The 1070402-nt window shown below is 42.8% G+C and overlaps 2 protein-coding genes, 4 long non-coding RNA genes and 1 other non-coding gene across 10 annotated transcripts; 5 read left to right on the plus strand and 2 right to left on the minus strand.

Moving 5' to 3' along the window:
* Positions 1 to 45514: 45514 nt before the first annotated feature.
* Positions 45515 to 946076, minus strand: GABBR2 (gamma-aminobutyric acid type B receptor subunit 2). Of its 2 annotated transcripts, none has more exons than XM_039527208.1 (19): positions 945838 to 946076; positions 760052 to 760189; positions 636731 to 636901; positions 562232 to 562333; positions 529546 to 529611; positions 518033 to 518224; positions 515190 to 515426; positions 429094 to 429154; positions 349495 to 349575; positions 346060 to 346210; positions 345424 to 345556; positions 327533 to 327640; positions 290637 to 290759; positions 141938 to 142048; positions 103748 to 103972; positions 97887 to 98069; positions 89684 to 89813; positions 60919 to 61036; positions 45515 to 46577 (listed from the first exon to the last, which is right to left on the minus strand). In XM_039527208.1, exons 1-19 carry the CDS (start codon positions 945988 to 945990, stop codon positions 46412 to 46414), a joined length of 2649 nt encoding a protein of 882 aa, XP_039383142.1. In that variant the 5' UTR covers positions 945991 to 946076; the 3' UTR covers positions 45515 to 46411. The 2 variants fall into 2 exon arrangements, with proteins under 2 accessions (XP_039383142.1, XP_039383141.1); XM_039527207.1 differs by lacking the exon at positions 945838 to 946076 and adding an exon at positions 820617 to 820697.
* Positions 330004 to 344165, plus strand: LOC120399195. Its single transcript, XR_005595023.1, has 3 exons — positions 330004 to 330565; positions 337572 to 337678; positions 343993 to 344165. It is a non-coding gene; the product is annotated as an uncharacterized LOC120399195 (long non-coding RNA).
* Positions 655093 to 658516, plus strand: LOC120399196. Its single transcript, XR_005595024.1, has 3 exons — positions 655093 to 655404; positions 655540 to 655705; positions 658402 to 658516. It is a non-coding gene; the product is annotated as an uncharacterized LOC120399196 (long non-coding RNA).
* On the plus strand, positions 663441 to 674686 carry LOC120399197. The gene is made up of 2 exons (XR_005595025.1): positions 663441 to 663607; positions 674479 to 674686. It is a non-coding gene; the product is annotated as an uncharacterized LOC120399197 (long non-coding RNA).
* On the plus strand, positions 727354 to 734811 carry LOC120399194. 3 transcript variants are annotated; one of them, XR_005595020.1, is made up of 4 exons: positions 727354 to 727449; positions 731357 to 731439; positions 733162 to 733351; positions 734481 to 734811. It is a non-coding gene; the product is annotated as an uncharacterized LOC120399194 (long non-coding RNA). The 3 variants fall into 3 exon arrangements; XR_005595022.1 differs by lacking the exon at positions 731357 to 731439; XR_005595021.1 differs by lacking the exon at positions 731357 to 731439 and having other exon boundaries at positions 727386 to 727449; positions 733144 to 733351.
* On the plus strand, positions 930500 to 930608 carry LOC120399709. Its single transcript, XR_005595312.1, has one exon. It is a non-coding gene; the product is annotated as a U6 spliceosomal RNA (small nuclear RNA).
* A 19604-nt stretch (positions 946077 to 965680) lies between the features above and the next one.
* Positions 965681 to 1059718, minus strand: GALNT12 (polypeptide N-acetylgalactosaminyltransferase 12). The gene is made up of 10 exons (XM_039526911.1): positions 1059166 to 1059718; positions 1032644 to 1032813; positions 1023925 to 1024114; positions 1019548 to 1019733; positions 1018777 to 1018894; positions 1000753 to 1000929; positions 991159 to 991290; positions 980812 to 980925; positions 972523 to 972678; positions 965681 to 967407 (listed from the first exon to the last, which is right to left on the minus strand). Exons 1-10 carry the CDS (start codon positions 1059552 to 1059554, stop codon positions 967270 to 967272), a joined length of 1770 nt encoding a protein of 589 aa, XP_039382845.1. The 5' UTR covers positions 1059555 to 1059718; the 3' UTR covers positions 965681 to 967269.
* Positions 1059719 to 1070402: the final 10684 nt, after the last annotated feature.

Here is a 1070402-nt window from a genome sequence, read left to right on the forward strand (position 1 = left end):
ACCGGTACAGTTGTGCCGCTGTAGCGCGTCTGGTGAAGGTGCTCTGAGCCGATGGGCGAGCGCTCTCCCCTCGGCTCAATAACTTGACCTCTGTGAGCGGCAGTAGCTATGTTGACGGGAGAAGCTCTCCTGCTGACACAGCGCTGTCTACACCCACACTTAGGTCGATGTAACTGCGTCTCTCAGGGATGTGGATTATTCACATGCTGAACGATGTAGTTACACCGAAGTAAATCTGTTGTGTAGACCTGAGCTAACTCAGTGTCACAGCTAAATACAAAGTTTGAACAGATTGTTTAGCATAAGTAGTCAACATATATTTCAAGAGACCATTCAGGTGAAGTGATCTGTTAACACCCAAAAATCATGCATTGAATAGACACTGGATTTATGGCTTATTACAACAATCTGTAACCCACTAACAACCCCCTCCACCCCCACAGCTAATTTCCCCCTCCTTCCCTCCCTATGACTGGAGGGGTGTTAACAGGCTACTTCACCTTGAATGGTCCCTGAAATATATGTTTGTTTAGCATTAGTAGTTATTTCTTCAAACCTTCAAGTGTATTTACCAGTGACACTTTGAAAAATCCACTCCCCTGAGTGATGTTGTTACTACTCTCCAGGGTAGACAGCACTATGTTGGCAGGAGAACTTCTCCCATTGACACAGAGACAACCTCTCGAGGAGGTGGATTCACTCTACCAATTGGAAATCTCTCTCCCTTGGACATAGAGCATCTTCCTTAAAGCGCTACAGCGGCACAGCTGCGCTGATGCAGCGTTTTAAGTGTAGACCCACCCTTTGTCTCCCAAACCGGAGGAAGAGCTCTGTGTGAGCTCAAAAGCTCATCTCTCTCACCACCAGAAGTTGGTCCAATAAAAGATATTCGCTCACTCACTTTGTGTCTCTAGCTTTACCTGGAGCAGTCACACTGAAGTCATGGGACTGTGCATGGTGGTAGAGTTAAACACATGCACAAGTGTGTGCAAGATTGGGGCCTAAAACAGGTTTCTCTGGATTATAGACAAGAAACTGTGCAATGGTAAAAGGTCAGTCTTGCACATGAGTTAATATGTTAAAAGAAGAATAATTCCATGTATTTTTATTTCACAGGGATGAAATTCTAAATGCATAATATTTCAGTGATCATTGAACTGAAAAACTGCTCATTTTATTTCTTTCTGTGTGGACCACCAGATGTCAGTGTAAGAAAAAGGATAAGCAAAGGACCACAGAATCTGTGATCTATAAATGAAAAAACAAAATAAAATTATCATGTCATTCAAAGGAAAATATTTGTTCTAGACTGAGGTTGCTTAAAAAAATGCTTCTGATTAGCACCTGCCAGGAATAAAATGTTCACTCTCCATTTGTTGGGGTGGGTTGAATCTGACTTTAGAAAATGAAGAACAGTCTTCAAATCAGACTGCATCATGTTCTGCATTCCATCACCCTCACCCCAAAACTACAAGTTGAAGATCACAGTATAATTTTTACATTTCATCTAAAGCAAGAAAAATTAAGAGTAAAATCCAAATTATTTTACCAAAAAGCTTTTAAAGAGTGGGGGTTTTCTGCATTTTATGAAATCCTGTTAGAGTTTGTGTTTTACCTTGTGGAGTCTGGTATAACCATGCAGGTGTTGTAAGAAGGGTTTACAACTGTGAGGTACTGTGCACTCTGGAAGCCTGTGGGATTTGCAGTTCCTCCGCACCACAGTATGCCTATGAAAAGATCAACAGTATTTATTACAATAGGTGATTCGTTTCATTTGTTTAAATTGGGATTTGGATTGCATAGTAAATAGAACTGCTTATTTAAGACATTTACAAATCACTCTTCCATTTGAAAGAAGTTAAATCTTCCTTTTTTGAAGCAGTGACACCACCTGAACTGAATGTAAAATAACCTTCCAGGACTATATGTGATGAGATAGAGCAGTTTCCCATTGCCCCTGGACTACTGCAGTCTATTGTAATTTAAGACACAACTAAAATGATTTTGCTTCTTATTGGTCTAGGCTGTAATGGATACTTGTCAGCATCTCAAAATCACCACACAGTTTGGGATGATCAGCATTTTCTGCTAGTGAGGTTAATAGTGTAATAGTAGGCTGAGGTGATGGCAGTGTGCTTGCTTAGTACTGATAACATTATGCCTTATTCTAGCCTGTGCTAGCAATCTTCTTGTAAATTCAGGGATCAATCAAAGAACAGTAGTGAAAAGTACGTTTATTGCCTCAGTGGAGGAAAGGGAGGCCAGAGGCCTTGGTCCACAAAGGGACTTAGGCACTGCAATGCTCAGCATTGTGGTGCCTAGAAAAAAACAGGATTCCTGTGATCCACAAAGCCAAGTTAGGCACCTAGGCTCACTATGCAGTGGATGGGGTGAGGCAGGAGAGGCGCCATAGAACACAATCCACAAAAGCCAGTCTGCTAGGTGGGGAGCTGCCTAAAATAGTCAATGGGAGATTCTGACAAATGGGGTGTATCCCAAGCCCTGTCCCTCTCCCAAAGATCTAGGGACATCTAAGTCCAGGCTGTAGAGAGAAGCCTGTGTCTGTTCACAGTCCACGAATGCGAACCCACCACCTGGAATCAGGTGGCTCAATCAGGTGCTGAAGTCATTTCCTGCAGGAATGAGTGAGGCGCGTTTCTCACTCCACACACAACAGCAGGAGGAGATAGTAGTGGTGCCCCAATCCAGGGGGTAGAATACTTGTCTGAGATGTGGGAGACCCATATTCAACTCCCCTTTCTGCTAGAGGGTGAGAGAGGATTTGCAAAGGGGTCTCCCACCTCTTCAGAGAGGGCTGTAACCCCGGGGCTATGGGACAGTCTGATGTGGGGCTCCCTCTCTCTCTCTCCTGGTGAAGCTATTCCACTGTGGATAAATAGCAATGGGGGGAGCGATAACTCAGTGGTTTGCACATTGGCCTGCTTAAACCCAGGATTATGAGTTCAATCCTTGAGGGGGCCATTTAAGGATCTGGGGCAAAAATTTGTCTGGGGATTGGTCCTGCTTTGAGCAGGGGGTTGGACTAGATGACCTTCTGAGGTCCCTTCCAACCCTGATATTCTATGATTAAGCCACAGCAGCCTCAGGGTCAGGGGAGCCACCCTCACCAGGAGCCTCCCCATAAGAAATCCAGAGGCTACAAGATGTGTCCTAGCCAGCAGGCCTCTCAGTCAAGCTCAAACCACAGTAGGCAGGCACGCAAGCTCTCATTTTGAGGGTATGCCCAAGAGCAACCTACTGGACTGTTCCCAGGATCCTCCCTCCCCTATTCTTGCCAACCGCCTTTCTCCTTTCCTCCCTGCATGGGCATCTATAACATTGGACCGATGGGGCCTCAGTACAGTGGTGCAGGGCTACACCCTTCAGTTACTTTCTACTCCTTCCCACCTTCCTCCCCATCCCTCTTCAGAGACCCTTCTCATGAGAGTCTGCTCACGCAGGAGATAGAAGGGTTACTGCAGCTAGGTGCGGTGGCGGTCGTTCCTCCAGAGTACAGGAACAAGGAGTTCTATTCACGCTACTCTTTAATCCCAAAGGCCAAGGGCAGTCTGCGACCTATCTTGGACCTACAGACCCGAACCGCTTCTTAGCGAAGCTGAAGTTCCACATGGTCACCTTGGTCTCCATCATCCCCTTCCTGGATTCGGGAGACTGGTATGCTGCCCTCGATCTGAAAGGTACATACTTTCACATCGCCATCTTCAAGGGACACAGACGCTCTCCACCCACTGCCAGGCTTCAACCAACAACTGGTGCCGTGGGGTGAGGGAAGGGCTTTCTTGGTCAAGCTCCTGTCTCCCGTGACCTGTGTAGAGGTGCCACTAGCCTGCCCTGATAGCTTTGCTCATGGAGTAGGAGAACTGATATTTTGGTTGCTCCTGATGTATGTGCACAAGGAGCAGAGAAGTGCTTCAGATGGCCTCTTCTCACCCCAGCCCTATCTGCCCCTGCCTTCTGCTGGGGCAGCTAGAATCTATCACACTGTTTTAGTCATACAGTCAAGGTCTTCACAACGTTCTCCTTGTTGTGGCTTATTTTATGCATTCAAGACTTTCAGTGCTGCTTTTCACAGCAAAACATTTGCCTGAGTTATATTTATTCCAAAGATATTAATTTTACATGAGCAAGAGTTAGATTTAAAGTGTATAAAACATTGGAAGTGCTCTTAATCCAATTTCTAACAATGCATGCAACTATTCCAACACCATCACTACTGTTTTCATAGATATAATGCCAAAGTCTGCCTTCATTTACACTTGCCCAACCCTCAGTGCTTCAATGGGGTTGAATGAGTTTAACTGATTACAGATTTAGGCACAACGCCTTCTGAGGCTGAGCTGTTTTGATTGTTATAAAATAAATCTGACCCAAAACATTGTTAAAAAGCAAATTTTATTTAAAAAAAAAGTGGCAGTAATATTAGTGACCAGCAGTGCACTAGCCAGACTATTCAGCACTTCGTCTCCCATTGGAAAGACAGAAGTGCAGTTTTTCTTCATGGTAGTGACTCCAGTACATAAATTAACCAAGATCCTCCAAGGCTTATACTTTTCATGCACTCTGCATCAGGTTAGGAACATTAAAATATTAACCAACTTTGATCCCAGAGCAATTTAAATGCTCATTCAGTCCTCTTTTCTGGCTAGAATACACTCAGTCTTTTGAATCAGTGGTCATGTTTAGAAACAGTCTTGATATTCTGGCTTTCAGTGTAACTTCCAGCATCTAAACGCCCTGATAATTTCTTTTAAAACCATTCTTAGCCCTTCTTTGGGGTTGTATTTTATAGATGTTCTGGGATATAAAATTATTCTAAAGAAAGACATATCGTATGCTCTCTAATCAGTCTTTTCCTTTATAATTTGGGGTGCTACAATCCCTATGCAACAAACCCAATATCTTGTGCTTCTTTATTATCTTGAATCTATCAATCTTCCCATGCTCACGTGGGCTCACAGTGTGGCCCGTGGAGGGTGAGTAGGCAAGTGGTGGGTGAGGGAGGGGGGCTGAACAGGCGGGTGGGCAGTGGCGGGGGGTGAGAAGGCGAGCCAGGGGAGTGGGGGGCTGAGGAGGCGAGCAAGGAGTCAGTGGCTGACCTATTCTACTGATCTGGTCTGGCTCCCATCCCCTTTCCAAGGGTTGCAGCTGTCTGGAGGTGATTGCCTTCCATGCCTTCCTCAGTCACACCTCATTCATTCAACAGGGCAATTGATTACAAAGTGGGGGGAAGATCTTATTCTACTTCTAGCAAAAAGACATTTTTCTTTTACCTTAATTATACTACCTTAGGGGCTCGCTATAACATATTACCAAGGTTCAATACCACTGTTTCGGTGGGGCAGCGCTGGGGAAGGAGGGTTTGTTTCCGCGGAGCAGGCGTTGCTGGGGGGGATGGCATTGTGTTTTTGGGGAGGGGGGCTTGGTGGCGCTGGGGGGGGGGTCTGTGGGGCCGAAGTGGGGGGTTAGCCTTCAGCTGTTTTCTTTGGAGTAATATGGCCCTTGCCACTTTACGAGTTGTGCAGGCCTGCTTTATATGGATGTGACCTGAATTGTTTAGATGCATTATTGTGTAGACACTGGTACAAAGAAATTGGAAATATTAAGATTGAGGTTTGGGGGGAAAAGGGAGAAAAGAGGTGACAAGGAAGCATTTCTTCTTCCTTCCCTGTGTATTTCAGCAGCAACACAGGGGTATTATGAAGGTCAGCCAGCAGAGATTCTCCCTCTTTTCCTTCCCTCCCCTTCCCCCCAGCTGTGACCTTCGCCTCAGGGGCCTGAGAGTCTTGATGGTGGCAACAGCAGACAGCCTGTGGGAGAAAGGCAAGTGACATTAAATCACCGTCATCTCTACCTACTGTGCTAAGCTGCCAGTTCAGCACTCATTCGCTTCCCTTCACAGGCTCTGTGCTGCTCTCCCCTGCAGCTGAGGTTCTGTGCAAGCCAGGTGATAAGGAGTCAGCTGTGCTAGCCAGCCCAGTGCAGGAGCAGGAGTTAGCCAACTGTTAGTAATAGCATAGCACTGACTGGGGCCTGGGCGAGGAAGTGTAGGACTGGAAGGCACAAAGTGGGGACAGTGCCCAGCATGCCCTCCTCTTTGCTTCAAGCTCTCAGTCTGAGTTAGTGATTTAGCTGTATCTGCTCAAATTTGGTGTATTTCTCTCATGCCCTTCATTTAGGGTAGATCTTTTGAAAATATCCCTCTGGTTTGGGTCACATGAAGCCGCACGTCAGAAACACATTCCAGTCTGGCAAAATGACTTGCCTGTGCATTTCTAGCCCTAAGTCTCCTGTACTGTTTCCCCTCCTTCTTTACTGTGTCCCTGTCATCCAGTTCTAATTGGTACAGCTCTGTGATCTTTACACAGCAAATATTTTTCAGATGGGTCTGCCAGAGAAATCTGAAATATTTGTGATGTGAGAGACATAAAAGGCGGAGGGTGTGTGTGTGTGTGCGTATCCGTGGAAATTGAGGTACGATGAAATAGCTACTCGTCGCATCTACCCACAGCTATACCTGCAATGTTTGGTGACCTGCCACCATTTGGCATCATAGTTGGCGTTTTACTTTTACTGACTGTCAGGTATTTTAATACTTGCAGATCATTAAAGGATATTTCTTTTGTTCTGCTCCTCAATCTGAAAGTTCAGTTGGTAAGAAGCAGTTTTCACCATTAATTAGCTGTGAATGGAATGTAAAATGAAAGCTTAATTAAAATTGGCATTTCTGAGCCTTTTGTGGGTGGGAATCAAGTTGGTGACAGGTGACATTAGTGGTGACACTGAGTGTGGAAACTCAGTGTGAAATGTGTATGATAATTAATAGGAAGCTAGTTGATAACATGCATGACTGCAAGTCTGTATAGCAGAGGTCCCCAAACTATGGGGCTTGCCCAATTCGGGGGGAGCAGGGGCACTACTCAGCCCCCACCCCACCTCCAGCTCTGCTCTGGCCCTGCCACCAGCCACAGGCCTGATCCCCAGCCTTGGTGTGGCTCCGCATCCGGCCAGGAGCCTGACTGCTGGCCCTCACACCATGTCCCAGCTGCGGCCCCGCCCCCAGCCTTGGCCCAGCTCACGGCCCCCTTACCTTTAACTACTCCCCTAGCTGTGGCCCCAGCCTTGGTCCCCTTATCCCTGTCTGCGGCTCCCTTCCTCCCCCTGAGACGCAGCCCCGTTCCTGGCCCCGGCTTGTGGGGGGAGGGGGCATGGACAGGGATGGGGTGGCACAACCCTCCAAAGTTTGTGGAGCACTGCTGTATAGGCTGAGATCTAATTCTAGCTCTGCTACAGCCTCCGCTCTGATTTTAGGCATGTCATTTCACCTCTGTGCCTCATTTTCCATGACCTTATACCCAGTAAACTGGCATAAAACCTACCTCACAGGGTCATTGTGAAGACTGGACTGGGTTACAATTTTCAAAGTGCTTTCTGCACTGATTTACTAAGTTCACACAAAAGTTTTAATTGATGGGTCTTCCTCAATATTAGTTTGGCAATCAGACTCATCTTTATTTACAAAGTGCACCCCTGCCCCACTGTAAACATTCATTAAAAGATCAAAGAGATTGCAGTGATTAGCCTAAAAAAATACTTTTGAAAAAGAAAAGTTTGTATACAAGTTAAGCAAATACCTTCCAAGCACAAATGTTAACAGAGTAAGCAGATGTGGCTTGCACCCTGCTCTGACCCACACAGCATGTGTCCAATTTACACCCTTTCTCAGGTTTGGTTTTGCTGGTAACGCTAGTAACAGCAACAAAACATAGACTTTGGCCTAAGCGTCCTCCCCCTGCCTGGCTGTTCATAGTGGTTTCCCCACAGGCCTTCTGTTTCCCAGTCCCATTTCCCTCTACTTCCCTGAGAGACTCCAATCCCTCTGTGTTTTGGTTAGAGTTAATGAGCTGCATCTACTACTCCAGCTCTGCTGTAAATATCCTGCAGTTTCTTGCAGGGTTCTAGTACCTGAAGTCAAAGTGGCTCAGTGGAGCACTGCATTTATAGGAGGAATCTAGAAACTGTCATCACTAGATAACATAGGACATCTAGGTAATGCTGTCAGAAGGCAGCAAAAAGCCCTCTCTCTCTCTCTGTATGTATATACATTATATTAGGACTGTTAGGACTACGCAACAAGCACAGAATGAAATGCTGCTAGAATTTCTACGAGGTTTATGGAAGATTTAGAATATTTTAAGCACTAAATGAAGTCATGCATGATGTCTGAAAACTGTCATTCAAGCAATACTTATACAGCTCAGAAATTCACTGGAAACTTCAAAACAGGATTTTGAACAGGAGTCTGGGCTCTGAATTCAGACAAATTTCTGCAGCAAATTTTAAAATGGCACATGAATTTTCAAAATGAATGCGTGTTTACATTAAAGAAACAAGATGGATTGGACCAACTGCTGCTGGTGAGAGAGACAAGCTTTTGAGCCATACAGAGCTGAGCACTGACATAGCTATGATTACACTGCATATTACAATTTAGTTTCTTTACTTGAGTTGGGATTAAGATTAATTTTTCAGATTCCTTCTTGATTTAGAAGAATATACACTATGAAGATAGAGGTAGCTATTGTGATGCTCAGGAAACAGTTTGTAAAACAACACACTGAATCTTTTATTTTCTAAAGCATCTTTCATACAAAATGTTTGACAGAATTAAATAATACAGCTCCAAAGTTAAATAAGAAACAGGCATGAGTGTATGTATAAGATATTGGTGAGGGAGGGAAAAATAGGGTTTCAGATGAGATTTGAAAAGAGATGGAGTCATGAAACAGAAAGGAAGGTTACTGTAGATGGTAGGAGCTGGAAATGAGAAGGCTATTACATCAAGAGGGGCCAGATACTGGGAAAGACTAAAGCGAGCAAGTGAAAAGGGAAAGCAACCAGAACCCAGTCACTTTGTTTCTACCAGCTCCTTTAAAACAATTGTATTTTGGAGTCGAGCGGTACAGGCTGTTCCCTTCTTCACTTTGATGCAACCAAATGCCTTTCCCTTGGCACTTCTAGTTTTTGTATGGAAGAGTCTTGCTTATATAACAGGGAAAGTTTAGTAGTATGGGAGGATCCACTTTCATACTGGTCTTTCCATTAAAATTATGGTGTGCCTTGATTATGTAACCCTTCTGCCAGGCCGAATTGATAGCAGCAAGGGCCTGGTTCAATACATAGAGGTCCCTTCCCTACCACGTAATGCAAAACCAGCTCGAGCTCCCACCCAGTGACCTGGAAAAATCTTACACACACCCCTGGGCACCTCGAAGAGGCAATACTTCCCCTCTCGCAAGCACAGAGTCTCAGTGAGGCAGAAAATGTTTAATAATATGAGATAAACAACATAGCATTAAATTGGGAAAACACCTCAACTAGAGTTCATAGACCAAACCATGAGCAAAGACTCACCCCAGGAAATTGGGCCATGTCCTTTTCCCTGGGCTCTTGAGTCCAGCAACCCCCAAATCACCCCAAGACTCCAAAGTCCAATACCCCAAATGTCCCTAGAGTCCAGCAACCCCAAAATCACCCACAGTCCCAAAAGTCCCATAACCCAAAAGTCTCTGTCCCGGTCTGTGCAGCCCCAGAGTTCAAGAGTCTATCTGCAGGGTTTTTTCCCATCCCCAGCCTGGGTAGAAAGGGGCATCTTACGTAGTCCGGGGCCGACTGCCCTGCCTCTCCGTGGGGTTCTGCTTCCGCCTTCACCACAAACTGCTCCACTCTACCAGCCACTCCACTCTGCTCCTCCAGCCATCCCCATAAACTGCTCCACTCCACTCCGCCAGCTGCTCTGCTCCATCAACCGTCCCGTGATCCGGTCCAACCGTCCCCGCAAACTGCTCGGCTCCGCTCGCTCCGTGGGCCGCTCCAACCATCCCACAAGCTCTGCCAGCTGCTCTGCTCCACCAGGCATCCTGTGATCCGCTCCAGCCATCCCCGCAGACTGCTCGGCTCCACTCGCTCTGTGGGCACTCCAACTGTCCCACAAACTGCTCTGCTCCGCCAGCTGCTCTGCTCCACAATATAGCATCAGGCTCCCTCACTAGTTAACACAGCACTCAGCTCGGTAATTTTAGCTCTTTAGTGATTTCAGCTCATAGTAGGGGAGCCCCAGTGCTGGTGCACCATTAGCCCAAAGTAAGTTCAGTTCAGTAACCTGTAACTAGATTCTTAAGGAAATCAAAAATCAGCTCTGATATTCAAGAGAGGAGAGGGAGGTACAATTAGTGTTTCTGGCTCACACAAGGCACCCACACTACCAGATACCTATTCCTCCTTCCCCCCCTTTCTCAATTCACTGGCTTTTGGCACCCATGTCCCTTGTCTAGCGAGTGCTACTTCATTGATGGTGAGATCCTCTGTCATAAAGCAGTTTCATAGTTCCTCATTCACATAATCAGGGTGACAACACTTTATTCCTCCTGCCCCAATAACAAAGAAATTGGGGATCCCACAGCTGTCAAAGTAACCATTTTAGGCTGCCAGGGGCTGCGGGGTGGGTGTGCCTATGCAAACACGATCAGCCTCTGAAATTCTTTTCCACACTCGCCATAATTCACCACCAGATGTCAGGGTAGAGCTCATCCTGACTCTGCTTACAATTATAACTACTGTGAAGTGTCTACATTGTTCTCCTTTAAACACTTAGTCAGCAGGCCTTTCAGAGCAGCTGGAAATGTTACTAACTGATGAGCAAGTCTAAATACTGAGAGTGTGAAATAAGTAACATTCTTAAAGGTAAACATAGAAACTTTTAATCTGGAGGATGCTGTTGGTAGGTGCAGATCCAGTAGCTTTTGTCTGACGACACTATCTACACTATTGGATCTGATATAAAACACTTCAAGTCAAGTCTAAAATAGTGGCAGTAAAACCTCTGAACATGAAGCCTGTAGCACCACTTCAGCACTAAACAAAACATTTTGCTTTTAGTCTCTGCCCTAGTGGTCTCAACTAGACTATGACAAGCTTATGTCCAAGTGTAGTAATTGTTTCCGAAATAAAAGCGTTGTTGAACACGGTTTTGCTCTGTGTGAATATAAATAATTTCCCATGGAGTAGATGACGATGATTGCTGGATGACAGATTGATTTCCGCTCTCTGCTTAACCATAAATAAACCTTGGGGCACAAGGATATTACTGTTGTGCATTCCTACCTATAATATTCAGCAGCAAGTGATCAATCACAAACATACACTCTGCATCTATTTGCTTTGCTTCTAGAGGCTGGATGTCTGGAACACCATGCTTTTTCAGGGCATAAAATTGCTTGTGCCATTACACATGACAGTTGCTAGTTTCCTCTGGGTTCTCCTGAACTGCTTTCGATTTACTAGATGCTATTTAACATTTTTAAAATCTTGCTGCTCTGTTCTTTTCTCTGAAGCGCTTAAATTCTTTAATAACATTAAAAGAGGAAAAGGAAATAAATAACTCCTTTTGTATGGATCAGCAGTCTAGAATACTGGATGATGATCTCAGACCCCCCACGGCCATGCTCCATTAGAAGGGTTGTATAAGCAATGTAAAATTGCACCAAGTTCTTATCTAACCAGTGGTTTTACAGCCACCTAGGATAAAGCACACATTTTTTCTAAATGATTTTAGAAATGTGTATTATAAGCTTTCGTAGACAAGCTCACACAAATAGCTAAGCCCCTGTACACCATACAAGCTGTGGTTGCGGTTAACAAAAATAGCTGAAGTACCCCAGTAAGCTAGCCCCCATAATTCATTGGCAGGGATCAGTGCTGGTGGCAGTTGTTATTTAGCAATGAAGGAATGGGGTCTCCAGTGAGATTTCATTTTCACAGCTAGTTTGGTTGACAGAAAATGTGATTCTTCAACTAGATCTAGACACATATTCCACATAGGTGTGTGCTTATCCAGTGCACCGCTGCTGGAGATATTTGCCTATCAGTACCCGTAGAGGTGTGGCCCCTCCCCTGGCTGTATGCGGTGATGCTGCCTTCCCTGCCCCCAGTTCCTTCTGACTGCCCATGGCTGGAGTCAGAATTCTGTGTGGTTGTAACCTCACAAACTCACAATCAGTCTTAGCGTAGTTTTTACTGTATGCAGTTAGTATTTAGTGTTAGGTTAGCTCTAGTAGTTTTGTCCCCTGGTTCTGCCCTCATCTGGGGGAGCGATCCCTAATAGTGATCCCCACATGCGGTGCCTGCTATGTCTTGGCAAGATCAAAGAGTGTTCGGTCGGCAGATTGTTCAAGAAAAGGACTAAGGTAGCCCAAGACCTTTGCCTCACCAGCACCTGCTCGAACAAGCCATGTGGTCTGATCTGGTACCAAGGCCTTCATCAGGCCGACGATCATCCTTGGGCTCTGAGAGTGTGGCTGCCTCACGCTCAGGAGCAGGTGCTTCTCCGAAGAGGCAGAGGAGCCTTTCCGCATTGACTGTGCCAAGAAAAGATCACATAAGACCAATTGACATCACTCCAGGTCTCGGGGTGACTCTCCAAGAAGAGCATGGACAGGCACAAAGTTAGTGCTGGCAGGCAGGACAATGTGGGTATTGCTGATCCATCCCTGGTAACACGTGGGAAGGTCAGAAACCCTGCATCATTGACTATGGTTCCAGCCTCTGGGCATCTGTGAAGTCCAGTGCCACTGAGAGAGCTGCTGGTATTGACTATCCACGGCATTGGCATACCAGGCAGCTACAGACCTCCTCTGCCTTTCGGTCCCAACCTCATTGTTGGTTCAGGACTTTTCCAGGCCACTCTGATGGAGTAAGATGCTGAACCCTCATGTCTGTCCACACCGTGTCCCAGTGCTCCCCTTCCAGTAATTGGGGTGGGGCTGGTATCAGAATCAGTACGCATGCTTCCCTGGCAGCTCTCACCCCCCCACGGCACCAATACAATCGGGCATGCCAGTGCCACTATTCATGTCAGGATGACACCGCCTTTGCACTAGTATTTTCGGTACCAATGGTACTGCCTCCATCTGAGGCACTGTTTTCTGCCTTATTCTGGGTGACGGACAAATTGGATCATCTATTTGCTCCCTCTGGTCTCAGTTCATCCTTGTCAGCAGAGACCCAAGACTCCTCTGCATCTGAATCAAGGTCATCGTCCTCCCACTTTGCATCACCCAAGAAACACCGAGGACCACTAAGGTCCCCAAGACTAGTATAAGCCCTGTGGTAAGAACAGAGGTCCCTGGCCCAGCCACCAGGCCCTATCTATATCTATATACTGGCCACCAACTCCCTATCTATATCAGTGACCCCCTTGGAATTAGTGGGACGCCCCTTGTTCATAGAGGTCCTGCTCTTCATCTCGTTCAAAGGTGAAATCACCTGCCAGATCTGTAATAGTGGCCACAAATCAGCCATGGGCTCAGACATCAGCTGTCTTCCTCCCTGCAGAGCCCGCTTGTCCAGGTGCCTCATCCTTGGAACACTGTTCACAGGACCGGCTCTATAGTTTTCGCCGCCCCAAGCAGCGCACCGAATTGCCGCAGCAGGGGCAGTCCATGCGCCCTTAGGGTGGCAGGTGCGTTTCCGCGACGGCAGCAATTCGGCGGCAGCTTCTATGTTTAGCTGAAGCCGCCGTAGACAGCTAAATATAGAAGCTGCTGCCGAACTGCCGCCACTGCGGAAACTCACGTGCCGCCCTAAGGGCACACGGCCTGCCCCCGCCATCCGCGGTGGCAATTCGGCGTGCTGCTGGGGGCAAAACAACAGGGACTGCCGCCCCTTGAAGATTGCCGCCCCAAGCACCAGCTTGGAATGCTGGTGCCTGGAGCCAGCCCTGACTGTTCAGCTTTGGCTCAAACAAAGGCCTTTACTTTGTCTGCAGACAAGGCTGTACTACCGGGTTCATCCTCCTCTTCAATACCGGAGGAGTTTAAGGCATATCAATACCTTTTGTGCCATGTGGCTGCATCCTTCGGCATCCAGTCAGAATTCCTGAATGAGAACATCCACAAATTGGTGGACATTTTACAGCCATCTGCCCCTGAGAGAGTTGCCCTTCTGATCAGTGACACACTCCTCAAACTGGCCAAAGTCCTTTGGAGTACACCAGCCTCAGCACCACCAGCGCCAGCCTCAGCACCACCAGTGGCTAAGCACAAGGAACTTTGTTCCAGTTCAGGGATTTAAGGGCTTTTATTCACACCTGTCCTCAAATTCTCTAGTAGTGATGGCAGTGAATGACAGGACCTGGCAGAGCAGATTCAAATCCACCCCCCAGGACAGAGACTCTAAGCAATTGGACCTTATGGGCAGGAAAATCTACACATCCTCAGTCCTACTGATGCAAATTGCTAATTAATATGCCTTGCTGTCCAAATATGACTTCCTTAATTAGACATCTATGTCCAAATTTGCTGACCAACTGCCCAAGGCCTCACAGGATGACATTAAGGCTTTTGTCAAGGAAGGTTACTTGGTGGCCAAGATGTCCCTGCAGTCTGCCCTTGTCATTGCTGACACTTAGGCCAAGGTGATGCTTCTGCAGTCACCATACGGAGGTGCTGCTAAACTCCGGCATTGTGCCTGATGTCCAGCAAGCCTTTGGAGACTTGCCTTTTGATGGCTGAACCCTGTTCTTGGTCAAGACTGGTGATGTGCTTCACTCCTTCAAGGACTCCAGGACTACCCTGAGGTCCTTGGGGGTGTACACCCTGCCAGCAGAGGCACCACTATGTTGCTCAGTACCTTTGCACAGCCCTTTCCCCTGAGACAACAGGGATACCCTAGGAAGAGGGATAGGTCCCACAAGAGAAAGCACTCAGGGTTCAATCAGCCTACACACCATTACCCAGTGTCATGTAAGTGCCCATTTTGACTCCCTGGTCCAGTGCACTTTTCCAGTTGTTGCTCCTCCCTCCTTCTCCCCTTGCCCATTTAGGGACAGACTGGCTCACTTTTACAGCAGTTGGGGCTTGATTATTTCCAACAATTGGGTGTTAGACACTGTCAGATTGGATTATGCCACCCAGTTCATCTCCCCACCTTCCCTCCCTGTCCCTTTTCAGGGACCCCTCTCATACGAGTCTGCTCACTGAGCAGCTTAGTTCCTTGCTGGCCCTGGGAGGAGTAAAGGAAGTTCCATTGGAACTCCATTGGGTCATAGCTTCTACTCCAGGCATTTCCTGATCTCCAAATCCAAGGGTGGGGTGAGGCCCATCCTCGACCTTCACAGCCTCAGATATATGAGGTTCTCTTCGACTATCCTCCCTGTGTTATTTCAGAACGACTGGTGCGCTGCTCTGGACCTCCAGGATACCTTCTTTGATGTAGCGATTCTGCTGAACCCCAGGACGTTCCTTTGCTTCGTTGTAAGAGAACAAACCATTTTCTATGTTCTGAGGTCCTGCCATTTGGCCTCTCTTTCTCTCCCCAAGTCTTCACCCAGTGCATGGTTCGTGTTACTGCATATGTCAGGAGACAGGGACGCCACATCTTCCTGTACCTCGACGACTGGTTACTGAGGGGCAGATCCAGAGAGGAAGTTCTCATCCCATCAGCACCACATTGCACTTGCTTGGGCCTCATTTTGAACACTGGAAAGTCAACATTGGCTCACACTCAAAATATCAAGTTCATTGAGGCCCTGTTAGATTGCATGAGGTCAAAAACATTCCTACTGAACAGCCACTTTCAGGCAATTCAACATCTCTGTTCCAGTCTGCAATCCCAGTCCTCCACGACAGACCAGGTGTGTCCGAGCCTCTTGGGCCACATGTCTGCTTGCACGCAGGTGGTCAAGTTTGTGAGGCTACACCTCTGCTCCCTTCAAATGTGTCTCAAGATGGTCTATCACCCCACCCTTCATTTGGGGGTTGTGCTTGGTCATCTTCCTCACTAGCCCTAGACTCCTTGCAGTGGTGAATTTACCCACAGATTGTTTGTCTGGGAGTTCCCTTCACCAACCAAGTCAGTTGTTACCAACACTTCCATGCTGGGGGGGCGGGATGCACCTGGGCTCGCTGAAGGTGCAAGGACTCTGGTCAGAGCCAAAGACCTTGCTATATATCAATATGCTGGAGCTTTGGGACATCCACAATACATGCCATACGGTCCCAGAAGGTATCAGACACTCAGTGGTTCACATACTCACTGACAATACCACCGTGATGTTCTGTGTGAACAAACAAAAGGGAGCACACTCTAGGTTGCTCTGCCTAGAGGTGATCAATCTGTGGCAATTTTGCACTGACGAGGCAATTTTGCACTCTGGCCTGGGCGCTTGGTCGGGTTCACACCACGCGGCTCAGCCCCGCTCTGGATGGAGCGCTGGGTCGGGGCCACCTCCAAAGGGAGAGGGCAAACCTCAGCCTGTTAGGTAGGCTGGAGAGACAGACTTCACTTGAACACACAGCACTGAGATGCTTTGGGAAGCGTAGTAACAAAGAACAGAGATTTAAGTGATACTAAGCAAGAGGAAGAGACAAGTTTTGTTACAAACAAAACACGCTTTGTAGTGACTAAAACTGATAACAAGTCACAATCTTTGCCTCAGGAGTTTCCAGACTAACATCAAGTTACCAGCATCTCCAGCCATCCGGGCCAGGGGACCCAATGTTCCCACAATCAAAGGGTGTTGTTCCCTATGTGATGGAGAACACAAATGTCTTTTGCTCCCCTTCTGTTACCCAAAGTCGATTGTCTGTGCTTGCAGAGCCAGGAAATCTTCCTGGGGTGCAGACTCTGTCCCACAGCATGCTCCCCAAGCGGTCACTTCCTAGCTTGGTTGCTTTGTTTACCTTCAATATCAATATACTTTCATTGCCCATGACTTATAAAGCTTGACCCAGATAGATGTATCCACGTTCCTGTATCTAAGCCAAACTTGTTTATCAATTCTGACCCCAAAACACAGTTTAAGAACCTATTTCCAGCACACATACACAACTCATTATACCTCACCTGGACCTGGTTTCAGACCCTCTGTTCTCCCCCTGGGGTGCCTAGACCCTGATCTTCCAGGCTCTGTCCCAGTCTCTCATAGAATATCAGGGTTGGAAGGGACCTCAGAAGGTCATCTAGTCCAACCCCCTGCTCAAGGCAGGACCAATCCCCAAACAGATTTTTGTCCCAGGTCCCTAAATGGCCCCCTCAAGGAGTGAACTCACAACCCTGGGTTTAGTAGACCAATGCTCAAACCACTGAGCTATCCCTCCTCCCTTTCACACACATGTATCCTGCAGCCAGCCCAGCTCAGGGAGCAGTGGGGATGGATGATCTCATTTTATCAAAACAAGCAACATGGGTCTCACTGAGGCTCAGATGGAAGGTCCCATGCATCTCCTGGAGGTAAGAACTGTTCACTCTTCTGGGCATTTGGGGATTTTGCAACAAAGAGGGTGTGCCTGCTACATAGCCTGGCTGGGAGCTTTCCTGCTCCCTGGATTCCAGCACTGGTACAGAGACCTATTTGTCATCATGACACCCTTATTTTATTCTCAGAAGATGTGTCAAGGATCCTGGTGACTGTTTCCGGCAGGCGGTTTGAGCAGGGAGAGATCACTCACTGTCATGACCCAGGGGTCTTCAACCTGGGTCTGCAGGGTTCACAGGAGCAACCACACTCCAGCCCGCCACCTGGAAGCCTGCTGACAAGTGCTTACCTAGGACCCATGAAGTCTAGCCCTAGTTTGAGGCTCCACTCCTGAGGCCTATTGGCGGAGTCCCAACGCAGCTAATTGACCCCCCAGGCCCTCCTTAAGCCAGCAGCAGGAACACAAAGCTGTCTGAGCACCTGATGGGAGCTGATAGATTGTCTGTGGTTGGCCATGACCTTGTGTGTGATGGAGCTGTGTGCCAGAGAGGGCCAGGAGCAGATGCACCACGCATGGCCAGGACCGGGCTAAACAGCCTGTAATGCCAGGTGAGTACAACCAATGCCACATACAGACACCATGGGCATCTATGGGGACTGAATCTGGCCCTTTGCTACCAAGAGCACAACTCACTCCAACTTAAGCCATGACAGTGGTGACCCCTGCCAGCAGGCCCGGCTTTAGGCCTATTCAACCAATTCCCCCGAATTGGGAACCGCGCCTAAGAGGGCCCCGGGCCCAGTGAAAATCCCTTCCCTGGCTAGAGGCACCTTTTTAATTTTTAACTCACCTGGCGGCACTCTGGGTCTTTGGTGGCAATTTGGAGGCCGGTTCTTCGCTCGCTCTGGGTCTTCGGCTGTGGGTCCTTCACTTGCTCTGGGTCTTTGGCGGCGGGTCCTTCAGTGCCGCCGAGGACCTGGAGGGAGTGAAGGACCCGTCGCTGAAGTGCCGCCGAAGACTCGGAGCACTGTCCAGTGAGTACAAGCCCCACATGTTTTTTTATCTGTGTTTTTTTAGGGTTTTTTTTTGTAGTCATCCCTGCCGGGGGCCCATCAAAACTGTTCGAATTGGGCCCCGCACTGCCTAAAGCCGGCCCTGGCTGCAGGGAATATGTCACATCTCTCTAAGTGAGACAGATGCATGTATAGCTATCATTCTCTATAGAGATAGGAAGATAGTCATGTACCTTTATTTGCTACTTTTCTCCCTGTCTCTGATACTATGGGATAGTATTAACATGGAAAAAAGTCAATGATGGTTATGAAGGAGATTAGAGAGATACAATCTCAGACAGTAAACAGTCAGTATGAAAGTTTTAGAGTTCACTTAAATAGCTGAAAGCTAAGAAATAAAAATGATGACACAAGATGACAAAGCGCCAGGTTTAATTTTTAAAGCAAATTTTACTTAACATTTTCTACTGATGCCCAGGCAAATGTCCGTCTATGCAGAGCCCTTCCCTTCTATGGTGACAATGAATACACGATGTCAAGTAACACACAGACTGAAACAATGTTAATGTCAGCGTTTGCCCTTTGGCCCCGCTGCCCCAGCCGGCGCCCCGTAACCCCGCGGCCCAGCAACCCCGCGGTCCCGCTACTCCAGTCGCAGAGCGGCAGGTCCTGCGGCCTGCTACCCCGGCCAGAGCCCCACAACCCCCCGGTCCTGCTCCCCCGGCCGAGCGCGGCAAGTCCCATGGCCCCGCTACCGCTGACGGAGCCCCGCAACCCCGATACCCCGGCCGGAGCCCCGCAACCCCGCTAACCCTGCCAGAGCCCTGCAACCCCGCGGTCCTGCTACGCCGGCGGGAGCCCCGCAACCCCGGAGCCCTGTAGCCCCACTACCCTGGCCGGAGCCCCGCAACCCCGCAGCCCTTCTACCCCAGCCAGAGCCCCCCAACTCCGCTACGCTGGCCGGAGCCCCGCAACCCCATGGTCCTGCTACCCCGGCTTGAGCCCCACAATCCCGCCGGAGCGCGGAAATCCAAAGTGCCCCCCGGAGAGTACATGCCCCATGAATCGGCCCCTGCACTGGCTAATGCTGGCCCTGTGTGACCCTCTGGGAGCCATGCAAAGAGTGCAGCATTGAAGAGCCTCTCCTGCTCTAACAAAGGGTTTCTGTTCGCCTAGAGAGTCAGCCAGTGAGGCCAGTTTGCAGAATGTGGAAGAGCTGTTTGGCGATGGGTTGGAGGATTCACCATGTAGGTGGCAGCAGCTGCAGTGCCTGGGGTCCCCATAGGCCAAGCCTCCACTCCTGACATCCAGGCTAATCTCCCACTGCTCTCAGAGGACTTTGGCTTTAGCTGCTGGGCCTGGGTGCCTAGAGAGAGGACTCCGGTATTTCCATCAGGCTGTTCAATGGCAAATGCAGCCATCCACCGAAGTGAAGAAGAATGGAAGCGAAAGAGCAAAGCTGGACCATCCGCTGAGCCTGCTGCAATCAAGTGAGCAGAGCTGGGGAGAGAAATGGGAGAACGTGAAGGTGGCTGGTGGCAGTAAGGAGGAAAAGCAGTTTGGGAGCCAGGAGCATAGAAATAAATAGTTAATGATGAATACTGCGGGCTTTGTCTTGTGTGGTGAAGGGTTGAAAATGGGTCTCTTTACTATCACACTCAACTTTAAAATAGCCTGGTACGATGACAGGGCAGGTCTATAAAGGTAAGAGTTCACTTTAGGGGCTTGACGTCCCAGATTCTGTCGCTGTTGCATGCGTCTATCAACATGATCTCAACCCAACAAATCCCTGAGGTGGTAGCAGTAGTGAGCTCTTGTCCTCTATTTCTGGACTAGCCACCAGAAAAAGTACACAATACATGTGGCCAAGGAAATAGAGAGGTCACTTGCAGAGTTTCCTGTGAATGCGGCTCGTGTGGAGGAGCACAGCAGGGTACTGTGGACTTAGAGGTGCCATTTCAGATTTTGGTGGGAGGTGATGGAAATTTATTCATGATTCCAGGGGCTACTTAGTCACCCGAAAACTCACATAACTTAGCAATTAGCTGACAAGAGCACTGTATCTAATTCCTATATAAAGGAAAGAAAATTAACTATTAGATCCATTGAGCTCTAATACTAACATGTTCTGACATCTTGTGACAAGTCACTTAAGGGACACTGGTTAAAATTTTAATATATATTCTTACTCTGTTACTAACTCTGTGGAGAGAGAGAGAGAGAGAGAGACTCCATCAGGACTCCTGGGTTCTATCCCAGCTCTGGGAGGGGAGTGGGGTCTAGTGGGTTATAGTGGGGGACAGATACATCTGGATTCTATATAAGAACATCAGAAGGGCCATACTGGGTCAGACCAATGGTCCATCTAGCTCAGTATCCTTTCTTCTGACAGTGGCAGGGGACTGGACATGAGGACCTGGTTGTAATTTCAGCAGTGGTTAGTGAAGGGGCCTGGAAATGAGGATTGCTGGGTCCCATCCATGGCTCTCACAGCTGGTGTGACCCTAAGCCTGTAGATTCCCCTCCCCAGGTCCATTTCCCATCAGTAGGGTTGAAGTCCCAGTCCCTACAGCCCAGGGGGTTGGGAGGCTCCAGGAAGGTGAGTTAAGTGCTGGGATGTCAGGAGCTGGGAGGCGCTGTCACCCCCGCACTAGAGCAGTGTTCTGCACCCCCTGCTGCTGGCTGAGTTTCTCCATCCCTTGGCAATAAGACAAACCTCTTATTTTCACAGTCAGTCGATCGCCCAGTGTCATCACCCTCCTTGCTGGCTGGGCAGGGTAACTCCTCAGGTCACCACCCTCTCCAGCCTGCCTTGGGCTTGGGGAGTGAGGTGACACTGCTCTGTATATACTGATAGCTCATTCTCCAAAGAAGAAAACTATCTAGATAAATGCACTTTCTACATATACTACTTCTTTCTTGTTAGTCAGACTCTTTGACCTATTCCCCCATCAGATATCTCACCTTTTGTCTTCCACTAATTAGATCACTTTTTCTAGCTAGCTTAATACCCTCCCCCCTCTTATATTAGCATGGTAGGTATCAGTCTCTTCTGCTAGGTGAAACTCTTGATTGAGTGAGAACTAGATTATTGGGAAATGCTTTGAAAATGAAGAGTGCTTTGTCAATGCTAGGTTTCATCAATACCTGGTTCTGTCTTTCATTATGTGTCTCTTTCTCATTAGTTTTATCAGTGTGTCCCATTACTAACAAACTAGCTAGTTAATTTTGTGTTCTTCACTGACTAGGTGGCTTTAGAATATATAAATTGTTGTATACACAGTCATACAAGTCATTATTAAGTGAGACCAGGGCTTTGAAATATGTTGGGGGAAAGCATCTGGACTCAGACATGCCTCAATTAACATGATTGAAAGTTTGGGAAGAACTATTTAAACAATCTATTCAGCTTCCATTACCCAGTCAGCCTGTTTTTGTACAATCCAGAATAGCATAAAGGCCACCGCATCTAATTCAATCTGGCATTCAGCCCAGAATATAGACCTCTCGTGTACTTCCGTTTTTGTCACCTCCAAGTATATGTGGAAACTGCAGCTGAAACAAGCTCAGTCCCTGGAAAAATCATGGAGCAGGTCCTCAAGGAATCAATTCTGAAGCACTTAGAGGAGAGGAAAGTGATCAGGAACAGTCAGCATGGATTCACCAAGGGCAAGTCATGCCTGACTAACCTAATTGCCTTCTATGATGAGATAAATGGCTCTGTGGATGAGGGGAAAGCAGTGGACGTGTTATTCCTTGACTTTAGCAAAGCTTTTGATACGGTCTCCCACAGTATTCTTGCCGGCAAGTTAAAGAAGTATGGCCTGGATGAATGGACTATAAGGTGGAAGGAAAGCTGGCTAGATCATTGGGCTCAACGGGTGGTGATCAATGGCTCCATGTCTAGTTGGCAGCCGGTATCAAGCGGAGTGCCCCAAGGGTCAGTCCTGGGGAGGGTTTTGTTCAATATCTTCATTAATTATCTGGGGGATGGCGTGGACTGCACCCTCAGCAAGTTTGCAGATGACACTAAACTGGGAAGAGAGGTGGATATGCTGGAGGGTAGGGATAGGATACAGAGGGACCTAGCCAAATTAGAGGATTGGGCCAAAAGAAATATGATGAGGTTCAACAAGGACAAGTGCAGAGTCCTGCACTTAGGACGGAAGAATCCCATTCACTGTTACAGACTAGAGACTGAATGGCTGGGCAGCAGTTCTGCAGAAAAGGACCTAGGGGTTACATGGACGAGAAGCTGGATATGAGTCAACAGTGTGCCCTTGTTGCCAAGAAGGCTAATGGCATTTTGGGCAGTATAAGTAGGGGCATTGCCAGCCCCATTCCACCCTCCCAAACCCAGAGTCATTCCTCTCTATTTAGCACTGGTGAGGCCTCATCTGGAGGACTGTGTCCAGTTTTGGGCCCCACACTATGAGAAGGATGTGGAAAAATCCAGCAGAGGGCAACAAAAATGATTTACTTACAGCAGGTAACCAAGCTGGGCAGAGGCTAAGCCCAGAGTCCTGCTTCCCTCACGCAGACTGTCTAGTGAGTAACCCACAGCCACACACATTGCAACAGTCCCTGAGTTGGCAAGGATTAGGGTTGCATCTGAGGCAAGGTAAACAGCACAGATCTGCCCTTGGGGGAAGTTTCTCCAACAGCCACAAAGCGCCTGTGTTTAACCAACTCTGCCGGTGATCAGGCTCCCATAGAGCAGGGCTCCTTTCAGATCCCCCCCATTCAGCAAGGGAAAGCAGTCCAGGGCAGCGCATGAAAGCTGAAGAACCAGGCTGGAGTACATGGGCTCCCCTTCTTGCTGGGGTCTTCTCCTCTGCTTGGCGCTCACTGGGCAGGGCTGCCTGGGCAGCAGCCCCATTCCACCCTCCCAAACCCAGAGTGTAGCGCCAGGGGAGCCAATGGGCTATAAAAAGAATCCATATGTGTGCAAGCATCTCCCCCTGCAGGCCAGATCTGGCACATGACTTATGAGGAGAGGCTGAGGGAACTGGGATTGTTTAGTCTGCAGAAGAGAAGAATGAGGGGGGATTTGATAGCTGCTTTCAACTACCTGAAAGGGGGTTCCAAAGAGGATGGATCTAGACTGTTCTCAGTGGTACCTGATGACAGAACAAGGAGTAATGGTCTCAAGGTGCAGTGGGGGAGGTCTAGGTTGGCTATTAGGAAACACAATTTAACTTGGAGGGTGGTGAAGCACTGGAATGGGTTACCTAGGGAGGTGGTGGAATCTCCTTCCTTAGAGGTTTTTAACGTCAGGCTTGACAAAGCCCTGGCTGGGATGATTTAGTTGGTGATTGGTCCTGCTTTGAGCAGGGGGTTGGACTAGATGACCTCCTGAGGTCCCTCCCAACCCTGAGATTCTATGATTCTATGATAAGTAGTTTCATCTGGCTCAGAAACACCCATATATATATTTATGTCTCAGACATTCATTTTCTATCAAAGCCAAAATTTTTAACAGCATATTCTTATATGGTCATCAAATAAAAGAAGAAAACACATGATGGATTCTGTGTATATACAGCCCACTGGCACTGGAGACATTCTGTGTATATACATATATATATTCACAGAATCCAACATCTGTTTTCTTCTTTTATTTGATGACCATGTAAGAATGTGCTGTTAAAAATGTTGGCTTTTGTAGAAAATGAATGTTTGAGACAGAAAGGCAGGTAAGACATTCTCACCCTGTATTTGCTGGACTCAAAAGATTTACTGCTGGGAACAGTAAAGTTAGTGACAACTACAGGAGACATCTGGATGTTTATTCCACAATAAATTGTTTTTCTAACATGCCTTTAATAAGAACACAGGCGGGGCGGCTCTAGCTTTTTTGCCGCCCCAAGCACGGCAGTCAGGCTGCTTTCGGCGGCATGCCTGTGGGAGGTCTGCCGGTCCTGTGGCTTCGGCGTACCTGCTGCCGACTCCGCAGGACTGGGGACCTCCCACAGGCGAGCTGCTGAAGGCTGCCTGACTGCCACCCTTGCAGGGACCGGCAGGGTGCCTCCCGCAGCTTGCCGCCCCAGGCACCTGCTTGGAGCGCTGGTGCCTGGAGCCACTGCTGAAAACAGGCACCAAGTGAGATCCAAACCAGCACAAGTCTTTCTTCTTTTAAAACCCATTGATGTTTATTGCAGTATTAGGAAGTGAGCTGATGCTCTGGAGATTGGTCAAGTTGCAGAGGGTTTGGTGTTCATTAGGGGGAAGCATCTTGTACCCTGGAGGAGGAAGGGTTTCTGGTGGGACAAGTCGGGATTCTTTGGAAGAGCTCAACATGTCTTACATTGCTGCCCTCTTTTGGGAGTTATAATTGGAGATATACCAATCTCCTAGAACTGGAAGGGACCTTGAAAGGTCATCAAGTCCAGCCCCCGCCTTCACTAGCAGGACCAATTTTTGCCCCAGATTCTTAAGTGGCCCCATCAAGGATTGAACTCACAACCCTAGTTTAGCAGGCCAATGCTCAAACCACTGAGCTATCCCTCCCCTCCTTTGGCCTGTGCTCCTGATGTGCATCATCCTACTTGCTGCTGTTATCTGACCCCTTTCTGAGGCTGGAAACCAGTGTGTGCGTGTGGGGTGTGTGTGCGCGCGCGTCACAATGGAAATGGCAGGGGAAGGAAGAACCCAAGTACAGGTGGCAGCAGAGAATAGGTAGGTGCAGAGCATGTGATGCTTTTCTCATTCAGGTGGTGTGATATCTCTTTGATCTGTGTGTGTTGTGGGGAAGGAGGCTAGAGGAGGGCAGTGCAGTTGGTAGGGGGCTCATTTGGCTGAGGTGACTGAAGGAACAGGACTAGTTAGGGAAGCTGGGATCCTGTTGAGGTAGAAAAGGAGGAATGAAATTAAAGTTGAGATTATTTGGATCCCATCCCTCAGGAAATTGCCTGGGGACAAGTATTCACATCCTTAGACTCTAAAGTTTAAGAGGGAAATTGCTTAGGCCCAGATCTTGTTCCTGACAAATCAATAACAAAACACCACTTGCCTTCAATGGTATAGGATTGACAGGATAAAACAATTTGCAAAAGGTCTGTTCCTTAGAGAGGCTGCACCCCCACAGTTCCTTCTGAAGTTAACAAGAGTTGGGGCTAATCAAAACTTCTCAGGATCATAGCTAGCAAAATTACATTGCAGTATCATATTTATAGAACTCAGGAATCTATGCACTATAAAGTGGACTGCACAGTTACACTACTATAACTCATAATGCAAAAAGATAATATTAAGAAATGACCTAATTCTTCTCTCACCCTGACTTTAAAGTGGTGTAATCCTCTTGACTTCAGTGGCACTATTTCTGATTTGTCTGGTTTGAAGTCAGATGAGAATCAGGCCCATAAACCTCAAATGGAATTTAACCATTAAAAATAATTAAAAATAGAAGGAGAATACACAAAGCAAAGTATAAAGACAAGACAATGAAAACTCTTGATGACGTTAACCACAGCTTTCAGCATGCTGCACAGCAACAACACAGCAGTGAATAAAAGCTGACATTAATCACCCTACATCTATGCTTCACTAAAATAGCAAGAGTTTATAAAAAATGTATGAGCCCCAGAACAGCCTGTCAAAAATTCCTTACATGATCAATCAGTATAATCTTTATGTAATGTTTCTTATATTGGCTCATGAATATGGGCTTTATTTAACTGCAGATATAGGACTTTTTCCTCTTTTAGAGTCGCTAATACTGCATTACTCCTTTGTTCAGTATTTGGAAGGGATAGGTTTTTCCACAGTGTGAAAACCAACCTATGGACTTATGCTAAAATTAATTTAACATAATATCAGTAGAGCTGGTTGACAATTTTCTGACAAAAAGCTTTTATTGGAAAACAGGATTTGATTGAAAGCATTTGCATGTGAAAATGTCATTGTTTGATATTTTTCAAAAAGAAAAAATATGGAAAAAACTGAAATTTAAAAATTGTTTTTTTTCTTTCAGAAATGTTTCATTTTGAAATTGTGAGTTTTTGCCAAAAATCTCATTGTTTGCTAAATGGAGTCGGGAAAGAATAAGAAAGTATGATATGAGAAATCCTGTTAAGTGTTGTTACTTACATTCAGATTAGATCAAAAAATAAACTCACTGGGAATAACTGACGGGTTGTTTGCAAATGGTTTTTAACCCCAGTAACACATTTTCCTACAATATAAAAGCCAGCTGAATGTGGCCAAAGGCTTCCTGGGCACTGGCAAATGCCTGTTACATGGCTTCATTACCACTTTAATGGCTCTTTAACAGTTTCAGTGATCTGCTACTAGGTCTCTGGAAGGCTTTTTCACTTGTGTAAAGTTACTCAGGGATCCCCTCCCCTCGCCTCCTCACTCCCCCGACTGCCACTGACTCCCCGCTCGCATTCTCACACACACACACACACACACACCATGCCCCGCAAGGGGTGGGGGGTGAGGAGGAGGGATGCGCTGGGTGGTGGTGGTGAGGAGGAGGGATGTGGCTGGCAGCTGCAGGGACCTCCAAAGGCGGAGGGGGGTGGAGTGGAGTGGAGGAAGACTCACCAGGCAGCATGCAGCAGCAAGCCGTGGGAGCCCCAGGGAAGGTCAGAGCAGGGAGCGGAAGAGGCGCGGGGGGAGGGGGAACCACGGCCCAGGTGTCGGGCTGCATGGATGGCTGCACTAGGGGATGCACAGCCTCTCCTTGCCTATTATACCCGCCGCCTATGGCCTCGGATCATTTTCAGGGCTGTCTTGCCCTGTTTACCCACAATAGGGGCAAGATCGCCATCAGCTGCTGGGTGCTGGATGTTGCTCACCAGGAGTACCTGATAGGGTTCCTCTCATTCCCTCCATGTCGCCCGCCCCATGGTGGCTCTGGAGATCCTTCCCAACGCAATCTCCTCTGAGCGGAAGCGGACACCTTCCTCCAGAAGGATGCCATAGAATGTGTCTCACGCTGCTACCAGGGCCGTGGTCCTTGTGCTGAAAAAGTGGGGTGGCTGCCGCCCCATTCTGGATCTCTGGTTGCTGAGCAAATTCATACACAAGTTCTGCTTCTGGATGGTCACACTCCCCCTCATCATCCCGTCTCTCCCCTCAAGGAGCCTGGTTCGCGGCTCTCTAGGTGAAGGATGCATTTTTTAATATAGACGTCCACCCTGCTCAGCGCAAGTTCCTCCACTTCACGGTGGGACACTCCCATTACCAGTTCCGGGTGCTCCCCTTTGGGATTGCCACCACTCCCCATGTCTTCACAACAGTCTTTGCGGTTGTTACAGCCTACATGTGTAGTCTAGGCCACTCCCTATTCCCCCACTTAGACAAATGGCTCCTTGTTGCACCATCTTGTGACTGTCTCCTCGCCACTATCCAGATCTCCCCCCACCAGCCTGGGAATCTGCATCAATGACAACAAGTTGGTTCTCATCCCTACCTGCATGCTCACCTTCATAGGGGCATGCAGGACTATCATGATCCAAGTGCATAGCAATTTGCCACCCTTACCTTGCTCATCGCGCAACTACATTGCCATCTGCGTATGCATATTCGGCAGTGCCTCTCCCGCCTTGACCACATGGCAGCCTGCATCTCGGTCACATAGCATGCCCAACTGCATATGCGCTGCATCCAACTGCGGTTCCGGTCAGTCTACAATGCGCAGCTGGCCCACCCGGGCAAGCTCTCCACCTCTGTCCTGACTTCCTCACATGGTGGTGCATCCCATCCAAGCTCCTGGCTGGCACCCCATTCACTCCCGCCGCTTTGACCACAGACACCTTGCTTGTGGTGGGGCCACACTGCTCCGAGCCTCCGGTCTTCCAGGAAAGCACAGACGCATATCGACATCCTGGAACTGCAGCATGCCCACCTTGCTTGCTGGGCGTTCCTGCCCCTTGTCAGATTCCAATACATTCAGCTGCTCTCTGACAATATGATGGCAGTTTGTGTATATATAAACAAACAAGGCGGCACCAGGTCCCCTCCCTCTGCAAGGAGGCCATACACCTCTGGAACTGGTGCCTCAGGCACAGAGTCACCCTCCATGCTGTGCACCTCCTGGGCACCAGCAACTCCCTAGTGAACACGTTCAGCCACTCCTTCTATGCCAATCACAAATGGGATTTGCAGAACCCCTGCACAGCTTGGTCTTTCACCAGTGGGGCACGCCACATTGGGACCTTTTCACAACTGCTGCAAACCACAAACTCCCCCTCTTCTGCTCCAGAGGAGCCCTTGGGCAAGGCTCTCAAAGTGAAGCACTTCTACCCTGGACCAGCAAACTCCGCTACACTTTCCCATGCATCCTACTACTCCCACAAGTCATCCACAAGGTGCAATGGGACTGAGTGACTATTAGCCTCCTAGCCCCTTTTTTGGCCCCCACCAATACTGGTTCACTGACTTCCTTCACTTTTCCGCCTGCCCCACCAATCTGCCTCCCCGACTCCTGGATCTCTTCACACAAGTGCATGGCCATCTCCAGCACACAAATCTGAGTCCGTTTCACCACATGGCCTGGTATCTGGATGGGACTTGCGTGTAGACAGGGCATGCTCCACACCAGGGCATGACATCCTTAGAAACAACAGGCAACTGTCTACCAGGGCCTGCTATCAGGCAAAATGGTGATGCTTCACCACTTGGGAAAATCACTATCACTACCTCTTATCTCCATTCCTGCCCTGCTCGACTCCTTTCTCCACCGTAGGCTCTCGAGCCTTGCCCATTCCTCCATCTGCATCCATCTGGTGGCCCTTAGTGCCTTCCTCTCCCCTGTAGACATTTTCTCTGCCTTTAATCACCCAACCATCATCCACTTCCTTCACAGCCTCCTCAAAGCCTTCCCATCAGTACTGAAGCCTACCCCGCCTTGGGACCTGAACCTCATCCTCTCTGCCCTCACTAAGCAGCCCTTCAAGCCCCTTGTGACCTGCTCTCTTGCCCACCTCTCTGTAAAGGTGTTCTTCTTAGTGGCCATCACCTCGGTGAGGTGGGTTGGCGAGCTGGCGGCTATGATAGCTGACCTACCCTTTACTGTCTTCCACAATGACAAAGTCTCCCTGGGACTCCAACCTAAATTTCTCGCCAAGGTGGCCTCTCCATTTCACCTCAACCAATCTATCCACCTTCCAATTTTCTACCCCAAACTGCACACCTCTCTCAGGGTACGCTGTTGTGTTGTCTGTAAAGACTGACACTCACTTGCCCACCACATGGGGTTGGAATACCTGGCAAGCCAGGCGAACTGCCCTGAGCTCTCTGACATCGATGTGTAGCTAGAGCTCTTCTGGCGACCAGAGGGCTTGAGTTCTGAGGCATTCTTGGCTTTGGGGGGTTGGACCTTGCTGACCCTGTCACTCCTGCTTGTTGGCTTCTGACACTACCAACAAACTTGGCGGTGGATGGGTATACAGGAATTAGAACCCTTAAGCCAGAACAAAGTACTTTTTCTTCATCTTTTTTGCTATTGGTTGAATGGACACTGGGGTCTGCCACAAGGCCTTGATGGGGTCCATTATAGCCTGATTTAAGGGCAGAGCCACTCTTGAGAGGCCAAATGCAGCTAAAATGTCCACCGGGGCTTGGAAGGACTCCCTTATCTCCTCTACCTGGATCCCCACGTTTTGGGCCATTCTTTTGAGGAGCTCCTGATGTGCCCTGTAATCATCCTGGAAGGGCGCTATGTCGTCTCCTGGGAAGTCGTCTGTTAGTAAAGCCTACAAACACAGGCAAAATGACTGTGGGACTTTGGGATTATTTCACCATTTAATCTGCAACACCAAATTTGAGAACAATACTGTGAAATGTTTTCTAATTTTTTTCACTGATAATGATAGTACAGAAAAAGATAAGAAGAAACATATCATACTCAGTAGTGTACTTACAGTTTAATGAGCCACCTGTTAACCCTTGAATAGCCTGGTGATAAAACTTTTGATGAGCTCGTAAATCTGTTTTTAAAAAACCATTTCAACCCAACAGCCAGGGAAATAGTAGAATTATTTAGATGTATCTCTTGGTCAAGGAAAGCAGGGGAAACAAGGAGAATTTGTGGCAGAACTGAAGAAGCTCTCTCATGATTGTGATTGTTGTGTGACCCTGACACAAGTGCTAAGAGACAGATTAGTTGTGGCATTAATGATGACAAAATGCAAGGAGATTACTGTCCGAACCACAGTTAGCATTTGAAACAGCTCTGAAATTGGCTCAGGCATGGAATCTGCAAATAAAAATATACAGGATTTACGAATGCAAGATACAGGACCTGGGAAACACAAGGTGTACAGTGCACAAAATTGCAAGGCAGCTTGGGAAACACATCCAATCAGCTAGCAGAGATTCTTATCGTTGTGGTGGCAAACACAACTCAATGGACTTTGGATTGAAAAAATGAGATACGTCATATTTGTGTGTTGACAGGGCACAAAACAAAACCAGGAAAACTGACACACAAAGCCATGATAAAAAGGAGCCTCTTATCTATGTTACTTTTCATGTATTTTAGGAGGAAAGTAGTGAAAAAGAAGATGAGGTGGTAGATATTATCTATAGTATAACTGAAACAAATATTCCTAAAGTAGGTTCCATTATATTGGGCTCCCTGTAAATAAAAAAAATATACAATTTGAGCACAACATGGAATGTAGAATTACTATTATGAGCCAAGAAGTGTATGAGACCTTGTGGAAAGACAGCGAACCACCTCCATTGCTGTTACCAGATCTGCCTGTTACTTTGGGGTATGCTCATTTATTCAGGTTACTCTTCTGCAGGGGGGCTGTTCTGTAAATCTATCAATGTACTGCTTGTGTCATGTGTGTTTTCATATGGAGCTCTACTTCTCCCTTCTGCAAGTCCCCTCCCAATGGAGCTATCCTGCAGGACCTAGGTTCCCTAGGGCTGGGTTCCTCCAGCCCCAGAACCGGATGAACACACACACACACACACACACACATACATTAACAGAGCAAGTCTGAGCGGACTGGGTCAATCAGCACTTTCAAGCTGACCCCTTATATGTCCCTGGACAAAATGGGCTGGATCAAGCAGCACTTTCAAGCTGTCCCCCGCTTATGTGTCCCAGATTCAGCACATCCCTATCCCCACTCTCACATCACAATTGTACTGGCAGTAACCTACTTGATGAGTATTTTGAGCGCTGCAGGGATCTTTAGCTTAGGTAAAAGAAATGTTGCAGCAGAGTAAATGGGGGAAGCTAAAAACACAAAAGAGTAAAGTTCAGCAAGAGAGAGAGAAGCAACCAGCGTAATCATAAAAGTTATTTATTGACTAATAGTGATAACTACACAAGGAGGCTAAACCACCATAACATACATTATTAAAGGTTAATACCTAAGGTAGAAAGGAAAACAGAGAGAGAGAAAGAGAAGGGGATCTCACCGCTCCATGAGGCTTGAACTGATCGGGGTTCCCAGGTGATGGTGGTAGCTCAGGGTCCTGAGTGCTGGAGACAGGCAGAGACCCCAGCACGATCAGTCAGGAGAAGATGGAGTCCCAGTGGAGCTGATGCATAGTTTTTGTAGAGAAATAACAATGGTTCAAGGGAGAACACTAGATTTGTTTATGGATAAACTGATGACTCAAGGGCTTTCTTTAGGCTAGACAATAGGAGCTGATCACTCTTGGCCATGGGGTGGTGTTTTCTTCCAGGGAGTTCACAATGCAACTAGACTGCTTCAGTATTTTGGCTATCAGTCAAGGATTCATAACTAGAATTGGTCTGAAAACTGTTGAGCTAGGTGTGGGCAGGCATAGGTTCATTAATGTCTGGAGCAGAGATTCCCATGATGCAGTGCTTCCCTGCTTTTCTGGTCCCAGAATTCAGTGCAGTTCTCTGTTCTCCATTCTGTATGCTAATCCCTGTCCCATCTTTCATGCAGATGAGACTAGGGGAATTGTCTTTGCTCTCCATTCTGTTTACAAATAGAGAGGCCTTAAGCAGGGGAGGGATAGTTCAATGGTTTGAGCATTGGTCTGCTAAACCCAGGGTTGTGAGTTCAATACTTAGAGGAGCCACTTAGGGATCTAGGGCAAAGATCAGTACTTGAACCTGCTAGTGAAGGCAGGGGGATGGACTCCATGACCTTTTGAGGTCCCTTCCAGTTCTAGGAGATTGGTATATCTCCAATTATTATTATTATTATTATTAATCTTGTCACCCTTGTCAGGAGGGGTCTAGGTTTGTCTCCCAATACCCTTCACTGCTGTCTGCAAGCCTTTTCTCTGATCGGTTTTGGTTCAAGCAGAATCTGGTGCGGGGGGTGGGGTGGGAGTGTCTTTTATGAGTCAGACAGGCTAGATACTGCGCCCTGGTTCCCCAAGTGCTGACTGGTGTCATTGCACAAATGTAGGATAAAATTTAAAACATACACTGAAGAATCAGTAAAGACTGCTTAATTTGTAATGAAAGAGGTGCCAAGGCTTGGCCCCAGCAAGGCCTGGCACAAATTAAGCATTCGTTGGGTGGCTGACTAGACACCCAGCTCTGAAGGCAGCGCAGCCACCAACAGCAGCGCAGAAGTAAGGGTGGAATGGTACGGTATTACCACCCTTACTTCTGTGCTGCTGCTGGTGACAGCGCTGCCTTCAGAGCTGGGTGGCTGGAGAGTGGCAGCTATTGACTGGGAACCCACAGGTACCCGGGCTATGAATTGCCAAGGCTAGAGTTGCTGGGGCTGATCCCTGGCAAGCCCCATCACTAATTAAGCACTGAGTAAAGATGCCGGGAGTCACCGCTGTGAAGGCTTGCCACCAGAGCCAAGTAAGACATCTACTGTTGTTAGGGTTTGTAGGCACTGGTCCTAACTTGCTTGGTAGATGGTGATCAGTTGACCTGCCACTGGACTGTATAGGACAAGGACATAAATTGAAATCGGAAGATAATCTAGTTCTGGAAACTGTTTTAAATACACATAAGAGAGTATTTAAAGATGGGCACTTTAAAAGGTACTACTGCTAAACTCTATGTAAATCCAAATGCCATGTCTTGTTATTTCAAACCCAGATCTGTACTCTTTGCCATGAAACAAATTTGAAATTGAGTTAAAAAGGCTACAGGCAACTGGTGTTATTGAACCTGTGAAGTTTCTGAATGGGCTGCACCAACAGTTCCAGTGTTGAAGCTGGATGGCTTTGTATGCGTATGTGGTGACTATAAGTTGACTGTAAATAGGATCACAATTAGAATAATATTAAGTTCCAAAAACTGAGGATCAATTTGCAGTTTTAGCAGCAGGGGAATTGTTTACAAATTTAGACATGAGCCATGCCTACCAACAGCTCATTCTGGAAGATGATTCTAAGCAATATTTCACTATAAATACTCACAAAAGACTGTTTAAATACAATCAGTTACCTCTCAGTGTGTCCTCAGCTCCTGTTACTCTCCAAAGTACCACAGAAAAATTAATTCAAAGAATTGCACATCTGGCAGTACAGTAGAACCTCAGAGTTACAAACACCTCAGGAATGGAGGTTGTTTGCAACTCTGAAATGTTCACAACTCTAAACAAAACATTATGGTTGTTCTTCCAAAAGTTTACAACTGAACATTGACTTAATTCAGCTTTGAAACTTTACTATGCAGAAGAAAAATGCAGCTTTCCCTTTATTTTTTTTAGTAGTTTACATTTAACACACTACTGTACTGTATTTCCTTTTTCGGGAGGGTGAGGGTGTCTCTGCTGCTGCCTGATGGCATACTTCCGGTTCCAAATGAGGCGTGTTGTTAACTGGTCAGTTCATAACGCTGGTGCTCGTAACTCTGAGATTCTACTGTATATCTGGATGATGTACTAATCACAGGTACCACCAACACAGAACATTTACAAAATTTAGCAGATGTGTTAAATAGGCTAAAGGAAGCAGGTCTGCTCCTAAAAAGGAATGTGTTCCTTCCTGGAGCATTAAGTGATATACTTGAGATAAAAAGTGGATACTCAGTGAGGACGTGAGTGAGAGATAGAGTAAAAGCAATTGAGGATGTCCCAGCACTTGGGAATATTTCAGAGCTGAAGACTTACTTAGGCTTGCTTAATTACTACTGTAAAAGTTTTTGCCAAACTTATCAGTGTTTCTAATGACTGTATATATTACTTTTAAAGGGGGTTAAATAGTACTGGAAATCAGATCAGGAACAAACGCTGCAGGATTCTAAACTATTGCTACAATTGCTGACAAAGAACTAATATTGACTTGTGATGGATCACCTTATGCAATTGGAGCCGTTTTAGCTCACCAAATGGAAGATGGGTCAGAGAAACCAATTGGATTTGTATCGAAGACTCTGTCTTGTGCTGAACATTATTCACAGCTAGATTGCGAAGGCTTAGCTGTTATCTTTGGGGTTCAGAAGTTTACAAATATATATATATATGGGTATACGTTTACAATCTATACTCATCATAAACCCTATATCTCATTGTTTAATGAGATGAAAGCCATGCCTCAGATAACATCACCCAGGACCAGAGATGGGCCGTATGAGCCTATGACTATTCCATTGTATAAAAGGCTGGTAAGAAGTTGAGAAATGCAGATGCTGTAAGAGGGCTGCCTTTACTGGAGACCCATGAAAAAGACAAAAGTGAACAGAGAGTATGACTAATGGACTATCTCAATACACCTCTAGTGACAGAGTTCCAGGTAAAATCATGGACTGTAAAGATTTAGTACTCACAAAAGTTAGAGAACTTGTGCTAAGGGCATGACCCCAGACCAAAGCTGATCAGGAGCTCAGACGATGCAGTGAATTTAGTAAAAGCAGCAAAGAGTCCGGTGGCACCTTATGTGAATTTAGTGTGCAAGATTCTATAGTGTACTACAGGAGCCTGACTCATCACTCTAAAGCAAGGATGTGAAGTAATAATGGATGAACTCGATAAGACACACCCAGGTAACACTAAAATGAAAGAGTTAGCCTGGAGTTGCATGTGGTGGCCAAAGATGGATACTGATAATGCGAACAATCCTATTCTACTTAGCAAGAGAGTCAAAAAGCTCCTACTGTGGCACCACTCCATCCTTGGTAGTGGCCAGATAAGCCTGGGAGGAGAGTACATATTGATTATGCTGGACTATTTCTGGGAAAAATGTTTTTTAATACTAGCGGATGCACATTCCAAATGGGTAGACATCTATCCTATGAATACATCCATTAGAGAAACCACCATAGAAAAACTAAGGGCCAATTTTAGACTCTGTGTTTTACCTGAAATGCTTGTATTGGATATTGGAAGTTTTTTTACTAGCATTGAGTTCCAAAGATTTATGACTCAAAACACCATTTAACATGTTACATCAGTATCTTACCAGCCATCATCAAATGGGTTATATTTACTTCCTGCTTAATATAATGACTGTGTTGGATATATTTTATGTTTTTGTTATTTGTTGGGCGTCTCCAACTATCTCCCAAGTAAGTGGGGGTTCCCTTGTGCTTAGAATGTTTCTTCCACACTGGCCTGGCAACCCTGCCAAGAAGGAGGAAGGTGTGTGTGGAAGCACTCGTTTAAAGAGGGTATTAAAAGAAAACATGGAGTTACTATAGAAATAAAAAGAACAGCAGTACTTGTGGCACCTTAGAGACTAACTAATTTATTTGAGCATAAGCTTTCGTGGGCTACAGCCCACTTTTTCAGATGCATAGAATGGAACACAAAGAAAGAAGATATTTATACATACATAGAACATGAAAAGGTGGAAGTAGCCATACCAACTGTAAAAGGCCAATCAATTGAGATGAGCTATCATCAGCAGGAGAAAATTTTTTTTGAAGTGATAAGTGAGATGTCTCATAGAAGGTGTGAGGAGAACTTAACATGGAAAAATAGATTCAATTAGTGTAATGACGCAACCATTCCCAGTCTCTGTTTAAACCTAAGTTAATTGTATCTAATTTGCATATTAATTCAAGTTCAGCAGTCTCTCTTTGGAGTCTGTTTTTGAAGTTTTTTTGTTGCAAAATTGCCACCTTCAAGTCTGTCACTGAGTGGTTAGAGAGGTTGAAGTGTTCTCCCACTAGTTTTTGAATGTTATGATTCCTGATGTCAGATTTGTGTCCATTTATTCTTTTGCGTAGAGATTGTCCAGTTTGGCCAATGTATATGGCAGAGGGGCATTGCTGGCACATGATGGCATATATCACATTGGTAGATGTGCAGGTGAATGAGCCCCTGATGGCGTGGCTGATGTGATTAGGTCCTATGATGGTGTCACTTGAATAGATATGTGGACAGAGTTGGCATCGGGCTTTGTTGCAAGGATAGGTTCCTGGGTTAGTGTTTATGTTGTATGGTGTGTGATTGCTGGTGAGTATTTGCTTCAGGTTACCTATTTAATTGTCGGATAACACTGCAGTCAATCAGAGGCCTGTCCCCAGCAGCGATGTTAATGGGAAGGAAATGAAGGTGAAGGTTAGACCTTATGCATATATACTTAATGGGAAAAATACATCAGAAACAATGGAAGCAAAAGCAACAACATGACAAACATGCTAACGAATGTAGTTTTACTGTTGGCAAAGCTCTATACTCAAAACTCTGGTTCTGGTCTCAGTTGGATGCCAGCTATCATCCAATGTATTACAGGACCAATCTCCTACATGGTAATTCTAGGGATAGCAAAGTCGTGCACCAACATATGGATCAGCTGAGAAAACGGATTGTGGTAAACTCTGGAAAGCAAGAATGGAATTGCCTCTGGAAAATGCCCAGTTAGGGTCTGTACTAGTTTCTGGAAGTTTGAAGGGGCATCAGCCTGCAACAAGATCGACTACTACAGACAGCCCTCATGGACAGACTGTGCAAGTTCCCATCACAGAATGGCAGGTTTGAATCAAAAGCTGTTCCTGAAAATGCAGCAATGATGGTGGAATTACCTTTTTCATTGCTTGAATTGAGGCATTCTGTACATGAAAAATGTTCATCTACATACTGCAAATATTATACAGTGTAATAGTGATTGAGTGCCTATTTCTTTATTATTATTTGCCATTTGAAATGCATTACTAATTATTATTATTCATGTTGTAATTAGTATAGTACATACTTTAAAGTGTGTATGTGGGGGACACAATGTTATGAGTCTTCTGAACCAGCCCCTGGGGAGGGCAGATAGTTGAACAAGGAAATGTGTGCCTGTCTAATGTTCGTTGGTTTGTTGTTGTCGGCAATTGCTGGAAGTGGAGGCCTGGAGAACCACTCCAGACATATATGTGTGTTTTACCTGAATAAACACTGTAAATAAATAAAGAAGCTACCACACTTGATTTTATGATACAACAGCTAGATTTCTTTCTTTTTGAACTTGATGGTTTTCCTAATATCCCAGTAAATTCCTAGTGGTTGATCTGAGAATGCCATGAATTTAAGTGTTAGAAAATACTGATTTTGTTTGTGTAACTGGATGATGCTGGGAACAATGAACAAAATTCCCACTGTGCTGCATTTCAGTCAGATCAAAAAGTGCCTGTCTCTCCAGTTCAATTGTATGTTTTGATTCTCAGATAAACAGCTTGTTGGATTTTACACCCAAACAGAATAATAAATCAGAAACATCAGCTTCTGAAAAATTATTCCTAAAGCTAAGACTCTAGGGCATTGTTTATTACAACAATATTCTGCATACCTAGTTTAGAGTGTCAGCCTTGCCATTATAAACCACAAGTTATAAGGGTTTGTAGCTGAACTGCAAAATTCCTCCAAACTAAAATTCTAAAACTAAAAGGTGTCTGATGAGAGGAAATGGTCTATATGATTTGCTATCTTGGAAAAACAAAACAAAAAGGCCTTCCAGGATATTTCAGTTTAAAAAAAATATTTCTGTGCATGTGTAGAAACTGTTTCAATAAACCTTTTCACAAAGAGTTGTGACTTACTGCACATGGATTTAGACCCCCCATTGGGAGTTGGGCGTCTGAGTGTTAAAGACAAGCACACTTCTGTGAGCTGTTTTCAGGTAAACCTGCAGCTTTGGGGCAAGTAATTCAGACCCTGTTTTTTTGTTGGAGCAGACGGGAATGTCTGGCTCAGTAAGACAGGGTGCTGGAGTCCTGAGCTGGCAGGGAAAACAGGAGCAGGGGTAGTCTTTGCCCATCGGGTGGCAGCTCCCAGGGGGGTTTCTGTGATCCAACCCATCACATACGCATGCTGAGGCTTTTAATGAAATGATCAGATTCAAATTTTAACATTGTGAAATTGGCTTTTGGGGTTGTCCAAGTACTCCAGTTTCAGTGGATGCTCCATGTTAGGTGTGCTTCCACCTGATGCTGACAATGGAACTGAAATGAATGCTGTCTGATTTCATGTGCATTGGGTTTCCAGCCAGCCATGTTGCTATAGTTCATTTTCCATTGGAGTCTTTTTCTTTGGTGGAATAGTAATTCGCAGTCTTATCACTATGGGTATAGCCAACCATAAATTAAGGATATTATATCTGTAGCCAGAAAGTCTTGGAGGGCAGGGGGTACTTAACTTGATCCCTTTCACCACACTCTTTTCTGTGTCCATATTAGGACTAAGTGTCTTCTGAGAGCTTTTGAACTAAAAGTTGTAATCATGAGCCATAGACATTCTCTGACCATAGTGAAATATCTGGCTTTTTGTCCGTGCTATCTGGAGGGTTTCTTTTCTTTTCCTTCAAAGTCTAACTATTTTTAATACAGTGGATCGCTGGATCGTGTTTGTTATCAAGTTTCTGGGTGAGTGCTTGTGAATTCTTTCTATGTGCAGAAATGTGTAAGTACAGTTTGTTTGTTCTTAAGCATAGTGTTTTTAAAACCCAGTGTGTGATTTTGCTCTTTTTCAGAGAGGCCATCTGGATCATCTGGATCATCTCAGTTTTTTATCGCTCTTTTTCTCTACAGAGCAGGAATGTGATGACTTTGACCTGAACTATACACTTGTCATCCTCCCCTGCATATTGGTCTACCCTCTCCTATTCAGGGTTTAAATGACATGACCAACTCTTTAAGACAAGAGATGATGTTTTTAGGAGCTGTGACTGTATCTTTAAGATAAAAATGCTGGCCTTGTCTACACTGCCACTTTACAGCGATGAAATTTTCTTGCTCAGGGGTGTGAAAAAACACCCCCTGCGCGATGCAAGTTTCAGCTCTGTAAAGAGGCAGTGTAGATAGTGCTACAGTGCTAGGAGCCATGCTCCCAGTGCTGGTAGCTACTCCCCTCGTGGGGATGGTTTTTTTTTTTACAGTGCTTTAAGGTTGGGAGTGAAGACAGACCCACTGTGGTTTTTGATCACTTTCCGCTCTTTTGTTGTTTTTTGCTTGAAGAAAAGCATTGTCTAATGCAGGAGCTTTTTCATTTGAAGCAGTGCTGCTTGCTCAGCCAGAGACACTACGTGCATTTTTGCAAAGTGAAGAGGCAGTTGCCAAGTTGTTCTTGTTGTCATCCATTTTCAGAGCTGCTGGAGAGACTGCTGTCAGCTCTGCCTGGCTGCTGCTCCTGCTGGATGACATATTATTTGATGAGCTGCAGAATCTGTTTTGGGGGCAAACAAAAGGATTTCTCAGGCTGAAGGAGCAGTTTTCACCTCTGTGGCAGGAAGAGCTTTTCTCCTGTACAGTCATGTTATAAGTAACAGGAACAGCAGGTCTCACAAGACAGGTAATAGATTGGAGAGGGCTCCTTTCCTTTTACAGAAGCTGTGCTGGGGCCTCCTAGCATTCGTGTTCATTTAACCATCTTAAACTAAGCCATGTCTGTGCTAGCAAGTGGACAGTGGCACAGCTGTACCGATGCAGCTGTGCTGCTGTATGATAGCTCATGTAGTCATTCTGTGCCGATGGGCGAGACCTTTCCCGGTGACATAGTAAAATCACCGCAATGAGTGGAAGTAGCTATGTTGGCAGGAGAGACTCTCACACCAACATAACGCTGTGCACACTACCACCCCTGAGTGACATACATTTTGCTGGCATACGTGGTAGTGTAAACATGGCCTAAATAGTATGTCAACTAATTTACCTGGCAAGGAGGAAAGACTCACGCTCCTTCTTAGAACAGAGGTTCCTGTCTCCAGTGTGTACTGTGATGCCTTTGCTACAATTTAAGTAACTGAAGGTCAAATACCAGAGGCCACTTATTATAAGGGACTAACGGGTCTAGCTCCCACCAGTAATGTCAGAAGGCCCTTGCCCACTGTAAATACTGTGGAGTGTGGCTAAATGTGCTGCAGGGTGCGGTACCAACTGCTGTCACTGGGGGTTTCCTAGCCCTCCAGCACATACACTGAGGGTCTTCTGAGGGAGGAGGCGCTGCTTGGGACATACCTGCTTCTGCAGGATTAATTCAGCTCAGCAGCCATCACACATGCACATTTCCTGCTTGTTGCACCCACAGACTTTCCTTTCTGTTTCTCTAGCTCCAACAGCAGTTAGTAGAGATTTCTGGCCTGAGGGTTCAGGGAGGCTGCTGAGCTTGGTGGGGGTGGGGTGAGGAAGGAGGAGGACGTTTTCTGAGCCCGGGGATGGGCTTTCTGAGCACTCTTGTTCGCTCTGTGGGGAGGGGAGGCTGATATTGGCTTTGTATGGGAAAGGGTCTTGAGCTCCAGGGTGGCTCTGAGCTGTGGGCACAGGGTAAGTAAGAAGAGGCAGGGCTCTCAGCCTGGGGCTCAGGGCTTGTGTGTGTGTGTGTGTGTGCGCGTGTGTGCGTGCGCATGCAGGGGGGGGGTCGAGATGTCAGTTTCTGAGCAAGTTAGATTGATGGGTGCTCAGAGGCCTTGGGGAGGTTGAGGGAGAGGGGTTGGATTTTGTACAGGAGAGAATGGGGTCAAATGGTGAATGAGGCTATAGGTGAACTGGCGATGAGTATGTTGGGTGGTGGGAAGGTTGGGCCTGGGGGGGTGAACAGTGAAGGCCTAACAGGGATAATCAGTTTGCTCCTGGCCTGGCCTTCACTATATAGTGTCCCTGTCTTTCAGTCAGAAAAGGGGTGGGAGAAGGCAGCTCTTGTTCCTCCTGCTTCCTCACCAACCCGCCTTATTCCCACCAATACGGTTCCAAGCAGCACCTTGCCTAGCTTCCCAGTTTGAAAACATAATTTGCCAAGGTGCCGGGGTGCAGCAGTGTGCTACCTGCAGCCCCACTGCAGGGCATATTTTGGGCACCAGACACCGCTAGACACAAGGAAGCAGTGTCACATTCTGGCAGCCACGCCATGTGAGCCCTGGGCCTGGAAGCTCATTGGGTGTGCTGAATCATTGCATGCCTAGCTCCCTTTTGCATCTCACACCCCAGCCAGTGGTGCTACCTTTGGTGACTCTGTTGGCGGACTGTGGGGTTCCTAGGAGAGGGGAGGCAGCTGCCACCTTGCTGAATGGACTCAGCTGTGCCCTTTGACAAGAACTGCCTTTGAGTAAATTTGACTCAGTATTAGTTTCCTTACAGAATTACAAATAAGGAGCTGGTGCTGGTGCAACACACTGGAATTGCTCCTTCATCCCTGTAGTGTCTTCCAGGTCACTATCCTGGGTCGCTTGTCCTGCTCGTGCCCGTCTGCTGCTTCCTATCCCTGCCATTATCACTCCTGGGCTCTGCAGCACCATGCCCATCCAGTTCAAGTTGAACTGATGCTGCCGAATGACATACCCCTCTACCCCAATATAACGCAGTCCTCGGGAGCCAAAAAGTCTTACCGCGTTATAGGTGAAACTGCGTTATATCGGGGTAGTGGTGGGGTAGCAGCGGCAGGGCTCTGATGATGATCTAAAGGGCCCAGGGCTCCCTGCAGCGGCCAGAGCTCTGAGCCCTTTAAAGCGCTGCCCGAGCCCCGCTGCTGGAGCCCTGCAGTATTATCTGCCTGAGTTTCTCGTACCAGCGGTTCTTTGGCTGTATTCTACACTGCGTTCCCATTTAACCAGAATGCTTTACCCCTTTCTGTGCGCATTCTTTTTTTACCATTTGGTCTATATGACCCAAGTTCAATCAGAATGGTATTTGCCAGGAAACCTATTTTTTGCTGATATCAGTCTCCTATCATCTTGGTTTATAAATCACTCAGTACACTGGCTTGAAGATTCTCCCCATTGCCACATAAACATGCTCTCTTGGTTACTCCCCTCCCCCTGCCTTGGCTTACTATGCGCCCTGAAAACACATGGGGTAGCCCAGCCAACAGAAGAACCCAATTTAGAACATGAACTCTATTGCCTGTGCACGAAGGGGCAGAGAGGTTTAGCACATGCTTTCATGAAACAATTATAGATTCCGCTTAAAACCAGCTTGTTCACTGAAGCAGAAATTGCCACAGTTTTATTACCTAGGTAGGTTTGCTTGCCTTCTAGTCTGTATAAATCTAGCTGTAGGAAAAGGTGAAGCTGAGGTGGAGCCTTGGGGGGAAGAGGTGAAGCCAAGGTGTGGGGAGGTTCCAGCGCTTCCGCTGTAGTGTCTGTTTTTCAGAAATTAGAAAGTTGGCAACTCTAGTCACTTTGGAGCGGGAAAGGGCCAAGCTGAGGGATCCTGCTTCCAGGTTCCCAGAGGCCAGTTCTCAGGGGAACCCTGCATGCCGGCCTGGGCCTCACCAGCTCCCGACACAGTCAGTCCTGCCCTTTCTGTGGCTGGTTCCAGACTGCTCCAAAATGGCTTCTCCCCCCTCCAGGGCTCCCAGGGGATGGCATCTCACTTAGTGTTAGGTTAGCTCTTGTTTCTGGGCTTTCCCTTGTCAGTCATTTGACTCTGCCCCCTTCTTTCTGTCAGACATGGCCCCTCTTCTGAGCAGGTGCCCTGCCAGCCTCCTTGGCTCCCTTGGGGGAGGGATAGCTCAGTGGTTTGAGCATTGGCCTGTTAAACCGAGGGTTGTGAGCTCAATCCTTGAGGGGGACCACTTAGGGATCTGGGGCAAAAATTGGTCCTGCTAGTGAAGGCAGGGGGCTGGACTCAACAACCTTTCAAGGTCCCTTCCAGTTCTAGGAGATTGGTATATCTCCAATTATTATTACAGTGACTCTCCTCTCCCCTTCTTGGTTGCCTAGCAGACTCTGAGTCTGCCCTTGGCCCCCCTTCCTCCCAGGGACAGTGCTTCCCCCTGAGTTTCATGCACACCAAGCCCAAGGAACCCAGATAAGCTCCTAGGGGGGTACAGATGTAAATGCTTAGCATGTCTAAATTGGTCCCTCACAGTTTCTAGTCTCATTCCAAAGAAAGGTTTGTGAGAGGGATATAGACAAGGTTCTAAACTTCAGGCATAGTCACAACCAGGGCTGAAGCAAGCAGGTCTATTGTATCTTGGTGCATGCGCACTCAGTTAGACTATTAGTGTGCATTTTTACTCTTCTGGATTATTACAAAGGTGTATTGTGTTGTGATTCCCTCCTTCTCCAGAGTTTGGTTTGCTGCTCCTTTAGGGATGGGAGGCGATGGACTCATCAAGCTATAACAAAGTTAGATTTTCTAAATTTTATTCATAAAAACAGATTTGCAACAATTTTTTAAAAATTGATCTCATGCAGTATAAGGGTATACAAGAAATTTTTCATTTACATTTTCTTCTGGCAGTTCCAGTCTAAAGCATTTGTGCACTAACATCATTGGAAAATGCCATTGGGGCACAGCCTCTTCATAAATTTACAGTACTGTTTTGCTGCAGTATAAAAGAACAGAAACATTAAATAGCTATATTCACTTGGTGGGTCTTGTTATGCTGCAGGAAATTAAAAAAAATGTCATGGGAGAAACTACAGTATCATTGAGACAAAGAATGTACTGCATGGTTTAAACCTAATAAACAGCACACAGTCAGTATTCACAAAGTTACAGACACACACACACTCACCTCCATCAGGCCAATACTTTTGAGTTTTTCCTGCTATGTTGGATTAATATTTCTACAGCGATGTTTGTGTATACATTATATACAATATTGTCCTTTTCTCTTTTACAAATTAACAGATTCCTTTAAAAATAAACCAGGCTCTGATTAAATTAATAAAGCAAGAGAATACTGTCAACACACATTGAGTGACAACATCAATGCTTAAACAGAGTCATGAATTCTATTTTACCTGTGTTATACTTACATGTTTTTGTTCTAAAAGCTACAGGTACCTCCATAATCTCTCTTACTGTATGTGCCAAGTGAAATATTTTGTGATGCTCTCATTGGAAGATTTATATTTATGGTTATTTTTGGCTACGTGGTGAAGATTTTTGCTTGTTTGTCAAAGCTGCAATTAAGTCCCTCTGTTAATGAGCCTCCTCCACTGTGCAGATACTGAAAGCTGCTCTTTAGTCATCGCTGGTCTGGGAGTGTTTGTGGAATATTCACTTCAGAATGTGTGAGGTGGGCAGGCATTGGTTAAAGACACCTAGGGTGACCAGATGTCCCGATTTTATAGGGACAGCCCCGATATTTAGGGCTTTGTCTTATATAGGCTCCTATTACCCCCCACCCTCTGTCCCGATTTTTCACACTTGCTGTCTGGTCACCCTAAAGACACTGAGTGCATCCTGAGGCACCACTGCTATTTTTAGCTAGACAATATTTTTATTTGGTTTAAGAAAATCACTGGTCTTAACAACTGACGAGGCTGTGATACATCACACTGCCAATATACTGGGGAATAGGCTGGGATTAGGCCTCACTTATAGTCCATGAGAATGTCTCTAAGATTGGTTCAGCTAGACCAGGGGTTCTCAAACTCGGGGTTGGCACCCCTCAGGGGGTTGCAAGGCTATTACATGGGGTGTCGTGAGCTGTCAACCTCCACCCCAAACCCCGTTTACCTCCAGCATTTATAATGGTGTTAAATATATAAAAAAGTGTGTTTAATTTATTACGGGGGTCGCACTCAGAGACGTGCTGTGTGAAAGGGGTTGCCAGTAAAAAAGTTTGAGACCCACTGAGCTAGAACATCTTGCAACTATAATACTTTGCTTAGGGGAGTGGAGCTAAGGTATGTGCTCAAATATGAAAAACGATCAGCCTCTATCAACAGAGAGATTAAAATTCATGCTTTTCCCACGTCTTTATTTTTCATATTCAAACAAAATATTCTATGGGCAAACTTGGTTTATACCACCTATTACCAGTTGCAACTGTCACACACGCAGGTACCAAGCAAAGATAGTGTATATTATTGTCTATGCACTCTGCAGAATTTGCCTGCAGCCGCAAGGTGCTGTGCCCTGTTCCCCCACCCACCCCCTGTGTACTAAATTAATATGATTGTAATTATGTGTGGCATAATTCAAACAAACTGTGAAAATCAATCCATCCTGTGACATTAAGACTTTACTACCCATCCATCCTCAGCTTCTTGAGTTAGCAGCCCTAGGACTTTTTCTGCCAGCTTTGTACATTACGGTTGGTTGTGTTTATTTTGAAAGAGAGGCAGAAACTCTGTCAAAATGAAGTCCCTGATGGTCAGCATGGGAACCTGGCAATCACCACAGCTAATTCCTGGAGAACTGTAAAGAGCTCTGACTCAGAACAGCAACTCTGTAGCTGGTAACGCCTCAGGGCTGTTGCTACAACCTCTGCTTCTGCCCTATGTATAGTTTTTAGTTACAAGGGGACCCTGCTATTAGCAACACAGAGTCTAAATCACACTTCAGGAATCATTTCTCAAAATCCCCCGTTCCCACTGAAAATCCTCTCTGAAATGAAAACAAGCAAGACTAACCAGTGCAGAATGCTTCCAACAATTTAACACAACTTTTGTAAAATGAAGTGTATCTATTTCAATAAATGTTATAGCTCTACCATTTTATTTTTCTTACACGGACAGCATATAGTTCCATGTTTTCAGCAGCCATGTAACAGTGACAGTTGAGTGGTTGTTTTTTTTTAATTGTCTCATTTTTTGCAAGATTCGTATTTCCCAGCCTCCTTGTTGCTAGTAGAAATTTGGGAAGAAATATTTTCAATTACTTCTTTGTGAAGAAATAAAACTCCATGAATAAGGCTACAGATCAAACTCCAGGTATCTCTTGCTCTCGCCTTTCCACATGAGTTACACTGGTACTCCCATGATGATGGCCTTAGCACTAGTTCCTCCATGTGGTAAGAGCAAATAGTGTGTTTATAGCAAAGTTCTACGTCTGATGTTCAGTCCAGTCACTGAGTACTTAAAAGCAGTTCAGGAAGCTCTGATCTCCCATTTCTACAGGCCCGAAACCATCACTCGAAAAGATGGTGGCACGTGTCTGTGCCGAGGACTGGCACTGGGGCTTACACATGGACTGGCACAGCTAGCGTCAACTCCTCCTATGGATGGCAAATAGGCATGGTGAAGAATGGGCAGTTGTAAAGACAATCGGCGTTGTATACTGTAGAGAAAGGGAAAAAAGAGATGTTAGCAGAAGAGGAAAATTGAATATATCAAATGCTTGATGTCTCTGCAGGTTTCTGTAAGAATGTTTTCTCTGACTTCTGCTATTACAGAGAGGGTTAATGCCAAGAACATTACATTTGCTGCTGTTGAGATATACCACTGCTGTTACCAACTTCCCTTTTGGGCGTTTTTTTTTTTGACAGACTAGACAAGACAGGAGAATCTAATGGCTTGTTTCAAGTATCCCACAACTGTCTAAAATTCCCAGCTATTTTGAGATTAAATGTTAGACTGCTGATGTTTGGAAAAAACCTTTAACTTGCAATGAGGATGAACTAGCTAACAGAGCACACTCACAGGCTGATTTACCACCATTCTGAAGGCTGGATAACTAGACAGAACAGAAACTGAATGAATGAGTTCCAATCTATGTGTATTTTTAGTTCAAAAAGATTAGAATTAAAGAAGTCAGTTTTTCAAATCCATCTAAAGCAAATAAGTGCATACGGAAGTGTGGAAGGAACCTCTGGGTCACTCTGCATCTTTCTGTAGAGTTTGTCTGCTTTTGCAGTTTGGGTTCAATCCAGGGACATGCTGAGCACCCCTCAAAGCCCAGTGAAGTCAATGGAAGCTGTGGTGGCTCAGCCCTCATGAAAAAAATCAAGCCTAACTGTCTATTTGGAGCTTAACTTTAGGCACTCAATTTTCCTAGTGGGCTGGTTTTCACATCACAAGATCCCACCATCATAAATGCTAGTCTTAAGAGAGATGCTGAAGAGTGAGGACATGGAGTCTGAACTAATCTCTCCTCCCTGAAGGAGGAGGTCCTTCCAGAACAGAGTCGAGCCATACTAGCAGACTGCTTTGTGGAAACCTCTATAATCTCTATGCATGGGCGGCAGATATAATAGGCAAGGGGAGGTGTTGCCTCCCCAGCACAGCCGTCCCTGATGCCCGACACATGGGCTGTGGTGCCCCCCTCCCACCTCTTCCCCTCCCTGCTCTGACCCTTCCCCAAGGCTCCCATGGCTTGCTGCTGCTGCCTGGGGTGAATCTTCCTCCTCTCCTCCATTCCATCTCCTTCCGCCCTCGGAAGTCCCCGCAGTTGCCAGCTGCATCTCTCCTCACCCCCTGCTGTCACGGGGCGCGGGGTGTGTGTATGTGTGTGTGTAAGAATGCAAGTGGGGAATCAGTGGCAGTTGGGGGAGTGAGGAGGCGAGGGGAGGGGATCCCTGAGTAACTTTACACAAGTGAAAAAGCCTTCCAGAGACCTAGTAGCAGATCACTGAAAACTGTTAAAGAGCCATTAAAGTGGTAATGAAGCCATGTAACAGGCATTTGCCAGTGCCCAGAAAGCCTTTCGCCACATTCAACTGGCTTTTATAGTGTAGGAAAATGTGTTATTGGGGTTAAAAACAGTTTCCAGTTGAGGACCCTTCAGTTATTCTCTGTACCCAGAAGCAGTAACTGCTAACCTGGCTCAAGGAGGAGCTGGCATAGCCAGTGAGTTTATTTCTTGATCTAGTCATTTTATTCAAACCCAATTTAAGTAAACAAGTCCAGCAGGGAACTCTGTGTAAGGAAGGTGATTAAACTACTGCCTTAATCAGGGCCGGCTCCAGGCACCAGCACAGCAAGCAGGTGCTTGGGGCAGCCAACAGAGAAGGGCGGCACGTCTGTGTCTTCCGCGGCAATTTGGTAGCGGGTCCCTCACTCCCTCTCGGAGTGAAGGACCTGCCACCGAATTGCCACTGAAGAATGAAGCCTTTTTTTTTTTTTGCTGCTTGGGGCGGCAAAAATGCTGGAGCCGGCCCTGGCCTTAATGCAGGCTGTCAATGACAAACACTTTTTCAAAAGGAGAGATTAGGCTTCAGTTTGGCACAGGTAGCCTGGCTTTTCATCTCTCTCTATATAGCATACACTGAACTCCCTGCCGTGCAGCGGAGACTCTATCTGATAACTGAGCTATACCTGTTGCCTGTTCAGTTCCCTTGGGGAATGTTATTAGTGCCCTAAGGTGAAATGGAGAGAGGGTGTCACGGGGGCAGCAGCAGGGTGAGGAGTCAAGCGGTGAGCCAGCTGCACAGGGAGGTCTCATGGTGGGTGGGGAAAGGGTCTGCAGGGGGAGGTGAGGAGGTGAGCGGAGAGGGAGGTCTCAGGGGGGTGAAGAGGTGAGTGGCGAGTCAGCGGGGGGGGGGGAGGGGCAGGGCTGTGGACAGAAGAGACAGGACAAAGAACTCGTTTCTCCCAGGGGAAGTTTCAGCCACCGCCGATGTCTCTGCCTGTGCTTTTTCTGCACTGTGGATAAACTGAGGTCTTCAGTTTCCAGGGCTGTCAATTTAGCACCTTTCACAAGAACCAGAATTTACTTAGCGCTTGTCTACATGGGAGATTTTCCCACTTATACTAGTATAATTATTCTGGTATTGCTAAACTGCTATAGTTATACTGGTATAAGTCCCATGTGGACATTCTTGGTCCAGACTAAGAGTGCTTTTTTTTGTTTTAGCTTAAACTGATTGCAAAGCAACATAAACTAAACTGGAAAAAAGCACAGTTATACCAGAATATGAGTGTCTACATGGGAGATTATACCAGTACAACTATAGCACTTCTCACTCACACCCTATAGCCTTCCCAAATGGACAAGTCGTTTGAAAAAAAATATAAGCTTGAATGCTTGCTTGGTGATGATCTTTCTTATTCTAATAGAGCTGCATTTGTTGTTTGTACATTATGCTGTCAAATGGAGATAGAATACTAGTCACCCATTGCTCTGCTCATGAAACAAAAATTAGTTACTATGGAGAACTTAAAATTGTTGGCTTTGTTCAGATTCTGCATCACTGTGCTGCAGTATATCAGACAAACATAGGGGGTGTAAGTGATTGCAAACTGCAACACCCTGGACAGATAGACTCAACTTTACATTTCAGGGCTCTGCAGATTTCCTTTCAATGTTTTAAATGTTTGGTGAAATACAAATGTACACTGTTTATCATGCTACTGACGGCATTACATCTAGTGGATTAAATCAAATCCACTTATTGTTACTCTGCTACTCCATCACACTATTTTGGTGGTATCAATTGAATCATGCCCGTTCCCAAGGAGTGCAAAGGTAGCATGTTTGCTGATTCCACTTGCTGAATCCTTATTAGTTTGATGTTGCACTTTTTAATTGTGTTTATGGTACAGGGTCAAACAGAGAATTGCCAAAGCTTATTTTCCCACCAGTGAAACTGCTTACTTTGACTATTACAAACTCTTCTTTAAAGAGCTATTTGAAGCTATTCCAAGAGAATTCAGTTGCATAATAGACTGAATGGGATTTTTCACCCATTTAAATGTCAGCCATGCCACAGACAAAGCATGTTTGACTACATCAATGCTGGCTGCAGTGGGTGGCAATTTTGCTTTAACTGTACTTAAAATTTACTTTAACTTGAAAACTTTGTTTCCAGCGGGGTAGCCTCTGGTAAAAGGATTGGATTAAACATAACAGTTTATACAAAAACTCTGTCTTAAAAAAAATATCTAGCTCATAGTTTGCGAGGGCAAAATGTCTAAAGAGAAGGTGAAAGTTCAACTTCTAGAGTTAGTTACTCTGTATGGAATTGTATTCAATCTGCATTGCTTTTCTCTACCTACATCTTGTGGCCATAGCCTTCCATGATGACTGCTCATGAGGTGTCTCAAGATGGCTACATAAAAATTGAGATTCCAAAATTAGTGGACATTTTGAAAATGTAGGGCTAACCAGGTATTGGTGTAGGAGAGTTTAGTATTTTATTATCTACAGATTATATTGCAAGTCCCTGTCATTGCTAAAGCTAGCCAAGATGGATGATAATGTAAGCTGCTTCAGGAGTACAATTCAAACTGAAGTCAATTGGAGTTTGGCAAACAGAGCAGCTAAAAGTCAGGGCATTGGATGGGGCAGGAGCGGTGGAAGCGCCCTAAAAGTGTGTGTGTGGGGGGGGGGGCGGCCACAGGTGCCTGAACCGTGGCCCTGCCCCCTGTGCCACGCCATCCCCTAAGGCCCTCCCCCGCACTGCCCTTTCCCCTCCGAACTCCTGCTCCCACACCGCCTCTTGCCCCCAAGACCCCCTCCCCAATCGCTCCTCTCTGCCCCCACCCCCTGATGTTTGACATAGCTCTGGTCCCCCCAGCCTCCCTGTTCTGGCGCCCCTGGTATGGGGAATAGAACATAGATGGTTTTTCACTTCTGTATGGAAATATATTCTTTAAATTTGTTGGGACCAAGTGAAATCCTAGCAATAGTGTAGGTCCAACACTAGATAAGGATGGTAAAACTGTCAATCATGATGTGGGGAAGGAAGAAGCATCTATATAAAAATATTCCAGGATTGTCATTCTGTGTGTCATGCAGAAGCCTAGAATGTCTGAGTCAGTGTGAGGCAATGGAAACAGCTACAAGCATGGCTGAGAACTCTGTGCTCATACTATCACCAGGTTGAATCATCACTGGGTTTCACAGTCTGTTCCCATCCAATGTTTAAGTTCTCAGCTTGTCATAAACAGTTAGTTAAGGGTTAAGGTTTGTTTTTTACCTGTAAAGGGTTAACAAGCAGTACCTGTGAACACCTGACCAGAGGACCAATCAGGGACAAGATAATTTAAAATCCCTGTGGAGGGAAGTTTTTTTTAGCTGTATCCTTTGTGTTAGAGAGTCACCAGGAAGGCTGGCATCATCAAAACCGGTTGGTGGTTCCAACTAAGTACCGGGAAAAGCTCTTAAGCTTAGCCCATGATCATCCCAGTGGCCATTCTGGGGTAAACAGAAGCAAGAACAGGTTGGGAAGGTCCTTCGACTGGGAGGGAATGGGCAAGGTGGTTGCCAATTATGTCCGGTCTTGTGAGGTATGCCAAAAGGTAGGAAAACCCCAAGACCAGGTCAAGGCCCCTCTCCAACCACTTCCCATAATTGAGGTCCCATTTCAGCGAGTAGCTGTGGATATTATGGGTCCCTTCCCAAAGACAACCCCCAGAGGAAGGCAGTACATACTGACAGGGGCGGCTCTAGAAATCACGCTGCCCCAAGCAGCGCGGTGCGCTGCGCCGCCCTTCCCCGGTCCTGCAGCGGGTCCCTTCTTCCCGCGGCTCCGGTTGAGCTCCCGCTGCGGCAGGTCGACTGGAGCCCAGGACGAGTGGACCTGCCGCAGGCATGACTGCGGCGGGTGCCGGGGTCCCGCGGCTCCGGTTGATCTGCCGCAGTCATGCCTGCGGGAGGTCCAGCCGAGCCGCGGGACGAGCGCCCCCTCCGCAGTCATGCCTGCGGCAGGTCCACTCATCCCGGGCTCCGGTCGACCTGCTGCAGCCATGACGGCGGCAGGTCCGCCGGCCCAGACACCCGCCCTCCCCGGCGGCAGGGGACGCCCCCTACATTTTGCCACCCTAGGCACCAGCTTGTTTTGCTGGTGCCTAGAGCCGCCCCTGCATACTGACTTTTGTGGACTTTGCTACCAGATGGCCGGAAGCAGTAGCTCTAGGCAACACCAGGGCTAAAACTGTGTGCCAGGCCTTAACTGACATTTTTACCAGGGTAGGTTGGCCCTCCGACATTCTTACTGATTCGGGAACAAATTTCCTGTCAGGGACCATGAAAGACCTGTGGGAAACACATGGGGTGAATCACTTGGTTGCCACCCCGTACCACCATCAAACCAATGGCCTAGTGGAATGGTTTAATGGAACTTTGGGGACCATAATCCATAAATTCGTAAATAAACACTCCAATCATTGGGATCTAGTGTTGCAGCAGTTGCTGTTTGCCTACAGGGCTGTACCACATCCCAGTTTAGGATTCTCACCATTCGAGCTTGTGTATGGTCATGAAGTTAAGGGGCCATTACAGCTGGTGAAGCAGCAATGGGAGGGGTTTAACGCCTTCTCCAGGAACTAACATTCTGGACTTTGTAAGCAACCTACAAAGCATCCTCCGACACTCTTTGGCCCTTGCTAAAGAGAACCTAAAGGATGCTCAAGCAGAGCAAAAGGTCTGGTATGATAGACATACCAGAGAGCGTTCCTTCAAGGTAGGAGACCAGGTCATGGTCTTGAAGGCGCAACAGGCCCATAAGATGGAAGTGTCCTGGAAAGGACCATGCACGGTCCAGGAGCGCCTGGGAGCTGTTAACGACCTCATAGCATTTCCTAATTCCTCTCTAAAGCCTAAAGTGTACCATGTTAACTCTCTAAAGCCCTTTTACCCCAGAAAATTACAGGTCTGTCAGTTTACAGCCCAGGGAGGAGATGACGCTGAGTGGCCTGAAGGTGTCTACTACGAAGGAAAAAGAAATGGTGGTGTGGAAGAGGTGACCCTCTCCACAACCCTGAAACGTCTACAGTGGCAACAGATCAAGGAGCTGTGCACTCACTTCGGCCCTTTGTTCTCAGCCAACCCAGGAGGGACTCAGCAAACGTACCACACCATTGACACAGGTAATGCTCACCCGATTAGAACCCCACCCTACCGGGTGTCACCTCATGCCCAAGTTGCTATTAAACGGAAGATTGAAAACATGCTGGAGATGGGTATCATCCGCCCCTCTACCAGTGCATGGGCATCTCCAGTGGTTCTAGTTCCCAAACCAGATGGGGAAATACGCTTTTGCGTGGACTACCGAAAGCTTAATGCTGTTACTCGCCCTGACAACTACCCAATGCCACGCACCGATGAGCTATTGGAGAAACTGGGACGTGCCCAGTACATCTCTACATTAGATTTAACCAAGGGGTACTGGCAAGTACCACTCGATGAACCCGCCAAAGAAAAATCTGCCTTCATCACCCATGCAGGGGTGTATGAATTTAATGTGCTTCCGTTCGAACTGCAAAATGCACCTGCCACCTTCCAAAGGCTGGTAGATGGTCTACTAGCAGGATTGGGAGAATGTGCAGTTGCATACCTCGATGATGTGGCCATTTTTTCTGATTCATGGCCCGAACACCTAGAACATCTGGAAACGGTCTTTGAGCGCATCAGGCGGGCAGGACTAACTGTTAAGGCCAAAAAGTGTCAAATAGGCCAAAACAGAGTGACTTACCTAGGGCACCAGGTGGGTCGAGGAACCATAAACCCCCTACAGGCCAAGGTGGAGGCTATCCAAAAGTGGCCTGTCCCACGGTCAAAGAAACAGGTCCAATCCTTCTTAGGCTTGGCCGGATATTACAGGCGATTTGTACCACACTACAGCCAAATCGCTGCCCCACTAACTGATCTGACCAGAAAAACACAGCCAAATGCAGTTAAGTGGACTGATGAGTGTCAGAAAGCCTTTACCCAGCTTAAGGCGATGCTCATGTCTGACCCTGTGTTAAGGGCCCCGGACTTTGACAAACCCTTCCTAGTAACCACCGATGCATCTGAACGTGGGGTAGGAGCAGTTCTAATGCAGGAAGGACCGGATCAAAACTTCCATCCTGTCGTGTTTCTCAGCAAGAAACTGTCTGAGAGGGAAAGCCACTGGTCCATCAGTTAGAAAGAATGTTACGCCATTGTGTATGCCCTGCAAAAGCTACACCCATACGTTTGGGGACGGCAGTTCCAGCTACAAACTGACCATGCTGCGCTAAAGTGGCTTCATACTAACAAGGGAAACAACAAAAAACTTCTCCGCTGGAGCTTAGCTCTCCAAGACTTTGATTTTGAAATTCAACACATTTCAGGAGCTTCCAACAAAGTTGCTGATGCACTCTCTCGTGAAAGTTTCCCAGAATCAAGTGGTTAAAAAGTGTTCTTCACATGTTTACATGCTTAGTAGTATATGTAATACTGCATGTGTTTTAGTAATCTGTTTATTTTTCAGTTCTAGGAGGAAATCACCGCCAGTGGTTCCCACTGTTGGCGATTTGGGGTGTGTGTCATAAACAGTTAGTTAAGGGTTAAGGTTTGTTTTTTACCTGTAAAGGGTTAACAAGCAGTACCTGTGAACACCTGACCAGAGGACCAATCAGGGACAAGATAATTTAAAATCCCTGTGGAGGGAAGTTTTTTTTCCTGTATCCTTTGTGTTAGAGAGTCTCTCTTGGGAGTTAAGGGAGTCCAGACATCTTAATCAAGTCCTCCCAGGTTTCTGCAATAAATTCTTCTATTCAAGCTAGTAAGTATTAGCAAGGAACTAGTATTCTTATACTTTTATTTCTGTATTTGCAATTCTGTGTTTTGCTATAGAATTTCTTTAATTCTGTACTGTTATTGCTTTTACTAAAAAAAAAAGGAGGGGGGATTCTCTCCAGAGATTGATAAGTTTAGACCCTGTGTATTGTTCCATCTTGGTATTACAGAGACAGTTACTTTCTTTTTATTCTTTAATAAATCTTTTCTGTTAAGGACTTGGTTGATCTTTCCTTGGGTGAATTCTCAGGGAAAGGGGAGGAGGGAGGAGGAAGGCATTCCTCTGTAGTTGGATCCCGGTATCTCTCCTAGGAAAAGGGAAGGGGGGAGGAAGCAGGGAGGAATGGTTTATTTCTCCTAGGTGTAAGAACTCCATGGATTTGGGGCTCTTGGGATCCCCAAGGATTTGGGGGAAGGACTGTGTCCCAATACACGTACATTATTGGGTGGTGGCAGCTTTTACCAGATCTAAACTAGGATTTTAGTTTAGAGGAGTCCATGCAGGTCCCCATATTGGAACCCAACAGCTCTAAGTGGGGGTGAGACCTATGACACAGCTATTTTGACTTTAAGAATCATAATACAGAGTAGATTTCAGTAACACATGCAACTGTGACATGCCAAGAGTCCACCAAAACCATTGTGATATCGGAGGACACTCAGCCAATCATCTCCCTTACTCTACGGCTAATTTGCATGCAACAGTCTCATGAGTTGTGTAAAGGAGACTGCACAGATGGGGGATTAGTTGGCCCAACTGCCCCACCTGTGTGCCCAGTTGCCACAGTTCTTCAAAGCCATGCACAAAACAACACAACCCCCATACACAATAATCCCAAACACACACAACCCTTTATGGCATTTGCCATCATTTGCCATCACAACACACAACCCCCCACACAATAACCCCAAATGCACATAGCATCTCACGGCATCACACAACCTTCATCCTCAACTGCACAAATCAACACAAATCTCCCAGCACAAACCTTCCCTCACTTCAACACAAATCAACACAACCAGCGCACACACTAATAACTCCAAACATCACGCTGAAGACTAGAATATTTAAGTCAATGTGAAGTGGTGGAGAGAGCTACAAGCATGGTTTGGAGCTCTTTTTGTTTGGAATATCACCAGGCTCAAACATCACTAAGACTCACAGTTTGTTAGCAACAAATTATTAAGTTCTAAGTCATTTGTGGCGTCTCCCATCCCCCATGACTTTATGAATTAAATTGGTGTGACAGCACTGCTTTCAGCTACTACTTCAATAAATATTTCTGTTCTATATTAGAAAGGATGAGGTATTCACATCTTACAATGACGATGAAATACTTTTCCATCAGTAACTAGAGTGAGTGGGTGTTAACTGTTATCCAGCAGATTTTAAAATGTTTAACTTGCACCCAAGATTATTAAAAGAACTGGCTGAGGCACTCTCTGAACCATTAATGTTGGTTCTTGGGACACTGGGGAAGTTCCAGAAGACTGGGGAAAAAAAGCAAATGCTGTGCCAATATTTAAAAGGGGAATTAAAATGGGATGGACCCAGGTAACTATAGGCTGGTTAGCCTGATATCTCCTTCAGTGGGACTTGTGGGGACAAACAACCTAAGTAGCTTTAAGATGGAACTTGATACATTTATGAATAGATTTATATGACATGGTTGCCTGTGACTGCAGGGGACTGGAGTCTGACCTATGCCCTTCCAGTCCTATGTAAATGAACAACTAGTTAGAATGATAAATGATCTAAAGCTGTGTTTATAGAGATCAGCTTCCCTCTAGAAATACTGACGTAACTCCTAGTAACTCAAGAAAAACACAATTTTAATATTCTGATTGAAAGTGACCTAATCTAAACAGCACTCATGAGTTTTAAGCAGAAGAACTTTCTGTGGTGATCAGTTTCATACATGCCTACAACTTGTATTCGATTCATGCCTTCAGTTAGTATTCAGCTTTATGAAGAAGGGTCAGATTTTTAATTATTCAAATATATTGGGAACACTGAGAGGTAATTTAAACGAAAACTCCTCTTTTTACATTGCAAAGCTTGAGAACTTGAAGAGCTGTAAGTGTTGTATGCTAACAATAAAAGGAAGTGAATTGATTTTTGGTTATTACAGAAAGAATGAGTTGACATTTTCCAAAGTAAATGGTCACACTGTCTCCTAGGTTTGCATGAAGAGGAAATATTTAACGACTTTAATTCTAGCTCTCTGGAGTTAATTATTTTAGATACACATTCCTGAGGTCTATTTGCTGAACTTTACTGAGTGCTGCTAAAGCTGTGAATTGTTAAACTGCTTCACCAACAAGTGGTTCAGATCAACCCTAACTACTTCAACCCTGAATTCACTTTTTACCAAATTATTGAGTGTTAGTAACCTTAAAGACACATACTCCACAACTCAAGCTGGAAAAGTGAGCATGGACACATTCAAAGTGCAATTCTACTTATGGAGAGCACAAAGGTAAGGTAAGAAATAGTCTCTTCTTAAAAGGTAAATAAAAAATTGTAGATCCCTAATCCCAGAGTCTAAAAAGTGTACTGGTTCTCCTATAGGTACACATTCAGTGGTATGAAACCTAAATAGCAAAACCTGCTTTACAAGTACAAAAAATAATAGCATCTCCCTAAAATAGGTGCAATATAGTGATACAGAATCACTAACACAAACATTTATTTTAAAATGAAAAGAAAAGACTCTTCAGACAGCACAGTGCGTGAGTTTGGAAAAGGAAAACAGAGAAATTTTAGACCAGTTCCTTGCCTCCATTTTAGCAGCTGTAGTGCCCCAAAGCTTCTGGAAACCAGTGAATTTGTACAGGGGAATTCCCATGTGGCAAAGAGCTGAAGGCTCTGTGCCACCCCATCTGTGCATTCCCCAGCATGTGGAAAAGGGATGTGGCTGCTCAGTGTGCGTTACACATAGTCCTCTGTGTCTGATCTGCAGAGGATGTGTGTCTGCTACAGCTCATCTTCAGAGCCTGCTCTGTAACTTAAGCTAGAGAGACTCCTTTTCACCTCTGGAGGTCTGTAGTATCAGCCATGATGTTGGCTAACACACAAGTGTAGCATGTGCCTTCACCACTTGACATGAATGATTTGTTGGGTGACAGCAGCTGCAAGCAAAGGGTGGAGCTTGTTATATCTGTGCAAAGCATGTGTAGAATGCTACCATTTCGATTTAGGAGCACTTTATTAAGTGCTTTGCATAGGTATAAATGACTGTATAAAATGCAAGGCAATGAAGATTCAAGACCATTACCTTTGTGGAACCTCATTTTCCCCTCACCTATCAGCCTGAAGGAAGGATGCTGTAACCAACAAAATAGTGATTTCTTTTGTGCTTAATATGCATTAGGAGTTCTAGAGTATTTGTGTTTGGATATCTTTTCATGATATAACTCTATCTTTAATATAATAGTACTACGTTAATCGGCTGTGTATTAATCTATGCACACTACAGCATGTCTTGTAAATGGGGTTGAAATGGAAAAGGCACCTAATACCCATACATTAAGGGAGACTGCTCAATCTCACCAAACTGCATGCATCCTCTTTTAATGTGGGCCTTCCTTTTGTGAATTGACCAAATATTTTCTTGGTATATTTTTCCAATAACAAAATGCACTGGTAATTCAGGTCCCTGTGGATTTTCCTGCATCAGGGCACTACAGGTACCGTATTTTCCGGCGTATAAGACGACTTTCTATACTAAAAAACAACCCCCAAAAATCAGGGGGCGTCTTAAATGCCGGGTATAAACAGCGGGCAGCCCAGAGCCCTCTGACTCCCCGCCGCGGCTGGGATTTAAAAGGCTCTGGGCTCCCCGCCGCAGTGGGCAGCCCAGAGCCCTCTGACTCCCGGCCGCGGCTGGGATTTAAAAGGCTCTGGGCTCCCTGCCGCAGCGGGCAGCCCAGAGCCCTCTGACTCCCCGCCGCGGCTGGGATTTAAAAGGCTCTGGGCTCCCCGCCGCAGTGGGCAGCCCAGAGCCCTCTGATTCCCAGCCGCGTCTGGGATTTAAAAGGCTCTGGGCTCCCCCCCTCGGAAGGGGGGGGTCGTCTTATACGGTGAGTATAGGCCAAAACCTATGTTTTAACTGTAAAATTAGGGGGTCGTCTTATACGCCCAGTCACCTTATACTCCGGAAAATACGGTATAGTAAAATCCACATTTCTGTGGATTCGGTCATGGCTGGCACCATATAGCGTAAGTTACATAAAGTATGGCTAGATCCACAAATCTCTCTAATAGCTTTATACACCAATGCACGTGCACTGTTGACAACAGAAACTAGATATGCTGTGTCAAATCCTGTAGTGAGCCAGACAAATGCTGGGCATAACTGTGGGGCACAATGGTGTCTTGCTGCTACCTTTCTGTCCCCCTTAGCTCCCAATCTTGGGGGCTACTGGAGGCTGAACCGGGCTGCTCTAACTTGTGCTGTGGATAGAGGCTCCCAAGGAACCATTCTGCTGGCCAGGACCACTCCCTATCACATGGAAATCCTCATTTGCTGCCTTAAGGAAATTTTGCATCTCCATTGCAGCCCTGCAAAAGGGATTTACAAAAGGGCGAGGATCTGCCCACCTGTCAAAGACCTGTGATCTCCGTAGAAATCTAGACCTAAATTCTACGGCAGAGTCCCCTGGTTTCTGAATGACTCCAGCAAGACAGATTGGAAACTCTGCAGCAGCTTCAGGTAAACATTTTTTTTTAAAAAAGGAGGCTGTTTAATTGCATGTTAAAACAAATATTATGATCAGATCAAAATCTGTTGTTTTATGTTGATACTAGATTCAATTTATTTTATATTAAACATATTTTACTCTGCCCTTACAATTTTCAATATGATCCAGTTTTCTGTATAAGGAACATGCAGCCTTAAGGGAGCCAGTGTGGTCCAGTGTGCAGGGTACAGCAATGAGACCTGGGTTCTATCCCTGACTGTGCCATAAGGCTGCTGGGTGACCTTGGGCAAGTCACTTAACCTCTCTCTGCCTCTACCAGGCAGGTGGAGCTTGTCAGCTGTAGTAGGCAGTGCACCTAGGAGAAGGAAAACTCTGATTCCAAACCAAGAACATCAGGCCTGACAAGCCAGTTTGTAAAATGTGTGCCAATGCTCTATGGGTCTGCACTGCCAACCCTGGCTACTGGGCCAAGGCAAAGAACCATGCAACCTTAGGGCTTGTCTACATTACCTGCTGGATTGACGGGCAGTGATTGTGTTAGCGGGGGTTGATTTATCACATCTATTCTAGACGTGATAAATCGACCAACGAGCGCTCTCCCGTCAACTCCAGTACTCCACTGGAGTGTGAAGTGGAAGCAGAGTCAATGGGGGAGCATCAGCCATTGACTTACCACAGTGAAGACACCGCGGTAAGTAGATCTAAGTATGTCGACTTCAGCTATGTTATTCAGTTGAAACCTGGAGATTTGGGCAGCTAGGCAGAAGATTTGGGGGAATTCTGGCATGACATGAGGCATGGGCAATGGTTGAGGAATGTAGGATAGCCACATTAGGTGGATATTTCTGCTTAAATGATCAGCAATGAAATAGCTACCAATACTGAAATTTAAGCAGTTATTATTAGGATTCAGTGTTAACAGCCGTTTGGGATGGATGCAGTAGTTCACATCTTTTATAACTACTAGTTCGCTGACTGCATAATTGATAATAAAGCTGGTAAAAATATTTTCTACAAAATGTTTTTCCATTGAAAAATGCCATTTCATCGAAACTGAAATGTTTAGTGGAAAGGTAGTATTTGAGAAAAAATTTGTTGGGGGGAAAGAGGGGGTAGTGAGGGTTAGTTAGTGCTTATAAAGTGCTTTGAACATATGGAGTGTTCTGAAAAATCAGGCCCTAGGTGTCCCAAGTTGGGCACAATCACTGAGGCACCCCAAGTTAGTGGAAAGTTCTTCAAATATTGACATCAAATGTGTAAGTGATCAAATAATTAAAGAATATCAAAATCCGTATGCACAATTGGCCTAAATTAAGGTTGCACAGGTAAACTCAAAAACTGTCATTTCCTCATTTTTGTGTGCTCTAAATAATGTTTAACAATAAGTGGCCCATGGTAAAACATGACCAAAACTTAACTCTCCAGTTAAAAAAACATTCTCAGTTCCTCTCTGCATTTACCACTAATCTGTTTTCACCAATATGCTACTTACTGTTCTGGAGAGTTGATGTCTTCTATAGGATCTTTGCTTGTTCTGGATGGCTCTGTTGTGCTCCACTGTGCTTGTGGATTTTGATCAAGGTGATTTTTCAAAACCGCTTTCTCACCATCTGGACGGGGGGGAAAATGTTTAAATTGTATTTACTATGATGCAATGAAAATGTATTTTTGAAATGATTTCCTTTTAAAACATTTGCTATATGCTTAGATGCATGACGTGACCCTTCCGTGCACTCCAGTCCAACAACAGCTCTAATTTCACTGCAACTCTCAGCCTTTTTCTTCTTTCCCTCACCACAATTGGTTGGTGCCCACCTCAACTTCACTCTCTCTTCTACACTTGATTCCTTCTGTCCTTTCTCCCTTCATTAGGTCTGACTCACTAATTCCAACACTGGCTTAATCCTCACATCTTCCTCTTTCATCCTCTGCTTTCAATTACTCTGAGCACCTTTGGAGAAAATTAAGGAGTATACTGACTTCCCTCATTCTCTCGTCTTTCAGATCTGCCTCAGTCCTTGACAAATACCATGCTTACTTACTAATGTGCCAGTAACCCATAGAAACTCCATCTCCATTTTCCATGCCCCTCCTTCAGCACTTGCTAGTCTGCAAAAAAATGTTGACCCAATCTGGCAATACCTTTCATTCAATCTTTTTCCTCCTTTCTATGCTTTTCCCAAACCACCCAATTAATCACGTTTTTTTATTTCCCCCCTTCTATTGTTTTTGTGCATCTTCCCATATAGCCCTTGATCGATGACACCTGGAAGAGGGAACATGTTCCTCTCAGTTTTGTTTACTGTCTTGTTGTCCATCTACATGCAATTGCAGGATGAATGTATTCTCACTCCTGGGTCCAGACTTTATTTCTTTCAATGTGGTTTCACTACTGTATTGTCCTACACTGAGAGCTCCCTAGCTTTCCATGCAAAAAGCTGCCCTCGCCTCAGTTAAATCTGTCCTTAAAATATTCTGTGAAGCCTATCAGTGGTAATTCTCCAGTGGAATAAGTATGCAGCATTTCCAGGACTGGATTAGGGCAACCTGGGGCAGTAGTCATATCCTAATAAGTGGAACCCCAGTAGTCCTACTTACCCTGACCCCCTGAGGTCACTTACATAAGAAATTTAAAAATGCATAGCAGACTTATCTGTTTGGTATAATTTGGTATTAAGGGGCCTTCTAAAATATTAATGTGTAGCTGTTATCACATAACACTTAGACCGCATACTGCCCTTAGCAAAGATGGCCACTGACTCTTCACTTGCTTCTTGTAGCATGCATCTTTCCATCTGATGGCAGTATAACAGGCTGGCATCTTTGAGGGCAGACTGGCTTCACTCCTTTTCGACTCTTTGTGAGACAGCGGCCATCTTTGCTAAGGGCAGTATACAGGCTAAGTCCCATGGAGAATAAGGGGAGATGACAGTCATTTTGAGACAGTTTTCTTAACTGTGGGTTGTTTGTGACTTCAGTCCCACTGAGAACAACGTCATTTTGAAAAAGGACAGTTCTTAATGAATTTCTTTGAAGGAGAAGATTTTATGTGCCAGCCACTGTTGAGGAGGAAATTTGGAGTCATGAGGAACAATGGCAAAAAACTACCCTCAATCCTAAAAAATTCTTTAAAAAAAACCCAAACAACAAACTACTGCCAGATCTAGTCAACAAAAAGGAGAAACTGGGGAGTGATAACTCAGTGGTTTGAGTATTGGCCTGCTAAACCCAGGGTTGTGAGTTCAAACCTTGAGGGGGCCACTTAGGGATCTGGGGCAAAAATCTGTCTGGGGATTGGTCCTGCTTTGAGTAGGGGGTTGGACTAGATGACATCCTGAGGTCCTTTCCAGCCCTGATATTCTATGATCAAAAACTGGGACTGAAAGGTTGTAATAGAATATGTATAAATCTATTAAAATTATTTGTTTCTAATACACTGGAAGCACAATCAGTGTTCTCTACAGCAGAATAGTAGATGCACTTTGCAACGGTGCTAGTTAAGGCAAAATGGCTGTATGCTGAATACCACAATGTCACACAGACAGATTATAATGACATGTGATGGACTATGATGATGAGTCTAAAAATGTTATGTCTCTTCCTGAGAAATGAGGGGAGGTTGGATTAGACTTCATGTATAGTGTGATATTTTAAAATGTACGTGACAGAATGTCAGTCTGTTTCTCAATAGAGCTCTTAAAGTTAACAGACAATGCCCATTCTCACATTTTAGCTAACTGGCATGCTCATGAAGAGAGACCTATGTGGCTAGATAGTCAAATGGGTCAAATTCTGCTTAGTTATACCAATGTAAATCCAGTGTAATCTCAGAGTCAATGAAGACACTCTTGGGATTAGACTGGTGTAATGGAGCAGAATATGGCCCAGTGTATCTGTTCTCTCTACATTTATAGAGCGTCTGCATTACTAATGTGTTCCAAATCCTTTGTGACCATTCCCTCTTGGAAAGGGATATTTTAGTAGAATTGTATTTTGATGAGGGAACTGAACAAGAAGAGGGTCAATGTTACAGTTACATGTTTAGCTGCTTCTGTCCCCTTTCTGGTCTCTGAGTCACCCCTTCAGGTGCCAGGCCACAAGCTTTTACCGCTTCTGGGGAGGAATTCCAAAATTCTCCCACTATCAGATGGGATAGTACCCTGTAGTTCTTCCCTTTGGGAGTCTGTGATCAATGGTGTATACATTGTTCAGACAGTCTTCTTAAAAACAAAGTATTCTTTATTTTAAACAATAGAAACAAAGAATTTTAGAGAAAAAGCATTAAAAACAAACAGTCTACCTGCATGTCTGTCTTAGCACCCCCTGAGGGTAGCTAGGGCAGGCCCAGCTCCTTCAGATGCCCCCAGTATGGTGTGTCTTAGTCTGGTTTCCCTGAACAGCTGAATAGCAATCTTCAAGATAATAGTCCTGACATTGTCCCTTTTTACAATCCTCAAGTGTTTGCAAGGAGGTGGTTTATCCTGAACCATTCTTTTCCTTCCTGCCTGTTTTTTCAGACACACAATCTCCTCTTGTGTTAAGCCAATACAGTCACACAGAGAACATCTCAACCAAGTCAACAGACAGTATTCATAAATCATTACAGAGCAGCTCCAAATACATCAAGGTAGTTGTTTGCTACATATGAAAAGTGTGACTGTTGCACGCATACAGGTAACATGGAAAAAGGGATGAAGGTGAAAATGGGAGAAGAACACAAAGGGTGCAGTTAGGGAGGAGGCTAGGACAGTGTGAAGGGAATGAGATGATGAGTAGCAATACACTAGAGAAAAGACAACACAAGAGAAAAACAGCAACAGAGCTGCAGAAAGCTTTCCATGGGTTTTATGTATTGTTTCTTATTGCAGTAGCACCTAGCATATGGAAACCTCAATCAGAGGCTGTTTTGTGTTAGGTTCTGTAATACCTGTAAAAATATCCCCAAAGAGCTTACAATCAAGATTAATAATGAGACAAAACAGATGGTGAAACAAGGCAGTGGGTTGGGTGTCAGGGAAGGAAGATGGGGTAACAGTATTATGTGTGTTTTTGTTCAAACTAGCTATTCTCCACATGTGTTATTCTGTAGTCATCACAGAACAAGTGAGTCTTAAGGAGTGATTTGAAGGGAAAAAAGGATTCACATAGGAGAGGATGCCAAAGTGAGTAGTGTATGGGAGTGCTATGGTCCAAAGGGGTAGGAGCAAAGATTTTCAGTATATTGGATGGACTAGTAATGAACTTGGTGAGAAGGAAGGAGGAGGCTAGTGTAGAAGAGTTACTTTAGCTGAGGCAAGGAATGACCATACAACAGGGACAAGGATTTTAGTTGTAGGAATGGAGAGGGAAGGACGAAATTTAGAGATGTTATAAAGAACGAAATGATGGGATTTGATTGCCTGGATGTGAGGGGAGAAGAACAGAAAGGAGTCGAATCTGACACCAGTTAATGTAAGAAGTTTAACATTTTGGACAGTGGTGAGGGTGGGGTGGGGGGTGAAGAGAGCTGAAGTGTGCTGTGTTTGCTGCGGCAGCTACTGTCATGTAGGTTCAGATTTTATTTTCTATACATCACATTTTTATGTGTATTGTTCTTGGCATTTGCGTAAAAGCCTTGTGGTGTCTATAAGCAGAGGCATTAGACAGGAATGCTTTTTTCTTTCAGAGATTAAAACAATGTTTTATGTAGAGCTGATTAAGGTGTGTGGCAAAGTACCTTCTCAGTCTCCCCAGCCTCTGCTGTTTTTAGCCCTAGGGAGACAGGCTTGGGTAATTGCAGTCCACCTTAGGACTCAGGGGAAGTCTGTTCCCTGTCTTCCCACCAGCCTTATTTAAAGTAAATTTTTTCCTGCCTTGTGGGAGAGCGTACTGCCGCTCCTCCTGGGGAGGCTTGCTGCTCCAACACTCCTGGCAGCCAGGCTCCTTCTCTCTCTTTGCTTCCCCCCCCCTTCCTTCCAGGAAGGGGTTTAAAAAGGTCTCAGGCAGCCACAAGTTGGAATCACCTGGTCCTAATTACCTTCAGGCAGCTCCCCCTCAGCAGATTCTAATTTGCTACCTTGGTAACCCTTTCTCAGCTGAACCTGATTGACCTGTAGTTGTCTCTCAGTTGATAAGGGGGAGGGCCTTTTAACCCTCTGGGACTGACTCCTACCCCCCCCCTTGCAACTGTCTGTCCTGAGTTTATCACACATCCCCCCCCCGCACAACACTACAGGGTTGGGCTACTTGGGTCGGCAAACAGTGTACCCTTGAAAGGCCATCCGCGTTGCCATGCTTGCTTCCGGACCTATGTTGAACTCTGAAGTGGAAGGGTTGTAGTGACAGGAACCACCTTGTCACTCTCGCATTTCTCTCTTTGTTTTGGTGCATCCACTTCAGAGAGGCATGGTCCGTGACGAGGGTAAACCGCCGTCCGTGTAGGTAATAGCGAAGACTTTCTATGGCCCACTTTACGGCCAGGCATTCCTTTTCTACTATGGCATATTTACGTTCCCTGGGCAGGAGTTTCCTACTGTGGAACAGGATTGGGTGTTCCTCTGCTCCAACCAGTTGTGAAAGCACCGCTCCCAACCCAACCTCAGAGGCATCCGTCTGCAAGATAAACTCCTTCTCCCAGTCTGGAGCTACCAGCACTGGGTCGGTGCAGAGCGCGGTCCGCAGATCTGCAAAAGCCTCCTCAGCCACGCTAGACCATCTCACTATGTCCGGGCCACGGGCTTTCGTTAGGTCCGTTAGCGGGCATGCCCTGGTGGCGAAGTGGGGGATGAACCGCCTGTAGTACCCCACCAGCCCCAGGAATGCTCTGACCTGTTTCTTCCGGACAAGTCGGGGCCAATTCTGTATTGCCTCTAACTTGTTGAGTTGGGGCTTCACCACACCTCTCCCCACTATATACCCAAGGTATTTGGCTTCTGCTAGCCCAATTGCGCATTTCGAGGGATTTGCAGTCAGCCCCGCCTTCCTCAAGGTGTCCAGGACTGCTTCCACCTTCCCCAAGTGCGTCTCCCAATCCGGACTATGTATAATGACGTCATCGAGATAGGTGGCCGCATACCTGCCATGTGGGCACAACAGTTTGTCCATGAGCCATTGGAAGGTCGCGGGAGCCCCATGTAAGCCAAAAGGGAGGACAGTGTATTGATACAGTCCCTCTGGTGTTGAAAAGGCCGTCTTCTCTTTGTCGGCCTTGGCCAAGGGAAATTGCCAATAACCCTTAGTCAGGTCAAGGGTGGACAAAAATCGTGCCTTCCCCAGTCGATCAATTAGCTCATCTATCCGGGGTATAGGATACGCATCAAATTGGGACACCTCATTCAGTTTCCGGAAGTCATTGCAAAACCTCATACTGCCATCCGGTTTAGGTACTAGGACCATGGGGCTTGACCATTGGCTATGAGACTCTTCAACATTTTCCTGACCTCTGTCTTGATCTCTTCTCTTTTCGCCTCCGGGATCCGGTAAGGCTTGACATTCACCTTCACTCCAGGCTCTGTGTGGATGTGATGGTGAACCTCAGTAGTCCTGCCTGGCTTTTCTGAGAACACGTCCTGGTTGCGTTCGATCATGTTGATCACCTCCGCTCGTTGGCCAGGGGTCAATTCTGGGGATATTCCCACCTGGCCAGGCAGGTTGCTCTCGGGAGGAGGTGACCCTATAGTGACCACATGAGCTCCTCTGTCTTGCCAAGGTTTCAGCAGGTTTACATGATAGATTTGTTCCAGCTTTCGGCATCCGGGCTGTCGGACTTTGTAATCAAGCTCTCCAATGGCTTCTATTATCTCGTATGGCCCCTGCCATCTGGCCAGGAGCTTGCTTTCCGCTGTGGGTAAGAGTACCATCACCTGATCTCCCACCTGGAATTTTTGGATCGTCGCTTGGCGATTATAGTATGTTTGTTGGGCCCCTTGTGCCCTCTCCATGTGTTCCCGCACTATGGGAGTGACTTGGGCTATCCTGTCTTTCATCTGCAACACATGCTCGATGAGGTTTCTCCCTGGGTTCGGCTGTTCTTCCCAACTTTCTTTGGCAATGTCCAGTATGCCGCGGGGGTGGCGACCATATAACAGTTTGAACGGGGAAAACCCAGTTGAAGTCTGAGGCACCTCCCTGATCGCAAACATTAGGTACGGTAGCAGGGTGTCCCAGTCCCTCCCATCCCGGCTCACCACCTTTCGTATCATATTCTTCAATGTCCTATTAAAACGCTCAACGAGGCCATCGGTCTGCGGATGATAGACTGATGTCCTTAGGGTCCGTATGTGGAGCATTGCACATAGATCCTTCATTAATTTAGACATAAAGGGAGTTCCTTGATCCGTCAGGATCTCTTTGGGTATTCCCACTCTAGCAAAAATTTGGATTAATTCTTTAGCTATGGTCTTGGACGTAGTGTTCCGTAGGGGAATGGCCTCGGGGTATCGGGTGGCATAATCTAGCACCACCAATATGTGCTGATGGCCTCGGGCTGATTTTTCTAACGGCCCTACTAGGTCCATAGCTATTCGCTCAAAGGGGACTTCAATAATCGGGAGAGGTACCAACGGTGCCCTTAAGCGTGGTCAGGGCCCATGTAACTGGCATTCCGGACAGGAGGAACAATGTCGTCGGACCGCCGCATATATTCCAGGCCAAAAAAACCTCTGAAGAATCCGATCTAGGGTTTTATCTACCCCTAGATGTCCCCCAAACAGATGGCTGTGGGCTAGCTCCATCACGCCCCTCTGATGTTTGTGGTACTAGGAGCTGTTCCACGACTTCCTCTTGGATACGGACTACTCTGTACAGCAGATCCTTCTTGATCATATAATACGGCCCTGGGCCCTTGGCTCTCCCTTCCACAGGGACCCCATTCACCTCAACTACTTCCTTGCGAATGTTCTGGTATACTGGATCATTGGTGTGATCCTGTCCAAAATTCTCTAATGAAGGTCCAATTTGCCCAAACTCAGGGGGTTCTATTTCCCCCTCCCCCTCACAGGAGGTCAAGATTCTCGTTCCCCTCCTCTTATCTGCCCTCCTTTCTCACCGAGTCTTCCTGGTCTTCCCAGGAGGCGAGAATAAATCCTGGGCAAATTCTTGGAAGGCTCGGGGGTTGCTAACTATTGAGTCCACCCCATTGCTCTCTGGGGTGTTATCTTCTTCTGACTCCTCTCCAGGAAGTAGACCGCCAAACCCTGGGAAGTCTCGTCCTATGAGGACTGGGTAGGGGAGTTTTGGGACCACCCCCACCCTCACCTTCGTGGGGTTTCCTCGGACCTCTATTTTCACCGGGATGGTTGGGTAGTAATTGACATCCCCATGGACACAGGATATTCCTGTGCGCTTGGCCCGGGATAGTTGATCATACCCGACCAGCTTTCCCGAGACCAGTGTGACTGCACTTCCGGAGTCTACTAATGCGGTGGTCTTTATACCATTCATTTTAATTTGCCTAGTATATCTATGAGGGACCATCGCTACCCCTACTAGACTTATCAGGTCACATGGCTCTTCTAGATTTCCCAGGTCGCATTGCATGGGCTCCTCTAGGTTTGGGCATTGGGCAGCTATATGCCCTATCTCTCCACATGCATAGCATCGGTACCCTCCTCGGGGCAACCCCTTATTTTTTGGGCTGTGAGGCCTTACCCCCCGAGCCTTTCTCTCCCAGTCCCCAAGTCCCTCCGAGTACTCTGGCCGCTCTTCGTCCTCCTTCTTCCCTGCCATAGTTCGGCCTGGAGCTACAGCAACTCGGGCCCTTGGTACATAGACTTGTCTCCTATCCTGGCGCCTCCCTTCCCCAGTGGTCCGAGAGAGTTCCTGTGCTGCTAGATGTCTCTCTATGAGGACAACTAGCTCATCATAGGAGGAGGGATCGTTCTGACTGACCCATCCTTGTATGTCGGGCGGTAGCGCTCTCATGTACCTGTTCACAACTATGGTTTCCATGACTTCCTCTGGCCGGCGGGTCTCAGGGCATAGCCACTTCCGGGCCAGATGGATCAGGTCGAACAGCTGGGACCTCGGGGCTTTGTTGGCTCGGTATTTCCACTCATGGAACCTCTGCGCCCTTATAGCTGTTGTCACACCAGACCTCGCCAGGATCTCCGCCTTTAGCTGGGAGTAATCTGAAGCTGCTTCTGTTGTCATATCAAAATATGCTTTCTGTGCCTCCCCACAGAAAGGTGCCAGGATACTGGCCCACTGGTCTTGGGGCCAGGCCTACCACCGGGCCGTCCTCTCAAACGCAAGGAGATATGCCTCCACGTCATCATCCATCGTCACCTTCTGTAAGTAGCGGCTTGCATGCAGGGGCTGAGTCCCATGGGGGCTGTGCGTTAGGGTGGTCAGGGCCTTTAGCTGGTTCACAACCTCATGCAAGGTGGCTCGATCCTGAGCTGCCTGGCTCATCAGGAGTTGATTTGTCTCCTGCTGCATTCGCACCGCCTCCTGCTGGGCAGCCATCTGCACCCTAGTAGCTTCTTGTTGGGCCGCAGTGGCCTGCACCAATGCCTTCACTACATCTTCCATTTTTTTTGGGGGGGGGGTGCTTTACCCGGCCCCGAGACGGTTTGCCACGAAGTCTTGCTCAAATCCCACCCTGTGACGTTATGACTGTGAGTCAATGAGATATTGTAAGATGACAGGGCCAGAAAGAGTTAATTAACTCACAGACTGACCTGACCCATGGGTGAACCTTGAGGACGGGTTAAGAAGATATGTAAATGAATAGAGCTTTGAAATGCAAGTCTGCATTGTTAGAGGTAGAAGGGTAGATGTTTGCAGGTCTCTTGGGATGCAACAAAACAAGTCTCTATCTATTGCTATAGTTTTAAAAAAAAAAAAAAAAAGGAATATTAACATTTATAATGATACTTGAGTAAAATAGTATTATTGTCTATGTCTCTTTGAAGGTTGTTGTGCTAACCTGTATCTGAACTGTTTAATGGTAAAATTTATGCTAATTTGGTGGATGATTGGGAGGAGAAGGAGTTTCCTATCTCAGGCAGGCCAAAAGGCTGAAAAAAAAAAAAAGCCTGGGACCTGGATCCTTCTTCATCTCTCTCTCAGATTTGCTTTTTCAAGAGAGGAGGAGACTATGAGATGAGATCCCCCATCCCCACCCCAGCCATTGACTGAGGAAACTGAACATGGAACTACCTACTTGGACTATATAATTATTTCTTTTTTACTTAGCAACTCTCTCTCTATCTATCTCTCTCTCCTGAAGAATTCTGAAATGTTCTGTTTCTGTCTTAACCTTAACCTTTTACTTTTTTTTTCTTTTTTTTTTTTTTTTTTTTTTAATATAGTTAATAAGAATTGGCTATAGTGGGTATTTTTGGGTAAGTAAGTTATAATTAAGGGATGTCCTTGGGGATGGATTTTGGCTTTTCCTTTTGTTTTTTTTAGATGATTTTATATTATCATCATAAGATCATCATATCATCATCATGGTGTGTGGAGAGGAGGCTGTGGGGCGGAGGCTTGAGGCTGGGTGTGAGGTGCTGAACTGGTTTGGTTGAGGTGCTGCTGCTGTGTGTGTGTTGGTGTGTAAGCTATTTTGTTGCTTTAACCTGAATCTGGGTATTGGCAGCTTTCTGCCCGTTTGGTTTGGTTGTTTGCACCCCTAACACCACGTGTGGCAAAGTACCTTCTCAGTCTCCCCAGCCTCTGCTGTTTTTAGCCCTGGGGAGACAGGCTTGGTGTGACGGAGCGATTCTGGCGGGACCCAACTGAGAGTGCCAAATCAGGACCAATTGCTCAAACAGAGCAGTTACAGACCTAGGCTGGGGTTTTTCCACCTCTAAGGCAAACCAAACCAGCCAGACAAAAAGGACTTTGGTCTCACCCCACTGGCTAACCACAAGTCACACAAGCAATTTCCTTAGACACTCCAGTCTCCCAGTATCACCACCAGTGCACTCGTCCTGGGGATGAATGGTTATGAAAACCAACACCCCAATAAAAGAAACAGGTTCTCTCAATCCCAAAGGACCAAGCCCCAGACCCAGGTCAATATACACATCAGATCTTACCCACAAATCACGCTGTTGCCAATCCTTTAGAATCTAAAATCTAAAGGTTTATTTACAAAGGGAAAAAGGTAGAGATGAGAGGTAGAATTGGTTAAATGGAATCAATTACATACAGTAATGGCAAAGTTCTTAGTTCAGGCTTGCAGCAGTGCTGGAGTAAACTGCAGGTTCAGATTAAGTCTCTGGAACATCCCCCGCTGGGATGGGTCAACAGTCCTTCATGCAGAGCTTCAGTTTGTAGCAAAGTCCTTCCAGAGGTCAGAAGCAGGATTGAAGACAAGATGGAGATGATGCATCAGCCTTATATAGACTTTTCCAGGTGTAAGAATCTCTTTGTCTTCACTGTGGAAAATTACAGCGAAATGGAGTCTGGAGTCACATGGGCCAGTCCCTGCACTTTGCTGAGTCACAAGGCGTGTCTGCCTTCTCTCCATGGGTCAATTGTGTAGCTGATGGCCCTTAATGGGCCATCAAGCCAGCTAGGCTGGGCTAACATCCGCTTGTCTGGGACACTTCCCAGAGGCAGAGCATAATACAAAATACAGACAGTACAGAGCCAATACTTATAACTTCAACTACTAAATGATACACAGACATACAGACAGCATAATCATAACCAGCAACCCAGAACCTGGTCTTAGACACCTTATATGACCCCCTTTACTTAAGATTTGGTGCCACTACAGGACCTTGGTTGCAACCCATGTTCTATATGGTCCCAATTTATATCAATAACGTCACACCTGGGTAATTGCAGTCCCCCTTAGGACTCAGGGGAAGTCTGTTCCCTGTCTTCCCACCAGCCTTATTTAAAGTAAATTTTTCCTGCCTTGTGGGAGAGCGTACTACTGCTCCTCCTGGGGAGGCTTGCTGCTCTAACACTCCTGGCAGCCAGGCTCCTTCTCTCTCTCTGCTTCCCCCCCTCCTTCCTCTGAGGAAGGGGTTTAAAAAGGTCTCAGGCAGCCCCAAGTTGGAATCACCTGGTCCTAATTACCTTCAGGTAGCTCCCCCTCAGCTGATTCTAATTTGCTACCTTGGTAACCCTTTCTCAGCTGAACCTGATTGACCTGTAGTTGTCTCTCAGTTGATAAGGGGGAGGGCCTTTTAACCCTCTGGGACTGACTCCTACCTCCCCCCCCTTGCAACTGTCTGTCCTGAGTTTATCACAGGTGACAGTGTAACACACTGACTTTATGATACAGACCAATTAAATTAACAAACAAAGTTACATTTGTCAAATCTTAGAAATTAGAGACTGAACAGACTTGTGGTTTATCTAGTCCACTCCTTTTTTAGAGCATCATTGTTACCCAAGCTACATTTTCTAGCCAATTGTCCAGTCCGGTTTTAAATGTCTCAGCTGAGGTCCCACCATTTCTTGTGGGAAACTCTTCCACAATTGAACAGAGCTCAGTGCCAAGAAAATTTTTACTAGTGCACATGGCTGGATGGTGCTCAAAATAAGTGTTGGAGCTGGGGAGAGCAATTACATACCCACTCTCCTTACCCTCAACCTGCCCCCCCGACAATTTTTTTTATCTCCCAAATTAGAAAAAAGAACAACTGAAATATTTGGGGGCTCTTCCCCTTCCACCAATACATAAATCCTGTCCCCTCCCTCAATAGCTCCTCTGCTGTAACGCCCGCTGCCATTTCCCTACTCCTCCTGAATATGAGCAAGCACCTGCTCCACTCACCAGGTTATAGGCTCCCCCTTTCACCCTTTTAACTGATTTACAGGCCCCCATGCTTCCTCTTTCCTCCTCAGTTGCAGGCTGCCCCTAGAAGCCATTGATTTGCCAAGCTCCTCTCTCCTTCTGCCCCAGTTTTCCCCACTAGGTCCCTGGGGCTGCTCCTGATGTGAGGTGGAGCGCTACACTCTGACTCTGGGACTACCTTGATTCTGCCTCAAAAACCAGCCTATGAACTTATGGAGCGCTCAGGAGGAGCACTCTTAGGAGTTGGAGACTCACCAGCTCCTTCTTTCCTGGATTGCCCTCGCTGGTACTGCACTGAAGATGCTACAATCTGCCAGCCCCTACTCCCAGCCCACCTGCCCCTTGCTCTTTCCAGGGTGCTTTAGGAGAGAAGGGAGAAAAAGTCATCAGCCTAAAAGGGGGTTAGTTTGTTTAAAAGGAGAGGAGATTTCATAGGTAGGGTTTAGCCCCATTAGTCCTTCAATACCTGAGTTACCCTCAAATGTACACATCCTTCTTGCGTCTCATTATTTGATACTCTCTCCTATCATTCTAGTCAATTCCTTTCCCTTCTTGACAGTACATGTAAGCGTACTCATAGAGTATTGCCATGCCAAAGTGTTCATGAATCAGGCCCCCCAAACTCATAACTGGCTTAAAATGACCTTTAAAATAATAAACATGGGGTTATTTTTATTTGACGTCTCATGTTTTCAAGCTTTACTCCACAGCCAGGAGGGCTAGGAACTTTCATTTTTTTAAAATGAAAACTACAATTCTCCCAGCTCACATGCCTCCGGAAGCTGAGACTTGAAGAAAAACATCAAATGTCCCAAGGCTCACAATAAAATTATGAGAACTGGCAACACTGTATATAGACAAAGCAATGGCAGAAACTTAAAACATACAACATTTTGAGAGCAAAGGGAAAGGACTTGGTTCAGATAACAAGGCTGCAATTTAAATTTCTTGCGCACATAGACACGGCACAAACAATAATATCGACAGTATTAACCAATGGGTTTATTATATATATATAAAATAAACCCATGTACTTGTATCAAGATGTAAAGTACTTGATATCTGCCTGGTTCTCTTGCCACTGCTCTGTGAATAGAAAATGCCGAGGCATTATTTATTCAAGATTCTAAGTACCTGCATGAGATGCGAATGTGGAGTGCTTTAGAAACTGCCTTCAAATAATGGAAATGCAGTTTTAAAGTGAGTTAGAACATTTCAGTGCAACCCATTCAGTTTGAGGTTTCACATCCTGTAGTAACAAACAGCACCTTGAAGAGGGAAGAAGGCAATTTTAAGTAGTGTACTTAATGAACAAAGAAAGAGAAGACAATAAGAACGAGATGTTCAAGCCAATATTGAGCTTCAGAGATAACTGGAAGCTTGAAAGTTTGCCAGTGCAATTACTTTATTCCTTTTCACCTATTTTTGCACATAAATCATGATTATGATGTGAACCATATGATGAAATTATATATATATATATATATAATATATGCAGGTACTTAGAATCTTGAATAAATAATGCCTCGGCATTTTCTATTCACAGAGCAGTGGCAAGAGAGCCAGGCAGATATCAAGTACTTTACATGGAACAGAACTGATTGGAAATGCAAAAGCCAGTGCCCAATTGTCATTGAATGCCAGAAAGCTTTAGCAAAGGACTTTTATTCATCTATGGTAGAGAAGTGAATTCCAGTTACAAAACTCAGAAGTGTATAGATCCTCTCACTTGTTATAGTTTCTTAAAGAAACATGAAATATTTCTATAGTGTCATATACGTTTCTGTAAGTTTAAATTTCAATGTCATTTGTACTGTTGTAGTTTTATTAAGGCTCTTTGTTACTCTGCTTAAGTTGCAGCAGCATTTTAATGGTTTGCTACTTGATGAAAATACTTCTGTTTACCCTATTTCTCCCGGTTTGATCATTACTTTCAATTCTACTGGAAAACATATTTTACACTCCACTCATTAATAAATACAAGTCTAATACTGACTTGAGGAAAACTGGCAGGTTTAAAATTCATACAGTTTTAAAGCCAGATAATCTATCTGTATTGTTAAAGGAATCAGAAATTTTTGAAGCAGATTTTTTTTTTAAAATCTACTTTAATTTTCCCAATGTATGTTGTTTGTATCCTTTGGACAGTGAAAACAGACCAATCAATTTCTGTTTTGTCAGCAATTTCTAATGAATTTCATATTTTGGGATCATAAGTCGGAGATGACAATCTGCAGATTAGAAACACTACACCTATTAAAAATAAATCATCTCTTTTGAAAAGAATAAGATAAGATGCCTGTATTCTCAGTTGGTATAAATCACATAGCTCCACGGAAGCCACTTCCCAGCAGGTGACAGTCTGGCCCAATCCTTCTAATGAGGTTAGGCTTTGAAAAAATATTTTTTTAAACAAAGCCTGGGCAAAATTCTACTCTCATTCCACTGTAAATGTGACAAAACTCCATTTATTTTAGATTTACACCGGTGTAAATGAGAACAGATATTGAACCACCTACATTTTGGCCCTAAATGGACCTCACAGCTATTGTTACTACTGTTGTGGTATTGGAGTCACAGTATTAGGGTGGCACCCAAAGGCCCCAATCAGGATTGGAATCCATTTGCTTGGCTCTGTACAAACAAATAGGAAGTCCCTATTTTGAAGCAGTGTCCCTTTAAAGTCATATAGATCTCATTTTTGAAAGCCTTTGAATCTATCTGTGGTTCAGTCTCATGCTTAATGACTTCATCAAAGCAACTTCACTGAGGTATCATTTCTCTCTTCTGTTGCAGATGAACTTCTCTTTTCCCTGCGGTTACTAGCACCCTGCCTTTGAAGTTTGTTTTTCTTTGAAATATTTCTACAAGAGGAAAAATTGTAACTCTAAAAAAACATTGGAGGCTGGTGAAAACTGACAGTAGATAGGCAAATCTGACCCACCAAGATGTATTCTGAGTCAATTTACAGCAGCGAGTAAAGATTATACTGTGTCTGACATGATGGGTAATACCTTCCCTGAGCAAACTATAGTGCTAAAGAGAGAAAATTTGCTAACGTGACAAGCAAAAAGTCAGAGTTCTATCAAGTAGGGGGAAAAAAGAGTTGCAAATCACTGCCTTTAACTTCTTACTATGCTTCCTACAGTGCAGATGTCATTCATTGATTCTCCCCATGAACTGCTCCACAACTTACCATATAGATGTAGAAATAAATCAAGGGATTCTACTGAAGAATATAGAGTTTGGTTTTATATCAAAAGTCCTGTCATCCACGAATCATTTCTTTATCTAATTAAATGCCAAACACAATGTTAATGCATAACTGACTGCATATTTTAAATGATAAAATGTCAGTAGCCACATTACAAGTATATATTTTTTTCTGTTTTTCTTGGAGGGCCAAATTCAACCCTCATATACACATATTCAATTCCCATTGACTCCTGTGGGATTTATGCACAAGTATTTGAGAACCGAATTTGCCCTTAAACAGAAAAAGGGAAGAAAAACTCAGGAATCAGAAGGCACCCATTTCCAGCTGTGAAAAGGATTAACAAAAGATCAAGGGGAACCTTCCTTTAGCAGATATAATCAATAGCTCTTTAGAGGACAACTGATTACTAATGAATTAATGAAAGAAATAAACTAACAGCTACGGTAAGTGCAGGTCTACTCTGAAAAGCAACGTTTAAAATGGCATAATAAAGTACGTCATTTATTAGGTGAGCATATTTGCTCATTTGCAAGTAAAAAGAGGTTGAGATCCCATGCTGCATTTCTTGGAGGCATAGCACAGAAGGCACAGCCCAAGGGGACAGGAGTTTGGCTTGCTCCAGAGGACTACATGGCTTCTGGCAGACATCTGAGAAGCCCCAGGATTGCTCCAATGTATGGCAACATCCTGAGGGCTACTTCACAGTCTGAAGCAACCCAGAATCTCTGTAGCAGTATGCACTAAAGAGACGCCCTGTCCTTTCTTGACAGGACCTTTCCTGTCTCTGATACACCCTCTACACTGGGACAGCATGGGGCAGCATGGGGCCACTTATGGCAGCCCTATGCTGTGCAAGTGCCATGGTAATTCTCCTGTGGGCCCTTGAGCACATTTCTGGCTCCAATACACTGTCCAAGTGGCTAGGATGGGGGATAAAATCTATCCTTTTTTTTATAAATGCCAACCTGGGAAACTCAATCTAACAGGATGGAATGTAGTGTTACAACTGGAACAAAACTAGCAAGTCTGTTAGTAGGCAAGCCAGAACAAAATCTATCTCTGCACTCATAACTCTACAATGCTAGCAGAAGCAATGCGTTCAAAGAAAATAAACTATTTGAAGAAAATAACAAATAGAGTTGATGGGATGCTACAGTTGAAAACATTTCTATTTGGTTTGGGAAGCCATTTGATTCTGTATCTCAGAGGTTCCTAACTTGGCCCCAAATAAACTAAATGCTTTCCTAATATTACTTTTCCATGTAAGCAATTGCTGTAGATGCCACAGGAGTGTTATGGGATTATGGATGGGAGGCGAGTGTCTTGGACAATCTCTGTCTATAGGTAGGGTCTATCCAATGAAAATGTTTGTGCTGCACAAATACGGCACAGCACTCCTGATATAAAGAGTCAAACTGGGAGTTGCAGGTGCTCAGCACCTCTTGGGATTTGGCTTTCTATTCACCTCGCTAGAGAGCGTGAATATAGGTTGCTGTGGTGTGACAGAGGTTTTTTAATGGCACAAGTTTGGAATGGTCACATTTCTCACACGTGGTGATGTGGATCTTGGAGCTTATCCCAAAAGAGTGTTCCTAACACCTTCATATTCCGCTACACCACTGTGTGTGTTCTGGCCAAGATTTTCTACAGTTAAACTCATAATTCCATATTTGAGATGAATGGGAAAATCAAGCAGCCTATTTAGGTGTTTAACTACAGATTTAGGAGCCTAACTTTTGCTCCTATTTTAAGAAATGTCTCCATAATACACAAGTGTGTGCTGTGGTATAAAGATTTTTATTAGAGATGAGCTGTACGGCTTACTTGTGGTGTCATCCAACCTCTGAAATGTGGTCATTCCAAACTCATGCCAGTGATAGACAATTGGAACCTACTGCAAATATATTCTTTTAGAACAGAGGAACACTGTAGCCTGGAGATTGGCTTAGGAATTAAACCTGCCCATAAGAGCAGAGGCAAATGATTTTGCAGTGTCCAATCTGCTCCCCATATCTAAGCCCTGGAATTACATCACAGCTCCAGTCTGCTGTTACTTCGCTTCTTTATTGTCCTGCTAACTCTCTCTCTCTCTCCACTCACCAGCAGGCCAGACGTGAACTATGGAGTTAGTGCATATAGCCCATCCCCTGTGCCCAGACATAGGCTATCCCTCTGCCCCCAGATGAGACATGTGGCCACTCCGAACTCATGCCAATACCATCTTTCTATCAAGCCACAACATTAAGTATTCCCTCTCCCCGTCCAAGAAGGACAATTTCACAAATATGCTTCTCTTGTCTATTCTAAAAAGCTGCAGGGTCCAGGCACAGTGACCACCTTTCTTCTGGGCACTGGCATCTCTAAATGTAGAGTTCACCTGCTCTAAACCTTCCTCTGTCAAAAGTATGTTATGGTATACTGTAAACCAGCATGCACAATATTTCCAGTTAGACACACCTGAAACTCATCTAAGAGACTGTCATTGCTACTGGGCCCCGCAACTTAAATAATAAAGGGATTTTGAAGGTTCATTATCTAAACTTTTAAAAGGCTTTGGTTTGGCTAGAGCAAACAATGGGGTTTTATTTGTCTGAGGTTTTTACTCTGGCTAAACCAATTAGTTAGTTCACAACAAAGAACTATCTGGATACAAGAAGATTCTTGTGAGTGGAAGCAGTTTAATACAAAACAAACAAACACGGAACCAGTGGCATTAAACAAAGTTCACTCTTAGGAGAGATTTTATATGCCAATGATCTGGAAGAAAGAATTTGAAAAAAATCATTAATAATAATATACTGCTAGGAGACAGTACAATTCTGATTAAGCTGAATAGATTTTGAAATCTGTAATTCAGTGCAGAAAAAGGTAAAATGATTTAGCCTAGGGACAAAGACATGAAAATGGAACATGCCCTTGGCATTTGCATGGTGCAAAACAATGAAAAGTCTGGGACACCGATGTTTAAAATTTGAATACCTTCAGCATGCTGTGGAAAAGTTAATTTAGCACAAACAGAATATGAGCTACATAGAAAATTATTCTAATAAACTATTAGAAATAAGAGCAAGGTCACATTTAGAATACTCTTTACCAAGGGAATCATTTTTATTCAAACCACATATTCAAGAATCCATTTGGCACAATTTAATGGCTCTTTTTTGCATGAACTATTGTTTGTGTTTTGTTATTTTTTTCTGGCGTGTCTGTCACTGGTGAAATAGTCCACGTTCCTTTCAAACACATTATAAAAGTGCTTAATTCCACTCCCCGGGGTTAGTTCTTGTTGCTGATCTCAGCTCAGTAATTGCATGACTCCAGCAGCTATATATGCTTTTTTAGGACATTGGGAACTTTCTGGAGCCATATTTAGTGTAACTATAAGTACAGCCACAGTTGAAAATATGGATATTCTCTGACATGAAGGAAAAAAAGCTGCTCTGATACAAGTCAAATTATTTTGACCTATTGCAACAATAGTACATTTTAATGATTGAAAGACTGTAACAAATATTTTCATTGAAGTAGCTTCTGACTAGCTTAAAAGGAGTTTGTGCTGCTGCAGAAATATGGTACCTGTGCCCATCTGTTTGTTAATGTTTAAGCAATACACAATGTCTTATAGTGATAGACTCAAGGAACTCAGCTTAACAAAGAGAAGCTTAGGGGGTAACTTGAATACAGTCCATAGTACCTGCATGGGGAAGAAACGGTTACTCACTGCCATAGGCGCTGACTTCCCCTCTTTCCCCTTGGTGCTCAATCCCTGCTCTGCCCCTGGCCCCACCCCCACTCCACCCCTTCCATGAGGCCCCGCCCCCATTCCAATCCCTTCCCCAAAGTCCCCGCCCCAACTCCACCCCCTCCCTGTCCCTATTCCAACTCTTTCTCCAAATCCCCACCCCGGCCCCGCCTCTTCCCTGCCTCCTCCCCTGAGTGTGCCATGTTCCCGCTCCTCCTCCTCCCTCCCGGAGCGTGCTAATGCTGTCAAACAGCTGTTTGGTGGCAGGCAGGCGGGAAGCACTGGGAAGTAGGTGGAGGAGCGGGGACGCAGCACGCTTAGGAGAGGAGGAGGAGGTGGGGCGGGGGATGAGGGGAGTTTGGCTGCCAGTGGGTGCATAGCACCCACTAATTTTTCCCCGTGGGTGCCTATGCTCACTGCAGTTCCTCAAGATGTGTCTCCCTATGGGTGCTCCATTCTAGGTGCACTTGCACCCCCTGTGCCTTCGATTGGAGATTTTTCATAGCAGTGTCTGTTTGGCCCATGCATATGTGTTACTCCGCCTTGTGCTGCATGCTGTTGTTATATAGCATTGTGTGAGCTAACTGTCCTCAGTTCCTTCTTACCACGGCACCCCATAACAGGGAACTCTGAAGCAGCAGGGAAGGAGGGCGGGTAGTGGAGCACCCATAGGGACATACATCTCGATCTGCAGTTACTGCACAGGATAAGGAACTATTTCCTCTTCTTTGAGCAGTTACTCTCCCTATGTTCCACTGTAGGTGACTCCCGAGCAGTTCCCCTTTAAGGAGGAGGGGGCTTTGGAGTCTGGCTCTGCTGTACTTTCTTCCATACTGGACTAAACACAGGGTTGGAAGCAGAGTTGTGAATTGTTGCAGTGTTCAGCAAATGTATGCAGAGAATCCCAAGTTGCGGCTTTACATATTTCAGTGATAGGAACATTCTAAAGAAAGGCTGTGGAGGTGGAAACAGACCTTGTTGAGTGAGCTCAGATGTCAGTGGGTGCTTTGAGATTATGAGATTGGTAGCAGTTGCTAATACAATCCTCTTGGCCCAGTGATGGGATTATCACAGCAAATGTCACCATTCTGAATTTTTGTGCCTTCACAAAGATGTTGAGTTGTCTTAAATCTAGAATGTGTCTCCAACCGCTGCTTTTTTGGGGGGACCAGGAAATACCTGGAGTAAAACCTCTTCCCTCTGTGCTGTGTGGGGACTGGTACAATTATGCCCAGCTGTAGAAGGGAATGAGTTTCCTGCCATAGCAGGGTCTTGTGAGAAGGGTCCCTGAAGAGGGATGGGGACGGGGGGTTGGTGAGTGGAAGAGAATTGAAGTGGATGCAGTACTCTGTGGAAATGTTCTCCAAAACCCACTTGGCTGTAGTCACGGACTTCCATGATGGCCGGAAGTGGTAAAGGGAGGAAGGTAGGTGAAACATTGCAGCTGGTATGAAAGGGGGTGGGAACTCAGGACCTTGACCATCCTATCTAAATTGATGCTTTGAGGTGGAAGGTTGTGAAGTTGAGGGCTGGGAGGTGGGTTGTTTCCTCCTCTGAAACCTCTGTCTCGTGCGGTGAGTTGAATCTGGCATCTGCAAGCCTGGGAACTGAGTGGGATGGGATCTCTCTGCTGTCTGGGACCTTGTCACTGAGTCCTGGTGTGGTTTTTTGAGGGGTCTGAGCTGCTCCTGACTGGCCTTCCATAGCTTGCACATGGATAGGGCAATTCTTTGACTCTCACCTCTAAAAAAATCGAGTAGTCTGCTTCAGTCTCTGTTCATGGAGGTAGCCTGGTGCAGCCTGGGTGTCATAGAATCATAGAATCTCAGGGTTGGGAGTGACCTCATGAGGTCATCTAGTCCAACCCCCTGCTCAAAGCAGGACCAACACCAACTGTTGCCCCTTTGCTGTCGCAGGCCTTTCTATCCCCCTTTGCTTCTCTGAACTCTCCCCTTTATAGCAGACCTTGTTTCCCCTACTGGCTGCTGCAGCTGTGGGTACCTGCCTCCAGGACTGGCAGCTCTAGCAGCTCTGTGGGGGTGTGGTCAAGCTGCTTGCGGTAAACAGGAGCGGCTCTCCTCACTTTTCTGTCTATGGTCAGTTTAGGGTTTGTAGACCCCATTATAGACCTACTAAGTTTTCTCTTATGGGCAGGCGTGTAGCTCCACAGAGATCATAAAGTGGCCCTGGGCTCATTTAATATATGCAGAGATTCATCCATGTTGCCAGTGAACACCTTAGAGCTGTCAAAAGGGTGGTCTTTATCATATTACGGACCTAATTTGGGAATTCAGAGAGATGAAGCCAGGAGGCTCTCCTCATAACTATTGTTGTGGACTGGGGCGGCTCCAGGCTCCAGCACGCCAAGCGCATGCTTGGGGCAACAAGCCACGGGGGGCGCTCTGCCAGTGCCGCGAGGGGGCAGGCAGGCTGCCTCAGGTGGCTTGCCTGTGGAGGGTTCGCTGGTCCCGCGGCTTCGGAGGACCTCCCACAGGCACGCCAAAGCCGCGGGACCAGCGGACCCTGCGCAGGCAAACCTCCGGAGGCAGCCTGCCTGCTGTGCTTGGGGTGGCAAAATCCCTAGAGCCGACCCTGGTTGTGGAAATCGAATGAGCAGCAGTATCGGCAAAGTTGAGAGAAGCCTGTAAAGTAGCTGAAGAATAAGATTTTTCTACCAAGGCAGTTGAGACATTTAAGATTTTTATCATAGGGCATAGATTTAACGTGGCACTGCCTTCCACATTCGTTAACCGCCTTGACCACCAAGGAGTTAGGAGATGGGTGAGAAAATAAAAATTCTAACTCCTTAGAAGCAATGCAATATTTTTTGTTTGCCCTCTTGTACCTGGGAGGAATTGAAGCTGACATATGACAGATGACATTTGCAGGATCCAGGAGTGTCTTATTGACTGGCAAGGCAGTGGGGGCAAAGGAAGCAGTAGGGAGGCTGTCAAACAGCTTATGATTCAGTTCTTCAATCTCCTTGATGGGGATCTGTAAAGAATCCACAACACTCCTGATGAGATCCTGAAACTGCTTAAAATTGTCAGCCAGGGATGGTGAGGTGGCATTGACAGCTTCATCTAGGGATAAAGAAGAGATGTTCGCAGTTGGAAAGATCTACTTGTCAACCCTGGCCTCCTGTTCCTCAAAAATCTCTTCCTGAGGCTCTAGTCTCCTGGAAAGGGAGGATGAGGAGGGTTATCTGTCTCTACGAAGGGTAGAGCTTGAGGCCCTAGAGAACTCATGGCAATAAGCCACCCAGGGGTTCCAGTATGGCCAATGGGGTGGTGCATATGGCACAGGAGGCAGATTCCATAGGTGCTCACCCCAGCGGGATGGTAGCTGTGGACGTCTGTCATGAGTGATCTCAGGCTTCTCAGGGATCTCAGGAAAACAGCCTTCCTGGGGGAAGAGTGAAGAGCCTTGCACAGATATTTGGGAGGTGAGGAAGAGTGTTCATTGGAATCCCCTTTCTCTGAGTCACTTGGTAATGGTGGGGCAGCAAAAGGAACTTGAGGTAAAACCATTAATATCAGATGGGTGTATGGAGATCTGGAGGCTCTCGTTAATGAGGAAGTGTGAGATACCACCATTGGTACTTGGTAGGCATTTGGAGAGCTGGAAGTTCTCGGTATCAGGAAAGATCAGAGCCGAGAAATGGTGAATCAGGGGTCTTTGACACTCTTGAGGTCTCGGGGAAACAGGAATTCTTGCAATACCAAGATTGTTGTTGGTACTGTGTCCATGGCTTAAGCTGGAGTAATGGTAGCTGAAGGAGTGGATGGTAGCATGAGTTTTGAAAGCTCCCAGGGGAATCCAGATGGAGCCCAAGCACTCTTTTTCTGTACCATGGTAGAGCTCTTCTTGCCACTGTAGTCTTCTGTCACTACCAATGACCTTTCAGAGCCTGATACATTAGAGTCTCTAGGCTTGGTGGAGCTCTCAGTACCTGAGGAACCATCAGCCTCGTGGGTACCATGCTGGAGACCAATGGGATCTGGGGGAGCTAATGACTTTGACTTCTTTGAGGTAGATTATCTGGAGAACTTGGGGCATGATCTTTGGAAGATTTACGAGAGGAATCTAGGGTCTTCCTCTCAGATGTCCTTATGGACTCCAGCTCAGAGATAGAAGAGGCAGCCGACTTACTCAGAAACCATCATATGAGGGGGCTCCTGGCCGGGGTCAGAGGCTGGATGCAGCAAGATCTCCATTATATGGAGTTGAAGTTTTATCTCCTGGTTGTTCTGGCTCTACATTTTAACACCAGACAGAAGTTGCACTTTTGGGAAATATGAGAGAGTCCCCAAAACAATGGATGCAGCGGGAGTGTCCGTCACTCCCTGGGATTGACTCTTGACATGACAAGCAACACTTGAAGCCAGGAGAACACACCCTTGGAAAGAGTGAAAGACTCCCCAGGGGGTGGAATGGGGGAACTATCTAAAAGCTATATATATATATTTTATATATATTTTTGTAAAAAATCTGACTATAACTAAACTATTACTCAGTACTAACTACTGTAATACACTAAGTACAAAAGCTAAGAGAAACAGTTGAGGCAAAAAACTCAACTCGGACAACTAGCTGAGGCTCCATCTGAAGCTGGGGCAGTTAAGAAGGAATTGAGGATGGCTAGCTCATGCAGTGCTATACAGCAACGGCATGGAGCATGAGGTGGAATAACACATATGCACAGGCCGAATGGACGTTGCTATGAAAAATCTCCGATCAAAGGCGCGGGGGTGCCAGAGCACCTAGAGTGGAGTACCCAGTGGGACACTACTCAAAGAAGAACAAATATTTAATAATGGTCTCTTCAATCTAGCAGAGAAAGGTATAACATGATCCAGTGGCTGGAAATTGAAGCTAGACAAATTCATACTGGAAATAAGGCATACATTTTCAATGGTGAGAGTAGGGCTGTCAAGCATTTTAAAAAATTTGCGATTAATCATGAGATTAAAAAAATTAATCGCGATTAATCACAGTTTTAATCACACTGTTAATAGTAGAATATCATTTATTTAAATTTTTGGATGTTTTCTACATTTTCAAATATATTGATTACAATTACAAGACAGAATACTAAATCTACAGTGCTCACTTTATATTATTTTTTATTGCAAATAGTTGCAATGGAAAAAAAGATTTAAAAAAATAAAGTATTTCAATTCACCTCATACAAATACTATGGTGTAATCTCTTTATCATGAAAGTGCAATTTACAAATGTAGGTTTTTTTACATAACTGCACTCAAAAATAAAATAATGTAAAACTTTAGAGCAGTGTGTCTCAAACTTTTTGTGCTGACGACCCCATTTAGACTTAAAATAAATTGTGACCCCCCCCCACTAGAAAAAATTGTGATCCCCTACCATTAGCCCCCCCTTGAGGCATGGGGTTCTGGCCTTCAGCCCCCGCAAATTAACACATTACTTGTGCTGTGAATTAATCCTTAATTGACAGCCCTAGTGCAAAGTGAAAGGCCCTGGGGATTTATCAGTTGTAAGTGACAGAGAAGGAATAAGACCTGGGTGCATTGATTGATGACTATGAGCTGCCAATGTGATGCAGCTGTGAAAAAGGTTAATTAACTCCTAGGATGCATCAGGCAAGGTATTTCCTGCAGAGATAGGGAAGTGTTATTACCACTTGAAAGACCTCATCTGGAATACTGGATGCAGTTCTGAGCTCTCATGTTTAACAAAGGTGATTTCAAACTGGAACACGTTCAGAGAAGGGCTGCTAGGAGGATCAGAGGAATGGAGAAACTACCTTACAAGAGGAGACTTAAGGATCTTGGCTTGTTTAGCCTAACAAAACAAAGGATGAGGAGAGGTATGATCGCTCTCTATAAATACGGCAGAGGGATAAACATCAGGGAGAGAGAGGTGCTATTTAAGTTCAGGGCCGGAGTAGTACAAGAACAAATGGATATAAACTGGCCATCAACAAATTTAGGCTTGAAGTTAGATGGAAGTTTAAGGCCCAGAACAGCCTTCCTAGGGGAGCAGTGGGAGAAAATAAACTAACTTGTTTCAAGACTGAGCTTCATAAGTAGGACTATTAAGAGATTAAAAAAATTAGTTGTGATTAATCATAGTTTTGATTGCACTGGATAAAAAAATGGTTTTATTTAGCTATTGCAAGGCTAAGTTCTAATACCATTGAAATACTTCAAGTCTGCAGTACCACCTACACACTAAACATGCTTTCGCCTCCAGATCTTGTGCTACAGATAACCCACCAACAGCAAATGAATCCCTCCAGCCGTGACAGAGTAACCTTACAGAGTTTCAGGATCACTGCAAGCCCATGTATCAAAGAAAATACAACAGTTTAACCAATGCTATTGCAAAGCGAATAGCTATGGTCTGCAGACCATTCAACATTGTAAACGACAGAGAACCAAGAGATGTTATTCAAATTGCATTTTCCAATCAGTCACACCTCCCGAGGAAAACATGACCTATATCACAACGAGAAGACTACAAAGTTGGAGCTTCTGAAAAATGCACTGCTTGCTGTGACTGGTGATCCTTGGACATCCTTGAGCAATCACTGCTCTCTTGGGAGTCACAGCACATCTGATTGATGCTGCATGGACACTGCAGTCATTTGCTTTAGCAGTAACACCTACTGAAGAGAGACATTATGCTGAAATGTGTAGAGCATTTCTTAGATGTTGCGAAAGAATGGAATATTCAAGAAAAGGTAACAACAATTAGTACTAACTGTGCCATCAAAACTGTGATTAATCACAATTAATTTTTTTAAATCACAATTAATTTGTTATGAGTTAATCGCTGAGTTAACTGCGATTAATTGACAGCTGTAGGTGAGAGTAATTAACCACTGGAACAACTGAGGGCTTGGCTACACTGAAGAGTTACAGCGCTGGTGGTGGCTTTACAGCGCTGCAACTCACTCACCATCCACACTTGCAAGGCACATACAGCGCTGTATCTCCCTGGCTACAGCGCTGGCTGTACTCCACTTCTGCCTGGGGAATAACGACTGCAGCGCTGGTGCTGCAGGGCTGGAGTGCCAGTGTAAACAGTGATTAATCGTACTACGCTGTAACTGACCTCCGGAATTTTCCCATAATGCTTTTAACTAAAGAACTCTCTTTGTTTTGTTATGATGCCTCTCTTTGTTTTGTTGTGAACTCGGGCTCCCGGAGCTGCTTATCTAAAAAACAAACACAGCTCCTGTTTGCTGTGAATGAGGCAGGCAGGGGGATTAATGTCCACAGCTAGTAGTGTTTGCTTGAGGAGAGAAACAGCACAGCAGGGGGAGGAGGGGAAGGGAGTCCGTCGGAGCAGCTGCTTATCTGGTCTGAAGGCTATTTGCATTTAAGAGTGAATGAGGGGTCGGGGAAGTGGTCGGAATTTGCAAGGCAGGGAGCTGACAGTGTCGGCTCCAAAAATCCACTCACTCTCTCTCCCCCACGCTCCCTGTCACACTCCACCCCACCCCCCTCTTTTGAAAAGCATGTTGCAGCCACTTGAACGCTGGGATAGCTGCCCATAATGCGCCACTCCCAACACCGCTGCAAATGCTGCAAATGTGGCCACACTGCAGCACTGGTAGCTCTCAGTGTGGCCACACTCCAGCGCTTTCCCTACACAGCTGTACGAAGATAGCTTTAACTCCCAGCGCTGCACAGCTGCAAGTGTAGCCAAGCCCTTAAATTGTGGTAGATTCTCCATCACTGACAATTTATATATCAAGATTGGCTGTTTTTTGAAAAGATATTCTCTAGGAATTATTTTGGGGAAGTTCTTTAGTATGTGTTATGCACAATATTAGACTAGATGATCATCCTGGTCCCTTCTGACCTGGGAATCTATTAATCAATTCTGAGATGTCTCACTGTGACATCCCAATGAATAGCAATTAGTTTTTCCAATAATATATATTGTGACTTTGGCAGACCAGGTGCCAGCTCATGCCAAGGCATGTAGGCCTCAACTGAACACTAACAAATAAATAGCTGAAACCAGCTGAAATCCTCCTCTTGTGATCAGTAATAACGTGTAATGACACAGAAGCAGATTCTCCAAAAGAAAGTATGATTTATTTTGCCCAGTTGGTACATAGGAGTATGAAGAGACCTACATTATCTTACTTATGCCTGGCATTCTCCTCACCCCGCTCTGTGGACTTGACTTGGTGTCCCTGTTCTCTCTGGGCACCAAGTTACAGCTCACTTGCTGCAGACTGTGACTCCCAAGTCACTCTGTGTGTCAGCTTCACTACATGCTGACTCTGTGTTCTGTCAGTTTCCAGCTGAGCAGACCATCCCCACTCATACCCTCATTTTCTGCCAGGGGCATCTTTTTAACTCCTCAGGATATTTTGATCTCAGCCCTTGCCTTGGGAAGAGATAAATGCCTTAGTCTGGGTGGTTCTAGCAAATTAATTTCTTCCCCCAGCTGATGGCCCAGCTCTTGTTCTTAACTTCTTTGAAGCGGGTACCTTAGAGGTTGTCTAGTATGTGTTATTGTTAACTGTTCCTAGATTTTACTTTTACAGCCCCCTTTGATTTTATTATGCATTCAGGCAGGTAACAATACCAAACCAAATGGGGAAACAGGGTCAGACATAAGATTAACGAGAATAATGAGCCATTTTCCTGATTTGTCACATCATTATCCCCATTTTAGTCACAAAGCAGATCAATGTCAGAGCCAGAAATAGAACCAAGGTGTCCTGACTATGACTCAAGTGGAGCATGCTGCTTCTCAATAGCAAAACATCTTTAATGGAAGTAATTGTTTTTCCTGTATTTCTTTGGGGGGTGATGCAAAATACATGGTGAAAGCAGCTGTGGGGTAGCTATAGTAGTAATGAAAATTCCTTTTTAGCACAGCCTATTTCTAGTTTTCAGACACAAATGTCTCCAATCTGACGTTTGGAAGCTCAAATCAGCACTTAGTATATAAGCACATAAATATTTATTTTTTGCGGCTTTTTGCCAAAAGCAAAATGTGGACACCCTAATAAGACCATCACGTTTGAAAACTTGGTTTCCCATATTTAATACTGACAATATGGGTGAGGTAATATCTTTTATTGGACCAGCTTCTGTTGGTGAGAGAGACAAGCTTTTGACCTTACATGGAACTCTTCTTCAGGTCAGGTCAGGTCAGGTCGGGTCATGTTTAATACTGACTCAGTTAATTGTCACAACATCCAAAATAAAACAAGAAAGTCTTTTTAATCATCCCACTATGACTTTCTATTCCTGCTTGCAACACAGAAAATCCTTGATTCTGAATATCTTTTAAAACGTCTTTCTCTATGATATTTTACCATATATGATATGCTCTTAGAGCGCACAACAGGATAAGGCCATTTCATATAGTGCGGTAACTAAGCAGTGAACATAGTATAGTTTAGTATTAGATTCTGCATATTTGCAAAATGAAACTTTATAATTTAACACTCAATCCAGTAAAATGAAGAGCCCTCTGGAGCCAGTCCACTGGGGCCAGACTGCTTAACACCTTGCAGGACCAAGCCCTTAGCAGGCATCAGTGATTCTTACCTTTGCTGTCTGTAAAGTTCCGTATACTGAGGATGTCATTAAGATCCTGATAATGGTTCTGCTTAATGTATGTTGTCTTCTCAGGTGTGTCCTGGAGCTGCATAGTAACCTCTTCTAAATCCTTGTCCAGCTGTAAAACAAAAACACAGTATAAGAAATCTAATGAGTGGGAACTAGGGCTGTCAAGTGATTAAACAAAAAATTAATCACGATTGATCGCACAATTAAAAAAATAATCATGATTAATTGAGTGATTAATTGCAGTGTTAAACAATAATATAATACCATTTATTTAAATGTTTTTGAAGTTTTCTACGTTTTCAAATATACTGATGTCAATTACAACACAGAATACAAAATGTACAGTGCTCACTTTATTTTTTATTACAAATATTTGCACTGTAAAAAACAAAAGAAATAGTATTTTTCAATTCACCTAATACAAGTACTGTAGTGCAATCTCTTTATCATGAAAGCTGAACTTACAAATGAAGAATGTACAAAAACACCTGCATTCAAAAATAAAATAATGTAAAACTAGAGCTTACAATTCCACTCAGTCCTACTTCTTGTTCAGTCAATCACTCAGATAAACAAGCTTGTCTACATTTGCTGGAGATAATGCTGCCCGCTTCTTGTTCACAATGTCACCTGAAAGTGAGAACAGGTGTTCGCATGGCACTATTGTAGGCAGTTGTCGCAGATGCGCTAAAGATTCATATGTCCCGTCATGCTTCAACCACCTTTCCAGGGGACATGCGTCCATGCTGATGACAGATTCTGCTCGATAACAATCCAAAGCAGTGCGGACCGACACATGTTCATCTGAGTCAGATGCCAACAGCAGAAGGTTGATTTTCTTTTTTGGTGATGTGCGTTCTGTAGTTTCTGCGTCGGAGTGTTGCTCTTTAAAGACTTCTGAAAGCATTCTCCACACCTCATCCCTCTCAGATTTTGGAAGGCACTTCAGATTCTTAAACCTTGGGTCGACTGCTGTAGCTAGCTTTGGAAATCTCACATTGCTACCTTCTTTGTGTTTTGTCAAATCTGCAGCAAAAGTGCTCTTAAAATGAACATGTGCTGAGTCATTATCCGAGATTATTATAACATGAAATATATGTCAGAATGCGGGTAAAATAGAGCTGGAGACATACAATTCTCCCCCAAGGAGTTCAGTCACAAATTTAATTAACACATTATTTTTTCAATTAGCATCATCAGCATGGAAGCACATCCTCTGGAATGGTGGCCGAAGCATGAAGGAGCATACAAATGTTTAGCATATCTGGCACATAAATACCTTGTAATGCCGGCTACAAAAGTCCCATGTGAATGCCTGTTCTCACTTTGTTATGATGTTTTAAATAAGAAGTGGGCAGCATTATCTCCCGTAAATGTAAACAAACTTGTTTGTCTTAGCGATTGGCTGAATGAGAAGTAGGACTTAGTGGACTTGTAGGCGCTAAAGTTTAGCATTGTTTTGTTTTTAAGTGCAGTTATGTAACAAAAAATCTACATTTGTAAATTGCACTTTCACGATAAAGAGATTGCATTACAGTACTTGTATGAGGTGAATTGAAAAATAATGTTTCTTTTGTTGATCATTTTTACAATACAAATATTTGTAATAAAAAATAATAATGTAAAGTGAGCAGTGTACACTTTGTATTCTGTGTTGTAATTGAAATCAATATATTTGAAAATGTAAAAAAAATATTGAATAAATTTCAATTGGTATTCTATTGTTTAACTGCATGATTAAAAATGCAATTAATCGCAATTCATTTTTAAATTTTGATTTTTTTTTTAGTTAATTGCGTGAGTTAACTGTGATTAATTGACAGTCCTAGTGGGAACCATTAAAAACTCAAGTCGCTGCTTCCAGTATGTGCACTAAATGCATAGCTTTCTATCATTAGAATAGTAGACAGCTTGACATTGCAATTACTACAGTGTGTCAAATACTGATTTTTAATAGCACCCGTATAGTACCTCCAAAAGTCATGCTAAAGGTGAGTTAAAGTGGAAAGCTGTGCACATAGGACTCTAAATAGCCAATAAATACTGTTATTTGCTAGAGATAATGTACAAATGAAAAAAAAAACCAACAAGCTGCTGTGTTGTTTAGTACTTTTCATTTTAGTTAAGCAAATTTTACTTCACATGACGTTGTAGTCTTGCTGAATAAGAGAGCGAGTCCCTTGGACACTGGCATGCCTTGCATGGAAACCTCTTAATTTCATTCAATGCACACACATTACAGATGTACTATAGGTGGCTACTATACTGATTTCCACAGCAAGCTGCACGTAGCCCTTTGTAGGAATTCTCCGTTATTTTTAAATTTGACCTTGTCTGAGTCAGTGGCACATCAGTAGTGCACAGAAAGCTTCAGTCATTTAGCAGATTCAGTAATCAAACAATATATGAAATGTCAAAATATTTGATAACATGATGTAAATAGAAAGCATTTAAACAAGAGATTGATATAATCAAGTGTATGTTGTGCAGGAGTTAAGACTAGGTGATCATAATGGTGCCTCTGGCTTTCATAGTTATGGGAGGGATTCTCTGTGCTGCTCCTGACCCTGTATGCCATTGAGCCAGCATATGAGACCTAAAGACACCACAAGGAGCTCAGAGAGAATTCCCCAGTGTAGGTCCTACGCACAAGATGTGTGTTGGGGTGGAATGAGGCATGTTAGAAGAAGCTGAGTGATCTCTATAGTGTACATTGCTATACCGATTAGGACACTGCAGGGTGCACAGCCACTCAGGCCTGGTCTACACTACGCGTTTATACCGAATTTAGCAGCGTTAAACCGAATTAACCCTGCACCCATCCACACAATGAAGCCCTTTTTTTTGATATAAAGGGCTCTTAATATCGATATCTGTACTCCTCCCCGACGAGGGGAGTAGCGCTCAAATCGGTATTGCCATTTCAGATTAGGCTTAGTGTGGCCGCAATTCGATGGTATTGGCCTCCGGGAGCTATCCCACAGTGCACCATTGTGACCACTCTGGACAGCAATCTGGAGTCGGATGTACTGGCCAGGTAGACAGGAAAAGCCCCACAAACTTTTGAATTTCATTTCCTGTTTGCCCAGCGTGGAGCGCTGGTCAGCATGGACTGTACGGGAGATACTGGATCTGATCACTTTATGGGGAGACAAATCTGTTCTATCAGAGCTCCGTTCAAGAAGTTGAAATGCCAAAGCATTTGAAAAAATCTCCAGACAGAGGCCACAGCAGGGACTCAACACAGTGCTGCGTGACAAGCGTAACGGAAAGCCAAAGAATCAAATGGACGCTCATGGAGGGAGGGAGGGGGGACTGAGAATTCCAGCTATCCCACAGTCCCCGCAGTCTCCAAAAAGCATTTGCATTCTTGGCTGAGATCCCAATGCCTGAAGGGTCAAAAGCATTGTCCCGGGTGGTTCAGGGTATATGTCGTCAATTTACCCCTCCCCCCCCGTGAAAAAAAAGGGAAACAAATCGTTTCTCGCCTTTTTTCAATGTCACCGTATATCTACTGCATGCTGCTGTGGTGCTGCGGCGCTGAACAGCAGCATCGCCTCCCCTTCCTTTCCTGATGGTAGACGGTACAAAAGGCTTGGAAACCGTCCTCATCATCCCGTGAGTGCTCCTGGCTGGCCTTGGTGAGGTCGGCTGGGGGTGCCTGGGCAAAAACGGGAATGACTCCCGGTGCAAAAGGATTGAAAACCGTCTTCATCATAGCAACTGGGGGTTGAGCTCCTCCCCCTCCCCCTTTCATATCTAATGAAGATTCTGTAGTGCCTGGACTATAATAGCAGTGGGAGGCTGCCTCCCCCTCATTTTATCTCACTAAAAAGTCAGTGTTTCTTATTCCTGCATTCTTTATTACTTCATCACACAAATGGGGGGACACTGCCACGGTAGCCCCGGAGGGGTGTGGGAGGAGGGAAGCAACGGGTGGTGGTGTTGCAGGGGCACCCCCTAGAATGGCATGCAGCTCATCATTTCTGTGGGATATCTGGGGCTCTGACCCGGAGTGGTTGTGCTCTCTGGTTCTCTAGTAGACTTGCCCCATATTCTAGGCAGGACTGACTCTATTTTTAGACAAAACATAAAGAAGGGAATGACCTGGGGAGTCATTCCCATTTTTGTCCATGCGCCCCCGGCCGACCTCAGCGAGGCCAGCCAGGAGCACCCATGACAGCAGCAGACGGTACAAAAGGATTGATAACCGTCATTGCCAATTTCCAATTGCAGATGGTGATATAGGGCTGGTAACCGTCTCTGCTACCTTGCAAAGGCAAATTAATGCTGCTGTATAGCACTGCAGTACTGCGTCTGTCAGCAGCATCCAGTACACATACAGTGACAGTGACAAAAGGCTAAACAGGCTCCATGGCTGCCATGCTATGGTGTCTGCCAGGACAATCCAGGGAAAAAGGGCATGAAATGATTGTCTGCCATTGCTTTCACGGAGGAAGGATTGAGTGACGACATTTACTCAGAATCACCCGCGACACTGTTTTGGCCCCATCAGGCACTGGGATCTCAACCCAGCATTCCAATGGGCGGGGGAGACTGCGGGAACTATGGGATAGCTATGGGATAGCTACTCACAGTGCAGCGCTCCGGAAATCGATGCTAGCCTTGGTACATGGACGCACACTGCCGAATTAATGTGCTTAGTGTGGCCGCGCGCACTCGACTTTATACAATCTGTTTTAAAAAAACGGTTTCTGTAAAATCAGAATAATCCCGTAGTGTAGACATACCCTCAGACAGCCTAGGCAGGAAATGCCAGAGCTTAGGTCAGCCATGGCCTATTTTAAGTTGTGCTGGAAGCAACACTGGCCCATAACTAGCCAGAATCCTGAGAGTGCTTTTGTGTCCTGCGCCTCCTGGAGTCACGTCACACACACTCACCCTATGAATAACATTTTCTTATAACAATAACAAAGTAGCACTGACATAAGTAACTCATTTGTTTAGTTTTGGCAATTAAAAAGGAAACTTACCCAAATTGTGACATCATGGATGTGACTATGAAGTCAAGACTGCAGGAAGCATTTCATTCCTTTAAACAAGACAAGCTGGGTGAGATAATATCTCTTATTGGACCAACTTCTGTTGGTGAAAGAGAGAAACTTTTGAGCTTACACAGGATTTGAAGAAGAGCTCTGTGTATGCTGAAATGCTTGTCTCTTTCATGAAGAGAAGTTGGTCCAATAAAATATATTAGCTCACTCACCTTGCTTCTCTAATAACCTGGGACAAACAACATCCTTTTAAATGGTATCTTCACTCCCTTATAACCTTCCCAGAGAAACTCCTTTTATGAGGATGTTTTTCTGTAATTCAGCTCAGAGGTGGCATTTTTGTAAGGTTTGAAGACGATCAAGCTCATGACAGAGTTGAGAAAGTTCCATGCAGGGTCTGGATTTTAATTACTCCTGGTACTTACAAGGGGCTCCTTGTACCACTCTCTTTATACAATTCTAGGGACACTCTATCCTCAGAATTTGATCTGGTTCTAGAACTGAGACCATAATAATGAATTAAGGTGTTCATTTAACTTTACATTGCTTCTTCATAAATCTCAGATCTGGAAACATGATGAAGGTAAGCTGTAGAGGTAGTCACAAGCTTTAATAGAATGAGCCCCGAGTTCTTCTGACAGTGGAACTCTTGATTGCTCTTAGTAGATTTTGGTATCTAGTTTAATCCATTTAGAAAAAGTCTGAACAGAAAGAACTTCTACTCTTGGACTGCTCTGCAAATGCTATGACGAACCAGTATGATTTCCAACATAGTTTGTTTCTATTCTGGTAATAGCTAACAGTTCTTTTTACATCCAATTTACATAGTCTGGCCTCACTAGATATACTCTAAGGCTCTGATTGGCAGACCAGGAGCTTGATGCTATAATTCAGATGGAATTCTGAGATCAACTTGGGCAACAATTTGGGATGAAGATTTGTCTTTGTGAAAAAATGTAACAGGAGAATTTCTCTCACCTCTCTCATTGACCTAACTGCTACCATCAAGGCAACTTTTGGAGAGCTGGTGAAAAGAACCATAGTTTGCAACTGTATTAAACTTTAGGCTATGCTCATCACAGTGTTATCTTAGCACCTCTGCGATTCTGGTGAGTACTATGTTCAAGTCTCATGCATTAGGAGGATTATGAATTGGTGGATACAAATGCAATAACACTTTTAAGAAAATGTTTCACAGGAGGGTGAGTAAAACAGATGCCAATGTCACATTAGAGTAGCAAGCAGAAACCACCACCAGGTGTAATTTAATCATGCAGTAGACAAGCCAGGCTTCATTAAAAATGGCAAGGATTCTAAGATGAAAGAGACGGGGCAGGAGAGTGATGGGAGAAGCAGAGTTGGGTGGCCAGGATAGGAACTTCCCTAGCCTGGGCAGGGAGTGGAGCATTGAGCTGGGAAGGTGTCAGTGAGTGACCAGGATGGACCTGGGGGTGAGGGGCTGGGGGAGAGTTTTGGGCTATGAGGTGAGTGGGAGGTGTTGGGAGGGGGCTGCAGGGTGAGATATTGGGGGCAAGTGGGGGGAGCTGGGGGAGATGGGGTGAGTTGTGAGGGCTGTGGGGGGATGGGGGATATTGGGAGCTGTGATCAGTGAGGCTGAGGGGTTGGAGTTGTGGTGAGTGTGGTATATGTCAGGGCTGCTGGGATGTGTGATGGGCCTGTCACAGCAAGCGAGGACTGGTGGAGGATTGTTGGGGCATATATGGGGTGAAGGAGAATTCTGGTGTCTGTGTGTGGGGCGGGACACTTTAGGAAAGAGGGGGCCCACCAATTACCATAGTGCACAGAGTCCCAAAATTCTTTAATCTGATCCTGATCCTGGTCTTAAAAATCTGTGAATAATTTGTAGCGCTAGCTGTGGAATTAGCTTAGCTAACAAATGTAAAAGCCATTTATTCTTCTAAATAAATATTGACAGAGGGTTGTGAGATGGTGGTGAAAATGGTTCTGTAGGAAGGTGGGAAGAGAAGATGTGAGGGCAGTTGAGGCTGCACGCCTTTTATAACAGGGAGCAGAATGCCTGGAACTATCACCACGAATGGCGTCACTGACTAATTGCTTTAAAGTGGGTCAGGGACTCAGGAGGCTCAGCAGTTAATTCCTACAATGTGGATTTGTGAAGACAGCCATATAGAGGAGAACCTTGGCTTTCCCTAGTGAGAGCACACTGTGAATCAGGCTGCAGGATCAGCTGCAGAAAGGTAACAATGAGAGCAAGGACTTTTATACCCTCTTGCTGAATGGGGAGGTGGGGCAGGCAACCCATTGCCCAAAAAACCTTACCATGGACCTTATGGGGCAGCAGCTCCCCTTACCAGCTCTCTGAAGACAAAGCTGCTGTGTTTCCCTTAACACATCTCCAAGTCCGAAGGGAGACCCACATCTGTTGGATTTTGATATTTGTATTCAGAGACTAGAACGCCACACATAGTATTAGGCCATGCTAATAGGAATTTTATACTATGATAGTGCCCTGAAGTGCCAGCCAAGATCAGAGTCCCATTTTGCTAGGCACTGTACAGATACAGAGACACAGAGAGATGAAGTGACATGCTCAAGGTCATACAGCAATTAAGTAGCAGAAATGGGAACAGAATCCAGATCTCCTGATCCACAACATACTACCATATCCACTAGAACACTCTGCCTCAGCTACCTCAAAATTGGGGTATTGGACCGACTCAGTAAAAGTGGAACTATTATTGGGATGCTGCAAGATACAATAAAAAATTTCAATATACCATACCTACTCTTTAAGTCCCATGGTGGTCATGATATAAGATTTGCACTTTTACAACTACACCTGTACAACTAGAGGTGTTCAGTCTGTCTACAGGTAGCATAGGAGTTAATGTACCTGTTGGGAATTCTCAGAAGCGAGGGAAGTTTCACGTAAAGCTGATACAGGTATCATCTGTGATGAGATGAAGTGTCTCATCTCTATTAGTTTATAAGTATGCCAATACTTATGATTTTATTTTTTTCCCACTTGCTAACCAACTTTCTTTCTTTAGAAACACAGGCTAAGATTATGAGGTTTTAGTTGAAAAACATGAGTGTAAAGTTTTGTATGGCTTTACAGCTATGCAAATAAAGTATTTCGTCCACAGGACAGATTTATCTGGTTTAGTGTATACAATAAATGATACCTCTGTGATTTTCATTCTCAAGCGGTGGTTTTCTGACTGTAGTCCTTCTAGCCGAGATGTACTGGCTTGATTGACACTGGTGACTGATGTTGATGTTTTTGAGTCTTCTTTCTTTTGATTTTGAGTGAATTGGAAACGTCTGTTCTGAGTGGCTGCATCAGGATTTGTCCTCAGTGTGATTAACTGAAAGGTTTAAAAGCTGTGAGAAATTCTGCAGAGGATTTTATTTTTATATCAGTTTCTCCCACCCCCCCAAATAATAGAAGGTACACTTTACTTTCCACATGGAGTACAATTTCTCTGTGACCATACAGACTCTTGAGCTATAATAACCTCGGAAGATGAACTGTTCTATTTTTTCCAATTATTGGGAAATGTTTCTTAAAGTTCCAGTTAAATATATTATTTTTTAAATTTACTGCATCATCCCTTATTAGTTCTTTCCTTTCATTGATATTTTCATCCTTCAAAGGGAAACATTCAACTTAAAAATCACACTTCTGTCTGAAAATTTCTTACACTCTATAGTTACAAGGAATGCGGTGAGCAGAGAGAAACCCTAGACAGAATGCGAAAGAGAGGTATCAACAAAGGGATCACAGGGAATTTAGACTGGGTGGGAGTTCAACAGCAGGGGAGGAGGAGTAGGCAGCCATTAGTAGACTAAAATAAAGAATAGCCATTCAAATAAATGAAATACACCACGTTTTTAAAAAAAGGTTAAGCTCAAACTTAAAGATAAAGATAAACCCCAGCACAACCTAGTAGACAGTGACAGAGAAAAAAACCCCACTTTAAATATGAAGGTGGAAGGCCAGCAGCAGTTTAACAAAGGTGGGGGCTATCCAGTTTACTTCAGAGAGTGCAAACTGTATGACCATTTGCCAAGTGACATATGTATAAACCCACTTCGAGCCTCTCATGGCCCTCAAGCACAGTGCAGCCTCTTAAGACCAAAGCTGATGAACCAGTAAGGCCTACAGAGATAGCAAATTATTTGAAGAGACAGCATATAAGTACATGGTAATACTGTTCCACCTCAGAGCTGGCTCCCCACATCCTCCAGTTAGGGAAGTTCTTTCTTAGTTCATGAGCTGAAGGAATGAAGGGAAAAACGCCTCTCTTTGGAACTCCACTTCCGATAGAGGTGGGAAGAGGCTGATCAGGCACTGAAGTGATCATTCCAGAAGATGGGGTTATAAATGAGAGATGCAGACAGGCTATGGTAATAGGCTACATTTGAAGACATCAGGTTGTAATTAAGTTAAGGTATTAATGACTATTGTATCCAGTTTTTATAGTTAATATTTCCAGACAAAAAACTGCATTAAGATGGAGTTAAGGTAGAGTCTGAGTAAATTTTTCATTGAGCAGAAAAAAATATCACAAAGTTTGGAAGTTTGAAGTGAACTAAATTCAAATTGGAAATAATACAGAAAGAGTAATTAATTATCAGATCAGCTGACCAAGGAATGTGGTGAATTCTGCATCACTTGCGAGCCTTTAAATTAAGATTTGGATGTCTTGCTAGATAGATGTGTTCCACTTCATCCATATGTTGTTAGATTAGATGCAAAAATCAGTAGGTGAAATCTATGGCCAATGTTATACAAGATGCCAGACTAAAGTATCACAATGGTCCCTTCCAGCCATAAAATTTAATCAATCCTCTGTTGCTCTGCACTTGTACAGTCATTTTCAACCGTCCAAAGTGGGTGTCAAATGCTACCAAATTAGAAAGATAGAGTTTTACATCAACTTTGTACTCACTTTGCAGTGGTGTAAAATATTAGGATGCATAAGAAATTGGATTAAAAATGTTTTAATACCATTATACCAATCAATGCTATGCTCTCATATGGAATGCTATGCTCATTTCTGATCACCCTATCTCAGAAAGGATATAGTAGAAGAAGACGGCTTCAGAAATGGGTGATAAAAATAAACAGGCATGGGAAGATTTCTATATGAAGAGAGACTAAAACTATTAGGACTGTTTACTTTAGAAAAGAGATGAATAAGTGGGGACATGTTAAAGGTATACATTGCAAGAAAAAAGGGACTTTAAAGGCAGCAGATTTAAAACTTCTAATAGGAACAATTTTTGAACCAATGCATATTTAACCTATGGAGCTCATTTCCATGAGATATTAATGGGGCTAACAATGTAATACCGGTACTATTAAGAATGAGTGGACTTTTATATGGATAAAAAGATCTTCCAAAGTTAGGTAGGCAACAATATATTGGATATGAATCTGCATACTTGGGGTATAAGGCAACCTCTAGGTGAAGAAATGTTAGGACTAAACTTTTCTCTGACCTAGTTATTCCATTATGAGCTTTCTTGAACTTTCTTCTGAAGCATCTAGTGCTGGCAACAGGTTACTCGACTAGATGGACCACTGGGCTGAGCTAGTATGGCAATTGCTATGTCCTATATCCTGAGCTAAGAAGAGAAAATGGTTTTTCTCTTTGTTCATTTGTTTACTTTGTGTATTTGACAGTCATTTGTGTAGAATCACTGTTTCTCCTGGGCAGTCAGTTACTCCCTTCCAGAAATCACTCTTACAGATATCAACATAATGACTTTTTAAAATAAGAATTTTTCACAAATAAATAAATAAATTAAAAAGCCACTTTCAGAGAGACCATCTTTACCTGGTATGCCATAAAGCTGGAATTTAAAAAAGTCATTAAAAAAAAGTTAAGTGGTTGATGTGCCTTTAATTAATGCTCAGTTAAGAAAGGTTGTGGTACCCCCATCTACAGGTGCCACAACTTGCCAAAGCAACATGCAGTATCAATAAAGCCTCTCTAGTCATACAAGTAACTATCCTGTAATTATATTCTAGAACTGATTTGACATATCTATTATTTATTTATTTATTTATTTATTTATTATTATTTTATTTTATTATTTAATTTCATATTTATATTCAGGGTAGCACAAAAAGGCCACAACCAGGTTGGGCCCCATTTTACTAGGCACAGTGCAAACACTGTAAACAATAGTCCTTGCCCCCAAAGAGCTTAGAGTCTAAACGACAAGACATAACAGGGGGCGGAGACAAACAAGTGGGCTAGGATGGAGGGCAGGGGAAGCAGGACAACAAACCTAAGATGGTATGCACAGTTTTTAGCCCTTCAGGAGGAGTGATCACAGCACTCCCCATGACTAGCCATGAGTGGGCTTCAGTATTCTATATGCATTATAGCAGAGAGTTCTGAAGAGGGATGTGAAAAAGGACAATTTGGTGGCTTTATGGATTTTCCCTGGAAGCTTGGCAATAAGATAATAGATTGATGGAGTGGAGTTGAGATTTTTTCTATGCTCGGAGATATCAGTGCATGTTTGCATTGTGAGTGGAAGGAACCTGATGAGAGTGAGAAGCTGAGGAGAAGAAGAAGAGCAGGGGTGAGTCAGCCTAAGGGATGGGAGGGCAGGGGCAGGGGCAGGTGGAGGGGTTAGAAGAAAGCTGGGAAGCAGTCTCAGTGTCTGTAACAGGGAAGAGGGAGGCAAGTATGATGGAGAGGTGTGATAGAGATGGTCTTGTCAGATTTTGTCAAGTTGTTTTCCTTTGAAGAAATCAAGAAGATCCTATGGGGAGATATGCATTCATATTCAATTTGTCATTCACTAGTACTCCTAAATCTCTTGCTTCATGACTGTGTTTATGAATAGGCTCTCTTAACTTATGGCTATGTTGTAAGTAATTCTTCTGTAGGATCCAGTATAAAAAAGTTGGACTATAAAGCCCTGGAGACTGAATTACTCTAACCACAGAACGCATAAAGCACTATTGGTAAGCTAACGTGACATTCCACCCACATGTCTCAACCCTCACCTACAGGGACCACATTTAGAGGAGATTTAGTAGTTCAGTTCCTGCTCCCATTTGTAGTTGGTCTATCTGCTGAAAACGCCAATCAGTGTCAGATGTGTTGGTGGTTTTGTGGCGTGGACACCTGTTCACTAAGAACTGTTTTTTCTTCTGGCTAGGAACAGATGCCACAACTAAACCCCAGGTTGTGAGTTCAATCCTTGAGGGGAGCCATTTAGGGAGATGGGGCAAAAATCTGTTGGATGACTTAATTGGGGATTGGTCTTGCTTTGAGCAGGGGGTTGGACTAGATGACCTGAGGTCCCTTCCAACTCTAATATTTTATGATATACTTTACAGAAGCCACTAAAGAATTGTTGACATTTGGTCATTATTAACCTTAGTTGGATTGGACCTGGTGACCTAGAGGTGAAAGGCTCCCAGTCTCTGAGGCATCCAGTCTCCAACTAACTATATGAAAGTCATCCAGGATACACATTTCATTTATGTTTATGTTACTTCAAAATATCAAGTAGATTTCCAAAAAATGAGGTCTTTACAAAGTCAAACTCCCATAGGAATCAATTTCCCTTTGTCTCAGATTCTGTTGGACTCACCTTGACTAGCACCTCACTTCACAAGTAGCCCACAAGTGAATGGGACCATTTGTGGAGTGACATCAGATTCTGGCTCTTTGTGAATACATTCTGATTCATTCCACCAGTGCATAATATAAATATACACCTCTACCCCAATATAACGCGACACGATATAACATTAATTCGGATATAACGCAGTAAAGCAGCACTCCGGGGGTGGAGGTGGGGGAGGCTCTGGCGGATCAAAGCAAGTTTGATATAACGCGGTTCCACCTATAACACAGTAAGAGTTTTTGGCTCCCGAGGACAGTGTTATATCGGGATAGAGGTGTACAAGAGGAGCTCAAAGATAATAAAAGGCAATTAAATCGTGTGTTTCAGGGCACATCTACATGGGTCAGGAAAGAATTCCTCTCTCCTTCCATCATTGAATTGCACAGTCGGTGAGATGAATTAGGCTTTTTTGAGAGGGCCCCCCTTGGAAGCATCAGATATTGGCCACTAATGTAGGCAGCATCCCAGACTTGATGGACCAATAGTCTGCTTTTATATGACAAATCCTGTGTTCCTAGGAGATTCTATTATGTGGCAACCATTCCTGCTGTGTCTGAGTGCTTCACAGTCCTTAACATATTTATCCTCACAATACCCCTCTAATGTAGACGAACACTCTTACGGCTGTTTTGCAGATAAGGAACCAAGGCATAGAGGATATGTCTACACAGCCCGTGGCAGTGAGCCTCCCAGGCTGGGTCGACAGATTTGGGCTTGCAGGGCTCATGCTACTGCACTAAAAATAGCTGTGTAGGTGTTGTGGCTCAGGCTGGAGCTCAGGCTCTGGAAGCCTAAGGAGAGCAGTGGACTCCACAGCCCAAGCTCCATCCAGCCTGAGCCAGAACTTCAAAGCACTGTCTACACATCTATGTTTAGCATGGCAGCACAAACCCTGGGAGGCTGAGTCTGTTGACCCGAGCTTCTGTGGGCTGTGTAGACATACCTCGAGAGATGGAATAACTTGCCTTAGGTCACATAGCATGTCTGAGGCACAGCAGAAAATTGAACTCAGGTCTTCTAAGCCTATGAATAGCACCCTTCCTCTCTTGCATTCCTTAAAAGAAGGAACCAGAGACCTATTCAAATTACAGATGCAAATCATTGTTTCCCGCAGACTTAGTGAGAGAGTGAGAGTGTATGGATTAGAAATGTATGTATTCAAGTTCTTGCACATTTTCCTTTATGTATTCATCTTTCTCCAAAATCTCATGGAAGTTCACCCCCTCTCCCACTAGGGCTCAGAGATAATTTAATGCATAACAAATTGGCTTAATTTAGAAATCTCAGATATTCCTCTTGCTTGTAGGAGTAATGAAATTAATATAGAATTACCATACAAAAATCAAGCAACAATGTAAGTACTAGCATCAATGAATTCACCTACCTTAGGTACAAAAACAAGGCAGAGTGTAATGGTACTGCAGAATATAATGACTAAAGCAACAATGCAGAACTGAACATTGGGTTGATCCCGAGTGAGGAATGAAACTGCAGCTCCAATAATACACATGATCCCCACGTTGTATACACTCATCCCGATGTATTTGCTGTCATTCAAAGCAGGAATGCTGACATTTCGAGTCTCCCATGCTAAGAAACAACCAAATAACTGAAATAGGAAAAAAAAAAAGAAAGAAAGAAAAGAAAAAAGCTCACTGTTATAACACAATACCACTAGTTTACATGACTCAAAAGAGTAGTTTTTATTACAAGCTGTTATATATTTGGTATGGTATTTCTCTATGAGCAATTTATGGATTGTTGACAGATCGATACAGCATTAAGAACCAGAGATATGAATGTGCACAGCACACAATATCTAATTCAAAATACACTAACTTCTATCAGTAACTACAAAAATTAGATTTATATTGCTAATCCTACTCTCAAGAGATAAATGTGAAAACTATATTAGCAATCAGAAGAGATGGGACTGAATTTCCCCAAAGTTCAGGGTTGTTTGAATCTAGGCCCATCTTTAGCCATCAGTAAAGAAATATCATTACTGCTTTCATTCAAGGATTTCATTAAAACCCAAATATGGGAGGCCCAATTCATTTAGGCTTTGTTTCAGCGATGACTGAGAGTCCTAGTCAATCCTAGTCAATCATTCACTGATTATCACCTCCATTAATAAACGGGCAGTGCTGAGAAACATCCTGTGACATCATTCAGACTTGTCCAGATAGAAACACCCACAGAAAAAAGCAGCACACCAGCTGCTAGGACAACAAATGTGATTTATTTTATCGCAGGAGGCGTTGATAGTAACCATTATATTTAGGTGGCCTAACACCTAGTATAAACGATTCTTGAGACCTTTTTTGACAAGCTCTAACACCTCCACTGTTTACAACAGGCCTTTGAAATTCAGTAGAGGGAATGTCTTTAGGCTTCAGCAGTGGTTCTCAACCTTTCCTGACTACTGTACCCCTTTCAGGAGTCTGATTTGTCCTGTGTACCCCAAGTTTCACCTCGCTTAAAAACTACTTGTGTACAAAATCAGACACAAAAATACAAAAGTGTCACGGCACCCTACTACTGAAAAATTGCTTACTTTTCTCATTTTGTCCATGTGAAATTTTAGTCTGTACTGACTTTGCTAGTGCTTTTTATGTAGCCTGTTGTAAAACTAGGCAAATATTTAGATGAGTTGATATACCCCCGAAAGACCTCTGCGTACCTCAGTGTACCCCTGGTTGAGAACCACTTGGTTAGAGAAGCACCTTTTCTTTGAAATTCCATTAAGGTTTGGCTGAGATATAAACTGCTGAAAATCACTTCTCTCCTCTCAGTCGCATTCCTCAAGAAAATTTTGGCAACTTGCCAGAACAATAACTGAACATGAACATTCCAAATGGCTGGGCTCAGGCGACTGCCTAAGCAGCAGCAGCTGGAGGAGGACACGTTGCCCTCTGAGGAACCCTGGGGACCAGACAGCTTTTCTGGGACTGGGGAAACTGGGTCAGACTCCCCATGGCACATGTCCCAGCCCACCCCAGTCAAACCAAGCCTCCCAGTATGCCAGGGAGACTCCCGTTTGCAACCAAAAACTCCCCATTCGCAATTTAATGTCATTTCCTGCATAAAAACGTTACTCAGAATACGTGTCAGCCACACATGCACATCAGCCTTTGTTTGGAGAAACTCTGGCCAAAGCCATCCCTTGGGTAGGCCGAATCAGGGCAACCGCTCCAGGCCCCACACTTTGGGAGGCCTGGCAGGCTGGTATGATTAGCTGGTGCGGTCGGTCCTAGAAGCGATGAATCCATCACTTCTGCACCGGGCCCCCCCATTCTGGGCCCCACGCTTTGGGGGTCCCCCCGGGCTGGTGCAATTAGTCAGTGTGGTCAGTCCCAGAAGAAATGAATCCGTCACTTCCGCCCCAGGCCCTGCACCCCACTAAGGACGGCCCTGAAATATGATAGATGCACAACATGCTGGGTAATGTAGCTGACCTTTGCTTTCCTTTTGGTTTCAACCAATGGGAGTTCAGAAGGGGCAGAGTTGGATGGGCTTGGTGACCAATGGCACAGGGGGGTGGAAGCTTTGAAGAACAGGGTTGCAGTGGTGGTGTGGAGCCCTGGCAGTGTGAAGTGGAGTCAGGTAAGCGGGTGGTGGCAGTATGTCAGGGAGAGGGCGGTCATGCCCCGCTCTCCCCCAGGCCCTGACCACTGCAGGGAGTAGATAGATGGGGAGTTCAGGGAGGGGGACACAGCCCCACTCACTCTGGGACTCAACACAGCAGGGGATGAGTGGGGTGGGTGGGTTCATGCCCCTTTCTCCCCAGGCCTTTGAGTGCAACAAGAGGGGTATCAGGAAGGGAGTAATATCCCCTCCTCTTTTGGGACTTGGTGCAGTCAGGAAGGGGTAGATCTGGGTAGTTCTATTCTGCTGAAAGCACCAGGCCAAAAGTGAATGTCTTGTCTTCACTTCCCTGGGTGTAAATGCAGCCCTGCCTCCCAGAACATAGCCTGCAGCCAGGGGCAGCTCTATGTTTTTTGCTACCCCGAGCACTGCAGTCAGCTGTTCACGCAGATTCGGCGGTGTTTCTGCGGGTGATCTGCCACGTACCCACCGCCGAATTGCTGCCGAAGCCGCGGGAACGGCGGACCTCCTGAAGGCTGCCTGACTGCCTCCCTCACAGCGACCAGCAGGCTGCCCCCCATGGCTTGCTGCCCCAGGCACGCACTTCCTGCGCTGGTGCCTGGAGCTGCCCCTGCCTGCAGCTGAGCTTGGGATAGCCCTCCTGGGGCAGGGCCCACACTGGGGGTGGGGCTGCCAGTCTGCTTGCTTTGGTGTGTGTCCTACAGGGTGCAGGCATTGGATGGGCTGGAAAAGGCTAAGGAGACTGGATGGGAGTATTAGTGAGTTGGCAAGGGGATGGCAGTGATGGTGTGTTAGTAGGGCTAGCAGCGGCAGTGTTGTGGGGCAGGAGGCAGGGCAGTGAGGTTAGCAGTGGGGGTGTTTGGAGGGCATCACGGGTGTTGGAGGCTGGGGTGGGATGTTTCCTGAAATGAATTTGAAAGTGTTGATCAGTATGCCTCATTCCCTTTGGGGGCACCACAGGGGGAAAGGGGGAGAGGGAAAAGAGAGAGAGGGGTTGCTTTCCCCTCAGCCAAATGCACAGTACCAGTCGATCATTCCCCCCCAGGGCTGCAGCCTTCTCCTGTTGCTACCTAACGTAGCTAGTCTGGTAGCTCAAGTAGTAGTAGTCTGTGCTGCAATGTCTCTGATGATGATGATGATGGTGATGATAGGACATGGAGGGTGGAGGCTTACAGTTACAGTTCTGACCATGTAATTAAAAAGTGTCTCATAATGCATATGCATAAAGGGGCTGAATGAAGGTTGCAGAGACAACCTTAATACGAAGGTTGCTTACCTGTATCCAGTTCTTCAAAATGGACTCTGCATATTCATACTGTTGGATATGTGCTGACTGATGTCACTGAATGGTGCAATCTTCCACTAGCAGTGCCTAGTCAAACACTCACATGCCCCTTTCTGCCCCTACCCTCAGCCTCCGAGCATTATTCTGAGGACGAGGCTATAAAAGGGAGGGAGGCAGCAGTTACCACCTCAGTTCCTTCCACTGCTAATGCTGAGCCAGTAGAAAACAGGATCCCGCAAAACAGAGGAAGGAGAGCAGGGCATGTGAATATGCAGAATCCATCTCAAAGAATCTCAGTTACAGGTTAGTAACATTAATTTCTTCTTTGACTTTTCTCTGCATAGTCCCACTCCTGGTATAGTTTAGTCCGTAGAACACATTTTAAACAGGATGGTGGGTATGGAGTCCTAACTAAATAAGGACTGAAGCACAGAACTACCAACTGTGCATCTGACCATATATAACAGATAATGTTTAATGAATATGTGTTTTGACTCCACATGGCTGCTGTACAAATTTATAGTAGTGGAACATGTCTCATACATGCCACCATTGCTACCATCACCCTAGTAGAGTGTGCTTACAGCTGAAGAGTGGGAGATCATGCTGCACTCTTATATCTTTCTATTATACACTGTCTGACTCATCTTGATAATGTTTGTGCTGACGCAAGATTTCCTTTATCGTTACCAGCATACGAAACAAGCAATTTATGCAAAAATCTAAAGTCCTTGCTCCTATTGAAATAGAATCATAAAACTCTTTTTGCATCCAAACAATGCAGCTTTGATTTGCCCTTACTCAAATGAGGTCTGGGAAAAAACACTGGTAGACTAATGGACCAACTGATATGGAACTCAAGTGATATTTTGGTATGAATCTAGGATGTGGATGAAGAAATACACTGTATTTATAAAAGGTCATAAATAGCGTGTCAGCCATTAAGGCATGAAGTTTACTAATCTTCCAAGCTAATGTTATGGCTATAATAAAAGCAGCCTTAATTGATAGATGAAATAAGGAACATGAAAATAAGGGCTTGAAGGGTGGAGACATAAGCTGTGATTGCATTAAGTCCAATGGTGCAATAGAATCTCTTACTGGGGGTACAAATTTAGTAGTCCTTTAAAAAACTGTTAACAACATTATGTGAAAATACTGATTTGAATATAAGAAGCTGCTGTTGCAGCTAAATATACCTTTAAATGCTTTAAATATGCTTTAAATATAACAATTACTCTAATATAGTTTGAATAGGGGATGACACAGGATTTATATCCTTATCAGATAGCCATGGCAAAAATCTTTTCCATTTTAACTTATAATATTTTCTAGTTGATTTCCTTATAGCATTAAGTAGAACATGTAGAAAAAATTATCTAAGGTATATCTGTAGACAAAGACTTCTTCAGCTCTGCTAAAAGCGTATTGCCCATGCTGTCAGATGCAGTGATGACAGGGTGTCGATGGTACACTTTTCCTTGTTGTGTCAGAGGCCTGGTCTACACTATGAGTTCATGTTGAATTTAGCAGCGTTAAATCAAATTAACCCTGCACCTGTCCACACAACGAAACCCTTTACTTCAATATAAAGGGCGCTTAAAATCGATTTTTGCTCCTCCCTGACGAGGCGAGTAGCGCCAAAATCGACATTGCCATTTTGAATTAGGGTTTGTGTGGCCGCAATTCGACGGTATTGGCCTCCGGGAGCTATCCCACAGTGCACCATTGTGACCACTCTAGACAGCAATCTGAACTCGGATGCACTGGTCAGGTAGACAGTAAAAGCCCCGCGAACTTTTGAATTTCATTTCCTGTTTGCTCAGCGTAGAGAGCTGATCAGCACAGGTTACCATGCAGAGCTCATCAGCACAGACGAAATGCCAAAACATTTGAAAAAATCTTAAAGGGCATGATGGAGAGAGGCCACAATAGGGACTCACTACAGTGCCGCGTGAAAGTTAAGGAGCTCAGACAAGCCTACCAGAAAACCAAAGAAGCAAACGGAAGATCTGGTTCAGAGCCGCAGACGTGCTGCTTCTACACTGAGCTGTAGGCAATTTTAGGGGGGGCTGCCACCACTACCCCACCTCTGACCGTGGATTCTGAGGAGGGGGTAATCTCAGCCATGGCTGAGGATTCTGTGGACGGGGAAAATGATGATGAGGAGGACGAGCTTGCGGAGAGCACACAGCACTCCATTCTCCCCAACAGCCAGGATCTTTTTCTCAGCCTGAATGAAGAACCCTCCCAAGGCAGTATCCCAGACCATGAAGCCATGGAAGGGACATCTGGTGAGTGTACCTTTGTAAATATAAAACATGGTTTAAAAGTGTTTTTTAATGATTAATTTGCCCTGAAGACTTGGGATGCATTTGCAGCCAGTACAGCTACTGGAAAAGTCTGTTAACGTGTCTGGGGATGGAGTGGAAATCCTCCAGGGACATCTCCATGAAGCTCTCCTGGAAGTACTCCAAAAGCCTTTGCAGAAGGTTTCTGGGCAGCTCAGCCTTATTCCGTCCTCCATAGTAGGACACTTGACCACGCCACGCTAGTAGCAAGTAATCTGGTATCATTGCATGACAAAGCCTGGCAGTGTATGGTCCCGGTGTTTGCTGGCATTCAAGCAACATCCATTCTTTATCTCGCTGTGTTATCCTCAGGAGAGTGATATCGTTCATGGTAACCTGGTTGAAATATGGGAATTTAATTAAGGGGACAGAGGTGGCTATTCCTACTGGGCTGTTTGCCTGTGGCTGAAAAGAAATCCTTCCCTGCAGTTAGCCAAGTGGGGGGAGGGGGGCATTGGTGCTGAGCTTTTCACGTTTGGCTAGCAGGGATCTTCCCTAATACCAGCCACACAGTGGGGGGAGGGGTAAAGCGATCATCCCAGAGAATTGGATGCAGGGAGGGGTTAGTTTGGTTTCTGCAGGGATCTTCCCTGATACCAGCCACGTGGTAGGGGGAGGGATAAAGCGATCATCCCAGAGAATTGGATGGGGCGGGGAGTTTAGTTTGGTTTCTGCTGCTGCACGTTAACAGGAAAACCGCAGCACTCAACGGGCTTTGCTTGGTATGTGGGAAAGGAGGGCGCTGCTTTTATGAAGGCTGCAGAAGCCAAAAGACAATGGCTTATCATGGCCACATGCAAGCCGAATTCTGTTGCCCAGACCTGCATCTGTGATCTCCAACACCAAAGGCACTCAATATTAAGATGCAAAATGCGACCTTGTACTGAAATCACATGTGCTATGTAATGTGAATAGTGTTGTTCACCGTGAAAGAGTATAAGCATTGTTCTGTAAAATGTATCTTTTTAAATACTTATCTCTCTTTTTTCCCTCCCTCCCACAGCTGCAAGTTTTTCAAGCCTCCCTCCTCCGTCCCGAAAGCTATCTCATAAGGCGGTGAAAAAAACTGACGCGAGACTAAATGTTCTCAGAAATCATGGAATCGATCCGCAATGAAAGAGCTCATCTGAATGAGTGGAAGGTCACCCTATCCCAGTACAGGAAAAATGCCAGTGAATGTGAGGCCATGAGGGATGAATGTGAGGAGAGGAGAGACACTCTAGATGAGAGGTGGCAGGATGCAATGCTGGGGCTGCTGTGTGATCAAACTGACATGCTCCGGCGTTTAGTGGAGCTTCAGGAATGGCAGCAGGATCACAGAGTGCCACTGCAGCCCCTGTATAACCACCCTACCCCCTCACCATGTTCCATAGCCTCCTCACCCAGACGTGTAAGAACACAGGGGGGAAGCTCTGTGCACCCGCCCACTCCACCCCAGTGGACAGCCCAACCAAAAGGCTGTCATTATTTTGAACTTTTGAAGTGGCCTTTTCCTTCCCTCCTATCCTCCTCCCAAACCCCACCCAGGCTACCTTGTCAGTTCTCTCCCTCTTTTTATAATCAATTAATAAAGAATACATGATTTTTAAATGACAGTGACTTTATTTCCTTAGAAAGCAAGCTGTGATCGAAGGGGGAGGGTGGGTTGCTTACAGGGAATGAGTCAATAAAGGGGGCGGTTTTTCATCAAGGAGAAACAAACAGAACTGTCACACCTTAGCCTGGCCAGTCTTGAAACTGGTTTTCAAAGCTTCTTTGGTCAGCAGCGCTTCCTGGTGTGCTCTTCTAATCACCCTGGTGTCTGGCTGCACGTAATCAACGGCAAGGCGATTTGCCTCAGCCTCCCATCCCGCCATAAACATCTCCCCCTTACTCTCACAGTGATTGTGGAGCACACAGTAAGCAGCAATAACAATGGGTATATTGGTTTGGCTGAGGTCTGAGCGAGTCAGTAACGTGCGCCAGCGACCCTTTAAACGTCCAAATGCACATTCTATCACCATTCTACACTTGCTCAGCCTGTAGTTGAACAGCTCCTGACTACTGTCCAGGCTGCCTGTGTATGGCTTCATGAGCCATGGCATTAAGGGGTAGGCTGGGTCCCGAAGGATAACTATAGGCATTTCAACATCCCCAACTGTTATTTTTTGGTCTGGGAAGTAAATCCCTTGCTGCAGCCATTTAAACAGATTAGTGTTCCTGAAGACGTGAGCGTCATGAACCCTTCCTGGCCATCCCACGTTGATGTTGGTGAAACGTCCCTTGTGATCCACCAGTGCTTGCAGCACCATTGAAAAGTACCCCTTGCAGTTTATGTACCGGCTGCCCTGGTGCTCCGGTGCCAAGAAAGGAATATGGGTTCCATCTATTGCCCCACCACAGTTAGGGAACCCCATTGCAGCAAAGCCATCCACTATGACCTGCACATTTCCCGGAGTCACAACCTTTGGTAGCAGCAGCTCAGTGATTGCTTTGGCTACTTGCATCACAGCAGCCCCCACAGTAGATTTGCCCACTCCAAATTGATTCCCGACTGACCGGTAGCTGTCTGGCATCGCCACTTGCTTCTCAACTGTGAGGGCTGCTCTCATGTTTGTATTCTGGCACTTCAGGGCAGGGGAAAGCAAGTCACAAAGTTCCATGAAAGTGCCCTTACTCATGTGAAAGTTTCACAGCCACTGGGAATTGTCCAACACCTGCAACACTATGCGGTCCCACCAGTTAGTGCTTGTTTCCCAGGCCCAAAATCAGTGTTCCACGGCTAGAACCTGCCCCATTAACAGCATGATCTCCAAAGGGCCCGCGGTTTGAGAGAATTCTGTGTCCATGTCCTCATCAGTCTTGTCGCCGCGCTGCCGTAGCCACCTCCTCCTCGCCTGGTTTTGCAGGTCCTGGTTCAGCATAAACTGCACGATAATGCGCGAGGTGTTTACAATGTTCATGACTGCTGTCTTGAGCTGAGCGGGCTCCATGATTGCCATGGTATGGCATCTGCACAGTTCACCCAGGAAAAAAGGCACAAAAAGGTTGTCTGCCGTTGCGTTCATGGAGGGAGGGGCGAGGCTGTAGCCAGAACCACCAGCGACAATGTTTTTTGCCCCATCAGGCATTGGGAATCTCAACCTAGAATTCCAATGGGTGGGGGAGACTGCAGGAACTATGGGATAGCTACCCACAGTGCAACGCTCCGGAAGTCAACGCTAGCCTCGGTACATGGATGCACACCGCCGAATTAATGTACTTAGTGTGGCCGCATGCACTCGACTTTATACAATCGGTTGCCCAAAATCAAATTCTGTAAATTCGGAGTAATCCTGTAGTGTAGACATACCCAGAGGGTCTGTCAATGCTAGTAAGCATCTATCTTCCCTTGGAATGAAGAGCAAGTGTGTGTACCACTGTTGTCTTGGCCATGCTAGTATGATCAGTATCAACTGTGATTAATCCTGTCTGATTTTTTTCAACCACTTTCAACATTAGAAAAAAAGACAGGCAAGCATACACTAGCTCTGTCTCCCAACTGAAGAGGAAACACACCTGCTGTTAGACACTGAGTATCTATTCCTGTCCTCTAACAAAACTATTGGCATGTCATGTTGAACTTTGTAGCACAGAAATCTATCTTTGGAGTACCCCAAAGAGCAAAGATGTCTCAGATCACTGAGTCTTTCAAGGACCATTAATGAATCTGGGTAGATTCCCTGCTCAGTTGGTCTGCTAACTGGTGGATCCCTTATTATGACCCTGTGTCCCCCTGCCTGTCCTTGTTTATTCATTTGTTGTCCCTTGAATTTAGTTGAACCCATAGGCTGAGGAAGGGGCCTTCCTGTGTTATGGCTTTCCCAGTATTCAATTGGTGGTCTGCTTACTGGGTAGGGGATCTTGCAAGATGCAGAGCTACTGGGTACACCTCGTGGAGTATACACCCATCACAAAGTTGTATTGCCTCCTTGCAAAGATATGATGGTCAGGCTCCTCTCTGTTTGTTTACATAGTTCATTGTGGTCATATTGTCTGTGGCCAGTTGAACCATTGACCCTTGTATCTGGGGAAGAAACTATACGAATGCCAACCAAATTATCCTTAACTTGAGTATGTTGATATGAAGCTGACTGTCCTGTTGACAACAGAACCCCTTGTTACAAACTTGATGAGCTGTGCCCTGCAGCGTATTTTTGAGGCATCTGTAGATGGAGCAGGAGGGATGAACAACACCCCTCTCAGAACATTTCCTTGATCCATCAACCATCAGAGGGATCTTTGGATTTCTGCTAGGATGGTAAGTATCAGATCCATACTGTCTACTATGGATCTGAAGTTTTTTAACAACGAACATTGCAGTGGTATCATACTTCGTCTTGAATAAGGTGTGACATATGTAGTTGACATCAGCAGACACATTAATGATAGAAAGAACTTCACTTTCTGAGACGGACTCTGCAGTAGAGATTTAGAAAAGAGTGCCTATGAATAGGATTTTCTATGATGGAATCAGTAAGGATTTCTTTTAATTTATTAAGAAACTCAAACTTTGGAATACAGAGCATGTGAAATTTGTGATTTCTTCTAGCTCACCCTCTGAGGCTGCTTTTAGGAGTCAGTGGTCTAAATATGGAAAGACAAAATCCCTTGTCTCCAGAAATGCTGCTACTATGGACAGACATTTGGTAAAGAGATGGGATCCTGAGGAAAGGCCAAAGGGGAGGACCCTGAATTGAAAACGGTCCTACCCTATGGCGAAATGAAGGTACTTCCTGTGTGATGGTCTTATTGAAATATGAAAAGAAGCTTCTTTGAGATGGATCACAGTAAACCAATCTAGGTAAGACAGGGAAGGAATAATGGAAATTAGAGTCAACATTCTGAAATGCAGCCATCAAAAATACTTTTTAGTTTCCTTAGATCCAAGATGGGATGAAGTCCTCCATTTTTCTTTGGAAATGGGAAATAGAACCTTTGATTCCTGAAATGTATTGGAACCTCCTCTATTGCTTCCTTTGTTTACAGATAATTGATTTCCTTTCTTAACACTGAGTCATGAGAAGGGTACCCAAAAGAGGCAGATGTGGGAAGTTGGTTTGGGGTGAGAGTGTTGCACTGGATGGAGAAACTGTTCTTTATAATGCCCAGAACCCATCTCTCTGTGACGATATTTAGGTAATTGCTTTAACATTGGCTTAAACTGTCTCCAGTTGTAAGGGAAATAGAAGCCAAGATTGGTTTGCTGCCCTGAATACCACCCCAAATCTGCATCTAACAGCAGGCAAAGAAATGGTGGCAGACAAATTCTTCTGCTTCATTCTGGCTTTAAATGGTCATCTCTTATATGACTGAGAAGTAGCAAATTGTTATTGCTGTTGCTGTTGGTAGTGATGTCTATCTTTGTTGAAATAAGAAGGTAGGTATTTAGCTATTCACATGTTTAGAGAGGAAGAAGAGATTAGTTTCCTTCCTAGGGAATCTAATCTTTTCCCTTCTCTATTGCTAGGAGTAGAATGTACCTCCTGATCTTGATCTTTGCACTGTTGCCACCACTACTAGAGAATTTGGCGAAGGATTGATACCAGTCAGCTCTGTGTTCTTGGGGAACCAGGGCACAGTATCCAGCCTGTCTGACTCATGAAAGATACTCCCCCACCAACCTCTGCTTAAACCAAAATCCACCAGAGAAAAGACTTGCAGAGAGCAATGAAGGGTGGATGGGAGACACACCTAAACCCCTCCTGACAAGGGTGACAAGATTAAGACATCTCCATTAGCATACAGAATGAAGAACAGAGACAACTCCCCTAGCCTCATCTGCACGAAAGATAGGACAGGGAGACATCTCAATTTGCATACAGAATGGAAAACAGAGAACCGCACTGAACTCTGGGACAAGAAAAAAGCAGGGAAGCACTGCATCATGGGAATCTCTGTTCCAGATGTTAATGAACCTACACCTGCCCACACCCAGCTCAGCAATTATCAGACCAATTCTAGTTATGAATCCTTGATTGATATCCAAAATACTGAAGCAGCCTAGTTGCATTGTGAGCTCCCTGGAAGAAAATACCACCCATAGCCAAGAGTGATCAGCTCCTATTGTCTAGCCTAAAGAAAACCCTTGAGTCATCAGCTTACCTATAAACAAATCTAGTGTTCTCCCTTGAACCATTGTATTTTCTCTACAAAAATCCCTACTCACCCTCCAGTCAGTGTTCTGATGCTTAGATCCAAACTGTGCATCAGTTCCACTGGGACTCCATATTCTCCTGTCTGATCGTGCTGGGGTCTCTGCCTGTCTCCTGCCCGCAGGACCCTGAGCTACCACCATCACCTGGGAACTCCGACCAGTTCAAGCTTCAGGGAGCGGTGAGATTCCCTTCTCTTTCTCTCTCTCTGTTTTCCTTTCTACTTTAGGTATTAACCTTTAATAATGTATGTTATGTTGGTTTAGCCCTCCTTGTGTAGTTATCACTGTTATTCAATAAATAACTTTTATGGTTAAGTTGGTTGCTTCTCTCTCTCTTGCTGAACTTCACTCTTTTGTATTGTTAGCTTCCCCCATTTACTCTGCAGCAACACTTCTTTTACCTAAGCTAAAGATCCCTGCAGCGCCCAAAATACTGTGGGGTTTGCTCATCAAGTAGGTTACTGCCAGTACAATTGTGATGTGAGAGTGGGGATAGGGACGTGCTGAATCTGGGACGCATAAGGGTAACAGCTTAAAAAGTGCTGCTTGACCCAGTCCATGAAGCCCAGGGGCATATAAGAAGAGTCAGCTTGAAAGTGCTGCTTCCTCCAGCCCAGTGAGTCCAAAGACATATAAGGGGTCAGCTTGAAAGTGCTGATTGACCCAGTCTACTCAGACTTGCTCTGTTAATGTACGTGTGGGTGTGGGTGTGTTCATCTGGTTCTGGAGTTGGAGAAACCCAGCCCTAAGGAACCTAGGTCCTGCAGGATAGCTCCATTGGGAGGGGACTTGCAGAAGGGAGAAGTAGAGCTCCATATGAAAACACAAGTGACAGAAGCAGTACATTGACAAAATTACAACCCCGCCCTCAGAAGAGTAACCCGAAAAAATGAGCATACCCCAAAGTAATGGGCAAATCTGATAACAGGATGTACATGAAAAAAAGAAAATCCTTCATATGGAATCTGGTAAAGCTTATCTATCTTGTTTGCAATTAGCTGCCACGACGATGGGGTATTCCACATTAATTTTGCTGGTTGCCATACTCTCTCCAAAAGTGGCAGAGAAACTTTATTTGTAGAAGTGCTTCCAAATATATAAAAAATGGGATGCACAGTTTCTTTTAATGAAAAGGAAGGTTATTTCAATGTAGAAACCATTCTGCTGATTAATTCCTGGGAATGAATAGCATCCTCTGAAGTTGAAGGTGTTGAGGCTATTCCCACATTTTTGTCTGAAGAGGATTCACCCATAGGTTCCTGGTCATGGGAAAGATCTGCCTGTAGAGAAACGTCTACCTTCTCCTCTTCATCATATAATTCATCATTAATTAGAGTAGGGGACTTGTATCCCATTACTGGGTTCATTAGTGTAGGATCCAAATGTCTTGGATCTGAATGTGCTCGAGAGTGGATGTGTCCAATCCATATAATTTGGATCTGGATGTCACAGATCCAGAAAGATCTCACCAGACTGATGGTGAACAGAAGGCTTGACCCTGGACGGAAGTTGATATGGAAGGTCTGGAGCTAACCAATAAGGTCAAAGAATTCATGGAGGCACTTGCCAATCCTGTCAATTTCGACAGTTTGGTATCATGGCAGAACCAGGGGGATACCTGGGTTTGTAGTAGTCCGTGTCCAATGGAGGTCTCTGAGATTGTGGTTCCGGACTATCCATTGGATCCAGTTGTTCATTTGAACGTGGAGTTGAGTCCAGATCTGACAACAAAATGATTGGGGTGGGGGGACTATTGAGATTGGTATTCTTAACATGGACATTGGAGAAATCATCGTCTGAGGAGAGTCCGAAGGTGTCTTGGGTGGTGGAGGTAACATCATCAATGGGACATCTGATTTCCTTTTCTTGTGAGAGTGTGGGGATGGATTCCCATCCAATCTTCTTTTCACTGTTGTTATTGCAGAATCCACTGGAACTGAGGAGGGTGGTTCTGCAGACACTTGTATGTTTGCTGCATTGGATCTGATGAGTCTCCAGACAGGTGTTTAGTCTTCACTTTTTTCTTCCTTGGAACCAATGGCCTTGGTTCCATGGAAGTTCTTGGCATCTATTGTTTACCTTCCATGTCTGATTTCTTTGATACTGGTACCTTCTTTGGTATGGGGATCAGAGGCCTTGTTACCAAGTGCTCAATTTCTTTAGAACTGGAGTTTGTTGCTGAGATAGATGGCTTATGTTCAAAAGTCTTCCTGGAAACAGAAGGGCTCAGAGCTCACTCAGAGCCTTATCTTCCAGAGCCTTAAGAGCTAAGGATCTGGAGGTTCTTGCTGATAAGGCTTCTTGTAGAAGGAAGGCTTGGAGTCTCTTCTGCTTCTCCTTTCTGGCTTGCAGTGTGAAAGTGCTGCAGGTTGAACAATAGGAAGGAGAATGCCCTTCTGCTAAGCACTCCAGGGAGCAAGCATGGGAGTCCAGATCTAGGTAAATTGCCAGACATGACACACATCTCTTAAATCCATGCTTCCTGCTCTTTGGGTCCACCACAAGAACAACAAAAACTAATACAAAAAATCAACATATATTATCTATAAAACAACAACCAAGGCACTGTAACTAACTGTCTAAAGAATCTTGATTTGTAGAAGGCTCATGACTGTGTCAGCCAGGGGCGGCTCTAGACATTTCGCCGCCCTAAGCAGGGCGGCATGCCGTGGGGGGCGCTCTGGTGGACCTCCCGCAGGCATGCCTGCGGAGGGTCTGCTGGTCCCGCGGCTTTGGTGGACCACTGGAGCTGCGGGACCAGCGGACCTGCCGCAAGCGTGCCTGCAGGAGGTCCACCGGAGCCGCCTGCCGCCCTCCCAGCGACAAGCAGAGCGTCCCCCACAGCATGCCGCCCCAAGCACACGCTTGGCGTGCTGGGGCCTGGAGCCGCCCCTGGTGTCAGCATTGTGCAGGAGGTCAGACTAGATGATCATAATGGTCCCTTCTGACCTTAAAGTCTATGAGGTGGAAGGAACTGAGGTGGCAACCACTGCTGTGCCCACTTTTATAGCCATGGCCTCAGAATGTGCTCAGAGGCTGAGGGTGGGGGCAAAGAGGAGCATACAAGCGATTGACTAAGCACTGCTAGTAGAAGGCTGCAACGTTCAATGGCACTGGTTGGTGCATATCCAAGAATGGGAATATTCAGAGGACGTGCAAAGAAGAATCTGGCATTTCCTAACTTTTGAGTGCTTAACTTTGAATCCCTAATTATGTCCTTTTAACATTGTTTTTGGGTGTTCAGTATCACTATTACTGTTATTACAATAATAAAATTACAATACTGATTTACCATATTAGTTTCAAACCATAATCCTGTAACTTTAATGAACAGAGTTAGTGGACAGTACATGCTTTGCAACCTGTGACATGTCAGGATTTCTGGCATCTCCTACTACAATCATTACTAATTAGATATTTAGAATTTTTATTGAAATATGAAAAGATTCCTTTTAAAAAATCATTAGTCTGGGAATACAGCCAACAAATGATGCCAGCATTTACTACAAAGGCAGTTATAAAGAGATCAGAAACATCAATTATAACTGAAAAACTGATTTGAATAGGGTTGTGGGAGTTGTGGTTTGACCCATCCTCATTTACAACCCGAGCACAGCATGTAAAGTAGTTAAATATTCTCTAGCTCAATAGGAAAATACTTCATTTTTATGATAACTGAAGAAAGGGAGAAGGTTTGGGTGCAAATGTGTTTCTTTCTCAACTGTATGTTATAATTTGGGGAGTTTATTCCTACTTCTCATTGGCATTTATGACAAAATACTTACTTCTGGGAGAAATCCTTGTTTTTAAAAGAACCGCAACTAATTATGGCCACGGTGGTGTAAAAACAGGGGCAAACGCAAAGAGAGTTGCCCTTGGCCTGCTAAGAGGACAGTAATGGTTGTTGCAACGCTTCTTGGTTGCCAATATGAGTGACTGTACTGAGCCCAGCTAAGAATCTAAAGGGTTCTACAAACAGGCAACCGAACTGCTGATATGGTGAGAACATGTTGCTCTTCTCTTTTCCCCTTTGCCCTCACCATGCTGACTCCTTTCTTCCCAAGTGAAGAAGCTAAATTGGAGAAGGGTAGTTAAGATTGTGGGAAGCTTGCCACACTCAAAAATGCAATTTTTGAAGTTAAGATTGGGAGCATGAGCTGTTAGTAAAAGATTCTAAAGTCTGCAATTCACTGACAATTCCCATGGAAATTATGTGCCTGGCCACTTTTGAAAACCCCACTTAATGCTTATCTGCATAGTTAGGCACCTAAATACCTTTAAAAATCTGCCCCTTCCCTCTTTGGTTCAATAGGTCCAGAGCTTGTTGATCTTCAGAACATGTTGCAAGGCCTGTTTTTAATTTTCTCTGATGGTGTGGGTGGGGTGTGAAAGGCTGGTTTTCCCTTCTTGGTTTGTGGGTTGGAAAGTTCTATAATCCCTCTTTTTGACATTATATTGATTTGGGCTATTATCTTTATCTGTGTTTTTAAATCGTAGTGCCAGTGCACTTAGAGAAACTGTGACTGTACAAATTGGAAAATAAAATTAAAAAACCTCCTCTGAAGTCAATGGGGTTACAACGCTATACTTGAAAGGAGAATTTGGGCCATTAACAGAAATTCATTGTAAACTGCTGGAGGAAAACAGGACTGTGAGCAATAAACAGCATGGATTTATAAGTTTTAACTGACAAACTTGATTTTTTTTATAGAATTACAAAATTTGTGGATGACAGGGATGCAGTAGAGGCACTATAGCTTGAGTGTAGCAAAGCATTTAATGCTGCCTCTCAAAACTACACTTGCAAAATCATTTCCAATTACCTTATTACGAGTACTGTCACACAGAGTCCATAGTGTGTTGTGATAAATGTCAATGTACTGAGTTGTAAAGGGCTTCTGCTGGGGTACTGCAAGAACTAGTGTTAGGTACAGACTTATTTAACATCTTATTATTTTTAACTTATTTAACAACAGTGATCTTGAAGAGAAAGTAGAGAACTTCTGTCTTATCTGTCAGTTTCTTTTCCTGAAAAACCGAATGCCTGCAAACCTATTATAGAGCCATGTTGGTCCCAGGATATAAGAGAGACAAGGAGATGAGATAACATATTTTAGTGGACCAACTTGTGGTTGGTGGAAGGGACAAGCTTTCCAGCTTTGCAGAACTCTTCTTCAGGTCTGGAGAAGGTAACCAGAGTGTCTGAGCTAAACATGAAGTGGGACAGATTGTTAAGCATAAGGAGTTCATATATGCTGTAAGAGACCACTTAAACTGAAGTGGGCAATTAAAGGTTGGCAGACAGGGGTGTTATTAACTGTTGTAATGAGCCATAAAATCAGTATCGCTAATAAGTCCATGCAGATCTATTACCCTCTCACTGATTTGCTGGAGGGAGCTGAAACTTAATCACAGTGAGCCCTGGTCTATGGGGCCTGCTGACCTACTTCCAGCAGCAAGAATTCTTCCATAGCAATTATATTTAATAATGTAACACTTATAATGAACATAAGTACTGTGTGCACATAGGATTTTTTTTTTCCTGAATGGATCCCTGAGTATGATCTGAACAACTCTTTGCTTATATACCAGTTTGATTGTCCCACATGTTTCCTTTGAGAGGCATGTCCGCTTATCCTCTGCACAAGAGATATGAGTAGGAGTGAGGAAAAAATATAACAAAGGAAGGTCACAGTGAGGATATCAGATAGAAGCATAGAAAAATAACAGAAAAGCTGGCTACTATCCTGCCAAAAGTCAGGACTGTCAATAATTGGAGGTCTGTTTTGTCACAGCTTTGGAAACTCTGCATATTAGACCAGGCTGCTGCTTTTCAGATTTCACTGGCTGTTTACAATTTGTATTGTAATAAACCCTGGGGGCCACTCTCATGGATCAGCAAAACGTTGTTCTCTACCTCAAAGACCCTATGGCTCTTTTCCTTTGGCTGTGATGCTTGGTTAGTTTTTTCTTTCCTAAAATCAAGACACTGGCAGTTTTAGACCTGCAGACATTTCAGAGTCTTAAGTCACTGTGAAAATGGAACTGTGGTATTCCACATTTATTATCTCTTGGTGACTCAAAATTAAAAAAATACTTTACAAATAATGCCAAAGAACTGGTTGAATTTTTTTCACTGATTATTTTTTCAACAAAAATAGTGTTTTGAGCAAAAAAAAAAAAAAACCCTGACATTTTTAATTTTGTTTCCAATTTTCATGATTTGAAATAAAATATTTTTGGGGAAATCAAAAGGGTTTGTTTTCAGTTTTTCACTGAAAAAGCAAAACATTATCCTAGGAGAATTAGGAAAATACAAATAAAAAATTTCCTGTGAAAAATAATTGGCAGTTTTCAACCAGGTCTATAAAAGATGATTTTTCTAAATACCAGCACTTCAAACTCAGTCATGAAATTGAAAGATAAGCTGTGTTCCTTCAGGCTTCACATCATCACCAATAATAGATTCAGCAGTTAACTCTTCTGTTGCTGATCTGTAAGCCAATAATGTATCCAGCTCTCTCTCCCAGATTTGTGTTTATGTACAGTGCTAAATCAAAGTATTAATAGTGCTTAGTTTTTGCAGGAAGGTAGCCAAATGTGAGTTGGAATACACAATGGAGGTGAAATTCACCCGTTGGTGGAGGCCCGCACATAAAGCCCAAAATTCCCACTACTGTCCTGCATAGGGGGTGCTGGTTAACCTTTCTTAATACCTGCATAGGCCTGTGGACAGGAGGCTACATTAACACTGAAAGTTATTTAAATAAAACTCACTTCATACCCTAGACCAGGAGTCTCAGACTCAACTGACCACAAGGGCCACATGAGGACTAGTACATTGGCCTGAGGGCTGTATTACTGACACCTCCCCCGCACTGCCCTTGGCCCCGCCCCTACTCCACCCCTTCCATAAAGCCCCTCCCCTGACCCGCCTCTTCACACCCCTTCCCTGCCCCCATTCCAACCCCTTCCCCGAAATCTCCACTCCAACTCCATCCCCTCCCTGCCCCCAGGGGGTGCAAGAGGGGTTTGGGATGTGGTAGGGGCTCAGGGCAGGAAGTTGGGGTGTGGGGTGCAGGAGGGATGAGGAGTGCGGCAGGGGATCAGGGTGCAGGAGGGGTGCAGGAGGGGTGCGGCAGGTGGCTCAGGGAAGGGGGTTGGGGTGCAGGAGGAGTGCGGGGTGCCCCGGGGGCTCAGGGCAGGGGCTCAGGGTGCAGGGTACGGCAGGGGCTCAGGGTGCGGCAGGGGGCTCAGGGCAGTGGGTTGAGGTGCAGGAGGGGTGTGACAGGGGGTCAGGGCAGGGGGTTCGACTGCAGGAAGAGTTTGAGGGGCGGGCTCTGGCTCAGTGCGCACTGGGGGCAGGGCAGGCTCCCTGCCCTGCCCCCACGCTGCTCCAGGAAGTGGCTGGAACGTGGGGGAGCAGGGGCCCAGGGGTGTGTGTGTTGCTGTTGCTTCAGGCACCACCCCCAGCGTCTCCCATTGGCTGGGAACGGGGAACCGCGGCCAATGGGAGCTGCTGGAGGCGCTGCCTGAAGCAACATCAACACACACCCCTGCGCCCCTCCTCCCACAGATTCCGTCCACTTCCCGTAGTGGAGCGAGGGCAGGGCAGGCAGGCAGGGAGGGAGCCTGCCCTGTCCCCAGTGTGCGTCGGGCCGGAGCCACTCTAGGTAAACGCTGGAGGAGGGCGGGGGGGGGGGGGGGGCTTCGAGGACCTTGCAGGCCGCAGAAAATAACCGCATGTTTGAGACCCCTGCCCTAGCCTTCCAGCCCACATGGATTGTAACAGCTTTTCCTTCCTAGTTTCTAGGCAGCCTGTGTCTTTCATCCCTAGATCCTAGCTGCTCTTCCCTAACAGCTTTATAACAACTGAACTAAACCTGTGGTTAGCAAACACCCTTTAGAAAACAGCCTATAACTTCACATTATTTCTACTATGGTTTCCAAAGATTATATTGCAAGATTTTTAAAGTAATCAAGCACTTCTGCCACAAACATACTATCAATTTAAAATGTTAACAACATATGTACAGTTTATTTTATTGTAATATATTATATACTTTTGCTAAATAAAATAAATGCTACAATGAAGAACAAATATGTGAGACCCCATTACAACCTTGTGCAACTTCCCAAATTTGTTTTGGCAGTTCTCCCCCTGGTTCAGGTTGTAGGGATTTATCCTACAGATCCATATACCCTAATGTATTTTTCCACATCCTAAAATACCACCATTATTTTATACTATTGAAGAAATATGTAGATCTGGTACCAGTCGATGTAAAAATCCCACAATCCATAAAAAACAAAATAATAATTAAAAAAAAACAGTTGTAAGGTGGAATATCCAGGATGGTGCTGTATTCACTACATGCACAAGTTTAAATAGTGTAAAGGATAAATAAGCCACTTTCCTCTTATGGGTATTTTCTTTGGCTACCAAAGCATTGGGGAAAGAAGGAAAGCAAATCCATTCAAAATCACAGGTATTAAGAAAGGTTAACTAGGACTCAGGTTGTTTACCTTATTCTTTTACAGTACAAATTTGGATTCCTCAATGTACAGGTTAATCAAAAGTATCCAGATTACTCATTTATGAATTAAGTATTAAGAGTATAAGTGAATGGTCCAGATTCTGAACAGTACTGCAGGGGTAGGAAAGCAGACCACCTGTGCAAAAGCAGTGGTAAAGAGCTATGCAGTGGGCATGTACACCAGACACAATCTCAGCCAGTGCAGTCTGCATAAGGAAATTGATGTGGCTATGACAGGGAGGACTGCCGACTGTGAGACAAATAGCGTGTATGAGGATACAGATCTTATATAAACTTTAAACATTTTATTTCTCAAATGGGTTTCATCTTGATAGGTTTTAAAGTACGGTAACTTTTTTTCTATCAAGATTCCAGAAGACAAGCTGTTGATTTATAGCCTAATTCCAAAATAGACAGGTTACTGTAATCTCCAAGAATAAGCAGCAGAGGTGATGAATTTATTGTTAATGTTGTTGATGAATGAATGTTGAGTGACAACTTTTGTTGCTAGTGTTTTTCCAATCAGCTATTTTTAGAGGATTTTTGTGGCAAACGTTGTGACACAATGTCCTCTCAAGACCTTTTCATCCAGATAATAAATACCATGGCAACTTCTTCAAAAGTGGTATCATGCTTTGGATTTTTGATACTTTGGGAGTCACAGGTCACAGACCATTATGGTATTCAAAAATCTGAATATTTCTAAATTTGCTGATTTAAATGCACTCCTCCAAACAGGGGCGTCCTTAGGATTTATGGGCCCCAACGCAGTATTATGAAACTGGTGCCCCGATGCCCGACGGCAGCCTGGGCTTGCAGCCTCGGGGGGTGGGAAGGGATGAGACAGCAAAGGATACTGAGCCACCCGGCCCACCTCATGGCGGCGGAAAGTCACAGTTCCCCGCAGAGAGCCCCGAACCCTCTCCCTCATGCAGAATGCGCGGCGCCAACACATTTGTCTCTGTGAATACGGCCCCTGCTGAAGGAGACTGCAGTGTGCACTGGGTGTGCGGGAGCCGACCCGCTCTTACCTGCTGTCATGGGCGGTGGGTGAGGCTGCCACTTGGGGAGGCTAGTTCCCCAGCCCACCTGAGGCCCCGCCCATACTCCACCCCTGCTCTGCCCCGGGCCCCACCCCTCTCTGCCCAGGCCCCGCCCTCTCCCTCCTCTCTTCCCTCCTCTCTTCCCTCCCCCTCCCTGATCACCCCCTTCCAGCCAAATCCCTGAATCCAAATGAAGCAAATGACATTTGAAAAAAACAATCTTCTGCAATTTCTTTCTAAAAAAATGGAGCATGTTTTCCACTGCATTCCAGAAGGTGAAGACTGGACATGCAGAAGGTACCTAATTAAAAGCATTAAATTTGGGAATAAAAAATATCAGTCACGGGTTTTTTGATATACCCTGAAGTTTGTCAGAGATCTATTTGCAAAAACTTTGTAGTAAGGGCAAGTCAGCTGTCTGGCTGAATAAAACATTACATATTATGGAATACATGATGCAGCTCTTATCTGTTTTACATTTTCTTAATCAGTATTTCTAAGCTGATTTTATATTTTAAATGTTCTCTTAAGCCTTCATAAAGTAATCATTCCAGATTACTACATATTTAACTCACTGAAACAAAGACATTATTTTAAATTAATCAGTCACAGAAGTTTAGTGTGTTCATAACAATGTTCATTGCTTTTAGAAAAAGGGAACACTAATTTACTTTGTGTGATCTCCATAACAATAGACACGTGTATGAAATTTCACCAATTTTAAAAAATATGTTTCCAAAGATTTTAGGCATAACAAAGGATTTTATATCTTACTAAGGTACTGATTTTGCTAGAGGGTTTTCTTAAAAGTAGTTAATCAAATAGTCAGAAGTGAAGAAAGGGAAACTCATTTGTCCAGCTATCTTTGTCCCTTTAAGGGCTCTCTTCAAGGATTTTTTAGAGATGTGGTTTTATCATCTTCAGCAACACACTAATGAAATATTTTTAAAGCAAATTTTAAACTAAGGTCCTGTAGACAAACATGTTCTGAGTAAACATTACATTAATGCACAAATGTTTTTGTCAGTAAATTCAGAAACTGACAATATATACCTGGGGATTGGCAAATGCCTGTTAAATGGCTTCAGCACTACTTGAATGGCTCTTTAACAGTTTCAATGTTGTGCTAATAGGGCTGGCAGGCTGGAAGGCTTTTCTACTTTTAAATACTAGATCCCCTCCAGAGTAAGAGTCACCAGGCTGCAGCAGTTAGTTGTGGGAGCCTGCAGGAAGGGTCAGAACTGGAATAGGAAGAGGTGGAAGGGTGGACACTAAGACCCAGGGGTGCCCCAAATTTTTGGGTGTCCTACACAGCCTTGTATGCTGCATATGCCTAAGGACCGCCCTGCTTCCAAACTGATGCTAGATAAGCATGACCTAATCTGAACATGAGTGGATTAAGTTGCATGGCTCCAAAGTAGCCCTCACACTTGATTTGTCCAAAGGCCCCTGGTGAAAGGTCCTGCAAGACAGTGTAAGCAATGTTTTGCAGCCATACAAATCAAGGCCAAGAAGCCTCACCTTTTGGGTCAACAGGCCAACTGAGAGCAGACTAACATTCCCAAATTCCAAAGACTAATCACCTTGGGGCAAGGCAGTCATGACAACCACAACCAGACCATTCCAGCCTCTGAGCAATTTTTCCATCCACCCAAAGGAGGCCTGCTAGTGAGAAGAGCTGTGCCAGCAGAACATTGCCATCTGGCTCCTTGACTGCAGTTCCTGCTCCTACCCTATGACAGTCCAGACGACTGTAAGAACTGGAGTTTGCATCCCCCTGCCACCATTATCTTAAGGATCTTATTTTTTTTTCTATTTTGTTTTTATTTGGTCAGAGGCATCCCAGCCCCTTTATTATCAGAGTGTGGAAGTGAAAGTGTGGCTGTGTGCACACATTTGTGTGTGAGCATCCATAAAGTACAGGTAGGAAAGGTGCAGGAAGGAAAAGTTTCTCCAGGTTGTCTCATGAAATTATTCATAAGAGCGTGTTCTGTGTTCTACATCTAAAATTCCACTGAGTCTTGAATCAGAGGGGTAGCCGTGTTAGTCTGGATCTGTAAAAGCAACAAAGAATCCTGTGGCACCTTATAGACTAACAGACGTTTTGCAGCATGAGCTTTCGTGGGTGAATACCCACTTCTTCGGATGCAAGACTGAGTCTTGAGTTATCTTGCGTAAATTTTTATTAGGTATTAAAAGGTATTATAATATCTATTGGGGAGGAGGAAAAGGTTAGATATCAAACAGCAATTGAATTCAAAGAAGGAAGCTTTATTATTTACTCTGAGGTTGTGGTTCAAATATTAGATAATAATTTGGTTTCAGTATTAAGATATTTAATAGGACTGTCGATTAATCACAGTTAACTCACACGATTAACTCAAAAAAATCAATCACGATTAATCACAGTTTTAATTGCACTGTTAAAAATAGAATACCAATTGAAATGTATTAAATATTTTGAATATTTTTCTACATTTTCATATATATTGTATTCTGTGTTCTACTTGAAATCAAAATGTATATTATTTTTGATTGCATATATTTGCACTGTAAAAATGACAAACAAAAGAAATAATATTTTTCAATTCACCTCATACAAGTACTGTAGTGTAATATTTTTGTCGTGAAAGTGCAATTTATAAATGTAGATTTTTTTTTGTTACATAGGTTCCTTCTCCACTCTGAACTTTAAGGTACAGATGTGGGGACTTGCATGAACACCTCTAAGCTTAACTACCAGCTTAGATCTGGTCTTGCTGCCACCACTCTCAAATACTAGCTCCCTTTTCTGGATAGTCTTGAGAGACTTCTTCACCAAGTCCCTGGTGAACACCGATCCAACCCCTTGGATCTTAATACAAGGAGAATTTAACCATTCCCCCTCCTTTCCCCCACCAATTCCTGGTGAGTCCAGATCCAATCCCCTTGGATCTTAAAACAAGGGAAAATCAATCAGGTTCTTAAAAAGAAAGCTTTTAATTAAAGAATGAAAGGTAAAAATTATCTCTGTAAAATTAGGATGGAAAATAACTTCATAGGGTAATCAGATTCATAGAACCCAGAGGAACCCCCTCTAGCCTTAGGTTCAAAGTTACAGCAAACAGAGGTAAAATCCTCTCAGCAAAAAGGAACATTTACAAGTTGAGAAAACAAAGATAAAACTCACACGCCTTGCCTGACTGTTACTTACAAGTTTGAAATATGAGAGACTGGTTCAGAAAGATTTGGAGAGCCTGGATTGACGTCTGGTCCCTCTTAGTCCCAAGAGCGAACAACCCCCAAAACAAAAAGCACAAAAAAAAGCCTTCCTCCCACCAAGATTTGAAAGTATCTTGTCCCCTTATTAGTCCTTTGGGTCAGGTGTCAGCCAGGTTTCCTGAGCTTCTTAACCCTTTACAGGTAAAAGGATTTTGGTGTCTCTGGCCGTGGGGGATTTTATAGTATTGTACACAGGAGGGCTGTTCCCTTCCCTTTATAGTTATGACAACATAACTGCACTCAAAAACAAAACAATGTAAAACTTCAGAGCCTACAAGTCCACTCAGTTGTACTTCTTGTTCAGCCAATTGTTAAGACAAACAAGGTTGTTTACAATTACAGGAGATAATCTGCCCTCCTCTTATTTACAATGTCACCAGAATGTGAGAACAGGCATTCACATGGCACTTTTATAGCCAGCATTGCAAGGTATTTACATGTCAGATATGCTAAACATTCGTATGCCCCTTCATGCTTTGGCCATCATTCCAGAGGACATGCTTCCATGCTGATGACGCTTGTTAAAAAAATAATGCGTTAATTAAATTTGTGACTGAACTTCTTGGGGGAGAAATGTATGTGCCCTGCTCTGTTTTACCCTATATTTCATGTTTTACATTTCATGTTTTACCCTATATTTCATGTTATAGCAGTCTTGGATGATATCCTAGCACATGTTGTTCATTTTAAGAACACTTTCACTGCAGATTTGACAAAACACAAAGAAGGTACCAATGTGAGATTTCTAAAGATAGCTACCACACTCGACCCAAGTTTTAAGAATCTGAAGTGCCTTCCAAAATCTGAGAGGGACAAGGTGTGGACCATGCTTTCAGAAGACTTAAACGAGCAACACTCCAATATGGTAACTACAGAACCTGAACCACCAAAAGAGGAAATGAACCTTGTGGCATCTGACTCAGATAGTGAAAATAAACATGTGTCAGTCCACATGGCTTTGGATTCTTATCGAGCAGAACCCGTCATCAGCATGGATGCATGTCCCCTGGAATGGTGGTTGAAGCATGAAGGGACATATGAATCTTTAGTGCATCTGGCATGTAAATATCTTGTGATTCCGGCTACAACATTGCCATGAGAATGCCTGTTCTCACTGTCAAGTGACATTGTAAACAAGAAGTAGGCAGTATTATCTACTGCAAATGTAAACAAACTTGTTTGAGCGATTGGCTTAACCAGAAGTAGGACTGAGTGGGCTTGCAGGCTCAATATTTTACATTGTTTTATTTTTGAATGCAGTTTTTTGTACATAATTCTACATTTGTAAGTTTAACTTTCATAATAAAGAGATTGCACTATAGTACTTGTATTAGGTGAATTGAAAAATTCTGGTTCTGTTTTTTTACAGTGCAAATACTTGTAATCAAAAATTAATATAAAGTGAGCACTGTACACTTTGTATTCTGTGTTGTAATTGAAATAAATATATTTGAACATGTAGAAAACATCCAGAAATATTTAAATAAATGGTATTCTATTGTTGTTTAACAGTGTGATTGATCAAGCAATTAATCACAATTAATTTTGTTAATCACGTGATTAATCGTGATTTAATTTTTTTAATCGCTCTAATATTTAACCAACTCTAAATTATAATTTTGATTGACTTCAATAAAATTCTTTAGGTGGGAATTATAACCAACAGACAGGCAGCTTCTATGAATCTTTTCTTTGAATTTTTGAGGACTATTTTTTGTATTAATTTAATGATTTAATAAATTTGATTTAATTCCAGTCCAATATTGAGACTAACCTGTTGATTTTGCTTTGATTTTATACAGTTGATAGCTGTATTGCTTTATTCTTACTCTAGTTTAATTTTATCAGTAGTAGCTTAACTTTGGCGATACATTTTATTGATTTTTATGTTTAGTGTTTTAAGTAAATGCTTAAAACTGATACTGAGTCACCTTTTAGTAAACAACATGGGTGTAGAACCTTTGAGAACTGGGATAGATATCAGCCGGGCAACCTTGAAGCCTGAATCTTAATTAGTGTTTGATTCTCACAACACATCCCCAAAATGAGATGTGATTTTCACATACTGGAAGAAAAGATTTGTGGACCTGAAGAAAGAGCTATCAAGCCTGCATAGCACCAGAGATACTGAAAAGTACTTGACCAAATGGACTTGGGCAGCATCATTGCAGAGTCCACAAAGAAAGAACCTGTCAATAAAGGAACTAGAAAGCACAGAAATTAAAGAAAAGATTGGCAGCTTGTGTGACTAAAGGAAAAAAGGAGGAATTTTACATGGCTTGAAGCAGAAGAATATGGACAATCTATGAGCCCCTAGAGGGAAGATACCCAGCAGGACTGCTACCTAGTCGATGTTGGTATCGAGCATGGCAGCTGAAGAGAATGCTTCTGAAGATTTTACAGGGGGAATGGTATAGAGAACTTCGGGGTGGGTGGGCACACCTGAAGATGGTTCCTCAGCCCAACTCACAAGGATGTAAGGTATGCTCAAGAGGTCTCCAACTGTCCAAAGATAGCAAACCATTTTCACTAAGACTCCATGTTGAGAACATTCTGCAAGGGAAATAAGGACAGCAGGATGCTGTGCTGTCTTCCTGGAGCTAAGACAAGATGTGACTGCAAAACTGCAAGGGATTCTGATGGCATCAGGCAAAACAGTCCAATTGGTCTTTTCAGAGATTTTCCGGTCCCAGAACACAATATTCTGGAAGCAAGCGAAATGAATAGAGTGATTGGCTTTGTGGAACATTAGGCCATCTTCTATGGTGAGAGGAAGCTGTGTGGTCTGGCTGGCCTCTATCTCAGTCTCTCTCTTCCGGGTGGCAGGCTATCTAGACTAATCACATGAGTGTTAACCTAGAAACAAAAAACGAAGTTGCTAAGGGGGTAAACACACTGCATAAATGCTAAGGCGTTTAACTCACACTCAAGTGTTCATGAATGTAATAAATCAAGGTGTCAAGGGATGTAAAGAAATGAATTTTTGTAGTTGCCTGTACATCGAGTAATAAACACAAGAAACTGGAAATGATCATTCATGAGAAGAAGTTTGACCTAGTTGGTATTCTTCTTGGAGCAGTGCAGAACCCTAGCAGGCAGGGAGCCTGCCTTAGCCCCGCTGTGCCACCAACCGGGAGCCACCTGGGGTAAGTGCTGCCTAGCAGGATCCCACACTCCAACCCCCCTGCCCCAGGTCGGAATGCCCTCCTGCACCCTAAATCCCTCCCAGATCCTGCACTCCACCCCAAATCCCTGTCCCAGCCTGCATCCTGAAGCCTCGTTTCTGGCCCCACTCCAGAGCCTAGGGGAAGCCCTGCTGCAGGGGGAAGCCCTGAGCCTCTGCGCCCCCACCTCCCCCGGAGCTATGTGGGGCCCATGACTGATTTTTATTTTGGGTCAGTAGCCCCTGATAGTAAAAAGGTTCCCCACCCCAATGTAACAGGTCAAAACATTCAATAAATATTTCTTTGGAAAGAAGCTGGGTGAAATATTAACATTTTACAGTAAAAAATTAAATATTTTCTATTCCAACAGTGATTAGGGAGGATGTTAAAAATATCTACTAAAATTAACAAGACCAGATAACTTGTGCCTCATGAGTTCTCTGGACTGCTGACATCAGCTGTTAATACATATTGAAATAGTGGGGAAAATCCAAAGAACTAGAAAAATGCTTATGTAGTTCTATTGTTTAAAAAAAGTTAAGTGGCATGTTCTGAGTAATTATAGCTCTGTTAGCCTGCTATTTTTCATGGGCAAAAGAATGGAATGAGTGATATGGGAATCAGTCAATAAAAAAACAAAAGGTGGGAATATAATTAATGCCAATCAGCATGGTCTTATGGGAAATAGCTTTTGTCATCCAAACAACATGTTGCAAGTTTGATCAATAAAATGCAATTGCGTTTATATAATACTTGGATTTCTGTAAGGTATTTAACTTAGTACTGCATGATGCTGAGATAAAAAAATCAGTATAGCACATTGTGATGGGACAGACAAACCCCATACTAGGCCTGAAGGGTTTAAAGGGCCCCTCTGGGCCTGCCAAGTATGTTCTGGCTGGAGGAGCAGGTTAAAAAGGAGCTCAGAAACGCAGGCAAAATGTGGTGGACAAGCTGCAGGAGAGACAATTCTTCTCTGGGAATCCAGGCAGAAGGCTGAGCCTGAGATGGACCACAGGCAGTGCCTTCTCCAACCACCACCCCCTATAGGTCTGGCAGGACTCCACTCATTTGGACTTTTTAAAATTAGGCTATTGACTGTTTGGACTATAGTAGCCACTTCCCAGACTGAAGAAGCACATAGATAGGAAGTAGCGCAGTGTGGCAGATTTAGACTCTCTGCAAGAAGGAACCTGTTGTTGTTACTTCTCACAGGGCCCTGTGGGCTGGGACCTGGTGAAGAGGGAGGGCCCAGCTCCCCCTCCCAAGCCCCATTTAAGGGTAAAGGCCCAAGACACTTTCAGCCTAGGGGGAGGAACCACACCCACCCAACATAGAGATAAATGGCTGGAGGACAGGTGTGCTAACCACTTGGACACCTGGCCCACCATACCCCTTATCACACACATAAAATAGATTAATATCTAGTTGATAGAGCTCAAAAAATGTAATTTCTAATGGAGAACAATCAGCAAAAGTGTGTGTTTCTGTGGGGGGAGCCACAAAGGGATCAGTTCTTGACCCAATGCTATTTAATATTTGTATCAATGATCTGAAAGAAAGAACAACATTATTGCTTGTAAAGTTAGCAGATGACACAAAGATTGATGGAGTTGTAATGAAGAGGACAGGTAACTATTACAAAGTGATCTGGATCATATAAGAATGTGGTATGATTAAAAAACAGTGCTTTAATATGGCCAAATCAAAATGATACATCTAGGAGAGAAGACAGTGTGCTGTACATATATATATATGTGTGTGTGTGTATATATATATACTGTGATAGACCCAGGCCAGTTGGGTACAGCAGAATAGCTGAAGGCAGATATACTGGCCACTGGATTAACAGTTTTCTGTTCCCTGACTGACCAGAGCAGGGGCTGCTCCAGGCTAATGAGAACACCTGACTCTAATTAACCTGTAAAGAGTCAGGTGAGGCCATTCAGTTAATGTGACCACCTGACTCTAATTAAGGCCCTGCTGATACTATAAAAAGGGCTCACTCCAGTCAGGCAGAGGAGCCAGGGAGCTAGAGGAGAGGAAGTGCGGCTGAAGGGCTGGTTACTGAAGACACCCTAAAACCATCGTTAAAGGAGCCCTAAGGTAAGGGTGAAGAAGGGAGAAGCAGGAGAGCTGTGGGGAAGTGGCCCAGGGAAATGTAGCAACTCTGGCAGTGAAAGGTTGGCTGCCAACAACTGTTACCATTAGGGTCCCTGGGCTGGATCCCAGAGTAGAGGGCAGGCCCAGGTTCCCCCCAACCCACCACTACAGGAACATCTCCTGGGAGGGGAAGTCAGGTCCCTGTCAGGAGAGGAGGCTGAACAGAGACTGTGGGAGTTCTCTCACCAACCTCCTTGCTGGTCTATGATGAAAAGGGCTCAGTAGACTGTAACCCTGGCCCTAGAGAGAGAAGGGCTACATGGAGGGTCACAGTGAGCCACTGAGGCTAGCATAAACTGCCTAGAAGCGAAGGACCCATAGGAGCAAGGTCAGAGCTCTGCCACAACATATATATGAGACAAGATCCTATGGGTGGCAAAGAAAGACACATTCAAACTGGAAAAAAGGGGCAAATTTTTAACAGTGAGGGTAATTAATCACTGGGACTTTAAGGGATGTGGTATATTCTCTATTACTTGAAAGCTTTAAATCAAGCTTAGATGTCTTCCTATACAGGGGTGGCTCTAGGTTTTTTGCCTCCCCAAGCATGGCAGGCAGGCAGCCTTTGGCAGCTTGCCTGCGAGAGGTCCCCGGTCACACGGATTTGGTGGCTTGCCTGTGGGAGGTCCACCAGTCCCGCGGCTTTGGCGTACCCACTGCCGAATTGCTGCCAAATCTGCGGGACCGGGGACCTCCCCCACGCAACCCGCCGAAGGCTGCCTGACTGCTGCCCTTGCAGGGACCGGCAGGGCGCCCCCCACGCTTGCTGCCCCAGGCACGCGCTTGGAGCGCTGGTGCCTGGAGCTGCCACTGTTCCTATAACCACAAGTTATTGGAATTCATGCAGGAATTACAGGGTCAAATTCTGTGGCAAGTTATGCAATGGGTCAGACTAGATGACCAAAGTAGAACACCAGACTGGGACTTACAAAACCTGAGATCTATTCCTGGCTCTGACATTGTCCTTCTGGATGACTGTGGCCAAGTAATTTCACCAATGTTTTTCAGTTTCCCCATGTGTAAAATGGGGATAATGATACTTACCTCCTTTGTAAAGCATGTTCAGATCCATTCATGAAAAACTCTGTATAAGACGTGAGTATTATCATTACTTCTGGCATGAAAAGTTATGGTTCTGCATTCACATGATAAAAGTAGGATGTGACAAACAGTGCACCAGCCAAAGAGAAAACACACAAGGGACTTCAAGGGACTGCTCTCAGTGGACAGGGAGTGTATATTTATGGTACACATCAGTGGCAGTAAGAAAATAATTTATAAGAAGTGTACTCCTTAGTTTGGCTCTTCACATGAAATACGCTGACAGGAATTATCGAAAAAACAATGATTAGGCAGAAAGGAGTCAAACCTTAGGCAACACAGGTGTAGATGGTGAATAGACAGGTGCCTTGTCGTGGCACCAATTGTCCTCAGCCTGATAATGTTAGAGCTGAAATCAGGTTATGGAAGGAAAACCAGAAAAAGAAAGGCTTATGCCAATCACAGCACTTATAAACATATCAGTGAGCTAACTGTAATGGACACACATCTATCAGCATCTACCATCCCTTGCTATATGTAAAGTGAACCATATCAATATCACCAGGAATCCAAGGCTAGACATGGAAGTGAAGATCACCTGGCTGGCACACACAGAAAAGCACAACATCAGGAATTAGTCTACTCAACTTCTGTGGTTGAGACACTTGCTAAGGAATGCCAGAACACCAGACTCAAGAGCAGGCTTAGAGAGCAGTGATGTAAATATGCAGCATGGCAAACAAATGTGGTCACATAGAAAATTAATCTGGGGCAGTGGCCATTTAACAAATACAAAATCCATGTTAGCAATACAGATACAGTGTAGTGAATAATGAGAGTGGGCACAAAGCAGCCATAAATCTATGTAGAGCCATGCTTCAAAAACTGTGATATATTATATGCACAATATATTATATGCACAACCATCTCTGAAAAATCATACCAGTGCAGGCTTAAAGAATTAGGCCCATGAGAGTTAGACGTCTAAATACTAGTGAGGATCTGTATCTTGGTACCTAGAATTAAGGCAAAGCTGTCCCACACAGTGTGCTATCTTACTTATGTTTCAAGAAACATGTGTGGAACTGGTGTTAGATTATCTCCAGCAAATCTTTCTACATCATCATAGATGTGTAGATAGGTAGTCACGGCAACTTATGAACATCAGCATATTTGTGATGTCAGATTACAAGAAACTGTTTAAAGACAGGATATGTGGTCCACCTTTCTGTTATTCTTTGAACACAAATCAGGAAGAAACTGAAGTCAATACAGGAGAAACCTCCATGCTGTCAGCAAGAGTTTCTTCAGCAGTTGCTACTATTAATGCTCTCTTAAAGTACCCACAAGTACGCAAATGTAAGTCTTTTGTGTTTGCTTACTTCTGTATACAGTATGTGGAAAATGTGTAAGTACAGTTTTGGGGAATCGCTGTACAATTTATTAATTGTTTGAGATTCTGAACTATCTGCATACATCTTTATCAAGCTGCAAACTCCATTTTTATTATAAGGCTGTTTTTTGCCTCTCTGCGTCTTTTTACTTCCATTGTGAAATTCCAAGTGGTGATGGCACAGGTCTAACATCAGAGAGTCACTAAACTTTGACAGTCATCCATTTGAATGGAGCATCCTTGGACAAAGATGGCTATGACCCAGGACAAAAGTCTGAACTGGTGTGTGTGTGTGTGTGTGTGTGTGTGTGTGTGTGTGTGTGTGTGTGTGTGTGTGTGTGTGTGTGTGTGTTCTAGCTAAGTAATGGATCAGCAAACGGGGGACCTCAAAAGGCTGATCCAAAGGTCACCTGGCAAAAAGGATAAAAGAAAGGATCTGTCGTTTTGTGAGAGAGGCAGAAGAGATCAGAAAGACTCTATGATTTGGGGAAGCCATGTTCAGGAGGGTGGGGGAGAGGAAGTGTACTGGACTCCACAGAAGACTCTGACCTCAGCCTAAAGAATGCTCCAGAGTGGTAAGGAAACTGTGAAAGGGAAAAGTGTATAGGTGTGCTTATTATTTTGTCTAGATCTGTGTATTCCTTGTGCTAGCTAAAGTAAAAGTAAAGAATGGTTTCCAAAGCCAATCTCTGGATCTACTTTTCACTATCATGTGTCCCTGAAGAGTGAACTGTAAACTCAGAGCACCCAGGAGGTTAGTCTTCTGGGAAAGGGTGTGCTTAAGCTACTGGGGAGGCTGGGGAGGTCAGCACTGGCCCTGGAGCCTAGGATAGCTGGGCCTCCTGGTCCCATTTCTGTGAAGGAATAACAGACAGAGAGCCTGTGCCCAGGAAATGTGCCAGAGAGGCCAAGAAAAGAGAGAATGCTACAGCCTGCTCAGTCCAAGAGAGGTTTTAGGGCTTTAGAAGCCTTGTGAGTATCCAACAGAGGGAGCTTTGCCAGAGCTGTGTGCTATTTGTCTCTCTTATGGAACTCTTTGCTGCTCTGTGAAAACATACATATTGTTGTTGTGTATATTTATCAATACATTCATGCCAACAATTTCAGGTGTGACTTCTGATTTTGGGAACCTCAATTTTTGTATTCTCAACTTGAGACACCAGAGACACTTTAAATAATTTTTGCCCAAGTAAATGAATAAGTCAGCTGCTTAAAGCTAGATCCACAATGGGGACTCAGTGTTGCAATATCTAATGTTTAGGTGCCCTTTTGCCCAGCGGAATACACAGCCCAGGCTCCATCTACAATGCATGGGCTGAGTTGGTGCCTAAGAATGGGATTTGCAAAAGCCATCAAGATGAGTGGGGAGCCACCTAAGCTAGCCAGTAGGAAATGCTGAGGAGAAAGGAGGGGCTAAGGCACTACCTCCTCCTCATGCTGTATTTTATAGAGGGCCTGATCAGGTAGGTGAGATAGGTGGGAGAACACCTAGCTTGTGAAACCAACTGGGGCTTAGATGTGAGTTAGGAGCAAGGCGTTAGGTCTTTTGTGACTCTGTGCATGTCCACTACAGAAATGAAACCACCTAAGGGACTCTGAGAGCAGAAATGTAGGCAGGACGGACGTTAGACTCCAGAGTTAGATGGCAGCTGAGTAGAATTTTGTGAATCTAAATTTTGGACTTGTGCACCTAAAGTGGCAGTTAGGTCCCTAAATTCCTTTTGTGTATCTATCCTTTAGTGAATTATGTGAAATAACTGAAATGAATGTTTGTCTTGTTATAGATTGTTGAGTTTTGTATCTCAAACCCTTCCAATATTTTTCACAATGATATAATTGGCTTCTATTTTCTGTAACTACTGGCAAAGTATCTGTCTTGAATACAGAAATATTAAACTTCTGTGATAATGAGATGAAAAATGTTCCTAAGGTCCTCAGACATCTGGCTATGCAAAAAAACAAAACAAAACAAAAACAAAAACAAAAAAAAATACCTACAATAGGACAAAGGTGCAATGATGACAAAAGTAGCCTAATTAGTAAGAGAGCATCTTTCTTTTTCAATAGCAGAGATTTGTGTTATGGTAAGGCACCAAAATAATAAAAGGTATGTATTTGGCTAATGGCTATGGAACACAGTACACCTCAAGTAACTGTAATTAGTAAAGCAGAACAGCCTTTGCAAACTTCAAAAAAGTAGTAAATTAGTCAGTGCAATATGGCTGCCAGTAAATGAGGGACAACATGCACATGACCCAGAATGTCTAATTGACCATAATAATGAGTAGCTAATGATACATATGCTCTAGTTTACTTTTACTACTATAAATTATGACAGTAAGCACAGAAGTTACACAACATTCATTAGGCTTGATACTATCCTAGGGCTTGTCTACATTGGCAATTTACAGCGCTGCAACTTTCTGGCTCAGGGGTGTGAAAAAACACCCTCCTGAGCGCAGCAAGTTTCAGCGCTGTAAAGCGCCAGTGTAGACAGTTCACCAGTGCTGGGAGCCATGCCCCTCATGGAGGTGGTTTTTTTTTTAGAGTGTCGCATTTGCCAGTGTACACTAGCCCTTAGGCTAGCCCTTAGAGCAGGGGTTGCAACCTTTCAGAAGTGGTGTGCTGAGTCTTTATTTATTCACTCTAATTTAAGGTTTCGCATGCCAGTCATACATTTTAATGTTTTTAGAAAGTCTCTTTCTATAAGTCTATAATATATAACTAAACTACTGTTGTATGTAAAGTAAATAAGGTTTTTAAAATGTTTAAGAAGCTTCATTTAAAATTAAATTAAAATGCAGAGCTCCCCGGACCAGTGGCCAGGACCTGGGCAGAGTGAGTGCCACTGAAAATTAGCTTGTGTGCTACCTTTGGCACACGTGCCATAGGTTACCTACTCCTGCCTTAGAGTATGTTTGTACTGTAAGTGGAGATGCAATTTCCAGGTTGGGTAGGTATATGTGTGTTATCTCTGTTCAAGCTAGTGGGCTACAAATAGCAGTGTAGCCATAGCGGCACAGGCGGTGGCTTCAGCTAGCCACTCGAGTACTTAGCTGGGCCTCAGATTAGGTTATACGTGGGTGGATTGCCTGTGCTGCCACCCACATTGTCACAGCTACACTGGTATTGTTAGCGCGCTAGCTCGATCAAAGCTAGCATGTGTACATCTATCCAAGAGGAAAATTACACCTCCAGTTGCAGCTTAGACATACCTTAAGGTCTTGCTCCTGGAACAATTAACACACATACCTCTCTTTACACACAGTGAGTAGTCCCTTTGAAGTGCATGGCACTATTCATATCGTGTCAAGCTAATTGTCTGTGTAAATCTTTGCTGGATTGGGGCCTAAATGTGTGGAGTCCTAAATGGTATTTGCATAACAATTTATCTGCAACAACCCAGAACATATATTTAAACCATATGCTACTGTTGAAGTTGTATGTGTTTGTAATTAAATACAAAAGCAGATTTGCAATTTAGTGTTAGTTGCTTTAATTGTCTCTATCCCACAAGTTACCTATGGACGAATGTATTAGTGGTGTTCAGTTGTCCACATGTAACATGTATGGAATTTTGCTCAGCATCCAAAGTAGTGTTTGTGATAGGCAACAAAAGATTAAGCAACATTCTCAGTAGCCAAATTATCAAATTCATACTAATCTGTAATTCTTAGTTGACACTTACATTATTTTTATTTAAATAGTAATGAATTTCTCATCAGGCTATTCAAAAAACTATATTAGGACAAAGGAGCAATGATCATCAAATCAGCACCTACTATTTAGCTGAACTCAAATATGTAAGAGAGTATCTTCCTTACAGAGATATCATCTGAATCTAGAGCACAAAAATAAATACTTTCATGTTATCATAAATGTTACACTGATGGCCAAAATGTTTCAAAGAAAATGTTTAGTCAAAAATGGTCATTTTATCCAAAATGAAGTTTAACAAACAACTTGTTGACTTTTTAAAAAAATGTACCATGTGAAAATTTTCTTGGAATTTTTTTATAAAAATGATCATAGAAAATTGTATTGGAAATATTCTTTAATAATTATTTCTGCAATTTTTTAAAAAAAAGAAAAAATCAGTTCACTTTGAACCCTTCAACATTTTTCAGAATTTTAATTTAATTTTTGACCAGCTCTATTACACCATTATAGATGAACCAGACAAAACTTTTGACATATTAACTCTTATGAACAAAATTACAGAGAAAAATGTAGCAAACACCAATGCCTACTTTTTACCTATGAAAATGCAGAGTGAACATTTTATAATTTTGTAAGTTGATGTTGGCACTTAAGAGGTTTGGCCAATGATGTCCTTGCATACCAGTTATGGTCCTTTTGATCTAATACACTATGAAACTGTATTACAAAACTAAACATGCAAAATGTGTAAAATCTGGTTACAGTTCAAGAATGAGAGTTTCCTGCTAGCAGTGACAAATTGGGAAGACACAGTAGATATAACTGAAAATGATTACAAAATCAAAGAAACCCATTATTCATTAAGACAAATGGCATACCAACTATTACGGTGGGTGAGGTAATATCTTTTACTGGGCCAAGTTCTGATGGTGAGAGAGACAAGCTTTTCAAGCTTACACTTGTCTCTCTCACCAACAGATGTTGATCCAATAAAAGATGTTACCTCACTCATTTGGTCTCAAATATCCTGGGACCAACCCAGCTACAATAACACTGTATATATCAATCATCATGCAGCCTTTACATTGCAAAGAACATATATATTATGAAAAAGTTTAATGACTTGTCAGCAATTGGGTACTAACGACATGAACTCAGTGCTCTTTCCAGTTATAGGGGTCTGCACGGATCTGAGGGCAGAATGTGTCCTATATTTATTGACTGAAAAATACAGTGTGTCTCCTAAAATACTTCCTAATTTTCAGAAGTAATCTTACATAGGTTTGGTTTAACAGAAAGTTTACTAGTCACATAGAATTAGTCATTAGCATTATGAAATTCAGAAAGAACCAAAACAGTATTGGTAGAATTTTCAAGAAGAGCCTAAGTAATTTGGAGTGACTTTCAATTGGATTGAGGCCCCTAAGGGTATGTCTACACTGCAATTAGACACCTGTGGCCGGCCCAGGGCTCAGGCTGTGGGACTGTTTAATTGTGATGTTGAAGTTCTGGTTCTGGTTGCAGCTGAGTTCTGGAACCCTCCCACCTGACAGGGTACTACAGCCCAAGCTCTGCCCTGAGCCTGAATGTCTTCACTGAAATTAAACAGCCCCTTAGCCTGAGTTCCACAAGAGATTTAAACACAATTCATATCTTCTCACTCGTATTCCCATTCTTTGATTGCCAAATTCTTTAGTTTGCATTATATCTATTAGGTTAAGCTTTAGTGTTGTATTTAATAATGCCCTTGTTACTTAATATAATATCACATCTGCTTTAAAAAGATTTATTCAAGGATTTTTAAACTTACGTCTATCCATTAGGAAAGCTGTTTATTTTTACCAAAGAGTAGCAACTAGACAGCACTGCTGTGTAAAGCAAGCAATACTTACCATGAGCAGCCCTTTGTAGGCATAGACAATGCCAAGCCAAATGGTCATGTGAGTGTTTTCACAGTGCTCTAAAATTGGACGAATGGAAATATCTCTGCCAGCAGGGTCCGGCTACAAAGGGAAGAAAAAGTAAAGAGTAAAATATTTGAATTAATATTTGACATGTACTTATGCCTCAGAAGCCATTTCATTCTGTTCCCAGTAAGTTGGGAACACATGTATTTGTGTGTAAAAGAAAAGCCAACTTTAGTAAGACTTTTGATGGTGTGGTTCCATAAGGCTGCAAAGGAGCTTAGTAAAGATTAGTAATTAGGGAATGGAACGTGATAGGTGGATTCATGCTTACCCTGCTACAGCAAAATAGAAAGCAGAAGGAATGTTCATCATATGTTCAATGACTCTTTCTTTAATACTGCCAATCGCATCAATCTGTTATAGTTTAAACAAATACATAACTACCATGAAAAAAATATCCAGGAAGGCATTCTGTGTAACTGAAGGGAAAGAAAACAACTTGGTCTTTTTGATTTGGACAGCTAATTTGGTAAAAATAGTAAAAAAAGCTAATGGGTATAGCTCAAACATGCAGCCATGAAAATAAATATATATAGTTAAAATCACTCTTCACTTCACCCTACGTTTTGTGTCATTGATCAATGGCTGAGTATGCAATAAGACACACTGCGGTATGTTCCAGACTATTTTTTGTTTTGTTTTATTGCCCTGAGACAAACCAAGTGCTTGGATTATACTATTGCCATTGCACTATAGAAACTGCAGCAAAAGATAAGTTTAGAATATAACTCATCCCCAAATCCCCTTGAGACCAAGTGAAACTCTCCGTACAAATTAATGCTACTAGAAACCCTCATAGCTTCCACTCACCCTCAGAAAAGAGGATAGTGCAGCAATGCACGCCCTTTGTACCTGGACATAATACTTGTTCTTTACAAATTAGACTAGTGATTCTAACTGACTTGCTATGTTACTTTGACAGGAATATTCTGTTGTACCAATCTATCCAAAGTGGTTGTGAACTCTTATCTTGTTTTCCTTTTGAGAAGAACCTGAAATATGGGCACAAATGTTCAAAACAACTCACTATTTCCAATTTAAAATGATGGTCCAGATCTTCAGCTTCACTTTATGTACATGTGCAGTACCAGTGGAAGTCACTACAGCCAGTTTTTCTTTCAGCTGGCTACATGTATAAAATCTTTGAGGCAGAAGAATATTGATTTATCCGAGCTACGAAAAAATCAGTTTTTCTTTGACTCAAATATAGAAGTGAGTTTTTCATAGAAGGATTTCAGAGAAAAACTGACCATTATTCTAGAGTTCAGTCTTGCTCCCATTAGCATCAGTAGGAATTTTTCCATAGATTTCAATGGGTGCAGAATCAAGCACTTCCCTCCTCAGCCCTTCCATATGTAAAGCATGATTGCCTGACTATGACCTCAGATAGCAACAAAGAATAAAAAAAGACAAAAAAAAGAAAAGAAAAAGAAAAAAGACAAGACAGAAAAGGAAAGAGGATTGTGGGGCATGTTTCTCATAATCCATAGTTATTTCCTTGCACCCTTGGCAACAGAATGACAGTTATGTCCACCTCTCCCCAGTAGTAACCCTGAATAGGATAATCTAAATCCTAAAAATCTCTCAAATAAGAGGTCCCAGAGGAGGATTCTACCTTTTCATAAGTAGTGTATGGCCCCACTCTGACAGCCTCTGATCACCTGCAACTCCCATTACCATCAACATGAGCTACAGGTGCTCATCACCTCTCAGGGTAAGGCTGCCAGGTAGCAGAAAAATATATTACAATGCTACTAATGTGTGTTTGGGATCATTAAAAATGTCTCCTTCTCCCTGATCTGGGACAAGATGCTTCATAATGCCAAAGTCTTTATGTACTGAATGTAATTTGACATTCCAAACTGAGGATAAAGCTTTCTGGATTTTCCCTCATTTATGACTGAAATGGAGAAAAGTTCAGGTGAGAGTTGCTATCTTAAAAATTCAGTAGCGTCAACATTTTCATATGAACAAGACTGTCCTGAAGATACATTTTCTCTAAGTTTCTAAACCTTGTCTTAGCTCATTACAAAGCCAAAGAGGTTTTTTTTTAAATACAGGACTGATCTCCCATACATCTTTGAGTTTTGGCGTGCCATTAATTGCATCCTTTTCTGAGTTGTGAGATAATTATTTCAGTTCCATTCTTTTCAGATCTACAGTATTCCCCAAAATGTTCAATTTTTAGCAGTGGGGAGCTACACCAGTTTACACCCACTCAGGATCTGGGCTCATGTCTTTTCAGCTACGTTCATCCTCTGCCCAAACCCCTTCTCCTTTTTACCTCACATTAGTGGATTGGGGTTTGAGATCTGCACTCAATGAACACCTGATGCATCACCATACTTATGCCTGCATGGAAGACTGGACTCATGCTTGCACTGAAACTCAACAGGGTCAAGGTGCTGTCCAATATTTTGATGTGTATGCACAAAGGGTCACTGAAGGGCTGCCGTACTACTCAGCCATAGGCAGTGAAATGCTCACTCTTCTGTTTTTCACTAAGGTATTTCTCTCCTAAAATAATGTAGTTATGTTCAAATTAGGGCTGTCGATTAATTGCAGTTAACACACGTGATTAACTAAAGAAAATTAATCATGATTAAAAAAATTATCACGATTAATCAGTTTTAATTACAATTTAATTTTAATCTTATATGTATATGAATTTGTATATAATTTAATTATAATTTTGCATTGAATTAATCACACAGTTAAACAATAGAATACCAATTGAAATTTATTAAATATTTTGGACTTTTTTTCTAAATTTTCATATATATAGTATTCTGTGTTGTAATTTAAATCAGTGTATATTATTTTTATTACAAATATTTGCACTGTAAAAATGATGAACAAAAGAAACAGTATTGTTCAATTAACCTCATACAAGTACTGTAGTGCAATCTCTTTGTCATGAAAGTACAAATTACAAATGTAGATTTTTTTTGTTGCATAACTGCACTCAAAAACAAAACTTCAGCGCCTACAAGTCCACTCAGTCCTACTTCTTGTTCAGCCAATCGCTAAGACAAACAAGTTTGTTTACATACACAGGAGATAATGCTGCCCTCTTCTTTTTTACAAAGTCACCAGAAGGTGAGAATAGGCATTTACATGGCACTTTTATAGTTGGCATTGCAAGGTATTTATATGCCAGATATGCAAAACAATCATATGGCCCTTCATGCTTTGGCCATCATTTCAGAGGACATGCTTCCATGCTCATGATGCTTGTTAAAAAAATAATGTGTTAATTAAATTTGTGACTGAACTCCTTGGGGGAGAATTATATATCCCCTGCTCTGTTTTACCCATATTATGCCATATGTTTCATGTTATAGCAGTCTTGGATGATGACCCAGCACATGTTGTTCATTTTAAGAACACTTTCGCTGTAGATTTGACAAAATGCAAAGAAGGAATCAATGTGAGATTTCTAACCAACCCAAGGTTTAAGCCTCTGAAGTGCCTTCCAAAATCTGAGAGCGACGAGGTGTGGAGCATGCTTTCAGAAGTCTTAAAAGAGCAACACTCTGATTCAGAAACTACAGAACCCGAACCACCAAAAGAGAAAATCAACCTTCGGCTGGTGGCATCTGATTCAGATGATGAAAATGAACATGTGTCAGTCTGCACTGCTTTAGATTGTTATTGAGCAGAACCCTTTCATCAGCATGGACGCATGTCCCATGGAATAGTGGTTGAAGCATGAAGGGACATATGAATCTTTGGTGCATCTGTCACGTAAATATCTTGCGATGCCGGCTACAACCGTGCCATGAGAATGCCTGTTCTCACTTTCAGGTGACATTGTAAACAAGAAGCGGGCAGCATTATCTCCTGAAAATGTAAACAAACTTGTTCGTCTCAGCAATTGGCTGAATAAGAAGTAGGATTGAGTGGACTTGCAAAATTTTACATTGTTTTATTTTTGAATGCAGTTTTTTGTACATAATTCTACATTTGTAAGTTCAACTTTCATGATAAAAAGATTGCTCTACAGTACTTGTATGAGGTGAATTGAAAAATACTATTTCTTTTGTTTTTTTCCAGTGCAAATACTTGTAATAAAAAATAAAGTGAGCACTGTACACTTTTTATTGTGTTGTAATTGAAATCAATATATTTGAAAATGTAGAAAACATCCAAAATATTTAAATAAATGGTATTCTATTATTGTTTAATAGTATGATTAATCGAGTGATTAATCACGATTAATTTTTTTAATCATACAATTAATTGCAATTAATTTTTTTAATCGCTTGATAGCCCTAGTTCAAATGTATTTCAAATGCAAGTTCTGTTCTGTTATTAGGGCTGGAGAGAATGCATGAGTTCATTACTCAAAACAGAAAAGTAGGCAAAAAATGTTGGTATATAAAAAGTGTTAAAATATTTTAAAATTCTACCAGAGTAGTAGATACATCATTTCTTTAATGGGAACAGTGCAAGAATTACACTAGAATGAGTCTGTAATGGACATTATATGCTGAGAAATATATATGGGCTTTTCTGGGATTCTGAGCTTGATCCTACAAGAACAGGCAAAGCTCCCACTGAAGACAAGAAGGGCCCAATCCTGTGAGGTGTTTGGGAGCAGAAGGTACTCAGCACCTTGTGTGATCAGTCCCCATATCAGTATCAAAATTAGTAAAGCTTCTGTATTTGACAACACTCTTTTAAACCAGGCTTCAGATCCATAAAGTCTTAATATTTTTAATGACATTTTGTTGAATTCTCATAAATTATGAGTTGTGTGTGTTCCTAAACAGGTAGGAATTATTTTGCTGTATGTGGATTTTTGTGTTTTATTCCTGCGTTTCTATTTGCCTTTTGGTTGATGTATTGATTGTGCATGAATTTACTGATCCTGGCTAAACGCTAGATAAATAAAAATAAAATAAGGTCTTTTCTGATGTCCAAAGAATGTTTTAAAAATCCATAATTATAACTGAATGCAGCACTTCACTGACCTCACTAATCAAACACCATTTGTGCACTTTGCTATTTGCCGGAGAGCTTGGCTGTAGAGAAGATGACAGCTTAAAACCTACCAAGGATTGTATATGTACTGGAATCCTGCCCTTTCCTTTTATAGAAAGCAATTGAAATGGCCTTCAGATGTCATCAGCAAAAGCCTGAAGACCTCCTGTCTGTGATTAGGCTGAAGCTTTCCTACTTTCTTTGAAACCTAATAAGGTTTCTTATACTGGCATCAGTTTTGCAATGCTTTCAGCAGCTCAACATAAACAGTTTATTCTGTTAACTTCACATTAGAGTTGCACACCATCCACAATAAAATGCTTACTCTACTCTATGCCGAAACTGCTGAGTCTAGAGAAAGGCTTTCGGACACCAATAAGCAGTTTACTTGTGAAATTATCATAACCCTCTTGGATGGATGCATTATTATTAATAGGGGAGCAGCACCAACCCCTATTTTTAGGATGCTTAACATTGCTCATTATAAACATCCTCCAGACTGTTTTAGACCTCTATTGCCTTCAGTGTTTGCAGCAGGGCTTTGAAATTTGGCGGGGCCCCTCCCTGAGGCAGAACAGGCACCAAATATGAGCGTCTGTAATGGACACGATGCCAACCCAGGAGAGGCATATTGTGAACACCGTGGATTTTTCTTAGCCATGGCTAGACAGGTTCACAACACTCAGAGCCCAAAGTACATCCAGAATGACCGATGGGCAAAAAATTGGCAAAAGAGCTTAAGACTAACTTTGCTACTTCTAACTACAGCAATAATAACTCCACGTGGAAAGTTATGAACATTTCTCAAAAGGATCTGATGGACAGCAGTGTTGGACACTGCTGAATAGCTGGTCAAAGCCTACAACTGTCAGAAACAATTGAGTCATGGATGGGATTGTATTTCTTCATGCATGGCTAGGGGAGTATAAGGATATAGTCCCAATTTACAGTGTTCTCTAGAAAGGTCAGGGCTCACCCACTAGTGCCCCAGGCAGGCAGTGCTTGAAGAGGTACACAAACTTAACCCAACAACTCTCTACACCTTTTCTGTAGTAATCTGCTTTATATGAGTGAACTGCAGGGTGGGATGTCGGGGTGGTGAAAATTATGGCCCTCCTTCCCTGGGGTCAGGGTGAGGAGATGCAGTACAGCCACTTCAAAGTCTTTTGTGACACTTGCACTCTGTAGTATGGCCACTGGGTCCACACACAGCGATTCTATGAACCCTCCTTTGGCCTGCACCTGGCCTTCCCTCTCACTGTTATCCCTGTCTTACTAGACAAGGACTGCTCAGAGCCCAACTTCACAGTGTGAAGGGTATGTGTATTATATGTGGATGTCCCCTTTCATGGCTGCCTTTTGGCAGTCCCGCGGCATTGGCCCACATGGGTCTTAAGGAGGGAGAAGGTACTGAATTGGCCCTCTGCACAAGTGTGAATTTCATCCATAGAAAATAGTATTCCCTTCCCCGTGGAACCACTGTCACACACTACCCCCGATACCTTCCCAACAGATTCCTTCGTCACAAAATTGTCTTCAGTGTCTAGTCTGTGAGTACTGTAAAATGTTAAAAGTTTAAATATAGAGAGAATGGATGATATTGTAGGTAGGGCACTGGAGTGGGACTCAGGAGATCTGGGTGCAGTTCTGGGTCAGCCACAGACTTCCTGTGTGACTTTGGACAAGTCATCAAGAGTAAAACTTTCCAAAGTGCCTAAGTGTCTTAGTAGCCTAGGTTCCATTTTCATAAGTGACATAGACATTTTGGAACCTAAGTCTTATTGGAAGTCAAATCAATGGGACAATACTGAGTCATTTAGGCACTTTAGAAAATTTTATCCTTGATCTCTCTGTGTCTCAGTTGCCCATCTTTAAAATGGCAGTAATAATCTCCATTTCTCCCATCCTTCACCAGCCTTGTCTATTAAGTCTTCCTGATACATGTCTTGTTGATGTTGATAGTTAAGCAGAAGACGAGCTCTGTGTAAGCTCGAAAACTTCTCTCTCTCACCAACAGAAGTTAGTCCAATAAAATATATTACCTCACCTACCTTGTATAATTCTAGTCATTTTGGAAAATAGCATTCAGGGAAAACACACAGGGTTGCACTCTTCTCTCTTTTGTTATACTGTTAATTGGTCTTCATATTCTCATTCCACTGTGTATTTTATTTCTCTCGTCCCTAGATTCATATAGTTGCACTACAAGTGTAGAACACCACAGTCAATGCTGCTGCATAAACTATGCAGCTTTAACATTTAAAATTTGGCACATTTAGGAGTCATATGGAACCCAAATGTGTTTCTTCATTAGAAAATCCTCATTTTACTAAATCAGAACACCCTTAGTTCTTTCTGAATCCATGTCTTCTGCAAGGCTAATTAGATTTAATATTTCACTGCGCATTTTATGAAACTGAAAATGTTTTCTACATAAAAACATAAAATGCTTTTAATATGCAATGTATTGTGGTCGTGTTTGCAATTATACAAAGAAGACAGGAATATAAATAACAAATGCTTGTATATTTTTCAATTATTAGAACATTTAAGGACATTTTAAGCTTAAACAACTCCGATATGAAAAGAGAGTGATTTTCTGTGAAATTGGTCCTCTCTCTTTAGCTAGGTATTTATTTTGTAAAATTCTTATGTTCACTAATGCAAAATAACTGACACATTACTAAACTGGGGTGACACATCCAGAATATTTTCCAAATTTTGAGGTCTGTTCATGGGGAAAAAGACAGAATGTGATCTTTGTTTAATTTCTGAGTCTATGGTCAAATGTGTTACAAGACATCTATGATACACAGTAGCTCAAATGGGTGCAAAAGAGTTACTGTGCTTTGATATATGTGTGACAGACTGACCATATTCTGAAATATCCTGAACAAACCTTAAGAAATTAAGATAAATCTTTCTGAATTAGAGTTCATACCTTTGGGGCCCATTGAATTAAAAATACAGTGGTGTATGTGTTAATGTGGCATTGTATATAGCTTCTCTAGTAGCGACGGCGATGCTAATATACTTCCTTCATTATCACCCTTTGAAGCTACCCCCCCCGCCACCTCCAGAAAGGTTTGCATATGCTAGTTCAAACTGGATTGTATAGGGGCCCCAGACAAAGAAAGGGGTTTTGGATAAAAAACCTGGTTTTAAACTGGCTCAGGGACTTTTCTTTCTGACCCAGCAAATGGACAGAACCCTGGTCCACAGAGGGCCCCAATCCTTAGGGAAGTGTTGGAAGGACTGGGCCTACTGAGGCCCCATAAGACTGGGTTCTTGTTTTGAGCTGAAGTTGTTATGAACTTGTAACCACAAGGAATCCCTGGGGGCCTGGAGTGGGCCCATGTCAGAATCCATGTTAGGGCTGGGGTGATCTCTGGTAATCTTAATAGCATGTGTGCAGGTTCTTTTATTGTTTTTAATATGTTTTCTCTGTTGTGCTTTTACCTTAAGAATAAAATAGGTTTGCATAGGAAGAGCAGTGTGGTAATTTGTAACTGTTGACAATCACTCTGTTATCAGCGGCAAAGAGTTCTGTGGCACCTTATAGACTAACAAAGGTATTGGAGCATGAGCTTTTGTGGGTGAATACCCACTTCGTCGGATACAGATCCAGACTAACATGGCTACCCCTCTGATATTTGACACACTGTTGTCAGTTTCTGCAGAGAAAGCAAGCAGTGTGCTTGGGCAGCTAGTCTCTGCTAGGAATAACACAGTGGAGGCAGGCAACTGTGCAGCCAGGAAATACCCTGCTCAGAAGGGAGAGAGATGTGGGTCTCCACCCACAAAAGGCAACAGCTGGGGAGCTGGAAGCCTGAGAATGGGTGGCCTTGCTGGAGCATTAAAGGAAATTCAGGTGCACTTGCCCTGAACTGTGACAATAACATGACATACATCTTGTTGGTGTTGATAGTTAAACAGTGAAATGCATGAGGCTTTGACATAGCATCCTAATGAAAGTACTGGAAGCTCCAGCCATTGGGGTTTTAAATAGGGCTGTCGATGAATCACAGTTAACTCATGCAATTAACTCAAAAAAATTAATTATGATTAAAAAATTAATTGTGATTAATCACAGTTTTAATTGCATTGTTAAACAATAGAATACCAATTGAAATGTATTAAATATTTTAGACTTTTTTCTAAATGTTCATATATATTGTATTCTGTGTTGTAATTGAAATCAAAGTGTATATTATTTTTTATTACTAATATTTGCACTGTAAAAATGATAAACAAAATAAATAGTATTTTTAATTCACCTCATACAAGTACTATAGTGCAATCTCTTTGTCATGAAAGTGCAACTTACAAATGTAGATTTTTTTGTTACATAACTGCACTCAAAAACAAAACAATGTAAAACTTCAGAGCCTACAACTCCACTCAGTTATACTTCTTGTTCACATTTACAGGAGATAATGCTGCCCTCTTCTTATTTACAGTATCAACAGGAAGTGAGAACAGGCATTTGCATGGCACTTTTGTAGCTGACATTGCAAGGTATTTACATGCCAGATATGCTAAACATTCGTATGCCCCTTCATGCTTCAGCCACCATTCCAAAGGACATACTTCCATGCTGATGACGCTCATTAAAAAAATAATGCGTTAATTAAATTTGTGACTGAACTCCTTGGGGGAGAATTGTATGTGCCCTGCTCTGTTTTATTTGCATTCTGCCATATATTTCATGTTATAGCAGTCACGGATGATGACCCAGCACATGTTGTTAATTTTAAGAACACTTTCACTGCAGATTTCACAAAAGCAAAGAAGGTACCAATGTGAGATTTCTTAAGATAGCTACATTATTCGACCCAAGGTTTAAGTATCTGAAATGTCTTCCAAAATTGAAAGGGATGAGGTGTGAAGCCTCCTTTCAAAAGTCTTAAAAGGGCAACACTCCAATGCAGAAACTACAGAACCCAAACCACCAAAAAAGAAAATCAACCTTCTGCTGGTGGCATCTGACTCAGATAATGAAAATGAACATGCGTCAGTCCTCACTGCTTTGGATTGTTATCGAAGAGAACCCGTCATCAGCATGGATGCATGTCCCATGGAATTGTGGTTGAAGCATGAAGGGATATGTAAATCTTTAGTGCATCTGGCACGTAAATACCTTGCAACGCCGGCTAAAACAGTGCCAATGCTCACTCCTTACAGCCTCCACCTTATCCAGTAGTTCATTTTCCAGGGTGACTTTGTTTTTTTCCTTCCATTATACTGAAATTCAGCTTGCCAAGACATGAACTTTTGGCTTTCAAGTTATCTTGTTTCAATAGAACCTTAAAAAATTAAACTCTTTGAGAAACTGACAATACAATGGAAATCTCATTCACTTCACAATTTCCAAAACCTCATTGCTAGGAGTATCTTTAGATCCTGGCACACATGTATGACAGTAATTCTGTAATGCTCAGCTAGCTGAGATCACCATGCAATGATGTCCGATAGAATGCCAGTATATATAGCTATATTGATATTAATGCCACATGTTATATATTGTAAACATATAATTTTATTTTGATGTGAGTTCTTGGAAGATGTAGAAAAATGTACTGTTTCATCACAACAACATTACCAAAGTAATAAGGCACCTACATCTTTCATGGGTTTCAGGTAACCTAATGTAGCTATTTAATATAATAGAACTTGCTACAAAGACAGATGGGATAAAACAAACGGGGGTTATGATTAAAGGGGAAAAAATGAAAGAAAAAAATGCCATGTCATAGATAACCACTGAAATTTCTTCTACTACAATAAAAAGAGCACTGGTGATTCAGCCTCAGCAATGCTCACACATTATTATCTTTGAAATAAATCTGCTTTCTTGCCCTCCATCTGTCTCTATACAAATAATTCCATAAAATAGTAATCATACATACTGTAGTTTACTGGGATTTAGAGATGAGAAAATACTCTTAGAGCTATTCATAGGCTCGTCCATTGTGAATGCTCTCATATTTTTACTTGCAAATGGCATGAATTCATAATTTATCATTTTATCCAGTGGGGGTTGATTTTTGTGTGTTTTAAATAAACTGATTTTTGAGAGCCACATGCTTCCCGGAGAGGAGAGACTTGTTAATTCCACAGCCTAACCCAGATAGCTCCATTTAAATTTTAATCTATTGATCTAATTGTTTTTAAATAGATGGCATTAACTAAACAACAACAACAACAAAAAACAAAAAAAACAACCAACCAAACACACAAACAAAACAAAGAATATAAGCAATAAGAGAAAGGAATATTCTGGTATATTAATGTCAAGAGTTCTCTGAAACACTATTAATTTCCTTAATATATAAATGCACTTAAAGGTCCAATCCTGATCCCAATGCAGTCAGTGGGAGTTTTGGTTTATATTATTTCCTTTAAGAAATCTAATCCAGATAGGATTATTGTCCAAGTATATGGTTTCAGACTTCGCTTCTTGTCTTCCTTTGATCACAGAATCATAAAAGTGTAGGGCTGGAAGGGACATTGAGAGATCATCAAATCCAGCCCCCTGTGCTGTGGCAGGGCCAAGTATTCCTATATGTCTGAGGAATAGAGACTGAAATCTGCCTAAATATGTGCTTGCAGCCACTTGGACAAATACTATAAGGTATAGTAGAGTGTCCTCAGCACTGGGACAGGAGTGGTTACTTTGTGACATGAGGCAAGAGGCCAGGATTTAAGGGCTATGGCTGTGCCATGGATGAGACACAGGAATGTCAGGAGAGGATGGGGCCAGAAGCTTTGTTACTATGCAGCTCCTCTAGAACTCCATAAACTACTCATTTGGCTTCAGTAGCTGCTGTGGTGTTCTCCACAGACCTTCTATAGACCGGGTGAAGGATTCTTCCTCTCTCCCTATGAACCTGTCCAGAACCCAGCCTAGCTACTCAATCTGGGGGCAAGGATTAGGATTTTCCCCTTACTGCTTAGCAGGGGTTCAGGGACAATTTTTATAGTGGGGCTGCTGAGAGCCAGTGCACCAAACTGTAACCCCTGTATATAATGGAAACCACTTCAAGCCAGGGGGTGCAGCAGCAGCCCAAGTTCCAGCACCTATGTACCTTGGTAAAATGGTACAAGTGATCAAATTCTCCTAGAATCGAGGGAGGCTCAGCATTGCTGCTAGCTGGGAGACTCCATTTTGAGTCAGGCAGAGAGGTCTGATGGCTAGAGTGTACTAGGTGCTATGAAGCCTGCCCCAGGCTTGCAAGAGTCAGTCTAGCTTGGGATTTCAGGTTAGGCAGAGACCTGATTCATCTTTGGAAGACTTAGTTATCCTGGGATTAACATTATGTTTGGAGTTTGGTTTAGATAGAGGCCTGTTCCAACCTTGAAAGTTTGAGTTTAGCTTGGCAAAGCCTAGAACCAGCCTGGAAAGATTTTGGTTCAACCTAGGAAAAAGCTAACTCTGTTTTTTGTTTGTTTGTTACTTTAGTTGGGAGATATAGTGTTATGAAGTTGCTAGGAGAATGCTTTTGTAATTTATTTCAGTTCACTTCTCATTATGTTGAGAAGACAAATAACCAGGGCTGCAAGCTCAAGAAGAAAATATATAGAGACATTTTATTGTGTGTGTACATATACTCAAATATCAACGTTATTTTAGATTTTACAGAATAGAAAGTTATTGAAAGAACAAGGGAAGGTTCATTTAATATAAAAACCTACAGAGTATAGAAGAAAGGACTCAATCCTTACATGGGTAGTCTCATTGATTTCACTGGGATTGTTGATATGAGTAAGGACTGATGTTTTTTATGCTTATATAGTAAATTATATGCCTCCCCAGGAGATAAAAGTATGAAAGTTATGGGGATTTTTAGAGTCACTGAGTTTAAGGCCAGAAGGGACCACCAGGGCATCTAGTGTGACCTCCTGTATATCATAGGATCTCCACACTACCCAGTACTCACACTCTAAACCCAACAGCTGAAACTAGACCACAGTTTTACAGCCCACAGGAGACTAGACTGTTATAGGAGGGACCAAGGTGCACCAGTGCCCAAAATCCCTACAGTGGCAGGGAGATGATTTCCTATTTAGCTTTCTTCAATAAATACTCAAGCAGTGTTGCCACTTTTGTGATGTTATTGAGAGCAAACCAGGTAGCCATGAGAAAGTGTTCTTGTCTGCATTCAGTAAAACTTTTATGCAACATTTTCCTTAAATAATTTATCTTCTTTCAGCAGCTGTCAAACCAGATTCCATTTAACACAATTCTACCAAATACTTTTTCATGTTGCCGGCATAGAACAGAAAAGTTGTTAATTTGGTAACAGTTCAAAACAATAATCAGGCGCCCTTTTATATATTCCTTGGAACTGTTCTTTGTTATGTTACCATGCACCATATGACTGAAATCCACATTTGCCTATGCAACAGTGTGTGTTTAATGCATGTCTGGTACAACTGGGCAATTCTGAACCTACTGTTACCTCTACTGTGTTAGGTAACATAGTTCCTATATTCTTAACAAAAATAGCTCTCTGTTCAAAATCTATTTATTTATACAATCATGCCTCAGTGACTTATAATAGTGAATGACTTAGGCAAGGCTATATGGCTTATTTTCAAAAAAGAATTCATTTTGGAAACTAACATATCATACAGGAGATGATCCATATACCATTTTCTGTCACATTTTCATATATTTTAGTTGGTGGTTGAGTGTAGGTCCGTACCTATACCTGTAAGCTTTTCCTCTGCATTTTAGGCCCATCTGGACTTTCAATGATTTAGCTAGTCATAGGCGTTTCTTGCCCACAGAAACCTCTGTGTGGTGTAAGTATGCTGGGAGCCCATTTGCAGCAATGTAGTCTGCCTGGGTCCAGCTCTGGCAGTGGTGCTATGGGTTAACCTTGGCTGACCTTGGACACTTCAGAAAGGTGTGTGTTTGATGTGTGGTGCCACTACCCTCGGACCTGTTTATTCTTTCTATTCTTTTGGACAGTTCTACATATTAGTGAGCTGAATTCTAGTTCCAGCTCTCCTTGAAGTGACCTTGTGAAACCTCTGTTAGTTTATTTATAAAACTGCAGGAGTAGCAGGCCCTGGCTGCAGCAGAGACGAATATTTGACTTCTTCTAGAGTTGGGGTATGAGGCCTTGCTTAATAATGACGGCAGTGAAGTATATAGCAGTCAGAAAAGACAAGAGTTTAACTCCTATTCACGGGCTCTTTCTGCTGTGCATGTTCCCCTAGGCTACAGGGTATTTGGAAGGGCTTGCCCACTGTTGCATGTCTGTGGATCTTTGCCTGAACTACAGTATGGTGGGACAGGCAGCCTGATTCAGGCAAAATGTGGAACATACTACTACACTTGAGAGGTCTGGTTTTAACAGTGCTTTCCAGGGATCTCACTTCAGAAAAATTCAGTTGGAAGGGAACAATATTGAATAACATTACTTCAGCCTGTGGCTTTTCACATACAATTTAGAATATTCACTATCCCACCTTCAGAGTAAAAAGTTTAAAAGTTTAAAAGGAACTCGGGGCAGAGGAGTTTCCACTGAAAAACAATGAAGAAAAAGGAGCAACAAAATATAGACGCTAGAAGTAAATTACAGAGGTGGAGCCAACAGTAAGAGGATGTCAGCCAGCCTGAGGCAAACATATGGGTGCGGTAGCAGCTGTATTTCATGCATCAAAAAAGATACATTTAGTGCTTTCCAAAATAATTAAATAAAACCTGGAGTAGAGAGTACAGCACCTGATTTATCACAGAGTACTTATACAATATTTCTCCTTGAATCACAGATAGTATAATAAGCAACAATATTCCTCACTGAATTTTTTAATATTTGTTTTATCCATGTCAAAAATTAACATTTTGTGACAAGAAAAAGTTTAAGACTTGCATTTAATGGATGAAAGGTGGATTCAGATAACATATAGTTGGATATTAGACTCAATACATGTATCACTCATTCTTTTCTTATGCACTGAAGGATGTGTCCTCTCATATGCCTGCCACATTACAGAAGATCTAATTTATGTAGATATACTGTAGGTATAAAAGAATAAGACTCTGTTGTAAGCCTGGTTTGTGACATGTTTATTTTTACAATACATACCAGTCATCTAAGAAAGGTCAGGGAACATGATGCTTCTGAGGAAAAGTTTTTAAAATATATGCAATACCTTTTTAAGGGGACAGTGTCAACTTGAACATCACATTTCCATGGGGAAATTTTCTGAAGGATACCTATTTATAATTGTCTAAAAATAATAATATATTTTGCTCAAAAACTTCATGAGCTGTTCCATATAATCAAATGATTCCCCTCCACCCAGTTTTCCCATTTCATTTTTTTGTAGGGGGTAGGCATTCCTTCTCTGATACTGTTATGACATGCTTAAGTAACTTCCAAATGGGTAGGTGTGGGTGAGAGCAACGGCTGTGTGCACAGTGGAACTCACCTACGTTTTAGGGGTTAATAACTGGCAGTGTTCTGTAGGCATCAATTAGTTTTAAAGAGGGAATTGAAAAAGGATAAGATAGTGGATTAATGGAGTATTTTAGCAGTTTGTGTTGGCATAGGTTACAGCAATCAAGACTTAAGGAAGAAGTGGATTAACAAGGGACAAAAGATGGGACTGTTGGCTGAGTAAAAATGGAGGTCATTGGTGCAATAAGCCAATAGATAATAGATAAGGCAGGGGTGAGTCTATCTATGCATTTTTGATGTGGTGGTGAAAAGGGATCCATCTGCAGGGCTTAAAAAGTGAGAAGACATGATTGAAGTAACAAGCAAGGAAGATGATTTTGGTAGAGAGTATTGAATGAAGTTGAGGGGGGCAAGGTTGGAGTTGCCAAGTCCAGAGGAGAAGACATTACAGTAGCTGAGACACAAGATAAAAGTCTGAATGAAAGATATGGCTCTGGTACAGGGAGGACACTGGATGCTGGTTACTTCTGGCAGCAGGCAGTGCTCTACTCCTACTCCGAACCCACCCACCATGGTGATGGAGAACCGTTATGTTGCCCTGTCAATGAGTGATGAGGAATCACCCCCAAAGTTTGAAGAGGAGAAGCTCTGTACCCCCTAAGGCTGGGAGGATCACAGCCACAACTCCCAGGAGGAAATGTAGGATAATAGTGGTTGGAGACTCTCTTCTGAGGGGGACAGAGGGACTCATCTGTCACCCTGACGTGGCATCCCGGAAGGTATGCTGCCTGCCAGGGGCCCATATCTGAGGTGTTACGGAGGGATTGTCGAGGATCATCCAGCCCTCTGACTACTACCCCATGCTACTCATCCATGCGGGCACTAATGATACTGCGAGGTATGACCCTCAGCAGATTAGAAGTGACTACAGGGCTCTGGGAGTAAGGATGAGGGAGTTGGGAGCGCAGGTGGTGTTCTCTTTAGTCCTTCCAGTCAAGGGTAGGGGCCTCGGCAGAGATAGATGCATCTTGGAGGTGAATGCCTGGCTGCGAGGATGGTGTCTTGAAGGAGGACTTCGGCTTCCTTCACCAGGGGATGCTGTTCCAGGAAGAAAGACTGCTAAACAGAGATGGGGTCCACCTATTGAGGAAGGGGAAGAGCATATTTGGCTACAGACTGGCTAACCTAGTGAGGAGAGTTTTAAACTAGGTTCGATAGGGGCAGGGGACCAAAGCCCACAGGTAAGTCAAAAACATGGAGACCTGGGAGAAGGGTCAGAATCAGGGGGAAGCATGGGCTGTTATAGCAGAAATAAGGGAGAGACAAGACAGAACTGGGGGAGGCGGTAATTCAAATCAGGCCTGGGTTCCATCTAAGATAAGAGAATAGCGTAGCTGAAGTCGACATATCTTAGATTGACTTACTTCACATCCCTGGGGCACGGGATCGATGGCTGCTGCTCCCCCATCAACTCCGCTTCCGCCTCTTGCCCTGGTAGAGTTCCGGAGTCAACGGGGAGCGCGTTCGGGGATCGATGTATCGCATCTAGACGAGACGCGATACATCGATCCCCGATAGATCGATCACTACTCACTGATCTGGCGGGTAGTGTAGACATACCCTCAGTATCTTAGATGTCTGTATACTAATGCGAGAAGTATGGGGAATAAGCAGGAAGAACTGAAATGCTAGTAAATAAACACAGCTATGACATAGTTGGCATCACGGAGACTTGGTGGGATAATATGCATAACTAGAATATTGGTATAGAAGGGTACAGCTTGCACGGGAAGGACAGGGAGGGAAAAAAGGGAGGAGATGTTGCCTTATATATTAAAATGTATACACTTGGACTGAGGTGAAATAGGAATAAGAGACAGACTTGTTGAAAGTCTCTGGATAAGGATAAAATGTGTAAAAACCAAGGGACATGTCATGGTAGGGATCTACTACAGACCACCAAACCAGGAAGAAGAGGTGGATGAGGCTTTTTTTAAACAACTAACAAAATCATCCAAAGCACAGGACTTGGTGGTGATGGGTGACTTCAACTACCTACACATCTGTTGGGAAAAAAACATAGCAGGGCACAAATTATCCAACAAGTTCTTGGAATGTATTGGAGGCAATTTTTTATTTCAGAAGGTGGAGAAAGCTACTGGGGGGAGGCTGTTTTAGATTTGATTTTGACAAATAGGGAGGAACTGGTTGAGAATTTGAAAGTGGAAGGCAACTTGGGTGAAAGTGATCATGAAATGGCAGAGTTCATTATTCTAAGGAATGGTAGGAGGGAGAACAGCACAATAAAGACAATGGATTTCAAGAAGGCAGAGTTTAGCAAACTCAGGGAGTTGGTAGGTAAAATCCCATGGGAAGCAAGTCTAAGGGGAAAAACAATTGAAGACAGTTGGCAGTTTTTCAAAGAGACATTATTAAAGGCACAAGAGCAAACTATTTGACTACATAGGAAAGATAGGAAATATGGCAAGAAACCACCCTGGCTTAACCAGGAGATCTTCAATGATCTAAAACTCAAAAAAGAGTCCTACAAAAAGTGGAAACTTGGTCAAATTACAAAGGATGAATATAAACAAATAACATAAGTATGTAGGGACAAAATTAGAAAGGCCAAGGCACAAAATGAGATCAAACTAGCTAGGGACATAAAGGGTAAGAAAAAAACATTCTACAAATACATTAGAAGCAAGAGGAAGACCAAGGACAGCATAGGCCCGTTACTAAATGAAGAGGGAAAGACAATAACAGAAAATGTGGAAATGGCAGAGGTGCTTAATTACTTCTTTGTTTCAATTTTCACCAAGAAGGTTGGCGGCGATTGGATGTCTAACATAGTGAATGCCAGTGAAAATGAGGTAGGCTTAGGGAAAGAACAAGTCAAAAATTACTTAGACAAGTTAAAAGCAACGAAGAGTCTTTGTTGCTTTTTACAGATCCAGACTAACAAGGCTACCCCTCTGATACTTAGACAAGTTAGATGTCTTCAAAAAAAGGGCCTGATGAAATGCATCCTAGAATACTCAAGGAGCTGACTGAGGAGATATCTGAGCCATTAGCAATTGTCTTTGAAAAATCATGGAAGACGGGAGACATTCCAGAAGACTGGAAAAGGGCAAATATAGTGCCCATCTATAAAAAGGGAAATAAGGACAACCTGGGGAATTACAGACCAGTCAGCTTAACTTCTGTACCCAGAAAGATAATGCAGCAAATAATTAAGAAATCAATTTGCAAACACCTAGAGGATAATAAGGTGATAAGTTACAGTCAGCATGGATCTGTCAAGAACAAATTGTGTCAAACCAACCTGATAGCTTTCTTTGACAGGGTAACAAGCCTTGTGGATAGGCGGGAAGCGGTAGATGTGGTATATCTTGATTTTAGTAAGTCTTTTGATACTGTCTCACATGATCTTCTCATCAACAAACTAGGGAAATACAACCTAGATGGAGCTACTATAGGATGGGTGCATAACTGGTTGGAAAATCATTCCCAGTGGTTCACAGTTATGCTGGAAGGGCATAACGAGTGGGGTCCCTCAGGGATAGGTTCTGGGTCCGGTTCTGTTCAATATCTTCATCAATGATTTAGATAATGGCATAGAGAGTACACTTATAAAGTTTGTGGATGATACCAAGCTGGGAGGGGTTGCAAGTACTTTGGAGGATAGGATTAAAATTCAAAATGATCTGGACAAACTGGAGAAATGTTCTGAAGTAAATAGGATGAAATTAAATAAGGACAAATGCAAAGTACTCCACTTAAGAAGGAACAATCAATTGCACACATACAAAATGGGAAATGACTGCCTAGGAAGGAGTACTGCAGAAAGGGATCTGGCGGTCATGGTGGATCACAAGCTAAATATGAGTCAACAGTGTAATGCTGTTCCAAAAAAAGCAAACCTCATTCTGGGATATAGTAGCAGGAGCATTGTAAGCAAGACACAAGAAGTAATTATTCAGCTCTACTCCACGCTGATGCGGCCTCAAGAGTATTGTGTACAGTTCTGGGTGCCACATTTCAGGAAAGATGTGGACAAATTGGAGAAAGTCCAGAGAAGAGCAACAAAAATGATTAAAGATCTAGAAAACACGGCCTATGAGGGAAGATTGAAAAAATGGGTTTTTTATTCTGGAGAAGAGAAGACTGAGAGGGGACATGTTAACAGTTTTCAAGTACATAAAAGGTTGTTACAAGGAGGAGGGAGAAAAATTGTTCTTATTAACCTCTGATAGAACAAGAAGCAATGGGCTTATTCTGGGCTGGTGGGTGGAGCTGAGAGGTTTGGAATATGGGAGGGAGCTCTGGGATGAGGCAGGGGATTGGGGTGTGGGAGGAGGTATGGGCTCTGGTCTGGGGGTGCAGGTTTGGGGTGGGGCCAGAAATGAGGGGTTCAGGTTGTGGGACGGGGTTGGGGTGCAGAGGTGTATGAGGACTCTGGCTGGGGGTGCAGACTCTGGGGTGGGGCTGGGGATCAGGAGCAGGAGATTGGGGCCCAGGAGGGGGTTAGGGGTGCAGGGTCTGGGCGGCACTTACCTTAAGCAGCTCCCGGAAACAGCAGCATGTCCCCCATCTAGCTCCTATGCCGAGGTGCGGCCAGGTGGCTCTGCATGCTGCCGCTGCCCCGCCTGCAGGCGCCGCCCCTGCAGCTCTCATTGGCCATGGTTCCTGGCCAATCAGAACTCCAGGGGCGGTGCTTGGTGTGTGGGCAGTGTGGGGAGCCCCCTGGCTGCCCCTACGTGTAGGAGCCAGAGAGGGGACATGCCACTGCTTCCTGGGAGCTGCACGGAGCAGAGGCTACAGGGAGCCTGCCACCCCTGTTGCACGGCACCGCCAACCGCACAGTTAATGGCCTGGTCAGTGGTGCTGACCAGAGCTGCCAGGATCCCTTTTTGACCATGTGTACCAGTCGAAAACTGGACACCTGATCACCCTATTCAAACCTCACTTCTATGTGGTCCAAATGCAAAGTGCACTTCCTTTGACCTGGCCTTCACAAATAGTAGTACATCAGGTATTTTTTGTCTTTTTAAAAATTATAAACCACACACAAAGTTCCTCACAGGGAGAAGAAACATGTGTGACAGTTAGTCACTTATTTATTTCTCACTGAACAGCGCTCAGATACCACAGTGATGAAAAGATGGAAGAACCTGAATAGACTATGAATTACATAACCTATTACTCTCCAACAGGGCCGACTCTAGGGTTTTTGCCACTCCAAGCGGTGGGAAAAAAAAAAAAAGCTGCAATCTCGATCGGCAGCAGCTCCACCGCACCACTTTCTTCTTCGGCGGCAATTTGGTGGCAGGTCCTTTGCTCCGAGAGGGACCGGGGGACCTGCCGCCAAATTGCCGCTGAAGAGCCCGACGTGCCGCCCCTTCCCCTTGGCCGCCCCAAGCACCTGCTTGCTGAGCTGGTGCCTGGAGCCAGCCCTGCTCTCCAAGAATAATGTATTACAAATAGTGAATAACTCAAGTCATTAGTTTGTCTACAATCCAGAGACTAGAATTTGTTCACATCAAATGTTCTTCTAACAATTTTGAACACACACACACACACAAAAGAATCAATGCATGTTTATGCATAATTTGTGAACAGAAGAGAGGGTTAAAATCACTCTTATTACTGTTCTCCAAATAAGTAAGTTACTAGCTTTTCTCCAGACTTCTGGTACTCTATAATTTTCAAACATTGCTCAAATGATTGTCAGTGGAAAAGCAGGTTCATGGTGCTATTACGAATACCTTAAAGCTGACTGTGATACCCTTACGCATGCTGAGTAGCACGTTACTCCACAAAGAGTCCCACTGAAGTCAGTGGAGCTATCTGTGGAATAACAATAAAGGGTTACCTGACATGAATAAAGATATTAGAATCTGGCCCTTAGAAAGCATATAGTCCCTTATTCACGTGTAATAGTACCTTACCCTTGCCATGTGAGTAAAGATATCAATAACACTTGGTCTTACATGCTTATCTACACATACAGCGCTGCAATGGCTCAGCTGTGCCACTTCAGCGCATTGGGTGAAGACACTCTATACCAACAGGAGAGAGCTCTCCTGTCAGCATAATAAAACCACCTCTGCAAGAGAAGCTCTCCCACTGACATAGGGCTGTCCACACTGGTGATTATGTTGGTGTAATTTATATCACTCAGGGGAGTGCTTTATTCAGACATAGACAGCTTTTGGCAACAAAACAGTGGAGGTGTACACACTGCAATGCCACTTTTGGCAACAAAACTTGTCAGTTTCAACTACAAAATAAAACCACATCAACAAGAGGCATAGAGCTTTTTGCGGCAAAGTTAAAGAGACAAAGTGTCAGTATAGACACTGTCGTTCATTACATGACCAGAACTGGCCTCCCCCAGTATCCCACAATGCCTGCCGTGACCATTATGCTCACTCTTTTGAACTCAGCAGCCCTGCTCCCCTTTCAAAGCTCACAGAAGTTCTGACAGCTGGGTGTGCTGCTCTGCTCTGGACAACAAAGAGCAAATCATTGGTGTGGAACGCTCCTGCTCTCTCCCACACTAGGAACACAGAAGCAGACAGGCAGGGTGCATATGTGTGTGTGTGAGAGAGAGACTGCTGTGCTGTGCTGTGCAGAGCCAGGAAGGGAGGCAGGGTCTGATGTTGGGGTTTCCCCCCTCCCCCTGTCTCAGCACTGGTTGCTTCTGGTGGCTGTCTGAATTTATGAGACAGCATGTGGACACACTCACTCCCCTCCCCGCCACACACACTCCCCATCACACTTTCTCCCAGCTCCAGACATGCCAAACCCATGAAAAAAACACAGAAATTGGGCTTGTTTTTGGCTTAATAGGCTTGTGAGTTGCTTGTTGGCTAGTTTTTGGCTTGTAGCTTGTTGCTTATTTGGTTTGTACCTTGTTGCTTGTTGTAGCTTGTTGCTTCTTTTTTTTATCGGCTCCCGGCAAGGGGCAAGCAGGGTCAATGGGGGGAGAGAGTCAGGGGTGCACAGCGGGGGCACCACAGTCCCAGACTGCATGCTGGGGGAATCTAGTCACATAGAGTGTTGGGGTTCTTAGGGATTGTCTTGTTTTGGCCTTGTTTTGAAATGGGATTAGTTTGATTTTTGATTTATTGTGAAAGCTGGGATGCTAATTTACCACATGAAAGTTGGCGGCTGTGCCCACCTCCCTCCCCACACACTTCAGTTGAAAAGCAGCTGACTATCTACTAGGATGCCCCTGGAACAATGGGATTGAGAAACCTGCATCATGTGATGCTGTACCTGCCCCATGACGCATTGCACACCCTTCCCAAAGCACCTTGCGGACACTTGCACAGTGGGATAGCTACTCCATCAACACAAGGAGCATAGTGTGGATATGCAACAGTGGTTTAATTAAAGTGGCATAAATTTTGGTGACTAAACTCTGCAGTGTAGATACACCCATAGCCTAAATTTCCTATGAAGCATTTTGGCTTCTTATGGTTCTTTAGATTCGTTGTTTTCAGAAGAATTATAGCCATTTGTGCCTTAATTAAGGTTTGCCTTAATTATATTTAATTAAAGGGATTTAATTTATAATTTGATGTACATAAATAGACTGCTTTTAATGACTGTACCAAGTACAGTATTCATTATTCAGTTTTGATTGAATTAAGTCAGTGAAGCTAAACACTTTCTGTATAAATGGATTTATGTACAAATCAAATCAAATTTGGGAATCAGCATCTCTTGTCACCAGCAAAAGTAGATTTCTCCAATATGATCATATCCCTGCTGACTATGCAAAATGCATCTGATTTTTTTTTAAATTGGAAAATGTATTCCCCTAATACATATGATATAGTTTAATTCCTATCCACAATATATTCTCATGCACCACGCTGTGATTTCTGCTTCTGTATGTGTCAAGCTCTGTGCCCTTCCTGTTTATCAAAATAGTTTCAAAAGGATTCAGTCATATTTCAACTTTCCTGCTAAATGCATTTGATCATGCCACTAGATAGAGAGACCTAACAATGTAGCTTAAATATTACAGACTGAAATCAAATCCACCAGATGCTGCTTGCCGCTTCTGGTTTGCTTACTGTGCACCTTACTTGGTGGAGGGGTAAAATGGACACAGACATCATGATACTGTCACTCTTTTATTTATAGACATTGTCATACCTATATGGCAATGTTTACCATAGTATCCTAGCATCTGCATGATTCTATGGTGATTTCGACTTTTATTATTGTGATATCATTTAAACTAAAAATAAGAAAAGATAGCGATGATAAATATCTTGACTGGGGACATGCCTGAGTGCTTCCCCATCAGCATACCATCTTCCAGCTGAAAAGGTCCCATCTAAAATAAAAAACCACATTTAAACATGGTTGTGAAACATAACTGTGGTCAAACCCATGTTGTTATATGAATTACTCTTGCCCACGTAGACAGAAAAACATATTAAAACCATGTTAAAAAGTGTTTTAATGTAGGTATCGACTTGGGTTAGCCAGGCTTCTGTAACATGGCTGTACATTTTTTTTTTCTGTACATACAGGCAAGAATAATTCATAGTACAACATGCTTTGGCCACAGAGGTCTTGTCTACACTATGAAAAGTGTTACCCATTTTTCAGCACTGTCACAGTTGTTCATTGTGTCATCCAACCTTGAGGATAAGAAAACTGCCTGCACCTGAAGTGAAATCCTGGCCCCATTGATGTCAATGAGATTTGCCATTTACCGGAAATGAGGAGTGAGCGGATTCAGTAAATCAAAACCTAGGTTCATCAGATACTTTGCATTACCAGCACTGTATCGGTATGTAATTTTTGAGTTGGCATTTCTTCTTTATGGCTGTTCTTTAAAAGATAAAATTTAAAATCTACAAATTGTGTATAGAAGAATCACAATGTGCCCCTTTCTATTTACTTCATAAAATGCTGAACTGTCATTGAACAACACAATTCCAAAACAGAAGAGTAAGTCTGTGTCTACACTACAGAGACTATACTGACATAGTTGTGTTGGCGTAGCTAGGCTGGCATAGTCCAGGTTTTTCCATCAGTGTAGGAATGCTATCTCCCCAAACGAAGTTGGCTCTGCTGATGGAAGCATTCTTCCATTGATAGAGCTGCATATACACTGGGGATTAGGTTGACATAGCCACATCAGTCAGGGGTGTGGTTTTTTCACACCCATGACGGATGTAGCTATGCTGACCTAACTTTTAAGTGGTGTAGAGCGAGCCCTAGTCTCACCAGCTTCCTAAAGCTGTCCTTTACATGTGCAAACATTCACAGGGCTTCTGTACAGTTCGGTCTCCAGACTAATTAAGTGCTCACTGTGGACACCTGTCACTCAGGCCAGCCATCTGCGTTTTCTCTGACTTAGCCCCCTCTCTAAATCCAGGTCAAGTCTAAACCTTGCAGATGCTTCCAGCATAACACCTCTAAGATAACTCTTATCAGATCTTCATTATCCTGCATTTCAATGATCAAAAATTGGCTCGCGTGCCACCTTTGGCATGCATGCCATAGGTTGCCGAACCCTGCACTAGTGAGAGATCAAATCCTGCATCCACTCTACCAGCCTTTTTCATCCATTTGTACCATTTTCAAATGAGCGTCTTTGCACTCTCTCCCTTATGTATGGGAAAAGCTCCCTGTAAACATCTGTAGAACCACCTCATTGTCCTCCTTCAAAGGCCATCTTAAAACTCTCCCTGCCATGATGCCTATAAAATCTCGACACTACTTTGGCAGCTGGTGGGCTGTGTCTGCTGCTTATCACCATAACCAGTATTATGTCATTGTTTTCCTATGTTTGCCCCATTGGTGATGTATTCACCTGTTGTTCTATGTCTTGGATTGCCACTTACATATCCTTTGGTTAGGGACCATCTTTAGTATGTCTGTATTGTATATAGCAAAATGGAGCCCTGATTCATGAGTAGAGACTCCACGTGCTACCATAATACAGATAGCTAATAAATAATGATGATAAAAATCTTAATGGCACTACAGACTAGAATATCGGAGGCAACAATGTATCACTTTTTATTGTTCCTAGGCTGCTCTATCCAATAAAAACATTGCAATTAAAAGACTCCATTTTAGCCCATGTGAATATTATCCTTTTACTTTTGGAGTAATGCATGTGCAAAGCACATATCTAACAAACCCTGATTCACAAAAAATTCTCTATAAATGGATTTATAAACAAAATACCAATTCTTAAATACAGATATAACTAAAAACAGTCCACGTGGATGAGGTAATATCTTTTACTGGACCAACGTCTCTTGGTGAAAGTGACAACCAATCGAGGTCCACAGACCTTTTTTTTTTTTTTCAGGTCTGGGAAAGTCAAAAGCGCAAAAAAATAAAAATAAAAAAAAATCCCAGTGTATTAATTACATGCAATGCCAAGCCTGACTGAATGACTTTTGTTCTAATGGCATAAAATGATACTGTCTGGTCTGGTAAAGAATTCTGTATAATTTCTAGACAAAAAGGAAACTTATTAAGAGTATTTAGAATAATTGTTTTAAGTATTTGTTAAAAGTGGAAAAAGAAAAAGTTTTAAATCCATTTTACAGTATCTTCTGTTTAGTCCTCAGGTATATTTCACAGCTTTTCACTCACGCTATGTCCCTAGTGCTGGTATTAGTGGGTATGTTGAAAATTTATGCAATGCTTTACATGGCTACCTAATTTGCCATTCAGTAGAGATGTTGTCATAGCAACTGTTAGATCTCATGATGCTTAACACTGTCTCCAGGATACCAAACACATTCTCAAAGCAATATACCAGACTGTGTTTAGCCACATTCATCCAACTTTCTACAATTCAGCATTTTCCATTAAAATTAATACATTATCCCCCTGAAGGACAATTTTTAACAAATTGACTGATTCCATTGAAACCCTTTTCCCTATAACTTCTCCTTCCACCCTAAACTGTGCTAAAATAATGTTTGTATAAGGACGAAATTTGAGGAAGGAATTAAAATGCAATTCCAGGGAAAGCTGTGGAATTAGTGAGATCATACGATGTATATGGCATCTGTTGGTGACAATATTTGGGATCACTATTACCTGTAAATATTTGTGGCCTAGCCTCTGTGATCACTGCAGCACAGAAAGGTCCTGTATAGTGAACAAGTAAATACTTCCTTCCCCTCCACCAAATCATTGCTATTTTATTTAACATTAGGTGGCTCTTGGTATGCAGAATTAATCTGATATCTGCTGCAATAGATCTACAGACCGTGCAGGGGACCTACTGAGACACATGTATCATGCACATCAGGAGCGATCTTCTAAAAGTAAAATGTACATGAAAGCAGAGTCTAAGTGGAATACAAGACTGTGAGAAGCCCTGTATGCAACCCAGTCTTGAAAAATATCATCAAGCTTGATAAAAGAGAGACCGAGATAGACTACATGATCGTGTCTTAAAAAAAAAAAAACTTTGAAAAAGAGACTTCAGAGTCTGAATATGAGGATACAGGGCACCAAGCAGTTGCAAGTCAATATTCTTAAAATACTTGTTACTGTAGAGGCATTGGCAGTGTTGTGTTGCTTAAGAAAGAAAGAAAGAAAGAAAGCCAACTAGGGTTAAAAACTGAAGGCAAGAGTGAAAAACACACACAGACAAAAGGAAAACAGGAACGGATTATGAAAGAAAGAGCTCTCTGTTGCACCCTTCCCCTCCTCTCTTGTCTGTATATTGTCTATTTAGGCTCCAGTGCTGCTAATCCTTTTACAGGATCAAGACCTCAGACTGTATGGGTCTAATTCTCCACTCCCTGGCATCTGGTATTGCAATTTCCAGTTGTGCAATGTAAGTGCAAAACACTAATCTTGGTGTAAGGGATGGAAAATTCAGTTTTGATGGCATTTTACACCCAATTTACCCTGACTTTGCACAGGTGTATGCCACTACACAAGTTTCAAGCCAGTGAAGAATCAGGCTTGAAATGATTTTGTTAGTCAAGGATCTGTCTTCTTACCTGTCTGATTTATCATGCAAACTTAATTGCACTCTATAAATAACAATAAATAATAATAGCTGGCTCTTCTGTTTTTGCTACTTATACATCCCTTTCAGTCACATCAATTTCACTCTGGGAAGCATTATGGGCAGCAGCATCAGAGGTGCTGTCATGATCCTAACAGCCTCCATTGTAATCATCCAAAAAATCAGTTCATTTATCTCTAATGCAATTATCTTCTTTAAATGAAGAGTGATGTTAACTTGCTGCATTAAGTTATGAGATCAACCAGTTCTCCTAATATGTTTACACTGCTCTAAAGAAGACAGGCCAGGTTCTGTTATCAGTTACTCTGATTTTCACTGGTATAACTTCAGTAATTACAACACTTTTACACAAGTGTGACTGAGAATAGCATTTGGCCTGACAGCGCAGCAGCCAACTGTGTACTCACTTCATTTACTGACATAAAAGCATGTTTCTAAGGCTAGCATTTGATGTCCAGTAAAAAAAATAAAACTTCAAAAAATAACGTCCACCCTCATGATTAATCAGTAGTGGAATCTGTGATGAGTATTTGTCAGTGGCACTCGACGTATGTTTAGTCGATGGATAGACAGACTTCTATAATAAACAAAACAAAACAAAATTTGAAGCCATTCCATCTCATTTTCCTGTGCATTTCTCTGAATTGTGCCTGTACATTAGACTGCAAAGCCCTTGTAGTAGGGACTATTTTTCTTTGTACCTTGTGCAGCACCACACTCTTTGCTGGCACTAACCAAATAAGAAATAAATAAAAATCTATTCGTACAAGGTTGTGCACCCACCTAGAGGTCCAACTTAGTGAATATATGGGCAGCCCCTAAACAACCCAGCAACTCAGGAAACAGGGGTAGTAGGTAACAATTCCTGAAAGTTATCTGACTCAATGCATAGTAGTCGACACAGAGACTGCCATCTTTCTTCTTGATGAAAAGAAGTAGTGCACCAGCCAGAATGGTCAACTTGCGGATATACTCTTGGGCAGGTTTTACAGGGTTATGCTTGGAGTGCTGTCAGATCGGGTTCTGACATGGCATAAATTCATCCTAATGGAATTTTTATTCCTGGCTGCAGCTCTATTGGGTAGTCATAGTCCCAGTGCAAAAGCAGGGTTTCCGCATTCCTCTTTTCAAAAGCATTGGTGTAGTCTTGGTATTGTAAGAGGAGTTCCAATGTAGCTTCAACAGAAGGTTCTGCCTGGATAGCCACCCCAACCTGAGCCTTTAGACATTGGGACAGGATCCACCGGTCCCAAACAGTACTGCCAACAAAACTGCAATGGAAAACAGACTTCCTATAATTGCCACCAAACAAGTGGATTGTTTAGGCTCAGTAAGGAGATCCTGAGGATCAGGAGAAAGTGTGGAGAATGGATCACACCAATCTGTAACATTTCTCGATTACCCTGAATCACAGCCTCCAAGGGAGTTGTTTCCTGTGTTAATGGACCAGAAGCAAAGAGGAACCATCTACGAGGTTGAGAGTGGCTTTGCATTGCCGGGGAGTCTGCAGAATCTGGGCTGCCACTGCCTTTATGAAGTAGTCAGCTGCACTGAGTCAATGAGAGCCAGTAGGATGGGAGTTCACAGGAGCTCCCCAGGTATGTGCAACTGGACCAGCACCTGCACATGGGGAGCCCTTGGGCAGAGTCCAGAATGTTTCAGTTAAGACCAGATGTAAGGGATCTCTTTTCCCTGATTTTTTGAGTTCATACAGGACAGACAGAAATCATGGAATGACCTGATATACCGCAGTAGAAGCAGAGATGGTGCTGGTAGCAGCATTCCTTTTCTACAGTGGCAAGCCATCGATAGCCCCCATCCACCTGCATCAGCTCGGGGGGAGGCAGTAATGAAGAGTTATGTACATGGATAGGAGAGATGAAAGACCCTCCTTTTTTCCTCCCTTCGTTCCCATAACCAATTATCCATGAGGGCATCCAGACTCATGGGTGTCTCCACCCAGGTTAACTCATCTTTAATTTCTTCTCTCAGGCCCCACCGGAACTAATACAGTTCACACCTTGTTCCAATCTGTATTGGCTGTGAGAGGGTGGAATTGCATGGTATAGGAGGCTACAGTGTCCTGCACCTCTCAGAGCTTTCTTAGGGCAACCTCCACTGTTCAAGCATGAAATGGCACTGACCCACTTTGGAGAAAGACCGCCCAGTGTGTCAGTATCAGGCTGTCACATTCCAAGAAGGGGGAGCCCCAGTCTAATGCTTCTCCTGACAGCAAGTTGATAACCAGGCTCACCTTTGCACCATCAGTAGTGTAGGACTGTGGATGGATTGTGAAAAGCAGGTGGCACTGGTTTATGAAACCCTGGAATCATTAGTGACTAATATTAAACCATTCTGGCAGATGTGTTGGGGAACATGGTTCTGTGAGCCCTACCTGGAGAGTGGTGTTTTCTACATGCAATTGCCTGACTTGGTTCTGCAATAGCTGGTTCTCCAAGGTTAACTGAATGACTTGGGCCTGCAGGGCTTGGTAGCCCATGCAAACTGTTATGACTGGGACATGACATGGGCTGTCTGATCTAGTCACCAGAGCAGGAGTCAAGAACCCGGCTGGGTCAATTACCAAGAAATCAGAGTCTGAGGTATGCCAGAGGGCAAAATTAGAGTCAAGTGTCAGGCAGGCCCATCAGGTTGCCAGGAGATCAGGCAGTAGGAGCAGGTAGCACCAGAGAAGCAGTCTTAGGCAAGAGAAACACACTTGCATGGACAACTTCCTCTGCTTGGTTTAAATAGAAGCAGGGAACCAATCAGGACCCCCAGAGTTCTGCCAAATAGAACCCAGGACTGGAGCCCTCTGTCAAAGTTGAGCTTTTAGTTCTGGCAACTGTTAGTAAGTCACTGGTTGACTAGTCAGAACTTACTGGCTCCTTGGAGACAGGAGTTTGAGACCTGCGAACTATGACACTAACTGTTAGAAAACAATGATGAATGTAGTTATTTACTTTGAACGCACTTTCTATCACTATCTCATATCTCCCTTTCTTTCTAAATGAACACTCCTATCTCGTTAACACTATTCACACCTCTTTCTTCCCGACATGAGTTCCCAGCCCTTTTTAGATAATAAGACAAGTCTCTTTCTCCAGAACTGTCTCCTTCCCTGTCATTCCCTCCCTGGTACCTGCCCTGCCAGTTGTCATCCTGACACTTGTAGACACAGAGGGCTGGATCCAAAAAAGGATTTAGGTATTGTGACACTGAGCACTACAAGCCTAACTTTTAGGTGCTTAGAAAATCACAGGAACAACACTGAGATCCACAAAGCCTGAGTTAAAGTGCATAGGTTCCCTATACATGGGAGGAGATAGGCATCTTAGAATACAATCCACAAAAGACAACACCTACACTGGCCAATGGCAGATGCTGACCAGAGGGCTGTGTGCTAAACCCTTCCCCTCTCATGGAGATAGGTGCCTAAATCTGCTTGTGACCCTCAGTTGGGAAGCCCTCTCCTCACGTCAGGTGGCCAAGGAACCTAAATTGTTTCTTGTGAGAATATATTAGGCACTTGCCTTACTCTACACAAAATAGCCCAGTGATTAAAGCACTCACCTGGGATATAGGAGACCCAGTTTAATTCCTTCATCTGCTTGGGGAGGGAAGAATTTGAAAAGGCATCTCCCCACCTCTTCTGAGAGTACTGTAACCCCTGAGCTATGGGACAGGCTGATGCAGAGCTTCTTCAGTCTCCCCTGTTAAATCTGTTCCACTATGGATAATAATGAAAGAGTGATGGGAGCAGAGGACTGGACCCTGGGTCACCCACTCTGAGGTTAGTGCCCTAGCCACCAGGCTTCAGAATCATTCTCTCTCTCTCTCTCTCTCTCTCTTTTTGGCCAATGACTCTTTGGATTAAATAATTAAAGTGGAACAGCTTCAACAAGAGAGATGGAGGGAGCCCCACAACAGAATAACCCAGTGGTTAGATCACTCTCCTGAGAGGTGGGAGACTTATCTTCAAATCCTTTCTGCCCTTCAGGTGGAATGTGGGGAAACTGAACTGAGATCTACCACAGTGCAGGTGAGTGCTCTCACCACTGGGCTAAAAGTTATAAGGTGGGCTGCAGCTCCACCATCACTCCTCCTCTGGTCAGATTTTGAATGGGACCTGTCCAATAGGCAGCCCGTCCTTTGAGCACACCTACTGGATTGGGCACTGCAGGCAAGATAAGCAAAGGAAGACCTCTCTTTCCTGGTTTGTAGCTCACTCTGGGGCTTAGATGTTCAGGTGCCTAGAGTAAGGCAGGCACAGGCATGCCTAGAGGCAGAACTTTAGGCATCTGGGAAACTTTTACTTCAAAAATTTAGGAGCTGAGTGAGTTTAGGCGCCTATAGAATTAGATGGTAGCCAAACAGGAGTTTTGTGCATTGCAGTAGAATCTAAAATTGGGATTTAGGCACCTAAATCTGGAGTTAGTTATCTAAGCACTTTTGTGGATCTGAACGATAGTGCTGCCCATCCCAGTCCTTCTATATCACCACTCTGCACAGTGGTTCTGCTGAGAAGAGAATTGCTGGGTTGCTCAGAACACACAACAAGAATGGGACATGCTGAGAACCAGCAATGATGACCTGGACATGTTGAGATTTGCTCTAGACAAGGTAACATTTCAGTACTATATGGGACTAGTTAAATCAGTATTCTTTAAGCATGAAAAGTTGAAAAATCAAAATAGTTGAAAAATCTGTAGATGTAGATCAGCACATAGACCAGACCTTTGTCCTAAAGTAACACACAGGAGTTGGTTCAAGAAGTAACTATAGTTGATCCATAAAGCAATAGAGACTGAAAAATAATTAAGAATGATATCAAGAAAGGAGGGATTGTGGCAGAACCATGAAATGTGATACAAAACATTAGCAATTAATTATATTTAAAATACAATAAATGAAAAAGCTAGTCAAAATGACCAAAATCAAAATGGAAGAAATTAAAATTCTTACCCATGTCACTGAGAGTATTTAAACAGCTACAACAGAGTCAAAGACGGCATGCTTGTCCCTACACAATACAGGAAGCAAAAAGGCAAGAAAAAAACCAGTATGGCTGGAAGGCAAGACTCAAGGGGTCATTCAAACCCACCAGAGATCCTTCAGAAAAATAGAAATCCACCCCAAGTAAAGCCAAGAGAAAGGGAGCACAAACTATAACAGATAAAATATAAAATCATCTGCTAGTTATAAAAAAAGCAAACAATTCTTTAAATATATCAGATATAGGCAGCTTATGAGAGAACCAGTGTGTTCCCAGGACATAAAAGAGTAAAGAAAATAATTACATTGTATACTCATTGGGCAAGGAGCATCTTTTTTGTTCTGTGTTTGTACTGAGCCAAGCACAATGGGGTCCTAGTCCATGAGACTGGGGCTTCTAGGTGCTACAGTAATACAAAAAATAAATAATAATAACAATTAAGGAAGATAAGGGCATTACAGATATACTAAGACACTAATTCTTTGCTATGTTATTCCAGTTTTATACTACACAGGTGTAAACTAGTTTAATGGACTGGAAAATCAGTGGGATGCTGGAAATGACTCCTCTGAGTCCTTAGCACTATTTTGATATAAAAATAGTCAGTTAACTTGGGATTGCTTCAAATAATTATCTCATTGACCATCTACAAAACCCTAAGGCCTATCCCTGTATAATGGAGGATAGGTGTCAATTATGTTTTGAGATGGGGTGTTTGCTGGACAACCCAAAAATGCTAAGGTGAGCTCCTTGCTCTCATGAATAACAGAGAAGATTTGGCCCTTAGTATTCTGGAATAGTTATAGGGAAAGGAGAAAGGAAGTAGGTTGATTGGCTGGGGTGGAGAAATGGGCATCAGGAAGGAAGGAGGGACATTTTGATTTAGTGTTTTGTAATACCAATAATCACTGGCTAGTAAGTGTCTCTAATCCTCTTCTAACTTTGTTCTGGCATTTTATTATGTGTGTGGCACATCTATCCTGCCAGCTGTTTTGCTTGCTTTAGGGAACTAAAACTAGCTCACAGCACAGCAAAACTAGCTCAAAGTGTGTAAGAGAGAAAGGGGACATAAAATTAAATCTCTCTCATGTGCCACAGTTTGTCTCCAATGACCAACAAAATTATAAAAATGCACTATGGTCATCATCCATTTGAAATACAATCAAAGGGTGCATCTTCAAATATTTTAATAAAATGGTCTCCAGGACTTGTTTTTGTCTAGTGAACAAATCACTCTTCCTAAACAGAGATGATGTTAGTATGGCTCCAATGCACCTGAAATGCTATATTCATACAAAAGCCACTTGTTTGAATGATGTGACAATTTAAGAAAAAGAATATACCTATACAAATGTACTCTATATTGTAGCTTTTGAAGCCTTTTGTTCAGTCAACACCCAGTGCCTTTAATGTGTTCCCACAGGATGAAGAAAGCTTCTACAGCTAATCCTGACTTTAAATACTTAATATTCTAATCTGCCTCATCCACGGGCAACACTGTTGATTAGAAGTAGGCTACATATGGTAGACTATGAAACTACTCAATTATCTGTGTCATTGCTTCATTCCCAATCTGCGGGAGGGGTAGGAAGGGAAGCCCCGTCCTAAATGTTTTTTAAATAAGAATTTTATAAGGATGCCAAAAATTAACATGAAGACATTTTGTTGTTAATCTTCCTTGGTACAATATAAGGGAAACAATTTTACAGTATTTCTTCTTTAATCCTCTTGGTAAATAAATAAATGACATTTTAAAAAATGTTTCTTTATAAAAATGAATATCTTTATATAGTTACTGAAATATCCTCTCCGCCCAGTCATAGTATCTGATCACATCCAAATGCATCTGTGATGCAGGGAATTATCATCCCCACTTTGAAACAAGGGAATTTAGAAACAGAGAGATTAAGTGATTTTCCAAGGTCCAAGGAAGTCTATGGCAGTGTGTGGAATTAAACACACGTTTCTTGAGTCTTTTTCCAGTGTCTTAACTACAAGACCATCCTTCCTCTTCACTACCCCAATGAACAATACCTATGATTATGTTTTATAATAATGAACTCAAGGCTCCATCTGAATCTTGAGCACGTATACTGGAGCCACAAACCTCTTATTCACAGAACAATTGGCAACTGTTTACCCAATATGTCCTGAGACCACAGCAGTGGGAATTGAGCTTGGCACTTCTCTTCTTAATTTATAAAGTATTTCTTTAAAGAGAGAACAAGAATTGCATAGTAGAGGTGCAGCAACAATATGCAAGCTGTCTTGACTTCTGCTTTGGAAGCAGCAGTTGCTCATTTACATGTAGAGCCATTTGTATGACTGCCAGCGAAATGTATCTCCTTTGATTTAAGTGGACTTTAAATAGGACATTACAGAAATAATCTAGCCTTTTTTAATGTTGCTGCAGTTTTGAAATAGTGCTCAGCTTGCAGAAACAGGAAGGTGGAAATCTGTGTGAAGTCACCTCTTTGTTTTGTGTACTTGAAGTGTCTGCATTGCATCATAGCTATGAAAGAATTGTCATCCTGGATCAGCCCAGCAGTCCTTCTAGTCCAGCATCCCGTTTCCAAAAGTGACTAATATAAGATGTTTCACATTCACAGGAATGTCTAAAATCCCTTTAACTAATTATAACATGCGAACGAAGGAAATTTCTTCCTACCCCAAGCAGTTAGTAGCTGGGTTGTTCCTTGAAGCATGATGGTTAATTCCTATTATTTGTATACACTGTTATTTTTTGTATTATTTCTATATCACTGTTATTTTTACTGTGCCTTGTATGAGAAAGGGTAAATACACACGTCACTCACCTTTACTGTGCCATTAATTGTTTTATATGCCTCTTCCATGTCTACTATTGTCTTTTCTCTAAACTAAATTGAAGACTTTCTATGTCTCTTATCATTTTTGTTGTCCTTGGGACCTTTTTGATCTTTTTCATTTCTTGCCTATGCTTGCTGAAACAGGGTTTCCAAAACTGTACATAGTATTCAGGTGGGGACATAAAACTGATGTTTATAACAGCATTGTAAAATTGCCAGGATTATTTTCTGTTCCTTTCTCAATAGAGTCTAACACATTTTTGACAGCTGATGCAAATTGAGCAGATATTTTGACTGAACTGTCCAAAATAACACCAAGGCTTTTTCCTGAGTGGTTACAGTAAATTCAGAAGCTGTATACGAGTATTTAAAATTACTGTTTCAAAGTCAGACTGTTACATTGTGTTTTCTAATGCTTATCTTTGTTAGGTCCCTTCGAAGTTCCTCACAACCACCTTTAGCCTTAAGTAACCTAAGTAAGTTTTTGTCAGCTGCAAATTTTGCTACCTGATTAGCTGAAAGGAGATATGAACAATTAATAAATATATTAAACAACACTGGTCCTCATACAGAACTTTGGGGCACTTCACTGACACACTCATTTCATGCAGGCATGTGGAACTAGGAGTGCTGGGGATACGGCAGCACCCCCTGGCTCGAAGTGGTTTCCATCATATACAGGGTTTACAGTTTTGTTTTACAGCGTTCAGCACCCCCACTCTAAAATTTGTTCCAATGCCACTGATTCCATATTGCAAATTTACAATTTATTTCAAATTCACAGCAGTATGACGTTATCATTTTCTGATCTGCAAGCTACAGTTAAACCATACTATCACAATAGAAACATAAATCTTCACAGGATCATTTGACCAGTATTCTTATTTACTTGCAATTTATTGTGATCTGTTTCATGTGATGCTATCAGAAAAAAATTGTATCTCAGAAAGATGTGATCTTTATTCATGTTTTAAACTTCACCAACATAATCAATTATTCAAAATGGGTATAAGTTCATACTTTGCTGTGATCTGCTTTTCTCCTTCTTGGGAAAGAAATATTTTGCCAGTTTAAAAAAGCTATGTCAGGAAAAGATGAAATACAGGCTTATTTTGTAATGCTTCTGGGATATCCTGAAAGGAAAGGAGTTTGTGTGACAAATTTGATTGGTCCATGCTGTCATTTTTGTGTTTATCTGGTGCAATTTATTTTCCCTGTTCCTTAAAATGCCTAGAAGAAAGCAAGCACTTACAGTATCCAAGATATTTTTTATTCCTTTTTGACCACTAGATGTCATGACTCACATTTTTGTGAATATCCCCCATATTTTTGAAAGAATTAAAGAAATAATTAAAAGGTTCATGTACTTTTAGACTGCACTCCTTAACAAAATGATGCCTGAAGACGACATAAATCTTGGCAAAAACAGTGCACACCAGTGTTATATTTCAGTTTGATTGTACTCTTTGGTTGGACCATAGCTAGGGTGACCAGATAGCAACTGTGAAAAAACGGAACAGGGGGTGAGGGGTAATGGGCACCTGTATAAGAAAAAGTCCCAAAAAACAGGACTGTCCCTATAAAAATGGGACATCTGGTCACCCTAACCATAGCTGTTAAATTAATGAAATAGAAAACAAAAGACCAAATTCAACCTTGGTGTAAGCAGAGATTAGACTTGCAGTACTGAATTTGGCTACAAAAATAGAAAAATAAAAAAGACTTTATCAAGTAATTTGTTGAAATTAGTGTAACCAGGAAGCATGAACGAATAAAAGAATACAGGAGAAATATACGTTCAGATTTTGTCTTCTCATTTGGAGGTACATTACAGATGAGCTGTACTTTAAATATAATGATTAGAACTAGAGGAATAATTGATTTTTTTTATTTTTTGGTTCAGCCAGCAATCCAAAAAAAATAAAATAAAATCAGTGAAAATATTTGGTTTGGATTTAAAAATGTTTGGAATTTGTCAGCAAATCAGAAAAGGTTGCTTCCAAAAGGAAAGAGTGGGCCCCTCTTGTAGCATTTAGCCCAGTGATTAGGGCATGTAAGTGGTGGCCACAGCAAATCTCTATTTCAACCTTCTGTTTTAAAAAGAGCCCAGGATGACAGCTGTAGATAGAATTTAAGGGAATAAAAAGGGGATACCAAAAGGAAGAAGAAGAAGAAAAAGAAACAGTTGCAATTTTAACTGCCAGTCTTTCCTTGTCATTACTACTGTGTAAATTACTTGAGAAACAGTCCCCTCCCAACTTCCTATAAGTAAAGAAAGCAAAATAAATAAACATCAATTTGAAACAAATCCCATTAGGGCTGCATGGGGGTAGGAGAGAGCAGTGGAGTGGCTCTGCAGTGGAGCATTTGCATAGGTCTTTGTAGAAGGCAGTGACATAGACGGGGCCCAGAAGTGGTTGGATGCAAGGGGTCCAGCACCCCAGACAACTGAGGCGCTCTCATTGCTACTCCAGCCTTTTGTAAGATTCACTGCATTTCTGGGTGGCTGGATTTCACCTTTCCAGGCTACATCCTGTACTTCTGTGCAGCTGGGGAATGATCAGACTGTTTTTTTTTTTCCCTGAAGATTTTCATTCTGAGCTCCTCTAATAACTTTTGCTCAACTTGGAGCTTAAAACATGAATAAAATTTTAATATCCAAACAAGGAATAAGAGAATCTTCCAGAAACATGATATGAACCTTAAACAGGCTTAGTAAGAGTATAAACAGGGATTTTAAAGAAAATGGTACAAGCAGAGATAATTTATTCCAGTATATATACTTGATATAATGTTGAGAGTCCTCACAGCTTTTCAGCCCAGAACTTCTCTGCTAATACTCAGAGCTTTCCAGGGCTGGCTTTCAATGCTTCCCAGGGCAAAAATCCATGACTCATTTGTATAGTCCCTCCCATGTGCATCCCATAGAAAGGAAACAAATATCCTCCTTGAGTGTTAGCCTGTACAGCTGGGATCGATTGCCTAACTTCTCCAATACAGCAAACCTCTCCTAGGGTAAGATTCTTGGAGAACTCCCAAATCTCATTTTAGAGTATTAAAGCTAATCCTCACTGTTCCAATACCATTTCTAATCTCTAGGTCCTCCTCAGACCAATGCTGAATGTTTCAGTGCGAAATTGTAATTTTCAGAATATTTTTCTGTGATAATACATGCAGTACATATTGGACTGGACTGTAATATCCCTTTAGTCTCTAGTACACATATACCTCACTACAAGACCATGAAACATTACTACAAACAAAACTGACTTTTGTTGAATCATCTATGACTCCTGTGTATTGAAATGCGGGTCGATCAATTGAAATGGGAATCACAGACCTTCAGACATATGAATTAACAGAAGGAACATTAGGGCTAGATTAAAAGTGGGTTCTTCCCTAGCTTTTCCTTTCAGGAGACTTCAGATCAAATCTGGCCTAGCTCACACATGAATATTAATTTTATCATCTCAGTTTAGTGTGAATCCTGCTCTTGACAGATGGATCTGTGTTGCTGCATAGCTTGTAAAATCAACTAATATATTTGCACATTCATGGCCAGTAGCTGATTTTAGAAAATACTCAATGAAGCCCTGCCATGTACAACTAAGTCAGCTGAAAAGTACAAAGCACTCCTGCAGAAGACAACAATTTGCAATGAAGGTTTACTTCAAATAAATTAGTACCATGTTTGCATTCCCGCTGAAGGAAAATTTCACTTTTCCGCAGTCCCCACTTCATCTGAGGACAGGATTGAAATAAAATGTGTGTCCAACATGCAGACTGAGCTACTTTAACCTAGCAATTGTAAGTGTCATCATTTTTTGATGTGTTGAAAATATTAAAATGGTTCAGAAAGGGACCATAAGAATGATTTGAGGTTTATTTAGCTAATCAAAGAGAAGGTTAAGCGATTACTAGATCATAGATTATAAATATCTATGTTGCGATAAGATTTCTGATAACAAAGGTCTCTTCACTCCAGAAGACAAAAGCATAATGAGATCCAACAGCTGGAAGGTGAAACTAGGAGAAGTCAGATTGGATGTAAATTGCAAATTTTTAACAGTAAGAGTAATTAATTATTGGGAAAAATGACCAAGAGATGTGGTGGATTTTACATCAGTTGAAGGTTTAAAATCAAGATTGGATATCTTTCTAAAAGATACATTATAGCCCAACCAGTAGTTATTGGGCCAGGAATTACTAGGTGAAATTCTATGGCATTGTGTGATGCAGGAGATCAGACCAGATGCTCATAAGTGTTCTTTCTGGCTACACACACACACACAAAATAGACAACTACCTTGCAGTATAAGACAGGGAGGGGGGAAGATTAAACTGTGGAATGATTATTATCCTAAATGGCTGAGCTATGGAACAGTTTAAAAAAAATACCCCCCCCCCCAACTCACCTCTGTCATATACAATTCATTTATTTCATAAGTTGGAAAGCTTTAAAAAATTGTAAAAAAACCCTGAGAATAATAAGCATGGAAAGAGAGAATGTTTCCTATATATTTCCACACATTGCAGGAAAGTAGAAATTGTGAGAGAAGCCTAAGTTTGTCTGCAAGACTCGTTATCTGCTTAGATTTGCAGGACCTCTTCTTTGAAATTGCACACACAGTATCACTGGAGCAACTGATTAACTCTCTTGTTTTATATGTCAGTGGGATTAGTAATACTTAATATAATATCTATTGTTGTAATAATAGGCCTCTTTTCCTTCCTGGTTGTTATTGTGTGTGCAAAAATTAAATAAATAAAACCACATGCTCTGAAAAAAATCTCTGTAAACCACAAAAATAATTAAAAGCCTGAGAAATGTGAACGTAATGAAGACTTTGCAAATAGAGATCTCGAGAAAAATACAACATAAAATAACTGCAACAGCAGCCTTTTGAGCCTTGTGTGCGAACATAAGCAAGCACTGCCCATAATGACCACCAGATGGCTCCCTACACTGGAATGTTATAAACTTGTAAAATTCCTTTTTTTATAAGAACAAATGGCTTGTGCATAAGCAGAGCTACTCGGATTTTCTCTGGATCTAAACACGCCCCCCCCCTCTGGATCTGGCGTGTTTAGATCCAGAGAAAATCCGAGTAGCTCTGCTTATGCACAAGCCATTTGTTCTTATAAAAAAAGGAATTTTACAAGTTTATAACATTCCAGTTATAGTAGTATATTAAGTAGTATATTAAGTATTACTGAGTAGTATATTAAGTACTACTGAGCAGACATGTAGCCTAGAAACCAGTTTGAAAGCCTCATGCATATATCTTTTCCTGTTCAGTTTGAGGTGGTTCTTTACAAAAGGCTCTATGACAGCTTCCCAGTCTGAAGAGGAGTGCCCTGATGTTTATTTAGAATTCTGTTCCTCACTGAAATGAAACATGCATGGGCAATGGATATAATAGGTCAGGGAAGGCCCTGTCTTCCCTGGCTGCAGCTGGGTTGGGGCTACTCCAGCTGCGGGAAGGGGGAGTTGGGGTGCGGTGGGGGTCAGGGCTCTGGCTGTGGGGGGTGGGGCCTCATGCAGAAGGGGCGGGACCACCAGGCTAGCCTCCCCAAAGGGGAGGTCAACCTGATGCCAATGGAAACATATATCAGAGACGGCTGGACAGTTCTCTATAATAAAAGGGTTATGGAAAGCAGGGGTGCTGGGACTAGGGCAGCACCCCCTGGCTTGAAGTGGTTTCCATCATGTATAGGGTTTACAGTTTTGTTCAATGGCTTTCAGCACCCCGACTATAAAACCTGTTCCAACACCACTGCTTGGACGGATTCTTGGTTTCTGATTAGTTTGGTCTTTTTCTAATTGCTACACCCAGCTGCATTTCTACCTGATGTGTGTCCTCATTAAAGGTGATGGCTGTTAAAGCTGTACCAGATTCCTCAAAACCTGCGCAGAAGGCTGTAGACAGCTCCTTGTCAGTAAGCTCTGTGTTTGTGCTTTCCTGTTTTCTCTAAAATTCCCCACCACTGCTACTTCTTGTACGATTGCACTGGTGGGAGAAGTGAGGGAAACGTGTGTAAAGATAGCTCTGGGCAGCCCCTAGTGTTTTGAGCATGGTGTCATCTAACACAACTCAGAACTACGTAACACAGTGTTTCAGATGTGGGTTCATCCATCTACACTAGCACAAACACAAAGTTTACTGACAAAGAGCTGTGATAAGACATTTTAGGGGGGAAATCCAAGTACACACAAAGTCTGAAGCTCTCTGTGCTGACAAATGGAAAAAGAGTTTTGTTGCTTATTTAGGGAATAGGAGCAATCCCTTTCGGAGCAATTGCCCATCCTCTTTCAGAATGCAAAAGACTATAGCTATGACTTCAGGTCCAGATTACTTTTCCCTGGAAATGTCCACTTTTGCTATACAATATCATTTGGAGCAGTGTGTACTAGAAAAAAAGGCACAGAGACTTTTGTAGACCGCACAAATGATATCCTACTGAAGTAGGATCTGCTGTCATTTGCCCCTCATCCAAACGTTGAGCCAGATCCTCAGCTAAATGTCATTGTAAATGTTAAATGTAGCATAAATTGGCACAGCTCCACTGACTTCAGTGGTGCTAAGTCGATTTACACCTGCTGAGCTGAGGACCAACCATTAGAAGCCTGGATGTCTGTTGAATTAATGAAGATAAATGTTCATGTTTCAGCAACTTTGATTATCTTGATCTTCTCCTTCCTCCATGCTCATCTTACAAGAACAAACTCTTACTTGAATCCCTATTACTTCATTTTTGCATACTTCTGAGTGCTACGTCATTTTTGTTTCTTCCACCTGTTTCAAAATAAATTAACTAGTGAATTTCTGTTTTATTTTGATTGAATAGTTTATTAACAGAATCTGAATCCATCAGCTTTCTTCTTTTATCCTTAAGGGAAGACAAATGCCACAAATGCTGTGTTTTAAAGTAATCAGCACTGACTTTAATTATTGTGCACTTGGCCGAGGGGAAGGTGAGCCTGCCTTTGAGGAGGCTGACCTACGTGGGTTCAGCTATGAGTGTGTGTTGCTTTGTAATGTAGTCTCTGTGTGTGGCTGTGCTCATGTGTTTTAGCAAGGGTTCCTTCTAAGAGCTGGTTGCTGAGAAGCCCAAGCCTTGTTTGAGAATAAAAGCAATAGAAATACATTTTTGTTGGTTTTCGTCTTAATCTTACTTTGTCCTTTGTATTGATTCTTCATAATGCTGGCATTCTGACAATGAAAGAGCACTTCACAGTGTGGCATAGTTTCTTTGTTAGGTTATCACTTTCTCCTCTTATATCTATCTTTTCAGACCAGCTGCTTGCAACATGAAATGTTATCGCCAAAGAGAGTGAAGAAGAAGAAGAGCTTTAATTTACTGAGAAACTAAAGTTATTTTTATGGAAGAAGAGATATTTACTGATATCACAGGATCATTGTAAAATAAATGGAAGTGCTTGAGAGCCTCAAATGAAGAGAAGGTTCTTTAACTAAATCCCCACCTTCTCTTACTTCAAACCCGAACTTTACTTCTTAGTAGAGATGGTCCTCAGCTATAAACTATCCTCTAAGTGCAAACTGTTATAAATTATAATTTAATTAATAATAACCCCCTATATTCAAGTGTTTGAATAGGGAGTGTAACCTAGTTGTTAATTGAAGGAGACCAGGAGTAGGTTCTTCTAGGTTCTACCCCTAGATCTCCCACCATGCTTGCTATGTTTTAGTGGGCAAGTGATTGAAATTAGAATACCAGCCTTAGCTATGTTGCACAAGATGAACAGAAAGAAGACACAGAAAGCCTCCTAAATAAGCAACATGACAGAGTTTTTCTTTACTACTTAAGGAAGTTAGACGGGAGAACCTTGCTATGGCAACCACAAAGGGGTGTGGCCTGCTACCTAGGAGACATAGGCAAATATTTTGCCAGGGTATAAGTACCTTCATAGGGAAAAAAATACTGGGTACTGAGAGGCTCTTTAATCTAGTGGTAAAAGGCATAACAAGAATCAATGGCTGGAACCCAAAGCTGGACAAATTCACACTGGAAACAAGGCACACATTTTTAACAGCGAGGGTGACTAACGATTGGAACAAACTACCAAGGGAAATGGTGGATTCTCCATTTCTTGACGTCTTCAGATCAAGACTAAATACTTTTCTGGAAGATACACTTTCATAGAATCACAGAATGGTAGGACTGGAAGGAATCTTGAGAGGTCTTCTAGTCCAGTCCTCTGCACTCAAGAAAGGACTAAGTATTATCTAGACCTGCCCTGACAAGTGTTGGTCTAACCTGCTCTTAAAAATCTCTAAAGGATGGAGATTCCACAAACTCCATAGGCAATTTATTCCAGTGCTGACAGGAAGTTTTTCCTAATGTCCAACCTAAACTGCCCTTGCTATAATTTAAGCCTGTTGCTTCTTGTTCTATCCTCAGAGGTTAACGAGAACAATTTTTCTCCCTCTTCCTTGTAACATCCTTTTATGTACTTGAAAACTGTTATCTTGTCCCCTCTTAGTCTTCTCTTTTACAGACTAAACAAACCCATTTTTTATAATCTTCCCTCATGGGTCATGTTTTCTAGGCCTTTAATCATTTTTGTTGCTCTTCTCTGGATTTTCTCCAATTTACCCACATCTTTCCTGAAATATAGAGCCCAGAACTGTACACAATTCTCCAGTTGAGGCCTAATCAGCATAGAGTAGAGTGGAAGAATTGCTTCTTGTGTCTTGCTTACAACACTACTGTGAATACATTCCAGAATGGTGTTTTCTTTTTTTCCAACAGTGTTACACTATTGATTCATATTTAGCTTGTGATCCACTATGACCCCCCAGATCCATTTCCGCAGCACTCCTTCCTAGGCAGTCATTTCCCATTTTGTATGTGTGCAACTGATTGTTCCTTCCTTTGTCCTTATTGAATTTCATCCTATATACTTCAGACCATTCCTCCAGTTTGTCCAGATTATTTTGAATTTTAATCCTATCTTCCAAAGTACTTGCAACCCCTCCCAGCTTGGTGTCATCCACAAACTTTATAAATGTACTCATTATGCCATTATCTAAATCACTGAAGATATTGAACAGAACTGAATCCAATCCCTGCGGGACCCCACTTATTATGCCCTTCCACCTTGACTGTGAACCATTGATAACTACTCTCTGGGAAGGTTTTTCCAACCAGCTATGCACCCACCTTATAGTAGCTCCATCTAGGTTGTATTTCCCTAGTTTGTTTATGAGACGGTCATACGAGACAGTATCAAAAGCCTTACTAAAGTCAAGCTTTACCATGTCTACTGCTTCCCCCCCCATCCGCGAGCCTTGTCACCCTGTCAAAGAAAGCTATCAGGTTGGTTTGACGTGACAGTCAAACAAAAGTTACTGGGCTCAATGAAGGGGTAAGTGAGCGGTATTTAAGGGCCGGTGATAAACAGGATGTCAGACTAGATGAGCTAATTGTCCCTTCTGACCTTCCAGTCTACGAATCTATGCAGCGCATAAGTTCCAGATGGCAGTACACCCTAACTGGCCACACACTTTGTCAGCAGCAAGAGTGCTCCACCACACATACCCCAGCCCACACCATGAAATCCTGGCTGGTAGGATTCATGGAACACAGAATTATCTCCCAGTGTTTTTATTCCACCTTGCAGCACTGGCCAAGGCAAAATGTGGACTTTAACCTCTTTGTTCCTCAGATTACACAACTGTAAAATGGCTATAATACATACCTGACAGGTATTGAAGTTTAATGAATTAATGTTTTAAAACACTTTTAAATCTTCAGATGAGAGGTGGTGTATAAGTCCCACGTACTATTATTGTTATGATTAACAACACAGTCTCCCCACTCTTTGTAAAATATGTAATGGGGGGTTACTGTGTGATCAACTGGTTAGGGCAGGAAGTTGAAGGAGGCAGGGAAACAGCAGACACCTTAACTGAGTGCTGCTGGACAACAAAAAATCACGAGAAACTCTTTAAAAAGATCTGAAGTTGTGAAATTCATGATCCTATTGTGAGAGCTGTAAGGTACCTTCTCTTAGTTTCTGTGACTAAAATCCACAAACTCAAAATGATAAATCTTCCTATGTGAGATTTTTAATAGAGGCAGAGCTGGTTAGCCAGTGATGACAAGTTCTACATACTTTAAAAGAGAGACTTTGAAGAGTAAGTCCCACATTTCCTTACTCCATGGAAAGAAAAAGGGACATGGAGTATGGAGGGAAGGAAGTGAAGTGAGGGATCAGGATGTGCCTTGATAGATTTGAAACACACACACAGAGAGAAAAAATATTTATATTTACACACATTACCAAAATAAAATATCATTGTAAAGTAAGCTTAAAAATTTAAATGCAAAAAGGTTAGGAAATGATGAAATGAGAGCATTAAAGTTCTCCTAGTAGTAACATTAACTCTGCCACTTAGCACATATTTCAGATTGTAGACTGATAGATACCTACCTCAATATATACAATGCGATGTGCAGTTAATTTTGATATAATACTTTTTTCCATTTTCTGGCTTTAGTGCATTTAAAATTGTGACCTTAATGTATTAATAGTCACTTTTCTTGTTTGTTTGCTTTTTAAAGAAAAACAAAACAAAAACCTAACCAACAAAATTACTGCTTGAGAAATAAATATAAGCAATTAAACAGTCCATGATGGCTAAGAGGTTTGAAGTTCACAGATAACTTTGGATAAGGGTCATGTTCAGACCTTTGCTGTGGTTTTTATTTTATTTATTTATTTATTTGCAAGGAGACCATTTTCTTCAGGGCTAGGTTAACAGGGCAGCAGCACACAGGTTCATACTGTGACAGTCAAATCATTCCAACAGAAAAGGACAGATTTTTTTTAAATAAAAGCTTACAGTTTGCAGAAAATTGTGCAGTGCAGCAAAGATCACTTAGAAACCCTAGAACAGCAGGAACGGCAGCTCTTTCATGCCTATGATTTTCTTTTGTCCTTGAGGATGACAGGAATGTGGGGATTTTTATTTTTGGATTCTGTGTGTGTTGCAGCGAGATATTTGCAACATCCTTAATGCAAATTGTCCCAGCAGCAGCCTAACAGTAAGTAGATGTTGTCAGGTCAAGCACAAAGTATACGATGTCATGTAAGGGTCAGGACTTCGTTAGGAAACTAAATTCTTAGCAAATAACTACGTAGCAAAATTATAGGAAAAACTGAGTTACAGATGTGTATAAATTACTTTTTAAATCCCAAACAAGATATATGTTATGGAGCTTTACTAGTAGACAAGCTGAGCCAGGAAGTCAAGCATTTGAAAGGAAGCTATTTAACATCACTAATGGACCACTTTCCCCTCCCAAAACAATTTTCTTCAGGATGTGAGAATGCAAATATTTACCCACAGCATTTACTTTGTAAAAGAGGCATATGGGCCAAAGTATCTGGCCCACTCATTGCGTTGCTCAGGAAGCAGAAAAGGAGTGGAAACTGGCTGCATCTCACCAGCTATGGCTTCTCTTGGCTCAAGGGAGTCCCCTACAGTTATAGCGATGATGGCATCCCCTAGCCACAGCAAAGGGAGTGTCGTGGGGAGGGAGTGCGGCTAAAGTGTGCTATGCTCAGGCTATCCCTAGCTTGCAAACTGTTTCCTTGGCACAGTCACTTGCTGCCCCAAACTGTTAAAGTTATGGCCAATGCAGAACCAGAAAGAGAATCAGGGAATTGAGCAGATCTCAGTCATGGCAGAGCATCTGGATTTATGTATTTTTCCACTTAGTAACAGGTGGAAAGATTTCCTCAAGCTTTCAAAAAGTAAAAATCCCTCTTCTGTAACTTTTGTGGTGAGAGCAAAAATGGAAATTGTTAGCTTGAATGGACACATTTTCAGATAATTATGAGCAAGGGAAAATAGTTTTAAAATGGAAATTTTTATTTAATTTCATGTATAGACATAATACTGTACAATTTAACTACAAACATTGTATAATTTAAGTTTTACTATAGAGTAGACCTTGTTGGGAATTTTTTCATATCAATGATTTTTTAACAGGAAAGCAGTTGTAACCCACACACCTCCTGTGTGTGATGCTCTGTCCCCTCTAGTGGCACCAAGACCACTCAGTGATTAATGAGTCTGCTACAGCTTTAGCTTATGCAGTAGAGGCTCATGTACTTAGTTCCAGAGGTTCCCAGGTTCAGTTCTGCCCGCTGACAACCAGCCTGTGTCAGTGTTACATGGTGTCTTCAAAATTATATGTTCCATGCGAAAATTTAGATTTTCCCCAGATACTTCCATTTTGGGGGGAAAAATTGAAATTAAATATTTTGCTTCAAGTCTATTCAATCCAAACAGAAACATTTCAGTTTGTGAAACTGAACCCACAAATTTAGTTTTGAGACAGTTCAACATTAAACCTCATCAGACTGCTGTAGTGCCTCATGGAAGTTGTAGTTCAGGCATCTTCAGCCCATATTCGCCTCTGTAAATCAGGGCCAGACTACATCTCCCACAATACACCACCCCCTCAATTCTGACGTACTGAGCAGTGAATCATAGGGAGTCACATGGCTCTGGGTGCATCATGGGAGATGTAGTCTGGTCAGGGAACCTAATGCATTGGGGAAAATGAGGTCAATCAGCATGTCCAATGAGGTATTGTGGCACCATAGGCAGATGCAGTTTAATATCAAACTGACTCAAAAGTAGACATTTTGATTCAGTTCAACACACTGAAAAAAATGTTTCAATTCAGGGATGTCAAAATGTTTAATTTTGATTGCAAGTGTGGAAACAAAACATTTCTGATATTGCCAAACTGAAAATTTTCAGAACCTTTCATAATGGGAAAAATTTAGATTTTTAACATTTTTATTCTGATTTGAGATAAAAACAAACATTGAAGTATCTGAATTTCCTGCATGATGGAAATTCCATTTTTTGCTCATCCCTAACACAGGGGCATGATAGTATATCTGATAATAAGATTGGGTTTTGTTTGTCCACTTAAATGAAGGATTCAGCTTCTTGTTTTACATGAAAAATACACTACACCGCTACCTCGATATAACGCCACCCGATATAACACGAATTTGGATATAACGCGGTAAAGCAGTGCTCGTGGGGGGGGAGGAGGCGGGGCTGCACACTCCAGTGGATCAAAGCAAGTTCAATATAACACGGTTTCACCTATAACATGGTAAAAAAATTTGGCTCCCAAGGACAGCGTTATATCGAGGTAGAGGTGTATATCTTCTCCTAAGACACAACACATAACCTGTGGGTAAAAAATGAATTTTTGGGTGATTTTCAACTAATTCTTACATAATTTATAAGTTAAAAATAATTTAAATATAGAAACTTTAAGAAAATGTTCTCCAGTGTGACTCTTTTCTGTAATCTTTTTGCTAATAATAAATAGCTGATCTATTGTTATTAATATTTTCAATATTCTGAAAACTCACTGTCAGCTACCTTTGAACGTACATTTGAAAAAATTAGGTTGTAATTAAGCACAATTATTAGCAACCTTTTTTTTGGTTTGTTTTTCCATTATATTCACAATTTTCACTTACTCAAAATGGCAGCTATTTCCCTTAATTTACAGTGGGACTGAAGCTGACCAGTGGAGTTGAAGCTGTTCATGCCCGCTGTAAATTTTCTCACTGTGTAAATTAAACAAACTATTGATTTATTTTTTAAAGATGACACACAAAACAGGAATTCCATCATGTGCAATCATAAGAACCTCCTACAAGGATCTTCAGCAGGATTTGAACTCTGGACTTTAGGGGGTTGATCATGACAACATAACACATTTCCTCTGTCTATGAAAGTGGTGCTTAAACAGTGTTAATTTAAATGTTTTTAAATGTGTTTACAAACTCACCACCTATTTTTCTAGTTTAGAATAGGCCTCTGTGGAAGAGCCATTAGAGCAGGAAGTAAAACACACACATTCCCAGGGAGTTACACAACTATTTGCTAAACAGCAGTAGAATATTGGAAATCAGGACTTCTGCATTCTACCACTAGCTCTGGGAGGGGAGTGGCATCTGCCCTGTAAGGCTATTGCTACACTACCGCCGCCCGCGTGGCGGCGCGATCAGGATTTTCAGGATATATCATCTCTCTCATCGCGATGATATATCGATCCCCGAACGCCTTTCTTATCGATTCCGAACCCTCCACCCCGAACGGCGCGGCGCGCGCCGAGAGAGAGAGCCGACATCGATCCCCGCCCCGTGAGGGGCGGATCGTTATCGATATAAGATATAGACTTCAGCTACGTTATTCGTGAGCTGATATCGAGATCTTATATCGATTTTTCCCAGAGTAGAGTCCTGGGTTGCTGCTCTACTAGAAATGACCTAGTATTACCTGTTGTTGTTTTTGGTGTTCTTGTAGTCATATTGGTCCAAGGATATGAGGGAAACAGGGTAGATAACAATTTTAAAAAAATCAGATTAAAAAAAATTAATACGATTTGTTATTGTTTTTGTTATTTAAATTACAATACCTTTTTCTTTTTAAAAATAAAATTTAATCTAAATTTAATACAAAATATGTTAAGGCCTAAACTTATTATAATCTCTGAAAATGTTTAAATAAAAAAGAAATATGCTGAATCCATGAGCCTCCATCAAAAACTTTGCATCAAGGGCTGCTTTGCTATATAAAGAAAGAACAAGGGGAAAATCATCTAACTTTTCAGGTCATGCTTTTTAAAAATGGCACAATAGGTCATATACTATATTAAGGTCTTGTTGTGGAGAGGGACTCAAAGGCTGTACTACTAGGTGCAAGAAAGTGGCAAAGTCATTACAGGCATTGGGACCCAGCTTCTGACTCCAGGATATGCCATCTAAATGATCTCATCAGGATCATCCCCTATTTTATAGCTTCTCCCTGCTTGAGCTCTGATTGGCTCAGTTGTCAAATTATACATATTTATGACTATGGAATTTACTCTCCAGATCATGAAAAAACATTGACCTGCACAGTAACTACCAGCCCTTGATTTTGGATCATTCTGGGCACTTCCAGTAAATGGCTTTGCCATGTCTCCTTGTGTGTGTACACAGAGATACAAACAAACAAAAATTCCTTCATTTCTCAGTTGCCTCCTTTTATCGCTAAACAAACAAATGCTGCTGTGCAAAGGAATGTGGGTTACAGGAGCAGAAGTCTTGGATGATTGTGAGTTCTTTTGTTTTTCTGGGGGTGGATGCGGAGGGTAGGGGAGTTCTGTAACAAGGGAGAAGGAGCAGACTGTGCAACAAGAAAAGAGCAACACTGGTATTAAAGCAGGATATTGTGGAAAAAGGGACAACATTTTTCAGGGCACAGTGTTGATTTCAATACCTGGGAACTGCTGGAAAAAAACCTGCCATGGCTGCAGATTGTAAAAAAAGATCCTATTTGGGAATATTTTCAAGAAATTCTTATACCTGTGGGTAAAAAAGGAACATGTGCCAAATGTAAACAGTGCAACAAAAAGATGCAAGGCCTGTTTATCAGAATGAAATAACATTTTGAAAAATGCCTCTCAGAAGGCAATGACTTCGAAGATGATGATGTGGACATGTCTGAACAATCAGGAGCAACTGGTTAGTAAACTTACTTTTGCACCATTCTTAAGGATTGCCTACCATATTTTACTATGCTGGTAAAGGATAAATTAGATTATTGTCATAAATTTGTGTTTTGGGTGGATTACTTGCCAGGGCCACCCAGAGGATTCGGGGGGGCTGGGGCAAAGCAATTTTGGGGGCCCCTTCCATAAAAAAAATGTTCCAATGCTATAGAATACTATATTCTCGTGGGGGGCCCTGTGGGGCCTGGGGCCTGGGGCAAATTGCCCCACACTTGCCCCCCCCCCCGGGCAGCCCTGTTACTTATTATGAATTTCAAAATGTTTGTGCTTGAAATACAACTGGTATATTAATTTGTCATGGGGAGTACTTATCAACTACATTGTTACTGTTACAATTGCGTTTCTGAAATGATTTTTTTTATTGCTCAATATAATCAAACATCCTAGGTAAAGATTTCTCGTTTAAAAGTAAAGTTTTAATAGGCATTTATGAATTTTAACGTTTAAAAACATTTTTAATCAAGTTGTTTGGCATATTATTACTGATAAGGGTTTGAGGTTTAAGGGCTTAAGGATATATTTAGATCATCTTTGTGATTTATTAATTAGTTTTCTGATAAAACTGGGTTTACAATAAATTATCTCACATAACCAGTGCTACAAACAGCTGTAGCAGGAGGACTCTTTCCTTTTCAATCTTATTTTTTTAAAGCTGAATAAAACTCAGTGAGTGAGAGTGACCTTTTTTTTTTTTTTTTTTTTTACCAATTTGTTTCAGGGTCCAGCTTAGACATAAGGGAGGTTATGAACGTCCGTCTTCTGCAATGTCTACAATTTCAGAGTCATCTGCTGGTACCAGCACCTGTGTTGCAACTAAACATACATCAGATGGTAAATTAGCTGTATGATGACTTTTTTCATCACCCAGTAAATACGTGAATGAGTTCGTAACCAGAACCAGCGAATTCCAGCAAGACTCCATAGATGAAAAGATTGCTAAATTCATTTATGCAACAAATTCTCCCTTTTGTCTTGTTCAGAACAAACATTTACTTGATATAGTTCAATCCTTACAACTAGGCTACTCTCCACCCGACAGAGCAGACAGTGCTGGGAGGTTGCTGGATACAGTATACAAGAAGGAAATCGAACAGTGTGCAAAAACCATTGATGGGAAATTCATTAATCCGAGTCTTAATGGCTGGAGCAATGTACACAGTGTACACAATGATCCAGCAATGTATGCTTGTGTGACAACAGAAGATGGGGTTGTCTATTTTACAGAAACAATTGTTACATCAGGAAATGCCCATACAGCAGAATACTTAAAAGATGTGGCAGTACCATTACAAACTGTGAACAAAAATTCAAATGTTAAGTAGCTTTGTCACAGACAATGCTGCAAATATCGCAAAGATGAGAAGAAATCTAGAAGAAGATAATGAAGGGAACCTAAAACTTATATGGGTGCAGTACTCATGAGATGCATCCAGTGATGAGCTGCCAAAAAATTAACAACCAGTTCCCTCCTCCTCACCCCACGAGGGGGTTGTGGCTCCCCCACACCCTCCAGGACTCCTGCCCCATCCAACCCCCACGTTCCTTGATGCCACCCCCCCCAGGACCCCTGCCCCATCCACTCCCTTCCCTGTCCCCTGACTGCCCCCTGCCGCCCCATCCAATCCCTCCTCTCATTCCTGATGGCACCCCGGGACTCCTGCCCCCATTCAATCCCCCTGTTCCCTGCCCTCTGACCGCCCCGACCCTTATCTGCCCCGACCCCTATCCACCCACCCCTGAACTTCCAAACACACCCTCCCTGCTCTCTGCCCCCTTACCGTGCTGGAGGCCGGGCCAGGGGTGCTGGGCCAGGCTGGAGCCGCTCAGCCGGGGCTGCTCGGCTGGGGGTGCCTGGCTGGAGTCGGGGCCGGGCCGGAGCCATGCTGCCCGGCCAGCCGGAGTCAGGGCCAGGACTGGGGCACGCTGCCCAGTTGGGACCGAAGCTGGGGCTGGGGCGCACCGCCCAGCTGGGGCACCTGGCTGGGGCCAGGGCCAGAGGTGGACCAAGCCGCCGGAGCCGCACCGAACCACTGGAGCTGGGCCGGGACTGAGCCATGCTGCCCGGCGGGAGCTGGGGCGGCCAGCCGGAGCTGGGCCACACCACCCGGCCGGGACCGAAGCCAGAGCCGGGGCCAGGGCGCACTGCCGGAGCCAGGCTGGGACTGAGCTGCGCTGCCCAGCAGGAGCTGGGGCTGGGGCACCCGGCTGGGGCCAGGCTGTGTCACGCTGCCGGGGCCGGAGCCAGGCCACACCACCCGGCCAGGACCGAAGCCAGAGCCAGGACCGGGGTGCGCCGCCCGTCCGAGGCCAGGGAGCTGGACTGTGCCATCCCTCCCTGGAGCCCTCCTCGCTCCCACCCCCACTCACCTGCGCAAAACTGCCCTTCTCAGCCCTCCCAGGCTTCCCGTGTACAGGGGAGGAGGCAGAGGTGAGCTAGGGGTGGGGGTGGGGTGGGGAGCTGCTGGAGCTTTACGGGTTGTTAAATATAAAAGCCCTTTTAGAACCGGTTGTCCCGCGTGGGACAACCGGTTCTGAAAGGGCTTCTAAATTTAACAACTGGTTCCCGCGAACTGGTGGGAACAGGCTCCAGCTCACCACTGGATGCATCTGTTAGTCAAAGACTTAATAAGTACAACTTCAGGAATAAAGGGAAATGTTGTTGAAATCGCAAAATAATTTCATAACAACAATTTTGCTAAAGCTTCACTGACGAGAGCAGGAGAATGCCAACTAATTCTCCCCCAAGATGTGCAGTGGGATTCTGTGTTTGACTGTTTTGAACTGTTTATTAAAAACTGGCCTATTCTGATGAAAATTTGTGAAGAAAATTGTGACAAAATAGATGAAACTATCATAGCCAAAGTAGTCAACATCAGACTAAAGAGAAATGGAGAAGATCTTCTGAATATACTGAAATCTATTTCCATAGCACTGTACAAACTGCAGAAAGTTTGCTACTATATTTCTGATGCAGCTGAAATTGCAAAGAACTCAATAGATATTGAAGAAAGTAATACTCAACAATAAAGAAAAATTGCAGGCAGTAAAGAAGCAGATGGAGAAAGCACTTACTCCACCTCACTTTCTTGCCAAATATTCTCAACCCAAAGTATGAGGGTAGATGCCTAATTGCCAAGGAAGATACTGCTATGGTATAGGCATCTAATAACCACCCATCAATCATGCCAACCACAATAAATTTCAGGGCTGGAAGTGACCCATTCAAGCAGTACATGTTTGCTGATGATGTTTAAAGTCATACCACGGAACTGGTGAAAGTCACGAGCTAAGCACCTGGGACCAGAGTTTGTTGATGTGCTAAACCAGCTTTTGACAGCAATAGCCTCTGTTGCAGGCATAGACAGAATATTTTCTTCATTTGCACTAATTCATTCAAAATTGAGAAAATGATCGGGAGTTGAAAAGCAGGAAAACTTGTTTTTCTCTTCCAGTCTATGAATAAAAATGAGATCAGGGATGAGATCTACTAGTTTTAAAACTCTGAAGGACTGCCTAAGTGACTTAGGAGACTGTCGTCTCATTTTCAAGGGACTTAGGTGAGTAGGAATTTAGGCTCCAGTTACTATCATTTAGGAATATTTGAAAATATTCCCAGGTTGACACGAAATAATCAGTTGATTAAAGTTGATCCCTCCATACCTTTACAAAATTATATAGTTGTGAATATGAAACATGTTTTGATAAGAGAAGTTTATGTATCCAAAACATTTAAGGATGTTTTGTTTGATAAAAATACTTTTATATGCTGCTGTGTGTTTAATTAAATTCCGGTTACCATCCTAATGGAGCTTGAAAAAAATCAGAAGCAAAAAGATAATTATCTAGTAAATAAGAAATTTATCTCTCCTCATTTTCTAACACATTAAAATTATACAATTAATAAGACTCAGAAAATATTCAGCTATATAATTGCTTAAATAAATGTATATAGTTATAGTGTACCCTCCCAGGTAGCAAAAAGATGTACTAAATCTAGTGTAAAGTGTCTATTTAGTTGTACATCAACATGTTTTAATTAGGGCTGTCAAGCGATTAAAAATATTAATCTTGATTAATTGCGTGATTTAAAAAATTAATCGCGATTAATCACACTGTTAAACAATAATAGAATACCATTTATTTAAATATTCTTTAATGTTTTCTACATTTTCAAACATATTGATTTCAATTACAATGCAGTGCTCACTTTATATTTATTTTTGATTACAAGTATTTGCACTGGAAAAAAACAAAAGAAATAATATTTTTCAATTCACCTAATAGAAGTACTGTAGTGCAATCTCTTTTTCATGAAAGTTGAACTTACAAATGTAGAATTATGTACAAAAAAATTGCATTAAAATTTTTTTAGCGTCTGCATGTCCACTCAGTCCTACTTCTTGTTCAGCCAATCGGTAAGACAAACAAGTTTGTTTACATTTGCAGGAGATAATGCTGCCCGCTTCTTGCTTACAATGTCACCTGAAAACAAGAACAGCATTTGCATGGCACTATTGTGGATGGCGTCGCAAGATAGTTACGTGCCAGATGCGTTAAAGATTCATATGTCCCTTCATGCTTCAACCACCATTCCAGGGGACATGCATCCATGCTGATGATGAGTTGTTTTTTATAACAATCCAAAGCAACGCGGACCAACGAATATTCATTTTTGTTTTCTGAGTTAGATGTCACCAGCAGAAGGTTGATTTTCTTTTTTGGTGGTTCGGGTTCTGTAGTTTCTGCATCGGAGTGTTGCTCTTTTAAGACTTCTGAAAGCATGCTCCACACCTCGTCCCTCTCAGACTTTGGAAGGCATTTCAAATTCTTAAAACTTGGGTCAAGGGCGGTAGCTATCTTTAGAAATCTCACATTGGTACCTTTTTTGCGTTTTGTGAAATCTGCAGTGAAAGTGTTCTTAAAATGAACAACGTGCTGGGTCATGATCTGATACTGCTATAATGTGAAATATATGGCAGACTGTGGGTAAAACAGAGCAGGGACATACAATTCTCCCCCAAGGAGTTCAGTCATAAATTTAATTAATGCATTATATTTTAATGAACGTCTTCAGCATGGAAACATGTCCTCTGGAATGGTGGCCAAAGCATGAAGGGGCATATGAATGCATATCTGACACATAAATACCTTGCAATGCCAGCTACAAAAATACCATGCAAATACCTGTTCTTACTTTCTGGTGACCTTGTAAATAAGAAGAGGGCAGCATTATCTCCTGTAAATGTAAACAAACTTGTTTGTCTTAGCGATTGGTAGGACTGAGTAGACTTGTAGGCTCTGAAGTTTTACATTGTTTTGTTTTTGAGTGCAGTTATGTAACAAAAATAATCTACATTTGTAAGTTGCACTTTCATGGCAAAGAGATTGCACTACAGTACTTGTATGAGGTGAACTGAAAAATATTATTTCTTTTGTTTATCATTTTTACACTGCAAATATTTATAATAAAAATAATATACACTTTGATTTCAATTAGAACACAGAATACAATATATATGAAAATGTAGAAAAACATCCAAAATATTTAATAAATTTGAATTGGTATTCGACAGTTTAACAGTGCGATTAAAACTATGATTAATTGTGATTATTTTTTTAATTGCAATTAATTTTTTTCAGTTAATCACGTAAGTTAACTGCAATTAATCGATGCCCTAATGTTAATGATTATATCAGCCAATAAGACTGCACCTTTCTTTAGAAAATAACTGAAGTACAAATGAAAAAGTTGATTAAAATCAATTATTTAAATCAAGGCTTTCCATTTGGTGATATAAATCATGATTTAAGTAGCTGATTTAAATTATATTGATTTAAATCTATCCATCCTGGAGAGAGAGAAGGTATGTGAGGGTAATATCTTTTCTTGAACCAATTTCCTATTATGGAAGGGACAAGCTTTTGATCTTCCTGAGGAAGAGATTTCTGAAGATCAAAAGCTTGTCCCTTCCACCAGCAGAAGTTGGTCCAATAAAAGATATTACCTCACCTATCTTGTCTCTTTTGTACTCATAGACTCATAGACTTTCAGGGCAGAAGGGACCATCATGAACATCTAGTCTGACCTCCTGCACATGGTAGTCCACAGAACCTCACCCACTCCCTCCTCTAATAGACCCTTAGCCTTTGTCTGAGTTACTGAATTCCTCAAATCATGATTTAAAGACTTCAAGTCACAGAGAATCCACCATTTCCACTAGTTTAAACCTGCATGTGACCTGTGCCCCATGCTGCAGAGGAAGGCAAAACCCCTGCACCGTCTCTGCCAATCTGACCTGAGGGGAAATTCCTTCCTGATCCCAAATATGGTGATCAGTTGGACACTGAGCATTTCAGCCATAGCTAACAACAAGATGCCAGGAAACAATTCTTTATAACTCAGAGCCCTCTCCATCTGGTTCTCATAACTGGCTACTGGGGATATTTGCTACTAGTGGTCCCAGACTGGTTATATGCCATTGTAGGCAGTCTCATCATCCCATCCCATCCATTAACTTATCAAGCTCAGTCTTGAAGCAAGTTAGATTTTTTGGCCTCACTCCTCCCCTTGGAAGGCTGTTCCAGAACTTCACTCCTCTGATGGTTAGAAACCTTTGTCTAATTTCAAGCCTAAACTTGTTTGTGTCCAGTTCATATCCATTTCTTGTGTCAGCATTGGGGCTTAGCTTACATAACTCCTCTCCCTCCCTGGTATTTATCCCTCTGATGTATTTATAGAGAGCAATCATATCTCCCCTCAGTCTTCATTTGGTTAGGCTAAACAAACCAAGCTCTTTGAGGCTACTCTCATAAATTAGGTTTTCCATTTCTTGGATCATCCTAGTATCTCTTCTTTGCACCTGTTCCAATTTGAATTCATCTTTCTTAAACATGGGAGACCAGACCTGCTCCAACTATTCCAGATGAGGTCTCACCAGTGCCTTGTATAACGGTACTAACACTTCCCTATTTCTATTGGAAATACCTTGCCTGATGCATACTCGAATCGCATTAGCCTTTTTCACAGGCGCATTACATTGGTGTCTCATAGTCATCCTGTGATTGACCAGTACATGCAGAACTTTCTCCTTTTCTGTTGCTTCCAACTGATACATCCCCAGTTTATGGCAAAAAATCTTGTTGTTAGTCCCTAAGTGCATGACCTTGCACTCTGCGCAATTAAATTTCATCCCTTTTTTGTTACTCCAGTTTTCAAGGTCATCCAGATCTTCTTGTATGATATTCCAGTTGTCCTTCATATTGGCAATACCTCCCAACTTTGTGTCATCTGTACACTCCCGCTTTTTTTGTGCCTAGATCATTAAGAAAAATGTTAAAAAAGATGGTCCTAAGACTGATCCCTGAAGGACTCCACTAGTAACTTCTTTCCAGCCTGACAGTTCACCTTTTCAATATGACTCATTGTAGTCTCCACTTCAACCACTGTTCAATTCTCATATAAATCCCCATCTTCTCCAATTTAATAATTTCCCATTTGGAATTGTATCAAATGCCTTACTGAAATCTGGGTAGATTAAATCTACCACGTTTCCTTTGTCTAAAAAAACCCATCTATCTTCTACAGAAATAGATCAGGTTGGTCTGTCAGGATCTACCTTTTGTAAAACCATGTTGTATTTTATCCCAATTACTGTTTACTTCTATGCCCTTAGCTACTTTCTCTTTTAAAATTTGTTCTGAGACCTTGCGTACAATTGAGGTTAAACTAACAGTTAAACTAAAAGTTATCTGGATCACTTTTTCTCCCTTTCTAAAATTAGGTACTATATTAGCAATCCTCCAGTCACAGGGCTTGCAATTTCATGTGCCAATTATTTTAATATTCTTGGATGGAGATTATCAGGCCCCCCGATTTACTCCCATTAGGTGTTTGAGTTGGACTTTCACTTCAGATGTGGTAATTTTTATGTTCTGATCCTCATTTCCATTAGCCACCCTGCCACTACCCCTAAGCTCCTCATTGCTCTTATTAAAAATGGAAGCAAAGTATTTGTTTAGGTGTGGGGCCATGCCTTGATTATCTTTAATCTCCACCTCATCCTCAGTGCTTAGCGGTCCCACTACTTCTTTCCTCGTTTTCTTTTAATGTATATGGTTATAGAACCTTTTACTATTAGTTTTAATTTCCCTTGTGAGGTTCAACTCCGCTTAGAGTGACCAGACATCCTGATAAAATCAGGACTGTCCTGATATTTAGGCATTTGTCCCATGTCCCGACCGATGTTTGGTTGGGATGCAATTTGTCCCGATATTTCGCACTCCTGTTTTTTTTGCTCCGCCGGCGGGACTCCCCCCCCACATGTGTCCTGATATTTTCTTCATCCCATCTGGTCATTCTAACTCCGCTTGGCTTTTGACAGTTCTCACTTTTCCCCTCCACTTTCTGACCTCCAAGATGTAGCTTTCCATGCTAATCCATTCCATCCTCCATTCCTTGTAGACTCTCTGCTTTCTCTTAATAATCTGACTGAGATATTTGCTCATGCAGCTTGGTCTGCAACCCTTATCTATGAATTTTCCCCCCTTGTTTGAGATGCAGGCTTCAGATAGCTTGTGCCACTTTGACTCAAAGTAATTCCAAGCATTATCCACAGTCAGATCGTTGAGTTCTTCAGTCCAGTCCACTTCCCTAACCAATTCCCTTAATTTTTTTAAGTTTTTCCTTTTGAAATCAAGGAGCCTAGTTGCAGATCTATTTTTGTTTATTCTTCCATTTAGTTTTAAATGAATTAGCTCATGATCACTTAAACCAAGGTTGTCTCCTGCAACCCATTCTTCTATGGGGTCCTCACTACTCACAATATTAAATCTAAAATGGCATCACCTCTTGTAGGTTCAGCAACTATTTGGTGAAGAAATCTGTCAGCTATCACACAACGAAAAATCTGAGCACTACTGCTAGTAGTAGAATTTGTCCTCCAATCTATATCTGGGAAGTTAAATCTCCCATAATCACACAATTCCCAGTAGTTTTCATTTCATTAAAACAGTCAATAGGTCTCTATCCATACCCAAAACCGATTCTGGAGTATGTAGCATACCCCAAGCACTATCCCCAGGGAGCCTCTGCTAACTTTCTTCCCCAAAGTGAATTTGACCCAAATAGACTCTGTTTTATCCATTCCATCACTTCTAATTTCTTTACAGTCTACCTCATCATTAACCTACAATGCTCCTCCACCACCTTTACCTTTATTTCTGTCTTTCCTGAACAGTGCATACCCTTTAGTACTTGTACTCCAGTCATGACTACCATTCTACCATGTTTCTGTTATCCCTATAGTATCCAGTCTCACTTCCTGCACCAGTAACTCTAGTTCCTCCATTTTGTTACCTAGGCTCCTTGCATTGGTGTACAAACATCTTAGTTGTTTTTGCTTGGCTTTTCCCAGATTCCTAACCAGATTAGTTAGTCATTCTACTGCCAGTATTGCCTGACTATTAGCTTAATTGATTTTGGCACTATCTTTCCTCTTAATGTCCATTCTCCTACCCACTGCTGTTCCTTTCTTCATTGCGGAATCCTCTTTGATTTTCCTCCCTCTCAATCTTAGAATCAGGTGTGGAGATTACATGAGCATCTCCCAACCATCTCCTCTGAGTTCCTAGTTTAATGCCTCTTAATCAGTTGTGCAACGTCCATCCCAGAAGTCTATTTCCCTCCCTACTCAGGTGGAGTCAATCCATGAGAACAGTCCTCTGTCCATTAATGTCTCCCAGTGGTCGAATATCCTTAAGCCCTCCTTATAGTGCCACTGCCTGAGCCATCTGTTGATCACTATAATCTTGTCTCACCTTTGCCCCCCTACTCTAAGGACAGGTGGAATCCCACTGAAGATCACCTGAGACTCCATTTCTTTAAGTGTCTTTCCCAGCCTGGAATAGTCTCCCTTGATGCATTCCAGCAAGAATCTAGCTGTGTCATTTATTCCCACATGAAGGACAATTAGTGGATTCTTTCCTGCCTCTGTTTCCTTAAAATAGAATGGCTGATACCTGACTGCCTGCTATGGTAGTGGTGTGAGGCACTGTTCAGTTATAAGTATACACAAGTTTAAACAGCAGTGTGTGGAGATGATGAGATTTGATTTCCATGATAGTCCAGCTTCCTTCCAGCTCAGTACACCTTCAAGCTAAAAGGCATTTGGATAGGGATCTCTTCTTCTCCTGCTACATGCAACAGGAAAGTTGAGTCAGCTGAAATGAATATACTTAAGAGTTCTATTTATCATGCGAAAGTGAAGGTGTCCAAAGTCAAGATGGTTATCTCTGGACACTTATTTCCATTGGGACTGAAGCTACAGGCTACTCCCAGGGATGAGGACTATCTGCTATACTTTATGGTTAGGAAGCTGTGAGTAGATAATTTATGCCACAAACTTCAGCTCAGTCAGGGATCAGCATCTGGGGTTCCCCAGGAGAAAAGTTATGCATTCCAATGCTGCGGTGCAGCTCTTCCTCTCTGAATAGCTATGGCCAGCCAGGTGGAGAAGATGTGGCATTTGAAAGGCTCCATGATTCTAAGAATTCAGGCACTAGTGTGCTGGAGTTAGGGAGGGTACAGATGGAACGGCTGGGCATTCTCCTAAACACAAATTATCCCCTTTCGCTGCTTCCATCCAGAATCTGCCCTTCCTCAAACATTCCCACACCTTTTATATCTTCACATTTATTCCCAGAAGGGAAGTTGAGTGGGCATCCCTGGCCTGTTCCCCTTTTCATGCCCCTACAAAACCCTCCTACACATTCTCTATTAAAAGCCCTAGAAACTCCATAAACAAAAACATAATTGAAAAGGGATTAAGTTTGGTTAAGTGTGACATCTCATCCACAATGTGAACCCTAAAAAGCAAATAAATGCCCAAGTTATAGGACACCCATTAACCACCCCCTACAGCAAATTTCCACTGACATATTCCATACCATCTCAAGGAACTTTATCACTTAGAGGCAAAAGAAAGAAACACACTAAACATACACACAAAACATTAATCTTCCTCACAGTATAACACAACACCTGAACTGTGACCTTCTGCTTCCCCAACAAACACACAACATATCACACACTAAACTTATGCATGTCAACCCTGAATATTTGTTAACGTTGATAAGATTATCAATGAAAACTGTGCTATGTGAGCATTAGGCTACAGTTAAGATAAGTTGGCATAAGTTGGTATTTCTATTTTCCTTTCTTTTTAGGGTTTATATGGGTGGGAGGATGCCATACTTAACTAATATTATATTCTTTTAAATTAAGTTGTTTGTGGGATTATATTAAAAGTTGCACATATATAGGCACAAATTTTCGAAAGTGTGAACTACTTCTGGATGTCTCCATTTTTGTATGCCCAGTTTAAGAAACCTAGGTATTAAGATGTGCACCATAAAGGAGGTGCTCAAAATAAATGGACACCTTTGAAATCTTGAGCCATAGTACTTTAATCTGAGGATTTAAAATGGTGTAATAATGAAAATGATTAATTATGATAAACCTCACAATGCCCTTGAGAAGTAGGATTTATAGTCAGGTTACCGAGGTACATCAAGGTTAAGTGACTTGCACTATTATCAAGGTCTCTGAATTAAATGAACCTTAAGCGTCAGAGGAAATAGAATCGCTTTCGATTTGTGCAGTGCCATAATACAAACAACACATAATATTTAGTATCTGTATTTAGGTGGCTAGCTAATTCACAGAAAGTGCCCTGAACACAATATAACCAAAAGTTAATCTCCTTCAAGAAATCCTGAATTCTGCTTCGTGATTGTATTCTGAGACAAATACTTTTTATCAGGAGCCAAATACTTCTGTGAGCACTGTGCAGAACAGCAGCTGCTAGTATTTTGATATATAAATGCAAAATGGCTCTAGTCCAACATTATGTTAAAATATCAGCCAAAACGGCTATACTTTGTATGATGATGACCCTGTAGACTGTGACAGAGAGTAAATGTCATTATTCTGCCTGTCTTAAGCAAAGTACTCTCAATAACCAAGCTGAGAAGATGAACAGACATAGGTTTCCTAAAAGATCTGATCCTTTTTCATCGCCCTGATACTACTGGCTAATTAAGTGGAGGTTCCATCACCCAATCAGCTATATTAATTGAAAGAAGGCAAACAATGAAATCCTGTCCTATCTGACTTGTTTTAGAACCTTATAGGAGAGAACTGAAGTAAAAAAGATAGATCTAAACCTGTATTTCTTAACCTTTTTGATACCAAGGCCCGGCTTGCTGCCTTCCTAAACTGTCAGGGAGATCTCAGGGTCCGGTGCCAGTCTGCAGACTGGTCATTGAGAAACACTGGTCTAAAAGATAAAGCTCCTTTGCAGAATTTTTCCTTTTAAAAGAAAGCAGAATAACTCAGACAGTGGAAACAACTGTAGATAAAATGCAATTACCCAATCTGTTGACTATGACTTTGGAGTCAACATTCATCCTATTGCAAATGGCAATAGCTTCATTTGACTAGGATCCAGATTTTACATTTCTTCTGAAAGTTGGCACCTCCAATAACACAGTTCTTTTAGCAACTTGCTAATGCATTGGTTCAATACCAACACACATTAAAGAGTGCCTCTTACAAACTATCAGCACCTTATCAGCTCCTTATCTGCAGCACCCCATGCTGGCAGCTTCTCCGTGTGGCTGTACTGCCCTCAGCCCCACCCACTGGGCCAGACACAAGGCTCAACAGCAGCTGTCCCATGTCACACTCTTGTGTTCAAGTGGCACGCATGCCCCTAGACAGGAGATGCAGACAGCTACGTGGAAGGGATGGGGGTAGGGCTGGGGGCGGGTCTGCTGGAAGAGCTGCCGGCATGGGGCACTGGCTCCTGGGAGTAGTGGCTCCATGTTCTGCTCCTTTCGCCGCTGTGGTTCCCAGGAGAACCCTGCGGTTCTGCAGCTACCGATTTATATCCACGGATATCCACACCCGCAGATATAAATTTGTATCCACGCAGGGCTCTACTTATCTTACAGCACTTGGATTTTCCTTGAGAGATCTGTTAGATGAGTACTGACCAGGCCCACCTTCTTTAGATTGTGGGATCTCACTGCTTCAAGTAGCACATTAAGATGGGCTATTTTTAACTTGATTTCTGCAGAAAGTACACTAAATTCTTAATTCAGATATTAAATGGAAAATGAAAACTAAATCTGTTCCAGCCAGCAGAGAAGCACTGCTAGAGCATGGCAGCCAGGAATGGATTTCAAAGGTAAAACTGCTGCCTGCTGCCAGCCTCCAGGCTCCTGCTGATACTGCTTCCAAATGATTAGCTTAAAATGTTGAATCCGGAAGTTAAAGGTGCCTGGCAGTCAGGGACACCACTTGGAAGCAATAAAAGGGATGGGAGAAAATCTAGGGGCTGGGAAAAATCTACAGACTAACTGACAGGTACGCCTATATTATGCTGTTTAAAGTATAATTCAAAATAGAGGAATTAGTCTTCACATGTAGAAATAGTCTGAATTGAAAGAAAGTACAGTGGGTAAATAAAAGTTGCGTAAAGATCTGTTTTTGGTTTAAAGCAATGAAATTCATATAACTATTAATTTCAAATACTTATTGTAGTAAGCAATTTGTATTTTGTGATTTGTCAATATTTTTTAAAATAACCCAGAAGATTCCAACTGCAGTCAATGAGATTTTTCTATGAAAAAGTCTCAATGACAACAATTTACAATGCAACGGAGGTTTTAAAGAACAAACTGGATTATAAATCTTCTGCTCACCCTCTCATTTGCTCATGTCACCCTCCCCACATCCCTTCCACTATGACAATGATCTGATCCTCAAACCCATCTGTCTGCTTCTGCTATGTGTAAGGAACAGCACTGAAGAATGTACAAAGGCAGTTTGAATCCCCTTCTGAACTAGTCCACAAGCGCTCTACTCTCGCCTCCTTGGAAATCCGCCTCAAGACCATCTTCTCCTGTGATGCCTACACAGAATTAGCTAAACAATGACTTAGTAGAGGGCCTGCTGGAGATAGTTGATTATTAGAATTATTATTACTATTACATTTGCCACTTGTCATCTCAGACTGAAAGTTCTCTGGGAAGGGAGTACTTTACATAAAAGAACATAAATCCAATTTCTATTTGAAATGTACTCAATGTTTGACACAGCTAAGGAAAAGTATGTAAGAAATATAGGATTTCCGAAAGACAAATACTTATATTTAACTTACAGCACAGTACTTGCCAGTACTCAGATGTTGTTTCCAATGGGCTTTTCAAAAACTTTTGAGAAAAGATATACTAGACAATCAGTGCTTTAACCTTGAGATGATATTCTTTGTAACTGAATTATCCTTGGAATAATCTTTTCATTTTCATCTTTGATTGTAAGAACTGCCTACAGATATGACACAATGGTAAATTGTTGTTTTCAAGCTTGTTTTATTGCAAATTTTTAGATCGTTAAACACAAAATGAAATTGTGTAAAATGCCCTGGTCTGCTTTGAAGATGTTCTTCATACTGTGAACCAGAACAGCAACAAATAATAAAAAAACCCAATCAAATAAAGAATGCTTATAACTGAAGTGATACGTTAACTAATGGACACAATAAAAATGCTTTTTCTAGAGGTGTGGGAAAGGCAAGATAAATACTATAAATGAATCTTGTTTGTAGGTTCCCTATATGTCTGCCCATAAAATGCATTCCTTGAACATACAAATATTTTACTGACCTTCAGGAGTTTTGCATATGCATGCTTTGAAATGTAGAGCTTCATCCTAACTAGATGCTTATAACTCCCAGCTCACATTCATGCCAATGGGAGGTGGCAGAGAGTGACCAACTCTTTGCAACTCAGCATCTTCCAAAATCAAACTCAATTGGAAAAATCTGCTAATGTTACTTCTGATTCAATAATTCATCATACTGGGTAAAGATGGAAAAGTTTATATCCTTTCCAATTCAAGACTATTCCCTACTGTATCCTTAGTATGCTAATTACTCTTTAGTACAGTTGAGTTTTATTTCAATCCAGTCACAAAATGTCAGTATAAGAGAGTGAAGGGTGTTGTGTACTTCAATGGAGTCCAGTTAACACATAAAAACATGGTATGTTTTCTTTACAAAAATTCTACAGCTTAACAAAACAAAATTAAACATTTCAAAATTAAGAAAGTTAACAGTTAAGTTATGCAGCCAGTTCCTTATTGCCATATACAAAGAAGAGAAATAAAACCTGGGTTATTGGGCTTCCCCTAGCTGCGCTCTAGTGCACAGGACCAAAATTTAACTGATTAAAATCTAATTTCAAAGTTATTATATCATATTTGGAATTTAGCTCATCAAAGTCCTGAATTCTGCTTCAGGATTCTGTTCTGAGCCAAATACTTTTTATCAGGAGCCAAATACTTCTGTAAGCACTGTGCAGAACAGCAGCTGCCAAAGGGTAGTTGTGGGCAATTTCTCCTCTCTCCTTTGAGATAGCACAGGGGGCTACACGGTCATTTCTCCTGTTGTACATGTATGTGAGGGTTATGGGCAGAAGAATGAGGAGACACAGGTAAGATGCTTTCAGTTTGCTGATGATACCCACCTCTACAACTTCATCATGTTTGACTGAGTGGAAAAATGGAATGAACTATCCAAAGTCTAGATGAGCTTGGTGCTTGGATGACAGGTAGCTGGCAAAGGCAGAGAAAGTTCTGGTGGAATTTATATTAGCACATGATTGAAGTAGCATGACTGCCTTTTGTAATACATGTGCATAACCTGTGAGTGTTATTAGATCCAGGGCTACTTCTGGTTGCCTGGGTCACTTCTACACTCTATTGCTAAGAGCATTTTTTCCCATCTGAGTTCAGTGAGAAGACTGTGATGTTTTCTCTCCAGTGCAGGTCATGCCACATTTAGACTGCTATAATGCACTTTCCAGGGAGTATATCTTGGGATCACGTGGAGACTGAGTTGGTGCAAATGCCATGTTCTACTGAGATCTGCACTGGCTTCCAATAAGCTTCTGGGTGGAACACAAGGTGTTAGTTTTAAACTTATAAAAACCTAAATGGTTTGGAGTCTTATTACCAGAAGGACTGCCTTTCTCGCTATGCCATACTGCCACACAACTGAGATCACTGAGAAGGCTCCAGCCTAAGTGCTTCCAAATTGAATGACAGGGAGATGGTATTTGCCATGAAGGGTCCTCAGCTTTAGAACTAATTTTTCTCCTTTGACCACCCAGCTGGCATTTGTTAACCTTCTGGGTATGCTGCAAAAAACAGTATTTTTCTCAGGTTTGTGGGGAGGAAGCAAGCTGAAAGCCAGAAGGGCTGGGGAATATTTATTTTTATATTGGCCACCTTGTATATCGTATTATAATTTATAATTTATATGATAGGTGCCCAGAGCATAGGATGGGCACCTATAAATATTTTTACAAATCTAATTAAATACATAAAGACAATGGGCCAAATCCATCTAGTCTATGGCATCCCATCTCGCCAGAGATTAAATTGATATCGGTATCCTGAAATCCAAAATCCAAAACCCACAGGTAGCTACTGAGACCACACAAATATGAAAATGGATTTCTCATTTAAAATATCTATCACATATCAATAACAGCAACATTTCCCCTGGCTTGTTTCAGTGGCTTTAGCTCACAGACTAGTGATAGCACAACAGATTAGCTGTCATAAGATGGCTGAAGTCAGTTCATTTTGAACCTCAGTAGCTGAGACTAGAAGCAAACAGTAATTACAAAATGATAGAAGGCCCTCTTAGCACACATGCACACAAACTTGTCTGTAATTGAAACCCTACAGCCCTGGCAAGTTGGGAAAGCTCACATTAAATTCATTGTTCATTGCTCAACACTCAGGGGGACAGAAATGCCTGGAGCTACAACAATTAAGTGTTCAAAAGGCTTTTTTGTAACTGGAATGTAATGATTCAATTGCTGTTGTAATCATTATTGTTAGTAGATGGGAATCCCTACAAAGCGGACTGTCATGCAAGTGGATCATTTTCAATACTCTGCATTCCTGTCAGAATGAGAGTGGGCTAATTCTCTTTGTCAATCTTCTGCTTTTGCCTTCTTCAGTCAGATGCTTTCCCCCTCTACATCTATTATGTTCAGAACCAGAAAAGGGACTATGCTGATCATATGTTACTGCTCATCATTTTTCACAGACAACACAATCAGTGTGATTATGAAAAATATGCTATTCCCATGGAGGACAATATCGTCTAGTAATGTCTCTAATGCACTTGAAAATGTGTTTACCATGTGCTAATGATATCATTGAACAGATGCACTGCTTGTCATTCCAAAGGGAGCAGTAGACTTTCTAAAATAGAGCATCAGTGAAGTTGTTTCTGCGTAGAAAAGGGGTGTCATCTGATTCTGGTTTGTCACCTCTATCATATATTGGGCCACTCGCTCTCTCAAAAAAAAAAGAATAATTCTCATTCCTTCTGGGGCTTCCTAAAGAAGTTATTATTAACTTACATATAGTGTTCATTGTTAGCATAAGGCAAAAATTTGTCAGGATCATTTGAGTCACTATGTTTAATTTTACCATTGTAAGGGTAACACTTCTGTAGTGTTTTTCATCTGTAGGTCTCAAGCCAATTTAAAAAGGTGAGTGAACATTATTAACCCCATTTTAGAGACTGGAAAATTGGGTCACAGGAACATGTAGGCCAGGAGCAAGGAAGGAGGCTGCTGGCATAGGGAGGCTGCAGCCTCTTTCAAGAGATGACGCATATGATAGGATTACATTGGAGAGGGGAAATTTTGAAAATAAGTTATACAGGTGACCCAGATCCATTTTATTAGCAGGTGAAAATCACTCATTAGCATCTGAGGGCAGGAAGAGCAAAGTGTATCTTCTGTGATGCATATCCAACAACAATTTGGAGCAGTACAGACACAGCCATTGCTAGAGGGGATGTCAGATGGGCGTTGGGTTTGCTCCTGAATAGCATTGCCTCTTGCTGAGGTGTATCCTCCTGCACTCCTTTTTCCACATTATACCACCCCCTCTACTGCCTCTTTACACACCTAGCATCCCAATCTTGGGTACTGGGGCACTGTCTGTGGCTTAGTGCCCCTTCCCATCACTACCCTGCTCTGCTCCTGCTCTAATTGCCTATCACCAAGGGTCTGTATGATACATATATTTGTGGTTTTGGTTTCTCCCACCATTTGCCATGAATGGCCCACTCCTGCAAGAGGAATCGTACCTAAGCCGTGAGGGACCGTGTCTCTCCTCTGCCCTTCCCTGCTACACCCTCAGAGAACAGGACATGCCAAAGGGAAACGAGTATTTTCCCCATCGACCCTTTTTACCTCTAGCTATGGTGCCCGGGAGTGACAAGCACTTTTCATTGGTGGTGCTCAAGCAGGTTAGACCCAAAACATTGTCATTAAAAAAAAAAGAAAAAAAGGAAAAATAGCACTATCTCTTTGTTACACTGGTTACTATGTTACCTATCAATGTTGTGTATTGTTACTAATCTAATGATTCTCTCCCTTTGTGTATCCCTCTCAGTGCCACTCTGGGCCATGACAAGAGTCCTGTTTCATTGGCAGGACAGGCCACTGAGCCCTAAATAGAGCCTCAAGCCTTAGCCTTGTCTCCCTTTGCTTTAAATAGAGCCCCAGGGGCTGTATAATTTCTCGGAAGGAGGGCCCGGTGATGGAGGTTGGGGGCATCGAGGCCAGTGGCTGTTGATAGAAGAAGGGGATGTAAAGTTACTTTGGGTAAGTTTCTGAAGGGGCATGTTGTGTGTGTCCTCACTGATGTACCTGTTCCATGTTCCCTACTCCAGTGCTGTGAATGAATGGATCTGCTCTTCTGGCTGAGGCAGGACTATGTAGACAGACACAGTAATGAAAGGGTTTTCTGCGGTGGTCAGTGTGGCCTGTGTGTGGGTGTATTTTTTAAGTTCGTATAGGCAGTAATGGGTTTTGGTTGTTTTTTTTTAAATATTATTTTCCATATTGAACCCTGTGAGACCATTCTCTTCCTTTTCCTTTCTTTATAAAGAGAATTAAAGTTATGGTTAGTATTCTCCCTGCATAGCTGCTTGGGGGAGTGGGGTTCACAGTGAGGCAATGGCAGATTCAGAATATAACTCAAGTCTTCTGACTCCCCCTTAGATGTACTACCACTAGAACATGTCACCTTCAACGTTGATAGTAAATCTTCAGTGACTTTTTGAAGGGACTTGTCACTGCTCTTGAGTTGTATTGTGTTGTAATAGTCATTACATTCATTTAGGTGATCCAGCAAAACTGCTAGCCTGGGATTGCATATTTCTAATTGTCCACAGTGACTAATATTTTTGAAGGGTGAATAAGATGTGACTTTTTATCATCATCATACATAGTAAAACTTGGGCAAGTAGATTTTCTGCCTGGACTAGTAATTTTGTTATAATTTTTCAGAGCTGTGCTGGAATTTTAAACTGTCATCTTTAGGACACTGTAAACTCAATGTCCTCAGGCAGTCTTCATGCAGCTGGTTGGTGCAATCTGTTTGCATCTGTTTGCAATATCACAGGAATTCTTAAATCTTAGGTATGTCCAGATTTTGTAAGATAACACTCTGACTACTAAGTTGACCCACTGCTATAATACAGATGGGTCTTTGTATGCACCATTTAAAATGAGTTTACAACTTTTCAATGAATTTCTAAAGGTGTAAAACACTTAATTGTGGCTTTCTATCTCTGAACTCCAGAAAAATCTACTCATATGCAATCCTGGGCAGCCAAATATTTTACAGGTGTCTAGCACAGTGTTGAAAGACATTAAATCCAGAATTATTATGCAGTAGATGGGCAATTTAGAACTGCATGCATCTGGGTTGGAGCATGCTTATTTTTTATTTCATTCTCTTAAAAGTCACCTGATAAGAAACCAAGATTGTTATTTTAATAAGTTCTTAAATATAAAATCAATCCACCTCTGTGAAATAATGCATACTTTCAACCTGGTTTACCATAAAGAAACCCGGGATCCTAGTTTAGTAGTGTGGTGCTCCAACATGTCCCTATATAAGCAGACTTAACTACTTAGCAAGTTATAATGTGATATGTAGGAATATGAATAAACAAATCACCAACTGGACTTGTACAATTAAATAGTAATGTTAATCTCAAAGGAAAGCAGCTATATACCCTAATCTGACCCTGTAAATATTAGACAGTTCTAAACTGCATACAATACATGATTTACAATGTTCTATTGAACCACTAGATGGCATCAACCTATAATGTAACCAGTCGCTGCTGCTTTTACTGTTTTAAAATCCTACTGTCAATGCTATTGCTTGCAAAAAACTTTATGCATATTACCAGATTTTTGGTTCATTGTCTAAACTAAAATCTAGAAGGACATTGGCCACACAGTTGGAAAGCATTAGCTCTGCTACACAACAATTTATAATATTTAGTACATTTTACAATTGCCTAATATAGTCAATGGATTTTTTAAATAAAAGGATATGTGTGTTTCAACGGTTAAAGTATGCATTTATTTTTTAAAAAAACATATCTCATTTATGTCAATAAATATCTACTGGCATATTTAAATTAAAATGTAGTCAACCATCTTCTAAGTTTGCACTGAACAGACCATTTTCTTCTGAATTTAGGGTATTGTAGAATAGTACTGGATAGTCATCATGGCTAGTTTGTGAAAGGACTTTCCTCTTATCACACATCCTAATCCTGCACAGGGTTACAGCTGGTCATGATGTTAATCTGTCAATGAGAATCAGTGTTGGAGAAATTATTCATAAGAGTATGACACTCTGCTGGAATACGGTCTTCATGTGCTCAGTTCTGCCTTCAAGTATAACTGTACAAATCTCATTCAAGCAAACTGTGAATGCAAACCTGAAAGCAGAATTGAGTGCTAGTTATGCAGTTTGGTGTAACTAGTAGTCTTCTGGTCAGGAGAGAAAAGGTACATGACTGGAGTAGCAGGACTGTTGTAAGTAAATACTGAAAGGCATTGGCAGTGTGGTGAGGAAATACTGCCAAATTTGCACGGTGGATCTGTGAAAATTAGTACTCTTTTTGCTTTTTTCCAAACAATCTCAGAAGAGATTAGATACTACAATGATAGGCTTTGTAGAAAATACTAAATTGACTGACGATATAACTGCACCTAGCAGGAGCAGATCCTTCAGTTCTTTACGCTTTTTCTCCCATCTGCACTGTTCTATGCCAGCTTCCTTGCAATACCCTTTGAGGATGAACTCTGTAGTCCTGGTGCCTGTCAATGCTTAGTCCCTTGTGCTGTTTCTGCCTCCCTTGAGGGCACAAATCAGCTTCTTTTATCTCTGGAGAATCCAGCAAAGAGCATCCACTAACAGTCACCATAATCCATTTTCAGTTGTCTTAATTAAAATGAGATTTATTAGAGAGACAGAGAATCAAATTAAAACTTAAGCATACTACAAACATAGCTAGACTAATACCACAATAAATTTAAATCTCTAGGCTAGACTCGTTATTTAAGTCACCACCTATTAGATAAGAAAGAATTTAAAAGTATATATTTTAGGAAGTTAATATGCTTCTGTCCTGACAGCAATAAGCTCAGTCTTTTAACCTCCATTTCCTATATTGTATCTCAGATCTGCAATTTCAGGGCAAAACGTAGCACTCAGTAACATTGTGTTATGGGCCCAAACTTCTTTCCGGAGTGTCACAGATCCTCAAATATGGCCAAACCATTCCTAGTATAGTTCCATTCAGGTCAATGAAGTAAGTCAAGGATGAATTTGGACCTTTACAAGGCTCTGTGAGATTCTGGAGAAAAGTTTGGGCTTATAAAGCAATGAACAGGCAGAATATGAGGTGTCTAGAGACCCTAATCTGCATGTTAGCAGCAGTGCTGTGAAGGCTGATAAGGGGATTGGCAGAAGGAACTGGCCTTTCTGCCCCCTGAGAGCTCTGATCATTAGGGAGCTGGGAGGAAATGTGAGCATGGGTCATGGGTAAACCCCCTGTTAGGGGAGATTAGCCCCTGCCTGAGACCCTGTTCCAATCCCACCTCCAGCCCCACCCCTGCCCCATCCCCCCTCACCCACTGGATCCAGAGTAGCCCTGAGATGCCACTGGGGCCCAGAGCTGCCAGCTGGCCTGAGCCACCCCTGGCTGCCAGCTGGCCTGAGCTGAGCCCCTACTGTCGTCAGGGGAGAGGCTGAGCGAGGACAGGGCCAACCCCTGGGTTTGTGGAGGCTTAGACTCTCCTAGCCTATTATACCCACCGCCCATGCCTGCCAGGCTGTGTTACACTCCCAGATGGTTTTCACACTGGGGTTTTATTAAAGTTAATATCCAAAAAACCAAAACTCAGGCAGCTTGCACAAGCCCCACACTAGCTCATTCTCACCACAGCCACCACCCTCCTGGGACCACTTCATCCTTCCCCACTGTGTTCCCTTGGACCTCTTCAGCACAGCTCCAAACCCTTAAAAGGACAGAGCACAACCTTAAAGAGACAAGGTGCAGATAAATCTAACCATGCCATTCCCTTATCAGTGCTATATCTACTTCCCCTTGGAGGATGGAACTGCCACTGCAAAGGAAGAGCTCAGCCCTGCCCAAGTGGGGATAGGTAACTGGTAGGTAATGAGTAATCAATTAGCTGGCCCAGGTACCATTGAAAAGAAACAGCTGGAGCTGGAAGAAGATTGCACAAGATGGACTGCAGATAGGAGCATGTGTTCTGATTGCATGAACACAGCCAGGGTTCATGATTGAATAAAGGTTCATGGAGCAGGTTCAGTCCATGTTCACACGGAGGCCCAGAGTGGGCTAAGGGACAGAGGCCAAAAGAGCAGTCTGAACTAGACCCAACTGACAGCTGGTATATAGCAGGTCTAGCTGTCTAGGATTTAGCTCTCCTTGTCCTCCTTTCAGGTCAGCTCCTGAAATTTCAAAAGAACCTCTAAAAAAGAACGATTGAAGTATTTTATACAACTGACAGAATTTTGACCACATCATACTTCATGGACAACCATAACGGTGCACTTTTCCGTTAGATTTTTACAATAGTAGGACAACCTTTGTTTTTCATGCAGTAGCTGTTGTCTCTCATTTCTGCTAATGTTGCCATCTAGCTCTGGAAATATTTCCTAATTTCCTAAAAATTTAGTATTTCAAATACACCTCTCATCCTGCCTACATCTTAGTCAGCATGAAGAAGTCAAGGAGCATGGATTCTGGATGACACCTCAATTATCCCTGGTTGAAGACAGATCATTCTCCAGTTTGCCTCTGTGCCTTCAGAGAAGGGGATCATAATTCTTAGATTTATCCTAACATTAATTCTACTCTCTATTAAATATGAATTATTTATAGATTTTATAGGTTTCAATCTGTCACATTGCCCAGCACTTTAATGTAAAATATTCCACTCTAATGCTTGCTGAACAAATCCAGCTAAATGCTAATACCATTCATTCATACCAACAAAAACGGAAAACAAATAAATAGCAACCCTTTCACCAAGAAATACCATTTAATGTTGTGTGGTTTGTCATTTGTTATATGGTATTGTTTGTGCCCCCTGATTGGATGATTAAAACATTTTTAACAGGAGAACCAATGGAGAACAACAAATAACAGTTCCAAAAGAAATTTGCAGACAAATAACATGAACTAACCCTCACAAGGCTTTTAGATTTGTGAACATGTCTGCTGGGTGTTACTAATGAACAAAAAATGATGCCACAAATTAAAGAAAAATGAACCTGTGCTTCTATTCAAAAAAATATTTGTGAAACAGTTCACTAGCCAATCAATTCTGCCACTAACTACTACATTGTTAAGAGTATAACTGTTTTTAGAGCAGGGGTTCTCAAACATCATTGTACTGTGACCCCTCTTCTGACAACAAAAATTACTACATGATCCCAGAAGGGGGGAGCAAAGTCTGACCCCGCCCCACGACCCACCTCCATGGGTGGTGGTGGTGGGGGACCTGAGGACCTGAAATTTATTAGAATAACTTCTGATAACTATGCCTGAGATCCAGCAGTCCAAGGTGATTCCAGTCCAGACCTGAGAGAAGAGGGAATGGCATTGAAAAATGGTGGGAACAAGGGGTGGAGCGCTCTCACCAGGAACAGTCCAGAGCTCTTCCCAGTTCTGTAAACTTGCTGCTTTTTCTCAGGTGCAGATTGGTGAGCCTTTTTTGTGAGATAATCTTGTCTTTTTATTAGATGGCAGGCTGTTGGAAAGACCTGAGCTGCTGTATCTGATAAGACTCTAGGGTAGGAAGAGCTTCCTTTTAGCAGATAGTCTGTATAGCCCCCATGACTGGAGTGTGGTGTTGGAGTCTTTCAGTGAATAAAAGGCTTCATTGGTTTTCACTTTGAAAAGGTCTGGCCCTTCAAATGGTAGTCCTCAATCACTGACTGGCACTCTTTAGGGATGCCTGAAGATTGTAGCCATGAGACATGCTGCATTGTCACTGCTCTGGATGTTCATCTAGTGGTTTGCCATGAGATGCCCCTCTGTTCTGATTTCCTTTAGCTCTGCTCTGGAGCCTGGAGGAAGCATGTCAAGGAAACTTGACATTTTGTCCCAAGTGAGGAAGGGGGGAGGGATAGCTCAGTGGTTTGAGCATTGGCCTACTAAACCCATGGTTGTGAGTTCAGTCCTTGAGGGGGCCATTTACAGAAGTGAGGATTGGTCCTGCTTTGAGCAGGGGGTTGGACTAGATGATCTCTTGAGGTCCCTTCCAATCCTAATAATCTGTGATTCTTTGAAATCATACTTGAAGAGTAGGGCCTGATAGTTAGCAATAAGCATCTGTAGAGGAACAAGTTTTTCTTCCCTGTAGTCCTAATGCAGATACTGAATTAGGAATAACAGCCTCATTGGCTGACAAAGAGAATAAATAGTGAGGGGCAGAAGAAGGTTTCTGGTGAGGAGAATCTTCATAGTTTCTTCAACCTCAGTTGTCTGGTTGTCTTCTTGTCTCACAGAAGCACCCAGAGGAAATGAAGATCTTGTCCTTGTCTTTGGGAATCAGGTTCTTGATTTTCCTCTGTCAAGGTAGACATGTCCCAGTAGGGTCAGGGTGCCATCCCATAGAGGTATGGGTGAGAAGGACATGCCCAACTGGAAAGATTCCAGGGGCCACAGGCATGTTTGAGGGGACAGGTTGGGGATTAGTTATGGGTACACTGGGTTGGTCTCTGGTTCCCACTCCAGATAAAGGACATGAAGGTATTTGTCCAGACACTTTGAAGGGGGTATAAGTAGGAAGGGGCTATAGGCAGTTCTTGTGGCTCTGAAAACACTGATGAATGAGAACAGAAATGAATTGGGAAAGTCCCAAATGTGGGGCAAAATGTTTGTCCAGCATCCAGGAGATATCATCCAGCACTGAACCCTGATCAAGGAATTTGAAATGTGACACTAGAACTTGCAGCACAGAGGTAATCTAGGTTGAGATCTCGGTACTTCAGGGATGTGGTTAGTATGTGTATCGCTAAGGGTGGAATCAATGCTGAAGACCCTGGCCTCAGGGCAGGTGGTGCAGATACCAAGGTTGCTGGATTCTCTGTAGGGCACTACTTTACTTTTCTGGTTCCCGAGTTTTGGTGCTGAGGGGAAGCACAGGATTTGACTCTTTTTTTTCCTCCCTGGCTCAGAGAGGGAAGATCAGTGCCAGTCATGCCTGAAGGAGCAGAGCTCCTTGCTGCTCCTGGGATCTGAGGTGATGCCAGATGGGGAAGCAGTGCTTAGTTGTAGCCACAGTGCTTGGTCCTGAAGACATGGAGCTGACTCCATCCCTGTACTGTGGATTTGGAATCAAGGCTTCTAATCTGTATTTGTCATTGCATCTAAGAATTTAGGTGCTCTGGTGCCAGTCTGGATGTGCTTTGAGGAACTCTGAGTTAGAAACTACTTTCAAGGACTGTTCCAACCAGTGAAGCATGAGCTGGCTGTCCCCTTTGCATCAAGTCCTGTATGGAAAGTTTTGACAGACTCAACATTTACTGGAGAAATGCACCTCTAAAACAGAATAGACAAGGAGTGTGACAATCTGGAAAACATGAGGCAATTGGAGATTTTGTTTGGCCATGAGGTGGGAGAAAGAGTCTCAGTGCTGAGCCAGTCAGCTGACAAACCAAAGTTAGTTATAACCACCAACTGGGCAGAACCACTTTTAAAACTCTAAAATCTAATCTGACACTATTTAGGGAACAGAAATTGAAAAAAGAGAGGTAGAATTGTTTAAACTAAATCCACTATGGGGTGGACAGCACTGAGTTCAAACTCTCTGCCCTGGGAACTGAGTGGCAGTTGGGGATCTCACATCTTTACGGGCCCTAGAGTAGGGGACACAAGGGCTTGTAGGGCACATGCGGAGAACCAACAGACACTGATGGCCAAAAGGTTATGAGCTTGTGCACTCAAGGACAAGATGTGGGACCCAAGTAGACAATACTTAAAGAGGAACTGGTATTTCAGAGATGTAGTGGGAAATCAAATCAACTGGATACAGTGGTTTGTGGACACAAACTGCAGATATGATAGCCTGAGACACAAGTAGAGACCTGATACATAAGAAAGCATTGCATGGTAGATATGACTGTGAGGTGGAATCTTGCTGTGGCAAAAAAAGCCAAGGGGAACAGAGCCTTTACTGTCAGAACTTTCTGTGGGCTGGGGTTTTGCCACTCCATGTCCTTAGTCTATCTATTTGATTTGGACACCAACTAATGCAGGGAGTTATTCAATGAGGAAAGCTCTACTTAACCATAGCAGAACTTCGGACAGGCCTGAAAACCACTACTTTATTGCAGCAACTATACTTGCACCCAATCTGGACACAACCATACTGAGAAGGGGGCGAGCCTGTATGTGACAATTGAATTGCTATTCCAAAGGCACTGTTAATGATAAATCAGAGTGTGGCTTGCACAGAAATTGAAGTCTAAGGAGGAAGTTGTAGAGCAATTAGAAACTCAATTACAGTAAGTCATCAGGACCAGATGCTACTTCATTCAAGGATTGAAAAGGAATAAACTGTTACAGAGTGTAGAAACTGATGAGGACATTTTATTTATTCTGAAATTCATAAAAAAATAGATTCCCCACACATTCCCTCAGTAAAATTTACAGTACACTATTCATTGACAGTTGTCCACTCCGTGACCCCTGACCCATACTACAGCTCAATCTATTCCCCAAAAATCATCCTCTTCAAACAAAAGGCTGAGAAAAGGGATGACCTTGAAGGTCAGACTTAGGGGCTGACAGGCAAAGTGAATTTCAGAACCACAGCTCTCCACTGAGAATGCTGTGCCCAAGAGATCAAATTCATTGACTGTTAGCAAAATTTCTCCAGCCCCACCACAATCTCAGGAAGCAAAATGGTTTGAAATTCAACAAGAAATAATATTGCATTTGTACTGTCCTAAAATGGATATGCTAGAATGGCAGTGGTCCGTCTGGTCCAAACTGGATCAATCGTATCAGTGAAATAGATATAGAACTCCTGCTAGGAAGAAATATTTTATTCTCTTTCCAAGAAAAGGCAGCACAGGTTCACCTGGCTGTCCAGCACTTCGTACAGACCTGCTGGTAGGGACTTCATGAATGCTGCTATTAGAGTAATGCCTACTATCCCCCTCCAAACGTCTTCCCATATATTTCATGTGTCACAGCTCATCTGTATATCTGGGTGATCTGTGAGGATGAAGTTTAGGAAGAGGACATTTTAGCAGACACTCTAGTGATGGTTGAGGTCAAAAGAATCGATGTCCTACTGGGCCAGTAACAGAATGGGTCACTGACTGCACAGAATTATCTCTTAGGACAATCTGCAACACTGACAGTTCATTAACCTCTGTGGGGTAGGGTAGGGAGAGGGACCCCAGTGTTTCCACCCCATTACAGCACCTTGGAGAAAATAATGGTTTGACTGAATGAGGCGTGATCCTCACAGTCCAATACAGAGTTCAAATTTAAAAACATCTAAACTATGCCTCCCCCACATATGTGACTGAATAGTATTTACTGAATACAAAATTCAGTGAATTTTGATTAGAAACTATTCAAAGAATACCACTGGCTAAAAACGGTAGTCTATAGAGTACATGAAATATTGATGTTGGTATTCAAGCTTCAAAACTGGCCACCCAACTATTCTAGTGGGTAGAATTCATAGAATTTTTACTTTGAAGGCATATATATTTTCAGCCAGAATATGCTGACAGTGTTGAAGCTTCATGAATTCACAAATACTGAAGGTTAAATCAAACCCAAAGCCTAGTGTTTAGAAAATACTTACAATCCTTCCCCCTCCCCCACTTTTCAACTACTCTATTGTAGCACGAGAAACTACTTTGCCTAATCTAATGCAATATATATTCAACATACTGTTCATGAAGATATCCTTAAAAACTGCAAGTGTTCCTAAACATAGTAAAGCTGCTTATGTAGGGCCTATTTAAGAAGATATTATTGGGAATTGCAGATGAGTGAACCTCATTTCAGAACCAGAAAAACTCACTGAGAATCTAGTGAAGGGTAGGGTAGTAAATACTGATAAATATAATCTGAAAGGGTAAAATCAACATGAATTTGGTCTATTAAATAATATCAGCAAAAACACAAATCTCAGTCTAAGTTTTCTTCTCAGCAATTCCTATGGCTTTCCTGCAGAGACCTCTGTCTTAATCCCAGTTCCTTCCATTCAAAGAACCAGCCCCATCTCTTGTATATCTATGGTGGTGTTAATAAGCCACTGCTGCTACAAAGAGTTTAGCTTTAGGCGACATTCTAACTCCTGATAGCAGGGTTGGTCAGCAAAAGAACTCCGCCACCTTGTTGCTGTTCCTCAGCATGCTAGAGAGATGAATCACTGCGTACCCCATGTGTTCGTACTGGCTATTATTTTATATATTAATTATTTAGAGGAAGAAATGGATAGTGAGTTGGCAAAGTTTGCTGACCATGCTAAATGGTTTCAGTTATTAAAAAGAACAGAGGAGTAAAACCACAGATGGATTTAAACACATTGGGGCTTGGCCACCTATGACACCAGATGGTACAGATAATCCACACTTACATTTTAAAAGCACTGTGCTAACATTAACTGAAACCACAGAACACCAGGGGGATAAGGAAGGAGAGGCATGTAAGTAATTATTCCCAACATACAGATGGGAAAATCAAGACAGACAAGTGATGAGGCTTGCCAAGGGCCACACAGTGAATAAGAGAGAGAAATGGGATTTGGCCAGAGGAATCAGGGAGTTGATCTGCTTACACCAGTGCTGAATTTCATCCTGGCAGTCAGCCCTATGCTTAATCTACAAAAACATAAAACTCTAGCTAGTGTACAGGTGTAAGGTTAAGCACACTGGCAAAAACAGTCTACTTTTCTCATATGCTAATGGGGTCTGAAATTGTGGCATCCTGTGAGGAGGAAATTTAGGAATATTTTTGGTTGTGCAACTGATTCCAAATACGTGACATACCACAAGTCATACCTGTGTAACTAGTTTAAAAATGGCAACCCTTAACTGTAGAATAGGTTGCCAAAAATAATAATATAGTATATGCCTGATGTAGGCAGATTTCAGAGGCATCTGGGATGGAAGATCAGTTAGACAGAAAATGAATATTTAAAAATGGAAGACAGATTGTCTGTTGATGGAGAAAACACTTAAAGTGGGGTTGATCCAAAGCCCATTGAAGTCAATGACAGTCTTTCCACTGACTTCAGTCAACTTTGAATCAGGCCCATTATGTGCTCTACTCCATTTAACATCAGCATCCTTGTTGCCCTTCAGACAGTTTTGTCACTGGGTGTGCAAATCGTCTCCTCTGCAGCTCATGTGTTCTGAAAAATTCCTCTTGTGTTTTTCTCCTTCACTAATAATTTTACCTCAAGTCTACTCTTTTGCTTCTGTTTATGAGCTTTTCTGTTAAAAAGGATGACCTGATATTTTGCTAGAAAATAAGGAGGGAGAACCTTTTCTTACACCAGAATACCCAAACTACAAATAACAGACTAGCAACAGTAACAAACTCTGATTCTAATCTGATTTTTCAGATCTGGATCCAGGATTAAGCAGACATTCAAAATATACCTGTGCATTTGAGGACTGGAAAATCATAGACCTTAACTGCAGAAAAGGTGGCTCAGATTTAAAGGTAGAACATCCCGAATATGGATGGTGCATTTTTGAAAGGCAGGATTAATATTTAATAATATTTGGATGGTGAAAATGCTGGAAGAATGTCTATGTACTTAAGGTAGAGGAGGGCAGTGTTACTGACTGACCAAATTTATACAATAGCAAGTTCTGGAACATCTTGCTGTCAGTTGACTGAATATTATAAATGAATCCGTAATAGAGTAATTGCAGTACCACAGCTGTTGTCTTGGAGGTGCTGCCATTGGATGATTTCTGGGACCTTACAGAATGCTATGTTACTCTGTCTGCTAGTACTGAAAAATGAGGCCCATCTCTGGATGTGGCAACTACTAGAAACGTCACCATTTTTAAAAACAGACCTTGAATCTGTCCCTATTTTCATTCTCCTCCCTCTGGGTTTTTTTGTACTAGCTGCAAGTTCGGATCCTTTGTGCATGATCATACAGGAGAGCAGGATATTTCCATCTCTGCATCCACACACTGTGCTTCAGTCATGGGAGGCACTTGGATGTTTTGCTCTGTTCAGACTGAGAAGAACCACTTGAAAAATCTGGCACTGGCACCATTTTAGAATGTCAGGCTTCAGACTGTGGGGGTGCTCTGGATTCTGGTGATGGTTTGATAGGAGTCATATGTTCACACATATCTCCTTGACTAGCTATTGTGATTAGCTTTTCTATTTTTTGGCTTTCCTAATATTAATATTAGCTTTGAACATAAATAAAGTAAAGGCCAGGGTAGGTTTGTTTATTAAATCTTTACAAGGTTTAACCTGAACTATTGTCATGTCAGCTCACATCTGAGAGAGAGAGAGATTTTCTTTTGTGGTGTTGCTAGGATGGGCTAGATTCAATCTTATGGGTGCAGAGCAGTTCAGTTTGCATACTTTTGTGTCAGTAGTGGCAATTATACTGCAAAAAAGAGGAGACGAATCCTAAAGGAGGGCAGGCAGTAGTACTGCTGCTGCCTCTCCCCAGGTTTCTGATAGCTAGTGTAGATTGGCACTGAATTAGCACATCTCTTCACTGGCCTACCCCTGCCCCCTCCCGGCCCAGCCTGGCCCTATCAACTTTTTTACTTGGCCAAACTGTTCTTAGAGGTGGTCAGTAGTGTTTTGTTTTACCACTCACATTGACATAGAAATTAAAATCTTCCATAAATATGTATTACAGACAAGAAGTGTTTAAACCCATTAAAGTTGTCTTTTAACCCATTAAAGTTAAACGGAACATTCAGCAACTCAAATACTCTTTGGTTCTAGAAGTGTGCCGGTTTGGCAGAGGAGGATGTTACTTTTCCTAAACCATTTCACCCATGCCATGAGCTATAATATCTACAAACACCACATTAAACAGCAGGGCACCTTCTGCACTCATTTACGTGGGTGCAGACACATTGTGCTCGGTGGGGCTGCAATAGTGCAAATGAGAGTAGAATTTGAGCTACTGATGACATCAAAATGTCTGCTATAAAATAGGCTGTAAGTAAGTCTCTCCCTGATTTTGACTGTTCATATATGCCACTGGCTTGAAAAGTGCCAATATTTAACTTCTTTTCTTTCGGGGCACTGGGAAACAAACATAGCAATTATAATTATTCCTGATTTTTTCCATAAGTTAAAAGAGTTAATTAGTTCACAGATGGTAGAATGGTGAAAGGGATGGATGTAGTCAGCTTGCCTAGAAAGCTGGATTTCAGAACATATGCAGTGAAATGAGACAGAAAACAGGCTGGCAAAAATAAATCCTAGTTTCCTCATAGACTTAAATAGACAAAAAGGTCAGAATAAAACTGTGGCCTGCATATATCCAGATGTATACCGATTGCATCATTGGGAATAGTTGTCATAATGGCCAACAACCAATTTCAGACAGAGGATGAGAGTAAATCTTCTGGTGAGAAAAACAGCCCTACATGATTTGTCTCTTTCTCTCATCCTCTCTAATCAGAATAGATCAGTCTAAACATGCTCTAGGGCTTGCTGATATCATTCTGCTCTATTGCTGATAATGAAGCTGGACACCATTTTTATATTGCACATTTAAATGATTTAAATCAAAATATTTTCATGGGTTCTCGATTTACTGTATATATGAATAAGTTATAAAATTATTAACTTGCAGCATATTCAGTATGTGTTTTATTTGTACACATATCCTCATGATTTGACTCTATCTATTTTACACTTCTATAGTTCAGAAATCCATCTACAACAATACACATGATTTACAATTGGCATCACATTAATAGTCCTTATAATAAGAGCAGCTGTGACCATGGCTTACACTGTGTTGGCTGAATTCTGGATTTCTTATTCATTTTTTATAGTTGGGCAAACTCCTATTGAAATCAAATGAGTAAACACCTCAGAATTTGCTGAATTAAATGATCATAAAGCAGTTAAAACATTAAGGTGCTTGCCTCGTGCAAAGGTTGTAAAGCCACAGAAGCAGGATGTCACATAGGCAAACTCGGCAGTTGCATGCATGAAACCTCATTCAAACCAATAAGACTTTACATGTTTCAATGACAGCACAATTTGCCTTAGTCCTTAACCTAGTCTGTTACACTTAGTTATTGTAAGAATATCATAACAAATGCATAATTTTATATTTCATGGCCATCTTTCTGGTTTCAGATACACCCATGCAGCTCCATGAAGTCAGTGGGCCTGACACTCTTTTCATACTAGTAGTCTAAGGGAGGGATACTTTCTGTAACACCAGTTGCATCACACTAGCTAGTACAATACTTAACATTGATGTGAAAGGAGAATCAGGTCCCATGTATTCTGTAATACCTCCTAACAGCAACTTAAATTCTATCTAGGTTTTTTACTGTGTTCTTTGCCATATTATACGAGTACCTTAGCTAAATGCAAACTGCTGGCCTAAGTTCTGAATTCACTTTATTTAAATTAGGTTCTTAGGGTATATGTATAAAGGAATTTAGGCATTTAATTGCTGCTTAACTCACCTTAATCCAAAATTTAGATTCTCAAAACCCCTGCTCAACTGCTACCTGTAAATGGCAAAATTACCTATGCACCTAGGGGTATGTTTACATAGCACAAAAGCAAACAAGCAAACAAAACCCATGGCAGCAAATCTCAGACTTGGGCTTACAGAGCTCATGCTATGGCACTAAAAATAGCCGTAGAGACATTCCCGCTTGAGCTCTGAAAGCCGGAGAGAGGGGTGGGTTTCAGAGCCTACGCTCCAGATGAAGCCAGAATGTCTACACAGCTATTTTTAGCACTGTAGCAGAAACCTGAGTATGTTGACCCACAGTCTGAGACGCTCTGTAGCAGGTTGTTTTTGCCATGTAGATATAACCTAAGTTTCCACTGCTGGGTATGCACAAAGCTGCTCTGGTCCTGATGCCCACCACCTAGCTCATGCCTAAGCCTGTTGGGATCCTCAAACTAGGTGTTCACCTGCTTATCTGTTCTGTGGGTCCTAACCTGGTAGGTATGTGCTGAGCCTGCCTATTGGATTGGGCTCATACAAGATGATGATGAGTTGGTGATGGTCCATTCATGCTATAGCCCAGTGATTAAAGCAGTCACTCAGGATATGGGAGACCTAGTTTCAAATCCCTTCTCTGCCTGATTTGAACCCAGGTTTCCGACTTTTCAGGTAAGTGCCTTAACCACTGGGGAATCATGTATTTTGGGGTAGGTCTCTTTCAGTCTCTCCTGATGAAGCTATTCCACACTGTATAAATTACTTAAATATCAATTGTAGCAAGGACTGGAACCTGGGTCTCCCAAGTGAGTGCCCTAACCGCTGGGCTACAGAGTCATTGCTAGCCCTATGTCATTAAAATAGTGGATAAAGGAGAACAGGTGGACATAATACATTTAAACTTCCAAAAGGCCTTTCACAAGGTCCCATACAAAAGACTACTATAAAAGCTATGTAGTCATGGGGTGAGAGACAAAGTATTGCCATAGATCAAAAGCTGGCCAGGAGATAGAAAGCAAAGAATAGGATTAAATAGTCAGTTTTCATCATGGTTAATAACAGGGTGCCTCAAGATTCCATAGTAGATCCCGTGTTGTTTAATATATTCATTCATGATCTGGAAAGGGAGGGGAACAGTGAGGCATCAAAATTTGCAGATGACACAGAGTAATTTAGGTTAGTCAGGACCGGAGAAGACTGTGAGAAAGTTCCAAGAGACCTAAAGAAGCTAGAGCAATAGGCAACATAATGGCAAATGAAATTCATTGTGCAAGCAAAGTAATGTACATTTGAGGGAAAATTTAAACTATTCATGCACCAAATTGGGTTCTAAATTAACAGTATCAACTGAGGAAAGGGATCTAGGCACCACTGTAGACAGCTGGAGAAGACTTCTGCTCAATGAACAGCTGTGGTCAAAGAAGGTAACACAAGATTTGGATGCATATGGAATGGGATGGAGAATATTATAATGCCTTTATATAACTCAACGGTGTGGCCTCAACTGGAATACTGTGTGCAGTATTGGTCACCCTATCTCAAAATGTATATTGTAGAATTAGAGGAAGTTCAGAGAGGGTAATGAGAATGATTCAGGACCTGGAAAAACTCTCATAAAACTCTGAAAAGAGTGTAATTGATTATTTTAGAAATAGGAGGCATGATAAAAGTATATAAAATACTGAACTGTATAAATAAGGTAGATAGAGAGAACAGAAGTTCCCAGTTTTATATCACAAGAACAAGAGAACATTCAATGAAATGAAAATGTCACAAATTCACAAGCATTAAAAGGAAATGTTTTTCCAGGCGTGATTAAACTTTAGAATTGATGGCATAGGAAGTTGTTGAGGCCAAGAACTTAACAAGATTTAAAAAAGGGAGTGGACATTTATATGGGTATCAAGAGTATCTAGAGCTATCATAACTAATGACAACAAAAATGTTGAAAAGGATACTAAACCTCATGCTTTAGCATTTACAACATTCTATTAGAGATCATGATGAGACCCCACATTGGGGGCAGATTATCCCACGTCTACCTAATGTGGGGTTCTTACAGCTTCCTCTGAAGCACCTACTAATGCCACTGTCAGACACAAGATAGTGGACTAGATGGACGTGGGGTCTATGCAGTATCACAATTCCTATGCGCCTACAATTAAAAAGAATCTCAATCTAATTTTGTTTTTTGAGAGATTTAGAATTAAAAATTGTTTAAAATGCAATAGGGCTAATAATTAACGTTGGACTAGCTTGTGGCAGTTAGCCATATCCCTGCACTGAGGGCAGTGAAGAGCTGTACAACCTTAGAGGGAGCATCAGGTGGCCTTCTGCTTCAGAGAGACACACAATGCCTCTTGGCAGGCCATAGCTACACTGAGGAGAGAGCAATCTGACACCCCTTTGAGGAGTGCAGCATAACCTCTCTCCAGTCACTCCTCCCCTCCACACCCAGGGAGCAACTGGGTAGCAGTCCATGTGCTTCCACAAGCACAGGGACTACCATTCTGGCCATCCTTGAGGACTATGAAAGGTGGGGTCAAAAGAAGGAAAGGGAAGGTTTTTACACCCTACTCACTGAAGCTGGGTAAGAGCTAACCATAATCTTTCCCACAGAGGTTATGGACTAAATTCACCACATGCATATGGAGGCATAATGCCTGTGATGACAATGCAGTTGTGCCTACTTTTACCAGCAATAAATGTGGCCAATTGCATTAGCTGTTCAGTAAAACCCTGGAAATGCAGGGTTTCACTGGCAAACAGTATAAAGAATAAAACTGTCTTAGGTAAACATTGTTTTCATGCTGTCACTCACATTCTGGTTTTCACCTGTACCATGTTATGCTTTAATCAGGCCTGTTGGCAAAGAGAACTTGATTCTCAGGTAACACTGCAGTTCTCAAATGCATAATTTTCTAATTGCAGTATGAAGAACAGATGGTGTAACAAAAAATTAGGACTAATAAAATATTAAACAAAATATCTGTTTATGTGGCAATGAAAGAATTACAGAAAGCATAAACAAATGCTTAGGGCTGAATCCTGCTCATCTTTCCCATACAAGTAATCCCACTGATTTACAAGGGAAAATTATGTACCTGGTAATTCTGTTTCTCATAGTTTCCTCTTCTCCCATCCTACCATATGGAAATCAGGGACAGATAGTATTATGATGCCATCAACTGGAAGCAGGGAGGTAAAGAACTGTGAGACCTTGCCCATAGACATATAATCCTCCCCCATCCTGAATCCCTTCAGAGATACTTCCAGTACAACTATGAAAGGCAAAAGCTGAATAAAAGATTGTGTCAAACTGAGGAGAGGACAATCTATAGATATCAGTAGCAAAGCACCATGAGGAGAGAAAGGTGATATATAGGATGGAAGAAGAGGAGGTTATGATAAAAAGAATTACCAGGTATCTAATGTTCCTTTGTCATATGTCTTCCTGCCTCTCCCATATAACTAGGATCCTACCAAATTCATAGTCCATTTTGGTAAATTGCATGATCAATAGAATTTTAAAAATCTTAATTTTCATGGTTTCAGATGATTGAAATCTGAAATTTCATGGTGTTGTAATCCTGGGGGTCCTGACTCAAAAGGTGATTGTGGGCGGGAGGGGGGGGCAGTCACAAGGCTAGTGTAGGGGCGAAAGTGGTATTGCCACTACTACTTCTGTGCTGCTGCTGCTGCTGCTGCTGGTGGTGCTGCCTTCAGAGCTGGGTGGCCAGAGAATGGCAGCTGCTGGTTGGGCACCCAGCTCTGAAGGCAGAGCCGCCAACAGCAGCAGCACAGAAGTAAGGGTGGCAATACAATACCATGCCACCCTCTCTTCTGTGCTGCTGCTGGTGGTGACACTTCCTTTAGAGCTGGGCTCCCAGCCAGCAGCTGCGGAGCTTCCTGCAGCCAGGGGTGTAGGAGCAGGATTTTATAATGTCCCATAAGAATTAATGTATGATTTGAATCCTGTGGCACCTTATAGACTAACAGACGTTCTGCAGCATGAGCTTTAGTGGGTGAATACCCACTTCTTCAGATGCAAGTGAAGAAGTGGCCATTCACCCACGAAAGCTCATGCTGCAGAACGTCTGTTAGTCTATAAGGTGCCACAGGATTCTTTGTTGCTTTTACAGATCCAGACTAACACGGCTACCCCTCTGATACTTGATGTATGATTTGATTTCATCCTGTTAGCCACCCTTTTTGAATAGCAGAAAGAAATGACCCTCTGAGACTATGAGATTCTGTTTTCCCATATGCATTACAAATTGGGCCCTCTTTAACTCTTTGTTTTAAAATTTAGATACTAAGAGACAGGATTCTCTATTGTGTCTATGATAAGTAGATTAGAGGAACATTGAAGGCCTGGGTCTCAATGTAAATTGTCTTGGTTATTGATTGTAAAACTTAGCAAGGTTTAATTTGCAATGCCTTTTTGCTCAATATAAAATACTACAGTTTGTATTATCAATCTGTATGTGTGAATGAGGAATGTATGCATCAGGAAAAGATAAGGTGTGAAGGCCATTGTTATAGCCAGATGGTCAAGAAAGAAGGAGTGAAGAGACTTAAAGGCATCAAAGAATCATCAACGCGCATCCACAATGAAGGGCAGATTGACGACCCTGAGGTGAAGGCTGGGACCCCTAAGGACAATTGATTAAATCGGAACAAAGGACAGGATGACCCTCTTGGAGGTGTATTGGAATGTTTACACCAATTAAGAAGTAACAGGTCACAAACTGACACAGCAAAATCCATAGACTTCAACAGAGAAAAAAACCCTATAAGAACAGGGTGCGTGGCCATGGGACTTTGGGTTCATCTTGCCACACTCCAGGAGCATCGGATTGCGGCTGGCAAGAGCCCAGCTCCACACTCATGCTCAATCTAACTGGCCATTAGATTGACTAGCGCTACAACAGTCTGGTAACTATGAACATCACTGGCAGGACTCTGTGTGTGTGTGTGTGTGTGTGTGTAAAAATCATATGCTAACTGTTGTATTTTCAATAAATGCTGCGTATTTATCTTCCTCTATAAAGATCCTGTGAGTTTTGTATGTGCATAACAGGGGAGGTCCTGGAGGTGGGTCTGATCCGGCCCCAAGAATGGCTTGTGCAGGGGAAGAGGAAGGCCCATCCCTCCCCAACCCAGCCAGGACTAGCAGCTGGAGCCTGATGCTAGGTAGGAGCCCCCAGCCCTGCCCCTCCCTGGCTCTAGGCCCAGCACTTGGGGGCTAACGGGGCCTTGGGCTGGCTCTGGGTGTGTGGTGAGGGTGATCATGGTATTCCCCTGACCACAGCACCCTGGACAGTCGCTCACATCATCCATCTATAAGGCTGCCCCTGCCCCACAAAAAAGCGATAACCCCCCCCCGCACCATGCCACCCTCACTTTTGTTCTGCTTCTGGCGGTGGCGCTGCCTTCAGAGCTGGGCCCCTGGCTAGTAGCCGCCACTCTCCAGCTGCCCAACTCTGAAGCCAGTGCAGAAGTAAGGGTGGCAAAATCCCCACCATAGCCATATTTCACTGGGGAGACCAGATTTCACAGTCTGTGACACATTCGTCATGGCCATGAATTTGGTAGAGCCCCATGTATAAGGTAAGAGATATCTTTGTTGCAAGACTCCTTGACATCAGAGGCTAAAAAGGCTTGAATGAAGATAAGGGATCATTAAGGTAAGGGTCTTGGTAAAGATGCTGGGAGGCAAAAGACAGACCAAAGTGTGGGGTAATAAGCTGATAACAGTTGTTGCCAAGGTTGAAATAGAAAGCTCCAGTGCACTGGTAGAACTGGGATACATAAACAGACATCTTTCAGGTCTGTACCAGAGAGAGAGAGAAGCCCTAGAGCAGGAAAAAAAGGACAGACCTGGTGGTTTTGCTCCTGCACCTTCTCTTGTGCAGACACCTGTTCAATGCATGCAGCTTGAGAATGGGCGTGAAGCCTTCAATCTTTTTGTGCATAAGACAGTACTGGAAAGAGAAACCCTGTCTGGGTTCTTCAGGAGGAACACAAAGAATTGCTCTGTTGCAGAGCAGATTCTGGATCTCTGAGAGAAGAGCCAGGGACCTATTCTTTTCCAAAGGCCAGGGAGTTAAACTGAACCAGGAGAGTCAGGGTCCTGAGCTGCACTCCATTGAGTACCCCTGATAAATCACCTCCTTCACCCAGGCATCTGAGGAGGTGGTAGCCCACACTCTTGCAAACATCAGCGAGCCGCATCCCCCCGTGGTGGGGACAATGTTCCTGGGTGGTAGCTTAACTTCAGTAGGGCTGCTTTGGGAAAAGAGGGAAAGGGCAGGAAGAATCTAGTCCCATAGTGCATTCCACCCCTCAAGCCAAATATATCTATACCACTATGCCCATCCCTCATAATACAAACAATAGAAACCTCATAAGCCCTATGCAGGGCGAAGCCCACCTGCTTATCTGTGGGAGAAGTCTTAGTCTTGTGTGAAAGGTTGATTTAGAAGGTAGGACCTGAGCATCCATCCTAGGGAAAACAAAACTTGTCTAGTCCCTCATGGGAAACAGGATGGTGTAAGAGTCCAGGGAGTGTCAGTTCATGTGGCTCTATTCCTCAGACATAACACATAGAATTATTATTAGCAAATGCACAAGTGGGACAATAAAGATGGAAAAAAGTTCAAAACACAATAAAATAGGGAGATAAACCAGAGATGTAGAAATAAATAAAAGAAAAATGTCAAATATGTCAGAAGGGCTTAGGCCGGCATCATTCATTTTAGCCATTCAATAAATAGCCTGAGAGTCAGCAGTGTGAAGTCTGGAAAATTCTTCTGATAGACCAGCACCATAGGAGCAGCCATTTAACAGATGTGCAGCATCCTCAACTGTACAGCAGCTACACACAGAGGGCTGATCCTGAGTTCCCAGGTGTGGTCCTTTGCCACACACCCGTGCATATGAAATGGTGAGCTTGCACCAGAGATAGTGTGGCAGCTTGAAACCAGGCAGGCTCTCATCAGGCTGAGTGATGAGGAAGGAGCTTCGTACAGAGGGAATGTCTAGAATGGTTGAGTGGAAGGGAAAAGCCACCTGGCCCCGCTCAGGACTCTTACTCAGGCAAGACAAACTGCAACTTACTACTGCAAGACAAACAGGACTCCACTGGCCATCACATACAGTCCCCAGCTAAAGCCCCTCCAATGCATCATCAGGGATCTACAACCCATCCTGGACAATGATCCCACACTTTCACAGGCCTTGGGTGGCAGGCCAGTCCTCGCCCACAGACAACCTGCCAACCTGAAGCATATTCTCACCAGTAACTGCACACCGCACCATAGTAACTCTAGCTCAGGAACCAATCCATGCAACAAACCTCGATGCCAACTCTGCCCACATGTCTACACCAGCAACACCATCACAGGACCTAACCAGATCAGCCACACCATCACCGGTTCATTCACCTGCACATCCACCAATGTAATATATGCCATCATATGCCAGCAATGCCCTTCTGCTATGTACATCGGCCAAACTGGACAGTCTCTAAGGAAAAGGATAAATGGACACAAATCAGATATTAGGAAAACCAATATACAAAAACCTGTAGGAGAACACTTCAACCTCCCTGGCCACACAATAGCAGATCTTAAGGTGGCCATCCTGCAGCAAAAAAACTTTAGGACCAGACTTCTAAGAGAAACTGCTGAGCTTCAGTTCATTTGCAAATTTGACACCATCAGTTTAGGATTAAACAAAGACTGTGAATGGCTTGCCAACTACAGAACCAGTTTCTCCTCCCTTGGTTTTCACACCTCAACTGCTAGAACAGGGCCTCATCCTCCCTGATTGATCCAACCTCGTTATCTCTAGCTTGCTTCTTGCTTGCTTATATTTACCTGCCCCTGGAAATTTCCACTCTTGCATCCGACGAAGTGGCCATTCACCCACGAAAGCTCATGCTGCAAAATGTCTGTTCGTCTATAAGGTGCCACAAGATTCTTTGCTGCTTTTACTCAGGCAGGTAGCCTGTCCTGCCATCCATACCACTATGGTTATTTTTAGTTCCATCGGTTGATCAAATCTAGCACCCATACATAGACCTGAACTGGAAATTACATCTCCGCTTGAAGTGTAGATGTAACCACAGAAACAGCTCCCATAAGTTGTGCTCTGGCACCCAGGGAATGTGGAGTCACACTGTGTGGCCTGCTCTCCTAGGCAGTGGAATAACAGTAGTTCTGTCATGTTTAAGGCCTTCCAGGGTGCTCCTAGACACAGTCCAGCAAAACACTTAAACACATGCTTAATTTTAAGCATAAAGTAATCCTACTGAGTTAAACATGACTAGTCATGTGCTGTAGATTAAGTATGTATTTAAGTGCTTTCCTGGATTCTGCTCATAGTGGAAAACAGGATTTGCCCTTCCTTTAGTGACTTGAAAGAGGGTAAGCTTTGTGGTGTGAAAATTTTTAGATGATATCAAGATAGTGGAGGACAGCAAATAATACCAAGACAGTAGAATAGATGATAGAGGGGGAAGATTACAAAATATTAAGAAGATTTAGATGTTTAGGAATGTTAGGGGGCTATTCAATGCTAGATAATGCAAAGTGATGACTGAACCTAACTACAGCACCTTCTGTGGTTTGAATACCTCAGAGCTATTTATAATTTCATGCTTATCACTTTTTGCCTTTAGCCAATAAATAATTCTCTCTGAATTAAAGACTCATTATAGGACTATTTTTTGCTGACAAAAAGAGGCGCGGTAGTGGTGCAGGGAGGTTACACATTTAACAGTTAATTGCATACAAAACCCCCTACACTAAAAGAATGTTATTTAGGTTGCAAAGTCAAGCGCTTAAAACTTAGGAAATGCCAGATTTACAGTTGCCAGTGCAACATTAATTCTTATGCCTTGTATGTTCACCTTGAATGAGGCAGGTGTCCTGCAGAAAAATAGTATGAGATCATGTAAATAAAGACTGTATCATAATGAACATGAGGAAAGGGATTGAATTAAAATTGTGCAAGCAACCGTAAATTTGGCATTTCCTAACTTTTGCATGCTTGACTTTGTGACCTAAATAATGTTCTTTTAACATATTTTTTTAAATGTAATTTCCTAGGTTTTTTTAAAGAATAAAGCTATAATAATATAATTTGTTTTTATTACGAGAATTTAGGTTGTTCTGAAGCAGTCAAGCAACACGAAGGTGTGGTGTAAGCAAGTTTCCTTCCCCACCTTCTGAGAAACAGAATCCACCCACCGCATAGTGGAGAGTACCCCTCTACCATGGGTTTGACTTTATTAATGTGATGAACATTTAACAATAATAAATTAATTAATATCTGTAAAGGCTTGAGCATGGAAAACACTTATAAAATACTAAGTATTATTAATAATTAAGAATAAGGTGATGACACAGTTCTGTGTTGATTACCAAAACCTCAGTGCTGTTATGCTAAATGTGGAAAACCTGGTCTAGAAAACTTATACCAACTTGAATGAGTCAAATATCTGACAGTATTTGATCTCTTTAAGTATACTTACAGATTCCTCTCTCTATAAATCAGGTCAAGGTAGGCATCCATCTTCCAATTTGGTTTATACAAGTTCCTGGTCATGCCACAAAGAATAATGACTGTGCTAGATACCTTGTGTAGACTTATAAAGTATCAGACTTGGGAAGGCCTCTCACATAGGTGAGGTTCTATTATTGGATTGACAGATGCAAGGCCAATGATAAAAGCAGAGAACTCACTGATTCATAGATTTTTAAAGCCAGAAGGGACCATTGGCCTCCAGCATAACTCAGGCCACAGAATTTTGCCAAGTAATTCCTGCATTGGAGGGGACTAATCTTCCTACTAGGTAAGTGAGCTAGAGCATATTTTGTAGAAAGACATTCAATCTTGGTTTAAAGAGCCCAAATGCTGATGTATTTATCACATGGTAAGATGGTCTAATAATTTATTGCCATCATGGCTAAAAAGTTCTATCTTGTTCTCAATGTGAGTTTTTTTAACTTTGACTTTCAGTCACTGGACGATGTTATGCATTTGTCTGCTGGATTAAAGGGTTCCCTAGTGTAGATCTTTTCTCCTTTATGTAGGTGCGTCTCGACCATGATAAATTTGATTCATATCCTTTTATTTGATAAGCGAAATAATTAAGTCAGAAGGCCCTAAGTGGTATAATCAAAACACAGGATAGGTCAGATCCTGCAAAGCTCAATTATACTTACTAATATATGGGATCTGTGAGATGAATAGCTAATATTTGGATATGTTGCAGTTTTGCCTGACATCTTCTCTACGAGATATTTTGTAGCTCAGGTGAATGTGCACTGAGCTACTGTCTAGGAACCCATGACTTCTAATCCCAGGTCTTTCACCAAAAATGGGGGGTAGCAGTGAGCAGGAAGATTTTAGATTCCTGGTAGCTCTGGAATGCAATACAGCTCCACACTGCCCCTTATTGTGGGCAATGCCCAAATAACACAATCTAGGCTTAGTTAGTTTTATGATCTAATGTTTGTGTTTTTAGTATATGATTTATTTAAATTAACCATGAAATGGGATATTAATTACTGTTGTCATTTCATTTTAGACAGCCAAATCAATTTCAAAATGATCAATGAATGTTACTTAAAATGCATTTCAAAATCAAACACGTGACATAAGCAAAAGCCTTTCAAAATAATCAACATTCAAAATCTGCCTTTGAAGAAGGTAGAAGAATAACTTTGGTTTGCAGCTTGTATCCTGTATGTCATGTCAGTATAAGGAAAAGCCTTGTGGCAGGGAGATTAACATGCATACAGTTCTTTATTTTTCCACTTAACTAGCGTTCTTGCAGTAGATATAGGCTACATGGAGAGAGATGGCAAGAAAAAGAGGGGCAATTCTAGGCAGGAATAGATTCCCTCAAGAATTTTTGAATATTTTCTTGTACCAGCACATGCACTTTCTTATCTGCATTTTGCAGCAGGCTAGCAGACACTAATGAGAGATTTCATGTTCATACCAATTACTTGAAATATTTAACATCCCTCTTAAGGTGCATTTACACTTCAAAGAAATGACTCACTGCATGCATTCCGCTATATTGCAAAGGAAAAAAAATGTGTCCCCACTTGGTATTATTATAGAAATGTCTTTGAGTTCTACTATGGTTAAGGTCCTATTATGAATTGTATTTTAAATCCTTTCTTCAGAGGTTTATATTTTGGTGTAAAACATTGTTTCCAGATTTTAACTTGATATATAAGCAGGGCCCGGCACACCCTGCAGTGCTCCTTTCCACTGTAGCCAGCTTTGATCTCTATTGGGGGCCAAGGCATTTCTCATCCACACCCATAAATCTGACAGGTGCCTCTGAGGGGCAGACACTCCCAGCAGCAGCACACAGAACTTTGGAAACTGCTACTACTGAAATAAGCAGCCTCTTTTCCCAGCAGCCAGTGCCTCCCTCACTGGTTACTGCTGTTCCTTACCATTAGAGCTAGTAGGAATTTTTCCACTGACAAAATTTCCCACCAGAAATGGGGTTTCACAGAAAATGATTTTTTTTTGTTGGAAAGTGTGATCTTTGTTTACACTTTTTTTGTATTTTTGACAAGTAATTTCCAAGTGAAAAAAAAAAGGCTGTTTCTTTTCATTTCAAATTTATTTTTTTTCCCAACACAATACAGGAAAAGAAAGATGAAAGGGTTGGAGGCATTTCTATCCAATTCACAAATCCATCAATGACTAATAGACACCCAGATACTACAGTGATGAAGGCCTCATCAGAACCTTGATAGATGTCCTTCATTTCAACTGTCAATGTTCATCTCATTTTAATCCCCGAATTATTTACATTCCACACAAATTTTGTATCCCTTCACTATTATTATTAAAAATATACACATCAGAAATAAAGAATTGTGAAACTGAAGTAACAAAATGTGGACAAAAACGTTTCCTGCATGAATAATATTTCCCCCCCATGGTGCACTGCCATTCTGTATTTGGAAGAAGTAGAACCACTGGAAGGTGCAGGAATACTTGCCACCCAGCTTCAGTGTAATTGGGCAGGACACTATGACTACCATGCTAACACCAGCCAGTCTCAACACGAGCCAGAGATATCTATCAGGTTAGTAGCTAGGGGGAAGGAGGTATAATCTAGTGGTAGAGTGCCAGGAGCTCTTGAGTTCTAATTTTGGCTCTCATACTAATCTTTTGACATAGGACCAGGGGCGGCTCTAGGTATTTTGCCGCCCCAAGCACGGCAGGCAGGCTGCCTTTGGCAGCTTGCCTGTGGGAGGTCCCCAGTCCCACATATTCTGCGGCACACCTGCGGGAGGTCCGCCGAAGCCGAGGGACCAGCGGAGCCTCCGCAGGCAAGCCGCTGAAGGCAACCTGCCTGCCGCCCTCGCGGCGACCGGCAGAGCGCCCCCTGCAGCTTGCCGCCCCAGGCCCGCGCTTGGTGTGCTGGTGCCTGGAGCCGCCCCTGCATAGAACAAATCACTTCATATCTCCGCCTATATTTCTGCATATGTAAAATGATGATTTTACCTACCACCAAGGGCTTTGTGAGAATTTATTAGATGTTTGTAAAGAACTTCAATGAACAGCATTGTTAACTAATATTTTATTATTTACAGAGACAGTTTCTAGAACATCTTCAGAAAGTGGTTTTCTATTCGTAAGGAAATCATGACAGTGGACAGTACAAGCTGTAGTAAGATTAGTTTCTTGGTTCATTTGCTATGGGCTCTCAAAAGTGGGGGAACTATTGCCGATTTTTGTGAAGTGCTGATAGGTATTACCTTCAACTGCTTTACCACTAGTCAAGCCAAAGGAGATATACTTCTGTTAGACTAATGGTCTAACTAATTCTAAAACCACTTTATCCTATCTGTATACTTACTGTTATTTCTTTCTGAAAATCTGAACCTGGAGCTCAAGCTTACTTATTAGAATAGCCACTATTGGTTGTATGTGCATAATTCCTATTAAACCTGCCTAAGGCTAGCAGCTACTATAGTATTTGTAGCCAGCAAAAGGTGATCTGATCCATATAGAAGGCAACATATTAGTCAGACATTAAATGAACTCAGCATTGAAACACCATGCAGAGCAGCACTCTCTCTCCATTGCACCAGTTGGCCACCTCCATCCTGCCGTTCTTAATCTATATAAATTGTTGTTATTGTCATGTATTGTTTCTCCCAAAGACATCTTACCCTCAGTACATAAGCATTATACAAATTTAGTTTCATGTCCTTTAAAGTCCTATTAGATCTATTTCTTGTAAGGAAGCTTCTTTATCTGTTAACCCAGATAGCATCTTGTTAGTAAATACATTTCAATGATCAAGTTCATTTGAGAGTCTGTTTCTTAGGCTTTTCTCATAAGTATGAAGTCAGGAATAGCTTGTCAGTGTTAAAATATTTGGAATTTTGTTTTTTCATTCCAATTCTCAAAATTTTAATGTAACTAACCAACACAATCACACATATGAAGTATACCTGTGTATGGTAGTTTCAGAAATGGTATCAGCTTTTAAGAACCAATGGCTATTGTTCCATGTTGTTAATGAGAATATTAAATTTTCATCTACAAAAATTAAAAATAGAATGGATACTCTTTGGAGAATTATACAATGCCTGACTCCTAAGGACATTTCCAGACTGATTAATATGATTATTTCTCTTTATGATGAGAAAGATTTAATATTCAAAATAACCCAAGCGTATGTTCTTTATACTAAAGCAGCCTATTTCATTTTTAGTGAAACATATAATAGCAAATCAGAAGAGAATAGCATCTGTTATAATTGCCTTCATGGGATTTGTAGATCATATCTGGAAAACTGTCCCTTAAGGACACCTTCTAGTTGTTTGTGCAAATCAAGGTAATGATTAAACTAATTCTTCCATCAGGTAATGCTGCTTTAGGTCAAAAAAACACTTGAGCTTTTTGGCTAGTCATTTCTGGATTAAACTAGCCATTAGTTGATATTTCTGCCTTTAAAAAAAAAGAGTTATTTTTAAATAATGAAATACAGCTTAGAGGATGTATGGGGTAATGTTTTAATTTTTATAAATTCTGTGTGCTACCACTACTGTATTGTGAATATGTCCCTGGCATTTTTCCCCAGGGGAGTAATGTAAACAAGTTTTGAAGAACACATGCTAGTATCCTGGTTCAAAACCCAAGAACAACATTTTCAAAATATTGTTGAAACCTATGCATGAATGTGCATAGGCAAAAGGGGTCATCATGCACACATTTTAAATGAATGACACTAGCATGGCAAAATCTGTTGAATAAATAAATGGGAAGATAAAGATAACTGGGCAGTCCAGAGCCATGACCATGTATTTAAATTCATACATTAATTTCCATGCTTAAAATGACAAAGCGATGTGGATGAATTAAGGATAGCACCTTACAAAATATTCAGAAAGAAAGGCTAGGTTCATGGACTAAAAACTGGCCAAACAACAATAGCAGATGGCGATGATAAAGTGTGATATATCAAATTAGGGAGAGGTATCTACTTGGATACAGGAGGGATCAATGTTAGGATCAGTTTTATTTAAGAGGATTAAGGGTGAAATTCACCCTTTTGCACAGGGCCAGCACAAAGCTTCTGCACAATATAAATCCCATTTCAATCCTCAAAACAGTGCCTAAAATGGACTGTGTGTGATGCACAGGCCTTGGGCTGGCCCTGCTCATAAAGGGTGAGTTTCATGCTCTATAAATACTAAAACTACCAGTTCCATAAAATAAACACTTGTAGACTAAGGAAGTTAGGCATCTAACTACCACTGATACCTTCAATGGGATCTGGGTAATTACTTCCCTTAGGACCTTTTTAAAATTCCAGCCATAAGGAATATAGGCCATTCTTCAGGCCATGAACCAACCATAAACTGTTCTGTGTTGAGAAGAAACTTCCCTTATAGGCATGTAACTTCCTAATTTTTTTAATTGGGTTTTACACCTTCCTCTGAACCATCTGGTACTGTCTGAGACAGGAAACTGGAATGGATTAAATACTCCTATGATCCTAATATCTTTATTATTTATCTGGAAGAAGAATTAAACTACACATTAATTAAATATGCAGATGACACATTATGAGGTGTTTCTAATCTCAGAGAAGACAGAAATAATTCAAAGAAATTTAGGATAGAAATATGGGAAGGAAATGTGAGCTGACATCAATGTGACACAGGCAGATCAGGTGCCGACTCATGCCAAAGCCCTAGGCCAATTCACTTGTGTATTAGTAAAGATGAAAGTAATTGTTAAATGTATGAGAATGTATTTGGTGTTTAAACTTCATTGAAAACTAATGGGATGTTACATGCATTGTTTTCACTTATCCTGTTGTAATGTAATGGCAAATATTTATTCTCTTAGAAGTCTGGTCCTAAAGTATCTCCGTATCTGAGGTACAACCGTATCTGCTCTAACCCCGCAGACAGAGACCAACACCTAGAAAATCTCCACCAAGCATTCTCAAAACTACAGTACCCGCACAAGGAAATAAGGAAACAGATCAACAGAGCCAGACGTGTACCCAGAAGCCTCCTACTGCAAGACAAACCCAAGAAAGAAACCAACAGGACTCCACTGGCCATCACATACAGTCCCCAGCTAAAGCCCCTCCAACGCATCATCAGGGATCTACAACCCATTCTGGACAATGATCCCACACTTTCACAGGCCTTGGGTGGCAGGCCAGTCCTCGCCCACAGACAACCTGCCAACCTGAAGCATATTCTCACCAGTAACTGCACACCGCACCATGGTAACTCTACCTCAGGAACCAATCCATGGAACAAACCTCGATGCCAACTCTGCCCACATATCTACACCAGCAACACCATCATAGGACCTAACCAGATCAGCCACACCATCACCGGTTCATTCACCTGCACATCCACCAATGTAATATATGCCATCATATGCCAGCAATGCCCTTCTGCTATGTACATCGGCCAACCTGGACAGTCTCTAAGGAAAAGGATAAATGGACACAAATCAGATATTAGGAATGACAATATACAAAAACCTGTAGGAGAACACTTCAACCTCCCTGGCCACACAATAGCAGATCTTAAGGTGGCCATCCTGCAGCAAAAAAACTTTAGGACCAGACTTCTAAGAGAAACTGCTGAGCTTCAGTTCATTTGCAAATTTGACACCATCAGTTTAGGATTAAACAAAGACTGTGAATGGCTTGCCAACTACAGAACCAGTTTCTTCTCCCTTGGTTTTCACACCTCAACTGCTAGAACAGGGCCTCATCCTCCCTGATTGATCTAACCTCGTTATCTCTAGCTTGCTTCTTGCTTGCTTTTATTTACCTGCCCCTGGAAATTTCAACTCTTGCATCCGACGAAGTGGCCATTCACCCACGAAAGCTCATGCTGCAAAACGTCTGTTAGTCTATAAGGTGCCACAGGATTCTTTGCTGCTTCAAGAGGTTGAAATGGCTTATATATTTAAATTAGAAGGAAATAATAATAGCATCGTTACATGATGAATACGTGTGGCTATGATACACACCTACTAATATTTGAAAGGAATAAAACCCAAGAAAGGAAATGAGTTGCTTAGATGAATATAAGCAGTGTAACTATAAAAATTATGCAATGAATGTAAGTGAAGAAAAATTTAGGCAAACAACAAGAAAAGTTTCCTGAGAAGTGAGATCTGTTAGTCTCTGGAACAGTCTCGTAAGAGAATTGATTACTTGGGGCATTTTAAATGAGATTGGACAGAGAATTTAAAAAAAAAATGTGTAAGAGACAATCTTGCCTTGCAAAGAGATTAAAATTGAAAACAAGCAAACAAATAAGCCATAAACCAAAAGTACCTGAACTTGCAAGTTACAATCCCCCATCCCACCACCTGTCCACCTGTCAATCTGGATTGTTATTATTCACCCAAAGTACCCTCCCTGAATGTATTCCCTCAGCCTCAGTCTGGGTGGAGAAAAATAAAACCAAAGTGCCTAAAGGCCTGCTCCGGGCTGCTTCTCTCCCTGCTGGGGTTGGGGGAAGGATTTATGATCATCCCTAATGGAAGGAGGAAAGGTAGCCCCTACATTAGGTTACTTGTTGGTGGCAGGCTTCAGAGTGCTGTTTTCCCTCACAGCAGAAGCAGTCTTTGTAAGGGGATTAGGGTTCTTTGTGTCAAGCTCTGCTCCAGGCGCTGGGGAGAGTGAAGATATTGGGAACGAGCAGATTTAGGTCATGGGAGCAAGCTTTGGGGCCTCTGTGGCACTCTTGAAGTAACAGCAGAATTTAAGAATGCTAAAGTAGGAAGAAGAAACATTTGCTAGTGAGAGAATGCTGGGTTCTTTGACTGATCTGCCATACATTGTCTCATTCCCTCCTATGGCAGAAGAAACTGAGGCCAAATGGTTCATCTATACTAGTAACAGATTCCCTTGAATTGTAGACATTATTATTAATTTATAATATAGTAGCATCTAATGTGCACTAGGTGTTGTACAAATAAATGGGAAGACACAATTCATGTCTCAAACAGCCCAACACACACAGAGGAAAAGGATTCAATATACAAGTAAAGTGATGAGAGTGGTGTTTGATATACATCCTGTTTTAGAATGTATACACACTACACTATGCATACATTACACACAAAAAAGCTATGTTAAAAGAACATTAAGGTTGAGAAGTCAAGCACTCAAAAGTTAGGAAATGCCAGTATTAAGGTTGCATGAGTAACTTGAATACAGCCCCCTTGTGCATATGCATGATACAGGCTTTAATTACATGATCACATACCATTTTTTTACAGAGCCCCTTCCTCATCAGTGCACTAGATGGGCAATGTTCATTTAATGAACAGCTATTCAATATTTTGTTATATCCTCATTGTTCAATGTGTGACCATAGGACTTATTTCTTGAACAATATTCAAACTCTGCTATGAAGTCAGAAAAGTCTCTGAGGATATTAATAATTCTATGAGACTTATTATTATGGTATCCAAGTGTTTCACAGAAATTAATTTATCATCACAAAACCCCTGTGCAGTGAGGGTGGCATTATCCCCATTTTACAGATGGAGAGCTGAAAGATTAAGGTCAAAAGTATCCACTCATTGTGGATGCCCAACTGAGACACTGAGGACCAGATTTTTCAAAGTCTTTAGCATTATATTGCACTTCATGTAGTCAAGCACAGCTTCCATTGACTTCAGTAGCAGCTGTGTGCACTCAGCACTTCTGAGGGTCTCAAGTCAGGCACTCAGAAAATGAGGAACACACAATTAGTGAATGGATCTGAAAATGCTTGGTTTAAAGGATTTGACAAGTATCACATAGGACTTCTGTGGCAGGCGCAGGAATATTATACAGTTCTCCAGGGCAGCAGTTAATAGTTTTAACCATAAGACCCCCTTTCTCTTCCTGCAATCCCCTGCCTCATTCATTATATGTTTTCCAGCTCCTGCAAGGAACCTGGGAGGGATCCTACAGACAATAACCTCCTTTACTGCAAAACCCTAGAGCAGGTCTCCATCCTGTGCAATAAATGAGGGAGGCATCTAGTAGAAAAAGTAGCATGTGATTATGTAATTAAAGACTTTGGTAGCTGCTGTTTAACATCCTCCTGAAATACTAGTGGAATGGAAAGTGTGTTATCATCAAAATATAATATATCAACATATGATATGACTAAATCATCATTTTTTTTGCCAAAGAACAGAAATATTTATTGAAAACTTAAGCCTTTTCTGCATTCTTATTGATAATTCTGTTATTTCAATCTAGAAATGGACCAATACCATTCTCAGGGTTCTTTTTGTCCCTAATATACTTAAACTCCTTATTATACTTAGCTCCGCTGGCAATAGATTTCTTGCATCCCTTTAGTTCCCTTATCAATTTTCTACAATTCCTAGTTTCTGATTTATATTCATAACTATCATCTTCCCCTTTCTTCCATTTGGTTTTTATTATTTTTCATAACTAGCTTCAATTTCACTCTAAACCAGGCACTTTTTAAACCATTATGACCTTCTTCCTCAGTTGTGGGATTGATATTCTGATGTGCTAGTGTGGACAATCTCACCTTGATTATTTCTATTTTGTGATATCAGACCTGATTCTGAGCTGCACCTTTGAGATTCTCAGATTCTCAGGACAGCCAGGAAACAGTTAAGTCTACAATGTAATCCAGAGCAGTGATTCCAGCCAAGGAGCCATTGCATCAGCTGAGACTAGTCAGAGAACAGTGGCACTCTGGGTCATTCCCCTAAGATGCGCCCTACACTGACAGCGGTGAGATGGGATAGCATAAAGCCATCCCACCAGTTCTGTGTCATCTGGGTATTTCCCAGTGGTCAGTTCAGTCAGCTTTACACTTCCACCTCAGAGCCAGTGTAAAGGGGCCAGAGCAGAACACAAAATTGGTTCCACTGGCTGCATTATACAGATTACATGCAAGAGACTTTGTGATACAGAGATGAGAATATGTCAAAAGTAGGTAATCCGGCATTTGCTAGAGTAGATGGTTTAAAATAAAGATATTTACTGTTTTTTGTTGCAGTGACAAGAATGAATGATTTAATAATACTTAACATATGTTGAAGTCTAAAATATTCTGGCAGCACAAAGGGACTGGACAACTGCCCTAAAGAAGTAACCAAGGATTCCTCTAGTTTAGGGGAATCCAAATGTGGTGCATAGCTGGCTCTATGCTTCTTTCCCCCTCACCTGCCTCGCCTAATCACTCAATAGCACCCCAAAAGGGCTTCTTCCCAACAACTGACCAAGAAGGAAGTAGCTTGGAAAGGGGGGCTGGAAATCCCCAGCTGTGAGTATTGCCTTCAGGAAAGATGCTCCCTCACTTTCACATCTCCAAAGATGGTTCCTGTCTCCAGTTCTACCACCAATGGGATCTGACTGGCTGAAGGGATGGGACTTAGCAGTCCATCAGAACATCCATCTCTGACAAGTCCACAAAGCTATAGCAACTGGCCACCATCTGAACTGAGAGTTGTGTCTCTTTCAAGGTCAATTACAATTATAGGAGGGTGAAATTTTTCAGATAAATAATTTATTCAACAGAAAATATTTTGGTTGACCCAAAATGATTTGAGAACTTGACATGAATAGTTCTGGCCATTTACAAACCAGATTGAAAAAGAAGAGGAGGAAAAAGGTGGTGATGGTGGTGTGCTACTGTTATCCCTTCTCCTTGCCTCCACACTATCCCCTTCATAACCTTTGGCCCAGGAGCCAGGGAGCTCACTTAGGATGTGGGGGACCCAGGCTCAAATCTCTGCTCCAGAGCAGATCCAATCCAGATTTTTTTGAATTCCAAAAAAATTCAGATCAGTTTGACCCAAACAAAATTTTGTTTTCGAGTTTTCAGAACTGGTACCACACACAAAAAATAATTATGTACCCTGTTCTAATTACAGTGTGAAAGGAGTTATAAATAATCTGACCAGAGGGAATGAGACAGAGTTCACCAGGTCCTGGGATATAGATCCTAGAGGGTGGGGTTAGGAAATGCTGCTTGGCAAATGACTGGGAGACAGAATGGAAGAGAAAAGAAAGTTCCCTCCAGGAAAATATAAGGTCTCTTGTATTGATGGTTACAGAGCCTAGTATATGTAGCTACCTCAACTTTTCAGAATATAAGATGTTATGCAAAACCAACTTTTGTTTTAACATTTTCTCTATTTTTAGGGATTTTTTAATTAGACCATTTGCGCCTTAGACTGTAGTTTTGCAAAATTTCACATAGACCATCCCAAAGAGAGGAAACACACCTCAGAGGGGCACAGACTATGGGATTTTCTCCCATAAAGTGTGGTGCAGTCAAGGCTGGGGGCAGGCATATTCATGGGAAATGCCAAAGAGCCATGGAGAAAAACTGAATTAAGGGGAGAAGGTAACAGTGTCACAATCTATCATGTCTTAAATATGTCACTAGTCGGGGGCGGCTCTAGCCATTTCGCCACCCCAAGCACAGCGGCATGCCGCGGGGGGGGGCTCTGCTGGTCGCCGATCCCGTGGCTCCGGTGGACCTCCCACAGGCATGCTTGCGGATGCTCCACCGAAGCCGCGGGAGCAGCGGACTCCCCGCAGGCACGCCTGCGGGAGGTCCGCCGGAGCCGCCTGCCGCCCTCCTGGCGACCGGCAGAGCGCCCCCCGCGGCATGCTGCCCCAAGCACGCGCTTGGCGTGCTGGGGCCTGGAGCCGCCCCTGTCACTAGTGCAGAACTGGCACTAGTTCCACTATGGGTGGGAAGGAATGACAGCATATGGCAAAAATTCCATATTTGTGGGACTTAGGATGACAAGACAGCAAGTGTGAAAAATCGGGACAGGAGGTGGGGGTAATAGGAGCATATGTAAGAAAAAAGACCCCAAAATCGGGACTGTCCCTATAAAATTGGGAACTCTGGTCACCCTAGAGGGACAGCAAATTTTAAATGATCGTCTGTGTGAAGCTGCTCAGGGAGGTTGGAATGTTAGGTAGGACAGATTAATGGGCAGAGTGCAGGTGAATGGTCAAAGGTGGGTTAATCTGCACTTGACCACCTGGATATCACCTCCAGAAATGTGACATATTGTTGAGCACTGGAGGAACAGTCTTATCCTCATTGCTGAGGAAAGGGCTCGAACGAGAGGCAGAGCCTCAGGTGAATCATGATGTCCTCCAAGTCAGCAATGAGGGTGAAATCACTATTCCATTGCTCAGTGTCAATAACAATCTTTAAAACAGTGATTCTGAAAAAAACCTGACAAGAATATTTGTTAAAAAAATCTGATTTACAGCACATTGGGAGTAGGCTCCGTCTGCAGAAGCCATCTGTCTGTGAACTTCATTGCTGTTTTCTATAGGAGACAGGCTGTCATCTGAAGGGTTTATTTCTGCTGTTTATTCTGTTCCTTCATTTATTTTGGGGTTCTCATTTGAAAATAAATGAAGTAGTTTGTATATTTCTTCATCACAAGAAGTCATTTTTGAAGGCTAAAGCATGAATAAAAATGTAGGAAAGGGATTAAGTTTTGGTGAAAGTGTAAATATAGGCACAGATGGAGTCAGATGACTGTGAATGGTATCAACAGGCTTTACGCAAAACGCTTTAGGGACACCAACAGGCAAGTTTGAATGCACTAACATAACGAGTACATGTATCTGAGAAAGCAAGCGTTTGCTGTATTGTCAATATGTCTAACTGACCTTTGTATATGGCTCTTTTTACATTTATGTCAGCGGTGTATTGTTATGATCACATTCATAGAAACACATTTATATACTCTGGGATGTCTAAGTATGTGCATGGGCGGCGAGTTCTATGGGCCCCAGGAATATTCCTAGCCTGAGCCTAAGCTCCAGCACTGTCTGAGGCAGAGCCGAGGGAGAGACCCGGCCTTCCGCCCCCGGGCGCTCCCCCCATGCAATTTAAGACAACCCGGGGCCCCCCATCCACCACCAGCAGCGCAGTGGAGCTGAGCAGCTTCCTGCCTGCTCGCTCCACATAGCTGCCAGCCCCTCCCTACAGCCCCTGGGTGGGGTGAGTCGGGTCTGTGTCCACACATGCTGCTCCCACCCCAAGTGCCCCTGCAGCCAATACCTCCTACCCTGCCCTGCCTAGGAGCCCCAGGGAAGCGCTGCACCCCCCTCACCCCTTCCCAGAGCCTGCACCCCCACCCCTTTTCCATACCCCCTCTCCTGCCCCCAAACTCCCTCCCAGAGTCTACACCCCCCACTCGCAGCCCAGAACCTGCACCCAAAGTCTGTCCCAGAGCCTGTACCCCTCACTCCCTCCTGCACCTCCAGCACCTGCCCCAGCCTGGAGCCTGCACCCAAACTCCATCCCAGAGCTTGCACCCCTCACCCCCTCCTAAACCCCTACCCCTTGCCCCAGCCCAGAGCCTACACCCAAACTCTGTTCCAGAGCCTGCACCACCTCCTGTCTCCAAACTCTCTCCCAGAGCCTGCATCCCCACCCCAGCCCAGAGCCTGCACCCAAACTCTGTCCCAGAGCTGGCACCCCTCACCCCCTTCTGCCTCCCCACACCCTGCTGCAGCCCAGAGCCTGCACCCCCACCCCCTTCCCACGCACCCTCTCCTGCCCCCAAACTCCATCGCAGAGCCTGCACCCCTCACCCCCTTCTGCGCCCCCTTCCCCAGCCCAGAGCCTGCACCCAGCACCCAAACTCCATCTCAGAGCCCAACCTCTCACCCCTTCTGCACCCAAACTCCCTCCTAGAGCTTGCATCCCAATTCCCTGCCCCAGCCCAGGGCCTGCACCCCAGACCTCCTCCCCCCACCCAAATTTCCTCCCAGAGCCTTAGGCAAATGGGGGACGGAGTTTGGGAGGGTGGGCTCTGGGCATTCTGGGCACCTACAAAATTTCTGCAAACCTGCCACCCTTGAGTTTGTGTATATATAAAATGGAGTTCTACCAACAACAAATATAAACCATTATATTAAGACAAAGATGGATTAAAGGCAGATCCTTGGAAAAACAGATTTGGACCCTGTGCTAGGAGGGGATCCAGAGTCACTTAAAAATGAAACCTGCAGCGTCCAGCATGACCCACTTCCAACATATTCTGCAGCTGCTCAGCACCCTACAAACTGCAGCAATAAGTGAGCAGTAGCAAGGCTGGCTGCTGACATAGAGCTGATTGCAGCAGTGGCATTGATGTTTCTTCCAGGGGAGAGTAGCATACTGCACTTCACTGCTGCAGATTCAGCAGGGATATCTCCATGCATATGCCCTTCCTAAAATTGTGGAGTATGGTGCTTTCTGCCTTGCCAGCTTCCTCAGTGTGGGCATAAGAGAGAGAACCCTAATGGCCCAAACACAGGTTTCCCTTCTGGAAGCCCCCACCCTGCAGGGTTCCTACCCCCTCTACAGAGGGGAGAAAGACAGGAGTCCCATCCAAAAGAAGAAGAAAATGGAAGCTTCCTCCCCCTTATCTCTTTGCTATAAGGGACAAAAGTGTGAGTGTGAATGAGGAAGTAGGGAGAGAAAGATCAGAAAGGAGGAAAGAGCAATCTGTGAAGAGGGAGACTAGAAGAGTGAAGTAGAGGAAACAGGCCACAGAAACTGTGGGAATGTGGAGGGGAACTAGAGAGAATACGGTGAGTGAAAGAGAAAATGGGGAGGAAGAAAGGAAGGTGAAAGAGGAGACTGGAAGGAGAGTCTACAAAGGAGGGAGAATTTTGACATAGGTATAAGATGTGGTGTGATTAATGAATTGGGGGGGTAGCTCCCTTTTATGGACACCCAGCCAGCCAGTTAGCTATAAAATTCCTCTTAGTACCTGTTCTCTACTTGCTTTATCTGTAAAGGTTTAGCAAGCCCACAGGTAAAAGGAAAGGAGTGGGCATCTGACTAAAAGAGCCAATGGGAGGGCTAGAACTTTTTTAAATGGGGGAAAAAATTCCCTTTGTCTGTATGTTGTGGTTCTCTGGGAAAGAAGGGAGCAGTTATGCTGTGAGAAACTTTAAGCCAGGTATGAAAAAACATCAGATCATACCTAAAGATTGCTTATCTGAAACCCCAGAAATGTAAGTAAATTAGGGAATGTATAGGAAGATGCGATTAGGGTTATTTCTTTTATTTTTTACTGGATTGTGGACTCCTCTGTGCTAACCCCAGATGCTTTTGTTTTACTCGTACCCTTTAAGCTGAAACTCAAGAGAGCTATCTTGATGCTTAATTTTTGTAATTGTTTCTTTTAAGATCTAACAAAAAGCCTAAGTTCTAAATGTATTTCCTTTCTTTTTGGGTTTAATAAAATTTACCTTTTTTAACAACAGGATTGGATTTTTATGTTCTAAGAGGTTTGTGCACATGTTGTTTAATTGGCTGGTGGCAACAGCTGATTTCCTTGTGGTACCCCACAGAAAGGAATTCTCAAGTGAGCCTTCCTGAGTCCCAAAGGGTTTTTTTGCACTTGGGTGGTGGCAGCATCTACCCATCCAAGGTCAGAGAGAAACTGTAACCTTGGGAGTTTAATACAAGCCTGGAATGGCCAGTATTAATTTTTAGAATCTTTGCGGGCCCCCACCTTCTGGACTCAAAGCGTCAGAGTGGGGAGTCAGCCTTGACAGAAGGAAATCAGAATAGCAAACAGGAAAGAAAAATGTTTTGAAGAGGAAGGAGAAATGAAGAATATTCTTAAAATATTAAATACATTAAACAGAGGAAAATGGTGCCGAAAATTTTGATATAAAGATACAACATGTACAGGAAAATGAAGAAACAGAGAAAAGGGGAAGAAGAAATACATTGAATACATAGGGTCTGACTTGACTTGAATGGGAATTCAAGTGATTTGAATGGGAATTGTCTCAGGACAATTGTATTTCCCTTTAAAAAACTGGCTGCTAAAATATTATACAAAGTTCTCCTAGTTGTTTAATTTTATAAATCAGGAAACACCAGAGGATGTGGCTGTGCAGGAGGAATGGAGTTTGCAGGAGCTGTTTGTGGCTGCAAAATGTGCAGGGACAGTGGGGTCCTGTGCCCCATAGGAAAAGACAGTGTTGGCAATTCATAATATTATTATTTGTTTTGCTTTGCCAATGACATGATTGTGGTTGGGACTACAGCTCATCTGGGAATGGCTTGAAACGCTCCAGCCCTCTAGAAAATTTGACTAATACAGTGACTAAAGTGAAATACCTGCAAGCTGCATGGGTGCTTTTTAAAGACACCATAATAGAGGCCCAACTTAAATGTATACCGCAAATTAAGAAACACAGTAAAAGAACTAAAAAAGAGCCACCATGGCTTAACAACCATGTAAAAGAAGCAGTGAGAGATAGAAAGACTTCCTTCAAAAAGTGGAAGTCAGATCCTAGTGAGGTAAATGGAAAGGAGCATAAACTCTGCCAAATTAAGTGTAAAAATGTAATAAGAAAAGCCAAAGAGGAGTTTGAAGAATGGCTAGCCAAAAACTCAAAAGGTAATAACAAAAATGTTTAAGTACATCAGAAGCAGGAAGCCTGCTAAACAACCAGTGGGGCCCCTCGATGATCGAGATACAAAAGGAGCGCTTAAAGATGATAAAGTCATTGCGGAGAAACTAAATGGATTCTTTGCTTCAGTCTTCATGGCTGAGGATGTTAGGGAGATTCTGAAACCTGAGCCGTCCATTGTAGGTGACAAATCTGAGGAACTGTCACAGATTGAAGTGTCACTAGGGGAGGTTTTTGAATTAATTGATAAACTTAACATTAACAAGTCACCGGGATCAGATGGCATTCACCCAAGAGTTCTGAAAGAACTCAAATGTGAAGTTGCAGAACTATTAACTAGAGTTTGTAACCTGTCCTTTAAATCGGCCTCTGTACCCAGTGACTGGAAGATAGCTAATGTAACGCCAATATTTAAAAAGGGCTCTAGAGGTGATCCCGGCAATTACAGACCAGTAAGTCTAATGTTGGTACCAGGCAAATTAGTTGAAACAATAGTAAAGAATAAAATTGTCAGACATCTAGAAGAACATAAATTGTTGGGCAAAAGTCAACATGGTTTCTGTAAAGGGAAATTGTGTCTTACTAATCTATTAGAGTTATTTGAAGGGGTCAACAAACATGTGGACAAGGGGGATCCGGTGGTCATAGTGTACTCAGATTTCCAGAAAGCCTTTGACAAGGCCCTCACCAAAGGCTCTTACATTAATTAAGTTGTCATGGGATAAGAGGGAAGGTCCTTTCATGGATTGAGAACTGGTTAAAAGACAGGGAAAAGAGGGTAGGAATTAATGGTAAATTGTCAGAATGGAGAGGGGTAACTAGTGGTGTTTCCCAAGGGTCAGTCCTCGGACCAATCCTATTCAACTTATTCATAAATGATCTGGAGAAAGGGGTAAACAGTGAGGTGGCAAAGTTTGCAGATGATATTAAACTGCTCACAATAGTTAAGACCAAAACAGACTGTGAAGAACTTCAAAAAGATCTCACAAAACTAAGTGATTGGGCAACAAAATGGCAAATGAAATGTAATGGGGATAAATGTAAAGTAATGCACATTGGAAACAATAACCCTAACTATACATACAATATGATGGGGGCTAATTTAGCTACAACAAGTCAGGAAAAAGATCTTGGCGTCATCATGGATAGTTCTCTGAAGATGTCCACACAGCGTGCAGAGGCGGTCAAAAAAGCAAATAGGATGTTAGGAATCATAAAAAAGGGGATAGAGAATAAGAAGGAGAATATATTATTGCCAGATTATAAAACAGATTATATTGTGGTTTTGCAGTCTGTCACTGATTTTTTAATTCTACCTGCCCAACCCTAGTCTGTGTATGTGGCAATTAATGTTGCCCACTCTCCCAAATGTACTGGGTAATGTGATTTCCACCCCTGCTGCAGGAGCTCTCAGCTCCACATCTGCCTGTCCCCTGCCCAGCAATTAATCCTTCCCCCCTTCCCGTCATCAGTTCTGTCATCACCCAGCCCTCCCATTGTTCCCCACCAGCTGTCTCAGTCCCATTAGCCCCTTCCCAATAAGTTCAATCCCCCCAACCCATTTGCCCCCATCCCCTTCAATTCAGGCCCCCACAGCTTCCCTCATTACAGCCTCCTCATTACAGCCTCCAGCCCCATCAGCTGCCACTTCACTAAGTTCAGCCCCACACTTCCTTCAGTTCAGCCACCCATTAACCCCAACTCCCTATCAGGTATCATCAGAAACAAAGCTCCTCATAGATCAGGACACACCAACTAAAAGCAGTACCAGACTCTTCCACAACAATAGATGCAAAACCCTCAGTCATATCACCACTACTATGATGATCAATACCTCCCACAACCTTTTAAGAGCCATTGGTCCTACACATGTCTATCACGACAGGTGTACCTCATCCAGTGCATCAAGCGCTCCAACCATAACTGTGTGGGTGAAACTAGACAATGACTACTCTCTTGCATGAACCCACACAGAAAAGTGATAACAGATAAAACCACCATATCACTCATGGGCTAACACTTTTGACAAAACAGTCACTCCATGCAGGGCCGGCTTTAGGAAATGCGGGGCCCAATTCGAACAGTTTTGACGGGGCCCCGGCAGGGATGACTTTAAAAAAAAACAAAACACACATGTAAAAAAACATGTGGGGCTTGTACTCACCGGGTGGTGGTCCGAGTCTTCGGCAGCACTTTGGTGGCGGGTCCTTCACTTGCTCCAGGTCTTCGGTGGCACTGAAGGACCCGCTGCTGAAGTGCTGCTGAAAACCCGGAGCGCCGCCAGGTGAGTAAAAATTAAAAAGGCACCTCTAGCCAGGGAAGGGATTCTCCCTGGGCACGAGGCCCTCTTAGGCGCGGGGCCCGATTCGGGGAAATTGGTGGAATAGGCCTAAAGCTGGCCCTGACTCCATATATGACCTCTCAGGCCTCGTCCTCAAAGGAAACCTGCACAACACCTTCAAAAGCAGAGCCTGGAGCTTAAATTCATAACTCTGCTAGAAAACCACAGTTTTAATAAAGACATTGGATTCACAGCTAATTACAACAATCTGTAACCCACTAACCCCCCTTTTTATCCTCTGACTACAGCAGTGTTAATAGGCCACTTCACCTTGAATGATCCCATAGAATATGTACTAATTACTTAGGAGAACAGGCACCGACTTTTCCGGGGAATGCTCCATCCCCGCCTCTTCCCATCCCCGCTTCACTCCAGGCCCACCTCTTCCCACCCCCACTCAACCTCTCTCCGGAGCATGCTGCATCCCTGCTCCTCCCCCCCTCCCCCAAAGTTCTAAGCACCACCAAACAGCTGTTTCGTGGTGGGGGAAGTTCTGGGATGGGCGGGGGGAGGAGGTGGAGAAGAACTTGTGCAATGCTGCCTTGTAAAGTCGCTGCTCTTCCACAGAATCTTACAAGCAGTGGACAGAGCAGGCAGCCAAACGACATTATAAGGGAGCATTGCACAACTTTAAACGAGCATGTTCCCTAATGAGCAGTGACGTAACTTTGAAACATTAAGCGGGAGGATGTTAAGTGAGGAGTTACTGTATGTTACTTTGGGTGATGCCCCCTGCTAACACTTCAGGTATAACAATGAAAAAGCCCAAGAGTGCTGATGGCCCATCAACAAGAGACAACGGATTGTAAAAGAGCTGAGTCTTCCTGTGAACATGTGGGTCAGCCTGTGAAGAATGGCTACAGGGGCCCTACAAAGGCCCATGTCACCTGATACTGGAACCCATCTTGAATTCTTTACTTTTCCATGAGAAGCTGAAAGGGCAGGGTGGTCAAACTAGGAAACAAAGGACTCCCGCCTTATGCAAATCCTATTTAAGGGTGGGGAGTGAGGTATGACAGGTTGTCAGTTGTCCCCTGCTGCCCCACCCAAGGGGGCTGCTGGAAACAATTAAGACTGAACTGGGGGAAAGAACTGGACCCAGGCTGGAAGGGCATCTGGCCTGTGAAGATTATTAGAACCACATTTAGGGTGAGAAATTACATGTAACCAGTTTCTTTAGTATATTAAGCTTAGTATGCATGCTCTGTTTTATTTTCTTAGTAATCTGCCTTGTTCTCTATGCTACATCCTTAACTACTTACAATACAGTTATTATAGCTAATAAATGTATTTCTGATTTATAATAGAACCCAGTTTATGTGATTTCTAATGGGCGGTGGGGGGAGTGGAGTGAGGAGTTGTGCACACCCTCCTCCACATTGAGGGAAGAGGCAAATTTCATATAATTTTGGGTTTGTACTCAACCAGCATCTTCCTCCTTCTATATGCTCCAGGATAATTTCCTGGAAGGCTAATGGACTCCAGCTACTTCTGGTCCCTGTTTATTAACTTCTGTCTTCCAACACAGCATCCTAGCCCAGACTATGGGGCTTCCTGACTTGGCCTGCTTGCTGTTAACTCCAAACCCCAGATGAGTAATACCCAGTTATAGGCTAAGTTCCCTCTAAACTGTGTGGCCATGTGGCCGTGCAGCAACCTATTAAGTGCTGTGCAGGTGGCCACAGCTGTGGTGGAGAGAGATGCCCCTCCCCCAGCCCCTGACCCAACCCAGTCTGGCCCAGACGTGCCATAGCCTGGGGAGATGCACCCCTTCCCCACCCCACCCCAGCCTGGCCTGGACCTGCCGTGGCTGGGGGAGATGCGCCCCTTCCCCACCCCACCCCAGCCTGGCCTGGACCTGCCGTGGCTGGGGGAGAGGCAGGTGCCCCTCCCCTGGCCCTATCCCAGCCCCGGCCTGGACCTGCTGCAGCTGTGGGAGAGGTGCCTCTTGCCATGGCCCCAATCCCGGAGCAGCCGCAGTGGGGAGAGGCACCCCTCCCCCTCCAGTCCAGGTGCTGCTGCAGGGAGAGAGAGCTGGGGGAGTCAGATTTACCCGTTGCAGCCCCGGGGCAGCCCGGACCCCAAACTCCTCATGCCCGGCCCCACACCAGAGCCTGAACCCCCAGCTGGAGCCCTCACTCTCCATACCTCAACCCTCTGCCCCAATCCTGAGCCCCTCATCCCCAGCCCACCTCCAGAGCCCACAACCCCCACCACAGTTCTCACCCCCCCACCCTATCCCTCTGTCCCAGCCCTGAGCCCCCTCCCACAGTCCAAACCCCTCACCCCGCCAAGCAGAATGAAAAACAGGCAAGTGAAAAACAGTAGAAAGAAACCTTTCTGTATGATAGCAGATCACCTGCATGAAATCAAACCCATAAGATGTGGCAGGGAAATATTTTTCCTACACAGTGAAGTGAGGGGGGAATCTGTAAATTAAGTGGCCTAGACATGGGTGTTGTTATAGTAATAGAAGAAAAGCAAAATCGCATAATTCTTACAGCCAAAAACATAAAGATGCTTTAAATATTTTTAGTTTTACAATGTCTTAATTATTTTAAATGGCTTTGATTGTTTTCTCTAGTGTCAGATGTGGGGAGCAAGTCCTGATAACAGTCATCTGTTATGTTACAGTGACAAGCAGGAAGAACAAAAGATGGGTTTGCCGACTGTTTAAACACTGCTTGTCTCGTCCTAGTTCTGTATTTGCAGCTTGCTCTTTAAGCACATTATTGGGCATCTTCCTGTGGGCTTTAGTCAGTCAAAATCCTTTGGCCTGTGACTGCCTAAAAACAGTGACCCCCCTGCAAATTCTGGCTATGTATTCTGCAGTACCAATGGGGAAGGAGAACAGTTAATGGGTATGCAGTTATTCAATTCCTTTGGCCAAAATCCATGAATCAGTCATGTAGCGGGCAACAGCTTGTGTGCTGGAAGAATCATTTGTATTTCCCATTCACTTCATTTTGCTTACTTGGGTCTTTCATATAGTACCAGGATCAGGCCCATTTGAGGTCTATAATTTGTATTTTGATCATTCATATAAAAGGACATTTAGCAGTATGTTTTGAGATTGTGTGCTCAGGAATGGCTTCTGCTCAATAGAAGTTTATTTAAGGAAAAAGGAATACCAAACTAAAAAGATTTCAGAGTATCTGACAATTTCCTGGTATTTCTCTCTGTAATGTTAGAATTCCTAGTAAACAACCTCTCATTAAAGTTTTGCCCAATAGGTATTGATTTGCAACTTATCACCTTAGAGTTTCTATCCTGTGGGAGTATTTCTGCTTCCTTAGTGCCCCACTGTCTCACATGCATTGTCTCAAATAAATCCAGGGTGCAAATATCTATTCCTTTTGCTGGACAAGGGTCAACAAGAATGACAAAAACATAGGAAGCATCCTTTGGGCATGTAGAAATTTTTTTAACATAGCCTGTTGCCAAAGAGGTTATTGCAAGAACTGATGTGTCCGGGAAAACAGAAATTTAGCCATTGGGAACGTATTATTAAGGCCAATTCTGAGAGTTACTCCACATGAACAGACCCCTGTGTTTGTGCAGTATGGCTTGCTGCATCAAGGGCGAAACTAGCAATTTAAAAAAATCCTATAAAGAATGCTCTAGGAATTATTTATTTTGTTTTATTAAATGTAGTCTGTAGAATGTATATAACCAGTATGTATAACCAGTGAATAGCATTCAGAATGCCAAAAAAGTCTTGCCAGTACTGATTTTTCCCCACTTTCACCTCCAAACACAAACCAATATATGCAGTACATTTCACAATCACTTTCTGATCCTGCTGAAAATATATTTAGTTTTAATATTATTTTTCTTCCTGGTCTCCAGTAAGATTGTTTGTAAACTTTGGATTTTTTTTTTAATCTAAGTAAAAATTGAATGTGAAATTTACCTCTGTGCGGAGGGCCACCACAAAAACAGGACTTAAGTAATGGATAGGCCTTGTATTGACTCTATGCACAGATGTGAATTTCACTTTGAAATCATTAGATATGATGTTATATAAAGATTCTTTGGAGAAAGACTTCAAAATATTAAAAAAGACATTGCTATGAAATACCAACCCAGGTACAATTATGTGTTCTCTCTCTCTCTATTCCATGCCTGTCATTCTTTCTCTCCCCTCAGTGAAGTCAGCAAAAATCCATGCTTGATTTATTATCTATTTACCTTATTCAGCTCATCACTCCCTCAAGGAAGTACTTGTAGGCTTCATTACTTGAATTTTTTCCCCTGCTTCTCGGCCAATTGTGCCATAGCAACGAAAGTAAAATTAGCATCAGAGAGGAAATTCTGAGCAGCACAATTCTAGAATCTTGGGAAATTCACCTTTTTATTTACAGGAGAGGATGTTAAACTGAATGTGTGGCTTGATGAAATAATCACTTATGCATTATGGTTTGTTATTTGGAGCTAAACTTTCTGACATGCTGGTAAGTAACAGTCCAATCATTCTCTAACTCTACAGTGCTTGGACAGCAATCAAAGCTCTCATAGTATCAGAAGCAACAGCTTTCAGCTAGTACTTGTTGAAAGCATTTTGATATAATCGGGCAGGGCCGCCCAGAGGGGGGGGCAAAGGAGGCAATTTGCCCCGGGCCCCGGGCTCCGCAGGGGCCCCCAAGAGAAGAGCGGAAGCTCCCGCCTCCGCCCCTCTCCTAGAGCCTCAGCGCACCAAGCGCCGAGTCTCCGGCCGAGCCCCTGAGCCCCGCCCTGCTCAGAGCCGCGTGGTGAGGGGGCGGGGCTGGGAGCTCCAACGGGGCCGGGGCCTGAGCCCCGCCCCGCTCAGAGCGGCGTAGGGAGGGGGCGGGGCTGCGAGCTCCGGGCTGAGTTCCCAGCCCCGCCTCACCATGCGGCTCTGAGCGGACGGAGCTCAGGCCCCGCCGAGACGCGCTGGTAAGGGGCGGGCGGGGCGGGAAGCGGGACCCGCCGCCGGCGCAGCCCGGTCTTCGCGGCGGGGGCCTTCTGTTCGGGACCCGCCGCCGAAGTGCCCCGAAGGCCCGTGGCGGGGACCCCCCCCGCCACCGAATTATCACCGAAGACCGGGCTGCGCTTCGGCGACGGGTCCCGCTTCGGCGGTAATTCGGTGGCGGGGGGCTCCCGCCGCGGGTCTTCGGGCCACTTCGGCGGCGGGTCCCGGAACGGAAGGGCCCCCCGCCGCCGAAGACCCCGGGCCCCCGGAATCCTCTGGGTGGCCCTGTAATCGGGTACCCTACTATACTGGAAAAACAATGTAATCATTTAAGAAAATCTGGGTAAGCAACATTAGAACAGCAAACACATAAAACAGAGACCAGCATATTCAAAGGCTGATTTCACTAGTGAAAAAGGTTATTGTGGAAAATATACCTTAACTAGAAAGACTCTAATGACCATCAGATGACCATAATGATCTGTAACAAGAAAGATTATGAAACAAAACCAAAAACATTTAAACACAGAGAGAGAAGTCCGAGAAAGAGGTAAAAGGAAAAACAAAACAACACCCCCCCCCAAAATAATAATACTAAAAACCTTCCCACCAAACTCTCAGATTTAATTGGGCAGAAAGCTAGCAACAATAGAGCTCCATCCCCTCTTTCCCATTATTTAAATTATTTTTTATAAAAATAAATACAAGCATTATTACTAGTGTTAAACTACTAGTTTTAAATTAAATTACCCATTTAGGAAACTGAATACTATACAGTGTTTTAGATTGTTACATGTTTCTGGTTTACCAACAAGGCAAATGGTCCTAGAGTTCTGCACAGAGGAGATTGCGCTCTGATTTTTGCATATTTCTTTGATAATTTAGGCTTTATGAAGAACAAAACAGACAAATAGGCTATCTAGTTCAGTTTACTGCCTCTTTCAGTGGGAAGTCCTAAATGCTGTATAGGATGAATAAGAACCCCCATAAAGCACATGGCCATTCTGCACTAGGGGAAATTTCTTTCCCTACTCCAGCTAATTAGTTTATGGCCAGGTGAATGAAGAGTTGGAATTGTTTTTCCTGTAACTATACACAACTATAAACTTTTTAATCTGAGTTGCCTGCTAGTGAGTTCCACAGTGGAATTATATACAGAGCTCACTTTTAAACATCTGTCCGTAAGTGTTGCAATGGGAGCGAGTGGGTACAGAAATTCCAGCTCAGAGTGTGTGTGTTGAACATTTGAAAATCTAGCCACTCATCATACATTTACTATGGCATATTATTCTCTCCTTAAAAACTATATAGTTTCAGGGCCAGATTTTGATCTCAGCTACAATGGTATAAATCAGGAGCATCTCTTTGAAGTCAGTTGAGTTGTTGAGCATTTCCACTGGTGTAACTGAAATCAAGGGGCTAGATTCTCCACTTTTACACCTGTGTTAGGCAATGTGTGTGATGCAATTGAACTTTTTGGAGTTATTCCAGATTGACACTCACATGAGACAGTCATAACTAGAATCGGCACCTAGTCCTTAATTTCAGCTTTTATGAAATTCCTTCTGTCTTTCCCTCTCTTTCCACACATCATGCCTAAAATATTGCTTATTGCTCTTCTCTGGAGTTTACCTATTTCTGTTTTGTTCTTTTCAGATGAGATGACAAAGGCCACAATATTCAAGGTGAGGCTGTACCATAAATTTCTATAATAGCAATAATCTTTTCTGTATTAATATATCTTTTTCTTAATGCAACTCACACATTTTTCACTTGTCACTTTTTTAACCTCCACTGCACATGATACCTAGGTCTTTCCCCTGGGAGGTTAAAACTAATTCAGAATTCAGCACATATGAATAGTTTGGATTGTACCTTTCAATATGGATTATCTTGTATTTATGAATCACTAAAGCAAATCTGCCCTAGGGGTCTGTCCTAACATTACTAGTGGGTAAAGGAAGGTTCTTGTGCACACATACAGCTAGCTCATAGCTCTTATAGTTATGTCCAATCATTTCAGGTGAAATTCAGTCCACCCACACAGGCTCCATACAGGTGGAGTGCAGGAAGGTGAAATACACTCGCCCATTTCAGGGCCAGGGTGTTGGGCTGCTGCAAAGCCACCCTGTGGCTTCCCATGGCCTGGAATCGCAGCGGCAGCCTCTCCATGTCAGTTGTACAGGGCACTAGATGCTTATGTATGCATCACTGGACCACCCCACTCCTACCCCAAAAAAGACCTTTCACATCAGCCCTGCATAAAGTGGTGTAGAAATCATTTCCACAGCACAGAGAATGCACAAATGCTCAACCCCTGGACAAGGGTTAATTGGTGTAGAGGGTCTTGAGTCAGTCCTGTGCACTAGAGGGGCACTTAACTCTCGCAACAGAAACAACGAGGAGTCCTTGTGTGACCTTAGAGACTAACAAATTTATTTGGGCATAAGCTTTCGTGGGCTAGAACCCACTTCATCAGATGCATTGAGTAAGCAGTATATATATTACAGTAGCGCAGCCCTGCCCCAGTTGCGGAGCGCAGGGGGTGGCGGTCGAACATGGCAGCCGGGCAGGCCGCTCCTTCAGCGCTGGCTGCGGGCGCCTCTTCGGCTTGTCCCCGCCTCTGCCGCCTCCTTTCCCCTGTGATGCCTCCTGCCAGGGGAGGGGAGCAGCAGCCCGGACTGAGCCGAACTCATGCCGCTGCCTGGCTGGCTCTGTCCCGGGCCAACCCGTGGGGTGACCGCCTGGGATGCTGGGGTGTTGCTGAGGCTGCCCCAAGCCAGGCTCCCCGGGGTCTGCTGCCCCTCCAGCCATGGGGGCCCTAGGCCAGTGTGGGAGCCGGGCCGCAGCCCTGCTCTCAGAGCCTCCTCCCCTCTCTGCACTGCATAGCAAGATGTGGGACCGTGGACGGGGCAGCTACAGCCATTTCAGACTGGGATTGGCGCTGGGGGAGCAGAGGTGATTGTGCCCTGGCTGGAGGGACTGGGCAGCCCCCTTCAACACCCGCTGCTTGCTCCAGCCAGCACAGGGCTGCGACGCCCAGCTCCAGAGGGCAGCGCCAAGCCCCCGGGCATGGTCGCAGGGAAGGAGAGACAGGAGGCAGAGCTGCTGGGTGTCTCCCACGCAGCTCCAGGCCTCTCTGCCTACTTGGCAGCGACAGCCAGGCTGGGTAGCCAGCCAGCAGTGTGACTTGGTCCGACCCACATGGACCACATGAGCTCCGGGGTTGGCACTGATGTCCTGCCTATGCCAAGGCCTCCAGTTCAGAGGCAGCCCTAGCTCTGCCCAGGCAGACACAGCCCAGCTCACTCCTTGGCCGGCCCAGTGAGTAAACGAGCACACTAGTAGGAAATTGTTTTATTTCACTAACTACAAATTCTCTGTTTTCATTTTTAAATTTTTTAAAAACAAAAACAAAACAAAACATTGCAAAGTGCAAACCTGTAAAAGCCAAAAAAAAAGGGAAGGAGGATTTTTTTTTTGCTTGGGGTGGCAAAAAACCTAGAGCCAGCCCTGAATGACTGAGACACTGCAGTCTGCCCCAGTGAGCGGGGGCTAGATGGTGACTGGCAGTAGCCAAATACTGAGGTGAGGTGGGGCTAGTTAGTGGGTGGGGGTTCCCCTGAGTGGGGAGATCCACAAAAACTGTGGGGGAACTGCCTGGGGGGGGCAGCACCCAGAGAAAGGGTCATCTGGGGTCCGTGAAGGATGCAGGGGCCAGCGGCAAAGTGATACACTGGCTGACAGAGAGCGCTCCGGAGGCTGGAGAGCTCATTCCCGAGACGACCAGCCGGAGGCGCCGCAGCGGTGAGTCTGCACACGCTTACAATCTGCCATAAAAATATCCTAGAACATGAATGGTACAATTGAAGGCAAATAAATTATCAGTTTTTTGGAATAGTTAAAAACTACACTATACACCGGTTGCTTCAGCCTTGCCTTAAATATTGAGACCGATGGAAGATCACAGTTGTTGAATAAATATAGCTACAAAATATACTAGCTCCCATGGACACTAACTGGGACAAACCAAAATGATCTGCCAATTCAGATAATAATAAACAAACAAACATAGAAGGAGAGAGTGAGAAAAGATGGACCAAACCCATTTGGAAGCTTAAATGCACAGAGAAAATCTGAAATTTGTGTGAAACTTTACAGGAAGCCAGTACAAATATTTTAAAACAGAAGGAGTATGCTCATGATTGCAAGTGTGTGCACTGATGAATTTTGAATGAGCTGCATGTTGTATTTGATATGAAAAGGAGCTTAATGAAAATAAATAATTACAGTAATCCAATTTTTAGAAAAAAGCTTTCGCCAGTAATCCCAAATCCTATTGCTGAACAATGGAGCTTGGTGATACATTGTAGAAGTAAAATAAATTTTAATAAAATGATACATATATATTGATAAACCAAAGATAGTATAATATCCAGCCTTTTTACATATGAGGCTGAGGCTGAAGTTAGTAAGTTATTACCAAATGGGCTGTCAGGGTAGAAGTATCACTCATATACTTAGAATGAATAATAATTTCCTTTTGTGTTGAGATTCAATTCAATAAAGCTGTAGAATTTCTATTGCTGAGTTATTGTTATTGGATGGTCTAGGACACAGGTGAAGTATAAGATTTTGAGTCAAAAAATAATCCAATAGGAATGGAAAAAGCTAGCTGAGGGCACAGTAATGAAGGAAAGTGAAACCTGCATAAAAAGCCATTTAATTAGGAACCTGTCTGAAGAGATAGCCCAGATGTAACCGAATTGTACTGAGTACAATTTTGCTCCATTAGAAAACTAACTCTGTTAAACACTGAATAATTACTTAGAACAGGTTTCACTGTAGTTGCAATCTTGCTTAGGGTAACTCAGTACAAGCACAGCAGCCAGTGTGACAAAAGCACAATGAAGTCAAGTGACTTGGCAGAAGTGCTACATGGGTAGAGGACTCAGCTGAGATTTGCAGCTAGGATGCTGGGTGCTGAAATGTCTCTGTATCCATAAGGCAACATGACTTGCTTAAAAGGAAAGTGTGGTTTTAGTGGTAAAGAGGACTATGAGTCTGAACTCTTGGGTGATATGCTCAGCTCTGGCACTAACTAAGTGGGACCTTAAGCATGTCATTTAACTTTTGCCTCAGTTTGCCTTCCTGTAGACGCTCTAGTAAAATGGGTATAAAACCACTTATGTTTTGAAGTCTTATTAGCTGTTTGTAAAAAGAACTGAGATTGTCAAATGAAAGGTGCTTTAGAAGTGCAAAATATTTATTATGATTGAATTTTCAGAATGTATATAAAAAGGGGGTTAAAGAAAATGTAGGCAAATACTTATTTGTCTTAGGTAAAATCATCTAACAATCATTAGTCTTGGGTTATAGCAGATACGGTTACTAATTCAGCAGGATCAAAATGTACAAAATAGGTAACTTGTATAAATGAAGAAAAATAATATGGCTACTATTATCAAAACAAGTCCCTGTTTTTATGTTAACAAATACTGATTGCTAGTTGTTGAGATTTCCCAGATTTCAACCATTTGACAATACTGGCTTTTTGAAAACCATGAACTATTTTAAACAGTGATCATCAAACTGCTTTATTTATGCTGCTATGCTCAAAGTATTGGGTTGTGAGGTTTGGAACAATCTAAATAATTGATGATATCCTAATCAAAAAGAGATTCACATCAAAGAGAGACGCTACAGTTTCTGTTCATTGAAAGAGTTAGTCAAACAAGCAAAACATAAGACATTGCTGGTATAAACAGAATTTAACAGCTCCAGTATATCTTTAATGGACTCTCACTCATAAATCCCGCAGATTGTCTATTGGGCATAATTCAGCTGAGCATATGTAAAAGAAGTGAAACTCAATCAAAATAAAATTATTTCCCCAAACTCCTCCTCACCCTCCAATTTGCCCCCGCCCCCCCACACACTAGTACATAATCCAACTGTTCAAATGTCTAATTTCTCTAGACTTAAGGCTGGGTAATACTTACAGTATTAGGCCCCAATGCTGCAAATTGTTCCACATGGAACAGGTGACCCACTGGTGCCGAACAACTTGCAAGGTTGGTGCTTCTAAGCTTGTCTTAAAAAGAAGCTCTATTGGTTTAATTTAAATAAATTAAAAAACCTGTTCAGTTAAACTGGTGTGATCCCATGTAGACACACTTATATAAATTTAAAACTAGTTATATCAGTTTAGTTTTCACCTGTAAGATTACCCAGGCAAGCTAAATTGCTGTAAGACAAGTTAAAATTAATCTAAGAGTGCCAGCAAACAAAGTTGCACAGGTTTGAGCAACTCATTTTAAAAACACATATTTAGTTAAATTCATGCAGCTTTCTGGGTAGATCAGGTTTGTCTCTCACCAACAGAAATTGGTCCAATAAAAGATATTACCTCATCCACTTTGTCTCTCTAATATCCTGGGACCAACATGGCTACAATAACACTGCAAAAAGTACTTCAGGACATTTATACTAGATAGAATAAAACTTAATTCAATAATAACAATGTTTCACCGGATAAGATTGTCATAAGCTACTTGATTTCCAATGGGAGTTAGGTGCCTAGATACCTGGGCCTGTGCCCTAGTCCAGACATTGCAAAGCACGATGGTGAGCCTGTGGCATCGAACTGCAATCCACCAAATTCATCTCATGTAGAGGCTAGCAAAATGCCAAGAAGGCTAATGGCATTCTCGGCTGTATAAGTAGGATCATTGCCAGCAGATTGAGGAATGTGATCATTCCCCTCTATTCGGAATTGGTGGTCCAGTTTTGGGCTCCACACTACAGGAAGGATGTGGAAAAATTGGAAGGAGTCCAGCACAGGGCAACAAAAATGATTAGGGGGCTGGAGCATATGACTTATGAGGAGAGGCTGAGGGAACTGGGATTGTTTAGTCTGCAGAAGAGAAGAATGAGGGAGGATTTGATAGCTGCTTTCAACTACCTGAAAGGGGGTTCCAAAGAAGATGGATCTAGACTGTTCTCAGTGGTACCGGATGACAGAAAAAGGAGTAATGGTCTCCAGTTACAGTGTGGGAGGTTTAGGTTGGATATTAGGAAAAAAGTTTTCACTAGGAGGGGGTGAAGTAGTGGAATGGGTTACCTAGGAAGGTGTTAGAATCTCCTTCTTGTGGAAGCCAGTAAATAATTAGCAAGGTTTGAAGAGATCTTAATGAATGTTAGTTAAGAAGTCAGCAGGCCTGTAACTAAAATGATGACGTGAGACTTGTAGGAGAAGATAGTGCGAGACGACACAGACAAGAACTGTGTACAAAGTTATTCTAACCTTTGCAATCACTAAAAAAAATGCAGGCTTTTTTTTTGTTATATCTTATTGTCTCACTCCTTTTATGCTATAAATAAAAAAATGTTTTTTTTTTTGTTTTCTGTATTGTATATAGAAATTGTTGAACAAAAAAAAAGGTATAAGGCTGTATGTGTTTTGTACCAGAGTTGAGAGACCTGTCCAGGACCCTGTGTCCCTCTCTCCTCTCTCCTCATTTTAATTAGAGAATAATAAAATAATTTAATTTTGCTGCACCCAAACAAAAAGCGAGAACTAAGGTTTTCTTCGACATTCTTTAGAGGTTTTTATGGTCAGGCTTGATAAAGCCCTGGCTGGGATGATTTAGATGGGGATTAGGTCCTGCTTTGAGCAGGGGGTTGGACTAAATGACCTCCTGAGGTCCCTTCCAACCCTGATATTCTATGAAACATCCATTAAATGGGAATTACTTTTTACCTTTACTGAGCTGGGCTGGTTTCAAACTGGTGGCCTATAAATGAAAGCTTGGTAGTGCATTAGTAACACTCTGAAGCATCCACTCCCCTAAAATACCTTAAAGAACAGGCTTGTTTACTAGAAAGATAAGTTTATTTAGTCAAATTTTAACCATTTTGGAGCTTCCATGGAGAGGATTTTTCCACCTTCTTGATGCAAAGACAAAATCTCTTACACACTGGTCTGAAATCAAACACACTTAAAAAAAGTGCTCTGTACTATTTTTAAAGGGTCAGCTCCTATTAACAAAAATATGAACACTAAAGTATAACAGTAATACAAATACTAAAATAAATCCAAATGTGCTTCTAAATGCAATGTTTTATAAACATTCCAACAATTACTCTAAGGTCCTCAAACTCACATATGTCTCATTTCCCCACCCATGGATCATTAACAAGGCTTGAACGTGCAACCTTCAGAGTCACAGCATAGATTTCATTATTTCACCTATATGTTACTCTCTATGGACCAGCCAATAAAGGAAGACACAACAGACACTTCACTAGAGGGTCACTCAGTTCTTTCTGAGACAGCAACTGAAAATTGGACATCAAGATTATTGGTTTCCATTACTGGGCCAGGAAACAGAGTGTTGTTAAGTGGCTACTGACAGCATAGCCAAATGTTATATCACCCATTTGAATCACTGGCAGGTCTGAATCCAGAAGTTCTCGATGTAAAAGCATGAGTCACTACCATTTGTGCTAAAACAGCTAGCCAGTAACAGACTTATAAATCCACATATGTAGTCTAGCCACTGTGGAGAGACAAAGAGCCAAATTGTGTTAGTGTGGGATACACAAGCAACATTTGGCTTTTTTTTTGTTCCAAAAGGTGATATAGCAAAGTGCATGAGAATTGGAGCTATTATGAGTTATCAGAGTTCTGTACCAGCTTTGCTTGAAATGACCTTGGGCAATTTCTCGGTTATTTTATCTGTCAAATGGGTGAATGACCAATACTTCTTCTAAGGTAGCAGTCCGAGGGCTTGGTTAATTATAATAAAGGTTGTGAAAGACACAGAAATATAAACAGTTATGGGAGGAGGGGGGATTAGAACTCAGTCTTCTGTCCTGTAATTTCCCTTTAAATTACAGGGCAATGCATGTAGGTGACTCTTTTTTCTCCCTCTATTGCCTCCAAAATTGGGTGAAAGCAGGAGCTAATTGTGTTTTAATGAGAGCTCCTGAAGCAGGTTCAAGATCATGTTACTTGCTATACATTCAAGAGAGTTGGAACTGCTGCCTATGACAATCTGCAGCAATATAATCTATGGAATTCTCTGAATTTATAAATAATTATAATGTACTGGTTGGGTCTCAGACACAAGAATGCTAGCAAGAAGCTGGAATTGATTTCCTGGCCCCAATCATATAATCCATATCTGGGTGACACGACCCTTGGCAAATGGCAGGAGTTAGTTTCCATTGATTCTGCTGGGTATCATTAAACTGAAGACAGAACACTTTGGAGAAACATCATTTGTTACTAGCAACTAAGCACTGTTATTTAAGATGTATGCATTTTCTGAAGCAGCCAGCATTGGCTGGAGTCAGAGATAGTATACTGTATTAGATGGAATGTGGGTCTATTCCAGCACGTCAGTTATGATCTTAAATTAAATCTTTATGAAATTACTTAAATCCTCAATAAGAAATCCTCATGTCCTTAATTATCTATACTGTGTGTCTGTATAAAACCAATGTAAAACATCCAGGAAGCTAAAATTTTCTAATTGTGTCTTGATTACTTCATAATTAAACAGTAAAAATAAATCAGCTACTTCTTGACAAAATTCTTCCAAAAAGTGGTGAATATGGAATATTTTGGTTCCCCAGGAAGAAAGATAGGGAGGCAGAGCTAGAATGACTTTAATATTGACTTTGGATGATCACAGATCTCTTGTATCAAAAATTAAAACAAATCTCAGCCAAATGTATTTTTGAAAGTATTTACACAACACTTTCATAATTTAAATAATCTACTTCTGCAATTCAGTATTTCTGGTTTCTCCTACTACCTCTACAGTGAGGTCTGATGGGTTGGCATATTATTAGGGTAAAAACCTTTATGACAACATGAACTTTCCTACATTAAATAAGGCTAACTATTTTAAGCAGACAAAAATGAAAGATTTTTGAGGTTCCCACGTGAATTATTCTGTGCTGATATATGGAAAACTGACTAAGCAACAAAGAGTCCTGTGGCACCTTATAGACTAACAGATGTATTGGAGCATAAGCTTTCGTGGGTGAACACCCATTTCGTCAGACGCATGCGTATTCACCCACAAAAGCTTCTGCTCCCATACATCTGTTAGTCTATAAGGTGCCACAGGACTCTTTGTTGCTTTTTACAGATCCAGACTAACATGGCTACCCCTCTGATACCGGAAAACTGACTTATCTAAGAGAGGCTTTACTTAACCATGCGTTTATTTCTCTGTATTTAGTATAGTCCTTTACTTGAATAGTCAGCAGCAAGCCACCTGCTCTTTCATTTCTTCAAAGTAGGTCAGCAGTCAGTCATCAATCTTTCATCTTCATTACTGCTAAATCCTAAAGCTTGAGGCAAACAAACAGTTTTTAAAAAGATGCAGTGATAGCGGTGGCACTCTCTTTTCTGTGTTAGCCATTTGTGGCTGAAAAACTCCACAATCCAGATAATGCTAGCCAGGCCTTTAAGTGGGAAACAACAGGCATTCTATCACTTTGCATGGGCTGCTGAAAAGAACTTAGGGCACAGTCCATAAAGCATCATTTATTCAAGGTTTCTAAACAAAAATACTTTTTATTTTTTAATCTAGATTTTTAAAATATAAATGTTTATTTGCCTCTCCTTAAAACACTTTTGTCAGTGCACAGTGGGTCAGCCCCCCATTGTATAATGAAGCTATGATGCCCACTGTATACACTGAATATTTTTGACTTTGAGCATCTGGTACTGTTTCAAATATCTGTAGGAATCAGGAGCACATGCTATGGCTCACTTATTTATTTTTAAATAGATATATTTTACGTTTGAAAGAGATGTATTTCAAATCCTGCCCTTTAGTGAGTTTTCTTTTCCCAGAAGTCACTATAGTGCTAAATAAACATGAGCTAACACTGGTCCCATCTGCCTACTACTAGAGGAATTTAAATGAACTTGCCTTATCACAGTATCCACAAGAAAACCACTCTTTGAAACAGGCTTGGTGGTGCCTACAGAAAATCAAGTAACACAAAGTACTTGGGAAAAAATTGCAGGCCAAGTGGTGCCAAAAGTGACTACTGAAAAATGTCTTAGTTACTTGCTCTGAAACATTCAGACTTGCCATCATAGTATGAAAAAGCACCCCCTCGATCCTACAGGAACATGAGAATGAGAAGAAATAGAAAGGAATGAAGTCAGTCTAAAAATGCATTGAATATCCCCTTCTGTGTAGGTGAAGAAGAAGAAAAGTAGGTAGAACTGATGCAGTATGCCAGGAAATGGAGAGAGCAGTGGATTTGCAGCATGGTCTCTACAAGGCTATGGAAGGCCTTCTGTAGGACAGCATGCTGGAGCAAGGAGAAGGAAGAACCAGATCTTCACTAGCATAGGTAGTATACTGCTCATACATTAGGAGTAAAACTCTGGCAAATAGCACTACACTTAATGCCAGTACATGCAGCTTTAACTTACCTGCTGCAGTACTGACTTCCATAGAAGAGGGTCATTATTTGCAGCTGTGGTGGTGAAGCTAAAGATAGCATGGCTCAAGGGTCAGTAAAATGTTGGGGAAAAGGGTGCAAATTCGTTGCAAAGAGGAATCCACTGAGTTTGAAGACCTATTGAGAGGGTGATGAGACAAGGTAACAATGAAAACTTATTTGTATTTTTGGAATAAGTCATCCCTTTACTCAGAAATAATCGGAAGGACCAATGACATAAGGACTTAACACTTTCTCTCAACATATCCTAAAGGACAAATTCTGCTACCTTTGCACAGGTATTCAAGTCCTAACAAGAGGCAGAACTTGTCTGGTTTCATTGTAGGATGAAAAGAACCACTCTCTGTTCTTTGCATATTGTGGAACCATGGTCCGCGGCTGCTGCTGCCAAAGAAACACAGGGATGTGCGTTTCTGCTGACTCTAGGTGATCCTGCTGAGAAAATATATCTCTACACCACTCCTAGTTCAGCTACGTAGCAAAAAGCTGCTAGACTAGATGATCCATATGTAGCACGGACCCATAGGATTTTGAGGCATCATAAGGCCTATTTCTGTGCAAGTGCCATTAGATTCTGTGATAGGAAATTCCATTCTGCAACTTATTTGATATTTTATTATATCACACTAATATCTACGGTATCTATCTTAGGGCTTTCTATAGCACCCATCATGGTGGCATCTAAGCATTTCCTAGGAAATCTGTATAGTAAGTTTTTTGCAGTAATGAACCACTGCTTGGAGAATTATGCATATTAAACGATCCTCAGCTACTGGTTATGGTAGAAATTAATTAAAACTTTACTGAAAAAAAATAAAAATTAGCAAAACAGAAAGATCAAAATGATCACTCTTTCTCCCTCCCTGTTGTCACTCTTTTCCACCTCACTCCATGCCCACCCCATTGTAACAGTCCTTCTGCAAGGAAGGAATCTTCCTGTGGGATTGTTCATTCTGCTGTCCTTTGTTGCTACTCATCCTGAAGGTGTCTCTGCAGTGCTCTTAATAGGCTCTCTGTTTTTCCATACTTGTACACGTGACAGGAATAACACTTTGCACTCCGAAAGGACTTTACAAATTTTAATGAATTGAGTTTTGACACACTTCAGAGATAAATAAGGGTCTGAAGGCAATGAAGACACATACCTAGAGCCAAGGGGAGGGATAGCTCAGTGGTTTGAGCATTAGCCTGCTAAACCCAGGGTTGTGAGTTTAATCCTTAAGGGGGACATTCAGGGATCTGGGGCAAAAATCTGTCTGGGGATTGGTCCTGCTTTGAGCAGGGGTTAGACTAGATGACCTCCTGAAGTACCTTCTAAACCTGATATTCTATGAACAGAGCAAGATCTGAAGAGAAGGCACCTCCAGGTAGGCTAAACATGTGAGATCACCAGTGCTTAATTTGTAATGAAAGAGGTACTGGGGCTCAGTCAATTAGGGTACGTCTTCACTACCCGCCGTATCGGCGGGTAGCAATCGATTTCTCGGGGATCGATATATCGCGTCTCATCTCATGTCGACTCTAACTCCACCAACACGAACGGCGGTAGCGGAGTTGACATGGGGAGCCGCGGATGTCGATCCCGCGCCGTGAGGACAGTAAGTAATTCGATATCAGATACTTCGATTTCAGCTACGTTATTCACGTAGCTGAAGTTGCGTATCTTATATCGATTTTCCCCCATAGTGTAGACCAGCCCTTAGGTGCCAGTTCTCAAGCAAATTTTTTTTTACTTTCATAACTGATGTGGCAAGTCCAGCGGTTCCAGGGCTCAGCTCTGGCAAGCATGGTAGCTAGAATTTCTTCTCTCTTCCATCTACCTCATGAAGTTAGGTGATAATGCACTGGTCTTAGAGGATAGAAAATTCAGCTAGTAAACCATTTCCTAGTCATACACTAAGACTCTATGGGACAGGATCTCTGCTCTACTTTTATTTGTACCACTCAGAGGGCACAAAGGGGGCAAGGTCCTACCACATCCCCTTAGCTCAAGATTCTCCTGCCATGGGAGTGTTCAGCGGGTAGACAGCATATATAGTCAGCTCTTAGGCCACTTACTTCACACCCCCAGGCATACTCCGACTATACTCATCCGGTAGACAATCCCTGCTGTAACCTACGCTGTAGCGAGTCAGAAAATCAGAGAACCATTTTCAGTGCATTTTCTCTATTTCCTCTTGGAGAAGTGTACATAAAATAAAATTCAGAAAAAGTTCAATGAAAGGAAATAAAAGGACTCCCTTAATTGTAGTTACAGTTACTGAGCCCAGCAGCAAAGCATCAGAATTCTTTGGTATCAGAGACCAAAGGAACAGAAGTGTCTAACAAAATGTTAATAATGTGGGACTTCAGCTATATAAACTCTGTATATAAATTGGTCATAGAGAAGCAATGAAAGTTTGGAGAAACAATAGAAAAGCTAGTTCTAGCATACAAGAGAAGAGGCTGTTCTCAATTTAGCCTTAAGTAATATGCATGAGTTAAGAAGCAGGGATGATAGCAAAAACTGACAATTCACACTAAAATGTAAAAAAGAAGGTTTTAATGAAATGAGGATGCTAGTCAAATAGGCCTCAAAGTCAAAAGTAAAGGAAGTAAAATCTATAGATGTGTCATGAATGCTACTTAAAGAAGCAATAGTATTGTCTCAGAAGCCTGAATACTGCTGAACAAAAAAGGAACTAGGAAAGAAAGAAGTAAACACATAAGGCTAAATGGCAAAGTTCAAGAGGTTATTTGAGCCAAACTGAAATCCCATAACCCTAACCATGGCAAAACTAATAAAAAAGGTTATTAAAATTACAGCAGGCAATGTATAGAGGGAAACTGAGAGGACTAAAAGAGCAAATAGCTGAAGATATGAAACACAACAATAAATTCTTTAAGTATATCATAAAATAATCAGTGGATCACCTAGACTAAAAGGAGACATTACTGAGAAACCAAATGACCACTTTGAAATCATTACCACAGAGGATGTTGGGGAGATACCTACCCCAAATCTGCTCTTTTCTGGTAACAAATATGAGGTACTATACAGAGATTAAGGTGTGAATAAAAAGTCCTGGAATAAACTGCCAAATTAAAAAGCAATAAATCACCAGGGCCACATGTATCATCCAGGAGTTCTGAATAAGCTAAAGAAAGAAGTGGCTGAGCTTCTTGCAAAAATGTACTTTCTCATATGAAAAACAGCTACTAAGCAGAGAATTGAAGGGTTGGAAATGTTATAAAGGTTATAAGGGTGATCCAGGACTTACAGTTGTCTGACTTCTATTTTGGATTTCTGTCCTATATAGATTCTTATGCTGCATTCATCACCATAGTATCTGAGTATCTTCCAGAAGTGCATTAAGCAATGGGACTAACATCTGTCATGTCTTTATTCTCTCATCCTCTCCCTAGGGAAGGAAGTGTGTCCAATGGAGTGTTTTAGTTTTTTTAGTTTTATATAATAAATACACACACACACAAAGCTATCAGAGAAGATAAGGTCAAAGAAATAAGCCTTGCAGTTGCAATATGTGGAAGGTGGCAAGGTTTATGATGGTCTTCAGTTCCTGAGGGAGCTCATTCTGATCTCGGACCAGCCTTGAGAAACTTCTGTCTCCTGCACAGATGAGCTTTACCATTATTATAGAGAATTCCATCATGAGTAAGAGTAAAGTTGTCAACTAGGGTCGTCATCCAACACCTTTAGGTGATCTTCCAGATACCATGAACCCAGGTCATTGAGCACCTTGAAGAGAAGGACCAAACCTTGAACATGATTCAGTAGTCTATGGAAAGCCAGAGTGTGAAGGACAAGTATATGTTGCTGAGGAGATCAGCTACTGCAGAATGCTGCAGAACAGTGAGTTTCCTAAGTGCTGAAGTCTTCATGCCCAGGTATATTGCATTGCTATAGTCCAGCTGAAAGGTTACTGATGCCAGGAAGGGACTGAGTCTTCTAGCCTACCAGAGATGTTCAGAAATATTACTTGCAGAGGCTGCTATGTGAGAGCTCAGCCTCAGCGAGGAATTAAAGAGAACTCCTAAACTAAGGACTGACTTGACCACAGACAACACGTAACTGTTAATAGTGTGTGTGTGTGTGGGGGGGGGGGAATACAATTTAAAGGTTCTGGTGGTATGCATCAGGGTTCAGGGAAGGTCATAAGCCCTGGCAGAAATCGGGGAGAGGAGGCTTGTGACCCTATGTGCCCGCCCCCACGTGTTGCCTCTCAAACTGATGGAATGTGGATGTGCACCTTCAACCAAAGAGATGGCACCATGGCTGCAAAGTCTTCAGAATGGTTTCCTCTGACCACCAGCATAACCTGTCTTGCTTGGGTTCAACTTCAACCAGCTACTGTTCATCAAAGAGCTGATTTCATCTAAGCACAGGCTACCTTGGTGGTAGTGTTGTGGTCATATGAAGGGCTGACGGTTAGGTAGATCTGTGTGTTATCTGCATATTGCTTGAGTCTGAGTCCATTTCATCTGACCATTCACCTAGTGGCTGCCTGTATATGTTGAATAGGACCAGAGAGAATTGTGGGACTTGACAAATGAGAGGTCTGGTAGAGGAGGTGCAGTTTTCCCATTACTACTCCTTGGGTGTGTCCCTCCAGGAAGGACTCTAACTATTTAGTGTATTACTATGGACCCATGCTACCTCTCTCTGGTGGGACTAGCAGTATCTTACGGTTAATGTGTTGAATGCTGCAGAAAGGACAGGGAGGATGACAATGATGTCTGTCCTCTATCCATCGACAGCAGGAGATGATCCGCCAGTTCTGCTAAAGCAGTTTCAGTTCCATGTCTTGGTTTGAATCCAGATTGTGCTGGGCCTCAGACGTTAGCTTCAATTAGATAAGCTTGATATTGGCCCTTGGTTAGCTTCTTTATGAGCTTGCTCAGGAATGGAAAGTTTCCCAGACTTGAAGAAGAGCTCCGTGGAGCTTGAAAGCTTGTCTCTTTCACAAACAGAAGTTGGTCTAATAAAAGATATCACCTCACCCATCTTGTGTCTTTAAGTTTAATACTAGGCAGTAGTTGGCTAAAAGCATGTATTTAGGGTGGGCTTATTCAGTGTTGGTTAAACTATTGGGTGTTTGATAGGGGGAAGGGATGATTCCTTCCCAGAAAGAGAAATTGGATACTTTGGTCATCAGTGGCAGCAGTTGCTCATGGCTTTCTTTCACCAGCCAGGAAGGATTCACAAGCCTTAGGATGAGACTCCAGAACCTTTTAGTGAATGAATGCACTGAACTCTGGGAATTCAGGGAAGTATTGGTTGGTAGGTATAGGTACAGTTGATCCAGGCTGTTTGGAGCCTTCTTGAATATTCACGATCATGTTGGAGAAGCAGGAGGTTCTTCACAGTGCTTATGTAAGATGCAAGATGCTGACACTCAGGATTGATTAAGTGGTTTATCACCGTGGATAGCTTCTTGGGGCAGAATTTGGAAGCTTCAAAAGAGGCTGATAGGAAGGTTCTCTTACCCTGCAATATAGCCTGCCAATACAGAATGCCATTATGCAGATCAATGGTTTGCCCTCATCTAGGATACTGTGTCACCTCATCTCAAAAAGGATATTGCAAAATTTGAGAAGGTTCAGATAAAGGCAACAAGAATGATTAGAAGCATGGGGAAAATATCATGTGAAGAGATATTTAAAAGTGGGGGATTGTTTACCTTAGAAAGGAGACAAAAAAAGAGGAAGCCACGGTAAAAGTGTGCTAAATAATGAATGGTACAGAGACGGTTTGCTTGGGAGTGTCTGGTTTTTTTGTGTTATGACACAAGAACAAGGGGACACTCAAAGAAACTAAAACGCAGCAAATTCAAAACTGATGAAAAGAAATACCTTTCACATAATGCCTTATTTACCTGTAGAATTAATTGCCACAGAATATCAGGGAAGCCAAACAGACAGCAAGATTCAAAGATGCATTGGATATGTACAAGGATAATAAGAATATTCAGAGTTATAAGAGTTAATGCATTTTAAAAACAAAAACAAAAACAGTTTTTAAGGGATATAAAACCTCATGTTTCAGGATTTAAACCAATCTCCAATTATTAGAGATGGAATTTTTCACAGTGGGCAGATTATCTCATAGCTATGCATGGCAGGGTAACTTATAACTTCCTTGGAAGACATCTTGTCCTGGCCACTATTGGAGACTATGGGTCTGATCAAGTCTGGCAGTCCCTATGATTTAGAAAGTAGAGTCAAGCAGCTGAAGTGAACAATGGAGCTAGAACCAAAAAAGGAATGCTCAAAGCACTGAACATCAGCAAAACCCTCATTTCAACTGAGTAGCTGAGAAAGGAGCTGTTCATCCTGCCATCTTGGAACCGACCCTGCCCTGTTTTTATTTTTGCCAATTTCATATCGGTTCCCATGGAAACAGAAACAGAACTAGCCACCAGCTGAGTCAATTTCAGCTGCTGGCTTCCAGTTCTCATGTCTTCTGTTTCCCTGGAAACTGATGTGAAATCAGCAAAAATAAGGTAAAGGTTTCTTTTTAAAATATATTCTCTTATTTAATATTTACTTTTACTTTGGATCTGGTCCAGCTTCCACTGAAACTAATGAGAGGTTTGCAACTGACTTTAATGGAAGAAGGCTTGGGCCCTTTATTTTCACCCTCGTTGGAAAGGCTGCCAGTAGCCAGCAGGCAGTAGCAGCTGAGAGTGAGAGTTCTCAATTTCACCTGCTGGCTGGCTGACTGCCTGCTGAGATCTACAATGGCTGGTTTTGAAAGCAAACTACAGATTTTAGGAGACATTTGGCTCCCACAGTCTGTAATATTTCAAATTGGAAGGAAAGAAATTAAATTTATTTAAAAAATAGTAGGGGAAACAGATGGGTGTCATGATATTTAGAGAACAAATTGACTAACAAGCCCTGACCCGTGTTAGGCTGAACACCCCCAGAATCTACTTCAGCCAATTGCACGCTTCATTTCATAATGTACATTTGAAATAGTTCTCTCTAATCCAGCTGTTAGCTGATTGAATAGCCCAACAAGCATAATTTAAAGAGTATATATTATATATACACACACACACACACAGGAGAGAGAGATGAATGTGATTTGATTGAAGAAAGTTTTGAATCTGCATAATCATTTCCACCTGAAAACACATATCAGAATTATAAAACTGCTTCACCAATTATTACCTTAAACTATTCCCATATTCTTTAATTTATTTTTTTCTTCTGCATTAATTTGTATCAGATTATTTACTATTTCTTATGGCAGTGTGTGGTGGTGAAGCCCAGGTAGAAGGAAGGTTTTTAATGAAGTCAGACTAGATTATCATAATGGTCCCCCTTTAACTTTCCTCTGCTGCTCCCCAGAGCTTTCAGGGCTCTCCAAAACTTGACCCATGCAAGTTGTGAAAAGCTCCAACTACTGCCACGTCAAAGATGGTGCTGTAAATGTACCTCCACACATAGGAAATAGTCATTGAAGTACAAGGTCTAATTTTCTGCTGAAACATATCCCTATGCAAGCCAAATGCCATCAGTGAAACAGCAGGTAAACCCTGTGTATAATTTGATCCAAGATTTCTGACTCTCAACAAAATCTTGCTTTTTTGATCCAGCATGTGTTGCTACTTGCACACACTTAGGGCCAAATTCTGACCTCAAATACTGACCAATATGATTTCAGTGGCACTGCAAACATTGGAAATCACTGCAAAATTTGGCTCAAAGAGATTGCACAGATGTAACTAAAAGTTAGTCCTAAGACTACAGCAATTATCATTAAAAAGTCAGTTTATTCACAGGTACTATACAATAGTTTCTGAGATATACATTATTATTCCAAGCAGAGAAAAGCATCTGTTGTATTTTAGCTACCACAGTATGATAACACCAGATAATAATAATACCTAGCAATAAATATTTAATAGCAGCCATCCTATATATAGCAGAGTAGACATGCAGGGTGAGGTGGAAGTGAGCTAGAAGAGGGATTTAATAGAACTACCTTTTTTGTTACAGTGAACACTTGGGGAAAAAAAGATTAGGCATAAATAGAGTTGTTTCCAAAAGTTTACCGACAATGAATTAAAGGTGAGGAACTCCTAATGTACCTTACTGAAGTTGTACCTTTATTGATCTGTAGTACAAGAAATTGTTCCTTTATTTACTTGCATTGTGTCAATTGTTAATGGATACCAAAATCAAATAATAATTCTCTTGGAATAAACCATTTTCTAAGGAAGGAATTAGAACATAAGAATGTCCTTACTGCGTCAGACCAAAAGTCCATCCAGCCCAGTATCCTGTCTGCCGACAGTGGCCAATGCTAGGTGCCCCAGAGGGAGTGAACCTAACAGGTAATGAATTCTGTAATTGGGCATGTGAGATTAGGTATCATCCACAAAAAGTTTATAGATACTGAAAAGTGTGAACAGGAAAGAAAGGAGAGAAATGAAAAATGAACCATAGTTTAAAGTGACTGGTTTTATGTGTTTTTCAGTCATCCAGATTTATTACTTAGCACTTTTGATCCATGAAAATCATGTCTTTCTCAATTTAAAGTGAGCGGTGAGCTCAATCATAATATCACCTACTTTTCAAAAATAAACCAATAATTTCTGGTGTCTAAACAGATCCTGGAAACTACAATAAACCAAACAGGTACACTGGCCAAGCAGAGGTAGAAGAGCTACCTGCTAATTAGAAGTAGGATGAAAAGAGAAACACTAGAAACAGGTAAAGAAAAACTGTAGATGTGGAGATTGGGACGGTGCAAAAGTATTTAAGGAATATAATAGTGAAAGTGGCATTTTTCTCATGAATTAAAATGTCCAATTTAATGATAAAATATGTGTTTAGGACACAATGTTGCAATGCCCAGACTCAACGACAAACTCTTCTATGAGGTGCATAGATGTTTCCACAAAATGGTGAAGAAACAAAGAATTTTCACTGGAGATGAAAATGGTCACATATGGAATGAATCCAGACTAAGTCATTGTTGAATCTGTGTTGAAAATAAAGGAAGGCAAATGACCACCCTCATTTCAGGTCCACTAATAGACCTTTATCTGTGTGTCATTAATAACCCTGTACTACTGTCTTGACCCATTGCCTTCCAGAATTGCATTCTTAGTGAAGTTCATCCACTGTGGAGGAGAGAGGTCTAGAGGGTCTCTCTTGGTGGCTCATAAAATGAATACTAGACTCAGAGAGAGCCAAGGACAGGAACTGTGAGTGGGGTGCAGAGAAGGGACGGGCATGTTAAAGGGACTTTTGGGTTGCTGGACTTAAGAACCTGGGGGGGGAAAGGACACTGCCCAACTTACTTGGGGATGGCTCCTTTGCTCATGGTTTATGTTTATGAACCCTAGTTGCGGTGTTTTCTCAAATTAATGCTGAGTTACGTCCCTCCTTTTATTAAAAGGTTTTGCTGCACTCAGAGTCTGTGCTTGCAAGAGGGGAAGTATTGCCTTTTAGAGGCACCCGCGGGGTGGTGTGTAATTGTCCCAGGTCACTGGGTGAGGGCTCAACCTGGTTTTGTGTTGTATTGTTGAAAAGGAACCCCTAGATAAATCAACCTGGCCCTTGTTGATGCTGGCTCCACCTGGCAGAAGGGTTACAAACATATGCTGTGGAAGTGAGCCACATTAACACATGGCTTACTACCAGTGAACCTACTGAGGGCAAATACTGTAAGGGATTTTCTATGCACAGAATTGCACCACTTTACCTAAGGGTACTGTTTTTAGCAGATTTAGTTAGTCAGGTGCAAAACCCAAGATACTTTCAGTTTAAACCAGGCTTATTTTGGTTTAGTGTAAGTCAATTATGAACAGGTTTAAACTAACATGAAATTAGTCACTGTCAAACCAAAATAAGGCTATAGATACACTGCACACCTCTTGTGGCAGAGTGTAGCCTACACGTAGCTACATGCAGCAGTAAAAACAGGCTGCATCCACCTTGTGGTGTGTAGCTACATGTGTTAGTGAAAGGATTTGGCAGTATGGTGGCAACAAGGAAAGGTTCAGCAACTGGGAACTGATGGAGACTCTGTTACCAGTGCTTCTGGAGACTTTCCCTGGCCCAGTGATAGAGTGCCACTCCCCTGCCCCTTTTGCCAGGTTATATACATTGATTTTAACATTCCCGTAGTGCAAAACATCTCCCCAGGCTTCAGTAATACTAACTAGGTCAAAAATTCCAGTTCTTCTTGTTTGTTACCCAGGCTCCTAGCACTGACATGTATGGAACTGAAGAATTTCTTCTCTTTATGTCCTTTGGCTACTTGATTAATTTTGTTCTCAATATCTCAATTTTGTGCTGAGTGGCAATATCTTCCCTCTTTTTATCCTGCCCTTTTGCTAGTAGTTCAATGCCAGAATACTCTAGCCAACCTGTCCCCGAGGAAATTGATTCCTTTTCTCCTAAGGTGTGAGCCATCCAAATGATACAGTCCTATATCACCATAAAAGATGGATTAGTGTTTCACAAAACCAAAACTCTACACCCTATGTCGTTTACCTAGCCAGCACAGTGCCACAAGAAATGGTAGAAATCAAGGCACTGATTCAAATCAAAGTTTTGCATAAGACAAGAGGGCATGGAATCACCATTGCCTTTCATCATGTTCTTAATTTGGACATTAAGAATGGTAGATGAGTTGGAGGACATGATATTGGGTGATTTAGAGTTAAGCTCTTTAGTTTATGCAGATGACATAGTACAACTGGGAGACACATTCGAATGAATGATGATACTCCTTGCTACCCTGAAAAATTGGGGCAGTCAACATGGACTTACAGCAAATGCCCTGAAGACAAAGTAGTTGCATCTTGGAAAAGGGACAATAGATAAAGTGTTGAAAACAGCAGCAGTGAAGTCACAGAACAAGTAATATCTTACGTGTACCTAGGAAGCTTGATCTGTGCGTGTGGTTCCATCAAGGATGAGGTTGAAAGAACCATGATTTAGCTACAAAGCTGCACAGAAATTGATGAAATTATGGACTGATAAAAATGTTTCACTTGGTAACAAAGTGAAAATGTATCAAACCAGTGGACTAATGGCGTTACTCTATGGTCTGGAAGAAGCTGCATTCAATTAAACAAACATTAGATGTCTGGAGGAAGTAGATATGACAGTTCTTTGGAAGGCAGCAGATGTAAAGTAGGCTTTTAAGAGAAAGGAAGAAGTTAGAAGGAGAGTCGGATGTGAAATCAGGGTATGGGATTGGCTGCAATCAAAAAGATTACAATAATGGGGACACTGTAGCAAACATACAGATGACAGCATGGCAAAGAAAATAATGCAAAGGCAACCAAGGCCTGTCAGACCTAGAGACCGACCACTGATCAGATGGCATGACATTATACACAAGCACATGACTAGGCTGGGCTTAATAGAGGAACAAACCATGGACAGGAATGAATGGTGATGCTCTAATGCTCCTCCTGTCTGTAAAGATGCTTTGAAATGAGAAAAGAAAGAAGTTTGAAGATGAAAGAATAGGTGTTGTGGGTTCTTTCCAAGACTGACCTCAGTTCTAATTGGAACTACTTAGACTGCCATTCTCAGCCTGCCAATTCTGAAGTCTGCTCAGACATTATCCATAAGACTCCAGGGCTTGGTCCTCTTACTCTAAATTGTCGTTCTAAAGCTGTCTTGAAACCCTAAATTATTTTAAATATATATTACACATGAGGGTGTGTGTGTGTGTATAAATATATAATGTGTGTGTGTAATAACTTATTGAACTATATACTTGAATTCTGAAGAACCTGTTCTATAAGGACTAGAGTTGGCTGGAGAAAGGTCATTTGGTTTTGCAGAGGATATAGTTATTTCAAATTTGGTTTAGTTCTGATTTGGAATGAAAAAAAAAAGATTCTCTGTGAAAGGGAATGGAGCCCTGGCTTCATGGCACTCTGTCCACTGGGCTGCCCCAGAATTGTGGTTCCTGGAAGCCCTGGTGCCCCTGATTTTGAAGTAATCTACCTGGAAAGCTATGAAACCAGGGCTTTCCTGTAGCTCACAATGTGGGTTGCTGAGGAGCTGGGAGAGTGAGCTGGCAGGAAATTGTCTCCATGAAACATCTTGATTTTGACAACTTGGCAAATGCTGATGAAAAACTATTGTGTCAGAATTTTTATGACCTGCTCTAATAAGGACCCAAAAGACTTATGAAGTGGATAGACTCAGGAAGAAGTCAGCCCTAGAGAGGAAATAATCAAGTTTTTCATTCTGGATCATTACCTCTCCAACAGTCCAAGTCTTTGAGGATGTAAAGACAGTTAGTAGGGATGGAGAAAAATATTTGTGTTTATTTAAAATTAGTAACATTAACTAACATTTTCAGACAACTGCTTGGTGCACCTTCATGCTAAAAAGATACCCCTGCATTTGAATGAAGATAAAGCCTTTTTGTGACACTGTTTTACAAAGAAAAAATTAGATGCAATGGTAGAAAAACTTAGGCCTACGTCTAGGCGATCCCATTAAAAAAAAAAAAACACAAGAGCTGAAAACCTAGATTTTTAGACAAAATATTTTGTCTTTGTTCATACTTGTGTATATGGCCTTCTTGACGAGTTTGGGGTAATGATAAGGATCATTGTTTCCTCCTTTTTTATCTTCTGCATCACACTTTCTAAGAGTGAAACTGGGGCATAAAGCATCCTTTTAGCCAAATAGTGAGCTAGTGTCAGTTTGCAATAGCCCTTGGCCTGCTTCTCTGGTGAAGCACTTTTCCTTTGCTTTTAGATTGGATAAAAACAGCTTCATTTGGGGGTGGGTTAACCACCTGATATCATCAGGAAAACATTGATTGAATTGTCTATCTGCTGATGGCTTAGTCAGTCTGCCTTTGTGTTCACTGTAAATTACATTGATGGAGATTAGGTGAACTCCTCCCCCTTCCCCCATGATCATTTTTGCATAATTTTAACACTGAGACTTGTATTTCTTGAGCCCCCTTGTCCATTTATGTATGCCACAATCATTGTGTTACATAACTTGAAAAAGGACATTCAGTTATCCTAGAAATCAAGAATAACCAACATGACACCTCTTACCTCTAGGAGAGACTAATGTTCAGGATTCTGTCTCTGAACCACAACATGTTGCATGTTTCAGAGTGGTAGCCGTTTTAGTTTGTATCAGCAAAAACAACTATGAGTACTTGTGGCACCTTAGAGACTAACAAATCTATTTGGGCATAAGCTTTTGTGGGCTAAAACCCACTTCATCAGATGCATGTTTCATGAGCACTGTAGGCCCTGTGTGTGTTACCCATACAGAAAGGCTAGCATCTGTGGTCAAGATTTTAGGGTACAGACTGTAAAGGGATGCACATAGAATGAGATGGACTTCTTGTTTCCACCAACAGAGGGTCTCAGTAACTCCTGATGACATCCTCACTCTCCTTTGCCTCTGCAGGGATGGTTTACTTGTTCTAGGCCAGAAGGAGGTATCCCTCAGTCATTCTTATATGCTGCCTTGCTCATGAAACCTGAAGGCTCAGAAGCCATAGGCAAAGGTGGATCAAAAACACTTGGTTTTGATACTTCAGGTATCAGAGCCTGCACCTTGTCAAACTTCTCTTGCATAGTGAAAATTCTGGCCCTCTGTGTGTCTCTCTTGACTCCTTGGTGAATGGTCATTTGGGAGAGGATCAAGGAACATTTCTTTAAGTTTTCTATGAACCCATGTATCTGAAGCAAGGAGAGGCTCCTTTGAGTTGCCTCCTGCAAGCTTCCCTGGGATGGTGCTCTGATATGACTGTTACCCAGATGAGTTCCTAGACTCCTCAGCCTGGACTTTATCATTATCAGCACCTTTGTGAAGATGCTGCTGATGGAGAATCATATGAGAAGGTAACATGTTATACAGAGAGTTGTTGTTATTTTCCACAAGTGAGCCAGAGAAATTGTCAATGACAGAGTCTGATGGCTATGTGCATATAATATGTTGCCAGGCCTACAGAAGGTCTGGAGATATTGTAATGACAGCAGAACCTAAAATCTCCCTGACCAGTTTATCTTCTTCATTAAACTGCTCAGACTTTTGAGGTAAAGGAGAACTTGACTCCTGAGATTTTTCTTACTGTGGAGAAGCAGTAGAGCACTGAGCACCTTTCTTCTGGGGAAAAAAGTTCTATTATCCCTAGTTCTAGTAGTTACAAGATCTCCTTCAGGCTAATTTGAGATTTCTCATCATCCATCAAGGCCAGAGAGAGAATAAAGAAAGCATGTGGTGGTGCCTGAAGTTCTAAAAAGTAGCATGTCACACAATCTCTGTTACCTACTTGTCCGAGGCCAACTGGAACCATGTATCTGAGAACTGGGATATTTTGCCCCCAGGCCTGTTTCTGGGTGGAGTCAGGCATGATTGCTGTCAAGCCAGTGGCTTGGACTAGAAAAGAGTAATCTGAATTGTCAGCCACTGCTATCAAGCTTTTTCCCAAACAGGCTTTCACATGAGAATTTTGAGGCAAGACGATTTGTTTGGAGTAACTATCCATAGTCCAGAGTTTAAGCCACACAGCTTGCTGTCATGAGCCTCCTGGCCAGTCTCATGAAATCCATGTATCTCTCTACCATGAGCACAGTAGACAGATATTTTCTTTAGCATCAGCTTAAATTTATTATGATTCCGAGGATCTAGTATAAATCATTGCATCTGGATATTGTGTCCCTGGTGAAAACTGTTACTGCCAGAAAAGCTGTGAGCTCTGCTGACAAACTTTCAGTCCCCTTCTAAGAGTGACCTCTGTTCTACTTTCTGCTAGGTCTCTGGGAAAATAGTCACTTTGTGCAGGGAAAGTTGGCAAGGGAATGGTAAATTCTCACAGCCTTGAAAATAAGATATTTGCCCTTGAAATTCACTCACTCATCCTCTCTTTTCTGCACGATCTCAAAGGTGACCACCACCTTCCTGCTAATGGTGTCTCACATCTGAGGGAAAGCATCTCTCTTGCTTTTCTGGCTTGAGGTTACCATGGTTCAAACCTAAGAGTTCCCCTTCCTCACAGGAGGAGCTAGAGCTAGTGGAAGAGGATGAGCCTCTGGGGTGTTTCCTGGCTTTTTTGTTACATTATCTGCCCTTTGAGGATTTTTTGGTTTCTTTTGTCTCTTGGAGGGAACATTTTTGTCCTGATCTGGAAATTGATCCGTCTTTCTGGATGGTGCTCCTCTGTGGGACTCAGCTCACAAAGGAAGGCTTTGACCCCTTCGGACCACCAATTGTCATCCAATATGTAACTGGAGGGCAAATGCAGGGAGACATTCCTGAGGGAGCCCAAATTATTCTTACTCTGTTTGCCTAACCACTGACTCTAAATGAATGTGGAAGGCCATGGAGTCTCATGGACAAGACTGAGCTGTCTCTGGCATTTGCAAGAAGCGAGGTGCAACCCACATGTCTCAGACTTGGAGAGGCCAGTGCTCACTTTTCCATGAAAGCTGGCTAGCTCTTCTGTGGTTACCAGCTGAAGAAGAAAATCCCATTCACTGGAAAAGTCCAGAGGCTTGCCCTGGGTGTTTGGTCAGCTAACTATTATTTAAGCCACAACAATCTTTTAGCTATAGTTAATTCAACCATCGCCTGATCTGAGGTCCTGATAACATCAGACATGCAATTGGCCATGAAAGACCCTACATAACCTAGGGAAAGTAATATAAAGGCCAGTTCCAAATGCTCATCTTTGTCTCTTTCAATAGCAGAAGAGCATGCTGCATACAAGGCTATTTATACGGCTGTTCTGATGATTCCAAGGCAGATTAAATGCACAATGGAGATCTTGGTACTCTATGCTGCTCTGGATACACTACATCTATCCAGGAATTTCTTTTAAAAAATGTTGTCTTTCCCAGAGAAAGGGTAAAAGATTCTCATCAGTGTGGTAGAAATGGGATTACTATTAGGAAAATTCCAGTCATGATCTTGCAAGTTTCTTTGATGACAGTGCACTGACAACCCCTGAGAGGCTTCATTTGAGCTACACAATATGAGGTCACCTTGAAGTGGGTTTGCTAGTTTTTCCTCCAAAAGGGCAGACATTCTTTTTTTAGTTTTGTTTAGAAGAGCCTCAATTTCCCATAGGAGCTTGCACCACCTTTGTTCATCCACAAGCCCTTTAGCTCTAGAATAAGGAACCTAAAAACAGTTTACAGTATTATTTCTTATATTATTAATGCATATCATGAAATTTATAGGATATGCAATGTGTCTGAGTTAATGTGGAAAAGAATGTTTAGACTTCCTGATCTGAGTGATTGATTTCACAGCCTTAAAATTACATGAACTCTAGCTGCTTCTATTTAATATTAAAGCTCCATGGGGCACTAAAAATACTGAGCAGAATGACTGATAACAGATGCACTGAAAAAATGAATTTCTGTATGCCCACCCAGAAGTCAGGTTTTCATGCATTATTTTCTATATAATCCACTTAAGTTATCAATTACATTTTAGTATCTTGAAATATAGAAAAAATAAACAACATTGAGAGAAAATACTAGAGAGCAACAATAAGGTACCACAACAATTAATCAATTTCAACGTCTGCCTGTACACAATTAGGGATATGCATCTGTGTGTGATTACACATCCGTGACCCTAACACACACACCTCCCTATTTTTATATGTATTTTTCAAAAGTCTGGCCCACGAATGCTTTATGAAGTAGGAACAAATCAGGGAAACAATAAGTGATCAAACAGAGAGAGTTTGATTAACTGAAGGTGATACAACAGAAGAACAGGATTCCGGGGCTGACCAATGGTCCATCTAGTCCAGTATCCTGTCTTCCGACAATGGCCAATGACAGGTGCCCCAGAGGGAATGAACAGAACAGGTAACCATCCAGTGATCCATCTCCTGTTGCCCATCCCCAGATTTATACTTGACCCGTAATTACCTTTTTCAAAGTCACTTTTCTGATCTTTTCCTGTACTCTGCTTCTTTAAGGCAAGAGAAACAGAGTGAGAGAGGCTGCAGCTGTTGGTGCCCAAGAGCCACCACCTGCTTATGTTAACTAGGACTGAATTACACAGACTGGGTTGTAGATGATTTACTAATCTTTTCCCTAGAGGGAGGAAAACTCTATCTCTAACATCACTAATAGCTGTGAGTTATTAGTCTGTACATCTAATCTCTGTTATTACCTGCTGTGCTAGGACATGAACTCACGGCAGAGGTCAAAAGGATCAAAGGCACAAATACCCACTGAAATGAATGACATCAGTTATCGTTTTCAGTTCATAATAAAGTATGTATTTATGTGATACAAAGCCTTTGTACGCCTGGAACTGAACAATGCCTGAAATCTTGGTAGTTATACCAGCACTTACAGGCAAACTCACAACAATACCCTTTTCCTTGGCTAAAGTGACATTTACTTATTCTGAGCCTACTTTCTGGGGGAGAAAATCCTACTAAAACTATATTTTGTGAAATAAGCAAGACAGTGAAAAGCTTTAGAGTACATGTTAATTGTTTGTGACCACTTTTCATAAAGTTATGCTACACCACAAGGTGACATATCTCAATTCAGCAATAGGTACTTCTGGAAATAAACTACTACACCATCGGCACTTTCCAAACAAACAGTTAAAAAGGGTGATGTCTATCCCCAAAAGCTCACAATCTAAGGAAGACTCCATGGCAGAAAGCAATAAGAAGTGTTATTTATATTTCCTTTAGCACAGCATTTTCCAAACATTGAAAGCTGAGACCTCCCTCAGAAAATATTAAGCCAGTTATGTCCCGTTTCAGTTCCAGCTTGTATTGTTAAAGGCCTACTCATGTTAGGATTTTAATGAAATTAAATTATATTTTAAAAACACATCCTTAAATTTGTACTTTATGAACTGATAATATATACATTTATATAGGATGCTAAGTATTGCTCAAATACAAGTTATTATTTAAAACTGACATAAACATGACTTTTCATGTTTACAATATTATTACTCAACAGTGACACAGACCTATTGTTTCAGGCTCTCTGCAAATTCAGGAAGATATCTCCACATCACTTAATTTCAATCACACTTTCAAGTTCTTCTCCACAACCATAACAGCTAGAGACTAACTTTGAAAACAACAAACCTCAAACACTGGTGAACAATTTTGCACCCTTTGGAGTGTCCCTTGGAAGGCACATCTCACTGTTTAGGAGACACTGCTATGACATATTTGTAGCGAGGTCGAAGACTCACCTGTGTGGCACCTCCTGCTGGTCATCTGGGAATTAGCTCTTTTCCAGCATAAGGAGCACCCTCTGCAGGTCGGTGTCTCACCTGTCGCTGGATCCCGGTGCCCTTTACCTCAGGGTTCTGCCCCAGCAGTACCCCCACACTCTGGGTCTCCCCACCCAGGGGAACCCCCAACCCTCTAAACCCACCTTGCCTCAGTGGCTGCTGCCAGTCATCATCTAGCCCTCACCCACTGGCGCAGACTGCAGTCTGTAATGACCACTCATCATTGGCAAAGGGTTAGGACCAGCTGCCTCTGCCTATTCCCAAGCTGTATCTCTGCAGCCCCAGTACCTCTTCATACTGGGGCTGCAGAGATACAGCTTCATAGGCCTTCATCAAGGCCTGCAGCCTGGGGGTTTACCAGGCTGGCGCTCCCTAGCTCCCTTGCCTTATTCCCCAGCACTGCTCTGGTTCAGGTACCTTCCTCTCAGACAGCTAGTCCTTCTCCCTCTAGGGCTGGAGAGAGACTCCTCCAGCTTTTGGCCCAGAGCCTTCTTATCAGGGCCAGCGGGGCCCTGAGTTGGCCACAGCTGTGGCTGCTTCCCCTCCCAGCCTTTCCCAGCTGTTCTCACTCCTCTTATTTCAGGAGCGGGGTAACCACGCCACTACACATATGTTTTAAAAATGTATTTGCCTAAGAAAACCCAATGCAAATAAGTCATCCCCAAAATAAACCCAAACCCCTTTTCAAAAATGCTGGTGAAATATAGAAATAATGGAATAAAATGTTATAGTATAGAATAGAATGACAAACTTATTTTTGCAGATAGTAAGCAGCACTGGTGATAAAAATATTGTTTTTCTCACTGATAACCAAATATTGATGACCACAAAATCAATTGTGGATTAATTGGCATCAGTCTCCATGTTGGAAGGTACAGGGCTGATGTGCATATAGATAGGGTATTTCATTAATTTTATGTGATTTCTCGTGGTCATTCCTTTTACTTTCAAAATGTTCTAATTCTAGGAACAATATCACAAAGTGGTATTATGCTGTTGTCGCCAGACAATTGCAATCTTCAACATGACCTTTCCAGGAATTACATCAAAATAGGAGCAATTAGTGTGTGTGCGGTGGGGGAGTAGGGTGGGATGGGGTGTGGTGGGGTGGTCTTACAAGTGAGAAAAATATACAGATATAGGAAATATAATTCCTGAACATCTGCAATAATAGTGCAATCTAAGCAATGACCTCTCCGCAGATGTCTTGAATGTGTTCTTACTGAAACTGCCTAATGGATTCTGTAATCTATTATTTATTGCAAGAGTATCTGTTATAGATTCTTATTACAGAAATCTCCTGTGTTTACAGCATTATTGCATCTAAAATCTCTCAAAGTGGCAGAGATGCATCACCTTATTTAGAACGCAGCTAGGATTTCCTCTGTAGTTTCATTTTTACTTTATTAAAAACAAAACAACAACAAACCTCTACTTGGCCTGTTTTAATATATTAACATGTATCCTTACCTAGGCCCAATGAAAGCTACAGAAGCAGACATGGGACGATAGATATTGATACTTAGTCTTAGTGGCATACCTCCATGTTGTACTTTTCCACTGTCCTTCTCAAGGGGTCCACAACCTGCCAGCAAATCAAGATGCAAAGATCAATCAGCAGCATCCCTCCAACAATCACCATCAGCTTCTGGTCCTTAATGATCTGGAAGGACAAACAGAGCAGAGGAGGGCAGTCCCATGAGTCTGAGATTCCTCTGGAGCCTTCCTCACATGCAGTGAATAAACATGCACTCTTGCTAAATAGGCTTTTTAATAATATATAGAGAATTATTTCAGAAATAGCAGGTGAAAGAAAGATACTGTAGTTTTGTCTCCTGTTTAATGTGAGTGTCTAACAATTATATAAACAACTCAAAAGGAGATAGTGAGGACTGGTAAATACTTATTAATAAAAAATTCAGAATTCTGGAAAATATAGACGATTCATTCCCAAAGATCAATTACTATGTGTATGTGTGTGCATATAGAAGTCCATTAATTATTACAGCTCTCACCATAGCAAAAGCTATAGTTACATTTTCAATTCAGTTTGAAATCCTGTTTTCTAGTAAGGGGAATATATGTTTCCTTCGCAACCAAATGAAGAGGTTTTTTGCACATGCAGCTCAGAACAGTTAACTTTAATATTTTAAAGTTTGCATATGCCCAGATTTCAATAGAGAATAGTTGCTTTACTAGTTAAAATAAATAAATAAAACATACACTTACAGCCTTACAGGGGTATAGCAGCATCTATATATAATTTCTATTGCATACAAAAAAGTCACCTTTAATTGTCTTTTAATGTAAAGTCAAACACTTCAAAGTTAGGAAATGCCACAATTAAGATTGACTCTTAATTCAGCCCCCTTGTGCATATGCATTCTGATACAGTCTTTAATTACACAGTCACAGAGCATTTTTTCTACAGGGCCCCCATTTCAGTGTTCAATGAAAAGGCCATCAGAATGGGCAAAACAATGCATTTCCCCCTAGTCTCATTCACGGAAATGGGTAAACTGTTTTAGTGAAAATTTTTTAAACAACTTCAACCCAAGAGGGACGCCTGACATGGAAAATTTCAGCCCAAATGATTACATTTTGTCAAAGTTATAAGCATTTGAAACCAGGGTCTCATAATGGGAAGAGTTAGGCAACCTACCAGCCCTACCTATAAGAAATTGTATTTTCTATTGAGTTTCTATAAAGTTGCAGGAAGGGGTGCATATTATATCACTTCATTTTTTTTCTTCCATTTGGAAATTAAAAGCTTTCCCCTACTTGTCCTTATAGCATATACTTTCAATTTTATTTAAACTATGTAAACTTTCACATATTGTGTCTGTAATCCCTTTCCACTGAAATTTCAGGAATAAAATTATCTCTAAATCAGCTACTCCACAAGCTACTAATTAAAAAATGTGACAAAAATTATAACTAGAAACATAAGAATGAAGGAAACATATGAAAGCTCTACCTGTTTATTTAGTGGAATACATTCTCCATTCTCAGAGAAGCTACTGCAGTATTGTATGCCACTTTCTACTAGCTGCTTCCCCAATTATTTAAATTATTTGGAGTAAAAATACTAAGTTCAGCAACCAGAGTAACTGAAGTTACCTTAGGTGTTATTTCCATTTTCTTCCTTACTAAAGGCCATATACACCGCTACCTCGATATAATGCCACCCGATATAACACGAATTTGGATATAACGCGGTAAAGCAGTACTCCAGGGGGGTGGGGCTGCGCACTCCGCTGGATCAAAGCAAGTTCAATATAATATGGTTTCACCTATAACGCAGTAAGATTATTTGGCTCCCAAGGACAGCATTATATCGGGGCAGAGGTGTATCTAATATTGTTATAATTAAGGGCTAGAGCATGACCCTTACTATGTGCTCAACCATTTAATGGCTGGCACTGCAGGATGGAAGTGGGGCTGAGAGCAGCTGCTGTCACCATGTTGCTACTCCCCCTTCTGCACAGCTGGGCAAGGAGTGGGTGGAAGGGAAGGGAAGTTGCATCGGGAAAAGAGCTAGCACTGTGTACTTCCCCTGCAGACTAAATTGGAAACAGGCACTGAACTGTGACTCTCAGTCCCAGTCTGCTCTTGGCATAGCTCAATTACACCCTGCCCTTTACTCATGACCAGTTGTAAGATTACACTCTAACCCTAAGGGATGTTGTGTAAGGGGGACATTTACCCTGTGTACAGGGACAGCCCAAAGCCTTAATGCATCACTTAAGTCCTCAAAGGAGGGCTTAGGTAAATAAGTAATGCAGTTCTTGTGCTGTCCCTGGGCACAAGGGGGAATTTCATATTGAGCTAATAGGGAGGTATGAAGATAGTCAGTAAGGGCTAGGTCCATAAAAGGACTTAAGTACCTAAGTCCAACAGTTAGGACCACTGAGATCCTCAAAACCCCTGCTCTGATGCCACCTAATTCTGTAGGCACCTACACTTCCACTATTAAAGTTCCCTAGGTGTCAAAGTTTCTGCCAGTGAGCACGTGCACACATACCTCAGTTCAAGCACCCAGGCATCTATCACACGCCTAACCCCGAGTGGGATCCTCCAACTAGGTGTTCCCTCACCCATCTCACCTGTGGGGCATGATCCAGTAGGTGTTCCCTGAGCAAACCTAAATCCACACAAAATGGCCAGAGGAGGAAATGATGGTGCTAACCCCCTCATAACTACCAGGTTCATTTAACCTGATATGGAGATCGGATTTGAATTTGGGTACCCTACCTCTCAGTAGAGTACCTAACCACATGCAGAGTCACTCTAACACTCTCCCTGGCCTAACAGGAGAGACTGAGAGAACTTGTAGAATACCCCGAAGTCCAGTGGTTATGATACTCTCCTGTGAGGTGGAGACCCAAGTTTGAATCCTTCTTCACATCAGGTGGAGGGGGAATTGAACCTGGGTCTCTCACATGCCAGGTGAGTGCTCTAACCATTTGGATAAAAATTATAAGGGAAAAGTTATACACAATTGAAACCATAGTCTTATAATGGGAAATGTTAAGCAACCTACCAGCCCTACCTATAATTAATTGTATTCTATATTGATTTTCTATAAACTTGCAGGATGGGGTGTATATTATTTCACTTCATTTTTTTTCCTTCCATTTGGAAATTAAAAGCTTTTCCCTACTTATCCTTATAGTATATATTTTTAATTTTATTCAAACTATGTAAAATTTCAGATATCAGGAATAAAATTCTCTATAAATCAGTTACTACACAAGTTACTACTTAAAAAAATGTGACAAAAATTATAACTAGAAATATAAGTGATGAAGGAAACATATGAAAGTCCTTCCTCCACCTCTGTTATTGCTCACCAAAAAATGGCTTAGGTGGAGATAGGTTCCTCCTGCTGGCCCAGTCTTAGGGTATGTCTACACTACGGGATTACTCCGATTTTACAGAATTCGATTTTTGGCAACAGATTGTATAAAGTCGAGTGCATGCAGCCACACTAAGCACATTAATTTGGTGGTGTGCATCCATAGTACCGAGGCTAGCATCTACTTCCGGAGTGTTGCACTGTGGATAGCTATCCCATAGTTCCCGCAGTCTCCACTGCCCATTGAGCTCCCAATGCCTGAGGGGGCAAAAAAACATTGTCGCAGGTGGTTCTGGGTACATGTCGTCAGGCCTCCCTCTCCCTCCCTCCCTCCGTGAAAGCAACGGCAGACAACCGTTTCGCGCCTTTTTTCCTGGGTTACCTGTGCAGACACCGTACTACGGCAAGCATAGAGCCTGCATATCTGACTGTCACCGTAAGTCTCCTGGGTGCTGGCAGACGTGGGACTGCATTGCTACACAGCAGCAGCTCATTGCCTTTTGGCAGCAGATGGTGCATTAGGACTGAAAGCCATCGTCATCACAGAGAGATGGGAGTGACTCAGCCAGGTCATTTCCCATTTTCTGCCGAGGGCCCAGGAGATGTTGAGGGCTAGCAGTCATACTACACTGTCTGCTGTCAGCCTAAGATGTAAAAGATAGATGGAGTGGATCAAAACAAGAAATAGATCAGATTTGTTTTGTATTCATTTACTTCCCCCCTCCCTCCGTGAAATCAACCGCCTGCTAAACCCAGGCTTTTGAGTTCAATCCTTGAGGGGGACATTCTGTGTGACAGTTGTTTGTGTTTCTCCTTGATGCAAAGCCTCTGCCTTTGTGGAATTTAATTCTCTATAAGCCATGTCATCAGTCGCCCCTCCCTCTGTCAGAGCAACGGCAGACAATTGTTTCACGCCTTTTTTCAGTGCAGACGCCATACCATGGCAAGCATGGAGCCCGCTGAGCTCAACGCAGCAGTCAAGAACTTTGTAAACACCTCGTGCATTATCGTGCAGTTTATGCTGAACCAGAAACTGCAAAACCAGGCGAGGAGGAGGAGACGGCAGAGCGGCAATGAGAACGATGAGGACATGGACACAAAATTCTCTCAAACCACGGGCCCCGGCGCTTTGGAGATCATGGTGTTAGTGGAGCAGGTTCATGCCGCAGAATGCCGATTCTGGGCCTGGGAAACAAGCACAGACTGGTGGGACTGCATAGTGTTGCCTAAGGGCACTTTCATGGAACTTTGTGACTTGCTTTCCTCTGCCCTGAAGCACCAAAATACCAAGATGAGAGCAGCCCTCACAGTTCACAAGCGAGTGGCGGTAGCCCTGTGGAAGCTTGCAACGCCAGACAGCTACCGGTCAGTCGGGAATCAATTTGGAGTGGGCAAATCTACTGTGGGGGCTGCTGTGATGCAAGTAGCCAAAGCAATCACTGAGCTGCTGCTACTAAAGGTAGTGACTCTGGGAAATGTGCAGGTCATAGTGGATGGCTTTGCTGCAATGGGATTCCCTAACTGTGGTAGGGCGATAGATGGAACCCATATCCCTATCTTGGCACTGGAGCACCAGGGCAGCCAGTACATAAACTGCAAGGGGTACTTTTCAATGGTGCTGCAAGTACTGGTGGATCACAAGGGACGTTTCAACAACATCAACGTGGGATGGCCGGGAAGGGTTCATTATGCTCGTGTCTTCGGGAACACTACTCTGTTTAAACGGCTGCAGCAAGGGAATTACTTCCCAGACCAGAAAATAACCGTTGGGGATGTTGACATGCCTATAGTTATCCTTGGGGACCCAGCCTACCCCTTGATGCCATGGCTCATGAAGCCATGCACAGGCAGCCTGGACAGTAGTCAGGAGCTGTTCAACTACAGGCTGAGCAAGTGCAGAATGGTGGTAGAATGTGTATTTGGACGTTTAAAGGGATGCTGGTGCACGTTACTGACTCGCTCAGACCTCAGCCAAACCAATATTCCCATTGTTATTGCTGCTTGCTGTGTGCTCCACAATCTCTGTGAGAGTAAGAGGGAGATGTTTATGGCGAGGTGGGAGGTTGAGGCAAATTGCCTGGCCGCTGATTATGTGCAGCCAGACATCAGGGCAATTAGAAGAGCACACCAGGAAGTGCTGCACATCAGAGAAGCTTTGAAAACCAGTTTCATGACTGGCCAGGCTACGGTGTGACAATTGTGTGTGTTTCTCCTTGATGAAAACCCGCCCCCTTGATTGACTCATTCCCTGTAAGCCACCCACCCTCCCCCCTTCGATCACAGCTTGCTTGCAAAGAAAATAAAGTCACTATCATTTAAAAACCAAGTATTCTTTATTAATTGATTATAAAAATAGGGAGAGAACTGACAAGGTAGCCCGGGTGGGGTGTGGGAGGAGGGGCGGAGGGAAGGAAAAGGCCACTTCAAAACTTGTTGAATGACAGCTTTCTGTTGCTTGGGCTGGCCACTGGGGTGGAGTGGCAGGGTGCACGGAGCCTCCCCCCCACATTCTTGGGCGTCTGGGTGAGGAGGCTATGGAACTTGGGAAGGGGGGAGGGCGGTTAAACAGGGGCTGCAGCGGCACTCTGTGATCCTGCTGCCATTCCTGAAGCTCCACCAGATGCCGGAGCATGTCCGTTTGGTCCCGCAGTAGCTCCAGCGTTGCATCCTGCCTCCTCTGATTTTCCTGCCGCCACCTCTCATCTCGAGCGTCCCTCCTGTCCTCACGTTCGCCCCCCCTGGCATCACGTTCATCCCTCCTGTTCTCATGTTCATTGGTTGTTTTCCTGTACTGTGATACTCTGTCCTTCCACTCATTCAGATGAGCTCTTTCATTGCGGGTCAACTGCATGATCTCAGAGAACATTTCATCTCGCGTGCGTTTTTTTTGCCGCCTTATCTGAGATAGCCTTCGGGACGGAGGAGGGAAAAAAAGGGAGAGAAGTATTTTAAAAGATACATTTTACAGAACAATGGGTATACTCTTTCATGGTGAACAACACTATTCACATTACATAGCACATGTGATTTCAGTACAAGGTCGCATTTTGCATCTTAATATTGAGTGCCTGCGGCTTTGGTGTTAGAGATCACAGACACAGGCCGGGCAACAGAATTTGGCTTGCATGCAGCCATGGTAAGCCATTGTCTTTTGGCTTCTGCAACCTTCATAAAAGCAGCGCCCTCCTTTCCCATATAAAGCAAAGCCCATTGAGTGTTGTGGTTTTCATGTTAATGTGCAGCAGCAGAAACCAAACTACCCCTCGCCCCCAATCCAATTCTCTGGGATGATCGCTTTACCCCTCCCTCCCACCGCATGGCTGGTATCAGGGAAGATCCCTGCTAGCCAGAAGCGAACAGCTCAGCGCCAATGTCCCCCACCACTTGGCTAACTGCGGGGAGGATTTCTTTTCAGCCACAGGCAAATAGCCCAGTAGGAACGGCCACCTCTGAATGTTCCCTTAATTAAATTCCCATATTTCAACCAGGTTACCATGAATGATATCACTCTCCTGAGGGTAACACAGTGAGATAAAGAATGGATGTTGCTTGAATGCCAGCAAACACTGGGACCATACGCTGCCAGGCTTTGTCATGCAATGATACCAGATTACTTGCTACTAGCATGGCATGGTAAAGTGTCCTACCATGGAGGATGGAATAAGGCTGCCCTCCCCAAAAACCTTCTGCAAAGGCTTTTGGAGTACCTCCAGGAAAGCTTCATGGAGATGTCCCTGGAGGATTTCCGCTCCATCCCCAGACATGTTAACAGACTTTTCCAGTAGCTGTACTGGCTGCGAATGCATCTCAAGTCCTCAGGGCAAATTAATCATTAAAAAACACTTGCTTTTAAACCATGTTTTATATTTACAAAGGTACACTCACCAGAGGTCCCTTCTCTGGCTTCATGGTCCGGGATACTGCCTTGGGAGGGCTGGGAGGCTATTTCAGTCAGGCTGAGGAAAAGTTCCTGGCTGTTGGGGAGAACGGTGTGCTGTGTGCTCTCCACAAGCTCGTCCTCCTCCTCCTCATCTTTCCCGTCTGCAAAATCCTCAGGCATGGCTGAGAATACCCCCTCCTGGGAATCCACAATCAGGGGTGGGGTAGTGGTGGCGGCCCCCCCTAGAATTGCATGCAGCTCAGTGTAGAAGCGGCATGTCTGCGGCTCTGCCCCGGAGCATCCATTTGCTTCTTTGGCTTTCTGGTACGCTTGTCTGAGGTTCTTAACTTTCACACGGCACTGTAGTGAGTCCCTATTGTGGCCTCTCTCCATCATGCCCTTGGAGATTTTTTCAAATGTTTTGGCATTTCATCTTTTGGAACGCAGTTCTGCTAGCACAGAATCCTCTCCCCATACAGCGATCAGATCCAGTACCTCCCGTACGGTCCATTGTGGAGCTCTTTTTCAATTCTCGGACTGCATGGTTACCTGTGCTGATGAGCTCTGCATGGTCACCTGTGCTGATCAGCGCTCCACGCTGGGCAAACAGGAAATGAAATTCAAAAGTTTGTGGGGCTTTTCCTGTTTACCTGGCCAGTGCATCTGAGTTCAGATTGCTGTCCAGAGAGGTCACAATGGTGCACTGTGGGATAGCTCCCAGAGGCCAATACCGTCAAATTGCGTCCACACTAACCCTAATTCAAACTGGCAATGTTGATTTCAGCGCTACTCCCCTCATCGGAGAGGAGTACAGAAATTGATTTTAAGAGCCCTTTATGTCAAAGTAATTGGCTTTGTTGTGTGGACGGGAGCAGGGTTAATTTGATTTAACTCTGCTAAATTCGACCTAAACTCATAGTGTAGACCAGGCCTTAGGTGACTACATCCTGACATGGGGTGAGGCTTAGGCCACACCCCCTTCACCTCAGCATTTCCTCCAGGCTAACTTTTTAAAACAATATTTATTTTATAACAGAGACCAGGCTAAAACTGCTACAACAGTCTCTTGGAGAAGAAAAATACAGTAACTGCAGTTCTTTAAGACGTGTCTCCCTCTGGGTGCTCCACCTGCACCTTCAATAGGAGATTTTCATAGACATGTCTGTTCAGCCTGTGCATGCATGTTACTTCACCTCATGCTCTATGTTGTTGCTATATAGCACTGTGTGGGCTAACTGTCCTCAGTTCCTTCTCTATTACAAAGCTTCATGACCGGGAACTCCAAAGAAGAGGGAAAGAAGGGCAGGTAGCAGAGCACCCATAGAAGAACACATCTCAAAAAACTGCAATTACTGCATAGGATGAGTAACCACGTCTTCTTCTTTGAGTAGTGTCTGTATAGGTGCTCCACTCTAGGTAACTCCCAAGCAGTTCCCCTTTTAAGGAGGCGGGGGCTTCGGAGTCTAATCCAGTATGGAAGAAAGTACAGCTGAGCCAAACACACTGTCGGAAGTAGAGTTGTGAATTATTGCAAACTGTTCAGCAAATGTACACAGAGAAGCCAAAGTTGTGGCTTTACATATTTCAATGATAGGAATGTTCTTAAGAAAGGCTGTGGAGGTGGAAATATATCTCAGAGAGTGAGCTCAGATGTCAGTGGGTGCTTTGAAATTACAAGATGGGCAGCTGTTGCTAATATAGTCAGTTTTCCACCTAGAGAGCCTCCATTTAGAGATTGCAGTTCCTTTTGTTTTGTCTGCAATTGAGACAAAGAATCTGGAAATCTTCCTGAAAGGTTTAGTCCTATCAAGCTAGAAGGCCCTGGATCTCCTGACATCAGCCATGTAGACCAAGGCCTCCCCGTTATCCTGGTGAGATTATGGTGAAAGACAGGGAGCTGTATGGGCTGATTAATATGAAAATGAGAAGGTACTTTTGGCAAAAATATGGGGCGTGGTCGTAACGTAACTTTATCTCTGAAAAATCTCTGGAATGGTTAGTATGCCATAGGAGACCTTATTTCCTCCACTTGTCAAGCTGACGTGATGGCAACTAGAAATGCCATTTTCATCGATAAAAGGAGTGAGCAGGCAGCCACAGATTCAAACAGTGGTCAAGTAAGGCATTTGAGAACCAAACTGAGGTCCCAATAAGTAAGGCGTTTAACTGATGGAAAAAGGTTGCCCATGCCTTTAAGAAATCTTGTTGTCACTTAGTGGGCAAATACAGAGTAAACCCTTTTTTGGAAAATGGAAGGCCATGATGGCAGCCAGATGAACTCTAATGAGGCTCAGCGATAACTCCAAGGTCTGTAGTATAGAATATAGGACAGTATGTCTACCAGCAATAAGGTTGTTGCAATGTGTCTGGGTGATCAGGGAGAATACTGCCAGCTGTATCAGGTAAGGAAACCATGTTGGTCTGGCCATATCAGAACAATCACAATAACTCTGGCTTTGTCCTTTCTTATTTTGGGTAGGACTTTGGATATCAGAGAAGTCAGGGGGAGGGGTAGCTCAGTGGCTTGAGCATTGGCCTGCTAAACCCAGGATTATCAGTTCAATACTTGAGGGGGCCATTTAGGGAACTTGGGTAAAATCTGTCTGGGGATTGGTCCTGCTTTGAGCAGGGGGTTGGACTAGATGACCACCTGAGGTCCTTTCCAACCTTGATATTCTAATACATACAGAAGACCTGGTGACTATTATAGGTGAAAGGCATTCCTAAGGGATTGGTGACACAGATTGGCTCTGGAGCAAAAGTGAGCACATTTCCCTGTTATTGCTGTGGCAAAAAGGTCTATCTGAGGAGTACCCCATTATTGGAATACATAGTGAAGTATAGTGAAATCTATCTCCCACTCATGGTCTTGAGAGAAGTGCCTGCTGAGTCTGTCCATGGTCACTCCTGGAAGGTAAGCTGCTGCAATAACTATCTGATTGCATATACTCCAATTCCAAAGCTTTATAGCCTTGCCACAGAGGGAGGGTGATCCTGCTCCCCCTTGCCAGTTTATATAAAACATGCATGACATATCTGTTATGACCTTTATGTTTTTGCCTCTGATCAGTGGCAGAAATTGGAGACAGATGTATCTGAATGCTCTGAGTTCTGGGAGGTTGATGTGCAGAGTGGTTTCTTGGGGCATCCTCCTGCCCAGAGCTGTGTCCAACAGGGCAGCATCTGTTGTTATGACAGTCGTTGGGAGAGGGAAGGTGAAGGGGACTCCCTCACGCACATTGTGAGTGTATTTCTAACAATTGAGAGATTTCTTTACAAAAGTGGGTATGGAAAGCAGTATGTTTAGACTGTGTCTGCTTGGTGAATAAATTGTCCTGAGCCACCCTTGAAGGCATTACATGTGCAGTTGTGCATGATCTAGAAAGAAAGTGCTGGCTGCCATATGCCCCAGTAGTTGGAGACAGTTCTGACTGGGATCTGAGGGCTGATCTGAATTGTATTGACTAAGTTGGATAAGGACTGAAATCTGTTCATTGGCAGGAAGGCTCCCACTACTACTGAGTCAAAATGAGCCCCTATGAATGCCAGCTCTTGCACAGGGGTCAAGGTGGACTTCTGAATGTTCAGTTGCAGCGCCAGTATGGCCTTGTACATTGCTTGTGAAGTCACTCCAAGGAGTGTCCTTTCAGAAGCCAATCCTCTAAGTAAGGGAATACCAAAATAGCATTCCTGTGGAGGTGTGCCACTACTACCAACATGAACTTTGAAAAGACTCTCAGGGTGGATGATAGGCCAAAAGGACTACAGTAAAGTGTAGGAATTGTTTGTGGAATGAGTGGATTGCAATGTGGAAATATGCGTTCTGAAGATCAAGGGTCAAGAACCAATCCCCTTGATCCAGTGACAAGATTATAGCTACAAGTGTTACCATTCTCAATTTTTGTGCCTTCACAAAGTAGTCTTAAATCTAGGATGGGTCCCCAACCTCTGCTCTTTTTTGGGACCAGGAAATACCTGGAGTAAAACCCCTTCCCTCTTTACTGTGTGGGAACTGATTTGATAGCACCCAGGTGTAGAAGAGAATCTATTTTCTGCCATAGCAGGTTCTCATGGGAGAGGACCCTGAAGAGGGATGGAGAAGGAGAGTTGGTGGGTGGAAGAGAATTGAAGTGGATGGAATACCTTGTGGAAATGTTCTCCAAAACCCACTTGTCTGTAGTGATGGACTCCCAAGCCCGCCAGAAGTGGTAAAGGCAGTTGCCAAATGGAGGAAAGCAGGTGAAATGTTGCAGCTGGTATGAAAGGGGATGGGAACTCACCACCTTGACCTTCTGATCAAAATTGATGTTTCAAGGTGGAAGGTTGTGAAGTTGAAAGCTGGGAGGTGGGTGGTTTTCTCCTCTGGAATGTCTACCTTTTGCAGTGAAGTTCATGTGGCCTCTGCGAGCTTGGGAACAATGAAATCTCTGCGCTGTCTGAGACCTAATAAATTTTCTCTTCTGATGTGTAGATCATAAAGTGGCCCTGGAATCTTTTAACGTGTGCAGAGATTCATCTGTATTTTCAGCAAACAACCTAATACTGTCAAAAGGAATGTCGTCTATCGTATTCTGATCCTCCTTTGATATTACAGAGAGCTGAAGCCAGAAGTCCCTCCTCATAATTACTGTCATGGAAAAGCGAACAAGCGGCAGTATCAACAAAGTTGAGAGAAGCCTGCAGAGGTGTTCTGGTGAGGAGTTAGCCTTCTGCAATAATTGCCAGGAACTGCTCTCTGTGCTCTGCCAGCAGATGTTCAATAAAGGAGTTCAGTTTAGCATAGTTTGTGTGGTTATACTTTGCCATTAAGGCCTGGTAATTGATGATTCTAAGCTGTAAAGTAGCTGAAAATAAGATTTTCTACCAAGCAGATGGAGGCACTTAAAATTTTTATCATAGGGCATAGATTTAACGTGGCGCTGCCTTCCTCATTCGTTAACCACCTCAACCACCAAGGAGTTAGGAGATGGGTGAGAAAATAAAAATTCTGACTCCTTAGAAGCAATGCAATATTTTTTGTTTGCCCTCTTGCACATGGGAGGAACTGAGGCTGACGTATGACAGATGATATTTGAAGGATCCAGGAATGCCTCATTAACTGGCAGGGCAATATGGGCAGAGGAGGCAGTAGGGAGGTTTTCAAGCAGTTTATGATGCAGCTCCTCAATCTGCGTGAGGGGGATCTGTAAAGAATTAACCACCCTTCTGATGAGATCATGAAACTGCTTAAAATTATGAGCCAGGGATGGTGGTGGCAGGACAGCTTCATCCAGGGATGAAGAAGAGATGTTTGCAGTTGGAGAGACCTCCTCGTCAATCTTGGCCTCCTGCTCCTCAAAAGTCTCTTCCTGAGGCTCCAGGTTCCTGGAAAGGGAAGATGGGAAGGGTTGCCTGTCTCTATGAAGAGCAGAATTTGAGGCCCTAGAGAATTGATAGTGATAAGCTCTCCAGGGTCTCCAGTATGGACAACGGGCTGGCGCATATGACATAGGTGGTGGAATCCACAGGTGCTCACCCCAGCAGTATGGTAGCTATGGATGTCTATCACAAGTGACCTCAGGAAAACAGCCTTCATGGGGCAGAGTGAAGAGCCTTGCACAGATATTTGGGAGACTGAGGCAGAGTGTTCATCAGAATCATCCTCCTTTAAGTCACTCAGTAATGGTGGGACAGAAGGAGCTTGAGGTACCACCATTTGTACTGGTTGGGTATCTGGGGAGCTGAATGCTCTCTGGGTGTCCAGAGATCTGGATGTTTTCAGTACTGAGAAGAGATTGGAAACAAGCAATGGTGATTCAGGAGTCACTGACACTTTAAGGGAATTCAGGGAAACTGGAATTCCGGTGGTACCGAGAATGTTATTAGTACCATGTCCCTGGCTTGAGCTGAAGTAATGGTAACCAAAGGAGTGGACAATACTGTGAGTTTTGAACACTCTGGGGAGAATCTGAACGGAGCCAAAGGATTTTTTTTCAATACCGTGATACAGCTCTTCTTGCCACCACAGCCTGCTGTTGGTACTGATGGCTTCTCGGAGCCCGATACCTTAGAGCAGAGGTGGGCAAACTACGGCCCACGGGCCACATCCGGCCCGCAGGACCCTCTTGCCTGGCCCCTGAGCTCCTGGCCCAGGAGACTAGCCCCCAGTCCCTCTCCTGCTGTTCCCCCTCCCCGGCAGCCTCAGCTTTCTCTGCCGCTGGAGCAATGCTCTGGGCAGTAGGGCTGTGAGCTCCTGGGGCAGCGCAGCTGCAGAGCCCAGCCTGATCTGGTGCTCTGTGCTGCGTGGTTGCGTGGCTGGCTCCAGTCGGGTAGCACAGCTGTAGCACCGCCAGCCACTGGTGCTCCAGGCAGCGTGGTAAGGGGACGGGGTGGATAGAGGGCAGGAGAGTTCAGGGATGGTGGGCAGGGGGCAACAGGTGTGGATAGGGGTCGAGGTGGTCAGAGGGCAGGGAACAGGGGGTTGAATGGGGGTGGGGTCCCGGGGGGGGCAGTCAGGAAGGAGGGTGGTGTGGATGTTGCGGTTAGGGGTAGTCGGGGGGGGGCATTCATGGGACAGTCAGGGGACAGGGAATGGGGTGTGTGTGTGTGGATGGGGCAGGCCTGGGGGGGCCATCAGGGGGTGAGAAGCAGGGAGGGGGTTGGATAGAGAGTGGGGGCTGGGCCACGCCTGCCTGTTTGGGGAGGCACAGCCTCCCCTAACTGGCCCTCCATACAATTTCGGAAACCTGATGTGGCCCTAAGGACAAAAAGTTTGCCTGCCCCTGCCTTAGAGTCCCTAGGCTTGGAAGAGCTCTCAGTACCTGAGGAATCAACAGCCTTATGGGCACCATGTCAGAGATTGATGGGATCCAAGGGAGCTAAAGTCTTCTTTGAGGTAGATTCTCGACATGGAGAACTCGGGGAATGGTGTATGAAAGACTTATGAGTGGAATCTTAGGGCTTCTCAGATGCCCTCAAAGAATGCCACTCAGATAGAAGAGGCATTCTGACATTCTCAGAGACCCTCAAATGGGGGGATCCTGACCTCAGTCAGCAGCCAGATGCAGTGAACACTCCATCATAAAGATTCAAAGTTTTATCTTCCTGTTCTTTCTGGCTCTAGAGTTTAATGCCAAACAGAAGTTTCACTTTTGGGAAATTTGAGATTCCCCAAAACTATGGATGCAATCGGAGTATCTGTTGCTCACCATTTGGACAACTAGCTAAGGACGGTTGAGAAGGAACTGCGGATGGTTAGCCCACACAGTGCTAAATAGCAATGGCATGGAGCACAAGGTGGAATAACATGCATGCATGGGCTGAATGGACAATGCTACGAAAAATCTCTGATCGAAGGCACAGGGGTGCCAGCGCACCTAGAGTGGAGTACCCATAGGAACACTACTTGAAGAAGAACATCAGGTTGCAGTAGATATATTGTCTTATCTATATAGATGCATATTTGTTCTGTGGTTTTTGTAATTTACATTTTAGTTTAGTTTTGGTTCCTATAATTTTAATTTTAGTTCTTGCATTTCTGGCTAGCAGCTCCGTTGCTAAAGCAAGTTAAAGTGGTGACCACAGACGACCTTTTTTTTTTTTAACGAAGAATTTCCTCAGGACAAGATTTCGATCAACCTTTGTCTGGGTAGGGGAGGAGAGGTGCATCACAAGAGCTGTCACTATGGGCAGGTAATAATGCCCCGTGATTCTTTCAAAGAGCAAATTGCTAGAAAAGAGGCAAGGAGGAGGGAGGATCATGTAGTACTGGAGGCAGTAATCTGTGCCACCCCACAGAAGGAGTAGAGCACAAACCCTCTGTGTAACACCAAGCAGCCCAGGAAAAATTGTGCCTCCTGAGATAGTCTTTCCCAGTACTCCCACTTGGGGATGTGGCTCCATTTTGCCTCTGACTTTGCACAGATAACACAATCTAGCTCTTAGCAAGGAAGCCATTTATCAGAATGCTAGCTCTTGAGATTAAGTAGAAAGCATTCACTTATTTTCTAAATATAAGGTCAAATCCACAGACACTCAACCCAGTCAGAAGACTTGCCAGCATCAAATTATAGCAAAATTCCTGTTTTCTTCATTGGGACAAAGGCGATGCAATTCAGTTTTCTTCACAGATTATTTGGAGATTGCCTTACAGTAATAAAGCTCGCATGATTTTATGTATCGATTGTTTGATTACAGCCTGTATTCAATTTGCCAATATTTAGCACAATTTTAACGTCTACTTTTAAAAGAGAAATTGGTCAACAGGTTCAGTGGTCATCTATGGATTAGACCTCCTTTTATATCAATGGAAAGAATGCAGCAAGCTACCATATTAGCAGGCTATCCTATTCTGGAATTGCAGCAAAAATGATACCTAATAAAGGAATACGTTTTTGTCTACAAGTTTTAAAGAATTTGACTAGAGAGCCATATGGTCTTGGGCTTTTTCAAAGCTTTAAACTGTTAATAGCCTTTTCAGTCTCCTATGAACCATTTGCTATGATTTATACACCAGCTTGCTGCAGACTAACTGTTCATGTAGACAACCACATACTTTGTTTTATTTGCTACTGGTATTTTTTGCCCAATAGTATATTAAGTTCACTGATTGCCTGTATATATTTCCTGTATTTCTTTTGCCTTCCTGTACTCTTAGGAAGAGCTTCCCATCTACATTTTTTATGGAAAGTAATTCTGTGTATCTATTTTTTTGTAAATTACTAACCATATCAAGCCATCACCCTCAAACTACTAATCTGGATACTTTCTATAAAGGTAGAGTCATAGAATATCAGGGTTGGAAGGGACCTCAGGAGGTCATCTAGTCCAACCCCGTCCTCAAAGCAGGACCAATCCCCAACTAAATCATCCCAGCCAGGGCTTTGTCAAGCCTGACCTTAAAAAGGAGATTCCACTACCTCCCTAGGTAACCCATTACAGTGCTTCACCACCCTTTACCAGCCTTACTACTGTCCTCCAAATCATTCAATTTTGTACATACAAGAATATTTGTAGAGTTTTTGTGCCTATCTGTACATTCTATAATGAAGTATTGTTTAACATCAAATGCTTTCCTTTTTCTATCTCTTTTATTTGTACAATAGGCTGCACAAACACATCGTTTGTGTGAATTATACAGGCCCATATTTGATCTGGGCCTTTAAAAACTGTAATTTTTTCAATAGTAAATGAAAAGTAGTTTGATGGAATGTAAAATCAGTTTAAAGGTTAAAGAGCAGTAAGGTAAGCTATGAATTTAGATCTAGTCTGGGCCCCCCCAAAGAAACTTCCTTAATTTCTTATTTAGCAACAGTCATAAGTTAATGAGTGCGGGTAAGAGAGAATGGCTGACCAGTTAGAACTGTCCCACTCCCCAGAGAAGAAAACACGTATAATTCTTTATTGGAATGGCAGAATATTACTGGAGGCTTGTCCCTCACTTTAGTACTCTGACTGCCTACATCACTGATCAATGTAACAGGTAAGCCAGACAAGGTACTTTGGTCCAAACAAGGTCAATAGACTTTCTTGAAACTGAAGGAAGCCCTGTGCACATACCCAGTTCTGGTAAGCCCTGACTTTGACAAACCTTTTATGGTGTTTACAGATGCCTCTGACACAAGATTTGGGGCCATGCTGATGCAAACTGAGGAACAAGGGGAGACACAATCTATAGTATTCCTGAGCAAGAAACTGCTTCCCAAAGAAAAAAAAATATCTAACCATAGGGAAAGACCATTGTGATGTGAGTCCTCAGCAATGTACAGTTTGTTTTGAGTGACATTTCACAGTGTACACAGACCACTCACCTGAATATATCAAATGAAGGGCCTAATGCCAAGTTGCTAAAATGGAGTGTGGTGCTCCAAGATTATGATATGGAAGTGATACATGTTAAAGGGAATGCCCATTTAGTTGCTCATGCTCTAACCAGGAAATAAATTAATTGGTTTTCCTTGGGCGCAGGACGGCATTCTAGTTACTTCCACTTCTTGAAGGGGGAGATTTGACAGATATGACAATACCCTGCAATATCCTGGACAAACCTTATGGAATTAAGTGAAACTACTGTATTAAGTTTAAGTATCTGGGAAGTCCATTGTATTGAAAATGCAAAATTTTTATGTACTATCGTGGGATTGTATGGAACTTCTTTAGGAGGAAGGACATGATTAATATAACCTCTGGGAGATACTAGAAACTTCAAAGGACTTTTTGGGGCAATATCTGTGAACTAGTTTTCCTAGGAAATACTTATGGACTGAGGGAAATGCAAATATCCTACCTCAATCCATTCCTTTGAAACTGCACTTTGAGCAGAGACCCATTGTCTGGCCGATTCCCTATTCCATATCTCTTCAAAGCACCAAAGTGGTTAAATGAGTGACTCATTATCATAGATTGAGTCATGGGTTGGTCTCATTCTGAGCAAAGAGTGTGGTGAACTTGAAACCATGGGAAATCCTCTGTGTGGGGTTTTGAAGGATTGCTCCTGTTGGAGGGGGTGATCTCTGTTAAGCTTATTACCAGGTGTGTAGGTTCTTTTATTGTTTTCTCTGTACTGCTATTACCTGAAGAATAAAATATGCTTACTTAGCTTACTGTAGGCAGTTACATTGTTATTAGTCTCCCAAGAAAAAGCAAGCAGGTCTGTTTAGGTACTCTGCCTTTTTTGGGGAATAATGCATAGACGGCAGGGAACTGTTCAGCTGGGTAATATTCCTCTCAGAAGGAAGAGAGATGTGGGGCTTCACCCAAGAGAGGTGATGGCTGGGGAGCTTGAAGCCTGAGAGGGAAATACAGGTGGAATTACCTTGAACTGTGACACAAGTTATTGATTATTTTTAATGAGTTGAAGTGTGTCCATTAGCCTAGAGGGAAGCCTCCTAACAGTCCTGCTTTTGAATTTTTGAAAGGACATTTGTCTGCAGTTACCACAGCAAATCTTGCAAGATAATGGTCATTCCTTATTGTCATTTGCCATAATGACCAAAGACCTAAAGACTGTCCTTTGCAAAAGGATTGGGCCACATTAACCATATCAGGCATGCAGGGACCATCTAATTGACCTTTGAAAAAACAAATGTAGCCCATGAAGTGGAGTAATGGGGAAAATGACCTGCATAAAAGTTAAGACCATGCTGAAGAGAACCATTTTCTCTTGACATCACCATCATCTGAAGCTTGGTGCCCCTTTCTTCCCTGAACTTGCCAGCCAGAGGAAGAAGAGGTACAAGATTCAGGTCAATAGCTATGAAAGCTTGATCAATCTGAAACTAACCGAGAGATCCTGAATGTGCCTCATTAAGCTACTTTATGAGCTCTGGCCACCTGATTCCATCGACTGGTTCCAGTTAACAACAGTCACATGAATCAAAGATCCCAAGAAACAAGGAAGAAGAAAGAATGCATCCTTGTTTTTAATTTTGTTTGGCATGAGGGGATGAGTCGATGATCCATCATATAGAGAGGGGGAGAGAGAGAGAGAAAGATGGCACCCTCAATAGTTCCCCAGAAGTGAATATTGAATCCCTGATATGTTATCTAGTCAGAGATTCTCCTGGGTTAGAAAGGGGCATTATTCAAGAAGCTGCTAGTGTGTATGATTTAACAGTCACCTCTGTGTTAAGTCCTGTAGAAAGAGTATGTGTTATTATCTGAAAAGGGAGGGAATAGAGTAGTGAAACAATAGCCTGTAACCTTAATGAGCCTTAATAAGAAAGAGTTAAAAGGGGAATTACAAAAAACATAATTCTAATAGCTGTACTTTCCTTAAATGAAATACAGGATTATGTCATGATTTTGGCAGTCTCACTGGCTGTGGTCTTAGATTGAAGGCAAACTGGCTCCTTCTTGAATCTCCCATGTAGGGTTAATAGAGTAACTCTTCCTTATGTCAACCTCATAATTTGATTTGACTGCCTGTGTATTAATTTGAAAAATCCACTGATTTTATTTCATTTGTGATCTTGATTTGATCATTGTATTGTTTTATGTTTTATTAGTTTATGGAAGTTATAATAAGCTAGTCAGCAACATGCTTGATTAGTTTTATGTTTGCTTGCTCATTCTTTTAATAAAAGTATACTGACCTGGTTTCGCTCTCAAAACTGCAACATGTGTCAAACTACCCTGATGCCAAAAGTACTATAATTAAGACATTGATGAGCCACTTGGTTCTGCCCTTAAATCAATATCTACATCCCTTGCATCTGACATAATCATATTGTTAATTTCAACATCTTATACACCTTATTATGGCTAGAATTGGTAGCAATGAATATGGTTAAGGTTGCCTTACACTTTCAATTATAAGCCTGTTTTCCGTTCTGTATAATTTTGCCAAACTTTATCTGTTGAGGCTGAGATTTTTCATGCTTGTTCTCTGCCTCACGCTGAATTGTTTTGCAAGATTTCTTTTTTAAATGGTTCAACTGTGTGTCAGAACAAAATTGGGGAAAAAGCCATAGGTTTACTAATGTTAACATTTTTTCCCTTTTTTGCAGAGACTTAGCATTGCTATAATTTGGAGCAGGAACTTGACATTTGGCAGGAGGATAATTCTGTGGTCAGTGATTTGCCTTTTTATGTCCTCATGAAAATCCCTTCATATTTGGCTGAATTATAAGCCTCTGAAAAATGCCATTTGTACATGATCAACAGAGCTTGTTAGAGGCTTGCTGGTATCTCTCCCTACCCCCCATCATCCTCCACTGGCATACAGAACCACCCACCTGCATTCTCAGATGTCAGCACATTCACTCCTCAAGAAGTACTGGATACTCTGAAAGAGGCTGACTTAAGACCTGTGAATCTGATCCATGCTCTTCCTGGCAACTGGTGCCACACATGACCAAAATAGCCAGTGACTCATTCAGGAAAGGAATCTTCCCTTCCTCCTTCCAGAATGCAATAGTCTGACTAACATTGAAGAAAACAACCTAGGAACCATCAGTTTTAGCCAACTATTGTCCAGAATCAATCCTTCGGTTCCTGAGAAAGCTCACAGAAAAGCTAGCCAAAAGACAAAGAGGGATTCTCTCCGGTGCTATTATGCTAGTATGTCACTAGGTCACCTGGTAAGATGACATGAGCTCAAGTGTCAGCAATATGCAGATGACACACAGGTCTACTGATCCTTCACCACCAACACAGCCTAGTACTTGGACAAGATCCGCTCATAGGTGAAGAACCTGAGCAAGATGGACATTATACTGGTGGGTAGAGGAAAGCACTTTAAGGAGTCTGCAGCAATTGTGCAGTCTCTGTTGATTGAATCTACACACCCATAATCAATCAATGCAGTCCTTAGTGTACGAGTGCTCCTGGATTCTCCACTAACGCTAACCACTCATATATCAGCATCTCTACATTTCCCCATTGACTAGGAGACTAAATCCCATCCTAGCAGACCAATGACCTGACCCCATTATACAAACTTTCATCACCTCCAGTATGGAAGGCAGCAATGCCACATATCTGGGCATGGAGCCACCAGTCCTTAGGAAACTCCAACTAGCACAGGAAATGGCAATGCATCTCCTCAGTAACATGGGCTGCCGCGAGCACATCAAACCTGTCCTCTGCTGTCTACACTGGCTTCCCATAGAACATCAAGTCAAGTTCAAGATTTTGGTCTATATCTTAAAGGCACTCAATGGGCTCAGCTCAGAGATCACCTAAAGCTAAAAGATCACCTAAAAACTCTAGTATGAAGACTGGTCAATTACACCTTTCCTCAGGCACAATAAAACTTTGTACAACAAGGGTAAAGCACACCCATGCAGGACACAGAACTTTCTCAGAGGCCAGTCCAAGACTGAACTCCCCAAAAATATAGGACTATCACAAGCCTCACTATTCCAAAAAAAGTGCAAAGCACATGACTTCACTCTTGTATTCTCTCATATAAACACATAGCAGTGTGTAAACAAACAAACCCCACCACCACCAAAAAAACCTTACCAAATAAACCACCACACTGTACATACAATTCTTCCCCTAAGGAGAGGATTAGAGAAAGAACAAACATCACATGACAGATATAGTCATGCCATTGAATGTATTACTCGAAGGTGCCCAGATATTACAGTGATGCTATAAGAACCTAGATAGAATAGAATAGAATAGAAAGCCCACAGAGCTTTCTAAATGCGAACTGCACTGAACACACTCCCAGGCCTCACAGAGCTTCCTGCTTGGGAGATGCAGAATGAGTGTTCTACTCAGGACCCAGGCAAGTAGCCACCACTTCTTTTCTGGTCTAAGGGACAGCGGGCAGGAGGACCATGAGTTCTAGTCCCAGCTCACCCACTGACTACTGTTAATAATTCTCTGTACTTCATAAGCCTTATTATTGAGGAAGAATTCATATTTCCTACATTAAGAACTGGATAAGTATCATTTACTCCATTTTATGGACGGAGTAATTAAAGAGATGTACAAAAAGTTACTTCAGACAGAACTGGAAACAGAACCTAGATCTCTAATATGGAGAGTCAAGTCTTATCTACATCTCCTTTCAAAATGAACATGCCATATCTATGCAATAAGTTGTGCTGTCTGTAACCACTCAACCATACTTCCCCTACAGCCAGGAATTGAACCTAGAAAGACAGATTCCCAACATTCCTCTATCTAGTAGGTAGCTTTTAAAGCCACTGGCAACATGGATAATACTCTTGCCCTAGGGGCTGGTCCATATAAAGGATGAAATATGTTTCTAACTCCTTTATCAAGTTTGCAACTCAAAATAAAAGGGGGTTACTTACCTGTACAATAACTGATGTTCTTTGAGAGAACTTATATACATTCCACAGCTGGTGATTGCATGTCCAGTGCATATGTGTCAGAGAACTTCCTAGTCAGCAACATCTGCAAGGGTGCCACATGCACCCTTCACTCCCTCTTGGGTTTCAGAAAGGATAGAAACAGTGGTGCTGCCCCACTACGCCCAGCTCCTTTGCCATGGTTTGTGGGACTCCAAAGTAGTGGGGAAGAAGGGTGGAATATGTATATGGACTCACATCTCAAAGAACATCAATTACTGCATAGATAAGCAAAAACTGCAAACACCACAAAGTTTGGAGGTATTCCCAATACAGAGGAGGTCAGGAATAGCATACATTATTTGGATGACCTTAAAAACCAGAGTAATAAAATGACATGAAATTTAATAGTGCAAAGTGCAACATCATGGACTTACAGACTAACAACAACATTTTTTGCTATATACTGGGGACGTACCATTTCAAAGTGACAGAGGAGGAGAAATACATGGCTGTACTGGTCAATCACAGGATGACTGTGAGGTGCCAATGTGATACGGCCATGAAAAAAGCTAACGCATGAGGTGAAGTATTTCCAGTAGAGACAGGGAAGTGTTAGTACCATTACACAAGGCACTGGTGAGACCTCATCTGGAATACTGTATGCAATTCTGGATGCCCATGTTTAAGAAAGATGAATTCGAACTGGAGCAGATATAGAGAAGAGCTACTAGAATAATCAGAGGAATGGAGAACCTGCCATATGAGAGGAGACTTAAGGAGATTTGCTTGTTTAGTCTAAAAAAATGAAGGCTGCAAGGAAATATGATTGCTCTCTATAAATACAGCAGAGGGATAAACACCAGGGAGGGAGAGGAGTTATTTAAGGACCAAGGCTGGCAGAAGTACAAATGGATATAAACTAGTCATGAACAAATATAGGCTTGCAATTAGATTAAGCTTTCTAACCATCAGAGCACAGAAATTCTGGAACAGCGTTCCAAGGGGAATAGTGGGGCAAAAAAACCTAACTTCTTTCAAGACTGAGCTTGATACATTTATGGAGGGGCTGGTATGATGAGATTGCTGACAATAGCATGTGGCCCATCTGCATCTGCTATTAGCAAATACCTTCAATGGCCAGAGATGGGACACTAGATGGGGAAGACTCCACGTTAGCATAGAGAATTGTTTTCAGAGAGTGAGACTGGTGATCTCTAACTAACTGATTGCCATATCTGGGGTTGGAAGATAATTCTTCCCCCAGGTCAGACTGGCAGAAACCCTGTTTTTTTTTCTTCCTCTGCAGAATGGGACATGGGTAACTTGCTAGTTTGAACAAGAGTAAATAGTGGATTCTCTGTAATTTGGAGTCTTTAAATCAAGATTTGAGGACTTAGGTAAGTCAGCCAGACTGGGGTGGCAGGCCAATAATATCCATGCTTGCGGCTGCTGGAAATGAAGCCTCATCTGAGATGTAACAAACATGCAGGCCACCAGTTGCCTGAGGCAGGAACTTATCTGCATTTGATAGTAAGGCTGAAGGTAAGAGAACAGGTCCCTCGAAGTCTGGAACCTGTGAAGTGTAAAGTAGGCCATGCTGTGGTGGTATCCAATATGGACCCCATAAACTGTTGTGTGGGCATCAGGGTTGACTTATTTTTGTTCACTAGCAGGCCTAAACATACAAATAGCTCCATGGCTGTACTTGGGTCTCCAAGTGGCCTCAAACTAGCCAGTCATCGAGGTATGGGAAGACTTGAATGTCTATCCTCCTGAGGTAGGACACCACCTCTGCTAGGTACTTTGTAAACACCCTTTGTGCTATACAAAATCCAAACAGCCAGACACAATACTGACAGTGACTATAGCCTGTCGTGAATCTCAGGAAACATTTGTGGGCTGGGTGTACTGCAATATAGAATATACATCCTGGAGGCTGAGACAACATAACAGTCTTTCTAATCTAGGGATGAGATGTTTGATGCAAAATCTCAGGATGTACATGTTTAAATCTCATAGGTCAAATATTTCCTGAAGCTGCTCCCCCATTTTTCTTAGGGATGCGAAAATATCTCAAGTAGAACCCTTTCCTCATTCTGCTGTGGGGGACTTTTTCTATAGCATTGAAAGCTGGGAGGAACTGCACCTTGGTTTAATGCACTCTCTTAAGAGGAGTCGCTGAACAGATATGGGGAAGATGGGTGGATAGGGAGCAGGAGAGCAATTATATTGCCCATCTCCACTACCTTAGATGCCCAATGGGTCTGATATGACTTTGGACTAGATGTGGTGCAAACAAGCCAGATGGTTGCCAAAAGGGGAGAGATATCTAGGGCTGAAAAATGAGTGATATGCAGTCCTTGGGCATGGAGTCAAATCTGCTGCCCTGTTGCAGAGGAGGAAGGTTGGTGTGAGGAAGTGGTGATTCCTCCTGAGGGCTTCCTCTTTGAAACCTTCTGTCCCTTCCTAGAAGGCACGGGTGTTCTGTATTGATAGTAAAGGAGCTGCTTGTGGTATGTCTGAGGCCTGAAATGCCGTCACTTGAAGGTTAGAGTGTAGACCTGCAAGGACCTGAGCATGGCCCTAAAGTGACCCCATGGCTGCTTAGGTCTTGTTGTGGAACAAGGAGCATCCTTCAAAAGAAAGACCTACTATTGTGGTTTGTAGCTCCTTAAGAATTCCTGACAAGGACAGCAATGAAGAGTGGTGCATTGTTGCTGCTGTTGCTATTGTTCTGGTGGCTGGGTCCATGGCATCCAATGTCTCCTGAAGATATTGCTTAGCAACCAGCTGTTCTTCTGACACGAAAGTCTAGAATTCACTCCTGAATTCTGGTGGGAACTTTCAATTGAAGCACAGCATGACACACCACTTACCATGGTTATACTTCACCAGGATTGTTTGATATCCTCTTCTGGAGGCTTGAGGTAGACAATGACTTCCTACCAAGCAAGTCAATGCACTTCTTCTCCTTATCTTTCTGTGTCAATTTCTGAAGGTGCTGGTGCATTCTTTCATTCACTGCCATCACTACCAGTGACCCTAGCACCAGGTGTGAGGAGAACTGCTTGTCGCCCATGGCCAGTACCCAGTAACACCAACTGGTCCACTTTGAAGTCGGTGCTATGGAAGCAGGCGTCTGCCACAGGACCTTCACTGGCTCCAGCAGTCACTCATTTATTGGAATGGCTACACATACCAAAACCAATAAGTGTAATATACTGAGTACCTTGTGCAGCATATCCCCATACCTCTTCGGTCGGGATCTATGGGATCGCTGCTACCCATCTCATGAGATCCTAGAAGATTTTATGATTATATATAGAGAGTGACTGATGCCTGATCAAAGGTCAGAGCCTTGTCTGGTGATGAGGAGGAGGTGTTTTCCAGTACTGGCTGTGGATGGTCCAGCTCTGGAGGCTGCTGCTGCAGCTCACTGTCCTGAGGACAGGAGCCCCCTCCCACCCGAGGAACAGAGAAGCCAACCTGTGTTTGGAGTGTATGGGGGAGGAAAGATCCACTATGTTCTGCATTGTCCATAGGGCCCACATGGCCACCCAGGTTGGTACCAGCAGTCCTGCTAAGGGTTTGTAACAAGCTTATGCCTCGGCTGAGACCAGGTTTCTTTTCCCCATACAGAGGAGGATGAGATCACCAAGTCATGGGATCTGATTGGGGATAGGTGTAAGCTCTACTCCAAGTCTCTTCCAGGAGCAGGGATGCCCTCCCTGCTATCAACAGGACAGATGTCATTGGCCTCAGGGGTACCATGGCAGCCCTGCAGGCAACATCGGGTCCCTGAACGGCAGCATCAGCAGTATAAGACGTTCAGGTAGGTCTTTGGTCAAAAGATTCCATGTTTGAGCTCCTGAGGTGGGGGATACTGGTCCCAAGATCGCTGTTGTGTTGAAGGGCTGAGCCATTAAAGCTGCCTGTGCCACTGTTGATGCTGGTGCTGCACAAGGAGCCAATACTGGGGCTGGGGCTGGTACCAGCAGGTGTTGTCTCTCTTGCTACCAACGAAGTGAGTATGGCTGAGCAGGTGCCAGCAAAAACCTCAAACCCTGTTGCATGTCCAGCTCCACACAGCTAATGCCAGCTGTGGTGCTCAGGGAACTTGTTCTAAGTTTTGATGCATCCTTGATGTCAGGAACTCTTGTAGTCTTATGCAGCTTAGAGTCTGAGCCTCGAGACAGTATTCTATGCCTCTCTGCATGCAAGGACTTGTGCTCAGTGTCTGACTTATCCTGCTGCTACAGTGCACCTCAAAAGGTTTTAAAAATACCACCAGCTTGGACTTTGATAACCTTTGGTCCCTCAAAGATCTGGAAGTCTGAAGCCATGGATCTGAGTCCGGACAAATGGATGGCTCTAACAGGAAAGCCCTCAGGTGGGATTTCCTTGAGCGCTGGGTCCACTTGGAGAATGACCTGCAGTGCTCACACCAGTGCAGAACACACCCCTAACAGAGGCAGAATAAGCAGCTTGTGTGGCTCTTGTTGAGAGGCTTTATAGCTTCGGATGAAAGGCACTCTTTAACGCTTGGGGAATTATGGTCCACCACGCAGGCCCCACTGGTACTTGGCCTTTAGGCAGAGAACTTCAGTCACCAATGACCTCAGGTCTGGTACGCTAACACTAGTCTAAGAGCCAACTGCTGGCTTCATTCAGCCATAAAGGTAGGTTGCTCCCAGGAGAGCTGCTCAGGGAGGCTGGAGAGGAACAGAAAGTTGGGGGCAGCTAGGAAAGGGAAATAGGTATGGACTCACTCCATTGATTTTGTTGGACGTGGTGCAATAAAACTTCACTTAGGGCCTGTATATCCAGGACTAGAGCTCAGCAATAGTTAAAAGTTCAGAGGAAAACTAGAAAGATGACTGCTTTATTAACAGTTATCAATCATGACCAGACAGAATGGAGAAGCAGTTAGTTCAGCTATAACATAACTACACTCACATCATTAAAATAAAATAACCCACTCATTGGTTGATCAGTGACCCTAGGTAGAAAACTGTTGCTTAGCAACTTTTCCAGGCAGAATATTACAAATCAACCCTTTCACATGTGTCATGCACCATACAGTAGACAAGTGGTGTGACTACAGAATGGTAGGCACACAGTTCCTTCTTTGGAAAGCTCACTGTCTCACCATCACTGTAGGCCAAATTCATCCTTCAGATTAGCGCACCTGCTTGGCCTAAGGCTGAATTGGGTCCTATGTGTGGAGGATTTTCTACAAGAAATGTGTAATTGTCATTGCCTGTGCTAAAAGGGATCCCAATCTTTGGAAAGAACACTACAAAGGGCTTGAATGGGTTGGAAGAAATGTTCTGATTTTGTTTGAGATAACATTCAAATATCTAGTCTATATTTTCTTTAATGAACAATTCTGTAGCAAAGTATGATGCATCATTACTAAATAGCTGGGGACATCAATGCACTTGATTACATTTATGATCCTGTTTCAAGCTATTCAGGAATGAATTGTCTCATACTGTATAGCAACGTGTTCTTTGTTCTGTCATCCATTATTCTCATAATGCATAGAGATTATGGTTGTGGCACCATTTGTGGCAGTTACATTTCTTTTAGAATCTTCATTGTTTTCCACAGCTATGAAGGTTTAGTCTTATCAAATCACATCAGACTGAAACTCGCTTATACCAATTATCAGTTCAACTAAAATTGGGTATTTTTCTCCTAAAATCGTATACTTCTAGGGAGTGAGATATTCTACTTTAAATCAGGCTAGGCCCTCATAATGTTTGAAAAAGTGCCATATATGGAATATTTTTGCTCAAAATGCAATGTGGGTTGTTATTAGCTTTGAAATAAAGGGAGATTTCTAGGTTTGATATTACCAAGCATGAAATACAAGAGGATCTATCTAACTATGACAATACTTACTACATTCCAAGTGTCACCAAAGGGATTACAGCAAGGGTTTCACTTATTGATATCGGTAACTTTTATGTCAAGATTTTCAAAAATAGGAGTCTAAATCCATATTTAGGCACTTAAATAAGTGAACTGGTTTTTCAGATGTGCTGAGTCTCTAGCAGCTCCCAGTAACCATCGTTTGAGCTCTTGGGAGCTCAGCACTTTGGAAAATCACACCACTTACTTAAGGTCCTAAATATGGATTTAGGAGCCTCACTTTAGGATGCTATTTTGGAGGCTTTGGACTGAATCTTTATGTAGTATCATGGAAAAAAATCAATAAAGTACCTCTGCATCTGCTCAGATCTTCTTTAAATATGCTCTATTCACATTTGAATAATAATAATCTATAAAAACATGCCGTGAAATTACACCTGAAAAACTCACCATGTATTGGATATACTATAGGCCATTTGGTCAAGATGCTAAACATTCATAGTGAAAAAACAAATTTCAAACATAAGGTTTGTCTTATTTCCTATTTTAAAGAATTTAACAATAAGGCCAAAAAAATTAAAATGTTAAGTCTCCATATGTTGGTTCTTTAGAACAGATGGTCTCTAATATTGCATTTTGGTGGTGCGAATCTGATTAGCTAAAATAATAATCTGGGTTTTTTTGCTTTCTCCCTGCCAGACTTATGAACTTTCAGATTTACTTAGTCAAACACAGAGACACCACCTGGGAAATCCATTACAGTTTTTTGCGGTAAGTACAAAAACCTCTAGCTAAATTTGTATTACAAAAATGTTTTGAAAAGGTGTAAATATTTAAAAATCACCTACTGAACAATTATCTTAATAATAGAAATTAGAGATGGAGAGAACTAATTAGGTCATCTAGTCTAATATTATGCTAATGCAGAAAGGACCAGATTTACAAAGGTATTTAGGCACTTAAGATAGGTGCTGAGTGGAATTTACTGAACCTTCTGTTAATACATTATCTAGTGCATTGTTCAGTCTAGTTTTAAATAACTGAAATAATGACACATCCATTGCATCCCTTTAAGAATTGTGTGGGAAAAATGTGTGGCATTTAATAGAAAATTATAACCTTTCTATGGGTTTTTTAAACCAACCACAGTATTTATTAGAAATTATATCCTGGCTATAAACTCTATTGGATGGTTAAAAAAATTGATAGAAAGGATATATTTATATAATAAATTCTAGCAATGTATAGAGAGATTTATTTATAATATTATTAAGAGTCATACTCTTTGTGCTGGCACAGCAGAGCAGGGTTCATCAAGGAGCCAGTTATGGCTTCCTGGTTCTTTGCTTAGTCATAGGCACAGATCAGAGCATTTTGTGGGCTGCTTTAACATGTGTCAGCTGACAATGGTCCCCAAAGGACAGTTTGCCATCTGAGGATAGCTTGAATGCTGTGTGTTCTGCCCGGGCCTCTTCCCTCCACTGCTCTGTGCCAATATGTCCGCTGAGCTGGTGGCTGTTGTGAGGGTGGCAGGGTCAAATTATGGCATAGGTATGATAGGTTTGTGCCTACTTTGAGCTTTTATTGAACAAAATAGTAAATTTCTGGATCTCATAGTTGTGAAAAGAAGTTTAAAAATATGACCAGAGAGTACCCAAAACAGCACATGCTTGCACATACTCTGGAATAATAGCTCTGAACAGTGCCATTTCCGAAAACCATTATTCTGGGGCATCCACCAACATCACAGAGTCCTCTGCTGTGGTGTATGGTAAGAAATGAATGCAGTAGATGAGGCTCACCTATCTAAACAGATGCACACCCTAACTGATGGGGTAAGTACTGCAAGGACCTGTGCTGTCACACTGCCTCTTTGGAGGGAGAAAAGTCCCATACTTTTTCTGCGGGGAGGAAAGGAGAGTTCCTGCTCCATGGGAGGTGGAAGGGAACAGGTTTCCTGCCACTTTCTGCCCCTGCCTCTTTGAGAGAAGAGTGGACCCTCTACCAGTGCTACTTCAAATGTGGTGCAGGACAAGGAGACATGGCTCAGCTGTTACTGAGAATGAGGTCAAGGGAAAACAGGTATTTTTAATAATGGGTGTTTTTTACCCCAACCAGCTATTTGAAGAGTTCTAGCATCTCCAGGTTTTGTAGCAGGATATTGAAACATGACAGAATCAGAGCTACAGCTCTGGTTAGGGGAAAAATGCTGCTGCTGCCATAGAGTCGTTGCAAGAAAAGGTCACCAGACTATTTTAACATGGGCAAAACAATGTATTTTTGCACAGCTTTATCATCAAAAACAGTGAACTGTTTTCGCTGAAATTTTCCAGATACATTCAGCCTGAGATAGAGACCTGGCCTGTATAAGTTCAAGCAGTGAAAGTTTGGCAAAGTTATAAGCAACTGAAAACAGGCCTTATAATGAAAAAAGTGTTGGGTAACCTTAGTAGGTAGTGCTGCCTGCCCCACCTATAACGATTACAAGTTATTTGTTACAAAGAACCCCTGCCTCATTCAGTACACAGGATGGAGAATGAACGAGGCAAAGGGTTCGTTCAAAGAGGTAAAAGGAGGTTCTCATGTGTTTAAAGCATTGGACTGGGACTCAGGAGAGCTGATTTCTATCCTTGGCTCTGCCACAGATTTTCTACAGGATACTGACCAAAATGCTCAATGAGGCCAACTTAAGACAAACTTGACTCTAGCATTATCTAGCTTTTGAATGCTTGATTAACTTTACTTTTACATCTTTTTTAATGTAATATGTCCTTATATTCAACTTGAATAGAGTACTACTTTGCTACATTTCGTAGTACTACACATAGCTATACCAACTTGGACCTCTATAAATAATTCTTCTTTCTCCTTGATGTTTACAGCTTTCATCTACTTAGAGGTGATTTTCATATCCCTTTTCTAGTCATCATTTGGTTACACAATACAGATTTAGTTCTTTTACTCTTTACCCATGTATGAGTGAGGGCTTCAGGTTGGCAGTATGATTGCAGACTGATTGCAAATATAAAGAGACTCTGATGTAGTGGCATCACAGAGTGGAATAATGATGGCAAAACAAGATAAATGCCAGTCTTTGAAGACAATAATACTTTTCTTTTCCACTGACTTCATTCACGTTGCCTTTACCTTGTAACAACATTTTGACATCAAGATAAAACAAGGCCAGAAGAAATCTAGGATGGTGGTGGTACGCTATTAAATACTCAACAATATCAATAAAAGATGTACTATCATTTGCACACAAAAAATCCCTATCCTCATGTCAGATGTAAGTACAGATACAAATGGACAAAGCTGGGAAGTTTTCAATGAAGTTGAGTCAAGGCTCTCATAGCACCAGCAACATTGTGCTTCCAGTGTGGATTGCAACCAACAGTAGAGCTGGTGATTGCCAATGCATCATTTTATTTGTCTGCCAATGGACAAAATTTTACTGGAACAGGGCAAATACTGATTATGGAAACTCTAACTAAGAAATTGTTGTTTAAAATGTATTAGCCTTCCAGGCTCAATCCTTGGGGTGCCCGAGCTGTGTTTAATGCACCTGATGGGGGAGGGAGCAGAGGTGATGTTTAGGACCCAATGTAGAATAGAGCAGCTTCACAACTGTTCTAATTTATGCCAGTAGGACTGGCTTCCTTTAGCAGTTCTGCCTACTGAGGATACGCCAGAACACACAATGACTTCCTGCCATTGGCACAGGGCCACCCAGAGGATTCAGGGGGCCTGGGGCAAAGCAATTTCGGGGGCCCTTCCATAAAAAAAAAGTTGCAATACTATAGAATACTATATTCTCGTGGAGGCCCCTGCAGGGCCTGGGGCAAATTGCCCCCCTCCTCCCACTCTTCACTGCCAGCACATTGTCTGTGTCAGTGCAGGAAGTGGGCTAATTCCCCCTCCTCTGAGTGGACAAAATCCTCAACTGCCTGGAGCAGCACAGAGGGGATTTACCAAGGCAGGACTGAGCCCCAATTAAAAGTGGGTTTTTTTGGTAAATATTAATTCTAGTCTACTTTCCATTATCTCTAATGAGCTCTTTAAAACTTTTCCCTACTGACTATGTCCTTTTTCATTTGACAAAAACTAATTCCCCTGCACTCCTGTGTTTCTAATGTAGCTAAAATTAATGTGATTCTTTTAAATTACTTCTTTTTAGCACTAGATTGATCAAAGAGGTTAGCAGTGCTCTGGGAATACCGTATCATTTGACAGTTAACGGCTTGGCAGCAGGAGAAACTCATTCTGGCTTTTGTTGGTTATTTTAAAAACAAGAACAATTGCGACAACAAAGTAGTGGATTTAAAGTAAAACACAAAACAAAATTGAATGTGGAGCATTGTTCAAACCAATTATAATATTACAAATCATCTTCTCAGCCAAGTTTATAGTGTCTTCAAATATTTGTTTCAATCTCCACTGGAATGGACTTAAGTTGTACATTTCAATTTCCAATGAACAACTTCTGTTTGAATAGAATCTTCACTCTAGTTTTTTAAACTTCTTCACCCACCCAACAAAAACAAGTATCCCCCCGCCAAATACTTCTCTTAATGAAACTAAAACATCAGTTCTTTAATAGAGAAAATTACTGGATTACTATGATTATACAGATTGGGTACAGAGGATAGCTGAATGTTGTAGGCAGGGACAAATTCCACTAGCCTAACCAGCTACAAAGTGTGGAAGCTATTGTATTGGTCTAGCACTATATGAAAGTGGTAGGGAAAAACCAGACGGTCCTTTGGCAAAGCACCCCACTCCATCCCTGCCCCCTCTTCTCACATCCATACATAGAGCCCCCACGGAGGGTGGGGAGGTGTCAAGGAACAGGGGAGAGTTGGATGGGGCAGGAGTCCGGGGAGGAAGCGGGTGGGGGAAGGGCCAGGCCATGACCCCCTCCACTAACCAGCCCTCCATACAATTTCCAAAACCCGATGTGGCCCTCAGGCCAAAAAGTTTGCCTGTCCCTGTTCTATACAGTTTTTTAGAAGGAGAAAGTAATCTGTCAATATATAAACAGATCAAAAAGTTATTTATAGACTGCACCATATATATTAAAGGTAGAAATAAAATTATTAGGTAGATTTGTCCTGCTTACTAATGCAGAATGGTTCCTTTCATTATATTCTCTTCTCTGCTGTTTTATTCAGTCTACCTTTAAATGAATCAAGTGATGGGTTCTAGAACTATGCATAGCCTATTTCACAATCTAACAGATTTCACCGTTAAGAATATTGTCCTCAGATTCAGGCTAAATTATCCATGATGACTGACAAGGTAATGTCCCTAAAAGCAATTTTTATTGAAGCTGGACATTTATGAATAGATAGACCCAGAATTATCCATAAAGCATTAAACAAAAGGGTATTTAAATCATTTAAGATATATCCGTTATTTGTCAAGTTAAAAATATTAGAGTTTCAATTTGTTTGGTTTGCTATAGTGTGTATGACCAAGGCTTGGATCATTTTTTTTTAATCTATTGTCTGTAAGCTAAATCTGACCGAAAATGGCAATAGTGTATTTTCTGTCAGTTCAGTGGTTACTGCTACTGTTACTCTATTTTGGGGACAACAATAAACTCCCACTCTCAAATCTGAAGTAGAATTACAATGCCGGTCATTGTACTGTCCCTTCTGGAAAACATATGGTACAAGAAAAGAACTTCATGTTTCTGAGTCATCTCTCCTGTCTTAAATAGAGATTATCTAGCTTGGTAAACCAAAATGGAAAACACAGTACAATTAAACATTTTGTGTGGACAACTAATTAACTAATTTGCATTTTCTTGTCTGTAAATAGTCCTCTTTTTAAGGATTATACTTCTCAAAACGGGAAACCAAAATAAGAAAGGACAAGGGAAGGGAACTGAAGTGATTAATATTGTGAAACAAACGTCATTTTGATTCATAGGCTGGTAAATTATGTTGCAAACCAATGTTTTGACTGAGATGCCCTTAATATTTCCAGCATCTCTCAAGATAAAGCAGTTTATTGGGCAGCATTTAGGTATTTGAAGACATTATCCAACCCCCACTACTGTGCTTTTATTAAAAAAAAAACCTTAAATGTTTAATGCACAATTGTCAATAAATGACCGGATTAACCAGGTTATTAACTACATGTCAGATCCTGCCACCCTGCGTAGTACCTTGCTGTGTAAATACTCCCACTGAAGCTGATGGGACTAGCTGAGGAAAAAGGTACTAGTCAGTGGGTGAGTAAGGGCCACAGAATGCAGCATTTAATAATTAACAGACAAAAGTCACTGAATGTCAGAGGTGAGGGGCCATTTGACTGTCTAAAGGCAAATGGCTTGTCAGAGTGCACAGTGAATTCTTAATTAAAGCCCAGTAGATTGAATTATTCATTTCTGTTAGAGACCTTTGGAAATGACATATTTTGATGCAAATGATAAACTCTACAGTATAAACACAGTATTAGAAATAAAGAGGATAAGCCAAATTCTGTTTTTAGTTAGACCAGTAGAACCTTGAGCAGTGGACTTCAATGGACAGAATAGTTGTTCAGATGTTGGAGAAACATTGTTTTGTGCAGCAAGAGTTCAATTCTGGGAAAGTGGATCCTTGGATTCAGCTAGAATAAGTGTGCACATTATAGTGGCCCTCTGTGTGGAAGGACTAAGGCGGGAAGGGGCTCTCATGCCAGCCAGTGCACCCATAATTTGGCTCTTAATTGTTTTCGTCATTCAAAATATTCTGCACTGAATAAAAATACATATAGAAAACTCTGGTTAAGAACCAAAATATAAGAAGTAACGAAGTGTTTTTGTGGTCAAGGCACCAGACTGGATCTCACGACTTCTGGATTCAATTCCTGGCTAAGTCAACAGACTTCTTGTGTACTAGGAGAAGTCACTTCATCTTTCTGTGCCTTGGTTTCCCCATCTGTAAAATGAACACAACTGTCCCTCTGCCTATCTAGATTGCAAGCTCTTTGGAGTACGGTCTGTCTCTTACTAGCTATGTATACAATAAGTAGCACAATAGAACCTCCAGGTTCTCCTCTAGTACAAATAATAAGGTATTTTATAAACTCTTAAAATGCAGGGTCCTTGAAAAGGGCATGCAGAGGAAAATCTTTAAGGTGAACCTGTGCATTTTCCAGATAACTTTCCCCTTTCTCGGGTTTATGTGGCGCTATTTTTTTCCTTTCTTAGCATAAATATTACAATTGCATGTATAGAATTGTGTATGGTGGCTGATTTTAGCTCTACAATGGCCAATAGTTTGTCAGCTTTGTTTTTTCATTCTAATTTCCATTCATACTTTCCCAATAAAATAAGTAACTTAATAGAGTCTCATAGACTAAGGCCAGAAGGGACCATCATGATCATCTAGTCTGATCTCCTGCATATTGCAGGCCATAGAACCTCACCCACCCACTCCTGTAATAGACCCCTAACCTCTGGCTGAGTTACTGAAGTCTTCAAATCATGATTTAAAGACTTCACGTTACAGAGAATCCACCATTTACACTAGTTTAAACCTGCAAGTAACCCGTGCCCCATGCTGCAGAGGAAGTCGAAAAACATCCCAGGTCTCTGACAGTCTGACCTGGGAGAAAATTCCTTCCCAACCCCAAATATGTCAGTCAGTTGGACCCTGAGCATGTGGGCAACAACCACTAGCCGGACACATGGAAAAGAATTATCTATAGTACCTCAGAGTCCTCCCTAGCTAGTGTCCCTAGGCTTCTGTTTTTAAAGAAAACCATCTAACATTTCATATGTGTAAAGAAACCATATTAGAAAAAACAACAATATAGCAATCCAAATATGAGATACCACATACTAAATCAGGGATCGGCAACCTTTGGCACGTGGTCTGCCAAGGTAAGCACCCTGGCGGGCCAGGCCAGTTTGTTTATCTGCCGCGTCCACAGGTTCGGCTGACCGCGGCTCCCACTGGATGCGGTTTGCCACTCCAGCACATCCCTCAGTCCGCGCTGCTTCCCGCAGCCCCCCATTGGCCTGGAGCAGCGAACCGCGGCCAGTGGGAGCCACGATCAGCTGTACCTGCAGACACGGCAGGTAAACAAACCCTTCCGGCCCGCCAGGGTGCTTACCCTGGCGAGCCGCGTGCCAAAGGTTGCCAATCCCTGTACTAGATAAAGGTCTGAACTACTGTATTTCTAGCATTGCTTTTCTATATCTACAAAATGGTTTGGATAAAAAAGATGGTTACAATATTGCTTCTTTTAATCTGGCTCTAACCACTACTGTGGCTCAGTTCTGACTGATCTTGGTCACTGCCTATGCCTTTCCAATCAAAACTAGAACAACAAAATCCTATATGTACTCTATCTTGTCCCCTCCCAGCAAGCTATGAGAAACTTTTGTTGGCAACACTTATATTCCAGGTGGTGCAAACTGATTTAATATGAACATAAGAACGGCCATATTGGGTCAGACCAAAGGTCCATCTAGCCCAAAATCCCATCTTCCGACAGTGGCCAATGCCAGATGCTTCCAAGGGAAATAACAGAACAAGTAATCATCAAAGGATCCATCCTGTCATCCATTCCCAACATCTGGCAGTCAGAGATTTAGGGACACCCAGAGCATGGGATTCAATGGAGCCAAGACATGTTACACCATTCGAGGATCTGCTCCCTGGAGATTTATGGATGCTGGAGTAACTTCATAAACTATAGGATATAAACCAGTGAGAGCACGGTTTTCCGAGCCTTTGCATTTTGTGAACCACTTTGTAGATATATGTCCCTCTCTTGGACTCGCGGGTCCTTTCAAAGCCCATAGCTTGATTGTCAAAACAGTTTATTCCATGGAACACCAAGAAGGGCTGTGTAGATCACTATTTGAGAACCTCCGATACAGAGGCTAGGAAGGGGATATAAAGAAAAAAGGGACACAAATGTTGACTATTCAGTGTATTTCAATATGATATTTTTCTGAAAGGGAGGACAGTGTTCCACAGCATCAGTGGAAGTATGAGTATCCAGGGGGTATAACAATAGTGCAGATAACAGCTTCATCATATGTGTGATAAGAACCATTGTTTCCTCACCTTTTTCTTCATTTTTACATTTTTGAAAATTGCATGAACTCTCCAGGTTTTTGCAAACATTGCTCCAAATGCAGTTGTGTAGCCCACTGTAAGAATCCACGTCCGGACCTAAGATATAATCAAAGACATGACCTTTTTAGTTTTTCATTTAGTTTTAATGTCTTAAACTTCTCAAAATAGTCTAAAATTCCCATTGTATCTAGAGATAGTAAAACAGTTTAGCAATTTTTTTTTGAAATTTTTAAATTATGTTTCACATGGTAACCGCACAGTTTTCTTCAATTTTTTACAGAACATTTTATTTTATTTTTTTTATTTTCAAAATTTCTAATTTGTTCCCCCCTTTCTTCCCTATTTTTCTGTTTCCGACTGACTGCAGTAAAATGAAGACTGAATTCTTTCCCCCCCATACTTTTTCCTTTGCAGTTTTCCCCCATTTCCACTCTAACTTTTCATAACGTCTTCAACTTAGGAAAAACTACAGAATAGCAAAAGGAGAAATGAAAGTGTGACTCTGCTGCTCTGTAACTCTGCTTGAGGGAGAAACAAACAAGAGGCCTATCAAGGCCTGCATCTTTGGGAGAGCTATAGCAGCAGTCAATAGCTCAACAAGTTAGTAAATTTGATAGATAGTGTGGAACTAAATGGTGAAGGACCTTAATGCCAAGGGAAGTGTGTTTGGTACAGTGAAGAAGGGACATGAAGGAGGAGGAGCTGTGGTTGGAGCAACAACCAGAAAGATGATCCTAACAGCAACATTTTGAATGGACTTAAGGGACCAATGTGGATAGCATCAAAGTTAGATAGTAGGAGATTACAGTAGTCAAGATGTGAGATAATGAGGGCCTGAACAAGAGCCTGGGTAGTCTGGAAAAACAGAAAAGATTGGATCTTAAAAAATATCATGTAGATAGAAGTTGGGAGACATGGACATGGCCTGAATGTATAGGTCTTAGAGCAGGGGTCTCAAAGTCCCGTCCCGTGGGCTGTGGCCCAAGAACCTCTGCACTGTGGCCCGCGGAGGAGAGACACATGCAGCCACGCTGTTGGCAAAGTCTGCTGCAGGTGCCGCACCCCGCAGAGTGAGCGATAGAGGGATAGAGATACCATTACTAGTTGCCGGGCAGAATCAGCCACGGAGGCAGCATCATTTTTTTCCACAAGTCAAAATACCGAATACAACTATTTGATGCACATCTTGCTGAAATCCTGAAGGTTTCAACTGCTCAGTCACTGAGGACAAACATCAACAAACTGACAGAACTGAAGTGTTGCCAGATGTTTGGCAAACTCTAAAAACTCTCTGTCTGGCGAAGAATTGTATAAAGTTGTATGACAGTTTTATTATTTCTGAGAAATTCGAAATAAAAAATACAATCTGAACGTTTTCTTTTCTGAACACCATCTTCAGTGACATTATTGGCCTGCTGGGAGGATTTGAGGACTGCCATTGGCCCTAAGGTAAATTGAGTTTGAGACCCCTGTCTTAGAGAGAGAGGACTGAATCACAGATAACACCTAGATTGTGGCCTTGAGTGACTGAGAAGATAGTGGTCTTATAAACAGTAATGGGAAACTAGAGGAAAGAGGAAGGTTAGAAGGAGAACCAGGATAGAATAATGCCTCAAAAGCAATGAAGGCCAGGATTTTAAGTACGAAGTCATCAATGACATCAAAGACCACTAAGAGGTCAAGGAGGATGTGGATAGAGTACAGACCCCTGAAAACAGGTAACAAACAAATGTACTTAATGTTATTGTAGATATTGGCTTCCTACAGATTTCTATGCAGAAAGAACTACTGTATACATATGACCAGGCAGAGACCAAAATGTATAAGGTGAATGCAACATTGAGAGTAGAAATCATTGGAGAAAGGTATCCAGGATGGCAATATATTTATATGAATAAATAAAAAATTAAAGTTTACAAAGAATGTGAAATCTTAGGTGTATCTTATAGATGGTGGCTTTGCTATTCACCTCAATATAGCAGAGTTAAGCCAACTCCAATTGGTTTTGAAAATCCAGTTACACCACGTTTTCAGGCTACTGGTTTGTGATTTCTCTTCTAGTCATCATGCAATGAGTTCTTTTCCCAAAATGTGTGATAATTGTATGTAATGTTCTAATGTGTTATTAATAAATATTCAGTACTTTTGTGTATCCAATAGTGATATTTTGGCAGACAGATACATGATATTTTAATATCTCTAGTAAAGCTCTTTTTTGTCCTTACTCAAGCAGCACTTATCCTTGGGGATACTAATAAATTCAATTATATTCATAATTCAGAAAAAATGTTATTTTTACCATGCTCAGTACAAAAAGGTTATGAGTTGGATTAATTTATATTATAAGAATATAGCCTATTGGCTGTAGTGGAAACCCTACTAATTAAAAATAATTTGTTCAGAATGAGATCTCTGCAGCCAAGATGTGAGGATGATTTTAAAATGAAAATAGGTTTTAACTTAAAAGAAATAACCTTTCATTTTTCTGCCATCATTCATAAAGCACACAGTAAAACAAGGTATTTACTGTACATTGAGTACCATAACATCATGATCAGTTTCTATCCTATCTGATTTTTAGAGAAATGATGTTCGTCATATGTATTGGATCTAGACACAAAGCCAAAAGAACCTGACAAAATTAATAATGACTCATGATCCTGTTTCTTGATTGTTTTCGCTTAATATAGTTAAGATATTGCTTTGATTTGCAGTGGAGAGGGTAGAAAGGTGCCATGACGTGAACAGTGAAACTGGTTCACCAGCAACTACAATGTGCCAGATTCTGCCCTCTGCTAGCATACCGGGCTCCCATCAAAGCCAGTACTTTTGTTTCTCCAGACCTGGAGAAAAATCACAATATAGAATTCTTTGAAAATAAGGATTTTTCCTTGCTGACAATAATATTTCCATTTATTTGAGCTATTCTCAGGAAAAAATACAGCAGTGTAAGCGTTATTACTGTTGCAATCCCCCTCTAAAGCTGGATCCAGCAAAGCCCTAACGCAGATCTTTAAACAGGTGAGCAATTCCATTGATTTCACTACAGTTACTCATATGCTTAAAGTTAAGCACCTGTATAAGTGCTTTGTGGGACTGGGATCATAACAAGAAACATTAGAATGAATAGAAATGTACACATTTATAGAAACATTTGTTCACCTTGGGTTTGGATCCTGCTGCCACTGAAGTCAATAGCAAAACTCCAATAGATTCCAGTGGGAGGAGAAGAAAATGCAGGCTACAAACGATTGAGCATGTCTACTTACATTTCAACATACTTTTAAAAAAAAAATCAAGCTCTTTTATGACAAATACTTAAGTCTTTCAGTGCATTCCTTAGAATTTGTGGTATCTGCATAGTACTGTCAAAAAATGTGCAGCAATAATATTAGAAAATTCAAAACTGCTGTTTCCACACAAATCAACTATTGGGCTTTCTCACTCTCTCTCACACATACTGTGGGCTTTCCTCTTGAATTTGTAATAAACTTTAGACCATTTTCAATTACCCCAGTAATAATGTGCGATTATATACTAATTGTTCATGATTCTACAAGGTGGCTTTAACATCTAGACATTGTCCTATTGAAGGAGAGGCAAAATGTATTCAATATTTCATTAATAAATTTGAATCACAAATTACTGCCTTACATTCTGTGATGAGCCCAGTGTGTACTTGCTTCAGCATGTGGAGCATCCATTTAGCTTTAAAACTTTTGTCCCTATAATTTGTTTGAAGGAAATTTGACTTATCAAGATAGAAGCTGAACCTACTCTCATTCTAGTCAATTGGAAAACTCTCTCTGATTTTAACAGGAGCAAGATGAGGCCCTGAGCGAGCAGCACAGATTGTGGTGGCCATGGAAATGGTTACACAAAACACATAGATTAAAATTAAAATGTAGGAAAGAAAAACAAGAGAGCAAGCAAAACACAAGAAGACTGGCTGAAAACCCCAGCTGTCATTTTTAAAAAGGAGCCTAAGAAAATTAGATGCCCAAATGCCTCCCATAGCATGACAGGCACACCTGGCCCAGTTTCCTTTTTCAGAGTTCCCAGTAACTCCATCAAGCCTTCTTGACACAATACTATCCTCCTTATAAAATATTGTGCAAGTTGTCCACAAGTGAGTCCCAAGCACATATAATTTGTCACCCCACTGAAAACAGTGTTAAAATCATCCAACATCTCAGCCCACAACACCCCACATATCACACACCAGCACCTTTGACCACACCCAGAGTCTCTGGCAGTCCTCCCTTGTCCTTGTACCAGTATGACCACCCCAGTTCTTCCTACTGGAGTGTAAGCCTAGTCTTGCCAGCAGGAACCCCACCAGACTCTCTGCTGGGAAATCCTCTTTTACCAAGGGAGCAGCCCTTACTCTCCCTGGCCATCTAATGGTTCTTCTGTTTCCAGTTCTTCAGCCCTGGAGATGTCATCAGATAAGCTCCTCCACTGCTCCCCAGCCCTCAGCTCTGTAGCTTATAGCTAGCAAGCAACTCCCTGCACTGCTCCTCCTGCCTTCAGCCCTGGCTCTTTGGCCTGGGGACACCAGCCAGAAAACCCCTCTTACTGTTCTCCTGCCTTCAGCCTTCTCCCAAGTTCCAAACGTAGTCTCTAGAAGCTCTCACCTACCCCTGACTCCTACTCAGGCAGCTCTGATTCACCAAGTCTCTTCCAACTCACTGAGTTTCTTCCAGCTCCTGATAGCTCCCAACTGGAGCCCCACTCTCTTAACTGGTCGAATGTGCACATCTGTCCTGGCACAAGGGGTACTGGACCTACTTCATTCACAGGGGCCAGTCCCTCTGTGACAGTTCCATACAGTCTTTGGCTCTACTGAAAATCCCCATCAAAATAACTAAACTTGGGTGAAAGAAAATGAAGCACATATAAAAACCTGAAGAAAGTTGAAAGAACAAAGAAATAACTGGAAAGCATAGGAGGAGAGAACATAACAAATACAGAAACCAGACAGAGGCATGTGTGCTCTTACATCCCAATGGTTTTGAATGTGGGATGGATTGTTCAGCAGGTAATGTCAACAGCCAATACAATGTAAAATTGGTTCAGATGCTGCAGTACTTTGTTTTATTTTTGATTAGGCACATTTTCCAAATCTCAATAGCATATATCTAGGTTTCTTTGTGCCAGACTACATGATGATACATTAGATTTTGTATCGAAAAATGTAAATGATATCTTAGACATAGCTATCATGTAAAGTAGAGCACATTAGTTTCTCTCTGACTGGAGTACTGTATTTAAGTCAAAAAAACTTGCTCATATGGAGGCTAGCTGACCTTTATTGTACCCTGTAATAACTGAGCTGAATCCAGGGAATAAAGGGCCTGATTTTCAGAAGTGTTCTATGTGTCACTGGCAGACCTGGTGCCAGCTCTTGCCAAGATTGTAGGAGTTAGCTGAGTACTGACAAATTCATATCTGGAAACCAGACCAGCTCACCTGTATGTTAGTATTATTGACGAGAGGTGTTAAAGTTGTAAGGATGTGTTTAATGTTTGGACTCTATAAAATACTTGTAAGTTGCTGCATGCATTAATCAAACAAATCAAAACAAATAAAAGGAAGTTCTTCTTCACACCGTGCACAGTCAACTTGTGGAACTCCTTACCTGAGGAGGTTGTGAAGGCTAGGACTATAACAGTGTTTAAAAGAGAACTGGATAAATTCATGGAGGTTAAGTCCATTAATGGCTATTAGCCATGATAGGTAAGGAGTGGTGTCCCTAGCCTCTGTCTGTTTGTCAGAGGGTGGAGATGGATGACAGGAGAGAGATCACTTGATCATTACCTGTTAGGTTCACTCCCTCTGGGGCACCTGGCATTGGCCACTGTTGGTAGACAGATACTGGGCTAGATGGACCTTTGGTCTGACCCGGTACGGCCTTTCTTATGTTCTTAATCCTACTTGTAATGTCTGGATCCTATGCTACAAAGGTAATATGTAAGTTTTGCTTATAATTGTAAAAAAGGCCTGCTCTAAACTTGTTCTCCCTGCCTATCAAGGAGGACTATCAAGACTAAGTGGGCCATCATGAAGCATCATGATAAAGTCTTTGCTAATTGCTCCTACACAGGCTACTTGCAGAAGGTCTCATCCCATCAGTTTGAAAAGAGAACAGGCCTACTTTAGAGCAGTCCCAAAGCTTCTGCAAACTACGCCAGGGCTGGTATAGAATGGCTAGATCAGACAGTCACAACTGGCTCCATTACAGCCCCTTCCCCATTCATATGTTCCCAGATGATATTAATGGCGATTGTGTATCTATCACACAGGTTGAGGGACAAACAGCTGCTCATTTTGAGGGAAGCTGGGATCAAACCCACCCTTAGGGACACACTAGTCTTCTCAGCCCACAATGAGCTCAGTACCGAGCTCACAGGGCATTGCTAAGCTTAATTAATTGTTTGTAAAGCACTTTGAAATATCCTCCAATGGAAGGTGTTACAAAAGTCCATATATTATTATTAGATTTAGTATTCTATCTTAATTATTTCCAGCGTGCACGCCAGTTTAGTATCTAGGTGCCACACACTTTCGTGGCATTTCTGCTTTCCAATACTCTCTTGACCATTTGATAGCTGTTTTCTCAATTATTTTTCCACTGGCTTGCATTTTTTCAGTTTGCATCAAATTTTATTTCAATCCATATTTCCAGCTTCTCTTGTGATCAGCTACCATGGTGACTGTAAGCTTAAAAATAAAAAGGTAGCCTCTTTGCAGTATTTCTCCTTATCCTCTGGAACACTTCCTAGTTGATTGTATCTGAACATTTAATTGAAGTAGTGTTTTGCTATTTTCCATATCATTATTAATAAAGATGTTAGGAATAAAACAGAGCCTAACACTAATCTATGCAGTACTGCCCAGAACACTTCCTCACAATTCAGTACTCAGTGTTATTTATTATTTCCCTTTGTTTACTCGCCTTCAGCCAATTTTCAGTCCATGCATATTGGAATTTTATTGCAGGACATTTGGCCTGTTCTATTCATAATATTAAATCATGCTGTAATTGATATTATGGAATGCAGTTTGCCACCTATTGTAAATACACAGAAATTGAGTACAGTACAGTATATATTGAATGTACTTAATTAACTTTGCATAGAAAAGAGGAAATAGCAAGATGGAAGCAGTAATTGAGTTTAGGAACACTGGCCCTACTTCATGAAAGCACTTGATCATATACTCATTGTAAACTCATGTATAACTTCATCCCTATTCAGCAAAGTAGTTGATCACACACTTTAAGTGCTTTGCTGAACTGGGACTATTGTTAATGTTCAGTTTTCAATTTCAACATAGCAAATGCAATATACCATATCCCCCTGGGACAAGCACATTGCAGAATAAAAATGGTATTGTAATGTATCCAAAAATTGCCTCAAAACATTCAGTGCTAACAAAACTTTATTTGGTATGATGTCATACCACGTCACAACCAGCCCCCTCCCAAAACAATTACAGGATTCTACATTTGCCACATATCTGTAAACAGAAGATGTAGGTTATGGGCAGGTAGAAGAATTCACCAAAAAACATCAAGCACAGGATTGCTCTGAAAGCGATAAAATCTGTACTACAGAGAAACACTGCCATAAACAGAAATAATGTGCACTAGGCAGCCATATCACCTGAACTTTGTGAGCAGCTTTAGGAGCACACAAGGACCATCCCTAACTGGCAAGGACTCATCACCAGTCCAAGAAGTTCAAAAACTTCTGCTGTATGCTTGTATATGCCAGCATACACCACTTACCCATCTGCCCCAAGAAAAGAACTAGTGGTTAGGCTCTGTACAAGTTAATTTTTACTCACATCTCTGCATTATAATGCAATGATATTGCTTTTTTAGGAGAATGCTACAGGATTAGTTTGTATGCTAGTTTTTATGTAGTTTTTCCAAAAATTTCAGCACCTTCTATTGCATTATCCCCAAGTCACATCTTACAGCTCCACGAAAGCTTGAAAAGCTTTAAATGTCTATGTTCTTTTATTTTTTTCTCAAATAATTTTTTCTTATATGGTATCCCACTTTTTTCATGGTATTGTGGCATTTCCATAGAGAGTGTAAAAATTTACACATTATGACTATATTGTATCTTCTGTTCTTTACACAAACATAATATGAATCTGTCTGGGGATTGGTCCTGCTTTGAGCAGGGGGTTGGACTAGATGACCTCCTGAGGTCCCTTCCAACCCTGATATTCTATGATTCTATGAAGGAACCACATGGACACAGTGGGGTGCAAAAAATGTGTACTGACTGCATATAACAGGGTTGGCCAACCTGTGGCTCTGGAGCCATATGCGTCTCTTCAGAAGTTAATATGCAGCTCCTTGTATAAGCACCGACTCCGGGGCTGGAGCTACAGGCGCCAACTTTCTAATGTGCTGGAGCGTGCTCACTGCTCAACCCCCGGCTCTCTGACAGGCCCTGCCTCCACTCCACCCCTTCCCGCCCCATCCCTTGAGTCTGTTGTGCCCTCACTTCTTTCCCCTCCCCCTCCCAGAGCCTTTCGCATGCCACAAAACAGCTGATTGGGAGGTGCGGGGAGGAAGGGGAGGCACTGATCTGCGGGGCTGCTGGTAGGTGGGAGGCATGGGAGCAGGGGTGGGGAGCTGATGGGGGGCTGCTGACGTATTACTGTGGCTCTTTGGCAATGTACATTAGTAAATTCTGGCTCCTTCTCAGGCTCCGGTTGGCCACTCCTGGCATATAACATGTGAGTCCTAGCTACAGATAGACACTGCTGCTCTGGCAGGGTTCTGGTGGCTTCTGCAGCATACACAGTTGGGTTTGCAAGGCTTACTCTCTGGTGCTAAAAATAGCCATGGTGATGTTCCCGCTTGGGTTGGAGCTCCAGGTCTGAAACCTGAGGAAGAGAGTGGGTCTCAGGGCATCCCACAGGAGCCTAACCTAATCCCTGTGGTTTCCTCCAGCCTGCCTTCACCTGTCCCTTCCCAGAGAGTGGGAAGTTGCCTTTCTTCGCTCTCTGGGGTCTCCTCTCTCACTAAGTTCTCTTTCCTCTCTGTGTTGTTCTCCTGGACCATTTCCCAGCTGGGAGAACTAATTGTAACTGAGTCACCAAATCAGAATTACCTGGGGGTTGAATGCTAGATCACAGGCCAGGCTGAGTCTGACTCCCTTAAAGGGCCAGGCAGTCTGTGACAATGAACCACCTGGCTGATCCAGTAGGGCAATTCCAATGCTTCTGTGTGGTTTTGGAAACCCTTAGAAACAGTCATGCTATAGGTGATATGGTAAGCTGATCTTTATATATTGTGAATATGTAAGAAAACAATAAAGCCAAACCCCAAGCAGGGGTAAATGTGGACTATATCCAACATGCATAGCTTCAGTTGAGGGGAGGAGAGGAACTCCTTTTATTTATGGCCTGGCTTTAAGATTTTTTTTCCTTCTTTTATTATTCAGTGAAATAAGATAGTTAAGCTACTTAAATATTTTCTTCAGTAGGCTCTACAGATCTTTTTTCCATATGTAATACATCAGTTTTGCTTGTCATTTTGTTTTATAAATGAAAAATGTCTTTAGTTAAGATAGTATATTATTAAATTAAATTAAAAAATTAAAGCTGCTAATGAGTCACTAGTGCAGTAAATTGCAACTAATTTCTTGCTGAGTTTAAATAGTGTAAATTCTGGCAGTGAATTTGAAAAACAGAAATTAGAGCAATTACACAAGGATATTAAACAACTGAAATATTTTAGCATTGAGGCACTGGTGGCAATTCCATTGTGCACATGATAATTGTGACTTCATCATTAAAACTCAGTTCTGTTTTGCAAAGAACACAAGGATTCCACCTCTGATTTGTGTGAAAAAATTTACAACACTTTGTAAGTACAGAATCTATTTTCTGAGATATTACAAATAAATCCATTTATTAGTTTACAATTAAATTAATTAAAAACTATGCTCTTTAACCAATGTAGTATTCATTAATTCATCTTCACTGATTTTATGGCTAGATTATGATGATCCAGTCTGACCTCCTGCACAACACAGGGCACAGAATTTTTACTCAATGATTCCTGCATGAAGCCTATAAATTAAGACCACAGTTTTAACTTTACAGGTCAGTAATACCACAAGGAGAAAAATATGAAAAAAAATTGAAAGTGTCTTAAAACAGTTTAATCTAATCTGGGACCATGGACACTAAAATGCCTTAATTATAATCAGATGATTATTATATGGTGTCACTGTAACTACTGGCCAGAATAAAGTTTGTCTGTAGGGCTGGACAAAGGATGGAAATTCCATTTCACAAAATTTTTTTGAGATTTTGGCTTCATTTTGAATTGAAACAAAATCTGAATACTTTGAAGTTCTTTGCAAAGGAAAATGCTGAAATTTTTTTATTTTTGTGATCTACTGAAACACTGTGTTTCGACAACACTGAAATGTTTCACTATTGATTTTTATTTTTTATTTTGCTTCAGAATATACAATATAAAATTAAAAAAATCAAATTGTAAAGTTGTTTCAAACGCAAAAAATCAACCTATTTTGTTCCAAAAAGGTCAAAACATCCTATTTTGACATTACTGGAACTTTTTTTCCCTTTGAAAAAAAATATCAGTGAAATCAACTTGACTAGTGAAGTATTTCAATTTCAGTCTCCATGTATTTCCAACTAACAATAGCTGTCTGGATGCCTTAACTGTGCATTTTTTAACTTATAGACTCACAGACTTAAGGTCAGAAGGGACCATTAGGGTCATCTAGTCTGACCTCCTGCACAATGCAGGCCACAGAGTCTCACCCATCCACTCCTGTAATAAACCCCTAACCTATGTCTGAGTTATTGAAGTCTTCAAATTGTGGTTTAAAGACCTCAAAGTGCAAAGAATCCTCCAGCAAGTGACCCGTGCCCCACGCTGCAGAGGAAGGTGAAAAACCTCCAGGGCCTCTGCCAATCTTCCCTGGAGGAAAATTCCTTCCTGACCCCAAATATGGCGATCAGTTAAACCCTGAGCATGTGGGCAAGACTCACCAGCCAGCACCCAGGGAAGAATTCTCTGTAGTAACTCAGATCCCACCCCATCTAACATCCCATCACAGACCATTAGGCATATTTACCTGCTAATAATCAAAGATGAATTAATTGCCAAAATTAGGCTATCCCATCATACCATCCCCTCCATAAACTTATCAAGCTAAGTCTTGAAGCCAGATATGTCTTTTGCCCCCACTACTCCCCTTGGAAGGCTGTTCCAGAACTTCACTCCTCTAATGGTTAGAAACTTTTCTCTAATTTCAAGTCTAAACTTCCTAGTATCCAGTTTATATCCATTTGTTCTTGTGTCCACATTGGTACTAAGCTTAAATAATTCCTCTCCTTCCCTGATATTTATCCCTCTGATATATTTATAAAGAGCAATCATATCTCCCCTCAGCCTTCTTTTGGTTTAGGCTAAACAAGCCAAGCTCTTTGAGTCTCCTTTCATAAGACAGGTTTTCCATTCCTTGGATCATCCTAGTAGCCCTTCTCTGTACCTGTTCCAGTTTGAATTCATCCTTCTTAAACATGGGAGACCAGAACTGTACACAGTATTCCAGATGAGGTCTCACTAGTGCCTTCTATAACGGTACTAACACCTCCTTATCTCTACTGGAAATACCTCGCCTGATGCATCCTAAATCCGCATTAGCTTTTTTAACGGCCATATCACATTGGCGGCTCATAGTCATCCTGTGATCAACCAAGACTCCAAGGTCCTTCTCCTCCTCTGTTACTTCCAACTGATGCGTCCCCAATTTATAACCAAAATTCTTGTTATTAATCCCTAAATGCATGACCTTGCACTTTTCACTATTAAATTTCATCCTATTCCTATTACTCCAGTTTACAAGGTCATCCAGATCTTCCTGCATGATATCCCGGTCCTTATCTGTGTTAGCAATACCTCCCAGCTTTGTGTCATCCCCAGACTTTATTAGCACATTCCCACTTTTTGTGCCAAGGTCAGTAATAAAAAGATCAAATAACATTGGTCCCCAAACCGATCCCTGAGGAACTCCACTAGTAACCTCCTTCCAGCCTGACAGGTCACCTTTCAGTATGATCTATTGTAGTCTCCCCTTTAACCAGTTCCTTATCCCACTTTCAGTTTTCATATTGATCCCCATCTTTTCCAATTTGACTAATAATTCCCCATGTGGAACCGTATCAAATGCCTTACTGAAATTGAGGTAAATTAGATCCACTGCGTTTCCTTTGTCTAAAAAATCTGTTACCTTCTCAAAGAAGGAGATCAGGTTGGTTTGGCATGATCTAGCTTTTGTAAAACCATGTTGTATTTTGTCCCAGTTACCATTGACCTCAATGTCCTTAACTACTTTCTCCTTCAAAAATTTTTCCAAGACCTTGCATACTACAGATGTCAAACTAACGGGCTTATAGTTACTAGGATCACTTTTTTCCCCCTTTCTTAAAAATAGGAACTATGTTAGCAATTCTCCAGTCGTACGGTACAACCCCTGAGTTTACTGATTCATTAAAAATTTTTGCTAATGGGCTTCATGTACCAGTTCCTTTAATATTCTTGGATGAAGATTATCTGGGCCCTCTGATTTTGTCCCATTAAGCCGTTTGAGTTTGGCTTCTACCTCAGATGTGGTAATATCTACTTCCATATCCTCATTCCCATTTGTCATCCTACCATTATCCCTAAACTCCTCATTAGCCTCATCAAAGACTGAGGCAAAATATTTGTTTAGATATTGGGCCATGCCTAGATTATCCTTAACTTCCACTCCATCCTCAGTGTTTAGCGGTCCCACTTCTTTCTTTGTTTTCTTCTTATTTATATGGCTATAGAACCTGTTACTATTGGTTTTAATTCCCTTTGCAAGGTCCAATTCTACATGGCTTTTGGCCTTTCTCACTTTATCCCTACATGTTCTGACTTCAACAAGGTAGCTTTCCTTGCTGATCTCTCCCATCTTCCACTCCTTGTAGGCTTTCTGCTTTTTCTTAATCACCTCTCTGAGATGCTTGCTCATCCAGCTTGGTCTACAACTCCTGCCTATGAATTTATTCCCGTTTCTTGGGATGCAGGCTTCTGATGGTTTCTGCAACTTTGACTTGAAGTAATTCCAGGCCTCCTCCACCTTTAGATCCACAAGTTCTTCAATCCAATCCACTTCCCTAACTAATTTCCTTAATTCTTTAAAGTTAGCCCTTTTGAAGTAAAAAACCCTAGTCCCAGATCTATTTTTGTTTATCCTTCCATCTAGTTTGAACTGAATTAGCTCATGATCGCTCGAACCAAGGTTGTCCCCTACAACCATTTCTTCTATGAGGTCCTCACTACTCACCAAAACCAAATCTAAAATGGCATCCCCTCTTGCTGGTTCTTCAACTACTTGGTGAAGGAATCCATTAGCTATCGCATCCAGAAAAATCTGAGCCCTATTATTACTACTAGCACTTGTCCTCCAGTCTATATCTGGGAAATTAAAGTCTCCCATGATCACACAATTCCCATTAGTGTTTACTTAATTAAAAACATTAAAGAGGTCTCTATCCATATCCAAATCGGATCCCGGCAGTCTGTAGCACACCCCAAGCACTATCTCAGGGGAGGCTCTAGTAGCTTTCTCCCCAATGTGATTTTTGCCCAGACAGACTCTGTCTTATCCATTCCATCACTTCTTATTTCTTTACAGTCTATCTCATCATTGATATAAAATGCTACTCCACCACCTTTGCCTTTATTTCTGTCTTTCCTAAACAGCACATAGCCTTCAATACCTGTACTCCAATCATGACTACTATTCCACCATGTTTCTGTTATGCCTATAATATCCGGTTTAACTTCCTGCACCAGTAGCTCTAGTTCCTCCATTTTGTTACCTCACATTAGTGTACAAACATATTAATTTTTGCCATTTGGCTTTACTGACATTCTTTACCCGATTAGGCACATACATCCTACTGCCAGTATCACCTATTAGACTGGTATCTACACTACCCTTCCTCCTTATGTCCATTATCCTGCCCACGGCTGTATCCTTTCTTACTTTGTTTTCTTCCCTCTCAATGTTAAATTCTGGCATGGAGATTACCTGGACATCTCCCAACTATCTCCCCCAAATTCCTAGTTTAAAGCTCTCTTAATCAGTTGTGCCAGCCTCCATCCTAGAAGTCTATTTCCCTCCTTACTCAGGTGAAGTCCATCCCAAGAGAACAGTCCTCTGTCCATGAATGCTTCCCAGTGGCCATACATCCCAAAGCCCTCTTTATAGCACCACTGCCTGAGCCATCTGTTGATCGACATAATCTTGTCACACCTTTGTTGCCCTTCTCTAGGAACAGGCAGAATCCCACTGAAGATCACCTGAGCCTCGATTTCCTTCAGCGTCTTTCCCAGCCTGGCATAGTCTCCCTTGATACGTTCCAGTGAGAATCTAGCCGTATCATTCATTCCCACATGAAGGACAAATCAGCGGATTCTTTCCTGCTCCTGTTAGGATCCTTTTCAGGATCAGGTCCACATCCCATACCTTAGCACCCGGCAGACAGCACACCCTTGTGTTCTCCGGATCAGCTCTAGTTACAGGCCTGTCTATTCTTCTCAGTAAGGAGTCCCCAATCACGTAGACCTGCCTTTTCCTGGTGACGGTGAAATTCTCCAGTCTATCCCCTGTTCCCTCTGGCTGCAAGTCCTCTCGATTTCTATTGTCCCTTGCAGTCCTCCACAACCCATCCCGTATCCTCCTGGGGCTCATATTTGGTGTTATCTCCATTGACTTTTCCCCTCTTCCTATAGGACTAGCTGCTCTTCTCTTCTTCCTTGCCCTCTCACCTTCAGTGACCACCTGCTGTGCCCCTTCTTCATTTTTCAACTCTGCAAACCTGTTCTTGAGCTCTATTTCTCCTTCACTGGCCCATCTTTTCTTCTGCCTGGTTCTCTTAGTCACATACTTCCACCGTCCACTTTCCTCACCCAGCAGTCTCCCCTCAGAATTCTTTGGTCCTGCTTCCATTTGCAAGTCTGAGCTTTTCCCTTCAGCCTCCTCATGTCTTTGCGCCATCATCTGCTCGAACCCCCTTCTAAACTCAGCAAGAGTTTCCACTTGCATCTCCAGTCCTCGGCTCTTTTCTTCCATCAGCTGTATCAGGTGGCACTTCATGCAGATGAATCTCTTTTCAGGTACCCACTCCAGGATCATGTACATGCCGCAGCTTCCACATCCAGTCATCCTCACTGTGTCTTTCACTGCTGCCTCTTATCGGCCATAGCCTTCCCACCTAAAACCTGTTAGTCCAGGAAACACAAACCAAAGCAAACCACCACCACCACGTACAGCAAAACAAAGCCAACGGGCAGCAGAACACCGGCAGAACACCACCCACTCCCTTCACTAGCCTGTCAGTTCCTCTGCCTAGGTCTCTTAGTCTTCCCCACAAACTCCCCCTGTAAACTACCACTGAAACTTCCCTGTTTACAGCTCTGTTTGCTGGCTCCTGTGCCGCTGCAGCTGTCTATGCCGCTGCCTGACTGGCTGGCTACCTTTATAGGACCCCTAAGCAGAGAAGTCCCGCCCCCTAACCAGGGCTCAGCTTTTCTCCCAGCACACTGCCCCTACCAGCCTCCACACATATAACTACAAAATACAATACACAAAATACAAAAACCTTCTCCTCCAACAGAACTCCCACTGAAATGCCCCTGTTTACAGCTCTGTTTGCTGGCTCATGTTAGCATTTATTTTTAATGTAACCTTAACTCTGAATGTTCTGGGTTTATAATGCTTGGTTTGGGGATAATTACACCACCACTGTCATATTTTTTAACATTTAATCTTAAATTAAGGTTACATACTCTTATCCATAACTCCATTTTAACATAGTTTTTTGTCTTGAAATTTTAAACTAAAGAGACTGATTCCACCTCGCTTAACAGAGCTCCTGGTTTAGGGATATTAAGTTGCCAGCATTACATCATCAGAACAAACTCAACAGATGATCAGTGCACTTTAGGGCAGGACTTGTTATCCAGAAACTTCTAAGAGCTGATAAGCCCTTCTGTGAATATTAGCTTCCTAATACTCTGCAAATGGAAGCAGGACCAAAGAATAATGAAAAATAAAGTCACATAATATTTCATTTCTTCTATAGATTTATCTGGAGCATTTTAATTCAAACATTATATGTAATATTCTCAGGCACTGGGCTGAGTACAACCTTATGGTTTTGTTCAAGGACAATGATTTTGTGTAATTTAAGTATCATTTGTGTTATTTTTGGAAAGAATTTCCTTTATCTTTTCTTGTAATTATGTTCCTCTTATCTCCTGCCCTATCTGATATGAAGAGTACATTTTATTCCTGAAGAAAGGATGTTTTCTGAATTTTGCTTGGGTGCCTCTGTTTCTACAGGAAAGCCAGAAAGAGCATCTGCCCTCTCATGTTCTAAAGAAGACTAATATTGACTGTCATAAAGATATCTGACCAATATAAAACACCATCAAAGCAATACATCAGCTGCAAAAGAAAGTACCTCAGTTTTGTTCCTTGTATTTTAAATAAAGGTTTATAGTCAGTTGTTAAAATAATGTCTCTACAGTATAGGTCATGACAAGCTATAATCAAAATGTCGCACTGTAATCATAGTTGCCATAAGTGTACATATGTTCTTACATTATGCAACTCATTCTATCTGGGGCCAACAAAGTAACTTACTTGGAAACTCCATTGTTTGCATCATGTGGTAGACATCCTTCTTGGCAATACTGACCAATGACCTCCATTGGTTCCCTGTTTAATTGTAGACTCAAGCCTTGTCTATACATGAACTTGCATCAGTTTAATTAAATTAGATTAGTTAATTGGATACAAACCCCTGTGTGGATGATTTTATTTTGGTTTCAGAGTGACTAACTTTGGCTCAACTAAAACCAGTTCCTTCCAGACTATAAGTAAACCAAAATGAGTGTCCACATGGCCTTTTGCACTGGTTTAACTAGATCAATTTAAAATCACGCCTTAATTAACTTGTGAAACTCTGCATAAAGACATGTCCTCAGTTTGAAATCCTGGTCCTACTCTACAGTAGACTATATCTTAGAGTATTCAGAGAGGTAGCCGTGTTAGTCTGGTTCTGTAAAAGCAGCAAAGAATCCTGTGGCACCTTATAGACTAACAGACGTTTTGCAGCATGAGCTTTCATGGGTGAATGCCCACTTCGTCGGATATCTTAGAGATCATCTTTCCACTGAAATCAATGGACTATCACTTCTGTAAAGTTAAACATGCGGGACAGTATTTGCAGGATTGGTGCCTACGATAGTTTACAACCTAGGTTGAAAACAGTTCTAGAATACTTGCATAAAATGAACTTCTTTTAGGTCGAGAGGACTGGAAGAAAGTTTTGTAGTAAGCTACCATCAGGAAATGTATAGTAATGTTTAATTGACAAAAAAAACATGTATGCTCAGAAAATCATAATAGACCACAGTTCTGATTAGGTGCTGCACTACACAGGCAGCTTTCAATAACTAACAAATATATAATTTCAAAATTTAGAAGTGCAGTTACACTTAAGACTGGAACCATGGACCAAAACCTGAGAAGTTCTGAGCACCTGCAAGTTCCACTGGCTTCAATGGCAGACGCAGGTGCTCTGGACTGCTCAGAATTTGGACCCAGATTTCTGAAAATCCTGGCAAAAGAAGTAAAAGCATCAATGTTAAAATGTACAGAATAATTGACAGAGAACATACATATAATATGCTAAAAATTATCCCTTTTGCACAAAACATAAAGCTGTTTGCAAGAGCTTCTTAAGTTAGAGAATTTGAAGTTACTTACTGTGCAAAGTGTCTCAAATGTCTTTTCAGAGACAAAGGATCCATCAAGGCCAAAAAGAAAAATAGATGCATAGGAAAGCATCCCTCCAAGGATAATAAGGTTGTTCATGTAGGGACTGGACATCTTTATTAGCCTACAGACAGACGCAGACGGTGCATTAAATAGAAAAAGAGAACAGTTAGATGATTCAAACCATAATGAACAGTTTCATATAAAATTAATCAAAACAGATGGCCGACCCTACTTGTGGAATTCTACTAGAAATCTAGAAATATGCAAATTAATTTGTGCTTTCCAAAAAAGGTTGGATAAGCATATTAATTGTTAAGGGTTTTGATCTTCTCTGCTACAGCTATTCCCTACTTTACACATTGGTTAATTAGCTAGGGTTTATGCTAATAACACACAGTGGAAAAGATTAATTTTTCAAACAGAATAAAAGGATTTGATCTAATGGATAGTTAATATCTTTCAGCACAAAGCTGTTATATAGTAACTTCAATTAAAGCAAATAACATTTTTAAAATATTGTCTTCCCAATGTGATGTTCTCTTCATATAATTTTAGTGTCTACAAATGTGGTACTTAAATATGAAAAAAAAAGGAAAAATTAAAAGGATAATGTACATTTCTTACTTCTGATTTCTGTTTTTGATGTTAAAGAACAAAAAAGCACTGGCCATGATCATTCCTAGGATAGTGAGTGCTGAAAGAATACTGTAGAGAGGCAAGGAGATCTTACGCAGCTGTTCTTGTATAATCGTTTTGTCCTTTGGAGGCTCCAATCCTAAAATTTCAAGAAGAAAAAAGCTAAAGCCCACATAGAAATTGAATTCTTGTGAAAAAATATATCCCTTCCATTACCCCCAGAAGATCTAAAGACAGTGAGCCATATTCATCCCTGAGGTAAAGCCATTTACTTCAACGGAGATATACCAGATAGTCAAGAAAGGTTTGGACTTCTGAAATGATATAATAATACACTGTTGGAAGGAGAAAGTCCCAATTCAGGAAAGCTTTAAGCATGTGCTTAATTTCCTTATTCAGGAAAACAAATAAGCACTGCAACACACATGCTTAAATGCTTTTCTGAATTTGAGATGACACAAGTATTCACACACTAAAAATATTCTTTCCTAGTCTACTTTTATTTACAGCTAGTCAAACCCTAAACTCCTTATTAGGGTTCCGGTAAGTCCTTATTCACTGAAATCACTAGCAATTTGCCTAAGTTAAAACTGAGTGAGTACTTCAAAATTTGGTCCAATATTTTGTCATCAAGCAAGGATTGACCAAAAAGGAAAAACAGCAGCAAGCCATTACAGCTCCCTTGTGATACCATATATATGGGGAAGAATATGGCCTTGTGTGTGTTAACTCTACCGCAAACAAATTCAAATCCATGTTTTAGAACATATGATTGGGTTGTCAGTCAAAGTCATTACGTCCAACCCCAGCCAGTTCCCATGCCATTTGGGGGCTACCTGGCTTAAGAAAAAGAGTAATTTTGAGACAGTGTAACAGTTCTCTATATTTCCACTTCAGCTGATATTCACCTGTGTGCAGAGGGATTGTGAAAGACCCTCCATATTACTTAAGCCACACAGAAGGGGTTCAGTGCCTGATTGTCTCTTCACAATGGAAAAGGTATCCATGTCAATTCCATATAGGGCAGTGTCAAAGGCTGACTTGACTTTGCCTCCTGACTCAAACCCTGACACCTAATTTGGACTCTGACCCTTGGTATCAACCCTGGCCTGGACGTGACTTAATTCCTCAGCTACTCTTAGTCTCAAGTTTGCCCTTGCTCTGTCCTTGAGCGGATCGTGATAGTAAGTTTCATTCTTGGATATGTTCTTGATACCTGGAGGTGAACTGGTAACAAGGTGGCATGGTTCCAACATACATCTTTGGTCACTAAAAAATTCTTCCTGCAAAAATGAAAAAGGTCGATCCCCACCAAATATTGATGCCTGGCTCAGTGATGTGGCTGACATTCAGCTACTGGATGACTGGCATTCCACAGAAGGGGAATGCCCAAAAAATTCAAAGCAATTTGGGCTGAATTTTTAAAGCTCAGTGATTAATGCAGCCCCTGGAGATAGATATGTTGCTTCACTTCCTTCCCTTTGTCCTAGTCTTTTCTTTCTTACTTTGTGTATTATGAAGGCCTCCCATAGGCCTTCATCTTTTAAAACAGTCTCAGTGGTTGAAACCTTCCCATGCAGCATGCAGCAAACTCTTAATCCTGTTTTGCCACAACTGAGTTTGTCAACTTTTGTGAAATGTGATTGTTTTCATTTCGTAAATAGGGTTAGAGATGGATTAACACTCTATTCTACCATAACCACACTTCTAACTGCTGACTAAAAAAAGAAGGGCATAATGGGTGAGAGGTTTGAAAAAAAACCAACAGAAAAAACTAAGTTGGCACCTCCCATCATTTCTTACAGGATAAACCATCATTACTCTCCAAACCATTCCAAGACAGTTAAAAAACAACCATGAAGCATACAGATATATATCTATGATTTCATAAGAAAATTAACTTGGAAAAATATTTTAAAACACTTCCTATGTTTTTCCTTCCTGAATCTGGCTTGAATACATTTCCCAATGGGTCATCAGTATTGAGCTGATCAAGTGGTGTAGATATTATACAAGAGCTTTTTATAGAAGCAGTTGGTTGGTCTTGTATCCTGTGATGATATGCCTAACCTGTCAGGGAATGGATCCTGAGAGCACTCCCTCAGAAGGGTCATCCTTGCACCAGTGATGAGCCTGGCTCAGGAGCCGAAGGGGGTGAACCTGTGTCTCCCCTTTCCCAGGGCTTCCTCCTACCTCAACTCAGGTGAGAACAGCCCTGAAGGCTACCCTAACTTGTGACCTATGTGAAATGGCTCCAGTAGGCTGGTGCACCATGGTAGAATACCTGGGGCACAGTAATAATCAGTTCATGCTCTAGCTCTTGCCAACTCACCCTGGAACACACCTGTGCGGGCGGCTGCTGCAAAGGTCTATGCCTGTTCTGCACTACCTCTGAGACCCTATACTGAGAATATGCCCTGCAGGAGCCTTATGACTACTTTGCAGCCATTTTACACTAGCTGTGCTGGAGCAACACACCTGAGAATTCCCTCCTCAGACTGCAAATCTTTTGCAGAACTTTAGTTCAGGAATTATATATTTACTCGAAGGGCGATGTTCTTCACAAAACTCCTGATTTTCTGAGACAGGAAGTAACACCAGCTTCCCAAAAGCCATAAAGGGCCATTCCAGTAGTCAGGGTTTGCATGGGTATAGGGACACCTTGGCCACACAGCTTCTGCTGGGGTGCTGGGCGAAGAAGGGTGTGGCAGTTCTGTATCACCCAAGCAATCCTTCATGCTGGGGAAATCTTTAATGGATCCTTTAGAACAAGATTAATGCTGCTTTGTGCTGCCAGACCAGTATAAAGAAACGTTAGCAGGGCCCGAGATCTGGCCCTTTATCTGTACCTAGTTATATATGCACACAACTATTATCTGTGAAAAAAAGAGACCCCTTATTCATTTCTGTAAGTTTACTGAAGACAATAAAATCACAACTGGCATCTTCATGTAGTTACAAAGACTAAGAGACTGACCTTAGTAACCTCCTCTTTATATACTCACACATCATGTTAGTGAGACTGATTGGTGGAGATGACATAGGAATGAAATTAAAGCATTTTGGATTTGTGAACATGAAAGAGAAAACATATTTTGAAACCCACTGAAATAATGAAGAATATCCATTTTCACAGATCATTTATGATTAGCACAAGATGTCGAAATGAGAAATACTAACACAATATAATCATTCAAAATGTTGTTACTTTCTTTTCAGAACTCTCCTTTTGAGGCTTTTAAGAGCCTGCATGACACAATAAAATATCAAGCATGAGCCACTGGCCCTAATCCCCTCAGCATATGATTTTATAACCTTCTTTTTCAGTAACAGAATAATAAAATGTGTCTGTATAAAGCATGAAGTCTGAACTATATAGCAAACCATATAACTGCTGTGCATCTTTTCCATTTCCTGTCCTACCTTGGAACCTGATGGTGTTGTTGATTATTTCCAGTGTATCAGCTACAGCATTATACTCTCCCACCTTCACTTCCTTTCTATCTGCAGAGAAACAAACAAGTAGGATTGTTTATGTCAGTTCACATCTTCTCAATAATGTAACTGTTTCCCTTTCTTGTTGTTGCTATATTTATATTCAAGATACCACAGAAAATGGCTCAAAGAAAAGAAATACGCATAAGGAATATGAATTATTAAAGCAGAGTGGCAGATTTGATATCTATTAGTATAAAAGGAAACATTTTTGAACTTTCAGAAAAATACAAAGTTATATTGGACAATGTATCTATTAAGTCATCATTCAATACTAATTTGCATAAATAGCAAACTATTCTACTTTAGAATGAACATCTTTTCTAATCCCAAATTGGTAACATTAAATACTGGTTTGGGGTCAAATTACCACCTTTACTCATGCTGAATAGTACCCTTCTGCTCAAGTAGTCCATTTAAACAAATAGGATTGCTTGCTGAATGAAGTATTTCTCAGAGGGAGTAAGGATGACAGATTCAGACCTTTGATGAGCAGCTTAGTTAAAAGAGCAACTGGGAATCTGATATCTGAATCTTATTGTGAATTAACAACTCATCAATACTCTGATTGGAAAACATAATCCATGTATTTATTACCAAATTCTATAGGAGCTAGAATACTTGGGTGCCACCTTTCAATGGGTAACCTGGGTTTACAGTTACATACACAGCCCTATTGTTTCTCACATAAATAATTTGATGCAGTACCTTAATATCTCTGGCTATCTATTCTTCATATCATCCCTATTGCCACAGTATTTTGAACTTGTACCTTATATGGTGTGTGTTTGTTTCAGTCTACTGTTCATGTTTGACAGGAATTTTCTATTTGACATAAGCTTTCTTGGTATTAATAAACTTGTGCACCTCTCCACTTAAACTTACCATTTTACACTCTTTTTACTTTTTGATCATAGGCATTCAAACCATCAGTATCTGAAATACAACATTCTCAAATAGCCTTGAGGCAGAGTCTATGGTTTTAAAATTTCTTACTTTTCCCTACAACTTGCGGTTATCCATCTTCCTATTTTTTTAATGTTAGACCTTATCGTATAGTGGTCAGCATCACTCAGTTGAGATTCTAGGCTTACCTTCTTTATTAACTCCTACATCTGACTTAAGACTCAATCAAAAACTAACAGGTTTTCTCTTTATAGCAGGAAATGAATGACAAAATTAACAGCATCAACGCAATCTAGTTTCACTAGTAGAGTGGTGAAGCACTGGAATGGGTTACCTAGGGAGGTGTTGGAATCTCCATCCTTAGAGATTTTTAAGGCCCAGCTTGACAAAGCCCTGGCTGGGATGATTTAGTTGGTGTTAGTCCTGCTTTGAGCAGGGGATTGGACTAGATGACCTCCTGAGGTCTCTTCCAACCGTAATATTCTGTGATTCTAAGCTGCACATCATAGAATAGCAAGACTGATCTATTAACATCAAAGGTGCAAAAGGTGGCACAGAAACTAGGAGAATTTGAGTGGGTTGTTTCTACATTCTCCTACAGTCTGTAAGAACACAAAAATTATCCATGGTAAAAAACTTACCTTGGCAACACTACTAAGAAAACAAATAAAATTACTAGAAACTAAAAGAAAACAATTAGCTGTATCACAAAAATTGTACTCTGCACTGTTTTGAGCACTTGATTCCTGAGTTACTCAAACTAAATACTCATGTTGGTCGTATACATGATTGACCAGGGTCACCTTTCTTCTCATGTCCTTGCACCAGAACCATAGTTTTTTCCCATGTTGGGTACATGATATGTCCTGGTCTGTAGCCCTGGCAAGATTTTCCATGGTGCACAGCTCCTTCAGGAACTGGCAGACCAACAGACATTCCATAGTTTGTGTTTCACCCCAGCCACATGTATCTTGGTCACTGGAATAGTCGCACTTCTGCATATTGACTTTTAACCTGCCAACTCTTGTGTGAAGGCAATGTAAACATTTTCAGGTCGAACAATCCTCTTTGTGCCTGCTGGAAGGTGTTCGACAATGTCAATGTGCAATTTGATGTCCTCATGAAGTATTTCAAGCCATGTGCACCACATTTCCAGTCATGTCAGCCATCGGCAATTTTTTACATGGTTTCACTGCAGCTAGGGTGCTTTTCTGTGATTTCAGGTGGCTAATTGCTGTGGCGTGGCAATGTAACAGTTGTCTTTACTCTTCGACCTGTTGTAATAATTCTATTTATGATACCATACTACCTGAGCATGGTATTGCCTGGCACTCCACACAGGGTGGTTATTGTAAGAATAATTAACTCATTCAAGTCCATCAAGGCCACTGTAGCCTGGAGTGGGAAAGTGGCCTCTTTCCTCTGCAATTATTTAAGAGACATTTTTCCTGGTAGCCAGCCCATTATCCTTATATTTACATTAAAAATAAATCATCCACCCCTCAGCCTTCTATGGAAGAAATGGCACAGGTACAGATGTTGGAAAAGGATTTCTTCTTACATTGAAGCTGTGGATAGGAATGTTTGAAAGATCTGTGATCATATAGAGCCATAGCTAGTTGTTTTTATTGTATTTATAGATAGCAATCATATCCCTCTCAACCTTTGTTTTGGTAGGCTAAACAAACCAAGCTCTTCCAGTCTCCTCTCAGAAGATAGGTCCTCTATACCCCTGATCATCCTAGTAGCTCTTCTCTGCACCTGTTCCAACTTAAATTAATATCTTTCTTAAACACGGGTGACCAGAATTGTTCACAATATTTCAAATAAGGTCTTACCATTGTCTTGTACAATGGCATTAATACTTCTTTATCTCTACTGGAAATGTCTTGCCTAATACGTCCTAGGATTGCATTTGATTTTTTCACACCTGCATCACACTAGTGGTTCATAGTCTTCCTGTGATTGACCCACACACCCATGTCTCTCTCTTCCTCTGTCACTTCCTACTGATGAGTACAGTCTTTCAATCAGTTGTGGACCCACCTTATAGAAATTTCATCTCGACCACATTTTCCTAGTTTGCTTATGAGAATGTCATGTGGGTTTGTGTCAAAAGACTTACTAAAATTGATACATTACACCTGATGCTTCCCCCTCCCCACCATCCACTAGGCCAGTTACCCTATCACAGAAGAAAATTCACTGAACGTTTAAAATTTTAAAAACTTTATAAAATGGTGAAAAATAATGAAAACACAAACCTGACCAAAGCACAACATGGTAATTATCACTAGGACTGCTCATTAAAATTAAGGATTTAAATAATAAATAGGATTGTCTATTGATTATAATTCTAAAAACAAAAAACAGCTACTAGTTATAACTTGTCATGAAAGCCCTACTCTCGTCTTTCTTCACTATTCTTTATTTTACCATGATTTCAAGGGATTAATGGCCCTCCACAGCATTTATAGTACAGAACACATCTCTGCAGGGGGGTGGATGCAGGTAGAATGGCTGCAAAGATGGGGCATCTGGGCATCCTGTGCACTGAAGGGAGATGCTGTGTTGACTTTGAAGGGCCTTGTCCAGTAGGAACCACTGGGGTGGACTGGAAAAAGGCTACTGAATCTTGACTTATCAGGATCCAGTGGCTGGGAATCTCCATGTAGAAGGTGCACAGAGGCTAGGATAACAGTTACATAAAGGCTGCACTGTGGACTCCTAGCCTCCTTGAAGATAAGAGTGCACACTCCATCCTCAGCACCCCCTTTCTGCCTTTACGCTGGGAGAACAAAGAAAAGTTTTAGTGCCAGATTTGAATTTTAGGTGCTTGAAAAGACTTGCTAATATGGCTGGACAGACATACACAATTGCAAATATTTGGAGCTATGCAGCCACCTGCTCCACCTATCTGTGGTCTGCCACTTGGCATCTCTGAAGCAATGTCACAGGCATATAGGCTAATAAAATCACATTCAGATATTGAAGTCCTAATATCCTGTGATTTTAAATATCAACCTATTTAGCTCCCTCCCTTCTCAGAGATTTCTCACCTTTTTCTCTTTTCCAGGGACCTTTTTCTCCCCAACATCCCCCAGGTCTCCTTCCCATTTACTTGGTGGTGTCTTTGGGAAGCATCTAGCTGGCCCTCTTGCCTTTCCTTTGAGGAACAGCTGGCTGGTCTAACTCCTGCCATCAGGCTCTTCAGGTTGGGGTGACAGGAAGGCTCTCTTTCTTCTAAATTATCTGCTGCACTGCTTGCACTTGGAGGTGCACTACTTGCATGAGGCAACCCAGACTGCATCAGAAAGCTGACTAGGAAACTGGGTTATTTTTTAGTTTGTTTGCTGTCTTTGCTTAAAGCATTTTCCCAGTCTTGAGATGTCCTGAAGAGCCAGCACTCTCTTTGGGAACAGAGAACAAACCATCTGAAATATTTATAAGCATGTTCTAGAGCAATTCCATAAAGTCTCAAGAGTTGTCCCATGCTTGGACACCTTTATGTCGTCCACAAGGGTATCGGGAGACAGAGGCACAAAAGGACTTGGATGTCTAGATGTCACTTTAGGTTCCTAAATCCAACATATAAGCTCCACTGAGATCCTCAAAAATCCTTCTCAGCTGCCGCCTAACTCTATAGGTATCTAAAATCCCTACATGCTAAAATTTCCACCATTGAAGTTCCCTAGGCACCAAAGTTTGTGTTGTTGGGCACAGCTGCCTCAGCACAGGCACCTATCTCAAACCTAAGCCCCCCATTTCACCTTAGGACATTCTAGTCAAAACTGTAGAAAGTTCTCTGACTTTCTCTGCCCTGTGCTGATTTGGCTGTTGGCTCCAACCCTACTCTTCTCTTACAATCTCTTTGCCTTAGCGTCACTCCACACTTGTGCTTCTCAGCCTGTTCTCCTGATCCTGTCCCCTTTGCCCCTCCTTGCCTTTTCTTTTCATTTATCCATTTAGCTGATCCCCTGCTAAGTATACACCCCCAGCCCAAAGTGGAACAAACATGCCATTTGCTACCATCACATTGCTCACTCGGGTGAACCTAGATCTTCCTAGCTGAGGTTTCTGTTACTGTCATTTACAATAAGGCTCTTTTACACCATTCTGGAAAAGTAAAGGAGCCATAATTGACTTAGAATGGGAACAATTAACTAACAATGGGAACATTAGCAGCCTGCCTGCTTAGTTGTTACATTTCTGCTCTGCCTCAGGGACAGCCTGCATCACACAGCCCTATGCCTCCCAACCCCGGATGCAGCAACAGCGAGCAAGAGGGACAGGCAGGCAGGCACCCAGCCTCCCTCCTCCCCCGCGCAGTGATCTGCTCTCTGCTGCTGGCTGCTCCCAGCAGACACAGGAAAGGGGCGTGTGTCCCCCTCAGATTTCTTGGCTCCCCCATTTTTCTGCTGCATGCTGACTTTGTGGATCTCATTCTTAGGCATGTAACCCTCCCCAAGTTCCCTAACTCCCAGCTGTCAATTCCACTTACAGTGACCAGATGTCCTGATTTTATAGGGACAGTCCTGATAGTTGGGGCTTTTTTTTTATATATGGACTCCTATTAGCCCCCACCCCCTGTCCCGATTTTTCACACGTGCTATCTGGTCACCCTAATTCCACTGAGTGGCTAAGGGCTTGGCTACACTTGAAAGTTGCAGCGCTGGGAGTTACAGCGCTGGTCGTGCAGCTGTGCAGGAACAGCGCTGGTGTGTGGCCACACTCACAGCTACCAGCGCTGGTGTGTGGCCACATTTGCAGCATTTGCAGCGCTGTTGGGAGTGATGCATTATGGGCAGCTATCCCAGCGTTCAAGTGGCAGCAATGTGCTTTTCAAAAGAGGGGGGTGGAGTGGGGTCTAGTGTGACAGGGAGCGGGGGAGAGAGAGAGAGTGGATTTTTGGAGCCAACACTGTGTGTTACCTTCCTGCCTTGAAAAATCAGAACATGTTCCCGATCCTTTACCCTTAACTCTTAACTGCAAACAGCCTGCAGCCAACACGACTCCCCGCTGTTTCACTCACTCCCTGCCTGCCTCTCATTTGATTGTTTACAGCAGGGGCGCAAAACTTTTTTGGCCAGGGCCGCGATCGCGTTTCGTTGTATGGAGAGGGCCGGGGGAGGGGGGCCAGGGCCCAGCCCCACCTCCCCCCCCACCACCCCGGCCAGGACTCCCCCCTGCCCCACCCCCCCATTCCCTGATGGTCCCCTGGGGACCCCCCCCCATCCACACACCTGCCCTGTCCCCCCCTGCTGCCCCCCCCCCCTGCCCTGCCCCTGCATCCTCCTCCAATTCCTGACCTGCTCCGGGACCCCCTGCCCCATCCACCCCCCTTCCCCGTCCCCCCCCCCCCCCCCCCGCCCCCCCCCCCCTCACGGCCCCCCCCCCCCCCACCCCACCCCCGCCCCGCCCACCCCCCCCCCCCCCCCCCCCCCCCAACCCCCCCCCCCCCCCCCCCCCCCCACACCTCCGCCCTGACCACCCTGCCGGACTCTCCTGCTGCCTCTCTCCTGCACCTGCCCTGCTCTCTCTCTGGTGCTGCCTGGCTGCAGTGGCACACCAGTGCTACAGCCGCGCCACCCGGCTGGAGCCCACACGACATGCCCGCACGCCACACGCAGCAGCTCAGAGCACTGGGCAGCTGGGTCAGCTGCAGCTGCACTGCCAGGCCTGTGCAGGCAGCCCAGTGCCGCCCGCAGCAGAGGGGAAGCGTGGAGTGGGCTGGAGTGAGGGGGGGGGCGGGGGGGGTCGGCGCAGGGGGGCCGGGGGAGGCCGGGGCGAGGCCCTTCAGCCTGCCTCGACGCCTGCCTGCTGGGGTTGCGTGCTGCCCACCCTACACTCACGCTGCTGCTTCATCTTCTCTTCTCTGGTAATGACTTGCCTTGCTTTCTTTTCTTAATTTTTTTTTTTCTTTTTTTCTTGAAGCACCTTTTCTGTGACTGGCTCCAGTGGTGTCCATCTAGTGTTGAAACTGAGAAGTGCAGCAGGCCCATATATGAGAATATTTCCAGATTTTTATTTTTCACCATTTGCTGGGGCCATGGCCAAATTTGACCAGCGGGCATTTGGGCCCTGGTGGTTTACAGCCAGGTACAGATTGATCACAGCAAACAGGAGCTCTGTTTGTTTTTTAGATAAGCAGCACCGGCAACAGAGCTCTGCGCAGAGCTCGGAGTTCACAACAAAACAAAGAGAGGCTGCATAACAAAACAAAGAGAGTAATTTATAAAAGCATTCTGGGATATCTGCTAATACCCTGGAGGCCAATTAAAGTGCTGGTGTGTGGCCACACTTGACAAGCAGCGCTGGATCACCAGCGCTGCACTCGTTATACCCTAACCAGACCAGGTGTTCAGCCAGCGCTGCAGCCAGGGAGTTGCAGCGCTGGATGTGCCTTGCAGGTGTGGACAGTTACTAATTGCAGCGCTGGAAAGCCTCCACCAGCACTGCAACTTTCAAGCGTAGCCAAGCCCTAAGTGCCTACAAGTTTGGTGTCACATCACTGAGAATTGCACTGCCTAAGTTCCATTGTGAATCCAGCCCCAAGTGTTTCCATCAGCTTGACACTGCCATTGCCTGCATGGTACTTTGCTCAGCCCCATGCTGGCCTTGAGGCAATTCTTTGATGAAGCAGGGAGATTTCAGATAAATCATTTATTTGCATATAAAAAGGTTTGAGAAGCCATTTGACATGGGATACATCTGCATAAGAACAAAAGCACAGGCATGTTGGGTCAGAACAATGGTCCATCTAGCCCAGTATCCTGTCTTCTGACAGTGGCCAATGCCAGGTGCTTCAGAGGGAATGAACAGAACAGGTAATGATCAAGTGATCCATCCCCTGTCACCCATAACCAGCTTCTGGCAAACAGAGGCTAGGGACACTTCAGAGCATGGTTTTGTTTTCCTGCCCATCCAGGCTAATAGCCATCGATGGACCTATCCTCCATTAAATTATCTAGTTCTTTTCTGAACCCTGTTATAATCTTAGACTTCACAACATCCTCTGGCAAAAAGAGTTCCACAGGTTGACTGTGTGTTGTGTGAAGAAATACTTCCTGTTGTTTGTTTTAAACCTGCTGCCTATTAATTTTATTTGTCGACCCCCTAGTTCTTGTGGTATGAGGAGGAGTAAATAACACTTCCTTATTTACTTTCTCCATACCCAGTCATGATTTTATAGACCTCTATCATATCCCCCTTTAGTCCTCTCTTTTCCAAGCTATAAACTCCCAGTCTTATGACTCTCTCCTCATATGGAAGTTGTTCCATACACCTAATCATTTTTGTTGCCCTTTTCTGTAGCTTTTCCAATTCCAATATATCTTTTTGGGGATGGGGCGACCTGCAGTATTCAAGATGTGGCTTTATATAGAGGCAATATTTTATTTTCAGTCTTACTATATTTTTCGTCATAGGTGGCAGATGAATCCCCCTTTGGGGAGGCTAGCCCGCCAGCCCTCCCCTTCCACCTGAGGGCCCCCCCACATGCTGGAGCCCCAAGGCCCTCCCCCTGATGACCAGAGGAGCCCTGAGGCACCCCTGGGGCCAGAGAAGCTCCAGCCTGTCTGCTCCACCTGCATCCACCTGCCCAGCCCATCCAGGCCCACTGGTTCCCTCCAGATCAAGCACCAGGCCAGCCCCAGGCCCCGGCCAAGCCGCTGTCCTCCCCCTGAGCACATCATAGAATCATAGAATCTCAGGGTTGGAAGGGACCTCAGGAGGTCATCTAGTCCAACCCCCTGCTCAAAGCAGGACCAAACCCAACTAAATCATCCCAGCCAGGGCTTTGTCAAGCCTGACCTTAAAAACCTCTAAGGAAGGAGATTCCACCACCTCCCTAAGTAACCCATTCCAGTTCTTCACCACCCTACTAGTGAAAAAGTTTTTCCTAATATCCAACCTAAACCTCCCCCTCTGCAACTTGAGACCATTACTCCTTGTTCTGTCATCTTCTACCACTGAGAACAGTCTAGATCCATCCTCTTTGGAACCCCCTTTCAGGTAGTTGAAAGCAACTATCAAATCCCCCCTCATTCTTCTCTTCTGCAGGCTAAACAATACCAGTTCCCTCAGCCTCTCCTCATAAGTCATGTGCTCCAGCCTCCTAATCATTTTTGTTGCCCTCCGCTGTACTCTCTCCAATTTATCCACATCCTTCTTGTAGTGTGGGGCCCAAAACTGGACACAGTACTCCAAATGAGGCCTCACTAGTGCTGAGTAGAGGGGAATGATCACATCCCTCGATCTGCTGGAAATGCCCCTACTTATACAACCCAAAATGCCATTAGCCTTCTTGGCAACAAGGGCACACTGTTGACTCATATTCAGCTTTTCGTCCACTGTAACCCCTAGGTCCTTTTCTGTAGATCTGCTGCCCAGCCATTCGGTCCCTAGTCTGTAGCAGTGCATGGGATTCTTCCGTCCTAAGTGCAGGACTCTGCACTTGTCCTTGTTGAACCTCATCAGATTTCTTTTGGCCCAATCCTCTAATTTGTCTAGGTCCCTCTGTATCCTATCCCTACCCTCCAGCGTATCAACCACTCCTCCCAGTTTAGTGTCATCTGCAAACTTGCTAAGGGTGCAGTCAACACCATCCTCCAGATCGTTAATGAAGATATTGAATAAAACCGGCCCCAGCACCGGCCCTTGGGGCACCCCACTTGATACCGGCTGCCAACTAGACATGGAACCATTGATCACTACCCGTTGAGCCCGACCATCTAGCCAGTTTTCTATCCACCTTACCGTCCATTCATCCAGCCCATACTTCTTTAACTTGCTGGCAAGAATACTGTGGGAGACTGTATCAAAAGCTTTGCTAAAGTCCAGAAATAGCACATCCACTGCTTTCCCCTCATCCACAGAGCTGGTTATCTCATCATAGAAGGCAATTAGGTTAGTCAGGCATGACTTGCCCTTGGTGAATCCATGCTGACTGTTCCTGATCACTTTCCCCTCCTTTAAGTGGTTCAGAATTGATTCCTCGAGGACCTGTTCCATGATTTTTCCAGGGACTGAGGTGAGACTGACTGGCCTGTAGTTCCCTGGATCTTCCTTCTTCCCTTTTTTAAAGATGGGCAGTACATTAGCCTTTTTCCAGTCATCCGGGACCTCCCCTGATCGCCATGATTTTTCAAAGATAATGGCCAATGGCTCTGCAATCTCATCGGCCAACTCCTTTAGCACCCTCGGATGCAGTGCATCCGGCCCCATGGACTTGTGCTCGTCCAGCTTTTCTAAATAGTCCCGAACTACTTCTTTCTCCACAGAGAGCTGGTCACCTCCTCCCCATACCGTGCTGCAGAGTGCAGCTGTCTGGGAGCTGACCTTGTCTGTGAAGACAGAGGCAAAAAAAGCATTGAGTACACTAGCTTTCTCCACATCCTCTGTCACTAGGTTCCCTCCCTCATTCAGCAAGGGGCCCACACTTTCCTTGACTTTCTTCTTGTTGCTAACATATCTGAAGAAACCCTTCTTGTTACTCCTAACATCTCCGGCTAGCTGCCCCCAGCGCCCGCTGAGTCACTGCCCCCCCCCGAGTGCCAGGCCGCTGGCCCAACTCTGGCCAGTTTGAGCGCTGCCCCTTGCACTGGTGGGCCTGAGCTCCAGGCTACTGGCCGGCTTCAGGGTAGAGACGGAGGTAGAGTGGGGCCTCTTGGGGAACATGGGTGGGGCCAAGGCCTGGGTTAGGGGAGGGTTAGTCTGCCCTGGGCTTTAATACCTGCTGTCCATTCCTTTCCTAATGATTTCCAACATTCTGTTAGCTTTTTTGACTGCCACTGCACATTGAGTGGATGTTTTCAAAGAACAATCCACAATGATTCCAAGATCTCTTTCTTAAATAGTAACAGCTAATTTATGTATAGTTGGGATTATGTTTTCCAATGTGCAGTACTTTGCATTTATAAACACTGAATTTCACCTGCCATTTTGTTGCCCAGTCACCCAGTTTTGTGAGATCCCTTTGTGACTGTTTATCTCTTTTTCCAGATCATTTATGAATATGTTGAATAGGATTGGTCCTGGTATAGATGCTTTGTTTCCTATCTTTTAACCAGTTACTGATCCATGACAGGACCTTCCCTCTTATCCCATGACAGCTTACTTTGCTTAAGAGCCTTTGGTGAGGCTAGAGTGGTCTGAATAGAGTAAACTGAGTAGAGTAAACTACAGTAGTCTGATCAGAGAAAGAAATCTGTTTTGATAAGTATTTTTCATTTGCAAGAAGTAGAGATGGTAATAACATACTCCTTTTATTCAGTCAATTAACTGGATAAATCAATTTTGGAATTTTGTTGGAGTTCAATTAACCATTAATTTAATAAACTATTTGCATGCCAATGTCATGTTAGGGAAAATATACCCATTATATCACAAACATACCAGTTATATAGCAATATACCTCAGCTATATGCTATGGCAAAAATCCTAATTGACATTATAAAAGGATATAGCAATGTATCCTGTTTATGCAGTAAGAAGCACCAAGAGGCGTACTAGCTGCAAAAGCCTGTCATGAAGTGAATTTCACCATTGAGGAAAATGCACCATATCACACAATAATCCCAGAGATACCTCAGTCTGATTGCAGTAGACATGTCTAAAGGTACACTAGATATAGCAAACCAGAAACTTATTGCACTATAGCAGCCTAGCATCATTATAGCAACATCACTAATGGCAGAGAACTCTATAAGCATGCTTCCTGAAACTCCTCTGGGACTTCTACAAGTAAAGCTGCTCCTTAGTGTATTGGCTAATTGCTTATCCACAGTTTTGAGATAAAGCATGCTGCTGCCTTAAACCCATTCACTACAGCATGCAATGGCTACAGACAAATGATTTTCTGGCAGTGTCTGTGTTCTGGGGGACATCTTGCTCCAGGGTTTTCAATGTACAGCAGTCAAAAAGTTTTTCATACCTGAGCCATTCTTTTTAGGTGACAAATCTGAGGAACTGTCCCAGATTGACGTGTCAGTAGAGGTGGTTTTGGAACAAATTGATAAACACTAATAAGTCACCATGACCAGATGGTCTGCAGCATGAGCTATCGTGGGTGAATACCCACTTCTTCAGATGCAAGTGCCAGCCACTCTTTGTTTGTTTTACAGAGAGATCCAGACTAACCCTCTACCCTGACATGACCAGATGGTCTTTACCCAAGAGTTCTGAAGGAACTCAAATGTGAAATTGCAGAAGTGTGGTATGTAACCTATCATTTAAATCAGCTTCTGTACTAGATGACTGGAGGATAGCAAATGTGATGCCAATTTTTAAAAAAGGCTCCAGAGGCGATCCCAGCAATTACAGGCTGATGAGCCTGACTTCAGTACCGGGAAAACTGATTGAAACTATGGTAAAGAACAGAATTATCAGACACAGAGATGAACAGCATGTCCTGGTCCCCACAAGGAGAGAGGCAATTCTTAATTTAGTCCTAAGTGGAGCACAAGATCTGGTTCAAGAAGTGAATATACCTAAACTTCTTGTTAATGGTGACCATAATGTAATTAAATTTAACACACCTGTTGGGGAAAACATGCCAAAGAAACCCACAAGAGTGGAATTTAACTTTAAAAATGGGAACGGCACAAAAATGAGGAAGCTAGTTAACTGGAAATTAAAAGGAACAGTCACAAGCATTAAATGCCTGCAAACTGTATGGAGATTATTTTCAAACACCATACTAGAGGCTCAAACTAAATGTATACACCAAATAAAAAAGAACAGTCAGAGGGCCAAAAAAATGCCACCAAGGCTAAACAGCAGAGTAAATGAGGCAGCTAGAAGGTGGGGCTGGATAGGACATACACTACGCAAGCAGCCAACTAACATCACTAGACAGGCACTGAGGTGGAACCCCCAAGGCAAGCGGAAAAAGAGGCCATCCAAGAAACACCTGGCGACGCGACCTTCAGGCTGATAGCAAAAAAATGGGCTATACCTGGAACCAGCTAGAGCGAATGGCCCAGGATAGAGGACTCTGGAGATCTGTGGTTGGCAGCCCATACCCCGATTGGGGTGACGGGCATGAGTGAGTGAGAGAGAAGTAAAAAAGCACCTGTTAAAAATTAGAAGTCAGATCCTAATGAGGAAAATAGAAGGGAGTATAAACTCTGGCAAGTCAAATGTAAAAGTATAATTAGGCAAGCTAAAAAAGAATTTGAAGAGCAACTGGAAAAAGACATAAAACTAACAACAACTTTTTTTTTAAGTACATCAGAAGCAGGAAGCCTGCTAGACTATCAGTGGGATCACTGGATGGATCAAGGTGTTAAAGGAGCATTCAAGGAAGACAAAGCCATTGCGGAGAAGCAAAATGAATCCTTTATATCGATCTTCACTTCAGAGGATGTGTGGGAGGAAGGGCTGGCTCAAGGGTTTTTGCCAACCCAAGCGGCAAAAAAAAAAAAAAAAAGCCGCGATCGGCACCTGCTCCACTGCGCCGCTTTCTTCTTCAGCTGCAATTCGGCGGCCGGTCCTTCCTTCCGAGAGGGGCTGAGGAACCCACCGCCAAATTGCCGCCGAAGAGCCCAACGTGCCGCCCCTTACCCTTGGCCTCCCCAAGCACCTGCTTGCTGAGCTGGTGCCTGGAGCCGGCCCTGTGCAGGAGATTCCCCCACCGACCCATTCTTTTTAGATAATAAATCTGAGGAACTGTCCCAGACTGAGGGGTCGATAAAGGAGGTTTTGGAACAAATTGATAAATTACACAATAATAAGTTACCAGAACCAGCTGGTATTCACCCAAGATTTCTGAAGGAACTCAAATATGAAATTGCAGAACTACTAACTGTGGTATGTAACCTATTGCTTGGATCAGCCTCTGTACCAGATGACTAGAGGGTAGCTAATGTAAAAGTTGCTTTTTTAAAAAAGGTCCAAGGACAATCCTGGTAATTATAGGCTAGTACACCTAACTTCAGTATCAGGCAAATTGTTTGAAACTACAGTAAAAACAGAATTATCAGACACATTGATGAACATGATTTGTTGGGGAAGAAATATGTAAAGAGAGATCACGCCTCACCAATCTACAGAATTCTTTGAGGGAGTCAACAAGCATGTGGACAAGGGAGATCCAATCGATATAATGTACTTGGACTTTCAGAAAGCCTTTGACAAGGCCCTCACCAAAAATTCTTAAGCAAATTAAGCTGTCATGGGATAAGAGGGAAGATCCTCTCAGAAATCAGTAACTGGTTAAAAGACAGGAAACAAAGGGTAGGAATAAATGGTCACGTTTCACGATGAAGAGAGGTAAATAGTGGGGTTCTCCACGGATCTGCACTGAGACCAGTGCTGTTCATCATTTTCATAAATGGTCTGGAAAAAGGGGTAAATTTGGGAAGTGGTAAAATTTGCAGGTAATACAAAACTACTCAAGATAGTTAAGTCCAAAGCAGACTGCGGAGAGTTACAAAAGGGATCTCACAGAAATGGGTGGCTGGGCAACAAAATGGCAGATGAAACTGAGAGTTTATAAATGCAAAGTAATGCACATTGGAAAACATAATCCCAACTATACATACAAAATGGTGGGGTCTGAATTAGCTGTTACCACTCAGGAAAGAAATCTTGGAGTCATCATGGATAGTTCTCTGAAAACATCTGTTCAATGTGCAGTGGCAGTCAAAAAATGAACAGAATGTTAGGAACCATTAGGAAAAGGTTAGATAATAACACAGACAATATCATAATGCCACTGTATAAATGTCGGGTATGCCCACAGCTTGAATAACACTAGCAGTTCTGGTCACCCATCTCCAAAAACATATACTAGAATTGGAAAAGGTAAAAAGAAGGGCAACCAAAATAATTAGGGGTATAGAACAGCTTCCATATGAGGAGAGATTAAAAAGATTGGGACTGTTCATCCTACAAAAGAGATGAATAAGGGGGCATATGATAAAAGTCAATACAATCATTAATGGAATGGAGAAACTGAACAGGGAAATGTTATTTACCCATTCAGATAACACAAGAACTAGGGGTCACCCCATGAAATTAATAGGCAGCAAGTTTAAAACAAACATAAGGAAGTAGTTCTTCACACACACACAGTCAACCTGTGGAACTCATTGCCAGGGGATGTTGTGAAGACCAAAAGTATAAGAGGGTTCAAAAAAGAATTAGATACATTCATGAAGGATAGGTCTATCAATGGCTTTCAGCCATGATAGTGAGGGATGCAACTACATGCTCCAGATGGCCCCAAATCTCCAACTGCCAGAAGATTGGATAGGATGACAGGAGATGGATCACTTGAAATTACCCTCTTGTATATATTCCCTATGAAGCATATGGCACTGGCCCAATATGGCTGTTCTTATAATCTTATGCTTCTTTTTTATGACCAAACTCATAGCAGAATTTTCTTTGGCATTTGGTCCTGAAGATTATATGGCCAAATACTTGTAATAATAATTTTTCTCAATAATGATAGCAGAGACAGTCTTCCTTAATTTAACTTTCTGTTGAATATTTTACTTATGGAAGTGACAGTGCCAATTGCATAAATGAAGATGCATTGAGATTTGCACATAAAGGACCACTGAAATCCCTGTTTCATAGTTTAATGGCTGCATTTATTTTCCAGATTTGACACAATTCTTTATAGGACAATTGAATTTTCCATGTAGCTTTATAGTAAAACATTATTAACTTTTGCAGAGGAAACATTTAACAATGTTCCTTTAAAAAAAAAATTCTGTTTTCCTCCCGATTGGTTCCTCTAGCTCTCACAATCCCCACAAATTCCAGACTTTCCTCTCCCTCAAACATATGCATATTATGCCATTATCTTGAACAAATGAAACTTCTGAGCATTTAAATTAAACACTAAATTAGTCCTCTGATTCAGAATAATTTAACTGAGTTTTGCCTAGATTATCTGGAGTAACTGTCAAATTCTGTCATCAGCTTATGCTTTCCAGTGCTGTCAACCAGCCCCTTTGCTCAGCACAAAGGCCCTGCTGAGGCCAGCTTGCCAGCACTGGGTATGGGAAGGCTCTGAGGCAGGGCCGGTGTAACCACTAGGCGAACTAGGCGGCCGCATAGGGTGCCCAGATTTGGGGGGTGCCAAAAAGCTGTGTCCAGCATCATGGGAGTCAGCTGAGCAGGGTAGGGCGGGGCCTCCATAAGAAACCTGCCCCCGCAGCAAGGGGCACTGCACAGGATGGTCAATGGGAGCCTGTGGCGGAGCAAGGAGGAGACAGCTGGCTGGGCGTGGCAACCAGCATGGCTGAGGGACGGAGATTTGGGGGAGGCAGGACATGGTCCTAAGCTCAGCTGAACTTCACTTTCCAACGTGCTGCACCTGGGGCCAGGCGCAGCCGCCTCCTGGGGCGAGGGAAAGTGAAACTAAACCCCACAGCGTGACGGAGGAGAAAAGGCTGGCACAGGTGCCACTTCCAAACACACACATCCCGGTGGCACTGTGCCAATGCGGGAAGCTGGCCCTGATCCCAAGGGAGATCCTTACCTACTCTCTGGGAGAGCCCGGCTCTGCCCTCCTTGCCCCTGGGTCCCCTCTGGAGGGCAAAGTACTCAGAGCCTGGGAACGTTTAAAAACTCTGCGAGCTGGGGTCATTCTCAGCCTCCTCCTTGCTCATAGGTTCCCCCCGGCCAGAAGGGACCGTTGTGATCATCTCCTCTGACCCCCTTGTATTAATTCTAATGAACAATGCCACATTATGCAGTATTCATTTTGAGAGTTTATAATAAGCGATGCTCTGGGGGGAAAGAAGGGGAAGAAGGGGTGCTAGGTGGAAGTTTTGCCTAGGGCGCAAAATATCCTTGCACCGTCCCTGCTCTGAGGGAGCACAGAGGAGGGATAGGTAGGAGGAAGTGTGTGTAGGGCTGAGAGAGAAAATTTGAATTTGAATAATGGAGGTAAGTGGAGGCTGAAGTGAGGGGAAAAGGTGCTAGTGTGGGGAGAACCTCTGTGTAAGCAACTCTTACATTGGTGAGCACTTATTTACAGGAGTAGTCCCACTGACTTCAGAAGAATATTTGTGTAAGCTAGTGCTCACCAATGCAGAACTGCACAGTCTAGGCCACCAGGGATCAGCAACCTTTGGCACGTGGCCCATCAGGGAAATCCGCTGGCAGGCCGGGACGGTTTGTTTACCTGCAGCGTCCGCAGATTCGGCCGATCGTGGCTCCCACTGTCCGTGGTTCGCTGTTCCAGGCCAATGTGGGCTGCAGGAAGTGGTGGCCAGCACATCCCTCAGCCTGCGCTGCTTCCCGCAGCCCCCATTGGCCTGGAACAGCAAACCGCGGCCAGTGGGAACTGCAATTGGCTGACCCTGTGGACGCTGCAGGTAAACAAACCGGCCCGGCCTGCCAGCGGATTTCCCTGATGGGCTGCATGCCAAAGATTGCCGATCTCTGGTCTAGACCTTTATATGTACCTCTGCCTCAGTGCTTTTGACTGGTATGCCAGAGTAACCATGGCATGGGGGGCATCCTGAATACGTCTATTGCAGAACTTAAGGCAAGAGTGCCATGGGGAAATCTGGAACTGCCAGTGTTTCAGCTCTGCTGCCTTAGTGATCTGCTGCACAAAGCACCAGTGCTGTGGAAAGACAAGAGTTAGATGGACAGGCCGTGTAAAGGGGCCAGGTAATAGAGTCAGGGATATGTGTGGGATAAACAGAGAGAGAGAGAAAGAAATGTGTTTGTAGGGGCCTTCTTGTGCCCCCATCCATGCCCTCCCTCCCTTAATGCTTCTATAATAGAAACAGAGCCAATAACTTAGTGGGGAGAGGAGAGCTAGCAAATTAAAGACATAGATTTGCCAGGGAGAAAGAAAGCTGGGGATTTGTGAATGGAGCAAGAAGTTCCACTGTATGAGTATGCTGCCCTCAGACTCCCACGAACCAGGATCCCACTTGCATGCAGGGGTGGCTCCAGGCCCCAGCACGTCAAGCGCATGCTTGGGGCGGCATGCCGCGGGGGGCACTCTGCCGGTCACCGGGAGGGCAGCAGGCGGCTCCAGTGGACCTCTTGCAGGCATGCCTGCGGCGGGTCCACTGGTCCCGCGGCTGGGGTGGAGCATCCGCAGGCATGCCTGCGGGAGGTCCACCGGAGCCGAGGGACCGGCGACCGGCAGAGTGCCCCCTGCGGCGTGCCGCCGTGCTTGGGGCGGCGAAATCGCTAGAGCTGCCCCTGCTTGCATGCTGTCTCCTTTGATGCCCCCATAAGCCATAATCTCTGTAGAAGGTCTTCACCCTTCCCAGTTGTAGCCCTGGTGTGATGGATTTGCACCCTTAACTCCAGGTTAACTAAGATTTGTGTGAGGAATGTATTTATGCTTTCGAGTGGTATCACATCACATGGTATCTCTGTGTAGGAAAAACTGTCTCTTCTCAACTAATTGAATACACCTTGATAACAAATTACTGGCATTCAGTAAAGGACTGATTCTGGTACCTTTAGTCACATTTCATAGAATCATAGAATATCAGGGTTGGAAGGGACCTTCGGAGGTCATCTAGTCCAACCCCCTGCTCAAAGCAGGACCAATCCCCAACTAAATCATCCCAGCCAGGGCTTTGTCAAGCCTGATGTTAAAAACCTCTAAGGAAGGAGATTCCACCACCTCCTTAGGTAACCCATTCCAGTGCTTCACCAGCCTTCTAGTGAAAAAGTTTTTCCTAATATCCAACCTAAACCTCCCCCCACTAACCCAAAGTATCCATTTACTCAAAGCTACTTCCAATTTAGCTGAAAATTCACCATTCACAAGCCATTTCCATCCCACTGAAAGGTAGCGCCGCTATGCAGAAACATGGCCATGGCATTGGAAAAGGGGGAGGGCCAACGGGGGCATGTCAGGACATGCCCAGGTCCTTGAATTGCCTTAATCCAGCTCAGCTCCTGATTAAATTCATTTTTAAATAATCCTCTCCTTCCTTGGCATTTACACCCTTCAGTTACTTATTAAATGTTTTCTTGTTCATCCTTATTCATTGTTAGGTCATGATACATGTATTTAGTTTTTTTAGAACCAAATCATCAGCCAGTGAGGGGATTTAGGGAGGGCTAAATCCTCTCTGTGACTGGTGGTAGGCCCATGACTAAGAGGGCTGGGGAAGAAATAACTGGGGAGAGTCTGGTTGAATAGTATCAGCACAGAGCGGGAGCTGATAGTCACAAACATCAGGAGAATCCAAGAACCTACTCTAAGTTTGTATGGGTTCTGTGAAAACTGTTTGCACAGCTCTGCTTTAACCAGTCCTGCTTTTGTGCTGCTTACTTTGTAATCTGTTTAATAAAATAAATACCCTGAACTGGAAAAGCTAGAAATGCCATTTTAAATACCTTACATTAACTCAGTAATGTAATCTAAGAGTTACGGAAACTAATTTAGCACAAAATAACCACAGAGGCATTTTTTGTTGTGGTATCTTGCAGAAGCTTGTAGCACATCAACATTATCCTAATAGACCAGGAAGCTTTCCAGTTATCCTCACCACAAATCAACAATTAAGTCTATGCCCCACATTTCTAGCTCAGAGAAGTCACAACTACAAGCTTATAAATAATGAGTGAGTGAGCCTTTCTTCATGTATTTCTATCCACTTTTAAACAGTTGCAACAGTTTCTTTGTTTAAAGACAATAGTGTTGAGATTAAGAATTGCAGTTCAAATGAGGAGTAAAATGTCAGGTTGTGTAAACAATTATTCTTCACAGTAGCTGTCCGAAAGGAAGAGAAGACAAGGAGACAGGAGGAGAAAAAGGAGAGGGAGAAAAGTGCATGTGTGAGAGAGAGCCAGAGTGCAAAGGAAGAATTTGAATTACTGTAGTGTTCTGTATTCATTATAATTAGAGGTGACAAACTAGTTTTGCTAGCATAAGAGCATCCCTGACCCTTCGCCCACAAGTTAAACTGAACGTTTTTGACATTCAGGAGAGACTGGATACATTTCCCCCCCCCCCCAATCATTTTTCATTTTCATATACGTCTGCAATTCTTGATTCTTGCTCAGACGAATTGCAGAAGGGTCATAATAATAAAACTTAGCACTTTACATTATCAAAGCACCGTATATAAAATTTACTGATAATTAATCCTCATAGCACCTCCCCTATGCATTATTATTCCATTTTAAAGATGAGGAAGAAAAGACAGAAAGGTTAAGTGCTGAAGGCCAAAGAATGTGCATTAATGGCAGAGCCAGGATGAGAATTCAGAAGTCCTTGACTTCCAACCCTGTGCTCATTCTACTAGACTATTAATGACATTTAGCCTGGCAGGAAGTAATAAGTAAGTAAGTATGTGACATGTCACAAGAATCACTGATCCAATCAAATTTCCAATCCAGCTTTACAAATTCAAAAGATTCACATAATATGGTAAGTGTGTCCATTTCTGGATGCTTATCAAAACTGAAATTACTAACCTCTCCCTGTTTCCTATTTTAGCCATTATACATTTCCACTGAGTGCATGCAGAAATCTGTTTCATACATATATAAGGTACTACAGCCTTGCACCCCAACCAGAACCCAATGACACCTGATTACATGTACTGGGTTCTGGTTGGGTCTGAAAATAACCAGTTTCCTTGGGCTCAGGTTGTGTCGTGTAGTATCTAATCACCAGAGATTGATTGTGGGCATGATTTAGTTGGGGTTGGTCCTGCTTTGAGTGGGGGTTGGACTAGATGACCTCTTGAGGCCTCTTCCAACCCCAATCTTCTATGATTCTAAGGGTGGGGAGTGCGACTGAGCCTCAAGGACAAGGTATCATTGTTTGGAGAAACATTATCAACCATTAGAATTAAAAAACTTAATCCTGAGACTCCTGACTAGTAATAATATGATCATTTTACATGTATATAGTGCCTTTCATTCGGAAGGACAGAGCTCAGAATCAGGCATTAAACTGCTATATAAATCATACACAAGTATTTTATCCAGCACTCAAAAGTACCCACCTATTGGGTACTTTCTATAATGAAATATGAATGAAGGATTTGAATGTTTGATGAATACTTCTAAATCTTGTTCCTAATTTCCTAGCTCATTTAATCAAGTCTTTGGTATCTTAAACTAAAGCTCGGTTTGGGATTATAAATTTTATCCCTGATTTTATGATGAACATAGTATATCACAGAATGTTAATTGATAATCACAATTAAAATGTGTAACCATTAAAAAAAATCAGCTAATAATTTGAACTACATCCAACTCAATTAAGGTAGTAATGGGATTAGAAATTATATTGAAGGATTGGTCATGGTGCAATAATATTATAAAATATACATATGTGAAATATGTGGCATTATGCTGCAACCTCAGTTTGATTAAGGCATTTCCATTCTATTGTATTCTTTCGGATATAATTTGGTAAACTCTTCCATTGAAAACTCTGCTTGTTTTGTTTACTCTGAAATCTTGAAATATTAAAAAAATCAAGTTAGTTTTAGTATGTACATTATTTCTGAGTTTATACATTGTGAAATGTATTTATCATTTTTAATGCTGATATTGGTCTAAAGACATCATAACAATCTGGATTTAACTCCTGTCAAAATATTTTTCTTCATTTACTGTATTGAATCAAAGTCCTCCTGGTAAAGTCCCAAATCAATATGCTGTTTCTGAGTTGTAAAATGTACGTTGGAACCTATATATTAAGCAGATATTAAGCACTCTGTGTGAAAAAATAGGGATCCTGTCAGTTGTCCAGCCGCAGCTCATAAGAACATGAGATGTTGTTCAATAACAGTACATTAGACCCTCATCCTGCAAATTTTTGCTGTATGTGCTTAAATACCTTTATTCATGTTTGTAATTCCATTGTCTGTAATGGAGATAGTCAGATGGTCAAGTTACTCCCATACACAGGCTTGGACTAAGCTCCAGGGAAGTATCCCAAGAGGCCCTAGTGTTTGGAGATTCTAGAAGCCCTTGCAAGCAGTGGCAGGTTTGAACACAGATGCCATTGCTCTGAGGATGTGAGTCCTGGTTGGCAATGAGCCTAGGGCCCAGTAGCTTAGATCAACAGATCCATCTGTTCGAGTCCCTCTGCTAGTGAAAACTGAAGCCAAGATGCTCAGGAGGTGGGGATGCTAGTGGCAGAGGGGCAGCCCCTGAACGCCTTCTGTTGCCTCTTGAGTTTGATTTTAGTGTGCTGTGGTAATATACACTGAGTCATGATCTAAGAAATGCCATACTGTACTGTACTAAATTCAAACACAAGAGGCAACAAATGACCAGGGAGGCAGCATATGCATCATGTCAACCAATGAGGCTGCTGGGCCTACAGAGAATCTCAACATGAAACAACAGCCATGGTGTTTGCAACCCTCTTATCTGAAGGAACAAAATACCATCACCGTCTCCCAGGGCACTAGTGGCAGCAGTAATTGGGTATTCATAACGTGAACTACCACAGCCAAGATCTCTCCTGGCAGCTGGTTCTCTCACCTCCCTGGAGGCCCTTTCTTTCCCAGTACAACACTGCACATACGTAACTGTTTACAGAATCTGGCACCAAGTTTGTATGACAGCTTTCTTACAAACTGTATCCCTAAACACGTTATAGAGTGAAGAGGGCATTGGTTAGTGTTTAGAGTAGAGCATGCCTGACTACAGAGAGAAACTGAAAAATCTGAGATTTTCATCTTGGCTTGTTCCCACAAGACAAGAGAGTACGTGAGAGAAAAATAGCATAAAATAAATACTTTTTTAAAATAAGGAAAATTATATATTTCCTGACCATTAGTGTGCCTGGATAACAAATAAGTCTCAAGAGCTTAAGAATTGTTTTCTTGGAAGGCCAAATAAACAGAACTCATCTCTCTATTGTTCCTTTATGCCTTTAAATATCACTTTCATAGGGGCAGCACTGACGGCCTGAGGATAGGTGACTGTAGTCAGTTTCTGTTCCCAGCTTTGCTACTGACATGTTTTATGATCTTCAGTAAGTCATTTTAGGCCAAAGTTTTCAAATTTAGGTGAAAGTTCTGTTCCTTAAAGCACATTTAGGTGCCTAAACAAAATACTTTTCAAAGCTGATGTGTGCCAAGTTTTTTCTTCTGTAAAACTGCAATAATACTTACCTGCTATAGTGAGACTTAATTAACGTTTGTAAAGTCCTTTGTTTCGTTGAATAAAATGTTCTCTAGAAGTCCAAAATACTACTACTATTACTACTAGTATACAAATAAATACTAGAGATGGGAGAAAAAGAAACATTTTCAGATAAGATTTAAGATGACATTTTTGAAGAGATGAGAGGAAGAGAGTAAAAGGGGACCTAAGGAAGTAAGCAAGCAAGACTTGAACAAAAGGGCTTTCTGTATATGAAACTCTGAGGGACCCAAGGGGAGCCAGGGGAAGAACAAAGGAGAAGAAATCACTCACCCAGCATATCTACATGGCTGGTTCACGGACTATAAAGCTGGCCAGATCGTCGGGCTCAACGGGTAGTGATCAATGACTCCGTGTCCAGTTGGCAGCCGGTATCAAGCAGAGTGCCCCAAGGGTCGGTCCTGGGGCCGTTTTTGTTCAATATCTTCATTAATGATCTGGAGGATGGTGTGGATTGCACCCTCAACAAGTTTGCAGATGACACTAAACTGGGAGGAGTGGTTGATACGCTGGAGGGTAGGGACCTAGACAAATTAGAGGATTGGGCCAAAAGAAATCTGAGGAGGTTCAACAAGGACAAGTGCAGAATATTGTACTTAGGACAGAAGAATCCCATGCACTGCTACCCATGCACAGGGACTGAGTGGCTAAGCAGCAGTTCTGCAGAAAAGGACCTAGGGGTTACAGTGGATGAGAAGCTGGATATGAGTCAACAATGTGCCCTTGTTGCCAAGAAGGCTAACAGCATTTTGGGCTGTATAAGTGGGAGCATTGCCAGTAGATCGAGGGACGTGATCATTCTCCTCCATTCGACACTGGTGAGGCCTCATCTGGAGTAGTGTGTCCAGTTTTGGGCCCCACACTAGAAGAAGGATGTGGAAAAATTGGAAAGAGTATAGCAGAGGGCAACAAAAATTATTTGGGAGCTGGAGCACATGATTTATGTGGAGAGGCTGAGGGAACTGGGATTATTTAGTCTGCAGAAGAGAAGAATGGGGGGGGGGATTTGATAGCTGCTTTCAACTACCTGAAAGGGGGTCCCAAAGAGGATGGATCTAGACTGTTCTCAGTGGTACCAGATGACAGAACAAGGAGTAATGGTCTCAAATTGCAGTGGGTGAAGTTTAGATTGGATATTAGGAAAAAAAACATTTTCACTGGGAGGATGGTGAAGTACTGGGAGGATGGGTTACCTAGGGAGGTGGTGGAATCTCCTTCCTTAGAGGTTTTTAACGTCAGGCTTGACAAAGCCCTGGCTGGGATGATTTAGTTGGTGTTGGTCCTGCTTTGAGCAAGGGGTTGGACTAGATGATCTCCTGAGGTCCCGTCCAACCCTGATATTTCATAGAATCAGAGACTACCAAATACATTCCCTCATTTTCCTCCTATGCCTATTTTGACCTCTATGTGTGGAACTACCATCTAGGCCATGTCCCTGCACACCCACTTTTGTCCATTACATGTTCTCTTGTGAAGGCTCACCATAGTTTTATCTGTAGCATACATGGGGCTGTGGAGTCTCTCTGGCTTTCATCTTTACTTTTCAGGTGAAACCAAAAGGTGGAATTTTGACTATGTATGGCCCTGAGCCCCCAACATTATATACCTCAGGGTCAGACCTATGGGTAAGACTTCCATAAGAATTTTCAGTCTAATCTGAAATGAGTGTAACAAGGGTGGAGGGGGACACACATGTAATAATAAAAAATACATGGCTACATAGGTCACCTTATATCTATGAAATATCAACTCTCTCTCAACTGCTGACCCATCCAAAAGAACAGGGAACTCTCTACATAGAAGCCTGGCTGGGGGAAAAGGACTGGAGTTCCTCAACCCCGAACACAAAGCCAAAAGGATCAGAGACTACATCTAAGGGGGAATGCTCTCTGGGAAGGGAGGTCAGACCATCACAACATACAAGACGACCAGAATAAGGAGAAAGAAGGCAGGAAGAATTGCCTAGCCTGAGGATGCTAACCAAACCCAGGGCTCATGAAAGGGTCGAGATCAGACTAAGGGTGGTGGTGGTTATTTTTCAAAGATTTTTCAACTCTCCTGTGCTTTCAAGAGTAAAAGTGACTGTGATTAAGAAATTCTTTTGCTAACCCTGGGCTCTTTGGATGCCTACCACTTTGTCCTGGAAGGGGTTAAATCAAGAAGATTAGACCACCCACACCAGGTGGAATGCTGAGGAAGCATGTATAAGAAACTGGGGGCTAAGGAGGAGTGAAGGCACTGATTTCCAAGCTGTGGAGTCCCATGTCCCAAGGAAGGGGAGCAGACATGAGGTCTGCACCCGAGAGTGTGCATTAGAAACCCAGAGCTAGGAATAGTGATCCAACTCTACTCTGCTTAGAAGCATGTGGGATCCACTGGTTAGGTACACTGACAACAAACTGGTGTTCAAACAGACGGGATTGGGTAAACTTGTGAAAGTGAGCATTTGGATTTTTTTTAGCCTATAATCCCAGTCCCAGGTATAATATTTCACCCCACAATAATTTCTATTTAAGATGCTTTTTGGAGGTAAGCAAGTGAGAATCAGTGTTAGAATGTGCCCAAACATTTTCATCCATGTGGAAAGTAAAAAGTCAATAGAATCAGAATTTAACATATAATTATTTAAGATTTTCCTGTTATGACTGCTGCTTGGTTTCCTACATTCAATATGACTTTTAAAGAAAAGCCTTATATTTATGAGATGGCAGCTTTGTTTGTTCCACAGTACTTCTCACAACTACTAACTAAAATGTACACATTCTAATGGATCTAAAGCTACTGTAAGGAACTAGGAGCAAATTTTCAAAGGCAACTTCAATCGGGAAACCCTTTGCTTATAAAAGAAAGATCTAAGTTGCTTTGTATTTGTTAGGAATGAGAGCCATTCCAGCTAGAACCTGCTGAAAGTCAAGGTCACCATGAAAACAACTCCATTTCCCAGCCATTTTCCAGTAAATCTCTTCTTGCTTAAACTCCTGCTTCTGGCAGTCTCTTTAGTGAATTATTAATTTAAACATAACTGCAAGGAGAAAAAATGAACAAGCTGTAGTCTCTTTCCAGTATTAATTAGGAACAATATATGTTGTTCTATGGCACAGGAGGATGTTGTGGTTTATGTCATGAATAGTTATGTTTTGAAATGACACCCCCTACCCTTTATTTCCAAAGGCTTTTCCAACATTTTTCTGGGACTCTGTAAGCTACATACTTTTAATATTGAATAGCATATATTTTTTATTTCCTTCTTACAAGACAGAACTATAAAGAGAGGTGCATTTAAAATAAAAATATCTTACAGAAACCTAGAACTATTAAATTATAATTGCTCTAAATAATAAAGAATTTTATAATGAGCATAAATCAATTACAAAATGTAACTGTCAAACTCACGTGCATAAAGTTAAACATATAAGACTTTGCAGCATTCAGGCCTATAGTTTTAGCACTGAAAGAAAATACATAATGTAAGGTAGAGAATCCTTGAAAACCTGATTCAAATTTGAAAAGCAGAAGTGTGCATTTCATCCTGCATATCACTATCACGCATTAAATGAAAATGAGGTGCAGCAGAGATTTTATAATTGGCTGGGTATAAAAAATGAGAATGGAGTACCTCAGAGTAGAAACTCTGAGTTACAAACACGAATGGAGGTTGTTCATAACACCACATTTTTTTTTTAAACTCTGGACAAAATGTTATGGTTGTTCTTTCAAAAGTTTACAACTGAACATTGACTTAATACAGCTTTGAAACTTTACTATGCAGAAGAAAAATGCTGCTTTCGCTTTAGTTTTTAGTAGATTACGTTTAACACAGCATGGTATTGTATTTGTTTTGTTTTTTTTTGGTCTCTGCTGCTGCCTGATTGCGTACTTCTGGTTCCAAATGAGGTGTTTGGTCAACTGGTCAGTTCGTAACTCTGGTGTTCATAACTCTGAGGTTCTATTGGAAACCTATATAGCTGTGCAAGACTGAAAAATATAAAATTTTGAGCTGGTATATAAAAAATAATCTCAGAATTCCATTGTAACTAGAATTGTATAATAGCACATTACAATGTTCTGAAACCATGTGCGACTTCTGCCTCCCTTTACTATCGGCAGAGTTTTACTGTAACCAAGTTTATTGTCAGCATTCTACTGCATTACTGCTGTTGAACCTTTATTCAAGTGTAAAAATAATTAATGCCAGATTCTCACACTTGTAATCTTAACAAGTGTCTTAATTATATACAGTTATGGAATAAGGAGCTACAGACTAGGGACCGAAGGGCTAGACAGCCGTTCTGCAGAAAAGGACCTAGGGTTACAGTGGATGAGAAGCTGGATATGAGTCAACAATGTGCCCTTGTTGCCAAGAAGGCTAATGGCATTTTGAGCTGTATAAGTGGGAGCATTGCCAGCAGATCGAGGGACGTGATCATTCTCCTCCATTTGGCATTGGTGAGGCCTCATCTGGAGTACTGCGTCCAGTTTTGGGCCCCGCACTACCAGAAGGATGTGGAAAAATTGGAAAAAGCCCAGCGGAGGGCAACAAAAATGATTAGGGGACTGGAGCACATGACTTATGCGGCGAGGCTGAGGGAATTGGGATTATTTAGTCTGCAGAAGAGAAGAATGAGGGGGGATTTGGTAGCTGCTTTCAACTACCTGAAGGGGGGTTCCAAAGAGGATGGATCTAGACTTTTTCAGTGGTACCAGATGACAGAACAAGGAGTAATGGTCTCAAGTTGCAGTGGGGAGGTTTAGGTTGGATATTAGGAAAAACTTTCACTAGGAGGGTGGTAAAGCACGGGACAGCCACAAACTTTTATGGATGAGTCAAAGGTTAACTGTCAAATTAATAAGGAGGTGCTGCATTCATTGTAGGAATGAAAATCTTTCCAAACTTTGAATGTGTTCAAGTATCATTCCTTTCTTATGTAGCTTCTTGTGTATTTAGTTATATGTCTGGTGTCTATTACCGACACTAACCTTTGGCTCCCCCTCTGGCATTTCCCAAATTTCCTCTAAAATTGGTGGTTAAATATTTTCATTACTGCCAGCAGTGCTGATCTGGCTGAGATCCAGGGATGAAAAGCAATAGATAAGTGCTAAACATTATTATTAGGAGCCACAATTTTAAAAATGAGTACCTGCTTGTAGCGGGGTTGTCACCCTGCTCCTGCCCTGAAGGGCATAAAACAGCCCTGGGAGACGGCTGCAGTGGGGAAAAGCCAGGCTGATTGGGGGAAGCAGCCACAGGTGGGCCCATGCTCCAATCAGGCCACAGCTGGCCCTATAAGAGGGCTGAGGGCCAGAGGCTAAGATGGACACACTCTCTCTAACCTCTGAGGGAGAAGGACCTGGCTGCCTGGGAAGCTGCGGAGGGTCGGGTAGGAGTGGGGGGGGCTGGGGGGGGGAAGCTGGGAGTTCCAGCCTAGCAGCCCCCCAGCCCCAGGGCGCAGGGCCCACCAGGGCAAAGGGGTACTAGGCTGCAGAAGGGCAGCAGCCTAGATAGCAGCAGAGGCAGTCAATTCCCTGCCAGTGATGGTGGTGGGTGAGACTGCAGCCTGCCCCCAGGGAGAGGGGCAGAAGAGCACTGACCACTGACACTCTGGCAGAGTGGGTGGGGGGGGGGGGGGGGGGGAGGGGGGAGGAGAGGAGGTGAGGGGGGTGAGGGGAGGGGGCAACCCCTGGGGCAGGGGGGGGGGGAGAGGGAGAGAGGGAGACTGGGGCAGCACCACACCAGCAGGGTGTCATGGTGGAGGAGCTTTCAGCCTGGAGCGCCTCCTGAGCAGGCGAGGCAGCTGCAAGGGCAGGCAGGGCAGGCAGAGCTAAATTCCTGGACCAGCCAGTCAGCATCAGGTGCTGTGCCAGTGAAGGCCCCACCACCCACTACTACTATCGCCTGAGTAAAGTAAGTGCATGATTAAAAAAAAGTTCAGTCAGTGCTTAGCTAAGTTTATTTTATTATTATTATGGGAGAGAGGGGGGCTGGGGATGCTGGTGCTGGAGAGCTGGGCCAAAACAGGGGGCACAGGCAGGAAAGGGGGGGGTAAGGAGGGGAGGGTTATAAAAGGTAAAAGGCAGGGAGCAATGGACTTCCAAGAATGCATTCCAAAGAAGAACAGGTTGAGTCTATACCAGGATTTTTTGAACAGGTTGAATATTTAGGAGATGTCTAGACCCTCCTAGCCTTAGCCCTGCCTCAGCACCCTCCTGCTCTGCCTCTCCTCTCTCCTCCTAGCTCCATTTTTCCATGATTCCATACTGTGCCAGGCTTGAGTAAGAGTCAGGTAGAGGAGAGGAGGAGGAGAGTCCAAGTGTCAGGCTCCCTGATAAAGGTCCAGCTAGTAGGGATGGGAATGAAGAGCGAAGGGGCCTCTTGTAATGCTGCCTAAGTAACCAGCTAATTTTATTCCAGCTAATTAACAAATAAATAATAAACAGTAAGCAAAAAACAAAAAAAAACATAGTATTTTATATTTTTTTTTATTAACTGATGAGGCAAAAGACATAGTAACTAACTACAGAGACCCCCACAGGGCCTTATGAAGCAGCTATGCAGATCTGTAATCCCTGTTCATGATGAGAGGAAATATTTGCAGGGCTTCTTTCTCTATCACCAAATTCTTAATTCGCTCAAATCTGTAGAAGTTATTAGCATCCAAGTAACTGTTGCGAGTGCACCACCTTTGTGAAACTTCCTGGAAAGAGTTCAGAGACTTAAAGGCCCTACTTGATTGCATCCAGTTCAAAGACAATAATTCACCAATTGCATAAAGAAGACATGTCAACACAATTTTTGGTTCCTCATTAACTTGTCATGTTAACTGAGGAAAGTTTCTAAATTTTGCATAGGAAAATTAACAGCCAGACTTGCAAACAAACAAAATATTATATTGAATTTATTCATAATATATAGAAGCCCACAGGGTTTATTCTCAGGTTTTCCTCCAAACTTGAAGTCTGATTCACCCACACGATAAGCACCCTAAATTGCTACTGACTTCAATGAGTCTTCATAAAAGAACCTTTGATAGCTTTTATGTATACCAGCTGATTTCAGCTGAACACCCATAAAAAAAATGTAGCATATGATCCATCCTATATGTTCTACACTACTCTCAATACTGAATGCTGCTTTTGTGAAACTTTATCCATCAGTTCTGTGAAAGAAATTTAATAGCTCTATTCTGAAGTTGCTCAATTTCCTGTCTCTCCTTTCTTAATAGAAGACTTTTCTTACATTCCCCACCCAACCCTTTCTTTGAGTTAAAATACAAAAATTACCTGCTATCTGAAACCCAATAACATGCTTCTTACTTCTCTAAGTCTCACTTACTTCAAACAAATGTTAATAATTTATTCTATATCTTGTCTTAGCACAAATGTAATTTAATAAGCCACAGAGCATTATGCAAATAATTTAGTGAAAATCCCATTTGAAGAATCTTGAATTTCTGTGCTTCTTGCAAGAGAGGTTTTCTTAGAGGGATCCATGTTTTATTAATTCAGTTCTATAGCAGAAAGCGCAGAAATCCCGTGAAGATCGTGTTTCATAGTACTACCACAACTCATTGCTGCTCAGAGCACATCATGCTTAGATTATATTATTACATAATTTATAGCATTCACTAATAAAAACTATACTTAAAGTTGAGAAAGCCCTATAATTTTAAGCCCATTCAATCATAACTTCCTCAAAATATTTGTTTTTTGACTGAAGTTTCAAACTTTTCATGTCAGCCAAAGCTTAAGTGACATCAGTTTAGCCATTTTTGAGTTAAGGAATTGTGAATTAAATACACATTTCTCTGCTTATTAAAGAAAAATCTTGCAACTTTATCTGACTGATAAACAAAACACACAGTAGAATATAAAAAGTTCCAAATGTTTGTATTCCAATTGAGGAATGAGATCCTTCCTAAACTGGGGGTGCGGGGAAATCATTCTAAAAGTTAAAGCTTTACAATTATTTATTTGCACATGCACAGTATTAACTCAGTTCACTACTAAGTACTGATATAGTGTGTTTACTGCACACATGCTAAAACCAGCATAGAGAGTGTCTGGCATACACAGCTGATTGGATTTTTTTTTTAACCTCTTCAATACTGACACTTATGTAAGAGAGTGTGACAAAGCAAAATCTTCCCTGTCAACATGGGCAGCTCAGCATGCAGCATAAATATATCTTTGTTTTCTTTTAAGGTATTAGATGAAAACAAATGCTAAAATTACTTTATGACTGAGAAATTAAAAGCCAGGATATTCAAAAGTTTGGATTCTTAGAGTATCATACAAAGGTGTCAGCCGGATTCTGCATTCAGTCACTGTGGAATACATCCAGAGAACTTTATCTGAAGTCAATGGAGATTGACCACAGAGTGCTAAGGACGAGTACTGGGAGGAGTTTAGATCACCTGCACTGTTGTAACTCCAATATAAAATAAAAGTTGTCCATAAAATCCCTTTTGGGTGGTACGTCCTGCAGTGTCTACTCTCCACAGTAGTCCCCAGCTATGGCTCTGATAGCCTCCCAATAACACTTTGGGAATGTCAGCCATCTCAGGATGTTTTACTGGGTATCAAGCTTTGTCTTTTAGTAAAAAGTGGATGTAACTTGTGGGAAGAGTTATTGAAAGGAATGCTTTAAGAGACCAATCCTCTAATCCTGGTTCACTCCAGACTGCTCAGGTCTCTAAGATCATCTCTACTGAACACTAATTGGCATATCCCCACTACTAACAATTTTTCCTTTCTGTTTTTTTTCCTTCTCAGTTAGTTCCAGAACCTTATTTATTTGGATTATAGATCTCTCCTTCAGCAGCAGAATATATTTGTGATTGCTAAAGCAATAATAGAATGTAAAATATGGGTTTGCGCTCTGAGTTGCTTAAGCCCGAGTACAGTGACTTCTCAGACAGACTTCAAACATACAGTACAAGAGGCCAAATTGTTTCATTTACATGCTGTACAATTTCATTAACTTTAGTGAGGTTCCATGGGTTGTAAAGCAGATCAGTATTTGGTCCAAAATCCTTTAAAAAGATTCCATGGCATCTTCTGAAAGATGATCACCATTTGGATCTAGGCTAAGACACTTTCCTCAGAGGACTTGGAAATGCTGAGGACCTTTTAGTTTTGCTTTTCACTATTTGATTTGTATCTAAAATATACTGACACTTTTTTTAAAATGTGAGCTGTAGTACATTCTACTGGATCTCAGGGGTGTGATAGTTTTCATTTCCTGAGGTGGGTGTAATTTGTTTTAGGAGGGAAAGATTAATGGTCAGAAACACAGGTATAATAAATTAGTCCCCTTTACTTACAAATTTACTATCCCTGCTAATATAACTTTGAACAGAGTTATGAATGAATAAGAAAAACCAACAACAATATCCTCACTTGCACATGTTCTCAGAACAGGCCAATTTCTGCTGTCAGTTACACTTTTACAACTCCAGCTGAGTACATGAGTAAAACTATGAGTAGAATTTAGCTCAAATTCTCTACTGTTACCAACTCAATGGTCTCCATTGCCTCTCTGTCAAATATTGATGGTTTAACTTAAGCTTGCTTCAGTGGCGTCTTCTTTATGTTTTAACTCTTGACTGGAAAACTGACCTATGGATGCAAAATGGAAGGCAGTGTTCATGCTGGACTTTAATTTTTAAAACAAGAAAAGAAAAAAGAATACACTTCTAATATCTGAACATGCCTTTTGAATATCAAAAATATTTTTATTCTAGGAAGGCTTGTTAGCTTTACAATAAGTAATGGTGAAGGAATTTGTATTGTTATATCAGTATTTTAGGGCCTTGTGATGGGACGGCTGCCCCTCACTGGCAAAAAAAGTTTAAAAGCAGCCCTAGGGAGGCTGCACCAGAGGCAGCCAACCAGAGGAGGGCTGAGAGGAGCAGCCAATCACGGCCAAGTAAGCCCATATAAAAAGGGAGCTGCAAGTTCTCTGTTGGGAGCCCAGGAAGGAAGAACTGTGTTCCTGATGGGCTGTGGGAACTGCCAGCACCTTGGACAGAGCAGTGCTGCAAACAGAGGCCCTGATACAAGGGGGCAGAGGGGCTGATACATGGGTAAGGAGGGTGCCAGAGTCACTTGGGAAGTGGCTAGACTGTAGATGGCAGTTTGTCATTGAGGGGAGGTGGCTGAACAGGACAGCAGGTCCCTCAAAATGGGTATGGCTGGAGCGCTGTGTTGCTGAAGAAGACACTGCAGTTCTTGGAGAGATGTGGATCCAAGAGCAAGAGTCATAGCAGCAATATACCACCCCATAGAGCTAATTCCCAAGACAGGTTGAGGGTGTGCCAGAGTGGTAAGTGAACCATGTTCCGGGCCCTGATCCTCAATTGTAGCTGAAGAGTACAACTGATTGGAAAACCTTAGGCAAAACCATTTTCCATCACAGAATGCAGTTCAATCACAATTGAAAAATTTCACATAACTATGTGAATTTCACTTAACTTTACCACAATTTTTCCCTGAAATGCAATTTATGACAGTGTCAAAATGTCCCATTTCCAGTTTTTTGGAGCAAAACATGTCATTTTGAAAGGAAAAATTGAATTTGTATTATGACTTTTTGTATTATAATGTAAATTTATTTAAAAAGTTGAAACTGAACTCAAACACTTAAATTTTGCCCAAATGAAAAGGTCAATCAAATGGAAAAAACTTTCAGAATTTTCTTTCACAGGGAAATTATAAATTTTCAGGTTCATTCCTAATTGGAATGAAAACAAATCTTGAAACCTTCAGCAGCATGGAAATTCCATTCTCCATACACCTTTGCTGAAGTGTGCAACCTGGGGATTCAAAGGTGGATCTAAGCCATCTTTTGTGCACCACTGATGCTGGCCCAGCTGTGTACTGGGCCAGACCCCCAGAGTAAACTTGTACACACTGGGGGATTTTCTGACTTGTGATGGCAGTCAGTGGCCTTGAGCAGATGTTATAGCAGCTGGAGATTGCTGGGGCACTTGGAAGCCCCAACCACACCTCTTTTTCCTCAGCTTTGACCTTATGCTGGCTGCATAAGGGAGGGAGATGGCCTATGAACTCTTATGCTGGCTCTGTGCTATCAAAGGATCCACCTAAACGTGGAGATCCTGCAGTTGCTGGCTTTACCAACTTTAGGGCAGCAATAATTCAAAGTGCCCTCCCCAGGAAACTTTGAACCTATGACTTTTAAACAGTTCAACCAGTGATTTAACTAATCAAATAAGATCTCAGTGAAAGAGCAAATAACTTTGTTCCATACAGTACAGTCCACCATTTTGCAAATTCAAATCTAATTCTGGCAATCCCATTGATTCTAGTTATTTGTTTCACCATAGTACCTAGAAGCCCCAACTACGATCAGGCCCTGTTGTGCTAGATGCTTCACAAATACATATTGAGCAACAGTTGCTTCCCCAGAGTTTATAGTCTATGTAGATGAGACAGAGAATGGGTGGGAGGAGAAAGAGGACAAACACAAAGTGACTTGCCTAATGTAACACTGAAGGTAAGTGGCAGAGTTGGGATTAGAAACCAGGCCTTAGGAGTGTTGTCCCAGCACCCTATTCACTGGACCATGCTGTCTTTACTAACAGAGATAAGTCTAGTGATGTTGTCCCAATGAGCTTTCAGATTGGGGCAGTAGCTGATTTTAATGACTACATATTTTTTTCTTAGCAGTTCAGCCACTTTATTCTTGTATACTTTTTCTGGTCTGTTGTGCATTTTGTAGCCATCTTTTTAAAGTGAGACTTTGTGCTCTTTACATGGTGACAGGATTCAGAGTGGTAGCTGCGTTAGTCTGTATTATGGCTGATTTAAAACAAAACAAAGCTTCCTCAGCTCTCGTCCCCTTACACCCCTACTCTACTTGTGCTACATTGATGACATCATCATCTGGACCAATGGGAAGGAGGCCCTTGAGGAATTCCACCAAGATTTCAACGATTTCCCCCCCCCGCCCCATCAACCTCAGCCTGGACCAATCCACACAAGATATCCACTTCCTAGACACTACAGTGCTAATAAGCGATGGTCACATAAACATCACCCTATACCAGAAATCTACTGACAGCTATATTTACGTACATGCCTCCAGCTTTTATCCAAACTACATCACACAATCCATTGTCTACAGCCAAGCTCTAAGATACAACCACATTTGCTCCAATCCCTCAGACAGAGACACAAACACCTACGGAATCTCTATCAAGCATTCTTAAAACTGCAATACCCACCTGGTGAAGAGACGAAACAGACTGACAGAGACAGAAGAGTACCGAGAAGTTACCTACTACAAGACAGGCCCAACAAAGAAAGTAACAGAACGCCACCAGCCATCACCTACAGCCCCCAACTAAAAGTCTCCAGCGCATCATCAAGGATCTACAACCTATCCTGAAGGACAATCCCTCACTTTCACAGATCTTGGGAGACAGGCCAGTCCTTGCTTATAGACAGCCCCTCAACCTGAAGCAAATACTCACCAGCAACTACACACCACACAACAAAAACACCAACCTGGGAACCAAACCCTGTTACAAACCCTTGTGCTAACTCTGTCCAGATATCTATTTAAGGGACACCATCTGGTGCTTGTTCACCTGCACATCTACCAATGTGATATATGCCATCATGTGCCAGCAATGCCCCTCTGCCATGTACATTGGCCAAACCAGACAGTCTCTATGCAAAAGAATAAATGGACACAAATCTGACATCAGGAATCATAACATTCAAAAACCAGTAGGAGAACACTTCAGTGTCTCTGGTCACTCAATAACAGATCGAAAAGTGGCAATTCAACAAAAAACTTCAGAAACAGACTCCAATGTGAAGCTGCAGAATTAGAATTAATTTGCAAACTGGATACCATCAGATTAGGCCTGAATAAAGACCAAGTGGTTGGGTCATTACTAAACCTAAACTTGATTTCCTCAATACTAATTTCTTCCTACTGTTACTCACACCATCTCGTCAACTGTCTGTAATGGGCCGCTCTTACCACTTCAAAAGAGATTTTTCCTCCCTTGGTATCTGCTGTTAATTGATTTCTCGTTAGACTGACCTCACACTTGGTAAATCAACCCCCATCCTTTCATGTATTTATACCTGCTCCTGTATTTTTTACTTCATGCATCTGATGAAGTGGGTTCTAGCTAATGAAAGCTTATGCCCAAATAAATTTGTTTGTCTCTAAGGTGCCACAAGGACTCCTCGTTGTTTTTGCTCTTTATATGTCATTCTACACAGTTATCATGAACGACAAACCAATCCTGATATTATCTTCCTCATTCCCCCTGAGTTTCCTTTCCTGGTTAGTGAATAGATTACTGCTGAGTAAGGAATCACTTGTAACTGAATATTCTATAGGCCACTTCATAAAAATACTTGCCCTCAAAAAATCCTGTAATATTTGGGGCGGGGTGGCAGATCAGTCTCTGAATTTTCTAACAGAAGTTCACTGATTTATCAAGCAAAGAATGAAGATTAAGTTAGACATGTTTTGTGTACTCTGTGCAGTTACTCTGTTTAGCTATACTTTCGTTTTAACCACCAGTGTTAATGTCCCAGCTCTCAGAAGCTAAATACTGCACCATCATTTATCATTGGAACTGTCACCTATGATTAATTCTGCTTATGATGCACAACTGACAGTTTCTTTGCAGTGATTATGCCTTTACCTTTATATGTTGCTTACACATTATGCGAAGCGATAGGAGCTATAATGAAGGGGAGAGAGAGAATGAAATCTGGATTAAAGTTGTGGTAAACATAAAATATGAGGGTTTTTTTGTTTTGTTAGAGTCAAATTTCATCACTCTCAAGGTAGTAATTGGGATAACCAGCATGATTTGTGGCCAAATTGTGTATAATCACAGCAATCTGTAATTTCTAAAGTGGAAACACAGTTTCCAGGTCTTGGATTTGTTTTTATTTTATAATAGAGATCTTAGACTAATCATTGTTGTACAACAAATTATTATGAAAGGTTTCTCATTATTGTGTTACATTATGGCTCCAAACCTTGGTTGGTGTAACTCCATTTTCCTCTGACGTTCCCTCCACCACACTTGCCCTTGTCCCCATGAAGCTCTGCAACCCAGAGAATTGCAGCATGCATATTAGTTGAAGACTATTGAGGATTAATTGTGTTACCTCTGATGCAATGACACTATTTAAGAATGATCTCACATATTGCTCTGGCCTTGAGTACGATCATAACAATTAGATACAACAAGAGCAATTAACTGTGCTTAGTTACAACCTAATTTTTTAAAAAAAATATATTCATCTGTGGTAGTGATAATACAGATTTGTGAATTGTTGGTTCTTCAGCGCCTATGATATTTTAGCTACAGGGGCTGCAACAAGGTTATTGTCTCAACAAAAACTTCAAGGGCTAATTATGAATGATTTTTAACTCAAACAAATTAACAGATGTAAATCTTCACAAAAATCATGCTTTACTCAGATTATGTGCTGTAAATTTGGGGAGGATAGAGTCTTATTGTTTCATAAAGATGTATTTGCTTTACATGCAAATATTAACACAAATTTAACTGTGGAATTTGTTATGCTTCCATTACATACAGATAATATTTTGTTGTCCTGCTATACATCTAGCTACTGGTAGCAGACTTCCAGAGTTTTTTAGGTCAGTTTCCATTTGGATCTGAAATTGGTGATACTAAGTCAGGTATTTTCTCAGTATAAATTGTTTATTTACAAAAAGTAAGTCAGTCCTGTTCCTCTGGACAAAGGTGGTAACAAATGGCACTTAGGCAACTCCTTCATGCAGACACATCTGGTAAGACATCATTGCCCTGTTCCCAGAAGCAGGTGTCTTGCCTCTCTCTCTATTCAGGATCTGTCACAACTTAACACAATTTCTTCTTTCTGCCCCAATCCCTTGGTTTTACACCTGAGAAACACTTAGTCAAGGCGGACTGACCAGGTGGGTCTGGGCACCTGCCATCCTTTTGTGCAGCTGCTCTGCAACACCAAGGAACCTCAGAGCTTCAACTTCCAGACACAGGAGAGTGGTTTAACCCACATCATACCTTAACAACTCTCTAGGTGCAGTTACCAGAGGGTCTTCACTGTTTTTATGGGGAGATTCAGCCTACATGTATACATCAATGACCTCTAATGGGCAAGCCATACTAGTAGGTTATGGTTCAAAATACTACTATGACCAAACTGAAAAATGCAAGAATTTGAAATGTCTGAAATATTTTTTTATCATAGGCTCATTGTTTCACAGGCCAGTACTTTCATAGATTCATAGGCCAGAAAGGACCATCGTAATTCTTAAATTTGACCCTTGCATAATACAGGCCAGAGAATATCACCCAGTAATTCTTGCATCAGCGTATATTAATATTTTGTATGAAGTGGGGTGTTTTATTGGCATTCTGACACTACAGATTATGCTGCCACAGGATATGTTTTTTTTTTTAAACCATGACAGAAAATCATAAAGCACAAATGTCACGTCTACTAGTAATAGTTAGGACTTATATAGCAGTTTTCATTTTCTCAGTATTTTACAAGCACAGTAACTATTTGCATTTCTATAGCCTTTTCCATTTGAGGATCTCAAAGCATATCTAATTTTCACAAGATCCTAGTGAGAAAGGTAAAACAAGTGAAATATATTTCCTATGATGCATACTGCAAAAATCAGATTAAATAAGATTTTTTTTATTTGAATTTAAGACATGAGAATCCTTGCAAGCACAGTCAGATGATGCTTAAAAATAAAATCACAGCTTAATTTTTAAAACTGCACATACTAAATTGTACAAGCATTTTGTATATAGTAAATTGCACATACTTTTGCATGTGCCTTGTTTTGAACACACAAATTTCAACATGCATTTACAAACATGATTTGCAAATACATATGTATGGTATTTGTGCATATAAATCAGAATTAGTACTCTGTACACCTGCAAATAGTGCTTGTTCAAAAGTGACTTTTCTAGTATAACAAACATTTTCTTTAAAAATGCCTCAAAATCTTTGACTGTATGGTGTATGTATGCAATATAAATGTGATCCAGAGTCTCCTGAAGTTAATGGAAAGGCACCCTTTAAATCAGTGGGCTTTGGATCTGTCCCACAAAGAACAAGAGAAAAATTAATACCTTTAGTGTGATATTTAAAATATGTACAAATGCAGGTCTTTCATATTATCTATCAGGTTACAGGATTGATCCTACATGTCCTGAATGTCTTCAACGCCCACTCAAATCAGTCTTTTGGGATGTGTTCAGCAGTTCTCTGGATTAGGCTCATAGAGCAGAATGGTAAAACTTATTAAATAGCCTAATGACAATTTTTATGTACACTTCTGTAATTCATCATACCACAAGCTGTCACCGATTAAAACCAGCTTACTGGTTTTAAAACCTGGTGTAATCATTAAAATGAATGTCAGGGCTGTATTCTCAGAGGCTTGACCCACTTCTAACTCAATTTGACCCAATTTACTGTAATTCTTTTTAGTACCATTTATAGTTTATTTGCTAATTGATTTTATCCATCTAACAGATCAGCTATTGATTTTCAGTGTAAGATTACTTTTCAGTCAATCATTTGTTTTGAAAGAGACATCTTGTTAGACTATCAATGCTTCTGTGGTGCCTGGGGATGAAAGAAATATCCATCATCTTTGATAGGTGGGTAGCTAGCTAGCCAGTTCTTAAATATCTCCTGTGACAGGGACTGTACAATCTTCTTTGGCTGCTTGTTCCATTGCCTGACTGTACTATATAGTTGTATAATAAAAAAAACTTATGTGGAGATATACTTCTCTCATGGAACTGGAAGGGACCCTGAAAGGTCATTGAGTCCAGCCCTCTGCCTTCACCAAGGACCAAGTACTGATTTTTGCCTCAGATCTGTAGATGGCCCCCCTCAAGGATTGAACTCACAACCCTGGGTTTAGCAGGCCAATGCTCACACCACTGAGCTATTATGCTGACATTTAGCCTAAATATTCCTTTTACTTCCTGCTCTGTCTTATATAATTGTAGACTGAGGCAAAAAAGCCTATCCTTGAGAGTGGGAGTTAAGCTGTGGTACAGGAAGAGAAACCAACCGCAAGTATGGTCCAAGAGACACCCCGCTTCAATTTCAGAACTGTGTGGGATACCCTTCTCATTTTTGGAGTGTCTGCTTCCCTATCAATCTTCAACAACAGTAGTTCAGAAATCTTCGAGATGCGAATGATCCCCACTACACACACACACACACATACTCTAAAACAGTGACTCTCAACCTTTCCAGGCAACTGTACCTCTTTCAGAGTCTGATTTGTCTTGCGTACCCCAAGTTTCACCTCACTTAAAAACTTGCTTACAAAAATCAGACATAAAAATACAAAATGTCAAAGCACACTATTAGTGAAAAATTGCTTACTTCATTTTTACCATATAATTGTAAAATAAATCAATTGGAATATAAATATTGTACTTACATTTCAGTGAATAGTATGTAGAACAGTATAAACAAGTCATTGTCTGTATGAAATTTTAGTTTGTACTGACTTCACTGGTGCTTTTTATGCAGCCTGTTGTAAAACTACGCAAATATCTAGATGTGTTGATGTATCCCCTGGAAGACTTCTGCGTGACCCTAGGGGTATGCATACCCTGATTGAGAACCACTGATCTAAAACAAAGGGGTTATCTAAAGAAATGCTTTGACCAAAGCATGGCTGTATTTGCCAGTTTTGCAGGGAGTGTGATTGTTTCTGGCTCTTTTATGGATGTGGGAAACATTGTGGGAGAGGAGTCTTTGTGCCCTTCCCTGCCCAGCACTGGGATAATTTAGTGCCAAACTGGATGTTTATGTTGGATTACACCGAAGGGTGGATTTATTAAGCTAATAAAATGTTCCATAAAACATTAACTAAAGAATTGTACAGATTTTTTAACTGCCTGGCATCATTGCAAAAGAAAGTCACGTCAAAGGACATTGACTTTGTTCAGCAATATTAATGGACCTGAAGCGTTAATTGAATTCTCTATTCCTGTCCACTCCTATGAGAGCTGCTCCTTAGATATATCCCAAAAGATGGAGGGAGAAGGAATTGGAATGACAGATAAAGCTCATCTACTTCTAAATTTCTGCTTATTTCCTCCCCTCCTTTTTTCCCCACATTAGTCTGTCTGTTTCTATCTTAATCCCAAAGATTATTGTAAATGTACTGAAGGAGGGTAATGATAATTAAATTATGAAACAACAAATTTGTGTTTGTCTCTTACTGCACAGACTCGGGGTGAAATCTTTGCCCCATTGGACTCAGTGGTAAAATGGGGCCAAGATTTTACTCTCCAGGTTTTATCATCATAACAATCAGCTGACTAAAAGCTACTATGTGACCAAATTTATTTAGTTGAAATTAACACCACAAGACAACAGTGTTAGAGGAAACCTAACTAGCTAAGTTAATTAAAGATGCATTTGCTGCTTTCAGATGTTCATAACTTCAAAACTACTGATCTAGATTTCTTCAAACCTCACTTGTTCTGCAGATCATACTAAGAATTAAAAAAACCACAAACCTAAGGACTGTCTGCTATAGCTCTCTCTGCATGCAAGAATAGGTATGAAATTCCAATTTATACACTTTATAATTTGACAAGGAATATATAATGCTGTAAAAGGCACCATAATGTAAGCACAGGGTGGCAGAATTAATGTGGAGTTTTTAAACTTTAACCCTATTTTAATGACTTGAGTGCTCGAAGGTTGCATTAACACCAGCTTTTGGTATGAATATAAAATAATGGAACTATGAGCAAAAAGCAAGATGAGTTTACAAAGAACAAAACCTGCCAAATGATTGTGATTGCTTTTTTGGTGACAATTACAAAACCAAGGGATGAAAGGAAGTTGGATTTTAGTAAAGCAGTGATGCAATGTCTCACTATATCTTAGTCTGCAAATTCATTCAAATTGGCTTGGCTATAAACAATGCCACATGGATTGAAACCTGTCTGAATAACTAAATCAAAGATAATGATGCAATGAGCAATATCAAGTTGTAGGGTACCACAAAGAATCAGTTTTAAATCTGTTTTTTTAATAAACTTCGTCACTATCCTGGCAGAGGGGATAAAAGAACAGATGCCCCTAAAGGCTAGATTGTGTTTGTAAAGCATAGTGTGGATATGCCCCTCCTCAGGAGGAGCATTGAGAAGATTGTGATTCAGGCAGGCACAATCTCTCCAAGTACAGCTCTGTGCCCAGCAAGGGTACACACTTGGCACAAGCCATTAGGATGGAAGAGACTCCTTCAGTTGGTATGCTGGCACCACTTGTGGCTGGTGGTAGAACGTTCATGAGAGTCAACGTAGGAAAACTTAAGCCAATACATTATATCTAGAAAAAAAAATAAAATCTAATAGGCTGAAGAGTAGCCTGCCTTTTTCCAGTGTGCTGGGACAACTGTCTCCTTTTCTTGTGATGTCTAAATGCAGCTGAGATATTCTGAAAGCAAGAAAGGTGCAGATGCAGGCAGTCTGTCTCTGGAAGTGTAGCAGAGTGCTGGTGCAAAAGCACCTAATTACCCCTGCTCAGCCAGCTCCAATCAAGGGAAATAGATTGGGGCTGGTGAAACAGACCTGATGCCTGGCCTGGGGATTGGCTCCACCTGTGGGACTGACAAGCCAGCAGTTATAAGGGCTGGGAGCCAGAAGAAAAGCCAGCCAGGGAAAGGTCAGACTCCTAGCTGTGGGCTGACTGCAGGAAAGGAGGGAATTAACCCTGTAAGCCTTGTATATAGCTCAACACTGGTGGTGGGAGAACGGTGTATGTGTAAATAAAGCCATGGATGCTGCATAACTGAAAGCCTCTTGGCACTTTATTGGGACAGCCAGCGGGCTCTGGAAGAGGGGCGTGACAGAGAATCTGTCACAGGGAGTGTTGGATGAGGGCAAAGTGTTGTACAGAGCACCCCTGCCTACTTTGAAAGGAGCAGTATGCACTTCTGCTAGTATCTGTTGACAGAAACTAGCAAGTGCACATGGGCCCCCATTCTGTCCAAGTTATTCTTCCAATATAACTGTCTATGCCCTCATGGATGTGAAGTGCTGCCAGGCACACTAGCTGAACTGTGCTGGAGGGGTGCATTGTAGGTGGCAGGAAGGAGTTCTTCCTACATCCAAGCAGGAGCACCAAAATTTTGCTTGCTGTAAGGGTCCCAGGCCAGTTCTCATGGATAAATTCAATCTCACAGACCGTTTCAGATATAGTATTCCAGGTGGATGCTTATACTCCCAGACAAAATTCTGTGAGGTAGAATTGGGGAACTTCTAGCCTCACAAGGCTGCCCCCCAGACTACATCCTTCTCTTAAGTGATTATGTAGCTTGAAAAATCATACCATAATCCTGACAATAAGATCCACCTAGCAAATCAATGTCCAAGGAAAGGAGAAACTTGGAAAACAGTAATGCCTAGAGACATGTGCTTGCACACTGTGCAGCCACAAGGCCCACGTGGACTGCCCAATTCTGGCTAGTTCAGCCCCACAGAAGAACCAGGAGTTTGGGTTTGCTCCATTCTGAGCCAACTGATTTTTGGGTAGAATTTTCAAAAGCATTTAACTGACTTAAGAGAAGAAGCCTCATTGATAAGAGTTTCGTCTGCATGAAGTGCCACCTGATAGAGCTGATGGAAGAAAAGATCTGAGGATTGGAGATACAGGTGCAAACTCTGGTTGAGTTTAGAAGGGGGTTCGAGCAGATGACGGAGCAAAGACATGAGGAGGCTGAAGGGAAAAGCTCAGACTTGCAGATGGAAGCAGGACCAAAGAACTCTGAGGGGAGACTGCTGGGTGAGGAAAGTGGAAGGTGGAAGCATGTGACTAAGAGAACCAGGAAGAGGAAAGACAGGCTAGTGAAGGAGAAATAGAGCTCAAGAACAGGTTTTCAGAGTTGAAAAAATGAAGAAGGGGCACAGCAGATGGTTGGCAGGTGAGAGGGCCAGGAAAAAGAGAAGAGCAGCTAGTCCTATAGGAAGAGGGGAAGAGTCAATGGAGACAACACCAAATATGAGCCCCAGTAGGATACGGGATGGGTTGTGGAGGATTGCAAGGGACAATAGAAATCGAGAAGACTTGCAGCCAGAGGGAACAGGGGATAGTGCGATTCTCTGGTTTATCACCAGGAAAAGGCAGGTCTACATGACTGGAGACTCCTTACTGAGAAGAATAGACAGGCCTGTAACCAGAGCTGATTCGGAGAACAGAAGGGTGTGCTGTCTGCTGGGTGCTAAGATACGGGATGTGGACGGGAGGGGGAAAGAATCTGCTGATCGTCCTTCATGTGGGAACAAATGATATGGCTAGATTCTCACTGGAACGTATCAAGGGAGACTATGCCAGGCTGGGGAAGACGCTTAAGGAAATCAAGGCTCAGGTGATCTTCAGTGAGATTCTACCTGTTCCTAGAGAAGGGCAACAAAGGTGTGACAAGATTATGACAATCAACAGATGGCTCAGGCAGTGGTGCTATAAGGAGGGCTTTGGGATGTACGGCCACTGGGAAGCATTCATGGACAGAGGACTGTTCTCTTGGGATGGACTTCACCTGAGTAAGGAGGGAAATAGACTTCTAGGATGGAGGCTGGCACAACTGATTAAGAGAGCTTTAAACTAGGAATTTGGGGGAGATGGTTGGGAAATGTTCAGGTAATCTCTGTGCTGGAATTTAACATTGAGAGGGAAGAAAACAAAGTAAAAGGATACAGCCATGGGTAGGAGAATGGACATAAGGAGGAAGGGTAGAGTAGATACCAGTCTAATAGGTGATATTGGCAGTAGAATGTCTGGGCCTAATCAGGTAGAGAATGTCAGTAAAGCCAAATGGCAAAAATTAAGATGTTTGTACACCAATGCGAGGAGCTTAGGTAACAAAATGGAGGAACTAGAGCTACTGGTGCAGGAAGTGAAACCGGATATTCTAGGGATAACAAACATGGTGAAATAGTAGTCATGACTGGAGTACAGCTATTGAAGGCTATGTGCTCTTTAGGAAAGACAGAAATAAAGGCAAAGGTGGTGGAGTAGCATTGTATATCAATGATGAAGTAGACTGTAAAGAAATAAGAAGTGATGGAATGGATAAGGCAGAGTCTATCTGGGTAAAAAAATTGGGGAGAAAGCTACTAGAGCCTCCCCTGAGACAGTGCTCGGGGTGTGCTACAGACCGCCGGGATCTGATTTGGATATGGATAGAGACCTCTTTAGTGTTTACTTAATTAAAAACATTAATGGGAATTGTGTGATCACGGGAGACTTTAATTTCCCAGATATAGACTGGAGGACAAGTGTTAGTAATAATAATAGGGCTCAGATCTTTCTGGATGCAATAGCTGATGGATTCCTTCACCAAGTAGTTGAAGAACCAAGAAGAGGGGATGTCATTTTAGATTTGGTTTTGGTGAGTAGTGAGGCCCTCATAGAAGAAATGGTTGTAGGGGACAACCTTGGTTCGAGTGATCATGAGCTAATTCAGTTCAAACTAGATGGAAGGATAAACAAAAATAGATCTGGGACTAGGGTTTTTGATTTCAAAAGGACTAACTTTAAAGAATTAAGGAAATTAGTTAGGGAAGTGGATTGGATTGAAGAACTTGTGGATCTAAAGGTGGAGGAGGCCTGGAATTACTTCAAGTCAAAGTTGCAGAAACCATCAGAAGCCTGCATCCCAAGAAACAGGAATAAATTCATAGGCAGGAGTTGTAGACCAAGCTGGATGAGCAAGCATCTCAGAGAGGTGATTAAGAAAAAGCAGAAAGCCTACAAGGAGTGGAAGATGGGAGAGATCAGCAAGGAAAGCTACCTTATGAGGTCAGAATATGTAGGGATAAAGTGAGAAAGCCCAAAAGCCATGTAGAGTTGGACCTTGCAAAGGGAATTAAAACCAATAGTAACAGGTTCTATAGCCATATAAATAAGAAGAAACAAAGAAAGAAGAAGTGGGACCGCTAAACACTGAGGATGGAGTGGAGGTTAAGGATAACCTAGGCATGGCCCAATATCTAAACAAATACTTTGCCTCAGTCTTTAATGAGGCTAATGAGGAGCTTAGGGATAATGGTAGGATGACAAATGGGAATGAGGATATGGAGGTAGATATTACCACACCCGGGGTAGAAGCCAAACTCGAACAGCTTAATGGGACTAAATTGGGGAGCCCAGATAATCTTCATCCAAGAATATTAAAGGAACTGGCACATGAAATTTCAAGCCCATTAGCAAGAATTTTTAATGAATCAGTAAACTCAGGGGTTGTACTGTATGATTGGAGAATTACTAACATAGTTCTTATTTTTAAGAAAAGGGAAAAAAAGTGATCCGAGTAACTATAGGCCTTGCAGTTTGACATCTGTAGTATGCAAGGTCTTGGAAAAAATTTTGAAGGAGAAAGTATTTAAGGACATTGAGGTCAATGGTAATTGGGACATAAGAACATAAGAAAGGCCGTACCGGGTCAGACCAAAGGTCCATCTAGCCCAGTATCTGTCTACCGACAGTGGCCAATGCCAGGTGCCCCAGAGGGAGTGAACCTAACAGGCAATGATCAAGTGATCTCTCTCCTGCCATCCATCTCCATCCTCTGAAAAACAGAGGCTAGGGACACCATTCTTACCCATCCTGGCTAATAGCCATTTATGGACTTAGCCACCATGAATTTATCCAGTCCCCTTTTAAACATTGTTATAGTCCCAGCCTTCACAACCTCCTCAGGTAAGGAGTTCCACAAGTTGACTGTGCGCTGCGTGAAGAAGAACTTCCTTTTATTTGTTTTAAACCTGCTGCCTATTTATTTCATTTGGTGACCCCTAGTTCTTGTATTATGGGAATAAGTAAATAACTTTTCCTTATCCACTTTCTTAACATCACTCATGATTTTATATACCTCTATCATGTTCCCCCCTTAGTCTTCTCTTTTCCAAGCTGAAGAGTCCTAGCCTCTTTAATCTTTTCTCATATGGGACCCTCTCTAAACGCCTAATCATTTTAGTTGCCCTTTTCTAGTGCTAGAATATCTTTTTTGAGGTGAGGAGACCACATCTGTACACAGTATTCGAGATGTGGGCGTACCATGGATTTATAGAAGGGCAATAATATATTCTCATTCTTATTCTCTATTCCCTTTTTAATGATTCCTAACATCCTGTTTGCTTTTTTGACCGCCTCTGCACACTGCGTGGACATCTTCAGAGAAATATCCACGATGACGCCAAGATCTTTTTCCTGACTCGTTGTAGCTAAATTAGCCCCCAATTTGTTGTATGTATAGTTGGGGTTATTTTTTCCAACGTGCATTACTTTACATTTATCCACATTAAATTTCATTTGCCATTTTGTTGCCCAATCACTTAGTTTTGTGAGATCTTTTTGAAGTTCTTCACAATCTGCTTTGGTCTTAACTATCTTGAGTAGTTTAGTATCATCTGCAAACTTTGCCACCTCACTGTTTACCCCTTTCTCCAGATCATTTATGAATAAATTGAATAGGATTGGTCCGAGGACTGACCCTTGGGGAACACCACTAGTTACCCCTCTCCATTCTGAGAATTTACAATTCCTACCCTTTGTTCCCTGTCCTTTAACCAGTTCTCAATCCATGAAAGGACCTTCCCTTTTATCCCATGACAGCTTAATTTACGTAAGAGCCTTTGGTGAGGGACCTTGTCAAAGGCTTTCTGGAAATCTAAGTACACTATGTCCACCAGATCCCCCTTGTCCACATGTTTGTTGACCCCTTCAAAGAACTCTAATAGATTAGTAAGACACGATTTCCCTTTACAGAAACCATGTTGACTATTGCTCAACAGTTTATGTTTTTCTATGTGTCTGACAATTTTATTCTTTACTATTGTTTCAACTAATTTGCCCGGTACCGACGTTAGACTTACCGGTCTGTAATTACCGGGATCACCCCTAGAGCCCTTTTTAAATATTGGCGTTACATTAGCTAACTTCCAGTCATTGGGTACCGAAGCCGATTTAAAGGACAGATTACAAACCTTAGTTAATAGTTCCGCAACTTCACATATGAGTTCTTTCAGAACTCTTGGGTGAATGCCATCTGGTCCCGGTGACTTGTTAATGTTGAGTTTATCAATTAATTCCAAAACCTCCTCTAGTGACACTTCAATCTGTGACAGTTCCTCAGATTTGTCACCTTCAAAAGCCAGCTCAGGTTTGGGAATCTCCCTAACATCCTCAGCCGTGAAGACTGAAGCAAAGAATCCATTTAGTTTCTCTGCAATGACTTTATCATCTTTAAGCGCTCCTTTTGTATTTTGATCATCAAGGGGCCCCACTGGTTGTTTAGCAGGCTTCCTGCTTCTGATGTACTTAAAAAACATTTTGTTATTACCTTTGGAGTTTTTGGCTAGCCGTTCTTCAAACTCCTCTTTGGCCTTTCTTATTACACTCTTGCACTTAAGTTGACAGTGTTTGTGCTCCTTTCTATTTGCCTCACTAGGATTTGACTTCCACTTTTTAAAGGAAGTATTTTTATCTCTCACTGCTTCTTTTACATGGTTGTTAAGCCACGGTGGCTCTTTTTTAGTTCTTTTACTGTTTTTCTTAATTTGGGGTATACATTGAAGTTGGGCCTCTATTATGGTGTCTTTAAAAAGGGCCCATGCAACTTGCAGGGATTTCACTTTAGTCACTGTACCTTTTAACTTTTGTCTAACTAACCCCCTCATTTTTGTATAGTTCCCCCTTTTGAAATTAAATGCCACAGTGTTGGGCTGGTGTGTTCTTCCCACCACAGGGATGTTGAATGCTATTGTATTATGGTCACTATTTCCAAGCGGTCCTGCTATAGTTACCTCTTGGACCAGCTCCTGCGCTCCACTCAGGATTAAATCTAGAGTTGCCTCTCCCCTTGTGGGTTCCCGTACCAGCTGCTCCATGAAGCAGTCATTTAAAGTATCGAGAAATTTTATCTCTGCATTTCGTCCTGAAGTGAAATGTTCCCAGTCAATATGGGGATAATTGAAATCCCCCACTATTATTATTGGGTTCTTAATTTTGATAGCCTCTCTAATTTCCCTTAGCATGTCATCATCACTATTACTGTCCTGGTCAGGTGGTCGATAATAGATCCCTAATGTTATATTTTTACTAGTGCATGAAATTTCTATCCATAGAGACTCTATGGAACATGTGGATTCGCTTAAGATTTTTACTTCATTTGAATCTACATTTTCTTTCACATATAATGCCACTCCTCCCCCTGCACGACCTGTTCTGTCCTTCCGATATATTTTGTACCCTGGAATGATTGTGTCCCATTGATTGCTCTCAGTCCACCAGGTTTCTGTGATGCCTATTATATCAATATCCTCTATCACAAGGCACTCTAGTTCACCCATCTTATTATTTAGACTTCTGGCATTTGTGTACAAGCACTTTAAAAACTTGTCCCTGTTTATTAGCCTGCCTTTTTCTGATGTGCTAGATTCTTTTTTATGTGACTGTTTATCATCTGATCTGGCCCTTACATTATACTTTTCAGTCCTCTGCTCTTGACTATAACCTGGAGATTCTCTATCATCAGACTCTCCCCTAAGAAAAGTCTGTGTCCGATCCACACGCTCCTCTGCAGCAGTCGGCTTTCCCCCATCTCCTAGTTTAAAAACTGCTCTGCAACCTTTTTAATGTTTAGTGCCAGCAGGCTGGTTCCACTTTGGTTTTGGTGGAGCCCATCTCTCCTGTATAGGCTCCTCCCATCCCTGAAGTTTCCCCAGTTCCTAATGAACGTGAACCCCTCCTCTCTACACCATCGTCTCATCCACACATTGAGACTCTGAAGCTCTGCCTGCCTACCTGGCCCTGCACGTGGAACTGGGAGCATTTCTGAAAATGCCACCATAGAGGTCCTGGATTTCAGTCTCTTCCCTAGCAGCCTAAATTTGGCTTCCAGGACATCTCTCCTACCCTTCCCCATGTCATTGGTACCTACATGTACCACGACCACCGGCTCCTCCCCAGCACTACACATAAGTCTATCTAGATGCCTCGAGAGATCTGCAACCTTCGCACCAGGCAGGCAAGTCACCATACGGTTCTCCCGGTCATCACAGACCCAGCTATCTACATTTCTAATAATCGAATCTCCCATTACTAACACCTGCCTTTTCCTAGAAACTGGAGTTCCCTCCCCCGGACAGGCAACCTCAGTGCGAGAGCCAACCCCAGCACCATCTGGAAGGAGGGTCCCAACTACGGGAAGGTTTCCCTCTGCTCCCATCGACTGCTCTACTTCCCTGGGCCGTTCTTCCTCCTCAACAGCACAGGAGCTGTCTGAGCAGAGGTGGGACAATTCTACAGTGTCCCGGAAAGCCTCATCAACATACCTCTCTGCCTCTCTTAGCTCCTCCAGTTCCGCCACCCTGGCCTCCAAAGTCCGTACATGGTCTCTGAGGGCCAGGAGCTCCTTGCACCGACTGCACACATACGCCACCCGCCCACAGGGCAGGTAATCATACATGAAACACTCAGCGCAATAAACTGGATAGCCCCCACTCTGCTGCTGGGCTTCTGCCTGCATTGTCTCCTAGTTAGTGGAAGGGTGGTTTACAGAAAGGAGTTTTGCAATGTGGTTCGGTTTACAGGTTTTAGCGGGGGGCCACAGGGAAGGGGTTACGGCCAGCGAGGGACTCCCACTCCCTTCCCACTCCCCTTCTAAACTCCCTTGCGAAACTCCTGTTAGCAGCCCCTGTTCGCAAAGCTCCCTGGTCACTTGTGCGCGGCTTTATAAAGCCCTGGCCTGAGTGAATGCCCCGCCCACTGATTAAGGCTCAGCCAATTACCAGAGGCTTCGAGCTTTCAAACCTGCCTCCAACTGCCAGCCAGAGCACACGGTCCCTCAAACAAACAAACAGAATACAAAATACAATATGGTTTTACAAAAGGTAGATTGTGCTGAACCAACCTGATCTCCTTCTTTGAGAAGGTAACAGATTTTTTAGACAAAGGAAACGCAGTGGATCTAATTTACCTTGATTTCAGTAAGGCATTTGATACAGTTTCACATGGGGAATTAGTCAAATTGGAAAAAATGGGGATCAATATGAAAATTTAAAGGTGGATAAGGAACTGGTTAAAGGGGAGACTGCAATGGGTCATACTGAAAGGTGACCTGTCAGGCTGGAAGGAGGTTACTAGTGGAGTTCCTCAGGGATCGGTTTTGGAACCAATTTTTTTATTACTGACCTTGGCACAAAAAGTGGGAGTGTGCTAATAAAGTTTGCACATAACACAAAGCTGGGAGGTATTGTTAATACAGAGGAGGACCGGGATATCATGCAGGAAGATCTAGATGACCTTGTAAACTGGAGTAATAATAATAGAATGAAATTTAATAGTGAAAAGTGCACGGTCATGCATTTAGGGATTAACAACAAGAATTTTGGTTATAAATTGGGAACGCATCAGTTGGAAGTAACAGAGGAGGAGAAGGACCTTGGAGTCTTGGTTGATCACAGGATGACTATGAGCCGCCAATGTGATATGGCCGTTAAAGCTAATGCGGTCTTGGGATGCATCAGGCGAGATATTTCCAGTAGAGATAAGGAAGTGTTAGTACTGTTATACAAGGCACTGGTGAGACCTTATCGGGAATACTGTGTACAGTTCTGGTCTCCCATGTTTAAGAAGGATGAATTCAAACTGGAACAGGTACAGAGAAGGGCTACTAGGATGATCCGAGGAATGGAAAACCTGTCTTATGAAAGGAGACTCAAAGAGCTTGGCTTGTTTAGCCTAACCAAAAGAAGGCTGAGGGGAGATATGATTGCTCTTTATAAATATATCAGAGGAATAAATACCAGGGAGGGAGAGGAATTATTTAAGCTTAGTACCAATGTGGACACAAGAACATATGGATATAAACTGGACACTAGGAAGTTTAGACTTGAAATTAGACAAAGGTTTCTACCCGTTAGAGGAGTAAAATTCTAGAACAGCCTTTCAAGGGGAATAGTGGGGGCAAAAGACATATCTGGCTTCAAGACTAAGCTTGATAAGTTTATGGAAGGGATGGTATGATGGGATAGCCTAATTTTGGCAATTAATTCATCTTTGATTATTAGCAGGTAAATATGCCCAATGGTCTGTGATGGGATGTTAGATGGGGTGGGAGCTGAGTTACTACAGAGAATTCTTCCCTGGGTGCTGACTGGTGAGTCTTGCTCACATGCTCAGGGTTTAACTGATCGTCATATTTGGGGTCAGGAAGAAATTTTCCTCCAGGGAAGATTGGCGGAGGCCCTGGAGGTTTTTCGCCTTCCTCTGCAGCGTGGGGCACGGGTCACTTGCTGGAGGATTCTCTGCATGTGGAGGTCTTTAAACCACAATTTGAGGACTTCAATAACTCAGATATAGGTTAGGGGTTTGTTACAGGAGGGGGTAGGTGAGATTCTTGGCCTGCATTGTGCAGGTCAGACTAGATGACCCTAAGGGTCCCTTCTGACCTTAAAATTTATGAGTCTATTGACTCACAGTCTCTTTTGCAAATTCTACCCTATTATTTTCTATAGGAATTTTCCCATATACATTGTAGACAGTTGATAGGTAATTCAAAGTAGTAACACCCAGGTAACAGACAGATTGACAATAGATTATATAGAAATTTTTTTGAAGGTGTTTGAAGAATTAAGACAGCAGTAGTGTTCAGTGGCCCCCAATCAAGATTGGGGCCCTATTTTGATAGGTGTTGTACAAACACATGTAGTCATGGTTGTGCATTCACAAGTTTATGATCTAATGTAACATAAGGTGTAATGAGTGTGTGTGACAGCAGTAGGAGCGTAAGGAGCCAGGAGGAGAAAGGAGACTGTGATAAGACCACATGATTATCGGCACAAAACTTCAATTTTCCAAAAAAATTTTTAAATCATTTAATTTTTCCCTGTAAAAACCTTAATAGCTCACACTCCTTTGACATTTGCTTCCATGTTAAAATAAGTGATTCTGGGGTTTCTACCTTTTATTTTGTATTTGTTTCTTTTCCCCTCTTCCATGTATATGCTATCACCAACCAACCCTCTACCTAGTACTATTAATTCTTTACAAAAAAATCAATATCTCCTCCCTGTATTTTTGCAGAGTGCTTGCTCCATTGGGGAGGGGTGGTGGGTGGGCACCAGGATTCTCCTATTCCCTCTGCCGCTGTCCAAGAGCTGGGAGAGGGGGCCATATAGTGTCAAGTGCAAGAGAAGAGCAAGGATGAGCTGAGACCCTGTGTACTATATTTCAACATACATGAATTTCAATAGTTGAAGACTTGATTTTCTTGTGGAACTGGACATTATACATTGCACAATTATACAACTTTAACAATAACTCTAGCAGTTGTTACTATGATAATGCTCCAGCATATAATATCTATAATTTACAAACTGTAGGGTGGAGTGAAACAGTCACTCCATAATTAAGGCTGCAAATGAATTTATGTTGCAGGTAATTTTCACCTCCCTATATAATCTACAAAAGTATTGTATTGACCTCAAAATTGCCAGATTACTTCTGGGGGCTAGGTAAAATGTTTGACAAAATATTTCTACAAAACTGGAAGTGAATTGCAGGGCCGCCCAGAGGAGGGTGGGGCAAGTGGGGCAATTTGCCCCAGGCCCCGCAGGGGCCCCCACAAGAGTTTTGCGGGGGCCCTGGAGCAGGGTCCTTCACTCACTCCGGGGGCTCTGGAAAACTCTCACGGGGCTCAGGCCCCCAGAGCTTCTTCCACTCTGGGTCTTTGGTGGCAATTTGGCGGTGGGGGGTCCTACCGCCCTGGGACCCGCCCCAAAGTGCTGGGTCTTTGGCAGCAATTTGGAGGTGGGCCCCCCCCCCACTGCTGAAGACCCCAGGTCCCCTGAATCCTCTGGGGAGCCCTGGTGAACTGGACAAAGTGTTCCAGAATAATTCTAAAAATAAGGTGTTTAACAGTTCTAAAGCTCTTCTAATTATTTGTTTTACTACTTTGTAGCAAGAAAGTAGAACAGAGAGTGATAAAAGCTACTTTACTAACTATCTGAAATGTTGTGCCCAAAATAGAAATGTAATTGATTAAAATTTAATAGCTCCTGAAACCAAACATGATCAAGGTAGGTAAGGTTGCCAGAGAATGTGAGCTATCACACGGCCAGTAGAATATTATACTCAGAGACTGGATGTTATGCTCAAATGCTGCATTTTGCAGGACACTTAGAGCACTAGGTATACATGAGCTCACAGCCTTGCAAATAAGGCCTAATCCAAAACCCACTGAATTCAATGGGAATCTTTCCATAGACTTCAATGGACTTTGGACCAGGCCCATACTGTGGGGAACACATGCCAGTCATTGCCATCACAAAACCCTCCCAACAGGCTTAAACCAACTTGAGCCTCGCTAGGCTTCCTGAGAACTAAATGTTCTTATTTTGCAGCACCATAGGTCCATTACAACTATGCACCAATACAATCTTTGTTCTGCAAGTTCTAATCCTCACTTGGGTTGGCACTCAGATGCATTATGAGCTAACACTAACTCATTGGTTTCCACAAGCCTCACATAGTGGTCAGCTGTATTCATTGAACCTGCACAACAAATGAATAGTGGTTCAACTGTTTATGGTAATTCACAGTTACATCAAATCCCTGATGACCTATCTGTAACCTTAATGGACCTCAACATTTTTTGTACGTGGGTATCCTTGTAATTTCAAAACTTCTAGTGTATTCTTGATCCTTCCTAGAAACTCAGAAGGATCATGTGCAGTTAATGCATTTTGATACACTTATAGCAGTTTGTAATTCATACTTTGTGGGCTTTTTATTTCCTTTGACATTTGGATGGGAAAGCATAAAATGATAAATCAGTGAACAACTTCCTCCTTACAGTCAGACCCCATGCCATTTGCCAATAAATCCCAATGTTTACCTGCTGTCACATCACACTGCTACAACCATGCTCCAAATGTCACATTAGCAAAGTCAGGTTAAAATCACTTTGTAGTATAACATTTTTACACTGACCTTTTGAAGGGCCAGAATGACAGGAAAGGCTTAGTTTCTAGTGCTCTGTGCAGGGAGCCTCTATTTATTTTCATGAAGAAAAGAAGCACAGGCCTCATTTTCAGGAGCCTATTAGAATGATCAATATTTCTGAATATGACACATTGTCACAACAGAGCTAGTTCACTTAGGGCCTGATCATGCAAGCAAAGGTTGCAGAAGCAGCCCCTGAAGCTAATGGAGTTACTCACCCTGAATAAGGACTTCCTGTTCTTTTAAAAATATGCCAATAAAGTAGCCTGCATTGTATGTGCTCGTAATCTCCTCCCTTTAGCAGTCTCAGTTTACCACTTTAACAAGCTTCATGGCGGACTATGAATGTTTGTTTCACCAGGCTTATTATTGATCTTTTTAAATAGCATGGACTTCTGTTAATAAATAGGCAGCTGTTATACTCTTATTTACAATTGCTTATTGATGCAAAACACCCAGATGCCTTGGTGATAGGTGGCAAAATATAGTTCTAAGGGATAGATTACCCAGTATTCCCTGTGTAAGAGGTGGTGTGTGGCTATGCTGTCTCAAGAGCACCCTAAGGTTTGGCTACACTTGCAGCTGTACAGCGCTGGGAGTTAAAGCTGTCTTCATACAGCTGTATAGGGAAAGCACTGCAGTGTGGCCACATTTGCAGCACCATTGGGAGCGGTGCATTATGGGCAGCTATTCCAGTGGCTGCAATGTGCTTTTCTAAAAGGGAGGTGGGGTGGAGTGTAACAGGGAGCGTGGGAGACAGAGTGGATTTTTGGAGCCGACACTGTGTCAGCTCCCTGCCTTGCAAGTTCCGACCCCTTCCCCCACCCCTCTCTCATTCACTAAATGCAAATAGCCCTCTTCGTTTTTTTCCTCACAGACCAGATAAGCAGCTGCTCCGAAACGGACCCTCCCCCGCACACGGTGCTGCTTCTCTCCTCAAGCAAACATTCCAAAGGGATCCCTCTGCCTGCCTCTGCTCAAGCAAACAGTAGCTGTGTTTGTTTTTTAGATAAGCAGCTCTGGGAGCCCTGAGTTCACAACAAAACAGAGAGTGTTATCTTTACTTAAAAAGCATTATGGGAAGGTTCCAGAGGTCCATTACAGCGTAGTAAGATTAATCACTGTTTACACTGGCACCCCAGCGCTGCAGCACCAGCACTGTTCTCTTTATTCCTCTTGTCTAGGTGGAGTACATGCAGCACTGTAGCCAGGGAGATACAGCGCTGTATGTGCCTTGCCAGTGTGGACGGGGAGTAAGTTACAGTGCTGTAAAGCCACCACCAGTGCTGTAACTCTCAAGTGTAGCCAACCCCTTAGGGAAGAGGGCAATTCCCTTTCTGCTCCCAGGGATGGTAATCAACTACTGATCCATATCAGTAGCAGATTTCTACCCTCATGTCCCATGCTGGCTGGTGCACAGGGGGAGCAATTAAGGCCCCACCTATTCCTCCTATTTTCACTGGAGATGCAGGGAGGCTGTTCAAGTGTCTGGTGTTGTAGGAAGGATTTATAAGCTGGCACAATTGTGCATATCCAGCCCCAATCTGGCCCAATACAAAGATATTAACATTATAAATCACATATGCTCCTAAATCCAGGCAAGACTATACAAGACCCTTTGAGTCAACTAAGACCTGGAGGATTCGCATGTCCTGGATGTGCGGAGAGTTTACCTATCCAGGAGAAGGCTAGCTCACTGCACAAAGAGGTAACAGTTTGCCCACCCTCCCAAAAAAAAATTGAACCCTAAAACAAACCTTTGTGCCAGGAGTTTTGTCTCTGTGTACTTCCTGCAACCCATTATTCCTATGTCTGACCCTATATCTTACAGCTGTACGACACTAAATAAAAGCAATATTTATTTGGTGCATTCTTTATTTTAGCAATAATTTTAACAGTAAATGTCCTTTGGTCAAATCAGTTCTCTGGAGAGAGGTACTAACTTGTATCACTTAAACAAAATTCCCTTGTATTAAGACTGACAATGTTGTAAGCAAACATCTTTCCTAACCAGCCCTAAAAACACAGCCCACATACTATGTGAAATCCAAACCCCTCTCTTTCCTGCAATTTGGCTTTATTAATCAGTAGTCAACAAATCAGTTAACAAAGTAGAGTTCAAGCTTTTGCCTCAGATTTCCTTAGGACCCTTAGGGCCCTTCTGTCTTAGAGAGTTAATCCTCCACCAGTCCACGTGGGGTAAAGAATCATCTATGTTAGTCAGCAAAACCCACTTAAATGTTCTCCCTTTAAGATTAACACTTGTGACCAGGGTGGGGCGTTTCAGATAACACTGCCAGCCTATTATAATTATCTTAAGCAATGTAATGTAAGTTATACATTGACATCTAGGAGAGTTATTTAGGGCTAAAAAAAAAAAAAACCCAGCAACTTAATTTGAGAAATAAAACACTTTTTGTCTTTCCTCTAACATGGTTAGTGATTACATATGCTCATTTCCCACTAAACATGTTTACAGAATTAATCTTTTTTAACTTCTGTACAAGACTTTAGTGATGATGTATTTAAACAGATTGTTTTTTATGGGAACTAAAATGTCATTTTAGTGAATGAGGTGCCAATACATTGACTGTGTGGTTAGCTCTGGTTTGAAGTGAGATTTGCATTTTAGAATGACAGAACAAATGCAAACTGTGACATGGTCGCAAAGACAAGAAGTGGTAAAACTGGAGAGCAATTGAGTCTGCTCATGCACTTTATAAGTAATCCACCCCTACAGTAACAGTATCTCTGCTGTGACAGTGGAAACTGGAAATCTCTAAATAAAAAGTTTTCCAGAATTCCAGCATTAGTACCTGCATGGATCCTTACAGTACAAAACAGCATTTTAGTGAACCAACAACTTAGATTTTTTTTAAGCAGTCGTATGGAAGAACAATACATCTTTACCATGGTAAGGGTGCAGACTCACCTGCAGCACCTCCTGCTGGTCATCCTCAGGAATTAGCTCATTTTCCAGCCAGGAGCACCCTCTGCAGGCCGGTGATCCACCTTACCTCACTCTAACCCCTGTGTCCCTCCTAGGACCCCAGTGCACCTTTTACCGGGTGCTGCCCCCTGGCAGTACCCCCACAGTTCTAGGTCTCCCCCTCCCAGGGGAACCCCCACCACTATCCCCATTTCACCTAAGTCTTGGTTACTGCCCAGTCACCATCTATCCCCCATTCACTGAGGCAGACTGCAGTATAAGCCACCCATCACAGGCAAAGGGGTCCAGACCTGCTGTGTCTGCCTCCCCATGGGCTGCCCCATTGCAACCCTGCACCTATTCAGCCTAGAGTCAGGCCCACAGCCTGGAGCTTTCTAGGCCAGAGCTCTCAGCTCCTCTGGCCCTTCCCCAGCCATGCTCCTAATCTAAGGGTCTTGCTTGGCACCTTGCAGCCAAGCCCTTCTCCCTCTATAGGAAGAAGGAGACCGACTAGGCTTCTGGCTCACAGACTCTTATAGAGGCCAGCTGAGCCTGACTGGGGCATGGCCACAGCTGAGCCTACTTTTCCCAATCAGCCCAGGCTTCTTGCCCCAGCCACAGCCCTCTCCTGGGCTGTTTCAAGCCCCACAGTGCAGGAGCGGGTATCCGCCCCGCAACAACCACATTTGTCTTCAGTTTTACCATCAGTCCTTTTGCCTGTAATAGACCTCCCTCCTACAACACTGAGGTATTGAAACACCACCCTCATTGTGTGTGTTCCTGTATGCTTGTAGTGTCAGCTATTATTCCACAACTGAATAGGATGATAAAGGAAAGAAATCTTATCAGATAACCCCTTTGTAAGACTCCATTCCATTAGGTCTTCGGAGTGGTTCTCTAAGAGTATGTCTACATTGCAGCTGGGAGCACAGGCTGGCCACCTGAGTACAAACCCACAGCCTGAGTACAAACTATCCACACCCCCTAAATACATACTTGGATGGTAGCCCCAACCACCGCCCATGCCACCCCTGGATACACTGCTATTTTTTGCATGCTAGCTTGAGCAGAATTAGTGTGTATCTGTCTTCTCACGCTGAGAAGCATGTTCCCTTCCTAACCCCTCCTTAGCATCTCAGTTCCCAACTACACAAAGAAATTTACATGCTAGCATTTTTTATTGAGCTGTCCTCTACATTTACTGGATCAAAGTGCTGTATCTCCAAAAAATAAATCCACAGCCCTCCAGTGAACTAGAAAGTTTCTTATCTCTCTGTAAAACTTCTTTCCCATTCTTTTCTTAAATGAGTTTCAGCTGTTTTGTTTCCTTTTTAATTAAGAATTAAGCCTAGCATCATTACAATAAATTATCTTCTTAATATTTAACTACATCAAACAAATATATTTTTCCATGACAATATAACTGGAGAAACAATATCCTTGTCATGAGCATTTTTCACCACCCTCATAATTTTACTAGTGACAGTTTCTTCCATACCACATTACTATATATAGGCTAAATGCTCCCATCCTAAATTCTAATGGAATTGCCCTGGCACTGTTCATGGAAGGAGCAGATTAGGGAGAGACAAAGTAGAGATTCTGCAGCCCTTGTGCTTTCCTTTACACTGCCTCTCTCCTAACAAAAACAAAAAGAAACCGGACAAATAGGGAGTGAGTTGTATCTGGCTGTTCTGTGAAGATATGGCAGCATTAGAGTCATAGAATTATAGATTCTCAGGGTTGGAAGGGACCTCAGAAGGTCATCGAGTCCAACCCCCTGCTCAAAGCAGGACCAAACCCAACTAAATCATCCCAGCCAGGGCTTTGTCAAGCCTGACCTTAAAAACCTCTAAGGAAGGAGATTCCACCACCTCCCTAGGTAACCCATTCCAGTGCTTCACCACCCTACTAGTGAAAAAGTTTTTCCTAATGTCCAACCTAAACCTCCCCCTCTGCAACTTGAGACCATTACTCCTTGTTCTGTCATCTTCTACCACTGAGAACAGTCTAGATCCATCCTCGTTGGAACCCCCTTTCAGGTAGTTGAAAGCAGCTATCAAATCCCCCCCTCATTCTTCTCTTCTGCAGGCTAAACAATCCCAGTTCCCTCAGCCTCTCCTCATAAGTCATGTGCTCCAGCCTCCTAATCATTTTTGTTGCCCTCCGCTGGACTCTCTCCAATTTATCCACATCCTTCTTGTAGTGTGGGGCCCAAAACTGGACACAGTACTCCAAATGAGGCCTCACCAGTGCTGAATAGAGGGGAATGATCACATCCCTTAATCTGCTGGAAATGCCCCTACTTATACAACCCAAAATGCCATTAGCCTTCTTGGCAACAAGGGCACACTGTTGACTCATATTCAGCTTTTTGTCCACCATAACCCCTAGGTCCTTTTCTGCAGAACTGCTGCCCATCCATTCGGTCCCTAGTCTGTAGCAGTGCATGGGATTCTTCCGTCCTAAGTGCAGGACTCTGCACTTGTCCTTGTTGAACCTCATCAGATTTCTTTTGGCCCAATCCTCTAATTTGTCTAGGTCCCTCTGTATCCTATCCCTACCCTCCAGCGTATCAACCACTCCTCGCAGTTTAGTGTCATCTGCAAACTTGCTAAGGGTGCAGTCCACACCATCCTCCAGATCGTTAATGAAGATATTGAACAAAACCGGCCCCAGTACCGACCCTTGGGGCACTCCACTTGATACCGGCTGCCAACTAGACATGGAACCATTGATCACTACCCGTTGAGCCCGACCATCTAGCCAGTTTTCTATCCACCTTACCGTCCATTCATCCAGCCCATACTTCTTTAACTTGCTGGCAAGAATACTGTGGGAGACTGTATCAAAAGCTTTGCTAAAGTCCAGAAATAGCACATCCACTGCTTTCCCCTCATCCACAGAGCTGCTTATCTCATCATAGAAGGCAATTAGGTTAGTCAGGCCTGACTTGCCCTTGGTGAATCCATGCTGACTGTTCCTGATCACTTTCCCCTCCTTTAAGTGGTTCAGAATTGATTCCTTGAGGACCTGTTCCATGATTTTTCCAGGGACTGAGGTGAGACTGACTGGCCTGTAGTTAGGCACCATGTAAGAGGAGGCATCCCTTAAAATAACTAATTCTGAAATAGGAAAAGTTTTGAGTAAAAGTTCAGAAAATGTGCATCCACTATTTCTCAAAAACAGGAAGTTTCCAAGTCACACAGACAAAGTTCTTTTCAGATGTTTCTTGTACATCATTTGATTACTGGGGAAAATAAATTGTGTTAATTATTTGGAACTCAATACATACCAATCTTGTTGGAGAGTAACTTTTGTGGAATTCCTATTAAACATTTTCCATGTTTCTTTGCCTTTGTGTTTAAAAAATCCTTTAGTAAAGTATATAGTTTTAGTACAAAATGGTGAAATTGGTTTCTATAAAACTTAGAACCTTAGAATTTAGGGTGAACAAAAGTGAGTCTTGAAAAGGTAGCTAGGAATGTTTATTATTTAGAGTCTGCCTTACATACTGTAAATCAGCAATTTCTTTCATACCTGTGATTGCTACATTAGGGATTTTTGCACAACCTAAACAATCCTACCTTCACATATGTTTTCTTCCTCTACAAAAATTCTCACATGCATGTAAACAGGTCTCCCCCACTTTGCACACAGGTAGCTCCCCTCCTGCTCCCTACACCCCTTTCTTTTCTTTCTCTACACACCCCTCTCATCCCATTCCTCCTAGTTACTGTATATTGCTTAGTACCACTGAGTAATTCCTCTCTGTTATTGGGGTTTATAGCTGTCATAAACAGTTAGTTAAGGGTTAAGGTTTTTGTCTACCTGTAAAGGGTTAACAAGCAGTACCTGTGGACACCTGACCAGAGGACCAATGAGGGACAAGATATTTTCAAATCCCGGTGGAGGGAAGTTTTTTTCCTGTTCTTTGTTTTTTAGAGAGTCTCTCTTGGGAATTAAGAGAGTCTAGACATCTTAATCAAGTCCTCCCAGGTTTCTGCAATAAATTCTTCTATTCAAGCTAGTGAGTATTAGCAAGGAACTAGTATTCTTATACTTTTATTTCTGTATTTGCAATTCTGTGTTTTGCTATAGAATTTCTTTAAGTCTGTACGGTTATTGCTTTTACTGAGAAAGAAAGGAGGGGGGATTCTCTCCAGAGGTTGATAAGTTTAGACCTGTATATTGTTCCATCTTGGTTACAGAGACAGTGACTTTCTTTTTTATTCTTTAATAAATTCTTTTCTATTAAGGACTTGGTTGGTCTTTCCTTGGGTGAATTCTCAGGGAAAGGGGAGGAGGGAGCAGGACGGCATCCCTCTGTAGTTGGATCCCGGTGTCTCTCCTAGGAAAAGGGAGGGGGGAGGAAACAGGGGGGAATGGTTTATTTTTCCTGGGTGTAAGAACTCCATGGATTTGGGGCTCTTGGGATCCCCAAGGATTTTGGGGAAGGACTGTGTCCCAATCCACGTTCCTGATTGGGTGGTGGCAGCTTTTACTAGATCTAAACTAGAATTTTAGTTTAGAGATAAATTTCATGCAGGTCCCCATATTGGAACCCAACAGCTCTAAGTGGGGGTGAGACCTATGACAATAGCCTTAGCAGATACGGCATACAGAAAGTGTATAGTAAAGTTATGTTTAAATTTTGGACACAGTCTGCGGACCCCCAGAGGTCTGTGAACCAGAGGTTGAAAATCACTGTTCTCAATGATAAACTGAAAGATGGGGTGTTACTGGAGGTTTTGTACACCCACCAAACCAGACTGGAGATTAGAATGAACATCTCCTTAAACATCTGTCTATAATATGGAGAAAGGAAAAATTGTGTTATCAAGATAGATTTCAATCTAGGGGATATATGTTGGAGGTCACATGCTGCCACTAATAAAACTTACTTGGAATTTCTAAAAGATATAGATTATATTTTTCTAACACAAAGTATTACACTAGGGCTAATTCTATATAGGACCTTATTCTTACAAATACAGATGACTTAATTGCTAAACTAAAAATTATTTGCCTAGGTGCCAGTAATCACAAACTAATTACACATTTAAATGGAATGGAGTTCTGATAAATTACATATATGTCACACACACACACACACACACAACTACATTAAAAGAACTTTATCAAGGCCGCAATGTCAAGTACTGAAAGCTGGGAAATGACAGAAGTAAGGTGGCCTCTACAACTTTATTTCAGCCCTCTTGTGCATATGCATAAGTATGCACATAATCTTTTTTCCCACAGGAATCCTACCTCATTCAGTGCACAGTATGAATGATCCTCAATTAATGAACAGCTATTCAATATTTTATTTTATCCTCATTGTTAAATGCCTTATTTACTGCACACTATTCAAACTATGTTTTAAAGACCATTTTTTAATTTCCTCATAAGCTTTTGTATGGTGTTCATCACTATGGTATCCGAGTGCTTCACAAATATTAATTACCATAATTAATCTTCACAGGACTGCTACAAATATATAACTAGGCAGGATGTTGTCTTAAGACCAGAATATGCCCACTAAGGGTGATGTCTTACAGGTTTCACTATATTCAAACAGCTATGGACCTGTTCTTAGAGACCTTAGAGCCTGTCTCATATGATTCTGAAGTCTGAAATAGAATTGTTGAATGATAACAGCAGGTGCACCATAGATTCAATTCTGCTGGTAAAGTTACAGGAGAGATTGACTTGGCTAAGTGGCAGCTCAGAAGATCAAAAATATTTTGCATTCCTGATTTTAGAAGTGCTAATAGCTTAGTGACTGTGGTAGCTTTGCCTGTCACTGATCAAAGTGGAGCCTAAGGGCAAGAACAAAGCAATAGGAACCTGCCTGCACTGAGAAAATGTGTGTGTTTAGGAAATGTGTTAGTTAAACAAATGTTAATGAACCTGTTTTTAAATACAACTTACCACCTAATGTAGACATAGACAATGAAAAGTGAACATATTTTTAAACATCCCTAGTTTTGTCTTCTGCAGGTGCTTGTGCTGTTTTAAAACACATTAATTACCATGTGTTGGTTAACACATTTCCTAAACACACCTCCTTTCCTCAGGGTAGACAAGGCTTATGAGAAAACTTCACAGCAAGAGTACTGTAAAGAGACACCATTTGTTTGATATACACTCTATATGTTCATGAGAAGGAAAAATTAATTATACATTAAATACTGGCTATCTCGGAAAAAAGTTTCTCATTTATTTAACGTTAGCTGGCATCATTTTTTGTGGCCCTTGTACAAATATGAAGGTCAGGCATAGTTACAACCCAATATGGGGCTAATTTAAAATGAAGCTCTCCTAAAAATGTTTTTTTGTATAGTCCCTGAACAGATATCTTAAGCTCTTCTGTCTGCTGGTAACTTCTGAGAACAGCCCAGGCTCCCTTATGGAAACAAAAGGGGACAGGGAGCAGGAATTAGCCAGGCTATGACCACCCAGAAAGTCAGAGGAGAAGTACCAGAAGTTCTTTCAGCAATTCCGTTATGGTAGAGGTGGGATAAAGCACCCCAAAACCTCAGAACGCAGGAATGGTGGGGGCAGGACAGAAATCCATAACTCTCATCCCCCTGTAGATACCAGCAGCTGGGATGGGTGGAGGGAACAGGCACTTCCTCTTCTTCAGAGAAAACCAGTTGGTCTTGGGGATAATCACATCCCATCCAAAAGAGTCAAGGCAATGAGATCAGAGCATCTGATTTAATTGTCAGTGTACACTGCCTGCATGTGGTCTAATCCTCATGTGGATTTCTGTATGTGGTACAAGTACAGCCCTATCACCTGGTACTCATAGGCCCTGTCTATACTGGAACTTCATTGGCAAAACTTTTGTCGTTCAGGGGTGTTAAAACACACACACACACACACATGAACGACAAAAGTTTTACCAATGAAAAATGCTGGCATGAACAGTTGCTTTGTCGGGAGGAGCGCTCTCCTGCTGCTCATTGGGGGTGGAAATTTTTTGTCGTCAGGAGAGCTCTTTGTGTGCCTTTTAGCATCATGGCTGTAGAGGCACAGCTGTGTCGCTAAATGGTTTGTAGTGTAGACAAAGCCACAGGGGAAAGGAATTAGGGCCTTGCAGCTGAGGTGGAATCTTTTGTTTCCTCTGTTATAGAATCTTAATGTCTCAAGTATCAGAACTGTTGAATGTAATGGGCCACTTGATTAATAGTCTGTCTCCTCAAAACACCTGTAGTAAATGTCTCCAGCTATGAGGAATTCTTATTCTGCATCCTGGAGATGACCAACTGGATTTGTAGAAATTTTATGGGATGCACAGCAGCAATACCAGTCCAGGAGGAAACAGGTGCCCTGTCTTGACTCTAATCTAGTTTCACAGTCCTAAGATTCAAATGTGCATGCAATCAACAGTGAGATAGATCCTCCTCTTTTTGGCTGGTTGAACCCAGGGAGATTACTTGGGCCTTTTAGGGTATGTCTACAGTGCAACAAAACATCCACCACTGGCCCATGTCAGCTGAGTTTGGCTCAGGGTCCCAGAGCACAGGCTCCAGCCTGAGCCCAAACATTTACCCTGAAATTTTATAGCCTCAAGAGCTTGCATCTGATCACACAGCATGGGAAAACATATACATGCTAATTCTGATGGCATAAGCCAGGTGTTTTATTGCAGTGTAGCCATACTCTTAGTGATCGAAGTCATGAATGCCTTTCTGTGGGAGGCCAAGATGCTGGAAACTTATCAACAAGCCTTGTTCTGATCCTTGCTTAACCTTTACATTAACCTTCAATATTATCAAACTTAAGGTACTATTTACGTGATTATGGGACCAAGCTGAGGTAGATAGAGTCGTTTAAGTGGCTCCATTCTTTGTTCTCATAGAGATCACATATGGCCAATGGCTCATTCTCCTCAAAGGCACTCAGCTGTGGAATCCCACAAGGCTCTGCTCTTGCCTGTAGGAGATGTGGTCTACAATTTCAACAATATTCTGATAATATTCAGCTTTACATCTCCTTTTCAACCTACCTTAGCACAGCAGTTTTCTTGCTTGTCTGGTACCTGGCAGAAATAGGAAGCTGCATGAAAGTAAAATGGCTGAGGCTTCATCTAGATAAGATAGTAATGATGCTGGTGGACAGAAGACTAGCAGATATCTGCTCCCACAGTCTGCTGTGTCATCAAAGTGATCTGCAACTTCTATGTGCTATTGCAAGCTTGACTGCTCCTTGATGTCCACGTAGCAGAAGTTGCCAGGAATACCTTTTTCATCTCTGACTGGCCAAAAGACTTCAACATTCACCTCAGCTGCAGACCTGACCAAGGTAATCCCTCCTTAGACACCCCGAGGCTGGACTATTGCAATATTGTATTAACTTGGACTAGCTTCAAATACCACTTGCAAATTCAAGCTAGTGCAACATGTTTTCCAGTACGTTGTTTGGTATATAATGGACAATATGAAGCACCCTATTGGAAAGTAGGCCAACAAGAGCATATTACACAGGTGTGACAAGATCCCCCCCGGGGTGCTGCCTGGGACTGTGCCCCCTGAACTCTCCCCAGCCTGGGCTGTCTCTCACAATGCCTTGCTAGTGACCAGCAGCAACCCCTCCAGGAGCTGTGATCACTTAGCACAACTGCATGCGGAGCCCCACACCCAGCTAGATTGCATGAATGCTCCCAGAGCCACTCATGAATCACACAGAGAAAGGCATCAGCCAAATCCCTCCAGTTCCCAGCATTGTACAACAGGAATATACTGTCTTGCACTGCTCAAGATGGGAAGTGCAAATTTATTAATTGGTTCACCACTTCAACAATGGAAAGTGGACATACACCAGCCTTTGCCAACCTGAGCAGATTTGCCCCACATTTCATACAAACTCACTAGTAAAGATAAATAATTAAACAAATGTATTGACTATAAAAGGTAGATTTTAAGTGATAGGCAAAAAGTCAGAGTGGTTATCAAAATAAAATACAAGCATGAAGTCTAAACTCTCAACCCTATTAGACTGGGCAACATCTACATTAAGCAGTTTTTCTCACCCCACTGGACAGTGCAGTCCTTAATATACAAGAGTTGGAGTCTTGTCATCTTCTCAGTGTCTTAGTTGCTTGCAGTGAAGGTGGGGGCAGGAGAAGGGCCCAGTATATGTCCGCTCTGTCTGTTTTATACCCTCAGTCCATGTGCTTGGGGAGCACAAGTCCAGGCATGTCTAGGGGCATTGCCGAGTCTCTCCAAGCAAGGTTGAGCAATTCCCCTGGTGTGGCTTCATGCAGGTGAGTCACTGCATTGTAGCTCCCTTGCTGGACAATGGCTGATGGGTTGTTTGACACCCTGCCTGGGTGTTGGTTACTTTCCTTGATGTTGCCTCTGGGAAGCTAAGATCTGGCTGATTCCCCAACTTACAGCATGTTTTAGTGACAACCGTACAACACAATTCTCATAACTTCATATGTATTAATGATACACATATATGTATAGAGAAATGACTTTCAGCAGATCATAACCTTTCCCCTGATACCTTACAAGGCATGCTTTATATGCAAGATCACAATTAAATGAAAATGAGGAATATGGAGGTTACACTACGCAACCCCAAGGTACAGAATGTCACAACAGGTACTTTGTATTGTTCATTATATTCCATATAATTTCTGGATGAGAATTCAAGATGTTTTCCCACTTCTTTGGATGCAAGCAGTGGAAATTTCTAGGGGCAGGTGTATATATAAGCAAGCAAGAAGCAAGCTAGAGATAATGAGGTTAGATCAATCAGGGAGGATGAGGCCCTGTTCCAGCAGCTGAGGTGTGAAAACCAAGGGAGGAGAAACTGGTTCTGTAATTGGCAAGCCATTCACAGTCTTTGTTTAGTCCTGAGCTGATGGTGTTAAATTTGCAGATGAACTGGAGCTCAGCAGTTTCTCTTTGAAGTCTGGTCCTAAAGTTTTTTTGCTGTAGGATGGCCACCTTAAAATCTGCTATTGTGTGGCCAGGGAGGTTGAAGTGTTCTCCTACAGGTTTTTGTATATTGCCATTCCTAATGTCTGATTTGTGTCCATTTATCCTTTTCCTTAGAGACTGTCCAGTTTGGCCGATGTACATAGCAGAGGGGCATTGCTGGCATATGATGGCATATATTACATTGGTGGACGTGCAGGTGAATGAACCGGTGATGGTGTGGCTGATCTGGTTAGGTCCTGTGATGGTGTTGCTGGTGTAGATATGTGGACAGAGTTGGCATTGAGGTTTGTTGCATGGGTTGGTTCCTGAGCTAGAGTTACTATGGTGCGGTGTGCAGTTGCTGGTGAGAATATGCTTCAGGTTGGCAGGTTGTCTGTGGGCGAGGACTGGCCTGCCACCCAAGGCCTGTGAAAGTGTGGGATCATTGTCCAGGATGGGTTGTAGATCCCTGATGATGCGTTGGAGGGGTTTGAGCTGGGGACTGTATGTGATGGCCAGTGGAGTCCTGTTGGTTTCTTTCTTGGGTTTGTCTTGCAGTAGGAGGCTTCTGGGTACACATCTGGCTCTGTTGATCTGTTTCCTTATTTCCTCATGTGGGTACTGTAGTCTTGAGAATGCTTGGTGGAGATTTTCTAGGTGTTGGTCTCTGTCTGCGGGGTTAGAGCAGATACGGTTGTACCTCAGTGCTTGGCTGTAGACAATGGATCTTGTGGTGTGCCCGGGATGGAAGCTGGAGGCATGAAGGTAGGCATAGCGGTCGGTAGGTTTTCGGTATAGGGTGGTGTTAATGTGACCACCACTTATTTGCACCGTGGTATCTAGGAAGTGGACCTCCCGTGTAGATAGGTCCAGGCTGAGGTTGATGGAGGGGTGGAAGCTGTTGAAATCATGGTGGAATTTTTCCAGAGTCTCCTTCCCATGGGTCCAGATGATGAAGATGTCATCAATGTAGCGTAGGTAGAGAAGGGGCGTGAGTGGACGGGAGCTGAGGAAGCGTTGTTCCAGGTCGGCCATAAAAATATTGGCATATATGGGTGCCCATAGCGGTGCCACTGATCTGGAGATATATATTGTCATTAAATTTGAAATAGTTGTGTGTGAGGATAAAGGCACAGAGCTCAGCAACCAGCTGTGCTGTGGCATCATCAGGGATACTGTTCCTGACAGCTTGTATTCCATCAGTGTGTGGGATGTTTGTGTAGAGAGCCTATGGCTGACTACACCTCCTTTTTTCACTGCAGTAGCTAAGGTTGGAGGGAAATGACAGAGACCAAACAAGCTTCAACAGCAACTGAAGATGGAGATGACTCCAGAATGAGTTTGGGAAAAATAATACTACTTTGATTAAATTCTAAATTAAACCAGTTTAACTATAGTTCATTGTTCCAAGTCAGAGATGGGCTGTGGTTAGTATCTGAAACCACCTAGCTCGTAGTTAGGCCTTCTCTTTCCTCAGGGTGTTGTGATTAGCTTTGCACCCAGTGGTCAAACAGTTTGTAGGCTGATTTTATTGCAAAAACATTAAATTGATCTTAAGGAGATCTGGAGACTTTTTCCCAATTACCAAATTTTAAGGCAGTTTGCAAAATAAGCAGTCCTTTTTCCAGAAAAAGTCTGCTCTCCCCAGTTGGCTTCGCTTCTTAGGCCTGGAAAGCCAGTTCTCTCTGACATTGGAATCTCTTTCCCTTAGATGGACAGTCCTTCTTCTCATTATCTACCTCCTTCCCTTCATATTCTGCGATCTTCCTCCTTACTACAGGTGGAGGGCATATTCTGGCAAGTATTAATGGGGAGCAAAGAATTTCAGTCACTGACTCTAGTGCAGAACAATAATCACTTCCTCCCTTTGTCCAGTGTGGGGTTTATATACTCCATCACAGAACTATCTGGATAGATAGCCCTTAGGTTTAAGCACAAGGGAGTTGAGGGAAGAGCAATGTTGGTCAAGGACCCTCACCTCTGGAATTTGATCCCATAGGAAATCCATTTGAGCCCCAAAGATTAGGGTGAAGTGTAAGATGTATCTCTTTGTTGAGTCTTTGTGATAACAGCACACACTTGTTTCTGCTGCTATTTTATATCCTCTGGGTGCTATTCATGATTTTATGTCTCGTCAGAATGAAGAGCTGGTTGCTGAGAAAGGGTTGTGTGATATATGCTCCCCATTCTTGTGGTGATGTGTACTTTTAATCTGATATAGAATATACCTAGATACCACTGTGACAAGTGCTGTATAAATATTTTATAAGTTATAATAGTAATTGTAACTTGTATGCTTTCATAGATTTTAAGGCCAGAAGGAACCATTAGAATCATCTAGCCTGATAACACAGGCTATACAAGTTCACACAGTAATTCTTGCATCAAGTCCACAACTTCTGGTTGAGCCATTTATAAAGACAGTACAGCCTCTCTATTCTTTCTTATTTCCCTTAATATACAACAGGGATCACATTTAGCCCTCTTAGCCACCACATTGCACTAGGAACTTATGTTCAGTTTATTTATCTACCAGGGCCCATAAGGCCCTTTCAGAGTTACTGCATCCTGGAAGCATGGCCTATATTCTTGGTTCCTAGCTGTATTACCTTGTATTTTCTATTCTAAAACATATGTTCTTTGAATGTGTGTCTGTGATGCAGTGACTCCCATCACCTGCTAAAAGCAGAAAACATCCAGTCATGCTCTGCCCCTTAGGGTGATTAACTAATTACCTCCTGAAGGAGTAGGGGTGGAGCTAGCTAAGGACCCATTAGGCACTTAGACCTGTTATGAGGAGATGAGGAAACTCTCCTGAGAGGAGAAGATTGGAGTAGGAGAGTTCCATCTCCCTAGGAAGAGTCTAGAGAAGACAGGATTCTCCTGTGGAGAGAAATATAGGGAGCTGGTGGAAGCCCAAAGATAGGGTAGGAGGACAAACAAGGAGAAGCATAGGCTCCTCTGGGGGAAACCCTGAACTAGAGCTTACAAGAAGCAGAGAGATCCCTAAGGAGGCAGTGAGGGAAAACCCGCTAAGACCAGAAGCAACAGAGGAAGAACTCTGCAGTGGCAGGTTAGGCTCCTGGGGGGAGGCTCTGAGGTAGGGTTATTAAAAGTATTTCAGTGGAGTCCAAGAGGGGTGGAAGATGAATTAGTCCACTAGAGAAAAGAGAAGCCAGAGGACTGAGAACCAAATGGAGGTTGTACTAAGCACAGGCTGTGGAAAAGCAGCATAGGGCGCACAGAAGTAGGGAGTAGCCTAGGGAAACAGCAGCATGTCTGAAACTGCACATCTAGCTGCTTAATACATGGTGTGGGTTCCCCTTCTTGTTCCTAAAGAAGGGGCCTGCAAGCCCAACATAAGAAATATTGAGCCCAGGGTGGGGCTAAGGACTGACCCCAAAGGATGGGCTGAGGAATAGCCCAAGACGGGAAACTGAAGGATGTCTTGTGTTGGGATGTTTTGTGAACTTTCAGCTGGACCTTCGGGATACCCCTGAAGGGGTTTAAGCATGTATGTGTCTTGGTAGATAGCCCACAATAGGCACGGGAGCTGAAGATAATGGCAATATCATGCACTGATGCAAGCAGGTGCCATAACAGTAACAGTCCCATTTATCAAGTGACCCAGATCACATATAAGTCTTTGTGTCTTCTACAAACTTCATCTGAAAACACTGTGTATTTTCTCCCAGGTCACTAATAAAAAGCAGAGGCCAAGAAACAATCCCTGTGGCATCTCATAAGAAGTGTACCAATTAACTGATGATTCCACTCTAACAACTATGTTTTGTGATCTATGTTAGCTAGCTATTAATCCATTAATATGTGCTATATTGATTTTGTATGGTGCTCATTTTTAATATGAATGTTCAGTGGTACTGAGTCCAATGCCCTACAGAAGTCCAAGTATATAACATCAAAATGTAATTTATCAACCAAATTTGTAATCCCACTTTAAAAAAATATTCAGTTAGATCAGTTTTCCACACAGTTATGGTGATTGGCATTAATTATAGTCACAAAATTTAATTCTTTAATGATTGAGTCTCAGTGGATCAATTTTATTTTGCCCAGGATCTGTGTCAAGTTAACAGGTGTATAATTACCCAGGATAACCCATTTTACCCTTTTTAAACACTGGCGCTAAAATTAACCTTCTTTCAGTCCTCTGAAACTTCCCTGGTATTCCAATATCTGTTTAAAAATTAATATCAATGTTTCAGAGAGCTTCTTGACCAACTTTTTAATATCTTTAGTAGAAGATATCTAATCCTGTGGATTTGTATTGATATTATACTGTAATATTGAGTGTATAATAAAAAAAGAGAAACAAATCTGTTTGCTGATGGTTTGGGGGTCATTTATAGCAAGCTAGCCAGCCTCTTCTCAGTTAAAATAACACATTTTTTCCTTATTTAAATTCTATACACTGCCTCCTGCACTCCATTTGCAAAGTTACTAAGGAAGGGACACAAGCAATTGAGAATTGAATATAAATGTGCTAAATAAATAGTATTTGCATTTGATTTAATCTACCCATTTTTCCCTAAAGCAGTAAACAAACTGCATGTCTACATGGGCCTATGTTATGGTGAAATGAGGTGTGCTACAAAAAATTGATTAATGACCACCCAAGGATGTAGATTTGAATGATCTCTGAGACAGAAAACCAGTGCTTGCCAAGAATTGTAAAATGGTCACCTTTGACTCCTGGGTCCTGACTAGCTAAAAATAATTTGAATTCAGAGCATCTGAGTATACAGCAGAACCTTTGCATATTAAATACCATTGATGGTGAAAAATGAAGGCAATTGCTTAAGTTTAATTTTAAAAATCCAAGAATTCTTAAGATAAAACAATTTTATTTAAAAAAAAATATGGCCAGAACTTCACCAGCTTCTCTAAACCAGTTCTGAAGAAATACCCTTTGCCTTCTCCTTGGACTCCATACTCTTAAGGCCCCCATACGGAGAGGATCCTTCACATATCGTTCTTTCCTGCATGCAGTTTGGGCTCAGCTGCCTCCAAGCATAATCCATACAGAACCCTCTAAACTTCTGAGGATTAACCAACTCTAATCAAAACCCATTGGCACTACTTTTATATTTCTTTTCTCTTGGCTGTCAACCCAAGAGCTGCCTGAAGAAAATCAGCATTTCTTTATCATTAATGTTGAGGTAAAAAACTATCATGTCCCTGGGGAGAGGAGGGGGTGATCCTTGCTGGCAGGTTTTAACAGGGTGGAAATGTTTGTGGTGAGGTAAGTTTAGCTAACAGTGTCAGTCCAAAGTGTGATGGCATGACCAGTCTGAAAAAATGGTTGTTGTCATGCAAAGGTGCAAATGGTTATTATGGGTAACAGACCCATTCAAAGGTAGAGTTGAGAGTTAATGCCTATATAGCATAGACCTACTGCTTGAAGGACAAGCCTTTGCCACATTGACCAGCAGAATTACATTTGGAATAGTCTTCTAAACTTGGTGAGAATGTCACTCTTTCTTTCCTAAGCATTATTTGAAAGGGATTTGCCAGCTGTCGTCTCACCACTATCCTCAGAAAACCATCATCTTATGCAGCCATGGCCAACCTGAGCCTCAACTCACTATAAACTGGGTATATCAGAATATTCATTGCACTAGATACCACAGATCAAAGTATGACGTGTTATTCATACACAGACAGTGTTGCAGCTAGCTGTACTATATGATGATATAGTGCCATATCATAGCTAGTCCCCTTACACAGCTTTGCACTCATGGGGTGGGGAGGAGAGAGTGAGGGTGGGGCTAGTTTTGCAGTCCCTATGCTACTGAGATGCTTTTCCCTAGGAGGCCCTCATCTTGAAAGGAGCCAGCAGAATTGAACAGTCACACTGGGGGAATATGCTTCACTCCATGAAGGGGTATCGTTCAGAAACAGATGTGGAGGATCAGATCTGGTGGTTGGAGTGGTGGCAGTTGGGTCTAGTGGTCAGTGTGGTGGCAGCCCGGCCAGGAGCCAGAACCAAAGATCAGCACTGGAATCAACAGCAGGCTCTCAGGAAAGCAATAGTAGGGCTGGAAGCTAGAGCAGGAGCAGGGTTGGAAACAAGGGTAGAGTGGGAGCAAGGCAGGAGCAGGCTAAGGCCTGTGGAGTGGGTCACCCCTATCAGGCAGGGGAGGGGTCTAAGTCATGAAGTGACATTAGGCAGACTGAGCTGCTGTTTTACCTGTGAGACGTATATACCTGCCTGGAGAGTCATCAGACCAGCTCCTGGCTTGTGGATTGGCTGGAACCTAGCACAGCAATGACTCATTGCCTCACATATAGCAGCATGTATGTTTGCACACTGAGGGCTAGATTCACAAAGGAACTTGGGTATGATGATGACCAGCATTGTCATACATAACTTTTGGGTGCCTAGAAAATCACCTGAGTTCAGTGCCTAGGCTCTCTGTACAATGAATGGGGAGAACAGCAGTTATAAAAGCCAGGCTACTAAACAATGCTTCATCTAAGAAAGCCAATGGGAGATGCCAAGCTGACAGATGTGTACTAAGTCCCACTCCTCTCAGGGTACGTCTTCACTAACGGCCGTATCAGCGGGTAGTAATCGATTTCTTGGGGATCGATATATCGCGTCTCATCTAGACACGATATATCGATCCCCGAACACGCTCCTGTTGACTCCGGAACTCCACCAATGCGAACGGCGGTAGCAGAGTCGACAGGGGGAGCCACAGACGTCGATCCCGCGCAGTGAGGACGGTAGGTAACTCGATCTAAGATACTTCGACTTCAGCTACGCTATTCACGTAGCTGAAGTTGCGTATCTTAGATCGATTCCCCCCCCCCCAGTGTAGACCAGCCCTCAGAGACCGGCAACTAAGTCTGGGCTGTACGGAGGCATCCAACTCTGCTTGGATTCTCAGCTACAAATCCCTTAAGTGTAACACCGACAGACCCTGGTCAGTGGCAGGTGGGATCAAACCAGGGACCTTGGGAGGTTAAAGCATGAGCCTCTACCACATGAGCTAAAAGCCAATTGACTGTTAGCTAAGGCTGTAGAGCAGACTAATTTTATCTCTTTCTCTAAGTGGTCTCTGTGCCACTAGATGGGACAGACCACCACACCCAGAAGGTGTGTGGGTTACATAAGCACCTGTGCTGTTTTAGCAAAAAGCAGCTGTGGGGTGGATAAGGAGCAGGAGAATGACTAGGTCCCTCATAACTCTTAGCTCAGGCCTTGGCTACACTTGTGTGTTATAGTGCAATAAAGCCACCAAGAGCACTCTACCTCACTCCCTGTCCACCCTGGCAAGGCACGTAAAGCGCTCTGACTCCACAGCTGGAGCACTCCTGGTACTCCACCTCCCTGAGAGGAATAACATTTGTTGTGCTATCGATGGAGCGCCGTGGCACCAGTGTGGACACCTAATGCGCGCTGATTGGCTCTGATTGGCCTCCGGAAGTGTCTCACAATGCCTGTTCTAGCCACTCTGATCATCACTTTTGAACTCTGCTGCCCTGTCCTCAGGTGACCAAGCGTCAGACCCGCCCTTTAAATTCCCTGGGAATTTTGAAAATCCCCTTCCTGTTTGCTCAGCCAGGTGTGGAGTGCTCTCAGCACATCTTTCCAGGTGGCCATGCCTCCATGCACCAGGCAATCCCCAGTATGGAGCAATGGTGAGGTGCTGGACTTCATCAGTGTTTGGGAGGAGGAAGCTGCGCAGTCCCAGCTGCGCTCCAGCCATAGGAATTACAATACCTTCAGGCACATATCAAGGGCCATGATGGACAGGGGCCATGACTGGGATGCGGTGCAGTGTTGGGTTAAAGTGAAGGAGGTGCGGAATGCCTACCACAAAGCCTGCAAGGCAGTCACTCCGGTGCTGCCCCCACAACCTGCAAATTCTACAAAGAGCTGGATGCAATGCAGTGGAGGTGGGATTGCCCCCAAGTAACGACCACCATGGACACTTCCAAGCCCAGCACAGGAAGGGGTGGGGGGGAGGAGGAGGAAAGCATGAGTGATGGTGCTGAGGATGGGGGAGATACCCCAGAATCCCTAGATGCATACAGCCAGGAGCTCTTCTCGAGACAGGAGGAAAGCAGCCAGTCATGGCGTCTGGTGCTTGGGGAAGGACAAGCAACAGAGGAGGTTCCTGGTAAGCAGCTTTCTTTTCGGGAAGGAAGTTTTTAAGTACGGGCTCTTTGGGCAAGGAGGGTAAGGGCTGCATGCATGCCTAGATGCGGATTAGCACATTGATGTGGTCTATCACATTGCGGTAATTGGCATGGGTGATCTCTTCAAAAGTCTCAGCCAGAATGTGGGCAATGTGCCTGCACAGGTTTATTGGGACAGCTAGCGTGGTTCTTGTCTCAGTCAGGCTAACGTGTCCATGCCACTGTACCGTGAGGGGCGGGGGGACCATTGCTGCATACAAGCAAGCTGCGTATAGGCCAGGGCGGAAGCCACATTATAGGAGAAGTCCCTCCCTTGCTTTCCTGGTCACCCTCAGCAGCGAGATATCTTCCAGGATGAACTCCTGTGGAGAATGTTGGGACAGTGTTCAGGGTAGGTGCCCCCTGCACCTGTTGGCTCTCCCCAAGGCACAGAAACCCAGAGGACAGTACAGCCATGAAACAATCAGTCCCCACGGACCCTGTGCTTACTCACCATTTCTGGGGCTCCCCTGGGTTATGTGCCCTCGCTTTGGGACAGCCAAAGTATGGTTTTTGTGATTGCCCTCCTAAAGTACAGGGCAATCATTGCTCTGTCTGGTGTGTACAACGCTGCCTCTGTTAAGTGTTGCATTTTGCCTGTCTAGGTGCAAACTTGAGATCACAGCCGTCATTCTTATCACCGGCTGACAGACTGAAAAGACCCTAGAAGAGGCCGCATAAAAGCAAAGAAGACATGCTGCATGAAGTCATGCAGCAGTCTGTAAATGAGAATCAAAAGGCACAGAAGTGGAGGGAGAGCGAAAGGAGGTTAGTGACCGATTGGTAGCTGTCTAGAGTTGCCAGCTTCCAGATTGCAATAGCCACCCACTTCTCCACCAGCAGGGCAGCTGTCAATCTCAGACCTTGCGCCGCAGAGTGGGGCGAGCTTAGCACACAGTCCCATGAAAGTGGCTTTTCTCATCTGAAATTTCTGCAGCCACTGATCATCATCCCAGACTGGCAGGACGATATGATCCCACCATTCAGTGCTTGTTTCCATAGCCCCAAAGCGGCGTTCCATGGTGGAGAGCATGTCCATGAATGAAACAAACAATTTTGTGTTGTATTCTGTGCCTTTTGTGTTGTACGCGACTTGATATCATTGTCGGACTCCTCACTGTTACTTTGGATCTTAAGCAGTAACTCGACTGCCAAACGAGATGTGCTGGCGAGACTCATCAGCATGCTCCACAACAGTTCGGGCTCAATTCCCGCAGACCGAAAGGGAAGACAAAGCACGCTCTGCACAGAAACCGTTGAAAGATGGTGCCAAATATGGACGGAAACACAGGGATTGCTGGGATGTGAAGTGATGCATCACGGGGCATTGGGACAGGATTGAGAATGACCCGCACCCCACATCCCCTTCCCACAAGCCACAGCACCACAATGGGAAGAGGTGCTCTGTGGGATAGCTGCCCATAATGCACCACTCCAAATGCCACTTCAAGTGCCATGAATGTGGCCATGCTAGTGCGCTGCAGTTGTCAGTGTGGACAGACTTGAGCGCTTTCCCTGGTGTTCTCTCTGAAGGCTGGTTTAACCCAAAGCACTTTACATCTGCAAGTGTAGCCATGCCCTCAGTGTTCAAGGATGTGGGAGACACCCTGGTCAAATCCCTCTGCCACTTAAGGAAAAGAAGGAATTTGAGCTGAGAATCTACTACCTCTCAGTTGAATATCCTAACCATAGTGTTAGGGATATTCTGATATGTGGCTCTTTCAGTCTCTCCTGGTGAAGCTGTTTCACCGTGGATAAATAACGAAGGAATCACTGGGCCAGAGAGAAAGAGAGCAAGCATGAATGACACTGTAGCCTGGTGATTAGAGTACTCATATAGGATGTGAGAGAGCCAGGATCCAGTCTCTGCTCTAATTACTGTTTTATTTATTATCCACAATGGAACAGCTTCAATAGGAGAGAGTGAGGGAGCAACATACGAGGCTCTCCCATAGCCCAGTGCTTAGGGCCCTCATCTAAGAAGTTGCAGGTCCTATTTAAAACCCCTTTTCCCCCTCAGGTTGGGGGGGGCTTCCACATCCCACATGAGTATCCAAACCACTGGGCTAGAAGTTGGAGGGAGGTTGTCCTCCTCTGGCTGTTTTTATGTGAATTCAACTATAGGGACCTGTTCTGGTAGATGAGGTGTAAACACACTTACTGGATTGGGTCCTGCAGGTAAGTTTGGCGGAGGAATGCCTCTGTTCCCTTTGTTCGTGCATTGCTCTTGGGCTTTGGTGTCCAGAGCCCTGGCATGGGGCTGCAGTTTGCATGCTCAGAGGCAGGAATGTAGGTGTCTAGGGAACTTTTGGAATCATTGGAACAATTGAAACAATCCAGGGTCATGCTGGATTTTCCATCACTAACAATTTTTAAATCAAGTTTGGATTTTTTTTAAAAAGACATGCTTTAGGAATTATTTTGGGGAAGTTCTACGGCCTGTGTTATACAGGAACTCAGACTAGATGATCATCATGGTCCCTTCTGGCCTTGAAATCTATGACAAAAAGCTTTTATGCAAAAATTCAGAGGCTGAAGCTGAGCAAATTTAGGTGCCTACAGAGCTAAGGGGCAGCTAAGTGGGGGTTTTGTGAATCCTAGTGGGGCCTGATTCTAGGATTTAGGTGCCTAAAGTGGCAGGTAGGTGCCCAAGTCCTTTTGTGAATCTCTCTCTGAGAATCTCCAACAGGTGTTCTGTCTCCCTGGGGGAGATTGTCTCCTGAACTGGCCTCCCAGTGCAGGGCTGTAGCTAAATCCCACTGGTTAGCCTATAGAGAATGCCAGCACGGAGTTAAAAGAGCTGAGATACAAGGTGGGTGAGATAATATCTTTTACTGGACCAGCTGCTGTTGGTGAGAGAGACAAATGGTGGAAGTTGGTCCAATAAAAATTATCTCATCCAGCTTGTCTCTCTAATATCCTAGGACCAACACAGCTACAACAAACTGCACTAAAAAAAACTGGTGAGAACAACTGTTCCATCTTTCTAAGTTCTAAACCTGCCTTATTGTTCAGAAAGGACTGCATTTAACACTCACTATTTCTGCTCTTTAGCACAACTTTTCAATAGCTCTTTGCTTGTTTTAAATCTCTGGTTGATGATGAATATTAGATGCTCAGTGATGCTTAGTGCAAGCAGAGTATAACAATACAATTTTTCTCAAAGAGAAAGAAAAGTCCATTACTTCTGGGCACTTTTTTTACTTCATATTCCTTTATTTAGTTTATTTTCAAATGGCTGTATGTCTTCAGGCTTCTCTGAGGCAAATAGAACTCAGAGTCACACAAGTTTGCAGTACCAGACATGATCATAATGTAAATTAAAGGCAATAAACATCCATAGCCTACCTTGAAACTGTGTAAATTTGATGGTTCCCATTCTCTCTCCATTTCTGAATACAACTTGACCCTAAATAAAGCAAATAAATACCTTAAGTTTTATAAATACTTTAGAATTCATTTTAATTCATTCAAACTACAATTCATTCCAGTTCACAGTTAAAACATCTAATATGGACATTGCTCAAAGATCAAACACAGCTGGTATTCAAATAAATCAATAACAAGTTCCATATAGAACTTTTCATCCATAGATCTCAAAGTGCTTTACAAAGGTCAGTATCATTGTACCAATTTTACATACTTGGAAATGGAGACAGAGAAGTTAAGGTCATCTAGCAAAGCGCTGGCAGAGCTGGGAATTTTAAAACCAGGTCTCTTCATTCCCAGACTAGTGCTCCGAAGGATAGTTTTAGGGGCTTGAGGACCATGTGTTCAGAGTACAATTCTGCTACCCTTACTCATCTTGAGTGATGACTTAATAAATGATCATAGAATATCAGGGTTGGAAGGGACCTCAGGATGTTATCTAGTCCAACCCCCCGCTCAAAGCAGGGCTAATCCCTAACTAGCCCCCTCAAGAATTGAGCTCCTAACCCTGGATTTAGCAGGCCAATGCTCAAACCACTGAGCTATCCCTGCCCCCCTCACTTCTGCTGAGATCAGTGGAACTACTTCTATAGTAAGATATTACTTTAATGTGAGTCATTGTTGTAGAACTGGACCCTAACTGACAAAGGACCTGCACTAGGCACTCTGGCTGCCAGAGATACCTCCACAGAAGTTTACATACTGTATTTATTTGGACTAGAGACTACCTAGCCCTCATGACAGCACATAGTGGATGTGGGGGAGGGAGTAAGGACCTTCCCCTGCTCTGCCCACCTTGCCTTGCATAGCATGTATAGAGAAGTAATCTAACTCTTGTGATTGCCATTAAACACCATGGGAGCCTAATTATCTTCTCATATCAGTGCAAATCAGCACTTAGTCCTTTGAAATCTGGGGACTCCAGATTTTACAATGTAAAACCAGTGTAAAAAGAGGAGAATCAGTCTGTGTGTCTTTGAATGTAAGAGACACACAAATAAGCTGTTGGTCCATCAAATCCAGTAATCTGATTCTGGCAGTGGCCTATGCCAGATGCTTCAAAGAAAAATGAATATCCCCACAATACACCAGGATATTTGTGGAACTCTGTTTGTGAGGAATTCATTTCCCACCTCCTGCAGTTGGGGAGGGATAGCTCAGTGGTTTGAGCATTGGCCTGTTAAACCTAAAGTTATGAGCTTACTGCTTGAGTGGGCCATTTAGGGATGTGGGGCAAAAATCTTTCCGGGGATTGGTCCTGCTTTGAGCAGGGGGTTGGACTAGATGACCTTCTGAGGTCCCTTCCAACTCTGATATTCTATGATTTGGTCATAAGAAAATATGTGGAAAACTGAGGTTTCCTATCCATTGTATCATTGTTTTTATCTAGGATTACAGTAAGTGTTATCAAACCTTATACAAGTATCTGGTATTTTAAAATATGCTATTAAATAATTCATTTCATGAACTTTTTGGCAACGAATTTCACAGGTTGACTATATACTTCATAAACAAGTATCTCTTTTTATTAGTTTTAAATTTAATACCTTTCAGTTCTGCATCCCTTTGCTCTTGTTTTATGGAATAGAGCAAGAAGGAGCATCTGAACAGAGGCCTTATGACCTTCATTAGTTAGAGTTTATAAATGAAGACACTCCTTTCTCTTCTGTCCAGGCTAAATTATTCCAGTCTTCATAGCCTCTTAACACTTGTAAATCCTGCCATGTTTCACTCCAGATATTTTCACTTTCAGGTACAGATAGCTCATTAAGGAGACTATTGGCCACCATGCCAGTATGTGATCAGAAAGGAGGCTCTGCAACAACTGCACATCCAGCAGTGTCTTTCCTTCTCTCCAGGGGCTAAGCACAGTCTCATTCAAGATCTGTTGCCATACTGCCCTAAACACCTGGACTAAAATTTCTAAAGAGTTTTTCAGCCACATCATATATACCAAGGGTAGGCAACCTATGGCATGTGTGCCGAAGGCGGCACACGAGCTGGTTTCAGTGGCACTCACACTGCCTGGGTCCTGGCCACCGGTCCGGGGAGCTCTGCATTTTAATTTAATTTTAAATGAAGCTTCTTAAATATTTTTAAAACCTTATTTACTTTACATACAATAATAGTTTAGTTATATATTATAGATTTATAGAAAGAGACCTTCTAAAACATTAAAATGTATTACCAGCACATGAAACCTTAAATTAGAGTGAATAAATGAAGACTCGGCACACTGCTTCTGAAAGGTTGCCGACCCCTGATATATACAGTTCCTATGTGGATGAAATTCAGTCATCATAGTTACTACGTTTCACACCAACGTGGGTCTTAAAATAAAGATAGCTGAGATGGAGATACAGAATGAAGTTAACAATTAACATATACCTAGGGCTAGGAGGTAGAGTGGTTAAATCATTTGCCCTACACCGCTATAGATCTAGGTGCAAAACCTGACTTAAGTCACAAATAGAATGAGTTTGGTAGCTCAAGATCTAGAGGCTCTGGCAGGGTTGTGGGTTATTTATCCTGTACCAAAAAGTGTGCCAGATGTCTCAGACCGCAGATAAGATGTGATCGCTGCCTGGAAAAGCTTAAAATCAAAAGTATCCTTACTCAAGTCCAGTAATACTTTACTGTATGAATAGTTCAATTGATGCCAATGGGACTATTTGCAGACTAATCAACTTGAGTAATGGTGTTAGAATTGGGCCCTGAATAGCCAACCAGATAAAGGACGTGGGAAGGGCACAGCCATACCAACAAAGGCATCATCAGTTCTGCCTGCCCTTTACACAACTACATGGAATAGGGGAAGGAGCCATGAGCCTTACCTCCCTTTGTAAGGATATACAGAACTGCAGACCCTGCACTCATGGAAGGGAAGCACAGTTATTGCATCCTAACTACTCCTCCAGGCATGAAAGGTGCTCTAAAAGGACTGGGGAGATGTGCAGGGCCAGCCTTAGGGGTGGGTGAGCAAGGCAGTTGCCTTGGGAACTGTCTTCTGGGGGTGCCACACCACTCAGTCACTGGCTTTGGGTCTCTTTTTTGTTTGGCTGGCTGGGGAGTGCAGGGTGGGCATCAAAAATATTCTCTGCCCTGGGTCACCGAAACAGTGAAACACCTAGGGTTGGCCCTGGAGATGTGTTTGGGGATGAGTATGCTGCACACCTTAAAAGGCAATAGGGGCATATGTGCTCCTGCTGCAGATCAGAGAGTTCTGCAAAGTATTCTATCTCTGTGGGAATAGTGTAGCTTTGGGTTGCCCTCAGAGGCACAGTGGAACACTGAAGAACAATCAAGCCCAAGCTGTTTGAGGTTATGTTAGGTATATATCTTGCTAGTTCCAATGTCTGCAGTGTTGTAGCCATGTTGGTCCCAGGATATTAGAGACACAAGGTGGGTGAGGTAATATCTTTTATTGGACTCACTTCTTTTGGTGAGAGACAAGCTTATGAGCTTATATAGAGCTTTGCTTCATGTCTGGGAAACCTACTCAGAGTGTCATAGCTAAATACAAGGTAGAACAGATTGTTTAGCATAAGTAGTTAACACATATTTCAAGGGACCATTGCTGAATAATGCAAAAATAAGTGGGTATTCACCCACGAAAGCTCATGCTGCAAAACGTCAGTTAGTCTATAAGGTGCCACAGGATTCTTTGCTGCTTTTACAGATCCAGACTAACATGGCTACCTCTCTGATGCAAAAATAATAATGAAATCAAATGTTATTAAATGGAAAACTTTTGCTGATTTTATCAGCTCTAATATTTGATTAAATTATTGTTCTAAACTCATGAGTTTAGTTCTAGAAAATTATACATAGATACATAAAGCAAAAAACTCCATCAGAGAAGTGTAACCTTGCTACCCACCCTACAAGTAACCCCATCCACACAAATGTTATGAAACAGGAAAATCAACGGTGAAAATGCTATAACCAATAGAAATGCTATTCCAGGATTAAATGCTGACTACCCTCGTCTCAGGCAGGTCTTTCTTTCAAGAGGACCTCATACATACTGAATCATTAATATGTAATTTTACATATACTGTAACTTAAAGCAGTAACAAAAAACTATAGTAAGCTAGCTACTGGAGGGAAAAAAAATCTACCAACATGAGACAGAATCCTACTTTTTGGTTTAACAAAGTAATGTCTAAAAAATGTATTAGTACCTTTATTTCATAAACAGATGGAATTTATAAATAAGCTTATCAATGTTTAATGCCTATGATTTGTGAGTAACATTGATTTTTGTGTTATTGTACAAGAGATGACATTTGTAGATGACAGATTACTTATAATGATTTAACATGTATGTTCTTTGGCCCCAATCAACTCTTTTTTTTATGTCAAGGTAGTAAATCTAAAGATTTGTCAAGAGGATTGTCTTCCATATATTCCAGATTCATAAATTATTAACATTTTTCTTCATCTAAGTGAAGGGAATGTTTGAATAATGGATATGTCTAATGCATGCATTAGGCCCTGAGCTTGCAATAGTATATACCAGTGCAGACCCATATAAATGCAAAGACACTCATAAACGTCGATAGGGCAACACTTGGGTTTAAGGCCCCTTTGCAAGACCTAGAGCTTCTTCAATATATGTACCACCTATGACTAGTTAGATCAACAAATGATACTCTGTAGAATTACAATACAAATAACAAAATAAATATAATATTTGGATACATTAGTAGCAGTCTTTGGTGGTCTGATATGTCATCAGTTGGGTCATTACAAAATCTAATCCCCCCCGCCCCTTACTCTCACCTTCTTATCAACTGTTTGAAATGAGCCACTCATTACCACTACAAAAGTGATTTTTCCTCCCTTGGTATTGTACTGTTAATTGACTTGTCTCGTTAGACTGACCTCCCACTTGTAAGGCAACTCATCTTTTCATGTGCTGTGTATTTATACCTTCTTCTGTATTTTCCACTCCATGCATCTGATGAAGTGGGTTCTAGCCCACAAGAAACTTACGCCCAAATAAATTTGTTAGTCTCTAAGGTGCCACAAGGACTCCTAGTATAGATCAATGGTTTTCAACTTTTTTCATTTGTGGAACCCTTAAAAAATGTTGAATGGAGGTTTGGACCCCTTTGGAAATCTTAGGCATAGTCTGCAGACTTCCGGGAGTCGACAGACCGCAGGTTGAAAACCACTGGTGCAGATGGTTGGACTAGGGTGACCAGACAGCAAGTGTGAAAAATTGGGTCGGGGGGGGGGGGTAAATAGGAACCTACATAAGAAAGACACAAAAATCAGGACTGTCCCTATAAAATCAGGACATCTGGTCACCCTAGGTTGGGCTCATGCTGGAGCCCAAACAAACATCTACACTGCAATTTTTAGCCCCACAAGCCTGAGTCAGCCAACCTGGGCCAGCTGCCGCTGTGACCCAAATATTTGATTCAGTTACTGCTTCCCCTTCTCACCCTGTAACTATGACTTCTATTCTTTGTTCCTAGTTGTATGACCTGGCATTTGATCATAACAAAATGCACACTGTTTGACTAGGCCTCCTTAGTAAACAATCCAGACCACGCTGTAAAAATGACTCTCTCTCATAATTATTTACCATTCCACTATCTTTATGCCATCTGCAGATTTTATTATAAAATCATTGACATTCCCATCCTGTTACTGACAGAGACTTGAATCAGCTATTCCACACACACCCCCAGTCATTGACAGGCTAACAGGTCCATAGTAATCATTCCATTTATACTTTTTAAATATTGGCACAACATTATCTTCCTTCAATCCCCTGGGATTTACCCAATATTTCAAAACATCTTTGTGACAGCTTCTCTGTCACACCCCTCTTCCAGAACCCACTGGCTGTCTCAATAAAGTGCAGAGAGGCTTTCAGTTATGCAGCATCCATGGCTTTATTTGTACATACACAGTTCTCCCACCACCAGCGTTGAGCTATATACAAGGCTTACAGGGTTCATTCCCTCCTTTCCTGCAGTCAGCCCACAACTAGGAGTCTGACCTTTCCCTAGCTGCTTTTCTTCTGGCTCCCAGCCCTTATAATTGCTGGCTTGTCAGGCCCACAGGTGGAGCCAATCCCCAGGCCAGGCATCAGGTCTGTTTCACCAGCCCCAATCTATTTCCCTTGATTGGAGCTGGCTGAGCAGGGGTAATTAGGTGCTTTTGCACCAGCACCCTGCTACAGTCTTAAATTAAGATCAATGATCAGTCAACTTTTTGGTGCAAATTATCCCAACCCACTGAAGTAAAAAAAAAAACTTTTGTAGAGGCATTTAACATGCTCCTTACTACTGGAATAAAAATATTTTTACCATCACTATACTATAATTATCCAGCTTATTTTCAAATACAGAACTGAAGTATTTATTGAATGCTTCTTGTTTGTGTGCATCATTGACAATTTTATCATCTCCCTCTGGTTATTGACATATACCAATGTTAGGATACCTGTTTAAAAAACATTCTTGCAGTCCTTAGCCCTGCTGGCAATAGATTCTCATTGATATCCTTAACTTCCCTTCTTAATCAATAGGGATGGACATAAGTACATGTTTAAGTGTTTTCCTGAATCAGGTTCAAGTACTGCACATGGATCAAAACTTTCAGAGCTGGCACGCATATTTTCGCAAAATGGTAATTGTTGTTTATAGTTTTCCAGATGTTACTGTATTCAAAACACTTATTTCAGAGATTTTTCAGTAGCACATCTCCTACTGTTATGCTTTAATCCTATATTATTTCTCGCTATTTAAATATATAATAATAAATAATTATGCTCATCAATAATGACATCATTAATAATTACACCCAACCACATTTTTTTTTCTGGTTTATCTGAGATAATTTTTTTTGGTTCTGCTTATATAGATACTATATAAATAATTCCTGTTAAATTACAATGGCATGTAGCCAATCTGTGACTGCTAGCAGCAAGTTATCTCCAAGTGCTGATGATGGGACACTAGATGGGGAGCCCTCTGAGTTACTACAGAGAATTATTTCCCAGGTGTCTGGCTGATGGGTCTAGGATATAACTGATCACTATATCTTGGGTTTGGAAGGAATTTTTTCTTGGGTCAGATTGGCAGAGACCCTGGGTTTTTGTTTTTTGCCACCCTCTGCAGCATGGGGCCTGGGTCACTTGCAGGTTTAAACTAGTGGAAATGATGGATTCTCTGTATTCTTTAAATCAGGACTTCAGTAACTCAGCCAGAGGTTAGGTGTCTATTAGAAGAGTGGGTGGGTGAGGTTCTATGGCCTACAATGTGCAGGAGGTCAGACTAGATGATCACGATGTTCCTTCAGGTATTACAGTCTAAAATGGAGCTCTTAGTAGTTGTATATTCAGGATGGGATTATAAGAACACAAAGAACCCTCTATCAGAGATGATGTCAGTTCTTCAAATTGCTGGAATGATGTGTCCAGTTCTGTTATGAACACTTCAAAAAGGATGTTGAAAAACTGGAGAGGGTTCAAAGAGATACAAGAATGATCTCTAAAATTATAGAAATTATCATCTAACACCAAAATATTATACGCTACGCAGCCTAATTCTATGTTTGACCTCATTCTGACAAAGATGAATTGAGCACGGAACTAAAAAGGAGTTTTAAAAATATATCAGGAACAAAAGAAATCATAGCAATGACATAGGTCTGTTACTACATAATGATAGCGAAATTATCAATGATGGAGAAAAGGCAGAAATGTTCAATAGATATTTTCTATATTTAAGAAGAAGCTGGATTACTTATTCACAGTTTACGATGATAATGAAATGTTTTCCATTCCAACAGTTAGTGGGGGGGATGGTTAAACAACAACTATTAAAGTTAAACATTTTTAAGTCTACAGGATCAGATAACTTGCACTCAAAAAAGTTTTAAAACAGTCTGCCAAAGAAAAATCTGAATGACTGAATTTGACACGTTACAAAACTTGGAACACTGGGGAAATTCCAGAGGACTGGAAAAGACTAATGTTATAGCAGTATTTAAAAAGGTAAATGAGAACTATAGAATGGCAATATAATTAATACCAACATAGTTTTAAGGAAAACAGGTCTTATCAAACAAATCTGATATTTTGTTTTGATGCAATTTCTAGTTGGTTGACAAAGGTAACTGTGTTGGCATAATATTCTTATGGCTTGTCTACACAGGGAAGCTATTACAAAATAAGCTAGCGTGTGAATTTAAAGCACAATACCTATTCCATCATAATTTCCTGTGAATACTCTCATTCCGCCTAAAATATGACTCTTTGCAGTTTAGCTTACTCAAGCTGCCGAAGTGCATTAAGCTAAACAGCACAATAGCAAATCTTTCCAGGCTTTTTCCTCATGTAGACAAGCCCTTGGACTTTGTAACACATTTAAAGTGGTATATTCTGATTAAAGAATTAATATTATATAAAATCAAAGCAGCACATATTAAATGTTTTAAAAACTGGTCAACTGATAAGAAAAAGTAGTTGTAAATGGGGAATCATCCTCCAGTTAGGGTTAGTCCTTGTGGGCTTCACTAGAATCTGATCTTGGCCCAGTACCATGTAAATGTAAATTTTCTGTATCTGATTATTTTTGTAGATGTCCAGCTTTAGTTAAAACAAAATCTTTCAATATTTCCAAATTGAAAATTTTCAGAATTTCCATTCCACAAAACGATTCAGAAATTCATCCTATTGTCCCAATTTGGGATAAAAATAAATGTTGAAATTTTGGAAGTTCCTGTAGGATGGAAATACTAAATTTCAATCAGATACAGTGGCTAATATCAGTGGGTCACACACACAGCAGGCAAACAACAGTATATGGAGATGTCACTTGCACAGGGTGTGCTTGGCAGCTTGTGACACTGCTGATGGGAAATGAGTGCCTGAGCAAATGTGAGGAGGCCCTGTTCTGGTGTCCACTAACAGAACACAGGGTAAGGAAGGCTGAGAAGGTGATGAGGGTGCTACATGTTGTCAAGTGGTGGTGGAGTTACTATTGTTGGGTAAGAGTAGTAACTGAAGTTGCTGTATAGTCAGCTACGACCTGCTGTTATTTCACTATGAAGGACAATTCTTGGGTCAATGTCAGCTTTTGTTTTCTGTTCCTTCTAGTTTGGCCTAAATGTGACATATCCAGTTGCAGCCAGTACATATGTTAGGTGTAGTATACACCATGACAACACATAATATACTCATGGTCATAATTGGTATAGTAACTATATGTTGGGTAATTATGCTAAATTGCATTATGATTACTCTTGTTCTTCTACGCTAAGTATCCCACAATACCTTGTAACAGTATAACTCAGCATTTAGCACCCGCAGATAGGGAAACTGTCAAAAACAAGATGCAGAAGTTTTCTGCTTGGGTATAGGGAGCGCGTTCTTTGCCCAACTAATTTAGAATTCTGGATTCAAAAACAATAGGTAACAGAACTCTTTCCTGGGTGCTGGCTGGTGAGTCTTGCCCACATGCTCAGGGTTTAACTGATCACCATATTTGGGGTCAGGAAGGAATTTTCCTCCAGGGCAGATTGGTAGAGGCCCTGGAGGTTTTTCGCCTTCCTCTGCATCATGGGGCATGGGTCACTTGCTGGAGGATTCTCTGCAGCTTGAGGTCTTCAAACCACAATTTGAGGACTTCAGTAACTCAGACATAGGTTAGGGGTTTGTTATAGAAGTGGATGGGTGAGATTCTGTGGCCTGCATTGTGCAGGAGGTCAGACTAGATGATCATAATGGTCCCTTCTGACCTTAAAGTCTATGAGTCTATGGTACCAGGAAAACAAGTTGAAACTGGTGGGTGGAATCTTAAATGATGTATAGAGGTTTTGGCTTGTAAAAAAACCATTATAAATAGAAGCAGTTGGGGGGATTTGGGGAGCGTGATGGGTTGGGGGAAGGGAGAACACCTCTATGTAGGTTCAGTGAACAGTGTGTTAGACCTGCTTCCCAGAAGGATTGTCAAGGTATTGACTCTTTTCTGTACTGTACTCCTTTTGTCTTTAGACAGTAAATCGGATAAGCTTGGTTATTTGGTTTTGAACACTTTTAATATTGGGTAATCAAACAATTGGCTGTACAATTAAGCATTACAGTTTTCTTTCAGTAATGTCAATATATCCATGAAACCATTTTGGAAAATCTTCCTGGAAGCCTTCCTAAGTGTTCTTAAACCCAAGTAACACTCCCTTAGCTTTCCCTGTGACTCTGTAAACTCCTCAAGATAAGTCTGTTCCTCATCAGTTACTCTACTATTGCTCAGTATGCGAGGGTGTCATGGTAGTCTTCTGTCTGACCTTGAAGTGAACCCTTGTGCTGACAAATCAGCATCAGTCACAAACTCACAATTATGACAGATTTGCCTGCAGATGTACCTTTCAAATGCAGGATTTAAGACAAGTCCGAAGAGATGAACATTCATCCCTTCTGTACCAACTGAGAAGCAGCATCAGACTGTGGTGGGCTAAGCAGATTGACATTACTATCTAAGCAGCAAGTATGTATATACCAGTGCGCACAAATTCTGGACAACTGTTAGGTGGGGGCTAACTAACTGAAACTGTGGAGGAAATAAGCCTTCCACATTGTGTGGCAGGGAACACTGGCTACAGCTAGTGGCAAACTCAGCCTTCCTTACTCTGTGTACCCATGCTAGTGTCTGGTAATTGTAGTACGTGGAAAAAGATAATACTCGTTAGCACTAGCATCAGACATGGTAAGGATGTCAAGATCTCCTATCTCTCTGTTACTGACCATAGGGACATGCTGGAGGACTGCCAGTTCTGAGGAGTTAATTCTGGTGCAGCTGTCCTTTAGCTTGCAGTCCCCCGTTGTTTTGCCTAGATTGTCGTGTTATCCCATTCCTTCTCCATATCTTTTGCTCTTTGCTTGAATCTCCAGCAACAATTGTGTAAAATGTCAGTCCACATAGAGACAAAGCCAGACTGAAACAAATAATTTGTCCATTGTGTCAGTTATCCTGTCACCAACAGTGGACAACACCAGATAGTTCAAATAAGGTGTGAGAAAATTAGTAGCTGGAGGATTATTTGCTTCTAGAGAAATTTTCCTCCCAACCTTCAAGAGCTAGCGGTTGGCTTATGCCCTGAAGCATGAGGCTTTCTATCCTGTCCAAATCTTTAGTTTGTTTCCACTATTGACTCTTCCAACACTGGATGTTCTAGTTCTCTACGTACTTTTTGGAATCCTGCTAATCTCATGGCCTCATTGGCATATCATGGCAATGGGTTCCACCGGCTAAATGTGCACTGTGTGAAAAATTATTTCCTTGAATTGGTTTTAAATGTTCTACCTTTTGATTTTTTTTAAATGTCCCCTTGTTCTTACATTATGGGACAGGGAGAATAGAAGTTGTCCGTCTATTGTCTCTATATCATTTATTATTTTGCTTACTTTTATCACTCCCCTTCTTATTCACCCTCTTTCTAAGATAGAGTCCCTGTCACACAATCATAGCTATGTAGGGCTGGACGGGACCTCAAGAGTTCTTCTAGTCCACCCCCCATGCTGAAGTAGATGCAAGTATATCTAAATTATCTCTGACAGGTGTTTGGAGGTTTTAAAAAATATATTTGATAATGACGGGGATTCCATCGCCTCCATAAGTAACCTGTTCCAGTGCTTAACTATCCATATTTTAAAAAGTACTTCCTTATATCTAACCTGAATTTCCCTTGTTGCAACCTAAAGGTATGTCTGTTCTTGTGGCAGTGTGCACAGTACAGACAATGCACACCTAGCTAGCAGGGGTATAAACAGCAATGCAGGCATAGCTTAGGTGAGTAGAGTACTTTGCATGCCTGAACCATAGGATATATATGCTAAACGGCTCTCTACGCACCCACACAGTGTCTCCCATGTCTACATTGCTATTTTTAGCAGTGTAGTGTCCCAGAGCCTTTCCCGATTGTAGTGAAAGACTAGTAGCGGGGAAAGGCTCCAGGAGCTCCCCTCTGCTTAGATCATTTCCCTGCTGCCTCCCCCTATGACAGAGCCTTTCACTACTGCACGTACCAACACACTGTCTTTTCAGTCTCTGCATATGAGAGTTGTTCCAGACAATCATCTCCAATAATTCTGGTCACCCATTTCTGAACCTGCTCTAATTCTGCTGAATTCTTTTTTCAGATATAGTAAACATAAATGAACATGGTAGTCCTAGTGAGGGACATTGATTTATATAATGACACTATAATATTTTCAACATATTCTGCATCTCATTCCATATTGGTGCTAACATTTTGCTATATTTTGGATTTTTTAACTCCCCTACATGTTAAGCAGAAAACCTCATTTATCTATTACAGCAGAACAATTGTTCACAAGGTCTTTCCTCAGAAAAAATATTGTATGCTAGTACAATTTTATCTATCTCAGCGTCTGTGAACTTACCTTCCTGCTTTTTTTTTTTGAGGGATGGGTATGGAGGAGTTCTTTTCCCATTGTCCCAGCTCTGCCCTTTGTCATTAATTTGCCCTTTCATAAAAGCAGCACTGTTGTCAGCACCAGATAAACACAAACTGAGCCACTCTAGGACTGCTGGGATAACAATTCAGTGATCCACATACACTTGTAAGCAGCTCTGCAGCCATGAGGAAGTGCTATCATTTTATTCTCGAGCATGGCAAGCAAAAATACTATTAGCAAACTCCTGAGCACTTTGTGTTACACACAGCAGCAAGTCTGAGACTGAATTATTCTGACAAGAGATAATTATTGCAGCCTGAACAAAGAGCTGAGAGTCTCAGCTGGTGGAAGTGGGGAAAGGGGGGGGGGAGTTAAATCTAAGAAACCAAGAATAATGACATTACATTTGTGAATCATTAGTGGTGAAGAATTAAAGGAAACCTAACACCACTCCCCCTCCTCACTTCTTACTGTAATGTGATTCTTGTGCATCTCAGCATGCATTCAGCTGATCTTACTATAAGAAAAATTCAGTCTCCAATAACTGCCATTCCTTAGATTTATCTAGTAAAAGAATCCTACTGCTGTGTGAGCCATCTGTTCTGGTGCTTATGTGAATATGTGAGCTCTTCCTTTTTCCATTATCATGGACAGTCTCTGATACTGTTAATAGTTTTAAGCATTATGAGTAAGTAAATAAAAAGATGCATCTTTGACTAGAACTTTTTTTTTAATAAATAAAAAACAATGTGACAGGCACTGTAATAATCACCCCTAAAATGTGGTGCTATGCTGAGTGCTGGATACTGATACTGAGGGACAGCAGTCACACTCCCCCTGGACTGGCTTTTGGATCACTTGAAGAGTTCAAATCCTTGCTAATTCTTCTTTTAATCATGGCTCCATCTCTTCTAGACACACAAATAAATAGTGATATAACCACCCTGATAAGATGTCTTTTTGGAGTGGTGATAGAGGAAGCCTGCCTCTGTCTTTGCTGAAGCTGAAATTCTATATGCTCCTCTATAGCAGCATTGCTTGGAATAGAATCAAGACATTTTCAACAGATGTCAGAGTAAATCTGCACTGCAGGGGTGGGGTTCAGAATTGTCCTGTTGGGAATCAGTTCCCCACTTGTTTCAGTTTTGATCTCTGTGCGCCTGTATAAAGAGTTTATATACTGCAGTACCTCTGGCTTCAACATACAGCATTTTCTCACCCCATCACGCCCCCTTTTCCTTTCTACATGCTCGTTAATGAATCAGGAGAGCAACTTACCATGTACCCTTGGCAAGTTTTGTGCCTGAGGATGCTGTATGTTTAAGAACTCGGTTTGAAAATTAAAGATCTGAAGTTATTTCTTACATGTTTTACTTAAACTGTATCAATATTTGCAGAAAGAATGCCAGTGTAGGCGATTTGCATTGCATTCCACTTTTACATTTCTCCTGCAGATGATCTGAGAGATTATAATGTATGATCGGGGAGGTATTGCACCCTCCACTTGTCCAGCAGTTCCTAACACAGTTGATGAGCCTGACAGACTACTCCATTTCATCAGTTGTTTCTCCTGTTCATCCTGCATAAGTTCTTGGTGAGCAGTGTGTGTCCAAAGCAACATATTCATTGGGCATAGCATTTTTAGTTAGTGTATACAAGTCTGTCTAGGCAGCAGAATGCTTGGAGGAAATATGAACTATTCTCTCACTTCATGGGTGCCTATGGCTGAACCTCATACTACCATATTCGTAATCAGTGAAGGTGGCTGAATTAAAACCCCATCAATATGGGGGTGGGGGAGACGACAACTGGCAGGGCACTGTTCATGAGGGCCCTCAGCCTTTGGAATTCACTTGTTCCCCAGATCCATAACAAGGCAAGTTTTTATCACTTAGGGCATGCTGCATGGCCCACCTTTTCTCCCTTCTTCACCAGTAGATGGTGATTGGATAGGGCTGGTAGTGGTGATGTCGGACTCTGACAATTGGGCATGAGGTCAATTAATTTATTTTATGTTACTGGCAGAGGTGGTTCTAGCTTTTTTGCCGCACCAAGCACGGCAGTCAGGCAGCCTTTGGCAGCATGCTTGTGGGAGATCCCCGGTCCCACGGCTTCGGCGTACCCGCCGCTGAATTGCCGCCGAATCCATGGGACTGGTGGACCTCCTGCAGGCAAGTCTCTGAATTCTGCCTGACTGCTGCCCTTGCAGGGACCGGCAGGGCGCCTCCCGTGGCTTGCCGCCCCAGGCACGCGCCTGGGGCGCTGGTGCCTGGAGCCGCCACTGGTTACTGGGGAAAGTGATGGGTCTGTTTTGCATGGGTCTTACTGCATTTTTAAAAGATTGTCAAGTACACACAGAGCATTACATGGGCACTCGTACTGTTGTCTGTAAAAATCCAAATGAAGAAATTAATACCAGTTTGAGAGAGATTCTCTATTCTTAAAATACAGAATACCACTGGAATTGGCAATAACTTTAAAAATAGAAGAAATTTTCTAAGTTACCACTATGCAAACTCTGATATATTATTAGCCAGAATTTTTAGTTTTGGGTAATTAAGGCAGAGAGGACAGTAACTTGGGTGAGAAGTACAGTAGCCTAATGTATTAGACAGAGCCCACAGAATGATCTTTTAAAACATTTAATATGTGCTGCTTTGATTTTATATAATATTAATTCTTTAATCAGAATATACCACTTTAAATGTGTTACAAAGTCTAAGGGCTTGTCTACATGAGGAAAAAGCCTGGAAAGATTTGCTATTGTGCTGTTTAGCTTAATGCACTTCGGCAGCTTGAGTAAGCTAAACTGCAAAGAGTCATATTTTAGGCGGAATGAGAGTATTCACAGGAAATTATGATGGAATAGGTATTGTGCTTTAAATTCACACGCTAGCTTATTTTGTAATAGCTTCCCTGTGTAGACAAGCCATAAGAATATTATGCCAACACAGTTACCTTTGTCAACCAACTAGAAATTGCATCAAAACAAAATATCAGATTTGTTTGATAAGACCTGTTTTCCTTAAAACTACGTTGGTATTAATTATATTGCCATTCTATAGTTCTCATTTACCTTTTTAAATACTGCTATAACATTAGTCTTTTCCAGTCCTCTGGAATTTCCCCAGTGTTCCAAGTTTTGTAACATGTCAAATTCAGTCATTCAGATTTTTCTTTGGCAGACTGTTTTAAAACTTTTTTGAGTGCAAGTTATCTGATCCTGTAGACTTAAAAATGTTTAACTTTAATAGTTGTTGTTTAACCATCCCCCCCACTAACTGTTGGAATGGAAAACATTTCATTATCATCGTAAACTGTGAATAAGTAATCCAGCTTCTTCTTAAATATAGAAAATATCTATTGAACATTTCTGCCTTTTCTCCATCATTGATAATTTCGCTATCATTATGTAGTAACAGACCTATGTCATTGCTATGATTTCTTTTGTTCCTGATATATTTTTAAAACTCCTTTTTAGTTCCGTGCTCAATTCATCTTTGTCAGAATGAGGTCAAACATAGAATTAGGCTGCGTAGCGTATAATATTTTGGTGTTAGATGATAATTTCTATAATTTTAGAGATCATTCTTGTATCTCTTTGAACCCTCTCCAGTTTTTCAACATCCTTTTTGAAGTGTTCATAACAGAACTGGACACATTAAGACTGGTTTTATCATTTTTTTACTAATATTTAGTGTAAACACAGTCTGAACGGTGCATGGATGCATGGCTAACTTAGCTATGTCATGAACATTCATATCTTGTCAATTGCCCATTGAGTGAGCTGGGGCACTAATAATTCAGCCAAACAATTCATCCCTTCAGTGTAACAATCAAGTGACCTTTCCATCCCCTACATTTAACATTCAAGTCCTATGTTTTAATTTAGTGACACAAAAGGAAAAATGAAATATGTAAAAACAAACACAGAAAAACTAAAAAAACTGTTTCAAAGAGGTCTTAAAAATCCTTGTGACAACAATGTACTTATCCATATTTCTATGGTTCCTCAGTTTTTTCCAGGTATTATATATAATTAAATCTGTCTAGGCAGCTTCTTTTCAAAACTCCCATAGTGGTGCAATAGAAGCAGCAAAGAATCCTGTGGCACCTTATAGACTAACAGATGTTTTGCAGCATGAGCTTTCGTGGGTGAATACCCACTTCTTCGGATGCATCCGAAGAAGTGGGTATTCACCCACGAAAGCTCATGCTGCAAAACATCTGTTAGTCTATAAGGTGCCACAGGATTCTTTGCTGCTTCTACAGAACCAGACTAACACGGCTACCCCTCTGATAGTGGTGCAATGAATTTTTAAACCTCACTGCCTGTCCAGCTTCGTCTCTGAGCTAAAATTTATAATTTCAGTTACAAATTGCTAGAAGTATATACAATAATCTTGATGTATAATGATTAAGACAAGAAAGAGATATAGTGATTATAAAGCCAGAAAGTAGTCTATTATTTTGAGTTCATGCCAACATTTAATACTAAAAGTTATTGTAGCTGCCTGACATTTTCCATTATATATGTGAACGATGGCAAACAAAACTGTTGCATTTTATTTAATAATACAGATATTTATGGTCAAATAATAGGCATACATGTTCATGAACTCGATCCTACAAACCTTACTCATGCAAGTCCTCCCACTGAAATCAATGGGACGACTCTCCTGAGTACTATTTCAAGGATTATATCCTGTGAGTGTTATGCAGACCAAAATTATTTTGCTTTGCAAGATGAATCTACGCAGACTAAAGAAAATAGAGATGATCTTTTTAGCTACTGTATTTTTGTTTTTTCCTAGAAAACACTCAAACAATACAGGTTCTATAAAAACATCTTGAGTTTAACTTCAGGTGGACTGTGTCAAGCTTGCACTGTTTTAATTATAGTGTTTGTGTATTAGATTCTTAGTTTCTTACAGAAGGACCACAGCGAGGTTGACAGCAATAATAACGAAACACTTTGAAGAAAGGCAAGTAACTGATTCCATTATTTTCCTCAGGGTATCTTTGGTGTCTTATCCTTTCCTTATCTTAATCAACACATTCAAATTGAATAAAATAGAATTCAATTTGTAGATAAATTTGTAAATTATTTGACAAGCTGCAGTATTCTGTATATCAGCAACCTCTTTATTCACTAACGCCCTTAAATCAATTGCTTTTATTTTTATAGCAGTCATCAAAGCCAATCAGCTATGCTAACTGGCTTGATGTATAACTCTCCTATACTGAATTAGATTTTTCAGTATAACTAATGAGATGGCTTCTTTTTTTTTGCTTTATTGGTCTCAAGTGAAAGTGCTGTTAAAAACTAAAGTATTTTCTTCTCTGTCACCAACATTCCATGAATATTTATGGTCTTCATTATGCAGCAGTGATCTGACAGTGTTAAATTTCAGATAGAATGAGGATACCAGACTTTCAAAGGGATTCTGTTCTTTCCTTCAGCCATCCACAAAAGGAATTCATAATTGCAAAACATCTAACAGAAATAATTGCATCTTAATTAGATCACATTATATCTCGATTTTTCTAAACTGGCCAAAGGAATCACTTGTTCCCCACTAAAGGATGTGTTCAAAAACACTAATAAAGTTAATTTGTTTAATATTTTTGAAAAGTTATTTTGTGTGCAATATTAAAGCTGACTAAAAAAATACATTTAATTAAGTGGACCAAAGGAAATAATGCAATAATGAAAACCTTATTAGCATACACATGATCTTATTTTCACAGGTTGAGAATAATCATTTAGGGAAGATATCTTTAGAACCGAGATCGTTCTTCTGAAGCCAATACACTAAATGAACTACCCTGGGAGCCCCAGTACTAGGCTTCCCAGCAACAGAAACAACAATTATCTGGTGAAATGTAGGTACTGCCCCTTACCCTGTGGACTGCAGCACAGCCTTTATAAACTGTCTCTAGGATGGGAGATCTTGGGAAATGATTGAAAAGTTCATGGGAGGCATTTCAGTTAAGGTCTGGGTATGGCTAGAGATATTATAAGTAGGAATTTTGGCAGTATTGTTTTCCAATCCTATTTTTTCTTTCCATTTTTAATCCTTTGTTGATGTGAATTGATATGCATGGAGGGAAGGGCTCTATCCCTGAGTCTCTTTCTTCTTCCTCAGTAGACTTCCTCCCCATGCCATGTAGATCACCAGCTTGGCATCAGTGGCAAGAGTGGCTAAATATGAACAGCATAGGTAAGCTTATTGATGTGGATGTGACTTTTTGTGACTCTTGTACAAGTAGTTGTGGAGAGAGGAGTACCCACTGTACACCCTTGCGATAGCTCCTGAGGGTTGACCTGAGAACTGAAACTATCTCAAGTGTTCTTTGATTCATGTTGAGGGTGGACGTACTCTGAACTGAAGATGAGATGTGGTGCTCAAACTCTTGACATGGTCAGATCATTATCTCCTTCCGCCTCAAATCAAGAATTATTCTTGCTGATATTTATTCGTTTGCCCACAGAGAGTGATGGACCTAGAATTCTCTTGGTAAAAAGATGGACCAGTTCAATAGACTTACAAAACACCAAGATTGCATTTTGTCCATGAAGAAAGTCATAAAATTGTTCCTGGATGTAACTGTCCCTATGTATCATCCCCACAGATCATCATGGCACTTTGATAGAGGAAATGATTGGGGGGAAATACTGGAGTGAACCTGGTCAGTATTTGATCAATTGCAGTACAGTGAATATCTGAGACCCTTTGCTGTGGCTGTGGTAGCATAAATAAGATAAGTTTCTGTTCTGCCACAGCATTCCTGAAATCTTGTTCAGTAAAATCATTCCACATGGTGGATATTGTACAGAGTACACTTATTACTTGGGGTCACAATTTGGAGGTCATGTTAGATTCTTAGAATTCTTGGATTCTAAAAAACGGACTGTGGAACCCTTACTCATCATGGGGATCTCTTGCTCATGTGAGCAGTCCCAGTGAAGACAATAGGCTAAATAATCTAGGTCTCAGGGAGTAGCTGGGACTAAGAATGCTTTTTATCTGTGCTTAATGAGACAAATGAAACCTCAGATTTGGGTGCAGAGCTTACTACAATTATCTTTAACTTGAAGGTGACAAAGACATAATGAAGGCTACATGGGACTACACGTTAAAATAATTTAGTAACTTAAGTTAGGGCAGAATGCAGCTGCCAGTTTATTATATAGTGCTTCACTCCTCTCACAAATTACACAAGTACTCTGTACTGTCCACCTGAGGGCCCGAGAAATTGATTCTCTCCTTGTTGTGATGCCACTGTAGTTGCAATCAGACCTGGTACCTAAGATGAAGTTTAAATGGGAAGGGACAGGTGTCAAGCCATTGTATATAAGGCATCCTCAACTCATGATCCTCACTTCTGACTTTGGTCCATGAGAACCCAGATCTGTTGAACTTCTGAGCACAAAATAGGCTCATTTTTTCTCTTGGCCTAACCCTCAAACAAAACGTGAGAGTTTGTGTTGGCACGATGATGGAAGGTTTTCATTTGTTGGGTGATTTATATGTTTAGATTTCGGATTGGTGAGCACATTCCAATTTTGAATTTCATCCATGCTCTGGAAAACTTAAATACCTTCAGGAGTGTCTAGAAATGTTTGAGATAAAAATAAATAAACAAATAAACAAATACTTGGAAGCTACAAGTGCTGCTCAATGTTAATTTGGTAGTTAAGGCATATAGCACAACTTATACCTGTGATTTGTGTATTTTGATGGCCTCTTATTTGCTTTTGGGTGCAATCCATTGTGTTGATCATAGAATATTAAGCATTGGAATAGACCTCAGGAGGTCATCTAGTCCAATCCCCTGATCAAAGCAGGACCAACACCAACTAAATCATCTCAGCCAGGGTTTTGTCAAGCCGGGCCTTAAAAACCTCTAAGGATGGAGATACCACCACCTCCCTAGGTAAACCATTCCAGTGCTTCACCAACCTCCTAGTGAAACAGTTTCCTAATATCCAACCTAGACCTCTCCCACTGCAACTTGAGACCACTGTTCCTTGTTCTGTCATCTGCCACCATTGAGAACAGCCAAGCTCTATCCACTTTGGAACCCCCCTTCGGGTAGCTAAAGGCTGCTATCAAATCTCCTCTCACTCTTCTCTTCTGCATACTAAATAACCCCAGTTCCTTCAGCCTCTCCTTGTAAGTCATGTGCCCCATCCATCTAATCATTTTTGTTGCCCTCTGCTGGACTTTCTCCAATTTGTCCACATCCCTTGTGTAGTGAGGGGCACAAAACTGGACACAATACTCCAGGTGTGGCCTCACCAGTACCTAATAGAGGGGAATAATCACTTTCCTCGAGCTGCAGGTAGTGCTCCTACTAATACATCTCAATATGTCATTGGCCTTCTTGGCAACAAGGGCACACTGCTGACTCATATCCAGTTTCTCATCCACTGCAATCCCAAGGTCCTTTTCTGCAGAACTGTTGATTTTAATCTACTAAACCTTATGTAGTTTGGGTCCTGGCTGCCTAAAAGACAGACTCTTTCCCAGTATATCAACTTCTGGAGCCAGATAGAAACTGAGGTTGAGAGCAGTCACATCTGGAGTATGAACTTCTTTATGGTCTAACAGAGTCCAAGTGTAGAGAATCTTAAAGCTTGTTTACTCTACTTTTATTTTGTCTACTCAGGCCTTTTGCCCAAGGTTAGTTGATAAGGAATAAGGGAATGCATATATTGGGGCACTCAGGAAAGTTAATCCAAATGATTTTTTTAAGTAGATTAGTTAAACCTCATTAAACCCGTGTGAACACTCTTACTCAGAATTAAAGTGACCTTAATTATTTTGGGAAGAGCATCCATACAGGGATTTAAAGTGTTTTAACTAATCCACTTTAAATGTACACCTTTAGTTCAGTCAGATTAACTTTCTTTTGTGTCCCTGTAAAATAACTCCTAAGTCACTCTTTGTTTAATGTGTATACTATTAGATCCTAGGGGAAATTTGTAAATGTCTTGTCTTTTAGTCTGCTACTCTGCCCAAAGGTTTTGCAATGTGATTTCAATGAGAAAGAGATACTTAGAAAATGGTAATATGAAAACAAAGCTTAAGGTGAGTAGGGATAAAAAAAACAGATGAGTGATATATGACAGCAAAAATACTCATGGGACCAAATTCTGCCCCTAGTTACATGTAAATGTGGAGTAACTCCATCAAAGTTAATAAAACTACATTGGTGTAACAGAGCAGAATTTGGTTCAACGTGATATGAGATTGTGTAAAGAGAAGCTTTGTGTCATAGATATGGAGGTGGTGGCCCATCCCTGTATAGTACTAGTGGGACTGCACCTAGAGTACTACACACACGTCTGCTTATCTTGAGACCAGACCTATGTTAAATTAGAGAGAATTCAAAGAGGGCTGGAAGGATTCCTTTGTAAAGAGGAAGAAAAAAAAATCCCTAAACAGATACGGCCTGGCTAACTGGCAACCTACTGGGCACAGTATATTGTAGAGCCATCTTCAAACTCCTGAAGGGTGTAAATACCATGCAGAAGGCTGAATTATTAGTAAGACTAGAAGTAAGGACCACTTCACCTTAGTATTTTTTAATAGCAAGATCTGTTAGATTAGTGGTTCTCAACCAGAGGTATGCAGAGGTCTTCCAGGGGGTACTCAATTCATCTAGATGAGTATTTCTCAACCTGGGGGTTGCAGCTCCCAGGGGGTTCATGGGACAGGTTTAGGAGGATCACAGGTGCAGGGCCAGTGGCAAGCAGGGCAATTGCCTGGGATCCTATGCCACAGGGGGCCCAGCAAAGCTAAGTTACATGCTTCAGCCCAGCCAGTTGGGGCTTGGGCTTCAGACAAGGCTCACAAGTCAGAAACAGGCTCAAACAACACACTGAAATGTAAATACAATATTTATAGTCCAATCGATTTATTTTATAATTATATGGTAGAAATAAGAAGGTAAGCAATTTTTCAGTAATAGTGTGCTGCGACACTTCCGTATTTTTATGTCTGATTTTGTAAACAAGTAGTTTTTAAGTGAGGTGAAACTTGCGGTACGCAAGACCAATCAGGCTCCTGAAAGGGGTACAATAGTCTGGAAAGGTTGAGAACAATTGTGTTAGACTGACAGTCTCCCAAGGAAAGTGTTGTCTTGTCTTTTAAAATAACAACGCATTTAAGGATAAGAGGTAAGGGGCTAGGTTCCCTTTAAGCTATGTGGCCGCGCAGCAGATTATTTAGCTCCACAAAGGTCCCCCAGACTGGCCCAGGCCCAGGCCTGCTGGAACTGCTGTGGCCAGGGAGAGGAGCCTCTCCCCCCCAGACCAGGTGCTGCTGCAGGGAGAGAGAGTTGGGGGGAGTCCTCTCTCCCTGCCATAGCCCTGGGCAGCCTGCACCCCACACACCTCATCCCTAGCCCCACCGCAGAGCCTGAAACCCCAGCTGGAGCCCTGACCCTGCATCCCAACCCTCTGTCTCTGCCCTGAGTCCACTCCTGCACTCCAATCCCCTCCCCCACCCCAGAGCCCGCACCCCAGTCAGAGCCCTCACCCCCCCCAAACCCTGACCCTCTGCCTCAGCCCTGAGCCCCCTCCCACTCTCTGAACCCCTTGGCCCCACCTCACCGCATGAATTTTGTTATCTGCAGCAATATGGAGGTGGGGATGTGGTGAACATAACGCTTTTCATTCCACACATGGGTGGGAAAAATTAGAGAGAACACTGGACAGGCATGTGTGGGGGAGGGAAATTTCACTGGTAGAGGGACAGGGAAGATATGAAGTATTTTCCATGTCCATGTCCAATTTCAGTGATTTTATTAAATCAACTCCATGACTTTCTCTTGCACCATCCATTATCCATCCAGTGTTTATAAAAATCTTCTCTTCACCAGGGATAATTGCACAACAATTTCCAGAACTAACCCCTCAGCTGACATACTGAACTGTTAGTTCTAGAGTTGTTGAAATAAGTCATGGTAGGAAATGCAACAGCCAGCTTCAACTGACTTTTATGTCCTGAAAATTCTAAAATAAAATCCTATAAATATCTTGTTCCATATATTCTGACCATCTCTGCAACCCTGTAGATATTCCATTTAGTCAAATTATACTGTACTGTATATCTCTGTGTTAGGAAAAACTGGGATCCACTGACCAGCATGAATGGTCAATAATTGAAATGTGATGTTTCCTGAATTGCAGTTGATCACCATTGTTGAACATCTTTAGGACACTTTGTAACGTTACTGTAAATTTGCATGAGGCTTTTATGAATCCTTAGTGTATTGTTTCTTCAGTTATTTCATTCACATAATGATGTATAAAAAAACTCCATAATACAAATTGAAAAATATGAATTATTTAGCAAACTGTAATAGCTTCTGTAAACAACATTGTAGGATTACCCTGAATGTAATGCTAACACTTTGGACCTATTTCTGCACTCCATGATACCTGTTTTAGTTGCATGTCAATCCACTGCAGCCGTCTCAAATGCATTGAATTTTGCAGGATATTTCACATTTTGTCAAATTAGGCTGCCCATTCCATTCTACTGCAAACGTGCAATGTTCTGTGCACAGAGAGACTCCATCAACATCCATCTGGTATTCTAGGGGATGTGCATTCAGCTAGGACACCATGCATGCAAATCTCACCTCTATTGACTGCTGGATATGCACTTCATAGCGCTTATTACTGACCAGGGCCTCATACCTGACCTCAAAAGCCAGTAAATTATTAGCACCTTGTCATTTTCCAAATAAGTTAGCAGAGCTGCTGTTGTACAAGGTTACTTCAAACGGAGTTAGGAATAGGACCCAGATCTCTAATAGAGTAGATTCAATTTCCCATTCAGCTACTGTATGTTGCCTTGTAGAAAAAGTGTGCCAAATATGCATGCTCTGGTTATCCTATTTCTAACTATAATGCATTCCCTGCCCAGAGACAAGGACAAGAATCTACAATTCCTTATATCCAACATTCTACTGCTGTCTAGAAAATAGTTATGTTACCCGCCTGCACCATGTGTGCTAAGTCCCCCATTAACAGCTGGGCCACATAAAGGATCAAAAATACTCAAGTAGAAGTGTGGCTGGAGATTTCAAAGTGTAGAGCTCAAACCCTTTTAATGACCCTTGTAGCAGTACTTTATGGGTGGATGTGATAGAATCTGCTTTTCCTTTTTTATCTTTGTTAAAAACTGTCTTATTTAATTCCCACAGTGAGAAAATCTCTTTTAAAAGGGTAGGGCATCAGGTATAGTCAGCTTCTCCATTTATAATTTGGTACAAATTCCAGGATATCTTCCAGCTGTGTAAGGTGACTGCTGGTATCACAAAAGGAGGAGGGAAGCAGGGAAAAAGAGGGAAGGAGGAAGGAGCTGGCCTAAATAAGTAAGGCATGGTCTCTTTCTTCTCTAATATGAAATGTAAGAGTCAGTCTACCACTTAGGGCCCAGTCCTTCGCCATTAAATCAGTGGGAATTGTGCTGCCTTTCAATGAAGTCAACATTACTGACAGTCTAAATATAGTTGTCTACCTATTTTACTCTTCTCAGTATTATGAGTTTTCTTGCTTCGATGAGTTATCAAATAATAGTGGCAGTTTAGTACATGTGTAATTGCCCTTCATAAAGACTAGCTTCTGTGGAATGATGGCTATGATGGATTATGAAAAATTATTTTGAGTTAAAATTTATCATGCTTGATCTTAGTTTCAAAAAAAAGATTGGGGGGAGGGAGGGGAGGTGGAAGTGGAATCCATTCAAGTTTTCTGAGGTAGGAATTTGTTTTTTAAAAATGCTTTTGCCAACAGCTACCATTGACTGGTATCTGATATGCCAGTTTTCCCCTGTACTTCTTACAGGAAATATCTGCCATATTTTGTATTTTACTCTAGGGTAACTCTTGGCAATGTTGACTTTTTAGTGGTCTCTATTGCATACTTTTTCCACAGTAAACAAAACAAACAAATAAAAAAAAAATCTTAAACAGCATAAAAATGTCAGTCTTTTCATTGTTTTCTTCCCAGACTATGAACCTTTCCAAAGGTAGGGGAAAAAGCTGAGTATTTTTAAATGGTTGCATACTGTAACTTTTCAATCAGAGTACAAAGATGCAATATTTACTGCACATTTATAAAGTCCAGTATAAAACATATGACACATCAAATGTCAGATTACTCACTGGGCATGCACTGCCTATAGTAGCAGATTTTTTGATTTTTTTTGTGGTCAACATAAGACAGCTATTGAATAAAAAAAATATTGTCCGTCAGTATAGACATCATGGGGTGGACTGGTTTAAAATTTGTAATGGACCTATTAGGATAGCCGGATTAACTATATAGAATTACCTAACGAAGTAATTATACAAATTATATATCACAGTACATTTTCTTAAGTCTCTTTCAGCCATTTTCCAGGGACTAGATCAAGATTTTTGTTGTAGCCCTGAGTTTGAGACTCTATGCAGATGTGCCACCCCAGGCTGAGATCCAAAAACAAATTGTGACTCAGAATCATCCCTGTGAGTCACAACTCCCCTGAGCTGCTGTACTGCACAAGGTGTGTATGCAGTGGGCCAGAGTATGCTGCATCATGCCCATTTCTAGACAGAGCACATTACTTTCCTCCGGCTCAGCCAGGTCTCTCTGCAGGCACACAGAGGAACACAGCCATAACTCTACCAACTCTCTATTCCTTCTCTCCCTTCCACACCCATTTGCTCATACAAGGAATAGTGCCCTGCAGATCATTCTTGCATACTCCCCTAAGCAGACTGCCAACCTGCACAAGCCCTAAATTACAGTGCTGGTGTGTACGGATATGTGGGTCAGAGCCTCACCCCCTCTAAGCACCTGTGGAGAGGGCATGAGACCTAAAGTACATTCTAGCTTCATCTATGTTGGGATTGGTCCTGCTTTGAGCAGGGGGTTGGACTAGATGACCTTCTGAGGTCTCTTCCAACCCTAATCTTCTATGATTCTATGTAATGGGAGGATGGCACTTGCAAAACAGTAATGCTCAAAGCCGAGTAATTGTAAACAGTAAACCATAAGGTGTTTACAATGAAATAAGGTAGGCCAAAAAGGCTAATGCATACTCAAGAGGCATTGAAGAAAAAAGGAGGAGGAGGAGAATTATGCCTGTCTATACACCTTTGGAACTACTGCAGCTGGTAGAGTGTGATCACTTCTGTGCATTATAATTCCAGACAGATATAAATGAAAGACAATTCAGAAAACAGCAACCAAAATGATAGATTCTCTCACACTCACACATGTAGTACTTTATTCCTTGCATTGCCCTACTTAAGTCACTAGAACTGCTAAGGTACTAAATATAAATAATGGGGACAGAATCTGTCTCAAATTGATTATAGGTCTGTAGGGACTGATTTATTAGGACAAATTACATGTATAAATATATATAGTGCTGTAGCAGAGGACAGTAAGGACCCATTGGCTCCTGCCTCTGCTAGGTCCACAAAAGTTACTCTGAGACCCTAGGGTTAGTCACCACTGGTGCAGTTTATTCACAGGCTTGTTCCCACCATGGTTTTCACCATGTACAGTTGACCCTTTACTGTCTGCAGGCAGGAAGAGCTACCTCCCTATTTCCACTCCCTGCCTTTTCCTTTCCTTTCTGCTCCTCCTTGGCTTTCTTCCCTTAAGGCATTTATACAGCCCCAGGCTAATTAGGCCACAATTATTTCTGCTCCCCCAGTTAGGGCCAGATTATCTCCAGCCAGCTCTAATTTATTCCTCTAAATGGGAGCTGGTGTGACAGAGGGCTGAATTATCAACCCTTTGCCCAGCACCCTGTCACAAGTGCTGAATGATAAGGAAGGCAACCTAATCTGGATGGCTTCCATACACACGATTAAGGACGAGATATGAAAGTATCTAAAAGGGTGTCATAAGGATGAGGGAGAAAACTTGTTCACCTTAGCCTCTAAGGATAGAACAAGAAGCAATGGGCTTAAAGTGCAGCAAGGGAGGTTTAGGTTGGACATTAGGAAAAAGTTCCTAACTGTCTGGGTGGTTAAACACTGGAATAAACTGCCTAGGGAATCTCCATCTCTGGAGATATTTAAGAGTAGGTTAGATAAATGTCTATCAGGGATGGTCTAGACAGTATTTGGTCCTGCCATGAGGGCAGGGGACTGGACTTGATGACCTCTCAAGGTCCCTTCCAGTTCTAGAATCTATGAATCTATGAAGGAGGAAGTGGACAGATTCATAATACTCCACCATGGAAGACTAACAGTGTTTCCCAAACTTGGGATGACACTTGTATAGGGAAAGCCTCTGTCAGGCCAGGCCGGTTTGTTTACCTGCCCCGTCCGCAGGTATTGGGATTGTGCTACACCTCAGAAAGTGTTTGTTTGCCCTGTGATTCCAGACTGTGATGTGTGTAATTTGAAACATTTTGAGACTCTGCAGGATAAAGTCAATATAAATCCAAAGTTGTCATATTTCCCCCCCATTTGACAATTTTATTTGTGACTGTTAAAATTACAAAATAAATATAGCCCACAGAAGTATAAGATACTACATCTATATAGTACAGTTAAGATTGCAGCATTTAATTGCATGTCTCTCAGTGAAGTGAAAGGCATATCACAAGCTGGATTTTCAGCTGTGACAAGCCCCCTAGGCTGTGGCATGCTTCAGTTGAAAAACCCAAGTGTGACATGCCTTTCATTTCACTGAGATGCTTATTAACAATTTTACAATCCTCTCTTATTTTGTATAGGCAGTTTTTCCTCTGGTATTCTCTCATACTGTACATGGTATTGTGAAACAGTTCTATAAAAGGAGACTGTTCAAAGCTAACTGTACATCCAGAGGAATTTTCTTAATTGGGACACCCCCATACTGGATGGTGTATCTTGCCAGTGAGCAGCTTTCCTAACCAAGACTTTGATTCAGCAAAGCACTTTTCGCCTCTATTGACTTCAGTTGGACCACTCATTTGATTAATGTTAAACATGATTAATGTTAAGTGCTTTGCTAAATTGGCACCTAAGAGAAGAGACGATTATAAAGAGTCTGAAAAGTCCAGGAGAAAAAATAACATTGGACTGAATGAAAATACACATTTCCACTTTATTCTTTTTTTAACTTAAGAGGCAGAGAATTGGAATTTCACGCCTATTTAACATTTGGTCAAACACTTATTCCTCTAACACCAGAGAAGTGTGTGTTTTAACTTTTGCAAATGGGTAATAGATGAAGACTTTGATTTTATTTTGATTTATAAGTGGAATTTTTGCTAATATTATCCTGACTTAGTAGCAGTCATTTCCACTCACTATCACTAGGCCAAACTGGCTAACTCAAAGACCCTTAATAAATGAAGTAGTTGTCCTATTTAAGTGCATCCTAGTGAAGTAGAACACATTGTATTCTCATTTTCCATAAGAAAAGTATTGCAGTCAGAGATACAGTACAATACATTTAACATTTGTTACAAAACATATACATCGTCGGAAAACAATAAAGATTCCAGAGTCATATTTTTATACCCCTAGAGTTAACACTTACCTTACAGAAATTAGAGACGGAAATATTCTAATGGATTATGTAGTGGATATTTATTGTCCAAAGTGATGGTCAGATTGACTGTTTAGTGATGTCATAGCAATGCACTTAAAGCCAGATTTTTAAAGGTAGTTAAGCACTAACAGATGCGTTTTCAAAAGCATTTTCAAAAGCACCTAAGCTTCATCGTTAGGTACCTAAATACCTTTAAAAGTCTGGTCCTTACTCCCATTGGTGCACCACTAAAACATAGGCATCCCTATGCTCATTACAGAATGTGGATTCAAAAAGGAAATGGGGGCAAAAAAGAGGGTGTTTACAATCTTTTCCCCTTGCTTCCTTTTTGTAACCCCTATTTTACAGTAATTGCCAAAGGAATGATCTTGTAAAATATTTTTTAGATGAGTGGTGTCCAGCTAGTGCCTTGGATCCCACTTATGGCCCTTAGTGTTCTAAATTTGTTGCCCTCAGAGAAACTGTATTTAAGTCACAAAAAGTGTTTTTGATTATGAATGCCAATATATCACAAGCTGTTCCCTGCAAATCTTAAACTGGAGCATGTCAGTTAGCCAGGGCCGGCTCTAGGCACCAGCAAACCAAGCATGTGCTTGGGGCAGCACATTTTCAGGGGCAGCATTCCAGCCATCTTTTTTTGTGTGTGTGTGCTTTGGGTGGCAAAAGCCTAGAGCCGGCCCTGGCAGAAGCAGTGTGTCATGTGCGGGGAGTGCCCTGGGGCCGCTGCGGTTCGCACCATGGGGGAGCAGTGCCTGCACCTTGTGGCTGGGCCGAGCAGGCTCCGAGCGGGGGATACTCAGGCTGGGGGCCGCCCTGCGGGGCACATGGAGCTGCCTGCAGGTGCAGCAGGGTGACCGCCCCCCCAGTACCACAGCTGGGGCTGGGCAAAGCAGCCTGAGCCACCCAGGGACTGCGGCAGGGCAGCCAGAAGCAGCAGCGGGGTCATAGAGGGCAGGGCGCTGCCATGCAGGGACCGCATCCTGCTTTCCGGGGCTCCCTTCCCTCTGGGGCTGCCCTGCCCCGGCTCCTCAGCCTCCTGCCAGGGCCGTCCCCTGGCTCTGCCCTCCTGGCAGAGGCAGAGAGGTATGTTGATGAGCCTCTCTGGGACACTGTAGCTGTAGCCTCTGCACTGCTAAGGAGGATGAAAGGCTCAGGGAAGGAGAGCAGTTAATGGGAGCAGAGGGAAATCTTCCCATAATTGGGACCTTCCTTCCATGTGATGTTGGGGTATCCTCTTGCACTGAGGTTACCTCTCTGGAGGAGAGAACTCCAGTCATTAGGAAAAGGCAGGTGTTAAGTAATGGGAGATTCGATCATTAGAAACGTAGATAGCTGGGTTTGTGATGACTGGGAGAACTGTATGGTGACTTGCCTGCCTGGTGCGAAGGTTGCGGATCTCTCGAGGCATCTAGATAGACTTATGTGTAATGCTGGGGAGGAGCCGGTGGTCGTGGTACATGTATGTTCCTAAGACATAGGGAAGGGTAGGAGAAATGTCCTGGAGGCCAAATTTAGGCTGCTAGGGAAGAGACTGAAATCCAGGATCTCTATGGCAGCATTCTCAGAAATGCTTCCAGTTCCACGCGCAGGGCCAGGTAGGCAGGCAGAGCTTCAGAGTTTCAATGTGTGGATGAGAAGATGGTGTAGAGAGGAGGGGTTTAGATTTATTAGGAACTGGGGAAACTTTTGGGATAGGGGAGCCTATACAGGAAGGATGGGCTCCATCCCTAAACCATAGTGGATCCAGACTGCTGGCACTTAACATTAAAAACTGCTCTGCAACCTTTTTAAACTAAGAGATGGGGCAAAGCCAATTGCTGCAGTGGAGCACATGGATTGGACAGAGACTTCTCTTAGAGGAGAGTCTATTGATAGAGATTTTCTAGGTTCTAGTCAGGAGGAGAGGATGGAAGAGGATAAAGTATGGGCCAGATCAGATGCGAAACATTCACATAAAAAAGAAAGTGACACATCAGAAAAGGGCAGACATATTTTAAAGTTCTTGTACACAAATGCTAGAAGTCTAAATAATAAGATGGGTGAACTAGAGTGCCTTGTGATAAAGGAGGATATTGATATAATAGTCATCACAGAAACCTGGCAGAGTGGGGACAATCAATGGGACACAATCATTCCAGGGTACAAAATATTTCAGAAGGACAGAACAGGTCATGTTTGGGGGGGGTGGAGGGTGGAGGGGGTGGTGGGAGTGGCACTATATGTGAAAGAAAATGTAGAATCAAATGAAGTAAAAATCTTAAATGAATCCCACAGGTTCCATAGACTCTCCATGGATTGTAATTCCATGCTCTAATAAGAATATAAAAGTAGGGATCTATTATCGACCACCTGACCAGGGCAGTGATAGTGACGATGAAATGCTAAGGGAGATTAAGCTAAGGCTATCAAAATAAAGAACTTGATAATAGTGGGGGATTTCAATTATCCCCATATTGACTGGGTACATATCAGGAGCCAGATCCTGCACTCCACCTCAGGACAAAATGCAGAGACAAAATTTCTCAATACTTTAAATGACTGCTTCTTGGAGCAGCTGGTACAGGAATCCACAAGGGGAGAGGCAATACTTGATTTAGTCCTGAGTGGTGCACAGGATCTGGTAACAAGACTGCTTGGAAATAATGACCATAATATAATAACATTTAACATTCCTGTGGTGGGGAGAACATCTGAACAGCCCAACAGTGTGGCATTTAATTTCAGAAAGGGGAACTATACAAAAATGAAGAGGTTAGTTAAACAGAAATTAAAAGGTACAGTGACTAGAGTGAAATCCCTGCAAGCTGCATGGACACTTTTCAAAGACACCATATTAAAAAACACAGTAAAAGAACTAAAAAAGAGCCACTGTGGCTTAACAGCCATGTAAAAGAAGCAGTGAGAGATAAAAAGGCATCTTTTAAAAAGTGGAAGGCAAATCATAGTGAGGTAAATGTAATAAGAACTAAAAAAGAGCCACTGTGGCTTAACAGCCATGTAAAAGAAGCAGTGAGAGATAAAAAGGCATCTTTTAAAAAGTGGAAGGCAAATCATAGTGAGGTAAATAGAAAGGAGCATAAACACTGCCAAATAAAGTGTAAAAATGTAATAAGAAATGCCAAAAAGTGAAGAACGGCTAGCCAAAAACTCAAAAGGTAATAACAAAATGTTTTTTTACATACACCAGAAGCAGGAAGCCTGCTAAACAACCGGTGGGGCCCCTAGATGATCGAGATACAAAAGGAGCGCTTAAAGATGATAAAATCATTGCAGAGAAACTAAATGAATTCTTGGCTTCAGTCTTCGTGGCTGAGGATGTTAGGGAGATTCCCAAACCTGAGCGTCCATTGTAGGTGACAAATCTGAGGAATTATCACAGATTGAAGTGTCACTAAAGGAGGTTTTGGAATTAATTGATAAATTTAACAGTAACAAGTCACCGGGACCAGATGACATTCACCCAAGAGTTCTGAAAGAACTCAAATGTGAAATTGCGGAACTATTAACTATAGTTTGTAACCTGTCCTTTAAATTGGCTTCTGTACCCAATGACTGGAAGATAGCTAATGTAAAGCCAATATTTAAAAAGGGCTCTAGAGGTGATCCCGGCAATTACAGACCAGTAAGTCTAAGGCCAGTACCAGGCAAATTAGTTGAATCAATAATAAAGACTAAAATTGTCAGACACATAGAAGAAAATAACTTGTTGGGCAAAAGTCAACATGCTTTTTGTAAGGGGAATTAATGTTTTACTAATCTATTAGAGTTCTTTTGAAGGAGTCAACAAACATGTGGACAAGCGAGATCCAGTGGACATAGTGTACTTAGATTTCCAGAAAGTCTTTGACAACAAGTTCCTTCACCAAAGGCTCTTACATAAATGAAATTGTCATAGGATAAGAGGGAAGATCCTTTCATGGATTGAGAACTGGGTAAAAGACGGGGAACAAAGGGTAGGAATTAATGGTAAATTCTCAGAATGGAGTGGCATAACTAGTGGTGTTCCCCAAGGGTCAGTCCTAGGACCAATCCTATTCAACTTATTCATAAATGATCTGGAGAAAGGAGTAAACAGTGAGGTGGCAAAGTTTGCAGACGATACTAAACTGCTCAAGATAGTTAAGACCAAAACAGACCGTGAAGAACTTCAAAAAGATCTCACAAAACTAAGTGATTGGGCAACAAAATGGCAAATGAAATTTAATTGGGATAAATATAAAGTAATGCACATGGAAAAAATAACCCATACTATACATACAATATGATGGGGGCTAATTTAGCTACAACTAATCAGGAAAGAGATCTTGGATTCATCGTGGATAGTTCTCTGAAGACGTCCACGCAGTGTGCAGTGGCAGTCAAAACAGCTAACAGGATGTTAGGAATCATTCAAAAAGGGATAAAGAATAAGACGGAGAATATCTTATTGCCCTTATATAAATCCATGGTACGCCCACATCTTGAATACTGCATACAGATGTGGTCTCCTCATCTCAAAAAAGATACACTGGCATTAGAAAAAGTTCAGAAAAGGGCAACTACAATGATTAGGGTGTTGGAAGAGGTCTCATATGAGGAGAGATTAAAGAGCCTAGGACTTTTCAGCTTGAAAAAGAGGAGACTACGGGGGATATGATAGAGGTATATAAAATCATGAGTGCTGTGGAGAAAGTGAATAAGGAAAAGTTATTTACTTGTTTCCATAATATAAGAACTAGGGGCCACCAAATGAAATTAATGGACAGCAGGTTTAAAACAAACAAAAGGAAGTTGTTCTTCACACAGTGCACATTCAACCTGTGGAACTTCTTGCCTGAGGAGTTTGTGAAGGCCAGGACTATAACAGGGTTTAAAAGAGAACTAGATAAATTCATGGAGGTTAAGTCCATTCATGGCTATTAGCCAGGATGGGTAAGGTATGGTGTCCCTAGCCTCTGTTTGTCAGAGGGTGGAGATGGATGGCAGGAGAGAGATCACTTGATCATTACCTGTTAAGTTCACTCCCTCCGGGGCACCTGGCATTGGCCACTGTCGGTAGACAAGAAACTGGGCTGGGTGGACCTTTGGTCTGACCCGGTATGGCCATTCTTATGTTCTTAACTACAAGTGCTCTGAGCAGCAGCTGCCCTTCCCTCACTGACTACAGGTTGCATCACAGGTGCAGGACGTGAGAATAGGACTGGTTTGTTCTATTCCTTGCTCAACTGTCAGACTGTGGGAACCTAAGGGAGAACAGGACAGGCACTTGATTGACTCTGCCTGAGCATAAAGGAATGCCTAGCCAAGGATGGCTCTCTTTCCCACATACAGTCACCAGGCTCTAGGGTCAGGAAACCCAGGATAGAGGAAAATGAGAAAAAGTTGAAAACCAACAGTCAGTTTCAGCTCCATAATTCTCTGCTCTGGGGGCTGCTGTAACTTGCAGTCCGTTGGCAACCATCTCTTAAGGACTCAAAGCCAGCTGGAGACTGGAGTGCAATGCTGGAACGTCCAGCAGGAGAACTGCAGGTTGTTTCCTATCCCTTTGTGCTGCCTGAGTGAAGCAAAGGGAGTAAAATGATGCAGAGAATCTGCCCCAGAGTTTGGATTGTGGCCCTTTGACCTTTATAAAATAACACATTTAGCTCCCTGAAAAGGTTGAAAACTACTGCTCTAGAAGCTGTGGCAGCCAAATCTTAACACCACCCCAATCCTTTGCACTCAGACACAGATTTCTATGGTAAATACAGTGAAAATAAGACTGGATATTTTCGTAAAATCTCATCAGTTCGACATCATTTATAAAATGAGATATAAATTTAGGAAAAAAATTAACAGCCATAAGCCAGATAACGGTGTGCATTTGTCGGAACCTTATACTGCACTTGTCAAATAGTTGATGGCTACTCCCAAGTCATGCAGCATTAGTCCATTAAGGACGCCTCAGTAGTTATTGCTATGTGAGGTCATTTAATGCATCTCTTGGGGAACTTCAAAAAGATCTCACAAAACTAAGTGATTGGGCAACAAAATGGCAAATGAAATTTAATGTGGATAAATGTAAAGTAATGCACATTGGAAAAAATAACCCCAACTATACATACAACATGATGGGGGCTAATTTAGCTACAACGAGTCAGGAAAAAGATCTTGGAGTTATCGTGGATAGTTCTCTGAAGATGTCCACGCAGTGTGCAGAGGCGGTCAAAAAAGCAAACAGGATGTTAGGAATCATTAAAAAGGGGATAGAGAATAAGACTGAGAATATATTATTGCCCTTATATAAATCCATGGTACGCCCACATCTCGAATACTGTGTACAGATGTGGTCTCCTCACCTCAAAAAAGATATTCTAGCACTAGAAAAGGTTCAGAAAAGAGCAACTAAAATGATTAGGGGTTTAGAGAGGGTCCCATATGAGGAAAGATTAAAGAGGCTAGGACTCTTCAGTTTGGAAAAGAGGAGACTAAGGGGGGACATGATAGAGGTATATAAAATCATGAGTGATGTTGAGAAAGTGGATAAGGAAAAGTTATTTACTTATTCCCATAATACAAGAACTAGGGGTCACCAAATGAAATTAATAGGCAGCAGGTTTAAAACAAATAAAAGGAAGTTCTTCTTCACGCAGCGCACAGTCAACTTGTGGAACTCCTTACCTGAGGAGGTTGTGAAGGCTAGGACTATAACAATGTTTAAAAGGGGACTGGATAAATTCATGGTGGCTAAGTCCATAAATGGCTATTAGCCAGGATGGGTAAGAATGGTGTCCCTAGCCTCTGTTCGTCAGAGGATGGAGATGGATGGCAGGAGAGAGATCACTTGATCATTGCCTGTTAGGTTCACTCCCTCAGGGGCACCTGGCATTGGCCACTGTCGGTAGACAGATACTGGGCTAGATGGACCTTTGGTCTGACCTGGTATGGCCTTTCTTATGTTCTTATGTTCTTATGTTCTTAACAGTACCAGACTTGCTAAATGTTTGCTCGTATTGTTAACTTTTAAACAGACATAATCAACTTAAAATCTAACTTTTTTCCTTAAAATTTCTAAAGTAATTTCAGACACTTTATATTATCCCAACCACCTGTCAATTTTGTGGCCTTGTAACCATATTTTAGGAATCATTTTCTCTCTGTTGTTGCTATGCGAAAGAACCACACACAACAGAAGAAATCTATTGTTTCTGATCTTTCAGTTACAGTAAACTTGTGGGATTACTTGTAACTAAAGTACAATAAGTAAAATTTTCCAGATGAAAGTGATTTTTTTAAACTGATGTCCCTTTAAATGATGAATACAAATTACTTGTACATTTAGGTTGCCTAACACTGTCCATTATAAAAGATTCTTGCAAGTTGTTTTAAGAAGATCTAACACTTGCTTGTTTGCAGCAAGCTTTTGAAATTCATGGTAGGGTGGAGACCTTGAGCTAGAGAAATGCCTTTTCTTTGACCCATGAATTTCATGCCTGTTTTGTTAAGATACATACTTTTGAACATGACCATATCCTTTCTCATACTTGAGTTCCCCAGGAACATTTTAGCAGTAAGCAAAAATAACTGGACATGAACATTCTAAGGAAGGGCCCACACTGTTAAAGCAGCAGTAGCACACATTGCATTGGAAACACCTGGAAGATACTAAAGCAACTGAAGCAGTGGCAGATAGGAGGAGAAAGCTGGCTGGATTAGGCTTCCCCCTCCTAAACCACGCTATCCCTGGACCAGGAACATGGCTTCAAAATGTCATCACACCCGTTTTTTCCACATACCATATGGGGCAGGACCTCTTCCAACTGCTAGAGGGCAGGAAGCGAGGTGGGTCGGAAACTGGACTGGGCTCCTCTCTAAGCCTCCCAGAGCCAGCACATGACCCAACAACCCATCCTTCCCTCTGGGGGCACCACTTGGGCAGGAGCCCCATCGACTGAGAATAGGTAGGAAGGGAGAGACACGGGTCAAGTCAGAATCCATATGAGCATGCACTGGCCCACCCCTGTTCACTGTAAAAACAGCCTTCTGCTTCTGCTAGCTAATGTCCTGTAGCTCACATGATAAAATTATCTTTCATAATACTCATGATTCACGGTTCAACCTGTGCTGATGATGCATGGGTGGGGTATTATAGTTAGCTTTAATTATACGATCAAATACTACTTGCTTCCAGAGGACCCCTGCCTCATTGAGTGCCTACGGTTGTTGCACAAGAGGGCAAAAATGAGGTGTGTAAGCAACCATAAATTCTGACATTTAATATCTCCTAACACCACCCCTCCCCCTATATGTGATATAAGGTCAGTTCTTTTCTTTCCTCATAAAACATTCCCTACAATCCTTTCAGTTTTTGTAGTTTTTTTTTCTTGAATACTCTTCAATTCATTGATATTCCCCCATAGTGAAGTCCCCAGAATTCCATATGTAACCTCCATGGCTAAAAAATCTAGAGAGAAGAAGCTCTTCTGTTCCCTCTACTAGGGAAAAAGGGAAAAGTCAACTTTGGCCAATTTCATTTACATTACTTAGAACATTTAACCATAATTCCACCTCCTCTGTTGTTGTTTTTGTTTGTTTTTATGAGTAAATGAGATACTAGACTATCAGCGCTTTACTGTGATGCCAATTAGATCAGCAGCAATGTTGCAGCAGAACTAATTCTCCAGACAGACTGGACAGGTGTGGAAGAGCAGCAGCAGCTGCACTGACTCTGTAAAAGGCCTGACTGGAACAGTGGCAGAATGGAGTTAAATCCACAGTGAGGCCTGAATGGATGGGTGGTAACAGCAATACAGCGCTAACTTAATAGGGTTCTGGCTTGTCTGGCCAGTGGAAGAAGAGCTGAAATCCCTGAATCCCAAGGAGATGCTTAATGGAGTGAGACCCGGCAAAACAATTCTATTAGGACTGGAGCAGACCAGAAGAGGAGAGCCTCTCCTGGATGTCCTTTGGCCACCACTGAGATTAACTCACAATGTGAGGTTTTTGGTGTGTGGGGATTGTGTTCAGACAGAGTTAGAATCATAGAAATGTAGGGCTGGAAGGGAACTCGAGAAGTCAACAAGTTCAGCCCCTTGCATTGAGGCAGGACCTAGTAAATCCAGACCATCCCTGGCAGGTGTTTGTCCAACCCATTCTTAAAAACCTCCATAATAGGGATTCCTCAACCTCTCTGGGAAGTGTATTCCAGAATTTAAATACCCTTATAATTAGAAAGTTTTTCTTCATATCTACCCTAAATCTCTCTTGCTGAACATTAATGGACATGGAGAACAATTGATCACCATCCTCTGTATAACAACACTTAATGTATTTGAAGACTGTTATCAGGTCACTCCTCAGTCTTCTTTTCTCAAGACTAAACATATCTAGTTTTTTAAGCTTTCCTCATAGGTGAGGTTGACCAAATTCCTGCAGTATTAATTTGGCTTGGTCAGTTTCTAATATGCAACTTTTTATGTAGAGAGCTGTATGAGTAATAGTTTTATTTGTTTGTTTGTTTTTTTGTTTTGGTTTGATGGCTGAACAAGAAAAAGGTTTGTGGCAGATCACCCCAAACCAGACATTTTTCATATTTTCTTGCCAAAATGAAAAAAAAAACCTTTATTTTGGGCTGAACAAAATGTTTAATTTGACCTCAAAAATTGTTCCCCATTTTTTTTTAAATTTAGTTTTGGGTGTTCACCTTTACCTTTTAAAAAATACACCTAGGTAAACTTTGAAATGCAATGTCTTCCAAATGGAAAGCTGAGATGTTTAAGTTTGAAAATGTTGAAACAAAACATTTTGACTCTTAAAACATTTTTTTTACCCAAATTTGCAGATAATTTTGGTCACCCTAAAATTACATTTTTTGGCAAATAAACTACTTATCCAAATGTTAACTACCATTGAAGGTAGTTAGTCACCCTAACTAGAGCTAGGGTAAAAAAAAATCCGCAAAAATGTTTCTAAAAGAAAAAAATAGAAGATTGAAGCCAACTGTAACACTTTGAAAAAACACATCAAATAGGAAAATTGTTTTGGTTAAAAAAAATAAGCAATATGAAAAGGAACCATTTCAATATTTCTGACTGGAGCTCAGGTGTTTCCTGGCCCAGGTGCATGGCTAATCACCAGGCCATAGAATCACTCATTCTCTGTCTCTGGCCCCATATAGATTTAATTAGGTATACAAAGTGGAACAGTATTAGCAAGAGAGACTGAGAAAGACCCACCATGGAATAACCAATAGTCTGGTGCTTAGGAGACTCACCCAGAAGGATGGACACTCTGGTTCTAGTCCCTGGGTCTCCTAGAGAGCAGGTGAGGGCCCTCGCTACTGATTATAATGGGGGGGGGCACCAGATCCACCTCTTCATCAGTTTTGTGAATGGCACTTAAGTCCTTTTGTGAATCTAGCTCTTTGTTCCCAAATTTCCTGTGTTTTAATTAAACAGGTTAAAGAGGTTTGAACATGTTTAACATGGCTTTAACAGGTTGAACAAAAATACTTTGTTCAATCCAAAACAAAATTATAACTTTTCAATTGGCTGGAAATTCAAACAGATCTCCATTTCAGGAAGACCTGAAACCATTTTTAGTTGGTTTTTTTTTTTTTTGGTGGGGGTGGGGTGGGGAGCAGTGAATTGCCAGCTAATCAAAAAATCAATGACTTGCACAGCTATAAACCCAACAAGTATTCTGTGTGCTTTAATGAAGACCTAATCCAAACCATCTTTACTATCATGTAATATAGGTGAGACTACAGGCAGCAGTATTAAGAAGGCGGGAGAAAGAACAGAAACCAATTAAAATAAAAAAATTGACAGATTCAAAATAAATTCAAATGCATTAGAAAGTTATTTTAAAATATATTTTGTAAAATCTAGAACATGCTATTATGGCACTTTAATTTTCTTGCATTTCACTAAAATGCTCCCAGGCTCTCAGAAACGTATTTGCAACTAGAGCACCTCTCTGAGGAAGAAAACTAGTTCATCACAGAAATTATGTCTCTCAAAAGAGAGGAGCAGTGATGTATGAAAATATAATCCACTGAACATCAGACCTGACAACCGCAGAGCATCTCCAGGCTAAGCCATCTAACAGCAGCATTTTTAATATTACAGGTAGATTTACACTCAGTGAAATGTTAAACTTTAACATATAGAATATTGTTGCCTAGAACTCTCTCAAAGATTAACAATGGTGGAGAGTACATTAGTAAGTGAAGCCAAAATATCTGAAGATTTGCTGCATGAGTAGAGAACTAAGATATACAATTATATGAGGTTTTGGCTAGCAAAAAAAAAAAAAAAAAAAAAGACAATACCAGACACATGCATGAAAATCTCCTACACTGTAAATTGATAGATGTTTTGCGTACATGATACCAAATACATTTTATGATCGATTTTATTTTGCTTATTTGTATTTATAGAGCACCCAATTCAATACTGTTGGTGATGTAAAAATATAAACAAACCATAATTCAGTAAAATAGGTCAGAAATCCTTATACACCTTGTCATGCCAATAACGTTATTGAAATTGAAAACTGTTTACTCAAACAGTTATGATTTGAACATAGTCAAAAGTCAGTTATCTGAATTGAGTGTTCTCTAAACTCCGTATACTACCTGCTACAAAACTAAATAGATGTTGAGCAGTTATTTAGAGAAGTGCAATAGCAGCTCTTCACAGAAAATATAAGTAGCTATTCTTTAAGGATTTACAATAACAGGTTTCTACAAAGTGATTTATGAATAGTCCATTTATCCTTTTCACCATTTACAACCCTATGTGGTGTCCACTTGAATCCTCCTTCTGTATTTTTCTTTTGTATTTTTCTTTTGAATACAAATTTCATGTACAGTATTTCAGAATATTGTGGTGCCCAGTTAAGAAGTCCACTACTGTGCTCCTTCAAAAGAATATGTAAAATGTGGACAATTTCAAAAATAGACTGCTCTGTATTTTTTGTGATTTACAAAATCTACAGTGGAAGTTGCTGCCTTTTAGAGTCATGAGTAGATCTTACTTTTACCACTTTAACTCAACCACATTGCAGTTCTCAAATGTATTTGACATCTGAGGCACTTCATTCTGTACAGTACAGTATAGTATCTACAGGCATTCTCCAAATGTGCTTGATCAAGCTTTTGTGTCTAATCATTCATCACTAACTTCAGTGATAAATCTGATAAGCACTCTTACTGATATTCTGAAAATCATTTCACAAATGATTTTTTTTATTTCTATGAGAGGATTTTAGGAGTAACATTTTAGCTTACATTCACAACATATTTATTAAAGCATTTTACTATCATAGGGTCTACTCCCAGTGAAGTCATTGGGAGATTTGCCATTGAATATAATGGAGGCAGAATAAGATTTGTAATATCTTACTATTACATATTAATTGTAAGGCCAAAAAAGTGATAATATAATACCTAATAAAATAAATTAATCACAATAACAATAAAATATTTTACATCAATATATTTCATCCCAGAAGAATCTTAAGGAAAAGCAAAATCCAACTGAAATCACAAAGAGAATTTTAGGTATACAGAATCTAATTACCAGAGTTGGAATATACCCAAGGCAGTAGGGCTAACACCTATTCTAGTGAAAAGTTAAATAGAATCGTAATACCCTTAAGAGCTCAGCACACCAGTTGTATATCTCTTCTGAATATGGCATCTCTAAAATAATAGTGGCTGCATGGACCAGATCATATGCCCTAAAGGGAACCTTCCACTAGCCGCATGGATGGGGCCTAATGTGCTTTTGCAGTATTGTCTTCTACAACCCACTTCTCTGCAGGGTCTAGGGTCCAGATAAGAGTTGGAACTCTGTGGAAGAAGAGGGCAGGACAGGAGTGGGGTCAGGTCAGCCAATATTGTTCCCGCAATCACCTGTGGAACTTATGTGGAAAATATAAAACAGGGTGGGGTTGCATTACCTTTCCTTTAGGTCACCATCAAACCTAGCAGGCAACCCTGGAAAAATGTCTTCACTGCAATTACAAATGCAAATGGTGCAACAGAGGGTGGAAAATTGCCACACAGTTTTCCCACTGAATGATATCAAGAGCAATAGTAACTTTACTTACTAAAAGTCTAGTTACTATTAACAGCCCATACTTTACCTTTTACTTTGTGCCACTATCATACTTATCAGCAGTAAATCCACCATGAATCACTGGCAGCACATAATTATAAGGTCTTCACAGCCTGGAATGTCTCTTACACTATGCACAGTAGGGCCCAATATTGATTGTGGCCCCTGGACACTACCCTAATACAAATAATAATTTAGCTCTTTCAACAGAATGATTTTTGACACACCTGACATGGTCTGGAACACCCTTGATATAGTAACTATGTTTATGGCCATCTTCCCCTAAACACTGCACCTGCTTCTGAACCTGTGTATTTTCCTGGTGATCTGTTTGCCCAGAATAACAAAAAAACAACAAACAGTTCTAAGAAAGCCATGGTCAGGGAGAAAATCTTCAGGTACGTAACACTCTCTGGGCTGTATCCTGCCTACCTAATCTGGTCTCAGGCAGAGTTGTGTGAACAGATGATTTCAGTTCACTGGCTGTTCTGAAAAATTTAAAAATAAATTCAGGTCCAACCCCACATCAAAAATTTCAGCAAATCAAAAAGTCAGATTTTATTTGATTTTATTTTTTGTCAGATGAACCACTTAGTTTGACCCTAAACAAAGTTTCATATTGATTTTGAACATTTTGACTGAAAGCACAGCCTACACATTATTGTAATAATCTTTATGCAAAATATGCCTTGTGAGGTATCATTTAAAAACAATAACACACTAATCAATAATATTGTTGTGCAATGTATGTACAAAATGTGTATTAAGAGTTATGAACACAAGCTGAAATTATGACTAAACTGTGTTTTATCAGACAAGTCTGGGAGGGAGATAAACTGGTTTCTCAAAGACAAAAGACAAGCTGATGCCTCTAACCAGGCGTCATCAAAGCGGATTGACAAATCACCTGTTAAGTGACCACTCTTTGGCAATGAAGAGGGCCAGGAACAGATTGGTCTGCATTTTAGCAAACAACATGGAATATCTTTCACCACGAGACCCCCTTTCTCCATCCTCACAGCTCTAATGAACTTTATCCAGGGGTAACCCTCAGGAAAATGCATTTCAAAGGGTGACTGGACTATAAAAGTGAGGGGCAAAACCACCCCAGGTTACCTCTCTTTCTTATACTTAAGACGACAAGGGAATCAGCCCTTTGACTTTGCAGGGAGATCATGACCTGCAAATTTGGCCAGCCCTGTTGTTGGGAACATGTGGTAAGGATTTTATTTTGAACCAAATCTAGCTTGTTAAATTTTAGCTACTAGAAAGTATTTTATTTTTCTTTCTCTTGTAATCATTTCTGACTTTAATACCTGATACTTGTACGCACTTAAAATCTCTCTTTGTAGTTAAATAAACTTGTTTAATTTTTAATCTAAACCAATCCAGTACTATGTTTAAACTGAACAGTTTAGCAAACCCAGCTAAAGTAGCAAATTGTTGAAAAATTGTTGAATATTGACCCTTTACAGGGGCAACAGACCTTTAATATCTGAACTGCCCAGGAGGGGGCTGGACAGTGCAGAACACACTTGGGGGCAAGGGTTAAATTCAGGGCTGGGAGCGTAATGGGGCCACCCTGCAAGTAGTAACCAAGGTTGGAAGCCAAACTGTGACTGGAGTGCTGCAGACAGGCTGCTGGGATCTGAGCAGCTGGGCCAGGCCTGTGGCTATACACAGACACTCAGTGTGACCTGCATGCTGTAGGCTGGTTGTGAGCAGCCCAGCTTAGAAGCTACAACAGCAAAGCATTGTAAGGCACCCTGGGCTATGAGGCCAGTGGTGACACAACTTCTCACTGGTCTGGATTTAACTTTTGGTTTTTTTTTTAAATAAATGCAAAGGAAACAACGGGTTAGATTCACAAGGGGACTCAGGTGCCATTCACAAAACTGAGGGGAGGGGTGCCCCCTTTATATCCAACAGCACAGAAGCTAGGGCACTCAGCTGGCACGTGAGAGACCCAGAGATTGGAATCTGGGTATCCCTGGTCATGGGTGAGTGCCCTAACCTCATGGGACTGTAGAGTTAACCACTATCAAGAGTTTGTAGGCTGAGAAGTGAATATGGTGCTAACTGCAATATTCATTCAAGTTCACCAGTGTGAAACATACCACCAATGCAGGAGATTTATAAGAAGATATTTCTTTGAAGTGTAACAATCTCCTTCAACCATGTCTCCCCCATGTGGACTGTATTTCATAAAGATGCAGTTGCAATTCAGGGTGTTGCTGTGAATTAGGGTGATGATGCTTCCAGGTTCTTGTTGTGTACATCTCCAACTAACAGGAATTTACTGCAGAGGCAAACGCTGCACCTTGGACCTTGGAACCAAGACCTGATATGAAACCATAATCTCTGAGGTTGAGTGAAGATCCAGTTAAGGAATGACTATGTGAGAGGACACTATTCCACCTGGTCTGCTGTTCAGGGGTCAGAGCTTTCTGTGACCATGACCACAGTTAGTCTCAGAGAGAGCTGGGTTCCACCATAATTTTTTCATGCTCATATGCTTTCTCAACTTCTAGGAGTCTCAGCCAAAGCAGTTCTGCTGCAGCATGAGGGTCTTTCAATGCCTGGTCATGGCTTATGAGCAAATCTCTCAGTTCCTGATCTGGGATTTTCTTCTTAAAGGATAACCCCTCTTCCAAGCATAAATGCTCAAGGTCTTCTGTCAAGATCTTCATCTGATGGTGATTCATCCACTGTGATTAATCTTTAACTCTTAAAACTCTCAATATCAAATATAAGCTTTTAATAGTGTTGGGATATGATTTTAAAACCCAACTGATCTGTGGCATGTGAATTCTACCAACTATGCTAATTGTCATGCTGTCTGGAGTGGCTTAGGACAATGAGTGCCTACCTCAGGCCAGACTGTCAAAAAACAATGGCAGACACCCCAAACTGGTGGTATATTCCATAATTAGATTTCACTGAGCCAGTAAATGTGAACTCCAGGATCATTATACCAGTCTTACCATGGAGTCACAGACAGTCCTTTTAGCCTTTCCAGTCTATCTTGTCACCCAGACAAACTGAACTTTGTGATAAAAGGTTACTTAAATCTAAAATCACACCACATCAAGTTTATACTAGTCCCAAGTCTCTTGCACAAAATCAGTTGGTACTCCAGATCTTACACCAAAGACAACGCTGGCAGCCAATTCTATAGCAAACTAACTAAAGGTTTATTAGCTAAGAACAAAGAATGAAAGTTATTGAGAGGTTAAAGCAGGTGAAATTGTAACTCCGAATGGTGGCTATGATGTAACAAACTGCCAGTTTCCCAAAAGTCTTTCAGGGCTACCCAGAATAACTCTGAGGATTTCCATCTTCTTGCTTAGTCATTCTACCATGTTAAGAGTCCAAACAGTCCAGAGATACAGGATCTCTCTTTGAGTCCCTATTTATATCTTCTCACAGAAGACAAGCTGACAGTCTCTCTAACCACATAGGCTTTTCTTTTGATGACAGAGAGTGAGGAATGTACTTAGATTTTTGACCTCCTACAATATACATAATAGCCACTTGCTTTGAAATGAGCATTTTCTGTTAAAGTCCTTCATTAGCATTTCATAAGATTTATTTGATGAGTAATTTAATTGCAAGGGTATATACCATGTTTGCTATAACATTATGACAGAAATAGATAAGCGAAAACAATACAAGTAAGTTTCCATTAGTTTTATGAAGTTTAAACACCCAACACAATTATACATTTACAATCTCTTTGATCTAATACACATGTGAATGGACCTGAATGTAACATGACATGGTCAGCCAGCATCATAGCCTCCGTGAGGGAAAAGAGGCTGCCTGTTTCATTAAAACATGTATGTTCTGTTCTTAAGAAATCATTGATACTGACAATCTTTGCCAACTATCCCCCTCCATCAAATCTTCCATTTTGGGGTACAATTATGGAAAAGTTTGCAGTGAGACAACTCTCATGGTATCTAGTGCTTTCAGATATACAGGGCAGGCTCCAGGTACCAGTGAAGGAAGCTGTTGCCTGGGGTGGCCAATAGAAAGGGGCGGCAGTCTGTCCGGTATTGGGGTGGCACGTCCGGGTCTTCGGCGGCTGATCAAGAACCTTAGTCTTCAGTGGTAATTCAGCGGCGGGTCCTTAACTCTATCTCTTCTTCTTTGGCGGGAGCTCAATCTTTTTTAATTTTTTTTTCCTGCCGCTTGGGGCAGCAAGAAGCTGGAGCCAACCCTGCAGATATAACTTGGGTATTTAAGAGATATGTTTGTGCCAGATTATAATTTAGAGAGGTTCCCTCATAAGGGACAGTATTATGTAAATAGGAATTTTGAAATGTGCCCTGGAAGCAGGGATGCAGAACATAGTGTAGCTGTGTGTATAGCAGTTCACCACAGAAAGATTTAATCCTTTCTCATTCACTGGTTTGTTGTTTAATGAACCCCAAGATTATTCCGCTGTGTCAGAATTGCTGAATAAGAAGGAAACTGCAGTCATTGTGAAGTTAAATCCTGTGTTTGAAACTGAAAACAGAGGAAAGGGGACATGTGGTGTAGCAATCAGAGAAGAACAAAGGCTTTTGTGTGTATTTAATGAGCACAATAATAGCTAGACTAGCTTAAGAAGGAAAAAAAGCCAAACATGGATCTGTTGCAACCTCCACCCAGTTGGCAATTGTCAGGCAATGTCAGGCAAAAAATTCTGACAGAGATTTGAATTGTATTTAGCAGCCACATGGGCAGAAGAGAAAAATTATAAAGTGAACATGTCGATCTTTTTGTATGTTGTTGGAGAGGAAGCATTGGCTATCTATAACAATTTTAAATTTGAAGATGAAAGCATGAAGTTAAGTAAAATACTGACTAAATTTGGGGAACACTGCATGCCAAAAAGGTTAAGACCTTTGAGAAATAATTTTTTTACATGCATGGAAAAAACTGATGGCACCAGAAAGCAATATGAATTAAGGAGACTCAGTAAATCCTGTGACTTTGCTGAGTTGAAAGAGGCTCTGGTCAGAGATAGAATAATTTGTTGCATTAAAGACAATGTGTTAAGAGACAGACTGTTCTGTGAAGGAGATCTAGCTTTTGAAATAGCTCTCCAGATATGCAGGGCAGCAGAAACTGTGAAAGCACAAGTCACACAGCTGAAGTCACCAGAAGGGGTTGCTCACATAATAAATTCAAAAGAATATAGCCAAAAAATGTCTAGTCAAAAAGTGGAATCACTCACTATGAAAACCACTGCCAGGGGGAGACTGAGTTCAGACAGTCATGTGGAAGGCATGGATCACTACATGGCCCCAAACAGTGTTTCGCCTTTGGGAAATTCTGTCATAAATGTGGGGAAAATAATCAGTTTGCAAAATGCTTCAGATCCCACATGCAGAAAAGTCAAGTGCATTCAGCTGAAGACAACCTGGTTGAGGAGTTTTATACTGACATGCTGGGATCAAGCAAGACTGATAAGAGGGACTGGATAATGCCTGAGGAAGTGAATGAAACAATTATTCCACTCAAACTGGACACAGGAGATCAGGTTAATATTTTGTCTGAACAAGATTATGACGGCCTGAAAATAAAACCAAAACTGGGACCAACAAAAGTAAAAGTAACTAGTTATTCTGGAACAAATGTAAACAGTGAAGGTGCATTGTTAGCATCAACTATAAAAACACCACGACAGACTCCTGTTTGTCGGCGTGCCAAAGAAGGTGAGATAAATTTAGGCCTGTCCACCTGTGAGAAAAACTCAATTAGGTAATACAGGTGATCTCACAACAAGATCATACTGAACCTGGCAATGAGGTATTCATTTGGGAATATCATGATTTGTTTCAAGGGTTGGGTTGCTTGCAGAATGAATGTACAATCCAGATAAAAAAAAACATTTGCATCCATGATAAACTCAAGACTGAGCTTGCAAGAACGGAAGCAATAAAAGTAATACAAAAAAATTAGAAGCCAACAGACTAGCTGAGCTCCTTAGTCATTGTGGAGAAAAACAACAGACAGCTACAAACATGCTTAGATCAGAGAAACCTCAACAAAGCTATAGAAAGAGAACATTTCAAACTGCCAACCAGAGAAGAGATGATGGCTCAATCTGCAAATGCTCAAAATTTCAGTAAATTGGATACATCCTCCGAATTTTGGCAGCTAAAATTATATGAAGAAAGCTCAAAACTATGCTTATTTAATACTCCATTTGAAAGATACAGATATTTACACCTACACTTCGGCATAGCTCCAGCACCAGAAGTGTACCACAAACCATACATATGATCTATTAACATAGTAATGGTGCTGACACCTCATCTGGGGCTAAACTAAAAAGGAGCATGATTGGAGATGTCAGGAAGACCTGGATATGACTAGAGTTGCAAACCTGAAACTAAATAGAAAAGGCATATTTACAATACAAGCTTACATCGACCTACGTTAGGTCAACTTACAGCCACCGCTGTAATTACTGTGGTGGTTCGTGTCCACAATGCCCTCCATCTGTCAGTGGTGTGCATCCTGACCAGGAGTGCTTCTATTGACTTCAGATGGGCAGCAAGGGTGGCTGAGAGCCTGGGCTCTCAGCTCCTCATAGCTCCCCACCAGGAGCCCAGCTACCCCTGGGCTCCTAGCTCTGCATTTCGGTTGGCTCCCCAGTGGGAGCCAGGCAGCCGCCCAGGCTCTCACCTCCTTGCTTCCTGCTGGGAGATTGGCTCCCCACTCCCTGCTCCGACTCTGAGCGGGAAGCCTGGGCAGCAGCCCAGGTGGGAGCGGAGAACCAGGAGCCGAGGCAGCCTGGCTCTGAGCAGGGCACCCAGGCAGTGGGCAGCAGCCCGGCTGGGAGCAGGGAGGACCCAATGCTATGAAACTGACAAAAATGACAGCCAATGTATATTGTGATTATGCAGCTATAGCCACATAATTGCATTGTTTACATAGCAGTATAATTATACTTCAGAATCTAATATTTCCTTTTATTTATTTTATTACAAACATTTATAGCCTACGTGGCTGTGAAGAAAAGCTCCAGAATATGAGCTGAGTGTGAAGCAACGTAATGGCCTTGCCAATAGGTGTGTCTGCACTTGTACATTTTTTACCATTTTAAGGAAGCGTGGAGCTGCACCAGTAATAGCAACGGTGTAAGCTCTAGCATAGCAAATTACTATCCTACCCCATCACTCCCAGTGGCGCAGCTGTGCTACCTAGTGCATTGTGGGAGGCAAAGCAAAGGTTCCACTCACCTACTTGGAGAGGGAAGGTAAGTAGCAGACCCACAGCACATTTTTTCTGCCTCATACCTGAACCCAAGATTTAGGAAGGCCACACAGGGACTGTGCAGGGATGTAATAAGTTTTTCACTCAGTCTAACCCTAGATATTTTTCTTCTTGATTGTATTATGTGAGAGAGACTACTATAATAGTGAGAACTAGTTAAAAAAAGTCAAAGCTATTAAAAGCCATATTGAATCCACTGTGGTTTAGACAGATAGTGAATGAATTTGTAGTGCTACAAAATCGTAAAGAAAGTAACCACCACCAATTATTGGTCACTGGCATTAGCAGAACATCAATTTAATGAATCCAGAGTAACCAAAAGTCTATCTAGAAAACAAATAACTTGAGTAGTAGAAAGAAGAGTTTTAAAATACCCATGAGGATAGGGCATTGCAAGGACAGGTAACTGTAAAAGGGTTAGTGAGACTGAGTTAAATTATCTATCCTTCACTTGACATTCAATGTCCTGGGCCCAAAATCTCTAGACGATTGCCTAAAGCTCCAGGATGAAAACAGTGGTTGATAACTCTGCTCTTTAGGCACAAGGAACTTCCTACCACATCGGTAAGCTTGTCTGTGCAGAAGACAGAGCTTTCTCAGGGGCTGGTCTGACACTGTGAAACACACTTGCACAAGAAGCAAAGACCATCATAAACCTCACCACCTTCAGATTCAAGTGCAAGGAGCACTTCTTTAACTGGCATTCTCTAATAAATACCTAGCAGCATGTACATGAAAAAAAATCAAAATACACTATCAAACCAAAACACTCCTGTTCACACACAATTCTTCCCCTGGGGGGAGGGTGAGAAAGAAAGAGAACAAATCACATGTGGTAGATGTTAGTCATGTCACAAAATATACTAACAGAAGGCATTCAGAGACTACGTAGATGAGGGGCAGTATAATAATTTATAAAAAACAGAATAATATTACAAATGAGTGATATTTTCCTCTGGAAAACTGTTTTCTCAAGCAAGGGGAGCTGCTTGTGTTCTTGGGCAGCACTATGAACTGAAGAATAGCAGCTTTCTGAAAGGAGATTCTCTTCAAGGACATTAACTGATATTTATTTCAGACAATTGTCCTGGTAGTTTAATTGTATTAAAGCCATTGTCATCTATCTTCCTATGAAATTCCATACAGAAATATGTTGAGAGAATATTAAGTTCATAGTGGTAAGCATTCACAAATTAAAAAAACAACACACCACCTGAACTCTGCCCCCTTGTGTGTTTGCACTGTGATACACTATTTAATTCAACTTTTACATACTGCTTTACAAATAAAACAATAGCAAAAGAAATTCTATAACTTTATATATAGTTGTAGGGTTTACTCATTCATTTTACATTGCATTTCACTGTTGTTATAGTCCAATATATCTTTAGTGATATTGACTCAGTTCCTGAGGTCCTGCAGGACCAAAGGCGAGGGAAGAGATGGCTTAAACCCACCTTTTCACTTTCCCTATCCTGGGGCAGATTCAGGGCTGCATGGCCATACATGAGCTGTAACACAACCCTATAGTCCGTTCACCAGCCCAGGATAGCCGAAATGAATGATGCTATAGCTGCCCCTGCTCTGCCCCGAGTGTTCTCACTAAGGCCTGGTCTACACTAGCCTGTTATTTTGGAATTAGCCGAGTTATTTCGGAAAAAGAATTATTCCATCCACATGACCAAACGTTTTTTTATTTATTTAAAGGGCTCTGTAATTCGATTTCTGTACTCCACCTCAGCAAGTGGAGTAGCGCTTAAATCGAGATCGCAATCCCGGGTTGAAGGTATTGTGGATGCAATTCGATGTTATTGGCCTCCAGGAGCTATCCCATGATGCTCCCTTGTGACCACTCTGCTCAAAACTCTCAACTCCAATGCACTAGTCAGGTGGGCAGGAAAAGCCCCGGGAACTTTTGAATTTCATTTCCTGTTTGGTCACCAGCAGCACAGGTGACCATCAGCACAGGCCACCATCACAGGCGACCATGCAGAGTCCACCATCACAGGAGATCACGCAGTCCCGGATTCGCAGATGAGCTCCAGCATGCATGGGTGGCAAATTTGTAGAAATTTTGGTGGTGCCCAGAACCCGCCGCCCAACTCTGCCCCCCCAAAGTCCACCCCCACCTGCCTAAGGCTCTGGGAGGGGGCTTGGGGGGGGAGGTCTGGGGTGCAGATCCTGGGCTGGGGATTAGGGTGCAGGAGGGGTGCAGGGTGTGCAGGCTTTGGGATGGAGTTTGGGTCCTGGGTGCAGGCTCCGGGCTGGGGCAGGGGGTGGGTGTGCAGGAGGGGGTGAGGGGTGCAGGCTTTGGGATGGAATTTGGGTGCAGGCTCTGGGCTGGAGGTGGGGGCCTAGGAAGAGGTGAGGGGTGCACCCTCAGGGAGGGAGTTTGGGGATAGGAGGGAGTGCAGGGGTGAGGGCTGTGGGGCTGAGGATGAGGGATTCATGATGCAGGAGGGGGCTCAGGGCTGGGGCAGAGGTTTGGGGTGTGGGGTGAGGGCTGTGGGGCTCATGATGTGGGGGGGCGCAGGGCTGGGGCTGAGGATTAGGGTGCGGGGGGATGAGGGCTCTGGCTGGGGCTGAGGATTAGGGTGTGGGGGGATGAGGGCTCTGGCTGGGGATGAGGATTAGGGTGCGGGGGGATGAGGGCTCTGGCTGGGGATGAGGATTAGGGTGCGGGGAGATGAGGGCTCTGGCTGGGGATGAGGGTTTGGGGCGTTGGAGAGGCTCAGGGCTAGGGCGGAAGCACAGGGTAAGGGCAGCCTGCCTTGCCTTTAGTGGAGGGCAGGCACTAGGACCCTGGGGCAGCAGACAGCAGTTCTGCCGAGAGCCGCTCTACTGCGGCAGCTCAAGCAGGCAGGGGAGAGGCGCCGCTGCTTTCTGTCAGGCAGGGATGCGGCACAGTGGGCGGGGACGACACGCAGGGGGAGGAGTGGCAGGTTGGGGCTGGGACCTGCTCCAGGCAGGGACGTGGCGGGGGGGGGGGAGGCCCGCGGGGGCCAGGGCCCGATCCAGGCAGGGCTGGGGAAGAGACCCAGCTCCAAATATTGCTGGAGCAGGGCACCCGGCCCTGAATATTCCTGGAGCCCGAGCACTGCAAATGTATATAACCTGCCGCCTATGGCAGCATGGTCCAAACGGGAGGTACTGGATCTCATTGCATGCTGGGGAGATCAGTCTGTTATGGCAGAACAACGTTCCAAAAAAAGGAACGCAAATACCCACGCTAAAGTCTCCAGGGCCATGACAGAAAGAGGCTACTCCAGGGACACAGAGCAGTATCGTACAAAAATCAAGGAGCTCAGGCAAACGTACCAAAAAGCCAGGGAGGCAAACGGGCGCTCTGGGTCACAGCCCCATACATTCCGCTTTTACCGTGAGTGCCATGCAATTATGGGGGATGGTGCCACCACTACCCCACCACTGTCCCTGGACACCTGCAATGGGGGAGTTGCACGGAGCGAGGAGGAAGAGACATTGGAGGATGAAGAGGAGGAGGAGGACAGTGCACAGGCGGCAAGGGGGTAATCCATTTCCCCCCCTAGCCAGGAACTAATTTTAATGCTGGATCCAATAGCCTCCCCTCACTCCCAAGGCGGGCTCCTGTTCCATGACCCTGGAGAAGGTACTTCTGGTGAGTGAGAGCCTGATCAGAGCCACGCGGTGGGGGACAGGGGGAGGGGGGAGCCCAGCCATGCTGGGTTGTTCGTGTTTAGAGTAAATGGCTCATCCCTGCTCTGAGCCTGATCGGAGCCACGCAGGGAGGTGCGGGTTGGTGGTGGTGGTGGTTGTGTGCAGTGATAATCCCAGAGAGCCGCAGGCCCTCCTTTTATATGGCAAACCCACCAGGCACTGCTTGCTGTGGGAAAGGGGGCCCAGCAGTTTGAAAGCACTGAAATGAATGTAGAAGAAGCAGAACCCCGCGTGCCCCTAGGCTGCCTGCAAGATGAATTCTGTTGCCCAGCCATGTGTGATGGCTTACTCATACCAAAGTGCCCCCTTTGTTCTCTGAAATTTATCTTTTAAAATACTACCCTCCCCTTTTCTCCTCCCACAGGGGCAAATGTTTCAACGCAGCCCCTATCTACTCTGTCCCAGAGGCTGGTCCAGATTAGAAGGCAGAAAAAAACGAAATTGGGAGGACATGTTTGCCGAGCTCATGCAGTCCTCCCGCACTGATAGGGCCCAGCTGAATGCATGGAGGCAAACAATTGCAGAGTCCCGTAAAGCATTACAGGAACATGAAGAGAGGAGGGAGGTGCACGATGAGAGCAGGCAGGACGCTATGGTCAAGCTCATGGGGGAGCAAACTGACATGCTCCTCTGTATGGTGGATCTAATGCGGGAAAGGCAGCAAGACCACAGACTTCCACTGCAGCCCCTGTATAATCAAACTCCCTCCTCCCCAAGTTCCATAGCCTCCTCGCCCAGACGCCCAAGAACATGAGGGGGGAGGGCTACGGGGACCCACACACTCAACCCCCGAGGATCGCCCAAGCAGCAGAAAGCTGGCATATGCGAACTTTTGATTTGGTTTCTGGATTTGTCCTTCCCTCCTCCTCCACCCCTCTAACCCAACCCCTCCCCCCCAGTCTACCTTCTAATTTCTCTCAATGGATTATGCATCAAATAATAAAGAACAGTTTTTAAACAATTTTGACTTTATTTCCTTTCATATATATAGGGTGCGGGTAACTTCAAGAGAAACAAACACAACTGTCACACTGTACCCTGGCCAGTTGTGAAACTGGCTTTCAAACTTCTCTGATGTGCAGCACGCCCTGCTGCACTCTTCTAATCACCCTGTTGTCTGGCTGTGCAAAACTGGCAGCCAGGCAAGTTGCCTCAACCTCCCACCCCACCATAAAAGTCTCCCACTTACTGTCACAGATATTGTGGAGCACACAGCAAGCAGCAATTACAATTGAAATATTGGTTGTGCTGAGATCTAACCGAGTCAGTAAACTGCGCCAGCACCCTTTCAAACGTTCAAAAGCACACTCCACCACCATTCTGCACTTGCTCAGCCTGTAGTTGAACTGCTCCTTACTACTGTCCAGGGTGCCTGTGTATGGCTTCATGAGCCATGGCATTAAGGGGCAGGCTGGCTCCCCAAGGATAACTGTAGGCATTTCAACATCCCCAACAGTAATTTTCTGGTCTGGGAAGTAAGTCCCTTCCTGCAGCTATTCAAACAGACCAGAGTTCTTGAAGATGCGAGTGTCATGCACCTTTCCCGGCCATCCCACGTTGATGTTGGTGAATCGTCTTTTGTGATCCACAGTGCATTCCATCTATCTCCCCGCCGCAATTAGAGAACGCCAGGGCATTAAAGCCATCCACAGTGGTCTGCACATTTCCCAAAGTCACTACCCTTGATAGCAGCTGCTCAATTATTGCATTGGCTACTTGCAGCACAGCAGCCCCTACAGTAGATTTGCCTACTACAAACTGATTCCCGACTGACCGGTAGCTGTCGGGCATTGCAAGCTTCCACAGTGCTATGGCAACTCGCTTCTCAACTGTGAGGGCTGCTCTCATTTTGGTGTCTTTGCGCTTCAGGGCAGGGGACAGCAAGTCACAAAGTTCCATGAAAGTGGCCCTATGCATATGAAAGTTTCACAGCCACTGGGAATCATCCCAGACCTGCAACTCTATGCGGTCCCACCAGTCTGTGCTTGTTTCCCGGGCCCAGAATTGGCATTCCACGGCCCAATGCCACCATGATCTCCCAATCGCCACATGCCGTGCATCTAGGAATGTTTGTGTCCATGTCCTCATCAGCATAGTAATCGCACTGTCGTTGCTTCCTCACCCGGTTTTGCAGGTACTAAACATACTGCTGGATAATGCATGAGGTATTTACAATGGTCAAAACTGCAGCAGAGATCTAAGCAGGCTCCATGTTTGCTGCGCAATGGCGCCTGCACGGGTAATCCTTGAAAAAGGGCGTGAAATGAGCTGTTCGGTTCAAGATGGCTGATAAAAGGCGGTAAATGGTTGTCTTCTGTAGCTTCCACGGGAGCCCAGGACAGCTTCCGCCGCTTTCTCCAGATTGTCTGTGTGGCTCTGTTCACGATGGCTGAGAAACAGCAGGGAATTGTTGCCTTCTGTAGCTTCCACAGGAGCCCAGGACAGACAACATGGAAAAAGCGGCGGAAGCTGTTCATGATGGCCAAAGAAACGGCGGGAAATGGTTAGATGAAAGAGTAGATAGAAAGAGGAGAGGACATTCGAAGTGGATTCAACATACCAGGAGACAGGCGGTGAACCATGCTGCACCGTCTGCTGGCAGCCTGGCATCTGCCGTAGCTTTCACGGAGGGAGGAGCGAGTGACGGCACACACCCAGGAAAACCCGCAAGAATGTTTTTGCCCCATCATGCACTGGGAGCTTAACCCACAATTCCAATGGGCGGTAGAGACTGTGGGAACTATGGGATAGCTACCACAGTGCAATGCTCCGCCATTCGATGCTAGCCTCGGTACTGTGAACGCACTCTGCCAAATTCACGCGCTTTAGTGGGGACACATAACATCGAATGTATGAACTTGATTCTGGACATTCGAATAAAATAACTTTGAATTAATTTCATACTGTAGATGTACCCTGAAGAAAAGGGAATTGTCAGTTATCCTGTTAGCAGCAGCAGGGGCCAAGGATCTGTCCTACAATCTTTATATTCCAGTTATCTTTTCTCTAAGGTCTGATTTGTAATAACTTAGCCTGTAGCTATGTACAACCAAAAATGTTCTGTTAGCAGCAGGGCCTTACTTAAATGCAATTTAGGCGCTGAAAAAGCACTAAAAAGCAAACTGAACTGTGAACTTGAATGGTGTCTATATGCCAACACATAGCCACTGCTTCTCTACATCCTCTACTTAACTTGTAACATTCTGTACCAATACAGTTTACTGCTTTTAATTTAAGTGACTTTCATGGATTCTGTCTGCCATACCCATCTTAGTACAGCACGGCAAACTGTACATGTGTCTCTAAGGTTGTAGAAAAACTGTATATTATACAAACATCTGTATTATGGAAATGCCATTTGTTGTTCCATAATTAACACTAAGCTGCATTTTGCACGTAAAGCAGGGATTCATTCACATGGTCACATATGAAAATAGGGCATCTTTCCCTCAAAATTATGAGACCTACTATTTGAGTATGGACTGGAGTTTCTCAGAATTTACCAGTAAATTTGTTTATTAATTTAAATTAAAATTAACTTTAAAAATGGGATCTTTAAGATTTGTAACTGTTGGTATCAGACCATTTCTTTGTCTTCTATTATCTCAGTAACAGAATAACACAGATGTTTCAAACTTCCCAAATAATTAAAACTCAAGAAAATCTGGCTTATTCACTACATTTGAAGATTTTTTAAAAATATTTAATAATATCTTATTATGAAGAACATCAAAAATGTCTCTTTCAGCAGGGGCTGACAAACTACATAGAATTCCATGTTCAACTGCCCTCTTTCAAAAGGGCTGCATCACCCATTGTTCCTAATGGGACTGAAGTCATACCTTGCCCGCAGTTGGGTGGGCATTAGGGTGACCAGATGTCTCAATAAAATTGGGACTGTCCCAATATTTAGTTGTTTGTCCCGCTCCCGAACAATGTACAGTCGGGACGCCATTTGTCTCAATATTTTGGCTCGGGGCTGGAGGAGTACACTGGTGAGCACTCACCTGAGGTCCCGGCGGTGCTTATTTGGGGTGGGTCCCAGGAAACGTCGGGCAGCAGGACCCTGCGGCCCCTAATCACAGGGATGGCCAGGGTGGGTCTCTGCATGCTGCACCTACCACAAGCGCTGGCTCCAATGTGGCCAACGGGAGCTGTGGGCGCGGACAGGGCGCAGACCCCCTCCCTGGCTGCCCCTGACCCTGGGGCACTGTGTGCTACTCACACCCCCAAGTAAGTCGTGCCCCCACAGCTTCCAGCCAATGGCAGCTGGAGCCAGTGCTTGTGGCAGGTGCAGCACGTGGAGTGGAGACCCCGCTGGCCGCTGCTGACCCTAGGAGCTAGAGGAACCGGCCAGGTGTTTCCCAGTAGGTGGGAACCATCCCCCAGATAAGCGGCAGGCTGCAGCTGGGGCCCTGTGCCCACGGTTTGCGGTGGGGCTGCGGGTGGGAGCCAGGGTCGTGTGCTTGTGGCTGGGGCTGGGGCCATGTGCCCCCAACCCGCAGCTTGCAGCAGAGCTGGAGAGGGAGCCCTGCACCCCTGACCCATGGCGGGGCTGCAGCCAGAGCTGGAGCTCTGTGCCCCTGACCTGCGGTGGGGCTGCGGCTGGAGCCAGGGCCCTGCGCCCCCAACCTGGGGCTTCCTCAGGCTGTGTATCCCCCTTCCCCCATGGCTCCAGTGGGGTGGGGACTGTGAGCCTGTGGCTGCCCCCCCCCCCATGTATCCCGATATTTTATTCTTGTCATCTGGCATCTGGCTACCCAGCTCTGAAGGCAGCACAGAAGTGAGGGTGCAAGACTACGCCCCCCCTAAAATAACCTTGTGACTCCCTGTAACTCCCTTTTAGGTCAGGACCCCCAATTTGAGAAAAGCTGGTCTCTGCCATGAAATCTATATATTATAGGGTAAAAGCACATAAAACAACACATTTCACAGTCTGTAACACATTTTTCATGGCTGTGAAATTGGTAGGGCCCTAATAATAATTATATGGTTATTTCATAGCATCACTATAGGGCATGGTCATGGTTGTGTGGGTGTCCTAATTGTACCTTTCCAAACCTTAAGATGTTTAGACTTTTTTTTAGTTTAATCTTTACTTTTATTTTCCAGGGTCAATAATGTTTGGTTGGGGGGGTAATTGTAACATGCCTAAATTAACATTAACACCTAGTTTTTGCCTGGGAATATCACATGAGAAATTAAGAACAGCATCCCTCCCTAATCATTTATGTTACAAGGTCACCAGAGACTCCCTGCCCCCCTCCAATAACTTTGCCCTCTCCTCAGTTTATCTGGCTCTTTAGTAAACTTTTGAACTGTACAGCTAAGTTAATGATGCATGGATGTATAGTGAAGCTGTCCACAGCAGTGCACTTTGCAAATTTACCAAAAAACCACCCCCTCAAAATCACCAAAACCTGCACAACGAGCACCATATGCTCAAATGCAAATTTTTATATGCTCAAAATTAAAAATAAAATTAAATTAAATGGACAAAATCAAAATCAAATTCACCAGAACACTCAAAAGTACATAAAACTAAGAGCTAGTTTTATACAATTAGCCATTTTCACTACTGCCTGTCCAAAACAAGGTCATAAGATTTCTTTTTTTAACAACTTATTTTAACGATTGTTGTAGCATGTAAAAAACTGAACCACTTTTGTAAAAAAACTTTCCAAAAAATTAAACAACATTTAGTCAGAGACCACACCTCAAAAATTCCAAGCCAAAAGGGAAAATCTGGGAAAGATATGAGTGACTGAAATCAGGGACTGATAATAGAATTGCTCATACAACCTTACCTGTAGTGGTTGCTGTCACTCATAAAATAATACTTACTAGCCAGCATCATCAGTTTAAGTTCTGCACATCACCTCAGTCCTAACTACTTCCATCTGCTGCTTTCCAAGTTCTTATGTATTCTGCAGCTCTACAGAGGCATCATTCTGTATTTTTCAAGATGCTGTGGAATTCAGTATTTGTCCCACAGTATCTGTGGTTTTGCTGCATCAGGCAGCAGAAATTTTGGTTTTGGATAGCATCGTGGGAGCTGGAGCCTGGGAAATAAACAGGGTTGCCAGGAGAGCCTAGTCAAAACCTATCTTCAGAAATAATCAGTGTTGAAGTAATCAGTGAATTTTATGTCAACGAGTATTTTCAGTTACAAACCACAGCAATGTGAGTTTGTGAGCAGGCTAGAGAGAGGTGTAAGTAAAGGCTATTTCATAGCAATGGTTTTAATTAATGTTGGTGCAGAATTTAGGAGCTACTATGGTGGAATTAGCTACCATTGTGCTGCAGAATAGTCGGCGCCTTGCTCTCTGCCTGACATAAAAAAAGAAATGCCAGATCTCTCATTTTCTCTCAACTATAATTTTGTCAACTTGCATTATAGTAAATAACTCAAAAACATAAAGACATACCCACCAGAAATAAACTCTCACATCTTTGCAGCACGAATAGGATTATAATCGCAGATAATTACAATATTTAGGATTGCACAGTGTCCTCCCTGCTACTGTCCATAAGAGTTCCAGACATGAATTAAGGACAGAAAATGGCCCGAGTGAGAACATTTACAGTATCACCTAAACCCGATAAAATAAACAAGCAGTAAGAAACATTAGAAACATTTTTTTAAATGAACAAGTCAGAACTGTGATATGAAAAGATATTTATCCCCTACAGAGTCGGCATTAATTCCACCATTTGGATAGTTTGGCTTCTTCATGGAACAAAGACAGACACTCTCCAAGCTGCCACAATTAATCCTCAACCTGGCAGGTTAAATCACTATGTATTTCAAGTCTACCTTCGTTCCTCTTCTAAACATGTTATAGAATCATAGAATATCAGGGTTGGAAGGGACCGCAGGACATCATCTAATCCAACCCCGTGCTCAAAGCAGGATGTTAATGGACTACAATACACAGACTCAAAATTAGACTAAAATTAGTCACATTTCACATTTAGTATGTTATAACTGTGCATTCCACATTTCAGTGGCTGAATAGACATGAGATAGCTATCATATTGGGTGTTTCAGAAATGACCTTTCCACTGATACAATGTGTCATAACAAATGGTAGAGGGAGTTCAAATTCTCTTCCTTCAATACATATTAGGAACATAATTGACCCATGTAATGCTATTGACTGTACTAGGGTTGCATGGATTTATATAAGAACACACATTGCCCTAATCTCTCTGTTTCAAGGTATAATTCCTTAATTGGAGGTTTATCTTGATTATTTAAAATACCTTGCATATAGAGAGATCCAAATCAGTTTGCTCAAAGAACAACCTTTAAGAATTATATTTCATACCTCCCACCCAATGGATGTGCACCTTAGCTCCAAGTTGATGGAAGCCTGACAGAAAACAACCAAATCTTAAATTCACTGATTATATTTTGGGTTCTTAATTTTGATTCTTTAAGTAGCTTAGTAGCATCTCTTTTTTTGATGCTCTCCTCCAATTCTTCAAGCCAAATTCATGGTCTAGAATAATTTCTTGTGAGCCAGCATATGAATTGTCACTGAAACCGACATTTCTGCTACTCCTTCTGCCACCACCATTACACATGATACCTGCTACAATTCATTGAGTTTGGCTTACCTCTCTGTCCCTGTGCTGTTCTTTTGATGGTATTTGGATGGAAAGGACACAAGTGAAAGAGGCAGCGGTGACATAGGATTGGCTCATTGACTCCTTGAGCTTTGTCTATGATGGTGCATCTCTGTAATTTCCCAGTGTAAGGCTGTACCTTAAATGCACGATTGAACCCTAAATCGTTAATATTAAATAGATCTCAATTTAGAGGGTTTTTTTACAAGAAAGGGGTAGCTGAAAGTGTCTAGAGTGTGGCAAACTACTTCCTGAAGTGGATCAGCTCCTGGGAATAGGAGTATTGTAAAACTGCCACTTTTCCCTTCCAACCTGATCACCTTGGAGCTGCAAACTCCCATTGGGCCTGAAACAGAAGTTGTGTCCTTTCCTTCTCACACTACATCACCCGTAATAAAGATTTTGCAGGATTATATTACTCTCTAAGTTACATCTGTGTCTCTCAATTAGGTCTCAGTAATAATTTAAGTGCATAATTCGAAGGCACTGGAGCTTCAAGGGTCATCTGGGCTGGATGGGAAAGTGGGCATTATACCCTTTGGCTGCTTTTTCAGCTAGATCAACACAAACTGGATAAGGCACAATTGTAATAGTAAGTCTGATTAACAAATAGAAGAGCTTGTCAAGTGATATGAGTAGATTCTTCATCATTTAAATCAAGACTGAATATCTTTCTAAAAAGTATACACTAGTTAATTCAGAAGCTGTAGGTCTTGATTCAGGGATTACTATGTAAAGTTATACGGCCTGTGTAATACAAGAGGTCAGACTAGATGATCATAATGGTCCCTTTTGGCCTGAAAAAAAAATCTATGAATTTACTAGAAACATGGTTATTTGCAGCATTCATAGAATCATAAATATTAGGGTTGGATGAGACCTCAGGAGGTCATGTAGTCCAATCCCCTGCTCAAAGCAGGACCAACACCAACTAAATCATCCCAGCCAGGGCTTTGTCAAGCCAGGCCTTAAAAACCACTAAGGATGGAGATTCCACCACCTCCCTAGGTAACCCATTCCAGTGCTTCACCACCCTCCTAGTGAAATAGTGTTTCCTAATATCCAACCTAGACCTCCTCCACTGCAACTTGAGACCATTGCTTCTTGTTCTGTCATCTGCCACCGCTGAGAACAGCCTAGTTCCATCCTCTTTGGAACCCCGCTTCAGGTAGTTGAAAGCTGCTATCAAATCCCCCCTAACTTGTCTCTTCTGAAGACTAAATAACCCCAGTTCCCTCAGCCTCTCCTCGTAAGTCATGTGCCCCATCCCCCTAATCATGTTTGTTGCCCTCTGCTGGACTGTCTCCAATTTGTCCACATCCCTTCTGTAGTGGGGGGACCAAAACTGGGCACAGTAATTCAGGAGTGGCCTCTCCAGTGCCGAATAGAAGGGAATAATCACTTCCCTCGATCTGCTGGCAATGCTTCTACTAATACAGCCCAATATGCCGTTGGCCTTCTTGGCCACAAGGGCACACTGCTGACGCATATCCAGCTTCTCATCCACTGTAATCCCCAGGTCCTTTTCTGCAGAACTGCTGTTTAGCCAGTCGGTCCCCAGCCTGTAGCAGTGCATGGGATTCTTCTGTCCTAAGTGCAGGACTTTGCACTTGTCCTTGTTGAACCTCATCAGATTTCTTTTAGCCCAATCCTCCCATTTGTCTAGGTCACTCTGGACCCTATCCCTATCCTCCAGCACATCTACCTCTCCCCACAGCTTAGTGTCATCTGCAAACTTGCTGAGGGTACAATTCATCCCATCATCCAGATCATTAATAAAGATGTTGAACAAAACCGGTCCCAGGACCGATCCCTGGGGATCTCCACTTGATACCGGCTGCCAACTAGACACTGACCCGTTGTTGTATCCATGTCGGTCTCAGGATATGAGAGACACAGGGTGGGTGAGGTAATATCTTTTAATGGACCGACTTATGTTGGAGGAAGAGACAAGCTTTCAAGCTGCACAGAGCTCTTCTCCAGGTCTCCACAGACCTAGAGAAGAGCTCTGTGTGAGCTTAAAAGCTTGTCTCTCTCACCAACAGAAGTTGGTCCATTAAAAAATATATTACTTCACCCATGCTGTCTCTCTTAGAAAAATGTTAATCATTCAGTCATGGATTATTTTATTTTCAGGGAATGGTAGCAGTATTACTGCAGTCTTTTAATCTTTATAAATTAACTGAAAATCATTTAGAAAATTTTAAACACACTGCTCTGCTGTTTTTCTTCCTTTTACTTGGTGTTTGAACTGTTAATACTACCTGTTTTGAGAGGGTGAGAAGGGCAGATCTTGTTAGTTAATTAGAGGGGATGCTTTCAATCTCTCATTATGCTTCTTGCTATATTTTGCTTGACATTAATATTTCTACATTTTCAGGGTTTTTTTCTTTTAATGAGTATATGAATGGTGCACTATGCATTTCAGTTTGTTTAATTCTGAAAATACTTGTACCTATGAAATTCTACATCCCATTATTTTATGAAGTGTAAATTGGATTGTCAGCCTCATTTATCAAATCATAGAATCATAGAAGATTAGGGTTAAATGTGACCTCAGGTCATCTAGTCCAACCCTCTGCTCAAAGCAGGACCAATTCCCAACTAAATCATCCCAGCGAAGGCTTTGGCAAGCTGGGCCTTAAAAACCTCTAAGGATGGAGATTCCACCACCTCCCTAGGTAACTCATTCTAGTACTTCATCACCCTTCTAGTGAAATAGTGTTTCCTAATATCCAACCTAGACCTTCCCCACTGCAACTTGAGACCATTGCTCCTTGTTCTGTCATCTGTCACCACTGAGAACAGCCAAGCTCCATCCTCTTTGGGACCCCCCTTCAGGAAGTTGAAGGCTGCTATCAAATCCCCCCTCACTCTTCTCTTCTGCAGACGAAATAACCCCAGTTCCCTCAGCCTCTTCTCATAAGTCATGTGCTCCAGCCCCCTGATCATTTTCGTTGTCCTCCACTGGACTCTCTCCAATTTGTCCACATCCAGCTTCTCATCCACCGTAATCTCCAGGTCCTTTTCTGCAGAACTGCTGCTTAGCCAGTCGATCCCCAGCCTGTAGCAGTGCCTGGGAATTCTTCCTTCCTAAGCGCAGGACTCTGCACTTGTCCTTGTTGAACCTCATCAGATTTCATTTGGCCAATCATCCAATTTGTCTAGGTCACTCTGGACCCTAACACTACCCTCCAACATGTCTACCTCTCCCCTGGGCTTAGTGTCATCTGCGAACTTACTGAGGGTACAATCTATCCCATCATCCAGATCATTAATAAAGATGCTGAACAAAACCGGCCCCAGAACCGACCCCTGGGGTACTCCGCTTGATACCGGCTGCCAACTAGACATCGAGCCATTGATCACTACCCATTGAGCCCGACAATTTTACTAGCTTTCTATCCACCTAATAGTCCATTCATCCAATCAATACCTTTTTAACTTGCTGGCAAGAATACTGTGGGAGACCATATCAAAAGTTTTGCTAAAGTCAAGATATATCATGTCCACTACTTTCCCCATATCCACAGAGCCAGTTATCTCATCATAAAAGGCAAACAGGTTGGTCAGGCATGACTTGTTCTTGGTGAATCCATGTTGACCGTTCCTGATCACCTTCTTCTCCTCCAAGTGCTTCAAAATGGTTTCCTTGACAACCTGCTTCATGATTTTTCCAGGGACTGAGGTGAGGCTGACCGATCTGTAGTTCCCTGGGTTCTCCTTCTTCCCTTTTTTTTAAAAATGGGTACTATAATTGCCTTTTTCCAATCATCCAGGACCTCCTGCAATGCCATGAGTTTTCAAAGATAATGGCCAATGGCTCTGCAATCACATCAGCCAATTCCCTCAGCACCCTTGGATGCATTAGATCTGGACCCATGGACTTGTGCATGTCCAGCTTTTTTAAATAGTCCTTAACCTGTTCTTTCACCACTGAGGGCTGCTCACCTCCTCCCCATACTGTGTTGCCCAGGACAGCAGTGTGGGAGCTGAGCTTTTCTGTGAAGACCAAAGCAAAAAAAAGCATTAAGTATTTCAGCTTTTTCCACATCATCTGTCACTAGTTTGCCTCCCCCATTCATTAAGGGTCCCACATGTTCCCTGACCTTTTCTTTGTTGCTAACATGCCTGTAGAAACCCTTCTTGTTACCCTTCACATCTCTTGCTAGCTGCAATTCCAGTTGTGTTTTGGCATTCCTGATTACACCCCTGCATGTTCGAGCAATATTTTTATACTCCTTCCTAGTTATCTGACCAAGTTTCCACTTCTTGTAAGCTTCCTTTTTGTATTTAAGCTCACTGAAGATTTCACTGTTAAGCCAAGTTGGTCGCCTACCATATTTGCTATTCTTTCTGCACATTGGGATGGTTTATTCCTGTGCCCTCAATAAGGCTTCTTTAAAATACAGCCAGCTTTCCTGGACTCCTTTCCCCCTTATATTAGCCTCCCGGGGGATCCTGCCCATCAGTTCCCTAATGGAGTCAAAGTCTGCTTTTCTGAAGTCAGGGTCCGTATTTTGCTACTCTCCTTTCTTCCTTTTGTCAGGATCCTGAACTCAACCATCTCATGGTCACTGCTGCCTAGGTTGCCACCCACTTCTACTTCCCTTACCAATTCTTCCCTGTTTGTAAGCAGCAGGTCAAGAGGAGCATGGCCCCTAGCTGGTTCCTCCAGCACTTGTACCAGGAAGTTGTCCCCAACACTCTCCAAAAACTTCCTGGATTGTCTGTGCACTGCTGTATTGCTCTCCCAGCAGATGTCAGGATGATTGATGTCCCCCATTAGAACCAGGGCCTGTGTTCTGGAAACTTCAGTTAATTGTCCAAAGAAAGCCTCATCTGCCTCATCCTCCTGGTCCGGTGGTCTATAGCACACACCCACCATGACATCACCCTTGTTGCTCTCGCCTCTAAACTTAACCCAAAGACTCTCAACAGGCTTTTCTCCAGTTTCATACTGGAGCTGTGAGAAATCATACCGCTCTCTTATACACAGTGCAACTCCTTCACCTTTCCTCCCCTGCCTGTCCTTCCTGAACAGTTTATATCCATCCATGACAGTGCTCCAGTCATGTGAGTTACTCCACCAAGTCTCTGTTATTCCAATCACATCATTTGCTCAGTTTTCTTTTATACCACCACTGATCCATTGTGTATATGCGCAGTGCCCATCTTTTCATAAAGGAAAACAGTTATTTGGTTGTATTAATCTTGTGTCTTCTCGTATACACGTGACATTTCAGTTTTTCCATTGAAGTTGGTGTAGAAATACACGTCTTTTTCTAGGTCTCTCAAATACTAGTGTAATTGTACAGATTCCTTTAGTGAATCCATCATGTTTCTCAGTAGTGAGCCTCTTGACAAGAAAGCAGAAGCCTGAAATTCAAATGCTTCAGTTTCCAAAGGACAGTTTCCTTAGAGACCATTTGGCCTTGCTTCAGAAATGGTCTCTGCATCAACAGTGTCATACTCCTAGAATCACTTTATTAAATAGCTGGGGATGAATGCCCACACAACATACATTTACATTTTGCATTCCCATATGGATTTCAGTCTCTATGTTGTTTTCAAATATGATTTTTCTAATAATCTTGCCATATGATATTTTCCATCATCTACATATACAGCTGAATTCACCTCTGAGGAAGACCAAAACAAATAAAATGGCATTGGTAATAGCAAGCAGAAACTGGTGATGTGAAGACTTTTCAGCCTGTGCTGAGCAATAAGAATGTTATCTATACTGCATATACATATGGTTTGGAAGTGCATAGAACTGTCTAATGCCCTGAATTGTGTTATACTTACAATTCATACACTGAAGTGAATGTGTAAAATTCGCATTGTGAAGTTACAAATTTGTATAACAATGACTTCAGGTTAGATTTGTTCAATTTACAAACTCTTCTCGAATGGCAATCCCTGCAAACTCAGTCCAAGTTCTGAAAGTCAGGCTGGGTTCTTTTAACTTGAGTATCAACATAAGTAATACAGATTCTGCAGGGCCAAATTAAGCACTCACTTACATCCGTGAAATGCCCATGTCTTCAGTTATGCACTTAAATTATCACTGAGGACTGAATGACACAGGTGTAACTGAGGGCATCACATGCCCTGGAAAATCTTTTTTTTACTGGTGATGTTGGGTGAGAAGGAAAGGGCCCAGCTTATGTTTCAGACCAAAGGGTAGTTTGCAGAGATGGCAATGAGAAAAAATATTTTTTTTACTTGTATGTTTAGCATATTTATTATGGAAATCATAGAATATCAGGGTTGGAAGGGACCTCAGAAAAATCATCTAGTCCAACCCCCTGCTCAAAGCAGGACTAATCCCCAGACAGAGTTTTGCCTCAGATCCCTAAATGGCCCCCTCAAGGTTTGAACTCACAACGTGGGGTTTAGGAGGCCAATGCTCAAACCACTGAGCTATTACAACTATTGGGTCCCTTCCTGACACCTGTACAGTCACTTTCAGAGCACACTTGCACTTATGGCCTCCAGAGGCAAAGAAGAATGATGGCTATTTCATTCAGCATCTCAGTCTAACAATACAACTGTAGTGAGGCACCCTGGGTCCCAGCTGCGCCTGAGAGGGCCGAGCCTCAGACGCCACCAAAGTGGGCGGAGCCACTGCCGCCAGTTCCCGCCCCCCAGAAGTCAAGGGGCAGGACAGGAAGTATAAAAGCCCAACCCCGGCACTCAGTTGGGGGCCGGTCGCTGAAGAGAACAGATGCAGCTGGTCAAGCTCCCGCCCACCCTGCGCTTCCCCATGCCCGGTATCCCGAGGAACTGCATGAGCTTCCTTGTGCCTGGTATCCCGAGGAACTGCCTGAGCTTCCCCGTGCCCAGTATCCTGAGGAACTCATGGTCTGGGACCCACTGGAGGATGCCGGTGAGACACAGGTACCCAGAGAGGGGGAGATTGGAAGTGGCCCAGGGGTAGCCAACACTACTCTGGCTCCAGGGGACCCCGAACCAATGTCAGTGTGTTGCGGCCAGGATCCCCACTGACCCAGCAGCAGACTGCCTGCCACTGTTAGGGCCCCGGGCTGGGACGCAGTGGAGTGGGAGGTCCTGCGTCCCCCCTGCCACCCTTCCATGGGTGGCAGACTCCCACTCTCGCTGGCCTACGGAGGTTTTTCTTATAGACTCTTTGTTTGCTCAACCCCTGCTGAAGGGTCTGGACCCTGACCTACTTGCTGTCTGTAGTGAGGCGCCCTGGGTCCCAGCTGCGCCTGAGAGGGCCGAGCTCCGACACCGGACATCCACAAACCAGGACAAAGCTATTTCAAATTACTCAAGCACAAGATGAAGTCTTCTACAGCAGGGTACTGAATGACACTGACACAAAATATACAAGCATTGCACCTTTGGAATTGTCATTGGCAGATCATTGATTTTGAGGGCAGGACTTTGTTACCAAACAGTTTCTCAAAACTACCCATTCCAGTTTTACCTGGACACTCCATTTTTCGCTCCTGTGTCCAAGTGCCATAGGGTTGCCATGTGCCCAGTTCAAGTGGAAAGTTCGGTTGAAAGTCCTGGCAACCCTAAGTGGCACCCAAACAAAATGTCCAGTTACTGTTGGGTGGGGAGAGGTGCTGGGTTATTAACCCACGCCAGGCTCTGCTCAGCCAGGGTTACCTCCTACATGCAGGCAGGCTCCTTGAGACTTGAGAGGAGTGTGAGATGGGGTCAGAGCCTTGGGGCAAGAGGTGGGGCAGGGGCAGCAATTAAAAAGGTGGCAACCCTACCCTCTGGTTATCACTATACCACAAGTAGTAGTACAGTTTCAGTGGCATCTAGACAATGTTTTAAACACATTACCTTTAATAGCAGATCTAGAGGGAATCAAAAGAGACAGCCCCATTTCCTGCTTCAACACCAATACATGAAGTCATAGAAATTGCATTTGGAATGACAGGAAAGCAAGAAAGATCACACTTCTGCCTCCACATCCTCAAATACCTCCCAGTTTATTAGGAAAGATGCCAGATCCCCAAAAACTCTGCTATAGCCCTGAAGTAGGGTCCTGCTCCAGCACTGCTCCTTCACTTGCCAACTGCATCTATAGGCTGCAATGTGCAGCACAAACATGTCCCTGGTTGAGCATTGCTTCATAAATATAATGTACCGCTTCTAGAGGGCATAACTGTACTTTAAAGAAAAACATGTATGCAACCTCTCATTCAGTAGAAGGCTGTTCATTTAATGCACATAAAATATGACTCAGCCCATTGAGAAAGCCTTCTATAAAGCAGCTATAATTGTTTCTTAATTATCAGGTTTCTAGTGTTATATTTTGGAACAATTATATGCTATTTTCAGCATGTGCGAGAGTACAGTTAGCACTTTTATTGCAATTCCCTTGGAAATAAATAATCTTGCTCAAATAGAATTCATCCAGTACAATTTCCACAGATATGCAAAAGAAATGCTGTTGGTGGCATGTTCTTAACCATCATGCAGTTTCCATTGCCTTGTATTTTTGTTCTCAATTACATTATCATTAGGGCCCCCAAAATTGCTCCTAATAATAAGGATCAAATATATATATATTTCCATACAGATCCCCACCTGCTATTGATTCAATTGCATGATGTTATTTCAGGTAATAGGAAACCTTATTCAGTTCAGAACTGATCTTTTTTTTTTTCTGCAAAGGGTTGAAAAAGCTACCTCACCACAAAATTTATCCATCTGTTTATTGCATATCTACTGCCACATTAGTGAAGACAGGCTTAAATTCTCTCTGCATTACCTGTTTCTGAGTCACTGATTACTCAGAAGCCAATGATCCTAAATCAGGGGTAGGCAACCTATGGCATGGGTGCCGAAGGCGGCATACGATCTGATTTTCAGTGGCACTCACACTGCCCAGGTCCTGGCCACTGGTCCAGAGGGCTCTGCATTTTAATTTAATTTTAAATGAAACTTCTTAAACATTTTAAAAACCTTATTTACTTTACATACAACAATAATTTAGTTATATATTATAGACTTATAGAAAGAGACCTTCTAAAAACGTTAAAATGTATTACCGGCACACGAAACCTTAAATTAGAGTGAATAAATGAAGACTCGGCACCCCACATCTGAAAGGTTGCCGACCCCTGTCCTAAATGTTTATGGATTCTAACATATACAGCTCAAAATGGGGTAATAATTGGTGTCTGCCACAGACCACCAAACATCACTAGGGAACAGGATGAATGCTTCCTTACACTTCTATCTACAATGCATAGGAAAAAAGCTGGTGATCTTGGTTGACACATCCTGGAGGTCTCATGCTGCCACTTCTAAAACATTCTTGAAATTTCTAAACATCATAGATGACAATTTTTTAACTCAAAAATAGTTGCAGCCATCACAGGGGAATTCTATATTAGACCTTGTCCCAACAGATAAAGAGGAACTGATCACAGAACTAAAAATAGATGGTAGCTTAGGTATAAGTGATCATGACTTGAACATATTTATAATGTGCAAACAGAATAAATCCAGACCAGTAATATATAGACTTGATACTGTAATAGGGCCAATTTCACAAAGCTGAAAACAATTATGAGCCAAATCAGCTGGAAGGAAGAATTTAATGAGAAAAGTGTGAATGATAATTTGGAATCATGTAAGGACACCTTAGTAGAAGCCCCAAAAGCCCCAGTCCCACAATTGAGGAAGAAGGCTGTAGTGGTTAAAAAACTGTCTTGGTTCAGAGGGAAGTGAAGGCAACTGTAAAATATATATATATATATATATATATATAACTAATGGAAGAAAGGGATAGTTGATAGTAATGAATTATAGAAAATTGATCTGGGAAGCCAAGGGACACCAGGAGAATTCTATGGCCAGTAGAGTTAAGGACAATAAAGCATTTTTTTTTAAAATATATATTCGGGGAAAAAAAGAATCCGGACACTGGTATTAGTCCATTAACAGATGGAAATGGTAGAATTATCAATAATATATAAAAGGCAAAAGTGTTCAATAAATATTTCTGTTCTGTATTTAGGGGGGAAAAAAACAGATGATATAGTCTCATCGTATGGTTACAACATTATTTCCATGCTAGTAGTATCTCTGGAAAATGTTAAGCTGACCCCACTAAAGGTGGAAATTTTTAAGTCAACAGATCCAGTTAGCTTGCATCCAAGCATTTTAAAAGGCCTGGCTAAGGAGATCACTGGACTGTTCATGTGGATTTTCAACAAGTCTTAGAGCACTGGAGAAGCTCCAGAAGAAAACTAATATTGTGCCATTTTTTTTTAAAGAGTAGACAGGATAACTGAGGTAATTACAGGCCTATCAACCTGACATCTACCTCAAGCAAGATAATGGAATGGCTGATACGGGACTTGATTAATCAAGAACTAAAGGAGGGTAATGTAATGCAAATAAACATGAGTTTGTGGAAAATAGATCCTGTCAAACTAATTTGATATCTTTTTTTAAAAATGAGATTACAAGTTTGGTTGACGTAATGTATTTGTACTTCTGTAAGGCGTCTGATGCGATATTATAAGACATTTTGCTTAAAAACCTCAGATGATATCAAATTAACATGGCACACATTAAACAGATTAAAAACGGATTAACTGGTTAACTGATAGGTCTCAAAATGTAACTGTAAACAAGGAATCATCATTGAGTAGGTCTGCTTCCAGTGGGGCCCTGCAGGGAGTGGGTCTTCGCCCTACGCTATTTAACGTTTTTATTACTGACCAGGAAGAAAACAAAATTATCACTTATAAAATTTTCAGATGACACAAAAATTGGGGAGTGGTAAATAATGAAGAAGACTGGTCATGGATTCAGAGAGAGCTGGGTTGCTTGGTAAACTGGGCTCAAGCAAACAATACAAGCTTTAGTAAGGCTAAATGTAAATGTATACATCTAGAAAGAAAGAAGGTAGGCCATACTTAGAGGACGGGGGCTCTATCCTGGGAAACAGTGTCTCTGAAAAAGATTTGGGGTCATGGTGGATAATCAGCTGAACATGAGCTCACAGCATGACACTGTGGCAAAAAGAGCTAATACGATCCTGGGATGCATAAACAGGGAAATTTTGAGAAGGAGAGGTTATTTTACCTCTATTTGGCATTGGTGGGACCTCTGCTGAAATAATCTGTCCAGTTCTGTGGCCCACAGTTCAAGAAGGATGTTGATAAATTGGAGAGGCTTCATAGAAGAGCCATGAGAACGATCAAAGGATTAGAAACTTGCCTTACAGTTATTAACTCAAGGAGCTCATTCTATTTATCTTGACAACGAGAAGGTTAAGGGGTGACTTGATTACAATCTGTAGGCACTTACATGGGGAACAAATAATTAACAATGGACTCATCAATCTATCATTGAAAAGTATAACACAATCCAATGGCTAGAAGTTTAAGCTAGATACATTCCAGCTTGAGACAAGTGTAAAATTTTAATGGAGAGAATAGTTTATTATTGGAATAAATTACCAAGGGTTGTGGTAGATTCTCCATCACTGCCAATTTTTAAATAAAGAATGGATGTTTTTCTAAAAGATATGGTCTAGGAATTATTTTGGGGAAGTTCTGTTGCCTATGTTATACAGGATGTCAGATTAGATAATCATAATGATCCCTTCTGGCATTAAAATCTAGAAACCTATTAATTCAGATGTCATAGGGCAATCTCACCTGCTGCCCTCAGCTGGCAGGCCGCAGCATAACAATCACTCCTGCCTCCGTTTCCCCTTTCGGAATCCCCATAACTCCATGCAAGTTTATCCTCTACTCCATCAACAGGATGCATTACCAGAACATAGTTCAAAATAGTCCATAATAAGTCATACACATTTAGTCGACTGCTTACCCCAGCACAAGCTGTCATTAAAACTCAAGACATCCTGTTTCTTAATGCTCCATTTATCACACACAGGTGCTTTCAACTGCATCTGGACTCTGTCAGTTCTATCCTCTCCTTGTATGAGGACTGCTACCCCAACCCTTCCAGCTGAAGTGTAATGCCACTCATCCCAGCAAGAAACTTCACAGCCTCTCTGCTGGGAGCATCCCTGCCAAGGGAGCATCCCTCACTTCCCCAGCCCTCTCATGTTTTCTCTGGATCCAGGTGTGTGGCTCTGAAGATATCAGCTGGTAAGACCACTCCAGCCCTTGGCTCTGGCTGCCTGGTTTAGAGCCAGCAGACAGCTCTCCCTGCTGCTGCTCCTCCTGCCTTCAGCCCTCTGGCTCCGGGCTGCTGTCCTGTTGACACCAGCCAGCAAATCTCTCTTGCTGCTCTCCTGCCTTCTCCCAGAAACCACTGGTTCTGCTTCTTTCTGGGACTCCCCCAGTCCCCTGGTCTCTATCACCTCTAATTTACCCATCCTTCCTGACTGGACCAGTCTGCTCTGACTCACTCAGACTCCCTGTCACTCTCGTCTCCACTGATCTACTTACTGGCTCTTTCTGTATCTCACTGAGTGTCTCCCCAGAGATTCTCCCCACTCCTTCATAGTTCCCAATAACTTGGTCAGTCTCTCTCTCTCCTACTGAGACTCTACATATATTCTCCCTGGTCCTTTATAGCTCCCAGGTGCTGTCCTGCCCTCTTAATTGGCCACATGGGAGCACCTGTTCTGGCACAGGGGACCTGGATTGGCTTCATTTACAGGGGCCAGCTATCCTGTGACAACAGGACCGTTACAATGTCAAAAAAATTGGAAGAGAAATATCTACTTGGGAAATACAGGAAAACAGTGCTAAAGCACTTTCAAGAGAATAAAGTATATCTCTAATTTACATACAAACATAAAATAATGTGTCAGAATTGAGGTCTTGGTCCTTATCTACAAGACACTCAATGGTCTTGCTCCAGAACACCTGAAGGTGAAAGATGAGAACTGCATCTGACAGCTCTGTATTGGCAAAATGGAACTGTCCACTGCAAGGGTAAGGCTTGTCTGTGGAGGTAACAAAGTTTTTGCAGGGGCCAGGCAAAGATTATGGAATGAAAATGAAAAACCACCACAGACCCCACCACCTTCTGTTACAAGTATAGTATGCACTTCTTCAATCATTTTTATTTTTTGCTATGTAAACACACATCATTGTTCATACCATATATTATATTAAAATAATTCCCTACATAATTTCCCCCTGGGGAGAGGAAGAAAGAACTAAAGATGTTAGTCATGTTGCTTAATACGCTACTGGAGGAAATTCAGATACTATGGAGATCAACACTAGATAAGAGCCTGAATAGAACAGATTAGTCTCCTTACATAGAAAAGTTGTAAACTCTCAGGTGTCAATTTTCCACTCAGCTCAGACAGAGTGGGAGAGTTGGACTGTAGAGAGCCAATTACTCCAAAGCCGCCCAGCCCCAGTGCAAGTTAGAGATGCAAAGGTTTATAATTACAACATTTACTAGAAGACATTCAGACAATTATGTCCACATATTACTACTTTACATTTGCAGAAGGAACACAGGCTTTTCAAATACCAAACGAAAACCTTTGTTCCACGTAGTATGGCATTCTTGTCATACCTGATGCTTCATAAGAAGATTAACTTCAGTAATAGAAAGTTAGTCAAAAATGAAAGTCAGTCTCTCTGCCTCACTTCACTGCCTTTGCATGGGACACATGTGTATGTATATGAATTGGGTAGCATCCCTTTTAATACTTTGTGAGCCCTCTGATGGTGCTCACTGTCCTGTGTTTCCAGAGCAGCAGTATATATACCTAACTAGGCCTCACATTTTGTATATTAGTTAGAAAACACAGATTTTTTGGACCCTACTATGCCCATGTAGTTCTTTCATATTCTGATTGTTGTGTAAAGAACAAAAGACACATCTCAGCGGGCACAGAACTGCCATTGCTAGGTCCCCCCAGCCAGCCTCCTCCAAAGTGCAGGCCAACTCTGGATCAGAGCTGGCTGGAAAACAACAATTCTGTTTAGTGAAAAAGTTTGAGATTTCAGAATTTGTTTTCATTTTGCATCGGAAAAAATCGAGACATTTCAAAAAAATGTCCACAAGAACCTCTAAGAGAAGAATAGCACAGAGGTAAGGGCATGAAGTTGGGAAATGGAAGACCCAGGTTTACATCTGTTCTCCGAATCATATGGAGCAGGAACCTGAACCTGGGTGTCCCATCTCCAGGGTGAGACTAGTGCTCTCACCACCAGGCTAAAGAGTTAGCCTCTTTGTCTCTCAGAATATTTATTTATACAAAGTGAAATAGCTGCTAGAGGTGGGATTCCCTCAATCTCCTGCTGGAGCTGTTCTGCTATGTATAAATAATCAAATATTCATTGGGCTAGACAGAGAGAGAGAAAGAGAGACTCTATAGCTTGGTGGTTAGGGCACTCAGTAGGGTCACCCACATCCCAGGTGAGTGCCCTAACCCCTGGGTATTGGCTATTCTGGGGTCAGCGGGGATCTCTCTCTCTCTCTCTCACACACACACACACACACACACACACATACATAGAAACACAGGAGAAACCTTTATGATGAAACAGCAATTTTTCAAGGTGGGACTGGGGGCTGTCAAAAGTTTTTCAATCAGCTTTAGAAATGATAAAGAGGAGGAGAAGTGGCAAAAGTATGCTATGCTGTGGCTTTGCTCAGCAGGTGAATGGTGCCTTGGGGGCAATTACCAGCTGGCTCAGCTTAGAGAAGCCCCTAGACATACTCTAACTCTGAAATCGGTATTGCCACGTCGGATTAGGGTTAGTGTGCCCGCAAATCGACAGTATTGGCCTCCAGGCGGTATCCCACAGTGCACCACTGTGACCGCTCTGGAAAGCAATCTGAACTCGGATGCACTGGCCAGGTAGACAGGAAAAGCCCCACAAAGTTTTGAATTTCATTTCCTGTTTGCCGAGCATGGAGCTCTGATCAGCACAGGTGGCGATGCAGTCCCAAATCCAAAAAGAGCTCCAGCATGGACCGTACGGGAGATACTGGATCTGATCGCTGTATGGGGAGACAAATCTGTTCTTTCAGAGCTCTGTTACAGAAGACGAAATGACAAAGCATTTGAAAAAATCTCCAGGCTATGATAGACAGAGGCCACAGCAGGGACTCAGCACAGTGCTGCATGAGAAGCGTAACAGAAAGCCAAAGAATCAAATGGACGCTCATGGAGGGAGAGAGGGGGTACTGAGGACTCCAGCTATCCCACAGTCCGCGCAGTCTCCAGAAAGCATTTGCATTCTTGGCTGAGCTCCCAATGCCTGAAGGGTCAAAAACATTTTCCCGGGTGTTTCAGGGTGTATGTCGTCAATTTACACACTTCCCCCCCCTGAAAGAAAAGGGAAAAAAATCGTTTCTCGCCTTTTTTCAATGTCACCCTATGTCTACTGCATGCTGCTGGTAGACGGGGTGCTGCAGCACTAAACCGCAGCATCCTCTCCCCTCCCCTTCCCGGTGGCAGACGGTACAGTGCAAAAGGACTGATAGCTGTCCTTGTCATCATCCTGTGAGTGCTCCTGGCTGGCCTCGGTGAGGTCGTCCGGGGGCGCCTGGGTAGAAATAGGAATGACACCTGGTCATTCCCAGCAGATGGTACAGAACGGCTGGTAACCATCCTCATCATAGCAACTGGGGGCTGAGCTCCATCAGCCCCCCCCCTTTCATGTGTAAAGAAAAGATTCTGTACTGCCTGGACTATCATAGCAGCTGGAGGGGGGAGGGATAGCTCAGTGGTTTGAGCATTGGCCTGCTAAACCCAGGATTGTGAGTTCAATCCTTGAGGGGGCCACTTAGGAATCTGGGGCAAAAATTGGTCCTGCTAGTGAAGGCAGGGGGCTGGACTCAATGTCCTTTCCAGTTCTAGGAGATTGGTATATCTCCAATTATTATTATATTTACATTGAACAATAATTTAATTTAGCATACTACAAAAAAATTATAAAGCAACAATATTAATCACAGGTGGATAAGACATAATTAATATAAAAATCACAGAAATGCTCAACCTGGCTGATGATGAAATATTGTCCCTTTCCCCTCTCAAAGAAACATAGTTCATAGATGAGTTTTCACTTTTTCATGTCTCCTCTGCGAATAGTTTAAAAATTAAAATGTCATGCTTCTTCATCTCAGATTAAATACTTTCCCTGCACAACCAAGACTGTGGTAATAAAATCTATCAGTTTTACCATGATGTGCTGTCAAGATTAAACAAGAGGTGGACATGGAAAGGAGAGAAAGGAAAAACAAAGGGCCTGATATTCACTTTGTGATCTAACCCTTAGTAGGGGGTCACTGCCCCAGGAGCATACCCGGAGGGAAAATGCAACTCAGGGAACCACAGTATCATTCCTGGTCACCCTGCTGCTGTGGGGAGGTGCAGGGTGACCAGGTGCAACAGGGCTACATTGCAGGACCCCTGACATGCCAGTGTAACTATGCCACTAGGTGTTTTGGGGGGAGATAGAGCTCCACCCACTCAAAGCGGGGGGTACTGAGCATTAGTCATGTAGAATTGAAGTCTACTCCCTTGTGCCGGTGACAGGATGGGCCCTGATCTGCTCCTGAGGTATTGAGAAAATGCTCAATTACTAGAACTTTTATATTTTTGTCATAGGTTCATAGACTTGAGACCTCTCTGTGCATCCCACATGTTGATCTGTCTCTCTGACATATCTTCCTGGATATCTCATCATCACCATCACGATTGCACCTCAACACCTGGCTATTGCCTTTGACTCTCACTTCACTTCTGGACTCAGTATTGTCAACCCCAAGCATTCAAAATTTATGTCTGGCCTCCAAAATATCATGAGATTGACTTAAAATCATGAGATTTTAACATATAATAAATGTTGGGTTCTTTGTATTCATTTTCTGGCTTTTGAACTTTTTAGCGATCATGTTTACAAGTTTTTCTCCATGAGTGCTAGAAACTTACCTACATTTTAAAGAAAAATTGAGATCATTTAAAATTATAACTGGGTTCAAAAAAGGATTGGATAAGTTCATGGAGGATAGATCCATCAGTGGCTATTGGCCAAGCTGGTCAGAGAGGCAACCCCATGTTCTGGGTGTCCCTGAGCCTCTGACAGCCAGATGCTGGGACTGGACGACAGGGTATGGATCACTAGATAATTGCCCTGTTTTGTTCTTTCCCTCTGAAGAATCTGTCATTGGCAACTGTCAGAGGACAGGATACTGGGCTAGATGGACCATTGGTCTGACCCAGTACGGCTGTTCTTATGTGAATCTCATGTAATCACCTGACAACAGAAGCTGGGGCTTTAAGTGAAACACCAAATATTGTGAGATTTAAGATAAAATCACAAAAGTCAACAACAGTGTGTGCCACACATCTAAGCAACATCCACATCTTGCTGCTTTTTTCCATTGTAACAACTCTGAGGTCTGGCCTTTTCTATCAACTAAAATTCCCACCAAGGCTCTCATCATTTCTCGTCTAGGCTCCTGCAATATTCTCTTCTCTGGCCTCCCTGATCCACATTGTCAATTAAAAATACAACTGCTATGATCATCTTCCTGGACTGATTAAATCAACTTCTTCTTTGGATGCCTTGAATTCACCACTTTAAATTCAAGCTTCTTGTCCTCATCCTTAAGGGCTGTCCCTAGCTCTGCCCTTCTCTGTTTATCTTGCCCCCTCAAGTGCCCTTGTGCCCTCTTCCTTGCTGACTCTTATGCTTGCAACACTTCCCCAAACTGATCCATGAAGCCATTACCCTCTTTAAATCCTTCATGCAACCGAACAGAGCCAGCGCTCCCACAACACTTTTGCAGGGGAGGGACAGGAAATGAGACAACATGACCCCACAACCCACACATAGCCCCAGGAGCCTGTTCCCCACACCTTTCAGGGAGACCCATGAAATAGCAGCTTCCCCAACTCTAGGCTAAGTGGGAGAAGAGAGAGCTAGGAATCCTCCAGATATCCCCTGGAAGCAGTACTTGTACCCCATGGTCAATTGCTTTGCTGGATTAGCAGCTGTCTCCTATTATCACTTACCCTTCCTTGTTCTACAACTTCGGTGATAGTAATTTGTGTTACAATACAAGAGATGCAGTGTTCAAACCCTGCTGATGATAGTTACAGTTGGATATCAAAGACAATTGTATTTTCTTTTTAAAAGTAAGCAATTATGTACAAAAACCTTTGTTAAAAAAGCACCATTTCAAAATCAAACACTGGAAAGCTAAGAAATCTGATTTACAGTTTTCTGCACAATATTAATTTAGCCCTCTTCAGTACATGTATTATGATACCACCTTTAATTAAATTATCACATTTTTGTTTCAACCAGACCCCTGCCTCATTCAGTGAACAAGAATGCGTAAGTGTCAGAATTAAATTTGCATGGGCAATTGTGAATTCTATCATATCCAAACATGAGTGTTTTTCTTTTACATTGCAGCCTAAATAATATTCCTTTAACAGTTTTATTGTAATATAAGTATTTCCAAAATGGAATCTATCATAATGCTACAATACTTAATGATGATATTAAATAAAACCAATCCTGCCACTGCTTGTTGATGTGGGCAACTAGATATTTCCCCCAACATCATTTTTGCCATATATGATTACCCTTTGTTTACATTACTTCAACCTGTTTTGAATTCAAGTGATGAGTTAATATCTAAAATGATCGGAATTAACTTGTGCCCAGGCTGTGACAGGTTGTTACGCAGTTGTACAGATAACCAGGGACCAGCCAAGGACCCTTCCCAGCTTCTATGTGCTCTACTCGAAAGCACATGAAACGTGAAGTCCCTGTGTTCAGATAAGTGCAGGAACTGCTACCTCCATGCCACACCAGCAACCCACATTGTCCTAAAAGTCCCCATTCCATATCTACTCACTTAGAATTACAGGTGCTAATCAGCAAGCATGCAGCTTGCGCAGGTGAGTGTAGTGGCAGGTTCTCTCCTCAGGCATGTTGTGGAGCTCTGGAAGGCATTCTTCCTGAGGCAGAGTATCTCCCAGAGATCCCCCTGGAGAGTACAGCTCTGTATTAACTCTAAACTGAGCTGTACTTTTAATGTACATCTGACGGTTTGCAAGACATGTTATCAAATGACTTCTGAAAACTTAAGGTCCATATTCCGATCTGAGGGTACGTCTACACTACAAGACTATTTCGAATTAACTTAATTCGAATTTGTGGAATCGACCTTATGAAGTCGAATTTGTGTATCCACACTAAGGACACTAATTCGACTTTGTGAGTCCACACTAACGGGGCCAGCGTCGACTTTGGAAGCATTGCACTGTGGGAAGCTATCCCACAGTTCCCGCAGTCCCCGCTGCCCATTGGAATGCTGGGTAGAGCCCCCAATGCCTGCTGGGGAAAAAAATGTGTCGAGGGTGGTTTTGGGTAACTGTCGTCATTGAACCGTCAATCACGCTCTCCCTCCCTGAAAGTGCCGGCGGGAAATCTGTTCGCGCCCTTCTCTGGTCAGTTACAGCGCAGACGCCACAGCACTGCGAGCATGGAGCCCGCTGCGATCATCGCTGCACTTATGGCCGTTGTCAACTCCTCGCACCTTATCGTCCACCTCTTCCACAGTCAGCTGCTGAGAAATCGGACGAGGAGGCTCCGTCAGCACGGTGAGGAGAGTGGCGCAGACCTCTCACAAAGCAGGGTACGCCGCGCAGTGGAGATCATGGTGGCAATGGGTCAAGTTCATGGTGTGGAACGGCGATTCTGGGCCCGGGAAACAAGCACGGACTGGTGGGACCGCATAGTGCTGCAGGTCTGGGATGAATCACAGTGGCTGCGAAACTTCAGGATGCGTAAGGGCACTTTCCTTGAACTCTGTGACTTGCTGGCCCCTGCCCTGAAGTGCCAGGACACCCGGATGCGAGCAGCCCTGACTGTGCAGAAGCGAGTGGCCATAGCCCTCTGGAAACTTGCAATGCCAGACAGCTACCGGTCAGTAGCGAACCACTTTGGCGTCGGCAAATCTACTGTAGGGCTTGCTGTGATTCAAGTAGCCCACGCAATCATTGAGCACTAACACGGCTACCCCTCTGATACTCAAAGGTAGTGACTCTAGGAAACGTCGAGGTCGTCAGAGATGGCTTCGCCGCGATGGGATTCCCAAACTGCGGTGGGGCTATAGATGGGACTCACATCCCTATCCTGGGACCAGCCCACCAGGCCAGCCACTACATTAACCGAAAGGGCTACTTTTCTATGGTGCTGCAAGCACTGGTGGACCATAGGGGACGTTTTACCAACATCTACGTCAGGTGGCCGGGCAAGGTTCATGACGCGCGTATGTTCAGGAACTCTGGTCTGTTTAGATGCCTCCAGGCAGGTAGTTTCTTCCCGGACCACAAAATAACGGTTGGGGATGTGCAGATGCCTACAGTGATCCTCGGGGACCCAGCCTACCCGCTAATGCCCTGGCTCATGAAGCCCTATACAGGCGCCTTGGACAGTGAGAAGGAACTCTTCAACTACTGGCTGAGCAAGTGCAGAATGGTGGTGGAGTGTGCTTTCGGACGTCTCAAGGGGAGATGGCGGAGCTTACTGACTCGCTCGGACCTCAGCGAAAAAAATATCCCCGTTGTTATTGCAGCTTGCTGTGTGCTCCACAATCTCTGTGAGAGCAAGGGGGAGACCTTTATGGCGGGATGGGAGGTTGAGGCAAATCGCCTGGCTGCTGATTACGCTCAGCCAGACAGCCGTGCCGATAGAAGATCCCAGCGGGAAGCGCTGTGCATCCGGGAGGCTTTGAAAGCTAGGTTCCTCGGAGAGCAGGGTAACCTATGACTGTCCACTTGACTTACAGAGAAGCTGAACCTGAGCCTGTTTTTGTGACTGTTGACTTCGATCTGCGGTTACATACCCCATTCTCCAGGTTTCCCCCCTTCTAACACACGTTTTAAAATAAAGTTAATTGAACACTGATTATTAACAAAGTTTTCTTTAATTATGAATTCCTGTTCTAGGGTTGAAACATGGACGCAGACTGTGGTGGGTACGGTGTGCACTGATGTACAGACTGCTTCTACACTAGAGGAATGACAGGCTCCTGCTCCTACAGTGGTCCCCGGGGGGAGGACGATTGCGGGTGGGTGTGCAGGAAGGGGTGGGTTTGCAGGAAGGGGTGAGGGGTGCCGTCTTTGGGACGGAGTTTGGATGCAGGCTCTGGGCTGGGGGTTGGGGCGTAGTGAGGGGTGTGTGGGAAGGGTGAGTATGTGTCCGTGGATGAGGGCTCTTGCTGGGGCTCAGGGCATCGGAGAGGCTCGTGGCTAGGGTGGAAGGGCATGGTAAGGGCAGCCTGCCTTGCCATTTGTGGATGGCAGGCACTAGGACCCTGGGGCAGCATACACCTCCCAGACTGACCCTGGTGCCTAGTGACTGCAGTCTGTGTGTGTCCTGCTGTTGATCCTGCCCCCAAGTCTGTACCCTGGTAATGGAGGCTGTCCTATGCGATTAAAAAAACCCTCCCCCCCCTTCACACAAAGTCTTCTGACAAGAAAAACGGGACGGAAACAGTGAATAACAACAAACTACTTTTAATACTCAACTACACAGTGGGGGGATGAAACTTGGATTTGGGACTGGGTGATGCAGGAAGGGAAGCACTTCTCAAAGTTTATGGCATCAGAGCGGTGTGGTACATGAGCGCTCTGCTGGGGTGCTGTGCCAGTTTTCACGGCCCCTAGCGCCCCTCCTTCTTGTTATTTTGGGTGAGGGGGGGACAGGACTTTGTGGCGGGGGATTGCGGTTGCAGATACAGTGCAGGGGGGCTCTCTCCTCCTGCCTGCGGTCCTGCAGAACATCTACAAGGCGCCGGAGCGTGTCCGTTTGCTCCCTCATTAGCCCAAGCAGCATTTGAGTCGCCTGCTGGTCTTCCTTCCGCCACCTGTCCTCCCATTTGATGTGTGAGCGCTGGTGCTGACATAGGGTCTCCCTCCACTGGCTCTGCTGGGCCGCCTCGGCTCTGGAGCAGGCCATCAGTTCAGCGAACATCTCGTCCCGAGTCTTTTTCTTTCGCCGCCTAATCTGCACCAGCCTCTGTGAGGGGGATGGCGGGGCAGTTCGTGAAAGAGCCGCAGCTGTGTGATGGCAAAAAGGAAGTGATTTCCTTGAAAAGATACATGTTTGCGAACAGTGAACACAATCTACTCAGTTTCTGTGAACAAGACCATACAGGGAACCTAGTCTCACGAGCTCTCAGGACAAGTTCGAGATTTCGGAATACGCTTTCAGTGGCTGCGGTCTTGCACCAGAGATTGGACAGGCGGGGCGGTACAGCTGAATCCGTTTATCAGCCAGGCCTGGTAAGCCCTACACTATAGGCTGCTTAACAGTTAATGGGTAGCTGTGCCCTCCCGCAGAAGGCAATCTGGAAAGCATAAAGTCCGACCCTGTTCCAGCCCCTCGCGGCTGTGCCCAGGAAAGATCACTGTATGCTTTTCCTCTGCGGCCTCCAACACGTGCCTGTTGAACGAAGGTCTTTGCTATGCAAAGTAAAAGTCAAGCAGTCACAATAGTAACAGTACACTAATTGCCCTACTTAGATGCAGCAGTCGCCGAATGACATTACCCTGAGGCGGGTCACTCGGAGAGAGAGAGAGAGGATGCTGCGGGAATCCCTGCACAGACCAGGACCGTATGCAGCCATGGTGGTGGAGGCAACGATTCCGCTTTACGTGAGGATGGCCTGGCGCGGAAGAGTGTTCTTCCATGGAGCACCAAATAAGGCACCTCTCCCCAGGAACCTCCTGCGGAGGCTTTTCGAGCACCTCTACGAGACCTTCGTGGAAGTGTCCGAAGAGGATTTCTATTCCATCCCTATATGTGTGGACCTTCTTTTTATATAGTTTTATATGGACAACTTTTTAGCTAGTTTTTATATAGTATATATTCCTGTTTTTTAAGAAATAAATGTTTCCATGTTTATAACACTTACCGACTGATCCTTCCCCTGATTCAGAGTCCATGTTAACGGCCAGGGAGGGTTGGTAGGGGATCTCTGTGAGGGTGATGAAGAGATCCTGGCTGTTGGGGAAAGCGGTATTGTAAGCGCTGTCGCCTGCGTCGTCCTCCACAAACCCTTCCTCATCTTCCCCATCGGCGAACATCGCTGAGGAACTGCCCCTCGACACTATCCCATCCTCAGAGTCCATGGTCACTGGTGGGGCAGTGGTGGCAGACCCACCTAGAATAGCATGCAGTGCCTCGTAGAAGCGGCATGTCTGGGGCTGGGCTCCGGAGCGTCCGTTTGCCGCTCTGACTTTTTGGTAGCCTTGTCTCAGGTCCTTGATTTTCACGCGGCACTGCGTTGTATCCCGCCTGTATCCTCTGAGTGCCATGGCTTTGGAGACCTTCTCGTAGGTCTTTGCATTCCGTTTGTTGGAGCGCAGCTCCGAAAGCACAGACTCATCGCCCCACACAGCGATCAGATCCAGGACTTCCTGGTCTGTCCATGCTGGGGACCTCTTTCTATTCTGGGATTGCATGGACTCCTCTGCTGGAGAGCTCTGCATCGTTGCAGGTGCTGCTGAGCTCGCCCCGATGTCCAACCAGGAATTGAGATTCAAACTGGCCAGACAGGAAAAGGATTCAAATTTTCCCGGGTTGTTTCCTGTGTGGCTGGTCAGAGAATCCAAGCTTGGACTGCTGTCCAGAGCGTCAACAGAGTGGTGCACTGTGGGATAGCTCCCGGAGCTACTAAGTTCGATTTGCATCCACACCTAGCCTAATTCGAGATAGCCATGTCGTCGGGGTGGAGTACCAAATTCGAACTAAAGGGCCCTCTAGGTCGAATTAAACGGCTTCCTGGTGTGGACGGTTGAGCGGTTAATTCGAATTAATGCTGCTAAATTCGATTTAAAGTCCTAGTGTAGACCAGGCCTGATTTACACTCCCTGAAATCAAAAGACTTACTACATATTTAAAAGGGTATAACTGAGAACAGAATTTGGCTGTAGATATATTGGGCTAGATCCTTGGTCCCACCACAGATGTTTTGTGCTGCTCCAATAATGTAAAGCAGTCTTAAAGCTGGTTGAAATGGCTACCTGGGGAAATTTCTGAGTGGTGAAAGACTGGTGTAGCTAGCACCACACCGCTATCTCCTGCCCCTCACCCCCACCTCTCAGCTATCCAGTTTAAAGAATGTAGTGGGGAAAATAAAGTGTTACAAGAATACCCCAGCATTTCATCAATCTCTAGCTGCTAAAATTGCCACCTAGGGTCTATTGCAGCTTGTACAACTTACTGACCCTTGGGGACACTCCGAGTTGCTCCTCAAGACTATACTGGTGTCTGGCAGCCCAAGGATCAAGGAGCCATAAAGTGGCAACATCATCTAAGGATTTTGACCATTACACTCACTAATTCTGTAATTCTAAAATAAATATATCAAGTTTGTGTGGGATTGATTTTACAGATTAATGCTTTTGTTATCCTCTAGAAGTTTAGGAATCTTTCTCTTAATACTGTAGTTGTTTCATTATTTTACAGGACAAGACATGAAAGTTAGATTTTGGTAGTAACTCTGCACACAGATGCAGAGATGGAACTCAAGTTGAGTACTTCTCTTGCTGCTTCCCCATTTCATCCCTCCCTCCTCCCCCAAAATCGACACTACATGTACTTTTCTCCAATCTTTCACAAGCTCCCTGGTTTTCATTAGGTTTCCAATATGACTGATAGATCAGTTAAGTCCATAAGGCACAAACTACTCAGTGCCAGGGTCTCACTACTCACAAGTGAAGCAGCTTGCAGGACTTGGGCCTAAGTTCTTTGCTATTTCCCTTAATACCTCATGATGCATATCCTAACAAACTGACGTGTATATGTTTGGATTTTCCAAAACATTGATCTTTATCAACACCTATTTCACCTTTGACTAGAAAGGGAAACAGAGTTATCATATATGAATCACACTCTGTACCACACACCACCATATTTTCTATAAGAAGAAATTGGCACAAAACCAGAAGCACCTGAATGCTTACCTAGTTACATATCAAACATAGATAATGCATCATGGATCAGATTCTCAGCAGCAGAGGATTCATCTTTCTTTGGAGCGGTCCTCCTGGGGCCAGAGTGCTACCTCTACAGCCTGTATCTGACAGCAATGCAGCACAAAGCTGCCACAGTGAACCAATTCAGCTAAGCACATGCTTCAGTGCTCTGCTGCAGTGGTACAAAGAAGATCTGGCCCACGTACCATTCAGTAAGTAAGGAGGACAGAAACCTCCCAAAACACAAGAATTGCACATACACACTTCCCTTTATTTTTTAAATTATTTTAAAATGTCATGTGAATACTTTAGATACTGACTTAAAAATATAGTGAATAAGAGCAGGTTAGGACTTACCGTTACACCAAAGAAGTTGGTTTCATTCATAGCATCCAGAAATATTTTGCCAAGTTTGTGGTTTGTGTAGTTAAAATCCTCAATTTTTTGGTGTTTGTTTGTAGTGTTGAGATATTTCATTGCCCGCTGCAGTGTTTTGGCAATCACCCATATTCCATCGTAGGCATAACCATGAAATTTACTGGACTGTCCATCTCCCCGTTTGTCATTATACTCCTTTTCATACTGCTGTGGTGTCTGTGGAGAAGGAAATAAAACTTCATGACATAGCTCAGGACTCCAGAGATTTTGGGTCCTGAATCTTCATTTTTTAAGTGTCCCCATTGATATAGAAAAGATTTTTAAGGCAAGCGCTAGGAAAAAGTTAAAATCCCATGAGATCATGCATTCTTATTAATTTCAAAAGTGATGGTGGGAGGTGGAGGGAAAGAGCATAAACAGAGATGAATATGTATTGCACAGGCTGTGTATGTAAGAAGCACCCATTTTAAGTAATTTTACTTTCATACATCAGTCTTCTGTTCCAACGCAGCCAGCATCCTGGGTTGCAAGCTGGTGATCCACTGAATTACCAAAGGAGAACATTCTTCCTGATCTCTGTCACAGAGGTTGGGGTATGCCCTGAAGTGAGGTTTTATAACCTTATCATTTTTTCCTAATGTAAGTGATTTTTAAAAAAAAATCACAAAAGTGTCTAGGGTTTTATTATTATTGTTTTGTTTCAGAATATTGCTAAGCTCTTGACCTCAGTAATAGCTTGTTGCAATGAATTCCAGACTGGTAGCATTTTGCACTCAATCTCCACAGGTGTGAATGACTACATGAGGGAAAGCAGTGGAGAATCAGGCCCATTTATTCATGGGCTGGGGCTTTATGCATTATATTTTATACAGAAACAAATACACACAACACATTTTATGGGCTTGTCTGCACTACCACACGGGGTCAATCTAAGATATGCAACTTCAGCTACGTGATGTTCTTAGATCTACTTATCGCGGTGTCTTCACTACAGTAAGTCAACAGCTGACACTCTCCTGTCGACTCCGCTTGCGCTTCTCATTCTGATGGAGTACCAGAGTTGATGGGAGAGTGCTCAGCGGTCGATTTATTATGTCTGATCTGGCGGGTAGTGTAGACAAGCCCAAAGTGTTATAAAGAACATCTTGAAAAGACAAAGAACCTTCAAAAATCATACATGTGGTTATGTGATAAGCTGGCATTGTGCATATTTATCTATCTAAAATCTGGGGTGCATCCAATCCTGAGAGTCACAGAGAGCTAGTGAGGTTAACAATTTGCAGGATCAGGCCTTACTGAGTATAAATAATATATACAGCTAAGGAAGGAGATAGCAAAAAAGGTTTCTAATGATCTGTCTGCCCACATAGTATCTAGTACTGTGGATTGTAATTTGGGGATTTTGTATAAGGCTTGTGCGTTTCTGCCTTAAGGGTATGTATGTGTATATCTGTAGGGAAAATCCAAGAACAAAGACAACAGTGAGAAGGATTTTATCTGTATATCACCCTGCAGAAGAGAAGAAATAATATCTTACATGTTTTAAAATAGCATACTGGAGGAGGAGGATAATCATATCAGCTGCTATCCAAGTGCAAATAAGTAAATAATAAGGATGATAATTAAAAAAGAAATGAACTGACATTGTTTAATCAGAATGTTAAAGTACTTAACATTTTTTCCAGTAAGCACTGATGTCAAAAAGTGACTCATGGAAAAAAACATGAGCACCTCTGATTAAAGAAGTGTTTGGAAATCTGGCAATTGCCAGCGGCAGCCTTAGTTCTAGGTCTAATAATAGGTACTTCCTAGGGCACCCCACTGTAAGGGGCACCAAAAACATAGGATCTGGTTGCCCTCTGTGCCTTGCAGTTACCTGTAGTAATACTGGTGTGCTCTACACTCAGCATCACCTTCTGAGAAAGGCTACTCAATAGCAGCACTGCTCTTTGGAGGCAGGCTACCTGCCTCCTAGCTGTGCCAGCAGCAGCGATTTCCTCCTCATTTGGGCCCTAGAAAGTCTTTAGCCAGAAGAATAGTCTTCAGGGACACCCCAGAAGGTGGAGAGTGGCAAGAAGGAAATGAAATGAGTCATGGAAGAGGCAGAGAGAGACCTGGGAAAGGGGCAGGAAAGTGAGAGGAAGTGGACCAGACAGGGAAATCGAAATGCGGGAGGAGGGAGGCAGAGAGATGGACATAAATTGGCTACAAAAGAGACTGGGAATGGTAGGCGAAACTTGGGGAGGCCTAGGGAAGGATGTGGAGCAACTGGAGATTGGTTCTAAGAGCCCTAAGGATTCCTGTGCTTCGCAGACATTCATCCCCAGCATCATGGGGCTGGAGGGTGGACCTGCTCCAAAGTTCCCAGCACGTTGAGAGTCTTTTCCAAGGGAAATGAAGCAGCAGGCCCTTAGGAAATGTCTGCAAGGTGATGAAGAAAGGGACGGGGGCTTGAGGGAAAAGAGAGATTGTTTAGGGGTCCACTCATAGACAAGGGAGATAAAATGAGGGCAGGAGGAGAAAAGAGAATGAGGGTTACACAAAAACATGGCGGAAGAAGAGGATTGTTGGGGAGAATCTGGGGTGAGAGATGAGGGACTGCTTAATGCTTGCAGTACTCTGACTATTTCTGTTGGTAGTTATTAGTCCCTCTCTTTCCTGATCACTAAATTCACCCAAAGACACAAAATATTAAAAAAAACCCTACCCTACAATGTCTCTTTCTGTAGTTATCAAATTTTAAATAATTGACAGGCAAAACAATATGTACATTAGGGGAATATTTTTGAATGTTGCAAAGTAGTTGAAAGAAATATACTAACCCGTCCTGATATGGTCTTTATCACTTTTGAACTGAGAGGTTCAAAATCCACTCCAATGTAACCTTCCATGGCAGTAAGAAGATTTTTGCTGACACACTGTGAAGAATTAATCCAAGATTCCCACCATGAACTTTCATACCACCCAGGAATGATCCATTGATATTTACTGCCATACATCTCCTCATCATAAGCCTACAATAATAATAAAAAAATCAGTAGATATTGAGAGTTTACTGGTTAAAACACTTACAACAAACTTCAGAAATAAAAGCTCTCCACATTTAAGTTTCTACATAATGAATTTACTGCATATTTAAAGAATGCAAAAATATTTTAAATAACTTATTTTCTAACAGTGCAAATTTATTTCTCTTTTTGTTTCCAAATTTATGTACATGAAGATAGCATTTTAGAAAATAATAAGTCAAAAGCTGTTCAAAACCAGGGGCTGGGTGGGGGGCAGAAGCTAAACACGATTGAGGGAAGTGGAGCAATTCCATAAGAAATCCTCTATAAGGTGGTGTTCAACCTCAGTCTGAGAAGAGTGAAAATAGATGAGTATGTGTGCATATGCACAAACGTGCATTGTTAGTGTGAAACGGCTACATTAAACACAGTCACTATATTATTTTTCCTTGGGTAAAGCACGCTTGATTTCAATTAATGACATAGTATCAGAGCAGAATGTAACCTTCTGCTGCAACACTGACATTAAAGTCTTATCAACTGATAAAGAATCATCCAAAATTGAAACAAGAATTAGGGAAAGAATATAACCAGAAAATCATCAGCCTGTAACCCAGAAAACAAAAATTCACAATGTTGCAGATGTTCATGTTGTGATGTGATAAAATAAGTTGAAGAGAAACATTAACTAGACATTTGTTTTTTGAGAAGTATGAAGCAGTGGTAAAGTTTGTGACATAGCAAACAACTTTTGCAGATATTCTCTTTTAAATAATAAACTATTTCATACTGAAATCTACTTTTCAAAACATTGAGCACAGCCCATTAAACCCACAGAGACTGGAAGTTTTACTTTAATTACACAAAGTACACAGAACAGAGGTATCCACAGTACTTTATTTTTCAGACATGTATGGTAATATACATGAAAATTTGTTCTCCGTGCAGAAGAGGAATTCATTATGGTTGATAAAGGAATCCTGAACTTTTGTATTGTGAAGGAAAGCCTCCTTTATCTAGCATAAAACCTGTAAATCTTTCCTGAAGATTCTCTTTCCTTGTTGCTGCTGGATGTCTTCTTGTGGACATTTCAGTTCTCTTCAAATCGTTATTTTCATGTTTCTTTGCTTGCTTATAAATATGTGGGATGTTAGAGATGCAAGGCGTGTAATGGAGCTAAAACAGATGCCCAAGTCTTTTAGAAGTATATGATACAACCCTAAAAACCTTAAATGTAACAGACTTTCATAAAATCTGAAAAAGGAAAAGATTCTTACAAATATTCATTTTTTTCCAATCTGCATCATCCTTATAGAGGAGCAGAAGAGGGAATTAGCCAGGATATGAATATGAAGCATACTTCTTACTCAGAATACAATCCTTATGAAAAATACTCTAGAGAGGATCTGAAGAAGGCCTTGGGGATACTTGAAGATGAGATGGAAATGTTAAAACAAGAAATAGAAACATGGACAACTCCCAAATGAGGTTAATGACCAGGTGTAGGAAGAATGTTAGAGTTGGGTTTTATGCCTGCCTGGACTATTACAGTGCTGCCAACTCTTACAAATTTACAGCGAGCAAGGCAATTTTGCTTGCCCCGGCTGCAGGAACTCAGTTCAGATCAAGTTGCACAAATTATGTATATAATGTGCTGCTTGATGGAGTGGACGGCCTTCAGCTTCTCCCAGAACCCCAAAATACCAATTAATTACCTGAGTGTGCCCCACAGCTATATCTTAATTAAACTGTGCACCCCATAGTCCCACATCAATTCCATGCTTCACCTGCCCCACTGCTATTAATTTTGTGCCCCCCAGCCAAACAGAAATTCAGCCCCTCCACCACCCATGTGCAACTTGCTCCACTGCACACCTCTGCTCCGCCTACAGCTGAAGAGGTTCATCATCCTCTTCCCAAGCCTGTGACAGAGGCAGCTCCAAGAGCTCTTGACCCCATCCCTCCAAGACTTGGGGAAGGGCAGATCTAGGGGGTTTTCTTCCATCAGTACACTAAAGTAGCACTGAACAGAGTGCACTGGCCAGATAAACTAGGTTTACAACTGCTTTGCATCACCAGAGCAATACAAAGCAGCCTGTGCGTAATCATGAATCTTCCCATCTGGCCAGCTCTCTGGGCTGACCAAGTTCCCAGCTGGCCAGCTCCCAGGCTACTTGCCTGGTGGGGAAGTTGGTGGCCTCCTGGGTAACTGGCTAGGAGCCCGAGACACAGCATGACAATTTTAAACAATTCTGTTTCAGTTCTTCCAAATTAGAATTTTTCAAAAATGTTCATTCTGTGAAAAATTTCACTTTTTTTGGAATGATTTTTTTTAATATAAAATGTTCCATGGTATGGACATTCCAGTTCCCACACAGCTCTACTCTTGACACATATTCCAGTCAAACTCCCTCACACCACAGACTCATTTAACCAACAGAATCATTGCATACAAATTGGCTATAGAAGAAGGGGAATGACTGGTTGAGTTCACTCTGATATTTCAATGGCCATTGAACTGGCCTTGTCTAGAGTCTCTAAAACAATTAATTAGATACAACAGTTTTTAATGTCTTGGCATAATTACTAATGTCTTCCAATATCGGGTATCCATAACTTTTGAATGAATTTTAACTATACGGAAAGTTTGAAGAGCCAGTTATTCTATTATTATGATCCTTTGGGACATAGGAATAGCAGACATAGATATTAAAAGTTTGAAGAGCCAGTTATTCTATTATTATGATCCTTTGGGACATAGGAATAACAGACATAGATATTAAACAGTTTTAATTAATTTAAACTCAAACCTATTAAGAGATTTACTTGTACATTCTCAGAAAATGTATTCGATAGTCACGTTTGGGAAGAATATGTTATATTTTTCTTACATTACAAAGAGCTTGAATCCATGCTCTAAATGCAAAATGGAACCTCAACCTTAACTAAGGTCACATTTGCACTGATAATCCTGTATCCATCTTCATCCATCCAATGAAAGTGTGTTCCAGTTATAAAAAAAAAATCTTATTTTGCATGAGGGGGAACATTGTTAAGTTGCTGCCAGGGGTGCTGGAACTAGGAGTTCTGGGTGGCATGGCAGTACCCTCTGGCTTGAAGTTGTTTCTATCATATACAGGGTTTACAGTTTTCTTCAATGGCTTTCAGTATCCCCATGCTACAAATTGTTCTAATGCTGCTGGTTGCTGCATGATAAGCCTGTCATCTGATTTACCTTTGTTCCCTTGGGTTTGTTGCATCAGATAGTGGGACTGTAATGGGGTCTACAAACCCCATAGTGAGCACAGACAGAAGGGGAAGGAGAGCCTCTCCTGTTTACAGGCTAGCAGCTTGACCACACCCCCATATAGTGCTATGGGAGTGCTATGGGGTGCTATGGGGGTGCTATAAAGAAGAGAACAGACAAAGAAAATGAGGCACAAGGGCCTAGGAGAGCAAACAGGGAACACCCCTGCACCAGGCTGCCTCCATGAACACAGCCAAGAGGCTGAAACAGACTGCTAGACTTAATTAGAGATGAGGGTCCAAGAACTGCCCTGACTGTGGGAAAATTAAGGAGGGCCAGTCAGACCACTCAAAAGACCATACCAGGAACTGGTGACAGTGACAAATATATCCAATACCATTAGGGCTTTGTCTGAAAGCCTCATTTTGCATACTGCCTTATTTAATTTGTCCTTGATGGTTTAACCAAGGCAGAATGAGAATATATTGCACGGTCCACAAACAACATTCACCTTAATGGCTCCTTTACAACAACCATACAGAACACTATGAAAACATCAGAAGAAACAGAGACACCATAGAAAAATGAAAGGGAAATGCAAGCCAACAAGAAACTCTGCTTGTTACCAGTCACAGAGTGTACTGCTTTCAGAAAAACAGATTTGGGCACTGGGGAGTGTAAAAGCAATAATGAGCTGAATCACCTCATCCACAGTAAGCAAACTTAAAACTCAAAAGATCATTAAACTATATATAGGGACCAATAAGTGACTTAGGAGCCTAAGTCCCATTGATTTCCCATAAAATGTAGGCTTTCAAGTGCTTACGTAACTCTTGAAAGTGGACTTAGGTGTATAGGCTTTGCTGGAGTGCTGGGCATAACTAAGACTACGATCCAGAGTTGGCCTTCGAAGAATAGTAACACACGAGGTGTCAGCTAACCAAATAAGCACATTCCTGACCAGAGAGGATGGTACAAAAATACACAGATCTCTCGAGTGACTACATAAACACATTACTACGAGACGGTACAAGAACACACTGACCCCTCCTAAAGATAAGGATGGGATGACAGGATAATGGATGAGGAGGTTTTGTTCAAACTAGCAGGTCCAAGGTGTAAGGGTGGTAACTAACAACATCTGGACTGTAATATGTAACTTGTTTGTATCAAAGTATAAATGGAGAAGTCATAGGAAGGGCATCTTTGGCATAGGGCAGTGGTTCTCAACCAGGGGTACATGTACCCCTGGTGGTACGCAGAGGTCTTCCAGGGGGTACTTCAACTCATCTAGATATTTGCCTCGTTTTACAACAGGCTACATAAAAAGCACTAGGGAATTCAGTAAAAACTAAAATTTCATACGACTTGTTTATACTGCTCTATATACTATACATTGAAATGTAAGTACAATATTTATATTCCTATTGATTTATTTTATAATTAGATAGTAAATATGAGAAAGTCAGCAAATTTTCAGTAATGGTGTGCAGTGACACTTGTATTTTTATGTCTGATTTTATAAACACATAGTTTTTAAGTGAGGTGAAACTCGGGGACACGCAAGAGAAATCAGACTCCTGAAAGGGGTACAGTAGTCTGCAGACGGGGCCTGATTCAAAGCCCACTGAAGTCACTGTGGAAACTCCCACTGGCTTCACTGTGGGTTGAATCAGTTGATTTGTTTAAACATTTACCAGGATGCTAGCCAATGTTCAGGTGACTTCTGTTCTAATCTTGAGGTGGTGTAAAGTAGGACTAATGTGCTTTGTACCCGTGGCCTTTCTCCTTCAGTTATACAGGGTTTTTGGAGTGTGGCCAAGTGAAAATGATGACATTTCAGAATACACAGACAATTATGCAGATCCTGAGATTGCCTTTTGGTATATTTCTGGCCTATCCACCAAGCATTCAAGTTATAACCTCCAGTATGAAAATGTGTCCAAATACAATAGCACCTTACTTTTATAATCCCAAATTACATCTCTGGAAGAGATCAGTCCTACCCTCTAGTGCACCTACCTGAAGGTACACCTAGGGAAGCAAATATCTGGCAGCATACCTTTATTTTGCTAATTAAATAATTGCACTCCCAGTCAAAATAGCTCAGCATAGCTGTAGGAGTACTTGAATCGAGAATATATTTCATGATTAATAATGAGCCTACATGACATATTGACACTCATTTTTATATAAATGATCCACTCAGAAATGACCCCTTCAAAACCCTAAATATATCACAGGTCATGGGCCGGGTCATGGGCAGCCAGACCTAGTAGTCAGAGCCGGAGTCCACAGTCATGAGAGAGGAACTTTCTAGCACGTTCTAGACCAGAATTTCTGGTTTGTGGGAAATTTAAATAAACAACTGGGTTCATTACAATTCAGAACAAAATTAATTTTCAAAAATGCAAAATTTCCAGCAAACCATAAATCCCACGTTCTGGCCAGCTCTACTAATCAAACTGTTTTCTGCAGTTTTGCTCAACAGTCCATCCCCTTTGCTGAGTGCCTATTTGCTTTATGTCCTATGCTCCCCTTCAGTCCATTGTCTTTTCCTCTAGCTATGCCTTCCTGATCTAAAGTCAATAAAAGAATTTAAACAAAAGCAAAACTCATGGTACTACCATGATTTCTGTAGCCATCGTATTGTTCACTCTGCCTATTTGTTCTATCCTTTTCCTCCCACCCTGTGTCTGTCCTGTCTATTTAGATGCTAAGCTCCTCAGAGCAGGGACTGTCTCTTATTCTGTTTGTGCAGTAACTAGTGCTTTGTGGCCCTGTTCTTGGCTAGCCCCTAAGCACTACTGTAATAACCATGATACATAAATAAATATTAACTCCAACACCTTTATCTGTTATCAATAACTGTTTACTAGTTATTAATCATCAGCCATGATACTGAACTTATTTACTGGTAAGTCAGTATGTGATGAACATCTAATGAGTTAGGGACTTGACCCTCTATACCCCAGCTTGTAGAGCTACTATGTTCTATGCGTATGCTTGTTGCAGCAGTGAACAGAGAAAACATCCTTATGTTTAGGAAAGCAAGCATTTCATGTGTAGAATTGCTTACTTGCTTTTTCTTTATCCTTGGATGTGACTATTTGTCCATTATTGAAAGGTGTTAGGAAACTAGTCTGTGTTTTGAGAACAGAACAGTCACTGATACAGCACATACATCCTTCCACAGGTCTCATAATTCTTTTTTAAATGTGGCTATGCATTTTCTCTCTCTCCTGGTGTAAAGCCCTCTGTTGCAGCTACAAATGCCCCTCCCTTTACCTCACCTAAAGGGATGCAGAGAGGTACAGGCAGGGGACATGACTGAGCTCCTCTCCACTGAGCCTCCATTAGCCTAGGTACCCTAAGGACAGTTACATAAGTTAGAGCAGTCCCTAGGCTACCCCATCTTATGTCAGTGCTGAGGTCAGGAAACCATTACCAGCTCCCAAATGCCCCACTCCCCTGAGCCAACCAGACACAAAACAACAGGGGAGATTCTCAACATCTCTGTGTGATTTAAATGCTAGAACAAAGTGCCTTGCATGTAAAGATAGTTTGAAGTTACTGTGGATTATGTGGAAGAGTATGTGGGGGGTAGTAAGATAGGCCACAGAGGACAGTCCCATAACACACAAATGAATAGGGAAAGAATAGTATTTGTGTTGTATTTTTTCATCCCTAGTTTAAGAAAAGCACACATTTTTCTCTGATGTGGAATATGGCCAACACAGAGCACTGCAGGGAGTGTCTCAGAGAGAATGCTAACATCTGTACAATCAGAGATGAGAAGAGAGAAAGATGAAACCCTTTTCATTGACATTAGGAAGAAAACTAAAAAGAGAACTAAAAAGTTCCATAATACATCCCTGTCTTACCACTAGTGCAACAGTGACAGCTGCTGAGTAAGAGTCAAAATATTTCCAAGTGACATATAGCAATCTAATTTTGAACTTTAGGTTTTTACTCCTTTGCTGTGATGTATACATTTCTGTTTCTCTATGCAAACACTGCAAGACTGCCTTGGGAGGGAAAAAAACAATTTTTGCTTTTTTATAAAGTCAGATTTTGCCATTTTTGTTTTGCCTGCATCTTTTATTTGCAGCATTCACATAGGACCAACTCTGATTCACTTAGATTTCTTTAGATTAATTCAATATGAATACCAATTTGGGGCCCTTAAAATTAGTTTATTCTTTTCAATCAGATACAAATAAAGGTCCAGATCCTGCTCCCTGTAATTTCAACAGGATCATGTGTATATGCTCTGTATATGGATATAAAGTGTAAATTTGGGGGAAATTATCTAATTGCATGATGATTTTGTACAAGTCTTTAATTTATACATATTTCTCTTAATTTCAGAAATCTTTGATTTTACATATTAATACTTGGTTTTGTTATGAATGTGTCACAAAACTACAATATGCAGAAGAAGAGACTGTTTTGACTCTTCAGTTTTCATTATATGAATAGAACCATTTTGAGAAGTAAATGTAACAAGGATAGCTTCTGTAGTTAGTAATACTGGAATTCTTTTTTATTTTTAGTCACAGATTTCTTATTCTTTGGAAAAGAAAAAAAAAGCCTACAGCAAGAAACATACTCTGGCACCACAGAAGAATTCCTGGATCAGAGCCAGATACAGCAAGTCCTTACTCTTGTTAGTAAAAATACTGATTTCAATGGTACTATTCACATGAGTAAGGGCTACTTGCTTAGGCCCCAATTCAGGAAAGCACTTGAGTAGATCCTTAACTATAAATATGGCCCTACCAAATTCACGGCCGTGAAACACGCATCACAGACTGTTAAATCTGGTCTCCCTTGTGAAATCTGGTCTTTTGTGTACTTTTATCCTATACTATACAGATTTCACGGGGGATACCAGCATTTCTCAAACTGGGGCTCCCAACCCAAAAGGGGGTTGTGAGGACATCACAAAATGATTGTGTGTGTCGGGGGGGTGTCATGGTATTGCCACCTTTACTTCTGCACTGCCTTCAGATCTGGCTGGAAAGCAGCAGCTGCTGGCCGGGCGACAAGCTCTGAAGGCAGTGCCCCACCAGCAGCAGCATAGAAGTCAGAGTGGCAATACCATACCATGCCACCCTTACTTCTGTGCTGCTGCCTTCGGAGCCGGAGGGCCAGAGAGTGGTAGCTGCTGGCTGAGGGTCCTGCTCTGAAGGAAACAGCACAGAAATAAGGGTGGAAATACCATATCATGCCATCCTTACTTCTGCGCTGGCAGAAGCTCTGGCCACCCAGCTCTGCAGGCAGCGCCATCAGCAGCAGCAGTGCAGAATACCGCAACATTGTAGAATACCCCCTACAATATCTTTGCAATCCTCCCACAACCATGTTTTGGGTCAGGACCCCTACAGTTACAAAACCATGAAATTTCAGATTTAAATATCTGAATTGTGAATAGGTGAATTGTTGTTCGACTTCTGTGCTAGTCATGGATTGTCCATAATGAATACCATGTTCAAACACCAGGTTGCTCATAAATGTACTTGGTACCAGAACACCTTGGGCCGAAGACTGATCGACTTTACAGTCATCTTGTCAGACCTAAGACCATATGTTCTATAGATTCTGGTGAAGAGAGGGGCAGAGCTGGTAACTGATGACCACTTGGTGGTGAGTTGGATCTGATGCATGAGATGCTGACTGGATAGACACAGGAGGCCCAAATGATCAGTGCATGTTGCCTAGGAATGCCTCATGGAGGACCCTGTGCAGAAAGACTTCAATTCCCACCTCCGCAAGAACTTCTCCTGCATTCTGGGTGAGGTCTTGGACATTGATTCTGAATAGACCATGTTCAGGGCCTCAATTGTTGAGGCAGCCATGAAAAGCTGTGGCCTGAAGGTAGTTGGTATCTGTCATGGTGGCAACCCTAGTATCCACTGGTGGACTCCAGTGGTGAGGGAATTTTTCAAGTCAAAGAAGGAAGCCTTCTGAGCAATGTTCGCGAACTGGACTCCTGATACAGTTGAGAGGTACCAGCTGCAGCTGTGGCGGTTGTTGAAGCCCAGGCTTGGAAGGAGTTTGGAGAGACCATGAAGAATGACTTCCAGATGGCTGCAAAGGTGTTCTGGCAAACCATTTGTCACCTTAGGAGGGGTCGGCAGTATGTTGCCCAGGGTGTACTCAGCAAGGGTGGTGAAATGCTGACCTTGACTGAGAAAATCATAGAGAGGTGGAAGGAGCACTTTGAGGAACTCCTCAACCCAATGTACACCTTCCCTCCACCCTTCCAGGAGGCAGCACTGGAAACCTCCAGTGAGATCGGATCTATTTCTGATGCTGAGGTCGATACAGCAGTAAAATGCCTTCATAGTGGTAATGCAGCAGGGGTGGGTGAGATTTGCCCAGAGATGTTGAAAGCACTGGACAATGTTCGGGTGCTGTGGTTAATGCACCTCTTCAATGTTGTATGGAAGACAGGTGTAGTACATCTGGACTGGTAAACTGGGTTGGTGGTCCCAATCTTTAAGAAAGGAGACCAGAGAGTGTGTTCCAACTATAGGGGGATCACATTCCTCAGCCTCCCCAGCAAAGCCTATCCCAGGGTACTGGAAAGGAGGTTACACCCATTAGTTGAACCTCAGATTCAGGAGGAACAATGAACCAGCTCTTTGTTCTCTCACAGATACTCGAGGGTTTGTGGGAGCTTGCTAATCTGGTCTACCTTTGCTTTGTAGACCTGGAGAAGGCATATGACCACATTCCCTGAGATGTGTTGGGGGAAGTGCTGTGGGATTATGAGGTGCCGGTACCACTTTTTCATGCTATCTGGTCCCTCTATTCTCAGAGTGAGAGTTGCATTCACATTCTTGGCATTAAGTTGAGTTCGTTCAAGATGGGTGTTGGACTCCGCCAAGGATGCGCCTTGTCCCCACTCCTGTTCATAGTTTTCATGGACAGGATATCAAGCTGCAGCCGAGCTGTGGAGTGCATCTGGTAAGAGGACTCGGAAGTGACATCTCCGCTATTTGCAGATGATGTTGTCCTTCTTACTTCTTCAGATCGTGATCTCTGATGTGCACTCGAATGTTTCACTGCGGAGTGTGAAGTGGCTGGGATGAGAATTGGTACCTTTGGTTCAGAGGTCATGGCCCTCGCCCAGAAGAAAGCAGACTGCTCTCTCCAGGTGAAGGGGAAGCAGCTGCCCTTAGTGGATGAGTTCAAGTATCTAGGGATCTTGTTCATGAGTGATGGCAAGTGGGAGTGTGAGATCGATCAGTGGATTGGTGCGGTGGTGGCAGCGATGCGGGCACTGTATTGATACATGGTGGTCAAGTGGGAGCTGAGTTCTTGGACGAAGCTCTTGGTTTACAAGTCGCACTACATTTCCATCCTCACTTATGGTCATGAAATTTGGGTAATGACCGAAAGGGCAAGATTGCGGGTACAAGCGGTGGAAATGAAGTTTCTTCACAGGGTGGCTGGGCTTACTCTTTGAGACAGGGTGAGGAGCTTGGCTATCAGGAGAGTGTCAGAGTACAACTGCTACTCCTCCAGATTGAGAGGTGCCAGCTGAGGTGGTTTGGGCATCTGATAAGGATGCCCCCTGGGAGGCTTCCATTGGTGCTATACTGGGCACGTCCCACTAGGAGGAGGTCCCAAGGCCAACCCAGGACACACTGGAACAATGGGGAATCCCCCAGGAGGAACTGGAACCTGTTGCGGAGGACAAGGAGGTCTGGTCCTTCCTACACTCCATGCTGCCACCGTGACCCTCACCAGGAAAAGTGGCATAAGAAATATCTGAAATCATTAAATTTATGATTTTTAAAATCCTATGTCTGTGAAATTGACCAAAATGAACCATGAATTTGGTAGGGCCCTAACTATAAACCCATGCTTAAGTCCCATTGAAATCAAGTGCTTACATGTTTTCCTGAATAGGGATGGATTTAAACATGTGCTGAAGAGCTTCCTTGAACTGAGGCCTTATAGGTTTGCAGGGGTGGCCCACAGGATAGCAATTCGAGTTTTCAGATGTACGTTTATTGAAAGGCAATTAATTCTTTCCCCAAATATGCAATTAAACATCTTTACTTACACAACAGAACACTTTTGCTGCCATTTGCTCATCAAACTGGCCAAGGATTATCCGAACATCATTACCCTGTGGACAAAATAACGTATATCTAAGTTTAATGCAGTCACAGGCCTGAAATAAACTATATTCAAAGTCACTTCTTCTAAAGGCCCAATTTTGCCACACTCACTCAGACTGAGGAATATTGTACTTTTTGAGTAGGCCCTTTGAAATCACCGTGAGAACTTGCAGAGTAAGGTAGAACATAACAGGTAAGATCCTCAGCTGCTAGTAAAAGCCATTTTGGAGTTATGCTAATTTACACCAGCTGAAGATCTGGCTCATTATGAATAAAGGTGGCAGAACTGCAATTTTCAAACAAATAATTGAGAAATAACAATATTGAGAAGAGAATAGTGATACTTATTTTGTGTAACTACATATTACTATTCAATAATACTAAGAAACAGCACAGATCAAAAGGATATTTGATTTGCTTTGTCTTCATTTTGCACTTAAAAAGCAATTGCAAATATCTATGGAGATATATTTTACAGTACACTGTCAATGATTGCACCTTATCAGACAACATAGACAATGGACACTTGTAAATGAGATAAAACACATTCACCAACTTTGATAGCTCCTAGAGGTTTTATTCATATCACTACTCTTTCCATAGACAGTAGAATACATCAATGTCTGGGGGTGGGGAAAACTGCTTTGGGAATCCACAATTGAAGTCAATAGTCAATGGAGGTCATTTTGCCTTCATGCCCAGAATATGTTAATGAAATTTTCAGATGACTTCAGAAACTAGAACTAACTTTCTGTTAATGGGTGAAAAAAATAATACAGACAAACATTAAACACAGAGCAGTTCATTACAACTCTCTGTAACTTAATACTTAATTTCACACAACAGATGGATGATCAGACAGGGTTTGAACAAGGTTTTTTTTTTTATGGGTAGTATAAAATGGTTTGTTAGCTTGCTAGTGCCACTTCTTTTTGCAAAGCAAAATATCAAGCTATTCAATTTGAGTTTAAATGGTGGAAAACATTTCAGTTATAATTATTTCGCTTTATTATAGATTTTCAGTTTAGATAACTTCAAAACTTTTTTCTTGTATAGCAAATGTACCTCTTGTTGAGATATAGTCTGGAAAGAACTATTTTGCTCTTAAAATTATCTGAAACTAAATAGTTTTTAGGATCTGTAAGTTTTGCAGTATATGATTTTCTTTGGATATTCTTAACCTGTGCAGTTTCACTAAGCTTATTTATTTTGTTTACTTAGTCACATAGTAATAAAATATTCTGTCTGAAACAGATCCATTTAAAATCTAAATCCAATTAGCTCACATAAAGCCAAGAAAAATAAGTTATTTTTATTAAAAGGAGTCTCATTCATATGAGTCCAAAGCATATTTTGTTAAAGCAAAAGGGAAAAAATATATGACAATAAAACAAACACACAACTCAACCAAGTTCTGTACTTTAAAAAATTATAAAACTATCCTGATGGTTTTGAGACCCTTAACTGAATTGTCAGACTTCTGTGCACATAAAATCTCAACTTAAATATTGCATTAACTAAAAACTAAACTGAACTAAAATAAAATCAATAACAATTTGCTGAAAACAAAAAATGAAACCAACAAAATCTGTTAAAGTTGAAATTTTAAACTCATAAAAATACAGTAATTACATTATAGTTCCCACAGCAACATGAACAATTTTTTTTAAAATAGAAAATGTATTTTCTTGTTACATAAAACAGAAGGTTTTTTTTATTTTTATATCACCTTTGGACTGAGAACAATCATAGGAAATTTCAGCCCAAAATATTAAGTTGTTAGTCACTGAGAAGACAGGTTTGAGAATCTTATTCTTTACTATAGTGACTCTATAATTATTCTGTTGAAAAATATTACGCAAATTGCAAAGCACATTATGTCCTCTTTAGTAATACCCTTGTCCTTCTTAAACATCCGCATTGCCTACAGGGGTTCTCATTATACTGATATCACTGTGTAATTAGTTTGGCAAACAACATATAGCCTGAAATCTTTCTACTTTGAACATGAGTGTGTGTTCTATGTTTGCTGGTTTTGCAAGGAAAGAAAGAGACAAACATTCAAGTATCAGAGGGGTAGCCGTGTTAGTCTGGTTCTGTAGAAGCAGCAAAGAATCCTGTGGCACATTATAGACTAACAGACGTTTTGCAGCATGAGCTTTCGTGGGTGAATACCCACTTCTTCGGATGCAAGCAGGGGAAATTTCCAGGGGCAGGTGTGTATATATAAGCAAGCTCTCTAGCTTGCTTATATATACACACCTGCCCCTGGAAATTTCCACTGCTTGCATCAAGAAGTGGGTATTCACCCACCAAGCTCATGCTGCAAAAAACCTATGTTAGTTATTACATGCCAGGATTCTTTTTGTTTTTTCTACAAACATTCAAGAAATTCTTTTATTAAAATATGAATGAAGGAGTGCAGCACCCAACAATTTAATTTAGGGCAAAGAAAAAAGTGTTGATGTTTTTTTCAGAGCAGCACAGCTCCCAATCCAGCAGCCAGCAGAGTCCAGAGGCTCTTGTTGTCTCTTCCTTCTCCTGAGAGGTTGGGTTGTTTGTTGTTGTGTTTGTGTGTTGTGTTGGAGAGGGCCACTGGGGGGTTGTTGGGGGTTGTTGGGTCTCCTTCTGGGATGGTTGTGGTTCCTGTTGGGTTCTCTGTCTCCCTGCACAACTGGGGCTGTTGATTTAAAGCAGAAGAGGCTTTATGAGGAGGGTGTTGCTAGCATAAGAGACAGCAAAGAAGAAGGCACAAACACACTTGCAGGAGAAGTGGAGAAATGGATGACACCACCAGCAAACCAGAATCAGGGAGAAAAGCTACTGAACATACAAGAGCAGATAAATAGAGAGGGGCAGGGCTAGGGAGGATGTCTAAGGACAAGAAGCATGAATTTAATTTAAGTTCTGAGCACTCACAGCTGCCAAGTCAATTAGAGCTGTGCTTTGAAAATACTGAAGTGCTTTAAAATACTAAGTACTCTGAAAAATCAGGTCAAAAGTGGGCACCTAACATTAGTAGACAATTTTGGTGTTAATCTTTCTGTGCCTCAGTTCCCCAGTTGTAAAGGGAGGATAATAATACCATTTGTTCTCACAAGGGTGTTGTGCATTAGTGTTTCTCTCTCATTAGTGTTTGGGAAGCACTCAGATGCCATGATGACAGCATCACAGAAATGTCCAGGAGGAAATTAATAATTTTGTATTCAGTGCAGGTTTGGATGGTAGTTAATAAGATCTAAGGACACATATCAAATGAAGAAGATAAAAAGAAATATTGAATAATTGCCTATTCATAAATGAGTCAGGAATCCTGTGGGGAAAAATAGGATGTGATCATGTCATTAAGGATGGTATCATAATGCATACACACAAGGAGGTTGAATTAAAATTGCATGGGTAACCTTATTTCCAGCATTTCCTAACTTTGAAGGGCTTAGCTTTGCAACCTGAACATTCTTTTAATGTAGGATTTTGGGATGTAATATACATAGAGGGGAAAAAAAGAGGAGAGAAAGAGACAGACAAATCTTTTGGTGCTGTGCAGCCAATTCACACTGCACTGCCTCCATAATCTTGCTGTAAAATAAGAACACAAGAACATAAGAACGGCCATACTGGGTCAGACCAAAGGTCCATCTAGCCCAGTATCCAGAGGGAATGAACAGAACAGCTAATCATCAAGTGATCCATCCCTTGTCGCCCAGTCTCAGCTTCTAGTAAGCAGAAGCTAGGCACACCATTCCTGCCCATCCTGGCTAATAGCCATTGATGGACCTATCCTCCATGAATTTATCTAGTTCTTCAACAATCTGAAGAAGGATCACCCCAGAGAAAGGATCACCATCCAGCAGGATAGAGCCAATGCAGGGATCTTATGTCATACACTCTGCATGTTGCTGGTGCAGCAGGAAAAGAGGAGCATAGCTGGAGAAAAGGGGATGTGTCATTTTTGTTCCCCCATGGCCATTACAGCCTCCAGCAGAAACAGTGGAGTGCAAATGTGAGCTGTAAACCTCTGCCTTGCACTCTGCCATTCTGACATAGCCAAAGATTTGGCCCAAGATTAATTACCTCCCAGTGCTCAAAGACAATTACTGCATGTAAAAAATACTGATGCAATAAAAAGAATATAATACCCATATAATGTTTATATGACTGATTTTCTAGTAAGGCGATCTTAATATTTGTCTTGGGTTCTAGCTTTAAGGATAATCCCCTTAATCTTCCCTTTACCCCCCACTGCTCTCGCAGCCCCTCCTTTTGGACTCAAAGATTAAGACAAAACTAACTTCAGAGCCAGAAAAGTCTGCTTTAAATCAACCAGAGGAATCATCAGTGTGTGACACAAGGCATTTGATCCCTGAAAAGGATGAACATAACATACTAATTTAACAGCACTCCCAATTCCTGTCAGCTGAAGAAATGGGTGACTGGGCCTACAAATTAGAACAATACATATCTCTATTATTCAGGAACCAGGCTCACCCAGAATCCTATATTTTTTTAATGCTTTCAACCTTAATTATTTATAAATCTCCAGAGAAAATGCGACTTTCATGAGTAAACTGGCAGTTGCCCAGCTTTGCTAACTTGCTTTATATTACTGTTACCCCAGCAACATAGCTTGTGAATCATTTATTAACCATTGTCAGAAACACATTTTCAAATCAAGCCAAGGCAATCACTCTTCTTTTCATTTACTAAGGCAGTTCACTGAAATATCAAATCAAGAGTTGGGAAAATCCCCATGTCACAAGTGCTAAAGGAAACAGAGGACCAAATTCAGCAGTGATGTCAAAAGTAGTGTAAGATACTTGAGAATAAAGTCAAGTTCATCAATTTGGTGTTCCCTGGGAACTGCCATTCTCTCTATCTCTATCCCTTCCCTACCTACATGGGATAAGTAGATGCCCCACCCACATTCTTCATTCATGCTCTTCCACTTTAACCCCCTTATTGTGACCTGCTGCTGGCTGACCTTGTTTGGGTAAGTCACTTCACCTCTCTGTGTTTCACTGGTTACACTGAGCTAAAAAGCAGCCTATTTGACTGAAAAGGGCAATAGTGAGGCCTATGCAAGGAAATCATATTGCCAACAGTGGTTGATAGCTGGCAGTTTCCCCATCTGAAATATGGGGAGAATGATACTGACCTCCTTTGTAAAGTATTTTGAGATGTCTAGATGAAAAATGCTGTATAAGAGGTAGGTTATTATTTTTGTTATAGGCAGGGCTGGTAGCAATGCCTCTTAAGCCACATTTTAGGCCCTATTTTCAGTTGCTTATAACTTTGCCAGACTTTAATCATTTGGTCCAGGTGTCTATGTTAGGTATTATTAATATTATTGTTGTTTGGAAAGTGGGGGAAGGAGGAGGGTATTTCAGCCAAAACTATTGAGATGTTTCTGAGGAAAAGGGTAGGGAAAACCTGCAGTCAGGCTTGGCCGTTGAGGGGCCCTCAACAACTGCAGCTTTGATTCCTGCCATCTTGGAGGTGGTAGACAGTCTGTTTCCTATAGCTGAGTATTTTTAAACTCAGCCAAAACAAAGGCTCATGGATAGTAACGTCTGCTAGTAGGAAAAAGTATTAGGCTGGAACCCATGGGTTCACATCTAAGGATAAAGACACCAATCACCTGGAATAACCAGTGTGCAAAGTTTATTCCCTGGCACTCAGGGAGATGATACAAAATGGTGTCACTCCCCATGGGATCTAGAACAACTCTTGCTGATTTCCAACAGGCAGGAATATTCCATCTCTATGTGAGAACAGCTCACTGGTTACACTGAGCTAAAAAGCAGCCTACTTGACAGGACAGCCTTCACATACTTTCATATCCTGATCTGTGGTCTAACTGAATACATCCCTGGTTTGTGTAGGGAGAGACATCTATCAAATAACATTATGTTCTGCACTCTCCTTTTTATAGCACCAAAGATTTGCACCAAATGTTTGGCTTTGTTAACTATCTTTCTCAGAGGTCAGATCATCTATGTCTGGATTTAAACTCTGGTCCTCAGTAAAGTGTGCATATTGTTGCTATCCTAGGAACTTTGTGTAAACAAAGAATGGTTTATTTTCATCCCCATACAAGAGAGGGAGTCACTGGAGTCCTGACAGGCCTCAAAACTGCAAGACTTTCCTGCCAGAGGACTCCTTCAACTGGGTGACACATGTTATCAGGCTACATGTGAAAGTTCTGTGAGTTTGCTTTTAGATATACCACCATCATCTGACCACTAGGAACACCTAAGACATTGTGGTAATAATAATGGTAGGGCCCAGATATTCCTAAATGTGATAGATGACAGATTTCTTCACAAAATAGTCACTGAACCAACAAGAGATAATGTAATTTTAGATTTAGTACTGGTAAGTATTGAGGACCTCATGGAAGAAATGTTTGTAGAGGATAACCTTGATTTGAATTAATGGAAGGATAAACAAAACAAGTCCTGCAACTAGGAGTCTTGTTTTCAAAAGGGCAAACTTGAAAAAAGTTAAGGAAATTAGTTAGGGAATTTGACTGAACTAAAGAACTTCAGGATCTGAATGTGGAGGAGGATTGCAATTACTTTAAATCAAAATTGCAGAAACTATCTGAACCCTGACTCCTAAGCAAGTGGAAAAAATTCTCAGGGAAGGGTTTGTGACGTTGCATCCCATAATGCTTTATGGAAATATGCTTATGAATGTAAATATGACATAACTGGAATATGTTTTATGCTAGATATTCCATGTAACACATCTGTGTGTAAAGGTTATGTTCTTCTGCATGTATTCATCCTATTTGTACAAATGTATCATTCTTGTATCTGAAACTAGGAATATAAAATAGAACTCTGAGGTCCTATTGTAGTTATGCAAAGTGTGGGCCATTAATGGTGGCTTGGAATCTTGATGGTCCCCATTAACCAGGATAATATCATCCCTGAAATTATCTAATTCTTTTTTGAACCCAGTTATACTTTTGACCTTCACAACATCCCTGGCAACGAGTTCCACAGGTATGTTGTGTGAAGAAGTAATTCCTTCTGTTTTAAACCTTCTCCCTATTAATTTCATTGGGTGACTCCTGGTTCTTGTGCTGTGTGAAGTGATAGATAACACTTTCCTACTCACTTTCTCCACACTATTCATGATTTTATAGACCTCTATCATATCACCCTTTTGTCGCCTCTTTTCTAAACTGAACAGTCCCAGCCTTTTTAATCTCTCCTCATATGGAAGCTGTTCCATAACCCTTATAATTTTTTTCCTTCTCTGTCCCTTTTCTAATTTTACTACACCTCTACCCCGATATAACGTGACCCGATATAACACAAATTCGGATATAACGCGGTAAAGCAGTGCTGGGGGGGGGCGGGGGCTGTGCACTCCGGCGGATCAAAGCAAGCTCGATATAATGCAGTTTCACCTATAAGGCGGTAAGATTTTTTTTGGCTCCCGTGGACAGCGTTATATTGGGGTAGAGGTGTATATCTTTTCTGAGATAGGGCAACCACAACTACACAGAGTATTCAAGGTGTGGGTGTACCATGGCTTTATATAGTGTTATTATATTTTTTGTCTTATTATCTATCCCTTTCCTAATAGTTTCTAACATTCTGTTAGCTTTTTTTAAATGCTTCTACACATGGAGTAGATGTTTTCGGAGAACTATTGAAATTGACCGCAATGTCTTTCTTGAGTGGTACCAGCTAATTTAGATGCCATCATTTTGTATATGTACAGTTAGGATTATGTTTTCCAACGTGCATTACTTTGCATTTATCAACATTGAATTTCATCTGCCATTTTGTTGCCCAGTCACCCAGGTTTGAGAGATCCTTTTGTAGCTCTTTGCAGTCTGCCTGGGACTTAACTATCTTGAGTAGTTTTGTACCATCTGCAAATTTTGCTACCTCACTGTTTACTCCTTTTTCCAGATCATTTATGAATATGTTAAATAGGACTGGATCCAGTACAGACCCCTGGAGGACACCACTATTTACCCAGAGGTGAAAGTAAGCCGGTCCGGCGTACCAGTAAGAAAGTGGGCTCCGGTACACAGCTGACCATACTGGCAGGGCTGCTGATGAGGGAAAAGAGGGAGCTGCCCTGGGGCCCAGTGATTTAAAAGGGCCTGGTTCTCCCAGCAGTGGCTGCAGCTACCCCGGGGCTCTGGCGGTGATTTAAAGGGCCCAGGGCTCCCTGCCACTGCCACCACTACTCTGGGGCTCTGGCGGTCATTTAAAGGGCCCGGAGCTCCAGCAGCGATTCAAAGGGCCCGGCTGCCCTTTAAAGTGGTGCAGGCTGGGCAGCACTGAAGGACTGGCTGGGGGAGTCTGGCACCAGCCATGCCCCTTCTGCCTGAGGTCCCACCCCTTCTGGGGGTCCAGAGCTGCCCTCCCCCTTGCCCAGGACCCCGGCCGCCCTGCGTACTAGTAAGTCATTTAAGTTACTTTCACCCCTGTATTTACCTCTCTCTATTCTGCAAACTGACCATTTATTCCTACCCTTTGTTTCCTATCTTTTATCCAGTTACTGATGCATGAGAAGACCTTCCCTCTTATTCCATGCCTGCTTACTTTGCTTAAGAGCCTTTGGCAAGGGACTTCATTAAAAGCTTTCTGAAAGTCCCAAATACACTATATCCACTGGATCATCCTTGTTCACATGTTTGTTGCAGAGGCACCATTTAAGGAGGGTAAGGAGGGGCTCTTACCCTCTCCCCAAGTTTCATACCAGAGATCTGCTCACAGCACATGCCCTAGCCCCAGACAGAGCTCTTAACTGCAACATAGCTTGAGTGTGACATGTGATGAGTTCTGTGCTGCTCCCAGCTTCCGCGCCCTCCCCCCCAGGGAGTTTGTTTATAAAGGGAGGCAGGGAGATTAAGATAACAAAAGGCTTGTCCTTAAATTAAATTAAGGATTGTTAGATGATCCTGAAAGCATTGCCAGGCACTCCAGTGAACAGATACGAGACAAAGGGTAGGAATAAATCATCAGTTTTCAGAATGGAGAGGGATAAATAATCGTGTCCCCCAGGGGTCTGTACTGGGACTAGTGCTGTTCAGCATATTCAAAAATGATCTGGAAAGAGGGATAAACAGTGAGGTGACAAAATTTGCAGACTATACAAAACTACTCAACATAGTTACGTCCAAAACTGACTGCAAAGAGTTACAAAAGGATCTCACAGAACTGCGTGACTGGGCAACAAAATGGCAGATTAAATTCAATGTTGATAAATGCAAAGTAATGCACATGGCAAAATACAATCCCAACTATCCATACAAAATGATGGGATCTAAATCAGCTGATACCTGTCAAGAAAGATCTTGGAGTCATTATGGATAGTTCTCTGAAAGCAGTGACAATATATATACACATATAGCCTGTATATTATTCCATGGTACATTAAACATATTGAATAATGAGTGCAGATCTGGCTACCCCCATCTCAAAAAAGATATAGTGAATTTGGGAAAGGGACAGAGAAGAGCAACAGAAATGATTAGGGATATGGAACAGCTTCTGTATGAGGAGAGATTAAAAAGACTGGGACTTTTCAGCTTGGAAAAGAGATGACTAAGTGAGGAAATATGGTAGAGGTCTAAAAAATAATGAATGGTGTGGAAAAATTTAATAAGGAAATGTTATTTACTCCTTCACATAACACAAGAACTAGGGGTCACCCAGTGAAATTAATAGGCTGCAAGTAGATTTAAAACAAACAAAAGTATTTTTTCACAGTCAACCTGTGGAACTCTTTGCCAGGGGATGTTGTGAAGGCCAAAACTATAACATGGTTCAAAAAAGAACTAGATAAGTTCATGGAGGATAGGTCCATCAATGGCTATTAGCCAGGATGGACAGGGATGGAACATCATGTTCTGTGAATCCTTAGTCCACTGTCTGCCAGAAACTGGGACTGGGTGATAGAGGATGGATCACCTGATGATTGTCTGTTCTGTTCATTTCCTCTGAAGTATCTGGTATTGGCCACTGTTGGAAGACAGGATAGTGGGCTAGATGGACCATCGGTCTTACCCAGTATTGCCATTCTGATGTTCTTATATTTTCCCAGATGTATCTGTCCCCCACTGTAATCCACTAGACCCACTGCACCTCCCAGAGCTGAGATAGAACCCAGGAGTCCTGATGGGGTCTCTCTCTGTAGAATTAGTAACAAAGTAAAAATATACATTCAAATTTGAAACTTAAACAGTGTCCCTTAAGTGACTTGCCACCAGATGTCAGAACACATCATTATTAGAGCTGAGTGGGTCTAATATTTATTTATTTTTCTTTCTTGTACATAGGAATTGGATACCATGCTCCTGTCAGCTAATTACTAAGTTATGAGCCAAAAAAACCTAGTTTTCAAGTGCTTAAGTAGCTCTGGAATCACAACTAAGGTTGCCCTCCTTACCAAACTTTGAGCTAGTGCCCCTGGTTTGTTGACTCCCTCAAAAATTCTAATAGATTGGTGAGGAATGATTTCCCTTTACAAAAGCCATGTTAACTCTTCCCCAGCAAATCACATTCATCTATGTGTCTGATAATTCTATTATTTACTGAAGTTTCAACCAGTTTGCCTGGTAATGAAGTTAGGCTTACCGGCCTGTAATTGCCACCATCGCCTCTGGAACCTTTTTTTTTTTTTTTAAAATTGGCATTACTTTAGCTATCCTCCAGTCATCTAGTACAGAGGCTGATTTAAGCGATAGGTTACATAACACTGTTAGTAGTTCTGCAATTTCATATTTGAGTTCCTTCAGAAATCTTGGGTGAATACCAGCTGGTTCTGGTGACTTATTATTGTGTAATTCATCAATTTGTTCCAAAACCTCCTTTATTGACACCTCAGTTCCTCAGATTTGTCATCTAAAAAGAATGGCTTAGGTGCGGGAATCTCCCTCACATCCTCTGGAGTGAAGATTGATATAAATAATTCATTTAGCTTCTCCGCAATGGCCTTGTCTTCTTTGAGTGCTCCTTTAACACCTTTATCCATTCAATGACCCCACTGATTGCTTGGCAGGCTTCCTGCTTCTGATGCACTTTTTTTTTTTTTTTGCTATTAGTTTGTCTTTTGATAGTTGCTCTTCAAATTCTTTTTTTAGCCTGCCTAATTATACTTTTACAATTGACTTGGCCAGAGTTTATTCTCCTTTCTATTTTCCTCTAAAGGATTTGACTTCCAATTTTTAAAGGATGCCTTTTTGCCTCTAACAATCTCTTACTTTGTTGTTTGGCCATCAGAGCCGGTGCTAGGTATAAGCAGAATAAACAATTGCTTAGGAGCCTGAGCAGCTGAAGGGGGCCCCCTATTAATTATTAGTATGTGTTGTGTGCAGAGGTGGGGGAAATACTTTTGCTTAGGGCCTCCAATGGGCTAGCAATGGCACTGTTAGCCATGGTGGCATTTTTTGGTCTTTTCACATTTTTTTGTATTTGGGGCATACATTTAATTTGAGCCTCTATTATGGTGTTTTTAAAAAGTTTCCATGGAGCTTGCAGGCATTTCACTCTTGTGACTGTTCCTTTTAATGTCTGTTTAATTAGCTTTCTCATTTTTGTATAGTTCCCTTTTTGAAGTTAAATGCTTCTCTGGTGGGCTTCTTTGGTATTTCTCCCCTGCATGAGGATGTTCAATTTAATTGCATTACGGTCACTATTACTGAGCAGTTCAGCTATGTTCACCTCTTGGACCAGATCCTGTGTGCCAGTTAGATCTAAATCAAGAATTGCCTCTCCCCTTGTGGGTTCCAGGACTAGCTGCTCCAAGCCGTTAATGGTGTCTAGAAATTTTATCTCTGTATTCCGTCCTGAGATGACATGTTGCTAGTCAATAAGGGGATAATTGAAATCCTCCATTATTGCTGAGTTTTCTATTTTTATAGCCTCTCTAATCTCCCTGAGCATTTCATAATCACCATCACTATCCTGGTCAGGTGGTCAGTAGCATACTCCTGCCACTATACTCTTATTATTCAAGAATGGAATTTCTATCCATAGAGATTCTATTGTACAGTTTGATTCATATACAATTTTTACTTTATTTAACTCTATGCTTTCTTTCACAATATAGTGCCACTCTCCCAACAGCCCGAACTACTCTGTCATTCCTATATATTTTATACCCTGGTATTACTGTGCCCCATTGATTATCCTCATTCCACCAAGTTTTTCATTCCTATTATATCAATATCCTTATTTAATATCAGGCACTCAAGTTCATCCATCTCAGTGTTTCGACTTATTGCATTTGTATTCAAGCCATTATAAAATTTGTCAGCATGTAGTTGTCTGCCTTCCCGAGTTGTAATTGACTGTGTCTTTTCAGCTCCTACCTTTACTTTATCAATGTCTATCCTCTCCTCTTTACTAGGATAGAGAATTCCTGTTAGTAGATCCTCCCCAAAGGGATAGCACTGTTCAAACCACGTGCTACTCTGCACCTGTTGACTTTCCCCCAGCTCTTAGTTTAAAAAATCTTCTATGACATTTTTAATGTTACATACACGTTCCGTTCTGTTCCATTTTGGTTTAGGTGGAGCCCATCCTTCCTGTATAGGCTCTTCCTTTTCCAAAAGGTTCTCCAGTTCCTAATAAATCCAGAATCCTCCTCCCTACACCATCTTCTCATCCGCACATTGAGACCTTGCAGTTCTGCCTGTCTAGCTGGCCCTGCATGTGGAACTGGAAGCATTTCAGAGAATGGTATGATGGAGGTCCTGGACTTTAATCTCTTAGCTAGTAGCCTAAGTTTGGCCTCCTATCTGAATCTTCATCCTTCACCCTGTTTAAAGAGGTGTCAGATTTCCATCTCTTGCAGAGCACTTGCTTGTCTGTATTTCCCCAAGTCTCATTCACATTTAGTGAAGTAGGCACCATGTTTTAGATGACCACAATGCCTCTGCATGAGACAACCCTATCCTCAAGTTCTCCAGACCTTTGAAGCCTCTGAGGCTGAAATCAAGAGTCAGTCCATCACAGCTGTACAATTGTCAAAATGAATCAGACTGTTGCATGAATTTGCAGGTGTTCAGCCACCTGGAGATGTCAAAGTGCTCTCAATTAAGCCTGATGTAGTTTCCATGGCAGGCTGTCACACTGTCTTCTTCTTAGAATGCTAAATAGTTCTATTTAACCTCTAGATGTGACTTCAGTAACACTTTTTTGCTCAGTGACTTAGGAGAGCAAGAGGTGCGGTCACTTCTAATGCACTCTGGACATAGCATACAGAATTAATGCTCATTTTGGCAGTTCTGCTGACCTTATTCACCTAAAACTCCTCAGCCAGCTTCCTGGGAGTTGTGCCAGGGGTGCTGGAACAATTTTTATAGTGGGGGTGCTGATGATGGAAACAATGTATTTGGTGTTTATTACTACTTCAAGCTAAGGGGTGTGGCAGCCCCCCTAGTTACAGCACCACTGGGTTGTACTGCTCACTAAACAGGTGGGAATACACAAAGGACAATTGAAGAAGAAGAAAGTTACTTACCAATAACCGAGTTATTTGAGATGAGCATCTGCATATTCACACGCCCTGCCCACCTTCCACACTTTTTTGGAGACTTAAGTTAAGACTTCCCAAATTAGTGGAGCAAAATGAAGGTTGTTGGGGTCATCCTCACTTTTATACCCTTGGAGGTCTCCTGGCAGAGAGGGGAGGTAGGATGGAAGAGCGGTTCCAGCAAACACTGCTGAACAGAAGATTTCAGTGGCTCCCGGCACAGGCACCTTGATTACACAAGTTGGAATATGCAGGGGCTCACCTGAAAGAACTCCATTTATCAGTACACAATCTGCATTTTTCTTGTCTCCAGTTACTGAAGGCTTCTCGGTTCCACTCAGGCTCTGTGGTTCGGTCCAGGGACTGCTGTAGAGTTGCCTTGATAGACAGACTCTCCTTGGATTTCATGTATAAATCCTTCAATCAGCTCCTGAGGTTTGCCTTAGAGTAGCAAACCCTGAAATCCAGCTCGCTGATCTAATCCCAGCCATTTATTTTTGCAGCCTGCTCAAAATGGCTGATCCAATCAGCAAGTAGGCTTTAAGACCTTTAACAACATCGTAGTAATGGTGCCCCATGCATAAACTGTAGTCTTTATAAAGCCTTTGTATAAAGCCTTTTACAGGATTGATTGTCAGTTTTGGAAATCAATTACAGATAGAGGGCAAGAGCCTGGAAGGAGCGGATTTCAGTAGGAATTGAGGATGATCACTACCTTGCGGGATCACAGCAAATCAGTGGCATAGCTGGAATTTATAACTCAGGATCTCCTGACTCCCAGGTCTTTGTAAAGACCACTAGACTGCTGCCATATTCTAGGCAAAGAGGAACAAAACACCATCCAGCACTACTTTAAGCTGCCGTTTTTTTCCAGCAATAAACTAGCTTCTGATCTTGGCAGATGAGCTAAATCTTGTGTCTTATGGTACAGAAGATATTTGTTTTAGGTTCTTTTCCATTTGCTGGAAGCTGTCCATTAATTAATAAAATGGAAACTGCTGATATAAGTTGGTGAAGACGAGCTGTTCTACTATGTAAGATAGCTCTCTACTAACTTGATCAAATTGCCTCAGGATATTCCCATGACTTTCTGCTAGTCTCTGCTCCAGCTGTAACAATCCCAAGATTTCATACTCAGATTACATGGCAAGCAATGCCTTCTTCTCCTGAAGTGGCGTAACCAGATTCCTTAACGTAAAAACTAGAATACCAACAAATTTTGATCTAGAATAATCTTTTGTTTAGTGTGTTTCAGAAGTTCAGTTGCTCTTATTGACTGATTACATCTGTATGTCTTTTTACAATGATGTTGACTGGGACAGAAGGACCTAGAAATCAGCCAGATCTCTCCAACTAGGGATCTGGCCAGTATGGCAGAGTCACAAATTGGCTCTTATGCCTCCCGCTCCATCGGCATTTGGCAATGGGAATGTGGTGGGGCAAGACTGTGCATGGCTGAAGATCTATTGCATTCTAGTAATCCTGGGCTTGTGGACAGCCCGTAGGAAGCTTGTATACTTTACAGGAGTGTGAAGGCTTGTGAAAAAATATGCCAGAATCAGGGCCTCCATAGAACCTACCCCAGAATTAGGGGAGCCACAGCCAGATCTCTTGTTGCTTCCCCTTTTAGCTGTATCCAGGGGAAACTAGGAGCAGCTGAGAATATAAAACATGTATGTGTACATACTATAGTTACCATTCATTATGACACATATAATGTGAGCTACAAAGTGCATAAAAGTCATCTTGCAGCTTTTGGAGATACATCCACTTATTTGGCATGTTATTTATGTTAGCCAGAATGGTTTTGGTTCTATGTTCACCCTCTTCTAATGCAATGTACTTTTTGCTGCTGCCGTCTGCAGTAATCTGTGGAGAAGACATAATTTATTCACAACTAAATGAAAGCCAGTGAGCTGTTAGTGACAGAACTGTATTTCATGCACTAGTACTAGTCTAGATGTCAGTAGAAAAGTAGACTATTCCCCCTTCAGCAGCCTGTACTTGTCATGAAAATATAGTCTTCACATTCTAAAAAAATGCTAGGAATTATAATTCAACGGCAAATTGCTCCACAAGGGATGTTAGTTATATGTAATCCACAAATCTGTGAAATCCTATTTACTGAAATGCACAGAAAAGTGTTCCTAAAAATTCAGAACAGTGACAATTCAATCAAATGGATGACTGGGCTGAAAAGCCCTTTTAGGCCCTGATACTGCAAATAATTATGTACATGCTTATTTGAGTTCAGTGGGATTATTCCTGTGTGTAAATTTAAGCATGTGTATAAGTGTTTGCAAGATTGAGGGGTCTTAGTGTCCAAAGACTCTACTAGAAATATAAAAATGGTAATAATAACTAAAAATGCATTTGAATTTGACAACGTCATTGAAGTCCTCTGGACACTTTACAAAAAATAAGTAAAGCCAAAATCATTAAGACAACAAATCTATCAAAAATGCAATATCCGAGCTAGTAAACAATCTCTTCTACATCCTATTCATTGACATATAAAACAAAAAACTTGAAACAATGAAACTAAAATGGAAATAGAACAGCACTGAGCTTTGCCTAAATGCCAGAAGTATATTGTGCTGTGGTGTACTGTATTTTTAGTGGGAGACCATTCCAGATGTAAGCATTTGACAGAAAAGGAACCACTTCTCTGTCACAGAGTGAGCTGGTCCTTTAAGAAATCTGGGTCTCAATTGTGCCTGTACCAGGCTAAGTCCACCTCTGTAGGTATATGAAATGAGATAAGTCATGTGATGGTGAGCATGTGTCTAAACAACATCTAATGGGATGAGGGGCTAAGAGCAACCTGCAGGGACCTAAATAGAGGACTCCAGGGGAAAATTGGAACAAAGGAGGACTCCACTCCTGGGGATCAGTGCTCTATGAAGAGCAGGAGGTCTGGCTGTGTAAGAGACCCTGGAAAGGAGGCACAGGACAGCTGTGGTTTTGGGGGTAGAAAGAAATGTTAAAATCTCACAAACTCCTCTCTCTCAAACTCAGCTGCTGTCTCCTAAACTTCAGCTCACAAATGAGCTATTTTAAGATGCCAATTCACAGGCAATTCATATAACATAACAAAACTTGCCAGTGTTTCAAGGAATCCATAGATCACGTTGTATTTCTGTAAACCTTAATAAGTATTTTATCTTCCTCTACATATCCCATAATTGTAAATTTAAATGATGTTCTTTCAGAGCATACATTAATGTGTCTGTTACAAAGAAAGAGGTTTTTACTTTCTATTTTGATCGCTGTTACAGACATTTTGATAGTAACTGGGTGCCAATTTACCTATACTACAATTACACCTCATTGAAGAAAAGATTTCTATTTTCAGAAGTGAATGCTTAAGTTGCACACACAAAATATATGCATGCACCAGAAGTGAATGAAAACCTCATAATCCCCACATGCAGAATAGATGATTGCCTTGACAAGCACCCATTTATTCAAGCAGATGTAAATATGGGTTTTGTGTACTTAACAGGTGAATATCTGTAATTAGCATATAAAGCCCTGACCCTCTAAAATTCTTCCGGTTCTGCCAGAAGGGAGATCTCAATGTTATTCATTGGAATTCACCATGGAAGGCAGGATATCTTCTGCAACACAGGAGGAATTTTGAAGGGCCAATACTGGAGGCCCCTATTTTTGAAATTTTTACTTTTTCATCATTTTTTGCAATGTGAACAAGAGAAGCAGAAATAGATGGAGGAAGGACAGAAAGATGCGGATTCTGTTGTTAACACGAATTAAAGAACTACTTAATCATTTTAATCTGCCAGTTAATAAATGACATACTTATAGTATCCACAGCAAACACATTGACTAATATACTTCTGTCATGAATAGTTAGTAAAGGGTTAAAGCATAGTACCTGGTGGGCACCTGACCTGAGGACCAATCAGGGAAGAGAATTTGAAACTCCTAGGAGGGAACTTTTCCCTCTGTTTGGGGGGGTCTTTGTCTTTAGCCGTCTGGAGTTACAAGAGTCCAGATGTTTTAATCAAGTCTACAAGTTTCCACCTTTCTGAACTAATTTCTTCTAGTCAAGATAGTGAGTATTAGAAAGATACTTTGTGTCCTCACCTAATAATCCTATGCTTGCAATTCTGTGTGTTTGTTATTGATTATTCTTAATTCTGCTGTTTGGTTGTACTGAGAAAGAGAGAGGATTCTCTCCAGAACTTAGCAAGGTTATACCCTATGAGTGTCCAGCTTGGGCTCATAGAGATTCTGTATTTTCTTTTTAGTCTTTAATAAATTCTTTTCTTTTCTATTAAGGACTTGTTGGTCTTTCCTTGGGTGGATTCTCAGGGAAAGAGAAGGGGGAGGTATCCCTCTGTAGTTAGATCCCGTGTCTCTCCTAGGAAAAGGGAGGGGGGAGGAAGCAGGGGGAATGGTTTGTTTCTCCTGGGTGTAAGAACTCCATGGATTTGGGGCTCTTGGAATCCCCTAGGATTTTGGGGAAGGACTGTGTCTCAATCCACATTTAATGATTGAGTGGTGGCAGCCTACTAGATCTAAACTAGGATTTTAGTTTAGAGGGAAACCAAGTCAGGTCCCCACATTGGAGCCCAACAGTTCCAAGTGGGGGTGAGACCTTTGACATGGTGGCAGCGGAGTTTCGAACCCATTGTTAGAAGGAGTTTTTTTCAGCTGGGCTACGCTGAAGGGAGCTATTCTCTTTTTCTTTCTTGTTGCTTGGACAGGCAGCTTGAGAAAAAGGTGGTTTTGAAGCAGTTTCAGGGTTAGAAGATTTTCAGTTTCTTCCAGGGCTTTCTGTTACAAAGCCCCTGTGGAGTGCTGTTTTCGTCCATTGTGAGAGGAGATATCACTCAGGATTCCTGAGGTGGGGGGAAGTGCTCAACAAAGTACATTCCCATCCAACAGGAAAAACAGGTTTGGGGGGGGGGGAGAGATAAACCCTCCAGCCAGGTTTTTTTTTCTCCCTGTGTCGAGAACACAGATCTCTGAGGAAATAGACCAGATTTTTCTCAGGGGTATTGTTAGCAGCAGCCTTTCAGCTGGGCTGCTGAGTACAGCTACTCAGAGCAGAGTGAGACAGAGAATTTTTTTTTACTCTTTCCCTCTTTCTCAGTACAAACCAGTAACATTACACAAACCACAGTTGCTATACAGAGGATTGATTTATCTTTCTTTAGTCAAGTTATCATAGCCAGGGTTAGGGACTGTCAAACACCACAAACAGTTCACTGACTGCAGAGGGGTGTGGCCAGCATCAGGACACAGACACAATGAGTGCCAAGGCCGCAGCTAAACTGGAAACAAGACAAAAAGAACTGCAATTACAAGACATGGAATTACAATTAAAACTCAAGGAGATTGAAATGAAAGAAAAGGCCAAAGACGCTGAGCACAAAAGAGAAATGGAGAAAATACAAGCCAAAGAGGCTGAGCTCAAAAGACAACTGGAGTTGAAAGACAAAGAACTGGAAATCCAGAGACAGGCTTTGGAATTAGAAAAAGCTAAACAGCAAACTCCACCCAATCCAATCCCTCTTCAACCTACTGATCAACCTTCTCGGAGGAAATTTCCCGCCTACAGGGCAGGGGATGATGTTGAGGCCTTTTTAGAAAACTTTGAGAGGGCCTGTATTGGATACCGTCTTCCTAAAGACCAATACATGATGGAGCTGAGGTCACAGCTCAGCGGACAATTATCCCTTGTGGCAGCTGAAATGCCTAAAGCCCAGATGGATGACTTTCCACTGTTCCTAACCAAGGCCAGACTCAGAATGGGCATCACCCCTGATCACGCCCGTCAGCGTTTCAGAGCCCAGAAATGGAAACCAGAGATGTCATTTCCAGAGCACGCTGCTTACCTGGAAAAACACTATTTCTCCTGGATATCAGGATCCAAGGTTGAGGAGCTAGACGACCTACACCTCCTGATATTGATGGAGCAGTTCCTAGATGGTGTTCCTGAGAACATTAGACGCTACATCCAAGATGGTAAACCAAAAACTCTCACTGAGGCAGGAGAGATTGGAGCCAGATGGATGGCATCGGTAGACAACACGAAAGCTACTGCCAAAGGGAGCGAATCACACAAGGTACCTACCGAGACTAAACCTTACCATCGAGGGCCAATCAAGCCCACACCTACAACCCAAGCACAGTCACACCCTACCTCTTCTTCTACCTCACCAGTTTCCAGTAAACCAACACAACCCCGTGACCCATCAAGTGGGAGATGTTTTGGATGCAATGAATTGGGGCATATCAAAGCCAAATGCCCAAAGAACCTGAACCGGGTCCAACTCCTTGCACCTGCACACCAAGGAAACCCGGAATTAGATATTTCTCAAATACCCGTATGCTTTAGGGAAACTTTGAGAGTGGACGGAAAGGAAGTTATCGCATGGAGAGACACTGCAGCACATATGTCAGCTATCCACCGAACCTTCGTGGACCCCAAATTCATCAACCCGAAAAGCACAGTGACAGTTCGACCCTTCATGTCAAAACCTGTGACATTACCTTCCGCGCAGTTACCTGTCCAGTACAAGGGCTGGTCAGGGACGTGGACTTTTGCTGTCTATGACAATTATTCTGTCCCCATGATTCTGGGCAACCACTTAGCCCATCACGTTGAGCCGCCAGAAACAGAGGGAGTGGTTACACGCAGCCAAGCCAGACGAGCTGCTGCACCCATCCCTGTTCCTGAGCCATCCACCAAGACCCCGTCTGTGTTACCAGGGACCCAGACAGAGGTGGTGGAACCGGATCCCATGACAACACCTACAGCAGCCATACTACATCCAGTCCCAGAACCGGAACTGGAAGAGCAACCAGCGGCAGTACCAGCGCCAGCACCGACGCCAGCGCCATAACTCCACCGCCGGAGGGCGACAACGGGCCAAAACTGGCAGAAGCAGCAGACAACCCTACCCAAGAGGCTCAGCCGGAGCCTGAAATGACACTTTGTGCACCAGCGGGGAGCGGTTCACAGTCAACGGAAACAACCTCATCACCTACATCGCTTCCACAGGAACTGGTGTCTCCCGCCTCAAGGGAACAGTTCCAAGCAGAGCAGGAAGCCGATGACAGCCTCAAGAAAGCATGGGCGGCGGCACGCAGCAACCCACCGCCTCTCAGCTCCACTAACCGATCCCGGTTCGTTGTGGACCAAGGACTTTTATACAAGGAAAGTCTTTATGGTGGACACCAGGAGGGCTGGCATCCTCAAAAACGGTTGCTAGTTCCGACAAAGTACCGGGAAAAGCTCTTAAGCTTAGCCCATGATCATCCCAGTGGCCATGCTGGGGTGAACCGAAGCAAAGACAGGTTGGGAAGGTCCTTCGACTGGGAGGGGATGGGCAAGGACGTTGCCAAGTATGTCCGGTCTTGTGAGGTATGCCAAAAGGTAGGGAAACCTCAAGACCAGGTCAAGGCCCCTCTCCAGCCACTTCCCATAATTGAGGTCCCATTTCAGCGAGTAGCTGTGGATATTATGGGTCCTTTCCCAAAAAAGACCCCCAGAGGAAAGCAGTACATACTGACTTTTGTGGACTTTGCTACCAGATGGCCGGAAGCAGTAGCTCTAGGCAACACCAGGGCTAACACTGTGTGCCAGGCCTTAACTGACATTTTTACCAGGGTGGGTTGGCCCTCTGAAATTCTTACAGATTCGGGAACAAATTTCCTATCAGGGACCATGAAAGACCTGTGGGAAACTCATGGGGTGCATCACTTGGTTGCCACCCCGTACCATCACCAAACTAATGGCCTAGTGGAAAGGTTCAATGGAACTTTGGGGGCCATGATCCGCAAATTCGTCAATGAACACTCCAATAATTGGGATCTAGTGTTACAACAGTTGCTGTTTGCCTACAGGGCTGTTCCATATCCCAGTTTAGGATTCTCACCATTCGAGCTGGTGTATGGCCATGAGGTTAAGGGGCCATTACAGCTGGTAAAGCAGCAATGGGAGGGGTTTACACCTCCCCCAGGGACTAACATTCTGGACTTTGTAAACAACCTTCAAAACACCCTCCGAGACTCTTGGGCCCTTGCTCGAGAGAGCTTAAAGGATGCTCAAGCGGAGCAAAAGGTCTGGTATGATAGACACACCAGAGAGCGTTCCTTCAAGGTAGGAGACCAGGTCATGGTCTTGAAGGCGCAACAGGCCCATAAGATGGAAGCGTCCTGGGAAGGACCATACGTGGTCCAGGAGCGCCTGGGAGCTGTTAACTACCTCATAACATTCCCTGATTCCTCTTTAAAGCCTAAAGTGTTTCATGTTAACTCTCTAAAGCCCTTTTATCCCAGAGAATTACAGGTCTGTCACTTTACAGTTCAGGAAGGAGATGACACCGAGTGGCCTGAAGGTGTCTACTACGAAGGTAAAAGAAATGGTGGTGTGGAAGAGGTGACCCTCTCCACAACCCTGCAACGTCTGCAGCGGCAACAGATCAAGGAGCTGTGCACTCACTTCGCGCCCTTGTTCTCAGCCAACCCAGGACGGACTGAGCAAACCTGCCACTCCATTGACACAGGTAATGCTCACCCGATTAGGACCCCACCCTACCGGGTGTCACCTCATGCCAAAGTTGCTATTAAACAGGAGATTGACAACATGTTGGAGATGGGTATCATCCGCCCTTCTACCAGTGCATGGGCATCTCCAGTGGTCCTGGTTCCCAAACCAGATGGGGAAATACGCTTTTGCGTGGACTACCGTAAGCTAAATGCTGTAACTCGTCCAGACAACTATCCAATGCCACGCACTGATGAGCTATTGGAAAAGTTGGGACGTGCCCAGTTCATCTCTACCATTGACTTAACCAAGAGGTACTGGCAAGTACCACTAGATGAACCCGCCAGGGAAAAATCTGCCTTCATCACCCATGCAGGGGTGTATGAATTTAATGTGCTCCCATTCGGACTGCGGAATGCACCTGCCACCTTCCAAAGGCTGGTGGATGGTCTACTAGCGGGATTGGGAGACTGTGCAGTTGCATACCTCGATGATGTGGCCATTTTTTCTGATTCATGGCCCGAACACCTAGAACATTTGAAAATGGTTTTTGAGCGCATCAAGCAGGCAGGACTAACTGTCAAGGCCAAAAAGTGTCAAATAGGCCAAAACAGAGTGACTTACCTAGGACACCAGGTGGGTCAAGGAACCATCAACCCCCTACAGGCCAAGGTGGAGGCTATACAACAGTGGCCTGTCCCAAGGTCAAAGAAGCAGGTCCAATCCTTCTTAGGTTTGGCCGGATATTACAGGCGATTTGTACCACACTACAGCCAAATCGCTGCCCCACTAACTGATCTGACCAGGAAAACCCAGCCAAATGCAGTTAAGTGGACTGATGAGTGTCAGAAAGCCTTTACCCAGCTTAAGGCGATGCTCATGTCGGACCCTGTATTAAGGGCCCCAGACTTTGACAAACCCTTCCTAGTTACCACCGATGCATCTGAACGTGGGGTAGGAGCGGTACTAATGCAGGAAGGACCGGATCACAACTTCCATCCTGTCGTGTTTCTCAGCAAGAAACTGTCTGAGAGGGAAAGCCACTGGTCCATCAGTGAAAAAGAATGTTACGCCATTGTGTATGCCTTGGAAAAGCTACGCCCATACGTTTGGGGCCGGCAGTTCCAGCTACAAACTGACCATGCTGCGCTAAAGTGGCTGCACACCAACAAGGGAAACAACAAGAAACTTCTCCGCTGGAGCTTAGCTCTCCAAGACTTTGACTTTGACATTCAGCACATTTCAGGAGCTTCCAACAAAGTTGCTGATGCACTCTCTCGTGAAAGTTTCCCAGAATCAAGTGGCTAAAAACTGTTCTTAATATGTTTTCATGCTTAGTAGTCGATGTAATAGTGCATGTGTTTTATTACTCTGGTTGTTTTACAGTTCTAGGAGGAAATCGCCGCCAGTGGATCCCACTGTGACGATTTGGGGGGCGTGTCATGAATAGTTAGTAAAGGGTTAAAGCATAGTACCTGGTGGGCACCTGACCTGAGGACCAATCAGGGAAGAGAATTTGAAACTCCTAGGAGGGACTTTTCCTCTGTTTGGGGGTCTTTGTCTTTAGCCGTCTGGAGTTACAAGAGTCCAGATGTTTTAATCAAGTCTACAAGTTTCCACCTTTCTGAACTAATTTCTTCTAGTCAAGATAGTGAGTATTAGAAAGATACTTTGTGTCCTCACCTAATAATCCTATGCTTGCAATTCTGTGTGTTTGTTATTGATTATTCTTAATTCTGCTGTTTGGTTGTACTGAGAAAGAGAGAGGATTCTCTCCAGAACTTAGCAAGGTTATACCCTATGAGTGTCCAGCTTGGGCTCATAGAGATTCTGTATTTTCTTGTTTTCCTTTTAATAAATTCTTTCTATAAAGACTTGATTAAATCCCTTCTACTGTGGATAGGGGGAGGGGCGAAGACACTCTCTCGGTGGTGAGACAGGCTTATCTCCGGGCAGAGAAGGGAGGGGGGAGATAGTTCCTCCTGGGTTTGATTCAAACAGTTGAATCAGGTATCTCTTTCCAGTGGCTAGGAGAGAGAGAGGGGGGGAGGTTTCCCTCCGATGAGTGGATCTGTATTTCCCCAGGGAACGTCTCTGGAAAGGGGAGTGGGAGGGGGAATATAGGGGTGTCTCGGCCCACGTAATTGACCGAGTGGTGGCAGCCTGAAGGAGACCTACCCTAAGGATTTTGGGGTGGGGGAAGACATGCTGGTCCTCACTTTGAAACCCCCCAGCTTCAAGTGAGGGTAGACCCATGACAACTTCTTATCTCAACTTTACAATTAATATTAGTGGAAGACATGTCTCATTGTTGAAATTGCTCTGGGAATCTCTTCCTTGGAATATGTGTCCAATCTAACAGTAGATTAGTTAGTGAGAGGGCAAAACAAAGCATACGTTGATAACATGAGGAAGGCCTCACTTGGTCATAAGCAGCTGGAGATAATCAGGTGTTAGGACCCTATAGAGATGCAGAGTTCTTCTGCTGATTTTCTAAGGGTATAGCTACACTGCAGTTAGAAACCCATGGCTAGCCCATGTGTAAGAGGGTGGGGACCTCCTCCCAGGTCCCACTGTCCATTGTTTACCCCCTCTTTTTGCCCAGTTGGCAACACTTGGGGAGCTCACTGAGGCAACTGCCCACAGATAAAGCATCTGCTCCTCCTCTTCCCTTTCCCTTGCAAGGGAGGAAGATCTGGCTGGAACAAGGTTCTGTCTCTCAGACAGCCACTGGATATTCAGCTTTATGGGCTTAGTCTCTCAAAGTCTATTGCCCCTTCAGTGGGTTTACCTTCTACCCCAATTCCTTGGGTGTATTGCTTTGCTGTCTGTCAGGGTGGTTTCAGGAGCAGTATGTCTCTTGGCTGTCTCCTCCTTGGCTGGCCTACCTCTGTTACCAGCAGTCTCTGGGTGGAGCAACCTTCTTCCTGTTCATCTCCCTTCCTGTGGTAAGTTTCCTCTTTTAAGCTGCTGGTCCTTCAAGGTGAACAAGCCTTGCAAGTGTTCCTCATTGGAACCCAGAAGAGTTCATTAGTCTCTTCCATACCAGTGTGAGGGCACGTCCCTTCACATACCCCACCCCTTAAGACGGCCATTTGGGTTTGAGTTGTCTCCATTCCTCATCTCTGATGAAAAGAAATTGGCATGGTCCTTTCCTGCCCTGGGTTGTATTCGGTAACTACTTGTAGAGCAAGGTACCATATTATATGGGGGTTCATATCCCCCATGGTCTGGATCCAGTGTAAGGGTGTGTGATCAGTGATAAGAGAGAAGGGGCGACACAACAGGTAATACCTGAGGATGTCTATTTGGTAGTTAATGCCTCCTTTTCAATAATTATGAGTTTTCCCTAGGGAATACCTACCTACTTAGGTGTACAGCTGGCTGTTCTCCTCTGAATTTTTGTGAGAGGACGATGCTGAGACTGATATCTGAGGCATCTATGTGTAGTATGAATTCCCAAGAAATCAGAGCAGAATGGCATGGGAGCCCGGCATAGTTGTGTTTTCAGTTTCTGAATGCTTCCTCCCGCTTTCCATCTTAGGGTTTGACTTTTATGAGATTTGTAAGGGGGGCCTTCACTGAAGTGAAGCTGTGGATAAACCTCCAGTAATATCCTGCCAGGTCAAGAAAAAGTCTCACTTGCCTTTATCTGGGGGACGGGGCATACTGGGAGGGCCTGCACCTTGTCGACCACTGGCTTAATAAAGCTATCTCCTACACAGTACCCCAAATAAGTTACTTCACCCACAGCCAACTTACATTTCTCCAGGTTGGCCTTAAGTCCTGCTGCCTGTAGGGCTTTTAACACTACCCTTAAATGCTGCAGGTGGTCCTCTGAGATGGGACTGTAGATGATAATGTCATCAGTGTAGGCTGGTGTGTATCGATGATGGGGGTTGAAGAGCTTATTCATAAGCCATTAGAAGGCAGTGGCAGCCTCATGGAGGCCAAAAGGCATGGTCTTAAATTGGAAGTGCCCAAAGTGGTGGAGAAAGCAGTTTTCTCTTGCGAGGAAGGGGATAAGGGGATCTGCCAATAACCTTTTTCAGATCAACAGTGCTTAAGTGCTTCATCGGTCCCAGCTGTTCTAGTAACTCGTCCACCCTTGTCATTGGGTAGATGTCAATTTTATGATGACATTGACTTTTCTGAAGTCAATGGAGAACCGAACTGTACCATATGGTTTGGGAATAAGAACTACGGGCTCCTCCATTCACTTCTGGATTCTATAATCACCCCCATCTCCAGCATCACTCGGACTGTATCCCACATCCTTTGTGGCAATGGTCTAGGGTTCTCTCAGACTACCTGGCTTAGGGTAGTCTCCAGATGATGATGGACCAACCACATTCTCCCTGGGCAGTTGGAAAACTGCAAAGTCCCCAATTAGTTGGAGGAGTTGTTTACTTTGTGCAGAGAAGAATCCTTCCCCCCTCCCCCAATATGGTTGCTGGAGCTTTGCCGCTGGGGAACTGGAACCCCAATTCTGGTTCTGCTGGAAAAGGAGTTATCAGCAGGGCCTCCCGCACCATCCAAAGTTTGAGAAGGTTCACATGTTTCCTTTCTCTTCCTGGGTAGCCTTATCTCATAGTACACAGGCCCTACCTGCCTGACACCACTTTGAACAAATCCTGCCATCAGGTGAAGGCAGTAGAAGAAGAACACTGTCACCTGGCTGAACAGTCCATAGTCATGCCCCTTTACTATAATTTTGTTCCTGAGTGTGTTGGGCCTTCCTCAAATTCTCCCTAATGAACACTCCTATGTTTTTGAGTTGCTCCCTTAAACTGTAAGATATATTGGTTCATGCTTAAGAACCTGATATCTTGTTCTTCCTACCTTTCTCATAGCAAGTCCAGGATGCCCTGCGGTTGGTGACCATAGAGAAACTCAAATGAGGAGAACCCTGTTGAGGCTTGTGGGACCTCTCTTATAGCAAATAGGAGTAGTGGAAATAGCCAGTCCCACTGCTTAGGGTCATCACTGACAAAGTGCTTCAACATCCCCTTTAGGGTCTTATTAAACCTCTCTAATAGACCATCAGTCTGTGAGTTCTACACTGAGGTCTTTGGGGACTTGACCTTCAAAAGGGAGCATAATTCCCATATCAGTTGGGAAGCAAAGTTATTACCTTGGTCTGTTAATATTTTGCAGGGAAACCCTACGCATGAGAAGAGCTTCAAGAGCTCTGGAACTATAGCTGTCACTTTCAGGGAGCAAAGAGGAACAGCCTAAGGATACCTGCTTGCATAGTCAATAATCACTAGCATGTACTGATGCCCCACTGCAGTCTTTTCTAGGGTTCCCACCATGTCCACTCCTATCCTTTCAAATAGAGTATCACAGCGCCAGACTGGCTCCAGGGTTTTTGCTGCCCCAAGCGGCAAAAAAAAAAAAAAAAAAGCCACGATCAGGAGCAGCTCCACCGCGCCACTTTCTTCTTCAGCGGCAATTCGGTGGCAGATCCTTCCCTCCAAGAGGGACCGAGGGACCCACCGCCGAATTGCCACCGAAGAGCCTGATGTGCCGCCCCTTCCCCTTGGCTGCCCCAAGCACCTGATTGCTGAGCTGGTGCCTGGAGCCGGCCCTGCACAGGGCATGGCTTCTCTCCCCCTTATCCCTGCAGAAGCTGCATGGACTCCAATGGTTGTGCCTTCACCGTACGCTTTTATTTTAAGTTCCTTCCACCATTTCTACAACAAACCCTGTTCAGCAGTCTATTTACAATACCAACAGTGCTTTTTGGCCCTCTCCCCAGGACCTGAGGTGAACAGAGATCTCCATCCCTTGAGGCCTCCATGTAACTGGCCTCAACTAGCCTGGTCCCCTCTCCCTCCTCCTTGGGACTTCCTTCCTGCCTCTTTATCAACCTTGGGCTGATGGGCTAATTGGCTTCTTATTCCATCCAACCAGCCAGCCTGATTGTCTGATTACTTCCATCAGCTTTCTCAAGGAGAACTAATTAACATCTGAGTGATCAGCGTGCCAGCTCACCTGTTCACACCCTGCACTTTTTCACAGGGGGTCTCAGTCAAGGGCAGAAGGACCAAGGTTGCTGGCTAGTTGACACTCTGAGAGGAGGAACAGTGTTCTCTCACTTCATGGTGTATGCCTGGCCAGTAGAATTGGGCTAATATCTGAGCCAATGTCTTCTCTCTCCCCAGGTGTCCCACACATGGGATATCATGCACCAGCTGCAACACAGTCCAGCAGTGCTGGCATGGTACCAGCAGCCAGGCCATCACCACCACAGCTTGCTGATTCTTCTCAATTCGGTACAAGCACTCCTCCCTGAGTGCAAAGTGCAGGTACCATTTGCCTCCCTGAGACTCTGTTACTTCTCCATCTATGGGGGCCAGTTGCTCAGATACATGGCTTAACAAAGGGTCATTCTTCTCTCCTAGCACTAAATTCCCTCTCCATAGGAGGGCTTCCAGGTCCTGATAGTATGCCTCTTCTTTCTCTGTGTGGATCTACAGAGGGTTGAATGGGATGTTCCTTCCCTGGAGTGGTTGGCTTACCAAGCTCTCGGGAGTTGGTGTCACCAACTGGCCTCTGTTCTCACTTGCGGCCTGAGCCTGGATATTAATGACTCGCAAGGTAAGCCAACTTTTCTGTATGGGCTGCCACTGTCAGTTGTAACCTCTGGCTCGGGTAGGTCTTGACATCACTATGGATACATTGAAGGTGGAATGTGGTCTTGGGAGTGATGTCACTTCATACCATGTAGGGCTGGACCACTATCTGGCTTCAGCCGGAGTCCAAGAGTCCTTGAACCAGGTTCCCTTGGACCATCACAAGTACCATCAACTTGGGGGGAGGGAGGGTCATGCCCAAGTTTCTGACATCCAGTCCTGGATGTGCTCACATTCCATCAGTGGGCCTCCCTCTTTATGTGCCCTGTCTCCCCACAAGAATAGCGTGTTAATGGGCTGGAGTTGCTGGCCTCTTTCTTAGGTTGGGGGAAGCTTGTCTGTGGGCTCTGGCCAGACCTTGGACTGTACCCCCGCTTCAGTTGTCTGGGGTGCCCAGTGGTCCCAGTGGTGGTGTTGCATTGATGCTCAGCCTCCTTGTCCCCAAAGGGCTGCCTTGGGCCTAAGGAATGGCTGACCCCCTCGGAGAAACTGCTATTGATTTGGCTCACCTCTCACCCCTGTGTACCTTGGCCTGCTGATGTCCAGGGTTATTCTGCCTTTAATGACTCTTCAGCTTCCACAAAATCATCCATTAACCTGATTACTTCTCATAGCATCCCAGGGCAATGCCGTAGTACCCACTCCCTACCTCGGCCACTTGAGTTCTTTCAGTCATTGTGGTTGTTATGTGTCATTCCATATTCTTTATGAAAATATGCTTATGGTATGAATATGACATAACTGAGATGTACTTTATGCAAGATGGCTCATGTGAGATATCATTAGAGAGGTTTGATTTACTGAATGTGATTATCTAATCTGTATGCCTGTATCATTTCTGTATCTGAAGTTAGGATTATTGACTATGTATCTGTATTTCAACTATGCTACTTGGGGTGACACCCACTGCTAACACTTCAGGTACAAGAACGGAAAAGCCAGACAGGGCGGATGGCCCATCTGCGAGGACAATGGACTGTGAAAAGCTTGGCCTTTCTGCGGACGCTCCATACTACCACTGACTCATGAACGCTGTGATCCTACAGAGTCAGGTGGTCTTGTTACCTGATACTAAAACATTACCTGGGACTTCTTGTAACTTTCCACTGTAAGGGAAGGTTTTTTTTTTCACATTTGGGAAACAAAGGATTCCCATCTTATGTAAATCCTATTTAAGGGTGGGGAGGAAGGCAAACAGGACTCCTCTCCATGGCCTGTCTGCCCAAGAAGAAAGACTGCAAAAGGGAAGGCAAGGGGGAGTCCAGACTAAGACAGGGCTCCAGTCTGAAAAGGAATAGAACGGGAACTCTAAACCACAGAAACTTTGAAAACTGCCTGCAACAATATCTAGGGTGAGGAATACTATTTGTAAACAATTTCTTTAGTGAAACTAGCTTAGTTTGCATGTTTGATTTCATTTGCTTAGTAATCTGCTTTGTTCTGTTTGTTACCCCTTTTACCACTTAAAATCTGCCTTTTATAGTTGTGTTTATTACTGAACCCAGTTACTGGAATTTTTCTCCACATTGAGGGAGGGGGAGAATTTCATAATATATCTTTGGATCAGCACTCCAAGGGAGGTGGACATCTGAGCATGGGAGCAAGTCCCTGAAGTTGAGTCTTCCCAGAACTGATCTGCAGCTGGGTGTTGCCATGCCTGTGTTTGTGTTAGAGGAGGTTTTAAGAGCCTAGCTCAGCAAGACAGGTTAAAGGGGGCCCATGCTGGCAGAACAGGTAGACTCAGTGGTATCTCAGCACATCAGGTGGCTTCCCAAGGGGCCTAACCCGTCACAGTGCTAACATTCGGGGTCATCCCCGAATGGGGTATCTCTTGGCCCTAAACCACTGGCTGTGGGTCTCTTCCAAAATATCCAAATAATTCAAGATAGCGGACTTTTCATTTGCTTGTAATCCCTTGCCTGCTCTGTGTCCAGTTTACAGTAGGTAGCCTGTGCCTGACCAATCAGGTATGGGATTAGGATAAGAGCCCATTGTTCTTGGAGTGACTGGGCTGTCAGTGCTACCCTCTCAAATGTGACTAAAAAGGCTGTAGGGTCATCTTCTGGTCCCATTTGGTGAGCTTCACTGGTAAAGGCAGAGGGACCCCTTAAGTGGAAGAATGACCCCACCCCATTCCTCCCTGCAGGCATAGGACCAGTACTATTTGCTGTAGCATTTCCTTTTGGAACTCCTGCTGCTGGATCATCAGGGTACTTCTATACAAAGTGAGGCAGCCCACAGCAGCAAGTCTCAGTGCCCAGCCTAAAGAACATGGGGCTTGCACTATTGCACTAAAAGTAGCTGACAGTTGTTGTGGCTGGGGCTGGAGCTCAGGCTCTGAAGCCAGGCTTGAAGGCTTGCTGTGTAGACAGACCCATAGTGTCAGGTACTAGAACCCTGTCTAGAAATGCAGACCTATTTTGACAACTGTCGTTAGCCAGTCATCTTAGGGAGATGAGGGAGATGAAATTCAAGGCAAGGACATAGAAAGCTGTCTTGGGAGATCCATAGGAACAGCTAAATACAGGAGGAAGATTAGCACTTATGGATTTATGTTTTGTTGCTAAGAATAAAGGGAAACCCTCTGAAAAAGGTTAAGGTTTGGATGCTGACCCTGCATGTGCTGTGTTGAGAGCCAATTAAATATTGTTTGTTAATGGGATAAAAACAAGATGTCAAGAGAACTCTGAGATTGTATAGTTATGCACTCAAAGAAATGACAAAGTTAGGGTTACACAAAAACATAAACTCTGCCCCTCATGCCTAGTTTATAATAAAGCCTTTAGTTATATGATCTTTGGCTATTTGCTGTTTAAGGGCTCGATCCTGTACCAATTAAATCAAGGGGAGTTCTTCCACAAACTTAAATGGGTGTAGGACTGAGTCTTACCTCTTGGGCCTCCCTAGCCCCTTTTCTGTTGGCTTCAGCAAGCCTCATTCCTGCAAAGACTTGCATATATACTTAACTGTAAGCATGTGAATAGTCTTGTTGAGTTTGTTGGGACTACTTGTATGCTAAAAAGGATGTGTTTAAGTGTTTGCAAGACTGGACCCTAGGCCTGGGTTTCCATTTCCTGAAGCATATGTGTTTGGCATGAATAACAGCTTAATCCTTGCTATTTAACAATAGTGGATAAGTGTGTGTAGGCGTGGGCATGGGGATGGGTGGGGGAAAGAGTTCCTTGTAGTTCTTGTTTTTGGGTATTCATGTTTTCTATGACTATGCTATTGTTGGCTCTGCATTTATGTGACTGTTTTAATTTTGTAACAAAATGTAAAGGGAATTAAAAACAAGCAAAACAGTTTCTATTACATATTCATTGTAATACTCTGCAGGCTTTTAATTATTTATTTACACTCAGTTACCATGTATCTAAGAAATCACTGTAATAAAATAAATCAGAATGATAAATAATTTCAATATCAAATTTATCCTTGAATAATTTGTTTTCTAGGAAACAGAAAATATAATTACTAACAAAGAACTCAGTCCAAAACCAACTGAAATCAATAGAAACATTTAGACTATATTCACTGAATGATTTGGACATAAAGTCCTTTTAAAATAAACCACTATTGGGTACAGGTAAGTATACATCATCTAGATTTAGGTTCCCAGTGTAAGTATTTAATATTAAATTATATATTTGAATGGTTTAATAGGTAGCAACTTCTATAAGCCTACTTACTTATTTATGTGTTTAAATTAGGCACAACATGAACATTAAGTATGTAAAAGATTTCACTGACTGGGAACATGACTTGGCCTCAAAATGCCACTTGTTAGAACTATTAGGTCTTTTGGCAAATATAACTTTTAAATGAATCCTGCTTTATCAGTTTTCTTGAAGGAAAAAAATGTAAATAAACCAATTAAATGTTATGACAGATTCATTGCTGATACCTTTTCACTCTTCTTCCTGATTACCCGGTCTACATTACAGCAATTGCACATACCTTGAGCTTTTTGACATTGATACAGGGATCATTGGAGAAACTCTCAGTATCTGAAATTTCGATGTCTTCACCATACAGAACACTGGTCAGATCGTTCCTCACCTGTCACAGAATGAGAAAAAGGTAAAACGAATAAAGGAACCCACAGAGGAGGGAGCAAATGGACTCTCTTGGATCACCATAAGAAGATTCAAACACATAAAGGGTGATATGTATACCAATTTTCTTTTTTCCCTCTAGAATGTGACTGTCGCAGTTCAGGGCAACTGCACCTGTATTTCCCTCCTCATAGTCCAGCAAGGGCACCCACTCTCAGGCCTCCAGCTTCCCTGCCATCACCTGTATTGGCAGACACCTGTGCCTCTTTCCCTCCTAAATGGGGCTTTTCCATACTGCACACTTCCCTGCCTACACTGTGAATTCCCCAGCAAGACAAACTTTCTAAAGACTATAAACCGTGTTTATAGTCTTTGAGGAGAAGACAAAGCAGTCCTGTTTAGAAAGTTTGTCTTGCTGGGGAATTCACAGTGTAGGCAGGGAAGTGTGCAGTATGGAAAAGCCCCATTTAGAATGAAAGCATTGCAGAGAAAACATATCGGAAACAATAAAAGAACCTATACGGATGCTAAAAAATTACCAGAGATCACCTCAACCCCAGCAAGGACTCTGGCGGGAGATCGGTCCTTGAAACCCCACCAAGAAGTTTTTCTGTGATCACAAATTCGTAAGAGCTCTCATTCAGAACAAGGACCCCCATGAATTTGTGAGCCACTGCTTTATCCAGTTTGGGCCCTGGATCTTGTCCTCTTGTAACAGGTGATCAGCAGACAATGGGTTTCTCCTCAGAATGTAGCTACAAAGTTTGGGTCCAGAGGTGAGAAGTTGCCATACCCTCCTCTCAACTATTTCCTGGGAAACCTAGTCAACTAAAGGTTAATTCTTATCTGGATATTGTTTAAAAGAGTCTTTTGAAGCTCAGAAAACTTACCAGCATTTACATTAGCCTTGTCTCCTCCCTAGCGATGTTTCATACAACCCCACAATAATCCATAAAAATTTACATTTTAATACAGTGAACCCCTAAGATGCTGAAACTTAATTCAATAAGGTTTAATTTAATTCAATGAGGTTTGTCCAGGATATTACAGGAAATTGCCATATCTGTCACAGTGACCACAGTGTTATATATATATATATATATATATATATATATATATATATATATATATATATATATTGCTCAGAATAAAGCTATGAATCTACAGTTTTATATATATATATATATATATATTTATATATATATAACTGTAGATTCATAGCTTTATTCTGAGCAATAAAATATAAATATATATATATATATATATATATATATATATATATATATATATATATATATATATATATATATATATATAACACTGTGGTCACTGTGACAGATATGGCAATTTCCTGTAATATCCTGGACAAACCTCATTGAATTAAATTAAACCTTATTGAATTAAGTTTCAGCATATATATATATATATATATATATATATATATATATATATATATAAAACTGTAGATTCATAGCTTTATTCTGAGCAATAAAATGATCATGGCCAACTTCCTACTTTGCATAATGATAGCTGACTGATTATTAACAGCAGTGAAATTTGACAAGAATTCATAGGGCTACATTCTCTCCTGCAGCCAAAGATTCACTTGATGCCAGAGAGTGGTGGGTGGCAGTAACATCAGGGAACCAGTTATGGCTCCTTGACTCTAAGAGTTGGTCTACACGAGCCTCAACCCCAACATGAGTTAAAGCACCCTAATTCATGCTAGTGGAGGACTGGCCTAGCATACTGGAGTTCTGCAGGGCACGAAAGGGGCCAGGTGCCCTGCAGTATGCCTCCTATGCTAGGAAAGAAGATGACGTGGTTAGCACAGGAGCTGGGTCCACCAGCTTTACACCTACCAGCTGAGAGTTCTCTGATCAGGAGAACTCTCAGCTGTCTAGTTATGGGGGGAGGGATAGCTCAGTGGTTTGAGTATTGGCCTGCTAAACCCAGCATTGTGAGTTCAATCCTTGAGGGGGCCCTTTAGGTATTTGGGGATTTAGTTAGGGCTCACTCCTGCATTGAGCAGGGGGTTGAACTAGATGATCTTCTCAGGTCTCTTCCAACCCTGATATTCTATGATTCTAGAGCAAAAGAAATCTCACTAACCTACACAACCACCAGTAACTAATGTAGTCAAGCTGAACTAGTAGTAGCTGAGTTCTTGCATCTGGAAACAATCAAAAAGAGAGCCATAATACTGTCACAGTGGGTCATTTTGCTAGGTTTGTCCAAGCCTATCCTACCAGTACCCAGTCAAGCAAGACTGTGGCAGACAAGATCTTTGGTGACTTTGTTTAAGCATTAACATCTTTGGCAGTGTATTTAGTTATATATCTTTTCATATCAAGTGACATGCTGGTCAAAGCATTTACCTGCACATTAGAGTTTTCCAGACAATATGTAACTCTGGAGTTCAAGTTAGCTAATTTTGCAACCCACCGGTCTGCTGTGGTATTGAATCTTGAAGAGGTAAAAACATTGGTTTACAGGTTATTACTATAAACCTTCAGAGGTAGTCACAAAATATGTTGGTTTCAGACTGTTTCATAGCTAGAAACCCCAGCTTCTGTGAGTGAAGGTGATAATTCTTCTTGGCTGTAATGTTCTTGACACATAACCAATGACTCATATTTATTTTTTTGATGTTGGTATAGGACTGCACCTACTCCCTTACTGAAAGCATCCACAGGGGTCAAAGGGTAAAGTAAAATCAGGGTATGCTGTTATTGATAGCTGTACCAGGCAGTCAATCAGTTGGTTTAAAACATTTAATGTTGCTCAGTCCATTTAACCAGCTAATTGGAGGGTATTTGTCCCAGACACCTTTCCTTTTCCTTTGTGTCTTCTTCTGCTGCTTATGTGTCCACTTTTCAGGTGCTTTTTGTCAGATCCCAATGGAACAGACAAAAAGTCATACACTGGGTTTGTTCTAGAGATGTCTTGAACATACCTCTGATAGTAGGTACAAAACCACAGATGCTTAGGAAGTTCCCCTATTGTAGGGTATGTACAACTACTTTGACCACTGAATCCATCTTATAACTTTCAGTGTACACCACCATTCCCATATAATATACCTTACTCTTAAAGAGGTTAGATTTAGATGCCTTCAGCTTAATTCCATGTTTTTGTAACCATTGCGCTCCTTACATTTTTACTGTTTTTCAAATGTGCCACTGCACACAAAGATATGTGCCTCACCCCTAATCTTAGCAAGGTACTCTTTCCTACACCTCTGGAAGTCAGCAGTTAGTTTTGTTAAGTCAACTGGAATGCTACCAATTCATACAGACCTTAAGGTCTTATGAAGGACTGTGAGGTAATAACTTTGTTTAACCATGTGATGGGGTGTTTGCCTCAGGGAAGGGGTTAAAATCAGCCGAGGGAGGCAGTGCATGGAGCAGCCAGGGAGAGAAAGACTGCAAAGAGCAGCCAATCAGGGCCCAATGGTCTCACATAAAAGGCAGCTGCAGGGCAGAGCAGGGTCAGTTGCTGTAGGAAGCCCAAGGAGAGAGGACTGTGTTCCTAGCAGGCTGCAGGAAGGTATCACCTTGGCCAGAGTGGTTGCTGACAGGGACCAAGGAAGTAAGAGGGAGCTCCTGACTGTCTGCTGTCTGGAGGCCCCAAAAGGTGGACGAAGAATGTGCTGAGGCCACAGGGAAGTGGTGCAGGGAATTGAAGCAGCTCTGGTGGAGACATTCAGGAGAAGCAGCAGGAGACTGCTATCAACAGGGTCCCTGGGCTGCGACCTGGAGTTGCGGGCAGGCCTGGGTTCCCCCCACTCGTCACTGGTGAAGTGGTTGGACTATAGAACTGGGAAATACTCCCCAGAAGGAGGAAAATACAGATGGTGACATGGCCAGAGGACAGAGTCATCAAGAGGACACGATGGTTCCTGGACTGAGGTAAGTCTGCAAGAGGAGAAGGCAATGGGAGAGGCACCATCAGGAAAGTGTGCACGGGCTGAAAGACCAAATCCCGGAGACGGACAGCAGGAGGTGCTGCTCGCTTTTGTGAGTGGACTCCATCACAAGCTGTGAAATATTATTGATATGTGTCCCTCTGATCTAAGAGAGAAACAGGATTTACCTCCAAGCCCCTTTAGAACATTTTGGATTCAAGGATGGGGTTGTGTGCAACATATGTTCTTCTGCTCAACTCTGTAATCTATGCAAAGTCTTAAACTATCTTCTCTTTTCTGTACACATACCAATGGTGGGGAATAGGATGAATTTGATTTTTTTTTTTAGTTTTTTCAGCTATTCCTTTATCTTGTTACATAGTGAATGTGGCACCCAGATAAAAGTCTTCTGAATGGTTTGCTGGCTGTATAACTTGATATGCATCTCTAGATCAGGGATCTGTTCCTTGTTTCCATCTCCTCTGGAAAAAACTTTGGATTTTTTCAGCATTTGTTGAGCAACATGCCTCTGTGCCTCCAATAACTGACTCAGATTAACTGCTAGTTCAAACAAATCTTGATCAACCCCTCTGCTTAGAGGCTGTTCTTTCTTTGTTGGCTTAGTCCATGAACTTTGGTACTAGCATCTCTTTCTTGTAACACTGATTCCACCTACAAAGGTCTTATCTGCTGAACATCCAATACAATTTCAGATCTGGTCTGCTGTAGGATTTCCTGCACCGCTCATCCCTTCAAAATAACATGTTTTGATGGATGACTGACAGGGATATTTATACAGTAAGATAGTCCTCTGGGTATTTTGACTAATGTCTCTTTGATATCCAAGTTCTTAAGCCCTGAGGAGCAGCATCTTGGCTCAAGCACTGCTGTTAAACTTTCAGTATCAAGACCTGCATAGGCCCAAGCTATTACATTAGTGGTTTTCCCTTTGGGGATAACTGCATCCCTTTTTCATACTTCAAATATGCACAAATTATCTGAATAGTTATTTCTGATGAAGTTCAAAAGAGCTTTCACTTTGTCATTCCAACATGAGGAAATGTTCACTCTATGTTGTTATGGGGACTAGGTACTGGTTCCTTGCTGGATTAATTGTGTCAGTGGTGTTTGACTGTCTCTTCAGCAACATTGTAGCCTATTATCTAAACTTCTAATTCATGTGGACTGACCAATATAGGAAGAATATGAAGACATTATCTCTTCAGTTAACTGAAACAGGACTTCAATTCATCTTCTATAATGAATTTGAGTCCTGTTAGCAACTTTAAGTTCAAGACAAACTTCTATTTTCAATAACCAAAGCTTTTAATAAGTGTTTTAAAATGTCTCAGAGAGATTATCCACCAGTCATTGACTTGAGACCATCACACCTGCAGTAATATGTCCCATAAAGTTTGAGTTTTTATTTTAACAAAATACCACAGTGTATATTTCTTTCCAACTAAGATAGCTATTCTGGCATGCTGCTTGGGTGGCAGATGGCAAATACATGTTGGTCCTATTGAATAAAACACAGTGCTCTCATTTTTGTGACATTCCTGCATGATATGGAGGTTCTGTATAGTCTCAATCCAGATATGCAACAATTGCATGATTTGTTCCTGGAGGGGAATGCTGTCTTTGCAACCTGTGAAGTTCCACTGGTCATACCTGGTCCCCTCTGCCATTTCTCTGTTGGTTGGTTTTTGGCAGGCTCATCAGTTTTCCCCATGAGGATCAGTCCTGGGCCTCTTGCTCTGATTACTGCTTTCATGCCCTCTGCCTCACTGCACCCTTTCTAATCCTACTTTCAATTTGATGAGCCAAATGGCTAAAATTTAACCTGTCCTTTTCCTGGGCCTCCTTGCTGTAGTTGCTCTGTTTTCAGCCTGCAGCCCAGTTTCTCTGCAGATTACACTTTTTTATTTTATTTTATTTTCTAGCCCTGCCTGCTTTACTCTCTCTCTCTCTCTCTCTCTCTCTCTCTCTCTCTTTCAGACTGAGACTTTTCCTGCCCTCACAGCCCTTCCTGGAGCTTTGGCTGCTCTGTCTCTCCCTGGAATGCCTGGTCTGGGAGTTGCTGCAGTTCCTGAGGGTGAGGAAGACAAGCCCTCATTTTTCACTGCACAGGAATCTCACTTCATTCTGCTGTTTCCTTGGCTTTAAAGCAGATTGTTTTTCTCTTGTTGCTCCTGTGGCTGCTCTACCGTGCCGCTTCATTCTTCGGTGGCAATTCGGCGGCTGGTCCTTCCCTCCAAGAGGGACTGAGGGACCCGCCGCCGAAGACCCGGACGTGCTGCCCCCTTACATGGGCCGCCCCAAGCACCAGCTTGCTGCGCTGGTGCCTGAAGCCGGCTCTGAATCTGTGTCTCCTTACTGAAACTGCTCTTCTTTTGGCTTGCAGGCCAGTTCTCTACAAAGCTACCCACTTAATTATGGGGCAGTGATAGATGGACCATAGTTAAGATTGCAATATGGTGTCTGTTTTAAAGCTGAATTTTGCATCTTCTCAAAAGCCCACCAGTAGTCAGATCAACTTGAGAATTGGTATGCTAGTTCAGAGACTGGGGTGCACATTTGAGTTCATTTGGTCAAGAGGTTTATGAGATACAGTCCCACTCCTTCAAATGATCTGTTTTTAAGATCTCCATATTCTTATGCTTGTGCAGAAATAATGACTATCTGAATGTTTCCGCTGCAATGTAGTGCCCAGCAACAAAAACAGGCTCCAAAACCTCACTGGTATAAAATGTTCAACTGTATTTGTTGTTCTTGTATTTACCAGTACAGCTGAGAGGCTCCCCTCAGGAGGGAGTGGCAGATGTGTGGTAAATATCCTTTGCAGCAGATGGTGCAGTGAATAGGAACATGAGTTCAAATCTCTTCTTCCACTGACTTCTGTTAGTATTTCTGTATTCCTCACAGCCCTTATTATTAAGTCTCCATATTTTTATCCTAGGGGGAGGCAATTGTCATTCCCCCAATTTGCAGCTAGAATAATTGAAAAGTTGCACAAGGCAGAGCTAATATGAAAACCCACAGCACAGAAATTTTTGTTCTGTTTGTCCAGTGCCTAGCACAATGGGTCTCTGGTGCATGACTCAGGCTCCTAGGTGTTACAATAATGTAAAAAACCTGCCTTTTGAAATCTTTACCAAATCTGTGTGCTTGGCTAACCTCCACAGGAAAGCTGCCACTACAGCCATACATTTTGTGAACACCCAAGGAAGTGAAGATAGGCTGAATGGGAGTACCATGAATTGGTAGTGTGAGTCATTCACTACAAATTTGAGGAAACTTCTGTGTCCTTGGTATATTGATACATGAAAAATAACTCTTAAATTGAGAGCGGTGTACCCATCTCTGGGATCCAGAGAAGGGACAATGGATGCCAGGGTGACCAGGTAGAACTTTATCTTTTTAAGATAATTCTTGAGTTAATGCAGGTCTAAAATAGGTCTGAGACCTCCCTGGCCTGTTGAGATTAGAAAATAACAGGAGTAGAACCCCTTCCCTCTTAAATTCTGCAAAACCTCTTCCATGGCTTTCACTCGAAGGAGAGATTGAACATCCTGGACCAGAAGTTCTTCGTGAGAGGGGTCCCTGAAGAGGGATGGAGAGGAACAGTGGAAAGGAGGGGTAGAAATAAACTGAAGGGTGTATCCCACTTTAACAGTGCTCAGCACTCCACGGTACAAGCTCTGAGGAAGTGGGAAAGGCCGGTTCACAAATAAAAGAGAAACAGAGTCTCAGATCACAGGACCTGGTATGGCGTTCTTGAGTGTCCCATCAAAATGCCTGCTTAGAACCCCTGTGATGTCTGGGTGGGGCAGGCGTTGAAGTCAAGGTAGAAGGGGGTGGTGGCCTGCCCCTGAAACCACTTTTTCTCTTCCTCTGCAGGTCCTGACAGGCAGTCAGGGCAGATTATTAAAGTAGTACTTCCTAAAGGGAGCTGGGATGTACAACCCAAGGGACTTGAGGGTCGCTCTCAAGTCCTTTAGTCCATGAAGCTTTGTGTCCGTCTGCTCTGAAAAGAGCAAAGCTCCTTCAAAAGGCAAGTCTTGAATAGTCTGTTGGACCTCCTAAGGAACCCAGAGGACTGTAGCCATGAACTCCTCTCCATGGCCACTGCTGAAACCCTGGACCTGGCAGCCAAGCCCGCCACATCCAGAGTAGCTTGTAAAGCACCCCTCACCACTGATTTTCCCTCGTCCACCAGTGAGAAGAACTCTTGCCTGACCTCTTGTGGGAGCAAGCCTTTGAACTTTTGCACAGAGTCCCACATGTTAAAATCATACCTGCCTGGCAGCACCTGTTGGTTTGCAATTCTGAGTTGTAGCCCCTGGTAGAGTAAATTTTCCTACTGAAATTTCTTTGAATTCTTTGATTTTGGGGGTTGCACCCTCTCTTTCTCTCTCATTGGCGGAAGATACCGCTAGGGATCCCAGGGGAGGATGTGTGTAAAGGAACTCATAATCATGGGTGAGAACATAGTATTTCCATTCAGCCCATTCTGAAGTGGGAGGAAGTGATGCAGTGGTCTGCCAAAGAGTTTTAACTGGGTCCATAATGGCCTCACTGAGAGACAGGGTTACTTTTGAAGGGCCCACAGTGGCTAAATGTCAACCAAGCTATGGGAGGACTCTTTCACTACCTCCATCAGTACACCCACATTTAAGGCCACCCTCTTTAACAACTCTTGATGTGCCTTGTAGACATCCAGAGGAGGCGACATTGAATGCTGAAATGACTCTGGTATGGTAGGAGGAGCATACCAACATCGAGGCACTCGGTATGAGTCTGATGGCCTGGCTCAGATGGAGGCGTCAGTGCTGCCAGCATGAGCAGGAACATCAGCCTGGCCCATGATCTTTCTTCATGTCAGGCTTAAAGTTCTTGGAGATCTGGCAACGGTCCCCAGTATGAGCTTTCCCAAGGCACTTCAAGCAGCCTGAATGTGGGTTCCTCAGGGGCATAGTCTTGTTGCAGGAGGCACAGGACTTGAAGCCTGGTGACTGAGGCATCCCTAGCACCGGGGATGGGAGAAAAACCCCTGATAAACATGATAACTAGCTTACTAAACTTGACTAAAAATAGCTATGTACAATAAACAGAGAAAGTCCACTGAGAACTTGTGAATGCAAGGAGGGCAGTTCCAGCAGCCATCCCGGGCAGTAAGAAGGAACTGAGGGGTGCATGCTCAGCAGGGTGCTTTGTACTGGTGCTAACAGCGCGTAATAGCAGAGGGCACTTGAGCTGTCCCAATGGGTACTACTGAGGGAAAAATTTCTGGTCACTGTGTGCAGGACGTGCTCACACCTACAGTGGCATATGCATGTCAAATCACTCAAAGACACAGCCTGGAACCCCAACATTCAGCTGCTTTCTAGAAATGGATTTCAAAGTGCATTAGTTCTGGAAGGACAGAGCTTTGGTAGGGCTCTGATGCCCTGATGGTCAAACCCTGCTGCTGACATATGGGATGGGGGAAGAGCGTTTTGATTCCATGTGATGAAAAGGTAGCTATATATTTGTTTAAAACCAAAGTTTGCATCCTCTGTAAGTACTACTACTACAAAAAAAAAAAAAAAGCCAGATCAACACAAACATTGGTAGACTGGAAAAAAGTTCCACATACTGGCAGAGCCAAGATAAAGCAAAAAATCTTTTCCCACACACATAGCAGAACCAAGTCTTATTAACCGCCTTTCAGAACAATTAGATTAAATTGGTGCATTAAGGTATGCTGTCTGTATGGGGCTATTCCTGCATGTTAAACTCTAAAGCAGTGGGTGACATAAAAATTAATTTGCCTAGCAATTGCACATTATGAAGTTTCTGTGTCATGAATGAGGAAGGGAGCTGAAAGAAGGAAAGTATGGTCCTGGGGTTAAGATAATAGACAGAGACCCAAGAGAACTTGGTTTTTATCCCTGGCTCTGCCAGACATCCTTTGTCATTTCTCACAAGTAATTTAAACTGGAATTTTTGAAGGCGGCCTTAATCTCTGTGCCTTGATTCCCCCGCTATAAAATGGGGGTAATACTGCTTCCCCACTTCACAGAGGTGTTGTGAATTTAAATTCAGAAATATATGGGAAGCAAAAACCAAAACCTGGAGCCGTGAATGGAGAAATGGTAAGATATTGTGGGGCCAGAATGTTCAGCAATGGGAGAGGTGGCCTAGAGGGGGGTTCAGGTAATAGTGGGAGCACAGGAACAGGGCCTTTGGGTAGGGATAAGTACAGGGCCACAGCATCTCTGCTCTGTAGGGTTGGGCAAGCAGGGGCCAGAGTGACCAAGGGGCTGTGGAAAAAGCAAGCTGGGGTAAGGGCCCAGTCTGCCCCTCTCCAGTCTAATGATCTCTAGGTGGAAGGGTGTCCTTGTGGTTATGGTACTGGACAGAAACACAGCAGATCAGGCTCCAGTTGTCAGTCTGCCAGAGACTTCCTCTCTGATCTCTGGGCCTCAGGTCCTTATTTGTAAAGTGTGGATATCATATTTCCCTATCTCACTGGGGTATTGTGAGGACATATCCATTTTTTTTTGTTAAGGTGCACAGATTCTACTGATGTACTCATGTGTGTAGCCACTCACCCATGTGAGTAAGGGAGTCACCATCTGCCCCAGGTACAGTGATATGTCTCCTTTATCAGCCTGATTTTTTTCACTTTCTTCAGGAAAAAGAATCTCTCTTCTTTTCCAATGAAAACACAAATATAAGGAGTGTAAATACTGCATTCACCTGCCACTGTATCTTGACTAATAGTTCAGCATCCCTGTAACAAGTAGAAGTGTACAGTTTGCTCAACACACAATCCTAAATTTCCTAGCTCTAAATTAAAACCACAACTTCTAGATTAATAGTACCACTTAGCTTTTAACAAATATTTCCAATTGTGTGTGTGCGTGTGTACTAAAGCTCTGTGTAAATACTGGAGGATAAATCCCTTGTTGTTCAGGGGAAATTCTAATCCCACCAGATGTTGATCATAAGAGACTCTTAATGAATGAGAACTGGTCAGAGCAGATGGTTTATACAATCAAATATTTTACTGAGATTTCCTGCTGCAGAGATTTATATTGTATTTTTTTTTAACTTTTGTTCTATTAGATTTCCAGGATAAACATAAAGACAAGGAAATAAACAAAAAAAGTTATCAAATTTGAATTAAAAGAAATAAATTGTAAAAGAACTTCTCTGGTACATGAGAAAATATGCATCATGAGGCATTGTGAGTGATGGATTACAGCTTCTGGGATTATTAAAGGTAGAGGAATCTCAGCACACAGGTTGCTTTAAAGCTAAAACTGTAGCAATCAAACACAATGATCCGTATTTCCATTCCAGTAAACCGGATACATTACTCACTCATATTTATAGGCTCAGGTGAATTAAATGCAACCGATTTTTTTAAAACTACTGGAACAAAGATTCTGTTTAGTACTGCACGTATTAGCCATTTTCTTCACTTGTAAGCTCCAAAACAGTCTTCAGTTACACCTATGCAAATACATTAAATTACATGGGGAAAGAACCTGGCTCGGAACAGAAAAACAGAACATGGGAATAAAAAGAGGCATGAAGACAACAAAGAGTACAATTAAAAAGTTATCTATACGAAATATAGGATACTAGAAAAACAAACTGATGGGAAAGATGTGAGTAGAGAGGGTTTTTTTTTTGAGAAAAACTAGAGGGAAACAGTAAATTTCATTGTTTTATTAATTGTTTAACAGAAGTCTGATTAAAACCCAAGATTTATGTATATGGTGCTTTTTTTTAGGTTGAGATGAGGGGAGCTTGGGCTAGTCAACCCTGCAAAATGATCTGTGTTGGCAGACACATGCACTATCTTCAATAGGGCTCTAAGCATGCAGATTGTCTTGCAGCTTTGAGGTCTTAGTATAAAACAAATGCTGACTCTGGGTCGTTGTTTTTTTTCCCTTTTTTTTGGAAGCGTAAGCAGTGCCACTCACAGCTGTAACATCCCCTGGCATATCTAATGCCCCCTGTTGACTTTTTTGGCCCTGTGATGATCCATTTCTGCCTATGTCTCCTGTGGCTTAGCTCTCTGGCTAGGCCATCTTTAAATTCAGCCCCCTTCCACAGTAACTAAACAATCAAACAAAACACCCAAACCAATGTGGTTCTGTCCCACTTGGGCTAATCTTTAGCATATCTCCTGGCCTCAGCTCTCACACCTTCTGGGCTACCTTTAAGTCCTTCCAGTTCTATTGTAGGGAGCTGATTCTCAGGCTTCCTTCCCTAGAATCTCTGTCTATGATTCACTTACTCCTAACCTTACTCTTCACCCCTACTCCCACAGGCCTGCCAAGTTCTTCTTTGCTCTTTTAAACTGAGCACTGCCTCCCAGGGCCTTCTCCCTGCAGACTTTCTTGACTGATTCCCACTGCCTCTCCTCCCACAGAGACTCCCAGCTTCTCCCAGGGGCCTCCCCATTTCATACAGGCCATATCTCAGGGCCTCCCACAGGCGCCTATCTTTCTCCCTGTAGGTTCTCTCCATCAGGAGACACTTGCCCCAGGCTTAGTTCTCTCTCCCTATGTAGTCCCTTCTGACCCTTTCACAGCTGGGATCACTAGTTGTAATTAGGTCACCAGATCAGAATCAGCTGGGGATAACTGCTAAGTCACAGGCGAGACTCAGCCTGATTCCACTTGAAGGGCCAGCCAGCCTGTGATAAGAAGATTTTAATATATGTGTGGGTTTTGGAGGAGTTAGGGAGTATCTTATAGGAAATACATATGTGTGTTTGAAGAGGAGCAAACTGAAATCTTGTCAGTTTCAAACAAGAGTTAAAAATAATTCCAGGGATTGTGCTTGTCACCCTTGGCAATTGTTGTGGTTTTATAATCACTGTTTTTAACATGCTTTTTCTTCCCTCCTTGCTGTGTGGAAGAACCACAAAAACAGCTGGGTGAATAAAATTACGCAAAAGGCCCTGATCCTTCAAAGACTTACACATGCTTAACTTTATGCACGAGTTGTTCCACCGAATACATGTAAGTCTTTAAGTATCCTGACAGCATTTTATCTCTGCTCCTACAAAGTAAACATTCTGAAAAATTGGATATTTTTTTCTCTAATCTGTTTTGATGAAAATAATCCAAGGTGTTACTTATAAGAGAACCAGGAGGTACTGTACATAGCTAGAAGCAGAGGATGATCATTCTGTGATCACCAGAAAAAAAAGAACCAAGAAAAATTCTTCTGATCTACTGGTACCCAATTGCTATCAAATACCTAGCATGGCAGCAGCGGAGAATGTCAAGGTTGAATGAAAATGCAACTGGAGGAAAGGAATACACTGAGGATGGATGTTCAACCTAATCCACAAGGATGTCAAATATGCCCAATAGAAGGTCTCTTACTGTCCAAAGAAAACAGACTATCCTCACTCGAGAGTGGATGCTAAGAAGAGTTGACAGACTATTCTGTAAGGAAAAAAAGACAGCAGGATGGTGTGCTTGTCTTCCTGGTGTGGAGATATGTCACTGCAAGATTGGATGGGATCCTGAAGAGGGCAGGCAAGGATTCACTCCGTATGATACATATCGGCAGGAATGTCAGTGCTTCAGCTGATACCTCACAGATCACTGAAAATTTCAAGAACTTTAAAGAAAAGCTACAAAGGAGGAAAATACAAGTAGTGATCTCTAGTATTCTTCTCGCCTCCTGAGCAAGAGAAGACAGAAGATACTAGAGATGAACTATTGGCTAGGTAAGTGGAAGGTTTTGGTTTCATGGAACATTGGGCCATCTTTTAAGGGGAGAGGAGACTGTATGGTCTGGACAACCTCCATCTCATCAGAAGGGGAACCAATATTCTGAATGATAGACTTGTGAGATTAGTCAAGAGAGCATTAAACTAGCAACAAAAGGGGAAGGGAAGGTGAGTAAACACAATCATAATAAACAGACATATAACTCAGACATCTGTTATCATAAATTTAAAAGAACAAGGTGTCAATGTTTGTATATGTAGAGAGAAGAAAGTGCAATGTGCTAGCTAAGAAAGCAAATGTGATCCTTGGATGTATCAACTGGCGAATATCAAACAGAAGTAGGGAGGCATTATTGTCTCCTGTATACATTGAGACAATTGCATCACTGAGACCATTAGTGGACTACTGTGTCTGGTTCTGGTGTCCATACTTCAAAAAGGATGTTGACAAATTGGAAAAGGTTCAGAAAAAGAGCTACAAGAATATTCCAAGTCTGGAAAAGCTGCCTTACAGGGAGATACTGAGGAAGATCAATCTATTTAGTTTATCCAAGAGAAGGATAAGAGGTGACTTGATCATGGTCTGTAAGTTCCTACAAAGGTTCAAAAGTCATTGAAAGTCATTAGGACTTGTGTTCCTAAGTCACTTCCATGTTTTTGAAAATCCTACCCATTATCTCCTCTTTGCCTACTTCTTTTATGCCAGATATCATTACTATCCACTTTGAAAATTAACCCCAAAAAGAAATAAGTGATACAAATAAGGGAAGGATTTCTGGGTTTGTAAATACAAGAAAATGATTGAGAAGAAGATTGTTGTTCTCTGGTGAATTCTGGGTGATATCTCAAAATGGAGTACCTGTTGCAGGGCCGGGCCCAGTGTTTTTGCCACCCCAAGTGGCAAAAAAAAAAAAGAGCCATGATCGGTAGCACTTCGGCAGCAGCTCTACCGCCACCGCTTCATTCTTTGGTGGCAATTCAGTGGCAGGTCCTTCCCTTCGAGAGGGACTGAGGGACCAGCCGCCGAATTGCCACCGAAGAGCCGGACATGCCGTCCCTTTCCATTGGCCACCCCAGGCACCTGCTTGTTGCGCTGGTGCCTGCAGCCGGCCCTGACCTGGTGGTGGAGCAACAGTAACACTCATTGAAGCTTTTTGGATAATGCAGGCCTTTTGCCTCTACAAGAGCTTCCTTAGAAAAGGGAAGAGAAGTAGGCTACTTGCTCCACCCTTCCCCACCCCACACAAGCAAACACTGACGGAGTGAGAGTAGTCTTATGGCCTGTGAAGGAGGTTACAGCAAAATGCAGCTTAGGTTTGTCAATCTGGGAAAACCTTTTAGTAAACCTGGGCCAAGTGTTAGGTTCCAGGATTGTTTCACCTGATATTCAGTTTCATTACTAAGTCATAATTATACAAAATATTTGATATGTATAGGTTTTAAATTATTCAGAGAAGGGATTCTATATTCGTCCATGAATAACAATAGAAACATAATGACAATTACTCAGAAAAATAATTTATCCATGAGATACAAAGGAACACATTGCAAAGAGGGTGGTGACTTTTGCAGTATTCAGAGATCTTGGTCCTTAATGAAGAAAAATATTATTACAAATATATGAGTGGGAAGCTTGTTATGCATCACTGAACTATTCATTTAGGGGTTCATCTACAGTGCACATGAAGTATCCAAAGTTTTTGTGTGTGAGCAGCTTCTGAGGGACCCAACTAATGGTAGATTGACTAAGGGGAAGGGAGGCTACTTTCCCACAAGATCTGGGAATTTCTGTATTTAGAAGGTCTTGTGCTGAAAACTCCTCGGGGCTCATGGCTCCTCCTGTGTGCATGGTTAGGAAACTTTGTGAAGAGAACTGGGCTGTCTGTCCCCCACCAGCAGAAGGGTCATGCAGGCAATAATGATTTCAACTCTACTCGACTACTTTGCATAAGTGCAACATGGAACTTTATCAGTTTCACTGGTTTACATTGGTGTAAATATAAGGAATTTGTTTTAAAATCTGTATTTTGTCTTATTTAATTCTGGTAAAATTGCATAAAACATATATCTGTCCCTATCTTTATTCTATTATGTGTCTCAGAATAAAATCACATACTCTAATGGGAAAACACACTTGGATGGGATCCAAAATATCAACTCAACTGTTTTTTATAGATAGAAATAGAGATGATCTCCTTCCATGAACTTTGCAGCGGCATCAGTGAGGAAATATTCATTTGCAGGGATTTGCGGTGACTGAACACCACATCCACACCAGCTATAAAATTCCTGAAAAGACTGTCTGGCCCGGAGGTTGTTATTTTCTCAGTAAACCTCTGTTACTCATATCAGTCCTTCCACAGGAAAAGCAATGGCACACTATGTACATCAAAAGAAGACGATCTCCTCAAAATTTGATTTAATCAGGAGAAAAGAAAGAAAAAAAATCCTGTTTGAAAAATGTACCTATTTTCTGGGGAGCAACGGCATGTGAAATGAAATACAAAATAAGTAGCAACAGTGACTGATTCCTCTGTATCTAAAGATTCAAAACATAACTGTCCCTACGTACATAAGTATTGATTATCTATTTAAAGATACAAGGATTATAGGAAATAAGCAATATTATCTAGAAGTGTATCAACTAATTTAGACAGCAGGAAAACCTTGTTGTGGGAATGTAGCAAGAACATCAATTGATATCTGGAACACAACAGACAAAGTCCAGCCTCAGCCTATGAGACCAGGCTGGATTAAGGCAATCTGTGGTTTTAGAAGCACCCCCACCTTTTTATGGTGGAGGAGAGGATCATTAGTACCCATCCAGCCCCTGAAAAACTAATAGCAAATTTAAATGTAACAACAACTCTAATGAAGTCAAAAGAATGAGGAGTACTTGTGGCACCTTAGAGACTAACAAATTTATTTGAGCATAAGCTTTCGTGGGCTAAAACCCACTTCATCAGATGCATGCAGTGGAAAATACAGTAGGAAGATATATATATATATATATATATATATATATATATATATATATATATATATATATATATATATATATATATATATATATATATATACAGATGGCAACACCCATTTTTTCATGTCCTCTGTGTATCTATCTATCTATCTTCCTACTATATTTTCCACTGCATGCATCCGATGAAGTGGGTTTTAGCCCACGAAAGCTTATGCTCAAATAAATTTGTTAGTCTCTAAGGTGTCACAAGTACTCCTGTTCTTTTCGCTGATACAGACTAACATGGCTACCACTCTGAAACCTCTAATGAAGTCAATACACATCTGTAATTCCACCACCCAGTCACCTCAGTCAGGAGCCACAAAATAATCTCTCTCTCTCTGTGTGACACTCTGCATGGTGATATTCTAATCAGTGGGAAATAATAAAACCACTCCATGCTAATGTCACAGTAAATCATGTGAGGCAACACCCTCCATCACTAGTGCCCACATCAGAGAAGCAAGGCCACACTTATGCCATGGGATCTCCATATCAAATTACCCTAAGGAGTGCTGTCAGAGTACCAGCCAGTGCACATTCTGGCACATCCAGGTGTTCTTCCTAGGATTGCCACCTTTTTAATTCCTGGTAACCAGACCCCCGAGGCCCTATCCCCTTCCCCACATCTTCCCCCAGGCTCCACCCACTTATCTGTCTCTTCCCCCAAAGCCCTACCCTCATTGCTAGCTCCTCTGCCCCACCCCATCCCCATCACTTGCTGGATCATCTCAAGGAGCCAGTCTGCAGGTAGAAGGTGGCCCCAACTGAGCAGGGGCTGGTGCAGATTAATGACCCAGCACCTCTCCCCGCCCTGTGGTAACTAGACTTTTGGTTCGAGTGCCATTTAGGGTTGCCAGATCCCCGAAAACCAGGCACCTGGCAACGCTAAATGGCACCCAGATACAGAAGCCAAAAATCAGACCTTCCATGTTCAAGAATTAACGGCGTTTGGCCCAAGGTATTTAAATAAAAGGCCCAATCAAAATACTTCAGCAGGAGCAGGATCATGCTTAGATGTGGAATTACAATTACCATTCTTAGCATATTCATTATTGTTAAATAATTTCTCACAACTAAAATCTTCAGATAAGTGGTCATTGTGGTTGCATGCAGTAAGTAATTTATTATCTGGTTATTTAAGATTGGTTTACAGAAATTGCTGAAGTTGATTTCTAAGAGCACCTGGTAGAAAGAATTAATGTCAAAGCAGCTGTTAAATTATTCATGGTTTTGTCATAAGTTAATTTTCGATATTTACAAAAGAATGCACATTAAAGAAGTGTCTAATTCAGGTCTTCATTGAAGAGAAGGAGAGGGGAAAATGTATTTCAAGTTGTTAGGTATTGTCTTATTCCGATTGTATTGTGGAATGTTACCTGTTTGTAACTTTGTTTAATGTACTACTAGTAATAGAGTTTGTATTAAGAACATAAGAACATAAGAACATAAGAAAGGCCGTACCGGGTCAGACCAAAGGTCCATCTAGCCCAGTATCTGTCTACCGACAGTGGCCAATGCCAGGTGCCCCTGAGGGAGTGAACCTAACAGGCAATGATCAAATGATCTCTCTCCTGCCATCCATCTCCATCCTCTGATGAACAGAGGCTAGGGACACCATTCTTACCCATCCTGGCTAATAGCCATTTATGGACTTAGCCACCATGAATTTATCCAGTCCCCTTTTAAACATTGTTATAGTCCTAGCCTTCACAACCTCCTCAGGTAAGGAGTTCCACAAGTTGACTGTGTGCTGCGTGAAGAAGAACTTCCTTTTATTTGTTTTAAACCTGCTGCCTATTAATTTCATTTGGTGACCCCTAGTTCTTGTATTATGTGAATAAGTAAATAACTTTTCCTTATCCACTTTCTCAACATCACTCATGATTTTATATACCTCTATCATGTCCCCCCTTAGTCTTCTCTTTTCCAAACTGAAGAGTCCTAGCCTCTTTAATCTTTCCTCATATGGGACCTTCTCTAAACCCCTAATCATTTTAGTTGCTCTTTTCTGAACCTTTTCTAGTGCTAAACACTAGAGTTTGAAAACCTTTAATAGACATGCATGTTAATTATAATGGAATGTTCTGTTCTACTCCCTGCAAAAAGCAGTAAAAGGCTCTTCAGCCAGTAAGTCTGAATTGTCTGAATATTAAGGGCCCCATCCTGCATGAAGCCGAATCCTTCTGGGAGTGAAGGGAATCAGTACCTCCCAGTATTACTTTACAGGATTCTGCCTTAAGTACTTAAAACTAAAATGAATCTTAAAGGTAAATATAGCAAACCTGCTTCCCACTCCCCAGAGATGGGTTTTTCTACCCCCTAATGTCTGGTTTCACACTGTCAAACTGTTTATTAAGGCATGCTGCTGTACTGTAATATAGGAAAGTGAAGTTGGCTATTAACACTTTTGATAGACGCCTAATGGTTTAATTGCAACAGACTCAGGGGACTGCACTAATATTTATGAAAACCTCTGTGTATCCAGGAGACAGTGATTACAAGCTGAAAACTATGAATACAAATCTCTGTGGGAAATCAGATAAATTAAGTGTTTATTTTATAGAAAAATTGAGTGATATTTTGATGAAGGGGCAGATTACAGAACACACACCTGAGAGCATTCAAAAATAATCTAAAATTCTTAATATGTCAGCCGTCCTCCCAGATCACAGTCCAAACTTCTTAGATTTCCCAAATGCAGATGGTTCATCGTTACTAAACTTTACAAATTTAGCAATATTGTCCAGTGACTATACATCCTCATTTATGTATACTGCTTGCTCTTTTTCATTTAAACTTTGAAGACAGCTCAATAAAACTGCAACTGTCATTGATTTATTTTCCACATGGCTATATATGCTGTTCCAAGTGGTTTTGTTTTGTTCAGCTGTATATAAATGAGTGTTTTAAAAACTTCATCAATAAATACTGAAGTCTGTTTTCTTCTTGTGGTGAAATGGAAGAACAGAAATGACTTGCCCTGCCATCCCTGAGATGCAATTTTCAATAACATGCTGTGATAAATGAAGGGGGTAGGGATAGCTCGCTTTTATGGACACCCAGCCAGCCAGTAGCTATAAAATTCCTCTTAGTAGCTGTTCTCTAATTGCTCTACCTATAAAGGGTTAAAAAGTCTCACTGCTATGCATAGGTAAAAGGAAGTGAGTGGACACCTGGCCAAAAGAGCCAATGGTAAGTCTGGAACTTTTTAAAATTGAAAAAAAGACTTCCGTTTTGTCTGTCTGTCTGTTCTCTCTGAAGAGAGGCAGGCAGGGCAGAGCTCTGCTGTAAGAAGCTTGGACCAGGTATGAAAAATCATCAGTATCATACCTGGAAACTACTCATTTAAAACCCAGATATGTAAGTAGATCAGGAAATGTCTAGGAAGATGTGATTAGGTTTATCCCTTTTATTTCGTTATGGCTTGTGGACTCCTCTGTGCTAACCCCACATGCTTTTGTTTTGCTTGTAACCCTTAAGCTGGACCTCAAGAAAGCTATTCTTGGTGCTTAATTCTTGTAGTTGCTCTTTTAAAATCTAGCAATAGCCTGAGTTCCCAGATGTATTTTCTTTCTCTTTTTTTATTAATAAAATTTACCTTTTTAAAGAACAGAATTGGATTTTTGTGTCTTAAGAGGTTTGTGCACATGTTGTTTAATTAGCTGGTGACAACAGCTGATTTCTTTTTTTTTCTTTCTCAGCTCTTTCCTGGAGGGGGGCTGAAAGGGTTTGAGAATACCCCACAGGAAGGAATTCCCAAGTGCACCTTCCTGGGCTCTCAAAGGGGTTCTGCACTTGGTTGATGGCAGCATCTGCCCATCCAAGGTCAGAGAAAAGCTATAACCTTGGGAGTTTAATACCAGCCTGGAGTGGCCAGTATTAATCGTTAGAATCCTTGCGGGCCCCCACCTTCTGCACTCGAAGTGCCAGAGTGGGGAATTAGCCTTGACACATGCTGATTAGGACACAACCAGTCTTCCATATCGTTCTGTAGCACAGCTTCTCTCCAAATTCATTACAAATGGGGTAATGGCCCCCACCTGTGGAATGCACAGGTAGTCAAGTGGTGTTGCTGGAGACACCAGGGCTAAGCTCTGCCCTTCAGCTCAGGCCGCCAGATTTTATGCCTCTGGCGGTGGAATAAGTTAGCAGTGCTGTTTCTTCCAACCATTTTGTTTTAAAATATTTTTTGAAATTTGTTTTCATGCAGTTGCAACTTATAATCTTCTTCTTCTTCCTCCTCTGCACCATGTAAATAGCAGATTTCAACCATCTGGATCTGCTACTACAGCACCTCCCTGCTGGATTCCTCTGGCCCCACACAGTCATGGCTGAGCTATTTCACAAACACCTGGCTTAAATCTAAGCAGTGCTCCCTTCGTGAAGCATCATATATGGGTTCTTCAGAGGCTAAATTATCCCCTGCTTGTTGCCAACCAGCTGCCCCTCACACTACCAGGGTACAAGGTTGGAGTCAGACAGGCACATCGGGTCCCCTCCATACCCTGAGGAGCCAGGACACCAACACAGAAAAGACCAATCAGGAGCTTTTGAGCATTTGGGAGAGTCTAAGGATGAGGAGGAAGCTATCTGGCCTGTTCAGCGGGTGAGTCCCACAATAGACCTGGGCAGGAGGAGGAAAAACCCTGAAAGAAGCCAAAGTCCCACCACCCTCACAAATACTGAAGTGGGTCCTTGACTCCCTGAGGAAACAAGCAGGGTTCCTACACAGCTCCCCTTCCTCCCACTATGAATTGGGGGATTCTCATACTGTGCTGGGGTAAGTCCTGCAAACCCCAGAGACTTTGGGTCCCTAAAAGTAAGTCCTTTGCAACCAAGGATTAGTTGAGCCCAGTAATAGCCTTTTATTTATTTTTTTTAGTTTGGGGGAATTTTGTGCTATTTTGTTTTTATCCATGTTGGGGGTGGAGGATGGGGACTTTGAAGGGGGGAATGGGTCCTGCCACCAGTGAGTGGGAGTTGCAGAGTGAGCTTGCCCTGCATTCACTCCACACGGGTGGCTACAGTCCTACAGGGCTGAGCCCATTTCCTTGCTCTGAGGCCTGGTCTACACTATGAGTTTATATCGAATTTAGCAGTGTTAAACCACATTAACCCTGCACCTGTCCACACAACAAAACCCTTTATATTGATATAAAGGGCTCTTAATATCGGTATCTATAATCCTCCCCGATGAGGGGAGTAGCGCTGAAATCAGTATTGCCATTTCGGATTAGGGTTAGTGTGACCACAATTCAATGGTATTGGCCTCTGGGTGCTATCCCACAGTGCACCATTGTGACCGCTCTAGACAGCAATCTGAACTCGGCTGCACTGGCCAGGTAGACAGGAAAAGCCCCGCAAACTTTTGAATTTCATTTCCTGTTTGCCCAGTGTGGAGCGCCGATCAGCACGGGTGACCATGCAGTCCAAGAGCTCCAGCATGGACCATACAGGAGATACTGAATCTGATCTCTGTATGGGGAGATGAATCTTTTCTATCAGAACTCCGTTCCAAAAGACAAAATGCCAAAGCATTTGAAAAAATCTCCAAGGCTATGATAGACAGAGGACACAGCAGGGACTCAACACAGTGCTGCATGACAAGCGTAACGGAAAGCCAAAGAATCAAATGGACACTCATGGAGGGAGGGAGGGGGGACTGAGGACTTGAGCTATCCCACAATTCCCGCAGTCTCCGAAAACCATTTGTATTCTTGGCTGTGATCCCAATGCCTGAAGGGTCAAAAACATTGTCGCGGGTGGTTCAGGGTATATGTCATCAATCTCTCCTCCCTGTGAAAGAAAAGGGTAAAAATTGTTTCTCGCCTTTTTTCAATGTCACCGTATGTCTAGTGGATGCTGCTGGTAGACGCGGTGCTGCAGCGCTAAACAGCAGCATCCCCTCCCCTTCCCTTCCTGATGGCAGATGGTGCAATAGGACTGGTAGCCGTCATCATCATTCTGTGAGTGCTTTTCGCTGAGGTTGGCCAGGGGTGCCTGGGCAAAAATGGGAATGACTCCCGGTCATTCCCTTCTTTAAGCTTTGTCTCCTGAAGATTCAGTCCTGCCTGGAATATCATAGCAGCTGGAGGCTGCACTCCTCTTTCCCCCCGCTTTAATGTCTAATGGAAATTCAGTCCTGCCTGGAATATCATAGCAGCTGGAGGCTGCCTCCCCGCCCCGTTTCTTATTCATGCATTCTTTATTACTTCTTTATTACTTCATCACACAAATGGGGGGATAACTGCTACGGTAGCCCATGAGGGGTGTGGGAGGAGGGAAGCAACGGGTGGGGTTGTTGCAGGGGCACTCCCTAGAATGGCATGCACCTCATCATTTCAGCGGGATGTCTGGGGCTCTGACCCGGAGCGGCCGTTTGCCTCTCTGTTTCTTTAGTAGGCTTGCCCGATATTCTAGGCAGGACTGACTCTACCTTTAGACAAAACATAAAGAAGGGAATGACCTGGGGAGTCATTCCCATTTTTGTCCATGCGCCCCCCGCCAACTTCACCAAGGCCAGCCAGGAGCACCCATGACAGCAGCAGACAGTACAATAGGACTGGTAACCATCATTGCCAATTTCCAAAGCAGCAGATGGTACAATAGGACTGATAACCGTCTCTGCTAACTTGCAAAGGCAAGGGGATGCTGCTGTGTAGCACTCCAGTACCGCATCTGTCAGCAGCATCCAGTAGACATAAGGTGACAGTGAAAAAAGGCTAAATGGGCTCAATGGTTGCCGTGCTATGGCATCTGCCAGGGCAATCCAGGGAAAAGGGCGCGAAATGATTGTCTGCCGTTGCTTTCACAGAGGGAGGATTTACTGATGAAATCACCAGAATCACCCGCGACACTGTTTTTGCTCCATCATGCATTGTGATCTCAACCCAGAATTCCAATGGGCGGGGGAGACTGCGGGAACTATGGGATAGCTATGGGATAGCTACTCACAGTGCAACGCTCTGGAAATCGACGCTAGCCTCGGTACATGGACGCACACCGCCGAATTAATGTGCTTAGTGTGGCCACGTGCACTCGACTTTATACAATCTGTTTCCAAATACCGGTTTCTGTAAAATTGGAATAATCCTGTAGTGTAGACATACCTGAGTGTTGCGACCTGACTCACAGGTTGCAGCACTCATCAGGTTTGGCTCAGCCACTCCCATCATGATTATGGAGGGGCAGCTGGGCCAAATTTAAGTGAGTGGCACTGGTATCCTGCATGCCAGGTTGTCTCTCTGACACGATGGCGGAATGTCTGGGTAAAGCAGCACTGTAATCCTGTGTAACAGTCATGATGCCTCCCACTCAAATTTGGCCAAACTTCCCCCGTCTTTCTCCTCTCCCCCCCCGCCCGTGTCATGATGGACGGGGAGGGGTGCCCGGGCCAAACCTGAGCAGAGCTGTAGGAAAGGAGCCCCTTCTGGGGGGTGAGTTTTTTATTTAATCATTTCATAATCAAAAAGATTTTGTCCTGAATAAACCTTTGATGTGATTTGTGATGAGCAATGGATTCTAACTTGATGGCTACAAGGAAGCCATTTTATAGCCATTGCTAAACTTCAGCAGATATCATGTGCATCCAAACTTACAGGTGAGGAGCTTTTGGATGAAAAGGCTGAGCAATTAGTAGTTGAGGTTGAGGAGAGCCCTCAGTCCCCACTGCTAAAACCAGCATAGCAATCCATTAGTTGCTACCAACACCAAGGTTATCCAAGAAAGGACTCTTACCCTGGATGAGGAAAATATCTGGAGCAGAAGCTTCCAAGTAAACCCAGGTAAATTTTCCTTCAAACCAACAAAATCCTCAGCATGACAAAGCCAATGGCATTGGTATACAAGAGTTCACAGTTCCTGTACAGGACTCTTTCTTCTGATCCACTCTCTGAACCCAGAGCCATAAGTGGCTGGTTGTAGTCACAGCAAGGCACAAGTTGCATGTTACACACCTATACCCATGCACAGACAACATACCAATCAGTACTCTGCCCAGAGAAATAGACCCATTCCAAAATGAACAGCTGCTGGAAAGGATTCATAGCCACCAGTTCTTCAAAATCCAGAGGCGCTTTTGATCCCAATCTAGCAAATTGCTCACCCAGAGATCAAAACAGACATGGCTCTGGCTGTAATTTTACCACAATGATAAAGATGTGCAAAGATCCAAAATTGCATTGCATTCAAATATTTCCTGAGGGATACTCAATAGCCAATTATCTCGAATGGTTGGGATTCCTAGTGCCAGACAGAACTCATACAGGATATTTCACTTACTGATGTGGTCAAATTTACATTGCTGATGTAAGGTGAACTAAAAACAATCAGGAGCAAGGATTCATGGGATTAGAACCCACTTCTGAACAGCCTGGGATGGTTGACATCCCACATTGCCCCCATCAGGGCATGCAGAGCCATAGCAAGGGAACACTGTGGAGATTAGGTGCTGCAGGAAATACTGCCCAAAGGATCCAGAGTGACAGTACCCCTAGCCCTCTGATTGGCCAAGCAAGCTACTTAACCCTGGAGAGTGCACAGGAAGCTGAGCAACCACACAGATATCTGGTCTGCTGTAATTCCAAACCATACCTTGCTCTCTGACTCTGACCCTTGCCTCCTAACTCAAGTCTGGTGCAATCTCTGGTCTCTGACCCTGTCCTGACTCTGACCCTCCTGGCTCTAGCAATTCCTCTGATCCCTGCTCACTGACTACCATTTTGTGGCTGTCCTTGATGTTTGGACACCACTGCAGCTGTGACCACTATGTCAGATGGCCTGTGTCCTATTCCCTTACATGCAGTGCTCAGCACAATGGAGCCCTGACTTCTACTTGCTACTGTAATGCAAGTACAAAAATAATCACAAAGGTCTGGTGATCTCAACTACACCAGAGTTTCTCCAGGTTGGGCTGGAGTCCTACAACCAAGCACTGTAGAAAAATGAGTACCGGTCATAATGGCTTTTTGTAGCCAGTCACATCATAGCCTACGTTTGAGTATCAGTTGTCAAGTTCAATCAAAATGACAGATTGGACAAGCCTGTGTCTGGTTTTCTAGTCTCCATTCTCTGCGAAAGGAAAGTTTTGTAAATAGTTCCGATAGCCATACAAGAACCACACTGCCTTTGTCGTGAGGAAAAAGTTATTCTTCTAGCTTCAGAAAAGTGTCTGTTCAAGGCAAGATCGTCTCTCCACAATTCCTAGGAAATAGTTCTATCATTTTTTTCTAAGCCTCAGAAGGTTGTGGCATAAATGGGCATTCCTAGAGCTCTAAAGATATACCTCAAGCATATGGAGTGCATGTGCCATTTGCAGCCCATTCATCTTATTCTATCCCAAATGTCATGGCCTTAGGACCACAGAGTTGCTACAGGCAAGATGTACAAATCCTTTACCAGTTGGCATGCTAGGCATCTGGGAAACTATTCCCAGATGTCCTTAGAATCACTGGGGGGAAAGTGTATGGACATAATCCAAGGAAGACTCGCAAAGTAAATTTGCATTCCTCTGCAGAGACACACACTGCCAGGAAGGTGCTACTGGATTAGTTCCTATATAACTTCTTAGTTTACAAAGCTCTTCTTTTATATGGGCAGAACTTTCATTCCTGTCTACTATTCTACTATAATAAATTAACTCTGTTTATCCTTTCCCTGCCTACTTCTGGGATTCATTGCTTGCTACTTCCCATGAGTAATGAATGAGGAGAGATTCTGTGCAACAGAAGGAGACATTTCTTAGCTGATCAATTTCTTTATGTTAGCAGCTTCTCTCCAAATTCAGCCCACGCTGGTAGTCTGGTAAATAACCAGAATACAAATTGACTTTTTTTCTCTAAAGGGAGACACATAGCGTTGTGGCAGGGCACTGCTAGGAAAGCCCTTAATCAGCACCTGCCACCCCAGCCCCAATCAGGGGGAATGGACTGGGGCTCGGTAAATAGCCCTGTGCCTGCCTGGTAACTGCCCACACTTGCCAGCCTCATTAGCAGGAGCTAAAAGGCTGGATGGAAGTGGAAGAAGAGGTGAGGTTTGGTTCGGTTCAGAAGGAGCCTACTAGTCTGTTGCTGGTCAGACTGGTGTGAGGCCAAGCTGTGTAAATAGCCTGCAAAGAGCAGGAAACTGGTAATGGGAAATGGACACAACATAAAGAGCACGGGTGTTGCACCAGCTGGGAGTGTCCGTGAGGCCAAGGGACTGAATCCAATGGGGGGCGGTGTGCACCCCGTTACACGTGGGGGCTTGTCTGGGATCTCAGCCACTGCCAGGGAGTGGCAACCTGAGCATCGAAGGAACCATGCAACAGCTCGCGAAGCAACAAGAGGAGCTGCAGAAAACCCTGCAGGCCTTTCAGCAGTCCCACCAGGCCGAGAGACAGGCCTTACTCACTTGGCAGGCCAAGCAACAAAAGACCCTCCAGGACTTCATCAGGGAACAGGCCAGGGTAAAGCAGCAGCTCCTGAACCAGTTGGTGAGTCCTCCAGGAGGTGATGGCAGCCATGCATGAAGGTTGGGGCTCTGTAAGATGGGCCCCACCGATGACCCTGATACCTTCCTGTGCACTTTTGAATGGGTAGACATGGGCACCAGATGGGACAAGGCAACCTGGGCTGTAAAACTAGCCCCCTATCTGGCTGGAGAGGTGCAAGCTGACTACATGGCCCTAACTAATGAACAGGCCAAAGATTGTGAGGCGGTGAAGGTGGCAGTCCTGGACTGAGATGGGACTCAGCTGAAAAGTACCAGCAGATGTTTCGAGGGGCATGGTAGATAGAGGGTTTGCAGCCCCATGCTTTTGCCCAGCAGGTCATGGACTGGGCCACACGGTGGTTAAGGCCCGATACCCAAACGGTGGGAGAGATAATGGACTGGGGGATCCCGGAAAATGTGTGAGTCTGGGTCCAGCAGGACCAGCCAAATACGGCAGAGGCCTGTCAAACTGACTGAGGAATATGCAGAAATGGACTTTCCTCGAAAAGAGGGGCGGACAGGCCGGGACTTGAACTGGGGGAAGAAACCCTGAGAATTTCCACTTGGAAGAGGCCCTGAGAAAAAGAAAGAGGAATTCAGGGGGCCCCTAGTTGCCTGGGGCAGATGGTCTGCTGGCAATGTGGGCAGCAGGGACACAAGTGTCAGGACTGCCCGGAAATAGAATGCAGGCTAGCCGAATTTTGTGGCTGAATGAACGGTGGCGGGGAGAAGTGGGAGAAAGGACTGGCCACCATCCCCGTGTGGTGGAGAGGGAATTAGTGGACACAGTGTTGGCCTGCACCCTCCTTCAAAGAGGGCTGGTATAGCCACAATGATTTATCCTCGGGGTGTGAATGAGGCTTCAGTCCATCCATGGGGATTGTTGCCCCTGTAGTTTGGGGGCTGGTTTGCCTGGCAATGGGTGGGGATGGTAGAGGGGTTGCCCTACCCTGTGGTCCTGGGGACAGATTGGGTCCCTGTCCCAAAGCGGAAAGGGGGCCATGGGAGGGTCCCTTCAGGAGGAAGAGGGGGGAGACCCCATTGAAAGGAGGGGAAACCCCTACATCCCTCAGGCCCAGCAAGGGAGAGAACCTAGGTCCCTGAGGACAGAGCAAAATCCTAGACAACAAAGCCTGAATGAAGACAGGAGAGAGGGAGAGAGGGAGGGATCGAAGGAGTGCCCTGCTAAGGACACCCCTGGGAAGGAGGTCCGAGGAAAAAGGGGGGAAAGGCCCCAGGGAATGCCTGGAGGTAGAACTTCCAAGAGGGGAGAGCCAGACTCTCCTGAGCCGGACAACTGTGCCTGAGGCCCCGGGTGGCCAGCGCAAGGTCCAGAGCCACCCGACTTCCCTGCCTGACAACAAGAGGGAGCAGCCAGTAGAGCAACCAAAAGGCTGTGACTGGTGCGAGGACCAGTGGGTAGCCGTAGACAGTCCACTCCCTTCCCAATGTGCCTTTTGTGGCTGGAGGATAGACAAACCCCGTGAGGAAGACCCCAGGAACCTCCCAGTGTGGGGGCAGTGGGCCTCCCCAAAGCAACCTCCGGGGCAGGGGGAGAAGAGGCCAAACCAGGCTCCCCTGGTGATCGCTTAAGGGGGGAGGTGTGTGGCAGGGTGCTGCTAGGAAACCCCTTAATCAGCTCCTGCCACCCCAGCCCCAGTCAGGGTAAATAGCCAGTGCTTGCCTGGGAACTGCCCACACCTGCCAGCCTCATTAGCAGGAACTAAAATGCTGGGAGGAAGGGTACGTCTACACTACAGGATTATTCCGATTATACATAAACCGGTTTAGTAAAACAGATTGTATAAAGTCGAGTGCACACAGCCACACTAAGCACATTAATTCGGTGGTGTGCGTCCATGGTCCGAGGCTAGCATCGATTTCTGGAGCGTTGCGCTGTGGGTAGCTATTCCGTAGCTATCCCATAGTTCCCGCAGTCTCCCCCGCCCCTTGGAATTCTGGGTTGAGATCCCAATGCCTAATGGGGCAAAAATCATTGCCGCGGGTGGTTCTGGGTAAATGTTGTCAGTCATTCCTTCCTCTGGGAAAGCAACGGCAGACAATCATTTCGTGCCCTTTTCCCCTGGATTGCCCTGGCAGATGCCATAGCATGGCAACCATGGAGCCTGTTTTGCCTTTTGTCACTGTCACCGTATGTGTACTGGATGCCACTGACAGAGGCGATACAGCAGCGCTACACAGAAGCATTCATTTGCTTTTGCATGATAGCAGAGATGGTTATCAGTCGTTCTGTACCGTCTGCTGCCATTGTAAACTGGCAATGAGATGATGGTTATCAGTCATTCTGTACTGTCTGCTGCTGTCATGGGTGCCCCTGGCTGAGGTCGGCTGGGGGCGCAAAGACAAAAATGGGAATGACTCCCCGAGTCAATCCCTCCTTTATGGTATCTAAAAATAGAATCAGTCCTGCCTAGAATATGGGGCAAGTGTACTAGAGAACCAGTGTATCAGAAAACCAGAGAGCACAGCCGCTCCGTGTCAGATCCCACAGAAATGATGAGCTGCATGCCATTCACAGGGGGTGCCCCTGCAACAACCCCACCTGTTGCTTCCCTCCTCCCCCAGCCTTCCTGGGCTACCGTTGCAGTGTCCCCCCATTTGTGTGATGAAGTAATAAAGAATGCAGGAATAAGAAACACTGACTTGTTAGTGAGATAAAATGAGGGGAAGACAGCCTCCAACTGCTATGATAGTCCAGGCAGGACATTAAGCAGTGTGGGGGAGAGGAGCCCAGCATCCCGCTGCTATGATAGTCCAGGCAGTACAGAATCTTTTCTTTACACATGAAGGGCGGGGGCTGATGGAGCTCAGCCCCCAGTTGCTATGATGAAGATGGTTACCAGCCATTCTGTACCATCTACTGGGAATGACCGGGAGTCATTCCTATTTTTACCCAGGCGCCTCCGGCCGACCTCACCTGAGGCCAGCCAGGAGCACTCACGGGCTGATGACGAGGACGGATACCAGTCCTACTGCACTGTACCGTCTGCCACCAGGTGCCCCCGGCTGACCTCACCTGAGGCCAGCCAGGAGCACTCACGGGCTGATGATGATGATGGATAGCAGTCATATTGTACCATCTGCCACCAGGGAGGGGGGGAGAGGATGCTGCAGTTCACTGCCGCAGCATCACGTCTACCAGCAGCATTCAGTAGACATAGGGTGACATTTAAAAAAGTCAAGAGATGATTTTTTTCCCTTTTCCTTCTGGGGGTGGGTGGGTGGGGTAAATTGACGAGCTATGCCCTGAACCACCCCGGACAATGTGTTTGATCCTACAGGCATTGGGAGCTCAGCCAAGAATGCAAATGCTTTTCGGAGACTGCAAGAACTGTGGGATAGCTTGAGTCCTCAGTCCCCCCTCCCTCCCTCCCTCCCTCCATGAGCGTCCATTTGATTCTTTGGCTTTCCGTTACGCTTGTCACGCAGCAGTGTGCTGAGTCCCTGCTGTGGCCTCTGTCTGGAGATTTTTTAAAAATCCTTTGGCATTTCGTCTTCTGTAACGGAGCTCTGATAGAACAGATTTGTCTGCCCATACAGCGATCACATCCGTACCGTCCATGCTGGAGCTCTTTTTGGACTTGGGACTGCATCGCCACCCGTGCTGATCGGAGCTCCACGCTGGGCAAACAGGAAATGATATTCAAAAGTTCGCGTGGCTTTTCCTGTCTACCTGGCCAGTGCATCCGAGTTCAGATTGCTGTCCAGAGCGGTCACAGTGGTGCACTGTGGGATACCGCCCGGAGGCCAATACCGTCGATTTGCGGCCACACTAACCCTAATCCAATATGGTAATACCGATATTAGCGCTACTCCTCTTGTTGGGGAGGAGTACAGAAACCGGTTTTAAGAGCCCTTTATATCGATATAAAGGGCCTCGTAGTGTGGATGGGTGCGGCGTTAAATCGGTTTAACGCTCCTAAAATCGGTTTAAACATGTAGTGTAGACCAAGCCGAAGTGGAAGAAGGTGGGCAGTGACCAGGAGGGGAAGGTCAGGCTCAGAGGGAGGAAGGAGCCTACTAGTCTGTTGCTGGTCAGGCCGGTGTGAGGTCAAGCCATGTAAATAGCCTGTAAATAGTGGGAAACTGGTGGTGAGAAATGGACACAAAATAAAGAGCACGGGTGTTGCACCAGCCTGGAGCATCCCTGAGTCTTTAAGGAGCGGGGCCAAGGGGCTGAATCCAATGGGCATGGTGTGCACCCCATTACAATCATCTTAAGGTTATTGTACCTTAATACATTATATCAAGTTGTCTTAATGCTAGTAACCAGCTGCTGGAGTGTTTCCTTATAGACTTTAAGGCCAGAAGAGACCATCATGATCATCTAACCTTACTCACCCACTCCTGTAATAGATTCATAACCTCTGTCTGAGTTACTGAAGTCCTCAAATCCTGATTTAAAGACTTCAAGTTACAGAGAATGTACCATTTACAGTAGTTTTAACCTGCAAGTGACCTGTGCCCAAGGTTGCAGAGGAAGGCACAAAAATCCCATAGTCTCTGCCAATTTGACCTGCGGGAAAATTGCTTCACACCCCAAAAATGGTGATCAGTTGGACCCTGAGCATGTGGGCATGACCTACCAGCCAGACATCTGGGAAAGAACTTTCTGTAGTAACTTAGACTGCTCCCACTCTTCTGCTGACCTGAGCTGAAGGGTGGAGCTTAGTCCTGGAGCATCCTACAACACCCCTGTATTCCATAGGTGGGGTCATTAACCCATTTGCAATGAATTTAGAGAGACACTGCTACCAGGAAGATTAAGAAATGTCTTAATTGATAATTTTCTCCCTTCTTTTCCTGGGCTATACACAATGTCCTGGCATGACTGTATCATTTGTACAATCCCCACATGCTCATCATGGGCAAGAGGTAAGGTGCATAGTCTGCAATGTCCAATAATACTATAACTATAATATAATCTTTGTCCCACAATCTGTCCTCCAGATACACATCTTTTCTGGCTGGAGAAGACCTGTGGGGAGATTCTGAAATCAAATGCCAATGAAAACTACGGAAGATGGAAAGCTTTGGTATAGCATAGGTTCAAGTAACCATTATTTTATTAAGTATCAGAGGGGTAGCCGTGTTAGTCTGGATCTGTAAAAGCAACAAAGAATCCTGTGGCACCTTATAGACTAACAGACGTTTTGCAGCATGAGCTTTCGTGGGTGAATACCCACTTCTTCAGATGAAAGTCATTATTTTATTGACAATATGATCAACTGTCAACCTGTGTGGAAGCTTCCCTTTATGACCATGATTTTTTGATGAGACAGTTCTCACAGTATCTAAACACCAAATACTTCCATGACTCTTTTCAATTTGGGTACCCACCAAGGAATGATACAGAGACTGCTCCTGCTGCACTGGAAATCTTCCCAGAGGGGAGGTATCGTTGGTACTACAGTAGACCTTAGTGGGAGTTCCCTGACATTTTTGTGGTTTTGTTCCTATCTCAGTGGGTTGATGACATGCACATATAGTTTTCATCTCTTCCCATCCGGATAGTATAGTTGAGCATGTTTCTGGAGGATACTGGCTCACTGAGGCTCACGCCAGATAAAAAGAAAGGTGATATTGGTGAACTAGGGAAAGCAACCAGAAGATATAGGAAAAATCTCTCTCTCTCTGGCTGTCAATTTTTGTGTGTATAAAATGTGTTCAGGGCCTAAAACAGCTTTTTTCATTTGCATTTGTCTAGTAAGTTGTGACCTCTTCTTTCTGAGACAGACCTTGCTATCACAATCATTTCTTTGTTACCTCAAGCCTAGGTTTTTGTATTGTACTATACTTGGAGCTGCATCTTAACTCTGTTTGGAAATAAAGCTAGTATAGACTGTGACATCCTTCTCTTTATGAGTATCCCACTGAGAGCATGTTACACCATTGCTTCATAATCCACACTGACTTCATGTTGGATTCCGGGTAGAGTTTAAGGCATTGGCATTGAACTGTAAAGCTTTAAATGGCCTTGAACCTGCCTATGTGAGATAATGCATCTCTTGTGGGGCCAGACTAGTAGAGCACGGTAGAAATCAGTGAAGTCCCTTGAGCTGGAGCCCCTCTTGGTATAAAAAAAGAAGGGGCTGCTCTTTATCTCAATGACTAAATAAAGTATAGGATTTAAGTGGTTGCAAGTTAGAGCTCTGAGGGGAAAAAGAAGCATGAAGTGGGAATCATTAGCTGAATGTATGCAGAGAGAAGGCAATTGTGAATTTACTGAAACGGAAGCACAGATGGTGTTATAGTAAACATCAAGTGCATCTCTCTCCCTGCACTTAAGAGACCTAAGAGAGCAAACTTGGTCTGAGGTGAGGTATATATCATCCCAGACAGTGCCTCTTCATATCAGTGACATGGACCACAGTGAAGAGGCCATCTGAAGCAGGAATATTAACAAATGCCAGACGCTTGTTCACTACTTCCTCGTAATGGGCATGTGAGAAATATGGCCAGATTTGCACTGAAGGAACAGTCCACCACTCAGACAGTACATAGAGGATGCTTTGGTGAGAAAGGTGGTCTGTCACATATGTTAGTTTGGAGTACATCCTTAAATACCCCCTTCACACTTATTTCTAGTCATTGTATATGATCTTTTCCTAAAGGGCCTAAAATTAATTAACATACTGTCAGGTACTTCTTGGTTTGATCTTTGAACCACAGTAGATGAAAAGCAACAATGTGCACTAAATATTATTGAGAATAAGATACCTTAGGAGTTTCTCTCCAAAATGTTATGACAGTTTCTGCAGTTACCCACTGTAAGAATGAACACTACTCTATGTGAGCATGTGACTAATAAGCTTCACACTGATAGAGAAATAATTCAGCAATAACTTTGTTGTTACTGTCAATTGGTAGCCAGGAGTTAAATTTAGAATAACCCATTAGTGGAGACACTTCTTTAGTGAGGGAGGGGGACTGGCAAAACATTTGGGTGTACTCAAATTTTCCTGTACATAACCATAGCTGAGACTCAAAACGCTTCTCTTGTGATCTGCAGACAGCAGTTTTACCAGGAAGATTCTTGTAGCCAAACTAGTAGCTGTTTCACTTGGGCAATAGCAGTGCAAATGCCTATATGGGACTGCGGCATAGATGGTCTGGGGTAGCAGTCACAGCAGGGCTGAGGACTGCCTACCAGAGGCAGTAGTTGCTGAGCAGGAGTTAAAGGAATCACAAGAGCCAGGTCCTGTAATAAGCAACAATCAGGGTCAGAGTCAGGCTGAAGCCAGATACTGGAGATCAGAGGCAATACTAGGCTAGAATCAAGAGGTGGGAATCTGGGTCAGAGTCAGGCTTGAGTCAGACAGGAGAGCAAGCAAAGCCTGGCATTGCACCAGGCCAAAGTCTGTGTGGTTGCCTAGACAACTTCTTGGGGCACCTCCTGAGCTAAACAGGGCACTTGGCCAATCAGAGGGACACAGAGTACCATCACTCTGGGTCTCTCTCTCAGGTGGTACTTCCTATGGCACCTATTCCCCATAGTGCTCCATGGTTGTGCTACTGAATGGCTCCTAGTGGTAATGTGGGACTATTGGCTGTTGCAGGCTCTGCAGCGCCATGTTCTAGTCCCTGGATCCTTACAATAGCCTACTACCCCACCACTAAGCTTCAGTTTTGAACTGGAAAGCTATTCTCCACTGAATTAGAGGATATTTAGCCAGCATCCTGTCCAGTCTCTGTCCTTTCTGATAGGTCAGTCAACAAAAGTACCAATTTGTGCCAGGTGTAGTGGGGGTCATTGTGATACTGTTGCACTGGAAAATGACTGGGATCACCAACTCATGTCACATAGGTAACTGGACACCCAAGAGATGGTAAAACCTTTTGGTCACTGTCAGCTTGGCTTAGACTGGAACTGGCAGCACAGAAATGAAAGGTTTCCTGTAACATGTTACCAATATAATGACTACCCTGGCACATACAGGGACAATGACATCTAACATTGATTTCTGAGTTGAGCATTGCATAATAAACAATGTTGGGAAAATGGAAGGAAGTGGATCTAGATGATCAGTTAAACTGTTAGAATTGGTGAGAATCTTTTTGTAAATTTCCTCAGTGCAGACAAGGCCATAAGTCTTCTGGCCTAGGCAGACTAAAATTCTAATGTAAAAATAATCAGATTTTTTTTTCCAAAATAAAAACCTTTTGGGTGGAGCTGGATGGAGAAAGGTAATTGAGGAGTTTGATATTTTGAAATTTGGTTTTGTTTCTATCTGGAATGAAAATAAAAATGTTTTTAAGTTCTCCATGAAAGGAAATGATGCCCCAGTGCCAAGGCAGTCTGCCTGGTGAGCTGCCTCAGAGCCACAGAACATGAAAGCATTGGGGTTGACAACTCCAAATCAGTCCATCTGTCAGGCAGGTGAGCTGGCAGAAAACTAGGCAGAACTTGGTCATAATCAAATAGTCTCCATGAAAAATTTTAATTTCAGTTAATTATCAAATTGCCACAAAAATGTTTACTCTGGATTTTTCTGACCACCTTTACTTTCTGGCTGACTTTATATGTAATAAAGAAACAAAAAAGTGCATAAGCCCAATTTATTTTCTTTGCAGATCACCATCAATAGTAAGAATAAAATTGGTTACATCCAGAGAGCACTAGTTTGTGATCTAGAAACTTCAGCTGATAAAGTACTTGTAATGATTTTTGTATCTATTTTATACATAAAGTTTGCACGGAGGGCAATTTTTTTTTCTATAGACTACAGTGTTCTTGTTGCAGCAACACTAGCATGTCTAACGTGTACGTACAGTCTGCCTTACCCAAATTTTTTGAGGATTCTACAGATGTAATATTTGCAGTTCCATTAAACTGAAGTGTTATATCTAGAATGCAGGATCACATATTCTTATGACCATACTCAGGTCACAGTATAGTCATTTGATTGTGCATTTTTTACATTTAATTTGTGTAAAGTTTCATACTGATTTTAAAAATCCTTTTAATGACTTTTTGGATCCTTATGGGAGCAGCTTTAGCATACTGACAGGCCTTCTTTTCCCCTACATTCCCAGCTATTCATTACTGTGATTACTGTGTTCACCAAGGATACTAAGCACCAATATTTACTGCAATATAACACCCTGCTACTGTTTGTCTGTTCATCCACATGTTGCATCTTGTCATAATCCTACATTATGGTCTCTGTGAGCCACAGACAGTCTTTGTTTTACTCAATTGTAGAGTGGCTAGTATAGTGGGGCCCCCAAATCCCTGACTGGGTCTTCTAGGTGCTATTACAGTACAAACAATAACTATTAATAATACTATATTCCAAGTTAGCAGGATATTTAGTTTGAGAAAGTGGGAGTAATAGCTTTTTCCTCCCTATGACCTTCATTTGTAGAATATGTTTCCTGATACTATCTATATTCCCAGTTGGTATTAGTAATGAAAAGTAGGATAAAAAACCCAAATATTTGCTGCTTCATTTAGCTGCTATTAAGAACTGATGTTTAATATTGTCACTTTGTATAGTGCTCTGAGATATTTCTGATAAGGCACTTTATAAATTCAGTTTTGTTGTCGCTGATGTTGCAAAAATGCTCAAATGGCCCTTCAGGTATATTCAAGCTATCCAGGATATTATTCAGTGCAATAACTACTAAGAAACAGTCATTTCCAAATACAATCTTCATGAATATTTTCACAACCTCCTGTGGTATGCATTTAGATAAAACCTGTTTTCTGTGTCTTATTGAAAGGCTCCTGTTCTGAAGGTCTGATGTTATTAAGAACCATTAACATTAAAAATGTTTCCTGATGTGGTTGAGCCAGCTTCTAAATTTTAAGAAAGAATTTCTCCTGTGAAAATATTTAGGAGTAGGGATACTAACAGGGTATAAAGACAATATTTGCTTATTGAATCTGTGCCAATCTATCAGATTATACTGTATTTGTGATGAGGTGCATTGGATTTCTGAGATTTAAGGGGAAACATACCTCAATGCAAAGCACCTGCTCCAAGATGGTTCCTGGAAATAAAACCCACTATTCCTGTAATTACTGCAGAAACATATCAAGGACCAATGGAAGTTTAAGAGATTGAGTTTGCTTATGCAGTTGCCCTTCTTACCTTGACAATTAACCAGACAGGAGGTATATAACCTCTTTGCTCTAAACTTTGCACTCCTGGAGAAGTAATAATCCAAGGGAGAGGGGAAGGTAGGTAACCACTGCAAACATGGAGAAAAAAATACACCCTAAGAACTATAATTCCTAATGCGTAAACTTTCCTACACCTTCATGAACTGCATCCGCTTTACCATTTGTGGGAGTTTATCAAGCAGTACAACACTCAGATAAGTGAGCTGAGGAGTTCTCATTTAACATAGATTATAAGATTGCCCTCTGAAAGCAAGTATTAGGGCATGTCTATGATGTCCTGCAGTTTGGACTAAGGGAGTGTGAAGAGCAGAGCGCACCAAAGTAACTCCCTCGTGTGGGTGTTGTGGGTGTGAACTTAAAGATCCCGAGTTTGCACTACACAAACTCAGGCTATTTAAGTTCATGCCTGCAGTGCCCAGATGGAGGAGTTACATCTCAGCACTTTGGTGCATACTGCTATTCACATCCCCTTAGAACAAACTCCAGGGCAGTGTTAGCATGCTCTTAGATCTAGATGTCAAATTGAGAGAGCAGTTCTATGTAAATTTATGTACAGATTTTCAAACTGGAGACATTATGAAGCCATTCCCCTGAAGCTGCCTTTGTCCTTGTAGATGGAGTCCTTAGACCATGGACTACCTTTGCCCTGGCTATTGTGTAACATGTCTCAGTATGTAGCCTAATCCACTTTGACAGATAATGTGTAAGAGAGCGCATACACTGATTCGCAAAGCTATAGCTCGTCTATTACTTCCTAAATATTTCATTCTATGCAAATATAAACTCAATGCCCTTTTGACATCTAGGTTATAGAGTCAAATGTTTACAGAATGAGATCTCAAGAAGAATGCCAGGAGACAGATGCAGGTAGAACTCAGGAACATGTTCTGGTATAAATTTCTGATCATGTAGGATAGTCCTTATAGAATACAGCGAAGGGAGGATCAGGCATTAAACCCTGCAGCCCACTCATTCTTCACAGATGAGTCTGCAAACAAAAAGGGTGGCTGTTGTGCCACGTAAAATAAAGAACGTTCTTCTATGTGCTCAAAAGGCAAGTCAACAAAGACCAGAGTAACTGTGAACACCACAGTGAGAGCCTAGGTTGTAACAAGGTTATGAATAAGTAGCAATAGTCTATAAAGTGGTTCACAAGTCCCTGGTGATGGTTGGAAAACTTAATGTAGTAAAATTGTTAATTAGAGGGTAGTATGGTGAGCTTGAATGAATACAAGGAGATGCTGTAAGATGAGTACAGCAAAATAGTCCAAAATTGTTTTTGATATAGAAGGAGAGCAGAAGGACCAATTGTTAACCACTTCTAACAGTCCATATCTCTGCCACGTTGGAGAACAGCATATTAATATAGACAGTTTTCTGTAAATAGCAAGATTTTTTTTAACGTCTGCTAAACAGACAAGGCCAGGACAGATGTTCAGAGACCCAAGCCATGTGGCAGAGTGCCACTGGGCTGGGGCGTGGGCATGGGCTGAGATCATGTTGCATCAAGATGTCTAGTAAAAGTGGTGGAAGATATAGCTGCTCCTGTGCATGTATTAGAGATTGTTTGGCCAAGCTAAGGCAATCAGTCTGATCCACTCCCTGTCATGTGCTCTTTTTGATCACCAATGCAATCACTAAAATTAATAGAAAGGCCTAAGCAAATCTTTTGCTCCAATCTAACAGGACACAGCGTGACTGAATTTCTCTGAAGCTCTGCTGTGGATCAAAATCAGGGGTGTGTTACTGCTGATTGATACAAAAAAATTGACCAATGGACAACCCAACAATAGGGGGAGTGGGATGGCTGGATTGGACCTAAATTCTATTGCACTTCTCAGCATTGGCTGTTACGGCTGGACTGTGGAGGTCCCTGAAAGGTCCACCGTGAAAGTTAGCTCATTTGGAGGGAGGAGTGGCCAAACAGGAGCTGTGTTGGCCTGGTGGTTCCTGCTGCTCCCAACTAAGGATGGTGGAGACTAAAGGGAGCTGCACCTAAAAATTCATGACCTAGGCAGCCACATATGAGACTTACCCATACCATTGGCCCTGGGAACATAAACTTCCTGATGTTATTATTCAACTTTCAAAGGGGAAAGATGAAGAGGATCACTGAAAAAGGTTGGGTAATGGCATGGAGTGGAATTGGATAATGTGTCCAACCTGAATAATATCTAAAATACAATTATCCAGGATAGTTCCACCCAGTGCCTCGAGGAAATGGATCAAAAAGAAAAGCGAAACTAGACAAATTAAAAACTGGATCAAAATTCCTAGACATGTCAAATCCATAAGCCATTGTATAATCACCATCAAAATCATTTCTATGTTAATTTCAAATATTTTTTAATGTAGTCATATTTTCTTCCATGAGGTGTCATGAGGTAAAATGGAGACTGTGGCTTTCAGGGAAGCTTAAGCAATTATCTTCCACTTCTCCACATCTAGTGTTGGGTCTGAGAATGAGGCTGCTAAGAGGATTCCAAGTGAGAAAGAGAAAAGCTATTTGTGAGGTGGGGGTGGGGGTGGGTTCAGACCTACGTCTGAACTTGGTGTGTGTTAGAATGGGTGAGCTGCAATCATTGCTGCCTATGTTATGGGGTGTGTGGAGAAGTAAATTGTGGGTTAAACTAAAGGGGATTTTCTGTTGTAACCTATATCTTGAATATAAAATCTGTTATAATGGAACCATATGCAGTCTTGCCAGCTCTTACAAATTTGTCATGTGTAACACAATTTTGGTATCTGCAGCAAGTCTCATGGGGCAGCTGCTATTGTTGTGTAAGAAAGGGTGATGGTGGTGCAAAAACTAGGGGTGTCAATTAATCGCAGTTAACTCATGTGACTAACTCAAAAAAATTAATTGTAATTTAAAAAATTAACTGATTAATTGAAGTTTTAATCACACTGTTAAACAATAGAAAACCAATTGAAATTTATTAAATATTTTTGGATGTTTTTCTACATTTTCAAATATATTTATTTCAATTGCAACACAGAATACCAAGTGTCCAGTGCTTACTTTATATTATTTTTATTACAAATATTTGCACTGTAAAAATGATAAACAAAAGAAATAGTATGTTTCAATTCACCTCATACAAGTACTGTAGTGCAATCTCTTTATTGTGAAAGTACACCTTAGAAATGTAGATTTTTTTTGTTTTGTTATAACTGTACCCAAAAACAAAACAATGTAAAACTTTAGAGCCTGCATGTCCACTTAGTCCTACTTCTTGTTCAACCAATTGCTAAGAGAAACAAGTTTGTTTACATTTATGGGAGATAATGCTGCCAGCTTCTTATTTACAATGTCATCTGAAAGTGAGAACATGCATTCGCATGGCACTTTTGTAGCCGGCCTTGCGAGGTATTTACGTGCCAGATATGCTAAACATTCGTATGCCCCTTCATGCTTCGGCCACCATTCCAGAGGACATGCTTCCATGCTGATGACGCTAGTTTAAAAAATAGTGCATTAGTTAAATTTTGACTGAACTCCTTGGGGATGAATAGTATGTCTCCTGCTCTGTTTTACCCACAGTCTGCCATGTATTTCATGTTATAGCAGTCTCGGATGATGACCCAGCACATGTTGTTCGTTTTAAGAACACTTTCACTCCAGATTTGACAAAACGCAAAGAAGGTACCAATGTGGGATTTCTAAAGATAGCTACAGCACTCCACCCAAAGTTTAAGAATCTGAGGTGCCTTCCAAAATCTGAGAGGGACAAGGGGTGGAGCATGCTTTCAGAAGTCTTAAAAGAGCAACACTCCGGTGCGGAAACTACAGTACCTGAACCATCAAAAAAGAAAATCAACCTTCTGCTGGTGGCATCTGACTCAGATGATGAAAGTAAACATGTGTTGGTCTGCACTGCTCTGGATAGTTATTGAACAAAACCTGTCATCAGCATGGATGCATGTCCTCTGGAATGGCAGTTGAAGATGAAGGGACTTATGAATCTTTAGTGCATCTGACACGTAAATATCTTGCAATGCCAGCTACAACAGTGCCATGCGAACATCTCTTCTCACTTTCAGGTGACATTGTAAACAAGAAGCGGACAGCATTATCTCCTGCAAATATAAAAAAAATTTGTTTGTCTGAGTGACTGGCTGAACAAGAAATAGGACTGAGTGGACTTGTAGGCTCCAAAGTTTTACATTGTTTTATTTTTGAATGCAGTTATTTTTTGTACATAATTCTACATTTGTAAGTTCAACTTTCATGATAAAGGGGTTGCATTACAGTACCTGTATTAGGTGAATTGAAAAATATTATTTCTTTTCTATCATTTTTATAGCACAAATACTTGTTATCAAAAATAAATAAGTGATCACTGAACACTTTGTATTCTGTGTTGTAACTGAAATAAATATATTTGAAAATGTAGAAAACATCAAAAATATTTAAATGAATAGTATTCTATTATCGTTTAACAGTGTGATTAATCACAATTAATTTTTAACAATGCGATTAAGTGCAATTATTTTTTTAATCACTTGACAGCCCTAGCAGAAACCAAAGTTATCTGCCATTCTGGAAGGTGGGATTCTAGACTGCAGGGACCTATAGCAAGATATATCAGTTAGCCAATTTTTAATCCATTTAATATATGCTGTACTGGTTTGTATGGTGATTTTTTTACACATAAAGTTTTGTAGTACTAAGTCAAACAACTTTCAGTATTTTAATTATATTATATCAACACAGTTATGTTTATTGCCAAACTTGTGATCCAGTCAAAACACAGTATACATTTAATTTGACAAAACGATTTTTTCATAAAACCCATGTTGATTAGTATTAACTAATTAAGGACAGAACCCCAGGAACGAGGAAGACTTATTTGTTATCTGCAACACAGCGTATATTTTTGGAATGGGAAGTACAGGCTCCATTAGAGCATTTAACCAAGTGTTGTATTGTTCTATTCTAAATTAGATGTGTAGACACCAGGTTATTATTTCTTAGTTATCCCTAGGCTTAAAAAAAAAAGGCAACACATTAGCAATGTTCCAGTATTCAGAAACAGAGTTTTTAAAGCTACATCTCAATGGTATGTCTGCTATTTCACACTTTATTTACTTTAGAATACTCAGATGAATACAAAATACTGTGCTGACAATCTACTGCAGTTGAATTTCTCAGTTTGGTTCATAAACTTCCTCCATGGAGACTTCAATTTCTGTTAAAGTTATACTCTGATTTCCTGTAAAGTCCTTTTCGAAGAGGAATTTCCCCATGGTCCTCTACAGTAAAAATGATGCAACCATGTTGTTGAACTTCTCTAATATTTCCCCATCTCCCTTAATTCCCATTCTCTTCACCATTAGTGGTTAAGAGGGCCTACAATCACATTCAGCCATATGTATTTTTGTTTGTTTGTTTGCATCCTGTCTTCATACCATCTTTTTTTCTTTTTAAATTGAAATAATGCCTCATGCCTTATGTCAGGTTCTTTATAAATTAAAGAATATCATTCAAAAATGGCAGGATGATTATGTTGAAAGTGAGCATGTTGTCTTAGATGGCATTTGTAGCCTGCTCAGGAGGTACCTATTCTGGTGCTCGGTTGTGGCCTTGCATTGAGCACCTCAGAAGGAGTGGTTTGAGCCAGGCTAAGGTTCAGTAAGGGGTCTTTCAGTCCCTGTGCTGTGGACAACAAAAGGCAATAAAAAGACATTGATTGTAAAAGTTTTGCTTCATTGGTTCCATTATATTTCTCCACACACAAATCCTGTTCTTCAGTTCATGTTGATAAATAAAAGGTACTTGATTTAATAAATTAATGCCCATCTAAGATTTATTTAAAGGATGAGGCTGCTGAGAGAATTCTGAGTGAGAAAGAGTTGGGACCTCTATGTTTGACCTTAATACAAATTATAATTATCAGACTACATAGCTGTACTGGTTGTATCTGGCAACAATAATAAGTGTCATCTACTCCAAAACTACTTAAGTTTGTCCTTGAATACACGGCCTAGAATAGAGTTAGATGGGACCAATATTGGGGTGCAGATTACCCCTCAGCACCACAGCCTCCCTGCTTGAGTGTAGAGTGCCTCTCTCATGATTCTGGCATGATTCATAGGGTGATCAGGTATCCGGTCTTTGACTGGAACACCTGGTTGAAAACTAATCCTGGCAGCTCCGATCAGCACAGCTGATCAGGCCATTGACTATCTGATTGATGATGCCACACAGCGGGGCTGGCAGGCTCCAGGCTAGCCTCCACGCAGCATGGCTCCTGGGAAGCAGCTGGCATGTCCCCCCTTCAGCTCCTATGTGTAGGGGCAGTCAGGGGCTCCGCACACTGCCCCTGCCCCAAGCACCGCCCTCACAGCTCCCATTGCCCAGGAATTGCAGCCAAAAGGAGCTGCGGGGGTGGCGCCTGCAGGTAGGAGCTGGAAGGGGGACATGCCGCTGTTTCCGAGAGCTGCTTGAGGTAAGTGTCACCCAGAGCCTGCACCCCTGATCCCCTCCTGGACCCCAACCCCCTGCCCCAGCCTTGATCCCCCTCCACCCTCCGAACCCCTTGATCCCAGCCTGAAGCACCCTCCTACACCCCAAACCCCTCATCCCTAAACCCACCCCAGAGCCTGCACCCCCAACTGCACCTCAATCCCCTGCCACAGCCCTGATCCCCCTTCTGCCCTCTGAACCCCATGGTCCCAGCCAGGGCCACCCTCCTAAACCCCAAACACCTCATCCCTAGCCCCAGCCCAGAGTCTGCACCCTCAGCCAGAGACCTCAGCCCCTCTGGACCTCTGCCCCATCCCAGAGCCCCCTCCCACACTTCCAACCCATCAGCCCCAGCCCAGAGCCCCCTCTCACACTCTGAACTCCTCATTTATGGCCTCATCCTGGAGCCTGCACCCCCAGCCCAGAGCCCGTACCTCTCCCACATGCCAACCCCCTGCCTCAGCCTGGAGCCCCCTCCCATACTCCAAACCCTCATCCCTGGCCCCACCTCGGAGCCCTCAGCCCCTCTTACATCCCAACCCACTGCCTCAGCCTGGAGCCCCCTCCTGCACTCTGAACGCCTTATTTATGGCCCCACCCTGGAGCCTGCACCCTGAACCAGAGCCCTCACCTCCTCCCCCTGAGCCAGCCCGGCAAAAATGAGCGAGTGAGCGAGGATGGGGAGAGTGAGCGACGGGGGGGGGGGGGAATGGAGTGAGCAGAGTGGGGCCTTGGAGAAAGGGTGGGGCCTTGGAAGAGGGGCGGGGCAGGAGGAGGGGCAAGAGTATTCGATTTTGTGCAAGGAGAAAGTTGGCAACCCTAATGATTCACCAAGATTAATTGTTCTCAGGGAGTTTGATAACTAGGCAGATGACTTTTCTGGGTTAGTTGAAAATTCCATGGTTACCCTGAGAACTACCCCAAGTGGCTTCCTATTGGAGGTTTGCAGGTGAAGATTACACTTTTGTTATGGACTGACAATTAACTCCTTCAGCTTAAGGTCAGAGTGCACATTTCCCCTGAGGCCAGTTTCAACTGTCTATTCTGGGAAATACACAGAAACAATGTGCTTCCAGGGGAGAAATTTGTTTCTTGATGATTTTACTCCTCCAAATATCCAGGTCCACCATTAAGGCAGGGTGGTCTAGTGCATAGGGTACTGGAATACAATGCAGAAGACTTCTGTTCTCTTCCTGGTTCTGACAATGACTCACTGTGTACTCTTGGGCAAGTACATCTGTCTCTTTGTTCTCTTTTCCATGCTTTGTTGTCTCTAGAATGTAAGCTCTTTAGGACACCGATTCTCACTACATGTCTCTACAGTGTCGAACATAATGGGGTCCTAACAATGATTGGGGCCTCTAGCCACTACTCTAAAATAATTCTAGTTTAGTCTCATGTGCAATATCAGAAAGAGGACAAGATCTGTTGGTTGTGAGTAAGAAGTTGGATTTCCATTTCTGAGAAAACTGCCAGCTGGAATACTGCTGTGAGTGGAGCACATTCTAGAACTTTAATGCTATTAAAGGTGATCTACAAATTGGGAAAAAATGGAATTGGGCCCTTTTTAGAAAACAAAAAAGTACAAAGATTTTTTTTTAAGTGACATTAGTGCAATCTGCTTGTTTTTTTTTTTCCAACAGAAATTCAGGCCCTGTCTGGGTTAGAAAATTCGTGGATATCTGGAGAACTGGTAAAATGGGGACTTCATAAAAGTCAAGAGAATTAAATCTTAGCAATCAGAGAGTAATGGATTTTTAGTCACTGTTCAAATCTGAAATCCAACTAAGTTAGGTCAGTTTCTCCCACACATACATGAGATCTTTAATTGGTATAGAGTTTAAAAACACTTCTTTAATTCCAATGTTTAATGAACATTTTTGATAACCGAAGCCTTTGTTAAAGATTGATATCCTCACATATCTTCAATTAATGTTAAGACACAAAGAAAGATTTGTGAGACCCTCAAGAAGTCCTTAGCAAAGCAAGGGCAAACCAGACTTGACATTTCTATCACAAAGAAGGAAAAAACAAAAGAAGAGTTCCAGGTCTTTTTTGCTCATCAGAAAGAATCAAACACAAAAACAAGCAAAAAACAAAGAAACAAAAAAAATATTTTGCACATCATCTGTCATGTACCAAGTTACCTTTTTCCCTAAGAACTCTTTATAGAGTACAAGACCCTGAAAGGTCAAAAATGCATTTAGATTTATATGAATTGAGGTGATAGAATGATAAGCCTGGTTACCTGGAGAAGAAAAACCAACAAATAATTAGTTGGTTTTCATATTCAGGCTTGCCTTTCAATAACATGTTATTTACAGCAATAAAACTCTAAGAAGGGCTCCCATAACCATGCACAAAAAGAAGTCTGATTGCATTAGGAGTAATAGATACCACAGTGTGCTGCTTCCTTCAGCCAAAAGTGGAATTTGCCAGCACTCCTACATCTCATTTGCAGTACATTGAGAACAGTTGTATAGATGGCCACATAGACACCTTTCAGATTTCTTTGTATGATACAATGGACTTTTCAAGTCTGGTGTGCAGATCTGTAGAGTTAAAACATTTGTTTATAGATCTCTTTTATATACAATATTTTAGCCAAGTATTAATTTGAAATATTTACCCCCAAATCTTCAAAGCACCTTTCCAATGTATTGAGATATCTGAAGAAATAGATAGGCGTTAGGTACCTAGGAGATTTTGAAAATCCCAGGAGACAGCTATCTGCCTCTTTAAGCACCTAAGGTGCCTAAATTACTTAGGCACTTCTGAAAAGTGAATCCCTGGTGCTTTGTTGGACTGCCAGTAACCAGTACAACAAACAGGGCTGTGATTCTCCTGAACTGGTTTGTACTGATTGCTTTGTTGACTTCCTATACGTGCCAATTTTGTTTTCTCTTGGGTGTGGGTGTACTAAGTTAGAGCAAAGACACCACTGACAATGTTACCAAATAATCCCTGCATACCATAGGGACTCAGTGTGGCTTGTTAAGAACCTCCATCACAAAGTAGAGTTTCCATATACTACCCTGTGGGGTTTTTTTTGTTTTAAGTTTTAATTACTGAGCCTGGGAATTACTCAAATGAGATTTGTTCACCTCTGTTAATATGAAACTGCCAAAGCATTTTTGCAAAGAATGTTTGCTTTTTAACTAAGTGATAATCTATTCTGTAAATAACTGAGAACCTGAAATTTTGGTGCATGTCTGCATGATTACCTTAGACTGGCACCTAAACTGAATTTATTCCAAATCCTGGAATACTCTAAAAATTCCTATCTAATTCACTTTCTAGGAGTAACATTTCCAGTCTAATTCAGGGAGGCCTAACTTTCCTGTTTTTGGATAGATGTTGAAATAGTAACTCCTTCCATGGGGGAAGATGAATAGTTAGATATGATAATTGTTCCAGCAGGTCTAAAATCTAGGACCAGGGTAGAATCACTAGTATGACTGAAGTATTCTCTTGTCTCATGTGTATTGGGGTTCTAGATACCGGCAGAAAAGTAATAAAGTCAGACAGATGTCCAGTTTTCCAGGGTTGAGACAGTACATTTTTCCCCCTTGATTTCTGTGTTTGAAGAAAAAAGCGAGTCTTGCTATTCTATTTGGTTGTAAAGAAGTCCCCTATTAGCATTCCAATTTTCCATGCCAGTTAATGGATTACAGACTAAAGGAAACTCCATTCTCCATTGTTCCCCAATTGGCTGCTCAACAAGTCTTACTCTGTATTGAGCTTGTCTTTGATATTATGATGATTTTTATTTGTATTAACATGAATAGGGCTCCTATTCATGGATCAGGACCCCATTGCACTAGACACACACACACACACACACACAGAAGACAGTACCAGCTCCAAAGAGTTCACCATCTAAGTATTAAAGTATAAGAGACAGATTGAATACAGACAGAACGATGAGGGAGTACGAGGAAACAATAAGTACTATATTGGTAACCATAGCAGGCAGTCCTATCAGCATACCAGCAGCTTAACCTCCGTTAAATTTACTGTAGGTGACTCAGCAAAGGAGAGTTTTAAGGAGGGATTATAAGGAGAACAACAAGGTAGGTGTTTACAGGTAGTTTCTCACAAGTGAGAGGAGCAGCATGGGAGACAGCATGAAGGCGCTTGTTTGAAAATTTAACAAGTGGGCAATGGAGGCTGACATGATCTGCTGGGGGGCGGGGAGGGATCCCTGTGGATGGTCAACGTTGGCAAAATGTCTCATGGCCCGCAATCAGATTACCCTGATGGGCCGCATGAGGCAGAGGCTTGTAAGAGGAAGAATATTCTCTTGTCTTTAAAGCACTTCTGGTTAAGGTCCAGGAGTGCTGACTCATCCTGGCTGAGCTAAGTTGTCTTTTGATACTGGATAAGTCCATCAATGCATACATCCAAAGTGAACAATGGCCATATTTCTGGCATTTCCTAACTTTTCAGTGCCTGACTCTGTAAACTTATACATACAGAAAACCCTGTTAAAAATGTTATCATGTCCTCCTCTATTGCCTTAGAGCTTCATAATAGTATCTTTGTTTGAATTTCACATTGCCTATGTGGGTAAAAGTATGATTTCTCCGTGCTTTCCACCATGGTACCAGCTATTTTCTTAGATACCTTGATTCAGATTGCCTGCAGCCTTGGCATCGTTCACCCTTACCCCAGAACTTCCTTTCATTCTCTTCACACCTTTCTTGTGTCTGCCATCACAACCTCAACAACATTGCCAATACACACCACTGCCTCCATTCTATGAATGCTGAAACACCATGCCTTCATCACCTCTTGTTTTGACTACTGCAGTTCTCTTCCCTATGGCCTCTTCAAATCCCAACTCACAGCTTCAACATCTGCAGAAGGTTGCTGGCTACTGTCTCACAAATACAAACAATCTTGCCAGCATAGGTGCAAGAGCCTTCTCCTTTGCATCACTTGCGATCTTGATCCCTACCTCATCAATTCATCAGTTTTCAAATCTCACTTTAAAATCTGCATTTTCTCCCTTTCCTATACATCTTAATTTATCACTTCCTCTACGATTTCTATTAACTTTAGGTATTAACTCTGTAAAGCATTTCTGAATACATTTGTATGAGAAAATGCATAATGAAATGTGCACTGTGGAGCCCCAAAAGGTACATTTTCAACACAATGCACATCCAGAAACTTTAGATGAGGTTCATGTCAGGGACTTGATTCTCCTCCCACTTACACTAGTATTACCCCAGTGTACTTCCATTGACTTCAGTGGAGTTACTATTGATAAAAACTAGTGTGATTGAGAGAAGAATCAGGTGAGGATCTGATTCCAACCCCAATGTGTATAAGTCTCATGTTCAGCATTCTTCTGATATGCAGGTGAGCAGCCAACTGTTAAGGCCTGGTCTACACTGGGGGGGGAGGGGGGCAGAAATTGATCTAAGATATGCAACTTCAGCTACGAGAATAGCGTAGCTGAAGTCAACATATCTTAGATTGACTTACCTCCCATACTCACGAAGTGGGATTGATGGCCGCAGCTCCCCCATTGACTCTGCTTCCTCCTCTCGCCCTGGTGGAGTTCCGGAGTCAACAGGGAGCGAGTTTGGGGATCGATTTATCGCATCTAGACAAGACGTGATAAATCGATCCCTGATAGATAGATCGCTACCCACCAATCCGGCGGGTGGTGTGGACGTACCCTAAGAGGTATAAAACGGGATAGCAGTTCTTCCTTTGACCCACATAAGTAGCCAGTGTTAGACCCCCTACTGGGAGATACTAAGAGAATTCTGCTGTCTCAGTGGGTCAACTCTTGCTTGTTAATTCCACTCTGGCTCTGAGACAGATGCAGGGGCCTCTCAGCTCAGGGACCTGTGATCTATGATGAGAGAAACTTTATGAACAGCCAACCTTGGGCCAAAAGCCTAGGCTCACTTTAAAAAGAAAATTAATGTGTTACCAATAAAACCAAACCATAGAAAGGGGTTACACTAGAACTAAACACTGTGTGTAGGTTCTTTTCAGAGCAGTAGGGGAGATCGATTAGTATCCCAGGTGTTTCTGCCTATATTATATGGGCTGCTGATAGAGGCCTTCATATTTAAGTTGCCTTACATTTTTCGTTTCCATTGTAACTGTAGTGAGGTGGAGTGGCCTCCCTCTGACAGAGAGAGGGAGGAACCACTCCACACCACTACAGTAACCTTTTCTTTGAGAAGCTCTAACACCTCTATTGTTTGCAGCAGACTGTTGATATTCAGTGGGGAGGGTAATTACCTCAGGCTAGGGAAGCACCTTTGCTTTGCCCCATGACATTCTGTTGAACTTTTGCTGAGATATAGCTGTTCAAAAACTATTTCCTTTCTCTTGCTTGTATTCCACAAGAAAATTTTGGCAGCAAGCAAAAATAACTGAAACACAAATATTCTCAGGTCATGCCAAAACAGCAGCAATTACTCTACTGGGAATACCTGCGAGCTGTCAGAGCTCTGTAGACACCTCATGGACTAACTCCCAATGCTCTGGGGTTAGAAGAAGAGAGTGTACTAGGGCAAGCCAGGTGAGGGCTTCCCTCTGACTAAATCCCCAGCCCTAGCTGCCCTTTCTTCTTCTGGGAGACCAGCCTTCCCCTATCATCATATAGTCCTATAGCTCAGGTGGTAGCTGTCTGTATTGCAATGCTAAAGATTCAGGGTTCAAACACTGCTGTTAGCACATGATGGGGGTTGTTGCAGTTGTATGTAAGAGAATTTATTTTTACCCTTCTCTTAAAAAACCAAACTAGAAAATACATTTAAAAACCATCATTAAGGCTTCAAAGTCAAGTACTCAAAAGTTAGGAAATCTCAGACTTATAGTTCTCTTGCAACCTTAATTCAGCCCCCTTGTGCTCATATATTATTACAATACAGTCTTTAATTACATGATCACATACTTCCTTCTTTTACCCCTCCCCCATTCCTCACAGGACTTTTGCCTCATTCATTGAGCAGGATGGACATCCAGGGTGAATAGCAAGCCATAAATCCAGCCATTTCCTAATTTTCCAGTGCTTGACTTTGCAACCTAAATAATTATCTGTTAATGTGGGTTTTGTATCTACATTAATTTGAGTATCCAAACTTTTGCACCCAGAGATTTGGGGATAATCTCTGGAGACATTTGTTTTCATAAAGCCAATCACATTCCAAATTTTACAAAGTGTAAACTGAATGACCTGGGTAACTGTTAGATGGTTAGCCTGACATTGATCCCAGGAAAAAAATTGTACTTCTGATACAGGACTTTATCATTAAAGCTATAGGAATGTAATACAATTAATAGCAATAAAAACATGGTTTCATGGAAGATAAGTCTTCTCAAAAATACTTAATGCCATTCACTGGCAGGATAAGACGGTTACTCACCATTGTAACTGTTGTTCTTCGAGATGTGTTGCTCCTATCCATTCCAGTTAGGTGTGCGTGCCGCGCATGCACGGCTCTTCAGAAGATTTTTACCCCAGCAACTCCGGCGGGTCGGCTGGGCGCACCCTGGAGTGGCGCCGCTATAGCGCTAGATATATACCCCAGCCGACCCGTCCGCTCCTCAGTTCCTTCTTGCCGGCTACTCCGACAGTGGGGAAGGAGGGCGGGTCTGGAATGGATAGGAGCAACACATCTCGAAGAACAACAGTTACAACGGTGAGTAACCGTCTTTTCTTCTTCGAGTGATTGCTCCTATGCATTCCAGTTAGGTGATTCCCAAGCCTTACCTAGGTGGTGGGGTCGGAGTGAGACGTGGCAGAGTGTAAGACTGCTGAGCCGAAGGCTGCATCGTCTCTAGATTGTTGCACCAACGCATAGTGGGAAGCGAAGGTGTGGACAGAAGACCAGGTGGCCGCTCTACAGATGTCCTGGATGGGGACATGAGCCAGGAAGGCGGCAGACGAGGCTTGCGCTCTCGTAGAGTGAGCGGTGAGGTGGCTAGCTGGCACGTGAGCAAGCTCATAGCATGTCCGGATACATGATGTTACCCAGGAGGAAATCCTTTGAGAGGAGACCGGCTTGCCTTTCATGCGATCAGCAACCGCCACGAATAGTTGGGGCGAACGCCGGAAGGGTTTTGTCTGCTCTATGTAAAATGCGAGGGCCCTGCGGACGTCGAGAGTGTGAAGCTGTTGTTCACGAACTGAGGCGTGTGGCTTCGAAAAAAAGACCGGGAGAAAAATGTCCTGGTTCAAATGGAAGGCCGACACCACCTTAGGGAGGAAGGCCGGGTGTGGCCGAAGCTGTACCTTGTCTCCATGGAAGATGGTATACGGAGGACCAGACATTAGGGCACGAAGCTCGGAAACTCATCTCGCTGAAGTTATAGCGACGAGAAAAGCCGTTTTCCATGATAGATAGAGCAGGGAACACGTGGCCCAGGGCCCGAAGGGGGCTCCCATGAGCCTGGTTAGAACTAGGTTCAAATCCCAGGACGGGGTAGGACGTCGTACAGGCGGGAACAAGCGATCTAGGCCCTTAAGGAAGTGGGAAACCATCTGATTGGAAAAGATGGACCGTTCTCCGGCCGGCCGAAAGGCAGAAATGGCCACTAGGTGTACCTTCAAAGAGGAGATGGCGAGACCTTGCTCCTTAAGGGACCAGAGGTAGTCCAGGATCGTCAGGATAGGGACCACGAAAGGATTAAGGCCTCTCTGATCGCACCAGAGGGCGAAACGCTTCCATTTTGCGAGGTAGGTTGAGCGAGTGGATGGCTTCCTGCTTTCCATCAGGACTTGCTGTACCTCGGCCGAACAGACACGCTCCGCGCGAGTCAGCCACGCAGGCACCAAGCTGTAAGATGGAGGGACTGTAGGTCCAGGTGGCGGAGCCTGCCGAAGTCCTGCGTTATCAAGTCCGGCCATAATGGGAGGGGAATTGGATCCCGTACTGAGAGCTCGAGCAGCAGGGTGTACCAGTGCTGTCTCGGCCAGGCCGGAGCGATGAGTATGAGGCAGGCCCTGTCCCTCCAGAGTTTGAGTAGCACCCGGTGCACGAGGGGAAACGGAGGGAAGGCATATAGCAGGTGACCCGTCCAGGGGCGGAGGAAAGCGTCCGATAGGGAGCCCTGGGAGCAACCCTGGTAAGAGCAGAACTGGTGGCATTTCCTGTTCTCTTTGGAGGCAAACAGGTCTATCTGGGGAAAGCCCCACCTTTGGAAAATTGTGTGCACCACATCGGGACGAAGGGACCACTCGTGGGAGAGGAACGACCTGCTGAGATGGTCTGCCAGCGTGTTCTGCACTCCTGGAAGAAAGGACGCTACCAGGTGAATCGAGCAGGCTATGCAGAAGTCCCAAAGGAGCATCGCTTCCGTGCAAAGCAGGGAGGAGCGGGCCCCGCCCTGCTTGTTGACGTAAAACATCGCCGTCGTGTTGTCCGTGCAAACAGCCACACAGCACCCTTGGAGATGGGCGTGGAAGGTTTGACACGCCAAGCGGATCGCCCGCAGCTCCCTGACATTGATATGGAGGGAGAGCTCTCGGGGCGACCAGAGACCTTGGGTGTGTAGGTCGCCGAGGTGTGCTCCCCACCCCAATGCCGAGGCATCCGTAGACAGGGTGACGGACGGGCGAGGAGGGCGGAATGGGACTCCGGCACACACGACCTCTGGGTCCAGCCACCAGTTGAGCGAATCGAGGGTCGGTTTCGTGGCTGTGACTACCATGTCTATGGGGTCACGGTGCGGCCGGTACACCGACGCGAGCCAAGTTTGAAATGTGCGAAGGCGCAGCCTCGCGTACATGGTCACAAACGTGCATGATGCCATGTGGCCCAGGAGGTGGAGGCAGGACCGCACCGTTGTTGTGGGAAAGGATTGTAGGTCCCGGACGAAGGAAACCATAGTTTGGTGCCGAGGTCGAGGGAGGCAGGCCCTGGCCAAATTGGAATCCAGGACCGCTCCGATGAATTCCACCCTCTGTGATGGAGATAAATTGGACTTCTCGGCGTTTATTAGAAGTCCGAGATGCTGAAACAGGGCTAGGATTTCGGCCACTTGGTGCGCTACCAGTTGGCGGGATGGGCCGCAGATCAGCCAGTCGTCGAGATACGGGTACACGTGTATGCGACGACGGCGGAGGGCTGCTGCCACCACTGCCATGCACTTGGTGAAAACCCGTGGCGCGGTGGAGAGGCCGAAGGGTAGCACCGTAAACTGGTAGTGCATGTTGTTGACGACGAAACGCAGGTAGCGTCGATGAGGAGGGTAAATCGCGATATGGAAATACGCGCCCTTCATGACGAGGGCGGCAAACCAGTCTCCCGGATCCAGGGAAGGAATAATAGTCCCCAGGGTTACCATGCGGAACTTGAGCTTGAGTAGGTATCTGTTGAGCTCCCGGAGGTCTAGTATAGGTCGTAGACCTCCTTTCGCCCTGGGGATTAGGAAATATCGGGAATAAAATCCCCTGCCTCGCATGTTGCTCGGCACCTCCTCTATGGCACCCAAACCCAACAGAGTCTCGACCTCTTGTAAGAGGACTTGCTCGTGAGAGGGGTCCCTGAAGAGGGACGGGGAGGGTAGGTGGGAGGGAGGGGGCGAAACAAATTGAAGGCGGTAACCAGACTCCACCGTGCGAAGTACCCAGTTGTCTGTCGTTATCTGGGACCATGCCGGGAGGAAGTGGGAAAGACGGTGGCAAAATAACGGGGAAGGATCCGGTGAAGACACTGATGGGCCGTCTTCGGGCGTCCCATCAAAAGGCTGACTTAGGCCCCTGAGAGGCTTTGGAGGGCGCTTGGGACTGATTACCCCGGTTGCCCGATGGTCTAACGGCGGTTCACCCTGCCTCTGCGCCTATTATCAGGCCGTGGCTGGACCTGATTAAACGGTCGGTACGGCTGCTGTCGGAAGGACCTCCGCTGGGTAGCCGGCGTGTGCATGCCCAGGGTGCGAATGGCGATTCGCCCATCTTTGAGGGTCTGAATCCTCGCGTCCGTTTTTTCGGAGAAGAGGCCCTTGGTGTCAAATGGAAGGTCCTGCAGGATCTCGGGCGGCAAGGAGGAGGCCTGCAGCCAGGAAATTCTCCGCATGGTCACTCCCGAGGCCAGGGTTCTGGCTCCTGAGTCTGCTGAGTCCAGAGAGGCCTGGATGGAGGACCGGGAGGCTTTCTTGCCCTCCTCAATAAGGGCTGAGAATTCCGGTTGGGAGTCCGTTGGTATCAGCTCCGTAAACTTGGAGAGTGAGACCAAGGCGTCGTACGTATAGTGACCGAGGAGAGCCAGCTGATTGGCAATCCATAGCTGGAGGCCACCGGCCGAATAGACCTTCCGGCCCATCAGATCCATCCTCCGGGCCTCCTTTGATTTTGGCGCTGGAGCAGGTTGCCCATGCCGCTCTTGGTCATTCACGGACTGTACAACCAAGGAGTCCGGAGCTGGGTGCGTGTATAGATACTCGTACCCGCTGGGGGGAACCGAGTATTTCCGTTCCACCCCTCGAGCGGTGGGAGGGATGGAAGCCGGTGACTGCCAGATCGTATTGGCATTTTTCTGTATGGTCCGGATGAAAGGCAAGGCCACCCGCAGCGGGGCCTCAGCTCCCAGAACGCTGGTCACCGGGTCATCGTCCTCCGCGACCTCCTCGACAGGGAGGTTAATGGCTTGTGCCACCCGTCGAAGTAGGTCCTGGTGGGCCCGCAGGTCAATTGGTGGAGGACCTGATGTGGATGCCCCCGCCACCGCCTCATCCGGTGATGAAGACGAGGATAGGCCCTGGACCATGGCTTCCGGAGGTGGTTCGCCCACGCATTGCGAAGCCTCTGCGTGTGTGGGATGATCTCCCGCTACCGGTGGTGGTGGTTCCTCTCCCAACGGTGATGGGGGAGCTCTGCTGACCATGGCTTCCGGCACCCTGTGGTCGGAAGCTCTGGGCCGCTGAGTGGCGGGGACCCCTTGAGTCTCGTGGTAGGCCCAGGGTGTCCAGAAGCCCCATTGTTGAGGACCGTGGTCCTGCCCTTGGGGGTCGGCGCGGAGATCACTAACGCTGCCCGCTTGGGAGGCGACTGAAGGTTGGCGGGAAGGCCACGGGGGGGCAGAGGCACTGAGAGACTGCGCCGTCGATGCAGTCGGTCTGTCCCTGGACGGTGCCGGGGAACGGTGCCGGTCGTCGCGGTGCCAGGAACGAGAACGGGACCATCGACTGTGCGGGTGCCGGGAGGTCGACTGAGATCGCGAGCGACGTCGGTGGGAGTGGCTATGCGATGAGCGGTACCGGGATCTGGACCTTCGGCGGTACTGACGTTCGGGTGACCGGGACCGGGATCGTCTCCGGGAGTGCGATCAGTACCGCGATGTGGAGCGGTACCGGGACTGCGACCGGTGCCAAGATGGAGAACGGTACCGGGATTGCGACCGGTGCCAGGATCTGGACCGGCGAGAAGGCGAACGTCTCCGGGATCAAGATCGGGACCGGGATCGGGACCGGGACCTGGAACGCCTTCTGCCTCGTCTGTCAGGGGAAGGAGGCCTCATGATGGCCTGCTTGCCCACTGACTTCAAAGCCCGCACCGGCGGTGCCGGGGGCTGGAGGCACGGTGGCTCTGTGAGCGCTATCAGCTCTCTCGCCATCGAGAATGTTTCTGGCGTCGACGGGAGAGGCAGCTCGACCACGGTTTGCACCGGGGAGCAGGGCGGTACCGGACTCGACGGCTCTTGCGGTGCCGGAGTCGACGGTACTGTGCACGGCCTGTGCACCACCACAGTCGGTGCCAGAGGTGCCGGCGGTGGCTGGGTGAGCGGTCCTGGTGCCGGAGGCTTGGAGGTTGCCTGCGTTGGCTTGCGCTTCCTCGCAGGCGAGAGGGAACAGTGCCGGGACGCCGGTGCCGGCTGTTTCTTTTTCAGAGTCTCGGTGCCGGACCGGCTCGGGACCACTGGTGCGCTCCGCACCGAGGAGGACTGTTGAGCTGCTGGTGTTGGCACCGTAGGGCTAAGTGCCGACTCCATCAAGAGCTGCTTCAATCTAAAGTCTCGCTCTTTCTTTGTCCTCGGCTTAAATGACTTGCAAATCGGGCACTTATCTGCACGATGGGACTCTCCGAGGCAGCACAGGCAGGAGTCGTGAGGGTCTCCAATTGGCATGGGCCGCTGGCAAGCCGAACAGGGCTTAAACCCCGGTGCCTTGGGCATGAGCCCGCACCGATCCGGGAAAAAGAGGGGCTAAGCCCCCCCAATTCCCCTTAACTACTAACGAACTAACTAATCTAACTATGTTAACTAACTATATACACTAAATTTACACTAATAACCAGAGATAAGCTAGGGATGTGGAGGTCAAGAGAGCACTCCACTGTTCCAACGGCCGTCACGGGCGGTAAGAAGGAACTGAGGAGCGGACGGGTCGGCTGGGGTATATATCTAGCGCTATAGCGGCGCCACTCCAGGGGGTGCCCAGCCGACCCGCCGCAGTTACTGGGGTAAAAATCTTCCGAAGAGCCGTGCACGCACGGCGCGCACACCTAACTGGAATGCATAGGAGCAATCACTCGAAGAAGAACAAAAGTTTATTTGGTAAAAGTTAAGTGAAATATTCATGTAATATACTTAGTATTCTGTGTAAGACATTTGACTAGGTACCAAATTGTTGTTGTTGTGGTGGTGGGTATTTGGTTTGGTTTTTTGGTAGATCAATCACTGTACAAAAATCTGTACATCACATATTAACTGTCTTAAAATCTGGGTAATAGATAGATCTCAAAACATAGTTAATGGGTAAATATCAACTAGAAGGAGTTTTTCTAATGGGGGCCCTGCAGAGATTTGGTTCTCAGCTCAACGCTATTTGATATTTGTAATAAATGATGTGGAAGAAAATATAAAAGCATTTCTGATCAAGTTTGCGTATGACACACAGATTGGTGGGGCAGTAGATAACAATGAGGACAGGAGAAATCTGGACCACTTGGTAAATTGGATACAAACAAACAATGTGCGCAGTCAATCATCTAAGAAAAAAGAATGTAAATCTTACTTACAGGATAGGGGACTGTATTTTGGAAAACAGTGACTCAAAAAGGTGTTCAGAAGTATTGTTGATAATCAACTGAATATGGGGACTAAGTGCAAGTGTTGCAAAAAAGGGCTAATAATTCCTGGATTTATTAACAGCGGAACATTGAGCAAGAGTAAGGAGATAACCAAAATATATAGCATTGGAAGAACACTACCGGAATACTGTGCTGGATTCTCTGGGTTCACTATGTGACTAAAGCATCTGGAGGCTTTTCTGTGGAGAACTGGATCCAATTCTGGTTTACATGCTAAAAAGGATACTGAAAAATTGTAGGATATAGAGAAAAGCCACAGCAATGATTTGTAGTCTGGAAAATACACCTTACATCTAAAAGTAGCTTGAAGAAGAGTTACGGAGGGATTTAATCATGGTCTATAAATACCTACAGTGGGAGATGACTTGTTAGATCATGGTTCTTTAATCTAACAGACAAATATATAAGCAGATATGATGAAAGGGGTCCAGTGGATATAGTGTACTTAGATTTTCAGAAAGCCTTTAACAAGGTCCCTCACCAAAGGTTCTTACACAAAGTAAGCTGCCACGGGATAAGAGGGAAGGTGCTCTCATGGATTGGAAACTGGTTAAAAGATAGGAAACAAAGGGTAGGTATAATGATCAGTTTTCAGAATGGAGAGAGGTGAATAGTGGTGCCCCCAGAAATCTGTTCTGGGACCAGTCCTATTCAACATATGCATAAATGATCTGGAAAAAAGGGTAAACAGTGAAGTGGCAAAATTTGCAGATGATACAAAATTACTAAAGATAGTTAAGACCCAGGTAGACTGCGAATAGCTACACAAGGATCTCTCAAAACTGTGAGACTGGGTAACAAAATGGCAGGTGAAATTTAATGCTGATAAATGCAAAGTAATGCACATTGGAAAGCATAATCCCAACTATACATATACAATGATGGGGTCTAAATTAGCTGTTACCATTCAAGAAAGAGATCTTGGAGTCATTGTGGATCGTTCTCTGAAAACATCCACTCAATGTGCAGTAGCAGTCAAAAAAACGAACAGAATGCTGGGATAGATAATAGGACAGAAAATATCATGTTGCCTCTATATAAATCCATGATATGCCCACATCTTGAATACCGGGGCAACCACATCTGCACACATCTCAAAAAAGCTATATTTGGAATTGAAAAAGGTTCAGAAAAGGGCAACAAAAATGATTAGGGGTATGGAACAGCTTCCGTATGAGGAGAGATTAATAAGACTGGGACTTTTCAGCTTGGAAAAGAAACAGTAAGGGGGAGATATGATTGAGGTCTATAAAATCATGACTGGTGTAGAGAAAGTAGATAAGGAAGTGTTATTTACTACTTCTCATAAAACAAGAACTAGGGTTCATCAAATGAAATGAATAGGCAGAAGATTTAAAACAAATAACAGGAAGTATTTCCTCACACAACGCACAGTCAACCTGTGGAACTCCTTGTCAGAGGATGTTGTGAAGTCCAAGACCATAACAGGGTTCAAAAAAGAACTAGATAAATTCATGAAGGATAGGTCCATCAATGCTATTAGCCAGGATGGGCAGAGATGATGTTCCTAACCTCTGTCTGCCAGAAGCTGGGAATGAACAACAGGGATGGATCACTTGATGATTACCTGTTCTGTTCATTCCCTCTAGGGCACCTGGCACTGGCCACTGTCTGAAGACAGGATACTGGGCTAGATGGACCTTTGGTTTGACCCAGTAGGGCCCTTCTTATGTTCTTATGGAAGTTGAAGTCAAAGTTCGAACTGGAAATAAGAATATTTCTAGCCATTAGAACAAATAACCAGTGATTCCCCATCACCTGGAGACATTAAGTCAAAATTAGATGTGTTTTTAAAACACATACTGTAGTTGAACTAGAAGCTATTGATCTAGATGCAGAAATTAATGGATGAAATTCTCTGGCCTCTGCCCTGTACTATTCAGGAGGTTAGACTAGATTATCATAATGGTCCCTTCTGGCCTTAAGTTTAAATATATGCAGAAAAAAATCCAGTGACATCTATGTCCCTGCTCCCATAACTTTTTCCTTAAAATACCCTGGCACAGACCTATTTTATGACCTTGGAATGATGGGGCATTTTCCATAGTTAAGGCTGCAGCTGAGCTTCCCTTATTCCAATTCCAATCTTGCCTCTTTGTGCTTCAGTTCCCATGTGAATAAAAATGGGTATAATGATATTTTCTGTTGACTCCTGAACTGACTGTGACCATGCATCATACTTCATTAGTGATTTTATGCTTGCTAAAGGTAGAATGACATTATAGACCATAAGATTGACAGGGTGCATTGGTTATTATTTGGAACATGCATGGGGGTTGCAAATAGGTGAACATAAATAAATTGCTTTTTAGGCTTGCTATGATTAAAGGTCTGTGGTATTAGTATGAGGCTTTGTGGGAGTTGTTATGCTGAAGGCTGGGAGTTAGGCCTACACTAGTCAGCTAAGGAGATAACCCCAAGGCAGATATTTTGCACACTCATTCTGAGACACCATCTAGCAAATAAACATAAAAGGTAACTGCTTGATCACAACACTTGTGGCTAAGGTCCCTGTCCTTAATTTGTAACAAAAGATGTGCCAAGGCTCATGCAACTGGGTGCCAGGGCTCAAGTAATTTTGTACATTCATAACTGATGCAGCAAGTCCAAAAGGTGCTGGGGCTATGAACTGCCAAGCCTAGAGGTGCCGGGGCTCATCCTGCCAAGCCCTGGCCTAAATTAAGCACTGTGAGGCCCTGACCCGGCACTGAGGTTCTAGGCTATAACTAAGGAGCACCTCTCCTGTCCCAGCCTCACCCAGCACAGCCCCAGGGAACCGGCAGGCAAGCCTTCTTAAATGACCCGCTGGTTCCTGATTGAACATTGTCCCCTCCTGGCCCTTCTCGGCCTCTAGAGGACCAGGTCTTTTTGTTAGCCCAGCCTGAATGTTTTGTTTTAAGCCATTGCCTCCAGCAGCAGGCAGAAAATGCCTGATACACTCTGTCTGCAGTGTTGTTGTAGCCAGGATGGTCCCAAAATATTAGGGAGAATGGGGGCAAGGTAATAATTTACTGGACCAACTTCAAAAGTTGGTCCAATAAAAGATATTACCTCACCAACTTTGTCTTTCTGATAGACCCTCTCAGTTTTTGTTTGTTTTGTTTGTTTTTACAGAGATATTGGTCAAACAATAGGCAGGAGGGCTACCGAGGAAAGGTTTCAGCCGGAGCTAAATTTAAAATACTTTCCATTAAAGTATTATGTGGAGAAATCACACAGAAGCCTCAGAGAACTCAAAGGGCATAAAAATGAACCCTGGGTAAAGTTCCTTGCTGATTGGCCGTCCACTTTTAGAAAAACACAGGAATTTACACCCCATTTAAGACCCAATTTTGCACAACTATTTTGTCATTACCTGGTACCTCCATAATTGAGTCATTTAGTGTTGGTAAAGAATGGGTTTCTCTGAATGAATGAAACAAGAGTATGAACAGATATCCCTGCATTTTGTTTTCAATTTAAGGGTGATGGGAAAGAGGGAAAGAGAGAGAAATATATATATATATAGTGACAAAGTTCCTCCTCTACCTTGGTGAGTCCTGTGCTTATTGGCAGATTTTGCTAGCCTCAGAGATCTTCCTGTGTTGGATCAGGAGTTGGGAGGTTTGGGGGGAACCTGGGCCCGCCCTCTACTCCGGGTTCCAGCCCAGGGCCCTGTGGACTGCAGCTGTCTAGAGTGCCTGCTGGAACAGCTACACAACAGCTACAATTCCCTGGGCTACTTCCCCATGGCCTCCTCCTAACACCTTCTTTGTCCTCACCACAGGACCTTCCTCCTGATGTTGGTTAACGCTTGTACTCCTCAGTCCTCCAGCAGCACATCCTCTCACTCCTAGCTCCTTATGCACACCTCACTAACTGGAGTGAGAGCCTTTTTATACCAGGTGTCCTGATTAGCTTAATTAATTCTAGTAACTTCCTAATTAGCCTGCCTGCCTTAATTAGTTCTAGAAAGTTCCTGAGTGTTCTGGAATAGTCCCTATTATCTTACCCAGGGAAAAGGGACCTGCTTAAACTGGAGCTAATGTATCTACTTTCGACCACTCTCTTGTAGCCATCTGGCCTGACCCTGTCACAAGATATATATATCCCGATCCCAAAAGTGGTTACTGTATTAGAGAACAGGGAGATGGGAAGTCACTAGTTTTCAAGTGAGAGGGCAAACATTCTCAAACCCGATCCCTCTCCTTTCAGAAAATAAGTCCCACCTTAGCCTCCTCACTATTTACCTGGGGCTGAGATGGCTGCATTTGTCTGTTTGTTCCCTTGTGACTGGCATTTGTCCTGAAGTGTTGGGAAAACAAAAACAAACAAAACAAAAAAAACCAAGGGTGATAGAATTCATGGGAAGAAACTAGCTAACAAATACTTCTATTTTTCCATTATACTACACAGGATAAAAATGGCCAAAATGGTTTGGAGGCTAGCTTCAGGACTGATCAAGGAAGAGTGACAAGGATAACACAGATCACTCTTCTGATCTACCAATGCCAGAGAAAACACTTTTTTTGAACTCATTAGACCTGACAGAGGCGGAAAGATGAGACTTCACTAAGCTGCAGGCAAATTAGTGTTAGTTGATAGCACATCAGGGCATCATACAAACTAAATTAACCAAACAAAGCTAGAGTGAAGGAAATGACTGGAAAACAACAGAATGGTTGTAAGCTATGCAGTGTAATATATAAAAAAAACACATCTTAACTGAAAGTAGTTTGTGTCCACTCTTTCTTAAATGAAGTTGCTGCTGAAATTCTGAGTGCTTAACACTTTATGGTAAAGTTGTAGATTTATAAATTTTTGGTTCTAGACTTTTTATTAAAGACTTTCATTTATTCCTAGAACAGATACAGCACCAGATTCTCAATGCGAACTTTTCCTTTTGCATCTTTGAGGCAGTGCAAACTGTTCAGAATCTGTAAAAGGCATGATGGATTGATCACAGATTTTAATTATGATTTAAATCAGCAACCAGGAAACCTTGATTTAAATAATTGGAATCTTCTTTTGCATTTATAATTCTAAGTTATCTTCCTAAAGAAAGGTTCATTCTCATTGGTTCATATAACCAATAAAACATGTTGATTTGCAACTAAGTATAGCCTTTAAACTAAATTTGGTACTTCTTTTTGCTAATCAGGAGGATATGTTATATCTATACACCATTTATTAAGCAATTATATAGCTCAAAAAAGATTCAGATTCTTAATTTTTACATTTTTGTTTGTTAGAAATAATGCATTTCTTATTTACAAGATGACCATGTTTTACTCATGATTTGACCTGAACTGCATTTGGATGGAAACAGTAATTCAATTACAAATAATAAAAAAAGCTGGCTTTGCATATTAACTAAATAAAACTACCTTAAATGTGCTTGATACATAAGAAAAATTAATCAAAACATGTTTGCATTCAAAACTGATTTATTTCACAAAGCAGTATTAGCTTCTGTAGTTAGTAAACTGATGGAAAATTTTTGGTCACCATGGGCCAGGTTTTCAGAGCAATTATGTGTCTAAAGATGCAGGTAAGTGCCTCATGAGATTTTCAAATTGCCTAAACAGGTTAGGTGCCTAAGTCCTATTGAAATTAGTAGGAGCTGAAATCAATGGGAGTTGGTTCTATCCTGCACATTCAGCTCATCTTTCATTTGAAAATATAGTTCTGCTCCCACCAGCACTTGGCTTTTGTCTCCTGGTCACCCTGCTAGTATTGCTCTCTTGACTGTGTGTAGTTTGATGTCCTTTTCTGTAGCCTCTGATTTCCATCAGCTTTGCTGTTGAAATTAGATGACAGTGAAGCATACTAATGGATTCAGTCTCCTGATCCCCTTCCCTCAAGTCACTGATGCTGGATATATATGCCCTGCTCAGGGTGTCAGCTAACAGCAATAATCATCCTGGACAATGTCTAATCTCTACCTAGTAGTGCTAGAGGCACATCAACATGTGCAGCAATCTCTCTGGAGCGCTAAGAAGGGTCTAGATGACTGTCTGATTGCACTAGGTGGCCACAGGTGTGCTGATGGAATCGCTCTATACCACAGCCAGAAGCTGTCTTTCTATTTGGAAATAGCCCTGTTCTGTCTCTGACAGGGCTCTGCTAGCATAAGTGATTGGCGGCTCCTGTAAAAGAGATACACCCAGTCCCTTCTGTGATGCAATGTCAGTGGCTGGCTGGTAGTACTTCAAGACCAGGGCATCCATTATAATTTATTTCAGCAGATCAAATGCTTCCTGTTCGGGACCTGTCCAGTCCCACTCAATATCTGGCCTTGTGAAATGACATATGGGCTCTGCTACCGCAGCAAGGTGTAGATAGAACTTGGACATAAAATGTATCATTCCCATGAAGTGTTATACCCTTTCCACATCCACTGGATCTGGCATGTATCTGACTGCTTTGATCTTGGTGGGATCTGCTTTCAGTCTCTCTGCCGTGAGCAGATGGTCAATGTAAGTCACCTCAATCTGTTTGAATCACATTTTTTTGGATCGAGTTCTTGTCCCTGCGTTGCTGTAGAAAAGCTTGTAGTTTTCTGTTGAGGTCTTGTTCACCTTTCTCTCATTGCTGCCTTCACCTATAATGAGGATGCTATCTGCAATTATTCAGCTTCCTCCCCCAAAGGCCGTCCTTCCAGTGCTTATGTGAAGCATCTCTGGAACAACTCTGGTGCTTGGCTTATGCATGTGCAGCCATCTATAGTGACCAAATGGTGCTGCAAAGGTTATCAGCCTGCTGGACTCTTAATCCAGATTTATGCACCAAAACTCACTCCTCACATCAGACTGCAAGGATTCTGGCTTTGGAAAGTTCTGGCAGTAGACAGTGGCATCTTTACAATGTTCAGATCAGTAGCTTTGGATCTATGGAGATGTATAATTGGTCTGATGGCTTCTCTACCACCACCATGCTGCTTACGCAGACTATACAGGCCTCTACATGTGCTACAACTACACTTGGCAGAATTCAATATTTTTTAAAAAAAATTTCAATAGAAAAATTTTGGGTTTTAATCTTTTTTCAATTTTTTATCAGTTTTTACTTACATTTCTGCAGAGTGTCAGCAGCCTGGATGAGCTCCCAATAGTGGGGGGAGGCCACCTTGCTGCTTAGTGGCTCCTGTGAGGAAGCTCCTCCTCCTTGCAGTCCTGGCTGAGAGTCTCTGCCCCACCAGCCCTCCCTCCTGCACCTTGCACCTGCAGGGATCAGGTGTCAGCTGCCCTGTGGCTGGGCAGGGAGCCCTCTGCAGCTCCACTGTCGCAGAAATGAGTGAGAAGGTCCTGGTGGGGCAGAGCAGAGAACCCTGGCACTCCCAGCCGGTGAGTGAGAGAGCAGGTCCATGACAATGACACCCAGCCCCAGCAGGTGCAAGGCTGTGGGAGGGAAGAGGCTGCACTTACGCCAATTATTGATTTTTTTCCCCATCCATTTCAGCATGTCAGCTGAAATCAACTTTTCCCAAATCCTCCCAAGCCAAGCCTAGCTATGATACTCCTGCTCTGCAGATGTTCCAGCTCCTTGCATACTAGATTTACATAGTGCCACTGGAGTTTTGCTTCATGATAAGCACACAGGTCCCACTGCAGGATCTACTACCAGTTATTGCCTTTCTTTGAGGCACTCGCTGCCTTTGAAAACATCCCCATATATTTTTAAAATTCTCTCCATTGTCCCTTTCTTCTTCTTAAACTACAGCTATAATGTTTTGATGCTGCATCATGATCAAATCTATGGCTTGTATGACTGTATTCTCCAAGGAGGGTCTGCAGTCCTTACTATCCACCATCACAAACTGTAGTTGGTACCATCTCTTATTTTTTGGGTTAATTATTATGAGTTTACATTTTCCTATGGGCTGCATTATGCTCTCATAGTACATTATTAAATTGTGCCCGCTCTTTGCAATGGGCATGTTTGAATCCAAATCACCCTGAAAAAAATCTCATGGCAGAAGGCCTTCTGTGAGGGCAGGGGCTCTTGAGGCTGGATGTCCTCTCTTCGGGGCTGGAGAAACCCAACAGTTTCTTCCCTTCCCAAGGTTGTCCCTCAGCTGAGTGGAGTTCCCTCTTTTTAACTCCTCCTCCAGTCCTGGCATGATTGGCAGGTGTGGCAGGTCAGGGCCAAAGCAGCTTCTTAATCCCTTTCAAGCTAGTGCGAAGTTTATATACCCCATCACACCTGGTCATGCTGTCTCCCATAGTAAAGGAATCTTACTCTGAGTATGTAACCCTGGCCACCTGCTCTGCTTTGCTATTGTCTCACTACATGTACTTCTGGGGGTGTTTTGCCCCCGAGGGCTTTCAACCTTTCTCTTGAATCTTTTGCCGCATTCTGCATGTCAGCATCTGTCTAACGAGACATTGCCTAAGAGGGTTGCCAACCCTCCACTAATTCTATTGGTGTCACTAGAATAACATTCCCTCCAGGAATCATGGGCCCACTGACTCCAGCTACACTGATCATGAAACATGCAGTGCCTAAGTGCCTTTGTGAATCTAGCCTTATGTGCCAATGTGCATCTTTATGTGCCAAAATACCTTTAAAAATTCTGGCACTTAGGTGATTTTGAACATTTTGAACATTTTACCCTCTGTGCCAAAACCAAGTCCATACACAGACTGTCAAATATTGAGATCAGAGGCCTCTAGAATGGTCTCAGCACAATCTGCTTTCTTGTGGATGCAAACACTCTTATTGTAATCCATGTCTTGGTCTCTTCATAACTCGACTACTGCAATGCACTCTACACCTCAAATCCAGTTAGAAAACTGAAGCTTTTCACTTCCTAAGAAGGTTATCTCATCATGAACACATAAAACTAGTGCCCTACAGTCTTTGCAGGTAAAATGAGGAGAAATGCCAGATACATCACTCTAAAGGCACTGACAGGAGAGAGTGAAGGAAAAAGACTGGTTTCTCCACTCCCATCTTCTGCTACATGAATTAAGGTAGCTACAAGGGTTTCTAGGGACTATATGGAGAAACTATGGCTCTTGGGAGGCATATGCAGGGCCTGGAATTCTTAATGGAAACTGGAACTACGGAGCAGCTGAGGCCTTGCGATGATTGTCCTGGATAGGGACTGCAATCTGTGGGATGTCTGTGGAGGACACTATGGATTACAGGAAGTTTCTGTGTGGAACAGACATTTTGGTGGGAGGACTGAGGCTGAATGGGGAATATCTGGGGAGGGCTGAGGTTCTTCAGAGAGGAGACTGAGATTGAGGAAGACTTCTGGCAGAGACTAGAGCTAACTGGAGGCCTAAAGCCTTCTGCATGTAGAAAACTGTCTCTTGTGGCATGTGAGGTGGCACTGCAGTTCATGGAAGGGATCCTGAGGGCACAAAGTTTAGTGACAGTGTGTTGAGCAGTCATAGGAAAGGACAGAGGACAAAATGGGAGGGCAGAGACTAGAGAACTGCAGGAACAAAATGGAACCTGAGGCATATGTGGTGAGTAAAGCTGGGAGAATAACAGATTTTTCGGTTCATGGCAGTTTTAAAAAGGTGAAAAATATTTATTTGGGGAAAAATAAAACATTTTGTTCCAACACAACTGAAATGAAATGTTTAGATTTTGACCATTTTAAAACATTTTTATTAAAAAAAAGTAAAGAAAATCTAAAAAAACCTAAAAGTCATTTAAAACCAAAAAAATCAAAATATTTAATTTACAGAATGTCAAAACAAAACATTTTAAATTTTTCAGATTTTTTTTTCAAAACGAACATTTTGATGAAACTGAAATTCTTGAAATGATTGGGTGAAACCAACAGAAAACATTTTGGTGTTGCTCAGTGTGCTTTTCACCAAAAAAAGATTTGGATGAAACATGTAGTTCATTTTTAGTGATGAGCTGAGGGGATAGAGAAGCAAAAATGAGAAAGGTGGGGGGAAAGGTGTGAAAGGGATGAACGAGTGATATGCTTTTTTAGGGAAAAGGGATGGGAGAGAGGCTTTCAGAGAGGAGGGAGAATGATGCTTTTTGTGGTAGAGGAAAGAGAAAAGGATGGGATACTTTTGGGAGAAAGGGAAGAATGAGGATTTGTGTGGGAGAAGAAGAGAATGAGGTGACAGCATGGGGAGAGGAAAGGAAAGTGAGAAGAAATGTAAACTGGAGAGTTTCTGCTAAGGGGAGAGTCATGAGAGAGTAAAGTTTTGCGGGAGATGGGGTTCAGGAAGGGAAAGAGAGAGAGTGGAAGGCTTTCTGAGGTGAGGAGTTTAAGATGACCTCACAAAGCAAAAAAAAGTGTTTGTATTAGAAGGCCTGAAGAATGAGTTTTTGTTACTTGCCCTGCCAATTTGTGGTATATTGTTTTAATCATTTAATAGCCATGGTTATTGTGACATTACAGCCTATATGATTTTATAAAAATATGCTAATGAGTGAATATAATATAACTGGAATATGCTTCATGCAAAAGGTCTCCTGTAAGGTATCATTACAAACCTTATAAACTACTGAGTGTGATCATCCTATTTGTATAAATGAAACACTCATACATTTGTATAAATGTATCTGAAACTAGAAATATGAAATATAACCCTGAGGGCTTATTGTAATTATGCAAAGTGTGGGCCATTAATGGTGGTTTGGAATCTTGATGACTCCCATTAACCAGGGCAATTGACTGGATGGCTCTGTTTGCAGGCAGGACTTCCTGTGAGTCAGGCTGGGAGGAATGAAGGCTTGAAGTCTTGCAGTGACACGTGATCATGTCACCTGAACTGGAATCCATCTTTAATCTGGTTATTTCCATTGAGAAGAAGGGGGTGGAAACCCAGAGAGGGACAAAAGGATTCCCACCTTATGCAAAAGATATATAAAGGGGTGGAACAGAACAAAGAGGAGAGGAGCCATCATGAAGAATCCCCTAGTGACCATCTGAGCTGGAACAAGAGCTGTACCAGGGTAAATAATTGTGCCCAGGCCTGGAAGGTGAAAAAGTAAAAAAAGTAAGAGAGTTTTCCTTTCATTTTTAACTTTAAAAAACCCCTCTTTTTTGGACACTTTGTGTCAGTTGGTGTCTGATAAATTTGAAGCTCCCTAGACCCCTCTAACTGCTGGAAAGGAGAAGGAGAATTTTCTCTCTGTACTTCCTCTCTTATCCCAGAGTCTCTTCGCCTCTGTGACCAGTCACACCCCACCCCCCGGGCCGGCTCTACTGTTTTTGCCACCCCAAGCAGCGTGCCGAATTGCCGCCGTGGATGGGGGGCGGCAGTCCGTGGGCCATTACGGTGGCGCGCGTTTCCGCGGTGGCGGCAATTCAGCGGCAGCTTCTGTCTTCAGCCGGAAGACAGAAGCTGTGCTGCCAGGGACAGCTAAACATAGAAGCTGCTGCTGAATTGCCGCTGCCGCGGAAACGTGCCTGCCGACCTAACGGCACACAGACTGCCCCCGCCGTCTGTGGCGGCAATTCGGCGTACTACTTGGGGGCAAAAACACAGGGACTGCCGCCCCTTGCTGATTGCCGCCCCAAGCATCTGCTTGGAATGCTGGTGCCTGGAGCCGGCCCTGCCCCCACCACCACACCACACACACACACACACCTTCCTTAAAGTAGACAGAGGTGAGAAGAAGCCCAGTGGTCAAGGGCCCCAAACCTGCCTGTGTCTCTGCCTCCGGTGCCAATCCTGAGTGGTGCTGAGTGGCGCTGCAACTCTGTGTGTCAGGTCACAACACCAGGGTTGCCAACTTTCTAATCACACAAAACTGAACATCCTTGTCGCGTCTCCCAATCACTCCACTCCCCCTCCCTCCATCACTCACTCTCCCCCATCCTCACTCACTTTCACTGGGCTGGGGCAGGGGGTTGGAGTACAGGAGGGGGTGAAGGTTTTGGCTTGGGGTGCAAGCGCCAGGCTTGGGCCAGAAATGAGGGGTTCAGGGTGTGGGAGGGGGGGTCTAGGCTGGAGCTGGGGGTTGGGTGCAGGAGGGGGTGCAGGCTCTGAGCTGGGGCCAGGGGTGAGGGGTTTGGGGTACAGGAAGTGGCTCCAGGCTTGGGCTGACGGGTTTGGAGTGTAGGAGGGGGCTCAGGGCTGGGGCGGGGGATTGGGGTGTGGGAGTGGGTACAGGGTCTGTGTGGGAGTTTGGGTGCGGAAGAGGTGTGGGCTCCGGCCAGGCGGTGCTTACCTCGGGGGCTGCCAGAAGCCGACGGCATGTCCCTGCAGCTCTTAGGCTCATGGGTGGCCAAGTGGCTCCATGCGCTGCCCCTACCTCCAGGCACCGCCCCCACCAATTGGCTCCTGGCCAATGGGAGCTGCGGAGTCAATGCTCAGGGTTAGGGCAGCACACAGAAACCCCCTGGCTGATCCTGCACCTAGGAGCTGGAGGGACATGCTGGCCACTTCCAGGAGCCACACAGAGCCAGGGCAGGAAAGGAGCCTGCCTTAGCCCACTGCACTACCGATTGGACTTTTAGCACCTACTAAAATCTCCAGGACTGCTTTCAATAGTCACCAGGAGATCGATGGCGATTCCGGTAGACTCCCAGACAATGCGGGAGGGTTTGCAATCCTACACAACACCACTCACTGAAGTTTGCCTCCCGGTCATGAGTGATGGGGGAGGGGAGGAGAGCAGCGGCCAGACCAAACCTGTTCAGGGGCCTAAATAGGGTTGCTACCGCTGAGATTCAGAAAAAACAGCCACTCCCCTCTCCACCATCAGCTTGACCCTCCTTTTCCCCTGCCACCATCCTGACCTTCTTCTTCCCCTCCCAGGCACCCTCCTACCATCATCAGTCTGACCTTCCTCTTTGCCTCCCAAGTGCCCCCCCCAATCCAGTCTGGCCCTCCTCTTCCTACTTCAAGTGTCTCCACCACCAGCCTGATTCCCCCGTGTTCCAGGAGTCCCTACACTCACCCTGACCCAAGAACCTAAGCCCAGGCAATTCCCCTGCTGTCCTCTCAGGAGCCCCTGCATCCCTTACCCTGGTCCCCCTCCTTACCCTTCCCTGCTGGTGAGCCTCAGGAGGCAAAGGGAACATAAGAACGGCCATACTGGGTCAGACCAAAGGTCCATCCAGCCCAGTTTCCTGTCTGCTGATTGTGGCTAATGCCAGGTGCCCCAGAGAGAGTGAACCTAACAAGTGATCTCTCTCCTGTCATCCATCCCCACCCTGTGACAAACAGAGGCTAGGGACACCATTCCTTACCCATCCTGGCTAATAGCCATTAATGGACTTAACCTCCATAAATTTGTCTAGTTCCCTTTTAAACCCTGTTATAGTCCTAGCCTTCACAAACTCCTCAGGCAACGAGTTCCACAAGTTGACTGTGCGCTGTGTGAAGAAGAACTTCCTTTTATTTGTTTTAAACCTGCTGCTCATTAATTTCATTTGGTGGCCACTAGTTCTTATATTATGGGAACAAGTAAATAACTTTTCCTTATTCACTTTCTCCACACCACTCATGATTTTATATACCTCTATCATATCCCCCCCTTAGTCTCCTCTTTTCCAAGCTGAAAAGTCCTAGCCTCTTTAATCTCTCCTCATATGGGTCCTGTTCCAAATTCCCAATCAAGCCCCAACTTCTGCATCAGTGCATGGAGAGTCTGGCATGTGGATCAGGCCCAAGTGCTGTCCCAGAAGTGCTTCCAGTGGCCGGATGACCTGCATGCCATAATGGAAGCTGCTGCTGGTGTAATGCCAACAGACCCCAGTCATCGGCAGGCAGGATAAAACTGGGGACCTTTGGAGCTTAGTGCATGAGCCTCTACTGCATGAGCTAAAAGCCAACTGTTAGCTAAGGCTGTAGAGCAGACTCATTTTATCTCTCTCTCTAAGTGGTCTTGGTGCCACGGGGTGGGACAGAACACCACACCCAGGGGGTGTGTGGGTTGCACTGGCACTAGGGTTACCATCTTTGAAATGCCAAAAAAACAGCATCGACCCCACAAGGCGAGCCTGCCACAACCCCACCCCCAATCACAAGGCAAGTCCACAAACCGCGCCCCTACAGTCACTTGTATCTAGACAGAGAGCACATATAGATTAGATTGATAACATCACGTCTCCTCACTCTCATGTGACTCAAATCCTCTCTCACACACACAGTGCGCTTGCACATTGGTAGCCAGACAGCTGCTGTATTTTCAACAGTTTTGATCTGTTATCACTTAAAATGTGGAAGTGGGAACACTGCAGCACCTTTAGCTGAACACAGAAAGTTTTAATATTTGATATCCCAGTGTATTGTGGTAACGCAAATCTTTAGACCCCCATAACTCTCTCCCTCCTCCCCCGAGCAGATTAAATTATTTTTCTGGAAGCTGACAAATCCATACAAAAACTAGGAAGTAGGAACACTTTAATTATCTTTTCTTCTTCATATTATTAGCTAATTTCACTAGGTTTACACACTTTTCATTTCTTCCTTCTTTTCAAAATGCCACCTACAATTAATGATACTAAACTAAGAACTCCAAGCGAGGGCAGAGAAATAATACAAAGGAATCACTGTTAGAAATATAGGCAGAGCACAAACACAAGTTTAACAAGCACAACTTAACTTGTTTTAAAAATAATCCCAAACACAATTACTCAATGGAGGGGACATACTTGAAAAGCAGCAGCAGCAGCTGTATATATAGGTAAACTGAAAGAAATGCAGGAAAATCCAGCAAAACCAATTAGAAGAGTGGAGGGATTGATGTGTGATATATATACTGGTATCTAGTAGCCTACTTCAAAACCATATTCAGATGCACTCCTAATCTTATTTCATCAGCACTTCTCCAATACTCATAGCTGCCCACACTGAGATAATATAGCTATCATTTCCTGTCATCTGGCATTTTGATGGACATTCCTTTGAAGAAACCGATTTACAACCTGTGTGTATCAGAGTTTTACACAGAGAGTATACATTTAAGATATACTTTGACTAAATAGTCTTTGTACTTTTAAAAAAATCCAGCAATCTAGTTTTATGTAAATAAACTGGAATTACACAAGAAGCATCAGAATTACTTGGTGTGCCTCCAGAGGAAAGATGTTCCAAATGGACATAATAGAGCTTTCTGGGTTTTTCTATACTCTATAGTTTTATTGTTTGCATCAAACTGGAAGAAAAGGGGGAAGCTCCATATTAAACTGTAAGAGAAAAGAATTAAGTTTTAACGGTCCCAAGGAATCATGGTTCAGTGTGTTATACATAAGCCACTTGGATGCAAGTGAGGTGTTGACGGGATCTTTCACTACCTCAAGTTTAATATAATGTGTGGCAATTAAATTGGCCATCTGCACACAAAAGGGTGACACTTAACTCTCAAGAAGAATGAAAATTTCTTTAATTCAGTTATGTATAACATTCCTTTTGGATATGATCTCAGCAGAGGAAGAGGGAAAAACAGCATGGGTATACTAGGAAAAAAGTGTGGTTTTGTCATGTGCTACCTAATACATGTTAAAATCCTAGCATAGAAAAGGCAGATGTGGAGGGTGACAGTTTATCTGAACTAGATAACGTGTTAAAACCAAAATTTTCTTTGCCTACACTAGGATTTTAACATGGGTTAGCTAGCCCTTTTTTTCATAATGACAAGACCAGAGAGAGAGAGAAAGACGGGGCAGAGGGTTAACCCACTCCAGGATCATAAGAAGTGAAGTATAGATAAGGGGAGTGAAAAGAAAACAGTGCAACTAGTTCTACCTCCTCATTCCCCTCTAGACAGCAGCTTCTCAAGAATACACTTAGCACAAAAGCAGGTTTAGACACTAGATTTGCAAGTGCACAAACTGATGCTAGAGGCTTAAATGTAGGAACAGGCTGAGCTTAGATTTGGCCTATGTACTAGCCAAACCAATAACCAAACAAAGATAAAATTCCTTCAAAAGTATATATACTTTACAAATCAAAAGATTCAAAGGAGGATGTAATTAGAACTCTATGACATTTTTTATTGCAAAAAGGTGTATTTTGTAGTACAAGAGAGCTATATTGATGTTAAACTCTAGGTAGTCTTTACCTTATGTAACTAGCTAATAGGTAAACCCTGGGTGGATTTACCTTGAAGTACAAAATATACCTTTTTTGCAGCAAAGAAATAGCCTAAAATCTTGAAAGGTAGAACACTAGACACTGGGTAGAGCCCCGTGCAGGACTATTCTTTCATCCCACTCCCACTATTATGGCACCAGGTCCTGCAGGAGCTGTGGGATCCCAGTCCCAATGCAGTGCTCCACATTGAAGAAATTAGTTAAGGTTTCCAAACACTGATGGCTTGTCTACACAAAGGAATGTTACAACAGAGTACAAATCCCCAGCAGAAATATGCTGCACCTGTGCAAAGTAGAATAACTTGAACCAGTCTGAGCCTCACTTTACAACAGTGTATCACATCTACACTGTATCAGCATAGTTCTACAAGTACCAAAATCCCTAACAGAAGCAGGCTTTAAGCACAGTAAATGCCATCTGGCAATAAAAACCAATGAGATTTAAACAATGGATGTATTTTTCCCCATTAATGAAGGAATTAGGTCCCTGAACATTAAACATTAGAAATCACCTTCTTATACTATTAGTTAAGCAGCTCTTACCTCAGAGAATCTTTGTACATCCTGGGTTAGAGTTCCCACCCTCTTCCATTGATAATATTTGAGTAACTTCAAAATCGCAGGATTCACTGCATTATCAGATGGCACTGTCCGGAAGAAATAAGGATATTTTTTCTTATCAGCTAACTCTGGGGTTGTTGCTGCAAATGAAAGCTGAAAAACAAAGAAATGGAAATCTCAATGAGTGAAATCTAATTGCTGGCCCCATAAGAAGCTTACCCTACTTAATGCAAGGCAAAGTACATGAGGTGATGAATTATGGACATTTGGAGAGTTTTTGACTGTCTTATGTTAAAGAAATAACAAATATATTTGAAATCTTGCTATAATCTTTTAGTTTTCAGAAATAAACCTTTTCAACCTTGTCTACCTTTTAAAAAAACAACACTATATATCCTATTAAAATCACAACATTGTATCCATCTGCTACAAATTTAAGTTCATGACTCATTAGAGTTTTAAGAGGGTTGCACCACAAAATTCCCTGGGTCAGATTAACCACAGCTATACTAAAAACCAGGAGCAAGAAGCTCTTGGGGAGAAAACCTCTGAAGAATCCCCTGTGGAAATCCCTCCAATGTCCCTCCACAGGGAAGGGTCCAGAGCCCACTGCCAATCCTGGTCACCACTCTGTGGCTTCAGTGGAAGTTGTGGGTGTACAGAACATTTAAAAATAAAGACATTTAGTGGCCTTCATGTGGATTCAGGTGTCTAAAGCCATGGAGCAAGTCCCTAGCTCCGAATCTCCAAGTGTGTTAGATAGACAATGGCTCTCTCTGGACTGTTGTATTAGGACAGAGCCAGATTGTCCCTGGCTCTTGCACAACTTTTAAAATTAGGCCACTTGGGTGCCTAAATGTGGAGTTAGATGACTAACGCCAGGCACACGTCTGGAAACGTTGGCTAAACTTCTCTGACTAAGTTTCTCCTCTGTAAATTGGAGAGGATACAGACTCACATCTCAGTGGGGTTTTTGAGAAGTAATGAGTAAATGTTTTTTAAAGTGCTTTGAAAACCAAGGCACTGGCTCAGTGCTGAAAATGGCAGTTAGAGTCTATGTTCCCAGTGTTGTCAACACCAATCATAGTATTATAGTACTGGAAGGGATCTCAAGAGTCTTCTAGTACAGTCCCCTGAACTCATGGCAGGACTAAATATTATCTAGACCACCCCTGACAGATGTTTGTCCAATGGGCTCTTAAAAATCTGCAATGATGGAGACTCCATAACCTTCCTAGGCAATTTATTCCAGTGCTTAGCCACCCTGACAGTTAGGAAGTTTTTCCTAATGTTCAACCTAAACCATCCTTGCTGTAATTTAAGCCCATTGATTCTTGTTCTATCCCTCAGAGGTTAAAGAGAACAATTTTTCTCCCTCCTCCTTGTAACAACCTTTTATGTACTTGAAAACGGTTATCATGTCTCCTCTCAGTCTTCTCTTTTCCAGACTAAACAAACACAATTTTTTCAGTCTTCCCTCAGAGGCCATGTTTTCTAGACCTTTAATCATTTTTGTTGATGTTCTCTGGACTGTCTCCAATTTGTCCACATCTTTCCTGAAATGTGGCACCCAGAACTGGACACAATACTCCAGTTGAGGCCAAATCAGCATGGAGTAGAGCAGAACTACTTCTTGTGTCTTACTTACAACACACCTGCTAATGCATCCCAGAATGAAGTTTGCATTTTTTGCAACAGTGTTACACTGTTGACTCATATTTAGCCTGTGATCTACTATGACCCTGAGATCCCATTCCACAGTACTCCTTCCTCACACAGAGACTTTACTTACCCTCTTCAGGGTTGTCCAAATGCCCCTTGCCTCCCAACCATTCATATTTGTGTGCTACATTTGTGGATATCCAATTGGGTACCTTATGCATCAATACCTATGATGCCCTCATTTTTTTTCTCAGATCTCATCTACCTTTCCCTTTACCTCCCCAGTCCTTCTCCTGCATCACCATTTCCCTGGATTCTAATTACTCTCCTCCTTCCCTGGGTCTCCTTAGTGCCCCTAACTTCCTTCCTTCCTTTCTCCCACAAGTTACCTTCTGTCTGCTTTTCTTCTGCCCAACTTTCAACCTAATATTCCAACTTTCTCTTTCTTCTTTTCCTTTCTCACTGAAGGGGGTTTTTCTCCATCCCTTTGATGTCTCTATCTACCCTCAAACCAATCCTGAGCCACTTGCGGCACATTGGCACTGTTGTAGGGGCAGCGCACTCAGGTACACATTTAAGGATGCCAGTTTCTACCTCCATGCATCAGGAAACAGCAGAACTGAGAAAGTCAAAAGAACCCTACTGAATTGTTTGATGTGCAAAATTACTGCTGCTGAAAGGCAGCACAGTTTTGTGAATGACTTTCAGACAAATCATATGCAGCTGCTCAGGGGATAGCATATGTGGTACCTGTGTTTGCCCCAGGCCTTCCCACCTACTTCCTGAAAATGCCCCCATTTCTGACATCCATGGGATACTTGTAGTTATTTTCTGCAGCAAGTTTAATACTCCAAAACTTCTGCCAAGAACCTGCCTCTCCGGCTGCTGTCACCCATGCATGGCTTTTGAATCTCTTTATTGTAACAATTTGATAAAAATTGGTGCTCTCCATATCATATAACAGAAGGGAACATATGGCTCACAGTGATATATTTGTAGATGAATCCATACAAAAATCACTGTTCTTATGCCAGAAGGATTTTTGGTTGATGCTGAAAAAAGCAACAGAAGTTGTATAATGAGATCATAATAAAACTGATCTTTCAGGCTCAGTAGAAGAGTGATAGAGCACAGGTGTAGTATATAAATGTATCCAAGCACACTATTAAGTACATTTGCGTTTTTGGCCATGCATTCTTTAAATTATATTGATATTCAAAAAAGAGATGGGTCTAAACCAAAACATCAGATCTAAATACTCCTGCATGTTGACAAAGATTGGATGTAGCTTGGAAGAGATAGGAGCCGGAGCCTGACCCTAACTCAGGAAAATAATGCTGCATTGGTTTGAATTTGGTCCGTATTTGAGAGGTTAATTTCACAAACAGAAGGGGTACAAACCCAAAAAAGAAAAACAACAAAGTTAATGTTTGCAGAAATGGTTGTGTATAAAAAATGTGTAATGTGTAGTGTATAAAAAAATATAATTAGGGCTGTCAATTAATCGCAGTTAACTCACGCGATTAACACAAAAAATTAATAATGATTAAAAAGATTAAGCATGATTAATTGCACTTATAACAATAGAATACCAATTGAAATTTATTAAATAGTTTTGAATGTTTTTCTACATTTTTAATATTGATTTCAATTACAAACAGAATGCAAAGTGCACAGTGCTCACTTTATATTATTATTTTTTATTTAAAATATTTGCACTGTAAAAATAATAAACAAAAGAAATAATATTTTTCAGTTCACCTCATGCAAGTACTGAAGTGCAATCTCTTTATAGGGAAAGTGTAACTTACAAAATCCTTTTTTTTTTTTTGGTTACATAACTGTACTCAAAAACAAAACAGTGTAAAACTTTAGAGCCTACAAGTACTCTCAGTCCTACTTCTTATTCTGCCAATTGCTAAGACAAACAAGTTTGTTTACACTGGCGGGAGATTCTGCTGCCTGCTTCTTATTTACAATTTCACCTGAAAGTGAGAACAGGAGTTCACATGGCACTTTTGTAGCCGGCACTGCAAGCTATTTACATGCCAGATATGCTAAACATTCAGATATCCCTTCATGCTTTGGCCACCATTCCAGAGGACATGCTTCCATGCTGATGATACTCATTAAAAAAATAATGCATCAATTAAATTTGTGGCTGTACTTCTTGGGGGGAGAAATGTATATCTTCTGCTCTGTTTTACCCACATTCTGCATATATTTCATGTTATAGCAGTCTCAGATGATGACCCAGCACATGTGGTTTTAAAAACACTTTCACTCCAGATTTGACAAAACTCAAAGAAGGTACTGATGTCAGATTTCTAAAAATAGCTACAGCACTTGGTTTAAGAATTTGAAGTGCTGTCCAAAATCTGAGAGAGATGAGGTGTGGAGCTTTTAGAAGTCTTAAAAGAGCAACACTCTGATGTGGAAACTACAGAACCCAAACCATCAAAAAAGAAAATCAATCTTCTTCTGGTGGCATCTGACTCAGATGATGAAAATGAACATGCATCAGTCTGCACTGCTTTGGATTGTTATCAAGTAGAACCCATCATCTGCATGGAAGCATGTCCTATGGAATGGCGGTTGAAGCATGAAGAGACATATGAATGTTTTGCGCATCTGGCATGTAAATATCTTGCAACACCAGCTACAAGAGTGCCATGCAGACGCCTTTTCTCACTTTCAGGTGACATTGTAAACAAGAAGCAGGCAGCTTCATCTCCTGCAAATTGTAACCAACCTTGTTTGTTTGAGAGATTGGCTGACCAAGAAGTAGAACTGAGTGGACTTGTAGGCTCTAAAGTTTTACATTGTTTTATTTTTGAATGCAGGTTTTTTTATACATAATTCTACGTTTGTAAGTTCAACTTTCATGATAAAGAGATTGCACTACAGTACTTGTATGAGGTGAATAGAAAATATATTTTTTTTGTTTTTTACAGTGCAAATATTTGTAATAAAAAATAAATATAAAGTGAGCACTGTGCACTTTGTATTCTGTGTTGTATTTTAAATTAATATATTTGAAAATGTAGCAAACATCCAAAATATTTAAAATAAATGGTATTCTGTTGTTGTTTAACAGCGTGCTTAATCACGATTAATTTTTTTAATCGCTTGGCAGCCCTAAATGTAATACGAGTATTTCAATTAGAAAGGCATTTTCCTTCACCTTCCTTTTCAAAGGATTAACAGAATTTCATTTAAGTGATATAATGACATAAACTCAGACAACCCCTAGTTCAGATGAGTCTTGGAGCATAAGAATGATGTTTAGAGAACTTTATTCCAAGCCTCATATGATCCACACTTGTGTCAATCTATGTCATTATGTCATTTAAATAAAACCTAGTTAGATGTGTGAAGGAACAACTGTTGTACTAATATCACAGTCCAAATATTTAGTTAAAAATGGCATATAACCATTAATGAATAGCATCTCATAGGAAAAACTGCTTTTACTAGTTTGATTTTTGGGATAGGTAAACTAGTTTAATCCATCATATTAACACACACGAGAATATGCAGAACTGAAGTCATCAGTTTAGTCTACTATTATGTGCTTCAGTTAACTGAAGAAAAGTTTGGAACTCAAAACTCCATATATTCTAATTAAAATGACATCAATCATAAATGGCTGAAGAAGTCTGATATGAGCATGGAAGACCCTGGAATTAAAAGGAAGGAAAACACTAGAGATAATCTAATCACATGGGAAGGTTAGTAAAGATAGCAATAGTATTAATGAATGGATTAGTATATTGTAGAGTTTGCCATTGAACAAGCTATGTGTGCTATTAAATAGTATGTTAAAATGGATACTTACAATAAACATTTTAAGATGTTTGCTAAAAATTAAAGGGAATTATAACTCTACTGTAAGACTTGTGCGGGAAAATGAACAAATCAATTATAAATCAGATTGGGTGGCATGAACATCTTCCTTTTATATAACAGTAGAACAAAGAGATTATGCCTTGGTCAGACTTTAAATTAGAACCCTTACAGAAGAGGTGCACTATCTAGTAATCATTATTAATGACATTGTTAATGGACAATGTTTGAATGTAGATAAATGCATATTCCTCCTGCATTGACTATGCAGTGTCTGACACTAGCTATTCATAAATGTTTACAAGTGTGGAGATCTATATGTAAAGGTGACTGGCCAAGTTTTTTCAAGTTTGTTCACTTTTTCATTTTATGACTTTTAGTATAAAGATTAACTTCTGCTTTATTTAGTTTTATCAAACCCCCTTCTTTCATGATTTTTAAAATAGTGGCTATTTTCCCTCTCCCCCACAACTTGTCCATCTTATGGAAAAACTCTTCCTCCTCCTGTCCTTACTTGCAAACCAAGCAGATAGCTTTTATCATATTATCTTTACCCATACATATTTATACATTGCTACACTTTTGCTAAATGTGCCTCCCAGTTCAGAGAGAGTAGGAGAGGAATAATTCATGAACAAGGAGCAGTTTAGATCATAACACAGTGATAAATATGTCCACGGACTTTGTGATGTCACTACGTCACAGAAAACAAAGTTACATGAGATGCTGAGGCTAATGAGGGTACCCAAAAAGCAAATTTCAAGGAGGAATAAAAGACAGACAAAAAGTTTTGTTTGTATGTATGTGTACGCACACACACACACACACACACACACACACACACAGAGCTTAACATATATGCTAACTGGAGTACTCGAAACATTCAAAAAGTGTTGTAGGTCACCTTTAAAAAGCTTTATTTGGAAAGTCTCGGTACTAGAGAGAGCAGCTGGAGGTTTGAGCAATTGCTAGTAATAAAATGTGGAGATTAGAAGTCAGGTATAACAGATGTGGTTGAGCAGAAGACTTCAAAGAAGGGAAACAGAGTTTAACACTTTCAGCAAGACAGGAAGACATCATTCAAAGTAAGAAAAACTAAGTGGAATATAGACTGAGTGCCAAAGGAATCACAGTAGGCTAGATTCACAAAGGTACTTAGGTGCCTAAACGCCTCTCTAGGCATCTCAGTCCTACTATTAGGCAGCACTGATGTTCACCAAACCACTTCTCAGCTATCACATAACCCTGTAGGTGCCCAAGTCCTTATAGGTCCTTAAATCCTGATATTTCCCCACAGCTAATGAGCTGTGTGGAGCCCTACCTCTTGCCTAAGCTCTGGGAGGACTCTCAAACTAGGCATTCCCCTACTTCTCTTCTGAGCAGGGCCTGAGCCAGTCGGCATGTTCAGCACACACCTAACCTGCAGAAAAGACAGCTGTGGCACACAGGACTTTTGAGGGTTGGCTGGCTTGCATATATGTGTATCAAAATACCCAGCAGCCTGGGGGGCTACAGCACTCACCTGCAGGATCTCAAGGGGGGAGCAGAAGGAGCAGAGCCCCTACTGTGCTCCTGACACATTCAGTAGGATTTTGTCCCCCAGCTATAGTGGTGCTGCTGTTGCAGCCTCAGAGGCAGTGTGGTGCAGCACTGATGGGTCTCCTCTCCCTGCCCATAGAGAACAGAAGCAGAGGAGACACTCAAGCTGCTACTGCTGCTGGCTGGTGGGAGTGGTGCAGCCTCTCTGGGGCTGCCTGGACACTGCCTGTAGGAAAGTGGGGATGCCAACGAGTCAGATCTGGTTCTGAGGGTACCTTGTGGGAGCATGCCAATGATCTGGCTCTGGGGGTGCCATGGGGGAAGGGGCAGTGGTGGCCTGGGGAAAGACACTGACACTGCCAGGCCTGTTTTACTGCACAGCCTGTACAGGTCCCATAGGACCCTGACCTCTGCCGCCAGAGCTGATACCATTCAGTAAAATTTTGGGAAACATTTGGTATGGTTTTTAGACTTCACCCCTCCTGGTTGAGAACCCAAGTGGCTGCTGCTCACCTGGGCTGTGGGAGACTGTGTTAAAGTCCATGCCCCAACCTCAGCATGTCTCCCACCTCCCAGGTGAGTGCCCTAACCACTGGGCTAATGGCTACCAAGGGCAACATGGATCCTTCTCTCATTTATCACAAGAAGGAACTGTTCTGGCTTAAGGGCCTAACATCAGGAGGAGCTTATGGCTAAGAATCCTGTGTGGAGATAGGTGCCTTCCTCTGGTCTGTCAGTCAAGTACCTATGGACCAATCAGGTTAGATACCTAAGTCCCTTTGTGGCGCTGGGCCGAGTCTCACTCTTCTCCTCAGCATTTCACTCCTGTTAGGTTAGGCAGCTCCCCACTTAGCTTGCTGGCTTCTGAGAATCATTTTTGCCTACCTCTCTCCGTCTGATGCCTGGGGGAGCCTAAGTGCCTAATTTGGGTCTGTCAATTCCACTTGGCAGCAGAGCACCTAGGAGTTAGGTATTGCAACAGCTTTTCACTAATGCAACTTCCTTTGTTTTGAAGCTATGCAAGGACCTGGTTCCAATGAGCAGCTGAACAGCTGTGTCTCATTGCTAATAATAATTGGGTAAAACTGAGGCAAGTTTTCAGAGTTTCATCTCATCCCAGGAGCTGGAAGTGAGTAACAAACAGAAGTTCCTGACTGAATTCAAAGAGGAAGAAGAACAGACAGGATCCAACAAGTCAAGAAACATCATTTATTTGAAAAAAAAAAGAAAAGAAAAGAAAAAGAAAGGGTGAAGCAGAATGGATTCTGAAGAATCTGGAGCACTCCAGTATGGAAGAAATACAAAGTTCCAATTTGTGAACCTCATGTGACTAAATAGTGTTAATCCAATGTTATTCCACTGAAGTCAGTGGTGTCACTCTGGACTTACATAGTGTACGCAACAGCAGAACTTGACCCACTGAGAGAAACCAGGGAAGTAAAATCAGTCGTAACAAAGAGAGAGAGTATGAGAACATGACAGATTGAGGCTACAGTTGGGATGGATATACATGTGGATGCAGTTAGAGTTGGTGGAGTTTGTGGACACAAAGTTTGATCAAAAGATTGAAGTGTTCAGCAGAAAGCATACATTTCTATCCAAAAATTGTTAAAAACCCAATTTTCTGTCAAAAAACAGTTTTGATGGAAAAATTTCAGCGATCCCTAGATACAATAAGATGAAAGAATGTAGCAACAAGGAAGAGTAGAAAAGAACAATTTGCACTAGCATGAGGGTGGGATGGGAACAAAAAACAGCAGTATGACACTAACCTTTAGAAAACAGAATTGAAAATAAAACTAAGGTACTTAATCCTAAAGATCCTGAAGTCAAAACTAAGGAAATTAAAATGCTTACATTAAAATGCAGCATTAACTTGAACATACCATAAGAGTCATATATTTCAACAAAACAGGAAACACATAGGCAATGGGGCAACCTGGTTAAACAGGAAGCTCCAGAGTTTAGCCAAAGAGGTATCTTTCATCAAACACTCAAAAGTTAGGAAATGACAGAACTGAGGTTTCCTGTGCATTATGATACAGTATTTATATGATCACATATTATTTTGTGCACAGGAACCCTGCCCCGTTCAGTGCGCAGGATAAACCTGTGGAGGGAAGAAGTCTTGCCTGCAGGACCTATGTCTCATTTGCTGCAGAAGATGCAAATGTTGTGAATGAGGCAGGGGACAGCAGGAAGACAAAGGAGGGTCTCAGAATCTGATTCTCCAGGCAGTTAAATGATGGCCTGGAGAATCAGATTCTGTCCTTATCTGTGCCACTGAGATCCTGTATGATGCTAGTCATAGGTGGTCACTAATTGGGTTTCTCATTTTCTGGCAGCTGCACCTAAAGTCAGTGGAACAACCTAAAGTCAATGGTGCTGACTCTCCGGGGCTGCCTGCATACTGGCTGTAGGAACTGGTAAAGTGCTATGTAATGCTAAGAACTCTGATAAAAGAAGTCCCAGGCATCACCAGCTGGGCATCAAAATTTAACAAATCCTCCTGACTGTAATCTTTCAATGCCTGCAAAATGAAGATAATACCACCCCTCACCTCATGAGGGTTTTATGAAAATAAACTAATTTTTGAAACACTCAGATACTCTAGTGATGAGCACTATAGAAAAGCCCACGGGGAAATGAATAATTCTGTCTTTAGAGCAGGGTTTGTCTAGTGTGCAGTAAATAACGCCTCAGGCCACACATTGAGCAATTAGGATAAAACAACGGGTCCTTTGATATAAGTGTCTGTTCAACCAGGGCCGGCTCCAGGCACCAGCTAATGAAGCAGGTGCTTGGGGCGGCCAATACAAAGGGGCGGCACTCCATCCGGTATCGGGGCGGCACCTCCTGGTCTTCGGCGGGAATTCAGTGGCGAGTCCCTCAGTCCCTCTCTTCCTCTTTGAGCTGCCGCCAAAGAGGAAGAGAGGGAGCAAAGGACCCGCTGCCGAATTGCCACCATAGAATCAAGCAGCACAATTGAGCTGCTGCCAAAGTGTCGCCGATCAGCTTTTTTTTTTATCCTGCCTCTTGGGGTGGCAGAAAAGCTGGAGCCAGCCCTGTGTTCAACGTACGTACAGCAGCAGTATTTTTAAAAAGCAAACAAATGTTATGATTGTGTAGAAGGCACTTAAGAGTTAATATTGTGGGTCACACTAGATCTGGATATAGTGCTGACTGCTCTCGGTGGTGTTCGATAATCAAGCAAGCCAAGAGGTCTGACAGAGAACTCCAACACTGTATGTTCAGGACTGCGTAACATGAGACTGTGCATAACACAACAATCAGTCCCCACACTTTACTGCATCACTTCCAAGTTACCACTAATAAAGCACTTCTCTGTCTTGCAACTGCTCCTGCTGGCCCACAAGAAAATATGGTGTCACAACTGTATGGATCTTGCCTCCAGCAGGAGGAGAAAACAAAGGAAAAGTACAAGACAGCAGAATAAGTGAAACTCCTCTAGAGTGGGTGGGAGTTTCTTTTCCTTCACTCTCAACACTGGAGCGGCTTCCCAAAATATGCCTGCTCCAAATACTTGGAGACCAAGCTGTCCCTCAGCAAGTGGAGCAGCTCTGAGTGACTACACTTCTCCAGGAGGCAAGGGAATGGGCAAGAGCATCCAATCAGATGAGATTGCTCTATAGACTGGGGTTTTCCCTGCAGACCATTTGAAAACCCCTGTTCTGAAGAAAATCTGTAGAGTTGACAGTTTTTTTTTTTAACCCCCATTACCTCCCCTTCAGCCTGGGGCTTTACCTCTGACATCAGTGCTTGTTAACAAGAGTGAGGGGTACTAATTAAATTCCCTCACAGTCATTACCCTTTCCCTGGCCAGAAAAAGGAATACGGATAGGTAAAAAAAGGATTTGAGGTACATTTTGTTGGGGAACATCATGTTTTTTATGAGCGTGCAAAATGTAATAAATGCTTCCAAGAACCAGGTGAAATTTCACAAAGCTTCCTAACAGATGTTCATAGACTGGCAAAGCATTGTACAGGCAGAACACTCTCAGAAGAAACAGTAAGGGACAGAAATGTAGAAGACAATCACTTCTGGAAACATCTACTTTTAGAACCTGAACCTGCTAAAATGATCACACGAGTATGTCAGCATGAAATATAAAACAGCAGCAACATCTATCCCCGGAAAATATCAAAGGGGAACCCGAAGAAGCAAATTTAGATGTTAAAAGGTTCCACATACAAGCTCAAAAAGAAATGCACAGCAGATCACTGGTGCCACTGTGACAAAAGACTTATAGGACAGGTGAATGGAAAACTACATTTGGAAGATGCTGTAAGACACCTGCCATATATTTGGAAAACATGCCCAGTTTGAGAAGCTGAGTGCAATAATTTCACAGACAAGGACCTTATGTAGATCTTCAAAGCAGGTGGAAGCAATACAGAATGATAAACAACAACAGATAGGGGAGATAATTTTCCTTGACAAATCATCCACGTGGATATGGGTGATTCATAGTATAGTCAAGATGGTTGTCACTGTGGGTCTTCTATCCAGTTTTAAAACAGTCCTTTTTACTATTCATATCATGTGTGACTATGCATGAATGGTTAAAAGGTCTGTTTTTAAACTGGATACAAGACCCACAGTGACAACCATTTTCATTCTGTAATGTATTCCTGGCTAGTCCAAACAACTCACTAACAGAGATAGAAGGGAAAAATTAGGACTTGATAAATATAAGAAAATAAAAGAAACATGTTTCCAGGATTAATAAAACTGCTGTTCTTTCCGCCAGCTGTAAGTGCTCTTGTTATACTGAAACAAGTATTTTTGTAAGTGGATTAAGCTAAAGTGAAAATTAACCAAAACTACAAGAAGACTCAGTAGAGCAGAATAGCAATGTTCACATGAGGAGCTATTCTGGGCTCCCCCTCCCCCGCATGTGGGTAAGCCCCCACATTTAAGTCCCTGCTCTACCTGATTCAGAGCAGAGTTTTTCATCCCTCATTAGGCAGAGTAAGGACTTGAACGTGAGTCCTCCCTCATAGGCCAGTACCCATGCCACCCAGCCGGTCTCACTGACTGATCCAAAACCTTCCTGCTGAAAGTTACATGGAAACAGCTACATGTCTGCAAAATGTTTCAATTTCAATGAAACAGCATAATGTTGCTGCAATGAAATTTCAACAGAAATGTTCTGACCAACTCTACTCACTACAGATTGTTCCTGGCTTGCTGTCAAAAGCTGTCAGCATTCCATTAGCACTGCTTGTTCAGCACCGCTCATCCAGCTAACACATGTTAAAACTACAGCTTGCTGTGCCTTGCTGTGTTAGCTAGCACATTTAAAAGAAAAAAAGCACGCAGCATTTTTCCTAGTGTGGACAAGCCCCTTCTGACTGATGAGGGCTAGAAAAAAATTTCCCCCAATGGGCAAGTTGTTTCATAATTGTGCACTACAGGATTTCTTGCACTTCCTTTGTTACTGGCCATTGTCAGAGGCAGGATGCTAGACAAGATAAATGTGACCAGGGACCCATTGGGGTCAATCGGCAGATGGGCTCATAGGATTTTATAGGGATTCCCTGTGTCTGTTATATGCGTAATAGTTCATTGAAGGGTGGTATGTCAGGATTCTATGGAGTGCCAGTAGCCTACTGGTCATTACAATCACTGTGAAATGTGTGTACGGATGATACTTAAGGAATTATTTATTTATGCTGAAAATTATGTTCTTAAGGTCTTGGTGTTAAGGCAGCTCAATGGGAGATGATGTACCTTGGAAATGTTCCTTTCAAGCAGGAGGTAGCAGACACCTATCTCCCTGTCTGGCCATTTGGATGTTATGTATTGCATGCCTCACAATGTATATCTATTTGCATACTGAGCCAGGTGCCACTCAAGAGACTACAAAATCTACAGGAAGGAGCCCTAATTCAAATTTTTCTCTGCTTTCCCTAGAGACGGCAGAGCTGGCTGTGTCTGATAGAGTGCTTGCATCATCCGCTTGTGCTGGGTCACCAAGCGCAGAACATACGCACCCGGAACCCGCCCTCGCCTCATGTCCCCTGCCCCCTAGTGGTCTCTGGAGCCCCCTCACACCCCAGCCTCCTGCCCCACACCCCTGAGTGGTCCCTGAAGCCCCCCTGGCCTCGTTTCCTGTGTCCCTGAGCAGCCCTTGGAACCCACCCTGGCCTCCTGGCCTCCCCATCCCATGTCCTTCAGAACCAGTCCTCAGAGCCCTCTTCAATCCTTAGGAGTGGACTTCAACTGGCTCTTCCAGGATCATCATTCACTGCAGTTACAAGTAGGGAATTTGGGGCCAGATTGGAGTAAAAGCCCTCAAATCTCTGCACTGGGACAAAATAACACTTTGTCATAGTTGGTACTGAAGCTGGCACACTCCAAAGAACTTCTGCAGCCTCTAGAAGTGCATTGTTGATATGCAGGGCTACTTTCCCAGGAGCAGACGACTGCAAGATAGCCACTAACTTATGGGTGTTCTCCTGCAGGGACTCCGTCTGAATGCCCAGTGAAGCAGCCATGGACTGTAAAAGGTCCTGATAGGACTTGAAATCCTCCGGTACTGGAGGAGAGGAAGAGCCAAGCACTGTTGAATTGTCCGGGGATGAAGAAGAGGCAGTTAACTGCACCACGGCTGGCTTTCTTGCCTGGACTGGTGGAGCTGGAAGGAGCAGCTCCATGGGCTCTGCACAGCGAAGGTTCACTGGATCCACAGTTTCCACCACCAATCTGTGACATTGCCTTAGGGCGACCTCTGATCCAGCGAGGGCCTTGGTGCCAAAGCAGACCACATGAACTGTTCAAGCAGGGGTGCTGCTTTAGATAAAGGTATCTAGTCACCTGTGTCTGTTTCATGAACAATCTACACATTAAACACCACTCCTTGATATGGGCCTCACCCAAGTATGGCCTCACCCAAGCACAGCTTGTGGGGAACCCTCCCCCACATGATGGATGATGTTTAAACTCCAGAGAGGGCATCACAGGGGACTACTTAACTAACAACAACTAACACTAATCTAACTTACACTAAGGGTACTACTAACTATATACAACTAGAAAAAAGACACTAAACTAGTGAGAGGTTCTGAGGGTAAGACTACACAGAGTTCCGACTCCAGCTACAGGAGGTAAAGAAGGAACTGAGGGGAGTTGGGATGGTGCTGCTATATATAACCTGGGGAGGGGCTATGGACAAGAGGCATGAGTGCTGCCTTCGATGAGTACTGTTAGGTAAAGTTCTCTGACTCCAGTGTGCTGGATGCTCGAACACCTAAGTGGAATACATGGCTGTATCTACTAAAAAAAGTATCCTTTTCTGAATGATTATTGAGAATGGATGATTAAAGGTGATTCTATGTGTGCTGAACTGGCCTCATATAAAGCAACAGGTTACTTGTGGGCAATTAAAAACAATATTTACTCAGGAATTAAAAAATAAAGGTTTACGAATTTAGATAATGAGAATTCAGGACCCTTTCTTTGCCAACCAAGGTGGCTAAACAAAACCACCAGAGTATTAAGGAAAAGTACTATACCAATGCCTAAAAGCAAGGTCTGTCTAGGTTAAATTGCCACGAAAAACCTCCAGCAGATATGCCAGTGACTATCATCATTACAAATATTTCTGCTATGAAATTGTGATGCAGCAGTTTCTGCACTAAGAAATGCCCAGAACTAGTACAACTTGATGTTGCTTTCATCTGTTTTGGGAACTGTAGAGTTTAACAAAATACAAAAGCAAGTAAACTACACTCATTTTATACTCCTATTAAAACTACTAATAAAAGTTATGGATCAGACAGGTACATTCAGAAGATCCAAAACAAAGTTATTTATCAAGTGCTAAAATATTGTAAGTAAACTATATGGTTTATAATTCACAGATTTGAAGTGGTATAGAAAATCTCATCCAGCATTTTATTTTACAAAAACAAATTATAAAATGGAAAATAACCTTACATCTTAAAAATACAAACTCTCTAATGTGATTGACAAGGCAGAATACAGCTTATGCTGTTTCTCACTGTGTCATTTTCCCCAAAGACAGTAGCTAATTGTTGCCTGAGTAACTCTCAGTGTGTTTTTCTCAATATGCATGCCTGGAAGGTCATTTCAGTGGTTACTATTAAATTAATAAGTGTTCCTTTATGTCTGTATTTGATTTTAAGTAGAATATTTGCCCCTGGTCTTTGAATGCATGCATGCTGGGTAGAAAGCATTAACTTGCATTGACATTCTCTACACCATTTAAGATTATGTACACTTCAATTAGATCTCTCAACCATTGTTTCCAGTTGTTGCCATCATCCTAGTTCCTAAGGGCTGATATATGCTGTCTTTAGACGCTGTTACCTTTTTAATTTGTCACTAAATTCACAGTACTGTTCACTCTGATCTTGTCTGTACCCTAAACATTTCCTGTACATCTGCTGATGTGGCCAATAGTTTTGAGCAGGTATGCATCATATTTTCTAAAATTTGAAACTGAATTTAGGTTAAACATTGAATTGGAACACTGTGTTTTCATATGTAATAACATAACTGTAGTTTGTTCTTTTATGGACAGTGTGTGTATCATTCCTCACTCTTTGGTGCTGATAAAGAAAAGTGCTTCAGCGTATGCTTAACTTTAAGCACGTGAGAGTTACATTGACTTGAAAGGAATTACTCACATGCTTAAAATTAAGCACATGCATAAGAGGTTAGTATGGCCAATTACTTTTGCAAGGTTATTTTCAAACACAATCTTTCCAAGTTCAATCCCGTGTGTATAACTTTTCTCTAAAGTGGTTACCAGTTGAAATCACTTGCCCTTTCTCCATCTTCCTCCTTGTCTGACCCAAAAGCTTTTATGAACTATCCTTTATTTTTATACCATAATTCTTGCTGAAATATTCTCTCCAAGTTTTTAACTTACATCTTCCAAACCTAGAGCATGGACCATAGAGATTTCATTACAATACTGTTTCACCTTTTGTACTGACCGTTTATGGACTTTAGCCATTATCTTGGTTTCTACCACTCAGAGTAATTGTTCCATCTACTCTCTTTTCAGAAGTATGACCAAAAAAAAGGCACTGGTGTCCCAACTGCCTGTCAACATTTTACTCATGCCTGAGCATATTATATATACCCAATACTGTGGAAATTGGAGTGAAGTGTGGATATACCTATTATGCCCTAAAGACTGCACACATTTTTGCTTCCATTTCTGTTGGCACAAATCCCATAAATCAATGAAGGGATATCCCCTCAAATGGTTGTGTGTGTCAAATTACAATGTATGATTGCAACGGTGTCACCATCAAGCTATGATGAAACCCCTAGTTATGCTCATTGGAGTGAGAACAGGAGGTACAGAGCAATGGAAATAGCTGTGATTGATAGTGGAAAGTCTGTTTTGCAATCCATGTGCCAGAAAATATACATGTGGACACATTTGAGGATTTCACCAAAACACCCTCATTACAAAATCAGAGTGGGCATCTGTGTGTGAAGACCATGGCTAGAAGGTAAACAAAAAGAAAACTGAAATTATACAAGTAAGGAAGGTGGAAGAAAAGCTGTTGATTGAAGTTTCAGGCAAGAAACTGAAGAAAAAAGAATTTTTATACTTGGGAAGTACACTTAGTGCCATGACAGAGAGATCTGGAGAACTGAAAAGAAGAAACGAATGTGCATGGGCAGCAGGGAAAAAATGTGGCAGGAGTATTGTGGGACTGGCAACTAAGTAAGAAACTCAAAAGGGAAGTGTATGCTGTGTGAGTCCCTACCTGCTCTATGGTTTGGAAACAGTGGGTCTTATGGAGGAGGAGATACAGGAAGTTGGAAAATAATATACCAAGGAGAATGGCAGGCAAGCAGATAGTAGACAGAGTGCACATGGAAGAAATTATGGTAAAGAAAAACTTGAGATTCTCAGTGATAGACGGGCTGGACAGCACACTCTTAAGGTGGAATGGACATGTGATAAGACTGGGAAAAGAACATCCAGCAAAGAAACCAAGAAAGGACATGGAAGCCTGAGGATACAATGGAAAGACTCTGTCAAGAGAAGTTAGAAGAGAAAAAAACTGGAACTCCAAGACCAAATACTCATGTCATGGACCAGAAGGAGTGGCAAAGAATTGTGGGCATCTCCGAGACTGTGTAAATGGGAAAAAGAATCAAGAAGTGAAGTGAGTGGCTTTCATTACAACATTAATGCCTTTTCTCCAGGAACTAGATTTTAGTTCATGCTAACATGCTATTTCACAGAACTTAGTAGCTCCTTTCAAGTTAAACTCACACCAGTTTTATTAAGCCAAAACAATAAATACAAAAGTAAAATATTGTGGCAATACTCCAGAATAATTAATATCTGATTTATAATCAAAGGGAAATTTGAAATAGCCTTGTGTGTGTTAAGAAACTATCATGTAGACACAAACAGGATATGGATAACAGAAGCTGATCTATTCAAAGGTCTGGAATTTTAAAGAACCAATTCTATACAATCCTCATTCTAAGGCAAGAATACATATCACGGGACACATTAAAAACCTAGATTAATATATTATGGATCTCTAAGACAAATACAATGTGATTAACTAGCATCATTGTCTGTTTGATAATCAGAAGTTTATTCAAAGAGATCCTTTGAAATTACATGATTTAGTGTACTGACTAAAGAGAAAATAGAATAGGCTATTTTATTTTATTTATACAAAGTGCTGCTGGTAAAATGAGCATACATCTTAAAATTTGTGACTCCTAATTTATCTGGCCTCTTGGTGAGAGAAAAGGAGGTAAACCATGAATGACAGGTTAGACTGGTTCTGTAACTCAATATATTAGCAGTAACAATTAATATTGTAAAGAAATGAGTCTGGAACTCTTAATTTGGTGAGATTTCTTTGCTTAAAGTATCTTTTTGTCAAGTTTTATTTTGCTTAAGCCCATGCTGAAGCTCTGGCAGGACTCACAAACAAGGCATTTTCCCACCTATCTTGCCTGTGGGACTCAATCTGGTCAGTGCATGTGTTCAAAGCACACCTAACCCACACAAAGGGCAGAGGTGATGGTCCCCTGCCCCCCAAACAGGCACACTTTGTACTCAAGAGCCTAGAGGACCTACCAAGAAGGTGGGAGACCCTGGGTTTAAATCTCCCTTTTTGTCTTTTCATACCTTTCCCATCAACATTTGTTATTAATGTTATTGTGACATCTTAGGAATTTTCACATACTTTCTACAGTTGAGCTCACAATTAGAGTAAATTCTTAGGCCCAATTATCACAACAGACCACACTTACCAGTACAGTTTGGTTGCTATGTGCAATTCCATAATCCAGCTAACCACTCAGCTATGCCAGCTTTATGGTTGCTTTGCTTCATGAGGTTGGTGCAAAGCAGCCAGATTGTACCAGCAAATCTGGCCCATGGTGTTTAAGATATTTAGAGTCCATAGCCAAAACAACAGAGTTTGTGGCTGTACCAGCACCAATATATACCACTTTGAAGATTCAATCAACCACAGTAGACTAATATCCATCAGAGACATCTACCAGACAGAAACTACACATTGTGGAGTTGACACACACTAGCTTGCACAGGGGCATAGTTAAGGTCTCTGAGTTACCTTAATTGTGCATATTTATTTCATACTTTTCAAACAGTTTATTTAAATTTTAATATAGTATAGTATAGTAAAATTTTACATAATTTTAAAGTTTCCTATGATATGATATTTTTTCCCTTTAGTTCTGTAGCCAGCAGTCCAGAGTACCCACAGAGAGCACTCGGCATGACCATACACTTTGAGGCTTTTTGTTTTGCACTTCAACTTCCAGGTTGTGTTAACACACCTCCATGTAGCCTTAAGGACAGAAGACTTGATACAACAGAAGCTCACCAAAGATGGTCACAGGTAAGAGAATGAAAGGAAGAGATGCTGCAAGTAAGTGCTCAAAATTCACAAAATTTGGCATCCCAGATGATTTGCTTTGCCCAGTCCTAAGGCTAACTTTAATAAAGATATTTAAAATAAAGGCAAGGGGCTACATCTCCAACACCCTTCTGGCTGTTTTAGGCTTCTCTGCCAGTACAAAGCAGCCAGAAATCCTACAGATCTGGCATTCTGAGCATCCTTTGTTTGGCCTAGAGGTGGTGCAGGTGGCATGGGTGAGGAATAGAGGCTATTGACAGTATACTGTGACACTCAGCTAACCCCAGTTTCCATAATGGTCCCTTTGGTTTGTGGCAGCTGGATATAATTTAGAACAGCCCGGAGGCAGCTAGGTAAAGATGGCAGAGGAATGTAAGAATCAAAAGCCACCTAGCCATTTTCACTGGAAGATAACTCAAGGTAAATGGGGGAGAACAATATTTTTCCATGTTAGCAAAGAGTACATATCAACTTGGATATTGTGACAGCTTTCTGTACTTACTTATTGTGTTTACTATCTGAGTACATAGAAGCTATAAATACATATCGGCTAAATTTTCAATGCCTAGGTCTTGCACCTAGTGCCCCAACAAAATCCCATATTTGCATATGCTTTTAGCTTAATTGTGTCCATAAATAACCATCTGCACATGCAATTACCTGATTTGTATGCATAGATACAGCCTGTGGTGAGCACATCAATTGTGCACATTTTTGAAGTTACATCTTCTGGGAATCGTATACTGTCTTTATATCTTTTTAGATGATAGTTTGAAAAAAAAACTCTGAACCAACTCTTACTCTCTGTTACTAAGTAATACATAGTTATAGAATACACTGTGACATCTCCAAAGAAGAAAGCAGTCTATCAATTAATTGCTTATCTTTTTAATGCCCTGAATATGTATTTAAATTATATGTGTGCCATTTTCTAGAAGAGATTAAGAGAAAGTTAAACCTAAAAAAAACCCAGTAAAGGTCACTTGTAAAAATATTAAAATAAAGGAAATTCAGACTTTAAGGCTAAAAATACAGAGTAATACACATCTTTAATTCATTCTGTTCTGCTTCTTGACTGAATGAATAGGGCACAGAGCAATGCATTATCAAATCAAACTCTGGCCCCATAACAAGAAGTTACTGGATGAGTATCTTCACTAAATCTCCAAAGAGAGTGGGCAGATTTAACTTCCCAAATCTTAATTAGCTTATGCAATTAATGTATTGTATTTGCATGCTCAAACACCCAATTAGATGTTGTTATTTAGATGTTTATTCATTTTGGGTCTTCTTTCATGAAAAAGTACCTGATTCACACAGAATTTTAGTACATGTCCACACAAATAGTCACATTTCTCCCTTCTTTTTTTTTTTTTTTTGTTTTTAAACTGGGAGCAGATGTGTCAGGAGAAACTAACATTCAATAGATAAGCACAATAACTTTAGATTTCAGCTGAAATGATCAGTGATGAAATTGGTCATCATTTCAATTATCTTTGTTACACTTCAGGGTTGACACTCTAGTGAGATGAGTGGGAGAAATTCACGCTGCTTTCAAAACTATAGTTTCAGGTTGCCCATAGACTTAGTGCTGCCAAAGGGGTGAAGGTTTGTATCTTGTTTAAATGAGGAACAAAAGTCAAGGGATGAAGTTCTGTATTGGATATTTCCTGGGATACTAAATGTTAGCCTGATTTCATGCTGAGTGTGGTATAAATGCCTAGACCAGTGGACCCAAACTTTTCCATTGTGCCCCCATTACCAGTAATGGAATCTGTCCATGTCCTTCCTCCATTACTGCACAGCCAAGGCTTCCTCAGCAGAGGAACTTGGGCTGTAGGTGGAGCTGTGGGGGCAGAATTGGGGATGGGAGAGGAGAGGGGGCTACATGTGGAACAGGCCTGGTAGGGGACAGGGAATGAGGGCAGAGCTGAGATGGGGGCAGAGCAGGGCCCGGAGTGGAGCTGTGGCTGGGGAAGGAGCTGGGCTCGGGGCAGAGCGGGGATGGAGCAAAGCTGCAGGTGGGAGCAGAGCTGGGCTGGGGGCAAAGCAGGGGGCAGAGTGGAGCTGCAGCTGGGGGCAGGGGTGGCATCCACTCCCATCGCTTATGCCCCTGAGCGTTCCTCCGTGCCCCCTGGGGGGGGATGCCCCACAGTTTGGGGACCACTGGCCTAGACAGAAGACAGGAGAGTGGTCTATCTGACCCATACATGTTCTTATTGGAGTATTTGGTTTTATGAGGAGGATGGATGGGTACAGATCTGTATACTATTTTGGTGCAGACAGTGGGAGTTCTGTAGCTATTACTAGTAAGGAAGATGTGGGAGGATGGGTTTTGTTTTGAGGCTGGGGTCTGTAATGGTATATGCATTAACCTGTCGTGGTTTAGTGCAATCCACAGTTAGTACTAAAAATTTCTGCATTTTTTGCATGGTTTCAAGCTTAATTCTTTAATAACAACACCACCTGATATTAAATATTTTGGGTTACATTCTCTGGCCTGTGCTATCCCCTTTACACTGCCAGAAATAGGCTATGAATCTCCCTGAGGATACAGAGTTGACAGCCAACTCCTCCATTCTGCCCTGCAGTTCCCAGCATAGGGGGAATGCTAAGGGTGGGAAAAGGCTATAGCTGGAACCTGCTGCACTCTTAGCAGTTCATCTCTTACTCCTCAGGCTACCTTAATCTATGCTGAGATGCAGGCCAATACAGAACTGGTGCCAGAATCAGAATATTGCAAATGACTCCCTTACAGGCTCATATTCCACTGCATCAAGTGGAAACTAGAGGCAAATGTGAGTCCAAACCTTTCTTTATTTACTTGAAAGTACAAGAGAAATTGTAAATTACAAAAATTGTGTTAACCCTTTTGCTATAGAATGGAAAATATTAGCTATGTTACAACCAAAACTTTCTCAGGTTAAGCATTTATCTCAGTAAATTGGATTTCTCCAAAAACTAACCACAGACAGTCTCACACAAAAGAGAAGACGTCATGAATCATGTATTTCAGGGTTTACAACTGTTACATACATTGCTATAAAGCCATTAATGCCTGCAGACAAGTCCTATCGTTCAGGGCTCACGGCTGTTACAGCTCTATCAGTCAGCAGGCCATGCTCTTAACTGATATTAATCACAGATTTCGGGGTTCACAGCTGCTATAAACTGTGATAGCAAGTTGATGGAGCTGGTAACAATTTATTCCACTTAGAAACAAATGCTGCCATATTCGCATTGCTTATAATTACCAAGGATCCTTTTGCCAATGGTTCTGTTGCTTACAGTCATCTGGGACTCAAGGAAGGATTCATGACACTTAGTAACCCAATGCCTTCCGTGGTGCCTAACAACAGAGAGTACCTTTGACTATGGTAACAGTGCATGCAAATATTGCTGATATGCTGGTAAGATTCATAATAATAGTCAGGCGCCTGATAATTCCTGCAGCTGTTAAAACATTAGTCAATGCTTAGAAACAGTGCTTCTATATCAATTATGTTTATAAAGTCTGATAAGTGACATTTCTAATGTCTGAAGACATTAGAGAACATTAAAGAAATGGTCTCTGACTGACTTTTTAATCATTTAGTGTAAACCCAAATAAATAAAACTATTTATATGCACAAACACTCTTTAAGATCATGCTAATAAGATGACTGTATTTTGAAAATTATTGATAAAGTTGTTTGAATTATAAGTTAAAAAATATTTTGAGCCTTTAAAAAAATTGAAACTGCTAATTTTCTAATACCTAAAATTAATAAAACAATGTCAGATTTGTTCCAAACTCTCAAAAACAAAATTAAATTCTGCCTTAGTAATTATGGGAAATAAGTCTTAAACTTTTTTATTGTTAAAGTAAAGCAAATAGGGTGGGGTGAAGCTCAAAATCAGACTTATAATGAAAACAGAGTAACAAGTCTAAGTATGGAGCCCCTAATGTGGATCTATAACTTACCATCTTTGTACTCAAAGAGTAAGTACTGTAGTATTGGGGTAGGATACACTGTATTTTTCATACATAACAAAAAGGGTGAATCCCTGCTGTCATAAACAGATAGTTAAGGGTTAATGTCTCTTTTACCTGTAAAGGGTTAAGAAGCTCAGTAAACCTGGCTGACACCTGACCAGAGGACCAATAAGGGGACAAGATACTTTCAAATCTTGGTGGAGGGAAGTCTTTTGTTTGTGCTCTTTGTTTGGGGGTTGTTCGCTCTTGGGACTAAGAGGACCAGACATCAATCCAGGCTCTCCAAATCTTTCTGAATCAGTCTCTCATGTTTCAAACTTGTAAGTAATAGCCAGGCAAGGTGTGTGAGTCTTATTTTTGTTTTCTCAACTTGTAAATGTTCCTTTTTGCTGAGAGGATTTTATCTCTGTGTGCTGTAACTTTGAACCTAAGGCTAGAGGGGTTTCCTCTGGGCTATATGAATCTGATTACCCTGTAAAGTATTTTCCATCCTGATTTTACAGAGATAATTTTTACCTTTCTTTCTTTAATTAAAAGCTTTCTTTTTAAGAACCTGATTGATTTTTTCCTTGTGTTAAGATCCAAGAGGATTGGATCTGGACTCACCAGGAATTGGTGGGGGAAGAGAGGGGGGATGGTTAAATTCTCCTTGTGTTAAGATCCAAGGGGTTGGATCGGTGTTCACCAGGAACTTGGTGAAAAAAGCCTCTCAAGGCTGCCCAGAGAGGGGAAGGTTTTGGGGGGACAGAAAGTGATCCAGACACTGAAATTTCTGGATGGTGGCAGTGTTACCAGATCTAAGCTAGTAATTAAGCTTAGAAGTGTCCATGCAGGTCCCCACATCTGTACCTTAAAGTTCAGATTGGGGGAGGAACCTTGACACCTGCTTTAAGTGCAAAATTCAGCCTTAACTATGGCTGGTCAAAAATTGAATAGTTTTCTCTCAAAAAAGCGATTTAGTCAAGATTAAAATGTTTAAGGTGCAGATCTTGCTAACATGATCCACGCCTTTGCAGCAATCCAATAATGGGGTGACAATGTGCTGTGCGTGAGGCTATACACATCAACCCGAAAACTTAAGCTGGAGTTCTGTACTGATCTGTACTGGCTGCCTATGGGTTTATATATTGAATTTAAGGTGTTGGTTTTGGTCTTTAAGCACTCAGTGACCAGGGACCTTCCTAGTAGACAAACCTCTTCTCCCCTCATGTCATGCTGCCATTATTGTGATCAACAACTGATTGCTGGATGCTCATTGATTTGAAAGGGGGTTGGATTAGGGGGCTGGCAGTAGTGTTTGTTGTGAGAGGACCTCAGCTCCAGAACAAGCTCCTCTCCAAGTCCAAAACACTACAAGTCTATTGACCTTCAGGGCAGGAGGCAAGATTTGTTGGGTGAAGGGTAGATTTGTGTTCTGTGAGCTGTTTGTTTTTGTAACTTATGCCAGGGCACCCAGATCCATGGACAGGTGTCCCCTTCTTATTTTTATGTATACCTAACTAAATAATAAATACTATATCCTAGTTTTGTCAATACTTGCTTTACAATTATGCTAAGAAAGCTACTTTGATTAGGTCTGACAAAACACAACAAAAACCAAACCCGCCCCCCACGTGATTGTACTTTCCCCAAGTCATCCAAATGTTCAGTTTTAATTACAATATTCAAATTTAAGTCTGACTCTTAATGGATTCTTTGTATATCCTAACAGTGGTCAGTGAAGACAGCAGAAATTATGAGGGAAAAATTAAGGACTTTAATGCTAATAAATTACAGTACCCAATTAGAGGACCCAGTTATTTGAATTTTTTTTTAATTGGACCAAATCAAATGGTCCATGTGTAAAATACTCTCTAGTGAAGGAAAGAACAGCACAAGGCCTTAGGCTATAATCTGTTAGCATTCTGTACACATCCCACAAAAGTGAAAGGCAAGATATGCCCCAAGTTTTTTCAAATTGCCTTCTAAGTGCAACTAAGAAGCAATCGGTATCTTAATAACAGCAGATCCAGCTGCTATTGTAGTTGTAAAATAAAAGGCTGAGAAGGAAGAAAGATGGTTAATGATCCTATTTTTAAATGCCAGAGGTGTACTTAGATAATACAGTGATAGGGACCACAAAAGCAATGAAAAATAGGAATAGAGATAATACTAATCAGAGAAGCGAGTGCCACTATATTTAAAGATAATAGTACCCACACCTGATACATATATTACAGGAGAATAATGTTAGAATAACTTAAGCTGTCCTGAGGTTATCTGAAATATCTTGCAGTCAGTAACTTTATCACAATCTAGTTTTATAGGTAATATAAGTCTTAAAACTAGATTTTAAATTAGTTTTTACAGCAGAGGTTGGTCTTCTCTGAACCAAAGGGCCATGTGTGAATTACTGAGATCCCTACCATTGAAGGAACCATAACCAAGCCTGCTGCTAAGACTCTTCTAAATGAAGGAACATGTGATTACTCTTATTTTAGATGCTATTTGGGGGATCTGGACAAAAACTGACTGCAGTTTCAGAAGCAGATTAGCCTCAAAAGAGATGGAGTATGTTTATGCTAAACTACACCAGAATCTGGCAAAATGGTTAGATGTGGGGCATTCCTGAAGTCTGAACCCAAAGGTGACATAAGTGACAGAAACTATCATATCAATGTGCTCCTTCTCATTGGGTTAATGGGATGTGACACTGGAACTGAGGAAATGCCACTGAATCATCTCAGATTACAGCTCGGAATCAGTAAGAGAAATATGTTCTGAAGGCAGATCAAAATCTCAGCATGGCTTCCGCAAAATGCTTCCTTTGAGCCAAAACACCTAGAGTGAAGACTGATTGGTACTGAAAGACTGGACATTTAGCAGGACCCAGAGAGAGAAAAATCAGAAGTCTTGCCTATAGTAATAGGCTTTCAATTAGCTTTCAATCCAGCAAAGGAGTTTGGTGGTGATGCTCGCAAATAAAATAAACAAACAAACAAAAAAACCCACCTCACCACTGTTTACAGTATTGCCAACTTTAAGCATTCAGAAATCATGATTACACTTCCCTCCAAATATGAGGATTTATAAAAATACATTTGGGGTTCCTTTTGCTTGTCCTCCATTTTTTAGCATCTAGGGTTCATATTTGTAAGTTGCTGTCTTCAACCGTAAGAGCTAGAAATGTAATTTTTGTAATGAAAGATGAGACTCTTGTATAATTGTATGACTCCTGCAGCTGGGTCATTAAACATAAAATCTGGGCATCTCTTCTATGAGTCTGGCACCACACCCTATATCATCATCACTCAGCAGATGAGTTCTTGCCACAGTTCTATAAACAGGGCAGTTTCCACCCCTGAGAGCTATTTCAAGCTATCTGTATAGCCCACACACATTTAATGTAGTGCTCTGTCCCCCTGTAGCGGTAGGTGCACCACATATAAAGGTTAAAGATGTTGTTGCTAGATATCCTTTCAGCTCAGGCACAGAGGCTCATGCTCTAAGATCCCCAGCGCCCAGGTTTGATTCCTCACTACTCACAATGCACTCAGGGCCTGATATAACTAAGGGTGGTTGTAGCAAGGAAGCATGGCCTCCCTCAGAGGTGGACACAGAGGGAACGCCACAAGCTACCTAGTGGGTGGAGCCAGGAGGACCACGCCCTGCATGCAGGAAGCAGAACGGCAGGACAGGAAGGGGAAGTATAAAAGGTCAGTCCAGCAGCTCAATTGGGAGAGAGCTACTGAGGGAGACAGATACATCTTCCCTGCTGCTGCTGGAGCAGGATGCTGAGGAGAACTGAGACTGCCCAGAAGAGTCTGCACAAGCCTCCAGAGAACCCTGCAACTACTGATGCTGAGGAGCCGCTATTACTACCCTTGGCCATATATCCTGGGAAGACTGAAGATGACCCCTGGACACAGGTACCCCCAAGGGTGAGAGTAGGAAGAAGCCCAGGGAAACTAGACAACAGTCTGGTTAGGAGCAGGCCTGATGTGGTCAATGTCACATGTAGCTGAATAAAATGGCGAAGGCAGTAGTTAGCTTTGCTTAGTAGAGGCCTGTGACTATGCAGTGTTGTTGTAGCAGTGTTGGTCCCAAGGAATTAGAGATACAAGGTGCGTGAGGTAATATCTTTATTGGACCAACTTCTGTTGGTGGGAGATTTTGAGCTACAGAGAGCTCTTCTTCAGGTCTGGGAAAGGTATTTAGAGTGTCACAGCTAAACAAAAGGTGAAACACATTGTTTAGCATAAGTAGTTAACACTTTTCAAGGGACCATTTAAGGTGAAGTGGCCTGTTAACACCTCCCCAGTCATAAGGGGGAAGGGAAGGGAAGGGAGACGGCAGCTAGGTGGGTTGTTTGTGGGGTACAGACTGTTGTAATAAGCCATAAATCCAGTGTCTCCATTCAGTCTATGATTGTTTGCATCTAGCAAAGTTATGAATTTAAGTTCCCAGGCTCATCTTTTGAAAGCATTGTGCAGGTTTCTATTCAGGATGAGGACTCATTGGGCTCAATGGGTAGTGATCAATGGCTCCATGTCTAGTTGGCAGCCCAAGGGTCTGTCCTGGGGCCGGTTTTGTTCAATATCATCATTAATGATCTGGAGGATGGTATGGTCTGCACTCTCAGCAAGTTTGCAGATGACACTAAACTGGGAGGAGTGGTAAATATGCTGGAGGGAGTAGAGATAGGATACAGAGGGACCCAGACAAATTAGAGCAGGGGTCTCAAACACGCAGCCCATGCGGTAATTTTCTGCAGCCCGCGAGCTCCTTTCCCTCCCAGCCGCCCCCCCCCCCCCGCCCTCCCTCAGCATTTACCTAGACCGGCTCCATCCTGACGCGCACCGGGGGAAGGGTAGCCTCCCTACCTGCCTGCCCCTGTGACGCTCCGGGAAGCGGCTGGAACGTGGGGAAGGCACAGGGGTGTGTGTGTTGCTCTTGCTTCAGGCAGCGCCCTCAGCAGCTCCCGTTGGCCGTGGTTCCCCATTCCTGGACAATGGGAAATGCTGGGGGCAGTGTCTGAAGCAACAGAAACACAGAGATCCCTGTGCCCCTCCTCCCCCAGGTTTCGACTGCTTCCCGGAGTGGTGCGGGAGCGGGGCAGGGCAGGCCTGCAGGCAGGGAGCCTGCCCTGCCCCCAGTGTGCGCCAAGCCAGAGTCCGCCCCCCGAACCCTTCCTGCAGGTGAACCCCCTGCCCTGACCCCCTTCCATACCCCACACCCCTCCTGCACCCTGACCCCCTGCCACTCCCTGCATCCCTCCTGCACCCTGTACCCCAACCCCCTGCCCTGAACCCCCTGCCACACCCCGCACCTCTCCTGCACCCCAACCCACTGCCCTGAGCCCCCTGGCAAACCCCTCCTGCACCCCAACCACCTGTCCTGAGCACCCTGCTGCACCCTGCACCATGACTCCCTGCCCTTAACCCCCACCACACCCCACACCACTCCTTCACCCCCTGGGGGCAGGAAGAGGGGGAGTTGGGGTGGGGATTTCAGGGAAGGGGTGGGAAGAGGCAGGGCAGGGCCTCATGGAAGGGGTGGAGTGGGGGCGGGGCTGAGGAGGGCAGGGGGGGAGTGTCAGTAACGAGGCCCTTGGGCCAATGTACTAGTTCTCATGTGGCCCTTGTGGTCATTTGAGTTTGAGACCCCTGAATTAGAGGATTCTTGGGCCAAAAGAAATCTGAGGTTCAACAAGGACAAGTGCAGAGTCCTGCACTTAGGACGGAAGAATCCCATGCACTGCTACAGACTAGGAATCAAGTGGCTAGGCAGCAGTTCTGCAGAAAAAGACCTGGGATTACAGTGGATGAGAAGCTGGATATGAGTCAACAATATGCCCTTGTTGCCAAGAAGGCTAACAGCATTTTGGCCTATATAAGTAGCAGCATTGCCAGCAGATCGAGGGACATGATCATTCACCTCTATTGGTGAGGCCTCATCTGGAGTACTGTGTCCAGTTTTGGGCCCCACACTAGAAGAAGGATGTGGAAAAATTGGAAAGAGTCCAGTGTAGGGCAACAAAAATGATTAGAGCACATGACTTATAAGGAGAGGTTGAAGGAACTGGGATTATTTATTCTGCAGAAGAGAAGAATGAGGGGGGATTTGATAGCTGCTTTCAACTACCTGAAAGGGGGTTCCAAAGAGGATGGATCTAGACTGTTCTCAGTGGTACTTGATGACAGAACAAGGAGTAATGGTCTCAAGTTGCAGTGGGGGAGGTTTAGATTGGATATTAGGAAAAACTTTTTCACTAGGAGGGTGGTGAAGCACTGGAATGGGTTACCTAGGGAGGTGGTAGAATCTCCTTCCTTAGAGGTTTTTAAGGTCAGGCTTGACAAAGCCCTGGCTGGGATGATTTAGTTGGGGATTGGCCCTGCTTTGAGCAGGGGGCTGGACTAGATGACCTCCTCAGGTCCCTTCCAACCCTGATATTCTATTATTCTATGACTGATAGGTCAGGTATAGAGTGATCAATTTGTGAAAAGTGTTCACCCACAGGTGATAGGGTGTTTTTTGTCTTTTATCGTCTTCCCGTGTGAGTTCATTCAAAAGCATAGTGATTGTCTGGTTTCACCCACATAGTGCACTGGATGAGGTACACCACGTGTTGTGATAGGCATGTGTAGGATCTATACATCTTGAAAGGTGTGTTGTGGGGGTGTTAATCATTATAGCAGTGGAGCTATGTCTGTAGGCTTTGCTGCTGTTGTTCTGGCAGAGTCTGGTGTTGCTTTAAGTTGGTGTGTCCTAGAGTGTGGGGAGCTTGCTTCTGATGCTGAGCTTGCAGAGGTTGGGGGAAGGGAGGATTTGTTTGAAGGCCGGAAGAGGGGATTCGGGAAAGATTTCTTTCAGGATGGGGTCCCATTGAGTATGGGTTGTGGTATGGGTGCCAGTGTGAGGTGGAAGGTGACAACTAGAGGTCTGCAGTTGGAGGGGGTTTTATTTCTGTACTGAAGCAGGTTCTCTCATGGTATTTGTGTGGCCTGTTGCATGATGTGAGCTATGATTGTAATAGGACGAGATTGTTTTCCATCCTCATGGGTGAGGGAAGGGAAGACATGCATGTGTACCTTAAGACTGCAGAATGCATCATTTCTTTACAAAATCGTCAAAGTTATGTCAGGTGCAGGGCATCAGGTATGTAGCACAAAGGACATTGTCAGCAATGAAGTGACATATGAAAGGATTCTAATGGTTAAGTGAAAGTATAGGTTAAGATGGTATCCTGTGAATAAGTATAAGGGAACTGTAAAAGATTGTGAAGTGGTTATTAAATTGTATATGGTATTCTTTCAGGGGAGTTGATTAAGGTTATGCCTACATTTATGGTGGCATGTAGAGTATATACACTACACACATGCCTGACATAGGTATAAATAACAGTGTTGATAGCGAGACACTGTATAGGTGAGAGGAGCAGAGACAAACCATAACTTCAGGGTGCATACCCTGCCTGGGCTCTCTAAACACCCATACAGTCCCTCCCATATCTGCACTGCTATTTTTAGTCCAAACTAAACAGGCGAGTGTTCAGAGGCAGTGGTGTTGGCACATTCCCTCAAACAATCCAGGCAAGCATAAAGTGATTGCTCAGAAGCAATATGCACTGTAATCCTTCCAGACTACATATCTACACAAGCAAAGAAGTGAACATATATTTAACCCCCAAAGACTTACCAGGCTGCCACACACTAGCTTTGGTAAAGCTCAACAAATTGAGACCATTTGGCATGCATCACATCAATAGTTTGAGCTCTAGCTTTGTTTATTTATTCAACAAACAACTTTTTGAATAATTGCTATTTTTTCCAGGGTTTATATCTCCACAACCACTAGCTCAAATTACCCCAAATTTGTGTCACTAACCCTGCACTCTAGCAACTAATTTCAAAAGGAATCTGATTAAGCATGTCAATTTTAGAGGATTTTAAAAGGTCAACCTTTAAATAGAAGTTGTGAAACAATCTTAACTATAGTGGCACTGCTGAATCACTATACAAATAATACAACCTTTAATTTTAAGATGTATGGCATAAAGGTGAACTGAAATCCCCTCATTAACAAGACTGGTAATCATATGATTTTGATTTGCTTAATCTCCTCTGTATCCTCCATACAGATTTTACAATTTTTATATGATCTTGCTCAGGTTGAGTGAACCGGTTGATTTTGCAGAGAAAGTTTGGCTGTTATAGAAATGTTTTATCTCAAACTACTCTTAGGTCTGAAAGCTTGGTAAAGTTTTTTTTAAAGAGTGTTGTACCAGTCAGCCAGAAATATAAGTGCTGAAACACTGCAAGAAATTATATTTTCCATGACTAATGTATCCAATGGCCAGCCCTAACATCTAGGTCAGGTGTCGGCAACCTATGGCATGCATGTCAAAGGTGGCACACGAGCTGATTTTGCCTGGCACGCGGCTGCCAGCCAGGGTCCCGGCCGCAGGCCCCACTCAGCCTGCTGCCGGCTGAGTGAACGGAACCCCAGGCCAGCAGGAGGCTGAGCAGAGCCAGCGGCCAGGACTCCAGACCGGTGGCAGGCGCGCCCCCCGGCTCCCCCTTCACCACACTCGGGTTCTGCAGCTCCCAGGAGTGTGAGCCACCAGGGCGTGGGGACCTGAGCCTGCTGCGGTGGTGGCTCACACTCCCAGAAGCTGGAGAGCCGGAGCATGGCGAGGGGGGGAAGCTGGGGGGCACATGGGGACCGCTGCTCACATGCATCCTCTGCAGGAGCCCCCCTGGGGGGGGCACCGGGCTGCAGCCTGGGCAGGTGCGCCCCCCGGCACCCCCCACTGCGCTCGGGTTCTGCGGCGCCCAGGAGTGTGAGCCGCCGTCGCTGCCCCTCCCGCAGCTCCCCCACCTCCCACTGCCTCAGCACTCCACATGGAGTTTTGCCTCCACGTGAAGCCAGCGTCTGACCGGCATGGGCATGGTAAGGGGAGTCTCGGGGGGCAGTCAGGTAGCAGGGGGAGAGTTGGATGGGTCGGGAGTTCTGGGGGTCCTGTCAGGGGGTGGGGGGTGCTTGGATGGGGTATGGGAGTCCCCAGCGGTCTGTCTGGGGGCGGTGTGTGTGGATAAGGGTTGGGGCAAGTCAGGGGACAGGTAGGGGGTAGGGTCCTGGGGGCAGTTAGGGTGGGGTTCAGGAGAGGGCAGTCAGGGGACAAGGAGCAGAGAAGCTTAGGTACGGGGTAGGGTTCTGGGGGGCAGTTAGGGGCAGGGGTCCCAGGAGGGGGCAGTCAGGGGACAAGGAGCGGGGGGGGCAGTTGGGGGGCAGTCTGATGGGGGCAGTCAGGGTGGGAGGGAGTGGATGGGGGTGGGGCTAGGGCAGGGCTCTCCCCTCTTCTTTGATTGTTGAAATATGGTAACCCTAGGTGAGGGGGGAACTAGGGGGTGCATGGGGGCTGGTGCTTGCATACATCCACTGCAGCCTGCAGGAGCCCCCAGGAGGGCACCGGGCTACAGCCTGGGCAGGAGGGGGCACAGCTGCTCCCTGCTAGTGGTGCTGCCGCCTTTGCAGGGCTGCTGACCCCCTACACCACGCCAGCTCTTCCATGGTGTCCCTAGCCTCTGTTCATCAGAGGATGGAGAAGGATGGCAGGAGAGAGATCACTTGATTATTGCCTGTTAGGTTCACTCTCTCTGGGGCACCTGGCATTGGCCACTGTCGGTAGACAGATACTGGGCTAGATGGACCTTTGGTCTGACCCAGTACGGCCGTTCTTATGTTCTTATGGCTGGGGATCGCTGCTGCTGCCGCAAGCGGGACACTCTGGCTCTCCGGTGCCTTCGGAAGGCGGCTCCTCCCTGCGGAGCTGCTGCAGCGGCCCAAGCCCAGCAAAGCCAGAGAGTGGACTCGAGGTGGGGGACACCGGGGTGGGCTGGAGAGGGCTTGCGGGGGGGGAGGGGTTGTGCACCCTCCAGGGGAGTTCAGGGGGTGGGGAGGGGGGAACCTGGTCTGGGGAGCAGCCCCTGGGCACGGATGGCCCCTGAGCAGGCTGGCTCCTGGGGGGGTCTATAAAGGCTCATTGGGATTTGCCCCTCAATGAACTGATGTGTGCGGGGGGGGGGTGTGTGTGGAAGTTTTGCCTAGGGCGCAAAATATACTTGCACTGGCCCTGCCCCAGGGGGTGCGTGCACCCCAGGTTAAGAACCACTGCACTAAATTGATAAGATCTGCATTTTAATTTAATTTTAAATGAAGCTTCTTAAACATTTTAAAAAAACTTGTTTAGATTACATACAATAGTTTATAGACTTATAGAGAGAGATCTTCTAAAAACGTTAAAATGTATTACCGGCACGTGACACCTTAAATTAGAGTGAATAAATGAAAACTCGGCACACCACTTCTGAAAGGTTGCTGACCCCTGATCTAGATAGAAAGTGAAGGGTGATTGCTATTCCAACCTATGAACTGTGTCCCAGCCCCACTCCAACCCCTACTTAATGCTAAGCATTAAATCTAGTTACTTGTCTTTGTGTATGTGAGGAGAAAACTTCTGTCTTTATTTTAATTTAACCATTACAAATTAATAAACTATGTAAAGACAGTTGTAACTGCAGGATAAAAACTGAACAATACGCTAAGTAAACACTTATGTTTTGTCAAATGACTGCATTCTGTAACTGATGCTATATGAAAGTTTGAGAATATTTTCCATTGTCCTCCTTGCTCTTTTTACAATTCCTTTTCTACTTTATACATTTCTTGTACTTAAATATTTGAATTTTCCCTTTTTCAAAATAAGAAATTATATGCAAATGACTTGCCAAATGTTAAGTTTTGAGATTTAAATGACACCAGTGTCAGGAAACAGTTTACAGTTGCCACTATGACCTTATGTTCTTTCATTTCTGTGTGAAGGAAGAATTATAGATTCTGTTGAGTTCTATGAAACTTTTTCTTCAAATCTGGAGTTCTATACTGGGTACATACAGGGGCTAGAATATTTATGCAGTAGTTTTAATTTGTCTATATACATTTATTGCCTTTCTCAGTCATTCAACAATAAACTCTTCAGTATCTAGGTTTTCTTCCTGTGTAAATGAATATTTCAAGCTACTTGTAAAAGAATAGCCTTTTTAGCCATTGATACAACATAAACAACGAAGCATGCTGTGTTCATGCTGAACATAAGAGGCTTAGACACTAAGCCACATCATTGTAAAAACACTGGCTGAAAAACTGTTGTGATACACGTCACGAAGTTATTCCAATGTCAGACTGATATTATATGATTAATTAGAAGGCACTTTTGTATTTTAGCAAGGCAAGGGCATCTCTCGTAGGCTATGTCTACACTATGGATCTTAGAGCTGTAGCAATAGAGCAGTTCCGCTATATCGTCACACCCCTGACCAACAAAAATGTTACCGGCAAAAGTGGTAATGTAGACAAAGCCTTAGTTTGGTGAGCAGCAGATCAGCAAACTAATGTGTTTGTAGATTTAAAAATAAATTGAAAAAAGACAGTCTGTATACCCCATTTGGAGCAGTATACGAGGACAATGCTGTGAGCAGATGCTAATCCAAGGGTCCCTAATGACTAATAAATGATTTCTCCTTTTTTAACTGAACATAAATAATAGATATAGTGAAAAAGGAATTGTATGTCAAAGTTCTGCGGAGGCTTTTTTGTTGGTGGTTTTTTGGTTAGCCTTCCGTTTTCCTGTCCTAGTTTCTTTTTAATCAAAGAAACAAGGAATATTCATATCAATATTTTAGTAATGCTTTTATGTAGTCACAGAAAGCCTGCTCAGATTTTTTTCATCAAAACAACCAAATTTCTGTTTCTTTACAGAAGAAATTACCTTACATAACTGGGCATACACAATAGGTTTCTGAAAATACTACAAAGTGTTTTTTCTTTAAATTTTATGTAGTGTAAGGGAAATTTCAAATATTTGGAATTAACATGCATAGTTTACTCTATGTGCCTGCAGATATAGGTTGGCATTTGCTACATTACAGTATCTGTAATATCCCACTGAGTTGCCATAAGGACTGCATAGGATTTAATGTCAACTGAGGCCAAGAGTAAATGGAACAATGACTTCAATGAAAAACAGCAAAAATAAAAAACATAATGATTCAAGAACAAACTGTTGTGTTACAGTTTTATAACGGCCACCAGTAGGGCTGCCTTTTACAAAATTACATTTTTTTAAGTGTGTGTGTGTGTGTGTTATATCTATATCTATATCCCCTATATATATATTTGACAAATTCATTCACACTAAAATTAGCAAACAAAATCTGTTTAGTAGCAGTTAAGCTGAGGCAGGACACACTCAGTTCCACCCAAAACCTTATTTCCATTCTTTTCAGAGAAAAGACTTTTGCATTCCTTTCTCCCTTCATACAGCCTACTGAACCATCAATTAGAGGTAGGTGAAATGTTGCAGATTAACCTTGGCCTCCCCCCCGCATACAGATTCATGTCAATTGCAGCTAAGTATTTTGGTAAAACAATTAGGAAGTGTCAAAATGAACTGTTTCATCATTATGTTTTCATTTTTTTGGAGGAGGTGGTGGTGTCAGTGCCCCTTATACCAAATAGCCCACTTGTTAGGCACTCACCTAGGATATGGGAGACCCAGGCTTAACCCCTTAGAGCAGAAATTTGAACTTAGCTCTCCTATAGCCTGGATGAGGGCTCCAACTACCTGGCTACTGGGTATTCTAGGATGAGGTTGTCTCAATCTCTCCTATAGAAGCTGTTCCACTCTGTATCCAGTTATTAAAAATTGATTGGGAGAAAAAGAACCTAAGAGAAACACTGATTTTATCGCCTAATGGTTAGGGCAGTCACTTAGAATAACGGAGATGCTAGTTCAAGACCCTCTGCCTAAATGGTCTTTTAAATCTGATTCTTGTAGGTGGTTGCCCTAATTGCTGGGCAAAAGGGGTGGTAACACTAACCTCTTTGTGGTTTAGTGAATCTAGTATTTCATTTCATTTTTTTAAATAAAACAAAAAAAGGTTAAAGATGTTCAAAATAAAGCATTTCATTTCAGGCGGAACAAAACTGTTTGTTTGATCCAAAATCTATTTCTGACTTCTTGATTCACCAACAATTTTGAAAAATTTCAGCATTGGGATGACCCAAAACCTTTTTTTTTTTTTTGGAAATGCAGAGAACTGAAATCAGTTAAAATAATAATCCTTAAACAAACATTTAAATTATCAAAATGATATAAAAATCTAATTCTGTAAAGCCTAGATATACCTTAATATAAATATCAACAAATCAGCATATCTGACTGTCACACATTTCATGCATTTGGGAAGTTATTCTGCCTTAGGACTCTGAGATCAGTTAAGATTTTGTGTAGGAGTGCAAGCTGGATGTAGTTGATATATATACACACACACACACACACATACTGCTCTTTGGTATTTATTAGTGATGTAAGTCCAAGCCTTAAGAGCGTGCTATCAATAGCTACTGCATTAGCATAATAAATACCTGAAGAAATTATTTGTAGATGGTTGGCACACTTAGGGATCAATAATGCAAACACTTGAAAACTTGCTTGACCATTTTATGTGTTCAAAAGGACTACATGTGTGCTTATGTGCTATCCTGGATCGTGTCAGAATGTTCAGCCCTTTGCAGGACTGTACCCTAAATGTGGTAGTGATCTTTTTAAAAAAATAGATAAAACAATTGTGCAATTGCTATCTTGTTAAGCCTTAGTCACACTCATGCATTTCTGATTGTAAAAGTGGAATTTCACAGAAGTAACTGACCGGAACTCGATCTTGTATGCCTAATTTCAATCCATAGTAAAACAGTACAATATTTTTAGAGTAATTTTGTAGGTATCTAAAGTACCAAAACATGACTACTAAAAGTGGGTTTATACAAAATCCATCATGCCAGAATTTTTATACAAGAGTGCAAAATTAATGGTTGAAAATGTAGTTAGTATGACATTCAGACTGAAGTGCCTGTCTCGCGGAATCTTACTTTATACAACCCCCTATTTCGAACATTCATATGAATAGCAAAGTGGCTTAAAGATTTAGTATGTTATGGATAAAGGGTTTCTCCTGCTGGGGTGAAAAGGCAACAGGGAAGGAAATCATTAAAATAAGAATCCCTTGATGAAGAAAGTATCTATGAGCCAACCTCTGGCAGGCAGGCTGATTGTAGGTAAGTGTGGGCAGTTTGTGACATCAGGGGGCAGGAAGTTCTGTAATGTTGAATATAGCCTTTTCTCTGTTTTATTAGGGGCAGAGCCTTGATTTATAGAATGTGGGAGATGTGGGGGGGGGGACTGAAACGGTTTGATATTATCCAAATTAATACACCCTAAATCAGGCTACACTCTGCTACAGTTCCAGCCCACTGAGGATGATAGAATTTCATTACACAACCAGTGTTTTTGTTCTATGTCCTTCCTGGCTGAAGACAAGTGGGGAAGTACTGGATCCTCTCAGAGTGGAAATTCAGTGCCCCTTAGAGTGTGGGCCGCCTACTGCTTTAAAGAAAACATCAATGAGGCCTTTGCTCAGAAGCCATTCTTTTGATATTGCCAACTAAAATCACTTTTTGAAAATAGGATCTAGATGGATCTGAAAATATTACTGGGAATGAATTGATGAGATGGTCTAATCTCCTCCCATAATGGATGAAGATCAGGTATCCATGCTGTTAATATTAGGTCTCTGCATTTTATTCAATTGATCATAAGGTGTTGACTCACTTACAAGCCTTTGCAGGAGAGAACATTGCTGCTCTTTAGCTGCTTCATTCTTTAATCTCATCTCCACAGGTATTTGAGAAATTGCTTCTCTTCTCAAAGAACTCAAGTGTGGAACTAGACTACTGAAATGTACTCTACACATCGTTACTTCATTAGAATGATTTGGAGACTGAAGCTGATCCAGAATGCAACAGCTTGCTTATTGATACCAGTGCTCTGGGATCTACACTGTCTCCAGTTGGAATTTAAGTTGTTGACCTGTAAATCATCAAATGCCTATGTGAGACCATCTCTTCCTGTGACATATGTAGCCAGCACTTGAGCTGAATCTCTTATTAAGGAGGGGGAAGCTGGCAAGGTTCTCTCTATGAAGGACTATGGAATTTGCTTCGCCCCCCTTTGTCCAAAATAGTCTAAATCTGGTAAGCCTCCAGGCACAAATGACAAAGCCACTATTCAGTAGGGTTTTTAGAGAAGGTGAGAATACAGCCCCACAATGTGAGGTGTAAGGGATTTTTTCTCATGGATGGATGGCTTAGCAGAGTGGAGTTATTTCTGTTTGAATTTGAGGGGAGGGGTGTTAAATGCTGCTGAGGGTATTTTGTAGTTGCAAAATTGTAAATCTCTTGTAGAGGCATCTTTTTGCAGTATCTAAACAAAATAATGACATTAAGTCTTAGGAAGGGTGTCTAGTGCATTGTTGCATGCATCAGTGTGTCCAGTCTGTTTAAATATCTTCAATAATATTTGGAAGAAGGAAGAAAGTAAACCTTAATAAAACTTGCAGATGATATTGACACAAGGACGTAATGCAAAAACACCTATTGAAGTTAGTAATATGGGAAAGAAAAAGTTGAAGGTTCTCTCCATGCACACACTCCACACACTAATTAATGGATTAGTAATTCACTAATAGAAAATATTCATTTCAGAATGAGAGCAAATGTAAAGTTTGTAGCAAAACATTTCAGGTAGCTATGAGTAAGGGAAAAGATGTGTTTGGAGTTGTAGTATGCAGTGTTGTTGTTGTAGCCATGTCAGTCCCAGGATATTAGAGAGGCAAGGTGAGTGTGTTAATCTTTTATTGGACCAACTTCTGTTGGTGAAAGAGACAAGCTTTCAAGCTAAGACAGATCTGGAAAGAAGAGCTCTGTGTAAGCTTGACAGCTTGTCTTTCTCACCAACAGAAGTTGGTCCAACAAAAGATTAATTCACCCACCTGGTCTCTGGCATTGCCATTTCAACCGTAATGCCTTTTCAACCTTAAAGTTGCCATACTGAAATGATAAAGAAACAGTTACTATGTTCCACAGTCTTTAAGAACTGTTGCCCTTTCCCTTCTTTTAGTATAACAATTTTATTTATGCTTAAATATATAGGGCCATTCTCCCATGTGCTGCATGGATGTTCTAAGAAGATGAGTTCAGGAAGCCACTCCCTTGTGTCTTAGTATGGGAATACAGATGGTTGAAATGAATAAGGCAATGGACAGCACACAAAGGAATAAGACATGCTGGCAAGACATTCAAGCCAATCAGATTGCAACTACTTGGGACTGCCATAGCTCCTTTGAAAAAAGGAGAAGGGCAGTCAACCATACAAATTTGCCATAAACTGTCACTATAAATCCTTAAATAAACCAAGAAAATGGAGGGTACTCTAGAAAATGTATACCTCTACCCAGGTGTTATGGGAAGTAGCCAATGGCTACAGTTCAACTTTGGATATGTAGTTAGAGAAACTAGCCTAGAAATAAGCTTAGACTGGCAAGTTGGAATGTTGGCACACTAGTTGGTCGGAACACACAGCTGGTAGAGACATTGAGGAGGAAGCTACAGGTAAAATGTATCCAGGAAACAAAATGGAAAGGAAAGAATGCCAAAACAGAAAAAGGATACAAAATAATTTACTGTGGGACCTCCAACTCAAGAAACCGAGTACGCATAGCTCTTGATACTAAAATAAAGGAAAGAGTGGGACAGGAAACAGAATCAACGATAGGCTAATGATGGTCAAGTTGGCTTTTGAATGTTGCTTGCTAAACATAGTCACCAAATACCCCAGTCTGACCGTGGTGAGAATGAACACAAGTTTCTGGGAAATGTTAGACACTGCTCTTCAGCAAATTCCAGGGAATGAGGAAATAGTGGCACTAACTTAAATGGGCATGTTGTAAGAGAGAGAAATGGATACAGTAGAGTACATGGTGGCCAGGGATATGGAACTCTAACTGAGGAAGATGAAAGCACATTACAGCTGGCACAAACTTGTGACCTAAATGGTAGCATGTGACAGGAAGATACCTGTAAGTTTAAAAAGGGAAAGTCTATAAAATGATGGGTCATCCAGTTTTAATGTATGGCACTGAGTGCTGGGCAACAAGGAAGAAACACAAGCAAGTGATCTGCTCCACAGAAATGCAAATGTTAACAGGGGTGCTGGAACCATTTGTATAGCGGGGGTGCTGAGAGCCATTGAACCAAACTGTAAACTCTGTATATAATGGAAATCATTTCAAGCCAAGGGGTGCAGCAGCACCCCCAGCACACCTAGTTTCAGCACCTATGAATGTTGAGATGGATGAGTGGTGTAAGAAAGACCAGGTAAAGAATGTGTAATGTTTGAGTATGTCTCTAAGTAACACCCATAAATGGGAGGGGAAGGAGGGGGGAGGAGAGAGAGAGAGGAAGCACAGGCTCAGATGGCTTGGTCATATAAACCACAGTCCTGACAATTGTGTGGGTAAGAGTACAAAAGATCAAGAATGGCAGAAAAAGACAGGCCGACCCAAGAAGAAGTGTTGGGATGTCATAAAGGAAGATGTTAAAATGTGGCATGATAGAGGATATGGCACTAAATAGAGCACTTTGGAGGGAGAGGAAGAAGGAGATTGCAGCTACTTGTATGTGTGAACTGATGTATTAATGTTACAGGTCTCAGTACTGTTAATGCCTGAGGAGAGAAGCAATATGGGCCTGGGCCCTTAAACGGCCAAGGTCTTTTCCAGCTCTATTCTCACAAAGGTGAAGGTTCCTCTTGTTGTAACATACTCTTAGAGAGGGTGGGCCCAGGCTCCCCTATCCACTGCATCAGGTTCCAGTCCAGGGCACAATGGCGGGCAGCTACATTTTGCACCTTAGGGTGCTACGCAGCTGCACCCTTGGACCACTTCCTACCCCAGTCTCCTTTAGCTTCACAAAGTAAATCAAAATATCTTCAATCGAGTCTCTGATCTGCACACTCTTTTGCAGGTTTGTGCAGGTCTGCATCGTCAGGTCTCAGACAATGAGCTCCTGGGCAGCACTTCCCACTCAAGGCAACCATCTGCTCCCTTCTACTGCCTGTCTGCCTCTAAGCTGCTCTGCTTCCTTTTTAGCTTGTGCAGGCTTTGGAGGTGTGGCTAGGTGGGATCACCTGGGCACAGAGCTGTTCCTTAACCCTTTGTACACCCCATCACAGAGGACTTTCAGCTTTCTATTGGATGAGTCAGTGTTAACATTTAAATTAAATGCACTAATTTCACAGCATATTCACCTTTTGGTACTTCCTTAAATAGGATATGGAAGCTGAACACTAATGGAAAATGAATTAGACCACATGAATGGATAATAGTTTAAATTGCTTACCCTTTCCACCCCTGCCACCAAAAGCATCATTTGGGATGGCTTTATAATATGTGAGGTACATGATAGTTAATTCACATGACTAGCAGTTTTCATTGAAGTTTTGCTGAAGAAACTTTTTTAAAGGTCAAATGTTGTGATGTAGAAATAATTGGCCAAATTCATTGCTGGTGTAAGTGGATGAAATGTCATTGAGGTCAGTGGCGCTGCACATTCTTACACTAGTGGTAAATTTGACCCAATATTTTCAAAGTGCTTTCAACATGAATGATGATGGCATTTAAGTGCCAGTTGTTACTATATAATAGCAAGAGCAACATGCCACAGCCATAAGATGGAACAAATATTGTTCTGATACTCCGTAGCAAATCACTACAAAAATCTGATGCACACTATTTTATTTTGGTAATCCTCTTGGAGCCTAATCTCTGCATATATCAAGGAATATTTTTAGAAAGATAAACAGAGCATACAGGAGTCAACTGAGGTTCACATTAATTATTTTCTTCTATTACTCTGATGCCACTCAAGTACTTCATAACATTTCATGCAATCTAGTTTCAATTAGTCTGTTATTTCCTTGACACCCTAAAATGAATATTTTCTAGACCCATTAGAATGAGTATTTATCAATAAAAACAGAAATCTTTTTTATAAATATAATTAATTGCCCTTTTCCTATGATGTGGTTGGTTTTTTTTTTTTTTTTGCCTTTCTGGAAGCTATAGCAGAGTGCCATTGCAAGCTAGTCAAAAATATTACTGTGACAGTCTGTACCCCATGTTCATCCTTTTTATAAGATTATGATAAATTTTGTACATAGTAGGCCTTGTGAGGTATCCTTTGAAAACTCAATCTGCTGAACATCATGGTCTTGGTATACTATATGCATCAATCTTGTACATAAAATTATAATTTTCTACTGTATAACATTGCTGTAATGTGTTCCAGAGTTAGAAAGGCAGGCCCAAACAGGTTTTTCAGAGACAAATACACATGGGTGCCCCAGACAAGTACCAAAGTCAAGTGGGCTATCAGTTAAGCGACCACTTTCTGACACGGGGAAAATGTGAACAAAAAAATTATATTTCATCAAAAGCACAGTTCAAATTTTATGTGCAGAAGAAGCTGTTTGTCACCATGACTCAGCAAGAATGTTTATAGCACAAGGAATTTAATTATAAAGATGGGAGAAAAACACTTGACCTCACTCTCCTCCTTCATCTCAGCTCATGGGGTCAATGACTCTTAAAGAACTGAACTTGTGAGGGAGAAGGAAGGTTCCTGGTCAGTACAGACAGCTGTAAGCTTATGGTGAGAAAACCTTTGCTTTTATGTTCACTTAAGCTTGTTAAGTTAGGCATTTAGCTTGTATTTTATCTTTTTTTATTTCTTTTATAACCAATCCTGAATTTTATGCCTCACTACTTGTAGTCACTTAATCTCTTTTCTTTCTGTAGTTAATAAATTTGTTTATTGTTTAATTTAACTAGTGTTTGAATTAAAATGTGTGGGAAATGTAATTTGGGATAACAAAGCTGGTGCATATAATTTTCCATTGATGAAATGATGGACTTTATATGAGCTTGCACTGTTCAGTAAGGTACTGGGCAATACAAGATGCACATTTCTGGGGGAAAGTCTGGGATTAGGGAATCTGCTGGTGTTCTTCTGCCATATAATTCACGTGTGGCGAGCTAGCAGCACTCAATATTGTGGAGGTGGGAGCAAGTTACATACTGAAGGCTGTGTGTTAACTGGCCAGGAAGAGCTACTCACCAGTAAAGCAATGTAAAAGGCATCCCAGATTGGAGAACTGAGGAGATTGTACCCTGGGTAATGTCACAATTACTATTAATTTTTAATTAACATTTTAACTTTGTTAGGCTGGAAAGTTGTGGGTTATTTTTTTTTTTTTTGGCCTCGATGAAGAGTTGCCTTGCTTCTTGTGAAGGGTTCGGGAGAATCTGTTCTTGAACATGTGCCTGTTGGATTCTGGGCATACTTAGAATGGAGTGAGGGTTGGGGGGAAGAGTAGCCTATACATGAACACTTAGATAGTGTGATGAGAATAGGCCAAGTCCTAATTCAAGCCCAGTTTATTTTTGGGATTAGCTCTGTGGATCACTTGTCTAATAATGGACGTTTTGCAGCATGAGCTTTCGTGGGTGAATACCCACTTCTTCGGATGCAAGTGGTGGAAAATTCCAGGGGCAGGTATATATAAGCAAGCAAGAAGCAAGCTAGAGATAACGAGGTTAGATCAATCAGGGAGGATGAGGCCCTGTTCTAGCAGTTGAGGTGTGAAAACCAAGGGAGGAGAAACTGGTTCTGTAGTTGGCAAGCCATTCACAGTCTTTGTTTAGTCCTGAGCTGATGGTGTCAAATTTGCAGATGAACTGGAGCTCAGCAGTTTCTCTTTGAAGTCTGGTCCTAAAGTTTTTTTGCTGTAGGATGGCCACCTTAAGATCTGCTACTGTGTGGTCAGGGAGGTTGAAGTGTTCTCCTACAGGTTTTTGTATATTGCCATTCCTAATGTCTGATTTGTGTCCATTTATCCTTTTCCTTAGAGACTGTCCAGTTTGGCCGATGTACACTGCAGAGGGGCATTGCTGGCATATGATGGCATATATTACATTGGTGGACATGCAGGTGAATGAACCGGTGATGGTGTGGCTGATCTGGTTAGGTCCTGTGATGGTGTTGCTGGTGTAGATATGTGGGCAGAGTTGGCATCGAGGTTTGTTGCATGGATTGGTTCCTGAGCTAGAGTTACTATGGTGCGGTGTGCAGTTGCTGGTGAGAATATGCTTCAGGTTGGCAGGTTGTCTGTGGGCGAGGACTGGCCTGCCACCCAAGGCCTGTGAAAGTGTGGGATCATTGTCCAGGATGGGTTGTAGATCCCTGATGATGCGTTGGAGGGATTTTAGCTGGGGACTGTATGTGATGGCCAGTGGAGTCCTGTTGGTTTCTTTCTTGGGTTTGTCTTGCAGTAGGAGGCTTCTGGGTACACGTCTGGCTCTGCTGATCTGTTTCCTTATTTCCTCGTGTGGGTACTGTAGTCTTGAGAATGCTTGGTGGAGATTTTCTAGGTGTTGGTCTCTGTCTGCGGGGTTAGAGCAGATACGGTTGTACCTCAGTGCTTGGCTGTAGACAATGGATCTTGTGGTGTGTCCGGGATGGAAGCTGGAGGCATGAAGGTAGGCATAGTGGTCGGTAGGTTTTCGGTATAGGGTGGTGTTAATGTGACCATCACTTATTTGCACCGTGGTGTCTAGGATGTGGACCTCCCGTGTAAATTGGTCCAGGCTGAGGTTGATGGAGGGGTGGAAGCTGTTGAAATCGTGGTGGAGTTTTTCCAGAGTCTCCTTCCCATGGGTCCAGATGATGAAGATATCATCAATGTAGCGTAGGTAGAGAAGGGGCGTGAGTGGACGGGAGCTGGGGAAGCGTTGTTCCAGGTCGGCCATAAAAATATTGGCATATTGTGGGGCCATGCGGGTGCCCATAGCGGTGCCACTGATCTGGAGATATATATTGTCATTAAATTTGAAATAGTTGTGTGTGAGGATAAAGGCACAGAGCTCAGTAACCAGTTGTGCTGTGGCATCATCAGGGATACTGTTCCTGACAGCTTGTATTCCATCAGTGTGTGGGATGTTTGTGTAGAGAGCCTCTACATGCATGGTGGCTAAGATGGTGTTTTCTGGAAGGTCACCAATGCATTGTAGTTTCCTCAGGAAATCAGTTGTGTCACGGAGATAGCTGGGAGTGCTGGTAACATAGGGTCTGAGCAGAGAGTCTACATATCCAGACAGTCCTTCAGTGAGAGTTCCAATGCCCGAGATGATGGGGCGTCCAGGATTTCCGGGTTTGTGGATCTTGGGTAGTAGATAGAATAACCTTGGTCGGGGCTCTAAGGGTATGTTGATTTGTTCCGGTGTTAGTGTAGGGAGTGTCCTGAGTAGATGGTGCAGTTTCTTAGTGTATTCCTCAGTGGGATCTGAGGGAAGTAGCCTGTAAAATTTGGTATTGGAGAGTTGTCTGGCGGCCTCCTTTTGGTAGTCAGACCTGTTCATGATGACAGCAGCACCTCCTTTATCAGCCTCTTTGATTATAATGTCAGGATGGTTTCTGAGGCTGTGGATGGCATTGCGTTCTGCACAACTTAGGGTGTGAGGCAAGCGATGTTGTTTTTCCACAATTTCTGTCTGTGCACGTCGGAAAACAACAATCAAAGAGGCTGATAAAGGAGGTGCTGTTGTCATCATGAACAGGATATAATAAATGGTGGAAACAAAGAAGCGGGCTGGGGCTTGTGTGTGGGTACAGGGCAGAATAACAAATCTAATGCAATGTGCACAATACTTAACAATTCAATAGCAGAGGTAAAGGAAGATATTGATATAATAGGCATCACAGAAACCTGGTGGACTGTGAGCAATCAATGGGACACAATCATTCCGGGGTACAAAATATATCGGAAGGACAGAACAGGTCATGCGTGTGGGGGGGGTGGCACTATATGTGAAAGAAAGTGTAGATTCAAATGAAGTAAAAATCTTAACCGAATTCACATGTTCCATAGAATCTCTATGGATAGAAATTTCATGCTCTAATAAAAATATAACATTAGGGATCTATTATCGACCACCTGACCAGGACAGTAATAATGATGAGATGTTAAGGGAAATTAGAGAGGCTATCAAAATTAAGAACCCAATAATAGTGGAGGATTTCAATTATCCCCATATTGACTGGGAACATTTCACTTCAAGACGAAATGCAGAGATAAAATTTCTCAATACTTTAAATGACTGCTTCATGGAGCAGCTGGTACAGGAACCCACTGCTTGCATCCGAAGAAGTGGGTATTCACCCACGAAAGCTCATGCTGCAAAACATCTGTTAGTCTATAAGGTGCCACAGGATTCTTTGCTGCTTCTACACAAGGGGAGAGGCAACTCTAGAATTAATCCTGAGTGGAGCACAGGAGCTGGTCCAAGAGGTAACTATAGCAGGAAATAGTGACCATAATACAATAGCATTCAACATCCCTGTGGTGGGAATAACATCTCAACAGCCCAACACTGTGGCACTTAATTTCAAAAGGGGGAACTATGCATAAATGAGGGGGTTAGTTAAACAAAAGTTAAAAGGTATAGTGACTAAAGTGAAATCCCTGCAAGCTGCATGGGCGCTTTTTTAAAGACACCATAATAGAGGCCCAACTTCAATGTATACCCCAAATTAAGAAACACAGTAAAAGAACTAAAAAAGAGCCACCGTGGCTTAACAACCATGTAAAAGAAGCAGTGAGAGATAAAAAGACTTCCTTTAAAAAGTGGAAGTCAAATCCTAGTGAGGCAAATAGAAAGGAGCACAAACAATGCCAAACTAAGTGCAAGACTGTAATAAGAAAAGCCAAAGAGGAGTTTGAAGAATGGCTAGCCAAAAACTCCAAAGGTAATAACAATGTTTTTTTAATTACATCAGAAGCAGGAAGCCTGCTAAACAACCAGTGGGGCCCCTTGATGAGCGAGATACAAAAGGAGCGCTTAAAGATGATAAAGTCATTGCGGAGAAACTAAATGGATTCTTTGCTTCAGTCTTCACGGCTGAGGATGTTAGGGAGATTCCCAAACCTGAGCGGGCTTTTGTAGGTGACAAATCTGAGGAATTGTCACAGATTGAAGTGTCACTAGAGGAGGTTTTGGAATTAATTGATAAACTCAACATTAACAAGTCACCGGGACCAGATGGCATTCACCCAAGAGTTCTGAAAGAACTCAAATGTGATGTTGTATAACTATTAACTAAGGTTTGTAACCTGTCCTTTAAAATGGCTTCGGTACCCAATGACTGGAAGTTAGCTAATGTAACGCCAATATTTAAAAAGGGCTCTAGAGGTGATCCCGGCAATTACAGACTAAGTCTAACGTCAGTACCGGGGAAATTAGTCGAAACAATAGTTAAGAATAAAATTGTCAGACACATAGAAAAACAAACTGTTGAGCAATAGTCAACATGGTCTCTGTAAAGGGAAATCGTGTCTTACTAATCTATTAGAGTTCTTTGAGGGGGTCAACAAACATGTGGACAAGGGGGATCTGGTGGACATAGTGTACTTAGATTTCCAGAAAGCCTTTGACAAGGTTCTTCACCAAAGGCTGTTAGGTAAATTAAGCTGTCATGGGATAAAAAGGAAGGTCCTTTCATGGACTGAGAACTGGTTAAAAGACAGGGAACAAAAGGTAGGAATTAATGGTAAATTCTCAGAATGGAGAGGGGTAACTAGTGGTGTTCCCCAAGGGTCAGTCCTAGGACCAATCCTATTCAACTTATTCATAAATGATCTGGAGAAAGGGGTAAACAGTGAGGTGGCAAAGTTTGCAGATGATACTAAACTGCTCAAGATAGTTAAGACCAAAGCAGACTGTGAAGAACTTCAAAAATCTCACAAAACTAAGTGATTGGGCAACAAAATGGCAAATGAAATTTAATGTGGATAAATGTAAAGTAATGCACATTGGAAACAATAACCCCAACTATATATACAATATGATGGGGGCTAATTTAGCTACAACAAGTCAGGAAAAAGATCTTGGAGTCATCATGGATAGTTCTCTGAAGATGTCCACGCAGAGTGCAGAGGTGGTCAAAAAAGCAAACAGGATGTTAGGAATGATTAAAAAGGGGATAGAGAATAATACTGAGAATATATTATTGCCCTTATATAAATCCATGGTACGCCCACATTTCGAATACTGTGTACAGATGTGGTCTCCTCACCTCAAAAATACTGGCACTAGAAAAGATTCAGAAAAGGGCAACTAAAATGATTAGGGGTTTGGATAGGGTCCCATATGAGGAAAGATTAAAGAGGCTAGGACTCTTCAGCTTGGAAAAGAGAAGACTAAGGGGGGACATGATAGAGGTATATAAAATCATGAGTGATGTTGAGAAAGTGGATAAGGAAAAGTTATTTACTTATTCCCATAATACAAGAACTAGGGGTCACCAAATGAAATTAATAGGCAGCAGGTTTAAAACAAATAAAAGGAAGTTCTTCACACAGCGCACAGTCAACTTGTGGAACTCCTTACCTGAGGAGGTTGTGAAGGCTAGGACTATAACAGTGTTTAAAAGAGAACTGGATAAATTCATGGTGGTTAAGTCCATAAATGGCTATTAGCCAGGATGGGTAAGGAATGGTGTCCCTAGCCTGTTGGTCAGAAGATGGAGATGGATGGCAGGAGAGAGATCACTTGATCATTGCTTGCTTGCATCCGAAGAAGTGGGTATTCACCCACGAAAGCTCATGCTGCAAAACTTCTGTTAGTCTATAAGGTGCCACAGGATTCTTTGCTGCTTCTACAGAACCAGACTAACACGGCTACCCCTCTGATACTTGACACTTGATCATTGCCTGTTAGGTTCACTCCCTCTGGGGCACCTGGCATTGGCCACTGTCGATAGACAGATACTGGGCTAGATGGACCTTTGGTCTGACCCGGTACGGCCTTTCTTATGTTCTTATAACACCACTCTACCTGTCTAGCCTTTATCAGGCTGTATGCATTATGGCTGAGATGAGTTTTGAGGAGTGACCTGACAGAGGAAAATATGGTAGCTTTACTGATTTTGACTGGGAGCTTCTCTCATTTGTGAAGGGCAGCAGGGGAGAAAGCTCAAAGGTGCCTGTTGAGAAGCAGAGACTCAAGCAATCAAGGATGGCATCATTGGTGGAGTGAAGGCAAGAGTTGACTTTATTATAAGAGTATAGTTCTGAGTTGGGTCTATCCTGATGGGGGCAAAGTGTCATGTAAGCCCAGCGTTTCAAGAAATACAGGCCCTGATGTTTGGCCAAGAGGAAGAGGTTATTGGAGACTTTGCTGAGAGCTGTTTCACTGGAGTGGAGAGCTGGGGGGCCAGAAGCCAGATTGAGGGGGTATGGAATGGTATTAGAGGTGAGGAATTTAAGACAGCGCTTATAGATATTTCATTTGCAAACAGTGAAGATGCACAAGTGGAATTTTAAACCCTCGAACTGCTCTGTCCATGTGGATAAGTTGCTTCTATCCTAACTTCCCATGTTCCCTGTTCCACTAGTGTCCTATCAATAACTGTCCCTCAAGGGAACATGGGCCATCTTACTCTAGTTCCACTGCTCACAATACAATAGACAGCACATGCAATGAAGTGAATGAGAGAATGGAGATGGGGCAATGATTTGAAGAAGCAGAGATGGGATAAAAGCTGGGGATTTTAATAGTGGGAGAGACCAGTGCATATCTGTATTGTGAGCAGAAGGAACCAGAGAAGAGTGAGGGCAGAAGTGAGGGAGGTGAAGAGACCAGTTAGATGGAGTGGTTAGGGCAGGGAGAGGTGTTTGAGAAGAAAAGTGGAGAAATTGTTTGTGATAGGGGAAAGGAACAGAGAATGATACAATGGTGTAGGGAGGGGTGGGGGATAATGGGAGAATGGAGGGAGTTGAATGGGGAAGTCTGTGTTGAATGTTGTTGTTTGGGTTTTCTCTTTGAGGTTGGAAAATCCTACATAGAAAGGGAGGATGAGACAGGAGGGAAGGAGGTATTAAACTTTTTTAAAAAAAAAGTGACCAGATGGCTGGGATTGTGATCTATGGGAGTCAGAGTGGGAAAGTACTGCTGCTTGACCAGGAATTGAATTTATAGTGAAAAGTCAGTATGGGCATAGGACTTCCAGTAGGGATGTGCAACCCAGTGCTTAAAGCATGCTGTTGGAATTTGGGTGACCCAAGTTCAAGTCCCTGCTATACCTGAACCAGCACTGGGACTTGAACCTGAGTCTCCCACATAGAATCACAGAATCTCAGGGTTGGAAGGGACCTCAGGAGGTCATCTAGTCCAACCCCCTGCTCAAAGCAGGATCAAACCCAACTAAATCATCCCAGCCAGGGCTTTGTCAAGCATGACCTTAAAAACCTCTAAGGAAGGAGATTCTACCACCTCCCTAGGTAACCCATTCCAGTGCTTCACCACCCTACTAGTGAAAAAGTTTTTCCTAATGTCCAACCTAAACCTCCCCCTCTGCAACTTGAGACCATTACTCCTTGTTCTGTCATCTTCTACCACTGAGAACAGTCTAGATCCATCCTCTTTGGAACCCCCTTTCAGGTAGTTGAAAGCAGCTATCAAATCCCCCCTCAGTCTTCTCTTCTGCAGGCTAAACAATCTCAGTTCCCTCAGCCTCTCCTCGTAAGTCATGTGCTCCAGCCCCCTAATCATTTTGTTGCCCTCCACTGGACTCTCTCCAATTTATCCACATCCTTCTTGTAGTGTGGGGCCCAAAACTGGACACAGTACTCCAAATGAGGCCTCACCAGTGCTGAATAGAGGGGAATGATCACATCCCTCGATCTGCTGGAAATGCCCCTACTTATACAACCCAAAATGCCATTAGCCTTTTTGGCAACAAGGGCACACTGTTGACTCACATTCAACTTTTCATCCACTGTAACCCCTAGGTCCCTTTCTGCAGAACTGCTGCCCAGCCATTCGGTCCCTAGTCTATAGCAGTGCATGGGATTCTTCCATCCTAAATGCAGGACTCTGCACTTGTCCTTGTTGAACCTCATCATATTTCTTTTGGCCCAATCCTCTAATTTGTCTAGGATCCTGTAATTTGTCTCACTAAGTGCCTTAATCAGCTGGCTATTCAGGAGTGGGTCTGCCTCACTCCTGTTTTGAATCAGAAATTCCATTTGGACCTGAAGGTTTTGTCAACACCCATACGTTCCTGTGAAAAGTCTGTTTCAACAAATCAACATTTTCAGATGGGGGAAAAAACTGTTTTGTGAGAAAATCTTGGATCAGTTCTAGTTCCAGGTTTCTGAGAGTCAGGAACTGGAGGGAACAAAACTGAATAGATTGAGGATGGCTGATCTTCTTAAAGATGGAGTGTGTGCTCCAGAGACAGTAAGAGAAGGGGGGTGGATATGAGGTTAGGAAGAGTGGATGAGGATGGTTGGGTGATGGAGACTGTGGTGGGAGAAAGGGTCAGGGTTAGAGCAGATTTCACTGGAGGCAAGGAGAAGATGTGTGCATGTGGGAAGAGTGAGATCAAGCTGGAAATGGGAAGAGGAGTAGATAAAGTTAGTAGGAAGTGTGGAGAGGGGAAAGGGAAAGGGAATGTAGGGTTAAAGGAGAAAGGTTGATATTATTGACTTTGCACGAGACTGAGGCTCAGATAGTATAGAATGTTGCTGCCATATGGAAGAAGGATCCTTCACATAAGTGTGAAGACAAAGCACAAGCAGCACTATTACAGAATGGTCCAGATACAAATAATGAAAGATACAAAGCAGCTCTAACTGAACTCTCTCCATACATATTGTTTCTATGATGGCATTTTAAAAAAATGGCCTGGTAATCTTAATTCAGTCTCCAATTCTTCATTTAGCTACTCTCATCTACACATTTTTCTTTAACCAGTTCTGCTCAAGGGAAGCTAATGTCTGAGCCTGCACAAACCTGACCTTTTCTTTTGGACATAGTCTGTGCTGCAATTATCCATGCCTGTCACCTCAAGATTAGCTACACTTTCAGATCATTTGGAAATTTAAGGAACCCAGGAAGGCATAGAAGGCAAATTAATCTATTATTTTACTTTTAGGCCCTGATCCTGTATTCTTTGCACAACCTAAGCCTCCCACTGACTGAATTAGCTTCTCAGCTCAGATATCTGCACCCCTAATCAAGTGGGAGAATCAACTGAAGTGCATTATCATTTAAGTCTTCAAACACTTAATATAACATTGTTTTGAGCTGCATGAAACCTTGTGGGTTGACTTAAAACCCCGCTGATTTTGGTAGGTGCCCTTCAATTAATATACTGTAACCATAAGCGCCACCTAAGACAAAAGGCATCCATGAATCCACCCAGAAGCTTTTGACTGAGTACTGTTTGGTATTGGTCTGTGTATGTGGAAAGAGTCATCTCACAGAAACTGAGGTCAGATGAAATCAGATGGGATGAGAGAGACAGCCTTGCTGTCTAGTCACCCTAGCTGCAATCGAGCGGAGGTTTTTCCACACACTGGCTAAAGCTTCCTTGGTCTACACTAACCTTGAACTTGCCAACTGAGTGAACAAATAGCAAGGACTTATATACAGATAAATGCTCATCAACAGAAGGAAATCAGAGTCCCTGGCCACAGTGAAATGCAATCAACTGAAATAGGAATTGAGCCAGCTTGAGCACCTGAGTCAGACTGGACATTTAGAAAATGTTTCTGCTCTGTTTGTAACTCAGAGGCCCAGAGAGAAGAGGTTGGGTTGACCCAGCTCAAATGATGCAAAAGCCCATGATCTCTGAGGGGAAAATCTCCCTGGGAGGTTTATTTGGCTCAATTCAACATTATAGCTCATGTTGTCTGAATGGCTGACAGGAAGGACACAAAGGAGAACTACTAGCAGCCAACTTGGGTAGCCCAGCTCTGATGGTGCTGCAAAATTTACCCACAGAAAAGAGACTCAGTTACCCAGACCTGATACGAGCTCTTGACATGTGGTTTGGAGCTGGCCAGGGCACAGCTAAGAAGAAACCCCACCTGAACTGGCAGAGGACATGTGGAGCCTTGTGTTCTTGCATACCCATATACCACCAAGGAATTCTAGCATAGACTGGCAATGGACTACTTTACAGATGATCAGCTGAACTTGGACTTGCAGATCCAGATCAGCGAAAAGAGGCCAAAGACACTATGAAGAGCTGTGCAATTTGCCATGGAACTTGAATCTTGCAGCAGTATCCTAGAAAGCAGCAGCAGGCACTAGTAAGAAAATAGAAACTGATCTCCCTGACCCCGGTAAGTACAGCTGTGGCTAATATGCATGATGCAAGAAAGGATTCTAATCTGGTTCATGACCTTATGGAACACTGAGAAACTGATACATTTTATTTGTAAAACAAGGGGAATTGGCAATAATGCAAAAATTAAAGGAAACAGTTCAGTTAAATGCTGGAACTGACAAAAATGCCCCCCTACCCCCCAAAAAAGACCCTTATAAATTTAAGGCAGGTGACTACTGAAAGCTTCTCTCAGTTCAAGAAATGGAGGACACACCAAGCTGAAGGGGCAAAGCTTGGTGGCGGTACAAAGAACCGCCCTACAGTTTTTGTTTAGGTCTGGGCAGTTAAACAACAATGGGAGTATGGCTAATAAATGTGTAATCAATGCTATGAAAGGAGTCTTACAAATTCCATTTGTGGAAATCCCCTTTAAGAGAGATGGTTTGTAGGCAATGAGTTTGCAGTGAATGAATAGTCAATCCTGTCTTTGAGGGCAGAAACCATTATAAGAGCTATATGCTGTGGAAGCTTTTCACCAAGGGAAAGATGAGAAACCTGTTTTGAGACCCAGGGTCCATGGGCAGCAAACTGAGTAGCCACTCAGGTAAAAAGAGGCAACAATATTTTTACATTTTGATATTTAAATAAGTAATGTGGTACTTCTAGAAATTGTAATATAAACTGCTTATCCACTCTGAGTTCATTAGCTTTAAATAAAAGCTATCCTTAAAATTACTCTATCACAGGGTCCACTCACAGCTAAGGGTGCCTCTTCCTGGCCACTCTGAGGATTAGTGCCTTCCAGGTGCTGCACCCTCCTCTGACAGTTTGTCTCTCTACCCATCATCCCCTCTCACTTTGCAGCCCATCTCAGTTCAAGAGCTGCAGCTTCTTCTTTGTGACCTGGCCCCGCAGCCAGGTCACTATGATCTTCCCTTTCTAGGGTATCAAAGTCTTCCTGGGCAAACTGTCCCAGGCAGTCCACTCTCCACTGCCTGATCTGTGCCACTTCCCCAGTGGTTGGTAGGGGAACTCAGACCCTTGTGCTACATCAGGTTCCAGCTCAGGGACCCTCTGATCAGCAGCCAAGGTCTGCACTATCTTACACCTTGTTGCTTTTTCCCTGAGCATTTCCAGTGTTTCTGGTTTCCCTTTCTCTGGGTTTGCCAGTCCAAACTCCCTCCTCCCAGGGAGTAACTGTACATGACATTCCTTAATCTCAAACATACCTCCCTTCACCCACAGAGCCTACTTTCCCTGCAGCTCCTTTCTGCTCTCAGCTCCTGAGCTTAATACAGGCCCCTCCTGGGCCTATCCAGCTGAGCCTCACCTCTAATTAGTCCTTGATCCCTGGTTCCTCCTTCAGGTGTAGCCAGGGCAGTTAACTGGTGCACCTTGCCATCTTAACCCCTTCAGGCCTTGTGTGGGGTAGACACCCCCCATCACATACTCAAACTAAAAAAAGGTTGCTAGATTGCATTGTGGACATTTCCACTAGAGTAGGTGCACTGCCTAATCTTGTCAATATTACCTGATTGGTAGAGCTATTTGATTTAACGCTTTTTTCCCCCCTTTAACACTGAGTTTAAGTATGAACTGACATTTGTTTCAAACCTTAAATATTACTACATATTCAAAAGCTACCCTCCCCCAAATCTTTCAATAACCATGCTTAATGTGAATTAGAATAGACAGAATTGTTCTATCAGAGAGCAAGATTTCTTTTCTTGAAAGGCTAACTTTTCAATGTGTATTGCCATTATATTCATGAAAGGCAGAGTAGTGTCTGAATTAACTAACCATTAAATTAAAATAAAGGCAAAGGATCCAAAATAAGGAATTAGGAAAAATACCTTTCAAATCCATCTCCTCTATTATCTATTTATTCATTTTACTACTGTTCACACAGATGCTCATTTACAGATCTTATGAGGATTGGTTCAAAAGGTTGCATTAGTTTAGCATTTTACTCTATTACATGTATCCAATACTTCCCAACACTTCATTCCTTTGTAATTTTTTATAGTAATTATAACATACACTTTAAAGGTGAGTCTAATATATCCATTTCCATAATGTTGAAAAGTTTAAGAAAAATGAATTTGCACCCAAAGTTCCATATTGATTTACAATGCTTATTTACATATTCCTGCTTTTGTCTAATTCATCATTTTTCCTCTAATATTTTTCATCAAGATCCAACATTCTTAGATACAGTTACAGAGGGGCAGTTCCAGAAATCACTGATAACCTCTAACCATAGTAACCGATACTAACTAATGGTAAGATTTTTCCTTACCAGGGACCATACTCTTGGAATAGTTTTTGAACAAAATACTATAGAGAATTCATTTCAGTACTAGGGAGAAGGAAAATCATATGAACTGCCTTGACAGGGCAGACCAGTGGTCTGTCTAGTCTGGTATGCCTTTCTCTGAAAGTGGCCAACATCAGATGCTTCAGAGGAAGGCGTACAAAATAGAGTTGGGCAAAAAACAAAAAAAAAGATGGACAGTTTATTTGCTGAAAACATGCAGTTTCAGGCTGACCAGAACTAATCACAAATTTGGCATGAATTCGACAAATAATTTTGGGCCAGGTTCCAAAGGGAACTTAGGCACCATTCACAAACTAAACAGAAGAGGTGATTGTGGGAATGGTTAGGACACTCCTGTGGGATGTAGAAGATTCAAGACCCAGTCCCTGCTCAAAAACAGATTTAGTTATACAAAGTGGAACAGCTTCAGGGAGGAGAGCAAGAGAGATCCACCCCAGAATATTCAACAGTGTGGTGGTTAGGGCACTTAGCTGGGCGGAGGGGGCAGCTTCAAGTCCCTGGTCCAGAGCAGAGATGTGAAATTAGATTGCCCCCATGACAGGTGAGTGCCCTAACCATTTGAAAACAGTGAGGAACTCCCACCACCTCTTCAAACCTAGCCCTTCATTTTCTTTGCTTTCTTTTAAAAAGAATAAAAATGCCTGCAAATGAAAAGTTTCAATCAACCCCAAATGAATTTTCCCCTCTACTTTTACGGTTTGCTGAAAAATTAAAAAAAACATAGGTTTCAGTTTGGGCTGAACTGATTTTTTTGGTGGGGGAGGGTTCCTGCAGGGGAATTGTCAGTAAACCAAATAAGCAGTCATTTGCCCAGATCTAGTAGGCAAATCCCCTAATGGACAATTATTAAATTACCAGTCTCTAGGGAAGTTTCTTCCAAATCCCTATCAGTTAAGTGATGACCTTGTGCCCTGAAGCATAAGGGTTTATATCTCTTCTACGCTTATTATTTCTCTAATGTAAGTGTGAATGTTCTTATCTTCTATATAAATATCTAATCCTCTTCTGAACCTTGCTAAGCAGCTCATGTCAGTGATATTTTGTGACAATAAGTTATACACTCTGAATACACTGTGTAAAAATAAATATATTTTATCAGTTTTATAACTGTTACCTTTCACTTTATTTTATGTCCTTTTGTTCTTGTATTATCAAAAATGGGGGGGGGGGAAGAGTCAGTCTACTTTTTCCATGCACCATTCTCTGTTATGGTGACACCCAACCAACCCAAATGTTTAGTTTGCATTGTCCATTAAAAGTCTTAGTGATACATTACTAGCATATGGTGTCCAAACTTCAAATAGGATGTTGAAAATTTGTATATGGTTCAGGAAAGAGCTACAAGAATGCGTTGAGATCTGGAAACCTTGTCTTACATTGGGACTTAAGCTTATCAAAGACATGGCTTAAGAGGTGAACTGATCATGGTATATAAGTAGCTAAATGGGGAGGTGTTTGATACTAGAGGGCTCATTTATCTGCCAAAGACAAAATAAGATCCAGTGGATGGAGCACAAAGCTAGACTAGTTCAGACTGGAAATAAGGCACAAATCTTTAACAATGAGGGTAATTATCCATTACAACAATTTAACACAGGATGTTGTGCACTGCCTGTCATTGGAAGTTTTAAGTCCAGATTAATATATGTACCAGAATATATATTCCAGAATGTATGGGTTTAATGTTGGAATTATTGGATGCAATTATATGCCTTGTATTACACAGGAAGTCAGACTAGATGATCATAATGGTCTCTTTTAGCCATAAAAATCTATGAATTTCTATCAATAATAAAGTTAAAGTTAAGCTAATTAAATCCTACTTTAAACAATCTTGTCTTGTTTCAACAAGGCTGACATACTCAATTTCCGGTTGGTTTTCATACTATACTTAGCTACAGTTTGAGAAATCTAAGTAATTTTAAATCCCGTTTTTGAAACAGCCCTTGTGATTCAATGTTTGGGTCTTGGCCCTACACTATTTAACATTTTTATCAATAACCTGGAAGAAAACAAAATTCATCAGTGATAAAATTCAAAGATGACACAGAGGTTGGGGGAGTGATAACTAATGAAGACAGGTCACTGATACAGTGGTAGCTGAGCACAAGCAAACAATATGCATTTTAATATGGCTAAATGTAAATGCATACATCTAGGAACCAAAAATGTCGTCCATACTTACAGGAGGGGGGAATCTTCCCTAGGAAGCACTGACGCTGAAAAATATTTGGGGGTGGTGGACAATCAGCTGAACATGAGCTACCAAAACAAGGTTCTGGGTTTTTGTGTTTTTTTGTGTTTGTTTTTTTGGCCAATGTGATCCTTGGCTGCATGAATAGGCAGATCATGAGGAAGGGCACAGGTTATTTTACCTCTGTATTTGGCACTGGTGAAACTGCTGCTGGAATATTGTGTCCAGTTCTGGTGCCCACAATTCAAGAAGTATGTTGATAGATGGAGAGGGTTCAGAAAAGAGACACAAGAATGTTGAAAGAACTAGAAAACATGCCTTACAGTGACTGAGTACCTTGAGTCTATCTAGTTTAACTAGGAGAAAATTAAGGCAGTAACCTGAATAAAGTCTAAGCACTTACACAAGGAACAAATATTAGATAATGAGTTCTTCAGTCTAGCAGTCTATAGAAAGCTATAACACAATCCAATGGCTGAAAGTTGAAGCTAGACAAACTCAGATTGGAAATGTGTAAAATTTTAAAAGTGAGGGCAATTAACCATTGGAACAATTTACCAAGGATCATGGTGCATTCTCCATCACTGGGACTTTTAAAATCAAGATTGGATATATTTTAAAAGATATTCTCTAGTTCAAAAGAAATTTTTAGGGTAGTTCTATAGCCTGTGCTATGCAGGAAATCAGAGAAGATGACCACAATGGTCCCTTCTGGCCTTGGAATCTGACTCTTATTCACCAGTGGAGTCTGATCCTATAGGCATGTTCTGAGCAACAGACACAGAATGTGTTCCTAGACTAGTCAGTAGCCCACTGGCCAGGTCATTTAGCTGAGACATAAGAAACCAGAGTTTGAATGTGCACTCTCCTGATTAGGAGCAGGGACTGGACCCTGCCTCTCCCTACACTGCAGGTGAATGCTATAGCCAATAGCCCAGTGGTTTTGAGGGGGAGGGGTGTCTCTCTGTCTATGTGGTAAAGGGAAAACCTGGCTTAGCTGCCTAACACTATGAGAGGGTTCCTGGCTGCGATTCCCATGGTAGATATGTGTCTAAGGTCCAGATCAATGGGAGTCAGGTGCTTTTTTAAATCTAGGCCCTAAGCTCGCTCCTTTCCTTTGAATTTCACTTCCGGCTACCTTACATGGCTTCCCACTCAGCTAATTGGCTTCTCAGAAACCCTTTCTTCTGTGCTTAACTCTCCCCATACAATGCAACTAACTGGACAACTAACTTGGGGCTGGGAATTCCACCAAATAGCAAGGCACCTAGGAGTTAGGTATTAAAACATCTAAGTACTTTTGTGAATCTAGCCAGGTGCCCTTTGTGGCCACATACATTCCTTTTACAAAACTGCTATACAGGCCTAAATAACTCCCTTTGAGCCACCCAAACTGATAAGTTTTGTTATACAGGGTCTTGAGAAATCTGTCCTTGAAATTCTTAAATTATAGCAGTTACAAAAACAGCCTTTCAATTATACTGATTTAAGTTCACTCTTTAATTGCTTAGTATTGCACTGACACTTTATATCTCCTTATAATTGACTGTGGGAAAATAGTCAGTCTGCACCTCACAGCTGTGCAATGATTAGTTAAGAAAATGCACTAATTACACTTGAAACACCTTTTACTTTCACAGTTGTTATTAACATTCATATTTGGTGTTACACATGGGTTTCAAATGATGTCTTCAGAGTTGAAACTGCAAATGTGAAAACAGCTGTGACAATAGCTGCCTTTTAATTACAATGTTTCAGAAATGGGCTGTCATGTTAGTGTTTTTTTGTTTTTGTTTTTTAACATTACTCTGATTTTTTGCTATCTATACCATTGACAAATTAGTCAGAAAATAAACACAAGCTGCTGATTGATTTAACTTTATATTTCACATAACACAGTATATACTACATATAAAATAGTTTTATATTGATTAAGCAGACTTTGACTCCCTCAGGGAACTGATGGGCATGATCCTCTGGGAGGCTAATATGAGGGGGAAAGGAGTCCAGGAGAGCTGGCTGTATTTTAAAGAAGCCTTACTGAGGGACCACGAACAAACCAGCCCAATGTGCAGAAAGAATAGCAAATATGGCAGGCAACTAGCCTGGCTTAACAGAGAAAGCTTCGGTGAGCTTAAACACATAAAGAAAGCTTAAAAGTAGTGGAAACTTGGACAGCTGACTAGAGAGGAAGGTCAAAGCGCAATTGGAGTTGCAGCTATCAAGGGATGTGAAGGGTAACAAAAAGAGTTTCTACAGGTATGTAAGCAACAAGAAGGTGGTCAGGGAAAAGTAGGACCCTTACTGAATGGGGGAGGCAACATAGTGACAGATGATGTGGAAAAAGCTGAAGTACTCAGTGCTTTTTTGGCCTTCGTCTTCACAGACAAGGTCAGCTCCCACACTGCTGTCCTGGGCAACACAGTATGGGGAGGAGGTGAAAGAACAGGTTAAGGACTATTAAGAAAAGCGGCACATGCACAAGTCCATGGGGTTGGATCTAATGCATCTGAGGGCGCTGAGGGAGTTGGCTGATGTGATTGCAGAGCTAGTGGTCATTATCTTTGAAAACTCATGGTGATCGGGGGAGTTCCCAGATGACTGGAAAAAGGCAAATATAGTGCCCATCTTTTAAGAAGGGAAGGAGGAGAATCTGGGAAACTACAGACCAGTAAGCCTCATCACAGTTCCTGGAAAAATCATGGAGCATGCCCTCAAGAAATCCATTTTGAAGCACTTGGAGGAGAGGAACAGTCAACATGGATTCACAAGGGCAAGTCATGCCTGACCAACCTGATCGCCTTTTATGATGAGATAACTTGCTCTGTGGATATGGGGAAAGAGGTGGACGTGATATACCTTGATTTTAGCAAAGCTTTTGATATGGTCTACCACAGTATTCTTGCCAGCAAGTTAAAGTAGTATGGATTGGATAAATGGACTATAAGGTGGATAGAAAGCTGGCTAGATCGTCTAGCTCAATGGGTAGTGATCAATGGCTCGATACCTAGTTGGCAGCCGGTATCAACCAATGTGCCCCAGGGATCGGTCCTGGGTCCTGTTTTGTTTAACATCTTCATTAATGTTCTGGATGATGGAATGGATCGCACTCTCAGCAAGTTTGCAGATGACACTAAGCTGGGAGGAGGTAGATATGCTGGAGGGTAGGGATAGGGTCCAAAGTGACCTAGACAAATTGGAGGATTGGGCCAAAAGAGATCTGATGAGGTTAAACAAGGACAAGTGCAGAGTCCTGAACTTAGGACAGAAGAATCCCATGCACTGCTACAGGCTAGGGACCAACTGGCTAAGCAGCAGTTCTGCAGAAAAGGACCTGGGGATTACAGTGGATGAGAAGCTGGATATGAGTCAGCAGTGTGCCCTTGTGGCCAACTAGACTAAAGACATATTGGGCTGCATTAGTAGGAGCATTTCCAGCAGATTGAGGGAAGTGATTATTCCCCTCTATTAGGCACTGGTGAGGCCACATCAGGAATATTGCATCCAGTTTTGGTCCCCAACTACAGAAAGGATGCGAACAAATTGGAGAGAGTCCAGCGGAGGGCAATGAAAATTATAAGGGGGCTGGGGCACATGACTTATGAGGAGAGGCTGAGGAAACTGGGCTTGTTCAGTCTGCAGAAGAGAAGAGTGAGGGGGGATTTGATAGCAGCCTTCAACTACCCGAAGGGAGGTTCCAAAGATGATGGAGCTAGGCTGTTTTTGGTGGTGGTAGATGACAGAACAAGGAACAATGGTTTCAAGTTGCACTAGGGGAGGTCTAGGTTGGATATTAGAAAAAACTATTTAACTAGGAGGGTGGTGAAGCACTGGAATGGGTTACCTAGGGAGGTGGTGGAATCTCCATCCTTAAAGGATTTGAGGCCCAGCTTGACAAAGCCCGGGCTGGGATGATTTAGTTGGGGTTGGTCCTGCTTTGAGCAGGGGGTTGGACTAGATGACCTCTTGAGATCTCTTCCAACCCTAATATTCTTCTAAGTTGTAAACTTCAAAATCTTCATCTATCTTTACAGTTTGTGTAGAATATGCTGATTTGGAGAAAATCAACACTGTTGATTTCTCTTGTCCTTGCCTAGGTAATGATAAAAGTATGTTGTCCTTGTATAATTGTCTGAGAGTTGGCAACAAAGCTCATGACAGACAATAGTACTCAGATATAATTTAGTCTGAATAAATAAATTGTGCACCTGAGTTGAGGAGGTAACAAATAGTTGATTGTGTGTAAACTTTCCTTTCATCTCCACTCATAGCCTTTAAGGTCAGAAGGGACCATCATAATCATTTACTCTGACCTCCTGCATACTGCAGGCTGTAAAACCTCACCCACTCCTGCAAAGTGGCTGTGTCAACCATATTCCTAGGATCCTCGTTGGTCATTTCAAACCACAATCACACAGATGATCTGTCAAACAGAGCATCTTTCCAGATTCATCATCCCTGGCCCCATCTGAGTACAATACTAGAATGCCAGACCAGAAAAGAAATCCCTCTGTGCTCCTCCCCAACTCCAATTTGAAAATTTGCACTTGAGCCCCAGCTCATGATTTTCATACAATGTAGAGAATTACAAACAAGTCTGTGGGGGTTGCTGATAGAGGGGTTGAAAGATGCTACAACTCTCTCAATGCAGTATTTTAAATATAAGCATCACTTGAAAACAGCCCATATACCTTGCAGTTGTTGTTGAACACGATGGCCAGAACACATTTTATACTGAAGTTTAAGTTGCCAGCAAACCATTGTAGAGAAATGTCACATTTTTCCTTCAGGCTGGCTGTTGTGTGCCATATTGCTTCAGGGCTGGTTAGGCTACTTTCATGTTTTACTTTCAGTAAAGAATCATGTACAGAAACTTCCAATTTAGCATCTTAAATTACTGAAAGACTTGAAAGATGTCCACTCACCTGCTAAGTAAAGAAGTTGGGGAGGGAGAGAAGTCTAATGGATAGGGAAATGAGGGGGAAAAGACCAGCCATTAAGTGCTAAGTCTCGTAGCATTCATTCAAATATCATTAAGACTAGAGCCCTGCAACCCAACCTGAAGGGACTCTGTCGTGACAAGGACATGTGCAGTCAGACATAGTGGGCAAAGCAGGAGTCAGAGTCATGCTGCAGAATGAGTGTACCAAGGAGTCACAGCACAGCAGAGGGGAAGCAGACAGCAGGAGTAGGGCATGTAGCCAACATCATACCAACCCCATGGGCAGAAGGCAGCAGCGCTGACTCAGGTGCCGGGGGGTAACGTTCGGGTTGGAAAAACAACTCAGTCCTTTTGGGTTCAGGTCAGGTGGGCTGGAGTCTGGTTCAGGCCTAGAAATTAGGCCTAAGCAGCCCTCTAATTAAGATTCTCCTTCCCTTTATTTCTCACTGGTTGATACCTATATTTAGCACTTACATTGCACTTTATGATGTTCAACTTACTAAACATTTATAGTGTTATTGACAACTGTGTGAAGTATAACAGGCATTATCAACCCCATTTTACAGATATTGAAATGGTGGCAAGGAGGTGGAATGACATGCCCAAAGGTTGGACAGTGAGGCAATAGCAGACAGTGGCACTGGAACACTTTTTTGTAGTGGGGGTGCTGATAGCCAGCTAAGGAAACTGTAAAGCAGTGGTCCCCAAACTTTTTACCCACAGCTGGGACCTTGGGCACTCTCTGCATCCCTATGATGGCAGAGCCAGGATCAGAACTGGCTAAATAAGAGATATTATTTCATCCACTTAAGGAAAGCCCATATTACAACATAAATCAATTCTAATGTGGACAACTTTATAATTTTTCAATTTTTTTGCTCAGCTCTAATTGACCATAGTTACAGTTAATAGATATTAAACAGAACTTCAGGAAACTCAGTGAACCCGATTAAAGCACAGAATAATATTGAAGCTCATCAGTTATCTGTGCAGAGGTATTAAAGCCTAATTTATCAAAAAAGTGTCTCAGTCAATTAGGAGTAAAAAAAGTTGATAGTTCTCTAAATGTACATATACAAACAAAGATCAATTCTTCTGCTGTGTATTTATACAGCTGATCATTTCAAATGTGCAGAATTCATTAAATGTAAACATTTTATAGTGCTTGTGGGAGCCTTCCTGTCTGCCATTCCCCTGGAATAAAAACAAGTTAAATTACAGGCTTCATTAGCAAACATCCACTGTAGATACTTAGCAAACATTACAAGCCAAATGAATGGAATACAATAATTTGTCATACAAGATAGACATCAATATACCTGACATAGTATGAAAAATGTAAAATACAGCCTCTTAATGTAGAACAAAGAGTGCTGAACAAAAGAAGTTTCCAGAATATAGCGATGCACTTAGTTTACATCCACAACACAACCACATTACCAAATTTAATTTTAAGAGCATTGTGTAACATGGAACTACTTTTGCATTTATTGTCCCGTTGAAGTCAATTGGAGTCATTCCATTTACTTAAATGGACTTTGGATCAGGCTTAAAGACAATAAATAGACAGATTTATGACTTTAGGCCTTTTCCAGAAGATTTAAGTTACACCCTTAATGCTTCACAGAATTTCAAATGAGGGGGAAATATTGAAAAATGTTACTGTCAAATGACAAAAAAAGATTAAGCAATTTACAAATAGTTTAATTATTAACATTTCCTGTACTGTGAAAGATGCTTTCAATATTCAAGTGAATGTTTTCTGTTTTTATTTTCATAATGTCAATGTTTATTAGCCTCAAAATATCTCTTACCTCTGCAGACAAATCATTAGTATGGAGAAGCTCCTCAGTAGGGAAGGATGCAACCCAATTCCCAGTCTAAACCCTGTATTTCATATCCTCCAATTAAAAAAATCACTAAAATGTCCCAGGCTGAGCATTGGCAAGGTACCTCTTGGCGAGAGGTACATTTTTTTTTCTACCAAGCTTCATGCATAGCAAACAGTGTTCTGGAGTTATAGTCTCCTCAAAATCCAGTGGAAGCTCAGTCTGAAAATTCTTAATTCTTTTGCTTACTCATACCTCAAACATAAAAGAAACCAACATGAAACAAACATCAAGATATTCCTCAGTGCCAGCCTTAGCCCATTTCATCCTTTTTAGAAACACGAACAGAAGACATTTTGGGATTAGTTTCTGGAACACCATCCTGGAAAATCAGTTTGCACAGGCCATTTTCAAATTATCAGTACACTAAGAAAACTTCTGGCACTCATTGCTTCTTAGATGAGTGTAGTATGATAAGTGGAACTGAAGAAAGAGGGTTCAGGATACAACCTAAATCCATATTTCTAGGTCTCCAAACTCTAGAGTACCAGCATATAACACTGGCCACTCAGCAGACTTAATAAAGATCTTTCCTACAATCTTACCTGCCAGCCACTTCATTTATTGCTAATACAGTATTGCCAGGTGTTCAAAAATCATAGGTCAGGCCTCCAAAAGCATCATTGGTCACAAATCATGAGATTTGTTTTTTTTTTTAAATGGGTTCTTTCTACTGACCACCTGATTTTTTTAGCCTTTAAGTTGCTTCACGTTTCCAAATTCTCAGCAAGGCTCTGCCTGATTTGGAGCAGGGACCTGAACCCAATTCTCCTACAGCCCAGCTGAGTGCCTCAGCCACCAACCTATTCTAGGGGAGATCTCTCTCTTACCCCTCCCCCCGCCCTCACCCCTCCAAATTCCATTCTGTCCATGAGACACCTTTACCAATGAAAGTTTTGTCAAACCCATTACAGTCTCACAAAAAGTTTCAGTTCCATCAAACCAGTATTTTCTAATGAAAAGATATTTCACTTAAAAATTAGTGACTAACATTATAGATGAACCCTCCAGGCCCCCTGTTATGCGAAGTGATGGAAGGGAAATACTTACATCTAAAATGAACATGGCAAAATTAATCTCTTATCCCTTCATGCTTTGGCCAAGGTAAGAAAGCACTGGACTGGGTGCCACAATGTTTTTTCCCCTGTGCTGCTCCTGAAGTGGTGTAACTACTTGCTGTCCCTTTATACAAGGCAGATTTTAACTGCACAATCTAGCCCTTGGAGAGAATTTACCATAGAATTCATAAAATGAAAGAGACTTGAAATAAAGCTTAACTTATCCATTTCTTGGCAGGTTGACTTACCACTATTGGCATTGTCACCTATCGGCTCACATTTTAAACTAAATCATATACCTGACAAAAGAAAAGCATAGTTTATGCTGTTTTTCACACAAATATTGTCATGATAATAGGCTGCTCACTAGAAGAATAAGACAAAATAACTATGGCCACTTCATTTCAAACTACATTTTTGATACTGTTCTCATTCCTCAGTGATTTTCTTTGGGGTTTTGATCAGTTACCATGTCTGTTTTTTAAATTTTGTCTGATAACTGTAAGGCAGTATCTATTGGTTTAGGAAATTTTGCATGAGTGGTGTTATTCTGGTATAGATTTATCAATAACACCACCTTTTGCAGATGCCCTCCATTGGTGAGACTTATCTTGTTTTCAGAAACCTCTAATGTAGACAAGCCCTAAGTCCCCAAAAAATCAAAGGCTTTGTTTTCCTATTTGACCTAGAAACTTTCAGGACCCAAGAGAACTATTTGATTTGAATCTGTCAGAATGGCTTGTTTGATAGAACAGCTTTTATTTCCTTTCAAAGTTTGGCCAGACTGAGGTCTAGAAGGATCGCTAGTTCCTGTTTATTAGCTTCAAAGTCTCCTTCTCCAACCCCTCACTGGGTGGAATCAGAATCATCTCCTTGTAATCTGCATCCATTACAACCTCTGTCATAGCAGTTTCAGTTGTTTCTTCCCTCTTTGCTAGGTAAAAAACAACCTCTTTAATCATAAATAGGATTATTTCGACAGCCAATTTTTTTGCACTGTTTCTTTAGTTCAGTGGATCTTGTATCTTAACTACACAGCATTCCTTTTCTTTATCTCAGTTTTTATGATTCAGTACAACTCTGAAACCACCTGTATTTGTACTGAATTTCCACTACTTTTCTATTTAGTCTTGTTGTGCTTATGGTCACTAAAGGCTAATTACTTTGGTAAAATATTCTATTATTCCTTAGTAGTGCTTATTGCTAAGATATTTGGAACTTTCCTAATATTAATTTAGACCACTTTTTTTGGTACCAAAACTGGGCATGGAAAAACTTGTTTCTTTATTCTGTACAGGTTCTTACAGATAGCTATCAGATGATGATATTCCTAAATCAGTTTTTTCACTAGGTTGCACAATAGTAGTTATTTAATAAATGTTCAGTTTTTTTAAACTGATTATAATTTTTATTTTAGATCCTCTCTAATTCAGATATATTTATTTGCAGTACAGAGACCAAAATATTATAGTTCCTAGCAATGGGTCAATAGAATATTTAATCCTTCATATAAAATCATAGTGGATTAAAGAAAAGTTATTTTGAAAACAAAACAAAAAGAGTAAACACTTGTGAACTAATTTTATTTTGCAACCAACCAGTGTAAAATTAAGATAAGACTTTATGATTTAGGTATTTAAAAGAGCTCTTGATTTGCATCAACTACAATCTAGCAACTCATTGAAATCAAAAGCTCCATTTCTATTTTTACACACATCAAGTCACTGACTGAGTAAAGAGACTAAAACTAGCATAGTGTCCATGAATGATTTAAGAAGATGAGAAGATGGCTATTGCATCAGGCTTCCACCATCAATATTTATACTCCATTGCAGACAGATGTGACAAAGAGTTCCTCATAAATGAACTCTTAAAAACAGAAGAGATAAAAGACAGTGCTGCCAACAGTTTGCAAACATTTTAGGAACTGTATACTCTACAGATATTGCATTGTGAAGAAATAGTACATTTATGGTATATTGGTTTTTTAGTATGTGTTTTCAATATAGGATAAGATAGGTTAATAAACTGGACAAAAAACACAAAATACCTGTAGCGAAGGGAACAATTGTAGACTGGCCAGTGGGATGTTTTAAATAACAAAACAGCTTTTCCTCCCCAATCTCTATTAAATTGATTCCTTGAATGGTTAACAATAAGAAACAGACTGGGGTATGTAATTAAATTTTTCTTTTCAAGAAACCCCATAAATTACAGACGAGAGGAGGCCTGTTTCTTATACAAGTCAGGATGCTGAACAGTGAAGACTAGAGCTGGGTTACATTTTTTCGACTTAAATTCTTTTTTGCTGAAGAATGCAGATTAATGTTGACCAAAACATTTTGCAAATTTGTGTCAAATTTGCCAAATTGCTTCAGTTGGGAAAAATGATCTGAAAAAATAGAAACGTTTCAATTTTTTTTACTCTAAATGACTTTGTTTTGAAATTTACTTCAGTTTCATTTTTAAAAATTTAAAGGGTAAAAAAAGTCAAAAACTAAATTAAACATTTTGTTATGAGTTGAATGAAATGCTTCATTTGACCTGAAAGTAATTATTTTTTGTTTGGCCAGTGAGTCAACAATGAGTTATTCACACAACTCTAGTCAGATATCTAACCCCAGCCTCCAAGGGGGCTACAGAGACTCATGGGAACTGTGCTCTTTGGTTTTTCAACCCTCAGTGCTCACATGCCTATTAATTCCATTTAAAAAAAAAAAGAAAAGAAAAGAAAATTGAGGACACATTGGTACAGTTTGCTGTTTCCTCTTACTAGGTAAATCAGACATTTATCATAGCTATGCTGTAAACTTTAAATCAATTTCTCTTCTAGCTCAGTTTGTTCATTTTTTGCTCTTGTATATTGGGTAATGGAAATGCCCTTTGTTTTCTGTTCATATGTGAAATACTGGTATTTTGTTGCTTTGCAAACCATATGAAGATAATGGGCATAAAATTTTCATGCAGTGCATCTGTGCATGTCACATATCTGAGGGCTGAATTTAGGTCAACATTTTCAAAATATGGTTGCCTAAAGCTAGGTACCTAAATCCACTTTAGGATAGCAAATTTGAAATGTTGGCTTTTAGTCTCAGGATTTACATGTAACAGCGTATGACCAGAGAATAGGAGCAGTTACAAATATTTTGAATTATTATTGCTTGGATGTTTTGAAATTACTTTTTAAATGTAAACTTTAAGAAATTCTATGTATAGACTAGGGACAAGACTGTGGCATTTAGCCACAACCAATAGAAAAGAAGTAGTTCTCCAGGAGGAATCCTGGAGAGAAAAGCAGCCTTTGATGCATTCTGCCTCAAACAGCTTTCCATTTGCACTGGAGAAAGCACAGTCTGTTTTATCCTTTTGAGGAGTGCTGCATGGTTCCCCCGGCATTGCCTATCAAGTCTGCCAGCTAGCAGATAAGGGATCTGGAGCCATGGCTCCACCTACACCCCACCCCAACTAATTGTTCCCAGGAATGAGTATCTTGGTAGCAGCCCACGTGCTTCCTTTAACACAGTAACTGCAATTATAGCTGGCTCTTTAAATGTCTATGTACATATATGTTAGTCTTATGGGAGACAGCAATGTGGCTGGATACGACCTGGTGATTAACTAAGACTATGATTAAGACAAACATGTCAAGTCTCATTCATTGGGTGTGAAACTCATTCATTAGCATGCTATCTCACTCTCACACACATTCCTAATCTTACCTCACTCATTTTGAGTAAATATATAAAGATTTAAACATTGTTACTTAGGCGCTATAACTGACATCAATACATCAGGTGTCACAGGCATGGGGCTTAGAGCTTGCTTTCCAAGCTTGTGTACTGTGGTAATCATGGAGCCTATAGACTCACATTCTATATGTGCAGGAGAGGAGAGGGGAGGATATGCGAGGGCAGGGGCGTTTGTGTGCGTGACTACTTGATGGTCAAAAAAAACGAGTTCACCCACAAATGAGCAGACTGCACAAATTCATGTCTTCAGGAATCTCCAGCCATGCAGGTTTTTGTTCTAAGCAGCAAATTATTGTTTTTATTAAAATCCACTGATTTGTATTGTGCATAGAATTCTCATGTGCCCTAGACTTTAGTATGAATTGGGACATTAAAGTGTTTCATATGCAGTATTAAGAAGTGTACATTTTAAAACAAATTATTGCATGCTGATTGGATTAAAAAACCTGGACCATTGGATGTTGCCAAGGACCAAAGATGAGTCTTCCTCTTTTAAGCAATGACCCAACACACCACCTGGGAAGTCTCACTTTTTGGCCTTGAATCTCACTCTTTGGGAGTGTAAATTTCTTTTAAAGACAGCCAATCCTTGGCATTATGCTAAAATTATTTTCAAAAGGTGCCTAAGTCTCATGAACTTTCAATGGAACTTAGATTTGGAAGCCACTTAGGCATTTTTTGAAAATATTGCCATAGTCTTGTTTAATTGCCAGCCCTTGTGCAGTCACATTGTTTTAGAGGAGAAAGTGAGCCTGTAAGTCATTTAGATGCTTTTCAAAATTTTACCCTATGATTAATTTGTGTATCAATTTTTTGTTTCCTTTTGTTACTGGATTTGTGGAGTCTATCAAAACTCAATCTACTTATTTTATCCGAGAGAGGGGGAAGAGGTGACTTGACCCTGGCCTAGAAATACCTTGGTGAGAAAGTGACTTTGGATAGTAGAGAACTCTTTAATCTACCAGACAAAAACATTTTAAAAAATCCCGTGGCTGCAAGATGAAGCTTGGCAAATTTAGATTAGAAATAAGGTACACATTTTTAACAGTGAATGTAATTACTACTGCAACAACTTTATAAAGGATGTGTTGGATTCTCTGACACTTGAAGTCTTAAATCAAGATTGGATTTTTTTTTCCCCCAAAAGAGATGCTTTAGCTCTATGGCTCTCAGCCTTCCCAGACTACTGCACCCCTTTCGGGACTCTGAAATGTAAGTACAGTATTTATATTCCAATTGATTTATTTTATATGATAAACATGAGAAAGTAAGCAATTTTTCAGTAATAGTTTGCTGTAACACTTCTGTATTTTTATGTTTGATTTTGTATGCAAGTAGCTTTTATGTGAGGTGAAACTTGGGGTACATAAGACAAATCAATGTATAGTCTATAGAGCAGTATAAAATCATTGTATGAACTGGAAGGAGCTGAAGAACTAGCTGGTCTAGCTGTGACAGGTAAACATGGTGCTGAAGATTGAACTGGAGATCTACAAGGTCTAGTGCAAAGAGCTGCAGGCAAAGACTTGCAAGGCCCCAGCATTACTATGTGAGCAAGGACAGACCAAGATGTGACGTTCATCAGTAATACTCTGTTAAAGTCGATTCAAGTTTGACACAAGGAGAAAGACAGTCACCTGACAACTATGAAAAGGAAGAATGTCCAATTAATGAGTTCTCAAGAAAAAATGATCTTAAAAATACAGAAAAGCAAGAAGCACTTGGGAACTTTCTTTGAGAGAAGATAGGAATTTTGCAGAAGTTAGACAAAGCAGTGTCTGTTCCATCATCACAAAGAGACTCATCAGTGGCTATGCAGCGTTTCCCAAATGCAGGCACTGTGGCCGTATACAGCCACCGGGAGCTTTTCGTGCAGCCACAGCCTCCTGGGCTGTGATTCCGGAGGGAGAAAGGGAGCAGCAGCCCCTCCCTTTCCCAGTTGTTCCTGGATGCACCGCCTTAGTGTTGGCTGCTGGCGCGGCAAGCAGGGGTTGGGCCCTGCCCCTGCTCTGGAGACAGCTGGGCACAGTGCTGGAGGAGCAGGCAGCCAGTGAGTTCCCCACCTTCCCAGTGGCGGTGAGTTCAGGCTTTGGGCTTCATCCCTGGGGTGGTGGGGCAGGAGGCTCTGGCCGCAGGGTTTCTGGCTCCCAGAGCATGGCAAAGGGCCCCAGGCTCTGGCCATGTGGCTTTGGGCTCTGTCCCCATCCCCCAGACATGGCGCTTTGGGCTCTGGCCCCCACTGCCTCCCTCAGCCGCCCCCCTCCATTCCATTGCCCCTGGCCCTTCCTGCCTACCCCGACCCCCCTCATCCAGGGCTTAATTTGTCCCCAGGCTTGCTGGGGCTGAGTAAGTCTCTTGTATGTTTGTTTACTGCTAGCTAGTAAGTCTGCTGTGAAAAGGGATATTAAACATACAAGTATCATTTTTCACAGCACACTTGCTAGCTAGCAATAAATTGATTTTGATGTGTAAATGTGCATATTTATTTTTTCCTAAAGCTAATTAAGTATTTTAGGAAAAAGTGTGAGAGCGACCACCAGCAAGAGTTAGTGGCCACACTCAGGCCACCAAAAAAAATTGTCCTGAGAATCCCTGCTCTAGAGCAGTGCTTCTCAAAGCTGGTCTGCCGCTTGTTCAGGGAAAGCCCCTGGTGGTCCAGGCCTGTTTGTTTACCTGCTGTGTCTGAAGGTTTGGCTGATTGTGGCTCCCACTGGCTGCGGTTTGCTGCTCCAGGCCAATGGGGGCTGCGGGAAGCGGCGTGGGCCGAGGGATGTACTGGCCCCTGGTTCCTGCCACCCCCATTGGCCTGGAGCGGCAAACTGTGGCCAGTGGGAGCGGCGATCAGCCAAACCTGCAGACGCGGCAGGTAAACAAACAGGCCCAGACTGCCAGGGGCTTTCCCTGAACAAGCGGCAGACCGGCTTTGAGAAGCACTGCTCTAGAGAATATAATGCATCCATACTAGATTTTTAAACAATGAAATGGAAGTGCTATGAAAACACCTATTGGATTTATAATAAGGGTATGTAAAAATACATAAATAAGCAAAGGGACAAATGTGGCATCCTGGGACTCTGCAGGTATGTAACAGTATGGAATCTAGAGGGGTATGGAGACCGAGCTTGGACATTCTCTCAGTAAGACACTGAATTTTCTCTCATACCTTATGTTGTGGGTGTAATGGTTAAATGAAAGCCTTCTTACTTGCACTGGAGAAGATTAAAGTTTTAGTGAATTTTGTGAATTGCAGACACTACCTGTGGATCCCAGAAGGGTAGAACAATAGTATCCTTTACACCAAAGGAACCAATTATCTAGCCCAATATGGCCGCTTCTAGTTCTGAATGTCCCTCCAAAGTCAACAAGACCTTCATGGAGGATCCCAGTTACCTGATATGCTTTTCTAAGAGAAATTAGATTTTAGAAATACAAATGGCATCACCTTCATGGATTGCATCCCATTTTTTTTTTAAACTTAACTTTTGTAACAAGCAGTAGTCAGTCACTAATTACCTATCAAGCAGCAGGAGTATTGCCTTTGTCAGCCTGACCTAGATGAAACAGGCCAAGAAGTAAAATCATTTTTTTAATCAGTACTCCTGTGTGTCACACTCTAATTACCTGGTTTTTAAAGTAAAGAGAATCATTCACAAAAATACAGCAAATGAAGCCCCTTGAATCCCTCAGTTTAGAAAGAAACTGGCAGAAAAAAAGATGTTTGCTGTCCTCTCCATTTTTTCTGAAAACTAGTGGCATTGGAGAAAGTGAAATCCTGCACACTGCTGTGCCTGGCTCAGAGGCATTCCTGATCTCCAGTAGATTCTTGTGGGAGCAGGCATGGGGCTGAAAACTAGAGCTGTGCAGTGAAGGGAAGTTTATTTCACAAAGAACTTTGCAATTTCAAAATCTGGCTTCATTCCAAATTGGAGGCAAAACTGAAAAATTTAAAATTATCCAGAGAAATAATAATTTTTAACGATCATTTTGAGTTGGATACATCTTGTTTTGATGGAATTGAAATGTTTTAGTTCCATTTTGACTTTATTTTGTATGATAATATATAATATGATACAAAATAGAAATTTGAAATTAAAATCCATTTCAAAATGAAAAATTGACACATTTTGTTCCAAAAATGTTGAAATGGTATATTTTGATATTGGTCAGAACTTTTTCTTCCAGGGTTCTTCCAAAATGAAATTCTTGAGAAACCAACCCAATTTTGAAGTGTTTTGATGTCAATGGAACTGCATAGTCCAACAGAGTACAATTCTGTCAAAATTTTTCCAATTATTTCTACTGAAAAATCAACAGAATAGAAAATCAGTTAGAAATTCCAATTATACTGTGATACTCATAAGAACATCACTCGGGAAAGGCTCACTTTTCTTTACGCAAACAAGCTGCACTGTGAGACTATTGAAATACATTATAGACCTATATAATAAAGCTAAATCATGTGAACGTGGACTAATTGGAGACAGAATTTATGTATATAAATAAATCAGATCAAAGCAAGATTTTTTTTAAAGTGGACTTGACTTTGAAAAGAACAGTGGAGGTTTATAGTTCAAATGAAAACATCTCTAACTGAAGTGTTAACAAGCAGGCAAGAACTGAATTTCCTCTTCATACCAAGGTATAAGGACAGACTGCAAGTATAACTGTATAAGCAAATGGCAGAAGTCAGGTTTGTTTTCAATAAATGTGCAGGCCATTGCAATAAAATACAGATGCATCAAGCACCAATTGTGCAATGTCATACTTATAGCAAAATGGTTCCTTTTATAAGTGTGTGTTTCTAAGCACAAATTGCAAAGAAATACAAAAGCAAAATAAATTAATGAACATACAACTGGCAAGTAAAGCTCTAATGTTGATCGTACCCAAACAGGGGTTTTTTGGGTTTCTTAAAATATTTAGAAAAAAAGATTAACAGATTGGTTTGTGACATGGGAAATAACTGAACAGAAAGGTAGTTTCAAATCAGTTACTGGAGCTGAGTGCAATATAATAAGAGGTAACCTATCAAATAATTAGTGACTGCTCAATGAACAAAGTGAACCCATGTGGCAAAGTTAAACTAGACCGCCTTTAAAAGCATAAATCCTATTCCACTGAGTCAAACTCTGAATGGTAAGTCCCATATTTGCTTGAGTTGAAGCTAAATCTGTAAATGCAGATGACTAAACAGTCATTTTCTATAGAGCAGGATGCAAAGAATTTGGTGAGGTGCATTAATGATATACTGGGATCTCTGATGAATTATATCATTGAAAATACATGCACCACAATGTTCCGTTAGTACCGAGAAATGAGAGACAAGCTGAACTTAACCAGATGGTGAAATTAAATGTTATGGAGTGCAACTGGATTAACAGTTTGATCACTGGATCTAGACAAACCCTTAACTTATTTGATTTAACAAAAGGATTTGAATAAAACCATCAAAGCTGAGTACTATCCCTTGAGAACAGATGAGGCATTCATTTGGCTGTGTCCTTGTGATGGGGTATTGTTGTAGTAACCAGTGCTTCCAATTCTAATAATTACAAGCAACATCTAAACACCACAGGTATACAAACCTCACCCGGATCAGTAAGGGATTAAAGACCTGCTAAGGGCTCAGCCAGCCTATCCCACTACACCTGCAAGAGATGCATAGACAGGAGGAAGAGTTAAAAGGGAGCAGAACAGCTCACTTGTGGGCAGACCAGGAAGAGAACAAACCTTTAGCTTGCTGCTCCTCAGGAACGGGCTGAGGGAACACAGGATCTCTCCATTAGCACCTACCTGAAGGTCCCTCCTTAAGGGAAGGGAGGACCTACTTCTGTTATACCAAGAGAGGGAGGCATTTCCCCCTCATGCCTATGAACCCAGTTTATTTTTGTTGATTCCCTGTGTTTTGTTTATGGATACCCCTGAAGGGGAGAGACTTGGAACTGACCTGGAGAGACAATAGTGGGGTGGTAGGAAGTGACTCAGGGAGTACAACCTTGAGATGCCTCTAGGTGTCAGACCCTTTGGTAGCCCTCACAGGGATCTGGGCCAGAGCCTTGTGGAGTGGGAGGACCTGGGCTCCCCTAACAAAAACCCCATATGCCTGTTGAAAGGCCTAAACCCTGACCACTAGGTGAGGATCCCCATGAACACTGTCTATCACACTCCTTTAATTAGACTGTAAACTCTTCAGGGCAGGGACTGTCTCTTACAATGTGTTTGTACAGTGCCTAACACAATGGAGCCCTGATTTCAGGTGGGACCTCTAAATGCCATTGTAATGTAAATAATAATTGTAACATGCTTAAGTGTTTGCTAGATTAGGGCCAGAGTGTTCAGCACCTTGCAGGCTTTCAGCCTAAAATGAGCAAAACATATTCAGAGATGATGTAGTGTTTTGCAATTTATCAAAGCAAAGAACCTTAAATCTTCCAGAAACAAATTTCATACTAGGTTAAATGAGAGTAGCAAGTTATGCAGGATGCCACTTCAGCGAGAATGAATTTTGACAGGACACCAAAAAGCAGAAGCAATTCTACAAATGGAAAGACCCCAGCACAAAGGGATTCTTACAGAGATTCATGGACATGTTAACATAGATAAGCAAATTCATCCTTAATTTATCACAAGTCAGTGCTCCACAAAGAATGCTCCTTGCAGACAGTGCAGAATGGCACTGGGATGATTGGCAAAAGAAACACTTTGGTGAATTAAAATAAATTGTCCCAGGTTTCTGTGTATTGAATTATTCTGAGATTAGCAAAGAACCTAATATCTTGCCTTTTTTCAAGATGATTATCCAGTGATATACTTTGCAAAGCAGTGACTAGAACACAACCGTAATATTCTCAGACCAAACGAAATATTGGCAACTGTATTTGTTTGAGTGTATTCATAGTCATAAATTGATTGAAATAGAAAAATCATTAGCCATCAGAACACATTGAGCAAAGCACTGCCTAGACTTCAGAAAATAGCATGAAATTGCAAAAATACTCATTAAATGTGACATACAGGCTTGGTAAAGAGCTTCTTATAGTGGACATACTTTCCAGGACACCTATCAATAGTGAAAGCAAGGAGCTGCATGAAGCAGAGTCTGAAGTAACTGTGACCCAAACAGGGCCGGTGCAACCCATTAGGCGACCTAGGCGGTCGCCTAGGCCACTAGCATTTGGGGGGCGGCATTTCGGGTCCTTCAGCGGTGACTGCGGTGGCCCGATCTTCATCTGCCCCAGTCATTGTTGGCATTTAGGCGGAAGGAGTGGGGCAGGGGGGCGCAGGGAGGGCCGCCTGCAGCAAGTAAGGGGGGCGTGGAATGCAGGGGAACCAACTCACATCTGCTCCACCTCCTCCCCTGAGCATGCCACCCCACTCTGCTTCTCTTCCTCCCAGGCTTGCAGTGCCAAACAGATGATTGGCGCCGCAAGCCTGGGAGGCAGGAGACGTGGAGTGGCGATGGCATGCTCAGGGGAGGAGGCAGAGCAGAGGTTAGCTGAGGCGGGGAGCTGCCACATGGCTCCCCGGGCCGGATGGAGCTGCTGTGGGGGGGACGCCTCAGGGTGGAGTGGGGGCGGGGAGCTGCCACAAGGTGGAAGTTTCGCCTAGTGTGCGAAACATCCTTGCATCCGCCCTGGACCCAAAATGACCCAAAAGTTTACAACAATGAGTAATTCTAAATGGCTGCCCAGCAGAAAAACCCAGCCACCTCCAAGTAAAAAACCTCTTGGAATTACAGAGATTAAATTGCTATATATGATGGGATTCTGTACAAGGGATGTCATGGCATAATACAATACATTGGTGCCAATATCTAACTAATTTCTTGAACCAAACAAGTTCACCCTGAAGTAATTGCTTAGGAGTGGTATGCCAGAAAACTAGAACAGAAAAAGTACCACAAGAATACCACATACTGCTGTGAAGCTCTGGGGGTTCACCCAGACCAGTAAGGGGTGTGTCTCTGCCTGCTCTGTAACCCTGGGTGCTTCTGTACTGTGCTGCTTTGGCTCAGAGCCCTGACACCAGCAGTCTACTCACAGCACAATGGCCACACCCTGACTTCCACCAACCTGGTAACTCCTTGCAGGGTGACACCAACAGCCCTTCCAGTCCTGAGCCTTCCCAAAACCATGTCCCCTGTAGTGTCCAGTCCCTCTCACTGGACCTTCACAGAAGTCATCAAGCTTGTTGCCTCCAAGAGACAACACATTCAGCAGCTTGTTAGTTTGGCTGAAGACTCACACTTGAGTTTAATATACAGCACTGAGATGGCTTTGTAATAAAATAAGAATAAGTTTATTAACAAAAAACCATAGGTTTAAGTGCTTTAAAATAAAGGTGAAATAGGCAAGGTTACAAATAAAACAAACAAAACACACTTTCTAGTGAATAAGTAGTAGAAGAAAAGAAAGCTAATCAAGATAACTTTCTGATGGCCACATTTCAGCCCCTTCTTCCAGTTTTGGGCTCCACATCACTTTGATTTGGGCAGTCACATTGGCTAAATAAGGAAAGATATTACGCTTCACTGAATCATGTTTTTGATTTTTGTCTGTTTGTCATTTCTCCGTGGTGCTGATAGTCAGTTGGTTGCTAGGTTTTCCACTAAGACTATGGAAGTCATGTTATCAGCCTGTAATCTGTTAAATGCCTTCAAAACCACCTTCCTTTGCTTATGTAAGTTTAGTGCCTTTCTTTACTGGCTCTTGTTGTATAAAATGTGTGTTATGATTTGATCACTGTCTTCCTTTTAATCAGTGAAAAATTCAACATAATGGTAGTTGAATTCTAGTGTAGAAAGACTCACAGGGAGTTCCCCTGGGTGTTACTCAAAAACTGGGGCATGAATCCTTAATCCATCATGAGGCTGACTGCAGCCGTGGAAGAATTTTTGAACTTTCATAATATAGGGGTGATGATTGTTATTCTTCAGCAAGACTTAAAAAGTATGTAAACTTACTGAGATTGGAAGTTAGGATGATTAAGCCTGTGAAACTCCTAATCTCATTCATATAACTTTCATTACTTGAGCAAAAAGCAAAAGTTCTTGTCATGCAAAAATGCAGATAGTATGGCAGCTTCATCAATAGACACAATGGGACTCTGATGCGGTGAAACCCCATCCTGGGATAGAAAGGATTAAGAGCCAGTTACTTACATCTGGAACAGAGGGACTCCTATGAAGGGGCTTGAGCCCACAGGAGAACAGACAGCTCAGGAAAACTCAGCCTCATGGGCCAGGACTCAGTACAGGAGCTGAGGGGAAGACTTTGGAGTTGCTGAGAAGGAGATTTAAGACAGAGCCCAGAGGAAGGGCTGGTTTGTTGAGAGAGTTTGGAAATTAGTTTGAGCTTTTGTTGCCCCAGAAGGGATCTGACTTAGAGGCTTCTCAGCTGGAGAGCTGAATTGTACACAGAGACAGATGGCTTACAGGGGGTGCGTGCTGGAGATGAAGACCCCGGTGACATCACACCCACACACTGGCAGAACTGTGGAGTTGAGCACAAGGGTGGTTATAAGGTGTTCCCAGCTGTAACTACCACCAAGGAGTTTTTCTGACAGTCTGGTGTTACAGGAGTACAGCGGCGCTTTGGCCAAGATCTTTTCCCTTTTGCATGCCATGAATGTGCTCTCTGTACTTGTTCTCCATTATTTGGCGATTCCCCTTAGATTAGGGGAATCCTCCATTAATTCCAGTTTTCTAGATACACTGTTCTAGTGGTGCAGAGTAAGGGCAGCCACAGATGTGATGCTCTGTTCAGAACCTCTTTATAAGTCAGAAACCATCCTGTCTAAGAAGTGCTGGGTGCATGGATAGAACATGGGCAAATTAAGGCTAGATACTTTGTTGGAGACAATGGGTCTAGGAACTATGGAATGTTCAACTGATATTTTTTTGGTGGGGGGAGGGGATTCTTTTTCCACACCCTCTGTCTCCTTGTAGCCAAAGCCATAGGAGAGGGGATGCATCTCTTACAGCAGAAGTATCAAACACCAAGCCTGCTTGATGTAACCCTGTGTAATAAAGTCTATAGGAGAACCTAGGAATAAACTCAAGATGCTAATCTGAGTTACAATAACAGGGAAGAAGTGGCAGTTTAACTTTAACCTCTGTTAGCTAATGTGGGTTAGTTAACCCATGTTCAGAATACTGTTTTTATCTGCAGTGAAGACCTGCCCAAAGAGACTGAAAAACAATGTTAGCTAAAAGTATCGTTGGTAAATACAGGCCCTATTCCCCTGATTTTAAATTCACTGGCGATTGAAGGGACTAGATAATCTTACATCTATATACTGACCCATGGACCAGAATTCAAGTTAGAACTTTGCCCTCTCCACAGAATGAGTTTGGTCATAGGTTCTGATTCAGTGGCGCATTTAAATGCGTGCTTAAGTACCTAGTTTAATATAATTTGAGTGATCTGGGCTCCAGTTCAGAGAAAGCACTTAAGCGCATGCTTGCTATTCAAGACAGCCCTTAAAATGATTTCAGTGGAAGTTAAGCCCATTCTTAATGGAATAGGGATATTTTTCTGCATCAGGCCCTAAAAAAAGAGGCAGAAAAAGCATGATAAAGATTTATCTTTTAGTCTGAAAGACTTCTCCAGAGAAGTCTAAGCAATCAAAAACTAATACTGATAATCCCATCCAGAGGCAACTGAATAAAGCTTAACCTATCAGTTACCACGCTGAAAGCAATGAGAAGACATGCAGTACAGACTAGAAAACAGTAATTAATACTTGTATTGTGAAAACAGTACTTAGATTTAAATAACTACCTTTTTCTTCATTGTACAGTGCCTAGCACAATGAGGTCCTGATTGTTATAGTAATATAAATGATAATTATGCTGTTGTCAATATAAAAATGAATTTACAAATCACAACATAACCCAATATATAGCTAATTCCACAACTGTTCAGTGCATAATAAAAAGGGACCAAGCTAAGTAATAAATCAACCAGCTATCTATAGTTAAGTATTTCAGAATGATTGAGTAACAATCATTCTTCAATTATGCTGTGTTTTATGAGGTTCATATTGGGTTGGCCATGTTTTAAATCCATATATCCTCACTCACTGAGTGATGGGCACAATATAAGAACAGAGAAAATTAGAAAGCATTTCCTTCAGAAATACTAACTGTGACTGGGTGGACTGGCCCCACACTGGAGCGGAAGAGGTTAAGGCAGCGCTCTTAGCATCAGAAGCCATGCCCCCTCAGCCCTGCTGGGCATGCTCCAACTGCTGCTGCAGTATAAAAGGGAGCAGCATAGCTCAGTCTGGGCTGACTGCCAAGGAGGAGAGACGCTTAGGGTACGTCTACACTACGGGATTATTCCGATTTTACATAAACCGGTTTTGTAAAACAGATTGTATAAAGTCGAGTGCACGCAGCCACACTAAGCACATTAATTTGGTGGTGTGCGTCCATGTACCGAGGCTAGTGTCGATTTCCAGAGCGTTGCACTGTGGGTAGCTATCCCATAGCTATCCCATAGTTCCCGCAGTCTCCCCTGCCCATTGGAATTCTGGGTTGAGATCTCAATGCAAATACAGTGTCGCGGGTGATTCTGGGTAAATGTCATCACTCAATCCTTCCTCCAGGAATGCAACGGCAGACAATCATTTCATGCCCTTTTTCCCTGGATTGCCCTGGCAGATGCCATAGCATGGCAATCATGGAGCCCATTTTGCCTTTTGTCACTGTCACCATATGTGTACTGGATGCTGCTGACAGACGCGGTACTGCACTGCTACACATTTGTAGCATTCATTTGCCTTCGCAAAATAGCAGAGACGGTTACCAGTCATATTGCACTGTCTGCCGTTGTAAATTGGCGATGAGATGATGGTTATCAGTCCTTCTGTACCGTCTGCTGCTATCATGGGTGCTCCTGGCTGGCCTCGCTGAGGTCGGCCGGGGATGCATAGGCAAAAATGGGAATGACTCCCTGGGTCATTCCCTTCCTATGTTTTGTCTAAAAATAGAGTCAGTCCAGCCTAGAATATGGGGCAAGTGTACTAGAGAACCAGAGAGCACAGCCGCTCCGTGTCAGAGCCCCAGACATCCCGCAGAAATGATGAGCTGCATGCCATTCTAGGGGGTGTCCCTGCAACACCACCACCTGTTGCTTCCCTCCTCCCCCAACCCTCCAGAGCTACCATGGCAGTGTCCCCCCATTTGTGTGATGAAGTAATAAAGAATGCAGGAATAAGAAACACAGACTTTGTAGTGAGATAAAATGAGGGGGAGGAAGCCTCCAGCTGCTATGATAGTCCAGGCAGGACAGAATCTTTTCTTTAGACATGAAGTGGGGGGGGCTGATGGAGCTCAGCCCCCAGTTGCTATGATGAGGACGGTTACCAGCCGTTTTGTACCATCTGCTGGGAATGGCCAGGAGTCATTCCTATTTTTACCCAGGTGCCCCTGACCGACCTCACCGAGGCCAGCCAGGAGCACTCACGGGCTGATGATGAGGATGGATACCAGTCCTTCTGTACCATCTGCCACTGGGGAGGAGAGAGCAGAGGATGCTGCGGTTTAGCGCTCCAGCACCCCGTCTACCAGCAGCATGCAGTAGACATAGGGTGACATTTTAAAAAGTCAAGAAACAATTTTTCCCCCCTTTTCTTTCATGGGGGGAGGCCGGGTTAAATTGATGAGCTATACCCAGAACCACCCCGGACAATGTGTTTGACTGTACAGGCATTGGGAGCTCAGCCAAGAATGCAAATGCTTTTCAGAGACTGCGGGGACTGTCACGCAGCACTGTGCTGAGTCCCTGCTGTGGCCTCTGTCTGGAGATTTTTTCAAATGCTTTGGCATTTTGTCTTCTGTAACGGAGCTGTGATAGAACAGATTTGCCTCCCCATACAGCGATCAGATCCAGTATCTCCCGTACGGTCCATGCTGGAGCTCTTTTTGGATTTGGGACTGCATCGCCACCCGTACTGATCAGAGCTCCACGCTGGGCAAACAGGAAATTCAAAACTTCGCGGGGCTTTTCCTGTCTACCTGGCCAGTGCATCCGAGTTCAGATTGCTGTCCAGAGTGGTAACAATGGAGCACTGTGGGATACCGCCCGGAGGCCAATACCGTTGATTTGCAGCCACACTAACCCTAATCCGATATGGTAATACCGATTTCAGCGCTACTCCTCTCGTCGGGGAGGAGTACAGAAACCGGTTTAAAGAGCCCTTTATATCGATATAAAGGGCCTCATTGTGTGGACGAGTGCAGGTTAAATCGGTATAACGCTGCTAAATTCGGTTTAAACGCATAGTGTAGACCAGGCCTTAGTAGAGGCTCCAGCCCAGGAACCATTACAGACCTTACCTATGGGAGCTGAAGAGCCTGGGACCCAGACAAAAGGCCTGCTGCCATTGGAACCCCAGGGAGTGTCCTATGTCGAGGAGCCTGGAGGCCCTGATACCCTATGGACCGATGTTGTAGGAAGTGACCCGGTGGGGGAGTGGCACCTTCCAACCTCATAAGGTCAGTGAGTTTCAGCGAGATTCCCTGCTGACCCAGAGGTGGACCGCTCTGCTGCTGTTAGAGCACTGGGTCAGGGCCCTGTGGAGTAGGGTGGGCCTGGGCCCCCCTACTGGGGCTGCCACCCCCATGGCCACACTATCCTGCATTCGATGGTGGTTATATTGACTCTGATCATTGGGCGGCGCTCCCCTGAAGACAAAGGGAGCCCTATTGACTCTGACCATTGGGTTACATAACCCTGAGTCTTGGCATAACCCTTTTGGCTTCACCATGGGGCTATCATGCCCTTGCCCCACCCCCAGGGTGATGGGGTATACTGGCCCCATGACACTAACCATATATTTACAAGTAGTGAGGATAAATGGAACATTCCTTGTCTGAGTTTCAGTTAAAAATATTCCTGACTTAAAAGTCTTGCAGCTTATCAGAATGAATGACAGCAAAGGCAGAGGCTCATCCTGCGCATAAGAAAAGAAAGTGTTGACTGTCCAAGGGATATCAGCTTTTGATATAAGAAACGGAAACTTTATATCTCAAATATGCAACAATAGCACTCACAGCAAATCAGTCTTCAGAAGAGGCTATATGCCCTATCAGGGACAGCCTACCTGACAAAAAATGATAAAATGTGCACTATGAGAGCAAAATTGGGTTTCTGTCAGCAAAGGGGGAAAATAATGAAATAGATCAGGTGTTGGCAACCTTTCAGAAGTGGTGTGCCAGTCTTCATGTATTCACTTTAATTTAAGGTTTTGCGTGCCGGTAATACATTTTAATGTTGTTTAGAAGGTCTCTATAAGTCTATATATTATATAACTAAACTAGTGTCGTATTTTAAAATAAACAAGGTTTTCAAAATGTTTAAGAAGCTTCATTTAAAAATTAAATCAAAATGTTGATCTTAAGCCGCCGGCCTGCTCAGCCCACTGCTGGTCTGGGGTTCTGTTCACCTAAGCCGGCAGCGAGCTGAGCAGAGCCTGGAGCCGGGACCCCAGCTGGCAAGAGTCTGGCAGCAAGAACCCCAGACCGGCAGCAGGTTGTGCGGGACTGGGACCCCAGTCTGGCAGTGGGTTGAACAGAACCGGTGGCCGGGACCCCAGACCAGCAGTGGGCTAAGTGGCTCATCCCACTGCCGCTCAGGGGTTCCATCCACTGGCTCCTGCCAGCTGGGATTCTGGCTGCTGGACCCGCTCAGCCTGCTGCTGGTCTGGGGTCCCAGCCCTGACCACATGCAGTGGGTACCTACTTTCTCCCTGGTTCTGGCCCATTCTCTTCCTCTCGCTGCACTGAGCTGAAGGTGGGATGGGGGTGAAGGGTCTGGCCAGGAGCTAGAATGAGGGAGGAGGCTCAGGATTGGGGCAGGAGGTTTGGGTGTGGGGCACTTACCTAGGCAGCTCCCATTTGGTGCAAGGGGTGCAGGTGGGAATGTGTGTGTGTGGGTGCAGGAGCTCCCATTTGGTGCTCAAGCTCCCATTTGGTGCTCAGGGTGAGGATGTGGGTGTGTGTGCAAGAGTCAGAATGTGGGGGGTGCATGGGGTGGGGGGCACAGGTGTCAGGGCAGGGGGTGGGGGGATGGGTATGTGTGGGGGTGCCAGAGTCAGGGCTGGGGTCGTGGGGGGTGTGTGAAGGAGACAAGCAGAGGGCTGGGTGTGTATGAGGGGGGTACAGGGCTCAGGCAGGGGCCTGGGGGGTGTGCGGGGCTGCGGGGTTCAGGGCAGAGGGCTGGGTGTGTGTGTGAGGGGGGTGATCAGGGCAGCAGGCTGGAGGGGATATGCCCCTATTCCACCACCCCCCCTTCCCCAAGGCCTTGACCCCACTTCTTCTCTGCCTCCGCCAGGAGCATGCTGACTCTGCTCCTTCCTGACTCCCTCCTTCGCAAGGGCCATCAGCTGATTGGCCAGCAGGGAAGGAGGGAGGGTGGGACGGAGAGGCAGGGGAGCTGACAGGATCAAGCTTCTGCCCCCTGCCCCAGAAGGGGGGAGGGATAGCTCAGTGGTTTGAGCATTGGCCTGCTAAACCCAGGGTTATGAATTCAATAATTGAGGAGGCCACTTAGGGATCTGGGACAAAAATTGGTCTGCCTAGTGAAGGCAGGGGGATGGACTCAATGACCTTTTGAGGTCCCTTCCAGTTTTAGGAGATTGGTATATCTCCAATTATTACCTTTATTACCCTGCGGGGGAAGGGTGGAGAAGAGCAGGCCAGGCAAGATTTTTTTAATGTCACGCTGTTGCCTGCCAGGACTCCAGCAGGCAGCAGCGTGCCATTAAAAATTGGCTCACATGTCATCTTTGGCACATGTGCCATAGGTTGCCGACCCCTGAAATAGATTATAGAAATAAGATCTTTTTAAATAAAAAAGAAACAGCATTTAATTTTGTTAACATCTCAGTAGAAAACAGAGGTTTCTGTAGCAATACAGTGTATCTTTGCTTGATATTTTTTAGAAAATTAATATGTTTAAATTCCAGCCTTTGGCCTAGACAAAGGCTATCAGCATTACTTTATCTTCCTGATAATAAACCTTTTGTATTTTTGACATTAGCACAATTTTATTTAAAGGAGCTCAGTTATTTAAATCCAACTCTTCTTCATAGGTAACCTTTATACTAACTTAATCTTAAAAAAACACTAAACCTACTAGGCACAGAGTGAGCTCTTTCAGAACTGGCTGAGCACTTTTAAAGTAAAACGTAATCACAAGCATAATTTACTTCTCTGAATTCACTGTAAAGGAAACACTGTATGCTTTAAACTGCCAAATACAATTTCCTTTTTTGATTAGGATCTTCTCATAAATAGGTTCTTATACATTTAGGACTCAGTCCTACCCACTGAAGTCAATGAGAGTTTTGCCATTCAATTCCATGGGAGCTGATTAAGACCCTTATGAGGCAACACTGAAGGTGAGGGGTGGAATGAATTTAGATAGGAAATATTTCAAGCTGCTCTCTGAGAAAGATGTTTAAGTAGTAAGAGCCACAGAGCTATATCTTTATACAGTACCTCCAGAAAGGCAGAGTAGATTAATAATCCATAAGAAACTGTCATCGCAGTCAATTGTTGCAATAAAGAAACAATGAAAGGATTTTAAAATCCTACAGATGTGGAATTTCCTGCAAAGCTTTTTTTAGTGCACCCTTTGATGAAATGGTAATTTACAGTAAAATGTCACTCAAATACAATCTAATAATCAAAATGGCTTTAGTTACATTTTATTCCTCAAAACCCACTTTAAAAAACAAAGTAAATAAGCAATATACATGTTTAAATGTATGTTGCTTTGTTCTCCTCAAAAAAAGCAAATGCACGGAACCTCCCAGAATGAAGAGTAAAATAAGTAAGGAAGATAATGATCATCATTGGGAAATCCATGTTACAGGACATTAAACCTGAACTGCTAGATATATAAAAACAAAACTCTTAAGTTTCAAGTTTTTGGGGTGATTTCCTTGGGGGGAGGTTTAAAGAAGATAGTGAGTATCTATTAGCAAGACACTTGAATCTGAGTTTGTTTAATTAAATAATTCAAAACTAAAGTCAAAACAAAGACATGCACAAACATTAAACTTTATTTGGGTTTGTTTAAATGTATTTGCCTACAGCTGGTATAGCAATTAGCTTGCAGAAGATGATCAAGAACAACAAAACAGCTTAATTATGTATACAGTAGGTGGTAAACCAATGTCAAATTCCAGAATGTTGAATCTATTTGCACTTACGGCTAAAAAAATAACTCGTTGAGCAGAGCCTAAAAATGAATCTTCGTGGATTTTAGTTTTGACCTTTTGTAGTACATTTCCTAGGAAACTGCATTTACCTCTTTTTACTCTGTTTTATTTTTGTTAACAGACAGACACTGATGAAAGGGATGCTGTTCTTCTGTGAATCTCCAGTCAGAAAAAAGTTACTGTACAGTGATACTACTACAGTAGCTACCCCCTGTCTGTACTGAGCAGAGTTGATGTGGGACATTGACACAAAGAAACATTTGGAAAATAAATAATTCATTACTGTGAAGCACCCAACTATCAACAATTTGACAACCTGACCTAGATGGTTAATTTTCTTCTTCATGTAAATTATGTAGCTGTATGTGAGATAAGTATAGTGGATAATCATTTAGATATTTTTTTAAAGTCATTAACTGAAAGCACAAGGAATAATGCAGTCTCCGACCCTGCAAGAGTTACTGCAATTATGGGGACAAAAAGAACCTGTTTTATGCCAAAGTGCCATTTTTACCCATGGGTTCACTCTAGCAGATAAACGTTAGAACACATTACTAAATATTCGTAGAGTTAGAGGCCAAAAGAAACTATTATAATAATCTATGCATCTGTCCTCCTGTAGACCATAGAACTTCATTCACTCATTCCTGCATCAAGCCCAATAACCTGTGGTTGAACTAGACCCATCTCAGTTCCTAGATGTATAAACTTTAATTTGGCCATATAAAAAAGGGGAAAAACCCACATTACTTGTGTCTAGTTTACTAAGCAATCTAGATGGTTCTGACTAAGGCCTTGTCTACACTAGTACTTATGTCAGCAAAACTTTTGTCACTCAGGGGTCTGTGGGAGTCAGTCTCTCTCTAGCTGGGGAGGGAAATGGACCTGAGATCTCAGGGAATGGAGCAGGGCTGGGGAAGGGCCAGAGGAGCTGGGGTACTGGGGTTGCAGAGGCCGTAGCCCGGGGTTAGGTGGAGGCAGCTGGTCCAACACCCCCCTTACCAATGATGAGTGGCCATTACAGACTGCAGTTTGCCCCAGTGAGTGGGGGCTAGATAATGACTGACAGTAACCACTGAAGGAAGGTGGGGATAGAGGGTTGGGGTTCCCTGGGAGGGGAGACCCAGAGCGGGGGTACTGTGGAGGGGTAAGGGGCACTGGGGTCTGGGAGGGACACAAGGGCCTGAAGCAGGTGAACCACCACCCAGCAGAGGGTGCTCTGACCTGGAATTGAGCTAATTCCCAGGACAACCAGCACACACCAGTGAGTATCACCTCACTACAGTGTGCACAGTGCTATGTCAGTAGGAGACACTCTCCCACTGACATAGCTACTTCCACTTACTGAGCTGGTTTTATTAGGTCGATGGGAGAGCTCTCTCCTGTGTGCATAGAGTGGCTACATGAGCGCTTTTACAGCAGTGCAGCTGTAGGCCATGTCTAAACTTACAAGCTTAAGTGAGCCATCTACACCCATAGTCCAAGACCAAGCCATAGTTACAATATATTTCTGTAGGGTGTCACTGTGGTTGGCTGCTTTAGGCCTCAATTCAGCGAAGCACGTGCATGTATATGCTTAAGTGCTGTGCTGAATCAGGGCTTTAATAGCTTAATTTCTTCATTATATTGAAAGCTAAAAACCTAAGTTAACAGCAGCCAGCTGCCAAGCCGTGACTTACAAAAAGCCATGTGGTATCTGCTTGTAAGCAGCGATGAGTGCAGAAACTGCTGTTTTGAGCTGTTTTCAATCTGGTTTCTTGCCTAAATCTCTGTTGCTCTCTCCCACTCTAACCATGATCTCAAGGCAGACAGCTACATAGAGGGGCACAGTAGCTCTTTTTGTCCCTTTCATCCTCCAGGAATTGTAAAGGCGTTCATTTCAAAGCCGTACTTGGTTTTTATTTTGATAATTTTTTAAAAGGAGTGTGACACTGGAGATTTCACAATTGACATACATTGGGCTAAGATTCTCTTTCCCCCTAAGAGCACCAGATTCACTGTCTATAAGCACCTACATGAAAAGAAGATTTCTGACGGAAGGGATCTCTTTAATCCAGTAGACAAAGGCATAATATCCAATGGCTGGAAATTGAAGCTAAGTAAATTCAGATTGGAAATGGAGTGCAAAATTAATCATTGCAACAACTGACCTAGGGATATGCTGGATTCACTAGGAGTTTAAATCTTTCAATCAAAATTGGACATCTTTTTAAAAGATGCTCCTGCACAACCAGAAGTTATTGGGGTTGGTGCAGGAATTCCTGAGGGAAATAGTTTGGTCTGTGTTAGGCAACACATCAGACCAGATGATCATAATGGTCCCTTCTGGTATTAAAATCTAAGCCTTGGTCTACATTACAAATTTATGTCAGTATAACTGTCGCTCAGGGGTGTAGAAAATCCATGCTCCTGAGCGACGCAGTTATACTGACTGAACTCCCAGTGTAGACTGTGCTATATCAACAAGAGGGCTTCTCTCATTGACATAGCTACTGCTGCTTGGGGAGGTGGAGTACCTACTCCAATGGGAGAAGCTGTCCCATCAGCAAGTATGTCTTCACTAAGCACTGTAAGTGTAGACAAGCCCTAAATGAGAGTATTTAAAATTGTTTCCAACTTCTGCCAGAGACCAGAATTAAGTGAGTTTAGTCAGTGGCAGATGAAGGGAATCCAAGATCCTAGGTCAATGCACATGTGACCACAGGACCCTGTGGTTCTACCCCCACTACCCATGTCTTAGCACCAGCCAATACTTGGAGTTGCATTGGCCATGGGACCCTCTTCTCCCAAAGGAAACATCCTGTGATCCCTCTATTGCCTCACAGGGGAACAGCAGAGTGCCCCTCAGTACTTGCCCCAGCATTTACTGAGTGTGTCTGCTTGGGTGAGGGCAGGGGCAGCTCCAGGCACCAGCGCAGCAAGTGCGTGCCTGGGGCAACAAGCCGGGGAAGGCAGCGTGCTGGTAGTCATGAGGACAGCAGTCAGGGAGCCCTTCAGCGGCATTTCTGCGGGAGGTCCATCAGATCCGCGGCTTTGGTGGCAATTTGGCAGCAAGTACGCCGAAGGCATGGGACCGGTAGATCACCCGCAGAACCGCCGCCGAATCTGCGTGACCAGCAGACCTCCCACAGAAATGCCGCTGAAGGCACCCTGACTGCCATGCTTGGGGTGGCAAAAAAACAGAGCCGCCCCTAGTGGGCAGGCCAGGCTAGCTACACTTTAATCATCCTGCCATTTCACATTGCACTCCATCAGTACTCGGGCCATACCGGGGAAACTAAGGATCCAACCAGTGGACCAAATTTGGTGATAATCCTGGTCACGTGGCATGTTGTACATATGTAACCTTTGGGTGGGATAAAATTCACTTCATTTCCCATCTCCAGTGCCTTAAAAAACCCAACTTCTATAGAAAGTAGTTGGAGACCCAGAGTTCAGTCTCTATGCATTTTCAGCAAGGATTGCAGAGTCAACCTCCCCATATTCAAGTTGCAAAAGGAACTAAAGAAATGAATTTAATTAAATAACTGTATAAAATCTTAGGCTAAAGAAACAAATAATGTAATTTTTACAGCATGACATGGCTATTTCATAATCCACAGACATTATTGATGTATAACTGTGAAGGTAAAGAAAACAAATTAAAATCTGAACAGTTTAGTCCCCACAGAAATACAGTGAGAAGAAACTGAAAGTTCCCAAAAGCTTAGGTTTTGTTCACCTAAGTCTCAGTTAGAGTCTTTGATCACCAAATCTATACGGTCTGCTGAGTCTAAAACAATATCTTCAGTTGGAATCCATGCAGACATTTCCTTTGCTGAAATCACTGCTAGCCAGTCAGCTAACTGATTAACCAGCCACTCAGTTCAGTGTATAGATTTAAAGAAAACCCCACTGCAAAATGCTTCAAAGTTAGGGACAACAGCCTGCTTTCAGCTCCTGGGCTCAGCTTCTCCCAACTCACACAGGACACATGGCCTTCTGCAAAGCCACATCCAATTCCAGAAGCTTCTGAATGTGGAGTGCTTAATCTGCCTAGCAACAATGACTCAGACAACTCACTCCTACCTCCCCACAATGGGTCTCTTAAAGAGGTATCTCCTATGAGGCACATGGGTTACACATATGCTTAGAAGACTCAGTCCTCTCCTGGTGCAGTCCCCCTTCCTCATGCTTCCAGGTATAGTCAGGGCTAATATGGGGGGAGGGGTTGGAGGGCCATTTGGCCTGGGCCTCAAGCTCAAATTGTTTGCTGTTTGATAAGTTTTGCAATTTGTTTTTATGCGCATCCCTATCGGACCAAAATGTGGTGCACACTCAGTTTAGAGCTGCAAATTTAAACAAATAAGGGTAGGTCTATACTTACGCCGGGTCAACGCGTAGAGTTCGACTTCTCGGAGTTCGAACTATCGCGTCTAATCTAGACGCGATAGTTCGAACTCCGAACACGTGCCCGTCGACTCCGGAACTCCACCACCGCGAACGGCGGTGGCGGAGTCGACGGGGGAGCCACGGACTTCGATCCCGCGGCATCTGGACGGGTGAGTAGTTTGAACTAAGTTCGCGTAGCTGAACTTGCGTACCTTAGTTCAACACCCCTCCCCACCCAGTGTAGACCAGGCCTAAGAGATGTGATTTTTCTTAACTGATATAGATTGTCATATTAAAGAGTTTAAAGTGTTCATAAATGTTAATAAAAATATATCAGTTCTGATGGCACAAGATTAGACCATGGGTCGTCGTTTTGTATTTTTATTATGGCTAGGGGCCTCAAGAGCTGGAAGTGGCCTGGGCCTCTCTGGACCTCTGAGAGGGCCTGGGTGTAGTTAACACCTCATGAAATGCATTGGATAGTTCTCTCTCTCTCAGAGCTGTTGCTAAAAGCTTTGTGCAGATCAGAAAGTTATTACTTTATCTGTTCAATCACTGTTACAGTCAGGGCATGTTTTTAAACTTTGTTACCGCCGCCAGCAGGGCTAGAAACTTACTTTAAAAAAAATACAGTGATTCCGATCTCTTTATGTGACTAAGAGCTAGGACCTGGGTCAATAATGCTTTTGTCTGCATTCAACCCTGATCTTAAATTATATATTAAAAAACCATCACACAGTGGTTGGAATGTCAGTGTGAGATTTGGAGATCTCCTTCTAATATCCCAGAGGTTTAGGATTTGAATGAACATGTTTTCCATTTAAAATTTGGAAACATTTCGCTTCCTGAAAAAGGCCAATATTTTGGCTATTCAGGGAGGAAAGAAACATTTATTCTGCATCTCCCTAGTGCTTACCCAAATTGGGAACTAATTTCACTCAGATTTCATGCAGACTGGATTTTTTGGCAGGTAATCCAGAAAGTCTATTAAAAGATCTAACCAAAAATACTACAACAAAACAGTCTATTAGGGTTGTCCAATTCTCTTACAATTATTTTATCCAGTGTTCTATGAATTGTTAATATCCAGTGGGACTGCATTTCATGTGCTTTCCAGATGAATACTTTAATTTTTTTTCCAATTTAAGATGTAACTTTTTCTATTAGCTAGGAAAGGCTTTCTGCTATGAAAACAGGACATTGTCCATGGTTCTCTTACAAATTGTAACTCTTCTGCAAAACTATCTGAGTTGAGTTGAGATTGTTTGGTAATGGAGAATGAGGCCCAAGAGCTCTTTTCTTAATATACTACCTGTGATGTTATTGGAAGTCACCAGATGTTATCATTGCAGATAGTGTTTCAAATTCTGTTAATCTGAATGTAAGCAGCCTCTCTTGGAGAAATGTTTGTCAGCTGTAAAGCAGTTTGTTCAATTCCTTTAAAGTGCTGAGCATAGCACCAGTAAAACCTATTTTCTCTATCTGAGAATCATCTGTGGGTGTAGAAAAGCAGACAAATGGGGCAGCCACAATTTCACCAGCACTGTACTTTCCTTACAACACTCTCTCTTGTCTCTTTCATTCCTCTCAGACCTCATTCTCTCTTCTCATTTCTTTCTGTTTCACTCTTCCTCTCTATCCACAGTCTTTGTGCAATTCATTCTCTCTATACACATTCTCACACAAACTCTGTGCTCTCCCTCTTTCTCCTGCCAGTCCCACACTAACTTAGTACCTTTCACTTACAGTGGGAGTTGGGGGCTCAGGGATGATCTGTGATGTGGAGTGGGGGAGGAACCAGTCTCACTCCCCTCAGACATCAGGTTGGATATGGGGATCTTCACTTCTTTCCCAGGGTTGGAAGTGCTGGGATCCTCATTCCCTCTCCTAGAACTAGGGAGATGGAAGATCCAGGATTGTCACTCACCATCAGGCTGAGCGGGAGGGTGGCTGTTTACTGGGATCTTTACTTCTACACCATACTGAGAGTAGAGCTGCAAGGACCTTTACTCACTCTGAGATCAGAGGAAGAGTCAGGAACTTCACAACTCTTCAAGACACATTTCAGGCAGAGCAGGGAGCAGTTTATGCCTTTGACCTTAGCTGCCATGTACAGGCTGCACCTGCTTCCTGTAGGCTCCAGCTCCTAAAGTCTTTGCAGCCCATGGACTGCAGGCAGTAAATGGAGATGGCACAGAGCAGCAAATACAGGAATCATTCTGAACAGCTGTTACAGATGACATTCACTTGATCCCTGCTGCCTCTGCTCCTACTTTTCCAGACCAAACAACAAACAGGACTACATCAATATCCATTTGGTGGGAGTTCTGGACTGTAATTTGTTTGCTCACTTAAATATACAGGAGGTCCTGACCATAGTGGTGGGGGAGGAGAAAGTGGAGAGGACAGTTAAGAGAGGGAAGAGTTCTGAACATGGATATTAGTAATTTGAGACTGGAGGTGGATGGAGAGAAATTATAATGCCAGCTCTCAATTGGCAAGATTTAGGAGACAGTAAATAGAATCCACCTTTGCACAGCCACCAGAGGCCCACACTTATCTGTATTTACGGTTGAATTTTGATCCTGAAGTGATCACATATAAGTTTAGGCAGGCAGCTTCCTTCCAAAAGCTTAGAAATCAGATGATTAAAAATAAATGTAGGCTTGTTAGATTTTTTTAATCATGATTTTTTGTAGGCTGAATTATGATTGTTGAATGTGTGAGATTGGTAATACTGAACTAGTGGTAAAGTGCACATCATAGTGTTTTGATCAGAGTTTCACAGCTGCTCCTTTTTCCTCTCATCTTCATTTCACCCCTCCCCCCCAGAATAAAATATCCCTTGAAATCTGTTTATACTGAGCCAGCCCCTACCACACATAGGGTTACCAGATAGCAAGTGAGAAAAATAGGGACACTTATTTCAGGGAGGGGATATAGTTGCTTATATAAGATAAAGCTCCTATTATCAATCCAGTCCCGATAATATCAGGATGTCTGGTCACTCTAGCTGCACACATCACTATCAGCGCACTGGGACTATTTGAGGAGTAACATGAATAAAGGTGGCAGAATATGGCCCCATGTAACTCTAAGAGCAACAAATTCCATGACCCTTATTGCAACCCCTAACAAAGGAGATAAATGAAAATAAAGCCACCTATTGCAAACAATCCATGTATTGGGTTTTACATGAATATTAGTTTCAAACAGGTGTGTGGGTGCATTTTGTAGGATCATTAGAAAAGCTCCCCTTTTTTGTAAAGAGGGAGTGTTGGAAATATCTCTAGCAGGCATAATAAAATAATAAATTTAAAGCTGTCTAAAATAATGTTACCCTATAAAGTTATAGCAGTGCTTGTGTGTATTTTGTTAACCAATTAAAAAAATAACTCTGCTTAGGGAGGTGATAGGAGCTGTTGGAATTTCCATGATATATGCCTCTAGTATAAAATAGATCAGTGATTATTTAAGCGCGCACACAAAAAAAAGTTGCTGCTATCATCCTGAGGTAAATAAATCAAATACTGTGAATTCTAATTCCCTTGCTATTGTCAACAAATTTATAGACTTTTTTGAGTTCTACTATCAGAAATGCAATTTTCTTTTAGTGTCCTGAATGTAACATGGTTAGGCAATTTTAGAGCTCCAGTTCAAATGATGTATTTTTAAATGGACATTAACACACAATTTTTTTTCCCTCACACACACAGCTGCTGAATTTAACTTTGAGGTTACAAGTTTCCTGTTTTTCTGCTAATAGTACATTAGCCTTCAAAGCCTGAAGGGGGAATAGGTAACTACAGAAACTACAAACATACATTGAATTTAACAAGATTAAAATTAAAATCTACTACGTAAATTTTAGTGCTTTCTGCTGAAAATACAGGTTAAATAATTAAACAGTCTGCTTAAAAAATATTTTAACCTAGGCTATATCTTAGAACTGCTAGCAATGATATATGTCAAATCAACTTTGGCAAGAGTTAAAGGTTAAAAATATTAAAACATAAGGCAACAGCCCTTAGGGATGTGAAAAAGGTGCTGAATACCCACAACTGATGTCAATGCTTTATGGCTAGTTTGGCTTTCTGTTGTATGTATGTCTGCTGGTATATATGGCTAGCTGCCTGAGAATAAAGTCAAAGCTCTTAGACCAACAGGAGCTGCTGGCTTTTAAAAATGAAGATTCAGGATCTGAGAGCAGGAAGCTGGTGACCTCTCAAGCCAGCTCCAAGACCTTCGGTTGTGCAGCGTTAGTTCTGTGTGTGAGAGCAACTAGTCACTTAGCCTCGAAGCTGCAAAAAGGTGTTGTGGCAGAGCTCTGACCTTGCCCCCATAGGTCCTGTGCTTCTAGGCGGTTTATGCTACCCTCAGTGGCTCACTGTGACCCTCCACATACCCCTTCTCTCTCTCTAGGGCCAGGGTTACAGTCTACTGAGCCCTTTTCATCATAGGCCAGCAAGGAGGTTCCTGTAGTGGTGGGGGCGGGGAGGAACCCAGGCCCACCTTCTACTCCAGGTTCCAGCCCAGGGACCCTAATGGTAGCAGCTGTTGGCAGCCAACCTTTCACTGCCAGAGTTGCTACATTTCCCTGGGCCATTTCCCCTCAGCTCCCCTGCTTCTCCCTTACCTTAGGGCTCCCTTAACAATGGTTTGAGGGTATCTTCATTAACCAGCCCTTCAGCCACACTTGCTCTCCTCTACCTGACTGTAGTGGGGCCTTAATTAGAGTCAGGTGGTCACATTAGCTTAATGGCCTCACCTGACTCTTTGCAGGTTAATTAGAGTCAGGTGTTCTCATTAACCTGGAGCAGCCCCTGCTCTGGTCAGTCAGGGAACAGAAAACTGTTAATCCAGTGGCCGGTATATCTGCCTCCTGCTATTCTGCTGTACCTAACTGGCCTGGGTCTATCACAGTATGCATACTAAAAAGCTAAATATATTTTAAAATGTCTCGTTGTTACACTTCTGAATGCACCTTCTATTTTGCATTACTGTGGATTTCATTTATTTATTTAAGACATTTTCATATAATCTGAAATTTGAGATGGAAAAGACCTATAGTATTAGGGCAAATAGTATACACTCCCCAACTGAAGAACTATTCTGTAAAGTATATTCTCTCATGGGATGTTGTTTTTTTCTCAATCTAGCTTTAGAGTATAAGCTCTTTGGGTCAAACACTATATTTTTGTTCCTTGTTTATACAGACCCTACCACAATGAGATCGTGGTCAGTGACTGGGGCTCCCAGGTGCTACAATACTACAAATAATAACTAATAATAAATTACAAGTGATGGGGCCTCCATATCTTCTCTCAAGGCACAATTCTATCTCCCTAATAAAACTTCAGGATTATAAATATTGCAAGATATTCAATCACATTTTTCCTTTGCTCAGTTTTATTTTATTATACCTAGTTTTATGCTCACATAACACCTTAAAATTCTTTGCTCTCTTCTGTGTTCATATACTGCACAAACTCTTATCTTGCAGCATTTTATTCTTTATCAGGCCAAAAAAGGGAAAGCAGCAGTGGAAGGATGACAAAAGGATTTGTTAGAATTGTCTGTATTCCTGCATACACACACAGAGCAGTGGTTGCAGAGAAAATATCCAGAGAAAAAAAAGACTAGATGGTGGTAGTCAATTACTGAACGTGCCTAGTTGTTGTTTAAAGGCAGTGTGGGAATCACCATTGCAGGTAAAAGTTTTAAAAATAAGAATTAGGATTAACATTTTGCAGCTTTTCTGAGCAACTGAGAGCTAAAAATCTCACTTTTGGGGGATGGAGGTTGGTAAATGAAAGCTGAGAATCACACACAATCCCATTACTCCTGAAGTTTGGGCTTTAGGTTAAAAAAAATACTGTAAGTAGAGTGACCAGATGTCCTGATTTTATAGGGACAGTCCCGATTTTGGGGGCTTTTTGTTATATATGCACCTATTACCTCCCACCCCCGTCCCATTTTTCACACTTGCTGTCTGGTCACCCTAACTGTAAGACTTGTGATAAAATGTGTTTGCAGTGTCATTGTAGCCATGTTAATTCCAGGATATGAGAGAGAGATGGTAGGTGAGGTAATATATATTTTATTAGACCAATTTCTGTTGGTGGAAGATACTTTGTGTAGCTCGAAAGTTTGTATATATAAGAATCCAGTATGTTAAGAAAAGGACTCTGAGCTGCAAGCCAACAGACAATGCGTTCTAGTTCTAGCCCTTACCTTCGCTGCTGTTAATATTTCTGCACACTTCACAACCTTTAACCACCAAGATTTCATAGCCAGACCTTAATGAGGCAGCTATCGCTCACCCATTTTATAGATAAGATAACTGGGAGGTTTCCCAAAGTCACTTCAGGCATAGCTGAGAACAAAGCCCCAGTCTAAAATGTGATCTACTCAAATGTCATTCACTTTGCCATACTGGCTTTCAGAAGAAAGGGGTCAAATTATATGCTGTTTTAATGCAGACTAACAATGTGGCTCTTTTCCCATCTCTAGTACCATATGTAGAGGTTTATAACTGCTACTGCCACTGCATTAATGGACCGACTCTTTTAGTTCGAGGAGCAGAGGCTCATGCTTTTAGATCCAGAGGTCCCAGATTCAATCATTACAGATTAAAAAAAAACAGAACAAAGAACAGGCTCATTGCTGATGTCTCTGATCAATAGATATAACCTAACTTGCTGAGTTAGGAATTTTGATACCTAGCATTCCAATGCTATTTCACAAACAGTTGCACAAACAAGTGGGAACATGTTATGTCTCCCTCTGTGGGCTGGTCCTCACAATGCATAACAATATGACTTTCCCTCCATTGAACAGGAGGGAAAACAAGATGGATCGTGGCAGAACTCTTCATGATAGTGCCCTAGGGAAAGAAGAGCAATACCCCCGTACCACTTTATGAATGAAATGAAATGATAGAGCCATCCAAGAACAGCACCATCCACTCCTCGTGCAATCTTCAACTGAGTTAACACCACCTCATGATTAACGGTACCAAAGGCTGCTGACAGATAAATTGTATCAGCATGGACACCTTAATTTCATCCACAGCTAAGAGATTATGTACCAGCACGACCAGTGCAGTTTCTTTTCCATATCCAGGAACCAGATTGATTGACAAAAGTCAAGGAGATCTGAGCTAGAGATGTTTCACCAAAATCTTCTCTATGATATAAACCAAAAACTGGAAGATGTGATGTTTGTCAATAGTTACCCAGGCGATCAATGGTGTGTGTTGGTTTCTTGAGCAGAGTATGCACCACAACTTCTTTACAAGAAACTGGCATCCTGCCCTCCCTAACTGACCTTCTCTAGACAGGAAGAATATGGCTCCACAAAGACAGGTTGTGGGGGAAAATGTTCCAGAGTGGACTATCAAAACAGGTCCCTCACTCCAACAGGATAAGTGAGCACCAAACTCAAAACATATGAAATGTGTCAGTCCATGCCAAAGGCCCAGTTTATAACCCCCCCCTTCCAGTTTCCAACCACAAACTTCAAAGTGTGGCCGACTATGTGCATAGAGCTAGCCCTTAGTGGCTATCAAATCTCGAGCCAATTCAGCATTGCCAACCTTAAAAGCACATATCATGAGGCAAATAACCCAAAATCATGAGATTGACCCCCAAAAAAATCACTACAGAGGTTTTTGGGTTATCTTTTGATTTTTGAACTGTGTACACATGTATTGCGAGTGTGATAATTACAGGGTTTCCAACTCTTGCAAATGCACAGGGAGTAATAACATTTTGAATCTTTTTTGCAGGAGCTCTCACTAGAAGACCCAACCAAGTGTGGGGCCCCACTGTGCTAGACCCTTCACAAACACAAAGTAAGAGACCGTTCCTCTCCCAAAGAGCTTATAGTCTAGTGCAAGGTCTGGTGGTTGGTTTGTGAGGTGGGAGTTGGAAGTGGAAATCACTAAACTCCTCACGTATAAGGGCTACCAAACATCCATTATATTGGAATCTCTACTGAGCTAACTTGTGGCCTGTGGTGACAAGGCTCTACAGCTCATTAGCAATGAGCTGAGGCATCCAGTCCTCCAATAAGCACTACATTACATGTTTGAGAATGAGGCTTGTTCTCTGGAAAGGTAAGTTTATTCAATCAAATTCTGACTTTTTGAAGCATACAGAAGCAAAGCTTTTCCACTCTCTGAATATGCAGGTAAGAACTCCAACACACTACTTTCAGTTAAAACACATTCTACAATAAAGTGACCCATCCAGTTCTTAAAGGGGTTTATTAACACAAACACTAGAAGTGCAACAATAAAACAAACATAACACAACATCCAAATGCACTTTGAAATATTATTTTTGCTACATAAAATAATTCCAGAAACCACTCCAGGGTCTTTTTATTTTACAAATATTATATTTCTTTCCCCTAGTTCAACTGCAGGGCTGGAACTCAAAATCTTGAGAGCCATAGCACAGACAGGAGTTACTTTGGGTGGGGGCAGAACGAGGAGTAGAGAGCATGTTATCTTCTACATGGGCCAGCTCATGGATGACGACATATCACACACATTGCTAGGAGATTACACAAGTATTTGTGAGATAGCAGTGTAATGATAGATATCAGAGTTCCTGGTTTCTATTCCTGGCAAAGGGAGCAGAGTGTTGGCTAGGGATTACAGATAGCCTAGTCAAGTGTAATATCACCCCTGCAGGGATTATCTGAAGAGGCTGAACACAGAACCTCTGGATGTAAGAGCATGACTCTTTAGCTAGAGAACAAGGTCTGTTATCATGGTGGTAGTAGCAGAGTCATAAACCTCTTTATATGCTCTCACCGCTAGAAGGTAACAGAGCCACATCAAATTAGTGTGGGTCACACAAAAATCTGTCATGCTCCTTCTGAAAGGCACTGTGGTTCAGTGGAGAAGAGTTGGGCTCTATTATGAGCTCTGCCTGATATGACCTTCTGCAAGATCTCAGTTGTCCTTTCTGTAAAATGACTGAATAATGGCTACTTCCCCAAAAGTAGCAGTTAAATGTCTTGGTTCATAATAAGGCTTGTGAAGACCACAGAAATGTTAACTGCAGTTACTGGAAGAACTGAAGCTAGAATTCATGATCTCCTGGTTGCTCCTTAATGCATTTTCTCCACAAGTATAGGGATTTCTCTCTCTCTTGTCCCCTACCCCCAATCCAAAATAATATGAAGGCAGGAGATTATCACACTTTCATATGAGCTCCTACAGCACAAGCCAAAATTGCATTGCTTATGACAAATTCATGGGAGTTTGCAACACAGCCAACTTTAAGGATTTGTCATCCACATGAATGATGAAGTCACTGAGCACTATTAGCATTGGCACCTCCAACACTACTGAATTTTAATGATTGAGAAACAGGATACTTGAAAAAGTGACAGGAACTTGCCAATTAAAATGGCATCTTTTTTAATGCAAGTTCATAGATGAGCTTCCTCTGCAGAGGTATTGCTGTAAGCTAATTTCCAGTCTCATTTCCACAAAGAATTCAAAGGATGTTTCTGTAACTTTGCAGCTGAGCTATCTGTGCCTCTGATCCACACCTTTATGTTTCATAGAAGAGAATTACAAAGTAAAAAATATCAATAAGCAGTACATTTTACTTTGTGGCATGAACAGAGTGGAATGATACAGTTAAGGCAAAGGAGAGAACCTGGAGGGCAACAGACTGCAGGAGAAAGCTTTCAACCAGAGCCAAATACATTATGCAGTATGGTGTACAGATGTGTCAGCCAGAATTCTGATTTAACTGAGTAGTAACTAATGCCACAAAATAATACTTATATTGAAATTATTTGAAATTTTGAAATATCATACCTTCTGAATGACTCAAGTGGTTTAGAAGTCTTGAACACTGGAAACAAGCACTACCCTTGTATCTCCCACCTTTCACTTTCTTCTAATCCAATTAATATAAAATAATAATGTAATAACTAGACATTAACACTCCCCCTTCTTTATTACTGGGTAAGTCATTCAACTTTTCTCAATAGATTCAGGGTCTTCAGATCAGAATCTGTTCATCTAAACAAATCTACAGGTTGGTGGTTTAAATAAAATTAAACAAGAGACTATTATAATAAGAGAACAAACTCTTTGATGCTTTCTTTTGTTTAAAAAATAAAATAAACTCTTGCCAGAGCCACTGAAATATCTAGAGATTGGTGCAAAGCAGAACACTGGATCCAAATGGTAGAGATGAGGTATTTGGGTCAAAATCTGTATCTAGATTTCTATTTGGACTTTGCAGACTGGCTCAATCTCTGCTTTTCATATGCACTCTTGATTTCTAAATGGTTACAGCAAAGATATTCTTCATGTTCTGTTTCCAAAGTACAAGGTTTATTGGATACTTTTTAATCCACTCCCCTCTTCAAAGCATGTGTTTGGAGACTTCTTACACTTAGACACACACACACATCAGATCCAGGTTTGGATTTTGTGGTATTTGGGTAAATATTTCTTGTTCTCTAAACTAAATAGTTATATCGCAGCTATTTAGTCTTTCAAGAATGATTTGTCAGTTCCATTTTCAGTTTTAGGAAGCAAATCCACACAATTTAACCCATCTCTTTGATATATAGTGTACTCTCACATTAATTTGAATATAAACAGTTAGCACCACACTTGTACAATATTTCCTACCATCAGTGCTGTGCAGTAATATATATAAAGTCTATAATAGTTATACTACCTATTCCATTAAGCCTATTAAACAGTGCACATGATATGCTGCATATTGGATAACATACAATTTAATTGGCTTTACAGAATAACTTAGGGAGGACATCGACTCAATTCATGACTGTCAAGGTTTCTTCCCCACTCTGAACTTTAGGGTACAGATGTGGGGACCTGCATGGACACTTCTAAGCTCAATTACAAGCTTAGATCTGGTAACACTGCCACCAGCCAGAATTCCAGTGTCTGGCACACTCCCTGTCCCCCAAAAACTTTCTCCTCCCTGGATAGCCTTGAGGCTTTTCCACCAAGTCCCTGGTGATACCGATCCAACCCCTTGGATCTTAACACAAGGAGAAATTAACCATTCCCCCTGCTTTCCCCCCACCAACTCCTGGTGAGTCCAGACCCAATTCCCTGGGATCTTAAAACAAGAAAGAAAAAAAATCAATCAGGTTCTTAAAAAGAAAACTTTTAATTAAAGAAAGAAAGATAAAAATCATCTCAGTAAAATCAGGATGGAAAATACTTTACAGGGTACTTAGATTTATATAGCCCAGAGAAAACCCCTCTAGCCTTAGGTTCAAAGTTACAGCAAACAGAGGTAAAATCCTCTCAGCAAAAAAGGAACATTTACAGGTTGAGAATAGAAACAAAAGACTAAAACGCCTTGCCTATGCTACTTACAAGTTTGAAACATGAAAGACTGATTCAGGAAGATTTGGAGAGCCTGGATTGATGTCTGGTCCCTCTCAGTCCCGAGAACGAACAACCCCCAAACAAAGAGCACAAACAAAAGACTTCCCTCCACCAAGATTTGAAAGTATCTTGTCCCCTTATTGGTCCTCTGGTCAGGTGTCAGCCAGGTTTACTGAGCTTCTTAACCCTTTACAGGTAAAAGAGACATTAACACTTAACTATCTGTTTATGACAATGACAAAGAATACTTTCACTTCCTGTGACTTTGAGACTTGAAAATGGAACATTGGAATGTGTGATTGCTTAGTATAGTCTGGAAACTTCAAGCTACTGTAGACTCAAAAAAAAAAAAAAAAAAAGAATGATACCAAAACTTAGAGAAACAATTCTCTCTGATTTGAGTCATGGCTGGAAATTAAGATAATACACAGATAACTACATTTCAGACACCCTCCCTGGTTAAGAAAAATAGAAGCTTGGAAATAATGTGGTAGAAAAATAGTCAAATTCTGATTCAAGTTAAGAGCTACACAAACTGTGCATGAGGCTATCCTATCTTGAGGAAGGCCATATGCTGCTTTGGGCTGGGAAAGAAGGCTCCTGTGCTGGGTCTGTACTCAAGACAGAGTAGCTTGAGCCACATGGAATTAATGTAAAATAGGTGCTTGCCCCTAAAGTAATCCGAGAAGCATCCCAGCCATTTCTTACTCCTCCATATGACACTGTGGTTTATTTCTGTGCCCAATGATGTGATCTAAGATCAGTTCTATCATTGCCTACAAATTCGGACTGAAAATATTCCCAAGTGTCACATCTGTTTTGTAATGGGGAACTAAAGGCAAGGTTTAGGATGACAACAATGGAGTGGAGAAAGCACTTAGCATGTATGACCTCAGTTCCCAAAATCAGATTAGTGAAAGACTGGTAGAACTGTGCCTGAATCAGTGGTCATAATTGTTGGAACACTATTCTCATACAAAAATATCCATAAAGTATATTGGAATTCCCCACGTAGAGTCACCAGGAACTAGACTGGCCATGTATGTTTTGGAAGGAAATTTAAATAAACTCTTTAGGGTATGAGGACATAGAGAGGAACTGACATTAGCCATGACCATAACTTATGTGTGGCGAAAATCAAACCGAAGAAAAACAAAATTGCAAAAAGCACCAAGAAAATTTACAACAAAAGGCTAATAAGCAAGATCTTAGAGCAGCAATATCAAAGTGAACTGAAAAACAGATTTCAGGCACAATAAGACTTAGATCCACCACAAAAGTTAATATTGACATGCCATGCTCCTTTCTACATGACAGTATCATAGATACCACAATAACTGTAGTTGGTTTCCTGACAAGCAAATCTAAAGTCTGGATAAATGAGGATAAGTGGAGCTGTCAAAGAGAGGAAACAAGCCAAAGCAAACATTACACCTCCAGAAAAAGAAACAGCAAAAAATCTGTATGAAACAAGGATAAAGCAGTAAAAAGCAGCTTGAGAACACAGAAGAGAAATGCATAAGGACATAAGAATGGCCATAATGGGTCAGACCAAAGGTCCATCTAGCCCAGTATCCTGTCTTCCGACAGTGGCCAATGCCACATGCCCCAGAGGGAATGAACAGAACAGGTAATCATCAAGTGATCCATCCCCTTTCACCCATTCCCAGCTTCTGGCAAACAGAGGCTAGGACATGGATAAGATTGCCAAAGAGGCATCTCCTGAAAGAGATGATAGTAGAACACTTTGTCATCTCAGTAAGTTCCTAACTGGGAAATATACACCAGCCAGAAGGCCTGTCAAGAAAAGTCTTTAACAACAAAACAAGAATAAAGAGCGCAATGGGCAGAGAACTCTCAAGAGGTGCTACATAGAGCAGCACCAGAAGAAACTGACTTTGATAAAGAAATTAAATGACTAGAGCTGAGCAAATGTTTTTGGATTAAACTTTTTTGGGGGGGATGAAAAATGCAGATTTGGGTCAACCAAAAACACTTTGTAAATTTGTGTAGAATTTGCTGAATTGTTTTGGTTGAAAAAAAAATCAAGATGATTTTTGTTTTAAATTTTACTTTAATTTTATTTTTAAAAGGCTTTTAAATTCCCCAAAATGAAAAAAAAACATTTTGTTCAACCCAAAACATTTTTTCCAACTTTTTCACTTTTCTGAAAAATTAGAATGTTTTTCTAATGTGGTCAACCCAAAATGATATATTTCTTATTTGATTTGGCTAGCAAACCAGAAAGTAATGATTCTCACCATTCTAAACTAGATATTGTAACATCTGACATCACAAACTAAGAAATGAAAGGCATGGTAACAGAGTTAAAATCTGGGAGAGCTACAGTTGAAGACCAAGTCAGAGGGGAAATGTTAAAAGATTGTGATGATGGGACCACCAATAAAGTCACTGAACTTTCAATAAAGTATGAGACAAGGAAAAACTTCCAGAACAATGGGGAAATGACATACTCAAAATACCAAATAACAGTGACCGAAGCAACTGCAATAATTGGCTAGATATTATACTCCATTTAATAACAGGCAAAGTCTTCCACAGTATTTTAAGCAAAATAAAGGAAGCAGATAAGGCCAAAATAAAGGAAGAGCAGGCTGTATTTCAACTTGGAAGATCATGTGTCAACAAGATTTTTCACCCTAAGAATAATCATTGAAGAGCATCGAATGGCAAAGAGCACGTATCATCAACTTCACAAATTTCATTAAAGTATTTGTCAGCCTTCATTGTGGTTCACTCTGGAACATCTTGAAACATTATAGCATGCTAACAACAACAATTAACATCAGCCAAGCTTTAAATCAAGGTGCAATCTCTCACCTCTCCTTTTTGGCACTGCCATTGACTTAATCACGAGAAAAAGTGTAGACTGATACAACACAGGAATCTCACGGTTTAGACACAGTGCACTCGAATAGCTCGAGTTTTTGCTGAGAACATAGCTCTCCTAAGTGACAACTCAACCAACATGCAAGCAGAGACCAAATGACTGTCCAGCATGCAAAAGATGGGTTTAATAATTAGTTAATTAAAAAATGAGTCTAATGAGAATCCCAGCAGCTCCCAACTCAAACATTACATTAATATAGATAAAGGAATACAAAAGGTGAGTCAATACACATATGTTGCAGTAATGTGCAAGACCACAGGGATATCCAGAAGGAAATTATGTAACAAATTGGCATTTAACATCTTAAACAAGATTTGGTGATCAAAAACAATCTACATTTAAAACCAAATTATGAATTTTCAACTCAAATGTTATTTCCGCCTTAATATAAGGATGCTGATGATGGGAATCCTCCAAAAGTAGACAGACAAACAGACATCTAAATGCCTTCAAAAGAAAATACCTCCGAAAAATACTAGGTATTAAATGGAATTAATTTGTAATTAATACTGAGATTCATCACATAGTTCGACAACTCTTTATTTCCAAAGTTATCCAGAAAAGAAGATGGAAATATCTGGTAGATGTGCTAAGAATGAAGCCAGAGCATTGCCGTAGTAGACATGCCTTGGGCAGCAGGAGGAACACGAAAAGTGGCCACCCAAAATAATCCCAAACAGAACAGAAGGGAAACGTGATTTAACAACATAAAGGACTTGGTAAGAGCATCCCAGAATACACAGGGATGATAAACCCTTCATTGTGCCCCAAGTGATGTTTGGCAGCAGGAGAAGGATTCAGAACCTAATGGAAATCAATATAATTGCATAATGTTTAAGTCAGGGTAGTATTTGGTCCACAGTAATTTAGTTATAACTCTAAATTGGCCCATAATCTCAAATGTAGTACAAGTAACTAGCCAGACCTGTGGAGATGTTTGGGGCCAAGGGTCTGTCACAGCTCAGGGCAACTGCACCTGTATTTCCCCATAGTGGTCCAACAAGGGCACCCACTCTCAGGATATGTCCAGGTTGCACTGCCTTCACTGTGTTATTCCTAGCAGAGACAAAATGCCCAAGAACACCTGATTGCTTTCTCTTCAGAGACAATTAACAGTGTGACTTCCCACAGTTATAGACACCACATAGATATTTCTATGCAAGCCTATTTTATTCTTAAGGCAAAAGCACTGCAGAGAAAACATTAAAAGCAACAGAAGAACCGACACACATGCTAATAAGCTTACCAGAGACATCCCAACTCTAACATGGGCTCTGGCAGGTGAATCCTTCAAAATCACACAAAGGGGTCTCTTCTGTGGTTGTAAGTTCATAACATCCTAAGATAAGAACTAGCACAAGTTTTAGGGCCTCAGTAGGCTCAGTCCTTCCAACTCTTCTCTAAGGATTGGGGCCTCCATGGACGGGGGTCCTGTGTGTTTGCTGGATAAGGAAGAAGGTCCTGAGGCAGTTTAAAACCAGGCTATTTACCTAAAATATCCTGTTGAGTCCTGGAGAATTCTGTTTGAACTAGTATATGTGAACCTCTCTGGTGGGGTGGCTTGAAAAGGCTGATCACAGAGGAGTTACGTTAGTATCCCCCCCCATTAGAGAAAGTACATACAATGCCACAATAACACATACACAATTGCATTTGTAATACAATAGATCCCAAAGATATTAAACCTAATTTAATAAAATTTAACTTAATTCAATAAACTGTATATTACTTCCATCAGTTTGTCCAGTTTATTACAAGATATTGTCAGTCTGTCACAGGAGCTACTTCCACCATATTGTGGAGGGCAATGTTTCCCAAAGTGTAAAGTATTCCCATAAGGGGAGGCACAGAGGACAAAGCCGGAACCTCAATTGTTCTCCAGAGTCTCAGCTTTCCTCACCTGAGCAGGCATGGGAGAAAAGTCACTTTGTACCCTCTTCACAAACCACACTGTGAAAGAGCAAGTACAAACGTCTTTTCTCTTTAACTTTGGGACTTTACACAACTTCCAAGCATCTTTCTCCTTAGCTAAATAGAAATTGATGCTGGATTTTGGTTTCTAAACTAAATTCAGACCTATTCAATACCCTAGTAATAATATCTTTTTTTTCTAGATAACTTCTCTCTGTAAATACTGGGAAGAGCAGATTTGGAATTTGTGGAAGTAATGTATCAAAGTGAATATGATGAGTGTTCAGATTTGCACAGGATGCTTGGCAGGATGGATTAATTAACACATTTGTTATCAGCCAAATATCGTCAGTGCACAGCAGAAGGTAAAATAGCTGTTCTTCCAACAGTAGATGCACTGCCTGTGGAGTTCTCTAGGCCTTTGAAGTTGATATCTTACAAATCTCAGAATACTGGAGAAGTTCCAGAGGAGTGGGAAAAGGCTAATGTTGTACCAGTATTTAAAAAGGGTAAATGAGATGACCAGGGTAACCTGTCAGCCTGATATCAATCCTGGGCAAAATCACAGAAAGGCCAATATGGGATGTAGTCAAGTAAATGATGACAGTATAATTAATACCAATCATTGTGGTTTTATGGAAGATTTTGTAAAAAAAAACTTGATATTGGTTTTTGATGAAAGCACAAGTTTGGCTGATAAGAATGTAGGTCACACTTTCAGAATGGGGAACTATATTTTGGAAAGCAGAGACTCTGAAAAGGATTTAAGAGTGATGGTAGATAACCAACTGAACATGAGCTCCCCATGTGATGTGGAGTCTTACAGGGCAAACACAATCCTTAGATCAGGAGAATATAGAGTAGAAGAAAGGAAAGGCTATTGCCTCCGAATACATTAGTGAGACCATTACTTCAATACTGTGTCAAGTCTGGTTTCCACATGGTCATGAACAGTGTCTCATAGTGCCCCCTGGTGGCAAAACTCAATGTTGTGGTGCTCAGCCTCTGTTTTCCTCTCCTCGAGCTCTTAAATAATGGCTTCACAAACTCCCCTTTACAACACCATTGTTTGTGCTCAGGTATTAAAAAACAAACAAGTCTTCATAGTCCACACTTAATAATGTCCAACAGACTAGAAATCATAAACAGACTATTTGGCCACCACCAAAGCTCCTCTTCCTGGTTGACCTTCAGCAATGGTCTCACCATATCCTTATGAAACATAAGAAAACATAAATTTGGCATCCTTCCTGAGCACCCCTTCTGCATATTCTTTGCATCTGCTCCTCTGCTCTGCAGAGCTCTTCCTTGCTTGTTTACCTGAGCACCATCTCCCAGGGCTTTCTTCCTGGAGGCCCTTTTTCTCCAGCAGGTTCCCACTGTCTCCATTCCCAGGACCTCTCTGCTGCTCCTGCTTCCCCCTTCTTAATGAAAGCCTGGATCTTTATAGGGCATACTTGTCCCTTCCTCATCTACATCTGATTAATGGACAGGGCTGGCTTGATTCAGGCCTCTGGCCTTTAAAGGGGCAGACCATGCTGCTACACACATTTGAAAAAGGAAATTGAAAAATTGGAAATTGCTAGAAAAATGATGCAAGGTCTGGAAATCTGTTTTACAGAGAGGCTAAACAAGCTTAATCTAATGTTGTTTGTTGCAGAGTTTGTGTAGCCGTATTGATCCCAGGATAAGAGAGAAACAAGGTGGATGAGGTGATAACTTTTATTGGACCAATTTCTGTTGGAGGAAGAAACAAGCTTTCAAGCTTCACAGAGCTCTTCTTCAGGTCTGGAAAAGGTAACCAGTGTCTCACAAGGTGGGGCAGATTTTTAAGCATCAGAAGTTAAGATGTTGCAAGAAACCACTTAAAAGGAAGTGGGCAATTAACACCTCTGCAGTCATAGTACAAAGGAGGGTTAGTAAATTACAGATTGTAATAATAAGCCATGTCTCTGTTCAGTCCATGATTTTTAGTGTCTAGCAGAGTTATGAATTTAAGTTCCAATTCTTCTTTTGAAGTTGTTGTGCAGGTTTCCTTTGAGGATGAAGGCTGAGAGGACAGATTTGAAGTGATTGTTTTGTGGAAAGTGTTCACCAACAGGTGATGTGGTGTTTTTGTCTTTTATCACTTTTCTGTGTGCATTCATTCAAGAGTGTAGTGATTGGTTTCACCCAGATAATTATTGCTGTGGCATTTGATGCACTGGATGAGGTATGACATGTTGTGAAAGGCATGTGTAAGACCCATGGATCTTGAAAGGTGTGTTATGGGAGTATTGATCATCATAGCAGTGGAGGTATTTCTGCAGGTTTTGTATCTGTTGTTCTGGCAGGGTCTGGTGCCATTTTGAATTGGTGCATCCTAGACTGGGGGAGGTTATTTCTAATAATGACATTGGAAAGTTTGAGGGGTTATTTGAAGTCCAGAAAAGGGGGGTTGGGAAAAATTTCTTTCAGGATTTGGTCCCCATCGAGTATGGGTTCTAATTGTTTGATAATATCCCATACGGGTTTTGGTGTGGGGTGGTAGGTAACAACCAGGGATGTGTGGTCAGTGGAGGGTTTTTTTCCGCATTAAAGGTTCTTTCAGGGTATTTAGGTTATCTGTTTCATGATACGATCTATTTCTGTCCTTGTTTGGTGAAGGAAGTTTTAAGTGTGTTAACATGTGTCCAAGACTTCCTCTTCAGAGCATGTTTTGTGATATTCGGAGCATATTCTATCACCTGTGGGTAAACACTTTTCACAAAGCAATCACTCTCCATCTGACTTATCTGTCCTTGTCCTCAAAGAAAACTTGCAAAACACCTTCAAAAGACATGCATGGGAATCTAAATTCACAAATCTTCTAGACACTAAAGATCATGGTCTAAACAGAGACACTGGTTTTACAACTCATTAAAACAATTGGTAACCTACCTATTAACCCTCATTTATCCTATTACTGCAGAGATATTAATTTTCCATTTAATTTTAAGTGGTTTCTTGCAATATCTTAACCTCTTATGTTTAACAATCTGTCCCATGTTCAAATTTGCACAGGATGCTTAGGAGGATGGATTAATTAACACAATTGTTATCAATTAATTAACACATTTGTCCCACCTTGTATTTAGCTGTGACACTCTGGTTACCTTTTCCAGACTTGAAGAAGAGCTCTGGGGAGCTCCAAAGTTTGTCTCTTCTACTAACAGAAATTGTTCTAATAAAAGATATCACATCATCCATCTTGTCAAGTTTACTCTATTTAGTATATCCAAAGGAAGTTTAAGAGGTGACTTGATCATAGATAGTCTAAGTACAACAAAACTGGCTCCTCCAATCATGCCTCGGTACATTACTGCTCACAGTAGCAGTGTGAAGGCAACCAGGCCAAGACTGCTCTGTGTGTGGAGGGGGAACTGCACTCTGCCCGCAAGCTCCCAAATGAAAAACTGAGCAAGGGGGATGGAGCAGGGAACATAGATCTTTCCCTTTGACTTTGGCTTTCTTAGCCTCATTTCTCTCTCTGAGGGACATCAGCCACTGCAAATGAATCTGGAGGAGACAACAGAGCTGAGGGGAAAAACCCACAAAAGGCAAATAAAGCCCTGAGACCTGACTGGGAATTAAACAAACAAATTATTGAGCCAAATTCTTAGTCAAAAATTTGAATTAGGATGTTGGAATTTTTTTAACCAAATTTTGAAATTAGGTTCAAAGAGCATATAAAAGTGGAAAGATGATATTGTGTTAGGCATTCTGGAAATCTTCATATTGTGTATTTTTAGAAAATATACAAGTACCGAGGTATTTCACTAATGCTTTGCCATATGCCAAGTTGAAGATGCACACCACATGATAGAGCTCACTTAACTCAGTGAAAAATGTGTTAATTATTTTGGTAACATTCCTGATACTGTTTTAATCAGGACCATGATAAATGAAAAACTGTGTCCATTAATATGTTAGCATGTAATTTGCTAGACTGAGTAATGTGAAAAATAACCCCGTTAATGTGTGACTGTAGCCCAAAGTTTAAATCTTACATTCTCAGCTTCTAAGAGGATCTGAATGGAAACAAAAGGATTTATTTGGTAATATGCTTATAAGTAGCTTTTGAACTGAACTGAAGCTTTTTTTATTCTTCTGTCACTAAGTTGCAGAAGATCATTCGTCTGGTATCTGGACCTCATTCTTCTATTCAGTCCCCATATTGATCAAAGACTAAATAGAAAGGAATGAATGTTTTGGACAAATGAGTTAATTAAGCATTCTTCTATACGGCATGCTTTCTGTTTTTGATTATACAGATCACAGAGTCAGCATTAGCGTTTGATAGTTTTGACCCAATTTATGACTGTATCATGTTTTATTTTAAGTGATTGAAATAAGCCTCTTACTCCATTTATAATGAATTGGACTTGCTGACATTAGATCAAAGACAAAAGCTGTATTGGTGATGCTAACTTATTGTTTGTTTCAACAACATAGTACAAGTTGATTGAGATTAAACGGAATAGATAATCATAGTTAAATAAAATTAATACTGGATAGAAGCCAGTCTTCAACTGATAGGAAGTCAGATTAAGCCAGCTCATCTTGTTAAACTAAATTAGTTTTCTACATATGAGCAGAAGATGGAAGGAAAGGAAAGTTCCCTTCGGCTAAATGTTTCACTTTATACTCTGGGTAGGATGTATAATGTTTATTGTACCTCATCCTGGAGTCTTGGGATAACATTATTCTATCTAATTTAAACACAGTGGGCCTAGAATAAATATTATTCTAGCTAATTTAAACATAATGGTCTGATTCTCCCTGATATTGTGTATTTGTAGTTTATACTGGGGTAAACCAGGAGAAATGCAGTGGTGAATCAGGGTCTGTGCTTTTATTGTTGAAAAAAGACCAACTTTTTTCATAGATGCATAGATTCCAAGGCCAAAAATGACAATATAATCATCTAGTCTGAACACCTCTATAACACTGTAGAACTTCCCCAAAATAATTCCTAGAGCATATCTTTTGGAAAAACATCCAGTCTTGAATTAAAAATTATTAGTGATGGAGAATCCATCACGACCGTTAATTACTCTCACTCTCAGCTTCAATTTCCAGCCATTGGATCGTGTTATACCTGTGCCTGCTAGATAACATAATCTTATAACCTACTTTTACCATTCTTTGAAATATTCTTCACTTTACTGTATTGTATGTATTGATTTTATTGTGTATGATCATCTCTCTAAACTTAAGAATTTTAAGGGTGGATATCCAATTAATAACTTTTCAGGTCTAAGAGTTTGATCATGTAGTTGCTACCCTAAATTAATGAGAGTTGCCTATGTAACTATAGAAATAAGTTAGTCTTTTTCAAGTTCCAGAAATATTGTAATTAGAACAAGTGGAGTATAGGCAGAAATAGAAATTGCCCTGCACATGTAAGGTTCAGTTTTTCTTATACCATATCCTGATGTACTGAGCTTGATTTTCTTCTCAGTTACACTGGCTTTACAGTGGTATAACTCCAGAGACTGCAAGTGAGTTATTCATGATGTAAGTAAATGATGTTAAGCAGAGCTCGTGAAGGGAACAAATAAGATGTTGGGGTAACAGAGAGAAAACAAGTCACATTTTAGCTCCTCCAATGCTGGGAACACTGGGGATCAAAACAGCTCTGACATAGTTTAGAGAAGACAGGGATTGGCTATTCAGCACTCTGACTCTCCTTCATCACACCCACTCCTCTTCCTCCCACACTCCTATACAGCAGGGGCAGATTTCATAGGGCCCTATAAGAGGAGAAACCTCAGCAGTTTGTATTGGGAAAGTTTTCAGCTGTTTTTTGCTGCCTCTGTTGTACAAAGCAGCTGGAACCAGGGTTATCTTTCCAAATAACCTGACGCCACATTTATTTGTTTAAACCGTGGTTGACAAATTGTTTTGCAGAATAATAATTTTGACAAAAGTTATTCTGACAAACTTATTTTTACCAAAAAGCTGAGTTCTTTTCAAAATTAAATTCAAACATAACAGTAAAATCAGTATTATGTTCAGTATCTAATAATTACTATTTTGCAGGCAAGCTTTCACATAGATCAATATATATTGACTTCAGTGGCTTGCACTATGGGGATTCTGCATATCACAGTCCTAAATTTAGGGCCAAAAAATTCAGAGTGAAATGGACCATTTCAAGGTGGTTCCTAAAGTAATTGAGAAGACATAAATCATGGTTGCAAAGTCTACAGTAAAAAGAAAAGGTTGCATATATAAATGAAAAAGCTGTCCAGTGTAGAGAAGAATTGCCCAACATTACCCTCTTCAATCTCTCAGAGAGATCAGAATGAAGGCACTTAGATATATCTTTAACACTTCATGACCAATGTATCAAATGCAACTAATAGATCTCATACTACTAATAGGAATATTTTCTCTTCATCCATCATTAGAAGATCAGTGCCACAAGAGCAGTTTCTGTGCCATATCCAAGTCATTACCTAGATTGACAAAGGCTAAGGAAATCTCAGGTATCCAAACACTGTGAGCTGGATGACTGCAAATCTTTTCAAACATCGTGAGCACAAAGGAAAATAAAGACTCGTGACCTTTACCAGTCAGGAAGAACATGTGTCCAGAGCACAGATTGCATGATGAAGTTCACCTGACCACTTAGAGAGCATCGCTGGCTGAAACTCAAATAGAGATAATGTAGCATTTGTCTCCTCTAGACAACACACTGTTTCCATAAATGCAGAAATCTGTGGAATTTTCTCCACAAAATAGCCAGCAATATAGTTGTAACAGGAGGTATTCAAATCAGACCATTCACCAACCAATACAGGACTGGAAATAAATCTACTGATCAAGATTTGGCAGATGCTATGGTAGAGGCAAAAAACCTTTCTTCAGCTACAGCATATGAATGATTAAATAGCTTTAAGTCATACATTCAGTCGTCCTGAGACTTTATCTACCAGTCTTTATCTAGCAGTTTTCCCTCTCATTTCAGTTGTTTGCAGGCCATCTGTAAACCCGAATGAGTTGTGATGCAGAAGCCCAGGAAGTTATCATCTTTTTACGTGGTCAGGAATGAGCACATTAGAATTTTCAGTCATTGTGCAAAAATTCAAGTCCTTTTAAATAATGGATAAAATTCAACTGCAACATAATATTTTCCAATGTATTTTTATTGTTGTTTACCTCTCAATTTATCTATGAAATATATGCCTTTTGCAGTGTTCTTCCAAGATGTGGCTGCATTTTGGTGGTGGGTGAAATTATTATTATGTAGTTTGTAATTCTGCAGCATATTTTGAGGTTTGTAAAAGGCAAAAATAGATATGTCACTGTATGTTTGTGGGGATAATTTTTAGAAAGATAGTAAGAGAGAGAAAGAAAGATCATGGGTTGGGGAGGGAGAAGAGCCAGCAAGTAAGGGGGAAAGAAGAACAGAACACAATGAACAGTAAGAAAGGAAAGGACATAAAGGGACAGAGGGAGAGAGAATCATAGAATCGTAGGACTGGAAGGGACCTTGAATGTCTTCTTGTCCAGGCCCCCAAACTCAAGGCAGGACTGTGTATTATCCAGACCATCCCTGACCAGTATTTGTCTCACTTGCTTTTAAAAATCTCCAGTGACAGAGATTTCACAACCTCTCTAGGCAATTTATTCCAGTGCTTAAACACTGCAACGGTTAGGAATTTTTTCCTAATGTCCAACCTAAACCATCCTTGCTGCAATTGAAACCCATTGCTTTTGGTCCTATCCTCAGAGGTTAAAGAAAGCAATTTGACCTAGTTTCCACTTTTTGTAGGACTCTTTTTTGAGTTTCAGATCATTGAAGATCTCCTGGCTAAGCCAGAGTGGTCTCTTGCCATACTTCCTATCTTTCCTAGGCAGTGGGATTGTTTGCTCTTGTGCCCTTAATGTTTCTTTGAAAAACTGCCAACTCTCTTGAACTGTTTTTCCCCTTAGAATTGCTTCCCAAGGGATCTTACTTACGAACTCCCTGACTTTGCTAAAGTCTGCCCTCTTGAGAAGAAAAAACACAACAACAATTTCAAAATGGTGTGAAAAATGTGACCTAAAATAAGAAAGAAAGAGTGGAGTGAAAAGTCAAGATGTGGAAAGAATGAATAACAAATTCACGGAAGGCAGGGTACAATCCATTTTGTTAAAGTTCATTATTAAAAAAGTTCATTAATAATGCTGCAACTCAATAAATAATAAACATTGTGTGACTATATTATTCCCTTATATTGCATGGGTGCGGTTGATTTGGGGGATGTTTTGGCAGAGGGGAAGAGAGGGACAGCTTTGGAAGCATGGTGGCACAAGTATTTTTCACTTGGTCTAGAAAGCTTTGGGGGAAATACCAAGCTATGAGCAGGAAAGCTATCCCTGTCTTTGATAACAAATGGAAGGATGTTTAAGCAACTACTCTGCTTCTCTGCTCTCTATTTTCTTCTTCTCTACTCCACCCACTCCTTCAGGAGTGCCCTGCACTGAAGCATCTCTTTTATGGAGACAAGCCATCACTTCAGCCAGCCATAGGGGGTCAGTGCAAATCAAATCAGTATATACTGTGGACTAAATATGCTGCCTCTGTTGCTTTCACAGGAAAAGAGTGATGGGGATTAGGGAGCCAAATTCAGATTCTTTTCCTTGCAGCGTAATGCCAGATCTGCCTACTGCCAATAGTTATATCTATAGAAATTGTTTTCCCTCCTATTCCTCTTCTTGGCTTCATCTAAATTACTACTATTACATCATCTACATTACTTTCTATGATTCCTTATAAGTGTCCATTGTCACACCTTTAGGTGGAACCTCTGAAGTTTTTGGTGGACGGTAGTTTTGAGTCTTCAGGGATGCTGTATACTATTTATTGCTTCATTTGCCAAGTTCTGCATAATTGTTGCTCCTGAAGGATACTAGTTAAATAAATTGCAACCTTGTGAACAGAAGGATTTGTGCTTATCCACCCATGAGACTTATTCACAAATAATACCTACTGTATGGCAGTACAGTCTAGCAAACATTATTACTTTTTTGCAAGCCATATCTAAAGTTGTATTCATTACTGCTGCACCACCCATTACACTTCATGAAATCCCCAACTCTGCTCTCATTTATGTTCTTTCATCATTTAGCCAATGAAAACATCACATTTTCCACTGTTACGCCCTCTTCTCCCAGGATACCCTGCTATTTTCATGGTGGAAGAGACCTTTTCCACATCATACAAGCTACCTAAGCTGAGAATAACAAAACTCCAGCCAAGGTATAGTGCAGGAATAAAAATAAAATCTTCTCTTGACAACAATACTTTTTTTGGGTTTCTATGAAAGATCCTTCATAAAAAAAAGTATCAGTAAATCCTTTGCAAAGAGTCACTCTTAAAATACAGAGAAAATGAAAGTGTTTAGGGGACATTTAAAGAAAAACTGAATGTCTAGAATTTTATCCCTCACCACAAGTCAAATACTGGTAGGACAACTCAAGTGAAATAACAACTTTCAACTCTGAAGAGTTACAGGGAAGGAACAGAGAGGATACCAGAGGCCACCAGTTGAGTGCGTTTAGTTGGTGTAAAGTTTTCCCTTGAAGCTTCATAGTGCTGCCTCAAGCTGATTAATATGAAACGAGTGTTATCCCTTCACTAGTGAACTACTTTAGCTAAACAGCTAAGTCTCCCTTTTCTGCACTTTCACCCCCACTACTCCAGCATGTCCCCTTCACTACCTTAATTCTGCTCCCTTGTGTCTCCATCCTGTGCACTGAATTAGGTAAGGGTCCTATGTAAAAAAAAATACTTACAGAACTTAAGTAATTGTTATACATTTATAACATGAAATTTTTGTACACTTCCCCTGGGACAGTAATTTATCGATCAAATAAACCTACCTATCTATTCAGGCATTTTTCCACTTCAAAACCAAACTTAAAAATGACCTCTTTGAACTTTTCCCATCACTGCTAGCTTATTGGTTATACACTGGTCATATATGCAGTATGTAGAACTTAGAAGCGTTCCCACAGCCAGTTCCAAATCATTCACGTTTGAGGGATAGGCCAGGGAGGATCCCAAATGACATCCCCAGGTTGGCTGGCTAGTTTGTATGGTCCACTATAAATCTGGAGATTCTGAGCCAGAAAACAAGGATAGGCCTTGGGGCATCTCATGCTTGAAGCATCTCATGCTGCTCTTTATTGGTCCTATCTGGATGACTGATTTAAAGATCAGTATTAATAAATTCTATGATTCCTCAGTGTGGGGTAAATTCCCACAAAGTGGGACCTTTAAGAATGACAGAGAAGGGAACAGCTGGGAATAGATGTGATGTACGGGCAAAATACTGAGGTCTTTACTAAGTTTTTACTAAAAAATAATTCATTTCAATTTCTTTTGAAGTCAGTGTGAGTTTGCTTGAATAATGATTAAGAAAAAAACTGAGTGAAGACCTCAGGATATGTTGATTCAAAGCCTACTGAAGTCAAAGCCTACTGAAGCAATTAATGATCTGGAGGATGGTATGGACTGCACCCTCAGCAAGTTTGCAGATGACACTAAACTGGGAGAAGTGGTAGATATGCTGGAGAGTAGGGATAGAATACAGAGGGACCTAGACAAATTAGAAGATTGGGCCAAAAGAAATCTGATGAGGTTCAACAAGGACAAGTGCAGAGTCCTGCACTTAGGACGGAAGAATTCCATTCACTGCTACAGACTAGGGACCGAATGGCTGGGCAGCAGTTCTGCAGAAAAGGATCTAGGGGTTTCAGTGGATGGGAAGCTGGATATGAGTCAACAGTGTGCCCTTATTGCCAAGAAGGCTAACAGCATTTGGGGCTGTATAAGTAGGGGCATTGCCAGAGATTTCCCTACACCCCCCCACCCCGAATTACCCCAACACACACACACAGTTTTGTGAACTAGTTACATGCCAAACCTGGTGGCTGAACTTTGTGACTTTGTCCTCACCCACAACTATTTCACATTTGGGGACAATATATACCTTCAAGTCAGCAGCACTGCTATGGGTTCCCACATGTCCCCACAGTATGCCAACATTATTATGGCTGACTTTAGAAGAATGCTTCCTTAGCTCTCGTCCCCTAATGCCCCTACTCTACTTGTGCTACATGGATGACACCTTCATCATCTGGACCCATGGAAAAGAAGTCCTTGAGGAATTCCACCATGATTTCAACAATTTCCATCCCACCATCAACCTCAGCCTAGACCAATCCAGACAAGCGGTCCATTTCCGTGACACTACTGTGCTAATAAGCGATGGTCACATAAACACCACCCTATACCGGAAACCTACTGACTGCTATACTTACCTTCATGCCTCCAGCTTCCATCCAGGACACACCATACGATCCATTGTCCACAGCCAAGCTCTAAGATACAACCATATTTGCGCCAATCCCTCAGACAGAGACAAACACCTACAAGACCTCTATCAACCAATACCCACCTGCTGAAGTGAAAAAACAGATTGAAAGAGCCAGAAGAGTACCCAGAAGTCACTTGCTACAAGACAGGCCCAACATAGAAAATAACAGAACGCCACCAGCCATTACCTTCAGCCCCCAACTAAAACCTCTCCAGCACATCATCAAAGATCTACAACATATCCTGAAAGATGATCCCTCACTCTCACAGATCTTGGGAGACAGACCTGTCCTCACTTACAGACAGCCCCCCAACCTGAAGCAAATACTCACCAGCAACCACACACCACAGAACAAAAACACTAACCCAGGAACCTATCCTTGCAACAAAGCCCAATGCCAACTCTTTCCATATATCTATTCAAGTGACACCATTATAGGACCTAATCACATCAGCCACGCCATCAGGGGCTCGTTCTCCTGCACATCTACCAATGTGATATATGCCATCATGTGCCAGCAATACCCCTCTGCCATATACATTGTCCAAACCGGAAAGTCTCTACGCAAAAGAATAAATGGACACAAATCTGACATCAGGAATCATAATATTCAAAAACCAGAAGGAGAACACTTCAACCTCTCTGGCCATTCACTAACAGATTTAAAGGTGGCAATTTTGCAACAGAAAAACTTCAAAAACAGACTCCAACGAGAAACTGCTGAACTTGAATTAATATGCCAACTAGATACAATCCATTTAGGCTTAAATAGAGACTGGGAATGGCTGAGCCCTTACACACATTGAATCTATTTCCCCATGTTAAGTATCCTCGCACCTTCTTGTCAAACTGTCTTAAATGGGCTAACTTGATTATCTCTACAATTTTTTTCTCCTGCTGACAATAGCTCATCTTAATTAATTAGTCTCTTAGAGTTGGTTGGTCTACGCATCCGATGAAGTGGGCTGTAGCCCACGAAAGCTTATGCTCAAATAAATGTGTTAGTCTCTAAGGCGCCACAAGTACTCCTGTTCTTTTTGCGGATACAGACTAACACAGCTGCTACTCTGAAACATGGCAATTTAGTCACTGTTTGGAAATTTGAATTGAAATTGAAACATTAATACATACTTTAAAAGCATATACAGTGTATGATAAAATACGTGTATCTGAAAAAGTATAATAGATTTGAAAAGTAGGAACATAGACTAGCTTCCTTATACAGCTGTTGTTTTTTATGACAATGTCAGTGCATTCATTTTGGTGATGTTGGCCAACCTAATCATTTCAAATGATGATTTGTAAGAAAAGTCTAAATGAGCTCTCCCTGACACCTAGTGATGACCTGGGGGATGGGGGGAAGGGCTTCAGGACCAGATTGTATTTACATTCACACCTAATCTACCTAGGTATCCAGCAAACAGAGCTGTGTTGCCTGTGTTTTTGTGTAAGAGGCAGCCCAGACTGCACTAGCAGTGAGTTTCCCCCACTGAGAGCTCAGCTGAAATCACTGACAGCTGGGTGGAGACTCAAGAGATCAACTTTCAGAGGTCACAGTGGCAGGTGGCAGCAGAAGGTGACCGCGCAGGGCCATTGGCAACAGAATGGTGGAATGAATGGTGGCACAACAAACAGCAGTGGCCAGAGCGAACAGTGAGCAGCTCGAGGAACGAGCAAGGTTCCTTCTTTTCTCCCACCTGGGAGGTATACTCACGTGAAAGCACCTCTGAACTCTGAGTCTCCACTGACCAAGGACAGCACTGGTGAGTGGGGTGAGGTGGAGGGAAAAGTGAGGGGCATGTTAAATAAACATTTGTTTGTTGGACTATATTTTAGTGTCTTTGCTCCAGAATGCTAGATTTGTGACTGGGAATGGAAACGTATATAAATATGTTTCCTAGTAGGCCAAGATTTTTAAAATGCATTATTTGCCAAGGTTGTTATCTCACATCGTTGCTATCTTGAGAGATCATTATGCTGGGGAGTTTCTGTATTAAACATTTTTATTATAATTAATTTTTACATAAGAATGGTCATACTGGGTCAGACCAATGGTCCATATAGCCCAGTATCCTGTCTTCCAACATTGGTCAAGGCCAGGTGCTTCAGAGGGAATGAACAGAACAAGTAATCATCAAGTGATCCATCCCCTGTTGCCCATTCCCAGCTTCTGGCAAACAGGCTAGGAACACTCAGAGCATGGTGTTGCATCCCTCCCCATCCTGGCTAATAGCCACTAATGGACCTATTCTCCAGGAATTTATCTAGTTCTTTTTTTAATCCTGTTATAGTTTTGGTCTTCACAGGGTTCCACGGGTTGACTTTATGTTGTGTGAAGAAGTACTTCCTTTTGGTTTTTTTAAAACCTGCTGCCTATTAATTTCATTGGGTGACTGCTAGTTCTTGTGTTATGTGAAGGATTAAATAACATTTCCTTATTCACTTTCTTCACATCAGTCAAGATTTTATAGACCTCTATCGTATCCCCCCTTAGTCATCTCTTTTCTAAGCTGAAAATTCCCAGTCATTTTAATTTCTCCTCCTGTTTCATACCCCTAATCATTTTAGTTGCCCATCTCTGTACCTTTTCCATTTGCAATATATCTTTTTTGAGATGGGGTGACCAGATCTGCACACAGTATTCAAGGTGTACACGAACCATGGATTTATATAGAGGCAATATGATATTTTCTGTCTTATTATCTATCCCTTTCTTAATGATTCCCAACATTCTGTTTGCTATTTGGACTGCTGCTGCACATTGAGTGGATGTTTTCAGAGAACTATCCACAATGACGCCAAGATCTCTTTCTTGAGTGTTAACAGCTAATTCAGACTTCTTCATTTTGTATGTATAGTTGAGATTGTTTTCCAATGTGCATTACTTTGCATTTATCAACACTGAATTTCATCTGCCATTTTGTTGCCCAGTCACCCAGTTTTGTGAGATCCCTTTGTAACTCTTCGCAGTCTGCCTGGGACTTAACTATCTTGAATAGTTTTGTATCATCTGCAAATTTTGCCACCTCACTGTTTATCCATTTTTCCAGATCATTTATGAGTATGTTGAACAGTAATGGTCCCAGTACCGACCCCTCAGGGATACCACTATTTATCTCTCTCCATTCTGAAAACTGATAATTTATTCCACCCTTTGTTTCCCATCTTTTAACCAGTTACTGATCCATGAGAGGACTTCCCTCTTATCCCATGATGACTTACTTTTCAAAAGTCAATTTAAATTAAATACATTTTTTAAAAAAAGTATATATTTTTTAGAAATCTAGACCTGTTATGTGTTTTGGTGTAACTTGCATTATCCTTATGTTAAATTTGCATTATCCTAACAAAACATTTACTTTATTTATATCTCTTTTATATATCTCATCGGCCCTGACACACACACCCCCATAACTTCAAACACCCCCTCCAATTTCAATTTCTGGGGAAACTGCTGTTGCCAGCAGATCAAGGGACATGGGGTCATTCCCCTCTATTCGGCATTGGTGAGGCCTCATCTGGAGTACCGTGTCCAGTTTTGGGCCCCACACTACAAGAAGGATGTGGAAAAATTTGAAAGAGTCCAGTGGAGGGCAACAAAAATGATTAGGGGGCTGGAGCACATGACTTATGAGGAGAGGCTGAGGGAACTGGGGTTGTTTAGTCTGCAGAAGAGAAGAATGAGGGGGGATTTAATAGCTGCTTTCAATTACTTGAAAGGGGGTTCCAAAGAGGATGGATCTAGACTGTTCTCAATGGTACCAGATGACAGAACAAGGAGTAATGGTCTCAAGTTGCAGTGGGGGAGGTTTAGGTTGGATATTAGGAAAATCTTTTTCACTCGGAGAGTGGTGAAGCACTGGAATGGGTTACCTAGGGAGGTGGTGGAATCTCCTTCCTTAGAGGTTTTTAAGGTCAGGCTTGACAAAGCCCTGGCTGGGATGATTTAGTTGGGGACTGGTCCTGCTTTGAGCAGGGGGTGGACTAGATGACCTCCTGAGGTCCCTTCCAACCCTGATATTCTATGATTCTATGGGCTGGTCCACACTAAGAAGCGGGGTCGAACTAGGGTACGCAAATTCAGCTACGTGAATAGCATAGCTGAATTCAAAGTACCCTAGTTCGAACTACTCACCCGTCCAGACGCCGCGGAATTGAAGTCCGCGGCTCCAAGGTCGACTCCGCCACCGCCGTTTGCAGTGGTGGAGTACCGGAGTCAACCGCAGCGCTTCCGGAGTTCGAACTATCGCATCCACATTAGACGCGATAGTTCGAACTCCGAGAAGTCGAACTCACCGCGTCGACCCAGCTGGTAAGTGTAGACTAGCCCTATGAAAGGGAGTCTTTCTATTTACCTTATTGGGCTTTAGATCAGGCACTGGATTAGCACACCAAGTTGCTTGAATTATCTCTCTATACTGTACTTCATTAATCATACAATTTCAGTCATATATCACATAAAATGCAAATAACTATCTGCCAAGACAAACCAGGTACACCAAATACTTTTAATTTCTAATCACAAATGTTCTGAACAGTTTTAATATATTTTTGAAGCCTCAAAATGCCAATCCCAGAAAGTGTTAAGTTAAAGTTTCAAATTAGTATTTGAAATTATTGTCCTTTTTATATATAACCTCATTGACCTTCAAAGTTATTGTATAGTTATTCACATTTAACATTTTGCAAATCATTAATCAAAACTTTTGACAGTTATTAATTTTCCAAGAATTTCTTTAAAGAATTTAAAGACAGTCACTAGTCAAATATTTTATATGTCATGACTTACCTGAACCAAATTCCATCCTTTTAGGGATTCAGCAATGATAGACGTGACTGTTGCACATACTCCACCAAAAACCATCAGATGATTAGGTCCATATTTTATTGCATCATAGAAGGCTTTAAGTCCTTTTGCATTGTCACACTGGAAAAAAAAAGAATTATTTCGTAACTAGAAATCGCTGACAATATGGACCATTACAGATAACAATACTGACTCAGCAACAAACTACTGAACAGACAAAACATTCAGACATTGAATTGACTGGGTTTGATTTCTTAGTGCCCAAACTTGCAAAGTGCTGTGCACCCTGAGCTTTGGATTTCCTGAACACAAGGACTCTCAATGTGCCCAGCCTCTGTACTGGAGGCAAAAGCTTATAGAAAAGGCTTCTTGCATCATTTAACTCCCTTGTGCCCACTCTGCCAGAATTTTGACAGCTAAAATGTTAGCCATTAATGTCTGTGATGGAGAACGAAGCAGCAGTGACAAAGAACAAGTACTGATGATTAAAAATTTTAATAGAATCATTTTGATACTCAGCTAGATTTTCTCTAGTAATGTATGTTAATACTTAACATGACAGATTTGTCAAAGAATATATTTTATGCACTGGCATCTGTTGTGGAAGTTACATCCATGTCAAAGCATGCAAATAACATTATTTTGTATTTTAAAAAGTAAAACCTCTATATTGTATGCGTATACATATATATAAAATATAATAAAACAATACTTTTAAGTAACAGGGACACAAATTGGTCAAAACATCAAGAAAGTGTAATTTTAAAATCCTCTGACTATAAACAATTGGATTACTTCCTTGTTTTAAATTATAAAGAGTTCTACTGTAGTTTGAGAGTAAGCTCAAATAATGAAGCCTGAAGAACAATTCTAGTCAAAGTTGCAAGGGATGTGACTCTCAGGCTTATGCTGGAACAGCCTCAACTTCTTTATAAAATCTCATATAGTAGCAGTTTGATACTTCATGTTGTAGAAGAATGTTAGTAGAACATATGCCTGAAATCAAGAATTCTGTTTCCAGACGTTAATAAGAGCAGATACAGAGCAGATATCTGTCAGGCTACATGGTGGCTAATGGGACCAGCAGATTCTTTTTTCTAGTTCTCCCCTTTTTATCCTAGGAAGTCCTCTTTAAATATAATCCCTTATAAAACCCTGGTACAACAGCCTCCAATATTTAATTATAACAATTCATTTTTTCACATGTATTCATAATTTTTTGATATAACATTTACTATCATCCTATTTTAAATAGAGTATTAATTGTGTTGCACTTTGTTAAAAGAACACAGATTTCTACTAAGATGTTTGCAAGCATATATTAATCTTCTTACAGATTTCATACTTTAAAAGAAAAATATGGTTTTATTTCCATTTGGGAGAGAATTATTCTTCTTACTCTTATCAAAGGATACAATTTTGCACTTAATGCATTTCTATTGCATGATACAGTACAAATGGATTCTTCTCTCTCCCCATTATGTCAGATGTTTTCCATAAAACTTGTTCAGCTTGGCACAGACTTATCAATTTGATGGACTGCTGATAAACTCAAACAATGTAGGAATTAACGATGCGATTACTGGATTGAGGAATGTCCCCAAATTGAAGTAGCAGTTTATCCTGAGCAGAACTTCAATGACACTCTACAACTAGGTCAAGTTCTAAAACATTTCAACATACTCTACTCTTGGCATGAAAGATTTATACCTCACCAGTCCAGGTTGTAGGTCCAATTATCCATTTCCCATTACACCAACTTCAAGTTATTTGATGCAACTGCTGATGTGTGTGGGATATTTAGTGGTATTTGTATTTCACAGAATAATGGTATTTATGGAAAGTGTGAACCAAAATGTGGAAGAAGGAGAACGTCAATATTAAAGAAATAGTTGGGAAGTGTGGCCAATAAAATATAGTACATATAAAAGGAACAGAGGAACAAAAAACCCTTACTCCACAAATTTAAGATCTACAGGCATGTTTAAAAATAAAATATTTAAAGTAACATGACTTATGCTGAAGTTCACCACTCAGTTACCTCACATTTTCTTACATCTTATTTCTCATCCTTTCCCTAAATATTGACTATCTGAGCCTGATCCTGCTAATGAATCTGCCTGCATAAAGCCTCAGTAAAATGGATGAGATTCCACTCAGACTTGATGGTCCAAGTGGGGAGATCCTTTAGAAAGTTCGGGAGTTTAAATTGTATGTTGTTTTATTTATTTTATCCTTTTATATTTAAAAATAAAAATAAACCTACCCAAAAGATCTAGGCACCCTGACAATTCAATTATCAATACAATACTTCCAGCAGCATTAAAAAACAAACATTAACAGAGGACCAACTTTACGTGGGCAGTTAGCCAAAAAAACAACAAAAGGCTCCTTCTCACCCAACCCTCTCCCAGAACCCTGTCAAATGGATGGCTCTTTCAGAATTTCTAGAGGTTCCCAAATATGGGCAATTTTGGATCAAGACGGTGGTGGCACTCGTGAGTCCGGGAACTCCCATGTGGACTCCCAGCAGCTCCATCTCTGAAAGGGGATTTAGTTTGAGCATCTCCAGTGTCCACAGCTGGGACAATATGTCACAGGAAGAGAAGTGTACTCTCCCAGTAGGCACTTCCCAGGTTATTTAATGCTTTCCAAGTCATAACCAGTTACTTAAACTCCATTTGGAGACTGATATGCACCCAGTGCAGATCCCAGAGTACTAATGGTACATACACCCAGCAAGATGCCCCATTCAATAAGTGAATTGTTGCTTCCTGCACCATTTCAGTTGCCCTGATTGTAATAAGTGGTCCAATGTAGAGCACATTCCAATAATTCTAATCATGAGCTGACAAGAGTTTGAATACTAGTAGCAAGAGCCACATATGGCATAGGAGGCTGCAAACTCCTGGCTAGATACAGACAGCAGAAAACTGACTAGTTTACTTCTGTATTATGATCATCCAGCAACAGCTGGAGGGACAGAATCACATCTAAATTACAAACCCCAATGACAGAAGCACTTACTCAATTAAAGGAACTGATGTTATTTCTTCTATCTCCTCTAGTTACCTCACCCAACCACTCATCATCATCTCAGTATTGCTGGTTTGAGCTTGAGCCAGCTCCACACCACAACTAGATGATGACTGAGGCATTGAATGAGACTATGCCCTGGTCTACACTACGAGTTTAGGTTGAATTTAGCAGCATTAGATCGATTTAACCCTGCACCCGTCCACACGACAAAGCCATTTTTGTCGACTTAAAGGACTCTTAAGATCGATTTCTGTACTCCTCCCCGACGAGGGGATTAGCACTGAAATCGACACTGCTGGGTTGAATTTGGGGTAGTGTGGACGCAATTTGATGGTATTGGCCTCCAGGAGCTTCCCAGAGTGCTCCATTGTGACTGCTCTGGACAGCACTCTCAACTCAGATGCACTGGCCAGGTAGACAAGAAAAGCCCCGCAAACTTTTGAATTTCATTTCCTGTTTGGCCACCATGGCGAACTGATCAGCACAGGTGACCATGCAGAGCTCATCAGCAGAGGTGACCATGCAGTCCCAGAATCGTAAAAGAGCTCCAGCATGGACCGTACGGGAGGTACTGGATCTGATCGCTGTATGGGGAGATGAATCTGTGCTATCAGAACTCCATTCTAAAAGATGAAATGCCAAAACATTTGAAAAAATCTCCAAGGGCATCAAGGACAGAGGCTATAACAGGGACCCACAGCAGTGCCACGTGAAACTTAAGGAGCTGAGGCAAGCCTACCAAAAAAACAGAGAGGCAAATGGCCGCTCCAGGCCAGAGCCCCAGACATGCCGCTTCTATGATGAGCTGCATGCCATTCTAGGGGGTGTCCCTACAACTACCCCAGCCCTGTCCATGGACTCCATCAATGGATTCTCACACAGCAGGGATGATGAGGAGGAGGAGGTTGAAGATAGCGCACAGCAAGCAAGCGGAGAAACCATTTTCCCCAACAGCCAGGAACTGTTTATCACCCTAGAGCCAGTACTCTCCCTACCCACTGAAGGCGGGCTCCCGGCAGGCACCTAGAAGGTGGAGAAGGGACCTCTGGTGAGTGTACCTTTGTAAATATTGTACATGGTTTAAAAGCAAACGTGTTTAATTATTAATTTGCCCTGAAGACTTGGGATGCATTTGCAACCAGTACAGCTACTGGAAAAGTCTGTTAACGTATATGGGGATGGAGCGTAAATCCTCCAGGGAAATCTCAATGAAGCTCTCCTAGAGGTACTCCCAAAGCCTTTGCAAAAGGTTTCTGGGGAGGGCAGCCTTATTCCATTCTCCATTACCACGCCAGGCCAGTAGCACGTAGTCTGGAATCATTGCACAACAAAGCATGGCAGCGTATGGTCCCAGTGTTTGCTGGCATTCAAGCAACATCCATTCTTTATCTCTCTGTGTTATCCTCAGGAGAGTGATATCATTCATGGTCATCTGTTTGAAATAGGGGAATTTTATTAAGGGGACATTCAGAGGTGGCTGTTCCTGCTGGGCTGTTTGCCTGTGGCTGAACAGAAATCATCCCCGCTGTGCACCATGCAGTGGTGGAAGGGGTGAAGCAATCATCCCGGAGAATAGGGTGTGTGGTGTGTGGGGGGATTAGTTGGGTTTGTGCTGCATGTTAACCTGAAAACTGCAGCCCCTCCTTTTAAATGGCCAACCCAATGGCTGCTTGGTATGGGACATGGGGGTGCTGCTGTTTGAAACCATTCCCACATGTTATGAAGGTTAAAGAAGCCAAAAGACATGTCTGCCTGCAAGCCAAATTCTGTTGCCCACCGGCCCTGCGTCTGTGATTTCTCACACCAAACCGGCAGGCCCTCAATATAAGAGGTAAAATGCAATCTTGTAAAGAAAGCACACGTGCTATGTAATGTTAACAGCTTGGCTCACCATGAAAGAGTCTACCCATTGTTCTCTAAAATGTGTCTTTTTAAATACTACTCTCCCTTTTTTTCCTCCCACAGCTGCAAATGTTTCAACGCTCCTTGTATCATCTCCATCCCAGAGGCTAGCGAAGATTAGAAGGCGAAAAAAACACACTTGCAACGAAATGTTCTCTGAGCTCATGCAGTCTTCCCACACTGAAAGAGCCCAGCAGAATGCGTGGAGGCAGACAATGTCAGAGTGCAGGAAAGCACAAAATGAATGTGAGGACAGGTGGCGGGAGCAAGAAGAAAGGTGGCAGGATCAAGATGATAGGTGGTGTCAGCGTGATGAAAGGAAGCAGGAAGCAATGCTCAGGCTACTGGAGGATCAAACTGATATTCTCTGGCATATTGCTGAGGTGCAGGACAGGCAGCAGGAGCACAGACCACTGCTGCAGCCCCTGTGTAACCAACCACCCTCTTCCCCAAGTTCCATAGCCTCCTCACCCAGATGCCCAAGAATGCGGAGAGGGGGCCTCCGGGCACCCAGCCACTCCACCCCCAAGGACTGCCCAAGCAACAGAAAGCTGGCATTCAATAAATAAGTTTTGAAGTGCAGCATGGCCTTGTCCTTCCCTCTTCCCCTCCTCCACCACCCCACCCAGTGCTTCCCTCCTCCCGCAACCCTCCCAGGCTACCTTGGCAGTTATCCCCCCATTTGTGTGACAAATTAATAAAGAATGCATGAATTTGGAACAACAATGACTTTATTGCCTCTGCAAGCGGTGATCAAAGGGGGGAGGGGAGGGCATTTGGCTTACAGGGAAGTAGAGTGAACAAGGGGGTGGGTTTTCATCAAGGAGAAACAAACAGAACTTTCACACCATAGCCTGGCCAGTCATTGGTTTTCAAAGCTTCTCTGATACCCTGCTGCACTCTTCTAACCACCCTGGTGTCTGGCTGCGCATAATCAGTGGCCAGGCGATTTGCCTCAACCTCCCACCCCACCATAAACGTCTCCCCCTTACACTCACACAGCACACAGCATGCAGTAATAATGATGGGAATATTGGTTTCGCTGAGGTCTAACCGAGTCAGTAAACTGCACCAGCGCACTTTTAAACGTCCAAAGGCACATTCTACCACCATTCTGCACTTGCTCAGCCTATAGTTGAACAGCTCCTGATTACTGTCCAGGCTGCCTGTGTATGGTTTCATGAACCATGGCATTAAGGGGCAGGCTGGGTCCCCAAGGATAACTATAGGCATTTCAACATCCCCAATAGTTACTTTCCAGACCAGAAAATAAGTCCCTTTCTTCAGCTGTTCAAACAAAACAGAGTTCATGAAGATGCAAGCATCATGTACCTTTCCTGGCCATCCCACGTTGATGTTGGTGAAACGTCCCTTGTGATCCACCAGTGCTTGCAGCACTATTGAAAAGTACCCCTTTCAGTTTATGTACTAGCTGCCTTGGTGGCCCGGTGCCAAGATAGGGATATGGGTTCCATCTATCGCCCCACCACAGTTAGGGAATCCCATTGCAGCAAAGCCATCCACTATGACATGCACATTTCCCAGAGTCACTACCCTTGATAGCAGCAGCTCAGTGATTGCGTTGGCTACTTGGATCACAGCAGCCCCAACAGTAGATTTGCCCACTCCGAATTGATTCCTGACTGACCGGTAGCTGTCTGGCGTTGCAAGCTTCCACAGGGCTATCGCCACATGCTTGTGAACTGTGAGGGCCGCTCTCATCCTGGTATTCTTGCGCTTCAGGGCAGGGGAAAGAAAGTCACAAAGTTCCATGAAAGTGCCCTTATGCATGCGAAAGTTTCCCAGCCACTGGGAATCATCCTAGACCTGCAACACTATGCGGTCCCACCAGTCTGTGCTTGTTTCCCGGGCCCAGAATCAGTGTTCCATGGCATGAGCCTGCCCCATTGCCACCAGGATGGCCAAATTGCCAGGGCCCGTGCTTTGAGAGAAGTCTGTGTCCATGTCCAACAGGAAGTACGCTAAGTGCTGCATTAGGGGGGCTGTGTTGGTGAGTATCTGAGTGCCTGTTGCGGGGACAGTTTGTCAGTTTGACTGTGTGCTTGACTGTTTGTTTGAAAAGTGTGAATTGGGAGTGCTTTGTTCCAGGTGGGCCTTGAGTGGGCCTGACTGTTATAAAAAGGCAGTCAGTAGCCAACCAGCTGAGCGGCGAACAGTGGAGGCTAACAGAGGGAGTTTGCCTGGGGAGAGCCCACTGAGGCTTTCATCTTGCGGGCTTCTGTTAGTTGCTGCAACAGCTGAGGAAGCTCTTAGAAGGAAGACATTATGGAAGGTGAGCGTTCAGCTGTTGTAACCTGCACAGGTTGTGCCATGTTTGTCTTTCTTGCACAGGACAGAAGCAACTTTGTCTGTACAAAGTGCAAACTGATCTCCATATTGGAAGAGAAGGTTCGAGGTCTGGAGCAACAAGTATCAACCCTGCGTTGCATAAGAGAAAATGAAGATTTCCTGGACAGATATCAGGATATGCTTCTATGGGCACAACGTTCTGAAGAATTGGAGCAGGCTGCACAGAGGGGACAGATGGATGGTGAAGAAATTTGGTAGCATGTGACCTCCAGAAGAAGAAAGAGGAGCGTCCACGTACCAGCAATGGAGATACAGGTAAGCAACCATTTTCATGTTCTCTCCACAGGTACTAATGCGGAGAGTAGACTAGATAATACATCTGAGGGAAGGGAGCAGAAGGAGACTCCACTGATTGGAAGGCATGAGATGCACTGTCGTAGAGATGGGGGTTCCATGACCACCGCTCCCAAGAGAAGGAGGTGGGTGGTGGTGGTTGGGGACTGAGTCATCTATCTGCCGCCCCAACCAAGAAAACCGAGAGGTCTGCTGCTTTCCAGGAGCTAGGATTCACGATGTGATGGAGAGACTGCCGAGACTCATCAAGCCCTCGGATCGCTACCCCTTCCTGCTTCTCCACGTGGGCACCAATGATAATGCCAAGAATGACCTTGAGCGGATAACTGCAGACTAGGTGGCTCTGGGAAGAAGGATAAAGGAGTTTGAGGCGCAAGTGGTGTTCTTGTCCATCCTCCCTGTGCAGGGAAAAGGCCTGGGTAGAGATCGTCGAATTGTGGAAGTCAACAAATGGCTACGCAAGTGGTGTCGGAGAGAAGGGTTTGGATTCTTTGACCATGGAATGGTGTTCCAAAAAGGAGGAGTGCTAGGCAGAGACGGGCTCCACCTAACGAAGAGAGGGAAGAGCATCTTCGCAAGCAGTCTGGCTAACCTAGTGAGGAGGGCTTTAAACTAGGTTCACTGGGGGAAGGAGACCAAAGCCCTGAGGTAAGTGGGAAAATGGGATACCGGGAGGAAGCACGAGCAGGAGTGTGCAAGAGGGGAGGACTCCTGACTCAGACTGAGAAAGCGGGACAATCAGCAAGTTATCTTAAGTGCCTATACACAAATGCAAGAAGCCTAGGAAACAAGCAGGGAGAACTGGAAGTCCTGGCACAGTCAAGGAACTATGATGTGATTGGAATAACAGAGACTTGGTGGGATAACTCACATGACTGGAGTACTGTCATGGATGGATATAAACTGTTCAGGAAGGACAGGCAAGGCAGAAAAGGTTGGGGAGTTGCATTGTATATAAGAGAGGAGTATGACTGCTCAGAGCTCTGGTATGAAACTGCAGAAAAACCCAAGAGTCTCTGGATTAAGTTTAGAAGTGTGAGCAACAAGGGTGATGTCGTGGTGGGAATCTGCTATAGACCACCAGACCAGGGGGATGAGGTGGACAAGGCTTTCTTTCGGCAACTAGCAGAAGTTACTAGATTGCAGGCCCTGGTTCTCATGGGAGACTTTAATCACCCTGATATCTGCCATCAGGCATTGGGAGCTCAACCCAGAATTCCAATGGGTGGCAGAGATTCTGGGAACTGTGGGATAGCTACCCATAGTGCAATGCTCCGAAAGTCGACGCTAGCCTCAGTACTGTGGATGCACTCTGCTGACTTAATGGTCTTAAGTGAGGACACACACAATCGACTATATCAAATCGATTTCTGAAAAATCGACTTATATTACATTTACCTTATTTCATAGTGTAGACATACCCTATGTGAGTTATATGACAGACACAAAGCTGGGTCTCATCGGCATACTAAAAACACTAGACTCCATGTCCCCTTATTAATCCTCGTAACAGCCCCATATACACATCACACAGGAGAGGTGACAGAAAGATGCCGCTGACACGTGAGAGCTCTATGGAAAGAGGAACAGCTACCAGTGAGATCTCTTCAAGAGAAAAGAACAAAGCCAACAAAAAGCGGCTCTGTTCACTTCTGCCAGGGACTGTAGACAAGTCAGCGTCACTTTGTGATCAAAGGCAGGGGACAGAACTAATAATACCAGCAAGAACACATAATTCTCATCCATTGCCTGATCATCAACCAACACAACCAATGTAGTTTCAGTGCCAAAGTCAGGTCTACATCCAGTAAGACAAGAGTTAAGGAAATCAGAGGCATCTAAATATTGTAACAATAGTCTCACCACAGTCTTACTCCAGAAGGGAAGGTGTGATACCAAGCAACAACAGGCCCAATTTTTACTGCTTATAAAGTATCTAAAACGCCCTTATTAATGATAAATTATGGAACATTATCAGGTTAAAATTCACAGTGATGAATTTCAGAGGTACTGATCATCTAAAGCTTCCTTTCTAATCAGTCTTAAATGACTGTGCTTGGCACCTCTGAAATCAAGCCCCATATATTTTACAAAAGAAATAAATAAATAGAATAAAATAATCTTGCCTTGTTAATAACACTGTGGATGATACAAATGGAAAGAAGTTTTAGAACTTAAATGCTTTTCCACCACTTTTGCTTTTGCTTCTTTTCCCTCTCACTCTGTACAGATGATGAAAATAGAAGTCAATATCACATTTGTTTACAGTTTGTTACTAATCAGTTTCACTTTCTGGTTATCACACATTATCATCCAAACTTGAGTCCACTCAGCATGTTAGATAAAGCTTCCACTTTCTTCTCAAAGAAGGACAGAATAACTTATGTCCTGAAAACTTTTTCATTTAACATTTCTTATTTCAGTTTCCCTTGCAGGGGTGCTCAGCCATAACCAAACCTCAGTCTGATTAATTTCCCATCGCTACTAGATAAAACAAAAAGTAAAAGTGATCAGAGCTGCTTCCCCCACACCCATCTGCCTCTGACTGGGATCCTTCCTCCTGGATGTGAAGCATGCTATCATGATTCATGACTTTTGTCACTTCTTGTCTGAAGTCCAGATTTTTAGAGGTATTTAGAGTTACTTGGCTTAGCATTGCTAAGCCCATTGACTCTCAGTGATATTTAAGATCCTAAGCACTGAAGTCACTTTTGAAAATGGGACCTAGACATCTCAGTCTCTTAGAGGCAGATATATACAGGTGTTTAGGCACCTAAAGATTCAGCTAGGCACCTAGTGGGGTGCCTAGCTCCCACAGAAATCAAATAACTATGAAGAGCCTCCTCCCCCTCCCCCAATAAAACAAAATAATTTAAAAGAATTGTTTCAGGTTGAACCAAAAACCATTTTCTGGATTTTTTGGCAAATCAAAGAAATTTGAACAATGTTATTTAAGGTCATAGCTGGACTCCTCCTTTCCCAAGTGAGTGCCTAACCACCAGGCTATTGTCTGGTCTACGGTGGCCATAGTGGGTCTGACCAACAGTCCACCTAAGTCAGTGTCCTGTCTTCCAACAATTGCTTCAGAGGGAGTGAACTTAAAGGCAATTTATTGAATGATCCATCTCCTGTCTTCCATCCCAGCTTCTGTCAGTTAGAGGTTTTGAGACACCCAGCGCATGAGGTTGCATCCCTGACCATCATTGATGGATCTATCCTCCATTAACTTATCTTATTATCTTCTGAAACCACTCATACTTTTGATCTTAACAACAACCCCTGTCAATGAGTTCCACAGGTTGACTGTGCATTGTGTGAACAAGTATTTCCTTATGTTTGTTTTAAACCTGCTGCCTAATAATTTCGTTGTGCGACTCCTGGTTCTTGTGTTATGTGATTGGATAAATAAGACTTCCTTATTCACTTTCTCCACACCATTTGTGATTTTATAGACCTCTATCATATCCCCTCTTAGCCATCACTTTTCTATGTGAACAGTCCCAGTTCTTTTAATCTCTCCTCATATGAAAGCTATTTCATACCCTTAATCAGTTTTGTTGCCCTTCTCTATATTCTAATATATCTTTTTGAGATGGGGCAACCAGAATTGCATGCAGTATTCAAGGTGTGGACAAACCATGGATATATATAGTGACATTATGATATTTTCTGTTTCATTATTTTCTGCCTTTTCCTAATGATATCTTAGATTCTGTTAGCATTTTTTTGACTGCTGCTGCGCATTGAGCAGATGTTTTCAGAGAACTATCCATGATAACTCCATAATAATCTCTTTCTTGAGTGGTGACTGCTAACTTAGATCTTATTCTTTTGTATGTATAGTTGGGATTATGTTTTCCAATATGCATTACTTTGCATTTATCGACACTGAATTTCATCTGCCATTTTCTTGCCTAGTCACCCAGTTTTATGAGATCCCTTTGTAATTCTTCATAGTCTGCTTTGGACTTAACTATCTTAAATAATTTTGTATTGTCTATAAACTTTGCCACCTCATTGTTTGCCCCCTTTTCCAGATCACTTATGAATATTTTGAACGGCACTGGTCCCACTACAGATCCTTGGGGGACCCCAATATTTACCTCTCTCCACAATGAAAAGTGATCATTATTTCCTACCCTTTGTTTCCTATCTTTTAATCAGTTACTGATTCATCAAAGGACTTTCCCTCTTATCCCATAACTCCTTACTTTGTTTAAGAGCCTAGAGTGAGGGACGTTGTCAAAGGCTTTCTGAAAGTCCAAGTATAGTACCTCCACTGGATCACCCCTCTCCATGTTTCTTGACACCCTCAAAGAATTCAAATATACTGGTGAGGCATGATTTCCCAAAAGCTGTGTTGACTCTTCCCCAACCTATCGTGTTCATGTATGTGTCTGATAATTATATTCTTTACTATAGTTTTAACCAATTTGCCTGATACTGAAGTTAGGCTAACTGCCTGTAATTGCCTCTGGAGCCTTTTTAAAAAATTGGCATTACATTAGCAATCTGCCAGTCATCTGGTACTGAACCTGATTTAAGCGATAGGTTACTTACCAAAATTAGTAGTTCTGCAATTTCATATTTGTGTTCTGTCAAAACTCTTGGGTGAATACCAGCTGGTCCTGGTGATTTATTAATGTCAAATTTATCAATTTGTTCAAAAACAAATCTAATGACACCTCAATCTGAGACAGTTCCTCAAATCTGTCATCTAAAAAGAATGGCTCAGGCGTGGGAATCTCCCTCACATCCTCTGCAGTGATGACTGATGCAAAAGAATTCATTTAGCTTCTCAGCAATGGCCTTGTGTTCCTTGAGTGTTCCTTTAGCACCGCGATTGTTCAGTGGCCCCACTGTTTGGCAGGCTTCCTGCTTCTGATGTACTTAAAAACTTTTTTGCTATTAGTTTTTGTGTCTTTTGCTAGTTGCTCTTCAAATTCTTTTTCCCCCCTCTAATTATATTTGTATACTTAATTTGTCAGAGTTTATATCATTTTCTATTTTCCTCAGTAGAATTTGACTCAATTTTTTAAAATATGGCTTTTTATCTCTAACTACCGTTTTTTTTACTTTGTTTTTTACACATGGTAGAATTTTTTTGGTCCTTGTATTGTTTTGTTTTTATTTTTAATTTGGGTGGACATACAGTTTGAGCCTCTGTTATGGTGTTTTTAAAGTTTCCATGCAGTTTGCAGGCATTTCACACTCGTGACCATTCCTTTTAATTTCCATTTAACGGAAACTCTTCATTTTTGTGTAGTTCTCCTTTTTGAAGTAAAAGCTAGCATGATGGGTTTCTTTGGTTTTTCCCCCTGAATGAGGATGTTCAATTTAATTACTTTATGGTTGCTATTACCAAGCAGTTAATCTATATTCATCTCTTGGACCAGATCCTGTGCGCCACTTAGGACTAAACCAAGAATCGCCATTCCCCTTGTGGATTCCAGGATTAGATGCTCCAAGAAGCAGCCATTAATTATGTCTAGAAATTTTACCTCTGCATTCCGTCCTGAGGTGACATGTTGCTAGTCAATACAGGGATAACTGAAATTCCCCATTATTATTGGGTTTTCCATTTTTGTGGCCTCTCTAATCTCCCTGAGCATTTCACAATCACCATCACTGTCCTGGTCAGGTGGTCAGTAGTATATCCATACTGCTATACTCTTATTATTCAAGCATGGAATTTCTATCTGTAGATAGTCTCTGATGCTATTTGATTCATTTAAGATTTTTACTATATTTGATTCTATGCTTTCTTACAAATATACTGCCACCCCCACCTGACTACCACCAGTGCGATCTAACTCTGTCATTCCTATATATTTTGGACTCTGGCATTACTGTGTTCCATTGATTGTCATTGTTCCACCAAGGTCTTGTGATACCTATTATATTAATAGACTCATTTAATATCAGGCACTCAAGTTCTTCCGAGTATTTACACTTCTTGCAGTTGGACACAAGAACTTATAAAATTTGTCAATGTTTAGTTATCTGTCTGCATGGGATATAATTGAATGAGACTTGTTTTCATTTGACTATTTCTCTTCAGTTCCTACCTGGACTTTATCAGCTTTTATCCTTGTCTCTTTACTAGGGTATAGAGCATTCCCTTTATTAACTCCTCCCCTAAGGGATGTGTCTGTCCAAACCGTGTGCTTCTCTGCACCTGTTGGCTTTTCCTGAGCCCTTAGTTCAAAAACTCCTCTATGACCTTTTTAATTTTACATGCCAGCAACTTGGTTCCATTGTAGGTGGAGCCCATCCTTCCATTATAGGCTCCTGCTTTTTCAAAAGTTTCCCCAGTTCCTAATAAACCCAAATCCCTCCTCTGAACACCATTGTCTCATCCAGGCATTGAGACCCTACAGTTTTGCCTGTGTAACTGGCCTTTCACATGGAACTGGGAGCATTTTAGAGAATGCTACCATGGAGGTACTGGACTTTAATCTCTTGCCTAGCATCCTACATTTGGCCTCCAGGACACCTCTCCTACCTTTCCCCATGTCATTGGTACCTACATGATACAACCACTTGCTCCTTCCCAGCCCTGCATATAAGCCTATCTAGATGTCTCAAGATGTTTTCAGCCTTCACACCCACCAGGGAATTCTCCATGCAGTTCTCCCAGTCATCACAAACCCAACTATTTATATTTCTAATAAGTGCACCCCCATTACTATTACCTGTCTCTTCCTAATAATTGGGGTTCCTCCCCCAGAGCAGTGTCCTCAGTGCAGGACTATACCATGACATCATCCAGAAGGAGGGTCCTAACTATGGGATCATTTCCCTCTGCTCCAGGTTGATGTTCTCCTTCCTGAAGACTTTTGTCCTCCGGAATAGCACAGAGGTTGTCAGACTGGGGGTGGGACTGCTCTACTGTATCCTGGAAAGTCTCATTTATGTACCTCTCTATCACCTTTAGCTCCTCCAGTTTAGCCACTCTAGTCTCAAGAGCCCCTACTCAGTCTCTGATGGCTATGAGTTGCTTGCACTGAATACACACATATGCCCACAAGGCAAGTAATCCTACATGCTGCATTTAGTGCAATAAATTGGATTCCCCCCCACACACACATACACTCTGCTGATAGACAGCTGCCTGCATTATTGTTACTCTTGTAGGGTTTTTTGTTTGGTTGTTTTTTGTTGGTGGTTTGGGGGGGGGGTTGTTTTTGTTCAGGGGGGTGTTTATTGACCTAAGTCTAGAGAATGTTTGTTATGTGTATCTGGCTCTCATGCTTCCTCTCTAAGCTCCCTCCCAAAACTGACATTGTGACTGACATTGTTTTGATCCTTTCCCTGGATAGTTTAGCTGCCCATGCCATTTGGAGGCATTACTCCAGAGTTAGATTGATTTATCTCAGTAATCACGCCTTTAGATTGAAATCATATGTCCCACAAAAAATCCTATATCTGATTAAGGAATATTTTATATTTTTAAAATTACATGTGGATGCCGGAGTTCTCAGCTCAGTAACACTAGTATCTATTCTCTCTTCTGCTTCCTGATTTCAGGTTAAAACAAACATTTCAACACTGTTTTATTCTCCCTGGGGTCACACTACTCAGACACTTTTTATCAAATGTTGAGATATTTCAGGTATTATCCACGGCAAAGTGTCTCACACACGTCTCATCTCTTTTCCCCAATTAAACAGCAAAACACTTTAAATTAATTTCCTCATCTTTATCCCCCGATCAGCTCTGTATACAGCCTAATTTCTTTATTCTACTGATTCCATAATTATACAAGGTTTTTTGGTTTTGTTTTATTGGTCTGGTATTCCAACTTTACTCATGGCCTGTGTACCTCCATACTATGTGTTTCATCTGTTTACCGGTGCTGTTTTTTTTTTCATGCTAGTCACACCCTCTTCCTTATTACACATCTCAGACTGATCCCTGCCACCATGTAATAACATGAGAGGACTCCATTCTTATTAAACTAAAAATAGGCTTTTTATTTAAAAAAACTATTTATGGAGCTGTTCTAATTGCAGATTAACGTTCCTAGCCATCTGCACAAAGACGGACTTCCTGGTATCTCCTCCAAATTCTTCCAGGTTGCTACACTGTTCACTAGACCTCATGAAGAATAGGTTTATTTATGTAACATGGTTGAATTTTTAAAAGAGGAAAATTTTCAGAGCCAAAAACCCTCTCAGAGCTATTTAAAAAAATAAAGAAAACATTTCATTTTTTCATAGCCCTATTACTGAAAATAGAGTGGCTGAATTTCTTTAAACGTAAAATGTCTTGCTTGATTACAACCCAAAGGTGCTCCATACCCCCATTTACAAAGATTAAAAGAGAAACAAAAATAGGGCTTTCAGCAGAATGGTTTATTGTCTGGAAGTTTCGATCTACATCAAGTACAGGCAGCCACAGCCATAGAAACACTAACTCACCAGCCACACTCAGCTTTTTTAAAAGTCCATAGGTATGTCTACCCTGCAATTAGACACCTGTTATTGACCTGCACCAGCTGATTTGGGCTTGTGGGGCTTGGGTTAAGGGGCTGTTTAACTTCAGTGTAGATGTTCACAAACCCTGGGACTCTCCCACCTCAGAGCATCCAGGGCTCCAACTGGAGCCTGATGCTTGACACCACAATTAAACAGCCCCTTAGCCTGAGCTCTGGGAGCGTGAGTCAGTGGGCATGGAACAGCCGTGGGTTTTTAATTGCAGTCTAGACATACCCCATGTTACCTTTCTAAAAGGATTAAAATTGGCAGTTTCACATTTCCTCAGGATATTGAACAAGTAAAGGATTTACCTGTTCCCCAAAATGACAAACAACCCGTGTATTTTCATTAGAATGAAAACAAAACCATTCCCCTAAATCACAATACAAACTCTTACTAAAGCAAGGTTTTCCCTACATAGCTGAGCTCGTTGATTGCTTCCAGCTGTTTCCTGCTTCGGTGGGATTATTCTCAGAAGAAGGCCCTTGCCTTCCAACCTGACAGCTCACAGGGTCCAGCTGAGTACAAGGTACATATTAACTATTATGCTTATGGTAAAATAAATAGAGCCTTTCTACCGTGAAATTGTTAGAAATAATTTATTTCTAATAAAACATTGAATTAGTCTTTATTATTCAATAAGATAATGATAATATCTGTGTTGTTTTTTATTAGTAATAAAGGTTTTTGAGATTCCTCCCGCACATCAGTTGTGCTTTGGCATTTAATTGGCATCAAAAGGCGTTGTTTCACACACTTGAATACCGTGATCATTTTCATTTAAATATAATAATGCAAACTAGGTGCTGTTTTGTTGCTTCTTTCATTCTCAGAGAAAGTGATGGAATGTAGTAGACTTGCAGGGTATTGCATGATTATGACTCAAGTACAAATTGAGGTGCTAAGGAAAATAATTTTCGCAGGTTCAACTCAATCACTAGTGTCAGTTTGGTGTGTGGCTCTTCTAGTATTTTCACATTTCTTTTCATGCTCTTCATTCTCATTGTTTATATTTAATTTCCATAAATAACACTTCATTTCAAATAGCGTAACAGATCTTGTCATGTATCAGAGGGGTAGCCGTGTTAGTCTGGATCTGTAAAAGCAGCAAAGAATCCTGTGGCACCTTATAGACTAACAGACATTTTGCAGCATGAGCTTTCGTGGGTGAATACCCACTTCGTCGGATGCAAGTAGTGGAAATTTCCAGGGGCAGGTATATATATGCAACCAAGAAGCAAGCTAGAGATAACGAGGTTAGTTCAATCAGGGAGGATGAGGCCCTTTTCTAGCAGTTGAGGTGTGAAAACCAAGGGAAGAGAAACTGGTTCTGTAGTTGGCAAGCCATTCACAGCCTTTGTTTAATCCTGAGCTGATGGTGTCAAATTTGCAGATGAACTGAAGCTCAGCAGATCTTAAGGTGGCCATCCTGCAGCAAAAAAACTTCAGGACCAGACTTCAAAGAGAAACTGCTGAGCCTCAGTTCATCTGCAAATTTGACACCATCAGCTCAGGATTAAACAAACCCTTGGTTTTCACACCTCAACTGCTAGAACAGGGCCTCAACCTCCCTGATTGAACTAACCTCGTTATCTCTAGCTTGCTTCTTGCTCGGCAGCATTTCGGCAGCAACGCCTCTTGATGATGCTGCTTGCCGCCGACAAGCGGCATCATCCAGAGGTCTAAGCACCTCATCTGCATGTACAGTAAGTTAATTAGATGTCTACATTTTCTCATTTGTGACTGTAAATAACTGCACCTGAAAACTTATACATGCACTTATTTGCAGGTGCAAACTGTGAGCACAAACTCTTTATTTTTTTAAAAATGGGTCCTATTTTCTTTATGTAGTATTACAACGCTATAGTAACTGTCAAATTTCAGCTTTAAATGAAAATAGTTGTTGGGTTCTTTTATAGTACTTGGTCTTCTGAACCAAAGTTGTTGATTTTTTTAACTCAAAGAGAACCTCCAAGTGTGATATAAATTATGTTCAGAACAGCTAATCAATCAAACTATTGCATCAGGAGTAAGATTAATGTAATATCTGAATTTGCACTTGTGGAAAGACTATTGTCTTTTACAATGTGTATGTACAACAACTAGCACTATGGGATCCCAATCCTGATGGGGACTTTTGGGCACTACTTGTATATAAATAAAAATGATCTTAACACTTTTTCTTTGAGACTCTAATATGAAATCGCCATTTATTTATTGACAATGATGTTAGTTCCTAGATGCTATGTTATCTAGTGTACTTTACAAATGGCCATTTTCAGCTCCACCATTCTAAACAAATTGTTGGAGTGTGAATGACACAAAATCACTGTAGTACACTGTAACACAGTTAAGGAACATGTACACTTTAAATATCTGATTTTCAATATACTTCTTAAATAATAAGTACAAGTAGATGAAAAAGGCAAACACTACCCATGTTAACAGGTCCAATTAATTTGTCTAGTCCATCCCTTTTTCAAAAGAAGTGGGTGAGAAAATGTTCAGCAAGCCCCTAGGTAGTCATGACTCCTGAATGTAATGCAGATCCATTGATCTAGCTAATAAATTCTTCATGCAAGAGACAGGGTCTCTCCATCACTGTATGCCAATAAAGCCTTATCTTATTCATGCCCAGTGATACACAAAAAGAGGGTGGAATCCCTTGCTATATTTATTTTGACATTGAACTAAGCAATGTGACCCTGACTTTGGCGGTTTGCGCCAATCTGCTAGTGCAAAGTGGACCTACAGACAATGGAGACTCTCACAAAATAAGGGACTCAATGCAGAAAGATCCTCAAGTGGCATACAGCAGCCATAATGGCTTTTATGCCATATCTCTTCCCTTTGGTTAGCATACAATGTGTGGCCTAGGGAAAAGAGGGCTAAATACACAAAGGGGCCTTGGATTCAGCATTGCAGCACCTAATTTGTAAGTGGCCCACAGTGCAGTGGAATCCACAGCCCTGAGTTCGGTACCCAGGCTCCCCATAAAATGCATGGGGAGAATAAGTTCCTAAGATTGGGACTCACAAAAACCAGCATGCTAAGTGCTGCCTAAACTAGCCAGTAGGAAATACTGAGAAGAGGGGAGTGGCCTAAGCACCATCCTGCCAACAAATTGGGTGCCTCCCTCTGCCTGGGATCCACAGGTGTGAATCCTCTCCTCAATTAAGCCAAGTCTGTTCTTTTCTTTCAAAGAGAAGGACTGGCACTCCTTTTTCTGCCTAAAGCAGAGGAGGGATTTGAACTCAGGTCCCCCACTGCCAAGGGCTGGAGGGAGGTTCTCTGAATTACGGCTTCTGAGGCTGTTCCATTTTTTATAAAATAATTAAATAATCATTAGAACAGGGATTTAAACCCAGGTCTCCTCACTGTGTGAATGCCATAACCATCACCTCATAACTCTTTTTGGCCCAATGACTACTTAATTACTTTATTAAAAGGTGGACCCTCTTCAACAGCACAGTTTCAGAGAGCCCCACTGCAGAGACCTGGGTTCAGATCCTTGTACCACATCAAACGGAGGAGGGATTTAAACTTAAGTCTCTCACATCCAGGACACTATACTGCTAAAAATGGCAGTGTAGAGGAGGGAAAGCACAGCTTGGGCATGTAGAGAGATATGTAGGCTATACACCCTAAGGTTCTGGCATGTCTTTACTCTACTCACCTAAGCAATGCCTCACTATTTACACTGCTATTTATACCCAATCTGGGAGGGCATGCAGTGTCTGTATTTTATATGCTGCCATAAGCGTTGACATAGCCAAAGAGACCACTACTTCTTATCTCAGTTCTCCCACTGACTGGTGTTAACAATTCTGTGCACTTGACATCCTTTATTATGGAGCAATGCCTCATGCAGATATTTTAGGAGGAAGACAAGTATCATTCCCCAATTTTACATACAGGAAAATGAAGAGGATGCATATAATCACTTCTGTCAGAACTAGGAATAGAACCTAGGGGCAATATTCGATGCTGTTTGTCTCAGGAGCTGCAGCACAGAGGGTACAGGCTAGGGAGGGGAGCAACAATGGCATTAAGCCATCTTTATGTTTTCCAGAATTTGGGCTGCTCTGGACACTTCCCCTCCAGCCCGTTCATACCTTGTCACACCCTTTGGCTGTGCAGACAGCAGTATAGGAGTCTTTCCACCAGTTTTACAATGCCTACATAGGGGAGAATTCCCCAGGGAGCTGCTCTGCTCCCTTTACAATGCATGGAATCCACTAGAGCAACATGAAGGGGCTAAAGCAGGGGATAGAATCTAGCCCTAAGTCTCTAATAAGGTGGATTCAAGTTTCATCAACTTGGCACACACAGTATATAGATTTGGCACATTCATCCTTAGACCCATAGCTATTTGTAACCACTAGACCACATTCACCTTCAGACCCAGGAATACAATCAAGTTTCTGTGATTCCCAACAGGTTTTTACTGATTAAGAAATAGCTGTGTAACCTACTGACAAAATGTATTTCTTATGACCTTCGAGTGGCCGGCGCACATCGAGTATAACAGTCTACTACTGCTAACAGTTACTTGTTTAGCTCAAGTGTTGTGGATTTAAAAACAGACCCCTCCTAAAAGATTAGGTCAGGATGACTGTATGTAATAGAGATGTCTTGATCGAAAGAAAATGTAAAAGGTGATGGGTGAAAACTAGCCACATCAGGGGGCTGTGACCAACTACGTCAGAGGGGCAGTACTAACTTGTTTGTATCGGGGTAAAAAGATGTATTTCAGAGGGAGTATCTTTGTCTGACCTAGGGAGGAATGGAATGTCCCACCGTTCACTGAGCTGGTCCATTGTTACAGGCATACATGTATTGGTGGTCTGGTAGAATCTGCAGGATACTAGTACTGTGTTTCATCGACAATAAACCTGGCTGGGTGCCTTTGTCCCTTCATGTATCTTGTGGTCATTGGGTGGTTCGCTCAAGTTCTGCTGTGCCAGCTGTCTGTGCAGCGCTGGGGTGACACACAGAGGGAACACACACACACAGCCAAACATCTATCAACATCTAATCACACCTGACTGTAGGATCACCTGGCACCACTGATGATCGAAACATGCTATTAAAGTCAGAAGGAAGCAAAGGAAGTTTGTCTGAACAACAAGGTGATTTCCTGTTATGACAGCATTGGGATTTCCTGCTTGTGCCTGCTTCCTGTTCCCAACCCTGTTTCTGATTCCTACTTCTGCCTCACCCTGGCCTTCGCACCTGTTGACACTGTGCTCTGGCTCTAGGACTGCCAACTTTCTGCTCACACAAAATGGAACACCTTTACCCCTCCCACTGCCCCACTCCTCCTCCAAGGCCCCTCCCCTGCTCCACCCCTTCTCTGAGACCCCACCCCCGCTCACCCCACACACACCCTGTTGCTCACTCTCCCCACCCTCACTCATTTCCCCCTTTTTTACTGGCCTGGCTCAGGAATTTGGGGTGCAGGAGAGGGTGAGGGCTCTGGCTGGGGGTGCGGGCTCTAGGGTGGGGTCAGGGATGAGGGGTTTGTGGTGCAGGAGAGGGCTCCAGGCTTGGGGTGGAGCTGAGGGATTGGGAGTATGGGAGGGGGCTCCAGGCTGAGGGAGGGGCCTGGGATCTGGGAGCGGGTATAAGATCCGGGTTCTGGGCTGGGCCTAGAAATGAGGGGTTTGGGATGTGGAAGGGGGCTCTGGGTTGGGATGGAGGGGGTTGGAGGGCAGAAAGGAGATCAAGCCTGGGGCAGGGGGTTGGGGCATGGGTGGGGGGTGAGGGCTCTGTCTTGGGGTATGGGCTCTGGGGTGAGGCTGGGGATGAGGGGCTTAGGGTGCAAGAGGGTGCTCTGGGCTGGGATTGAGGGATTCAGATGGCTGGGACAGGGTGTTGGGGGGCAGGAGGGGTTCATGGGTGCAGGCTCCGGGCAGCACTTTACCTCAAACAGCTCCCGGAAGTGGCGGCATGTCCCTCATCCGGCTCCTATATGGAGATGCAGCCAGGTGGATCTGCGCGCTGCCCTGTCCGCCGGCACCACCCCCACAGCTCCCATTGGTCGCGGTTCCCAGCCAATGGGAGCTGCAGAGCTGGCACTTGGGGCAGGGGCAGTGTGCAGAGCCCCCTGGGGTGGGACATTCCATTCCTCCCTAGGCCTAGGAGCCGGAGGGGAACATGCCATTGCTTCCAGAAGCCATGTGGAGCTGGGCAGGGAACCTGCCTTAGCCCTGCTGCGCCACCAACTGTACTTTTAATGGCTCAGTGCTGACTGGAATCGCCAGGGTCCCTTTTTGATCAGATGTTCCAGTCAAAAACCGGACACCTGGCAACCCTATATGGATCCATGCTTGATCCTTGACTCTCCTCCAGTTCCTTACCTTATGCCTCACTTCCAACCATGCTCCAACCCTGGTCTCTGACTTCTGACTCTAGCTTGACCCTTGGCTCTGGCATTTGGTATCTGACCCTCAGCTTCAATTCCTGGTTCTGACTTTGGCTTGACTTCTGGCTCTGGTGCTGACTTTGGCTTCATTCCCCAACCTGGGCACCTGCTCTGCCCACTAGACCTGACTCTGCTCTGACTACTACGCCAGACTGCCTACATCCCAGTCCATAACAGTTTTCTCATACTTTCTCACATATTCATCTGCCTGTGTTTCCCAGTGCTGAGGGGTTAATTGAAGTTTCATTCTGAATTAACTGCCGGGGGGAGACAATACACTACAACATAAGAAATTAAAGGGTATCTGTTTTCCCTCCCTGTTTTGGAGAATAGGGACAGTGGAGCAAATTGAGACCTAGTGTAAGAGGATCCAACTTCCTAAGCAATTACACCTTGTTATGCCAGGTCTAAATTTGGTGCACATTGACCACATGCATCAAAATCAATCAGTAAAATAATATTTTCCCACTAATAATTATGGAGAAGAACACAATAATGTATGTCATAAAGAGGGAGTTTATAATCCTATAAGCAAACAAAGGGGCTCAGGAACATCATTGTATGTCATACAACCATGAAATTAGTGTAAAGACTGTGCCTTGTGGGATAATCATATTTAATGTTACTCAGTAGACTACAAAGTCCCATAAACAACAATTAAATCAATGAGTAGGATGAAGAACCAACTGCTGGCATCCAGATAGCAGACACAGCATGTTAGAACATTCAGACAGGCAGCCCTAGTTCCGCAGATCACATTTTGAATTATTACTATTCTATGTTATAGCACTTAGCTACTAATGTTAGACTCTTTACAAATGCATACTATAAGAAGAGCAGTAACAATGCCTATATTTAGATTGCTTAACACCTTCCTTTATTAAAAAAGTCTGCCTTTTTTTTTAACATTAACATCTCTATGCATTGCAATAGACATTTAAATATGGCATGGTAAGGGAGGCACTTTTTTGCTGTCGCCATGAAAATTATTTAGATTGGGCTGCGTTAGGAGCTGAGAAAAAATTACCATGCCCCACACTGATTTGCTGTGGAGTTTGCCAGAGGCTGACTCTTAATGAGTCATTGATGAGAAAGAGACTGGAATCCTATCAACATACCATAAGGTAAATTTATGAAGAAACAAATGCCTTTAAAAGTAGTTTGATATATTATGTCAAATTATTGTAATTAGACCAGGTTTTTTGATAATTACAACATACTTGTAATGTTTTATATCCCTAAGTTACTGATGTACTCTCAACCTTAACTCTATCTTAATGTAATTTTCTGCCTGGGAATATATATAGGGTTTGTAGACAGACAGACAGACCCACTACATAGACAGTTATAATATGCATGTGATAATGTAGAGAACCATGTGATAAATTGTATTTAACATGCACCTTTGACCACATCTCCTGTACTCTTCCCACTAATCTATCTCCACAACATTTATTCTAACATTCCAAACTTCTAATCAGCTTCACACAGCTGTCACTTAAAAGAAACCTCCTTTTCTCTGAAAGTGGAATTTCTCCCCAAAGTTATCCAGGAGTGAGCTGCAAAGCAGGACACTATTCACCCCTGAACTACTGACAAATTTAAGGTTCACTATATAGCAACCCATCAGGGATACAAAACGATGCTTTAAACCATTGGGTAGTTTGAGATTATGATTTTTAAAAGCTATATTATGTAGTATAATGAACTGCTGGCTCATTACTGGGTAACTTCCTTACACTCCAAATGAGCTGCTGGAACAGGATCTAGCTAGTGCAGGGCACTATATTACCCCATTCAACATCCTTCCACATAATCCATAATCCCTACAGCACTAGAACAAGTAATAATATACTCTGGTGAGAGGGGAGAAGGCCTGGAAGAGAGCATGAGCACAGAAGAAGCAGGCTGGAGCTACCAGTTTCGGAGCTGGCTAAGGGGGAAAGGACAGGTAGCAAGCCGTGTCAGGGCTGGGCAGAGCCGCATCCTGTTGCTGACGGGGGGCAACAATAGCTTACACTGGAGGATACAAGAGAGCAGCCTGAAAGCTTTGAAACCTTTACCTCTGAACCTCCATATCGGACCAAGTTGGGAACTGGTGGACTGATATTTATTGTCATTGTTTAAGTTCTTGTTCCTAGAGTATATGCACCCTTCAATTTTGGGGGCCCTAGTAAAATAATTCCTGGTTTCTCATTTGAAATGAGTGTGTGTTTATGGGATCCCCCCAAGGGCTAGAGCCTGTACAACCTCAAATCCAGAGCATCTACTGTCCTTGTCTCTGAAGTCACAGCACACAGAGCATGCTACCAGACACCTAGAGGGCAATAGTGTACTTCAGAATTCACAGTGACACCCTGCTGTGGTGTTGACTACAATAGTTTGAATAGGTTTGTAACATGTATTCCTAACTGAAGAGGTAGTTAACTGTAACCCCCTTGGGCTTTAGAGAGCATGGCCCCTTTAAATCTTTGTCCTGAAGCAGAGAAAATGCTGATTGTTTCAGGAAAAGGAAATGCCAAGGGCATGGACACAGGGAGAGCAACAGGCTGTATGTGTCTGCAGCTCCAGACAGGAGGCCTGCAGCAAGAAGGCAATCACACAGCAAAGCAGCCGAGAACCTACTCAAACCACGGGAGGGACGGAGCAGCCAACAAGGAATGCCCCAGGACAGGAGCCAGGAGGAGCACCGTGCCAAGGAGGGATCACCCAAGAAGGACAAACCAGAGCTGAACCCAGTATCACCATCACCCAGAGCTGTATGGGGCCATGAGTACTGGGGCTTGTGACCTTGCTGTGGGAATAAGGAGCTAGTTAAGAAGGAAGGTAGTCGCTTTGTGTGGGTTTGCAGAGAGTGACAGAAGAGGGCACCAGAGGGTGTCGGGTTACATCATTCCTATGCTGCCTTGGTGGAAAGTTACAGCAGCAGGACAACAAGAATAGAGGAGTTAGATAAAGTTGTTATGAGAAAGTAGGGAACTGCCAGAGCGAGGCAAATGCCAGGTGGCCTAACTGGGATTAGATAAGTTGCATGGGAAATGGGAAACCAGTAAGCAAAGGGCCATGCATGTGAAAAGTGTGTGTATCAGACAAAGAACCAATCAGCAGCAATGTAATGTTGGTGTGTCTGACGTTTGCTAATATGGAGAAGCCTATATAATATGATGCATTGTAAATAATAAATGATTCAGCTTGCAATCATATTGGTTGTTGTGCTTTATCCGGCCCGCATGCAACACAACAAGAGGGTTTGTTGGAGAAATTTGATTGGTGCTGAAGACTACCAGGAGAATCCAAGACTCACCACCAGACTGGAACTCTGCCCAGGATTCCTGAATATAGACACATTGCTCAGTGTCTGCCCTTTCATATCGTGGTACCACTGGGGCCTCGTGTTGGATGTAATCCTGTTCTACAGCTCCCCTTATGTTCCCCCTTGTTGTTTTTCTCCATTTCCTTCCCTATATTCATAGAATCATAGAATCTCAGGGTTGGAAGGGACCTCAGGAGGTCATCCAGTCCAACCCCACGCTCAAAGCAGGACCAAACCCAACTAAATCATCCCAGCCAGGGCTTTGTCAAGCCTGACCTTAAAAACCTCTACTTCCATTGTGTACATGTGTTTACTCGGGGGGAGGGGGAGAAGGAAGGGTTAGAACAAGTGCCCTTGGGGTGGAAGGAAGTTTCCCTGCTGCATTCCTTCACACACTTTTCTTGGCCAGAGCTACCTGCAGAACAGACTCTACTTTGGACAGAAGGGTGCTAAAAATACATAACACTAGGTACCTAGGAAGGTTCTGGGATCTCTGTCATTGGAGGTTTTAAAGAACAGATTAGACAAATATCTGTCAGGGATGGTCTGGATAATACTTAGTCCTGACTCAGTGCTGGGGACTGGACTAGATGACCTATTGAGGGTCCTACCTTTCTATGATTCCATGTAATAGTTAAACTTTGTCTCTCTCAGAGGCTATACAGTTGGAGGCTGGCTTTACACACAGAAAGATGCAATGAGAAAAGTCAATACCTTCTTCATAGATTTATAGATTGTAAGGCTAGAAGGCACCATAGTGATCATCTAGGCTTGCCTCATGTATAACACAAGCCATAGAACTTCCCCAAAATAATTCCTAGAGCATACCATTTAGAAAAGCATCCAATCTTGATTTTAAAATGTTCAGTGACTGAGAATCCATCACAAACAGGGGCGGATTTACCATGACACAAACCATGAGGTGGCACGGGGACAACAACAGGAGGGCCCCCAAAATGCAGAACAAATCTCATCTGACAACCTGCCGCCTAGTCCAGGCCGGCGGCGCAGCAGAGCTCAGGCAGGCAGGCTGCCTGCATGCTGTGACCAGTGGCCCCATGCTGCTCCCAGAAGTGGCCTAGCTGCTGGCATGTCTCTGCATGCCCCTGGCAGGAGAGGGGGAGAGGCGCATGCAGACTCACTGCCTCCCTCTCCCCAAGGTGCACCCAGAGACGTGCCAGCAGCAGGACTAAGGCAGCTCCCTGCCTGCTCTACCTCCCTCCTTCCGTGCCACGCCACTCCCAGAGGCATCCGGCATGTCCCTGCATCCCCTGGGGGGGGGATCTCCGCACACTGCCCCCGCCCCGAGTGCCGACTCCGCAGCTCCCATTGGCTGGGAACTGTGGCCAATAGGAGCTGCGGGGGTGGCGCCTGCAGGCAGCAGCATGCAGAGACCTCCTGACTCCCCCCGCCCCGCCTAGGAGCCACTGCCAGGGGCGGGGGGTGTGCCAGTCACTTTGGGAGCTGCACTGCCTGAGGTAAGTGCTACCCCCTTACCCCCCTCCTGCACCCCAACCCCCTGCCCCCGGCCAGAGCCCGCACCGCACCCAAACTTCCTCTCTGAGCCTGCAGCCCTCACCCCCTCCCACATCCCAACCCCCTGCCGCAACCCAGAGTCCACATCCAGCACTCAAACTTCCTCCCAGAGACCTCACCCCCTCCAAAACCACAACCCCGTGCCCCACCCTAGAGCCTGCACCCAAACTCCCTCCCAGAGCCTGACCTCCGCACCCGCTTCTGCACCCCAACCTCCTGTCCCTAAGAAGATACCTCACTTTATTTTCATTTACTTTCCCTTACTTATAATATAGGAGGAGGATGAATACAAAAAAGAATGAAAAATGGGGGGCGGGGGAGTGGGGAGGAAGATAAGAGCAAATGTTCTTTTTCTTGGCTGTGTCTCGAGCAGGGGGCCCCAAAAATGAAGCTGCTCACAGGGCCCCACTAACTCTAAATCCGCCACTGACCACGACCCTTGCTAAATTGTTCCAATGGTTAATTCCTTTCACTGTTAAAAATTTACACCTTATTTCCAGTCTGAATTTCTTTAGCTTCAACTTACAACCATGGGATCATGTTATACCTTCCTCTGCTAACTTGAAGAGCCTATTATTAAATATTTGTTCCCCCTGTAGGTACTTATAAACTGTGATCAAGTCTTAACTTCTCTTTGTTAAGCTAAATAGATTGAGCTCCTCAAGTCTATCAATATAAGGATTTTTCTAATCCTTTCATCATTCTTCTGTCTCTTCTCTGAACCCTCTCCAATTTTTCAACATCCTCCAATTGTGGACATCATAACTGGGCACAACATTCCTGCAACAGTTGAGCCAGTGCCAAATATAGAGGTAAAATAACCTCTCTACTCCTACTTGAGATTCTCCTGTTTATGCATCAAAAGATCACATAAGCCCTTTTAGCCACAGCATCATACTGGGAGCTCATGTTCAGCGGATTATCCACCACAACCCCAAAATCTTTTTCAGAGTCACTGCTTCCCAGGAGAAAGTCCCCCATCCTGAAAGTATGGCTTACATTTTTTGTTCCTATACATATAACATTTAACCATATTAAAAAGCATACTATTTGCTTGCACCCAGTTTACTAAGTGATCCAGATCACTCTGTATCAGTGACCTATCCACTTCATTATGGAAACATAGATTTCTAGGATTGGAAGGAACCTTGAGAGGTCATCTAGACCAGTCCCCTGCACTCATGGCAGGATGGCTAAGTATTATCTAAACCATCCCTGACAGGTGTTTTGTGTAATCCAATGATGGAGATTCCACAATCTTCCTGGGCAATATATTTCAGTGCTTAACTACCCTGACAGGAAGTTTTTTCCTAATGTCCAACCTAAACCATTCTTGCTGCAATATAAGCCCATTGTTTCTTGTCCTATCCTCATAAGTTAAGGAGAATATTTTTTCTCCCTCCTCCTTGTAACAACCTTTTATGTACTTGAAAATTTATCATGTCCCCTATCAGTCTTCTTCTTTTCTCCAGACTAAACAAACCCAATTTTGTTAATCTTCCCTCACAGGTCATGTTTTCTAGATCTTTAACAATTTTTGTTGCTCTTCTCTGGATTTTCTCCTATTTGTCCACATCTTTCCTGAAATGTGGCACCCAGAACTGGACACAACACTCCAGCTGAGGCCTAATCAGAGCAGAGTAGAGCCGAAGAATTTCTTCTCATGTCTTGCTTACAACACTCCTGCTACTGCATCCCAGAATGATGTTTGCTTTTTTGCAACAGCATTACACTGTTGACTCATATTTAGCTTGTGATCCACTATGACTCCCAGATCCCTTTCTGCATTACTCCTTCCTAAGCAGTAATTTCCCATTTTGTATTTGTGTACTTCCTAAGTGGAGTACTTTACATTTATCATTCCCTCAATTTTTGTGTCATCTGCAAGGTTTATCAGTGATGATTTCATGTTTCCTTCCAGGTCTTGATAACATTTTGTAAATGATTTGTGATTATTAAAAACATTTTTTGTAAAATATATTTTCAAAAGAAAATACCATGGTTTGGCAGAGTATAACAGTTGTAGTGCTGTTCCTTTGGGATGATCTTCATATCTCACTTATTTTGCTCCACATGAGTAATCTGGTAATCCTAAACCTATGTCACACCATCATGTACTCATTCTAAATTCACTTAGTTCAGTATTGCATGTGATATAAGGAATATTGTATAGTAACCATGTATGAGACAAAGTTACTTTGTAAATTAAATTGCATTTAAAAAAATTGTTAAGGAATGACATTTTGGATATTAAGAATTGTTTAAATTCTATTTTTGTTCATATTTTATTTATATAAATATTTTCTTGTCCTTTCTCACATGCTTTGATGAGCAGTGAAAGTGTTAATAAGGATCATAATTAAAGTATCATTGGCATCTGAATTAGCATCCACTGAAATAATGAGGCCATTCACAGTTCAAAGCTATAGTTTCAGATTTCCAGCAAACTCTGCCAGACTTCCTTGCACTGGTTATATTCAGTTTGTATTTGAAGGTTTTCTCCACAACCACAACAGCTAGAGATTTTTTTTTTAAGAAGAAGATGAAGACTTTGTCTACACCTCTCTCTTCTTGACTAGTGTCACTTAGGGGGCATGCCCCAGACTTTTTGAAACATTGCTGACTAAACTGTGAATTTAAAAATACATTAGCAAATGTATGCAGTACACTTGCTAATACATAATGTACAATGTTTATAACTGAAATGTCAACATTTGCAAAAGATAGGGCAGTTGTTTACCATTCTCAGTAAAGCAGAAAAACGGTAGTATCTCAGATACCACTGTATTGTCACCTTTGTCAACAGTTACCTTTTAATAGTGAACAATGTATGGTGGTAGCTGAATATAAAAACACATTGCAAAGTTTATGGACAGCAAGGTTATATTTATTTACATATATTAAGATTTTAAAAATTCTCATTCATTCCTATTCCTTAATAAAATCTCTCCACAGAGATGTCACTAACATGATTTCATGCATATTAGGTCATATTGAACAGACTGAAGTCATTGAAAAGACACCAGTGTCTCTATGACTGGCTCTAATTCTGATTTTCTGAAAATTATTCAAACTAGCAAGAAGACAACTTTCTACTAACTTCTGCTTCTTTCACCACGAGTGAATTAAGAAAAAATTTTATAGTCTTTTAATGAAATGAATCTCACACTTAATTCAGAAAGTGACCACATCTTAGAGGTAATTTTGAAGAACACCACCATTATGTGACCTTGGGCTTAACTCCTCTGCCTCTCAGCTTCCCCACCTGTAAAACAGGGATCAAAATACTTACCACCTATTAAATGTGCATTCAGAGCCTCACTGAAAGGTTCTACACATGCAACATATGACATCTTTTCTATTTTGCATATAGTTATTAATCGCTCTTCCCTCCTGCTTTTATAACTAGGAGACCAAGATGTGCATTAGTAGACTGTGGCTGGCATTCATTCCTTGGGATACTGCAGTGTCCTTCATAAATTAAAATGGGAATATTTGACGAACTCCCATGTTAATTTTCATAATAAAAAGTGGTCTGAAAGTAGCCCAAAAGTCACAAATGTTCCTAAAAAGAAAATATCAGGAATATCAATTCTGGATTTCTCATTTTGCATGGAGGACCCGCTGGAAGACTGTAGTTTGATAGAATCTATCTATATAATTGAATTTTGCATATGTAAATTCTAGCATGCAAATGTTATCACTTGAAAAGTACATGAGAAGGTGCCTAGTGTGTACAAAAGGAGTTCACCAAAATTTAAGTTTTGTGATCTAGGTTTGGAGTAGCGCTGAAATCGGTATTGCCATTTCAGATTAGGGTTAGTGTGGCCGCAATTCTACGGTATTGGCCTCCAGGCACTATCCCACAGTGCACCATTGTGACCGCTCTGGGCAGCAATCTGAACTCCGATGCACTGGCCAGGTAGACAGGAAAAGCCCCGCGAACTTTTGAATTTAATCTCCTGTTTGCCCAGCGTGGAGCGCCAATCAGCACAGGTGACCATGCAGTCCCAGAATCAAAAAAGAGCTCCAGCATGGACCGTACGGGAGATACTGAATCTGATCTCGGTATGGAGAGATGAATCTGTTCTATCAGAACTCTGTTCCAAAAGATGAAATGCCAAAGCATTTGAAAAAATCTCCAAGGCTCTGATAGACAGAGGCCACAACAGGGACTCAACACAGTGCTGTGTGAAACTTAAGGAGCTGAGACAAGTGTAACAGAAAGCCAAAGAATCAAATGGATGCTCACGGAGGGAGGGGGGATTGAGGACTCTAGCTATCCTACAGTTCCCGCACTCTCCGAAAACCATTTGCGGACATCCATTCTTGGCTGAGGTCCCAATGCCTGAAGGGTCAAAAATGATTGTGGTTTTGTGATTATTTTGTGATTAACGGGTGGTTCAGGGTATATGTCGTCAAACCCCACCTCCCCCGTGAAAGAAAAGGGAAAAAATCGTTTCTCGACTTTTTTCAATGTCACCATATGTCTACTGGATGCTGCTGGCAGACGCGGTGCTGCAGCGCTACATAGCAGCATTCTCTTCCCTTCCTTTCCCTTCCCTTCCTGATGGCAGATGGTACAATATGACTGGTATCCTTCATCATCATTCCATGAGTGCTCCTTGCTGGCCTCAGTGAGGTCGGCCGGGGACACCTGGGCAAAAATGGGAATGACTCCCTGTCATTCCCTTCTTTAAGCTTTGTCTCCTGGAGATTCAGTCCTGCCTGGATTTTAATAGCAGCTAGAGGCTGCGCTCCCCTCCCCTTTTTGATGTCTAATGGAGATTTAGTCCTGCCTGGAATATCATAGCAGCTGGAGGCTGCCTCCCCTCCTTCCCCTTTTATTGCTGCTTGCAGAAGCAATAAAGTCAGTGTTGTTTCTTCATGCATTCTTTATTATTTCATCACACAAATTGGGGGATAACTGCCATGGTAGCCCAGAAGGGTTGGGGGAGGAGGGAAGCAACGGGTGGGGTTGTTGCAGGGGCACCCCCTAGAATGGCATGCAGCTCATCATTTCTGTGGGATATCTGGGGCTCTGACTCAGAGAGGCTGTTTGCCTCTCTGGTTCTTTAGTAGACTTGCCTGATATTTTAGGCAGGACTGACTCTCTTTAGACAAAACTTAAAGAAGGGAATGACCTGGGGAGTCATTCCCATTTTTGTCCATGCGCCCCCAGCTGACCTCAGCGATGCCAGCCAGGAGCACCCATGACAGCAGCAGACAGTACAATATGACTGGTAATCGTCTCTGCTAACTTGCAAAGGCAAGGGGATGCTGCTGTATAGCACTGCAGCACCACGTCTGTCAGCAGCATCCAGTAGACATATGGTGACAGGGAAAAAAGGCTAAACGGGCTCCATGGTTGCCATGCTATGGCATCTGCCAGGGCAATCCAGGGAAAAGGGCGCAAAATGATTGTCTGCCATTGCTTTCACGTAGGGAGGATTGACTGATGACATTTACCCAGAATCACCTGTGACACTGTTTTTGTCCCATCATGCATTGTGATCTCAACCCAGAATTCCAATGGGCGGGGGAGACTGCAGGAACTATGGGATAGCTATGGGATAGCTACCCACAGTGCAATGCTCCAGAAATTGATGCTAGCCTTGGTACATGGACGCACACCACCGAATTAATGTGCTTAGTGTGGCCGTGTGCACTCGACTTCATACAATCTGTTTCCAAATACCGGTTTCTGTAAAATCGGAATAATCCCATAGTGTAGACATACCCTGAGTTTCCACTGTTCAGGTCCCCAAGGTGTCTATATTTTGGTGGCTGGGAATGTGCAATCCAATTTTATCAATCCACTTTTTTTCAGGTACTTATTTTCATAGAATCATAGAATCATAGAATTCAAGATCAGAAGGGACCATTATGATCATCTAGTCTGACCTCCTGCAAGATGCAGGCCACATAAGCCGATCGACCCACTCCTTAAGCAAGCGACCCCTGCCCCATGCTTCGGAGGAAGGCGAAAAACCTCTAATGTTTTATACAACTGTTGTGTCCTGCAGCTCTGAGATTGAAGTAGTTTTGCAGTGTAAAACACAGAACACACACAGTGGAGGTCGCAAAAATCAAACAATGCTAATATTGCACTATAATTGGTTCACAAGGAGACGTTGTCTGCCTATTTCTTTGTGTCCATTTAGTGCAGTGTTAAATTTAATCAATCAATCCTCCACAAATAAAGATAAGATAAAAAGGTAAACGTGAGGCAAAAATGCAAACCTGTGCCTGAATACCAACAAGAAAATCAGTGCTTATAAATTTTCAAGAAAAGTAAAGATGGGAGTGAAGAGGATGCATTGTGCTGCGAGTACTACAGCATTGAGGTCAGTGCTTGTGGTAACAGAATAAAGGAACATTTTGAAAGCAAGCCACACAAGAAGTTTAAAGAAGAAAGTGAGCTTTGGGATAAAGAGTCCATATCAAGAGCTTTCACCAGGGCTATAATAAAAGAGAGTATGCATCACAATTGTGTCAATAAATTTGTGTGTGCTCTTTGTTTCGCTGGACAACCACTATTAATTGATTACCTACCCCTGTTGTGCCACATTGGTGGATAAGCTTGTAATTTGCTGCCCATCATGTAAATAATGCGTGGACTGTGCTAATGTGTCTCCTAGATCATCCTAAATTTGTTGGTTCTAAAGGAGAAACTCTGAAGAGACTGGCAAATAACCAGAATGACTGCCAGATTCTGCGCACCAAGGTAATTTTCATTGTTGAAAACTTGGAACTACTGTGTGATACACAGAAAACACTGGAGTTTTCTTCGACTACTGCCAACACGTTTGCCAATACAAACTGGATCCTGAGAACCAAAATCTCAGCTGAATTGAGCACAAAAGCTGCATGAGAAACAAATGGTGAGAAAACCCAGCTGTTTCTAGAAATCCTTTGGACCTCAGCACATCATAAATCCTAAAAAGCATTCAAAACCTTTAACAAAATGCTCAGCGAGAAATGGGAGATGACCGTGATCCATAATCTAAACCCCAAAGTATTTGGTGCCAAAGATTCTTTTTGGAATATCATCCAGGTGTTTCACCCCTTCCTCAAGGTGAGTTTTGCAGCAGACTACGACCATTATGCCAGAGTGTTTCAACCATTTGCCACTAAAGATGAAATTTCAAATCTGAAGGGAATTTACCACTTACACGAAATTGCCTAATCCTGACAATGTGAAACTGGATGTGTTGGCTTTTTGGAACAGTCATCAAGACATACCTCCCAACTTCAGCAAAGTGACACAGTGAACTTTGAATGTACCCCCTGGACCTGGCGATGCAGAGTGCACATTTTCAAAGTTGGACTACTTCCAAAACAGCAAGAGGCTCAACAAGAGTGAGGATACTTTCAAGAAAATTATGCATGCGTACGCAAACCAGGATTTCTGGAAAATGTACTAGCTCTGAGAGAGATAAAATATACCTTTGTACATTAAAAAAAAGTTTCAATTATACTGTAGTAAAATGAGTATATTGTGAAAGAGATTATGTGTATATTTTTGTTTTTCTTTTCCCCAAAATTTTTCCTGATTTTTAATTTTTAACCTGATTCCATCACAGTTTTAATGTCTGGAAAATTAAAACTGAAAAATTCCTGGATTTTTTTTTTAACAAATAAAAACTGAAAACACGTAACACTACTCATGCCTAAGCCCCAGCAGGATTCACAAAGTAGGCATTCCGCCAGTGTTTAGAGCAATCAGCCAGGATGTGGGAGACCCTACATTTGAATCCACATATTGCCTGATATGGAGCAGGGACCTGAAGTTCTGTCTTCTACCTGCCAGGACAGTGCCCTAATCACTGGGCTATAGGGTATTCAGGGGCAGGGCTCAAATCTCTCCTACTGCAAGTGTTCCATTGAGTAAAAATAATGAAATATTCATGGGGCCAACGATAGTGTGAGAGTGACTCTATAGTCCACTGTTAGAGCACGCAGGTGGGAGACCCAGGTTCCAATCACCATGCTCCAGTGATTAATTATTTATATGAAGTGGTATAGCTCCAACGGGAGCGATAGAGGGAAACTTACCTCATAGACCAGTGGCTAGGGCAATTTCCTGGGAGGGAGCAGACGTAACTTCAGGTGCCTGTTCCACATCACACAGTGTGGGGATGTGAACCTGGTCTAGGTCTCCCACATCCTGAGTGAAGGTTCTACCACTGGGGTAAATAAGGGCAATAATATATTCTCAGTCTTATTCTCTATCCCCTTTTTAATGATTCCTAGCATCCTGTTTGCTTTTTTGACCGCCTCTGCACACTGCGTGGACATCTTCAGAGAACTATCCACGATGACTCCAAGATCTTTTTCCTGACTCGTTGCAGCTAAATTAGCCCCCATCATATTATATGTATAGTTGGGGTTATTTTTTCCAATGTGCATTACTTTACATTTATCCACATTAAATTTCATTTTCCATTTTGTTGCCCAATCACTTAGTTTTGTGAGATCTTTTTGAAGTTCTTCACAATCTGCTTTGGTCTTAACTATCTTGAGTAGTTTAGTATCATCTGCAAACTTTGCCACCTCACTGTTTACCCCTTTCTCCAGATCATTTATGAATAAATTGAATAGGATTGGTCCTAGGACTGACCCTTGGGGAACACCACTAGTTACCCCTCTCCATTCTGAGAATTTACCATTAATTCCTACCTTTGTTCCCTGTCCTTTAACCAGTTCTCAATCCATGAAAGGACCTTCCCTTTTATCCCATGATAGCTTAATTTACGTAAGAGCCTTTGGTGAGGGACCTTGTCAAAGGCTTTCTGGAAATCTAAGTACACTATGTCCACTGGATCCTCCTTGTCCACATGTTTGTTGACCCCTTCAAAGAACTCTAATAGATGAGTAAGACACAATTTCCCTTTACAGAAACCATGTTGACTATTGCTCAACAGTTTATGTTTTTCTATGTGTCTGACAATTTTATTCTTAACTATTGTTTCAACTAATTTGCCCGGTACCGATGTTAGACTTAACGGTCTGTAATTGCCGGGATCACCTCTAGAGCCCTTTTTAAATATTGGCGTTACATTAGCTAACTTCCAGTCATTGGGTACCGAAGCCGATTTAAAGGACAGGTTACAAACCTTAGTTAATAGTTCCACAACTTCACATTTGAGTTCTTTCAGAACTCGGGTGAATGCCATCTGGTCCCGGTGACTTGTTAATGTTGAGTTTATCAATTAATTCCAAAACCTCCTCTAGTGACACTTCAGTCTGTGACAGTTCCTCAGATTTGTCACCTACAAAAGCCAGCTCAGGTTTGGGAATCTCCCTAACATCCTCAGCCGTGAAGACTGAAGCAAAGAATCCATTTAGTTTCTCCGCAATGACTTTATCGTCTTTAAGCGCTCCTTTTGTATTTCGATCGTCAAGGGGCCCCACTGGTTGTTTAGCAGGCTTCCTGCTTCTGATGTACTTAAGAAATATTTTCTTATTACCTTTGGAGTTTTTGGCTAGCCGTTCTTCAAACTCCTCTTTGGCGTTTCTTATTACACTCTTGCACTTAAGTTGGCAGTGTTTGTGCTCCTTTCTATTTGCCTCACTAGGATTTGACTTCCACTTTTTAAAGGAAGCCTTTTTATCTCTCACTGCTTCTTTTACATGGTTGTTAAGCCACGGTGGCTCTTTTTTAGTTCTTTTACTGTGTTTCTTAATTTGGGGTATACATTGAAGTTGGGCCTCTATTATGGTGTCTTTAAAAAGGGCCCATGCAACTTGCAGGGATTTCACTTTAGTCACTGTACCTTTTAACTTTTGTCTAACTAACCCCCTCATTTTTGTATAGTTCCCCCTTTTGAAATTAAGTGCCACAGTGTTGGGCAGTTGAGGTGTTCTTCCCACCACAGGGATGTTGAATGCTATTGTATTATGGTCACTATTTCCTGCTATAGTTACCTCTTGGACCAGCTCCTGCGCTCCACTCAGGATTAAATCTAGAGTTGCTTCTCCCGTTGTGGGTTCCCGTACCAGCTGCTCCATGAAGCAGTCATTTAAAGTATTGAGAAATTTTATCTCTGCATTTCGTCCTGAGGTGAAATGTTCCCAGTCAATATGGGGATAATTGAAATCCCCCACTATTATTGGGTTCTTAATTTTGATAGCTTCTCTAATTTCCCTTAGCATTTCATCATCACTATTACTGTCCTGGTCAGGTGGTCGATAATAGATCCCTAATGTTATATTTTTACTAGAGCATGAAATTTCTATCCATAGAGATTCTATGGAACATGTGGATTCGCTTAAGATTTTTACTTCATTTGAATCTACACTTTCTTTCACATATAGTGCCACTCCTCCCCCTGCACGACCTGTTCTGTCCTTCCTATATATTTTGTACCCCGGAATGATTGTGTCCCATTGATTGCTCTCAGTCCACCAGGTTTCTGTGATGCCTATTATATCAATATCCTCCTTTATCACAAGGCACTCTAGTTCACCCATCTTATTATTTAGACTTCTGGCATTTGTGTACAAGCACTTTAAAAACTTGTCCCTATTTATTAGCCTGCCTTTTTTTGATGTGCCAGATTCTTTTTTATGTGACTGTTTATCATCTGATTCAGCCCTTATATTATCCTCTTCCATCCTCTGCTCCTGACTATAACCTGGAGATTCTCTATCATCAGACTCTCCCCTAACAGAAGTCTGTGTCCGATCCACACGCTCCTCTGCAGCTATCGGCTTTCCCCCATCTCCTAGTTTAAAAACTGCTCTACAACCTTTTTAATGTTTAGTGTCAGCGGTCTGGTTCCACTTTGGTTTAGGTGGAGCCCATCTCTCCTGTATAGGCTCCTCCCATCCCAGAAGTTTCCCCAGTTCCTAATGAACGTGAACCCCTCCTCTCTACACCATCGTCTCATCCACGCTTTGAGACTCTGAAGCTCTGCCTGCCTACGTGGCCATGCGCGTGGAACTGGCAAATTTCCGTCTACGCAGAGCCCTTCCCTTCTATGGTGACAATGAATACACGTCAAGTAACACAGAGACTGAAACAATGTTAATGTCAGCTTTTGCCTTTTGGCCCCGCTACACAGGCCAGAGCCCCACAATCCCGTGGTCCCGCTCCCCCGTCGGATCCCCGCAACCCCGCAGCCCCGCTCTCCCGGCCGGAGCTCCGCAACCCCGCGGTCGTGCTCCCCCGGCTGAGCATGGCAAGTCCTGCGGCACCTCTACCCCGGCTGGATCCCCGCAACTCCGCATCCCCGCTCCTTCAGCCCCAGAGCCCCGCAGCCCCGGGCCTCCGGCCTGAGAGTGGCAAGTGCGGCTGTCCCGCGGTCCCGCTCCCCCGGTCGGAGCCCCGCAGCCCCGCAACCCCGCTCTCCCGGCCAGATCCCCGCAACCCCGTGGTCCCGCTCCCCCAGCCGGAGCCCCGCAACCCCACGGCCTGCGGTGCTGCTCCCCCGGTGGAGTGCGGCAAGTCCTGCAGCCCCACTATCCCGGCCGGAACCCTGCAACCCCGCATCCCTGCTCCTTCGGCAGGAGCCCCGCAACCCCGCACCCCCGCTCTCCCTGCCGGAGCTCCGCAACCCCGTGGTCCAGCTCTCCCAGCCAGAGCCCCGCAACCTCGCGGTCGCGCTCCCCCGGCCAAGCGCGGCAACTCCAGCGGCCCCGCTACCCCGCAGCACCACTCTCCCAGCCGGAACTCCACAACCCCGCGGCCCCGCGGTGCCACTCCCCCAGCGGAGCGCGGCAAGTCCCGCAGCCCCACAGCACCGCTCTCCCGGCCAGAGCCCCGCAACCCCACAGCCCCGCTCTCCCGGCTGGACACCTTCAACCCCGCGGTCCTGCTCTCCCGGCCGTAGCCCCGCAACCCCACGATCCCGCTCCCCTGGCCGGAACCCCGCAACCCCGCATCCCCGCGCCTTCGGCCGCAACCCCGCGGTCCCGCTCCCGCGGCCGGAGCCCCGCAACCCCGCGGCCCCGCTACCACCGTGAGAGCACAGAAATCGGAAGTACCGCCGAGAGTACATGCCCGACTAATCAGGCCCCGCACTGGCTAAAGCCAGCCCTGAGGGCACATAAACGCTAGGTGCGGCAACATCACTAAGCAGTCCGGCAAACTGCTGAAGTCAATAGGAGGTACTCAGCACTTTGCAGAATTAGTCCTGAAGCTGTATTGGATTGTACTCAATTGTACTCAATTGGATTGTATTCAATTTCCCTTTTGCATTCACCTTTCAAGATGGCCTTGCTATTTGGTCATTACTTACTCCTCCTTATCTAAAGAAAGGAAAGGAAATTTGAGGCTGTGCATTTAGTAGGGTTTAGACCAAAGTCAAATTCTGGCACAGAATGATTTGTCAGGCTCTGCAGAGAAATAAAGGTCCTTTTCATTGAAACCTCTTAGAATCAACACATTTCACACATATATGCATATTTGTGACAACCCTTATTTCTGTTGAAATAAGACTTATTTGTAATAATTGATGGACACAAAGTCATTCTAATTCTTGCATAAAGGTATATGGAAGAAGACAGCCATCCTCCGGTTTTAGCTCAGACTAATCCTGATAAAATTATAACGTTCAGTAACTCAGTAACATCAGGCAGTTATCTGAGAATGATAGACATACCCTTTGGGCTGGTATATTGACTAAAGCTCCCAACAACAGCAGAATTGTGAGGTTATTACATGGGGGGTCACGAGCTGTGAGCCCCCTCCACCCCAAACCCCATTTTGCCTCCAGCATTTATAACGGTATTAAATGTATTTAAAAGTGTTTTTAATTTATAAGGGAGGTCACACTCAGAGGCTTGCTATGTGAAAGGGGTCACCAATACAAAAGTTTGAGAAACACTGTTCTAGGTCCCAATTCAGGAAGGTACTGAAGCATGTGAATAACCCCACTGATTTAAATTAGATGATACATGTGTTGAAAGTCAGGTATGGTTTAAATACTTTCCGGAATCAATGTCCTAGTCTATTTACCTATCTGCTAAGAACTCCTCAGTGCAAACTGGCAAAGGATTCACTGTTCTGTAATGGTAACTCCTGACAGGCCTGATAAACTCACTTCTCCTAGCACACTGCTTTCATAATATTTATCAATAAATAATATCAGGTAAGATCTTAAATAAAAGCTAGGATCACACTGGTCATTAATATAATTGCAAAATGTACAAATACCATGCAGTGTGTGTATGTGTGTTGTGGGGGTTGGCTGTATATATATACACACATACATACTGAAAGTATGTTCCTAAAAAAGTCTGAATCAAGGCAAGTTTGACAAAGAGGTTTCTGCCAGACAATGGATGTGTATTCAGCTGTCTGCCTCAGTTCACATGTAAATTAAGAATTGTAAGCCAACATAATGAATGCTCTATTTGCATACAAAATTGACATGAGGATGTGAAGTCAGCATGAAGTCAGCATACCAGGAAATAAACCCCAGAGGGTCATCCTAAATTTTGGGGGATATAAGGAGAAGGCAAAAGGACATCCTATGCTTCCCTGGTAAAGGATAAAGAGGAGAGCACTTTTGCATTCATGAAAGAGGAATCCAATCCACAATGGTTGCAGAGGCTGGGAGATTGCTTTAGGTGAGATAAACTACTTTAGGCAAGGGTTTATCCTGTTAAAGTTAAGTTTAATCTCTAGAAAGTGTGCTATGATTTTGTTTTATATATAACCTTTCTGTGTCCATTATTATCTGCAAACACTTGGAAGGTGGTAAGGTGATAGGGAATAGCCAGCATGGATTTGTAAAGAACAAATCATGTCAAACCAATCTGATAGCTTTCTTTGATAGGATAACGAGTCTTGTGGATAAGGGAGAAGCGGTGGATGTGGTATACCTAGACTTTAGTAAGGCATTTGATATGGTCTCGCATGATATTCTTATCGATAAACTAGGCAAATACAATTTAGATGAGGCTACTATAACGTGGGTGCATAACTGGCTGGATAACCGTACTCAGAGAGTAGTTATTAATGGTTCCCAATCCTGCTGGAAAGGTATAACAAGTGGGGTTCCGCAGGGGTCTGTTTTGGGACCGGCTCTGTTCAATATCTTCATCAACAAATTAGAAGTTGGCATAGAAAGTATGCTTATTAAGTTTGCAGATGATACCAAACTGGGAGGGATTGCAACTGCTTTGGAGGACAGGGTCATAATTCAAAATGATCTGGACAAATTGGAGAAATGGTCTGAGGTAAACAGGATGAAGTTTAATAAAGACAAATGCAAAGTGCTCCACTTAAGAAGAAACAATCAGTTTCACATATACAGAATGGGAAGAGACTGTCTCAGAAGGAGTACAGCAGAAAGGGATCTAGGGGTTATAGTGGACCACAAGCTAAATATGAGTCAACAGTGTGATGCTGTTGCAAAAAAAGCAAACGTGATTCTGGGATGCATTAACAGATGTGTTATGAGCAAGACACAAGAAGTCATTCTTCCGCTCTACTCTGCACTGGTTAGGCCTCAACTGGAGTATTGTGTCCAGTTCTGGGCACCGCATTTCAAGAAAGATGTGGAGAAATTGGAGAGGGTCCAGAGAAGAGCAACAAGAATGATTAAAGGTCTTGAGAACATGACCTATGAAGGAAGGCTGAAAGAATTGGGTTTGTTTAGTTTGGAAAAGAGAAGACTGAGAGGGGACATGATAGCAGTTTTCAGGTATCTAAAAGGGTGTCATCAGGAGGAGGGAGAAAACTTGTTCACCTGCCCCTCTAAGGATAGAACAAGAAACAATGGGCTTAAACTGCAGCAAGGGAGGTTTAGGTTGGACATTAGGAAAAAGTTCTTAACTGCCAAGGTGGTTAAACACTGGAATAAATTGCCTATGGAGGTTGTGGAATCTCCATCTCTGGAGATATTTAAGAGTAGGTTAGATAAATGTCTATCAGGGATAGTCTAGACAGTATTTGGTCCTGCCAAGAGGGCAGGGGACTGGACTCGATGACCTCTCGAGGTCCCTTCAAGTCCTAGAGTCTATGAATCTATGAATTATCCTTATTCACTATCTCTTCAATCTTAGACTCGGATAATAAATGTACAATTCTTTTCACTATACATATATCTCAGTGCTGTGATGTTATATAATCATTGATCCTCAGTGAATCAAACAAACTAGTGTGCACACAGCCCCATTGTGGCTAGCAAACCTAGTATTTCTGTGAGTAGCCAATGACAGGGGCTGGATATCACAGGGGAATGCTTTAAGGAGGCTCAGGGACTAGGTGCACCTATTGTTAACCTGCAAAGCAAAGTGAGGGCTGACATTGCCCTGAGGAGATTGTTTGGGTGGCCAACAGGCTAGTGTTATCAGGGAGCAGACACCCAGTTAAACACCAGCAAGCCTCTCAGCTTTTTACTGAAAGTAGGAGGCTATCAAGGTGACTCACAAGCCTAGATACTCCAAGAAGCATCACACTTTCTTTGCAGCAAGAGATAACAGCTGTCGTTGAATTTCCTTTGATACCTATGCCTGAGTTTTTAAGTTTGAAGCATTTTTCTGTAATTTATTTTTCACTAAAAGCTTTATGTAATTATTATTAATATAAGAAAAGTAAATACTAGGGTAAAATCCAGTTTCTAATGGCCACGTGGAGATAGATCCTTACATGGATGCACACAAAAAAAGAGGAAATGAGCAACACACCTCCCTTCCTTTACACACCCTCTTCAGAGGCCTGTCATGATTGTACTCTGTCCCCTGAAGCTCTCAATGACAGTGCAACTCCACCCACTCCCCAGTGCAGGCCAGTGCCTTATAGGTTTGATAAATGATTAGCAGTTTATGACATACTTCAGCAGTTAACATCACAATGAGGCCATTTTAGAATGGAACATAATGTTTAGTTCAGAGCTGCACTCTTACACATTCTAGCCCCATTACATATAGCTATAAAAATTAATGAGAAATATTTGTTGAACGTTTTAAACTATAAGACATATGGAGTTCAATTCTCTATTGCAATATAGACTTTTTGTTCCACTCTGATGGTGCAAATGGGCAACAGATCTAGTCTGACTAGTCATCTGGAAACACCCATAGTGGAGAAAATTGCCTAGAAGATCTATATACCAGGGGCAGCAAACTCTTTCATTGGATGGGCTGATCTGAACTATACATTTTGGATTAGGCATTATTAATCCACATTGGAACTCACACTGATGTCAATAGGTGGCTTTCTGTACTAACTAACTTTTAGCTATTATTATTTAAATATATTATTGTAACATTCTGCATCACTCAATGAGAAAACATGCTTAGTTTCAGGCCACTTCTACTTTTGTCCTTTGCTTCTCTCCCTCTTCCCTGTCTCTGTATTTCCTTCCCTGCAACAATTCTCATTCCCACTCCCTACCCACCCCCATCCCGCTTCCCATTCCATTTGCTGAAAAGATCAGCAATTAAATAGTTGTTGACACTGATGTGTCATCACTGGTCTTTAGAGTTGATACTCTAATGAGATTAATCAGGGACAGGTAAGTTGACACCTGGGGCATTTTTAAACTGTTTTCAGATATAGGGAGACATGACATCGCTGAACTGACTACACTAAGGTCAGTAGGAAGGTTTTATTTGCACCCATGAGGGCTGGGAACTTGCTTTTCCTTTTAAAATGACAGTGTGGACTTGGCAAGCTAGGCAATCTTAATAGGTCCAGGGAATACATCACATCTCTCTAAGTGAGACAGATGCATGTGTATCTATCATTCTCTATAGAGACAGAAAGATAGTCATGTACCTTTTTTTGCTATTTTTCTCACTGTCTCTGTTACTATCGGATACTTTTAAAATGGAAAAATGTCAATGATGGTTATGAAGGAGATTAGAGAGATACAATGTCAGACAGTAAACAGTCAGTATGAAAGTTTTAGAGTTCACTTAAATAGCTGAAAGCTAAGAAATAAAAATGATGACACAAGATGACAAAGCGCCAGGTTTAATTTTTAAAGCAAATTTTACTTAACTTTTTCTACTGATGCCCAGGCAAATTTCCGTCTATGCAGAGCCCTTCCCTTCTGTGGTGACAATGAATACACGATGTCAAGTAACACACAGACTGAAACAATGTTAATGTCAGCTTTTGCCTTTTGGCCCCGCTCCACAGGCCAGAGCCCTGCAACCCCGCGGTGGCGCTCCCCCAGCCGAGCGCAGCAAGTCCCGCGGCCCCGCTTCTTCGGCAGGAGCCCCGCAACCCCGCACCCCCGCTCTCCGGACCAGAGCCCCGCAACCTCGCGGTCGCGCTCCCCTGGCCGAGCGCGGCAACTCCCGCGGCCCCGCTACCCCGCAGCACCGCTCTCCCGGCCGGATCCCCGCAACCCCGCGGCCCTAAGTCCCGCAGCCCCGCTTCCCCAGCCAGAGCCCCACAACCCCGGAGCCCCGCAACCCCACAGCCCCGCTCTCCCGGCTGAAGCTCCGCAACCCCGCGGTCCCGCTCTCCCGGCGGGATCTCCGCAACCCCGCGATCCCGCTCCCCCGGCCGGAGTCCCACAACCCCGCAGCCCTGCTACCCCGGCCGGAGTCCCACAACCCCGCAGCCCTGCTACCCCTGCCAGAACCCCGCAACCCCGCATCCCCGCGCCTTCGACCGCAACCCCGCGGTGCCGCTCCCCCGGCGGAGAGTGGCAAGTCCCGCGGCCCCGCTGCCCCGGCCAGAGCCCCGCAACCCCAGAGCCCCGCTACCCCACAGCCCCGCTCTCCCGACTGGAGCCCCGCAACCCCGCGGTCCGGTCCCCCGGTCCGAGAGTGGCAAGTGCGGCTGGCCGGTTTCCGCGGCCGGAGCCCCGCAACCCCGCTACCATCAAGGAGCGCAGAAATCGGAAGTGCCGCTGGGAGAGTACATGCCCCACAAATCGGGCCCGCACTGGCTAAAGCCGGCCCTGGTCCTGCAGGCCACATAAATACATCAATCAATCTAAATTTGGCCTGTGGGTCATAAATTTGGTATTCCTAGTACAGAAAGTAGAAGCTCTGGCTATCTGCAGGTACAGAAACAGGTATGGCCTGGAGGCCATAGACAGCTGGCCATGCTCAATAAAAGAGGGAGCAAAGAATGTGGCATAAATGGGTTTTGGTCTACATGACACATTTTGCGCAGAACAGAACTTGATATGAACAAAATATAGGGGATATTGGATGTGTTAAAGCACCTTTCCACTGAAAAATTATCCTAACCATGAATATTAATATTTAAACTAAAATTAGGTCCAGCTGTCACTGTTTTATTAATGTTTCACTTTATGATACAAGATAAAGTAGTGAAACAGCTCAGAATTTATTTATTTTTAATTTCTTCCCAGGAAGATACAGAACACCTCATTACTCATTTGAATGACAATATCTTGATTAATGAAACTGAAGCTGAGAGAGAATGTTCTTGAGTTTACACACAGAAAGTAATATTGAAGTTATACTTTAACAGAAGGCCAGAACCAAGCCTATAAAATTGGTGTCAGGTAATAACAAAATGAAACAAAAGTATGGCTATTCTCTGTGTTATCACTAAAAGTCAGTGAAAAATAACTGATTATCATATAAAGGGATGATGTCATTAACGCCCTGTTAAAGTACTTGTCAACTTGTCCAAGGTTGTATTCTCTTCTCCCCCACCACACACCCATATCATTGGGAGTTTGGGGTTCCTTGCCAGTGTCTATCAGAATCTCTTTTATTGTGCAAACACTGTAAATTAATAAGCATTAGAGGATTACATGTTTGCAACTAGAAAAAAGTGCTGCATTTTAAAAAATATAAGTGGCATTGATCTTATCCTCCCTCTCCTTTCCCTCTTCTTGTGTGTCCTACTCCTTAGTCAGGTTTTATCTTAGATAGTAAACTCTTCAAGACAGGCACTGTGTCTGTATGCATTCATACTGGTCTTAGCACAATGGAACCCCAATCCTGAGTGGCACAGTTGATCTCCAATATAAATAAATAATAATACGCTCAACTGATGCTTAATTCAGTTTTCTGCTGGTGTAACCAAGAGACAAATTCGCTGTATTGATGGATAGTACTGCCATATGCGAGCAACACCCCACTGCTGCTCCCCAATGCAGCAAGCAAAACAATGCTAGCAAAAGTTTCATGAAATGCTCATTGTATTGCTTAGGGGGATGTATTGTATGCGTGTGTTTTTAAACAGTTGACATTTCTTCACTCTCATAGTCTTTTGGCCCAGAGGCTTTGTACTGCTGGGAAATGTCATGTGCTTGTCAATTATATTGGTGAATTATTAATAAATTGTTTGATAAAGTATATCAAAAGCCTAGGTTTATTATGAGGGTTAGGGATTTTTTGAGGTGAAATACTAGATTCTCAGCTAATGTAAAGTTGGTGTAGCTCAACTGACTTCAATGGCCCTATGCTAATTTACACTAATTGAGATTTTGGCCCAGTGGTATTAGTGGTGAAGCAGGGTTGAATTTGGTTCTGGGAATTAAATATTTGATAAGAATATTTTCTTACTAATATCACAAAATAGCCAGAGAATCTGAGTAAGCCATTATAAGGATTTGAAAGAAAAATTCTCAGGGAAGAAGTTTTCCCCCAAGAATCTTCTTTAAAAAAAATAAATACAAAGAAATAGTCCATGCACAAGTCTCTAACGTGAAAGAAACCAGACTATTTCTTAGTATCCCTGCAGTATGCATAAGCACTAAGCATTGACCAACTCTTAGAATTTAACTGCTTCTATACAAAACCTCACCTTCTTTCTGGTGCCTTGCGTAAATCTCTTGGTGCTTGTACTTGCATGGGATAGTCAGGGCTTAAAATTTTACATATTTATAAATATTGTCTTATTAAAAGTAGAAATGGCAATGATACTCAGAGTTAAGATTGCCTAATTCTTGGCATTAAAAACCCTTGTTTTTAGTTGCTTATAAACTGTGCCAATTTCCATGCTGTCTTGCCCTAACAGGCTGAATATTTTGTAAAGTTTTAGTAAAAACCATTCAAACATTTCTAAGGACTAGTGAAGAATAGGTAATGTTGCCAATGTTAAAAAAAATTCCAGTTGTTTCTTTGAAGAGCTGTAGCATTTCAATGCTTTTGAGCAGGGGCTTGAAAATTGGCAAGAGTATGCTACTGGGGTTAGAGTGGTGTCTTTCACGGTTCCTGTGAAAATCTAGCCAGACTGGACCATGTTATTAGCCTCTGAAAATCACCATTTGATAAGGTATGCTGAGTGTGTTAGAGGCTTGCTCCTACAATCGACAAACATACCATCTAGTCTTCACAGTTGTAAAGAAAACCTTGAAAACATGCAAACTGAGTCCACAGAAAACTTGCAGTAAGAGCTCTGAGATGTGTGAACTGCCACATTAATCTCTAGGGTATGTCTATTCAAAGACACAATGGGCCGTACTTGCACCAGTGGGCCCTACTTTTGTAAAGGGGACTATTCAGTGCAACAAAAAATTAAGTCTATTTACAGGACTGCAGGCTTGGAACTTGCTGCTTCATTTAACTGCACCACACCAAAGAGTGTGGGGGTGTAAACATGTAGGTGTGTGTGGCCCTCCCTCTCTGTCAATCTCCGAGGGAGGCCAAGCCTCTTGGCTGTCACACCCCTGGAATAACAGTCTTAGACAAGAGGGAAGTTAGCAGTCTTGGGGATCAATCCCTCCGGCAGGGTTGAGCAGTGAGTGGTCAAGGGGCCCAAGCCCTGAAGCAGGTGTGAGCACCCAATGCAGTCTAGGAGGCTCAGGCAGATAGTAGACTCCCACAGGTCTCCTGGCTGAAGGTGGAGGGGCTACCATCCCAGGGGTGGGGTGGCAGGGGTTAGGGGGACACAGGCCGACCGACTCCACTGCATCCCAGCCCAGTGCCCTACAGTGGCAGAGTGGTCTGCCACTGGCTCAGCAGGGATCCAGCTACAACATGCTGAACCGGATTCAGGCAGCAACCCAGTCGGATCGCAGTCGACTGTCCCTGGGCCACTTCCTACCCTTCCCTTGGGGTGTACCTGAATCTCTGGGTTGTCCTCTGTCTCCCTTGGGTACACTGAAAGTGGTAATCCCAGCCACCTCTCAGCATTGGGCATATTTGGTAGCTCAGGCAGTTCGCATGAGTCCTCAGGGCAGCAGAAGTCCTCAGCAGGCTCAGGCCCCAGCAGCAGGGTGGAAGCATCTGCCTCCCTCAGTGGCTTCCCCCCAGCTAAGCTACAGGGTCTGCCTTTTATACTTCTGGTTCCTATCCCACCCCTCTGCTTCCAGCGTGATAGGTGTGGGGGCAGGGGGCATCTAGCCCTACCTCACTGTCAATCTCTGAGGGAGGCCACACCTCCCTGTTACGGGGAGACTCCTACTGACTAAACAAGAAATAAGGGTGGGGTAGAGCATAATACTCTGGGTAACCCATTTTACCCAAACATGGCCGCTTTACTATACCTGCAAACCCAGACACTGTGTAGCAGGAAGAAAAGAATGCAGTAGGCCTAGTTTACCACCCAAGCACATACACTACACCTACACCTCCTGACCTTTCCCTCCACCACTATTTCCCCAGTGGGAAGAATGGACTCTACTGCTGTCCCATTGGTGGGGGACAGAGGGCCAGCTGCTGCCCCTACAGATCTTGGAGTGAAGGCCCCCCCTTCCACTATCATTTCAAGAAGGGGTTTGGGTGGGAGTCATAGCATGAAGGCAGGACTCCAAGCACATAGCCAGTGGGAGGCTTCTTATGTCACAGTGTGACCAGAGCCCCAGATTACATTAATTTTGAGTCTCAAGCAAATGTAGGATTGTGGCATGCAAACTCATGTGAGCTCAATGATAGTTTAGGAGACTCCATATTTCTGATGCTTGGGTGATCAAGAAAATAATATAGTAGAGCATGCTTGCAAAGCTAACACCAGAGTAAGGAACATGTTTGGGACTTTACAAAGCTTTTACAAGGTCTTTACCAGAGGAACAATGGATTATGTCCTTTATAAAGTGGCACTAGAAACGGTAGAGAGGAAGCTTCATGTTAAAAGACTTTCAGAAACTCGCTGCTGTGCTAGGAAAGAATCAGTGTAAGCCCACTGGAGCATTCTACCAGATGTGGTCTGCTTTTCAATGATATTCCTCAAGATTCACAGCTTAATTCAGAAATAAGAACTACAGCTGGAAGCCTCTTTGCTTCCATTAATTGTTTCCATTTTATTTTCGCTCTGAGTTTCACGAGTTTGCTTGACAAATCAAATGCTTTAATCATATCTTTGCAAGCTGAAGACTTGGAAATTGTTACATCTTCTCAACTGATATATGCCACATTGCAGTATCTGAACCAGATATTGATTCCCAAATTAAGGTAGCAGTGTTATTGGAAAAGAAAATATTTGATTATTTGCAAGATGACAGCTCTGAGGGATATAATTCTGAGCAAGAGTACAAAATGAGCTACAGATCAAGACAGACCCCTCCTTGGTTTCAAGACTACTGATGCACTTGTGACACAGCTGTCATTTGAATAGTTCTACAGATCCAAAGTCCAGAAAATGCTCACATTTATGGTGCAAGAGATGGATCTCGCTTATAAGAAGATGAAAGAAAAGCTCATTCTGGTTATTGCATGCCTGAAAGACCTAGGCACAACAAAATGTGAATGCTTCAATCAGGCATTTCCTGTTTGCAAAATGCAAGCTGAACAGTTGGTGATAGAACTGATATTGTTCAAAGCTGATCTCAAGAAGAATTTTGGTACAAGTTTAGATACTGGTTTTGATTAATTAATCAGGCTTTTATCTGCGGTCAAAATAGGTTCCCGAAATTGCAGACTGTCTTTAAATTAGCAAAAACAATCCCTGTAACTTCAAAAGAAGAATGAGTTTTTAGCAAGATGAAACTGATTGAACCAGTGCAGAGATCTACCATGGGTGATGACCAGTTGGACAGTTTGTGCCTTCTTGCTTGTGAAATGGACATTGTTGACTCCCTAGACACTGAGACAATAACTGAAAAGTGGAGCACAATGAAATTGTTGAAAAATTCCCTTGATTAGCAGTTTGTTAGTCAAGACATTTAAAGTAATTATTATTTGCTTGTTTTGTCACTTCTTCATAGGCTGCAGAATTAATCAGCTTGCAAATCTGATACTACTTAAAATTTCAGGCAACATTTGGTAAATTTTTTGGGTCTTCTAGGTCAAATTACAGCTTCCTGAGGACTATTCTATTGTAGATTCCAATCTGGTTGCCAGGTTCACTTCTCAGAAGAAGACACTGATCATTTCCAGTAGTAGTAGGCATATCTGGTATTTGCTAGCTTTCACCAGCCAGGAGGTGCATGGTGGTGGTTCTCACATCTTTCAGTGATTTTTAAGCTTTGATAAACATGGTGCAGGCAGGCTGAGAAGTGGAATGGGTGGGAAGGGGTTGGGTAACATGATCTGGTCAGGAATATAATTTCTGTCAGTTTCATTCATAACCAATTGATCTCACTAGCAGATTATTATGACAGCTCTGTATAGCTAGCAGTACTTGGGTCCAATGCCTAGATTATGCAATCTGAATTACTAAACTGAATAGCTCTGAGGGCCATAATTGTGTTGCATTAGTAACAGAGGAGCAGAAACCTCTGTTTGCCTTTCTTACTCTGCTGGTGTAGTTATGTCAGAGTTTGTGTTTGTTGGTGAATGGTTCAGATAATTTTTATGTCATTGGCTATTAACCTACTATGTGCTTCGTCTGCCAGAGTTCATCTGTGAACCATGGTGACCTTCTCAGTTGATGTTGGGAGAGTGGGTGGCTTGGGGACAAGATGTCAATGATAGTATATATCAAGTGATGTATCAGTGTCTTGGACTTATAGTTAAGCAGCCTGTTCTCCTGGGGCAAATTCAAAACCTAGATTGTTGAAGAGTCTCCTGAGTGAACCAGCTTTGGTTGATAGTTTCCATGGTATCTTCTATGTTAAGCACTGGAAGACAGAGTGGTTACTGCAGCTACCTGGCAGTCCCTGCAATGGTATTTGAATTGCATAAGTGATAGAAATTATTAAATTCTGAAATTCAATTTTTCTTCTCATCCAGTGAACATATAAATTAGCATAGCTTAGATAGGATCCTCAACTTGGCAGGACACAGTATACAATCTCCATTTTCTCATGTACAAAAGATATCTGTTCTAGATATAGGACTTAGATAAGGGGACAGAAAATTTCTTTTTCTGTGATAGTGGATTTCTGGTTGATCTTGAGACAGACTCAGTAATCTACAGTAGTCACCTTTAAAAACTTATCAGGTACCTTAGAGAACAGAACAATTTTTTACTTCACTATTTTCAATATTTTAGGCAACCTTATATTATACAGGGAATGTAGCTACTACTACAAATACCAAATAAACATATCTTTTTCTCTAAGGCAAAACTGGAAAGGGATCATTGTATCTCTTTTCTGGACAACACAAAAAATCACACAAAATGTGATTCCCATTTTTCCAACCATAATATTTATCTTGTTTGTTAGCACCTCTCCACCTAAATATTAATACAAAGGAGGCCTTGTTAGGCATTGTGGCTAAATGGTGCTTATAAATTTAGTTGCATCTGGTGCTTTTATACTGTCTAGAAACTAAGACTATAGCATAGTCTACACTTAAAAGTTTTGCTGACTTAGCTATGTTACTCTGGGGTATAATTTGCCACCCACCCTGACCCACATAGCTATAGCAACAGCCTTAGTTTAGACGCAGTTATACTAACAAAAAAGTCCTTTGGCTGATACATCTTCTCCCTTAAACAGGTAGTACACTCCTCCACAAAGTCCTAGGGGAGTTCACACCTCAGGTGTTTTTGAAGATGTCTACTCTGCAGACTCAGGGAGTCTTCGCTACATTGACTACACTCAGGTTCAGTTGAAAGGTTCCTTGAAAACCTCATGGCTAGATACTCGCTTTCACTTTTTAAATGGCAGTTTACACTCTAAGACACAAGGTGGGTGATACGATATCTCTCATTGGGCCTACTTCTGTTGGTGAGAGAGGTAAACTCGAAAGCTTGTCTCTCTCACCAACAGAAGTTGGTTCAATAAAAGATATGACTTCACCCACCTTGTCTCTCTAATATCCTGGGACTGACGCAGCTACAACACTGCACACAAGAAGTTTAGGCTCAGGACAGGCTGAGTACGTCCTGAGGGCTGCCTCCATACACTCCTGCATACTTTCTAAATAAATCAGATATGGGTGGACAGAAACCAAAAATGCTGATGCCCAAATATTTTTGAGGCATTGGAATTTGTTTTTGTTCCACATCATAATGAAAATTAGACTTTTTGAAATTTGTCATAAGAGACCTTACCCTCCATTTTCCCCTACTTACCAATAGCACACTGTGAGGGCACTCCGCTGGGATCGGGGAAACACAGGTTCAAGTCCTTGTTCCAAATCAGGCAGAGTAGGGACCTGAATCTAGGTCTCTTTCTCTCTTGGAGCTGAGAAACTTTCCTACCAAAGGCTTTATTGACACAATACATTTCTGCAAACAATTGCAGTTTTGACAAAGCCACATTTTCTATCCAAAAATGTTTAACTGAGAAACTCTCAGCCAGCTCTAAAATTCGATTTGCACAGTAAGCTCCAAAGAGAACTTCATGAGTCTTTTTCTCTTCTCCCTTCACCGACCTTCCCCCCCACTCTACTTCCATGCCCTTTTGCATTTTAGGCATAATTTAAACTCTTGCATAAGAATGTTTAAGCATAACATGTAACCTCTGTTTGATCCCTTCATCCTCAGCCCAGGGGAGAAATTGACATAGAGCCCAAGGAAATGTGTGTGTTTGTGTAAGTAAGCAAGCATGAGTGTGTGTGTAAGCAACAGTCCCATCATGCCAAGACAAGGAGAGCGTCTCGTACCATAGCCCTGACATGAACAGATAGAGTGAAATGGAAGTGTGAAGAAGGAGAGAGAAGACTGAAATACCATTTTTCAATATTTGCAATGCTAAAATACCAAATAAAATATAAAACTGATGCTCTAATAAATTTGATTTTTACACATGCCCATCTTATTGAATACTCCTTAGCCAAACAGAAAATACAACATAGTAATCAGTGTTTAGTTTCTGTAAATCTACATTCACATTTTTAATATTAAAAATTTAGGTCAGCTAATTCATTTGCAGTTATTTTTTGTACTACAGAATTCCATTTGGAATATTAAAATCAAAAGTCTCAAAAGAGCCCACTAATTTTTGAGTGTGTTGATGCCAAACGTGGAGACACTTGGGCCAGATTTTAAGAAGAGCTCTGCAACTATTTTAACACCTAAATGAAGAGGCCAGATTTTCCAACAGTGCTCAAAAGTAGTGGGCTTCTTTGAAAATGTTGGCCTTAATGCTTCAAAGTCCTATTTCTTCTAGTCACATTGTTGGTTATTTTGAATTTCTACATAAGCTGTCAAGAGTTACAGAAATTTTAGACAATGCACTGCACATTACCAGACGGAAATAAGGTTAATCTCCTCTTAAATATTATACCCTTGAACCAAGCACTGAAGTTGCAGATGTAATATTTCCAAATAGGTACCATTTCTTTTTTGCTAAAGCTAGCATGCTGAACAGCTGGGATATGGAACAATCACTTTACTCCATAAGGTAAGAGTAGGCTCATCACAACATATGCTGAATCTAATAAGCAGGCATTATAAACCTGGTTAAACAGGATTAGATATGATTTTTCTTTTCAGATTCAAGCAGAAATTAAAATGACTCATACTGTCTTTGAAAGAAGACAGTGCCCAACCAAGCCATGTTTAAAATTGGTTAAGCTGGAACTGAGTTCCCAATCAGAGTGTAAATGGAGAATTAATTGAATGGGTAGGCAGATATTGAATCTTTACAGCTCCCTCACCATGCTCCTTTTAAAATCCCAAAACTACAGTTGGTGCTAGGAGAAGGAACTTCCCACAAATTATTAGAACAGTCAAAGAGAACACTGGGTGAAATCTATGGCCTGTGTTATTCAGGAATTCATACTAGATGGCCTTAAAATATGTAAACCTTTGACATTTATATCTTTCAAGATGGCACCAAACAGTGATGTAGTAACACCAGTAGTATCGGTATGATACCTACAAATCTCTGATCAATCCTACGATTAGAAAGAAAAAAACTGTCCGAGGTTGTTCTGCTGACAATAGAAACTTGCTAGTTAAATGTAACAATGTTACAGAAGATAATGAGCTATATTTTGCTCATTTTACGTGTGTAGTTCTATCCACCTCAATGAAATTATTTTTATGAGTCAGCCTTTGGGCACATTTTTACAATATATGGTTGATTTCCTTTCTATTACTTTCACACAGTTCACAGGCACAGATTATGGAACCAGGGAGCTAGAGGTATGATAGCAACTTCCTTTCCCCAAAAAAAGAGTTCTCAATTTAAAATCTTTGCTCTTGGACCAACCAATTCCTACCCCAAATGAAAGAGTTCTGGAACTTTGCTACCACTTCAAAGAGATGCATTTTTTTGTCCCCTTGAATACCAGAACATTCTGCCTATCAGTCAACAAAGGCATGCTTAAGTGATTCATATAATTAAATTTGAAACATGTGAAATCAAGTACTAATATGACACCTTTTAACAAAAGCCACATATGGTTTAAGCAATGCAGTGTGGCCTCAAGTTTTAGCCTAATAGTGCTCTGTAGGGGCAGGGAACCCCCAAAATAAGTGCATATTTATCTCCCTGCAGTAAATGATTTAGACTGGTAATCATTTAATCAGTGACTCATACAAAATTAATTCACTGTACACCATATCTTTAAGAAGATAAAAAGGGGATCAGAATGACAGTAAGGTCCTGAGAATCAAACAGAATTATAGCATTCTCTGGCCATTTATCAATTCAGGTATATCATTTTGGGACTTTCTCTTTAAAAAACATTTAGTACACTCTCCTGGGGAACAGACACAATGTAGTTTAAGCAGAAAACTCCACCTTATACTCACAGTCATTTCTGCCATGACTACTGTTACCCAACTTTATTGGCATTTTTTTCACTGAGAAATAGTTGACATTTTCCTTGCAAAGATCATATACATGAGGTATACATAAATGGAGTTACCAGAGATATCATTTTTTAACCTGTTACAATTGTCATAGGAATGTTTCCATTAAGATGTACACAATCCATGAAAATAATCACTGTCCAATCAATATATTGAAAAAAGTGTAGTTCCCTTGTTTTGTGCTTCGATAATATTCTGCATCTGGAGAACGTCTGATAAACAGCACTAGGGGTTGTATTAATCAACCACAGAATGTTAGATAATAGAGGTTGAAAAGATCTACCATATCCTATAGTTCATCCCCTTGGCTATGAAAGATTGTTCCTTAAGTAGAAAGTGCTTTATGCAGTTTAGTTTTAAATTATTCAAGTGTTGGGGCTTCCAGAACTTCCCTAGAAACATTTTTCTTGTGTCTATTAAACGTTAATGTTAAAAAAAAGTTCTGAAGTATCAGTTTCAATGGCACAGTTTCATTCCATTTAACCAAGTGGAACATTTTTCTCCCTTATATGTGGTGGCCTGATATTGATTTATTATATTCATTAATTATCTGAAAAAGGAGGCCTACAGTGAGGTGGCAGAAGGCTGTTAGGTCTCCTAGCGACTTTCACAGAGGCCCCACTTCAGCAAAGCAATTAGGCACATGTGGAGGATCTCTCCCACTCCACTGAGGAATGTTCCACAAAATCCTGCACACTAAAATGTCTGATTAGAAAGAAGCTTCCTTGTTGGTAGGTTATTTCATAATTGCCTATTATATGAATTCTAGAACTTACTACTGAAGCACCTACTACTATAAGAGACAGAGTCCAGGCCAGACACACAACTGATCTAATCTTAAAATCACTTATGCATGTGAGTTGTTGTACAATAAAGTTACTTTATGCATGTAGTTTTAAAGTAAAGTTACTCATGTGCATAAGTATTTGCAGAATCAGGCCCATATACTAATTTAAATTCAGTATTACCTGGTGCACATATATTAACTTTTTATTCCTGGAGCAATGAATTCTTCTGAAATTGCTTTTGCCAGCCTAGAGAGACAATGTGGGTGAGGTATCTCTTTTATTGGCCCAACTTGTGTTGATGAAACAGACAAGCTTTCAAGTTCTTCTTCAGGTGTCTTGTTTGGTTCACAAACAGAAGTTGGTCCAATAAATGATATTACCTCACCTATCTTGTCTCTCTAATATCCTGGGAGCAACATAGCTACAACTTTGCCAACCTAGACAGTTAAGCAAAAATATAACTGCAGTTAAAACATAGTTTAGGGAAGTAGATGCGAATTCACATTTTGGAAAAAAAAAATCAAAAATCAAAAACAGGCTATTATTTAAATATACTGTTCTTTACAGTAACCCCTTGTTTTCTTTCTTTTAAAAATCAAACACAGGAAACTGAACACAAAAATGCACGTTATGGTAATGTTAAGGTTATGAAACAAGCAAGCAAAAGTAAGAAATTTCAGAAGTTAAGATTACTACAAAGACAACACAGCCAAGCTGCACTTGTAAAAATCAAATGATGTTAAATAAATTCAGCCCTGGTAAAAACACCTGCAGCTCCATCAACATATTAGTTCTGCATGATTTATTTTTAGTAAGATAATTTGGATCAACCAGTTTTCATATTCAGATTTTCTAAGTACTGCCCGGGGGAGCATGAATCAGTGTTCACGTTGCACTCCCCATCTGTACCAAGCCCAGCGTTGCACTCCCCGTCAGTACCAAGCCCAGGTCCAGGAAGCTAATGATCCAATCAGGGGACCATATTTGGTGATGAATCCTGGTTACATGCCACCTGAGGCATGTTGCACATACGCCAAGATGAAGAGTACTACCCTACACTGTCAGTTTTTTATCAGCAGTTATCCTGACTAGTTGATTATACCTCTATTCCTTATTCTTCTTGAAGTCACATTTAAAATGTAGTTAATCTATTTTAAAGTCACTGTAGATTTTGAATATTTCTTCCTTTCCTAATGGGTCTAACTTTCTTTCTAGTACTATCTGTCCCCTATCCCACCCCTATGTGTTTAATAAAGCTTTTCACACTTCCCTTAACTGCTTTGGGTACCATTAACACATTCTGCTTTTGTGCTGGGCTGAAAATAAAACCTAGAACGGGTCAATCAGTCCTCAGATGTTCCTAGGTGAGTGTCCTACCCTCAAGATCACTAATGAGCCTGTAACAGTGGCCTTGATTCTCCACTACATTATGAGTTACTCTGGGGTAAAATTCTTGTAACAGCCAGGTCCAGTTTGTTTTAATGGTATAACATGGTATCGGCCGAACCTGCAGACGCGGCAGATAAACAAACCGGCCTGGCCCGCCAGAGTGCTAACCCTGGCAAGCCATGTGCCAGAGGTTGCCGACCCCTGGACTATATACTAGTGTTACCTATATTTCTACAAACTTAGCTCACTTATTGTTCATCTAAGTTTATATGGAATGGTTCACTCCTAATATTTTTTTCAGTTAAGAAATAACACTGAGGAGTTTATATTGGACCTCCAACTGAAACTGATCAGAGATTGTTCTGTCTCCTTTTATATCCATAATAATAACAATAATAAATAAGCTCCATACATTAATTTATTTTACAGGTACTAACTGTATGTTGTTACAATGATATTATCATTAATCAGCTAAAGAGTCTCCCTGTGAGACCCTTCTGGGATTCCTAAGTATAGGTACCTCACACCGAATTTTTTATTTTTATATTAAAAAGCCAATACTCCTACAGCCATGTAACTCTACGGAGCCACCATATCTCAGAGTACACATTAATGTTCTGGAAATAAGGTAGGCCATTATGCCAGCATGGACACTAGTAGTCCAAAAAACCAGCTTTTTCAAAGTATCTTCTATGGTAGCTTCCACATTAGGATATTTAGCCAAAACAGAAACTAAAATAGAAATTCTAAAAAGCAAAAAGTTATTTTAGTACAATATTAATGTTGCAAGGGATTTTGCTTAAATTGAAAACAAAAAATCAAGTAGCAACCAATTACGAGTCTGTCAAAATAGGCTCATAATGCACAGAGAAACTGTTTTATAACCCTAGCCTTTGTGGGTGATAGCAGGCTTCTGCTATAATAAATAGTTTCACTTGAAATAATTAAACAATAAATACCAGTTTTTTTCCTTTTATATCTCTTTTTGGTAAATACATGCAAATTAACATGAATCATTTGGTACGTTCTAGTCCAGGGGTTGGCAACCTCTGGCACGTGGCTCGCCAGGGTAAGCACCCTGGTGGGCCAGGCCGGTTTGTTTGCCTGCCGCGTCCGCAGGTTCAGCTGATCGCGGCTCCCACTGGCCACAGTTTGCCACTCCAGGCCAATGGGGGCTGCGGGAAGCGGCATGGGGCGAGGGATGTGCTGGCCGCAGCTTCCCGCCGCCCCCATTGGCCTGGAGCGGTAAACCGCGGCCAGTGGAAGCTGTGATCGGCTGAATCTGCTGATGCGGCAGGTAAACAAACCGGCCTGGCCCACCAGGGTGCTTACCCTGGCGAGCCACATGCCAGAGGTTGCCAACCCCTGCTCTAGTCACACCTGGCATCACAATTTTAGCATTATTTTTGAAGCAAGAATCACTTAAAACCTTCTATTCCAGCAACAGAAATACTAGCATTTTCTATATTCATTACAATCTTATCAATGCATTTAGCCTTCTCAAACAAGTGCCCCATTTCTAGGTTGCTCATTTTTTTCAGGACTTATGTAATGCAAGTTCTATGGCAGTTATTGTAATAGCACTACACAATAGTGTAAGACTATAAATACATGGATGTAGAGCAGATCCAGCTTTTATATGGATGTAGATCAATGGATCCAGCTTTTATATTCTGTGAATAACTTAGAAATGTCAGAGCTAGTCTCAACTTCCATTAAAAAAAAAATCTTTTCCCCATCTATAATTATTTTCATGCTGTGGAAACCTACGTCTGCTTCAGAATTCAGCAGCAGTGTACAACAGAAAATAGTGTGAATGCTACTTTAAATAGGAACCTTCCACTCTGTATATATTCAGAAACATATTGGAGTCATATCATTACTGACCAAAATAACATTCTTACTGCTTTTTACTCATGTTATCCCTGAATCATGATACACCAGCCAGAAAAAAACCAAAAAACTTGACTTTGACGTACCAGGTAGATTTTTCAGGGGTGGCAATCAGAAGCAAAACAAAACAAAACAAAAAAACCTCTCAGCTTTTTAATTTATAAATTGTGGAAATCAATACGATACAAATGTAGAAATCAAGAAGACCTCAAGATAAAGCAATGCATCAATATATGGCCTTAGCCAGACTTAAAACAAGGATTCTTGGTAGGGAGGCTAAGGACAAATAAAGACCAGGCCTGTTACATGCAGTGGTGTTGGAGGTATTGGAGTCACAGTGTGCTACACAACTAGAGAGTATAGAGAAAATGGAGAACTCAATATGACAGTCCATAGCAGCTACCACTGGCCAGCTGACCCAAATCTTTCAAAAACTGAAGCAAGTCCTGCTCTGCCAGTCACCCTTGTAAAGTGGTTGGTGCACTAGGAGCAATCACTGTTTTACACTCAAACTCTGCATTACGTAATGTGCAGACAACAGACTTTTTCCTGACTGTAACAGCGCTCTGTGTCTCTGACTCAGGGTTCCCTAGCTGGGTTAAGTGTAAATGCAATGATGTGTCAAAGGGCAATGTGGTTAATCTGCTATGGGTGATTCTGCTGGTGGTCTTTTCCTTCTGCTGAGGGGAGCAAATAGGTGGCCACCAGCAGAAGGTTCCATGGGAGTGAGGGGGGTGGTAGAGGTGAGTGAGTCACAGACGGAAGGTGCCTGGGGCCCTAAGAAACATCGGGATTGAAGGCAACTGGGAATGAGCAGTGGGAATCAACAGGTGTCAGGGCCCATATAGCCTTGGCAGCTGAAGTGCCTATAGCACTTGCTTTACTCGTGGTATAGATGACACACTCCCAGGGACAGTATCAAGACAAGGACTGACCCCATGAGGGGGCAATGTTTATCATATTTTGGGACCCTGAATATTGTTTTAATTCTTTATAAAGTCATGGGGATTGTTCAGAGGGTGACCGCCATATACCTGACTTGCTTGACAGCTATGGAATGGAAAGACATTGTGAAGCAGACAGAATTACACAGACACAGAGACTGTTCTCTCAAGCTACACTTACCCATTTGCTTTTTGGACACTACACGGATTCAGTGGTGTTTGGCACAAAGCAATCTCTCTTTGTAGTGGGATAAGCTATTTTATATACTATGGCACTCTGAGCACTCCATTTCCTCCGCCTGTTACCTAGGGAACTGTACAATGGCATGGTCACCATGGAAACCGTGGACTGGCTTGAGAGAAGTTTGCATTGCCATAGATGGCACTTTTTGCATTATTCTTCATTTATGTTCCTCACATCATTGGCATCATTGGGAGTCCCTCACATTTACTGACAGGCTATTTTCAGTAAAGTGCACTTTCTAACTTGCCAGTCTGTCAACATTTATAATTCTTACACTGCATGAGTGGTGAATACACACAAATTGTTGTATTCATGGGATGGAAGCCAGTACTTTGGTCAATCAAATGTGACACGGTTCCTTCTCTCCTTTTCAGTGTGGGCACCAACATGAAATTTGGTCCCCACATATTGGTGCCCTATATGTGGCACCAACACGTCTGTTGGAAGGGGGGAAACCTGGGGAACGGGGTATATAACCGCTGAAAAAAGTGAATAGTAAGTGAAACAGGGGCAGGTTCAGCTTCTCTGTAAAGAGACTGGACAGTCATAGGTTACCCTGCTCTCTGAGGAACCTAGCTTTCAAAGCCTCCCGGATGCACAGCACTTCCCGCTGGGCTCTTCTAATGGCACGGGTGTCTGGCTGAGCGTAATCAGCAGCCAGGCGATTTGCCTCAACCTCCCATCCCGCCATAAAGGTCTCCCCCTTGCTTTCACAGAGATTGTGGAGCACACAGCAAGCTGCAATAACAATGGGGATATTGGTTTCGCTGAGATCCGAGCGAATCAGTAAGCTCCTCCATCTCCCCTTGAGATGTCCGAAAGCACACTCCACCACCATTCTGCACTTGCTCAGCCGGTAGTTGAAGAGCTCCTTGTCCCTGTCCAGGGCGCCTGTATAGGGCTTCATGAGCCAGGGCATTAGCGGGTAGGCTGGGTCCCCGAGGATCACTGTAGGCATCTCCACATCCCCAACAGTTATTTTGTGGTCCGGGAAGAAACTACCTTCCTGCAGGCGTCTAAACAGACCAGAGTTCCTGAAAACACGCGCGTCATGAACCTTGCCCGGCCACCCGATGTAGATGTTGGTAAAACGTCCCCTATGGTCCACCAGTGCTTGCAGCACCATTGAAAAGTAGCCCTTTCGGTTAATATACTGGCTGGCCTGGTGGGCCGGTCCCAGGATAGGGATGTGAGTGCCATCTATAGCCCCACCGCAGTTTGGGAATCCCATCGCGGCGAAGCCATCTATGACGACCTGGACGTTTCCCAGGGTCACTACCTTTGAGAGCAGTAGGTCAACGATTGCGTGGGCTACTTGCATCACAGCAACCCCCACGGTAGATTTGCCCATGCCAAAGTGGTTCGCTACTGACCGGTAGCTGTCTGGAGTGGCAAGTTTCCAGAGGGCTATGGCCACTCGCTTCTGCACAGTCAGGGCTGCTCGCATCCGGGTGTCCTGGCGCTTCAGGACAGGGGCCAGCAAGTCACACAGTTCAAGGAAAGTGCCCTTACGCATCCTGAAGTTTTGCAGCCACTGTGATTCATCCCAGACCTGCAGCACTATGCGGTCCCACCAGTCCGTGCTTGTTTCCCGGGCCCAGAATCGCCGTCCCATAGCATGAACGTGATCCATTGTCACCATGATCTCCGCGGCGAGGGATCCCGTGCTTTCTGAGGAGTCTGTGCCACTCTGACACTTCATGTCCTCACCGCGCTGCCGGAGCCTCCTCACCCGATTTCTCAGCAGCTGACTGTGGAAGAGGTGGACGATAAGGTGCGAGGAGTTGACAACGGCCATAAGTGCAGCGATGATCGCAGCGGGCTCCATGCTCGCAGTGCTGTGGCGTCCGCGCTGTCACTGACCAGAAAAGTGCAGTAACAGATTTCCCGCCGGCGCTTTCAGGGAGAGAGGGCGGGAGTGACGGTTGAATGACAACAGTTACCCAAAACCACCCTCGACACATTTTTCCCCCAGCAGGCATTGGGGGCTCTACCCAGCATTCCAATGGGCAGCGGGGACTGCGGGAACTGTGGGATAGCATCCCACAGTGCACCGCTTCCAAAGTCGACACTTGCCCCATTAGTGTGGACTCACAAAGTCGAATTAGTGTCCTTAGTGTGGATACACAAATTCGAATTCATAAGGTCAAATCCACAAATTCGACCTAAGTTAAATCGAACTACTCTTGTAGTGTAGACATACCCTAAGTGACTGAGAATCCACCATGTCTATAAGTAAGTTGCTCCAGTGGTCAATCACCCTTAGTGTTAAATGTGCACCTTGTTTCTAGTCTGAATTTTTGTCAGGCTTAATCTTCTAGCCACTGGATCCTTTTATACCTTTGTCTGCTAGATTAACGAGCTTCTGCTATCAAAAATCATTTCCCATTGTAGGTACTTCTAGACTGTTATCAAGTCACCTTTTATCCTTCTCTTGGATACACTACATAGACTGAGCTTCTTTAGTTTCTCAATCTAAGATATGTGTTACAGACCATGACCCATTCTTGTAGTTCTTTTCTCAACAATTTTTTCCATTTTGACACCAGAACTGGACACAGTATCCCATTAATGATCTTGTTAATGCTGTATACAGCGGCACAGGATGCAGCAGCACCACTGGCTTGAAGTTCAGAGGTGCTGTGCACCTTCCTGGATCACCACTCTGGGCATTGCAACCTGGCATAAGGGGGTCACAGCATCATTCAGATTTGGCCCATCTGACACTCTATAGATGGAGGGATAGCCAGGCCAAACCTGAGTGGCGCTGCAACCCTGTGCACCAAAAAGCAATGCCACTTGGTTTGGGAACCCTCTCAAATGGGGGGCCCAAGACAAACTGCCCCTTTTGCCTCCCTCTCTAGGCACTCTAATAATAGACCAATCAACACTGACTGTCAGATCCTGGGCAAAATATTTTATAAATTATACAGTTGCAATCTTGTGAGAGGCAGTTAATAGTTGGAATGCATTTGGCATGAGTATACAGTAGAATAGTTATTGACAATGTCTCAGAAAAGAATAGGAGCTGCTGGGTCAGCCATTTCAACCAAAGGACTACATTTTTCCTGCAAGGTGCTTTGGGACAGAAAAATTCATCTGATCGTGTAAGTCTGGTTGGCATGGAAAATGGTTGTGGCTGCGCTATATTTGGGGAAATGATCGTGTTCTTTGTTTGACAAGTTTAAAAGCAACAGAAAGGAAAGATAAGTGAAGATATAAGGCACAAATTTACTTTTGTAAGAGATGGAGTTTAAAATTGGCAAAAAGCATCTGAAAAGTTTAAGGAACATGAAAGATGAAACTTTCACAGAGAAGCTGTGAAATAGATCTCCAGCTGGGTTGTATACCCATTAATGTGATTCTGCCTAAACGTGTTGCCAAAGAACAAAACACTGCAAGAACTGAGATATGAATGTTGTTTGAGCCAATTAAGCTCCTTTGTCATCAAGGCCTGCCTTTTAGAGCTATCACAATTGTGATGGGGTGCTCGGACAACTAATGCTAGAGATGAGATAGCAGACACTAAACCCAATGTAAGGGAATGGCTATGACCAGACAACTGGATGCTGGATGCCATCCAACATGAGATTATTAAAACCTTCATTCATGCCTTTCAGTGAGAAAGAGTTTCACAGGCTCTAGACAGTTCATTCTTGGGACTGACTGCAGATGGAACAACCTATGTAAGTACATACGAGCTGTTTTCATGGAACCTGCAGTTTGTGGGGAAAAAAGCTTGAAGTACAAAATCATTTTCTGGGATTTTACAATGCATCTGACACTTCTGCAGAAACTTTACTATGTATATTAAAGATATATTTTTGTACTAAATTTGCCTCTCAAACGTCTACAGGGTTATTGCTTTGAATGTACAAGCAATGTGACCAGTACATTCTCAGGTGTGTAAGCTTGACTTAATGGTATATGCTCCAATTCACTGTTTGTTCACTGTAGTAACTATTCACTGGCTCTTGTTCTGGAAGATGTGGACTGGGAAGTATGTCTTGTGGCAGACACATTAAACTTTGTTCAGAACATTCCAGTTATTATTAGAGAATCTACCAAGCATGTCTGTGTCTGTATCTGTCTTTGGCTCTGGGGAAGCAGTGCACGATATTTTAAGTCTGTGCCTTATTAGATGGTGCATTCATATAGTGGCAATCTCCCCTTTGTTCTGCTTACTCCTGGAGATGCTATTAATACTTCAGCATGATAGCACTCCCTCGGTCTCCCCTGTTGAAGGTGTTCCACTATGAATAAATAATGAAAGAATCATTAGACAGAGAGAAAGAGAGAGAGAGAGAGAGAGAGAGAATGACGACTCTATAGCATGATGGGTTACAGCACTCATATGGAGGATCCAATTCCCCTGCTCCAATGATTTTTAAAATTATTTACCCACAGTGGAACAGCATCCGTGGTAGACACTGAAGGAAGTCCACATCAAAATATCCCATCGCCCAGTAGCTAGGGCCCTCACCTGAAAAGTGGCAAAGCTGTGTTCAAATCCCTTCTCCCTTTCAGGCCAAGGGCAGATTTGAACTGGGAGTCTCCCACATCTCAGGTGACTACACTAACTACTAGGCTAAAAAGTTATGAGGGAGTATTTCCTCCAACCCCAGCCATTTTATGGGAGCTCACCTATAAGGATTCAATCTGGTAGGTGAGCTCTGAGCATGTGTACCAGATCGGGTCCCACAGGTGAGTAGGCAGCCAAACACCTATCTTCTCCTCGCTCGTGAATTAAGGGCTCAAGTATCCAGAAGCCTGGGGTGGGGCTGCAGTGTGAATATTCAGAGGCAGAAACATAAGCACTTGGGAAACATTTACTGCAAAAATGTAGGCACTGAGCAAGTTAAGGCACCTAAACAGGTTTGGGGGCAGCTGAGCAGGGGTTTTGTGAATCTCAGTAGGGCCTGATTCTGAGACTGAGGTGCCTAAGGCAGTAGTTAGGCATCTCTGTCCTTCTGTCACTCCAGCCCCACTATCTATTTTTAATCAGTGTCATTCAGTGCTTCATCAAATGCCTTACAGAAGTCTAAATGTGTATTTGCCAACACAGAGAGCTTTAAGAACAGGAGTACTTGTGGCACCTTAGAGACTAACAAATTTATTTGAGCATAAGCTTTCGTGGGCTAAAACCCACTTCATTGGATGCATGCAGTGGAAAAATACAGTAGGAAGAGATATATATACACAGAGAACATGAAATAATGCGTGTTACCATACACACTATAATGAGAGTGGTAATGGTGTTTGTAATGGTAATCAAAATGGCCCCTTTCCAGCAGTTGACAAGAAGGTGTGAGGCGCAGTGGGGGGGGAGAGGAGGAAGACAGGGAAATAGTTTTACTTTGTGTAATGACCCATCCACTCCCAGTCTTTATTCAAGCCTAATTTAATGGTGTCTAGTTTGCAAATTAATTCCAATTTGGCAGTCTCTCGTTGGAGTCTGTTTTTGAAGTTTTTTTGTTGTAATATTGCAACTTTTAGGTTTGTAATTGAGTGACCAGGGAGATTGAAGTGTTCTCCAACTGGTTTTTGAATGTTACAATTCTTGACATCTGATTTGTGTCCATTTATTCTTTTACGTAGAGATTGTCCGGTTTAGCCAAAGTACATAAAAGAAAAGAATAAATGGACAGCTGTTTGGCAGCAGGGAAGCGCTGGGAGGGAGGGGGAAGAGCAGGGAAGCACCACATCTCCATTTGGTGGCGCTTAGGACTTTGGGGGAGGAAGGAGCGGGGATGTGGCATGCTCCAGAGAGGATTGCAGTGGGGGTGGGAAGAGGTGGGACTGGAGTGGAGCGGGGACAGGAAGAGGCAGAGATGGAGCATCCCCTGGCAAAGTCGGCGCCTGTTATTTTCCAGGGAAGCTGCTGCTGCTGCTGTGAAGGTGCTTCCTAGTGTCCTTGCCTGCAGCGGGGTGTGCCTGTGTGGGGTAAGCCAGGGGCACTTCCCAACCACAGTACAGTACATTAGTGTACAGTATATAATGCCTTTTGTCTGCCCCCAAAACATTTCCTTGGAACCTAACCCCCCGCATTTACATTCAATCTTATAGGAAAATTGGATTTATTTAACATTGTTTCACTTAAAGTTGCATTTTTCAGGAACATAACTACAACGTTAAGTGAGGAGTTACTGTACGGGCTGAGAAGCTGAAGAATGATGGGTGAATGTGTATTTGATGGACTCAAAGCTTGCTTGCAATGTTTAATGACTAGACCGATTCTCAGCAAGGCAAACATTCCCATTGTTATTGCTGCATTTTGTGTATTACATAAGAGTTGTAAAACAAAGGGGGAAAGGCTACGAGCAGTGTGATGGGGTCAGGTGCCATCAGCTCTCTGCTGAATTTGAACAGCCAGACAAAAGGGCTATTATAAGAGTCAACCATAGAGCTATAAGGCTGAGGGAGGCCTTAAGAGATCATTTTAACAGCCAGTAGTGTGGTGTGATGCTTTTGTGCACCTGTGTGATTTCATGTATTTACACATTAAATATGGTTGGGGTATCGACTCCCATTATTAACTGGGGTTGCACATAGTTTAGTACATGCCATATCTTTTTTTGCACATTAATAAAAATATACTCTAGTTTTGAAACACTAAAGCTTTATTGTAACTGAATTTGAAACAAACCTGAATAAATTATTTAAAAACATGTTAGCAGCACTCTCAAGAGGTGACCCATACTTAAAAAACAAGTAAAACGAACATATGCATATACTATATATACACATACAGACACACACTCATATATGTTTCAGTCATGGTTAAAACAAATAGTAACTGTGCTTGCTGGCTGATCCTGTAGATATCACAGGTCGGTGTAGATGTAGTTCTCCTTGTTTTCCCCTGACATGGAGTGGTGGGGGAAGTGTTCATGCCATGCTGCCACGTGTTATGCTGGGGATATAGGGAGCAGAGATCATGGACTTTTACATGGATTGGAAAGGCTGCTGTGTCAGGGGTCTTTGGGCATTTAGCTCAATGATGTTCTGCACCATCTGTGTTTGTTACCCAAGCAAAGCCATAGTGTGCTGGTGCATTTCCCGCTGCACCTCTGCGTCCCTTTGCCCTTTTTCCAGCACGCAAATCTCTCCATTCCTGGTCCTTCTCCATGCTCTCAGTCATACGGCCCCTCCAGCTGCTGTATTTGTAGTCAGCAGTCGTGAACTGCACAATCTCAGAGTATATATCCTGCTTGGTCTGCTTCTTCCTTCACCTGATTCAGGTCAGGCATTCAGCAAGTGTGGAGGGGGACATCTTAAAAGGCTGCTGATAAAAACAGACAGATATACCATTAAATGTACAGTTGTTGTAGAAAGGTAAAGATAAATCTCCCAAATCCCTTAATTATTCCATAAAAGACCTTTAGCAAAATATAAAAATTGTCACTGTAGCTTTGGAGCAGCTTATTACAGAACAACTTTGCAGCTCAAGTAATAGTAAGTGCTGAGTAGCATGGTGTGGAACGGTCATATAGGGTAATTAGATGCTGGACAACCCTGGGTATGGGTATAGGGAAAGTGCAGTGGATATTGTAAATAGTTTCACAGGCACTAGTAATTTTGGCTGATATTTCACTCATGAGGGTGACAAAGGCCCAGAGAATGCAGCTGCTACTGGAGTCCCAAAGTTGCCTTGGTCTAAATGCTGCTAGCCTATTTACTGCAATGGTGCCCGTGGAAGTCATCACAGAAGGGTGTGGGAATATCTCCTATCCTGAAAGAAGAAACAAGACTGCCATCGCTGTTATGCTCAGGAGGGGATTGAAGACTATCTCCATGAAAGTTTCACCAAGATTGTTCAAGAGGATAAAGGGGATATGCCCATCTGAAAATTGTACCCCTCCCGCTAGCCCAATGATCCAAAGAAAGGAAAAGCGAACACCACCGCTACCTCTTTCTTCTAGCACAGGTCAGTGATCTGTTGTGGATTGTGTAATTCAGACTGCTATACTAATCTGTTTGAACTCATATCCTAACATGTAGTACTTGACGGAACTGACAACTATATGTGCATTCTAAAGCATTACTTTGTATTCTATTCTCAGTGCAGTCCGAAAAGTAAAATGAGGAATCCAAAATTGATTCCTTCTTTCTGTAAACAGGCAGATGGGATGGGTGCCATTTTTAAATAGGGAAGAAGGGCGAGGGAGGGAAGGAAAGTTCCATGTATCAAACAGGTAAACAAACATGCTTAAGTAATAATAATTACCTGAGCTCCCTTTTCCTTCATCACTAGGCTCATCTGTGCCCACCTGACGAGACTGGCTTGATTCCACTAGAGTTTTGAAGAGCTCCTGGCTTGCTGCATGGTTTGTGTCGCACTCTGTATCCCCCCACATTCTCTTCCTCCTTGCTGTGCACAGCAGTGGTTTCTGCACCTGACTCTAACGAAGTATCCAGTCACATTCAGGGCATGCTGGTAGACTCCCCGCCATGTATAGCATGCAGCTCATTGTAGAAGTGGCAGCTCTGTGGGGCAGACCCAGATTTCTTGTTGTCCTCCCTCACCTTCTAGTATGCCTGCCAACGTTCTTTGGCTTTCACCCAGCATTGCTGCGCATCCTTGTTGCGGCCCAGGCTTAGCATCCCCTGTGCAATCTGCATGTCGATATCTATATTCCTTTTGTTACTCCTTAGTTGGGCTTGCACAGCCTCTTCTCCCCACGGGACAAGGAGATCCAGGACTTCGGTCCTGCTCCAGGCAGGAGTACAAGGTCTAGGTGTAATTCTGTCTGCACTGAGCTGGCATGGTTGGATGCTCACAAAGGTGGGCAACTAGGAAAAGACAGTTTAAAAAATCACGCTGGAACTTGTGATGGGGGCAGGCTTCTGGTATCTGTGACCCTGGGCAGTGGAATTCAAACTTGTGACTGTCGCCAGGACATGGGACATTGTGGGACAGCTGCTGGAGGGCTGGTAGGATCAACAGAGGTGACAGTGTCTATACTAGTACTGCATCGACAGAAGTAGGTTGACTTTGGCTTCATCTGCAGAGGTCATATTATTGTGCTGATGTAATGGGGTATGCCAATGAGAGACAAATTTAGGTGAGGACACATGCAAAACGAAGTCAAAACAAGTTGATAAAATGCTATAGTATAGACAAAGCCAAAGTCAGACTGGAAATAAGGTACCAATTCTTTTTTTAAAACTGTGAGGGGAACTGATCACAGAACTAGTTTAATTAGGGATATGATAGATTCTCCAATACTAACAGTTGCAGACAAGATTGGACATCATTCTAAGAGAGATGCTCTAGTTCAACAAGAATTTATTGGCTTGATGCAAGAATTACTGGTTGAAATTCTCTGGCCTGTGTTATGCAGGAGATCAGATTATAGATGATCACAATGATTTCTTCTGGCCTTAAAAGCCTATGCATATTCATAGATCCATGACCTATCCTAAATCTCCTATGTATACTGTCTGACTGGGAACTGACAGAAACAGAGTAGACAGGGTTTGTGGAGGTCCCTAGCAGGTCTCCTCATCTGTGCTGTAAAACCTAAGCGGGTTGAATGGTCTTGCTCACATCTGCCAACACAATGGTTTAATTTCAACCTTCAAAATTGCTGATACCTACCTGTAAATACACCGGAAAATATTACCTTGTGTCCAACATTGATAGTCTCAGGATTGTCCATCTAATCCTTTCTAAATATGCTGTCGCCCTCCCTGAGTATTGTATGATTGGTTACAATCCTCTTTGCATGTAAGTTCTGGGCTCTTTCACCTGAGTATTGTATGATTGGTTACAATCCTCTTTGCATGTAAGTTCTGGGCTCTTTCAGTAGGTACTGTATGGTATATCTATTGCAACCATGGAAATACTCAGGAGAATAAGTCTTTTTGGCAGAAGATATAAAATCTATAATGCCATAGATGACAATTAGAATAGTTGGATTTAAATGTTGATGTGACTTCATTTTCATATTACAAATTACAGAATGGGAATTTCAAAATGTCAGCTAAAGCCAACATATTGTTTTCAGCACAAAATATTTCTGCTACTCAGTAAACCCTCTACTCTAATATAGAAACACAGTCAGAATAGTTTTGTTTTACAAAACTTCCTAGGTAGTCATAATTGAATAAACTTAACCTGAACTAATGCAGTTACATATTTCCACTGTAAAATTCTTTTATCATATCCAGTCTCCACCTACAGGAGAATGTAAATAAAAGTAGGGAGCAGATTCAGCCACTATTTGTGGATTTGCCATATACCAAATAGTTGTTCTTTATGTGATGGCAATCAGTATCAATAGTTGTTCTTTATGTGATGGCAATCAAGAGAAACAGACCAGGAAACAGAACCAAACAGAATCAGAGCCATTACATTCGGGAAGGTTGGAAGAGTCAGAGTCCAGTGTGACAGAACAGGCAGGCACTCACACAGAGATCAAAGCAAGAAAAAGGTTGCAAGGCTGGGGCAGGAGGGAATGGATGGAGGACTATCACTGAGTCAGGAGGATGGCAGGAGACTGCCATCTTCACTAGGAGACTGGCATCAGGGGCAAATGTATGTGAATATAGCTGCCACCACTTTATGTATTTGGTGTTTAATGTACTATGACAGACCTGTATCTCATTTCATAACTGACTGTGCTTATCTCCCAACCTACAATTAAGTCTGTGCTTATCTCCCAACCTGCAATTAAGTCTGAAAACCAAAAGAGAGCAGGGGTAAAGTATACCCTAATAATGGAAAGACTACAAGACCAACAAGGCCCTTTAAAATATAATCTGAACACCTCTAAAAATCAGGTCATATTTAGGTGCTTAACTTTGGGTACCAAATTTGAATATTTTGGTCCAAACAGTAACTGCTGCAGTTATTTATTGCAATGCAATTACATGGCTAGCAATAATTGGCCTCTGGATCTCATGTCCAGTGGAGCACTGAAGAATTACTGTGACGTGTCTTTCAGTAAGCAAATGCCACATTTACTGTGTATTTCTGTGCTTAACAGATTTGCACACTACAGTATTGTTCTGACTCACCATTTTCTTGCACCTTGTGCAGTCACTTATGCAAAGTGGGTGGAAAATGCTATCAAATTAGAATGTAAGTATTGTATACTCACTATGAACAGATGTGAATGACTATATAATACATGTTGCATCCACATACCCTAGACTACTATGTTATGCTACCTACACTGATTCAGTGCCCTAGAGGGTGAGGCAAAGAACAGGCAATGTATGTGAAACTGGTGGGTCTGTGCTGGGAGCAGGGGAAGGAGCTCTACACATGCCTTGCAGCCATAAAGGGTCACTTGGAATCCTAGAGACTCTTTCCCTTGGCTAGGAAGAAGTGGGTGGCGAAGGGGCTCAGGACTGCTGTACTTCCCAGAAGCAGGGGAAAAGGGTACTCCAAAATGCTCTCCCAATGGCTTGGAAGTCTCAGGAGAGTAACAGCTGAACACCACAGAAAGTTCAGAGGTGTGAACTCTCCTGCTCATCTTAACAAGATGTGCTTATCTTCTGCCACCAGTTCACTCAGTGCTGAGTGCCTGTATTATGCAGGGAGCCTGTGTATTCTCAGCTCCTTCCAGGCTCACACTGAGTATTGTCTTTTGATAATTCATTCCCTGGTCTTAGCATTGTGTGCCAGTGCTGTACACCAAACGTGCCCATTTTCAGCTCCCCAGCCTTTTTTCAGCATGGTGTGCATCTAGCTAGCACTGTGCTTGCACTGCATGTCTAGCTTTCTACATTGTAAACACAAGTCATTTTCTAAGGGAGGAACCTTTGGACCAAGTAATCTCAAATTTCTACCTCAAACTCTAACCCAGCCTCTCTGCTGACCTGCCAGTTTTCAAGTGGACCTAATTCTTCCTCTGAGTTTTAGGAGACTTTGGAACTTTGCCTTTAAATAGAAGTGCTGTTGCAGCCTGTCTTAGCAGCTGCTGCTAGCGCTGTGCTGACATACCAGGAAATTCTTGTAGCAACCTTATGCACCACTCTGTAAATCCAAAGAGAAAGATTATCATACCAAATATTGCATTGTGGAGCTCCAAGTTTCCCCTAACTTTGCCCAAGTCTGTCTACTTATATATCAGTTTTCAGGCTGCTCTAACTGTGCATGTAGATTTCTGAGCACTTTCAGAAATCTCCTTTAGAGAGACACTTCGATGTCAACTAAAATCTGGTGCAGCTCCCTCCCCCCTCATAATGCAGGGATATGCCTTAATCTTTGATCTCTTAAAATTACAAGATGAAGGAGGAAGACCAGGGATAAAAAAAATTTCAAAAGCACCAAAGTGACCGAAATGTCTAAATCTTTTTTGAAATTGTGACAACATTCCCCAGATACTTAAGCAAGTTTGAAAATTTACCCAGATCTTTATATAAGGTCAATTTAATTTTTCTGTAATGAAGGAAAAAAGTATCAGAGGGATAAGCGTGTTAGTCTGTAACCACAAAAACAATGTGGAATCCGGTGGCACCTTAATGACTAACAGATTTATTGGGCATAAGCTTTTGTGGGTAAAAAACCCACTTCTTCAGAGGGGTTTTTTACCCGCAAAAGCTTATACCCAATTAAATCTGTTTGTCTTTAAGGTGCCACCGGACTCCTTGAAGGAAAAAAAGGTGAATGTGTTCACAACTAGTCCTTAAAAATATGCAGGATACAGAAGCCAGATGTGAAAGTTCTGAAGAGGAAGTTGGAGAAGATATTCTGTGAAAAATACAAAAAACCCAGCTGGAGTTAATCATAATGAGCCAGTTCCTAAAAGCAAACTAGTATGAAGTACAAATGCAGATTTGCTTGAGCAAAAGTTGAGTAGGACTTTCAGGGTTCGATTGCTATCTTTAACAATTTCTATCTAGGTTGAATTATCAAGTTAGTTATTAAGATCATGTGCCCATCTACACTGAAATTAAACTATACTTGTATAGTCCTAGCTGTAGAGAGTGCTAACAAAAACTAAAAGTGAAAACACCCCAACCATATTGGGCAGGAATTGCTCTTTGATCTTCCATGCCACATACCATGTCACAAAAACACACATACAGTGAAAATTAGAGAGAAAGTGGAAGCAGTAATCCACTGAAAACATCACATTTTTTGTTTTCTCGACTAAATTTATTCTTTCATATGCAATATCTAAAAAAAGAAAGTATCAGAGGGGTAGCCGTGTTAGTCTGGATCTGTAAAAGCAACAAAGAATCCTGTGGCACCTTATAGACTAACAGACGTTTTGCAGCATGAGCTTTCGTGGGTGAATACATCCGAAGAAGTGGGTATTCACCCACGAAAGCTCATGCTGCAAAACGTCTGTTAGTCTATAAGGTGCCACAGGATTCTTTGTTGCTTAAAAAAAGAAAGCCAATAGGAATTTCTCCTCAATCATATCCAGCTATTTTAAGCTTTTGTATTGAGGTCATCATCATAGAATCTAAGAAACAATACATTTCTACAACAAATGACAAAGCTTGAGTCTCCTCACTTCCACTGGTGTGTTTCTACTGAATCTAATATAGGTACAAAGTGCCAGCCCATGACAGTGTCAACTGATTACATCCATATTTTCCCTTAGGAGACTGTTCCACAGTCTAACACACCTCACTGTTAAAAGTTTACCCTGAAACTCAGTCTAAATTTTCCTTTACTTGATTTAATTCTGTTACTGAATTAACACTGGATTACAGGTTTGCATAAACTATTGTGTTGGTGCACCAAGATCTTTACTCAGTGATTTAAAAATCCTGTTTAAATTCCAATTTGAGTAATTATATTTCTACCTGCTAGCCCAGAGGTGGGAAAACTATGGGCTGTGGGCCACATCCAGCCCACAGGACCCTCCTGCCCGTACCCTGAGCTCCTGGCCCGGGAGGCTCACCCCCAGCCCCTCCCCTGCTGTTCCTCCTCCCCCGCAGCCTCAGCTCGCTCCGCTGCTGGCACAATGCTCTGGGCAGCGGGGCCGTGAGCTTCTAGGGCAGTGCAGCTGCAGAGCCCGCCTGATCCGGTGCTCTGTGCTGCGCAGTGGCAACAGCATGGCTGGCTCCAGCCTGACAGCGCGGCTGTAGCGCTGCAAGCCACCTGTGCTCCAGGCAGTGCGGTAACAGGGCAGGGAGTGGGAGGGATGGACAGAGGGCAGGGGAGTTCAGGGGAGTGGGCAGGGGGCAGGGGGGTGGATAGGGGTTGGGGCTGTCAGAGGGCAGGGAACAGGGGGGTGGAATGGGGGCAGGAGTCCTGGGGGGGAGGCAGTCAGGAATGAGAGGAGGGGTTGGATGTTGTGGCAGGGGACAGTCAGGGAAAGGGGTTCCCAGGGCAGTCAGAGGACAGGGAGAAAGGATGGTTGGATGGGGCAGGGATCCCAGGGGGGCCATCAGGAATGAGAGATGGGGTTGGATGTGGCGGCAGGGGGCAGTCAGGGGCGGGAGTTCCGAGGGCCATCAGGGGACAGGGAGAGGGGGAGGGGTGGATGGGGCAGGGTTCCCAGGGGGGCCATCGACCCCCTCCCCTAAGTGGCCCTCCATACAATTTCCAAAACCTGATGTGGCCCTCAGGCCAAAAAGTTTGCCCGCCCCTGTACTAGCCCCACTCTCCCTGCACTAATATAAATCAAATGCAGTATTATGATCAGTTGGTAAAATTATTTGGGATCCATTTGGCTGGATGGTGCCAGATCGTGCCTGGCCCTAACACGTCCAGACAAGGAGATAAAAGCCCTCCCAGCCTTCTGTACTTGCCTTGGACAGAAGAGGGCAATGCAGGGACTGCCTATCTGGTACTCCCCTTTTCTCCTTAGCACAGAGCTGGAACAGAGCCTTAGTTTCCTCATGCATTTATCAACAGAGCTGTGCCAAGATGGGAGATTGGGAGGGAAGTAATCTGTACCTGATAATGGAGTGTTGCAGATTATTTCCCCATAAGAACTGTAAAGAAATCAGCTACACAGCCTCTCTCTCTCTCTCAGGGCTCTTCCCGGGGGTGGCACAGCTACACATTACCGATTACTCAGAAGTATAACGTTGACTTAATCTACCCCTCCATAAATGTCTGCTAGCACCCCTTGCTGTCTCTTTGCATTGCTGCTTCCCAGGTATCCCCTGTTCTGAACAGTCAGACTAGTTACACAGATTATTTTTCACCACATGTATTAGTGTGTGTTGTTTCAAGGTGAATGCTCATTTGTTATTTCCTACTTAGGTCCCTTTATTTCTCTCTCCTCACAGCAGCCTTGTGTAGATTGGACAGTGAGCCCAAGAATAAAGTTTGCAGACACTTTTTTGGTTTCTGTTTGAAATTCTGGTTTACAATGTAAACTAGTTAATACAGATTTGGTAAGGAAAATTCTGAACTGTCACTACATACTGGCCAGCCACCCTCACTCTCTTCTCCCGCAGCTATGTCATTTGGATATGCATTCTGAGCCCACATGTTCTATTCAGAGAGACAAATCACACCTGCCACTATAGAGGGGAGAGGAGGATCAGGATGAACCTATTACTTTTGCAAGGGACAGCAGCAGTTCTGAAACTTCATTACACCGTGACCCCCTTCTGACTGGGTGACCAGATGTCCCGATTTTATAGGGACAGTCCCGATTTTTGGGTCTTTTTCTTATATAGACTCCTATTACCCCCTACTTGCTGTCTGGTCACCCTACCTTCTGACAACAAAAATTACCACATGACCCCAGATGAGAAGACTGAAGACCAAGCCCGCTTGAGCCCCACCGCCCCAGGCAGGGGGGCCAAAGCTGAAGCCCAAGGGCTTCTGCCCTGGATAGGGGCATGTAACCTTAGGCTTTGGCTTCAGCCCTCAACAGTGGGGCTTGGGCTTCAGACTTGCTGGGATCGAGGACCAACACCAGCCACAGCAACCCCATTAAAAGGGGGTTGCAACCCACTTTGGGGTCCCAACCCACAGTTTGAGAACCCTTGCTCTACAGGATCAGTGAAGGAGAGAGGATAATGTTTGCCCCAGCCCATCCTGCCTCCTTTTCTCATGGAGACTTCAGACCCCTGGGGAGCATTCTGCAGGGTCCATAGGAAAAGGATGGTGCTACAGGGACAGCTATGTCCTATTTTGCACAGAATCTGATAACACCACCCCTGGAGAAACCCATCTGCAAGGAAAGTCAAGGGGGTACAAGCCTCCCCAGATCTCTGCATACTCTAGGACTATGAACTTCAGAGTGCTTTAGTCTGCACCTTACAGGACATATAAAATGGAAAAGAGCAATGAGCAGGGAGGCTGCCAGACATACCAGTCTGTCATTAACATGTGAGAAGGAACAATCATGTTTGGAAGCTTCTCTTACCCCCCTGCACTCTGTCCATTTCAAGTTCAGAAGAGAGCCTTGGAAGACTCTGAATATTTTAATGGTTGCAATAGATGCTTGTTCCCCAGTTAGCAAAGGAGAAATACTGGAAATGCAGCCATTCATTTGAATATAAGAGAGTATTCCATTGAGGATGTTTGTTATGATCAGCAGAGACAACTACAAATATAGTGCATTATTTCCTGTCTGTATATGGCTTTAATTATTTTATTTGGAATACTAAGGAATTTTACATGCTAGCTGGAAACAATCCAAGAATCTCACACAATGTATCAGATTAGTCATACAAAAAAATCTTCAGGTTTTGTTTTTGTTTTATATTCCTTCTTTCTTTGCTCACATAAGTGGTTGAATGAGTTTTAAAGTCCTTCAATAAAGCTGTAAATAGCTAGCTTTAGCATATCTTCTAGATACACCTTATCCAAAACGGTAAAAAACTCCTAATACTAGTTTGTATTATATACCCCCTACATGCATTAAGGTATGCCTGCAAGATACTTCAATTTCAAAGACAGGCATTATAGTGCATTCCTTCTATTGCTAGCCTGAACTAATGATGTTGACTGTCACTCAATAGCAAACTAATAATACGTATTGATTTACTGAGTGTCACATTCCGGTGAGCAATCCAGACCAGTGAGGGGTTGTGTCATCATCTGTCCTGTAACTCTGGGTTCCTCACAATGCTTTGCTATTGTAGGTCCCAACCTGAGCCACTCACAACCAGCCTACCAGCATGCAAGTAACACCCTGAGTTTCTATGCAGAGCTACAGCCCTGGTCCAGTATGTCTGACCCCAGCAGCCTGCCAGCAACACTCCAGTCACACTCTGGCTTCCACCACCGTTGGTTACAACTTGCAGGGTGACCCCAATACACTTCACTCCCAAGTTTTCTCCAAAATATATGTTCTGCAATGTCCAGCCCCCTCCTGGGCAGTTCAGATATCAGAGGTCCATTGCCCCTGTATGGCATCAATATTCACCAGTTTGCTACTTTAACTGGAGTTACCAAACAGTTCAGTTTAAACACAGAACTGGATTAGTTTTGATTAAAAAATTAAATAAAAGTTTATTTAACTACAAAGGTGTATATTTTAAGTGAGTAAAAGTATAAGATAGTAAAGTCAGAAATGGTTACAAGAGAAATAAAGCTAAAACACTTTCTCATAGCTAAAACTTAACAAGCCAGCCTTGGTTCAAGATAAAATCCTTACCACATGTTCCCAGCAACAGCACTGACCAAATTTGCAGGTCAGGATCTCCCTCCCCCAACAAAGTCAAAGGGCTAATTCCTTTGTCTTCTTGGGTATAACAGGGATAGGGACAGAGGCCTTGCAGTGTTTTTGCCCCTCACTTTTATAGTCCAGTCACCCTTTGAAGTGGTGATTGAGGATTACTCCTCTTCTGAGGATTACTCTTCAAATCAAAGTTTATTCAAACAGTAAATGAGGCAACATGAAGTCTGGTGGTGAAGGAGGCTCCATTATCTTTCTTCTCCCCTGTGTTTTCTGAAATGCAGACTTTCCTTGTCGCCTGCCATTTCCCCCTCTTGCTGTCTCAAGGAGCTTGTTTACTACTTATATGTAAGTCAAGGTAAAAACACACTTTCCTTTGTTTAGGATAGACCTGTTTAACAACTTTTGCCTAGGCCTGTGTGAGTTTGAACATGTACTAACATGGGGAATTCATAAACATAACATAAAGTTGCTACATATATTTCACCATGATATTATTGACCAGCAAGGTATTAATTTTCAAATGATACCACACAAGGCAAATTGTGTACAAAGATTATTACAATAGTGTGAAGGGTGTGAATACAGTGGTGCTTTTGGGCACACTGAGACAAGACTTTTCTTTCAAGCTTTGAAACCAAACAAAATCCCCAGCAATTTAATCAGTCTGAGTACTGAATTCAGCAAAGGAAAACAAGTTCCAAGACTTAAAGTAAAACACATACCTGACAAATTTTAAAATACCTGTAGAGGGGCAAGCACCCTGCTCTGGAGAGAAAGGTGTTAAAACCAGCTCTGAGAAAGGGCTGCCCCAAGGTGCCAATCAGGGGAAGTCAGGTAACAGCCAATCCAGGCCCGGTAGGGCTGGTATAAAAAGGGCTGTGAGCTAGGAGGCAGGAAGTCTCACTCCAGCCTTGGGTGGGAAGGACCTGGCTGTCTGGGAGCACAGGGTACCTTTGATAGAGCAGTGCTTGGGAAGGGGCAGGCTGAGCTGGGGAGCTCAGGCCTGGTGACCTCCCAGGCTGAGGCCTGACAGGAAGGCCTAAGGAGGTACTGGGGCTTCAGGAAAAGGCAGCAGGTCCAACCCCCTAGCCAATGATGAGTGGCTATTCCAGACTGCAGTTTGCCCCTGAGTAAAGGGGCTAGATGAATACTGGCAGTGGGTCAAAAATGGCTCAGGGAAGTGGGGTTCCCTGGGTGAGGGGCAGCATCCCAAGGTAAGGGGCACGGTGGTCTGGGAGGAATGTGGGGCCTATATGTGGTACAGATAAAGGGACTGCAGGGGGTAGGTAACAGAGGGCAAGACACTGGCCCATAGGGGGCGCTCCAGGGCTGAGAGAGCTAATTCCTATTCTACTGGCAGGAGACGCTACACAGGTGAGTCAGTGATATGCTACATACCACATATTTAAGACATTTTAATTAGCAGATGGACAGAAGTAATTAACGCTTGTCTTATGAGTAAGGAAGTAATCTAATTTCAAAGGGTTGTCCATGAAGAACTGAACAGTCTGCTCCCTCTCTTATTCACAAAACAGTAAATACAGCAGAGGACTCACTGCTGTGCTTTTCCCACTTAATTTCTAAGAAATACACACACACCCTATTATGAGACCATTAAGGTTCAGCAGAGTTCAAGGATTCAACTAGAGTTTCACCTACATTGCAAAAGAGAACCATTCTTTAATCATACTGGGAGACAACTGTGCTGTTGCAGTCTTCTGACACAGCAATATTAGAAATAGAAATAGTATATAGGTGTCAAGGTTCCTTCCCCACTCTGAACTCTAGGGTACAGCTGTGGGGACCTGCATGAGAACCTCTAAGCTTAACTACCATCTTAGATCTTGTTTTGCTGCCACCACCCAAATTATTTGAGTCATTTGGGAAACTCTGTCTACTTCCCCCCCACAGAATATCGCCCTCCCAAGTACTTAACCCTTCCCTGGGTAGCCTTGAGAGACTTTTCCACCAAGTTCCTGGTGAACACCAATCCAAACCCTTGGATCTTAAAACAAGGAAAATTAACCATTCCCCCTCCTTTCCCCCCACTAATTCCTGGTGAGTCCAGATCCAACCCCTTTGGATCTTAAAACAAGGAAAAATCAGTCAGGTTCTTAAAAAGAAGGCTTTTAATTAAAGAAAGAAAGGTAAAAATCATCTCTGTAAAATCAGGATGGAAAATAACTTTACAGGTAATCAGATTCAAAAAGCCCAGAGGAACCCCCTCTAGCCTTAGGTTCAAAGTTACAGCAAACAGAGGTAAACCCTCTAGCAAAAGGAACATTTACAAGTTGAGGAAACAAAGATAAAACTAACACGCCTTATCTGGCTGTTACTTACAAGTTTGAAATATGAGAGACTTGTTCAGAAAGATTTGGAGAGCATAGATTGATGCCCGGTCCCTCTTAGTCCCAAGAGCAAACAACCCCCCAAACAAAGAGCACACAAAAGCCTTCCCCCCACCAAGATTTGAAAGTACCTTGTCCCCTGATTGGTCCTTTGAGTCAGGTGTCAGCCAGGTTACCTGAGCTTCTTAACCCTTTACAGGTAAAAGGATTTTGGTGTCTCTGGCCAGGAGGGATTTTATAGTATTGTACACAGGCGGACTGTTACCCTTCCCTTTATAGTTATGACAATAGGTCTGAGGACTGTCTCTATTTCAATTATCTTATACAAACAAGAACACTGAATGCTGCAGAGTTCCATTTCCCAAGAATGGAATTTCAGGCACTATCATTACAGATAATGGCCCTCAGTTTGCCTGTCAGAAATCTGCCCAGTTTCAGCAGAATGGGAACATTAGAACTGCGTGAATTTTGTTTGCTGGCCATTCTGAAAAATATATTGTAAAAATTGTTTGAGGTTGATCCAAATCAATTTTTTTTCAGCAAAGTCAGGAAAAATTGTTTTGAGTTGAACAAAATGTTTTGTTCACCCTGAAATAATTTTTTTTCAAATTTTCTTTGTAAATGTTTTGATTTTGAGGTATTTTACACCTTTTAATTTTTTTAAAATAAAACTGAAGTAATTTTGAAATGAACAGTTGTTTTGAACCAAAACATCAAAATGTTTCATTTAAAAAATGCTGAAATGAAACTTTTTGGATTTTTTTTAAACAAAAACAATTTGGTAAATTTAACAAAAAACTGAAATGTTTTGGTTGATCCGAATCTGCATGTTTTTTCTTTTAGTGAAGAAAAGTTTTGGCTGAAAAATTTTGTCCACATCTAGTGAACACATTACTGCCCACATCCTGCCCACATTACAACCAGTCTAATGTTAAAGCATATGCAGCTGTCAAGAAACTACTACAAAGGCAAACTGGGATCAGCAACTAAATGAATTGTACTGGAGAAATCTACCAACAAAAGGCACAGTAAACAGTCAAGTGTAGCACCACGTCATACTTCACACAGACTACAGCAAATGCCCACAGTAATGGAAAAGGTGATAGAACAAATTAAACACTGGCAAAAGCATGCCAAATACTAATATGACAGAGGTACTAAAGAACTCCCTGAACTCCAGATATAACAGCCAGTCAGAGTACAAACAACAGCTAATGTCTAGAGCAGGGCATCCTGGGACAACATTTGTGGTGGCCTCAAAGTGCGGCCATCAACTCTTTCTGGTGGCTGCTCTCACACCTTTTCCTAAAATACGTAATTAACTTTAGGAAAAACAAATAAATATGCACATTTACACATCAAAATCAATGTAATTTATTTATTGCTCGCTAGCAAGTCTGCTGTGAAAAGTGATACTTGTATGTTTGTTAATATCACCTTTCACAGCAGACTTACTAGCTACAGTAAACAAACATACAAGTTTTACTCAGCCCCAGCAAGCCTAGGGACAAATTAAGCCCTGGATGTGGGGTCGGGTAGGCAGCAGGGGCCAGGGGCAATGGAATTGTGGGAGGCAGTGGGGGGCCAGAGCCCAAAGCCCTGTGGTTGGGGGATGGGGACCGAGCCCAATGCCGCATGGACAGAGCCTGGGGCCCTCTGCCATGCAGCGGGAACCAGAAGCCCTGTAGCCAGAGCCTGCTATCCCACCACCCCAGGGTCAAGCCCAAAGCCTGAGCCCCACCATCCCTGGGAAGGTTGGGAACTCAGCTGCCTGCTCCTCCAGCATTGTGCCCAGCTGTCTCCAGAGCGGGGACAGAACCCAACCCCTGCTTGCAGCAACAGCAGCCAACACTAAGGCGGTGCATCCAGGAACAACAGGGAAAGGGAGGGGCTGCTCCCCCCTCACACGAATCACCTCTCAGGAGGCTTTGGCCACAAGAAAAGCCGCTGGTGGCAGCATGCGGCCACGATGGCCACATTTGGCTCTAGACCAGCATTTCTCAGGCACAAAACAGTTTTCTTATCCAATGAATATTTCTCAGAGTTTGAAATTTTTACCTGTCTCAAAACAGGGTAAAAATTTGAAATCTAAAAAACATTCTCAAACTGAAAACCTGATTTTTTGGGGGGGGTCAATCAAAATGTTGCATTTTTATTATTTTGAATTGTTTCATTTAGATTTTAACATTTTTAACCTTTTTCAGTCAATTTAGCTTACATTTCAAAGTGAAAACTCATTTTGAATTGGAAAACTGGAATTTTTTGTTTAAAAAATGTCAAAGTGAGACATTTAAATAATTTTGAAACTTTTTTCTTTGATTTTTTTTAATCTGGAAATTCATTGACCCTGACCCAGATTTTTGAATAGTTTTGGTTTTGACAACCTAGCAATTTTTGACAAAAACAAACAAAACCAATTTGGTGAAAAATTCCTGACCAGCTCTACTAATGACACAGATAAGGGATGGCAGGGCCAGAAGGTGTATGCAACAGTAGCACTAAAGACACAGTAATAGTACAAAAGCATTGCTACAACTTCCATTTCCTAAGAATCTCAAATGAAGATCCAAATGACTCCTACCACACCGTTTCTCATACCAACTGCAGGTTTGATAAAGCTATTGTTGTTAAGCACTGCAAAGAGCTTCCTGAGTGCAGCTTTCACAGACAACACCGAGCTGTATGTTTCCATGGCACCTGACCAGGACAAGGCAGAACAGGGTCTACATTAACTTCAATTAGTTTGAATTCGAGCCAGCCGGCAATGATTTAATCCAAAGAAGAGAGATAACAATGGGCAGGGAAAGTAGCCAGAAAAGTTGAACTTATGTGCACACTCCAATGGAGGGAGCATGACCACAGTTGCATGTAGCCTGGGGTTCTTAGATTTTATGTTGGTCCTACATGGCTAGGTAATGGCCATGACCAAGCATGCTTATTTCCCCCGACCCTCCATCTGCATTAGCCAAGAAGTGTGGAACCTTTCCAATACTGACATTGCAACAGTTATCAGTGCCTGCCATCTCAAGATTAGATTGCTGTAATGCATTGTATGGGGCTACACCTTGAAACCATTTCAGAAGCTGAAGCTAATAGGCCACAGCATTCTGAGCTAAGTTGAGTTGCACATTGGGAGCACACTGAACAGTGATTCAAGATCACACTGGCTTCCTATAAACTGCTGGGTGGGTTTCAAGTTGTTTTTAACTTAGGAATGCTCGGCACCTGCTAAACACACAATCTGGTGACTTACTACCACTGTTAAGCAGAGGTAATAGAGCTGGACCCCCTTTTGATATAAGGGCTTGTTTCACAAAGTTCTCTTACCAATTTAACTATGCTGGTTCAGAAACTGATATAGTTAAATCAATGTAGGATTTAACTATATCAGTAGGAAGAGGAGGTTACTCACCTGGGCAGTAACTGATGTTCTTTGAGATGAGTGTCCCTGTGGGTGCTCCACTCCAGGGACTAAAAAGCAGTGTCTCTTAAGGAGGTAGGGGACTTCGGCTCTGGTAAGAAAGTTGTGGATCAAACAGCCCTGCCCATACAAGTATCAGTTAGGGGTCCTTGGGTAAGAGCATAGTGTTTTGCAAAGGTGTGTTTGGAAGCTCAAGTGGCAGCCTTGCAACTATCTGCAAGGGGAAGGTTATGTAGGAAAGCCATAGATGTTGACAGGGATCTGGTGGAGTGTGCTCTGATAGAAGTTGGAGGAGTCATTGATAACAAAGGCGAATGCAACCCGCTATCGAATTGGAAAGTCTCTGATTAGAGATGGCTGTAACTCTGGAGCATTCTGCAATGAAAACAAAGAGTTTCAGGGAATTCTTAAAGGGTTTTGTCCTGTCCAAGTGAAAAGACAAAGCTCTGCGCACATCTAGTGTGTGCATCGTTGACTCAAAAGTGTTTGCATGCAGCTTAGGGAAAAAGGTAGGTAAGTGGATAGGTTTGTTGATGTGAAAAGACGAGCACACCTTGGGAAGAAATTGGGGGTAAAATCGAGGGTAACTTTGTCCTTAAAAAATATAGTGTACAGTGGATCTGTCATGCACGCTCTGATTTCTCCTGCACGTCTGGCAGAGGTAATTGCCACTAAAAACACATTTTTCATGGATAGGTGCAGGAGCGGGTCAAATGGTTGCTAACAGTTCAAATGGTTGTTGCGTCAAGCATGTTAGAAATAAGTCAAGGTCCCAAGGTGGAGTGGGTGGTTTAATGTCCGGGTATAGGGACTGGAGGCCTTTGAGAAAGCACTTTGTGATGGGATGAGAAAAATAGTGATTTCTCCGGTCTTGTGGTAGAATGCCGTAATTGCAGCTAGATGGACTTTGATGGAACTGACGGAGAGTCCAGATAATTTAAGCTCTAAAAGGTAGTCGAGTATTAATACAAGAGGCGCGGAAGTAGGAGCGGTTTGTTTGTCAGAGCACCAGTGCGTGAATCTCATCTACTTACAAAGATAGGTGGTACATGTGGAATGTGTTCTGCTATGTAAAAGTACCCTTTGTACCTGGTCAGAGCAGTCTCATTGAAGAACCATTAAGGAATCATGCTTTGAGGTGTAGCATGGGTAGGGTAGGATGGTGTAGTGGACCACTTTGCTGTGATACTCAGTTTGGAAGGAGAGGCAGCGGAATCGGGATGCAAATCGAAAAGGGTACCATGCCTGCCTGGGCCACATAGGGACTATTAGTATGACTCTGGCACAATCCGTCCATATTTTGAGCAACACTCTGTGTAGAAGTGGCATCAGGGAGAATGCGTACAATAATATGTCACTTCATTGGATCATGAAGTGTTTCTCTAGGCCTGCTCTAGAGTACAATTCCAGACACTTCTTGTTGGTTGCAGTTGCAAAAAGGTCGAGTTTTGGTAAGCTCCATATTTTGAACATGTTGTGTAGGATGGTCTCATTTATCTCCCATTCGTGATCTAGGGGAGATGCTCTGCTGAGCTCGTCTGTGGCGGTGTTTAAAGAACTGGGCAGGTAAGACGCTGAAATCTGGATATTGTGTTGGAGACACCAATTCCAAAGCTTCATAGCTTTGGTGCAAAGATTGTGGGATCGAGCTCCTCCTTGTCTGTTTATATAAAACATGCAGGCGAGGTTGTCGGTCATGATCTTGATGTTTTGGTTCTTGAGGAAGGGGAGGAATTGGAGGCAGGCATTGTGGACCACTCAGCGTTCTAGAAGTTTATGTGTAAGGAAGCTTTGGTAGGGAACCAAAGTCCCTGAGTGGTATGATGCGCCATATGTGCCCCCACCCCAGCCAGTGAGGGATGCATCTGTAGTAATTATAATGGAGGGGGAATCCTGTAGGAATGGGACTCTGGAGCAGAGATTGTGTGGAAGGGTCCACAATATGAGTGAGTCCTTGACTTTGGATGGATAGAAGGTATGGATAGAAGTCTGTTTAGACTGTATACATTTGGTCTGTAGACAGTGGTCATCCAGCCTGGGAAGCACTGCATGTAGAGGCGTGTGTTTCTGACCACAAAAGTACAAAAGGCCATATGGCCTAGAAGTTGTAGGCAGTCTCAGAAAGTGACCTGAGGACTGTTCCGCAACTTGGCAATCTTATGGTGTTGAATCTGTCAAGTGGGAGAGATGTGAGTCCCATTAAGGAGTTGAGGTGTGCACCTATGAACTCCAGTCATTGAGTAGGAGTCAATGTGGATTTGTTTTCATTTATTTGTAGGCCAAGACCCTGGGTTGTTCCTGTAGTTCAGTCGCAGATGTATGCACAAGTTCAAGAGGAGATGTGTTGTCACCTCTTCTGGGGCTGTATCCGTCATCTGTATGATCCCCAGGGGCCCCAGTAATGCCACTGTCCGGGGAATGGCATGGGTGTGCATATCAAGGCAGTAGGTCCTTGGAATATGAGGACCTTGATCTCCTGTATCCCATGCTGACCAGGGTCTGGAATTTGGAGGAATGCTATGGTGAAAAACCTCCTGAACATTATCATATTCATCACTAGAGAAGTGAGAGAGAATAGGAGATAACTGTTGGGGCCAAGTTGAGAGGTCTGGTGAGAGATCAGTACCAAGCAGGGGAGACTGTAGAGTCAGTGATACGAGCAAATCCCTCGAATGAACAAACAAACGGCACCACGGTGTTTGCAGTCAGAAAGCATTCTGTTAGCTGCAATTGCGGTGCCGTGGGATTGGGTAGTGCCGAATGTCGCTGTGTTGCACGGGCAGGCATAGTTGCTTGAGGCGCCGGTGCCGTGGTAGCAGCCGCACTGGGCTGTGACATGGGTGGGCTTAGTTGAGTCGGCACTGTGTCTTTCATGATGTTGCTCTGTGCCGCATGAGAAGAGGCAGTCAACTTTAAGCGTGAAGCCGTGGCACCGGGACAGTGTGCCTCTGAAGCAGCCAGGGTATGTGCAGTGCCGGAGGTGCCTGGTGCTTCATATGTCCTAAACCACAGAGTGGTTGGCACCGAGACAGACCTGCTTGGAGATCGTTTGGGAAGTGGTAGGTCTCTGTGAAGCAAGGCAGGTGTTCGTTTTTTGGCCTTTAAAAAAATATTTTGCTGACCTAGGAAGGCTTCATCTCAATGAGGAGTCCACACTTGGGTCGGAGGCAGGTCCCAGGGACTTCTCCGTTAATATTAACTTGAGCCTGAGGTCTCTATATTTTCGTGCCCTGGCTTTTAATTTACTGCAGTGGATACATTTCTGGGGGATGTGGGACTTCCCCAAGCAGCAAACACATTGAGAGTGGCCATCCAAAATGGAGATGGCATCTCTGCACTTAGTGCAGCGCTTAAAACCTGATGAGCCAGGCATATTATGAACTGTTAAACTAACTGACAGGAAAAAACAGGAAGGAAGAAAAACTGTGTTTTGGGTTTGGGGGAGGGGTTTTTTTTTTTGAGGGATTGGGAAAGGAAAAATAAAACTTATCTGACTAAATACAGGGTAAAACTGTGTAAAACTAACTAGACTAGCTAAAAGTGAAGAAGTTTTTAAGTGAGTCTGCTGAGCTCCGTCTCAGGCTGGGGATGGTAGAGAAGGAACTGAGGAGCCCGGCCATGCACGTGTGCTGTTGAGACACAGCTGGCGTGCAAGGCAGGCACCATGTGTGCGCGGCCTGTGTGGGTGAACTGCTGTAGAAATCTCCAAGCGAAGGCGCAAGGGTGCACCAACACCTGGAGTGGAACACCCACAGGGACATCTCTCGAAGAAGAAGGCAGGAATATCAGTACAAAACTGTTCACTGGTATTGCTTATTTCAGAACACATATAGAGGTATAATGGCATCTCCACGAGGGGTTATACTGATAACTGTTTCTAGAGCAACACAGTTAAATTAGTACAAGAACCATGTATAGATTAGCTCTAAGAGATAAGTAGGTGCTGCCAAGTAGAGCTGGTTGAAATTTTCTGAATCCCAAATTGATGATGATATCTTGGGGGATTCTAAAAGAGCCATACAGCAGTAAGAACAGTAAACAGTTTCAAAGAATTCCTGAAAAGATTGACTTTCCAGTCAGCTCTACTGGCAGGACATCCCCTTCTCTGGCTCCTTGGAACAGGCTCTTACATGACTAGTGTGCTACAGTCCAGACTTTTTAACCACCCCGGCACTAGTCAAAACCTTTTCTCTTTCCTCAGACTTTTAAGGAGAGTGCTTGTCTGAGGAAGTTTACATGTATAAGCAATCATTTTGCGTGTTATAACTACTCAGAGCCTATGGTGGGTACCTATAGATAATTTTATAAATTCAAATGTATAAAAAAGTATGAACAACATTTTCGTAGTATTGGGAGAAAATGCACCTCCAACCATGTCTGTGGTCTGCTCAAGGGATGTCCACTTCAGGCCTCTCTAGCCATCATCTCTCTCTGGGCCAGGACCCATGTCCCTCTGTCCAGACCAGAGATTTAGGCTGCAGCCTGCTTGCAATTCACTGTGATTATCCCAGCAGGTCTGATCTTAGCTCAGATCCTGCAGTATTGCTCTCTCCTAAGGGCTTGGACAGTGGTTTACCAGACAACTATGAGTTACACAGAGCACAGTATATTTATTGTCGTATAAAGCACTACAGAGGAAACATACAACAATAAAAGGTCTAAACGTATACTTATGGAGGCCCTGTCAGGTTCCAGTCCTTCAAACCCTTCAGCAGAGTTTGCCCTCTTGGTTAAAGCTTCATGCCAGTTTGTTGGATCAAAATTCCACACAGGCATCCAGTCAGATCTGGTTGACTCTTCATAGCACAAGTTATTTCTTTGTCTTCTGGGTCTCTTGAACATTGTCTGAATCAGTATATGCAAACCATCTTATGGGGTCATACTTTTCTGGAGTTGCTTACCAATCCCAAGCTCTTCAGTAATTACGCCCCAGTGATTTAGTTCCTGGACAGAGCTCAGTAATCCTCCCCAACAAGCCAACATACAATCTGTGGCTCAGAGAGATACAGATAACATTTATAAAGTGGATACAATAATCTCAGGATGTGTCTGTATCCATCATATTTGTTACAAGGACTCATTTTGTATTTTCTGCTAGGTATCAGATAATATGTTGATTTATTTCACCTCTATTGAACTCTATTGTATTCTATCAGATTGAACATGAGCAGAATTTTGAAATATTTGAGATGTATTATATATGAAGAGTCAGTAACAGTAAAAAAAATATTCAGTTTTTAAAATATCCTGTTGTCTTACTGCATCAGAAGTATCCATGCATTTTCATTCAGCACAGGCTGAATACTAAGTACTATTATTTGGTTGAATAGTGAACAAAGTCAGTGTATCTAATTAGTGGGATAACATTGTCAATGCTGCAAGGAGACTTGGGATGGCTGTAAAAATCAGTCTGGAGTCTGAAGTTTGGGTACCAACACAAGTGCTTGTGAGTTAAGTGCCTAGGCTAACACAACACTAATAACAATACTGCCTTGGAGCATCTAATCACAAACTGACAACAAAATATATATATATATACTATTACATACCTGTCTACAAGTCAGAAATTAACTGCAGTACTAGTCACTTGTCAGGTATAGTTTAAAAACCCCTTCTCCTTTCCAGGTCATTTTCCGTGAGAGAAAATCTTGTCAATTACATAGTTCTCTCCAGCCTTTTAGAAGAAAATCTCAGCAGTTGGTCCCCTTTTCCTGCCACAACAGCTACATCAGAACTCTTGACTTTTTCGGGTATATATCCCAATCCCTACAGTATCCAACTAATAACATTTTGATGGAAAACAGAGGGTCCTCTTCTACATCATCTATAATACAACTGGTCAAATTTATAAATTATAGCCAAAACCTGAAGCTGGTTTCTCAGGCCCTGATCCTGCAAATGATCTTGAAGATAATCTTTTCTAGTTTTCTATCAAATCCTGGGGCCTGACTTTGAATTAATTAACATCAAGGTAAAACAACAGTCACTCCCTGGAAGCTAATAACATTGCAGTGGTGTAAGTGAGATCAGAACTGAACCCACTGTGTTTAACAAATGTTTTAAATGTGACTATGCAAAGAATGAAAAATGTGGAAGGGCCTATATTGTGTGATCATATAATTAAAGACTACATCATAATGTACAGGCTGAATTAAATTGCACAGACAACCTTACTTCTGGCATTTTCTAACTTTTGAGTGCTTTTCTTTGGAACCTTAATAACATTATTTTAACACAGATTTTTGTGAGTAATTTTCTAGGTTTTTAAAAAAACAAACTGACCCCCCCCCCGAAAATCCATCATGTGGCATCACACTGACACACATGTGGGTCACCAACAGGGTTGGAATCTTTAAATCCACCACACAGACTTCTCCTACTTGAGCTAATGGAGAAACTTATCGCAATAGTAGATAGTTATCATCGATGTGGATGAGCACCAAAGGGGGCAAAGACACACACTTTGCTAGTGGGCATCACAGATATGACAGCTGAGGAATAGTGAGACACCAAGGAATCTTGGGTTCCATTCCAGGCTCCCGCGGGGAGTGTGCTCTAGTGGGCACAATCTCTTTTTGCTCATTCCCCCAAAGCCTGACCCCTTCTGAACACCTGTCCCTTTCCTGTCTCCTTCTCACCCCTGGTTCCTAGTCCCAAATCCCATACTCCTCACCCAGCCAGTCCCAGTCTCCACTCCTAAATCTTTTCATCCCAATTCCAGTCTCCTTGCCCAACAAAACCTAGTCTCACTCCTAGTGTCCCTAGTCCTAGTCTCAGTGTACCCCACTCCTCAGCTCCTTGTCCAGCCATTTCCATTTCCCCCCCTTCTCACTTCCTAGTTCCATGCCCCAGACAGTCCCAGATCCCCCTCTCTTGGGTCCTTGTCCAATCTTTCACCCTCCACCACTCTAGTCTCTAGTACCCCCAATCCATGTTCCCCAGCCTCATTTGCTCCCACTCCCAAACTCTGTTCCCAAGCTCTTTGTCTAATTTCAGTATATGCCATTTGTTAAGTGTCCTCCCAAACTCATTGTCTCAGTCTCTTTGTCCAGTCAATCCTAACTCTTCCCCTGCACCCTCATCAGATTAATCTCCCTTCCCCATTCATCTTCCTTCCCCCATCCCACAGGCTTCTAGTCTTAGTCTCTTTGTCCAGATAGTTCTGAACTCCATCCAGGCTCCTTGTCCAATCTCAGTCTTCTGTGACCCCCTGGCCCTAATCTTCCCCCATCCCCATTTCCCTCCTTCACTCCCAGTCCCAGACTCCTTGCCCAATCACTCTCAGTGCAGTTTCACACACACACACCATCTCCCTGGCTTTGTGTCCCAATCTATTTCTCCTGATTTCATGTAGGTCTGGCTCTTATCCCATTTGCATTTGAATCAGATGACTTCCTCCTCCATGTTGTCTGGGCCTAAGAGGGGAGGTCACTGAGAGCACAGACAAAACAGGCTCCCTGCTCCATGCAGTGTTAGATTTCTACTCACAAAGTACTTTCAAAACACTTCTATTTCTTTTGTATTTTTCTGCTATACTTGTTTTATTTTGAAGTCAATATTACTAAGGCTGTGAGGGTGCTAAGGGATAACCAACATGAGATAACATTGATTACAAATTTAAACACATCTGTAGCAGATAATTGTATTGCATGTCTTGAAATTCAGACTGCATGCAAGTCAGCAGCAGAATAAATGCACAAAACTTTAATTTGTTCTAATCCCAATTTTGTTTTTTTTTTTAAACACAAAACACATGCTGCCCTCTTGCAATTCCTTTCTACATAATGCTCCCTGGATCAATACTAGGTTCTGAATTCTGTATTCTTGATATGGTGTCCATTGAAACTCTGACCTCAGATATGCTTCTGTACAATTCCTCTACTTCTCTGCTCTCTCATTCACCTCTCTTCACTCATGCCCAGAACTTTCATGATCTTTCCCATTTAGTCACAGTATATGTTGCAGATATCAATTACAATTTCTAAGGGTCAGACATTTATATTTTTTAAGTGTGGTTCAGTTACCCTCACACAGTAAAAGAGTTACAGTAAAAGGCCAACCTTTTGCTATACAGTATTTTAAAGTCGCATGTGTTTCTCCCATGCCCATCCTTACTGTGAAAAGACTCTACAGCCCCACTGCTAACATCAACGGCTGATCCACCTTGGCAATTTCCTTGGTGTCAGGTATCATACTTTGTATGCAAATGAAAAGGGGAAAATGGTCTGAATGTTGACAATTCCACCCTCCTTTCCACCAATGGGTCTGGCTGCTGAATCCTCTCCAAAAGGAGCAATACAGCTTCAGTCCTGGAATGAGCAAACTGTAAAAGAAAGCAGTAAAACAAAAAGTGAAAGATGAATAAAAACAGAGGGTATGGCTACACCGCAAAGAAAAATCAGCAGCTGCCCATGCCAGCCTACTCGGGTTCACAGGGCTGTTTCATTGCTCTGTAGACTTCCAGGCTCAGGCAGGGTCCTAGAGTCGGGCTCCAGGATGAGAGCAGACGTCTATGCAGCAATGAAACAGCGAAGTGAAGCCCGAGCCCTGTAAGTCCAAGTCACCTGAGACAGGCCAGCTGTGAGTTTTCTTTGCTATGTAGACATACCCAGAGATGGGAGAGAGACTGACAAAGGATGAATGTAGATTATGCACATGGCTAGTCTATTCATCTGTATGCTTCCTGACACGTTTTTCCCTGTCCTTTTTCCCTTGTTCCTTCTAATTCTTTGTTACATCCACTTATTCCTTTTTGTCTTAAAATTTTCAGGTTTTGGTTTTTCAATGAAAAGTCAAAAATTTCTACTGAAAAAGTTCCACTTTCCAAACAGCTTATTCCAGACCTAATACATGCAAAATGATGTTCTCTACCTTCTAACGCACAAAAACAGGTTGCCACCATTAGTGCAAGAGCATTATCTCCTTTAGCTCCTGCTGTTAGGAGGTGATGTGAAGAGCTGCTCAACTGAAGTCTTTGGAGTGAACAGCAAGAAGTATTATTGGTCCTACAAAACCCAGGAATTATGCTACATATTCTTGAGTACCATCTACTGGCAAATTGTCAATTAACAACAGAGAGAGCGAGAGCACACACTTTCTTCCTATAATAGAAATTGAGTAATTTCAATGAACTATATAGTTTTTTAAATTATTAGGCAACTTTACACCTCTTCTGTTTCATGTACTTTTATTTTGAGTCCCTTCCTTCACATACAGTTTGCCCTCAAGAGATTTCTCTGCTGCTAGATTTTCTCACATCACTTTTGCCAACTCCTGATGGTTACCAGTAAGAGATCTCCCCATATAGTCACTGCCACTCCCCTCTCCATCTGTATCTATGTGAGGGGACATACTTGGGTCATAGCTTGAGGGCAATTGCTACTTTATTGTTCTTAGGAAATTATAGTTGTGGAGGGTAGAGCTGTCCTTGTATTTCTATCATGTATGACCTTGGTGGTATCCTTGCATATATATATGTCCCGGCCCTATGTCTCTTGTCTCTGTCACTAGGTGCTGGTCAGTGCCTCTGGTCACCAACAAGGAATTAGAGCAGTAAAAACTATTTTACTTCTCATGTTAAACATGTTAAAAGAAGATGTGAAGAACTGCTAGGGGAAGCCATCTGCAGTACAAAACAAGAAGTTATATTGGTCCTAAAAAAACCTCAGGAGCTATGCTACAGAATCTTGAGTACCATCTTCTGGCATTCTATGTATCAACTATTTTTATATAGAGAGAGATATATGTAACAACTTTACCAAGCCTACAAACTTATGAACAATTACACATTTTATACTAGTGGATTGTGCTCTTTATATTAACTATCTATCTACATAGAGAACACACATAAATCAGAGCTCTCACTCTCTCTCCTTATAATGCAATTAAATTATTTTAATAAGCCATAAAATTTTGAAATTACAAGGCAATTTTGCTTCTTTTCCACTTTGTGTGGCTTTATTATGTGTTTCTTATTTCTGATGATATTCATTAAAAGGAGATTTCTTTGCTGATAGATATTCTGCCATTCCTTTATCACTTTATCTTGATCACCTGTAAGAGAATATTTTTTCAGTTTTCACATTAAGCTTCTGTGTCTGTAGTTGCATGTTGTGACTCATTTGGATCTGCACTTAAGGCAGTTCCTTGGTACCATTAGGAACCAGTTATGCTACACTTTGCATAAATATCCACTTCCTGCCCTCCATCTCTTATCTCTGGCATTAGATGAAAGTTGTACTCTTACTAATTGTCTTATCTGAACTATGAACACTTTACTACTCATATCTTAGTAGCATTTGACTTGTTGTTACTGCTGATTACTTTGTTCTGTCATTTTTACAAATACTGCTGGCTTCAAAGTTTATTTCCTGAAAGCAGAAGAATCTGTGTAACATGAGCTATACTGGACTGCTAGTGTTGTCTAATACTGGTGTTTTTCTCCAATCTAGTAATGCTTTCTTTGGTTCTTTAATGTTCTGGAATGTCCTTTCTTTTAAGTTTCTTGACAATCTTGACAGGTACTTCTGCTTTGCCATTACACTGATGGGGAGAGGACATGATATGTTTAAATTCTGCAGGTGCTATAAACTGTGTAAATTGCCTACAGGCAAACCAAGGTCCATTATGTGTACTAACAGACTTGAATTCGATGGTGCACAAACTGAGATTTGTAGCATTCGGTGATAGAGGTTTCTGGTGTTGGGCATAAGGGATATATTTCTGAATAATCAGTCATTACAAGGTAATCTCAATTCCCCATTGTACAGACATCCATGCCTAGCTTGCTCCATTGTTGATTGGGTATTTCATGCATCATGAGTGGCTCCCTTTGTTAATTGGTATGGGTTTATTGCAAATAGTGCACTGACGTGTGAAGTCTTTGAAATGACTGCTAATGATTAGGGCACTAGAGCAGGGGTTCTCAACCTTTTTCTTTCTGAGGCCACCCCCAAGCATGCTATAAAAACTCCACAGCCCATCTGTGCCACAATAACTGGTTTTCTACATAAAGCCAGGTCTGGTGTTAGGAGGTAGCAAGCTGAGCAATTGCCTGGGGCCCCATTTCACAGGGGCCCCTGCAAAGCTACATTGCTCAGACTTCAGCTTCATCCCCAGGTGGCAGGGCTCAGGGCCTCCAGCTTCACTCCCATGACATGGAGCTTTGGCCTTCTGTCCTGGGCCCCAGCGAGTCTAATGCTAGCCCTGCTTGGTGGACCCCCTGAAGCCTGCTCGCAGTCCCCTAGGGGTCCCTGGACCTCTGGTTGAGAACCACTGAACTAGAGAATATCTTGGGTCATGTGTAGATATGCTTCAGAATCCATGTGGCTAGCGTGTACATGAGCTAGCATTTGAGGTCATGTGTCTTTAGGTGTTATGACTCTACTGTCTTTCCAGAGAACACCATTTTGTATTGTCAGTTCTCTGTATACTATCTCCAGTATTTACAAATACTGAGTGGCATCACTTTCTTCCTCATGACTGTTCTGATTGCTTGAAGTACAGTATCTGTTTTGAGTATGTCTCTACAGCTGCAGAAGCTATTTACATATCACACAAAGAAATTCTGCTCAACTGATGTGTTCAAGTTCCTGATAAAATTTGTCTTTTAGATTTATGCTGAAGATTTTATGATCAAGGGTCTTGGTAGTCACTGTCTTTTGTGGCACCTCTGCTTTGAAGGAAAAGTCTGAAATGAACATCAGATGCCCCTTTTTGTATTGTATATGCAAACAATAATTTGAATTTTCATTATCATTCTTGAAAATACCTTGGAGCTGATACAAAGACTTTCTGAAGATTGATTCCAAAGGTTTGTGTTTCACATGGACATGGTCATGTCCTACAAAATACTGATCAAATGATGCATGCCAAAAGAAGAGCTAGGCATTCTTTCCTCCAGTAAGCATAGCTTCACTCTGCTTGAGATAGTTTCCCAGAACTACTAGCTGACTATTTTATAACAACATTTGATCTCAGTCTACATTCACTGGCATCACATTAAATGGCTACAGCTATAAGTTGCTTCACAAAATAATATTTCAAGAGTGGATGGTTATTCACTATCTTTTGGATCTGTTTGAGAGCATCATGCAGTTGAGATTCTCAGCACCCTCAAGCATCTGTACTTGCCAATCTCCTAAAAGGTTCACTGACTGGGGAGAGATGAGGCAGGAGCATATAATTAACAATCCCTAAAAAGCACTGTACATCTTACACATTTTTCCAATGGGGCATGTCAAAAATTTCTCAAACCTTTCTATGGTCTAGATTTTAGTCCTCTGCTGTTAAAAAGTGTCCAAGATGTATGTATGTATATCTCTATATATCCAGGTCCCAGAACAGTCCCATATATGTATTCACTTTAAGAATCACTTGAGATGCCTTATTGTTCACTGTACTACGATATTACAATCACAATAATCTTTCATATCTTGGAAAACACCCCACAGTCATACACTAAGATATCATCAGCCCCCCCAAATCCTTCTAGAATATCATGTTGATGTCACTGGCACTGTTCAGGCACCTGAAAAACGCCAAAAGTCATTGATAGCCAAACACTACTGTCAAAAGAGTCCAGAGGTCAACAAATAACTGCTTTCTTTATTATTACTTATGAGCATTAGTGCTTTTGGACATTTAAAACTGAAAAGACTTTTGCCTTTGTGATTCTTAGTACAGTAGTATCTCTTCAGTTTTTAGTAAGGGATCATGGGAGCATTTTAGAGCATCATTCTGTAGTGGGGAGTCTATATAGAGAGATATATGTATGTTGCCTGTTTTTTTAATTATAATTGGCATATTGCCAGTCCAGTCTGTTGGATGTGTGATTTTCTTTTAAGTCTTCCATCTCCACAAGGTAATTAATATTTTTTTAGTTCATTTTACAAAGAAACTGCTTCTTTGTGTGGTTGTGGTGGTAGTAGTGATTTTACCTCAGGGTTGATTTTCAAGTGATATTCTCTAGTAAATCATCCAAGTTCTCTGGCTAATCTATCTAGGTTTTTATAAGGTCACCCTACACTGTGATATCTGAGTGCCAGAAACATCCCCTTATGCATCCAGCATTTTTCCTTTTTGTTAAAGGCATATGCTAGAACTGTCCATAGCTTTACATATCAATACGTCACCAATTGCTTGTAGCCCTCATTCAACTTTTAACTCATTTCTTCTGAAAGCAGGATCATTGGTGCCATTTCAATTATTTCAAAATCTAGTTTGTGGAATTTGCCCATCTATGAACATTTTAATGTGCAGTATCTCAGTGAGTACATTAATGGGCTATTGTGGAATTTTAGCCTGGAGTTGCTTTCCAACATCTTGGATGATTTATTCTGTACAATTTTGCAATAATAATTAAACTCATTATGTTGCAGAGACACTGTTAATTTGACACTTGAACGTCTGAGATGGTTGCCCGGGTGATGCTTGAAGTTTTACTTGTGCAAACCGCTTTTTCTCTTTGCTTTTCACAGCCCTAACCCAATGGGTGGTGATAAAGACAAACTCATCTGTGGAATTATCACTCCCCACTTGGCATACATTTTATGGCGATTTCACCTCTATTTGCATGGTTTCGCTATGTAATTTATTTTATGGCACTAAGAATTCTGACATTGTACCCTGCATATTTGCCTTGTTTATTCTTCCACAATCTATGTAAGGGTTTTATACCGCCACCCAACACCATGGTACCTGAGCACTTTTTATGTATAATAAACTAGCAATAGGAAGGTCCCCGGTGGGCTTCATGTAGTTTTCTCTTCTTTCAGTATATAGAAACATCTTTGTTTCCAGTTTGTGTGTGCTCTACTTTTAAAGCAGAAAGATGAAGGGAGGGGGTTAAGTATTGTACATATCATTCTTGATGTGGTGAACAGGATTTATCAAAGTGGAAGGTTTTGCAGCATTTCCTAAAGACGTTCAGACTCTGGATTTGACAGATTTCCTTAGAAACTTTGTTCTATAGCCACATCCTCTAAACTAAGCATGCTTTGAGCCCATCTCTCATGAGCTTTGGGCTTAGTGCCATGCTTTGGCACAGAGGAGTGCAATTACCTACGTTTGGAATGCAGTCTTTCATGAAGTTTAGGCTTGATCCATTCATTGTTTAGATTAGAAGATAAGGATCAAGGCCTTAAACTGGTATTGGAAGCTGACTGGGAGACAATGGAGGGACTGGAGCATGGGCTTGATGCATTCACAATGAAATAAAGCATGGAGGAGAAGGACAGCCACATATTGTACCAGCTGGACCCTGTGTATCAATTTCCCAGTCAGCTTCAGATACAATGAATTATTCTGTCTTGATGTGACATATGTTTGGATCATTGTGACCAGGTCCTCCTCCAGCATGAATGGGAAAGTTTCCAGTCAAGTTGGAAGTGAATTAAGACATTTTTATACACTGACACTATCTGGTTATCCAAACTTAGTAAGGAGTCAAACGGGACCGCAAGGCTTTGTACCATTTTAACAAATAGGGTCTGTATGCTGTCAGTGGAAGAGAGAAAAGCATCCTGAGTAGTTCTTTAATCCATTTTCCCCTTCTGATCATCATTTTAGTCTTGTTTCAGTTGAGTTTGCAACAGCTACACACCATCAAAGTGTAGGCAATCTAACATTTTAGTAATGGTGGCATTGCCTCAGTGAAGAATGGAAATCTACACTTCAGTGTCATCAACATGTTGTTGGAGTAGACAATGCATTACTTGCTTGCCCTTCTGAGACCATCAGTCCTGTTTTCCATTTTAGTCTGTGCATCTATTTTGTGTGTGAGGTATATCACATTATTATTTGTATTACAACAGTATCTAAAGGTCTCAGTCAGGGATTAGGGCCTGACTGAAGGTACAGACACATATATGGTGGGCCAATAAGGGAGTTTCTGAGAAGCAGCTAGCTCAGAGAGTTGTATGTTTGGTCTGTTTGTTGTGTGTCTGTGACTGAGCATTCTGGACCTTTAATCAGGCTGAGTGTTTAACGAGGGGATGGCACAAATTAGCTAGGCTATGTAGCTACTGAAGTTCTGAGAGGGTGAACAGGAGCAAGCTAGAGTTCCTGAGGGAGGTTGTTGTGCTGAGTATAAATGATACATTTCTACATCAGTAACAATGGCGACCAGCACTACAGCAGTTATCGGGACCTTCAGAGACTGTCACGTTTTGTTTCCTGTCTGAAGACAAAATTCCTATGTATGAACTACAGGTTAATCAGCCCATCACATGTCCAAGTAATTAATACCCAAAGCAGAGAACCCACAACAGTGTGGCATCCTGTGCAGTGATACATACTGCATATGCCCTGAACATACTTCACTATATTTGTCTTTAAATATTAATCCATGCTAGACCCTAATGTATAATATTTAGCATGAATGAAAAAAGCAGCATTGTCTTATTTTTCAAAAACAATACTAGAAGTTAAAAGGACTTTTCACAAAGGCCCTTCCAAAAAGCCTAAAATATTAACTTGCTGTGACATTACTTACTGTGGATTCTAGAAAGTCATTCATTATTCTTAGAGGTTTTTAAGGCCTGGCTTGACAAAGTCCTGGCTGGGATGATTTAGTTGAGGTTGGTCCTGCTTTGAGCAGGGGGTTGGACTAGATGACCTCCTGTGGTTTCTTCCAATCCAATCTTCTATGATTCTATGATTTGAAGACAGAATGTTGGCGAACTAGAGAACTGATGTGCCCTTGTGGTATTGCTTACAGTGTTCTTGAAGAACATCAGGCCAAAACTTGCCCTCTGAACTATTCTGTAAGCAACAAATTGCTTTTAAACTCCATATTGTTCCATATTTATGTGATGAGATAGGTCATCTGCATTTTCTAAAATAAGCTAGTAGTTACAACAGAACACTTAAAGGCGGAAAACAGACGTTATGTAAAATACACTGGGGCCTTAGATCAAGTCATTTCTTGTTGCTTGGAGGGCAAAAATATTATTTCTTTTCAGCCATCCTTTTAATGAAAGATAATATTGGCCAAATAGTTAAAATGGTCACAACCTGGTTTCTAAATGGACACCTAAAATACTGGACACATTGTGTTTATTTGAATGCACAATCAACATTAGTACAAACCTTTGAGAAGACAGAAAAATGACTTGGACTCTGTAGCCTATCACATGCAGTATGTTTACTTGCCCCTTCTAGCAGATGAAAGCATCTGGAAGTCATTTTTGATGGAGATTGTTAACACCTCTGTATAGTAGGGAAGGGTACCAATTTCCCTCTTGAAGATGACCACTTGACTAACTAGTTTCCTTTCTCTCATGTATTATTCTTTATCTTTTAAAGACTTCTTATCTGTTATCATGTGAAGTCTTTGATTTCTTTGACAACTTTTAATCTCATCTTTGCAGATAGTATGGGAAAGGGCTAGTCCAACTGATTTCTTCTTGCTGAGCTGGTATCTTTACTGATTGTTTATGATCAGTCAGAAACCTTTGCTACGATATTCATTAGCTTTTGTTGACCTGCCTATGTACTTTGACTGTGATGGAAAGAGTCACACTAGACTGGTGATGTCCATTCCTCTTAGGTTAGGTTTAAGCAATTGCTCATCTGCCTGAAGGACAGCCTCTTTTTGTGTGGTCATACAGGTTTCTATTTTGTATCCTTTCATTAAACATATATGTGAGGTTACTGGAAGAGAGAGAGGGAAATATATAGGCTGCAGTAGCAGGAATGATGCCACTCAGCTTTCTCCTCCACCATCCACTTCTGAACCTATTTCTTTGCTGTCCCAGTGCAGGGCTGTAATAAGGGCTAGATATCTGAAATGTAATGCACACAAGACAGAAGTAGACAAAATAAGTCTTCTAGACAAAGCAGTTGAGGTATATTGAGGATGTGTATTCTCCTTTTGCTGGTGAAATTTGGTAACCGGTTGTTAGCCTCAACTACTCCTGGATTTCCTAATAACAGCACCAGTCTGAATCTCTTCTCTAGGTGCCTGTTTAGAAGATTGCAATCTAATCTTTCTGGAGTGGACCTTGCAATAGTTGTCCAGGCCATTGGCTCTGGAATTCTATTCCCACATTGTATGATTTTTTAAAAATAATGTTACTGACATTTAAGAAAACAAGAATGATCACACTGGGTCATGCCAATGTAGGGTTGCCATCCCTCCAGAATTGGCCTGGAGTCTCCAGGAATTAAAGATTAATCTTTCATTTAAAATTATGTCATGTGATTAAATCTTCAGGAATATTTCCAATCAAAACTGGCAACCCTAGACCAATGGCCTATCTATCCCAGTATCATATCTTCTGCAGCAGCCAATACCAGATGCTTCAGAGATAATAAAATAGACCAGGCAATCATCTTGGATAATACCCATTGATGGGCCTACCCTCCATGAATTTACCTAATTCTTTTTTGAACTCCATTAATAGTTTTGGCCTTTATAACATCCTCTGGCAATAAGTTCCAAAAGTTGATTGTGCATTGTGTGAAGAAGTACTTCATTTTGTTTGTTTTAAACCTGATGCCTATTAATATCATTGGGTGACCCCTGGTTCTTGTGTTATGTGAAGGGGTAAATAATACTTCCCTTTTCACTTTCTCCACACCATTCATGATTGTATAGACCTAAAACATATAATCTCTTAGTTGTCTCTTTTCCAAGCTGTAAAGTCCCAGTCTTTTTAATTTCTCTTCCCATGGAAGCTGTTCCATACCCATACACCTAATCATTTTTGTTGCCCTTCTCTGTACTTTTTCCAATTCTAATATATCTTTTTTGAAATGGGATGATGACAACTGCACACAGTATTCAAGGTATAGGCATACTGTGGATTTATATAGTGGCATGATATTTTGTCTTATTAGCTATTCCTTTCCAAATAGTTCTTGACATTCTGTTATCTTTTTTGACTGCTGCTGCACCTTGGGTGATGTTTTCAGAGAACTATCCACAGTGACTCCAAGATTTCTTTCTTGAGTGTTACCATTTGATTTAGACCCCATTATTTTGTATGGATGGTAGGGGTTATGTTTTCCAATGTGCATTACTTTACATTTATCAACACTGAATTTCATCTGCCATTTTGTTTCCCAGGCACCCAGTTCTGTGAGATTCCTTTATAACTCTCCGCTGTCTGCCTTGGACTTCACTATCATGAGTAATTTTGTAACATCTGCACATTTTGGCACCTCACTGTTTACCTCTTTTAGCAGATTATTTATGAGTATGTTGAAAAGCACTGGGCCCAGTACATATCTCTGGGGGACACCACTATTTCCTTCTCTCCATTCTGAGAACTGACCATTTATTCCTACCCTTTGTTTTCTGTCTTTTAACCCCTTACCTATCCATGAGATGACCTTCCCTCTTATCGCCTTTGGTGAGAGACCTTGTCAAAGGCTTCTTGAAAGTCCAAGTAGACTGGATCACACTTGTACACGTTTGTTCACCCCTCCAAGAATTCCAATAGATTGTTGAGGTGTGATTTCCCTTTACAAAAGCCATGTTGACTCATTCCCAACAAATCGTGTTCATCTATGTGTCTGAATAATTGTCCTTTACTAAATTTGCCTGGTACTGAAGTTATGCTTACTGGCCTGTAACTGCCAGGATCAGCATCCAACTTTAACACATTTATTTCCAAGCACAGTGCATGAGAGAGGTTCCTGCAACTGTATTTTCAGTTTGAACCTTTAACTGTACAATGATGGAGGCAGCTCTGCTCCTCACATTGGTCTTAATTCAGAAAGCACGTAAGCATATTTGTAATTTTAAGCACGTGCATATTTCGCCTGAAGACTGAAAATACAGATCGTTAAAGTTAAAGCACATGTCTAATGCTTTGCTGAATGATGGCTACTGTGTAGTTAAGTTAGTCATGTACATGTGTAACCAGTCAAATGTAAACCCATTTTCACCAGAATAATCAAAAGGTACTTTTATTATAAGAATGATTGCATGGTCACATTTACATTTTCTATTGTCAGCTGTTTCAGCACTACAACTGTAAAAAAAAGTTAAAATAATCGAATAAGGGGAAGAAATATGTATTCATTCTCCTGCTACTCAGAAAAGGCTGAACTGCTTGTGTTTAGCCTTTCCACGATTACCCATCTTTAAGCAGAGACTAAGCCTGGAAAATTTCAGCCAAAACGGCAAACTTTTTGAGAGAATGAAAGTGACTGAAAACTGGGTCTTATAATGGAAATACTTCAATAACTATATTTAATCAACAGTGATAATCCCAGTTCCAGTCCACAAAATGATCTTGTTTCCATTATATTAAATCAGATTAACTATGGGTCCCTATTAGAAAGGAAACTTGGAATTTAAGTTGTGTGACAGTTTTCATTAAAAACCCTGATTTTTTATCTTGATCTAACTCAGAGAAAAGGTATTTTTTAATTTAATTTCTCATGTGTACACAGAGGAAAAGAGGAGGATTTTTCTGGGAGATTTTGAGGTTAATGAGATAAAAGTGACACAGGCTGAATCATGACTAACCCATTTCCAGAAGCAGCTGGGCTTTCCTCAGCAATCTACTGGGGTAGAGAGTTTCTGCTTATTTTATGAGATCTACCAAGATCTCAACTTAGTGGTATGAGACAGGTCAAATCCACAAGCATAGGCTGAACTGATGCCTGACATGTCAGGCATTTTTTTTCTTTACAGGTCTTTCTAGATCCCTCACCATTGTACTGTAGGAAATTGTCATTGAGGGAGTTGTACTGCATTGACTGTTTCAGAGTAGAAGACAGACATGGTGCAAGAGAAAAACTACTATGATGAAGTTGATCCTGAGCATATCAAAATGCTTGAAAACTGACAGGTTGCTACTATTTCTCAGTAGTGAAAGTCGAATGGAAGCATCCTTCAGTACTGGCTGGGTCACTACCATGGGCATAGAAGCAACCAAATTCAGGTTTTTTTTTCTGCTAATTTTGGCCAGTACTGGACCTGTAACTGAGCCATGATGGCTTCTATGGTGTTGCTGGTGAAGTCATGGAAAGTTTTGAAGCCATATTGCAGAGCAGGAGTCCCATTATGAAGGAATCTCACATGCAGACCCTATCAAGATAGAGACATGCAAGAAAAAAATGTGTAGTGCTATACGTAACTGCTTGTGCATTTGCAAATGTGTGCTGGGGAAACAGTTTAGCTGCAAAAGTAGTGTGTCTGTACACATACAGTCCTTTGCAATCTCTTTTCACAATTTCAGCCTATTTTTATATAGAGACCTAAGAGTTTGAGAAACTACTTCAATGAAGGCAGAATTCCTTCCACCAAAGCAACCTCTTTAACCACCTTCACCGCACCTTATTTATCGTACAATATACTATTTAACATTGTTAACTAACATTCTGCAGTTATTTCATCCTCAGAATACTGCACTGGGGCCACTAACCTTCTACATTATACTATGTAAGCACTTCATTTTAAAATTAAAGTGGCTGCACGTCCAATACTATATGGGACATACAATTGCAGATGAGAGATGCAGTATTTCTTTTCATGAATGTCAAATCTCATGAGTAACGGACAATACAATAGTTCTGAAAGTTTTGTATGAGCGAAAGAAAATCATTCTGAATTAAGTATACATCTTATTCTATGAGTATATTTATTAAAAACATCAGCACAAGCTTTACTAAAATATGCATAATCATTCTAAAACAAGTAACACTTTGAAGGACAAAGAAAAATGCATTCTCCTGTGTAACAGAAGATTTGCAGTAACTGTTAAATTGTGAAATATTGATCACAACATAATTGGGTTATTTCCAGACTAGTCTGCTGTACAATTGTAATATAGACTTGAAAAATAATGCTGTAAATTATCCCAGTTCTATCATCCTATAAATAATGAAGCAAGTCATTATATATGGCAACTGTGCAACATTCTGTAAAGAGAGGAGAAAACTCAATTAATTGTCAAGGTTCTGAAATATATTTATGTAACTGAACCTTTTGATAAAATAATTTTGGAGCAACTGAAACTAGTGGAGACCTTCTTCGAACACCAATGTCTTGTCCCAAGACCCGCATTGCCCCTCTGCCAAGCACTAACAGATGTCTTCCCAAGTTGGCTTCCCAATGGAAGAGAAAGCAGTGAAATGGAGTCCGTGTGGTATCTAAGTGTAATTTTTTTCACTTACACACATACACTAGTCCTGAAACAAGATCCAGAGAATCCATTATTTTAGGAAACGCAGCCCAATACCAAATTCCTATTTGCAAGAGAGAATCTCTACCTCAAAAATGGATTGAAAAACCAAAGCATAGACAAATTCTCCTGAAGAACTCCCTCTACCCAGAACATTGTACAACTAAAAGTGAACAAATATTTAAGACTAAACTTGTTCACATGCCAAGAAACAAAACTTGGAAGATTAGCATAACAGCACCACCTAACGATGTCTGCCGTAATCATAGTAACACATTGTAAGTCAGAAAGTACCTTCTCAAGTGAATGTTTGCAGTACAGGTATGTAAGATGGGAGCATAAGTGTCAGAAAGGTACACAGTAAATTGTAGAAAATGGGGAATAGAAAGCAGAAGAAACCTGGGAAAGTGTATGGAGGAGATAGGAAAAGAAAATAATGCAGGAAAATATAGCTTGATATCCTGAAGGCTACCAAAAAAAATGTGAAGGTGATTGGAAGAGAGAATGTATTTATATAGCAAGGGAACTAGTGAAGTTTAGCTAAATAATTCTTATTTCTTACTCTTAAACTCACCTAAAATTCTACTCTACAATAAGAGACAGCAAATGTTGCATAGTTAAACTCTCAAAAGCCAAGAAATGACTGGCCTTTTGTGCTTGTTTACTGTGATACAGAGTATGATTCTCCACTCTTACTCCAGAGTGCTCTAATTCCTTTAGTTTTTATCCACATGAAACTGGAGTAATAGAGTGATGGAATTAAAGGAGACTTAAATTACATGATCACATCTGGTTTCTCAAATGAGAAATTCCCCCACCCCCTTCCCTAATTTTGTATGGTGCACAGGGCTCTACATTAACATTGACCTCATTCACTGTACATCTTGAATAGAAATGATTTTCATGGACTCCATTTGCCAGGCATACACAGAGCAGAACACCATAGTACGTGTTGTTACACATGTATCTCAGATTGCAGAATAAATGTATGATATTAAGAGAAAAATGTAATAGAATTCATTTTTGGAGCTTTTTAATTTGAGAAACAAAACAAAATCAAGTGATCTAGTTTCAGTAATCTGAAGCACTTCATTATACTACAAGTTCTCTGTGTCTATTATAATGTATGAGATAATAAATGGTTACACTGATTAGAATGACAGATTCCTATTTTGCTAAAATAATTCTGCTATTTTTGAAAGTCTAGCTGAACTCAAATTACAAGATAACAGCCTATACTATCCTAGGTTTGTATCTAATTTACAACTATCTGAAGGTTATCAGTTTCCCTGATGTGATAATACACAAAGACAGATGCAAATCCAAATACCTGCTCCTCCAATGGGAACTCTCCCACTCAAACTCCCCTGTTAGCAGCCCTGTTGGCCGGCTCCCGTGCCGCTGCTCGCAGCTGATCCAGAGAACAGAAGGGTGTGCTGTCTACCGGGTGCTAAAATACGGGATGTGGACCTGAGGTTGAAAAGGATCCTAAGAGGAGCAGGTAAGAACCCGTTGATCATCCTTCATGTAGGAACGAATGACACGGCTAGATTCTCGCTAGAGAGGATCAAGGGAGACTATGCCAGATTGGGTAAGACGCTTAAGGAAATTGAGGCTCAGGTGATCTTCAGTGGGATTCTACCTGTCCCTAGGGAAGGGCGCCAAAGGGGTGACAAGATCGTGACGATAAATAGTTGGCTGAGGGAGTGGTGTTACAAGGAGGGCTTTGGGATGTATGGGCACTGGGAGGCTTTCGGGGACAGAGAACTGTTCTCACGGGATGGGCTCCACCTAAGTAGGGAAGGAAGTAGAATTCTAGGAGGGAGGCTGGCTCATCTGATTAAAAGAGCTTTAAACTAGACATTGCGGGGAGACGGTTGGGAGAGGTCCAGGTACTCTCCACGCCAAATGTATACATTGAGAGTGAGAACAACAGGATAACAACAGATATAGCCAGAGGGGGAGGGTTAGGTATAAGGAAGAGGGGGGGGGACAGATACTAGACCGACAGGTCATACTGGTAGTACTGTGTCCCTACCAAGTTGGGTGAAAAGGGTGAGAGGAGCCAAACAGCAAAAATTAGGATGTTTGTTCACCAATGTGAGAAGCTTAGGTAACAAAATGGAGGAACTGGAGCTCCTGGTCCGAGAATTGAAACCGGATATCGTAGGAATAACCGAAACATGGTGGAACGGTAGCCATGACTGGAGTACAGCTATGGAAGGGTATGTGCTGTTTAGGAAAGACCAAAACAAAGGTAAAGGTGGGGGAGTAGCATTGTATGTCAATAATGAGGTGAAATGTAACGAAATAACTAGCAATGCAATGGATAATACGGAGTCTGTTTGGGCAATGGTGACACTGGGGAAGAAAACTACTAGAGCGTCCTCTGGGATAGTGATTGGGGTGTGCTATAGACCGCCGGGATCTAGCCTGGATATGGATAGAGAGCTCTTTAATGTTTTTAAGGAGGTAAATACTAAAAGGAACTGTATTATCATGGGAGACTTTAACTTCCCGGATATAGATTGGGAAACAAATGCTAGTAATAATAATAGGGCTCAGCTTTTCCTAGACCTGATAGCTGATGAATTCCTTCATCAAGTAGTTGCTGAACCGATGAGGGGGGATGCCATTTTAGATCTGATTTTGGTTAGTAACGAGGACCTAATTCATGAGCTAATTCATTTCAAAATAAATGGAAGGATAAACAAAATTGCATCTGAGACTAAGGTTTACGATTTCAAAAGGGATAACTTTACTAAATGAAGGCGACTAGTTAGGGAAGTGGATTGGACTAACATATTTAGGGATCTAAAGGCGGAAGACGCCTGGGGTTACTTCAGGTTGAAGTTGCAGGAGCTGTCAGAGGCCTGTATCCCGAGAAAGGGAAAACAGTTCGTAGGTAGCAGTTTTAGACCGAGCTGGATGAGCAAGCGTCTCAGAGGGGTGATTAAGAAAAAACAGAAAGCGTACAAGGACTGGAAAATGGGAGGGATCAGCAAAGAAACCTACTTTATTGAGGTCAGAGGGTGTAGGGAAGCAGTGAGAAAGGCAAAGAGCCGGGTGGAGATGGACCTAGTGAAGGGGATTAAAACCAATAGCAAAAGGTTTTTTAGCCATATAAATAGGAAGAAAACCAAGAAGGAAGAAGTGGGACCGCTTAAAACTTTAAACGGAGTGGAGATTAGGGATAATCTTGGCATGGCACAATATCTAAATGAATATTTTGCCTCGGTCTTTAATGAGGCTAATGAAGGGCTAAGGAATAGTGGTAGAGGGACTGACGGGAATGAAGATATGGGGGTAGACATTATGGTATCTGAGGTAGAAGCCAAACTTGAACAGCTTAACGGAAGTAAATCAGGGGGCCCGGATAATCTTCATCCTAGAATATTAAGGGAATTGGCGAGTGAAATTGCAAGCCCGTTAGTGATGATTTTTAATAAATCTCTAAACTCGGGGATTGTACCGTTTGACTGGAGATTAGCTAATATAGTTCCTATATTCAAGAAGGGGAAAAAAAGTGACCCAGGTAACTACAGGCCTGTTAGTTTAACATCTGTAGTATGCAAAGTCATGGAAAAAATTTTAAAGGAGAGAGTGGTTACGGACCTTGAGGCCGATGGCAACTGGGACAAATTACAGCATGGTTTTACGAAAGGTAGATCGTGCCAAACCAACCTGATCTCCTTCTTTGAGAAAGTAACAGAGTTTTTAGACAAGGGAAATGCGGTGGATCTAATATATCTTGATTTCAGTAAGGCATTTGATACGGTACCGCATGAGGAATTACTGGTTAAATTGGAAAAGATGGGGATCGAAATGAAAATCCAGAGGTGGATAAGGAGCTGGTTAAAGGGGAGATTGCAGAGGGTCATATTGAAGTGTGATCTGTCGGGTTGGAGGGGGGTTACCAGTGGAGTTCCTCAAGGTTCAGTTTTGGGTCCGATTTTATTTAATCTATTTATCGCTGACCTCGGAACCAAAAGTAGGAGTGGGCTGATAAAGTTTGAGGTATTGCCAATTTGGAAAAGGATCAGGATATCCTCCAGGGAGATTTGGATGACCTTGTAAACTGGAGTATTAGTAACAGGATGAAATTCAATAATGAGAAGTGTAAGGTTATGCATTTAGGGATGTGTAGTGAGTCGGTGTGGCTCCCCTCCTGCCCGGCAGAGGGAGCTGCCCTGCCAACACCTCAGTGGGCGGAACTTCCCCCCCCCCCCCCCCCCCCCGGGCGGGGGGGGGCAGGGAAAAAGAAAAAAGCCCAAGCAAGCTCAGTCAGCAGCGCCTGCGCCGCGAGCGCAGCGGCGGCTCTGCGGCTGGGAGCCCTCCTCTGCCCAAGGTAACTGCCCCCTGCCTGGCCCCCGCCCACTCCACCCCAGAGCCCACCCAGAGAGCCCCTGAGCCCCTGGGAGGCCGAGCCCCAGGAGGCCCCGCCCCGAGCGCCGAGAGAGCCCCCCTCCCTGCCCCCCTCAGGCCCCCCCAGAGCAGTCTGGCCCAACTTCCCAGAGGAGCTGCTGACCTGCCCAGACCCCCCGCCAAGCCCTCGACCCGCGACCCGGAACCGATGCTGACCGACTGAGGTGAGTGGAGAGGAGGAGAGGAGGGAGGGGGGGAGCGACCCTCGGGGGAGGCACTGGTGTCCCTGATGGGGCATGTCAGTGGCGCCCAGCCGCCCATGCCACTGCAGCGTGCCACGCCCCCGCTGGCTGGGCCGGCTGCTGGGGGGGCCCCTGCACAGGGGGGGTGGGGTGAGTGGGCCCCCCACCCCCCCAGCCCACCTCCCCTCCCCCCCCAGTCTCCCCCCCCGCACACCTGCACCAGCCCCCTGCTGCTGCTGCCTGCTGGCTCCAGGCCCTGCTGGCTGGCCCCCTGCCTGGGAGCTGCTCCCTGCCTGCCTGCTGTGGGCTGCTGCTGCCTGCCAGGGCTGCTGCCCAGAGCTGCTGCCCTGCCCCCTGCCCTGCCCCTGCTCTGCTGGCCTTGCCAGGGCCTGGCCCTGCTGCCCTGCTGCTGCTGTGCCCTGGCCTGCCAGCCTGCTGTTGCCCTGCCCTGCTGCTGCCTGCCCTGCCTGCTGCTAGCTGCTGCTGCCCCCAGCCTGCCTGCCTGCTGCTCCCTGCAGCTTTGCCCTGCGCTTTGCCCTGCCCCTGCTGTGCTGCTGCTGCCTGCTTTTGCTGTGCTGCCCCTGCCTGCTGCTGACTGCTGTGCTGTGTTGCCTGCTGCTGTTGCCTGCCTGCTGCCCTGCTGGCTGCCCTGCCCTGCCCTGCCCTGCTGCCTGGCCTGCTCTTGCTGTTGTGCCCTGCTGGCCCCCTGCCCTGCCCTGCCTTGCCCAGAGGGCCTGTTGCCTGCCCTGCCTGCTCCTGCTGCTGCTGCCCTGCCCCTGCTGCCCCTGCTGCTGCCTGCCTGCCCTGCTCCCCTGGGCCTGTTGCCTGTGCTGCTGCCTTGCCCTGCCCTGCCAGGCCCTGCCAGAGGTTGCTGTGCTGCTGCCTGCTGTGCTGCCAGCTGGCAGGCCTGAAGCCTGCTGCCTGCCTGCCTGCTGCCAGCCAGGCCCCTGGCTGCTGCCAGCCCCTGCCTGCCCTGCCAGGGCCAGCCAGGGCCTGGCCTGCTGCTGCTTTGGCCCTTGCGCAGAGGCAGGGGGCCAGTGCGCTCTGTTGTGCTGGGCTCTTCTCTTGAGCCAAGCAGGGCCCAGTGGCTCCGCGGCTGGGCTCCCCCTTGCTAGCTCCTGAGTCGAGCGATGCGACCTCCCGCCCCTCCTTCCAGGATGACTAACAAGAATTTTAGTTATAAGCTGGGGACGCACTAGTTGGAAGTAACGGAGGAGGAGAAGGACCTAGGAGTCCTGGTTGATCGTAGGATGACTATGAGTAGGCAATGTGATGTGGCCGCTAAAAAAGCTAATGCGGTCTTGGGATGCATTAGGCGAGGTATTTCTAGTAGAGATAAGGAGGTGCTAGTCCCGTTATATAAGGCGTTGGTGAGACCTCATTTGGAGTATTGTGTACAGTTTTGGTCTCCCATGTTTAAGAAGGATGAATTCAAACTGGAACAGGTACAAAGAAGGGCCACTAGAATGATCCGAGGAATGGAAAGCCTGTCGTATGAAAGGAGACTTGAGGAGCTCGGTTTGTTTTCCTTAACCACAAGAAGGATAAGAGGAGATATGATTGCACTCTTTAAATATATCAGAGGGATAAATACCAGGGAAGGAGAGGAATTATTTCAGCTCAGTGCTAATGTGGACACGAGGACAAACGGATATAAATTGTCAGTCAGGGAATTTAGGCTTGAAATTAGACGAAGGTTTCTAACCATCAGAGGAGTGCAATTCTGGATATTGTTAGCCTTTTTCCAGAGGGTCTGGCTGGAGAGTCTTGCCCACATGCTCGGGGTTCAGCTGATCGCCATATTTGGGGTCGGGAAGGAATTTTCCTCCAGGGTAGATTGGCAGTGGCCCTGGAGGTTTTTTGCCTTCCTCCGAAGCATGGGGCAGGGGTCGCTTGCTGGTGAATTATCTGCTACTTGAAGTCTTTAAATCATGATTTGGAGCATTCAACAGCAGAGTCAAGGGAGAGAATTATTTCAGGAGTGGGTGGATCAGCTTATGTGGCCTGCATCTTGCAGGAGGTCAGACTAGATGATCATAATGGTCCCTTCTGATCTTGAATTCTATGATTCTATGATAAGAAATAGTAACCTGGTTAAAAGAAGTAGATGTATTTAATATTGCCACTAAAAAAAATCAGAACTTGAAAAATCCATTTGCTACTGGTGAGTGGGAAGCTTTCCTGGTTAGGGCCTAAGCCACCAGTTTCTACAGATTAAGATTTTATTTCTAAAACAAGTAAATTATTAACCCTCATGATTGCAAAGAAAACCTTCCAAATTGAAAATTAATGGAAACCAAGGCAGTGTTGTGCTCTTTACTCTGCAAATACATAGTATCAGTGTCTCCTTCTCACAGCTTTACCAAGAAATGAATGCTCTGGTCAGTTTCATGGCTGCTGCTCAATGTTGCTATGGGCACCAGTGAAGTGTCATGGAAGTTGCATGGGGCTACTGCTGCTGAGGAAAGCTTTGAGCACTAGCAGGGGTGGGCACTGGAGTTATAGAGATGGCTGGGAAAAAGGCAGTAGGGAAGACACTTCCTCTTTAGCACTTTAGTAGCTGGGAAGCTTTGAAAATATCCTTTTTCCTTCCAGCAATTAGAAGGTGATGGAGTTTCAAATTCTATAATTCAGCAACTAGTGAGAGACTGGTCTTAAAGAGGAGACCTTAGTCAGGGTTTTGGGGCATCACTCTGGTAGAATCCCAGAAACCTTCTCTTCTCAGCAGTTAGGTGAGATGGGTAGAGGGCTTCTCCCCAAGCCGTTGTTATTGAACTCACTGGGACACCCTAAGCCTTATCTTTCAGGAAGTTCGTATAAAAGTACATCTAGTCAGTTGTACTCTATTGCTTAGACCAACAACAGAGCCTAAAACCAAGATTTTAGAAAACGGAAGCCTCAAGTTAGACTCCTAAAGCTATAGTAAGTAGAATTATAATCAAAAGTGCTGAATACACAACTGTTTCCAAGGAGGACAATGGACATGGATTTAGGAACCTAATTTTAGGCTCCCATTGTTGCCACTCTTGGACTAAATCTGTGACCTTCAGCATAGTTTATAAACAGGCTATTATTTAAGATTGTAGATATATATAATATAGCCCAAAGAAGAGCCCAACAGTATTATGCTAGCAAGTTAATTTCCATCATAAAGTGACCAGTCAACTAAGTACAGAGTAGTTGGACCAATGAAAAAGGAAATTTGGCTCCCTACTCATACATCTATGAAGAGACCTAAAGAAATGAATTTATTCTGCACATTCTATGGCTAGCAAATATGGCATTTAATGTCAATTCTATTGCTATGTAGGCAGAATGTTTGTGATACACATATGTGTACACAGATTTGATGTAAATCTTTTTCCTGTGAAGGATAAATGAAGAATTTAAGAATATAATCCCAAGAGTTGTGCAGGCAGTTTGTTATAAATCTTGTAATGTGACAACATATATTCATGCAGCTAGCAGCCAGAAAAATCTTCTTTGGATGTTGTGTGCTTTAAAAAAATGCAGAATTTCTTCAGTTCCTTATTTATTCAAGTGCAGTCTTTGAGGAACAGCATGCCATCCAATCCTCTTACTTTTATTCAGTCTTCTCTTTGCACATACACACAATTATGTTGAAGTAACAGGAAAAATATGTCTGTGTCAACTTAATAAATAAGATGCTTGCAGCAAATAAGGTTATGCATAAAAGTCTGCTATGTTACAAAAGAGTTAAATTGCACACTACTGATAAGAGAACTTTAAAAAAATTCTTAAGTTAATATGAATTTTAAAAATCCACATCTTAAAAAGGTTTCCAAGGAAAAAAAATTGTTATGATGAGCAAATCCTATAGAATTGTTGTATAATTTCCTACCAAGGATCATCACTCTTTCAGTAAAAGGCACATAATGTGTTTTGGAACAGCAGGTTTCCTATTGCACTTAAAGTGGTTATAATTTAATTATATAAAAAAAACTCTCTTAATCATCCAAAAATTCCATAGCACTTTACATTTCTCATCACCCATGAGAACTAATTTAAACTTAAATATTTTAAGCCATCCATTTTGTCAGTAAAAGAGAACATGTACTCTAATAGACTGTGCAAACACATAATTATGAACTAATCCACTAACATACTATGAAATTCGTACCAAAGGCTCAGTTGTTGCTCATTTTTAAAATCAGTACAGTATTTTTTTATTGTTGTTGCATAATTTATAGCCTTGAGAATAGAGCATACAATGCAATGAATCAGCAGGGTTTCATTATCTTACAATCAGTCTGCCAGGACCATTCTTTCTTCATAAAAACCTTTGATCTAAGTAATAACTTATTTTAATTTCTACTTTATAAATGAGATGTCCCTTCTCTGATATTCATAAGAACTAAGGTACTGTTAAGTATGAAAGATGAGAGGAATAGTAGAGGGAGGATTGAAACATACCCCAGATCCAAGTATCCCTGAGTGTTTAGACTTGGAGTCAGATCCTCTTATCCTTGAGATGAAGCAAGCAGCCAGTAGGAAACTACTGAGTAACTGTAGCATGGAAGGGATGACATATACTCAGAGCAATCTTGGCTCCCCTCAAAGCTGCTTCTGGGACTTCAGGGGAAATTGGGAAGGTAATACACACTGTCCCTTCCCTGTCGAAACAGGGCTGATTTAAAACACTTCAGTAAAAATAAAAGACCCACATGACACAGCATAGGGAACACTTTTCAGTTCTTAAACATATTTTCTTCTTAAAGATACTTGAAGACCCCAGTTTGGACACTACTGACGTAGGATAAATGTCAAGTTCTCTGCAGGAAGAATTTACACTGGCACACAATTTGGCTCAAAAGCCTGCCACTGCTATCTGCTGGTGGAATTACTCTTTTGCTCAGTTGGTACAATCTGTACTTTTCATGCTGAGTCCCCGATTCAATCCCCACTGAAGACAGAACTGTGCAAGGGGTGGGCCTAAGACCTCAAGTGGCATCTATCACCCATCCCCAGCCATGCCTGTCTGGAGGAGAGAAGACCTCCACAGAAGACCAGCTCAGGGCCACAGACTCAAGAAAGCAGACACTGCAGCAGAAGCAATTTCAGCAGTAGACACTGTCAGATGTGATCATCAGATTTTTGCTTTCTATAGTTTTTGCCTTACAGACTGGCTAATTGCTGTAGACCCCTCCCATTTTTTCTACTTCAGTTTTATCCTGTTATACCTCTGCATCCAACTGGGAAGCAGGGAGTCCTCCCTCTAGTGACATTAAGCTCCTGTTTTGAGCCCTACTGGGATGAGAATTACTGGCCTTTGAATGTGTAGAAAGGTCTTGGTCCAGAATTCAATCTTGCCCATCCCAGGCCTCAGAGAGGTATTTTGTCCACATTTTGAGGATGAAGATGGAAATACTTCTCTGGGAATTTTGTTAAAATAGAAGACAATTACTTGATATATCTCAGAGATTTGGAATATGTGAAGTCACCACAGGAAGATGGATTACTGATAACACTATTATATCTTAGTGGGCAAACAACAGATAATGCATTCAGAAGTGCATGATAAATTAGTTTGTCATGTGCTTCTGCAGTTTCACATATCACATGACTCTGACCTCCACATAAATTGCATTCATCATGCACGTTGAACTGCTTCACTTGTGTTCAGCTCACTAATCCATCTCACTGGGACTACTTCTAATATCCCAAAACTGAATAGCTTCAAAACAGCACCCATTTATTTGGGGAGAGGCAGGGAACTTAATAAACATCGCAGTTTGCTAACACTATCCATTATTTAAAAAACCTTAATTTTGAAGAGCTTATTGCCTCCATGATTTATTGGAATTCTTACAAATTTGACCAGGAGATGGTCCTTGGGTCTTTGGCTGGACCCAAGACATGCACTACAGAATGTTACCACTTCCCATCTATGTTTCAAACAGCAAAGCTTGTTTTGGGCTTGCTGCCAAAACACCTCACTCTTCCATTCACACTGCATATGCGTTATGCCCACATCTCACTTCATCAGTCCACACATAAAGCAGAACTTACTGATGGGAAACAGACACTCTTCCTCCTCCTCTTCCTGCTTATGCTCCTCTCTCCCGTCCCCCAATCAAAATACCTTTTGGCACTACACTGAGAACCAGACCCAAGATCCTCAAAGATATAGGCACTTGGGCACCTAACTCCCATGGGAGTTCAATGCCTACCTGCCTTTGAAGATTGGGGCCTAGGAGATCATGAGTTCTAGAGCCACTTCTTCTAGGACTGGCGCTAGCATTTCTGTGCTATTCACTGTCCTAATTGATCAAGGTAGAGGCACCAACTTCCTGAGTTCCCAGGGGGTGCTCGCCTCCAGCTCCACCCCCAACCCCACCACCACTCCATCCCTTTCCCCAAACCTGCACCCCACCTCTTCCCATTCCTGCTCCACCTCTTCCCTGCCTCTTCCTGCCCCATCTCCTCCTCTTCCCCCCACCCCCAGCGCCTCCTGCACGCTGCTGAACAGCTGTTCAGCAGCGTGCAGGAGGTGCTAGGATGGGTGGGAGGTGGGGGGAACTGATCGGTGGGGCCTGATTTTTTTTCTGTGGGTGCTTCAGCCCCGGAGCACCCATGGAGTCAGCGCCTATGAATCAAAGTTGCACAAGAACACAGACCTCCAGTATTTCAATTGGTGGGATATGCAGTATAGCAACCTTACCTCAAAGTTAACAAGATTTTTTGTGAGAGTATTTCCCAGCTTTTTAATAAGAAAGTATCAACAGTGATCTCTCTTCATAGAGCATTCAGATGGAGGCTAACAGTATTGATATGTATTTTCCACTTATGGCCCCTGTGCAGCCCTCATGTCTCTCATGCTACTGCCCTATCCCCACCACAATCCTGTTTCCCCTTCTGGTCTCTTTCAGAGCAGTATTCCTCCTTCATGATTCCATTAAAACCCTACTCCTCCATACCCAGAATACCCCCATGCACCTCCTTCCACATAGCTCTGCTCTACCCTGACCTCTCCCACCAGCTCACTCCAGAGCTCATTCCTCCTCTACCCTTCTTCCTTGTCATGGCTCTGTCTTCCCTACCACCTTCAGGTTTTTAATATTGACCTGTTTCCACGTGTTTGTAATCAATATCAGTGTTTTCAGACCCTGCTACAGGGACATTTCCATTTCCATTCCCCTGCCTCCTGAGGGACAGCAGCCAGTCAGAGCTCCTCTATGTGCAGAGTGACAGCCTGGTCCCTCAATATAATGAGCTGGTAGAGCTACCATCCCCAGCCTCCCAGTTGTATAAGCAAGTTGCTGGGAGGCAGTGCACTCAGTACTGTGTCAAGTATCAGGAGGCAGCCGTGTTAGTCTGTATCCACAAAAACAACAAGGAGTCCAGTGGCACCTTAAAGACTAACAGGTTTATTTGGGCATAAGCTTTCGTGGGTAAAAAACTTCACTTCTTCAGTGAGCTTTTTTACCCACGAAAGCTTATGCCCAAATAAATCTGTTAGTCTTTAAGGTGCCACAGGACTCCTTGTTGTTTCAGTACTATGGTCTCCCAGCCAGCTGGACACCAGCTGCTCTTGGCTAGCTCAGCAGTTCCTGCTGTTCTCAGCCACACCCTGGCTCTAACTGTCCCTCCCACCCTCCTGCAGGCCAGGAAGGGCAGCGAAGGCTGGGGGGGGGCTGGCTCTTTCCCCACCTCCCCAGAACTCTAGTAGTGGTCAGTGAGGCCCAGCTCATGTGGATCAAGATCCCAATATCCCCACTTCAACCCCCTGATGTAGGCGGCTGCAGCCCAGTCTCCACCTGCTCCCCTGTGCCCTGACCCTATGAGCTGCTGCCCATCCCCCCAGCAAGCTTTCCTCTGTCCCAAGCCCAGGCCCCAGCAGTCCCAAGTCTTAGCACCTCCCTTACTATAGACATCTTTGGTTTTCAGGGGTTTGCCTGCTGTCCCTCCCCATCATCAGGGTGACTGCCACAAGCAACCACTTCCACCCCAATTCAGAGAAACAAGGGGTTCTTCAGGAGAAGGGAGACACAGCCCTGCCAGTAGACCGCCATCTCTGCTGTCTCCCACCTGGCCTGCCAGGGAAAACATCGACCCCTCCGGTAAGGTTTGCCTGTGACAAGGCATTTAGTCATTATATGAGCAACACAGAGGGCAGAGCTTCTCCTTGGCTGGTAGAGCTCTGACTTCCTGTGAGGCTGGGTCTAGCTGAGGAAATGAGGGGTTATGGTCTCAGGTGTTTTCTATACTATTACCCTCCCTCCCCAACCCAGGTCTGACCATGTCTAGCTCCATCACGGCAAGAACTGCGTAACTACATCATGCTACGAACTGCCTTCACCGTGCATTGCTAAGATTTTACAGCAGGATAACACATTGCTTATTAAAAACACATATTTTGTCTGTCAGTGAAGACATAACCTGCACCTCTTCTCCTGGAGAGGCATGCTCTTGTCTGAGATTAGAAGAGCAGTGACCCCCCCAAAAGACTATAAGATGGGAGGCACAGCCAGCAACCTCCTGAAGCCGGGCTCCCAAGAGACAGTGCTGTGGGTAGCAGCACATTGAGATAGATCAGGGGCAGAGGCACGTGTGGGGCAGCAATACAAGAAAAATGGTAGAGGCTGCACTGAGAGGTGAAGGACAGGGGCACATAGGAATATATGGGCCAGCAAGTCGGGGAGCAGCAGCATCCACTTAAGACTGGAGATTTTAAGATCCGCACCTCCCCTGACCTGGACTTGGACTATCCAGAGCTCTCCACGGTAGGGAGGGAGCACCAGATGGGCTGAGAGTGGGGAGGGGGTTCCTCCACTAGCTGGGACCAGCTGGGAAGTGGCAGGATGAGAGTTCTGCCTGCTACACATACTTAGAGACCAGACTTTCCGGCATGTGTAACAGTTCTGATTGGTTGCCCTTCCCCAGCTAGCAGGAGAATGAGGGGGTGGAGGAGAAGCAGCCATTCAGATAAGAGTTTTGCTATAGACTAGAGATTTTCCCCACAGTCCCTATGATGGTCTGAAAGTGTACAGTCTATGGAGAAAATCCACAGAGAAGGTAGTTTTAGGAGTGGGTAGAGGTGCATGTGAAATGAGTGGATGTGAGGTGCAGGTATGGGTGTACAGAATGAATGGCTATATGTATTCAAAATGGGGTGTGTGCATGCAGAATGAGTGGGTGGGTAAGTGTAGAATGATCTAAGAGGGAAAGATTGGGAGTAGAGTGAAAGTAGTTTGGATGAATGAGAATTAAAAGGTCACTATTGAGTGCATTTCATAGGTGTAAGTCAGACAAATGAACAATGTTCAAGTGTTTGGAAATTCTTGCAACTTTGTTTAGTTAGTATCTATGGAGGAGATTTTGGCAGGTAGTTGCAGATTCTGCGTGAAGTTGCAGACTTATAGCCCAGGACTCTGGACAGACTGGTTTTGAAGAAAAGGAGGTGACCTCTCAGTGTATGACTGCGCAAAGAGGTAATTTATAAGACTATGAATAGACTAACACCCTGTTAGACCCTTGGACAGCAGGAAAGGTTAGTCTACATACTCTACTGCAGGAGGAGAGAAGGATAGTGTGGTGATGGCAAGGAGATGACAAGCTAAGTTTGGCTTCCTGTAACATGTAAGCAATTTACCTGTTGTGTCTTCTCTGTAACTTAATCTGAGTATGTCTTATCTAGTTTTGCCTTTATCAAGTATAAGTCTAGATATGTTAAGACAACCATTTACTCTCTTAAATCCTGTTTAATAAGCCTTGTTTTATTAAGAGAACTGCTGCATATGTGTAAATTTCATTCAGTCCTGTCTCTGAAGAGAAAAGCACTCAGGCAACCTTACTGAGAGGGGCCTACAGGGTAAGAGTTCTGAAACCTAGACACCCCACACTCATCTCAGTCTAAAGGGCATGCACAGCGGAGTCCACTCCCAGCAAAGCATTGCAGAAGGCCCAAAAAGGTAACACACAATGGGGAACTTTGCCTGTTTGGAAGCACAGTGAAGAAGAGGTAGTATATTGTGACAGACAGCCTTTCTGGAACACAGGAAACTTAAAGTAAGTTAAAAAAAATAATAATAGGGATACAATTGAAAAGTGAGAATTTTGTTGGTCAGATTGTTGCTATCAGTGGTCTGCCTCTCAACTCCAAACTGGTAGTGGTGAACACTACATTTTGTATCAACTATGAATACTTTTATTTCAAAGTATTAAATATGTATGGATTTCAACTGATGCAGAGCTTTATATTCTATATTATGCTATTCTGATAGACTCCTGTAGCATTAATAGAAGCACAGGTTGGGAGTAAGAAAATTGGTGCTTATTTCTGGCTGTAACAAAAGCTTCCTGTTTGACTTTAGGCAAGACATTTAAATTGTTTCCTCATCTGTAAAATTAGGGTCATAATACCTACCTGCTTCACAGGGGGAGATAATATTAATAAATTCTGTTTGTAAAGTGTTTTCAGGTAGTTGGATGGAAAGCACCACAGATATTCAGATAAATGATTATTCGGTTTTGGTGCACTACTTAATGCTGTTCTGTTTTTATACTCAACTGATTAATCTTTAAAAAATAATAGCACCGGTTGAGTTCTCTCAGAGGAGAATATGGCTATTCTACCAGACTAAAGATAGCTTACTGGGAAGAAGGGCAATAGTCAGGGAAATGTAGCAATCAACAGAAATGAAACAATCTTATTCAGCAGAGGTTTGGCATATGAGTGCAAGTAAAGCATCTGGGGTGGCTAGCCGTACTGTAGGTAGTTGCACCTCAAACCTCCCTGCAAGGTCAGTATTTGGTAGCAAAACAGTTTCTGCCATTCCACCAGGACAGAAGATCAGCCTTTTGCACTACCACATCAGCCATATCACAGGAAAGGGAAGGGGAAGGAGTGTTTGAAGCAGAAGTTGCTGGAGGAGGGTTTTGGACAGCCTGTTGAGTTGGATGTTGTATGAGTGTTGATGCTGCTGGTCCCAATGCTATCAAGGCATTTCTTGTGAATGACAAGGAATCTAGAAAGTAGTGATTAACATGAATATCACTCTGACTGGCAAGCTATGTAGTTTTTCCTTGTCCTAATGTATTGCAGGGGGAATACCTATTATAGGTATATCAAATAGGTTTTGTCAGATACATTTAATTCACATGAAATAAGACAAAACTGCTTATTGGAGCAATAAGGTATATAGATCACAGAAATCAGATTTCACACAGGAAAATGTTTTGGCCCGGAAGGGCACATATTGAGCCAAAGAATGTTATTTCAGATTGTGGGGAAGACAAATCTGCTTTTGTCTAATGTTAATCTTATGTTAGTAGTGTGTCATTACACATTGAAATCAGGAAACTTGATATAGGAGATCTTAGGGGGTGAGGGAGAGATAATGTATTTAGGAGCACATTTCTTCTAATTCCAGGACTTCCATGGGAGTTTAAAGCACAGATTGTGAAGACTAATGATGCATATAAATCACCCTATTACATCTTCTGAAGACATCACATTGCTTACATTAGAGTGCCTCTGCTCAGTCCTTGCTCCAAAGTTCACCCAGGTCTGTCTTGCCAGAAGCTAATTCTGGTTTTGAAGGGTAGGAGGATTATCTGTCGGCAATAGAGAAATATTACAGTGTTCCACATGAAATAGACCAAAAAGCTTCTCCCTCTGTTGTATGTCTCTCCCACATCACAGGGAATTCAGATATGTCTAAATGTGCATATTTGAATAATAATGCTTCTGAGTGGTAGGCACTTTATATCAGATAATATATTGTAAGAGCAGTCCTGTGTTGGCAGGTGATGAATCAGATGGCATAAAGTTCTTTTCCATCTCTAATTCCTCTGATACCAGATCAGACACTCTACCACCTTCTGTCCAACTTCTGCCTCCCAGCTAGGTTTTATGGAGCAGTGATCCTATGATTCATAAGCAAGGGCCACATACAGACACCAGGGGTTGTTTAAATCTACTATTTTGAGAGCACTGCGTACAAGAATGCCATGCTCCTTCATTTTGGTATGAGCAGATGAAGTAAGGAAGTAAGTTAGAGCTTGTTGCTTATAGACTAGCAACCAGTGTTTCCAGTAATGTTTTTTGGAGTAGCCTACATAGAAGATTGTTACAGCTGGAGTGTGTGGGATCATTCAAATAGCTAAACGATTTTCTGGTATCACTTATATATTGGGAGGAGCTCCAGTGGACCTCCCGCAGGCATGACTGCAGCAGGTCCACCGGCCCAGCTGCCGCCCCACGCGCGTGCTTGCCGCGCTGGGGTCTGGAGCTGGCCCTGCAGACAGCAAGCAATGCTGACAGCCAGGCTGCCCACAGCCGTTAGAGAGTATAGCTTTCAAGGGATGCAAACTACTCACGTTGTTTGTCTAAATTAGCTAGCAATGTCTTATCTAATTTAGCTTTTGAAAAAGTATAATTCCAGATATGTTAAGCAAACAGTTTGTTTTAATTTAATTTGATCTGTCTTTAAAATAAGTCCTGTTTTAGTACGGTTACTGTTGTATGGAGTATTTCCAATAGATGTCCCCCAAGAGAGGAGAACCCCATCATATCTGAGGTACTAAAGGGTAAAACATTTCTGGAACATACATGCCTCGCCTGTCCTCCCCCTGGACCGCCACCACTCACTTAGCTTCTATTAAGTGAGAAAGGTCAAAGGTGTCCTCTCTCAGGAAACAGTGTTGCTATTGGGCTGTGGTGGGTGAACATCCCAGGTGGTGAAGAAGGCTCAAGCAAGAGGCGAGCATTGAAGGTGATGTTTATCACACTGAGGCTTTGGAATGATCAGCTGTAATGGTAGCTCTGGTACAGTGCATTTAGTTTTATTTTAAAATTTGCTCGGCTGTAGTCTACATTTAATGATGATCCCATGAGGACAATATGCATACAGTCCTGCTGGAGCATATTTCTACAGAGTACAAATCACAGGAAGTATAAGACAGCCTAAAAACAGCAGAAAACCCTGAGCTGTAGAAATTTCAATTCATTCACAAGAATTCTTAAGGTAAGATATTGTTTAGTTTCTTTAAAAGAAAGTCACCCAAGTTGTTTTCTATTTCATTGTAACAAGCCTTATGTCAGTAGTTTGTGGCTGCAACTTCAGAATTCTGCCTCTAAGGGTAGGTCCATACTTACCGCGTGGGTCGACGCGGTGAGTTCGACTTCTCGGAGTTCGAACTATCGCTTCTAATCAAGACGCGATAGTTCGAACTCCCCACGTGCTCCGGTCGACTCCGGAACTCCACCACCGCGAACGGCGGTGGCGGAGTCGACCTTGGAGCCGCGGAGTTCGACTCCGCCGCGTCTGGACGGGTAAGTCAGTTGAACTAAGGTAGTTCAACTTCAGCTACGCTATTTGCGTAGCTGAAGTCGTGTACCTTAGTTCGACCCCCCCACCCCGTAGTGTAGACCAGACCTTAGTATTAGCTCTAGACATTATGGAGTTATGTATACTATTCCTTTAAATATGTAACAGTATATGTATGTTTTATAAAATATGAACATTTCCCATATCTCAGTAGACCTAAAGGGGACTGAAGTAGTAAGGATGGAAAGGAATATTCTTTCCCCAGCAGACAGTATAGTTTCCAACTGAACTGGTGTAACAATACTCTAGGCACTAGGTACAGGTAGATGCCGTAAGTGCAGGGGACTGGACTAGATGACTTGAGGTCTCTTCCAGTCCTACAATTCTAAGATTCTGGCAAGCTCTGTTCTATCCTGACAGGTCCTGGTCTAAGAGCAGGACAATTGCAAGATTTCACCCTAAGCCAGGTAAGGGCAAGAGGCCTAACACCTGAGGGGGTGCACTCAGAGACCAGAAAGGGCACAAAGGTCCTGTTACCTCATAACTGTGAAAATAAACAAACTTACATTCACTCTGGGAATTTATTTAGTTGTATGTGACACTTTGTCTAGAACCTGGCACAAGATGCATCAAGGTTAGGATCCGGAAATTATTCTGACATTGATACCCACATCAACATGTGAAAATATTCAGGTGCCAGGTCATCTTGTGTGTATGTAGCCTTCCCTCAAGGTGAGGCTCAAACTTCCTCATTGATGCTTGCTACTTGAAGTGACTTCACTCTCCTCACATGGACTGGGTCCCAAGTTCTTTTCTTGACTCCTGGTGCCCCCACCTAAGGGGAGAATCCACTGTCTGACACAACAGGTACCATCCCTTGGGAAAATGAGTAATGCTACTAACAGGCAAGGAGTTTAAAACCCAATATACAAGAAACAAAGTACATCAACACAAACCCCAGTAAAGGAATGATACACCCCCCATCTCTCAACACTCAACCTCTTGCCAACTCCAGCTTACCCCTGAGCACCTTCTCAGGCAGATGGTATACATAGAATGAGTCCAGAGACAAGTTCGGCAATACTGTGAACATTGGCCAGCTTAAACAAAATGGGACCCCTTACTGTGTCTTCACCCCTACGCGATTCAGGGTTCTCTACTGGCTCCTACTAGGCTCACTGATCTGGAGTCCTGTGGAGATCTCAGCAGCCAGTCCTGGGTCAGGTCCCTGCAGGGCTTGGACTGCCTGAGCCATGAAACTTTCCCACAGCAGTTCAAAGACTCCATTTGTGAGGAGTGGGAGTTAATCAGAGAACCCCTGAGCTGCTCTGCTTCATTCTCTCTTGGAGCTCTCATCCCAAACTCAAAGCTCAAAATGGAAACTAACACTAGTCTTTGTCTTTAGGCTGTTCCCTCCCATAGAGGGGCTAAGTAGCCCTGACTTCTCATCGACTCAGCAAACTATTTGTCCAGATCATCCCATGCAGAAGCCTCCCTACTGGATTCAGCAGGCGTTTCTAGTCCATTGTGTTCCCAGAATGGTTAGAGTCAGAGTGCTTTTGTAGCCATTACAGCTATAGTCCCCATTGGTAAAAACCATTAGGGGCTCATTCTGACACTGTAAAAGCTAGAAAACTTCAAGTGGGTGGTTATGTGTGGGAAAAGTTACAAGCCACTATAGCTCCGGATGAAATGTAGCAATCCATAGGCCAGAAGAGGCAACCAGATCATCTAGTCTGGCCTCTTCAACTATGTCAGACAAAAAAGAAAGACCAAGGACGATGTGGGTCTGCTGCTCAATGGAGGGAGTGAGCTGGTAGTGGAAGATGATAAAAAGGCAGAGCTGCTCAATGCCTACTTTATTTCTCATAAAAAATAACATGTGACTGGATGGCTGGCGAAGTTACCATAGACAATAAAGGGATAAGTATGCAGATAGGGAAAAATAAAGAACACGTCAGAGATCTTATGACCAATTTGAATACATTCAAATTAGCGGGGCCTGATGCTATTCACCTGGGGGTGCTGAAGGAATTAACTGAAGAAATCTTGGCGCCACTGGCAATATTTGCAAACTCATGGATGACAGGAGGGGTCCTGGAAAACTGGAGAAGGGCTAATGTAGTGCCCATATTTAAAAAGAGGGGAAAGAGGAGTTGGGAAACTATAGATCAGTGAGCCTGACTTAGATACCTGTCTAGCTACTAGAGCAATGTATAAAATATTCAATTTGTGAACACCTGGAGGATGAAGGGGTAAATCATAGCAGCCAGCATGGATTTACCACAAACAAATTATGCCAAATCAGCTTGATTTCCTTCTTTGATAGGGTAACTGGTTTGGTGGGTAGGGGAAATGCAATGGACATAGTACACCTAGACTTCAGCAGGGCCTTTGACACAGTCCCACATGACATTCTGATAAGTAAGTTCAAGAAATGCAGGCTCGGCAGAACTACCATTAAGTAGATAGATAATTGGTTAAACAGCTGCAAAGAGTAATTATTAATGGAATTATGTTGGATTGGAGGGCGGTCTCAAGTGGGGTTCCACTGAGATCTGTTCTGGGTCCAGTGTTGTTTAACATCTTTATTAATGAACTGGATGTAAGTATAGAGAGCATACTGATAACGTTTGTAGGTGACACAAAAGCTAAGGGGGATAGCTAATAGTTTGGAGGGTAGAACTAAAATTCAGAGAGTCTTGATAAATTGGAGAACTGGACTATAGACAACAAAATGAAAGTCAACAAAGACAAATGTAAGGTGCTACACTTAGGGGGAAAAAAACAAATGCACAAATATAGAATGGGGAAAAACTGGCTTAGCAGCAGTACTGCTGAAAAGGATATGGGAGTTGTGGTGTGTTAGTATATAGGCCTGTTTGTTAGCCTGAGATAGAAGTTTGGGTTTGACTTTTGATACTCTTATATCCTTACTAATATGTGTGAACAAAGACACTGTATGTTGCATTTCCCACAACCAGATGGAGCTTTTAATACAATGAGAAAACATAAGGAATAGATCTAAAGTGTTGCTGGGTGTAGTGGTAATGTAACATATGAGCATAGACTTGAAGGATAGCCCAGCCTCAACTCCTCTCTAGAGATAAGGTCAAGCAACCAGTCTGGAGAGGTGAGGGGAATGGGGGCAGGGACAGTATAAGAAACACTAAAAGACAAAGAAAATCCTGGCCTTGGCTAGTATACAACCTCACTCCTTACCTCTCCCATGGGGTACAAAAGCAGTGGTACTGAAGCTCCCAAACCCAAGACCCTCCAAAATGGAATATGACCATAAGTTATAAAGGACCAAGGGCATGGACTACAGGTATAATTATGCCTGCTAAGGAAGGGGAACAAGGACACTGGGAAAAAGGCTCTACCAGCATGCAGAGCTAAGGATATGCTTGCTTGAATTAATCCCAACAAACATTGCATTGCGTGCACTTCAGACTTCTGGTCTTCTGCTTTCTGCCTGCGCAACAAGAACCAGGGGAGGGGTGAAGGGAAAGCCCTTACCATGGTGGATCACAACCTCAACATGAGTCAGCAATGCAAAGCTGTTGCAAAAAAAGCAAATGCAATTTTGGGTTGCATTAACAGAGGCATAGCATGCAAATCACGCAAGGAGATAGTACTGCTCTACTCGGTGCTGGGTAGGTCTCAGCTGGAGTATTGTGCCAATTTTGGTCACTAATGTATAGAAAGAATGTGGAGAAACTGGAGAAGATCAGAGGTGAGGGACAAATATGATCAAAGGGATGGATATCAAACCATATGAACAAAGGCTGAATGAACTGGGTATGATTAGTTTGGAAAAGAGGAAATTAAGGGAAGACATGATAATAGTCTTCAAATACTTGAAAGGCTGCCTGTGGTGGGGTGGTCTATGCCCAGAGGCCCTCCTGCTGGAGGGCACAGGATCCTGCATACCCATCCCAGGAAAAGAGCAGTGGATCTAAGTCCTCCAAGTGGCCCAGAGAGACTGTGCAGGAGGCAGCCAATCAGCGAGACTGCAAGGAGCAGCCAATCAGCGCCCATATATAAAGGAGCTGCAGCACCACAGACAGGCAGATCTTTGTTGGAGCCAGAGGAGTGCAGGTGGTATTCCTAGCTGGCCAAAGGAAACTGCAGCACCGTGGACAGCTCAGTACTGGCAGGGGCTTGGGGAGAGAGGAAGAGCTCCTGGCTGGCTGCTGGACTTGAACATGGCAGAACCCTGAGGTAAGGGTGAAGCATGAATGAAGGCTGGAGCTGTGGGGAAGTGGCTCAGAGAATTGAAAGCAGTTTAGTTAAAGAGACATGGTGGCATGTGGCTGCTATTCTTAGGGTCCTTGGGCTGGGACCTGGAGTAGTGGGTGGGCCTGGATATCCCCTCCACCCCATAGACCTCTAGGGAAATAGCCTACAATTGGACAGCAATAACCTCCCAGAAGGGCCCACAGAGGACAAAGCTATTGCCTCCAGGGATTCCTGGGTGTATGGCCTGATACTAGGGCTGGGACTGTTTAAAGACTGCAGGCACATGTGACCAGAAGGGTATGCTTGTAAGAGGTGGGTGCCATGCTATTACACTACCATAAAAAGATAGAGAAGAGTTATCTCTTGCGACAGAGGACAGGACAAGAGGCAATGTGTTCAAATTACAGCATAGTAGATTTAGATTAAAGCTCAGGAAAAACTTCCTAACTGTAAGAACAGTAGGACAATGGAAGAGACTGCCTTGGGAGGTTGTGGAAGCTCCTTCACTGGAGGTTTCCAAAAGGAGGCTGGATAGCCATCTGTCTTGGATGGTTTAGCCACAACAAATCCTGAATCTTGGCAGAGGGTTAGACTAAACTCTTGTGGTCCCTTCTAAGTAGAGTGACCATATGTCCTGTTTTGGTTGGGACAGTCCCTTTTTTTAGGCCCTGTCCTGGCTGTACTGACTTTTTTGACAAAACTGATCATTGGCAAGAGCAAACTGGACAAATGCCCAGTTTTGCCAAAAAAGTGGGGTGTGACTGCTAGCAGGGCATGGAGGAATATGCGGGGTGGGGTGGGAGTGGCAGTGGCAATGCCAGCTCTGCGCTGGAGCGGGGGCTGCATGCAGTGAGGAGAGGGGGACCTTGGGTGGCCCTGTGTATGGGCAGGTGGTGGGGGACCTTGGAGGAACAGCCCTGTGCACTGGGGGGGGGAGGGGGAAAGGGGGCATGGAGGGGAAGTGGGATCCTGGCCAGGCAGCAGGGGACTGGGAGGACCAGCCCCGCATTCAGACAGGTAGCGTGGGGTTCAAACCAGCCCCACTCATGGGGGGTGAAGGGGACTGTGGGGGGGGCCTCCATGTGCAGCTCTGGGCACCAGTGGGGAGGGTGGCCCCATGTGGGCAGGAGGCAAGGAGGGCTTGGGTGGCCTTGTGCATGGGGAGGGTGGAGGATCTGGCCCTGAGGGGAGGGGGACCTCGGCCTGGCCCTGCACGGGTGGGAGACAGAGAGGGCTTGGGCCAGCCCTGGGGGTATCCTGTTTTCCCTTTGGGAAAATACGGTCACCCTACTTCTAACCCTATGATTCTATGTCGCAGGCAACCAATGCCACCCAGCACCTGCACACTAACCCTAACAACTAAAGTTAGGCCAAAGTATTAATAGTCTACTCTCCTGTGACTGTACGTGCCTGTGATTCAGGGCCCAGCAATCCCTAGGGCATAATGGGGGGGGGGGTTAATCCCAAAGAATCAGCAGCTGAATCAACTGGTTTTTATAGCACAACATTGTATACAAATGTTGAGTAAAATCTTATGAAAGCTTGTAGTATTCTGAACTTTGTCATGAGATACATACAGGCTATGGTTATGAATGTATGTATATAGAGAACTGTGCTCAAAAGCTTCAGTTCCACCTCACAGCAGGTCTGCGAGTGAACAGAAAGGGAGAGGCACCTCCTAAGCCAGCTGTTTTCACAAAACTGGACACATCTAACAATCCATTGCACAACCCCAGGAAAAGACGAAGATGGGCCATTAAAGTTCATGGCAAGATATTGAGGCTATGGGGATTTCCACATCTGGAATATCTATAGTGACAGAAGAGGGGGAAGCTCACCTTTTCAAATGGAAGGGATTTGAAGTGAAAGACATCTAAAAACTTAGGGACAGTATCTAAGCAGAAAGCTGTCCATAAATGCTGGATCCTCTGTAGTTAGGGGGCATGCAATGAAGCTGTTCAGAGGCAATAGGTAACTTGCATTAGAAAATGGATTTTTATCTAATATGCAGGTATAAAACCTGAGTTTGTATATGTTTGTTTTCTATAAAACTTGTATACATTTGCTCTCATTTTATCTTTGAATCTGTACTTTTTCTATTAGCTAAAGCTTATTTATTTTTACCCCAAACAGGTTGCTATTGTGCAAGTTGTGGGGAGACTCAAGGGTCTCAGAGCTCAGGCTCCTGTTCAAGTGGCAATGTCTACACTGCTAATTTTAGCCCCATTGTATGAGCCCAAGTCAGTTGACCTGGGCTCTGATACTTGCTGTCACAGGTTTTTTGGGGGATGCAGTATAGACATGCACATGGGAGCACCAAAGGGCATCACAACCAAATATGTCCTTCAAGAGATGCTTAACCTTCAAGTTAACACCATTCAGCTGGACCAGGTAGATTATATTGTTGGAATGGCAGAAACTGATCCTCTGATATCAAGTGAGACCCAAATTATTTCTTTATCCATCCACTCTCCACATTAACTGATTATTGTGGATTTGAAATCTTTAATTCCTAGAGGATGGAAGCAGATATTGTTTTCCTTTCCCCTTCCCTGCCCCACCCCCTTTGTGGGTTTTTTCTGTTCTCCATTATTTTTGAAAAATAAATTAAGACATTATTAGAGGGTTGTACATGCAACCAAAGATCTCATTATTGCTTTGCTATACCAGAGGGCAACACCAATGGAAAACTGCAAGTCACCTACTACACTTCTGCTTAGATCTCAGATCAGGACAAAACTTTCTGCACTTAAAAGTTGTTTCATTTAGAATTCCAGAAGAAAGAGACAGTGGCCCAGTTTGCTGGCTTTGAATTGGGCTTTGGGATACTGTATGATTTCAAGCATACTATTTCTGGCTACCACTACCTAAAAGGTAACATGGTTTGAATTACTCAGAACTCCAGAACAGAAACCCCAAGGCCCTGAGATGCATTATCTAAAATCTGATAAAATTTGGAATCTATTTTTACCAACTTTAAGATAATTTGCTTTGATGTAGCTTCATTTTGTTTAGTCATCGCCAGATATTTGTGCTGTGAGTGACTGGGGTTCAGGGCAGGGGGTGATAAGAGGATGTAGTCAGGGGAATTACTTCACACTAGTGTGTTTCCTGGGATTTGGGCTTTTGTATTATTGTCCCTTAGCCTTAACTGGTTTTGACAAAGTATTTTTGTCTGAATTTCACTAGGGAAGAAAATATTGCCATCTGGGTACACTCTATTCCAATTCCATTCCACAGCCTGGACCAGAGGTGTTCTTATATGCTTTATTTGGTCAGATTGAATGTGAATTTTCCCAAGAAAGTCACTATTCCTAAAACTCTTTATAAGTTCCTTATTTGTTTTGGATAGGCCACAGGGGTTCTCAAACTGTGGGTTGGGACTCCATTTTAATGGGGTCACCAGGGCTGGCTTAAATTTGCTGGGGCCCAGGGCCAAAGCTGGAGCCCCACCGCCCATGGCTGAAATCAAAGCCTGAGGGCTTCAGCCCTGAGTGACGGGGCTCAGGTTACAGTCCACCTGCCTGGGGCTGAAGCCCTTGGGCTTTGGCTTTGGGCCTCCCAACAGGTGGGGCTCAGGATTTGGCTTTGCCCCCCCCCCACCTGGGGTGGCGAGACTCAGGCAGGTTCAGGCTTACAAAACTATGGGGAAGGGATAGCTCAGTGGTTTGAGCATTAGCCTGCTAAACCCAGCTGTGTAAGTTCAATCCTTGAGAGGGCCACTTAGGGATCTGGGGCAAAATCAGTGTTTGGTCCTGCTAGTGAAGGAGGGGGCTGGACTCAATGACCTTTCAGGGTCCCTTCCAACTCAATGAGATAGGTATATCACTATTTATTCTGTTCCCCCTTCTGGGGTTGTGTAGTACTTTTTGTTGTCAGAAGGGTGTCACAGTGCAATGAAGTTGGGCTAGGGCATTCATAGGATAGTTTATTTTTTGCTGGATCTGGCCTCACCTCATTTTCTGAGGGAATTTCCCTAATTAGTACTTTTCTTTCAATTTTAGGCCATTGTCCCTAGTAATATGCAGAGCCCATACAAGCCTGTTATCAAATTCTTGTGCTATACTTAGCTTGCACCTGACACCATCAGGAGATGCTGATTAGTTCTGGAATATTTTGGCTGCTGCAAAAACACCAAAAGGCAGGCATTTTCAACACTACCTACAAAAAGGCATGTGAAAAATTTTGAACTCAAGTAAAGGGTATTTGTTAAAACTCATTTGATTTATCCAAAATGGTGGAAGAGATCTGTCATCTGCCATTTCCCCAGGATTTCACATCTGTGTATGCAATAATGCTCTCACTTTATCCTGGCATTCCATCTTTGCGGTCTAAACACAAATTCATAGTTTCACTTGTTTTCATTCCCACAACAGTCAGGAAAAGTACCCATTTCTCTATAAAGTCTACTGAGATGAAGTGTTTCTGCAGTTTGTCCCTGAAATGCTCAGAAAAATTCCTGGCTGCATGTATGTATTATTTTTAAGGTTATTTTAGCTGTTACTGGTTAACCATAATTTATACAAGTCTGTATCTGAGTCAGTTCTTGTATACAAAATAAGAAAATTGTGTATTAATCCCAATTGCTGGCTTGGTTAAAGACCTAAAATAGTTCTTCAGTAACCTGTAAGTGTTGCAAAGGAATTACGTGTGTTAATTGTGTCCAAGTCAAACAGTGTCTTCCTACTGCCGAAACAAGATATTTTCAGGAGACTTGTTTTGTTCATCATGGAGGTCTGTTTGCCAGGTTTCATCACAGTAGTGCAGGTAACACTGATTACTGCACCCATGTCTACCTTTATGTAATTTGCATGCCATTGGTGTTTGTCTGCTAGCAATTGTTGATGTATGCAATCAATGCATGATGCCTCTTCACTGTACTTTATGTACTTATGTACACTGTACTTTATGTACTTCACTCCACAGTATTTATGGTTCTCTTGCTTCCATTGGTGGGCACAATACCTATACCTATGGAAGACTCTACTTCTGCCCAAATGCTGGAGAGTATCTATATCCATGTTCAGTCTTGTACCTGAAAGTCTTGATCACGGTATAGGAACAAGTTTTTGGTGCCCATCCTTGTGTTCTTTCCTTTGTTTCCCTCTCCTACACATGCTTCATGTCCTGCTATGAGAACTTTTTTGGCTTACTTAAATCCTACAATTGGAAGTTTGTTTTTTTTCTGCTGCTTTGAAGATTTTTATGGGTTTTCTTTTTCTAACTAAACTCAACAATTGTGGGTGGCATGTGAACTGCTGGCTGGGGGAGGCTAGCTCCCAGCCCCACCCCTTCCATCCCAAGACCCCCACTTCTGCACCCCCAGAGTCCCCCTCTTCCCCCCATAGCCACTGGCCCCTGCCCCAGTCTGGGTAATGCCCACAGCCTCTCCAGCCCTGGCACACCGGGAGGGAGAGCATGCAGCACCACCGCAGCCCCGGGAAAACGGGCGACATGGCCCCAGCCCCTGGAGCTCAGTGACTCCACCGAAGCAGGGTCCTGGTGGGAGGCAGAGTGTGGGCAGGGCCCCGCCTGGCTGTTTGGGGAGGCACAGCCTCCCCCACTCGCCACCCAACCTTTTAGCAAACACTCCAGCAGTTGACTGCTGGAAGTTCCCAAATATCTCCAGGGGCCTTTGCATCAGCTACACAGGGCCGGCTCTAGGCACCAGCCAAGCAAGCTCGTGCTTGGGGCAGCAGATTCTACGCAGTGGAATTCCACCCAATCCTAGGGCGGCATGGCCGCTTTTTTTTCTGTTCGCTGCTATGGCCTCCCTGTAGTGGGCGGCGGCGCGGAAGAGGGGAGCGCCCTGCTGGGAGCGGGCTGTGCACTCCATCTGCCCCAGCCGATGCCAGGTCTGCAGCAAGCCCGGCAGCCTGCGTCCTTCCCTCCCCGCCGACCGGAGCGGCGCGGAGCCCTTGCGCCCCACTTCTCTCTCTCCCTCTGCTCCCTCCCCCTCCCCCCCGCTAGCCGGGGCATGTCTGCAGCGCAGGGAGTCCCCTTGCACCCTGGCTCCAGCTGCCCTATAGGTTATTTTCCCCCCTGCTTTGCCACTCCAGCCAGGCCCTCTTTTTTTTTTTTTTTTCCTCCCCCTGATTTGCTGCTCGGACTGCGCCGCAGGGTTTTTTTTTTTTTTGCTTTGCCGTTCTGCTTGAGGCAACAAAAAAGCCAGAGCCGGCCCTGTAGCTACAGTTAGTAATAAGACCATTCCTGGCAAAACTCATTGTGCCCATCTACTGCAGTTGTACACAGCACAAAAATACTTCCATGTCTTCTCCATACTGCTCCTAAACCTTAATTCCAGTGATTGTTTCAAGGTCTTCATGTTTATTGGCTGCTCCCAAATTCATCCACTACTTGTACCATAGTATCTTGGTGATCATGAGTCAGGCCCCCCCCAAATTATAACACTGGCTTAAATTATAAGATGAAGGTTTCTTAATTTGTCTTCTAGTTAGAGCCTTTACATGAGAATCTCAGCTTTCATTTTAATCTCCTGATGCCAGGATGTGGGGCTCTAAAATAGATAGCAAATACCATAAATTATCCTTGTGATAAAGTTCAGAGTTGGCAACATTGACATGTTTTCTTTTCAAAGCAAGAAGCCCTTGTATTCATCAAATCACCTGTTTTATTCTCACTTTGTGTACACTTAGCACCATGTAAACCAAGGCCTGCTCTTAGCTGTAGCCTGGGGCATTCTAATCTGAGCAAGCACAGACCTTTACATTCCAATAGGATGGGATAACTGATCTTTTCAGCCAGCTCCCAATTCCTTATATAAGTATGGAGCTGGAAGCCTATATGCCTAACTTTTTTTTTAAATAAGTACTGAGCATTCCTATTGAAGGAAATGAGTTGCAGGTGCTCAGCACCTTTGAAAGGCAGCCCATTTTTAATGCAAGGGTCTAAATTTGAATTTAGGAGTATATCTAATTTTTTTTTGGGGGGAGGGGTTAAAAATAGAGTTCAGAGTCTGAACTGAAGGTTGAAAACATCAGTAGTAGCCTAAAAACACATGAAGGAGAAACCACTTGCAGCTCCAACAATATTTTAAGAAAATGTTAGGAGGCTGGCAAAGGGAGCTGAAATTGTGCTATGCTATTATGTGCATTCAATCAGTCCAAACTAAATATTTTCTATGTTTCATACTGATAAATATATCCAGGTAATACTTGGAACATCAATAAAGATTCAGGAGGAAGAGTCACCTATTGAATATCCCCCTGCTGTGTTGGAAATCTAAGAGGAATATCTAGCTATAATATAGAAGCAGGTCCAACCCTATTCATCTTGTTATAGTGTGATGACATCACACCTTAAGGAGTACAGTTGCAGGCCATATATGTTCAGCTTTACCTCCACCTTTGCAGTGATTCACCAACCCCCATCTGTTTTCCCTTCCCTTACATATTCCAAAGCCTAAACACATCCACAATCATCTACACCACAAACAACTCATCAATAAGCACTTGCTTTCAGCACTGCCACTTACCATGTTAAGTGCAGAATCTATACCTGATTCTTATTTACTTTAAATATTCAGGTCTAGGACACTACTATTTTTATTTTATTTTATTTTAGGGAAAAGCTTCTCAGTCATTCAGAACCACTTTGTAAAATAATTGGTTTTATGAGACCCATCATAAAATACTAATTCAATATCTCTTCTACTGCAGTCACACAATAAAGTATCATTTAACTAGTATACAATACCATAAAAACTGAAAGGGTCAAAGCCTCTTTAGCTTTGAAAAGAAAAACTTATTTATGAAATAATTTTAAGTGATAATCTTCAGAAGTGAGTGAACAAGAGAATTTATTTTCCTGTTTCCTACTATGTTTTCCTGTGGACCTGCTAACACAATATACTGAAATTGTTGTTCAATACTTAAGATTTTGAATTAAGACTCATTATGCTACATTACTGGTTTTAGAAACACTGAGGAATCTTCTCCATCCAGCATAATTTTCTTTGTGGACTTTTCTTTTATTGCCTAGAGATTAGGTATCACTTGAGCTCTTTTTAAGGATAGTAAACTCAAATCTATTGAGAGATTTCCAGACAGGGTGCAGGAGGTATCAGTTCTATCATGTGCATTATATTAACTGTTTCTGCTTAAACAATCAAATGTAGGTATTCTGTATATTGTTACAAGTCATCGTGGAGTCATCGTGGATAGTTCTCTGAAGATGTCCACGCAGTGTGCAGAGGCAGTCAAAAAAGCAAACAGGATGTTAGGAATCATTAAAAAGGGGATAGAGAATAAGACGGAGAATATATTATTGCCCTTATATAAATCAATGGTACGCCCACATCTTGAATACTGCATACAGATGTGGTCTCCTCGTCTCAAAAAAGATATACTGGCACTAGAAAAGGTTCAGAAAAGGGCAACTAAAATGATTAGGGGTTTGGAGAGGGTCCCATACGAGGAAAGATTAAAGAAGCTAGGACTCTTCAGCTTGGAAAAGAGAAGACTAAGGGGGGATATGATAGAGGTATATAAAATCATGAGTGATGTGGAGAAAGTGGATAAGGAAAAGTTATTTACTTATTCCCATAATACAAGAACTAGGGGTCACCAAATGAAATTAATAGGCAGCAGGTTTAAAACAAATAAAAGGAAGTTCTTCTTCACGCCGCGCACAGTCAACTTGTGGACCTCCTTACCTGAGGAGGTTGTGAAGGCTAGGACTATAACAATGTTTAAAAGGGAACTGGATAAATTCATGGTGGCTCAGTCCATAAATGGCTATTAGCCAGGATGGGTAAGAATGATGTCCCAAGCCTCTGTTCGTCAGAGGATGGAGATGGATGGCAGGAGAGAGATCACTTGACCATTGCCTGTTAGGTTCACTCCCTCTGAGACACCTGGCATTGGCCACTGTCGGTAGACAGATACTGGGCTAGATGGACCTTTGGTCTGACCCGGTACGGCCGTTCTTATGGGTAAATATTTACTTTGTACATATGACAGTAAAAAACGTAGTGGGTAACATTCAACTGACAGGGATGACAAGTATACTCCACCTCTGTGACAATCACTTTGCAGCCTTGTTATATTATCAGTACTGCCAACCCAAGATGTTCAAAAGTCAGGCCCACCAAAATGAGGAGAGCTTTGGTCTGACCCGGTACAGCCTTTCTTATGTTCTTATGACTGGTTCAATAAGTTTAATTTAAAGATTTTTTTCTTTACTTTCTGAAACTTTGGAGGGCACTCAGGTCATATCTTCAAAATTTTCTCTGTAATCATGAAAGCTAGAAGCTTACTTTAAAAATAAAAGCAAGATGTCCACACAAACACCTTTCCTGATGTACTGATTCTTTGAGTAAGAGATCAACCCCACAAGGCTTGCTATAAAATTGTAAAAGTTGGCAACTCTGCATTCCTACCTTCAGCGGAGCTGCAGGACAGGAGCTCACTAGCCCCTAGTAACCCTGGCATCCACTGCTCCGTAACAGGCCCCCTAAGCTTAAGAAGCCTCAACACTCACTTTCCCCCAGTACTCCACACATCATCTAAAACCTGTCAGTACCAACAACCCCAGCTACCCTGTGCCCTACCCCCAGACATCCTCAAGCATTCATACAGGTACCCAGCTTTATGTTGCTCCCCAACCTACCTTTGCACTCCTAGACCTTAAGACCAGAAGGGATCATCATGATCATCGTCTGAACTCCTGCACATCGCAGTCCACAGACAATCCCCCACCCACTCCTGTAACAGACCCAGAGCACACCCTGCCCTGAGCCACAGGTTAACAATAAACTTAAGTTTATGAGTATATGCAAGTCATACAAATCAAAACAGATTCAGCAGCTATGCCCTGGGCTGAGGCACAGTACAAGGCCTATGTACCATTTAAGCCATTGAAACCAGGCATAAGCTCTTTTGTGCTGGCCCTCTGCAAAAGGGTGCATTTCATATAGTGTCATTAGGGTCTCAGTACTGAAGAGGGAATTTCAGGGGGTGTCTAACATTTCAGCCCTATATATATCTATATACATATATGCGAATCTGAAAAACACTTCCATTGTATGAAAGTACAGAGCTACAGGAAAAGCTAATAAGAACAAACTTGGGTACAGACTGTACAGAGCAGCCTAATGAAAAGGGCAAAATACTAAACACAAAAATGTGTCAATTCCAATCTGTTTACCATAGACTAAATTTTGCTTTCAGTTACAGCCATACAGTTATCTTGATACTATACATAGTGACCCAACAACAGCTACACTTGTTCTTAACATGGTTAAACAGTACCATCACTGATATTTCCAACTGTATAAGTCATATGTCAGGTCCCAAAAATCATGACATGGGTTGTGGGTTCTTTGCCTGCTGGTTTGAGCCTGTATGGTACACTGGAATCATGTTTTCAAGCTTTTCTCTGAAATCATGAGAACTAGAAAATCGCTTTTTTAAATTAAAACTGAGATACTCATGTAATCACTTGTCTTCAGGAGACAGGACTTTAAATAAAAACATCAGTTATAAGATCTGGCTATACTGCAGTACATGCTACGTTTTAAAACTGACTTCTTCATTTAACTGGAAGTCAAAGTGAAGACCATTTTGAGAAACTGACTTGGTTAAAGAAACAGTCACCTTAATAAAAGGTATGATGTTTGCAGATATTTTTCCTTGAAATTTAAAACCACTATTCTTAAAACAGATTTTTTTTGAATGTTTGAAACCCAAACAATGAAACCAATATAAAATATGAAACCATATAAAAATATAAACTATATAAAAATAATGTCTAAGTCAGGCTATTACATCCATATTTAGGTATTCTTTGTTCATAGCTCTGGGAACCTGAATATGAAATTTATTCTAATAAAATTAAATTGATTCTTTGATTTTTATTGTTCCCCTTGAAAAAAAATCCAAAAAGGGAAGCAAACAAGTGTTAAATGAAATGGATTTATAACATTAGTTGAGGTTGGTCCTGCTTTGAGCTGGATGGCCTCCCGAGGTCTCTTCCAACCCTAATCTTCTATGATTCTATCATTCTTTCCTTTTTAATAATCTAAGGAGGTTATTAGAAAAACAGGTAGAACACTTGTTTGTAACGTGATTTCTAAGATGACAGAGGCCCTTTAATATTGCATTTTCTTTTATAAATTATAAAGCTAATGTTGCGCAGTTTATCATTACCATTGCAGTTATGATTACAATAGAAGCATTGTAGTTTAGTTCTCGACCACTTAAAACTTACAAAATAAAATAAAAGCAAATCACAACAGCTGTGAATACAAACCTGTGCAAAGTCAGCATTTCCCAGAAGCACAAAAATTGCTACTATTTGTATAGTTTTCTGAACATGAGTCTCTTGCTGCCCATTTATGAGCAAGGATTGCCAGTTATTAACTGGAAGTTCATTACTTTGAACTCTATCAACAGTTATCCACCAGGGTATAATATCATGCCAACACTTCCAAAAAATTGTTATTTTAGTAGTTAACATAAAGTGACTAATCTTGCAATCTTTACTCACTTTGAGTAATACTTACACAGAAAAACCAGTTCAAGCAAAGTAACTGAACTGCCCACTAAATTGCTATTCATCTTAAGGGCTGCAGAAACTATACTGATGGCATCCCAAAACTTCAGTCAGCTCAGCTAACTTTCCTGCTCTTCTGGCTCTGTGAGCCCCTGCTACCTGGCTCTGCAGAACAGATTCAATTACCTGCCTGTAGATGACTGGATTTACTGCTAGCATTCCCCTTCATCCCTGGGCATGGCACAGCAGGTTCTCATCTTGCACCCCCTACAGACAGCTGCTCTGGCCCTCTTCTCATTATGACTCAGCCCCCCAGCCAGATAACATTTACTGCTAACCTCTCCGGGTAAACAAAGTACAATAAACTGAACTCAAACATAAAACTCTTCACCCCTACTCAGATTCACTCCTCCACAGACTCTCCACCCCTTCCTGGGCTCTGCAGGGTTCTCCTCCCACTCTGGTGTGGGGTGACTCCTCCCATGGTGTTATCCCGAGAGGCCCAGCTCCCAAATCAATAGTGCTTCATCCTCTTGTTTCAGGGTGTTTCTGAACCCCCTTTTCCAGTGGACCAGGAAGGGAACCCAGACCCTTTCTCTCCTCTGGGTTCCAGTCCAGGTCCCCTATAGGAACCAGCCAAAGTCTGTTCCCTCAGATTCTTCACTTCATCTCTTTCTTCTTACCCTGACCTTCTTTTAGACACGTTTCCACAGCCCCTCCCTGGACTTGTACATTTGCATCTCTACAGGCATGTCCTCTGCTCTCTAGCAGAGAGAGAGAAGAACCACAGAGTTCTTCCCCTTTCTTCCTGCAATCTCCTTCTTATCCATTCAGTTCCTCCCCCAAATGCTCTTCATCTTTAATTGGACCTGGTCCACCCTCTAGGTGCAACCAGGTGTACTAACTGCTCTGTCTCCAATTAACTCTTTCTTTACCTGTATGGGGTACCTACTCCCTCACATTGTCACTTCTGGGGAAAGGTGGAGGCTGGTCCACCAGGGTAGGAGAGAAAGAATACATCAGCTATCTCAGAAACATCAGGTACCCAGCTGTATACCCTTCATTTCCTGACCCTCGTGTCCTGCCCTGACACCAACTGGCAGAACCTCCTACCACCTGTGGAGGGTGAGGAGCTCCCATGGGCCAGTCTGTGTTCTACCCTGGTCCCCCAGCCCACCGGGGATATTAGTTGGGGGCTCCTTCACACAGCCGTGAGCACGGGCATGTACTTGGCACAATTCACCCTCCTCCTTGACACTTGCAGCGTAAGGGAGACCTTGGCATATCTACCTCAAGTGTGCCAGGTTGCAGCCCCTTTTCCAGCTCCTCCAGAACCTTCTCCTCAGGTCCTGGCTGCACTCCCCCCGACCCAATGTTCACACACCCCATCCATGGCCCCAGAAAATCACAAGACCTCCTCATCAACCTCCTCCTGGTACTGGCCAAGATGGCTGTCCACCATACTAGGAGGAGGATGCTGGACAGGGAAGTGCTCTGTAAGTGTGGGGCCTATTTCTGTTCCTCTCTTAGGTCATGTCTCCTGGAAGAGTTTCTCTGGGACATGTCCACTGGCTCCCTGGATGCCTTTGAGGAGCAGTGGGGGTTGTCTGGGGTTCTCTGCTTGGTGTCCCCCTCTGGCTCCCTGATTTTGACCCTGTAATACTCACTCCCATCCCTATTTTATCAATTGTTGTGCCCCACATTTACTTGGATCTTGGGTCCACTCAGGCTTGGGCCAGAAACTCAATAGGTACCCAGCTGTGACAAAATAGTGAATTCCATTTAAAAAATGCTGAATTCTGTGACAAGTTGGCAAAATGCCAGATTGTACAGCCACAGAACTGCAAAGTCCACAGAGCCATTACTGGTCACACCCTTCAGACATAGGCGGTTTGATTGCTATATTTGGGGGGCAGCACGCACACATGTGCGCACTGAAGCCAGTTCCACTGGCTCTCTCCTGCCGCCTGGAGTGGTACCTGGGCTGCCAGTGGTGGTGAGGGCAAAGTGCCGGCTTAATGAGGGAGTCTCAGCTGCTGCTGCTGCCAAAGGAACATCACATGCAGGGGTCCCACTTCCCCACCCCATTCCACTATCCCCTTCTCTTCCCCATTCTGTCCCCCTTCTCTTCTCCACTGCTTCTTGCCCCATCTCCTCACCCTTCCTTTCCCCACCTCTCTCCTCTTCCCACTGTTCCTTGCCCCATCCCTCTGCCCCCAGTCTTCCATCCTTCTCTCCAATTCCCCCATCCCCTTCTCTTCCCCCTTCCCTCCCCAGTGCCTCTTCCCCCACTCACCCACCTTCCCAATATCCTCTGACCCCCTTGCCTTGCTCTGCCCACCCCACCCTGCAGACACCCACTGTTGTACAGGAAACAGAATGGTGGCCATGCAGAGCACCCAGCACACATAGAAGCAGAACTCGACTAGCACTAGGACCCAGGAGGCGGAGTCCAGCTGCAGAGGCAGAGAGCTGGAGCGTCCACCCTCCCTCAGCTGGCAGGAGAGAAGCTGCTTCATTATGCCCCCTCCACTCCCCACCCAGACCTGGCTTTCGGGGAGAGGGGTTGAGCAAGCTGAAAACATGCGGGAAGGAGACACAGCATGCAAATGACAAAGCCCCCACCCCACCAGCAAGCTGAGCAGAGCAAGCCCTGGACAGCTCGGCACTCGCAAAAATAGGAAAGGGGGCAATGGCACATGACCCCATGTGCCCTTCCTACACCAAGCCTCAGTTTGGGGGGCAATTCCCCCCCACAATTACTCTCATGCCTTTAAACCTATTGTTCCAAGCACTCTGCAGACCTAGTCTGGCATCAATTTATGCTCCATTCTTGTTTTTAACAACCATAAAACCTAGAAGCTTAATTTTACATAAAATAAGTGCCAAGATTCTACAGCACAGTTTTGTAGTAGGAAGCAAGTTCTGCAGCCAAGGAATACATGGAGCCCCGGCTATATTCTTTCATTGGATCAATTTGCATTTCCGTAGGCCTCCAGCCAGGAGGAAAGGACACAGAACTAGGAGAGGAGGGTAAGGGAAGGTGGATGAATAGAATGCAGTGTCTTGGGAACACCATCCTGGCACCACACAGGTGGCAGGGGGAGAGGCCAAAAAACAGGACCTGGAGACCAATTCTGCCCTTTCTCAGGCCAACAGGCAACATATTTTATGCCAAGTTCCTAAATTGGAGGCAGTTTGTTTTTAGAATTTTAAAAATACAACTAAAAATTTCAAATATAATTTTTTTGAAATTCAACAAAAGAAATTATGAGGGAGAGGAGAAGTGTCCTTGTTTGTATGTGTTTCTTTTTTCCAGCTCTGCACCTAACCATACCCAGGAGGATATTTGACTAGTTCTAAGAGCACATGCACCATGTATAATAGTCATCCTAAATATGGGGAGGACTGCCCTGGCACAAGACCCTAGCAGCTTATAGATCTGAAAAAAAGGCATTGTGTAGGATAGTGGACCCAGTTACCAGCCTGGGAAAACAATTAGCCACACCCAGCTCACCTTCTAACCCTTACGTCCGGGCTCTGTTTATTCTCCAGCGCACATACACATGCACAAAATGTGGCTCAATAACATAAAATACTAGGCCTTTTCCCAACCTAGACTGTAGGGTTCTCTGGCCTCCAACAGCTTAATAGTCAGGACTTTACCCAGGCTAGGGCCTACTACTTGCAGTCTTCTGCTGTAGTAGCAGGAAAGTGTCCTCCCAGACTCCTCTGGGTCCTGTTGGGTTCTCATTTATTTCCCTTAGTGGTAATCAGACTGTGATGGGATATTCACCCCATACTGGATTAGAAGGGGTTAATCGAGGCCTCATGGGCCTGCCATACCCTGTCCCAGAAAGGAGCAGTGGAGGAGAGTCCCCTAAGCAGCCTAGAGAGGCTGCGCAGGAAGCAGCCAATTGGAGAGGGGGCTGCATAGACCAACCAATCAGGGCCCAGGAGGTTCACGTAAAAGGGGCTGCAGGGCAGGGCAGTGGTGTTGTGTTGCTCCAGGGAGCCCAAGAAGAGAGGACTGTGTGCCTAGCAGGCTGCAGGAAGGTAGCACCTTGGATAGGGCAGTTGATGGCAGGAAGCAGGAGGGAGCTCCTGGCTGGCTGCTGGGACTTGTGGGCTGGAGGCCCCGGAAAGAGTGTGAAGAAGGTGCTGGAGCCATGGGGAAGTGGCCCAGGGCACTGAAGCAGCACTGGTGGCAAAGTTAAGGAAGGGCAGGAGGAGGCTGCTACCTATAGGGTCCCTGGGCTGGGACCTGGAGTACTGGATGGGCCCTGGTCTCCCCAACCTCCACTCACCCCTGGGGAAATGGCTGACCTATTGATGGAGACACCGAACCCCACCAGAAGGAGACAAAATGTATGGTGACACGGCCAGAGGGCTGAGTCATGATGCTGCAGTACTTGGACTGAGGTGGGTCTGCAGGCAGCAAGGATGATAGGAGAAGCACCACCAGAAGAGGGTGCACCAGGTGGCAGACCTAATCCCCATGACAGGCAGCAGGAGGCACCGCTGTGGTGAGTGGACCCTGTGATACAGACCCAATCACTTGATGCTGTCCAGATGGGTCATATGATGTCCAGCACCTATCTGCCAGACTCCTCTCCAGACAAGAGGCTGCCCTGTTACACATGACCTCAGTCTGTGCTGGAGCCCCTCACTTTCACTCAGGTTGACAAAAATTGTGGTGGAGAATCCCCATGGCAGTGTGTCAGCTGCACATGAGGAGACTGTACAAGGTATCTGGAGGCTCTCCTTTGTGCTCCTCTTTGCTGTGCCCCATTGTTCATAGCATAGGGAAATACTCATACAAAATTTGGCAAGCTGGAGTCTCTACATTGAGAGACTCCACGCTCATTGTGCCACTATTAATGGCCACCCACATAAGCCTCCTGTACCATCTAAGGATGGTGTGTCATCCATTTGGTGTCAGGGACCCTTCAATAGGGGCAGACATATGATTCATCTTTGCCTGATTTTGAAGATCCCTTCATTCCCTCTGGATCCCCTCCTGGCAATATATAACCATCTCCATACCATTAACTTTTTGTGGGCCCATAGCAGCCTTGATTCTGGTGGGGATGGTTATTGAGGTTCCCCTATAAAGATATCATATTTAGGCAATATCTCCATATTAAGGACTCTGATCTATCTACTGGAGAATGTATTTGGACAATTGATACTCTCCTCTTCTTCTGAGCCTCTTTGTGAGTTCATGAGAAGCTACTCCCCCCGGTGAAGTTCCTGTCTCTTACTAGGGATGGTATCCACGAAGGGACTTAGGCATTGCAACACTCAGCATCTTGGCACCTAACTTTTAGGTGCCTAGAAAATCACAGGAACTACACTGCAATTTAAGTATAGTATTAACAATACTATTTAAGTATTTATCCATAGAGGAAAAGTCATTGGTCCAAAGAGTGTGTCTGAGAGACTCTGTAGTCCAGGGCACCCACCTCAGAGATGGGAATCCACAAGTCCAGTTCCCCTGCTCTAATCACTGTTTCATTATTTAGCCACAGTGGAACCGCTTTAAACAGGATAGACTGAGAGAACCACAATCAGAATATCCCATAGCTCTGTGGTTACAGCCAGGGCCGGCTCCAGACCCCAGCGCGCCAAGCAGGCGCGTGGGGCGGCATTGTCGGGGCAGGGCGGCATTTGGCTCCGGTGGACCTTCCGCAGTCACGCCTGCAGGAGGCGCGGGACCAGCGCACCCGCTGCTGCCCCTTCTGCCCCGGCCGCGGGACCGGGGAAGGGCGGCGAGCGCGCCGCCCTGCTTGGGGCGGTGTAATTTCTAGAGCCGCCCCTGGTTACAGCACTCTCCTGAAAGGTATGATTTGAAGAGTGGGTTCCCTTCTCCCACTCTGGCAGATGAGGGAATTGAACCTGAGTCTCCCACATCCCAGGTGAATGTTCACACCACTAGGCTAAAAAGTTATGTGGGCATCAGCTCTTCCTCTGGCTGGATTTTGACCCAATCCAGTAGGCATGCTCAGAAGCTATATACTGGATTAGGCCCCACATGCAAATTTAGGTGGCCTATCTTCCCCCAGTTTGTGAATCACTCTGGGACTAGTCCAGATGCCTAGAGTGAAGCAGCAGTGCAGATATTCAGAAACTAAAACATAGGCTCCTAGGGAATTTTTACCCTAAAAATGTAGGCACAGCATGAGCTTAGGTGCTTACAGGGTTTGTCAGGAGTTTTGTGGATTACAGTGGAACCAAAACTGGGATTTAGGTACCTAAACTCTAGATCCAGGTGCCTAAATCTGGAGTTTATGTGCCTAAATGCCTTTGTGTACTTTGGCCTAAGTCCCTATCAAGACCAGACCCTGCACTGCTAATAGTTCCATTTTCTGTCCTCTCCAGAGCCGCCAACAGCAGTGGTGCTAGAGGCCACTGCAACTAGGTGTGCCAATTAGTAGAAGTATGACAATTTCATCCTTTCAACTTGCAACTTGTGCATCCATGTGTGCAAATATCCTATTAGCATACTGAAATACTTATTTCAATATGGTAATGAGTAAAGTAAGGGCATCATCAAGCAGGGTTGCAACAGGATCTAATTTAGTATATTTTTTTCTGAAAATGCTGAGTATCTGTAGCATTTAGCACTGTATTGCCTCCCCTTTGAGGCGTCTCTGGTCAGAGCTCTGCTACCCACTTTGTCCCTGGGCACTAAATATGGACAACACAGTGCTTTAAAGAAATTACAAAATTATGAAGTATACCAAAACGGAAATAAACCGACTGGCTAAGCAGCAGTTCTGCAGAAAAGGACCTGGGGATTACAGTGGACAAGAAACTGGATATGAGTCAGCAGCGTGCCCTTGTTGCCAAGAAGGCCAACGGCATATTGGGCTGTATTAGTAGGAGCATTGCCAGCAGATCGAGGGAAGTGATTATTCCCCTCTATTCAGCATTGGAGTATTGCATCCAGTTTTGTTCCCCCCACTACAGAAGGGATGTGGACAAATTGGAGAAAGTTCAGCGGAGGGCAACGAAAATTATTAGGGGGCTGGAGCACATGACTTACAAGGAGAGGCTGAGGGAACTGGGGTTATTTAGTCTGCAGAAGAGAAGAGTGAGCGGGGATTTGTCCCATGTGTTGCCCCATACTATTACATTACCTCTTTGATGTGCTGCCTATTTAGGTATGTCTAAGGCCCTGCCCCTGAGTATGGTTCATTTTAAGTGTAGAGGACAAAGTACGCCTTTGTACTTGCACTACTACAATAGAACATTTATGTGCCATCATTACGCAATCACAAAAATCAATATTCAACAAATATATTTTAAAACATTTTCAGTAATATTTTTAATTTCAGAATCAAACAGCAGCTTTGCTGTTGCTGAATCTTCACAATATAGATATTAATTTCAGACTGTATTATTATAGTCCACCTTCTACACACTAGTGTCAATTTTTTGTTGTCAAGAAGATGGACTACGATTTTCTTTCCTGGTAAAAAAACTCATACTGAGCTAGACACTATCAGAATATTCAAATAAACTATAATAGTTTAACCCATTTACAACTGTATAAATATAACCTGTATGTCCATACTATTCACCTAGGAATTTACAAAAGAGTTGTAAGAAATATATTCTGAGCACCAACAGTTCACGGACATATCTAAGAGTTTCCAAGGACACCCTTCCATTCCACTACATTTTTTTTAACAACAGTAACTCCCTCACTTTGTCAGATTTTCATCTGTATTGCTTTTCAGATCTCAGCATATTGGTAGAAGTCAAAGGGCCAAGTACTCTTTGAAACCATGCTGCTGGGGCTTCTCGGTGAGTCGGAGATCAAATGGGAGAAAACAAGGTAGTGGCATACTGCCATGCTCTGTTCAGAGAACCATAAGAATGATCTGAGTCCTGGAAAACCTGCTTTACAACGAGAGACTAAACTTTAGTCTATCAAAGAGAAAGTTAAGTGGTGATTTGATCACAGGTCTACAATTAGCTCCATGGAGAGAAGATATCAGCTATTAGAAGGATCTTTAATCTAGCAGATAAAGGCAAGATGCAGTGACTGGAAAAATGAAGTCAGCAACGTTCAATTGGAAATAGGATGCACATTTTTAACAGTCAGAATAATTAATCATTGGAACAACTTTGTAAGGTATGAGGCCAATTCTTCATTACTTCAACTTTTTAAATCAAAATTGCATGTTTTTTTCAAAAAGAGATGCTGTAATTCAACCTGAAGCTGATGGGCTAGAATAACTGGGTAAAATCTATAGCTCTGTGTTATACAGGAGGTCAGACTACATTATTTTAGAGGTTCCCTTCCTTTATCTCTTGTATTTTGTTTGTCTGTCTTTCCAGGATTAGCTATTGTGTTTACTAGATGCATGGGCTGCACAGGGAAGCTCTCCAGCATTCCATCAGTTTCCCTCTTGTAGCCTTTCCATGTACAAAGCACTTCTGCAATTTAGAGTCAGTTCCTCTCTCTGTCAACCTCTTAACACATGTATTAGAGTGCCCAATGGTAAATGCTTGGGATTATGTGATCTTGAAAGCTCTTCTGTATTAGAGCCAGGGGCATCTCTAGGTATTTTGCCGCCCCAAGCACGGCAGGCAGGCTGCCTTCGGCGGCTTGCCTGCGGGAGGTCCCCGGTCCCGCGGATTCGGCGACATGCCTGCGGGAGGTCCGCCGTAGCCACGGGACCAGCAGACCCTCTGCAGGCATGCCGCCGAAGGCAACCTGCCTGCCGCCCTCGTGGCGACCGGCAGAGCGCCCCCCGTGGCTTGCCCCCCAGGCACGCGCTTGGTGTGCTGGTGCCTGGAGCCGCCCCTGACTAGAGCACTGTTTGCACTGCTGCTGGTGTCAGGCCAAATTTAAGAATAACAAGCAATTGACCCATATATCTTATCAGTCAGATTGTACCCAGTCCATGGATCAATCATTTTAACCTATACTATATACTCTTTTGTATATGTTCAGTGGAAAAACATGAGCGGCTTCATTCTCATTTACGTTTAAGCTCTTTTACTCAGCTGTGGCAGTGTCCGCACATAATCTGCATCCACTTTAAGGCTCCTTTACATTGCAGAACTTGGTAAAAGGGTTTTAATATAAATGAGAATTAGACCAATTATCTTTTTTCAATATTATAATAGAAATTTAAAAATGATGTAATTTGTACCAATGAGCAAAACCAATAGGTGTGCATCTTAGGCTTATGTAGATTGGATGCATTATAGTAGAAAGTTGAAATTTGTTTTTTGTGTTTATTTTTCATGATAAACATAACTTACTGTTTTAACTGATGCTACTATCTGGGTACTGCATTAGTTAATGTGGATCTCCTGCCAGTCTTTAGTACAGAACTTTCTACTATGAGTACTTTTACTGAGGGCCAGCAACAGAGATAAGCAAAATTTGAATTTCCATCTTGCATATTTTTGTCCCAAATCACGATGAAAAGTTGAAATTTTGAAAATTCTTCATGGAATGGAAATTCCAAAAAAAAATTGATTTGGAAATGTCAAAACACTTCTTTTGCATTTTTGATCAAAATGAAACATTTTGACATCCCCAAAATAGAAATGTTTGGTTTCAGTTTGTTGAAATGAAACAAAAGTCTTCATTTTAAGCCATTTCAATATTGAACAGCATTTCCTAGTATGGCATATTGCCTTATGGAAATTCAAAAGCATGTAACTCTTATGATATGCCACACAGAGCTTGCTCAGTGCATTACATTACAAAAGATGTACCATATATACTCGTTGATAAGCTGAATATTTTTGGTAAAAAAGTGACGCATCAAAGAGCGGGGTCGGCTTATAAATGGGTCTACACCAAAATTTGATGATTTTAAAATCTATGGAATCAGTGAATTGAATATCTAATACATTGTCATTTTGTTTACTTGGAGCGTCTGCAGGCATGGAGCCCCTCAGCTTCCTGTGGCCGTGGTTTGCCACTCTCATTGTCTGGGAACAGCAAACTGCGGCCACTGGGAGCTGAGGGGCTCCATGCCTGTGAACGCTCCAGGTAAACAAAACTTCCCAACCTGCCAGCAGCTTACCCTGATGGGCCGGGAGCCAAAGTTTTCCAACCCCTGAAATATAGGGTCGGCTTATGAAAGGGTCATACAGTTTTTGCTATTTTTACCTATCCATTTTGGGGGATCGGCTTATAAACAAACGAACTAATGAACAAGGAGAGATTGAAGGCCCAAACTACAAGTCCCATCAGGCAATTCACTGATAGGGAAATGCAGTTTAATGTTTTATTGAACTGATTCAAAATGAAACATTACAGGACTGTTGAAAAAAATGAAATATTCCAATTTGGGTTGAATCAACCTGAAATGAACTATTTTATTTTGATTTTCCTAATTGCAAAATAACAGTTTTCCCATAGAAAATTTTGATTTGGCAGAATCTGTATTTTCCATCAGAAAATCATTCCAATGGAAAATTCTCAGCCAGCCCTACTCAGCAACGCCTCTGAGCATGCGGACATTGAAGAGAGTAACAGCTACTTGCTTTTCTTTGCTCACATTCAATTCCATTATTCAGGAAATTGATGAGGAGCACACAGCAGGATACATTACCATAGTGCTGCTGCTTAGTAGAGTCTTTCTTCTCCCCTCTATTTAATTAATGCTATATTCTCTGATAATTTTTTAAAATAAAAATCTGAGTAAGCATGTGAATTTTAGAACACTGTGTTAAATATCAGCTCTTAAAACAGAATGTTTGCTTTCAGGGCAAAGCTTCCAGAAGAAGTTCCTGCAGAATGTAGACCAAAAACAACTAACATGCACAATACACATGCTCAGAATGCTGCCAACATCAGGACTTGAATTGGCAGTACATGTGTGCTCTGCAGGTTCAATGACCACAATACATCACTTTGATCCACCCATATATTCAGACATCAGGTTATCTGCCAACACAGAGCACCAGTCCTGCCGTACATGCACAAAAGACTTCCTGGCTTATCACCTTGGCTTGATTTACATTGTATATCTAACTTTTTTTCCTAAATAACTTTTAAAATATTGCTTTCCCAAAGGTCAGTGGACATTGCCGAGATCAAACCTGAACAGATATCAGTTTGGGACGATCAAAGCCATAGTTTGAGTCTTAGATGTTTACAGAAAAAGTTACAAGAATCATAACATTCATGTCATGGGTCTTTATGCTCTGATAGTGTCCCGCTTGGGACTTGTTGGGTACTGTACAAACAGAAAAGAGACAATCCCTGCCCTGAGGGGCTTGCATTCCAAGACACAGAGGAAGGGTTGAATAATTAAATGAAATTGGCCCAGCTTTGTTAAAGATTTTTTTTTTTAAATTAGGGGGTTAGAGATAGGAAGAAAGGGAGCAGGAAAAAAGAAACAGAAGAGGAACAGTTACAGCTTGTCACCTGTGTAGCCATGATTATCAGGCAGTGTTTTGTGAGAATCATTGCAGATGATTTGAAGGAGGACAAGGTAATGACTTTGGATTTTCTCAGGGAGCTTTTCCCATTTATAAAAGAGCAGAGAAAGCATGAAGGTGTTTAAGAGAGAGGCTGACTGCTGGGTATTAAAGATGGTGAATCCTGGCAGAGGGATGTTGGGGGTCAACATAATGAGAGGTTATAAGGTCAGCTAGTTAGGGTGGGACTAAGGTATAGAAGGCTTTGAGGTAAAGACAAGAGGCTTGTATTTGATGCTCAGGTGAAAGGGGATCCGGGGGGAAAAGACAATGGGGAAAATGATGTGAGTAAGTAGCCAACATTATTTTAGCAGCAACATTCTGAATAGACTTGTGAGTATCAAGGTTACAATAGTCAAGGTCAGACCAGAGGAGTTACAATAGTCAAAATGTGAAATGATGAGGGCTTGGATGAGTGCTTTGGCAGTGCCCAGAGGAAAGGCTAGAATTTACAGTTACTGTGTAAGGAAAAAGTGTTGCGATTTAGAAATGGCCTGAATGTGGGTACAGTAAGGGTATGTCTACACTTTGAACTGGATGTGTACTTACCAGCTCAAGGAGATGTACCCACACTAGCTTTAATTGAGCTAGCATGGTAAAAATAGAGTGTAGCCACATGCGTGCAAGCGGTAGGAGGAGCTAGCTGCCCCAAGTACAATCCCATCTGAGTCACTAACTACTACTACCCTCTCCTGTTGCTCACGCCATGGCACCTGCACTCTACTTTTAGCATGCTAGCTCAATGAGAGCTAGTACACGTATGCCTCTTTGAGCTGGGAATCACATTCCCAGCTGAAAGCATAGACATATCCTAAGAGGGCCAAGTCAAAGCTGAAATCCAGGTTACAGGCTTAAGTGACTGGGACAGTGGTGGTGTTCTCCACAGTGATGCAGACATGGGGGAGAGGAAAGAATTGAGGGGGAAGCTCAAGAGCTCAGTTTTGGCCATTTTGAGTTAACATAATGAATCCACAGGTCTGACTACCAAAAGGAGGCCACCAGACAACTCTCCAATACCAAATTTTACAGGCTACTTCCCTCATATCCCACTGAGGAATACACTAAGAAACTGCACCATCTACTCAGGACACTCCCTACACTAACACCGGAACAAATCAACATACCCTTAGAGCCCCGACCAGGGCTATTCTATCTACTGCCCAAAATCCACAAACCTGGAAATCCTGGACGCCCCATCATCTCGGGCATTGGAACTCTCACTGAAGGACTGTCTGGATATGTGGACTCTCTACTCAGACCCTATGTTACCAGCACTCCCAGCTATCTCCGTGACACAACTGATTTACTGAGGAAACTACAATGCATTGGTGACCTTCCAGAAAACACCATCCTAGCCACCATGGATGTAGAGGCTCTCTACACAAACATCCCACACACTGATGGAATACAAGCTGTCAGGAACAGTATCCCTGATGATGCCACAGCACAACTGGTTGCTGAGCTCTGTGCCTTTATCCTCACACACAACTATTTCAAATTTAATGACAATATATATCTCCAGATCAGTGGCACCGCTATGGGCACCCGCATGGCCCTACAATATGCCAATATATTTATGGCCGACCTGGAACAACGCTTCCTCAGCTCCCGTCCACTCACGCCCCTTCTCTACCTATGCTACATTGATGACATCTTCATCATCTGGACCCATGGGAAGGAGACTCTGGAAAAATTCCACCATGATTTCAACAGCTTCCACCCCTCCATCAACCTCAGCCTGGACCAATCTACACGGGAGGTCCACTTCCTAGACACCACGGTGCAAATAAGTGGTGGTCACATTAACACCACCCTATACCGAAAACCTACCCACCGCTATGCCTACCTTCATGCCTCCAGCTTCCATTCCGGGCACACCACAAGATCCATTGTCTACAGCCAAGCACTGAGGTACAACCGTATCTGCTCTAACCCCGCAGACAGAGACCAACACCTAGAAAATCTCCACCAAGCATTCTCAGGACTACAGTACCCACACGAGGAAATAAGGAAACAGATCAACAGAGCCAGATGTGTACCCAGAAGCCTCCTACTGCAAGACAAACCCAAGAAAGAAACCAACAGGACTCCACTGGCCATCACATACAGTCCCCAGCTCAAACCCCTCCAACGCATCATCAGGGATCTACAACCCATCCTGGACAATGATCCCACACTTTCACAGGCCTTGGGTGGCAGGCCAGTCCTCGCCCACAGACAACCTGCCAACCTGAAGCATATTCTCACCAGCAACTGCACACCACACCATAGTAACTCTAGCTCAGGAACCAACCCATGCAACAAACCTCGATGCCAACTCTGCCCACATATCTACACCAGCAACACCATCACAGGACCTAACCAGATCAGCCACACCATCACCGGTTCATTCACCTGCCCGTCCACCAATGTAATATATGCCATCATATGCCAGCAATGCCCCTCTGCTATGTACATCGGCCAAACTGGACAGTCTCTAAGGAAAAGGATAAATGGACACAAATCAGACATTAGGAATGGCAATATACAAAAACCTGTAGGAGAACACTTCAACCTCCCTGGCCACACAATAGCAGATTTTAAGGTGGCCATCCTACAGCAAAAAAAACTTTAGGACCAGACTTCAAAGAGAAACTGCTGAGCTCCAGTTCATCTGCAAATTTAACACCATCAGCTCAGGACTAAACAAAGACTGTGAATGGCTTGCCAATTACAGAACCAGTTTCTCCTCCCTTGGTTTTCACACCTCAGCTGCTGGAACAAGGCCTCATCCTCCCTGATTGATCTAACCTCGTTATCTCTAGCTTGCTTCTTGCTTGCTTATATATACACCTGCCCCTGGAAATTTCCACTGCTTACATCCGAAGAAGTGGGTATTCACCCACAAAAGCTCATGCTGCAAAATGTCTGTTAGTCTATAAGGTGCCACAGGATTCTTTGCTGCTTCTACAGAACCAGACTAACACGGCTACCCCTCTGATACTTGAATCCACAAAGACGTCAGAAAGACAGGCCAAGATACTAGATTGGAGGAAGGGACATAGGCACCTAGAGAGAAGTAGATTTGAGAGACATCAGCATAAAGATAAGCACACCTACAGTGAGAGTGTACTGGGAGAAGAGCAGGAGCAGCACAGGAACTTACCTGCTTGCACAGTGGCTTCTGTGGTTGGGAGCCAGGATGAGAGCCTCAGAGTGAGAAGGGGAAAGCAGAGCTGGGGACCCTGACTGAACAGGGCTTCTGGAGAATCTGGAAGCAGTCAGAAAATTGGGCAGGTGCAGCCTCCAAAAGATGTGCTTTTGTTCCTTTTCTTTACCAAAAGGGAAGATGTTGTGTCAGAATCACTTGATGTCTATGAAGAACATTACTTGTTGACACATATTGTCACAGAAGAAAATAGTTATAATAGATAATACAAATGATTTAATGAAAGCAAATTCAGTTTTGAATAACTGCTTATGCAGTACATTTGATTATTTATTTGCTTTAATTATTATACGAAACCTGAACTGTCTACATTTTTATTTATTGAAATCATTGAAACCAATAAAGCCAGTCAAACCAACTGCCACACATACTGAATTTCAAAATAGATGTATTTAAGAAATTTTATGTAAAAATAAGTAGCTGATCAAAAAATGTAGAAAAGACATTTTAGCCTAAGAAGAGCACTATGACTCCATTTTGGGTGAAAACTAATAGTATCTAAACTACCTGCAAGATTGTAGTACTGCTATAAGTGCACAGCACAATACAGCCTTAATTAGGGAGCTGTGACCTGCACCTCCACAGTAAGACTGAATGGACATATCTGAAACCCTGGCAAAACTATGTACTATAAGTGGTCAGACAAGTTCACAAGTTGACCCCATCTAGAAATATGGACTTGTTCCTACAAGTGCAGATCAGGGAAGAGCCTGAAGCAGGTGACACTGGCATGCTGGAGATGCTTGGATGGTGGCTACTGTTGAAAAAAATGGCTAAGCAGCACCAGCATGCATGCCAATATGAGACGATGCACTGACCCACAATCAGGGATTCCTCATAATCCATGATATGTAGTACAACAAATTCAAAAAAGCAGACATACTGTGGAATGAGAGCTGGTCCTACCTGGGATCAAAATAAGGGGGCTGGAAAGAAAAGGGATCTGAGGTTGGACAAGAATGAGCTAGAAAGAAGGGGTTTGAAAAGGATAAAAACTTTCCATGCACAGCAGTCTTTGTTTTCTTTGTTATTTGATCTCCTGCACAAAACAAATAGACCTGAATTCTAAAATTTTCTTTACCCAAAAGAAACCCATCTCAAAACTGTATTAGTTATCAAGGACTCCATTGTTTTGCCAGTGCATTTTCTCAGCTGAAGGCTGTTATACTTATGGAAAATCATCTTGCCTTGTAGAGCAAAACCAGATTCTAAATTTTTTTCTATCACTTCTTTAGCTTTAGAAGCTAAAGAATAACGCAAGACTTGTCTGGGAATGACAGCAGAATGAAAACATCATGGATGGTATTTATTGTAGAAGTTGACAATTCTGCACTAGTCACAAATCACAACAATGTAAATTGCTCCAAGCTCTCACAGCACTCACCAGAGGCTTGGATTCATTCAAACAGAACAATGAACAGCAATACTAGGATCTTATCAGTTGCATTAATTGAAGATAATCTTTCCCAGAATCTGATTATTGTTTCAGCTGTCCATTTTCATTTTCGAATTATAGGGCTGGTAATTCATAAATCTTACACTATTAAAAAGCATCTGAGGGGAGTATCCCGTAGAAAAAACTTTTGTGAGAAGACAAAAGTAGATCTGTGTGGAGAAGGGAAATTCCATTTCATGGAGGCTTTTCAAGATTCTGACATTCAATTTTGTTCCTATTAGGAACAAAACATGAAAGTTTTGAAATTCTCTGCAAAAGAAAATTCCCCCCAAAAAACATTTTCATGTTGACAAAATTGAAACATTTTGTTTTGATTTCAACTTTTTCAACTGTAATTTCTCAGAGTGCAGCTCTTATCTCACAGATCATTGGTGGATCATCAAAGCAGACTTCCTCTCTATGAAGACACAGGTGGTCCATTAGAGCACAGCACCTCTCTTCTACACATTCCCTCCCTCAGATCCATGCTCAGTTCAATCCCCACTTCTCCTCCATCCCCTTACACACAGCCCCATATAGCCATCATGCCCCCTAAAGTTCCACATATCTCCCATGGATTCCTACAACCCCAGGCCATCTCAATCTACCATGCTCTTTCCAAACCAACACCCTCATCTTCCTTCACAATGCAACCCCACTCCTCAAGATGTTCAAAGAAACCTACTAATGTGGAGTCAAGGAGGTCATGGGCTACAGTGAGCATTCTGACACTCATGAGGAGACCTGCCACAAAAACATCTCAATGTAGGGGAAGGGAAGGGCCAAGGAACATGTCTTCATTCCACAGGAGTGCTCAGGCAGGGCACATGGAGGGTGCTGCCAGACGCAGAGAGGGCCAATGGAGGGCATATTCAGGAGCAGCTCAGATTTGCAGGGGGAGCTGGGAGTGGGAAAGGAAGAATTAACACTGTCCTGCCTTTTCCACCCTCCTACTCTTCTGTGGTCCATCAATCTCAGTTTGGCAAACTAGAGCATTTTCACTGGGCGGAGAAAGAATGGAAGCACCAGTGCTTTGCCCCTAACTTCTTCTGCTGCATCACTGTGCTGCTCCTGTGTACAGCTTACCCAAAGTTGGAGGTAATTGCTACGCTGACATATCTTCTCCTAGCAGCCCCCACCCAGTCATCAGGTCTATGCTGGAAATACTTGAGGCCGTGGGTATCTGAAGCTAAAGAAGGGGAACTAACACTGGGGAGACATGTCACACTAAGGGAGGAGGAACCAAATCAGGAAAACGACATTGGGCATCATTGTGGACAGTTCAATGGAAATCTTGACTTAATGTGCAGCAACAGTCCAAAAAGCAAAAACAAAAAACAAAACAAAAAAACTGTAGATTTTAAAATGAGGGAGAAAATAAAGGGAGGCAGCAAAGATTAGCTGAAGAAATAGAATAATATCAGTGAGTGAACAAAAACATCTTGTGCTTCCCCACAAGATATAAATGTAATAAAATCTTTCTATTCTAAGAAAACTAGCTAGAACTCCCTTACCATAACTTCCTACTCAGGGCAGTGGTTGCAAACACTATGTGCATCCACAGCATTCCCATCCTCTGCTGCACTGAAGAGTGAAATATTGGAATAAAACTGAAGTTGGCTGCCTTTCGTGGCAGTATAGAGCATTAGCCAACAGACAATTAGGCAGGCCCCATCATCCTATTTTCTTAAAAATTCATAAAAAGAACAATTGCCAATAATCACAGCAGAGAAAGATTTTCTGTAATGTTCGTTAGAGAACAGAGCATTTTTTCTTTGGTATTTCCAGTTAGACAATTCTAATAATGGGGACAGTAATATGGCAGTTTGGGAAGGCTAAAATTAGCTTTTGACAAGTACTTTGTGGTTCACAATGTAAATGTCTATGGTATTATAATTCAGTCCCTCTAAAAGACAATGTATGATATTCTGCTCATCTGAATTACCAAATGCATGGTCTTTTAGTAACTTTCAGAGGGTACTAATTCACATAAGTCCCCAAAGCATCTTGTCAAAGCTTTTTCACAGTGCAAAGATAATAATACTTCTAACTACATTTAATGTGTTTTGGAACACAAGCTTTCTGAACCACATGACCCTTTTGTTTTCTGTACTTTTCTGGGCAGACGGTTTCATACAGCGTTTCAAAAGAAGTCAAAAATGCAATTTTATTTGTGCAGATGGAGCTGCAAATTCTATCCTAAGAGTTGCACATAGGAAAATCCAACAATTCACAGTTTCTAAAATATGAAATCACACTCTAATTAATAAATAATAATTGCATGATAAAGTCAATACCAGTTGTCTAATTTTCTAAAGTTGCTTTTAAGTAGAAATCATTGTACATATGTCCTCCTGCACGAAAAGGAAGCCAATGTTAAATAATTCAAACAAGCTTGATGTAACAGTTCAGTTTACTGAAGTTTAAGCCTCAAGCAGAAAAGCTTTCTTATTTAGGTAGGATAAGAAGAAGGGGACTTTAGAAATTTTCACTGTGGAAATAATTTGCTTATCAGTGTCACTCTATGTGATGGTTTCATTGTGCCTTTTTAAAAGGTATAAGCATACAAACTCATGCATTAGACATGCTCTGTTACACACAGATAGCATTCCTTTAGATTCTTGATGTCACACCCTTATTACAAAGTAACCTGTTTGTTACTTAAAGAATAGACCAATAAGAAGACCTAATCCAGACCAGGGCATGTTGGTTTGCTTCTGAGGCAGTGTGAATGGGTTAAGATGAGCTATCTAGCTGCATGTTGTGTTTTGGGTCAGGCTTAACTGAACACAAATCCCAGCTGGGGAAGGAGCTGGATGGTTACTATGAATGGAGGACGTTCAGAGCGGAAGAGGGCTGCAGGCAGGGAGAAACTCTGCAGTCACCCTCTGGAATGAGAGTGTAGAGGGACCAAGAAGGTCAAGGAGGAAGACTCAAATGAGAGGGAGGAGAGTAGAAAAATATCCTCTCCCTGGGAAGCAACCAGTCAGAAGGATGAGAAGAGCAAGGCTATTCCCAGGGTGAGCTGGAAGCCTGATGGGAGGTGGGAACCCTGAGGAGCTGCAGCCTGCCTGAAGCTGTGAGTGAGGGGAGGAGTCTGCCAGTTCTTGGACAGGGGGGGGCTGTGGAAGGCATAGGAGCCTGGGATGAAGTGTGGGGAAAAGACTATAGTATTTGAGGCACACCTGTGAGGAAGAAGCAACCTACTGAACCCAGCTGGGCTGAACGTTTGTGTGGGTGTGGTTCTAGTGGATTTTAATAAAGGACTCTGTGGTCCCAAAAGGGGCTGGACTCTATCATGTCGTCTAGTTGGAGGGCCAGGACATTCCTTCAGCTGGAATAGGCCAAAGCATTGTGGAGGAAACTGAGATGTGAGTTCTGCAATGCCACATCCAGCCAGGAGGTTGTGTTTTAGGGCAGCAACTTGCCACAGGCAAAGCATGTACGCATAATGATGGACTCAAACATCCCTATACAATCAAAGGAAAAAGTGGCACCTTGGAATGGCACAGAAACTACCCAACAATAACACTGAGTATACCATATGTTTAAACCACCCTCCCAGTTGTACCATATAAATGTCTGCTGTCAATATCTCTGCTAGCCAAAACATAACACAAGATGCAAGGTGATTGAGTTCACAGTCTGTGTCCAAAGAAAAATAGTTTTTAACTCCCAAGACATCATGGAAGCCTAGATGAGAATAAAGTAGGAATTTGGAGGAGCCAAAATAATGTCCCTTGTCCACCAGTAGAATATAATGATTTGGGGCCAGGCATATAAGAATCTATCTACCAGCTAACTCTGAAAGCTTGGGAGGTTTGTGGGAGAACCTGAAAATGCCACTAATGTAGAAGAAAGCCTCCAGAGACACTCACACGTTTGACAGTCTGATTACATCTGCCATCCTCTCAGTTAAAATCGAGAGAGAGAGACATTTTGCCTCAAAATACCCCTTTGGTCTAGAGAAAGATGAGCTGGGCTGGGAACCAGGAAACATTGGGTTGTGGCCTCATCTCTTCTGATGAATTCTGTGAATAGTGCAGCTCACAGTACTAATGACTGATCAAGGTCTGGCATCTCCACCCCAGGAGAGAAGTAGCTGAGTAACTGACAGGTTGCACAAGGTCACTTCAGGCAGAGCTCGGAACAGAGCTTAGAACACTAATATGACACAGTCAACTTTCATTCACTCAATCATACTGTCTTTCAGACTGTACCAAATCTATGTGCCTAGCTATCATATGGATAACCACTGCTCTAACCACCAGACTGTACTCTACTCACAGAGACAGCAATAGAAACCAGAAATCCTGATGCTCCACATTCCACTGCTGCCTCACAAATAATTATGTAACTCACTGTGTTTTATGTCCTCCTCTAGAGGTTAATTCACCTAGAGAACAACAGCCTAACTGTGTAACCAGCTGCTCATTTCACTCATATAGTAGAGATCTATGCTGTGGATCCGGAGTTACCCAATTCAAAACTTGCTGACCATCCATGTGGGAAAACAGCATACATTCATGAAATTAGAGACTAACATAATGGAAACATAAGGAATGAGAATTAAGGTTGCTCTATATGAGAAGTGTTTGGTGGCTCTCTGTTCCAGCTCCCATATCACAAACTCATGACCATACTTTGGCAGATTCCTCAGAGAGGCCAGGAATTTCCATGACCATGGAGGCTGAACTGTGCCAAGAGCACAGATTAGAGTTGAAGCTTGCTGATGAGGCATTGTGTATGGAAAGCTCACCTCTCTGCTGCCTTACAGGTACACAGAGGACTTTATTTACCAGGGCTCTTATGCAAATGCCTGGCACCAGCACTGAATTCACATACTTAATTCACACACCAGCTTAAAAAATTGTATCTTCATCCTGTTACTCTAATATTCTAAAATATATTAGTTTACCAAAGTCACATTCTGCCAATTTCATTTCCAGTTAAGGTTGTGGGAAAATGAATAACTAGAACAGTTAAATAAATTTGTACTGTTTAATTTTAGCAATGGAAATTTATGTGTACAGAATTGATTAAGTTCTGTTACTATTTAAACACATAGCCAAAATATAAGGCAACATTGTAGTATAAGGCGTCATCTTAGTTTTAAATTAAGCACTTGAAAATTATACTACAGTGCTGGTGAACCAAACAGACAGTTGCTGATACATGAGAAATTGTCTCAGAAATAATATTTTGGAACCTTAACAAAGGATAACAGAATACCTTTCATCACAAGTACAGTATGATCATTGTTGGTATGACACACTCTGCCTATCTTATAGATAGATAGATAGATAGATAAATATGGAAAGCTATAAATAAGCAAATATTTGTTTGATTTGATATTTGGTAGACTTCTTAGAAAATAAACAATATATTGAGGGGTAAAAATGTACTTTAACATGTTTCTATTGCATTTTCAGCCTATGACTGGTAGGTTAGAAAATACTAAATCAGTTATGTCCCAATTTGGAACGTGATTGCATTTGAGTGGACTGTTGCATTACATTGCACTGTTGAACTGGTGCTCAACTGACTTCATGGAGGTTCCATATAGACACAGCAATTCATGCCCAGGGAGTTATTTTCAGGCTTCGGGCATTAGTGTTAACTGCAAAACTTTTATGCACCTCTTTCATTGCTAGGTTCTCGTTTGACTAATATGAAGAATTTTGTTTCTACTATAATTGTTTCACTATATAAGCTGATCGGTGTGGACAGAAACAGAAGTTGACAGAGAAAATATTTGATTGATCAATTAACTTTTTTTATTTATATGTAATGCTGTGTACCTTACATACGACAATAACTTGACATATAGACCGAGATCCTCAGCTAAAGCCCAGGAGCACACAACATAGTTCAGGTGACCTTTGCACTCCCTCAATCCTGGGCTGACTGTGTGAGGAGCAGTCCTCTGTCTGGACCACCAGCATAAATTAGAAGAACCCAAGAATTACTCTTAGTTAAGCTAAACAAACCTGAGAAGCAGTACAGCATCTGGGGATCAGTGAGCCATACAGAAACTGTATCAACCTCCCTTTTCCAGCTATCCTCTCCCGCTTTGCTGGCAGCAGGAAGAGAGGGAGAAGAAATATGGGTGTAAGAGATTCTACGCTATCTCTGTGCCACAGAAGAAATCCCTTTACACTAGGTAGGATGATCCTCCTGTGGCTGGCTACACAAGCTTTAGAGCTAGAATCAGTTGGCAGGGTGGTGCAAAATGGCCACACAGCACCACAAAACGTGGGTCACAGAGTTAGATAGAGTTTTTCTCTACGGAAAAGGATAAATGGACACAAATCAGATATTAGGAATGGCAATATACAAAAACCTGTAGGAGAACACTTCAACCTCCCTGGCCACACAATAACAGATCTTAAGGTGGCCATCCTGCAGCAAAAAAATTTCAGGACCAAGACTTCAGAGAGAAACTGCTGAGCTTCAGTTCATCTGCAAATTTGACACCATCAGCTCAGGATTAAACAAAGACTATGAATGGCTTGCCAACTACAAAACCAGTTTCTCCTCTCTTGGTTTTCACACCTCAGCTGCTAGAAGAGGGCCTCATGCTCCCTGATTGAACTAACCTCGTTATCTCTAGCCTGCTTCTTGCTTGCTTATATATACCTGCCCCTGGAAATTTCCACTACATGCATCCGACGAAGTGGGTATTCACCCACGAAAGCTCATGCTCCAAAACATCTGTTAGTCTATAAGGTGCCACAAGACTCTTTGCTGCTTTTAGAGTTAGATAGAGCTATTCAGATTATGACAATTCTGTTTTGCAGCAACATTAGAAATTTGGTTTCCTGCTACAGTGGAATGAAACCAAAACCTTTTGAACATTTTTGCAAAAATGGAATTGTGTGTCAAAATGTTCATTTTCAGATTGAAAGTAGAAGCTTTTTGATTCAGAAGGGGACATGTGTGGCTAGGGCACTTGTGTGGGCAATTCAATTTCAAGTCCCTCTTTCCCTGATTTGGAGCAGAGTTTTTCATCCCATATTACTCTGAATCAGGCAGAGCAGAGATTTGAACCTGATCTCCCACACCAGTGCCCTAAACCACCAGGCTACAGAGGGTGAGAGGGTCTTTCTTTCATTTGATTAAAAATGCTCTCTCGCGAATTGGAATGTAATTTTAACTTCCAACATAAATCAGTGCTTTAATTTCACTTTTGTCTGCTTAGGGGGGGTCTCTCCCCTGCCACCTTCATGATTTTGCAAATGAGAGAGGGGATTCAAATACTTGGGATGAATCAAATTTTGAAGTATTACAACTACTTCAAATGTCTTTACACCTAACTCCTCAGAACCTCCAGCTCTTGTACATCTCTCCATCGCTGGTTATGTGGTCTAGCAAGCTACCCTTAGCCAACAAGGCTGCATGCACTGACTGCCTCCCTTTGTGACAGACACACAGCACATCTTCCTCTTCTTCCTTCTCTAACAATGACTTTCCCTATGGTAACTATTGATCTGTGGAGTGACCTCGAGAGGAAGCAGGAAAAAAAAGCACAGAGTTACACAGATAGTCCAGAGAGAAAAGACTATTCAGCAAGGCTCAATGATTGGGGAGGGAACATCCTGCAGGTACCATAGCAAGTAGGAGAAGTACTGCTGCCAAATTGCTTCCAGAGTGCTGAGTACAGCACTGGATGTATGACTTCCCCAACTCACTAATGTAATGCTGCTAGCTTCTGGGATTGGAGGCAGAGCCTCAAGCCTCCATCCAACAGGCCAAGCTGAGGGCAGAGAGCCAAATGGTAGTGGAGAAAAGAAAAACAAAACACAACAAACACATTTATCAATGACTGAAGCTGCCTTGCTATGAGGGGAGAATTCCCAACACATGGGCAATTGAAAATGCAGTGGAGAGCTTAAAAGTATGTGATCACATACTATTTAACATAAAACCCTGTAAACATTACCACATCCATTTACCTGAGAATCCTTTAATGTTACCTGGAGTTCATAGTTCTTCAAAATCCATGAATGCCTGTATAAATGTTCCAAGGCTAAATGAATAGCAGGTAACACTCCTGCTGTTAGATTTCTCTGACCTGTTATGCAACTGACTGGTAAAAGCCCAAGAATAGATAGGCGCGTACGATCCCGTTCTTCAGAACATCTGATTATTAGCAGCATGTAAATTACCAGAATCTTCCTCCTCCATTTCCAGAAAACCATCTTTCCTAGTCTCTCTCTCTGTCTTCCTGTCTCCCCTTGGAGCATTCATCCCTAGAAAGAACAGGCCTCAGCTTCTCTCTCTGCCAGACATTTTACAGCTTTCTTTTACCTTGGTCAGTTATGTCCCTCTGAGAAAGGAGCTAATTGTTATTAAAGGATAAAGAGCTCTCCAAGGCTGGCTTTTCCAATTTGGACAGTAATCCTGCTCACAGCAGTGCTGTGAATCAATACTTCACAAGAATAATCTTTAGGCAAATTGCACTGCCAAGTCTAATTTTAAACATGTGTCATTTCAGACATTTCTTTAGCAGAAATAATCATCCATAGTTGACAAATCTATAAACAAATAAGTATAGTCATTCTTTAAAAATCTGATATTCTATTAGTTGATCAAAATGCTAGTATATTGAAATATTATTTTCAGTGCCTCTTCATGCTCTCAAGTATGCAATATTGCATCAGTTTATTTTGTATAATTTAGCTATCAATCGTTGTTTCAAATTACATTATATGAACCAAACAGAGAATATGTAGTGTTGTACATTGATAATATCTTATATGCTTCCAGAAAGGAATAAAATAGCTCAATCACAGTGTCACATCTTGGGCCTGATTCTATTCTATTCTGATTCTATAAAGATGTGGAAAAATTGGAAAGGGTACAGAGAAGAGCAACAAAAATGATTAAAGGTCTAGAGAACATGACCTATAAAGAAAGGCTGAAAGAACTGGGTTTGTTTAGTTTAGAAAAGAGAAGACTGAGAGGGGACAGGTATCTAAAAGGGTGTCATAAGGAGGAGGGAGAAAACTTGTTCATCTGAGCCTCTAAGGATAGAACAAGAAGCAATGGGCTTAAACTGCAGCAAGGGAGGTTTAGGTTGGACATTAGGAAAAAGTTCCTAACTGTCAGGGTGGTTAAACACTGGAATAAACTGCCTAGGAAGGTTGTGGAATCTCCATCTCTGGAGATATTTAAGAGTAGGTTAGATAAATGTCTATCAGGGATGGTCTAGACAGCATTTGGTCCTGCCATGAGGGCAGGGGACTGGACTCGATGACCTCTCGAGGTCCCTAGAATCTATTAATCTATTCTCCCTGCACACCCAAAACTTCTGTTAAAGTCAATGGGAATTTTGCATGTACAAGGAATGCAGGTTTGACCTTCTCTCCTACAATGTTCACCCTTAAATCTTGATGATTGCTTTGGATAATATCTTAGATATCTAAATAATTTTACTTTGGTATTTGCAGAAGTCTTAAGGAACACCCATAAAAAGTATAAAGAAGTTATAAACCCTGAGGTAATCATACTTATTTATCTAAAGAAAAATTGGCAGATTTTCAGGGCAATCACTATAATTATAAATAGATCTGTGTGGAAAAGATTTTTGCCATCCTGCAAAATTTTTTGGAGATTCCAAAAAAAATTCCCATTCCAAGTTGGGACAAAAAAAAATCTAAATCTTGAAAATGTGCATGAACCAAAAAAAAAAATCTGGTTGGCTCAATCAAAATGTTTCATTTGGATAACTTCAAAAACATTTAATTTTGATTTCAACCATTTTTAACTGTAAAAAAATATACTATAATTAGATTAAATTTCTAAACAAAAAGTAATTTTGAATGAAAAAACCAGAATTTTCATTTTGAAAATGTTGAGACAAAACATTTTGACGATTTCAAAACTTTTTTCAATAAATCTCTCTAAACCAACCCTTTCCCACAAAACGTTTTCATTTGAATGAATTGGCATTTTCTGACCAAAAAAAACCCAAAACAAAACACCATTCTTCAAAAAATCCCCAACCATCTCTAATTGTAAACATCCTAATTTATGGCAATTACATTCTGTACATTGGATGACCCAATGTACAGAATATGCTTTAAATAAAATTATGTTAAAACTTCTAAATATCTCAGCTGGAAGTGATAAAAAGCTAGATAGCATTTTAACAGCTATCCCTGAGTAAAGGGGTAAGGCATAGCTGCACTGACCCAGGAGGAGCCCAGGGAATGAACTGTGTTTCAGTTTTCTGCTGGAGCTGACCAGTAGACAGTTACTTCATACTGACCCTTGCACCAACTCTTTTGTCCTGGTTAGGGTAACCAAGTGTCCGGTTTTTTACCAGAATACCTGGTCGAAAAGGGATCCTGGCAGCTCTGGTCAGCACATCTAACAGGGTCGTTGACTATCCGATGGCGGTGCAATACAGCGGGGCTGGCAGGCTCCCTGCTAGACTCTGTGCTGCTTGGCTCCCAGGAAGCAGCCAGCATGTCCCCCCTCTGCCTCCTACACATAGGAGCAGCCAGGAGGCTCCGCGTGCTGCCCCTGCCCCAAGCGCCAGTGCCATCCCCTGAGGGGGCAGTGCCTGTGGATGGGACAGTGCACACAGCCGCCTGGCCGCTCCTCCCCATAGGAGCTGAAGTGGGGGGGGGGACATGCTGGCTGCTTCTGGGAGCTTTTTGAGGTAAGCCCCACCTGGACCCCTCGTGCCCCAACCCCCTGCCCTAGCCCTGATCCCCCTCCCATCCTCTGAACCCCTCAATCTCAGCCCAGAGAAACCTCCTGCACCCCAAACCCCTTATCTCCAGCCCCACCCCAGAGCCCGCACCCCCAGCCAGAGCCCTCATACTCCCCCCACCCCACAACCCTCTGCCCCAGCCCAGAGCCCCCTCCAGCCCTCCGAACCCCTCAGCCCCAGCCCAGAGCCTCCTTATGCATCCCACATCCCTCAGCCCTGGTCCCATCCCAGAGCCTGCACCCCCAGCCGGAGCCCTCACCCCCTCTCACATCCCAACCCACTGCTTCAGCCTGGAGTCCCACCTCCCCCACACTCTGAACTCCTCATTTCTGGCCCCACTCTGGAGCCCGCACCCCCAGCCAGAGCCCGCACCCTCTCCTGCACCCCAACCCCCTGAGCCAGCCTGGTGAAAATGAGCAAGTGAGTGAGGGTAGAGAGAGCGAGCAACAGAGGGAAGGGGGGATGAAGTGAGCAGGGATGGAGTAAAAAATTGTAAGTAGAAAATTGGCAGCCCTAGTTCTGACCTATGCTGGGAAGAGCAGATCCCACCTCCCCCAGGCTCAAGCACACGGTGAATGGAGAATACTGAGTGCCCAGCCCTGCTCTTCCCCAGCAGCTCCGATGCAGTGAGGCAGTACAGGGAAGCACACAGGGCAGGGAGAAGAAGGGATTTACTCCTCTTTATGTCCTTGCCTGACTGCATAGAGCTAGGCCCAAATCCAGCACAAAATTATTGGAACCCCCCACTGAGTAATTTAGAACATTCTCTGGTGAGAACACTACCGAGTATGCAAGGATGGATCAATCCTGCATTAGCAGGGGAATAGATATAATGATGCAATCGGTATTTTCCAGCTCTTATCCCAATGATTCTATAATCTGATTTAAAAAAAAAACAGTTTTTTAAAACTTGGGGGAAATTAACCCTTGAGCAGAGGGTGGGCACAAGGCCAATTTGCCACTTAAGTCATACTTAAGGACTTTTTTACACAGTTTAAGTGGGATTAACTTGTGCATAGGCCTTGAGGTAGAACCTCTTTACCAGGGTTAATTCAATATTGAATACTCCAGGCATTCAAAAATTGTGAATCAGGCCCCGCCAATTCATGATTGGCTTAAAAATTATGAGGCAGGAAATTGGGTCTCTTTTTTGCGCAAAAGGATTGAAATTTGCATGCGCAAATATTGGGGGTATGATTTTACCCCACATATATGCAAAACTGGTCTTCATTCAAACCTTCACTCTTCTTGGCCTGTGCTATCATCAGGTCTTTTCAGCTAGGACATCAATGTGGTCAGATGTTAGGATGCTTGTGTGTGTTCCCCCTGTGTGCTGTTCCAGTGCTGTGCAGGCAGCTGGCACAGCAGATCTCGAGCGAATCGCCCAATGACCACAAGATCGGTTAAGGTACTAAGGCACCCAGCCGGGTTTATTGTCAACAAAGCATGGTCCTAGCTCCCTGAATCAATGTCCTCAGTTATACTAGCACATGTATGCCCATGACAATGGATGCAGCTCAGTGAATGGTGGGACTTTCCATTCCCACCTCGGCTGACCAAAGAATGGATCAGTGTGTTCTTGTTATCTTTGGAGAATGTGCTGGTATCGAGGTGTTCTGGTACCATCCTTCTAGAATGTGCTTGCGTGAGTGCTCTGTGCCCAGCACCTCTTAGGAATATGTGTTTTTGCAATATCAGCCCTGTGCTTGCCAAATTCTGTGAGCAGGGCCTGCCTCTTGCTCATAACCTGAGTTTGCTTCATATCAGCATAGTTTTGACCACTACTTTAGTTCAGGCATCAAGCCTCATACCAGCCTCTGACACAAGGGCTTCCTACTACACCACTATTGGCAGAAAGAGGGACAAAATGATTCACCAGTATGACCTCACGTTTTCTGCAACATATCACACCTGATTTCAGAAGAACCAGCTCATTAGCACTAAATTTTGCAGAAAACTGAATATTCCTGCATTGCCCCAGTGGCATTCCAACAGCTACATTGCAAATCATATTATCCTCCTATGCAAGAAAGTAAGAATGAGTAAGAACACACACATACATCCGTACATAGGCTACTCAGATCTTAGGTCCAAGTATTTTGGAGTAAACGAGGCTACTGGCTGACCAGAATAATTGCAACATTGTGAAATAGGTAGCAGTTTACTACCGGCATAAGCCAGTAGTAAATCTACTACCTCCATAAGTAAGGGGCAAGCAAAAGAGGAATTGTGACTCATATGTGTATCTGGACTCACAATGCCTCTCAGGGCTACTTCTCATTTGGTGCACTGTATGCACCACAACTTGCTCAGGGCTGTACCTAAACTCACACTCTCGTCCTAAGGATGTGGCATGATGCCTGGTAAAGAAGGAAGATAATGCTGGAATTTGAGCTGTGTGGAAGTCTGTGTCTGTGAGCTTAGTTGTTTGCTTTAATAACCACCTTCTGTTTAAGAAAGAAATATACAATGACATGGAGGCACCTTGCTCCCCATCATTTAGGGCTGAAAAAGAAGTGCTGCTGTTTTGACTTCAGCACATAACACTTGAAATTTGTAACAGGTGATGTGTCTGTTTAATAGATTAAAATTGCCCAGTGTCAATCTTGTGTTGTACCTATGTATTACAACCTATAGCTCTGTTGAACTGGGAGAACAAATCATGATTGTTTACAATTATTTTTTCAAATCTTTGTTGCTCTTCATTAAAAAATATATCTACACTAAAAAATCCTTTTCTGAAAATGGTTTTCAGCAGTGGATTCTGGTACTGAAAACTGTTTCAGCAAATGTAACTGAGACTTCCACCAAGAAGCACTGTACTGAAACAAATCCAAGAAACACTCTGGGAGGTCACCTTCACTTGCCCCTTTTTCCTTAAAGACAAGTTCTGCTCTGATAAGTGCCTATACAAATAGAATAATGGAATTCCCATATTTATTGTCTCTCCATTACTCTGCATCACATTTAATCATTTTGCAAGGAAAAGGTGGTGGTGTATTCCCCATTACCCCAGCCCTGCAAACTATGTTTTTTCCATCTCATTTAGGGTGACCAGATGTCCTGATTTCATAGGGACAGTCCCGATTTTTGGGTCTTTTTCTTATATAGGCTCCTATTACCCCCCACCCCGTCCCTATTTTTCACATTTGCTGTCTGGTCACCCTAATCTCATTCATCATCACCACAAATAAAGATTCTACAATTGGATCTTAGTTAACATTCTGCTGATGGTGCATTAGTCAGAAAAGAATTAATCTCTGCAGTTGCAAACAGGAATAAAAGGTAGCAAATTTTTTGTTTTCATTACTGTAAGCATATATGACTGAATATGCAGTGGGGACAAATCTGGGAATTCAGAGCTATCATGGTCACATAGCCGCTTTTCTGGCCACAATTTCACTTTAATTATTTTTCTTTTCCAGAATTTACTGGTTTTACTGGTTTTATTTTGACATAGTTGTCAACTTCCAATAAAATGTGTTTCCTGCCAGGAATAGTTAGTCACCTAACCAGAATTTACTTTCCTGTTTCAGATCTTCATAGATGTTTGCTGATAAAATTAATACTATTATCTGTGTATCAAAACAGATGTCCACAACTTTTCACGTTGCTGAATTAACTAGCCATAGGTGCCATCCAGGTAGTTGAACACATAGATTTACCCATCAGGAGTAGGAAAATTTGCTCATAATACATAAAACATCTGTAAAGCATGTTTTACCTTAGTCACGTCTTTCAAGAGAGTTTTCTCAATTGAATTTGCTATACACACAGAATTTTTCCCCAGTCAAGAGCAACTGTCAAATCTTAATCTAACAAATGATTCACTGTATGTGATTCTTAAATCTACTTCTCAAATTTGAAAGTCAAATATGTTACTTTTTGGAATTGTGCTAATTTTTAAACAAATTTAAACTAAAGAACAATTAGGCTACTCAGTTTTGCACCAATATTCCCCAAAATTTTTAGCTGGTTTGAGCAAACAATTTACTTATTTTTCTTTAGGGAGAATCACTACATTTTTGCTGAAGCTAATTTCCAGCCTTAGGAAATTAGTCACTGGTAACATTTCTTTTGTGTGATGTCACATGCACGCATAAAGAACGAGGACTAATTGTGGCACCTTAGAGACTAACAAATTTATTTGAGCATAAACTTTCATGGGCTAAAACCCACTTCATCAGATGCATGCAGTGCAAAATACAGTAGGATGATATATAAACACAGAGGACATGAAAAAATGGGTGTTGCCATACTAACTATAATGAGAGCAATCGGTTAAGGTGGGCTATTATCAGAAGGAGAAAAAAAATTTTGTAGTGATAATCAGGATGACCCATTTCCAACAGTTGACAAGAAGGTGTGAGTAACAGTAGGGGGAAATTAATAATAATTAGCATGGGGAAATAGGTTTTACTTTGTGTAATGACCCATCCACTCCCAGTATTTATTCAAGCCTAATTTAATGGTGTCCAGTTTACAATATTGATATTGAAAAATATGAAATTGAAAAATATGTGCCAGCAATGCCCCTCTGCCATGTACATTGGTCAAACAGGACAGTCTCTACGCAAAAGAGTAAATGGACACAAATCAGATGTCAAGAATTATAACATTCAAAAACCAGTTGGAGAACACTTCAACCTCCCTGGTCACTCGATAACAGACCTCAAAGTCACAATACACCAACAAAAAAAATTCAAAAACAGACTCCAGCGAGAAACTGCAGAATTGGAATTAATTTGCAAACTGGACACCATTAAATTAGGCTTGAATAAAGACTGGGAGTGGATGGGTCATTACACAAAGTAAAACCTATTTCCCCATGCTAATTTTCCCCTACTGTTACTCACACCTTCTTGTCAACTAGTGTTTGCTTCGGTAGCTCATATACTAAAAAATTGGAATGATACAGAGAAGATTAGCATAGCCCCTGCGCAAGGATGACATGCAAATTCGTGAAGTGCTCCATATTAATTAGGATGATTTAGTTGGGGATTTGGGGCTTTGAGCAGGGGGTTGGACTAGATGACCTCCTGAGGTCCCTTCCATCCCTGATATTCTATGATTCTATGAACTGTTGGGAATGGGCCATCCTGATTATCATTACGAAAGTTTTTTTTTTCTTCTGCTGATAATAGCCCACCTTAACTGATTACTCTCTATGGCAACACCCGTTTTTCATGTCCTCTATGTACATATATGTTCCTACTGTATTTTCCACTGCATGCATCCGATGAAGTTGGTTTTACCCCACGAAAGCTTATGCTCAAATAAATTTGTTAGTCTCTGAGGTGCCACAACTACTCCTCGTTCTTTTTCCTGATACCACTCTGAAACATGCACACATGTATTCCTCTTCTCCTACTTCAGTCTTAGAACAGAGTCATTTTCAGAAAAGGGATGAATAAAGCACTTACAGAAAGACCTTATCTGAGGGTGTTTGGGGGCTTTTTTGGTCATTTGTTGTTGTCTGGTACATTCCAAAGGCAAAGGGGGTACATTTATAGTTCCGTTGTATTTATAGCATTTTAAATTGAGTTCTGGACTCCTTCATCTGTACTTCTGAGACACAGTCCAGTTTAGAAGTTATTAGCTCATGTCAAAGTTTGACTATATATTTAAACTGCAGCTATGTGTCATTTCATGCCTCCCACACAATAGGTTCTCCCCTCTTGAGGACAGTCCATTAACATTTAGAGGGATGTTCCCATCCCACACTGATGCACTGGCTTTTTTCAAAGCAGATTATCATTAAAACGGGGAGAAATAATAGCAGTTTTCAATCAATTGCAATTGTTTGGGAATTTGGGTCAAAGTCAGCAAAAAGTTTCAGCTGAAAAAATGGGGGGGGGGGGGAAATCCAAAAAAGTCAAAATGTTTCAACATTTTTCTAAATGAAACATTTGGACTTTTCACTTCACCAAGACATTTCATTTAGAAATTTAGCTAGATTTAACCAAAATAAAAATACCCAAAAAAGGTTAATAAAAATCACCCAAAACCAAAATGAAACATTCAATTTTGTATCAAATTAAATGATTCTTTCAAAGTGAAACAATTATTTTTGTTTCAGTGAGAAAAAACAAAAGAGTATTCATTTGGGTTGATCTGAAATTATTTGTTTTTCTAGTTTGGCCCCTAAACTGAAAAATCAGTTATTCACTCTGCTCTGATCATCATTCACCCTCTTTGTATCTGTGAGTTCCATGTTTAATTGCTTATTTTAATCAGGGTATGGCATACTCACAGGTCCTTTGAAGCCCTTATTATCTATTTAACTCTAATATGATTTATTTTTTATGGTAACTCCGATTGTCACATCAAGATACATCTTCCTCCCATGACAGGAGAGGAGACACTACCAAGATTAAGCCACTCCTGCACAGCTCTGCTCTGTGTGTGCCTCAGCTTTTCAGGAGCCAGCTGTTCAACTGAGAAACAGCTGACAGCTGGTGCAATGTTCCTCTAAGGATTTACTTTCCACACTACTACCCAGAGCAATTGGGCCTGCTTGTAGGCCAGAGAGCTTCATCTGAAGAAAACAGAAGAATCTGTTTTTGCTGCACGCACAGCTTCTGTTGCCTCCTAACAGATGGCACAAGGGTCTATCTCATCTCCTCCCTGCTGAGCAACACGCTTGAAGTAGAAAGATGATATTACCACTGTAAATGGCATTAGTGAGACCATTACTAACATAGTGTATCCAGTTCTGGTATCCACACTTTGAAAATCATAGAATCATAGAATCACAGAATTCAAGATCAGAAGGGACCATTATGATCATCTAGTCTGACCTACTGCAAGATGCAGGCCACATAAGCCGATCCACCCACTCCTGAAATAATTCTCTCCCTTGACTCTGCTGTTGAATGCTCCAAATCATGATTTAAAAACTTCTAGTAGCAGATAATTCACCAGCAAGTGACCCCTGCCCCATGCTTCGGAGGAAGGCAAAAAACCTCCAGGGCCACTGCCAATCTACCCTGGAGGAAAATTCCTTCCCGACCCCAAATATGGCGATCAGCTGAACCCCGAGCATGTGGGCAAGACTCTCCAGCCAGACCCTCTGGAAAAAGGCTAACAATATCCTATCATTGACCCTTTGTACTAATTACCATTGTGGCACGTTATTGACCTATTGACTAAACCCGTTATCCTATCATACCATCCCCTCCATAAACTTATCTAGCTTAATCTTAAAGTCATGGAGGTCCTTCGCCCCCACTGTTTCCCTCGGTAGGCTGTTCCAGAATTGCACTCCTCTGATGGTTAGAAACCTTCGTCTAATTTCAAGCCTAAATTTCCTGACTGACAATTTATATCCGTTTGTCCTCGTGTCCACATTAGCACTGAGCTGAAATAATTCCTCTCCTTCCCTGGTATTTATCCCTCTGATATATTTAAAGAGTGCAATCATATCTCCTCTTATCCTTCTTTTGGTTAAGGAAAACAAACCGAGCTCCTCAAGTCTCCTTTCATACGACAGGCTTTCCATTCCTTGGATCATTCTAGTGGCCCTTCTTTGTACCCGTTCCAGTTTGAATTCATCCTTCTTAAACATGGGAGACCAAAACTGCACACAATACTCCAAATGAGGTCTCACCAACGCCTTATATAACGGGACTAGCACCTCCTTATCTCTACTAGAAATACCTCGCCTAATGCATCCCAAGACCGCATTAGCTTTTTTAGCGGCCACATCACATTGCCGACTCATAGTCATCCTACAATCAACCAGGACTCCTAGGTCCTTCTCCTCCTCCGTTACTTCCAACTGGTGCGTACCCAGCTTATAACTAAAATTCTTGTTAGTAATCCCTAAATGCATAATCTTACACTTCTCACTATTGTATTTCATCCTGTTACTAATACTCCAGTTTACAAGGTCATCCAAATCTCCCTGGAGGATATCCCGATCCTTTTCCGAATTGGCAATACCTCCCAACTTTGTGTCATCCACAAACTTTATCAGCCCACTCCTACTTTTGGTTCCGAGGTCAGCGATAAATAGATTGAATAAAATCGGACCCAAAACCGAACCTTGAGGAACTCCACTGGTAACCCCCCTCCAACCTGACAGATCACCCTTCAATACGACCCTCTGCAGTCTCCCCTTTAACCAGCTCCTTATCCACCTCTGGATTTTTATTTCGATCCCCATCTTTTCCAATTTAACCAGTAATTCCTCATCCGGTACCGTATCAAAAAGGCTGTTGACAAACTGGAAAGGGTTCTGAAAAGATCTACAAGAATGATTCGAGGTCTGGAAAACCTGCCATAGAATGAGAGATTAAGGAAATTCAATCTATTTCATTTATCCTGTGCTTATGCAGAAGTTCAAACTCAATGCCCCTTCTGGTTCTAAAATGTATGAATGATTGGAACATAGACTTTTCCATCTCTAGGCTGCAATCAGTGGAGTAGAGCGGGATCAGAGTGAAAGCTTCAGAAAGCATGACTGCAAGCCACCAGTGGCCTGTGATTTGTATATTGAGTAATAAGGCTCTAGGGACATAAGACTCTTACAAAACAATATTTTTGCTACAGTCATAAAAGTCACTTCTATCAGCATAGGCTATGGAAATAATTACCTAATGATTCTATGCTTTAAATGAATATGTTAATTATGAAATTAAACTATGTCTGATCTATAAAGATCCCTGCATCTAGTATCTTGTGAAAATAAAATAATGTGCAATAGTTTCAAATGACATATCATTTGCAAGACTTTGATTTAGAAAGATACTATACTGATTTAGTTAAGTCAAACAATTTAAATATTTAAGGTAAGAAACTGAATGCATTTGTTCTTAATTATAAATTGCATTTCTGTCTCCTGCTCATATTGCCATCTTGCTCCTAAATAACTTTACTGACTTTTACAAATGTTGATTACCCAGCAGTTCCCACTGATGTCAAGAGGAGCTGCATATTACTTAGCACTTTTGAAAATCAGGCCATTTATTTAGCAGCCTAAGGACTTGTCTACACAAGAAAGATACTCTGGAATAAGGTAAGGTAGGGTGTGAATGCAAAGTGCAATAGCCATTCTGGAATAACTCTCTGTGAGGACACTCTTATTCCAGAATAAGAGTGCCTTTTTCTGGTTTATTTTAAGAAACTTCCAAAGTGGATTAAACTCAATCAGTAAAAGGCAGAATACCAATGTCCACATGGCAGCTTTTCTAGAATAGCTATTGTGGAATAGTTCATTCTGCAATAGCTTTTCTGGTCAATTTCCCCATGTACACAAACCCTAAATCATGTAACAAGCATTTAACATCAGATTGAAGTGACTAAACTAGATGTTTGGACCTGCATTAGTTGCTATCCTGCATGTTTTTCTACATTCCATTGGTCCTTTCTGTCTCTTGCTTACTCCCTGCTTTCTACTATTGGTAAAGCAGTAAAATGCAGTGTCTAAGTGGTGGAGAAGGAATGTATGATAGTGGTTGTTAAAGCACAGGACTGGGAGTCAGGTATTTTGAATATTATCCCTGGATGTGCTATTGACTTGCTGTGTTATTTTGGGTAAGTACTTATCCTCTCTGGGTCAGCCTTGGCCCTCCCTCCCCTTCTTCTGGACCATGCAATTGATTCTTATTTAAAATTCTGTGGATGGGGAAGAGAAAGAAAGAGAGTTGGGCCCTCTGCTTTCTGTAAATAAAGATACCCACACTTCCCCAGACTCACAGGACACTTGTGAGATTGAAATCATTAGTGTTTCTAAAGCATTGTATGATTCTATGAGGAAGGCCCAGGGCCGGCTCTAGCGATTTTGCCACCCCAAGCTGCAAAAAAAAAAAAAAAAAAAAAAAAAAAGCCGTGATCACAATCAGCAGCAATCCGGTGGCAGCTGTACCACCGCTTCTTCTACGGTGGCAATTCGGCAGCAGGTCCTTTGCTCCAAGAGGGAGTGACAGCCCCGACGCCGAATTGCCGCCAAACGGCCGGATGTGCCGCCCCCCTCTTCATTGGCCACCCCAGGCACCTGCTTGCTACGCTAGTGCCTGGAGCAGGCCCTGGGAAGGCCCTATAGGAGTGCAGAGTATTAATATTATTGTAGGTATTTGTGTGTATTTAATACATTTTCCACTGCTAACATTGAAAGGACATGTGAGTAAATGTATCTGAAACTGATAATGTTTGAAAAATATACAAATTACTTCCATGTTGTGTCACTTGAGTTTTAATCTGTCAAAGAGTCACATTTCATATAGAGTTGAAATTGTAAAGAAAAATATCTATTGAGTATTAGCTCTTTATTAGGCAAACACTAAATTGTCTGCTAGGGCAGGTACAGTAAACAGTGGAAAGGAAGTTAATTAACATCCCAAAAGGAGCCTTTACAACATTTCCCTGAGGGAGAAGGATGCAACATGTTTACAAAGAGGCTTACTGTGTATACACTCCTTTACAGGAATTTTGTAGATCAGTGAAACTGTAGAGGAAACTGGAACCAGCCCTGTGTAACCAACACAGGAATTATAATGGAGAATGATTTGGGAGAAACAGACAAGAGTCAGACCAATATCCCCTGGCTAAAGACACTGGAGGGATACCATTTTGTGAGGGAAATGGTATAAGTAAAGCTATGATACTAAAAAGGTGCTGCAAGGCAATGATGAATTAGGCTCACAGTGTTCAGTGCTTTAGCCAACCTGGTAAAAATGCAGGGGACTGCCGCAAGCAGTGAGTCTATTAATTAACAACAATCCACATGGTTTCATGAAAAATAGGTCTTCTCAAATGAACCTGATATCACAAGTCTGGCTAATTGTGCTGATATAATATACTTGGACTTTTGTAAACATTCTATCTAGTACCACATGGCATTCTGACTAAAAAACTGGCACTGTTCAAGATCAATATGACACACTTTAAATTGATTAAAAGTGGCTAATTGATATATTGGAAATGTTAATGGTGACTCTACAATGAGTGGGGGTGTTTCTAGTGGTTCTCGGCCCAACACTATTCAATATTTTTATCAATAATCTTCAAGAAAATACAAAATTGTTGCTGATAAAATTGGCAGATGATGCAAAAATTGGCGAAGTGGTAAATAAAGACATGGATAGCTCACTAATACAGAGCGATATGGATTGCTTGTCAACTGAGCACAATCAACAACATGTTTTAATACAGCCAAATGCAAGGTAGGATGACCATACATCCCATTTTGACCAAGACAGTCCCTTTTTTTAAGCCGTGTCCTGGCAATTCCGACTGATAAAAATGGGCATTTGTCCCGTTTGCTCTTTCCAACTTGATCAGTTGGCAAGAGAAAATGGGACAAATGCCCACTTTTGTCAAAAAAAAATGGTGTGTGGAGGAACGTGGATGGGAGACAAGCGGCAATGCCAGCCCTGCGCAGGGAGGAGGCAGGGCTCAAGTGGAAGGAAGGCAGGGCTCAGGTGAGCAATGACATCAGCCCTGCATGGGGAATGGCGGGCAGGGCTCTGGCAAGTGGCTTGGGCCAGCCCTGTGCAGGGGACGGGGGGTTCTCGGGATAGCTCCATGCGGTGTCCAAAGAATGTAGGCCAAATTTACATGATGGAGGGACTGTCTTCTGGAAAGCAGAGATTCTGAAAAGGAGTTGGGGTATCATGGTAGATAACTAAGTGAACATGAGCTTCCAATGTGATGTTGTAACTAAAAGATGTAATATGATACTTGGGTGGAATGGGGTAACTACATCCCAGCTAGATGGGAGGGAGTTCTAGAGAGATCTCAATATGGAAAAGTTGACAGACATTGATCTACCACATAAAGTCACTATAAGATCAAGTGGTTTGAAGCTAAAGCCAGCGAAGTTCAAAATGGAAATAAGATACAAATTCTTAACAATGGTGATAATTAATCACTGGAAAAACTTACCAACGGGTGTGGTGAATTCTCCATAATTTGGAATCTTGAAATCAAGATTAGATATCTTTCTAAAAGATATGGTCTAGTTCAGCAGCTCTCAAACTGGGATCCGAGGTCTCCTGGGGATCCAGGGGGTCCGTGAATCATGTCTGGGGCTGCAGGCCCCGCTGATCAACTCCTCCCCCTCCCTCCCAGTGCTTCCTGCACGCCATGGAACAGCTGTTCAGTGGCATGCAGGAGGCGCTGGGAGGGAGGGGGAGGAGGGAGAAAGAAGCAGAAAAGAGGAGGGGCAGGGGAGACGCAGGGGTGAAAAGAGGTGGGGTGGGGCCTTGAGGGAAGGGGTGGAAGTGGAGGCGGGACACCCCCAGGGAAAATTAGAAGCCAGGTTAGGGAACCGCAAAAACATTTAAATAAAAATGGGGGTCCTCGGGTTGCTAAAGTTTAAGAACCGCTAGTCCATATAGGGCTAGGTGCAGGAATCTCTAGGTAAAATGTATGCCCTGTATTGTGCAGGAGATCTGATTAGATAATCATAATAATCCCTTCTGACCTTAAAATCTATGAATTAGTTAGGAATGGTACATGGTCTTTGCAGAAGCATCTAAATTTTCTAGTACCAGCCCTTAGCCCTCAATGCTCAGCTTAAAAAAAATAATTACCTCATAATCTGGGACTTTATCCACCCTGGAGGCCCTGACAACAATTTTAACAGTCTATGTGATCTAGCCCTGACATCATAAGATTTTTGTTAAAATTACATTTGGCTGGGGGAGGGGACATTACCTTCAAATGTTGTTAGATTTCATTTCTAGCATTTGGTAATAGTTCTTTACCAAATGCTATTAATTAAACCTGCCAGATGGGAAAGATTAAAAACAGCCCAAAACTAATATCTTAAAGTCAAAATGACAGATATTCACATTCTCCAAGTCCCTCCCTATCAACCCCAGATTTGGGATTGTGGATTGGTGCTTATTACATCACATGAAGGTGGAGTGCCACGTCTCTCACAGGGCCCAATTCTGCATTCCACTGTGGTCCCTTTGCATTACTCCAGTGATGCAAAGGAGCTGCAAACCCAGCAGATCTTACCAACTGGAATTCCCTGTGCATAGACGGAATCTCTGCATGGCAAAGAGGCTCTGTAACATCCCCCTTGCAGACAACATAGGGGGAATGGCAAGGAGCACAGAAATATGACTGAAGCTATATTCCAGCCATCCCATAGTGTCAAAAGAGTCCTTTGGGACACAGGCAGCTGGGCATAAATAAGAGCAACCGTGAGGCTGCTCTAACTTTGTCCAGGAGCCAATCTAGTGCTCTGCCAGACCCAGAACTGAGGAACCACAAAGGTGATGCAAACATCAACCTCACCTCAAGTTATGTGCAGCTTTGCTGGGTCCAGGAATCAAGCCCACAGCATATCTGGCTTCTTAGATTTTCAGAATCTTTTACTATTTTGTAGGATTACTAGTACATGAAAAGTATTCACTGCACATAGCAGTACGTTCCAAAAACTCAAAAAAATCAGATTTTGCCCTCGCATTCTGGTGTTCTGACACTGCAGGGTTAGGGTAAGCTTGACACACAGCTCCAAGAATGCAGTCTTCCACATTCTGAAGTTTGGGAGCCATGCCGCTCTGCTGAGAGCTGCTGCTCCATGAATAAATCCAACAGGAATGGCTGAGTGGCATCAAAGGATGGGTTCTCTTTTGGCAACTCCCTCCACCTGCAGATTCCTCTAGTCAGCACTTCAGAAGCAGTGCTGCAGCTTCGCTTCTCCATAGTAATGAAGAGGAGTTCTGCAGTTCAGAATTACATGGGCGCCAACTGAATTCCAAGAAATGATGGATGCTCTCAGAATTCCCTCAAATGCCAATAGGAATTCCATAATATGCCCTAAAAATTGCCCACAATGCAGTGATCCGGGAAGTAATACAAGGGACTCTGGAATATCTTCCCAAACTCTCCATCATGCTGAAATCATTGGTGGTGCTGTGTGGTTACAAGTCTTGAAATGTGATACTACTTGTGACTATTCAGCTAAATCAATTTAAGTTGTATCCGTGCAATGTCTGCATGCAGACAAGACCTTGGAGATTTAATAAAATATTTCCATTGCAGCTCCCCACCCTCCACCCCACTTCGTCCTTTTTATAGCAAATATTCTGTTATCCCCAGGATTTCATCCCATTTTTTTGTTCACACAAGCAGGAATTCTGCCTTTGTTTATATCAAGCCCAGAAATAGCAATTCCTCCCCCTTTCATCATTTGAAGATCCTTTCTTGATGTATTCATAAAACAGAATAACTTTACACTACAGAATAAGTCAATTTACTATTTGAAACAGAGTTCTCTGCACAAGCCTGTGATATCACCTTAGATAGAATGATGAGTTCTGAGGCTCATATGAAATCTAATAGGCATGTGCCAGAGAATGTTATGTTGGCTATGTGCATGTTGGCAGGGAAACTTAGGGATGCACCTTCTGCAAGTCAGGGATTTATACCTATGTAAGAAGTGCTGCCCATCTCTCTCCTTTCCTCTCCCTCACCTGAACACCAGTGGAAAAGCAAGCAGAAAATTAGAGCAGCCAATTAACTATTAAGTGTTCTTATGTTTGGAAAATCCTGAGGGAGAAAGACAGAGAGAGACATCCCAGAGGTAGTGGTAGCTAGGAGAAGCCTTAGCATTATGTCTCTATTGGAGTGACATCAAAAGATAGCTGAAGAGGCCACAGACTGCTTTTCAAAATCATTGTATATTAATTATTAGTGCTAAGCACCAAAATATGCTCTAGTTATTGCCAAAATAACACTGCTATTCACAATTATTCATGCACATTGTGACTTAAGTGTAACTGTAGTTTAATGTATAGGACTCTGCAGTAAGTACCTATATCAGAAAGTATAAACGGCTATTTAACAATTACAATGTAATGGTTGTGCTCTCCTAGGTGGGATGTGTACCCAATAATGCCCCAGCTATAGTTCTGAGTGTAATCTATGCTAGTATCAAATGCCACTGAGGACATAGAAAAAAATGCTTGTTAGTTTCACCTTCAGCTCACATCTCCTTTCTTATCCTTAGGCTTCTCCCTTGTATTCTTCTGACCACAGCCCTTTATGAAACAGATGAAGAGAACACTTTTGTCTGTCCCCTTTTGATTGAGACTCTTGAATTGAGATAAGGGTCCAGACACCTTTTCCTTTTTAACTACCTCTCTTTTGAGGTTAAAAGGATTTGCTCTGTTTGGACTGGCCTGTGAGAAGTTACCAAAACCAATCTATGACTGATACAGGCTTCTTAAAATTAAACAATTTATTGAAAATAGAGAGGAAATTTTAATAAAACAAAAGATATGTGCAGAAAATATCTAGATTTTAATTGTTTATAAAATAGATTAGATAAAGTACTCGCTGCTTAGTTACAGAATAAGACAGGGAAAATGCATTATATTCTTAGAAATTCAGCTTTTCTCTTAGACCCTCTTGGACCAACAGCATGAGACATTGTTCTTTCTGGTTGCAGTGATCTGCCTGCTGTGCCAAGACCTGATTTCCAAATCTTTGATTGGTGATTCAGTTTTTGTTAAAGAACATTATCATAACAGGGTGAGTTACATCAGAAGTTCCACAAAGTACTCATAGATTAAGTGTAGCATCTGGGGAAAATGAAATTATCTCAGCGCTCTGTACAATGTTATTGTCCCCTCTTTCTGATAATAATTCCCCCTACTTCTGAAACAATCTCCCACCTTCTTGGCTCCAAATCCTGTTTTAAGTAATTTTGATCTTCAAAAGACAAGATGATTGAATTCTGACTTGCACATCCATTATTCTTGGCTATAAGTGTTGAGGTTTCATAAACTTGCAGTCTGTCTGTGCCAGTTTGTGTATTGGGGGTCCAAGAGACAGAAAGTATATTCCTCATTAAGGGGCTATGTTCAAAGGCACAAAGGGCAGGTAGGCACTCAACTCCCATTGAAAAATCAGTGGAAGTTGGATGCCTGACTCCCATCTGTGACTTTGAAAAATCTCTCCCTATAATCCCTCTTACCAACTTCCACTTGCTATGAAACTAATATTAGTGACATATACCACATTCTCTGTCACATTGCTCAGTTCCTTTATGTTAGGGTTGTTTATTGCCCTACAAAATTAAGTTCTACTCTAGAAGCTGCATGAATGTATAACCAAAGGGAGAAAAAAAGAATAAATGCACCTTATTTATTGGTCCCGTACTGAGACATGTCAAGTTTCCTCAACTCCTAAAACCAGATCCAAAGCCCTTTAAAGTCAGTAGACTTTGGATCAGGCTCCTAGAGAGCAGCAGATACTCAGCAGCTCACTGTATTTGGCCCTACATTTCTAAAACAACATAAAAAACAAAATCTAGCATGGCCAAGAAGGGTCTTATTCAAAGGCTATTGAAAACTCAATGGGAGTTTGGTTACTCACTTAATCCTCAATCCTACAAACACTTACACTTGTACTTAACATTATTCACATGAGCAGTTGTAGTAGTACCCATGTGCATAAAGTTAAATACATGCATAAGTGTTTGCAGGATTGGATCATTAAATTGGAGCAGGATCAGGCTTTTGATTTCCCTTGAAACAACCTTTGCATTTTCATAAATGTGCTTGAGAAAATATAGTACACACCCCCATCTGGCATGTGCCCCAATTCGGCAAAGGACTTAAGCATGTGCTTACCTTTAACATATTTAAGTGCTTTGCTTAAGAGTAGTGGGGTTAATCATATGCTTAAAGTTAAACATGTACTTACAGCTTTCCTGAACTGTGGCCTAATTGAGAAAGTGCCTGGCAATGACTTGAATATAAATCATTGCATTTACAGTAAATGTATTCTTATATATTACAGAAATCACAAGCAGTAAATTAGCAATACTCATTTAACTTGCCAGAAAAATATCTGAATATATAAATGCTTTAAACTGTATAAGTCAACCAACCTGAATTAATTTAATTATTTGTATGGGCTTTTATTACAACTTTGTAAAAAAATACAATATATTTCAATACTTAAACAAAGTTGTCTCAAGGGAGATTTTGTAAAAAAACAATAAAAATTATTAATATTCCAAAGCATTACCATATGTAGACTTAAATATTATAAATGCACTTATAGTATGTCTCAATATATTCAAAAATCAGACTCTTTCACTTGCTATCAAGCCCTGAATTCAATGTTCTGTTTCCCCGTTAGGAGATGATGATGGCTCTGTATCTGTGATGTATGCAACTGTTATGTCCTAAGAGATGCACACTCCCTGGTCAGTGATTATGTCATGAATAGAATGTAGGTCTCCTGCTCTAACCAACAGACCACGTATTTTTGTCAATCTCAGCAACTGGGCAAGGACTGAGTAGGTCTGGTAATTTAACAACACTATCACTCACGTTTTGTCCACATTAGAATTAAGACAGCAGCTGAGTAGAATCCTGCACTGGCATAACTAAAATTTAGAGGATAGACTGACAACTTTTTCTCAGGTGCTGTCATTCTGGTACCTTTCATGAGTGCTAAGTTATTTAATTGTGACTGTTAAGCATACACTACTGATCAAAATATGCTATATATTTTCTAAACACAGAAAAGACCATTTATATTTTAATAAATTATAATAATGTTAACCTGTTCACATGGTACATACATATGTCAATTGATTACAGTCCCAATTAATTCTATAGATAACCTCATTCTATCTTCACTAATTGAAGGACCTAAGAAAAGTGTATCAATTAAAACAAGCACAGCCATTCTCAAAATCAAATCTGCACTTTTTTTACACTGTACCCATTAGAGGATTGTATATGAACTCTCTTATACATTAAGATGAATTAACATCCTATGATCATTGAGGGCTAGCTGATATTCAATATTTCCCCAGGTCATTGCTATTAACAATCAACAGGAATTCAAAGCTACATACCAGGTTTATGTCAGGACTCTACTTCTTAATTTCCCTGGAGCATTAAACAGTAAAAGTGGAGTTTTTAACAAGACTGTTATTCAACCCACTGAGAAACAGAACCTATTTTCTAAATACTTTTAGTGTTAACTTTCTAGTTCAGAAAGCAAATTCTGTGTTAATAAATAACATAGATATACTCGACAAAGGTTTTGAGGTTTATATAAAAGTGTAGCAGCTTATTGAATATTATTGGATCCTTATATGTAAAGGGAAAATTTTGTCCAAGTTTGCCTATTTTATTTTCTTGACACATTTTTATAATAATACCATCTTTAGGAGTCAGCAGTTTATATAAGATAATGTAGAGAAGAATGAATTAGTAAAATTGTGAGTATTTCTCACAAATATTGTGCTTATATAAAATCAGGTATTGTCATTCAGAAAAAAAAACATAATCCTTTTCATTATCATTTCACTGTTCACTGGCATTCATTTTCTAAGGACAACTAATGACTATCTTAGGCTCATCATGTCTGTATTCTATTTCAACATATTATTTGCATTAATACAAAAAATGCTGTCTTAGAATGTTTGCTTAGAATTTGTGTCTTCAATTATATTCATTTCCCCTTAAAGAGATCTGAAAAATTACTATGCTAAAGATAATATAGTTGTATGTAAATAAAAAGCAGGAGCTACAGAATAAGAGATTCCCTAAATAATTTCTGGATTAGACGTATTACAATGAAAGCAGCCTATCCTTGATGATCTCAGTTTATTTCTCAGATTCTGGGGACAGAGTGGGAGAAAACAGGGCTTTTTCTTAAAACAAATTAGGACAGGGAAGATGTTCAATAGTTAATTGCTTTACCAGGTTTGTTGGAAATGGATATCAGACACCACTATTACACAAGAAATGACTGCCATCTTCAGGAAAGGTTCATTATTGAATCAGCATTTATTGGCTGCAAACACACGTTTATTAAAGTTGTGACGAAAATCAAGTGTAATTCAGCAAAAAATACTTTTTCAAACCCCAGATCCCTCTATAAATTAAAGAAAACGAGAAATTCCTGTACCAAATCTGTCATCGTTTCCTGCCCAATGTCCTCCTTCAGCCTCAAAGAAACAAATCTGAAACATAGGTCTTTTAGGAATTATGTGTAGCATATTCACAACACGGAGAAACTGCAAATTTAACTCTTTGTGAACATTCGCTGCTTTGATTTCACAACACTGTATTCATGCTGTCACCCCTGAAATTCGCCTGCATTCCTTAACGATCGTGTGTGTGTGTGTGTGTGTGCGCGCGCGCACCACACGCAATTGATACGACTACATAACCTATTAATCGTAACAAATGGGGTAGTGAGGACAAGGAGATGTAGATCTCTACATCAAACAGGGTAATGCTTACGCTGAATAAATCTGCGAGAACTAGAAGACGAAGACGTATTCCCATCCTTACATTGCATTCACCCTCCAAATACACCTCTGGAAGGACGTCCCTGCCTGCTCAGGCCGTGCAAGCTAAAGCTGAAATGTGACAAAACCCACAAGCTCCTTTTCCCACCTCCTCACAGAGCTTCCCTCAGCTACATCAATTTCCAGTCAAATCCAAACGCTGCATTTTATAAATCCGGATCGCAGGGCCAGCTCATGGGGGGGGGGAAGGGGGAAGGTCATTGACGTGCATCTGTTGCTTAATAAATCGAAACCGCACTGGGAAAGAGATACAGCCTGAGGTTCTCAACGCAGAAAGCATCAATTAAACCCATCCTTCTACAGGCTTCTCTCAAGAAGAAGGGCAGCAAACCCAAGCTATCACACAACCTAGCAACCCAGCCACCTGCCCGGCCCTGCCCCCACCTTGTCACCGTGCCCCCGTCTTCCCCAACAAGCCAGCAGAGGTGGCATCGGCCGCACTCTGCTCTCAGCGACACCGCTATAAAATGCGGAGCAAGCCCATTGATGCCCGCAGACCTAGTCCGGCCGTGCCCTGGTGTCACTGACAGCACAACATGGCCCGTCCGCCCCGCTGCCTGCCTCTCCCACACCGCACCCTGGGTATCTCGCTCCGTGGCAAAACCCCACTGCAGCCCTAAACATCTGCCAGCTGTTTGCACTCCATGTTGACACACAAGGCTGATGCCCGGAGCACAGCTCGCGGGTCAGGCCAAGTGGGGAGAGCAATCAGCTGCGCATCAACCTGTCCGCATGCCCCAAGGTCCGGGGCTCTGGGAGCTTGGGGGGGGGGATGTCCTTCCCTCTCCGAGCACCTGCCGCATCCCCCGGACTTCCCGGGGCACCTCCCCTGCACACCCCAGGCAGGCGGGGGGAGCGGGCAGCGGGCTGGCACTGCGAGGCTGCCGCCGGAGAACTGCATCCCTACCTCGGTGTCATAGAGCCGGAGGTCCAGCGAGTAGGGGTTGAGCAGGGACTCGTTGCGGATCTGATCCATGGCCAGCTGCACGGCGGGCAGCACGCCCCGGCCGATCTTGCTCTTCTGGTCCTCCTCCGACTGGCTGAGCGGCATCAAGCCCATGATGGAGATCGGCGTGGTGGCGTTGGGGAGCAGCCCGGCCGCCCCCCGGGAGTGCCCCCGCGCCCAGCCCAAGCACAGGAGCAGCAGCAGCAGCAGCAGGGCAGGGCAGGCGGCGGCCGCGGCCGCGCGGGGTCTCTTCGGGGAGGGCGGCATGCTGCGGGCGGCGGCGAGGGCGCGGGCTCCCTCACGCCGGGCGCATCGCTGGGTGGCCGCTTCCCCCGGCCAGGCAAAGGGCGGCGGGGATGGGCGCGGGTCTGCTGCCCGCTCTGCACCGGCACCCCCGGCAATAATCCTCCTGGCAATGGCGCCGCCTCCTCCCCAGGTCCGCCCGCCGCAGCCGGCCGCGGCAAGGCGCGGAGAGAGCCCCCAGCCCGCAGCGGCCAGAGGGGACCTGCCTCCCCTTGCACTCAGCGCCGCAGCCGGCCCGCGCAGCCCCGCTCCGGCGTGCGGGAGGCGGCAGCCACCATAGCGGAGTTGCGGCACCGCGCACGGGAAGGCTGAGGAGAGAAGCCCCCTGCGGAGGCCGGGCGGCGGCGGAGGGACGCGCTGCCTCCCGGGTCTGGGGGAGACGCTAGTGCCGCATTCCCCTGAAGCCGGCAGCCGCTGGCGCTCGCCCCCCCGCCGCACGCGCCCCGCAGCTCGCCGGACGGGAGAGGCGGGAAGGGACACGCTCCCCCTTTCCTCCTGCAAGCCCGGCCAGGCGGCCCCGCCGCTGCATCCGCGCTGCCGCCGCCGCCGCCGCCGCTGCTTGGGGTTGTTGTCACCGGGCTTCTTCCCGCCGCGCGGAATCGCTGCTGAGGAGGAGACAGCGGAGTCAGGAGATGCGGGTTTGGGCACCTCCGCCAGCCTATAGGAGGGAGGGAGGGAGGGAGACTACTTGGGGGGCGGGGGGCTCGCTCCTGGCAGCTGTAGTCAGTGCCTGGGAATCCGAGACGTTTTCAGGTAGAAGGGTGCGCTGCGAACATAGAGGGACAGCTGGAAACGCGGGGGTGTTTGGTGTGTAGAGGCTTTTCCATGGAAGGGCTCCATTTGCAGTCCTACTTTTGGGTTAGAAGGAGATCTGTGGAAGCACAAACAGGTCATTACATGCCATGACTGGTATGGTGGCTGCCCGGGTGATTAATACAGCTCCGCATATATCAGCCCGGGCCCCCTCCACGGAAATTTTATGTAATCAGCTGGCAAGAACTGCCCTTCCCATCGCCCCATTCTACGATATAAACACTCTCCACACCCTTACAGTCACTATGCAAGCCCATCCTACCCTCATACTCCACCCCATTCACCCCTCCCCACACACACTAGCCCACAAATCCACAGCTACATTAAGCACATTCAAACACACCGCACCTCGCAGAGTTCCCTCCATCCCACACACATGCAATCAGTCCTCTGCCTAACACCTGGAGTGCCCACACAGGCGATACTCTGGGACATATGTATTCTGCTTTTGTAGAATTTGGCATTTTTCAAGATGCCATGGAATTCACCATTTTTCTGCAGTCTGGTGCCCTACAAATTCCCTTTGTTCTCCCTGCTTGCGATTGCAACTAAACAAATGAATGTTGCAGCAGAATTTAGCGTTGGCTCTGTGGAGTTAAAAGGTTGTTGCCATAGAATTTGGTCCCATTGTGCCTCAGAGAATATGGGCCCTATACACATTGTAGGCATTCATTCATACTATGCAAACACACCCCAGGCCACACTCACCTCCACCTATCTCCCACCTGCACACATACTGCACACTTGATCACATCTGTACACATTATTTCATACCACTCTCACACAGGTACATTTTCCCCTGTGGAACAGAGATACACTGCACACAGTCTCCTCCCCTGACTATATACTGCAAAGTACCTCAACGGGGAGGCTTTAACTCAAAACACTGAGAGAGTCCAGGCAGCAATGTAGGTCAGTCTTTGTTGTTTTAGCACTAGAGGTTAACCACCCAGAGTGCGATCAAAGAACACAGCACAATTAAATGCTTCAGACTCCTCCCTTTTTATAATTACTAATTCTTTTCCTAATATCACCAAGGATCTCATTACAGGTTCCACACCTTTTTTCTTAAGCAAAATGTTAGCACTGGCCAGTAAATCCTACCTATATCACATATGTACTGGTGCTAACTGTGTGATAAATTAGAATAACAGGAAATTGCATTGATAGATTAATAATTTTAAAGCCAGAAGGGACTCTTATAATCATCTAGCCTGATCTCCTGCATAACACAGGCCATCAGGGCTGGCCTTACCATGAGGCAAACTGAGGCAGCCCCCTCAGGTGCCAGACTGGGTGGGGGGAAGGGGGAGGGGGCACCATTAGGACCCACAGTGTAGAAAATTGTGTCTGCTGCTGGTGCATATATATTCTCTCTGCTCTATATGCATAGAGATGGTGGAGTGCTGTGCTGGAGGAAGAAGGGCACAAGAGACATAACAGGTAGGCAGGAGAAAAGGTGAGAGGGAATAAGAGAAAGCTGCAGGAGCTGCAGGAGGAGAACCCTCTTATGTACCTCTCTAGCACCCCCAGGAGCCTGGACTGATTAACACCAACTTCTCAGGGAGCTTCCTGTTTCCTGTTGCTTCCCTGAACCCACTTGAGGAGAACAGGCAGTCAACTGAAGTAGTAGGAGTCAGTTAGGCCCTTAAGACACTGATATCTTCCCTCACTCAGGCCCTGCTACCAGCCTGCTTATTTGTCCCCTTCAACTGAGTGTTGAGAGCCACTCTAGCTGGCACAGAACAGCAGTCATGAGTGAAAGAAGAAAACACCCCTCTGGGGCAGCATTCTGAAAAAGAAAGAAAGCAAAGGAAGCTTTTCTATCTAAGCAGGAAGGAGCTCTCCTGAGATACATAGACACAAATGTACATGGTGAGCCTTCCAGTCCCAGTGAGGAAGTGAGTGGTGAGGAGATGCCTGATCTTCCAGTTAGTCAGAGTGCAGGTGACCTGGCAGCTACTGCAGCATCCATATCTCCATCTCAAATGGATGTAACCATGCACATTCCTGAAGAAAAGTGTAGATCAGAGAAGAGTATGGTGAAGGCGCAAGAAACAGTGCTGCTGAGTTTAGTTCCTTAAGTCTAGATGTTCCAGGACTGTGGACCCACTTGAGCAGTAGCCCGAGGGACTTCTTTGTACTGCCTGGGCCACAGCAAGTGAAAAACTTCATGTTCCCCAAAGACAATGAAAATAGAAGTTTCCATCCAACGCATTACTGGCATGAAATCCCCAATGGTGACAAAGTGGATAGGACATGGCTTATGTACCCCAAAACCCTAAATGCTGTATACTGTTTTTGTTGCAAACTCTTCCGGTCTAATGTTCCAGCCACACTGGGTTCTACAGGAACAAAGGACTGGAAAAATCTGTCCAGAAATATGGCATGCCATAAGAAGGCAGCAAATCACCAGAGAGCATTCTATAGGTGGAAAGAGCTTGAGATGAGACTAAGATTAAGGGCCACCAGAGATGATCAGCATCAAGAGAAGATTGCATCAGAATCTCTTTACTGGCAAAATGTTCTGAAAAGGCTCATTGCCATTGTGAGAATGCTTGCTACCCAAAACCTAGCACTGTGTGGCACTTCAGATCAGCTGTATGTGCCAAACAATGGAAACTTCCTTAAAATTGTGGAGCTGATGGCTGTACTCCAGAAGCATCTAAGAAGAGTCACCACCCAAAAAATGTACACACACCACTACTTTGGAAAAACAATACAAAATGAGATCATACAGTTACTGGCAACAAAAGTCAAACAGGAGATTGTGACAGATCTGAAGTCAGTAAGATATTACCCTCTTATTCTGGACTGCACACCTGACATCAGCCATATGGAACAAATTACTTTAATGGTGTGTTTTGTAACAACAGAACCTTGTGAAAAATGTCCCTGCAATGGTGACTGTCAGAGAGCATTTTCTAAAATGTATTGGCACTGATGATACTACAGGAGCTGGTATGACGAATGTGCTTCTTAAAAAGCTGGAAGATATGGGTATTGCGATAGCTGACATGAGAGGTCAGGGCTACGATAATGGTGCCAACATGAGAAGAAAGAACAGAGGAGTGCAGACACGGATTCAAGAGTTAAACCCTCAACTTTTTTTGTCCCATGCAGTTCTCATTCATTGAACTTGGTGGTCAGTGATGCAGCATCAGCTTCCAGTGAGGCTGTTGAATTTTTTAATGTAATTCAAAGCATCTGTGTATTTTTCTCTGCATCAATTCATGGATGGCAAATTTTGAAGCAACATCTGGGAACATCCTCTCTGACACTGAAACCACTGAGTGCCACACGATGGGAAAGTCGAGTGGAGGCAATAAAGCCTATCAAAATGAAATTGGGAATATAGATGATGCCATAGTTGCCATTATGGAGGATAATGCTATGACAGGAACTGTTCGTGGGAGAACAGTGGCAGAGGGAAATGGAATCACCAGAAACATACATAACTTCACATTTCTGTGTGGCTTAGTGTTGTGGCATGACATACTGTTTGAAATAAATGTTGTAAGCAAGAGACTCCAAGGTGTTGATCTTGATATATCTGGAGCAATGGAACAACTAGACAAAGCAAAGTCATACCTACAGTCTTACGGGTCAGATGAGGGATTTCAAAATGTTCTGGAGAGTGTACAGAAGTTGGCAGAGGAACTTCACACTGAAGCTATTTTCCCACCCATTCAAGAATACAAGAGTCACCGAAGAAGAAGACATTTTGATTACGAGGCACGGCATAATCCCATAAGAGACCCCAAAGAACGATTCAAACTTGAATTCTTTAACCAGGTGCTAGATTGTGCAATACAGTCAGTTGAAGAACATTTTGTGCAGCTCAAGGAACACAGCAGTATATTTGGGATGTTGTATGATATTCCAAAACTCCTCTCTATACCTGAAGAAGACCTACACCAGCAATTCAGGGCACTAGAGACAGTGTTCACACATGATGACATGTGTGATATTGATGCGAGTGATTTAGGTGATGAACTGAAAGCCCTTTCAAGATACATTTCAGCAGGATCAACTCCAAAGGCTGTTCTGGAATATAAATGCACAAATAAGTTGACCACCCTCTTTCCAAATGCTTTTGTTGCTCTGCGCATACTTCTAACACTTCCTGTAACAGTTGCCAATGGAGAACACAGCTTCTCCAAGCTACACTCCACAATGACACAGGAGAGGCTGGTTGGCCTTGCAGCCATCTCAAAAGAGCATGAGCTGGGCCAGACTGTGGACCTTCAGGAAGCAGTTCAAATCTTTGCAACCAAGAAGGCACGGAAAGCACCACTTTGATTATTCAAACAGATAAAAATGCCAGTGTTTACTATGCAGACAAGAAAAGTTACATTTACTGTTCAGGCATTTGAAAGTTAAGTGTTACTTAAAATTTTTGAACAAGGCATTTTAAATTGTTAGTTCTCCTTTATTGGGGTAGGTAGCAGAGCAGTACCATGAGAGGAGTAGAACAGGAAGAAGGCAGAATTGAGACCTTACAAAGTTTTGGCCCAAGCAAAGGGGCATGGGGGCGTCATTTGAGTTCCCTGCCTCAGGTGCCAAAATGTTGTGAGCCAGCCCTGCAGGCCATATAACTTTGCCCAGTAATTCCTGCCTCCAGCCTATAACTTCTGGTTGAGAAACAGTATATCTCATCTTAATTTGAAGACTTCAAATAATGGAGATTCCATCCTATCTCTTGGAAAGTTGTTCCAGTGGTTTATTACTCTGTTAAAAATGTGCATCTTATTTTCAGTTAGAATTTGTCTAGCTTCAGTTTCCAGTCATTGGATCTTGTTATGCCTTTGTCTGCTAAATTAAGGAGCTCTTGCTTTCAGAAATCTTCCCCCATCTAGATACTTGATCAAATCATTATACACTTTGTAACCTGTTTGATAAACAAAATTGATTGAGCTTCTTGAGAATGTCATTGTAAGGCAGGTTTTTCAGACTTTCAATCATTCTTGGAGGCCTTTTCTGAAACCCCTTGTGATGCTTCCTAGGGGTACCCAGGGTTGTGAGGCACCTCGCTATTATCTGCCCTTAGCATGAGGAAGCCTTGTCTGTGCCTGCTGTGGGTGAGCTCCCCAACTGCGCCAGCCACAGACAATACAAACGCTCCTCTCTATGCCTCACAGGCCCAGCTGTCAGTGTAGAGGTTAGCGAGAAGCACACACCAAACCTCAAGCCCTCCGAGTTTATTTAACAAATAAGCCAGTGGGCTACTGGCTTTCAGTAAAAACCTCACATGCCACCCTTTGGTGAACTATTATGCAGATATGCCAGATCCAGATGGCACCAATGGGTCCTTGAGTCAAACCTTTCCAGTTCTTCAACATCCTTTTAGAAGTGTTGGCACCAGAACTGGATATAGTATTCCAGTGCTGTTTACAGAGGTAATACCACCTCCTACACCTAAATAATATTCCCCTCTGTACTTCAAGGATAGTCTTAGTCCTCTTAGTCACACCATTGCCCTGGGATCTCATGACCCCTAGATTATCCACCATGACCCCTGAATCCTATTCAGAGACACTGCTTTCCAGGATGTGATTCCCTGTCCTGTAAGTGTTACCTATATTCTTTGGGCAGGATGAACAAAAGATGTTCACTGTTGTGACACTTAGTGTCACAAGGCCTAACTTGTAGATGCCTAGAAGTTATGATTCACAAAGCCTGAGTTAGGCACCTAGGCTCTATACAAAATGAATGGTGACAGATATGCACCTTAGACTCTGATTCACAAAACCCAGTGCTCTAGGTGGGGAGCTGCCTAAACTAGCCATTGGGAGATATTGACCAGAGGGGATATATGCTAAGCCCTGCCCTTATTGCTGAGCTAGGCAATAAGTCCAGACTGTGGGGAGGCATCAGTTTACCAGTTTCACTTCATATCACCACTCCACTTAACTCACAGCACTTAGATTTGTTTGTAGTGAAGTAAAATATATGGTTATTTAACAAAGCATAGAGATTCAAAGTAGTAGCAAGAAGTAAGTTTGAAACAAAGGCTAGATCAGGGGTTGGCAACCTTCGGCACATGGCCCATCAGGGTAATTCATTGGCGGATCAGAGGCGTGGTTTTCTCAGCTATGAATGCTCTCCTGGAGTTAGGCACCTACAACATTTTAGCAAAAAGCTAAGTAGAGGAGGTGCCCACCTTAGAGCTCAGTGTTTCAAACACTCACCTGGGATGTGGTAAATCAAGGTTCACTTTCCCCCCACCCTGACTTCTTTGCCAAAGTGGGAGAAAGAATTTGAATGGAAATCTCCCAACTGTCAGGTGAGTGAGCGAATCGCTGAGCTATGGGATATTCTGATATGTGGCTTCCTTAGCCTCTCCTGTTGAAGCTGTTCCATTGTGGATGCATAATGAAAGAGTAGTTACAGTAGGGGGACTGGACCTGGGGTCTCCCACCTCCCAGGTGGGTGTCCTAGCCACTGGACTACAGAGACATCCTCAGTGCACAAGCAACCTTAATCTTGACATTTTCTAACATTTGAGCATTTTACTTTTAAATCTTAAATATGTTCTTTTTATGTAATTATTTTGTATAATTACTTACAACTGGGAGAAATTTTTCAGCCAAAACATTTTTCATTGAAAAATGCAGATTCCGGTCAACCAAAGCATTTCATGAATTTGTGTTAATTGTGGTCAATTTTTATTTATTTGTATTTTTTTTTGGAAATGTTGGGCTAGGTTTACAGGAGATGCTGTTGACCTCTTATTCCTAAAAGCCTGGCATCAAGAACATTCACCTGGGATGTGGGAGACCAGATTGAAACCCCCACTTTAGAGCAGGGATTTGACTCTGGGTCTCCCTCATCCCAGGCAAATTCCCTAATCTCCAGGTATTCTGGGGTAGGTCTGCTTTAGTCTCTCCTGTTGAGCTGTTCAACTTTGCATGAAATACTAAATATTCATTGGGCCACAGAGTGAGAATGACTCTAAAACATGGTGATTAAGGCATTCACCTAGGACAGGGGACTCCAGGCTTCCAATCCCTTCTCTAAGTGAGCAGTTAATCAGTTATTCAAAGTGGAACAGCTTCAATAGGAGAGACTGAGAGAGACCCACCCAGAACATAAGAACATAAGAACCGCCGTACCGGGTCAGACCAAAGGTCCATCTAGCCCAGTATCCTGTCTACCGACAGTGGCCAATCCCAGGTACCCCAGAGGGAGTGAACCTAACAGGTAATGATCAAGTGATCTCTCTCCTGCCATCCATCTCCACCCTCTGACAAACAGAGTCTAGGGACACCATTCCTTACCCATCCTGGCTAATAGCCATTAATGGACTTAACCTCCATGAATTTATCCAGTTCTCTTTTAAACGTTATTATAATCCTAGCCTTCAGAACCTCCCCAGGCAAGGAGTTCTATAAATTGACTGTGTGCTGTGTGAAGAAGAACTTCCTTTTATTTGTTTTAAACCTGCTGCCTATTAATTTCATTTGGTGACCACTAGTTCTTGTATTATGGGAATAGGTAAATAACTTTTCCTTATTCACTTTCTCCACACCACTCATGATTTTATATACCTCTATTGTATCCCTTCTTAATCTCCTCTTTTCCAAGATGAAAAGTCCTAGCCTCTTTAATCTCTCCTCATATGGGACCCCTTCCAAACTCCTAATCATTTTAGTTGCCCTTCTCTGAACCTTTTCTAATGCCAGTGTATCTTTTTTGAGATGAGGAGACCACATCTGTACACAGTATTCGAGATGTGGGCGTACCATTGATTTATATAAGGGCAAAAATATATTCTCCATCTTATTCTCTATCCCCTTTTAATGATTCCTAACATCCTGTTTGCTTTTTTGACTGCCTCTGCACACTGCGTGGACATCTTCAGAGAACTATCCACGATGACTCTAAGATCTCTTTCCTGATTTGTTGTAGCTAAATTAGCCCCCATCATATTTTATGTATAGTTGGGGTTATTTTTTCCAATGTGCATTACTTTACATTTATCCACATTAAATTTCATTTGCTATTTTGTTGCCCAATCACTTAGTTTTGCGAGAAGGGCCTGATGGTTAGGGCAGTCATCTGGCATGTGAGAAACCTGAGTTCAAGTGTCTGCTATATTGCTAATTTCACTTCCCTTCTTAACCAGAATGTTTTTTAACCAAGGTAGCCCTTTTTTATGATTGTAGAATTGTATTTTTGGACTTCTAGTAAAACAGTTTTACACAATTATTTGCATTTTTCTGTTTAAATTTCCCCTTTCAATCAGTTTGGTCATAATTGTTTTAGCTTTGGGAAAATGCTCATTTTAAATATATATAATTGCTAGGGTCTATATGCTGTGTGCACATAATTAATGTAATCAGGTCATAATCAGTTACACAAAACCACTAATTTACAATTCAGTGATCAATTCATATTTATCTGTGAGAAATTAGGACTAATATAGAAGCACCTTAAATTGAATTAATAGTTTTTGTGCTTCAAAATTATCATCTATTATTTCATTAGAAACTGCAAGAATGTTTTACTAGTGGCAGCATGAGACCTGCAGCATATGTCTCCCAGAATGAAATTCCCAAGAATAACACAAGTCTTCTTTCTATACATTACTGGTGGATGCTTAAGGAGGTGTGTAGGCTCATCTGTTTTCTTATTTGGTGGCCTACAACAGACCTATTCCACTACCCCCTTCTTATGTTTTCTTAGTTAGCAGATTGATTCATAAGCACTGCAGGTCCTGTGCTTCTGAGTTGTCAATAAGTCTAAAATAGGTAATGGCATCTTTGATGTAGAATGCCACCCCCAACCCCTGCTGCCTGCTCTTTCCTTCCTAAAGAGGGTGTATCCAGTGATTTTAACATTCCAGTCATGTGAATCCTCCCACCAGGTTTCAGTAATAACAATTTTGCCAAATATCTTCTCATAAATTATTTCCAATTTCTCTCATTTGTTACAGTCTTCTGGCACTGTATACAGGCAGTTAAAGAATTTATTCTCTTTACATTTCTTGACACCTTTATTACATTCATGATACCTTGAGTGTGAATTATATGTCTGAGCATACCATGGGAGATGGCCCAATACTCTGCAAAACCAAATAGCCCTGTGTTACAGCACTTACCAAGACAATGATTCACCTCCAGTACCTTCTGCTGTCTGTTCTTGCTTTGTGAAATATGAAGGATCTCTAAGAAGATAACCTGTACTTTCTTCTCCTTCAACTCCCCATGGAAATCCCTGAGGTTTTTTATAATCTGTGAAATATCAGTGGAGCCATGTAATTCATGCCAGTATGTACCATACTATTGTATTCATAAATGTGTGCATACAACTGCATGCTCCTAACTTTAAAAATCTCTCCTTAACATCTTGATAAGTGTATCTTTATTTCTTCACACCCTTCCAGTGTGTATTACAACTACAAAAACCCTCCAACTTAGTTTTTAGAGCATCCAAATACAATAAAATAAAATTAAAAGGTGCATATTTCCATTAGAATTACCAAGCTAATAGCATCATTTGTTTTTAAGCACGATTGCACAAAATGATACAATAATAATTACACAATAAAATAATGTAAAGGAACACAGTTCCATCAGTCTTTGTTAGGAAACCAACATATATTTCCCCTTCTTCAGAAATATTTACTCAATATATACAAAAACAACAATAAAAACCAACACAGTTTCCACAGTCTTTGTGTTAGCACAGCAAGTGGGAGACTGCTTCCAATTCATTGCTGACCTATATAGGTACAACAAACCCTTTTGTAGCCCCAGTGCTCTCATATAAACTTCAACATTCCTCCATCATGGAGGGTCACTCATGAGTGTTTGTGTGGAGACAGTAGTCATGTCTCATGTTTTGTTTCTCATGTTTCTCATGTTTTGTTTTTAATAATCTTTTGATGTACAGAGTGTCCAACCAGTCCGTGACCTGGTGTATCCAAGGCCCAACACTCTATGATGGGTTAGCTTCCGTTCAGGGAAAACAGGAAAGAGAACAAAGAAAAATATAGAGTAAAATAAATTGGCCAATGACTTCAAGAATGTAGGCTAAGCAGACTCAGGATCCTTAGGTATATCCTGGTCTTGAGCAATTAACCCTTACCTGTTTATCAATTTCTAATTAGTAGCTTCCAGAGAAGGGAACCCACCTGCCTAACATTGAGCTACTCCCCAGCTTTATCTCCTTAAGTGGTAGTGCTAAGGACAGGTGTTGTCTTCTGTCTCTTTTTAAAGGGCACTCCTCTGTTAGAACCTTTTAATGATCTATGCCAATGGTTTTCAACATGTGATCGGCAGACCTCTGGGGGTCCACAGACTATGGCCAAGGGGTCCGCAAAAGGTGGTTGTTACCATAGAACAATGGTTTTCAACCTGGAATCTGCAGACTATGGCTAAGATATCCAAAGGGATCTGCACCTTAATTCAACAGTTTTCAGGGGTCTAAAAATAAAATAAAGTTGAAAACCACTGATTGCAGTAAACAAATCATTTGAAAGGTGATTTTCTCCCTTTTCCTCATCCCGAGAGTATATTTTTCCACTCATGGATAAAAGCAACCAGAAAAATAAGGGTCTTCTGGGGTGTGAGTAAACCACCTTACCTCACTATAGAGACGCTTTTCTTCATTATGTTTACAGAGAGAACAGAGACTGTAATTAAAGCAGAGGCTGGCCTATCCATTCTAAACCTCTATTTTCATTGGATTGTAAATGTTCCTCAAAGTATCCTGTTTGAGCTGAAAATTCTCATGCCTTGTATCAATCCAAGGCATTTCCCCCCTGAAAACATGAGGAAAATCTGTTCTGCCATTTCTGAGTTCAGGCAGGTAGAAAGAGACACTTTTTCTACTTTAGAAAAGTATTCTGTCTTTTGCACTCAACTCAGAAATGGATGAATTCTAAAACATAAAGGAAGATGTACTGATAATTCAAAACCAACTATCTTCAAATTTAAAAACCATTATTAATATTTGACATTCTGCCATATGCTACTTTTTAAGTTATAATTTTTCTGATGTACTTGATGTAGGGATATGTACTAATATAAAAAATTAGTATAGAGATTGTCCATAATTTTAGTAGCACCAGTCTCTCTATTTCCACATCTAACTATGGTTTACTTCCCACACAATGGTTCCAGTCCTGAAATATTTTGTCGCTAGGATGCTACTGACTACCATGCATAGTCTCATAGAACTCATTTGGACAACTCATGTTTGTAAGCATTACATCCAGTAGTAATGATTTACCAGATCAGTCTCCAAAGATAATCATAAGAACATAAGAAAGGCCGTACTGGGTCAGACCAAAGGTCCATCTAGCCCAGTATCTATCTACCGACAGTGGCCAATGCCAGGTGCCCCTGAGGGAGTGAACCTAACAGGCAATGATCAAGTGATCTCTCTCCTGCCATCCATCTCCATCCTCTGACGAACAGAGGCTAGGGACACCATTCTTACCCATCCTGGCTAATAGCCATTTATGGACTTAGCCACCATGAATTTATCCAGTCCCCTTTTAAACATTGTTATAGTCCTAGCCTTCACAACCTCCTCAGGTAAGGAGTTCCACAAGTTGACTGTGCGCTGCGTGAAGAAGAACTTCCTTTTATTTGTTTTAAACCTGCTGCCTATTAATTTCATTTGGTGACCCCTAGTTCTTGTATTATGGGAATAAGTAAATAACTTTTCCTTATCCACTTTCTCAACATCACTCATGATTTTAAATACCTCTATCATGTCCCCCCTTAGTCTTCTCTTTTCCAAACTGAAGAGTCCTAGCCTCTTTAATCTTTCCTCATATGGGACCCTCTCTAAACCCCTAATCATTTTAGTTGCTCTTTTCTGAACCTTTTCTAGTGCTAGAATATCTTTTTTCAGGTGAGGAGACCACATCTGTACACAGCATTCCAGATGTGGGCGTACCATGGATTTATATAAGGGCAATAATATAGTCGCCGTCTTATTCTCTATCCCCTTTTTAATGATTCCTAACATCCTGTTTGCTTTTTTGACCACCTCTGCACACTGCGTGGACATCTTCAGAGAACTATCCACGATAACGCCAAGATCTTTTTCCTGACTCGTTGTAGCTAAATTAGCCCCCATCATGTTGTATGTATAGTTGGGGTTATTTTTTCCAATGTGCATTACTTTACATTTATCCACATTAAATTTCATTTGCCATTTTGTTGCCCAATCACTTAGTTTTGTGAGATCTTTTTGAAGTTCTTCACAATCTGCTTTGGTCTTAACTATCTTGAGTAGTTTAGTATCATCTGCAAACTTTGCCACCTCACTGTTTACCCCTTTCTCCAGATCATTTATGAATAAATTGAATAGGATTGGTCCTAGGACTGACCCTTGGGGAACACCACTAGTTACCCCTCTCCATTCTGAGAATTTACCATTAATTCCTACCCTTTGTTCCCTGTCCTTTAACCAGTTCTCAATCCATGAAAGGACCTTTCCTTTTATCCCATGACAGCTTAATTTACGTAAGAGCCTTTGGTGAGGGACCTTGTCAAAGGCTTTCTGGAAATCTAAGTACACTATGTCCACCGGATCCCCCTTGTCCACATGTTTGTTGACCCCTTCAAAGAACTCTAATAGATTAGTAAGACACGATTTCCCTTTACAGAAACCATGTTGACTATTGCTCAAGAGTTTATGTTTTTCTATGTGTCTGACAATTTTATTCTTTACTATTGTTTCAACTAATTTGCCTGGTACCGACGTTAGACTTACCAGTCTGTAATTGCCGGGATCACCCCTAGAACCCTTTTTAAATATTGGCGTTACATTAGCTAACTTCCAGTCATTGGGTACCGAAGCCGATTTAAAGGACAGGTTACAAACCTTAGTTAATAGTTCCGCAACTTCACATTTGAGTTCTTTCAGAACTCTTGGGTGAATGCCATCTGGTCCCGGTGATTTGTTAATGTTGAGTTTATCAATTAATTCCAAAACCTCCTCTAGTGATACTTCAATCTGTGACAGTTCCTCAGATTTGTCACCTACAAAAGCCAGCTCAGGTTTGGGAATCTCCCTAACATCCTCAGCCGTGAAGACTGAAGCAAAGAATCCATTTAGTTTCTCCGCAATGACTTTATCATCTTTAAGCGCTCCTTTTGTATTTTCATCGTCAAGGGGCCCCACTGGTTGTTTAGCAGGCTTCCTGCTTCTGATGTACTTAAAAAACATTTTGTTATTACCTTTGGAGTTTTTGGCTAGCCGTTCTTCAAACTCTTCTTTGGCTTTTCTTATTACACTCTTGCACTTAAGTTGGCAGTGTTTGTGCTCCTTTCTATTTGCCGCACTAGGATTTGACTTCCACTTTTTAAAGGAAGTCTTTTTATCTCTCACTGCTTCTTTTACATGGTTGTTAAGCCACGGTGGCTCTTTTTAGTTCTTTTACTGTTTTTCTTAATTTGGGGTATACATTGAAGTTGGGCCTCTATTATGGTGTCTTTAAAAAGGGCCCACGCAACTTGCAGGGATTTCACTTTAGTCACTGTACCTTTTAACTTTTGTCTAACTAACCCCCTCATTTTTGTATAGTTCCCCCTTTTGAAATTAAAGGCCACAGTGTTGGGCAGTTGAGATGTTCTTCCCACCACAGGGATGTTGAATGCTATTGTATTATGGTCACTATTTCCAAGCGGTCCTGCTATAGTTACCTCTTGGACCAGCTCCTGCGCTCCACTCAGGATTAAATCTAGAGTCGCCTCTCCCCTTGTGGGTTCCTGTACCAGCTGCTCCATGAAGCAGTCATTTAAAGTATCGAGAAATTTTATCTCCTGAAGTGAAATTTTATGTCCTGAAGTGAAATGTTCCCAGTCAATATGGGGATAATTGAAATCCCCCACTATTATTGGGTTCTTAATTTTTATAGCCTCTCTAATTTCCTTTAGCATTTCATCATCACTATTACTGTCCTGGTCAGGTGGTCGATAATAGATCCCTACTGTTATATTTTTACTAGAGCATTACAATCAGTTTGTAGACATTAGTTTGTTATGATTTAGGTATACTCTGGGAACTCTGACAACATTCCCTCTACTGCTAACTATATTGATGCAAAGTTAAGGTTGTCATACTGAAGTTCATTTGTCAACATTACCAATATATAGGATTTTTATTGGTTCAACTGTGCAACTTTATGGACTATATACACTGTACTGTACATGGAATATAATCAAGTTAACATGCTATGGAAACCTTACTTTTTTATATACTGATTTCTGGGCTTCACTTTTCAACCTTAATGTTACAGTAATGTCATTTTTTCATTAACTCTTCTGCAGTCCCCTAGCACCTGGGAACCCTCCTTTAAGAGTTTTGGAGGCAACTATCAGACAAAAGTGTCTGCAGTTGAAAAGTGCTTCCTAAGTCATAAGGCTCATGGGGTCCCAGAGCCAAAATGCACATACAGAACCTCCACATGATGGCACTGACTTCGTGTAGATTTCCTGTGAGCTTTGGGTGAGAGGCAGTCCCATTGAGGTCAAAAGCTGCCCTCAGTTTAGTGAGTCTTCTTAAAATGACTGCTGTCGCCCATTTTACTCAATGGGGCTGATGCCACAGGCTGTCCTTAGCAAATATAGGATCTGCCTTCCACTGTTCCTAAAGTGAGTGAAACTCAGCTGCCCGTAAGAAAGATGCTGGCCCCTATGCTGTCATGAGTCAGAGGAGAATGCTAGGAGGAGACGAGGAATTGTGATGGTAGTTATCTTTGCTAAGGCAACCTGCAACCTCAGTAGCAGTGACAACAATGTGAGATGGTGGCCATTTTGAAAGAGGGCAACTCTTCATAAGTTTATTTGAAGAAGAACCATATTCTTCTGTGGAAAGATGAACTTGAGTTCTAAAGAATTTTTAAAAATCTGTAATCTTATTTGCCACCCCCAAAATATCCTTTGTACCATATCCGCACTTTGGATTAAATAATGAAAGAATCGTTGGGCCAAAAAGAAAACTTTATAATGACTCGGTAGCCTGTGGTTAGCGCATGGCCCTCTGATGTGGGAGACACAGGATCCAGTTCTCCTGCTTTAGTGACTTTTTAATTTATTGTCCACAGCGGAACAGCTTCAGCAGGCGAGACCGAGGGAGTCCTTTATACCAGAATATGCCGTAGCTCAGTGGTTAGGGTACTTGAGTGAGAGGTGGAAAGTCTCTGTTCAGATCCTCTCTTTCCCCTTCAGGCAAAGGGAGGGCTTGAACTAGGGTGTCTCCCACATCTTAATCCATGGGCTAAACGTTGCAGGAGTACCTCCCCCTCAGATTCTTGCTAAAACAGCATAGGTTTGCAGCTGAGATGCCCAAGAAGAAATACGTGTCTCCCTGTAAGCCTGCATTTAGATGCCCATCTTTAAGAGAGGGATTGGACATAGCACAAACTTCTCAATTTGGCATCTCCTCTTGGCTAGCTTAGATGAGGAGCAGTCTAGGGTGTTGACTTTTACAAATCTCAATTATAGCAAAACTTCCCTTTAATGCAGGTGCTAGCAGGAAGTAAGCTTGCAACAAATACTGGAGCCCAATACCCTAGAGATGTGATGTTCCAGGTAAGGTGTGCAGGCTTTGAATAATTAAACTGATGGAGCTCAGTTTAGTGAGGGTCTGTCTGCATAGGTAACGGTTTAATTGAGAGTTAGCTTCTTCTGCATAAGGCATCATTAAGACTTCTGTTGCAGGATATGTTTAGCAGCAAAAGGAAACTTAGTGGTAGGGAAAATGAGGAAAAACTGCATGCATTTGAGAAATGCAGCTTTGAGAAATTCTCCTCTTGGTTTACCCTTGCAAGCCTAGATCATGGCTACATGTGTAGAGCCCAGAGCAAGACTTTAGGAGTGGAGGTAAAGGACCTAGCAGAACACAGAACCGCTCTGGTTGTGTTATGATAATCCCTTAAAGAAAAGCTCTAATTTTGTTATCCATTAGGTCTTTGAGGGAAGTGGTAATCACAGAAGACATGGTAAAGGGAATTAGAACCTACCTTAGAGCCAAATTTATTCTTCCACTTTTCTTGAGGGTTTTATACAGATTAACATAGGCCTGTGACCGCGTGTTCATTCTTCTGAGCAACGTGCAGTCACTGCCTCTTCTAAAAAAGATGAACAGCAGGAAAGAATATCTTTCTTGCTTTGTGTATTCTTAAGGGAAGTCTTACCAGAGGAAAAATAACAGAGATTTCCCTTCTTGAACTGCCAGCACCCTGTTCACTTTCAGGATAATGTTATCAATATATCCAGAGTTGCAAGTTCTAAGTCCTTCTCACAAGCTATATAGCAGAAGAAGAAAAGATGTCACTCTAACACAGGAGGAAACAGGACACCTCATGGTGTGTGTATGTGTGTGTGTGAGAGAGTTAATTTGTTTTATTTTAAGAGGTTGTCTTGCCCCTTTTGATGATTTTTTTTTTTTAAAGAAATCCCTTCAAAGGTTAACCGTATGACTGTGACACAGGCTTGTCCTGTAAGTTCCCCAGTGTGGCAGGCAGAGCTGAGACAGGAGTCTCCCTCCAAGTATTTACCATAGAGCTGATAAGGAACAGTCCAGAGATGGTACTGTGACTATGAAATCAGCCTCTCATGAAAACATGAGCCCCCAGGGAGACTACAACTCTCTGATCAGGCCAAACAGATACAGAAGTTAGCAGCAGCTAGTGTGGCATAGCCAGATTCAGGATGATTGGAACCAAGGCCAGGGATGGACAGTGTTGAGGCCAAATCAGCAACATTTTATTCAGGATCATAAAGGTCTCAGGATTGACAAGCACCCCATGAAAGAAGGTCCCAGGGTGGCTGGAGTCATCTGTGGCATGACTCGGGTGATATCCATATGTGAGAGGATAAGGGTAAAGTGTTAAATGGCCCTGCCACAGTACACGTGCAGGCTGTGGTGTTCTTATCAATACAAGGCAGGGGTGGCTCCAGGCCCCAGCACGCCAAGTGCATGCTTGGGGCAGCAGGCAGGCGAGCCGTCGAAGACAGCCTGCCTGCTGTGCTTGGGGCGGCAAAATGCCTAGAGCCGCCCCGATACAAGGAGAGCTTCTATTTAAACAAGTATATATTTATACATTACAAAGCACAGCAATAAGAAGTTGCTCTAAGCTTCAGCCAGCCAAAGCCTGGTCTGATCCCAGTTATCCAGAACCCTGTGTTTCAAAATGGGGGATGACCTTTGGTTTCTGTAGGCATACCTTACTTCCTTACACAACAGCTACTGCACATGTAGAGTGGATCCCCTTTGGCCCTGGTCCGGCCATATGCCCCACAAGGCCCTATGGCTGGCGTTAGTCTTGGTTGTAGCTCCACCCTTCCCTTGACACATCAATCTCTTCTCCACCAATAAGGTGAAGGCAAGAGTTCTCAACCCACCCCACTTAGGGGTACTGAAGGACTGACTCCCAGCCAGCCATGATCTCCCTCAAAGGGAACAGAATCTTACCATTTAGTTAAAGGTACACTCTGTCCAGGCAGATGCTGGACTGTGCACTGATCCTATAGCCAAACGCATTACTAGGCTACTGTGGCGAGAGAGGGAGAAGAGAAGCAGCAGGTGGCTGGCACACAAAAACCCTAGAGTCACCAGCTGTAAATCCCCATAAGAGAGCAGACTGCATGCCATAGCTATAGAAATAGCAAACTGGTTCTGAGAGAGTGCCCTGACTTCTAAGTGAAGAGCCTGGAGTACATCAAATTTTTATCCCATGGTTGCTTCTGTGGTGAATTTGTATATAGTTACCTAGTTGTTTCCTCAAACCAGAGGATTCGCTGTGAGAAAACAGGAGTTTTATGCAATTTTATGTTACTGTAAACCTAAACCTCATTGCTTTTCTTAACAGATGGTTCACACTAGGCAACAGGATTTCTCTCTGTACAATTCTGTTGTGAAGTCTGTTTTTTCTTCATCTACAGGTGAAATCCTAAAGTCCTGACTCCATGAAAACTCCAAGTTTTCAATGGGAGATCTGTGCGTATATATGGACTGTAATATATGGCTCTTTAATTGATTGATATCATACAATTTTTAAAAGTACCAGAAGGAAACAGAAGTGACCAGATAATCTTGCTTTAATTTTAACACCTCTCTCTTGTGCCAACATCTGGTTTTGATTTGTGGATCCACCAGAATGGCTTTTTTTTTTTTTAAACTGAACACAGGTACTACTAGCCAGTGAACAAAAGTGCTAATGAGTTTGAGCCTCTATTTAGTCCCTTCACAACCATCGCGATGCTACCACACACTTATTTTATTGTCTCCTCCTCTCTTTCTCTCTCATGCACACACACACAGTCAGTTCCTTTATTTGTTCCCTTACTATATGTACTGGACTGAAGCCACTACCCTATTTCTTTGTAGATTTTTAGATATCCAGGGACAAATTCAATAGTGAGCTAAATGGCAATGTAAGTGGGTAAGGAAACAGTTGTAAATGGTTAGTGGTAAAGTTGTGTAATTTATACTAATTTGGTATCCAGCAGGTGAGTAAAACTACTGCAATTTGTATACAAACAGAAAGAGCAAGGCAAGAGGTTATTAGGAAAAAAGAACTAACAGGAGTGTAAGATAAAACAGTTGTCTTTTCCTATGTGCTTAATTGTTGGAAGGATCAGGGCCAAAGATCAGAGAAATTTTAAGAGAAAAGTATTGAGACCGCAAGAAAGAAATACTTACAAAAGAGTTTCTAAACTATCAATTCACAAATTATTTTATTAGATTCAATATCAGTTTCATCAACCAAATCCACAGAGACAGAATGGTAAAGGTGCTTATAAAAACATTAGTTTTGCAACAATCTTGGAAGAACCTACATACATATTCTCTAAAGGCACCGAGTCCCCAACAATCATGAAATAAGTATGCAAGTATGACATGAGTTCACCAGGATTCAGAAAAGGTATGGATGTTTATATGGATAACAAGAACATCCATAATTACAAAAGTAAGGATAAAAGAATAAATTTAAGATTTTGGAAGAGATATAAACACTCATGTTTTAGCACATAAGTGGACCTCTGACAGCGATAAGGAAGAAACTTGCTCTATGGGCTGAGGCATCTGTTGCTGACCACTGTCAAAGACAAACGACTGGACTATGATAACTTGTCTGATTTAGTATGGCAATTCCTATGCTCTAAGCAAACAACTTCTTGTATAGATGCTAATTAAATATCCAGACTTCAGCAGGAATGTATATGATGAACTGAACAGCTTGTTATTCATAATCAAAATTCTTAGAAAACAATTACAATCATGAAGACAAATGTTTAGATTAGCATCAATTACAAAACTTATCATTTAAATTTATTACAAAACAATTTTTGTTTCAATGATTTTTGAAAAAAAGGAGTGCATTAACAGTAGCAATGAAACTGAAGTTATCCATTTTTAAATGTATTTGCTTAAAAACTGAACTTTGAATTAAAGCTTTAGTGTCTATGAGTCAGATTTTGAACGATTTATTCATGCAGAACTTCCATTTGAAGTACATACTACACACTTCTAAGGTTGGTCCCGATATGAATTTAATTCTTCCCACAAAGTCATTTTTAATATTGGTGCTTTATTTCTTACACTAACGAAAGATCAGTAAATAATCACTAATTTTACTCCAAAGATAACCTTAAGCAGCTTTATTAGGAATCTGTCAAGTACCATGAACATTTAAAATGTTATAACATTCAGTAAAATATGTGCAATCTGGAGTGTTATTTGTGCAAGATTATTAGGACTTAGTCTGGCTTGAGATGTAGACATGCCACTCCACATTGATTTCAATGAGAGCTCTGCTTGACTTTCACATCTCAGGGCAGAATTTGACCTAAATTTACATTTTTGGAATTTAAAAGAAGAATCCTTAGCTAATATCTGTTAAAAAGCCACCACTGTAGAATGTTTTAGAAAAATAAACATTTTAAAGTTACTGGTAGATAGCTTTAGTGCAATTACTTTCACTTCCTTACTTGCACACAGTAGGTTAAAAAAATATAATCATGTGTGAAAAAGCATAAAACATTTTAAAAACAGTATAGCTGCCAAGTAAAGAGAACAGTGGAAGAGGAGATTTCTGCAGTACAGTATATTCACAGTGCCCGTTCAATAGAGTTCAACACTTAATGCCTTTTAGTGCTCCAGAAAACAAGGTTTACAACTTGTAAACAAGTTACAACTCTTTTCATACAAAAATAGATCAGCTATGTAATTCTTCCACGGATTTCCTAGCTGCTGACTAGAAAGTTAATATTTTCATATTCAGCCAAACAGTTGATGACATCTGGATCAACTTTTTTCTTTGAAGAACCATTTTTGGAATTCTGAATTGCTACATGGTCGCAATAACGGTGCTGAATTGCCATTATAAGAGTTAGACTCGGCTTGTAGGCACTTCTGGGTTTGTACATGGAACAAAGTACCATCCTACAAAAGATGATGGAAAATTATTATTTACAGCACAGTCTTAAAATTAGAGTTATTCATTAAATTTTACCATATTTGAAATGTAACAGGAAACATCTATATCTAAACTTATACTTTTCCTTAAAAGTACTGCACTGAATCTAAGGAGCCTGATGCCAAGGTCAAAAACTGTGTCTTTTGAGTTTACATGAATGTTGCTTTGCAGCAATAGGGCCCAAAAACCTCAATTTCTTTCTTACTGGCACAAGCTGTGGCTAGAGGAACCTAAGGGTTAAATTGCTCAAGATAGTTAAGACCACAGCAGACTGTGAAGAACTTCAAAAAGATCTCACAAAACTAAGTGATTGGGCAACAAAATGGCAAATGAAATTTAATGTGGATAAATATAAAGTAATGCACATTGGAAAAAGTAACCCCAATTATACATACAATATGATGGGGGCTAATTTAGCTACAACTAATCAGGAAAGAAATCTTGGAGTCATTGTGGATAGTTCTCTGAAGACAACCACACAGTGTGCAGCGGCAGTCAAAAAAGCAAACAGGATGTTAGGAATCATTCAAAAAGGGATAGAGAATAAGACGGAGAAAATCTTATTGCCCTTATATAAATCCATGGTACGCCCACATCCTGAATACTGCGTACAGATGTGGTCTCATCTCAAAAAAGATATACTGGCATTAGAAAAGATTCAGAGAAGGGCAACTAAGATGATTAGGAGTTTGGAAGGGGTCCCATATGAGGAGAGATTAAAGAGGCTAGGGCTTTTCATCTTGGAAAAGAGGAGATTAAAGAGGGATATGATAGAGGTATATAAAATCATGAGTGGTATGGAGAAAATGAATAAGGAACAGTTATTTACTTGTTCCCATAATATAAGAACTAGGGGCCACCAAATGAAACTAATGGGCAGCAGGTTTAAAACAAATAAAAGGAAATTGTTCTTCACACAGGGCACTGTCAACCTGTGGAACTCCTTGCCTGAGGAGGCTGTGAAGGCTAGGACTATCACAGGGTTTAAAAAAGACCTAGATAAATTCATGGAGGTTAAGTCAATTAATGGCTATTGGCCAGGATGGATAAGGAATGGCGTCCCTAGCCTCTGTTTGTCAGAAGGTGGAGATGGATGGCAGGAGGGAGATCACTTGATCATTACCTGTTAGGTTCACTCCCTCTGGGGTACCTGGCATTGGTCACTGTCAGTAGACAGGATGCTGGGTTGGATGGACCTTGGGTCTGACCCAGTATGGCCATTCTTATGTTCCCCTCATATGACTTTGTCTGACAAAAATCCTTAGCTTTTTGCTTATTTTGTAAATAGTTTTTATTTCTGTTGGTAGTTTTAGGAATTTTGTATAATTTTTAGGGTAATTTACTCATATTGTTTAGGTGGCCATAATTCTAGTGCCTCTATTCCAGGTGTGTCTCTTGCCCAGAATCTTTGTGACGTTAGATGCCTATTTTGCTTCTGGGTAGTGCAAGCCTTGGATGGATGCAAGGTCTGCCAGCTCTTCATACACAGAGTCCCCAAGGAACATCAAGCTGACGTTTAAGGCCTTCTGATTACAGGAGTCTCGAGTTCATCCAAGCGAACCTAAACTCCATCAGCAATGCCTGCCAAGAAATTAGGTTCCTAGGAAGCTACATATCTAACTGTGGAGAAATCAAAGTCCCCTTTCCCAGTCCAGGAGGAGATTCCAGGACCCAGCTGTTTCGAGGTTATGCCACAACCTCTCTACTGCACTTTAACATAGTACTGTTTCAATGGAAGTAAATTACTTTGGCATGCACCAACAGCGTCTACACAGAGCAGTTAATGAACAACATGCTAGTGCACTTTAGAAATCACAGCCATGTAAATGAGTGTTACCCCACCATGTAGACAAGCCCAGGGATGAACTATTAACAGTTGTCTATTGCAAAATGCAAAAATTCTCTGATTTGGAAATAACTCTCGTAAAACATTACAAGAAAAATGTAATTATCATTGACAGCATAAAATTTGTGGGCCAAATCCAGAGGTCCTTTTTTTTTTTTTTTTTTTTTAGTTTTTACTCATTATTTACTTAGGGCATGATTTAAAATCCATTGGATGTGCCCTGCATCAAAATGTGCCTGTTCACCATCTTAACCTCTGGCAGTGTAATGTATGGATATTTTGTACTGGGAGTCAATCTTCCCACTGACTTCAATGAGTTTTGGATCAGGCCTCATGTCTTTAAATCAGGCAATCATCATCGGTTTCAATACATGTTACAATATTAATGGTATGATTGTACATTATTACCAACATCTAGAGTATACATGTCAGTACATAATACTGAACCTAATAACATCCACACACAAGACTATTATGTTGTCTAATGACTAAAGTTTCTCATGATGAATAACCAACATCACAAACATAAATATCTAGGGAAACAACATTTAAGTTCTGTTGAAAATCAATACAGCTACTTCACAGCCGCTTATAAAATGCATCATCTTTAGCCAACACATGTAACAAACATCATAAACAAAAATGCAACAAACAACTTAATTCTGCTCCTGTAGTGACTGCAGCCTCATCTCTTCTTCATTCTGTTCCTTTCATTTTCTTAGAGAATGATTTTTCAAACTCTGATTCACAACATTAAGGATTCCCATAATTATGCCTCTACATGGCAAAATGCATTTTCCCTTCTCTATATACGTTTTTCCTAAATGTTTTTTTAATGACAGACTATGACTTCTGTCATCAATCTCTGATAAATTAGTGCAATTTTACAGTTTCATATCAATTCTATCCTCCAATTTTACCTCTGTCCTACCTTTTTCCCTAAAAGAGCGTAAGAACTTTCCATACTGCAGCTGGAGATTCTCAGTTTCGGATGCACAAAACATCACATGGGGACATATGACAAATGGCAGTGTTCTAATTCCTCTCCTAACCTGTTCAAAAAGGCTTGTGCATGCTTCACTGGAGAATGGAAGGAACAATGTAAACCATAATTTCCATCAGCTAACTGCAGACCCCACAAAAGAGTCTAAATGCAAAATAGAACCCAGCCTTAATTATAGCATCATTGCTGCCCTGTCACACTACATTATTCAGTTGGGTAATTTTTTCAGTAACAATTCCCAATACAAATGTATTATTATCAGTATTTGTGGTAGGAGGTCTTCTGAAGCTCAAAAAGGGAAGTTAGGTAGGAAGGGACAGATTTATAGAAAGCCTTGAAGGTGGTGACTGGTATCTTAAATCTAATGCAACAGAAGATGGGGAGCTAGTGTAGGGATTAAAAGGGAGTTATATGATCAAGTCAACAGCCATGGGAGAGGATTCTAGTGGCTCAAAATCAATACATTAGTCTTAAAAATTAATGCTTCTGAATGCACTGAACTCGGAAGTATTTCAAATCACATTTTTTCAAATCTTGCTTTTTCTGAAGTGTCTGGTATCCATTCAATATGTGTCATCTTAGGATACGTACACTGCATACTCCTTATGGCAGCACACAGAGTACATACACTATACACACCTCTAGCATGGGTATAAATAGCAGTGTAGACAGAAAGGCACTGCTTAGGTAAGTAAAAACACACCTGAACCCTGTGGGTATGTACCCTACACAGCTCTCTATATGGCCAAGCAGTCCCTTCCCTGTCTACTTTGCAATTTTTAGCAATGTAGTGTCCCAGTGGGAGCCTTTTCCCACTGCTGGGAAAGGCTCTGGCAGTGGGGATAGCAGCACATCGAAATGTGCCCTCCTCTGGCCTAAAAGTGAAAAGTGGGATGGTGGCACCGTTTTGATTGTCTCTCAATACTTGTCAAAATCACCATCTTAACCTCTGCCAGTGTAATGTATGGATAACAGGCACATTTTGATGCAGGGCACATTTTGATGTGATGTGATGGGGAAGGCAGCAGGAACTGTATGGGAAGGGGGCTGAGGGCTTGGGGGAAGGAGGAGGTTATGGGGCATTGTAGATCAGATGGGAGGGATATTAAGGGGCTGTGAGCTATGGGGTATGTGTGACAGCTGGGGTAGCAGGTATAGTTCCTGGACAGCAGGGTGTGTGAGGTATATATTGGTGGATAAAAGGACTGCAGGGGTAACGGGGACCATGGGGGTGGCAGGGCAGCCTTGGGATACGCAGAGGTTGGAGGAAGTAGATATGGCAGCAGGAGATGCTGTGGCTATGGGCAAGGAGAGGATAATACGAGTGATGTACAGGGGGATGTGAGTATGTGTTTGAATGTAAGGGGAATGGGATTTGATACAAGGAAGGGCAGAGAAGAATGATAGGTAAGTGAGTGGGCAGGGATAGTGGGGACTTCAATGAGTAAGGCATAAGGTGTATGGAGGCAGCAGGGAGCACGGAATTGGCAAGGAAGTCTTGGGACACAGAAAGATAGGCAGGAACAGCAACAGGCAGTGGTGTGGGTGAAGGCGGAGGCATTGCTGTGGTGGGCGATGGGGTTGGGAGACAGTGGTATGGTGAAAGGAAGACGGGGAGACAAGGGATGTGAGGAGACAAGCTGCTGTGTGTGTGTAAGAATAGCAGCAAAGAGACTGTGGGTGGAATAGATGAGTGAGGGTCAGGTGGCACAAGTGCCTGAAATACTCTCCCAGCACTGGTGCCTCAGGATGACAATATAATACAGTTGGAGGTACCAAAACAGGAATGCCAGAGGTGCTGAGTGACCCTGCAATCAGGCATCATCAGCACAGAGGGACTGGGCTCATTCCACAGCCCGTTTTCCCAAGACTCTTTCCCCCACACATATCACCACTCACCCTGCTCCCTCCCTCATGGCCATACCATGACTCTTCAGCCAAAAACGGGCCATTTAAGATTTTTTTTTCAGAGTTTCACCTGTTTTGTACTCACATAGTAAGAAAATTATGAATTTTTGTGATTTGAAAATGGACTCGCTTCCAGATGCTAGCACCACATAAGAGTAGGCTACTTTTACAAACAATTAATGTCATAATTTTGGATTGATAAGACAATTCATCAGAATGGTTTCTATCTAAGAGCTCTGGATGTAACACCCCAATCCATATACTGGGTTTGTGTTGCTTGCATGACGACCAGAAACAATAAAGTTAAAAAACTGACATGCTTACCTCTCTGAAAACAAATTTCTGATTTTCAGGAATATTTTGAACATTGTCTTGACACAAGTACATTGTCAAATAGTCAGTCCCGGAATCAATGGCTGCACAGACTTCAGGCTGCCGGGTGTTGTAACGTATTTCATTATGAGATGTATATTCGAAAAACTGCCAGTCCCAGACAGGAAACAAAGGACATTAATGTTACACGTGCAGTATGCAAACAAAAAGCATTTTATTAGAAAAAAGGATGCAGTAAAGATAAAAAATTCCATCTATCAATGTGCTAATAAGGTCACTTAGAGTTGGAGAGAAATTCTGTTGAGAGTTTTCGTCCCAGGAGTCTTGACTAGTACTAGTACTAGTATTTACTTTACTTTCTACAGGAAAGCAATCCTGCAGCAGCATTATCACCACATATTGTTTCTGGTAGCACCCACAACGTGCTAAATGCTGTACAAACATGAAGGAAAGCAGAGTTCCCTATACTGAAAAAGTTACTAATCTTACAGATTGATTTAAAAGTTTGATTGTAATGCAATAGTTTTTAATCTATATCATCACTACAGTGGGATGAAGACTAGTTTATAGATTGACACTAGGCCTCCATAATTTTAGTGTCACAAATAATGTCATTTTTATTTAAGGAGTTGGTTGTTCATTGAAACATTAAAATGTTCCGTTTGATCAAAAACTTGTTTCCAATTACAGTTTACAGTATGCAAGATGAAGTGCATTTCACTACGTCAATTTTCAGGATGATATTCTCAGCAAAATTAGGTACAGCTTCTTTTAAACATAAATAGGATTTTAAGGAAGTTGTGTGGCGTTGGTTATTGTATGATACTCTACAATCCAGTTTTGGTTGCATTCCTGGGCATCTCACATCTTGTGCTATTAAGGCTGAAAATGCTGTAATTGTAATAATTGGGGTAACAGAAATTTGCTAGGAATTCTAGCAAAACCAGACTTTTTTCCTGCTTTTCCTGGAGCTACAGTGATATTTATCATGGATTTTTGCCAAAATTTGGACTTCATCAAAGGGGATGGGGAAAGTTTAAATAGTTATTTGTATTTAGCATGCTTGTAAATCATCTTGAGCACTATTATGCAAGGATGTGAGGGATGTTTACATTGTTTTAGGGGGTCTAAGTTATACTTACTATGGTAAGACAAGAGACTTATCCACCCCAGAAAATATCATACTCATTGTTATCAGTGCAGCTGCCCCAGTGTTAAAAACAGTTTAACTGACAGCATAGAAGAGAAAACCATTTACAAAACAGTTTTAGGAAGTATGACTGAGGCTTTATGGAAGAAAATATACCTGAAACAATTGAAAACAGCACTCAATGTTAATATGTACAAAATATTCTAGTGTAGAAAGGCCAAGGTAAGTAATTTAAAAATACTTTTAAAAAGCCACTGTAGAGAACTGCTGGAGGACCACATTTTATAGATCACATAAGCTTCCAGAAGCTACATTGTAAGTGCCTAAGGCTTTGTAACTGACAACTAGAACTTGCCTGAAAATGAAATTTCTGTTCTGTGGGAAATGCTGACTAAAAAAAAGAATCGGACCGAAATGTCGAATTTTCTTATGGAATAAAAACTTTTTTTTGAAACCACAGAAACATTTCATTTTGATAATACTGAAACATTATAAAATAAAATATTAAATATATAATTTTAAACTTAAGGTAAATGAAATGAACTGAAACAATAATACTGAAACAAAACATTTTGACATTATTGAAATGACATCCTCCCATAACATTTTGTTGAAATTGACACGTTCCAATGAAATGTCTAAATTTTGACAGAACTGCATTTTCTGACGCTAAACTGTTCCACTGAAAAATTTTCAACCAGCTCTACTTGCAACATGGTTTACACCACTTTTTAAAGAAAGTACCAACCATCTCAATTCTATGAATAATAGAACTATCAATAGTCATAATTAGCACATCACACATTCCCATGCAGGAGAGTCGGGTTATATTTCTTGATTTGATTTCTTATTCCTCATGTTGAGCACACCTTGCTGGGGAGGGACTACATCACAGTCCAAACTAGCCTTTGTAGCAGCATAAGGAGATGAGTTTAATACATTCTATAGAGCCAATACGGAAACATTCAGCAAACACTCCCTATAAGTGTGGAACTGAGGGTATGTCTGCACTACAGCCATAAGTTGACCTACGTTAGGTCAACTTACAGTAATTATTGTGGTGGCTGATGTCCACACTACCCTCCTTCTGTTGGTGGTGTGCACCCTCACCAGGGGCACTTCCACTGACTGAAGAGTGGCAGTGTGGAGGGCTGAGAGCCAGGGCTCTCAGCTCCCTGCCAGGAGCCCTGCAGTGCCCCCTGGCTGTCAGCTCCTAGTTGGGAGTGGGGGCCAGCTACCTGGGCTTCTCAGCTCTCTGAGCGGGAAGACTCCAGGCAGCAGCCCAACTGGGCGTGGGGAGCCGGGGGTGGTGGGGTTCTAGCTACCTGGCTTTCTTGTCAATTTCACAGCTTCTGGAGACATGAAATTGACAAGATAGCCAACAGCCGATGTAAGTAACACAGTGTCTACACAGACACTGCATCACCCTAACTACACCGACATAAGCACTATGCCTATCGTGGAGATGGAGTTATGATGTCAGTGTAGTAGGGCACTTACACTGGTAGGACAAGGCGGTCGTGTGTACACTGACATCATTAGCTGCCTTATGTTCCCTTCTCAGGGACCAGCTCACAAAATCAGAAGGCTTTTACATTCCACCCCTCTACTCCCCATTTGTCTAAAAATGATCAGCTGTGAAACAGTAACATCCCTGTGATGAGTGCTCTGTGAACCAGCCTCCCCCATGGCCACAATGTCATCTTAGCGCCAATGGTGATCCCTAGAAATATTATTCTATCATGGGGGACCCATAATCCTAGAATTCTGGAAGGGACCTCAAGAGATCTCCTAGTCCAATCCCCTGCACTCATGGCAGGACTAAATATTATCTAGACCATCCTTGACAGGTGTTTCTCTAACCTGTTCTTAAAAATCTCCAACTTCCCTAGGCAATTTATTCCAGTGCTTAACTACCCTGAAAGTTAGGAAGTTTTCCCTAATGTTCAAGTCTAAACCTCTCTTGCTGCAATTTAAGCCCATTGCTTCTTGTCCTAATCTCAGAGGTTAAAAAGAACAATTTTTATCCCTCTTCCTTGTAACAACCTCAGTCTTCTTTTCTCCAGACTAAACAAACCCAATTTTTTCAATCTTCCCTCATAGGTCATGTTTTCTAGATCTTTAATAATTTTTGTTGCTCTTCTCTGGACTTTCTCCAGTTCAGCCACATCTTTCCTGAAATCTTGTGTCCAGAACTGGACAGAATACTCCAGCTGAGCCTAATCAGCACGATCTCTCAACACTGATTCTTAATCATACTTAAAAAGTCACTGGACTTTTGAGGGTTTGAACCTGAAGGCCGGCTACAACCTGTCACTGTGACAAAATTTCCCAGACTGGAAGTGGTGTTCAGCCTGCTTTCAGACTTGCATCCACGCAGATTTGGCTCCTACCACTCCAAACAGTAATGGATCAACTACTGCAGCCAACACTGGCCTCACCTCCTTTCCCCAGTGAGTCCAAATATCTTCCTTCTATACCCCACTCAGACTGATGCCACCCTCCTTATAACTTTTAAACCAGTGGTTAGGGTAATTACCTGGAATGTGGGAGATCTGGGTTCAATTTCCCCCTCTGCCTGCTTGGAAAAGAGAGTTGAATTTGGAACTCCCATGTTGCAGAAGAGTGTCCTAGCCACGGGTCTATGGGATATTCTGGAGGGGACTCCTAACCTCCTCTGTTAATGCTGTTCCATTTTTATAAATAATTAAGTAGTCATTGGAGCAAGGACTTGAACTTGGGAGTCCCACACCCTTGTGCAACATTAACAAATTCTGGTGACCTCTTTTGTGAGTGCCCCCATGTTCTGGAGCAGGGCACTGAAATTTGGCAGGAGGTGGCCTGTCTGTCAGGGATGTGCCTTTTACTGTTCCCGTTGACTGCACAGGAAGACTGGGAGCCAGTGGGGGGTGTTTTATTGTGATATCTTCACAACAGAATGAGAGTTAATTTTCTTTTATTTCTAATCAAGAAAAAGAATAATTGCAAATTGTCATCCTGTCACAATAACTTTTTAAAAGCAGGAATATAATAGTTCTCTCTATTGGTTTTGCCCTTTTACCCTTTTTTTTTCCCTATTGGAACAAAGCTGAAATTAATATGTTTTTGTTGAAAAACTTTCATTAGAATATGAAAATATCCTAAAAAGGAACAGAAACCCCTGAGTATAAAATTACTGGATGAGTGCCTTTTGGAGTTCATCCATTCCTTTGGATATGATTAGCTCCGATGTCAATCCATGGAAGTAGTCACTTCTTTCTAACAAGAAGCTAGCTGACTAAATTATCTGTTTATCTATTTCATTAATCATCTCACTGAACTACTCATTTGAAACAGCGTGTTGGGGGAGGAGGACTGAATTGTGGAACAAGGAAAGAGATGACATTTAGTGTGCTTAAAATCTAAGATGTGCCTAACCTCACCCAAATCCCTTGGCTTTATGATGTATAACTACACCCCCACCCTTCATCTGTCTTTGTCTTCAGGGCAGGGACTGTTTCCTGTGTTTAGAAAGTACCCACACATTTTGGCCTCTTCTGCAATCTAAACAACAAATACTATTAAATACTAACACTGATAATACAGCTGCTAGTAATAAATCTTACTGCCACATGATAAATCATGGCAGGAACAACTCTGTTCTCAATTAAATTCAATGGAAGCTTGCAATGCTTTTTTCCCCCAAAAAAGAAGGTAAAATGAATTCAGTACTGAAAGTTGCCCTTTGAAGATAGCTTTGCTCACACCCCTTTATATTTTAAATTTCTTCATAGTCTGACAGTTTCAAGAAGTTTACAAAGATGACTGGTAAACTGCATGACCCTCCTCAACTCTGGTGCTCCTCTGAAACTATTTATCCTTCCCGGAATATCTTGTCCCTGTTCACCTCCCCAAACCCAGCCACATGCCCAAGTTTTCTAGTCCCTCTTGCCATACACTTATACTCCTCTGCCTCTCAACCACACACCTAGATATTGCACCACCCCTTCCACTATGGGCACGCTGTACCTCCTCATCCTGGAAGGAACCAGAAAACATACCAGGATGGCTGATACACCAATACATCAGAAAGATTACTGGCATGTGGAGGCACCAATCAGTCCGCAGTAGAGTTATGTGAAACCCCAGCATTAAAAGGCTACTTACTCAAATATCTTAAGTTATTACAGTCCTGGAGCCCTGCAACCCTTTCAGAGGGTTAAGGTCTCATGACTGTATGTAGATAGACCAAAACTGTACACAAAACTAAAGCCATTTTTGTACTTGGTATTTCAAACCATGAGAAATATAGTGTAACCCCTTTGGGGTTTAGAGAGCATGGCCCCTTTAAATCTTTTTCCCGGGCGGGGAGAGAGTAAGAAAAAAGGAGGGAAACTCCAGGGGGCGGGTCTGGAGCTCCAGGGAGGGAGAGAGGCAGCTGGCAGGCCCTGGAAAAGTGAAGCAGGGAGAACCTGCCTGAAGCCTGGGAAGGCCAGAGCAGCCGATCGGGGACAGCCCAGGACAGGAGCCCGGAGCAGCACTGTGCCAGGGGGGAATCGCCCGAGAAGGACAGGCCGGAGCTGGATCCAGTATCACGGCTGCCCAGAGCTGCGTGGGGCTGTGAGTACTGGGGCTTGTGACTCTGCATTGGGAACAAGGAGGGAGGTTGTAGCTAGTTAAGTGGGGAGGTGGTCGCTCTGTGTGGCTTTGCAGAGAGTGGCAGAAGAGGCACCGGAAAGTTCACTGGCGCCGAAGATGACCAGGAGCACCCAAGACTCACCACTGGACTGGAACTTTGCTCAGGCCTCCTGAACTCTGTGTGCAGACACATTGCTCAGTGTCTGCCCTGTCAGACTGTGCTACCACTGGGCCTATGGGGCCTTGGTTTGGATGCAGCCCTGTTTTACTGCTCCCCCTATATTTCCCCTTGTTGTATTTCTCCTCTCATCCCTCTGTAAATAAATACTTCCCTTTGTTATATCCATTGCACTTTTCCTGTGGGGGTGTGTGTTCACTCTGGGGGGGGGTTGGAACAGGTGCCCCTGGGGTGGAAGGGATTTCTCCTGCTGCATTCCTGCGCGTGCTGTCTCTTGGCCAGAGCTGCCTGCAGAGCAGACTCCATCTTGGCTACCAGGGCGCTAAAGTTACACTTGGTGGCCCATACGGGGAATTTTGCAGTACACATACACACACAAACCCCTGCGTTGCGCATCCTGGACTCTCCTTCACAGAGCAAAGAAACTCCTGAGTGACTTTTATCTCAGTTTAAAAAAAAAAAACATGGAGAGAAGATTATTAGAAGACCTGTGCCGAGGAGCACGAATCCCAGTAACCAAAGCTGTGCTGGTGGCGGGGTTCCCAGAAGAGATGGAACCAAATGAGATTGAGGAGAGCCTAGATGCAGCTGAAATACTGGGGAGGGTAAAGGTCCACACCCATATTTACAACCGCAAAGTGCAGGGCATGGTAGCACTATGTACTCACTCCAAGGAGGCAGATCTTAATAAAGTGCCCAAAGAGGTCCAAGTAGAAGGTATTCCCTGGACAATTCTGGGGGCAGAGCAGTCTCCTCCTAGTGTGCCCATGTCACTTGAGGCGGATTCTTTAGCACAGAAATTGCAAGCTCTGATGGTGGATGAGAAGCGGACAAGAGAAGAATTAATGTTGGCATTAGGAGGGGTTCCAACACCTACAGCACCCAGCCTGGTGGGATGGGCCAAAGAGCTGGGAAACGCTCTCAAAGATGCATTGAAGCTGGTGTATGACAGTGCTCCATACAAGCGGTTACGTTCTTTCTCAGGGGTGTCACCTGTACCCTCAGGGGAGGAAGATTATGAGACCTAGAGGGATTTTACAGTGCCACTTGTCCAAGAGTGGGAATGCTCTGATGCTGAGAAGTGGAAGCATGTGCTTGAGAGTCTGAAGGGACCTGCCATGCGACTTATCCGAGCCCTGAAAGACTCCCAACCAGCTGCCACAGTGCAAGACTATTTAACCGCTCTTGAAAGTGTCTACGGTGCTACTGATAGCAGTGAAGACCTGTATTATCGTTTCCGCCATACCTATCAAGAGCCCCACGAACGATTGTCGGATTTCACCAGGAGACTAGAGGATTTGCTACAGCAGGTAGTGCAGGAGGGCATCCCCATCAAGCGCATTGATTCTGCTAGGTTGGACCAAATCCTTTGGGGCACCCGACAAGATGGGTTGATGTTGTGGCGACTGCAGCTGAGGGAGCGGGCCCAAAACCCACCCCCATTCCACAAGCTCATTCGAGAGATATGTGAAGAGGAGGAGCGATTGTTGCAAGTGGATGCAGTGGTGCAGCCGAAGATGGCAGCGAGTCACACCACCACAGTGCTTGGAGAGATGGAAGACGCCCTGTCAGTGGCAGCAGCACTGAGAGATTTGACCCGAGAAGTGGCCATGATGAAGGCTCAGGGACATACTGTGCCATCCTCAAGAGGGGAGAGTAGCAGGAAGAGTGACAGCCGGCGAGAAGGTTTCTGTTATAACTGTGGAAGAGATGGTCACTAGGCCTTGGACTGCCAAAACAAGACAGATCATGCAAGGGTATCTCAGAGATTGCAGCAAACCATTAGGAAATTTCAGGGAAACACCAACAGGGTTTGGGGAAGGAGCAACTCAAGACCCTTGAAATTCCAAGGCTCCCCAGAAAAAACCACAAACAGAGGTTACCCAGATAGGCTGATAGGCTTCAAACCAAGAACGCAAAAACCAAAGCTGAGAAAGGATCAGGTTCTAAGGGAGTTTAGAAGAAACACCTTTACCCAGGAGGGCAATTAATATGTATATATCTAAAAAAGTTAGACACGTATTCAGATGAGAACACATTTTAAAAGGTACAATTGCTTGACAGATGTGGGGAGACTTAGATGGGTCAACATGGCCAGTTACCTTCCAAATGCAACTTAGAACTGTGAAAACCTGACTTCAGTTTTCTATTGGGCACAAGAAAGTTAACAGAATCTCATGGAGGAAACAAAAATAGAAATGGTGCTGACTAAGTTCACATTGCAGTGGTCACATGTCCCCTCAGAAATACTGTGGAGCATTTTTACTTTGTATCATACATCCTAAAACAATTAATCATAACATTTGTCATAACTAAAGTAAAAAACAAATCTTACCTGATTTTGTCCCATGCCATGGCATGGATATAATATGATTCTGTGCCCTGTTGCTTCAAGTTCATTTGGAGGATTATAATCAAAGCAGAAATTTGCCATTCCTCTATTTTTCAGCTAAATAAGAAAAAAGAACAAATTAAAGCATCAGCCTGAAGTAGATACATTTGTGTCACTACATACCCCTATGCTGTATTATACGCTTCCCACTCACAGTTCTGAACCCTGGTAGAGATGGTTTCACTGAATCTGGCCCTGGCAACAATAGACCTGATAGAGGTGGCTTTGTAAAACTGAACCTGATAATAGTGGACCAGAGTAGACCTCGTGCAGCTGGCTTTGCTGAACCAGAACCTGGCAGCAGCAGACCTGGTGGCAGCAACTTTGACAGATTGGATTGGAGCAGACCTGCTATTGCTGACTTGATTGGACTGGGCCATGCCTGGCAGAAGTGTATGAGAGGCACTCACTTGGATTGCCACATAATCTAACTGGATTCTTGAGTCAAGTTTAGGTAAGTGGGGACTGTATCTGAACAGTAATTTGGGCCCCTAGCAAACTAGCCAATTAACCACTGAGCCTGGGAAGTCTGCCATATCTCTGTAGTTCTTTTTCTCCTTTTGTTCGTTTAAATAAAAAATTGTTGGTTTTAAATAGAGATTTATTTCATTTTTTCAAAATAAAAGAACTCTTGTGTGTTTTCAGAATGAAGAAAAAACCCTGTGAAAGTAACTAGTGTTTAGGATTTAAGTTCCTAAAACCTGCATGTGCATACAATTTCAATGGCGACTTGAACCAAATTTTTTTTTATTTTTAAAGGGAAGACTAGTCATCATGTTGAACCCAGCCTTTCTAACTGCTATAGACACTTGCAGAAAGATTACATTATTTATTTTTTATTACAAAATATTCCACAGACAAATCAATGAGGACTTCCAATTAATAAAAATATCCAAGATAAACAAAAGTTACTTGAAAATTAGTTGAACCATGGCATAATGATAGTTTAAAAATTTATACATGCTTTGCACACTCACATATTATCCACTTTAACGAAAGTTGAAACAAAACAACTTCTGTAAATAAACATTAAAGCTAAATGCCTCTTTTACCTGAATCCTACTATGTCACATATAAAAGAATAAAACAGGCAGGGTTAGTGTCGGGCAGCTCTAGCTTTTCTGCCACCCCAAGCACGGCAGGCAGGCTGCCTTCAGCAGCCGAATTGCCATTGAATCCGCGGGACCGGCGGACCTCCCACAGGAAAGCCGCCGAAGGCTGCCTGACTGCCACCCTCACAGGGACCAGGAGGGCACCCCCCGCGGCTTGCCGCCCCAGGCATGCGCTTGGAGCGCTGGTGCCTGGAACTATTGCTGGTTAGTGTCCCTATGACTACTGAAGGTGTAATTTTGCTTCTTCTTGAGTACTAGGTGATAATTATATCCATAGTTTCCAATGCAGAGAATGAACAGACATGAATAAATTAGGACAAATCAAAGTAAAGCAAGTGAAAGGATATTCCACAAATATTTTTCTTTACTTTTGTTTTCCTCCACTTTTACCTACTACCCAATCTCCTCTTTCCACTTTTTTTGGATCCGTTTGCACTGTAATACTTTTAGCCTCAAGAACACTCCTTACACACTCTTCTCCAGATATTTCTCACCATTCTGGTGAGTGCATTAACACCATTAATCAACATGTGACTAAACAATAAGAGTGATTTTGAATTCTGATGATCTCTATCTAAGCAGCCGTAAACCTTGCAGTTTAGTGGTGCTTTCCAGAGCTATACAATACAATATTATTGCCTTTTAGGCACAACACTATTTTGTGTCTGTGCACATAAGTTAACTACAAACCAAATTATTGCACACAGATACAACTCTTTCTTTGTATGCTGTAGACAAAGTAGACATAAAGGAGAAGAAAATTTAAACAGGGTTCTGAAACTGAAAACTCAAAAGAAAAAACACTGTATAAAAGATGCCTAATTACCTCAAATTTCAATTCAGAACAACTTTTTATATAGTATTTATGCTCCATCATTATGTCATCGCATCTTTGTGTCCCATACACACACTTCTGTTGTGCAAACTACTAACATGTAGTGCCAGTATTTCAGCCTGACTATAACTGGATCGCTTACTTTGCGAACTCTGGAATTTTCTAATGTCATTTTACAGCCATAAAGTAAGCCTTTTAGAGATCTAAGAACCTTATATATGGGTACAACCAGGTACTAAGCACCTAAATGATGCAAGATGCACCTGCAGATATTTGCACCCATAACCTGCAAGTTTAAAATCTGGTCCTGAAACCATTTATGCATGAATTCACCAGTCTCTTGTTCCAAGGCAGGAACAGGTGAGAGAGGGTTTGTGAAAACACTATCTTCTCCCATTAACTGACGAAGACAGTTTGCTTTGCGCTGACAAAAATAGTACCATAATAGTATCCATTCATTCATGTAATCTCTTTTAATATTTTTTTCCAACACGTAACAAACAAGCTTAAATCATGCAAGAAGAGCTAAAGTAAAAGTATAAACAGAAACGTAGTATGGGATTTTAAATTTGTCTGTGACTTACCTTAATATTTTAGTAGAATGCTGCATTAAAGAAAATAAAAATGAGAAAATATTTGTTCTCCTTATGAAGTGTTTAGTTCAGCTCATAAAAGTTGTCAATAATTCTGTCTATGCAGGATTTCTGACTGTTTCTTTGCCTACATATTTTTTTTTCTTCCATGCTGTGTATTCTGTAACCACAGTTAGTCACCATTCCCTTTGGAGGTTGGGGATAGGTAATTTAAACTGCAATTGTTAAAATATTCTGAAATATTAGGGACCAATTCTGACAAGAACACATGATAGGATTTTCAAAAAGTGCTCAACACTGGATCATTGTCACTTGGAGAGGAGTTAGACATCCAACAACTAGTGCTTTTGAAAATCCCCCTCCTAAAATCATAGGCTAACTGTGTTTGTGCCCTTCCAATTCCTCAAAGCCTAACAGATTTCAAAGAAGCGGGGATGGAGGGCGAGGTCTCTTGTCTGGATCTGTATTAAGAACGTATTCAAGAGCTTCATTTACAGATTAATAACCTTTTTGTTGCCTTTTGATATTATCACTACAGATCCAAAAAAAGCAGTGATAAACACCAAGGATGTAGGACAGAAGCAGCTCTCTTACCCAAAGAATGGCTGGAAGTCTGCTTTCCTGAACTGGACATTAGACCTCAAGGTAAGTTCAACAGTAATGCTGGGCAAAGGTATGGACTGAGTGGGGGTTTTTCATGAACGTTTGTATTCTGGTTCTTGCAAAACCAGCTGGCTCTGCAAACAAATGAGCTTTGTGGAGAACTCCTATCTAAGAAATAGGTTAGGTAACTATTGATAAGTGTAAACCAGTGTTCCCTCTAATTTTGTAAGTCAATGTGCAGAATGAATTTTATTGTGTGCACCAATATGGAGGTGATATGAGGTGGGGGTGGGACCGAGGAGTTTGGAGTGTGGGAGGGGGCTCAGGGCTGGGGCAGAGGGTTGGGGTGGGGTTGGGGATGAGGGGATTGTGGTGCAGGAGGGGGCTCAGGGCTAGGGCAAAGGATTGGGGTGTGGGGGGAGGGGTTAGGGCTCTGGCTGGGGTGCAGGCTGCCCTGGGGCTGCAGCGGGGAGAGAGGAATCCCCCAGCCCTCCCTCACCGCAGCAGCTCCGGTGGAGCTGAGCTGAGCTGGGCTCAGGCTCCTCTCCCCAGCCGTGGCAGCTCCAGAGGGCCTGGGCTGGGCCTGGGGAGGGGCTCCTCTCCCTGGCAGCTCCAGAGGGGCTGGGCCAGGCTGGGGGACCTGTGAGGCCCTAAATAGCCTGCTGCATGGCTGCGCAGCTTACAGGGAACCTAGGTGTAGACCCACATCACATTGTATGATTTTGTTTTGTGTTGTGCCGTTGTTTCCATCACTTTCTCCCACTTCTAGCTAAATCATGGGTGGGCAAACTTTTTCTCTCAAGGGCCACATCTGGGTGGAGAAATTGTATGCAGGGCTATGAATGTAGGGCTGGGGCAGGGGGTTGGGATGCAGGAGGGGGTGTGGGAGGAGGAGTGGTGTGCAGCAAGGGGCTCAGGGCAAAGGGTTCGGGTGCAGGTGGTGTGCGGGGTACAGGAGGGGGCTCGAGGCAGGGGGTTGGGGTGCATGAGGCGTTCGGGGTGTGGGCCCCAGCCCTGCGCCACTTACCTTGAGTGGCTCCAGGGTGGCAGTGGCGCACAGGGGGATCCCACCTGCCCTGGCCCCACGCCACTCGCGGAAGTGGCTGGCATGTCCGGCAGTGGCTCTTGGGGGTGGGGTGGGGCAGGTGGCTCCGCTGCACTCTGCCCTCGCCTGTGGGTACCACCCATGAAGCTCCCATTGGCCATGGCTCCCCATTCCTGGCCAATGGGAGCTGTGGGGAGCAGTGCACAGAGCCCTCTGCCCCTCCTCCCGCCGGGGCTGCAGGGACGTGGTGCCAGCCGCTTCCGGAGTGGCGCAGAGCCTGGGCAGGCAGGGAGCCTGCCTTACCCCTGCTGCGCCAAGGGGCTGGCAATCCTGCGATTGAAAAGCTCTGACGAGCTGGACTGAAAGCCCTGACAAGCTGGATCCAGCACGCAGGCTGTAGTTTTCCCTCCCCTGAGTTAAATCTTTATTTTTTCTTAAATAAACCTATGTTTGTTTTATATTATAAGTGCTCACAAGTGATGTGACTTACAGGAGTGGTGATGGAAAGTAAAAAAGGTAAAATGGGGTATAGTGCACCTTTGGGTGCAGAAAGGATGTTGAATTTATGTGATTAGCCAGTTTCAGGGGCCGGATAGCACAAGGGAACGATTCAAAAGGACTTGGAGATTGGGGTGCACTTATTGTTAACTTGCAAGGCGAAGTCAGGGCTGGCATAGCCCTGGGAAGAGTTCTTCAACTGCTGAAAGGCTGGTGGTGTCAGGTGGCTAACACTCAGCTACCACAAGAAAGGCTCCCTCTTGCTGGAGGCAAGAGGTAACAAGGTGACTCAAAGTCTGGGAGCCTTGAGAACCATCACAATACTCTAGAAGCAGACTTGGGGCTTGTAAAAGGCACCTTGAGACCTTCAAGGGCTTGTGTGCTTGCTAACTCATATTCAAAAATATTATATATCTTAATTCACTTAGCTCCAGGTTGGGAGGGGATCTCATTCTATAAGCCTGTCACCACAAACTACGAATTAACTTGATGATTTACAAAATCACGTTGTTACTACATATCTTAATAGAACAAACTCTTAGTGTGTACGATGTGTTCCTTGACTTCTACTAGCAAGGAATATGGTCTGAAGAAGAAAACCTGACAAATTTAAATTCTCTGGATTATTACTGTAGATAGAGTTTAGAGCAAATTCCTGAAGATCAAATAATCAAAGTCATGCTAAAGAAAGCCTGACATTGGCTGGAAATCTTGTTGAACTTTATTTTGAAAACTGACCTTTTGTGGATTTGATTTAGACTGTTTTGAATTTGCCCAAGATTGCCTTGCTTTTGAGTAAAGATTATTTGGGATGATTGTTTGGGATGATATACCCTACTGGAATGCTCCGGAAGAACAGATACAATTTAGATAATACTACATACACAGTCTGTAAATTTTTCATGAATTACGGTATAAAACCCAGATTAACCTGGAAAAAGAGAAACTAGTGCTTTTGTTCATTTTTGTCAGGTTTCTTTTATTTAGTATGGTTTGATTTCTTTGTCTTGTTTTTATTTTCCATTCAAAGTTAAAAAGTCTAATGGCATCTTGGTTTTCAACCAGGAACCCTAGCCATTCATAGGTTTGGTTTTGCCTGCTCGTCTGATGCTTTTTATACCAGTTACTGACATTGGGGGATGTGAGGGAAGAGACTTAATCCACTAACAGGACCTAGCCTCCATTCCAGTCTTTCTGGATGGACCAGGAATTAGGTTTACTACAAAAAGATTTCCGACTTTGGTCTCAAACTGAAAACAACTACTATCAACCTATCCTTAAAAGAATGCGACTATTCTCTCCCCTCCCACCTTTTCCTTTTCCTGTCTTCTATTTTATATGTGTGGGCACATTTGGTTGCAGAAACTGACCTTAAAAAGCAGTCAGTTTTGTCAGTAAACTGAGAAAGCTTAGCTTGTAAGTAAATTGAGAAAGATTTGGTTGTAAGATCACTAGATCACTAACATTTACCTCATGTAAGAAACATGATTAAAAACAAAGCTCATTTTTGTAACTTGCAGTTTTTCCTGCATGCTTAGTTTAACAGTGTGGGAAGGTTACCATCACATACATTTATTGAGAAATTATACCTGAGCTCATTAAAAAGAACCCTAAAACACAGCTTTTACTGGAGTCAGTCACATAATAACAGTTTGCAATAATTATAAATGGTAGAAGATGACAGAACAAGGAGTAATGGTCTCAAGTTGCAGAGGGGGAGGTTTAGGTTGGATATTAGGAAAAACTTTTTCACTAGTAGGGTGGTGAAGAACTGGAATGGGTTACCTAGGGAGGTGGTGGAATCTCCTTCCTTAGAGGTTTTTAAGGTCAGGCTTGACAAAGCCCTGGCTGGGATGATTTAGTTGGGTTTGGTCCTGCTTTGAGCAGGGGGTTGGACTAGATGACCTCCTCAGGTCCCTTCCAACCCTGAGATTCTATGATTCTATGAATACCATTTTTGTTAGTAACTGAATTTCTTAATTCGTTAGTTCCATCAGAATTTTACTGAATCTCATTATAACAATTTACTTTTCAAATTGCCCATTATGTTTTTGGTTATACTTTTTTCTCAGATTTTGTTTCACCTTCACCTGTTAATGAGAGAGACTAGTGTATCTTCTGTCATGCAGATCAATGCAGACAAATGATTTGGCTTCTTTGCAAGCTCTTTATCCTTTGACCAATCTTTTCACTTGTTTTTAATCTAGCAGAACAAGATTTTCTTCTTCTGACATATTTAAAGAATTTACGATCTTTGTATATGTGGCTATTTGTTCTTTAACATTTTTATCATCAGTCTATGGCCTTGATCCTGCAGAACTCTGAAGTTAATGGGAGTTTTGTATGAAAGAGAATAGTAGCAATAGAGGTAGTACAGACTCTCAAAGTGAGGTTCTGTTTTGAAAAGGGACTGGAGTTGCAGGATTTAACAATTACTATCTCAATGATTCTGATCAACTGTGCTCATTTTATCAGAAAAAAAGCTATTTTTTTCCAGTTCTGCAACTCAAACCTGTGCTCTTCAATAGATTTGCATGAATCTGGAAGGAATGGATGAGACTGCTTTGGACTGACTGCATTCTTTGCTTGTTCAGAGGTCCCAAAGGATTGTATTGGACAATTGGTGATCAACTACAAGTGCACTTTCATATGGGGTACTGTAAGGTTCTAACTTATCACCTCTTTAGTTCAGTATTTAATGGGTCTGTGTGACACTCTGTATCTCGGGGGAACACCATGCACCCCCATGTTCATCCTTATAATATGACTGTGTTGTATCCAATGCAAAGTTTGTCATATTAGGTGTCTTCAGAAGGCTCATGATGCTCTGAGCATTGTTACAGTAATGTTATAGGTTGTAATTTCATGTATATAGTTATGAGGCTGAAAATGTGTCCTCATGGCTTAAAACAAGCCCAGGCGAAACTCTCCAGGAGCAGAGGGGCAGTTCACACCTCATCAGGGCATGTATGGGACAAACCCAGCCCAGCCTCACAGGAACAAAGGACGCTGGCCTAGGCAGCAACAAAGGATCTGTTGGACTCTCGAGTGAGTCACCCCCCTTCCCTTGGTCAGTTTGGGACTATGATGAGGTAATGCTCACCTGACCCAAAAGAGAGGGGGGAAAAGCCAAGAGGGAAGAAAGAACATGATAAAAGGGAGAGATGTTTGCTATGCTCTTCCTCTCTCTTCCACCTCCATCTACAGACACCACCACCAAGCAACTGAAGCGCTGATCAAAGGGGAGAGCCTGACTGAAGGACAAGCAGCCAGCCTGTGGTGAGAAGCATCTAAGTTTGTAAGGGCACTGAAAGTGTTAAGATCAGCTTAGAATGTGTTTTGCTTTTATTTCATTTGACCAAATTTGACTTGTTGTGCTTTGACTTATAATCATTTAGAATCTACCTTTTGGAATTAATAAATTTGTTTATTCTACCTGAAGCAGTGCGTTGGTTTGAAGCATATCAGAGACACCTCTTGGGATAACAAGCCTGGTATATATCAATGTGTTTGTTAAATTGACAAACTCATATAAGCTTTAACAATGTGTTTGTTAAATTGACAAACTCATATAAGCTTGCAGCATCCAGCGGTCATAACTGGACGCTGCAAGACGGAGATTCCTACGGTTGTGTCTGGGACCAGAGATATTGGCTAGTGTCATTCGGTTGCACAATCCAAGCAGCGGCTGGCCAAAAGTGCTCACTCATGTAGCCGGGACCAGTTTATATGCCAGAGGCTGTGCGTGAACATCCTGGGAGTGGGGGTTCTCACAGCAGAGCAGGGTAAGGCTGGCTCCCAGAGCTGAGGATTGGAGTGACCTAGCAGATCATGGTCCAGATAACACCAGGGGAATGTCACAGTCCGCTAGGGGAATGAATGAGGAGACTTGCGCTAGGGTGTTTTCAGTACACTGACAACACACAGCTTTATTTCTCTACTGAGAAAAATCCAGTAGAGGCAGTTAAGTGACTAATCCAGCACTTGGTAGTATTAAAGCATGCTGGGTCAGTCTGGCTCAGTCAGGACAAGACTGAGGTGATGTTGGTTGCCTGAGATTAAAAAGCAGAAGTGTCAGAACTTGCTCTAGGAAGGGCCTGAGATTATAAACTTGGGGTAACCACAGCTACACTTAGAAGACCAGGTGACATTTAGGATCATTTACTTGTCCGTGCCTGGCCAGAAGGGTACAGCTTTATCTTTCAGATGTGGCTTTTGTACCATCATCCATGCCTTTGTCCTCTCAGAATAATATTATTTCAACGTATCTTAAATTTATTTGTAAGATGCAACTGGTGCAAAAGGTGGCTGTCCAAGTGGTAACTGAGGGTACATTTACACTGCAAAAAACAAAACCAAAAACAGAAAAAAAAAGTGGCAGTGAGTCTCAAGGTTTGGGAAACCAACTCAGGTTTGCGCTATAGGGCTAAAAATAACACTGCAGACATGCCTGCTTGGGATGCAGCCTGGGCTCTGAGACCCACCCCTCTCTTTGGGGCAGGCAGGAATGTCTATACTACTATTTTTTAGCCTGCAGCATGAGCCCTAAGAGTCAGAGTCAGTTGATCAGGGTTCTGAGACCTGCTGCTGCAGGGTTGTTGTTGGGTTTTTTTGCAGTGTAGATGTACCCCTGAGTGTGTTAGACAGCACATGACACCTGTGCTCAGGGATCTGCATTGGTCAACAATTACCTACTGGATAAACTTTCAAATGTTTAGTTTTGACATATAAAGTCCCAAAAGGTCTGGGGCCAGAATATCTGAAGGATGACCACCGCCCACTGCTCCCCATGACAGAGCACCACAGTTGTGATCACTGGAGATGCTCATGCTTGACATAACAGAGACGGGACAGCTGGCTGAGCATTCTCCATAAGGCCCCCAGGGCTTTGGAATACCTTCCTTAAACTGGTCCAAAACAGTTCAGATTTGTCAGCTTTGATGGCATGCTTTGGAGTCCTTTTGGGGGAGTTCAGAAACTGAGGTGCTATTTGGTGTACTGGATTATTAGCATTTTTTACATTAAGGATTGCTGCTTAGTAGAAGGAGTGATGCTAAATAAGACGTGTATTACTGATAACCAAAAGCATGCTCAGCTGATTGGCATGGGTGCTTTATATTGCTACAAATAAAAATAAAATTCTAAAAAAAAATCACTAATAGAAATTATTGTTTTATTTCCCGACTATTAGTCTAATCTCAATTATGTGTTCATATATGTTTAAAAAGCACTTTATTCCTGTTTTCAAGTTCAAAACTAAAAACATATCCCAAAACCCCAACAAATGCTTTTTTTCCTTATCTTCAATGTTTTAAGAAATGTTGAAAGCCATACTCACTAACCCCATTAGCCCATTTAAGACTTAATTTTGAGCTGCAATTTATGGCAGGTTTTGGACTTAACCATACTATTTTACTTTATATTAAATTTCTAATACCCAACAAATTTTAGTGTCTACCAAGTCTAATTAAATTCTACCAAAATCAATATTTTCTGGAATAAAAATACCAGGTACATCTTTATCTTCCATATTTAACTAATAAAAGAGAGGAGAAAGTGACTTAGGGAGACACTTTCCAGACACTAATCAAGCATGTTGCCTACCATTCCAAAGAAGCCAGCTCTGTCTTCAGGTACATGAAGTTCAGGGTAAATATTTTCCAAGAACCATTTAAAGTCTTTACATTTGAGCTTCTCTCGAAGCAGCCTCCTTTCTGTCACATCTCCATAGGGCTCCTACAATAAAATAAAATACAGTAGAAGAATAAGAACAGGTGCTTTCTGTTAGATTAGCAACATACACTATTAGGAAACTGATCCTGCAGTGCTTTCCCAGGAAAAAAAAACTCCCATTGCTTATCCCTGGATTTGGTTTCATTATTATTAAGTTTCTTAATATTTTAGCAACAACAGTGCTTTCAAACACAGTGCAAATTGAATTATTTAAAAAAATCTGTTTAAAGTGAGAACACAGTAGCAAATTAACAGTTAGGGCTCTTTGACTGGATATTTTAAAGTCTCAATAACAGTGCATGAATTTAAATTAAGAGTGCTAAATTATTCTCACCATCCATTTGCAAAATCCTCTCTAAAGACATCATTAAACCTAAATGTGTTTAAAAGTTTGGAAATTCTCAGTTAAGGCTGCCTTTGAAGTTGTATCTTGTAAATCAGTAAATTCAATAAAATAAAACTAAGTTTAAAAATGGAACCTTAAAGCTGCTAAAGAAAGCCACCACTCAAACTTTTCACTTGCTACAGATTCAAATAGAGCTCACATAATTTCTTCAAATCTGCCTTCAAAATCCACTTCTTTCCATAGTCCAAGGGTTCTCAACCTGTGGTCACAACCTCATTTGCAATCCCCAAGTTTCCCAGAGGCCACCTCCCTTTTCCTCTGCCCCTTTCTTATCCTTTCATTAAAACAAAAGTAAGTTTCTAGCCTCTCCTTCCATCCTTTCCACAGATAAGACAGTCTGGGAGGCTTATGAAATTACTTTGTCCTCTGCAGACAAAAGGCAAAGGCCCTACACACATCCAAGGAGTACCACATCACCTCTTGCCTACTCATGTGTGAAATACAGGCAAGTGGATACTTGACTGATGTGAAAGCAAGATATTACCTTAAGAATAAATATTGGGTAAAGCCTCATGAATATTTTATCCTTCTGGAAAACTGTATGGTGAGGAGTGTCAGCCAGGAACCCTCCTAACTCCCCTATTCTTCTGGCAGACATGATTACAACTAGAACTGTTACCTTTATGGAAAGATGTATCAAAAAGCAAGATGCCAGAGGCTCAAATACTGCCCTTGTCTGAGTTGATAAAACCTGGTTCAAGATTTGATTAATACAAGATTTGGAGGGAAGAATCTAACCAAGCCTTTCAGGAAGCGAGATGGAGTAAAAACTGGATGGCGATCCCAAGGAGATAACCTCTAGTATTCACTTGTCCATAGTGTTCTCCGTCCAGGCTGGCAGGTAGTGGGAGAGTCTTCCTCCAAAAGGGTAGAAAAAACAGTGGAAATGTCTAGAGCTGATGAGGTTGTTGGTGCATGCCTTTTGAAAGTTCCATTAAAACACTCACTTTGGGGCCAGTGCTGGCTGGGAGGTAATGGACGATTGCCCCAGAGCACCATTTTCATAGGTCCTCTGATATCTGAGGAATAGTTCTTACTGCTGCTAATGGTAAAAATGCCAGCAGGGCTGGTCTCTGTTGAAATTGCTGCTTGCTGGATTTCCACTTAATCGTAAGTGTGTGCACATCAAGGGCGTAGAGCATGGCTCCAGAGACTTTTAGCAAGTGGAAGGATTCTTCTGTCTTTGCGCAGAGCAGCTTGTCGCACTCAAACAGAAGGTCCTACACTGTTGTTTGCATTTCCTTCAGGAACCCTAGAAAAGAGGGAGCCACCACATTACCACTGACATTGCCATTGCTGCCGTGTTCTCCACATTTAAAGCCATCTGGCCATCAGACCTAGCCACCAGCTTCCCCTCTTCGATCAGGGTCTAAAACTGCTCCCTAGTGTCCTAAGGTACTTTCTGGACAATGTCTGTCAGCTTATTAAAGATGAAAAAATTATATTTAGCTATCAATGCTTGATGGTTTCAGTTTGACACTGGAGAGGGGCCAACGAGTACACCTTCCTCCTAGAGAGGTCCAACCTCTTTGCCTCCTTCTCATGAAGCACAAACCTGGTTTGTTTCTGCCTACTCCGCTCAATAGCAGCTGATACTACCAGAGAGTTGGGAGACAAATATGAGAATAGTTAGTCCAAGCCTTTTGCAGATATGAAATACCTCTTTTCAGCCTGCTTGGATACTGGTGGAACCATCTGCCAAAGTGTCCTGGTGGGTTCAAGGATACATATGATGTTCTGCAGTCTGTGCAGGGCTTCCTGGATTTCTTCCAGGGAAACCTGTGGTGTCTCTGCCACACTTTTAAGCAAGTTCTGGAAAGCCTTAGGATCATCAGAATATGGCTGGAATCACCACCTCATCAGAGAGGAGCAGCAGCCAGTGGGAGTGGGGTGGAGGCCTTGGAGCTGGACAGAGTCAAACTCAATGTGCTGCTCCTACCTTCTTCAGGCCAATATACAGGTCCTTGCAATCAGAAGTTTTCCCTGGTCTCCAGGACCTCTCCATGAGGAATCTTTGGAGCAGGAACTTCCTCAGCTGTTTTGTCCTTCTTGGAGACAACTTGCAGATACTGCACCTGGATCAGACGTGGGTTTCCTCCAGGCAGTACAGACTGGCATAATGGTAGTCTGTGATCAGGAAGGATTTGTGGCAGTTGATGAAGTTTTTGAAGCCAGGAATCCTTCCTTGGGGGACTCTCCCCACTACTGTCAAAGAACAGGGGTGTGATGGGGAAATACAGGAATCCCTCTCTGACCCAGAGGAAGATCCCAAATCTCAGGGGACAGAACCTCAAATGTCTATCCTAACTATACTAAATAGCTAAACTATTCAACTTTTTCCTGTAAATAATTTGTAATAAGTCAGTGTGAACACTGAAGCTCCATCCTAAACCACAAGTGGTAAAAAGGAACTAAGATGGCAGCTGTCTGGCAGCCCCCTTTATAACTTCGGTGCAGAGCACAAGAAAAGCAGGGGCACATACTCAGACCAGATAGACACTGCTAGGAAAATTTCTGCAGTCCTTGACGCATGGCGCAAATGCGTAAACCTGAAGTGCACTACACATCGGGACAAGCTCTTAAAGAAGAACCACTGCATTCCAAGCCATTCTGACACATTGTTCAATTCACTGGGAAGCTTAGGTGCCAGCAGACTGGATAAAAAAAAACCAAACAAACACAAAAAGCAAACAGAATGTACTTGATAAGGCTCTAAAAGTTGAGAACTTTATTAAAAGGTAAGCCCACAAATTCACATCCCTTCACTATTTTCTCTACATTGGCAGCTCCTCCCTCTTCCATACTCAGGTTTGTTGGTTTCATGTGGAAAAGTTCTGAACCACTTATCTGAGATCACACAAGATGCAAGGATTTTCCTTGCTGCATGTGACTTTTCCCTTGCTGAATACTTCACTGATTAGCAAGGGCTTACTCTGAATACTTTTCTCCCTGGCCAGATTACAATATAAGTTGTCATCCTAGAGTTTGAGACTCCTAGGAAGGTAGCAAATAGGTGTCAGGGATCACGATCACCCTCCCGTCTCCACTGCCAAATGGGAGGAAGACCTGAGATACAGACAGACAGACTCTAACAGATAGATAGAACAATGTGATGTTAATATTGGTGGAGTCATAGCACTATCCGTAGTTAAGATTTTCCCAAAGTTTTAGTTTCAGTGGGAGTGTTCAACTTTCACCAAAACTGTGTTTTGATTAAGATTACTTTAAAATGCCAAGAGTATCTTGTGAAGTGTTTGAATTTTCATGTCCAAGTTGAAGAAAAACATGGCTAATATGAGCTTAGATGTAATGGTTCCCAAATTCCAAATGGCTAGCACATGTGGATGAGAACAGCAAGTATGCCCTGTCACCCAATGCCCCCCTTTTCTCCTCAGCAAGGCCCACTATTTTCCTGTTGCATGAATATGTCCTCCACTGGGTTTATGATCTCAGTATTGATTCCCTGGAGATCCCCCTTCCTCAGGTATGCTTCCGTACTCCATCACCACAAAGAACCCTGCTGCGGAGAGAGGCTGTCAAACTACCAAGGGCGGGCAGAGTAAGGAACATCCTGTATCAGGACCCAGGAGCCATTTGCTGCATCACGTTGTTATGGGAACCACAATTCAGTGTGCACAATTTGTGGAAAAACAAAAAGCAAACCCCCAGCCTAAACACAGTGAGTTACAGCAACCCAACTAAAAAAAAAAATCTAGGCTATTAACAGAAATAACTTCATTTAAGGACAGTTAAAGATTCAGCACAACATCCTGCAGCCACCCAACACCTTAAAATTATGGAATTAAAAAATAAAGGGAAAATTTCCCAGCATTTATTGCCACCTTCCCATCATGCATGATGCCATCAATAACATTCCCACACTCTGGAAAGCATTCAATTCCATCTCCAACAGATACGGAAAAACAATGCACATCCCTGTTTCATCAAACTTGTGTTCTAACACAAAACTTTAATGGGTGACCTCTGTAATGTTAAAGTAGAACAACTCTACATATATGTGGATTGTGATAATCAGATGTGCCAATATCTTGAAACAAGAGCTCATGAGATCGAAGTTAATGGGTTTTTTTGTTTGTTTTAATACAGTACAATAAATATGGAGAATGGAATAGAGTTTGGCCAGAACCCTGGCATTAATATCTCTACTCTTATGAAAAGTGCAGTGAGGTATTTGACCACAAGTGGCCAAGGATATCCAAGTTATGTCTCTTTTGAAAGAGGGTACCTTTGCCAAAACTGCCTCATCCCTAAGGTCACATGTACACTAGGAGCTCTTTACCAATATAGGAATACTAGTATACTATATCAGCAAAGTGCTCCCACTCTAGATGTAGTTATACCAGCAAAAACTGTGTTTTTACTGGTATAGCGGATTCCACCCACCCTATGAATGAAAAAAATCTATTCCAGTAAAGCACTTTTATGCCCGTATAACTGACTCTATGTAGGAACTTTTGCCAGGACAGCTGTGTCAGTCAGGGATCACATCTCTTCACATCCCTGACCTAGTGGCATAGCTATGTTGAAGTCTGTAACAGACATCTCCTGAAACCATATTTGTGCACTGGTTAAGTATCAGCTAAAACAGAAGAGGGTTAACTAGTGAATCAACACTACCATATCCTGCAGCATGTATGGTATATATATTCCTTGTATGTCTCCCATTCAACTACTGACCCCGTCTGGCCATGCTTAGCCTGTGAAATCAATGGGACACAGGACTAAATATGCTGTGTTGACAGGTTCAGCAAATATGTCTATTGTGTGCTTCAAGCTGTCGTGTCAGCTTATCCATATACAGGTTTGAAGTGTTCTGTACTTTAGTGAGCAATATGTAAGTGGCTGATGTTTTTAAAAATTCCATTACTCAGTAATGGCTATCCCTCCAGCAATCTGATCAATTAGTGGAGATTATGCTTCCTATAATTTATAACAATCTGTTTTCACTTCATGATAAACTCTTAAAATAAAGGTATATAGGAGATGGTCGGGTCTCGTGGTTAAAGCATGGGGTTTGAAGATGGAAGTAGAGTCCTGCACAGGACTAGTGTAGAGCCCTATAGCAGGACCAGGATCCTGCTGCTCTAATAGTGGGAACAGCCCAGGAGCAGGATTAAAAATAATCCTGCATAGGGCCCTAGATGGAAGATTTGGGTTCTACTTCTAGCTCTGCCACAAGATCACAATATTATAATTTTAGGTAGCACAGTAGTATAAACCACTGAAAACCATTGACAGTATTGCTCCCTATGGTTAAGATTACCTAAAACTTTCCTACTATAAGGCCCTGTTTTCAGGGGTTTATAAAACTTTGACAAACATTAACCATACAGGTTGTAATTCTCCATGCCAGGTGTCTGTTTCATGTTGAAAATTTTGGGAAAGTTTCAGCTAAAAATGATTCAGCTGCTTCCAAGAGGGAAATAAGGGGGAAATGTTGTTTTCCCATATTAAAAAAATTCTTATAACCATTTCAATAAGAAGCTCTAGTGACATGTTGTTGAGCTAAAGCATCTTGTTTAGAAAGTAGGGCTGTCAACAATTAGAAAAATTAATTGTGATTAATTATACTGTTAAACAATAATCAAATACCGTTTATTTAAATATTTTTGGATGCTTTCTACATTTTCAAATATATTGATTTCAATTACAACTCAGAATACAAAGTGTACAGTGCTCATTTTATATTTATTTTTTATTACAAGTATTTACACTGTAAAAAAAAAAGAAATAGTATTTTTCAATTCACCTAATACAAGTACTGTAATGTAATCTCTTTATCATGAAAGTTGAACTTACAAATGTAGAATTATGTACAAAAAAAGTGCCTTCAAAAATAAAACATGTAAAACTTTAGAGCCTGCACGTCCACTCAGTCCTACTTCTTGTTCAGCTAATCACTCAGTCAAACAAGTGTGTTTACATTTGCAGGCAATAACGCTGTCCACTTCTTGTTTACAATGTCACCTGAAACTGAGAAAAGGCGTTCTCGTGGCACTGTTGTAGCCAGCGGCGCAAGATATTTACGTGCCGACTGTGCTAAAGATTCACATGTCCCTTCATGCTTCAACCACCATTCCAGAAGACGTGTCCATGCTGATGATGGGTTCTGCTCGATAACAATCCAAAGCAGTGCGGACCAACACATGTTCATTTTCATTATCTGAGTCAGATGCCACCAGCAGAAGGTTGATTTTCTTTTTTGGTGGTTCAGGTTCTGTAGTTTCTGTATCAGAGTGTTGCTCTTTTAAGACTTCTGAAACCAAGCTCCACACCTCGTCCCTCTCAGATTTTGGAAGGCACTTCAGATTCTTAAACCTTGTGTCCAGTGCTATAGCTATCTTTAAAAATCTCAAATTGGTACCTTGTTTGCATTTTGTCAAATCTGCAGTAAAAGTGTTCTTAAAATGAACAAAATGTGCTGAGTCATCATCTGAGGCTGCTATACCAGGAAATATATGGCAGAATGTGGGTAAAACAGAGCAGGGGTGTAACAGGATGCTGCCTAGGAGATCCAAGCCAGGCCCCTGTTAGCCCAGCTCCACTTAAAAAGGGGGATTAGTTAGGACTGGCTGGGGAGGCCACACCCTAATCACCTGAGGGGATGGACCTGCAGGCCTGAGTGGCCAGCCTGCTATATAACGCTGGCTGGGAAGAAGCAGGGGGGGAGAGACAGGAAAGGGAGGAGCCAGGAGCTCTAGATCCCTGCTGGCAGGAGAAGCTAGAGGTCTCTCAGGATGTTGGTCTGTAAGATATGTAAATAGTAGGTGGTGGGGATAGGCACGAACAATAAAAGAGCACTGGTGCATGTACTTTGGAGCAGTCTCCGACTGAGTTTGTGGAGGGGCACTGCTACAAGGGGACATACAATATTGCCCCAAGGTGTTCAGTAAGAAATTTAATTAACACTTATTTTTTTAATGAGCATCATCAGCATGGAAGTATGTCCTATGGAATGGTGGCTAAAGCATGAAGGGGCATATGAATGTTTAGCATATCTGGCATGTACATACCTTGCAATGCCAGCTACAAAAGTGCCATGCAAATGCCTATTCTCACTTTCTGGTGACTTTGTAAATAAGAAGAAGGCAGCATTATCTCCTTTAAATGTAAACAAACTTGTTTGTTTTAGCGATTGACTGAACAAGAACTAGGACTGAGTGGACTTGCAGGCTCAGACGTTTTACATTGTTTTGTTTTTAAGTGAAGTCATGTAACAAAAAAAAAAATCTACATTTGTAAGTTGCACTTTCATGACAAAGATTGCACTACAGTACTTGTATGAGGTGAACTGAAAAATATTTTTTAAAATCATTTTTACAGTGCAAATATTTGTAAGCAAAAATAATATACACTTTGATTTAAATTACAACACAGAAGACAATATGTATGAAAATGTAGAAAAACATCCAAAATATTTAATAAATTTCAATTGGTATTCTATTATTTAACAGTGCAATTAAAACTATGATTAATCACGATAAATATTTTTAATCGCGATTAATTATTGAGTTAATCAGCGTGAGTTAATGGCAATTAATCAACAGTCCTGTTAAAAAGACATCTAAATTAATCCCCTTCCCCCTATTCCTGCAATGTTAGATATCTTCAGTTTATGTAGATACTTATAGTGATAATATAACCTTCTCCTTGACAAGCAAAATAAATTGGACTCCTTAAATATTACATTGTAAAGAATATTTTTCAGACTCCAATCATTTCTCTATTCTCTCATCCCTCTCCAATTTTTCGTCATTTTTTTTTTGAAGTGTGGCCATCAGAAATGGACACAATATTCATGCAATGGTCTTACTAGTGTGGTATGCAAAGGTTATACAATCTCTCTACTCCTACTTTATATTCTCATTTATACATCCAAGGACCATGTTAACATTTTTTGCCATAGCATCACTCTCAAGGTTCACTACAGTGATCTTTCAGAGTGACTGCTTTCCAGGATAGATACCACCCTTTAAGGATAGCCTAGATGTTCCTAGATGTATGACCTCTCATTTGGCTGTATCAAAATGCACATTGCTTATCTGTGCCCAGCTTATCAAGTGATCAGATCATTCTATATCAATGACCTGTCCTCATTATTAACCATCCTGCCAATCTTTGTGTTACTTGATAACTTTTAGCACCAATGATTTTACACTTTTTTCCATATTATTCCTAAAAATAACTAATTTTGGGAAAAAACAATCTCTGGAACATCCCACCAGCAGCATTCTCTCTTATTTATGATTCTCCATTAACAATTATGTTTTTAGATCTATATTTTAATCAAATTAATTTGCACCATATTAATTTTGTCACATTAATATTTTAAAATCAGAGTGTTCTACAGCACTATGCCAACTTACAAAAAAACAAATCGATTATGTCAACAGTTACTTTTAGAGAGAAAGGTGGGTGAGGTAATATCTTTTATTGGACCAGCTTTTATTAGTGAGTGAGACAGTGCTAGGTAGCTCAAAAGCTCGTCTCTCTCACCAACCGAAGTCAGTCCAATAAAAGATATTATCTCACCCACCTTGTCTCTGTAATATCTCTGTAATGACCAACACAGCTACAAAAACGCTGTATAGAACAGCTACCTTTATCAACCAGACTTGTAATCTTGTTGAAGAACATTGCCAAGTAGGTTAGATAAGACCTATTCTCCATTAAACTAGTTGGTAGCATTAATTGTATTTCTATCATGTACTGACAGAGTCCCGTATCAGCTGCTGCATTATTCCAATATGCATCAATGTCAAGCTAACCAGCCTGTCATTACCTGGGTCATGCAGCTTACCCTTTTTAAATACAGGCACAGCTATTGCTTTCTTCCAGTCCTCTGGAGTTTCCCAAGAGATATTAAAAATTAACCCTGTAGATAATGTTCAATTTTATGTCAGGGAAATACATTAATTTGTAAAAAACCTGAATTTAGCTACTAAAACAAACTAAAAACCCCCCACCATAAATAATTTTTCTGTTAAACTGAAAAGAAATACAAGTTTAGTTCTAAACACAATAGATATCAAACTCACCATACGTGCATGTGGATTTCGGTGGTAATAAAGCTCTTTATATTCGTCCATCCAAACTTCTGCTGCACGTACACTGTTAGCCAGGGCCTTGGCGCGTGAGTAGGGAGCTTGTTTGGGGAAAATGTGACCTACATGAGAACATGGATGGATCTCAAGACTTCCTCCGCACTGCCAGATCTAAACAAAGAATTTACATTACATGTTGGCAATCTGAAATCACGTGAACAATAGAATATGCAGAATAATAATACTTTACAATACTTTGTATTTATAGCATTTTCCCCAAAATCTCAAAGCACCTTATAAACTATAAATATCATAGTCTCAGGAGGGAGGCAAATATGATCCTCAATTTACAAGTAAATAAACAAAGGTGTCAAAGCACATCAATGGGAGAATGGGTAAGCTAACGGAGCCAGGAATACCGTGGTGCTTTCACTGGAGTTCTGGTTGGCAAAGACGAGATACTACAGATGTTCAAAGCATGATCATGTGTGCTATGCTGAGCTGCACCGGGCAACTCAGGCTTCCTTCCTCCTCTCTGGGGTTCAGATAATCCAGCTCCCCCCCTGGGGTGTAAGTAATATATACAATAGGAAAGTGCCTACCGCCCTAGCTCTTAAACATGTGAACCTAAGCTTTCATTTAAATATATTTCTAGCCTTCCTGGTTGTGAAGAAGTGATGTCTGCCAGAGTCTGCAGACAGTCTTCAGCAGAGGGAGAAACAGCATTCGCTAGATGCAGGGAGGAAGCCACCTGTCCTGAGAGTGGCCAAGATGAACAGCTGGTGTGGCCTATCTCCGGGAAAAACTAACAGATCTAAGGTTAGAGTGCTACAGACCAGTATCAAGAAAACCTTTGGAAAAGACCTAAAACCATTTAGCCAAAATCATGTTAAGGTCTACAAAATGCATGCAGGAACCGTGTCTAAACTTTGTTTCAACAACTGGATTCTTATGGATATGTTTTGGGTTTTCCCAACATTTTTCTTGTTTATGAGCTGAGACTGTTTAAGTTAGAAGAGCTCCTGGGAAAATTCAAGGATTGCTGTGAACCATCTTAGCATTATTCCATAGAGCAAGTATAAAACCCAGAGTGAAGGGTCTCTGTTCAACCTGGTTGGTCTTTGTCTTTTCTTCTGCCAGTTTTTTACTGTCCTATTCTAAACTTTTATTTTTTGTCCCAATTAATTAGTATGAAGACTTTAGAACTTCAAGCCATGATGTTTCCTGATTTTTCCTACATCCACTAGCCACTAAATTTGATTTAGCTGGCTTCTGCCGTTAGGGTGGGGGGGAAATTTTGTCCAGCAGTGGGACTGCACTTCTAATCCAGCCTTCCTAACCTGACCTCAGATGGACCAGAGACTCTGCCCCCACAAAAAAAGAGCCACAACTTCAACCTGAAGCTGATGGCAATCACACCCCACATCCCACCAGAAAAGAAAATGGGCACTTATTCTCTTCCATTTTGCCATCTCCTCTTTGCTCTGTCTATGTTCCGCTGGGGAAACTTAAGAAAATTCACAACTCTGTCAGTAAGCTCAGAAAGTTTCAGTTGTATCATCATTTCCATCTTTTTCAAAGAATATTAAAAACAAAGCTGTCCTGCACACTTAGGTAAATTAAGTTTAGGTAAATTAAGCATTTGGATCTTGTGTTATTAAGAAGTTGGACCCAAGACTGTTAAAAAGCACCCAGAGATGTAGTGCTGTCTGTGGGGTGCAAATTAAAATCAAAACAATCTTTTAACTGTATTTTGGTGGCCTAAAACTCTGCATCTACCACTAGAACAGATCAAGCCTCACCTGCTATTCCTGGGGAGAACTTGTATGACATGCTGGGCTTTGCAAGATTGGTTTCCCATTGCTAGGGCTCAGTTGCCCCTGGGCTCTCCTCTCATTCACTTTCTTGCTCCACAGGTCAGGTGTGTGAATTCTACAAAGTAGCACCCACTCATGGAACCAAGAACCATAGAATCATAGAACTGGAAGGGACCTTGAGAGGTCATCTAGTTCAGTCCCCTGCACTCAAGGCAGGACTAAGTATTATCTAGACCATCCCTGACAGGTGTTTGTCCAACCTGCTCTTAAAAATCCCCAGTGATGGAGATTCCACAACCTCCCTAGGCAATTTATTCCAGTGCTTAACCACTCTAACAGTTAAGAAGTTTTTCCTGATGTCCAACCTAAATCGCCCTTGCTGCAATTTAAGCTCAGAGCTTCCTGTTATATCCTCAGAGGTTAAGAGGAACAATTTTTCTCCCTCCTCCTTGTAACAACCTTTTATGTACTTGATAACTATTGTCATGTGCACTCTCAGTCTTCTCTTCTCCAGACTAAACAAACCCAATTTTTTCAATCTTCCCTCATAAGTCATGTTTTCTAGACCTTTAATCATTTTTGTTGCTCTTCTCTGGACTTTCTCCAATTTGTCCACATCTTTTCTGAAATGTGGTGCCCAGAACTGGACACAATACTCCAGCTGAGGCCTAATCAGCACAGAGTAGAGCAGAAGAATTACTTCTCGTGTCTTGCTTATAATACTCCTGCTAATACATTCCAGAATGATGTTTGCTATTTTTGCAACAGTGTTACACTGTTGACTCATATTTAGCTTGTAATCAACTATGAGCCCCAGATCCTTTTATCCCTTTCTGCAGTACTCCTTCCTAGGCAGTCAGTTCCCATTTTGTATATGTGCAACTGATTGTTCCTTCCTAAATGGAGTACTTTGCATTTGTCCTTATTGAATTTCATCCTATTTACTTCAGACCATTTCTCCAATTTGTCCCGATCATTTTGAATTTTAATCCTATCCTCCTAAGCACTTGCAACCCCTCCCAGCTTGGTATTGTCCGCAAACTTTATAAGTGTACTCTCTCTGCCATTATCTAAATCACTAATGAAGATATTGAACAGAACTGGACCCAGAACTGATCTCTGTGGGACCCCACTCGTTATGCCCTTCCAGCATGACTGTGAACCACTGACAACTACTCTCTGGGAACGATTTTCCAACCAGTTATGCACTCACCTTATAGTAGTTCCATCTAGGTTGTATTTCCCTAATTTGTTTATGAGAAGGTCATGCAAGACAGTATCAAAAGCCTTACTAAAGTCAAGATATACCACATCTACCGCTTCCCCCCTATCCACAAGGCTTGTTACCCTGTCAAAGAAAGCTATCAGGTTGGTTTGACATGATTTGTTCTTGACAAATCCATGCTGACTGTTATTTATCACCTTATTATCCTCTAGGTGTTTGCAAATTGATTGCTTAATTATTTGCTCCATTATCTTTCTGGGTACAGAAGTTAAGCTGACTGGTCTGAAATTCCCCGGATTGTCCTTATTTCCCTTTTTATAGATGAGCACTATATTTGCCCTTTTCCAGCCTTTTGGGATGTCTCCCATCTTCCATGACTTTTCAACGATAATTGCTAATGGCTCAGATATCTCGTCAGTCAGCTCCTTGAGTATTCTAGGATGCATTTTATCAGGCCCTGGTGATTTGAAGACATCTAACCTAAGTACTTTTTGACTTGTTCTTTCCATATTTTAGACTCTGTTCCTACCTCATTTTGACTGGCATTTACAAGAAGAGATACTGTTCTCAGTAGATTGAGTAGATCTTCATAATTATAGTCCATCTCTTGGGAAAATTTTGGCCAAGCTCTTAGCATCACTTCCCACGTAAGGAACAAAACTTTCCCGCTCTGGCCACACACTCATTTCTCTACTCTGAGCAGTCCCTTTCTGGCTGCAGCTCTCTCGCTTAGAAATGCTCTTGGCTGGCTTTCACTGAGGCTAATGAGCCCAAGCCATCTCTGAGCTGTGTTTGTTAACTCTTGCCTCCCCAGCCTGCAGTCCTAAAGCTATTGCACTTGGGTGCACTTTCTGCTATCCCCTGACTGTTCTTGCTAATGGTAACTTCAGAAATATTCAGACCTGGAGACCCCTGCATTACTGACTGCCTATCATAAGACACTGGCTACAAATTTTGATAAAGTGTTTGGGACGTACTGCTGAAAAAATTGCAGCATCTGAATTCAGTGTTGTGCAGAGGTACCGTGTGGCAGACATTCTTTGCAGCCTCATAAAGGTTTCTGAAGTTAGTCAGAGGGGAGGTCAGGAAAGTTCTGCCAGTGCACTGGAACAAGTTAAGGCTTTCAATAATGGTTAACCTGAGCTATCTGTAGATGCCTTTTGCAAAATACATTTCAATGAGCCAGTTTATTGGTTCGTTTTAGTTATGCAAGCAGGTAACCCTCTTTGAATGGAGAGCAGGATATTAGGATATGCTCAAAGGTGAGGTAGGGTTGTCCTGCGAGCATCCTGTTATGTCAAATATATTTTTAATACATTGTTATAAGCAGTATAAGGGGGCACAGCTGTTGGGAAAGTAGAAGGGAAGCAATGAAAATCTTTGTTCATTTGGATGAGAATATGGTTCTGGTAGGCACTAGAGAGGAGAGCAGGCCCATTTTTACACACTTGACCTGTATTCAGCAGCAGCAGGAGCTAAAATTAATATGGACTAGAGCAAAGCAATCTACTGGGGACTAAGGAAGTCTCTTTTGCTCTATCAAAGAGAATTCAGACACTGAAAGACCCTCCCAGCATTGCTGATACCCTAGAGGTCTCTTTCAGTCAGGCTTCCCCAGCAGTACTGTACTAAATTAGCAGAAAAAGATAACTGCTTTGTCAGCACCAGATTGTGAAGTAGAACAACTGGATCTTGATAACTGGTGGACAGGATACAGTTGTTCAAAAAGCACTTGCTACACATTTGTAATTATTTAACTTATGTGCATCCATCATCTGAGAAAACAACTCAAGAATGGTTTAGTCTTTCATTGATTGTGGAATTACAAATACAATTTAGTGAAAAGAAACATTACTCATGTGCCAGTTCTAGAAGGAGAATTAGGGATAGTGTGTCCTGAAGTTTTAATTCTATTTGTTTTTGTTCTTCCTTTCCACAGGGTTAATAGAGTAATAGGTAAGGCATGGCTGGTGTGCTTTTAAGCATGATTGGGAAGGTTCCAAGGCTCAGTATATGTCAACTAGTGAGTAAAAGGGTTGAGAAAACAGAGATGCCTAAAAATTTACATTGTAAAGGCACAGCATATCAGTGCTTGTCTACACAACCCCACGGTGCGGGCTATGGGGGTGTGAGTTCCAGCACATAGTAAAGAGTTGTGTTGTAACTGTCCTGTGTAGACCCGCCCTAGCACAAACTAAAGGGTTAGTCAGCATTAATGTAGTCCAGTTTAGTGCACACTGCAACTCACACCCCTGTAGTCAGCAGCATGTGGCTGTGCAAACAAGCCATTTGGCTCTCTCATGTATTGAGGGCTTTAAAACTATATTTAAAAGGTGGCAAATGCTAGTAACTACATTTCAGGAAGTGGGGCTTTCAGTTTTGGAAAGCTTGGTATAAGAATATCCTGTGGGGGATATTATGTGGAAAAACATCTTCCTGTTACAAGTTGTCTTCTGAACTACCTTACCAGGAGCACTGAATTTTATTTAGGAAGTTTTAACAGGTTTACAAATCATCGCCATGTAAATATCAGAGACAAAATTATAATCATTACAGCACTGAGCTTTTGTTCAGAGAAACGTTCTACATTAATACAAGCTGTCAGATCTCTCTATTTAACCAGGGGTTACCATATTCCAGAGTGAGTCTGTTTATACTACGCAGGACATATTGTTTCTGGTGATTTTATCAAACTGGGTGAAACTTCTGATTATATATATTTATCAAACCAGGCTTTTCTATCAAAAATAATATTAAAAATATTTGATAGGTGTGCTTTTTTTTTTGTTGTTGTTGTTTTTTTTTTGCAGGACAATGTACTATTGAACAAATAGTAACCAAATATTTAAGTATTTATTTGTTCTCTGTATATTTTTCTGGATACATAACTGGTGAATTTATTGTTACAGAAAATTAACTCCCATATTTTAGAACTATTTCTCTAGTTTTGGTCTATTTTCCTTTTTCCTATATGTTGTTTTCCCTAAAGTGGAAAAGACCTTCCCTTATGCCGCTCTCACAGACCCATATCACTACTGAAAAATGACAAATATTTTAGCAAAAATACTAATCAGTCAATTGGAGTCCATTGCCTCCATTTATATAAACCCAGATCAAACTGCATTCATTAAGGACAGACAAATGTTGGACAATATTTGGAGAGTAATTGAAATCAGCCATAATTCCAGATAAAAAAAAAATCCATTACATTTTTTATTACTCAATGCAAAGAAAGTGTTTGCACTGAAAATTCTCATCAAATTTACTGCCCAATTTCACTCCAAAGTCTTTTGGTTTAAACTGTTTAAGTTTAATCTTCTCCCCCATGGAATAAATATTTTGAAACATTCTTCTCTGTATGTTATTACATTTACTGTAATCTCTCTGTCCAATTTTTTTTTTAAATCAGAGTCTGACATTTTTTCAAGAAGTATATTTATATTAGCAACTCAAACATTCTTGTTACACTATTTCACTAAGGAAAGTAGAGTTTGTTATCATTTCTGTTTTGACCAAACATTTTTAACAGACAGGTAACTGGGTACTGTGGGGTACACGTTTAACTGTGATAAGTTGACAACAAATGAAACAAAGTGGCCTCTAAAAGGCTCAGTCCTGCAACTGCCTAACTCTGTGTATTAATGTGTACCACTAAACTATTATACAATAAGATTAGAAGGAATGGGCCCTAAACTCTACTGAACCAAATAAAGTACACAGGAGAGAGGAACTTCTGTCCTTTTCTCAGGAAGTCCCATTCCACTCGACTCTATAAAAAACAAAAAACAAAAAAAAGACTGCAAATGCTCTCCTCAAAATTACTGAGAAAACAGCTTTTAAAATTACAGAAATCCCCTCTACAGTTGTATTTTTAAATGTCCCTAAAAAGAAATCGTAAAGTTACTAATTAGTACCATTAAATTATATTTTCTTCATTAAGGCATAATTGTACAATATTGGTCACCCTTTTAAAGAGATTACACTGCCAGATTTTTTTTTTAATACTGAAGATATATTATGATCTCTATATAAACTGAGATACAAAATGAACAGCTGTAAAAACTAAGTAAAGAATTCAGCATAAAAAAACCCCAGATACTAAATGGTAAATGTGGTATTAATGGGTAGAACTCCTTTCCCACCAAACCACATCCATCCAGTAGAACATAAGAGTACTTAATACATAATGTATAGCTAATGTAGAGCTGGGAACACTGATTTTTTGGTTTGTAGGCATTTCTGAAAATTTTTAAAAGACAAATTTTGGTTAAACAAAATGCTTTATGTAACCTGAACTATAATTTTTGATTGAGGGTGGAGTATTTTATGATTTTTTAAATAAAAAGGAAGGACATTATTAGAAAAACAAAAAGTCATTTTGAATAAAAAAAATCAGAACATATCAAAACAAACCACTTCAACTTTCTGAATTTTGTTTGCTTTTTCCCATGACATGTACAATTCAGTGAAACTGACATGAATTTGAGAAATAATTTTGTATACTAAATGTTTCAGCTGAAAATTTTCACTATAATATGGTATGTGCTTGCATATATGTATGTGTGTGTTCTAGTTCTTGTTAGCACAAGGCTTTCGGTTAGAAAGCACAGGAATTTTTCCACTAAAAACAATGGAATGACAGACTTTTTCCCTTCACTTTGCCCATATGTAAAAAAACCGCATGTATATGGTAAATATTTTTTATTTAAAAAATAGATTTTCATATTATCAGGGAAACTATCAAATATATTAAACAAAGGAGACAGGAAAATCACTTTCTGGCTAATCTGTTTGTTGTTGTCTCTTCTCCCATTTTTTACTAGTGGATTAAGGGATAGGCAATGTTATGATGCCACCTATTGGGAAGCAGAGAGGTAAAGCATTCTGAAACCTGGTCCTTGATGATATACGCCTCAGCTAGACTCTTCCCTCCAGTGGGAGAAACAGTATGCTAGATAAATAATAAAACAAGCACACAGTGGCATACCACACAGCAAGATGGAAGGTGGAATTCAGGAGAAAATGAGACTATGATGAACAAAATTACCTATAAGTAATTTTACCTTCTCAAATATCTCTTTTCTCCCATCCTATGACAGTGCATTAAGGGACAGAGAGCAGATATAGCAAGTACTAACACCAGGAGGTGAGTTTACTTTTTAGTGCCACTAGCAAAACCCTGTTGCCAAAGGAGGCTTCCAGAGAGCGGAGAGGTCCAGTTGATAATGACATGTAAAAGGAGTAAGGAGATAACAGGTCCTTGCCTTACACACCTTGGAAACTTATGCCTCAGTGCTCACAGACTATGAAGTGGAGATTTCTCTAGCCAAATGGCATCTGTCAAGCTCTGCACAAGACTTATCAACATGATTCTACACTCACAATGCAGCCTCAGTCCCACCTAGCAATGTTGTCTTTAGCTGGACCCTTGCCCTTGGTGCAACTCCCAAAACCAAAGAAATAATTTCTTCAGTTTAGAAAATTTAAGCATGAGAAAGACAGACAGACATGTTCTCAAGTCTTAACATCCAACACAGGCAGATTTTCTTGACCTAGAAAGTGTATTCTGTTTGGACAGAGATGAGAAGAACAATGGGTTTGTTCGGGTGGAATTCACTATTCACCATGGCAATGAGTTCTAGAGAACAGTGAAAAAACTCTTTCCAAAACCCTTTGGAGATATGGAGGAGAGATGATGGGCACTCATTTCACTCACTCATCTGGCTGAAGGTGCTGCAATAAGGACAGCCCTCTGAAAGGAAAGAAATCAAAGGAATCTTCCCTAAAGCTTGATAGGGGTTCCCCATCAGAACATGCAAAATGAGGGTCAAGTCCTACTGATGAATCACTTGATGAAAATCTTAACTGTTCTTTGAGTTCCTTTTTTAATCCCAAGACATTCTGGCATGAGCAAGACAGGGGAGTATTGCTTAGGGTGCCACATCAGGCCACAATATCTTCCATATACAAAAGTACAAAAGGCAGAAAATTTTCTGCTGTTCACCAGTCTGTCAACTCAGTGGAGAAACCTTCTCTAAGGAAATTGATCTGCTGAACTCATACACAGCCACCCTGAAACAATGCAAAATACCAATCCCCAAGATGATCTTGGAAGCAGCCATAAAAGGACTCATTTTTAGATTTTCAGGCCTGAAAACCTAGGAGCAGCCACAGAGAGAGCAAAATCACAATTGCTTTATTCTGCCTGACCTTCCTCAGCACCTCAAGCAGCAGGGAAAGCAGAGTAAAGCAGCATTCCTGTTCCCTGGCTCCAACTCCATGTGAAGTATAACAAAAGAGGGCATAGGAGTTGGGGGTCCAAGCTTGCAGCCCTGCTCTCCTCTTTACCTTTCTCTGCCTCTATAGAGCCATGAGCTCCAGAACTGGAGGTCTCCTTCTGCTCCCAATTCTGGTAAATCCTTCTCTGAGGGGTATTTCTTCTGTCCCCAGCTGCCTTCTGTGCCCCACCCTGGGAGATCCCCTTTCTGCTCCTGTTCTTTCAGGTCCTGCAGGAATTTCTGCTGCTCCAGATTCGGCCTGTTGGAGACTGTGGTGGGCAGATTCCTGCACTCCAGTCAAGAAGATGTTAAAGACATTCTTTGGACACAATCAGCCTCAACCTGGTGCATCTGTGAGGCCTGTTGCACCTGGAGAGCAGTGGGTCCTTAAAAGGGAGGATCCAAGTCCAGTCCAGGGTGGCACTCTGAGGTGAGCAGAGCTAGAACACAGAGCTCCCAGGCCCCATGGAGCAGGGGCTGCTTATCAGGAAAAATGCGGAAGAGTAGATGGACCATCTTTGTTTTGTTTTCCCTTTTAGGAACTTCAGGTAGCTCAGCTTGGGTCCTTTGGACACATGGAATTAGGAGTCCAGGCCCCCTTTGCAGAGACTACTTATCTTTTGTCTTGCAGGAAACCACAGGGTGAGCCTGGACCATTTTATGGGGTTCAGGGCTATTTTTGTTTGAAATGCTTTATACCTTCCCAGAAGGGGACATCCTCCCTCAGACAAACAGCCAGAGGACCACACCTCAAACTCCAAACTGGCTCTACAGTAATGCCAATATCCAGGAAAGGATACCTTGGGATGAGAGAGGCACCCAACCTCATTCAAAAGGGGCTCCCTCGAGGTACAACTTGGCACAGGGCCCTCTGGTGTTTCCCTGCCCTCATGCAATTCTAACCATCGAGCTGGAGAACTCTTGTATTCCCCATGTGAACAATGCAATTTCTGCCTGCAGATGACCCATTCCTCACTCCACCTTTATGCAGAGGAAGGAGTCGTGACATCAGACAATGGCTGGCCCTGACTGAGAAGGTGGGGTGCTTGGCCACAGGGTTTGGAAGATTGCCTTCCATCCTCTCCGTTCAATCAAAGCCCATCAGACTTCTTCTGTCCTTTTCTTTTTAATCCCCTTCTTCATTCTTGTCCTGTCCTCTTGGTCCCTGCACTACAGAAACAGGCAGAAGGAGAGAGCAATAGTGAAAATTCCTTTTTTCCAAAGTTAGGAGGCAAAGAAAACTGTAGAAAGACACTCCAGTCCTCAGCAGACTTACAGAACTCTCTGCCTCCTTGCTTCAGTAGATGTCACCATAAAACTGTCTATTACTTAAATCCACTGTCAGAGGGTAAGAGGGGAAAAAATAATACATTTCTTACTTGCTCCTTTTTCCTTCTCTCTCAGAGGATCTCTCTGAATTCATTATGAAAGGGTTAATGCCCCCACCAGCTATGGAATTTGGAGGTGATCCAATATTGTTGCAACTGGAGGCCTCAGGACTAAGCTCCACCCTCAAATTGGGCCAGCTGTAGAAACACTCCAGCCTTACCTTAGTGGTAAGGCAACTTGGTATAATGTATTAAATTAACTTTAAGCCAATATATGTCTAAGCCTCCCTTTAGAGAAAATTTTCAATTTATATTCTGCTCATTTACCAGACTACCAGGTTGGGTTAAATTTGGAGAGAAGGTGCTGACAGAAATAAAATAAAATTATCTGGTATGAAAATTCTCATTTGGCTACACAGCTTCTCTTCTCATTCATTACTCATGGGATGTAGCGATCGGTAAATACCTGACATAGGGAGGGAAAGGATAAGAAGAGTTTAATCATCATAGTACAGTAACTGGCAGGAATGGAAGTTCTCCCCATATAAAACAAGAGTATTATAAAATAAGGAATTGTGTGGGAACCAATCCAGTGTGGGAACCAATCCAGTAGCCCCTTCTTACTAAAGAACGCCTCTGCAGAGGAATGGAAACTTACTTTGCAAATCTTCTACAGAGGAGACTCATACACTTTTCCCTCAGTGCCTAAGGGGACTGCTGTGAATTGTTTCCCAGATGTCTAGCATGGCAACTGGTGCAGAATTTTTACATCTTGCCTACAGCAACCTAGAGGCCGTTGGCCTTGGCATTTGGGAGAGAATAAGATGAACAGGGTACAACTGGTGTATGTACTCCATATGCTTGAAATATATCTTTAGAGCTCTAGGCCATTTATGCCACAACCTTCAAGGGGTTAGAACATAGTGATGGGAGAATTGTTTCCCAGGAATTGTGAAAAAGAGGAACATACTTTGAAGAGAGAGATTTCTGGAGCTATAAGAATAACCCTTTCCTCAAGGCAGTGTGGTTCTTGTAGGATGTGGGAACAAATTCTAAAACTTGCCTTCCAGAGGTAATGGGCACTAGAAAGACCAGCCACATGCTTGTCTAATTTGTCACTGTTGTTAAACTTGGCATCTGATACTCAAATAGAAGTTCTGATGTGCCTGGCTATAAAATGCCACTATGGCTGGTATTCATGTTTCTAAGGTGCCTGGTTATAGGACGCAAACCAAACCTCCTGGAAAAACACTAGTGTAGCTGAGATCACCAGAGCTTTGGGATTATTATAATATTTGTATTACAATAAGCTACGAGAGGTTAGGGCCCTATTAGGCTGCGTATTGAACCGATGCAGCTGCTGCCCCCAAAGAGCTTTGTTTCCCCTCACACTAGAAATGTTATTTTGACTAGATCAATGAGTGAAATATCCAGACAGAACTCAACCAGGATACCAACCTGTATCAGAAGTTAGTCACAGAATCATAGAAATGTAAGGTTGGAAGGACCTCAAGAGGTCATCAAGTCCAGCCTCCTGCCCTGAGGCAGGACCATGTAAACTTAGACCATCCCTGACAGGTGTTTGCCCAACTTGTTCTTAAAAGCCTCCAGTGATGGAGATTCTATATCCCTGCCTTGGAAGCCTATTCCAGAATTTCCAAGGGAGAATGGAGGATCCATGCTGAACTACACTTCTCTTCTGATACCCAGGCGGTTAGTTCTAGGTGTTCACAGTCTGAATGAAGGAATCTCTGCTTCAAGAGCTCTGGTGTTTTCGGCAGGTACAATGTGGAGTCCTTGACTATCTAGCAAGTGCAAAGTTCCTTCTGGGCCAGTGGAGGACTAGGAGGAAAACTACTACTCTCCCTTTTCCTCTTTGCCATATCCTTTACATATCTTGAAAGTAGCAGATTCTTCTTTACTCAGGAACTATTTCCATTGGCATGGAGAAGCTTTGACCTTTGTTTACTTTCTGGTTTCAGAAAGGATATCAACACTCATGCCCCAATCATAAGCCAATCTCAACCAGGAAGTTGGAGACTTCCTCTGCAACTACCATAATTGCTCACTGTATGGTTTTTTACACCATATAGTTGGTACTAGTCACTGTTACGGACAGAACCTGACCCCCTATGGCTATGTTTGTGGCGTTTTCTCCTTTTTGTTTTTAAAGACACACCCTGATAGAGGTGTTGAAAAACTAAAAGGACGTATACTATGAGATTTTGGAAATTTGTTTTCCAAGTATGCTTGCTGCCATAGAGAGCATGCAAAGGTCTAGAGTGAAAGTTGGGTTGGCTTTCAGCATGTTGTATGTACTTACCTTACCTCCCCACAAAGAGGCATTCAGCTGTGATGTGAGGATGACACCTAATTTTACATTGCATCAAGTGCATGATTCTATTCCTCAGAAATAATTTTTGCAGGTGCATTTTGAGAAATCCAGGGGCTGAAGCTGATGCATGGCACTAGGAATCCTAATCATTGGAGATAATTGGCTACTAAGGATCCCGCAGGAAATGTTTGTTGCAATGAAATTTTGGATCTTTGCATATCTTGATCATTGTGGTAAAATTACAGCCAGAGCCATGTCTGTTTTGAGCTCCGGATGAGCAATTCTCTGCATTGTGATCAAAAGCGCCTCTGGATTTTGAAGAACTGGTGGCTATGAATCCTTTCCAGCAGCTGTTCATTTCGGAATGGGTCTGTTTCTCTGGGCACAGTACTGACTGGCATGTTGTCAGTGCATGGGTATAGGTGCATAACATGCAACCTGTGCCTTGCTGTGACTACAACCAGCCACTTATGGATCTAGGTTATGAGGGTGGATCAGAAGGAAGAATCTTGTACAGGAAATGTGAACTCTTGTACACAAATGATCTTTGTCTTTCCATAATGAGGATTTTGGTGGTTTGGAAGACAGTTTTTCTAGGTTGCTTTGTAAGTTTCTGCTCCAGATTTTCCCCTCTGCGAGGGTAACAATCCCTTCTTGGATACCGCTGTTGTTTGTAGCCAACAACAGATTGCTATGGTGGCTTCGACAGTGAGGGCTGAGGCCTCTTTTCAAGCTCAGCTACTAGTTTCTCTGATTCCGCCCCCCCCCCCCCCCAATAGCTCTTCACCTGCAAATTTGCACAAGATATACATTTAGAATGAACAATGGCTATTTGTGGATATAACATGGCTTCCTTGCAACCGCCAAGTTAGAACCATTGCTTGTCACAAATCATACCTTGACCAAGACAGAACCCAAGATGTCCCAATCCAAGCAAGGATCACTCCTTTAGAAAATGAGCCACTTATTTGCCGCACAGTAGGCTTTCCTTACTAAATACATGAAAATCCTTTGGTTTGAAAGGCTATTGCTGAGACTTTGAAATTGCTGTGCTGTGTGCCACCTCTAAAGTCTATGAGTTTTTTTGGAAGAAAGTCCCCTTCAGGTGCTGTGATTATGTCTTTCACTGGTACAGCTACTGCTGCACCTTTAGACTCCCAAAATGTATGAAATTTCTTTGTTTATATACAAATGTGTTAGTTTAAACACAGAGGTCGGCAACCTTTCAGAAGTGGTGTGCTGAGTCTTCATTTATTCACTCTAATTTAAGGTTTTGTGTGCCAGTAATACATTTTAACGTGTTTAGAAGGTCTCTTTCTATAAGTCTATAATATATAACTAAACTATTGTTGTATGTAAAGTAAATAAGGTTTTTAAAATGTTTAAGAAGCTTCATTTAAAATTAAATTAAAATGCAGAGCCCGCTGGACTGGTGGCTAGGACCCAGGCAGTGTGAGTGCCACTAAAAATCACCTCGCATGCTACCTTCGGCATGCATGCCATAGGCTGCCTATTCCTGGTTTAACATTTGGTTTAAATCAGATGTCCCCATTTGGGTCTTATGATGCCCTCAAAGGAGGCATCAATGGTAAACCATGTATCTAATAAAGCTTGAAAGGGAAGATGTTTTATTAATATTAATGGGTTACTTGCAAGACACTGCTGTACTGTCCTGGAAAATTCCAGCAGGTGTTTTTTTTATTTTTTGTGATGCACGTGTAGTATTTCTTCTCCTGACTGTTTACAGGGGGAAGGTAGTACAATGTTCACTCTGGCCTGGGAACAACATAACAGAGGAGGGTACTGGTACACATACCTCAGTTGTGAAAATGTCCATGGGAGCTGAAAGGCTGTCTACCTGCTCCCCCAGGGTGGCTAGCACCCTGGTAAGTGCTGTAGGAGCAACCTAGTACCACTCAGGGCTTTCCTCAGTCAGGATCATCTGATCATGAGAAGGGAATTCTCACTTACCTCCCTGTAATCCTATGATGCAGCTTTGCGGAGAGTGAAATTGGCAAGTGCCTGCATCTGGGCATAGACTGCTTAGTGCTCCGAAGGCCTGTGTGTGGAGCCAGCCTTGGAGCAGGGAAGAGGTGAAGAAAGGGAGGCCTCTGTCCCTGGCAGAACGAGGGCTGGCTGATGATCACAAGGCACAAATCCCATTCCACTGCTGCCTGACTCTTAGCCCCGTCCCTGGCAGAGCAAGGGTCCCTGGGCTGGGAGCCAGCCAGGCCCAATTCCTGAGGGAAGGTTGCACAGGAGGGATAGTCTTTTGCACATGCCCAGATATGCTGCAAGGGGATAGGGGGCGGTGAGCATGGTACAGAGCCTTGCGAGATGGCATCTGTTTAGGAGAAGAGCCCCAGCAAACACACTATCAGTGGGAGAAGGTAAAGGAGAGGGGGTTAAACCCCTGATTATCACCCCACTTGCTTTTTGCCTTTTGGGAATCTCCAGGGTTTGCAGCACTTATCCTGAGTATAATGAAACTCCTCCAATTTGTAGTGGGAGGAAGGGGAGCTGGGAGCTTTCCCCAAGGAGCAGAGGACCTTCTTCAGTATCTGGATCCTTTCAGGGTTTTTCCGCCTCCAGCCCAGCTCTTTTGTAGGACTTGCCCACTAAGCTGGCCAGATAGCTTTCCCCTTGCCCTTAGGTTCTCTTCCCAAAGCTCAGAAACCCCAAGTGAGCTTTTGTGCTTTGAGGTCATGACTTGGCAGGGCAGGGACCTGACATGCCAGTCTGACTCCGAGTCCCTGGCCCTGGGAACACGCAGGGCATATTTCTCTTGCTGCAGAGCCTGTAAGTGCTGCCTCACATTAGATGTAAGCCATGTGTTTGCAGGACAGCTCAGCCATGTCTGAGTGGGGACAGAAGAGGCTGGCAGGAGGGCGCTGCAGTGACAAGGTGGTTGAAACCTAATCCCGAGGAGGAGGAAACCGAAGAGGAAGATTGTAAGTCACCACTGCACAAAAATGAATAAAAATAAAAAGGTTTTAAAACAAAACAGGACAAACTGAACCATGAACTTGTTCCACTGCCAGAAGCAGAATACCTGGTGGCCTAAATTGAAGGGTGGAACTTAGTCCTGGAGGTTCCAGCAACAATAATGGACCATCTCCAGATTCCACAGATGGAGGGCATTAACCCATGAGTAATCAATTCTAAGACAAGCTATGCAACAAAAAAGAGTGATTTACCACAGAGATATCAATATTGTCAAAAGTCTTTTCTGGTGATGAGCAAAAACAATAAACTCCCAAGTACCCAGTTCTGAAGCCCACACAAGCTGATAAGGCTACCTTAAGTTGGGCTACAACTTAACACTGCATCTCTAGCAAAAGGAGGACCACACAGGGCAAAGCATGAGCAGCCTGTGCTCACCTGGAAAACTGCAGCAGTACCAGTAATCACCAAAAAAGTAGAGGACAAGAAGCCCTTTTGCCATCAAAATGTGTTGGCCTGTATCTCCTCCCTCCTTCTGTGCCAAGAACCCTTCCCATTCTAGCATAACCATCTACCTTGATTGTTCTCCGAGTGCTATCCCTGGAGAAACTAGCCAGACCCACTCACCCATAAGCTGCTACTACGTTGATGCATGGCAGTTCTCCCTTTGAACTGCACAACCATCATCCTGTTGCATAGTACACTGCTTTGTGGGGGCTCTTTAAGTGAGCCCTCTTGTCAGTCGTCTCAACTTATTGCTGTGGAGGGATGTAGATCATCCCTTTTCACCAACTTCGCAAGGGGTTTGCTGTTGTTGCCCCCAATCTATTCCTAAAGTCAAACTGGGTAAAGCATTGAAGGAGCACAGTCTGGCCTCTGCTCTATCAGTAGCTGCTGTATCTTTCTCTCCTCCCACTCTCCCTCTCACTCCAACCACTATAGAAGTTCCAGGTATGGGTCAATACAGTAACTCCTCATTTAACGTTGTCCCACTTAATGTTGTTTCAACGTTACGTCCCTGCTCAATTAGGGAACATGCTCGTTTAAAGTTGTGCAATGCTCCCTTATAACGTCATTTGGCTGCCTCCTTGTAAGATTCTGCGGAAGAGCAGCGACTTTACAAGAGAGCATTGCACAAGTTCGCTTCTCCGCCTCCTCCCCAGCGCTTCTGTTTGGCGGTGCTTAGAACTTTCTGGGAGGGAGGGGGAGGAGTAGAGATGCAGCGCTTCCCTGCTCCTACCCCTTCCTCCCAGAAAGTCCTAAGTGCCGCCAAACAGAAGCGCTGGGAGGGAGGGGGAGGAGGTGGAGAAGCAGAACTTGTGCAATGCTCTCTTGTAAAGTCGCTGCTCTTCCACAGAATCTTACAATAGGCAGCCAAACGACGTTATAAGGGAACATTGCACAACTTTAAACGAGCATGTTCCCTAATTGAGCAGGGACATAACACTGAAACAATGTTAAGTGGGACAATGTTAAATGAAGCTGCAGCTGCTGCAAAGGTGCTTCCTAGCGTCCTTGCCTGCAGCGGGCTATGCCTGTGTCGGGTAAGCCAAGGGAACTTCCCAACCACAGTACAGTACAGTAGACAGTATAATACCTTTTGTCTGCCCCAAAATATTTCCTTGGAACCTAACCTCCTGCATTTACATTAAATCTTATGGAACAATTGGATTCATTTAACATTGTTTCACTTAAAGTTGCATTTCTCAGGAACATACCTACAACGTTAAGTGAGGAGTTACTGTATAGCTATAAACTTCTCTCTTTCCTCCCATCCTCTCTCCTTACTTCACAGTCCACCAAAGGCAAATTTCAAAGATTGCCATCAGCCCACTTCTCAAAATTTCATGCTGAAATTCTGAATAAAAGTACATTTCTGCACATTTTGCTTCCAAAATGAACACTGTGGGGGTAAGTATAATTTCTGGAGCATGAGAATGATGGAAACAAACTTGGAAATCTCTGTGCAAACACTGTCACTTTTACACAGCTCTATGTTAAACCTCCCTCCCTGTGCAGAAGATGTAAAGAAGCAAATGTAAGATAAAGCCAATTTTTATCCTCCAACAAAATTGCTGATTGTGTCACTTACCCTAAATGAGAATTCAAGGTTTTCTCCTCCCCATACTTCCATTCCTGTGTCATAGGAGCCAAGATAGTCAAAATATTTCTTGCTGACAGCAAACAATCCACCAGCCATAGTTGGAGACCTATGCAAGAGAAAAATAATTCTGGATTAGGTATGGGGATGGGGGGGAGGAATCTACACATACATCTACTATTTTCTTAATTGTTCTCTAGTTACAAAGTAACAATACACATCAGATAAGTATCCTAGTGATATAACACTTAAGCTTTATTTGCTAATAAAATTGTATTGGAACAGAGTTTCTGAAATGCATTAAGAATGGACTTGCGAAAAAAATTCTGCGGAAGTAAATATAATAAGATAAACCAAGGTATATTTTAGTGTCACCACAGGTACAAGTTGCTTTGAAATGAATGAAAACACATGCCTCTTGCCTTCAACAAAATAGGGGCTTAATCTTGCTCCCACTGAAGTCAATGACAAAATTCTCAGACTTCAATGGATTAAGCCCCAAAGTAAATGCATTCATGACAATTTACATAGCAAAAGTAATGCAGATTTCTTTTTTAAAAGCAAAATTTTGCCAAAAGCATGATGACTGGAACTACATTAAAAAAAGAACAATTTTTTTAAAACTCTGTACTTTCAGTTTCAGTGCTGAATGCTAAGTGCTCAGTTATACAAATTCTTTTATTTCTCTTCAGCTGAAGTTAAAATTTGTAAATTTTATAAAATTTGACATTTAAAATGAAGATACAGCAAAATAATACTCACCTGATTACATCAGTTTTGGACTGTCTTCGTTTTCGCTCCCTCTCTGGGATAACATGCCAAGTGAAGACGAGTCTCCAGTCAAACCCTCCAATCTGTGGTTCCCCAGCATTTCCCAAGTACTCGAATGTATTCCAGTCAATCACATCGATCACAGGACACACAACTGCTGACTCATCTTCCCCAATTCTAAATTATTTTAAGAAAGAAAAAAAATATATTTTTGTTGACACTAGCAGAAACTAGAAATGGCAGGACTAAAGAAAGGGTTTATTAATACAAAAGTAAAGTTTTTACCCCCATTTTACATATATTGGGATACAAGTAACGAACAGTTACTTACAGTAGGTGTGCTTCTTCGAGATATTGTAGTGAGTGTGGATCCCGCTGTAGGTGCATGTGTACCTCATGCACACAAGACCAGAGTTTTTTTGCTAGCCGTGTCCATCAGGGCTGCACTTGGGCCCTGTGTCTCCTAGTGTGGACAATCCCTCTATAGGTGACAGACAAGCTGTATCCTCCCTGAACTGTGGAAGTGAGGCATTTCAGCTGTATCTGTCAAGAAGTGACTGAAGCGCTGCTCTCCTGAATTTGGCATCCAACCTGGCTGCCATGTCAAGCACAGAATGTCTAACAAAACTTAGTGGGCTGCTTCACTTAGCTGCCTTGCATATCTCAGAGACTGGCACAAAGGGCCGGCATTAGGGGTATAGCAAGCAGGGCAATTGCCCAGGGCCACACACCACAGGCGGCCCCATACAGCAGGGCCTGGGCTTCAGAAATGTTGCAGAAATCCAATGTGTGAGCAGGTAAAGGAGGCAGGGTGGGGGCTCACTCCTTAGCTTCTGCCCTGGGCTCCAGCAAGTCTAACACCGTTCTGGCTGGCACATTCCTAAAGGAGAGTGCCTTGACGTTCAGTGAGAGAGCCTGACCATTATAGCAGATTTTTATTCTCTGAGATGAGACAGTTTGGTCTTTCAACGTGTCCCATTTCCTCAGGCCAGGATCAAAGCTAAGGGGTGCATCACTGGAGCTGGGGTTGGTGCTGAAGGAGTTGCTGCATTGTAGGTTGTTGCTTCTCCCCAGGCCTTGACACCCTGCATGGCTTGGTGGATTCCTCTCTGGAGACTTAGCGGTGTTTGTCCTTATGGGAGGACACTGCACTCCTTCTTGAGCTTCTGCCTCCATGTTTGGAGTGGCCCTCTCAGTACCTGACTTCAGCTGCTGCTGAGACCTGCTGGATCTTTCCTCAGCACCATCTTCTCCATGCTAGTGTTAGGCTTCACCTGCTTGCTCAGTGCAGTGCTGGATCATGCTGGCTCGTCCACCAGCAGGATTCCAGAGCTCGTTTCCTTAGGGTCTGAGGAGACCTTCATGGACTGTTCCAGCAGATGGCAATTAAGCCTTGCGTTTCGTGTCTTACGCATTCTAGCAGAGGAAGACAAGCACACCAAGCATTTTCTCTGAATGTGCAATTCCCCCAGGCAGAGAGACACCTACTGTGCCCATCCTTCAGAGGGATTAGTCCATTGCTGGATGCACAGGATTGGAAGCCCGCAGGTTTTGAGTCTGCCACGAGAAGGAGCCCTGTACAAAGATGTGTGTATGGGAGGCAGAGTCTGAATAATAGACTTGAGTCTTAATGGGTTGCATCAGTTCATGGTGGTCAAATACAGTAGATCAGAATAGCTTCAAAAACTTTAGAAAGTTTTGAAGTTTAGCCTGAGTGAAGAACTAGCAGGCAGAACAGGAGAGGGATGAAGCCACCCAGCCCTTTATATGGGCACATGCTCATATGGGAGTATGAGGATGCATACACAGGATGCATACACAGCCCTGATGGACACTGCTATTCAAAACAGCTCTATTTTCATGTACATGATGAGGTGCATGTGCACTTACAGTGGGATCCACACATAACTTGAAGAAACATTGGACATTTTTCCATCCAATCATAGAAATATTTTGCTGTATATTTAAAAAAAAAAAAAAAGTAATTGCCACACAGGTGTAATTACAAAAGAAAGCAGATAAACAAGCACACAAAAAATCTGCTTTTTCTGCAAATTAAGACTGAACCAGATCACCCAAAGTATATTCAGTACACAAGTAAGAAACACAGTTAACTTATGTTCCATCCTCAACAAAAGGGATCCAGATTCTGAGATCACCTGATTAGGCTGATTTGTATAGAGTTGTATGGAAGGCAATTCACTACATTTTCAGTAAAGAAAATCAGACTATTCATCCAAAGTCCTTCCTAAGACTGCCATCTTCTGGCTTACCTAAACTACTTACAGACTGCCTCTTCATATGTAAGGTTGTTTCTTCAATCACTTGATATTAAAATCCTGATTATTTTAATCACCTTTCCCTGCTGTTTTCCATTTAATCTGGTACAATTAATCTAATATGTCTGGAATTTACCATACATGGTCCTGTCCCAGAGGTTAAAATTTAGGGGAAACAAATCAGACAGGTTGTTTGTAACAGGTCAATTAAAAAAAATCAGTGAGTTTGGAAGAAGCTGTCAAACATGCCTAAGGAAGTTAGGAGCATGTTTCTATTGAAAGTCAATGTGATGCATGCTCCTAAACCCATTAGGGCAAGGCAGTTTTGGAAATCTCACTTGTGTTTTTTGTAAAGTTGTACTTTTTGGCCTCTTCTTCAAAGTCCATTATACTCAATGGGAGTCTTTCTATTGACTTTAAATGGGTTTGGATCATGTCCTTTAGCCTCAGCAAGAGCTGGTGCCTTTGGGAAGAATTGAATATAGTCTCCTATCTGCAATACAATCTTCGTAAAGTCTGTTGTAGGCATTGTAAATATTTGCAAGTGTAGCTCTGGCATTAGAAGGGGTCTGGATGTGGCTTTGAGAGCAGAAAGAAGAAAAAAGATAAGGCATCGTTTACAGAGCCCGAGAGAAGCTAAACTCTGCTGTGGGAATATCTATGGCTCCATTCAAACTAGGAAAAATATACAAGTGTATTTAGTAGATGTGTAGTATATGGATGCAGCTGAAATAGTATTACAAATGTTTTAATGTAATGTAGATGGAGTATTCCGTGATTTGTTCTGTTAAATGAAGGCTTGGATTCTGCATCATTCTGTGATGGAGATGGCATATGTGTCAAATGACAGCTGTAAATCAAAGCATCGCTGAGTATACAGGACTCAAATTATAGTGTGTGTACACACAATCTTAATTCTTTCCCTTTGAAAACTCTTTTGCATAGTGCCTGACCCAGTCCTCTTTATTCCATATGAATATGGAAAGAAAACTTGAAAGGCAAGTTCTTCTTTGCCCTTATTTCCAACTTGCTTTATGTGTATCTTGCACTGAAATAGTGAACCTCTGTCTAGAACTGACTATCTCTAGAACTGTTCCTTGGTCCCTTACCAGGCTGACAGTGTGGTCACCAACAGAGCTGTGCGAATAAATGATTTTTTGGTTCACTGGCAGGCCAAACAATCGGGGGGGAAAAATGGTTTCAGGTTGGACACTTACAGCCTTATCTATTCATAGCAAAGGGTTAGATTCAGAAGGCAACTTCAATGCCAGTGGCATTCACAAAATGGAGGAGAAGTCACAGTGGTAGTGCTCCCCCTTATACTTTATAGCCTAGTGGTTAGGGCACTCACCTGGGATGTGGGAGACCCAGGTTTGATTTCCTGATCTGGAGCAGGGACTTGAGCCCAGTCTGTCCTTCCTAAGTGAGTGCCCTAACCCTTGGTCTATAGCAGTGGTGGGCAACCTGCAGCCTGACAGGCTAATCCATTGGCGGGCCGTCAGTTTGTTTACATTTGCACAGTCGCCCACAGCTCCCAGTGGCCGTGATTCACCATTTACGGTGGAAATTTTGAAACTCACCATTTTGACATTTCTGAATTTTATCCCCTTTTTCCCCCCCCAACAGAAATAAGCTGCCAAAATTGACACAAATTTGCAATATGTTTGGTCAACCCGAATATGCATTTTTCAGTAAAAAAAGCTGTGGCCAAAAAACATTACCCAGTTCTAATCACAAACACCAAATTAGGTGAAAAGTTCAGGGTTCCATATAAAACATTGTCCCCTCTTCCTGGCAACAATCCTTCAATCCTTTAGGAAGAAGGAAATTGGATCTTCGAACTTCTAATTCCACTAGGCTATTAATCTGTTCTATAGAGAAACAAAATTTGCTGTTAAATAAACTGAATATTTATCATTCTGTTGCATTTCAAATAGCAAATACTTGCATTCTCTCAGAAATCATCTTGTGGTAATTATTGGTAAATGACGATATTTTCATTACCTCTACAAACACGGAAATTTAACAGATGACTCTTTTTTCTCAAGTTTATAATAAAAAAAAAAATGCACAATTGGTATAACTTTACCTTTCCAGTAGTGGTTCAAGCCACCCTTCATGACACTCACAGTGGCAATCAAGAAATGTCAAAACATCCCCTTTCGCAAGAGAAGCTCCCAGAAGTCGAGCTCGAACCAGTCCTTCTCTTTTATTTGCACGAATAAGACGTACCTTGCGTAAACCAGCCACATAGTTTTCCAAAGGTTTCTTTAAATGGTCTATTACAAAGAAGTTGAACAGATCACTGTAAAATTATTGTACATAGTAGGTTATAAAAAAATAGTATTTAAAGCACTGTTGTAATACACAGATAACAGTGCTGTGCGATCTGGCCTGTAGCCCTTCTCCCACTCTTGGCATGTCCCTAATACCTGGACAGGCCAAGGGAACCGGCGATGTAAAACTAGGGTGGACAAAAATCATGATTATTTTGTTAAAAATAGATTTTATTTAAATCAATTTTTAAAATCAGACTTTTATTTACATGTAGCTAGTTCTTAGCTTTCTTCCTTTCTTACAGCCTTTAATGGCTGAAGTGGATGATTTATACTTGTTTCTTTAAATTAGTTTTCTAATTGTTAGGAACATTTCAAATTTTACATTTTTTTTTTTTACTAAGAAGTTTCACACTTAAAATGGTCATTTATGCTATAAAAAATAAGTTATGGGCCCAATACTGTAACATTCTTATTGTGAGAACACCACAAACTCAAATATAAAATTGATAAACAAATAGCCCATATTATATTTGCAACCAGCACCTTCCAATATATTGAACTTCCACCAGTCAAGAAAACTGAAATGTTCTGCCCATGCTGTTCTCCTCCATTAGGGTTTGCAGCCTGAAGTCAATAGGATGTGTACTCTTAAATCGCATAGTGCTTTTGAAAATACCACATTTTAGGAGCCTAATCCTATTTTGAACATTTTGGCCTGTGTGTACAAAAAAATTCACAATAACTTTGTTCATGTATTGAAAGTTTAAACAGCTTTTCTTTATTAATTTTGAAACAATTTTGTTTTGAAGTGACAAAGATTTTGTGCGATTAATAGTAAAGTTTTTTAATCAAAATACAATTTAATCCTGATGCTGCAAAGTTATGCACTTGCTTAACTTAAGGACAAGCTGTCCCACTGAAATCAAGGGGGAATACTCACATGAGTACCTACTGAAGGGTTTGGAGAGTGAGGGCCTTAATTTTCCATATTTTTGGTTTTTCCAAAGCCTCAACTTGATCTAAATCAATTATTTAAAACCAACCAAACAAACAAAACCAACAAAAGATTTAAATTATTATTTAAAATGGTTCCATCTTGTGTTAAAGCAGCTGTACCAGTTTTACACCAGTCAAAGATTTCTCTATGTGTGGGGAAAGGCTCAGTTGCAAGTTTGAGGGAGCTGGTTGCACTGCTTCCATGGAGCAAAGGGGACTTTGACAGGACCAAAAATCCTGACCTTATATTTCCAATTGAAAGATGTATGTGTGTAGTTGGTATAAAATATTTTTTGAAAAATACACTCTTTTCAAGTGTGGTTCTGCTCTGAAGAATGCCTATTTTAAAAAAGGTACGTAACATATCTACTCCAGGCAAGACTGAGTTCTTCAGGTCAAGGACTACGTCTTTGTATGGAGTATGCATCATGCCTAGCACAATAGGGCCCCAGTACTTTGGGGGACTTCCAGGCACTATTGTAAAGAAATGCTCAGAGAATGTACATCTCATTTGCACCTAAAAGTTTATGATGAAAGAATTCTGAGACATCATATGAGCAAGGAGAAAACATTTATTTTGGAGAGGCAAGAAAGGATATTATTTTAGAAAAAAAAGGGGGTGTGCCCCAAAAAAATCTTTACTCTGCAGTGCTGAGGATCGGAAATGTCTTTACAACTATAACCCTCAGGTGTAAACTAAAGGTGCCCAGGGGCTGCTGTTTTTGCAGTGTAAAAGAAGAGCTCTGTATACAATACTAAAGCAGCCACAGACCAGAACTCAACGTAGAAAACACACTCAGAATTATCCAGGGAGATTCCAAGCACATGGGCACCAGGTTTGTATAATTTTTGGTGGTGCCCAGAACGGGTCCAAGCAGAGCCGTCCCATCCATACGATGGACCAGGGCAACCGCCCTGAGCCCCATGCTTTGGGGGGCCCCATGCTTCAGGCAGCAGAGAGCGCCCCAGCCCCAGCCTGAGCAGGGATGGGAAGAGGCAGGGTGTGGGCCGGGGGGGGAGTGGGGGCGGGGCGGGGCAGGGGCTGGAAGAGGTGGGGCGGAGCGGGCTGGGACTGGGTCACTCTCTGCTGCTGGTGCCAGGCCCCCCGCTAACCCACCAGGCTGCCCTGGACCCCACGTCCCCCTGAAGCGCAGGCTCCCCAAAGCGCGGGCCCGGGGCGGTGGCCCCAGTCCATCCAAATATAAAGCCCAAACATTGGTGGAGCCGGACCCATGTCCCTGAATATTGGTGGAGCACGAGCACCACAGGCCCATACAACTCACAGCCTATGCCTGAGCACTCTGAGTGACTTGCTTCTGATAGCAGGTTTTTGAACTGCAAAAACGAAATTCATGTGGTGTACAGTGGAGCTCTCCAATTGTTCACGGGGAGGTCTTGATCAAGAGGCTGAAAGTCATTCAGGCAGACTAATATGCATAAAAATCCAGGCTCCCTCCCTAATGTTCATTTGGAATGAGTTGAAAGATGCAATCCACTGAAATATCAAGATTATCAGTTGAAACTGTAAAAATGCAATTACACTTTTATTCCAATGTTTGTGTGCAATATGCCTGACTAGGTACTGTGTGCCATCAGGGCACTATAACCAGCACAGGCACCGACTCCGTGGGTGCTCTGGGACTGGAGCACCCATGGGAAAAAATTGCAGCCAAGCTCCCCACTCCTCGCCTCCTTCTCCCTGCCCCAAGTGTGCTGCGGCCCCGCTCCTCCCCCTCCCTCCCAGAGCTTCCCACCCCCCAGCCACCTAACACCTGTTTGGCAGCGCTTAGGATTTTCCGGGAGAGAGGGGGAGGAGCAGGGAAGCGGCATGCTCAGGGGAGGAGGCGGAGAAGAGGTGGGGCAGGGACAGGGACGTGGGAGAAGGGGGTGGAAAGGGGGTGGGGCTGGGGTGGGAAAAGGCGGCATAGAGCGAGGACTTTGGGGAAGGGGTAGAATGGGGGTGGGGCGAGGGCATGGGAGTCGAGCACCCACTGGGCAGAGTGGAAGTTGGCGCCTATGCTAACCAGCAAATGGCTTAGTGCTCCATACATGTTCAAAGTGGACTTTCTGGGTTTTTCAGAAAGATGACAAACAAAAATCAGAACGGGCATTTTGGAAAACCAGACTAAAAAGTCATAATTCCTGTACACACTCTTAGCAATCCCTTAAGTAAATTTAGCTGCTGAAAATGCAGTCTGGAAGTGAATGGACTTGGAGATATGATTTTCTTTTAAAAAAAAGTTCAATAGCAGAAATTGTCCCATTTACATGAATAATAGTACAATATTTCAGTAATCTGTCTTCTATCTGTAAACGTTTTGGTGAAAGTTTAGGAAGGGGCTGAAAAGCAGACCAATTTATCTGTGAAAAGGAGACTGTCCTAAAAAAGAATATTAGGTTTGTATTGATTTAATCATTTTGCTCCAACAGTGAGAGAGGCTTAATTTTAAATCTCTACCCCTCTGCCCCTGTCCCTTTCCCCCTCTGCTCCTGTTGCCATGTCCTGTCCCTCTCACACAGCTCCTGTCTCTGTCCCCCTCTTTGCCTCTCCTTTACATTTGAATCAATTAGCTTCTTTCTCCTCCTCTTCCACATTGCCTGGCTGCTGGCGGGAGACCACTGACGGTATGTCTACACTACAAAATTAGGTCTATTTTATAGAAGTCATTTTTTTAGAATTCGATTTTATAAAGTCAATTGTGTATGTCCACATTAAGCACATTAAGTCAGCGGAGTGCGTCCTCACTACCGTGGCTAGCATCAACTTACAGAGCAGTGCACTGTGGGTAGCTATCCCACAGTTCCCGCGGTCTCCGCTGCCCATTGGAATTCTGGGTTAAGCTCCCAATGCCTGATGGGGCATAAACTTTGTCACAGGTGGTTTTGGGTACATGTCGTCAGGACCCCCTCCCTCCCTCCTTCCATGAAAGCAATGGCAGACAATCGTTTCATGCCTTTTTTCCGGGGTCCCGTCCACTGGACCCGCTCAGCCCGCTGCCTGCCTGGATGATCGGAACCCCAGACTGACAGTGGGCTGAGAGGGGCTGGCGGACAGAGCCCCAGACCGGCAGCGGCTTCATCCGCCGGCCCCTGCCAGCCAGGGTCCCGCTCAGCCCCCCTCAGCTGGCAGACCTCGGTGAGGTCGATCAGAGGTGCCTGGACAGACATGGCTATCCTCCTCTTAGAGCACCGACTGGGAGTGACTCCAGGTCATTCTCTTTTTTAAGTTTCGTCTAATGGAGATTCAGTCCTGCCTGGAATATCATGCAAGCTGGAGGCTTCTGCCTCAGGCTGCTCTCCCAGCCGGCAGCACCGTGCGATCACACCTACCCCAGCCTGCCCCTTGCTCCCATGGTTAATGAAGCCTGGACAGTAGTAAGGAGCAGTTCAATTTATGGAATGACAAATCCACAACGAAGGATTGCACTCTATGGGCCACGTTAAGATTATTTCAGAGTCCTAGATAGCATTTAGTCCCGATAAAAGGCTTCATGAAAATTTTCCACCGCCCCTAACAAAAATGTTAATTTATGAAAGAAGCTGAAAGGATAAGGAACCCAGGACTATAACTCAGAGAGAGCTTCCATAGTATTTAACTCATAAATGATATAATTCAAAGTAAAATTTCACAGTGCGGTCTGTTCTAAGACTACAAATGCAGGAGAGGAGTCAGATAAAGGAACAGTGACCTGTTTCTACCAGGTTTTGAACCGGAATGTTTCGCGTGTTAGGTGAACGTGATTACCACTACACTAAGGGGATTTCGCGTGTTAGGTGAATGTGATAACCACTACACTATGGGGTTTCTCTTTTTTTGCCACAGACTTTGCCAAATACACAGGAATGTTTTCTCTACCTACAGAAGCTACCTAATGCAATGTCTATATCTATGGCCTTCCTGCTCACAAAGCGGTCATGCCCTCGTTCAAGGCTGACACAGCGTGGAGTGCATGTGACACAGCGACCTGGCTCGGGCAGGATCGCTAGCGAGGCATGATACTTTTGCCATTAAGCAAACACAGCAATTCTTTCTCGGCCTCTGTCACTGAATGCCTTCATGCATTACCCTGTGCCCTATCAGTGCGGGAGGACTGCATGAGCTCAGAAAACATGTAATCACGAGTGCATTTTTTTCGCTTTCTCATCTGCGATAACCTCAGGGACTGAGATGATAGAGGGAGCGTAGAAAAATTTTGAGGGGACTGCATGGTTACCTGTGCTGCTGAGTGCTGATGAGTTAGCCATGCTGGCCAAACAGGAAATGAAATTCACAAGTTCCCGGGGCTTTTCCTGTGTACCTGGCTAGTGCATCTGAGTTCAAAGTGCTGTACAGAGCGGTCACAATGGAGCACTCTGGGATAGCTCCCGGAGGTCAATACCATCAAATTGTATCCACACTACCCCAAATTCGACCAGGCAATGTCGATTTCAGCGCTAATCCCCTTGTCGGGGAGGAGTACAGAAATCAATTTTAAGAGCCCTTTAAGTCGACAAAAAATGGCTTCGTCGTGTGGACGGTGCAGGGTTAAACCGATCTAATGCTGCTAAATTCGACATGAACTCGTAGTGTAGACCAGGGCTGAGAGTCCAGAAAAGAGTCTCCTGGCTCTCACTTTTATTGCCTGGCAACATGACAGCTAGGAGGATCAACTGCAGGAGAAGACCTGCTCAGGCTCTGCATCCCTGGGAGGCAGTATGCTCAACTGCTCCATCAGAACAGACCATCACAGTCAGTTCAGCAATTAGGAGCAAGGGTTCTGGAACAATTTTTATATTGGGGTGCTAAGAGCCATTGAACCAAAGAGTAAACCATGTATATAATGGAAATCACTTCAAGCCAGCACCCCCAGTTCCAGAACCTATGATTAGGAGCTGTGCAGTGACTGATCATTCAGGGAACCATTCCCTGAAGTACATATTTATATTTTCCAATCTTTATGTTGCATTAGTGTGGTCATTTAAGATATTTACAGTATTTTAATTATACATTCAAAAATATATATTAGTATGTTTAACATAAGTTGGAGACAATACCTTACTATATTGTATGCATTGAAACATAAAATGTATATTTCAAAATATATACATTTTAAATAGATTTTTAAAAGTTGTTTTAAGATATACAGACTGTGATAGATATACTTTTTTATTAAGTACATCACAATTAAAAAAATCATTGAGTAACACTTCTGAATCTAGATGTGCTAGTATAATACAAAAATATTCAGAAATAAGTTGTGGCAGAAAAGAGCAGAAATTTGTAGAAACTGAAAGCACCAATAGCTTAAATTTATCACTCATTTGTGTATAAAATTTTGCATCTATGCTACAATCCTTCACTGTAAGCCATATCAATTTACAGTGCAGGGAAATCAAGTAAAGTTTTAAAAAAGGGGAAGGTAAGAATTTTGAACAAGCTATGTTTGTACCAGAATGTTCTTGATAATTAATTTTTCAGAATTTTCCATACTTCCCCCTTCATGTGGACTTTGGACAATAGTACTGCCACCCTCTATCTTCCTTGTACTCTACAAATATAACCCTTACTTTTAATAAAATATTCCATAGGAATAGGAAAAATATACCCAATTCTTCCACATACATTCAAAGTGATATTTTAGAGTGAAAGAACTGTAAACATGCATTATATATAGATAGATATCTTAGCAGTATCTCTCAAAATCCTGAAAGCTCTTAAAAGATAAGTAGCAATTAAAAAAAAAAAAAAAGGGATATCCCCGCCAGTAAGCCATTTCTTTCATATAATAATATTTGCAAATAGCCAGAGTATAATGATCTTACATTATGAGTGGCAGACAAAACTACACCTAACATTTTTACGACACATATTTCTATCTTACATGGGCCCCCACTACTGTAACACGTGAGTGCCTCACAAGTCACAATATTCAATGTCTTTATCCTCATAACAACTTTCTAAGGTACCGATGGGGAACTGAGGCTTACAGAGATTAGAGGGACTTGCCCTCGGTCACATAGGAAGACTGCAGCTGACCAGGGAATTGAATCCAGATTTCTGAAGTCTCAAGTTAGCACTATAACCATTACACTGCTCCTCCTCTCAACTTGCTGAACAAGACACTAAATTTGACAGTCCCAACAGCATGGCAAAGTAAAAGCGATTTCGAGCTGCAGTATGGCTAAATATAACAATTACAAAATGTTAGTGAGCTGTTACCATTATCAGTATACTTTCTACTCCTGCAGACTTTGGCCTTGGCTACACTGGAGAGTTACAGCGCTGGTGGTGGCTTTACAGCGCTGTAACTCACTCCCCGTCCACACTGGCAAGGCACATACAGTGCTGTATCTCCCTGGCTACAGTGCTGCATGCACTCCACCTCGACGAGAGGAATAAAGAGAACAGCGCTGGTGCTGCAGCGCTGGGGTGCCAGTGTAAACAGGGAATAATCTTAGTATGCTGTAACTGACCTCCGGAAGATTCTCATAATCCTTTTAAGTAAAGATAACTCTCTTTCCCGAAGCTGCTTATCAAAAAAACATACACAGCTAGTGTTTGCTGTGAATGAGCAGAGGCAGGCAGGGGGCTCCCTTTGGAACACCCACAGCCAGGGCCGGCTTTAGGAAGTGCGGGGCCCAATTCGAACAGTTTCGACGGGGCCCCAGAAAGGATGACTTAAAACAACAACAACAACACGTAAAAAAAACACGTGGGGCTTGTACTCACCGGGCGGTGCTCCGAGTCTTCAGTGCCACTTCGGCAGCGGGTCCTTCACTCGCTCTGGGTCTTCGGCAGCACTTCGGCGGCGGGTCCTTCAGTGCCACCGAAGACCCAGAGCGAGTGAAGGACCCGCTGCCGAAGTGCCACTGAAGACCCGGAGCGCCGTCGGGTGAGTAAAAATTAAAAAGGCACCTCTAGCCAGGGAAGGGATTCTCACTGGGCGCAGGGCCCTCTTAGGCGTGGGGCCCAATTCGGGGGAATTGGTGGAATAGGCATAAAGCCGGCCCTGCCCACAGCTAGTGTTTGCTTGAAGAGAGAGGAAGGGAGGGGGCTTGAGGAGAGGAACAGCGTGGCGGGCGGGGGGGGGGGTCCGTTTCAGGGAGGCTGCTTATCTGGTCTGTGAGGAAAAAAACCAAACAGCTGTTGTTTGCTTTCAGTGAGTGAGAGAGGAGTGGGGGGAGGGGGTCGGAACTTGCAAGGCAGGATGCTGACAGCGTCGGCTCCAAAAATCCACTCTCTCTCTCTCCCCCACACTCCCTGTCACACTCCATCCCACCCCCCTTTTGAAAAGCACGTTGCAGCCACTTGAACGCTGGGATAGCTGCCCATAATGCACCGCTCCCAATGCCACTGCAGATGCTGCAAATGTGGCCACGACAGTGCGCTGGCAGCTGTCAGTGTGGACAGACTGCAGCGCTTTCCCTACTCAGCTGTACGAAGACAAGTTTAACTCACAGCGCTATTCAGCTGCAAGTGTAGCCATACCCTTTTACTTCACCCACCTTGTCTGTCTGACAAGAGTACTGTTATTTATACAATGAAATACCTACCTTTGTCACTATAATCATCCACCAGGATAACTTCTTCCAGCAGAATATCTGGGGATGTCTCAAGAACACTATGCACTGTTCGCAGAAGTGTTGACCAAGCCTCATTATAAAAAGCTATTACAACTGAGGTTTTTGGCAGGTTATGATAATCATATTTCTTCTCTTTGCACCTGTAAATAAGGGGACCCAAATTAGTAAAAGTGTGAAATTATCTATAAATTTTCAGAAAACAGTTTTCAAATGAAGACTGCATACAGTGCTTACTAATTTTTTTTTTTAGCAAGAACACATCAAAGATATAAAGGAACAATGAGGAAGGTCATGCAATATGCTTAGTGAGGTAGCTATTATTCAGGGGGACTCTAACTTCTTCAGTTTTACATTTCTATTTTAAAAATATCCAATCATCTAAAAAGACAAGGGAAGATGTCTCTGGCTCATTTACATGCAATATGTGTCCCATAAGAAAATGACTTCAAATTAAAGAAGAATTTTACAATGGGGAAAACGCTGTGGCCTCCGGCTCACCACAGGAAGACACACCCAGTGAGGATACTGCAACAACTAAGATCTGCTGTTATTTTGTGCCTAAATTACTGATAATTTAACTTTTGTCCTGGAGGCTAAATTTGAAAAACTAGAGAACAAAGTGGAAGTGCTCAATAGCAAAATTGCTACTACAGAATAAGCCAAAATATATCTAAAGAAAATTCAGTAACAGATAAAGACAATGGAATTTGTGCAACAAAGTGCCTTAATTCCAAGAAGACCATAAAAATGCTGGAATGTGATACTAAAAACCTCAAGAACAGAGAAAGGTATAAAAGTACACACATAATAGGCTTTGCAGAAGGAGAGCAAATTCACAATCCTGTCAAATATTTTGAAAAATGGCCATCAAACACCAAAATACTAGTATCTCTTGATTAAAAAGTTCACTCAGAATTCCAAGGGTGATCTACAACAACAGACCCAAGACTAGAGTTGTACGATTCCAAACATACTGTGATCAATAAGGTTTTTACAGCTTTGCGATCAGAGTGCAAGATCAAGGAATCTGGGAACAGAATTTATATTTTTCAGCATTTTTACTGGTAATATAGAAATAAGAGGGCAGAATGTACCATGCCCCTGCCTGGCAACAATTCCATGTCAAATAGATTGAATTTGCTTTGCTTTACCCATCTATGATTTACTACAAAAATGCTATTTTTCTACACCAGTAGAAGCACTGCCTCAAGAAACTTCCAAATCTGCCAGATGACTAGACTGCAAATTTAACAGCCTCCTGGCCCTTTAGAATGGAAATGTATACTGTAAGTATAAATGTTGCTGTTTGCGCGGTCTAATATTTAACCATAAAAACATGAATAGAAAAGACAACATATATAGAATCACGGGGTTAGAAGGGATCACATGGGTCATCTAGTCATAGCACTTCCCTAATTTAAAAGCTAGCAGTTATACCTCACCTTTTTGCATTTCCTGACTTGTGTACTTAACTATACTACCCTAACATTACATCCCTCCTTTTATTTTTGTATTTAACTCTGATAAATAGGTTTTTAGTTTGCACACATCACCATAGCATCTAATTATCTACACTCTGTATGAACCATTTCACCTACCCCTGGGGTATTCAACACAACACATTTATTAGAAAGAGAAGGTGGGTGAGGTAATATGTTTTATTGGACCAACTTCTGTTGGTGAGAATGACAAGCTTTTGAGCTTACACAGAGCTCTTCTTCAGGTCTGGGAAATGTACTCAGAATGTCATAGATAAATACAAGATGAAACAGATTGTTTAGCATAAGGAGTTAACACATATTTCAAAGGGCACATAAGTAAATAACACATATTTCAAGGTGAGGTGGCCCGTTAACACCTCTCCAGTCATAGGGGAGAGAAAGGGGGAAAACAGCTGGGGGGATGGGTGAAGTGGGTTATAGATGGTTGTAATAAGCCATAAATCCAGTGTCTCTGCTCATTCCATGATTTTTAGAAGAAGAATTTCTTCAGGGCAAAGGGCTCACTGGTATCATGTAATGAGGTTCGGCTGCCCTGACCAGTTCTGTGTACCGCAATTCACTGATGTCTTAATCTGTATCTAATAGGTGGCATGTAAGATATCACTAGAAAACTAATAACTCACTGATCATTAATATTTTTGTGTGATGTATGTTGGTAAACAAGTCTGCCCTAGACAAAGGAATATGCTTATTTTTCTGACTAGCCTGGTCGTCAGGCAGAGAGAATGAAGGTCTATTTACATATGAGATTAAAAAAAACTATCAAGTTAACAGGTGGGGAAGGATACAGCATGAGGTCTACACCTCAGCTGGGAAGAGAAACTTTATCTGGGCTATAAAGATGGGGTCTGAAGCTCAAGTGATAAGCAACTGAATCAACTGACTGTACAGTACTACTGTATTATAAACATATGATGAGTGAAGTGCTTTATGAAAACCTATGACACACTGGTGATTAATATAATTGTGAACCGTATGTATTAATGCTAAATAAGGAATTATGGATACGCTTTAATATTGTGCTTTACAGTTTGCAACCAAACAAAGGGAGAGACAGGTCTCTCCCAGACAGGAGGGAACATCACAGCTCTCTACCTGTCTCCAATGAAATTCAGCAAGGTGTGACCAAAACCAATCAAGGCCCCATTTACATTTCAATCAGCAGCAGGCTGCGAAGATCACAGGAAGTGAAGAACAGCATGGTGTCACCCTGCCTCTTGAAACAAGGTCATTGAACTTTGAGAGATATAACAAACAGAGGCAGAAAGCCATTTTGGCATTCAGCACTACACAGACACAAGGGGCCAGAAGTCTTGCAAAGCTGAGAAAGGGTCCTTCTACCAGCTGGGGGAGAGGGCTTGAAGTCTCTGTGAACTGAGGTGAGAAACCTGCTTAGGCAAAGACCTTTCACCTAAGAAGCCATGGGAAGCCAGCATCTTATACTTCTGTAGAAGATCCTGACCGAGGGAAAGTCAGCCACCCATGGCTGGGAAGAAGAATAATTGGAGAGAGAACCATTGTCAACAAAACTTGTATCTTGCTAGATTAAGGGTTAGGCTTTTAGATGTGTGTTTGCACTTTTATTTGTTTGTAACCCTTTCTAACTTTATTCCTTTTACTTGGCATCACTTAACCTAGGTCCTATTATATATATGAATCAGTTTACCCCAGTTTAATTAATAAGCTCTAATGTGGTTTTGTCTCTTTAACAAAACCAACCTTATTATTTTGCTGAGTGGTCCAGGAGAGGACTGGACACTTCAGAGCAGATGGTTTTGGGAAATGTCAGGACTTGCAGTGTGCTGGGGGTCACCCTGCAAGTAGTAACCATGGTTAACGGAAGCCAGGGTGGGGCTCTTGTGCTGTAGGCAGGCTGCTGATCCAGGACTGTACAGCACACAGAGAATCATAGAATATCAGAGTTGGAAGGGACCTCAGGAGGTCATCTAGTCCAACCCCCTGCTCAAAGCAGGGCCAATCCCCAGGCAGATTTTTGCCCCAGATCCCTCAATGCCCCCCTCAAGGATTGAACTCACAACCCTGGGTTTAGCAGGCCAATGCTCAAACCACTGAGCTATCCCTCCCCCACATAAAATAATATCAGGGTTGGAAGGGACCTCAGGAAGTCATCTAGTCCAACCCCCTGCTCAGAGCAGGACTAATCCCCAGACAGACTTTTTAACCTCAGTTCCCTAAATGGCCCCCTCAAGGATTGAACTCACAACCCTGGGTTTAGCAGGTCAATGCTCAAACCACTGAGATATCCCTCCCCCCAAACACTTAAGGAGTCACCTGGATACTTGTCTGCTGGCATTCTAGTGTGTGAGCCACTGCAACAGGGCATTTGAGGCACCTAGAGTTACAGGGCAGGCAGGGACACAACCCCTCACTGGTCTGAATTGCACCCCCAGAACATGACACCCCTATTCTGACACCTTCCTTTCCAAAATTCTCTCAATTTTTAAATGACATTTTGCTTCAGAGCTTTGGATATAGGGAGACCAGACGGCAAGTATGAAAAATCAGGATGGGGATGGGGGGTAATAGACACCTATATAACACAAAGCCCCAAATATCGGGACTATCTTGATAAAATCAGGACATCTGGTCACCCTATTTGGATACCCTCTGCAATTCATACACCATTCAGTTTCACATCACACTCCCTGTAAAACCACTGTCCCCTTCTCCCGTTCCCTTCAAGGATCCTTCTCACAAGACAGTACTTTAGGAGGCATGAGACTCATCAGAAAAGGAACCAGATCCCTCAAGAAAAGGTGGTGGTACAGGCACAAGCCTGTTATGCATGGTCCTAGAATGGCTCTGAGAAGGCTACATAGATTCATCACAGTTTTTATGTTCAAGTTTATGACCATGGAAAACATCATCATCCCTTCTGTATCCTAATAAGATTGGTTTGTGGTTCTCAATCCCAAAGATGTCTACTTCCTCATAACCATCTGAAACACATTACAAATATCTGAGGTTATATGTGGGAAAAAAGCACTATCACAATGGAGTGCTACTTGTCAGTCTATCTATGGCATTGAAAGGCTATGCCAAATTAAGAACTGACTCAGATCAATGGTCTATCTAGCTGAATATCCTTTCTTTTGACAGTGGTTGGTTACAGATGCTTCAGAGGGAATGAACAGAACAGCACAATTATCCAGTGATGCATCCCATGTCATCCAGTCTCAGCTTCTGGCAGTCAGAGGCTTAGGGACTCCCAGAGCATGGGATTGTGTCTCTAACCATTTTGGCTACTAGCTATTTATGGACCTACCCTCCATGAACTTATCTAATTCTTTTTTGAACCCAGTTATATTTTTGGCCTTCCCAACATCCCCTGGCAATAAGTTACAGAGGTTGACTATGCATTGTGTGAAGAAGTACTTCCTTATGTTTGTTTTAAACCTTCTGCCTACTCAGTTCTTTGGGTTATCCCTGGGTTTTGTGTTATGTGAATGGGTAAATAACACTGCTTCATTCATTTCTACACCAGATTTTATAGATCTCTACATATCCCCTTTTAATCATCTATTTTCTAAGATGAACAGTCCCAGTCTTTTTACTCTCTCTCCACATGGAAGCTGTTCCATACTGCCAATCATTTTGTTGCCCTTATCTATATTTTTTCCAATTCTAATATATCTTTTGGGGCAAACAGAACTGCATGCAGTATTCGAGATGAGGGTGTACCATGGATTTATATAATGGCATTATAATATTTTCTGTCGTATTAACATGCTGTTTTGACTGCTGGTACACATTGAGCAGATATTTTCAGAGAAATATCCAAGATGACTCACAATGATCTCTTTCTTGAGTAGTAACATCTAATTTAGACCCGAATATTTTGTATGTATAGTTGGGATTATGTTTTCCTATTTACATTACTTTGCATTTATCAACATTGAATTTCATCTGCCATTTTGTTGCCTAGTCACCAAGTTTCCAGAGATCCCTTTCTAACTCTTTACAGTTTACTTTGGATTTAACTCTCTTGAGTAATTTTGTATCATCTGCAAACTTTGCCATCTCACTATTTACCCCCTTTTCCAAGTCATTTATGAATACGCTGAACAGCACAGGTCCCAGTACAGATTCTTGGGGGACCCCACTGTTTACCCCTCCACTGTGAAAACTAACCATTTATTCCTACCCTTTGTTTCCTATCTTTTAACTAGTTACTGATCCATGAGAGGACTTTCCATCTTATCCTATGACAGCTTACTTTGCTTAAGAGCCTTTGGTGAGGGACCTTGTCAGAGGCTTTCTGAAAGTCCAGTTTGTTGACCCCCTCAAAGAATTCTAATAGATTGGTAAAGCATGATTTCTCTTTACAAAAGCCATGTTGACTCTTCCCCAACATATTTTGTTAATTTATGTGTATGATAATTGTTCTTTACTATAGTTTCAACCAATTTGTCTGGTACTGAAGTTAGGCTCACTGGCCTGTAATTGCCAGGATCACCTATGGAGACATTAAAAATAAATCGGTGTTACATTAGCTATCCTCCAGTCATCTGGTACAGAGACTGATTAAAGAGATAGGTTACACACCACAGTTAGTAGTTCTGCAATTTCATATTTGAGTTCCTTCTGAACTTTTGGGTGAATACCAGCTGAGCCTGGTGACTTATTACTGTTTAATTTATCAATTTGTTCCAAAATCACCTCTACTGACACCTCAATCTGGGATAGTTCCTCAGATTTGTCATCTAAAAAGAATGACTCAAATGTGAGAATCTCCCTCACATCCTCTGCAGTGAAGACCAATGCAAACAATTTATACTGCTTCTCTGCAATAGCATTGTCTTCCTTGAGTGCTCCTTTAGCACCTCGATCATCCAGTGGCCCCACTGATTGTCTGGCAGGCTTCCAGCTTCCAATGTACTTTACAAAGTTTTAGCTGTTAGTTTGTGTGTCTTTTGTTATTTGCTCTTCAAATTCTTTTTTTGCCTGCCTAATTGTCCTATCACACTTGACATGAGGTCTAGTTGTGGTAGCTGCACAGCTGAGACATCATGGGATTTATCTACCTTCTCCTACCTGGACCACCAGCTCATATGAGGAAGATCCAGCCAGACACTAACAGAAAGACATGGACATGGATTTTCAGACTCTGGTCTGCAAATAAACCGGGGAAAATCCATCCTTGTTCCCTGTCAAACGATATGCTGCATAGGAGTAGTTCTGGATTCAGTGTTAGGAAGAATCTTTCAGATATCTGAACATACTACAAGCCCTGTCTACCTTAAAGATTAAACCACATCAGACAACAATTTTCTCTCACACTGATGGAACTTCATTCACATATATAACATCATATACTTGGTTACACATGAGGTCTGTATAACACTGAACATCCCAAAACTACACACTCCTATATGGACAGTTTGGACTTTCTTCTCTTCAGTCCAACAAAGACCCTAACACAGCTCAGTTGGTGGGAATGCAAGGACTGTTGGGTTCTCTACCCCAATCCAGAATCTCTGCATCTGGAAAGCACAGATTCTAGGCATTTGGCTTTCAGAGACCTCAACTGTTTCTCTCAAGTTCAAGCAATTCTGCTACCAACTTGGGAACCTTCAACTCTGAAATTCTACACCCAAAAGTGGAAGAGATTTTCAACATGGACCAGGAAGAAAGGCTACCGAGTGATAGTCTCCTCCATCTTAGACTGTTACATCTGAAGAAACTAGGACTGTCTCTACTATCTATCCAGGTCCATTTCATTGCCATATCACAAGCTAATACAGAGAGCTAGTGTATACTCCTACTGAATAGTCTCAAAATTCCTGAAGGACCTCACCAATACCTTTCCTTCTCTGAAAGAATTGCCCCTTTTTAGGACTTTAATTTGGTGCTAACAAAGTTAACAGGAGCACCACTCAATTCCCCTAGGAGACTGCTGTTTCACACCTCTCATTTGAAACATCATCTTAACAGCCATCACTTCAGCCAAAAACTACAAGCCCTGATGGCTGACCTGCCTTACACTAATATTCATAAGGACAAAGTGATTCTTAGACCACACTTAAACCTTATTCCTAAAGTGGTCACAGATTTCCACATGCATCGATCACACTCTGCTCCTGACGTACCACCCCAAGATCCACACTCTTCTTTGGGAGACCCATCTATACACTCTAGATGTGAACAGGGCTCTCTACAAATAGCTTTGTTCTCTCCAAATAAAAGTAAAGTCCACTAGACCAGGGGTCTCAAACTCAATTTACCTTAGGGCCAGTGTCAGTCCTCAAATCCTCCCAGCAGGCCAATAATGTCACTGAAGATGGTGTTCAGAAAAGAAAACATTTATATTGTATTTTTTATTTCAAATTTCTTAGAAATAATAAAACTGGCATACAACTTTATACAACTATTCGCCTGCCAGAGAGTTTTTAGTGTTTGCCAGACACCTGGCAACACTTCAGTTCTATCAGTTTCTTGATGTTTGGCCTCAGTGACTGAGCAGTTGAAACCTTCAGGATTGCAGCAAGGTGTGCATCAGACAGTTGTGTTCGGTATTTTGACGTGTTTATATTCATTGTGGAAAAAAAATGACACTGCCTTCATGGGTGACTCTGCCCGGCAACTAATGATGCGGCCTCCATGGCTGACTCTGCCCGGCGACTAGTGATGGTATCTCTGTCCCTCTCCCCCAGCTAATAGGAGCTGCAGCAGACAGCTGGCCGTGTGGCTGCATGCGTCTCTCCTCCGCGGGCCACAGTGGGCAGGTTCTCGGGCCGCAGATGGCCCGCAGGCTGGGACTTTGAGACCCCTGCACTAGAGTTTGTAGTTTATGGAGAAAACAAGCAAAGGAGATGCAATATCTACTCAGAATAGTCAGAAAATGGAGAAGATCATGTATGGAAACTTATTACAACATAGTTTAAATGCCCATACCTGCAAGGATTAGTGCTCACTCCAGGAGGACTACAGCTCTTTCCATAGTCTGTCTGAGGCCCTGTCAACTTCAGAGCAACTTGTACAGGTCTAACTACACTGATTGTAATTACCCTAATACAAACGTCTCATGTAGATACATTGCATAGATGTAAAATGAGGCTTACAGTAGTGCAGTTTACTTCAGTGTGTTATTATATAAAGCAATCCATGTAGGGGTAACTACATGAATGAAATAGGTATTCTATTCTATATGGATTCTTATACCATGCTCATCACTGTGGTATCTGATCGCCTTCCAGTAGTGCATTAAGCAACATGACTACACATCTGTCATGTGGCATTTGTTCTCTCATCTGCTCTCTGGGAGAGAGATGTGTGCAATGGTATCTTGTTTTGGTAAGTTGTGGATTTGATTTTTTTTTTTTTAACAGTACATGTTGCTTTGTTTTTATGTTAGCGAAGGCAAAAATCAAAGCAATGCGCCTCACACTTGGAAGAGGTGGTGGTGAAGTTTGTGGTGGTACTTAGTTCCTCAGAAAGTTCAATCCACAACCGTGAACCCCAAGGAAGGTCTGTCCCCTACACAAAACACTGCAGAGTTTATTTATTTTATTGCAGAATTCCACTGTGACAAAGCAGAGTAGTTGTCAACCATGGTCTGCATCCCAGAGCTTCAGGCAGTCTTTTAAATATCCAGGACCCAGGCCATGGACTGAGACCTTAAACTTGACTCAATATTCTATGAGAGAGCTAAGGGCAGATTCGATGTACTCATGGTAGCCTGTATGGCTGAGGAGATGCACTTCAGAATTCTGTACCAGCTGTAATTTCCTAAGTGCCAAAGATTTCCTGCCTATGTATAATGCATTGCTGTAGTCCATTTGAGAACTGAAGGTGCAAATAACTGATGTCAGGTCCTCATCTACCAGGATGGGATGGAGTCTCCTAACAACCAGAGATGACAAATGCATTACTCACAGATGCTGCTGTGAGAACTTAGTATCAACAAAGAATCAGCTCAATGTGTTGCTGCAGTCATCTAAGAGGACACAATATATTAGGATGGATATGGAATGAGACAGCAAGTAATACCAAATAATAAATAAATAAATAAATAATAATAATGCCACTATATAAATCAGTGGGCAGTACTTTTCACCCCATCTCAAAAAGAGTGTTTCAGAACTACTGGTGGTTCAGAGAAGGACAAAGAAAATAATTAAGGGCGTGGAAAAACGCTTATATGAAAAGTCTGAACAGCTAGATTATTTATCTTAGAAAGGAGACAACTAGCAGAGGTAAGAGTATATGGTACAGAGAAGAAACGTCTGTTTACCTTGATTTATAATACAAGAACAAGTGGACATTTGATGCAGTTAAAAAGTAGAAAATTCAAAACGGATAAAAGGAAATACTTTTTTTAATACAACATGTAATTACACTGTGGAACTCATTGCTACAAGATGCAATTGAGGACAAAAACACAGTGATATTCAATATGGAACTGAATATTTAAGAACAAGATAAGTTAAAGAACAGGATAACAAGAATATCCACAGTTATAACAGTTAATGCTAAAAAGTTTTGGAAGAAATATTAAACTTCACATTTCAGGGCTGAAATCAGTTCCTAACTACTAGAGAGCTTTCTTGCATATTCCTCGGAAGCATATAGTGCCTGCTCCTGTGAGAGACAGGATATTGAATTGAATAGAGCATGGGTGTGATCCGCTATGTAAATTTGTATGCAAATACCAACAATGCAGTCCTTCAATACAAGCAATGATATTTTTCTTCAAGATGAATAATAGTCTCTCTTCATCCCAAGAGTACATTAAGAAAAAGTATTGCTACTTAATGGTGATGCAGGATATTGTGGGAGGTTCATATCATCCTAATCCATTTTGTATAATGTTTGTGAAAAGCAAGGTGAAATTTTCAGTGAATAGTGCTGAAGCTACTTAACTGGCCTCAGCCTACGCACTATTGGACAGACAAGCAGTTGCAGCTTGGGCTGCATGAACTGCCTGGTAAGTGTGTGGCACAGATTAGAAATATTCTACACACTTCCACACACTTCCAAAACTGGGGATTGAAAATTGTATACAAAGCAGTTCTTCTCGTCCTTCCATTGCAGTCACAGGTTTTTCCAGTGTTAGGCACATGATAGGGCCCAGTCTGTGGCCTTGGTGTATCTTTCATGGTGTATCATGTGTCTCAGTCACTGGAATAGCCCCACTTCCGCATATGGACCTTTGACCTGCCAACTCTTGTCAGAGGCAATTTAAACATCTCCAGGTGGATCAATCCTCTTCTGTGCCTGCAGAAAGGCATTTGACAATGCCAATGTGAATTTTGACATCTGCGTTGAGTAATTCTATCTGTTCACATCACATTTCCAGGTGGGCAGCGTCAGTGATTTTTTTTTTTTTTTAAGTGGTTCCATTGCAGCTAGGAACCTTTTCCAAGATTTCAGGCAACTCACTACCAGCATGCAGACATTCAACAGATGTCTGGTATCTTTGACTTGTCATAATCGTTCCATTTTGCTTTTGACCAATCTCCTGATATCTGGTGGATCAATTCCAGCAAGCACATAAAAGTTGTTCACATTTGATGGTTTTAGACACTCTGCGATATAGCAGCAGCCATCATTCAGAACATGATTCAGCTTTTTTGAATAAGATGATCTTTCCCACACTAGACTTGCGTATTTGGACATTGAACAGCAAAGTGCAAGAGCAGTGGCTCTTAGTGTTGCTGGGTTGACTCCCCATTTTGAATTTGCAAGCTTTTTGAGTATGCTATTCTGCGTAATAACTTTGCCTTTTATCTTCTCCATACGTGCCTTGAAGAAGAGAACATGGTCTAGTGTCACTCTAAGGTAGACAGGATTCCAGCAGTGGGGAAGTGATACCCCATTCCAGATGATGTTGAGTTGTCTATTGGCCTCACAGCTAAGAAGATAGAAGAGACTCACTTGTATTTTGTCTGGACTGGCACGCAATTGGTTCTTGATGTAATAAGAACATAAGAACGGCCATACTGGGTCAGACCAAAGGTCCATCAAGCCCAGTATCCTGTCCTCTGACAGTGACCAATGGCAGGTACCCCAAAGGGAATGAACAGACAGGTAACCATCAAGTGATCCATGCCCTGTCACCCAATCCCAGCTTCTGGCAAACAGAGGCTAGGGACACCATTCCTGCCCTTCCTGGCTAATAGCCATTGATGGACCTGTTTCCCATGAATCTATCTGGCTCCCTTTTGAACCCTGTTATAGTATTGGCCTTCACACAGAAATATGTGGATCATTTGCTTTAAAAAAAATAAACTTCAATACATATAATCAAGCTTACATGCCCCTCTAAGTATAGAAGCAGTGGCAATATTAATATTCACATACCAATGCAACTTTTTAAGGTAAGCTATTTCTTTTTCATCATCTTGCTGTGGATGATTGTGAGAGAACAGAAGGATAGAGGTAGTCCAATATGGACTATTGTCCAGACTGAGGGCATAGTACTGGTCAGGCAGAGCGGAGACCAGATGATGGGTTAGAGTAATAGTATATTTCTCTTACCCTTTCAAAAAAAAATTTAATTTACTTCACTGTACTCTGTACTCTCTCCTTTCTTATACATTCCTGAAGCATTTTTTTGTCTACCTGTAGTAATGTGTCCTGTCATGCCAAAGTCTTTCTACACTCTTGTCCAGCTTTTTAATGGTGACCCTCACTTTACGTTCCTCAGACCAGTATGTTCTGCCTGAATCCCTAGTCACATTTCTGAGCATTTACATGAACAGCTTTTTTTTTGTTTTTCTTTCCTGAACTGATTTAAGTTAAACTGGTGCAAACCCCTGAATGCACACAATCTTTGTTTTTTAAAAAGTGTCTTATTTCAGTTTAACTTGGGTCCTCCCTTCTCCTGACTAGAAGCCAGCCTGCCTGAAGACAGAGAGTGGTGTCTAGGCAGGAGAGAGGCCCAAAGAATACTGTTTTGCACTCTAATGTGAGTGTACCCTGCCACTATCATCCCAAGAAGAACAAGACTGTTGCATCTTGGGGGCATACCTTTCAACCAGCTAAGGTTCAAATTTGGGACACAATGTGTCATAAAGACCCACAATGTGGAACACACAAATTTATTCAAACACATCATGGAAGTCTTTCATTTAGTGCAAATGTCCTTCTGTGACCTCAGCTACATTACTTTTATTTCTAATGTAAATAATTTTGAACATGAGTAAAGGGACACTGTGTGAAAAATAGATAACCTGGGACTAAAAATGAGTGACATCCCTTGAAAGGAGGGATATTTGAAAGGCAAGATGTGTAAGGGTGTGTAGAGGCCCTTACTCCAGCCCTATCACGCCCCCCACAATAAGCTATAAAAACTACAGGGCCCTGTTTGGGGGAGAGGCCTCAGAGCTTCAGCCGCTGGGCCGGGAGTGGGGGAGCTTTGGGGCTTTAGCCCTGTGGGGCGCCCGGGCGTCTGTCCCGTGGGGCGCTGGGGCTCTGGGCTTCAGTTGCTGGGCGGGGGTGGTTCTTGGGCATAGGCATAGTTTGATTTCTATTTTGGAAGGGCAGGGCCCAGTAGAGCTCAAACCAGCTCCACACTGCAAGGCCCAGGGAGGGAACGCCACCTCCATCCCGTGACTCACCTCAGCAGGCCACCCAGCCTGTCTGGGTTGTGGGCAGAGGGGCACAACCAAAAATTCTATCTCAAAGTGGGGGGGGGGGGGGGGGAAAGGCTCAGCGCAAAAAGTTTTAAAACTGCTCAGGGTGCAGTCAGAGGTAGCTAGGGGCTGTGTGCCAGGAGGAAGCCCCACTGCTCCCCGAGGGCTCTGCCAGCCCTGGAGCCGGGTCCCCATGCCCAGTCAGCTTTTACCAGCTGTGCAGTACTCAAAGAGGGATGGGAGCTGAGGAGCAGCAGCAGAAGGAGGTGGAGGAGCACCACAGTTGCCCACTGGATGGCACCAGCCAGAGCAGCAGCCACCCGACACTGCCCAGCTCCAGCTTCCTTTTTCTGACCTGGCCGGGGGCAGGGCCTTGGTGGGGGGAGAACAGGAGGAGGTACAGGGAGTCTGGGGCTGCCTCCCAGGACTGCGCCGCTCTGGTAAGACTGATGTTCCTCCAACTCCACCCATGGGCTCTGGGCTTTTGCCCCATGGGGCACCAGGGCTCACAGACCAGCTTGCGGCCCCCCCAGAGGGCTGCGAACCTCCAGTTGAGAACTTCTGTTTTAGACAAAAACATCCAATCTTGATTTTAAAATTGCCATGCAGTAATTTATAGACTGTAATCAAGACACCCCTTAACCTTCTTTTTGTTATATTAAATAGATTGAGCATCTTGAGTCTATCTTCATTCGGCATATTTTCTAATCCTTTAATCATTCCTGCGGCTCTTCTCTCAACCTTCTCCAACTGATCAGCATCCTTCTTGAACTGTGGACACCAGAACTGAACACAATATTCCAGCAGCAAAATTGCACCAATGCCAAAAACAGAAGTAAACTATTCTCTCTGCTCCTACTTGAGATTACCTGTTTATGCATCCCAAATTTCAGCTGATTATCTATCATGACCTTCAATCTTTTTCAGAGTCCCTGCTTCCCAAGGTAGAGTTCCCTATCCTTGAAGTATGGCCTATGTTCTTTGTTTCTATATATATATATATATATATATATATATATACACACACACACACACACACACACATATATACACACACACACACACACACTTTTGCATTTAGCAGTATTAAAACACGTATTATTTGCTTGTGCCCAGTTTACCAAGCAATCCAGATCACTCTATATCAATGACCAGTCTCCATTATTTACCACTTCACCAATTTGTATGTTATCTGCAAACTTTATCAGTGATGATCTTATGTATACTTCCTTGGCCTAAATTGTGTAGGCCAAGAACCAATCTGTAATAGTCCGAGGTAGGGGCCGTGCCGTCTCAGGGGCCGTCGGGAGCCAGGCCGCCCCACTACACGGCCCTATCAGTCTCCGGGTTCTGAAGGGTTTTGGGGTTCTGCCCCTCAAGCAGGGGCAGAACAGAAGGCACACAGTTCCTGCTATGAGTCCCAGCCCTCAGTCAGGGCGGGACAGCAGACACTAGGTCTAGGCTCCGGTCCTGGCAGCCGGAGCTGAGCAATTACAGAGTCAGTAAGCCCCAAGCCCTAGGTCAGGGCGGGGCAGCACACCAGAATCCAGGGAGCTCAGATCCCACTACAGGGCTGAGCAGCAGTCTACGTCTGTAAAGCCCAAGCCCTCAGTCAGGGCGGGGCAGCAACACAGCAGTTCTAGCTCAGACCCTCACAGCAGGGCTGAGCAACAATGGCCAGTAAGCCCCAGCCCTAGGTCAGGGTGGAGCACCAACCAATAGTCCCAGGGGCTCAGGTCCTTGTCTCAGGAGCTGAGCAACAATAATAGTCTTAGGAAGCCCAGGCCCTTAATCAGGGCGGGGCAATACAAAATAGTTCAAGGCTCAGGTCCTGGTAGCAGGAGCTGAGTATCAATAACAGTTCAGGGCTCAGGTCCTTGCATCAGGAGCTGAGTAATAACAATAGTTCAGTAATCCCCAGCCCTAGGTCAGGGTGGGGCAACAAACAATAGTCCCAGGGGCTCAGGTCCTTGTCTCAGGGGCTGAGCCACAAGAGTCAGTAAGCCCCAGGGTGGGGCAACGCACAATAGTCCAAGGCTCAGGGCCTTGTAACAGGAACTGAGCTGTGGCATCAGTCTCAGGAAGCCCAGGTAAGTGCAGGCTTCTATGCCTGAACGCTGGTAGGAGGGGGAGGCTGCCACCCGTGAGTGGGGTGGCAGGGGGGACACAGGCCCACCCACTCCTCTGTGTCCCAGCCCGGGGCCCTAACAGCGGCGTGGATCCGCTGCAGTCAGTGGGGATCCTGGCCGCAACACACTGACATGGGCACGTCAGTGCCCTCAGCCGGACAGGGTTCGGCTACCCCCGGGCTGCATTCCATCTCCCCCTCCGCGGGTACCTGCTCGTCGCTGGGCTCGGCAGCGGGGTCCCATACCATGGGCTCCTCGGTGCGCTGAAAGCAGTCTAAGTCGGGCTGCTCCTCTGGACTTGGGTCACAGGAACGCTCGGGCAGCTCCTCGGGGTACCGGGCTCGGGGCAGGCTCGGCCAGTCCACCTCGGGGTACCTGGCTCGAGGGAGGCTCGGTCCGTCCGCGTCCGGGTACCTTGCTTGAGGGAGGCTTGGTCCGTCCGCGTCCGGGTACCTGGCTCTGGGCAGGCTCGGCCAGTCAGGAGTCTGAACAGGAGCGTCCGTCCTCTCCGGCCGCTGGGCTCTAACTGAGGGTTGAGGCCGGGCTTTTATACTTCCTGCCCCGCCCCTTGACTTCCGGGGGGCGGGAACAGGCGGCGGTGGCTCCGCCCACTGAGGTGGCTCCGCCCACTGAGGTGGCCGTTCTGGTTCCTCTCTCTCTGGGGCCGTCGGGAGCCAGGCCGCCTCACTACACGGCCCCCCCCTCAAGGCTGGTTCCCGAGCAGCGGGACCAGCCCATTCCATACCCCCCAGCCGAGAGAGGAAGTCCGCGTTCGCATGGTCCTTACCAGCTCTATGGTGGACCGTGAAGGCAAATGGCTGGAGGGCCAGGTACCAGCGCTGCACCCGCATGTTGTGGTCCTTCATCCGGGCCAACCACTGAAGGGCGGAATGGTCGGTGACCAAGGTGAAGGGGACTCCCAGGATGTAGTATCGGAGCGCTTCACAAGCCCACTTCACGGCGAGGGCTTCCTTCGACCACCGCATAGTTTTTTCGCGGGAAACAGCTTCCGGCTAATGTACAGAACCGGATGCTCCTCACCCCTACGTCTTGGGACAAGACAGCCCCGAGTCCCACTTCTGAGGCGTTGGTCTGTAAGATAAACGGCTGGTTAAAGTCGGGGCTATACAAGACCGGCTCGCTGCAGAGGCACGTCTTAAGAGTCCGAAAGGCCCTGTCGCACTCAGTAGTCCAGTTCACCTGCCGTGGGCTGTCCTTGTTAGGAGCCCGTTAAGGGGGCTGTAATCGTCGCAAATTGGGGAATGAACCGCCTATAATAACCGGCCAAGCCTAGAAACTGCCGCACCTGGCGCTTCGTGGTCGGCGGGGGGCAGTTTGCGATGGCCTGGACCTTGCCAATCAGGGGTTTTACCTGCCCATGCCCGATAGCATACCCCAAGTACTTAGTCTCTTGCCAACCGATGCGACATTTTTTCGGGTTGGCGGTTAAGCCGGCCTTCCTCAGGGACCTCAGGACAGCGGCGACTCTCTCCAGGTGATGCTCCCACTGTGGACTGTAGATTACAACGTCGTCGAGGTAGGCGGCGGCATAGTCCTGATGGGGCTGGAGGAGGCGGTCCATTAGGCGCTGAAAGGTGGCCGGGGCCCCGTGGAGGCCGAAGGGCATCCTGGTGAAGTGGTAGAGACCGGAGGGAGTGGCAAAGGCAGTTTTCTCGCGGGAGGCGGGCTCCAGAGGGATCTGCCAATATCCCTTACTTAGGTCTAGGGTGGTGATGTAGTGGGCACTCCCCAGGCGGGCCAACAGCTCATCTATCCGGGGCATGGGATAGGCGTCGAATTTGGAGATGGCGTTAACGCGTCGGAAGTCGATACAGAAGCGCTGCGAGCCGTCGGGTTTGGGTACCAACACTACCGGGCTGCGCCACTCACTCTGCGACGGCTCTATCACCCCCAAATCCAACATTGCTCGTACCTCCTTCTCTACGACCTGCTTCCTATGGTAGGGCAGGGGTCGGGTCGTCCCCCGGATCACCACCCCCGGCTCTGTCTGGATCCGATGGTATACCAGGGAGGTGTGTCCCGGTTGGTCCGTAAAGGTGTGGGAAAAAGCTCGGAGGAGGCACCGGGTCTGTCGGAGCTGTTCCTCGGTTAAGGTCTCCCCGAGCTGGGGTTCCTCGGTGTCTCCGGGTTGGGGAACCTGGGGCCCCAGTTCCGGTTCTGGCGGGTAGGGGTTAATCAACAGCCCTTCTCGCTCCTTCCAGGGTTTGAGGAGGTTGATGTGGTAGCGTTGGATCTTCTTCTTCCGGTCCGGCTGATTGATTTCATACGTGACCGGGCCCACCTTTCTGACCACCTCATATGGCCCTTGCCACCGGGCCAGGATTTTTGATTCACTGGACGGGAGGAGGAGTAATACCCGGTCCCCGGGTTGGAAGTCCCGAGTCTGGGCGCCTCGGTTATAGGTCTGGGCTTGCGTGTCCTGGGCGGCTTTCAAGTTTTCCCGTGCCAGATCCCCCGCCTGCTTTAGGCGCTCCTGAAGTTGAAGCACATACTGTAAGAGACCCTGGGCCGGGGAGGGAGCCTGTTCCCAGGTTTCTCTCATGAGATCCAAGAGGCCCCGGGGTCGCCGCCCATACAATAATTCGAAGGGGGAGAACTTCGTCGACGCCTGGGGGACTTCTCGGATGGCTAGGAGCAGGGGCGGAAGGAGCTGGTCCCACCGGCGAAGGTCCTCTTGGGGAAACCGACGCAGCATCCCTTTCAGCGTCCGGTTAAACCTCTCCACTAATCCATCAGTCTGGGGATGGTAGACAGAGGTGCGGAGTTGCTTGACCCCCAGGATTTCGCAAACTTGTTTGAGCAGCCGGGACGTGAAATTGGTCCCTTGGTCCGTGAGGAGCTCCCGGGGTAGGCCGACCCTGGCGAAGACCTTCACCAGTTCCATGGCAATGGTGCGGGCTGAGATGTTCCGAAGAGGAATGGCTTCGGGGAACCTGGTGGCATAGTCCATCATCACCAAAATATATTGGAACCCCGCGCTGCTCTTCGGGAGGGGCCCCACCAGGTCCACGGCCACGCGTTCAAAGGGGGTTTCCATTAAAGGCATCGGTATCAACGGTGCCTTAGGGGTCCGGGCAGGGGCGGCCAACTGGCAGTCCGGACACGAATTGCAATAGTCCTTTACTTCTTGGTACACCCCGGGCCAAAAAAAACGCCCCAGGATCCGTGCCAGCGTCTTGTCGCGTGCCGAGGTGCCCAGCCGCTGGGACATCGTGGGCCAGCTTCATGACCGCCCGGCGGTGACACCGCGGCACGAGAAGCTGTGTCCGGATCTCCCCGGTGCGGGGGTCTTTCTTCACGCGGTAAAGGCGCTCTTGTCGTAGCTCAAAGTGCGCCACCGCGCCGCCGCTGGGGTCGAGAATAGTCCCATCTACGGAGGCCAGCTGCTCGTAGATCTGTTTAAAGGTGGGTCGGCCCGTTGGTCCCGGCAAAAGTCTGTGGGTGTCGAGGATCCTCTTCCTCGGGAGGGTCTTCACGTCCTCCCGTGGAACTTGTAGGGACGGGGGTCTCCCCTTCTAATGCCGGCGTGGCCTGTGGGCTACCCTCGAGGTGGCGGCGTAATACAGTGGTGAAGTCGGGCCAGTCCCGCCCCAGGATCACCGGGTACGCCAGCCGGGGTGCAAGCCCCACTTTCATCCGCCGGGTGATCCCATCAATGGTCAGTTGGGTCTGGGCGCTGGGGTAGGCTCGTATATCTCCGTGGATACACTGCAGTGGAATCTTCTCGAGGTGACCGTCCACCGGCGGGCCTAAGTCCTGGCAGACCAGCGTTTGGCCACAGCCTGAGTCAAGGAGGGCCACCGCCTGGCGTCCCTCAATGACCACGGGCACGGTGATCTTGGCCATTTGCGGACGTCAGGCACGGCCTTCCCCTGAGTAGACTTGGCCAAATGCACACTCCATTTCAGGGCAATCCCGCTGCAAATGGCCGTAGTTTCCGCAGGAGAAGCAGGGCCCCAAGGTGGCTCGCTCCGTCCGCGCCCGGGGCCCGGGGTCACCACCGGGGGGTTTCCGGCTGTACTCTCTGGCTGTGGGCGCCGGGGTCCGTGTGGGTCTCCCGGAGGGCGCGGCCACCCGGGCCCGGCCCTCTACGCTACGGGAGGGAACACTTATGGCTGCCCGTGGGGGCGGCCCCCTCTTTTCCGGGTTGGGGCGCTCCGTCCGGACCGGGACAGCCCGGCCAGTTGACCCCGACGGGGTCTCAGCCGCGAGGAAGTCCTCCATTAAGGCAACGGCCGCGGACACCGTCGTCGGCCTGTGGCGTAGGACCCAGGATCTTCCCCTCGGCGGAAGTACATGGGCAAATTGTTCCAATACAATTTGTTCCATCAGCTCTTCCGGTGTCCGGCGTTCGGGCTGTAGCCACTTTTTGCAGGTCTCCCGTAATTCCTGAGCCACCATCCTCGGCCGGGCCCCCGGGGGATAGGACAGGCTCCTAAAGCGTTGTCGGTAGGTCTCGGGGCTCACGTCTAGTGCGTCCAGAATAGCGGCCTTCACTAAGTTGTAGTCCTGGGCCGCTTCCACCGACAGACCTCGGTAGATCGTCTGGGCAGTCCCCGTTAAGTATGGGGCCAGGATGGTGGCCCACTGTTCCTGGTTCCAGCCCGCGACGACAGCCACCCTCTCAAAGGTGACGAGAAAAGCCTCCGGATCATCCTCGGGCCCCATCTTCGTCAACCGAATTGGGGGGTTGGGTCGCGGGGCTCCTGCGGTGCCCCCGGGTAGGGGTTCCCCCGGTCGGGCTAGAGCCGCTGCAAGCTGCTGAACACATTTCTGCTGGAAGTCCTGGTGTTGGGTAACCAGGTCCGCAATCAGCTGCCGTTGTTGGACCCCCAGCTGCTCTACGAGTTGCTGCTGCTGCAGCTGGTGGGCGGCCTGGTGCTCCTGTTGGTGTCGCGCCTGGGCCGCCTGCTGTCGTTCCTGGCTCTCAGTGATGAGGGTCAGGAGCTGGGATAGGTCCATCTCTCTTGCGGGAGATCTCTCTCCCGTCGCCCCCTTTTCACCGGTGTCTAGAGTTCGTGCCCACATTCTGGGCAAAAAGGTCCTCAGAGAAGGCACCACGTGTAATAGTCCGAGGTAGGGGCCGTGCCGTCTCAGGGGCCGTCGGGAGCCAGGCCGCCCCACTACACGGCCCTATCAGTCTCCGGGTTCTGAAGGGTTTTGGGGTTCTGCCCCTCAAGCAGGGGCAGAACAGAAGGCACACAGTTCCTGCTATGAGTCCCAGCCCTCAGTCAGGGCGGGACAGCAGACACTAGGTCTAGGCTCCGGTCCTGGCAGCCGGAGCTGAGCAATTACAGAGTCAGTAAGCCCCAAGCCCTAGGTCAGGGCGGGGCAGCACACCAGAATCCAGGGAGCTCAGATCCCACTACAGGGCTGAGCAGCAGTCTACGTCTGTAAAGCCCAAGCCCTAGCTCAGGGCGGGGCAACAACACAGCAGTTCTAGCTCAGACCCTCAGGCAGGGGCTGAGCACACCAAGTCACTAGTTTAAGCCCAAGCCCTCAGTCAGGGCGGGGCAGCAACACAGCAGTTCTAGCTCAGACCCTCACAGCAGGGCTGAGCAACAATGGCCAGTAAGCCCCAGCCCTAGGTCAGGGTGGAGCACCAACCAATAGTCCCAGGGGCTCAGGTCCTTGTCTCAGGAGCTGAGCAACAATAATAGTCTTAGGAAGCCCAGGCCCTTAATCAGGGCGGGGCAATACAAAATAGTTCAAGGCTCAGGTCCTGGTAGCAGGAGCTGAGTAATAACAATAGTTCAGTAATCCCCAGCCCTAGGTCAGGGTGGGGCAACAAACAATAGTCCCAGGGGCTCAGGTCCTTGTCTCAGGGGCTGAGCCACAAGAGTCAGTAAGCCCCAGGGTGGGGCAACGCACAATAGTCCAAGGCTCAGGTCCTTGTCTCAGGAGGCCCAGGCCTCAGTCCAAGGCTCAGGTCCTTGTAGCAGGAGCTGAGCAGCGGCATCAGTCTCAGGAGGCCCAGGCCCTCAGTCAGGGCAGGGCAACAAACAATAGCTCAAGGCTCAGGGCCTTGTAACAGGAACTGAGCTGTGGCATCAGTCTCAGGAAGCCCAGGTAAGTGCAGGCTTCTATGCCTGAACGCTGGTAGGAGGGGGAGGCTGCCACCCGTGAGTGGGGTGGCAGGGGGGACACAGGCCCACCCACTCCTCTGTGTCCCAGCCCGGGGCCCTAACAGCGGCGTGGATCCGCTGCAGTCAGTGGGGATCCTGGCCGCAACACACTGACATGGGCACGTCAGTGCCCTCAGCCGGACAGGGTTCGGCTACCCCCGGGCTGCATTCCATCTCCCCCTCCTCGGGTACCTGCTCGTCGCTGGGCTCGGCAGCGGGGTCCCATACCATGGGCTCCTCGGTGCGCTGAAAGCAGTCTAAGTCGGGCTGCTCCTCTGGACTTGGGTCACAGGAACGCTCGGGCAGCTCCTCGGGGTACCGGGCTCGGGGCAGGCTCGGCCAGTCCACCTCGGGGTACCTGGCTCGAGGGAGGCTCGGTCCGTCCGCGTCCGGGTACCTTGCTTGAGGGAGGCTTGGTCCGTCCGCGTCCGGGTACCTGGCTCTGGGCAGGCTCGGCCAGTCAGGAGCCTGAACAGGAGCGTCCGTCCTCTCCGGCCGCTGGGCTCTAACTGAGGGTTGAGGCCGGGCTTTTATACTTCCTGTCCCGCCCCTTGACTTCCGGGGGGCGGGAACAGGCGGCGGTGGCTCCGCCCACTGAGGTGGCCGTTCTGGTTCCTCTCTCTCTGGGGCCGTCGGGAGCCAGGCCGCCTCACTACACAATCCCTGTGGGACCACACTAAAAACAAACACACTTGATGCTGATTTCTCATTTAGAATTACATTGAGGCCTATCAGCTAGCCAATTTTTAATCAATTTAATGTGTACTATGTTTATTTCATATCATTCTATTTTTTTTTTAATCAAAATGTTATGTGGTACCAGGGAAAACTCCTTACATAAGTTTAAGTATATTACATCAACACTATTATCTTTATCAATTAAACACAATCTCATCAAGAAAATATATCGTTAGTTTCCATAAAACCATGTTGATTGTCATCAATTATATTATGTTCCTTTAATTCTTTAATAATTGAGTCCCACATAAACCACTCCATTATCTTGCCTGGAATCAATGTCAGGCTGACAGACCTATAATTGCCCATGTCATCCCATTTCCCCTTTTTAAATATTGCACAACTTTAGTTTTTCTCCAGTCTTCTGGAACTTTTCAATAAGTCTTGGAACTTCTGGAGATCAACATTAACAGTCCAGCAAGCTCCTCAGCCAGCTCTTTTAGAACTCTTGGATAAAAGTTATGTGGACTTGCTGATTTAAAAATGTGTTGACTTGCTGACTTAAAAACTTTAGTAGTTTTTGTTTAACATCCTCCAGAGAGCCTAATGGAATGGAAAAATTATCATCTTCATATGATGAGACTATATCATCTATTTCCCCCCCAAATACAGAACAGAAATATTTATTGAAAGCTTCTTACTTTTCTGCATTATTATTGATAATTCTATCATTTTCAGCTAATATTGGACCAATACCATTGTTAAGATTCATTTTGTTCCTAATATACTTTAAAAAATCCTTATTGTCCTTAACTCTGCAGACCAAAGATTTCTCCTTGTGTTTCTTTGCTTTCCTTTTAATTTTTCTACAATTCCCAGGTTCTCATTTATATTTACTACTATACACTTCCCCTTTCTTCCATCTGTTATATGTATGTGTGTATATGTATCTATGTGTGTGTATGTATATATGTATATTTTATTGTTGATAGCTGCCTTCGCTTCTCTAAACCAGGTCAGTTTAGTCTGGATTGTGGCTTTGGGGGCGTTTAGTAAAATGTTCTTAAACAAATCCTAATTATCATTCACATTTTTCCAATTAAATTCTTCCTCTCAGCTGATTTGGCTCATAATTATTTTCAACTTTGTGAAATTGGCCCTTTTAAAGCACCAAGTGTATATATTAGTGGTCTAGACTTTATTCTGTTGGCACACTATAAATGTGATCAAGCCACATTCACTTGTACTTAAGGTTCAATTAATTTTTTGTTCGGTTCCTTTTTATCTGTCAACTCAGGTCTACTATAGAATTCCCCTATGTTGGATGCAACTCTTTTGAATTAGTGAATTGTCATCTATAATATTTAGAAATTCCAAGGATGTTTTAGTACCAGCAGCAGGAGACGTCCAGCATATGTCACTCCAATTGAAGTCACTCATGATCATGCAGCTTTTTTCCCTACAGATGACAGATAGATGCATAAAGAGGGGGCCATTTTGTTCCCTAGTGTGATTTGGTGGTCTGTAGCAAACACCAGCTAAACACGTGTGCTTTAGGTAGCTATGCCCTGCTTTGTCACCTGATTATGGGGTATTACATAATACAGTTGAACTGATCCTGAACCTTCTTTGCTTCCCAGAAAGTTATCAAAGCCTGAATAGTGGCCTCGGACCAGTCTGAGTTATTCGTATGATAGCCAACATTAAGGCGTGCCACTACAGTAAGAAAAACTTCACATAAGTGTTTAAAGATACGGTGGAAACAGCACACAAGTGAACTTTAAGGCCTGTGCAGCAATATTTGTAAAAAGTTAGGGGTGGTTTTAGAAAGCAGACTACTAGTCCATCATAACAGATTCTTGTGCACTGTGGGGCAGCAGTAAAAAAAATTGTGTGTGTTGTGAAGATTACTACATCAGCAGTCTCCACCCCCACTAGCACTGCACCAGTGGAGACTCTCAGTGTCAGACCACATAGCTGTTAGTCTTGTTTTGTGTAAGGCAAACCCAAAACAGTGGTTGCAAGGTGGGCACCACTAGGAGCATTTCTGCGTGTGGATACACAAGATGGCCATATCTTATGCTCAGGATAGAAGCTAATGGTAAGCGGCACTGGTTTGAACTTATGAGCAATTATGCCCAAGAACAAATATTCTCGGGCATAATTACTCATATCTGCTCCACTAAACAATATTTGTTTAAGGAAGATATTACATTGCTATTGCAATTCAAGGAAACTGACCCTCGCCCACCTCCATATGCACACTGCCAATATACTATTTCCATGTCTTTTAAACAAGCATACAAAATACAATAAGATGTCCAACAGTTTTAGGGTCATTCATTTTTAAACACTTTGAAAAATCATATGCAAAGTTTCTACAGGGCAGGAAGTCTGTATATTAGTAAGGAATTGGCAATTAAACTCAACAGCTAACTTTGCTCAGAGAGCAGACTGCTGTCATCTAGTACCACTGTAACTGGTATACAGACTGTTTCTAGTCTACCTTTCTAAATTAAGATTTAAAGACCAGCAGACGCTCAGGTAAACAAAGCATCTCATGGCCCACCTGGGGCTTACCCTGAACAAGCCGCAAACCAAATTTGGGAACCCCTGGTCCAGAGGGACCTAGACAAATTGGAGGACTGGGCCAAAAGAAATCTGATGCGGTTCAACAAGGAGAACTGCAGAGTCCTGCACTTAGGGCAGAAGAATCCCATGCATCGCTATAGGCTGGGGACCGACTAGTTAAGCAGCAGTTCTGCAGAAAAGGACCTGGGGATTACAGTGGATGAGAAGCTGCATATGAGTCAGCAGTGTGCCCTTTTTGCCAAGAAGGTTAATGGCATATTGGGCTGCATTAGTAGAAGCATTGCCAGCAGATCAAGGGAAATGATTATTCAGCTCTATTCGGCACCGGTGAGGCCACATCTGGAGTACTGCGTCCAGTTGTGGTCCCCCCCACTACAGAATGGAGGTGGACAAATTGGAGAGTCCAGCAGAGGGTAACGAAAGTTATCAGAGGGCTGGGACATATGACTTACGAGGAGAGGCTGAGGGAACTGGGCTTGTTTAGTCTGCAGAAGAGAAGAGGGAGGAGGGATTTGATAGCAGCCTTCAACTACCTGAAGAGGGGTTCCAAAGAAGATGGTGCTAGGCCAGGGGCAGGCAACCTATGGCACATGTGCCGAAGGCGGCACTCAAGCTGATTTTCAGTGGCACTCACACAGCCCGGGTTCTGGCCACCAGCCCAGGGGGCTCTGCATTTTAATTTAATTTTAAATGAAGCTTCTTAAACATTTTACATACAATAGTTTAGTTATATATTATAGACTTATAGAACGAGACCTTCTAAAAACGTTAAAATGTATTACTGGCATGCGAAACCTTAAACTGGAGTGAATAAATGAAGACTCCTCACACCACTTCTCAAAGGTTGCCGACCCCTGAGCTAGGCTGTTCTGAGTGGTGGCATTTGACAGAACAAGGAGCAATGGTCTCCAATTGCTGTAAGGGAGGTCTAGGTTGGATATTATGAAACACTATTTCACTAGGAGGGTGGTGAAGCACTGGAATGGGTTACCTAGGGAGGTGGTGGAATCTCCATCCTTAGAGGTTTTTAAGGCCCAGCTTGACAAAGCCCTGGCTGGGATGATTCAGTTGGGGTTGGTCCTGCTTTGAGCAGGGGATTGGACTAGACGACCAGGGCTAGCTCCAGGCACCAGCATTCCAAGCAGGTGCTTGGGGCGGCAATCAGCAAGGGGCGGCAGTCCTTTTTTTTTTGCCCCCAAGCAGAACGCCGAATTGCCGCCGTGCACAGTGGGGGCAGTCTGTGTGCCATTAGGGCGGCACGTGCGTTTCTGTGGCAGCGGCAATTTGGCAGCAGCTTCTCTCTGCAGCTGTCCACGGCGGTGCCGCTTTTGTCTTCTGGCTGAAGACAGAAGCTGCCGCCAAACTGCCACCGCCGCGGAAATGCGCATGCTGGTCTAACGGCACATGGACTGCCCCCGCCGTCCACGGCGGCAATTCGGCACGCTGCTTGGGGTGGCGAAAACAGTAGAGCTGGCCCTGTGGATGACCTCCTGAGGTCTCTTCCAACTATAATCTCTGATTCTATAAGTCTTAATTCCTGCTGTGTTGGCTGTACATCTTTTAAACCACCGAATGGCCCTTAATGCTCAGTTCAGTCGGTCACGGAAGGCGAATGAGGCGACTAAACAGTCTGCAGGGCCAAGATCCCTGGCAGGCCCAGGAGGGCTCCCGGAGCTCAGCGGCACTTCTGGGGGATCTGGGGCCGCGTTTGCGCGGGGCAGGAGAGGCTGGCTGCCGCGAGTGGGCGCAGGACGGCCGCGCCCAGGGAAAGGGAACCCGCCCCACGAGGGCGGCGGGCGGCACCTGAGCGAGTGCCGGGCAGGGGCGGCGGGGGCGCCGGGTACTCACAGCGGGATCCAGCGCTCGGGCAGGCGGCGGTGCAGGGAGATGCGGTCGCTCAGGTAGATGTTGATCTGGTGATGCCGGATACTCTCCTCCTGGCGGTTCTTCTCGGCCGGGCTCAGCTCCAGCCGCACAGCCTGGCCCAGCTCGCCCAGCGCCCCAGGCTCCAGGGGCGGCTTCTCGTACACGGGTCTCCGCAGGCGCTCGGGGTCCCCGGGCAGGGGCGGCTGGGGGGCCCCGCGGGCAGGACGCGCAGCATCGCTTTCTGGGGGGACGCGCCGCCACACCAGGAAACCCAGTGCCGCCAGCAGCCCCAGGGCCAGCAGCGCCCCTGCTCCCCGGGGGGCCCGGCCCCGCCTGCCCCACCACTTGCCGCGGCCGGCCAGCCCCACCATGCCTGCGCTGGGGGCGCTCCTGCCCGCGGGCGGCCTGGGAACTTTGCAAAGTTTCACAAATCTGGGAGCAGCACAACTCCCCGAGAGCGGGCGCTAAAGCTCCCCCTCCAGGAAACCCGGCCGGATCCTCCGCCAGCGGCTCCTCCCTTCTCCCCGCCCCACTGCCAACAAGACCTGGAGGGCAGAGCCGGACAGAGCAGCCTAGGAAGCGTCAGCCTAACAAGAAAAACCCAGCCCCCGCTGCCTACATTTAATAGGCTCAGAGTTCGTCCTGAACTCTTTCAAGGGGGAGGTGAGTGTTGCTGCCCTGCTCAGCTTGTACCGACGGCTCCAGAGGTCGGACTCCTAGCTATGTTCCCATGGCTCCAGAAGCCTCCCCTCCCCAAATACAAACAAAGCACTGCCCATGGACAGGAACGCGTCCTCGGAGTGTAAATGTCAGGCAGGAAGGAGCTCAACACCTGAAGCATCTGATCTGCCCTTAATAGGGCTTCACAGTAACAGGAAGAGCTCCTAACAATACTAATCTTCAAAACCCCATTGCACTTGGTGATGCACAGTTTTATTGCAAGCTTCATGGTATTTAGTGTTTTTCTTAAAAGACCTAGAACCTCTCTTTATTTCCAACACTTCTGATTGCAGAGAAAACCTGGAAAATGTGACCCAAGTGGACCCTAAATGTAAGGGCCCCTTACTAAAATTCAGTGTGTGTGTATGGGGGGAGGTGTAGCGCCCAGTACCAAAAGTAAGTGGTAGGGGCAATGGGAAATCAGGACCCTGATACTGACAGTTCCCAGAAACCAGGGGAGAGGCCAGTGCTCCAGGTCAGCCTGATTGACGGGGCGGGCAGGCTAATGAGGGAGTCAGGATGCCAGGAGGTCCCATCCTCTGTGTGTGCCAGAATTGCCTGGGTCAGATAGAGTGGGGCCAAGCTAAGAAGAGAGCAGGGGCTGAAGCTGAGCAGGGGAGCAGAGCCTTGCCTGCCAGAGGGGCCAGAAAAGGAGTCCGGGAAGCAGGTCAGTGCTGGGAGCAGAGCCACAGAAGCAGCCCAAAGAGGAGAGCTGCACTGGGAGCAGAGCTGCAGCAACCAGAGCCAGAGGGGCCAGAGAAGCAGCTCAGGGAGCTGGAGGCAGAGCAGCAGCAGCAGTGCTGAGGCAGAATGGAGCTGGGGCTAAGGCTGGTGCAGTCTGGAGCTCAGTGTGGTGAGCAACTGGGGAGAGCGAGGGGCACCCAGGGCAGTGCGCCCAGTGCAGGGAGACGCCCCCAGCCAACTATCAGAGGGGTAGCCGTGTTAGTCTGGATCTGTAAAAGCAGCAAAGAGTCCTGTGGCACCTTATAGACTAACAGACGTATTGGAGGATGAGCTTTCGTGGGTGAATATCCACTTCGTCGGATGCATATAGTGGAAATTTCCAGGAGCAGATATATATATATGCAAGCAAGAAGCAGGCTAGAGATAGCGAGGTTAGTTCAATCAGGGAGGATGAGGCCCTCTTCTAGCAGTTGAGGTGTGAAAACCAAGGGAGGAGAAACTGGTTCTGTAGTTGGCAAGCCATTCACAGTCTTTGTTTAATCCTGAGCTGATGGTGTCAAATTTGCAGATGAACTGAAGCTCAGCAGTTTCTCTTTGAAGTCTGGTCCTGAAGTTTTTTTGCTGCTGGATGGCTACCTTTAAATCTGCGATTGTGTGTCCAGGGAGATTGAAGTGTTCTCCTACAGGTTTTGTATATTGCCATTCCCAGCCAAGAGGCCTTGCAGGCCAGACTTAGAGGGTCCCCGTAACCCCAGTGGGGTGGGGGGGCGACATGAGGAAGAAGGGTCCTGTCACCTAAAGCCTGAGGGGGTGTGGCCACCGCCAGAGCAAGTATCCGACCTGAGGCATCCCTGCAGCACAGCCAGGGCCTGAGAAGGAGGCCTGGGACTTGTGAGGAACAGACTGAACTTCTCTTACATTCCAGAGACGCCGGTTGTGATAACCGCGCACAGTGGCATGGGGACATGTGTTTTCCTTTAACCTTTCCCATTTTTTCTTATTTTTTAAATTGATTGGTGTTTAATAAATTGTATTTGCTTTGAACTGTATATAATGATCAGTGGGTCAGGAAAGCATCCAGTGCAGAGAGAGCACCCTGGAGTGGGTACACCCTAGCCCCTGCCCTAAGTGACCATGACAAAGTTGGGGGTTGAGCCCCCCAGGAATCCTGGGCCCAGCCTTGTTGGGGTTATGAGGACTCTGCCACACAGATGAGTTGAAGAGGAGCTCTTGAGGTCAGACAGGCCTCTGTGTAAAGGAAGTGCAGCAAGGACTTAGATCCTTTTGCTAGCCCATTTCACCGGGGTAGTGTTCCCCACAATAGCAGGACCATTCCCCCGCTTGCATAATGGCTCAAAGCAAAGGGGAAAACCCATGTCATATAGTGGTTTTTGAATGTTTAGGGTTAGCTATACTCATTCTATGGCACAATAGGGCCAAATTTCCCAAGATCCCCTAAAATTTCACAACAATGCTAATTCATTTGTATCCATGAAAAACCCTAAGGCTATGTCTACACTTAAACCGCTACAATGGCATAACTAACATGTCAGTGTAGCCACTCACTAATTAAGCCACTTCCCTGAGAGGCAGTAGGCCTTCTGTTAATCTAGTGCTGTCTACACCAGGGGTTAGGTCAATTTTACTAGGTTGCTCAGAGATGTGCATTTCTCACACCCCTGAGTGACATAGCTGGGCCAACTTAGCTTTTTAGTGTAGACCTGGTTTTAATTCTCATCCCTTTCCCCCCCCAGACACCACCAGATGAAGGCATAGACAGTGTAGGCCTGTGCCCAGGATCCCAGCTCCTGAAGTCATGTGATTACATCAGTCTCTTAGCTTTCATTTTAAAACACTTCTAATTCTCATAGGTGCAAAGGAAAGCTTGAAAATGTGACTTTGATAATCTGCCTGTGTCTGTGGACAGCCTAGAGCAACAGCTCTGAGGTGTGAAACACCCCCACGTGTAATAGCAGAGTGTTCATTCCAAGATTCCCTGCTCAGGAGGTGCAGGACCTACCAAGACCACCTCAGCAGAGGACTCTGTAAAAGTAGAGCACTAGAGCAGGGATTTTCAAACTGGGGGTTGGGACCCCTCAGGGGGTTGCAAGGTTATTACATGGGGGGGTTGCGAGCTGGCAGCCTCCACCCCAAACCCCGCTTTGCCTCCAGCATTTATAATTTAAAAGTGTTTTTAATTTATAAGAGGGGTCGCACAGAGAGGCTTGCTATGTGAAAGGGGTCACCAGTACAAAAGTTGGAGAACCACTGCACTAGAGGTTTTGCCCATCCACTCAGACACACCCTGACTACTGGGACAAGTGGCACTGGGAGGCGCCTGCTGCCCTTACTGGCAAAAGAAGGGGACCCCATTACACTGTCCCTGACTCTGGGAGTGGAAAAGGACACTCTGCCTCTGTCATGCCAAGTGGGGGCAGAGCCATGACATAAGAATGGATACACAGGAGCTCCTCCCTCACCCACCACTCCCCATGTTTCTCTACAGTGTCTTAAAGCCTTGCTGTCCCCAGACACACAAAATATGGCCAATAGCTGAAAATATTTGACATAACATTTACCATGCAGCAACATTATTTTTGAGTAGAGGTTTTCTTTGTAGGTTCTCTAGGATCCATAGGCTTGGCAGTCCAGATAGCCTGGCTCAGAATCTCATTGCCCCACGTAAAGTGAAGGAGAGAGCTAGCAGCCAGTTTCAGCAGCTCATCTTTTGGGTTCCTCTGGCTTCAACTGCTGCACTGTACTCTAGCCAGCCCAGCTCTCGTTGATCCCTTGTTGCAGCTGGACTCCAGCTCTCTGCTTCCCTTACTTGCAGAGTGCTGTGGTTTCCTTAGCGGTGTTAAAACAGAATAACTTTGCAAATACATGAAATGGGCAGCAGTCAGATATGCTGATCTGTTAATAAAAAAGAATATGAGATCACTGTTATGGTTTTGCATTAGAGTGCAAGTTTGATTAAGTTAGGATACATATTGTTTTTTAAAAAGAACAGGAGTACTTGTGGCACCTTAGAGACTAACAAATTTATTTGAGCATAAGCTTTCGTGGGCTACAGCCCACTCCATCAGATGCATGTAGTGGAAAATACAGTAGGAAGAGATAGATAGTATATATATATATATATATATATATACACATACACAGAGAACATGAAACAATGGGTGTTATCATACACACTATAAGGAGAATGATCAGTTAAGGTGAGCTATTATCTGCAGGAGAGAAAAAGAACTGTTTGTAGTGGTAATGCAAAGAGTTCTTTTTCTCTCCTGCTGATAACAGCTCACCTTAACTGATCACTCTCCTTATAGTGTGTATGGTAACACCCATTGTTTCATGTTCTCTATGTATATATATATATATATATATATTTATATATATAAATCTTCCTACTGTATTTTCCACTACATGCATCCGATGAAGTGGGCTGTAGCCCACGAAAGCATATGCTCAAATAAATTTGTTAGTCTCTAAGGTGCCACAAGTACTGCTGTTCTTTTTGCAGATACAGACTAACACAGCTGCTACTCTGAATATTGTTTTTTGGTATCTGTTGGAGATGGAAGTGAAAACCTTATGGAGTGTTGGAGTGAGTTATCTCTACATTGTTATAGGCAGCACGAAGGTGGAAAGGAATGCACAATTTTTTCCTCTTATTTCTATTATTTTAAGGTTTTGTATGAATGGGGGCGTGTTCTGATGCAACCTTCCTGTCACTAAATGTTAGCAAACAAAAACCATTACAATAAAACCACAGTTTCATTGGAAAATGGTGGGTGGGATGACTATTGAAGGGACCATCAAAGCCCTGTTATAATGAAAAACCAGCTTTGAGGAAACTCCTGTGCAGATATGGGTGACTCGAATACTAAATTCAAGATAACAATATGATAGATTTGTCTAGGACTATGACTCCTTATTCAAAGTTGGATAATTTTGGATATCACAGGGTTACAGTAGCTGACAAATTTATATCAGGAGCCCAAAGACTTTGATATATTCTGTATGCAATGATAGAAGCTGTGAGCCAGGGATGGAATAAGATGTTAAGTGATGGGATTAATGAAGAAGTGCAAAAAAGGACAACAGGTGCCAAAAAGTAGATTGAAAAAATTAGATTGTGTAGCTATAAGAAGTAAATAAAGTTGTAGGTATAGAGCACCTGTACGTAATAATAATAGTATTCTCTAGGCCCCATGGAGTAAAATGCTTCAACAAATCTATTGCAGTTTTGACAAATTTTTTGCCAAAACATAGGCAGGTTTCCATTGGAAGCTTGATGGTGTTCCAGGATTGAGAGCTCTGCTGCAGGGAACCTGCCAACTGCTGGACTCTCCGGTTGCTAGGTTTCCCTTCTATCCAACCTGGGGATGAATTGGGGTTGTATAGGTAAGGAGGCTGTTGTCTGTAGGACCCCTGCCTCATTTGTTGCAGAATTGAGATGTGTGTACTATTTGTGTGTACTGGGACAGGCAGGTCTAGGCCTGCCCAAAGCCAGAGGCCCATCCCCTCAACTGAGAGGTAGGAGTCATTGGACCCAGGCCACAAGTCAGTATTGGGGACAATAAATGAAATAAACAGGGACAGGAGAATTAGTGGGTGCATAGCACCAACCAGCAGCCAAGCTCCCCTCCCTCCCCCAGCGCCTCCCGTCCACCTGCGGCCTCCCTGATCAAATCCTCCCCCTCCCTCCCAGCATCTCCTGGCCGCTGCGATCAGCTGTTTCGCAGCGTGCAGGAGGTGCTGGAGGGAGGGGGAAAAGTGGGGATGGGGTGCGCTTGGGGAAGTGGGTGGAACTGGGTGGGAAGAGGCCGGCGGAGGTGAAGTGGGGGCAAGAAGAGGTGAGGTGGAGGTAGAGGCTTGGGGGAAGGGGTGGGGAGGCCTGGGGCAGAGTGGGGGCAGGAAGAAGCAGAGCAGGGGTGGGAGATTGGGTGAAGGGGTCAGGTGTGGGCAGGTCCTGGGGCGAAGCAGGGGTTTGAGCACCCCTGGGCCCGGAGGAAGCTGGCGCCTGTGGACAGGAATGAAGGTTAAAGGCTGAAAATCAGGAATCTACGGGGAGTTACTGAGCAGAGAAGCCCCAGCAGTGCCATCTTCTCCTTAGAGGTGTCTAAGGAGTCAGTGAAGACCACCCAGAGGAACTCTGCGTGGAGGTGTGATAGGATGAGGGACTTGAAATAGGCCAACACTTGCAGAGCACACACACCCCATCCAGCTTTCTCCTTCTGGATGACCATCTTGGCAAGGAGCAGGTTGACAAGGAGCTCCTGCAACTTTGTGGGGCCATGAAAGGGGTGTGTATAAATGAGAAAGTGCAGGGAGAAGTGCAGCCAGAACTTCAGTAAGAAGTTTAGGAGGAGCTGGAAAAGGGGCTGCAACCTGATGCACTCTACATAGATGTGTGTCAGAGTCTCCCACTCACTGCAGAAAGAACAGGTGTCAGGGGAGTTTGTGAACTGTGCCTGTGTCCTGTGCTTACAGCTCCATGGAGGAGCTGCCAACTAATATCCCAATAGGCTGTGGAACACCAGAGTGGAGTACAGACTGGCCCACCAGGGTTCCCCACCCTCCTCAGTTGGGGCAGGACATAGAGGTCTGGAAGGGGATGGTACGAAGTACCAGCTTGTACAGAGGTTTTCTGGGCAAGGCTCAGAGACAGACTGTCTGAATGTCATTCAGCTGGCTCAGGTGGCAGGTCGGGGGAGGCTTGCAGGACAGGGCCCAATGACAAGTTCTAGGGGTCCAGGGTTAAGGGGTGGGCAGGGAGCACCCTCCCAGACAACCTGATCGAGAAAATTGAGATAAATGGGACGCAAGGCTGCCCTCGCCTTACGGAGCACATGATGATGGGGAACACACAATGTGGGCAGTCCCATACGCTGGCTGAGCACCATGGGGTCCACTCAGTCTCTATGAACATAGTCTAGGAGGTCTTGAGTTCTGGTGACACCAGCCAGGATCATCCTCTGGTGCACCAAAGTGGACTCCATCAGCTGCACACAAAGGTAAGGGTTGTGTGGCAGGGCATCTGTGAGAAGATTGTCCTCCTCAGTGGCTATGGACTTAGTTACTGAAACTAGATTCCAGGTCCTAAGGATGTCCTGGTAAAAGACTGGCAGCTCAGAGAAGTCTTGGGTGATGATCTCTCGGGTGATGATAAAAGAGCCGCCAGTCATATTGGAGGCATCAGAGGGAGAAGCACACCAGTATGCTCCATGCCAGACTTTGTGCAATGTAAATGACTCTCTGCAGGGCCTAAAGGCGGAAGGTGTGGACCTGGCTGCAGATGCATACCAAATGATATGTCTTCACCTCCTCCCCTTTTTCTCCAAGCTGTAGAAGAAACAGGATCCACAATTAATCTTCCAAAGGAGCTAGATGCAGGATCGAAAAAAAAGCAGCCGTGGTCCAATCATCGTCAAGTGCCTGGATTTCTTCCTGCTTCTCCTGACACTCTCTGCATAGAGATGGATCCCTGGGGTGAGTGGGCAGGTGCTTCTCCAGCTCCAAAACCTCTCACCCCTAGGTGCAGTCACTGCAGAAGAGGTGTCAATGAGGCCATCACAGCCATCAGGTGGTGGTCCGAGAATAGGGCCAGCCTGATGATGGAGAAGTGGGCCTGCAAGTTGTTAAATCAAGAGACATAAATGCATTCCAACTGTGAGTGGCATAACTCAGTATCCTCTACCCAGACATAAGTGCTTTTCACTGCAGTATGTAGCTATACGTACGATACATGCTACCACCAGCCATAGGCTTTGGCTGAGTGGGTCAGATGAAATGGTGACATAAAATTGTGTATCAGCAGTTTAGAGAAAACACTGCAGCCCATATCTTTTTATTAACCCTCCCAACAGCCCCCATTTGTAAAAGAGAAGTCATGAAACAAAACACTATGCAACTTCGCAAGCAAGCTCCGTCACACAGCAGGAATAGTTTCTCACCATTACCTTTTGAGAATGCTCCACAAGGAAGAAATGGAGCTACTCTAAGAAAGACACATCAGCCCCTCTGTGATTCACAGTTGAGTCAACATCTCATAATCAAAAGGCAATTGATAGATAGATTCAGTATCAGCATGGACACCTGATCATCATGTCAGAAATAGAGTATCTGCCAATGCAATGAACAGGGTCTCTGTTCTGTATCCAAGTCAGTACCTCATTTTACAAAGGCCTAGATTTGATACTAGATACTGTGAGAGTTGTCTTGCCAAAACAGTTTCAATAATCATAACTAAAAATGGAAGATGGGACATTGTGATAATTGGCTAGAATGTCAATGTGAAACGAAGATTTCTTGAGCAAGCCACACACATGCCTCTTTAAGTGAAGCAGACTATCTGCTCTCCTGCAAGGAGGCATTAACAATCACCACTAACAGTGGGTCCAGCACTTCCCCACAGGCCAGCCAGGAACGATATGGATCCCAAGCAAAAGTTATTGTATAAATTTCTCCCAGCTCCTCCAGAGAGAGACACTGGCCATAACTCAAGCAGAGAAGATTGGCATTTGTCCCCTTGAGAATTTGCCCTGCTCCGATGGAAGCATATAGCCGTGACTAACTTTGAATAATTTTACCTGCAAAGTAAGGAAAAAAACCTGAGAACAGGATGTACTAATCTCAAAAGCCAAGCAGAGGAAACCTGGATTAAACATGTTGCCCACCATAAAAAAAAAAAAAAAAGAAAAAGAAAAAGGATGAACTGACTCTTTGCAGTTGTCTTCTTTGTTTACTGCAGAGACACAACAAAAGACATTAAAAATCTTTACAATCAATTGGTCAATTTAGGTCTGAGATGACTTCTACTGTTGTTCTAACTGTCTTTGCTCTCACTTCATTTGTCACAGTTAATCTGTAATCCAAGGTGATATGTGAAATTAAAGTGGAAATATGACATTTAGAGGCCTATCAGGAGAGGTGACCATCTATCTTAAATAGAAAGAAGCAATAATCAGGCCATGACAAGTGTTTAATTTACAACTTTCTGACCTTCAATCCCAATCCCAAAACTAAATCCAAAGTGTGCATGAGGACTGAGATAGTTACTATAGTGACCATGAAATCCTGGGCTGTTTCAGAAGTCGTGCTCAATCTGGGCATTGAAAGCACTCTAGTGTCACTATCGGTAGAAGAATATCTCGGTTTGCTGTATCTGTGGGTGACTGCTTGGATAGAGTTGGCCGAACTCAAGGGATAGCATTTTGGATAGAATGAACAGGCAGGGTTTTAAGGGTGTTGGACAGGGATGAAATTGGTCAGACTGGGATAACTGGACTGAAGAAACTGGACTGAAGAGGTTACTGTATGGGGTTGAATGTGAAAGGAAGAGTCTTGGATGGAGATAATTGTTCCAGGGAAAGAAGAAATTTAGCCGGCGTGGCGTGGCTCCCGGGCGGTGCGGCGCGGCTCCCGGGCGGCGCGGCGCGGACCCTGGCCCCGACTCTGGCCGGGCGGGCGGCGTGGCTCCGGGCCGGCCGGGCGGCTCGGCGCGGACCCTGGCCCCGACTCTGGCCGGGCGGGCGGCGCGGCTCTGACCCCGGCCCCGACTCTGGGCAGCGCGGCTCCGCGCCGGCCCCCGACTCTGACTCTGGCTGGCGGGCGGCGTGTCTCCGCGCCGGACCCCGACTCCGGCCCGGCAGTGAGGCTCCGGGCTGGACCAGACGTCGACCTGGACCCGGACTGCAGCCCAGCGTCTGTGGCTCCCAGCCCTGACTCTGGGTGGCACGGCTCCCATCTCCAAGCAGCAGGGTAAGGGGGACAGGGAGCAGGGAGAGGGTGTTGGATAGAGGGTGGGGGTTGATTAGGTTCGGGACTGGGGTGGTCAGAGGGCAGGGAACAGGGGAATTGAATGGGGGCAAGGGTCCTGGGGGGGGCAGGGTGGGAGGCAGTCAGGGGCAGGGGTTCCAGGGGCAGTCGGGAAAGAGAGAAGGGGTGGTAGGATGGGGTGGGGGTCCCGGGGGGCTATCAGGAATAAGAGGAGTGGCAGGGGGCAGTTAAGGGACAGGGAAGGGGGTGGATAGGGCAGGGATCCTGGGGGGCAGGGCAGGAGTCCCCGGGGGGGTGGGGGGGGGTCACCCTCGTGGGGTGAGGAGGAGGGAACCGGTTGTTAATATTTTGGCAGCTCATCACTGCCCTTAGCTCTGAAGTTTATTAGAGTTGGCATTATGATGATAGCTGGATGTCCATGTCATAGCCAACGCCTCTTCTTCAGCAGTTAAGGTTTGACCCTGGTACCGAGTGTTGAGAATATTTGCAAGAAAATGAGCTGGAGATAGTGCTTGTCCCATTCATTTTTTTTTAAATGCTTGTAATTTAACTCTTTTTAAGATCTCACTCAGTTCCTTCCAAATTTCAACTGTCAGCAATAAAACAGCTGCATTTTGTTCAAGACTACAGAAATAGGCTTCAGGGTATTCAGCATGTGTTCAACATATCTCTTAAGCCCAAAGTTGAGAACTATGGCTGTGACAGTGCCATCTATTTTTTTCACGCTTTTGTTCACAAACTGCCATCAGATTAGGCCAGTTCTTGATATAGTGATATATCGTGTGATATATCGCACATTTTGTGGGAGAGTTAGCTTGGATCCTCCCACTTTTTTCAGAGCAGCTGCTGCAAAGTGGTTGTTACGGAAGTATTTTGCAATTTCAACAGTAGCCTTTATTTCTGGAACACTGACATCTTTGGCTAGGAGGTGCATCAAATGAGCAGTGCAACTGTATGTTATTAGCTTGGGACTCTCTTCACTCTCCTAAATAATTTCTTCTCATCTTGAATACATTTGCACCATTATCTGT

Source organism: Mauremys reevesii, linkage group 2 (assembly GCF_016161935.1).
Source record: "Mauremys reevesii isolate NIE-2019 linkage group 2, ASM1616193v1, whole genome shotgun sequence".
Taxonomy (NCBI): Eukaryota; Metazoa; Chordata; order Testudines; family Geoemydidae; genus Mauremys; species Mauremys reevesii.

Coding starts and splice junctions, on each gene's coding strand:
- GABBR2 (XM_039527208.1), bottom strand. CDS start 945,990: ATGGGCTTGATGCCGCTCAGCCAGTCGGAGGAGGACCAGAAGAGCAAG. Junction 515,427..518,032: donor TAAAGACCATATCAGGACGG/GTTAGTATATTT, acceptor CCTTCTCCACAG/ACACCACAGCAGTATGAAAA. Junction 46,578..60,918: donor GACATCAACTCTCCAGAACA/GTAAGTAGCATA, acceptor CTTTCTCTACAG/TATACAACGCCGATTGTCTT.
- GALNT12 (XM_039526911.1), bottom strand. CDS start 1,059,554: ATGGTGGGGCTGGCCGGCCGCGGCAAGTGGTGGGGCAGGCGGGGCCGG. Junction 991,291..1,000,752: donor GAAATCCACATGCACGTATG/GTGAGTTTGATA, acceptor ATTTTATTGTAG/GAGCCCTATGGAGATGTGAC. Junction 980,926..991,158: donor GAGCTGGCTTCTTTGGAATG/GTAGGCAACATG, acceptor TTTCTTATTTAG/CTGAAAAATAGAGGAATGGC.